The sequence below is a fragment of the Nipponia nippon genome, unplaced genomic scaffold (genome assembly GCF_047370975.1).
Source record: "Nipponia nippon isolate SJK-2023a ecotype South Korea unplaced genomic scaffold, ASM4737097v1 scaffold_4, whole genome shotgun sequence".
Taxonomy (NCBI): Eukaryota; Metazoa; Chordata; class Aves; order Pelecaniformes; family Threskiornithidae; genus Nipponia; species Nipponia nippon.
Window position 1 is genome coordinate 55,777,725 of NW_028262358.1, and position 820,386 is coordinate 56,598,110.

At 39.4% G+C, this 820,386-nt stretch overlaps 9 protein-coding genes and 1 long non-coding RNA gene across 58 annotated transcripts; 7 read left to right on the plus strand and 3 right to left on the minus strand.

The window, feature by feature from the left end:
- The first annotated feature begins 31,474 nt into the window (after positions 1-31,474).
- Positions 31,475-62,663, plus strand: AKAP12 (A-kinase anchoring protein 12). 4 transcript variants are annotated; one of them, XM_087776343.1, is made up of 5 exons: positions 31,475-31,612; positions 41,189-41,375; positions 52,868-56,700; positions 57,456-59,405; positions 60,010-62,663. In XM_087776343.1, the coding sequence occupies exons 1-5, from the start codon at positions 31,475-31,477 to the stop codon at positions 60,016-60,018; spliced, it is 6,117 nt and encodes a 2,038-aa protein (XP_087632469.1). In that variant the 3' UTR covers positions 60,019-62,663. The 4 variants fall into 4 exon arrangements, with proteins under 4 accessions (XP_087632469.1, XP_087632472.1, XP_087632473.1 ...); XM_087776346.1 differs by lacking the exons at positions 31,475-31,612; positions 41,189-41,375 and adding an exon at positions 44,045-44,107; XM_087776347.1 differs by lacking the exons at positions 31,475-31,612; positions 41,189-41,375 and adding an exon at positions 44,114-44,355.
- Positions 62,664-77,186: 14,523 nt separating this feature from the next.
- Positions 77,187-90,221, minus strand: ZBTB2 (zinc finger and BTB domain containing 2). Of its 4 annotated transcripts, none has more exons than XM_087776920.1 (4): positions 89,740-90,221; positions 85,517-85,700; positions 83,148-83,494; positions 77,189-83,054 (listed from the first exon to the last, which is right to left on the minus strand). In XM_087776920.1, the coding sequence occupies exons 2-4, from the start codon at positions 85,687-85,689 to the stop codon at positions 82,132-82,134; spliced, it is 1,443 nt and encodes a 480-aa protein (XP_087633046.1). In that variant the 5' UTR covers positions 85,690-85,700; positions 89,740-90,221; the 3' UTR covers positions 77,189-82,131. The 4 variants fall into 4 exon arrangements, with proteins under 4 accessions (XP_087633045.1, XP_087633046.1, XP_087633044.1 ...); XM_087776918.1 differs by adding an exon at positions 86,946-86,979 and having other exon boundaries at positions 77,635-83,494; positions 89,740-90,216; XM_087776919.1 differs by lacking the exon at positions 89,740-90,221 and adding an exon at positions 83,944-84,356 and having other exon boundaries at positions 77,187-83,494; positions 85,517-85,655.
- An 8,218-nt stretch (positions 90,222-98,439) lies between these two features.
- RMND1 (required for meiotic nuclear division 1 homolog) lies at positions 98,440-120,700 on the minus strand. Of its 19 annotated transcripts, XR_015708823.1 has the most exons (14): positions 120,568-120,584; positions 118,121-119,563; positions 117,121-117,638; positions 112,432-112,540; positions 109,427-109,502; positions 109,028-109,067; positions 105,437-105,537; positions 104,629-104,735; positions 102,459-102,523; positions 101,600-101,676; positions 100,350-100,413; positions 99,999-100,172; positions 99,451-99,567; positions 99,180-99,200 (listed from the first exon to the last, which is right to left on the minus strand). XR_015708823.1 is itself a non-coding variant. In XM_087776931.1 (13 exons), the coding sequence occupies exons 2-13, from the start codon at positions 118,149-118,151 to the stop codon at positions 99,168-99,170; spliced, it is 1,395 nt and encodes a 464-aa protein (XP_087633057.1). In that variant the 5' UTR covers positions 118,152-118,257; positions 120,568-120,700; the 3' UTR covers positions 98,448-99,167. The 19 variants fall into 19 exon arrangements, 17 of the variants coding, with proteins under 17 accessions (XP_087633066.1, XP_087633070.1, XP_087633065.1 ...); XM_087776931.1 differs by lacking the exon at positions 99,999-100,172 and having other exon boundaries at positions 98,448-99,200; positions 100,350-100,470; positions 118,121-118,257; positions 120,568-120,700; XM_087776927.1 differs by lacking the exon at positions 99,999-100,172 and having other exon boundaries at positions 98,448-99,200; positions 100,350-100,470; positions 118,121-118,262; positions 120,568-120,689.
- Positions 120,701-120,724: 24 nt separating this feature from the next.
- On the plus strand, positions 120,725-130,903 carry DCPH1 (damage control phosphatase 1). Of its 5 annotated transcripts, none has more exons than XM_087776921.1 (6): positions 120,725-120,825; positions 121,852-121,957; positions 122,498-122,739; positions 124,217-124,382; positions 125,369-126,091; positions 128,395-130,903. In XM_087776921.1, the coding sequence occupies exons 1-6, from the start codon at positions 120,776-120,778 to the stop codon at positions 128,536-128,538; spliced, it is 1,431 nt and encodes a 476-aa protein (XP_087633047.1). In that variant the 5' UTR covers positions 120,725-120,775; the 3' UTR covers positions 128,539-130,903. The 5 variants fall into 5 exon arrangements, with proteins under 5 accessions (XP_087633047.1, XP_087633050.1, XP_087633051.1 ...); XM_087776924.1 differs by having other exon boundaries at positions 125,369-125,587; XM_087776925.1 differs by lacking the exon at positions 128,395-130,903 and having other exon boundaries at positions 125,369-125,587; positions 125,907-126,042.
- Positions 130,904-138,300: 7,397 nt separating this feature from the next.
- CCDC170 (coiled-coil domain containing 170) lies at positions 138,301-182,342 on the plus strand. 6 transcript variants are annotated; one of them, XM_087776911.1, is made up of 13 exons: positions 138,301-138,418; positions 140,446-140,519; positions 142,668-142,695; positions 146,053-146,184; positions 149,441-149,697; positions 154,120-154,264; positions 156,644-156,829; positions 163,999-164,346; positions 170,876-171,076; positions 172,822-172,995; positions 174,215-174,457; positions 175,345-175,581; positions 181,241-182,341. In XM_087776911.1, the coding sequence occupies exons 2-13, from the start codon at positions 140,446-140,448 to the stop codon at positions 181,439-181,441; spliced, it is 2,226 nt and encodes a 741-aa protein (XP_087633037.1). In that variant the 5' UTR covers positions 138,301-138,418; the 3' UTR covers positions 181,442-182,341. The 6 variants fall into 6 exon arrangements, with proteins under 6 accessions (XP_087633037.1, XP_087633042.1, XP_087633035.1 ...); XM_087776909.1 differs by lacking the exon at positions 138,301-138,418 and adding an exon at positions 138,633-138,747; XM_087776910.1 differs by lacking the exon at positions 138,301-138,418 and adding an exon at positions 138,633-138,747 and having other exon boundaries at positions 163,999-164,316.
- Positions 182,343-226,868: 44,526 nt separating this feature from the next.
- Positions 226,869-394,723, plus strand: ESR1 (estrogen receptor 1). Its single transcript, XM_009466299.2, is given in 10 exon segments — positions 226,869-226,884; positions 277,372-277,876; positions 307,007-307,197; positions 321,022-321,138; positions 337,158-337,493; positions 363,676-363,814; positions 380,907-381,040; positions 387,882-388,065; positions 389,484-389,695; positions 389,698-394,723. Coding segments are annotated over 9 exon segments (1,782 nt in total). The 5' UTR covers positions 226,869-226,884; positions 277,372-277,448; the 3' UTR covers positions 389,739-394,723.
- A 9,190-nt stretch (positions 394,724-403,913) lies between these two features.
- SYNE1 (spectrin repeat containing nuclear envelope protein 1) lies at positions 403,914-724,731 on the minus strand. Of its 16 annotated transcripts, none has more exons than XM_087773936.1 (147): positions 724,670-724,731; positions 714,919-715,184; positions 664,744-664,805; positions 654,304-654,399; positions 652,343-652,426; positions 649,259-649,279; positions 648,884-648,976; positions 647,033-647,211; positions 644,830-645,026; positions 644,579-644,688; positions 634,589-634,696; positions 633,661-633,798; positions 632,339-632,503; positions 629,090-629,202; positions 628,371-628,539; positions 624,552-624,648; positions 622,820-623,022; positions 618,865-619,029; positions 617,209-617,361; positions 616,625-616,768; positions 616,122-616,295; positions 614,275-614,433; positions 612,162-612,326; positions 611,431-611,565; positions 610,369-610,527; positions 609,917-610,125; positions 609,536-609,644; positions 608,100-608,264; positions 605,969-606,136; positions 604,207-604,383; positions 602,811-602,951; positions 601,670-601,830; positions 598,680-598,830; positions 595,110-595,337; positions 594,478-594,576; positions 592,826-593,013; positions 592,591-592,714; positions 591,673-591,839; positions 590,247-590,400; positions 589,331-589,959; positions 587,683-587,862; positions 585,250-585,400; positions 583,506-583,664; positions 582,581-582,763; positions 580,636-580,737; positions 578,671-578,874; positions 577,712-577,919; positions 576,873-576,985; positions 575,988-576,193; positions 574,773-574,928; positions 573,282-573,573; positions 572,436-572,608; positions 570,141-570,450; positions 567,384-567,548; positions 565,443-565,799; positions 560,279-560,415; positions 559,172-559,349; positions 555,902-556,084; positions 554,198-554,341; positions 553,710-553,865; positions 551,740-551,904; positions 550,417-550,589; positions 549,381-549,534; positions 549,105-549,248; positions 546,983-547,147; positions 545,361-545,678; positions 544,481-544,636; positions 543,609-543,779; positions 542,520-542,846; positions 541,053-541,205; positions 539,576-539,743; positions 538,340-538,516; positions 537,312-537,458; positions 535,012-535,137; positions 533,364-533,540; positions 531,344-531,609; positions 528,405-530,565; positions 527,667-528,004; positions 526,871-527,015; positions 525,654-525,872; positions 524,534-524,796; positions 522,714-522,879; positions 521,945-522,100; positions 521,592-521,744; positions 519,187-519,369; positions 517,540-517,677; positions 515,995-516,180; positions 514,549-514,671; positions 512,504-512,686; positions 511,112-511,255; positions 507,472-507,666; positions 506,254-506,394; positions 500,634-500,822; positions 499,704-499,865; positions 498,215-498,409; positions 494,753-494,926; positions 492,655-492,846; positions 492,014-492,061; positions 488,613-488,747; positions 487,889-487,995; positions 486,310-486,460; positions 485,638-485,772; positions 485,320-485,475; positions 483,301-483,510; positions 481,647-481,748; positions 479,702-479,821; positions 477,746-477,946; positions 476,889-477,062; positions 476,312-476,443; positions 472,557-472,753; positions 471,388-471,520; positions 470,797-470,979; positions 469,368-469,517; positions 468,223-468,399; positions 465,942-466,097; positions 462,166-462,321; positions 461,257-461,427; positions 459,651-459,784; positions 458,054-458,258; positions 456,974-457,156; positions 455,823-455,969; positions 454,616-454,770; positions 454,111-454,258; positions 450,273-450,367; positions 449,023-449,257; positions 448,099-448,293; positions 446,013-446,138; positions 445,074-445,229; positions 442,944-443,102; positions 442,254-442,420; positions 435,363-435,525; positions 431,433-431,620; positions 429,090-429,240; positions 425,636-425,818; positions 425,071-425,208; positions 424,164-424,355; positions 422,951-423,284; positions 422,046-422,114; positions 419,934-420,076; positions 418,951-419,077; positions 417,601-417,812; positions 415,877-416,077; positions 415,400-415,528; positions 414,804-415,016; positions 413,730-413,822; positions 411,848-411,906; positions 403,914-404,904 (listed from the first exon to the last, which is right to left on the minus strand). In XM_087773936.1, exons 2-147 carry the CDS (start codon positions 714,980-714,982, stop codon positions 404,664-404,666), a joined length of 26,508 nt encoding a protein of 8,835 aa, XP_087630062.1. In that variant the 5' UTR covers positions 714,983-715,184; positions 724,670-724,731; the 3' UTR covers positions 403,914-404,663. The 16 variants fall into 16 exon arrangements, with proteins under 16 accessions (XP_087630062.1, XP_087630063.1, XP_087630070.1 ...); XM_087773937.1 differs by lacking the exon at positions 724,670-724,731 and adding an exon at positions 724,061-724,256 and having other exon boundaries at positions 485,638-485,769; XM_087773944.1 differs by lacking the exon at positions 724,670-724,731 and adding an exon at positions 724,061-724,256 and having other exon boundaries at positions 422,951-423,137.
- LOC148053314 (uncharacterized) lies at positions 701,723-705,148 on the plus strand. The gene is made up of 3 exons (XR_015708071.1): positions 701,723-701,839; positions 704,097-704,366; positions 704,919-705,148. It is a non-coding gene; the product is annotated as an uncharacterized LOC148053314 (long non-coding RNA).
- Positions 724,732-741,568: 16,837 nt separating the features above from the next.
- MYCT1 (MYC target 1) lies at positions 741,569-766,401 on the plus strand. The gene is made up of 2 exons (XM_087775523.1): positions 741,569-741,818; positions 763,406-766,401. Exons 1-2 carry the CDS (start codon positions 741,569-741,571, stop codon positions 763,936-763,938), a joined length of 783 nt encoding a protein of 260 aa, XP_087631649.1. The 3' UTR covers positions 763,939-766,401.
- A 12,876-nt stretch (positions 766,402-779,277) lies between these two features.
- Positions 779,278-786,423, plus strand: VIP (vasoactive intestinal peptide). The gene is made up of 6 exons (XM_087775685.1): positions 779,278-779,462; positions 779,798-779,919; positions 781,568-781,708; positions 783,738-783,857; positions 784,530-784,638; positions 786,135-786,423. Exons 2-6 carry the CDS (start codon positions 779,807-779,809, stop codon positions 786,141-786,143), a joined length of 492 nt encoding a protein of 163 aa, XP_087631811.1. The 5' UTR covers positions 779,278-779,462; positions 779,798-779,806; the 3' UTR covers positions 786,144-786,423.
- Positions 786,424-820,386: the final 33,963 nt, after the last annotated feature.

The window sequence follows — 820,386 nt, forward strand, 5'->3', positions numbered from 1 at the left end:
TCAATGTGCAAAATACCTCGCTTTGAGAGTCTCATAATTTAATCTCCTTTGGATAATTACTACTGACTAGACTAATAGCTGGCAAAGGTCAAGTCATTGGTTATTCAAAGTAGGATTTCCCCAGGTTTACAAAAAACTTCTACTTGACCTTTGACTTGTCAGCTGCAGCATGTGCTTGTTTTCACGCCTGACAATCGCTGCCAGGGGGTGTATACGTATATATGCATTGGTACTTTTGCACCTTTCATATGCATAAATGTGAATGGGAAACGGCCATCTTACTCAAACCAATGACATATGATAGTACAGATCACCTGCAAAATAATGTTAAGTAAAATTTGTATCCCTCCATGGCCCTTTGCATACATTTGCATATATTAAATTATTCTAAGGCTTACTAAGTAGTAAAGGGAAGGGAGCTCATTAACTTTATTTTTGTTCTTTCTCAAGAAAATTTATTTAATGTGACCATGATATTTTTGCGTGTTTGTCCATCCCCTAATATTGAGCCTGTCCCTAAACAGTTATTCAGTAAATTGACAGTCAAGCAAATCACGGTAGGTTTCATGGAAGCAGGGAGCCAGTGGGAGAGGAGGGAATGAAATGGAGACAGAGGAGAGAGACAAGAATCTTTCCATGGAGAGACAGACATTTATAAGGAACAAGCCCTTCCCAATTCCACTTCTCACCTGGCTACACTTTCATTACATGGAATATTTTAATTATCACATATTTCTGCTTGTAATTCAGTTGTTATATTTTAGAACCAGGAATCTTACTGACTTAAGTTTGTAAATCCATTAGGAGACAAGACAATGTTCATAAAATCCTAAATTTCTACAATCCCACTTGTAAGGGCTTTTACTCAGCCCTGAAAATGGGTCACAACCAATGAACAGGAGATAATCCATCTAGCCCTTATTGTATCTCACCGATAGAAAATGCTCAAAGCAGGGCAAACTGACTTCACTGATCATTTTTCAACCCGTAAAGACTGAGAGACTGCAAAAATTTCGTTCAGAGGAGAGACTTAAGCTCAGGACCTCAGTGCTGCTCTGATACTTAAATCCCATCGACTTTATTTTTGAGAAAGTGGCTGCAATAACAAGTAAAGTTCTCCATCACAGTTTAAACAATATATATAGAAAAAGTCTCTGTTTCCAGTCATTCATTGCCCAAACTGGGAGGAGAAATTAAGGAGTTCTATCGCAAGACCTTGGAGAGACACTAAGACACCACAGTTTCATGGACCAATAAGAAAAATGAGTCTTGGCATCATTTTTCAAGTGACTAGATTTCCCCCACACCCAGCAGGAGCCTGCCAAAGCCCAGCCGCAGAGATACGACCCCCTCACCTTCCCAGACCCACAGCCCCCCTGTGCTTTCTCCTGGGGCTCATTGCTCCCACGTGCCCCGACGAGGGGACCTCCCCATGCCCCTATGGCTTCTTCCCCTGCCTCGGGAGCACACGGCCGCTGGGACGTGCTTTACTCATGGGAGCTGATCGGCAGGCCCAGCCTCTCACTCCCGGTCGCTCACTTCTGCTTCGTGGCCAGGAAGAGACGTTTGCAGCATTTCAGTGGTGCAACGCAGCTACAGCAGGGAAGGAGTGAAATCAAAGGGGCAACTCGCACACTGAATGCATTATAGGAATAAAGTACCAAATAAATCACCCCTTGTCCTCTCCGAGGAAACAAGATTAATAATTACATTACTTCTCTTTGCACGTGGGAGAGGATCTATCCATGTTTATCCACTCTGTGGTATCTGGGAAAGCACTGCTGGTGGTTTGGCTCGCTGGTCTCCACTGCCTCGCGACGCCCCAGCCGTGCCCTGCGCATTCCCTGCACACCTGAAGCAATCGGGCGGCTCCGGGGACGCACCGCTGCGTCACCCACGGAGCCCTCTTTCTGGGGAGGGAGCTCCTCGGCCAAGCGCGACAGGAAAGTGCTTCTGATGTATAAGGGAATAACTTAGAAACAACACTTCAGTCTGAAAGTTTTGACCGTGGAAATGTGCGTAATTAGAAATCTTCTGCCCATGATCAATATGTTGCTACTATTAGGGGAAAATGCGATAGCTTCTTAGTGCTCTGGGTGAATACTGCCCGGCATTTCCAGAGCTGAAGTGGAGAGAAACGGCTTGGCTGCCTCTGGTAAAAGGCTCAGAAGTTGTTTTTTTAAAGAGAGGCCAGATTGCCTCTGCACCCCTGTGTGTGCAAATATTTGTAGCTCTTAAGTGCATACTTGTGTCTTTCACTTAAACCATTCAAAATCTCTGTTACTACTACTACTACAACAAAAAAAGTGCTGAGATATACAAACTGCACACAAAGCAGAGTAGGAAAAGGCAGATCCATCAGAGAAATTTAAGCTTGGAAAACAGCATTTGCGTCGTTGCTTCAGGTGTACTCTGTAGTTGTACATTGAGCTAAAGCATTGCCATTAGTTTACTAGCTGTTAAAATGAGGACACACGAGAGGGAAAACATTTTCATCTTAATTATGATGCTGTTCTTTATTGCAGAACGATTGAGCAACTGTGAAAACCAGCTTGCCACACACTTATTGTTTGCAGGCCTGAGGGGCCGAGGAGACAGAAGAGCAAAGAATTAGGCCCAGGGAATTTGCTGAAGGAGGCAAAATGCATCTATTCTATGTGGTGAAAAGGCCCAATATTTTTCCTTAAATATTGGCTCACATGTTTTTTTTCTTGGCCCTGAGAGCTGCTCCCTCACACTACCCAGGACCTTTGGTGCCACGTGAGGCTCAGTCTGGATGCTCACCCTTAGACTAGAAAGGTGATTAATGACGCCAAGGCTGGGGCTCGACAAACACCTCATTTGCCAGCGATGCTGCCTCCAGCGGGTCTTGCTGCTTGGCACTTGGTCAACTTAACCCTTGCCCGCAGCAGAGCAGCAACGCCAGCAGGGCAGGGTTTCTTTTTCTTTAATTTAAATATAGTTATAATGGAGGCGGGGAGGGGGGCGCGGAGGGTGCCTGCGCTGCCCTGAGCAGAGCTGCCCCTGCAGCCTGCCCTGGGGGACAGTAGGAGACTCTGTCTGTCCCTGGGGACCACAGAGCCATGCGGGAGGAGCTGGGGACGAGGCTGGAGCTTCATTTTTTGTCCTATGAGCATCAAGAGGTGCAGCGCAGGTAGGTTGGTGTCCCTGTGTACGAGTGTGTACAAAGCAATGCCAGGCGGAGATACGGTTTGTTTAAGTTAGCTGTTTAAAGTGCTGGGAGTAAGAGAAATTTGAAAATCACCTTCTTGAGGTTTGGTGTGTGTTTGTTGGACAACAGTTTAAAGAGATCAAAGAAAAATTAAAATAATGACTCAAAATTTGCAGAAGTCTTCAGTAGAGGTGGTGGTTTTCTTTTGCACCCAATACTGTGCAGCTAGAGGACAGCAGGAAAGAGCTAACGTGTACATGTTAGGTGTGATGTGCGCTGTCGTGAGTGGAAGTAGAGGCATTCAGCATTACAGAATTTTCCACATCTGATTTTTCAGTTCAGAAAAATAATCAATTAAACAGTACTTCTGGTTGGTTCAAAACCCTTTAAAATATTTTAAATGATTTAAAATATTCTGGCAAATTAAAAGATATGTGTGTAAATCTTGAAAATTTGAAATGAAGCATTTGTTTTTAAACATTTTAAGGAAAAAAAAATACATTTCAAAACGGTACTCTCTCAGATAAAAAAGTTATATTTCAACCTTGAAAAATACTGAAAGGTGAAGGTAAATTTGAGCTTTGCTGACATTTTCAGAGCAAAATAAAAATATGAAAGAGTGCATTCCATGGCTCTTCCCTATTTGCCTAGTCCCTGTAAGAAAAGCTGACTTGAATACACCCTAGATTTTATCTAAAATCTTTTACTACTGCCTCGAATCACCGATAGCCTGATTCAAAGTCTATTGATCAGTTATGAGCCCTTCCCCTGACACCCGCCCAGCCCTACTGGGACCAGAGGAAGAAAGGAAGGTGGGACTACAGAGAAGGTGCTTAAAGATAAAATCAAAGGCAAGGTTACCAGGAAGGAGGTCTGTTGTTTGAAGGTAGAGACTGTTTGCAGGGATCAACATAGCGACAACTCATCATCCCTCTGCTTAAATTTTGACCCAAACTCCTTTTGAGTTCTTGATCACTGCTTTGATAAAATGTATAGACTTGATAAAAGACTTATGTCGATTTTATCCTATTGAACCAATGCTCTAGGATAAGATAAAAAGATATTGTTGCTGAAAGATGGGAATGATTCATTCCCAACAGATACATCATTCACTGCTGGTAGGTACAAGGTCTTCTTTATCAGAGGCACGTAAGAAACATTCGCGCTTACACAGGCAATATCGAATGTTTGAAGAGTTTTGATTTAGAGAAAATGTGTGACTCAAGCAAAAGCATGTGGCAGAGAAGACAAAACCTTTCAGAAATTTGTTTTTCAAGATGAAAAATGGAAATAAATAGATCTTCAACTGTTCATTTCAGAACAGGGGGAGGATTTATTTTCTCAGCTTTTTATGATTTCCACAGGAAAATGATAGGAAATGGTTGGATTTCTATCAGTTTTTGAATACTTTAAAAAACATTTTACTGCCTGACATTAATGGACAAATAATTGAACGAGAGAGAGAAGAAACTAAAATTCACAATGAAGCCAAGTTTTCTGTTGGGGCTCAAGCACTTTGATTTTAATTTTTCCATCAAAATCAGTGAGGACTAAAAACACTAGGGCATAGCAAAACCCAATCCTTTTCCTCAAAAAGGGCAAGACCAGGGTTTCCATTGGTGGCTGTGGGCAGCACAGCATGGGACGAGGGCGGCTCTTCGGAGAAACACAGCTTGGGACAGTGCTGGTGATCTGGCACCTTTTTTTCCAGGTGACTCTAAATTCTGCTGCGTTGCCGCCTCCAGACACACTGAGCCCTCGACGTAGGCAATGCAAATAAAGGCAAAGCATTTTTCACTGAGCTTCGTGGGCTGGGGAAGGAGGGTCCTGGTGCAGACCTGTTCTGCCTTCTCTACATGCTCAAATTGTATAAAAAGGAAAATCAAGCAGATCGTCCCTCCCCCTGCCATGCTTGGTGAGATCTTACCCCCAGCCAAATCAATAGTGAAACTCCTACTGCTCTCAGGGGAGGCAGGATTTCACCCAGAAATGTTATCTGGACTTTAACTCAAGAGCATATCCCAGTGACCCCTGAAGCATTGCAGTTCACTCATCAGAAGTACAGAAAATTTTGAAAAAAAACCATCCCTTGGGATGTCTAGTGAATGCAATCCACCTATTGCAGTCTTCAGCTCTGAAGGCCACAGAAGGGTTTTTTCCTTGTTGTGTCAATAGCTGCTAGCTGCAATGCTTCTGCTCTCCATCAGTAAAAAATCCACTCTTTGAATCTACCAAGTTTCCGCTATTTATAGTCCCTAAAAATCCTTTACCAACTGTACATTTCGTAAGTAATGCCGTCATATGAAGCCTAATTTGCTGAGTATGATGTTTCCTTTCCTTTGTCATATTGAATTACAAGCAATTACGGCTTTAGTCTAACATAATATGAAACGATGGTCACATAATTATTTACCCAATGAGCTGCACTAACACTGTATGAGCTGTATCTGCAGTATGAAAGCCGAGGTTTAGACCAGACTGTGGCTTCCTAAAACACAAGTAAGAGAAAGATACTATAGTGTTATGAGTAAGCAAATGTAAAGGTCACCATTTTAATATGTAACTAAAAAAAAACCCTAATGGGAGTATGAAAAATGTAAGCCAATGGGAGTATAAAACAAGTAGGGCAAACCTTTAGCTCATGTTGAGTGGTACCTCTTCATTCCTGTCTAAAAAATATTTCCTTAAGAGTTTCCCAAAAATACTAAATAAAATCCTTGAAATCTTTCTGAACAAGTGGCTCCAAAAATCTGGTAATACAACTGAAATACCGCTTGGTTTTCCAATCGTTGAGTAGGAAAAAAAGATAATTGGATGAGTATTCTTGCTCACAGTAAATATCCTAAGTGAACAGTCACCCAGCATTATTCTCTCTCTTCTTTTTTCCCCACCCATTTCTTTACTACCACTAAAAACTGTTCAGAACAACGTAAGGAAGGAGGCAGCTATGCGGGGCCTGTGGCCACAACATCCTTCAGAGCTGACCTAGGACCCGGGGTGGCACGTAGCCTCCACAAGACCCAGAGAGTTTGGCAGGCTGCCAGTGGAGCTGCTGCTTAAGTTGTTATATCCTGGGGGCGGGGGGAGTTATTATTTCTATTTTGAAAATAGCTTACATTTTAGCTTAATTTCCTCTGATGGAGTGATACCCCGTATTCTAGTGCTGGCAAGCTTCTAAAGGCTTAGAAAGTTGGCTAAGTACATGAAATTTTAGATAACCATACAAACCTCTTCTGAAAGCAGAGGCCTCTAAGCACTTTCTAGTTTTTCTTTTTGTCAAAAGTGTCATATGAGCGACCTCTCACATCGTGTCCCCTTAAATCTGGGCCAAATTTCCAAACTGCAAAGACTCACAAATAAATGAAGACAGTTAAATGCTAGTGTTTTGAGCCTTTTTGCAAGGTGTGGTAATGATTTAGGATTTCTTACCCATTCGTTCTGCCCTACTCAGGTAACAGAGAGGACATTGCTGCAGGGGAAGGAAAAAGGCAAATAAAAGGGAAGAGGTCTCAGCTGACTCTCTAGACAGAAGGGAATGAGTATCACAAATGCTTGTTCCCCTTTTGCACTGATACTAATTTGATACTTGAGCGAACATTGCGGACTTGAGTTTTGCAGGGCTGAAATAACTCACTTCCTTGGCAAGATGTGCCAAGCCACCCAACTGCGAAAGGACAAACGAGTCGTTTCACGGGAGTTTTCATCATATTGCCACACTGCCTGACCTCCAAACGTGCCGAGATGCTACAGTATCATTTAAACTGCAAAAGAATGTCTCTGTGTTATCGTCCATGAGATTCACAAGGGTCCCATTATAGCTACACCATGCGTGCGTAATGTTAAAAAACCCCAACAAATACATGAAATAACACAGTCTAACTTGAGGACCCATTATGCTCAATCAAATAAACCCAGCGTTTAAAGATAAAACAAAGTACACGTCCCTATGAAAAATTATTACAGTCCATAAGGAACAATTCAGGTTAAAAAATCAAATTGCTTAAGATTAAAACCTTACTGGTGCCAAGAGCTGTGTGCATGCAAGAGCAGTGGCATGCAGAAGAGATGTGAGAGAAAGTTATCACCCATTCCCGCTCTACTTCCCCACAGCCCTCCAAACAGAAGCAATGTTTTTGCCATGTTAAATTCAACCTAAATCATGTTGTCCCCCAGCTGCAGGAACATGGGTACCCACCCGGGACCGTGGGTGGAGGAAGGGGCAGAGCAGGCAGGGACCAGGCAGAGCTGCTGCCGTGCTGCTGGGGCTGCCCACTGCCTCCACATCTGGAAGCACAGCCCGACTTGTCCCTCCCGCACAAGCCAAATAAACAGGGCAGGGGAAGGGGTGAATAGACCTGTTTTCAGGGGAGGCATTTTGTCACAGGGCGGTTCGGGGGCAGGGGCGCTGAGCCAAGCCAACAGCTTGCACCTGCTGGAAAGGGTGGTCCTGCCTGCTCCTTCTCCCTGCTCCTCATCCACACAGCAGCTCCCCTTTTCTCTTGCTTCATTTCTTGCTGCAGTCTGGTGCACTTGTCTTCCATAAGCCACTGCTACTCAGCCAGAAGAAAGAAAAAGTATTTATTGGTTGTTTTTTCCCCCAGGGTTAGCTTTCTGTGGGACGGTGAGCTGAATGTGCTCACTGAGGCTCAGATGAATTCAACCCTGTAGTGAACTCCTGCCCTAAGAAGGTCTGGAATACATCCATTTTCATCCAGCGCCATCCTTTACCTTTTAACCGCTGCCGACTGGATGACTAGCTTCATTTTCACAGCTACTGTGGCACTGAATGACATTTGTGCACTAGAATCATTCTTTGTGGCCCTCCTTTTATTTCTCTTTCCATTTAAATTAAATACTGGTAACTAATCCTAGGGATGCTACCGGTTTTAAACACAAAGCCTAAAGACATAAGAAAAGCTAGGCTTGCAGGACAGGTATCTTTTTATCCGATCAGCTCCAATTTCTGGAAATAAACGGATTCTCAGCTCAGTAACTTGGCCTCTCCCTCAGCTGTATCAGCTGGAGAAACCAACTTTGCTCCTGACTGAGGCACCTCAGCTATACACGGTCCAATGCAAAGGCTATCACTTGGCTTTCCAGGCTCCAAAGTATCTAACATTTCACACAGGGTGGGCTGGCAGGATCGCTTCTTCTCTTGAAAAAACAAAGGAAGGACCTTTCTTCTGAAGAAAGTTAATCAGTATTGATTGCCGGGACTTTATGCAAAGATTCGTGGTCAGGGAAGGGGGAGAACAAAGTGTAGGGCAGCACTCTCACACCCTGTCTCAAAAGACAGAAAGGGGTAGAGTTTCCCCTTCCGTTTCTTTCCAGGCCAACTTCTAAACCAAGCCACAGCAGTTTGCTATCAAGCTGAGCGTTTCTGTTTCTCTTTGCCCTGACATCAGGAGGAATGGCAGGAAGGGATCTGTCAAGAGGCAGCAGCTCTGTCTCCTGCTACCTTTGGGCTTTAGGTGCCAACCCCAGCATGCTTTAATGCTCTACGTGTCCACAGGACCACACTCACCCTTCAAGCAGAGGGGGTGAACCCCAAATGCTGGGACAGCATTTAATTTCCACTGAAGCCTTCGCAATAAAGTTTTAAATCCCCCCAGCCGGGAGAACACTGACCTCTAGGCAATCCTTTAACAACGCTGGCATTTCTGAAGCAGTTTAAATCTTATCCTCTCTGAGCACCTTACAAACAGTGTTTTGCTTAACAATGCATCTAAGACCAAAACCCCCCATATTCCCTTTTTGCTGTGGCAGCAAGCAGGAACAAAAGGGTAAGTGCATTGCTTATGGCTGTGCACCACGTCCGTCACCAGCTGAGAATCAAACACCAGCTTTTTAACTAAATCTCCTGCCTCGACACAGCAAAGATAGGTGACCATCTCACTCGCGTCAGTGAGAGCAAAACTGCAACCATGTCAGCTCTTTTCTTCCTTTCCAAGCTAGCAGTGCTTGCTTGCTTGCTGGATCGTGTGAAGCGATGAGCCTGTTCTACATCATCTCAGGACATGAAAAAGATGGTTACGTTAGTGCTCTGTTACCTAAGGTAGCTATGCTCCCGTACAGATTGACAGCATCCCCATCTACTGCTGTTAGTGGTATAGGTCTCTGCAACATAGCCTCTGTAAAATACACACAATAGCCTAATAAAACACAGGCATAGGTGTAAGCAGACACAAAGGACCCTATTTTCAAAATGCGGGAATCTTAATTTGTACCAATAAAAGCCACAGGACACTGCATTTACAGGAAACTGTACATGCATAATTCATACCAGTGAATGTAAACGGATGCTTGCGTATGTATATACCTGTTTGCATATGCCTTTACCAACACACTGGAGTAATCACTTGTCCATATATGCACATGCATCTTCAGATATGAGGTTAGAATGTGTCCCCTGGAGTCTCTACATATATTTCTGTTTCTTCTCCCTGCTCTCTCGATAAGGCCTCATAAGAAGTCCCCATAAATCTCCACCTTTCTGCTGCCTTCTTTCCTCCCACTGCTCTTTTTATAACCAGTCTCACAGATCTTTATTATTCTTTGTGGCATTTCTAATACCATTTTCTGCAGAGTGACCTCAGACTTTGCTATTTTTAAATAAGTGTTGATGTGCCTATCACTTAACCTGCTGGTCCTGAGCCATATTCTGATCACCTTGTGCTATTCCACCGGGACAAACCACCCCCACGCTTGGTGCCTACAGCTCCTAGAGAGCCTCCCTTGACTCAGACTCCTTGAGTTTGACCCCCTTATGTGGGTGAAGGGCTACAGCCAGAGGCACGAAGGTGAGCAGGGGCATTGTAGGTCTGTGCAGGTCACAGTAACAGTGGCCTTAGGACAGCAGGAGCGGTAAAGTCACTTTTGTGATGCCTTCCCTCCATTCATCTCTGGCCAGAGATACAGGTATGGTCTTTCATATTCTTTTTGTATATCCTTTAACATTAATTTGTGTTTGCTTTCAAATGCAAAAAGTCAAAATAAAGGTGGGTTTTTTTAATCTCATTATTGAAAAGGTTTTGGTTTGGTTAATGATCCTTATTTCCATAGAAATGCAGACAACTACAAGATAGGAATCTATTTAGTATGTTCTCAGCTTGGCTTTGTACTTCATTTAACAGGGCAATTTCAAACCTCAAATTGTTGTAAACGACACAAGCCGTGGATCTGGCTGACCTGAGTGCTGCAGACCCATAGTACCCCAGGCTGTAAGAGGGAGTGGGTATGTCAGTCACTGCTTCAGAGTATTCTCAAGGGGTGAAGGACTCAGTATAATGGCTATCATCTCTTTAATCCGCATATTGCAGATCCAGGGTAAATGTTGCCAGAGAGGCTGTGGATGCAATCCTCCTTTGCCAATAGTTGAGTGAAGGAAGAAATGACCCCTCCCAAGATTTTGATGTGGTCCCTCACCAGAGACATCCATGCCCTGGGTTCGTGAAGCCATTCAGTCATTACCTCCCTGCACCATCGGGTCACCTGGAACTGCAGACTTTATTCGGATCATATTTCTGTCACATTAGGCAGAGCAGACTGTGTTTATGCTGGGTTTGGCTCTCCATCAGCTCCTGGAGGCGATGTGCCATCCGGCACAAAGCCTGCCCGCCGTCCCTTGGAGAAAGCTGTTGGAGAAAGCTGAGCTGGTGGCACCGATGGGCACGCCTTCACTGCTCTGCACCATGAGACTGCCAGGTTTTGGCCCAGCACCACGTGTCCTAAAACTAGATTAGCCATGGCATTAGGTCTCTGTTACCCTAGCACGGTTTCACAGAAGCAGGCAGCGGGGTGCCCGGAGGCGGCAAGCCTTGGCAAACCTCCCAGCGCCTGGAGGGAGCCGGGGAGGACATGAACTGCGTGATGCATCTCCACTATTTTAGCTTTTTATTCCTCCTATATGTGCATGCATGTGCACGTGTGTGTGCATGTGTGTGTGTGAATAAAGGCAGAAAGGGCTCTGTGGCAGCAGGAGGGAGGCAGGATGATGTTCAGCCCTTAGGTGACTCCTCATCCACCAGCTTTTGGAAGTGGCTGAGTGCTCGTAGCTCCCCTTGACACAGAGTTTAAAGAAAGTTTTTACACAACATGCTGCGTCCGCAGTGGTGGGTGGCTGTGATACAGGCTGAGGGAATGAAAGCCGAGGAAAACAAGGAAATCCTCTGGTCTCCAGTACAGATGCTGAGGAATGTGTTCCATAAACCAAATCCAGATGGCCTGAATGATGAGCGAGGGCTATCTTTAACCTCTTATCTTTCCAGCTTTGTGTTTCACCATCACGCTAAGTGCCCCCTATCTTTGCAGCTAGTCTAATGATTACTTTCTCCAAAGGGTTTAGGCATGATTCAGAAACATAAAGGTGACTCCTCACAGCAGATTGAGTTACCGGTCTGTGTCACACACACACACACACACACACACACACACACCCACACACCCACACCCACACCCACCCACCCACCCACCCACACACACACACACACACTCCCTTCCAAATGCGGCTGCCAGCATTGCTGGCACAGGCTGGCCCCCGGATCTGCCATGGGGTGGGTGCACCCCGGAGCCACTGCAGCCACTGACATGCCACCAGCACGCAGCTGCCTGCCCACTGCCCCCGCGGATCAAAAACCGCCTCCGACAACAGCGATTATAGCTTCAACTTAAATTGTTTTCCTTCAGAACTATAGCTTTGTGGATTTTTTTTGTATAAAAATATGTGACACTTTAAAAGCTGTAAAAGTGTAATGCTTTCATGCAGAAATGTTAGGCATCTTCACTATGTGCATTTAAAAGCAGTATCGTGTCAAAGCCGAGCAGGTTGTGCGGAGAACCGTTAAGTGCCACCATTTCGTGTACATGCGGACGGTTTAGTCAAGAGAGAGAAACTGGAAATGTCAGGAGGGATGAGTGATCCACGCTGCTGGCACCCAGCAGAGCCCCAGCCCCAGCCGCAGCATGGGAGGGGAGGGGTGGAGAGGAGTGTTTGCCACTGATTTATCTGTACTAATTTAGTCCCCATGATGAATGTAAAATGAGAAAAAAATAGAGATATTTGGATTAGGACATCACCTTGGCTCCCATAGCATAGCAGGTAGAAATGTTTCAGTGTAGCTAGTATTTGTGAAACCTTTTGAAGACATGAACAAGATGCTAAATAGTTTATTATTGCTCCCCCAGGATGCAATAACTTATCCGCTTACAGGTTTTGTCACTCATGCGTGGTACTGCTGAGCAGCTGATCCCTGCTGTGATAGCACCGCTGTCCTGCCAAGGGTCCTGATGTGCCCCCCCGAATAGGGAGATGCTCCCTCATGCTTACCTGGGTAGCATGGACAACCCCCTGAGGACCCTGCGTCCACCCCGGCAAGCCCAGCCAGCCCCATAGGGTGCTCCCACCTGTGGCTGGCTTCAGGGTTTCATCGCTGGAAGTCTCTGAAGGCCACAAGGCCCATGGATGTGGCCTGCCTCTCCCATGAGTGGAGGAATCTGCCATCCTCCCATCCATCAGCAGCAGCTCCACAGCAGCTAGGGCATCCGTGGATGGACATCATGGAGCTGCCAGAAATTCATGTCTCAGTGGTATATGGGGATGGTCACGTAGCCATAACTCTGCTTGGGGATATTGCCGTCTACGGTGGCACTAGCAAAATACGTATGGAATTAATCATGTTTTGGAGAATTATATTTTCCAGCTACTTCATTTGAAAAATGTAACTTATCTATATCCTCTCTCTCACAGATGCACACACGTGTGTGTATACACTCACATGCACATAAAAAGGCAGTCTTTCTGGAACAGGGGAGAAAATAGGCCAGGCTACATGAATAATGAAAATGATGGCATTCCCCAGGGCCATATTCTTATACAGCTGTGATCATGGTAACTCCACTTATGAAAGTATCACCTTCTGAATTCAGAAATTTTGAAACTCTTTCTTTGTCATTGAACTGAAGATTTATGTTTAAATCAAATGTTACTGCTATTTCAATTGTAAAAAAAGAGTTGTGTCATTAGGTTGGACTTTAATCCCCGAATCAGGGGGGATCCCCGCATCCTCTGCTAGAAAGATCGCTGACTCCGCAGCACTCTCCTGTTACTGTCTCCTCTCGCTATCCTGTGATCCGGGAACCTGCTCTGCTGACAAGAGGAGACCAAAGAGGCCAAGAGGCAGACATGCCACACGGGCCCTTCTCTGGATGAACAAAAATCCAGCTGAAGAAATATTTTATAAAGCTTCCCCTTCTTTTTCTTATTTCCAGTGCGCAGTATTGGCTGGTGTGGTGGCAGGGTTGCTCTGAGGTCAAGACGGAGAGATCAAAGGCGGATGCTCTGGGCTGCAGCACCCGGGTGTCATGTGGGTGTCTGGGATGCTGCCAGGAGGGGGGGCAAGCCCCCAGGAAAGCTCCCGTGGGAGAAGACGGGTGCGCCTGCCTTCCCTCCTCCTCTCAGGCACTGTACCAAATGGACTGTCCTTTTCCATGACTTGGTTGCAGTGAGAAGGGACGAGGGAAAGGGACATCACACGGGAATTTCATGTTTTGCCTGTGGTAGAGAATTAACCTTGCCTGTTTGCTCGATACACAGTGAGACTTCATTTCTTTAATGTAGTAGGCAGCTCCTAGGAAAGCAGTTGCCGCTGCTGCGAGGGATTCTGCTCCTCTAAGCTTAGCCACCTTTTGTCCTGGGCATCACTGCAGGTAATAATACCCTGATGGTTTCAAAAGCAGCATGCAAATAACAGGAGTAGCAATGCATAATGGCGTAGGCTAACACATGTGAATATGTCTCACTTGGGGAATGAACTGCATCCAACCTTGATAGATCAGACTCCTCCTTTCTAAGAGTTTACGCTGCCAATAATGCTCTTAAGAGGGGAGTGATTATGGGTCCTGTGTCTCAGCCATGACACAGCTATGAGTGAGCTAATATCATATGCGAAATCAATAGATCAATGCTAACTTGTGTGAGCACTGACATGTTTCCAATAGGAGCACTTTACCAGCACAGGAATATTTTAAATCCTTGGCAGCTTCACTACTAAAGCTGGTTTTGATTTTTTTTAAAATCATGCAGTACATTGTGGGTAAATCAACCACCCCATCCCCAAGATGAAGAACCTACCCCAGTAAATATGATGATCTGGCAGCATGGCTTGTCCATCTGAGCCGCTTCTGCTGACACAGAGACGCCGATGTGGGTTCACAGCTCCTCACACCCCTGGCTGCCACAGCCATCGCTCTCGAAGTCTGGAGGGCAGATGTAGCCTTTGCAGGGCCAGACACAGCTGAACATGAATGCTGGGGATGAGACTGCTCCTTTATCAGTTTATAGGGACGCAACATGTGGTAAGAGGGCTGAGGGCAGCGGCAGAGCACTGCCCATCCCACACCTCCCGTAGCCTTCCCTTCTTGCTTCAGTAAATCCAGATCTGGCCACCGTACCGGCACTATCAGAGTTGGTCAATGCCTCTGCCAGGGACAGTTTGCAGATGTAGAGGGGTCTTTGATTAGTACAGCCACTAATTGTCTGCCTTGTCTGCAAGAAAGCTTGTATTAAACCCAGCATTTTAGCAAAAGTGAAATCTGACTCCAAGACTAACTAACCAAAGCAGTTATATTGTTACAAAGTCCACATGAAATCAGATGAGAATGACTTATTTCAGTTCAGCTTAAACCAATACCTACCTGAGTGTGGCCAAATCAAATAAGTCTGGTTCAAAAGAGTGGTCACAACGATTTTGCAGTAGCTTAATTAAGTGTCTTCAGATCAAACTGACAGTTAAATCAGTGCAAGATGCCAGGTAAGCATGAGAATATTATAATCATATACATGTAAGAAACAGAAGTAAATATTTTAGCTAGTTAACACGGACTGTGTGATAGGCCATATTACAAAGTATAACAATTATTAGAGCTGAACAGAAACATTTCATTGCAAATGGTATTTTAATTTAAAAAATCATGTCGCTCTGAAGAGGAGCTTGTATGATGAAAAACTTGCGTATTTTTTCTCCAGTAACATTTGTTAGTCTAATGAAAATGTATTTTCTCCCTGCAACCCAGAGTTTGCTTAAATTCTTAAGACTACCATGGTTATAACATAACAACTACTACACCGCACACAAGAGTATAACAATGCATGGGGAGTAATAGTATAAGAGCTAATAGTTATCTGGACAAGCTAATAAAATTAAACTGACCCATAGACAGATATTTATGATCTGGAAAGACAGGGCTGAAAGATATCTACAAAAACATATGATAATTCTCATACATCTCAACGTGTTGCTTGAAACTAGCTATAGAAAGACTCATGTCCCCTTCTCCCCCTGTAGTTGCCTCTCCATGGCCTGTTTTCTCATCGGCTTTGCCACCTGATGGCCCCTTTCCCACCCTCCTCCAGAACCAGGCAAACTTTTCAAGAAGGTCCCAACATCCTGAAGAAGGTGGGAAGCCCATAGGATCTTCTCAAAGGAAAATGCTCTTCTAGCATTTAATTTTGAAAGGTCATCCTGAAACTTTTACTTTCAGAATGTATTTTAAAAGTGGTGAAATCCTCCTGTTAAAAGCTGTCATTAGTGCTGGTGATCTGACTTATACATTCCCTATTACAGACAAGACAATTTATCCTTTCTCTCAGTGTACCAGATTTCTATTCCCCTGTAAGATGCGGGCATTTAAAAAAGAGTCTTTTTTTTCTTTTTTTTTTGTCTCCCAGGTCTCTAATACTGTTTCAGACAAACTCTGTTCATCTCTTCTGAAGAGAATTAATTTTTTTTTTTAGCAAACTGCAGGTGATTATATTGAAGTTCGTACAAAAGGTAACCAAGATGTAAAGCTTAACATTTGCAGCTTCGCGAGATGTTCACACTTTGCCTGAAATGCCAGATTTATCTCATGTAATTAATATTTCAGATATCTTCAAACATCTCCCCTGCTTTGGTTAAGCTATTGACACACGTAATGCTTTTCTGAACTTCTGGATTGCAGCAGAACATTCCTGAGTAGAGAAGGTGCCAGATTAAAAAGTCCATTTTAAAAAACATTTTATATTATCGGACTATTAAAAGTGAATGAATCAGACAGTTTAATTGCTATTTCATAATACTCTGTGTTTACTTTTTGTATTTTGCCTAGATTATGTAAACAGACATCAGGTTAATTTTTATTTGTAGCTGAACTTTTTGCAGTCACTGCCAATTCTGGCTCCCTTGCACCAACACAGTATCTCAGTGTGAGCATTTAGGAGCACAACAAAGTTTGTTAAAACCTAAACAAACATAATTAAATAAAATTTTAAAAAAAGGAAAGAAATACATTTCTACATTTTTTTTTCAAAAGCTCATATTGGTACTATATTTTATGTGGCGCTTCCTTACCATGCTTGATTACACAAGACAGTGAGATTAGTAAGAAAGCCCCCCGAAACTAACAATCATTCAAGAAAAATTATGCAGAGCAATATTTATTCTGTGCATTCAGAGTTTAATTTTTCACTTTGGCTTCTGTAACAATCAGATCAGAGCTTATGAAGGGTTTTTTTTCTGAAAAATGGGTGGCATTATAAAATCAGAGCTCTTCCAGACACTAAATAAATCCTTGCATTGAAGACTAACTGCATCTGTAGTAACCCCACACTATCTCATGTCTCTACTGTCTCCAGAGATCTCATCCCACATCATTGGAAATACTTAAAAAAAAACATTGATGGTGTTTATAATGACCAGGGAGAATAAATATCAGAGCCCAACAATTTAAGAGGATCAAGATTGCTTTTGCAGAGACTCTACTGAACAATGCCTTTTACTCACATTACATATTTGTAGCAGAGCATTATCATTTGCTGGAATTCTTCTTGGCTGCATATTTTTATCTAACGGAATGCTCCAAAGTATTTCCTCCCTGGACAGATACCACGGGACATTACACTGGGACATTACGCTGTAACTAAGGATGCCCCATGAAAAACAGGGTACTTTTAGCTGTTCAGTCTTTCTCCATTTTCCTTGCATCTTGCACCCTGTTTCAATAACCAATAACTAAACTACTCATTTGCTTCATGTGCTCAAGTGCAGAGCTGTGGATTCTCCTATTGGGTCTAGACATGCTGGAAAACTGGGACAAACTGAGTAAACACTTGCTGAATCCACCCTGCTTTCCATCTCGTATAACCCAGTGGCTGAAGAATGAAGGGATATAAAAATAAACATTTACATTAACCCATCCATTTGCTTCTTTCACCTGAGCAACTTCTCTAGCTATACCACAGTTGTTCGCCAGAAGAGCAGGAGAACCTAATTGCTAGGTTCTTGGACTATTTGCTTTCAAACAGAAATTTTTCTGGTATTAAAAAAAAAAAAAAAATCAAAGAAACTTTATTCTTTCAAAGATCTCCTCCTAAACCCATTTGTTTCTGGCCAAGGATAGACAAATGTCTCCAATACAGGATACCTGGAAAACTGGCAGGGGAAACATTGTAGAACAATGTTTGGACCTGGAACATGATGACATTGAAAGTAAAACCAGCAAAGAGAAAATAATTTTTACTTCGCAATTTGATGTGACCTTGTGTACCGTGTTAGCAACACGATGTTCCCTCAGTTTGGATAAGAAAATTGTGTGTGATTCACAAAGAAACATTTTGAGCATAGCTGTGCTCATTAGTCTCCATATTTATGGACCTGTCAACTCTTCCACTGTAAACACCGATGCTGAGGATGAGATCTCTGCTGCGAAATGCTGCTGCAGAACAAAACACCACCAGGCAGGGCTTGAGGGCAGTACTCTTTCTCTCTTTCCCAAAATGGGTTAAGTTAGTTCAGCTTTTTTTAAGGTTATGTGAAGTTCAACAGAAAGAAAGGGAAAAAAATAGCAAATTCAGGTACTCAAAAATATCTCAATGATTTTGAGTTGCTATGATCAAAGTTAATTTAAGGTATATTTAATAATGGGTTGCTTCATGACATGGATCAGCATCTTTTGTAAAAAGCATCTGAAATGGTTTTATTGAGGCTGAGGCTCAGACTGGTCTTCGTACATATGCTTGAGAAGGAGTCTGTGAAGCGTTCAGTGTAGGGTGCTTTTTGGAAGACTGGGATTAAGTGTAACAATATCTCTGGAATAGCCTAATTAAGACTAGTTGCTGTTAGTTAACTGGTGAGAAATGTGAGTTAGAGTCCCCTTCCACAACCACTTTCCCTGGCAGCAAACCCAGCGAAACCTTTCTAACCTTCCCTGTCCTGGACACCATTCCCCTCCCGTGCTCCAGTCCACCACCCCATCAGCACTATTTGCTGCTGGCCAGGGGAACTGCATATTTTTTCCTAGTGCAGGCGGTCTCAGGCATCCACCTCGCATCACAGCACCACCAGCTGAGGGGGAGCAGCAAACCGTGATGTGAGGGGCAGGCAGAAGAGGTCAGGGAAGGGGGAGAGAGTGGATGTCATGCACGAGAGTGGTGCTGCAGAGAAGCATGGCTTCAAAGCACAGCCCGAGAGCAGCAAAGACCTTTCTTCTCCCTTTCTCTAAAGCTCTCTGCAGGCTCCAGGGCAGACCCCTGGCCTCCCGCAGAAGCGGAGGGGGTGCTGCGCAGGCACCAGGCTCCACCGCGGGGCGGGAAGGGATTATTTTAGGAAGCTGAAATGTTTCCGTCACTGGAGGTCTTTGAGAACAGGACGGACGAGCAGCAGTCAAGAATAGCTCAGTTACAGTTGATCCTCCCTTGGGCCAGAGAGGCAAAATTGATGATTTTATGTGATTTTTTCCACTCCTATGATTCTGTGGTTTAAGCAGGGCCATGGCTCAACTGGGGCTGTAGATCACATCCTCATTACCTAACACTGTACATATAGTTAACCATCATATGCATCTCTCAGTCAGTGGTTTGCATTTACTCTTTCATGAAGTGTTATCCTATATCAACAAAGTTATCAGCTAACTAAACTTCTCTTGTATCATAAAAATATCAGTTCTTGTAAAAGCTAGGGGCACTGCTTTCCCTCCTAAAAATTTCCCGAGCTAAAAACCAAACAAAAAGGCACAGCTGAGTGCAATGCAGCAGGCAGATGCTCCCAGGCCTCACAAAGACAATGTAAAGTGCCACCGATGCTGTATTTAGTCCTGTGCTGGAGAACGGGAGCACATGAAAGGGGAATCCTTTCCTCAGCACCACCCTATTCGCAGGGAATTTCTGCCCCTGCACCACCTTCCCCTCCTGGAAAAAATATCCTTAGAGCGGATGGATGGGAAGCCCACAGCAGCTATGTAAAGGTGATCAACTCCTGCAGCATTTCTGACCCTCAGAGGGGAAGAAATCTCCTGCCTGTGCCTTTAGGGAAACCTGCAGAAATATGGCTCTGGGCAGCCTTACACTGCCTTTTGGACTGATGCACACACACCATTTGTTTGAAAGGGATCAGATAATCACATGATAAACCCCTTGGGACAGAGGAGCAATCTGACTGTCTGTTTGATACTGCAGTGTGGATGTCTAGACAGAAAATAATTACTAATCAGCTAGCTTACACCCCTGTCTCACTTTACTTTTCAGGTATGGCAGGTAGTCACATTATTACATGCTTTGGGGTAAATGGCCAATGGATTTGAAATTAAAGTAATGTGCAAAGTAGTTTAATCAGATTTAGTGCTCACTGAAATGGAGATTAAAATGACAAAATCATAACATTAGATGGAGGGTGGTTAAAACCCTGGAAGACATTATCACTTTTTCCATTGCCAGGTTTATTTCCTGACACCACAAAAACACAATCTGCGGTAGTTTCCAAATATATTTATTGTTTCTGGAAATCAGATTTAAAATATGCAGTAAGGGAGATAAAAAATAAGAGCAACACTTTATTCCTCAAGAAATCTGTCAGCCACTACATAACAGAGCTTAGCAAAAACATAACCTATGAAATAGAAAGTGATTTCATAATCATGCATCAAGAGATCTTTTCCCCTGTAATAATCTGGTATTGAACAATATTCAATGTCACACCACTGAGCTAAACAGACTTCAGTCTAATCCAGCAGGACAGTGCCTCTCCTCTCATCACTTCTGACCGCCGAGCCACAAGGGGACAGAGCGGTTGGCCTTAACCTATGATTTTTGTCACACTGGTTGAACCCTGTCTATGGCTCTAAGGGCAGCACGCAGTTGCACAGAGGCTCACAGACATCACCAGCCTGTGCAGCCGGGTGCAGGGTCCCAGCTTGTCATTTGAAAGATGTACGAAAAGAAAAAACCCACTCAAAGCATAACTTATCATCTCCGACTTCCCGGTGTGCCTAGCACTTCAGATTGAAAAGAATAACATGCTTTTAAAAAGCAGCCCTTCTCAAAAACTAAATAACCTATTTCAGTATAGGTTGGGTAACTTTAGCACTGAGAAGAGACCCAGCTGAAAGGACAACCCAGACCTGTGCCGGTGCTGGCAGAGGGGGGACCTTCCCAGGGCCCTGGTGCAGCGAGTGCCTTGGCAGCCGGGCCACACCGGCAGCTCTGCCCACTCAGGGAACGGGCTCGGGGAGCCCCGCTGCCCCACCGGTGGGCTTGCATGCCGCATGTGCGCCTATTTGTGAAGAGCTGGTGCTGAGAAATGCCTGCCAGGCACAGACCACATCTCTAAAGTAAGCTGAGTCCTCTGGGAACACTCCTGTCCCACAACCAGCTTTTTTGGGAGCAGATTTAGGCCAGTACTGACCACTCGTGAGAGTAAACTTCAGTAAATTCCACTTGAGTTTTGTTATTATGTAGTGGCTGTGTTAATTGCCTCTTGTTAATTGTACTCTTAATGCAGTAGTTTGCAGGTTGCCAGATGCGGTGGCCAAAGGGATTTGAGGACAGGTCTGAAAATGAGGAGAGTTATACAAAACAACCATTTTAAGCTTTGCCAGAGCGTTCATATTTTGCTGGAAAGATGTTTTTTTTATGCCATCATCACAGGGTGATTCTCAAATCTGTACAGACAAATGTAGCAGTGATTTACACTTCTAATTCTTATTGCTGTTCTTATTTCTAACAAGCAATAAGCTATGGAGTAGCATCCATGCTGGCACGAAATCTTGCTTTCCTCAGAGGGCCACTACCATGCCTGGGGCACGCAGCACTTCTCTGCAGAAAAGGTATTGCTCTGAGACATCTCTGGTCCCCAAGTCAGCGTCAGATGGAAGTTATTTACGAACCATTCGAACGCCAAAGCCTCCCTCCACCCCTCAGCCTGGGCGTTGGCCAGCACCCGCTCCCCCAAGGGGCCAGAGAAATGCGGCCGAAGCTCCTCTCCAGGGCCTGACAGACACCTGCATGCTTTTGAGTCTGAGTCTATGTATTTTGAGAGACCTCGACTCCTTCTAGGACAAACCCTGCACAGTCTGATTCGCCTTGCTGGTCCCTGGAAGGCTATCTTGAAATTGTTAATTGCATTTTCAGAAGACCTATCACCTTCAAGAAGATGAGTATCTTCAGCTTGACTAGTCTTGTAGCCAGAGACAGGCCAGACAAAGAGGGACTCATTTCGGTGGGCAATATTTCCATCCCCTCCCCACCACCACACATGGGCGTGTGCTGAGCGAGGAGTCAGCCCGCCAACCTGATGAAGGGCTACGGGCACGCAGGCAAGGCAACAACTCCTGATTTCAGCCTGAAAGGGCTTGTTGATATGACATCAGCGTCAGCATAGGTTAAACCTCTTGTGATTATTTTGCATTCACTTTTCAAACCAAACATTATATTTTTGAAAAATTCTGCTTCCTTTCCCCTCATTCCTTTATCCTCATTTCTCCTTCTGGGCTCCCACTGATTTTCTTTGCCTCCCTCCTACCTGCCCTTTGCTTCCTCTGTCTTTGGAGTCCTGAACCATCATCCCTACTTCTCTGCTGATTTCTGCCATTCCCACTTCTTTGCCTCTCTTTCGTCCTTGCTTTCTCTTTAGCTTCCCCTTCTCAATTTCCCCTTCCTTCCTTGTTTGTGAGATGCGCAAAAGTTGATTTCCAGCTGAGCAAGGCATCCCACCCAGGGAAGGTAAACCAGGGAAACATTTCTTCCGATTTATCCTGAGTAGCTGCTCTCAGTGCTGTAGACTATCACTACGGCAGAGAAAAAAAGGGGTGCAAGTGCAATCTGCGACATGTAAAATGGCATATGGGAAGTCCAGTGACCAAATGGAATACTCTGCTTCATGTCAACCTTCAGTGCTTTGTGGTCACCTGCTGACTACTACAGTCCCCTTCCTCTTCTGCTACTGTACATCTTCCCCAAACATCTTCCTCAGCAAATCCTCTTACTTTGCCAGCCTGCCCTAAAATAAAGACTTTTTATAAAATTGTCTCCCGTTTGCTTTCACATTGCGTTTCCTCAGCACTGTGTTATGTAGGTCTGCACTGGAAAAAAACCTCTAGCTGTTCCGCATTCTGGCATCCAATTACTAACTCTGGTGGAGCTAGACATTTTTGTAAACGCGGCTGGACTATGGATGTTGTGCTTTGTTCAGGCTCTTTTATCACCTCTGGCATGCCACTCATCCTATGGGCCTCGGTCTCATCACATTGGGATTTTCAGACTTTCCTTTCTTACTTTTTATTTGAGGGAACCAGAGTTTTAAAAGACAAGGGGGGAATACAGTATTATTATTTTTATCCTTTGCCCGCCCCTTTGTTTTTCCTGCTGCCTAGCTTCCATGCAGCTGTTGAACATTTAAGAAAAACATGTCTCCCACTGAGCGAGTTCCCTGCAAATGTGAGTTGAGCTTCAGGCAAGAGGAAATGTGAGTCCTGAGGTCACTCCTGAAATCAAGCCCTTGCCTGGCTGCACATAATTCTGCCGTTTGTTTTATACGTGATTTAGAAAAAAATATTATATATTTCCCGCAAACAGCATAAAAAGAGATGAATGCTGGTGATCATGAGATGATCATACGGTCTTTCAAATCTTGCGATGTTTTTCTGGTCTTTTCAGTCATCCTTTTCGAGCCTGCTGCTCAGACCCAAAGAGAGAGGGGGAGGATGTGGGATTACAGAGAGAAGATGGCCCACTTGTGCCGGTCAGAGCTAATAGCCCCCATGTGCTCCGTACTGCTGGTTGGAGAAGACCGAACTTTTCTTTCCACTTAAAGATGCTAGAGCTACACCCCCCTGTTCACCAGGGAGTAGTATTTCTGTCAGATATGAAGGCGACTTCTAATCTGCTCTGACCTTGGTGAGAAATTCAAGTCCAAATGGAGTAACATAGAAGCTGACAGGTCAGCCTGAAGAATTTGAAGTGGGGGAGGCTTCCTTGCCTTCTTTCTTTCTGTCTTTCTCTCCTCCTTTCACTTGAATCTTATCAAGGATCACTTCAAGTGCGTGGCAGCCTGGCCGGCCGTAGAAATGACACCAGCTGCGTCATTGTCCCCGCTGTTACAATGGAGGCGCAGAGAGCATTTACTGGCTGGACCGACTACATGCTACTACTGATATAAATTCTTAAAGGTGGAGACCTGTCGAGAAAAGCATTTTACCTTTTAATGTGTTAAAGCTGCAAAAGTTGACCTAAATTCTACATCTGTACGTGATGCTTTACAGAAAGGCTTCTGTCTCCACCCCAGAGGCTCTCTATTTTTTGTTTTCCAAGACTAATACACAGACCCACACGAAGGCTGCAGGTAGTTCTCGCCACCGCTGAAGGTTTCCGCCTGTCAGATGTGTTGGTGCCCTCTTCTACAATGACTAAGACAAAACATGGACCATAGAAATGATCTACGCTCCCTCTATTTCTTGCTTCCTTCCCGCATCAGTAATCTTTTTTATGTGCCTTGACAACAATGGGGCTAAAAATGCTTTGAGCTCAAGTCCCAGTTCAGGAATTATTTAGAAGTCTGAAAGATGATGGTTATCTTTCTGGCTATCTTTCTTCTGGTTATTTTTCTGGAAGCGAGCTTATTTTTGATCACGCTGACAGAAGGTTAAAAGCTTCTGGTTAAAAGTTTGGGTGCTGCTTTGTACTTTGTCAGTCAAGCGACCAGCCTAAAATTTCTGTTGATTGCTCATGACAAAAATTATAAATTATGAATGGTTAAGGCCTATTTATTGTTTGTATTACTGCAGAAACAGGCATGTCGAGTCACAGACAGACACCACCCCCCCCCCCCCCCCGTATTCGGCATTATATTAGGCAGAACGAAAGCACTTTCCTTGCATTGGAGAATTTACAATCTCAGTAAAAAGCAGCAGAAAGAGCAGATCTCACAGCTTCCCCCAATTCAGCAACCACATGCACCAGTCCAGGAAAGGAAGGAGGCATCGCCCACCTGGAGACCACCCCAAGGCTCTGCATCCCTGAGCGCGGGGGCTCACCAGCGAAACCCAGCCACTGGCAGGGACACGGGACCCCTCTGTGCCTGGACCCCCCCGCCAGCCCAGGGCTGACAGAAACCTGGGGCGAGCGCAGCGTGCAGGGGGTTGGGGAAAAGCAGGGACTCTCAGAGGCGAAGCCTGATGCGTCTGCAATAGATACAGATGGGCTGACGGAGGGATGCAGGGAAATAAGGAAATAATGTTGCTGAGTAATCAGTAATCATAGGTCAGCCACATTGCTACTGAACTGCTGTCCCATTTTCTGTAGACATGGCATGATTTAGTGAAGGTTTTTAAGGACATTGCCTCCAGGCATCAGGAGCAGCATAAGGCAAAGCATAGAGGCTCCTGTTTGAAAATCTCAAAAGCAAATGAAGGAGGTGGGTAGCCATGACCATCATCAATACTGAAAGACAGTATAAATATGGTGGGGTTAGATGAGGAAGGCAAAGACAAATAAGTCAAGCCTAATGGAAAGCCAGAGGAATGCTGCAAAGAGACAGGTCAAGGTAACAGGCTAGGGAAATTATCCTGGCAGCATCATTCTGGGTGGGCACTAGCAGAGCAGGACGGTGCTTGCTCAGGCCAGAGGAAGAATGTGACAGTATTCAGACAAGATCCTGGTGGTCTTGTGTTTCCTTTTAAATTTGTTTTCCTGCTCTGTTTTCGGGTGTTGTGATCCAGAAAACATTTTGCCATTTCCTACCTGCAGTTATAGAGGTTTCCCAGATTGATTGACCCTGCTCGAGGAGTGCATCACAGGAGGAAGGATTACATGGCCTATCCAGCTTCCAGACTGCAAATGTCTCCTGGCTCGGCCAGGAGCCACAAAACATGATGAGAAGCTGCCAGGGGGGCAGGTAGTCTGGGAGGTAGGAGGGGTGCGCACAGCAGCTTCACATCCCGCTTCCTATTTATGGGACAGGGCTCCTGAGAGGGACGCGGCTGTCCGGGCGGTGGGCAGAGGCAGGTGCCTGTCGGGACGGCGTCGGTGGTCTCCCCTCGGGGAGAGGTACAGCCTGCTCGTGGCACCAAGCCTTCGGGAGGGGAGACGGGGATACACAGGCTTGGCAGAGACTGCTGGGGCGACTGGCAAAGGGTGGGCATCTCGGGGCAACATCTGAGCTTGCAGAGACTGGGGGTCCCTCAGCAGCAGAGGCTGGCAGCGTATCGCTGCCAGCAACAGAGGGAAGGTGTTTTGTTCACCTCCTGATGTGCACGTACGGGGCAGGCGCTGGCAACAGGCGAGGAGGAGCAAGAACTCACTTGAACAAAGCCCTGAGCAACCTTATCTAAGGTTGAAGCTCACCCTGTTCTGAGCAAGAGCTTAGACTAGATGACCTCTGGAGGTCCCCTCCAACCTAAATCATTTTCTGAGTCCACTCTAGATTCAAATTTAATTTTCAGAGTGGTGTTTTAGCACCTGCTGCCTCTGAACCCTGCCATTCTTGATAACATCAGCGGTGCCAAGGCATTTCTAAAAGGTCAGCGCTCTCTGTCCCAAGCCACAGGGATTTACTCCTCAAGACAAAACAGCCTCACTCACCTGCTGCTGGGACAATGGGGTAATGGGGTTGCCGGGACCTTCTGTGCCTCTTTATCTCTCTCCTCTGGGCATTCCTTCCTTGATGAGGAATTTCCTCACAGCACTGCTTGAAAGGCTTTTTGGGTGAGATGCATTTATCTGTCCAGCAGATAAAACAGTGCAGCAGAGGTCACATTCTTCCATCTTTGCCACTGTCACTAAGCTTGCCTGTAAGCTGGTGTCCACACTGGCAATCTGCCGTCCTTGCACCTGCACACCACATTATTTATTCTCCTATTACACTGCATGACTACCAAACTAATGACATGAAACTAAACTACAGCCTGGGTGTAGCTTTCCCCTCCTTAGCAGGAAAGCAGACCACTCGGCATTATAGGGGAATGATGAAACCGAGTCCTTTGAGCTTCTTCCTTCTTTGAAAAGAAAAGTCATACAGCATACTTCTTTTTTTCTTCTTTATAAAACCGAATTTTTTTTTCCCACTGAAGAAAGAATTTTCAGCCACCGTCTCTTTTAAGCTCGAACACCAAAACACTGCCTCCGGGAAATGCCAACCTTTTGATATGGACCGATCAGAGGCTGTCCAGCAACCAGAGCTCTCACAGGACTGAGACAGCATCATGTGGGCAGCGACCAGGCCATGCTGTGCATCTCTTCAGCCAGACTCCCAACGCGATGGACTTTTGCAGTCTCTTGCCTGTCCCATGCCCCTGTGAAGAACTGCCCGTGGGCAGGTGATGACAGCTGGACTACTGAAGCTTAACGTATTTGTCCAACACCTCCTGGGAAGAGCAGGATAAGTGAGGAACTGGTGAGGAGAGAAACTATACTACAGGCTGGCTCTGCCTCTCCTGAAATGGCTCTGGGAGGTCCAACAGTGGTCTCTGGGTCCTGCAGTAATGCACAGCTACGCACTGGATGACACGCTTGGTATTCAAATGCATGGCCTTTACTGAAATAATTGTCAAATTCAAGACTGAAAGTCAATTTCTGCTACCAGCATTATTTTTTAAATTGCACAGATGCGTGTCTTTATCTATGAATAGGTCTCTTCTGATCCAGATCACCTCTGTGATGTGAACATATTAGATTTAGAGGTTCTGTTCATTTTGTTTATCAGTGTGATTTTTCTGGGGTATGTTAGCTCCTGGGAAGTAAAGAAAGGGTTTTCTCCCAGCCAGATCTGTAAAATTTATTCCTTTCTCGTTGTTTCTTCCTATGGCCAACACTGCTTGCAAGCAAACTATTTTTACATGGCTATTTTTGTCATTTTCTTCCGTTTACACTCATCAGTATTTTGTTAGGCTGATACATATCGGCTCCTTAGGCATATGCGTTTATTTCTAACAGCATCCTGGGATTTCCTATCACAACTGGACAAAAGAGTGGGGAAAAAAGATAGCTGGCAAATACAGCTGAGGTGAAGTCAGAGCACTATATTCTCTATCCAGATCTAAGGTATGTTCTTGAGAGCTTCCCATTTTGAGAACACTTATATGATATGTTTCCACTTAGCTTTTATGCCAAAAATATCCCAGTGCAGCTCCGCCGCTGATAAAAGCAGCAGGAGTGCTCGTGTAAACAGGGCTCCAGGCAGCTGCCAGTGCTCCCAGTCGCTGTCTTGCACAAACCTGTGAACAGCGGGCCTGGATCAGGTACAGGGAGCCCGTGGCACGCAGGCTGGGCAGGCGGCCCCGTTCTCCATTGCGGGTGCTGGGGACCAGCCCTCATGTTCCCACCTCGCCACCGACTCCCGGGCTGCCCCGCTGCTCCTCAGGCGCAGCTGGAGCGGGCGGCAGCAGCAAAGCCCGTGGTCACTTGCAGGGACCGACAGAGTCAAGGCCGCAAGGAGCAGGTGGGGAAAATCATGAACGAGGCATAAGATGGCAGGACAACAGCTCACCAGCACTGGCTGAGACACGTGGTTCATCTCTTCTTTACAAATGCATCAGCACCAGTCACATCAATTATAAGTGCTTTTCGAAAAGTAGCAATTTTTAAAAGTAAGTAAATTAAGCTTTGTCCACAGACTCTGCATTTTAAATCTCATTATGAAACTTATCCAGATTTCAAAGAAGTTTAAAGCAGTTACATGCTAGCTGCAATACTAAAAGATTGTCCTGCCTTTCGGAAGGTCTGTGCTTGGAACTCTTAGTATGAGTTTTCTCAAAGATGTTTCACTGGAAATAGGCCTAGATAACATGCCACTAGCGCTTTAATTATTATCTTTTTGGCTTCCTTGGTTTTGTCCTAAAAAGTGTGTATGCATACTTCTGCCAATAGCTTCAATATTCTTGCCTCAGCACCAACACTTGGTGACTTAGGAAGAGGATCATCTGAAGCATATGTGACTCCTCTTCACTGGAAAGGCTGTCAAGAGACACAGACTCCGTGCCTAAAAAACACTTCAATATAGGAACAGGCAGTTGCTTGTGTTCAGGGCAAAGGTCTGGACAATAACCGCTCTAGCACACAGGCAGAAGATAGAGAAACACGGGCCGACACATGCCAGAGTCGGACCTGTCATTCATTGCAATTCCTTCTGTACAGACAGGGGACAGAGCATCATGAAAGGCTAAAAGGGAACCGACTGGCCTCTGGGCCAGAGCGAAGATGTTGGAGATCTCTCTTCAAGTCCCTATGCTATATTTACTCCAGGAAAGAAAGCAAAAGCAAATAAAGTAATAAATGCAAAAGGAAAGGAGACTCATATGTGCTCATATGAGGGATTAAACAGGGCTGGGATGCTGGCCCATGGCTGCCTGCGCCACAAGTTTGCAGAGACATATTGGTTTGGAGAGGGGAGAAGTTAGGCAGGTACACCCAAGCCATGCTGCCCTACTCGACCTTAAAACCAGAAAGCAGTCCCCAGCACATTTTATTTCACCATATAGATGTAGCTGGAGAGTTCCAGCAGAAAGGAAGAAATCTGTGTTCAGAAAAGGACCAGTGACTGGGCGTTGAGGGGGGTCTCACCCAGCTGCAGCGTTGGCAGCAGCTGCTGTGCTCCGAGACTGCTGGCCACAGCGCAGTCAGCGCCGGGTGTGAGCAAAAGGACTAAAGAGCAATTTTAGAAGGGAGGAAATAGGCTGTATTCTAGCTGTTTGCAAAGAAAGCATTTTGTGGTCAATGAGCAGTGAAAAGAGAAATGATATGGCACAGACCTTGAATTATGTCACATTTCCCTTCTTGAGAAATTCCCTGGCAAATCCTTGATCTTCCCTCCCGCCGCACGCACTGTTCCTGGCTGCTCCCTGTGCCACTGAGCCCCACAGCTGGCCCTCCCCTCGCCAAAACCCAGGAGACCTCTGTGTCTGCGCCCAGGGTCTGTGGCTGAAGGGGAACCCAAGATGGCCCTGCAGCAGCTGGGCTGGCCTCAGCGCTCAGCGGCACCTGGAACGGAGCAGCCGAAGGCGGGGAGAAAGGCAGATTCGGTGGGGAATGGAGGTGGTGCCGGCTCTTCTTCCACCAGAGCCATGGGCATTGAAGGATGACAGTCAGGAAAGGCTGGGAAAAGGCTCCTCGCTCCCCTGTCATGGGTGCTGGCTGATGGGTGATCCAGGAGCATCAGGTGGCTATGGGGAACTTCTTCTGCAGAGACTTGGTTAGACACTACTGAAAGCTTAGACCTGGAGCTGCCAGGCACCTTAGGTGCTCTGTATCTCTGGCCTCAAAGGCTGCCTGGAGGCCAGAGCATATTAGAAATTGCTCCTGCAGTGAGGACCGGAGCGCTCTGCCCTTTGGCGTGCAGCTCCCCGGCAGCTCTGGCCTGGCAGAGCCTGGGGTTAACCACCACTTTTGGTGGGTTTCATTTCCACCTCCCTGAACCCGGTGACCACACAACTGATTTTCACTCCCTTCTTACTTTTGCTGCTCTCCTGTAAAACAAATGCCCCAATACTAACTTCCTGGAGATGAGGAACAAATAATGAAGTATTAAGAAAATGGTTGGGCAGGTAAGTGGCTTTAGGACAAGGTGCTCCTGCTGTGATACACGCACACATGCAAGAAAAAAGGCTAATCTGAAAATGAGTGAGACTACGCAGAAAGGGGGAGGTGTTGATCCCATCTGCGTGATCCACGACAGCAGTTTTGTTCTGCTGAACGCCGACGACTCTGGTAGGTTCTCGTATTAGCTAAGGGGAGTTGCCGCAGGGGCTTTTTCAGTCATTGACTTGATACGTCTTGATTATTTTAGGGAAAAAACTGACCAGTGTGCAGAGATCAGGCAATTTGTAGAATGGATTTGTAAGAGAATGCTTTTTTTCTGAATGAACCAGTGTTTTGGTAGGTGAGGACTGGTTTAAATGTTCTAAAGGAAACTGTATATGGTTCCATAGTGTCTACTATGGACTCTTCAGATCATACCTGATTTTAACCATGAACTCCATAGGGGATGGATAGATTTACATGTTCAGAAAAAAAGATTTTATACTTATGTGAAGAACAGTGAATGGATCCATTTGCTACCCATTTGGCACATTGTGGTTGGTTAATTTTAATGTACATGCTATTTCCCTGCTGATACTTTTGGAAAGTACTGGATAAGAGCGTGCCTCCGTAAACGTTGGTCCTGCTTTTGTGGCATGCGGAAAGAAGCTTTGTGTATTCTGGGCTAGGAGAGAAATTACCATGCTTGCTTATGCCATGTAATCTGGCATGAATTAACAGAAGGGAACCTGTCCTGCATGACAAAAGAAAAGCGTTTTGTTCTTTTTCTCCAGAGTTGCCAGTGACATAGGACCCTACTTTTCTGCATCAGCTGAAATCTGGACGTCCTTCTGGCAGACAGGCCCAGCACGGCTGAGGTCCGCCAGCCCAGGGCGCTGAAGGCTGGGGGCCCCGGGGCCGAGCCCTCGGGTCAGGAGGCGGAGAAGCCCCGCGGGGGGCGCAGGGCAGCGCGGCCGGGCGGGGGGCGCAGCCCCGGGGCCGGAGCCCCCCGGGGGTGCCGGCGGGCGGCGGCTCGCCCCGGCCCCGGCCCCGGCCCCGGGAAGGGGGCTGAAACGCTGAGTCAGCGCCGCGGTGCCGCGGCGGAGGGCCGGGGGCCGGGCGGCGCCCCCACCCCGGCGGTGCCCGGGAGGGGAGCGGCCCTGGGCCGGCGGGGCGGCGGCGGCGGGCAGGGCGCTGCCCCCCTTGGCCGCTCCTTATCAGCCCGGTTTGATGCTGCAAGGCGTGTCCGGGGCTCTGCTCATGTGATGGAGCAAGAGGCAGACGGGCGGGGGGACCAGGGGAGGAGGTGATTTTCCTCCCTGGCTCTCGCTCGCTCGCTCTTTTTTTTTTTTCCTCCTTTTTTTTCCTCCCCTCCTCTCGCTCCCTAAAGGAGTTTGCGGAGAGCCGGGCTCCTTCATTCCCGGCTGCGCCGCCGCCGCCGCCCTCCGCCAGCCCCCGCCCGCGGCTCCGCACGGCCGCGGGGCAGCGCCATGGGCGCCGGCAGCTCCGCCGAGCCGCCCGCCCCGCAGGACGGGGACGGGGCCGCCGCCGGGCCCCCCCGCACCCCCCCGGAGCCGCTGCCGGCAGAAGAAGCGGCGGCGCCCCAGCCGCCGGCGGAGCCCGCCAAGGTAAGGCAGGGGCGGCGGGGAGCCGGGGGAACGGACGGACGGACGGACGGGCGCGGGGCGGTTCCCGGCGCACCCCCGGCCCGGGGAAACTTTCCCGCCGCGGCGGCGGGCACCTGCCGCAGCCGGCGGGCACCCTCCGGGCCGGGCGGGGAGCCGGGGCGCGGCGGCGGCCGCTGCGGGGCCGGGACTGCGCCAGGGCCAGCGCCGCAGTCATAAAACTCCCGCCGGCGGCGGCGGGGCGGGGGGCGAGGGCGGCCGCGGGGCCGCCGCCGCTTTTGTGTGCGGCCGTGGGGGGGTGGGGGAGCCGCACCCACCCGCGGCGGGGTCTGCGCCAAGAAACCTCCCGACTGCGGTCCTGCAGCCGGCGGGCAGCGGTACCCGGGGCTCCCGCGGCTCCCCGCAGCCTCCCCCCGCCCCGCCATCCTCTCCCCTCCCGGGGACGCAGGTGGGAGGCGCGCCGGGGCGCGGCCCGCCCGCCGGGTCTGCGGTTTCTTCAGCCGGGCGCCGGCCTCGGTGTGTGTCCGTCCGTCCCCCCCCGCACCCCCAGCCTGGGGCTCACCTGAGCCGCAGCCCCCCCGCCGGCGGCGGGCGGGCAGGGGGGCGGCGGCCGCGGCGTGGGCCGTGGCGGTGGCTGCCGTGCTCCCCGGTGCCGTGCCGCATAGGGGGAAGGGGGAGTGCCTGGCTAACTCTCAGCCAGTAGGGAGTAGGGGAGCTGTAGGTACGTGTTATTTTTAATAAAGACGTTGAAGAATTGAAAGAAATTCTTTTAAAACATGTCTGGTGTTTAAAAATAGATTATGAATGAACCCATTTATCCCTCTGGAATAGGCGCGTTTAGGGGATTCTGGGACTGAAAGGGAGGTTATGTGCATCTACGTGTTTACATAGCGTTGCTTTGGGGTTAGGCATTAGTTTGTTAGCGAAGAAAGAATACCACGTTATACCGAGATCCCCTTCTTCAGGCTCTTCAGAGTTTGGGTCCTCCGAGCAGGGTTACTCAGAAGTTTCTGTAGCTGGTGTGTGGGTGTGTTAGAGCTTGAGAACTGGTTATGACTTTGTTTCTTTGACCTTGTGGCTCAGATTTAACTTTCAAGTTGAATTTCCCATAGTTCCTGGCTGCCAGTAGACCTCCTTGTGCGTGTTTTGACAGATTTGAAAACCACATCGAGAATGAACTTTAAATTAACTGAGATTTATTTTATTTTCTTTTTAACCAAATAAGCATTCGGGATTGGTGTTGGTTAACAAAATATTTAGCGGTTGTGTTGGGCAACTGTAGAATTCAGATGCTGAAATTCAGACACAAATGAATTTATACAGGCCAAGGATTTGGCTACTGTGATTGTTTAAAAATGAAGACAGTGTGACTTTCAAGAAGGGATATAACATTCATAGCCATATTTATCCAGTTATGGGATCCAAGACCCAAAAAAAAGAGAATACCATTGATGCTGTTCTCAAATACAGATTATTATTATTATTAATACTGTGTTTTCTGTCTTCTACACTTTAGGAACAATGTTTTCTAATAGATTTTTACCTTGTTATTTAAGTAGAGCTGTTCAAAGGTGGGGAAGTTCTTTTGTCATTTCACTGCTGTAAGAGGTTGTATTACCGCTCTTCTTCTAAAACAACTACTTTTGCTTTCCATCACGTTAAATAAAAAGAAAAATAGGTCTTAATGAAGTTTAGTCATACTTTTTTTTGTATCTCATTTAGTCTGGTCTTACTGCCGTAAGGTAGTTTCATGCAGATTTGTGACACAATTTTTCGTCGTTATTCCTTTTAGCCTATTGAATTGGAAAATTACTGGATCCTGCAATGCCCCTGGAGAAATCTGTCAAAGAATGAAATTGTTTGCAGAAGATACACTGGGAGTGTTTTGAAGGACAGTTTTCTTTCTTGCGCTTTCCAAATGAAAATGCTTATCGCACCCCCCTCTTTTAGAAGAAAAACTTTGAAAACTGATTTTAATGGAATCCAACTTGAGTGAGCCTTGGCAAGTCAACCACAAATAAATTGTCTAGGCAACTAGTCTAATATAGGTTATAAAATCTCATAGCAGTTGTGCTTTTCTGTCACTTGAAATTCCTTGAAATATTTAATCAAGTTTCTTTCATGACATAGTTGTATTTTGGACAAGACGAAAAACCTCTATGCCTTTTCTTCTAGAAAGGGCCAAATTTATAGTCTTCAAGCTGTTTTGTTATTTGCTTGTGACTCTTTGGCCAGACACCAGCTTTGGAGGTGTCCTAGCTACTGGAAGAGGAGTGTGTGTTTCTCACTTCTACAGCCCAGGAGATGTGAGAGACCCTGTAAATCACTTGGTCTACAGTGTGAGAGAGATTCAGGAGCCTTTGGGTGTTGGCTCGCAAGCACAGCAGGTTAAATGTGGGCTCATCAGCTTAGGACCTCAGCTGTTCACCCCATCCTTTCTCAAGTTGCTGGTGAATTACACATAAATCAGCTACAGAGTTTCCAGCCCAGCACGTTGCTGGGATTTTAAACTGGTGGGTTTTTTTTACTGTAGCAGACAAGGCTTAAACTCTGGCAGTGGAGGAGCTGCTGTTTATCTTGCACAGCCCCCCCGCTGCGGGAAGCCCCCTCTGCAGGGGAGCATGACAGATCCTGAAGGAACTAATCCATTCGCGTGCCTGAACCGAATTCATCGGATTTGTGAATCAACACCAAAAGTCCTGTTGAAATCAAGGGACAGGGTGTGGTCTCACAGAAGGCTGATCTGTCTGATGGAGTTATCTCCTTGCTGTTTGAGCAGCAATGCTCTTTCCCCTCCCCTATGCGTCCTCCCTGTCTTGCACCAGATGATGCAGTCCCCCCTCACACCGTGTCTGGTCCTCACCTAGCCTTTCCATACGCAGGTTAAACTTGCTAATCCTTCAGGAAACAGGGGCTTTTTTTTTTTTTCTCCTGGGCCAGTTTTCTGGTGTATTGGTGAGTTCATTTGACTCCTACAACACCCAGGTGAGACCCAGAGCCCAGACGAGGCAAGCATCTGCAGCAGGGGAAATGAAAAAATGTTCCTTGTTGGTGGCAGTGAGCTGGTAGACCCTGTCTGATTGTGAAACCTCCCTGTCAGACTGCCCTGAGCAGCGCATAGGCCTGAAGCTTGGCCTGAGAAGGATTTAACAGATTTCAATAATAGTAGTGCTAGAAGTAAGGAACAAGATCTTTTAAGTCTCACGGAGGAGACCAGACAAACCTCGGGTGTCCTGGACTGGCAAAAGCTTTGGGGTGTCTGATGGGGTGGGTCCTGTGCTCCTACCCGCTCCCCGGGGTACCGGCAGCTTCCCCTCTGCTGCTTCTGGCACTGGGCGAGCTCGTTCAAGGAGCTAACCCCCTAGAAGCCTCTTCAGCTTCTTTGGCAAGGTCGTTCTCTGCTGATTTAGCAAGATGTGTTGGCTTCTGGGCCTCAGACAGCAGAAGCAGCAGGTGCAGGGGAGCAGGCAGGACCTTGTGCCCAGGACTGGGCAGGGAGCTGGGTGACACTTCTGTTGGTGGCCGCGCATGGCTAGATTGATCGGGCATCTCCATCTTGTCAGCTCCCTCTCTGTTCGTAGCAGTGATATGCCTCTCGCCCGACTTCCCATTTGGATGCTGAGCATCAGGGAGAGCTGGAAAAAGATGCCAGCACACTGCCTCCCGCTGCGGTCCCTGCCGAGGTCCCACGGGGCGAAAAGCAGCTACGAGCCATGCGGGTGATGCAAGGAGAGCTGCGTCATCCTACCAACATCTCAGCGAAAGCAATTGCCATCACCCCCCTGCTTGTATTTTATTTAGAAGCTCAAGGTACCAGTTTTAATACAGGTTTCTCTTTGTGGCCCTGCTGAGGGAGCAGAGCTGTATTGGAACAGCTACCTGAAACAGCATAGGGGAACGTTTAAAGAGAGAATCTGGAAGAATACTGGCATGCTAATAAGCTATTCTTGCAGCAAAATCGACGTTTGGCAGAGAGAATCTTTTATGGGAATCAATGGCTTCAAAATGCCGTGTGGTGAGTTCCTGGCTTGCTTGCTTGCAAGGGACCCCACTCCAGAGCAGTGAGTTGTTCAAACAGTGTTTTCGGGATGGTTTCCATTTCTGAGTAGTAACTTGATTACGCTACCTGCCTTGTAATGGGAGCAAGTGTCTGCTAGACAGTAAATATTTGGAACTGTCTCTCCTAAAGAGGTTACCAGCTGAGATGTCAGAGTGTCTTATTGTCTGAGCGCCTGACAAATAACAGCTGGGACAGACATACATCTGCTGTTTAAACAACTGCGTTCTGGTGAGGGAGCTGAGTCAGCCTGAAACTGCTACATTAGCGATGGTAAAACTAAGCTAAATCGAGTACCGGAGGAAAGTCCCTAGGCTGCGTCTCCAAGAGTCCCAGTTTGAGTCATTTGGTCTGAATGAGGAGGCTGCAGGGTTCTCCTGGTTCAACAGGGTCTGACTCCCTTTAAGTACTTCTCTGCCGACTGGGAAGGAAGAGCCTGATGTCATTTGGTGGTAAGGTTTGGAGGTCCGCTCATGCCTATGGGGTGGCTGGGGAGAAAGCATAAAAATGCTTAATTGGAAAAATGCACAACGGAAATTGGTGTCATGGATCCACCAAAAGTGTGAAATAACCCCCTAATCATAGAGGAGATAAGAAGGAGGTGGTAGAGGGAGTGTCTGGGCACTTTGAAAGCCAAGGCAATTAGCTTGTGTTTGATGTGATAGAGGCTAAAGAGATGCAAAGAGGAGTGTCGGGTCTTTGAAAAGGTCCTTCTGGTTGGAAATACAAGTCCTGGTTGTAGTTACTGAAAGGAGAGTAACTTGCTTTGTGCTCAGTCCTTGTTCTAACTGATCCTTAGCATCTGGATGAGTTGCACCTATGCGAATGCTTAGGTAAGGTGGTGTCCGAGGACTGCTATGCAGAAAGAGCTGAAAACTGTGAGACCTGGGAAGGAGCTCGGGTTGGATCAGGCTTAAGGTGTGGACCAGAATGACAGGTTGGGAGTAATACTTCCTTCACAGGTTGCAAAAAGAGATCACAGAGGTGATTTGGGAGCAAAAACTGCCAGTTTTGTTTTAGCCATGTGGATTTTGAGGGAAGTCATCCATAAGGAGGCATCAACAACACAGGCTGAGAGTTGGGACAGAAGATGATACATCTGAGGGAATGAAAGGTAAGGAGAAGGCTCTTGGCTTTGTCTGCAGGAGGTGTTACCCAGAAATAAGGTACTGAAATTAAGTATGCTGTTATGTGCCTTAGAGTAAGGGCCGTATGTTTTCTCCACCTGGAATTTGCAATGTCCCACTAACCTCTAATGCCTTAGCTAATGCAAAATAAGACAAATTACTGTGAACAAAGAGTTGGAATGACCTAAAATCAGGGTTTTTTCCAAATGTTGTTGTTTGAAGATCTTTCTAATGAAGCAGCGTGTGTTAAGAGCAGACCCCCTGAGCAGACCAACAGTGCTGCAAGCTTTCCCAAAGTTTCAAAATCAAACTTAAGGAAAAATATCAGAGACCATGTTGGTAGTTTGCTCAGTTGTTCAGACAGCTGGATCTGGCTATTTTAGTAATCTAATGTAGAATCAGTGTAGCAGGATTAACAGAATGAGGCAAAATTAACTCTGGTGCATTTGGGCCTGGTGTGAGGTATCCCTGGAATGATTTGGGTCTGGTACAAGGAATGTTGGGAATGGTGGTGATTGCTGGTGGGGGAAGAAGCTGGGTGCTGCTGGCCCCTCCAGAACAGTGCATGAATGAAGTGTGTGCTAACGTGCAGTGAGAGATCGGGGAGCTGCTCTTCATCCATATCTCATGTAGTTCTTTGTGGTAGTTTTCTTTATACGTTTTAAATTTTGTAGGCATTTAGTGGGGTCCAATAGCTGGACCTAACGCTATATGCAAAATGGAGCAGAAGCTGCTGTTGGTTAGAGCGGCGTGGGCAACAAGCCCTATGCATTTTAGTCTCGTTAGCTGTGTGTCTGCCCTTTGCTTCCACCTTTGTGGTGGATATAAGGGAAATCTGTAAAAAATAGATGCGTGATGTATAGCAGTGGCATGACAGAAGCTGAAGTGTTGCTTCACTGACGGTCCTTTGTTTTGGGAATGAAGAAGCTGAAGTGTCAGTGAACTGGATAACTCGTTCTCTTTGGTTTCTCCTGCATTTATGAGACAACACATTAATAAATTAATTAATAATCAAAGGAGAGTGATGAATGTGTGCTGCAGAAACCTGATAAATGTTGAGAAACCTGCCAGCTGTAATGTCTCATTACCTGTAGATAAATACACAGAGCTGAATAGTGAGATTCCTAATACTGTTAATTTTGTCTTTAAGGTTTTCACCCATCTCTCTAAACTTTGACTTTATATTTGTCTAAGCTTTACAACTATTCTCAATGGAATTAAGAACAGAGCTCACTAAATTAGACATAATTGGACTAAACTGCAGTTTAGATCCCTTCAGAGAAATGAAGCAGGTAATGTGAGTGAAAATTGAAATTAGTTTCTTTTGAGGACTAATGCAGTGGGACAGACTGCACTGACCCTCATAAAAAGCCTGAGCAACTTTTCTCAGAGCAGAAAACTTTTTTTTTTTAAACTAATGATGATGATTTGTCTCCTTCACATTACAACCCCCCCAAAGATGCATATTTTCTTCTCCTTTACATGCATTTTAATTTGTGAAAAATACTATTGTTTTATTAGTTTTGATTAGTCAATTATTTAAAGCAGAATACTTGATTTGAAAATGTCAATTTGCCTTCCTATGGCCAAGAATCACATCAAACTATTTCCCAAGAGACTGGGATAAAAAGGTCCCTATTCCCTGGCGGGGTAGGGTTGTACTGCAGGTCTGGTCAAATTTGAAAATACTGAGGTTTTTCATGTATTTACATTTTTAATCAGTTGTAAGCGATGGGTCTTGCTTTCAAAACTGAATTTATGTACAGAGTGAACAGGGATTATAATTATACTAGCTGGTAGTAAAAAGTGCTTATAGGTTTATATTTAGTAATGTTTTTACCTTCCAGGATGAAGAACAGAATTAGATGTATCACAGCATTTTACAGATCCAAAGGGTTATCTGCTAGATCCAGTGACTTCTGAATTTTGGTCGCAAATCTTTGGGATGGTATATAGTCACTTTTTTCCTGAATGCATCACAACTGTACAATAAATTCGGAGCTGGGGGAATATTAAGTGTTACCACAGTTCATAATTTGTCCTAACAGTCAGGGCTCAATTTAATTAGGAGACAAATTGTACTGCATTGGGGTACGCAATCCCTTTGTATCCTGGTTCCTTGCAGAGTCCAGAGGTCCGTATTAGGCACTTAGGCAAATGCTAGACTGTGCCTATCTCTACATGTATGTCTGTACATAAGGCTCTAGCTTTAAAACGGTTTGCTGACTGGGGGAGGTTTGGAAAGAAAAGCAAAGAAATCTTTGAATAAAGTGAGGAGTGCGAAGATATTCGGTGCTGTTGCCTTTCTTGTGACTTCAAAGAATTGTTGGTGCTAATTCTGAGGGTGTCATCTTGAAATATCCATCCGTGGATTTATCTTCAGATAGCCGAGCGCCCTTAGAGCCATAAAGTTAAGGTTGGTTTTGTGTTTGCAGGACTAGCAGTTGTCTTACAAGAATGAATGAGTAAAATTTATTATTAAAAAAAGTAATAATTGTCCTTTAATAAATTTGTCTTGAAGAATCTCAAAGCCCTTTAAGAATTAGGTTGTTGTTTTCTGTGTCTATTTGTTGCTCTTTAATCCATTACTACTATTCAGATAACGCTGTGTGCAACTGCAGAAGGGCTTCCCAGAGTTTACATGCCTTTGTTCAGTGGTGTGGCATTTTTATTCCTCCTGAGTTCCTGTGTTTCAGATTTATGAGAAGGATGATGTGAGAAGCGGGAATGTAATCTGAGTGTTGAGCCATTCCGTATTTCTTCTATTTAATATCTGGTCTCAGCATGTGAAAACTCTGAAGCCAAATTATTCCATCTGTGGTATTGGCAGTAGAGCAGAATGGGGTCCTTTTTCGTGAGGTGGATTATATGGCTGTGAAAGGCAGCTTTGAGGAGCGCAGCAATGCCAGGTGGAAACAATTTGGCTTAATTAAGGGCTTCTGAACTGAAAATTGGGAACCCAAACGCACACTTTGTTGCCTGTGGAAGCGGGGGTACGACGCTTCTCTCGGATCCCACCCGGTGCGTGAAGAGGAGATTGGATGACAAGAGAAAAGCCATTTGCCTGGCACTTCTTATGTTGATTTGAAGTTCTGTTGCAGCGGGCTAATTGCTAATAAAAATAAATAAATGGATCTTCCCATTCAGAAGCTTGTTTTAGTGGGTTTTGGAAGAGAATCGTCAGGAATGTGGCATCTTTCTGATCCTGGTTTGGCGCTTCAAGCGTTTGGATGTTACGTTACACTGAAAGACGGGATGTATCTGTGGTTCCTTTGCTTAATTAACAGGGCTTCAATGGCAGTATTTTGGGAGTACAGCTGCGTAATAAGACAATGATACGTAATTAAGGTTTGCTGTTCTACCAGAGGAACTTTAAACCTACGCTTCAGGAATAGAGATTTAAGATGTGGTTAATTAGTTGAAATGGCTTCTATTGGAAGGTAACACAATCGGTTGGAAAGCTAGTTAATTAAACAAATAATTAAAAGATAAGGAAGTATTTTTTTTTTTTTAGTGGCCACAACACATTTCATACTTTTTAAATAAAAATATGCTTCTGGAAGTATCTTGTTATATGGCAAGCCAATACAAATTCTGAAAATAATTAAAATATATCAAATGTGGAAGCTGAAAAAGATTTTTTTTTTTTTTTACACATAGCAAATCTAGAAAAAAAAAAATATTTCAAATATTATAGTTCAGAGTCCCAAAGAACTGAAAAGCTTTTCAGTAAGCTGTAAGAATAATCTCTGCTTAATAACTGAGGCCTAAAAATTCTAGTTTTAATCCCAATTTCACTGAATTTCCTCATGGTGTGTGTGTGTGTGTGTGTGTGTGTGTGTGTGTGTGTATATATTCCGCTTTCTGTCCTGAATCGTTCAGTTTCTTTGTAGTTGTATTGTTTATGATGATAAGCACATCAGCAGAGGAGTGATACCAAAGGCTGTAATGTAGACAGGATTCATGCATATATCAGAGCAGTTGTGCCAGACATCTTGAAGAATGAAAAATATCTTTCCATTGGCTAGATTCATGCTATCCTGAAGTTTTCCTTCATGCTAGGAACCCATTTCTACACAAGGTTATAGGCTGTAAGACTTGCTTCTTCCACATATTTCATGTGGGAGAACAGTAAAATAAACAGTCCCAAATTAAGTCTTGGTTTTTTTCTCACAGGAAGACTTTGATTTCTTAAAATTAATAATTTTGAAAAGGAGGAATACTACACAGAAGCATTTCTTTCCCAAAATGCTTTCATGTATATATGCAAAATGAGAATGAAAGAACAATATTCTGTGGGGGGAAAAAAAACTGGTCTGGTTCTGATGTTCCTTTTTTTTTTTTTTTTTTTTTTCTCCCTCCCTATCATCCTTCAACCAATACTTGGCCATGCAGGTTTTAGATGCAAGTTTACCAGTACCTGATGTTAACGAAGACAATTTGGAGCATGATGCCTCACCACAGGAGCCCCAACAGCCCGGAGCTGTTACAGCATCTCAGGAGCTGGATGGGCAGCAGCCAGAGGTGGCTTCACCCCCCCAAGAACCACCCGGAGAGCAAGCAGAGGCTGCTGGAACAAACGGTAAGTAAAAAACTGTGTTCAGCGGACAGATCGTAGAGGCCTGGATGCTAAATGGAGTAAGAATTTGAAATGGGGCTCAACTAGCTGTCTCCTAGTGAACAGGTAGCTACTGAAGTGATCTCTTGGTTGCTCAAGTGCTTCTTCCAGGGCGTTGTTGGGACATGTTTTCTCTGTAGCAGAGTTTGGATGACAAATGGGTTGTGGATTGAAGCTGTCAGTGTCAGTGGTGGGGGATGCTACCCATTCCCCCTCAGGGGTGGTTGTCTGCTCTCCCTGCACCCTGCGATGCCTCCGCTTGCCTGCTGCCAATCTCTCGACCATTCACCTGAAGGAACAGCTCAGTTTCCACTTCTTATGTTAGGAGTTTCTGCCGCATAGGCCTGTCTCTTCCTTCACAGGGCAGAAATCCTTTTATGTTCATTCATTAGTGATGTTAATGATAATAAACTACTTTGAACTCACAGGAAGGGACAGGCTGCTGATCCGTTGGCTCTACCTGGATTAAGTTCCCTTTCCTACTGCTTTTAATCAGATTTGCATTCTGACCACAAAACGTTTCTCATCGTAGGCACCCCTGTCTGCGCTGTCCTGGGAATCTCTTTCTTGCCTTGCTGCACAGCCAGAAATGTGCTGCTCCTTCTCCTGTGCAAACTGGCAGCCCACCTCTCCGGCCCTCGTCAGCCTCTGGTTGCTGCCCCCTTCCCTCTGCTCCCCTTGGCAGCAGCAGTGAGAGATCCGCTCCGGGGATCCCGCTGCATGCTGACCTTTTTGGCAGGGGTGGCATGAGGGAGGGATAGCTTCCAGTCAGAGCAGGCAACTAATGCTGGTGTGAGAGAGCAGGGGAGGGATGGGGAAAGGGTAGGTACTGTTAAGTGGATAGGGATGGAGACAGGATACTCATTAAAGAGAGTCATGAAGGAAGAGAAAATACCCGATGATTTGAAGTAGTGTCAGAAGATTTCATGTTGGTATTCAGCTTCGGGATCAAATAACAGAGGCCTTTAAAAGGGCATGAATTTCAAGGTAATAGTCAAAGATTGTAATTCTTGTTGAATAATTCTGGGTTGTAGCTTCAGCTGTACAGAAATTGTGTTCCTAGGATGTGTCATGAAGAAGAGGTGAGAAGCTCCCTTCGAATGCAGATAGTTACGTGTGAGCAAATACATGATGTGTTGGGGACGTAGGTGGCATTAGGAACTCATAGGAGCGTAGATTGCCTGAAGAGTCTTTGCTTTCTTTGATAATCGTCTCTCTTGTGGTTGTGCGATGTTGCTGTTTTAATCAGGATTTATTTTACTGTTGTCAGTGGAACCAAGCCTACGTGGTAGCATAGTTTATGTGAAAGGGAAAACAATTCTACAGGTTTGCTCTCAAAGTAAAAAAGCCCTTGATGGAGGCAATGCAGCATGTATTTTATGGTAACAGTAGCTGAAAATGACATCATCCATAGAGACAAATAAAACCTGTCTGGTCAAGCATTGAAAAGAGAGTTCTTCAAGTAAAGACTACATTCAGATATTCATGACTGTTTATATCCACCCCTCTGGACCTTACAGAGTCTGGTCCACATGTCTTTAGGCAGATGAATAAAGGTGGGGAAGAGGTATCTCTTAAATGTTCCATGCAGAGAAATCTCTCCACATAGACAAATACATCATTTTAACTTTAGAATTCTTCATATTCCCCACTCATTCTTTAGACTTTGCAAACAAGATTAAATATAAAATCAGAAATAAAGCATCATGACACTGAGCAGTGAGGCAGCACTGCCTACAGTAAAGGAATGTTTGATTGAAGGTTTTTTGGGTTGGTTGGTTTGTTCTTCTTGTCATTATTTGAATCTTGCATTCAGAAGACCATTTGAGAGATGATCCAGACTCCATGAAAGTTGCCGCTATCGGATTAAATTAACTGGGAAGTCTGGTAATTTAACTGGGAGGTTGGTGCTGGCAGTCAGAGCCACAGACAGAGGCTGTGAGCGGCTGGCCCAGGTGTCTGTGTACCATCAAAACTTTGGAGATATCCAGCATGATCCATAGAAATATTGTTACTATAACAGGAGGTCGCTTATATCGGACGCTGACCCTTTACATTTTATTTTATCATATTGCATCCCTTTTTACTAGCAGTAAGAGCCGCTGGAGCATTCCTTTACTATACTGCAAGTATCCAGAGTAATACCTTTCTGAAAGGCTTGACAGCGGAATTTGAGACAACGTATGATGTAATGAGGTTGTAGAGAATTCCAATTAAAAAAAAAAACCAAACAAAGGAAGACGGCAAAAAAAAACCCAACCCGTGAGTGACTGCTAATAGGCAAAGGAGCAAACGTTTCGGTATGGAGAAACAGAAGTGTTGCGTGCGGTTTCCGTTTCTGAGGGGTAAGCCACTTCGGGCGTCTAACTAGCACCTGCTGAGGCCTGCTCTGGACACCGTGTGGCAGCCGCCCCAGGAAGGCTTCCCAGAAGCGGGAAGGAAGCGCTCCGTTGTTTAGGAAGTGGCATCTCCTCCCTTCGGAGGGGAAATAAAAAAGCGTAAACGCTTGAAGCGAAGGTTTGGAGGCGGCTGCCTGGAGGCCTCCGGGTTTCAGCGGCCGCGGGGGGCGGGGCCTCGGGGGAGGGGCGGGGCGGTGGGTGGGGCCCGGGTGCCTGCCCCGCCCCGCTCCGCCGGGCGAAGGCGTCTTCTCGTCGCCAGAGTAACTTCAGCGACGCTGGGGGCCGTGAGGATGACGGGTGAGGCGCGGCGGCCTCGCGGACGGGAGGTTGGGAGGTAAAAGGTCTGGCCTAAGGATCTGCATCACAGCGAGAACCGTGTCCGAGGGAAGGGCGCTGAAATTGTAGAGTTCCTTGTCGCCTCTGTCAGGCGTTTGACGTGGTGCTTGTAATACAAGGCTTTCGTAACTGTGAAGACGCTGGCGAGGTTTGCCCCCGCACTACCGGCCTATGACGTAGCATCCGAGATTGAGGAGCAGAACGAAAAGGTAGCGACTGTGTTGATGATGCTGTTTTGATAATCAAGATATAGTGCTATATGGTAGTCAAGAAATAACGCAGTAAAAGATCTTAGGAGCTAAACCTGGTGAAATTGAAGGAAATGTAGAAGCTGGCATAGTTTGTGTTGCAAAAATATTTGCATGAGAGAAACAAAGTTGTTATGCTATAGCTGTTTTAATTTTAATGAAGCACAATCCAGAGGAGATGAACACCGTGATGGGGGGGTGTCTGTCTGTGTCTGTGTGTGTGTCTGTGTCTGTGTGTGTGTCTGTGTCTGTGTGTGTGTACACGCGCGTGTGTGGCGGCAGGATCCCAGCCTGTGATACCAAAAAGCCGATGCTATGTGCATTGAACTCTGTACATCTTATTTAAGAAAGTAGCGCGTGAGCCGCTGAAGCGTGAGAGCTAACACCATAAACTAATTGGGCTTTCTGAAAAGACGATAGTATTCGGAGGAGCAAAAAATTAAAAGGAAAAAAAACATTATCTTGCACTGCTGGTTTGGCACAAACTTGTGCCTTTCTCTGGGAAACAAAGTGGCGCTATGAAATATAAAAAACCCCAAGCAAACCAACCCACTTTTTTCCTAAAGATAACTAATTTGCATCAGAATTTCTCACAGATTGATGATTATGTGTCTTTAGCAGTCTAGGATCTAAATTTTTTTTTATTTCATCGTACTAATAATCATTTACTTTTTATTTTCTTTACCAGAGCTAGTGAAGGAATTCAACAAATACTGGGGGTTTATTCATGCGAAATACTTTAGCGTTACAATACATATTGACAACAAAGCCTGTAGAAGTCCGTCTCCGTTTGGAGCTGACCCTGGGGAGGACTGTACGTGATTTGAATCAGTTAGTAGGGGAGGAGATATCCTACCGCTGTTTACAATAGCGTTTTCATTAAACTCGATGTTTAATGGGCTTATCACATGCTGAGTCTTTTTCCTCAAGGGTTCTCTATTTTTTTAATTTCCTTTTATTGTTAGTAATTAAAGGTTAAACTGTTTTTCAAAAGCAATCTCTTTATAGGGTTGCACAGTTTGATCGTTTGAGGTTTTCCTTATTTAATAATTCTTGAGGAAACTTGGTTTTTCACCGCAGCACAACTGCTTCTATAGTACATTTTGCAAGAACTGCATCTAGCTCGTAGTGCAAGTTACCATTTCTTGGAAGGGACAGAGTACCTCTCCTTATTGGTATGCGGGAGTGTCTTAAGCTATCGTGTCTAATTCGTGCAGATGCAGCTATGTCTCCTTTGTGGTGAGTTTGTCTATGATGCTTATGTTACTCTTTATGCAGTCTTTTTGACAAAGAAGATTTTCAGTCTCTCTTTCGTTGTGCGTTTTTATGAATCATTAGGGGTTCTCAAAAATGTCACATTTACTGACTTATATTGCTTATCCTCTCCTTGTTCCTAGCAGAGCAGATTTCCCTCCCCCCCCCCCAATACTCAAGTGTTAGTGCTACATCTGTCTTATGCTTGGTGAATACATTTTATTTTAAAAAGTGGAACCAAGTCACTGAATGTGAGACATGGACAGCATGGGTGACCATGACAATCCATAAATATTTGTAGCGTGCTGGTTTGGTTCCCAAGCAGAACAGCTGGACTGGTTTGAGAGCCATTTATTACTGTGATTTCATTTAATGAAGAATCTTTAACTACAGTAACTGTATATCCAAGCCATGGCTAATGACCCGTCTGGTTTAAAAATAAACAAAACAATTTTAGAGGAACTTTACTGGTTTTTTTGATTTTTAGTGCTGTTTCTTGAAACGTTGAAGTGAAAGAAGAAATATCTTGAAGTCCTGAATGAATGAAATGTATAACTTCCCTTGCTGGAATTGGAGAAGTTAGTCTCTAGGAGCAGACAAGTATAGCTAAAGCAAAAACTTCTAAAAATAAAAGGTTTGTGAGGAATGTTATAGCATCACAGCGGAAATGATTGTGCTTTCTTTTAAGTTACTTTCACATGAGGTTATGTGTGATGTCCTTTTCTGGGGACGTTGCTTTTGCTTTCTTAAAGAGTTCTAAGCCATGAAAAATTGCAGCTATTTTGCAACATTTTCCTTTTTTCTGTTTTTAAAAATGGACACAAAAGTCTGTGAAATTTTTAAACTTAACTCTTCAGTTGCCACCCAGAGAACTTAATGGTATTTGTTTTTAACGCTTTAAAAGAAGAACATGATTTGAAAGCCCATGAAGTGTGTGCATGCATTGTGAAATTTAGTATGCAAAAATGTCTGTAAATCCTCCCTCACTATTTCACTATTCTGAAAGAAACCCCTCTCCACAATCAACATGGCAAGTCAGTCCTTGGAAATAATTGAGTGAATAGAACAGGGAAGGAAGTAGTATGTACTTCCCATGGAAGAAATATTTGTACACTGAAGTGGAAACAAATATTGTGAATAGTAGGGAAAGGAAGGAAGAATTTTTGAAATATATTGTCAAGAAGCAGCAGTGCCACAGACTTGAAACCTTGTAGTTAAAACAAACAAACAAAAAACCAAAAAACTGTTAGCAGGGTAACACCTGGACATATCTCTGCTTAATTTTGTTACTGCGAAGTGACTGGGGTGTTTGTTTGATTTTATTGAAACCAACCTCCTGAAATTTGAGGTCAAAAGAATCAGGATTTGTGGTATAACGTCCAATTCTTACACTCTGCAATGAAAACCTAAAAGCACAGCTTGCTTTTTTTTTTTAAATTGCTATTCAATTTCATTAATAATTTCAAATAGCTGCTTCATTCTAAATCTGTTCAGTGTAGGTTTTTCATAGATGTTGTCATTTCAGACTGTGTTTTGTTTTTTAATTCCTGCTTCTCCATTTTTATCAGTTTTTACCCTTTTTTACTTTGCCATTAAATGTTTCTACTAATAATTAGAAGAATTTTGCAGTTAAGGGAAAACTGCCTTTAACAAATAAAAGCTTGGTATATCATGGACACTTGGTTCAGATTCATTTTTTAATTTGCCTTCTCCTGTTTCAGTGTCATGTGAGTTTTAGAGCAGTAGGTGGTTTTTTACAACTTGTATTCGTGGCAAATCTAGATACAATGGAGGCAAATGCTTGTAAAATACCCCTTCAGCCTTACGGCTTCGGCGTTCATTTATGCTCATGCAAACCTCCTGAGAGTATTGTGTATGTGACCGAAAGCACGATTTGGCCCTAAATACTTAAACATTGAATAAATAAAAGCAGCACAAAGTCCTCTGGAGCCTTTCGGTGGCCAGTGGAGTTTGTGAGGCGGGTACAGGGTGTGTGTGACATCCATCTGAGAGATTGAGAATGTAGGGAATTCATGGAAAAAATCCAGCACCGTGCTGCAAATCCTTAGGGGGAAAAGTCAACCAGCTCCAGATGTTGACATGGTTGACTGCGAGCACATGAAGTGTTGTGGATTTAACTCTTGCAGTCAGAGTGCCTTTTTTTTTTTTTTTTTAACCCTCTGGCAACTACCAGGGGAGAAACACATTTTCACTTCTAGAGACAGATGAGATGGTGGGAGCAGTTAAGTTGCGCTGCCAACAGCGTCTATCAGCCTACTAAGAGAGAAGTGTTATTTATTCATTTCATTTTTAATGGGATGAGACAGGAATTCAGTCACTCTGAAAATATTACTTTTCCAACATCTGATCAGTATACTTCTGATAAAACAGAAATAAATTCTTACCATGGACTAAGCTGCCTATGGAATTGTGAAATCAAGCGCTTCTAATTCCCTAAGACCGTCAATCTCATACATTTCTTTCAGAATAAAACAAAACACTTGCAGTTATTAAAACACAAGCAGCACCTTGATTCAATTAAAAATGTTTGAAAGCTTAACTGGTATGTAAGCAGTTAAAATAGAATTTCAGCTTTAGTTCTTAGCCACAGTGGATTTAAATAGCAAAGTGGATCGATTTTATGATATGACCTATGATTTTATCGCTGACTCTGGATATATTTTTATTGTATTGTTTTCCTTGATTAGCCCATAGCTGGTGAAGTGCAGCCCTGCTCAGGACAGACCTAAAGAAATTGTATTCATGGCAGTGTCTTACTAGATTTTTATTTTTTTCTGGGAGGTGTTTTGATGAGGCTCTCCTGTGTTTCTTTAAGATGCTTTCAAATTCTATAAATTCATTCAGAAAGTGCTAGTTGTCTTGCCAAAATACCTGTGGTAGTGACATGCTACAGTACTCCGAATAACAATACCTTGCCTAAATATCTTCCAGAGCTTTCAAAGTGGAGTTACTCATGGTTTGCTTTGCATTCAAAAGTGCACTGATGATGTTTGGGCATCAAGAATGTCATTCAGAAAAATGTCATTAAAGAATCTGACTGCTAAATATAAAGTTCAGTGTGTACAGTTGACTTGTGGGGTCTTCTGTTTCTTTTGTGCCCCACTGGATATAAAAATGTTCTTTGGGGCGTATCTTGTGAAAGTACGACTTGGATATATATTGCACTGCAAGCTTGTCACACAACAGTGGCAGCCTCCTGGCAGCCGGCAGCGTGCAGGCAAATTTCCCGAATGGCATCTCACTCCTCAATGCTGAGGAAGAGCATCAGAAATTCAGTTGAAAAGACTCTTCCAGTCATTTAAATGGGAAAGAAGTGGGAAAAGTAGAGACTGGGAGCAACAGCAGCAGATCACTTAACAGCTGACGTCCAAGCTCTGTGTTACCTTGGGGATGAAATACCTTCCGGAGAGGTTAAATGCTTTTTGTTGTGGAATTGAAGGGGTAGTGCCTGGACTAAGTCTACAAGTATACCCACTGTGTGCTATGAAGGAGTGATGGAAGTCTGACGTGTGTAGCATGGTTGCAGCTTTTCAGGCTGGTATTAAAAGTATGTGTTCAGTCAGTCAATATTTTTGTTAGTTTTTCCTTTTGCAATTTATTCAATGAAGCATTGCAAGGTAGCATGTTTGCTGGACTCACACGGAAGACCTAATTACTGTCAGCCTGATTTAATAGTTTTGAAAGCTTATCACTGTGCCTCTGAACTCTGTGTTCTCTATTTTTATGATTGCATTTGCTATCTTACTACATACCCATACCTGCAGATTTTGTAATAGTTATTCAGCTCTTTTCACCTGCAAAGCATTTTACAGATACTGAATCTTTGTCTTCGGGTGTTATGAACACATCAATTTATAACTAGAATAAGCAAAAAACCTTTGAATGCTTATCATGAATACGAAGAGATACCGTTATACACTAGTCTTACATCTTATCTCTCACTTTGGAAATAGAATACCTCACTCATTCATATTCTGTATCATTCCCCTCTTACAGTAACCCTGTTTGCTTGTAACCCCCTGAAACTCTTCTTAAGCACTAAATTTGTGTTCTAGGAATAAAAAAAAAAAAAATGCAGCCTCAACTGCAACTTTTTATGTTTTTTTGAAATCTCAGGATTTTCAATACGGTAAGCGTGCATTGCCAGGGTCTGTTTGCAAGAGGAAAGGGGAACCCTTAGAAAGCTGTGTCTCTGGCTGCCCACCAGTTGCCTGCAATGAGTCACGAGTGTCTTGTGAACTCTCTTCTGCTCCTATTGCCTTCCTGCTTCTGGCCGTTCCCACTTAGACCCAGCATTCCCCATTGGCTCTCAGCCTCATTTTTTTGCTCTATCTTTGTCCGAGTCGTGTCAGGTGGAGATAGAGATTTCCATAGGTCTAAGGGGGAGCGCTTCGGCATCAATGCAGGACTGAGGAAGAAAGGAAGGGAGACTCTATAGACCTTGTTTCCACCAGAGGTGCTAAGAGGCCTCGCTCATGAACAAATTTTTATTTAACGTTAAATGATCAGTGTTTAATTTCATAGCTAGTTCAGCCAGAAAATAGTTGTAGCATAGACAAAGGGAAGAAATATCACCTTCTTCACCCAGGAAAAAGAGAAGAGTTAATACATCTTTATCTATCTATCTATCTATGGGTGTGTATATCTAAAGTATGTTAAATATTATAGAGTATATTAAAGTACCTGTTACTAAATAGTTAAAATCTGTGATATGTACCCTAGTGTTTGAAGAAATGTCTCCAACTTTGGGAATTCCTATTAAGCCAGATAAGCTTTCTGTTAAATTACACAGTTTGACAGAAACGACAGTTAATTTGTTTTTGGACCAAAGAATAAATGAACACAGATACAAAAGTGATTCCTTGGCTTTATCCTTGTGTAGTCTCGGCATGCAACTACATAATGTTTGATTCATAAGAGTCCAAAAATATTAATAAAATAAGCAGATCAGTTTTTCTTTGGTAACCATCTGAAAATGAAAAGAGTTCAAAAGTGTTATTGCTGCTTCTAGCTGTGCTTGTAGCCTTATTTCCCTTCACTGACTGAAGTGTTCTTGCAGTGAGTTATTTTTGCTTGTGGAGTGTTCTGGTGTTTACAAGAGGTATATTACCAATGGAGTAATAATCCTGGCTTCTTCAGAAAAAAATGTCTATTTCTTCTTACCCCACTCCCTCACAAATTACTTGGTTTGAACATCTCTGGTTTATAATGTTCAGGGAGTTATAGGGTGTTATCAGAGGACAGACTTCTAAGTCAATTAGCAATTAAGGTAAATAATTTTAAACTGCTAGATAAAGGGAAAAATAAAAAGCTTTGCTTATGTCAACTGAGAAACAACAACCAGTAGGCTGCTGATAGTGAATATAAACATCATTTGCCCTCTACATAGCTATTAGAAGCCAGTATACTTGTAGATGTAGTTTTGCTTATCATTCAGTTGTGTTTCAGCCTTACCTGGAGTGCATTGTCTATGTGCTTATGAAGATGCCATTCTTCTCAAAGGGGACATAAGCAAGCAGAATCAAGGAAGCATCTAGGCTGGAAGGGACCTCTGGAGATCAGGTGGTCCAGCCCCTGCGCAAAGCAGGGCCAACTGCAGAGTTAGGTCCAACTTAGAAGATGGATCAAATAGAAACTAAATCACTTTGGGGAATTCAGTGATGGATGTACTTTTGAAAACTGTGTCCTGCACACCTTTGGGCATCGAAGTAGCACATGTGCAACTTACAAGAAAAGGGCCATGCCTTTTCCCAAGACGTTGCTATTTAACATTGATTATTTTTTTTATTTTGTCATCTTAGCATTCCAACAAATTTGGTCAGGGAGACGAGCACGATCACTCAGCCCTTGCACTTCCGCCTGTTGCACAAAATCAAGGGTCAAGAACAATGTTAAACTGAAATCCTGGCAGTATCCAAGCCCAAGAATCTTTTGGTGTCTTGAACGTGCCATAGACTTTTATCTTCATGTGTTGTCCTGTTCATCATCAGGCATGTTCATCACACAGTTATTACTATTATTAAAATTCTCATTATAGGCAACAGCAGTTTTACCTGCTCATTTTTTGTGTTTAAATGGCAGAACTTAAAGGCTTAGTGTCCTTGTTCCTTTCCACCTTTTCCTTTTGAATTTACTTATTTGGGGCATGGGGAGTTTGCAATTTTGTGCTTTAAACTGGATGTGTGCTGGCTTCTTAACTGCTGCATTTCAGGGGGTTTAATGTATATTCTAGCCTGTGAACTTAGGCAGCTCATTGCCAGAGGGAGCAATAATACTTAAATCGTCCCAGCAAGACTGAGGGGGTGGTTGCCAGTGTCCTGAAGGCAAAACTCAAATGGTGCTCAAGAAAGAGATGATGCCAACACAGACTTGAGCAGTGGAGGGTAGGATTTTACCTGCCTGCATAGTAACAACCCCATTAATTTTAAGCAATATGGAATTGCTGTAGGTGAGGTTTCTGCCTGGCCATAGTTGTGATGTGGTGTATAGGAGAATTCCAAGATTCATGATCTGTAAAACAAATATATTGTAATGTAACTGTTTTAGGAGTTACAAGTTTTCAGAAAAATAGGAAATTTCCCATGGGTGTTTTCACATCTTACTAGTCTTTTGGGACAGAGCTGTAAAATGAGCTTTGCTTTTCTTGTCATCATTTAAGGTCAACACGGTCTTTAATTTTTTTTTTCTTTTTCCCTCAGAGGTGTCTCTGCATGGAAAGGATACTGAGCTTTGCTTTAGATAATTACATATATTGGTATATTCTTTGAGTAATGATAGAACTATTTTTTTTCCTCCCATAAGTTTGCCTTAAAGTTAAAAACAAACAAACAAACAAAAAAACCCAAACAAAAAAACAAACACCAAAAAAACCCTTACACTCACCCCCCCCCAACAAAAAAACCTGCAAAAGAAGGACAGATAATGAGAGAATATAAGCTCAAAAGGTGTATTTGCAAATAAACTTTGGAAAGACCCATACAATGGTATGAGGAAGGAAAGGAATTATGGTAATCTTAGAATAAAAACTAATCCTTAAAAAAAAATTAATAGTAGCCCATAGTAGAGGCACACAGATGATAGAACGTGTCTGTTTAGGAAAGTTTGATAAAAATAAAAAAAAATATATAAAGGTATAATATAACATTAAATTGAGAAGGGAACTAACTCTTTTCTTTTTTTTTTTTCTTTTTTTAAACAGTTGGACAGACAGAACATTCCAGTGTAACTTTGAAGGAAGGCACCGAAACTATGGAGACAAGTCCGTCGGACTCAAACACCGAGGACGGCGTAGATGCTGAGAAAGAGGGTGCTCATTCAGTTAAACAGTTGCCGTCTTCGGAAGAAGACGCAGAAGACCTTGACCATGCATCTGAGCCACAGTCTTATGATCTGGGTTTTAAAAAGGTTTTTAAATTTGTTGGATTCAGATTCACAGTAAAGAAGGAAAAGACGGGAAAATCGGAACCAGTTCAACTGCTTACTGTGAAAAAAGAAACACAAGTCCCTGAAGGAGCTGATGATCCAAAAGAAGTCAGCTCAGAAGAAATAGCAATGCCTGAGGATGCGCTCTCTGCAGAAGACAACACCAAAGACACACTGAAAAATGAGAAAACAGAAGACGAATCTCCCAAAACACCAGAAGCAAATGAGATTTGTTCTCAGTCAGCTGCCTTAGCCACTGATACTGCATCGCCATTAAGAAAATTTTTTACTCAGGGATGGACTGGATTTAGAAAAAAGAAGAGTTTTAGGAAGCCTAAAGAAGATGAACTACAGTCTCCTACAAAAGAAGAGGAGCAAGAAAAAGAGGGGGCAACATTAACAACTGAAACAAGTGAAAAGGAGGAGAAATCTGAGTTCGAGAAGCAAGATGAACAGAGGAATGTGACAGCAGTAACTATTGAAGCACATGAGAAGGAGCAAACTGAAGGTGAAAAGCAGGATTCAAAAATGACTGTGGCAGCCATAGGAGTTGAAGCAAGTGAGGAGGAAGAGCTAGTCAAGCATGATGAGCAGGGACAAAAAGAGGATGTAGCAGCAGCAGTTGTTGAAGAAAGTGCAAAGGAGAAAAAAGCTGAAGATGATGGTGAAGAAAGGAAATTGGTGGAAGTCTCAGAAGATCTTGGTAAAAAGGAAGAAAAAACTGAAGAAGGAGAGAAGGAAAGTGAGGTGACAGAGAAACCACTAAAAACAAGGTCAGTGGTACCTGTTACCACTGACAGTGTGAACGAAGAATTGAAAACATCCTCAGAAGTCCTACCTGCAGGAGAAAAACTGGAGTCAACGGAGAAGTGTGAAATAGATGACAGAACTGAAATACCCTCTGAAGAGAAACTTGAAGCAGGATCTTTGGCAATTGAAATTTCTAGTGAACAGCTTAAAAAATCTGAAGGAAGAGAAGGAGGTAAACCTGCTCCACTGGGGAAAAAATCATTTGATGAAAAAACAGAGGAAGCAGAATTGAAAATGTCACCCACAGCAGAAGACATCACACAAGGAGAAGCTCCGGATAGAACCACAGAGAAGAAGGAAAGCAAAGAACATGAGACAAAACTGACTCTGGATGCTCCTGGATTGAAGTCCTTTTCTACTTCTGAACATTCAGTTGACACAGAGGATGATCAACAGTCAATCAAACCCACTGATGAAGGACTCCAGGGAAAAACTGACATAGTTGTGACTGATACTATCAAACCAGATGAAACAACCATGGAAATAACTCCTGAAGAGGCAGCTGGAAAGAGGCCTCCAGAAGGTATCACAAATGAAGCTGAACTGCTGTCTTCTCAAGAAAAAACTAAACTACAAGGCAGCCCTTTAAAGAAACTATTCACGGGTACTGGATTAAAAAAACTGTCTGGAAAGAAGCATAAAGGCAAAAGAGAAGAATCTAAGTTAGGGGAACAGGGTGAACCAATGCAGCACTTATCAGATTCCCCAGATAGCCCAGAGGAACAAAAAGGGGAGAGTTCTGCTTCTTCTCCTGAGGAAATGAATGAAATTCCTTCTTTGGAAAAATCTGTTGATGGAATGCAGGTCACTGAAAATGAAGATGCTGCAATTTCAGATGTGGAGCGAAAAAGAGAAAGTGTTACACCCTGGGCATCGTTTAAAAAGATGGTGACTCCCAAGAAACGTGTCAGAAGACCTTCTGAAAGTGATAAAGAAGAAGAAATTGATAAGACAAAGAGTGTTGCAGTGTCTGCAACTGAAAACGCTGTTGATGAAAATCAGGGAGAAGTAAAAGAAAATGGGATGGACCAGAAACCAGACAAAACCACAGAAGAGCCCAAAAGAAAGGTTGACACCTCTGTGTCCTGGGAAGCTTTTATATGTGTAGGTTCTTCAAAGAAAAGAGCCAGGAAATCATCATCATCTGATGAAGAAACTGAACATAAGCTTGGTCAAGAAAGTGAAAAAATAGAGGAGTCTGGACAGAGCAAAGAAACAGCAACAGATGCAATTCTTACTAGCTCTCAGGAGAGCGATCAAGGACAAGGGAATTCTTCCCCAGAACAAGCTGGAAGCCCATCTGAAGGTGAAGGTATTTCAACATGGGAATCATTTAAAAGGTTGGTCACTTCAAGAAGGAGATCCAAAACCAGAATGGAAGAGAGAACTGAAGACTCTGTTGTGGGATCTAGCCTGGAACATTCAACATCGGATGGTGAGCCTGGAAAAGATGAATCGTGGGTTCCATTTAGAAAACTGATGGCTGGGCGTAGGAAGAAAAAGTCAGATGGAAAGCCAGAACCAACTCATCTTAAACAAGCAAGAGATGACATGGCAGAAACAACAGAAGAAGATTCAGATATTCCAGCTGTCGTTCCTTTATCTGAATACGAAGCAGCAGAGCAGGAGAAAATTGAAGCCCAACAAGCAAAAGATGCTGAAGCGATGAGAGAACGAGCCTTAGAGGAAGAGAGAGCAGAAAAATTAGAGGAGACCCTAAGAATTGAGCAAGCACATGAAGGGCTGGTACATGCAGTTACTGTTACTGTTGTGGAAGGGGAAAGGGCGGTTACCAGTATTGAAGAAAGGTCACCATCTTGGATATCTGCTGCTCTGACGGAGTGCATTGAGCAGGCAAAAGAAGAGGAAGAGAAAGAAACTGAGAAAACATTTGAATCGGATGTCATTGTGGAAGAAGCAGTGGTAGCTGCTAAGACAGTTGCAGAGACGGGAAAGGATATAAGTGATGACACCACAGCAAGTGAGCTAGAGCCATCCTCAGAAGCAGTGACAGCTCTGGAGGAGACAGCAGGAGCTTCCTGCGCTGAAGAAACAATGGAAGTGTCCCTTGCTGAGGAGACAACTGAGATGGTTTCTGCTGTTTCGCAGTTGTTAGAAACCCCAGATACTACAGAGGAAGTTACACCTGTACAAGAAGTAGAGGCCACTGAACAAAATTTGAAAGAATTAGACAAACAGACGCAAAAAGTTCTTCACGAAGTTGCTGAAAGAGTGAAGTCAGCAGATGTAGCACAGCTGGTTAGTGAGAGAACCATGACAGCAACTATAATTACAACAGTGCAAGGAATTGAGTCAGAAGTGAAAGATGATGCTAAAGATGGGCAAGTTGTAGGCCAGGAAACTCTTTTGCTTGAACAGTCCTTGAAAAAAGGCGAGCACAAGGAGGATGGCCTCCAGCCCCAGGGAAGTGCAGGGAGCATTCAGGGCCAAAATGGAGTTGAAGAGAGTCTTCTACATGAAGGTTCAGTGAGAAGTGAAATATCTGCTGCAATGAAAGCAAGCACAGAAGGATGTGAAATTGTAGATGTATTGAGAGATGAAAGCCAGTGGCAGGCATGTGAAGTACCAGAGGAAGAAGACGACGAAGAAATATCTGAAGTTCGGAGGACAGTAGAGGAACCTTCATCACATGACAGGGAGTTTCACAGCATCAAAGCAGTCACTCCCACGGAAGAGCTGTTTGAAAAGCAGGAGTCTTCAGAACAAGAGAAACTGTCCGTAACAGGGTTGACAGCAGATGAGACAAGAGATGAATGTATTCCAGAAGTACCGACTGCAGTGAGTATTACATATAACACAAAGGTTGATTTGTCAAGGAAAAAAATCAGCAAGTGTTAGACATATCTAATTTAGAACCAGGTTGTGGCAGTATTGCTGTCAAGGACCTTCCGTGTGCAGCCTGAGGCAACTGAAGTTCATTTCCAGTGAGACACACACACACAGGTGTCCAGAAGCAGCAGCCACTTGTGCTTGTGTGAGGTGGATGCAATTCCTACAGAAACGGAGTGGGAGATGGTGTGCATGGATCCCACGGTGCTGAAACAATTGCCATTAGGGCTCCTGCACAGCACATTGTGACTGAAAATAATAGATGAACATCTGAGATACATATGTGATCCATATTGTACCATACATAGTGGATGGTATCTTCAGTTGTAGGCAGAGATACAATTGTAGCTGAGGTACCTCTGCAAAGAAATGAAATGACGCCACTATCTCCAGCTTTAAACACACAGGAGTTACTGTGGCTGTGTTCCTACCTTCTTCCCTACCTCCCCACCATCTTCCTGGCTTAGTCTGTGTTTCAAGTGCTGTCGGCTGTCCCTTGCTTTAGGCTGCTCTTTGTTTAATGAGCTGCGTGTCCTGAGCACAAGCTGGGTCTTAGTGACCCACTAATCTCAGTGTCATCACCTCATGTTCTTCCCATAACCCTCCTCCTTTTGGTCATTTCTTCTGGTGCTTTTTCACCCAGAAAATTCCTGGTCGCTCTCTGCTCACACCCTTTTTCACAGGTCTGTTGCAATTCTCCACAGGTGCAGGACAAGACAGAGGATGAAACCTCTTCCTTGGGGCTTACAGCTGAAGAGCCTGTGCAGCTTGAAGGAGAGGGCGAAACCCTCACCACGGGACCAGACTGCACAGAAGCAGTTGTCACTGTGGTCCCCGTTAAACCTGAAAGGCAAGACGAAATTCCTGACTTAGACTCACAAGAGCAAGCTTGTACTAAAGATGTTCCTAGCAGGGCACCTGCCCAGAGAGAGGAAGAGGAAGATGATGCTTTGCTCCTTGGAGTAAAAAGCACAGAAGTCACTGTTGCTGAGGTTCCACTGCAGAATGGGGTAAAAACCTCTGCCCTTCTTTCAGAAACAATTGGCTCAGAAGCAGCTGCAGATGCTGAGCAGAGTGTGAGGGATGGTGCTGGCAGGCACATTACAGGAAAGGATTCTGTGCCCATCCTAGAGCCACAGTGCAGAGAAAAAGCAACTGAAACACCCTCCCAGAGTGATGAAACTGAAGGTTACAAGATGGAAGATGCTATGCTCAAAACTGAAACACACTTAGAGAGTGATACCACTGCCACTGAGGCTCCCACGCAGATTGAAGCAGACAGCGTATCTAATTTAGCATCAGCATGCCCAGATATCTCTGAAAATGGAAATGCTGTCCTCACTGACCTAAGTCCTAAGAAATGTGAAACACCAAGCAGCTTAGCTGAAGAAGAGACTGTGGCAAAAGAACAAGAACTTGTAGAAACCTCTAGCTGTCAAGACTTTCAGAAAGAAGGTAACAAAAATGAGCAATTGATGGAAAGAACCAAAGAAGTATTTGAATCTGGAAAACGGGAAGCTGTGAGAGGTGATGAATGTTCAGCTGCTGTCCAGCAAGAGGTTTTAACCGTGCAAGAGGAAGGCTCTGACTCAGCTTTCCTACAAGCTGAAGGCTTGGAGGCTCTGAAAGCGCCTGTGCCTGTAGCAGCTGCAGCAGTTGAAGATCATGTCATGGCAGAAACCGTAATGCCCGCAGACACGACAGCCGAAACTGTACAGCTCTTGGCAACCACACCAAACCAAATGGCTTCTGAAGAGGTCCCAGCTACTACTGTTGACTATTCAGGCTGTGGGACTGCAGAGCTTGGTAGTGCAGAAGCACCTGGGCCTCAAGTAACTTCTGTTTCCATGAATGGAATATCAGAGGAGCAAGAGAGGCCCCAGAGTACAGGGCAACCTGAACAAAATGGTGTTCCTCTAAGTGACAGTCTGTCTCTCACCCACATGGAATTTGAGAAGGATGTTGTTCAGTCTGTGACTATAGAGTCCCAGAGTACGAAAATTGTATTGAATGCCATCCAGACGGCTGTTCACAAACTTGCAGAAACAGAGGAGTCAGCTGCCTTTGAGTCAGAGCAGTGCATTAAGTCCATAGGGAAAAGCCCATCAGATACAAATATACCTGAACTTTTGGAAAGTACGCAGGTGGATCGTCAACTTCCAGTAAAAGAGCAAGAGATATGGAGTAAAGAACAAGAGCTCCAGCAATCAGGAATAGTGAAAACTGCTACCTTAACAGAGTCTGCAGAAATTCATGTAACTGTAGAAAAAACAAAAGACATGCTGTTAACTTCTGAGATGCTGAAAGATGAACAAAGTCAGAATTCTTTAACAATTGTGACTGGCCCTGAAGACATTTCAAGGGAAAGTGTGAGACTTCAGAAATCAATACTAGAACTAAGTACTTCAGAAGATTCAACCAAAGACCCTCTAGCCATACACCCACCAAAATTAAGGGAAAAAGAAGTTGGGCAGATTATGGAAATCCCAGACCAACATACAGGTCAACAAACATGCAGAGAAAGTGAGGAAGAACAACATCACCCGCCAGTGGAAGATGGGAAGACACAGACATGGGAGGATGATAGTTGCCAAGAAGGAACATCTTGTGATACTTCACAAAGTCAGAACTTAGTGGCTCCTGAGGCCTTGAATGTAAGTAGCATTTTTAGCCAGCAATTTCTTTCTTTTTCCAAAATAGTGTTGGGGGTCTCTCAAACTGTTGTGTCTCTAACTTTTTTTTTAATTCTGGTGAAAGGCAACTGCTCCCCAGTTTAACCAACAGGCCACAAATATTTCCCCCCCCCACACTTTACTGCCTCTCTCTGTGGCTGCTCAACACCTTGTTTCCTTTCTGTACAGCTACCCTTACTTTAATGTCCTTTGACTTGGCCTGTAGTTTAGGATGATATTTCTGGGAGGTAGAAAACGTGGTTTCTTATGGCACGTGCTTAATGTATGGGACTTAATCCGCAAACACGCTTCCTCTCTAACAAAGGTCTTTTTAAAATCCCAAAGGATGAGTGTTGCCTTCCATGGTAAACCTGGAGCACCTCATGTACCAAAGCTCTTTGCGCTTCAGTGAAATCTGAATCAGAAATGATAGGTGTAGTCTCTCCCTAGGATATTTACTGCACTTGCTTAACTAAGTCATGAGATCTTTATTTCTATCTTTGAGAACTCCTTGGGAAAATAAGATATTCTTGAGAGAGTAAGTTGTCATAAATAAAGCTTTTTTTTACTGTTGTCTTTCTTTCAGATGTGCTAAGCATCCATAGGAGAGATGCCAGTCCTAGGGAACAACTGACAATCCTGTGATAGAACCAGGAGCTTTATTCACTACACTTTATTCTTGGATGTTAACATCTGCTCTTTTGAAGACCTCACCTTTTGTGTTATTTCTATTAAAAAACAATGCCTTTAATGTTGGCTATATCTACACGTGTGTTCTGTTCGAAGGTCATTTGCCTCTGCCCAAAATATACCATTTAGACTGGAGATGTACAACTGAGTGAATGGACAGACCACTAAAATTTGTGCCCTAGTTATTACCATCCCCTCACTTAACGTGTGTCCTGTCCATCCCATCTCCTTGAATCCCTCCACTCATCCCTGAATCCCCCGGCCTTCTTTCTGCAGTCTCCCTTACCCTCCGCATCTTCTGTAGCTGCCTTGATTTGACCTACGAGTGGCCATAGATGCTGTTTGACTTGTGTGTGAGGGGGAAGAGGAGGGCTGACTGATGAGAACATGAGACTTCTGGCCGAATAGCAGACGTGTCTTTATCAAACAGCAGGAACTGGATCATGCACAAATTCTTGAGCAAGATGCTCGAGATTGCTGCCTTTCAGTCCCATTCAGGTATCTCTATCTGTCCTTCAGTTGTATTTGTGCAGGCCTGATTTAGTTGGAAATTACTTCCACAGTCTAGCTTGAAGGGAGATTGAGAATGCCCTTTTTCTGTTGTTCCAGACTTCAGGTCTCAGGACTGGACTGTAATGTGTTGAATATTTATATGTATGTCTTAAACCCAGTTCTGATTTTAATGTAGAGCTATGATACTTCTGTACCATTTAGGTGTATCCTTAAATGAATTTTGTAGAGTAGCCTGGAGAGGAAATTGATACCATTGGAGTGGAAATTGATAACATGTAGTTTCCTATTTATTGTTCCAGGTTTTTCCCCTTGTAAAACTCTCAAAAACTTGGCTGTCTTGCTTTGAATATTTATATGTATATTCTAAACCCAGTTCTGATTTTAATGTAGAACTATGTTATTTCTAAACATAAAAGGAGAGCCCTGGCCTGTGTCAGATCCACCGATCACTTCTACTTGCAGTCCCTGGTTTCTGAGAACCCTCCAGACTTACCCTTTCCCTGATGTCTTGCTCATGTAGCAACCCCAGTGGTACCACAACCCTCAAATTGCACCCACCTCATTCCTGAGTCTGCTCATTTCTGGTTGCTGCCCCATCCACCCGCAAGCCTTTACCCACACCTACGCCATCTAACATCCTTCCTGCAGACAAGCTTCCTCCTTTCCCAACCCCTGCCTGAACCTCCTTCCCACCACAGCATCTCCTGAAATCCTCCCTGCTCCTATCAATTCCCTGTCTTCACTGAGGGGGGAGTAGGAAAGAGGGTAAGGGCTTGGTGATGAATTCTGCCTTGGATTGCAAAAAGCTGATGAGACCTTTGGGGTGCCGAGATCTTAAAAACCTTCATGTAAGGTGGATTGGACTCACAACAGCTGTAGACCAGAATGAGCAGGGTGATTTAACAATGGAAAGAAGCCCCAAGACTGAGAATCCTGGGATGTCTGTCCCCAACAGGAGTCAGTCCTCTCTTTTGTTGTTTACATTAAAATCAAACACGGGGTACAAGTCCGTACTTTCTGCTCTGATTTCTAAAGTGAAGGTTACAGATCGCACTTTGTGAAACCAATGCCCATCAAGTTGAACAATAGCTCACTATCCTACCTGTATAGTAATTTATTTTAAAATCAACTTTTAGTGTACAAATGCTCTTGTTATGGCGGGTGCTTGCCTCTCCTCGAGGCTGCACGTACAGCAAGCAATGTGACTGATTGCACTGGTGTGATTGCACCATCTGGTGCTGCCCTGCGTGGAAGCATCAAAAGATTTTTCGTTACCTCAGAGCAAATTTTATAAATATTTAAAGCCGAACAATGTGGTTTCAAACAATCCAGTCTATCTCTGTCCATTGTTAGCGGCAGCTTTCCCCCTTAGCTTTGGGCAATTCCAACAACCTCGGTTGGTTTCCACAGGTTTAAGTTGGCTTGCAAGTTAATCATGCTCTTAATAACACCTCACAAGTGCAAACTTGGCTGAATTTGTACAAACTGTATACCTATGTACGTTAAGCCATATTGCAATAACTGCAGCAGGTAAAACGAAATAACAATAGCATGACCTGTGTACTCCTCATTCTTATGTTTGTAGCTCCAAAGCTGTTAATAATATGTAAAGTTAATTCTTGTCTGAACCTCATTTAAATAAAGCTAGCTTTACCACAATGTAAATTGTCTGTTGGTAGTAATTGAACAGGCGAGTGCTTAAACTTGCCTGTTTTCTCCATTAATCCAGGGCCTAGGTAAGCAATGCAACAAACTTAACTATAAAACAAATACAAAAGCTTCTTCTTATAACTGACAGCTAAAAAAATGCTGCACCCGAAACCACGCTAATGGTGCAAGGAGCATGCCTCCACATAAAGATACTACTTTGTTCCAGCGTATTGCTTTGGCCTCTGAAACTCTCATTTGAGACTGTGACTTCTGGCTTGTGCTTAAAAGCTTGAAGCTTTCTCTGATCCAATGTATTGGGTTACCAAATTTGATTTGTGTTTTTAAGGTAGATTTTCATTGATTAAATAAAATACAACTACAAATTTCTTCTAACGTGTGTATGTGGTGTTTTTTTCAGCTTGCTTAGTGTAAATTACTTTCTGATGGTTGCTTCATCTTCGGAGAGTTAGATTTGCTCCTGACAATTCATTTGTGGTTGGCTGACATTCAGCTTTTGATATGAATTAAAGCAACTAATTACAGAATTAAACTGCAATTTGGTTGTAAGTTTCTATAAAATACGCATATTTCAGAAGAAGTAATAAGTTATTTCAGAAGACTGTGAAGAAAAAAAAGCCTCCATTAAATTCAAGATAGATAACCGTATTCAGTGAGCCAGAATGAAAAATTAGTAAATCATATGCCTTGCCAGTGTAACTGAAGTATATAAAAAAAAAAAAACAGCAAAGCAACAACATGAATGTCCACAAAAAAATTGGCATAGAGTAGTAGATTGGGGACCTTAGGCCCATAACTGGTATCTTCTAGACTCCCTCACTTCTGCTTAGCTGGGGTATACTCCTCACGGCACCGAATATCCGGAGGTGCTTGTGATTTATGTTGACAGACCTTGGACTTCAAACATGAAATTTTTCCAGCCATTTATGTTCTATGGATGGCTAAGGATGTTTAGCAACATTTGTATCTCAAAAAACTTGCATAGATTCACACCTGAACTCATTTTATAAAGCTACACGTTTTCCTGTCTATCTCAGCTAAGAAAATACTGCTAAATCCAGTATCTGCAAATAGTTACCTGCACTGGTCACAGCAAATGCAGGGATGTCGAAACACTGCAGGATGCCCGTCCCTCTTCTTGCTTTCATATTGCGTCAGGGGGCTCATACTGCAGGTGGCTGATCTCGCTGCCCAGCTCTGGCATCTGGAGGTATGGATCCAACCAGCATCTCCCACCAGACTGTGCTCAAGGCACACAACCTCTGCCAGTCCTTTTGCAAGGTTTAGGCATTTATACTATCCTGTTACTGGTTAACATGAAGTCCCTAAACAGGCATCAAAGGAGGGACTGGAGACCAAGCCTCTTGCATCCCAGGAGGGATTGTGTGCTGTTTTCTCTTTTGTAAGGTTGTTTTATTGGCAATAGCTCAAGTATCCTGCCTATTAGCTCAAGCTATGGAAGCAGATCTGGCTTTCCCATTCAGATCCACAGCATATGGGAGGCAGCTGTGCTTGTTGAGGAACCTGCACAGCTTGGATACAGCAAGTGCCTGGGGATGGGCAGGCGGCTTGCCAACTGCACAAAAGGATTCCTGACACGGTCATTTCTGGATGCCAAAAGCTGGATGTTTGTCATTCACACTGCCACATGGGAGGGGAGCAGGCTGGAGGAGGCTGATGGCCCTGCAAGGAAGGATATGGTTTGGAATGAGGAGCAGTGTGGAACGAAGGCCTGTGGGATCGGCAGCACAGGGTTTGGAGTCCTGAGTTCAGGGAGATGGATGAGGTGTAGTAAAAGAGGGTAACTTTTAGCTCTGTGAACATTTTAAGACGCTGCGAACAAGATGGAAGCTTGGCCACCACAATATTGACATCTAACTTAGGGCTGATGTCATTTCTAGTTGGACACTAAATGGAGTCTTTACAAAAATGAGAATGAAAGATAAGACTGTAGTAAAGGCCCATGGCTGTTCTGCTCCAACATCTTCTTGAAAAAATAGTATCAACTCTTTAAAATTGGAGGAATGTTTTTAAGAAGTGTCTCCTGTTCCTCCTTGAAAATGACATCCGTTTCCAGAGCTTGAAAAACCCACATGCCTCAGTCCTTGGTGCTGGGACTGATGATGTGATGAAATGAGGGAAGCAGAAGTCCAACATGCCATGGGAGCTGCTTTCTGGGGACAGTCTCTGTGTAAAGTCCTGCAGCAGCTTGAACCTGTCTTCATAATCTAGCCTACAGATATGTCTCTCTCCCTCCTACAAAGGCACCAGACCAGAAAGAATAACCAGCAAGATGCCTTTTCCTCCAAGCAGCTAGACAAGAGGGAACTGTAAAAATCTGCAAGGAATTTACAGGCCAGCTGCTGTCCTGAAAGGCGGACATGCCAAGAAGCCTTCGGGAAGCAGCCCAACAGCAATCCCTGCCTCCTCCCTCGACGACTGTCCCCTTGTCACGGTCTTCTGTGGACCCTCGGCCTTGCAGTGATACCGGCTCCTCTCTGCTGCTTGACCTATCTGTCTCCCTGCTTGGTAAATGAAATTTGTGAACTTTTAAACTCATTTCTAGGAGATTTTCAGCATGCAGTCCCAGGGTCAGTGTGACGTAGTCAGCAGTGCCTGTCATTTCCCATAGAAATGGCTGTGTGAAGCAGAAAACCTGACACACAGCCACCTGTACTAACACTTCTCCCTTTCACCTTTCCAGTGGCAGCTGTGAGGCTCATAGACTAAAAGACAGAAAGAGGTGATGCTCAGCCAATATTTGAGAGTAGCTACCTGGGTAGTGCATGCCCAGGGCTTCAGGGCGCCCAGACCCAAGGCAATGCAGGGTCCCGGGCTGCCTCCACTCCATACAGCGTCGGGAGCAAGTGTGAGTTTTGCACGCTTGTGCATCTGATCCTGGCCACCAGCGCTAGGATCGCCTCTTGTGCGTGTCGAGACCCTCTGGCAAGACATCAAGGGAGGAGGGCAAACATGGGAGGAAATTTGAATTTCACTTGCTTTTATAGTTGAAGAAGTGGCCAGAAAAATTAAAGTTTTCAGGGGTGACTCACTAAAGCAAAGGCGGCTGGAGGGTTCCTTACAGCTCTGAGGGAAGGCTGTGCTTGGGGAAGACAGGGCAAGGGGGAAATGTCAGTCGAACTGTTTGAGGTGCTGACTGGAAAGGTAGCCTTCCCACAGTCCCTGGCGGCACCACAAGTGTTATTCAGAGGAAATTTTTCTTAGGCCAAATACATTTGGTTTTTTTATCTCCCAGATGGTGTTTTCACTATTATTTCATGAGAGCAATTAAGAATTAGAAAGACAAATATGACCTGCCCAGTATTCTGGAGCTGAACAAGAACCATTCTAAACTAGAATATTTGCTGAACAATCTTGAAAATAGCATTATTCTCTTTGGCATAAGTCTTCCTGCTGGGGAAATGCTTTTATTGGATTTTTGCATAATCTGTCTTGATCCTGCAATTGGATTCAGGCTCGTACATCCTCTCTCCTCCCCACAGTAGAGCCAGTTAATGCCTCGCAGATGCAGGGGAGGAACTTGCATCAGTATGAACGGTGTGGCAAAGGCTGGGCGTACTGCTTACAGTTCTTCATACAAAAGTATATTTAATTAAAAAAAAACCACAGACAAACCCTTTAAGTCAGTATTGATATCGATCGGTAGATGTAGGCTTATAATCACTATGGCAGCGTATTGACTATGTTGAAATTACTATTTTGTTTTCTTTCACTCATAACCAATAGTTGCTCATGGAAAGAACAGATACAATACTTCTTTCTGTAATAATTTTTGATGTGTCTCAAGGCTCTGGACATTCTTGTTATTTATTAGTTATTTATTTTCCCAATAAAAGAGACATCACATTTTGTTTTTGCTTTCCTATTAAGAGCTTGGGTCAACCTTACAATCTAAGCAGTAGAGATGATTTTGCTTAAAACTTCAAAAACTCCTATTTTTGCCTGTGGCTAATATACAGGAGCACAGTGATGATGTGCTATGGCAAACCAACTTGTTATACTTCTATGACATACTGTAGAAAAAAGGAACCTTGGCACATGACTGAAAAATCATGTAATGCCTCTTGAATTTTGAGTTGTAAACTATGATGTAAGGTATTGATTAATTGTCCCCACTGAGTGGCAAGGCACAACGAGCAGGAAAGTGGCAGTGAGATGCAGGCCTACCGACAACATGCAGGGACACAGAAGAGCATGGCTGGAGGATTGCAGGAGCAGAGACAAACATGCATCAAGGGATGCAAGATCGCTGTTACTGAAAACAAAACTGTTTATTATGACAAACTTGGCATTAGAAGAAAATGAGAGAGGCTCCACAATCTGTTGCAAAACCAGAAAAGGACTGAAATGAGTTGAAAAAAGCGAGTGCTTCCACTGAACATTAATTTGTGACCTGTGTGCAGCAACACAAGAAAGTGAAACAGCTTCTCCAGAGCAGCTGGGGGAAGCAGGGTGGCATGAAAAGAGACAGAGCTTCTGGGGGGCTGCGGATCCCCCTCTGCACAGATAAGTGGGAAATGAAAGGGGAAGGGTGGGATCTTGTCAGATTCTCTACCTTTTGTCCCGTAGCCAGGAAATACACTGCACTGGCTCTAGAGCTTACGTTTTACGTACTGAACTTCTATACTCTCTGTCCTCAAGCCAACTGCATTTTAACCCAATACGCTTTTCCAGAACTAGAGCCTGCTGTGACCACGAGCTGCTCCTCCAGGCAGAAGTGTTCTGAGCCGCTCATTGCTATGTACAAACCCCCATCGTTAAAAAAAAACCATGCCCACCTCCCCAAAACCCCACACAAAACAAACAAACAAACAAACAAAACAACAAAAACCCCAAATGAAGTGAGTTCCCTCTGTACATAGTGAAGAGAAAATTAGCTTAATAACACATAAAGTCTATCAATAAATACTTAACTGCAGCAGATAAAGGCTTTATGGATACAACAGCATCTCTGTGATGAAGTCATTTTTAAAGAATACATTCATACATACATATGAACATTTGGAGTAAGAATATCTTCACTTTAAAGATACGTTCGTATCTTTAGAGTAACACTTAGCAATGAACCAAAGATGCTGTGAAGCTAGTGCTTTTCCTTTCTGCAGGAGGAGAGGGGGGTAAGAATTTTTAAAATTTGCTAAAAACAATAAATATGAAAGTATCTGGATGACTAATTATGATCTGGGAAGTGTAAAGTTCAGCGTTGCTCAGTTTTTCCCCTCATTACCTATTTTCTTCAGTAATAGAAAGGGAGACACCAAAACCATCTAGTCTAGATATAGGGGACAGACCAAAGTTTAGAAGATTATGTTTGAATTTTAAATCATAGAATCATGGAACAGCCCAGGTTGGAAGGGACCTTAAAAGATCATCTGGTCCAGCCTTTCATGGCAAAGGGAGCCTAGCTGAGATTATCTAGCACCCTGTCCTAGTGAGCTAGTCTGAAATATTAATGATTCTTCAGCTCAGAGGAGCTTAAAATAGACTGTCGAATGAGCAGTGCTGAGGTCAGCCTGTTTTAACATTCCAGCAAAAAATCTACGCTTCTTTTTGATTCTGTTGTGAACTCAAAATGTAACCAAACCATGGGAACACAGTGTCCCTAAAGGGAAAAGATACCCTGTTTTTTAAGCAGAGAAAATGAAACAGAGGGAGTAGTAGTGCTGATGCTTGGAGAATTAACATGTCTCACCCCCCTCAGAAGGCGGCGCTCCGGGCTGGAGGAGCAGCTGGACGCGTGTGTAGTCTGTGCGTGTGTGCGCACGCGTGTCCGTGCACGCGTGTCGGCTCCCGCTGGCCGGGCACGCTCAGGCTCTGCCGCCTCTCTGGGCCTGGGGACAGAGAACTGCAGCAGCTGCGCTGCCGCTGCTGGGACAGGCGGTGCTGGAGACCGAAGAGCTGCTTCCCCTTGGCCTTGCACTTCCCTGGGGCAGCTGGAACACCGGGTGCAGGGAAGTGCCGGTGTTTCCGTCCCGCTGGAGCTTCTCTGCCACCTGCTCGCCAGCTCATGGCTCTCTCCTGGCAGCGCTGTCAACAGCGTGGGGGGCACGAAACACCCCCTCGAGGCTCATTTCCCCTTCCCGTCCCGTTCTCCTTGCTCAGGGCCAGGGGCACCTGTCACGCCTGTGCACCCCAGGGGCTGCCCACTGAGGAGGCTGGGCTTTGCTGCGCTCCAACACCGCCTTCTGCCTCCAGTGTCTCTTCTGCTGGAGCTGGATGCTGAGACCCAGAGAAAGGCTTCCCTTTCTCCACAGAGGCAAAAATTTCAAGGACAATGATGCATCCTGCAGTTTAGGAAACTGTCTGGCCCTGTTTCTCACCCTTCAGGACATCTATTCCCATATATGTTCCTATCTATCTACCTATCTATCATACCTCAAAGTGCTTACAGTGGGAAAGACAGATACTCATCCAAGGCCCTCCCACAGGTCTTCCCATAGCGCAGAGCATCCTCGCCAAGATGCTGAGGACAAGGGGAGGTTGCTGGCAGTGAAAGTGTCATCTCCTGCCTTCTGAATGGTTGAGTGACAACAAGGCACCAGCCTGGTCCCGGTCAGCACTGCATGGCAAGCGTGACAGCACGAGGGAATTTTTTTCTCATCAGCGAAGATGCGAGAAGGTCCTCCCTTGTGTACCTGCCGCTGCAAGCCTTGGGGCTTTGTGCTTTTGAGTGCTCTGCAGCCCCTTGTGCAAAGGGCTCTGCTCTCTGGGCTGCAAGGCACGACTGCAAGAGTCCTTTCTGCCCCCTTTGGCTTTCCAGCGCAGCCCCTCGGGACGGGAACGCTGTTACAGCAGCGCTGCGTGGGGTGCGCAGCGCCCGCCCCTGTGAAGGGCTGCGGGGCAGTGAGCCAGGACGGCGGGGCGGTTGCGCCGGTGTGACTGCACCATCTAGTGCTGTCTTCTGCACACTCACCGCTGCTCCTGCAGCCTTCCAGGCGTTGTGAGGTAATGAGCGTGTGAATTGTTGAAGCAACAATTTAGAGAATTGACAATCTAGACGAGGCAAGGATTGGGCCCTTGTTTGATTTTTTACCTAATGAGCTCATGAACTAATCACAGAATATCTCAAGTTGGAAGGGACCCATAAGGACCCAAAAAAGCTTGATTCACAGTGTACGTTCCCCTGTGAATTTGAGACACCCAATCAAACTGTGATGTTTTATTGGTGTCAGAAGTTGGATCTCTCCCTGACATGCGTTGCAGGCACAAACTGCTTCATCATGCCAGCTGCAACGTGTGAGTCTAGAGAGTAGATATGTGTGTGTGTCATGATGACGAATGAAAAACTAAATAGTGAGTGGCAACAAAACCCACCTGTAATAACTACTAGATGCCAGCCTTATTGCCTGCCATGGCAGCCAGTGTGCAGACTGCCTTGCTGGAAATCCCTGGTTCAGCTGATTTGGGAGAAGCAGCTCCCGTAGTCCCAGCTGCCAGACAAACCCCCTCCTGCAGAGCCAAATCACGGGGCAGTTATGCATGAGCAGGGACAATCTTGGGCAAGTCTCCTCCCCCTACAAGTCTCCTGTATGGCCTCGAAAGAAGCCTAATGGCAAGTGGCGACTAACAACGGATTATGGAGGCTTAACTCTTGCTGCCAAACCGCTCACTGCGGCTGCTGCCAGTATAGCTGATATACTCAATCCTCTTAATGATGGATGGCAACTATCGATGACGAGGTTTGCTTTCACCTGGGAGGGACTCCAGTATACATTTACTCGCCTATCGCAAGGCTTAAACCATAGTCCCACCGTACGTGTAGCTCAGGCTACGTTGGCTAAAGAGATGGGAATGTTAAAATTTCCACAAGAGGTCACTGTGGGGCAGCGCATCGGCGATATCTTCAGAGGTGGCCACTTCGCGGAACCTGTAAACAGGCTACGGACGCTTGCTACAACACACCCACAGTCAACTGGAGTAGAGATACCAGAACAGAAACAAGGGCCCAGTCAGGAATTCATCTTTTGGGGCTTCAGATGGATAAGTAGGAGAAAAACAGCCCCCGATGAGGTGCTACAAGAAATTCAATGGCTACCCCTGCTCCAGAATAAGAAAGGAGTCATGTGCTGTGCTAGGGACTTTAGGATGTCAGAGGGCACATATTCCAGGTTTTAGTATGATAGCCTGACCACTCCATAACTTACTGCAGAAAAATGCAATCTGGGAATGGACCCCACAACATAACGAGGCCCCCAGAGCTGTTAAAGAAAACCATAAATTTGTATCAGTCACTGGGACTCATCCACCCTCCGTGGCCCCTCTCACTACACGCCCAGGTGGGAGAGAAGGGATATTGGTGGGCACTAGAGCAACAGGGGCTGCCCGGATCCACGCAACACCCCATCACTTTGGGCTCCAAACCACAGCAGAATTTTGTGTAAGAATGCAGTCATATATAACAATAAGACTACTGTTAAACACTTACAAAAAGAAAACCTAATTTTGAATAGGAAACCAGAGGTTATGTCTTTGCAGGAAGAGCGTGAAACTGGGCAGTGGGGTCATCATGAGGGCAAATACATTTCCCCTCTAGTAAAGCTTTTTGAAAATCCAAAAGAGCATGAGTGTTTCTTTCCATGGCAAGCATGGAGTGCCTCACTGCCAAAGATTTTTGCATTTCAGTGAAACCTGAATCAGAAAAGATGACAGGTATAGTCTCTCCCTAGACTATTTACTGCAGCTGCTTAACTGAGACCTTCATTATCTCCATCTCTGAGAACTGCTTGGGAAAATAAGATGGTCTTGAGGAAGTAAGTTGTCATTAATAAAGCTTTTTTAATTGTTGTCTTTCTGTCAGATGCGCTAGGCATTCATGTGCCATTTGGAGAGATGCCAGTCTTAGAGAACAACTGGCAAGGCTGTGGCAGAGCCAGAAGCTTTATCCACGAGGATTAATTCAGGGATGCTAACAGTTGCTCTTTTGAAGGCTCCACCTTTTTGTCATGGTCATTAAAACCCATGCCTTTAACGCTCAGTATAGCTACATGCGTGCTCCATGTGCACGTTTGCACAGCTGCCCCAAGATCCCGGCAGATATCTCAACCCGCTCCCCTCACGGGGGGCAGCAAGGACTCCCCCGCCTCCTTCTCCTCTTTCCTATGAGGAGACAGGGACAGAAACAGGGCCGTCTCCTGCACATGCTCTCAGGTGAAAGGGAAAACTGAAGCTGAAATTAGGGAAGGAAAGACAGAGAAAGAAGGGGAGAAAAACACATTTTATTTAGTGCTGCAACGTTTGAAATACTTGTTTGGTGTCATTCCAGCTGAGCTGGCAGCGTCCTGTGCCCGCACTCTCCACCAGTTGTTACGCAGACTTTTTGCAGCCTCCCCCTTCCTTCGGCAGCTCCTTTGCAGCCCCACTCCAGTGAGAGGTTCCCCACTCTGTTTCTGTCCCAGTCCTAACCCTAATCCTAAACCTAAACCCTGGTTGCGAGTTGAGCCTTGTCTGAAACCCCCAGCCCTGGCGCAAGGTGAAAAACTCTTTGGGAGGGCAGACTGTGGCCCCACATTTAGATGACTTGTTCCCGGTCGTGGCTTTTCTGCAACAAAACTGCAGTCTAAGAGAGTGCTGGGGTTGTGGCCTTCTTGACAGGTCCAGGGTGGCTGGCGGCAGTGTAAGCCTTCGCCACGAACACCCCTGTCAGCTGGAGCGGCAGTGTCCTTCCCGGACCTACCTGTCTCTTCAGCGGGAGTTTGACTTGCTCAGGTTATTCCCTGGAGCCTCTCTTGGGTTTCTGAGCAGCCGGAGCAACCTGCCTGTGTAATCTTAATGCATTTCTTACTGCAGGATGATACCAAGAAATGCACCCTCTTGGTCCTATCAGACATTGAAGAAGGATTTTGCCACTCACCTGGTAGGTTTTAAAGACAAACTGAGGAACTGCCCTCTTCTACAGTGCTTGCAAGCTGGCGCGTCTGCAAAACTGCCTGCTTCAGTCAGAGCAATCCAACGCTATCCAGGAGACAGCTTAAAGCCTGGAGTGTTACTCTTTTGCAAATGACCCTTACGGTCAGTGGCAGAGACATCAGTGCTTAGTGCCAGGGGTATTGTATCCCTATTTCTTGGTCCTCAGAGCCATGTTTAATTGTGTTCCTGGACAGCAACAGGAAATAAATGTGCTCATCTCTCATGTAAGAGTCACCGCTGAGGTGTGGCACCGCACGTGAGTACCGCTACCAGCAGCTACGTGCCAGAGCAAATAAATCCTCTTGGCAGCAGCAGCTGCACTTGTTTCCTCTCAGGATGCAAAACCTCTGCTCCGGTAAGCCCTCTGGAGAAGACCATCAGCAGGGCGTGCCCAGATGCAGAGTAAGCCATCACCTCACCCTCCCTTGCAGCAGTATCAGAAGCAGAAAAATGTTTTCTAGGACATTGCAACAGTAGGTGACTTTCTCATCGGTCTACCAAGGACTTCTGCTGAGACACAAATACAGGTCTTGAGAACTTCTAATTTCTGTAGGACAACTTCTTTTTGGAGCAGAAAGCAACTCCTTTAGGTGCAAGAGGATCCATCTCACAGTTTCTGAAGGGGAAAAAAGCATCAATACACCCATCATCTCCAAACTCCTAGTATGCTCTTCTCTTTAAGACACAGATACATATCTGAGGCTAAGAGATTTCTGACCCTCAAGCTAATGAGAACTGAAGGTGGTGCTCCCATTCTCTGGGGCAAGTATACTGCATTTGCTAGCACCTTTTCTTGCCCAGCTGGCAGGGGCAAGGGGAAAGCACCAGCCCTAAGAGGAGCACTGTCATCAGAGCACTGCCACCCCTATGTCGGCGGAGCAGAAGCCACGTGTTCTCAATTTCATCTGTGAAAGACATTCAAAGGCAGAAGCCCCTGCTTCCACTCTCGCTCTAAGATGGGGGGATGGTCTGGCTGCACAGTGAAAACCGTTGTCATTGCAAGCTGCCCAAGCAACCCATCTGCCTTGCAAAGCGTTCGCAGAAACCTCTGCGATGTCAAAATCCTCTATAAACGTAAAATACCTCGGTGTTACTTCTGTGCCTTGTATGTTCCCACCGTCGTGAGGGGAAACAGCTAACAGAGTAAAAAAAAAACCAACAAAACAGAACAAAAAACCCACCCCAAAACAGGAAAGGTGGTGTCCTTAGAGGCAGGGTTGCAGTTTAGGTGGCTGCTTCCTAACTGCTTCGTTGTCTTTCCTTTAGTTTTATTTATTTGTATTTTATTTATATTTATGACGATATTTATTATGCTATTTATTTATATTATATCTATTAGTTTTCAGTTATTTTTCCTGTTTAGTTTGAGCTGCTGTTCCGCCCCACGCCAGCTGTCCGCTCTGGATGGCACGGCTCTGTGCCCAGGTGAAAGCCAATTCCAGGTTTCGGCCGATGCCTTCGGCTGATTTTTGCTTTTGTTGCCCTTGCCGCAGACGGAGCTCAGGGAAGGGGGGTGACATGGCGGCTCTTTGCTCCGAGACACACCTGCACCCACGGGGACTCCCCGGAGCCGCTCGAGGAGGGCCTCAGGACACTCCGGCCTGGGGGATCTATGGCCCCAGTCGGCCCAGTTTTAAGTAAAATTGTGGCGTTCCTAAACCGCCTGGAAGGACTCAGTTTCTGCTACCCGCGCCGGTAGCCGGTGTCGGGTGGGGCAAGCCCAGGGAGCCCCTCGGCGCCCCAGCACCGGGGACACAGGCGCGGGCGCTCACGCCAGCTGCAGGCGGAAACCGGCCGGGGCGGGGCGCGGGTAACGGCCGCCGCCACCGCCCTCCCGCCCCGCGCATGCGCGGCGCTCCCCCCCCTCCCCCGCCCCTGCTCCGGCACTGGCGGCCGTTACCGCTCCCCCGCGGAGCCGCCCGGCTGCTGCGGGCCGGGACGCCGCCCCCCCCCCCCGCCCCCGCCCTCCGGCTGCCGCAGCGGCCCCACGCCCTGCCCGCCCGGTGTACCGAGGGCCGCCGGACGCCGCCGAGCCGTGAGTGCCAGCTTCCCGCCGCTGCCCCGCCTGCCCTGCGGCGGTCCCCCGCGGGGGAGCGGGGTCCCCGCCGCCTCGGGTTGGCTTGCCCGTACGTGGGGTGAGCCTGCCCGCTCCGGCCTCTCGGAGCTGAAATTCAGCGCGCGGGTCGCTGCGCGGTCCCCGCAACTACGGATGCTTGCGGCCGCGGGGAGGAGGAACGCGGTCCTTGCACGAACCTCCCGTGTGACCGGAGAGCGGTGCGCAGCCACGCTGCCGCCCTTCAGGTCATACCTGTGGTATCGGGGGGGTTTTAAAATGCAGATTGTACCGCAGCATTATTCAAAAATAGGAAGTAAGGCAGGAAAACTTTGAACTTGAACTTGGCGAGCAAGGGTGAAGTTTCTCCAAAGGTTTTTCTTTGGTTCTTGTGTGCAAATCAGGACTTGTCCTGGGTCTCTTTCCTTTATCGATATCATCGAATCATGGAATGGGTTGGGCTGGAAGGGACCTTAAAGATCATCTGGTTCCAACCCCTGTGCCATGGGCAGGGACACCTTCCGCTAAACCAGGTTGCTCAAAGCCCCATCCAACCTGGCCTTGAATAATGCCAGAGATGTCTCAGGTATGCCTCAGAATGAGATTTTTTTAAACAAATTCTGCATAGGAACGCAGTCGTATCAAAGAATAAGATTACTATTGAACAATTATGACTCAGTATTCTGCGTACGTGTCTGGGTATGGAGGCCTGTGTGCCAGCAACTGGAGTGGTGGTGGTCTGGTGAGGGGGGCATCACCTTCCTTTCCTCATCAGCGCATGCAAATCGCATGCTTTGAGTGACTATTTGCCTTCACATCCCCCAAGTACTGCTGTTGGGGCGGAAGGACCTGACCCAGTTGTGTGTGTAGCCCTCCCTGTTTTCCAGGCTCTTCCCTTTTGTAGGGCAGTCAGGCAAGACCCGCTCCTGCTGGAATGGGAAGCTCACGCTGGTGGTTTAACGCCAGCACAGAGGCTGTGACCGGTGTCAATGTTCAGGGCCGCCCAAAAGGATGCACTTGTCCTCATCCAGGGTTGCACTTGCAGGGCTGACTGTGCCGCCACAAAATCAACCCAGTTTGGAGTCAGCTCTCTTTGAGGGGAAATGGTCTTGGTCAGACCTGAATGGCAGATGCGATGGTATAATACACATGTGTATGTATATCCAAAATATGAAATAAAATTTAATAATATTTAAAATTACATATTTTCTCATCAGTGAAGATGCGAGAAGGTCCTCCCTTGTGTACCTGCCGCTGCAAGCCTTGGGGCTTTGTGCTTTTGAGTGCTCTGCAGCCCCTTGTGCAAAGGGCTCTGCTCTCTGGGCTGCAAGGCACGACTGCAAGAGTCCTTTCTGCCCCCTTTGGCTTTCCAGCGCAGCCCCTCGGGACGGGAACGCTGTTACAGCAGCGCTGCGTGGGGTGCGCAGCGCCCGCCCCTGTGAAGGGCTGCGGGGCAGTGAGCCAGGACGGCGGGGCGGTTGCGCCGGTGTGACTGCACCATCTAGTGCTGTCTTCTGCACACTCACCGCTGCTCTTGCAGCCAAAAGGAGGCTCAACTGGTTTCTCCCAAGGCGGCATGGATTGCACCCCCAATGCGCGCAGAACCGTGCTTCCTGTTTCATAACACCCCAAAAGCTGGAGAGATGGATGTGGCAAAGGCAGCGGCTTCTTTAGCTGCTGTCTTCCCTGGTAGGTGAGCTTCCATCCAGCCTGGAGAACCATTAAAGAGGAAGAAGCATGGCACAGCGCTAACTTGCATCAGTGATGTATGTGCCCAAAACGCACATGTGAAATCCTAAGCTGCTTCAGTGGGCTCTGATGGGAAAATGCAGATTCAGTGCTGGATTGCTGGCTGTATTCAGTGCCAGTCTGAATCAAGTCAGGAAACGATAAGGCGGCAGCAGCAGCAATGAGGCCCAGACCCACAGCGGCTCCGCCCTCCGCTCCTGCTCCGTGCTGCCCTAAGGCACAGCTCCTGCGAAGGCCTGATGTGTGCGGGGAGCAGCACCAGTCGGCTGCAGAAGGAGCCGCGTGTACGCTGGATGCCGAGGCCGGAAAGAGATAAGGTCTGCAGTCTCTCTCTGCAGCCTTGCAAAAGTGACTGGTAGGTTCTGATAAGCCTGAAAGTCTTCAGATCTGACTGCAATAAGCCCCAGGAAAGGTGTAGACCAAACTTCCAAGCTGGAAGGTAGGAATACACCAATTACTCTCAAAAAGCCTTTGGCAGTGGATCCTCCAGCAGCTGGGCTGCTGAGGCTCTGCTGCTTCCTGGGGTGACAGAGGGGACACCTGCAGCGTGACGCAGGAGGAAGGATGAGCACCCCCATCCCCAGCCAGGCAACTCTTTTGCTCCTAAGCGTGTGGGTTAGTGACTTTGTGAGTTAATGAGCTTGTGAATTGTTGAAGCAACAATTTAGAGAATTGACAATCTAGACTAGTTTGTTGAAAAGAGATGGAGCCCTTGTTTGATTTTTACCTAATGAGCTCATGAAATAAAGCTTGATTCACAGAATACATTGCCCTGTGAGAGACCCAATCAAACTGTGACAATCCACCAAATAATAATTCACTGCTGAAACTGGACCTACACAATACAGTAGTACCAAAATGGAAAATGCTTTAACCATGTAGTTGAGAGATTAAGGAACAGGACTTAAGGAAACGGATTTATCAGGAAGCACCCTTAGAAAACGTAAGGGCTGCTTCAAATCCGGGCCCGACAGAGTCAGCAGACTGGAGACAGGCTGTGGATCTGCGCTGAGGCACGCTGGAGTGGCGGGGTGCCTCCTCCACACTCTGCACAGCAGTACCGTAAGTGTACATTTGTGTTAACTTGCATTTTATGGCTCTGCTTCTCTCTTCTCTGAGTGGATTTCCTAAGGTTCCAGGAAAGTTATATTTTTGGCTAAGGCAACAGACAGGGACTGAGTATGAGGGTCCTTCTGCTGGCAGCTCCTTTGGCACAAGGGCTGAAAGAGCGGCACTGCGAGGAGTGGCAACGGTTACTGACAGCTGCGCAGAGACCGTGCTGAGCTCTGCATCTGGGCACGCGTGATCTCTTCGAAAGCATGGATGCACAGACAGCACGGCAGCATGGCTGTACTGCGGAGGAAGTGTGTTTCATGGTTTTGGCTAAATCTCATTAAAATATGCCCTTTTTAATGGCAGGCTTGATAGAAGCCCACATTTAAGGACAGTGAGTTTCTCTTAACTTCTAGAGATGATCATGGATCACCTAGCAAATATACATTAACGAGGTGTGCTGCAAAAGACTTCTTGCTTCTTTCTGCATTTTGTTCTGGTTTTGGTATGAGTGGGATTTCATTATCCGGTGACAACAACAGGCATTTTTACAAACAAAAACAGTGAACAAAACAAGAGCTGTAGAAATGGAAACATACTGGCTCAGGTAGGACAACAGCTGGGCTTTTTAAAAGGCCAGCCTTTATCACCACTGGTAGTGTATCACCTAGATTTCATTACGAAGGTATGCTGCTGTAACTAACAGTGTAATATTTACAGTGTTGAAGTAGGAGTGTTAAATGGAATTTATTCTCTTTAAGTAGCCTAAATATTCCTAATCATTCATAGCTATGAGGTATCTTGCCAAATGGAAACATTTGTTGACTTTTAGGAAGCAATAAATAACAGACTCAATGACAGAACTCCAAAATGAACTCTCCCTTAGTTGTGTTTACTTTTTAAGATTAAAAGGTGTGGAAATACAATCAAGGAAAAATACTTTAAGTTGGTTAAGAATGAATCAATTTGGTCTTCAGTTGCTTGGGTTGAAGATAATTAAAGAACTATATTACTCTCCAGAAAGGCAAAGTACCTAAAAAAGGTAATCCTGCCGTTAGGCAGATTGGGAAGAACCCTTGCAAGGGATCGTGATGCCACTGGGCACCACAGAACCTGCTCTTGTCTAACCAGGTTTCCTTTAATTAATGCAAAAAGTGCTTGTAATGTCAAAGAAGTTATTTAAAGCAAACAGAAAGAAATCTACTATTTTTTTTTTCTTGCGACTCGCTACCTTATGTGACCGAAGCTATCATTTTATGGGATTTGGAGCCAAAGAGCCAGAAAGCAGATTTTCCAAACATCAAGATGGCAACTTAAGGCCCTGCAGTGTCAATAGGTGCACAGTTTAAATTATTCAATGTTTGTAACACTAGTATCTTCTAATAAATTCTCCCCCCGCAGAAGCAGAATGATTATCAATCAGACCAGTGACCAAGAAGATACTTGATACAAAGTTGACAAAAAATATTGCTTGTAGAGGACTGCGATCTTCACTTTCAGAAGTGATAATTATCTGTTCTTTCTATTGAGCAGATAGATTGGTAGGTGTTTGGTACGTCTGAAGTCAAGGCAGAGGTGTCTTGTCAAGTGACGTGCCCGGGAAATTAACTTTGAAGTTACTCCTTCAGAAATATACTGGGGCTGAAGGTCCAGCCCGCAGCCTTGAATGATGGCAGACTTGCACTGGTTATTCAGTAGTTCCTGCAAAGCTGTCGTCTTTCATTTGGTAGAAAATTCACAACTTCAGCAGGTGAGCAGACTGAATGAGTCCTGAGCAACTCGGTCACAAATGTGAGCCAAAAGTTTAAAGATAAAGCCTGAAGTTATCTCTCTCTAACCGTAATAATAATTCAGATGGGATTTAACAAAGAAACTTGAACAAAACTATAGTTGTGCTGTAATTACCCAAATTCTTGATGCAGCTGTTAATAACCAGAATATACTGGTTCTAATTTGTTGTAGAGGAACAAAACTGCAGTGAGAGGCAATGATTTAAACATCACTATGGAGCATCAGACAATACAGGGTATTTAAAATAAAATAAACCATTATGATAGCTGGACACATATAAAAATAATCTCTTTATTGTGATTTTTTTTCTCTTTACCTGACAGTGTTATATATTTAAACAGGTGAAAGTATCTCTGCTGAGCCTGCAATTTCCCATTTCTCGCAGCAGCAGTCATGTCATAACCAGCTTCTTCCCCGGCTGCTTGTTCCCTGCCCTACACCGCCCCTTCCTTCTGGGCCGTACATCGGCTTGTGAGGCCACACCGCCCGCCAGATGAGGGACCTGTCCGAGTGGGAGTCACCGCTTCCCACCCTCGTCACCCTGGACGTTGCCAGCAGGAACACTGGCTTCAGTAAGCTGCCTCCTCCCTGCTCATTTCTGCCCTTGCACAATCCGTGAGTTGTCTGAAACCCTCTGCAGAGCTACAATAGGGAACAGATTTGACAGAAAAATAGCATTTCTTAAGACCGGTTGTTTTTCAGTGGCATCAGTTCACTTGAGCCCATTCAACATGTAACTGAGCAAACACCACGTTCTCCAAACAGTGGAGAAGGAGAGGCGAGAGCAGGATAAGGTAAGGGCCCGGGGCTGCCAAACGTCTCACAAAAAATGGTGTGGCCACGCGTACCCTTCTGACACAACCAGCCACCTGGGGAGTTGAACTGTTGTACTCTGCACTGGAGCAGAGCTGGAGCTCTGAGAAAAAAACAGCATCTGACTAAGCGGTAACTAATAGCTGAGGTGGCAGCACCTTTAGGAGCTGTAGTCATTTTGGAAATGAACTTGTGACTGTCCCCTAAACCACAGCTACCTCAAAAGCCGACTTTACCCTGAATTAGGAAAGATTTCTTCTTTTTTTTTTTTTTTTTCCCCTGCTCTGAGAGCATTTCAGACTAAGTGAGATGAAATGAAAAACACTTTTAAAGAAATTACACTGGTAAATGAAGATCCTAAAAAAGTTTTCAAATGGGCAACACTAAAATAATTCTGTAAGATGTTACTTTCCTTACCTCAAAACACTTCGATACTTTGAAGTAAAATCAGTTGATTTTAGATCTATTACTCTAATACAAGAGAGATAATAAACTCAACACCACTTACAGTAAGCTTTACAATAATTGTAATGTTATAATAAACTGGAAAAAACGAATACATAGCAACCTTTTCTGCTAAATCCACTGTTTTAAGCTTTAGTAAGCTATTTGTTCATCTGTATGACGGAGGTTTTAGTCTGATACACAGAATACATTGCTTGGCTTTTAAACCGGTTCAGTAAGAGCTCTTTCAGGAGGATCGAAACCCATCAACCTTTCACCTTCAACTCAATAAATCATATCCCATTTAATTCAGTTTTTATTCAATGAAATGATGTATAAAAACTTACAAATCTGAGAACTTAACTATACACAAAAAGATGATATTCAGTTTAAACGTATACACAAGAGAAGAGCTGTGGTTTGTGACTTGCCCTCTCCCGCCCCTCCCCCCAAAACACACACTGTCTCCATTTGCGACGGGGCACTTGTTCTGTCCGCTTACGCCTTCCATTGCCCCAGTAATTGCTCAGTGGGCTTCATTGCTGCTGTCAGTTTAGGTTTTTAGGCTACCAGCAAAAAATCTGGGCATCTATATAAAATAATAAGAATCAGCAACTTGATTTTTAACACAAAGATGCAATGCTACCATCAGCAGTAACTAAAACTACAGAATTCACCCTTTCAGTTTTTGCAGACTTTGTCTTGGCTTTGAAAATAACGGGACTCTCACAGAGCAGAATTTGCCAGCCAGCACTACGGATTCACTTTAGAACAACCATGATCCCCTGTTGCTAGAACGTCTCTGCACCACTTTTTCTTCCTCTTAACTCATGCCATTAGACCAAATGAAATCATGGACATTCCAGCCTCAGTAAGGCAATACAGCTTTTTTTCTCTCCTTTCATCCAGAATGACTCAAACCTACAGCTAACAACAGATGCACGTGCTGCACTAATGGTGGTACAGTGCTCACCAGGATGTCACTTCTCTAGTTTCCTTTGTAGCTTGGGTGACAACACTTACCTATTAGCTTCTCTTCAACAGGCCAATAAAAATGCACACAGCTCGGGAGGTTTTAAATTTGATTAAAAAATAACCTGTGCAATGACTAGTTTTGTCAAACAACTAAAAGACTTTCTGGGCTGAATCTGAGAGTAGACGGCCAGTTACTTAAAAAGGATGTGTGCATTTATTTACCTGTACCAAATATACACACAAACACTTTCTATATATATATATATATAAAAATCTTTATACATATACAGTATTTTTTATATATATATAAAGATTGCCATCACATTATTATTACAGCTACTTAAGTCAAAATTTGACTAAGTAACTACTTAGCTTGACTCAATTATGTTATCTGAAACAGATACCCAAAGGCATACTTGAAGGAAAACATAAGGCTAAAAGAAAACCAATAGCCTCAGCTCTTTTTACCTCAATGATCAGAGATTTCTGCATTCATTGAGAAAAGTTCTGAGGGTTTTAAGTTATAAACTTAATCAACTTGCATGTGGACTTCTAAAAAGCATGGTGTTTCATTTGCCAGATCTTCTCAAAATGCCTTTTACCAGGGAAACTAATATATATATATATATATATATTTTCTTTGCTTACCAAACTGATACTCTGTTTCTCATTACGCTCATCATTGTATCTAAATACACTTTTAAGCAATCTAAATTTTGTTTAAAATCTATTAAATTTGGATTAACTAATACTATCAACATAGTTAGCCAGTTTATTTTTTCACATGTTCCTTTGTATTAAAATCAATTATGTTGTGGTTTGATGCAAGAGCTTTTTGTTTGTTTTGGTGGGAGAGGCAAAGTCCAATTCCCTAACGTGCCAGTACAGTCCTGGTTGCTGAAGACAAAGGGTGGGAAGGAGGCTGGTGAAAAAGATGGCAGGGGCAAGTGAGGTAAGAGGTGGGGGGAGGAAAAAATTGATTTAATAAAAAATGAGTAAAGAAACTTTAAAAAATTGATATAGGTTTCACATTCAGTCTAACAACACTGCTTCCTGCTCCTTTTTGATGGAGGCTAACACTGCATTATCAGTCTCTGTGGCTTCTGTGTCCCCGCCACCTAGCAGGATGGAGCGATCTTCTTCTAGTGTAAAGACAGAGTTTTGATTTTGGCACGAATGTTTGACTACTTCATTGGGAGTTGAAAATGTTTTGTCACACAAGTTACATTTGTAGGGCTTGTTGGTCTGTACTAGCATGTTGTCCATTTGACTGCCTTCCTCAAAAGTACAGAGTTCCAGAGTCTGTTTGTCCACCATCGTGTACGTGTCCATGCTCTGGTTTAGGCACACGTGTCTGGCAGCCTGGTTAGCCCTACAAAAGCTTTTGTCACAAGTGCTGCACTTGAAGGGCTTACCAGTGTGTATGTACATGTGCTCCCTCCAGTGGCTTTTCTGAATAAATTTGCGACCGCAGATGGAACATTCATATTTCCGTCTTTTTACTTCCCTCTCTTGATCTGCCTGCTCCAAGTTGTCTATGTCTGCAATATCGGAGGGGGGCGGTGTCTCTGACTGCTGCTGCCCGTCAATTATTGGGGAGTCTGAGATCTGCTGCAGCTCGCTGTCGCTAATCATCCCCGCTTCAGGCACTTCCACGGCATCTTTATCAGCTGTGTTGTTACAGAGAGACAAAGAAAGATTACTTTCTCCCTGCTGGCTAGACGTGAAGGGAACTCCCGTGTGGATCTGCAGGTGCTCACGCAAACTACTTCGCAAATTGAACCGGCGACCACAGAGGTGGCAGGCATAGTATTTTGGGAAGCTTCCGTTCCTTTTCATAATGCTTGGCTTGACATGTGCTATTGTGAGTGAGGCAGGCTGTTCATCTGAAGAAGATGCTTCCATGTTGGCGTCTTCTCCTGCAGGTGAATTATTACCAGCGGCAGATACCAATTCTGGAGATAAAGAAGATGGCAATGGGTCAGAAGTGGACATATTCGTCCGGGCCACTTGTGGCAGAGTTGTAGCTAACTGCGAGAGCTGCGAACCTTCAGAAACCTGCTCTTGGTTCATCCGTGATGTCTGTGGCCTTGGTTCTCGCCCGAGTTTGTCAGCTGCTGATGGAACCTTAGGGGGATGTCTTATCTGGTGATCTGCGATCTGGATGCCATATAATGAAGATGCTAATGGAAAAACTTGATCCGGGTGAGAAAAAGTTCCCTGACTGGCAAGGCTGGCCTCTTGAATTAGTGGATATGCATGCAGAAACTTTATTCCCTGTTCTAGTCGAACTGGGTCAATGAGTTGCGGTGCCATCTTCCCTGTGTACATCAAATGCAAGAGATAGCTGAAGATATCTGGCTGTATGTCAGTCGCTTTCAAACGGACACATTCACTGAAAGGTGAAACAAAACGATGAATAAGAGATAAGGAAAATCTTTTTTACCAGATCTAGGTTATTCAAGCATTGATAAAAATCAGAGGCATCTACTTAAATTCAAAAGACAGAATCTGCAATAAATATGAACGCTTTAACGTAAAAGAGCTAATCTCATTGGCCACTTAAAAGATGACATTTTTTTCCTCAGGAAAGTAACTGGCTTGAAAGACGAAGCTGTCCCATGGCAATCTACACCTTTCTAAATTGCTGTTATGTGATAGATTTGTGGTCATATATTCATATATTTTGTAAATTGCAAAGATATTTTTCCCCTTTTTTTGGTTGGATTCAAACACGTCTGTAGCTAAATTAAAACCTGCCAGCACTGGACTCTAAATTCACAACCCATTAAACTCTTCTCAGTACTTAGCCCTGAAAACACCTAAAATTCACCTGGCACTTGCCTGTTTGGCTTCTGTGGCCTACTAGTGTTTACAGGTACAGTTCTGCAAATGTGTGGTATCAGCCTTGTCTCAACTGCATTACAATCCAGAAACCATGCAGGGTGCGATCTGATGCAACAGCTGTAGCCTGGGCACATCTAACCCGTGGAGGCCAGGGTCCTTACAAAGCAGAACAGGAGCTTCTTTCCTTGAATAGGGAGGAAGAAAGAGTAGCGCCAGCGGTACGCCTGGGCGGCCTAACAGTCCCTCGGTTAGAGCGCTCCGCAAAGAGAGACGCTTTGGTTGTGATGCCCTCTTCATCCTAACAGGACTGAAAACAACGCCATCCTCCAGCTGAGAGCATGCCCTGGGCATCACCCTTTAGGGTACTCTGGACTGAAACACCCACCATGCCTCCGGCTGAAGCTGCATCTCTGTGCAGAAAGAGAGGCAAGGTTCACAGAAGAAGAAAGAAAATCAGGAACATCTTGTTAGCCAGTTAGCTAACTAGCTAGTTAGCTAGGCCAGTTAGCTAACAGGAGAGGATCTGGGATTTTAATCATTTTTCGAAGTTATTTGTAGCTCTTGTATTAAAACAAACATTAAATAAAAGACAGAAATCTAGAAACAGACGTGACTGCGTGCGGTGGTCTGAATGCTCTAACCACAGTAGGTTACCAAGCTGAGGAGGAAATGATAGCCAATTCTTCCATTTCTTGAGGTGCACCCTTCTTGAGCTTTCTCTCCGACTGCTTTTGAATTCTCATGTATTACCCAAAAGTAAACTTTGCAATGCTGTCTTCCAGAGATGACTGTGTGCTCTTGATGGAGCATCAAGACCGATACATCTGCCCGCAGTCCTGTCTCAGAAGTGCAAACGCATTTCTGTCCTTGATGTTGACTTTTGGCTTAGAATTCTTAGCCAAGGAGTTAAGAGTTTCACTCTCCTAACATAAACTTTTTGAGATAGTTCAAATAATTGGAAAAAAGAAAAGACCAAAAAAATCTTTAAACCAGTCTTACACTTTTATTATCTTTTCAATGCCCTCCATGTGAGGCTGCCCGCCAAAAAAAAAAAAGAAAAAAAAAAAAAGAAGAAACACAAACTCCCTTATTTTCTACCACTATGTAGTATTTTATTATTTAACTGACTTTGGTAAACTGTAAAAAAACCAAAACATGTTAGCCTCTTTTATAAGTCCATTTCTCAAAATAGCGTGGCAAATACTTGTTGGGTTGTATATAATGTTATGAAAATGTCAAGAATAGCGCCAAGACACAGTAGAGGATAGCGAGTGGGGGACGGAATGTGCAAGAGTGAAGACAGGATCCTTTAAATATTCAATTCTAGGAATTCTATGCTTTTTTGAAGGATAAAGAACTTGTGCTAAATTATAACATTAGTGTTAATGAATCACAGTTCAGCTTTAACATGTTTTAAACTGAGATTCTAGTTTGCACGTAAGACTGGATCCCATATTCCTTATGTCACAGCAAGAAGCAAAAAGAACATTTTCAGGTTTCAAAATGTTGCTAGACCTCCTTAGCTTAGCTAACTGAACAACATTGAAACAGTGAACCTTTTTATAGTTACCTGGTTTGATGAACAAACAACATCTTGAAATAGTTGGAGAAAGAAGCAAGGACCGATTTGTGTGCCTTGAAGTAGACATCACCAATGGCAACTGTGCAGTCACACAGGAAACCGAACTCTCTCTGAGCATTTAGTTGCTGCAGCAGAATAAGTCCATGGTTGGCCAAATCCATTTTTTTACACTCTGAAAAGAAAACAACTTCCATGTAAAACTTAACAGTAGATGTACAGATGCAACAGTAGATGTCTCTTAACAGATATTTTCCTCTAATACCCATATATCATGCTTTAGTAACACCTCTTAATCCCAAGCGCCTGTATAAATGATATCTTACATGTAGGCAAGGATCTCCCTGTCATAAAGGGCAATGCGACTCACAAAGGCGCAAGTGATTTGCTGAGGCTTAAGGAGCAAAGCAGAGCCAGGACTAAAGACTTCTGAAAAGGCATGGGGGGATGATGACTTGGATACAGAAACATAAATAGCTAAAGGAGAGGAAGAAATATTAATAAGTAGTAAACCCATCTATTTGTAATGGGAAGAATGAAGTATTTTGGCTACCACTTGTCTGTTCAAACAGGAAAAATAAATCTCCCTTCTGGTATCAGTCACCTTCACCTAAGTGGGTGGGAGAGACAAAAGCAGAACCCAATAAAAGACAAGTTAGATAACTGTTACGTAAAAGATATATAGAGATACTGAAAATTCAGGTTAAAAGTATGCATCCATCCAGCTGGATCCAAACGCAACATTAAATAGTTAAGCATTTCTGATGGTTATGCCCTCTCCCGGGAAATACCAGATACATACCCGAGTCTTCCCAGGCTGAAACAAGGAATTCATTCTAGGTATGGGCAAGCCCTCTGGACTATCAGAACAGGAGGGGCCAATCTTTTCACTCAACAACTATCTGTTTATTTACCGAGATAAGCTACAACAGCATTTGCTAAGGAGCATGACAGAGTGCCTGACGCTCGCCTAGCAAATCAAGAAACCTGAGGGGCGAGAGGTGCGGTTCTGCCCATTGCTGGCCGTTGGTGCAAGGCAGGACGACTAACGGTGAAACGCGGCACTAACCTGAGCCCCCCTAAACCAGGGCTTCCACAGCCTCCCACCCTCCCTGCGCTTCTCTGCACCAGCTGCTGGAGGCTGCCCTCAAAGAACTGCCTAAGAGCTACAAGCTTTTTCTCAAGGATTCGGGGGCAGCCTTGGAAGCAAGAATCGGTAACTTTGGGGAAAAAAAGCAGCCAGGGAAACACATCAGGGCAGTTGCACGTGATGAATGGATGGATGTACGGCTAGTAAGATCAACAAGTGGATATAAACTTAACCACAACAAATAGAGCTTTGGGCAGAAGAAGTGAAAGTATGAAGTAACATAGGTCTGTACGTAGCCATGCAAAACAGCAAGAGAAGTCAACAAAATACCTGGGCGCGTTATGCCCGGAACAGTGCAGATGCTCTATGAACAGAAAAGAAAGAGAAGGTGAAACCAGGAGAAGTGGACCAAAAGTGGTAGATTTATAAGAAGTCTTGGGTTTTTTCCCTCCAAATTTAATAGGAAGTTATCGAAATTTTAGGTATGGTACAAACAGCTTGTTTCTTCTATACAGTAAGAATGTGACATTTTGGGAAAGAGAATAAAAGCGTATTTCACATATGCCAATATGTTTAGTCATTGGAGGAGCAAGTATTTCTACTTGCTGGAGAGTGAAGAATGCCCTCGTATTTAAATCAATAACCAGGCTGACCAAATGCATTCCTTTGCATTCACATGAGATCAGAACTCGTTTGAGTCAGGGGTGTAAGGGCAAAGAAAGAAATACAATTTAAGATACAGTTGATTACTTTCTTACAGTTAATAAGAGAAAAAAACAGTTCCAACTCTCTTCAGGTCCATTCTCTCCTCCCTAAACTACTGTTTGGACAATTATGTTTGTACAAACAACGTGCTAAAATCCTCTCCCTCTCTCCAAAAGAGGGAATACTTGCTGTCAGCAGTAACAAAAACCACGGTCGTCGTTATTTAATCCTGCAAAATGCTCCATGCAGGTAGACTTTGTGATGTTACGGTAAATACACTTTTTTTTTTTTTTTTTAGCTTTAATTTAGATTATTCTATGCGCTACATTCTTTAATTCATCGGTGTTGAGTCTGGTTTGTACTTGGACAGCAAAGCTTCTCAGTCAGAGCAAACCATCGATGTGAGGGAACTCCAAACCAGAAAGGCATTCTTTCTAGTTATTATCATCCTAAGTTTGTTTAGCTTATAGTTAAGCTTATCCAAACAGCAGTCACTGTGGCAGTTGAGGCTGTTGCCCTTCACTGGAGACCTGAATTAATCTTTTCACAAAATGACACAGTGTTCATCCACGTGCGCAACACTTAAGTTTTTGGGCGTATTTAAAAGGTATTTAAATGCTTTGAACTGGAAGCACTGGAAGAATGACACTGCAAGGAAATTACACGGCGGAGGAAAAGAGTAAGGAAAGCACTTTGTCTCTCTTATATCTATAGAAGGGTATGTTATAGGTATGCGTATGCTCAGGAGTTTCACCCTTAGCTAAATAAAATGACGAACGCCAGCAAGGCCGTATTTTAGCGTTGACCGGTTCCACAACTGCGCAAAAGACTTCTCGTGCCCTGAAGCCCTGCAGGGACAGCCCGTCGGTGGCACGGCTGACAGGCCGGCCGGGCTCAGCTTTATCGCAACTTTCGAAGTCACCTCCTTTGCTGAACGGTGGGTGAAAAACCACGCGAGGCGGACTCCTTTCGGAAAAGGTACGTTTATTCCGGAGACCACGAAGGGAAAAGCAGAGGGCGCAAGCCAAGGGGGAGGGCAGGGCACCACGCAAGAGGAGAAAAGCGCTGGGAGGGACGCGGAAGGGGAAGAGCGCGGAGACCGGCAGCGCTCGGGCCGGGGAGGCGGCCGTGTTGACAGGGAACAGCTGCCGGCCCGGCTCAAGCGGAGCCCGCCGCTGCCCTCACACCCCTCAGCGGGCACCGACCCCCCCCCACCGCGCCCCAGCCCGCCCAGCGGCGCGGGGCACCGGCCGCTCACACAGGCGCCCCGCCGCCTGCCAGTCCCCGCGCCCGCGGAGCGACGGTGGCCGCGCTGCCCGCGCCCGCAGCCCCGACCGGCGGCGGGCGGCTGCTGGGGGCCCGCGCTGGGCCCGGGCCGGCCCCGCCCGCCACGACGGGCCCGCGCGCGCGCGCCGGCAGCGGGAGGGAGGGAAGGGGCGCGCGCCGCCCGGGCGCTCCCGCCGCCTGCCGGCGCCGTAGCGCGCGGCGGGGGGGGGCGTGGCCCGGCGCCCGCCCTCTCCCCGGAGCCACGCTCGGCCTCTGTGGCACAGGTGACGGCGCCCTCCCATTGGCCGCCGGGGCGGAAGGCCGGGAGGCCGCGCGCCGCTCTCACTGGCTGCGCCCCGCCCCTCCTCCCCTCTCTCCGCCCGCCTCCCCCCGCCCACCCCCACCCCCCCCGCGCACGCCACGCGCGCACGGACGGACGGCGACGGCGCGAGACGCAGCGCGAGCGGAGCCGCCAGGGCGCGCGAGACGGGAACCGCCGCCGCCGCCGCCGGGGCCGCCCAGGCTGCCGGGGAGAGACAGGCGGGGCCGCCCCTCGCTCCGCGCGGCGCCCTCCTCCCCCGCCCTTCCCTGCGCCGGATGCCGCCGCCGGAGGGGGGGCCGCCCCGCTGCGGGCGGCCGGGCGGGCCCCAACCGGCCGGGCCGGGCCGCGCCGAGCCCGGCGCCGGGCGACGCCGGCCCCCCGCCCCTGCCTCCCTCCCCCCTTCCCTCCCTCTCCCCCTCTCTCCCTCCCCCTGCCCCCTCCCTCCCCCGGCGCGGCGCGGCCCACCCCCCCGGCCCGGCCCGGCCCTCCCCTCCCCTCCGTGCGGGCCCATCCCCCCCCGGGCTGTGTCCCGGATGGAGCCGCCCGGCCCGGCCCGGCCCGGCGGGGGTTTGTCAGGAGGCCAGGCAGCCCCAGCGGCGCCAGGCGCCCGCCTCCTCCTCCGCGCCCCCCTCGGCCCGCCGCGGCGCGGCCGGACCCCGCGGCCGGGCGCCCCCCGCACACAATGAGGAGGTAGGGCCGAGCAGGCCCCGCCGCGCCCCCGCGCCCGCCCGCCGCCGCCTCAGCCCGGGCCGCGGCCGGTGCGGCGGGGCCGGGCGCACGTGCGGGCGGCGCCGGGATCCCCCCGCGGGGCGCGGCGCGGCCGGTGCTCACCTGGGGGGCGCGGGCCGCCGAGGCGCCTGGTGCCGCGCGGGCCGCCGCCGTTTCCGCGCCCAGCAGCAGCAGCAGCAACAACGGAGTCAGCGCGGCGGCGGCGGCGGCGGCGGCTTTTCCTGTCCGGTTACGTTAGGGTCACATGACCGAGAGCGGAGCACAGAGGCTGCAGCGAGGAGCCCCCGCCGGGGGGGAGGGGAGGCGAGGCGGCGAGCGCTGTGGCGGCAGCAGCAGCAGGAGCCACCCAGCCCCCGCCCGCCCCTCCCTCCCCCGCCCGCCGCGCGCAGCGCGGGCCGCACCGGCGGGACCGGCCCCGCCGCCGCCGCCGCCCTCCTTCTCCCGGGCGCCCCCCGGCCAAAAGCGCCCGCCGCCGGCGGAGCGGGGCGCGGGGCCCGCGGCGGGCGCGCTGCCCCTTTAAAACTCCCGGGGGTGGGGGCCGGCGCCGGGGCAGCCCCCCCACCCCACCCCACCCCGCGCCGCGCCGCGCCGCTTGCCGTCGGGCGGGGGCGGCCCCGCCGCTGCCGCCAGCGCCCCTCCGCCGCCCGGGCTGCGGAATAACGGGCCAGGCCGGGACGCTGCCGGCTCCCCGGCGGGCCCGGCTCGGGGCCGCGGCAGCGTGCGGGGACGGGACGGGACGGGACAGGGAGGCGCTGCGCTGCGCTGCGCTCGCCGGCGCCGCCGCCGCCGCCTTCCCGGCGCCCTGCCGGCCTCGCCGCGGCGGCAGAGGCTGAGCGCCGCCGGGGGCGCCCGGCCTCGACGCCGGGGAGCAGCGGGTGGCTCCCGCCGGGCGGCGCTTGGCGGCCGAGCGAGGCAGAAGTGGCGGGCGCAGGTGCATCCCTCCGCTTGCCGCCGAGCCAGCGGGGCTGCGGGAGCGGAGCGGGGCGGCGGGGTGCCCCGCGTCCCCCGGGGCACGGCCTGCGGGAGCCGCGCCCTGCTCCGGGCGTCGTTTACGGAGAAGTCTGCGTCCGGCGCTCCGGCCAGGGGAGGCTGCGGGCCCGGCCCCGCCGGCCCGGGGCTCCGGGTGCGCCTCGGCGGCGCTGTCAGGCTCCCGTGTGGAACAGAGCGATTCCCAGTACGCACGTGGGAGGCTTGGTCTGCTTGTTGGCTGTTCAGGTGGACAAGTTAGTTGAACCGGGTGTTTTTAACTCGGCTTTTTAAGGGGGGGACAGAGCAGTCTTCCCTAAAAATCACATCTGCAGCAATGCGCAACGGCAGGTGCGGTCGCGGTGGAGCGCGGAGGGCAGGCGGCTGTAGCCAGGCCTCATTTTATCCAAATCTAAGGCATGCTATGGCATTCGTGGGTGCTCATACAACTGCAGAAATAAATGCACCGACGGACGCTGCGATATATGAAAAAAATGTTGGTCTTGCAAAAGTTATTAACTCGGAGTTGTTAGCGTGGAGCAGGGAGGCCGTCTTCGTCCCTGAAGCAATGGAAGGGTGAGCCCTGCATTGGGCTGGAGCGTGATTTCTCCGCATCGGAGAATCGGTCTGGGCACGGCCCGGAGCTGCACCTTGTTGTACGGTGACATCCGCTGACTGGAGCAGTGGCACGGGCAAAACCGTTTTCGGAGAGAAACTTCTTGTTGCCCCGAGCCTGCTATCGTTAAGCATGCTTTCTGTTGTTCCTTAGGAACAGCATATACTGCAGTGTCAACGATTTGAATTAGGTCCAGGTTATTATTACCTTTTTTAAGGTGCTTATCTAAGCGAGCTTGTGGGGGGTTAGCTGTAGCTGGGTTGATGTTTCCACACTCATTAAATGAGATGTGCTATGGAAAAAAAGGCCCAAACACTTTTACTTTAGTGTCTTGACAGCAAGTGTGCTGAGAGAGGGAGGAGGAGTCTTGTATCTTGTCTGGTTTGTAGATCAACAGATGATTGCAGTCATCCCAGGCTATTGTTATTTTTACAGGATCTAAATTGATCAAGGACTAGACCAGTTTTATGTGAGGCTGACTCTGCTGGCTCCCACTGAAGTGAATGGAAGTCTTGATAGACACAGCCTGAGTCTGTTTGCATTGTATCGCTCATGAATATTCATTTATTTATCCAAGTTAAGCTGCACTTGAAAACTAACTGGTTAAAAAAAAACAACCTCAAAACCCAACAACTTATTTTTAATTTTAGTGGAGCTGAAAGCTGATAGTCTGTTTGCTGTATTTTGAATAAAGCAGCTGAACAGAACTGCATCTTTAGGACCCACCTCCAGTACCTGTGATGTGCTGAACTACAAGGGATGTGTTTTCAGCAGCTCTCTGAGTTCTGCTCTGTGAGCGCATGGCAAAAGTTTATAGAGTGTATTATTTAACCAGTCTACTTGGCAAATTTTTTTCCCTGTACATTTCACTTGCGTTTCAGCTCTGCAAACTAAATACAAAGTAAAGACAGTAGATGGACATTTGAACTTAAGTCGCTTACTAGTGGGTGATTTGTCTCATTCTCATGGAAGATGGTGAAAGTGATATAATTTTTAATTAAATTGAGTGGGCTACTTAGGAAAACCAGTGTGTTTCTGGCAGATGTCTGGCTTGCTTTGTGGCCTGTTTTTTCTCCTCTTTGTTGCACTTGAGTATTTATGTGTCGGCATTCATGTGGGATTCTCCTCTGTGCTCTCTCTGAAACTGGAGAAAAATTCACTTAGTTATGGGGTTTTTATTAATAGTTGATAATTCGGCTTTAAAGCACCTTTGTTTGGACCGCAATACTTTAATTCAGCAGTAATGCAATTCTTAATTTAAAGTGTCCCGTCTGATTCAAGGTCCATTGAAATCTGTAGAAAGATTTCCGTGTTGAGTTTAATGCTGCCGAACTTCACACCTTCAATGCTTACACCTGAGACATGTCATCTGTGTCGCAGGGAGCGATAAGCAGTTCATCTGTTGCATTTTGGACACTTGACTTAAGACATGAATCTAAAATTTTACTTCCATCTCATCTTTGGAGTGTTTTTTTTTTTTTTTAAACATAGTTACAATCCATGCAGCCGAAACTGTAATTATCCTTGTCTCATTTAGTGGTATTATTGTGCTTTTAGGTTTATATGCTGAATTCTGCCGCCCCCCCCCCAGTTTCTTGAGGTACTTGTTTAGGACTCCTTTCCTAGTTTTATGACTTTTTGAAAGGACTGTTCAGACTGATTCAGATACTGCTACACACCTGAGAGCATTCTTAGTTGTGTTGCTGTTGATGATAGGATCAGTCCCTAGGTTTTTGGTTTTGCTTTGGTCTGCGTGTACCCAGATTAAAGGCAGAATTTTGTCTGGTAAGATCATATTTTGCATTGTAAATGAGCATACTGCTGATGATTTAAGTGTTAAAAGGATGATGAAGGTGTCTGCTAATCTGAGTAAAAATTCACTTGAGCAGTGGGAGGAACTTGATCCAGACCCAAGTCCTGTAAGCGTGTCTTTTTGGTAGAGTTCAGTTGGAATCTGGAACGGAATAGTAGATTTCTGTCGTTATAGTCAAAACCTTAACAGCTCTAGCGATGTTAATCAGGCTCAAACTGCTAAGATTTTCAGTGAGTTTTCAAACTTCTCAGCATTCTTGAGCAGTCAGAGAGCAGAGTCCCCGTTCCGAAGAGCTCTTTGCTCGCGGCTCTCTGCGGCCCTGCTGACCCGCTCCCGCGGGACCCTTGCTGGCTCTGCCGAAGCCTTGGGGAGCTGGGAGCGTGTGTCCTAGGCAATGGGCGGGAACCCTTCCCTGAAGGTGTGGGGCTCTGCTTCCACACTGGTACTACTGAAGTGAAAAGTGAGTTTATATCAATGCCGTAAATCCATTTTATTAGCATAGCTGCTATTTCTAACACTTCCACTTGTGATTTATGTTGGTGAGAAGGCTCGGTGGGAAGCGCTACAGCTGCAGTAGCTTCTCGCTAGATGAGTAAATATTGTACCTCTGATAGTCTCCAACCTTTTCATCCAGGGATATCCTCCCTGCCTGTTAGCATTTTTTACACACTCGATCCAAATCTCGCTCGTCTTTCACCCAGCATTGGAAGCACAAAGCACATAAAAGTGATCCCCAGGAAAAGCCCTGACGTACAGGTACAGCAGCGGTTGTGGAACGGCTCTGCTTTTTCTCGCCTTGGCTTCCTTGCCACGGGGAGGCTGTTGGGGTACATTCGTGATAGGTGTGTGCTCAGCCCCCACACAGATCCGAGCTTTCACATTTTGGTTGTACGCAGGACTGGCTGTCCTAGAGGTGAAGGAGAACTATAGTGTGTAAGCCGCTTTTTGTGTATGCTGAATAAAGTGAAAAGATGAAGAATTAAATCTTTGGCATTCTGTAGGCTAAGCTGTTTTTCTGGTATCAATATGTTAATTAAGAATTGTTTCTACACCTAGTGAACAAAGCTTTATCAACAGCTAGTGAGTAGCTGCAATTTAGACGGGGGGGGATAATAATAAAATCCTCTTGCTAGTACAACATATGTCATCTAAGGAAACGGTTAACCGCATGTATAGAATTTTCCTTGTTAGGAGTCTCATCTCCATCAGGAGTTGTTGGTGTAACCGAACTGACACAGCTTCTGCAGTGTAGGTTAGCCCTCTACTTTCTGGCTTTGCCTTAGTCCCAGATTAGCCTGTTACATGGGCCCTGCCCGCTTTTAACTGGAAAAGTTCAAACGTGACTATGCATTCTTGGCTGGAGCGACATTTTTAGTGGAGCATGACTATACAGTTACAGTAATAGAGGTGCTTGCATGTTTTGGTTTCCTTAGAAAAAAGGATTCAAACTGCAACTGTAGTGAGTGCATTTCTAAAGCCCGTGCAGCTGAGGTATTCTGTAGAGAAAGATACTCCAAGTGAAATAGCGTTGACACTACGTTCACCTTACTATGTCATATCACCTAAATGGTGACTTTAAGCTCATGAGATACTTGAGTAAATAGAGAATTCATCAGCATTGACTCAAGCTTAGTTAGGAAAGTGTTAAAAAGTATTTGGGGGGCAATAGTAATTGGCGGTTACCATCGTTTAGTAGTCATATCGCACCAGTGTGGTATTTCTTGAATGGCTGGGGCTTGATGACGGACATAAATGGGCAAATGACTGAGAACTAACAGAGAGAAACAGTGATACCAGCCGTAGCTGCGATGCCTTCAGCAGCTCAAAATAGAGAGAAGGAAAAAAATTGCTTGTCCTTGTTTTAAGTTGGTTTAAAGAATCAGAAATGGGGAGGGTTGTCTTGCTACGTATGTGAGGAGAGGGAACTTTTTGTTCTGCTGCTCCAGTGTGACTTGGTCTGTCCAGCTCTTACTCTGCCAAAAACTTTGGAGGACCCCAAACTGTTGGAATGGCTTAGTTTTCTGAGATTCAGCCACCTGGGTTTTACGTGTAGTAAAACAGAGGTGATGTCAAGAAGTATGTCACTGGCAGGTGCCTGGGGGATTGGGAGAAACAGGCTGCCTTATACAGTGTATAGCTACGGCAAAATAATTTTCTAAGGTTAACAAAGACCTTTGCTTTCCTGCTGATTGTAAAGAATTAGAGTGTCTTAAAAATCCTTTTCTCAGCTGGGGCGATATACATTTCAAGACACTTTTCCCCCCTCCTAGATACTTAAGACGGATAGTTAAGCTTGCTTCTCCCCCCTCCCCCAAGATGACAAGTGTTTTGGGCAGTGCTTTTGGTTTTTAAACCCCGTGCGTATCACTTACTGTATCCGAGTACCTCAGACTCTGCGTTTCTTTTTGGTAGTTGTCACACCAGTATCATAAACCAGTCTGTAGACAAGGATAATGAGACTCTTGGCAGATGTTAAATGCCACCCAGTGAAGGAAGGTAGTACATCACAGACCAGTAGTTTCCAGCCTGTAGACTTCCCTTGGACAGTATCTTGATGTGAAAGTGACCGAGAAAAGTAAGCTGGCAAACTCAGTACACCAGTGCCTTTTGCAATTTCTAAATTGGTCTACACATGAAGGGTCCATAAATTGGAAAAGGTTCACCACAACCGTTATCACTACCAAGGGCATCCCGCTGTGTTGTGTGGTCAGGTCTGGCACATTCCTTTTCAAGGCAACTTTGTTACTTAGCTATCAGTAAATAAACTCATTTAGGTGGGCACAAAGTATCAGCCTTTTTCCCCTTTTAGGAAACTTTGAGCTGAAGTTTGTTCAGTTCTTAGGACGAAGGTAGGATGGGGAAGGAGAGACCCTTTATTACATGTTTTAGCATTCTTGTATTTTTGTTTCAGGCAGGTGCTTGAAGTTGGCAAGAAGGTCATCCTTCTCATAGAAGCTGGCATGTGCTGGCTGGACTGAATATACCTTATTTTTGCGGAGAGAAATATACGAGATTTTTGCAGGGAGGCATCATGTGTAGGCAGTTGCTCATCCAGCCCACAGAGCTGATGTGCTGAACAACACAGCTGAGGACAGGGACGGACTCTGCAGCCAGTAGAGCTGTCACCCCACAAAAATGGGACTGGGAGTCAGGAGTCCTGACTCAGCGTTCTTTGCTGTTTTACAAATAGCTAGTCTTATGACAGCTTTCTAGCAGATCTGCCCAAGAAAATCATCTACAAGTTGTCCTTTACCTCATCTGATGGAAAAAAACCACAGATGGAAGCAGTCTGCACAGTTGGGATCCTTGTAAAGGATGGTCTAAGGTTCCATATGAACAGAATTTTGCCATTCGGTCTTAATTTTCTTAAAAAGGTTTTAAAATTTTAGAGTTCTGGATATGCCAGGATTCTGCTCTGGTTTTCTTTGTATATTCTGTATTTATTGCTATTGCATCTTTATTTTTTCCCCCAGGTGACCTTACTGGTTAGAATAGACCCATTTTGGTGAAGACTCGAACTGTGCAAACTGCGTCGTGAAGATGGTTCTTTTCAGTCACGCTATGAAGGTGCGTGGCGGAGGAGGCCGACAAAAGGCGGGCGTGTTCTCACAGCAAAGGCGGTTTTGTGTTGCTTCTGGAACCGGCGTCTCATCTTGCCCCTGCCATAAAGCTTCCCCCTGGTCAGGCCATGCACACACTTGCGCAGGGTCCCCGTGAGGTCTCCAGGTTCAAGCAGAAACAAAGATTGCAGGCGGGGAGAGCTTCCTAAGTGCTCTCTGGTCACAGGAGGGCTCTGCTCCCCGCGTGTAATCGTGCTGTGAAAGCTCAAGTTAGGTTCTTGACGCACCCAACTTCTCAGCGAGGTCTCGGTTCTCTGTGTGTGATACAGCGAGAATATTCTCACTCGGTAGGAGGTTGTATGGTTAGTTGTTAGAACAAAACCCCCTCCTACTTTGATGCAGCTGCCACTGGGTACATCATTGTGAAAAATACATGGATACAAAGTGTTAATGTATAGTTAAGGCTTAACTGAAGCTGCCCAAGTGTCAACAGCCACTCAACACAGTAAATAGGGTTGGGGGCTTGGCGGGAAAAGAGTTTGATTTTATGGCCATGATTTTATGTCCTGATATAAACTGGTTTAAGGTTTCAAAAGTAACCGTGCTTCTCTTGTTTTGAGGTGTTTGACTTGGTAACTTTTAAATACAGTCCCAAGACAGAACACTTGAGATAATCAAGCCTAGACACTTTATGCTTTTAAAGAGCATCTAGAAGTCCTCAAATGACTGTTAAAACCACTTTTCCTGATAGATGCAGTTGGCCTGCAAATTTACATTTTAGCAATTTAGCTGAAATACTGAAACATTAAATGTGAGATAAATGGGAACTTATGTTCTTGAACACAAGTATTACACTCAAACGGGTGGGGAAAAAAAAGGCTATTTGTCTAAAGGGGTGAAAAACGTTTGCTAGAAAAATTACAATTAAAACGTTAACCTAATTCTCTGTTACTGGAATTAAGTGGTGCTTGGTAAGTTTTTCTACTGCATAAAGGATGTAATGTACTATTTCTGTAATAACACTGTGTAAGTCAGGGGATCGGTGCTGAGGAGCTGCTCCACAGTGCGTACCGTAAGACTTTGTCACCAAGCCGTTCTGCTGAGCCATTCACTTCTGTGAGCGCGGCTGACGGTTCAGACCTCCTCAGCCGTTCAGAGCAGTGGTAGCTGAGCTGCTCCAGAACCAAGACCTCCAGGTATGACCTGTTCTGAGGAGAAAGCCTACTCTTAAGAGGAGCTGCTGCTTCTCAAGAGGCTCCTGTGGCACTGGTAACATGATTTATGGGAAAAGGATGGGTTTGTAGTCAGATGTTTTTCCTAGCTCTGCCCAACTCTATTCTCTTCCCCATTTATGCGTTCAATGCATTCAATAGAGGTCTAATATCACACTCGGAAATACTGTTTTCAGGTGAAGAGTGAACAGTAAGCTACTGCAAACGTAATCTCACTTCTAGCCTGACTTTAGTCATTGTGGCTTGTTAATGATGCTTCAGGAGGTTTTAACAAAATTTTTTAGATTACAATACACTGGAATAACCTGATTTTGAAAAAGGTGATAAAATAGCAGTTGTGTAGTAGTTCCTGAAAACACATTTAGAAAGAGAAGTTGCTGGGGGAAAAAATCCTCGTCTAAGAGTACGTGATAACATTCTGGAGTTAGCCATCTGCAGTCCTGTAGACTAGGAATAGATTAAAAATTATCCTCTAATGTAAAAGTTTTGGTTTCTTTAAGACGTCTTACACTATGCTAATTCACTCCTTGCAACTTGTACTGGTAAGAATCAGGTAATAGGATAAAGTGGACAGTCTAGTAATAGAGAAACCTTCCTTTAGTTTCTCATTCTGCTACAGCTTCCTGTGACCTCAGATAAAGTTCAGCTAGTTCCCCTTTCACATAAATACCTTCTAAATAAATGTATTCCCATACAAGTATGTAAATACCTTTTTGTGATGGGGTAGAACATAACATTAAGAATACCTGCCAGGTATATTAAAATCATGCCAGGTAACTTAAGGAGAACAATGAGTAGTGCTGTTTCCAAGCTTGGGACAGTGTCACAGCTATCCAAGAAGGAGCTGGGGAAAATCAGGGAAAATTTCATCATCAGTCAGAAATGCACAAAGTAGCTAAGTCCTTTAAGCATCTTTTTAACTGTCAAGGGGACAAGGCAGTAGAGTCCTTCACCAAATTAATACAGTCAGCACAGAAGGGGTCCATCCTTCTGTCCTTGCTTATTAAGGAGACAAAGCTAAATCTCTCCCTGCATCAGTCCTGCATGCATCCGCACCTACTCAGTAGAAAAGTTCCCCTACAAATGCATCGTTAGTATCTCGGCTTTATACTAGCTTATCCATAGATTAAGACTTCTCTAACATCACTAGTACAGCAGTTGGGAATAATGTTCACAGACAGAATTATTACTTTTTTTTTTTTTTTATTTGAGTAGAAGATGCACGTATTTATCAAGAGACAGAATTCCACTATTTTCCAGAAGCATATGATAGACAGGAATTTTCTGGGCTGTATGGTCTTTATGGTTTTGTCAGTTTTCTTCTTCCTGAGTTTATTCTGTTGTCAGAACACTACCCTTGCAAGTTCAAACAGAACCTGTGGAATAGCAAACACATTGATATGAATTTTTATTTGATTTAATAATGCTTAAAACAGCTTACACTGTAAATGAGATAATCTGAAAAATAACTATAGCCGCAATTCAAAAGTTACTTGCAAAGAACTGAAGACTAATCCCCTTGTACAGTACATTACATTAATAAAATAATCTTGATTCTCAAATTATGAAGACCAGAAATTGCACTTATTACATTTTCAGTGTGACAGTGGAAAAAACCCCACCAACCTCTATGGTGATGAGTATTACTATCATCCACTCCAGGCGTAAAGCGTGCTTTTCGTTCAGGTGATTTCGCATTAGGTCTGTCAGCTCCATGCAGTGCTGAAGCTTTTCATTCATCACCTGCAAGAGATTCCAAATGTATGGCAAATACGGATTCCGTAAGTGGAATGAGATCACTAAATAAAGGAACACAATCCACAGAAGGGCTCACTGAACAGAACTAGCAAGGTGTTAACACTTCTGCGAAAGAACAGAACAGACCGTCCTGTAAGGCAACATGCACAAGCAACAGACATTTCAATATGAATGAGTCTGTTATTTCAATAGGTTCACAAAAATAATAGAAATTTAGATATGCATCTGCAGGTATTAAACTGCTTCTGGGTGGTATCTACTCATGAAAATGGGCACAAGCAAAAGAAGATGCAGCTTACTAGAATGCCTTGAAAGTAACTAAATTTCTGGTGGTACAGCAACCTCAGATGAGGTAGTTTACGTGCTGCTTATTCTGTTTCAGCAGTAAGCATTATGTTGCCCTTCAATGAACTGACCTGAATGATCATGTCAGTAAGAAGACTGCTTCACATCTCAGTTTTTTAACTTGTTTTCTTGCACACATTTCAGAACAAGAATTAAATCTCCTCTTCTTGTAACTATTTAAAGCCTAATTTAGTGGCTCAGGAAATATGCAATCCGTTCATGTGAGGCAGGGTTGTTAACCTAAACTGGGTAAAAGATGTGAGTGGGTTACGAACACATGGAAAAGGGGACAGTGTATAGGATCCTATTCCTTATTCAGTTTCTACAATTAAAACAGACACTCATGGAGCAGTCTGTAACCCTGCTGAGCCAAGGACGGCTGATGGGAGTGTGGAAAATTCTCATAACAGTAAGACACCTACCTTAACTCTGCGATTAATGTTGAGAAACTGACAAGTCTTGTCATAAAGCTCTTCCAGTTTTTCTCTGTCCCAGTAGAAATCGGGTGTTATTAGCAGGTCTGAACTCAGATTTATGCGGTGTCTAAAAAGAACGGGTACTACAGTAGCTCAAACTTTTGGTGAATATAGGAGCAAATATTTACACAGCAGTTAAACAGGAAAAATTTCCTGTAATTTTAAGTAAAACATGAAAAGAATCTCCTTTCATAATAAAAATACAATTGTTGTGATTGTTTAAAATTGGTCACATCTCCTGAAACTTTTCTGAAAATGCTGTAGTGAGTAACAGTTTTGAGCATAAATGACTTTTGCCTTATGTCAACATTGCCTCTTCAACTTGTCACCTTCCTTAACTTCTGGTATCTGCAGAGAAGTCCTTGACTATGCTAGTAGCTTGCTGAAGCACATGAATTAAAGTTACGGGGAGCTCCTTAACAGCTCGTTTATATCTCAGAACTCGTGTGCCTGGCTGTGTGAGAACAGTGCACCTTTCAGAACCAGGCTATTGTCTCAACATTATAAAGGCTAAAAGTTAAAAGCTCCCACCCTCTGCCTACTGCTCACGTAAATCTTTGGACACTTGGAACATCATTGTTCATTACTGAGTAAGTCCTTCAAGTCAGGATATAAAATCCAACGTTTAAGATAGGAACTGCTTTTTTAATTTACCTCTTTCTTCACTGATTTTTGAGTTTTTTTGTGGAAGAGTGTGTAATGTTCTGTATTCCCGATGGCCAAATTTCACTTCAGAGGGAAAAAAACCCCATTAAATTCTTAGAATGTAGCAGTGGTTTCCAAGTAAGTAAAGGGAAGGACAGAACTCACAGAAAAGTTTTACTAACTCTAGGCCATAGTTAACAGTTCTACCTACCCCTGTGCCTCCTCCTGGTATCCTTTGCATACTCTAGTATCTACTAGAATTACTGGTTATGAGACGTGTTGCTGGACCCAGGGAGGGAAAAGGGTGTGGAGTTTGGCCATTTACAATATGCTGCGCCTGTCTACAGCTGAGATGCCAGGGGTGAGACGGTGAGCCAGTGGGTCCTCTGACTAACGTAACAGCACACGCAGCCTCCAGCCAAAAGGTTGAAGGAATTCCCCCCTGCCCCACCCCACTGTGTTTAGTGTGTATTCTGGTCTTTGTATCAGGCATAATTTAATTTTTAAGTTCTGTGTAATACAAATGTCTTGGGTGTAACCAAAAAATTTACCTTAATGCAAAGAGTTCTCCAATTTTCTGCATTACATCTGCATGAGACAGTTTCACCTTCCTTCTTGACTTCAGTATCTGCAAAGTAACAAGTTTTTCACTGCTTGATCAAGTAGCATGTACTACATGTTAAGAAGTCTGGAGTTCTACAGCCTGAAGTATGTATATGAGTTAAAATCTGAACGCATATCATACTTGTTAACATTTGAATTTTGTTTGCTTAGTGCCTTGCTTATCTAGCTTTGTAAGAGTATCACCATGCAACTGTTCATCCAGGTTTTTCAATAAATCACTGAGTATGTCATCAGTATCAATACAAAATCTTGGGAGAGTTTTCTATGAATGATTTCCTGAACACGAGATCATTTGTTTTTTTCTTCCTACTATTGTTATTTTTAAGTCATGACAGCGTTCTTTTACCTTGCCACTACTTAGCCTTTTTATAGACTTTTTCCTTACAACAAATAACATATTACCATTTATTTCCTTCATTAAAAAAAGTGATTTCTCTTTTGAACCCTATGAATCTCATTTTTATATGCAACATCATATGGACTTTGTACTTTAATTAAGCCTCATGAAAAACTGTGGTTTAAGTAATTCACTCAAACTCTTCATTATATTCAAGTTAAAGCACATTACTTTCAGCCCAAGCTGCCACACACTGTGTTTGGCTGGATTTTTAAATGCTGCTTGTCCTGTTAGGCATACACATTCAGCAGTGTTAGGTGTCAGTTGACAGCTTCACCATCAAATGTGTTAAGCATTCAATTGCTTTTTCCGTATCCTCAGCTGTATCTGGACCGATCTTTTACAAAGCACAGGAGAAAAGGAGGGGAGAGGCACAAACAAGACCTCACCTCAGGAATGGACTGGATAGATTCCACAAAGTTATCCAATAATGATTCCCAAATAGCCAGCTTTACTGCAACACAGAGGTGACAAAGCAGAACACTGTGAGAGGTGTATATATGCTTTCCAGTAATCATAACTTTAAATCTGCCAACATGCTGCCTCAAGAGAGGTTGACACATACAAACACTATCTGTAGCAAGTTACCGTGAGCGTTCTACAATCAATGTTCATACATCTACAGACGAACCTGGGCTGGGCACCGACACAGCTCTGCATGCAGAACCACCTTCAGTGCAGCTCTCTTCTCCAAACGATCAGTTCAGATCCTGGAGAGTTTTTGCTTCAGCTCAAAAGTTGCGTGTTTAAGTGCTCTACCGAACGTACAAAGCCTTTGCAAACTACATTCCAAGGAGGCTGGAGATAATGAGCCATGCTGGAGTCAGGCTGACTTCATGCGGTGCCACTCAAGAGTCTCCACTGCATTTCTAGTGTCCTGCAGAACTCTCATTCTCCATTTGTCCAGTATTTGATGCAGCATGCTCAAACTATGGAGAGTTAGCTTCTATAGAAACACCACCTGTACTTGTTCAAGCTAAATTCAAACTTAAGCAATCTCCCATTTTGTTTTTAAGTGAATATACTGTTCACTGAAGACAGAACTTCTCTTCTAGGGAAGCTGTTCAGCAGAGGCAATGGCAAAGAGCAATGGCAACAAAATTCTACTACGTCTCAGCTTGAGCCTGGAAAGGTGTTTCTACAGGAAGAGGATGTAACTCAGGCCTTTGTTCTTTAGTCCGCAGATTCCCAGACAAGAATGAAGTAGTAACAGATCAAAAATTAACCCTATTCACTCAGAAAAATTAACCAGGGAAGATTTAATTGCCAAAATGAACTCTTTGGTGGTAGTAATCGATAGTATCATCTAGTCAGGACGCTGATAGTGAATCCAACACCGAGCATTTTTCACACTCATCTTTTGAATACAGCAGCCTAACCCAAGTCAGCGACTTAAATGTCATTTAATTTAGCCCCTGAAAAAAAGCCAGTAGGCATTTCAGCTATCACCGATTATTTGACAGAGTTTGGTTTCTGCTGTGTCATAAATTTGACTTGGACTAGACTTGCATCCTTTATTTTTATTGAACATTATTGAACTGTTTTCCTTTATGATGTGCATGTCTCACACAAACATAAATTGGTACCAATTATCTCCTGGGAATAAATCCCTCTCTCCATTATACGTGGCACCGCTCTTCCATGCAGTGGCTTTATGAATAGGAAAACTATAGAGAACTAAAGGCTTTTTTTCCTCAATAGCTCTTCCTTCGACAGTCAAGACCCATTTAGTTATGCCGTACTCCTCGGTCAAATGGTGTATCACTTCAAAACCACGTGTTCTGTTTCTCGATGTCCCTTCTGTTTAAAGGTGCGCTTCCCCAAATACTACAGGAATCCTGTAATTTACCCTAAAAGCCGTAGGGCTAGACAGACCAGATTTCCTTTAAAGGTCTTTTCGAGGACGGCCTTACTGCTGCTCGCTTCTACTCCTACTTCCTACCTCATTTGAGGCCTGAAGCAGCAGAGGTGTGTATTTCCTCAAGCAGCAGCGCCGCTGCTGAGCCTGTACTTCTTCCCAGTGCCTCCCGCTGCCTCCTGACAGAAGTCCCACCTATGGCACACAGCCACAGCTAATAAGCCTGGAAAACAGTATCTGTGACTCTGGTCCACGCCTTTGGTACCGGTACACCTCCCCAGCTGGGAATCACTTCTTTAGCTGGCATCTAGCTTTTTCTATTAGAGGAAATGATGTCAGGATGAATTACCTAAGATTACTGACAGGTTTCTAATACTGGACTCTACACTCGTTGCTATCCTAGAATAGTTCCCAAGGGTGGGGAACAGGATGCTCAGCAGAATGTGTATCTTTTGCAAAGCATGTTTCTTAATGTGCTGTGTTCATCTTTAAGATGATTTACATTGGATAATTCCAGTTTACAGAAAACAAGGTAAAAGCTTTTAAAACGAATCCTCCCACTGAAGCACAATCAATCTTTACACAGTTTGCCTAAACCAGACACCGAGTCTTCTCCGACCTGTCACTGTACAAGTCCCACTTATAATGACATTTCACAAAATCTGTAGTATAGGCTCATATTACAAACAATATTAACTCACCAGAAAGACAAAGGGCATTTGAAAAGGCAAATTTCTGCAGAACAACTTCATCACTATCCAGCTCAGAATTTAACAAGATTTCTCCTTTATGAAGCTTTGACTGACCTCTGTTAAAACAGGAGTGAAGCACCTTCAGTGACTAAGCCACTAGCAAAGGCACATTTAAAGACCAATCAACAATGCAAGAAAGGCTGGTTGGTTATTTAAATAAAGCATGCCGTATCTATATGGATATCATCCCCATCCTTGCATTTTACTCATGCTCAACCTGACAATAACCAAAACAAACCACTGAAAATTAATTCCTCAGTCTAAGACTAATATGACGACCAAATTTTCTAGGTTTAAATGAAACTGCAGCAAGCTCTGATGGTAACTACAGGACTACTATATACACACAGATAATCCAGAGTAAGTGGGATGCCGGCCTCTCTCCTGCATTATCTTTCTCTTTCTGTTTTCCTTTTCTTCTGTCACTTTTATCAACATCACTCCCTCCCTGCTATGTTACTTTCCCTGAAACCTCTATTGCATAGGGGCCAGCAGCAACGAAAAGGGGGCATGAGCGTCGTTCAATTTATCATGTCAATCTCACTGTGAAACTTTGCATAACCAAGTCACAAGGGCCATTACTTGCAAGTGTAGCAGTTCAGCAAAATTTGTCAATTTAGATTTACTGTTTTCTCCTTTTCTTATTTTACTCATTTGAAAAAGAGTAAGGAAAAGTATATTTTTACTAGCTGCTTTTGCTTGAATTTGTTTTAGATGTCTATCAGCTTTTCTATCAAGAGTGCCTGAAGATACTTACTCTCCTATTCTATAGTTCATCTCTTCATTCTCCCAATGGACTAGTGCAACTTCATATGGCTGAATTTCATGCTGTTCTAGCACTCGCATGATATTCTTCATCTAAGAAAAAGACAATCGCACACATAGGAACAGTTACCATGCAGTATACTATCACTCTAAAAAGATCTAGCATATAATAGGTTGCTGAATGCAACCTTCATGCTGAAGTTATTTAAATAACAACGAATAGGTGTGCTAAGTAATGAAGCGATTATTAACACAGTTTACTTCTGAAGCTGTTGGTAGCTGTACGGAAGAAATTGTGGCTATGAACAACAGCAAGGAATCTGTGAAGACTGAAATGTCATTGAATGTCTGCATATATAAAACAGGGTAAGGATTAACCACAGCAGCAGTAAAGGCAATGTGGACATATTCAGTATTATAACAATGAGCTATACAAGATTTTGGCAGATGTTCGAGTGTGGGAATGAATCTTTAGGATAAGTACATCAGGTGGCTGTTTCTGCCAAAATTACTAGTTTGCTGCTAAAATCAATAGTTTTGTTTCAGCTACCAGCAGTTGGGTTATATTACAGAAATCCTTTACCACTACAGTAATCTGTAAAAATGGTTTCAGCTGCCCACATTCAACGCTGTGAACAGTTAAATGTGCAATTTTACTTGCAGAAGTAATCTCATTGTCATTTTATTCTCAAGCACACTAAAACCTGATGCGGGAAGAGAGAGTCCTTTTCTCTCACAAAACTTTCTCCTCTGACATCTGACTCAGGCTCCCTCATCCTTGTTCCTTTCTATGTGCTACGAGGCTCCCTCGTAAAAATCGTTCTGCAATTAGAACAAATTCTGAACTAAAAAAAGCACTCAGCTACAGGTTTTTAAAAGGCATTTAGCTATACAACAGCCAATTAAAAAAGCCAAAACACCACAATACACTTCTGATGCCTAAATTCTTTAGAGGTGAATCTTCTACTAACTCATACTTAAAACATTCTCTTCAAAATAATAGGTAATAGTTAATTTTTTACTGCAAAACTGTATGCTAGTAAATTGTTCATGAAGCATATTCTCCAGATTAAGTACTCTAAAAAAATCTGTTTGATCATCTGCAAGAGGGATTTTCTCTGCAGTGCTAGCTTTCTTTATTGCTTTCAAGAATTTTGGTGATACCATCTATGATACATGGTAACATTTTTCACAAAAAAAAACCCCAACCCTATAGCTGCAACTGCTTGTTTCATAATCCTGAATTTAATATCAGCATGACTAGTACCTGCCATATATTCTAAGAACTGTGGTAAGAAAGGGTATGAAAAATTATTTTCATTTTTTAAGCAAGGAAGCACCTGCTGTTAGGCCAGTCAGCTTGGCCAACCAGCTACGCTGTGTCCAGGGACAGTTCAGCCATGCAAATCCCGCTAAAACAATGCCAGTTAATAGCCAATCCGTCACGTAGCATGCCAGACTTCAAGACTGTGTTCACCTGGATGCAGGTGCTGTAGCTGACTTTGTGAAATCATTACTAATACAGTAATAATTATGCTATTAATTGCCTAACAGTCCCTTCCAGAATGACAACCAGCTCAGGCTTCCCAGGGCCAGTACAGAGCAAGATTTAACAAAGCTTTACAGACTGTAACCGGTTCTGTGGAATTCGTATGTCTTGTAATATGCATACTTCCAAAGTTCCTCCATTGCTCTGGATAATGAGAAATTGTATTTCAGTGGCAGCTTTCTTCTATCTATTCAGAGTAATGCAAAGGCTTCCACTGACTGATGTGAGTTTCTCCTAGGCCCAGCCTAATTTTACAGAAGGGACTACCTGTGACACAGTACATTTAATGAGAAGAGATGTTCTGGATTCACTAAATGCAAACTCTTGCTATTACAGGCAATCACATCACACAATTTCCTTTTAAAAAAACAGATGAAACTCCACCTTGAAGCTAGTTTTGCTTTTTGCCCTTGCTCTTTTTGGTGGGGAAGCTGTTCCACAATCTCCCTACTCAGATATTTGAAAATGGTATTTTACATTTTAAATTTCTTTTCATAATCAGTCTGCAGTTATCACTTCTTCCGTTAAGTGTCCATTAGTTTAAATTAGTTTTTCTTCTCCTAATAGTTATTCTGAAGTACTTTTAAAAAGCAATTCGTCTATTCACAGTGATTCTCTACTTTCTGTTTTACTGAATTACTTTCAGTTTCTGTTCTGCAGGCCAGTTTGGGGGTTTGTTTGTTTCAGTTCATTAAAACGCATACATAAAAATACCTCCTCTATTTAAGCAAGTTTTTCGGCAGCTAAAACTTTGACTAGGATTTCAATAAGCAGAAAGAGGCAGTTTTCCTCTTCTTTTATAAATAAAGCTAGTGAGGGACCAACCAAAGTTACTAGTACTGACGAGAAAAATGTGGTATCGAATGTTCAAAGGTACTTAAGCATGTACAACAAAGCAAGATTTTTCAGAGTACTCCAGCAGGTAGAGGTACCCAACTCAAAAATGAGCAGGAGTTAGTCAGCTAGTCTTCGGTAATACCTGTGCATCAGTGGCGTAGTTACAGCCGTAACATCCTGAGGGTGCTACAGGCAAGGTTTGAAGGGAGAACTAGTATCTTTTTGTAGGCCAGCTGATATACTGAACCCCCCCAAAACAGACAGGAGATCAGGAACATTTCAGGTCTGAAACAGAAAAAGTGAACTCGAATCCAGAAATTGTTCATGTCTGGAACCAACTGCTCTGTATTTTCATCTACCTTAATGAAAATCCTCCTGTGAACTTCTGTGCGTCTTAGTATCATCTATTTAATACACCACTTAATGCCACATACTCTGCCTACAGATAAGATCAATACTTTTTCTCTTTGTATCTAGAATCCAGTTTTATTTAGCCACAGTAATAACAATCAATATATTAAATTTAAAATAACTATAAATACATTCATAAAAATAGATATGCCACAGGCATACCCCTCTTGGTCAGCAAAGAGCACCAAATTATCATAAGGGGTATGTCATTTCAATATCGACATATTTTAACAATTACACCAAACAATAAAAATCTTCCTTCAGGAAAATTGCTAACTGGTAGAAACACAAAACAGTATTAAAAAGTCGCTTACGAATTTTGCCTCTTCCAAAGTTATCCAAAAGTAAGTTTTGAATAGTTTTGACTTAAATGACTCTAGAATGATCCTTTTTTTCTAACACATTTTCTGTTACATTAGTGCCTTTCAAACAACCATTCACAGGTTGATTTTTCTGATCTACTTCTTCATGATGTAAAGTTGCAAGAATTTTCTTTTCGTCAACCTCACCAGACTTTTGTTTCAGATTTTTGGCCTTAAGTAGAAAATGTTATCTACTTTGTATGTTACACATACACTTGCTCGTTTTGTGCAGAAAGTCAAGTTTCAAAGGTGATACATCAGCAACCCACACACTTAAGGGCAACAGCAGGCAAGCACCCGCACTCATTAGGAGAAGAATCACTCCTTTTCCTTCACGGAGAGATCCATGCTCCCGAACAAAGCCAAAGCATGCTGACAGAACATCCGCTTATGACGTTTTAACAAACAGTTTTGCTTTACTTACACTTTTCTCGTCCACATTCCAAAACACAACAGCCCCTTCCCTGTGAATTCAAGGAAAAACTGAGGTATAATTATACTGCTTTAAATGTATTTCAGTGCAATACTCAAATTGTACAGTGGCAATTTTTGTCATTGTGAATCAATAAACTTAATACTATCTTCACAAAAACTACATAATAGTTGCTTTTTAACCATACTATATTGAAAAAACATGAGAAGACAAGTTATTTTTTAACTGTATAAATAATTCTGATTTCTTTTTTTTTTTAATCATTCTGATTGGACAGTTATTCCTTGAGTTTCATGAGGTAATATGATGCACTGATCTAGCAAGTTGCACTACTTCTTTCACACCATTGCTATTAATAAAATAATGTTTTGGGCACGATTTATAACTTACCTGAAAAAAAAAATCATGCCAGGATCATCTTCTTTTGCAGATTTCTCAGTACCAATCACCAAAACATTTGCAGCATCTAGTTTGAAATAAACAAAAGAATTGAAGAATTATTCAAACTTCTAAACATGACAGCTATAAGCATATAATTCCAGTTTAACAGTTACATGCTAACGCATCTGTCAGTCCCATATTTTATTTTTCTGATGGAAATGCTTGCCAGGAAGCACCTACAATATCAAACTACGCTGCTTCTCTGAATTGTCGCACTCTAGACAGACTCAGCTGCTACGTTGAATTTTACTGGAATCTTTACTTAATGAAATGTAACAGTTTTGAAGAACAAAAGACTTAAGGGAAAACTGATGCAGGGCATAGTAAATAACCAGGAACAGAATATAGAAGCAGACGCACAACGTGAGTTAACTGTGGAAGTTTGCCCACAGTTGCAGAGAAATTACCATTCAAATCTGCTTGCCCAGAAGATCATTCTCTTTGCTATACAGCAAGGGACTAATCTGCACTCAAATTTTGCTGACTTTGCTTTGATAGTCAGAAACTTGAAAGAGCACACTCCCAAGACAGGAGAGGGTACATCTGCATTCTCCTTTGGATTAGAAGCGTGCTTTTGAAACCAATCTTCCAGCCACCCTCATTTACCACACTTCTGATGCGCGCTGCAGAACAGTGTCAGAGTACACAAACGGGATTTTTTTTGCATTACATTAAACTGAAAGAGGAGCTCCAAAAATGCACCTGTGGTACTCCAACTGCCAATGGGCATTTGTTACAAAGGACCAGGCTTGAGCTAGCATAAGTAGAATGCCCCAAAACTTATAAAATGTGGATGCTGGGTTCTCAAAACAGGGTTTTGGATTTCTTCCCTACAGGTCTGCTCCACTGTACTACTTGCTAATGTAGACAAAGTTTTAGAAGTCCTGATGTGGTTTTGACAAAAAAAGGTTGCTTTCTGGCATGGCTCATCTTGTTGCAGAACTAGTGGAAGCTAGACCAGTAAAACCCCCTACCTCTGTTAAAAAGTGTGACTCCGCAAAGAGGAATTTGCAGGGCCTAACACCTAAGCCTTAAAAAGTTCAACCCCTTTGCAGAAAGATCACAAGTCAAGCAACAAGGCATCAAATTCAGCCTGCGTACGAATTCCACTCTCTGCTTTACTGCTCAAGCCATAGGGGCCAGGTAGACTAAAGCCACAGAGAGAGATGACTATGTGTCGGATATACTTTTGCTAATACCTGAATTGAGACCACAGAGTTGGTCTGTATGAACTCCTTAAAGACTTTTCTTTCACTTGCTATTCCAGTTCAGAAACACATGACCTGATGAATCACTAGAGCAAGTTTTGGGTGTGAAGTTTGAGTTCGCCATGGAAGAAACATTCGTCTGCATTTTCTCATTTGCCTTTTCAAATATCACCCTTATCTTTACTTAGCCACTCCAGCCAAAACATACACAATTGAAGAGAATTTGGTCCATTACAAGTGGAAGTACAGGATCTGCCTCTAAAATGTTTTTCAAGAGGTCGAAAACAAGAATAATGCTTAGGAAGAACACTACAAAGCAACAAATCCACACACTAATTGCTCATTTAGATTTCTATGTGCTAATATTTTTCGATTTTCCAAGATTGAATGTTTGAGTTGGTAACCAGCCACTGCTTACATGCCCAAGCCAACCACCACAACACATCAGATCTGCTGGCACAATCCAACATCCTTTCACCATTACTTTCTCCAAACTTTTGATAAACAGAGTATCTATTGTGAGGAGTCAAAAACACACCATGAAGAAATGAAAGAACTGGCAAACCTCACACTCTCAGGGCAAAATACCAGCAACATTCACAGTCATGCTGGTTATTGTACAAGGTTGCTATCCCAAAGCTGTGAAACCAGCGTTGGTTTTAATACAAAGAAACTACATAGGAACATGAAGCCTATACTCTACAGCACCTTGTCTTTCCACATTCATCTTTCTGAGCAAGATGATCATTAGTAAATCTTGTGTTTCAAAGAAACCCACTGGAGTATTATTGCACTGGGATTATTAAGTGTTTGAGAGGCAGCCAGATATTTGATAACCTCTACCGAAATGCCCATAAACACTATCTGTCATTCTTTCAGCTTCATATAAGCTGCTCATTCAAACAAACAAAAAAAAGCGTTCTACTGCCAACGTACGAAAATCACAGCTGTTCTACGGCATAAGGTTCCTTCAGCTATAAAAAGCTCCACTTGTTTTTCTCTTGTAGTATATTTCAGCTATTTCCAAGCCATACTTTCCCAAATTTTCAAAGATACTTTGTATGGAAACCAGAACCAATTATTTTGCTGAAGCCTAACTAAGTGAAGCATTCAACAATTGCTAGGATATATTTGGCCCAATAATAATAATAAAAAAGTATCAACTGCATTCTCTTCACTAAAACTAAGCATTTATGGGTATATCTTTTTCATTTCACTGAGTCAGCAAGATTCTCTCTTGCATGCCTTCCTCTCCAACCCTCAGTGATTTACATTAATAGAAGTGTGGGTATGGGATGAAGATGCAACACTTCAAATTACAAAATTGTTTTGACAGCTGAAGGACTATGGTACCACATTACTGAAAGATTAATTAAAATAAAGAAAACTTTCAGCATTTTTTTTTCAGTTAGTGAATTTCTATAGAAATTCTTTGTATCAGAAAATTTCCAAATTTATTTTTCCTGCATACATCTAATTTTTCAGTACTTTTAGTATAATTTTAATTTTGGGAAAAATTATCATAGGGTAACAGCAAGTGCTGGTTATATTGCTATTCTGAAAGGTTTAGTTGTGGGTTTTTTTAAGCAAATGGAATTTTTAAGTAAAGCAATATTTTTATAAGCAGTATGATATATTCCAGGCTATTATCAGAATAAGAATACACGAGTTATAAAAGTTATATACCTCACCCATATTTCATTTCCCAAGGTATAACATTATTTTTAATATGTTTCAAAAATCTACCTCTAGGCAAACTTGTTATTTCAACATATCCATGTGAAGTCAGGTCATGACACAGATTACCAAGATGATATTCATCTGCTGTTGCAAAGGCTGTGCACTGCATCAGATTCTGTGCCAAAGGAATAAAGATTTGAGTTAGGGAAAGGCTGAAGCAAGATGTTCATAAGACAACTGTTTGCCTCAAATTTATCATGAGAGTGACATTTTTCATTTATTCACTCTTTTCTACGATATCATTGCCATGCTGTCCACTTGGTGTACAAATACTCATGAGATTACTCGCTCCCTGTTGAGTAGGAAAGCAAATCACAGACTGAGATCAAACCAGGCGACATGAGTAAGTCGCACCAAAAAACTTTGCGGTAGAGCCACAAAGTGAACCCTTCTTCCCTGAATGCCAATCAAATGCTTTAACAGTAGAGCTACACTTGCTACTGCTCACCCATCCTACAGCTTAAGACATACTCAGCTGACCACCGAAATCAGAAGCAAGACACACCCAATATCAACTTTAAGATCTCTACTTTAAAGACAAACGGAATTCAACTATCACAGCCTGCTTATCCAACAGAAGCTCCAACCACAAACATCGTGTTCTTCCAAGCACAAAGCTCACTGCCCAGGTAACCCCCAGGGTATGAGCCATTGCAGCACCCCAGCACAGAAAGTCACAGATCTTCAGGCCCAGCTGTTGGTGCTGCAGATCTACAGCGTCCCCCCTGAGCTGAATCTTGCACTAACAACATGGCCTCAACTGACACCACAGTCGAACAGTATACAACAGCCAGAGTTTGTCTCAATATTCCACAATCGTAAATAACTAAAATGCCATATTGAAACGAATGGCTGGAAAAATGATACTGACTTGCAATGAGACTGACTCATGCATGGCAAAGAAATCAAAGTCATCTGTGTAAAGATTTTCTTGATTAATCAAACAAGTCACAATAAACCAATTTACAAATTCTACTACTCAAGTGGATTTCTTTGTTCTGATACTACGAATGTCCCATGATAACGTTTTTCAGTACAATGTAGTGGAAGATATCCAGAAAGCAATGTGTCTCATTGTGGATCAGTCACTTCTCAGCTTTTTGTAACTAATACAAATGGAGATGTAACTAACAACAAATGAACAAAAGAACTGTACTCATCTGCAAGCATTTATACCCACAATACACTTCAACTTAAAATCCAAATTACATTCTCGCAGCACTCACACACTATCAAACAGCAAGGCTTAAAAAGGTGTTCTGCTCCTTGGGGGTCCTGTTACCAGTCATCAGAATCACGGCCACACGTTTAAACCTTCTTTTCTTTTTTAATGTTAACATTCTGTTATCATTTCCAAAACTTTGCTTACACATCATCTTAATTCAGTGATCACTAACAGAAAACAAACTTTAAAAGTAATTACAATATTCACAAAGCAATTTTGCAGCCATATTTCCATGACTGTGCTACGAGGCTGACTTAACAGTGGAACAGAATTGTGTTTTTAGTTCCCTTGCTGCAGTATCTTTGAAAGTTGCATTATCACAGTTTCATCTGTATAAATCCATTCTCAATCTCTAAACTGCCAAAGCACATATGTATTTCAAATTCTTCCAGAAAGCTTTGGTTATTAGAAGTACACATGCTCTGCCATGAAACTCTTGTGTTAAGAGCTAAGGGACTAAATTTATCTTCTAGCTAATATATAATCTGAAAATCTCTATCCTGCTCTATGCTTCCCATAGTGTATTACTTGTGCTATTGTTCATTTCAAGGCAGATGTACTACAGGACAGACCTTCTGTCTTACTGCTGCAATTTTAGTTTCAACATAAAGACTTTACATTTAGTTAGAACCAGAAGTTTGCTGCTAAGACTACGTGCCTGAAATAGCATTTTGGATGTGCACTAGTTTGGTTTTTTTACAATGCACTGTTCCTCTTAAATTTTTACTAAAATCTTGTTTGATGGGGAACATTTGGATTGGGTGTAATTTGAGATTAAGACACCTAAAATATATGTGTCCACAGGCACTCTTAATGTCTAACCTCCTGTGATAGTTGGTGAAGACATAGCCAAAAAGCCTATACTCTAATGAGTGATTCAGCTAATCCTAAAATAGCTGTGTTAACTGGCCAGTCAGCCTTAATCCCATGCTTTCTGCTATGTCACTTTCACCTGCAAACTTCAAAATAACAGAATAAAAGACCTGTATGGGAGCCAGAAAGAAACTCCAGCTATTCACCACCCTCCTCCTTTCTGCCTACAGCTGGGGCTTCATTGAGATTCTACCCAGGGCACCACAACAGCTATCCGAGTAGCCACCCCAAGTACCTCAACAACTCATTTTCTGTATCATCACACGCCCAACAACTGCACAGACTCATGGAACCATTAATTCTCCTTCACCCATCCCTTCCACTTCAAACATACAAAAATTTTTAAGAAAGAAAACCTGTAGGATGAACTTAAATCCTCACATCACCATTAGGAATCAGTCTCTATCTTAAGGACAGGAAATACTGCATCTTCACTTGATTTTCAAGCTTTTTCTAGACTACATGGCTATAGTATTAAAAATTATCTCAGAGGCTTTTCATGCCATCAGACCTTAGAGATTAACTAAATTGAGTAATGGTACTACTCACTGATGGACTGACTAAACCAGTTAACTGCTTTCAAGCAACTCTTCCATCTATCCTGAAAAACTGGTCTTACGACCAGACCATTTATCATTGCTGGTGCTCAGCACTCTGCCGGTAAATAACACAAGACGACCAACGCTGGGGAGGGGTGGGGAGGACCTCATTCGTGGACTGTTCTGCAAAAGAAAGGTGTCAGCTGTCAGGCCCTCCCAGACAGAAAACACCAGAGATCCTCTGGGTTCACCTAGCTGAGACCCTTAAGAGCGGGCCCAGAGCCAGTGTCCCAAGGGGCAGACCAGGTAGGAGAAGACACAGCAGCATGCCCCCAGGTAACTGCCCTGGCAATGGGACCTGCGTCACTGGAGGGCTCTTGGTTGCCTCCACACAGGCACAGGAAGGCAAGATCAGCCTTTTCGTGACACCAGGATTTAGAGAAAACCAACAGCACACTGAAAAAAACCTCAAGGATTCTCCATTTGCTCTACAACTTGCAGGAATCAGCCACATCTTGAAGTTATTTCTCTATACTACACATCTATAAGGAAATACACAAACAGGTAAAAAAAAAAGCTTATTCCAAAATACTGTCAGCCGGCAGTCAAGGTGACAGCCTGTCTGTACCACTGTAGATGGGGCTATATATTTGACAAAACCACATGGGGTTTATTCAAAAATAGCAAATGTTTTTGTTAGGTCTGAGTTTATGTGATTTCTGGCACAGCATTTTGCCATGTGGAAGCTTCCTCAGAAAGTATATTATTATTTCAGTCTATCAGGCAGGATTTTCTCCATTTCTTCACAATGGAAGACAGTAAAAATAGCAATGCATATTACTTGCATACATATATACGAAAATGCCAAACAAAAACTGTTTGCATTCTATGCTGCCATTTAAAAGCCTCAAGAATCTAAAAAAATTGTCACTTCAATTCACCCAACAACAAAAAGAAGCAACCTCTGAATGTAATGTCATAGCATGAATAACAAGTTTGAAACATTACGTGGTGTTTCAGGACTAATATTCACTTTCTTTTTTCAAAGCAACAGGAAAATACAAGTGGGAACTAAATTGTCTGTAATGGAGTCTTCATGTTACATTAAAGCATACTTCTACTTATCATACAAAATATTAAACAGAAGCTTAGCTGATGAGAATGCAAGCATTAAAACTTGACATATTTTGCAATGTGGAAGCTATTTCTAAAAGCACAATACTTGTTTCAGTCTCATCTATAATACTATTTTATTAAGAATACCCTGAAACTCAGCTGTTGTCGTAGCTTGAGGAGAACAGTAACAGTTCTGACACCAGGATTTTCCTTGGAGATATTATATTCAAGTATGCTTAAGGTCTGCCTTGGCTAGTATCGGGGCTTGCAAAGAACTATCTCAAGGAGAAACAGCCACGAGCGTGCACTGTTCCACTTAATCGTATCTCATTTTATCCAAAACAGTTTGTTGCTGCAGTTACTCTGTAGCCCTAAAAGTCTGGAGATTAAGGTGCTATTTCTACACATGGAATAATCTTCCTCAAGTAACACAGGCTACAGCTGCACCTCCGTTTCCCATCTGAAACTTAATCTGAATATAAACTTTATACTATTTACTTTCCTCTTGATTTCCCTTTGAGTGGAGGCTTAAAACTGGGTAGAACTGGACAAGCAAGGATACCTAGGTAAAGTTAAATTATTCTGAAAGCTAGACTTTGTTTCTCAATATTAAATGTGATTTGAGAGCACTGGTTAAAATTATTTTTAATGGATTTCGTCTTTCCGCTTTAATAACCACTTATCTTCCCTCCACTTTTGTTTACACATTGCTAGTAAATCTCTATTTCATCTTCAAAATACCAGGCACACTCGTTTATATCAAGCTTATTTCTGTTCAGAGTTCCAAGTTCTTTGCGGCCACACGAGGGTAAATAATGAAACCCCCCTCACCAAATAAACACGTTAATTTCATTAAAATGTTAATCTAACCCCAAATCTGAATCTAAATTAAATTGATGAAGTTCCCTTAATGTTACACAGACCATAAATTTTATACTTTACCTCCATGTTTGACAGTAGTGGCTGGTTAGTTCTCGATGGCTGCTTGGTCCTTGGTGCCTTCGGTGGCCTCTTAACCGGCTGGTTACTGTGTTTCGGAATAATTTTACCAGCTGATACAACCGAGTAAAATCTTGATGGTATGTTCCTAAGGTTTTTAATACACTCTGTATAGAGCTTGTAGTTTTCCGTCATCGCCACACCAAAATGTTTCCAGGATGGAAAAAAAACCTCTCCACTCTGATGATAAACATTTTTTCCCAAAGCCGATACATTTCCTTGGAGCAATTGCCAATTCTTGACTTGCACGCACGGACTTGTCAAACAAGGGGAAGCAGTTTTCAAAGCATACAAATTCCAACACTTTGCTGTTCTGTGAGCTGTTCTGTCAGCTTCATTATCCAGCTTTAATAGCGGACGTCCACTTTTATTAAGGCTTTGGCATTGGCATATTGTTGTTAAAGCGTGGAAAGATCTAGTCTGAAGGTGCAGAAGTTTCAGTCTCATTGCTTCCCTGAGAACTGTACTTAAAACAAACAAACAAAATCATCCATCAACACTTTGGAAAGAAATAATATTATTTTCCCCTTAACTAAAAGGTGACCCATACTCCTTTTGCATGTGTTAGTACTCCTAAGCACATAAACATTCGTGGGATTAAACAGCTTTTTCTCAATGCTATGGAAATACTCTAATTAAGATCAAAACACGTTATTGAGCTGTGTGCTTGCAATGCATGGTGAAAAAGTAGGACTGGTTGCTATGTCAATATGCAAGCAGGCGTCTTTTCCTTCTGTGGCTTATTCTGTGTAGCTGTCTGCACTCTCAGTAACCCCAATGACGAAATTACCCATGAGCAAGCACAGGTCTTAAAGAGGACATCAGACTCTGTGAATCATTATTTTATACATAATAAAAACAACAATTATATTACTCTGTGCTTGTACGGGAATGTCACCTACGGAGTACACACGCTGATCAGCATCAGCTCAAACTGCTGTACCGTGAACAGCCAAGCACGGATCCAGCTCCATTCGTCTGTCTTGACTAGAACGAGAGCCGAGTCAACCAGGTTACAGTCTTGATCCTGCTAGTACAGACCAGCGCAACAGGGACTGCAGGGCCTGCTTGCAGATTTACCTGCGCTGATGGAAACACAAGCGTCCTTATTCTCTCATTCCAGACTAAGAGGAAGCTTATTATATTTACGCTACGTTGTATGAGCTAATCTAATAACCTTTAAAAGTATTGATGGACAGTAGACTGAATACCTCGGTGGGTGTGTTTCACTTGCTGAAAAATCGTGGTGTCAAGTCACTGCTCCCATCTGCTTTTACTAACCAAGAACATTTCCCTCATGACACAAAATCCATCTTCAGCAAGTTATTAACAAAAAAAAAAGTCATTAAGTTGTATAGTTTGAAAAAACTGCCAATTTCAGAATATTTTTCAAAACCTGTGTAAAGAAGGATCTTCAACACCACCCATACATTTAGCATAATAGTTCAAATAACCATTTTCTTGTGAGAACAAATCATTGCATGCTGACTGGAACAAGCCCTCCATCCTGACAAGGATACCTAGATGCTAACGCAATACACACACAACTTGAAAAAAAAACACAAACCAAACCCTGACATAACTTAATGGGAGTCCACCAATTCTGGTGAAAGAGGCATACAATTCTACAGAAAAAAAAAAGGACATAAAACACTTCTAGGCTACCACAGAATAAGTTATTGATATTGGGCATCATTTTATATGCTCTTCACTTGTACCTTTTTGCTCAATTTGTAAGCCTGGTATTTGCATAGTTATTAGAATAAACTAATCGTTATTTTCATTTTAAACTTGTTATGTATTTAAAAAGCAACCTAGAAGACTCTGCCCAGGACAAGGCACATTTACCTGTTTAAAGGCCTGTTACCTCTGGATAATCAAGAGAGCTGAAAAACTCAGCAGCTGCAACCCAAGGTGGTCGAGAGCCAGGGCAAGGGGAGAAGTCTCCGTAGCGCAGGGTAACCAGTGGGAAGAGACCCACAAACGCCAGGTAAATCTGCACCTCCCCTGCCAACAAGACCTTGTGGCGAACCACGGGGATCCCAGGGGTGCTTTATTCAACCGTACAGGCTTACAGCGGGCTACAAGGAAGCAGCCATCATATAAACAGGCTCAGTTCCACCCAGGGGCCTTAACGCCAGATGCGCGGCAGCAGAGCCGCCTCGCCAGGGAGCGCGGAGCGGCGCAACCCAAGGAACACGCGGGACAGAGCCACCGCAGCGAGACAGCAGCCGCCAGCGCCCAACAGCAGGAACAAATCGGCGCTTTATTTTCCAACGTCTCGTTAACACAAGACACGGTTTAGTCGCGCCCGTCGCCTTTCCCGCCGGGAGTCCAAGCTTACTGCGGCAGAGCCAGCAAGACGCGAGAACAAAGCGGGCCCGCTCTGCCATGACATGACATGACATGACACGACACGACACGACACGCCATGCCATGCCATGCCAGCCCGGCCCCCGCCACCGCCCGCGCCGGGCGGCAGCAGCGCCCCCACCCCCGGGGCGCCCCCGCCGGTATGCGCGGGGGGAGGGGGCGGGCGGCCCCGCTGCCATTGGCTGCCCGCCGGGGTGGGCGGGACGCAAGCCGCCAGGGAGCCAATCGGGAGGAGTACGCGCCCCGCCTCCGCAGGAAGAGCGAGGCCGGCACCGCCCCCGCCCGAGGCGGCGGCCCAGGCGCTCGGGCCCCCGCCCCGCGCGGCTGACGGGCGCCCCTGGCGGCCGCGGGGAGGCGCCGGCGCCAGGCCCGGCGCCACCGCGCGGGGGCCCGGCCCCCCCGTTCCGTACCGCTCGGCTTCCGCCGCCGCTGCGCCACCGCCGGGGAGCGCTCGGCGGAGCGGCCGGCAGGCTGCGGCGCCGCCGTATCTCAGTACGAGGGGGAGGCGGGGGAGCGGCCCGGCAGCCTCCCTGCCCCGGCTCCGGCAGGGGCAGTCCGGGTGCGGGGGAAGGGACGGGGCAGGAAATCACACACACGCCCCCCCGCGGGCAGGGCTCTTTCTCGCCCCTGACGCTGCCCCCCTCGCTCGGCCTGCGGCCGTGCCCGCGGGGGACGCGGGGCCCTCCTACTCGCGGCAGGATCAGAGCCAGCGGGAAGGGCGGGCGAGGCCGCCCCGGCTCGCCCACGGCCTCCCGCGGGCGCCGCGACAGGCCCAGCCCGCCGGCGCCCGTGCCGGCGCCGCCGCCGCCCCCCCGCCGCCGCCGCCGCCGCCGCTCCGGGGGGCGCCGGCGGGGGCCACACAGCCCCCTCCCCCCGCAGAAGCTCTCCTCGCAGCTCCGGCCGGCGGCGGGCAGCCGCCAAGGGCAGCCCCGCCGCCGCCCCGCCCCGCGGCGCCCGCCCGCCGCCGCCGCCGCCGCGGGAGGGGCGAGGCGGTTCCCGCCGCGCGCCAGCACTGACCTGGGGGAGGGGGCGAGCCGCTCTCCGCCGCGCGAGCCGCGGCCCCGCCCACCGCCCGCCGAGCTCCGCCAGGGCGCGCGGGCCGCCAGGCCCCGCCCGCCCGCCCGTCGCCGTGCCGCGCGGCGGGCGCGGCTGAGTCACCAATAACGTCCGGCTGCCTCGCCCCACTTCCGGGGGGCGGCCCGCCGGCTCGCGGGGGCGGAGCAAGATGGCGGCGGTAGCGGCGCTACCGGTCTCCCTCTCGGGCAGGTTTAAGGGGTCCGTCACGGCCTGGCGCGCTCGTTTCCGGCAGTGGGGTGGGGGGCAGGAGGGAGCTGAGGGACCGGCTGGCGCCCCCCGGCCGGGGAGCGGCTGCTTTCGGGTCCCGGGCCCCTCGGTCCGGGCCTCTGGCCTAGCGCTGGGCGCGGGGCGGAGCCGGGGACCGGCTCTCGGCCTACTGGTGCGGGCGGGGGCCGCGCCAGCGTCGCGCCGTGGGCGGGCCCGCTCGGCCCGGGGCCGCGTCGCCGGGAGGCGGCGCTGTGGGCGCGCCGCTGCCGGCTCCGCGCCGCCGCCGGCTCGGCGCCGCCGCCGCCGGGCCGGGCGCCCTTTTGGGCCGGCGATTCCTCGCCTCGCCCCCGCTTACCGCTGCGGTTGTCCCTGCCTGTTCCTGACCGGAGTACGTCTCGGGAAGGCGCACGTTGCGTGTCTGTCTTTCCTGGGTTTCTTTGGGTTCAGCAGTGGGGAACTGTTCAGTTCTGGTTCCCCGAGACAGGGGCTCCGACTCACGGGGTAGAAATCTTCAAATAAAAATCATCCTTCAGGCTGGGTTCAAGCTCTCTGTAGGGCTGGTCACGTTTTTCTCCTTGTCCTGCTCATCTATAAACAGTGTTTGGGGAAAATACAGATCAAGTAAATAGTGGAGAGCAAGTTGTGTGGATTTTCTTGTTGATACAAGACAAACTTTAAACAGATCTCTGTGCTTTTAATTTTAAATTTCCTTGACTTTACCTCTGGGTAACTGAGAAATTAGGGAATGCATTTTAGCCTAGAATTAACTGCGATTTTCGCTCATTTGGCAGGGCCAGTCGCTTAGCGTTCTCTTCCCTGAAAAGACCACCATTTGTCTTTTTCTTCAAAAGCAGACCTAAGAACCTGACCAATTTGAGATTTTTTTTGTTTGGTTGGTTTTTATTGTATCCACTGCTTTAAAAGCACATACTTGAAAGACCTTGCATTTATTTCAAAAAATAGAAGATATTTCATCATTTCCTCTCAATAATAAAATTTTGATCCTCTCCTTTTTAGATCCTTTGCATATTTTACAGTTAAAGATAGACTGCCCCAGATCCTCACAAGAGTTATTGATACTCTGCATCGACATAAAAATGAATTTTTTGAAGAACATGGTGAGGTAAGAGTAAGGTCTCTTTTTTCCCCCTAACCCTTCAGACCCCTTCTCTGTCTTGTTTTTACTGGTTTCTTACTACAGTCATTACTGGTCTTAATCTTCTTGTCTGTTGTTTTTGGTTTTTTTTTTAATAATCTCTTTCTTCTACCTATTTTTCATTCATTTTGTCACTCACCTTTCTGTCTAGCCTTTTTCTGATCTATCTGTTCTGCAACTGCTTCACTTTCTCAGGTTTTTGTGTTGATGCAGTGTTTAATAGGCTGTAGTATCTTCTGAACATGGCAACGTTTCAATACTCTGTTCCCCTCTGATAAGCAAAAAGTCCAGTCTGAAAAGAAGTCCCATACACAATTAATTCTGGGATGTTGGGTGTAAGATGAGCCTTGTTCACCAAAATGTGTTCGGTTGAATCAAGCTCTGATTTGTCAGGGACTCGTATTTGGCAGTTAAAACTTATCACTTATATCTTTCATGAAAAATTGATCTGTGTCTGTACAGGAATAAATGTTCAGAACAGGAACTTTTGTTCTCCACTTATTTCAGAAGGGTGTTGAAGCAGAGAAGAGAGCTATATCTTTCCTCTCCAAACTGCGGAATGAACTGCAGACAGACAAACCGGTGACCCCATTAGAAGATGAGCTGCCTGATGCTGCCCTGTGGAACCAATACCTAGACTACCAACGAAATTTATCAAATGGAAATGGAGAACCGAGTTGGTTTCAGTCCCCTTGGTTATATGTAGAGTGTTATTTGTATCGAAGAATTCATGCAGCATTAGCACAGAAGTAAGTATTTACTAGCTTGGTATATTACTCTGCAAAACATTATTCTTTCCCATTTTTATTTTAGGAGAAAGGAAGACAGCTGAGGAGTAAGATAAAGGAAAATCTTAAGCTTTTACCATGTTCCTTTTCCCCTGTCTCACACCTCAGATTTAAAATTAATACTTTTTCTTCTTCTGTGCAGCAGAATTTGAAGCTTATTAGGGTTTTTTTATGCTTCAGTTTCTGTGACATTTTCTACATGAAAACTCTTAAGCTTGACTGTATAGCTTGACCTTCTTGCAGACTAATGTGCGCTGAGATAAGAAAGTTATTTAGCGTTTCTAAAAGGTTTGTTAGTCTAGAATTATCTCTTAAGACATATGTTAGCCTAAAACACAGAATGCGAGAGCCACTAATTTGTTGGGCCTTTTTGTTTTGCTGCTTGAAATCTGAAGTTACCATTTGAGAACTGTTCCTTGTAGCAGTAGACCCGGCTTAAGCAGCCCCTGCAGTTCATTCTACACCATCTTCTTAGTTACAGCAGTGTTTGCAGACTATGTATTGCATCGAACTTTGGGAGCTGATCCTGGTTAAAAATAACTTGGCAGGAAAACCTTGTTGTGCTGGTACTGTGGAGAGGTGCCAGCACAATGTAATGGGGTAGGAATGAGCAGTTTTTGTTCCCGCTGCCGCCAAAAAAAATTGACAGCTCCATGCATACTGGATTTGCCCTTAGTAGTACAGAGACGCAAACACAGTAATGGGACTCTGTTTCTACTGGTATATTGCGCAACTTGAACTCTTGTAGCAAAAACTTCAGACGTGAGATGGATCTGCTGGATTGCACTTAAGAAACCGAGCAGATACTTTTCATTAGTAAGCTCTAAGTTTCTTGATCTCCATTATTTAGCTGCTCTTAAGCATATGCTTGGATGGAAGTTCAATCATTTGTCAAAAGGCGTACGTGGAAATATGTCTCATAATAGATCAGTCTATATTTCTTATCTGTTAGAAGAACTGAATTGTTTTGTCATCTTTGTCATGTTAATTTTCTGAAGTCCTAGTTAAAAACTTTCATCAGTATGGGAAGTACACTTCAGCACACATGAACACGCTTAAAATGGGGCCAGCAATTCACTACATTAGTTCACTTGTATGTTACAGTTTTAATTCTCTGTGTCTGAAGACTGGAGTTCAAAATTGTCACTGTATGTGCAGTTCCCAGAATTGTGACTGAACACTTGTTCACTTCCAGAATATATTGCTAGAAACATAAAGGTGTCTTGTATACTGTCTGTTTCAGTGAGATATGATATCAGGCTGTTATTGAGATGTGTGAAAATCTAGTATGACAAATTAGAAGTGGAAAATCTAACTAGGGCCCATAGTACAGCCTAAAAAAGCTGAGCCTCAGGCTTGCATTTCCAGGTGTGTTTCGTGTGTTGTCATGGAAAATGTGGCAAGTATGTTAATATATTTGTTCTCCTTCTATTTTTAGCCCACCTATTGACAACTTTGACGTATTTAAGGAAGGAAAGGCTCAAAATTTCTTTGAATCCCAGGAGGCTGTTATTGCCTTATGCACTTACTTTCAGGAACTTCTTAAAAACATCAAGGATCTAGAAGAAAAGCAACTTCAGGAGGAACTTTTTAAGCTACTGCAGGTAAAGTAGTAGTGCTTAACATAAGAATTTAAAATATCTCTCCTATGTAATAAACAAAAACTCGAGGTTATAAAGAATCTGAACTCCATATGGAAACTAAAATATAGCTCTTCTGTTTGTAAAAATGCGATGAAATCCTGACAGCGATGCTGTACTGCTGCTACTCTGGAAATATTTAAATTTTGGTTGCTAGTATTAAACGTGACATCTTCATTATACTGCTGGTCTTCACTGTGTATTTGAAAATCCAGCTTATTCTCCCTCAAAACCGGTATCTCTAAAATGTTTTAAGTCACGTTCCAGATGGCCTTTTTGTTATTTAACTGTAAAATTTTAAAACAGTTCATTTTATAGACACTCTAAAAATTTTTAGACTTCTTTGGAAAAAACGTTAGAGGTCAGTCTGGGCCAGAAGTGGTTTAAAAGCTTTATAACTGCACTATTCTTGGAAAGTAATGCCTTCAGGTAGAATAGGAAATATCATAGGATTACGAATAAGTCCATTAGTTGGCAACAGGGCACACCAAGTATTTGATGAATCTTTATAAAGGCCTCATTAGCATGTACTTAAAATATAAGTTCTTACTTGGCTGCATGTAATAAAACAATAAACCTGCTTTTATTACTCCTTTTTCTGTGTTCCCAGTGATATTTTCTGGAATTACAGTACAGAGAATATTTATGTTTTAAGCTTTGCAATCAGTGTATTTACACTGATGTAAGTCTTCCATCTTTGTCACTTCTGATGCATGTTTCTAATGCCTGCATAAATACAGAGCACTGTTTGGTTTCTTCCACCAGATCTTGTCTATATTAAGATTTCTGTACAAGAAGTTGAATTTTATTAAAGGTTTGTGGAAAATGTGGAGTTAGAGCCTTCCTGTCCCTAAAATAAAAACAAACAAACAAAATCTTTAGTGTACGTGAAGTTTAGAATGTAGCTACAGTGAGACTTAGCAAATGTTCTTGTTTTTTCCTCCTTCTAGGTGTCATTGTGGGGCAATAAGTGTGACCTTTCTTTTTCAGCTGGTGAAGACAGCTCTCAGAAATCTAGTCCTTTACAGTCCCTGGAAAACATGATACCTTACATCTTAGTGAATGATATGGAAAACCTTTGGTCACTACTTGTAAACAGCAAAAAAAGAAATACAGAAAAAAGTAATGTTAGAGTTGACATAATCCTGGATAATGCCGGATTTGAACTCGTAAGTGATCTTGTGTTGGCTGACTTCCTGTTATCATCAAAGCTAGCTGATGAAGTCCATTTTCATGGAAAAAGTATTCCGTGGTATGTGTCAGATACCACAAAGCATGATTTTAACTGGACTATTAAGCAACTGCAGTCAGCTAATCATATGTGGATGTCTAGATGTGGGATAAACTGGGAGGGCAATTTGAAAAAGGGAGTTTGGGTTTACCGTGATCACATGTTTTGGACTTTGCCACATGATTTTTCCAGTATGGCTGAAGTTGCTCCTGACCTGTATGCTGATCTACAGAAGTCAAACTTGCTTCTTTTCAAAGGTGATCTAAACTATAGAAAGTTAACAGGAGATAGAAAATGGGAATATACTGTTCCGTTTCATCAAGCCTTGAACAAATTTCATCCTGCGCCCCTCTGTAGTTTGAGAACACTGAAATCTGACACTCAGGTTGGCCTAAAACCTGGACAAGGTGAACAAATTCAGGCCTCTGAACCTGAATGGATGGTAAGTGGAAAATACGGGGTAGTTCAGTTTGATGCTGCTCTCTAGTTAAATGGTTCCTAATATTCTGAAAGAGAGATTCAGTCTGAGTTTTAACTGCTTTCTCTGTTCCATGCTTGGCTTCAGCAAAGATTCTTTTTTGTTTGCACTTTTTCCTCCCAAGTGATTTGTTGTTTTTGTTCCACAACAGACTTTAATGTTGTGCAAAAGTTTACAAACTGTCTTTGTATACATAAATCAGTCTGCATTTCAATATATTTTGTTTTCCTGATGTCCAATGTCAACAGATGTTCAAGGTGGACATTTAGTTGTCCATAATATTTTTTTCTTCATCAGTGGGTGTGAGAGTTTATGGCTAACAAGTGAAAAATCTGCTTCAGAAACCATTTCCTCAATCCCACATTAGCGTGTACTTACTTATTTCAGGATAATTTGTGCTCCACATGCCGTGCATGCATTGCATGAGAGTTAATATTTTAGAGAATGCACAAATTAATTCCAGATAGATTCTTTGCAACGAATTGCAGGATCATATTTTAAAACTGTTGAAAATTGAGTTGACTTCTGCCAAGACTTTATTACATAAATGTTTTTTTACTTGCTTCTTGTGGCCATGGACAAATAATTTTTGATGTTTTGAGTATAGTTCGCTGTACATTAAGAGAAGAGTTCTTGGGTGATACCTTGTAAATATGAATTTAGAATTTGAAAATTAAATTTTAATTTTAAAATACAGGTGGTTGTTGCTAGCCAGTTTGCCTGTAGGAGGGGAGTTGTCCCATCTGATAGGAAGATTAGTGGGAGAAAGGACAATTCTCATTTTAAGAATATGGAAGGTATTGTTTATCTAAGAACCTCTACCAAAAGAAAGCACACACAAAAAAAAACCCAAAACAAACAAACCAACCAACCCAACCAGTTACATTAATTGGATTTTAGGTTTAATACAGATTTGAATTAAAGGTGGCCTGTCAGCAGTCTTTGCGGTTCAAGCACTGCTGCCTCTTTCCATGGTGATAATTCTCTTTATTCATCAAATGTATTTGTTTTTTTAAGAAGGATGCCATAATTTTCATGGAGGAAATACAGCCCCAGTTGCACTGAGAAGTATATGCTAGAGAAGCATATGCCATCCAGGTTGCTGCTAATTGGAGTTGTTAGATGTCCATTTCTTCTACCCCGGTCTCAAATGACTCAGAATTTTTTTTGAAAATTTAGGGATATTTTAGTGTTTTTTTCAGAGTGAAGTGAAAGTGGAAATGCATTAGCCATTTATAAAGGAAAAATGAAAAATAGATTCTGTCAAGCCTTAAAGTACTCCTGTGGTTTGAAGTAGGGCCTTTGATAGAGGACTGATGTAATGCCAGTGATAACCACAGGTTCGGTAGAACATGGTGGCCGAATTACCCATAGAGTCTGACTGGGTTACGCTCTTGTCCAGAGCTGCTGAAATGAGGTGAACTTGCCCTGGTAGCCAAGGTGGCTATGTTACAGAGAACAAGAGTAGACAGTAGAGAAACTTCCTTTTCCATTTTACATATGTCTTGCACAGTGAAAAGGAGGGCACAGAAGTGACCTTATTTGAGTACGCTCTGGAAGTGGTGCTATGGCAAGGGAATTGGAATGACTGTGTGGTAGAAAGTGGATTTAGACAGACTTTTGCGCTTACGGTTAACCTCAGACAAGGGTAAGCTTTGGCAGGCCTGAAGAAGTGGGAGGGGGAAGATGGGGCAGTATTTTGTACCTATTTCAGGCTTTGAAAATGAAGCTGGATTCCCCTTCTGGTCAGTGAAATCACTGGCAAAGCATGTCTTCTGAAGTGGAGAGAATCAGCTGCTGCTTATTGTGTTCATACAATAAAGATCTACACAGTGGATAAATATGCTCCAACTGTTGATGACTTTGATTATTTGTGTTTGTCGTCTTCGTACATCTGAAAGTGTATTAATAAAGTTGCAAGGTCAAGTATTCAAAAACTAAGGTGCTAGGAATTTCAGGAGGCAACGTGATATTGTAGGTAGGGTTCTACTTTTGAGACCTGGGTTTAGTGTTCTCATCTCCTTTGTATCTCTGGCTTAGTACTTCTAAAGGATGAATTCATGCTCATCCTTAGGCACCTGATTAAACTGCATAAATTAGAAATCCAGTCAAGAGAGCTGAAGGTCAGGCTGCTGAAGGTCTCTGACTGGAGAGAGCTCTGGGGGACTTCACCTTTGGTGCTTTGATCAAATACATAAACGACATGATGAATCTGGGCACTGGCGCCTCCGTTTCTCATCTGTGAAAATGCCGTTAACTTGTTTCAGATGCACTCTGAAGCAACAATTTTGGGTCAAGAACAGAGGGATGGAAGTTGTGGAATATGTGCCATGAAAACTTCCCGCCTTGTTCAGAGAGAGAAAACGATCAGGGGAAGAAATCTGCTTTGCCTGTGGACAGATTGTTTGTAAGGTGCTGACTTAATTTGCTGGAGAGGTTTAGAAGTGCGTAATGGACAAGAAGAGAAAGGATTGTTTCACTGTTGAGGCCATCCTTGAGGAACAGATTTGCCTCTTACACAATCCTTACACATGCTGAGAAACTTGGTTTCATTTTTCACTTGTTGTTAATCTGTCTCTCTGTGCCCAGGTTGCTTTCAAGCTGTTACTTCTGGGAACTCACAGTGCAGATCAGTGAAAATTAATATTCTGAAGTTATGATAAATAGAATCCTACAAAATGCCAAATCACTTAGGAGATGTGGCAGTATTCGCTCAGTATTACTGAATCATCTCATTGGAGATTGTTGCATTAATGTTTGTGAGGAAGTACAGTGGTGATTTCATGAGTACCATAAGACATGTAATTCTTAGATTAGCATTTGAATGCTAAGGTAAGAAATGATGTCACGCTGGAAAAAAAAAAAAAAAACAGAGGAAATAAATTAAATTAGTTCTATTCTCCAGTTTATTAAGTGAGCACTTTTCATCTTTTGACCCTCACAAAAAGAAGTTTATATGGTAATGTACAGTGTGACTGCATAGTTATGTGAGGAATGCACAGCCGTAACTTCCAAATGCTTAATTGCTTGACTTCTATAGCTGTAATTGCAAAGTGCTATCCATAGACAGAACTGAATACGCAGCATACTTTTCTGTTTGTTGGCTGGCTATATTTTTGTAAAGTTTGGATCGATTCTATGAAAAAAAAAAATGGTGCTGTAATGCTGGTGTTATATTCTCCCACACCACAATGAAGGAGTAAAGACAGACATTCCGGTGAGGCGCTGTGCTCTGCTGTTGGGTTACCTACAGTATAGTGGAAAGTAGGAAATGTTTTTGTAGATACTCAGTGTTAATTACTTGTGTAATGTAGCATCATGAAATGAGAGCATGTGCCCACTGCATTTAGGTGGAATTTACTGTTACACAACATAAAGCATATGTTATAATAATAGCATATGCTCTAGTATAGCATAATTTTTTTTTCTTGAGCATTCAAGAAAGTTGCTTCTGTACATCTGTGTTACAACTCATTGCCCAAAATGTTTGTACAGCATAACTCAGGAGCTACTCATTTGTATACCCAAATTCTTGAGATTTTCATTTCATGTGCCATTTGAATATTTATAGCAAAAACAAGGGCATTTTCAGTAATTCTGAGGACCACAACAGACCAACGTCTTTTGACTTCTATTTTTTTATTCTACCTTTTGAGCAACTGTAGTTGTAAATCAGTTTTTGATAGCAATGATTTTCATTTGTGATGAAACAGGAGGAAAAATAATGTCACAGGCACAGTGAAAGCCAGTACACACATCTGTCTGAATACTTGATAATTCATTAGATAAGGTATATACAATAATGCCGTGTGTTTATAAGGCTTCTTAAAATAAATTGATGTGGAAAGTAAGTTGATTGTATGACTGGAAACTGTTGCAAGAATATTGAAATAAATGATATAATTTTGTGCAAAAGTCAAACATCATTATACTACTACAGTGGCTGGGAAAGCCAATTTAAAATAATTCAGGTCTTAGTTCCTGAAGTTTTTGTCTCTGAAACAGATTTTATACAAAAACTCGTAAAGAATATTTATCCAATGAGGTTTTGAAAGATATAGAGGCAAGAGATGGGTATCATAAAATGTTCCTCTTCATCAAGACAGGGCAGTATTAGGGAAGTTTCTACCTTGTTACTCTACCAATATTCTTGTTCAAATTTCAAAACCTTAAAAAGCATTGAGAATCTCTGAAAATGTATCTGGTAATTACTTATTAAGGTTGATGCAGCTGATGGTGTCATTATCACGATCACTTCCCAAACTGATGGGTGCTCCATGTGTTGTCAGCAAAAATGGGAGTATTTTAGTGTTACACTTGCTGTAACTAAAATATTTCCAAATAACTTTGTTTTACACACCTTACTGATGTCCCATAAACCCTAACTATTGTTGTTGAAATAGTTCCTTTAAAGTTCATAGTGTATTTGCGTTCATGGTTGAACTACTTAACCACTTGTTCCATGTGAAGCATATTTATCTCCTGTACTCTGTCAGACAGGATAGGAAAAATGTTCACTCTATTGCACGAAAATTACCGCATGAAATGTTTTTAATCTAAAAAAACCTAAATCACGTCTAAAATACAAATTCCAAAATGGAATTTTGTACAGAACTGTTAGTTTTTTTCATTAAACAGTTTGTTTGCTTACAAGCCTTCTGTTTGCCCGTAATTACAGAACAAAAGTTTGGGATGATTTTTATTTAAAGCAAAAGTGTAAGTTCAAAGTCACCTAAGATTTACCTAAGGATTTTAAAATAAAACTGTGAAAATGTGCTGGTTAAAATGGTCCTTTTCTTTCTTTCCAATATAGCAGTGGCAGAAAGCATGTGGGAAAAAAATTCCTATACCATGGACTGTTTATGTTCTCGTTTGATTGTGGGTTTTTTTTTTCCTAAAACAGGTTTTCAGAACTTCTGTGGATTTTTATTCTAGCTGATACAGATATATTTCTATTTCTGTCAGCTCTGGAAATAAAAAGGCCACTTAAATAAATTTATATAGATAAATTAATCCACATTCTGTCTCAGCGTTACAGTTGTGAATTCTGCAGATGTATTGTGAGAAGGGTTTTTATTTACACTTCTTTTTGAGGTTTGGCTCATTTGGCTTTGTTTTCACTGGGAAAGAAATATAAAACGTCATATTGTGATCATAGACAATGAATAAACATATTCAGGACTTGTATGCTGCTTTTGCTTTAGCACTTTTCAGTAAGCTAAATAATCATAGTCTTTCAAACATCCTGTGAAGAAAAATGTTCGTGCTTGTAGGAATTTCTTTTACCTTTCCTGGGATTCCACTTACTTCTTCCAAGTCTTTAGTGAAATAAAAGATGAAGAGCTGAGCAGACTAAGGTAAGATATATCAAAGTATATATTATGGGCTTTTTTGTTTGCTTTCTCAATGTTAACTAATTGATTACTCTCATACTATCAGGGTAAGGCTGATGCTTTCTGAGTGACTATAATTGATAAAGGGCCTGATGACACAGTTTCTTGTGTCTTTCAGTGTGCAGTTCACACTGAGTTTTGCCTGCAATTGTGGTATTTCATTCAGGGATTAATTTTAAAGGAGGATTTGGTTGTTACCAAATGTGGAGATAGAGTGCCTGACACCTAGGCAAATGGATGATGGAGTAGAGGCAGACGGCATCCTATTCCGTGTATGGAAATGGCTGTACAGAAGCCCTGCGTATTCAGGGCAGTGCTGCTTAGCGCTGACGCGAGGCGCAGGGACATCTCCAGACTCTCACCCCTAAAGTTCAGGCACCTGCAGAGGAAGGCGTTCTGCCCCCTTACCTGTTAGCATACGGAATACTGTGCGGGAGGTAATCCCATAGAAATAGCTGAGCAAGGCTCAATCTTTAAAATGCTTGTGTATATTAAAATAATGCAGCAGAGAAGGACCTGCAAACTGGTAAATCCATGCTCTCCTTCAGTGGTGGCGTGTGTAGAAAGGTTGTTCAGGAAGCTGAGAACTGGCTTTTAGCAGCCATTCATGGCCTGGAATAGGTTTCAGCTCTGTCTCCCGCTTCCCAAGAAAATGCCTTAGCTGTCATAGATCAGGAAATGTACTGGGTTCTGGTCCTAGATGGCTTATATACATACATAACTGTTATTTTGGTCTAGGATCTGTGTTTGTAAAATACAAAACAGTTCTGGAAAAAGGGTCAGGGTCCAGGAGTGCTCCCTCAAGCTGGCTGAAGGATCCCTTCACCTGCTTTTCCTTCCGGCCAGTGACTCTTGTGTTATCTCCCTAACGGCCCTATTTCGGCCCAGGGAGTACGTGTACCCGTGGCCTACAGTTAGGGAATTAGGAGACAGATAAAGTTCAAATTCCTCCAGGCAGAGATGGGCCTACAACTTGCTGGGAGGGCTGTAGTATCTTTACATGAACAGAAAGTATCCCCGTTTCTCTGTAATTGGCTGTATTCTTGGATTTCAAGTAGTCCTGAATTAGAGCTACACTTGAACACCTTTGGGATGCGTTGGACATGCAGCTTTGACTGCATCAGTGGCATTAGGCTTGGCCCTTAGAAGTTTTGCTGCTACTTTTCTGGATCATGATGGAGCATTAGCAGGAGCCAGTTGTGCAGTGCAGATCAGGGAGTTTCCTGATTGCATTTCCACAGGTGGAAACCTCAGTTCTACATACAGAGGATTTCCAAAATAACTGCATGAATTGGGTTTAGACTTTCAAAAACTTCATATCTGGTTTAAGTTCCCCAAACTGAAAATGACGTAATATGTCAGCAGCAGCTTTCAAAGAAGAAACTCTCAGATTTTCAAAGAAAATAATTTCTTAGAAATTGTCCTGACTTTTTTTTTTTTACCATACTTGTGTTTCAATAGCTGCAAGTATCATTTAATGGCATTTTTTGCCTTTGCTTTCATTTAACGTTGTGCACTTACTGCTGATGTCCTGAGCTGGAAAGCAGCTGTGCAAGTATTTATTCTGTGTCCTCTCTCTCCTGTGTCTCCATAGATAGATAGAGATAGCTTACTCTATGCATAAAATATTTTTAACTAAATATTTGCTTACAGGGACATTATCTTAGTACTCCTCTTGTTTCTCTTTCACTAAAACATAGCTTGTATTTTGGATATAATGCTTGAATTTACAAGTAAAAAAGTTTGACTGTAATTTCCAAAATTTCAGAATATATTCTTTGGGAAGTGTAAGTACAGTGTTTGTTACACCATGAAGCTTTGCATTCTCATTATTGCCGTTTGCCTTGTGTCTGAGAATTAACACTTTGTTTTCAGTCCATGGTTATTCTGCCCTTACAAGATAAGAAGGCATCTAGTAACGCTATCATAAAAATGTTTGGTTACTGTTTGGTCATCCAGAGATATTTAATATCTGCTCATGGGCAGGCTAAACTGTTTTATTGCCACGTAGGAGATCTTCAGGAGAACCTCTCCAGAAGTGATTTCTTTTTCCCTGATGGTTCTGGGAAATGAGTTGCTCAAACATGAAATAGGGGGGGGAGGGGATCGTGCTTAAACAGATTCTGTGTTAAAACCCCACTTCTTTCCCAAGTCTGATTAGTTCCCCGTTCCCCCATATACATATGGCATTTTCACCACCCCGCTTTGTCCCGGTGGGGGAGTCCAGGGTTGTAAAACCAGCTGGCTTTTTTCCTTCAGAAGATTTACTGACCCCACAAGATTTCCCCATCAGTTTAGCTGAGCTGTGCAAATGCACATGGGATGAGGACAGCGTTGAACTGAATGTTTCGGGGGGGGGACACGGATGGGACTCCCATTTTGGTTAGGCAGAGGAACAGTTAAGACTTAATCAGACTAGTTAATCCTTCTTAAGTTCATCCACTATCAGATTTGCAATAGTAACTGTTATCAGACACAATTTACACACACACACACATCTTAATCGTATTAGTTAGTGATATTGTCTCTCCAGTTTCCCATATGAACCTATATTTTCCTGACAATATAATTTCATTAATACCTTTTCCACCTTGAAGTCTGTAGGTGTGTTATGAAATTACCTCCAGGGAGGCAGCATCTCCCTTTTTTAACTGAAGTTCTATTTTCAAGCCTATGTTTAGGATCTCTACATCAAATCGTCTGTCACTGGTCATGAGCCAGGCTTCTGTGTCAGCTGACAAAAAAGGAATGGCAATAAGTCCCGTCTTGATTTCTTCATTATTTTTTGAAGTAGGTAAGCTGAGGGTAAGGCACTCCTCAAGAAAACTTCCTCTACTACAGGATGTGATTTGAGGGGGCGGAGGAGGAGCACAGCTTGGTGTTGGGACATACCGTGCTTTTGGAGTTGATACCGTGCTTTTGGAGTTGATACCTTTTGGAAGGCAAGCAAATGAGAACCCTGGCAAGTCGTGCCCCTGACTTTCATGCCAAGTATTTGTAAAGATGTGGCTGTTCTAGTTATCATAGCTAAATTTGTAGATAATGAAGTCCTGTGGACTAAATTTCCCCTTGAATCTCTTTTGGAGAAGTACATTTCATCTTCTTTAATGTTGCTAGTGCACAATTCTTTTCTACCTCAGCTATAGCTGCTTTTAGGTAACGAGTGTCTGAAATGTGTATATGCATTCAGGAAATCATTTGGAATTCATGTGTGTGATAAAACACAAATACTTCACCTTCTCAATATGGTGTTGATGTCGATGGCTTGAGGTTAATAACAAAGCTTTTTTTTTATAGTGTTAGTAAAAATAGAAATTTTGTTTTCAAAACTAATATTAAATACTTTTATTCAGTCTTTTAATCAATTGTTACGATGTATTTAAATTACAAGATCCGTGAACAGTAGAATTAAGGAAGCAAAACTTTCTTTTCCCCTTAGATTCTGTCCCATGGGTACCTGAAGACCTGGTAGTTTGCCTCAATTCCTGATGGGGCATTTGGAAAAAAAAAACAAACACCAAGACCCCAAACAAACACACACACACACACACCGCGGCAACCCAACAAACAAACAAACTTCAGTGCAGATTGTAATAATACACAGAAGTGTACTGCAGGCTGTCCATACAGTTGGGGCATCACGGTGTTCATTCTGTGCTTGGCTGTCTGTGTTTCACAATATTTGCAGGAAATTGAGCATCATTCTGACTTAACCTCTGTCAGACTTGCTTGAGATTTGTCAAGGTCTTGGAAAAAAAAATTGTTAAAGTATATGTCTGCATGCTTCAATACTATGATTGCCCTTGGGTTTTTTTTTAAATCAGTTTAAAAATAGAATGCCAAAAGATGCAATTTTTGTAGTGCTTTTGTTTTTTTTTTTTAAATTAATGAAAATATTTGAAAGCAATTCAAATAATAAAAATAAGACCTCACCTTTCATTAAGGAGTTAATCATTCCATTCTTAAGAATGGGTTTGGCTCTAAGGACTTGGCGAATTCTTTCTTGAAGAAATAGTGTTTTAGGGACCTCTTTCCTAGATCAGGTCTGTTTATTAAAATGTCCATGCATCTGTATGTATCACTCTTGCAGTGTTCCTGCAGGCCCCAGTAAGCTGCTTTCCCTCCTCCCCTTTTTTTTCTTCTTTTTTTTTTAAGTGGGGCTCTTATTTTCTGTTACTTATTTCAGTTTTCTTTTTATTAAGTTCTCAAAAGTCTGCAAACTGATTTGCTAGCAAAATACAGATATTGATACAGAAATGTCATTTTGGCCTGTGGCATACTAAGCACTTTGAAAGGCAATCTAAGCTAATTTGTGTCACTTGCTAGGGAATCTCCGGTTCAAGTGTCCAGAAACATGGAACCTTTGGGGTACTCGGAACAATTGCTCTCCATCCATCCATATCCACAAGATACAAAGGACGTCTCTTTCATCGAGTGAGGGGCAGGCCATCCACATAGTCACCTGACTTTTAGCTTTGAAATTATTCTGATATGTCCATTCTCGTTTACTTACAGAAAATTCAATTAGGAGCACATATTTAGAAACCTGCAGAACTATCGCAATTGTTAGATTTTTGAGTGTACTGCCTACTGGAATTGGGGTTTCATATCCCAGAACAGTTTTAGCGTCTTTCCTCAACACAGCTCTTTCATGGAAGGGAAAGATTGTAGTCATTTTTTTATTGTTGCTTTCTATTTTAAAAATTAGAGTGACTTTAATAGGTACATACATTCAAGAGATTCTGCATCATTCTTTGTTCAGAAAGGCTGAGAACATCCTGTCCATATATTTTCTGTAACACAACATGAAGAATCTTATTCATGAAAATTACTCCTTGGAATTATTTTTAGCTAAAAATCCTGAAGTAACCCTTCCTAAGTCTTTCTTTCCTGCCCCTGTTAAGGAAAAACAAACACAGTCTTTTTGAGAACTCTACCTGTAGTATATAGCAAACAAGCCTAAAGCATTTTAAAGTGTGAACATCCTGTAATAAGATACTTTTTTCTTGGTCAAATGGCTTGAAGAGTGGGTATTGCCCTCCCTCCAACTGCCCCATTCTTTTTCAGTGTTATATGACATTTCTACTTTTCTTCATCCTTTTTTTCTTGCCTCTTTTGTTGTTACTCTTGCTACAGTTCATCAGATCCAGCGTCTTTTTAAAAGCCAAATAACTCTATAGATCTACAGTAAGGTACAGCTGTGTAAGCATTCTGTCCCCATCACCGAGAGTGTAGAAGTGGCTGAAGTGTAGCTCTTGAACCAGCCGTGGCACTGCAGGACTAGCGATGGGGAAATGAGCTCAAGTACGTGCTTAAGAAAGTTAGGACCAAGTTTCACGATCATTTAATCCTGCACCTGCATGCTGCTCCAGTAGTGGGACAGATTAGGCTGTAGTCAGATGCTGGACAAATCCAGGATGATATTTTTGTCTAAATTTGCAGAGGACATTAAAACTTGTGCTAGATTTATGCTGGTTTTATGTAAGACTGCCAGTACAAATTTAACCTGTCAAAAATACTTAATAGATTTGAATGCAGAATGAGTTTACGCTGGATCAGCATTTTGCACCATGTGGCAGTAGCAGCTTTGATCCACCACGTTTGAAATTATAATAACTTTTGGTTGGGCTTCTCAGCCAGCAGCATAATATTTTAGGTACCTCATGTAATAGAACAGTCGCAGACATAGAACACTAAAAAAAAAAAAAAAAGGTCAGGAACATTATCCTCATAAAACTATTAAGGCTTTGTGTTAACTGAGATTTATACCACTTTGGGATAAACTTTGGCTTGGGAACTGAATGCAATTTAAGTGGAACTAGGGATTGCCTGGGTGTTTCTCTCTGAGCCATATGGAGACAGCCTGGGCGCGTAGTTCTCCTCTGGCTGCTTTCTCGCCTGGCTCCTTTTGAGAGTTTGGCGCTGCAAACCTCAGGTCCCTCCTCCCAGGCAGCAGCCGCTGGGTTCAAGGGGGGTCTCCCTCCAGAGAGATGCCTGCAGCAGATGCTGCTTGCAGCTACCTGCTCTGCACCCCGTCCGCTCTGTCAGCACTGGGTAATTTTGATTCAGAAATGCCCTACTCTTTTCACTCCTCTACTACAGCAACAGTAAGAGCATCGCCTCATGCACCGATGGCAGGAGTGTCTTCCCCCAGACGCTCCCCGAGATGGAGGCCGGTGACTCCCGCCGCTCCCGCCGCCTGGGCTGCACGGCCTCAGCCCTGCGCGGGTCTCCATTTCCCCGATCTGTTCCCCACATTAAACGATTTTTCTCTTTTCCTTTATGAGTTTAGTGGCAGATTCCAGCCGAGGTACGGCATTGCCGAGCTCTGTGCTTTAAGCGATGTAGCATTTTAAATAGGGTGATGATCCACACTGGCACCTCTCTGCTCGGGCAGGGGTCTTCTCTGTCCTTGGCAGCAGCAGTGAAATGGCATCAGGCACACAGAGAGGAGAACAAAAAAAAAAATAATACTGTCCCTAGCTTTTCCATTTTCTTCTCTGGCAAACATGAATAAGTCAGTGTTCCTAGGAAAGGTGAGATACTTTTTGACTTGTGAGCGAGTACAGAAATGGTGCAAGATCTCACTGTCCCCAGAGGCACTGGGGCAGGCCTGATTAAGCAGCTCACAGGGTCTTCAGAGCAAACTGATACACCTGAAGGTTTAATTCGCTTTTACTGCTAGCTGCAGTTCCTCTCTTCCCAGGTTTATCTACCTTTATTCGGGAGGGAGGCGAGGAGGAGGAGGTGTGTTAGCAGGCCCCACGGCAGGCTGCTTGCCCGGGCTGCGGGCGGTGCTCGTTTCGCGGGCTCGGGGAGGGGAGAAGGAACCCCTGCCTGAGGACGAGCGCGCTGCCCTGCTTGCCTCTGTTTTGACTTTTTTGAGGAAAATGTTGAGGTAATTTTCTCAGGTTGATAAAGTTTTGTTGTCCGATGTCTACTTGAGGTGGAAAAAAACGTTTCTGTGAGCGTCCCTTTGTACCGACTGTTCACCGCCAGGCGCCGAGCGCTGTCCCCTCCTTCCCTAACCAGGGCACCCGCGGCCACCCCCACGCTGGAAGCCCCGCCGCTCGCCCGCCCGGGCAGAAGAGGGCGCTGGCCGCACCGCCCGCTTCGCGTTGCCAGGGGGACGGCGGCACCGCGGCGGCCGCCATGAGCGGCAGCGGCCGGCCCCGCGCGGCCTCCGCCGCCCCTCGGCTGGCTGACAGGGGCGGCAGCGCGGCGGAGGTACCCCTGCGGGGGCGGCGGTGGTTTCTGCGGGCGGGAGGCTGCGGCCCGCCTCGGCACCGCGTCCCCCGGGGAGAGCGGGGGTGGGGGGGGGGGGGAAGGCAGCCCGGGCGCGGAGGAGCGAGGCGGCCTTGGCGACCGGGCCTGGCGGGCTGCCGTCGGCTGGGCCGGGCCGGGCCGGGCCGGGCCGGGCCGCTGCAAGGCGCCCGCGGGCTCCCGTGAGAGCCCCCGAGGCTGGCGTGCCCCGCCGTCCGGCCCAGGGCAAAGCCGGGCGGTAGCAGAGGGACGGAGAGGCACTCGGAAAGAGTAGAGAGTTTTGGTTGGTTTGGGGTTTTTTTTGCAGTTCCCCTGTTAGAGAATAAAGCCCCGATTTTGGAAAGATCCCCCCGCCACCCCCGGTCTCCAATAGCTTTCTGCCGGCTGTTTCGGTGGAGGGCGATTGACATTGAGGCTGACTGTCAACCCCCCCTTGCAAGTTATCTTTTCAGTTTTAAATTTAATTTCGCCTTTTTAAAAAAACCACTTCTGCAGCTGCAGAGCTGTACGCAGCGGTAGATGTGCGCTGTAGCTCAGTGAACGTCAGCTGATGGTTACGGCTTATCTTTACAAATTCAAGGACGAAAGTTTTTTCTTATTAAGTGTTGCAGAAGGGAGTATCTTTCATGGAGCAGGAATTTATAGTTATCTAAGAATTTCTGTGCATTTCTTCTTCCTTTGAAACTGGTTCGCTGGCTTTGATGTGAATTTAAAGGAGACGCTTGAGGATATTGTTTAGAAGGATCAAACTCTTTTGTACTAAAGATATGCTAGAAAACTTGTAACGGTTTTGTATTCTAAAGGATAAACAATTTATTACTGTGTGAACAGTTCAGTATCTCCTTTATAGTTGAACATCAATTTGGTAATTATGCTATATTGTTCTGAGATAAAAAAAGTCTAGAATTTTTGTAGTTTGTCGTGGCAAAATCAACTGCCTTTATATTAAATACGACTGTTTTGACCCGATTACGAAGTTTTTGTTAGCACTGCTTAGTTACAGAGTTGACGGTAACCTGCTCCACATCCTACCGACCTGAAGTCAAAGTTTGTGAATGTTACTTTCGTGACTCAGCAGCACATTAGGAGCTACGTATTGCTAAAACGTGGGTTACAAAAGGCAAATCAAACTACAGCACTAATCAGTCTTGATAGTGTATATACCAACACACTTAAATATGTCTAAAATATTTGCCTTTCATTGACTGTAGTAAAGTATTGTAGGCATTATAGGAAAATTGCAAGAGTGTTGGCGTTGCACGATGGTCTGTTTTTTAAATCTCTCATTTAAGCTATTCTCTTACAAGAGTTATTTAGCTTTATTCAGCACTGATAAAATAAAAACAGTAGAATAAGTGGTTTGCAAAAATCCCTGCATAAGCACTTAATTTTGTCACATTTTTCTCCTAAATTTTGTCTTAGCAATTACACTTTTTATTATTTTGAGACTAAACACAGCAGCTCCTTCTTGTTACTCATTTTGGAAAAGCTGTGAGACAAAGTGTCAGGGGAGATCCAAGTTCCTCAATTGAGCCATACAGGCAAAGGATGAAGTAAAACAAAAAACATGTTAAGTAATATTTATGGTAGGTGATGTGTCTCTGTAATTGCTTTAAGATGACTGCTGTCTTTCATCATATTAAAAGCATTTATTCTATTTAGATGCAAAGTCACGTCATCCTAACAGAGAGGAAAATGAAAGATGAAAACACTTTAACTGCTGCTTGTAATAGAAGGTAAGACTAAAATTTTGATTGTCATGAAACTTTCATTTGGGCCCATTAATCAAGCTTGAAATTGGCCTCTTCAGTAGATGAGCAACACCAGAGAGTGATTTTTATCTTTCAGTAATACCTTTCAATGATTACTGCAGAGGGAGGAGGGTAGAGCTAAGCAGTACCCTTCTGAAAGGAATTCAGAAAATCTCTTTGGTAATTTATTTGAGCTGTTGGGAACACTTTACTTAGTGTTTCTGGAACAGTGTACTAATGCATAAAAACTCCACAGGCATATGACAACAAGAAAAAAAGAACTTTTCAGAATTGCACACACAAAAACTGCAAGCAGTGAGTTGGACCTGGTTACAGGCAGAAATCAGAGAGGGGAAAGAGGGCTTCACTGAGTGGAAGTGATCAAAAGTAATTGGATATTTATGGCATTTTATAATGTGAAAGAGAAACTGACAGAACCGAAATGGTTTCGTAATGTTACTTGCAAATCTTGAAATTGATGTTAATAAAGCATTATCAATACAAACATTTTGAGAACTCTGATAGGCAAATTGGGCAAAGTATTATCTAGAAAGAAGTCAACTTTACCCAAAATATACATACAAGATGGTTAATTTGTGAACAGTTGGGGTTTTGGTGGTGTCATCCCCCCTCCCCCCAATCACTCCAATTCATGTTAGTCTGTTTTCATAGGAGTTAACAAAATCTGACTTATTGTGTAACGGCGGCTTACCCTTCTCACACTCATTGGTGTGTGTGGCTGCTCTGGCTATTCTGAAGCAATGTGCAGGCTGGCTGGCTGCTGCTACCAAGCAAAATCTGCAATAGCCAAGTGCTACCTGCCTTCCCTCTATTTGACTCGGAAATGAATCTCTAAAAACTGTCCAGCGCCTGACTGTCATGTAACTTGTAGTTATTTATATAAAGATTTGCTTTTCATCCTGCAGATCTTATGAAAAAACGGTATTCTAAAACTTGTCTTTCTTTATCTTTGTCTTTATAATAGGTTATTTTGCAAAATGAAATAAAAATTGAATATTCCCTGCATGCTAAAGAAGAATTTTCTTTTCTTTTAAAATCAATTTATACAAGACACTTTTGAAAATGGCCTTTTTAGAACATGTCTTGATTGTTTAATCAGAAAATTAAGCTAGTTAGCTTCTGGATGGCAACAAACTTAATATTAAGGTTCTAGCTGTAGTTAGAATAGTTACAATCAAAACATAATGTTTAAGACCCCTTTTTCAGCAGCTCAGCCCATACAAAATGAGTTCTTCATCCCTGTTGTCTTGAAGGGCACCTTAGCCTCCCACAGATCCAATAGCAGGTTTAGGGACTAACATTTCCTTGTGATTTCTTAGGGAGATAAATTCTGTGTTGAAATTTTTCAACTGCATGTTCTTCCCAGTACTTCATGTTGGATGTCATCTTCATTCTGGTTGCAGCAAATAATGATAAAACTGTACTGCTGCATTGTATTTTCAGATATTAGAACAATTTTTATGCACATATACACCCATGAATATGAATTTGTCTTAGGAAGAAATATTCCAGATTCAGGATATCTCGTTTTGTTTGTTTTCAGAATATGAACTGGTATCACACTGGGATTTATAGAAATTATTGAATAGACCACTGAGTTCAGCCAGTGTACTAAGTCCTGTATAAATATATAGGTAAAAAGGACCCACTAGTTACCTTAGCATCCGAGGAGAAAAAAAGATGTAGTTCAGTTAAGAGATAATGTGCTTATCGCTTAGATATTTTTTTTTAAATTCATTAGTGTAGAAGAGATGCAGGATAAAAGGAGAGATGAAATAAAAACTTGGAGCACATGAAAAGCAGTGGCAAAAGGAAGCGATAACGGCACAAAGCCTGACTGTGCAGCTGAACCAGTGAACGTAACCCAGAGAAGTCAAAGATGTCTGTTTTAGTTAGATGTGGGTTTGAATATTGTGGAGGCCATCAAAGCTCGTAGGCTACTGGGGAAGCTCTTCTCTAGTGTTCTGCTTTTATGCCCTACTTTGCTGATGGTAACCTAATGACATAGTTTAGTAAAGCAGGTCTGTGAAAAATTAATGTCACGTGTCATCATATTGCAAATCTATTTAATTTTCAACCTCTCTTTCCCCCTCTCCCCCATTTGTTCTGTAGAAGCAAAGGAAGAACGGAGTCGACAAAGGTTCGTGAGTCATTATTTTTGGTATGCCAACCCCAATGTGCTTAGGCGCATAGGAAACAGGAAGAAATCCCTGCCCTGAGTAGTGCCCATCTCCTGTGGGAAAGAGGCAATGCATTGGCAAGTCACTTGGGGTAGTGGTCAGTGCTTAAATGCTTACAGAGGGCTTTCTGTTTCAATAGAGATTTTTTTTATATATATATTTTGGGAAAGGGGGGGCAGTGGCAGTGGTAGCAGCATTTGCCAGGGTTGAAATAAGAAATGTAGCAGGAAATAAAAGAAAAACTGGCAAAAGCAGAATGGGAGTGAGTGACTTGAAGAGTTAGCTGATTTCAAAGTATTTGGTGAGGTATAAAACTACAGAATGTTGTTGAAGTTCTGTTGTTTCCGAATCGCATGAAGTTTGCCAACCGCAGGCTGGATTCCAGGGAGGTGAAAGTAGTTATTTGGTAAAAAATGAAAACAAAAAACCCTGCAGTAACAACAACGACCTTATGTTGTTGATCTTCTAAAGAACGCCTATTGCTAATAAAGCCAAAGGTCCAAGTAGATATTACTCTTAAGTATTATAAACATAGGTTTAGCTTCTGTTTAGCATTTGAAGTGAAATGAAAACTTCATTTTCTTGCAGGTAGGTGGAAAGGGATCAAAAAAGTTAAGAATGTGAATGGGAGAAACACCCAAAATCTAGATTATTGAGAGCTGATTGAGTGATAATATATTAAGGCTTCTCCTGTCTACTGCCTCTTATTCTTTTAACACTTTATTCATTCTATTTTCTTAACAGTAATCAGTATAAACTACATAGTACTCATGAAACATTACAAATCTGAATTTTTCCAGAGATACAAAAGTGCCACATCTGCATTACAAATTTTACCCCTATAGTAGAGTCATGCCAAATTAATTGCATTATTATAGGTATGATTAATGATCAGACTTGTGAATGGCTGCTGGCAAACATAGAAAACTATTTACTTAAAGCGTGCACATTCCCTGCCAAAAGTATGATAATCATACCAACTTTCCTAGCGTGGTGTCAACATGTATGATTAGCTTCGTATTTACTAAGGCACTGGAGGATCCAGACATCCGCTTCTGGAAATCTAACTAAGAGTGTAAATGAGTGAATGGTGATTCCCATTGACTTTTGCACCTGCCTTCATTTAAACCTCTTTTAAATCCTTCTGGATGTGTATCTGCACCTTTAAACTGCTCACCATTTTAAAATCTATATTTTTATGACAAATGTAGGTTTCAGAAGTTCCATCTGTAAAGGGTTTTCTTGTGTTGATTATTGCTGCCGAACAGGGGACTTCCTTATTCAGCTATGCTCTGAAATTTTTTTATTTCATCAGCTTTGAGATGTATTCCTTCTTTCTGTAGAGTCATAATTGGTTGTGTTTGTTTAGGGAAGAAAAAGAAAACATACATCAATACAGTAATATAAATATAATAACATGCACAGGGTTACTGATTGCAAGCTCCAGCCATGGTTTTGGAGCCCTGGTGTATTCCAGAATGAAAAACAAACCCTCTCTACATCAAAGAATTTCATGTGGTTGTACAATGTGAAACAAGTGGAGTAAAGCAAAAAAGAAGACAAAGTAGCGAAGAGACGGCACATGCCTTCCCTCACTCCCTTGGAATGGTGATAAAGCGCTGAGAAAATTAGCAGCCCTTTTATCTCAGAGATTGTGTGCTATGTTGTATGTGGCCGTGAGCTGTCCTACATGTATCGGTCTGTCCTGATGAGAGTGGCAACTCCTTTGTGAAAGAGCACAGCTGAGTGTCTTTGAGGGAGATGAATGTGATTAAACTTGATGGATCTAATCCAGTGTGCACTAGTGCACTGAAGAAAGATTAAAGAAAAGAGTTGACAATATTAGAGAAACTAATCCGAGGTAATTTATCTTCTGCTACAGTCCAAACTAGTAGTTTCGCCTTATTCCCCAGGGATTTCTGTGTGCGTTTCTTGGTAGAGGCTTATTTTACTAGATGTTTGCCTATTTAGAAAGCTGATAATTTTTTTCTATTTAGAATGGGTAGGAGCTGAACGTGTAATTTATCTCAGCCTGGAAATAATGCTGATGTAGAAGAGCAGGAAGTAAACACATCTTGTCTCTGTCTCCATTGGAATACCTTGTTTCAACAGCAGTCATTAACTGGGGGAGACATGCATTTCGTGATATATGCCTAAATGCACTAGGATTGCAGTTTTGTTTGTCCTGTGTGGGAGCTGATGGAATAAAGGTCTCATGTTCTGTCCTCTGTCATGTGTGCTCCCAGCATCACCTAAACACAATCTTGTTCTGAAGATGTTAAATTTCATCATTTTGTAGTCACTGTCTATTGAAAAAAATCTTCTGTCTAATGAAACTCTTATCAAGACCTCAGGTCTGAATTTTCATACTGAAAGAGTTAAGTAACAAAGGCCAAGAAATCCAACGCATTTCTGCTCTACTGTCGAAGAGCAGAACCACACAAGAATGAGAAAGCTTACTATAAAGAGTCTAAAAGGCACAGCCAGAAGTGTTATACAAGTGGTGTGAGGGAGACTGTGCTAGAAGCATAGAGCCAGTGCTTGCCATCTGTCAGAAGGGCTTGAAAAAGGGTGAAAGGAAGTCAGTGTGGTGATTGCTGGGGACAAGAAAGCATCATTCAGAAAGCCGAAGTTACGTCCAAGTGACAGAGTTCAAAAGGACCTTTCGCCTTGGCAGATTAGAAGTAAAAGCACAAATGGGCAAGTCAAAAAGTGACTTTGAGGAGCAAGTAGGAGTGTCTGAGTAGACATGGACTCTTCAACCTGGTAGAGAGACTGCGGAGGTTAGATATAATAGAAATCTGCAGAATCATGAGTGGCACAGAGAGGATTGATAGCCGTTGGTTTTTTTCACCGTTTCTTCCAACATAAAAATGAGAGGGCGTGCAGTGTAACTGAAGTCTAAAACCCAAAGTAGTTCTTTGCATAAAAGACACCATTTGGGTTAAAGTTTATGTGGGCTGAAGGAGTGACTGGATAAGTTTGTAGAAGAGGGACCTTTTGAATGTTGCTAAATACATTGAAACTGCAGGAAACAAACTGAGCCGAAAATAGTGGGAGGCCATGGGATTGTTGAGGGGGAATACGTTACATGCCGATATACTTTAGAACTGATGTCGATGGCTGAACGTGCAGATTAAATTGGTGACTGGTAGAAAAGTGACTGTTTATCCTATTTTCCAGTAAGGGTCAGTTACTCTGGGAATAACATATTTGGAACAGATGCCCTTGAGCAGCTTAATCAAACAAAAAAGCACTGAAGCAAAAATGTTCAAAAAATGTGGTCTAATGGTTTTGTTTTCATGCTCTTTTCCCAGGAATCTCATGATCATGTTCTTTTGGATATTCCTGTCACTAGAGAGCAGATGAATCACTATCGAGCTGCAGCTGAAACTGCTCAAAGTGAACTTGCAGCACTTTCAGTGAAGTACAATTGTGCCCAGTCAGAGGTACATTTAAAAATACTTCCAAATGCTTCTCCAAACCTGAGGATTCTCTACAGTCACTTTCTGCAGAGAACAGAAAGTTTGCAGAAAGTCCAAAGCAGAACTTTTTTTTTTCTCGTAACATAGAATTTCCATGCAATGTTTACTCTGCTTACTTCTGTATCAAGAACTGAGCTTATATTTGAAAGATTTGAAGCAGTCTAGCTTTTTATCATCATCATCTAAATGCAATCGTTTGTAATTAAAACTGAAAGTTAATATTTCTAAATTGTGGTTGTATAAAAGTTCTGATAGATGTCCTCCTGTTGCTGCTGACTTAAGATATAACTGCCCATCCTCACCTATTCCTCCACTTTATTCAAGTTACAGCTTCCCAGATTTGCATTGCTTTCATCACCAATGAAGCTGTGATTGAGCTACTGAGGCTGAAGAACACACGCGCATCCTTTTCTGCTATCCCTGTTCTGGGAATGGTGGTTCTTAGGAGAGAGGATTTATTAGAGGATAATTTTTAGAGTTTCACAGTTGTTTTCTTTTTTTAATATATGACTGAATAAGATTGATTTGATCCAGTTCAGCAATGCGGGCAGTGGTCAGTTTTAGAATGGAGTCAAATTTGCCTTTAGGAAACATGAAGTGCTTGCGTTTATTTACATACATAGATTTAGGTGTATGCATTCATAAATATCCACAGATAAATAAAGTTTGACAGAAACTTGTGAACATTTACCCAACAAGTATTTTAAACATGTGTACATTTTACAAGTGTGTATTTCTATTGGACATTGTAAAGTACTTTGCAATATACTTGCATAGCACATGAACATTAAAAAAGGCTCTATCAATGAAATAAAATTTCTTTAATTGTAGATAGCTGAATATGGGGAACAGCAAGAACATGTAATATTGTATGACAATGAATTGTTAATACACTATCCAGCCAGAACTACAGGGGTGAGTGTCCCTTGTCCAAGCTTGAATTTGACCAGTTGATCGTGAAATTACTGCAGAGGTCCCCTACATGTAATGGCTATCCAGGATCAGTACTTTAAATTTCAATTCTAAAAAGCCATAGAGAATCTCATGTTATCATAGGAAGAATTTATTACTGGAAATGCTGGCTTTATTGCCAGCATGACTGACTGATTTGTATGTTCTTTCAGCACTATGCTTGCAAAAATGAAAGAATAGTCAAGAAAGCAGCTGTTCCTGCTCTTGTTAATAAAGACCTTCATGACCCAGCTGAGGTCAGAGCCCTGTTCTGCTGAGTGCTCTGTAAAACTCGTGATATGGGATTATTCTTGCTTTTTCTGCTGTTGGAACTGACCACAAGGACAATGGACAGAGGAAAAAATATCACATTTTGCAGATGGGGAGTTGAACCACAGAGAAATTTTAAAGTTGTGAACGCTTTAAGCTACCATAGCTTGGTCCAGCTGCCAAGCAAAGCAATCCTATTGTTCCTTCAGCTGCTCATTTCCTTCCCCACACTGCCCCATCCCTTGTGTTGGCACAGATGTATGTGTAGTTTTATGGTGCACTGTGTTGTTGGGAAACTCATGCAATTGAAAAATAAAGCTGCCTCTTCTGGGTTGTCTTTTAGCCGGATCAGTTTCCCAATCTTATTTCAACTCGTAGCCATATAAGTGCTTCTGCTAGCACAAAGAAGAGGGTGGAGTATCGAAATGAAGCCCATGAGCCTGGGAAAAGGCAGGGCTGCTTTTCTCAAAATCAGTGCTGCTTTATGTCAGCTCCAAAGTGTCTGATAAACCAGTGTTTGCAGGTGAAGCACAAGCCCATTGGAGACTATGCTGCTGCAGCAAGAGTGATCCTCCTACCTGACTCCTCAGTGTTAGCCTTTTCTCTGTGGCCAGCTCCCCTTCCTCCTCCTCCTCTGCAGAAAGTAAATTATTTTCTGTCAGCTGCATTAGTTAAGTTGTTTGTGGAGGAGTTGGACAAATACCAAAGCTGCTGCAAGGGAGAGGACCGGAGTGCGCAGCTGGGAGCAGGAGAAGCAGGACCTCTCTTTTCCAGGGCAGTTGCCGTTCAATTGGCTCACTGGCCTCCTGGAATTTCTCTGAGTGTCTTGGGTTTGGTCACACTGGAAGCCTCTGGCGGAGCCGTGAATTTCCTGACATTCTGAATTGCAGCTTACTGTCTTAAATATTTATTGCCTTAAAATGTTTGCCACAAGTTAAAAGCCCTAGCACATCATAAAGAGCAGCTAATGTGGCTTAATTATTTGCCTGTTAATTTTATGTAGTAGGAGATAAATGCTTCAGATTGTATCTTGCTGCTTATGATTGGAATTGTCCTGCCTTAACACTTCTTGTGACAAAAAAAATCCGCTTTAAATTACTTGTTCCTTTTAACAAAATAAAACACACTGAAATTTTGTATGCCTGGCGTGTCTGCCTCAAGCTCAGTCTTTTAGAGAACGTTGTAGCAGAAATAGTTCAATGGAAAATGGTATTTTTAACGAAAAGAGAAGGGAAAGTAAAGAAAAACAACTGAACTCCACGAACTGTTGGGAAGCTCTAGCATCATCTCTGGAACAGGTCCTTGACTTTTGGTGATGATGTCCCTCCTCTTACTCTTCCTTAAAAGGCTCTTTTGCTGTTTCTGTGTAAATCCAGCTAGATTTGATTGGATTATCAGACCATAAAATAACTTATTTGCGTAAGCTGAGAAGAGGTTGCCTACACCACAAGTCTCCAAAAATTTCTTTGCCTCTGAATATGCTGCAAATCATCAGAAGGCTCCACTCTTATACAACAGGATACTTTGCTGTTACAACTCCCCACGGCTATAGATTATCTGGAATTGTACACCAGAATTGGCAGCAGGGAGGAGGCAGACAAAAAAGATGGAATAGTGGTGTAAATGGCTGTATGGTAATGCAGATGCATAAGAGAGCTGATTTAAGGCTGTGCAGCAGAACTTAAGGTGGGCTTTTCCTAAATTCTGAATTTGTAAATAAATTTATCTTCCTGTAAGAGATTATCTTGAAAAATTGTATAGTATTACACAACAGCAGCTTTTGGTTTTACAAACCCCTTTCTTCCATTACTTTTTCCTAGTTATATGAAAATAAAGTTGTGTCCCTCCACTCAGTCTTGTAGTGACAGAAGACTCTGAGTCTTTTGTTCCAATATGTGTTTCTTGTCACATTACTAAACTTGTAGTGCAGTCACATATTTCAGCCCGGGCAAAATTATTCTTCCTTTTTTTTATGAGTTCTTTCATTTTCTGTCTACAGCTTCTTGAACTCAGGTCCAGGATGGTCACTAAAGAAGCCTCTTTTCAAGAGCTGAAAGCTGAAGCTGAAAGCTGCAAGGAAAACAATGCTAGACAGATGTCTCGCCTCCTGTCTTTGCAAACCCGAATTCAGGAGATGGAGGAAGAGGCATGCGTGCTTGCCACTTCTAAAAACCAGGCTGAGCTGACAGCTCAGGCGGCATTCAAGGAAAACTGGGAGCTGAAGGAGGAGCTTCATGTGCAAAATGCCAAACTTAAGTAAGATTCATGTGACGCGAGAAACTATTTATGTTTGGGATGACAGAATGGTGCAGTTGTCAAGGCAGAAAAATACGTTGGTAGACAGACTTTATTGCAGATCTGAATTCTGTCACAATACCTGGCACAACTGTTGTACTTGAATGTGTGGAAGGTATTGAAATTCGATTTTTGGTTTGAGTTGTTAGCCCATAAATGGGGTTTTGAGGATGTTGTCCTTCAGAGGAGAAATGATGACATGAGTCAGCTTGGTGTAACCTCATCGTTTACAAAAATGAGCAGAGAGGGCTGTTTGAACGCAGTAGAAACAATACATATGGTTTCTTCATTCAGGTGTTTCCACGTATGGCACTGAGGCAAACTTTGTGCCTTTCATAGCACACTTGTGATGGGCAGTACCTGCAACTATGGTCCAGTGCCCTGGTCTCCTTATCACGTGGCATCTTTTGCAGACATTTACCTGTCACTTGAGATGCTGCGTGGGCCGTGCAGTGGTCAGTGACTGTGCCGCTGCACCACTCCGATCTCTTTTACCCTCTTCTGTGTCACAGCTGGAACCAAAGCAGTGTCAAGTGAATTTCTTCCTTAGTGTAAAGCTGTCCGTTAGGAGCAGTGTAATAAAGAAAATACGGTATAATTCCTAGTTAATAGCATCCTGAAGGGAGCATGTTAATGTTTGGTTAATCTTTGTTCAGCTTTCACTAATGTTAGCTTTGTCTGACTTTTGTTCTACTTTCTTCTGGATATTGCTGTGTGTTTGTGTGTTTTTTGTTTTTTGTTTTTTTTTTTTTGTTTTGTTTTTTGTTTGTTTTTTGTTTGTTTTTTTCAACATGCATACTGATTGCATAAAACTTGTAATAAAAGATAGTATCCTTAACTGTACTGTTCTCAGCATAGTGTGTCAGAGCACTGATCTGTCAGTTCTGCATAACTGCTAATATTTCAGGTCTGTGGGATGGAGACTGATAGCAATGTTGACCACAGATAAAATTGATTGGTGTGAAAATATTCTGAACTCTAAAATTCCAAAATCAGTGTCAGTCATAATATATTCATAGACCCCTTATAGACTTTTATAATGGATTTTTTTCCACTGTTACAAGGCTAATATCCATGTCTCTCTCACTATTGTCTAGTTAAGAGCAAGGTTCACCAGATGTCTGTATTTCCTAAATCAGTATTTTGCACAGCTCTTCCAGACTTTGTGCATTACAAGTGGATAATTAAGTTATTTTAAACTCTAGAGAAATCCATTGCAGTGCACTTGTCTATTACCAGCTGATTTGCCAAAAGCCCTGCCTGGAGAGTGCTGATGTTGATGGCCAAAGATTTTAGATATGAACCCAATATAAGTGCGGAGATAGTTAAGCCAAGAAGTGTATTATGCATCCTAGCAACATAGAAAACATCACAGTCTCTGAGATAATGGTTGTTAAGATTCTTTAAAATACTACTTCTGGGGAAAAAAAAAAGAAGAAAAAAGGAAGAAAAACCTCCTGTCTTGTTTGCCTGACTCACTGGGAGAAGCGGTGACAACAGACAGTACTATGTATCATACTAGCCTATAGTTACAATGATATGATCAATTTTATGTGGCATAAATCTGTACTGTCACTCCCAGTGCAGTCCTGGCTGCTCTGTTTTGCCCATGACACTTGTGTCAGCACTTCCATTTGTATTGCTGCATGGTGATCGTGACCAGGGAACTGCTCCAAGAGAGAAGTGAGCAAAATACACTTAATTAATGAGCTTAATTTCCAGCTCTACCAATCCCGGGTCAGTTTCGTTGTGCTCCTGGAGTGTACCACTGGAATGCTGGGAAAAGGAAAGGGACAAATGGAGGGTGAGTCTGCTTTTTTGGAAGGAACAAACATGTTGGATTGGTCATGAACCTACAGTGTATGCTTTCAAAGCTTTTTCCCATCCTCAGCTGATGGTTACATGTGCCATAATACTAGTCAGTGTATTGAATTAATGAACTTTAGTTGCTTAGTCTGGCCACCTTAGTAGCACGTGGCACATGACCAGTCCTAATTAGGTATTCAAGAAAGATTTTCACTGAAAACCACTAATAAAAGGGAAGAGCAAGCCAGTAGGCATAAAATGCACATTTGCATTCTATACCTAGGGAAATAGTAAAAAATGTTTAATGAATTCTGTGATTGGTTTCCAAGATGTACACCTTTCTTACTGAAAATGGTGCTTTTCTACTCAACAGGTCCATTGCCAAGGTATTTTTAGAGCCCGAACTGTGAAAAGCTTTTCTTCCCCCCCCCCCCCCCTTCTCTTTGTTCATTAGTTTTGGAGAGCTAGCAAAACTGTGAAAGAGCTGCGTTCTACTTTTTTGTACCTGATTGCCTATTTTCCAGGTGCTCACACATTTATGGCCCTACTGGAGGTAATTAGGTTATTCGTAGAGTTGTCAAGTACGTGCTTTGTACTTCAGATTGTTTATTTTTAGAAGCAGGCATGGTTCTGCCTGTGATGTGCTTTGATTTTTCAGAGCCATGGAACAGTTTGTGGGGTTGGCGGTCAATCTCATACAATATTCTAATATATAGGCGTGCATGTATCTTATACCTTTTCACTTCTATCATAGCCCTCCTCAGGACGGCAGCTTAGCAGCCATCTCACAGCTTAGTTTTCCTAGGGCTATAGAGGAGAGGAAGGTGTCTGGAGGTGCAAGGCACTTGTTTCCTGAGGGCCAGTGCCTGCTGCAGAAGGCAGAGCTCTTTTGGCTCACCGTGTGTGCTGTGCAGTAGCACAAGGAACTGTCCTCGTCCTGTCCAGAGCAGTAATTAATGTTTTCCATTCCTCTCCATTATTCTTCCACTCTCTTCCACTTTGCAGCAGTGACAACAACTGTGCTGATCTCCCTCCTAAGCCAATATCTTAAGTTTTTTCATAGACCATATCTTTTGCTTAGTGATTTATAACTATTTAACGCACTGTGTTCGCACTCACTGTGTGTTTTCCTGTAAGAGTCTCATGCTGCTTTTTGATTATGGAGTGATGCTCTATTGCCTGTTTGATTGCCATCCTAGAGAAAAAGAAGTCAGAAATGGAAAAGAATGAGTCCAGAAATGGCTAGCATGCCTACCTTGAAAAGTGAGAATAGTGTTATGCTCTGATAAGCAAATCAGTTTCAATAAAATATTTGTTCTAGACAGCTGTTTGGTGATATCTTGTTTTATTCTAGTGTTCAAATCTTTGTGAAGAACTTGCTTTAGGAAGTATCTCGTTTCTCAACTGGCAGCTCAGTAGTTTTGTCTCTTGCACTGTATTTTTGCCACTAAGTACCTCTCTCATGGGTGTTATCTGAGAGGTACGGGAGTTGATATTTGCATGACACTAATGGTCATTTTGAGCTTTGTTTGGTTGGCTGGTTTTGTTAATCTGTTTCTTTGTAGTTTTTCAGGAGCAATGCTCAGTGTTGCAGCATTGTGAGCAAGATTTAGATCTATATGTTTGCTACCTATGCAGACTGTGGCAATGCTTGTTTGCTGGACTTGTCTTTGACCCTGGCAATGGGAGGGGTGTAACCACATTTATGCCAATGAGTTAAACTGACCAATCTGTTATTTGGCTATTGGTTCTTACAGAATATTTGCAAACCAATACCTGCTGTTAAGGCTGATAACATTTCATGTGGGATATGTATCCACATGATAGGCACCTTTTGAGAGTGACGAAATTGATGACAAAAAGGTGCCTTTTCTTCGTACTTTTGTGGTAGTCCCTTGATATTTTCTTTTTTAATGGATCCCTTTAGCCTGCATCTGGTCTGCACTTTTTTCCCCTCTTTGCCTCCATGTCCTGTGTTCGTGGGTAGTGTTATGTTGCAGAAGACTTTTATGTACAGCAAAGTAGCGTCTCCCACCTCCATTTGCTTCTGCTGGTAAACTTCCTTTTGCAGGTACTCTGGGTGTCCTACACTTCCATTGGTCTGGAGGGGCTTCTCTTTCCCTGGAATTTGTTGATCAGCACCATCAGCTTCATTAGAGAGAGAGGGGATGTGAAGTGCTTTTAGCATATTTTTACTATAATTTGATCACTCTCTTCCCCCTTACTTTTTCTAAGCTTTTGCTTGCAGCCTCCATTTCTAGTATCTTGAGGGCACTGTTTATTGATGTTACCTGGTTCTTGTCTTTTATTGAAATCTTGTGCTGAGAATGAGGTTGGGATCATAGAGGATTCTTTAAAGTGCTAATCAAAAGCAAAGATGAAGAAATGTTTACACATAAGGCAACAACAAAAGTTGTGTCTATTAAATAACAGATATAGAGAATTATACGTAACTTTAAAAATTCATTTTGTGGTATGCAGAAGCTAGCAATAATCTTTGGATAATGTCTTTTGCCTAGAATTCTGTTTCAGAGAACATTCATCCTGATATGTGTATTTTTTTTCCTGTCTGTTTAGTAAATATTTGAATGAGTGTGAAGAAAGCATGACTCAAGCTTCTAAAATCAGCAGAAAGTATGAAGAGCTCCTTACACAGCTTTCTGGATTCTTGGACACAGACATCAGAGAAAAAGAGAAACCACAGGAACATCTAATGTTGAAGGTGATTATGTGTAGGCAAGGGTTTCTGTATAGAGATTTAATAGAATATTTGGTTGTCAAAGAAGTAAAGCAAGTGATGAAGACAGGAATCTTTGTGTTAAATAATGATTGGCAGACAGTGCTCTCATTTATGATAGATTTATTTTCATCTTGGGTTGATTTTCAAAGGTGCTGAACACTAGTAGACCTCAGTGAACTCAGTCTGGTCTTATCTGCATAGGTATTTTATCAACCTGTAGTTCCTAAGTACAACCCTGATTAGATACTTGGTTGAAAGCTTTCCTGAAAACATTAACACTGGGAATCACTAGGTGACATGTAAACTGTACACTAGATCTTAACACTTACCTTGAGCCAACATACCATTAAGTCGAAACATCTGAAAGGACATACCCTAAAACAACCTTAACTATGCTCTGTAACAAAATGCTGTAAATCACTGTGTGGTGTTTCTGAAACCTAATCATAAAACTTTATTATTTCTCTTCAGAATATTTCTGAAGTTCCAAAATGTAGGCTTCCATTTAGGAAAGGAAAATTGTTCGTAGACTCTTTTAACCTTTATTGTTGCTGCTGAAGGGCAATTTATAGAATCATAGAATCATAAAGGTTGGAAAGGACCTCTAAGATCATCGAGTCCAACTGTTAACCTAACTGCCTGGTGCACCTCTAAACCATGTCCCTAAGCACCACATCCACACATTTTTTGAATACTTCCAGGGACTGTGATTGTACCACTTCCCTGGGCAGTCTGTTCCAATGCCTAACCACTCTCTCTGTGAAGAAATTTTTCCTAATATCTAACCTAAATCTCCCCTGGCACAACTTGAGGCCATTTCCTCTCATCCTATGGCTTGCTACTTGGGAGAAGAGACCAACCCCCACCTCGCTACAACCTCCTTTCAGGTAGCTGTAGAGAGCGATAAGGTCTCCCCTGAGCCTTCTCTTCTCCAAACTAAACAACCCCAGTTCCCTCAGCTGCTCCTCATAAGACTTGTGCTCTAGACCCTTCACCAGCTTCGCTGCCCTTCTTTGGACACGCTCCAGCACCTCGATGTCCTTCTTGGAGTGAGGGGCCCAAAACTGAAGACGGTACTCGAGGTGCAGCCTCACCAGTGCCGAGTACAGGAGCACTATCACCTCCTTGGTTCTGCTGGCCACACTATTTCTGATACAAAATTTATCCTAATTTTATTTATCCTAATTTTATGCATTTTTCTCATGTTCTGTCTAGCTATTTTGGGAAATTTTGTTTCATTATATTCATGCTGTTATAAGAGTTCTGGCTATAAGGAATACTTAATAAATTAAGATTATCTAGGTATGTATCACAGTGATTTCTTACGGTCCTTGCCCTCATAATACTGCAAGCACATTGAAGTTGTAATAAATACTCTAACAAAACTTGGCTAGTTGTCATTACAGGCCAAGATATTTGTATTAACCTGTAACTCTTACATGCTTTAAGTTAAGGAAATAACTGGAGTTTAAAAAAAAAGTATATGTTGATGTCTCATTTTAACAATGTAGTAATAAATCTAGTTGGGAAATCTAATTTGTGCTGAAAACTGTGTGCATTAAGAAAACTTAGCAACTCATTTTTCTGTTTAGTGTCATGGCATGTCTATTTAGCTTCTTTTCCACATTGTGGTTTTAATGAAGACAGAATTGATCTGGCTTAACTTTAATAAATGTCTTGCCAGTAGGAATCAAGGTACGTTTTTTTTACCTTTTGCACTCTCTGAAGTGCCCACACTCATCTATTCCACTTCTTGGAAATAGCGTAACATACCAAAACAGCCCTAGAATCCTCCTGGAAATGACTCCTTTTTCCAAGGTGTCGGCTGCTCAGAACAGCAGCCCACCAGGTATTTGGCCCTACCCTTGAATATGCTTATGAAATAGCTGTTACTAACTCAAATCTCCCCATGCCTAAACAGTTTCAAGTGTAAAATGCAGCTTTCAGTTTCCTGTTCCAAATGAGACAGATAAATCTCAACAAGCCAAACTAAAATGGTCTGCTTTTTGCATGAAGTTAGTTATGTGATCTGTTTTCATTTTCTGACCTGCTTCATATCAAGTGCAGATACGCAGCGACAGTAGCTCTCCACCTGTTTAATAGATCATGGAGATTGTGTGGGAGTAAATCTGAACCACATTACACTAAAGTGTGGGTTTCTGGTGGGAATATGATTCTCATCTTAATTGTCTTTCTACTCTTTTCAGAAAGGAACAGTAGAGTGCAATTATAAATCTGACCTAGGGGTCACCAGAAACACCATGTCTTTATTGGGATGATTAGGAGCAGGTGTACTGGGATGAATAAATGTCATTGTTAAGTGTTTTAAAAAAGTTACTAATATTTCAATTATTTCTCTAGGTCTCTGAAATATGTAAAGAAAATCTGTCACTAAAAGACCAGGTTGCTACTCTTCAAGAAGCTATCAATGTCCATGAGATGGAGTCCAAAGCTAGTAGAGAAACTATAACGAGGCTTGTTTCAGAAGTGACCAAGGAGCAGAAAAAGGCAGCAGGATACTATCAAGACGTGGAAAAACTTAGTAAGGTACCTAATTGCATGATGTATATGTTTGTCTAGGTTTCAAATGTTTTCTTGAAATTTCAAATTAATTTTCAGTAGGAGTTGTATGAGAAAAAATGCTTTTGAAAGACTTCCAGTGATGAGGTTCTTTCCTAAAAAGGACATTTTTCTAAGGTTATTCTCAACTTTTTGATATCTTGAGAATAAATGGACATTAAACAATAATATTGTGTAAAATAGGTCTGATTTAGATTTGATGTCTTCTGATGATGCTTGCAAATTTATATTTTTGCATCCCTCATATTGTTGTAGCCTTTACTGTGCTTGCACAAACAGGTAAGTAAACAGATGTTTTTTAAAGCAGTGTAAACAGATAGAGTTAATGAGTATATCTGAGGCACAAGCATGGAATAATGAAAAAATACTCTTTTAAATAATATTTATGTGATATTGCAAGTTTTCTGAGGGTTCTTCTACTCAGTTTCTTTAAAAATTCTAATGAGAAATTGAAAAGAATTGATAGGACACTATTTTGTTCTTTCTCTTAAGGAACTGGAAGTAAAGTGTCTTGGCTTCCAGACACCCTAGATTATCTTGTTTCACTGTGTTATAAACTTGTATTTCATAACTGTAAATATTCAGGTGACTCATACCCAAAAAGTCGTAGGCAGTAGGATGCCTCTTGCAGGAAAGCACTGTTTTTCTGTGGGGAACCCATAGAGGAAATCTGTGCAGCAGGAATGATGCTGAAATGAGAAATGTAAGTGAAGCTGTAAGTCAAGTATTCACCAAATTCACCCAGGTATGATTTGGAAAGGAAAAAGGTATGATTTGAGGATTTACTTGCTCCAGGAGAAGTCAGTATTAAGCATTTTTATACATTGCAAAGGATGGACAAACAAAGTGAGCTTCTGTACCAGTTTTCCTTATTACTTTGTACTTTGAGGGATAACTGTGGAAACAGAGCAGTTTACTAAAACCATAATGCAAATTTCCCGCAGGGACTGGAGCAGTGTGGTTAAAGCTGATGGCCAGAACTTAAGAAAAAATGAAACTTAGACTGCCAAATATGTAGCTGAGCTGTGTGTGACTGAGTTTGTAGAAATTTTTAACATAAAGGCAACCTTGTACAAGTAAATTTTCAAATATAGTATAACATTCCCCCCCCCTCCCCCGTTATTACTTTTTTTCCTGAACAGACCACCACCGCCATACACTTTAAAGGATAAAGTGTTCTGATTTGGTTGTAGGCAAAATACTTAGGAGATGAGAAATAGCTGATGGCGTGCTCTGGAGAAGAAAGAATTTGTTGAAGGGAAGATAAATGTTAAGTACCACAAGGGTCATAAATTTTACTTACTGCTGAAAATACTTCTTACCAAGCTGTGTAAAATTTTCTAAGACTCAAATGGGTCTGAGAGAGAACCTGAACCAAAAACTTCAACAGGTCCTTTTTTGAGAACATTTTGTTCTCATACTTCACTTCAAACACAGGGGTATGTGTAAGGGCAGAGTGTAGGTTGCTCCCTAGGCAAGGCACAATCAGCAAATGTTTTAAACCAAGATGAGGGCTTCATTTGTGACTTGTTTTGCAAGTTTGCTCTGACTGCCAAAACATTTCCAAACTTGAACTAGCTGTATGCAAAATATTTTCCTATCGTTATTGTGCATATGCCAAATACATGATTTATTTAACCCATTTTACAGAAAGGTCTTGCTAAATTATTAGCATTGCCTTTCAAATGAAGTGTGTGCCATCAGAGCTTATCTAGAGGCTGCAGATTTCTCCAGTGCTGTTTCAGTTTAGCTACTTAAATTTGCAGATACTGAGTAAATCTGTTGAGAAGGTTTTGTGTTCACAAAGGCGTATTAAGAAATTCAGTATTAAAAAAAAAAAAGTAAAAAACTAAAGATGCTTTAAATCCACATATTTAAAGGAGGGTGTATGGCATACCCTGTTCCCCTGATGGGTGTCTTATTAGGTTACAGGAAGGGCATCAGTGGTATAAAGTTGGTTTGACTTTGTCATATACTTGCTGCGCAGTTTAAATAAGCACATGAACAGAGTTTCACATGTTGTGACCTGTTTCCCCGTGAAGGCGAAAAGCAGAAATCTATACTGTTTCTGTGCCAGAAGACGTGCACACACACGGCGGAGTGTTCCTCAACTGTTTTCTAAGCTTTAATTAATGGAATTGCCTGTGCAGAGTTTACCCAGCACAGACTGAGTACAAGTGACTCTTGGCTGCGTTTGCCTGAAGCTCCCAGGGCCAAACATATTGGCCATCTTCTGTATTACAGATTGAGATGGTGGCCCATTTCCCTCAGTTTTCTCTCAAAATTCTTCCTAATTGTATAGAGGCCATCAGACTGTTCTGTCAGCCTTCTCCAGCAAGCCTCAGCCATGGCACTGTTCCCTGCCACCTCTGAATCATTGCCAGTTTTTCTTGCTAGGTAGTTCTTCACTCCTGCTCCTTAGGATTTCTCTGAACTCCCTCTCTTGACCAGGTACCTTTCTTTATGTCCCAGGAGGAGGCAGTTACCTAATGATCAGTTAAACAGATTGTACGTTCTGAAATTCTCGATGAAGAAAATGAAAGCCAGGCTGGTTACGTTCAAACAATATTTTATCAGGCTGTAAGGTTAGTACATGAGAGCAATTCAGAATGTTCTTTAGTATATTTGATACTTGAGTATTTGTTGCAGTTAGCTGGTTTTCAGTTGAGCAGCATTAGCAAGTGAATGATAATTTTATCTGTTCCCCTCTTAGCCTCACTGCATCACAATATCCAACAGCAAACAACAGAAACTAATCTAATCTCGAAACTAATATAAGTAACAGTAGCAAGCCATCAACCTGTTTTTGTTGTGATGTATTGCTTTTCTTTTAGAATTCTGAACTTCTCACATTTCTGACTAAATATTGCAAGAGCTTGCTTTTGGAATTCTGTAAATATTGTGCGTACCTTTATTCTGGCAGTGCTGGATATCAAATTTGCATTTGATGGAAAACAACTTTTAAATGCTGCCCAGATTTCTAGACTGAGAATCAGAATACCTGTTCTTTCTTTCTGTATGCCCAGACAGTGATTATTGGTTATGGTAATCATAATTACAGAATTATGACATTCTTTGGTCTTTATAAAATATCTGATTTATTCTAACCAAGTTTCTTTCTAGTATTTAATAAATTCCAATACAGCATTTGTTTAAGGTATAGAAGAAGATGCATATATTCTTCTTCCAGATGAATTTGCCTTTCATACTGCATTGCCATTGGTGAACCACAAGAACTAGTAAACTGGCTTGTTCTGTTTCACATCTTTGCTGGAGATTCAACCTGGAACTATTTGTGTTTCTCTCTGAAGTGTTAATTGAAACGTCTGTTTTGCAAAGATGTGCACCATCCAATGTCTTTAAAGAACATATTTGAAATATAATCAAGCAATTTTAATTAATACAAATATATCTGCATGAACTAGTGATGCAAAATTAACCATGAAAATGCTCTTCAGTATGCAATACTGACTTGTATTAAATTATGTTATTAATTAATAAAATTTATCTAAGTAGCATCTAATCAGTATAAATTTATCCAAATCAATTGATTGTATGAAAACATAATTAATTAAAATATAAACTTATTCTTTAAGGAAATTGAGTAAACTTGAGAAACATGCCTACATTTGGAATACACCCAAACACTTTGATTGTAGGAGACGCAGCCAAATGATTTTAGGTTTTTCTTCTCCCAATAGATAAATGAAGTAATGAGTTTCTCAGTTAGAACCTGGATTTTTTTTGTTTATAAGATCTAATTAAGAAAATACATATTAGGGACAGGTTTCAGCAGGCATTGCAAATATTTCCAGGTTGAATCATCAGAGAAGACAGGAGATAAAAGCAAGATAGTTTAGAGTCCTTGTGGTATAGCAGTGGTAACTGGAGATGCGACTGGTGCAAGAATTCATCTGGAAGATACCTGCATTCCCTTTCATACCTTATTATTTCTGTTAATGTGTGTTTTTGGTTTTTTTTTTTTTAATATGTACGTGTAATTGACTTAGTATGTTGAAACCCCGATGCTGATTGAGGTGCTAGTATTAATAATGATGATATAAGTTCAAATATCCTTCTCTGGTCTAAAAACCTTCTCAAATTATTTAGTGTAAATACTCTGCTTTTCAAAATAGATGAAAGCCCAAAAGTCCAAAGTTTCCTCTGGAAGGGTAACAAGGGCATTGGTTAACACATGGCTGCTCCAAGAAATAAAACGGAGGAGATGGACTTGTGGTTGTGGCAGGGGTTGTAGAGCCATAGATGCTGGTGAAGGACGGCAATTATATAGAAATTTGCTACGTCAGGCCAAATAACTGTTGTCTAAGCTGTGAGAGGGGCCAGTAGCTTATGTGTGGGACATTAGCCATAAATGTTGAGGAGCCAAAGAGAAAACATGAGCTGTTGCAGTTCCATCCTTTTAGTCTTTTGGGGTGGAAATTGTTTTATCCACCTGCAGTGATCACTTAGGCTCTTAGGGGTTTGCTTCTAGTTGGGATACCACCTTTACATGTCTCAGTCCCTAAACTTCTGGATACTGTTCAATGTTCAGGCTGACCTTACTGAAGCTAGTCACTGTAAATGCTCTCCATTCAAGAGAGGTTTCAAGGAGGATTGTTCAGAATCTTAATGTTTTGAGTTTTACAACTTTTCATTCTGTAAATTGCTAGGTTGGTTTTTTTTTTAATGTTTAGGCATCAACAGGCTTGCAGTTCCTTATTTTATACCTGGATCTTTTGATTCAACTGTGTTTGTTTGCAGATGTTCACAATTTGAAACAAGATTGTAATTAGGTATGCTCCCTGGTACTGGCAAACTACTTTTGCACTGCCTTTCTGAAAGGAAAAATACACACTGCTGAAAACTGTAATTGAAAGAAACCACTCTTTATTCTTTGCTATAATTACCATAATGTAATTCTGAGCACAGGTGGGAATTTTCTATTAATAGGACATGCTTGGAGTAAAAAAGAGAAAATGGCAAGGAATCATGCCAACATTTGTTTCCAAGAGAGCTCTACAATTACTTTAGAAAGGGGTAGTAACAAATAATTTCCTAAATGACAGGGTTTGTTTTGGTTTGTTTTCATTTATGTGTTTGCATGTTTGGCTTTTTGAAGCTATTTAAAAATTTTAGTATTTTTAGTATCATATGTTTATATTTTATTTCCAAGGGTCCCTCCCAAACTCCCGTTTTGTCCATCCTCACTGCTGACCTACATAAATACTCCCCAATGTACTGCCTGATTGGCATATATTCCATTAATACAAATGACTTACTATGCTACGCAGCAAGCACACGTAGACCCTGAGAGACTCCCGAGTGGTCACCATATTCACAGCTGCTCCAGGAACAATTCTTTAACTCCAATGTACACAATCTTAGTTCATAGCAATTCACTTACTGAGCCTCTACTGAACAAGTGAAACTTCCAGAGAAATTCAATCACTCTCTATAAATATGCTATTCTCTGGCATAATTTTGTGTTTTGTGTGAAGTAATATCCTTTCCCATTTGTTCCTGTCAATTAGATAATACCCTGAGAAATGAAGACTCAGTCTTTGCTATACTTTTCATTAGTTTCACTGCAAATTTTATTCTTGTATATGAATGTGTAAGCACTCTTAATGTTGGTATTGTGGGGAAAGGAAAGAGGTTCACAAGATGACTGAATGAGAGATATGATTTTTTCTTTATATTTAGGTGGGTTATTTTTCTTTTATTTTTCTGTCATCATTTGCTTTTGCATCATGGGTCAGGATACACAGTTCCGTCTGTCTGCTCTGCCCTGTTGGGTCAATATTTTATATACAACTGATATAGATATATATGTACTGGCTATTTTTTCTTCTTACCAAACTGAGTCTTGATTCATCAGAAAATAAAGGAAAAATAACTTTTAAAAGCTCTGGGCTTAGAAGGAAAGGATCATAGGTGTCAGGGGCTGAATGGGAACCATGGCAAAATGCCAAAGATCTGAGGATGTCCCTCAGCAGTAAATCATAAGGGCTATTCACCAGGTAGCCTTATCTTACAGTACCCTGTCTCCCTACCGAAGACAACATTGTCTTTGAGTGTATAACATCTCAAATGCAAGGGACTGACTACTTAAAAAAAAAAAAAAAGGTTACAAGGGTACTAGATAGAACTGCCATCCCATTAGTCCTTCCTTGGTCACGCTTCTGCACACTGACAGCCCAGCTGAGCAGCAGATGGGGCAGTTGTAGGCTCTGTGGACGGGACACAAAGCTCTTCACTGACTTTCTTCTATTCCTCAAGCAAATTTGACCTTATGGTAATACAGATTTTGTTTTCCTCAGAAGACGACATAGTTCAAAATAATTCCCTTTTTGAAATTTTTTCTGAGTGTTTCACAATCTAAAGGTTTTCTTCTTTGAGGTGAAATTGGTATTTGAGCATTTGCACCTTCTTTTATGCTGTCTTAATGTCATCATCTTTGTTTGGCCCCTCACTCCCCATTTCTGTGTATAAATAATCTAAGGAATTTTTGTCATATTCAGGTAAGCTGATCTGAGAGATCACCTCTAATTTTGTTCTTAACACTATATTCAAAGAGTTTGTGTGTATTCTTTTGGTCAGCCCTGAATTGGTCAGGCAGTTGGACAAGATGATCATTGTAGATCCCTTCCAACTGAAATATTCTATTCTATTCTATTCTATTCTATTCTATTCTATTCTATTCTATTCTATTCTATTCTATTCTATTCTATTCTATTCTATTCTATGCTTTCCCCTCTGAGGTTTAGTATTTTGGCTTTATTTGTGTTACATCTTGTTCACCATTTGTTTTCTAAGTCATATTATCTGAATGAAAAAATAAGATAGCAATAGTTTTACAATAAAAAATTGCTTTTTGTTTACCTGCAAATTTTATTCATGTATTACATCTAGCAGGCCACTGCAAGAGGTTAGTCTATAGTGTGATTACAGCAGGCTTTGGGCTTTCATCAATTTCAGTTCTCCTATGAAGCCCTGATGTTGAGCCCATGTGAGCAGTATGGGTCCTAATTTCTCTATCTGCAGTATCTGCTTCTGAGTTATTCCCTGCTTTGTGTGTGCAGGGGAGGGGTTATAACAAATTTTAAAAGCCTGGTTTAATCTTTCATATATTTTAGGATCTTGACAGCGCTATAATAGGGAGACAGAGTTTGGAGATGGAGATCAGAAACCTCCAAGATAAAATGACTGCTAACCAGAAAGCTTTGGATGCCTCAAAGTGGGAACTGCACAATCTGAAGAAATCTTCCAGTGAGCTGGATGGAAGCTTGAAGAGCAGCAGAGAAGAGGCCAGGACTGCTCAGAGCTCTTTAGTGGCTTTTAAAGAACAAATTGCTACCCTGCTCAGTGGTGGATCTTCAGTAGTTCAACCTTCCGAGAAGGCTATTTTGGAGAGGATCCAAGAAATAAATTGCAAAGAAGAGAGTAAAGAAATAGTAAGTCAGCAACAACTGCACTCGCCCAATGTGTGTATTTATTCTCTTTGGATCCTTTTTCATTTTATTCATCTGTTAGAATGTTGTTTCCTTCTGCTTAGGTTTTGAAATTACAGAAACTTTCAATTTTGCTGTCTATTGATTTGAGATAATAGGTGAAAAGCATCTGTGTTTTATTAAATAGGAAGAGGTCAGAAATGAAATTAATAATAGGTGCTGTTAACAAGACAAGACATGGAATGGTCTTTCAGTTAAGACATTGAAATTTGGTTTCAGTACCACTTAGCAGACATCGAAAGTGGCTGTGTGGTCCCTATGATTTAGTGGAACATGTGAACAAGTATGGATTTGCTGCTACAATAGTGACCCCAAGGACTGACCTGTTTCTCAAAGCAGACATAATTGATGAGTTGCCTCAGGCAACTTCTTTCGCTCCAATCCTCAAAACCTGCACCTAAAAAGAAAAAAGTATTTTTACACTTACAGTTAAACATTGTTGAAACTGTAACTGTTGACCATCCAGGAGAAAGGCAATAGGAAGACATCTGGGTTTTCTAATGCTCTGGCTCAAGGGGTTTTGGCTGGTCGTGTTTGCAAAGGTGTGTTTGCATGTACAGGTAGAAAAGGGACAGCTCAGGAGGAAGGCGAGCCAGAATACCGTCTGACCAATGTCAGTATCCCAACACTGTACTGATGTTTCTCACTTGCTTACACGGGCATATATTAATTTTGTCAGCGAGGACTATTATTTAATTAAAGTTACACACTAAATCAAAGGCTGTTTTCACTGAGCCACTGAAAAACAACTTTTGTGTCCTTGCCAGATTTTAAGATTCTAGCGTCTCCTGCTGATGTGATAGTTTTTTATGTTAGCAAATGATTTTGTATTCTGTCCAAGACTGGCAGTAGCTCCTGAAAATATCCCTGTGCATTTTGATGAAATATTTTGTTAAAAAATACAAAACAGCTCCCCTATACCTTAGTTTGAGAGTCAGTATGCTAAATTTCAATGAAAATAAGCTTTGTGAAAATTATTAACATTTGAAAGTGATCCACTGAGGTGGAAGTGTGGCAGCAACTTTTTAACAGAGCAGCTCTTTACAGTTTTGCTATATGTCATGGAATGTTGTTTCCATAAGCAAAATGCTTTCAAATTGAAATCTAATGAGAATTTTATGTGCATGTGTGTGTGGTGTTCTGGTATACAGACCACTCCGTTGAGATGTTGATTATTTTGAGAACTGCTGAGAAAGGGAAATTTAAGTTGCCTGGTAGCTATTGAGTTAAAACGTTTTGCTCCTGGGAATGCTTTCAGGTGACCTGCTGCTTTTGTAAGATTCAGTTGTGGCTAAGTCCATTTGCGTACTGCATTGAGCAGCTGTTAAGTCTCTTGATGGATATACTACAGTACATGCATAGTGCGTGCTACTTATTTCAGTTCTTGTTGCTCCTGATTTCATTCCTTAATATTAGCTTTACATGTTGGGTTGCCCACTTGATCATCCTGCAGTCTGGTAGTACTGGCCAGGATTCAAACTCAGTCTTTATTTTGTTGCAGATACAAACTTTTCCAGCTGCTTGAAAGGAATATGGCTGGTTCTCCAAGTAACAGCATTGCTTGGAGAAGTCATGTTCTGTTACAGAGAACTACTGTAAAATACACAACAATCAACTATTCTTTGTCTAAACAGCTGTGATTATTTTAGAGGTAAAGAAACTGATGTTCAGCAAAACATGTAGTTTTCCATAACAGCGTTTAATTTATTTGGGTGCTATGCTCCAACCTCTCTCTCTCTTCCCCTGTCTCTGTCTCTCTCTCTCCCCCAGAAAGACCTGTTGACTTTTGCAATGGAAAATAACTCCCCTTTTTTTTTTCCTGGGTCTGAGGATGGAGACAGATTTGTTTTTCAGTATTATTGCTATCAAAATTAAATATATGTGCTAAAAGGAAGCCTTTGTTACTAAGACAGAGCAGGTATCAGCTCCAATCTGCTGCTGCCTAAATCTGTGCTTTGGAACTACGATGCTGGTTTTACAGTCGCCAGCTTTTGTTGGTTTATTTTTATATAGTAGAGGAGCTATGTCAGGTATGTCTAGCGTGGCATTCTGCCTCTGCTAGCAAATATAGCAATTGCCTGCTATACTTCTAGGAATACTCCCCCAAAATGTTAGTCATTTCTAAAAAAAAATTTTGGCTTAGTTTCCTGAACTATAAATATAAGCTTTAATTTTAATATTTAATTTGGTCATTGATAAAAGTTTTGTGGATCATTGTAATCGCTAAGTATGTTAAGTGATGAAGCTTTAATGTTTTACTGCTATGACTCATCTTGAAAAATTTATTTGCGTTTCCCCAAAGTGAACTATGTTAATAAAGCAGTGCCGACATCTATTGTCAGAAGAGTTTTTACATTAAGATTAGGGGCTTTGAAATAACTAAGCTAAAGTGCCAACATTATGCACCTACGAATCTGTTTCTAATAGAACATAGACTTTGTCATCAAAAGTTGTTTTACAGTGAACTGCTTTTCTTTCTGCAAATCAGAATTAAAAAAAGCCCATTTTCTAAGTTCCCATTTGTAAGCAACATACATGTTGGTATGTATGTGTCTATCAGGTTCCTATTGCATCTCTGAGTGAATTTCTTTCCAGGATTTGGATATAACATCAGCGTTAGGATATGTATGCTTTACTATCAGTCGATCAAGAAAAAGGTTGTCTTCAGATAGGATTTCTCGTAGACCTTTCAGTAAACTGAAGTAGAAGACCCACAAAAGTGAGTCATTAAACTTGGCAGGGTAAATCAGCCTGTACTGTTGCTGGTGCCCAAGCTAGCTTGTTTCAAAACAGCTCCGTTGTGGCTGCAGTCCAGCAGCAGTGCTAGGACAGCTAGGTATGAATGCAGCAGCCGAGTGCCTTGCTGCTGGAAATTGAAAATGTGCTAATGAATGCGCTAATGTATAAAAGAGGAGGATTACAATTAGGTCTTTTGTTTCCCTGAGTAAAGATTGTTTCTGTCAGGACATTGCTGCAAGCAATTTGCCTTTGCAAGCTAAATTAGGAAAACACAATGCAAGAATCTGGGAGAAAGAGGACCCTCCCTGCTTGAGTGTTTTGATGCCTTCTCTAAACAGCTTTTGGTTTTTCATTTTTAAATCATCACGGCAGCTCCTCTGGGAGTTTTGTGTATAGGATCGTATACACTAAATGAACTGGCAAAATGTTCATCTTTACATCCAAGCCTGGTCAGCTATGTCTGGCTTACCTCCTGTCAGACAGAGCTGTGAAAAGTTTAAATTTTAAAAGGCCTGTGAGAAAATTATTCTCTGCAACTGCTATAGTCAGATTTTCTGTGAAATCTGAAATGCTCTTGAAGATTATGTCTCCTAATTATGATCATTTTGGTATCTGAAGGGCATCTGAGTTAGTCATAGTCTATAGACTAGCCCTTAGCATTAACATTAGCAAAAATTGTAATTTAATTTGAAGAAAATCAGCATATACTTTGACAGTGTCCAGTGACAGGTATTCCATTGCAGGATTAAGAAACTGCTTTGAATTAGTGTCCTAATGATCTTTTCAGCAGTTATAGTAAGATGTGTATCATCTGAATGTGTTTGGACAGCTCTTGGGTGTTTTTATCATTTATTATTTGTAACATAGCAGAGAGGTTCACGGGCACCTGCAGTCCAAGGCAAGCAAATATTCTCAGTTCACACAGAGCTCAGCCCTGGTATGAGGTTTCTGGGTTCAGGTCCTTTATGTTTGACAAGTTTTGTTGCAGATCTGTTGCAGCAAATTAAATTCATATGGCCAAAACTGTTTCTCTTGACTACCTACCCATCTGACCTGAGATAGGAACAGCTGATCTGATTGTAGATTGTCTTAATTTTATCAGTTTTTGTCATTGCATATTGATATACAGACTCTTAAATGCCAAAATTGATTACATTCTACTGCTGCTCCCATTAAAATCTCCTGTTGTTCTCATTTCTTAATGATTTTTATGGTAAAGTCATAAGTGCATATTTAGTTTTAGGGATTCATCCACTTTACCCTTCCAAACAAAAGAATTGAGAGGAAAATAATTTGGGAAATTAAATTAAACATTGATAAAAGCAGAGTAATATACATACTGACTTAGGGCTGACCAAGAAAACCCCAACCAACTCTAATGTGAGAAATTATTAGGAAAAAAGTTGAGAAGAAAATGAAAATCATAACTATGCCACTGTATAAATTCATGGCTGGTGCATTCTGCGTAGCACACACAGTTATGATAATTTCATTCAAAAAAGGGCCTTCAAAAAGTACCGGTAAGGGCCATGAGAGTGTCTAGAGGCTTCCATGCAAGGAAAGACTCAGCAGACAAGAACTTTCCGGCTTGGGTTGGTGAGTGCAATGCAGTAAAAGAAAATACAAGTTGTAAGTACCATGATAAGAGATGTGGTAGCTCTAATGCTTTTCAGCTGGTAGGGATCTTAAAAAAAATTTGTACTAGGTGCACGTGTGTGTGTATATGGGTACATATAAAACAGTGGGTGTTTAACCAGAACAGTATAGCTTATTGATTGAAGATAATACTAAGAAGATGAGAATATTTAGTTGTTATGCAGGAAAAGAGGAAAAAAAATTGCCACTAAGATGTGAAGGACCTTGTCACATCATCCTACATGCTACTTTCTTTTGCACTCACCCTAAATCCACCATGTGCCTGTCTCTATGACTTTTGGGCTGTTGAGGGAAATGCCCTACCGACTGCATAGCTGTAGCCAGCTTTCTGTTCTGGTGTGCTGTGGGGCTGGGCCTGGTGCTTGCACATGCCCTCTTCTTAGCACAAGGAAAAATAAAAGCATAGCACAAGAGAAAAATAAAGTCAGGAATATTTTACTGAGGGTTATTAGTTGCAGCAGGGATGAACCCTGCTGTCCCCAAGGTAGGAGCTGCCCCTGGAAATGAGTATTTGCAACTTCTTGCAACACAAGAAATAAAATGTCTTTGAAATTATCTGGTAGCCACATTAAAACAAAAAGCAGGAAGTGTTTTATTGCAGGCTGGCTGAGCAAGCTGCACAAGTCATTGGCATAGGAAATTGTGGAGGTCAGAACCAAAAATGCAGCCTTTGTAAGTCACTGGATACAGGCATGGGTGGGTAATAAGGATGCAACTCTATTACAGGAAATCCCTAAGTTGTTGATTGTCCCTAAGCCAAGGATGAAGATTACTCCAAGATGCTCTGGAAGATAAACTGACAGCTTGGTGGTTTTGTGGTCTCACCTTCTGTGGTATGATCCCTCACCTTCTTAGGTTTATGGACCTTTGAAGCTTGTAGAAGCCCCATGTGGCTGGGCTGCGCCCAGAGCTGCTCTGCAGCCTGATAAAGGGGCTCTGGGTTCTCCGGCAGCAGCCTATCTCTGTGGGCACAAGTTACTGAAAGCTTTTCTTTTTCCCTGCTGAGCGATACGTGATGCAGAAAAGCATAAAATGTGTCTGTGGGTTCTTGCAGTTTTATTATTCTTTAGTGTTTTCTACCACTGTATGAGCAGCAGTAATTTCTCAGCGTTTTTTAGGTGGGTTGGGTACAAATTATTGTTTGTATTTAATTGCAGTCTAAGTTGGAAACCTTTCTGTGCCATTAAAATTAATGGGAGTTTTGTGTGCTTATTGTTCATTTTATTAACAGGAGGCAAACAGATGCTTAAAATGAAGAGACTGCTTGGAGATGAGTGTCTGAACACTGAGTTACAAATGCAACACAATTAATTACATAACCGAATAATTATATGACAGTAAGAAGAGGAGACAGAGAAAGAGGGAAGCAAGCAACTTTTTAGATAGAACTTTTTTTCAGTATTTGGCAGTAGTGTAATCAGATGCTTTCAAGCATTTAATTTATAAGAAGTTTACAGCTTAAAATCCATAACATTATATGTAGGTGTTGCAAAGTTAACAGTGTAGAGCTACAAGTGTTTTCAGAATTGTTAGTCTAGTTTCTTGTTACGAGATTTTATCCTTTTAGCCTTGGGCTTTGTCTAGATGACAGATTTTTTTTTTTTTTTAATCAAAATCTTTTAGTTAAACACTCTTTAACAGTTAACAGTTGGGAAGCACTCCTCTGAGACTTAGCTATCCATATCTACGTTCTCACCTACATGCTGCATGTATTTTCTAAATCACTCTTCTGTTTTTTCCACTTGATAGACTAGTGATTTTATTGGCGTATTTTAAAGAATGTTAGTTGACTGCCAGGTATTGCTGGTTTGCTAACATCTTTGGAAAGTTTGCGTCTAAATTAGTTTGTATTAATTTTTTATAGATGGTAGCCCCTTTTTGTCAGTTGACTCATCTTAAATACAGTTTCTGTTGTTCACTTTTGGGTGTCTCACATGTCACCACTTCTGCCATTTTCTCCTGGTGGTTACAGCAGATTTTTCTCTTTCTGTCTTTTAAAATGTATGCATTTTAAAGATAGATATTTTAAGAATGCATCTTTCATATCTTTCTAACATTTCCACACCTGCCTAACCCCATATGTTTTGTTGGTTTGCTTGCTCCCTAGATGGTGTCCCAGCTTGAAACCCAAATAGCTAAATTGACTGAAACTTTGGAAAATCAGACCAGATTGTACCAAGAAGCTCTGGAGAGGAGCAGGAAAGCTGAAAAATGTTCTGAAACTTTCCAGGATCAACTGAAACACTTGGAAGAGGAATTACTGTCTGTGGATCTGATGCAAGATGGTTTGAAGCTTGAGAAACAAAAAGTAGTTGCATGCCTTATTTTCTTTTACATAAAAGTCACTAAAGACAGATACAGCTAACTGTATTGCATTGATCAGCTGGAGTATTACTCACATTACTGCAATTAATGTGAATTAGCAAAGTCAGGCATCATGTAGGGAGTAGTAATATCTTTCCTTTGACCAACAATTTTAGTTGGAAAAAGTAGCTAAGCTTTTGAGCTCAAAGTCCATTTAATGTGGAAAAAAAACCCCAACAGATTAAAAGAAGTCTCTGTAAATACATCAGAAGTCCTTCAAGGATTCTCTGATCTCAAGGCTTTCTCTGATCTCTCTGTCTTTCTCTAATATATCATCTGGTCTGCAGTCTCTCAAGATCTTGTAGTCTTTGATTCTTTTATATCCTTAGACCGTCAAGGCTACCAGGATTTTTTGAATGAACACACTGTTAGCCTATAACACTTCTGCATACTAGGAGTTTGAAAAATGACATAGTTCCTGGAAAGCTAAACCAGCCATCCAATACGGCTAAGAAAGACAAAGTTGTAGCATGTTACCAGGCTTTGAATTTGCAAAGAATCAACAATTGGTTACCGTCTGTTTTGCATTAGTCTATGATACAATAACTTCTATGAATGAAGCATCCACCACATTGGGAGCAAACCAGAAAATGGAGCTGTTCCTTCCCCTCTGCTTCCTCTGTGAAGAACGTGTGGCCCTAGTTTCTTAATTTCTCTCTAGACTTTGCTGCAATAGAGATTTTTGTTGTGATTTTTTTCTGTTAATGAACAACTTCAGTGCTTTCTTCTTCTGCTGCTGTTTTTAACTTTTTGACCCAGAAGCATCACAAAACAAAGAGATTCTTGCTATGTTTTTTTGTCTTGGGCTCAAGCAACAGTTATGAAACTGGTTTCTTGGGTTTTTTTCTTTGTTATTTCTTTGCAAAGATTATGACCTGCAACAGAAGTAGGAGAAAACAAAGGCAAACATAGTTCCTAGTGAGAAGGAGAGCTTTGGGTTAGGCAAGAGACACTAACTGAGACCAGGGAACTAATGCAATTTTTAAAGAGCTAGCAAGGCAGGACAAAAGAAGGAAAAACCAGATTAAATAACATTCGATATCTGTATGTGTTCACATTAGTAAACCAGATAGAGATGCAATTAAAATAATCTTTAAAGCAATTTATAAACTAATAACTGTTATCTCTAAAACTTCCTGTTCTAAAGAAGGGCAAAAGCCTGACCATGTTAACATTCCCGCGTCTCCTCAGACTACACTGGATCTCACCCATGGCATCCCTGGTACCAGTTTTATCTATTTTAGAGCTCACAGCAGTGGGCAATCACAGCATTTGCAATTAGTTGGGATGTAGTTGTCCTTTCTAACTTTTCCCTGCCAATGCATGGTCGTGTAAAGCAGCAGAGCCACAGACAGGAACTGGAGTCAGAAGCAGACACACATACCTAGTGCTTTTCTTACTGCAGAGGAGCAAAAAACAATCTGATTTTGCTAAGAAGGTAAATACAGTAGGTCCAGGGATTTATGAACAAAATAAATGTTGACTGAAAAAGGACAAATGGAGAATTTGCAATTGTGTCAGGAGCGTGTACTATAAACATACCCTTTCAGTATGTTATTTCTTGTGGATAGTGGACTTGGCTATGTATAGTTTGTTGCCGGTGTAGGGGCAATTGTTTTTAAATTGTAATTCAGGACTTTTAATGAAGTTTTATTATTCTTTTATCCACTTTTCCACATCTTATCTTAGTATCTGAAATTTCTGGAGCAACTTAATGAGAAGATGAAGCTGGATAGCCTAGCAGCAGAGGTTGGATTTGATATGAATATGGATGCGATTCTAGCCCGGGTAGAGCAGTTAGTGAAACTGGAAGGTGATGCAGTGATTGAAAACAAGACTATGGCATATAGCCTAAGAAGGAAGGTAGGCAAAAAAGACATCCTGTTACTGTTTGTTTCAAAGATAAACATTGTTATGGCTATATTTCTATAGTGGTTTGCTAGAGGCAGCAGATTGGAGCTTCATATATGTACAAGGAATTTCAAAGATGTCCATTACATAAAAAGATGATGGTAAATGTTTGCAAACTGTGCAAACAGACTGCATATTAAAACAACTAAAACTACCAGTCAGTTGAATACGTGCTTTTCACAACTTCTTAAATAAGTGTATAAAGTTATGCATGTTTATAAGTGTATATACGTCTACTTTTTAATACACATCTGTAATATACTTTGGTAAACATCTACTGTCGATATTTAAATCTAAAAAGATCTGCTGGGAAGGGGGGCATCTTACACAAACTTCTCTACAAACTAGTAGGACGTTGGCTGTACTTCACCAAGAATTTCAACATTTCCAACAAGAACTGTGCTCCTTTAGGAGCAAATCTGTTCAAATTTGATCAGACACCCCTCTGTCATCCTGTTATGACAGAGTGAAATCTTCTGGTTTTAGGCTTATCAGAATGGTTTAGAGCTTAGAATTAGGTCTGTTTAAGGATTAAAATAACACTCTATTTTTTCTGGAAGCAACTGCCTCTCTAGCAGGGAGTATAGTATGTTTGTTAATACTCCTCAGATGTTCCAAAGTAAAGCCTGGGAGCTCAGCTCAGGTAAACTGAAAACAGGTAGCTCCCTGAGCATCAAAATTACAAAACTAAGCTGCCGGACCTTGTATTGGAACAGTGCATTAAAGTTTTCTTATTGCTGTACGTTGATTCTCCTTCTTGCACACTAGCCTTAATTAACTGATTAAAGATGGAAATATCTTAAACTACCACCACTGCCTCCTTAATGAGTCTCTCTTACCTCTTGCATTTGACTAGCGTCTTGTACTTCAGACAATCTCAGATGTTATGAATGATGCACAAATATTTATGTTCAAATAGGGTGCAGTCTATATGTAAATTCATTCTAAAAGGTAGTGCACAAATTCAGGGATGGAGAAGCACAGTGAATTGGTAATATAAGAGGTATCAAGTTATTGTACATATGTTTACACTGCTTTGCAGAGTTTTCAAGAGAGGAATAGGAGTTCAGGTTAAATATGCAACATGGGGATTAAATCTGCAAAACAATCTGTGTAGTACCATTGTCTTTCACATATATTTTTTCAAATATCCTTGTGTTTGGAAAACTAGTTGAAGACTCAGAAGGAAAAACTTGAAAGCAAAGAGCTGCACATGAACCTTCTGCGGCAGAAAATAACCCAGCTGGAAGAAGAGAAGCAAGTAAGAACCACCTTAGCTGCGGAGAGGGATGAGGCCAATCTCACTATCAGAAAGTTACATAAGATGATAGAGAGGTTACAGAAGCAGCTTGATCTGGCAAGGGAAATGAATACTGATCTCAAAGCCAAGCTGTCTGAAACCAATGAACTTAAGGTGAGTTAAAAGGTTACATTTGTGCTTTTATCCATTTTTCTGTTCTAGTTGGATACAGCTGGAGTTCATTTACAATAAATGTGTACATGGAGAACTGCTCAAATCCATCTAGGTGGGGAAAGCAAATATAATATTACAGTGTTTTGGGTATTTTGCAACTTGTCTTGATATACTAAATAGCATCTGTAAAGCACGATGTAAATTTTCAGGCTAGTGTAAGAAAAATCCAATAAATGCATCCCTTTCTTTCCTGTTGATGTGGATGTAATCTTATATTTTCCCATACATTGTTCACAGACCATCTACTCTTATAGGTCTGGGGGGAAAAAAAGGGGGTTTTCCGCATAAACCAGGCAAGATGCTAAATTTTTATTGTTCCTGTGTTTTATTACATTGCAGCAGTAATAAATTACCCACTTTAACTCAGGTGAAAACAAGTAGTTTGCAGTCACAGATAGCTTGCCACCGCTGGAAGAAAGGAAGATTGTGAGTTTTTGTCTTGTGGCTGATGGAGTGAAATAACTAAGTAGGTGCATGTTCCAACTGAAGGATTTTTACCAGCAAAACATTTGGCAACTCTTTTTCATACTGTTTTTCCAGGGACTAGCAGAGAGCGAAATCTCACTGTGGGTTTTTGTCTGTCTGGTTACCTCTTTTCACAAAACCTGCAGAGAATTAACTGTCTTGGAAACAAAAATCTTTTTGTTAATTGAGTTGAAATTGGCCAGCCTCCTTTAATAACTTTTCAGTTCACCAGTACATGTGGTTTCATCAAGAACCCATAAGAAACCACATTAAAGTGCTTACTCATGATTACCCCTGATTATTATTTGTTTGTGTTAGATGAAAAAGTGTGACAAATTTAACATTACTTTATGTTATTGCAGATCAAAACTTTGGAGCAGAACAGAACAATAGAAGAACTCAATAAGTCTCAAGGCAAACTGGAAAGAATGAAAGAAAAGGCTGAGAAACAACTTACCTCTGTCAAATCAGAACTACTTTTAAAGGAGCGTAAAGCTACTGAAGATAAAGAAAAAAACAAAAATATGTTAGAAGCAGTTACCAGTGAGATGAAGGTGCTTAAAACAACCCTTGAAGAATTAGCAAAAAGAGAGAGACAGGTAGGTGTACAGGTATTTGACAAGTGCTGGCTGTCACTTAGAATGTAGAATGTGGTATAGGTGGACCAGCTATCCAGCTGTGCTGAAAACTTTTGTAAACATTATTAAACAAGGAAATTTTAGCTCACACTTGTGAGCCAGAGTGGCAGTTGTGATTCTGAGAGGCAAAGCTATTCTTCAAGCTATATATGCAACAGAATGAATAATAAATACAGGCATTTTCTTAGTTCACTGTAAAATATTATATCATCTTTTGGAGAAGTATAAAAATGCTTTAAAATCCTAGTATCTTTTTAAGGTATGTTTTTTCCATGTATCTTAGATATAAAACCTATGTGCATGTTACCATGTATAGGCTATAAATTCAAAGAAAGTTGGAAAAGATCAGAAAATTAAAAGAACACACAAAACAAATCAGACTTAATATTGAATGCAACTATTTTGGATTGATTTGTGACATATAACTTTGTTGAAATTTAGGTAAGAAAATTTTTGTGGTAACTCACTTTGGGGCGCGTATAAGGAGTTTGTGGGAAACACATTAGTAAATGTATTCCATTCTAATTTCAAAAAATTGTGAAGTATGTACGTAATTGCCCTGCATATTGTGTTTTGTAGCAACATTATAGATGGCATAATCGTTGAAAGCCAATGGGATACTTCCTTAAAGTAAAAAATGTGTAATTTTAAATTCCTTATTCCAACTGCTTAGAAATTTCTTAGTTTTTCCAGCTAAAAATGTTATGGTATGTGTTGGCTTTAGCAATGACTCTGGATTAAATTTAAGAATGCTGTTTCAAAAAATGAGTCTAGAAAAGTATTGTTTTGCTCACATGGAGAAAAAAACAACAACCTGGGGATCTTTCTTCCTGGAAAACTTTAGCACAGTTTTCTTTTATAACGAAGGTTAGAAATTTGGCAGGAAAATTTAATTTCTTCATTTGTCTCATGAGGAAAAGCATCCTGCACACAGAAGAAGGTATGAGTGATATTCAGGAAATTATTCTATGGAGTCATACATTGAGTACTTGCCAAAAACACACAAATGTTGAGTTTTTACTGACTGAACCCAAGGCGTTTCAAGCCACTTGAATACTGTTGCAGTGTTCTTTGGCCAAATTTGAAGAACATGGGAAAAGTGAGGTAAATGGGCTACAATGCAGAATGCTCGAGCACAGCATAGCACTAGTTCTCAAGCTTCTCACCAGCATCCACAATCATCTGCATGACAAGAACATTTCAAATACCTGCAGGTGGAACTATACTGCTAAACTGGGAGCACAGCTGTTTGCAAAACCAATGCCTAGTACTTGTGCAGTGCTGATTAGCAGTAATGGCATTTTAAGAATATGAGAATTGCCAGTAATATTCATAGCATACTGTCCTGTATCTTAACAGTTTACTGAGCTAAAATCTGTTCTTAAATTAAAGCTACTATTGCTAAATCAGAGAATTTGTTCCAAACTCTCTCACTAATTAATATGTGAGTTTTTTTCCTGACTTCTCCTGAACCATTACCCCAGGAGAATTCCTTCTTTATCCCCAACCCTGTGTAGTTCTTCACCCGCTTTGGACTCACTTGTTCTTCCTTCTTGGGGAAGCTAAACAAGACCAGACTTCTCTCACTCTGTAAAAGGTAGCAAATGCAGATGTTAAATACTTCTCTGAGCACGTGTGTATATATTTAATCTGAATATAAGCACAGCCATGTCATCTGTGTGTGTATACATGTTAAGAAAACTACTAGAAACTGAAATTGCCATTACCTGATGGAGTTTTTGATGTGGCCGGGTTAACCACTTGTACATGCATTTGCATGTTTTTTTCAGGTATATTCTGCTTTCCATGGATATCACTATGTGTAATGTTAAATAACATTGTAATATTGCATGGCTATTTTCCATGCTGTCAAAATTAAAGGTATGCAGAATTGAACTACTGCCGACTGGTTAAGACATTGATTTGTCTTGTGAACATAAAGAAAAGCAGAACATACCCAAGTGAAGTCAGAAATTAAGATCAGATTGAAATAATTTAAAATTAACTCATAATTGAGATTTAACACAGTGTTTCTGGTTGTTCGTTGCTCTTCAGACTAGAGTAATTCCTGCTACGTTAAAGAGGAAAAATTAGCTTTGACATTTCCGTGGTTTGTTCCTTCTTTTTTTTTTTTTTTTTTTAAGAGAATGCACAGAATCAAAGCATCCAAATTGTTAGAAGTGAATCCTTGTAAGAAGGGTGTAATAACACTGCCAATCTGCTTTAGGATTAACAGTCAGCTCTGGTGACTGTAGTGAATAGCAGCAAAGTGTGCATATTCTTGGGTAGACATATAAAACCATTAAAAAAGAAGGTGTTCAAAGCATTATTAAATCATACTGCAGAGTAAAAACCAGAGCGGTGAAGCTATATATGAAGAGTCAGAAAAGTACAGATTACTAGAATGGATATATAGTGGGGAATTAGTTGGATATATTGAAATTTTACAAGAGCAAGTTTACAGATATCTGTACTGGATTTCCTCTGTCTGTGGGGTGAACAGAAAAAGTTTCTGACTTCATATATTATTATTGCATATTTCTGCATATAAATAAATGTCAGCATAGCCAACATTCGTTTTAATAAGACTAGATAAAGGGTGTGCATAATGACTGATGACAAAAGGATGTTCACAGGGACTGAGAACCTCAGTATGTAACCACTGCAGTCAACTACAGATTAAAATCTGAATATATTTTATTTCTATATCTATGTAATGCAAGTCCTTATTTGCAGTAGTACTTGGAGTAAGAGTATAAATGTCAATGTTTTGGCTGAATTTTTTATGGTTTTGTTATAAGGATTTTTTCCAGTCTTAACTTCCATGGTTTTTTTCCTTTCTATTGGAACAAGACCTGTTATATTTTCCTGTAGGTACAGGGTGAAAACAAAATGTAGTGTCTGTTTTTCACTTCTGCTCCCCCCCTCCTAATATCTTGGGTTAAAGCTCTAAATTGCATTCATTTCCTCTCTTTTACTTCAGGTAATTTTACTCACTGGATGGAAGGTGCAAAGAAAATTTATCATGAGTGTTTACTGCTGTAGCAAACCTTTAGTTTTGAGTCTTTAATGATGTTTGTCTTTTATTATTTCTCTCCTGTACTTCAAATTGTGACTATCTTAGAAATATTAACTGCTACTGAAGAAAACCTTAAATAGTTAGGTGGTACTTCCATTAGCTTGTAGTATTTCAGCAGAACTGTTGTGTTCTTAATACCTCTGTTGCATTGTTTTTAAAGCTGAAATACATTTCTGATCTAATTTTTTTTTCTAGGTCTTACATGTTTTAGTGCAAGATTTTAAAAAGTTGTTCATGAAGCGCTGTATCCGCTTAAGAGTGTAAACACGCATCTTATCCACACAAGACGTGCAATAGCGTTCTAAAGATTGTCCAGCGTGCACCATCTGTTGCTTTTGTTTGGAGTTTTTAAAATTCAGATTGATGTCCCCTGGTGGGGCATTTTTGCATCCAAGAGTGATGGTTCTCTTTGTCAGTTTACGTGGAGAATTTCTCTTTGTAGTCAACCCTTCTTCTGCATTTTCACTGAACTACAGCTTTGTCTGCGTTGTATTTTATATGCCACAATATAATAGTCAGAAAAGTTGCTTTTTGTCTAAGTGGTATTCCATTAAAGTGGAAAAAAATCCTCAATTTAAAATGCACATAAATTAATGGCTTAAAGGATTTCTTTAAGGGCTTTGTGTGCTTTCCAGTTTAGGTTATTTGCTGATGGAAGTTGAATTCTTAACGTATTTATTGTCCATTCAGTACATCTATGATCAGAAATAAAGAGTGAGATGATTGTGTATTTGTTTTAATTTGTATTTATTCCCTCTGGCAAAATTCTGCCAGATCAATAACCTGTGTCAGTGCAGCAAATTTAATTTGATCGCATTTGATACATGGTTGTAGTGCAATTTGGGTTACTCACAGTTGCCATAATTAAGTTGAACACCTTGCGATAGCAAAGATATGAGAGCAAGAAATCTGGTGCATCCAAAGACTGGATCTTTGCAAAGGGCTGCCTTGATATTTTAACACAAAGTCTGTATGGAAACAAATTCCAGCTCTGCTGCCTGCTCATTCTGTCTGTGATCCAGATGTTTTAAAAAAATCTTTAGTTTCTGCTAAATTGTACTTGCCTAGCACACTGCCAAAGCCCCACATCAGTGACCTCCCAACTTGGCGTTGAAGAGAATATATGAGAACTTGGGGGTTTTTGGTGTTACAGTGTTTTATCCAAGACATTGCACTGCTTTGGTAAGACAGATAGCTGGGACTGAATTCTCAAATCCTTCTGCCCTATACTGTCTTGGTTTCCATATTTGTTTTTCTGAACTATGGCAGCTCCTTAGGGTTTGTACTGGGATGAAACAAACTGTCTTTGACAAAGTCTTGGAACTGATACCTTGTTTTCAGGGTTTTTGCAGCTTGCCTCACAGATGTTATAACTGCTTTAGAGTTCTGCACAGTATTCTTGGGGATGGGCACGTATTTCAGGAGTGCTTTTATCTCCTCCTTACCATTAGCCATCAGCGTGATTGGTGGAGTGAGGGTGCTGCCACACCAGAACGCGAGTCTGGCTTCTTGACGGTTTTGATGTTTCGGTGACATTTTGAGTCTCTGTCATGCTTGGGCATGGGGACCTCAACATTCAAATAGATAGCAAGACAACAATATTTCCTCAAATAGGAACATTTTCCTCTTTTAATTGTGTGTTGATGATAAGGGGTATTAAGGCATTGGTCATTTGGGCTGTGTAATGCATTGTCCATTGAAGAGGCATTGAAGTTTGACTTATAATGATCCATACTGTGAGTTGAGAAGAGTAAATCAGCATTCATGTTCATCTGATCTTAAGTTTTTAATCTGGTTGCTGGTGGGGTCACTAGTGATGACAATTACTTGTGGATGTCTGTCCATGTGGAACTGCAGAGAGAAAGCTGGTTTCTTTAATTACTTTGCCAAATACCCTTCCTGTGATATATTTTCAGCAGCTATGCCCAGAAAAAAAATGAGCATTTCCCAGTCTGCAACTTGAATTTTGGCTGCATCCTGATTCCAAGTCAAAGTCAGACGGAAGGATGTCCCAAACCTCCACCTTTCTTCCAACTTCCTCCTTTTGCTGTGGTTTCCACAAGAAAGTGCAGGGTGGGGGGGAGCAGTGGCAGGCAGTGGTCAGGAGCTTGAGGTCAGGACCACCACCTTAGCCTGTGCTGTGGGATGCGCCCGCCAGAGTTGCCAGTTGTTTGTATAGTGTGCAGTCATCTAGGTCAAGTACGTCCCCTCTTCCTGTCCTTTCCTCAGTTTTGGCTGTTGAGTCAGCCAGGAAGGTATGCCTGTGAAGGATACTGAAGAACACTTGAAACTGTGTTTTGTGTTCAAGATACTTAGCACCTCAGCTGTTTACTTGTTTTGTTGTTTGAGGTATGCCCCAAAAGGCTGTGTCCATCCTTTTCAGCTCTTTGTTGTATTGAGCAACAGCAGAAATTCCTGTATTTGGCACTGCTAATACAAATGATTGTGTTTGTATGTATGCATATATGTATATGTTTTTCCAGGCATCTCCTTTGCTTGGTATTTAATTTATTCATAATTCCTTTCTGTTTGCTCTTGCAGCTGGCAGACTTCCGAGAGGTGGTCTCACGGATGCTGGGCCTCAACATTGCCAGCCTGGCTCTTCCTGACTATGAAATCATTACACATCTTGAAAGGTTGATTCACTCCCATCAGCACCACTACTTCCCCTGTGTCTGCCTCAAAGATGTGGCAAAGGCACCAGAGGAACACTCGCAAAGAAACATACAGCTTCTTCACTGAAACACACGTTTTATAAGGAGACAGAACAAAGTAAAATTTTCTCTTGTGCTTCCCTACCTGCTAGACATGCATAGAAAGCAGATACTTATTTCTGTTCCCCACTCTACAGATACTGACTTGGGCTGATTTTTAGTGTTTCAGCAGGGAGACTGAACTGAATGGGTAGAGTAAAGTCAGCAGCCTAGAGACAGCAAACAGAAAATCCGTGGGCAGCATAATACTTCACTTATGAAAAAGATAGGCAATACGTGAACAATGTATAGCCCTCCGGTTTCATCGCAGAGGCATTGAAGGCATGGGCCACCCGAGATCAGTTCACAGTTTTGGGAAGAACTTGGCAATGAATGTCAACTTCAGTGACATTCCCTGTGCTTTACCTCTGGGTGACAGGGGTGAAATAAAGTGGGGGTTGTCCTGCTGCTATTCCTCTTGCAAAATGGGACCCCTCTCTGCATTTTTACACATAAAGGTTCTTTAGCTTCAAGACAGTTATCTGGAAGTTAGACAGAGGACTATCACAATTTTGGAACAAGGGATTTTTTCCTTCTGTTGTTTTCCATAGTCTGCTCTTGTGCCAAAACAAAAAGTTATGCTTTTTCAGCAGAGGTTCTTTCACAGGGTCCGGTCATGTGCCTGATGTAGGTATATTTGGTAAAATTGCATGTTGCCCTTGATCGTGATGCCTTGAAAGTTTGTCTTCTAGCTGCTGTATTCTTTGGGCAATTAATCCATAGGCCAAATAAGTGGCAGTTCTTCTGAGTTAATAAAAAGTTATTTTAAAATGCTCATCCACTACAGAAAATAATTGAATTACTAAAGTATTTATTTTCAGCAAAGCAATGATGACGTGTCCAGAAAGCTGCTTGTCTATCACCCTTTCTGAGTGTTGTTAAAATTAATTACTTTTTTAAAGAAATTTGAACAATAAATCTGTTTTAATAGCACACTCAAACATGATTCTCTGTTTTTAGTTCTCTTCCCATTATATATTGTATATGGATATGTAGAACAGTAAAGAAGACTTACCTATTTGTGTCTGACCATTGTGGACTTTCTACAGTACCTCAGCAAATGACAACCCACTCACTAAAACTGAGCACACTATTTTAAGAAAAATGAGACTTTTTCAAGTAAGTGTGGTAATTTTGGTATCTGGCTAGGGACTCAAAGCCTTGTAGGTTGCTTGTATTTCACTTGCCTCTGAAAAATCATTTCTCAGTGACTTGCTAGTAAAAAACCAGAAAACACCCAAGCTTTTGCAAAATGAGTCATTGGAGGAGATATGGTAAATCATGCATTCTTATGCTCCTGTGGCTACCTGGATTAGAATCAGTTGCCTTTCTTGTTTTATAGTGTAACATTGTTTTTCAGGGAAAGTTTAATAAATGGAATAAAGGAAAAAGTTAATATTAAATTATATAGACTTAAACTTAGGAAAGCACCACAATTTCAAAGTAAGATAAAAGATTGAAATGTAAATATTTTTAGGCATGATATGTTGGTTGGGAATTTAGAGGGTGGAAAAGGATGTAATAATGTTCTAATTTTTCATGAGAAAATCATTTCAGCTTGAGTTTTGCTGATTCTATAGGCACTTCTCTTCTGCTTGAGTTATTACTAAACAACAAAACCTGTTTTCTTCATCCACATTAATAAATACATTAAATGAAAGCATATTTTACCATATTTTTGCAAGTTAAATAAACTGCATTATGAGATTAGGTCCACTCAGCCCAGATAATACACTCATAACTTTAAGAAATAGTCTCTGAGAGTGCCAGTCATAAAGTAAGTATGCATATTTGGCCATATTTTATGGTTGTGAGATGATTTCCTAATGTCTGCCAGGAGACCTAAAATCTTCTGCTATGCTCAGCAGTCCTGTATCTTGCCACCCTGTGAGCAGCCGTGGCACCAGCAGTGAAGTTCCCGCCCCACAGAAGCCACCAGCAAAGTTCTCCAAATACTCCAGAGGAGGCAGGTCTTCACATGAAGTTGGTAGCACAGCTTGATTACTGTCTTGCGTGCTAAGCCAACAGAAAGTATAATAAAGGTTTTCTAATGCCTCTTTTTTTTTTTTTTTTTTTTTTTTTACACAGTGGATCTGTATTTTTTGAAATAGTAATGCTAATGTTCATCAAGGAATATGACTTCATAGCTGACTATTAATATTCCCTGTATTTGCTTTACTTTTGGAAGAGTACTGACATCTTTATTCATTTAGCCAAAGCAAATACCAAAAAAAAAAAGTAAAGAAGCAATTAGACATGAACAAAGTTCAGGTGATTTTTTTGACCCATGTAATTTATTTAACCCCTGAACAAAGTTTAAGCTGCCTTGCAGTCTTTTTTTAAGGTTTGTTTCATACAGCATTGAACTTAGTCGTCCTTTTGGAAAAAAAAATTAAAACAGGCTTATGAATGTTTTCAACATTTGTTTCAAATGTTTTCTTCTTTTTTAAACCAAGACGTATTCAACACAAGACAGATCTGACAGAAACCTGAAAGTGTGTATTAAGGCTGTGTCAGCAGACACCCCTTTTTCAGTAGATGATTTTTACTAGGTTTCTTTGTATTAATGAAAGGTATGGGATTAAGAGTTTGCTATCTGTTCATAATTACTGTTTTATTGTGGTAAAGGATTCTTGATTTATCAACAGAATACATATTAAAAAAAAGTAATATGTGTGAAATCACAGAATGGTAGTTACAGGGCTAGATTTTTTTCTCCAAATAATAGCTGAACCAACTCCAATGAAGACAACAACATTATTTCAGATTGGCAGCATTAAAAAAAGGCAAAACTCAACAAATTTAAAAGTTGCAATTGTAGATATTGAAATGAAATAATTTACATCCCATAAACATTGTACTGTAATAAAATCACAATGCAAATAGAAAAAATTAGTGTTATAACATTATAAGTGTATTAAAATATATGCAACTGAATTTTTGTCTTTACAGCATGTTGATAATACATTCTTCGAAACATGGGAATTAATGCAGTAGAACCATGATTCCTCAAAGAAATTAAGTGCAAAAGCATTTAAATGCTTTGCTGAATTGGAATTAGGAAGCATAAAGACAGATCCCATTAAATTTCTCTTCAACTTACGTTGCTCTAGAGTTTATTATTACTATATAAAGCAGTTTGCTTGCTTTTCCACATTTCCTTTCTGTGGGTGATGTGCGCATCATCCACATTTTCCTAGGGCTGTTCAGTTACTGGATTATTTGGCACATTATGATGATGCAGAGCAGGGGAAATATAGATGACCCAAGTCATAATAAATTTTGAATAAAAAAAAGCAGATGCGGAATCAGGCACATTTCTAGAGAAAAAGACTACTGGATCATGTATTCCCCCAAACTTTTTTGTATGAAATAAAAGTATTTTTTAAGACTACAGGTGCTGACCATTTCTCTTGACCATCAAAGAGAAAAAGGGGGAAGAATGGAACAAACTTAAGTGAAATTCTCTATAATTTAGAGAAAAGGGATCTCTGATATCACTGAAGCACAGAAAACAAAATTAGTTAACTATGTGGAAAATAGAGAAAATGATAGTTTGCCAGAATAGAAATTGGAAAGAATGTTCAAACATATTCCTTTTCAAATGGAAGATTTCAGATTGCTTTGTTCTGCTGTCAAAACAAGTAAGAATCCTCTATGGCAATGTTTTTTTTTTCTGGAAGAAAAGGAGGATGAGTTTATTAGACTGTCCTCATAATTACTCAGGAATAACTGAGTCAGAAATAAAAGATCTATAAAACAAGACAATTTGCTTGAACAAAATAGATTACTTTTCTGACAGTTTTATTGTCAGCTAATGAACCACGAGAAAAAGAAGAACACTTTTTTTCAGAAGGCAATAAATAACACAGTTGAGGTATGTTTTCTTATTTTTTTCCCTGTGATTACTTACACTTTTGGTAAGTAGGAGAGACGAGAGAAAGAAGATTGCAGTGTGAGCAAATGGGGTACAAACTGTGAACTTCCAAGTAGTCCCAGGTAGAGAAAGCAGCTGTCAGATGGCTTTTGGTAATGCTGGGGATGGGACTAGAGGGCAGGCGGTCTAACCAAGCTGGGAGCCGAATAGGATTAGGCCCCTGGACTTGTATATGTACACAGGTGTTTTTATAAAATGATGATTTCGGCTTTTTGGGGGGGGAACGGAATGTTGGTGTGTTGGGTGGGGAAGATGTGTGCTTGGTTATAAACCAAATATTCAATTTACTATTAATATTATTTTTAAATAGGCCACTGAATGCAATTTAATCTGAAAAATGGACCTCGATCTACAAAATATTCCTGTTACCACACATTAATAGTGACAAAATTCTCTTTAGGGCGCTGATTAAGAGGCCTGAATTAATTCTAAAAGAATAAGCTTAGTTGCCCCTTCCAAAATCAGGACACTGCCTGCTGGGGGCAATCGTTACTGCCAAGCAGCGTAGCCAACCTCTGTCCATGCCGTGCAAGCAGCCCTGTGGGCAGCAGAGCCCGCCGTGAAGGGCTGCCTGGGTCTGGGCGGCCTGCCTGGCTGTGCTCGCGCTGGTGCCTGCCGTCCGCCTCCCCATCGGCTGCCAAGTCCCCTCCTCAGCCATGACCCTGGCCAGCTGGGATGCTGTACTGCTCGTCAGGCTGGGAGCTCCGGTTACAAAACAAATATGTGGTGGTAGCTGTGGGATGCTGGGAGACCTTCCCCAGTGTTGCTATGAAGGCAGCAACACGCCAGCAGAGCTGACTCAGCCCTTTCCCCTCCTGGTCATGTTTTCGTACTGTGAGGAAGAGCACGACCACAGCGGCTCTGCGGGATGTGGCAGGGTGTTCAGGAGAGCCTTGCAGATGGGGCTGTGAATCTGGGCAGATCGAAGAGCCACCTCTGGTCCTGACAGGGAGCGTCTGCAGTCTGTAACCTGCGCTTTGACTGATGGCCAGACTCCTCTTCGGCTCAAGCTGCCATAGCGAAGAAGTAAGAAGCACTAAGACAGACATGTCAAAGCATGTTTTCCTTCTTCTGTATATCCCTCATACTTCAGTAACAGTGTAAAAATATGCAGTATAAATTATAAAGTAGCAGTATAAATTGATGTGGGCAGCCACTCTGGCTGGCTTCTTGCCCTTAGGGGTGCTCAGAGACTCGCAATTAACCAAACAGGCATCCCAAAGGACAAGCAGAAATACAACACTGGCAGACACCTCTCAGACCTTTCTTTGAAGTAATTTGTTGGTTTTGCTTAGCCTCCACATGCTCTGATAAATTTGCTGTCAGTAACAATGGCTTTCTCTCCTTGCTCTTTGACAGATCACTTACCTGCAACGGAATCTCTGTGGCCAGCCCTGTTCTTCATCCGGTGAGGTTTCAAGTCTGTCCCCCGCAGGGAGCCCCGGTGTCAGCTGGGTTGTGTTGGGCTGCTGGAGAAACCTGTCCACGCTCGCGCTCTGCTGCCACTTTCTGTCCCTCAGCCCTGGCAGCATCCTCCTGCACGATGCACCCACCTCCAGCCAGGGTGCGATCGGGCCTTTTCAGCGTTGCGCGGAGTTCAGCAGACACCAAGATAGAGTTCACTTTCTTGTGTAAGACTGGAGAGCCTTTTAGACTGCTGCAGACACTTGAAGATGTTTCATACCCCTTTTAGATGGTTTTCTGTAGCTGCTGGGGTGGGGACAGTAAGTATGCTCTTGTGTGGGGAGGAGAAAGAGGTTTTGGTCAACCTAAAGGGATCCTATGAAATAGCAAGCCTATGTCAGGCATATGACCAGAAGGGGACAAATATGTACTGCTGGTTTGTGGTAGGGAAGGTGGAGCTGCAAGAAGAAGAAGAAGGAATAATATGAGGGTAAAATGATGGCAGCAGACAAACCAGACAGGTGCAAATGCAGATGTTTGTGAAGCAGAGTGCAATAATTTTTATAACAGAAGTACTATGGCCATCACTGTAGATGAAGGAATCCTGCAGGTTATGGCATAAAAGTCCCTTAGAGCTTTCCTTGGACATCAGTCCAAGCCAGGCTGTGCAGAAAAGCACTAGACTAGGGCTGAGATTGTCACAATAATATCAATGTCTAATCATTTTTATATTGTTTGGTATTACAGACATTTAGAATAATACTTCTACAGTGTCACTTCAGCGTGTGACACCACTAGCTAAGTCTGGCTGCCTTTGAGAAGATGAATTGAGAACCATTAAACAGAGGATAGACAACAGTGCTGGGGAGTGTCCAGCAGGAATGGAGAAGTAGTGTGGCTCATATAACATTTAGGGATCCAAATCTGAGCATGTGTTGATGACATTTAGCTGCCTGAGGGTTTGTAGAAGGAGGTGGAACAGAGAGTATTTGAGATGCGTCTCACAAAGTCACAGAGCTAAAACGGATTGATTCAAGTGGCTAAAATTATGCTTGAAGATCACTTCCCTTTTTTACTGTTAACCACTATTCATCTCAACAGTTCAAGATAGCAGGCCATAGGGAACATAGGAATCAAAAAAGAATACATATTTGAAAAAGCAATCAGTTAACCGAGATGGATTTAGACTAATGACCTAAACAGAAAATAATGTCATGGGTTCAGAGTTGCTCGGACTAATTCTCTGGTGATAAATCTTAACTGCAAGGCTTTGTAAACTTCTCCTGACTTGTGGATGAGCTTCAGGATAGAAACAAGAGGAGCTAGTTGCCCTTGGGAATCTGCCCGTGATGTAGAGGAAAAAAGGGAAGCTGGAGCAGCAGGAAGGGCTGATGAAGTGCCCGAGGACTGCTGCGCAGCTGGTTTTCAAATCAAGGTAGGTAAAGTTCCTTTCAGCTTCAGAAAGCTCTACGAATGCCTGTGCCAGCAAGTGACAGAGATCCAAAATCCCCCCAGTTAGGATAACAATTTTTTACAACAGCTTTTTTATTCTTAAGCAGTGTGCTTTCAAATACTTCTAATATAGTTCTTTATAGTGGCTTCCTGGCCTGAAAGTCAAAGAGGAGGCTGTATTTCTCCAAAAACGTTCCCTCTGTGGTTTTCCTAAGAAATTCTTGACTGGTTTGGGAGTTCAGTTTATATATGTGTCGGTAGCACTAGTATCATTGCCTGTCATGCAATGTGATGCTTTGCTTTTATTTACAGTAGGAGCAAAGTCTTCCATGCCAGCTGACACGAGCTATTCATTTGAAAATTCAAGCCAAAATGGTTCAGTCCTTCCTAAGAACAAGACTAATGGAAAAAAACATAATTTGCCTATATCCATAAATAAAAATCTGGCAATTTGGAGCAATTCAGGCCAGAATAAAAAATTACCTTCTTTATAATGAGTGTTCCTGGCTGCTCTAGGCCAGAGCAAAGGTTGACGCATCTCTCTGCTCCCAGTGCTCTTTTCACTAGAAACAAGTGGGAGTGGAAGGAGTGGTCTGGATTAAAGCCACAAGGGAAAAGAGACAGAGTCGGGAAGGAGCTAGTTATGGCAGGTTTCACAGGGAAGGGAAGAGAAAGGAAGTTTCATGGGAGAGATACAGGAAAGGTGGGCTGCGAGGGAAAAAAAAAGGGAGAGGCGTGAGTAGCTGGGTAGGGATGTGGGGATGCGTGTTCGGGAGAGCTGAAGCTTGGGAAGCGAGCACTGGGTAGCAGCGGGGATGGGAGCAGTTCGGAGCTTCCTAGTTATGAACCAGGATAAAGGACAGGGGGGAAGGCAAGGGAGGGAGACTGAGGCTCAGACTTTTGGGTGCAGTAAGGGGAAAACCCAGGAATGGGATGAGAAATTCAGCACTCGCGTGTCCAAATGCAGGAGGAAGAGTAGGAGGAAGCAAGGTGACATAGGATGGAAAAAAGCATACAAAAGAGTGTTTTGTTGTGCAGGGACTCTCTTGCTTTGTGTGCCTCACTGTGGTCACGACAAGTGCCTTGTAGCAGTGGTGCATGCCGCCGGAGTACTGTTTGGCAAGTGCTGCTTGCTTCCTTGCCCACCTCTCACAGGGACTGTCTTGAGTCAAATCTGTTTCCACGAACAGCACTACTCCCAGCATTTCACTGGGCACGCAGTCTTTGTGAAGTTCTTCCACTGTGTTTATGCACATGCATCCTGCGTATCGGAAGGGCTTTAATATCTGGGTTTTGGAGGTGCAGAGAGCTCTGCGGTGTCTCGGTGAGTTCACCTGCCTTCGGCTGGATGAAACAATTCACCCTAGGATCTCCGTTCAGTACGTTATTAAACCCAGAAGGTTGGAGGAAGTGCAGGTTTGGACAGCAGCTCAGAATCCTGTGTCTCCTCCATACTATAGAGAAATTTGTTTTATAGTTTCTAGATGAAACAGGATTTGAACAGCCTTTTCTGTGTGTATCCAATGAAAGATAATTATAATTATACCATCACAAAGACTCTACTCAACAAAACAAACTAGTAAATTTAATAAATTAATGCTTCTTACAGGAAGAAAAAATTACTGGTGATTACCACATGTCCTTAACAACATCAATGGAGTCGTTCACACAACATAAAATTACTGTTTGCACTACTGTTTTGAAAAGGAAAATTTCATGAATGTCAAGTATTTTATTGTTCCATTTTACAAATCCCAGTGCTCTAGTAACTAGATATTTCCCCTTTGCCACCCCAAATCCTACAAGTTTGCCAGCTATTTAGTTACAAACATGTTTTATGACTTAGCACTTGTATAAATCAGATTCTGCAAAACTCTGTGAATACCAGAATTATTTTACATTTTAGAATGTGTAAGAATATGGGGTTTTTACGTACTTTGGCCTTTATCTCTGTCGTAGTTAAACCCCCAAAATACATTTGCAAGCTATTTTTGTGCCAGAGAAAAATATATTTTTTTTATAATAAGAGAACGTTCCTTTCTGCTCTATGGTCCAAGGCTCCTGTTCTGGAAAGTTTAAGCACTGAGGTTTTTATTCTCTGTTTAAAAGGAAGGTAATTATGGTTGCCCACCCACCTTTAGAAGGTTCTTTGAAATTTTTGTAGATGGAAGCACTAGAATATTATGATTTTATATTTGGTTACATATAAGACTCCCTATAATTTGTTGAATTTTTTCTTTAGAAAAATTTGGAAATATCATTCTATTTTATTTGCTTCTAGTTTTGCTTTTAACTTACAATAAACTGTAATGACATTTATTTCTAAGGTGGATTGTAATTTTCACATCCCCAAAATTGCAGTCTTTTAATGTTAAAAGAATCATTGCCTAAGTTGTTCTGAAAAGTCTCTTATAGATGACCACATACTTTCAGTGGTGAATTGGGCTACCTTGGAGAATAAATTTCTGAACACATTACGCTTTAAATAAATATTTCACAAATGAGACTATGCTTGTTTAGAGTTGTAGTCAGAAGTTAACACTTCCTTTGGTTTTACCACTCCACTGTTTTGCAGCTAGCACAGGTTAGTGATCTTGTTATTCAATGTTAAACAGAAAAAGCTTTCTCATTATAACATTCCTATTTTTTATAAAAATAAGAGTGAAAAATTGCAGCAGCGGCACAACTGCCCAAGCCTCTGCCATCTCCTCTTGTGCTTTGGGAAGCTGGAATTGTGTTCCTGGAGAAGAATAAAGATTTATAAGGGACTTGGGTGTGACACTTGCCAATATTTTCCTTTTAACCACCTTGATTGCTTTTTGAGAGCCTACTGGGAGAGCAACTATCTAACTAATGAACACCACGGTAAGGTACTCCTTTAATCGGTGCCTATCCTGTAGACCTTAAGTGCAGGTTTAACACCATTGCCCATACGTAAATTAAATTAACATTGTAAAGAAAAGTGTCAGAATACAAAAATACTATGATGTGATGAACAGAAAATACACACTGTGCTGTCCACCAAATAGTAGTCATATTGATGATAATAACAAAATGATAATGCTGACTTATTTCTAATAAACACATTTCTTTTTGCAAACGTTTTAACAATAACTTACTAATAGCTACAAATATAATTAGACTATATTCCACTGCAGTAAAAGAAGTCGCTAATAATTACTTGTGATTTATTAATTATTAATAATAAGACTATGCTCTGACATAGTACTTTCTATGGCAGGATCTCAAAGTGCCTGACAAAGGACTGCTGGCCCATTGTTCCTCTCTTTACAGACAGACAAACTCCAACAAAGTGAAGTAACTTGCTGAAAAATGCAGCAAAGGGCAAGGTGGATGGATCACTGCATCCTCTGATTCTGATCTGGTGCCGAGCCACACATCTGTGTGGCATCTGGACCTGATCCTTCACTGCTTTTCCTGCGCTCCTTTTTCAGCTGCATTTCCTGACATGAAATGATTACAGAGCACAGATCTTCCTGCAGTACAAGAAAACCTCCAACTTAACAATTGCTAAGGGAACTACAAGTTTGCTTCACTGAAACAAGATGCATTTCTCAATGAAACATATGAAAAGCAGTTCAACTCAGGTGCAGTCTGAATGCCATCACTTAAACTCCAGTCGGTTTGGTAGACCATGTAGAAAGGGGATTGGAATTATGCAGGAATGGGATTTAGCAATTTTAATGTTGCTTTCACTCTCCCTTGTAGAATATCTGAATAGCATTGTCACAAATATTTGTAAATAATCCTAAATAGACGGTGTTTATTGACATCTGTAGGCCCAGAGGAATTAGAAATATAAACAGGAGATATGATAAAATCCAGTGTATTAAAAAAAATGGTATTTATGCTCCTAGGAGAAGAAAACTGAAACAGGACTCACAGTTTAGTGAAAAGAGGTATTTTGTCACATGCAAGAAATTGGAGACCAAATGATAGAGAAATATAATTTCTAAAAAAGCAAATATGTATTGGTGACTTCCATACCATGTAAAAAGTAACTCAGTAAGCATTAGTAAGTGTAAAGAGTCTGCAATGCATTTGAAATGAGTACAAGCTTATACAGGGAGTTCTAAGATGAATGTCAGAAAAAAAATTTACAGGGATTCTTAAAGCAGAAAATAGGCTTCAGAAAATTTTGGAAAGCTTCATATTTACAGGCAGAAGTGCCCTTGGAGGTAGTGGAAGCAAGTTCACATTTCACAGTGGAGTTTACAAGCCATGTCCAGCAAAGCAGGGGTTAATTAAGGCAGCAATTAATGACCAGATGATAATGGGCCAAGCAGCCATGTGTAAAAGAACCAGAACAGGAGAGTGAGGGAATAAAAGCTAAATGTATTTGGGGAGATGAAAGGCAAGGGGACCTGGTCTTCGGAGAGAAGGGGAAGAGGCTCTGGGATGTGAGGAGGGCAGCGGTGGGTCGGGCAGCGCCGCTGAGCCTTGCCTGGGCAGCCAGGTCGGCCTTGCTCCCGCAGCGGGCCCTGGCCACTCCGGAGGCCAGTGCTGCTGCACTGCTGGCAGCCAAGAGAAAACTCCCCTGTGTGCGACAGCCTTAGCTGCAGCAACATGCTTATAACCTATATTAGGGGACTTTGAATTTATAATTAAGAATAGTCAAAATATCAAAATCCCAGATCTTCTGATTACCTCAGAATATATTTGGTTTTGTCTCTTCTGGAAGCTTACCATAATTTTGCAGCTGCGCATGTCAGTTTTCACAGTTCCACATGAAAAACAACATAATTTTAATACACGAGCTCTGAAAAAAATGCAAAAGGCCCAACATGTTCAATTTAAAGAAGGGATTACATCTTTCACCCCAAAATATGTCTATTAAAAAAAGAAGAGTTGTAAAAGCCCGGAAGCATCAGCAAGCAGGAGGTAAGTGAAGACTGGTTCCTCTAATAAGCGCTGAGGGATGGGTGAGAACAGTTTGCCTGAGGGATCAGGACGCTGGTGGCATAGAGGTGTGCAGTGAGGGAATGGGACCAGATTGCAAAGTGATAAAGTGATGCTGGTGCAGAAGACCCACCTGAATTACTGAAGTCTCTGCATGGATATAATGTATATTCCGTATATACATCCAATCACATGATGGTCATTGTTTTCTAATACATAATGATTCCCCATCAGGAGTCTGTGGTGTGTACTCATCAAATAGGATAAGGTGATGTTTGCCATATCCAACTCAGTTATTGTCAATTCACACGTAAAATCAATTATATGGTGTTCTGTTATTCTTGGAATCCAGATAAAATGCCTGCTTGAAGCAAATGATATTTTTCAGTAATTTGTGGTGCCTTACAATGCTTTCATCCTCCCCCTGAGGGCAATTCGTTTAGAAATAGTCATTAGGCTGGGAAAATCTGTCACATGAACTTGTGGTAGTGCCTGTGATCAAGATGTGACAGGACTATCAGTGGGACAGATGTGTACACTCCTGGAGAGAATCTGATCATTCCTGTCACAAGAAAGGGACTGGAGTAGATGGATTTCATTTTTTTTTCCATCCAGAAGTAAATAATAGTGCATTAGAGATCTGTCTAAGGTTCGTAATATTTTTGACAATATAATTAGCTATAGCAGTATTTTGCCATATTGTTTCCATCCTCACATTTGCAGTTAGAAGCTATAGTTCAGTATTTTATTTATAGTTATTTTTAAAGTCTTACCCATAACAGAGTAACACTTCAGCTTTTTAAAGAGCCACAAAACAAGCTGACAAATTAAAAATGAAGGAAATTATGTTCTAGCAATAAGTTAAAGACTTTGGCTATCGTGGAATTTCTTATTTAACTGCTTCTAAGTGTTCTTTCCTCTGCTCAGAAATCTAGGTAGTCCAAAATAAGTGAAATAGAAAATCCCTTAAATTTTCAAATGCAGTTTCTTTAACATATTGCATGATATGTGTATTTGTATGTTTTAGTGTGTTACTAAGTATTAGCAGGAAACTAAAATGGGTACCTACTGCAGATGCCATATTTTACTGTCTGGACCAGTGTGAAGAGCTATTGTGAAACAGGAATGTGTGCTAATAATGTAAGAAATAATGTAGAAAGATGAATGCCAGTGCATAATACAATTTAGGAGTTGGCTGTATAGGAAAAAGCCTGAGAACTCTTTTGTCTGATATGTTTTCAGAGATGATGCACACATTTGTGGGAATTTTCAACTCTAAACCAGCTAACAGGTACAAAGTCAGCACGATGCTATTATCTGGGAAGCAGGCAGTGGCTGTCAGTGACACAACACAGATTCACAACAACTGAGGGGAAAATATTGACTGTATAAATAAAGAACAGTGAAAAGAATTGGGAGACAAAATGCTACCGGCGCTGTTGCTATCACACAGTGAGACTTGGAGGCTGTTGCCTAACAGTCTCGTGTCGGTAGTCCCAAGGACACTCAGTGGGTGCTTCAAAAGGTTGCTGACCTAATTCAATCAGTTGGTCACTATCACAGAACTACAGGATCAACATATTTCACATGGTACATCAACTAGCTGCTTTTTCCACTGCCTTTTGGTCTAGATCATCTATCAGATGGCAAGAAGTGAGTCCAGCATTGTTAGCCAGCAGTGGCTGCCCACTTAGTGTGTGTACCTCTGGAAAAAGCAACATCCTGAAGAGCTGAAGGCGTTCAGTCCCAAGGGTATCAGAATTTGCCCTGTTAAGGCCAGGTAAGTTTAATCTGACAAAAACATTAAACTATGTTATATATCAATGTGGGCATCGAAAAGAGTTCAGTTGTGGAGTCTTGTTCCTTGTGCTAAGAAAATGTGGGCATTGATAAGAATAGCCCGGTTATTAGTGGAGTAGAAATTGTCTTTGAGTTGCCTGCATTTTTTAGTCCCTGTTGGAAATAGCCCGTAGAACTGGGTTCTATTTATAGTTTTGGTATAAATTTTCTGAACGCAATTATTGATTTAAATTGAATTTAATTTTATTGCTAGTAATTTAGCTAAATACCAAGATAAAGAAACTTGATTCTAGCAACAACAACAAAAGGGTATTGAACTGAAATTGGGCCTGATATACTGTTAACCAATTAACATTTTTATTCTGGGGCCAAGAAATACACATTTGCCTTTAACAGCATGACCGACCAAATTGCTGTCAGCCAGCCAATCTGATAAAGGTCAACTATTGAAAACCCAGTCTGTCAGTACACAAACTAAGTGACCTGGGCAGTCATAAGTTCATTTGTTGTTTTGAAAGGAAAATACACTATTTTCATAGATGCATCTCTTGTGCATCAATTACAAAAACTTCAATGAAATTTTATGGCGGAAATATTAATATCAAGTTTCCTAGTGATGCTTCTTGTTTGCCGGGGGTTTTTGGGTATCTTGACAACACAAACTTGGTTTAAATAAAATGATATATTTAAACCCCTTTAAAATGTTGTTTACTTTCACTTTAGTCAAACAACTCTTCCCAACAGTTAAACTGGCTGAGTAAAACTGACAGGGGTGGTAATACGAAGCAATATGGAGACTATTCCTAAGGTAGGCAATTATTTTACGTAGAGGTTTACATTTCAGATTGTCGAACAAAACTTTAACTGCTTCTTTTTCACCTAAATTTGAAAAGATTTTAAACTGTTTTAACTGCCTATAGAGAGTTGGCCTAGAAAACCTAACTGTGGGACCTGCCGCAGCAGAGCTGATGGACGCTCCCTCATGGCTGGTGCTTACCGAAGGAAAGGGCTGGTGCTGGGCGCCAGAGACGGGGGACAGTTGTAGAGTAACTTTCCTATGCAAGGAAGTTTGCACAGGAATAACTTATCAGCACAAAGAAATTCCCTCATGTTCTTGGTTAGGAGTTGATCTATTTATCACTGTTTTGCTTATATCCCTTTCAAGAAAAGAACTTTAAAAATGTCATCCTCTAAATGCGATTACCCACAATACCAACAGCTGGACACATGTTTAACTCCAGAGTCAGCCTGAACAGTTGCATCACCGTGCTGATCTAAATCTCTCCATGCTGTGTCTGCCCTGAGGGAGTATTTTGTGTCTGTTGCGGCATTCCTCATACCAGGGAAAAAAATAGTATTTCAAGATGTGTGTAGCTCTTGTTTTTGTAGAAGTTTCAGGAACCCATAGCTCCCAGTAAAACTATCATCACACAAACTAGATGTTCTGTCTTAGTAGGTAAATTACTTATTTATTCTTTTAACATCCGTTTTTCTTTTATAGAGTACCAGAAATATACATTCTTTGTTTGAAAGAGTGAAGCTGCTCCCCTTGCTAAGCTGTGGGTGTCTTTAGCCATGTCTTTTGTCCTCTCGCTTTCCACAGTTCTCTGCAGTCACTTCTTTTATAAGGAGGATGGCTTTTACATCCATGCTCTCCCTTTCAAATAAAGGTGAAAAACACTGTCATGATTTTACAGAGATCTTGAAGGACTGAAGATTTACTCTGTCTTTAAGATAGGATATAATAATCTTTTAATAGAGATGGGAATTTCATGTATGGCTTCACAGAATAAATTACATAAATGCAGTATGAAAGCACTGCACAAAAATCCTTAGTAATAATGCTGAATATATCTGCTTACATGATTCCTGTAAATAAATATGATTAGTGAAAATGCCTGCTAATACTTCCATTGCTCAAATGGTGCCAGTTTCAGCAGCTTGGAAATACAAGTTTATTGTCGTTTGGTAAATCCTGATTTTATGCTTGTTTTATCTTCTACTTCTGTTCCCTTATTAAGCTGGAGACCATCAGAAGTATTTCTGGTTCATGTGCTTGTTTGTGAGCAGGATCTTCACTAATGTCAGCATTACTGTGGAGAAGATGTTGATACCTGTAGGCTGCCAAACAAGCAAGACAGATAGTATTTTTCCTCAGTTTATGTAGTGACACTGTGCTATGAATGTATACATGAGTGTATACACACATATTAGCAGTGCTTGTATACCTATGCATGGCACTGAGAGAATAGTGTGTGTGAAACTACAGTTTTGTCTAAGGAGATATCAGCTTCTCTAAAGTTGTTTGGCAGGAGTCAAGCTGACAGTATTTTGGGGCCTGAAGCCTACAGTTTTAGCCATCGCATCAATCTCTTTCAGCATCCCTGGAGGACACAGAGGACGTTCGTCTGGCAGCTTGCTCTACCCCAGTTTTCCACTGTCTGATAGACCTTTGTGGCTTTGTGCCGTCTTTCTTCCTTTCTTTCCCATCTTTGTCCTTAGCATCACCAAAGGGATGTGGGGACAGAAGCTGAATGTTGGCACCCTGATTCCTGTCCCACGAGGACTTGCCCCACATGGCCGTGAAGGAAGGGCTTGGTCACCCTGATCCATTTAGAAGTTGGTTCCTTGGACTAACATACCTTTCCAATTGCAATTGTATATCTCCCTCGTGAATCCCAAAGGTTCAGGAACATGTGACCTCCCCAAAAAATCCTGAAATGAGAAAGAAAAAACAGCAACAGTGCAGAAGCTCCTAATGACACACTTTTTTAATCTGATCTTTTGTGCATATACTCTGAGCAGTATTAAAATTTGTTTTCCATAGCTGACCTATACTTCAATATAGTTAGACATGTTAGTCTTCAGAGTACAGTTGTTGAAGAGCAGAAGGAACTACAGAAACAATCTAAAAAAGGTTATAAAGAAAAAACATAAAAAATACACTGCCATACCATGTTTGTCTATGTCCTGTCTACTTGGTGAATTATACATGTGAAACTGCAGAGCAGGGAGATTGATTATCAGATGCCTGCATGGTATAGTCACATTTGAAATAAGTCAGCTCGGAATACACTTACCAATGATACAAAAACCCGATGAGCTGGGGAAAGATTAAAGAGTTTGACAAATACAGCTGTCAGCTGGGACTTGGGGCAGGGGATGAAAATTTTTGAAAATATTTGAGAAATGTGGTTTCAGGACTTTCCTACACTTTCAGGAAAATGAAGGTCACTCACAGTGAGGATGTGAAATCAACATATAATTGAAAGCATAGAATCATAGAATTGATTAGGCTGGAAAAGAGCTTTAAGATCGTCAAGTCCAACTGTTAACCTAACACTGCCAAGCCCACCACTAAACCATGTCCCTCAGCACCACATCTACACATCTTTTAAATACCTCCAGGGATGGGGACTCAACCACTTCCCTGGGCAGCCTGTTCCAGTGCCTGACTATCCTTTCAGTGAAGAAATTCTTCCTAATATCAAATCTAAATCTCCTCTGGCGCCACTTGAGGCTGTTTCCTCTTGTCCTATCGCTTGTGACTTGGGAGAAGAGACCGACCCCCACCTCGCTTACAACCTCCTTTCAGGTAGTTGTAGAGAGTGATAAGGTCTCCCCTCAGCCTCCTCTTCTCCAAACTAAACAACCCCAGCTCCCTCAGCTGCTCCTCATAAGACTTGTTTTCTAAAGCCTTCATCAGCTTCGTTGCTCTTCTTTGAACATGCTCCAGCACCTCAACGTCCTTCTTGTAGTGAGGGGCCCAAAAGTGAACACAGTATTCGAGGTGTGGCCTCACCGGTGCTGAGTACAGGGGGAAACGTAGCAATTCTTTATGATTTGAGTTGGTTTGAATTGTGTGAATACAATTTCTGAGCGAGAAATATCTAAGAGAAGAATAACTGCTCAGACAACAGAACCAGAAGAAATGGGATGATACTAAAATTGGAAAATATGTTTTGTATATTGAAACAGTTCATGACAATAAGGAGTCTGACAAGTCCTGACAATAATTCTCCAAGAAATGGATGGTTTTTAAGGCGACTTTAGAAGTGATTACACAGTAGAGAGGAATCTGAGGTGGAGAAAATTTCTGAGGAAAAGAAGGCAATAGCTTTAAAACCATTTTGATGTTATGAAACTGCAGAAGTTGGATAAAAGATATGAAATACTTGAAAGTATCCGATCAAAAAAATCAGTTTAAAAAAATTGGCCTGTGCTTTCTTGCTTTTTTTTCATTGTGTCTATATATAAACAATATAAATATTTTTCTGTGTCCTTTTGTGTATCTAATGCGAAGGCCTCAACTTGTGCACATCAAAGTGGTTTCTGTTAATTTCCATAGGGTTATGCTGGGTGACGCCAGCCAAATAGGAGGCCATAATTAATAGTTCTCTTTAAAGAACTCTTTTCTCATCTTTGTTCTGCATCACCTGACGTGCACTTATTTTATGTCTCAATTCTGCCTATTATAAAAATAAACGTAGATGATGCTTTCTTAACCCAAGTAAGTTGAGGCTGTGACAGTGAGACATTTTTTAGGGATCTTCAGATGCTAGGGTACCAGAATCCACACTGGTACGTGGGTCTTAGCCCACCCAGGAGCTTCAGGTATCTGTTTTTTGAAACTTTTGGATGATAAAAGTGTGCTTTTTGTGGAAAGACTTGGCAGAGGAAGAAATTAAACTACAGATTTGCAACAATAATCTTGGGGTGGTGAGCCTAGTCTAAATAGTTTTTGGAATGAGTTAAAAAGAGGAGGAAGATATACTTTAGTTTCTCTTCCTCACCCCTTTCTGAACTTACCTTGCATCGAGCAGGTATCAGATAATATTATTATGAGATGAAATAGCTACTTCTTGCTCTTTATCCTTTCCACAGATCTAAATCTAATGATTTTTCTTTTTTAATAAGGAAAGGAGGAAACAGAGTAAGGAATTAAAAATGTGACTTTAAAAACTTTGTAAAAGGAACATTTACTAGGTCATTTGGGCCAACAGTAATGTCTTGATAACAGAAAAGTTTATCAACATTTTAGTGCAATAGAAATGTTTCTATTAATTTTGTAAAAAAATAGTAATTGCAGAGCTATTTTTGTCCCACATTAAAGCATTTCCCCTTCACAGTAGTTTTTCCTTGAAACAGTGAAAGGTTTAATGCATCCATTTTTATGAATTGATTTGATGGTTGTCATCTGTAACAGCTACATCTGTTGCTTAAAAGGAGCAAAATGAAACTAGCAGACAGCAGAGAAGGCAAAAGCAAATTAGATTTTAAAAGTCTACATCAATTCTGATCTCATTTGCACTTTGCAAGACAGGTGTCGAAATCTGTTTCTTAACAAGTGTCTTTTAAGATCAGACTGTGCTCCTTCAAATTGCTTAAATAAGATTTGTGCCACTTTTCTGCTTCACAGACCTCCTCTTTCTTAGAAGCAAACTTAAATTGCTTCAGGAAACAGGAGGCAGAAATGGAAACACCATGTGACAGTGGGGAAGGGCCCCATTGGCGGAGGAGAGCTCATCTCTTCCCGGGTCACTTTGTAGAAACGCCATGTTTCTTAGTGTTGGGATGGCAAGGGGTGACAATAAAAGATATGTTTTCCAGGGGTATAGTAATTGTCTTAAACTGTTTCAGTCCACCTCTGCCAGCCACTGTATGTTCACTTCCAGTATATGGTTAGCTCTCAGTAATATTTTTGTTTAAGTAAAAAAACCTCCTTGTAGGAAACTGTTTCTACACATGAAGATTTATAGTGCTGGGAGTAAAACTCATCATCTGGATTTTATTAAGATTTTCCTGGCAAGTAATTAATGCTGAAAGCATGTTTTGATCAAGCATCTCCAATAGCAGCAATGGTAAGTGAGTTAAAAGCAGCTAGCATTATAGAAATAGGTCTACATGGTCTCTTAAAGTTTCTGCTAGTTTTTCCAGCCCTCAGCAAATGGTGGTGCTAGTACCTTATTTTTCATTCACTGTGTTTCCTCATTTCATGGTCATATCAGCCTCTTGGTGACTGCCAATGAGCGGATCTCATCATAGCTGAAAATTCAGGAACATGTGCAAAGAAGCCACCCAAATGGGCAAGAAATTTGAATATTGTCTGTCCTGGCTTTTTGCTTTAAAATGAGAAGACTGCAGGTATGAATCTGTCAAAGTAGGTAATTTTGTTTGTTTGTTTGTTTCTGTTTTGATTTATATCTCTTGTGCCTTAATTGCATGTCTATATTTATATGTACAGTAAGTTGATGTACGTTTTTCTGTGCTGCACCTATTGTACATTTGTGTTCTAGACTATGAGAGCAGGACTCTGTCTCAGCCTGCTTTTGGGAGAATTGGCTTCTGGAGCAATAATCAGTAAGATGTAGGGTGCCCTTTTCCCAAAGCAGCAATGACAGCTTACCTACTGTACTCCAAGGAAAATACATTGTGTACAGCTCCCTGTGAAGTTCCATGTTGCAGAAATGCAGAAATACCCATTGGCATCAAAATAGTCTTTTACATTGTGCACTGGGTTGGGGAAGTACCTATGAGATAACCTTACCCTTAGTAATACATAATAACTATTGTCTAGATTCAAAGTGTGTTTATTGAGTATATCAGAAAATATCTATCAGCTACAGGTTTAGGTTTGGAGAAATTTCCAGAGATTACTGGCGACTTAGAACATTTAATGTAGCAGCAAGTGTATGACTGTTAATTTTGCCCATTGAAAATCACAAGCTGGAAAAGCCGTTATGAGTTGTTTTGAGAGGTTCGTGTTTTATCATCGGCTTGAAATTGTGCTTCTGGCTGTTAGTCACTGGGCTGCCAAAATTCAAGTGGCTTGAAGTGCAGGAGCTACTGGATCTGCAGGGCAATAACGGAGAGGAGGTTATTTTACGGCTGATCTCCCTGCATATGTAGTGTGTTTCCCTATGATAAAGTGGTTATATCAGCCCCACCTATTGTTAAAGTTGCCTGCCACTTCCCATTACAGACTTTGTTTTCAGATGCTTATAATGTAGTCAAACTATAACTGTCTGAGTTGAAATCTGACTTCTCCTTATGCTGGGGTGCATGACTGACACAGGACTTTTGGGAAAATTCTCGCTGAAATGCTTCATGTAGAAATGAATCAAAATTAGTGTCCCCGTCCCCGTCCCCCCCCTTTTTTTTTTTTTTAATAAGACTAGAGAAATAGTTTTGCACGGTGAAGATAATCTCTTCTTTGTGGAACTCTAAATGTAGCTGTGAGATCTTTGATCTGCAGGTCATCACTTCATGATCTCATTAGTGGGAGGAGAGTCAGTGTAGGCTTTGTATTAATGTAGAAAATGTGGACCCAAAAGGATTTTTTCATGTATACTGTGTGGGCTGCCAAAGGTATTTTCAAGTCCTGCTTGGCCCTCATTAAAGGAAACTTTCTTGCCTGAGTGCATCTGTGCTTTCTGAGTGGAGACTTGACACTTGGAAGAAATGTGGCCATTGGCTAAAGGACAGCTTTTATCTCTGTGAAATCAGCCCAAATCTGGCAAAGCTGTAAGCTGCTTAAAGAATGCATAATTAAAAAATGCTCATGCTTGCTGGATGTTTTCAGCCTTATTCCCTAAAGTTTGTCTCTGTGTGCCCAGGCTGGGTCCGTGCAGGGCTGAGCAGACCTCTCCTGTAACTGAAGTTCCTGGAGTGTTGCTGGCAATGCTGGCTCTGCAAATCGCTATGAAGACCAGGGACTCTTTCTCTTCGTTGCCTATGTTTTACAAAATTGTAATATAAAATTACAAAATTAAAAAGAATAAAGGAGGAGAACCTGACCTTGGCCCAGGGACCAAGGCAAGAGACTAGGACAAGGGATCTGGTTGTAGAAGACCATGAGCTACAGGGACTGGAGGCTTATGGAGCAGTGGAAACTGGGTATTGGGGTTACTCTGCTGGGTAAAAAAACCCCAGGATTTAGCAGTCAGGATCAGCTGGACAAAGAGATTAGGGTAAGGAATGAGGAAGGGAGTTAAGGCGTAGATAGCCAGAGGCTACTTTACACGTCTGTCTTGAACAGAAGAAATGGGACTGGTAGGCCATCTGGCCTAAGTAGGTGTTTCCTGTGGGAGGGACTGGAAAGGTGAAAACAATCTTCTGCTCTAGTGTCTATGAGAAGATCAACTCCAATCAGAAGGCTAAGCAGGAAAGACTAAAACTGTCTAAGAAAGGCAAAATGGAAAGAGTTATGTGTGAGAAGCACCAGCCTAAGAAAGCCCGTAAGAGAAGGGACAGAGGATGGTTTTGTGGTGGATCCATAGTTCTTAGTTCTTCACATGAATTGAGAGTGTCAGAGAGCAGCACATAATTGAAGTTTTGCAAAAGGAAGGACATTAGTTTGTTTTTCAGACCAAAAAAACTGTACACAACATCTATTTAAAATGCATTAGCAATTCTGCAGTGTCAGAAACTCAGAATCAGTAGGTTACAGAGACAAAAAATCCCATGCAGCCTTAATTTTGGGCTTGTTTATTTACATCTTGAAAATATTTCTCTTTGCCTAACACATGCACAAAACAGGGGGATTGAATTGTCTGTGAAAGTTCATGTTACAGTTCTTTTAATGTCATTGTAAAGCCAACAGCAAAGGATTTTAATTAATATATCACACCGGCTGGTACTTTCACTAGAGAACTACCAAATAGGACACCTATATTTAAAACAGGTGGAGGGGAGAAGGTGACAAAAAGCCTCTTGTTCTGACCTAAATAGTATGTCAGATTTTAGAACGAATTATGAAAGAAATATTTTTTAAAACTGAGCTATTCAGTTGGAACCAAGAGGAAAATTAAATTGATGTTAAGATGTACGCAGCAAAGTGGCAATGCAAATGTACAAATGGAAACAATAAAGAAAACTGGTTTTAGCTTTGATGTTCCTTTACTTTGAAGGCCTGACTTTGCTTTTAATTCTTGTCTTGGGGGAAATTAGTTGGTTTTCTCCACAAGACAGTCCAGCAATGTTATAGTATGTGTGCAGAGTGGATGACAGTGGATCAGCACCCAAGAGTGAAACTGGCAGTCACTAAACTGTCCCTGTAGACACTACCTAAAGGTGTGTAAAAGCCGTGTGTAGTTACCATGTGAATTTGAATTGCTACCATGATGTCTGATGAGTACTTTTTAACCACAAGATCAGTATTTAATTAAAGCACATTAAAATATGGTGCTTGCTTTTTTCTCACAATATTGGCAGGTGTGCATTTAGTTTTATGTTACTTCTTGAATCTGCTTGGAAAAATGAAACATTTTGTCTATCTAATTTTTTGCAAGTGTTTACTGAGATCTTTATTCTTATTGTTTCTTACTAGGTGGTTTGCGTTTGTTTCTGTTAGAAGATTTTCCCTGCTTAATGAGCAGAAAATGAGCTCCCTGGTAAAATAAAACCCTCACATATTATGACATTCTTTACCTGACGCTGGTAGCTTACACCCAAAGGAGAAGGTTCATGATTTCAAATTAAAGCACCTAACTCGGGTGCCTGTTATGAATGGTATCTGGTTGTCTGCTCAATGGAAAGGGTTCAGTTTGTAGTTTAGGACCCACCTTTTTTCACTAATTATATAGGAAGCTAAAATGAGACATGCATATCAAGAATAAAGTTACATTGTCAAATTAAAGTTTACCAGTGTGATATCTTTAGGTAGTCATCTGTTAGTGTCTAGTGAGAGAGTCTTGTTCACACTTATCACTGCAGAGCTGTCATGAGAAGGCCTTAATGATGAGCCTTGTTTTCATTAGGTGCAGTAGCCAGTGCTCATATACTTCTGCTTGCAAAATCAGAGCAAATTCTGCCACAAGAAAATGGAAGGTGTGTGATTTTATAATTTATGAAGAACTGGAATGGTGATAATTTTGGAGAATATGCTGAAGCTTGAGTTCCCATTAGGTCATGGTAATTGTAATGGTAAGCAGAGAGAAACAGCAACACAAAAATATGTTTTAATTGGAACAAGTTTGCGATTATGCCTGTTCCTAAGAGCAAACGCTGTTTGCACTGTGCTGAGAGCCCCTTGATGCACTTAGCAATTTGGAGATTTTGAATTCAGAATAAGAGGTTCAATTATGTTATTTCCCCGCTTTGTATGCCTTAAACAGACAGAATCACCAAAAAGTGAATAGGCAAGATTTAATTTTTTCAAACCAAGTAAAATACAAATAAAACCATATGACTACGAACAATAGCTCTTGTGTCCTATTCCTGCTATTTGCAGGTCCATATATTGGTCCTTTGGCTAGCTACCAGAACTCATAAAATGCTTTTAGGCAGCTGTGTCCCATTAAAGCCACATGTTACATCAATAAGAAACCATAGAAGTGCAGAGCTGACAGGGATTTTAGGAGATCACTTACTTATCTCCATAGACTGGGCAAGGATCAAGCATGCCACCCGGGAAGATATTAAAAGCCCTCAGGGGAGGAGATTCCAGATCTCTTTAGACAGACTATTTTGGCATTTCCCTCCTCTGACTGTTAGACAGCTCTTTGTACTATCCAGTGTGAGTTATTTTGCAAATTTTCTTTCTCATGGCAGACATTGTAAGCTATTGATTACTGCCCTTTTATAGTGCTCTGTTATTTATTGTACGATCATTGTCATATCTGTTCCCAGCCTCCACTTCTTCAGAGAAAAGAAATCCAATTAGTACAGTCTTTTTTATCTTTTCATCTCCTTTTCTGTTTAAAACCTCTAATACTGTTACAGTCCTCTGGATTCTGATTTGTTTACATTTTTCTTGAAGTTAGTGAAAATTCATTCTTCATCTAAGGATCCATCAGTGACAAATACAGAAAATTAATGGCTTCTATGGATACATGGGCTGTTTTGACTGCCTAGCCAAATATGTCTTGTGTTTGTGCATTTGATTTGATTATATTCTGTAATTTAGTACTTCATAGTTTAGCTTTCCTTAATGTAAAATGAATATAGAACACAGAAATGAATATCTGCCCCTTAGCTATCGTCTAAACAAAAGGAAATGTAGAACAAGCAGGTCTGACTATTAAAAGAATCATCTTTTGTTAACAGTATTTTTGTTAAAAAACACAATTATGCACCTGCAGGGAGGAACTTTGCTAGCCGTGTCTCTTAAAAGTCACAAATTCCTCAGTTTTGTTCATGCTCTGAGATAAAATGGGGAACAATTAAGTAGGTTAAGACTCATCACCCTGAAAACAGGTGAATTAGGGGGTATTTGATAGAAATCTGCAAAGCTGTGAGTGGCATTGACTGTTTATAATTTCTTTCAGTACACCGAAGCCAACAGAAGCCAAGTTCAAAACAAACAGAAGATTTTTTTATTTTTATGTAGCAGTTGATAGACTTTGGAAGTTCATGTCAAAGCATGTTATGGATAATTCATGTGTGTGGTAGTTTACATATATTCAAGGGCAAGTGGATAAGTATGTGAAAAAGATTATGTACCTGGTTAGTAAGTGGATAAACCAAGGTCAGTAAATGGATAAACCAGATCCATTTCAGGAAATATCCTGAGATGAGAATAGCTGGAGTGTAGTAATGCACTCAGAAGTATCATATGTACTTGTTCCCTGAGCATCTGCTTCTGATTAGCGCTGGAGATGAGACACTAGAAGAAACTGACCCTCTGTCTGAACCAATGGACCAATTTCAATGGTGTCTTGCTACCAGAAACCAAGGCAGTTTCCTAACAGAATTATCTTTTCACCAGACGTTTGAAAGCGATGTTTTTTTTTTTTTTTTTTTTTTTTTTTTCACCTGAGAGGAGAAATACTATCTCCCTTCCAACGGAATATCTGTACATTATTTCATCAGGCTCTCTTTTAACCTTCTTTCAGGAGATATTCCAGGGTGAAAGTGTTTGGGCAAACTATGAGTGGCATAGAATGAAATCAAGTATAGTAAATACCATTATGATTTAGTGGAACAGGAAAGAAAATGGTCCCTCCTTCAGAAACAGAATTACTATTACGGTTTAAGAGGTAACAAGAAGTATACACTAAAAATTAAGAGAAACTGAAGAGAATAAAACCCCAAACATATCGGTTTATTCTGTGCAAGCTTTATTCAAAGGACAGCATTTCAGAGTTAGGTGTAACTGTGATATACATATCATACATGTAGGTCCTGATCTGTTCTCCCAAATTTTCTCTGCAAAATACAAATACAATGACAAAGAAAGGCAAGGGAAAGAAGAGAAGGCAAGGGAAAGAAGATTCTGCTTGAATCAGAAAACTTAGAAAGATTCAAAACTGAAAAGAAAAATTAAATTAATGTTTTCCTCTTCACTAGTTAAGATCCTTTATAATCTGACAAATGGCTATATCTTTGTGTACAAACCATTTGTTGAAATGTGAGACAATACTAAGATAAACTCTCTAAATGAAGGCTGGGAATTGAAACTAGCTTCTAAAAAAAACCTCACCAAAAAACCCCTTTTACCTAGCAAATCATGTCTGGATGGTGCACCAATGGAAGACATCAAATTTGCAGTGAGGTCAATGGCATGAAGCATTACCAAAAAGAGACATCTGTGTTTCAGAGCTTGGAAAACAGATAGCACTTTAAAGCATTTATCTGCGCTTGTTAAGTTTGTTCATGGGTATGGAGGAGTTGCACACAAAGATTCTTTAAAAAAATCCAGAGAAAGTAATTTTTGTGTCAGTGAAAACTCAGAGAGGGCAGTAAATCATTCAAAGAAGCAGCTTTTTTTTCTGTCTGGCATAAAGACCTAACAGATTGGGCCTGCCATACAGCACAAGGTAGAATATTCGGACATAATTTGTGGAAAAGAGTATATTTTTAAATTCAGAACAGAAGGTAGAGCTCAGGATGGCTATTCCTCAGCAATCAGATAAGAGGAAGATTGTTCATCATTATATGGAGGTTGTGGGAGCCTTCAAATTTAGAACTTGAGGTCCTAGAAATAGCAAAGTTGCTCTACAGAGCTTGAGCGCATGTTATATTTTAATCTTGCCCACAACAGAATTCAGACTATTTAAATTAATAATAAAAAGTTGTTCCTAGGCCACCGTTTGGTTAAGCAGTAATGTCCTGTTTTGAACAAAACAAAAAGTTAAGAGATGAAAAGGTATTTCAGATGGTTTCAAGTATCTTCAGGCATATTTTCTATAGGTTTGATTGTTTTTAAGTGTCTGACCTGCTCAGGAGTTGGAAATCCCAGGACACTAGCTGATGACTGCTTTGGAAGACTTCTTCAGAGTCAGGAATATTTCATTAATTCATGAGGATTATTCCTACCTTTTCCTTTTAATTTCACCCCACCCTTTATATTTATGCTTCTTTTTATGATGTTAAATATATTTTCTTCTTCCTCGGTACCTTTTAAATTTCTGAAGACCGTTGAAGTGGTCTTAAACATCACTTAGCCAAAACAGATTATGTGACTTTTAATATCTTTCCTTATAGGTCACCCATGCCAGCACCTTTTTTTTTTTTTTTTTTTTCTTTCCACTGGGGATTTTTCCTTGTCAACATCTTTATGGCAAAAAGGGCTCCCCCAAATTCATATAATGTCTCAATGTCCCAAAGCCCTCAAGAGAATACTGTCCCATTGCAGGTGTCTGCAATATACTGTAGCATTTCTCCAGTTTATTGCTACGTGTTTCAAAAGATCAAATCCTTCCCCCTACAAGCTCACAGTTCATCAGAGGAGCAATGCTTGAGCTGAACAGAAGGCAGCTCAGACCATGTAGTGAAAGCATCTCTTTACTATCTGCCTCTTGATTTAGCAATTCTTGGGTTAGCTGATTTCTTATAGGTGTCACAGGAGCATGGACTTTCAGTGGACATTATTCAGCTTGTCCAAAAGGTATTCTCAACAAGGTATTCCCGTTATGCCTCAGTGGCCAGTTCCTCCCTCCTCCCATCCCTCCGTGTGCCAAGGCATCCTGTGCAGGGTGCAGCCGGTGCTGTCAGGCACATGCTGTCCCCTCCAGAGGCAGTACAGGATGCTGTCCTGTTTTTTTTTTTTTTCTCCTTTTTCTTTTTTCTTTTCCTCCCCTGTTGTTTTCTACTGGGAACATTGACAGAGTTTGTGGTGAGCAGGTGGTACCCATGGACAAACTGGGCTGAATCATCTTTAAACCAAAGGCGAATGGAAGGTGACTGGCAAATTCAAGATATTTTTGCCAGCAAGAGGCTGGTATGTCAAAAGGTTAGTGCATGGCTCACAGGCCAAGGAGGAACACCGCTATGCAGCGAGAAAACTGCAGCGTGCAATTGAGTTATGTCCATTCACACAGGGTTTAAAGAAAAATGTTTCTTTTATAAGGTTGGGAAGGCATTAATGAAATAATTAAACAAGTATGCTGTCTTCTCCGTCTTGTGGATGTTAAGTAAGACATATCTTAAAACTTACCCTACTATAGATTGCATTCTCTGTTCTTTGAAATGTTAAATGGTTATAAGAATGTAACTATAGATAACGTCACTGAATTTGGCAATGTTGCTATCCAGGTCAGCTGGAATAAATTTGTAAGTTATGATTTTTATAACATATCAAATGCCTTTCTTACTGTCACATGGTAATTCACTCCTTTCACTACTTTTATAATTGTTTTTTTGGAAAGAGTAATGGATTTCTGGCAAGCTTTTTCTTTTATAATTTAATACTGTTTGATTCACACAAACCTATTGCTAGCCAGTAAATATTTTTTTAGTATTTGTTGTTTAACAATAAAGATAAATTTACAGGAAGATTACCAGAAACACTCTCTTGCCTTTTTTCTTTTTCTGGAAAGGAGTACTTTACTTCTTTTTATCCTTTCTTCCAGTATCTCCCTAGATATTAATAACTTTTTGAAAAGATTGGCAGCTCTTCTCTACAAGATAATTCTCAGAATTTGCTGTGGAGTTCATTGTCTGCACTCATGTACAGATGTTATAAAATTTCCACTTACCTCCTACTTTCCGGGAGGCCTTTCTTTCTAATTGGACAACCAGGGAACCAAAGAGTCTGTAGTCTTGGGAAAAAAGTGGTCCTGTGCTCTTGGGGAAGCTGAGATCCAGTGTGAGTTTTAGGATTGATGCAGCCGATTACTGCAGTCTCAGCTGCTTGGCTGGATGTTGGGTAGAGGGTCATTATCCCTGAGGTTGTAGTTAGAAGGCCAGAAGCATATGTATGTAGTGTATTCATACTGTTCAGATGGGGTGACTTGAAGAGCAAGTTGGCTATGATAGTGGACTCTTTAATACCAAGTGCTTAAGTATGGCTGGTGACAGAAGTTACGCAGAGTGGCTTGAACCTTTTCAGAGTGATTATTTTATGGGATAAAGCCCCACCTTCAACCACAGTTGACCTACACTCCTACGTACTTTGCAATGGTTTTCAATAAGCCTAAAGTACTAACATCTGTGAAGTGATCCAAAACTGTGTATAATGACCAATCTTTAAATCCTCTGCAAATGTTGTCCTCTGAGATTTTACTTCCCCATCTCTGATGAATAGATGTGATCAGGTCACTGTGATGTGCACAGGTCACTGTGATGTGCACAGATCACTGTGGAAATTTTCTGAGAAGTGCCGAGAAGTGCCAAGTGCCTTTTGGAAAGGCTCTGCTGCTACATTAGCAAGGCAAAGATTGCTTTGGCTGGCTCAAACAGTGCCCCAGGGTACAATCTATCAAGTGTTTATCTCTAATAGTTGTTGTTTAACGTTATCCTCAATGACTAATGGATTTGAAAATTCTTTGTTGTTACCAGTTTTGCAAGCACATCATTCTGCTTTTTCTCCTAAGCTGTTCTTTTCTTCCTAATTATCAATTTTATCATCTCCAGTTACATTTGGAAAGCAAACAAAAAAAAAGTCCTTAAATCTGGCAATAAGCCATAGGTTTTCCCCTCAAGTCTTCAACTCTTTTAGCACTTCTCTGCACTTTCCTCTCCATGCAATTAATTCTTTCCTCTTTGTCACTATTTCCTAGTGCTCCTGGGAGAAGTGGAAGGAAGGGGAGGAGCACAGAACAAGCACTGATTTTTTTTTTCTATTTCAGCTCTTTCTCCTTTCCGCTTAATCTAAAGTCCTGGCAGATTTCTCACAGATGTTCAACCATTAGCTTAAAGTAAACAGAATTCTTTTCATCCTCTTCATTCTTCTTCCTTTTCCTCTTCCTGGTCCCTGCGTCACCCTTACTTCTTTTTTTGTGGAGAAAACTCTCATCCTTCATGTTGCTCAGGCCTGGGTGTCAGCTTTGGTTTGGACATTCCTGCTGATGTGCAGTCTAACTCTGAATCGCTAATTAAAATTAAACACTTTAACTAAAATTAAATTAAAATTAATAAAAAATAATTAAGTACATTTAAATTAATCTCTAATCTTATCCAGGCTTTAGTACTAGACAGTACTGCACACTTACTAGATTATCAAGCAGATGATGTTTTGTGCTTTCTCCCCACTGTCGGCATCCCTCCCATGCAGGAGGAGTTCCTTGTTCCCAGTGAAATCCAGACAAGCACTCTGCTACAGTGCTTTGGGATCTGCCTTGAAATGCCCTTTCCTCTGGGATGTTAACCCAAATGCAACAGCAAGCAAGCGCTGCCTCTCTGCCTCTGTGGTCCAGGAATGAGAAGACAAAGATTCTGGTGGGCATCACGGGTGCAAGGGGTCTGGGCTGTCTGCCTTGCCAAGGGGGCAGGTTCATAGAATCATAAAATCATTTAGGGTGGAAAAGACCTTTAAGATAATCAAGTCCAACCGTTAACCTAACACTACCAAGTCCACCACTAAACCATGTCCTTAAGCACCACATCTACACATCTTTTAAATACCTCCAGGGATGGAGACTCAACCACTTCCCTGGGCAGCCTTTTCCAGTGCCTGACTACCCTTTCAGTGAAGAAATTCTTCCTAATATCAAATCTAAACCTCCCCTGGTGCAGCTTGAGGCTGTTTCCTCTTGTCCTATCGCTTGTGACTTGGGAGAAGAGACCGACCCCCACCTCACTACAACCTGCCTTCAGGTAGTTGCAGAGAGTGATAAGGTCTCCCCTCAGCCTCCTCTTCTCCAAACTAAACAAGCCCAGCTCCCTCAGCCTCTCCTCATAAGACTTGTGCTCTAGACCCTTCACCAACCTCGTTGCCCTTCTTTGGACATGCACCAGCACCTTGATGTCCTTGTAGTGAGGAGACCAAAACTGAACATGGTACTCGAGGTGTGGCCTCACCAGTGCTGAGTACACGGGGAAGATCACTTCCCTGGTCCTGCTGGCCTGATAAAAGCCAGGATGCTGTTGGCCTTCTTGGCCACCTGAGCACACTGCTGGCTCATATTCAGATGGCTGTTGACCAACACCCCCAGGTCCTTTTCCGCTGGGTGGCTCTCCAGCCACTCTTCCCCAAGCCTGTAGCGTTGCCTGGGGTTGTTGTGACTGAAGTGCAGGACCCGGCACTTGGCCTTGTTGAACCCCATACAGTTGGCCCCGGCCCATTGATCCAGCCTGTCCAGATCCCTCTGTAGGGCCTTCCTACCCTCCAGCAGATCAACACTTCCACCCAACTTGGTGTCATCTGCAAACTTACTGAGGCTGCACTTGAATGCCTTGTCCAAATTGTTGACAAAGATATTAAACAGAACTGGCCCCAATACTGAGCCCTGGGGAACACCACTTGTGACTGGCTGCCAACTGGATTTAACTGCATTCACCACCACTCTTTGGGCCTGGCCATTGAGCCAGTTTTTTACACAGCGAAGAGTACACCCATCCAAGCCATGAGCAGCCAGTTTCTCCAGGAGAATGCTGTGGGAAATGGTGTTAAAGGCTTTACTAAAGTCCAGGTAGACACCATGCACAGCCTTTCCCTCATCCAGTAAGTGGGTCACCTTGTCATAGAAAGAGATCAGGTTAGTCAAGCAGGACTTGCTTTTCATAAACTCATGCTGACTGGGCCAGATCACCTGGTTGTCCTGTATGTGCTGTGTGATAGCACGCAAGATGATCTGTTCCATGATGACCCTAGATGAGTGAGGAACGGCCTCTGCCCTCAGTAAAGCTGAGGGTGAGAGGTGGCAGAGGGCTGAGAGGATTTGGGAATGCTGGTCAGGGGGCAGCTGGCAAACATATGGGTCCTGGAGGCAGAGGACAAGGACTTACTGGGTGTGCTTTGCCCTCTCTTGGAGGGGGAAGGACGCAGCTCAGGTCAGGAGAGATGTGCAGTAAATGAAGACTGGCCAATTCTCCAGACTGCTGATTCTGGAGAAAAATTGAGCAAGGGTATGGATTGGAAGGAAACAAGGAGACAGTATTGGAAAAGTGAGGAAGAGGAAAGCAAGTGGATGAGAGGCCTGAGGAGTGTGATTTAGGAATGAGCTTGAGATAGGATGTGGAGGGACTGGAAGGAGGATAGGACTTCTGGCAAGTGGCAGACATGGAGAGTGTGCTCTGTGGTGAGCTACCTCAGGCTTTTATTGTCGGTTACATAATATGGACTTTGTTAATAAAAAAAAAGGTAGAGGCATGTGATTACATTATGTTCCTCTTTTGTTTAAGATGAGCTTCTGTTCTTCACAAATGCAGAGATAAGTTAGAAAATTTTGCCTAAAATGTAAAGAAATTGAAGATAAGTTAAAAAAAACCCCAACACCCCCAAACCTAGGCCATACTTTTTTTGAAATAAGACATGACTTTTGGATATTTAGGATTGGCTGTCCTGTGGAATGACAGTTCTGAGGGAAAAACACCCAAAGATTGGGAACGTGGAAGAATGAGGAGTTTGTTTTAAGGTAAGAAATATGCTTGAAGGGAAGTAAACAGGGCATAAGGACAGAGTTACATCATCTAACTGTGCTTGCTGAGATGCACATATCTTGCTCTTCGTTTAGCTCTTTGGCCTGTCTGGCATATAAACTATGGTAGTATTGAAGAAAGAGCCTATTACTACTACACTAATTAAGATTTCAAAGGCAGTATTTCTGAATTCTGTATGGGTTAGATCATAAGGGTGGGCAGCTTGCTGATATGTAAAGTAACAGTTTGTCTAAATAAATAAGTCAGGAACTCTGAGTTCATGTCTCAGTAATTGCAGCCTGCCTGAACTGTATACCTGACTTTAACCCATAAAGTCACACTTCAAACCAATTCACATTAGGGCTGCTTTAACAGTTCCCTTTTCTCTTTTTCTCAGTTTTCCTGTGAGCGTAATTTTTAGGCCTTTCCTACCTTTTAGGTAGAATTTAGCCAGAGATTTCAGTGCAGACCTGCAAGGGCAAAAGTGAATCACACTGCTTGTTTTGCTAGTGCCAAAGCCCTGCAAAGGCAGGGCAGCTACTACAGCTACTGCAGCTGCCACAGCCACCCACCAATCCACCCACAAGAGAGGGAATACCTGAGTGGGCAGAGGCTATTGCTGGAGGAAAATCTTCCGGCTGATGCTGACGAGACTCACCTGGCTATTTTGGCAGCCAAGGAGCAGCAAGGCTGGTTATTTAGGGCTTTATGTCAGCCTCTCTCTCTTTGCCTTATCCTTTCCTTTCCCCTCCTTCTCCCTGCACTTCTGTCCACACACTTATCCTTCCTCTTGCAGAGCTCACTTGCCTGTGTTTCTGAGAAGCCTTCAGGTAATTTTGTTACAGGGTTAGGTGTGAAAAGCAGATAACTGAATTTGAGAAAAAAGATTTAAATGAAAGGGCAATGTTATGGTTGAAGTAGCATGCCATCAAAGGATTCACTACTTCTGATAGATTCCTCTGTAAAGATAAGCATGTTAGGGTTGCTGTTGATTGAGTACATTTGCCTGAGTTGTGCTTCACTGGATCAGTGTATCACTCAGCAGCCTGGTGGGATTGCTGCATGGACAGAGATGTGTAACAAATGTGGAGCAAGGTGGCTGTTATGTTCCTGCAGTGTGAATTAACCTACTAGTATTTAATAAACTTAATACACCTTTCCCCTGCTTCAATTCACCTTTATTTCAGACACAGAAGTACAAATGAAGAACAAGGATTGCTTCTCTTCCATCAGCAATGACTACTTAGGACACAAGATTCAAGGAATGCTCTTGGCTTGCGTGGTAAAGAAGCATTCATTGCTTTGCTGCAGTGACTGCTTCCTACCGCTTAAAGAGTGCACAGTCCACAAATTTAGAAATCACTTTGCCTGTCCTTGTAAATTTGTCAGTATGTCCTTTTTTTTTTTTTTTTAAAAGTCTCAAACTAATTGTTTTTTTGATTCATATTTTTATGGAATCTGAAAATGAGAAGATTTTTTTTTTTTTTTTTAAAAAGAGCAATATTAAAAACTAAAAGCAGTTCCTTTTCTTATATCCTATTTTATATATATGGAGGTGTCAGAATTTTTTCCCCATTGTTAATAGAAAAAATGGTTTAAAGATGTATTAAAATATAGAGTTCTTTTAAGGATAAATTTGCTGATAGTTTCTGCCAAATTGTTCTGTAAAGTAGGACTGAGAACAGGACAGAAGATTCTTGTTTTATTTATCTATCTTATTTTTCTGTTAGGTTTTGGCTTTTTTGTAGATTTTCTCAAGAGTGCGTTTACTGAAAGTTCAACATGTTAAGAGCTAAGAGGGAAGTCTTTGAGTTCCTGCTCTTTTTCCTCAAATAACCTTTCCCAAAGGCATACACTTATTCTGCTTGTGGTTTACAGAACCTGCATCTGGCGCAGGAAGCCTCCATTGATGAAAATAGCTGGAGATTGGCCTAGTACGGGGAGAAATGTCATTGGTGCTTACTTGTTCCTACTCTTCCCTAGATGTCTGCTTGTGGACAGTGTTGGAGACTTGCTACTGAGCAGTTGTCTGACCCAGCATGGCCTGCCCTATCTACTGCCTGATGGCCTTTATTTCTCTGAATATAGAGGACAGGGTTTGCTCTCCAGCACTGCTTCTAGAGGTGACTCACGTGTGAGGGTCGCCACAACGGCACCTCCCTGGTGTCTAACTGGAAACCCACTTTCTTGGGAACCGGGGTGTGTGTGTGAGGCTCAGCTGTTGGCAATTAATTTTGTCTGATCTTCAAAGGGAAAATGAATTAAATAGCCTCAGTAGCTATGATAGCATCAGTCTATCAAGTGGAAGGGTGTGACAGAAACATTTCATGGCATCATCTGACTGGGCAAATTTAATCATTACAAATAGAGTTTGGCTCAAGCAATGAGAGCATGCTCTTAGGAGTTTATTCTGCAGTCTTCAACTGGCTACAGAGAAAGTTGACCTTTTGTGCTTTTATTTTTTTTCTCACCTGTGTCCCAAAGGTCTAGATATTGATTGGTACCTGGGGAATGGAGCACTGGGCCTGTGGAAGCTACAGGTAGAGACTCAGAGCTTTATTTATGTTCATGGTAGCCTGTGCTAGTGAACAGATGTGGTGCAGCTGAGGCTGGCAATGCTGTGTTGTCTGAAGATTCACAAATGTGGATGTTTGCTGGTTCCTGGCTACCTATGCACATTTGGCTCCTCATCCCACTTAGAAGAAAGGTTGTTGCCTCAGCTGTGTTTTTGGGTGAGAATATATATTTCCTCTTTTTCCTCACAGAAGTCACAGGAATCTCTGTGTTCAGGGGTAGGGTGGAGTTTGGTTGTTTGACTCTGCAAGTCACAGATTAATCTGTGCACTGCGCACACATGTGCAAGTGTGCATCACAGCTCATTCCCTCCTTTTGAAGAGGACATAAGCGAGTAGTGAGAGGCAACAACAATATGTTAGATAGTCAAATTTACATGCAGCAAATATGAGCAAAGTTTTGGAAGGAGAAGAGGAACAAGAGAAGGACAGGAGCTTTGCTTTTTTACTGTTTTCTCAGTTCCTCCATTGAAAACTCAGGTACCACATTTTTTGCCATGAATCCTCTTACTGTTCTTTGTCTGTGAACTCTCTCTTCTCCTTTAACACCCCATTTCTATAATATAAAAATAATAGGGCTGAGAAGGGCGCGGATCTGAAGTGGAGGAGGCAGTACATGCCTCATACCAAAAGAATGAGGCATGGGTTGCTGTTGGAAACTCAGCCTCCCCAGGAATAGAGAAAGGGCCCAGGTGGGTGAGGTCTCCATCCTGCTGGGTGTCCTGGCTGCTGCACCCATCCTGCCCTGACTGTAAGGGCAGAAGAGCTGGTAGCACTACCAGTAATGCTGGGAAAGAAATAAAGAGTTTGAGGATTCCTATATGACCCATAAGCAGGTAAAGAAATGTTTTATAAATGCCTATAGTTCTGTGACAATCAAAAGAGTTAAATCCAAAGTTTTTTCTGTTACATGTTGAAAGCTATGGTACATGTTGGAGGTTGTGCTATGTGTTGGTGTATTTATTTTGATCAAATTATTTTGGAACCTCAAACTATTGTTCATTTTAAACAGATCCTGTCCTCTAAATACTGATCCTGTAGAGGCTAAGTTAAATAATGATAACGGTAATAGAAATTTCTTTTGGCCTAACTGTTAACGTTAATGACTAGTGACAATTTCCTGTTCCTAAATATGCAATCTGAGTCAAATGCACTTTACTACTAATGTGCTGCTGTATTTCTGGAGTAATTTGTGTTTATTTTCTAAGTCTGCAAGATAGGCAACTTCTGCAAGGATTATGTTCTTGCTGTACATTGTTCTGGGTTAACTGCATGTGTGTTGGAATAGAGTGAATGCAGTATGAAGCGCTTTAATTCTGTGCCTGATTTACAGTCACATTGTACCTAGAATTAGCTGGCTAGTACATTTAGAGAGGGATGAAATTCATGGCAAAAAAGCCCATTGTGCTTCTCAAAAAATATTGATAAAATTCATCCCACTTGCAATAATTTTTTTTCCAGTTAAAATTAAAACATGAAAAAAGCATTATGAAAAATCATTGACTTTGTTTTGTTATTTTCATGATAAAATATTTTGATGTTTTCATAGAAAATCAGCTTTCATTTTGAAATGTCTTTAATGGTATTTAAGAGTAAATACTTTCCTTTTTCAAATATTTGACAGTAGCCTCTTCCTTTCTGTCAAAGAAAATGATTTTGATAATCTGTTGATAGTTTCTTCTCACACCGTAATATTTTCACCATTCCCATGTTGTGGTCATATTTAAAAGAAAAATTGGAAGAATGAGGGCAGAAGAGAGAAGGGATGTTATTTTTGCTTTTCTCTAAATTTCTCCTGTCAAACATGTAGTCCATACCTTTCCCATCTCTCTTGATCTTCCCTCTTCCCTTTCTTTTTTTTGTTCACCTCCATCCCACACCAAATCATAAAATGAAATAATTACTTGTACAGGTCTGTTTTCCCTTGACTTCACTAAGCCTTTTTCAAGAAGCAGCTACAAAATTGAAACTAGCTCTGTTATTAAATTATGCTACTAATATAAAAGGGCAGGTAATCAAATGGGATCATTATTTGAGTTTCAACTGAAAAATACTTGTGTTAACAACAAACCTTGGTTTTCTCTTACTAATTCAGTGGCTTGTGTGGGTTAGTATCCCTGCTGTTTAACTGGGAATTCTGATCCCTACTCTAATTAAGATTTGTTATTATATCTCTTATAACATTTTTGTAATTTTCTTATCACTTTACAAACCTTTCATCTTTTAGGCTATAATTTCCTCTATTTGGTCCCTAGGAACAGATGACTTTTCTCTTTTCTTTCTTCCTTCCTTTTTTGTTAGAAAATTAGAGGAAAAATATATTTGTTCATGGAGTTAAATCCAGTTGGCAGCCGGTCACAAATGGTGTTCCCCAGGGCTCAGTCCTGGGGCCACTCCCGTTTAATATCTTTATCAATGATCTGGAGGAGGGGATTGAGTGCATCCACAGTAAGTTTGCTTTTAGACCGGATATTAGGAAAACTTTCTTCACCGAAAGGGTAGTCAGGCACTGGAACAGGCTGCCCAGGGAAGTGGTTGAGTCCCCATTCCTGGAGGTATTTAAAAGAGGTGTAGATGTGGTGCTTAGGGACATGGTTTAGTGGTGGACTTGGCCGTGCTAGGTTAATGGTTGGACTTGATGATCTTAAAGGTCTTTTTCCAACCCAAATGATTCTATGATTGTATTTTGCTATGTTAGCCAAAAAATATATACTTTAATCATAATAAATAGGCCTTCAAATTTTGCCTGCTGTGTCTGAGGAAGAAATTTTTTAAGGTAAAAAATTACGATCTGATCTCCACCAGTGATATTCTTTGAATATTCTTTGTAAATAATTGGCTTTGCTTAGGCTATCTGATAGATCTTAGAAAATTGCACAGTCACATATATTGGATTTTCCATGGGGTCTTTCTGTAAAGCTCTTTAAGTTCTTCACTAAAGACGAAAAATGTATGTGAGTGAGTAGCTTGCTTAGGATGCTTCTGCACTGTATGGAAATTTGGAGTTGCAGACTATGTTGATACATCTGAACTAACTTTATACTGCTGGACCACGTGCAGCCATGGTAGCACATAGCCTACTTGGAATTACAAAATCTTCTTTGGGGTCTGGATATAGACTAGATATGTAATTTGTGCTGAATGTCTTCTGTTACTGTGTCTACACTTCTATCAATATCTGATCCAAATAGTACCATTCTGAGCATGCCTACGCTGCTGTAGTGACCATGAGGAAAACAGCCTTGCATAGGTTACAGGAAGCATAATGACTACCAGAAAGCAGTAGCTTTTTAATACATCCCTGTGAACTTTTATCTAGTCCTTTATTTCTCTCCTTACATTTTGTCTTCTTCCAAGATTTTTTGCTTATACGTGTTCTCCAGCTGTACAGATGCACCTGTAATATTTGCGTTCTTTAATGCCTGCCAATTCCTTTATTGCATCTACCAGTGAATGTCTGAAAACTGTTCGTTTGATTAGAGATGGCCCATATTAACATGGAGGTATTGAAACAGCTGAAAAAGCCTCAACTTATCACTAGTCTGTCACTCATGACAACATCTGTTTTTTGGCAGGAGGTCAACAATGCAGGTTTAAGCTTCATGACTTCAGACAGTTCCTAATATTAGAAAGATAGATGTACACAAAGATGGTAGAGAATTTAATGAAGATGGCTCATTTTGTCTAAAGCTTTAAACTGGTCTCTTTTCCTGCAATGGCATGCAGTTTTTTATTAACACATTCTCTATTTTTTGTTTTTAAATATCTTTTAGAAATGGAGGAATTCCCTGTTAAATCACATATTTTCTGAATGTTAATGAAGCCCTAACTTTGTTATGTAATGTGTATTTCCAGTGTAACATTTTGCTTGCTCAGCTTTGTAGTTTCCCTCCTGTATCCATTCCGAAGACTGGATATTTATAACTGTATGAAAACAAGATCTATTTAATCTGTGCCTGATTGTGTACTTAGATTTTGAAGCACTAAAAAAATCACAAGTGTCTAGTGTCTAACTGGGTGTCTAACTAGCCTCTGGGATTTTTCCATTAGTCATAAAGTGATTTCTAGGTTTGCTGAATCAAATAGGACTGTATTTCCTGGAACATCAGTTTAATGCTAGGAAAAGTTGTCACAGTTTATGCTTGATCAAGTTTCTGTGGAAGACAATAAAGGTGATTCTGGTTTGAACTGAAGTCTTGGCACTAAGGAAAAAAAAAATACTCTGTAGCTGAACGCTTCAGAAGTGAAACCCATACAATGTAAATCATGCTGATTCATCTACTTTAGATACTTCTGCTAAAACCAATACATATTTCTGATTTGCTATTAGGCACTCACAATCTTAGTGTTAGGGGACAGAAAAATGTGTGTAAAGAGCTTCTGGGTACTCTTGAGGCCATTCTCCATTGAAGGAGAAGGGAATCTGCCCACTGACTTGAATGGACTTTGTCTCTCTTAATGCTCAACAGCTGTAACAAGGAAATTAATTTATTTAACCTTTTGGTTTAAACCATTTCTAATATTATGTTTCTAGGAATTAATTTGTTCACATAAATCCTGACCTTTCTTGAACAGATGGTGATAACGATGACAATGAGATTGTTATTAAATATCACATGGGAAATGTGAGGCCCAAATAATATATTTGAGTGCTGGTGATCAAGCAAGAACCTAATTTGATCACAAGGATGTTTTATTTGAATAAATCTGTTGCAACCTGAAGTTTTCTGTAAAAGTTTCAATGCTCTTGATCCCAAGTAGGCTCTTAGATATCTAGTTGCTTGGTGCATACTCTGTTGATAACATTTTTCTGAACATACGTTTTTAGTGCTGTATTAAAGGCTAAATTACAGTTGTACAGAGTCTAAATTGATTAGTAATATTAGGTGACAGAAAAGAACTGGGTAAGGACATTCCTTATTAAAGAGACTGAATTTGCATGAATTACTACAGCGAAATGTCTCATGGAATTTCATTGTATCAAAATAACCCGAAGTTAAAGTCTCAGTTACATTTAAAATATTCACTGCATATGCATCTTTTTATTTGTTTGTTTGATTTGTTTAAATTGAAAAATAACCTGGTAGCAATCTTCAAAAATAACATGAATTGTAGATTTCCAGTCTTTGAACCAATTTGCTGGAATAGATTGTAGTTGTTACATACTGATGGCTGATGCAGCAGGCAGTGGATAATACTATATAACCTGGCATTTCCCAGCTTTTTGCTATTTCTCTTAGTGGAATTAAGGACTGCATAAAACTGGCTTGTCTATTGAGAATACTAACTGAAAGGTGGTGGCAAAGCTATTGTCTTTGATGTGTGAAGTATTATTATGTATGTAAACAGATTAAGAAATGTCTCTTATTTCCATTCTCTTTGTACTTACAACACAAAATTACTCAATTAGTGTTTGTGTTTCTATTAGGGATTGTTTTATCTGGTAAGGATGAGAATTTAGAATGATTAGAATTTAGAATTTAGTCACCCCTAGAGTAGGAGGGTTAGGTTTTATTATTCCATTAGAACCAATTGGATAATTTTTTTCCAGGAGGGAGGGGATATTATCTTTTAGTTTTATATCGCTACCTGGTATCTTCAACCATAGAAGGTCACTAAAAGGGTTTAAATATCTTATATGAGGATGGTGCTTTCCAGGAGAACAGTTTGTGAGTAACATATGTATATTAGTGTTTAGATCAGATGAATCACCACATACTAGTAAATTTGCAGAGATGTGTGTGGTGAATTTAAATAAATTAGGGGGGCCATCTGTTACAGAGGATTATCTTTAGGCTCTTAAAGGCCAATTTTAGCACCAGGATTACTACAGTTTGTTCAAATGGCTGTGGGTTACAGTTATACACAGGAGAGATTAAAAAAGAGTGGTATAATTTACTCCTGCTTGTATGTTAGTTACGATTAAAATGTATCATAGATTTTTGCTCTTTTTTTGGGGGGGAGGGGAAATAAGCTGCTCTAAACTAAGTGCATAAAGAAAGATGAACATGTTATTAATCTATTTCTGTATATTTCTACCAAAATTTCCCCCTAACTTTATGGAAAACTGTCCCTTTAGAACATATGGGAGCTTGGTAATAGCAGTAAGATTTAAATTTTTGTGTCGTGGTGAAGCAAACTTGTTTGAGGGTATATCAGTATTGTAAATAGAATGGGCTCCAAATACTGTGCTTAAAACCAGATGTGGAATAACCTGCCGGCCCTGCTATTTTGCTTGTTAAGTATTTTACTAATTTATGAAGAGGCGCTCTCAGAAATTTGGTTCAATCTAGTCATACCTCTGGGACATAAGCAAGCCCACAGCTTGAAAAAAATGACTTGGTTTCTTCTGGCTCAAGAATTAAGCTGCCTACTAAGAAAGTAAAATAGAGATACATGTTTCTAGCAATTTAAATTGGTAAAACTGTTCTGCATACTACTTTTAATAGTATTCTTTAGCTATCTATGAATTTTTTTTTTTTTTTTTAAATCACAATATATTATCAGGGCAGGTCAAAGTATTAATGTTTGTCCCTGTTATGCTTTCAGCAGAAATGTTATAAAATAATAGGTGTACATTGGATAGTATCTGAGTAAATAAGTTGAATATTGAAATGCAGTATTTGCCACATCACTCATTTGATGAATGCCCATTTAAGCAATGCACTACTGTGTATATACATCAGTGTTAAGAAAAATGGGGGAAGCAGGCATGCAGAATAACACAGACCTGATGCCCTCGTTCCAGCTGTGTAAACAGATGTTCCTCTCTGTTCCAAGTATTTCTCACTCTGTATTAAACTCCAGGATCTATTGACATTCTTCTGTTTTTACCTAAGGCTCTTTACTCTGTCTGATAGATGGTGTACTTCCTCGTTGCCATGCTTTTCCCCTGCAAGGGTGCATTTCTTTCCCTACTTTGGCGTTACTCTAGCCATTTGATTCACTGGCTTTGCCTGCAGGTTTGTTTTCAATATGATTACATTCCCATCCCATTAAGTTATCTACAGTGGAATATTGTAGCATAGCCCCCACCCTGTGTGTTTTGCAGCTTTCATAATTTCAAAGTGAAAAATGAAATGTGGGAGAATATGACACAAAACATATAAAATGAGCTATGTGTTTGGCCACAGAGAGGTTGCTGAGATGATTTGCAATATGTTTGGGATGTACAGTGAGAGTACTCTGAGAAAGATACTAGCACTTATCTAGGCCTTCTCTGAAATATGGTAAAGCATTCCATTGTTACATTTAAAATTGATCCAAGAGATGATTTTTCATCCAGGCTCCTTAAATCAATGAACAGGATGTAGCTGAAGCCAATTTTCTTTCGTAACTTTTTTAAGAGCTATGACAGAATCCCCTGTTTCGTGTACTTATTTCAGTGCCTCAGTACATCCCTTATTGTGATCAATGGGAAGCTTCCATTAGTTTCAGTTCTGCCATATTATCTGCAACATGGCACAATTTAAGTGATGCAAAGCTTTTCCTAAGAACACAGTGATAAAAATTGTGTACCTCGTAGAATACTTGGAAGTATGTACACAGTAATATACATTACGGATCTCACTGTATTTTTTTTCCAGAAAAAAATAAGCTCCATATATTTCAGATTTAGTAGTTTTGGAAAGATTTCCTTTATATTTAAATAACCAATGGCAACAGCTCTGGTGTATTCTTCTATTCTACTACTTTGAATTAATGTTCATGTTTCCTTTCACAACTGTTAATAAGAACAGGGAATCACGGAATCACAGAATGGTTGGAGTTGGAAAGGACCTCTGGAGATCATAGAATCATAGAATCGTTAAGGTTGGAAAAGACCCTTAAGATCGAGTCCAACCGTTAACCTAGCAATGCCAAGTCCACCACTAAACCATGTCCTTAAGCACCACATCTACACATCTTTTAAATACCTCCAGGGATGGAGACTCAACCACTTCCCTGGGCAGCCTCTTCCAGTGCCTGACTACCCTTTCAGTGAAGAAATTCTTCCTAATATCAAATCTAAACCTCCCCTGGTGCAGCTTGAGGCTGTTTCCTCTTGTCCTATCGCTTGTGACTTGGGAGAAGAGACCGACCCCCACCTCACTACAACCTGCCTTCAGGTAGTTGCAGAGAGTGATAAGGTCTCCCCTCAGCCTCCTCTTCTCCAAACTAAACAAGCCCAGCTCCCTCAGCCTCTCCTCATAAGACTTGTGCTCTAGACCCTTCACCAACCTCGTTGCCCTTCTTTGGACATGCACCAGCACCTCAGTGTCTTTCTTGTAGTGAGGAGCCCAAAACTGAATACGGTACTCGAGGTGTGGCCTCACCAGTGCCAAGTACAGGGGCACTATCACCTCCCTGGTCTTGCTGGCCACACTATTCCTGATAAAAGCCAGGGCGCCGTTGGCCTTTTTGACCACCTGAGCACACTGCTGGCTCATATTCAGATGGCTGTTGACCAACACCCCCAGGTCCTTTTCCGCTGGGTGGCTCTCCAGCCACTCTTCCCCAAGCCTGTAGTGTTGCCTGGGGTTGTTGTGACTGAAGTGCAGGACCCGGCACTTGGCCTTGTTGAACCTCATACAGTTGGCCCCGGCCCATTGATCCAGCCTGTCCAGATCCCTCTGTAGGGCCTTCCTACCCTCCAGCAGATCAACACTTCCACCCAACTTGGTGTCATCTGCAAACTTACTGAGGGTAAATTGAGATCATCTAGTCCAACCCCCATGCTAAAGCAGGTTCACCTGGACCGGGCTGCACAGGATCGCATCCAGGCAGGTTTTCAATATCTCCAGAGAAACAGACTCTACAATCTCTCTGGGCAACCTGTTCCAGTGCTCTGTCACCCTGAGAGTAAAAAAGTTTTTCCTCATATTCAGATGGAACTTCCTGTGTTTCAGTTTGTGTCCATTTCCCCCTACCCTGCTGCTGGGCGCCACTGAAAAGAGTCTGGCCCCATCCTCCTGACACTCTCTCTTAAGATATCTGTAAGCATTGATAAGATCCCCTTTCAGTCTCCTCTTCTCCAGGCTAAACAGACCCAGCTCTCTCAGCCTTTCCTTGGAAGAGAGATGCTCCAGTCCCCTAATCATCTTTGTAGCCCTCCACTGGACTCTCTCCAGTAGTTTCTTGTTTTTCTTGAACTGGGGAGCCCAGAAATGGACACAGTACTCCAGAGGTTGCCTCACCAGGGCAGAGTAGAGGGGGAGGATAACCTCCCTGGACCTGCTGGCCACGCTTTGCTTAATGCACCCCAGGATACCATTGGCTGCCTTGGCTGCAAGGGCACATTGCTGGCTTATGGAAGATACAAAGAGCCTTTTTATGCTACCACGTTTAAGTGGATTAATACCTCACTTTGTGAAAAGTTTAGTGTGAGTATTGGGATATCCTGTAGAATAAAATAGTTCTTGGTTTTGTAATATCAAAATGTCTGTCTTGATTGAAGATATTCTCTAATTATGTATATATTTTGATACATATGTACATGTTTGGGGGGGAAAATTTAATCTGAGATTTTACTATCAAGAAAAATTACCTTTGTGGATTAGAACAAGAAATTATTTCCTGCCCTCGTCCTGTTAACATATGCAGCATATTTCTCTTTTCCTTGATCACGGACTCCTTCATACTGCTGTTTCCATCTTTTGGTAAAGCCTTCTTCTACAATAACTGTCCTGACATTCACTAGAAACAAGCAAATGCTTGACATTTTATAGAACATAAAACTGTAATAATCTAATTTCAAATACACTAGAAAATGGTGAAGACGTTAACTGTTACAAAAGGTAATGTGTATTTCCTAACAACAGTATTTTGCTAGAACTTATTTTCTACAAGCTTTACAAAACTGCATGAGCTGCTCTTCTAACAGGGATAATTAAACAGCAACCTCAAAATCAGAGTATATTTTATTGTTGTATAGAACTTGCATTTGGTCACTAATTCATCTGTTCAGCTTTTGCCTTGGATTCTTTGAACCTTCTCTTTATAATTGCAGATTTACGGTGCATGTTTTACTAATGTATAGGTCTGCAACCATATTTTTTACTTGTGAAAGTATTGAAAGCAATCTTCGAAATGTGTTTACAGCTCTCCCAATTATCTTAAGAGCATATGCTTTTAAAAAAATTGCTTCCTCTCTAGAAACAAACTACTAAAAACCTTACCCTGAAGATGAAAATGGTTCCAGTGGTGCGAGTTTATTTTTAAACTGTAACAGGTTTATTTCTAAATTTAATAGATCCTATTTTCTTTTAGGGTCTGTTAATTCATTGAGATTTATTAAAGCAGTTACCAGGTTTAGTTACGTACAGACACAGCCTGAGATTTACAGTAGAGAACATTTCCCGTGTGTCGAAAAGGTGGCCAATGCTGGGCTGCAAGGTTCAAGGCATTGCAGGTTTTTCAGTATAGCCCAGGTTCCTGTCTAAATTTATCACCTTTTGCTGCTAAGGGCGTGTTATTGTGCCTGCGATACGTCTTTTCTTGCAAATGTGCTTCTCGTTCAGCTTCCTTGCTCCCGAGACTTTTCTATTTTGGTTCCCTGTGTCATGTGATCCCCCCCAGCCAGTGAGAGCCCCGCAGAGGGAATGGCAACAGCCTGCTGGGATCAATGTAAGTCAGAAAAAACTCTTGGTTTTTTTCAGTTTCTGTCCCTCACACTCAATTTTAAATGCTGCTTTTACCCCAAACCTTTGCTGAGCACACCTAGTAATACCTATGGAAATGCTTAGAAGTTAGGGTTTTTGTTTTGATTTATTTTTTACTCTTTCTAACGTTACTTTTCTTACTATGTTCCTTCTTTCCTGTGTCCTGCAGTGTAGTTGAGAAGCCTAAAAAAGCAACAGAAAACAAACCAAATCCATTCCAAGTGTTGCCTAAAGTATGTTTTAATTTTAATAAGGAATATTTCAGGTGTAGTAGTACTTTGTTTAATATGTGCTATAGATGGTGTCAAAAATCCTACGCCGCAGTTGAGAAAGAATGATGTGACACCCCCCTGCCCCTCCCCCCGCCCCTTAGCCAAAATCGATCATTTAGGTAGAAGGACAATAATGAACAAAATTAACTGAAATCACATGCTGGTGCCTTGGCCAATTGACTAAGACATAATGGTAAAAGGACTTAATTAAAGGGCAGTCATGTACACAAGGCAGTGTATCATTTTTTATGGTATGAATGAAGTGAAATACTGTATTTTGATCTCAGCCGATGCTGAGACATACTATATGACATTGAAATTGTATGTTCGGTGAGATTTGTCATTTTCTTTTTATTGTAGAGGCTCTTCCTTGTACAAAGTGAGAGTCTTGTCATTCTATTTTTTAAGATAGTGTCAACCTCAGCAGGTAAAATTTTCCTGCTAATTACTATTGAGTATTGTTTTTTGTCTAATCTTACTATATATTTTTTTCTTGGATAAATATGATTTTCCAAAAATCCCTTTCCCCCATAGTGGGATATAGGTACGTTTTACTGCTTTTCTATTTAATTGGTTTTTTGTTTTTGTTTTGATTTTGTTTGGTTTTCTTTTATTTTTTCTTCTTCCAAATGACAGGTGCTTTCTTTGGAGTTTACTTTTAAGTTTCAAAGGCTTATTTTAAATTTGGATCCCTAAGTGGTATGCCTGGATATCACATAAAAGTTTGAGAACAAATGTTTGTGAAAAAAATGTAATGAAATAAGCTGGAATCTCCTGGTTTCCCTTCAAGGCCTGCAGCCTGGTCTCCCTATTGCATCACTTGGAGGTGAAGAGACCATTACCGCACACTTCTGTATTTTCTCTGTGTTGCTCATCTATATCCTAATGACCAGGCATTAGATGAAAGAACTGTTTGAAATCTTAGTTGTGTTTTTTTCTTTTCCTAAAAATTCATTGAGAACAGTGAAATTTCACTTGATGATTACACTGAAGTACAAAGAGTAGTGGTGAGGTATGTTAGTTGATGCTTCCCACAGCTTAACACTAAGGCTTGTGAACATGAGTCTCCAGCTTAAGAAATGTATGAATCTCTGTGGTAGCCAGAGAAAGTGCAGTTGGTAAAATAAAACGAGTTAAATTAGAGGATCTGTGTTATTACTTATTTTCTTTTTTTTTTTTTTTTGTCAACTGGTTCATTTACTTAACTTCATTCATGCTCATCTGTCATCTTTGTTTCTGAAAAGGAACATAAGAAAACATTAAAAAAAAGAACAGAGGGGAAAAAAAAAAGGCAAAAATAGCCCTTTTTTTATTCTGAGGGCAGTCAAACAGTGGCACAGGTTGCCCACAGAGGTTGTGGAGTCTCTGTCCTTGGAGATATTCAGAACCCAACTGGACACAGCCATGAGCGACCTGCTGTGGGTGACCCTGCTTGAGCAGGGGGTTCTTCTACATGAGGGGAACCCCAAGGTCCTTCCCAGCCACAGCGATCCAGTAAGTCTCTGAGAATTTTCCCCCACAATTTGGAGAGGTAGACAGCACCATTGCTTTGGGGGGAGATCAGAAGTCACATGTAGATTTTAATCTTAGACTGTCACTGTCATATTTTAGACCTTGTCATCTGGCTGCCTCAGTTCAGTCATTAATCATTAATTTGGAGTGATGGCCATGCATGTCTTGCTGGCACCGCCTAATGCATGCCACCTGAAATGTCACTGACAAGCAAGTGGCTCTGGGCAGTGAGCAGGGTTTCTCTTTCACCTCTTCCTCACAGTTATCCAAAGTTCTGGCAGCAGTTTCTTATCCCATGTCTTTTTTTGTGCTGTTTCTTCAGGCACCACAGTGTAGCACAGTGGTGGGGGGAGACACTGATGGAAAGAGAACAAGGAAATTAAGAGTAAAATTAATGAGAGCATTGTGGGAAAAGCATAGGTAGGAAGTGAAGGGACAGAGCCAATGTGGACTGGGTTCCTACACGGATCTTGCTACTCTACTCCAATCTCACTGTGAAATCTCCAGAAGCTGAAGAAGGGGTAGAGGAGCTTGCGAAGGCCACGCCAGGGTGTGTGGAAGAAAGGGAGGAAGAAGCAAGCCTCATGGGAGCCCTTGGGAGGCTACAGAAAAAAATTAAGCCCCAGTCCCATATACTGCACATGGAGTTGTACTCTAGGGGCCTGGTGAGTGCTGCAGGGAAACATGAGATCATTTGGTAGTAAATAAAAGTACAAAAATAGTGAAAAGTGAAACCAAAAGTTTAAAAAATTTTATGCATATATATATAAACATAAAATGTACTTGCCAAACATTAAAGTGTAGAGAGTTCATTTAATACCTTTCACATTAACATATGAATATAAATTTTAAATAAAAGTGGCAAAAGGTAATTACTTGACTTGTGTTTAGGAAAGATGATTTTAACTCTTTCTGCCTTAATGCTATAGGTGATGATTTTGCTCAAATATTGTTTATCTTGATGAAACATGAGTACTTGTCCTGAAAGCTATTGCCGACACAAAAACCAAACAGGTATGACTGTGAATAAATTCAGACTGGAGCTGGAAATGTAGGCAGGCTCAGCCTTCCAGGGGAGGAGTAAGCTAGCACATGTCCCTGTTTATAAGAAGCACAGTGAGTTGGCTGCAGGAGGTGAAGGCTTGGTAGGAAGGATTACACTCAGTGACGTAGAAGGCAATTTCCATTTCTGGCTAAATAGTGTAATTGGAATTTAGACACAGTATTTTTTCCTGAAGAAGACACAGTTTAAAAATATGACCTTATATTTTCTCACTAAGTCATTCTTTTTTTTTTTTTTTTCTCCTTTTTGGAGGGCAAGACTGCAGTTGAATGTGGAATAAATTTCTGCCATGATTTTTGGTGATGGATATGAGCAGTTGACTTTGCAAGAGTAAAATAATCCTCTTTATTAATTTTACGAGAAAAAAAAAACCACGTTCCAAGGAGCCAGTAGCTGTAGCAGTTCAGTCTGGCAGCATTCAGCTGATGCTTGGTAACTAGACTGAGAAAGAAGATAAAACTGGAGGAAAAGATTTTTAAATAATTACCTGATATTAAACAATTTGCTAGCTCTACAAGATATATTTATTTCTTTTGCTTTTTCAGTGGCTAGCATTTGTGTATTATAGCTTTTGGAATCTGCAGATCTCTGATCTGAAAAAAAGGCCTTTTTCATATTGGATGCTAAAAGTAATTTAATTTATAATTTTCCAGACCTATAATTTGGATTGTCTCTGCTATTTGTTTTTTTTTAATCGTTTCTGTTGTTACCATTCCTTACTGCAAAAGGTAGATTAACAGACAGAATTTTGTCAATTCACCACTTAAGTATGTCCTAGAGTCTAAATGATAAAATTTGGTTATTTTTTTAAAGCAAAAATACTCTTTGGGTTTGAAAATATCTTTTTGTGGGGTTTTTCTATATTTTTATTAATGTGCAAATATAACTAATTGTTCTAGTGCAAAGTCCTACAGGTAATAAAAATACCATTTATCTTTTGTTTGATTATCTTAAAAAATGGAATAGTTATAGGAGAATAATCTACAAAGAAATAAGTCTGGAATCATGCAGATATGTTTCAAACATGTTTTTTAAGAGTCCAATTACATTTTTACATAGAGCAACTAGTTTTGTGTCTATTCAGTTCTAAATAACTTTCGTTCACAATTTTTATAGCTTTCAATAGCACAGCAGCTACAGGTTAGGTCTGCCAAGATAGGTTGTGGACTATCGTAACTGTCTATTCAGTCTTGATATCATCTATTGCAGCTAAACATAAACACCGTGAAGCCAAAATTGGTCAGATTTGAATTTTGGCAATTTTTTCAAAGCACTTGGTTTGAAATCCAAACCAACAGTCAACTAAAATCTTCTTCGGATTTTATTTGTTCTCTGAAAGTTTGTGGGTAACTTTAGTGTAACTGCTTATAGTTTTGCCTTGTATGATCTTCAAGTGGAGATAAACTGGTTGTGTCTTTAGAAATAAGATCATCAAGATTTTGTTTTGCAGTGATACAGTAGGAATCATTTCATAGCCAGGTCTCATTTTACTGGCATCACCAATTTTGAGGTGATGGACTAGAATGGTATTTGTGAGATCATCTTGCTATATTGTTATAAATCAACAACCTGCTTATTCATTCCAAAATACCATTAATCTCAGACTGTGCTGCTGCCCAGTATGCAAATATGTCCACAGCAGGTGCCAAGCTGTGTCCCCACCATCCCAAGAAATCATTCAGTTTCTGCTTATATTGACTTCCTCTGGCTCTGTCTGAAGGGCACTTTCTGTACAGGCATTGATACCTTGCCTGGACACTTTTGGATATGAAAGCAACCCTGAAGTCTTGATTTCATGTGGTCATTAGAGAGCTGATGGCACATTTCACAAGAGTAAGGAGTGATAATATTTCTGTCCCAGACATTCTGATTGTTCTGTTTTGTCAACCTAAACTTTTCCCGTAGTTTAAACTGGGCACATTGCTCGTGGATTTGCTTTTTGTCCTAATCTGTCACATATGTTGCTATATGCTGTTGAGCAGCTGCTTTGCACCAAACATGACTACATTTCAATGATGTTTCTGTGTATGTTACTCTACTAGACACCCAAGAGCTTGCACATACATACGCATGCACACACTTTAAAGCAGGAGGACATCAAAGGCACCACTTAAATGAAATTTTGTAATTTCATGACATATGAATTGCACAAATTCCTTAACACCTCATTTTCTTGGGTAGTCTTCCTCTTAACAAAGCATTTGCTGTTGCTCACTGGCACAGTTTTGTATGCAAAATGTCCAGCACAAACAAAGAAATAGTAGATTAAGGGAAAAAGGAAGGTTGGTACTTATGTAACAGAAGAAGATTACTTGCATACTTCCTTTTGGACTTTTGACAAAGAGATGTCTTTTAAAAAAAAAATTGATTTGTTTTCTTCCTTTATTTCTTTTCTTTTGAAACCTAGCAGCAAGAAGGATGTACTTGTAGAAATGCCTTTAAAAATAAAACACAAAAAGCTAGAGAAAGCTGAGTCAAGAGTGACTTGAGAAACTTTATGAATTAGATGGTGAGTCAGTTATGATTTTTTTTTTTTTTAAAAGGAGCAATAGGCACAAGCAACTAATCTTTCTTCCCTCAGGGATTAAGCTGAGGCAAGTAAGACAAACCATTCAGCAAATTTGATCTTTGGTAACTTAAGTGATTGAAAACTAGACAAAACATTGGACGACTCATTATGTTCAAGGTGAAATTTTTGTGCTTGGGAAAAGTATACATTATGAAGTGAGCCAATATCAGCTGCCTGGTGTCACGCAACCCTTCAACCCAACCTGTTGCCATTGTAATACAACCAGGGTCTTCTAGGTCTAGTAAATGCTGGGCTGATTTAGGTCCTCTCTGACTTGGGTGTCAGGGTTGGGGTAAGACCATGCCCACTGTGCCCTGCTCTCTTGTCACCCCCTTCCTGGCAGGTTTTCAGCCATTGGTGTCTATTCCTGTGAATGTCTGGCAGTGCTGTGGTGGGACAGTGAGGGCCTGATGTCCCGGGTAGCATATAATGCCTGACACATAGCTTGAGACTGCCCAAAGAACCAGTCTTGTGTTCAGACCCTAAAGTCCCTGTGGAGGGCCAGGGTGCATTTGGCACACTTTCGGAGCAGATATTCAGTTTAGTTTACCCCAAAAGGAATCTGTTTTATGCACACCCCAGCTGCTCTGCAAACCAAGTCAAGGCAAGATTTGGGGAAATCACGTCAAAACCTCACTATTGCTTTGAACAAAACCAATAACATACACATAGCTTATTTTTATTAAGTAATTGCCTTCCCTGTGCTAGCTAACTAAGCAATCACCTGGCAATCTGCTCTGGCAAGTCAAATAACTGCTTGCAAAAGACTGGAGCTTCACACTTAAAGCTACCTCTGCTGTCATAGAAACATAATCAAAGGGAAAAGCAGACATTTTGCAACATCATTTCTCTCTCAAAAATACTTTAAATCTAGCGATAGAAGTCTTGTGCATGTGACTGAGTTACTGTAAGTTACCTCCAAGGCTGCTTGCACGCAAAGCAACTCACTTCTAAGGAGAGCAGAAACATACAATGGCATGAAGCAGAAACTTATTTCCATGTAGGTAATGCACTAGGACTTGCTTCTGCGTAGACACAAGTCATAGTGCTTCTGCTACGTGCTGGTAAGTTTTTGCTTTAGTTTCATGTATTGAATCCAGCCTAAGTTGGGCAGCTAACCCAGTGCTAAGCTGTCATAGCAACCAGATTGTGTAATTTGTTCACAGTGCCTATCCACATTTATCTTAAAGCCCAGTTAGGCTGTTTTTCCTCTCTTGGACAGGTTGAGCTTCACCCCTATGGTAGCTGAGAAGCTTGTAATTTCCATACTAAATTTGCTTGCAGTGCCAGTGTTCTTTCTTTGGCTTAAGTACCTTTTAGGTCTTGATGTTTATGCCTAATGTATTTATAGAGAGTAGTCATATTGCCTCTCATCTTTGTTTTTTTTTAGTCTAAGTAAGCCAAATTTTTAGCCATCATTTGTTTAATATACTCTTCAGCCTTCAGATATTTAATAAATTCCAGCTGCCATTTCATCACTTACTTTATATTGTGAAATCCTTTTCCAACTTGTCGCAGTTGGCCCTCACCCTTACTACCCTAAAATAGTATCATCAGCAAACTTACTTATATCACTATTTTCACCCTCTTTTCTGGGTCTCTTATTAAAATATTAAATAACAGAGGCACTAACAGAAAGACTTCCCTTGTGACCTCCCTCCATTGAAAAAATCCTAACCATTAGTATTAGTTTTTGTCTCCTACCTTTAGCCAATTACGTAGCCCTGTGGGGCCTGTCTCTGGCACGTCAGTTTCTTGGAGAGCTCTTGGAGGCAGAGCTTGTTGAATCACTTAATTTCTCTTCACATTTGTATTGACTCCAGAATAAAAATCCTTTTAGGGAAGCTCCACTGATGACTTTTCTCAAAATATTGTATTTATGGATACTCTAATTGTGTTCCTTGTAGCAGTTTCTGTTAATTTGCCAGGTGGAGAAGTCTGGCTACCTGTTCTCAACTACCTTAGGTTTATGTCTCTCTTCTTCCTTTCCCAAATCCTTTTAAGATTTGCTATCACCTCGTTTTGTCTTTTTTCTGGCTTTGATACTGAGAACTTCACCCTTGAATTCCTTTAAGAAGTCACCAGGACCAGTTAGTGAGTTTTATTGTTCTCTCTGTGGATTTTTCTATAGCCTCTTTTACTGACACCTTAACTTTCAGACAGATCATTCAACGATCCCCCTTAAGAAAGGTTCTGTTATTAGGAATTCTCTTAACGTCCTTACATGGATGCAAAAACTTAATTTAGTTTTTTTGTTATAGCCTTATTTTCTCTCAGTGCTCCTTTTACATCTTTATGTTTCAGAACTCTAGACACTCTGGCAAGCTTCCTGATCTTGATGTAGTTAAAAAAAAAACAAAACAAAAAACCCCCAAAACAACCCCAGAAAAAAACAACTCTTGCAAGTTATTTCTCAAACCTTTTTGGCTTGTCTTATTGCATTTTTATATTTAGTCTGCCAGAGTTGTTGTTTTCTCTTTTATTGTCCTCATTAAGACACCAACTTCAGTTTTCTGAAGAGCTGCTTCAAATAACCTCTTACCTTGGTAGTTAGCTATGTTGGTTTTCCATACCCTTTTTCTGCATCGCTCAATATAGTCTGTGTACTAGCTACAAACATTTTGCTCTTCTATTTGTCCACTTGTTAGTTCCTTTATAGCAACTTCTTTATTTCTATGCAATTCCTGTTTTTCCAATCAAGCAGTATTTTAGGGAATCTGTTGGCTTTGCTTGCTCCTTCATAGGTGCTTAATTTTAGGGCTTCATGACTGCTATTATAAATTGGCTCTTTGGTACCAAAATTCCTACATATTCCTTGTCAAATTAATATTTGCTTATCTTGTGGGTTATGTTTTTAGCTGCTCCCTGAAGCATTCATTAATAGTGTCTAAAGGTTTTGTTTTGTAGTCATGCACAAATTTGATATTTACTTGATTGTATGCGAGCATTTTCTGTCTGCCAACATAGTTTGTCTCATCTCCGAGGTTTTTAGAATATATAGCCAGTCACCAGCTACAGTGCAGCTGGAGAAGTCAGGAATAGTAAAAGCATACTGGGTGTTCCCTTTCATGTTCCTCTCAGTGCAGGTTTGCTTTAATTTTCTAGCTTTTTAAGAGTACCATCAGTGAGTTTTCCCTTTTCACCACCACCGCCCCCCTACCCCCAAGTAGTGTCATGCAGCTGAATATCTTCTGCTACCAAGGATGTGTTTTGACAGCTACATTTTGTTTCTTGCTATTAATTCTAAATGTGTCTTCAGAAGTTGTGCTGCATCATACACCTCCTTTGCTATCTTCTTTTTAATATGTTATGTTCTAAAATATACCAGCTAAATAAGCCCTAGTGCCTTTATTAATTGCTGATAGGTTACTAGCTCAGATGTTTTCTTTTCTGAAAACCGTCCAATCTGACAATATCTTTCTGATATATGTGGTGACCAAGTTGCAGAATTTGGTATGCAGAATCCCCATCCCAGCGTATTTGAAGAAAGTGTAGTCAAAATAAAGTCACCTTCTTCTTGCACTTGCAGCCATCTGAAGGAGCTGGAAAAGCCTCAGCAGAGGTAGGCAGCTCTGAGCAGCAGTGCTGCTTAGGTTTTTCACATCATTGTGTCTTGCAGTCCATCATGTTGTTCTCCTCTTGGCTCTGATTGCTCTTGGCATCCGGATGCTGTGAGGATTTGCGAGGGGGACCTCGGGGAACACATCTCTCTGCTGTAGCATTTGCCTGACGGATAATTCCCACAGTATGAGCACAGGGCTTTTACAGTCCTGCTTTCAGAGCTTGCGTGGCTGAAAAGGTCTGCTCTAACCATCCTGGCTGACTTGCTGTATAGCACAACCTATAGGAGCTCTCCGAATTATTTTTTTTGAAATTATAGATGGTTTAGGAAAGCAACACTTTGCTTCATTGTAAGACTGCTTGAAATCAATCTGGACAAGCACAGAGTAGTTATCCAATGGGTGATTATTTGTACTGTTAAAAAGCGCTGTTTATTTCTGGCCTTTATATGCATTATCCCACTAGATGGTGTGTCAGTGACAAATAGAGGCAAATGTGACTCTTGCTATTCCATTTTTCCCCACTGAGCTATATTACACAAGGATTACTCTAACCCTGTGGGCACAGGGTAATATTGGCAGCTCCTGTTCAGCTGTCTGCTAGTACTCCAAATCTTTGTCAGTTGCTTCTCCTCAGGACAGAGCACTGTCTAGCAAATGGCTTGCCTCCTGCCCCCCACCCCCCATGCTTTTATATTTAGCTATAATGGAAATTATGTTGTTTCCCTGAAGGAAGGTGTTAAAACATTCCATGTTGTTTCTCTTCATTAAAAGTAGTATTTTTTTAATTTATTATTCTTCCAAATATTGTATTTTTTCTTCACATCTGGTTAGTAATGCTATTATTCTTGCATTCATGACCCTGAGGAAAATACAAAACAGTACAGCTGCCAAACACAACCTGCAAATTGCGGTAAGACATGCTTGGTTGTTGATGTTTCTCCATTCACCATTGCATTTTTTAAAATGTAATAAACAGTTTTCTTTCATTTTAACATATGACAATTTGTTTTGTTTCATACTGTTACCTTAATCAAATTGCCAGACTATTGTATCAAATGCCATACAGTAGGAAAAATACATTACACAATGTTATCGTTCTCATTGGCCAAATGTCTTGAATTAATAGTTATTCAGTTAGTTTGAGAGGAATCACTGTATACTTATATATAATATACTTATGTAACCTTATTGACTGATATTATTATATTAGTCTCTAATTATTAATTAAAACTTCGATTTCCCAAACCAGAACAGACTTACTGCATGCTGCTGTGTTGTGGTTTGTGTTTTGTTTTTTTGTTTTTTTTTCAGTACTGTTCTTGAGAATACCAATTTAAGAATTGTCTGATGCCAATATTAGGATTCCTTTTTGTTCCCTAAATATTTTAGAAAATTGCCTTCCTTGCCTGAACTGCTGCCTTATTTTTGTGTCCCTTTGTTTCAATTATTACTTTTCTAGAATTCCTGAAATACTGTCTTATATCTGTTGTCACTTTACAAATATATTCTCTGCACATATTTAAGCTTGCAATTATGGTTTGAGAATCGACAGTTTTATTATGTGAGACTATTATTAAATTTATAATTTTTCACTTGTTCGTCTTCTAAACCAAAGTTTAATCAAATTTTATTTTCCTTTTTATTTTTTGAATCATGGTATTTTGATGAATTATAGCGTTTCCCAACAGCCAGTAAAGTATGCTTAAAAAGTTTTCAAATACCATTCATATTTTCTAGGCAAATGTTTGCTTTCAACTGTTTTTAATCCTCATTGCTTTCATATCTGTGAAACTGTCCCTTTAAAGTTAGAAAGGGGTTGTGTGTGTGTATATGCGACTGATTTGGACGATGTTTTTTACACCTTGTTGCAGTCAAATTGTTATCAGTTGCATCTGTGTGATTGTAAACTTTTTTGTTAAATGATTATCTCTTCTTTTGTCAAATGATATGTAATTTTCCCATGTTGGATCCAGCATTTTTTGATTTGAGAAATTACCGTGTATGATTTTTAGGCTATCCAAAGACTCTTTAACATTGAAAACCCGTAAGAAAGCCACCTATGAGAAGGATAGCTCACATTCTGTGTTTTGTTTCACTCTAGTCTTCTGCTGAACTTTTTTCTTCTTTCTTTAGATGTTATTGCTCTTTGATTTGTTACTTTTCTGTCCTTGATTGTTAAATCCTCTGTCTTGCAAAATATATCATTAACTTTATTTGTAGTGTGCTTTATATATTTAATAACATGCTTGAAGTTAAGAGCATAAGAGCTTTTCTGGATCTAGGCCCTAGTCTCTGTTGCTTTCTTTTTTATGACCACTTTTATCTTGCTTTTCACTTTCTTATCACTCATTCTTTTTATATTATTTCCTTACCTTGTCTACACATCCCACATCTCTAATGCAATTTCCTTTCTTGGCTTCTCTTCTCCCCAGCCCTTCTTTTTCAGTCTTTTCCATCTCTCCCCACAGTTTATGGCTCTGAAGAATGACTTACATTATCAAAGTTACTGTTCTTGGCACTGTATTCATTTACAGTGTCGTATTAGTATTAAAACAGCCTACCCTGAGAAAATATCTGTAGTTTTGAAGTGATATGTGCATTTAGAAATATTAGGAATGCAGTCATTAACACCTGAATTTTTTTTCTTTCTTTTTCTTATTTCTAGTATAACTTCTGGGTTATGATAGTGGAATTAGGAAAATTCTGTGGATACAGTCATTGATAATGTTTTCATGACCTGTTCCCGTTCCCTTCATGGACCTGTTAATACTGCTATCCTAAAAAAGCAGTCGATGGGGACATAAAGAAATACTATGGGTGAAATGAAGAGCTAGCACAAAATGCATTCATTGTTCTGCATTGTCAGACTTCATCGATTCTTGCAAAATCATTGAGAATCATGAACTTTAAGCCATGAACCCTACCCCTGTTTGGTAAATGAGAACATTGACATTATTTCCTACTTGATGGCAGCTTCTTTTCCTTCCATTTCTCCTTCTCTTCTTCCTCCCTTCCCTCTTACTCACCCATGCCTCCTTTTTCCCTTCCTTCCTTGTAACAGAGCTGTTCTGTTCGTACTAGAATAGCTGTTAAATTGAAATAGCAAAATAAGTCACTTCTCTAAGTTGCTTGCTAACTTTGGAGGATGTTAGCCTCTTCTGGGAGTCCTTAATTAAAATAAAATAGTTATAAAAGAATATGGTTTAGTTTCAGCAATTTTCTTCACTTTTACTTGGCAACCAGAACAGGAAAGTTGGACTTCCATTCTGTGGATGGTATGTATTTGAACCAACAACTTTCTTGTCTTAGTTGATCCAGATGTTTCAGCCTGTGAGGTAAAGAAACCTCCCCTGTCTGTTAAGTTTTGTTTTGGTTTTGACCTGTGGGTCAGTTTATAAGGCAATGTGATGCACAGCCTAAACAAGACACATGGGCCTCCTCCATCCCAGTGAAGGATTTCTTGCAGTCTGCTGGCAAGCCCACCCTTTCTGCAGAATGTAACATATTAAATGCTTGTAAAGAAAACTTGAAGTAATGTTGCCTGTCTTTGTAGCCTTCTTTGTCCTGGAGGGGGAAGGGAAGGAAGAATTCACCACCAGCTCGGCGGAACTGCTCCCAATGCTGCTGTAAAGGTCCCCTGGTGGCACGCACTCTGCCTTGGCTTAGGCTGGAAGGTGTGTTCAGCTTTGCTGTTGCAAGTTGTAATGCACGGGCTGAAGCATTGTTAGCTGAGTGTTTCCGTACTATTTCTCTTAACATAAGGTTGCAGTTACCACTTGATGCCTGGTTCAGGAGGAAACTCTTTAGTCCTTTTGCTGACGGGCTTTCTACTGGCTGATAGTCACCACTTTTTTCCTCTTGCTTATCTCCTTTTCATCGTTACTGTCTGTTTTATTTTTTTTGCTCTCTTCTTTCTTCCAGGCTTTAGCCTCTGCACTGTCCCTCCATTCTCTCTGCACCTTCTTAGCTGGTAACACAGCTGACCAAGACTTCACTGTCTGTCCTGTGTGGTAGCTCCCTGCGTGTGTGCTGCTCCCTGATTCCTTCATGGATGGCCCTTGCTCCTCTCAATGACAGGGTCTGCTGAAGGCAGAGACTGTTTGGAGGTCTCCCTAGAGCGTGCAGCTACCAGGTCCATCACCTCCACAACTGATGTGAGTGGCAGGAAGGTTTGCACATGTTGTCTTGAGCAGGGAGGGGAAGCGTAGCCAGACCAGTGAAATGTTTGAACGGCTCAGATGTTGAAGAAGTTTCTGACTTTTTTCTCAGTCTTGAATGGATTAGGAAGCTTTGATTAATTTCATGGTTCAAGGATGGTTTTGGTTGCAAAAGTGTTTTTAGATAGCACAAAGAAGTCGAAAGGAAAATTCAGCTAAATTTAATAGCCTTCAATTTCTGCAGCTTATTCTCACTTCAAAGTAACTGCCACAAAATCTGTGTGAAAGAAGTGAATCACAAAGCTGCAATTTTTGTAATTACCTTTGAAGCAACTTTTTTTTTTTTTCTTTTGAGAACAGCTGCTTCCTTCTCTGAGTCTGAACAAGTATTATGAAACACTTAGGCTTCATTCTATAATGAATATATTCATATATATATATATATATACACACACACACAAGTATATACACACATACACATGTATATTTAAATATTCTTCTCTATAATGAATATACCATTAGCACAGAGTTAATGTCATATATCAAGAAGTTCATTTTAGAGAGATGCTGCTTGGCTCTTCTTCCCCTTCTGTCCCCCCAACGTCCTTCCTTGCAGACCTGAAAGTATATTTTGCTTTTGCTCCGAAAAGTATCGCTATACTCAAATTATCACGTTTCTCAAATGTGCATTCAGTGTAGATTTCTGTGTGTTTTACTTAGGTTATTAACGGGTTGCCCTGGCACCTTTCAATATAGCTTGTCCTGCAAAGCCATATGAGTTAGGCAAAGAGTAAAGACAGTTGGATTCACTCAGATGTGAGATTTTTCAGACTATTCTTTTGTATGGGCAGAGAAGAGGGTTTCATATTTTCCCTGAATTACTTTTTAAAATTCCATAATAACTTGTTTCTTGTAAAGGTAATTGGAGGCTGAATGTTGTTGGGTATAAAGAGCTGAAGTATTTAAAAAATCCGGCAAAGAGATACATGCGGTCTTTATATATTTCTTACTTCTAAGTGAGCCTGCCACAGCTGGGAAATTGGAAATAATGAGAATACAAAAGTGAAGAAATGGAAGAAACACCTCTTCACTATGGAGAGTAGAGGAAGTATTTCAACAGTGGAACAAAATAAAAGTTGTACTTTGGAAGGAATACCAAAGCATCGCTCAAAGTTTACAGAGGACAAAATACTGGTAAAAAACCCGACCTTTGTCTAGGGTGATCTGGATAGTTTGGTTAGCTTAGTTCAAACAAACAATTCATGTTTTATTTTTGGCCGCATTTAGGGTGATTAGTCTGGAAATAAAGACTGCACACTGTGTTTTTCCTGATGTACTGTGGACATGCCCACATTAGCAAGTAGTGCAGCAGAATAGCAATGGGCCCAGAAAGCAAGACAGCTGGTGCTGAACAACCTCATCTCCACACTATATGTGCTTCAGGGGATTTTGCTTTGGAAAAGCTGTAGTCTGGTGCTGTGGGCTAAACCAGCCCTTAAGCTGGAGAGCTCCAGGAGAACATCTGGCTTAGTTTCAACCAAAGGCAATCAGCCTTATAAATGGTGGTGGATTATTAATTTCTGTATATGAATAATAGTTTCATAATAGAAATCTCCTTGAGATAGCAGGTGAAAATTTATTAAGGTCAAAAGCTTGGAAACAAGGTGCATATATTTAATAAGGGGTAATGATTATAATTTATGAAAGTGAGCAGTGTATGGGAAGAAGATCAATTGTCTGATTGCAGTACAGGACTCAGAAGTGAATTTTCCTGTGTCTGTTTCACATGCGCAGGTTGTGCCTAGGTCTTGTTCTTTACTGCTCCTGCCACATTGCCTCCTCACTCTACTTCTCTCTCTGCTGATAATTTCTTGTGTGACTCCCGGGAGCCTTCCCCATTGCCATTTCTTACTTAGGCAGGGGTAGCGCTAGATGGCTGTGCTATGCCTTTAATTAATGAATATTGCCAGGTTTCTTGAAATCTTCATGCTGGTAGTGCTATAGTAATGTGAAATCTTGTCTGAGTATTACTGGGTACAGTTGTTCTATTCACAGACACATCCTTGAATGTTTTAACGTTATGTCTTCAGTTTATTTTTATCTTTAAAAGGCTGTCTACTTTTTAAAAGATTTCTAGTTGTTTGGAAAACAGCTTCTGCATCAAACTTCTCAGATGAAAGCACCCTCTATACATCTTGCAAATTTTTTTATTTCCAGTCATCCTTGCTTTTTTTTTTTTTTTTTTCCCCCCTTCCTCCCTTCTTTTGCCTGTTTGTTTGTCTCGGTACCCTTAGCAACATCTTTTACTAATGGAAAAATAGCAATGCTTTCTGTAGTCTCACTGTGATTGAATCAGAAACAGAATTTACTTGACAAAGCATTTAAGTTTTCAGTCCCACAGTTCCTTCTCTTATCCTGAACATTTAATACTGTGTATCAGGGAGATGTGCAGATTCTTAGTTTGTCTTTGTCATAGTTTGTTATTGCAACCTTACCTGGAATTAAGAAGTGGAAAAATAGTCAACTGTGCATAGTAGGATCTCTGCCTCTGGATTGGATGAAGAACGTCTTCCCCCTTATATTTTGTATAATTGCATATTATGGATTGCAATCTCCAGAGAAATCAGTTTGCAGAGTTCCTCTATAGAGACAAAAGGGTCACACAATGAAAATCCACTGTTCTCTCATTTTGTTCCTGAGGAATTCTCTGTAAGAATTGCAGTCTCAATTTTTGCATCAACTCCCTTAATTCTGGAGGCCAGGGGGTGCTAGAAGTATATGTATTATAAGCTATGTAGGTTTAGTAGTCAATATAGAGGGCTCATGAAACCTGTTGTATTTTTGATTTTCTTGCTGTTCTGAATTCTGAGTGTTTCATTTCTTAAAGAAACCATTTCAGTGGCAGAAGGGGTGTGTATGTGTGCATGCCCTGATTTGGCTTTAGGCAGGTCCTTGGATTTCTAGTAGTTTCTGTCTTCAAGGTAGCACATGAACATGTTCTGCAGACATGTATAATGCCTGCTAGCTTTGTGTGTATACAGTTGAGTATGTATGTATGTATTTACACAGAGGTTTTTGCAATGTTCTGTTTTTTTTCCAAGGGATCTTGACAGACTTGCATGTCTTTCACATGCATTTGAAAATCATTTCAGGTGTGGAGGAGTTTGGAGTTGACTTTATATTTAAAAAAAAATAAAAATAATAATTGCTAGTAAGAATATCCTTTCACATACTAAAATTAGTTTACCTGTTTAAAAATGAATGGACTGCAACCAAAAAGGCTATGGGCACAGTACATGAATGTTGACATCACATGAAAATAAGTAAGGCAGTGGTTCCACTTTATGAAGAGTTTGCTAAGCAATGCTGACTTGAGATATTCCATCCTTCCTGCTGGTGATTGTCACAGAGTTACTGTGTCACCCCTTCTGAAGAGCAGAGTCCACTGTCTACTGAACTGTATTGTAATCCAGATCAGGGAAGAGAACTAAAAAACCTGAGTTAAAGTGTTTTAAGTGTGTGCATGTGTTCATTTTAATCTTGGATTAGAAAACCATGCAACCCACCAACAGTTCTGGTTCCACTGGAGTAGTGGCTTAGGTTTAGGAAGGAGCTAACAGAAAATGGAGGACCAAGAACCCTATAAGTCAGAAAACAAGCATTATGAAAAGCAAACACATTGTCAAAATCCCACCTTGTGCTCCGGGTCAGATGGGCAACCTAAAGTCCTGCAGAAGATAGTGGGCCTCTTAGTGCATTGGAAAGTGCTGACCACGGCATTGCAGGTTTAAAATAGGCAGCAAGAAGGATATGGTCAGTGTTGCACGCTGGATTTGTAAGTCTAACACATATATTTTCTTCACATAAGGGTTTACCTTTAGTCTCCTTTTTTTTTCTTTTTTTAACGTTTTCAAAGGAAAAACAAAGGCGTAATACTTCTGTGAGTAGAGTCCAAGGCTGATGACTGTAGCAATGACTGGAGAAATTGTTATGGAAGTGTTTTGACATGAAGCCATTACCTAAGATTACAGAGATTTTCTCTGTTGATCTGTATAGAAATGACTTGTGTCTGATTTTGCTGGTCATATTGGCATAAAAGGGGTTTCTAGTGTGCAAACTGACCTGTGATGATTGTGCATGTCCTTTTTCCCTAAAGGCAATCAGTGTTAGTGACATTGAGTGCTACAATTTAACTGTCTTCAATCTGAAAGCAAGTTGCTTCTTATAGATCCTTTGTTAGACAAAATGTATTATTGTTATTATATTCAAAATGGTTTTTCTTTGAAGGGTCAACTTTAAGTCACCACCAGATTATCTAAAAGCTAATGTCATCTTTTATTGCTATCTGAACACGGTATAAATGCAATACTTTCCTGGAGAACTGAACTGCATCATCTGGGTATCTTAGCGTTTTGGAGGCATTTTTTTTCCTCCTGGTTTGACCCAGGAAGAGAAGAGGGGAAACTAGGCAGAGCAGTTTGACATAAATTCTTGGTGACTGTAATATTTTTCAACTGCAAGTCAAGAGGAAGCTTTGAACACATTTTTAAAAGAATAGTGTGTTTGTTGTGGTTATTCTATAAACATTGCTTGCCTTCCTCTTTCCTCTTTCCGTTTATTTTTGGAATGCTGTTTTGTATGAGAATAAGGAAAGATTTTTTTTTTTTTTTTGTCATCCAATTTGATATTTAATGGCAGATATCACAACATTCCTTAGTGTGTCAGACAATGTCTGTTGGCACATGTTCCAGCATGTTGCCTGGGAAACAATGTGTTTTCTCCATTGACATTAAAGTATTCTTTCAGCTGTGAAACTGTATTTTAGGAAATCAAAAGCAAAGTATGCACAGATGCTTATACTTGATGCCTTACTGTTAATGAGGAAGATAGTTTTAATTACTTTTTCAGTAATGTGTTCACCAGACAAATACTGAACATGAAAGGAAAAATATGAAGATTCCAAAATTTGTAAGAACTGCTGTTTCATTCTTAATTCAGCTTTATTGTGTATGCATAGTATATGATAGAACTGTAATTACATGATGGCATGTTATTTCTTATAAAATCTGTTCTTCAGACACAAAATACAAGATGTGTAACTGAAGAACAACTATTCCAAGCTTCATCATCATTGCGTAATGTATGGTAAAGTCCTTATTTTAAATGTTGCTATGAAAATATTATGGAGACTTACATTCAGTTTATTATTTTCCTTATAAGTCTTTTGGTGGTTTAATGTAAGACACCATTTCAAAATCACCAAGGCCAAGTGGGCAGTATTATTTCTATTTTAAAGATCATGGATGGGATAAAAATTAGATTAGTAGAATTTAGAGACTTTGAGACCTTATTTTTTTTCAGCACTTAGCATTATAAAGCACTTTAAATATTCATATCTAAACCTGAGGCAAAAGTGGCAGTTATAAGTTCTCACTTCCTCTGTAAATCAGATATGGTTTCTTAGGTTAAGATTCTGAAGGTGAAGACATTGCTGGAAATAGTTTAGATATGATTAAAATAACCTTTGCCTGTGTATTCAATACTGCCTTATGAGACAGGCAGGATAGCTGAAAAGAATAAGTGTATGGACATGGAAATGACCAAACAAATGTGAAATGAAAACTTACAGTTGAGTGTTTTTAAATGAGGATGATTAAATAATTTGAGAGAAATTATTCTTGAGATTCCAAACCTGGTATTTTTATCATCTGTCAAGTTGTAAATATTTTGATTATATACTGGCAAAGACAGTATCTGTTATTTGAAAAGGAAAATGGTGAGTGGTTAACTACAGTCTGACTTCAGTTATATGCTAAGCTTTAGACCATATTTTGAAGGAAAGAGGGAATAAAAACTAGGTGGTAAAGAGAAAATGAATTAAAATGAAACACTGATCTAACAAAAATTGATTGTGCCACAGTTATCAGATTATTTCTTTGATAACAGATTTTCAGACAAAGAAAACCCAATCAGTTTGATCAACATTAATTGAAGCATTTGGGGGGAAATCACAGGAAAAAGTATTAACTAAATTGGAGAAGATTTAAACACCCCAACCGAACTGTACAGCTTACTGAACTGTAAAACTGAACTATAATGGTGTAAACTGAAAGATCATGTACTTAGCAAGAAATATTGTCAATTGTCCCTATAAACTGAGATCTTCCTGCCTGAAAACAACTAAAGTATACTTCAACTCGGGTATACTTAGGTATATTTAGATGGATGTAGGCATACATCAATGTATTAGTTGTTAATTGGATGGTTACAAACTGATACTATTAATGCAGCTGCAATCAAAGGAAGATGCTCAGGTGTTTCAGTGGATATTTCATAGTACAAAAAAAGATATAGACATACTGGAGTTGGTTCAGCAAAGGACCACAAAGATGATTAAGGGACTGCAGCATCTAAGGGGCAGAAAGAGATGGGTCTGTTCAGCCTGGAGAAGTCTCAGGGGGATCTTATCAATATGTATAAATACCTGATGGGAGGGAGTAAAGAAGATGGAGCTAGACTCTTCCCAGTGGTGCCCAGTGACAGGACAAGAGGCAATGGGCACAAACTGAAACACAAGAAATTCTACATAAACATAGGAAAAAACATTTTTTGCTGTGGGGGTGGTCAAACACTGGAACAGGCTGCCAGGGAGGTTGTGGAGTCTCAACCTGTGGAGATACTAAAAATCTGGCTGGGCACGGTCCTAAGCAACATGCTCTGGTTGACCCTGCTTGAGCAGCAAGGTTGTACTAAGCAATCTTTAGAGGTCCCTTCCAACCTCAGTGATTCTTATATCCTGTGACATAGGGAAATATCTATGCAATTGTATAAGGTTCTGTATCATATTTTATGTAATCCTAGTTAGCCTTGTTCAGGTCGTGTGATAGAAAATTGGTTTGAACTAGAAGATAAGCAAAAAATGTATAAACTGTAATTTGAAAGGAAGAGGTCTGGAAGAGATATGAGGGATATGACAGAACTGTAAGTCAAGGACCGTAATCTTCAGGTAATGGATAGTGCTATTGAAGCTAAAAGGCAGTGCTAGAATAACTGAGCTGAAAGTTGATATGAAAGATGATGTTCTTAAAACATGTGGAATGAGATTTGAGAATAATTTTCCTCTTACACTGAGAGACTTTAGCTGATTAGAACTACCTAATTTGGTCAAACTGAAATAGAATTTCACAGAGGAGCTGAAAACGCTCCTGACATACAGGTCAGACTCCGCTATGTTTTTGATCTCTTCTTCAAAGTATAGAAGTGTGTGATATGGTCAGTAAAGGGACAATGAATTTTTTAATGCAGGCAAAATGATGCAACTTTTCCCTGTGTTGTCCTTGGGAACATCACAGATTATCCATGGAAAAAATTAGCCTGTGTACAGCACAGCAAATCACTGCAATAAATTTCAGCTCAAACTGTTATAAGAAGCTGAAAATATGAAAAGAACTGTTGCACAACCTTAATTACTGGCAGTGTCACTAGACTTCCTGTAATGCAGTCCTATAACGTTTCTTAAATGAAATAATAATGTTTTGTTAGAGCCAGACGCATAAATGCATGAAATGGTAAGAATTACAGTATGCAGCAGGATAGAACTATTTCATGTGTATCACTGCTGTTCAGAGCACTTAAGGAAAATAATCAGGTTTATCAGAAGGACTTTCGATTATCTAAACACTTGTGCTTGACAGGATTTGCATAAACAGGTATGGATATAGAATGGTTCTCTGCACATGGTAATGTTTGCATGTTAATGTTCCAAGACAATGTGCTCAATCTAGGGTCCATTCTGATGCACTGTAATCGGGTGCTGCTGAAAAGAAAAAGGCGCTTCTACCCTCTTTCCCTTTCTCATTTTCTACTGAGACTGTGCAGGATCTGGACAGACCTCAGCTATTTGCACATTATTAACAGCACAGCCAAATTAGGGCACACAGCAGTAATCGGAGGCCTATGGAATAAGACCTATTGAATAGGTGAAAGATGTGTTGCAGCACCTTCTTTCTACACATGTGCTGGAACCCCTGCTTCAGGCACTGTGGGAAGGTTATAATTCTGAAAAAGCTCAAAGACTGATGAGGAGAATGCACTTCCCTTTACCCCAACTCTTGCTCACAGGGAGAAATGTAAGAACCATGCAAGAGGGAAAAGTAAATGCATATGCTCCCTGTAATACCCTCCCTGCCTTCAGTTAGTTTAGCAATTTCCTGAGCCAGATGGATCTTTTGAGTATTTAGTGAACTTCAGTGGACTGATCTTCTAAGTTTCCTCTGTGTCCCTTCGAATCCAAGTGAACTTATAGCATCTGGAAAATCCTTCAGCAATGAGCTCTCTGTCATATGAAGAATTATCTCTGCTTGTTTTGAACCTGGCTCCTAGCGGCTTCATCTGATGCCTTGTGGTTCTTCTACTGGTAAAGAATAAATAGTCAAAGCCCACCCATTTTCTCCATGTCATTTATGATGTGGTTGACCTCTATCATACTCCCTCTAAGTTACCTCTTTTTCAGAGTGCAATCCCAGTTTACTTTCTCCTTCATCCCTCATACAAAAGGAACATTCTGCATATATTCCAGACCTTCGGCCGTCCTTGGTTATCTTGAACCTTTTGTGTCCTTCCATATCCTGCTTAGGAGGAAGGGACCAAAACTACAAGTGGTATTCCAGGTACAGACAAATCATAGGTTCATACATAGATTTACGGCAGAGTTCTTTGTTCTGTTCTCTGTCCCTTCCCTAAGAATTCGCAACATTTGATTCGCCTTTTTTGACCTAAGCTGAGCACTGGGTTGATGTTTTCATGGAACATCCATCATGACTTATGGTAATGGTCAGCTCAGTGCGTATCATCATGGCATCGTACATAGAAATTTAGGGTCATTTTTCCTCATGTGCCTTCACCTTTAGTTACTCTGAACTTCATCTGCTAATTTAGAATCATAGCATTGTTTAGGTTGGAAAAGACCTTTAAGATCATCAAGTCCAACCATTAACCTAGCACGGCCAAGTCCACCACTAAACCATGTCCCTAAGCACCACATCTACACATCTTTTAAATACCTCCAGGGATGGAGACTCAACCACTTCCCTGGGCAGCCTGTTCCAGTGCCTGACTACCTTTTCAATGAAGAAGTTTTTCATAATATCCAACCTAAACCTGCCCTGGTGGTGGCCAGTCATATAGTTTTGTAAAGGCCTTCAGCAGTTCCTCATAGTTTTGGCAAGAGACTTCAGTAAAAGGCTTTTGAAAACAGAACTAGATTGTCTCAGCTGTATCAAAGAACACCAAGAAAGCAACAAGGCAGGTGGTCTTTAGCAAAAGCTGTGTTGACTTTTCCTGACTAAATCATGCTTACACAGGTATCTCTCTTAATTTTATTCTCATCTATTCTGTTAAATTGCCAGTACAGCCTGCAGCTTCACAGACCTACCCTGCAATGTTTTTTAAAAGTTACGGTATTTGCCATTTGCCAATCGTAACACACAAAGGCAGATTTGAGAGTGTACCGCTCATTATTATAACTCAGTTATTTCATTCTTGAGTTCCTTTAGATATCCTGGGTGAATACCACCTGGTTCTGGCAATTTGTTTGTATTCACTTTTTAGATCTTTCTATAGCCTATTCTACACTCACCTGAATTTCAGACAGATCTTTTTCTGAGTCCCTCACAAAGCAAGTTCAGGTTTCCTTTGAAAACTCTCCAGTTCCTTCTACATACTTCTGCAAAGGATTGCTCTCTTTGCTCTGCTTGCTGTTTTTGTGCCCTGATCTTCAGCTGGCCCTACAGACACCTTGGCAGGCTTCTGCTCCTGATGTGTTTCCAGAAAAATGTAGCGTTAGTTTTGCTTCTTTAGTTGTTCCTCAAACACTTTTTTGGCCTGCCTTATTGTGTGCTTACACTTAATCTCCCAGAGCTCATCAGCCTTTCTGTTTTCTTCCTTTAGACACAACTTCAACTTTTGGAAGGTTGCCTTCTTGCTTCTAGTCTGCCCCCCTTTTACTGCTGACTTCCCATTGCCCTTTCTCAGGCCTTTCTTAAGTGGCTCTGTGTTCCTGTGATGGTGTCCTCAAGTAGCCACTTCTAAGGATTTAATTCTCTCAGCTCCCCTGTGGGTTTTTAATATGAGTCTTTACTTTTATGTCCTTTTGAGGCTGAGGACAATTGTGGGGAATATTTAGAGTTTCATACCTCTACAGAGACATTGAATCTAGGCATGCCATGGTTACTGTTATAGAAGGGCTCTTCCAATATGCAAGATTTTTGAACCAAGTCATGCACTACGTCTTTTATTGTGGACTGTCTAACTAGTTGCTCCATGAAACAATAATTAATGGTGTCTTTTATTTGGTCATTGTATTATATCCTGATACATTTTATTTACCTACATAGTGATAGCTAAAATCTGACATTATCACATTTTCTGCACATGTTGCCTCATGTCCCTAAGCACATCAGAAACTACGTCACCATTCCATACTCATCCCTTCCTGTGTAGGCCTGATATTTCAATCCCTATAGAGTCTATGCTACTTTTTGAGGTACTTAGCTCATCTATTTGTTTTGATTAGGCTCTCTTTAACATACAGAGGTACTTTATCTGCTTCTGATAGAGTTGGCTGCTCTACCTTTTCCTGTGTATTTTGTATGGTAGTGTCACAGGTGATTCATTAAGTTTCTGATATGCCTATGCCTTCATTTAGGGCTAAACATTGCAGTTCCATCATCATATTTCTTATGCCTTCCAGCATTCATGTGGAAGCATATGTACCAACTCTTTTGTTCTCTTGGCACTCTATTTAAAGTTACAGCTTGTTTGCTGTTGCCTGTTTGACTGCTTCCATCCTCTGATACTGGTTGCGCTGAATTTTCTTATCTTCATCTGTAACAGAGGTGTTACCTTGTATGGTGTGGTCTCTTTTCCTGCATTGCTCTTTTCTTACTTTTTTGTTTAAAAGCTTACTCATAATCTTATTTCTTAGTTTTAGGCACTAGCAGCTTGGTTCCTGTTTTCTTCAGCTGAAGCCTGCTTTTTTGGAGCAAGCAGCCCTAATTCCTAATGAATCTGAGCCTCTGTTCTTTCTGCCGTATTCTGAAGTAGGTATAAATCTTGGTATTTCACCTCTCTCTCTGATTCTGAGCAGAATACTGTGAGCATTCAGGGAACGCCACCATTGAAATCCTGGTCCTCAACTTGTTTTCATCGATGGATGGAAAGATGGATATATTTTTAGCTCCGTTTCCATCACTGTGTCTTACTTGTGCAAATAACACATGTGCATTCCTGGTTTTAGGGTAATCTAGGACTCCCTGAGTAGTGGGGAGGAATCCATGTGGGTTCATCTTGTAAGACCCTGTGGGATAATGCAAATTTTGCTGAGTGCCCTGAGGAGTTATCCCCTGGGAGGGCTATATGTGGTCTCTCATTTTTCTCAATCCAGTCCCTCTTCTTTGCTTTCATTTAAGCGATGCAGTTGCTTCCTATCTCCCTCCTATCTTCCTTCTTCAGGGAGAAGGTATAACTCTTCTACTAACTCTTATCCTTTGCTCTCCCTTCCCCTTTTTTTATTGTGGGTGAGGAACATACTGCTGAACATTTGGGAAAAAAGTAACGTGGAACACAAAGTTATCAGACACAGGAAGAGAAATTTAGGGCAGAGGCTAGGTGAGAGAGAAGTAAATACGGCTTGGGTCAGCACAGAAATTTTAAAAGAAGTCCAGACATTGTGGTAGTGAGTATAATATAAAAACTTATTTAGATAAGTTCAAAAGGACTAGTAGGTGTGGATTTTGCAAGAATTTTTGTGGGCTAGATCAGCCCTTTGAGTTGTGAAGTGTTTCTGCTCCTGTCCCATGGTATGTTCACGGCTGAGCAGACGCCAGTTTGGATCTGTATCTGTCTTGTTAGCTGTATAAAGGGAACTCTTATGATGGGTTGCCATTTTGCTTTTCTGTGCTCAAGGGCTCATATAGCTGTGTATTGTTATGCCCCTGATTTCGCTTCTCTTAACTTAGCACTTGCCCTTGTTTAATTTTAATCATAGTGTTCAGCGCTGTTTGCAAACATGAAGCAGTTATGTCTTCCGTCCTCTTGAATGTGAGAATGTCGTTATGACCGTGGGTCACTTTGGGCTGCCTGTCACCTGTAGCTGTGGAAATGAGTTACTGTAATCAAGACTGGGTTTAGCTGGGCCCTCAGAAATTGAGTCTGTATTGAGCGCTACTCTTGTTTTTGTGGCATTGTTTCTGTCCTTTATGATTGCTTGCAAGTTTTGCAAAACGTTTTAGCTCCTGGTAACAATCACTTGGAAGTAGTTTGCAGCTTTTAAAGGTTTCCAGAAGAATTTCTTTACACTTAATTTAGAGAAGATTCTCTCTAGGAACTGGCTCAGGACCTTCTGCGAACGTGTCTGGTTTCTGCAGAATAAGAATCTAGAGGAAAGACTCTTCCTGTGCTCCGAGGAGAACAGTGGTTACAAGGGTATAGCTGCAAGACTGAATTTTGTGGATGATAAAGAGACTTTGTGGCATGTTTCCCTCTAGTCTGAGATTTCTCTGGTCTTGATAAACTAGTTAAAAATGCATCATGTAGGCTTGCTAATGCTTGCCCATATACCTGGCCTTTTAAAAACGCTATTCTCCTATGTGTTTTCATCAATGGATGTAGTACATTTCTAAACTACTCTTCTCACATACATAAGATGCAGTCTGCTTATACCTTAGTGTCCTGTAATCCATGAGATCGAAGACATTTGATTTCATCTCTGAAACAGAAGTTAAGTAGTATATTAAGCTAAGCAAACAGTTTGATCTGACTGAACTCCAAGAACAAAAGAATGGCTACGTTGGGTCAGATCAAATGTCTATGTAGCACAATGTCCTGTCTCCAGCAGTCGTAAAAGTGGATGCATATTTGAGGATATAAGAATAGAATCAATTAATGATAATATTTTCCCAAGAATTCTCCTCCAGTATCCAGCAGTTCGCAGCTCAGAGGCTTCCTGAGTTAGTGGCAGTATCTTTCTTTTCCAATGTATTACTAGCAATGTGAATAAGGGGTGGCCTGGAAAACAAACAGGGTAATGAAAAGCTGGATGCCAAGTTTTGGTAGTCTGGTAGTCAAGGAAGGTAGAAGGTAGTCAAGGAAGGTAGAAGATGGCAGAACTGCCTAATTTTGAAATGAAGGAAAAGATGTCAGTACACTCTGCTGCCCAAAACATGGTTGCAAGAGAAACAACTTGTGCTGCCAGACTAGACCTCTCTCTATGTAAGCTTCATAATACCAGTCTTGAAAACAATCCGAAATGCTAGAGCTTTGTGAATAACGATATTGTTGTGGAAAGGGTGCTAAATGCAGACATCTGTGAGGGAGTACATGTTTTTTTATTTTTTTTCCTGCCTTGAACCGCACTCGTGAACTGTGAGAATGAAGGTGTCATCTTGTTTCAGAGGAGGGAAGTTCCAGGGTCTCCCATGGCAATTTCTACCTGAGAGACTTTATTTGTCAGACGCCAGTTAGGGTAGTACACTTGTGCCAATTATCTTTCTCTTAAGAGCCATGGATGGCTACCCTATTTCCCTCTAACCCATAAGGTCAACATTTCTGCTAACAACTGTTATTACTACTGTGCTCCAGAATTCAGACGTTTATTTTTGTTAAAGAGGCAGTTTCAAAATTGTATTCACTGGTAAAAAACACTCTTCCAACTGATATTATACATAATGTTAACTCAACATTGTCATTGGGCAGAAGTATCTGCCAAAACCCACTGAGAGGGTTGAGTGAGGAAAAAAAAAAGCATAAGCTTCAGTCAATTTCAGACCAACCATCATCTAATGCAGAAAAACATAAAGCTTCCTGATTTCATTGCTCACTCAACAGCTCTGGATCTGTACAAATTCTTACTCTTAATTCCTTTTATCATCTCAGACTCTTGGCATATATCCAAATACATTGGCTGACTACCCTCCTCTATGAAGTATATGTTTTTATGGGTGTTAATATTTACTTTCTCTTTTGGAAGCACTGGAAAAGGGTACATTGTATAATGTATTCACTAAGGTTTTTTTTACTTCGAATTTGCTGTTGCTTCAGACCAATATTCTTAGAGGTTGAAATTTATTTATTCTGTATGTATGAGGCTCCTTTTACAAACCACACTTGGGGTTAATAAGTGGTTATCTATCACTTAGCCCCTCCCTGCCCTGTCCAAGTGAAGGTTAACATCCATTGTTGTTAGAATATACCGCCAGCAGAGCCATAGCAATTAGAGTTTGATCGCTAAGTCCTGAAAGGATTTCTCAAATTTTATAACATTTTCTGTCCTTATACTGATTTTAAAATACATCTTTCCTGCAATACACTCTGATAACAATATCGTAAAACTAAATACCCCAAGACAGCTTTTCCAGTGGTGAAATCAAAGGTAAACAATGGTTCTGGAAAGAGTACTGAAGGAACCAAGCAACTGTGATCTGCCTGTGCCATATTGTGACAAAAAGAGGTAATGTAATCCTCGGATGTTGAAACGGGGAAACAGCGTGACGGATTGAAAAGAGTGCTCAAAGTATACCAACACAGAAAATACTGTTCCATTTGTCTACGATTTCAGAAAAATGTTGAAAAGTTGAAAAACAGAGACAAAAATTACTTGAAATCTGGAAAGTCTAAGAGAGTGCAGGATCTCTGTTTTATCAAAGGTTCAAACCTTGATAACAGCTTTAAAGAATTTTCACAGAAGCTTATGCACATGCTTAAAGATTTTCCTGAGCTGTGTTCATAGTCATTACACGGTAGCAATACATCTTTCTTTTTTTCTGCACCCCTTCTTATATTAATCAGATACCCATCTTTACTGGGCATGATTTACTCTTGGGGATATGAATATTCCAATCAATCTTCCAATAGGGTAAGAGAGGAAGAGAGAACAGATGGAGCTTAAACAGTACAGCACCTTTGAATAACCACAATGCTACTAAATTATAATGAACTAGAAATGGATTTGATCTTGCAGTAGGTATATTTTGATGATGAAGTGGTATGGTTCTGTCTACATTAAGTTTTCTAAATGTTCCATTTTTGTCCCCAAAGTGCTATTGCTGCTAGTATCCGTAGACGTATTAGGGAGGGCAAGTGTCCAACATTTTTGATGTTGAATCACTTATTCCAACTAGGATTGTGGAAAATGTTATCTTCAATGCTTGCAGACCTATTGAACTGCATGGTGGCTCCCAATGTGGCTCCCAATGTGGCTGAATGCTGTGGCAATGGACTGATGTCAGTGATTTGCAGATTTTTAGAATTTCTTTTTTTATATTGAGAAAAGCCAATTATCATAATTTAAAATTGTGTCTGGAATACAGGCAACAGTTATTTTGTAACAATTGACAAACAATAAAGTGCTATTTTAAACTCAGTACTTTTTTTTTTCTTTTTTCTTTTTTCCACTTGTGCATTCAGAATAATGAATATTGTATATGGTAGTTTGCCTGGGGCTCTTTCAATGTACCAGGAGGATTTCTGTGTGGAAAATGACTGCTGCTGTTAAGTAGCCACAAGAACAAAATTGCACAATTGGAAAATATGTCCTAGGGAAAAATATTTTTTATTTATTTATTAAACCACTTAGAGTGGTTCTCAGACTATTTTGACTAATCCTACCACTTCTCAGCGCAGTTTCATATCGTTCAGCCGCAGATTCTCCAGTGAAATGCTGAGACAGATGACTGGTTTATAGTACAGTGGTATCTCCTCCTATGCTTTCACCTCTGTTTAACAGGAAGCATTTCCATTGATATTTACCACCTTTGAGCAGCAAAGATAAGATTGCACAGTTGGCTGTCAGGAATATCAACTGAAAAGTTTTTGGTTTTCAAAAGTTTCCTCATTGCCATTCCAGATTTCTTAGTTTTGTTAGAATTTCAGATCCTGCAAAATTACATTGTATGCAGTATTGGCCTTTGAGTCATACACTTTACTGATGGATGATATTCAGTGAGGAAACGTGCATAGATCAAGAAACTAGAAACCATTATCTCTTTCCTAGGTTTCAGCCTGCTCTATTAGTAAATTCGTATGTGTTGGACAAACCCTGCAACTTCCCTGTGTTGTATAAGGAAAAATATTCCTGACATTTAATGTTTATAAACAGTTCTGAGAACACTGTTTAACGCTAGCTCATAAATCGTACTGTGAGATTGGGTGGGGTATTACGCACATACAGGAGGTATATGAGGTTGGGACATAGGGAAGTGAAAAATTATGGATGTGTCACGCACAAAAGGATCATGGGTGAATGTTTTTTACGAATAACTACAGCCTACTTCGGTGAGGATAAGTAAACAAACTAGCAGCAAGCTAGCCATTGTTTTTCATGGTATAACAGCACTGGAGTACTGCTTTTGTGATATATCAACCAAGGTCTGCAATTACATGTAAAAATATAAAACTAAGTTAAGCTCTGAGTGATGTGGCAGATTCACTTGAGAATTCCTTTTTTTTTATCACCAAAATATAAAGTTATCCTGGTAGTTAAGGCATAAAAATAACCATTAGTTGAAAATTTGGCAGGAAGTTACTCATTAGTGAGGACAAATATTCTGGTGAAAACTAGTTTCTGTTTTTCAGTTGGAGACCCGTAATTCATGTAAATGTAATACCTTAACCCCTCTGCCCAGAAAACATGAGAACACTTTGTAATTGCCTTCCTATGTTTTGAATGGGAGAGTTGCATGTGTTAATACCATTGTCATCTAGGACCATAATGAGAACATGGAAACTCTTTGTTTCTTTGACCTCACACTTAGATACGTGTTCAAGGAAGGATGGGTCCAGCGAGGGTTATCAGAAGTATAAATCATGTTTTGTATCTAATGATTCTGATCTAGTGATCTAATGAGCATTTTTCCAGATTCTGTCTCTTTCCCAGGCAGAAACTTTACCTTAAGGCTGGATAAGCAACTAACTTTTGTTAAGCTTTCTTTTAGTGTATTGCTGTAAGTGTTAGGCATGCTCAGAGCGCTCCTTCCAAATTGTCCATAGAGAATTGTAATGCTGTTCTGCCTGTTTATCATATCCCAGCCTGCCTTAGTCATGAAACTGGGCACCCAGCTACTAAGGGAGAACAGCTTCAGTGCTGTACCAAAGGAGAAAAGCAATCATATCCAGGAATTTCAGGTAAAGCAGGGAGATGTTTAATGACTTTAGGTTCCTCCAGGGGGCTTCAGAGTTGGTTTGATGGGTCTTTTTGGATCCCAGTTTTGGATTTAATGAAGAGAATTGTATAGGGATTGAGTGTTAAGTAGTTTTTCCAAAAATAAAATGACCCCTAGACCATGCAGTGAAGCTTCAAAAAACCAGATTCAGAACAAGCAAAAAGAGGTAATTTCCCACACAGTAGGGATTTGTGAGATTCCCTGACAAAGGTCGTTAGGGATACAAACAGTTTGTACAGGTTGAAGGGAGAATGAAAAAAAACTTGGAAGATAGATAGTTCCATTGAGGGTTGTTGAATAGATAACTGGATTAGGCTCAGCAAATCCTGTGAGCAGAAAATAGAAGCTAGGAGAACATAGAGGAGAAATATCACATATACTTGTCCTGTTCTTTCTCTGCACTGAGCATCCATTTGTAGCCACTGTTGCTGAAGACAAAATTACAGGGCTATAGGGATCCTGGGTCTGAACCAATGTGGCTATTAGATATTTCACATCTCCTCCAGTCCACTTCCAGTCACCTCAATCTGCTCTGCTTCTAGCTAGTTTTGCTCTTGTAATTAGTTCTGCAGACCCATTTAGACAACATTATTGAGTAAAGGTTTCAAATTTAGGTATCAGTTTTCAACTAGTCAGTGTTTTACTTTTTCACAAAGCACTACCTTTGTATATCAGATATTCACATGCCTTTGTATACTGAATTTGAATCATGTAAGGTTAGTAGATCTGAGCCTCCTTTGTGTCTCCAACACTATGCTTGTGTTCATTTTGGAGAACTGGTAGAGTAATTAAATTGTCTTGTAGTTTGGTTTGAATATCATATCTTTCAGCCAGTTGTAGATGATCAGTAAGTCTCCAAAGGAAATACGAATCAATGTGAATAATTCAATGCCAAACATTGACAGTAGCCTGGAAAAGGAAAATGAATGTTTTTATTCTGCTTTTGATTCATGAAATGAAAAGACCACAGAAGAGAACTCTATGCCAAATTTCAATTTGAACATTATAAAAATTTGCTATTTTTTAAAGTAAAATGTGTTAATAATATAAGAAGAAAATAAGCTCTGTTTGGAAAGCTAATAATGGATATATCTATTTCAGAAACCAAAGCATTTTTGAAAATACTTAAGTGTTGCTATTTTTTTTTTTTTTTAAGGTGGATAGGTACTATGATCAATTCATGTTTATAAAAGCCATCTTTGATTTATATGGAGTAGCAGTAAGTCAAATACAAATAATGTATTTGCAATTTATTTGGAGTTCCATATAGGAAGTGGTAATAAAGCACATGCTAGAAGAAAGACCTTAATCCCAAATGGAAACACAATCCACATTACTTATGTCAGTTTCTGAACACAGTAGGTCGTGCTTCACCTGAAAGTACAAACATGAAATATATACGTAATAAAAGATAAAGGAAAGCCTTTTATCATGCCGGTGGAGTGATTCTTAAGGTGAGTGAACTTCTGTAATAAAGAACACGTTTGCCTCTGTTTATGGGTGAGCTATACTGGCAATTTTTTTCTGACTTGTCTTTTGCTGTTTGTTTTATAGGTATAAAAAGGGCATGAGTAGAAAGTTTATAGCTTTCGTCCCTCAGAACAGACCTCTCAGATATATACACACATATGTATGTATAGATATGGGCCATTGTGCTACTACTGATATACACATATATACGCATACATATACTATATATAATACACATACATATAGACACACACACACTATACATGTATGTATATGTATGCACATCAATAGAAGCACAATGGCCCATGAGATGTAACTGCCAGCTGCCCACGCATAGCTGCTCCAGAGGTCATAGGTCTCGTCTAGCTACTTGGTTATATATGCCAACCTCATGTAGTGTCTTGGGTATCCTAGAGTGACTCAAATGACATGAAATGGTTATATTTAGGCTACTGAATTGCACTCAAAAGGACTGTTGTTATGTATAACGGATTGTTAACTACATTAATTGTATGGTATTTTTTCATGGGTCTGAAGGAACTTCTGTGGTCCCAAAAGCAAGGACTACTAACTTGACCTGGTATTGTATCCAGGGAAGGATACAATTCTGAAGTTTTTGCAAGAATATTTGGAAGTCAGTAAAACAAGGTATTACAGATTGGCTTAATTATTACTCTAAGCAATGCTGACAAAGCCACCCATGCAGGCTGACTCTCCTCGCTTATTTCTTCAGACTTCTCATCAGTACAAGACACAGACATAACAAAGACAAAAAATTTGTAGATTCAGAAGCCTATCTTTGGTGTTATAAACTGATCCAGAATTTTGAAGAAAATAAAAATTTTGTTTGCAAGCATTTAGATATGGAAACTTAAGACTATTGAACAACATTTTAATGGGTTCAAAGTGCTCTAGATGTGTTACACATACAAAAGTTTGTGATGTTTTGTGACTCATTGTTCACATCTAAAAATGCTGATTTCTGGTTTCCCTTAAAATGCAGGTTATTCAATTGATTAATTTTTCTATTGGCATAATATGTAATTACCTAGTGACAGGCTGTAGGTGGAGCAAGATCCGAGTATGTAGCTAGAATTAAAAAAGAAGTTCACGTGGAATTCAATGATTCTGGAAAGCAAGTGAGATGATGCAATGACAGGCATTACTAGCCACTTAGCTGCAGATATGTATCTTTCTGTTCATTTGAAGGGATGATAAATTTGGTAGTGTTTTCAATCCTTCAGCTTCCGGGAGATGATCAGGCCTCAATTTTGATCAAAATTAATGTTCCTTCCATCTCTGTCTTGAATGCAGTAACCTCTTCTGGAGGCTGGTTTCTGTGATGCTACATGTGCTTCCATCTCTTTGAGATGAGATTATAGCGTCTAAAGTTTCACACTAGGATTGTTCACACTGTTGTCTTCTGATTGCTTCTTTCCGAGTTATGTTTTTAAGCAACATGAGCCTATGAAAATTTACTTGAGAAAATACTTCACGCTTCAAGTTGGTTGTGCAGTAGTTTTAATCAGGAAGGATGTGTTAATGGAGCTGCTTTGGCTTGGGAGAAAGAAAGCTGCTGACATGAAGCTATTAGGTAACTTATCTAAAATATGAAGTAAATGGCTCAACTGCTTGGATCTCATGCCCTCATATCTGTCCTGTGTAGGCCAGATGTATTGACTTGCAAATGCTATTGCAAGATCAGCATGTTCGGAGGTTTTATGAAGGGCTGAAAAAAAAAAAAGGTATATTAGAAGGCTTTGGCTATTTTCAGGATTTTTGTAGAATGCTAACTGAGCTTCAGTCCCTGTTTTATTTATTACAATGTTTGTAGCTATAAATTTTTTTAAGCACTCAACTCCATGTTGATTTTTTAACATATTTAGGTAGAAATAAATAAAACACTACAGGATCAGGAAGTTCTTGCCTCTAAATCTTTTCTTGAAATATGATATCTTTTGATAGAAAGCCTGTTTTGTTTTTGCCAAATATGATTTTAAAGTTGCTGTAGCTGTTAAAGGAAGAGAGCATGAAGTGCAAATGGATACATTTTGTTGCTGCTCTGTAAAATGAACAAGTTTATCTAGAATGTGTTTAAAATAGTAAGGTTATTGTGTTTTCCTGCATGGACTTCCATCCATGAGAGCGAAATAAATCAAATATTCTTGGGTAGAGCTGTTATAACATATCCTTAGCAATTACTGGCAATGTATGGGAGATTAAAATAAATGGCAGTTTATTCCTTCAAAGCAGAAAAACTGAGCACTTTAAAATATAAAAGTCATTCAACTTTGCTGGAGTTCAGACATTGCTGCTACAATATCTTTTATGGTGTTTTTTGCCTAGATTTGTAGAAGGTAAGCAATCGGTCAGAGATTTCTGTCACAAAATCAACTGCTAATTCTGTCAGTGAGGCTCTGCAACAGCATTTACTCCTGTATTTCCTCAGAATCAACATTTCAAAGCAGAAATATATAGCAGTGGATTTTTTTTTCTGTTAATAAGAAGGGCGATATTATTTTAACATAGCATTGTTGAAAATTTATTCATGGATAATCCTATTAATTTTACAGGGATTATTTATTCATTGATTTAAGTGAGGACACAGTCATGCTCATCGTGCAAATTTGGCAGTTGCTTCTTAAGTTTAGATAAAGCCCATTCAGTGTTACCAAGGCTGGTTTTCTGCAGTTTGGATACCTCAGATAAAATAAGTAGCCATCTGCATTCAGCATACATTTATGTTTTGTCACAGAGCAGATGTAGATTTTTTTGATAGTGCTTTTATTTTTCATATAAAAGTATGTTTTATGTTATTTGATCACGAACAATAAACAGCAAGTTAAGACTACTACATAGGGAAGAGTGGCTTGAACTGCCTGGGAAAATAAGCTGTGTCCGAAGTCATGAAACAAGAATTTCCACTGGTAAAATTATATGCTGGAAATTTTTGGAGCCCACATGGTGAAGTTGGAGATATCTTTACAGGTCATCAGTGTTCAATATATATTGTGGACTGATAAGCAACCATTTTTGTATATCGCACAAAATACAACCTGACAACCATTGCAGTCTCTGAGTACACACAGTGTCTACACTTGACTTGAAACTGCTGTAATATTGTTAAGCATAGTCAAATTACATAATATGAATGAATTTAACTCATGTCTCATTTCTAAAACTGATAAAACTGATTTATGGTATAAGCTCAAGAAAAACTCTTGTTCAAGTAAATTCCAGGTACTTGCCCTAAAATCCTTATCTCGGTAAATATATTTCAGAGCCACACACATTCAGTGGATCAGTCTCTCAAAAATGGTTCACTGAAACATTTGTAAAAGAATACAAACTGTTTTTCATCCAAACTAGTACTGTGAATATTGTAGGATAAAATTTTGCATGGAAAGAGTAACTTTTACATCTGCTTCCAAATGATTTATTGATGTATATTATGTGTCAGGACCCAGACTACGTAAGAAAAGACATTCCAGCAGTTTTTAATATCTGAAGACTGAAATGTGGGGATTTTTGTTGGGGTACATTTTAGTGCGCAAGCTGCAATAACTACATTATTTAGGTAGAATGCTATGTAATACTCATTCTGTTATTTGGAATACTAAAATATATTGCAGGGACTGCTGGTAGAAGTATAGAAGTGGTCCTCAGTGAGTAGTCATGGGTGTTATGGATGTGCTTTCTGGGTGGTGCAGATTTTGCAGACTGGAGTTCATACTACAGCTTTGGAGCTCTTTTGGTTAATAAGCAGTGACCATATAATGGTGGAAAGCAAGTATTTTTCTCCTTCAGTAGCAGATGCAGGCTTTCAGTGATAGTATGATAATGAATATTCTTGTAATTTGATCTGTTCATATTCAGTTTTTCTCTGAAAAATGGAAACATAAGCATGCAGGAATTTGCATACAGCAAAGTGTTGATGTGTCAGCTGTAGTATTTTGGCTCCAACAGTCTTTTAAATCCTATATGAAACTACCTTTAACTCTGAAGAAAAAAATGTCTTAATATTCTTAATATTATGGATGAAAAATTTTTAATCTTTCTATCATTCAACCCATAATTTTTAGTTATTGACATTAACAGTATACTCTATTTCACTTTTTAAAATCGAATAAAATATATTCTAGATAAAGATTTCTTTTCTAGTAAAAATATTCATGACTGTCACTGTGGAATGAGTCAAATACTTTTAGTAGTAATTATATATATTATTCTTTGTCAACATTGGCTAATTACAAATATTTAGAAGCTCCTCTTAAAAGTGGTTTATCTTGCTGCTTGGTTTTTTTTTTTTGCATAGAAATGTGGAAAAAATAGACTGAATATCCTCATAAGAACTTGTGAAAAGCAAAATACTTCTTGATCTTAAGCAGGGACCATTTTTTCTTTTCCAAACATTGAATCTTTAGATAAAACAAAATTATTTGTTAAGGACAACATAGTATAATACAGATAACAGAAAATAAATAAGCCATGTAACAGGTATACGTAATCCGTGGTATATTGGGTTCAGTTTCATTATGACCAATGTGAATGTGTGGTGGACAAATGTCCCTTTGGCAGTTTGCATCCTTTCTCCTTTGGCTTGTTCTCTTTGAGTGCGCTTTTAAATTAATCTGTGGGCTAGCTGCTGCTGAACAAGGTGGTCTCCCTCTTCACTCTGGCCATGTGCTCCTGCAGCTTCTCCTGAGCTGTCTCAAGAGCTGCACCAGCATGATGCTAAAGTTTCAGGAAACAACCAAAACTTTTTGCTAATGTCAGTCTCCAGACTGGAAGCATGGAAAGAGGAGGGAATGCAAAGGCAGGAGGAGGAATACCGCCACTTTTGTCAACAGTTCCCTGCTAAATCACTTGAGCTGTATTGCAAAACTATTCTTTTTTAAACCCTGACAAGCACGGAAGATTGACTTTCCAGGCTGTCTTTCAGGAAGTTGAATTCCCTGAACACTGAAACAGGGATGTGTTTCCTCTGTGCCTTGCAAATGCTCCCTTGACCATTTCAGGTCAGAAGTGCTCAGTGATACTGTGCATGCTCGAGTCATGCTGAACCTGCTGGGAGCGTGGCATGCCCAGGCTTTAACAGTCTGCATTGCTCTTGAACTTTGACACCTAACAAGCAGGTTGCAAACCAATCTTGCATCAAACTTAAAAGCCAGGGGCTTTATCTATAAGCATAAATTAAATACACCCAAGATTATTCCCAGGCAGCTGGACCAATTGTCCTGGAATAGCTTGCATCTGTGCTAATAGTTTCCATGAAGTGGTGCATGGATGCAAACTAAGTAATAGGAATGGTCCTGTAATTTGTAATGTCTCAAACAAGCTCAGGAACAGTTTGGGATAGTGCTGTTTGGCACATGCCAAACTTATCCCAGGGAATATTGCAAGAGTTAACTGTACAATTGGAAAGACAGTCTGCAGGTATGTCGTATTTTCACTAGAATAGAAGCAACCTGGAGTTTCATCTACCTGTAGCTTACTAAAGGCAGTACTTCCCTGAGGAAGATGCTTTCAGCACCTTTATTGTCACCTCTTCATTGCTCAGGCACCTCTGATGAGGGTGGCTGACACTGGACTCTGCATGCTAACCTCCTTGTAGGGGCTCCAGCCTTCCTGGTGCCATTCACAATGTCACCACGTTGGTTCTGGGCTGTAATGTGTCACCAGTCCATATAGCTCTAATGATGCCGGGACTATTTGTACTTAGGGGAGGAGAATCAATACAGTGGAGAGACTACACTACCGAGCATTTTTATTTCCTATCAAGAGGCCTTTCTAAGCATACCTATCCTATTTGAAGAAGTGTGGTAGAAAGAATCGTGTGATATTACTGCCTGAATTAGTTCATATATTACACAGTACAAAGATAGTAACGTGGTGTACAAAGCAATATAACCATATTAGCATTACGCCGTCTGTGAGACAGGGGTTAATCATCTAGATTTGTGCTAGCAACAGTCTCTCTTCATGTTCCAGAGCTGAGACATGTAAAGATGGCTTGGGAGTCTATGCATCAGTTGTCTTTGCATAGTACAGATCTGCCTTTTCTCTCTGTTATGTTGCACAAGTGATGCGTTGCTGAGGTTTTGATTATGAAAAGGTCTCATTTACGAATTATTAGGAATAACCCTATCCCTTAGTTACACAATAAGAACTTAAATTTCTTGATATTTCTCCAGGCAAAAAAAAAAATTACTTAAAAAATTTAAATTAATTTACCACAGGTGTAAGAAGTCTGTGATAGCAGTGTTGGCAGCTTTTAAGGGTTTGCAGCTGTAACCTCACTTCCTTGGAAAAATGGCAAGTAGTTAATATTAACTCTGGTTTTCCTATAGTTTCAAATCAAATATCAATATTCTTATATTAGACACCTCTAATGCCAATGATTGCTGTTCATTCTTTTTGTTTTTCTAATTCATTACTAATAGCTAATAACTTCTTCTGTGGCTTGTAGATCATTGTGCTAAATGAGTATGTGGAACTGTGGATTTCACATACCCTTAGGAATAGGAAACCTATTGCTGTGATGGGTTTCTGAACTTATAGGAGAGCCTGTATTGCAAAAGAACCATTGCATTAAATTATTGACTGCTCTGATTCAGGAAGACTTCCATCTTGTTGCACAAAACAATGAAAATGGTGGAAGAACAAATAAAGATAGGGGAATGCTGAAATAATAATAACTTTGACCTTTTTTTTCCTTTTTTTTTTTTCTGTTGGCATCCAGTTACTTCCTTTGATCTTCCCTGCTTTAAACAAGCTAATATCTGCCAAGAGAGCGCAACTGTTACTGAATCACTAAGGTTCTATTTGTTCCGCTCGACAGATGACAATGCATTTTTGTCTTTCTACAGCAGCATAGAAGTGACTTTGAAAGCTTTCACCAACCAGAAGCCTAGTTTTTTTCTTACTCGGCTTTTTCTTTTTTTTTTTTTGGGTGGGTTTTGTTTCTCATCTTCTTGAGACAGAGTGTACTGCAGATGACTGTGACACCATTTTCTGTTTGATGCTGGTTAGACAACACTGAAGTTGTATAATTTATTGTTGCTTATGATTGTTCTGGCAATCAGTTACATTATGGCTAGTTTGTGAGTGTCCTTTGTAATTGCCTACTTTGTAACTCCCTGATTTTTTGAACAATTGCTGTTAGTGCTAATTCTTTAGTTCTGTATAGGTTTCTTGTATTTGCAGTTGTTGAATTTTTTGATAGCTTGGTCAAAAGATTTTATATTTAGAATTTAGAAAACAGACTTCAGTTTTATTAAACAATGCACCCTCATAACAGAAGCAGGAGGTATATTATCACCTCTATTTGAATTTTGTGAAGAAAAGGAGAAACTCTTTCTTTAAGGGTGCTACTTTCAGTCACTAGTATAAGCCTGGATATTTAAATCTGGGCTATTGAGTAAACATTCTTTGTTCTAAGTATACATTGTACTTAGCACAACAAGAACCTTTTTTCTGATGGTGATCTTAGATGCTCCTGAGTACAAATAACAATCACTATAGAACTGAGTGTTTCACATTGCTTTTTGGTTCAGATTCCATTGGCCATACTTGTAGGCTTGTTAAGTCAGTTTTAAAATTTGACTTCTCCTGAATAAGGAGTATATGTTATATCACAGAAACAGAATTTTGGAAAGCTTGCAAGTTATTCCCAAAGAATGAGATATAACCTCTGTGGCTGTTAATTTTGGACTTCTCTCATGGTTGGAGATGATGTGTGTGTGAGGATCAGAGACTTAGGTCCCGATCCAGCAAAGCACTTACTTAAACTCATTTTTAACTTAGCTCATCATGATCACTTCCACTGAAGACAGTGACTGATTCATATCATCATAGAAGATATAGCACAACCTTATTTAGGACTATATATTTAATACAATCCCTATCACTTTTTTCAAATAAAAAATATAAAAGTATCAGACAGTGTCTTATAAGGATTCATTTCAAGATCTTCCTGGTCCTGCATGTCTTTACTATAACTGCTATGGAAGCAGCTGCTAATTAGCTCCAAAATGCATCTTTTAATACAGATGGTACATTTCTGCTGCTTAAATGGAATCATATCTTCTGAGGGAACGTCTTAGTGAGACTTCTTTTCTAGAAGGGCTGAATTTTTATTGGAATTAAGAAATATTTTGTTAATTGATGATTGAGAATTTTAAGTACACCAGAACAGAAGACACAGCTCCCAGTTAAAAAGGCCTGATGAATTATTAACTCACAACATCTTTCCCTACAACATCTACCACCCTTTTTCTATCTAAAATATTGAATTTGCTGTTTCACTTGCGGTCTGCACAGGATGACTGCAGCCAGTATCTTCCCTGCTGGACATGATCATTTTTAATGAACATTTGCTGACTGACTGTGCTTTTCTAGAGTATGTGCCAGATGGATGACCAGTGGCAGGAACGAGCCAGTCAGATGTGGCTGTAGTTGTTGCTGGGCCAGTGGTGGTAATAACAAGCCAGTTCTTGACATCAAGGAGAGAATACAGAAAAATGTATAGCAACACTGAGTAGTTCAAGAGCTGATACCGCTTGTGGACTTTTCCTTTAGGACATGAGGTTTGTGAGAACAGGCCAAGAGGTAAACTGACACACCTTCCTTGTGTGGCACTGGCAACAGTCCAATGGCTCTGTGATAATCTGTAATTGGTTAGAGAGAAGCTAAGGTATACAAGAAGACTTGATGTATTGGCTGCAGATTATTCACAGGTACATGTAGCCATGCTTGCAATAGCACAGAAGATTGATTGACAATGATTAGTGGAATAACTAAAGCAAATCCAATTCTCTGAAGATGCCCAGAAAATCAGGGACTTCTGCTACCGGTACCTGGCAGACAAGAATGGGATGCTGAAGCACTAAGACTTTTCCAAGTCTTTTGAGTGAAGAGTTACCTTGGCCTCCCAGTCACAATAAGTATAACTTCTTGAGGTGATAGGGTTAGCCTCACCACAAGGACCTTTCAATTGGAGGATCAGCTTCTAGGAAGGAAATGTGAATGAGTGAGGTGTTAAAATCAAACATAGTATATTTGAATACCATTACTGGAGAGAAATAGAGTGAAAAAACTAGGTCATGCTATAAGATTGATTCTACACTGTCTTCTGGTTTGTGTTTAGGCTCTACCTTCTAAACACTTGGACACTCTGGTCACTTTACTGTACTTGTCCCTGCATCATATGTATGTATGGAAAAACATTCACAGAAGGAACTAGACCCATGGAATGACACTTCAGAATGAGTCTTTTGATGAAGACAGTTGTTTCCATCAAAAGAGGCAGCTGTTTTTTCTTTGTGGAAGCCACAAAAGATGGCTGACTACTTACTGCCTCAGTCTTGGTGGGTGTTCAAACATGTGTGCCATTGACTACTGAGAACAGGTAGGTCCATTACTGGAGCAATGGGCAGCAAAGGTATTTTGAATAAGGACTGGAGCAGTTTACAGACTGGAGCAGTATACAGAAATACAGAAATGCTGAAAAGGTACAGTGAGGCCAATAGATTGTGGTGGTTTTTTTTCCTTCCTAACTCAGATTATGATAGGGAACCGAGACTCTGATACATTGATCAGGCCAGTGAGAATTGAGGGAAAGGGTGAATTTGCCCATGGAGCTTCCTTAATTGCTATCTAATTTAGGGAATATAGCAAACCAATTAAAAAAGGCAGATGTCTTGATGAGAGACCAGCAGAAGGGTTAAAACTGTGAAATGAGATCTGGAAATCAGGCATCTGTGGAGAATGGGGAAATAGACCATCATCAAACTAATTAATATCTTTTGAGTATTTTGTTGCAGATCTGTGTATTAGATGTATAGAATCATAGAATAAATTGAAAGGGATGTCAAGTTGTCATCTAGTCCAAACCCCTGCTCAAAGAAGATATTTTTAGATCAGGTAGCTCATGGACTTGTCCAATTGAGTCTTGAACTCAAAGTTGAGTCTCAAACTCAAAGTTGTGTCTCATCCTCAAAGTACAGGGAGTTCCCACCATCTCTGGACATTATTTGACCACTCATGGTAAAAAAATTATACTTAATATCTAATTGGAATTTCCTATAGTCCGTGTGTCCTGTTGCCACTTTGACTGTCGCTGCGCACCTCCAAGAAGAGTCTGGCTCTGTATTTTCTGTATTCTCTGATCAGATGGTTGTAGATAGCAATAAGGTCTCCCCGAGACTTTTTTCCTACAATTTGAGCAGGCCGTGCTACCTGAGCCTGTCCTTATATATCCTGACCACCTTGGGGCCTCTGGACTTACTTCTTGTACAGGGAAACCCGAAAGAGAGTAAAGGTAACAGGAAGTCTCACGTTGATAGGCCTAATTTGAGGCCTCTTCTTTAAGTGTGGAGATTATACAATGGCCAAGCACTTGTGTTTCTCTTTAGTTCTTCATCTGTTAGCAAATGTGTCTTTTGAAAAAATGGAGCTGGACGTGTTTTAGGTATCAGTTGCAGTGTAACTTGAAACTACAGCAAGAAATACGAAAAAAAAAAGTGGTCTTTATAGTGCAGTAGTTGAGAGGAGAGAGCTGAGAATTTACCTGAGGATAATGTCATCGTGTATATTTTGCATGCCCATGGGTGCACTTGCAGAAGAGCACTTGCACGCACGTGTTTAAACCTGAAGTCTGAGAGGATCTTGTTGCTCAGTACACAGTCAAGCATTTGGCAGGAATGAGAAATAATGCTGTGAGTGAGGCCAATTGATTATGAAATATGATTGATTAGCAAATGGAGCTGACATTCACTAGGCAAACCTGCTGAAACAATGGAAGACTCTGCAGAAGCGGTGGGGGCAAAGGCAGGGGGGAAAAACGTTTATATGTGTTCCACATGCTCTGCCATTCTTCCATGTCAAAAAGATGATTTTTTTGATTAATCCTGATATCTGGAAGATGTTTTTTCCACATAGATTCCTGTATTAGTAACAGTCAAATTGGTCTGTGTAGTTCAACAGAGGTACAAACTATCTTTTAAGTGATCTGAAGAACTGTGATATACTACATGTTATATTAATGGTACTTCATCAGTTTAATGATTTACTCTTCTGTAGGGATGGCGTACTGGGGTGTGTGCCACTTAGCCTGAAATCACGCCAGGGTGCTTCAAGGTTAAACTAAATAAAGAATTTACAAATGTGGAATACAAGTATCACAGTTACAAATTTATAATGGTATCTGAGAGGCTTCTTCATGCTGTCTTCTAGTTAAGACACATACTTAACTCATGCCTAAAGGGTCAGTTCTTGTGCAAAACTTATGCTGTCATGTTAGGGAAGCAGGCTTGTTTTTATAAGCAGTCTTTTTTAAGGGTTTCCTGAGAGTTCATTCAGATACAAATCTCTCCCTCTGCCCACACCATTCCCATATCTCTCCTCCAAGATATCCTACTTGTAGATTTAAGGAGCTTGTTTCAGCACTTGGTTCCTAACACTGTCCTCTGGCAACTAGAAATAAGTTGTCTTACCTGGCTGGGCAATGCTGAAACTTCGTGCTCAGCTTTCATGCCTCAAATCTCATAAACAAAATTTGCCAGTTTTGTTAATATCACCACATAAATGGGATTAAGCATGTGGCTCATTTTGGACTATTTTTGGGAGCCCAGACATGGTAATATTTGATCATTTTGAAGATGCCTCATCCTTAAGCCAATCTCAATAAATGCAAAGCAGTCTTCCTTCTGAAGACTTTCAAAGTTTTCTTGCTAGGCTGTTTTCAGAATGCTAACTCATGGTGACTGCTCACTCCATTCAATTTACCTTTGATATAAACAGAGCAAATGAATATGAACATGAGATACTAAGCTCCAGTTTTGCATTTTGGAGCTCATTCTTGTTTTTAGATGAAGCTAGATCCATGAGAAATGGTCTGTTAAGATGTTGTGTTTGTGATTAAGCAGGGAATGTCGCTTAATGTCAAATCACAGTATTGTTGCTTTCCTAGCAGTGAATATCTTTGTTCACAAGTGGTTAACATTTTGTGTAGCAAAGCAGAGAAATGTCTTTTTTTTTCTTCTCTTTTTCTCCCTCCGTGAAAGCATCTGCTAACTCTTTGAAACATCAATATTTCCTAATATCTTTTGAGTTTGTCCAGATTACTTAGGTATTTTGGCCCATTTTATGTATGTAGTAAGTCATTTATTCTGTATGAGTTGGGCACAATTATTTAGTCTTATCCTCTCCCATCTTAAGTACAAAAAACTGAAGAAATGCACAAGCTAGTTATATTACAGCATGTCTTCTACCCCTTTAGGAAAGGGTACATTTCTACATGTTTTATAATGCCGAATTGAAAAGGCAGATGGTGCCCCATTTTGGTGTCAGAAAATTCAGTCTGTACATCTGGGGACTGAAATTCAGTATTATAACTGACACAATAATCTGCATTTAAGCCCAGACTCTTACTCTGTCCCAGAAGAGTAATGAAAGGGGAGAACTTTCTGTATCTATACTAGTCTGGACGGTAGCATGTCATTCGCTCTTCTGGGAAGTTTTGTGCCCAGTCTAGTTGGGACTAGGATCTGAGAGAGGAGAGAGCAGGCTCGGTCAGGAGAGAGCTTTTAGAAATCTTAACTCTTTAAAAACTTGCAGTTTTTCAAGGGTTGAAAAATTGGCCAAACGTGGATGGAGTTTCAGAGGATTAGCAAGAAGCAGTTTTGTGACACACAGTTTCAGCTCCCTGCCAGATTCAAAGTTCCTGCTCCAAAACCCTCATTTGCTACAGCAAAAAGGTTTCTCATTTCAAAAAAGGGTTTCTAGAAATCTTTAAGGAGGGAAAAGCAAAAAATTTCTTTTCAGTTGGCTCAAATACTTCCAAATTATTCTCTCTGAGCTAATCACTGACATGTAAAATTTCCACCTGAATGGCTAAAATCTGATAGCTGTAAACAAAGTCTTAAAATTTAAAGCATCATCATACTTTACCAAAAAGCTATGCTGATATCCCAGCCTATTTTTTCTCTTGATTACACAGATAATTTCAAAGTATGTAATAGATCTTTTCACACAAAGTATAGGTAAAACTGAAGGTACGTTTAAATGTTGTAAATTAATAAACATATCTGTGGAATAATTGTATTCCACAGTTCCCTGTTTGGAATAAGAACTATTTGGAGCAAATGTTCTCAAATTCTCTACTTATATTTGACATGTGATAGCAGAAGCTTCCCATTTAACAGTAAAACCAACCTAAACCATAAATTTAGAATTAAAAATCTTGGGTCCAGCCTTTTGGTGCCATGGCTGGTTTTGGTAAGTTATTTGGTGGTGGGGTGGGGGAAGAGAAGTATACATCTTCGTATCAACTTATAAAACTTTAAAGGTTAAAAACTCCCAATAACAGGGTGAAACACTTATCTCTAATAAGAGCCTAAGGAATTTTTAAGCATACTTCTTGCTTTGCCTAGGTATCAAGGGCTTTAGTTTTTTGTTTTTTTTTTCCCCCAGAGAAGATTTATAAAGCAGTGGGGTAGATGATGCTGTTCTCCAGCTGTCTATCTTGAGGAGTTTCCTCACTGGACTAAACACAACATAATTTCTCTGTAATGTTACAGTGGAATCTTGGAAAAACATAATGTTCCTCCTGTTATGTGCAATAGATTCTTCTTTAATTGCAGCAGCTAAAAAAAGCTTCTATCTTTATAGCTGTGGAACCAAAGCGATGAAGTTTATGGTCTCTCACTGTCAGCAGGTTTATGGAAAATTTATAGTATATGTTCTAAGTTCTGAGTTTACCATTTTTTGTTGGAATACTTACTAAAATTAGTGCTGAAAAAAGCCTATTATAGGATTAGGAGTTTTGCTATCTTTAAAGATTCCTATAATTTGAATAGTCTTTGTGTAGTGTTTTTACTTTAATCTCCTTTTCCCTCAAACTGCTGTTTTATCTTGTCCAGAATCAAGAATCTGTTCAGGCTTTTCTTCCTCTTTCTCTTTTTCTTTTTCTTTTTTTTTTCCTTTTTTTTTTTTTGTTTTGTTTGTTTCTCTCCCTATACACTGGCTTTCAGGACTTTTAGTTATTAGAAAATTGCTGATGGCAATGGAAATCCCCAAAACTTCTTTTGGTTGTTTAGATAAGTTAGAGTAGTATTTTCTATAATTTTTGTTATTTATCCTTTTTCTGTTTCTGAGTCCATTTTGCTGGTGCCACATTATTTGCAAGCAGTAGAAGGAGGCTACTTCTCTCTCTTTTTTTTTTTTCTCTTTTTTTTTTTTTTTTTAAGCTATGTTCCAGTTTTGAAGTGAAAAGAAGTTCATATTGTCTGTTATAGTAAGAATCCTGAATTTAATTCCATAGCCTCCTGTTTGTAGCTGGTAAGGGTGTTGCACTGATGGTCCAGTTGAGCCAAACTGCACTATGCATGACTCTGCTAGCTTAATCTGAGCACTCCAGTTGTTTGTCAACAACAACAAGAAAAAAAAAAGAAAAAAGAAATATAAAAACTAGAAGCAAAGTGTTCATCAATGAACTGAAATGAGCAGAATTTGCCTTTAGAAATATATCTAAATATTCTTCAGCTGTAAATGATGCTAATTTAACCACAGAGCCACAGAAATATGATTTAGTTTTAACGTTATTACGTTTGGTATTTTATTAGTGTAAGTTAGAGTAAATTCCTCACTCTGGAAAAATCTGAGTTGGGCACTAGAACTCTGGCATATCTAGAAAAGGAAAATAGAAAGTTTGACATTTTAAAAAGGGGAACACAGGATTTAATCAGTCACTTCCATTCATTTAATCAATTCATTTCTCATTTTCATGAGAAGAATAGTGTCTGAATCCTCACTGTTTCAGAAACTCATCTCTTGACTCAATCTCTAAAAATGACTGTGTATGAAGAAGAAATTTCTGCTTTGACTTTGCTTGCCAACATGTCTGTAGTGTTCCTCGGTCACAGTGGACTGTCCCCTCCTGTTTCTTCAGTATTCATTAATTGCTATTCTCTCTTTCCTTCCTGTTTCTTCCCTATATTAACATATGCATACATACCGTGTATGCATAAATCTGGACGGATCAAAGTCAGCATTGATTTTATTTGTATATTCCCAAGCATCAGAAATATAGCAAAAAACCCAGTCTATACCTGATATAAATTTAGCAAATCCTCAGATTTTGCAGAACCATTTTCCCTCTATTTTATTACGGGTGTCTGAGGAAGACTGGGATAGATGACTTTCTCCTTGTAGTATGTTCTCGGTAACTCCAAAAAAATATTGGGCCTTCGTTAAGGTGAGAGAAATACATAGGGCAGCTTGGTTGCAGTTGAATACATATTAGTGGAGAAATTACCAAATCTGGAAAGGTAGCTTTCCCATTGACTGAGTATTTTTTGAACACTTCTCTCTAGCACTGGAAAAGAAGATGCTGCAGCCAATTCATGTTTTTATTTACTCCCTGTCATTACTACATGTGATTTTTTTTTTTTTAAATACACAGTGAATGAGGCAAGCCCTTCTGTATGAGATCCACATACTTTTAAAGGCATACATGAAGTGGGATTTAGTGAAACCAAATTTTTGCATAGACTTCGTGTCCACTGGGAAAAAATACCAAATATTATTGTTATATCCTGTACACATTTCTGTATTGTGCTAGTAACATGTAAAACCTGGCATATAATAGGTCAGAGTGATGAAATGGGGTGGTGGAGTAAGTCCTGGCCTTTAAGCACAAAGACCAGGTTTTAGAAACAGGTCTCATTTTTCTGGGGGGCGAGTCCACAAGCAGATGCATCTAACGCCATCTCTAAAGCAGGGTGAATTAGCAGCATGTGTTAATTTGGAGCAAGCAGGATAGTCGTCACCATGCAGGACAAGAAAAATACCCCCCTCTGATAAACTGTTGCATTTCATAACTTTTTTGTATCAAAAAATCCCACATATAGTATGCAGAATCAAGAACTGACTTTTGCAGTATATACAAGTCAAAAATTCAATTTCTTCATGGGATTTGGCGTGACTAATGCCCCGCCTCACCCTTGCCCTTTCTTGCTCTCTCACTTTTCTTCCACAGAAAAAGTAAGCCAAACATTACTGGATGCTATCACAAGGATTCCCAGCCAGCCCCTAAGATCTTGTTGGTGGCACTTCACATTTTTTCTTCTGAGACATGTGCCAGGCTGTGTGCTGCAGGGATACTGCAGTTGTCTATTGCTGAGCCCTTTTAGGGAGCCGGACTTTAACTTTGCACACAGGCTGGTGGAAAGCTGCTCCTAGGGTCCCTGGTTTAAATGATACGGAGCAGCAGTGATGGTTCTTTTACTTAACCCTACTGTGTGTTTTAATGCTGTTTGCATATGGTGGAAATTTTAAGTATTTGTCTCCCTGAAAACATACAACCCTCCCAAAATAATTAATGAGGTTTTTAAAAACTGCATGCAAGGAGCACTGAGGTTGCACAGGACACACTCAGAAGTCTACTCTCTGTGTGCACACTTGTATCTTCTTTCTTCTGCACAGCTATTATGCTGGAGCATTTTATTGCATGTCAATAAAGTAATTCTAACATAGCATACATGTTGGACAATGCTTTAAATAAAAATGTAAAGTCCATTTTGTAGCACACTATAGAAGTGGGTACTTCTTATGGCAGGCAGATTCACATTAATTCTCAGATTATGCAGTTTAATACAAGATAATGTTTTTTCTATGTATTACCAAAGCACGAAATGAAATCTGTAAGAGTGACTGACCTTAAACTCGTAACTGCCATTCATTTCAGTCTGTGTAGCCCAGCAGACTGGCTGCTGAGAGCTATGCTTGCTCGCTGTTTTGTGAGTCTGCAGATGCATGTTCGCCTACTCTATGCAAACATGCACACACTCTCTTTTTTTTCTCTCACACTGTCTGGCATATTTTCAGAATAGCTCTTCGAAGACTTTCTGAACTGCTGGGTATGATTGTCTGATTATTATTTTTTTAACTGGGAACATGTTTAGTCCAGTGTTATTTAAACAAGCTTATCTCTTTGATCAAAGTCTACAATCTGAAATTTGAACAGGGTAGGGAGGGTGTCTGGGTGGGTGAGGAAATCTATCAAGTACATATTCATGTGTGTGCTGCTGCATGCCTGTGGAGGTACAAATGTGTATTGCTTCAGAATAATCTTGCAAATACATAAATAACTGGCTATTTTAGAAGAAGTTCTGAAAACATAGTATTATTACTAAAATAAAACCATTTTTAGTAAACTTTTCTTGAAGCTATTAGTGACCTGCATATTCAGTTTTTCGGTTTCTTGGGTTTTTTGAAGGTTGAGCTGAGTAACTGTGGAGTTGTTTAAGTATAGCATAGACTTTGCTAGTATTCAAAGCATACTAACTGGAGCCCATATATTAATGCGTTTAGGGTTGACATTAACCTATTTCACTGACTGAACCACAGACCACAGCAATAAAGCTAGAGAGCTTGAAACAGTTTCTAGAGGTTTTCATTTAGCTGGTTCAGGAGAACTGGTTTGTGCAAAGTTAAAATTATATGGAATGAGATTGCAGGATGAAGCATGCGTGCCACACCTTTTCATTATGTCCTCTCTCTTCCCTTTATTTTTCCTAAAGATAACTTTGAGAGGCATTTCAGTTTATTTTAAAGCAAATCCCATTTGATTATTTTAGATTACTTGATTTTCTAGTCTGATTTCAAAATTTGAGTTTGTTGAGCTTTTGTTCACAGGACTAGGAAAAAGAATTTCCTGTATTCAGTTCACGTGTCATGGAATCAAATAATTTTTTCCTAACTTTCAGGATCTTCTTGTAGCAAAGTCTGAATGATGTTTTGTTTCATAGTTTTACAACCTAAAAAGAAGCTGGCAAAAATTTCTAGGCTAATGTAAAGGTTTTCCTCGCTTTTTAGTGTTAGTACTACACTCTAGCAACTTCAAGTTGCTATTACTGGTGAAAAATATATTATAAACCTTTTCTTCTACGTAGATATCATACACCTTTTAATTTTGTTAGCTAGTTTTATTGACTGAGGCTCATTACACACACAGAAGCACACGCTTGCACGCACACATTCTGCTTTGCCCTATCTCAGTTACAGCATAGTCCTACCCAGGGTCATTACAATGTACACATTACATATTTCTAGCAAACATGAAAATGAATCAAACAGGAGGAGAGATAAGCACAGATAGATTGGAGCCTGCTGAGGAAATAAAAGGCAGTAATCTGCCTGACCACTGGACTACTCTTCCTGGTTGGATTTAAGTGTTCTTTCCCGTTAGTTGCTGTGGATCGCTGGCTACCCTGAAGTGAAAAATTAAACGACTAGTAAGAATGAAGTAACATTTAGAGGGACAATGATTTGGTATAACTCCAAAACTAATTGTTTCTGAAGTGATGTTTAAACCGACGTCGGCACAAGGCAAGAGTTCCTGGCTTGCGGCCAGCACCTTGTAATGCATATGAGCGTAGATGAGGAGTTCCTAAAAGTTAGAGAGAGAAAGGGAGGGAGGGAGGGAGAGAGAGAGAATGTGCATTTTCAGTGCTCACTCTGCATTTGTTTGTATCCTCCTCCTTGCCGAGATTAGAGGAATACCTGTGTAGTGCTGCTTTATTGTGATTTCTGCTGAGCCTCAGAATAGGTTCTGGAATTTTTTTTTAGGTGGACTGCCAGCTGCCGATCTCGCTGTTGACAGTAAAAGCAGATATGTTCCTTGCTCACTGCCATTAGCACTGACCATGACCCTTCACACCAAAACCTCTGGAGTTACTCTGCTACACCAGATTCAAGGCACTGAACTGGAGACACTGAGCAGACCACAGCTGAAGATTCCCCTGGAAAGATCGCTCAGCGACATGTACGTGGAGAGCAACAAGACAGGAGTTTTTAACTACCCCGAAGGAGCCACTTACGATTTTGGTACTACGGCTCCAGTGTACAGCTCTGCTTCTCTCAGTTATGCCCCTACTTCTGAATCTTTTGGGTCCAGCAGTCTGGCAGGATTTCACTCTCTGAACAATGTCCCACCGAGCCCAGTGGTGTTCTTGCAAACGGCGCCCCAGCTCTCACCCTTCATCCATCATCACAGCCAACAGGTACCCTATTACCTTGAAAACGAACAGGGCAGCTTTGGGATGAGGGAAGCTGCTCCTCCAGCCTTCTACAGGTAAATGCTACAGATAATTTTTCTTTCTTCTTTAAGCAGATGAACTGAGAAAATTAGAATGCGGAAATCTGTATGCTCGAGTCTTTTCTTTTTGTGTAAAGCACCATGTGATTTAATTGAATCATCCACGATATCTAGACCATGAAAAATACTGCAAAATAAAACAAAACTGTAATTCACAGCTCACTGTGACTGTAAGCTGTCAATTTTGAAAACTATACGTAAATGAGAAACAAATTAGATAATGAGTATAAATGTTTCCTGGGGAAACAGGAAATCATAACTGATTAAAGAATGGCAAATGACCTCCCTGTTGTAATATATTAGAATTACTGTCTGAAGTACACTAAAAAGACTTCCACCATCACACGTTTCTGCATGTGAGTTGAGTGTTTGTTCAGCTCTTAGCTGGTAGTAAGAGTATTTTTCTCTGGCTTCCTTTACAGTGTGAGAAGTGGCTTATATAGGAAGTAGTTCAGAAGCACAATATCCTTCCTAATCAAACTGTTAGAGTTGACTCAGTGACAGTATTTCAGTCAGTAACCACCTTCATGAGCTATCCTAAGAGCTGTGTACATATTAACCTGCATTTTTCATTGGAGGGTGATATATATTAACCATAAATCTGGCATGCTGCATTTCAAAAGATAAGATTTTTTTGTTTTTTGTATTTTTGTCCCTCAATAGAAAGGTTATTTTTTTTTTTTGTCTGGAATAGAAAGATAAAAGTATCTTTGAAGCAGGGGAATAATTTTCCTTGGTTTAATTATTTATTGTCAGTTGTGAAAACATTTATGTAATTTTTGAACTAAGTGGTAGAAATTGATAGAACTGTAGCTTCCAAGAAAATATAGTCATGCACACCAATACCCACACCGTTAACGTTTGTGCAATGTTAAAAGCATAGTTTTGCATCAGCTTATTATACTGGGCTTCAGTGAATCAAAGTGAACAGTTAGATGTAACATTTTTTTTCCTAAACTTTGCCTGTATCTGTTTATTTGAGAGATACAGATGAGTTTGCTAGAAATGGAACGACTCTGAAAAAATAAAAGCAAGTTGTTTTTTCCCTGTTGAGGGCCAGACTCTGCCAGACTTATCTGCACAATATAACGTGTTACTGTGAACAGCAACGTTTGTTCTTAAAGACTAACTCAGCCCGACTAAGAATATGGTAGCAGAATCTGGTCCAAAAAAAAAATGATGATTACACTTTTTGCAAATGATTAACCAGTTTTGGGGAGCAGATGGAATAAAGACTGGTGAAATGATAGATAACAGTTATGTCAGACTGTCCAATGCAGTGATCTGTTAACTGAATTGATTCAAACAAAATGCATTTTAGTACAACCGAATACAATACTGCTAGGAAGAGTGAATACATGTCAGAGCATAAAGATCTTGAATGATTACCAGTGACTTAAGAGGGAAACTGCATGTTGCACTAAATTAAAGTTTTGGTGGTTTTTTTTTTTTTTACATGAATGTCCAGTGCAAACCTATGGTGAAAAGTGTGTAAGTGGCCTTAGATATGTAAACAGTGGAGTAGTTAGTTTGCGAAGTTGAAATACACAGGCAGAAAATGTACTATAGTCAGGGTATTTTACTTCAGAGGAATCAAAACGAAGAATCACCTGGAAATAGAAGTTGAACTATGGAAATAATGTCCTTTTATATTTAAACAGTGAAATGAGGTGAGACACTTCAAAATAAAATTAACGTACTTTTTTAGTTTAACTACTGGAGCAAACACGTAAGGTCAGTGTTGGATTCCCCATTTCATGACATTTCTGATCAAGGATGGGTGTCTCCCTTGAAGATGTGTTTTAGCCATATGCAACTGATGAGGTTTATTGCAGCAGTAATTAGGTGAATTTATGATCTTGGATATGCAGGTGGTTTATCTGCATACAGTGTTATACAAATTATTTAATGGTCCCTTCCAGCCATAATTCTGTAAAGCGCATCTTATGTGGTAGTAAGAAATGTGTATCAAAGTGCTTGCTATGATTATATTTTGATAACAGGCATAGCACTGTTGGAATTAAATTGATAAAAGCTTTTCTTTTTTTTCTTTTTATTTTTGCAAGATTGTGTTTACAAAGTTATCACCCTCACAACATATTAAATATTAGGCATTTATTTTTGCGTTTTGGCACAAATCCAACCACCAATAGTCTGTTGAAAATAATTTGAATATGTGTTCAATGTCTGGGAAATATTTAAATATCTAATCATGGGGTTTAAGAACAAGTTCTTTAAAAAATATTGTAATGCACGACTTTCCGATTTACTTTATTCATTTGGCTAATCTCATTGGTTTCAACTGGGTTATGGGAGAAAAGAGTGCATGGGGCAGTGTAATCTGGCAATGAATAAATTGATGCTGGAGATTGGAAGATGTCTAACCACCAAAATGGTGAGTTTCTGGAACAACCTACCAGTAGGAGTGGTAAAGGCAAAAATTCTCAAACCAAAAGCCTTAACAAAGTTTAAAAAGGATCATGATCAGTTTATGATATGGCTGCCTGCTTCTATAATAAGTAATGTAACCTAAGACTCAGAAAGACTCCTCTGCAATCCTCATTTACCTTTCTGTGTAACAGAATTTGTGCTGTTTGGCTTGTAAGACAGAAATATTTGCATTGCATCATCCTGTATTACTCTGGATTTCAGATGCAAATGCCGCATTCAGCAATACAAGTGGCTAGGACAATAAATAATCATTGTAGGTTAGAGCGGAAATTATATTCTCTTAATACTTGGACAAAATGTTAAAAATATTCAGTCACAAAAAGCAAAACTTACTGTATGTGATAAGGAAAACTTTTAATGTAATTTGATTTTGTTAATAAGTATTCAATATCTTGCTGACTATAGACAAATGTGTAGCTACATGTGTATTAATTCTGGAGTTATATTTTATTTCTTTCAAATAGTGTTTCCTTTTCCAAAAGGCTTTGTCTCTTATTGCAAGATAATGACAGACTTCTGTATCTAGCTGAAGAACATAATGATACAAAAAGAAAAGAAAAAAATATACCAATCTCCTTTCCGGAGTCTCTAAATCATGGGACATCAGAATTTGAGAAAAAAGAAGGGGCTTAATTAATTCAAATTGTGCTGTCTTTAACTTGACCCCTTTTATGTCTGACCTTGTGGCTGCTTTTATAGTGAGTCAAACTAAAATACCTTTCCCTTATCTTACGATGTCTGTATCTGCCAGTAAAAGGGAGAAGACGTAGCACTAGTTACACTTTTAATTCTCTTCAAATCTCACTTATATTTTATTTTCTGAATAATTTTTATAATAGTTTTTTTTTAGTAAATGCAGACTACTAGTTGAATACTATTAGAGGAAATCTTGTACTCATGGATATTACAGTAAATTAATTGAGAGATTTCTTTTGTTCTTAACTATTAAATTTGAGTTCTGGTCATTTCTGGTTATTTCCTTGTGCTTTTCAGCAAGTTTTTGTTCATTTGGGGAAAAAACAAGAAGCCTTTCAGTAGCTAATTTACCTCAGTAAATTCCTACAAGCAACAGCAAAGATGAATCCTTTTTGTTCTGCCAGTGTGTGATGTTCCTACGTCATCCCACTGAGTTTGCACTTCTCAGACCTGAAGTAAAATCGTGCCTGTATTTCAGGCTCTCTGTAGCCTGTGTTTGGTGCTGCTTCTAAAGTTGGCCAAAACCCATGTAAGAATGGACTGCACCTACCAGCTACCTGATGAGGGAGTTGTCTGTCAGTCTGTAGTGAGTGACAGAGGCAGAGCAAATCAGTGTACAAACAGAAATACCAGATGAAAAATCATTCATTGCTCCCTCCCTTTTAGTGGCTAGTTTGTGAGTACCTTCTAGTACCTCAGGCTCCAGGTTTAGATTAATATAATAAAGTATTTCTTTAGCTTTGGTCCCAGTTATCATACTGAAATTGACTCTGAAATATTTTAAACCTGTTGTTCCAATCAATATGATCACAGCTTTAATTTTTAATGCTTGCTAAATTTGAGAATGATTACAAATGTAGAACAATCCCACTTCTGCTGTAATTCATAAACCCATCAGTCCGAAAAATAGTTACTTAACCTAATATGTACTTTTTTACCTTGTCTGATTCATTATGAATCTTTCTAGCTCTTCATGCTGAGTTCTAAACAAACTGGATTTTCCAAATTTTAAAATCAAAAGAATGTTACAATGAATGCAAAATTGAAAGATATTTTTTATTTTTTTTATGCAGTATGAGGTATTCCATAACATGAAAGAGCACTATGTAATGTAGTGTTTTGTTTGTTTTTTGTTGTTGTTTATTTTTCTCTAAAGCATCCATTTGTTCTAAGGTCCCCTCTTGAACACAGTTCGAGTGTTCAAGCAGTTTCTTGAACACTCGGAGTGTTCCTCTTTTCAGAGTTTGTACTGATGTCCCTGACAGTTTTACAGCAATAGATGACTGTAATGGAAGAGACAGGAAAACATGGAGTTATCCTATCTCATGGAAGCATTGTAAAGATAAACCTGTTAAACGTTTTGAGATATTCACACATGACAATTACGAGAAACTTGTACATACCAGCTTTGCTGTTTCTGCAGCTCTTCTTAGGGAATGTGCTGAATGTGCAAGTGTGCTTGCACCATAAAGTCACCAATCCATATTTTTGAGGAGCACATGTGTTCTGTGCCTCCTTGTGCCCCTGAATAAGGCCAGGCAGCAGTGGAAAGGGACAAAGGAGCTGTAATGCTTCCTCATTATCCACCTTTCTGCCAAGGTAGGAAGATCAATCTCACCTGCTCTCTCTGAGCATCCTTTCCGAAGTTTTATTCTTATTTAAGAAATCTTTCTTCACTTCTTTAGCAGATATATTTTTTGTGTAAACCACAGGCTCAGGAAGTGCTCCATATACCAAGTCCTTTGCTTTTTAAAACTTGTGGTTAAAAACATGTTTGTTCAGGCAGCCTGCATGGATGGTGTTCACCTGATTAAATATAGACGCCTAGGGCTTGATTCAGTTTTTCACCCCTTACGGCCTCTCAAATAGATGCCTAAGGTCAGATGGGTCTAGCAGATATGACACAGGACCTACTGTGCAGCTATACCTTTCTGGAGTAGGACATGGGCGTCAGGGAGGGTCATCACCTAGGACACCTCAAATGGCACGTGGCATGGACAACAGCATCAAACCTTCACATGGACTTCCTTCTTAGTCTATGGAGACACAGAGAGAAAGAGGCACTGTGAACACAGACATTGTCTCTTTCTAAGGTACCTGATTAAAATAGACCAGGCGCATTATGCTCTAAAAGTGCGAGTTTCTCTTTCTAGACTATAAAAGATGGCTGAAGTGACTTATTCTGGTACAGATACCTACTGAATGAAGATGAATGCCCAGTGATGTTGCAAGTTATGTGAAATGAATCCCACCCGTACGTCTCCTGTTTCTAAAGAGTCAAAGCGGTCAACATCTGTAATCTCCCTTCAGATAGACACTGCACTATGTCCCTTGAAAGGAAGACGGGGAATTGACTCTGTGTCATTGGCCTTGATCACTGTTACTCTGAGGCTATTGAAACAACAAACACTGCTGGCCGTATCTGCTCTGATAGGGAAAGCATTAGTTGCTGGCACCAGTTCCTTCAGCAATTGCAAAGTGAACATCAAATGCCAGTGTTTTTTTATTAAACCAACAGAAAGGCTGACCAGAGCTAAGGCATAGCTCCAAACAAATGCAGAGAAGAGCCCTGCAAGTGAAGTGCATCCACTTCTAAAAAATGGACATTTTGATAATTTTGATTATTTAATATTGTTGACAATGAAACACTGAAACTAATCATGGACTCCCTGGTCTGTCTGCAGGGAGTTTTCTGTTATCTATTCAGGCATCAAAACTGAAATTAGAGTGGAGATACTGTCCTTCAACATTCTCATTTAAAGTGTTGCTTTCATTGTATTCATTACGGGGGCTGTTTGGAAAATCGGCTGTACAGAGAGAAGTCACATCTGAGGTTGTACACTATCCCTGTGTATTTGGGTGGCCTTTCCAGTGAACTGTAAAGGCCGTTATTTACCACAGCTCATTAGGAACCCTGATCAGTGTGACACTGGGCAAGGTAAGGCATTTCTGCTTTTCTGCCAAGCTCAGATTCCAGTTGCTGGGAGGGTTCTTACATCATCTGAATCAAGATATTTCTTCTGGTGCAAGACTATGAACGTGTGAGATACTGCTTGCCAGATTTAACCTACCACATACTTAGAGTGATACCTGGATACCTGTTAGAGACAAGAAGATTAAATAGAAGAATAAATCTGCAGGATAATCTTATTCCTTGACAAGATATTGATAACAATATTGGATTCAGGAGTGATCTGGGCATTTTGTTTTAACCTTTTACTGGAAAAAGGAAATATGGTCCCCAGAAAACAGGGAGCTTAATTATGACTGTCCTAAACATAAATCCTATTTGATAGATGTACATAGCAATTTCAATGGTCTTTCAACCATTGCAATGACAGTCTTAACTAATGACACAACTGCCAGGATCTATATAAATAAGAAAAGATGCCTTCTTTTTCTTCACTACATGGAAGCCATTAGTAAAAGTAAAAAATAACAGTAAAGGTTGAAAGTCAGAAGTAACTAAGACGACTTCTTAAACAAGCAGTTGGTGATTAATCATGAACACCCATGCATGTAACCACTTCGTATCCAGTGGGTGGAATTTCAGTCTACAATGACTGTTCAAGAGCGCAGTCTGTCTCGAATCAGACAACATGGGTGGAATATGTCACATTCGGTTTCCACGTGCTGCTGTCTCACAACGCTGCCAACTGTCAAAACTTACCTCCCCAGGACCCAGGCAGCAGCATCTGTGTAGAGTAACTGTTGAATGCCACAGGGGAGAGCCTTCCTCCCCCTTTGGGGATGACACACCAGTGAGCGTCTAGGCAGCACTGGGCTGCATTTAATGCCGATGCATTTCACTTCCCATTCATAAGCTATGTGAGTAAGCAATGTGTTTTTCTATCCTGATCATCATATTCAAATAGGGAAACTGCTTTTAACTGATTTTCTAGGGAAAAACTGTATTTCTCCTTTGAAGATTTTTTTTTGGTGTCTCATCAATCTGTGGTGCAAATGTCCAATTCAATTGCTACTTCCAGTCTTCCCTCCCTCTTATTTTATTACCTGCTATCATGCAGAAACACTGCTTTGATCACTGCAGCCTACTTCAGTACTGATTTGTGCTGCTAAGACATGGCTATGGGAGACTTTCTAGGATGCTACAAAGGGGATGTCAAAGCTAGGAAGAAAGGGGAAGGGAAATTTACTGCAACACAGGACAAGTCTCAACTCTTGCTAAATAAAAATAGTTAGGAAGATGCCTTGCGGAAAGCAGCACCTGCAGAAGAAAATTCAGCATAGAATTTAGGCCCTAAATCTTAAATCACAAGACTGGGAAATTCATAATATGCTTTCCAGGTAGCCTCCACTGTGGTTTTTACATATAGCCCTGTTAAAATTAGAATATATAATACCTACTGCTTTCTTTCTATTTCCCTTTTTCTTTTTTTTTTTTTTTTGTTAACTTTAAATGTAATTCAAGTTTGTGACACAAAATCTATTCATTCATAAATCCATGAAAAATATTCCAGTTTTTAGAAACTTACTTTTTTTTTCCTCTTCAAGTTGATCTGTAAACAGATGGAAGCTTAGAAGGTGCTAACTCTAAAAATCATGATTTAATTTTACTATTGAAGACAAATACTATAAAATCTGATCTTTGGCAAAAATGAAATGTCACATAATACCTTGTCATCTGTGTTTTCAGTTAATAAGCTAGCAAGCATTCTTAAAACATTTGTTTTGCTGAGCTATCTTGATCAAGCGTTATCTAGTTATTGTTCAGTAACTTGTATCAGCTGATATCTAAAGAAAATTAGTTCAAATAAGTGTTCCCTGCTTTGGTTATTAGTTACAACTTGAACATGAAAGTAAGATCCCTGTTTCAAATTACATATCACAGAACCCTTGTATCCAGGAAACTGTAGCGGTGGCAAAGAATACTATGGCTGAGAGTGTGCGCCAAATCTAGGTATCTTTGGGGAGCTAATATGTCAAAGAACAACTTTGTCTGTTTGCTTCCATTCTGCAGCAAAATGATACTCCTCCTTCAGCCAAACTGATAAACACAAGCAAGGAAAGATGTGTATGTTGCCAACGTATGAGCCACCATAGCACATTTATTACCTTGCAATAGTTTTGCATGGTTTGGATTATTTAGAACATATGGGTTGAAAAGTATTTATAGCTTTATCTTGCCATGCTATGAGAAATATAATCCTGATTTTCATCTGCAAGGGTATCAATAAGAGATAAAAGCATACAAATCCTGGAAATGGTTCAGCAGAATAATAAATATCTGAGAGCATTCTGATTAGGTTCATGGAGACAGGTGGTGAGATAGAAACCCATATAAAATAACATAGCTGAAAGTTTTAATAGCAACGATATCAGAACCAGCACAATTGTAAGAGTCATGTATTAAGAGTATGCACCAGGCATATTGCAGCTTAAGAAGTCAAACATTGCTAAAGCAGGTGGCACATTGATAATGTGCTACTATTAACATTTCTTCTTGATCCAAGCAATAAAAAAACCCAACCAAACAAAGTGGAAATAAACCTGATCCTGCAGAGAAATTTTTAAACACCCGGGAGCAAAACTCTACTTTAGTTACAGACAGTTCTAGTAACACTGCTTGTTATTAAGTCTGCCTAGGTTCCTCTCTTTTTTGGTTACTTAAGTTGTCCAGCTTTGGCTGATATTTTCAGTGTTAGATGATTGTTTCAGGTAATTTTTTTTTGAACATTTAAAAAAAAATGGCTCAACTTTCTAAGTATCATGAAGGGAAAAGAAAATTTTGCTGTAGTCATGCAAAAAAACCCCAAAACTTTTTCCACTGGACAGCCTAGACACCGTTGTATTACAGATATAGCTCTGATATTTGGTAGTGTGAGGATGCTGTCAAATTAGGATTTTTTTTGTTTGCTTTTCCCCAGAAAACCTACCCGAATTTAAGCCACAAACTCTTGAAGCATCTCACTATTCACAGTGGGAATTTGTTTGCATTTGCTAGGCAAATTATATGAAATTTCATGTGTCATGCATGTTCCACCCTATGTCAGTGATTATATATTGGCTTGATTGCAAAAGCATCGTTCTCTGACAAAACATGTGCAGTTGCTTCATTGCACAGCTGCATGGCTTTCGAACAGGACTTTCTCTGCAATTATTACTGTGGACTGAGATAAGTTGCTGAGAGATGAGAATCACAGAGTAATATAAGTTTGAAGGGGCCTCTGAAGATTATCTGGTCAACATTTTGCCCAAAGCAGGGCTAACTTCAAAGTTAGATCAGGTTGCTCAGGCCCTTATCCAGTTGAATTTTGTAGATATCCAGGAATGGGAACTCCACATCCACACAGGACAATCTGTTACAGTGCTGAATCGCTCTCACTGTGAAAAACTTTTTCCTAATGTATAATCATAATATTCTTTGCCCAAAGTTGTCAGATGTCTCTGATCCTTTCACTGTGTGTCTCCAAGAAGTCTGGCTCTGTCTCTTTTAAAGTCTCCCATTATATAGTTGAAGACAGCAATAAAATCTTGCCTTATCCTTCTCTTCTGAAGACTGAACAAATTCAGTTCTCTCAGCATCTCCTCATATGTCATTTGTTACAGCACCCTCCTCATCTTGGTGGCTGTGCGCTGGACTTGCTCCAGTTTGTCAATGACTGTCTTCAGTTTGGAAGCCCCAAACTGGAAGCAGTCTTGCAAGTGCCAAGGAGAGGGGAACAAGCTCCATTCTCAGCCTCCTGTCTATGTTTATATTAGTACAGCCCAGGATGTGTTTGGCTTTCTTTGCTGCCAGGGCACACTGCTGACTCCTGTTCAACTTGTCCACCAGCACCCGCAGGTCATTCTCTGCAGACCTGCTTTCCAGCACCCTCTGTATTTTTGCAAGGGGTTATTCCATCCCAGGTGCATGGCTCTGCATTTTCCAGTGTTCAACTTAATGAGATTCCTATTGGACCATTTCTCCAGCCTGTTGAGGTTCCTCTGACTGGCAGCTTTGCTTTGCAGCATATCTACCACTCTCCGTGCCCCCTCCCCCCTGTTTGGTATCGGTCATTAACTTGCTAGGGGTGCGATTTCTCCCTTCATCCCTGTTGTTAATGAAATATTCACCTCAGTATTGATTACACAGGAATGCTACTACTACCTGGCCAAATTAGAAATAAAAACCTGTTGAGACTAGCAGCCATTTTCCACCCACCTTATAGTTCATCTGTGCAGCCTATATCTCACTACACTGGGAATGAGAAAAATGGTCTCTCTCCTGCTTTTAGTGTCCTCGTTCTTAATCTGTGTTAGTTCCAAAGAGTTTGGGAAAAGTCATAGCAGCTGACAGGGAGAAACAGGAACTACGGAGCTGGGCCTATGTAGAACAATCTTCCTCCCAAAAAATATGTGCAACTTTTGCATTTTATTCCTGTCTGTCACAGATTTATCCAGAAGGTAATGGATTATCTTGGCTATTGGTTCATTCAATAGCCCAAGTGGCAGAGGTCTGGTGCTGTAGATAGGAGCTTCCATCACTCCTGAAATACCGACTGCCACTCAGGAGAACTCAATGAGATCCTGTTTTGGGTGTTGATTGTTTAATTTCTTTAAAGCCTTGGTATTTCTCATGCATACAGAGAAAATATAATAAAGTTACATCAGTAAGATTGTAACATCAGCCTTCCCAAAGCTGAAACATGCCAGAACTAAATTTGTTTGCATATATCTTTCTCTTTCTATTGTATTCCTCACTTAAGATGAAGGATTTTGCTGGTTTCATTTCAGCAAAGCACTGAAGATCTTACTCTTCGGAGGGAGAGGTGCATTTCAGTACAAAAATCAGTACATAAGAAAATATTAAATGCTGTCTGTACCCCTTTTTTTCAAAAATGTTTAAGAAAATTACCTAGGCCAAGACTGCCTTTCCAAGAAGATCTAAAATGTCGCTGTATGGCTAGCACCGGCTTCTTTATTATTCATTAAATGGCAGCATTAGGTATTAATAGCTTCAAGCTGTTTTCATGTATGACCCATTTTCTGACTCACACATGCCTTGTTTCGTCTCTCTCTAATTCACTTTATGGTCAACAAATGTGGATCTGTCTGGAAATGGCAAGCAACCTGAAAGCTGCATTGCCTAAGAGACTGGCCCTGCTTCTGTGCTGTCCCTGCAGGTTGTTCCAGAACTAAAACCCAGGAGAGCAGAGCAAAATGAGTTATCTAGTTTATAACAGGGGAGATACGGTAAGAAGTGAGTGAGAACAGGTCTCCAACACCTCCACTTCATGACTTCTGACGAGAGCCATGTTTAAGTCATGTAGCAGCCTAAAATGAATGGAGTCTGGAGGTGGTCTTTGTACGGTAGACTTGTTACCAGATTACTTCTGGAAAGTCTCCCTGTACCAGAGATATTCCTCAGGTCTGTGTCTGCAACTACTCGGTCCTTTTCTGATGACATCAAGGGGCAAAGTTTAAAAAATAAGGACAAGGTCTGTGTGCTAAAGCCAATTCTGAATCCCAGATTCAAAATCAGAGTTTTCATTGCAACTTCATCTCTGAGTATGAGAGATGTTCAAAACTGTTTTTGTGAAGACTGAGACTCCTAAAAATGTGTAATGCTAGACATAAGTTAGTCTAACTAAAATATGCCAAGTAGAAATAAAAAAAGAAATATGGATCTAATGGAAAGGAAGTAAAGTATTTCAGTGCTTAATAAATCTGAAATCACTAGCTTTATTGTACACCTCAGTCATGTCAGTATAGTCAAGGAATGGAGATTTTATTTACTGCATACTGTGAATCATTACGTGAGAATCACTACAAAAAATGTTTAGAACAGGTATTTCTTCAACTGGGAAATGAATGCAGTGTGCTGTCCAGGTTTTTTGTCTGTCTTAGGCTCTACACTAAAATTGTCATGGGGAACAATTAAGAGCTACTTTTATTCCTTAGATTCCCATATCAGCACTCTCAAGCTATTTTCTTTGCCTGTTTAATCCTTTGATGTTCTGAGGACATGAGGTGCTATGTTTCTATCATTAGACATGTGCACAGCTGCTGTATAGAAGGAACAAGTCTTGTACAAGATGATGCAGTAAAAAAAATAATTTATATTTGCAATCAGAGGTTCTGAGATAAATTTGAAGTTTAGTACAGATTCAGATATACAGAAGATCAGATATTAATCCTCATATTGTTAGCTGAAGTCTAATACTGAACTGAATTAGCACACCACTAGAGAAAAGTAATTCCTATTGAATGTGATTTTGCATAGATCTAATCTATAAACCCATTTCAACTGTATTTTCTGACCAATTGAATTTGTAATGATGAAAGCATACTGCATCCATAACAAAAGATTAAACTATTGTATTCATTAATTTAGCAAAGCTACCTTATTACATCCTTGTAGTTACTACAGAGCATTTCTGAGGGGAACTGATGGATTTTAAAGGAGAAATAAAATATTGCATTAGGAATCTTGCTGCTAAACTTGAAATTACCATTTTTTAATTTTTATTTTTTTTTCAAAATAGTAATAACAATTGCTTCAGCTCTTAGGACAAAACTTGAGCCAGTTCAGTTTCTTGTCTGAGAATATGCCATTTTGCTTTTTGCATCTGCACATATATATCAAGGGCTTTAGCTAAATTTCATCTGACAAGTTCAGAAAAATATCTCCTGTCTACTTAAACAAAACAGAACCCAAACCATTTGTTAGAAGGTGCTTTGAATATGAATCAAATCTAAACCCAAACCTACTTGCAGGTACCTATTCATACCTTATAAGTTCAACTAAGAGTTGATGCCTGTTGTGTTTGGTGGATTTTTGTGGGTCTGCAGAGCTGCATCATATCAGGGGTGGGATATTTTTGTCTCTCTTTTCCTATGTCTTTTTCCTCACCTCCTGACTCACTAGCATGCGCAGCAGCAAGCCTTCTCTTATGCCCCATAATGCAGAGTTACGTGCACTTACATTTTCAGAGTCTGCTCCTGTGCACACACTTGCGCTCTTGTTCAGTTCCCATGGGATGTGTGCTCCAGAGTGTGGAGCAGGAGAGGACCTTAGCTCTTGGGTAGGAATGCAAAGGGTTCTCCACATTTTATCAGCAAGTGAAAACAGGAATCAAGAATATGTCTCATGTAACAGTTCCCACTGGGATTTGTGGAGCAGTGCTGAGGCTGCAGAATGAAGACACAATTAAGTCATCTTCAGGCAGAATATCTGCACTGTTGGCTTATCTTTCCATTTTATGTGTTATACTTTCCAAGATAACCTGATTGAAACTGGTTTTGGATTCTGGACTTGGCAACAGACTGTTGTTGGCTAGAATTATTTAGCTTGGTGATCTGTAAATCTATATAAATATGTATGTGAAATCAAGCAACTATGGTTTGAAGCTTGGATATCTAATGCTACATGCTTCAATGAGAAAACAAGTACCTGAGATGCTAGATGGAGCCATATGAAGAAAGGCAGTACCATTTTAAAACTATTATTGATGTTTCAAAATACTTTTATTAAGGTTAGAACAAAATTAAAACCAAAACAGAAAAAAATCAAAGAATAGAGGCCTTTGGGCAATAATTCAAATATTGTCCTATTTGTCTTATAGCATACTTTTGATATACTTTTGAATACATGGACTGTTTGAAAATGAAGCATTAATTCTGGTCATATTTATACCACAGTAAGCCTAGACAAGAGCCTGGTGTTGTGTCCTAACCTGCTGCTCATTCTGGAATAGTCTGAAATACAGGGTGTTGGAAACTTTTCGGACCATTTTGGTGTGAGGAAATGCAAAATCTGTTAGGCTGTTTTGAAGAAAGATGAGTCTCAGCTGCTGGCTACTGCTCAGTCCTAATGCCATGAGGGGCTGAGTGGCTGTGGTCAGATCCTGCTGGCCTTCCCAGAGCAGAGGTGAGGAGGGATGTGCTGCAGTCAGCCCCCAGCCTCAGCTCCACTGGGCTGCTGCTTCCCTGTCGAGGCTTGTGCTGGACCATGGTGGGTTAGTTGGTTTGCCGTGACAAGCTTAGTGTAACATCCACTTCCAACACTCAGCTGTATGCAACAAAAAATATTTTGACTAGACGTGAGTAAGCAGATGTTTTTTCTGCCCTAGGTAGCCATTAGAGAATATTATGTGACAAACAGAAATTGAAACCTGAGTGTTTTGGTTTTTTTTCCTTTCATTTATAAGAAATGTGCATATCTGGAAAAGAAAAAAAGGTAAGATTCAGCAGGGGTTCCTTGTGTCTAGTACACTGGCATTATGTGTGTCCCATGTGAACAGGTAACAATATGTTTTTAAATGTCATGACAGAAGTGTGGCTGCTGTGTCCATAATACTGTACATTTAATTCTGCATGAATTTGTCTATCTAATAGACTTTTTCCTTCCTTTGTAATTTATAGGGCAGGGAACAATTACTGCCTACCAACAATAAAAAGTGAGAAGATTAATGAGGTGCTATATTGTGGCACCTCTGAAGCGTTTGAGCTTAATCTCTGTTACTATGAGGAATAAGAAATGACACAAACAGACATGGATTTGCCAAAACAAAATGCAACTTCTTAATGTCTTGAAACAAAATTATCACCAATACAAAAGGCAAGTGTACCGATTTCTCACAAACCTAATTTCCCACACATTACTGTATAAGCTACCCCAAAAATATGTCAACAAGCAGTTTTGCAAACACATATTATGTGCAGTTGGCTACATTAATGTATTTCCTACCTTTCATGAGCCATGTTCTCTTTGCTTACTATTGATTGCATAGTCAGCATATGCAAATTTATCTGCGGACATTATCTGAATGAATAATTTAGCTACTTTGGGATAATTTAGATAAAGTAGATATGTAAAACTTACTGTTTACTATTTGGTTAGTACTGATGATTGAGACACCTGCACATGAAGAAAGACAGAAAGATCTGCAGTCTACAAGCAGGAAAGAGAAGATACAGAGGAATGAGGACAAGAACACAGTCCAGTTTTTCAATCTGCTATTTTAATACTTTATACAGTTGTAATGTAACCATTAGCCTGATCAACGGAAAGAGTTTGTCCCCTGTCACATTTCTGGTCATGATTCCTATGCCTGCATTAGTAAGGCGATGTGACCACAAAGTTGGGCTCCTTCCTTCTTCACCCTGTATTTTCTGGCCTACTCCCTTGCCTCAAGTCTTGTAGCTGTGTGTTGAACAGCATTAACCTGCTACTCTGGAGAGCAAGACTGTCCGGTTTGGCAGCAGTTTGCAGTTACTGCTTCTTGCACATAAAGAAAAATGACAGCTTTTGTAGCCTTTAACACTAAATTTTCAGAAGTGATGTCTAGGGATTACTTAGAGAGGTGCTGAACACTTATGGCTCTCCTTGAAGGGATGGAGAGCTGTAGGATCTAATAAATTTAAACTCAGTTTGAAAATCAGTTTGGCAGGGGTGTCTCAAATTGTATCCTTTATATAACAATCTGTTCAGGTTCTATTTCTTATTAATTTTATTTTCTATTTCTTACACTTTCAACTATATTTTTAGCGTATGTAATTTTCTGTTTCTAGAGATCCTTTATGACAAATGTAATAGATAAGTTATATTTTATTTCACTGTATGTCAACAGGGCCTGGCCTTATAAAGCTAGCACATACCTAACAACTAGGCTACATGGCATTGCCAGACTTCACTGCTCTGTTTCAAATTCTAACATGTTTATCACGTGGTTTACTGTTCATTAATATTCAAAGAATGAATTTGCATAAAAAGTTCAATCCAGCACTCTCCAGAGGACAAATATGAGTCAAGTACCTCAGCTGGAGCAATGTTTCCTCACAAACTACCTAGATTTTGTGAGGCAACATGTTTCTGTGTGTCCATCTTGCCTCCATTTTGACTGAAAGGACAAACTAAAGCATGATACTTTGAGGTCTGCATCTTTGCTACTAGGGTGCAGAACTCTCAAGACTGAAACTCGACCTAATTTGTTATTAGTTTTTCTTAACAGAGGAAGAAGAGTATATAACAAGCTACAAAGCACAGGTATTCTGTTGGCCTGGCAGCACTAGAGTGCTGTGAACACTTTTAGCAGCCCAACTCTGCAGGTGCAATGCAGCCCTTGTTATATGCAATGACTGGTCGGTAGGACGTGTTTTCAGACAGGCTATTTGTTTGCCTCCTGTCATGCTTTTGTCACCTGTCCTTTGATCATTACCAATCATTACACTCAGTCATGTGCTTTCGTCCCATCTGTTACACTTGTTATGCTTTCAAGCATATGACTTTCAAGTCATATTTGAATTTCTGGGTTGCATATTCCTTGTACGTGGGCATCAGCTAGGACCGGTGTCTCTGTCTTTTCAGTTGTCAATCAAGTGTTGCACCACAACGTGCAGTGTACCAGTCTTGGACTGGCTTTCATCTGCTGCTGATACTACAAGCTAGCTGTGGCCTGGAAGGAAGTTAATCAGCTTGTATTACTGGGATTGTGCAGGTCCCATGTACGAGTAGTTTGGTTTGATGAAACTGGCTTAAGCACAAATGGGTCTGTATGTTTAGGAACTCTTTTTTTCTTTCACTGGGCCCTAGAACGTGCACTGTTAGTCCAAGGACTGCAGATGCTCTGTTCCTAGGGTTTACTGTTTCGGGGCAAGAACAAGGAGCTGCAGATAAACCACATCTTCTGGGACAACTACACAAGCATTTTTACATGCAGGTGTCAGATTTTCCCCAAGTGCCTAGCTCCTTCCCTGCTGCCCATATCATGTCTTTGGGCTTGGCACCTCTGCCGAAGTCTTTTTCCTGTATTCTTACTAGCAGCTGGCATAGAGTGCCTTGTAAATGGCCTGGGTGATAAACATTTTGGGAAAAGATTTGTGTCTCTTCTCTGTGTTTTTTATCAGTTGGTTCAAGAGGTCTGCATGCACTTTGATGAACTTAAAAGCACTACTTTAAGCAGTCTTTTATTTCACCAGGGTTTATTTTCCTGTGGCCTAGAGCCCTCTGATTTCTCTGCTGGGACCATATGCGGCTGTATCAGTGTTTAGCTTCAAAAGTTTATTTTCAAATGCAGCGTACCCCTTAAAGCTACATTTTCAGTTTAAAATGTCATTTTAAAGAAAAATAGCCATTTGAAATGATAGATTGGTTTAGATTGGAATTTTTGAAACAATGTTATCTAAATTGTAATGTTGTGTTATACAATCTCTATTCCTATTTAACATATTTTTTGAGGTCGGTGTAAAGGAGAACACTTATATTTTTCAAGCATTTTTCTTTAAAAATATCTTGTTTAATGTTGGTCGCTGAAAGATTTTCCTAGGAATTTCATGAAGCTTTGGGTAATTTGTTAAACTGCAGTCTTAATGTGTGCATCTGAAATATTTGGAAAGAGGGCTTGCCCAAGAATAAAAGGAACACATGAGCCCATAAAAGTCCTATAAAGGCATGGTGAAGGAAGATTTATTGCTGATGCCTGTGTTTTTGCTGGCATTTACGTTTGAAATAGTCTGGAGGTAAGCGTAAGAACCTGAGAGCACTTCCTGAAACACCCTTTTCCAATCTGTTGAGTGCATTTAACCTTTTCCTTTCAGAATGTAGGATTGTGCTAGTTTATCTGAATGTAAAAAAAAAAAATAGCCTAGTGACTGAATAATTCTGAAGGAAGTTACTAGGAACAGTGAAACCTGGAGAAAAGTCTTCTGGGTGTGTTATATTCTTATATGAAAGGCTGAACTTCAGCCTTCAGCTTTTTCACAAAAGCCATATTTTAATTCTAAGACTAGTATAAGAAATGCAGTGGTACAATTTTTCAGCTTAGTCTTTGAGGCTTAGCATAACTTTAATGGAGACAAGGGTGACTAGATATTTCTAAAAATGTGAAAGCTGTAGAGGATATACACCAGAGATTGACAGCTGAAGCTGGCCTTTTGTTTTATTCACGCTTACAGCTTTTCAACCATATTTTGTTCTTCAGATTGTTTACACTGAAGTGAGATGTCCTATGTCCATGCTTCCAGAACATTTGCCTGCTGAACCCTCCACTTTCACACACTTGTGGGCGCAGCTGATTGCCACTATACAGCCACACAGCAACTTGGTATTGCTGCCAGAAAATCATATCTCTCCAGTGCCTGGTGGCACCTTGTCTGTCAGCAGCTTTTTCATCAAATATGGCACGCTTTTAGGAAGTGGATTAAGGTGTTTCCTCAGATTATATGACTCTTTATACACCAGAGTCTGTGGGATTGCCTAACTGAATGAGATAGACAGTGTCAGAGACAAATAATGCCCAGGCAAAACTGTTCCTGGCAGGAGGTAGAAATGGGCAAAGAAACCCTGAGCAAGTTGGCTGGTCATTATTTTGGATCCCAAGGAACTGGATCAAAATATTTATTTCACTGGTATTGTTCCTTAAGGAGTAGGAGGATGATCCAGTGATCAGGGATTCAAAAGGTATGTTAAAACAATAATTTGCAGAGATTAAAAGCAGCAGAGATCTGCAAATGGGCCACTTGAAATGTAGGTATGTAAGAGAACGTTTTGCTAGTGCTGCTTACCACAACAGAATCTGAAACATTAAATATTTCTCAAATTCACTAAGGGTCAGTGCAGTGCCCAGCCTTTGGCAAGGAGAAGTCTGATGCACAAGTACAATAACTGGGGAATTACTGAGTAGGGAAAAGGACTGCAGAATAAAAACTAATCTAAGGGGTGGAGAAGATCATGAGCTAAATGCAGGTCAACAGAGTAATCTTTTGCAGAAAGGGCAAGCCACTTTTGCCACTAAGGGCAATGAGAGCAGCAAGAGGATGGGAGAATGAAAAAGGAGACTCTGGAAGGAAGGCTGAAGGCTGAGAGGTGGTGGAGCAGGAACCTTACAAAGGGAAAATGTGTACTAAGAGGGCAGCGACTGAATTGTTCTCCGGGCTAACTGGAAATAGCTGAGGACAAATGAGCTTAATTTCCAGCAGAGAGGACTTAGGCTGGACATTAGGTAGTGAAGCAGCAAACAGTCCACAGAGAGAGGCTTAATCAATGGAAATGTAAGGGCAAGTTCAAACAAGTTCCTCTGGGGCAGGTCTAGAGATATAGTCTTTTAAGCGATACTCTGCCCGTGCTTTACTGAATATATAGCGATTGCAGAGTATGTGATTTCTGTAGAGCTGTTTATGTTACTTTCACATTGAGACTGCAGGGCAGTTTGCCTACTGGTAGAATTAGCTTCAACTTCTACACCACATTAACTCTGCAGAACTGTCCCTCTGGATGTGCCTGTTGATTCTTTTTGCTTATTACATACATGTTTATTTCTTTGTAAATGTGTATTACATGAAAAGAAATGTTTTGGTGTTTGAATGTCTTTCTGTCAAAACGCTTTAAAATCAGGATTTCTGCAAAATGAAAATCCCACAGAAAATATTTTTTCCTTGAAAATTAAAAAAGAGGAATTTTCTTGTCTGAACCTTTTTGCGGAAACTAGATTTCTGTGCTGATTTCAATAGTCTTCAGAACATTAATTAGAGGACAATGTTTTTTTCTTATTTCAAAAGTGAAATTCTGGCAAGAAATATTATGGCATTAAGCTCATATTATGGCTTGCGTGGCATCTCTCGATTGGTTCTTCAAAGATGTGTTTCTGGCCCACATTTTATCCCATGGGCAAAGTGTCCTGGCACACAGAACCTCAGGGCTCCAATGGGAGTGGTTACTGTGATGAAGGCTTGGCTTATAAGAGGTACAGTCCCAGTCCACAGGAGAAAAGACAGAAGTACAAGTCATATAAAGCAAGGCCCTATACATAAATGAAATTTCATAGCTTGAAAGGTATTATAAAGAAGTATTTGTGTTGATGTTTTTACTTTGTCTTCTTTTTTTTTCACCATAAAATATTTTAATTCTGTTTGGACTGACTTAAAACATCATAGTTTTTCTTGTTGATAGTTCATAGCACTTATAACAAGCTGCTCACCACAGAATTTCAGAAATTTTAAGTTCAGCCTTGGTAAAAAATATATAATTTTGTCCTTTTATGATTAACAAGTTATATGTGGTCAATAAATGGCAATACTCAGGTCCCTCAGTCCTTCTTTATTTACAAATCTCAGTATGGGCTTGTGGAACTGGTGTGGGGCAGGTCAAAGGAAAGTAGAATTGTGTATTAAGATTAACAGCAGCTAAGTAATCATGGCAGACTGAGTTACAAGCGTACAGAGAGAGGCAGAAGAGTGGAACCTTCCTGCCCAGGACACGAGAAGAATAAGTAGCGATGGAGGGAGAAGGAGAGCCTTGGATGAAGTGCCTGCGGGGAGTCTGGGCATGGGAGAAGTAGCCAGGCAGAGTCAGTCCAGGCACCGAAGGAGAAGAGTTTGTCCTTTCTGGACAGGGAGACTGAGACTGGAAGGAAAAGCCCAAAGGTGGAGGTAAGTGTGAGAATGGGGACAAGAGGAGCTGGGTGGGTCAAGCGAGAGCACTTGACAAAGAACAGCTGTGGGAGGACAGAGCAGATATTCTTACTGACAGCCGCAGCAGCAGCCTCTGTGTATTTACTAGCTTTTACTTCTCCTAAACTGGAGTAGAATAAAAGACTTGTAGCATCACTATTTACAGCTGTTAGCAGGTATCACTGACATCCTTCCTCTGCTCTCAGGAATGAGGGTGATCTGCCATCACCTGCTGCATTAAGGCAAGTGAGAGGTGTACCAACATGTCCCAGCCCTGCTGTCTGTGACTATTAATATGAGGCAGAAGGACAGCATTTTTGTTTTTCTATATGTCCTCTTTAGAAGGTGAGAAGCTACACGCAGAAAAAATGTTATTTGCAAACTTTTATTTTTAATAAGCCCAAATTAAGGTGACCTGTGCAAGCCTTATTTAGTCTCTTTGTGCCTTTGTGATTATTATTACAATAATTATTTTCATAATTATAAGGTAATCATAAGTAAACTGCTGTTTCAATATATGAAAAGGATCAACTCTGGAACGTGTCGTGCTCATATAGTGAAATATGTCACTGTTTGTAAATTCTCTACTTGTTTCTCACAAAGTATGGTAACTAAAAAAAGGAGTGAGGCAAAAATTTCAAGAAGTATTATGTGAAGGCACCTGATTGCTGGCCTGAAGGACTAAATTCTCTGTCTAATTCTGCTACAAATGCTTCTGTGAAGTTCAGAGATCATTTAAATCAAATTCCTTACAAGTAGTCTTGTGTTGTGTTGTAATTTCCTTTGTGCTGAATGGAAGTCCTACAGTCTGATTTATGTAAGTGTTGAACGTTTACCCTTGCAATTTGCAGACAAGGGAAGTAGCACTCTGAGCATTCAAAATGCTATTTAATGGTGGGTACTTAAAAAACTCAGGTTGCACATAGCTCAGTACATACTTTTGACCTTAATCTCTTTCAGCCTCATTTTTTATCCTTTCAACTCACAAAAGTATTGGAAAAATACATTAATTAGCACCTGTCAACTGCTAAAATGCTATAGTGGCATGGAAATACTGGAAGGAAATTAATTTTAATGTTATAGCTCAATTTGGATAGTGTGCTGATAGTAAGGCACCAGACACTGAACAGTCAAGAAAAAAAACCCCAAAGACAGAATAGCTGCTCATTTAATAAATTCTTTTTATTCTGTGCGCTGATGAGCTGTTGCCCTGTGAAAAGTATGGTCATATAATTAAAGATACCATACATATGCACAGAATGGATAAATGAAGGTTTCAGTTGCATTTGCAAGGTGCAGTTCAGCCATGTGCTATATTTAAAATCTTAATCTTCTTTTAATGTATATTCATATAAAGCATGTGTGTGGGTGTTTCTGCATTCACCTTATGTACAAGAAAGAAATTATTAACCTTCAGTGCATAAGAAAAAAATCAGAAAATTGCCATTGCTTCAGAACTGTTTGAATTCTGGGCTATTCAGTGAAGTACAGCTACACCACCACTCTTCACTTAAGACTAATGAAAATGACCTTGTAAGTGAGTTGTAGTTTAGATTCCAACAGCACTGAGAAATAGAATGAAACAGAACCAATTTCTCAGTATTTATTCCAAAGATGTTTTTGTATGCATTTCAATTTCAGACCTGTTGAACTGACAAATAGATTGAGCTCTTTCCTTTTTTAAAGCCACAGTCCTGCCATCCCCAGGATAAACTTCCAAGTTTTTCAGAAAGTTGGGCAAACTTCTGTTTTGTCAAGGGGATCAGCAGCAAAATGATTAGCTCACATTTATAAACCATGGAAAACCAATCCTGGGAGTGGAAGTATGGGAGAGGGAAATATTGAAAACATCCAAATTCAGGTATCAAGCACATGAATGAGGAGCCTGGGCTCCCTTCCCTTCCCTTCCCTTCCCTTCCCATCAATAGAACCTCTGGGAAATGGAGGTGGCTGCAGATGCCACAGACCGCACAGTGACTGTGCATAGACACATCTCTCTAGACTTTAATCCAGTCTGCAAATATTAGTGGCAGATCTGACAAAAAAATTAAATTTGTCAAAAATGAAGTTTTAAGGGACTGAAAGAATGTGCAAATTTATACTGACTTTAGCAAATAGCTTTAGAGGAGATTTTTCTTCACATACGGCATGGTTGTATTTTGGCATATCCAAATGTAGTATTTCAGCCATTCATTTTAAAATTACCCAGAGTTAAGGATGAAGGAAGATGATAGAACTGACGCCAAAGGAAATGTTCAATTTCGTGTTGAATAAGAAGTTTTGATGACCTAAGAAGATATGCTTTTGTTTTCATGTTTACAAAGCCTGTCTTCAACACTACCATTTCTTGGTCAATACTGAGCTATTTTTCCTAAGTTATTTTACTTTAGTTACCAAATAAAGTTGTATTTTATTCTAGTTCTAAAGAAAACATTCCAGTGTCTTCTGACTATAAAATGCATTTTTCTGATACATTGTGAAAGACTGTCAGTATTTTAAGATTATTTTATTATTCAACTTTCATATATCTTAATTTCTTTTAATTTTTTTTCTTAAATTTCTCTCCTGTCAGTTATCTTTTTTTTTCCCTGCACTGAGGCCTGTCCTGTTTTCAGTTGGTTTCCTTGCCATTTTTTTTCTTAGTTGGCTTTCACATATATCTTCTGATATAGGGAAGCTTAGGGACTAGCTTAGCGAATTCTACACAGGTAGTCCTGTTTAGATGTCCCTGCACTCACCCTGAAGGAGGAGATATGAGTCAAATCCATGAAACAAATGAGAGGAAGCAACCAAAGGAGCATTTCTCCAGCATGAAGGTCTCCTCCCGCATTGTTGTCACAGGTGGCAAGGGAGCTGCTGTGCAGCTCTGCTCTGGTGGCCTTCCTGATTGCACTCTGTGTTTCCCCTGGTGGAAAGACTTGTGAAGGCACAGGGAACTGTGCAAGGCTTTGGGAGAGGGAAGAGAAGGGGCTGGCCATGCAGTCCATAGAGCGATCTGAATTACAGGCAGCTCCTCATTCTACAGCTTGTTTTCACCCAGGAGTGTCAAACTTTTGCAGCTATTTTATCCCATATAGAAATTGTAGATGAACTTAAATGTCACGTTTAGTGAGGTAGCCACTAAGCGGGAAGGGACATTATAATTGTCTAAGGGAAATGTTTATTACTCTCATTTTTGATGCTGCAGCCAGAGACATTAACTTGCTGACGATCAGGGAATAAACTGAGGCAAGAAAGGCCTGCATGTATATTAGTTACCTAAACAAGGCCAGGGCATGCATGCAAACACCAGCGTGATGGCTCTCACTGCTTAATAGCTTGACACTCCCAGGCACCATTTGGCCTGGCTGAGTAATCCTCTCCCAGGGCATGGTTCAGGCAGGAGCTATGCAAGGATCCTTCTCCCTTGGTAGCACAGATGAAAACATCCTGTTTGGGGGAGGAAGAGAGTTTAGCTGTGTGAGTGAAACATGCTCAGAGCTATGGATTGGGAATCAATTGCAGTCATGCCCCAGGGTGAACCCCAGCTGATCTTCATCACTGGCAGATGATCAACCAAGGTGCTATGCCTACTTCCAGTCCTGTTGCTGGAATGCACCCTCATTGCTGTAGCCCATCTTGTGCAATGCTGGCTTAGCATGGGGCCAACTCCTGAGGTCCCATCTAGCCTAAAATACTCTGTGATTCTGTCTGTTTGATATACGAATCCATGTAAGATTTTCTCTCTCCATCGTCAAGTTGTATTTAGCTTAATTACAACCTTTGGCATTTTGGGATATTTGTTTTAAGCCAACATTTTCATTTGGATAGCATATGATTTTTTTCAGATTCATTGGAGCTACTTTCTGAGAGTACAGTTTTGAGGCACTTAATGTACTTGGCAATTTTCTGTTTATTTGTATACTTAGTCATTCCTATTGCAGTACTTCTCCTTGAGATGTCTGTTAAGTATTTTCAAGCAGTTAATTCTGTTCAAATAATCCGTCAGAAATATTTTGCCCCATATGGAAATTCACATTCTAGCATTAAGCTAATTAATTTCATATTGAATAGTAGAATGGTGTTATAATAAGTCCAATGTGTGGAAAAGTATTCATGCTAGACCTTGACTGCATTTGAAATGGCCATTGGTTTTGAGTCTTTTTACACTGGTCACGTCTGTCCATTCTGGTAAGAAAGATTTAGCAGCTGCAGATCAAAGTTTCTTGTATGAAAGTAAATTCAGAAAACTAGAATTTCTTAAGGTGTCTCCTTTAACTGCTTAAATAACTTTTTCCTTAAGCCCTCCTACCTATGAAATCTCTTTATTTCAGATAAATTTGGGGTTGTGAATTAATTGGGCCTTACCTTGCTGTTGGGTGGATTGTGTACTGTGGGTTATTCTAAATTCGTCCTGCCTGCCAGTCAGATTACCATGATGTAAAAAATGGAGTTTACATCACAAAACTGTAATTCCCTCACATACACATTCTTTTTATCTTACAGTCAACATGGGGTTAATGCTCTTGTCTGATTCAGAGTTGCAGGTGATGAGTAAAGGTTGAAAGCAGAGGTGTTTTGTTTGCTAAAACATTTATTGAAGAGCAGACTCAGCCTGACATAGGTGGAAAAACATGAAAGTAAGTGTGGAAGACAAGTTTGCCCTGCTCTGTAGCTTCCAAATCACTTTCCATTTTATGTCTGCTGTGTTATTACATTTGGAAATGAGCAGTAAATCCTGAGGCTTTTTTGCTTTCTAAGCTGTTCTGTTTTGGTGGGGGCCTTGGAGGGAGGGCTTTATCTGGGGTTTTCTTTCCTTTTGATTTGTGTTTTTCTTTGGTAAACATAGTTGACAAGAACTTTTGGTCTTTTTTTTTTTTTGTTACTGTTTACATAGATTACAAAGGAAATTGTTGAAAAGGTTCTGCTATTGTATTTTGGGAATGATGATCTTGCCAAAGTTATTAAATTTGGGTTAGGTTGTTGCACTATGTTCTCCAGAAGGCTAACCCCTGAAACCTAACTGAAAACTAGATGAAGAGCAGAGTGTTATTTTTTGTCAGGACACAGCATCAGTGGTCTGTGATGTGCACTAACTAGCAGCTGATTTCTGGATGAAATTTCAGATGTTATTTTGATTTACCAAGCTCTGTGTTATGGGGATACTCTTTTCCCAAAAAGATTTCCTCCTCACCTCCTCTAATAAGTGGTGTGATAATCCAAAGTTTCTTTATTGCTAGCTTTCATTTCCATTGTATAAATGAAAAGGGGTGGCAGGATGTTGTTTCTGGGGAGGATGGGGCTATGGGTATTTTAGTGTGCTTCCCAGTGTGGTTCACAAGAGCCTGCATGTGAAGACTCTGCAAGGCCAGTTTACGCCAGTGGTGCTCGAGTGGCACTGATGTTTGGAGGGGGCTGGAGAGCCAGCAAGGTCATCTTTGGATTCAGTTTGCTTTGTGAAGGTCTGTGTTAACAGATTTATAGTGCGCTTTCAATACAACAAGTTTGTGTGCAGGAAGGCAATGGAAGTCTAAATCAAATATGAAATCCAGGGGCATTATGGGCAGGCGGGAGCAGGAGCATTACTCCCCTGTCTGTTTGTGATCCCTTGTGCCACGGATCCTGTGTGAGCTTACAGGGAGCAAGCTGTCTCTTTTCCCTGCCTGCTGCCTCCCTCTGAAAAAGTGGTCCTCTTTCAGTGACTGAGGATGGACAGAACCTGTGGGACAGACTCCCTGCAAGCAGCATGGCAAAATGCATCTGTTTTTATGGCATCTTCCTTGTTAGTGTTTACGCATCCTTTTCTTTGGAGCGTACATTTTTCATGAGTTTTCTTATCTTTTCTAGACAGAAAAAGCATTTTTTTGTTATTTCAGGCTATTTTTCAGTCATTTTTTATTATTCTTAATATCATTTTAATAAAAACGTATTTGTGAGCCTAGTCTTGATCTGAGTGAAGATAAATATTCTGAAAAGATGAAAATTTAAATTATCTAGACCGAATGATAACTGATAGTTTTCGGTATTTCTTTACTCTGTTGTGGTTTTACCTATTCGTTGAAGTGTTTTCTTTTGTATCTAGCTAGGAAACTAGGATTGCTTTAGTAAGTTTATGGTTGTGTGTGTGTGTGTGTGTGTGTATTGGAAAATTACTACACACCTGCAAAAATACATAATTGTTTTGGAACTTGACATTTTGTTCCTTTTTCTGTGTTTAATGTGCCTTTTTTAAAAGGTAAAATTTTATAAACTATATTTTATTTTTATTTCTTGTTGATATGAAAATAATTTTGTGAACCTTGTCTTATATAACATGCATATTTGTAGCAGTTATGAAAAAAAATCCAAGATTATGAATATCTATCAGGTGGTCATGTACACCTAACAGACTAGTCTATTGCTGTTAAAATTATATTGACAGTTATTTGCTTGCTTGCTGATTTACTTTAAATATTTAAAACATTCTTGTAGTTATATACACCTAAAAGTATATTTTTTAAAACAAGGCACATTGTAGTTAATCTAAAGGTATACTGAGAGGATGGATTAGATGATCTAGCTGCAGGTAGGAGAGAATGGGGTGGAGAAGATAAGAAAAAACAGCTTTGATCAGTGCTCAGTAGGAAAAAAAGAAGTCAATTAAATGAGGCACTGAGATAAAGCAAATGCAAAGGAAAATTCAGGACCTGGAGAGGAATAAAAAAACTACCTAGATTTGGTGGGTTGGAAAAGGTAGTTACATGAACCATGTATGTGTTGTATCCATAACAATTTATTAATGATATTGTTTCCACTTTTTCACTTTTTAACATCTGAAATATTCAAGGCTTTTTTTTTCCCCTGCCTACTTTGTTAAACTCCTATTGTCAGAATTGTGGTGTTCACCAGTTTTCCTGTCTCACTAAAAAGCCAGAGTTGTGTCATGTCAGCACTTCACAATTTGCAGTTGCTTCTGTCTTGCACAAGTCCCAAGGAAACTGAAATTATTTTAAAAGTGTTCAAAATTAGGTGGTATATAAGGCTTGGTAAAGAACTTTGTGTTTAAAAATTGTTTTCCTGAATGATGCCAGTAGCAGTTTCTGCTATCTAACATGGTGAAGCCTCATGTTTCTTTAATAACTGATATTCATTCGAAGCTGTTCAATGAAAATCTATCATATTCAGGGACAGAAATTATATATAAAAAGTTTCGAAGGAATGGCTGGGAGCACGTGTCCAGGTGGCTTTGGCTGGTAGCAAGCTTTTGGGCATTGAGATGGATGGTAGCAGGAGATGGCAGGCAACTTTGGCTAATTGAAAGAGGATAGTTGAGCATACGTAGAGTAATCAGAAAGCTGCTAGGGAGTATTGGTTTGGAGCAGGAAGGTGCTGTTGGTGCCAGATGCCTTGGTTCATCAAAACAAAGGAAGTTTGCTGCACTGAAGAAGGGAATAAGTCTAAAGCAGGTATGTAGGAAGAAAGCTGAAAGAGAGAGCCCCCAGTCTCCTAGGCTCAAAACCATAATATGTATGTTTGAGAAAATGTTAAGACTCTGGGGAGGTAAGAGCCACCTGTTTACTAACCAGCAATTAAAACATGCATGATAAGTGGATAATTACTGTAAACAGTAGGATTCTTCATGCTTTAGCTTGTCTGATATTTTCACACCCAATTGTATTTGTCTCCTGGACAATTTGTAGTGCAGGCTCTTACTGGAAAGCATGTTTTGCAAGAGCTGTTTGCCTTCCAGGAGCAGTCCCAGAGTTCATTGCTGGTTCCCTTGGTAATTTCACATCCTCTCATCTTTTTGAATATTGTTTATCATGCCTGCAGCAGCTACCCTTGATAACCTCTTACCAGATTCACTAGATGTGAATTCGTTGCCATTTACACTGCAGATTTTTTCAGTTTTCATTCAGTAGCATACTGCATGTGTGGGTCATGTGCATGTCTAGTATGTCTGGTATGTCTAGTACATGTCTAGTAACATGTACATTACTAGAACAAAAATTCTTCGGCAACAATTTTTAATACCTTCCGACTTTCCTTATTGTGCTAAAACCACTTCTTAATTTTTATGAAAGTGGTATTGTAATGAGAATAGGGACTATTTTATGCAGTATTATATCTTTGACAAAGTAAGGAAAGTTTGCATTTATAATTGGGTATTAATACTTGGAAATAGCCTGGTTAATAATTTAAGTGACTTGCAAATTCAGGTGCAAACATTAAGTGATTTTTACTTTAGTTCCTCAAACCAGCTACTGATACTGCAGTCATGCTGAACCCTTTGGACAGGAGCAGGTACACAAAAAAATGCTGATTTTTTTGTATTTCTTTGTAATGTCTTGAGAAAAATTGATTAATTTATCAAATAGCTATTATTTTTTCAAGGTACAATGCTTAATAAGATCAGATTGATTTGTGAGAAATTCCCCTGTATCTTACTGGTTCTACACCTTTCTAACTAGAACAGAACAGAGGGTGGTAAAAGATTATCTTTTTGCGCATCTGTCTTTTCAAAACTAGATCCACTCTTCTTTCTGACAATCTGCAGGAGTGGATGAGACTTAACCTCACTGAATTATGCTTGTTTTTTGCTATTAACAGGCCAAGCTCTGATAACAGGCGCCACAGCATTCGGGAGAGGATGTCCAGTACCAACGAGAAAGGCAGCCTCTCCATGGAGTCCACCAAGGAGACCCGCTACTGTGCTGTCTGCAACGACTATGCTTCAGGCTACCATTATGGAGTCTGGTCTTGTGAAGGCTGCAAAGCTTTTTTCAAAAGGAGTATTCAAGGTAATAAACTGTTCAAGTGAATCACCTTTACTCTTGAGGAAACTGTGAAGCTACTTGAGAGTGCAGCCTCAGCCCAGGACAATGACATTTACTGGGTTTTCATTAGCAGCTGCTGTGCTCTCCCATATTTTTTTAGCTCTGTATTTGGTGAATGCTTCTAGCAGGTATATAATATGTTGTTATTTAGTCCAAGATTAATGAGGGAAAGAAAAGCTTCTCTATGTTCTTCTTGGTCTAAGTATGTCTAACCATGGAGGCAGTGAGAAATCTAATTTAAAAATCTGTATTGGATCAAGATGACCACTCTTTCAGGCTATGTATATCTCTTTTCTGTGATTAAGTTCTTATCCAAAACAATTTTTTTTGAGACTTCCCTGTCAGATGAAGATTAATTAATGTCAATTGATTTATTAATTTTAATTTAGTGCTCCATTAGCAAGATGGCTCAATCCAAATCTCAACTCCTTGAAGATGTGAGATGTTTTTTGAGAACCAATATTGAAAAGGAATGTTTCCTTGATGAAATAGAATTTGTATCTGTCCGCAAAGCAGTGCTTTGAACTATACACAGAAAGGTTTAGTTCACAGTCTTGTCGTGGCTAAAAATATACTGTGCAAGGTGTCCAGTGGAGTAAAGGGCATCTAACAGAAACAGTGTTAATTACTGTGTCTGAGATAATTATTGATTTAAATGCCTGTCACTCTGTGGAATGGATACTTTTTTGCTTTGTTCAACATCTCCTAAAATGAGTAAGAAATAAGAATGGTTGTCCTGAAAATACAGGTACTGTTCAGTATCTAAGTCTTATTTTGAAGAAGAAAATAAAACAGATTTCTTCCTTTCCAAACAGAAAACTAGTAAAGCACTATGCTTAAGTTGGGTTTCTATAGTTTTTTAAATCTCCAGGTGATATATAGACACAACATTTCCTGTCGCTCCTTTTTTGAAGTAAACATAGTGAGGAACAGTTTTTACCTCATATCGCAAGGTGTGATTATTGCCTGTTTTGTTGCATGGTAGTCATGGTAACTCACTGAGGTAAGTTAAATAAAACTTCCAGCATTCAGCTCAGAATTTTCCCCGCATTAAAGAACAAATGAAAGATTGGCTGAGGGGTAGACATTGATGAAATGATTTGAATGTCAGTGATTACTTAATAGTTACTTGTAGTTCTGCTTTTCCAGACTCATCGAAATTCTTTTTAGAAAAGAGAGTGGTTGCAGCCAGAGGTCAATAATAAGCGACACTGAAGGGAGAAAGGGTGAAATGCTTTTCTCTTAACATCAGAATGATTTTCTTAAACTTGTGACATCGGGAGAACAGCTCCCTTATTGAGCGTTTTTTGTTATTTTTCCTTTTGAGTTCCCCTGACCAAATCAGAACTATTCTTAGAATTTTGAAATTCTGTCCTCGTACTTGAACTGAACTAAGTCAGCAACGAAGTGAAAACTGAAGTATTCTTAAGCAAAAGTAATAGTTACCAAGTAATTGCACAGCACAGATCTTCAGCTTTTGGCCATTATGGAAGAAGAAATGAATCTGACTCTTTCATTGAGTTCCATGGTTCTATGTCAGCACTTGGATTGTTTTGTCCTGGTCTCTATGTGGACAAATGTTGTGGTCCTCCACAATGGATCTGTTATCTATTTGTGCTACAGTACACGCTAATTAGTAAATTTAGTTCTTGCTTCATTTATATACTTAACATATTTTTTAAGTAGGTAAGCTTTAAAAATTTAAAGCTTAAGTTTCCAGTGGCCTGTAAAATGCCTTTTTTGATCTTTAAGTCATGTTTGCTCTAATTTAAGCCCATTGCTTCTTACCCTATCCCTTGTGGGCATGAAGAAAACTTATTACAACCTTTTACATAGTTGAAGACCGTTATCATATCTTTCCTCAGTCTTCTCTTTTTTTAGACTAAACAAACCCACTTCTTTCAGTAGAACATGCTTTCTAGACTTCTGATCCTGTTTGTTAAACTCCTCTGTACTTTTTCCAGTTTATCTACCTCTTTTGTGGTTAACGGCTATTGTAAAAAATGGCATCCACTAATATCAAGAAAGTAATTCAAGAATATGAGTACTTGTGAGAGAATTGTGATCACTTGATCACAGATGGTATGAAAAGTCCTCTAAAGGACTTTTAAAGTCATAGGTACCCAGTCTTGATGAACTAAGGGATTTTTTGAATTTCCTGCTGGATCTGGAAAAGATCTCTACCTCAGCAGTTACATGTTCTCATTGGATATGTGTCCAATTTATGAAAATGAAAGTAATTTTTAGATTAAGAATACATGAGAAAACATGCCATTTACCATGCAGATGGTAATAGTTTTAAATTGGTTGTGATCAGATATCTAGGAATGAATGCTACTAATGTGTACGTGTATGTGTAGAAGAATACATGGACTAAATATTATTATATCTGCATTGTATATATGATATGCATTCCTAAAAAAGGGACAAAAATTTCCTGGGAATCATATGGTTAAACTGTATTGAGGTACACAGGACTTGCTTGTATAAACAAGAATAACACAGAATGCTTTCAACAAAGATTTTTGTTGCTGTTTGTAGTGTGTCTTTCTTTAAATGCAAGGTAACTATGCTACTTTTGTGCTTTGCTGTCCTGTATTTCTCAATACATATATAGATGTAGAGATGCTTCGTCATTTTTATACTTCTCATCAGAGATTTTACAGGAGAATTGCTGTAGCGAAGTTTGACTATAGTCAAACATGCTATGTGGTTCTTAATAGAACCACAGCAAAAAGTGAGTACAGACATGAACAATGAACAAGCTGTGTGGGCAATCCCTTTCCTCCCTGTGTATCTGTTATTCTCAGTGATATCTGCGGTATCTACGCTTACTTGCATAAGTATATACTTAAATTTTGTGAAAACTCACATCTGCATTGGACCTTACCTGAGGTGCAGATGGATGGCTTCATTTTTATCCAGGTGAGCTGGAATGGTTCTGGAAATATTTTGTGAATTTTAAATGCTAAGTTGTTTCTCTTTGATGTCAAACAGTTAATGCTTAAAGGGCAACCTGAATTAGTAACTATCTTTCAATATGTGCAACTGCTCAATTTTGTTTAAAAAACAGATGGTTGGTGGAAAATCTCAGCTGCCTCCTGAAACTGCCCGTGTCAGTCTATTTTGTTAGTTTATGTCCCAAAAGTGATTTGGAACCTTGTTTTGAGAAAACTCTGTGCAGACTGATATTAATGTATAATGTTTCATGGGAGAGAAAAAAATCATATGACACCAAGAACACTGTGTTGCTTGGTGATAGAAGAGTGCTTTATTCTTTGCTCAGCACATGTAGCCTTCAGGAGTGTACTTGGTCAACTGACTTGAATCCAGATGCATAACAAGCAGTCACATCACAGCACACTGTACTTCTCTACTAAAATATTTATGGATTTTAAGACCAAGAAGGGCCACTAGATCATCAAATCTGGTCTTCTCTCAATATAAACTTTATATGCTGTCCATGTACAAAGCAAAGTAATTTGATGGAGGTAAATCTTTTAGAAGATATCCAGCCTTGGTCTGTGGGCTCAAAAGCTTTCTTACAATGATTGCTTATTCCAATAATTTGTCCTCCTATCTGCTATAAAGTTACCATTCTCATTTGAATTACTTTGGCTTTTACATCACATCCACAAACCAGACTTAGTATCTAGTATCTCTCTCCTCTGGGAAGTTCTTATAACTTAAGTTGTTAGAATCAAATGACCTTGATATCTTCACTGAACTAAAATGTTTCAGTCTCCTGCTGCATATCTTTCTATCTTCTGAGTCCTTTGTCTTTGCACCTTTTCTGATCCCCCCACACCCATAATAGCCTTTTTAAAATTTGGATGTCAGAATTGGATGAAGTATTTCAACATCAGCCTTACAAATGCTATTTACAAATTAAAAATCCCCTTGTGACGCACGCATTATTTCCCCCTCCTTCTAAATCTCTTGTTTTTTGGATAACCAACAAAGGGTACAGGACAGGAAGAAATTACTCTTACCATCTCTGACAAGCATCCAACAAATGCCTACGTATGTGGGGATGAGAACCCTCAGTGGGAGCACAAGCGATTCAGAGCAAACAAGGGGTAGCTCCTTACATTGGAGGGTATCTTGATCTCAGAATTGCTGAATTATTTTAGAAATCTCCAGTTCTATTTCCCTGCCTCCTTCATATGCCCTTCTGATGTTTTTCAGGTGCACCTTCTCTGTCTTTTCTCACAGCTGTATATTCAGACAAAAATCTGGGATATTTCACAAATATTCAGTTAAGAATTATTGCATGATGGGAGGCAGTACCAGTCCATCAAGAACAGATTGGCATGTGAGAATGGATGAATAGCCATGCTGAGGGATTCCAGAGGCCTGCCATTAATGTCAATGACAGAGAGATAGTGGTCTCTGAAGTGCAGGAATTCTTGAAACTAGGAAGTATTTTACTTGTGTGGCTTGAACATGGATTTTATTTAACAGTTATGCCTTCTGACCATCAAGTAGGAGAGTTTTGGCAATAGACTTTGAGTGTTATCACTTGTTTTAACTTCACAGTGATAGAGTTGTACTTTGTTGAAAGTATGTAGTTCGAAATTTAATGCTAGGAGTGGTGATAATATATACATATTTTCATCTGAGTTGGAGAGAATTTAACTGGTTAAACGTGCCTAATAAGTGGGTGTTTAGGTAATGCTGCAGTGCAGCAATTGAAATATTGTCAATTTGGGAAGTTTCCGAGATCTTCCCTTTAACTTTCCATTATCGTCTTCTGTTTTCATGGTATTTTTGTAATCTGTTTGATAACAGCTGCAAATGCTGCACTGATCCTGCAGCCAAGAAGACAGAAACTCCCTAATAAGACTGCTTGTACACTGATTCTATGAGTTGTCAGCAGAAAGAGCAAAACTACAAAACATGAACCTAAGTGAGACTAGCAGAGGTAATCACAGCAAATAAAAAGGGGGCTGCAGACCGGTATCTACTCTCAGGGTGGAAAACACACAGTTCCAGTTAGAGAGGTAGGTGACTGTTGGAAGTTCGAAGGCCAGGAAACGTGTGCTTGGAAAGTGCACCAGGGTTTAGCCATCACTGGGACTGCTTTAACAGCTTGTGGTCAGCCAGGTTCTTCTGAAACTTCTTCTGATTTATTTTTGGTTTTTTAGTAGTTTTTCTGTAGAGCCCCTTGAGTTAAACACATGCTCTGATCATTGTCCCCTAATGTGCATTTTTAATATCAGCAGTATAACTGATGGTGATCTTGTTTCAGAAACTTGGGTGTTATTGAAAGGCAAGAGTCAATAGGTTTTTTTTCCTCGTAAGACAACTTTGAGTGTCCTACTTTTCCAGTGAGTTTTAAGTGCTGTGTTCAGCATGGCTGTGACAGTGACTTAAGATGTTCGCATCCAAGATACTTCCTTATTTTTCATGGTCTAAGCAAATCATAGGGCTGCAGTGGACCTTGAGCCCTAGTCCATCTTTCTGTCTTGTGATAGGATCAACTGTTGCCAATTCCTTCCATATATTTATTGAACTGCTTCTTAAAAACCTGTAGCCCGATCCAATGTTTTATTCTCCTTATCTTTGAAGGCTACTATGAAATTTGAATCTTCCTTCCTGCAGGTTAAGCTCGTCACTTATTTTCCTGTCTATCATGCCACATATTGTTCTCTTTCCTTCTGCAACAGCTTGCTATCACACTTAAAAAAAAATTATTCTGGTTTACCTAATCTGAAGAAACACAGTTTATTCAACCTTTTCTCATAGGTTTTGTTTTCTGGACTTCTAATCTTCTAGTTGCTCTATTTTGGAGATTCTTCACTTTGCCCTGTTTTCTTTTTTCTTGAAGCATGATTTCCTTCTATATGATGCTTTATGAGTACTGAACAGAGCAATAGGATTACCTTACAACCCCAGCTGGTGGTATTTGTCTACATCCATCATGGTGCAAGGTTTGCTTTATTTGCAAAAACATGACACTTCACTCATGATCAGTGTGTGATGCACAATAAGCGTACTTTTCTAGAGAAGAAACCAGTTATTTCCCATCTTGTTTTGTGCATCTGATTATTCCTATTTCAATGTAGTGATTTTTTCCTATGTGCTGTCTCCAGTTTGGCAAGATAATTTAGAATTCTTATCCTGTAGACTCCTGCCATTTATTTCAGATATATTTTCGTCTGACTAGCAGAGTAGTCTGGTCTTTTCTCTGTTCTTCTAACACATATAAATGTCACCTACAAATGAATAACATTTAAGAAAATAAAAACTCCAGTCCATTACCCATCAGTGAGGAAAGTACTGTATAGAACTGAATCCAGGACAGACACTATGGAGCCTCATTCAATATCAGCTTCCCCTGTAACAGTGAACACTGATAGTTCTTCCCTGAGACTGGTTTTCTGAAATCATCTAAACTATATTTTCCTAGCTGACATATGAAATGTCACCCCAGGCAATGTTGAAAGCCTTTCTGAAGTTGGGTAACACACTTTACCAGAAAGTAGAGAACACACACTGATTGTTATCTGATTTTATAAATGGTCACTGGTTTTTCCTCTGCCAAGTCCAAAGCTTTTCCCATCTCCTAGACAAAATTCTTAGCCCTTAGAAACTGTACTTGATGTATCCTGTATTATTAGCTTTAACGGTGTTTTACTTCCTCTGCAATATGATTGTTGTGCCATATCAAGCAACAAAAAACCAGTATTTCATGTTGCAAATATTTAATGAATATTTCATTTGGAAACTCACATTATTCCTAGCTCAGGACTGAGGCTGTCAGCAGTTCAATATAGTCACACTGGGGGGGGGCGGGGCAAGCACTTTGCATTTACAAATTACAAGAGAACATGCTTGCTCATCCAGTGGGAAAGTGCTTAACTGATCCACTTGGTTTTAGAGAGGGTGAAAGGAAATATGTTTTTTGTAACCTCTTTTAACTCAGGTGGGTTTATTGATTTAAACTGGCTCCGTAAGTTTCACTCCCATGAACTTTCAGACTTTCTGTAGGTTAAGTTGTCCTTTGCAGTCACTTTTGAAAAGTAGAAATCAAACTAGAGAGAACTGTGTAAGATGACTGAAATGATAAATGTACTGGAAGTGCATGAAGTGATCTTTGACATAATTTATTTCCAAAAGGAGACTATTAACAAACTTTATTGAAGTATGTGTACTAGTTCAGAGTTACTGTAAAAGAACTAGCATGGCAATTAACTGCTGGTATAATTTAGTAACAGATGTAGTAAATATTGTCTGAATTCTTTGAATTATGTATTTCTCTCAAAAATTTGATTTAACTTAGTCACAAATTGTTGAAATAGTTGGACTTCCTTTGTTATAAATAGCACAGTTATTCCCCACTCTAAAATGTGGCTAGAGATATGCAGGACAACATACTAAGTTATCTTCGTTGACCCTTCTGGCTATAAAATGGATGAATCTTCCATAGAGCATGGATGATGTTAGGGTATAAGTGAGCAAACCAAGGAGCAGAGATATATATCAGTAAATAAAAGAAGAGCATAAATAGGTTTTACTTTGCCTGAGGAAGTAGTACATTGTCAAAATACTGATGTTAAAGATTAGTATAATAATTTAACCAATGAGGAGTTGACTGTACTGCAGTTTCTGTTTCACAGACTTCAATGCAGAAAACTCACTGTGCTTGGAAATGCCTACATCCACTGCACGCTCTGCACAGTGAAAATCCTGTCCCCCACCCCCCCCCCCCCCCCCCCAGTAAAATACAAATACCAGCACCTCCTCTACAGAGGTACTGTAATGATAAATACATTACAGATCCCTGCAAACTTTATGATACCAGGAACCACTCAGGTACCAAAGATCCAAATATAAAATAAGACTAGCTAAACTTATTCAGTAGGTCCCATCACAATCCAAAACCTGATGTTATACCTGGAATAAAAATAGAGTTATATTTATTTTCTTGCTAACAACTGATTGGATTTTAAGTGCACAAGAGTAATTTGCAATATATTTAACTTTTTGGCCTCTTTATGTTAAGTTGTGGGAGTTTTCTGTAGTAGAATTCCACCCCTTCCCATTTTAGCTCAAATAAACTGGGAAGCTAAAAATACAAGAGATTTCATTCAAAGTCTATGGGAATAAGATAGCCGTGGCTTGCCTACGACTCGCTCCGAAAAAGGTTTTTGTCTCTGGAGGGATCATATTGAGATGGTTGTGAGTAATACATTGTGGGAGTTTTTCCTTTACACAGCTGTTGGTTTAATCACGTGCCAAGGATTTAAAATAATTGTGATTTATCAGATAGGGAAACAGAACCTAGATGTCACACTCCTCACCAGATTTTGTAGGGACTGGGATCTCAATTGGTGTCTTTTTTTTTTTTGTCATGAAGAAAGAATATACTTCCTATTTTGTTTCCTTGCCTAAAATTAAAAAAGATGGGAATGGAATTAGGGTGTAGTAAACTTTGCACATGGTATCATAATCCTGAAATAGTAGATGAAACACCAATTGAAATTTTAGGACTAAGGCCAATAATAAAAACTTTGAAAATATGTGGGAGTAGAAAATATAATTTTATATTTATATAAAATATTTCTCAGTGTATATGTTCATGCGTTATTAAACTGGTGAGATGGCAGCAGGCTTGGTAACCTCATGCAATGTCCATTCTCATTCTTTTTTCTTCATTTTTCCTGTTAGCTGAAATAGTATATGGAAAGGTTAAAAAGGTCAGTATCATAACCATTTGGCTTGAATTAACTGCTCATGTGAACAGTGCTATACGTACGTGAAGGCAAGAAGATTCCACTGGAAGGTGAGCACTCAGTGTGGGAGCTACATGACACAGCTGAAGGACATAATACAGAATATATAGATTTAACCTTTCCTCCTTTCTCCTTCTTCAGTGGTTCTGTGATCTTTCTTTCCGAGGTATGCGTAGAAGGAGGGCTTGCTCACTGGATGCAAAGGAAATATGTTTTACTATCTTATAGGCCCTTTTCCTTACTGTTACATGTACTAATGTCTTGCTAGTTTAAAAACAGAAAATGATTAGTCTTTTCAGCAGTACCGGGTAGTTGCTAAGAGAACCCAAGTTCCAAATCCGAAGACCTTGTCTAAGGGTAATTAAGCTGTGAATTTGAGTGTCTGTGCTTATAAAGGAATTAGGCATAACCTTCTGTTCTTTCGTGAAACCTGTTAGGAAAGAGTGAGATTTTAAAATCAATCAGTGCAGTTTTATTGGGGCACTTTAACTTAAAATTGATATAACTTTGTCTTTTACATTCAACATTTGTTCATACTGGGTTAGCATATGCAATGTCCAGGTGCTATTTTTTTTTCTTTTTACTGTTTTTACTGAAAACTTTCCACTTGCTGTTGAGGCTATTCTTTCCAAGGTTTTGCTTTTTGTCTGCAGTCTTCCCACTCGTTATTTGCTTGGTACCGTAAGGTGTGGATAAAGTCTACACTCTAGACTTCCCTTCACCTACATGTATGAAATTCTGCTAATTTCACTGTCAGAATAAGATCATAGAAGGACCTGGTGCTTCCACAGGTAACGGCTAACCTGGAAATGCCTTACGCAGATAGATAAAGAATAGTTTAAGAAATTTGTGTGACCTGAGGATTGAAAATAAAAGAATAATTAAAGGAAAAGCATGTATTAGTAAAAGGATAATAATTATTACTGGCTTTGTTTGAAATGTATGATGAGTCAATTCAACTGCATCAGTTTAGGTGTGATAAAAAATTCACCTGGCAAAAATGTTCCTTTATTGGCTTTGTAGAATTGTCATTAAGCATTCTTAGGCTGGCATGCTGACATGTCGGTTTCCTTAGTTCATTTTTTTTACAACTTTTGTACTGCTTAAACTAATCATTCCCTCAAGCTAACCTTGATGGTTATTGGAATATAACATGGCAACTGTTTACACATTTAAGAAAAAAACATTTCTGTGTTATGTTAATTGCCATTGATATATTAATATGAACCCAATTTTCATTCTTGCTGGTCAAGGTCAGAATGAACTCAGCTCTTCAAAGTTGCAATTCAGTGGAATATTCAAGCATGTACTTAACTTTAACCATATATACTGTGCTGGGACTACTTGCTAGAAGTATGCAGATGCTTAAATGTTCTACTGAATGTAGTAACACTTAACTTTAAAGAAATATGGATTGTTTTACTGACTGAAGCCCTCACAGATAAATCATCGGTCCATTCCAATTCAAGCATGCGCTGCTCTTGCATACACCACAGCTATCTCGAGAACCCTCTAGACGGACAGTGATGAGTCTCTGTACATGAATACTAGCCACATGATGAGGGAAAGTCAGACTGCATGTGCAGTAAGAAAAAGCTCTGGCTATGACAGGGGAGGTTAGAATAAACTGAATATCATCCTAATTTCAGCCATTACCTTCTTGTTGACATTTTGCTTCCTCATCCTCCCCCCCTCCACTGTTGGTCGTTGTCATACAGATTGTCACATCTAAAATTAGTGCTTTGAGAAAAGAGCCAGATCTTCGCACCCTGTTCTGGAAATACCTTAGCATGTAATAAAGTGCTATAAAAATACTTAATGTTACTTTCACTGTTTTAAAATGTATGATGTGGGAGATATCATAAGAAAAACAGACCACCCCTCCTCAAGCTCCTCCAATAGCTCCCTTAAACTCTTCCTTTGTAGCTCATGACAGTGCAAGTCATACATATGGGGGGATTAAAATTAGGGGCTCTACCCTATTAAACTCCCTGCCTTTAATTTTGTGCAGGTTATCTGATAATTTATTTTAAGAAAACCTATAAGACCACAGAGGTCAAGTGGCAGTGATCACTGAATACATTTCTTCCTCTCAGTATTCCTGTGATACCAACTATCCAAATGGCCTAATTAGCTTCTCTTCTAGCATGTATTTCTCTTTGGATACCATGAAAACAAAGTGCAGGCAGCTGGGCAACTGTGGATGTGTTCCATTTTCATGTTAACTATTCCCACCAGTGAGAAATCCCTTCTCGTAAGTCAGATTGTTCAGAATCAACTTTGCTGAGAGATGAGCTTTAAGGATAAAATAAAAGGTAGAATAATTAAAAGACAATTCACTTTACAGCAGAGTTATTGAGTTATACTACTTCACTTTAAGATACAACTTGTCTTTGCGTGTTACCTATTCCTTAATTATGTTCTTCTACCTTTTTCCCTTCCATGCCACCCCAAGCTAGACTGCCCTAATCTGTGTCTGTGCCTTGCAAAGGAAACTTCCTTCCTCACTTCCTGTGACTGAATACTTGAAATCAGAAGGTATTGTGGAGAAGCAGGAAAGGTTCCTGCCTTACTGCTTCCCTTTTTCTCTTTCCTCTTCCCTGATTAATTTGATATTCATTTCTACTGTGTACTCTAATTACCAAATGTTTTCCTCTGGTTGCTTGCATCTTTTCCAGTCTCCTGAAGGCATGTTGGTTAAACTTAACCAAAAATTATGAGAAATATTAAATACATTATCTTCTTCTTAGATTTACAGCAAATATGAAGTCTAACCAATGACATTACTATGGCACTCGTAGTCTGAAGAATTCTGCCCCTCGCACACAGATCTTTCTTTTTTTGCATTCAAAATTTTACAGGTTTTATTCTGTGAAGTCTGTCAAGCACTTTGAAAGAAGAGTGGATTGTCTAAGGTGCAGGTCATGTGCATGAAAACAGACTAATTATGCTAACCTTTAAAGTGTATATTTAAGATAAAACTTTTCAGTGTAAAAATATGATAATATGAATCAAGCTAATTTCAGTAGGGACTGTACCTCTATCACAAATAGGATTATTTTATGTATTATTCTACAAACCAAATGCCTATTCCCAAACGCTTGCAGTTTGCATAAGGAAACCTAGGTCCAGAGCAAAATGAGAGGTTATCATCACCGACATAAGCACTGTGAAAAAGGATGGCTGCCCTGCTGATATTGATTCCACTTGATTTTTGATTTTTGCATACTGTCACTTTTTTTTGAGAGAGAGTTGAACCTTATGATCATCAGCCAGTCCAGCAAAGGTGGTAAGCTTGTGTTAAACATTTATCTGCTTATTTTACAGAGCGCTAAATGGTGTTCTGAATTATTTGCTGAATTCAGGGCCTGCGCTCATTCCCCTTGTGAATTTATCTTTTAACTTTACTAGGAAGAAGATCGGATACACTGTCAAAGTCTTTCTTTGTTTTTAAACAGAGTAATTAAAGTTTTCCATCTTTCTCTCATGCTACTTCAGAGCTTGGCTTATGAAACAAGGCTGGCAATTGAGTGCAGGTGCTACAATCTTTTGCTGCTGTTTAGTGTGACCTAATAAAAGTGCATTTTCTTAAATGCATGTCCTTCCCTTTTTGCTCCGTTTCCCTTGCATTTTTGTATGGTTGAGGCTGTTTTCTTTCTGACTTAATTTTTTTTTCCTTACATGTGAAATATTTTGAATCAGGTATAGAACAGTCTGTATCCTACCAGAGGAACTGAAAATTAAAATAGTCTTTCATGCTGAGGTTGAGGTAGTGTTTCTGTTCTACCTTTTTACCTCAGTCCTGGAGCAAAGTCTGTGGATTCAGATTTTTCCAGTATTATACTGTTGTGTCAAGTAGAGCTAAAAAAATAATAATTCTGTCTGTTTGAGACAGTGTGTAGTCAGCTGTCACCATATTAACAAGTTTACAGTTTGGCTGATTATTTTGATTGGATCCCAGTTATGTAGCATTAGATAGCAGATGTTCCTGGTGTAATCTGATAGTAATTTTTACTCTAGTTTCTGATTTCTAGTCAAGGATAGATGATTTGATGAGACCAAGGCCTCTGTCAAACCTCCACCCTACTCTACTCAAGCTGATCCATTGACCTGAAAGAAAGAACAAACAGTTCTGCAGTAAAATTGTTTCGTTGTGTGCTGTACCTTAGTTGTGTTTAGATGAATACAGAGCACCATTACGGTCATTTCGGATAGTCTTTTTTTGTCCTTGCTAGACTTTGTCTATGGTTGGAAAATAATTTTATAGCAGGTTTAAGCACACATTTTTTAAGGGAAAATTGCAGTAGAGGCTTGTTGACAGTAACAAATTATGGTACGCTGAAAATGTTTGTAATGAGAATTGAGATGTAGAGGGTAATAAATGAGGAAGTGGAGCTCTGATGGAAAAGGTACCAGTACCAAACTTGGTTGCAGCATATGGTAATTTAAGAATTTGTCATGACAAAAGGTTTTTGCTTATATCAGTAGACATGCAATTGGACTTAGACTGATTTATCCCTGAGATACAATTAATTAATGGTAGTTGCTTCTATTTTATATTGTTGTTGTTTGTTTCTTAACTGCCCCAGATTGTGGTAGATACCAAAGAATGTTTTGTGCATAGGCCTTTTTAATTCTATAAACCTCTAACCATTTTGTGCAGTCTATTGGCTAAACATCAACACAGGCACATGGACCGGATGGCACAATATTTCTCAGGCTAAGAGCAAGGAAGTCAAGGGACTTGTTCATATTAATCTATCCTCTCTTCTGACTGCTTTAGTTGTTCATTATTTTAATTATTCTGCAGAAGTTGTAATTTGTGTTTTTAATAGTACTTTTAAAGAACTTGTGAATAAATGTATTGTGAATAGATGTTAGTTTCACTTTCCATATCAATACTTTTATGATAGATTATGGTGGTAACCCTACCTTCTTCCTGAGATGTTAGATGCTGTACCAAATACTCAGTGAAAAATAAGAGAGTATAATAAGCAGTTTTCTCGTGTCTCTGTATAACTGTGTCCTTACTTTCCCTCTGGTTTTACAGGGCACAATGACTACATGTGTCCTGCTACTAACCAGTGCACCATTGACAAGAACAGAAGAAAGAGTTGCCAGGCTTGCCGACTAAGGAAATGCTATGAAGTGGGAATGATGAAAGGTGGTATGTACACAACAATCAACAAATCCTCAGCATTGGTATCTGCCTTCCTGTCTTTTAACTTCATTGGACAGCTGATATGGTTTCTAAAGGAGGAAGCAGCTAATTTTATTGAGCTGAAGTGTATGAAATCAAAGAGTCATTAAATAAATAATAAAAACCTTCCAAATACCATATTATTATTCTTGCCCAAATTTGTATCAAAATTAATAGGAACATTGACTTCGATGGAGTTAGGATTCTTCTGTTAATATTTTTAATTCATTATTTTTTGGTGTCTCGTGGTAGACACCACAGTTACAGTAACTTATGTTTGTCAAAAGCAGACAGAAGTTACCTATTTTTAATCCTTTTTAAAAAGCCAAGCTCCTAAGAATTATGAATGTTTAAGAACAGGAAATCATAAAATTTCATATTTGCTCTAAAGCAGAAGAAAACCTTAAAAATTCAGATTGCTTTTATTACTGAAGAATAATCACTAGTTTTATTGAAACCTATTTCTATAGGAAAATTTAGCAAACTAGCAAGTGCTCAGAAGAGAAAGTGTTAGAATCCATGTCTTATAAGTGAAAGGAACTGATTGTTAAATTACAGATTGTTTCCCCCTTTCTCTGGCACACTTAACGCTTACCTATTTCACAAAAAATCTGGGGCAAGAGAGGAGTAGTTAATCACATTTATTCTTCCCACAACAAAGGATTGTTTATAAGTCCAGTCTGTGCTATCAAGGTAGGTGAAGTCTGGGAATCTTGGGAGAAAGAGTAAAGGGGAAAGAGTAGAGGAAAACTAGTCAGTTGTTGCTTCGCTTTGAGGTTTTATCTGCATTTTTCTCAACTCAAGGATTAGGCAAGAACTGAGACTGATTTTGTTAATCTCAGTTTTGGGATGCAAGCAGGAGGAAGGTGCCAAATCTCTTTTTAGTTCTAGCACTTAAGACAGTAGCTGATATCTTTAATAAGATTTAGGTTATGGATCCAGAGTTTTTTGTTTCTGTCTTAACATCCTGGTGTATATGGCTAGAACTCTTTAAAGTAAAATGTTTATCATTAGTATCACAGCTATGGTCCGGAGAAGTTAAAGTTTCAGATAAGGCAAACTAAAATCAGAAAATCCTGTACATAAATTTGCCATACAGCTTTAGCTTTGACCCTTGTACCTATGGCAGACCATAGTTAAGATACATCATTATGTTTTATGTTGATGATATTACATCTTTAATTTGGCACATTTCCATCCATTTATACTCATATGTATTTAATTAATGATCCACTGTACTGGTTTGATGTTTTTCGTATCTATTCTCTAAGATACATGTTCTAATAGGTTTTTCCCTCTTCCATACATAATTGTTTCAGTCACCTAAAAATCGCACAGAATTCTCAACTAACATTCTGTAGATTAAAGAAGTCCAAAAAAAGACTGCAATTTTGTCCAAATTTTCTTTCTAATATAGATATTATGGAGTTTTTATTTCATACAGTGACCCTCACTTGAGTAAAGTCCTGTGGATTTCATCCTTTCCTTTTACAATGCTGTAAGATTTCTGTAGTCACTACAGCAACTGACATTCAAAAATAGTCAATGATGTTGTGGGTTTGTTTGTTTTTTGTTTGGGTTTTTTTTTAAACAAAGCTTAGAATTTACAAACAAATAGATGAAGTGCATAAATTCTGTGTGCTCCTACTATAGGACCACTAATAATGCACTGAAGTCCATCACTGGTTCATAGGCAAGAGTTTAAGTATATTTATTTTATGAAGCCTGGGAAAAATTTCTCAAGATCCCTCAGCTTCAGGTTATAAATCTGGCATGCCTGCAGATGAAGTATTCAAGAAAGGTAAAGTTAATGTAGGATGAAGTAAAGCATTCAAGGTTCTGCTGGAGTCATTACCAATCCCGTATTGTCCAAGTAGCTGTGGAAGAAAGAAATCCTTTTCTTTAGGTAGTACTTGATAATTGTCACGTTTCTCTCAGATGAAGACAAAGGTTAAGTGAATATTCTTGGTATGCCATCTAGTTAACTTCTAAAATGTTAACTTTTAAATGTTCTAAAATATTTTTGGTAGTGTGTTGTTTTGTTTGTTTGTTTTTTTTTTTTTTTTCTCTGAGGACATATTTTAAGCTTTTCTGTTTTAATAGATCTCTTATAATAACACTTGTCTTCAACATACTTGAATCACGTAGTGCTGTGGTTAACTCAAGGTCCAGATTTTTCTCTAATAATTCATAGTTCTCTTGATTTAATCTTTTAATTTAAATAATCTCATTTTGTTAATATTGAAGGATTTGCCTTGTTTAAAGGCATTAATTCTATCACACATTTGAAAAATATTCAATTGTGTCACATCTCACTTCTATATCTATCTCCAGAATTTGCTTATGACCTTTTAGACATAGCGGAAAACAGCTGTAATCTTTCTTTTCTCTAAATGTAATCTCAGTTTTCCTTCTGCACTGAATTAGCTGAGGTTTCTTAATAAATTGTCAAAGCTGCTAACTTGTGACTTTTATCTATCATTTAGCTTCTGAGCAATAGCTGATATTAATTATTGAGTTTCAGTAAATATGGGTGAAGCTAGATAAAATCTTGATTAAATATCTGGTTAATTTTAAACATAGGTTATAAACTATGGTTGCTGAGGTTTTTCTCATAAAGGTCACTTAATGCAGCATAGAAGAGTTCATATATGTTATTTTTAATAGAGTGGACACAACCGAAATATGTTTTTGGGGCTTCATTCAGAAAAAAAGCAGGCTTCCAGTGGCTCTTGAGCTATGCTGTAGGAGCATTCATCTCTGAGTTTCTGTGGAAGTTTTATCTTTTTTTGGTCCCGCTGTTCTTTCATCTTCTAAAAACTTTCAGTACTGAACAGTTATTTTCTTTCTTCTTATGTTTTCAAGTGTTTCCTTCTGCATCTGTTACAGTGCTGCTTTGAGAGACAATTAGACTGCCAGAATCTCTGCTTATGTAGTCAGTATCTGAGGCAGAATTTATAGCTGTTATATTTTGTCCAAATGCTTCACTCTCTCTTTCTGAATAAGCCAAAAAGGCCTTAGATGTTGTTATTTAGTCTCTGCAGGCCTGTTTGTATGTGAGGATAAAGTGGTCACATGGAATAAGCTCCTTGTCATGTCCCTTTTTCTTCTGATTGGGTAGCAGGGAAGAGTAGCCTTGGTTTTGTTTATGATCCACTGATGCTTTCTTGAAGATTGTTTCTGTTCTGGTTTGGAGAAGTATATTCCAACTTACTGTTTCACTCGATGGGTGGGGTCTCAGCTTCCAGATGGAATTTTTACAGCAGTCACAATCCTGAAGCTCCAATGATATGTATAGTCCAGGTGATCTCTGCTCCAGTACAGATCTAGTTTTCCATTTCTTCATTGTTTTAGTGGCTTTCTGATGGCTCTGAAGGACCTCATTCTCTGAAATCGAAAGTGCCTTATTTTTATTGTTATTTATTAATTAAGTATTTTTATAGAGTGGTAAATGAATGGGGATTTCTAGTTATTAGCATGCTACATTCTTCCCCTCCTTTCATGTGTGACAAGGCAGATTTAACATCGTGTTCCGTGGCATCAGAGCAACAGGGTGCTAGTGGAATTAGTGTCTATGGCAAAAATTTGCCATAACATTAAAGGTTAGATCCTTAATGAAAAAACAGTTATTTGCCTGGTAGTCCATTTTTAGACACCCTGAGACCTACATAATTCTGTTAGTTGTCAAATGTTGATGGCTTCCCAACCTCAAGTTACATGAAATGTGGCAATCAAGGATTTGAGTGCTCATGTGCTAGATCCAGATGGTGATCATGTATACGGCCAGGGGTATTTACTGTCTTTGAACAGCCTGAAATTTCATGTTGTAGAGAGAAGATTCTGAGTGTTGTTTCTTGTGATAATGAAATTACAACATTACAGTGCATTTGAAGCCTACATCCTTCAGTGTTGCCCTCACAAAGTATCTGAGATCCCTTCAGAGATTACTGTGGTACAATCCAGGGAATAAAGTCTGGTTTGCCATAACGGTGTGCTATAACCACATGCCAGGTACCTGTAGAAACGTTCATTAACTTCTAGAGATTGGAGTCTAGAGTCTGGAGGCTTTCAGTTTTTCTCTTACATTCTACTGAAATATTTACCCACTTGTAACCACATGGGAATTCAGTCTGGTTCAGTGTAACAATGTTGCTGAAGTTTAAGACAAATTTTTATAGGGAAAAGAAAAAAAGCATTTGGCAAATTTTCCATCCTGTCAGAGAAGAACCTTGCTGATTTTTGTCTTTAAATGGAGAGAGCTATGCTTCCTTGCTGAATGAGATATTTGTTCATGCTAAAAGGCTACACAGTTATTAAAATCATTCTCAAAAGCGGAGGTAAATCGATGTCTGATGGACCATTGGAAGGACTCCAGACTTTCTAGTTTTCCATGCAATTATCATTTAATGAAAAATTATATTTAAATTAGAAATTAGTGAATGAAGGAAAATGGATTAACAATGTGAAACTGTTTTGGTTTTCTGAGGAGAACCTTTATGATATTTATTAGACATACTGTTCTGTACTCAGCCAAATAACTGTGTAGGTGGGGCCTGATAAATGTATGAGGAAATGTACGTTTTAAAGATGTAATTGATGGGCTGAAAACATGTACTCAAGCAGCATTTACAGCAAAGTTTTGCAAGTTTAGAACAGTCTCCTGGAAAAGAAGATGGAATTGAAACCAGACTTTTTAGTGAAATGTTTCTGTTCCCCCTTCGTACACATGCAAAGTGGATTGTTGCCATTGAATTGTCCCAAAATATAATATTTCACTGTTCTGCCCCCAATATAAGAAGGAGACCATTGTTGTGAACACTTTTGCCAAAAATACTTTATCTTCCTATTGCATTTCACAGAACGATCTGGGCTTGAAGGAACTCCAGGAGGTCTCTTGGCAGGCCACTTGCTCAAAGCAGGTTCAACACTGAATTTAGACAAGGTTGTTCAAGACCTTTTACAGGCAGCTGGAAATGGGAAAACCTGTCTAATGCTTATTAATATGCTATAGCTAGCTATTTTTTTAAAAAAATAATACTGCAGAATTTTTGATGTTTTACTCTTGAACACTTCTTTGAGATTGTAAAGCTAATTATATCTGTACATTTGTTTACATTTGCTTTTTGGTCTTTACATACTTAAAAATTCCTAATTAGGAATTATTTTAGGTGTGATATTACTTGGAATAGATACAGCAATGAGACAGTCCCCATTTAAATTGCTGGTTAATTTTAAATGAAGTCTAGGATCCTCACTGTGTCTCCACCTCTGCCTGCCACTTGTTCATACTACAGGTACCTCAGGATGTCACTGTGCATTCACTGGTTTTGAGCAAACCTATGCAGGCCAGAACAGCTGGTGTCTTCTTGCTGAGCTTGAGAAATTCCTAGAGTACTAGAGCTGCTGGTTCTTCACTTGGTGAAGCATTTACAGTTCAATTCTAGCACTATTAATCCTGATATATCAGGCCCAATAACTTCAATACCCTAATTAATTTATCTAATTTCTAAAACATAGCAGTAACAATTTCTCATTGTCTTTGAGAATTATACTAATGGACTCGTACTCCTAAAACTACTTGGCTTTTCCAAATCATGGTTGATGTATGGTTCCTCTAAAGGCTTTATTGTGACCCCTGAAATGTCTATGGCTTCACTGCAAATATTGCCTAGAAAAGGGGTGTTGCCATACTTACTGTAGCCAAAACTTAGTATAATTTGTGCAGGAGTGTCAACACTGACAGTGATTCAGTTGAATGATGGGTTAACTGAACTTCTCTTGCTTCTCTTCTACATGTCCTCTTTAAAACATGTGCTATGAATGCCAAAATATAGATTAGTATGAATCATGTCTTGCACCTTCGTCTGTAATTAGTAGATCATTTGTTCTCAGACTGTGAGTTATGAATAGTCATTAGAGACCCCAAATTACATTTGCCTGCTTGTTAACAACATTTTTTTGTCACCAGGTCTTTAAAAACTTTACATGGAAGACCAGTTTTACAGTCTGCATTGTAGCTGATAGGAATACTGGGGCACTGTGATATGTAACGTGACTTGATCAGTAAGCAAACCGGTGGCAGAGCTGGGAGTTGAACCAGCATATCTGAATGCAAGCCCTGGGCCATGCATCCCCCCACTGCAGCTTCTCTCTCTTTCTCTTTTAATAGAAGGTAGTCCTGATGATACAGGAGAAAAAAGCCCCAGTTTGGGAAAAGATGAGAGACATTTTTTGAAAAAAAACCACCCACGTAAACAGACATATAGCATTCATCAGCCACTCAGGAGCAGAAAAAATTGCAACATCCAGGTGCACAGACCAAACTCAAATCTGTTATTTATTTATGATACTGAGTGTCTAGATATCCTTGTCAGAAACCAGGCTATTAAACACTGTCACGTGAGGCAGGCCTGCTCAAGATTAGGCATTAAATTCTGATTAATTTTTTTAGAAGATTTCAGACAATGTTTCTCATTTAAGTAATTGTCAAGCCACCTGGGTTTTCAGCACAATTTACATTTCTGTTTGATTTTCTAAAAAAGAAATGGATATGAAATAAAGGGACCGATTGTCTGAATCATATTCAAAAGAAGTAATTTATTAAGCCTATAAAATTTGAATTTGGAAAGTGGTATTACTTTACAAATAATGTATTTATGTAGAGAGAACCAAGCAGAAAAGCTCTTAAAATCTCAAAGCTCTCAAAATCACCTTGGAAGGACCACTATGCCGAGATAGATACATTACAATATTAGGACCTACATTGCAGTCATAGCTTCGGCAATCTCCATCTGTTATAAATCTATCAAGAATGTAATTATATTCTGACCTCTGCTTATGTACAGCAGCCACAGTGACCTTATGTTTTAGAGGAAGCTATAGAATTTTATTTTATTTCCAATAAAGCATGAAAAATCTATTTAATTCAGCGGAAGTGTGCCTAATGAGGTCTATCTATCTGCAAAGCAAAATTACTGGAAGAGGTCATCAGGAGACAGCTACCTTGCTTGCATCCACCTTTTAGACTCTAAAGCCAGTTGTGCTTAGATGATACTCAGGTTTGTGCTCATAAGGGAACTGTTGGCTTGTTCACACTGTTTTTCTTTTGCAATCACTTAGTTTTGCCAATGGCAGCAATGGCATCAAAGTGAGTCTGGACTGAGTCCCAGAGCTCTTCTCCAGCAGTTTAGTAAATCCCTCCTGTGTTGGGACGTTTGAGAGAGGCTTTTGGATTTCTAGCCTCTTCAACTCTCACTTCAGTTTTAGAAAGGTTCGCCTACTCCCCGTATAAAGGGTTTCTGGTACAGAAAAATCCGGTTTCTTCCCTTGTGAACACTGGTGTAAAGGATTCATGTGACTTCTCTGCCATGGCCTGGTCTCTGCCGGCTCCTTTAATACTCTGATCATCAACTAAGCTATAGACACTCTGGCTTTCTGAAGGATGCCTTCTTGTTTATAATCTCTTTTACTTAGCACATACGTTTAATTTTTTAGTCTCAAGCATGGTTTGTTTTACAAAGCACCAGATATTCCTTCTCTCTAGCAATTTTCAACATAGTTCTGATGAGGTAGATCAGTCTTGAAGAGTAACATGTTTAGAAGAGAAGGTATTTCCAAGCACTTCTGGAATGCTCCTTTGACAAACTGGCAAAATTGTAGGCTGTTAATACTGCAAGGCTGTGCGTGTATATAGAAGTGTCAAATGTCTCTTATCATCTGGGGTCTGCTGAAAAGGAGCAGAACTGTGGACAAAGAGCCTCAGGTTCAAAGGTTGCTCCAGACTGGGAGGTTAGCTGGTAAACCATTTACCAGTCACTGTTTCCAAAACCAACCATAGATCCATCTTTTTGTTGTCCTCTTAGAAAAAAAACAAAAGCCATTCCTTTTCCTTCCTGCCATGATTTTTTTTCCCCTCAGAGTGTGACCACAAACCGTTGATTACTACAGGGGGTTTCAGCACCGTTTCCACGCCATCCTCACACTCACAATCCCCACTCTGACTTTTTTCCTCCAATTTATTTATGAGCCAAATGTCTTAATTTTGTAATCCTCTTTAACCTAGGTGTTGCAATCTTTTCCTGTGCATAAGGCTGTTCTCTCCCATAATGTTTCCTCCAGCCCTGTTCTGAACCTGTTCCTCCTAGAGGCTGCAGCAGCTGTGTTGCTGAAATGGAAAGGAAGCAGTAAAAGGAAAAGTCTGCATTGCCAGGAAGCCACAAATAGGGAAGAAAATCTTCGAAGATAAAAACTCATTTCTGAGCAAGCAGTTTTTAAGTAGGAGCTTCTTCCCTGAGTTAAAAGTTACTTCTTTTGCAAAATAGTTCCAGTAAGACATGAAATAATGCTTATATGAATGAGAAGCTATTGCTTATATACTTGCTGCCTAGAAACTGAACTCTCGTTCTCTAGTTCTGGCACTTAGCTTGCCTTTATGTTTTGACTTGTCAAGTTTCCAAATCTACTTTGTTTCCAGTAGTTTAAATGCTTGAAATGCCATCCGAATGTCTGTCAAGTATAAAATGGGGGTTAATTTGTAGAGCACTGACTCTTGCAAGGATTTGCAGAGTGCTGCCCGTGTACCGTTAGTGGTACAGCTCAAAGCTTTGTGCCAATGACTTTTGAGCAGTAATTACATTCTTGTGCCCATAGCTGGGGCAGTGACTGATGCCATTAGCACCACCTGAGTGAACTGAGTGTGGGAATTGTAGGATGGCAGGGCATTGGTAGTAGTGGACAGACAGTGAATGGTAGTGAAACATTTTCCATGTCATTTATGGGGTTTCTGAGCAGTTAGGGGACAAAAAAAGCCAGATATTGTGATAGAGATTATTATTGTCTATGATTTGAAATATTCTGACTAGTTAATATTTAGTCTAACAGCATGCTACTTCTCTAATAGTACTTTGTCAGAAAGGGGACACAGGATTTAACAGTTCATGGATTTGTTATTTCCCTGGACTTCCCCTCTGAACCTGATATCTTCTGGTAACCTAAGGAAGTAGATAATTTAAAATGTAATTGGGGTGAATATAAGTTTTCCTTGCAGCAGTAGAAAACTACTGTGCCATTACTCAAATTGTGACTATATGTAAACACTAATATTAAAACCATCTTCTGTTATTTTGTTAAAAAGCCTTTCTGTTGTCACTGAATCACAATGGGGAAGCCAAGACTGTATCTACAGATACCCCAGTTGTTTGCATGCATCAGGGCTAGCACATGATAGAAAAAGAAAACTTTTTTTGTGCCTGAAGTTTTAGATTGAAATGTTTGTTAAGTTATACACATGTACATACCAACGTGAGATGGGTAAGGTTTACCAATGCTGACTGAAGGTGTTGCTTTTAATTTTCTTGCTTGCTCACTTTGTGATTTTAAGTCATTGTACATTGATTTTAACGTTTTGGGTTTTTGAGAAATTAAAACCGTTATGAATAAAAGAGCCCTGAGATCTTCAGGTGAAAGATATTAAAATGTGTTCTAATAACAGAGTACCTGAGATCTCACAGCTTTATCACAGCTACAACCTATGACCAGTTACATTTTTTTCTACTCGTATGATGTTTATGATGATATATGTTATGACAACTACAGAAACTACTAAAAGCAGAATTTTACTGTAGATCAGTGAAAAATTATATGAATTGTACTGTAGATCATATGAAAAAAAAAAAGCCCCACATAAACAATACACCCCTAATCTGTGTTTCTGGAAAGAGAGACAAGTGACTGGTTCTTTCTGTCAAGGCATTGCCCGTGAAAGGAGGTAAGGACTAGAAAGTTATTCTTTTAGTACTTTAAAAATCCGTAGTGCAGTTTTTAAACTCAGCAAGTGCAAGGAAAGGATGCAGTTAAAATTTTGGAGGGAAAAGACACATGGATATAGACTGCTATATCCTAAAGCAAGTATTTTATGAAGATAGACTTACTTGTTTCAGTCATTGCATAAAAAGAAAAGATAATACCATGTCTTCTGAAATGAGAAAGATACACCTGGAAAAAAAGATATTAGTAATTAACCTGAATGGAATAAATCACCTCTTCAAGTGTATAAATTGATGAAGAATTATGCAGGCAGCAGTTAGAATTACTTCCCAATCCAGTAATTATGTCCTGGTTATTAAATATATCCTAGAAGCATTAATTAATCCCATTCCCCACATCAGTTCAGTTGTCTTCCCCCCTTCAGATCTCCATCAATTCTCTTTCTAGCTGTTTTATTTTTTCCTTCTATCTATTCTGCTTTTCCTGTGAATTCTTAGGTGCAACAGCCCTATCTACCATGGCTAGAAAGAGAAATGGCAGGGCAGTTCATTGAAAGCTGAATGTGAAAATAAGGAAGAGTAGCAAAGAAAAATTTTTCTTCTTCTCCCTCATTCTCCTGCAACTATCAGCTCCTGAGATGGAATGAGAGCTCTTACCAGTCATCTTTCTTTTCCTGAATATTGCCTCAGGAGGTAAAACAAAATCTTAATTAATTATAAACATAGAAAGCATATGTAATAACAGGTAAAAACATTTATTTATAAAATGTGAAATAAAGCTTCCTATTTCCAATAGATGGTGTTATATAGCAATTTCTAGGATACAATACTGTGTCATCCCACTGTATGGACCTGGAATTCTGAAGTCAAATGTGCCGCCACTTCTGGTTGCGCAGCATGTGCTTCCTGCACCCGTCCTGGAGAGACTGCTGTGCTTTTGCACATTTATTGACAGAGAGTTAAAAAAAGAAATTCCTTCAGAAGTGAATATATTGTTATGGTCCAGCTACACAATGATAACAAACTTATAGATTTCTTGAAAGAAGGTGGTGATTTTAAAATTATCTTAGTATCATGTTGCTGTAAGGGTCTTGTAAGATAAACGACATTGAACTAAGCCGTTTTTACTGAATGGGATATTCTGAGAAAAATATTGCAGCTGCAACATCCTTATCACTTACCGCAAGACAAGAGATGTTGTTCCTGCCTAAATTCACAATTTGTGTAATTTCATTCTGCCTATTTACATTTTTCTAAAAATTAAAATAGTTATGTCCTCTGCCAAACTAGAACAGTGTTGTCAGGTGACTTGTGTGTGTCACGCAATGACAGTTACAATTAAATCAAGGAGAGTTTGTGTCTGTGAGGCTGGGCTCCACGTGTAAAGTGCCTGGAGCCTTCTCAATGATTGATGACCACTGATACAGATAGTCAAAATATGATTTGCTGAAAATCTGTATACTAAAACGCAGTTCGAGGACTAGACCTCTGTAGAGTTTTGGGGTAGATGTCATTCCAAAAATATTGGGGAACGTTTTTTTTTTCTGCATTTGCAGGTAAATAAGATAAGGTTAAACATTCAATTCACCCGAGAGTTTTAACCTTCAAAAAAGGTACTATTTGTACAAAATAAACATTGTTGTAGTTTTTGCTTGCAACTACTGGAAAGCTGTTCAGAACTCCAGCAAAACTGAAATGGAGCATGAAGAGATGGGTTAATAAATAGGCTGCAAGTGAATAGGCTTTACAATGACAGGCAGATGTAGTTTCCGTATTAATACCCACCCCTCGTGTGATCAAGCAGAGTGAATGTTGTGTGTATGGGGGAAAGAGAAGATGAAAGTCTTTTGTATTTTTTGTATCATGTTAATGAAAATAGTACAGTAAGTATTCCAGATAGCAGGTGGGTATTGCAAACAAGACAAAAAGCAATATCTGTTGTGTTTAGGATTTCCAGAATAGTGAACAACAGGAAGGACATAAAAATATCTTGGCTGTTTCAGTTTTATCAAATAACTGTTTTTTTTCAGTTCTAGTGCCAAGAAAAGTTTATTGAGTTTTATTAATTCTGTTCCCATTTATTGCAAATAAGAAGCATTCTTTACTTGACAAATATTCCTACAAAATTTCTAGTAATAAAGAAATTAAAGAATATTATATAAAGCAGTCCATAGGAAATATATTTAAGTAGAATAGAGTTTGAGATGATATACATATCTTTAAATCTAAAATGCATTATTCCATGGTTCACACAGAGTAAAGCAAATTTTGTTCTATTTCTTCTCCACCTCTTCTTCCTCTAAATATTCTTGAATATTTTACGTAATACCGAAGATATAAAAGGTAGATTTTTGTTCTTAGCAGTAGGTAGGAAGAAGTTGGCTGTTGGACGGCTGAGATTCAATATTCATCCAATACATTAATAATTTAGGATTTTTTTTTAATAATCTGGAATTTATTTTTGTTTTGTTTTAATCACATGCTGGAAAACACTAGTGAAGTGTTTCATTTGGTTAACATTGGCTTCCCGGTCCATATGCAATTTTATTGCTGATCAGGTTCTATTGAGTGGAGTATGTAATTACTCAGCAGTTTTGAAACCTGCCTCCATATCTAAAAGGCTGACTGAATTTACATATGAAGCTTTATAAAACTGCCTTTGAAAACCTTGGTTCTTGTAGCTTTAAAACTGAAGTGGAAATTTTTTTAGAGCTTTTGCAAGATACATAGTACTTCCATTTTAGGTAGAATATTGTTTTTCATAACGTTTGGCAATTCAGGTTCCTTTATTGGATGAACTGTTCAATAAAAATTAATGCATTCATATATTTAAAAAACCTTACAGGATTATTGCACTTTTGGCAATGGAATTGTAGCTTGATAGAGTTGTCTTTTTTGGACTTAGTGACTGTGCATCACTATTATCTCTTTTTAACAGAGATAAAATTTGATTAAGCTGAAGGAGATTTGAAGGCACTTGCATTTTTCAGAGAGATACTCACTCCAATTTGGTCCAAGAAAATGAATAATAAAATCACTATGTTGCTTGTCCATCTAGGGGTTAGGCGAAGAGTTAGTAGTAATTTCTATAAATCTCTGATGAGTATGATGCTTATATAGATTGAAAGACCTTTCTGTCTGTGATAATAAAAGCTGCTGATGTGATGCAGAAGGAATGCATACTCTTACTGACTTTTTTTTCTGGATCTGGTCTCTACAAAATCCAGTGTAGGCTTACTTTGGTTCGTTAGTTGGTTGGTGTTTTTAAATCCCGAAATAAAAATGTAAAAATAAATTTCTGTGGGGCATCTCCTCCAAACTGGTTATGTTCAACTTTGCTCAATGCACCACTTTTTTTCAAGGTGAAGAAAAGCCAGTGGGAAGCTTGCAGATGAATTAAAAATAAAATTATTATCCTTATTTAGAATCTAGTTGATTTGTAAGCAGCTAAATGTGCTTACATTTGCCACCTTCCTTCTGATGTCAAATTCTCATCAAATCCTTGTTTTACTTAACAAGGCAGGCCTGGAATACGTAAAAAGCAAAACCAAAAAAATCCTTTCTGGTCTTCCAGCAATCTATACCATGGAGACTTATGCCAAAGGTGTCCTATTTGTGTTTATTAACCCTTAATGGATTCTTTTCTCCATCAAATTTGGCCTACAGCTTTCTAACGTATTCCAACTTCTAATTTATTCACACTTTCAGATTTGTTTCTGCATGGTATGAAAGAGAACCTCTTCTTGTCTGTCCTGAACCTTGCATAGGGTAGTTTAATTTGATACTATCTTGTATTAGAAGAGAAGCATCAGTGTTTGTACCTTGTTCATCTTCTTGCTACTCCTGATTTTGTAGTCTTGTATCTGGCTTGCAGGCCAAGCAGACCCAGTCAATTTAGCTGTTTCTTGCACCAAACTTGTTTCACACTTCGGATCATATTACTTTTCTTTCTCTTATCCCTTTTTCATTTCTTTTATATCTCTTTTTAAAATGGGAAGAACAGAACTGCACACAGTATTCATTGTAGTGTGCCTCATGAGTTAATAAAATCTCTGATTTATGAAGATGTCTGTCCTCCCTTCCTCTCCTAGCAATTTCTAGCCTTCTATTTACTTTCTAAACTAACTTATCTGATGTTTTTATAGTATTATTCTAACCTCAAGATCTTGTTTCTGAATTATGTCAGTTCTGAGTCCATCTGTTTATGAGTATGTTGAACAGTACAGGTCCCAAGGATACTTTTAACTCGTCAAAAGGAAATTGCTAGGTGAGCAGCTGTAGAATTTGGGATGTGAGAAAGTTAACCAACGCTTTACTATGTATGAACCATGTGGGTTTGTTCACATGATTATGTCTGCATGTTTCACAGGGCAATTTTAATTCAAAAATGTTACATTGCAAGCATACAACAAAAAAATCTGTTACAGGTAGATCATGCATGCTATTGAGTATTGCAATGAAGTAAGCTACCAATGAGAATAAGTCTAGGATGACATTTTGCCAAAATAAGAAGTCTTGCATTTTTTCTTAATAGCAAGAATCTCCCCCTCCTCTCCTGAATAGAAACAGCTTAGTGGTAGAAAAAATTGGTGTTGCTGAATGAAAAATGTGAGCAGCAATGCCCTTGAGACTTTTGGCTTACAACTAGTTTAACGAATGGGAAAATGTAGAGAGGTTAAGTAGTAGGAGTGATGAAAGATTTATTGAACTCGCTTTATCTGGAAAGATTATTAGAATAGAATTAGGAGGCCTACTAGATTTTGAATGAATTAGACATAAAATGCTTAATCTTCAAGTACTAATTCAGTGAAAATATCACCATATTCAAGAAAGAGGCAAACAGATCTAAGGATCCTCTCTGTTCCTTTGAGACTGGGAAAGGACACCCGCTGATATGATCCAACGTTTATAGGAAAGAATATTGGATGTGAGATGAAGATGTTGCTAACAAAGACTGTGAATCTAAAGGTTTAAATTTTTGTGGTGTAAAAAATGCTGAGCAAAGATTGTGTTTCCCATTCTCCAACCCATCAGAAAGACCTGTATTGATCACTTGCAAGTGCCAGCAGTTCTCAAAGTTGAGAACTGTTGTTTTTTTTTAAATTGTTCTTTCTTCTCTGTTTCTTGAATAGTTTGCCTCCTCCTCTATAGATACTTCTTTTAATTTTCCGTATTGCATGAGAACTCCAGAATAAGCCCCATCATAAGCTGTCTTCTCCTCATAGCTCAATTCCTTGTGTGCTTTGCTTATTACTTGCTTGTCCCTCACCTCTGTTTGATGATTGATTTAAGTTTTTAACTCAGCCTCAAAATGCCTGTGCCTCCTCCACTCAGAGCCAGACTTAATCTTCCCTTTATGGTTGGAGTCCACATGGGCTTTATCATTATATTTTTCTTGTAACCTTTCCACAAAGGGAGATTTTGTTCTGCTGTAAGGTCTTATGTGGTTGTTCTAATTGGTATGGCTGACTTGATAATATCCCAAGGTTCAGGGTCATACAGTGCTAAGCACATTGCAGAAATGTGCAGTAATGACAAAGACGGTTTCTGTTGCAGTTATTACAGCCTTTTGACAGTAGGTCTCCCGCATTGGATTCTGAGGTTGCAATTATCTTTCCTTTTCTTACTTCTGTTTATCTACTCATATGGCTTTCTTTATTCCTGTATAAGCTCATCTTATAATGGGTACTTTTTTGGATGGTTTTTATGTAATTATGAAGATCACAGGCTCAGTAATAGGATGATGTTTAATTCAAATAATTGGTGAACTTGAGCAAAACTTTCTTGGGTAGTTTTTGAGAGCTATTTCTGTGATCCATCTGGCCCACCCAGATCATTAATTTATCATTGATCTTTTATAGAATAGTTGTCTGATAGAGGTTGGGACATACTTTGAAGTTTGTGCTGTAAATAAATATTTATTTATTCCCAATTACTGACTTCCTTTTGTGGGGCTAAGGCAGCTATACACTGTCACTAGTCTAGAGTCCTGTGTAAGCCCAACTTATCTGAATTTTAGGAAGGAGTGCACTATTCCTGACACTATACTTTTAAAAATAGTTTTTCTCTCCAACTACTGAAGTAAGATTCCATATATAGGAAGAAGTCTTCAGAAAATAAACCAAGAGTTAATACTACCTTGGTTTATCAAGAGCAGCTGCTGATTGGCTGAAGCCATGTGTATGTAACACATACGTTCATTATGTTCTTGTGTGTCTCTAGGAATCCGGAAAGACCGCAGAGGTGGGCGAATGGTGAAACAAAAACGCCAAAGAGAGGAGCAGGATTCCAGGAACGGGGAGGCTTCTTCTACAGAGCTGAGAGCTCCCACCCTTTGGACAAGTCCACTGGTGATTAAACATAATAAGAAGAACAGTCCAGCCCTGTCCCTGACGGCAGAACAGATGGTCAGTGCCTTGCTGGAAGCTGAGCCACCCATAGTTTATTCTGAATATGACCCAAATAGACCATTCAACGAAGCCTCTATGATGACCCTGTTGACCAACCTTGCAGACAGAGAATTAGTGCACATGATCAACTGGGCAAAGAGAGTTCCAGGTAAGGAAAAAAAAGCCCCATTGGACTGTAAAAGCCTCTACATGACAAACCAATAGAAAAAAAGACACTGTTTTTCGCACTACATGTTCTGATTTCATGCAAATTGTTCACTTAAGTATAAATACATTAAAAAATCACAAATTTTACGTTATATTGGTTGATAACAAACTATAGTGCAATGTAAGTGACTTTTGAAGAAGGATTTATGCAAGAAAAGATATTTCTCCAAACTATAGAATGTTGGACAATTTTTTTGATTGCAAATCCTTTTCCCAGATAAAACCCAGCAAAATTAAAGGTAAAAATAGATTACTAAAACCCAAATGTAATCAATTTGATCTAATTAATTTATGTTAATTATTTAGATCCCTTTTGAAAAAAAGGGTTACTCTCATGTCTATAATGTAAGCCATAAATTCAGCATCACTACTGAGCCCATAAATATTAGTATTATTCATTTAATTGCCAGTTTATCTTTTTGACCATAATTTACAAATCTTCCGTGAGCTTTGGGTTTGGAAAACACAGAAAGAATAGCAATTTTTGTATAAAAATTTTTTCCTACTGGAACTAGATGTTTTTATCTTTATCATTTTGGTGCATCATGGTTGCTGACCCCTCTTTTCTGGAACGGAATTACAGAATTGTGGGAAGAATGTAACATTTTTGATTGAATGTATGTTACACATTCATTCATGTGGTTTAATCAATTTATATCAATGAAATGAGAGAGTAGTTTTGTAATTAAAGTTCATAATATTTTCAAATTTCAGTCTACAAAACTACTTTTCATAAGTTAACTTTTAAATGTTTATTAGAAATTTATTGCACGTGCTGTACTTTAATCTTTGTAAAAATACCAGCATACACAGTAATTCATACTGTATAATTCACTGGGATCCTGATCTCTTAAATTTTTACTGTAGCCATTTATTTAATTAAAATTATGTAGCTGCTTTATGAAGGTATGTTAGAGAACCTACCACAGCTCTCACTCACTTAGTACCTTACCTCAACAGTATTACCCCCGGGTTATGCCATTTTTCTGCTTTCCTTCATTTAAACTTGGCAAGACTCTTCCTGGTAAATCAATAACCCATAAAATCTGAGTCTTTTCCAGTCCTCATGGGTTCCTTTTTCACCACTTTTCACATGTCACTTTGTGGGCTCCAGCTATGATCAATGAGAACCTGTGTGTGTTTCATTTCTCATCGTATCATATAAGAAATCACCTGAGAATTTTATTCTTGACAAAGTCACAGTGGTTAAGGCCTGATCCACAAACTGTTCAAGTCAAGGGCGGGTTCTCCTGTTAATTTAGGTATGCCTTGGATCATGCCTTTACAAAATGCTTTTGAAAAATGAACATATGTCCATAGTGTTCAAGCTATTCACTATCAAAACAGCTAAGTTCAAATGACTTTTCTACTGATTTTAGAGATATAATCAGTCTAAGTTTGTTAAAATCCATTAATTTACATTCAACATGAATATACCACATTCTAAATTCATTCTGTTGTCCAACGGGAAACATTCTTCTTCTATGACATTTGATTTTGATAGTTAATGTAATTAATGAAAATGTGTTTAGATACAAAGCAACACTGTTAGGGAACTCAGATGTGTTTTTTATTCAGAAATCTCTTTAAAACTGCTTGTCACAAGATGATTACATCTGGTAAAGATCAAAAAACTGCCTGGGTTACCAAATGTATCCTTTATTTCCTAAGTAAACTTCTGAAATTAGAAAATCTAATGTATAAGGCTACCAACTATTTGTCTATATCCAATGTATTTTACATTTAAATAAATGTGCCTATTAATTGCCAAAATAGGTCCTAAGGAGAAACTAAGCCAAATGACTCTATATATGCATTAAGTACTCTAACAGATAAGGTTTGATATAAAGCTGGTGAACTTTGGTTAAAAAAAACCCAGAATTCTCTTCCCAGTGATAGCTTGATCTATTAGGCACTGTACAAACAATCATATGAAAGGAAAGTCCAAAAGCAGGAGAGATAGAATATGAATAGTTTGGGGATTCTGACAGTGCTGGACACCTAGCTGGTTCTTGGTATTGTGGCTTGGAGGATGGTATGCATGACCAAAAGCAGATATGAAAGTATTTTGGAAAGTTGATTTAAAAGAATTCAGGCTCAATTGTTTACCTGCCTCTAAAATTGGGTCCTCTGAGAGCAGGAATTTTGGAGCTAGGTGCTTAAATCTTTTTTTTGGATCTCTCATTTGGTCCCTAGAAAAGGCTGAGTGTTCTTAGTTGCTGATATTAAATCTTAGAAGTACTGATCACCATTCAAAGATAGGGCCTTTGCTTGGACTGTTTGCCTAAGTTTCCTTCTGCTGAAATGTACTGGCAGTAAATGTACATTGAGAGAAATGTGTCTGGCAATCTAAGACGTATTTTCACCTCCACAATAGGTTGCCTTTGAATAATCCATTATTACTAGGAATTATGCAATACTGCTTAATTAGAGAGGATTTTCGTATACTTTATGCATAAACAGAGGAACTGAATAACCTTTCTCTGTTAGGTGAAGTATTTTGTGCAACAACATTGTGAGATTCCACTCAGTTATTTTCTCAGCTAATTTACTAAAGTTTCAGGCTTTGGAATCAAGGGTAAAAACATCTTTTTCTAAAAAATGAATGTACTTTTTACCAGTAGAAAAAAAAGCAGTTGCAAGAAACAGCCTCTCCTATGCACACCTCTCAAGCCTTGGAAGCATTGCACAAGTTCATTTAGCTAAATGCAGGCACTTAGCTGATGGAAAGCAAGGAGCAAAGTCAATAGGAGTGGCTGGGTTGAAAGCATATTTGTTGAGGAGTGAAGAAATTGATACTAACAGAGCAGAAATGCAATGAAGATACAGTTTACAAATAAGTGTAAGGACTTTCAGGGACATTTGTGGAGTTTATTTTGCTGTGTAGGCTTTAAAGAAGAGGGAGTGTGTCAAGGCAACTAGTAATGACATTGTTTTGGTCAGCCAGTCTTTCTGGTGATGTAAATAGGTGGGCATGTAAGAAGAAACAGCTAATTAGAAGATGTGCTGGATAGAAGTCAATCTATTCTACAAAAAGGAGTAATGAAAACTAATTTATGATGGACTGTGTAGTATAATGTAGGCAGAGATCTGTTACAAAGACATGCTGAGGACAATCTCCAAAATGAGGTATCTTTGCAGACATGCCCTGATTGGGAAGGTGAGAACTGGTCTAAATCTTTATTGCAACTTGTTCAGCATTAGTTCAAACTTGTTTAAATTGACTCTGCAATCTTGGTGGTGTTAACTAATTGCTGGGGAAAAGAGAACTTGTGGCAGTTTCTTGTGCATAACCTTAAAAAATAATCTTCAATATTTAATTATAACATGATTGTTAACTGAGGTCATAACAAAGTTCTTCCATGACAATGCAATTCATAATATGCCAAGTGCATAAAAGCTTGTTTTAATTTTCCTCTGAAACCTTGGCCACTGATACAAGTGGGTTTGCCAGATTACATGAACAAAAATCTTGTACAGTGTCCTATGACACATACAAAAAATTCGGGATGCCCCTCAGGACTTGCTCTTTACATGGTCTAATGGGGATTTTGGCTTAAGTCCTCCCAGATGGCCTCTGTAAGACACCAGCGGTGCCTTCTGGTTACCCCAACCAGCTGGAATAGTAAGCAGCTGCACATAAGGCAGGTGCAAACAGATTGTTACAGGCTAGACTTTACATACACATGTAAATCGAGCCTTTTACCATTTAATTGGGACAAATCACTAAAAATTCACATGTAGGCAAGGTATCAGCATAGATGAATAAATGTTCTGCTCATTTCTAAATGATGTATTCCTGAAAGATACGGCTTTCTATTTTTTTCTTGGTTTACATAACATCTTGGGGATATAGTACCACCTTCAGTCTCATAGAATGAGGTTTTTTAGTTTAGTGAATTTTCATCATAGTCTTTGATGCAATTAGCAAAACCATTGCTTTGCTTTTCTACAGAAATGCTGATATGTCAAAGGAATTAACTTACTGTATTTCGTTATTCACTTACTGTGTATATCATTTAATACCTATATTTGGAGTACTGTATTCTCTAGAGGAAGCTGGTATTTTCAATGTAATCATCAATAATTTTTTTGTGCAGAAGCTCTTGAGATGGTAAGAGACATTATGAGCTTATACAGTGAGCTCATGGTAAGGAGTGCAGCTTTAAGGAAATTTTGTTGCAAGGGTGAAATATTTGGCACTGCTGCTACAATCTTGTATAACTATTTACTACAAGTACAGTAGCTGTACAACTTAATAGCCCTAAAATGGTACACTGGGCATACAAGCTTTGAAGTTTTGAGATGATTCACGGTGCTGTACTTATTTTATGGCTTCATGAACCGAGGAGATAAACATTTTGGCACCAATTTTTTTTATTTCAAAGCCACAGAAGTTGCTATTTTCTTAAGATATTGTTTTCCTATTTGACCTCCTAAACTGTTCTGTTTGTTAAATTAGGAACAGTGTGTAAAGAGGGCAACAATAGCCACAATTTTGCACTGCACTTCAGTGACACCAAACCTTGGAAAAAAAAAAAGTCAGCTTGCAGTGGAAGGAAAGAAGTCTTATACAAGAGTGGTGTGTGTTAATACCCTTTAGGTGCAGGACAGTTTACAGAGCTGCTAAGTGTAGTGGTCCTCCTGGCAATAATTTACACTTAGCTTAAAAAAAGGAATGGCTTGCAATTCCTGTAATAGTTTTTAATAAACCTTCTGAAATATCTGCTTCATAACCTCTTCTTATTTGACTAATGGGCTTGCTGTGGAGATTTGTAAAATCTTATTAAAAACCCCCACCCCTCTGCTTATCTGTTTAATCTATTGAAATGACACTCTAACTGCTCCCCTGACTTCATCAGAGAAAAACTGAGGAAGCAAATAGATCTGTAAGCAAAAGAGAAATGATAACAAGCGTCTGGATCTTACTGTATGGCTGCTTTTTGCTAATTTCATTCCTGTGAAGTTTCAATTCATTACCATGAATGTAAGAGATAAGAATCAATCCTTATAATGGAATAAGGTAATCACCGTTTGAATTTGAACATCAGACTGAGAGGTATCATGCAATAGCATAATTATGCAGGGCAGCAGAGTTAAAGTTGTTGAATATGAAATAAAAGTTTTCCATCCCTGTATTTTCTTAGTCTAGGAAGCACCTTTGGTCTTTCGTGACTATATGGTGTAAAACCAAACAACGCCTCCTTTCCATCCTCCTCCCCCAGCTTCTGGGTGCTGTATGAGACAAACCCACTCTTGCAAGTAGCTTTTATTTTTATTATCTATAGAATTGTCTTTTAGTGCTTTTGAAACACAATGAGAAGTATTTCTTCCTATAGAGAAATATAAATGAGAGAAAAGGTTGAGACCATGTGACAGAATGGTTTGCTGGTGAGAGACTGAGAAGATGCTGATTCTAAAGGACAGGGAGACATCTGAGAGAGTTATATACACCGGGAGCTTGTGTCAGACAGGGAAAAGCCAAAGCCAAGAAGGAACAGTTCAGCAGAAGTGCTTAGAAAGGAACATAAACTTTGGCTGCAGCTATCTATGAGAACAAAAATAGAGGCAGTGCTTTCACTAGCTGAAGACTGGAAGAAAATAATAGCAGGAGAAAAAAGGATGAGGTCTGAATAACAACTGTGATATTGGAAATTTAAGAGGTATCCTAATGCAATGGTTTTCAAACTCTAGAGTTAGGGATATAGAAGAGGAGATAAATGCATCAGGAGTAGGGTTAGCAAGCTGACCAGCATCAAGGAGACTCCAACTGGGAGAAAAAATAGAGAGCACATGCAAGAGGACCAGAAGAAGAATGAGTCAGATGAGCCAACAGTAAATTCAGCAGCTCAGTCCTGGGCCTCTTACTCATTCCTAGGGCTCCTGCTGGAGGACAGTAATTTGTTCAGGGGCTCTTCAAAGCAGAAGGGCCTGGTGGTTGCCTGTTGCCCCTGCCACAGGAAGAGCCTTGGGATATTGTCCGTTCACTATCCCTGTCCCATTTTGTCTTCCAAGCCATAGTCTTTGAGCTTCACGCCCCGCCCTTTCCCCAGGAGTTTCCTGGCAGTGATGATTACAACAATATATTCAGACTGGGTCAGTTAATTTGCATAAATTTTCAATCAAGGGAAACAGAGTTAGGAAAGGAAAAGTAGTTAGAGAATCACTTTGAATCTTTCTTTAGAGAACCTTTGAATGAGCTCAGAAGTATATCCTTGAGGGTTTTCTAATACATATCTTGCAACATTTCATAATTTTTTTGTTTATTTTTACTAGATTTTTATACAAACTCCTAAAGCTAATTCTGTAGCTTTCCAGATTTTATTTCTTTGTCCAGAAGAAGAAAGAGATTTTGAAGAATGTCAGGTGTTGATGCTGTTATGCGAGTGCATCTGCTTGTACCCCCACAACATTCTGTGGCCACAATTAAAAGCTCTACTTCATATGTGAGGTGATATTTCATTCAAAAGCATGATAAATGTGAGTAATTCTTTCTAATATTACAAAAAACCAATGTTAGTGTAATTCATAGAGAGTGCTATATTGTCCTCTCATTCACAGAGGTAGTTACTTTGCATAGAGAGGTGTCTGCCAAAAGCTATTGAATCAAGCATATTATCCAACCTTCTGGCCTCCTTGAATTTAGGAAAGCTGTAATAAAATACAAGTTTATAAACAAATATAGAATGAAAGTGACTGTCTTTTACTTATGTTGCATAACAGTAGTTGTTCTCTGTGCACAGGACCAAAAAATGGATGCGGCCTTTCTTTTAAGTAAATGAGTTTCTATTAGGATGGAGGTGAATGTGTGTAACATGCTGTGAATAATCACTTTTTTTTTTTTTTCAGATAAAGTGTGGTTTGTATCTTTAGAAAAAAGGAAATATAGCTAACAACTTTCTTCATAACATTTGTCCAATCAATAACAGTTAGAACCCCAGTATTTCTTTGTAAATGCCATAATGTTTGTTTTCTCAGAGATGTCTTAGTTCCTTTCTTTGTCTGTGGAAATGAATAGTTTGAAAAACAGTCAACACAGGCATCCAAAGCCATCCATTTATTAGCTCAGCACAATAATTATGTTCTGCTCTAGGTGATTTTTTTTAAAACCAGCCTTCTTTAGAGTGGTGAACCTCAAATACATCTCTCCATCTAAATATCCCTGAACGGAATATGTGCTGAAATTTAAATTTAAATCTGAAGACAAATTTAGCCTGTAAATCTCTGTTTCTATAAGTATGCACATATCCAAATACATGTATTAGGATTATGAAACTACTCCACATACGTAAAGTTCCTTATGTACACAGTGGTTTTAAAATCAGGACCCAAAGTGCTATTACAAGGCTGACTGTTCAGAACTCTGCAGAGTAAGAAATATTTGAATTCCAAAGTTCTGAATTTTAGGGCTTCCCAACAAGCTGTCTCAAATAACAAATATCTTCAGTAACCAAAATTATCTTACTGTAAGTAATCTTGTTTACCTGTTTGTCATACAGTGGCAGATGAGAAATAACACCCAACAGGTAAGAAGGAGCTAACATTCTTTTAACAAGAACTACTTACATATTGGAGTTCACTGGGCATTCAATAACATACAAGTTCATTTGATAATAAATGTTTGAAGATGAAATTCTATTGGTCTTGGCAAAGAGGCAAAAGTGAGCACCCACAGTAATAATTTTTATATTTTTAGCCAAAACTTAAGGAAATTAAATACTTAAACTGTAATAGTTTATTTCTAAAAGAAATGATCCTTTTATAAAAACATTTCCTGCTATTTTTCTTTAGCTGATAAGTAATTTACACTCTTGGATGAACATATCTGTCTTAAAGTCTTCAGCTATGCTGAACCCTGGAGCTTTCCAAGAAACGCTCGTTAATTTCCACTCTGAGTAAACAGTAAGTAATGATCCCTCCTGATTTATTTATTTCTTAAAATAATTTACAAAAAGAATATGCGATTGTTGGAAAGCACTGATGCGATATGTATGTGCATGCGCACATATCCATTGTTCCCTGTTCACATAATTCACATAAATTGGCCCTTTTCACTTGATGTTTAATAACTTCAGCCTGATTCTTTTAGTTTCTCTCCAGTGCTACATCTCTGAGCACAATCAGCTGTAATTCCAGTTTAGCGGTTATTTTAATATCAGCTGTATTAGTTTTCTGTTCAAGCGAGTCATTCACTAAAATCTCACGTTAGATATACAGGAGTTTTTAAGATACATAGAAATAATTAGGAAAGATTTATTGCAGACTTCTGCATAGGCTCTTACCATGTCTGTATCATTGCAATGGTACAATGGTACATTATATGACACATCTGCTATGCAGATCATTTATTTTCTTTGATTATCGCTCCAGGAAATGAACTATGTGTGTAAAGAGTATGTTGTTTTGTCTGCGTGTTAGTTATGGACTGCTGCGAATTTAAGCTAGTGAAAGCAAGTTAAAACATATCCCACAGTGGAATGGGGAATAAGAAATCTGTGATTGCCTTGTTCCTCCGGGAGCTTGTTCTCAGCCAAGAGCGGCCATAAGAAAATATTGCCTTCTCTCTTCCTTATGGAAAGTTCTGTTCCTTCTAAGAAACGTAGCTGTCCACCACGGTCCTCAGCAGGGAGATGGAGATTAATTATTTGTCACTGCAGTTAGTCTCTGGGTCTAGACCTAAAGCTTCTTAAGCCTCTTGAAAAGAGGAGTCCTGGAAACAGGAGGGATGAATCAAGATCTTGACTTTGAGTCAGTGTCCTGCTCCCTTTCCCCACCCGAGAAGGGCACTGCTCAGGATGTCAGGGGGTACCCAGCGATTCTCCCAGGTATCTGGTATTCCTTGTGAGCAGGCTGACCTCAGAAAAAGAAAATGCATGTTGGCAGAAATTTCAGTGATTTTGTCACTGCAGCTTGAGGTTTTTGGTTTGGAGTTTTTTCAGTTAATTCAGTAGGAAGACATGAGACCCAGAATCAAGGTTGATATATAGACAAGGGGAAAAGTATTGTTCAAAATCTCATGTAGACTCTAGACAAAATGTGTTGTGTTCCCTGTTAAATTTCATTCTGGAGTGTTTGAGGTGATTTAGAAAATTAAAATTCAAGAAATCTCCTTTTACTTGATTCACAAAGACAGGGAATGTGACATACCAGGTTAATTAGAAATTTTCCAGAGAATATTAAATCTTATCAATAGCCTAATAATGAAGCATCTTCTGCAACAGCTGCTCTCCCTTGGAAAACATGGCTGCAAATAGAGAAGTGGCTATACAGGCTGCTGGCAAGTGAGCCAAGTGTTTACTAAAACATTACTAAAACGTACTCTAACTGGGTACGTTCATTGTATTAGAAACAACTGACCAGAATAAAGCTAAAATTGTAATATTGCCATACTAATATAAATGAATATAGTAGTATTGCATGTTTCACCTATTTCAGAAATCTCCTTTGATTGCTACAAAGGCAGTATTTCTTATGAGTTTCACATACATTTGTAGGATGTACTTTGTGGGATTGTAGTTTCACAAGTGTTTTTTCGAGTTGCAATGCTGGCTAGAGCGGTTCCTACCTTTCTGCTTCCCCTTGGGTTGGTGTGGCTGTGCAAGTAGCGGGATTGATCTGAGTTAAAAATAAACCTTTTATTTGTGTGTGTGTGTTTTGGGTTGCCTGTAACTTGTGTGAGTTCCCCAGTCCAGTTCACCACAAAATAGTTGAGCCAGTTGAAATGTGAGGGTGACAGTATACCAGGAATGAACAGGCAAGTATTAATATGAAGGTGCTAGAAAGAAATATTCATGTATCTGTACTATCAATAGTAACATAGAGGTCTAACTCAAGCCTTTTTCTAATTTAATTTCTCTTTATTTCTACTTCATCAGAGAGGTCTTTTCCAATCTCTCCTGTACAAAAGGCAAGAATCTTCTAGTTACTGGCACCATTTACAGCCTTTATCCTGTTTGCTGAAGTAGATTTGTATGGCTTCTACTTTGCATATTTCTGCTTGATTTGTAGTATGTTCTGTAATGCTATGCCAGACCTCTGAGGGGTTGGAGAGTCAAAGCGAAGAGGAAGCATGGTAATTTCCCCCTCACTCAAGATGCATCCTAGTTCATAGTGGGTCTTTAGTTTGCTTCCATCCCTGGGGTACAAGAGACTTAAGTTCCCAGGAGGCAAAGACTGGCTGTTCATTTGCCTGTGCTGTTTGGAAGACAGAGGAACCCTGGGGCTTTCTTTTTGCTGTGCTACCTTGTGGTTGGTTGCCTATTCTAGTGCATATTTTTTGGAAGTTGTTCTTCTGTCTTTGTCTTCCAGAAAGGCAGCAAATACTTCTGGAAGTTCTTTGGGCCAAGTTTGCACTGTACAGGTAGTAAATAGTGACCTGAAGAAACAAAAGCATGTGGCAGACTTTTTGGAATCAGCAGTTGATTTCTATTCTTCTGCAGGGTGGAATTTTGCAAGGTCTGTGGAAAAGGAAAACTCTAGTATATTTTATTCAATGATGGTGGAATTAACCACTAGTATTGATTGATTAATGTCTCACACATTTTAAAAGCAGTATACATAGGGAGATACTCGGCTGACAGAGAAGAGCTGCCCATGAAAACCTAGCATATTTATCAATGCTACTGTGACTTCATTTTTTTTCCCACTTGGTATTCATATAAACACAGCTATGGAGAATCATTGACTCTGATATGAATACCAAATGCATTTTTTTTTTTCCCCAAGCATACATGTACGGTTATGTTCTTTTACACTGGGCCTTTTGGGAAGAATGTTGCTTTACCACTGGGAAACACTAATTTTCTCCTGGCTTTGCCAAGGCCTCCCTGTGTTAATTTGGTATAGCTGTCTTATAATGTGCCACAGTGTATCCATCCCTAAACTGTTTTCTCAGGACTTTATCTGCTGCCCTGTGAAGCATGCTAGATATCCCTGTTGTGAAACAAAAAAAAAACCCTAAAGATTCTTAGTGTACAGGTATAAATATGAATTAAATCTGCAATTTTTTTTATAATGTTCATTATGCTCCTGTTTGATGCCTTGCCAGTATGCCTCTCTTCCCAAAAATGTGGCTTATATCTTGAAGAAATTTTACATGCTGCTTTATCCAGGTGTTACACAAAGCTGTCCTGAGAAGTGATCTTTAATACTGCTAAGTATGTCTAAGGAAAAATTAATTATAACTAAGCCTGAAATAATGTAGTATATTAAAATGCATAATTTATTTGAAATCAATTATGTTTCTCGGCTCTCTTTCTTCTCTGTTTTTGTACCTTTGTTCCACTCTGCATTTTTTTTTTGAAGGGGCCACATCTAATCAAGTGTTCAAGAAAGATCCTGGCATTTGAATGAGACACTGCCAGGCAACATAAATACATTTCCCTTACGGTCTTATTTCAGCAGATGGTTCAGTTAGAGTGCTCTTTTCTTTAAACTCCAGATGAGGCTTTTTGTACATTCTTTATCAGTAGTAGGACTTCTGAGAGATTTTGGTAAAACTCCATCACTGCAGCCTGATGAATTCAGATCTGCTCTTCTTCAGCTGACAGTGAATAATTGTTACCAGCTTTCCTAGGAGATATTTTATTTACAAGTAATGTTGTGGAGTAACTTTTAAATGCTGATTTCAAGTAGGTGGGAGACAGAGGTATCAGCTTGTCAGAAACTGCTCTGAAATAGTTCAATAATGGTATGTTGGAAGTAGTTCAGTACAATGCTGATGAGCTGGTTCCCCCCTTCTTAACAAGCTGCCAGCCTGACAATGTGTCTCTTGGCTTCTGTGACTCTGAGCAGAATGGTAATACCTGATGTTTATTGGGGTAGGACTATATTTAAGTATGTTTGTAGATGCTTATAAACATACATGAGCTGTAGAAGTACATAACAAGAACCCAAGAACCTTCTGGATATCATCAAATGTGGGCAACATAATTTGGGTGGCAATCAGATGATATTTGCTGCCTCAGGGCTCCTACACCAAACACAGTTCTGCCTCTGAGGATAGGAGTGTTCAGCCTTCTATATATGAACCAAATTGTGCCTTGAGGGTCAGTATGGTGATGCTATTCAGAAAATGGTCTCCTAGTCTATGTCTGAACTGTGTGAAGTGGCTCTATTTCCTGATCCAAGCTAAAGGTTTTATTCTCATACATGAGGAGTCTGTCAAACTCACATTCTGTATGCAGGTGAAAGTAAAAAGAAAAGCAAAATAAATCAAATTTTCACTGTAAATGAGAAAGAAAAAAAACACTTTGAAAAAAATATCAAATTATAATTCCGGGGGAAACTTGCTGAATTTTAAGTCACACATTTTTCTTCTAATCTTTAATTTCTGCTATTGTACTTATTAGAAGATATTACTGTGATTTTTTTAATGTAATGGAATTCCATACAACTTTCCAGTCCTGACAAAGGATGACAAATAGGGTTTATAGGTCCAGTTACTTTGGATGAGCTTGTACACTGTTCCAAAGCTTTTCCAGATGTCTCCATCAGAGTTGTGTGAATAATTAATTTCTTTGTCTTTTGGCAGACCCAAACAATAAAAAAGAATAATTTTCACTTCATACAAAATGACATTGTTGGACCTCTTTGCTAGATAACAACTTTTTCAGGTGACATGAAACATTTTATTCAATATGAAAGAATAAACCTCATTAAGATTTCAAATAGTTTAGTCACCTGTTTAAAATTAAAAGAAGACAATTTTGGAAAAAAGGGTCCTAGATTTCCTAGAAGTTTAGGTACCTTTCACAATGCTGAGTAGGAACAGGTGCCTGGTGGAGTGCTGAAAACTAAGATGAGGTAGCTGAGAGGGACACTCTGTGTTCCCTGGTAGAAACCAGCCTGGTTTTAGTTGTTTATTTTCATTTTGTGAAAACTGACATGTTCTCCAGAGTGTTTTAAACTCATTAACCTGTCACTTCCAAATGTAAAATGCTCTGTCAGAGTGCTTCCAATCAGTTCTAGGTTCAGCATATGTCTCAGCAGGCAGTATAGGAGCCTGAGTACCAGGTGATGGTTCTCCAAGTGCAGCACCTGTGTTTTGTATGCACACCTGAGCCTGGTCCATGCAACACACAAGAGTTTCCTGAGGCTGCCTGAGGCTTTGCAGATGCTGAAATGTTCCTTGGATTTGTTATCCATTGAAGGAGAGTGTGCAAGAAAAGGGGCTAAAAAGTGAATGATGTGTTTTCTGGAAGCATGCTGCTTGCTAACTTACTAGGTTTCCCTGGACAAGAAAATAAATATAAATGGCCAGATGCATTCCAGTGTCTTGCTTTCCCTGTAATATATTCCTTTGCTCTGTCATACGGTGCCACTCCCACACAGCTGCTAAAATGCTCTTGTTGTTGTAGTGGTTAAAGGAAATTGCTGCAATTAATTTTGCTGTCTTTCTTCTCTTTGATGTGTTATTACAATTTCTTGGATAATTTTTCAGAGATTGGGTTCTGTTCAAAACCAGTCATGTAGGGGTGAAAAGAATAGGAGGGAAAATAAACATTTGATCCTTATTTATATACGCTTGTGTTTCTGTTTTGGTGTAGGTACCAGCCAATGTAAGGAACATGAAACCATACATATACATACATAGTTCTTGTTACTCACATAGAAGTGCAATACACAAAAATAAGACTTCTCCAAAAGTGAACAATCTGAAGAGATAAAATGGATGCAGGTGCCCTACTCAAGCTAGTTTTATTTCCTAATAACTATAAAGAATGACCAGACCATGAACTCTGAGGTTATGCTTCATTTCTTGGGTACAGCACATTATGTTCTGAGCAATTTCTATTTGTAGTCTTGAAGCAGTTTTAATCTTCAAGTTCACTACAGACTTGACAGTTTTTCCCTCTTTTCCTTGGGTTGCAAAATAATCCTCTTTTCTGCTAGTTCCAGATGCTGCCGCAATGAATGTTAATCGGTTCAGTGGTGAGTACGGTAGATCCTGGGATGGAATAGACTGTGGAGCAGAAAGCTTAGTGCTTTGTTCACTGGATTTTATGAATGAAGAAGGGGAGAGGGCAGCCCTCACAATTTCATCACGTGAAAGTCGCTGTAGTCAAAAAAGATGATAAATTCAAAAGTGACATTTCTCAAGTTTCCAGGCATGGGTGGGGATATAAATTGAAATGGTGAAACTTTAATTCTTAAAGACTTAAACAAAATTATTGGAACTAATCAAAAGTATATAAACAGGATTTTAGGGACACTCAGGAAGAATACGGTTAATAATCATTAATTTCAGCTTCTAATTCCTTCAATAAATAAATAGTGTCAGTTTAGAAAAGTGGCTGAAGCTGATCATTGTTTGTGTTACCTTGCAAAGGTAATTTTACCTCTTTTCCAAAATGTTCTTGATTGTGTTATGATGACTCTCAGGTCTTTCATATAACTCTTATAATTAATGGAACAAAAAGGGCGAAAAATGGAACAATGGAGATATTTTTATACCCTAACGTTTGTGGAAAAAATGAGGTGCAGAGAAGCAGAAGTGAGCTGCCTGTGGTAGAGTAGGTCTCCAGGCTCACTTTAACTGAGTTTTGTTCACTTGCTACCCCTGTCCTGCCACCCATATGGCCATTAGACTGTGCGACATATCTGCATTGCCTTTGTCCACCTCTAGCAAGGTCTGTCTCCTAGGGCTGCAGCGAACGCCAGGCATGCGATGCTGCCCAAGCCAGCTCTGAGCAGGCCTGCAGAGCTCCGTGCAAACACCACCCGCCTTGCTGCTCTTGCTGATACTGTTAAAGTACTGCCCGGTCCAAAGTGCTTTTGCCAGCTCGAGTGCTTATGAAATTAGTAAAAGGATGTAGAAAAAGCATGTAGGTGCTCTCTGTAAAAGAGGAAAACAATTGGGAAGTCTCACAGGTTGATCTTTGGTTTTAAAATTCTCCCCTGATAACTGTGTATTGAAGCGACCATTTGAAACTTCACAGGGGCATGCTGGGGTCATTTAAAAAGCTGTGAAAGATTCTGCTTCAGTCTGCTTCTTTTTTCCCCCTCCAGTGACTATATGTTTGCTTAAAAAGTGTGATTGCTTAAAGAGATTGCTTAAAGAGAGATTGCTTAAAGAGACCTTTTGCCTCAAATGATTTTTCTCGACAGCCACAAAACCATCACTTATTTACATTTGATTTGGGTTGGAGTGCAGCCTGGTACTTTAGTAAGGAGGTCAACCAAATGCTGAAAACCTCATGCTCTCTTGGATGCAGCTGAACATACAAAAAAATCCAAGTCATGCTGGACATGACCTCAAGTCTCGGGGCAGGTTTACACAAAGCATAAACCATCTGAGGCGGTTGGTGCTCCATAGCTGCCCATCGCTTGCCTTTCATGCTCCTCCTTCTTGCGGGGTTATTTCATCGGTTGGCTGAACACTTAAACCAGCAGAACAGAGCAGGAGAGTAGCAGTCCTGGTGGGGCAGGGAGGGGGAGGAAGGGGAAGAATGAGGTAGAGAGGACAGCTTGTATTTATGAGCATGTCTTTTGAGTTTGTAAAAGTCAGGCAAGAATGCATAACCAGCCCCATGAATCATTTTAGCTGGATCTGCTTTTGATGGAAAACATTTTGCATAGCAGAGACCTCTTACAAAAGTGACAAATCCAAAAAAACCCCTTGAACCTACTTGCAACTAGCCTGAGTACTGGTATAAATTCAGTGTAATATAATTAACTGTTGCAGAGACAATAAAGAAAAGATGTATTACTTCATACTGTGTATTTTAGTCAGCAGCTAATAAATTTTGCATAGTATCCTTCTTCACCTGTGCAGGGAAAGACTCAGAGGACATCCTTCAAAAGAAAAGCCTTCACACGCAGCTGATGATCTGTTCCTACACTTAAAATCACTGGGAATAGCTGCTGTTGTCCTGTTCTCAGTATGCAGACAATGTCCTGTGCATTTTATTTGCAAGCCTGAACTCCCTGGGAAATAGCACAGCTCTCAGTGGTAAAAGAACTATGAAGTAGCATCTTACTGTTGTCAAAGCATAGTCTGAGTCTCGGACATCTGGATTACAGCCCAGGGATGAATGATAATATGCTTTAAATAACTGCTATATACTGCTGCAGGAATTTGTCGTGTAATAATGAACATTGCTTTTTGCTGATCATTTGAAGTGCTTGGTTCAGGGAGGCTTCTCCAACCCAAAGAATTTTGTGGCTGAAAGGACTAGAGAGTGTGCTGAGAGCCTGCCACACCTCCGTCCTAATCTGCCTCCTCCTGGATGAGGCACTTAACCTCTCTGTGTTCTATCTATAAAATACATTTAATAATACTTAATGGCTTTACTGCCCTTTGAAAATGTAAAGTGCTATGTGAGTGCCGATTACTTTTATTGTGTTTCCTGATGGAAGGCCTCAACATATTTGTGTTAACTGGTACTGCTAATGCACTTTCTGGAATAATCTTTGGTTAACAATTGCAAAATAAACACTGTGGTTTAGTCAAGGCAGGCACAGTGACACATATAAGGAAAATCAGGACATGAAAGCACTTAGCTTCACTGGGTATGTCTGTGCCGTGTGTCAGCCATGGGCTTGAGCTACAATGCAACCTACCTTGTCTTCTCTCCCAGCTGCATCCATGCCAGGGAGAGCACAGTGAGAAAGAAACCTTGAGCTTTGGACATGTGGCCTGACCATTCACCAGCATAGGGCAGATTTTCCCAGGCAATCAAATCCTGCAGAATAATTTGCTCAGGCTGCTGTTCAGTGAGAACTCACCATGCCCTGAACTCACAGGAGCACTCCAAAGCTAGGGGCTGGCTCCTAGGCTGGGTGCTCCCACAGCCCCGTTGGGCCAGCGTGTGGTCTGTCTTCCCAGGAGCAGTGCCAGCCAAGCTGGTGCTGTGCTGTGCTGTGAACTTCTGATGTTTCTCTCAGGCAAGCCAGCAGTATTTCATAAAAATGTGGCAAAGGTTTGTTAGGAGAAGAGAATGTATGTCTGACCAGCGAGGATTCTCTGTCACTACCCTGAAGTGTTTCCACGCCCCTAAATCCAGATTGTGCTTGGTGCAAAGTATTGAGTAGATCAACTTCCACTTGGCTAACTTTACAAGCTTGCTTTGGCACAGGAAATTTGAATTAGGACAGTATTTATTAGATCTGATGTAGGCAGGGTACATTCGGTTGTAGCTTAGACTGGTGTGTACCTGAAGAGGGAAAGAGAGATTCCTGTCCTGAACAAGGCATTGGCTATTTGGACCAGAAATGGCTTCAGGTCTCCTCATCCTGAAAAGATATGGACTGGACAGGCCTGAAAAAGTATGCAAGCATTTTGTGCAAGCAGAAAGCATTGAGTGAAGTCCTGATAACCTTACACATTCATGGAAAACAGTTGAAACAGTTCTCATTTACCTGAGAAATGCATTTTGGAATTGTCATGGTGCAGCTTTTAAGTGGACGCAGAACAGACCAGCTCCTAGAAATGGGATCTGAAATAAAAGCGATAAATGTGACATCCTGCTCTGAGGACAGCGTCAGGTGGGGAGTTTGGCTGGGGCTGTACACCTGTCAAACCGTAAGGCAGGTCTCTTAAGGTGAGCTCAGGGAGGACGGAAACCTCCCGCAGAGGAGAAGGGCAAAAGCTTGCTTGATCTTGACTTTCAGTACGAATATAGACCGTGAAATCAGAGCCTCATGATCCTTCTGACTTTTTGGGTTTTGCCCAAAACCCCAAATATCTCGCACTCATACTATGTTTACGCCTGTAAACTGTAATTGTTATTTTTCAGGAAGAGTTTTAGAACACTTGGAGATGAAAATGGCAAATGTGAAGTAAAATTTTTAAAAGGAATTAACAGTAATTAAGAGCAGATGCTGTTCTCTCTGATCTCATCTCATTTCATTTCTGACAGACTGTTTAGTCTTAGAGGAGGACGTGTATAAGTTTGGATTGGTATTCTGCTATAATATAATTATACAGGCAGTGAAAATAGAGAATTCTGAAAGAGTAGACAAAGTATTTAGAGGCTCTTACAAGTGTGCCACTTGCTCTGTGCTTGCCTTTCAGACTTTCCTCCCTGGAACTCTGCAAATTGTAGCTAATTTTTTTCTGACCTCACTTACAGAAACAAAAGTAATGTCTCTTAAAAAAATTAAATAGCAAGACTACTTTTTTTAGCAAAATATTTGGATTGAAAATCTTGGATTTTAGAGATTTTTGATCTTCAGTCTTCAAAAATAGGTCTTTATTTAAAACACTGGAGTTGCGTAAACAGTTAAGCCAATATGTCCGTGTCATACTTTAAGTGCCCTCAGGAGGGAGAACTTAACACAAGTTTCTTATAATTTTGGTATGAAGATCTGTGGAAAGAAGTAGGAATAAGTGGCATTATAGAAATAGCTGTGTGAATACTGAGACTCATGGAAAACAGTGTTTGTGATTCTCTGATTCACTTGTCCTTGGACTCTGTTTTGCCCTGCTGTTGTGTACAGACAAGGCTATAGTCAAGGCGCAAGTTTTAGCCACTTCTTAGCTTTTAGCCACCTCTTAACTAAGAGGTTTCAGGACTCAGCCTTAAGGGTTGAAGAGGCTGAGTGATCCATGCAAGTTCAGACCAAAAATGTCATCTTATGTGCTAGATAAATGTGTAGATACAGTCTCACCTCTCTGCTTGAAGTGGAGAGGTGGGGCACTGAGCTTGTATCACTACGGAAAGAACAGATCTTGCATCTTGATCAAACTGTTGACTGAGCTATTGGTCCTCCAATGTGCTTTAGGTTGGGAGAAACAGACGCTGCTTTTCCTCTTCCTGGCTGTTTCTTGAGAACAGAACTTGCTGTAGGAATTATTTTTCTGTTTGTCTGTTTCATCTATTTAGGTATTTTTGTCTATATAAACCTCTTGTAATTTGGTTGCTTTATTGAATGGTTGCTAGCTATTAGGTTGCAGCACTCACCACTACTTTCTTGCTGTCTTTGCCAACCTAATTAGTGTTTTATTCCAAACGTGGCCTATTACATGACTGTTGCACAGCTGAGATACTGTATCGAGTTGTAAATAACAACAATTTCTGTGGTTGTTGCCACTTTTCAAAACACTGTATTAATACAGAAAAAAATAGTGGTTTATCTGTGCAAATTTAAGCCACACGATGTAGGAATGTTCTGTTTCCCCACAATGTTTTTGTATATTATAACATGCTATATTTTTTGCTATAGGAGATATTATAGATATTATAGAGATTCCTGTTGCTATCAAGTTAAAGACTTTCCAGACAAGCTGTCAGGACATTTAGGAAAGAGAAAAGCTTTGGATTTCAATAGTTAGGCCTACATTGTTCAGCATATTCATAAGTTAGCTGGAAAAAAAGGCATGAATAGCAGTGATAAAAATTATGGATGATATTAAGTTGACTAAGGCGGTGAAGACAAGAGCAGACTGAAAAACTGTGCAGTCCTAGTCTCATTGTCTCTGAAAGAATATAGTTGAACTGGAAAATGCTCTGAGAAGGACAAGATGAGTTCAAAGGTGACCAGGATAACTTTCATGTGAGGGATGACTCAATATACTAAAAATGAATAAGAACGAATGAATGAGAAGATTAGCAGTGAGATGATGACCTAGGGAATGATGGTATCTTCAAAAAAAATAATTAGATGTATCAAATGAAAGTAAGAGTTTTTTTTTTTTTTTTTTTAGAACAACAGGAGATTATTATTTTCCTAGTATTGACTTAGAGTGTGAAAGTTCTTACGGGAGAGTACTAATTCTAGAGTATATAAAAAATCTGAAATGGTTTAAATGCCTAAGTGGGTTCAAAAAGCATCTGGACAAACTTGGAGGAAAAAGTGTTAAGGGACATTAAGCACAAAAAGACCATCTTTGGCTCTGGAAGTCCCTGCGCTGCATACCACTGGAGCCTGAGAAAGCTTTCTGTAGAAGCATATGTTTGTCCTGCTGTATGTTTTGCCATAAGCATCTGGTATCAATTGCTGTTGTAAATGGGATACTTTGCTAGATGGACCTTTGTTATTGCTTTTAAAACTTTTATACTGCTTATGCTTTACATTCCTTCAAAGCACCTGGAGATAGAGTCATTCTTTATGGTGCAATGTTGTTTATTGTCTTGCAAAAATTGGCTGAAATTTGTGTTTCAGCTACCCGTCATGGTAATTAAGACATATGGTATAAAAATATAGGTAGGATTACAGTTGGATCAGATGAAAAAAAAAGATTGTTTTATCGTTTGTTGTGGGAAGAGGAATAGTCTGAACACCTTGTAGTTGTGTCTTAAGAATATTAGTAGAAGCTGCAAAATGATGATAAATGATCTCCAAATGACAGTAACTACCCACTGGAGGACTTACTGCTGTAGGATTAAATCTGCAATGACACTGGGTATTTGGTCTCAGAGAATGTTAATTGCTACAGAAATTGTTTCTGATAGAAAGCTGCTTATTAGGTCAAAAGTTGCTAAGGCTAGTCATGAATTTATTAGTTTCAAAATATTTGATTGGTAAAATGTGACATATATATATGCTGTTGTTTGTTATTTCAGAGGACTGCAGCATTCACAATGTGTGTTACAGTAGCAATAAATGAAAACCATCTGAGTTTTATGTTGTTCCTATGATGCAACCTATCTTGTGCATAAACTGCTTCTCTGTTGTTGTCAGGGATATATGTTTTACCTAATAATACTACCAGCAGTCCTTGTGTTCTTTCATGGCAACCCTTCCCTTTGGGCCATTGCCCAGATTCCCAGTTTACAAAGAGATGTGCTCATACCTGTTGTAGGTGGTTGCTGCCTTCGTTTTTTAGGATGGTAAGGTCATACAATTTTGGATTCCCAAGTCTAATGTCACCTCTAGGGAGTCATGCTTGCCAAAGTAGGGCTTTTTATAGCTTTTCCTCCATGGACCCACTGCTGCTTCAGGGTGTCTTATTGTCTGGAAGAGAGAGATTTGTATCTCTCTCTTGTGACAAATATTGTCACTGATGCGGCACATACTGCTGCTTTATATTAGAAAGGGTAATCAGTTTAGTTTGAACATTACTGTTTCGTGTTCTACATATAACATAAATTTAATTGCCACCTACTCTTTGCTGAGTGCTCAGAAGACCTTTCTCGCTTGTCAGAGGTTCAGATTTCCATATATATACAAGAGCTCGTGGAACAATTACTGTGTTCTGTGTGGCAATCACTCAAAAATACTGTTAATTTATCTGTATATGAAAAAGGAATGGTCCAGCCATGGCTTTTATTCTGTAAGTGTCTTTCTCCTGCCAAGCACATGATATATGAATGGCTTAATGGCAGTCTGGCTCTTGTGGGTTTTGGCCACGCAAGGATTTTGACATGTCTCATAAAGTCATGCAATTGGTCAGTCTGGTGTATGGAGTCAGGTACAGGTTATATCCATAAGCTGTAGTTAATTAATTTATCAACAGTGAAGTGAAGGTCTTTCTTTTTCCTTAAAGGACAATAACAAAAAATTTAGAAATGAAAAAAACTTTTTCTTTCAAAACTTGCCAGCATTAAAAGAACACTGATATTTGAGAATGCAGTGCACATCTAGACAATTTTAGGGGCATTAAAGTGCAGCATGCTCTGAGTGATGAAGTGACTAATGATTTATTCATTTAATTTAACCTTTTGTAACATTATTCTAAATTAGCTTGCTTGAACAAAAGTATCTCTTAAAAATAATAATTAAATCTTGATTAACATTTCTAATGATAGCAAATTCATAGAACCTTAGTGTGTTGCTTAGATAATAAATGTTTTTGTTGTTAACAATGGCCCCTCATATGTAGTCTGGCTTGGAGCAGGTATAGCTTCCAGCATGGGCTTCTGTATATTATGCCATTACCTTTTTTAATGTTGTTCTCTTTTTCTTTAGATATTTATCCATTGTAGTCCTTTAAGCCCTTTAGCCTATTTAGCTTCACAAGGAGTAACTGAATTCCTCTTATTCTTCACTAGAGGGCATGTTTTTCAATGCTTTATTCATTTTGACGTTTCTCTATCATTCTGTTCAACTTTTCTTGAAGAATGGTTACCAGACTCAGGTAACACAGAGGTAATTTAACTTCCTTACTCTCTAAGAGTTTATCTGGCTTTTTATAAAGTTAATCGACTTTATTAGATGTAGCTTCCCACTGGAAGCTCAAACGGGGATGATTTTTGTTCACCATTTCCAAGTCCTCTTCATAGCTGCTACTGTTTCCATCTTGTATATATGCCTAATGTTCTCACTTTCAAACTTCTGTCTTTATATTTTTTATGATTAAGCTATTGAGCGATTTAGATCCCTTATGTTATCAACCTGCTTTTTGGATTATTTCCCACATGCCATCATGACATCTGAATCAAGATTTGTTTTTTCCATGTCATCATTAAAAAATTTTCTAGGGTAAAGACGTAAGCTGTATGACGTTCCTCTAGAAACACTTCAGTTCAGTCCATTACCCTTTTGCCAGTACATACTGAGATGTGTCATTTAAAATATATTAATTCAGTTAATCTGTATGTTGTTATGAAATCAAATGTCTCGTCTGTTTCATCAAATCTATTATTTTTATCAACTGAACTTATAATGTCACCTAAAGAGCCATCAAGTTAATTTGATAAGTTTTTTTATGAATTACAGTTGATGTGTATTATTATATTTTAAACCGGCATTAATCAATCTTTGTGTTAGCTGTTTTGTTACAGAACACAAAGTAGACATCAGGTTGACAGATCATTTAATGTTTTAAACTATGGACTTACAATGAGTTTTGTTTTTCATTCTAGCTTTTTGAAACTTCCTTAGCTTCACTGAAATCAGAGTTAATATTCCAGACAGCAATAATATTGTTGGCCAGTTATTTTAGGACTTTTTTATGCAAAGTATACACTTTCAGATACTTTAAAAGATGTTAGTATTGTTGGCAATATACCTCTATTCTCAGAGTAGGCTAACAAAATATCCCTCCTCTACAATACTAGTGAGGTAATTAGCTTTTTTGACTTTCTCTCTTTAGTTTTTGTGCAGATTACTTAGTCTCAGTGCAATCTGAAATTTTATATGCGGGAATGGGGAATATTGTAGAATGAGCAGAGTTTTACAGGAAAGTGAATTGCCACAGTTGTAACAAGGGCAGTTTTTCTGCAACAATCAAAGCAATCTGCTGTAGCATAGTGTGCAGCCACATGAAATGATGGCAATATAACTGAATTGTAATGGACTGATTGCAAACTTCAGACACCACATGGGGGCTTGTGTCCCTGTGTTGCTGTGGTACTCTTCAAGCATAGATAAAAACACTATACTGTTATGTGTTGTTGTAGTAAGACAATACTTAATAGGAAACATGGTGTTTATTGTTTATTAGAATCATAGAATCATTTAGGTTGGAAAAGACCTTTAAGATCATCAAGTCCAACCGTTAACCTAGCACTGCCAAATCCACCACTAAACCATGTCCTTAAGCACCACAACTACACCTCTTTTAAATACTTCCAGGCATGGGGACTCCACCACTTCCCTCAGCAGCCTGTTCCAATGCTTGACCACCCTTTTGGTGAAGAAATTTTTCCTAATATCCAATCTAAACCTCCCCTGGCGCAACTTAAGGCTATTTCCTCTTGTCCTATCACTTGTTACTTGGGAGAAGAGACCGACCCTCACCTTGCTACAACCTCCTTTCAGGTAGTTGTAGAGAGTGATAAGGTTTCCCCTCAGCCTCCTTTTCTCCAGGCTAAACAACCCCAGTTCCCTCAGCCACTCCTCATAAGACTTGTGCTCTAGAGCCTTCACCAGCTTTGTTGCCCTTCTTTGGACATGCTCCAGCACCTCAATGTTCTTCTTGTAGTGAGGGGCCCAAAACTGAACACAGTACTCGAGGTGCGGCCTCACCAGTGCTGGGTACATGGGGACAATCACTTCCCTAGTCCCGTTGACCATACTGTTTCTGATACAAGCCAGGATGCTACTGGCCTTCTTGGCCACCTGGGCACATTGCTGGCTCATATTCAGCCAGCTGTTGGCCAACACCCCCAGGTCCTTTTCCACTGGGTGGCTCTCCAGCCACTCTTCCCCAAGCCTGTAGTGTTGCCTGGGGTTGTTGTGACGGAAGTGCAGGACCCAACACTTAGCCTTGTTGAACCTCATACAGTTGTCCTTGGCCCATTGATCCAGCCTGTCCAGATCCCTCTGTAGGGCCTTCCTACCCTCCAGCAGATCGACACTTCCACCCAACTTGGTGTCATCTGCAAACTTACTGAGGGTGCACTCAATCCCCTCATCCAGATCATTGATAAAGATATTAAACAGAACTGGCCTCGGTACTGAGCCCTGGGGAACACCACTTGTGACCAGCCGCCACCTGGATTTAACTTCATTCACCACAACAGTTTGGGCCTGGCCATGATTATTCTCTATATATGGGCAGCAGTTTCCTTCTGCCAATTTCATTCTTGAGTGCTGTAATCAGTGCTTTGTAGTTAAGAATGTTGCTCTTTTAAGTTTCAGCTCTGTTATTTCAGGCTGTTTGGCAACTCAGGCAAATGCCATTCCATCAGTCTGTGAAGTCTGTAAGTCATTTTTACATTTGGTAATACAGGAAAAATATAGGAAAAGACAACTTCCCCCCCAGTAGTTACCACTTTCATAAAAATAGCAGGTACTGCAACTGTTTAAATTTACTCCTAGTGATTGATAGATGAGTTTTATTTCAGATGTGTCAAAGCTGTTTCCTTTTTTTGAATGATTCTTTATGAATAGACTGAGTAGCTCTCTCAGATGTTTTCATTCAAAATGATTATATCAACAACTGTTTTGCAGAACGTAACAATATTTTCTAAGTTATTGTGAGCCATATTTTGTTCCTTCTCTTCCTCTTTGTTATTTGAAAGATATATTTCATAGCACACCATTAAACTTTAAAAATATGTGCTGCTTTTTTTTTTTCCTTTTTCTCAATATAGTACTCAAGAGTATGTCAGGTATATTCCTCGAAACTGACTCAGTATATACCTCTAGTGAGGACACAACACAGAAGCAAAATCACTGCCATTTACTGGGCTGGTAAGGTAGTTTACCCTGTAACTTGTATTCTGAAGACTAAGAGGAATCAATTACAATTGAAAAAAAAAAAAAAAAGCAAATTTCAATACTGTGTTTCACTCATAACACTGAGTAAAAGATAAATAAGATCTGTTTTAAGGGAACTTTTACACATTTCATTTTAGCAAGTTCATGCTAATTTTAAAGAATAACTTGTGCTAGGATCTATTAAATTGTATTAGGCAACCTCCCCTTCGCTTATATCTTTGGATTGAAAGTAACATTCATAAAAAGTGAGAATCTCGAATAGAGAATAATACAACCTGTTCCATGAAATGAACACAGGGATGACCACTGCCATTATGCTTTCATATCTACCTTCATCATTGTGCTTTCATATTCATATTTTAGTATTGCTGTAAGCAACTTCTTCATTTTGCATTCATTGTTTCTAGTGTTGCTTAAATACAGAATAAGAGAGGTCACCTCCTTCCTCCAGGTGCTATAGTCGAATAGAAATATAAGCAAGTGGTTCATCAGTGAATTCTAACTGTACAGCGATCAACATTTTCTTTCTAGTTTATTTGAAACGTTGTATTGGGCCCTCTTACACACAGGTATGGTACTTGCAGTACGGTGAATTGTTCACAAGTCTGTAAAACAAAGTTCTATCAGGAAAAGTGGTCTGGGATTAGCTGATTAGAGCTATAACTTCATTTTATAAGAGGCATTTTTCCATTTTCCCTCCATCATGACCCAGGCAGCATGGCACTGGAGCAGACAGCTGCCCTTTTCTGCAGCATGCACCTGGCTTCCCAGGTCACTAGCAACAGGTGTGGGGATGGAGATGCTCACCTGGCTTTTGCCCTGCTCTTGGGGAAGCGTGAAGTCAGGCCACAACCAGGGGGCTAGAAGGTGCTGACTGTTCTGTAGGATGGAGCCACGGTGGACCTAATAATAGACAAAACTCAGCCTGAAATGTCAGGTGTACAAGTGTCTGTTTTATTGCTTTTTCTTTTTTGTTATCCAGCTCCAATGCACTTTTAAATCTGATTCTCTGAATAATGTTGTTCCACTTACAAACCTAGAATGTTTTTACTGTCTCCTATTTATTCTTTCAGGATTTGTGGATTTAACACTCCATGATCAGGTCCATCTACTGGAATGTGCCTGGTTAGAGATACTGATGATTGGCTTAGTCTGGCGCTCCATGGAACACCCAGGAAAGCTTTTATTTGCACCTAACCTATTACTGGACAGGTCAGTCTGCATATTGCTGTGAATTATTTAAGTTAATGTATTTCTACCGCAATCAGGTTAATTTTTAGCTTGTAGTCATCTCACTGATACTACAATTTGACAGTACGTCATAAGTTAAACAGGGTTATCGTAGGTGGGACTGGAAAATGAATTCTCAAAAACCTAGAAATGCTCTGGAATGTGATGCTGGTCATTTATTAGACAAATAACGTGCGAGGAAGTTGCCTGCTGCTAGAAGTGCTTTCTTTCAAAGGCAGCAGAAAATTTCTTTTATAATCTGTACAGTTTGTTAGTTTGTTGCAAAACTAAATTAAATTAAAATTAAATACTGAATCATAATCACTTTAATTCAGATAATTATTTCTGCTTACCTAAAATCCTCCTAGTTAGTCTTAGTTAGAATTGATTTATCCAAGCAGTCAGACAAAATTTTGGAAGAAAATCCTGGTACAGTCTCTTATTTGCAGAGAATACATGAAGATTTTGTTTTGTTTTGTTTTGTTTTGTTTTGTTTTTTTTTCCCTCCTGAAAACTGGAGTCAAATATGTAAAACACATACCTGCTTGCTGCCTTAAGCCTTTTTTAGTCAGTCTTGCTAATATGCTGTAGGTGTTTCTAAGTGAGTGAGAAAAATATGCATCTCTGCCGTATGATATCCTGGATTTTAGCTGGCAGTCTTCACAAATAAAAGCAGGAAGACCGATAGATTTAAAAAATGTATTCTATTTATCCTAATGCAAGCTCAAGTTCTCTTTTTTTCCCAGTCATGAAAAATTTCAGCCTTGGGAAAGAGTGTTAAAAGAGAATAACCAGTGAGCAGACATTTTGGCAACTCTAGAAACAGTTGGTTAAAGTGTTATCCTAGCTATTAGTAGTCCTCTTTTGTTGAAGACCACTGTCCACACAGCAGAGTTGGCAGGAGAAAAACTGTGTGTGCACACTGGTCACTTCAGTGCGGAGTTTGGCTTCTCGGTGTAAATTGAAGGTGGAGGAAGGGCTGAGCTGAAGAGCTAGAGTATGTGGTGAGGCAGCTAAGAGCTGGGCATGCTTCTGATCTCATCACGTAGCTGCAGGGGCAGTGAGCTACAGCAAAAGGATGGCAACAAAAAGTCAAGGGCAGTGCCTTCAGCTACTGCAACCATTAGCTGGGTGAATGACTCAAACTCTTATTAGCAGAAAAACGTCTTTGGAGCCGCTTGCTCTCTTAACTGTGGGGTACTGAGTTTTCATGTTTGCATTTGTGCAGTGTTAGTCCTTTGTTTCCCCCTCTATTGGTTTACTTTTCATATTTTAGTAAAATAAAAATGATAATGCCTAACAGTATAAAATACAATATTTCATAGGAGTAGAGAAGTATTTATTGCTTTAGGAAAAACCCTATTCCGCTTGGGTAAGCACATGATCTGTGAGCTATGGAACTAAATACATATAAAACACATTCTCATTTTGTGTACAGAAAATATCTGCTTGTGTAAATGTAAGTATAGTCTTCTTAAGAAAACGTAAGAGTTTTAAAATAATTTCTTAGTGCACATAAGAAGTAAAATTTACTACTGTAGGAAAGTAAGTATAGCATATTATTGAAAACTACTATAATTTGCAATATAGCTTCCAAAGACCAGCCCCTCTGTTCCACATTCCATAATACAGGTTGTGAGAAAAGATTGAAAGAGCAGAGCCAGACTACCATTTTTCCTCCTCTTAGCTAGGAAAAACAGCTAGGGAAACACTTGAAACTTTGGTCTATCTCAAATAAAAATCCCCATGCTCTGAATAAAATGGAATCTGAGCAGTTGATTCACACAGCTTAAACCAAGTCTGCTGGATTAAAGAAAATTGCATGCAACTGGAACCACATAGTACTGTAGGGCTCAAAAATCAATTAACTTCATAATCAAAACAGGCTCTTTGTTTTCTGTCTTTCAAACAAGACTGTTTCTAGAAATGTAGATCTATTACATCTTCTCATTTTCAAATAATAAGAAACATGTTTCTAAGGCATCATGTACTTGCATCACTCTTCCTGGTAGGGATATTTGCTATTTGCTAAAGCTAAAATAATAAATTACTTGACTCTGGGGAGCACTGATATGCTAATTAGTTAACTAACTGTTGATTTACTAGTTAATTAGTGCTAATAATAGTTTGATGTGCTAATTTGATTTAGGCAAGTTGCCTTTTGAGACTGTTATAGTGCAAAAGTATATTGTTTGCCAGATTTGAGAGGGCAGGACAGAGACTGATTCAAAGCCTGTTCAACCCAGTGGAGTCCTTCCACTGCATCAAGTATTTGGGCAAATACCACAAGAGTGCAAAAATTGTTTGATGCATTATTGTTGTTGATCTAAATAGTGAAATAATCTGATTGAATGGCTAAAATAACGGAAAAGATGGATGCTGTAATACAATTTCCTTTCATCTGTTCTTCTCTCCTTATCCTTCAGCATGTTCTTTACAGGATAATCCTCTTCAGTGTTTTCATCCACAGCATTCTGTCCTGAATCCCTATCATGCTTTCCCTGTTACCTGATCTATGGGGTTAACAGTATCTGCAAATACAAATTTAGCTACTGTCTATAATCCAGAGTCACCGACTACAGATGGTAAAACCTAGATCTGTCTCTAACCTGTGTTTTTCTGGATTTAGTGCAAATTCAGCATTGTTAATACAGAGCTTTATGACATTTTGTGTACGCCTCTATCTCCCTCTGATCATTCTGTGGCAGATGTCCTCTCTGATTTGCACATCCCTTTCATTTTTCACATTCAGGCTTCTCCTGTCTCTAACAGATTCTTTCTGTCTGGAATTGGAGATAGATAGTAGTTTGTATACATCTGTACATAAAGCTCAGGTCACATCAAGTTTTATTATGCAACTTTGTTACCTTTTGGCTAGAAAAATACAGTCTTGTCTTGTTCATATCTACCTGAAAAGCCATAAAAATAGTATTCCAACTTTGCTGGTTTTTTGAACAGATCTGATTTTTCTTCTCCCAGCTCACTCCTCCTACTTCGGTTATATTAAACATGATCTTGTTTTGTCTCTGAAGATCTTTTAAAGATTGTCTTTTCTCATTCCGTGAGAGTCTACTTGTTACATTTTCAAATAAATACCTCTCTAGTTTTCCTATGTAGCAAGTCACACTTGGAAGACTCCTTGAAAATATCTGTAAAGCAGTCCTTTGTTATTAATTTTAAGTTCCTTCTTAAAATTTTGCTTTGCCTATAAAAAAAATTATACAACAATTAAGCTGCCAGTATGTGTAGACTACTGCCTTCAGTATGGATGAATATCATCACATTATCCCTTTCTGTTCCCACTCTGCCTTATAATTAGATAGAGTATTTGTGGGGTAATGCACCCTTTCTTATTCTGTTAACACACTACCTAAACACTTGAGTCTTGGTTCAAAATCAGGACTTTTAGCAGTTGGACAGTTACATATAACTGGTACACTTTACAGTGTACAACTGATGCTATTAAAAAAGCTCAAATAACAATAATTATAGACTAGAAAAATAGGCCCAATCAGGAAATACGACACACTCACAGTGCTTGCAATTCATGTACAGTACCTGATACAATCAATGAAAGCCCAGGATAAATGCAAATCTTTTCTATTCTGTGTTTGAAAATCAGTATCTTGTATAAGGCAAATCTAGAAGTAAAGGCTTATGTTTCTAATGGCACAAACACGATGTTTCCTGTCTGGAGGGTTCCCAAGAAACCAGACCTTAAAAATGTCATTAGACCAGGGCTGAAATTTGTCAGGCCTGACAATAGGCTGTTTATAATTTTGAAGAAAATGTAATGTTTCTTCAGGAATAAGAAAGTCATATTTTATTATTTTTTTAAAGGATTTGTTGCATTCAAATATCATGCTGATCAGAGGTTACTTAAAGGTTTGAAACAGAATTGTAAAGAAACTCATGGTAGAAATAGCTGAACAAGACAAGACTGTATTTTTCTAGCCAAAAATTTCCTCATATCAGCAAAAGGGGAAACACGGTGCTGTGTTTTAAAAAGGCGGGTGAAACTTCTGCCCAGTAAGCCTAGTGACCATTGTAAGGAAACTGATAGGATACCATCTAAAGAAGATAATTGGCTGAGGTGTGAATAAACATGACATAGTGGTAAAGAGTCACCATGCATTTTGTAAGTGGATGCCGTGTGTCATGAATACATTGGAGTTCTTTGAAGAAAATAACAAGCAAGTGGATGAGGGAGATCTTATTTGATTTCCAAAAAGTATTAAACAAGATTCAGATTATGTAGACAAATGTGAACTCATGCACATGTGAGAAGAATAATCCCAATCTTCATAAACTGCATTCTGAGTTGATCTTTCCATCTCGCTGTTAACAGTAGTCAGTTCTGTGGAACCAGCACTTCTTTGCTCACCAGCAGTCGAAAAGTAAATAGATTGCAGCTTTCCCCCCAAGAATCATTACAATAGGAAAAAGAAATAATACAGATCATTGTTATTCCACTGTTTAAATCTGTGCTGCATCTGTGCTTGGAAAACTGTGCCTTTCCGACTTATCTTAACAGGAATACCAAAAAAAACAGGAAAGGTACCCAGAGGGGTTGCATAAGCAATCAAAGAGAGAGTTGAGTTTTGGTACAAAGAATAAGTAAATAGACTGACTTCTCTGCCTGTGATGCTCAATAGAAGAAGGGAAACAAAATAAAGATGATAGGAATTGCATAAAGTCATGAGCACCTTGAGAAGATATATGGTAATCCACAAGTTATTATCTCTTCCAATCTAGCACTAGAGGTAATCACTTGAAATCAGCAGATCCAAATGCCTATATGCTTAGCTCAGGCCTAAATATACCTTTGGTATGAGCCAGTACGGCTGTTCTCATGTTATGTTTGAATATTACTGTCTTATCATGGTTGCAAAAAATGCCTAGCAGCAGAAAATCAGTCTAGAGAGTTATAAAATTTCAGTTAAATTTAATCAATATTTCCGTGTTTCTACCAGGTTATTTCCTTCTTTATATGGAGAAATCTAGTCTGCTGTTAATTTTTTTTTTTATTTGGAAACTCTTGTTCACTTCCTCTTCCAGTGCTTGATGGAGCATTTTCATTCTTTTGGAAGAAATTGAAGAATTTTCCCTTTACTGACTTTCATATTGAGCAATGGCAGGAGGCCATCGGATGTCTTTAAACTGCAGCTAGCATGAATAGCATAAAGACTTAGAGCATTCACTGTATGACTGGGCAGCTGAATAATTTACTACTTTCATGGCTTTCATCTGAAAGTTTCTCACCACATCTGAAAAGAATCTTTTAAATTTTCTGTGCAGATAGTGTTTTCCACTGTTTTCATAGACAGAAGATGAGATACAATAGAAGAGCATCAGGATGGAATCCAAGTATGTTTTGCTAGTCCCTCACCTTGTAAAATGTTCCAAATGTCTGAGGACATCACATTTATCTGTCACTTGAGTAAACGCACAACATTTGTTTTGGCACTGTGTAACTGTGGATGCATTAACTATCATTGACTTATTAGAAAAATGGAGGCAAAGTGGTCACAGATACTTGATTTCGAATGCTTCATTAGTGACCTGCTGCTCTTATTTATTTCAAAGTGAAACAACCCATAGCCAACAAGTATATCCAAATTAGCACTTCAGAATATATTTGAAAAACAATTGTACATTTCATTTTCATCCCATCTTTAATAGCTATAGATTCTGTGCTGGAAACCCAACTCAATCATCCTGTCATCTGGCTACTTATCTGATAGAGCTGAATGGATCATCTTTAAATAATTAAATTTCTCTTTCATCATTCACTCTTTCACTTTATTGTTGGATTTTGAGATGTATTATTATATTGTAGATCCCAGAGAATGAAAAAAATGTTACAAGAGATAGAATTATACATCTTAAAACAATGCAAAAGGAATAATTTCTGTTTATTGTAAATCAGTCTTTACTGTGCCTTGGAGCAAAATTCAAAGACTACCCAATTTTGTAGTTCAAACAACCTAAACATAAATCTGGAGGAGCCTTCCAGAGTTTGGGGAGGTGCTGGGCAATGCTTAAAGTGATGAACTCAAAAAAAAAAAAAAAAAAAAAGGAAAAACCCCTCTCACTATGATCTTCCCAATTTTCAGCTGTTAGAAAGAGAGGTTCCCTGGGTGGGTTTGTAGGCACAGAACAGAAGTTTTCAGAGAGAATGAAATCATTTCTGGATGAAAGATAGCCCCTACACAAATTCTAAGATTGCTTGTTCATCTAGTCACTCTGACCTTGGAAGCTCAGGCCCCAGTTCTAGGTCATGTTGAATTGTGATGCTGATCTTTCCAAAATTAAACTTTCTTTGCATTTCTGATATGAAGAAAATTTTGAAATATTTTTGGCTTTAAGGTGATTCAGACTGAATGTAAATTAAACTGAAAAAGGCCTACCTGTCAACAAGAATAACATTTTTTTCAGCCAATTATTGTAACTTTATTATTCCCAAATGGAAAGCCTTCATAATGATTTTCTAATCTAAGTGTCTCAAATGTGACAAAAATATAATCAGTTTTCTTAGAATTATTGTAGCAGCATTTTAGAAATTTATCTTATCTGACGTATTTGTGGATCCATTTCACATCGTATTTTACCAAGAAAAAAATAATGAAAAAGGTACCTATCAGTTATTTGTCTATATGTTTCAGACCTGATTCACCACTGCGGAAATGTATAGTGTATTCTTACTTTATCTGCCCAGGTAGATGATCCTGTGTTGATCTAGTCAAGAAAGACACTTGGTCATGACTGCATGGCTCTCAGGGCAAGGGTCAAGGGCATGGGAGACCAGGTGGTCAATCCACTGGGGCGGCTGACGAGAAAGGGCTTGAGGAAGAGTTGGCAGATCCTGCAGGTCAACAATTGGTTGCATAGCTGGTCTCAACAACAGGGATTCCACTTTTATGATCATGGAACCTGCTCTAAGGATAGAGGATGGCTAGGAAGAGATGGGATCAACCTCATTCAGTGGGGCAAAATCATAATTTCCACAGGGTGGCCAATCTGGTGAGGAAGCTTAAACCAGGAACAACAGGGGATGGAGATCATGACCCACAATCAAGTGGGTGGTGAACTGGGCTGGATGTAATACCACCCATCGACTGTAGTCTATAAAGTTCTTCAGGGTGTGTCAATTGGAAGCCAGTGTTCAGGGAGAAGTGGGATGAGTAAAAAATGTTGCTACCTCTGAATTACTTTGCTATCACCTTTAGTAATAAAGGCTCATTAACAAGTCGATTAAAAAAAAAAAAAAAAGCACACAGAAACCAACACAACAGAACCACTACAGAACAAGCCTTGTATCTTTAATTTCTCTCTTTCTGAAGCTCTCACCTTCATGCCCACCTACAACTTAGCGATTGATTTGCGTCACGGTATGAGGCTAATTGTTGTGATCAAAACAGCCATTTTTAAAAGCAAAATGCTATTTAACCTCATGAGTACTGACACAGAATAATAAATAAACTAGATATTTCTCTTCATCAGCAAGACTTGCATTTGATACTCTGGTTTAGTTTACTCGTTGTCATCTCTGCTTTTCTCTTTGCCTCTTGTTCTTTGGAGGTTGCAGTTTTGTTCTAGAGCTTCTGGGGCTCATTTTTTTCAGATTTTATTTTTTTTCCTGCTTGCTTTTTCCCTAACCTTTGCCACAATCTCCAGAGTTACTGGTTAAATGCAGAATGGTCTGACGTAAATATCACTGGTGATAACAATTTCTTAATCTTTTAATTATTGATAAAGCATACCATTGTAGAAAAGGAGGAATACTCAGGCAGTTAAGTATCCCTCCAATGCCTATCTGGCAGTATTTAAGCCATCTCGATGGATGTTCTTGATTTGGTCTTAAAACCTTGGAGATGGAGCTTTCCTGACCCCCAGCTTCCTTAAGCTGTTTTAGTGCATCACATTACATAGGAGTAGAAAATGTTTATCAATGTCTATTAATAGAACTAATGTATATGGAACACATTAATGTATATAAAAATCATCTCTTGTCTTGAAGACAGGCTCCACCTATGCATAAAGCCTGCAATAATATTCTAATGGATAGAACATTAAAAAAATGTTAAAATATTTTGACAATTCTTTAGTGCTTCAGAAGTAGAACAAGATTAATGGTTCTGCTCTGTCTTTTATCTATTCCCAGTCTTCTTGAATTTCCCCTTTTATTTGGCTTTATTTTAACATCTCTCATTTGGTGTGTGAATTAGCCACCACTTTTGGTTCAGAGCTAGCTCAAGGAGCAACGAAAAGAGACATCAGAAAAGATTAGCAAACCTCAGAGGATGGTGGGCTGGCAATTTTGTCAGTACTGGCAGAGGTAGGAAGTGCCTATCTGAGCCTCAGGCTCAATCCTAATGGTTGCTTTGTTGCTATAGAAGACAGCTGTGCTGGGTGAAAACTGCTGCTGTGCATGGGCAACCACTTTTTTCAACCTGTTTTGGGGAAGCGATGATGCCAACAGGAGTAACTCAAAGGGCAGGTTATGTGAAAAGGTATAAACATAACCGCCCAGCTCAGTGGAGGAAAAGAGAGCCTTGCTTTTAGGGGGTCCCTTCTGCTCCTGCCTCTTTTCCTCCCTCAAAATTATGCTTGGAAGTGATATTTCAGTTTTATTTGTTATTTGGCAAATGTCTGTTTCAAGAAACTCTTGAAGGGAAAAAAAAAACTGATTCCATGTTGAATTATGCCAATTCCAGTCCAGTACTTCTCCAATTGCCCAGCTGTGAGTGATTCTCAGACTGTGATTCATGCATTGACACTAATGGCACATATTGTTGAGTAAGTAGCCAAAAATATTGTATTTGTTTAAACAGCAAGAAACAATTAGTGCAACAGTGTTGTAAATCAACTGAAAAAGATTTTAGTGAACTACCCCCCCACCCCAAAAAAAGAAGAAAAAAAAAAAAGAAAGCGACATTAATACCTGAAGGTAACTTTCTGAAAAAGCTCTCACACTAGGTTTCCTCCCTTGGAATTCATGTTCTTGCCTCTGGACAGATAGACATTCTACCTTGCCTATGCCATGACTGAATAAGTTAATGAATTAGAAATAAACCCTAACGAAATATAGCAGAAGTATGAGAATGAGGTGTAAAGAGAATAAAATGCCAAGAAGATATGCACTGAGATTGAGTAGACTATAATGAATAGAAAAGATTGTAGTCTTTCTAAACCTTTCTCCAAAATACAATCCAAGCTTAAACTGATTAAAGAGATTTTGAAGTGTGAGCAAGTTGAGTTAACTTTTACATTTTATTTTTTTCTTCTCTGTTTTATATTCTGTGCCAGATTTATGCATAAACTGAAGCCAAAGGGCTGTAATATGGTGATTTTTTTTTTTTTTTTACCACTGCATTAGTACATCAACCCTTATTTGTATGATTTAAGGATTGCTTTTATTCTTTACTCAGGTGCTGCCTGCATGTTTGGATTATTGGTTAAAAAGCTCCACACCAGTAATAAATCCTTGCTTCTAACGGTACCCTCTGAAACTAAACTCTTTCAGGAACTTCTCCAACAATTTACTTTAGAAACCAAAATTTTGGTTGCTGACCATTTTGTCCAACCTGCTTCTTGAAGCAAGACCATTGTCAACACCAGCTTAGGCCAGTTGTGACTTTGTCTAGCTTTTTTGAAAGTGTCTAAGGATGGACAACACACAGCCTCTCTCGGTACCAGTTTCAGGGTTGCACCACCCTCCTACAATCCAGCCTGAGCCTTCCAAGCTGTAGCTTATAGCAGTTAGTTGCCTTTTGGTTTATTATTCACTGTTCCTGAGAAGACCTTGGTTATGCCCTGTTTGTAATGCTCCTTCAAACAGTTGTAGACTGCAGTTTTGTCTGTCTCCTCCCCTACATACTTTGCTTCTTTCTCACCAGACTGAACAGATCCAGTCACTCATCCCCTCCTTGTAGGCCATGTGCTGCGTGCCTCTGATCATCTCCACAACAGGAGGGGACATGCAACATCCTTCTTGAGCTGAGGGGCCTGAAACTGGACACAGGCACAGCCTCAGCAGAACCAAGTAGAGGTGGGGGGAAAATAATTTCTCTTGCTCTTCTGGCCACATTCTTCCTAACATAATTTGCATGCAATTTGCCTTATCCACAAAGAGAGAATGTTGTTGGCTTATATTTTATTTGGTTTCCATTTTCCAGGACGGCTGCTGCTCAGTCCAGTGTTTTTCCAACCAGTACTGATGCATAGGTTTATTTGGTCCTGGGTGCTTTTTGTACTTCTCATTGAACTTTCTGAGGTTTCTGTTGGTTCACTCCTCCAAGGTTCCTCTAGCACTGAGGCTGTGCTATGTAGTGTATCAACCTCCCTTCAGCCCCGATTTACTATCATCCACAAATTTGAAGATGAACTTTTTATCGTCATCCATGTCATTGATGAATATATTAAACAGTATTGGCTCCAGAGTCAACCTCTAGAGTACTTATTACCTACCATAAATGAGGTGTTGAGCCATTACTGGTGCACTTTGAGTCTGGTAATCCAGCCTATTTTCTACCCATGTATCTGTCTGTCTGCTTAGCATGTACTTCCCTAGTTTACAGATAAGAATGATGTAAAGCAAAAACCTTCCTAGAGTTGCATTATATTGCACCCACCATCTTCCCTTGGATCATTTAACTAATTGTTTCATCGTAGAGTCAATCAGGTCGGCCAAGCACAATCCGGTTTCCTGGATCCTCCATGATTTTGTCAAAGTTGAGTTATTTGTCAGGAACCTCTTTCAATCCCCATGATTTTTTCTAAGTGATAGATAGTAACCTAATGAATACATTGGCCAACTATTTCAGCACCCTGAAACGAACCCCATTTGGCTTCAAAGATTGGAATTACTCTTCAGAGTAATTACTAATTCTCTAAGTAATTCCCTAACCTGTCAGTATGCTTCTGTTGTCTTTGCCAGTGAAATCTGACACACAAAAATAGAAATGCTGTTGAGTGTTTCAGTCTATCCATGTAGTCTGTCACTAGGTTTTCTTCCCCATTTGTCAACTCTTCGTTCTTGCTGAAATTCCATTTGTTGCTGCCATACTTGTTACCCTCTGTGTCCCTCACTAGTTTTAGGCATAATGCTCAAACAGTGCTTTGGTATTCCTCCTTTGCTGCCTGCTTTTATTTCTATTTCTTAGATATTCTTTTGCCTTCTAGTTCATTAACGGGTTCCTTGCTTAGCCAAGTGGATCTTCTGTTGAAATACCTGGTTTTCCTCTACGATGGGATGGACTTGTTCCTGAGCTCTCAATAAATTTTCCTTAAAATATTGTCTAGTTCCCTTGACGCTTTTCCCTATCATGTCTCCAAGAATATTCTGCCTAGAAATTCCCTAAATAAACTGCAGTCTATTCTTCTGAAACCCAGAGTCATAGTTCCATTCTTTGCATTCCCAGCCTACTTCAGGATCAGTCACATCTCATGGTTGCTGCATCCAAATTTCCTATCTGTTGCCACAGTCACCAGCAATTTCTCGTTGATTGTGAGGAGTGGGTCAATAGAGCATTGCCCTTGATTGGCCACTATGCTGTTTGTGTTGGGAAGTTACCATCAACACAGTCCAGAAACTCCCTGGATTACTTGCACGATGCTATGTTGACCTTCCAGCCAATGATTGCAGTATATCCATGTAGAAATCCTCCACAAGACTGTAGACCAGTGACTGGAAGACTTCTATGAGTTATTTATAGAGAGACTTATCCACTTTATGCTCTTGGTCAGACAGTTTGTAACACTCTCCGCCCTGCTTCTGCCCCCCCCCCCCCCCGCCCAGTGTTAATTTCTCCTCTGACCTGTACACAGAGTCTCCTGGCATATGCAGTTCTGGTTTCTTATGGTCTGTGCAATCAAGGTCTCCCTTTATGTAGAGCTCAAGTTCTTCCCCTCTTCTTCCATACTTGACCTTCTTAAGTTGGACCCATCCATGACCATTCTCCAATCATATGTGCTATCTGATCTGATCTGTGCACTATCCCACAAAGCCTTTGTGTTTCCAGTCTCATCACAGCTGTCTGACTGTGTATGGACTTCTAATTCTCCTTCTGTGTTAGAGCACAGGCATTTGAGTTAACTCTGTGAATACCCTCCCTTCTAACTGGGGATGTGAATGTTGTCCCTGCAGCTTTATCTCAATCATACCTCCCCTGTTTCCTAACCTACTTTTAGGCTTAGGAACACATCCTGCAACAAGCCTTGTTTAGAGACTTCCTCACCAAGTTACTAAGTCCATTTGTGAAGATGACCCTCCTTCTCCTAGTCTGGTGGATCCCATCTGTTCTCAGCAGTCCCTTGTCATCAAATGAAGTACCGTGATCAAGTAAGACAGAGGGACAACAAATACACAGTCAGGCTTTGATTTGATGGGTGCATCTGTGCCTACTTGGGCTTCTCCCTTTCAATGGGAAGTTCGATGAGACCATCCCCTGAGTTCCTGTTCCCCTCACCTAAACACCCTTCACTGTTAATGTTTACTTGTCTGTCACTTGATCCCGTGTTTCTGTAAAAGACGTTCCTGATATCTATGTTTTTTCCAAGACTTACTTAAATAAAATCTAGATTCTTATTCCTACGTACAGGATTCAAGGAGGAGAGGACTGAGTTAGTAAAAGAGGACCGAGTCATGAATCTCTTAAGAAGTCTTGTCACACACAAGTCCATGGGATGGGCTGCATCCAAGAGTGTTGGATGATGTCATTGCGAGGTTGTTCTCTATCATCTTTGAAAGGCTGTGGAGACCAGGAGAGGTCCTCAATTACTGGAGAAAGGCATATGTTGCACCCATTTCCAAAAGAAGAAAGACAGTCTGGGAACTACAGGTTGGCCAGTCAGCATCACTTCTATCACGAGGAAAATCATAGAGCAAGTTCTCTTGGAAGTTGTTTATGTGAACAGGAAGGAGAAGATGGTGAGTGTGAATTAGCATAGATTTAGGGTATATTGTGCTTGACCTACCTGATTGTCTTCTGTGATAAAATGACGAGGTCTCTTGTTAATGGTTCATACTCTGCCTTGATACTAGTTACAGTTTGATTTCCTCAGAGGTCTATGCTAAGGTGTGTCCTGTTAAATGTCTTTGACAATGACCAGGAGGAGGAGATGGAGTGCACTGCCTTCAAATCTGCAGATGACACCAGGGTGTAGGGGGTGCAGTTGCTATGTTTGAGGGCAGAGCTGCCATACAGATGGACCTAGACAGCCTGGAGGAATGGGCTGACAGGAACCTCATGAAATTCAACCAGGAGAAATGCAAAGTCCTGCGCCTGTGATGGACTTAATCCACTGCTACTGTTCAAGCTAGGGCCTAACTAGCTGCGGAACAGCTCTGCTAGAAAGGACCTGCAGTGCTGGTGAACAGCAATCTGTGTGTGCCAATACTGCAACATGGCAGCAATGAAGGCCAACAGTATCCGGGGTTGTATCAGTGGTAGTGTAGGCAGTAAAGAAAGGGAAGTGACTATTCCATTTTTATTTGGCACTCATTAGACCACATCTGGAATACCACATCCAGCTTTGTGCCCCTCATTACAGGAAAGACGTTAATAAACTTCAGTAAACCTGGTGGAGAGCCACATGGTGGGAGCACATGCCTTGTGGTTCAGAGAAGTGGATTTGTTCAGCCTGGAGAAGAGATGGCTTTTGAGCATGCCTAGCCTAAAATCTACAAGGAGGTAATCAAGGCTCTTTATTAAGATGCCTGATGGGAGACTGAGACACAGGAGTCATAAGTTGAAGCAGAGGAGGTTCTGACTGGATATAGGGGAGAAAAAAAACCCATGATGATGAAAATAATTAAGCTGAGAGAAGTTGTGCAGTCTCTATCCTTGGAAGTTCTCAAGACCAGACTTGCATAAAGCCTTGAGTGAGCTGAGCCTGGTGAGTGGAAGGTTGGACTAAAGACATCCTGAACTGCCTTCCAGCCTGGATGATGCTGTGATTCTGTAGACTTACTAAAGTTAATGCACATCATAGTACTTTTATGCAGTAACTTAAGACCTTTAATTCACATGCTTTAACTTATCTAAACATTTCCCAATAGCCAAGTGTTAAGGATTCTTCTGAGAATACACTCTGATGCTTTGCAGTAAACAAGCTTTTATTGTTTTGTTTTCTGTATCTGAGAGTACACACAGACAACAGCATGATGGTGGGATAAGGATAATTTTCAAATCTATTGCTTAATTTGTCCTCCAGGAAAGTTATCTAGGCCTTCCTAGACAGGCCTTCCTATCAACTGGATATACAGCTGTGAAGATGTGATAATACTATCAGCTTATGTTAGAAAGTTAGAAGGCAATTCAGGAGGACTGGAGATTCCTATTTCAAATAGTTTTTGTTGGTTAACAGAGCAAATCAGTGTTGTAGCCTAGATAACAGAAACATTTGATTAGAAGCCTGCATTTCAATGATACTAAGCTCCTGCCATTCCCACTGATTTCAGTGGAGCTGGATCTGCTGCCTAACTCTAAAAATAAAACAGAAATTTCTAAATTGTTGCTTGCACACATGAATACCTAAATGTAGGTATCTAACTTCATTTAAAGTACTTAACTCTACCTAGAGAGGTACTCTTCTTTTTCTTATGGAGTAGCCTGGTATTTCACACACAGCAGATAGCAAAGCAAATGAGATTAGAAAGTATTTAGAATGTCTTAAATTTACATAATTTTTATTTATCATTTACCATATGAGTTCAATTGGTGGGAAATAGACACACATGGAGATTTAAGCACATTGACTATGTGTTGCAGGACTAGAGATTTTTGTCCAGAGGTTGTACTTGTCGGCAAGAGGATCTTGAATGGAATATTGATCTTGTAAACTACAGTCCATTGAACTATTTTGTACATAATACATTCTCTAGTTATAGGCAAAAATATTGTATCAGAAGTAGTGGAACTTGTCCCACTGTAAAAAATTATGGTTTTTTACTTCCATAGGATTTAAATTTTAGCACACAAAACAGATTTTGAGGTAACAGTAATTGTTCGTATTCTCATGCCTTGTTTTGAGTGCCTGATTTTTGATTGTTTTTTATTTGACAGTGGTGCTATTAAATACTACTTTGCGTTTCTTTATTTTATTGATGTCCACCAGTGGACGAATATACTTGAATCCAACCAGTTCAGATTTTCAGCTTTATTCTGCCTAAGCAGGATTCATCAGGGCAGCAAGATGCTCGTTGCTGAAGAGCTCTCCACATCCAGCACTGAACAGTGCAATTGAATGGTCATCAAATCATTGAAAAGTCTCTGTCTGAGTTCAGATTCAGCCTTCAGGCAAAAGAGACAGAACTGTGAATTTCAGTAAAGCCATGTTCAGATATAGCAGGCTGAGATCAGTCCTTTAGTTCAGCTCATTGGTCAGGGCATTGTAAATCAGGGTGCAAAAGGCATCACACACTTTACATGGAACATAGCATTGAGTCTGCCTGCCTGCTGATCTTAAGACTTAGACTTTTGTCCACAACCTTTTACACTGCACTTGTTACCATCATCTGTGGGAACCTAATATGTGAAATTATCAATGTTGCTGCTCATACCCAAAAAGTTGCTATAGTTTAAACCGTCATTTCTTCAGCAAAATTTTTAAGAGACAGAAAAGGCCATAAAAGTTGCATTGCCATTTGTTGCAGCTTCTGACTGGGTGCCTGCCATGCAATAGAAATCAAGTTCTGAGCTAAATGCTAGTGAAATGCGTGGGGAGAATTAGGCACTTCTTAGGAGTGCTCGGCATGCAGCTGCCTGGTAGCCAATAGGGACCCGAGTCGAGAAGGAGCAACCCATCCTCCGTACTAAACATACCTTTCTAATATTTCCATTCCCAAGGCTGGATCGTCTCTTTCTCACAGAAAAGTCAGAGAACGTGTGCTGTTGTAACAGTGATTGGAAAACTTGTTTGGGAGCCCATGTTTTCAAATATTACTGTATTTTAACCAACACTTTACTCGCTGTTTTAAGGGAGCATTCTCACTTTGTTTTCTTGATATTGTCCTGCTTTGTTTAAATATCTCTGAAAGCAGATGAAATAGCTTCTGTCATATGCCATAGTCACTGACTCATAGGCACTGCTCTGGGATAAGGGAGATGTAGATTTAAGTTCAAGCACGAAATTAAGCTGAATACGTATGTGAACTTGAAAGGAGATTGGTGCACAAGTGCTCGCAGGTACCCCCTCTCCTTCTTTGATTCAGTTTTAGGTTTAGACATGATTGAGAAGTGCAAAGAATTTTCTCAGGCTGTAGTCAAAAAGGAGGATGACTGCTTTGTTTGAGGATCTGGTGTGATTTAGACATTTGCTACAGGGTCTCAACAGCATGGCTGTATCAGGACTGAGGCAGATGTGTCTGTGCTGGTAGTCAGTGTTGGTTTTGTCACAATGAGATTAGGAGATGCTCAATCTATGTTCGCGTTACAAATTATAGTGGAATAGCCATCTGATCATTGGAAATTTCTTGTGCATTTTCCTATAGCAATGGTCTTCAAAATTTTGTTTGTAAAAGCTGTATCCAAAAAACAGTATATTTTTAAACAGCAGATCTGATCATTCATTAAGTCTTTTATGTTAAAATTTCACTCAGAAAGTCCTAATAAAAGTAAAAGTAGGTAGTTTTTGGTAAAAGGTTGCAATGCAAATAATAGAATCATAGAATCATAGAATAGTTTGGGTTGAATGATCTAAAATTCCATGACTATAAAATTTGCAGAATAAATTTTTGTAAAAAATAATTACAATCTTCATTAATTCAGTGTGAAGGTTTGGTTGAGTCAATCTCCTATGTTTCACCACAGTAATGCCTTGGTGATGAGTTTATGAAATTGACATTTTTGGGAGGAATATTGTATTTACTTATTTATTCATTTTATGTGGGATACTGAGAACTATGCTTTTGTAATCACACATACACCAAATGAGCATAGAGTAGGAAGTCACGTGCTAGCTAGTGAACTGATTAAATCAAATTGGAGGGGAATGATCCAGGGGGATGAAAAGCTCATGCTACCACCAGGTTAAAGCTGTGAATATCTTCCCCTTGATGGTATTCACACAGGAATCAAGGGAAATGTGTAGAGGGCATGGTGGAAATCTTTGACATGCTGCTGGCTACTGCTGCTCGGTTTCGCATGATGAACCTTCAAGGGGAGGAATTTGTGTGCCTTAAGTCCATCATCCTGCTCAATTCTGGTAAGTGGTGTGCTTTGCTGTCACTCGGGTAATTGTGGGTGCTTCTGCATGTGGTTGAATGCTGCTTGTTGTCACTAATGATGTTTTCAATTTGAGACAGCAGCAATTGAAAGGGGGCTGTCAACATAGATGCAGGCAGAGCCACCAGGCAGGAATGGAAGCGAGCAAACCTGTTCAGTGATGTAGATGGGGCCCAACAAATTAATGCATTAAGTAGTTCATACATGCATACAGCTGATGTGAAGGACGATCAGAGCAGTGTTTTGAACTAGGTGCTGGCAGGTCTTAAAGCTCTGATTACAAGACACTGAAGTAGCTGAAGCCACACTTAGGGCATCCAAAGGCAATGCTTAGTTGTAAATCTACACTTTCCTTTTTTGGTGATGGCAAAATAAAGGGAAATAATGGCAAAAATGTGGCTGATTTTATCATGGTTTAGTTTATATTAAAATACAGGCATCTAAAACTGATGTCATCACCTTTCACTTCCTTTATAGTTGATGAAATAAGTATTTTTGGGCTGTAAATTTCATTCTGAAGTACACTTCAACAATAGGTGACTAGATGACAAGTGTAGGTATAGATATAAATATGTAAGGTTAGCTCACTTGTATGCTGCATGAGAAGATTAAAATAAGCAAATTCAAGTTGAGGCATGTCACAGAAAATTTCTGTTGCACACCAGAGGATCCTTTTCTGTTTGAAATGGAAAAAAACTCCTGAGAATTTATTTTTAAATGCAGAAATGAGGCCCATGGTGTTCTCACAGAAATGATGGAGGTCTAAAATAATAATGTAGGCACTGAAGTCAAAATTTTAGACTTAATTCTCTGCTAAGTTGTTACCTAATGACTAAAGATGCCAGAGTTTCCCAGCCCTGAGGATTTACCCAGCTGTTCTCCCATTTTCTTGTTGGGTTTGAACTCGTAGACGATATCAACCTGCAGACAAAACACATGTGGAGGGCTGTATGTCCTTTTTATAAAGTGGTCTAACAGATCATTTGCCCAAGTTGCATGAAATACAAATTCAGGTAATTCCCACCAAAGGCTAACTCTAAACACAGCACACTTTGTTTTTTTGATCAGGCTCTTCTTCCTTTATGGAAACTTGGGCCTGGTCTACTAACAACAACAACAACAAAGTTCAAGCAAAATTATATATTTATATAATCAAATATAAAATATTTCATTTATGTTCTATGAGATACTAAGGTTCAGGTTTTGTTGTGATTGTCACCACTTACCAAAAAGTGACATCTGAGGCAAGCACCTGGCATATTAGGAATGAAGGGCTACTGTTTTTATCTTGGATGCCAGAATGTGACAACTGTAATTACTGTTTGACATTTTATTTTCCTTTTATTGTCCTGATAATTATAACAAAATATTTCCTAGAGTTAAATGTTCTTCCTGAAAAATGATGCTTGTCTAGATCTTTAGCTAATATGTTCAAATGTAATTATCCTCTTAAATAAATCTAGAATATGTAGTTGATTATAGAAATATTGAATTAGAATTAGAAAAAAAACCAGAATCAGAAGTTTGAATAAAACACATTAGATGTTCATATTTTGAAAGTGAAGACTTCAGGCCATGCTGTTGAGAGTTTTTGTCCCACTGCTGCATTTAATATTGATCCAGAAAACTAAATTCGTTATTTAGACAAACCTCTGCCAGACATCACCAGCTGTCCTTCATGAGCACGTCTCACTTTGTTAATGGGATTTTTTGTTTCATGATTCCTCTCAGGAAAAATTGTAAAAAAAAATATATAGCAAGTGAAGTCAGTGGTAATCAGAGGCAAATTTCCTTCTGCACGTAAGAGAGATGGGACCACTGAGTGAGGCTAGGAGATATTAGATCTTCATTCCTTCAAGGTTCATATTCAGCAGGTTCAAATCACTGGTGATCTGTGTTGTAGAAGGTCAGAGTTGGTCTGATGATCTGATGAGTGATCTGATTTTGGGTGTGGTGGTGTTTTACATTAAATGAAAGTTTATAGTTGCTCAGAAGTCTGGCATTTTTACAAGAGTCTTGATGGTGATAGATCAGAGGGCATCATTCGGGTTGAGCTGTTACAGGTTCATGATGAAAGCAATTTATACCATTGTTATGCAGACCGTCATGTATTACTCTGACTTGCATACTGCACTTATTGCAGTATATCTGAGTACACTGTAAACTGAATGTGTATGTATATGTGGCCACAGAATGTATGTCTGTATTGCTTGTAATTAACTTTATGCATAAAGGTAATTAATTTTAGATTTCAGTTTTTGCATTCTTATAACCAACTAATTCTGTAACTGTCTGAGGAGTTAACAACTAGGTGGTGGGAATGTGGACACGAGTTTCTGACTGTCAGACCCTTTAGATGCCCAAATTAGGAGGCTAGACTGCATTACAGAGATAAATAGCATAATTCGAGGTATGTGTAATAGTTGTGTAAGTGTTGTTTGGCATAGATACTCTAAAATGTCTTCTGGAGATGCTTTTCTTCACAGAATATAGCTGGCCTCCTTAGGTAAAGTGTTGGACACAGATGAAATATTATGTGCTCTGAAGCACATGGCATACATGATGTGTGAGGAGAGGCTGAGAGAGCTGGGTTTGTTCATCCTGGAAAAGGGAAGGCTAAGGGAGGGTCTAACTGCAGTCCTCAGATAGCTGATGAACAGGTTGTGGAGAAGCCAGGGCCGATTCTTCTCAGAGGTGCAAGAGGAAAGGACAAGCTGCAATGGAGACAAACCACAGCCAGGGAGATTCTGACCAGATGAACAGAACAAAAAATCTTCCCAGTGAGAAGTTAAGCACTGGAACAGGTTGGCCAGAAAGATGGTAAGATCTCCATCCTTGTTGATACTCACAACTAATCTGGACAAAGCTCTGCGCAACTTGACCTAACCCTGAAGTTACCGCTACTTGAGCAGGAGGTTGAACTAGATGACCTCCAAGCATCCCTTAACCTGATATTTTTCTGTGATTGCACATGTAAATATACACAAATCTTCTACTAAAGAAACAGCAGATAAACACACAATGAATTTTTGGCCCTTATGCTATCTGTAGTATATACGCATACAATTAAACCAGCTGATCTCAAAATGATTTAAACAAGTGGACTAATTAAACAAATTGGAATAATTATGTTACATTTCATATTTAAAAGCAGTCTGCATTTGCATTCTAAAGCTTTGTGTGGATTTAATTCATTGAGTGTACACAAACATTTCTTTATTAAATCCTTGGATATCTGTTAGTCTCTTCATGTGAGGTAGTGCTGTTTATTGTTTTTGTTGGACATTTATCTTTTTTTTTTTCAACATTTTCAAGGCTGTTTAATATCTTTACACTCCTTTCCCATGTGGTCTTGGGCAAAATGCAAGTGATTTTTTTTAGTTTCACTCAGTGTGGAAAACATGGAAAGTTTTGTTTACAAAGCAAAATATACATTTACGCTACTTCCAAATTTCTCCTGAGATATCAAGGCAAAAGCATGTCTGTAACAATGACAGCATTGTCTCTAGCTAAATAACAAACCAGAAGGTGCCCCTCTAAAGCTGCAGCAATAAATCTTCTGACTCAAAAGCAAAATTTTATTTTTGAAAAACACATTCAGCTCAATAATAAAGGGCTGTTTCTTAACACTGGAAAATAAGTATTAGAAACATGAAAGGGCAACATGATGCCATATGTTTTACTTTTGAGTGTATCTGAAAAGTGGTGCTATGTGGCAAAGCAACAGGCTTTCATTTTGGAGACAAAGATGTTGGTCACGTCTGCCTTAGCAGCTGATTTACCTAATTTGTTAGCTGGTTAGTCTGTAGAGATGGAAGGATTTAGCTGATTTTATGCATCCTGTAGACCTCCTGATACATCCTTCCATGTGGCTCTTTGTTATTCTTTTCTCCTGATTTTTCTAGTTCCTGTTAAATTGTGCTTTTTATTTATTTCTTTATTTTGGGGGCTGGATGATTACACGAGTGCATGGTACAGAGCTGAATTTGCTCATAGCCCAGCCTGGCTTGCTACAGATCCAGAGCAATGGGGCACGGTGGAAGGGGAAGAAGAGCCTTGGATATTGTTCTGTGAACCTGAACTCTAAATGTAAAGATATCTTAAACTGGGGTTTATTGTGACAGAAAAGATGTAGAGGGCATTCTCCTCTACAGTAATATGCAAAAAAATATCACTATATATAGTGACACATATAAAATTATATCACTATATGCCAACAGCTGGAACGGTAGCACTGCAGTCCCTGAGGGACCCTGTTCTACGCATAGCTTTGTGTTATCGGCACAGACCAATAGGCTTTACTTGTTTGCAGGGTGGTGCTTTCTCTGTTCTTGCTCCTATGATGTTTTACAATACTGACCTACAGAAAGAGCTGGAAAACAACCTGGTAGCTATTCAATTTAGGCTTGCTTTCAGCCTCAGAGCTTGGAAAGACCTTTGAGACTGTTAAATTTCACTTTGCTAAGACAATTTTCTGCACTCTTGTTCCAAAACTCTGTTTGTGTGTAGGTATGTGTGTGATGGATAGCTGGCATTTCTTTGGGGGAAATTTCTGATCATTGGCCTGGGGCAGGAGCAATCACTGGGGTGGGGGTGGGGGGACAGAAAAGAAAACCAAACGTCATTTTTCTTGGCAGTTATTGACTGGCAATTGCCTGAAGTCTCTACGTTTCTGGGGGAGTGCTTTTTTTTGATTTATACTTTTTAATAGCTTCTGGGCTAGACCTAGGTGAGAAACAATTCCTCCTACCAGATTTTTTTTTCTTTTGCTGGTTTTGAATTTATGAAACTAAGGGGTATTGCTACAAGGGCACAGTAGCATCCTCTGGCTGAAGTAAGCTTCTCTGGAGTCACTGTGGGTTTATGAGACTAATGTTTCCTTCTAATGGACTGTGTTTTGTCAGTCATATTTACGAATCTTGCCCCTACAGGTACCTGCTAAGCTATAAAGCCTGGTATTGTCAGTAGGCATATGTGAGGGTGGTTGAGTCATTCAGCTGAGAAAAGCTCCAGGAGCTGTTTCTCCTCGGTGAATTAATTTCAGTAAAAATAATAATAATCACAAAAAGCTTTGAGAGAAAAGAGGCTGTTGTACTATCTATCTATATCAAATTCAAAGCAATATTCATTATCGAAATTAAGAGCTCTGACTGATGGTTTTCAGAAGTTGTACTGTGTTTATCTGTGTGGTTTTTTAAAACAGTCTCTCTTTCTCTCTCATTCACTCTCTTTAAGAGGCAATCATACTGACATTCACGAACATAAATTTATATTTCTTTTTAGTACAGAAGACCCAAAGTCATAAAACCTACTTTCAGGTTACAGTCATTCTAGGTGTCAGGCCCTTGAAGTACAAAGATGATGTGAGGAGGTGAGGTGTGCCAAGAAGATGGTGAAAAAAAAAAATCTCAATTTCCCTGACTGCTCAGATGCATGGCAAAATATTCTTACCTTCAAATCCAATCGTATAGCTCGCAGGCTACAAGAAGCTAGAGTATATATGTCTGTGTATGTGTGCATGTTAGCACATGTGTGTCTTTTTTTCTTAATATCACTAACTGCATTGCATATTGTGCTATAGATGATGCTTTTAAAAAAGCAAAATGAAAAGTACTTCCAGAAAACAATTTTTTTCCAAGGACAAAATCCAAATTTATTCCTGGTTCTGTGAGCTGATTCAGAAGGGCTAAAGCACAACATTTGTCAAGTACATTATAGACACAGGGCAATGAACACACCATGATCAAGCCAGTTTGATTGTATTACTGTACATACATCTTAAGCTTTTGCTGCCTCAGGACTGGATAATAGTAATACGACTTGTTTAGAGTTATTGGCTCAATCCAGAGGATGAAAAAAACTGGTGCCGAATGCAACAGCTGCCTTATGGCAGCAGAGTGCTGTTGTGACCTGATTCACATTGGCTGTGTGTTGTCGTCCAGAGCAAATCCAAGATAAAAACATGCAACATAGTTTAGAATTTCCCATTTAAAAAGCTGATGTGCTTCATGCACCCAAGAATTACTACTGGCAAAAGCCCTTATGCCTGGGTTAGAGTGTTTTATAGGAGATGTAGAGGGGCTGTTGGAGAGGGAGTTTGAAGGTGTTTTGATCTCTGGAAAAAATTTCCTTCTGGTCCAAATCTTCAGGCTGCTCACCTTCAGCAGTAAGCAATGTAAGATGGCTAAATTTACAGAGGTTGCTTTGGACATGGTTTTTAAAGAAGAGTCGGGTTTGGAGGTGAAGGAACGCACCTTTCAAGACTCTTGCTTGGTTGGGAGGGCTTTCTTGAGATGAGTGCGTAAACAAACCCTGATTTTGTTTACATGTTTTGTGGTAACATATTATTCAGTTCTAGATTGACTAGCAAACCACCAAAAATCAAACGTTAAACAGCAGAGAAAATGGCAAAAACTGCCGAAGGCCTGGGCTGGTCAGTAAGTGTTGCAGAGCTCTCAAGGGGCAACAGCATCTCCTCAAGCTTTCAGAGCCGAGTGACTGAGAGAAGAGTGCAGCCCGCAGGTATGTCTAGTTGCAGGCTGCAGGTGTCACCTGCCGCCTGGCCCAGACCTTGGATGGACCCGGGCAGGGAAGAGGAATCATCTTCCTCCTCCTGCTTTGCCCACAGTGACCAAATCCAAGCTCCAGGGTCATTCAAACCAGTGACCTGGCTGGCAAGCAGGAGGGTTCGCACACAGTCAGCTCCCATGGTTTAACACAGCTGAAGATGGCAACCACAAGGTGTACCTTGGGCACATCTGACTCCATCAAAGTAATTTTTGTCTGTGGTTTGTTTGTTTTCTTTCTCCTTCCTACTCCAGGTGTGTACACTTTTCTTTCCAGCACCTTGAAATCTCTGGAAGAGAGAGACTATATTCACCGTGTTCTGGACAAAATCACAGACACTCTGATACACTTAATGGCTAAGTCAGGTCTTTCTCTGCAGCAGCAACACAGACGACTGGCTCAGCTCCTCCTCATCCTCTCTCACATCAGACACATGAGGTGAGAGAAAGCACGCAGTCAGCCCTCCTGTACTGGTCCTGTGCAAGGGACGTTTCACAAATGCATGCACACGCTTTTCCTTCACAGGTGGGAGTGCAAACTGTGTGTAGAGCTGTTACAAAAAAAAAAAAAAAAGTCTACTTTCCGTAAAGATGTATGGAACGTGTGCAAAACAGTACATTGGATTATGGTGTGAAAGGAGTAAATGTTTTCCCCATTTGTTTCTTCTAGTTTTCTTTTCCTTTTCTTCTTGTTTTGATAGTGCTGTAAGCAGTATCTACTTTTAATGTTGTGTGCATCTTGTATTCTGTTTGAAAAGTACCAAGTAGAATACTAATGTAGCAGTAGCCTAGTTCTGCAAACATTAGTCTCCTATAAGATAAGATTTAATAAAACTATCACTTTTAAGTAGCCACTTTTCACAAGTGGCTTGATATTACAAATCACTTCAGAAAAGAGATTAGGATCATTATGTGTATTCTATGGGTGAGGATAAATGCAGACCTACTGAACTCCAATCTAGAGGACTGTACCCTTTGCTAAGTAGAGGTGAGGTGTCTGTGGCACTCTGTTAGTAGTCACAGCAATGATTCTCCCAAATGTAATTACCTCTTAAGGCAGCTCCTCAGTGACTGGAGTGTTAACAACATGACAAGTCCATACAAAGATACGGTACAGATTTTATTTTTATGAAGGGACAAGAGATGTTGTTACACAGATTTTAATTTTCATTATTTCAGTTAATAAAATTAAAACTAGAGTAAGCACCATATCATAGCTACTAAAGCTGAAACATGCAGATTTTAGCTCCTGGGCTGATATACAGGTCTTCAGGAAAAAGTCAAGAGGTGTGTGCATGTGGTTTTTTTTTTTTTTTACTTGTGTCTTTTTGTGGAGCTTCTTTGTCTTCATGTTAATCATCTTTTTTTTTTTTTTTTCCTTAAGAAGAATTTGTACAATTAAGGAAGATTCAGATGCATGGTGAAGTTAATTTTTGTTGTCGTAGTTTTGTGAATGGATATTATTACAAGTGGGCATTTGTTAACAAATTGACTGAGGTTATTTTCTAGGAAAAAAATCTGATATTTTAGGTTTTATTATGGGAAAGCCAAGATTCATCCCATCCACTTAGTCACAGTGCCTGAATTAGGAGCCCATGTGCTCTAGGCTACCTTTTATGCAAAGGAGAGCAAAAGAGTCACCTTTAGGAGGCTACTTGCTCATGGGCAGCCTGAAATGTCCTTGATGGTACCTTCTTCTGCTAACTGTAGCAGAAGCGTACACCAACTGCACTGTTAAGTTAGTTCTTCTGTACAAGGTGGAATTTATATGAACCTAACAAATATTATTAGCTGATGATAGCTTCTTTTTCCCATAGCATATTTGGAAAGTAACCATTGTTTCGTTATAACCCACAGCAACAAAGGAATGGAGCACCTGTACAATATGAAGTGTAAAAATGTAGTTCCGCTCTATGATCTTTTGCTGGAGATGCTGGACGCTCACCGACTGCATGCCCCAGCATCCAGGAGTGCTGCACCAATGGAAGAGGAGAACCGGAGCCAGCTGACAACTGCATCAGCTTCATCTCATTCCTTGCAGTCTTTTTATATAAACAGCAAAGAAGAGGATAATATGCAGAATACAATATAAACAAAAGTCAGCATGTATAATGAGAAACCCAGCAGCGTACTACCTAGCTCATGCTTCGTTTCATCTATAGAGCCACCTATGTAAACACTCCAATGACGAGTCCCCTGCATTTTCCACTTGAGTGTTTGTCAAGCACTTGCCTAAATTGATTGCTTATCCTAAATGGAAAACATTTCATTGGTATGGACAGCCAGCAAGGATTGTCAGGCTAACTTTGCAGTGTTTTTATTTAATTTTGCATGTAAGTTGGGTAAGTCCTAATCTAAACCAAACATTCATTTTACTACAAATTAATAGGTCATACCACCCATGTGTATTGGTATCTTCATGAGTGGTAGCCTTTGTTGATATCAGCCCCGAATTCTGAGCTCCCTTAATCCTTTACTTGCTTGAAACTTTGAAGCAGTTTGGTAGAGATTCTGGATTACTTTTTTTGCAGGGGTAAATGGAAAGCTGATTAGCATCTTCGTGTGCCATAGTGAAACTGCACTGCTAGTGACTGCCTTGGTAGTTTAGGTAGATTCCCGCTTCTCTTCTTCCTACAGTAGAAAGGAACCACTGTCTGAGAATAATATTGTTTCACCTTGCTGGCTTACATCAGCAGACAACTCCTCAAGATCATACTGACCAAACTTTTAGGTCCCCTTACCATAACTAGCCGAATTGCATTGTGTGCATCCTATCTTGTCTGATCCCACAAAGCTAAATCATTCTGTTGCTTGGCAGCGTGTAAATCAAGGGCAACATGGCAAACAGTGATAACATAGATAGTTACTCTTAAATCAGACCAGATGATTACAAAAATCATCAGGTCTTAAAAAAAAATCTTCACACACATACATGATCCAGCACTATTTTATAAAAAAAACCTCCTCCTGTCCTTTGCTTTGTTGTGCTACAAACCAAGGGGTGAGGATGCCAGTGCAAGACTGGCACAGTAGGGTGGGATGGTCCAATCCCACTCAGTAGAGTGTGGCCTAGCCGTGTATGGAAGGGCTGGCATCACAGCCAGAGCAGTAGGATTTGCATTGCCTTGGCTTTCTTTGGCTCTTGTTGCGGCATGCTCAGAAATCACTGTTAAGAGCCAGCTCACCTGTGGCATCAGAACTGGGCAATGAGCCTCAGACATGGTGAGGACTCTGGGACTGCATGTCCAGGAAGATAATTCTGGCTTTCTCCATGCATGTGTGTAACTGTTTTTCATAAGGATTAGTCAGATTCTTCAGACCAACTGTAAATATACAAAAGCTCCACTGACACCAAGAGTTTCAGCAAGACATGAAGGAGAGAGACTGAAAAAATCCATACTATGTGTTATTCAAAGTAGGAGTCGGTGCTGCTGTTTGCCTCTACGCTAGAAAATTAAATGTGTCAGGGAACGTTGCTGGGTACTGGAATGAGATTATTACATATTCCAGGGATATTTTATTAGTCTAGTGATAAACTTCACCTGTGCTATCTGCATGTCTGGTTTACAGGTGCAGTTAGGGATTTAGCATGGACCAGGGACTATTCCAATAGCTGGTTGGAAGCGACCACCCTGCCAGTAGACGTGTCATAGCGCATGTGTAGGTTGCTCCACAGCAGCTGTCCACAGTGCTAGAGAAGGGTACAGGGATGCTTCTTTTACTGCTATAGTTGAAACCTTTATGTTAGATTATGTTGATTGGAATATCCTGTAGTAACTAAATATAGGAAACAGTGCAACTAATGCCGTACAGGAGTGCCTATGTCTAATTACGCTCCCTGTTACACAAGCAGAGTTTGTGTGCAGTGAGACCAAGTTACATAGCAATTGTGAAGGCAGTAAGGCATAGGACGAGTTTGTGCTCCAAGTCAAGGATTTGATTCTTTAGTGAATGTACATAATGATGTCTGTAACAGTTTCATGTACATATCCGAGCATACACGCAGTTTAAAAGTCTAAAGCTAGATGCTACCTACATTTGAGAAGATTCCTCGAGAACTGTGCAAGCCTAAACATGTGAAGCTGTCACTGTAAGTTAATAGGCCTTTTATTGATGCATATTATAGTGTCATTTTTTTTTTCTGAATGTGCTGAAGGATTTGTCTTTTTGTGTATTCAGTAAGAGTGTGTGTGTGTGTTTGTGTGTGTGTGTGTGTGTGTGTGTGTGCAAATTTGGTACCTCAAGGCTTTTGGAGGGCTCCTAAATGCCTTGAGAGAAAGTGCACATTTTGTTTAGTAGCTGGTTTTCAAATGTGTTAGAAAAATCATAAATGCCCTGAAATCAGTGCAGGCTAAGATCTGAATGGAGCACAGGAATCCCTGTAGTTACACTTACGTGCTTACACCATCGTCATTCACTTGTAGCCCAGTGTGTGTTAGAGCTGCTCTTTAAATACTGTACATGCAGCTTGGTTTTCTCTATGACAGAACACACAGATCAAGTTCATAAGCTGCAAGGCAAATTGGTTTAAATGAATGCCTCCCTTCCTACATACCAGAACAGGTCATTACATCAATTCAAGTGTAAATTTGGCCTAGAGCAAAAATAAAGTAGTTCATGGAGAGCAATTCACAACAGAGGGTCAGATTCTGATGGTACTTAGATAGATAGTGCAAGTACCACTACACTCTACAGATTTTCCCGGTGAAGATGGATAAATGTCATTTGAAGTGGTATTGCAGCAGACAGAAGGGTATCATAATGTGCCTTGGAACATAAGGAATAATCAGTCAGCTCACAATCTTAATTATGAATGCTTTCCTAGGCTCAGAACTTGCAAGGAAGTAATTTAGATTCAACCAGTCCTCCCATGTTTGTGGTGACAACAGTGAAGGGCACCCAAGAAAGCAAAACAGTGATTCCTAGTAAGAAAGACATTCATTTACCTTGTGGCAGTTCCAGGATCAGTGTCATTAACTTGTTAATGAGGTTTTAATTGAAGCAACACCTTAATGAATATAGTAACCTTCCCGTAGTTATCTATAAAGATGATTGTCCACATATCAGACAGCTGAATATAGCTATTCAATTGATTGAACAAAGTCTATGATACAAAAATGGCAACTTTTTTCATATGTAATTCTGAATTATGCTCTTGTGTATACAAATAATTGTGCCTGACATTTGGTAATTGTTATTTCACAGGATGCTATTTTATGTGTGTGTATATATACATATATACTTTATATTTGCAGCTGACAAACCAGTACTACTTGAATACCTGGTGCTGGATATTAAATAAAAATATATAGCATGTAAAAAAAAAAATTGAAAGAAAACTATTCAAGGCAGCTAATTATGCTTTTACCAAAACATTCATAGTGATGTCTCTGGACAGCTAATGAAAGAATTATTTTATAATGTTTATACGTGGATTTTTAAAACAAAAAAAAGGCAAAAAACCAAAAAAACCCCTAGAAACATGGGCAATGTAATACCAGCGCAAGCCAAAAAGAAATAGACCAGGTGAACTTGTTCTACTTGAGAATATGGTTGTTACTGAATTATTACAAAAAGCTTGGGAGGCAGGAGAGGAGATAGGGTGATGTGTAGCACTTAGTGGTGTCTTAGTTTCCAACAGTATGTGAAAGCTACTCTGGTTTCTAGTGGTTTGCGCCATGTCTCCATGTTGCAGACTTTGTCTCAGGTAAAACTCCCTGGTGGGGCAGTAGGATTTGTACTGAGGCAAAATAATTTAATGAGAGTTTCTTGGTGTGTGTTTGTGGTAAATTTACTATTACGTTTCAGTGACATCTCTTGATGATTTTTCTCCTTCTGTACACTGAGGGGTTTAATAATTTAAAAATATAATTAAAGAAATAATCTGAACTGAGCTCCCAAGGACATTGCAAGCACTGTCAGCAGGTCACTGGACTTTAAATTGAAAAAAAAGAAAACCCAAACCACTCCCTTCATCCAAGCCAGGGTTTGTATTGGAGCCTCCATCCATCCATTCCAACTGATGCCTACTGATTTCTTAAGAGTTGTGCCAAATGTTTAAAATGAAACAAACTACCAGCATCATAAAAATTCTGCCTCACTAGGGCCTTAGACTTATCACAGGCTTTGGTAGGAACACAGCAAGCCTCTCTTGTGTATATAACATCCTGCTTTAAAATTAGAATGCAACCCGACCTAAAGATAATGGGATTTTGTATATAAGGTATTCTCAGCTGAATTTATGATGTGAAATGCACTTCTTACTTTGAATAAAGAGATGGCTATTTTCAATGCTATCTACAACCATAATATAGCTTTACAGATAGAAATTCAACACGTGTAAAAGAAGGGTCATGTTAACAATGGTATTGTAATACAAACCTGTCTTTGCAGTCACCTGCAACTATAGCATAATCTTAAATTGATCTGATAATTTTAAATTAATGTTTCCCTAATATTAATGTCCTACCCTTTCTACTTGCAATTCCCTTTCATCTTTCAAATGTAGATAGCCTTATATCCTGAAAGTTGTTTTCAAAGTGATTGTTGCCCATAAGGGTATTCGGTTTTGCACTGTGGTAAAAAAAAAAAAAATCTAAAAAAATATCTTTTGCATTCAAATGTGCCTAAAGAAAGAAAGAAACAAACAAATGTATATGCTGCCATCTTGCAAATTAGTATGCTCTGTACTCCTGTGTGCCTATAATTAGAAGTCTGTTTCTTCAGAAAGTGCCCATTGGAAAATGAAGGGATAGATTGCTGGTCTTGAGATTCGCATTAACAAGCCACTTTATGTATCACCTTATTGTATATACTATAAAACTCATGCTTTTGTGTGCACTATGTAGTCTTGTCAATGGAAAGTCCTTTCTTTGGTATAGGCTCAGCTGCCATAATGTATTTGTTGAAGTATTCCGTTCTTTCACTGATGCATATAAAACTATTGATGTCTTTGTTTTGGAGAGTTTTTTTTTTTTCCTTTGTTTTGCACCTAAAAAAGTTCTAAAAAAGTCTAAATGAAAAATCCAGTAGGCTACCTGATTGGTGCAAGATTTTTATCAATGTATTTGATGTTGAAAATAAAGAATTAACCAGAACACTTTGTTTCATTAGTTATCTTTTGCATAGTTTTAAAAATATGCTTCTCTGCTTATTATTTTCCAGTAGCCAGCAAAATGGTAGACTATTTTTTACAGAAACAGAATGTGTCTGTTTCTGTGCATCTAAGTGAAGACTGTTTCTTAATTAGTTTCTTCACCTTCCCCAAAAAGTGTCAGCGAGTGGCCATATCTAAAGTCGACAATGTGTTAGGTCTAGTCTCTAGTATTCCAAATGACACCAGGGAAGTCACCTAAGTACTAGTACTTTATATGCTTTAATCTGCTTAGTATTTTATATGCTTCATGTTTCTTATTTTGACTTGTGAAACAGATTATGGTGGAAGAGAATTTAGGCTTCTGTAGGTGACTGCCACTTACCATGAGTTAGCTAATGTCAAGTAAAATAGCACTTCTTTCCCAAGTAAAAGCTAGTCCTCAGGGAAAAAATTGTCTTGCCTAAGCTGTCAGGAAGGGCATAAAAAGAAATGAAAGACACTTTTATTGACATCAACATACTTTGAACTTAACCCTATCCTGTAAAATCCTCAAAATGATATTTGGTCTTTGCAAAGAATCAAGCCAGTAATCTATAGCATTTACATACATATGTAGGTATTTCAATACTTGTAGATACATATCTATCAGTAATATAGAGAGAATACAGTCCCTGTATTGATTTCTTTAATCTATTTTCTGTGCTGTGCTGGTTCTGAGTGGGACTATTGGCTCATAGATTCTTCTCTTTTCCTACATTAATATATATGCAAAAGCTCTTTGGTTTTATGCGATGTTTCACTGTACATAACTTACTTATAAGGAAAAAATGGTAAGATTATCACCTTAATTCTAACTGTCATTTCAATGATTAAGACAAGACAGGCAATATACTTTGTCCATGCAAAACCCCACCCTATAGCTTGTCAAACATGAAAGCAAATAGCCTATTCAGACTCCAAAAGAAAGTTGGGGACTGTTCAGATTTTTAAGTGCTGAGTAGAACTGAGCAATGGTTCCAAATCATACGACTGTTTTGCAACATGCTTTCATGACAAAGAGCTTGACTGAGAGTTGCTACATTGGCTACAAAGGGTGGGCCAGAGTAATATGAACTAATTGCACATGTACATGTGCTCAAAATAACAAAATTGTTTTCAATGTTGACTCAAAATCTGACAACATTCAATGGCTTTATACAATTTTTTATCCACAGGACCAAATGAGCACTGAGGTCAAATGCTCTTACGGTTCATGGAGAACTGGCTTAAGATGACAGCTGCTACATGATACTGAGTTCACAGGCTTAATCCAAAAAAGCAGCTAGACAGCAGAATACTCCTGCAAGATCAAAGACCTGACACGCCTAAATTAAAGACCGAACAGCTAAAGTCTGAGCATATTTACATCTGCAAAAATTGTAACAATCTGAATGCACAATACCTGTGATTAGGCAGTCTTTTGCCCATCTCTTTCTGGAGCACAACGTGATCACACAGTATCACAGTACGGCTGAGCTGGGAAGGCACCTCTGGAGATGCTCTAGTCCAATTCCTGGCTCAGAGCCGGGTTGCCTACAGAACATTGCTCAGGGCCATGTCCAATAGAGTTTTGAACAGCCATAAAAGGAGACTGTAATACCTCTCTGGACAACCTGTTCCAGTGTTTGACCACCCTCACATTAAAAAATGTTTTCCTGTGCTTGGATCAAATTTCATGTGGTTTAATTTGTGCCCATTGCCTCCTGCCCTGTCAGTGGGCACAACTGAAAAGAATCTGTCTCCCTCTTCTTCATTCCCTCCCATCATGTGTCTTCTGTGATGGGAGAAGGTGGATGAGATGTCACCTTGCTCAGACTCAGAGGAGGAACCCACCAGGAAAAGGGCTTCTGCAGCCAGGCACTGGGCACATTTCCACAGCTAGGAGCCAGCTGAGACTCCAGGTTCATTCCTGATTTCTTACACCTGCTGGCTGAAGTAATTTGAGAAATCATACAGCAAGAACGTATCTTTCACTTTTACTGGGCCCATCCCTCACCACATACACAATGCCTTGCAGGGCAGCTGCCTACTCCCTTGAGGGAGCCCATATACATGCACACAGCCGTATGCATTGGGCTCCCTCCACACCCCTGCTTTCTGTTTCCTAACATGTAAGTGATGCATGCCTTGTTCCAGCGTATTTTATTCTATTTAACTAATTAGAAAGGTATGACAATTAAGGCATCATCAAAGAACATATCTGACTGCTTTTACTTTTCTGTTAATTAAGGCAATCACCTTGTTATGCAATGACAACAGCTTCTTCACGGGCTACAACTTGGTGTTCTCAGTCAGTGGGGCACCCACCCTCTTTAAAAGCCTTGTGGCCATGCTTATTCTTCAAAATTGAATGATGGATTTTTTTTTTTTTCCATCCAGATACTGCCACATTAAAAGCCCCATGAAGCAGCTGTTTCTTAGGCTGGAAAAGTCTTACACCTCTTTCCTCTGCATTACACTGCTTGTCTCCACCACCCAGGCAGTGAAGAGGAGAGGAAAAACCCAAACATGTAAAATAACACTCATTAGCATCTTCACAGAGAAAGAATGCCCACGGAAGGGCGCTGTGTACGTGGCTTTTCTTATGCCTAGCCAGACTCCCAATTACTACTATTCACCATGGCATCCTGCAGACACAGAGGCTCAAGTGTAAAAATGTTCATGAAGTCTTCAGGAAAATTGACCATCGAAATAATAACATTTGGCACTTATCTCAGCAGGAGCAAGGCTAACTAGCTCTCATGTCCCTGTAGGATCTGTGTGTTGCAGTATTTAGGTGTTACTCTGCTAACGTCTTCATTTCTGCAGGTATACAAGTGATATAAAATTAATCTCGTTGTTTTCCATTCCTACACATTTGTGCACCGCTTCAGTATGTTACCATTTTAAACAACTGAAAAATGTGCATGTGAGGAAAAGTTATGCTTTCAGGATTTTTTTTAGCCAGACTTTGCAACACATGCTTGGGACTGTAAGTTATTTAGCTCCTCTACACAAAAAGACTGAGTGCTCCTTTCTGAGACAGAAAGATTTGCTTCTTGTCAGATGTCTTTTTTGTTTTCCACTCATCTCTTAAGAACCTATGCTGTCCATGGAAAGGCGAAACAAATGTGTTATACTGTAGAGGTAAGCAAAAAGTGCTACCCACTTTGCAGTGAGAGTCACAGTAGGGCACATAAAAGCTTAGAAGTTCAGGCATTCATATGAAAGCAGAAAAGTTTGAGTTCCAGTCTGCCTTTTCAGGATTACTTTTTGCTTATGTTAAATCTGAAAATAGGAAAAGAAACTTCAGCTCCAAAATATCTTCTTTGTATCTATCTATCTCAACCAAAATGCTACAGCATCATGCTTTCTTCCAGTACTTTTTTTTTCCCCTTGCCCCCACGGTCTGCACACCTGGCTGCACAATGCTTCAAGTTTAGCAAAGGCATCAAAATTGCAACCATGGGTTTTAACCTGCAGCTCCATGGTCAGGAGAGCCTCTCAGACAATGTCTGAATTATTTATAAAGCAAATACTACAGACATGTATGTCCCACTTCTTGGACAGGCCTGTGAGCACTTACATAAGAAAGTGGACTCTGGTAGCTTTCCTTCCAGCTGTTTTTTAAAACATCCTTTCTAAAAACAATGGAATGAAAAAAAAACACAATTACAACATCAATAATAGCAGTCTCCCAGGAATTACAACATGCCTGAAAATGCAGAGAGCTTGACCTGAGTAACCTTTGTGCAAACTACATCCACATCTGCATCATCCCTGACACAGGAGCGCTCAGTGGCTCACCTCTTCACCCCAAGGCCACCTCTGATACAAGAAATGGACAATACTTTCCTAAAGCCTCCTCTCTCTTCCAAAATTTAAATGAGCCATTGTTTCATTCAGACCTCATTGCGGTCAAATCCATTTGCTACGTCTCAGGTCTTTACATAGATTTTTACTGAACCAAGCAGTTTTGACTAGTTCATTTTTTGAATGATATATTAAGTGGCACCAAACAATAGAAGTCACAGCTTTCAGTTCCTGTCTGCTTTTAGAGCAATCATTTAATATAATTCACATTTCTATCATTTAACCAGGCCTTAGTCTATGACAAGTCTTCAGTGCTTAAGGTTGCAGTTACTCATTTCCTTTATCTTGTTTCACAGATTTTTACCTACTGCTTTTTGGGAAGACAAATTAATTCTCTAAATTGTTCCTATTTCTTTCTTTATTGTGGAATATTATTAGAATATTCCAGTGTTCTTCATATTATTAAAACAAGCATAACTTCTCCCAAATATAGGTTTCACATCTATGTCCCTCGAGGTCTAATTATGGCCAAATAGTGCAACAACAATAGAATTCAGTTGGCTACGGTGCATTTCACAACATTGCTGCCAAGGTTAAAAACAGCCACCCAGTACGTGGAGTACTTCTCTTGTGTAGGGAACCCTGTGAATATAAGACACACATTCTTCCCCTAAAGCCAAAAGACAAATGACCCCCTGCCTCCAACTCCCCACTCCCCCCTCAACTTAGGCAAACACTGGTTTAAATGAATTCTGCAACTGAGTGCTGCAAGAGTTGAACAATTTTATAGCCAGACCACCCAGCTTAAACACAAACCTCACTATGGCATTTCCTGCTCTTTTCCTTTCCACAAACCATTGCTTTAAACACCAAATAAAATGCAGGAAGTGCAAGTAAGTGAGAAGATCAATGCTCTCTTCTTCTTTCGCTTAAAAATCTGCATTTCTTTTCCTTGACTCTGCTCTTCTTTCCCAGAATCCTCCTACATTTGCTAAACCCTGATAGCATCTGTAGTTTGAAGACTGTGAGCAACGAGTTTGTTATGCCTTTGAACATGCATACAGATGCACTCAGATGCACATGATGATGATGAGCATGTTGAGAGATGCTATCAGTTGTAAACAGATCTCTCAACCACAAATAGCACAAGACACTGAGGGCCAGGGATGACTGTTCATAAGGCAATCCCAGCAGCTTTGTCCTCGTTCGATAACCAGCTGTAGGAGAAAGTTCTAAGGAAGGACAAAGCAAGACTGTGGGTGTTCACAGCAGCGGAGCTGGGAGGGTTGCAAACCAGGGGCAAGAAACTATCCATCTGTTGCAGAATGAAGCCGTTATTGCTGCTGGAACAGGGTGCGGGATAGGCAATGGGTATCATCATGCTCACAGCTGTGAGGAATAAGGGCACATTATTTCTGTCAACTTCAGATTATTTGTACTCCTAACCCTGTCTTCTAAATATTACTGTCTTCTAAATATTACTTTTCAGTCTGCCTTCAGGTTTTGTAAAACACGGTCCACAAATGAAACTCCACAAACAGATGCAGTAAGTTCAGGGCAAATGGTGCTCATTATTTTGCACTATTATAATTATAAGCATAATGAGATAGTGCCTTGATATTACCGCACAGTCTGGAGTCACTGAGCAACCAGCTTCCATTATGCCTTTAAACACCCACCAGTTATGAGGTAACTACGGGCCAGTAAGCAGGGTTCAGGGTTGCAAGGTGCATCAAGCTGCGGGGATGATTACAGCTCTACAGTAGCTACTGCATCATCTACAGTAGAAAATGGGGAAAAATATAATGCAGTCATGACTGGAGTTCCCCAAGATGCAGAGTCTACTTTCTCTATGTTCGAACAGATGCCTTCAACACAGACCCACAGTTCTGCAGCTCCTGTACTGCCTTTCCTTGTGCCTTGCAGCCAAGGCCCAAGGCACATTACCAGAAATCAGACCCTCGTGTTTGCAGAGCCCAAGTAAGTGAGGTGCTTCAGAAAGAGGGTAGATGATGGGTTGCAGGCTTAGCACAGAGACAGGGCATCTCAGACTCTAATTTGTGCATTTCCTAAAAAGTTTGTCCACACCCAAGTCTTCTGTGACAGCGTCCCAACGAGACTGAGGTAGGCAGAGAGAGCAGCTTGACGTTATCAGGATGAGAAAGATGCCCAGGCTGCAAAGCTGGCTAGTGCCACTGGCTGCAATGCTTGGCAGCTTTCTGGGTGTGTTTTTTCCCCACCTAGAGTTGCCCTATTTACCCTGGTTCATGCTGTTGCAATCAATGCGTATGCTGATGTCACATTGGGGTTTGCAACTCAAGCTACACCTTCAAGTCACTGGTGCTCTTGGGATGGAGCTTGCTTTAACAGGATCCTGTGAAGTGCCTGGCCATTTGTTTCCGTTTTGACTTCTTTGTGCCAGTTTTTAGGATCAAGATCCAGTTCTGCACAATCACATTTGAAGTCATAATGGAATTGGTTCAGGGTCAGGAAATCCCTTTTGGAGGAGCCTATTACTCAAATCACTTTAACTGCTCAGATGTTGATTTTGTCCAGAGTCGAGATTGAAAGTCCCAAAAGTAAGAAGTCCAAAGTGGCAGTCAAGGGATCCTCTAATCTGCTGACACAAACTGCCTGCGATTCCCTTGAGACATCAGCTTACAGACATTCCTATCCTTGAAGGTATGGGAGATTCAGGATTTACAAACAAGAATTTTTCTTGTCTATGACATTTTCCTAATGTGTGTCCGTCACTGTCTGTGACTGCCTTATTCACAGGTATTGTAGAGAGTTTGCTGTTTACTGGGAGGATTGCTCTGTGTGAGCAGATCACTCAGGGTCAAAAGAATGTTCTCTATATCTAACTTCTCTTTCAAATTAACAGGCAATACATTGAAACTATAGTTAGCTCTATGGCTAGAGCTCAGAGCTTGAGGCTATGAACAGAATAAGCTTTGCTTTGAAACATCTGAAAGGAAGCAAGGCATAGCAGGTACACTCTGCCCTCCAGTTCATCAGCAAGGCAGAGGTGAGATAGCACATGTATGCCCTACAGGTAGTCATCAGCCAAAAATGCACTGAATTCGAAAGGACAACTGACTCTTGATGACGTGACCTTCCAAAGTCTTTACTTCCTTTAATTATCATCACTTCTTTTCCCCCTTAGCCCTAACTCTGTTTAAGGAATTAATTATGAAAAGTTCCTATGACTTCACATCAGTTTTCCCCTGCCTATTTAACCAGCTTAACCTCCACTCCTCTGGCAGTCCATCACTTTCTCATACTCCCTAGATTGAACTTTTCAAGAGGTGAGAGAAAATAAAAGGGCATGACCATCATGAACAAGATGGAACAATTCCCCACCACCACTTCATTTTAGTGACTACTCCCCAAAACTCCCCTGGGAGCCTGAGTGAGGTGTACAATTTCTGCTTTCCTTCTGCAGAAGACAGGCTGTTCTTAGGTGTCAGGGAAGTGAGGACGGCATTCAAACAACCAAGGGAAGCAGGGGCTACAGAGTGGCAAAATAGCTGGCAAAATTCAAACGTCAGGTTGCAATTCAAAGCATGCCAGGTGCTATCCTGTATACTTTTGATAAAGTACTTTATGAATTGCATCTGACATCATTCAAACTGAACTCTTCCTTGCAATCCCCTCTCCCTCCTAATCAATTCCTTTCAAACCTCACTGCCTCTCCCTTGGTTTTTAAATACTATAAGAAAAATAAGGTCTCACCTGTGACTTTTTGCCTGGTTCCTTCAACAGACTGCTCTTCTATAGGTTGATACTCGCAGGCTATCTACTACCCTTTAGATAACATCTACTTCCATAAGATCACCTATAGTTGGCTGGAAAATAGGAGACAAAGTCAGGCTGAGATCACTAAATTAGTCTTTTTACTCTTTACAAAGTTTTCTTTTAAAAATAAACAAAAATATCTTTCAACAAAAAATTAACCACCAAACCCATGGACTGGCTGATGAAAAGGTGTCTAAAGCATGCAGAGATCTGGACTAACAGGTCTGAGCTAACTACCAAATTATTCATGTAGGTGCACTGATTACTATAGATTAAATTATATCACCAAAAAGAATAATATCAGAAAAGAGAGGGGGGGGTGTGAATTTTATGGAATCTGTCAGGCCTGTTGCAAGTAACAGCTCATCCTTGTACCCTAAAAGTGTGTTCCTTATCTTTGTCTACTCAGAATCAGTGATTATGGATACTAATCTGGCCTAGCATAACTTCTGAATACCAATGAAGGAAACTAAGCCTTGAAAAGAATATATACTTGTGTCAGTCCAAGTCTGGGTCTCAGGCATTGAAGATACTTTGTTGATATACAAAATCCTTTTCAGGAAAATGTCAACATTACACTTATCTGGAAAGGCAGCTTTATTTTGGCTCCTCCAAATACTGGAGTTCAGCTTGTGGTGCTCTACCTCTGACCATCCTCCCCTCATACCTGCACAAATAATGACATCCCAGAAAAGTAATCCTACATAACAGCAATTAATGTGCTTGTATTTTCTTCTGGCTTTTTTATTTCTGTTATGTAGGCCAATATATTCTAAGTAAAAACATTTAACCCACAGGAAAAATTCACATAGAGTGTCATGGGTTAAAATGCCCAAACTTATTAAAGAGCAGTAACTTAGAGCCATGCTCTGTATTTTTTCAAAATTGAAAAGAATCCTGTTTTGGTCAAGTTCTGACTGATAAGCTGGGCAAAGTGTCTGCCACTGCTCAGACTGCAGGTTTTCTGCAATATTTCTGGAAAATTTATGAGTTTTCAATTTGTTCTGTTTTTCTGCTATTTACACTTATGTTTTGGGCATATTTCACTAGACTAACTATTGGTAAAGCATAAACATCTATCTTGGTATTAAGCTGCTATGGACAATATTAAGAAGTTTCCAGTACACCCACAGGAAAAAATCTGCTTCAGTGTGGACTGGTACAACCTCAATTGCCAAAGGTTGCACATGAGTGCATAGATACACACACACACACATACACACACCCACATACACACCCACCCACCCACCCACCCCCAGGTGAGAATGAACTTCAAGAAACAGTGTGAGAAAAAAAACCTGAAATGACCAATCATTCATTCAAAATATGGACAGCCTCCCATATTAGCACAACTTCTAATGTGATACTTTCCCATGTATTTTACCCTTTCTCAGGTTTTCCAGATCTTCTCATTCAAATTAATACCATTAATTTGTTACGGCATTTTTTAATTATTTTTAGAAGCGCAGCTTATGTACGTCTTCTGATTTTTTTATACCATACATATCTCTTTCTAAACTTAGAGGTTTCCATAGTTGTCATTAAAAAGCACGTAGACAAAATATTTTATGGTATCTATAATAAATGCAAAGAAATGAATACAAACAAAACTTGGCTTAGCAAACTGTACATACATAAATATGTTCTTTGTTTTTCACCTTGACATTCAACATTTTTCCTCATAAAACCTTTTACGATCTTATTTATTACATCAATTTTTTAAACCTTAAAAAAGTGCTTCTCAGATTTACACCTTGTGCATTCAAAGCAAAAGTTAGAACACCATGCCCGAAACTGAAACCACGGGGAATAATACATTGCCATACAAGATTCTTTAAAATTGTATGTTACAAATGCTCTAAAATTTCTTTAGCATTTTTTTATTTTGTGTACTGTAGATACTGAGAGGGTATTTAACAAAGACTGGCTAATGGCTCCTTTAGAGCAGCGCACAGGAAAGGATCTACAGTATCAAGTCCTTGGCTATGCATAGTACAGGGCAATGACCTGGATATAAAGTGGCTAAAAGATCCAGAATGCTGGACAGAAGGACATTTCCCTCACACACGTCACATCCTCCTTAGTACCCAGGATGCGAGTATTGAAATGATGCTACTCAGGTAATAAGTTGTGCAGTTTGATACTGATATACTGATGCGTTACTAGCTGGGTGCCAGCAGAGAATGATATGGACACAGCGGTAGCTACAGCAGGTAGGTAAAGCTGCCACATTGAATCCTGTCACCCTTTAAAACCATCCTGCCTCCCAGCTAGCACTCCAGCAAGGTCACCCGCTGTCTCATGGGTCTCCTTCATAATGGAGGTGGACCATTCATGTATTTTAGCATGGGGTGGAAAGAGCGGGCGAAGTTGTTGGCCATAGTACAGCTGTAGTCCTCCTCAGTCATTGGCACCAGGCAAGCCAGCCCGATCAGGAGCAGCAAGAGGAGCTGAAGTGGCAGAGCAGCTCTGAGGACTCTGAGGAAGAAGGATGGGCGCCGCCACGCCGGCCCAGCCTCAGAAGGGGAGGAACCTGAGCCACCTCTTGTGGACCTGAGAAAAGAGGATGGACAGGTGAAGACACTAAAACATTACTGCAGCAGAAGTTGCCCTCCAGCACTCAGCTTTCTCTGAAGGCTGGTTTACAATTTGTACAGACTTTGATTGACAACTGCAGAGGTATTTTTCACTGAACATACTATTTCCCTAACACTCTTCAGAGACCCTGTATTTCTACACTGAGTAGGAAAACATCAAATGATCACAACAGAATGGGCTTTGTGACCCCACAGCCCCTTCGTCAATTATGGGGAAGACACTCCACTTAAAGCATTGTGCTCTAGAGAAGGGGAAAATAAAAGGTGGGCCATACCTGTCACATGTGTTCAATGCACACTATCTAAAAAGGAAGCCTTCTCATTTAAAATGGCAGTTGCATTTGGTTTGCAGAAGTTTCTACATTCATTTCTATACATATTATCCACAAGGGTATAGTGCATTAAGATTCAGTTACATCAATCTTCAATTAATTAATACACCAATATGCAGGCAACAGGGACTCATTTTCTACAAAGTACATTGTACTTTGAATCTTGCACTGAATCAGCAGTTAAAATCTATTTGCTCAACTGACTTGACACCATCAACTTCCGAGTGATTTTCTCCCTTATGTCTATGGATCTGACTCGAAACGGCACATATCTATCACATGTCTATGGGAGAGGTGAGACCCAACACAAACATTTCCAAAGGGACACTTCAACTTAAGCACAAAAATCCAATCTATTTTTTAATGAAGGATAAAGACATATATTTCACTTTTTCCTTTTTGACTGAAACTGTCAGAGCTCTAATACACGGATGACAGGTTTTGAGATAGGTGGATGACTGAAGAGAGTCATTATGCAAGTTAAAATCTGATGGTCTCAGTGTGCTAATTAAATGGCACGAGAAAGTACTGCATTTTAGCACTAGCCAAAAATGGAAGAACTTAGAGCCTTCAAATAATTTGCTTCAAGCACTCTTTCATTAATTCATTATGTCATGAATTTTATCTTAGACATGTTGTTATAAAACATCCATGTGACTACTGTGATTACGAAGCCCCAGAAAAGCTATGATTTGCTAGGGTTTAAGAGACAGAAATGCTCATAAGGATGAATTTAGTCTCAACTTGAAGGTTTGAGAGATCAGGCTTGTTGGATGAGGTCAAATGCTCCCGTGTAAAGCAAGTAGGGGGTGATGGTTCCTTACTGTCTCCTTGCCTTCCCCTTGTCCTTTTGATCCTGTCTCCCAGATAAATCTGAATCTGTGTGAGAAAGCATGCAAAAACCAAAATATCGACTTCAAAACTATACCAGGCTTGGCAAGGGTCTCCTTCCCACATGTTCATAAAAGAATTCTTTCTATGCTTGAGATTATTTTTATTGTCTTGTTCATATATGCGTATCATCCCACTATGAAGACTTTAAGAAAGCCAGACAGATTTGGTAAAGTTTAGATGACCAACAGATACATAAACACCAGGTATGCTAAATGATTAATTTGACCTACATATCCCAGGAAGGAGCAATGATCAAAACATCAGATCGCATGATGTTTGAATCCACATTATTGTAGCCCGCATGGAAAGCTGCTTATCGCATAACGTAAGATCACGTATTATAAAGAACAGATTGAAAGGATATGGCATATTTAACAGCATCAGAGCATTCCATATTAAAGCTCAATTAGATCAGGACTTCTACTGTCCGAGAATGCCAAGACAGAAAGTTAATGGACTGAGGTAGGAACAAAGGGAACAAGGAGTGCTTAATTACCTTCCAACCATTTGATTGCACAGTCTACCTATTTACAAGGCTCTCATTGTACAAATGTTGTTAATCCCAATCAAAGAAGGCCACATTTCTGCAGTTGGTAACTACTCTTTGATAACAAGCGAAGTCTGAATTTTCTTCATTGGCTTAGAGTTACTCTGGGGCAACACTGGGTGCCAGAAGGGGAATTTCCAAAAAGCTGAATCAGAAGGGACCAGGCGAAGTTAGCACCTAATTTTTCTTTTCTTTTCCTATGGCTTTAGTAGGACAATCCAGAACTTTCTGCTTTGTGTTTTATCAAAAAAAGAAGAAAAAGAGTGGTATGTGTAAGCTGCATGGCTAATCTCAACAAGGAACATAAACTTTCTTTCAAAAATTAAAACAGTTCATGGCAAAGTTTTTCAAAACACTTTTTCCGCAGTGAAGTAGGGTGTTGAAGAACAGTTTCTAATACTGCATGGAAACTATTAAACAAGCAAATAATGAAACATTATGAAAACATCTTCAGAGGGGGGAGTTCTAAAAAGTTCAAGTGCTGTACTGCCTGTGTTTACTGCAGGTACGCCTCTGTAATCTACATAATTGGCTGAAAAACTGAATGGGTCAGCTTAGAGTGTTTAATGGATTTGGTAAAGAGAGATGGTTAAAAATATTCATGGTTACTAAAAAAGGCTCACTATTCATAAAGGCCAGAACTCCTATTTACTCCAGCAGAAGCGACACGAAGTACTGTATGCCACTTTGGAGAAAAATGTGATTTCTTTTTCTTGAGCTTGCATCTTTAGCTGTCTCTCTTCTGACTGCTCCACCATTTGTCACACTAGCCCCTGTTTGAGGAGGGAAGGAAGTAAGGCCATCTGCTACTCGCTCCATACACAATTCCTACTAACTAGATAAAAGGGGGAGGCACAGCTGCAGACCTGGCCAACTGTAAGCTTCTTCACATCAAGAAATCTCATAAATTAACCCAAGAAGTGCAAGCAATAGTTACCCTTACTTTGGGAGTTTGTAATGTCAGTGAAATTGGAACTCTTTCCTAAGTATTTCAAGAGAGCAGAAGCTAATTTACCAGGCTATAGATTGGATGGGCAAAGTGAACTTTAATTTCAGCTCAGCTGAGTATCTTCTTTTAAAGAAGACTTTTTTTTTTTTTTTCAAGGAAAATATGGTTGAAGTAATACATCTGTATTGCAGTAAACAGCTGAAAGATTATAATGGAAAAATTTATCATTCAAGCAAAGCTGATAGGAATAAATAAAGTGAGTTTAATGGGGAAGTAACTAATGGAATGCAGACAACAGGCTTACACTGAAAGAGGCACTGCTGGGCTAGTGGGATGTTATTACTGGAGTTAATCAAGGATGAGTCTTGATTTAATATCTTTATGAAAAGACTATGGCACAAAATATAAGAACCGCAAATTTCATCTGTATGATGACAGAAGTTGGAAGTCTTTGCAAATACAAAAGAAGATTGGCTTCTTGCACAGAAAAAAGTGGGTGAATCCAATAGGTTTAAGAAGCAGCTCTAGGGTTTATAGTACATAAGATAGCAATAAAAACTGCTATAAATTTGGAAGTTCACGCTCTGAGAATAATGAAGAGAATCTAGAGCTGTTTGACACAGGATAGCCACAAACCAATAATGTGGCTTGTGAATAGCCGTGAAAAGGGACAAGAGAGATTTAAAAATATATTTTGGTTCAAGATCTCCAGAAGAAAAGGGGTTGTTTTAATGATGTTCTATAAGGCACTAGTCAGATCTCACCTGAAGCAGTCTGTATCATTTTGGTTAACATACTTCTGAAAAATGAATTCAAACTTAAACAAGCTTAAAGGAGTCAAAAAAGGGAGTATTTCTCCTATGAAGAAAATAAAGAGCTGAGTTTACTGATATAAAACCTGAGAGATACTAAAACTACCCTCTATAGTGCAGAACAGACAGAAAGAAGGGTGAAGAGCTGTTAAAGAAGGGATACTGTTGACACAAACCCAAATTACTACATCTAATCATGGATATATTCAAGGTGGAAATTATTGTACTTCCAGATAATCAGAGAAATTAAATTTGATAATGACCTTCTAATAGACTTTTTGTTCCCACTGATTCTAATTTTTTAAGATGGAGGTTGTCAGAGTTATGAAGGAGAAGGTATGATGCTCTGCTCACAAGAGCAGGCAACGACTCCTCTTGATGGCCTAAGAGACTCTCTAGGAGAGACCTTGTTTGGCTGCATTCTGACTTCGATTCTTTCCCTAGCTCTCAGCATCACATCACCCCAACCTCAGATTTGGCTTACCCTGTAAAGAAGATGAATATGTCCATTTCAAAGGCAGTTAAATATGAAGTTTAAGTAACAAGCTCTAAGTGAGAGTGCAGGAGATAAGAGAGAAGAACCATGGCAAGCCAACCCCAAACCCTGTGTTTGATCTACTGCGTGGCAACGACTGCCATTTTGTGGCCAAAGGCACAGAGAGTGCTCTGGCCTAGTCTGCTCCAGGAACAGCAAGCGACCTTTAAAGGTCCACTAGTCATTTCAGTGGGCTTGGGGAGAGCAGGAAATGGAGATTGGCACTGTGGCACCAAGATTTGAATAGAGCTGCTCAAGAGAGACAATGTAAACACCCCTGAACAAACTGAACCACTATTTTAATCTTTTTAACATTTTAAACACTTCAAAAAAAAATCCACAGGCACAGATCCAGGTGTGCATTTATGACAGCTCTATTACACTGATGAAGAAAGAGGAGTTGCTTCTTGGATTTGCTTTTCCCACTTAACACATGATTACTAATACCTCTTGAATGAGCTTTTAGTTAAATCCACAATGTAACATCTAGTTTAAGCTTGTACCTTGCTTAGCATCACACTATGTATCCTTATATTTTTGCTGTGATAATGCGGAAGGCAAAGCGATATCACACTTGTTATACACAAAACATGGCCCTTCTAATTTTTAAATGAACTTTCCTTCACAACCTTCTACGTGATAAACCTTTTAAAATTGACTTTATTTCTCCTGTATACTAAACTCTAACAGGGTTTGCTGATCCAGTGCAAGATCAAACACAAAGTACTCTGATCACAGGCATGTCAAAATATTAAAGAACACAGTGACAGCTTGTACCGCTTTATCAGTTAAAACCACATTATACATCAACCACAACCTGTCTGGCTTGCGCATTTGATTAAGTTTCTTATTCAGCAGTGACTCATTTGTATTCCATGCTTGTCTGAATGACAAATTGAACATTGTGTTGTACTGCTACAAGATGTGTTAATAAACAGAGCTGGAAAGACTTGATCTGAAAGGTGCCGCACCAATGCCACTGCTAGAATAGAGGTTGATCTCAAAGCTGCAAAGCACTGCTAGCTGCTCTTTGAGCCAGCGGCTCGTACCTACAACCAGAAACCTTCTCAAAAGGTTGGCAGAAGTGGCCTGACTATACAGGAGAGCAGAAGAGCACACACAATATGTTTCTTGAGTACAATGTTGCTAGTGCAAGCATGCTGATCTGCCAAAGACATCCTCCATTCCTCCTAGCTGTTAATGGCTGCAGAGTAAAGCACCACTCCTCCCTTTCCCCACTCCCTGTAAGTAACAAAATGCCAAGCTTCATAGCAGGCTGAAGGTGGAAAAATTAATTCTCTTTCTCCTTTAGACAGAAAGATGGAGTGTACATATGTCACCTATTTTCTATGTGGTTTCCTTATGTTTCAAATTAAAAAAAAAAAATCCCTAAAAATAAGGCAGCTTCTTAGTGCCAGTGAAAGCAGTGGAAGATACTCTACCTGTTCTATCTGCTATGCTATGTGGTTTTGCAACTATGCCACCTTACTCACAGTCACTAACTACACATATAAAGCAAACTTTTTTTTTTTTTTAAGAAGTGTTTATGTAAATATCTACATGGTAAGTAGTTTTATTTATTTCATTTATATTTGAGAATAATCTTGCTGAATAAAGACTTGATTTTGCTCATTAAAAAAATAATACTCTCAAGGAATTTTTTGTCTGCTTCGTTATTGCTCAATCACTGTATTAAATCTACTGTGCCTTCTTTCCAACATGAAATCTTTCACTTTAACAGGAGTTACTTTAAAAATGAAAGAGTTAATTTTTCATACATAGAGAATAAATGAGATTTAGGACTTAACTATAAGAACAAATATATTGTCATCATACTTTCTGATTATTTTAGGTGTTGCAATGTGTAAGATGCTGAAATAGCAAAAGGTGTCCTCTTTATACATATTGGCCTGCTCATTTACTTTTTTTTTTTTTTAACTTCATAACTTTAGAGGCTAGTGAACTGATCAGTGAAAGAGTGAAGTACATACATCACACCGACAACAACAAAGAATGCAGAAGCACTGTTAGCTGCAGAGATGACAGGTTGCTGGAGACGAGGTGGAAAGCAAAAAGCTGTAGCTGCAAGCCTGCTCTCTACTGGTCAGACAGAGATGGGGCAGTGCTGCTCCCAGAGCAATACATGGATGCAAGCACTTGGCAAGAGTCATGGCAATGTTAGTGTGTTATATTGCAGTCACCTTAGGAGGGGAAAGAAAGTGACCCCAAGTCTCAAAACCCTCAAATTCTGACTTTTAATTTTGAGTCTTAAGTACTGAAAACCCACAAACTGAACAAAACATTTCGGGGGTGGGGGGGGGAAGAAAGAAAGAAAGAAAGAAAGAAAGAAAAAGAAAGAAAAGGATGTTAGTATGTCTCATCCAGATCTGTGGGTTTTGTGAATTCTAGAATATGGTATTGGCCTATTACCTGCCTTAATTTAATATCTAGAGGTAAAGAGGATGATAAAAAGTGTTTGCCATGAACCTACTGGCATTTCTGTTAAATCATGCCAAAATAAAATCATCATTAAATATCACAAGTGTAAACACACACTCACCCTGATCAGGCATATGAAAAATAAATGTTGATTACACGGCATTCCTGGGAAGCAAAAGCTGTAGATGTTCAAGGATTATCCGTTATTTCTATTTAACAAATTTGAAGTAATTGAAAGCCCCTTTTGCCAAACTACTAACAAAAGGGAAGTTTTCACTTGTTTGTCCTGGCCACCTGATGGAGTCGGTGCGGACAGAGAGGAATCACGGCCAATTTCCATCATCCTCTTGGGGTTCTAGAACAGAGTGCGGAAACCAGGAGAATAAGGTACCTGCTATGTGGACTGCTGACAGAGGGTCCAGGCTGTGAGAGACTACATTTGCCCCGTGGCTGTTTGCAATGAACAGGGGGTAAAGAAAGAAGAATGTTCAGTCCAGGCAAATAAAGACAAGCTACTGATGAAACTAAATTAAAAGTGCAGCAAAGGAAACATAAAAAAAAAATCAAATGAAGTGACCAATACCCATGAACCAAGGAAACTGGCTTTTCTTTGTGCCTAGCTGAGTATGGAAATGATTAGAACATACACAGTGAACTCGAAAATAACAGTTTAGTCATTACATTTATGAACAGTAGCTCTGGATTTAAAAAAAATCACTAGAAATTGAGCTGAAATAATTTGCAATATGAAATAGCAAAAAAATTACTGAGTTGAATATGGGCAAATATAGGTATTTCAAAATGTAAATGCAGTAAAATTAATATTCTCAAGGAAAAAAGGTCCAAGGGCCTCTCTGGACGAGTCTGGCCTCCTCTCCACCCCCATGCCCCCACAATTTTGAAGGCCAAATAACTGTAGGTGCATTCCTGCACTCACAACTATTTGCTGGAATATTTAATGCAGTTAGACGATTATAATTCTGATGGTATTTTTGGTATTAGTATTTATTTATTTAGCATCAGTATATTTGGCACTGAAATTCTAAACAACACCACTTCAGTCTCCAAAATTATGGGTGCAAAACCCAGAAGTTTGAAAACCAGACCTCAAGGAATCATACAACTTAGCTATAAATTACGGGGAAAAAAAAGAAAAAAAGTAGTCACGTTCATAAACACTAACAAATTAGAGAGACACAAATGCTTATTAAAATGTTAAGATAAAACCTATTCTAATTCTAGATACTGTTTAGATAAAGATTTTACAGTAAAATACTTCTCCATTTCCTGTAATGGTCAGGCATCCTCCAGTTACATCTGTGATATCAGTGCTTTTATTAGTTATTTAAGTTTAAATTTAAAAGATAAAAGCATTGACCTCTGAAATACAATATTAAGGTTTATATTCTTTCTCCTTTTGAAAAGCCAGTATTCCTTTACATTCTCATACTAGCATCTAAAACGAAACTAGTGAATGTAAAAAAAAATAGTAAAAAAAAAAAATCAATTTCAAGAGCCATAAAATTTATCAAGACAGAACTCAGAGGCTTTACAAAAAGTGCAAATGGAAAAAAAACCCACAAAACCAATCTGATTGTTTTAAGAACTAAAGAAAAAAGCAAAGTAATCAACCAATAGAATTGCAGAAAAAGACAAAATAATTGCAGTTCCATTTTGGGCTCAGAGTATGGAAGTGTTAAGTACTAGGCATGTATTGCTATATTTCTTGAATTTTGTGCCAGCGATGTAAATAGACAACTCCAGAGTTGCTATCACAGCCATTGATTAGGTCCTGTGCAACTAGCTGTTTTGAATAATGTTTTATGCCCTTCAGCTCTACTTAGCTATTCATCCAAAGTCTCAATAAGACCATCTGCAACCTTCATCAGAAATGACAAAAAAACCTTATTGAGATTCTCGATGAAGCAGCTCTGAAGAGAAGGCCAAACAGAAATGGAAGACTGATTATACCAGACAAGACCAGACTTTGGGGTGCTGCCATCACTAGAGCAAAATACAAGAGACACGACATGCCATACCATGGTAAACCAACCACACTGACAGCCCTGGTTTTAGATAGTATTTACCACTTCTGATTTCATGCAGGATGGGATATGCGGCAGGGCTGGGGAAAGCAGCGGTGTTTTGTTCTTGGTTTATGCCATTTCCTTTCCTATCAAGTGAGAAGGGGGGCCTTCCAGCTGGCTAGAGCTACTGCAGACATCTAGAGCTCCGACCCAGGAGGTGGCAGAAAATATATGACATGAAATTACCGTTCTCTGTCTGCTTGGAGTGCTTCTTCCAGATACAGGACTCACTGAGCCCGATGTGTCTAATTCATCAGCAGAGGACCATGAGGATAATTCCTAAAGTTCAGAGGGAATGGAGCTCAGAAATACAGCAACTAGTTGTTCAGGTAAGCAAACTAAAAAAAAACCCGAGTGAAATCCCAGCACAGTTATTTCCAAAGCAAATAAAATAAAGCAGTTACATTTTGTTACCAAATTTTATAAGACTAAGGAATTACACATTTTCTCTCTTAGCCCTGAAGGAAAAGAAAAGCAAAAACGTAGTTAAAATTTAATTGCTTTAGGTGAAAATTTTCCACCAAAGTCAATACAGGGGAAAAAACAGTTGCTCCTTCTTGGTCTTTAACTACAAGAGGAGGTTTGCACTACCAAGATTTTACTTAAACAGGCAGAAATTCACTAGAAGGAGGGAAGAGCTGAGTTCTCATGCCTTATACACTCTGCTAATCCAAGACTTTAAAAAAAGTTAACTAAAGGAGAACCTTGAAATCTTTACTTTATACCTGCCACTGTTGGCGAAGATGTGTGCATAACTCCCTCTCAAATACCCTGAGATACATGATAATTTGAAAAGAATTGGAGTACGGCTAAAAGCTCAGAAGGCATTATGAGTGATTCGTCAGCCTATCGCAGAATTTATTTTATGCTTTTATTTTTTTCCTCTTGGGCAGAGTGAGCATTATCTTCCTTTCCAGTGACAACTGACACACTATAATTTTCAGTACTGCAACTAGAATAATTATCTCATATACTTTGCCAGTTGACTGAATCAGTAATGGCAGGACAAACAAACCAAAATGTTCAATACTTATTGCTACACCACATAGCAAAAATTACAGGATTAAAAAACCCCACCATATCACAAAATAGACGTTTACAATATGAAGTGTAAGACTACTTTATGATATTCAAGATTACATGTTGATAGGTATTGCAAACAACAGAAACAGTGCAGCCAACGGCACTGATCACAGAAAGACAGTCAAAACAGTGTGAAATGTGTGCCCAAACAGCAAGGAATAAAAAGATGTGACTTACCAGTTGACTACTTGAAATGTCTAGAATTTTTTCTATGTCTTTAATATGACGTGTGACCTCTTTCAAGAGGAGCTTCAGTCTGTTTCCAATGACATGCACCTTTTCTTTGGCTTCAAGACAGTCCTTGCCTTCAGCATTGACTAGCAATTGGCAGGACATATCTTGCAGTGACGCCACCTTCAACTGAGATTCCAGCAGTTCACGTCTGATTTGCTGTTTCCAAGGCAAGCACCAGATTTTTATTAATGGAAGTTAAAAAAAAAAAAAAAAGAAAAAAAAAAGGAAAAAAGCTAGAACTCACAAAACTGGACATTTGAAATTAATGAAATGGAAAGAATAGAGAAGCAATAAAAATTTCTAATCCGACAGGAAGATAGACAGCAGCCTAGCGGTTGCCTAAGATTTTAAATCACGAGTTATGCAACTAACAGAAGTGAGTAGTGTTCCCTACCAAAGTAAATTTAGTTACTGACGTTGGTCCCATTGGTGTGTTAGCATGCAATGTACAATGCTAACAACCCTCAAGAGAGATAAATCTGAATAGGTGTTTTTCTGATGATGTGTTTTTGGAGAGAAAAGGGTGATTATAGCCCTACCATTAGAAGTCTGTGATGATCCTGCAGCGTTTCTGAGTCCAGGTTTGGATTGATGGGCACGATCTCATTTTTTCTTCTGTCAATATTCTCTAACCAAAGCAGCAAACCATGGCTCATTTCATGGAAATCCTGCAAGTGATGAGTGATGATTTTAATAGCATAGCAGAAAATTCCAGTCAAATTCAGGCTTTTAATTTATCCTATGATAGGTCCTACTGGCTAAATAACATAACTTACAAGGAAGTGTAGAATAGTATATTAGAATACTACTCCAGACATGACAAATTTAGAAAAATCTTGTGCTGGAAATACGTGCTTCAGGTAGTGCATGTGCATCTTTCAGAAAACACATGCCAAAGCTGTATTTTGGCTTGCATGGGCAAGTTTCAGACTGGATAATAAGCACACCATATAACAATATGGTTTACATTTTTGATATGCAGGATGCTGACAATTCAAAATAAGCACAATACAGACCTGGCACTGCATTAATGCATCCTGCAATGTGCAGCGCCACTCTTCGATCATGCTGCATACGTGGTCCCAGCGCACATTCATCTGAGACAGGCGCTCTTGAAGCTTCTTGCTCTCTTCACTGTCAGACTGAGTGAACTCTGAGCTGCACAGATTGATGGATAAGATGATCGCTTTGCGGTTATCAATTGCTTTTTGCAGCTCCTTGGTAATCAGACAAAGTGGGATGGGGGAAGAAAGGATGGAAATCGGTAAAACATGTGACTTTCAGGAGAACCAAGTAAAGAAGGCAGTGCAAGAATGCAATGATTTGCCATCAGCAACCACAGTATGGTACCTTACTGTAACAGCCTTTTTACTCTGGATATGAGATTTCTGTGCTCACTCTGTGACTCTGCAAATGTTCACTCCTTAACATCTACTAAAATTTTACTGTGAGCATAAACTAGAACAAGCCAATTAAACTTGTAAAGTCTTAAAAGCCTGAAAGTCATAGTTGAATTTTAAAGATCTGGCTCACATTTCAGATATTTTAAAGACAGAGCAGGCCCAACAAAATTTGCAGAGACGTAGCACAATTCTACTTTAGCTCACAATAAAACTTTTGCCCTCGCTTCTCAGTTTTGCTGATAAACAGAAGAACTGACATGTTTTCAAGTGGAAACTGCTGTCAACAGTATTTTAAAATAAAAGCTTTTACTGAGGGAAAAGAAAACATACAAAGACAAAACAACTTACTCCAATTTATAGAAGCAGAATGTGTATAAAACCTCTGATTTGTTTACATTGGAAGCCACAAAAGAAACTCCACCTCTTTTGGTTTGGAGGGCATTAATGGGCTTTCCAAGAGTGGGTGAGATAAGAACAGGATTCTTATGAAATGCCCCCTTTTCCACCTACTTTACAGGATTTACTTAAAAGCCCCATGTCACAGTGACCTTTGTAGTACTTATGGCAGCTATATTTGGATTCCAGTGAAGATCAGCATTGATATGCTTTAGATGGATCACTGCCGGAAACAGTCTTTACTATCTGTCCACCTCATTCCTACCATGGAGCACACTGCATTTTGACATTGGCTCCCACATTTTTGTGCCCAAGCTTATAAGATGCTAGTAACTGAATGTGAAGTTGTGGACCACCACATCTGCAGATCTTTATAGCTGTAAAATATCCTGGAGAGATCACAAAGGCAGTTTTCAGATCCTGATGCATCTGAGATGACAGAAGAAGAAACAGGAATGTTGGAAAGTGACACCAAATTTTTCCTGTGTTGTACTGGTGACAGCAGTGGGTAGGCTACAGCCCCTTTGGGCACTCTCTCCTTCCTCCACACAAACTAATATGTCCCAGTGAAGCATTTCTTTTAAAGTAGCTATTTTGTTACCAGTTTGACTAGAAGAGATTTGATTTAACTTGGCTTTTTTTTTTTTCCCCCATCAGCTTGGCTGACATCAGGAATTATCTGTACATTCTGGAATTATAGAATTGCCACAGTATTACTATTTCAAAAATTCATTTGGATTATATAGTAAATGCTAGTGGTACATTTTTCTCCCAGAAGGTGCTTCATAAAATCATTTTCCCGGTTACTTCAGTTATCAGCAGTAGCCTGCAATGTGCAGAATGGAGCAAACCAGCTGCAACTATTGGAAACCTCTTCAACATACCTGTTGCACTCAGGTCTGTTTACAAGGTAACTCAGGGAAAAGAGAAATAAAACTCACTTTCAGTTTTTTAATTCTGAGCTCAATAGTCTGTATGTCAGTGCTGAGATCAAGGCGGTGGAGCTTTTCCAGTTCCTCTTCAGTTTCTCCCAACCAAGCCCAAATACTATTAAGGTCAGAGTTAAACTGCTGCCATTGCTGAAGGTTCTGCTTCATCCTCAGCTCCTTGCTTAGAGCTTGAGCCTGGATTAATTCCCATCGGTCAATTACACCTGGAATGATAAACACCAAATTCAGCAAAAGCAAAAAAACACTAGCCGCACACACAATTGCATCAGTTGAATCCTGTGCAGGACAAAAAAATGCTCCATAAACCCCAAAAAACCCTAAACCACAAAATACCACACTGAAAACTAAGTTACATTGAAGAATGTGTTGTTGGAGAGAAAAAATGAGGAATCTGGATGATTCCAGGCAGCAGACAATTTTACCACTTTCTAATATCAGACTTCTATAAACAGAATTAAGTTGATACATGCAGGTTTCTAAAACAGGTTATGCTAGTATAAAGACATCATAAATTAGCATAAATGCAAACTGGACAAGGAATCTGAATATGTCTAACTAACTAGCCACATATTTGTTATTATTTTCATTGGTATTCGTACTTATCACAATTTAATGCTCACACCTCACTACATTTGCCTAAGCTACTGCTGATGCATTGGATAAGTACCTGCGCTAAAAACAAATAACTTAGGGGTTATTTCTTCTTGTTAGTTATCGTGAAATGCTATGGCAGAAGGACAAGTTGTATCATTTCATCAACTCAAAATTAAAAAAAAAAAAAATCAAAATAGACTGCATGGGTAGCATATCTTGCCAAGCTAAGAATGGAGGCATTGTTTTTATAGTCTCTGGAACAAATCCATGTTTTTACAATGCAATACTTCCTGTTCTACAGCTGATGCTTAAAATTAGTCAGGTGAATACTTCTAGCAGATGAATTCCTGTACTCTAGACAGATAATCTTAGAAGTGAAAGCTAATATTAGAAGAAATGAATGCTGACTTATGCTTATGTGTTTTGTACAGCAATACAAGCAACCTTTTTTAATCAGAAAACATTCAACAAAAATGCATTGCATCCACAGGGACTTTCTGAAAGGCTTAGGTTATGTCTCATGATATGAAGGGGTTCTTAAAATGCACTTGCATGCCTAATTTCTTTATAGGGCATATACAAGGAATACCTACTATTCCTATTAAAGATGTTAAACAGAACATGGTAATAGACACAGTCATGTAAATATACACGTCAGTAAATAATACCAAGTGTTTATTGAGAAAAACTTTGCATGTTTGCTACTTTTCATAATTGCTTTCTATCAAAGAACTTATTGTTACTTACCGGCTGTTTGTGTTTCAGTACTGTTCAGGTTAATAAGTCCAGAAAATTTTTCTTCTTCCTCCTTCAGTTTATGTCCAAGCCTTTTAACTGAGTCTATGCTTCCACTGCACTCACCTAGCAGCTTCATCTGTGTTAACAAACAAAAATTCCCATCTCAATATGCACTGTGCAGGACTAATTGCATGGAAAAATGCAAATTACAACACAACTTTCAAAATTTTCCAAAAGTAGGTCTAAGTGTGAAGATAAAAATCTATTACTTTAACTCTGGTACTATCAAAGAAATGTATATGGAGACAATAAAGGCTTAACGCTTAAGTTCAGACTAAATAGAAGTAACTCAGTGCCACTATGCCAAATTGTGCTGGATCACTTTTAGGTGCCATCTGTTCTAAATGTTAAGACACTATGGCAGACACTAGAAGATGTGATGTAGAAAATAAACTGAAGTGTGGAAATACTACTATATATCCAAGCAGCTAACCTTTCAATTCTGTCAGTAATAAAATTATTTGAATGATTTAGAGAGAGATTTTTCTTCCAGAACACCTCTCTCAGAAAGCTTTTTAATCATGGATTCCATATATGCAAGCTTGCTTACATGATGCATGTTTATAATTCATCAGCAAGATGAATACTGTGCATGAAGCTATAAAACCTGCTTTTAAAAGCAGAGGAATTTTAAACAAGGCTATCATCATCATTAGATGGATAAAAACACGTGTGAGAGAGTACTTTTGGACATCTGCAAAAATGTAATAGGAAAATAAATTCCTTAGAGTCATGTTCCTGTAATCTTATACTATTGTAAACACACTAATAACATAAACAACAATAGCATGTGGTTAAGGGTAGCAACCATATGAATAAGTAAGTCTGAGAAGCAGTAATATCTAATTGCTGTGTTGAAACAGCTATATTTCTTTCAACAGCAAATCGAAGCTTGGAGTGCTTATTCAACTTGTGCTCCAAAATGCACGCACATATCCTTTGTAACTGGAATCCAGCTCCGGTCCTGTAGGTGTTTTGCTGCGGATGATGTTTTCTGTTTGCTGTATTTGGAAACGACTGGTGTCTAAGGCCTTGTCCAGCTGTCGGATATGTGCTTCCAGGGCACCAGGTTCTCCTGTACCAAAACAAAAAAAGTGACTGTCACCCAAGTTTTCCCAAAGTTTTTTTTTAATCTTTTGCCCAGGAAGAATAATTATCAGGAATGCTATCTAGATTAGACGGTAAAGGAGAAATGTGATTGCAGCAGTATGAGTGGTAGAATGTCAAAGCAAACTGATAACTAGTTACATTAGAGGGTGTTAGCGACCTTCAGAGGACAGATGACTATACCAACGAACATGCTTGCCATAAGCATACTATCAGAGAGTCCGCAGTTTAGAGCAGGCTTGCAAATTATTCTGAAGTGACTTTTTCCCTCAGAGAATTCCTCACCTCTCTGAAGGGGAAAGATCTTGGCAAAACATGCTCTAACCTCACTGATTTTGAAGAACGCCTTGCTTCCTTTCACAAACCTCTCAAATAAAACCTTGTATCCCAAACTCCTGATCCCAATCTGGTTAAAATTTGATTTCTCCTCATTTCTCTTTGTATTACTTCACTAAAAAATAGTGGAATTTCAATCTACATAAAAGGATCCCATTTGTATACAATTTGGAAGATTAAAAGTGGTATACAAATGCTAGCGATGCTGTTATAATTATAATGTCAAGGTCCATAGATGACTGGACGTCTTGAAGGCCCACAGCAAGTAGTCCACGACTGACTTCGGCTACCACACTAAGCAGCAAAATTTATAGTATTTTTCCAGTCATGCGTTTGACAAAACTTATGCTTAACATATCTGCAAGATGGTATTATTCATCCAAGCTGTTTGGAACTCATACCAATGTTTTTGAAGCAGGATTAACTGATATTTTCCTTATAGAGGTCAGCTGAATTCTGTGATATGAATTAGCTACAGCCAATTCTAATCTAAAGCAGGCTGCAGCCTAGAGGACCACATGAGATCACTCTTATTCATATTCTATCACTGTGCCTGATTTCCATCTGTTTACAAAGACGGTTTGAATTTATTCATAAAGACACAATTGAAAACATGCATAGAGAAGGGAAGCCTTCTGTCCACCTAATTACAGAAAATGGAGACTCTTGGATGGTGAATCTTTTTTCATAGAAAACACCGCCTCACCCCAAATGGACAGAACAAAGTGCTCAATATTGCTTTTCCCTCATTTATTTCAAAATTTTCACAGGTCAGAAGACTACACGCATTTTTCTGTATGTACTGCTATTATTACACCTTTAATCAATCATAGTATTATTTCACTAATTTAGGGAAAAACTAAAATTGAGGTCTGTGCCACAGATGCTGACATTTTAAATGTTTGCTATTTCAAATTTGCAATGAAGTCATTATTTCAAAAGAGGACAACTGTGAAATCATAAGAGAAGGTATTTGTAAATGCATCTAATCCCTCCGAGAGAGTCATCTAAAAAATGAAACAGTAGATTTAATCTTGTGTAAAAATGTAACGTGAAAAAAAAATTCATCTTCCAATATAAAAGACTCATATAAAGACATTGGACTACAGTACCCCACCTTGGCATTGTTATGACATGAAACAACAACTAACCTAAAAGTTTATATCTAAGTAAGAATCCAAGCTGTGGCTGTGTTAAATAAGTGCAAAACCAAACAATTAGGTTTTGATCCATATCTTTTCCTTCTGCCTTAATCTTTGAAGAAACCACTCTTCTCTTAGAGGCATGACAAAGTATTAAGTCCTGTTGAGGGACTCCAGAGAATAAAGACCAGAGTAACCTACTGATCAGTTTAGTCTAGTTAGCTGAGGTGGGAGGGCCAATACTTCAAACATCATTGTTTCATCCATGCACCTAATAACACCTTTAAGCGCAGTAGTAAAGCAGGATACTTCTACATTAACATGCCAATGCTGCCATGTAAGAAATATTTATCTTGTAAGTTGTGAAAAGTATAGCAGATGCTGAGAGAAGAAAAAGAAGTTATGCTTGTGCACCATGGTATTTGCATCTAGCTATGCTTAGTCTTTCTTGATGCCTACCAGAGACATTTTTGAGTGCGTTTTCTGTGAGTGTTACATAGGCCTCAAGAGTTTCAGGAATCTCTACATCTGAAAAAATAAAAGCACAGTCTAAATAGACAGCTCAGCAATGGCTGTCTCCTCACAGCAGTAGTCCTTTTTATGGGATGGAACATATAAACGGTTCCAATAGCAAACGTCCTTTCTAGAGAAGGAAAAAAGATGAAGACTGAAACACAGGGAGCCTGCTACAAAGTCTCTTAATATCCAGGCCAACCTGACTCTTTTCAGAGCAATGACCTGGAAAGCAAAAGACAGCCACAAGATCAGAGTATAATATACCAGTATGTCTTCCCCCACAACTGGCTCCATTTGGGCACTTTCACTCATTAAGATTTAGTACACAAAGCACACACACTTAGAAAGGATTTCCAGCTTCACTGGAAAGGAAGACCCCACCTCAGGCTAAACACTTAGTTGCTGGAGTCTTGCTAGGGTAAGGACTGAGTTAAGATCTACTTAAGCACTTGATGATTTTGACTGCTGATCTCTCCCACAGCACTTCTTCATCAGTTTGTTCTGCGCTTCTTGCCATATCCAGCATAGTTTCTTCTAGTCAGAATAACTTATGACGCATTGCTGTTACAGACGACATATCCCAATGGCAGCCCACAAGCACAGAGACACAGCCAATTCCCTGTCATATCATATATGCCTTTATGATTTTCCAAGGCTGTAGTCATCCAGGAATCTCCATTCCTGTGCCTAAGGCCAGAAGGCCACTGGGATCACTTAGGGAAAGCTATTTAAAATCTTCAGGGGCTATTTAAAATACTTTTCCATGAGCATCTTGGCCAAGCAATCATACATGTAACATTTGCTTCTTTTTACTAGGAGAGAACAGGACACACAATTTGCCACCATACCTGCTATACCAGCTGCTCCTCTCAGGTAGAAGTCCTTCTCTTGTCCTCCGTCTTCTTCCTCAGAGTGCAGTGCCCGTGAAACGGCTGTCTCCAGGTCTCTGCTAAGGTCGTAGTCATGATCCCACTCCAGGGGAATGGAGTCCACACTCGCAGGGGTATCTCTCCCTGATCGCTCGCTTCTCACCGGCTGGGAAAGAGGCAGTGAAAGGTTGGAAGAGGGGTGTGGGGAGAGAACGCTGTCTGCAGACTTGTCATGCCAGTGTATGTCAGAGAGATCTGCTGATTCGTCCAGATCCACCTCTTTGTCAGAGAGGTCATGTTCATCATCTGTCAGCTAGAAGCATAATGCAAACAGAACCAATTAATGAAATGTGCAGAGGCACTGCATGGTCAGCCTGGGTCAGTGAAATAAAGTAGCATTAGACAACAGTCTCACTGATGGCGTTTCCCTTTTGCATTCTTTTGCACTTCCCTTTCATTATTTTAAGGTGCACAAAAAGACCAAAGCAATAAAAAAGTTCATAATGCCAGCTCATTTTAATTACTTAAGGCATCACAAAGTCTCACATCAAGCAAATGTCTCCAGACTTTTAACTGATGCCACTGCAATGCAGACATCAAGTTAAAGAAAACTCTGCAATCAAGTCATAGGAAGCATAAGTGATGTTTATCATGACCATTGCTCTCATTATACTCTTTCATATTTTGAAAATCCTGTGTTTTGTTACTTTACTTCAGTAGGACTTGAGCTACCAAAAGTTGTTTTGCTCTCACTTATTCAGCTGTGTGTTCAGTTCTGGAGAAAATTTTCTGTCTCTTCTGATGGGGAGAATCATTTTATCATTTTATTTTACAAAACAGAACTCAAGAAGCTGCCAATGAAACTATCTGGCAGAAGAGGGAGATATTCTTATTACCAGTACCACACTGCTACCCTCATTAATAAAGTTTTATAAATCTCCAATTTGCAAGGATTTTCATGATGTTTTACAAAAATTCCAGATCTGGTGAGTTTGCTCTCTGAACAGGACATAAATAGCATGTACTGAAGGGAGGCAGATGGTCAGGGTAGTAACAAAATTAAACCACAGGATTTTTGGAAAGTTACAGAAGTTTCATGTTAGTTCATTTCAACATCTTTCTTTCTCCTCATTCTCACACTTGTAAAATGGCAACAGATCAAAGAAATACGTATGTATGTAAGTATACGCACAGGAAGGCGAATGAGTTTCTTGTGATAGCGTTCCACACGTCCAAAGACCTCTTGACAGTAACGACGCAGCTCATCTAGTTCTTCTTCAATGACAGCTGCATCCATGGGCTCACTTTTCTCAATGAGTTGCTCACCCTGCACAATTATCTGCTCAATTTTGTTGTTGTTCAGTGAAATTTCTTGCTGGAAAGCCTGTATAAAAGAAAAGTCCATGCTTTATCAACAAAACCAACATTACAACAACCTAAGTTATTAAGGATGCAAGTCTTAGAGTTTTTCAGCAAGAATGGTATAACAAACAGGGATCATTCCAAATATTCTGGCATGAGCAACAATGAGCAATTAAATTTAGCATTCCACAGTCTCTCTAGCCAAAAACAGTGATACTTCATGGTTTACCATCTCATTCCTCACTTGTTGTATTTGGAAAGAAAGCTCTTCTCTAAACAAGCCATGCCCATGACCAAATGTCTAGAATGAACACAGATGCTAAAGCTAACACACTGGAATTTTGGATAATATGACATTTGATACTTTTCCCTCCAGATAATGATATTTATCTGATGCAGAAATGGTTGACAAATGCAGTAATTCTTAGGTGTCAGCAATAATGGAGACTTGACATTAATAATTTTTATTGACATTTCCTCTTTTGATTAGGGAATGGAGACTATCACCCTTGGTTTTTTGAAAATTCTTCACAGCACAAAGATCTTCCACTCTGGCAGAAAAGTATATATTGAAATCTGACATAGCCCATAACTTCTGAGGTTGAAGTCTCAGCCTGCAAGTAAGGGACTGTATCAGGCTGCATTTTTGCATAATGTTTCTTAAATTCTTTTCCCACCATGAATGTTTTTATCCCTTCTCTCAATCCTCCTCCTGTTACCATTCAGTCATTCTTTACCTTAAGTTGTTTTATCTTTGCTTGAACATCACACTCTGAGAAATGCTCAATGTTGGTCAGCTGCAGGTCCATCTCTGTTAGCCATACCAGGATGCTATCACGTGCTGTCTCAAACTCCTCACGCTGGCCAATAAAATGCTGGGGGATGGAAAATGGAGTGGCATGAAATGACCAAACAACCCAAAAAGCCCCAGCAATAGTGGTTCTCTGAAGAAATGGCTTTTGTGCCCTTCAAACCTAACCTAAACTCAGTACACCTTCTTTCCTTTCCGACATGCTTTCTAAGGTTCCCTTTTCAGTAACGTCATCTACAGCTGCAATTAGATAACCTATGAAAGTTATCTCCTATGAAGGAGGCGGTGTTTGAGCTCACCAAGCATTTTCCTACAGACTTCATGCTTTGGTTACCTCAGAGAAAGTGAACTGATAAGCTCCCTTCCTCTTCCAAAGGTAGAAATCCCCTCAAAAACACCGTGCAAATGCATTAAACTGGAAGCTTCTGGAGTACCCCTGATTTTTAAGTATAGTAGTGAAACTGAAGGGCTTAAAACTGAAAAAATAATACTTTTAGCCTGCGCAGGATGGAGGTAACTCGCTTTTGTAGGTTGTCCCATCTCTGGTTCCCCTCATGAACCATCTGCTTGAGGCTGCAGTCAGAGTCAGTGCGGTTTTCTCGGGCCAGGCGGCGATATTGCTTATTGATCAGTTCCAGCTGAGTCAGAGTTTCATGTACTTGTCTCTGGAAGGCCTAAAGCAATATGAACAAAAGACACCATTGGATTTTTAATTATTGAGATAAGGATACATATATAAGTCTCTCCCTTTATTTTGACCCTACTTCTACGCTCTGACCTGTGTTAACTGATAGATTTTGCTATGGATGCAGACATCTCCTGAGGGCTACCCTACTGAGAGGCTGCCTTCTGATTAAAACGTGCAAAAAAAGAAAAAAGTTTATGACTGACATAGTTCACTGAATGAGAAATTGCAACATGAATACCCATTACAACAGCAAAATCAGCACCAAAAAAAACCAACTTCCCTTGCTACTCAATCATATGCCTTTGTATTTGAGAACAGAAACACAAACAACGAATATGAAACATTTTTCTTAAAAAATGAACAGAAATACAAGATTCCTGTGGCTTCATTGGATTTCCTTACACATACTGAATCTGCTGAAGTGCAAACATTGAAAAGATTTGAGCAACTGTTTGTTCTGAGTTTTACCAAAAATATGGTACTGAAGGAATCATCTCTTTATCTTCAGTATGCTGGTATACAACTAAGTTTTGTCTTAAAATTTTCATGGGAAGAAAATTTCATGAACATCCATACCAACTTATGCCTGGACGAGTATCTGCACCATGTACTTTCAGTGCTTCCTCTACTGTTACAAAAGCCTCAGTCACCTGCTGGGGAGCAGAGACAGTAGGTGACTTAGCCATGAGTTTCATGATGTGACTAGCAATCACAAAGCAAGCTGGAGAAAGCACCTTGTAAGGAGCTGACTGAATTAATCCCTTCAAAAATAATAAAAAAGATTAATAATTTTTAACAAAAATACTTGTTTTTATGTTGTCACAGAAACAGAAAAGCAATCAATCAAAGGAAGACTTGAAAACATAGACTACACCAGCTCTCTTTTGAATACAAGCAGGTTTTGGCTCCCATTGTAGTTCTACAAACTTGCTCTCTGATATTCCTGATATGCAAATAAACAGTCATTCTCTCCCAAAACTAGACACCACCCTTACGAAGGACTGAAGAAGTGTGATAGGTAAAACACTTCTGTACAGAAATTTTCATTAAAATCAGCTAACACATGAGATTTCTACATGAACAATATATACTCTTCATATTGTACCAGTCAAAGCTAAAAATGAAATAAGCACATTTCTGCTGTAATACCAGAGACAAAAGTAAAGAAGCTGGTTTGAAAAAAGAAAAAAGATCAAAGTCTGTAGAGTGCTTTCAATATAACTATTCCCTTCATTAAATGGCCAAATTGGGTAGGGGACAACCAACAAGGAGCAAATGGGCTTGCAACTGGACTAAAATGCTCGTAGAACTGAATTCACTTAAAATCGCACAAGGAGGCAATTCTCATATCAGAGGCACAAATCTGACTGTGTTTACTAGGATCATGAAATCTAAAAGTGTGCAGCTGTTGTTTCACCTGTTACCAATCCTTGTCCAGCAAAGGAACAGCTGTGTGTTTGTCTTCCATTTTTTTAGCTCAGCTACACAAGAATTCATCTGTTGCCTTCCTTCCTGTAACCTCTTTTCATTTCTCCATAAACTACTGGAGAGGAAGGAGTTTGATTTTGTACAGTGAAGTCAGTGAGAGCCATCTCTGACCTCTGTGCTCAGGAACTGAAAGGTTCTTACATGGTCTGCTTGGCTCTTTTTTTTGGTTTTTGTTTGTTTGTCTGGTTGGTGTTTTTTAAATTCAACTGCTGATATGAAGAGGAAAATAAAATTAGAAAAAAAAAATGTCCAGTTAAAGCAGAAACCTGCTTCAGTTAGTATGTATTTGTGGCTGACTTTATACTGACTTCACAGTGAAGTTGCTGCATTCTGCTGAATTTGAACACCACAGCCTTTGTTGCTTGCATTCCTGCTTCTTGATAGGTGTAGAAACTAGGTGCTCAAAGCAAAAAAGAAGAAAAAAAGAGAAAGAACCAAACTGCAGGGAAAGCAGGCTTCTGGAGACGCTGCTAAACTGTTCTCTTCGCAGCTAGTTCCTGCTGACGCTCTGTAGACAGTAAAAATTCCACAAGTCTGCAGGAGAGGGAAGGTCACCATAAAGGCTGAGGTTCAATGAAACAGACTTTGAGCAAAGTCAGATCAGCTGTAAAAATCAAAGACATCCAAGATATTTTTGGTACTGTTTCTCATACAGGGACTTGCTAAACAGGAGATTTAGATCCTGATCACTGAAAAAAGGGAAAATGGGAAGAAGGTCTGAGACAGAGTACTTGTGTCAAGGAAGCAAACATTTTTACACTATGGCAACCCACCTCACCGTAATGAAGTCTGGCAGTGTTTAACAACAAAACCTGGTCAGTACATTCAGAAATGTGAATGGCAATTATAAAACTTGAATCAGCACTTCACAGTTTATGTTTTCGAATTAATTGCTAAACCAAAAAGTATTAACTGGTCTTAGATGTTGTTTAAAATTTGCATTTCTTCTTCACAGCAAATACTTTACAGCACCTGACTGTTTACAGAATTGCCTAAACAATTTGTTCTCTTCCTTCGGAATTATTTTTCTCTCTCATCTTGATATACTCCTTGCAAATATGAAACCAAGCAAAAGATTTTCATCTGTGACTAGCCACATGATATGTGTGTGCATGTTACACACAGGTATACACTCCATTGTAATTATGAGACAAGCCATCACATTGTAGTAGACATGTAACAAGCTCTTAGGCACTGACTGAAGTGACAGCTTGTCAGTTTTGAAGCATGCACTTAACTTTTAAGTCATGGGGGACACCATGTGGACATACAACAATACTTGCACAAACATGAATTTCAGGTATAAGGATCTAAAATGGGGATATTGTACATTGTATGAAACAGGAAAAGAGTTCAGAGGGCTGGTTTCAGAGAGTTACAGAAAGAAGAGGAGGGATGAAATCAAAACAAAAGCTAAAACATGCAGCATGCATTTGAAGAGGTACTTGGTGAAGGGAGATTTATGAATGCTCTGGAGCACCTACTGACTGGATATATTAGAAAGTTGCAGAAATAAAAAAGGTGAGAAATCTAACTTTGGTGAACAAACAGCAAGTGAGAGTGGATTGATTTATTAGCATTTTCAGTTGCCACCTTCCACTGTTTTTTCATCCTAGAAACCTGCCACTGAAGGCAGCTACAAAATCATCAACAACTCCACTATATTAATACAGTGTCTCTGCTGAGTGACTTGTGTATGGGAAGGGAGAACACCAGCTGGCTGCTGTAATGTGATCAGTAGATATTAAATTTCAACTATTATAAATCACCTCAAATTTCTTCAGTTCTTCCTTAGCAACCGTGTAAAGCACACCAGAGGAGCTCGGGAAAGCAGCTGTCCTCTCAGATTTTTGTAACCAGTCTTCAAATCTAGAGTAGTCATCCAAAAACTTTTGCCATAGCCGCCATGTCTCTTCAATTCTGCAATAGATAATGGAAAACGAGGGAATGCTCGGATTGAAGGCCAGCTGACCTACAGAACTTTAACTAATCATCTGCAACAGCAAACCAGCACTGCACCAGACAATAACTGGCTCTTGATCTAACTCAGACAGCCAGGCTGATAAACAGACCACAGGGAAGGCTGGCTCATTCCAGACTGAGCTAAAGTAAGATGATGGCAATTTTTTTTTAACGCATCTAATTTTGGAATCAGTATAAAAAGCAAGTTATAAGTATGCAATTGGCGCTTTAAAAATCTAAGCACATGCTAAATAACTTCTGAAATACAGTCCCAGTGTAGGTACCTAAACCAGTATTTTAGAGATTAGAAATTCCACACTACCTTCAACTGCAGAACTTCTTTTTTTTTTACAGACTGCTAAAGATGTTGCAGCATATGCTTTAAAGTTCTCAGTCATTATTCTGCATTGCAAAGGCACACAAACTTTTTGGGTTTTTTTGCATTCACCCACAAGTGGTAAAATGCTCTCTCTCAATGTGCACTGTAAACGTATTTTTATTTAAAAAAAAAGTTAAAAATTATTCCAAAGTTTAAAAATAACAATTTGACTTCAGTTGAATATGTAAAAATAGTGGCTGACTCTCGATCCTGAAATCAAATTGGCTTAATACCGAGACTGTAAAATCCCAAAAACTTCAACCATCAAGATCTTTTTTGGGACAGATTGTATGACATCAGAACTTTATCTGCTTTTACATACAGAATACACCTTTCCCAAATCATAGATATACAGGTCTGAAAAGGGCCTGATCCATGGAAAATTTATGCTTTGTTGATGATACGTTGTTTAACCTGAAGTTTGACATCTGGAAAGTTGCTTTTTAATATGAATAATTCTTTCTAGTACAATAAGAATCCTAAATACTGATAGCTTGGTTAACTTACTGGTACAAATCTACTAATAGCATAATGTGTACATTGCAAGAAAGTAAAATAGAGTGCAATGCATTGTTCCACATTAACTTAAAACAGCTCTGAATTAATTTGCTGGACACAAAGGTTTTAAGAGTCTGCATATTTTCAAGACAGACTGTGTCAGAGATAGAACTTACAAGCTGTATTGATATATATACACTATACAAGAATTACGATGGCAATAGTATAAAATTACTTAAAGATAGCAATCTGTGGATATAGAGTAGCACAACTTAAAAGCAACAGATTTTTTGCATAAAATAAAGAAAACCTTTACTAAATACATTAAGAATATCCCACAAAACCAAAGATCATATAAAGTTCAATTCAGCATTTTGTAAAGTCATAAACTTTACCTAGAGTTCTCAGTATGACTGTGTAAATATCACAGAAATCAGATTCATGACTTAAAAAGGTACAGAAAAGATCTTCATAAATACAGGAGTTCAAACATATAAACATGTGTTATTACTGGTCAGCACAGAGTATATAGCATTGGTCCAATCTAGCCTACACCATTATGGCTATCAAAATCACCCATGATATCCTAGATGGGAATATAAAACAATGAATCTTCTAGATATCATGGGCATGCAGCGTACAGATGGTCTAAGCCTGTGCAGTAAACCAGGCCACACCCAAGATGCACAGGCACTACGGTCTACAATTGCTTAGCAAAGCTGAGGTGGGCAGATGAGGAAATTCCAAATGAGTGTTCAGTCCTAAAATTCTTCCAAATAATCAAAATCAGACATAAGAGAAACTGTTGAGGAACATTAGGTGCATGAAAACCCTAACACCTGGAATAACATTCCACCAATTCCATAACTAGTTTCCCCATCATTCTCAGTAGTTCTAGGGTAAACTTAAGTGTTAAAACTCTCCTTTTTAGATCACGTTTTCTAAATCTCTTGGAGTCACTGCTAACGTCTAAGCTTTCTCTAGTTTCTCTCTCACCATTTCTATGAAGCACGGGAAATAAGACATCATTCCATCAAAGGCCTTGTGAGCAAAATTTGATAATTGATATATGTACCCTGTATAAAAGCACATACAAACACAATTTGAAATGTCTTTTTTCCCCCAGCATAACAGCTATTGGCTTTTATTCAGTGTATGATCTTTTTCTGACCCCTACACCCTTTTCTTCAGTACTACAACCCTACAACATACCTCCCATCCTCTATTTGTGCCTGTGAAAGGAAATACTAATTTGCAGGCATTTTAGACTTACTTAAGTCTCCTTTCCATTGACATTGCACAAATGTTCCTCCACCTTCTGTCCAGATTGCGTGTAGCCTGCTGGATAGAGTCACACTCTGCTTCTGTGGCACAAGCATCACAGTCATGAAGAAGCACTTCACACAGATTGAGAACAGATGCCACTCCAGTGCTGTGTTTCTCTATGTCCCTCTGAAGTTCCTGCAGGTGAAGATATTGATTCTTAAGAGAAATTGCAAAACATGCATAAATACAAATGCATTTCTCTTCTACTTATTAAAAAAAAATTAATAAGCTTGCAAACAGGAGAAAAACATCCAATGAATACCTATTAAGAGACTGCATCTGCACAAGTGGTATTGCAATATTATCAATGAGGCCAGGAGAACCTGGCAGCATGCACAGCTCTCCCAGGGACTATGAACACCAAACCATCACCTGGGACAAACTGCCAGAGCTCTTCATGCTCAGCTGAGCATCTGTCACATACATTTAATCAACATCACCAATAAATGGTGGAGTTATTCCCATTATCATACATTATCACAGAAAATGTAAAGCAGAAGTTAGTAAGAGAAGTGTGACAAGAAAACATGTTCTTATCTACTCTGAGAGTTTGGTGGAGGTACCCTTCGTGAACCTATTCTTCCCTAGGTGAGCTAGCTGCAAAGTGGCATGTTTGATATGGAGATCGGCAGCAGCACATGTTGAACAGTGCATCTCTAGTAGGAGATTTTTCTTCCTTCAACTTTCCAATTCTATAGCATTTTCATTGGAAAAAGAAAAGGAAAATTCAGGACAGCTAAAGAAAATGCACTTACATTGTTTTAGCACTTGTTATATGTGATCAGTATTATTTCTCCTGTCGGTTTCTTGGTTGCAATGGCTTGTTCTACATTTATGATAATGTTTCATCTTGAAGCAATGTTTCAGCTTCAGTTTTGAACTACATGTTCAAGCTAAGACAAGCCACAGAAGTAACTGGCTATTGCTGTTGGATCAGTGCAAGGAAAAAGAAATCCTACTTGCCTATATTTGCAATGAATCATCAGAATGTTAGATGGAAAAATCAGGATGGACAGCAACAAAGCCAAGACAACATAATTCCTATAGTAATGAAGAAGTACTAATGTGATTACACCAAATAGTGATATATTGCATCTGAAATACTGTGTTCACTTCTGATTCAGATGAAGAAAAGAACTATTAGGACAATTAGAGATGTGGAAGTTTATTTAGGAGAACAAGAACTTGGCAGCTTGAGGATGAGTAGAGATAAACTGCTCTTTATTATTTTGCTAGTGAAGTAAACTATAACATGCAAAGGGAAATATAGTGTCAACATATTGTGTCTACATACATCTAAGGTCTAACTAGAGGAACTTCTTTTACAACCAGCAATATGATGTTCTGAAAATGCCTTCCAGCAGGAAACGAGATCTAAACATAGAAGCTAAAAACCTTAGCAAATCTGAAATGGAGCAAGGTCAACTTGTATCCACTGTCTGATTTAGTTGTTTGTGATAACTTGGGTTGGACCCTATGAAATAATCTATTTCCTCTTCTCATCTATGAAACAGAAGGCTATTTTGTGAACATCTACATGAGACCATCAAGTGGAAAATCACAATGTCTTCTTCCTCCGTGCTGGCCCTTTCACTTTCACTTGCCTGGAAAATACTCTTTCATCATAATGTCCAAGTGTTTATTCTTTCTGCCCATCCTGAAATGTTATATAAGGGTGGATACTATAAACAGATGCAATACTCTGTGAAACACATATTCCAGACAGCTATGAGCCTCAAGGTTAAGCAAGTTCAGGTAACATAATCTCCTCTCTGCTGTTTTGTAGTGAGAACTGCCAGCTGCTGGTCCTGAGGATTCCTAAGGATTTAACTTTTTTATTCAATTACAGAACCTTTCTACAGCAATGTCTACACTGTTTTTGTTCATAGCCTTATAATTCTTTCCCAGATTTTAAAATTTTCTATGTTTATTAGAGAACACTTAGCCTTTGGGTTAGTTCACAAAGGAGCATCACTTTTATGCACTGCTGTTGCCCATTTACAGCTTTTTTTTCCTTTATCAACCCAAAAGCAAACATAGTTTTTTCCTCGTTTCAGGTGGCAGCAGATTGAGAAAGTAAACAAACAAGTAATCCTTGAAATGCAGTGTGTGACCCTAGGAAAATACTGCAGTGAAGTTACCCTGTCTTCCCCAGGATATCCAGCTTTAATTGTATCTTTAATTTCACTACAGAGACCAGCAATCTGCAAAGCTGATTCTTGTGTTAAAGTAGATGCTGAGAAGTAGATAATGGAGGTACAGAAATGGAATTTGGCCCTGCTCTTTCACAGCATAATATTTTTAATGTGATTTTGTATATGAACAACTGTTAGCAGTACGATCAGGGAAGATAACATGACCTCAGTGGAAGATCAAACATGGAAAAGAACATAAGATCACTAATGGAAGAAGAAAGAGGGATGAAATACTTGAGAAGATGGCCAACGTACTGACCTTCTGAGATGCAGAGATATAGCCTCCAACTAGCAAAAATACTGTCTGCCATACATTGAAGGTGGGTGGGTTTTTTTAATTATTATTATAACCATGGCTTGCAGTGTTATCAAATCAAATCATCATCAAGTTTCCAAACATGGCATCCTCCCAGCATAAGATTCACCTCTATTTCTCCCCTTTGGAGTTCAAATTAAGCCACTCACACTTCTCCAGAATATCACTGCACACTGTCACTGCATGGGGATCACCACAAGGAAACAGCAGAAGGCAGAGATACACCAGTCTCTGTGCCCAGAATAAGTCCCATAAGAAGTGGTTGTAACAAACTGTGGGATGCCTGCATAGGGATCTTAGTAAAAAATCTCAAGTTGATAGCAATGTTTAGCCCTGCCCAGCACTTTATTGTCTCAGAAACACCACTCATTAGTGATGCTTGTGTGTTGTAAATGACTATCCCTATGTAAATTACATATAGAATATTAATAAGCAATTCTGCACAGCCATGTAGCAAATCAGTTGGGGAGCCAGCAAAAACTCTGAGGGAGTTCTTGGGTCTCAGTCCCACACTCAGCTTAAAAGAGCAAAATGCCAGTTTGTACACTTCATAAATTAATTATCCTCAAAACATTCTGGCACTCCTCTTCCCACACATTTCTTTCTCCTCTAGAGAAAGAACTCAGGAGAGCGTCTAACTCATCTCCTGAGAGGCACCAGAAAGGTATTTTTGCCAATAAATAACCAACAGGAACACAACAGAACAACAGTCCTCCCCAGCAATGTGCTTCTAGGTAACACTGCGCTGGGCAGTGATGTGGAACAGGAAAGTATAGTAAATCTTCTTAGGAGTAACATTAGTTTTAATGCCAAAAACTGGTTGACAACATTTTTCTGCCTGTTCCAGTGTTGACTATTTTGTTCTAGCACTGCATAAAGGCTTTGTGTGCTGTAAACCAACAAATTTCAACTTCACATGTATAGCTCATGCATCTTTGCATGCAAAGTGATTCTCAAACAAGCTGCAAAATAAAACTGAGTTAGAAAGGCTGCTAAAAAATAGTGATTTTCAAGCATGTGCAAAATTTGCAAGGTCTAATAGGCGTCAGTTTTGCCTCTGGGAACAGACAATTCAAACAAACAAAAATCACAAACCCCAAAGGAAAAACAATTGCAATAACTCGTTCAGGTTACGTCTCTTGGTGCCTTACCTTTCTCGGAAAGGTCAATCAGCTCCTGGTGGATTCGATGTCAAAGCCAGCAGAAGGCTCTATAAGTGACACAGTTAAGTACCACTTGCCTTGATATTTAAACACTTCTTTGCCTCATGCCCTCTCAGCATTGAGCTGGGTATGGGCAGCCCAAGGACACTCTACTTTGGTTCTCCCCATGTCATCATGCACCTGATAAGCGTGTTGTATTTTACCTGCTGTTCATTTAGCTTCCTTTGTATCTCCTCAGAGTCACAAGTTTCATAGACGATAGGTTTGGACAGCTCTGACTCAATGTGGGCAAGCCAAGATCTCAGGCTGTTCATGTTTCTATCCAGCTGCTGCACTGCCACGAGGGTCTCCTTCAACTTCTTTACCCTATAAAGAAAAAGAAATGACAGCATAAGCACACCCTAAAGGAGAATTTCCACAGCATGTGTTTCAGGAAGTTTTCAGAGAAACTTAACTTAGATGGCAAATTCTGTTCGGAAATCTTCCTTTATTAGGTAAGAGAAATATATTATATGTGCAAATAGTCCTGCATTCATAGGTTCCGGTTAAGAAAAATTAAGACCTTACTAATGCCAGACAACATTTTCAAAGTTTCTGTACCTTCACCAGTTGAGTTAAATATTTGTTAAGAAAGGAAAACTTTTTTTTTTTTTTTTAATGAACTCACACACACCAAAACCCCAAACCAATGTAAGTAATTCAGTTGTGTATTTGACCAATGGATGACAAAAGTTCTTCTTAGACTACAAATAACTTATCCATTTAACCAGGACTGGTGGTGGAGTACACTGAGTGAACGGGTCTTTTTCACCCTGGTGATTTCTAAACATTGAACTACATATCATAGAATGGTTTGGGTTGGAAGGGACCTTTAAAGGTCATCTAGTCCAACCCCCCCTGCAAAGAGCAGGGACATCTTCAACCTGACCTTGAATGTTTCCAGGGATGAGGAATTTACCACCTCTCTGGGCAACCTGTTCCAGTGTGAAGACTTGTCCTTGAATAAATAAGTTTCAGAGAGAGAAATCCAGCTGAGAACTCAGTGAGAATTCCTGAATCCCAAGGGCTGTTTTAAGTTGTTCTTGGTCTTAATGGACTACTTCAGATTTAAACAGATGAAACTGGAATGCAACTGCATGGTGATTTCTAAGTAGTACTTTTCTTGAGACCCTGAACCTGCAACAGCAATGGCCAGGAAAAAATAAATAGTGGGGGTTTTTTATTCAAGGGAACGTTAAGCTTAGAGAGTGAGGAAAATTTGACTAAACCCTCATCCTATCTCGATATTTTTTCCCTTCAGCCTGTTTCAACTGCAAAAAGTCTGTAATTCCCTCCTTCCTATCCCCATGTTACACAACATGCATTAGTGAATTCTGAAATTGTTTCTAAGCTTTCTTTTTTTTTACCATTTATGTAGTATCACAAACAATTTTGTGTAACATTCCCTTTTATGCTTCTATTGCTCGTACACTTAAGTGTTTCAATATCAGAAAGCTTTAAGAGATGAGAGCAGCTGGGAACAGACTGACTAAATCAGGTTGAAAAATACAAGATTTCCAGATTTGTAAAACAAACAAAATGCCATCTGCCTATCCTATAATTCAAACAGAGAAATTAACATTTTTTCCATAATACTAACCAGCAAATTCATCAAGTGTTTCCATATTTAAAGCAGGAGTTGCAGCTGACCATTAAGAGTCTACTATGGGTGTCCTTTTCTTACCAAAGAGAAATGCAGACATGTTAACGTCAACTTAAAAAACTTAAATCTTTCAAATTTTTGTCTCTTTCTATCCCTCTCTTTAGATCATAGATGATCAAACTGTGGCTCTTTAGCACCAAACATGCTTAAGAACAGTTTGAATGCATCTTCCCGGCCAGAGTCTCTTGACCAACAGCTGCAGGGTTGTGATCTGAAAAAAAAGTCTTGGTAATTGGACAAAATCTGGGTAATCAGAAAATCTGGCTATGAAGGGGCTGAAGTCAACACAATTGTGCTGAAAGACTGCTCCAGTCCCCACGATCAGATTATCCTGAAACACAGCTATGTGTTTAGCCCTGGAGATACCAAGAGAACAACCAATGTCGGGGGGGGGTGGGGGGGTGGGCACCATCTCCTCATCACCTATGGTTGTACATACATGCTTTGTGGATTTGGACCAATTGAAATTTGGTCATGGGGTGGGCAAGGATGTTGATTATCACTCTTTTGGAACTCACATACGGCTTTTCAGCCTCTGACATTAATTAAGAGGAGTGAAATCCTGCCCATTTTCTGCTTAGATTTTCAAGGCTGGATGCTGCTGATCCTGTGCAGGCACGCTGGAGTAGGAAAGGGAACAATGAGTCAGGTCAGCCCTGTGTAGAAGCAATGTCACTCTCTTATTTGCAAGACGAAGCTGTGGACCAGGCTTTTCTTGTTTGCAATTGTATAGTACCCTAACCTCTGTGCCAGATTTTATTTACATTTTGTCTGCAACACCTGATAAAGGGCCCGTCATTTAGAAAGTGCCCTCTTTGTCCCAGGCAGACTGCATGGGAATACATCCCTGCCAGAGCAAAAACCAATCCTGGCCCAAACAGAGCTATTTTCAGTCACATGACCTAAGTTACCCAAGAGAGAAAAAGAAAAAAAGCACAACACACTGAAAGAACACTCCAACCAAAACCAAAACCTACTGCTAAACCTGCCCTTCCGCCAAACTGTTGCAATTCCCTGCACCTAATTTCCAAAAGTTAAAAAAAAAAATAAAAATAAAACCAACAGGAAAAAAAAAGAAAAGGACAACTCCCTTTCTGCCCCCTGCTACATTTACTGTTAACACTTCTTTTTTTGTACTGAGTCTAACATAACAGGTTCCTTGCCCATGGTACAAATAGAAGCAAATAAACAAGTGCTGGGCTTACTTTTTTTGACTAAACTGAATACAGTGTTGTGCCTCTAGCTACTCTGAAAACACATCTGTGAACAAATAACAGATATAATCCATCATGTCTAAGAGTTTTCCTTCTGAATTTTAGCAGGCAAGGTGCCTATGCTCTTCATCTCACTGAATACTGTGCCTGTGTACAAATAATTACATAATGTGTCTGCAACAAAAATCTCTCTCTCTCAAAAATGTAACAGCTCAAAATCCTATCTTTCCATGCTAATGGCAGGGCTTGAAAGCTAATGAAACAAAAAGCTCTGCTTAGAGACAAAGGTCAAATTATAAACCATTCAAGTATGTGGGATCCCTAGCCAACTGTAATTTTGACTTTTTGATATTTTATTTACAAGATTATGTTTAAACAGTTAATTATTCCAGTAATCATCTCATGCTTTTGTTGTAGAACTATGCATGATACTGCACGAGACTTGATATAACTCCTCTCCTTGATAATGAAGATTCCACATTGAAATCAAAGGGTTGGACCCATGACCCGGTGGTTTCAAAGGTTGTTCTTTTGCATAACACACACACCACACACACATCAGTCTTGCTACATTTTACTTAGTTCTTAAGACTCTCAGAAAGGAAAATACTGCAGAATTCAATTGTTAGTTTTTATGGTTTACTGATGAAAACTCTTCTGAAAATTTGAATGGGCTTATGATAGTTACATTTCTGTGTTCCAGCTACTGTACCTCAGTTTCCCCAAGAAAGTAATAACTTTACATTCAGAAGAGGCAGTGGGAGAACAACTTGGAGCTGAAATTAAGCACAAATACCTTTAATTCAACTAGTCCTAAATTAGACAGCCTTAGATTCCACTTAAACCTAAACAGGAGCAACCCTGTAAATACATAACAATGAATCATATAGACCTCATAGCTACTGCATTAGTCATTTAGACAGCTGGTTACTAATATTAAACTTTAAAAGCAACATGAAAAAAGTCAGTAGGAGCATGTTTGCTAAGTCTGTACAAAGCCAGTAGAAAGCAGAAAAGTTCTTAAAAAAAATCAACTTGGAACTGGAGACAAAGTTTCAAGAAACACTTACTCTATGAAATAGTGAAAAATATTTCACTATTAAAATCAGTTTTTAAAAAGTCAGTTTAAAAATAATCTTTTTATGATTAAAAAAGATTTATTGTCCAAAGTACAGTACTACCACATACCAGGACACTAGTACCACCAAGTTATATTTGCTCTTCAGATCACAGTTTCCCCTTTCAAAGAGTAAATTTCTAGAACTCTGAAAAACAACAGCAAAACTTCTAGAAAAGATAACGTGAAGAGGGAAAGAGAGAAGCTGAATCAAAAATCCAAGATGATGTAGGCTGAGTTCAAGTATTACACGCAGTTACAAAACAGTCATTAATATGTACAGGACAGACCAGCTTCGATAAGTTAAGTCTGAAATACTTTCTTTACAGCCTCTCTCCTCCTCTGCCTTTTGCTTGTAGCCATGCCCCTTTGATGACACAAACAGTGAGCAGACAAATACAAAGTCTGCTTTCTCTCGTGTGTGTACATGCTCTTGTATTTAAAAACAGCAGTAAAACCAGTCTACAGTTTCTCTCAGACAGCTAAGAGATTTCACTCGTTCCAAGTCTGCATCAACAACAAAAAATTATACTGGGATCCAAAAGTACTAGTGGTAAAACAAAGTATGCCGTTATCCCTGTCAACTATTTTTAAAGTGAGCAGAAAACAGTAATTTCTAGCTAAGGAAGTGATTTCTACATATCAATATTTCAATTAGTTTCCCAGCAAGCCAAGACTTCAGAAAGAACCGTATCAACCAAAAGCAAACAAAAATAACTGCCTGCCTTGTGATATCACAATTACAGTCTGGGAGATCTGAATCCACACTGCCGTCCTCCGCCATCCTCACAGCATGCAAGTCCTCCGCCACCACCATGAAATTTTCCAGCATTAAAAAGAAGAACTTCCACTCCAAAAGCCTGCAAACACTGTGCTTTGGGCAGGGGGAGGAGAGAGGACACACTTCTCTTTGCTGGTAAGTACTGTACAGAAAATGTTGCACACCAAACAAATGTTAGCAGCCGTTCCTTGATAACATGAGACTGAATGGTGACAAGTGGTCATGTTTCTAAATAAAACTTGCATTCATCAACATGTGCCAGACTTGATCTCCAGGAATGTGGACCGTGAGTGCTAGGGGAAGGGATGAAAACACATACAACAAAGCCTTCTTTGCAAAGCCTGAACAGTTGCAGCAATAGCACTGCTTCCTGGCTGTAGACATCTGTAACATTTTTCGCACCGGGCTGACATATCAGAAAAATTCATCTGAAAAGATAAAAATGTTCTAGAAAGACAGAAACAGAAGTCTCTGATGCAGAGACACAGCTACCTTTCTGTAGCTGTCTCTTCTGCAGTTACAGACCTCCTCAGAAGGCAAAGGCAATTTAAAAAAGTGGGTAAGGAAACAGAATGTAAGAAAGAAAGAAACAAAGAGGCTTTTACAGGTGAATGGAGAAGTTCCATTGCACAGCATAAAATCAACAGGTCAAAGATTCAGACTGGATGCATTTACCATACTATATTACTAAAGCGTTTTCATAGAGCACTTTCTATTTGTTCACAACTGTAGGAAACAAACCACTAAGAAAAATGCTCCAGGCATGGAACGACTGTAGCTTTGCAGAAAAGCACGCAGGCTCTAATAATTTATTAATGCTGTCAGGGATCCAGAATATGAAAAGATGTGTTTTATTCTCAACACCAGAACAATTAATCTGCATTTACTAGCTGAGTGCAGCCAAAACCATGTTATATGATACATTCCAAACTCCGAAGTATCATAACGGGAACACACGCCAGTATATAACAACATATTCTAAAGAGCCTCTGAAGCCTTCTAAAAATTATCTTGGGGGATGCAAACCCTTTTGACTGGTGGGAATGAGACATCAACACAAGTAGTTTGTACATATATTAATAAACAACTTGGGCTTTAACTGTTATCAGCCTAAGCTACAGCTGAACTAGCAAAATTTCCACAACCTAGCATCAAACCTCTCCACCATTTACTTTCCAGCTTCAGCAATGCAACGTTCAAACTTTGCAGAGGTTTTTTCACTTCAGTAAGCACTGGAATGGAAAGGGTTATATGTCTAATTGCATACAATAGTGCACAATAGTTGAGAAGGCTAATCTTAAATGATCCGGAAATAAAAGTAAATAAATATTCTACATAAATTAGTTTAGAACTAGGACTTGGCACCCTGCTTCATGATAACAGAATGAGAAAGTTTAAGTGTATAATATTTCAGTTTATATCTCCCCACCCCAAGAATGATACAGAATCCTGAATGCTTACCTGTCCTTATAGAGGACACTAACCTCTAATACTGAATAGACAATACAGATCTTTTAGAGATGTGTTTTGCAGTTTCTGAATGCAATCACTTTTCACTAGAAACTTCCTGAAGGTATTATCTGAACGTTTGTCTGAATAGGCGTTTCAAAAGACAAACACAAAAATATGGCAAATATACTTTATGTTCAACAACTGGTCGTGTATCACATCCTCTGAAACCAGCAGGCTCCTCACCCGTAATGCACCACTTCATGACTTAAGAAACATACAGTGTTCATTACTTTAAAATGAACCACTATAAAAGGAGCTGGAGCCACCAGAATGCTTCTGCTTACATAAAATTTATTGCTCCCATGCTTACAGGTTTCAGAGCAGGAATGCAGTAAAACCATATGAAAAAATAATGGATGAAAAGAGACAAAAAAAACCTGAACAAACCCTTTTGCTGCTAACAGGACTGAAGTATTACTAATTCATATGTCCTTACATCATAGAAGTGTAAAATATAACTTATATGTACATTTTATTAAGTACAAAATTGTGACAAAATTATTGTCGGTAACAGGAGGAAGGCTATAGCACGACTCAACAGAAAGTATTGAAACCAATAAACCAGTTTCTTCACATATCAAACAACAATCCTGTCAGGTACTGTAAAGTAAAACAGGAAGGTGAATTTCACAGAAATGTGCTGATGGTTAAGAATAAACTCATTTCACAGTTAAAGATGAAAAGGCAGACTAAAAAGATTTTAAATTCATGACATCCAGCATATTAATCTGTCCCACGTCACACTTAGAAACAAAACAACTGTTTTACCTGGCTGCAATAAGATCTAGAAGATGTTGCCACCTGTCATTGATCTTGCCAAGTTTGTACTCAATCTCTGATGCCTTACTCTCATGGCTAGCTTTAGCTAGTCGCTCTCCCATTTGTTGGAGCTGGATTTTGTTCTTCTGGGCTACAGTAATTTCCTCTTGATAATCCTGGACAGTAAAGAGCAATCAGAAGTCAGGGCACTTATTCTAAATACACTCTGCCCTACGCTACTAAAGGAACCATATAAAAATACAAGTGAATGTTGTTTTTTTGGTGATTGGTACAGTGGAGAGACCACCTTTTAAATGTTAGATGTATAACCATGAACAACTTTATCAGAAGAATAAAAAAAAAAAAAAACCAAACCAACAAACCAAAACACAACGCCTTCTGTAAATATATCTGCTATAGTTAAACTCATTACAGGCAATTCTGATTGGACATTTAGTAAAGCATTCAGATGCTTTTGACTTTGCATTTGCTTAATTTTCTGGTATCCTGTCCTACCTCAAGAAAGACAGGAAAATACCGCATAGTGAGAGAAGAACACAAACATACTGTCTTACTGGAACTTCTAAACATCAGTGTAAGGTAAAACCTCCATTTCAGCTAATTCAGTATCCTCTTTGCAACACAAAACAAGTAAGCAGTTAAAGAACAGAATGTAAGTGTACATGCACTGCACTATACCTTTTTAAGTTTTTCAATCATTTCTTCTATGAGGATGTCGCCATTTTGAGAAACCTTACTTTCCATTTGTGTCAGCCATTCACAGAGCTCCTTGTTCTTCTCACTGAAGACAGCCCACTCATTCAGTCTCTCACTAACTTGTTGTCGACGTAAGGAGACCTTAAAACATTTGCGGAGAGTAAATAAAAACAAAATAGTAAATGCATTTAAGAGATGCTTGAAACACTTTGTTCCTCAGCGTGAACTCCTCTGGCCCTGCAGAAGTGTTCCAGGCACTTACTTGCCATTAAAACAAACTGGAGTTGTATTGCAAAAACTTTGTGTGACTCTCTCTGAGTTTAGAGGTAAGTGCTAATGTCAGGTTTCCTGTTAGCGACATCCTATGCATAGAGAGAGGCATCCAAGCGTTACGCTCAGTAACCTGTCAATATCTTGTTTGATAATGTCTCTAACTCAAAGGTTTCATTAGAAGATGAAAAATAAATTTTCTTACAATTTTTGCTCACCTATAGAATTTTATAAATATATCAATAGTTTTTCTTTAGCCTAAGAGATTAAATAAAAAAGGAAGATATAAATGCTTGACCAAAGCAAAAAATAGATGTATACATAGCATAGGCCAGACTCCAAAGGACTGTGTAATTTGTACATGAGCATGATTTGTAAGTACAAAGCTAAATCAAAGATACACTATATTTTGCATAAGCAATTTTCTACTTGAGTCCCAATACACTCATTTTATAGATGACTATTTCTCCTGAACGGGCATGACACCTTCAGATATTCCAAAGGACGGAGGTGTGCCCTGACAGGAAAGAATAGGCATAAAACATCAAACAGGCAAATGCTGTAGTTAATACAGGAGGAAGGAAAACATTGCTATATTTAAGAAATTGCTATAGCAGCGATATCATCTCAGACTATGAATAGTAATAGACAAAGATGGACACTGAAATCAAAATAGCAGCAGAGAGTGAGCAGCAAAGTCATCTCTCCAGTTTCAGACATTTGTACAACTTACTTCCTCCCCATTGTAATCTGCGCTGTTTCTGACTTTCTATCAGCATTTCAGCTGAGAAGATGAAGACTGCATCTGCTCTTTGTTTATACAAAAGCAATGTGTTCTTTAACTATCGTGTTAGGTTTAACAGGGGCATACACAGGATCTCTCATTTCCTTTTTGCGGTCCTAACCTTGATGGCAGCTTTCCGGAAATAAGTGACGGTTGAACAAAGTGTTGCACTAGGTTACATCCTGAAACATTCAGTATGCACAAAACTAAGATAAAACTTCTTTACTTGGCTCCCTCCTTTACCATAAAACATACACGGAGTGATTATACTGTAGTTTAGATGTGTCTACATTGGCTCATTCAAATGCAACTAACTCATAACAAGTTCTGTGCTGTTAACTGTGAAGCATTTTTCCTACTTTGGGAGTGTTTTTGAAGTCTTCACAGGTACCTTACATGAGACAACTATTCAAAGTTATCCCCGCTATATCTGGACTGTAATCTCTACAGAACCACAGAAATAACATTAGGATAATCTGAAAAGCTGGGTGAGGGAGACTCCACTACCTGTATTTCTAAGTACAAAATGGAGGCAAGAAACACACCAATAGCATAATGCACCTCAAAAATCAAGCAATACTCCTCAAATCATTTCACAACCAAGCAAGTCACCCTCAGACTAAGAGAAATGCAGACACCAATGTCTGAAGAAGCAGAAGATATGGCAGAACTGAAGGTACAACACAGTAATGTTGAGCAGGGAGGGGATGCCCTTTCTGAGCACAGCTCCTCCACCAAAGCACAGTAGACTGTATTACTTCTCTGTTTTCCCCAGCCAGCCATGCCACAGTCCCACAGCCCACAGTGTGACTTTTTTGTTGATTTTTCAAGGCTTGAGTATGACCTCATGGCCATGACAAAGTTCAAGAGATCTAGAAACACTAGCAATAACTAAAGGAAGCATTTAAATGGATGTTTTCCCTGATTCAGCAAGAATTCAATTTTGAATCTGAGTGTGCCTATGTGCATCTTTTCTAAAAGCTGCCACTTGCATTCAATTTTTCTCTCAACACTTTTGTAGCCTACATACTCATATCAGTGCTCAGTACTATACTTGCCTGGTGGCACAGCTCCTCCCACTGTCTGTGCAGAAGCTCTAAGCGCTCACTGAGGATTGAGATATCATCTGCGCTGATATATATAGACAGGCTCTCCTTCAGCAGAGAGAGGTGTGCAAGGTCATCTGTCCATCCTTCAACAGCATTCTCTAACTCCTTAAAAGAAGTGCACAAGGAAAAAGGACCAGTTTGCTAGCAAACGAAAATTTGAATGTGTTGATGAAACATGAAGACAAGCATTGCTATCCCACTGAATTAAAGTCATATCTGAGCAGACCCACCATTTCAAGTAGACTATTTCAGCCCCATTTAAAATAAAAAGAAAACACCAACCCCATATGTACCAGTATTTTCAGAGTTATGAGAGAGGTAACTCCCCAATAAAGAATGATGTGTCAGCCTTGTAACAAGTAGTCACAAACTAATATACTACTCAAATCTCTCTAAAGTTCAAAGGTATTTGAGAATTCCAAGTATTGGCTTGGACTTCTCTGTATTGAAATTTTTTTCAAATTGTAATCCATTTCTATACTGTAAAGAATATAGCATAAAAGTGTTATCTAAGATCCCCCACAGTAATCTTGCCTCAAATAAAAAGCACTAAAAGAACAGTTTAGATACTACAAGTTTAAATTTGAAGTTAGAATTTCTATAATAAAAACACACCAGTATTTAGCACTTCTACGGTACTTTTCAGACCCTATTCTGATCTCACTTTGATCAGATCTATATTTACCCTGAAGGATTTGTATTATACTGAGATCACTCAGGTATTATGCTGTCCAAATATGAACTATCCAAACATGGATAGTTTCTTGTCACAGGGATGGCTGACTGGTTTGCACAGTCAGTAATGCGAAGCCTGTTAACAATGGAAGAGGTTACTGCACAAAGGTAGGCAAAGATGAGACATCAGCCCACAAAGAACAAGTGCTTTACCTTGCAACGAATCTGCTCTGCATGCAGCTCATCATGGTGTTCCGGCAAAGGCTGAGAAAGCTTTTTTTTGAATGATCTCAGCTTCTCCAGGGAGTCTCCTATGCCCTTTTCAGATTTTTCCCAGTCCTGGAGGCAGAATGTTTATTAGGCTTCAATTCAGATTTGGATTATACTTACGTCAGTTGATTTGCCTAACTAACCACTAAACAGTGAAAACTTTTTCATAATAATAACATGCCTTGAAATCCCCCTCTAAATAACACTCATAATCTCAGAGCTTGAGTCATGTGTACAACTGTGTCAATTTTTTTGTGTGTGGGTCTGTGCTAGTTGAAATACACAAGCCAAAGCCTCCTGTTATTACAACATTGTCTAGATCCAACTCCATCCTTTCAGAAAAGCCTCTCCCTGCTAAAATTATTTTCTGATTCCTTTCTTGAATGCCTGTATTAAACACACCACTGTTCTTTCACAAAAGCTTTATCCAGATGCATTCATCTCCAGAAAAAAAAAGTGGTTTGGGATACTGCAAATTCAGGTCAGACTGAAGTATCTGCAGTATCTCCTCTAAATTATGATTCTAGCAGCTACACCCAGCTTTAGTGTTTGTATACTTTCCAAGATTTTAAATGTGTTCAATGCAATCAAACTATACCAATCGTCATGTGACAGTATGGTTTTACCTGCCTCACCTGCTTGTTAAAGCCTATTAAAAAGGTACTCACAGAGAGATAGATCTCTAATAAGCCAGTCAACCCATAAAGAATGCCACTTGTGTGATACTAGAAAATATGGAACTTGTTTCTCTTAGTCTTCTGTTTCAAGATATTCTCCTTCTACCACTCCCTTTGTATTTCTCTCCTTCCATTTTTTTTCCAATCTATGCCAGTATTTCATAGCCATGTTCAGGATGGAGAATTACGAACAACAAGTCTTTCAAAAAAACCCTCTCTTTAGTGTCTTCTTTCTTCTCTCCTTGGTAAGTAATATGACCTTACATGGCAATAGTCTGTGATGTGCTTAATGCAACACATACTCTTTTAGAATATACATTTATGCTTCCCATTTGGTCAGAAGACCACTAAAAAGTCATGTATTTAAGACCAAGATAGCATAATGTAATGAAGGCTTGGTATCTATGAGACAATTTATGCAATTTGCATTGGTAATTTCCCTACTTCCTCACCTTCAAGCATTAAGTTCCATATTTTCATTGAGACAAAATACTACAGAACCTATAGTCTGCCTAGATAACAGCTTTCATGCAAATTTCCTGACATAATTCCCCCACTAGAAGCCGAGGTATGAGAAACAAGGCTTGAAAGAGGAAGAAAAATTTACTTATCTGAACTTTTCCAAAATAAAATTTAATTTTCTTGCACTGCTTTGCTTCTTGCTATTTACAAGCAAAACTAAAGTGTCTGTAATTCTATTAGACCTCTGAAACTATTCTAAAAGCACTTGTCCTATTCTATTAATACACACAAGTCCAATTTTCGTTATCTTCCCTAGAATGGGTAAAAAGGAAAAACAAACAGACCAAATTTAAATTCCAGCCTATCATCTTCAGTATTTAAAGTGAGGTTAGCAGGCATTCTGGACATCACTTACATCAAAATAAAGTTCAAGGCTCCCTTCTCCAAGATCATCGAAGTTTATCTAAACTAGCAAATACTCAAGACACTGTAAGGAAACACAGACTACTACATTGCTAGACAGATCTTGACATTGGCCTGTAGAGGGGAGAAAGCAGGTCTAATTTTCAATACAGTATGTATAAAAATTAACCAGCATTCTGCAAAATAAAATACATTTTTACTCTATGTTGAAAATAGGACTGGTAGGAATATCCTTTATTGGCGGTGTTCTGGAAATATCAATTAAAAGATATCAACTAACATACAAGCCTACTGTGAAGTATTACCTCTCCTAGTTTCAGAGGTGATGAAATGAAATTGTGAGCTCATGTAGAGTATATATGTAATTCCTGTAATTGTGCTTATCCCTTGAGAATGCTTTTCTTCAACAGGGTTCACAGTGAGAAACCACAAACTTGCTGAAGAAGTACAGAAGAAATCACACTTACTTTCAGCAGTAAAGCAAGCTGTTTCTTTTGTTGTTCCAGTTGGGTGCTAGCTATCTTCCAGCGCTCCTGAATTTCGGTAAGCTCTGTCTGCAGGGTTGCCTCAGCTCCACTGTCAGCAGAGAGCAGCAGTTGCTTCCCAGCTTCCACAGTGAGGATATAACTCCCTTGCTGCCTTAGGAGAACTTTCTCTTTAAGCTGAAAATATTAACAGTTTCCTGTCAGCTTTGTTTTTTTAATTACAATTAGAAATTAAGTATAATTAATTCTGAAGCCCATACTTCAAGTGATTGCATACCTTGGCTTAAGCATGAGCCACTGCCCAAATGCTTTACCCTAACCTTTTCACAATCATTTACTGCAGCAGCCCTTTAGAAAATTTCTCAGAGGAGATAAAGACATGAAAGACTTCTTTCTCCCCATTAATATCAGTATCTTAATTGCTCTTAAAGAGAAATAGTTCCTCTAGAGTCTATTACATTTATAAGCTTTATTATTATATGTATCTTCCAGCCAAAAAGCTTGATGACACAAAGCTGTTAAATAGACTGTTAACCTCACATGAAGATGGACACTCAAGGTATCCTTTTTTGTTAGTTAGAATACATTCCTCAAACAGGACATCACTGGTTTTTTCAAGACAGTTTCAGTGTGACATTAGCTACAAAGCAAAAACAGAAGCGAACAAGGCTCAGGAGAGAGGGCCCAGTAAGCTCTCTGTTGCATGTTCTTTATGAACTCCAACCTTCCGTCCATCACACCGCTGCTTCGGAGGGTATGCCAGTTCCAAAGAAGAACTAACATCCAATATTGATTTCTGCAAAGCAGATAGTCTGAATCTAATACGTTTTAAAGAATGTTTTAAATGATGAAGGCTGTAAAAAAGGCAGGGATTTTTTCCTCTTTCTTCAAACACACTGGACATACCTGCACTTCATCCAGTAGTGCTCTGGCTTGCTGCAATGGGATAGGCACATTGCCCAGCCTGCTCACTGGCTGACAGGATACTTCCACCAGCCACTTGCGCAGCTTCTCTGCCATCTCCCTGTAGCGTTGCCACTGGTGAATCTGGCTGTCAATGATCCCCCTCCTCTGCTGTGCCCGGCGAATTACTCCTTGCCATTGATTACTTAGTAGAGTCAGCTTCAGATTAAATTCATCCCTATTATAAATAGATAAATAAATAAAAATACAGAGTAACCTTCATACGTTGATCTATTTGTTTAATGAAATAAACTGAAGGGAAAGGGAAGATGTTTTCTGGCTGTCAATTATGAAACACTAGAAGAGCACTGAGGTCTCATGATAGCTGAGGATGAGAACTTCACACTTCATGTACTGGGAGAATCAAAGGGCTCCAGCTATTGACATCTTAAAAAACCCAAACCTTTAACGCACAAAATTCTTCTACCTTTTCCCCAGAAATATACTAAGAAAACCCACAGGTTTTGCCAGTTTGGATTAGCCAAATTCATAGTAAATCATGGAGATTTCACAATTCACCCCCAGATTTACTACTGAGATCAAAGCAGGCATAAGATATACACAGCATTAACAAAATTCTCACATCCCAATAAACAGTTCATCTTACATTATGGCCAAGATACCCTTAGCAAAATCAATGCATATGCACAAGTGTGAAGCCACTGGTCTTTCACTGATTTTTATTCATTTGATCACAAGTGTTTAAAATAAAATCTCAGACAGCGGTGAATTCCTATTCTATCACATTTAGGCTGCAGGTGTTCTGAAATGACAGTAGGGAATCCTCTTTGTAGAGGGAAATCCCCAGCTGGCATAAATCAAGTGTAACCCACTACATCTGTCACTGCAGGCTCCTTTGTTAGTTGGTGAAAGTGACATTTTGAAAGCACATCAAAATAGACATATATGTAACATGCTTGATAATCCAAGACAAACCTTTGTCAGAGAAGCAGCCTCAGGGCTGTTGTATTCCCAAATGCATTCACACATTCACATACCCCATAGCATCCTAAAGAACACTGTCTTATTTAAGAACTGGCTAATTAATAGCTTAACCACAGTGATAGTAACTTCTACCTCAGAAGAGCATGATCTGAACACTGACATCTGCTACCTTATCTGTTTGGACGTTCCCCACTAGTCTAAGTATTACTTCACGTAACCAGCAGCAGCAACAACACACAAATGTCTACCTGTCATCCACCTGTCCTTGTTCTAGGAGGTGCTGCCCATCAGAGATAATTGAATGCAAAATCTGCTGGCGGCTGAACATCTCTGCCTGGAATAGCTGTTGTACAGGAGACAAGGATGTTAAAACAAGATCTTACATTTTAATTCTATCTGTATGCACTGGTAAAAATGAATTTTCGTGTACGTAATTTCATTTCAAATTAATTCAATGGGAGTTTTGTCATGAACTTAAATAGAAACACATTTAAAAATCTCATTGCTGGAGTTACTTGCTGCTTCTAGTAATTACTAGTAGTTCCTTGAGATTTAAAAAAAAAAACTATTAAAAAGCTAAATAATATCAACAGGAGCTAGGTTTTATGTCACTGAGTACAATTGTGTGATTGGAACTATAATTTACAACAAAATCCAGATAGGATATTTATTGCATGGACAGAAAGGGCACTTTTTATGTTCTGACATGTTTAAGAATATTATAGTCCTTTGCCTTGTTAAATTGAATTTATGCACAGATTGTGTGTGATAGTGTTATACAAACTTTTAATACAATTTTACACTGCCAACAGAACTTTAAAAGAAATGGTCAGCCATGTGTAGTAGCTAGAAATCAATTTTCCATTTCTTCCAGTTTCTACAATTTATCTTCCAATTTTCCCCATCAGTCACAATAAACTTTCACAATATTTTTAAAACTCCCTTATTACTTAAATATTACTTAAGACAAAAAATTACCTAAGTACTACTTAAGCAAAGATGATTTAAATTTATTTTTAAAAACATCTTTTCTTTTAGTAATGGACCATGTCTCTAGATAAGGTTGTTCAGGAATATTCTTATGTGATGAAGGTACACCCAGGCATCAGCTCAGGACTGGACTTGCTCCATGTTCAGAAGGTTTTCAGAGAGATTAAAAGCGAAAGTATACTGGTATGAAGCTTGAGATTTTTTTTCTTTTGTTAGTGATGGTGTTTGCAGTTGATAGAAGTTCACCCTTGCCTGAACTGAGAGCCACTATTCCCCAAATCCAGATTACACCCCTGTTATATGGCTTCCCACCAGCTCAAATTGTGATGTACCACTCCCTGCATCTGCAACTGCCAGCAAAATACCCACTGGCACCTGCACAATTAAATCCCTCAAGCACATTGTGTGTAGCTTGGGACTTTTGGACGATGGACTAATTTTTCAAAATGAGGTTTTGCCTCTCTGAATCACTAAGTTAATTTTGAAAATGTTACCCAGGTCATAAATTTTCCCATAGAAAGAAATAGTGTTGTCTAATTTCCTTGCAAAAGTATTTGATAGTGTTCTTTGAATACCTTGGCTCTTATGAATGACTGAGCCTGAACCAGAGGGAAACTAATTGCTCTATTATCTCATGAACAAAACCACAATACTGTGGCGTTGAGAATTTTAGAAAGCTGAGCAAGAAGGCAGAAATTTTACTTCCTGTCACATCTACTTCTGTCAAGTTAGGGGGCATGGATGAAGTACAGGAGGCAATAACATCTACCAGCATTGTTGACAGATTGAGACTAAACAGAACATAACTGGTTAAAAAAAAAAAACCACCAAAACGACCACCCCCACCACGCCCCCCAACCAAAAGCGACAATTTTAGGTTTTTTCTAAGAGGACAGGTGAAACAAAAGCTTATCAAGCATGAGGAACTCTGCTTAGAGTAGAGGTATTCAAGCCCTGCCCAAAAGCAGAGACACTTCTGTCAACACCCACTTGTTCTTTGCATTTACACCGTCTCTGTATGTAAGAGGGATACTCCATTATGTGGGATCACTTGCCATCCCCATTTCTTCTCATGTGTAGATCACTATGAATCACAGAAATAGGAATTCAAAGGAGGAGGAAAGGAGGGCAGGTGTTGGAATGCACAATACCAGCACACTGGAAAAAGTTTCAGTAATTGAGTTGGCAAGGAACTTCCCCTTCCCCTGCCAGCACTTTCTCAAATGGTTGTCTCGGTGCATTCCCACTGCGTGGGAGTCCCAAGCCATGTGCCAGGCTTGCAAACGGATATCTGGAGAATCACACAAGAATGACTACAAGATCATCCTGACAGACTTATCTGATGCAGATGCCAGTGTTAGTGCATGATATTTGAAAAAAGTATCATCTCCAAGTTGCTGGTTTGTAAATTTCAGTGGGAAGTTATTTCTAAATAAGGCCACTGAGGTAGCTGGGGTCCTCTTTGAATAAACACCAGTGAAGTTATGAGTCAGCACTGGAAAGCTGATAACAGAGCTGGAGGCTTTTCAATATCCATTCTGGGAATGCATGTGGAAACAGACTATTTTCTCATTATCTTCAAAAATACAAAGCAAAACAGTCTGGAAATTCATCTCAAGAAGTTTAGATTTGACCCTTTCAGCTGCAAGGAGTGGAAAGAAAGTTCTTCATGAGTATCAGGAGGCACTGCAAAGAACATTGAGTACTGAATACATTTGGATTATGTAAAATGCCAAAAAAGCTTTAGGTAAAAAAAAAGATGCAGTTTACAACATTTTCTTAGGATGAATTGCAGTATTTAGAAAACCAGATATTAGTTCTCTAAATTCTGCGAGGTGACTTTATAGTTGTAATAAAAAAAGCTTCTACAGAGTGCCTGAGCTAACTCATCTGAGCTAACTGCTCAGATCAAGGTTTCAGGAGAGAATTAAGCTGAGATCTCAAGACAATTGAATGCAAGAAGATTGCCATTAACCCCTTTCAAAAAATTATAGCTATGACTGGACACAACAACAGTAGGAAATTATCAACTTAGACAGTAATGGTTTCTGGACATTCAAATCTCAAAGACCTGAGATGTCTCAACTTTCAAAGACACTGTCCAGTTAATGCTGGCAGCACTGAGAGGAAATGAAATGGATGACATTGTGAAAGCAAAGGCACTTAAATGCTAAAGCAAATGTATGCTAAAGCAAGCAAAAATGGTTGTGAATTACTTTCTGCTATCAGACATTCATCCAAACACTATGCTGTGTGATACATGGCAAGAGGGGAGGAAGGACATGACTCTCCCCATGACCTGATCTGAGTCTATGGGTCGGTCATCTGAAAAAGTTGTGGGAACTGAAACTACTGTGGCCACGTGGGAGCTTTGGTATGAAAATTGACTCATCTTACTTGATCTTTACCAGGATTCTTGGCAGTAACAATAAGGGTGGAGAAAACATGTGCATCACTTGACTTCACTGAAGACTCATAAAGACATCCTCTAGTAAAAACTCTGAATCAGTTTTTCCCTGCAGCAAAAGCTGGGCTACTTCTTGATTTGTTACAAACAGACAAATGACTCCAGCACATAGCGAAGATCAAATCAGTTTGTTCTCCAAGGAAATGTTACCAAGTGGAGGCCCCATGATGAGTTACATAACTCAGTATTTGACAGAAAGTCTTCCTTTAACATGCTCTTCAGGTGCTGTATATGTTGGCAATTTAATAACAAATAAATAAACTCAGAATAAACTGAAAGAACAGAGATTTTCTCCAGTTAGGACTGAAGACAAAGGGCCAAATTGCATGAGAATAGTTAGGTTTCACTTTGATTTCCTTGGTACAAACCAATCTGAAGTAGACTAAATGTAGGGGACAAGCACTCATAGGCATACTGATACACAAACGTAGACAGATAACTCAAGTCCTCCCCCAAACTGGGTATTATTGACATATTTGCATGCTTCTGTTTTTAAGTTAAGATATCCTCAGACGGTGCAGGCAAATGTAATTCAATTCAAGGCATATTACTCCATGAAAGAATGTGCATTCCATTTATGTATAAATAGTATGTGTTGTAGTTATGTATAAATACACATGATGACTTGCCTCATGTGCCCTCTGTTGCTCTAAAAGGCTCTGGTAGTTTCCCGAAATCTCTGCCGCCATCTTCTGCTCAGTCTGAACTAATAAATCCATCCATGTCTCACATTTCTCCAAGAAGGTCTGCTGCTGCAGCAAGAAAGACTGCAGCTTACTGAAAGAAAGAAAGATGGATTCAGGTAAGGTCTCCTCCTCTCTCACACAGTGTTAAGAGTCTTGCAATAACTTTTCCAGCAGAATTCTAAATCAGATGGCAATGCTTTTCCCACTCAGCTGCCTCATTCAATTTATTCAGTCAACACTTTGAAAAGTAGCAGTCTTCCTAATTTCAAATTCTGTTAATTTGTGGCAAACCCACAACCACTGGCTTCACTCTTTACTTATAAGTACCCCGAAGAAAAAGACCTTTGCTTAATGAAATATCTGAAACATTTTCTGTATTCTGCAAAAGTTATACTTTCTAGCTGTTGTAATCTAAGAAAACTATACAACAATCTTTAACTATCCCCACCTGAATCTCTCTGTAGTCTGAGATGAGACCAGAGACCAATGTCTGTTCAGATTCTGCATCCTTTTGATTTCTTTATCATTCAGAGGAAGCCTGTAACCCAACTCATTAAGACGGTCCAAATCCGGGGCCATGCTGCTGAACTTCAACATCTGACTCTGCAACAAACAATAAATGTGATAACTAGGAAGTTCTGTAATTAGAATATTATAGACTGCAAAATTATGAACTAGCACTCAGTTAAATTTGGAATGGCCTTGGTTGCCACCAAGTGGCAAGCAATCTCTATGCCAGCGAAAAATTGCATTTCCAGTTTTCAGCCTCTGGTCTCAGACCAGGAGAAGATTTACATTCATGTTTAAATGTGCACAGGGAACCAAACTCAAATTGCACTGAAGTGTTTTGCTGAATTGGGGATTTACTGCTCAGAGCTGCAAAAGTAGGCTAGTGTTTGAAGTTTATATTATCGAAAAAGTGAGCCTTTTTCCTTGTTTCTTAGCCTGAATGCTAGACTGGTAAATTCCCATTGAACTTATTGAACTTTATATTTTCAGTTGTTTATTTTGTGGTACAGAAATATCCAATTCACAACATGAGGAAAATGTCCTGGTTTTTAGCATGCCCAAAGTGGAATTATGTGTATAGTTAATCCTGATAGAAAAATAATGGAGGATTAAAATGACAAAACCAGCCTAGATGGCAAAGTTCATCAACTTCATGTCAGGGCCTCTGAAAGAAGAGGGAAAAGAAAGCTCCACAACAAGAAAGAGTGAAAGAGCTCAAATGGAGATCACACGATCCACAGTATGAATTTTTCTTCAGTGTATCAAGACACCCAAAATCAATAGGTGACTTCATCCCTAAAACTAAATACCACTGAGACAGGAATTGCATACATTCAAAAAAAGTCGAGATGAACAAGATGAAGGAAATCTCCGAAAACTGTTAAAATTTCCATTCCCATTTTGATTTGATATTAATTTTATTCTGAACAGTTTGCCTGTCCTTTTCTTCTTTACTCAGGGGCAAAGTAACATGGACAATCACTCCTTAACTGCCATCAAACTTCTAAGTTCTCAGTCTTACACTTTGCATGAGTGACAGTCCTTTAATAAGTATAGAATGCATGTATGATATTTGTGCATACCCTGTACTACAAATAACCAGGCTAACACAAAAAACATCAACACTTTCTGCGTTTATTAGTCACCTTGAGTTCCTCCATTCTATTCTGTATTGCTGAGAGATCGGATGAGTGACTGGGATCCTGTCCTTTCAATATTTCTTCTGCTTCTGTTACCCAGGCCTCAAGGACTTGCAGGTTCTTGGCAAAGGTTTGATAGTCCAGCACTCCAGCCTTGAATAGAAAAGGACCCACCATTTAAGAACTTTGGCCACATAGCATCCATATTGACATTACACTCCTGGTTATTCTCATTATACATTTGCAGACAGCAGTATAGGCTAGGAGCAATTCTAACTGTTGCTTTGCTCACAGACTGTGGAATTATTGGGTTTTTTTTTTAGGTTAGAACAGAGGACTTTTGATCATAGCAAAAAGGCAACACTTCAACAAAGTGCATAAATATCTCTTTGCCCTGAAATAGATAACCTTCTCTAACTTCCTTTTATGAAACTAACTCCTCTGCTTAATTTATTGTCAGCAGAGAGAACCACTAGTTGCTATTATTGCAGTTTGAAATGAAAAACTTCTCTTATGTTTTGCCTCCTCACAGCACAGTGATGTTATAAGCACATTCTAGACAATGGTGGATTTCTTTGGTAAATCCTCTTCTCACCCAAACAGAAGCCACTACCTTTTTGCTTTCTCGCCCATATACTTTCCTATAGAACACATTCTGCCACTCCTTTTTTGCTTTTTAGTCCCTCGTGACACAAGCGACTAGCAACATCTACTGAACAGGCTTTGACACAAATGGTAGGTGTCAGTCTGGTCACTGACATTAATAGGAACTGTAAAAATCAATTCAAAATCTCTTATTTGTTTTACTGCTAAAGCACTAGCTGGGAAGAGAGGTTGTCTTCAGGGGAGCAGTAGCTGTGGATCCAGCTGTTAGAACTATTGCTGTCTGCAGAAATTATGGTGCCCTTGGCATTCCAGATAGACACTTTCCTCCATGAGGTTTGCTATGTTCTTCCCAGAATTCGGACCTTCTTACAACATCTCTATGCTGGACTTGAGCATATTTTCTACTCTCAGCATTGGCTTCCAGGGAAGTCTAGGAAATGCTGATAAACAGGTAACACCACCCTCTTCTCCCAGGCAGTTTTAGCTAATTGATGTGTTTTCAGGTACCACAGGATGATCAGATTCAAGGACTGAAAACACTCTCTTCATACCTGAAGTACAGTCTGTTGCTTGCGGAGAGCCTGTTCTAGGGTTGACAGATTTTGGTTCAAAGAAAGATGATCAGACTGCATAGCTGCTGCTGCTGAAGCCTCCACCTGGCTTTTTAGCTCCTCTCCCAGTTCTTGAAGAACAACCAGTGACTCCTGCGCTGTCTTCAAATCCATGAGTACATCCTGTGGCAACACATTGAATAAAGATATGAACAGTTAACGTGACACTCTGCTGATATAATCTTCCCCTGCTTTAAAGGAGGAATGAAATGACCAAACTCTACCACTATATGAAAAGCTTATATTTACTACTGTATTTCAATGCCAAAGTGTCCACTCACACTCTGTATGAAAAGGAAATAATGTGTAGAATGAAAAAATATGTCAAAGTACCTGTGCACAGAGGAACAGAAAAAAGTGACTGCTCAGCTACCTTTGAGCAAGCCTGAGTTACTGATGAGGCAATAATTGTTGAAACAAACCTTTTGAATCTACTGACATGCTGGTCCTAAGCAGTGGCAGCCCTCACTGTGGGTCGATTCAGGTCTGACTAGACCTCCCTTTACTGCTATGAATTACCAGGAGGGATGAAAAAATAACTTTTGCAAATGGCTTAACATAATGGCTAAAGAATGGGACATCAGGAAATGAAGAAATTATTCAAACTGAACAATTTGAATTGCCGGTCCAGATGACTATGGCAGCAAATGCTCAAAAAGCTCATTAATGTGTTCATTTTTCTCCTTGCAATTGTTTTGCTTACACTGACAAAATTTTTTTGTTGTCAATGACAGTTTACATTAACTTAAACTCAAAAGAACCAAAATGTAACGATAGATAGGAGATAAACTATCCTGCTGCCTGGAGATATAGTCTTGAAAAAGGAAGAATCTCTAGGTTCCAGAGTGAATGGTGTCCTTCCATAAGGAAGGATAAAGGCATCCCCAGAATCATCAGTGAAAAGAAATGTGTTTGTACACAAGCTTCCAATATACCAAATGTAGAGTTTAGTAATGGAGAGTCTCTTGTGATTTTTAGCCCACAGAGCTGTGAAAAACTGCAAAGCTTAACAGAACATACATTGCAGTCCTGAATCCAAGTTGTAACTTCATCATCAGCAATGTCTTTGCTGGTAGCAGTCTTCAGGAGTTCATTGGTCTGGTCTTCCCGCTGACGGACTGTGGAAGAGCACTGCTGGTAACAGTCCTTGTACCTCTGCCACAGCTGAAGGAGGCCCTTACTGGCACGCAGACGCTCTGCAATCTCCTGCAGAAGGTTGTTCCACCTGGTGAAGAGATTGGATGAATGATCGAAGCCTGGGAGTCCACAAGAACTATCCCTGCCCCTCTTACTCTCTGCTGTTTCCCATGGCCTTTTGGCTTTTAAGAAAATTGGTAATAATCAAGATCCAGACATTTGGGGGGGGGGGGGGGAAGGAATCCAAGAAATATATTGACAGGTTGTTCTGACCCATCGCAACAGGTCTGATCTGTGCTACATCTTGGATGCTGTATATTAATGCTTGAGGTGAGAGCTAGAGTGCACTTTTTGAAGTGAACCTCTTGCTATTTCCACTTAGCACACTTTGGTTCACTGCACAGAGCATCCATGACTGACCATGAACTGCCAGTACCAGATTCCTGCAAGGGCCTAAGAGGCCTAAAACAGGTGTAAACAAGAAACTATTTCTTCTGCTGCAATTTCCTCCCAAAACCTCTCAGAATATTTAATGTCATAAAGCTCTGTGTAACTCCCTTCTAAAATACTCCCAGACCCATTAAAACTTTTTATATTTCTATTAACCAATTAAATATCTAATCCCCTTTGAATTCTTGGCTCTAATAGCAACCAGAAACATGTACTCTCTCAAATGTGCTCGTATTTATCAAATTGCCTCATTATTTCCTTACTAAAGGAAATGACAATATTTTTCAATTATTATTCTATGATAAAAATGGTGAAGTGAAAATTCCATCAGTCATCACTGAAACTGTTAAATCCTACAGTATCTTTTTTTTTGAAATGAGGTGAATAATCCCTCCCTTTTCTTCCAGATTCTAGGACAGGATGAACCACAGATTAAAATACATTTGGCATGATTGTGCTTTCAAAAAAAGCCCCAACTTTCTACCAAACTGGTTTTTGCTTTGGGATCCTGCCTTTCTGTAGCTTCTCTGAGTAAACGCTTACACTGGTTCTGGCCTGGATTCAAAGTTGGGGAAGCTGTTTGCCAAGCTACTGGTGAAGGCTTAGACCTTCTTACCTATCATGCCCTTCCTACAAGTAGAAATAGCAACCTAAAATCTGGGGAACCTCGTGCATGCATAGCAGACAATTTTTTGAGGCAGGATTCTTGCATTTTATGTGTAGTATTATTTTCCAGCATGGTATTTATGAATTTTCATTGGCAGCCATGAATGGAGCAAAACTACTGACAGTAATGTCCAAATGCTTTGCTGGAGAAAATAATGTTTCATTTATTATTAGTGGTAAATAAGACAGTTCTGCTCCAGCCCTTGGCAAAAGAAATACCACCACCTACCCCCACAAGCCCTCCAAACCCCCAAAACCATAAAATAATAAAATATAACAAAAACAGAAATGATGGAAAACTGGATCAATGGGTAAATGCAAATTTACCACTGAAAGTAAAGGTCAACACACAGACATTTTCTACCTCATATTCACTTCTTTCAAAGTGTTGGTAAGTGTTTCAGTCACTGGTGGGTGACATTCTTTCAACAGTTGATTGGTTACAGAACCAAATTTCTGCAGGCTATTTTCTTGCTTTTCCAATTCATCTTGTAGGCTCTAAAACAGATGGAATAATAATTAAAAAAAAAAGATGCATGAGGTATTACAATTGCATGATGTAGAAACATTTCAAAATAGTATGTATCAATTACATCGTACAGGTTATGAATGCAAAACTTGATTTCATCTGTGTTTCATCTAAATAGAAGGTTATTTAATATAAAGACTGTAGTTAGATGCATTTGATCAAGGTGTAGCAAAAAGTAAATTTTAACTTAATATTTTCTCAAAATGTAAAAATCTTGTAAAAGAAATTATTCTAAACAAGTACTCTTGCACAGAAGGAGTAAGTGCATGGAATTGCTTCAGAAATTAAAACGTAACCGATGGAAGAAAATAAATTAAATAACATTTTCCTGTTTAGAATGAGATGAAAAAAGTAACAGCACAGAAAAAGATTTATTCTGAAAATAAGATTCTTGCTCTTTCATTTATCAATCTGAAGTATTGCTGGCAGGGAAAAGGCTCCTTTATTTTTTTAACCTTAAATATTTTTATGCATATTTTTACAGTTTGAACGGCCCAGAAAATCTCAACCTGACTAAACAGTATAATTAAAATCTTAATAAGCAAAAAAAGTAATTTTCTGTACCTATTGTTTTACTGACTCCTCCTCTCTGACACACAAAAAAAATGAGAACACTGTAAAATGCATTAATGGATGAACTTTAAATCTTGGTTTGAAAAGTGCTGTTCATGCTTAGGGCATTTGGCTTTATATCTATCTGGACTTCAAATCACACAAATATTTAAATGATAATTTAAATTTAGATTTGCTGACAAATACTAACAACACAAGTTCTTGTTAATTTAAGCATCTGGAAATGCTTGCATAATTATTTTTGATTCCAAAGACAACAACTTTCTTTGAAATAAAAGATTATTCTATGTAATAGAACAACAATTTTAATATTTTTAAATTTAATTATTTAAGTTAATTTATTTCAATAAATATTAATTTATAATTTTATAACAGGAGTCATTGTATTTTATGCTTTTCTTGCAGTGGAAAACCACTTGAACATGTGAGTACCTCAGATTTTGGAACATTATTTTCTTTGACTTTCAATCTACTGCAACCACAGGGTTGAGATGGGGGGGGGGGGGGGGGGGGATATAAAATATGATCCCAACATATGCCAGTAGCTCAGAAGCCTGACAAAGCAGAGTGAGAAACTTTAGTTTTAATGGTCACCAGCATGATTTAAAAGCTTTTAACAATTTGATGGTACAACTCAAAATTTAAAAAACAAAATTAAAAATCTAAAAAGAAAACAACTATCACCATTTTATTTTTTATAAAATGAAAAATGCAATGGCTATTTGATAATGTGTTCTCTTAATGTCATGTGATTTTACTTCTATTTCTTATGAACCAAAATGCATAGTTATCTGCATCCATGCAATGAGGAAAAAAATAATTCTTAAATCCATCCTTAGTATGTCAAGAGGCATGGTATTCTTTTCACCTCAAGTTTATCAACTTGGACTTTCACAGCTTCCAAAGAACCAGTAAGAAGATAAAAACGGGACAAAGAATATCTGGCTTCTGTCAGGTAACTATTCAGTTCTTCATAAGCCACTTTATAAACGCTCCACTGATCAAGAACAGATTGCAACAATATCTTCAGTTGGCTAACCTAGGAGAGGAAGGAGGAAGAAAAAAAAAGTAAATGAAAAGCATTCGAGATATTTCAGTTTTGTTTAAATTATTTCCTTCCTTTTGATCTCAGATACTACTTGTTCTACATGCCAAATCTTAAATCTGTTGTAGAATGAAGATTTTGCACAACAATCATCTGGGCTTACTCTGGGTACAGCATAAAGTTCTGCTTGATGCTATAAAGCTAGGATGGCAGGGACTGAGAAGGTATCAAGTCCATTCTACTTTGGTCCAAAGCAGGATCAAGAGAAATTGCTTAAGACTATGAAACATGTATCCCTAAGGCAGGCAAGTCAGCCTATGAAAGTCAGCAGAGAGGCTAGCCCTAACACACTGCATTCCTCCTGAGAAGGTGGACTGATGTTATCAAGCTTTGGATGACAACAGTTAATGCTGATCTCTTCCTTATTCTGCGAGACCTGTGTGCTTGAAAAGGTAGTTCCTTACAGATCATTTGATACCTTTCCACTAAATACCAGGAAGCATCTAAAAAGCTTCAATTACAAGACTTAGAAACATCCTTGAAATAGGAAATATTATACCCATTTTATGTGGAGTGTACACACAAACTTGGGGATGGTTGGAAACAGGGACACAATTCAGAATCTCTTCCCCTACAATATAGAAGAAATCCACTACTTGCAAACTGCTAATTCTCTCTCTCCTCCATGCCCTATTCCTGGAGGCATAATTTGCCCCTCAATGATTCTTTTACCATGTGATCCAAATTGGCCCAGGAATGGTTAATTTCTTGCAATGTATTCATAACAGCAGAAGAGACTTCCTCCTTCTTGTTCTGTATCAAAGACAGACCACTCTGTTCTACATTTTCTACTTCTTTTTCCTTTGTTCTTATTGATTCTTCTAATTCCTGAAAAGAAAAAAAATGATATCTCAGTATGTTTGTTTGTTTAATTGGATAGATAATACCTTGAGATAGAAAAGATGCCCGTAAGCTCCTTAGTTTAAAAAACAGGAAAGTCATGCTTGCATACTTTGGCTTTTTATTCTCAAGAGAATCATAACTCACCAGCAATTTTATTTAATATTTTATGTTCCCTTTAAAGCATAGTTGTTTGTCGTTAATTTAAATAGAAGCATGTCCTCTATATTAAACTTCTGTTTAATCTTCTGCTCTCATGTGAGAGTCCAAAACTCATTAAAAATAGGACAGCAGCTTGAATACATGGGAAAACCGTTGTGTGTCTTAGTTCGTCCTACGACACTGAGAGGGCTTTTTAATTAGTCCAAAGCTGGCTCAAGCCTCTGGAAAAAAAATGAATTTTGCCACCCAAGGAAAAGGACAAAATGACTTCCTAGGGGAAGATGTCAATTTGCCATGCCTCCCCACTTGAAGGGGAGTCTTTATTCCTTTGCCAGGTCCCAGCAAAGCCCCTTGCCCGAGGACAGCGAGCCTTCCCCTAGATGACAAGTTCACTGGAGTCCAGCCAATGACAACAAGCAACAGATTGCAGGAATTTTCCTTATTGCCTCCTCAAGGTTGCATGCCATTGGGAAGCATTAATGAGCTCCACAGCATTTTGCTCTGCTCAGCTTTCCCACACACTAACCCAAGAAAAGGGGAAGAAAATGAACAGTTGGCATGAAAACAAGTGAAGAAAACTGGGCTGCGTACATAAGCACTGAGGCCATGACAAGTTGTTATTGGCTTGTTTTGCTGCTTCAGGCAAATGCTGACTGCTATTTATGATGACCCTAGATTGGTCACGGAAATGCCGATTCAAAGTTTCCAGCTTTTATCATGTTTTATCAATAAGTGAAGTGCAGAAGCTCTGGTATGTAACATTCACTAGTCACAAAGCCTGTGATCTTCCTCATGCCTCAATAGCATGAGAATGAAGCTACAAAATGAAGGAGAGAGAACAGGAAGACTCGGTGAACAACTGTTGAGTCGTATAGCATGCTCCCACAAGCTCATTCCTAGCCAGGAAACTACCTACATAACTTCATGGCATGGTGCAGGGGAATCCAAGAAAGTCCTGCAGTGCTCTGACTCATATGGAAGCTGTGTAGCTTCAGGCAGTGCAAACACTGAGTCTGAGCAGAAGTGGGAAGTATGGCTTGTAGGCTTCAGGCCAGCACAAATTTGTGTTTACCTGTCTGAAGATAAAGTAGTCAGTGTGATATGGAAAGCAGACTGTGAGGTGAGAGCAGTCTTGGGATGCCTCTACATTAAGTACATCTTGTGATCTCAGGTTATATTTTCATTTTCTGCAAGCCTTTCCTTACTGAGAGATGGATCATCAGGGAAAGAAAACAACACAACAGAACTCTGGGCAAACTGAAAACCTATGTCTTTCAATAAATTACTCTCCCTAAGAATCAAAACAACAACAACAAGTGAACCATTGCCATAACAGACTTTACATTTTAGATAATGGGGGGAGTATTTGGAACCAAATTCTGCTCAGTCTTGCAAACACTTGCTATTAACAGAATTTATCCCTGCACATATACAACACACTTTTTTCTATAGACATATATGTGACAGCATTTTTGCTGTACTGTTTATTCTTAGCCTTGTCTTCTGTATTATTTCACATTTCTTCAGACTTCTAGCCATTGTTCCAGGCTACAGCCTTGGAGTAATACATCTTTTTTTTTTTACCAGCTGACACCAAAGCAAACACTTCTAAGTTGTACATAGTAAATTTGATTTTCCAAAAAGTGGATTTTAACACTAAAAAAGTCATTTAAGTTTGTACAAGGTTGCTCCAAAATTTAGAATGTAAAACAGGCAAAAGATTCAAACACCAAGAATAGCAAATATTTCTGGTTCTCTGTGGAAAGAGGTTTCTTATTCATCATTTTAAACTCATGATTGAATTAAAGACACATAGCTGTTTCTGATCAGTGATGGGAAAAAATGGTTGCCTTCACTTATTAATATGACACTAGGCAGCAACTAACATCGGTTAATAAATAAACTGCAGCTTTTGTACTAGTTGAACCGGATACCTGGGAGTGTCTGATACAGTTATTTCTTAAACAATTTGTTTCTCTGCTGATCAAAGTCTTGCCATTCATAACTGACTCCTCAAGTGTATTTGCTAACTTCCCTGACTGAAAGGAACTATAAAGGTGATAAATCAGATTCAGCTTTGAACTCTATCCAAGCACAGCCTGCTGATTATGTCAGGCTATGCTAAATTACCCTTGCTTCAGTCATATGGGCTTATTGTGCTGATACCTGAATTGAAACTAAGCACTGCAAGCAGTTTGAAAACTTAGGTCAAGAACTTCAGAAAAAAAATTTACTTCTAATATATCTGGCTTAAACAACTATTTGCCTTTACAGAAACAAAGATGGTTTTAATACACTGGTGAAAATAGATCAAATTCTCTTATGCATTTCATTTGAATAGATTTCCAGCTGTTCTGTTTGTGAAGACTTAAAAGCTAGACCATATTCATCCCATTCATTAAATGCATGCAGGAAAGACAGCCACACCAAGATAAACAGGCTTACTTACTCCTTTTTAAGGGGATGAGAACATCAAGATTTTGGGCATGCAGTTGTCCTGTCAGAGTTTATTTACACATTTGCTTTGGTGTGAAATTTATTATTTGCTGTCTGGTAGAACAAAATGCTTTTGAGCAAAAATTATCTGATGCCTGATATCATGTAGAGGCCTTTTTATAAATTCAGAAAAATCTGTTTTGCTTATACACCTATAAGCTTGAACTCTAGCCCAACAGCTCCAGAAGCAAGCTTCTAACTACTTAAATATGTGCTACTCTGAGTAAGATGTTCAGAATCAATTGTGATACCATATTCACTGCTGTGTAGTCCTTGTACGAATTTTGCATGAAAAACTGAGGTGGTTCTGAACTTATGTGCATCATGTATAGTTGAGCTTTGCCTCATCCTGTCTTTGCCCATCGTAATCATGATTTTCCTTCAGTCTTCTGAAAGCAAAAGGGAATTGAGCACTATTTCCATCTCTGGATAGATGAATATTTGAAAAAATTTGATTCCTAACACATTTTGAATAAAAACATAAAACCTCCTTGGGTTCTAGCATTTTTCTTTGAATAGTCAGGTGGACTATATCAGGTGAAAAAGAATACAAAAAAGGGGGGGCAGAGGAAAGGTAGTGATAAAGCAGAAAAAACAAGTTTCTGAATAGTCAAGCATGGTGTTCATGACATCAAGGTCCAGAAGACTGGCTAAACAGGAATAGGAACTTATTCCTTTGACGGCCTTTCTCGTTCAGTACGCCTGGCACGCTTGGAATATCCATGCTTTAATATTGAATGCAAAAGGAATAATGACTTTGGTTCCTTTTAAAGATCTTTGGGACATTATTGTTCCATCCTCCTTTTGTATTGCTTTCACTTTAGGAATGAAATCTCTCCCTCACTGAAGAAAAGAGGAGTTCTGTCACTGCCTTCACTGATACATGACTTTATCAAGTGTTGTTTCTAACTGTTGGAAAGAGAATATTGTTATTTATAAGGGGACATTACCTGACAGTCTTTCAAAGCATTCTGTACTGAAGCCTGGTCTCCAATTTTCTGTTGCTGTTTCAGCTTCTTCTCTTGGGTTTCAAACCAAGTTTTTAGGCACTGCACATTATTTTCATATTCTGTCCAGGATTCCTGCAGACTTTCCAACAGCTGGATCTGCAAAGAAATATGAATATGTACTTTCTCATACAATTACCTTTATTGTTGGGTCAATTAAATAAATCAGTGAAGACCAATGCTGACCAGTGACTTCTTGGAATTCAATGATTTCAGAATTTAAAAACAGTATATGCATACAAATTGAAATATATCTGCTATTTGTAAAAGCATTCATAATAGAAAACCTGCTTTATCCAGAGATAATTATATGGAGATAACATATTAAACTATTATGACACATTGAAAGAAGCTGACAGTTTAGCACAATACTTTTATGAAGCGGAATTCTTTTCAGAGATCAAGGACCTCAGGACTTCCCAAATAAAACTAAGCATACAAACATACATTTTATATTCTTTGCTTATAACTGTGTAAAGCAGATGAAGATTTATATTACCTCCTTTGTCAATTGACTGCTTTAAAGTTACTTAGATTTTTCTGATTGTTCTAGGTGTTATTCAATGGCAAATGAGAGAGCGCTTCTATTCTTCAAATTAAAAAAAAAACCCACCAAACCAAAGCAGAATTTGAAAACAGAAGCACTGCCATAAAAATCATTCATACTACTTAAGACAAACTCCAGTCTAGGGAATGAGCCATCTTAATTAGCTGTAATCTTAATTAGAACTGCTTGAAGATATGATGGTCAATAGCAGCCTTGGCCACAGCAATGATGAGACAGTTGTGAGTGAAGTAAGGAAAGCAAGTAGCAGACTAAATATCCTTAGAATAGATGACTTCGGTTTGTTCAGGTAAGCATGATCCCATGGAAAACTGTACTGAAGGACAATGGAGTCCAGGAAGCTGGTTGATCTTCAAGGACAACTTTTTCAAGTCACAAAAATGACAAATCCACAGAAAGTGGATTACAAAGAATGGTCCTAGAAGCATGGCTTTGCCATGCAGGTCTTACGTTAGGAAAGCAAAGTCTTGGCTGGAACTAACTAGCGAGGGACAGAAGCCCTTCTTGTTACTCTTCACAAATACATCAGCAACTAATGGGAAACCACAGAACAGTCTGAGGTACCCAGTGCCTTCTTTGCTCTGATCTTACTGACAAGGTCTCCTCTCGTACCTCCCAGGTCCTCATGCCAATTAACAAATTTTGGCATACAGAGGTACTAGCCATGGTAGAGGAGGAAAAAATTAGGTCCTACTTAAGTAAGCTGGTCATGTAAAAGTCCACAGAACCAGACAGGGTGTATTTGAGAGTGACAATGTCATGTCAAGGCTGCTGTCTATCACCTTTAAAAGGTCATGACGGTTGGAGGAAGGTGCTGAATACTGGAAAAAGGCTATACCGCAAATCCTACCAGAAACCATTTCCACATGCATAAAGAACAAGGAGGAGGAACAAGGGAAAATTGTCTTACCAAGGGCAAATTGCGCCTGACCTAACTGGTTGCCTCTGCTATGATGATATGATTGACCCTGTGGACAAGTGGAGAGTAGTGGATATTGTTTGACTTGGCTTTAGCAAGGCTTTTGATACGGTATCCCATAGTACCCTTGTAGCAAAATTGAGGAGGCATGGGTTGGATGGCCTACAAATGAATGAACTGACCGGAGTCATCAGGCTTAAAGGTTAGTGGTGAACATGTCGAAGTCTATCTGGCAGTTATTTACAAGATGCATCTTCAGAGTCAGTCCTGGGGTTGATATTGTTTAATACCTTCAATAAACTGAATGACATGATGGACTGTGCTTTCAGCAGATCCATAGATGACACTGATTTGGGAGAAGTAGTTGATATGCTGGAGAGTAGGGCTGCCATTCAGAGAAACCTCAACCAGATGGAGGAATAGGCTCATCAATCCTCAAGAAATTCAGCGAAGACTAACGTAAAGTCCTGCACCTGGGACCTGATTGGGAACACGGTAAAAACTTGTCTTCCACAGGAGTGGTTAAGCACAGGAACAGGCTGCCCAGAGAGGTTGTGAAATCTGTCCTTGGAGATTTTTAAAACTCAGCTAAGCAAGTCCCTGTGCAACCTGACCTAATTAAAGTTAGCTCTGAGCAGGCGGTTCGACTAGATGACCTGCAGAGATTTCCAACCATTATTATCTTATAGTTCTATGTATTTTGAAAGTTCACTACAGAGCAGCTAGGTTTTTTTCTTTACCTTTTCTGTTATCAGGCCTTGCAGGATTTGCCAACGTCTGTTCATTGCTCCGAGCTGTTCTGCAAAATCAGTTTTGTCGCTACGTTTACTTTCAACATCCTGGCTGCTAATTTGTAGCACTGATTGGTTCACAAAGTCTACTGTCAATTGTTTGCAATTTAAATCTATCTTGAAACCCTAGTAGAAAAGAAGGGAATAAAAAAACCAAAACATAAGTACCATGACTTCTTACCTTCCTGCAAAAGAGAGAAAAATGTTCACAAATTACAACTTTACCACAATTTAGCTAGAAGCTTTTTTTAGCAATTGAACAGCAATTAAAAACATTGTTACTTTTTCCTAAGTATTGAGAAGTAAGCCAGCAATACACTGCCTTTGGAATAAAGAATCTGCCTCCCCCACCCCCCCATCCCCCCCCCCCCCCCAAAAAAAAAATCAGTAAAATTATTGATATTGGTCTCAAGGATCAGATTTAAGAAAAACTGGGTATATATTAATTTTTTTCACTTTATTTAGTCTCAAAATCTGTAATACAAAAACAGATAAGATGGAAAATATTCTTACATACAAAGAAGAATAATAGCCAAGAAATAAAGTGATTTTTCAGGAGACTACTGAAACAAATCTGACATTGAGAAGAAAGTCACTGTGTGCAGATCTATTACAAGAGTGCTACTGATCTAATTAAAGAAGTGAAATTGTGTTATATCTATACTCCTTTATAGTTATCTCAAGATACAGTATCTTTCATTTTTGCTTCAGATACTGATCAAAATTATCTTGATCTGTAAAGCACTGGCCACCTTCCATTCAAGAACAGGCTACTCTTTGAGGAGAAGGTGACATTATGCAGAGAATTCATAATACAACATACGTAATTTGCAAAATGCTTTGTGGTTTTGGGTGAAACACAGATCTAATAAGGTTTAATCATGTGCATATTGCTTTGGATTTACCTGGAAACTAAGGTAAGCATTTTAAAAATTATATTCCTGTCATAACTGAACAGCAGAGTAAAAGTAATTTTGGCTTCTTTTCCACTCTACAATGTAAGTTTTTTTTTTCCTTAAATCACTTATACTTTACATATGTATATATATATTTAATGGGGATAATTCAAAAGGGAAATCATTTCCACTCAGTACCTTGTACTTCTGGACATAATCCTGAATGGCCTTCTGTCCTACTACATTCTTTATGTTCTCTTCATCCTGCTGAATGACATTTTCCATCAGGGAAATCCAGCTCATAACTTCAGTGATAGCATGGCGAGAAGGAATTTTGTCCATCTGGAGCTGTAGAGATAACAGACTTAAAATGCATGTTGTGAAGAAAATGGATAAGATATTCTTGCTTTGCATTACCATAGCACATTTCCTTTACCTGATCTTACTATCACGTTATTCTACATCCCTAACATATCACTGAAGTTTATTAAAAAAAAAAGAAGTAGAAAAAAAAGAAAGGTTTTAATAGGAGATACATTGTGTAACTGCATGCATCCTAGTAAGAAAATATCATATTAAAGGCGTCTTATTTCCATTCTTCATTGTACAAATAAGCTGGACAAACTCAAAGATTCAATTTCTGACTTCCAAAAGGTGCTGCATTCTCATTCCATAATTCTGTATTGGGCTTACATAGAAGATAAACTTTAAGCTATGCTTTTCCTGTCCTTGTAAATGGCTAATGAATAGATGCATGGAAAATAATTTTATACAACTCTTCTTGTGGTGGTGATTTCTAAATGGGTTGATTTTGAATAGTACCTGTTTTTTTTTTTCTTAAAAGACGCACTTTCAACATTTGATACAGTAGTGCTTGCTTACATTTAGTTACTCAGAAACGTGTTCTATGACTTTTTTGGTAGACATATATTTTGCGTTACAAGACAGTTCAGAGATCTACTGAATCACATTATTTTGTTTAATATAATAGACTCAGGCAACATTTTTACCCTTCCTCTCTCCCTCTAAATCACGATCATATTACTAACTCTGAAAGCATTCCAAATTATAAACTAAAGCAACTGCTTAGACTGATAACCTCCTAGCAACTAAATACTAAGCCAACTTTTAGACCAGTATAATTCTTTAACTTCAGTATTATAGCATTAAAAAACCAAAACTACACAACCAAAACCCCTCCTGCTCCTGCATACACTAGCAAGAACCTTGCACAATGTTTTTAGATTTATTTTGTCTTGCATAGATTTGAACCTAGTCTATTCAATTTGAACAAAACCACCATCCAAATCTGACAGGGCACAGGGATGTGAACTCCCTTTTTCCAAAAAGCATACCAACAGATGCAAACCCTCATCTGTTCTTTGGCTAAAATTTAACAAATGTAACTGTGAAAGTTTGACATTAACACCAATTGGTGTTAGACAGTATGGGTAGACAGGATTTGGACATGAGTGTAAGGTTTCCCATAATAAAACAGGAGTAACATTCCTCCTATCTTGCCTCACATGGATAAATTGAGGAAGGGAGCAACTATCTCTCAAAGGCAGTGCCAACCATACGATCTGAATTTTCTGGAATATCAAAGGCCATCACTGGCCTTCCCTACCTGGTGCAATTTCTCTTGTACTGCTGGGATTTGTGTGAGCAGCTCTGTCCACTGACTGTCAATATGGGACAATCCCGCACGCAGTGCTGCTGTATCCACCTTCTTCAGCCTGAGGAGCTGGTTCCCAGTGCTCAGGACAGAGGATTTCTGTGATGATTTAGCATCAACTTCTTTTGAAAACTCCTGTAAGCAGAATCATTTTTGTGGAAATAATCAGCTACTTGTTTACTGTACTTAAGGCTTTACCTCAGAAAGTTAAGAATATCCTCCCTTCCTTTTAAAAATATGTATTTTCTGTTACTGTTTACCAGCTATACTTCAGACCAAGTGAGAACAAAAATTGTTTTCAGTCATAAAACCATTTTCTGTTTTCAGAATCATCAAGCTTTACAGTCATTGCATATAACAAAGGAGTGCTGAATGTGCAAACATACCAGTTTTTTGAAGGACAGTTCACCTACAGAAACAGATTTTTTTTTTTTTTTGCATACTCACTAATTCAGCGATGAGGAAAAGTATAACCATATGATTGCTCAACTGACTGTTTGTAATTGGAGAGAAAAAGGTGCTCTAGGTGTATGAATGACTTACCAAAAAGGAGTTCAGGTGGTCTCGGACTGTTTCCAGTTCCTGAGGAACTGTCAAAGACTGCTGGCTCCAAAACTCAAGTCGCTCCTTTGCAGATTGTAACCAATGTGTCAGTTCTCTTGATTCACTCTGATATCTGTAAAGATGTTTAAAGAAAACTAAAACAGTCATCACCACTTCTTGCCTCCAACTGAGCAGTGTCTCCTCCACATGTTAGAGGAAGATATGGTATGCCAGATTTAAAATAAAAATATTTTCTTTCCTTTATTAAATTTCAGAAAAATGTGATTTAATTTTAAAGACAGGGATGGTATCAGGAAGCTCTTATTTTAGCCATTACACCCACAATTCCCAACAGTGCCTTCTTTTTGCCTCTTAGGAAAAACTATGTTTAATGAAGGACTAGTAACTAGGTTATCGATCTGTTTGAGCAAGCTCCAACAGCAGCCCACCCCGTGTCACACACATAAACACATTTTTGCTTTCCATCAGAAAGTTCAATCCTCCAAAAGCTTTACTACAAGATATCTCAGAGCAGAAATGTAACATTTTTTTCCGAAACTATCTCCATATCATTTCACATGCCAAGCAAATAATGAGATGTCAGAATGAGAGTGTCTCCACATAACCTGTATACATACAATCCCTTTATGTGTCTCTCTTGAAAGGCTACTGAGCCAATGAGCCAGGGATATGATGAACAATAGACAAAGCTTATATCACTTAGAGAATTCATTTCAAAAGTAGCATATGAACATTACTAAAGGCAGCTAAAAGCTCCCTTCCACATATGCAATGACAGAGATCCACAAGAACCCAGCAGTGGCAATGCCCCTACCAGAACATGCTGAGGCCACTCATGCTACTTAGCAAAGCACATGCCCTTTCTCATCAACCTGTATGGACATGGGGCTTCTAACTTAGTTATCTAAATAAGATATCTTCTGACTTGCTCCCACCGGCTGTTATCTGGTACATGTTTTATTGCAAATGAGAGAGTACGATAGCACTTGTATGGAACAGCAGTAGGATATTATAGAGCAGTCAAACTATCACATACATCTCAAAGTACTTTCTTTTAAATGATGAATCTAATAGTTCTGGGTTCAGAATGACTTTGACCTGAACAGCACAGGTGAAGAAGTTTATACTGTCCATTACATCAGCATTACCTTGTCCAGTGCTTCAGTATTGTCTCCAGCCTGTGAAGCTCCTTGGTAACCTTGCTGGTGTTACTTAACCAGCGTTCTCCAAGTTGGTTCAGTTGACTTTCAAGATCTGAGCAGCTAACAGAAAAGAGGAGCCTTTTCCCATCATCTAGCACTTGATATAATTTAGGTTGGTATTCAGTCAGGTCAGCTCTCAGATGCTGTAATGACAGAGGAGACGGTTAGATAGCTCTGCAGGTCTCTGCTACCACACTTTCTCAACATTTAGTTTTCTTTTATTGCATTTTGTAGGATAACCAGTGTCACCACGGCACATCACATTTTTTTCCCTCTGCTCCAGCTCTAGTAACCTGCTCAAAATCTGAACGTGCTGTCACAAAACGCCTCACTTCAATATGTCTATTGACAGCTCCTTATGATGAAGTCCTCCTTGGTGTAGACATTTTACACTTGAAAAGAACAACTTCAAGAGAATCTTCATGAGGCAACACCATTTCTGAGATAAATTGATTAAAATGTCAGAACTTAATCTACCATCTACTGAAAACTACTGCAATGAAAGTTAAAGGTGTCCAATATCAAATTATTAACAGTGGCCACACTTCAGCCCTTTCAATGCCTATCTTCAGCTCTCTGGTCATTTAACTCTTCTTTTTACTGATCTACCCTCCTGCTATCCATGGCTACAAAAGAAAAGATTACCGTCCCCCCCGCAACCCCTGTACACAGAAGCCAATTGTTACGGCAAAAGAAAGCAAAAAGGTACTGAAAAAGGGAAGGCTGTTAATACTCTTAGCCTGAATCCAACTGGGAGCAGAGCCAGATTTCATTTAAATGGTGACTTGTGGATGGGTAAAGAATTTGTATGTGTGGGCAAATATACCTGCCAAATTCCGCTATCATTACACAAATAGTACAGATTTTTAAAATATCTGTATATTTGACTAACCTTGAGCACAAAATGTACTTGCATTCCCATTTTTCAGTTATGCTGAAACTGATCTGAAGATTAAATGTACAAAACTACCAGTCTCATGGTGAGTACATAAACTTTCTATCACTCTTACTTTCTATTTCACAGAGATACAGAATTTTTATATTTATATATGTGTGTGTCTGTGTGTACTTACATATAACATATACACACAAATAAATGTATAACTTCTAGAGAGTAGCATAAAAAATTCCAAGATAGCCATAAATTAATTATGATGGATTTTTAACCTAAATGTTGTCGCAGGGAGAGAAAAAGAAAGTATTAAAAATCATGCCATAGCAGAGTCCGAGAATCTGGATTTGAATAACCTAATTTATGTAACTGATGAGAGAAACAAAAGAGGAAATCTAATTTAGGGCCAGGACCAACTCAAACAATGCCTAGCATTAAACAAAACCAAAATAAAACCAACACACAATAGATTGCTTAAGTTCTCCTCATACTATTGCAAAAGCAGAAAGCTGTGTAGTAAAAGAACAGTATACATAACAAATTCAGAGTAGACAAGAAGCCAATTTGCAAGAAAAATTTGGCAGACGTTTTTCTGTAAAACAAAACAAGAAAACAAAAATAAACGCAACCAAAGTGTCTGGTGTATAACGAGACAAAGGCAAAACACTAGACCAGAATTCTCATTTTGAGGACAGAAAAAACAGGATGTGGTAGAAAACCTATATTTAAACTACTAGTTCTTGTTGCATTTCAGAACAAGGAAGGCAACTTGGGGAACCGCAGCTTGTTCAGCCTCACCTTGCTCTCAGGAAAGATCACGGAGCACTTCCCCCTTGAATCCATTTTCAACGACAAAAAGGACCAAAAGGTAATCAGGAATATTCAGCTTGGATTCACTAACTTGACAGCCTTTTATAGAATCATAGAATCATCACAGAATGTCCTGAGTTGGAAGGGACCCACAAGGATCATTGAGCCCGACTCCTGTCCCTGCATAGGACAACCCCAAAATTCACACCATATATCTGAGGGTGTTGTCTAAAAGCTTCTTGAATATTGTCAGGCTTGGTGCCATGACTACCTCCCAGGGAAGCCTGTTCCAGTGATCCACCACCCTCTGGGTGAAGAACCTTTTGCTAATATCCAATGTAAACCTCCCCTGGCATATCTTCCTGCCATTCCCTCGGGTTCTATCATTTGTCGCCAGGGAGAAGAGATCAGTGCCTGCCCCTCCTCTTCCCTTTGTGAGGAAGCTGTAGACCGCGATGAGGTCTCCCCTCAGTCTCCTCCAGGCTGAACAGACCAAGTGACTTCAGCTGCTCCTCATATGGCTTCCTCTCTAAACCCTTCACCATCTTCGTGGCTCTCCTCTGGACACTCTCTAGTAGCTTTGTGTCCTTTTTGTACTGCGGCACCCAAAACTGCACACAGCACTCCACATGAGGCCGCATCAGTGCAGAGTGGAGCAGGACAATCACCTCCCTCGACTGGCTGGCAATACAGTGCTTGATGCGCCCCAGGACACAGTTGGCCCTCTTGGCTGCCAGGCTACACTGTTGGATCATGTTCAACTTCAATTATGACAAAATTACTGTCTCTGTGGATGAGACTGACTTCAGTATGGCCTTTGTCACCATTTCCCACAGGACCCTCCTCTGGAAGCGGAGAGAATGTGGGCTGGATAAATGGACTGTTACATGGGTTGAAAACTAGCTGCATTACCAGTTTCAAACACCAGTGATCAAAGGCTCGATGTCTGGCTGGCAGACCGTAATGGGCAGAGTACTCCAGGGATTGTTGATATTTGAGCCCAAACATCTTCAACGTCTTCATTAACGGCATGGATGATGATAGAGAGCGCTCCCTCAGTAAATTTGTGGATGACACTAACATAGGGAGAGTGGTTGACACAAAAAATGGTAGACTTAGTCCAGAGACACCTTGATAAACCTGAGGTTGGAGGCAGCAGAAACCTCAGGAGGCTCAACAAGAGGTGCAAATTCTGTGCCTTGAGCAGAATAACCTTGTTTCTCAGTACAGGCTAGGAAGGGAATGGCTAGTGTATTTAACCTCGCATCTTCCATAACCCAGACATTGTGACTAAGGCATGTCACAGCACTGGCCTACATTAGGACTGTGAGCAACTGACTTAAGTTATTTTATTATCCCCATCTGCATGGTGCTGATGAGGCCATATCTAGTGCATCTGATTCTGCCCTGCTCCCACCTCCTGCTGAGTTCAAGAAGAAGGAAGCAGTCAGGGTCTATTAGATTATTACCTGACTATAATAATAATATATATCTATTATATATAATATATAACATAATATATCTATTATCTTTATCTATTATCTATCTCTATCTCTCTGTAGAGCTATTAAAATGTTTAGGGACTTAGAGCACACATCCTTTAAAAAGAGGCTGAGGGAGGTGTGCTTGTTTTAGATTGACGAACAGGAGGCTAAGGGCCAGTCTAACAAAGGCCTACAACTATTTGCAGTAGAATTAAAAAGATCATAGAGGTAAATGCTCCTCAGTAGTGCCACACAGTATAAAAAGGACAATGGTGATAAGCTGGAAGTTGAAGGTTTAGATTGGGTATTATAGAAAACCTTTTCAGTAGGAGGTGGTGCAGCACAGCAATTGGTCTCCAGCTCGGCTGTGGGATCTCCATCTTTTGACGTTTCCAATACTGTAGCTGATCCAGCCCATGGCACCTGTCCTGCTTCACGTGGGAGGCTGGACTGGATGACTTTCAGAGGTCCCTTTCATCCAACTTTTCCATAAAGAATGTCTAAAAAGCACCAACCTGAAAAAGTGTAATCCGGTCTGTAAGCCTGTCCTCCGTCTCTTCCACCAAACCAACAGTGGGGATGCTACTTTCAACAGACTCCAGCTGTCTGGTAAGTTCCTGGTAATCTTCATCTAGACACATCCAGGTCTGCAAGCACAAATTATCCATGTATACTGTGAATATTGATCTGGGTATCTAGAATTTTTATTACTTGCTTTCTCAGCCTGAAATCCTATAGCTGCATTGTTGTGAATGTACAGAAATAACAGTGCAAATGTCCAGTGAACCTATAATAAGACACCATCTCTGTGTTAAGCTCAGCTTTTAGTTAGAACACATGGATACAGCTGTCATGCTCTCCTTGTCAGCTAAAGCTAAGCAGCGCTTTTAAATTTAGAGGAACACAACTTCTATCACCTGAAGGTCACAACAGTTAAATAGCAAAGATTATACATAGTCTATCAGTGCATTGTATGTACGGCAAAAGGGACTGATGTCCATCAATTCTGTCCAAGCACAGGAAATCAACATTACAGAATATCCTGGTGGTTGATCACAATGGCAGTACAGAAAAGACCACAGAAATTCTTACCTCTAGAATGTATTCCAGCTCCACACCTCGTTTATGAGCCAGCTTTAACACAGCTGAAGCTTGTGTCATTAGCTCTGAATGTGACTGAGTTTCCTTCAAGAGGGCAAAGCTACTCATCTTTCTAAAGAGCGTTTCTGTCAGGATCATGTGAGATTCCAACCCCTGAAAATATTCCTGAGAAATTTGGGTGTGAGGGAGAGGGTAAAGAGAGAATAGAAAAGAGAAAGTGCAATTGTTACTCAATTCATTACCATTAAAGCAGCATTTTAAGACAATAGTAGTACAATCAAGTAGCTGTAGACATAAATTAGGTAAATTTTTCACTCCACCAACATTTCACAAAATCCAAGACACAATATAAAAAGGACAAAGGCCTTTTTAAAGAAAGAAAGAGATCATCCTTTCCACACAAATTCTATCACAACTCTCATTCCATAAACAAAAATAGCTTAAATCAGATACACACCACCAAAAAATTCTGCCTAATAAAAAAGTGTGGAAAAGTCTTGTTATATTTTGTGGGTGCTATTAGCAAATGTAAATTTCAATTGGAAAAAAAATGGAGTGGTGGATGAATTTGCTATGTAGCATGACAGGACAAGAATAGGAACTTGTTATTAGAATGCAGAAGAAAATGTGCTCTACCTGGGTTCATCTTCAACAGAGCATTTGAAAGTTATTCAGTCAGAAGAGTTAATTAATTCCAATTTAAAATACAATAAGTTTTAATATATCTTGATTTAATACTGGCCCACCATTCCGAAAAGCTCCTGAACCTTTAGGACCAGAAGGTTAGCAATTTGCTGTGTAAAAGCTTACAGCTGTGATTAGTCCTGAAATATACCCCAGTTTCTTACCTTATGTTTCTCAAGTAGTGATCGAACCTCTTCCTTAGAAGCAACAATCATTTTCTGGTCACCAGCCATCTTTTCTTGGCCTGTTTCTAACAGGTCAGCCAGGTCCTGCAAAGCCCGTTCATACTGTCTCTTAAGAGCCAGATTCTGATTCAGGTCACTCCGTCTGGATCCAATGATCATCATCAACTCATCATACATATCCTTGGGGGCAAAGAGTAGCAATGGTGATTCTTATTTTCACACCTTACACGTCTTTCCCAGCTCAAAAAGACTGTGCAGATATACTGACTTAATTGATAAATTAACAACTCGCCATTTAAAGAGAGAAAAAATAAGCAAGACCTGCAAGTCTTTCAAGTGCCTGCATTCAGGAACAAAGCACCATCCCAAAGGCTTTCTTTAAGTAGCAAAGGAGTAGGGTGATTGAGCTTAAGTCATCAAAATTGTGACTACTGTGTGGCTACTGCACACTGCAGATGCTGTTTACATTTTAATTCTTATAATGCAGGGGGGGTTGGATGGGCTCCATCATGGATATGGACTATAGGCATCTCAAAGCTAGATTTGTCTCCCTCTCCTGCCCCAGCAGCTTACTGGTAGCAGGCAAGATACATAAAACCCATAGTAAAAATCAAACCACGCCCAAAATAGCAATATATATAGAACAGTAAAGTGTAGAAAAAGTGCAGTGTGTATTTCATAGTGTGCCCATATTGCCAAATTACAAAACAAGCCAAAAGGAAGAATCTCATGAGTTCCCGTGTACTATTACTCATCTTGTATAACTCAACCATAAAAGCGAGAATAACCTACAGATGCTTTTCTTCACCTGAACAAGATTACTTTCTTCTTTTCGTTTTGAGAATTGTACTCTCAGAGTATACATCTGACTGTGAGGGTAAGCCCGTACTTTTGATCAAGACAAGACATCCAGAAATTAATAAACAAGAATATCTCTACGACCATCCAGTGCTACAGCAAAGTACCCATCCTGACTGCAGCTGACTCTCCTAGATTTAAAGAGACAATTGTGAGAAGCACAACTGTCAAAAATGCAAAGGGAAGGCTTTTCTAAAAACCAAAATCAAGGGGAGGGGGATATCTACACATAACCTGACAGCAAAAAAAAAGCAGGAGGCTCTAAGACCAAAAGGATAAAGAACTGGGCAAAAGACACATTTGCACAAACTCTTTGTCATTCATGTTTAATGGAGATTACTGTTTTGTCGGCTTAATAAGTTTATGGTTCAGTTTCAGCTGTTTTCTTTGCTTCCAATTTATTATTATGTCATTATAAAGGGTAAAATTCAGTTGTAAACCTTCTCCTTGATCCTTCCTTAAGCATTTCCCTGCCTTAGCACCAAACTCCTCACAAAGGAGTTTCAACAGCCTTATAGAAGTTCTGGATCAATTGCCCACATGTATCTACTTCAGAGAGCCTTAAGATAAGAGTCCTACTACTTAGGTGGTTCAAAACCAAGTCTAAGTGAAAGAATGCAGGAACATGAGAGGTGTTCTAGTAAAAGCAGAACATTTCCAGTTTCAGGTCACACTTAGCTATCTATCCCCCTTCACCTCCCTCCTTTTTTTTTTTTTAATGACGGATATGAAAGGGAACTAGACCCCAGTTCATAAGGCACTGGCGAGAACAGGGCTCAACCTTCAGCAGACATCTATGTTTACATGCTTAACTTTATCTGTTTGAATAGGGACTCAATGACAGCTGAAAGAAAACATGTTTTTGTGTGTTTTTATGATTAACACTACTAATAATAGAGATGCTAGAAAATTTGAAATTGCAAAAGTAGAAAAACTACGTGAATCAGGTAGAAAATGATCTTTTATACACACTGAAATGCTTTTAAATATGCTTTCCTAAACTTCTTCATGAACAATAAAAAGCAGCATACCTTTGATATCACCAGATAGGTCTAGGATGGAACTTAAGAACCATACCTGGATCTTAGACAGCTCTTGCACAGAAGGTTGGTCAATTTGTAGCTTGTCTACACGCTTCTTTAATTCATTGATTCCAGTATCTAGTTCCTTCAAACCTTCTTCTGCCTGCAGTATGACCTGTATTTGAAAATTACATCATTTAGTTTGAAGGTTTAATAACAGTACTGTAGCTGCCATACAGTAATATTCTTTTCTGTTTTCTGCCTGAAGTATTAATCAGTTCTTCAGTCTGCTAAAATTCTAAAGGATACTATAAAGAAAAAGCATTAATTCAAATTTGGGAGAGCCCAGCTTGTTTCTTGATGTTAAAGACATTATGGCATTATTATTTTTTTAATAACAAACTGTTTTAGTATCATACACTATTTTATACAAAACTTTGCTGTGAAGTTCCACGCTTTTAATTATATGGTACAGGCACAAAAGGCCTATTAGACACCTTCTTTTAAAGCATTCTTTTTATTAATGCTCATTCTTGTCTGTCCTGATTTCAGCTGGGATAGAGCACTATACCAGCTACTAGGAGAAAAAAAACAATTAACTCTATTTCAGCCGAAACCAGGACACTGCCATATCTGACCACCAAGCAAATAACCATCACAGCAAAAGACATGCATGACAGCAAGGAGCTGTGCACAGTTCCCTTACAGGACTAGGATAGGGCCAAAATTACTGTCAAGGAAAAGGAGTTGTACATCCCCTTTCATACTTGGAAAATGACAACTGAAAGCACACAGGTTGGTATTTACAAGTGTATGCAGGTGATAATTTGACTTTTTTCAATGGAAGCTACAAGAAACAAGGTCTTTCAACCTAGGAGTCTCTGCTGAATTAATGCATGCCAGCTATAACAAAGTTTAAAGCACAAGGTGGACTCCTGTAGTTAAAGTCATTTGTTAAGGCCCTTTCTTGGAAACTGCATATCCAAATGCTTAAACTATATATGTGAGTAGAACTCCTGACTCCTGTTAATGCGAAGTATACATAATACAGTCACTAAACTTACACTCCATGGAGCTAAGTTACCTGGCTAAGGGTCTTATTTCTACTTTCCCAATCACATCTTGAACAAACACCAATGCATTTAAATTTGAATGTTTTATCAGTCAAGGTAGATGTTCAGAAAAAAAATCAATTCAGTTGTTTTTGTTACCATGTCATTTTCCTATTTGGTAGTTAAATTAATCATATAGGAGCTAAATTTTTACCAGTCTTTCGCATCATGGAAGACAGGAAAGAAAGACATGGACTGCCAGCTCTCTTACTCATACATGAATTAAAATTCCTTCAAAATTTGATTATCAGATATATAAAGGCCAGCATTTCTGTTTAGCTGAAGGATAAATCTCTTCCTCTCAGTCACCTGCTGGAAGCAGACAATAGTAGCTATTGGGTAACAAGAAACATCTGTAGAAAGTAGCCCTTAACGTACTTCATTTACTTTTCTCACTGCCAAAACAGAAACAAGGAAATAGGATGTATTTTTTCATAATATTAATTACTTATTTATCAGGCAATTCCTGATAAAGAAAAAACAATTATTGCCTTAAATTAAAATGAATAACAGTCAAGATATTGCTATAAACCAGTGCAGAAGACAGTGCCTTTGGGTTTTAATAAAGTGTAATAGCCAAAAAATTTAGCCAAACTTTAGACTTTTTTTGGTTCATTGAAATTTTCTTTCTGTCAAATAGTGCCCAGTATGTGCATAACTAGGTCACCTGGGGAAATTAGAAAGACACTTTGTGTTTGTTTGTTTGTTTGTTTGTTTAATTTATAAATATGTGTAGCGCACTCTTGGAAGTACTCATTTTCACACACTTTATGTGAACAAATATATTCTCCCATAAAAACCAGCTATTCTCTAGAATCCAGTTATACCTTGAATAGAAACTTTCTCTCTTCCCTTCCCTCTACCCAAGTAATAGACATTTGGTAATACCTGCATTTGTTCTGTTTCTGGTCTCTTAACAGCCTCTTCTAGTTTCTGTAGAACTAAATATTTGTTATCAGCCACCGATGTAAACAGGAGCTTCAGATCATTCTACAGGAGACAACAACCACCACAAATTACAGCCAATCACAGCACAAACCAACTGAAAAATATTTTATGTTCCAAAAAGTTCAAAGCATTACAATGTTACAATAACAGCACTAAGGCCTAAAAACTATTGAACATTGGAAGCACCATAATTATCCAATGCAAGACATGCAACATTGCTGAAAATCCATAACTGAATACACGTATGAGCAAAAAGCTAAACCAACTTCTATTCAAAACATAACCTGTGAACACACTTCTGCTTTTGCCTTCCAATTAGATAATTATTTAGCAAGGGTCAGTTAGCTTCATTTAACAAAAATACATTATTCTTGTCTAGTTTATTCAATCACATATGCTTGTAAACAAGCTAGGTTTTACTTTTTAAGGCAAGCTTTTTTCATTACAAACTTGAGCAAATATAACGAAAAAGTAAACAAGGCTTCAACACATTACAGGGCTAACTACACATTACAACTTTTAGAGTACCTTATCGGAGTAGACGCATACATATTACTTAAAAATTTTGCCAAGCTACAAGCAAATTTTTTTTTCAGGCATTCATCCCAACAAAACTCGTAATATTGGTAAAAAAGAAAATAATCAGCACATTTCTCTAAGACTTTTAGCATTACATAGGAGTGTGTTTCTGATTTTTTTTTTTTTGCATGCAGTAATTCTTTTAAATATTAAATATCTCTGGTATAACAATAAGGCACAGAATTCTAATCACCCTGTCTCCTTTCTTCAGCAAAGGAAGCCCTTTCATTGAGAACTGGTGAAATTGTTTTTTTCCTATCTACTGCAGAGGAAAGGTTATGGAGTTTGGAAAGAAATCCTGTAGCATCAACATATGAAACAATGATACTAATCTAAAGACACCAGCCATCTATTTTCCAATTTTTTTGCTGGAATTTATGTTTTTTCATTAAAACTAAACCATATTGGAGGCTTTATATGATAAGAATAGGAGAGAAGGTAGAGACCAAGTAAAGTCTGAAATAATTTCTGAACTCTGAAAAGATTTCTGAAACTTAACATTTCTCCACTTCTCTCCATTTTTTCTGCTTTGCTCAATACAGACAGCTTGAGATACAAGCTCTTATAGAATAATGGGATGGCTTAAAGGTGATCAGAAAGGTGGGAATCAGTATTATGTTTTCTATTTTATCACAATAAAAACAGTGTACTCTCATTTATGAAATTGTAAAATGTGTAGAGTGGAACTCTAAAGTTACTTTTTCTCCTTTGAGAACAGTAGTCAACAACTTCAATTTATTGCAATGCCAGCAGGATGAGAAATTGTGGGATGAATGATCACTTCTACAATGATTGCATGAGTTGTGGAAGGCTTCTAGCAGAGAGTTTAAATTTTGGATCATGATTTGGGTGCCAAGTTTTGCATAGCCTAAGAATAAGTTTGATTTTCAGTAAAAACCTGTGCAGACTTGTTCTCTTGATTTGGTACCAAAATTTCTCATTGCTTTGAGAATCACATCCTTTATATCCTCATTTGACATGTACCCCTGTTAACTCCTTCAGATAGGCATCATACCTTGAAAGTCACTATTTGCTGGAGCCTTCCTTTCATCTGGTGGCATTTCTGGTTTACTACTGACTCCAGCAAGGTCAGTCTTCTCAGGAGACAATCCAAAGTGTCTTCTATAATATCCCTATTATCACCATTCTCAGGAAATATCTGAGCAAACAGACTCTTGTTCTTATCCATTTCTTCTGTTATCTCTTTGATTTCTTTGGCAAGAGACTGATTTTGTAGAAAACAAAACAAAGTGACAATTAGACATTCTAGAAAACAGCAAACATATTGCCATAATCATTGCCAATTTTGCAGTGATGCAGTGACTTTTTTATATTGTTAATATACACACACTAGACAAAGTTATGCAGCTACAGTATTTCTGATAATAAAAAAATCCCAGACTGCTCTGAGGAAAACAAGTGCTGAAACAAAATAAACCTGCCTGACTAAGGGCTTCGTGAAGCAGAAATCCATGTAGCTGCTGAAAAAGTCTTTTTCCCTCCCTCATCCCTCTCCGTCCCTCCCTCCCTCTCCTTTTCATGTTGATGAATTTGTACTGTTTTCATACCCCAGAGCACTCCTGCCTCTTTTTCACTTCATTTCAATTTCAGCACTGTGGTGTTTGCTAATACTTAGCAAAGAAGTTAAATAGAAGAAAGACTCTATGTTTAACTCTTTTCTGATGAGGCAAAACTCAGGTCAGGTGCTGCTTTCTGCAGCATTCTTGTATTGGGTTTGTGTGGCAAGGTTTTGGTAGCAGGTGGGCTACAGGAGTAGCTTCTGTGAGATGCTGCTAGAAGCTTTCCCCATGTCCGACAGAGCCAATGCCAGCCGACTCCAAGACGGACCCACCGCTGGCCAAGGCTGAGCCCATCAGCAGTGGTCGTAGTGCCTCTGGGATAACATATTTAAGAAGGGAAAAAAACCTCTGCAACTACAGCCAGAGAGAGGAGTGAGAATATGTGAGAGGAACAGCCCTGCAGACACCAAGGTCAGTGAAGAAGGAGGGGGAGGAGGTGCTCCAGGCGCCGGAGCAGAGATTCCCCTGCAGCCCACGGTGAAGACCACGGTGAGGCAGGCTGTCCCCCTGCAGCCCATGGAGGTTAATGGTGGGGTAGATATCCACCTGTAGCCCGTGGAGGACCCCACGCCGGAGCAGGTGGATGCCCGAAGGAGACTGTGATCCTGTGAAGAGCCCATGCTGGAGCAGGCTCCTGGCAGGACCTGTGGACCCATGGAGACAGGAGCCCAGGCTGGAGCAGGTTTGCTGGCAGGGCTTGTGACCCTGTCAGGGACCCACGCTGGAGCAGTCTGTTCCTGAAGGACTGCACCCCGTGGAAGGCGCCCACGCTGGAGCAGTTCATGAAGAACTGCAGCCTGTGGGAAGGACCCATGTTGGAGAGGTTTATGGAGGACTGTCTCCCGTGGGAGAGACCCCACGCTGGAGCAGGGGAAGAGTGTGAGGAGTCCTCCTCCCGAGGAAGAAGGAGCGGCAGAGACAACGTGTGATGAACTGATCGCAACTCCTATTCCCTGTCCCCCTGTGCTGCTGGGGGGGAGGAGGCAGAGAAAATCAGGGATGAAGTTGAGCCTGGGAAGAAGGGAGGGGTGGGAGGAAGGTGTTTTAAGATTTAGTTTTTATTTCTCATTATCCTACTCTGATTTTGATTGGTAATAAATTAAACTGATTTCCCCAAGTTGTCTGTTTTGCCCGTGATGGTAATTGCCCAGTGATCTCCCTGTCCTTACCTCAACCCACAAGCCTTTCGTTATATTTTCTCTCCTCTGTCCAGCTTAGGAGGGGGAGGGACAGAGCGGCTTTGGTGGACACCTGGCATCCAGCCAGGGTCAACCCACCACAACCCTCTACACAGTGAATAAAGTTACTTCTAAACAGGTGCAGAATACTGCAATTACACAGATTATGACAGCAACATGTCACTTATCTAGGATTCTAATATTTTCTTTCTAAACACTACATAAAATGCACCCTTATTGGCAATTTAAAGGAAGTCTTATTCATGGATTCCTTACCTCTTGCTTGCAGAGGTATGTTTCTGTTTCTTCCTCTGGCAACAGAGCTGTGGCAACAAAGACCTGTTCTTCCACACCATCTAGCCACAAGGAAGTGGCTGTGACACCATCATACAGCTTCTGTTCAAGATGCAGGCTCTCCTCCACCCGTCCAGCCTGGGCAAAAGGAACCAGAGAAGTCGGGAGCAGAAGTACAAGATAATCTTTCTAACATCTAATATTTGGGAAAGGGATGGATTTCCAGGTGGGAGCTAGAGGAGTTTTCATTGTAAATGTGGCTCTGCTGGAAGACAGACGTAAAGACAATTGAAATGTTACCTCAGATGACATATCTTCAAAGGCCTGATTCAATTCAACCAATACTGGTGACACTGAGGATTTATCCTCATTCTGTCCTTCCTCCTTATACAAAGGCATCCCAGGTAGCAGTCTGTTTGGTCTGCTATAAAGCTGCTGAGAGAGAAGTACTAATTAGTGCTTTTGCCACATATATAGGGCACAAAATTCAGCTATACAGATTCTACTGCTGACTGAGGATATCACCAAATAATGCTCATGGCCCTCCCACAACTGTTCTGTCATTAATATTTTGAACAAAAGATTGCTCAACAGGAGGTTCACTAGAAGTGCAGAATAAATATGTGTGGCCAGAATTAGCAATGACTTGTTTTTACCAAAAAATTAATTAATTACTGTGAAATGAATACAACATATTTAGAACTTTGGAAGCTGATTTTAATGTAGTATTATATAAAGAAGAGTGGGCCTGGATCTATTAAAAAGAAAATGTAGGATGTACGCTAATATAGATCTTGGACTGTTCCCAATTTAGTTGATTTAATAGTTTTTAAAGATGTCACAAAAATAAATTGTTCCATATTCTTCGCATTAACTACATCACCTTAATACATCTGCTATGCACATACTGTACCTCGTGTGGTGACAACTGCTTTCATAGAGAAAACGCAAAGAGAAATTAAAAATAGCTACCAGCTGTTCTTGTTCTAAAGCTTTCTGGAGCAGTCTCTGCTTGGTATTGAATTCCTGGTTCAGGCTTTCCCATTTCATCTTCATCTGTTCTTCAGGTGATGGCTTCTCACCTTCCAAGCCTAATTCCTCAGAGAGTGTATCAGGCTTCTCACTGAATGGCAAGATGCATAAAGGTTTAACAAATACAAAAGTTATAACATCATAAGGTGTTTGTTTCCTCTTTCAATTAGGAAATTCTACATTTAAATTGCTACTTTTTAAAGTTTTACTTGTTTTGTTTTGGTTTTTTTTTTTTTTTTCAGATAGTAAGACAAATGCTGGTTTGTAACTGCAGGAAGTTCTTGACTGATGGGATAAAATGTACTTTCGAAGAAACTGTTTAGACTTGCAAGTACCCATACTAAGTAAGAACACCCAAACCAGACTGAATATATACTACATTGAAATGTAACCTTTAAACAAGCTTTACTTCAAAGCATGAAATGAATAAAAATATTTTGTCTGGCCTCTTCCTCACCTCCACTCTCAAAATGCCAGATATACCCTGATATTTTAATGCAGGACAAGCATATGAGTTTAGCTTTGGTAAACAGTGAATGAAGTTCAGAATTTTCTGTTTGATTTTTTTTTGTTTGTTTCTATAGTATAACATGTTGTGACAGAAAGAAGACTCAAAAAGAAGGAGATAAGTTAAGTACTTTCTGATATTATAATAAAAAAACGCATTGAATTAACACAAATGCTGAGGAAAACAACTTACTGGAGTACAGCTTACATTCCTTATGGTTCTGCTGCCTCATGAACTACCTTCATGTTCTAGACTTTGGCATGCTGAAAAAGCCACAAAGGTGCTCACTACTACTGAGATACATCAGTGAAGTATTTTAAATGAAGGATTGCCTGCTCCTTGATTCTCAAGCTGATAATGTTCACCCTGGTTTCCTCTTCCCAAGACCTGGCCCTTCTGTCTCCCTCAAGGTCCGCATCAGCAGTAGACAGTTATTTTCTTCTGCCTTTGCTAGGGCAGAAGTCTCTCCCAGCCAGAACCGAGGCTTTTATAGACATCTGCTTCCCCAAAATGGACAAATGTGCAAGAAAATATAGACCAGAGATGAAATTTGAAATATACGAGGCTTCAAAAAGAAAAATATTCACTACTGCAGCAAAAATAAAATTAAGCAATGAGTATTTCATCTGGGAAGATCTGGTTACAATGGCAGACTACAATGTTTTAGAGATCAGCTATGATTCACACACCAATGCTGGACCATAGAGCTATAGTAACCGATCCACTGCTTGTCTAATGAATCCTACTCATTTGTAACTTTAGTGTGATGCTTGATAATAAGAATAAAAGTAATTTCTAAATGCTAAAGGTGATCTATTAGCACAAAACAGCTTGTGTAACTGTATTATCAGACTCCTGAATTATAAACCAGGACTCCAGTATCCTAGGTGCTGTATAAAATTGATAAAACAAAAATTAGTGGATAATGTGCAGAAGAGGGGTGTAAACATAAGGATGACAAAGCACAGAGTCATAGAAATTTACTTTGCAGAAGAACACATGAAAGCACACCTTATACATAGGCCTTCTGGAGCACCTTGCTGTGTTAGGATTTCTTCTCCACGGCATGCTACTGACCGAAGCAGATTCTTCTGCTCTTCTAGCTCTTGTTCCAGCTCCTAGCATAGCAAGTTACAAAAACCAAAACAAACCTCAAACAGATTGTTTTTGCCTTGGAAGGACATGTCTACATTGCATACCTGTCATGCAAAGATAGATGAGCTATTTCTGATATGGCTTGCTTGAGCACCAAAAGCAGTACAAAATCTCCACCCAGGGACACAGAAATATTTGGTATATAAACTGGATTGTTGAACTAACTGACTAATGCAATGCAGTTTCTGGAACCTGACCTAGTGAGGATGTCTGTGTATCAGGCAACACAATATACCTTGCAATGTGTGTATCTTTGCTTCTATAAAGACAATGCTGATTACCATTTTGAACAAATACTGTCATCTCCTTACAGTAACTTTAAGGGTTAATTCAATTTAATTTTACTAATGGACAATGCAAGTATAGAGTGATTAAGTGAGTTGACCGTGGTCATCTAGGAAGTCTAGTCTGCCTGGCTGTTACAGATATAAAATAGTGAGCTCAGATGCATCATTACAAGAGCACTGACTAGGAAACAGTGTAAAAATGAAGATTTCAGTGGAAATATTAACAAGAGTGGCTCAGCTATAATGTTAAGCACAATCTAAAGATGGGAGTAAAATAAATCCAAAACACCAACTTTCTGTTGCTGCAGAGTGCTCTGCTGCTGCTGTGAACGAGTAGTTCTTGCTTGCGCCAGCCATTCTTGGACACTGGGGCTTTGTGAGGAAACAAAGTCCAGATCACTCTCCTCCTTTTCTTGTAATGATCCCTGCTTTAAGAGAAATAAATATTTTACAAACTCTCTTGTATTTATATTGCTAGAGAGCTGGCAGGTCCAGCTCATCAACTCAAAACCACATGCCACCTTCCACCTCTCAAGCTGCTGGCTTACATAAATTTTGAAGTGAGTAATGACTAGATTTCTGACTTCTACTGGTCATTGGTTACTAGCAAGAAAGCATCCATAAAAATGTAAAAATAAACATGCACCGCTGCACTTAGCAGAATAAGACACGAGGGATCAGAACCCATGGACTGATGTGTTTCTGAAGACTGTTCTGCTTCTCCTAAAAAACAGCGTTGGTCTGTAATGGAGGGTGCAGCTCTAACTGGCAATGCAGGGAATCAATGGATTGACTTTGCCAGGTTTTTAGTCTAATTAAAGTCAATTTTTTGTCTAACTGAAAATGAGAGAATACTAGTTGTCATTCTGGTCAAAATTTATTTATCAGTAAGTACATAAATCTATTTGTGGTTGGCAGAAACACAGTCAGTTAACAGCAGATTATATGATATGAACAGTAAAGACAGTAAGAGAGACCAAACCCCAGAATGTTATAATAGAACAGCAAAAGCAACAGTCCCTTCACTTCATACTCCTATCAGTATGTTTTTCCAACATTAGTGATTAAACGGGCCTTCTGCGCAAGCAAAGCAAAAAAGAGCAAATGCCTTAATAGTTCCAAACACTGCTTTATCAACTTCTCGACTTCTGAAATCCATGTTGGCTGTAAATTTAAATTATTTTAGTGGTCACAGTATTAAAATGCAGGGATTTTAACACACCAGGTCTAATGTTAAAAACAGACTTGTTTAGGTCTGGCTACTTAGATCTACACACCTCTCTGGACTTATTTAATGTTACTTGCATGCACACAATGACTGTAGAGTTTGCACTTTTTTTTTTTAAGCTTCAAGAGCTAAAGCTGGGGATTAGTTCCTCTCCCATTTTGTTTATATACCTCATTTTTGTAGGATTCAGATTTTGCCCATGATTCAACTCTTATTCTAAATAGAGGAAGAACATCAAATGGTTCAGACTTTACAGCAGGCTCTCCAAAATGAAAACACATTCCACTTTGCACCTTGGCTTCAGGCACTGAAACAGCAGAGTTTTGCTAAATAGTGGAAGTTAGGTGTAAGATTTCAGTTTTGGGGGATGATGAGTATACTGGAGTTGAAAGGACTGATTAGTGTTAGAGGATATAAACCGTAAGAGAAGCAAAACGAGCAAAACAAGCAAGCAGGTATCTAGAGCTGGAAAGAACCATTAGTCCTTGCTCTATGAAATAGCTTTGTTTCATCAAGGATTCAGTTTGCAGGTAAACTGTAATATTTTACTTTATAGGAACAAGTTTCTAGAAGAGCTGACATGGTTGGAGTGTGAACAATGTCATTACAGAATATCAGATTAGGCAAAGAAACTATTATGTGAGGGATAAAGAGGGTCTAGAACTTTAATTTCTCTATTAAGAATGAGAAAAAAGACAGTCTTTCTGTAAATCATAAAAAAAAAAATCTGCTTCATTTTATATGCTTGAGGGACAACAGCTGTTCAACTTGTAAATTCCTTTAGAGAATAGTATCTAGTTCTTCATTGCATTCGGGCAGTCTGATTTCAGTTAGATTTTTGAGTCTCCTCTTCTCTGGGAAGAGGGTTGAGAAACTACAATTTTGGAGTTATACTAAGACAAATAACTAGTAGTCCCACAGTTCCTGCAATAGCAAAGAATGTAAAAGGGATTGTGGCATTTATGGATGCAATGAGCTTTTGCAAATATGCTATTTTGCGTACTTTTTGGATCAAAATTATTTGTGAACCAGATTTTATTGCTCTCAAATCAAAGAATATGAATTTGAAAAACACATTTGCATTTTCATCTGAATTCTCTCTGGAAGAACTGTATTACATTTCCTTTAAATAGCCAGGGAAATAAATGCTTGAAGCTGTCATTCCTGGGGACTATCCACTCCAGCACAGAAAAAATTGGAAAATCCCTGAAGAAAATGGTGATAAAATTGATCTCTCAAAGGAGTGCAGAATTGTACAAACTTATATCAGGCATATTTGCCTTGTGGAACTGAAGTCATCCCTCCCACACACATACTTTGTAATAAAAAGTAAAGAAACACTTTTTTGTTTGTTTGTTTGTTTGTTTGTTTGTTTGTTTTTTTAACTGCAGAATCCATTCTACTTCTTTGTTTTATAAGGATTCTATTTATTTTTATTGCTCCTAAGTCACAGAAGTTAGTAGATAACGGTAAAAAGGCAACGTTTTGTATATCTTTCAAAATGCTTGAAAAATGCTACATTTGGAATCAATGTAGTCTGGAATTACAAGGTTATCAGTACATCTAGAGACATGTATAAGTCTGAGTTTCTTACATGCATGAGCAACAGTGCTGTTAGCATGTAATGTTTCTCAGGGTTAATAACGGCAGAAGATAGAGTTAGTGCATTTTTGGGCATCTAATGCTCTGAGCCTCAGTCCAAAAGAAATTTATGCCTGATTGTTTGGAAAAAGACATTATAGAATTTCTCATTTGAAAAAAATTGCTCAATGAAAATTTGAAGATGCTATACCGCCTACACTTATTTTCTTCCACGATCCAGAAGTGAAGTCCAAAAAAGTTTGCTATTTATAAAGAAATTTAAGTCTTGCATTCATGTAGCATCTTAAATGATTCATATTCTACGTCTGAAAATAATTTTGTTGTTATTTTTGATATTAGAAAAGCATTGCAAAATTCTGTTTTAAAAGTTTAAGTAAACTAAATCACAGCATGCACATTTTAAAATGAAACAACAAAGTCTGTGATGCTTTTTCACTTCAAAAGTAATATATCAGAATATAGTATTATATGCCTACATGCTGTTGATAATGCTTTTCATTTGCCTAATCATGAGGTTTAATATACAAGAATAACATTAAAGTTACTTCATCTTAGAGGCAACAAGAATAAATACCTGTTTTTTTTCCTTTTTTTTTTTTTGTGTTTGTTTGTTGGAGGTTTTTTTGTGAAGCTATGTTAAGTTTTATAGTTATCCAGTTGCTTTGGACTAAAAATAGTTCTTAGTAGGTCAAGTGACTTTTCAAGCTAACCTCTCAGTAGACTTTAATCTGCATTACAAGCTAGAAATCTTTGAAGCTTATCATGTTTAAATTGCACAGCAAAGCCCAGAAAAGAAGTAAAACAAAAGGCAGGGGAGGGAGTCACAGCAGGGCAAGCAAATTCCAACCCAGTCAGTCACATTACATGGTTGGTCTTCTTGTATGTATTCGATTCTCCACATGCTAGTTTAACCTAAAGAATGACCAAAAACAACTGTTAAATAAAATGAACTAGTGGCAATAAGCAGACCAATGCTGCTAGGAACAGAAACCTAGGACAACACTGAGGTTAAATGCATCTTTGTTTATATAATATTTTGTTTAGTGTAATGACGCCTCTAAGTATTAGCCATATTTAAAATTGTTTCATTATCTTGATGTTACCTGTTCATTGCATTGCGCACGCTGTATGGAGGAAAGCATGTATTTAGGATTGCTCTTTTGTTGGGGGAGAGATCCTGCTCCAGAGCACATGCAATCTAAAGGGACTGGGAACAGGAATAGCGTACATCCAGACGAAGCTAATTATCTACTTTATTATTGTCCTTTCAGTGAAGCCAGTGAGGTTAGGATAGTTTCGCCATGAAGAGGCGCTGTTAACTTGAAAATGACAAGCTAAAGCTTGCTACGCAGTTCTTCATTTTGGAGTGTAATTCCATTTACTAACTAAAGATGAACAGCTCAAACTAAATCAGTATTTTTACTCCTTTTCCCAGTTGCATAAAATTGCTATGAAATCTCCCAACCTCCTGCCCACCGTGAAGCCAGTTGGAAAGAGCCACTTACCTGTATGTTGATCTGTTTGTCATAGAGCACTCTCTGCAGCTCCAGAAGGCTGCCCTTCAGCGTCCTGAGCTTCACAGCCAGCTGCTCTGCCTCGTCCTTGGTGTGAGCCTTCCCCTCCATAAGCAAGTTTTCGTTGTGCACAGACAACTCTGACAAGGCTACCACCTTCTGCTCTATTTCAACCAGCATGTTCTGCAGCAGCAAAAACAAAGAACCAAATTCATACATTTTCCAGCATCTGTCAGGCTTTCTGGCAAGACGACCTGTGGCCTACCTCACCCGTAGCCAAGCTAAGGGCAAGTCAGATTATCATTGGTTTGCTTTCCAGTCCCTCTCAGAGTCCTTTGGAATATGCTTGCAAATGTTTGCATTTGCCATTTCTGTTTGCAACCTTTTTCAAAATAGGAAATTAAAAAGTTATTTGAAACAAAGGATTTGTTGTAGAGGAGATGCTCTTTATTGCACATTAAAGGTAAGGGTGGCTAAGATGCTAGACTGACATCCATAATGACAAGAAACAGAGCATGCAGCTAGAGTTACTTCTTCCCTCTTCTTTCATGTACATTTAGTGAAACGCTTCCTACCTCCTCCTATGTGTTGCTTTGGCTGTGTTGATAAGCTTCTCTTCTCACTATTTGCTCTTTCTGATTGGTGCATGATGGACTTAAGGATTTCTGTATAATCCTCTTTAGTCTAAAGAGAGACTTAAAGTGACAAATCTCTGGCATGTTTATTCTCAAAAGCTACTTTCCTGACATTGCATTAACATTCATGTATTACAGACATAGTGCATATTTTGATCTTCCAAACTCAAAGCTCATACAATTCTTGCTCAAAAACCTAGCCTGACATCAAATGTTTTTGTTTCCAGAACAACCATCAAGTATAAACTTACAAATATTGCTCCCGAAGGAATGTGTGCAGGATAAGATAGGCAGAGTCTCTAGGAAGAGGAAAAAATATAGGACTTTACATAAAACTTACTGTATTAAGATTTTAAGAACCAGCAAAAGAACAGCAGTGTTACCTTCTCCACAAAGTTAACTGTTCCTTTTAATTTTGAGTTTCCGAGAGATTATATTAAAAAAATTACTGCTTTGTTTAAGTTCACAGGGTTTACCTATAAACAACAAACATCTCCCAAGGATGGGTGATGAAAGAACACTTGAGACTGAGCAGACTGAAAATTCCAATAATGAAGTGGTGCCGGTGGAAATTTAACTAGATGTTTAATTCATCGGACTTACATGAAACTTAACTCCCATTTACCCTAAAATAGTTGAGATCCTCATTCTTTAATATAAAAAGGGATCTTTTGTCCATCTGTCTTTTGTCTACCTTGTAATTTTAATTATAATGATCATACAGTTCTAAACTCTCATTTAAAAATGGAAAACTCCCACTAATTAGAGAAACGGGATGACTGATCCAAGTCTTGTTAATAAAAGTATGCAATTACTCCTATTGCAGCAAAATGTTTTTCCTCAGTTGTTTTGGTATTGTGGGTTGATTAATATTAAATTCATAAAAATAGTAACTACTGATGATTATACTTTATTTTTCAATGTGGGTCAGCATTACTCCTGAGGAAAACACAACACTGTCCCAGTCACCACTGCTAGTGGGAGTGTGTTCTTCAGCTGGAAAAGGAGTAGGAAAGTACACTGCAGGTGTTTTCATACCTTTCAAGTGAGCTGTGCAACAACTCTAGCTTGAGTGGAGGAAAAACAGCAAGTAAAGTGAATACAAGCCCTTTAAAGCAAAACAAAATGGCCTCTGAAAGTTGTAGAGCTTCACATGTTCTTGCAGTCAGGATATCTTGTTTTCCTACTGCTATGCTTACATGTGCTTTCTAAAGCACTGTTTGCAATCTTTAATAAGAAATTAAAAACAGGCTATGTTTTATTTCACAAATCATTGATGAAGCTAACTGAGCATATATGAGGTGCTAAGGAGTTCAGAAACTTCTTCCCCACTAATATGCTGGCTCATCCCACTCAATAATGGTCGTAACATTAATCTTCCATATTTTCCTCTTCATTCAGATAAAGCTATGTCCATCCTGTTCATCTGAACATTACAGGACTGATAATTTTACCTGACAGTCTACCAGCTGTGCTTCCATATCCATAGGTTCCTCAGCAGTAACCAGAGTGGTGTCCAGTGTGGCTCGGGTGTTGAGTAGCCAGTGGTCAAGCTCATCAGCTTCACAACGGTACCTTTGAAGAGCCTGCTCTTGCCGCTGTTCTTCCAGCTGCTCATTCAGTTTTTCCTGGAGGTACAAATTATATTTTACTTTTTAAAAGAAATACACCACAACAGTCACTTTTAAAAATTTTTCCCTCTCTGTCTCTCACAACTTCTAGATATTATTTTTAAACCATGATAAGCCCTTTCTTTCATAAGTTGGCAACCTTTACAAAATATTATTGCTTTCAATCGATAAGCATGCTTTTCTGGTGACTGAAATTCTGTTTCAGTTCACTCACTGTATTTCTACTTCCTTCAGTAGATCTCTGCTATTACAGCCTTCTAAAGGTGAGGTCTTTTCTGCCTCCTCTTGCTGCTCTCCTTTGGGTTTCCCCCACATTGATTCAGTTTGCTCAACTCGCACAGCACTGTTTGCTTATGGAGAAAGATGTATGGGGATACAGAGCTGGGAGTGGGCTGCAGGGAAGGAGAGCAGCTTTGCCTTTTTTGGCAGCAGCAGGCTGTTAGATAGCCTTATTGTCTCTCAAGAGAGGCACAAGAGGAGTACTTCAAGGGCCCAACAGAGTACTGGTGGGCCTTTGGTGTAGCCACTGTGGGTAAAGAGAAGACTGAAGAGCTGTCTACCTTGTCTGGCCTCTCAGAGGATCCCTGTGCCGTGGGGTGTGGAAGGACATTGACCACAGGTTGTGGTGCCATCCAGATGGACCCTGGCAGGCTCAAGAAATGGGCTGACAGGAACCTCAAGAAGTTGAACAAAGGGAAGTGCAAAGTCCTGCACCTGGGGAGGAACAACCCCAGGCACCAGTATATGCTGGAGGCCGCCCAGCTGAAAAGCAGCTTGGCAGAAAAGGACCTGGGGGTCCTGGTGGACACCAAGTTGAACATGAGCCAGCAATGGGTCCTTGTGGCAAAGAAGGCTAATGGCATCCTGGGCTGCATGAGGAGGAGTGCTGGCTGCAGGCTGAGGGAGTTGATCCTTCCCCTCTACTTAACACTGGTGAGTCCGCACCTGGAGTACTGTGTCCAGTACTGGGCTCCCCAGTAGAAGAGAGATACAGAGCTCTAGAGAGAGCAAAGGGGATTTGGGGAGTAAGGAACGGATAGAATGGGGTGGTCAGAGGATACTTAGATGTATCAGATAATGTCGAACCTAAGCATGCTGCAAATGGTATGGAACAAGGGGAGAAGATTGTACTGGATCTAGCTGAGATGGAGTTAACTTCATCACAGCCTGTACAGTGCTATGCTTTGCAACTGTGGCTAAAACTGTGGTGATAACACAGCAATGTTTTGGCTACTGCTGAATAGTGCTTGCACAGCATTAAGGCTTTCTTTCCAACTATCCCTCACAAAGGCCAGTAGGCTGGGGGTGGGCAAAAGGTTGGGAGAGGACATAGCCAGGACAGCTGATCTGAACTGACCAAAGGGATATTCCCTACCATATGAGATCATGCTCAGCAATAAAAGCTCAGGGAAAGCAGGGGAAGGAGGGAGCATTTGTGGTTATGGCATTTGCCTTCCCAAGCAACTGTTACATATGCTGAGACCCTGCTTTCCAGGAAAGTGGCTAAACATCTGCCTACTGGTGGGGAAGTAGTGAATAAGTTCCTTACTTTGCTTGCATGCACAGCTTTTCCTTACCCTATCAAGCTGTCATTATCTCCATCCTGAGTCTTTCTGCCTGCCTTCTATTTTTTCCCCATCCCATGCGAGAGGGGTGTGAGGGTGGGTGTTTGGCTGCTGGCCTGGGTCAACCTACCACACTTCTGCAAGGAAATTCAGATCTGTATGTGCAGGGTAAATCAATCCCTCACACAGGGAAGAGTTTGCACAGTTTTTCTGAATGCTTATTTTTAATGGGAAAATTAGTAATTGCATATTAGAATAATTTAAAGAATAATGATAGTTTTTAAGTGTCTCAAATAATCCAGAGCTGAACAGTTCTCATGCTCTAGTTATTAAATTAGGTCCACAGAAAGAACAATATTACCAATCCACACCCTCAACAGCAAAATGTGTTCATTACCTGTTCTATCTGTATTTCTACATTTACATCCCTGCAGTGTTCTGGAAGATTTTATCTGTGAAATCAGAGCTATAAAGTGCACAAGTTAAATTATTGAATATTGTCTGTATACCATACATATTTCTTAGCCAGGATTATTTGCGGATACCTGTGCTATTGTATCAAAGTAACTGTCAGAATCCTAACCATAGTTAAGAGTAGTATATTTGACTCATGCTTTATCTTGCAATTATTAGTCAGCATCTCCTCCCAAGTACTATCAAGAAGTTTGTAAGATCCTGTATGGGGTGCAAGCTATAAAGAGTAAGATCCTTATTGTACTTCCAGCTCCTTATTTTTAGGTAAAAGACATTTTTCTTCTGAGAAGTAAAACTTTGTGCAATTTTTTAAGAATAACAAAGATATTTTCTAGGACCTGTTCACTGTCTCAGGTGACTGCACAGAAATAATGCAGCTGACGCAGCCTGGGACTCCTCTGTAACCCAGGTAGATCCACAGAACCAATTCTCACTCAGTCTTTCAGAATCGATTGATGCTGGAAATGATGAAGGCAGCAGCTGCTGTGTTTATGAATTCACTGCTGCAGTTCTTAGCAGTACAGCAGTAAAGCTGCCCCGCAGTGTTCAAAGTAGCCAAACCGTAGCCAGCTTTAGCGTGACTGCATTGTCTCACCTGTATAATATACACAGCAACATTCCTATATGTAAAGGACTTTTTTAAAATCGCCTTACTATTAAAGGATTTTTGGTAAAGCTGGTAGACAAGGAAATAAAGGGGTGCATCTTCCATGACAAAAGTTTGCATGCAAATCACTGGGAAGATGAGCGCAGACAACAATGCAATGGTTTGGAAGAGGTATTATTTCTGGTTTTAAGCTTTCCCCCTTCTCTTGTCTCCCAGTTGGGACAGGTGACTCCTCAAAAGTTTACAGCAGATAACATGATTTTTAATACCTGCATTTCATTACCTCCGTGGAGGACAAGGAATACCAAGGGAACCTAGTGAGAAAACATCAATGTGGATATTAAAAAAAAAAATAAAATATATATATATATATAAATAAAATATGACCCCTGCATTGTGTTTCCAAGTTCCTTCTGGTTACTTATCACCTAGCATTAAGATGAGGGGCTCACTGAAAATGAACAATAATTTATTAGTGAAAGGAATTGTGAGAAATGAGTAGAACTGAAAATGACTTTTTTGATTATCAGCATTCAATGGTGACTAAGGACTTTGTTAAAAGTACAGGTCTGCCAAAAGTGGCTCCCAAAGTCTGGAATGTGATCCAAAAGACCCACTCTTAGAGGTTTTTTCTTGTACCTCTAATAGTTGTCGTTTTCCTGATGCCTTCATTCGAATTGTGGCCATTCGCTCTGCCAAGACTGTGAGAGTGGATTGCAATGCCAGCTGATCAGCAGCTTCTGTATCCAGTGGTTCTGAAACCAGCTCCTGGGCTAATGATGTCTGAAGCTCAGTGATTTCTTCTTGTAACATTAAAATCTCATCCATCAAAGCCTATTTAGAAATAAGAGCAGAGAAAGTATTTGCTTCATTTATCAATGAGAAGAAAGTATCTCAGGAGGCATAACCTTAATATAAAATTCAAGATGACTGTCCCAAGGGAGTATGAGGAACACAGTAGCGCAATATATCACTGCTGGTTTGGTAGAGTCAGAATTCAGAAGGACTGAGTCCTGCTTTTAGATGCTTAAGCTAGGAGCAGGCATCTGATAACTGAAATACGGATTTAATTACTTATCTTTAATTTCAAACATATCACAAGAAGAAATTATTTTGGAAATATTATACATACAGATTTATTCTTCCAACAAATTTTCTGGAGGGTATTCTAGTAGAGACAGTGAAGATAATGAACAAGTAAATGAGTGTGTGTTTGTGAGAGAGAAATAAGGGCATGAGTTAGCTTCCAGTCTGAAACTTACTAACTGGACAAAGAGTATCCAGCAATATATGTAAACATGCAGAGATTAACTCCATGATGTAAAAGAAGTTCCTATTATCATTCTTATCCTATAAATCAGTTTCCAAGATACCTACAAAAGGGTGCTGCATTACCAATACCTTAGAGCAGATACTTTACTTTCATGTCTGATAGCATATACACATTGGATGCACAAGACATCACACAGTGCTACAAAAGCCAAACGTTATCCTTTTCAGGTCATGGAGTTCCTACTGAAATGAGAACTGGCCCCACCAGATAGTTTCAAGCTATCAGATAGAAGGCTTAGATGACTACAACTTGAACATATGTTGGACTGGTTACGTGATAAAGTATTTTCTTATTATTCAGAGCATCATTTCTCAAGATTTCCCTTGGGAGGGAATTTTTTGTGTGATTTGGTTTGTTAGTTTTGTTTAACAAGGCAAAGATTTTATTTAGATCAATTTACAATGCATCAGTATTGGTTATGTTCTTAGTAAATTTGGGGACATTATAAATAGTCCAATATATGCTAGTAGCACTGATGCTGAAGAACAGTATGTGTTGGTGTCACTGAACACAATCTTTGACAAAAGATTTTGCTGAAAATTTCAACTGGACAAACTCTTATGATCTATTCTACTTTTTTAAAGGGCTCCTTATAAAAAGAATACCCATTACACCATCTTTAGAACAGTGGGAAGTCCAGAAAAGCAAGACATACAGTCAACAGAGAAGGTTCATACAACTAAAGCATGTTTTTGAGGCATCCAGTCATGAAGAATGCCACTATCTAAAAAAAGGGAACTAAAGATATACAGATAATGCATGCTCTCCCTCTATTTTTCACATGTAAGTTTTTACCTGATGTTCAGCCATCTGGCTCTCCGGGCTTTTGGCTGGTTCCAGACTCTCATTTAGTTTGATCTCAGTGGTCTCCATTTTTGTGGATATAGACTGGAGCGTGTCCTGATATTTCTGTTGACGCTCAAGAGCTTCATAGAGGGTGCGCTGCTTTTCACTGATCTGAAGAGGAATGGAAGGTATAAATTCTGACCTCTGACACAGGATTTGCTCTTTCTTCTGCTTCATACATCCCTAGACTTATGAGACTAAACCCAAAAACTTACAAGTTATGAAAAGTATAAATTATAAAGCAAAATATCCATATCAAAAATATTTATCTGTTTAAACATCATCAGTAAAATCCTAGGTTCTGTGACTGAAAAAAATGGACTTAATAAGCAGGGAAAACCTAAGCACAGTCTCATGCCTTATTTTTGATATTATGCACTCAAACATTTGGATGTGCACAATTTACTAGACGCATAGCTCTTAATACCCCATAACAGCTACCGTGCCTCTGCAAAGAATTAAAACTTATAGCATGTGAACAAAACTTTGACCATTTTCATACATCACTGAGTGATTATGCTGCACTAATATGTAGAAGTGTGTTAAGTTGACTCAGTATTTGGAGAAACTGGATTCTTGGGCCTTTTTTGCCAACTCATCCAGCAAGAGTGGATTTCCCTGTTAGGTTGTGGAGTATTGTCTGACAATAGCCAATATTTCTGAAGGCAACTATCAACCTTAATGATTTTTAATTTTTCTTAATGGAGGTCCATCCTGCACAGGCTTTCAAACAAAGAACAAAGCCAGTGTAATATATCACAACTAAAAATTCTTGTTACCACCTGAAAACCAAGAGAACAATATTAGCTGAGCCAGTTCTTTGCATTTTAATCCTCACAAGCTAGCTGATTATTTTGAACCCACCAGATGAAGACTTACCACATTTTTCAGCGTTTCCCAAGAACGTTGCAAATCATCCAATTTGGCACTAGCAGCTGATTCCAAGCCTGGTTCATAAAACTCCTGAATGGCTGAAGTGCTGGGTTGAATTTTAGCAGCTTCTGTCTGCAACTGTTCAGCAGATAAGGCCAACTGTTCAGCAGATAAGGCTTGGTAATAAGCAATGTCCTACAAGCACAAAGCACATTATTACACCTTCAAAACGCAAGATACTGCATAAGAATATCCCCCCACATACTGCCCCATTGCATATGTCCATTAAAAGAAAACCCACAAAGCCAAAACCACCAGGAAACCTCTGAGCAACACAGTAAATAAATATTTAATAATAGTACACTGAGTATGGTTTGGAGCTTCACTATGATGAAGATTGTGAATGCATTTTTTTCATGTTCATATTAGCTAGGAGGCACAGGAGGCAACTGTGGATACACATGGAAAGCCTGGGAGGGGAGTGCTACAAGTGGGAGTGCTGTTCTAGCATCATCACAACTACACATGGGGAAAACCCATCACAACAGACAGTGGATTACGGTGCTGTAGGTGGCACAGAGTATCAACCTAATGAACACTAGCACAGAGAAGGCAACAGAAGAACCAAAAAGGAATATGCTGAAGGACTAGTCAATGATCTAAGAAAGAGTATGAAGCACTAGCTTATAGTAAGCCTTCAAACAAACAGGTACTCTCAACTAACTTACAAAATATAGTGGGAAAAGGGACCAAAAGTGCTGAGGAAAATGGGCAAGTGTTCAAATTACCATTGAAAATTCAGGGTGGAAATGTTTCTCACTAGAACTTCTATACTTAATATATGGGGACTTCTTCAACTATTGCAGGTGAGAATTAAAAAGATCTACAGAAAACGTAAAATTAAGGAAACATGCACAGTATCTATATTTAAGTCAGGAAAGCAGACTTGATGACAAGGATTATTTCAAACTGAAACCATGTATGACAGTTACCACCACATCTATTTGGAAGGTGAAAAATGCTGCAACCTTCCTTCTCACTTAGTCCCACATAGTAAACTGTGCTCCAGACCATGCAACACAGCAGCTGTTGTCCAGTTTCTTCAATCATTTTGAATTTGTAAATGGCCCTGGTGAAAACTTTAAGGCACAATTTTGCTTCCAGTGAAATCAGTAAGAGATTTTCCACTGATTTCTGTTAGGTTGGACCAAACCTCCTTTCAGGCAGCTCTCAAGAGTTATCACAATATTTGCATAAAAAGTTGCTCAAAATCTACTGAAAAGTGTACTTGGAAAATCCTCCTCCAATGATTGCAAATTTCTCAGATTAATTCTTTCCTGACCCTGTACAATGGGGAGGAAAATTCAGCATGTTGAGCCATGTGTCTGAGAGAAAACTAAGTGCTTTTCACCTGACAGTTTACAGAGCTGTGTCTACCAAACAGACCACAGACCATTTGCTGTCCTGAAAATGTAAGAGTATAAATGTGTATAAATACCTGAAGGGAGGGTGCAAAGAAAACAGAGCCAGGCTCTTTCCAGTAGTGCCCAGTGACAGCACCAGAGGCAATGGGCACAAACTGAAACACAGGAGGTTCCCTCTGAACATCAGGAAAGACTTTTCTGCTGTGAGGGTGACTGAGCACTGGGACAGCTTGCCCGGGGAGGTCGTTGACTTCTCCATCTTTGGAGATATTCAAAAGCCACCCGGACATGGTCCTGGACAACTGGCTGTAGGTGGCCCCACTTGGGAAGGGGGTTGGACCAGGTGACCTCCAGAGGTCCCTTCCAACCTCAACCATTCTCCAATTCTGCATAGGTGTATAAAAGTTAGGTACTAAACAAGGCTACTTCTGAGGTACCAGAGCTCAGAGTATAATTAGGATCCTAATTTGGAGCAGAATCTTTATTTCGCAATGTCATTTCAATATGTTATCTAATACCATATGTGAACAAAACCAAACAAGCTCTGGAAGAGCATTGAAACCAGGTCACTCCCCGGGCACAGTCACCTCTTAGGCTCTCTTTCTAACCAAACCTAGGGAGCACAGAATGCCCACCTGTCCCAGAAAACACCCCATCACCCAGCAGCTGCACAGATATGGTTCTTCAGTACTTCCCCCAAGAATGAAGAGACTTAGGTTATCTGCTTGGTGTACGGACATTTTAACAATTAAGGTGCTACTCACAGACCACCACCAATATTTTTAAAGGGAGGCAGTAGCTAAGAATGTATTTTACAGACAGCTTGATCACACATCTTTACTGAGGATGCCTGAAAAAGTCAGTCTCTCCAGAGAAACAGAAGACTGAAGAATGGACAGCACATCAAACTGTCCAAAAGTGTCAGATGAGGTACTTCTGCAAAGGCAATAATTGGAAAACTTGAAAAATTTAATGATGAAAGTGTTTACAATGTCCAAGAGCTGACAAGGAATAGGTAACAGCTTAGCACACCATTCAGTACTGCAGTTTCAGAAATTTTTACTCTGACCACAAGTGATTTTGCTAAGTCACAGTGAAAAATTGCACCAGTGCAGGCAACTTCTCATTTTGCCTTGTCTGAAGCTACTCTCCAGCCCTCAGCTAGTCCTCTCTCAAGGCCAAGAGAAAAGCTGTGCTTCTGAGACTTCTTAATCATCATTTCCGGATTAAAGTCCTTGCTTTTAAAAGAGGGGAAAGCAATCCCTTTCCCCATCTTTCCAACTACTTTTTGGAGTAAACAACATGACAGTTTCTTTTTGGTAGGGCTTTAATGCTGATAGTGTCAATCCAGATGTTCTTACACGTAACAGATTTTGTTCCCCCTATAAAGGCCCTAATGTCTCACGCCCTCTTTTACAAAAATTAGCCAATGGAAAGTACTCAAGCTTTGTTGTTAGGATGTAGGGGCAAAGGGTGTGTTTAGATTTCAAAAGGTATTTAATAAGGGCTGTTGCGCCCTCGATGAGTTTTCATAAGGAAGGAGAGAGAATGATTAAGCAGGTTGTGAACAAGGGGATAGAGAGACGTTTAACAGTGACCCAGTGCTGAAGACTTGAATCACAGGATCAGCTATGACCTCCAAGGCTTTGTGTCAACACTTCAGCTTTTTCAATTCAATTGCTCTGCATTATGCACCTGGAAAATAAGTTTTAAAAGAATGTGCTAAATTTTAATCAACTATATATCCAGGTAAGCATGAGAAGTTTTAGCCCCAGAGGATTCTCAGTCAGTACTGCAGCAGAGATGAAGTGCCTGATTTTGCTATATATCAAAATAAATTGCATTAAAGGACTGTTATCTATTGCTGAAATATTATACATTGTGAAATCCCTCAGACTTTTAAAAGTTAACATTTTTGTAGTTGTTCCTCCCTGCCCCATTGTTTTTAGAGGAGCTTCAGTACAAAACAAACAACCTGGGCAACCGTTAACTTACAGAAGTGCTAGATCTGTCACTTTCTTGTATTTATGGTCTTGGTTTAATCTATTTCAATACATAGAACCAATATTTCCACTAACAGGCACTTGGCGTTTGTTTTAAATTTTCATTACTTGATAGCAATGTAAAAATAGTGCATAGATGCCTCAGTTCAGACTAGCCACATTTCACCATTAAGAGATGCTAGGAAACCCTGATGAAAGACTGTACACAGATTATTAGGGATGAATTTAAAAACAGTCTTAACACCCAACCTTCCCTCCCCAAAACACCCCACTTCGTTCAAGTGTTAAACTTTTTTCCAAAGACTAGATTAATATAATTCTTTGCTTTCCTGTTCACATGTTTTTTCTGGTACTTTGCAGATGATCTTCCTGTGAGAAATTGTTTCTCTCAACACTGGCTACTTTTTTAAAACAAAACATTTCCAAATTAGTTTTGCTGAGTCTTTTACTGACTACAAAATATTTTTAACTTACATTTAAGGTTCTAATTCACTATTCTCTAGATTTTTTTTTTTTTAACCAACCTTTTTTCCTGAAGTCTCCCTGGGCATTCAACATGATCAGCACCGGCAGTTTCATAGCTTCTTTAGTTTTAATCTCATGTGAGCGTGAACCTAAGCATTTTGTAAGTAAACCACTGCATTTTGGAATGTTCTTCCGCTTGTTGTTTAGTACGTGCAGTTCATTTCAACATTAACCACACTGAAGAAACCTTCATCTGTCAGTTTTTTAGATTATTATAACTCCAGCGCTTTTATCTCTTTCAAAGATCTGCTAAATGAAGGACGTCATTGTTTTGCTCAATTTTGCCCTGTAAATCACAGGTTCTAAAACTTGCATTTTGGTATCAGCTCATGGTGCAACAGTATCTTCACTGGATTTTCCTTATTTGAGTTATTGGAGCTCTTAATCTGTTTTTTTCATTTTCAGAGAAATGTAATTAACTGACACTGAATTTGTTTATTAGAAAGCAAGCTGCTCTTGCTCATTTTACTCCTTCACTGATTAACCCTGTCATAAGATTTTTCTGCTGAAATATATAGCTGCCTTTCTACTGTAAGTAAACTTTACTGGGAAATTTCTGATTATCTGAAATGACAAAGCACTAGAAAAATCCTTCTCATCCATTATATAACGTTTTTATTATGAAGGTAACTTTATAACTTTATTATTACAAAGATTTTGTCACCATTCTTACTATCTTACCTTAGTATTCTTTCTTACGTCAGTTCATGAAAACAAATCATTTATATTTAGCAACTTTTATAGCACCACATGCATCTTTGAAATGAGTGGAAGGAATTAGTGGGCAACTTGCTCAAGCTTCTCTGTTTGTACCCAGCAAGGCAACACAACATGATTCTATCCTTTAAGTCTACAGTGGTCAATTTTGGAAGCAGCCATAAATGAAAAAACAAACAAATGACCATAAAAGCCACAACATGATGAATGCAGTGACATGGTGACTGCTTCTAGGGCTCATTTCTGAACTTCTAAAGCATAACATTTTATGTGTGTCTTCATGTGTGTGATGCTCAATGAGCTGGTTCATTGAAGCTCACATTTTAATCAATGCTGATGTACGCGTGTTCCTATTAGAAGTGCCAGAGTCCTCAGTTTTGATTTAAAATCTAACTTTAGCGGTTTCACTGATCTGCCTCATTAGCACTTAAAACAGACTGTCACTGAAAGAATGAAATGAACAATACATGAAAAAATACATGAAAGTTAATACTTGAAATGGTTTGAAGTGGAAGACAGCAGACTGTGGCTTCAGTGCTAAAACACCAGTGGTACTGTAAGATAGATGTATATGGACATAATGCAATGTTTTATTATGGGCAGTACAAAATTGCGTTTTTTTCTCAGGATGCAAGATTCCATTGAATACTACTGTGAAAATAAAAATTAAGTTGTAAATACAAAACAGTAGTGCCGTGGAAGGGCTTTGTAATTGTCACTTAAAATTTGTTTTTAAAAATAGTGAATAGCTGTAACATCAAATGTATACGTTTTAAGCTCAGAATATTTGTATTCATTTTGGACTAGAACCTGAAGGTTCAGTTAGGTCAGAGGTTAAGCCTCAGATCCTTGGAGCTATAGGTAAATATTATTTCAGAGGATTAAATAAACCACCTGTGGAATGGAACCATGCTTGTCTCTGAGATAAAAGCTGAATGAATGCCAAGAGGGAGGTACCTGGTTAACAGAAGCATCTGTATTAGCCACAGGTGAGGGAGAGCGACAGGCAGGTGGAGAAGAAATCTCACTGTTGGTTCCCTCCTCCCCAGACTCCTCAGTGACAGGGGAGAGCAGCGTGTGACAGCGACCAGCAGTCATCTGCCACAGGAAAAGCAACCCCAGAGCACAGGAAGAAAAACAGTTACCTCAATTTAGGTTTGACTTAGATTGAGATCAAAAAAAGAAAAACAACACGTGGGCAGAATTACCATGACATTATTTAGGCATACTTAACACTATTACATTTACCAGCTTAAAAATCTGGTTCAATTAATAGTCTCATTTACTTGTCATACTTCAGTATGAACATGCTCTCCTGTACCTTAATGAATTTAAAAGAAAATGTACAGCAAGCAACTCAGTAATAACAAATTAGGGTTTGCCTAATGTCTTCTAATACAATCACTGCTGCATATGGAAATACTATGGAGAGCTACAGAATAATGCAGTATTGGCCTCAGTATCCAGGCCTGGTTAGAATGTTAGAACAACAAGGAATAGACTTAAAACATAAAATATACAGAATATAGTAGCAACATATTTTTCTTGCTTCCCCCCATACAGTGATAAATCCTGAAATCTGCATTCTATTTTCACTCAGACAAAAATCCCAATAGCATCAGCAGTATGTTTGTAATGAGACCCAATTAGAAACAAACAAAAGCAGCGTAATTCGAACATGAGGCCTATGGCAGTACTTAGCCAGCTTTCATTTCCAACACACTCATCTGAGAATATAGCAGCATACTGTCAATTATCACATTGACATTTTAAGACAAGAGCTTTAAAAATATGGCATGTAAAACCTATACACTGCAACATGTTGTGAAATAATATTTATTCTGGTTGTATCTTATTCCTGCAATTCAGTAGTTTCTTAGCATTTGCTTTTGCATGCTGACAGCTACGAAAGAGCACTGTATTTGCATCTTATCACAGACAACTTCCACTGGTTTTGTCTGTTAAGTAACTTCATCCTTTATCAACAAGTCTTGAAAACCCATATAAAGCAAAATACAGCAAGGGGAAGCTGCAGCTTGTTTGGTTTGCCACACTTCAGCTATTTCAAAAGCAAAATGTAGATGTGAGCTGCGGCAATTTGCTACACAGGAGTGTTGCAATGATGCAAAAGCAAGCAGCTCAGATAAACAGTACTGAGAGCAATGCATTCCTTACCATAACCACCGAGGGATGAGCAGGGTGTGTTGGGAGCAGGTCTGAATCCAGTTCCTCCATTCCCTCTGAAAGCCCCTCCACTTCTGTCACTGTCAGCAGCATGGTGGCATGTTTCGCTTTCATTGTCAGCATCTTGCACTTCGAATTCAAAGAAGCAATTTGCTCCTGGTATCCTTTGATCTTCTGAGCCAGCTCCTGAGGAAACATTTTTTTTTCCCTAATGCAGAGGCAGCCAATAAAGGCCACAGGACCTGCAGCATTTCAGCTTCCGCGGCGAAGGCAAGCTCTCCCCTCCAAGCCCAGCCAATAACATCCTAGCGCTGCCTCTCAGAAACCCCGCATAAGCCGCCGCACCAGCTGACACGCAGGATGTTGACAGTGGAGGGAACAAGTCAGGCTGCGTCTGGCTGCCCAGCTAAACCGCAGAGCCGAGAGCTTTGAAGCGAAACCGGAAAAGTGCCGCGAAAGGCTCTGTGTGCATGCTAACTGCACAAGGAAGGGAGGAACGCCTCACGTTTGCATCCAGCCTGAGCCTGACACGAAGTCTATAAGCTTCAGACTGCAGCAAAGGGGAACATCTCTCCCTCTTCCTGTCCTATTTTTTCCCCTGTTCTATTTCCATTTATCTGAGGAAGATGAAGCTTCTCCACATAGTGCACGCCACGGAAATGAGGTCATGTGGTAACCGCAACTGTAAAAAATGCCCCATTCAGCTCTCGCCAGATAGAATGAATTGTTCAAACAATAACACACAGGGTTTAACAAGATCAAATGTGATATGAACAATCAGTCACATCATAAGATTAAATGCAGACTGGATCGCTTTCTGCCAGTGTTTGGATAAGCTATATTTTAATCTTGTTTCGGTTTTGTGTAAGTCTTCAGAATTAAAAGCAGAGCTGCACACACTACTAACCTTTCTTTAAAAAGAGCTGGGGAATCTGGCCTAAAGCAGAGTATATTTTAAAATACTGGGTTTTATGGCTATGAAATGGTCTATCTGCATGGCCAAACACCACCATAAGTTTAAGTTTAGTGAGAGAAGAAAGATGGAAATGAATAGCCTTAGAAACTAACTTGTCTTCTCTCCTGCCCTGTATTGCTGCCCAGTTCAGTGTCCAGGTTCAAAGATTTCAATTAATATACTTAAAATTAAAAAATGGTGAAAGATTTGCACATTTCTGCCAAAGCTATTGTTCCTGTCTCCCTAGAGGCTCAGTAACAGAATAGAATTTTGATCTATGAAGTGAAAACAACATTTGTATAAGCTTGCCTGCTAAATCAGTGATTATTCATTCAAATGTGTTTCTGCTTTATTTTTATATCTGCTTTTATTTCTTCAACAAACGTAAGTTGTCAAGGAAAAATAGCAACAGAAGTTGCAAGATCTAGTAGGCATAATAACAAATAATTACAATATATTTTAAAAAGTAAATAAGATTACTGCTTCAGGCTGGTAAAATTTAAAGGTTTTTTTTGGTTGTATAACATTTTCAGGAAACCATTTTCTCAAAATCACAGTGCAGAACAGTCATAGTGAGCAATACAGAGTTAGAAATGGAAGCCTCTCAATGACTGAGGATGACACTTTACTGCCTGGGTTTCGATGGTAACTAGTCACTGTCTGTCACGTTAGCAACAAAAGGAGCTCTCTTGGAGCTCCAAGGCTTACCTTGGAGACTAAGCAATGTCTTGAGTATAAAACATCAACTAGATCAACTGAAAGCCAAACTACAATCAAATCAAGCCATAACTTTAATGTCTAGCAGCTGGAATAGTTATCTGCTCTGTTTGGCAAGTACGAGTCATTCACTAATGCTCAGTGAATGACATCTCTGGGGCTCAGTGGGAAATTATTGTCATTCAATATACTCACTTAACTCTATCAATATTATCGAGATGCAATAACATTTGTGGCATTAATGTCCAATTCACTGAGTACCTAACATACCTCCCTCGACAGAAAACAAAGAAAAGGAAAAGGAGGCAAAAATGTGATTGTGAAAAAAATAAAGTAACTTATAAAAGCAATGTCCTATGAGGTACTGTATTATCCATTAAAATAATTCACAAGTATGGAGATATTTGCCCACATTCTTATCTGAAAGTCTAAAGAAACAGGATTCAGTAAACATAGTTCCAGAGCGTAACTAGTAACATACATGCATAGTAATACAAGCTTCCTACGAATCAGGGTGTACTTTCCTTCTACTTTCCTCCCCTTATTTTAATTCTAAATATACCTACTACAAATGCCCCTTTAAGTTCTTCTTCATGCAGGCTTCAACAGGGAATCCTGTAACTGATGTTTTCTTAATAACACACGTAACATGCATCTTGACAGACTTGCCTTTTGAGGTAGTATAATAATACAGGGTTCAGTGTATCCCCTTTATGCTATGCTTTTCCAGAGGTATTTAGCAGACAAAATATGAGCCAAAAATGTGCATATATCAGCCTGTCAAAACTTTTTACCCCTAAACGTGGAAAGCTTGCAAGTATGAAACCTGTCCGCTCTGGTTGTGCCCAACATGTGTAATAGAGTAAAGCTGCTCTCTTCCTGCAGATGCTTAGAAGGACTCCTAGCTACTGAGCTTGTTCAAATGCAGATGAAACTCCAAGCTGCCTCATTTTTAATTCCTTCTTCCCTGCAGCATCATTCCTTTCTCTATCACCCTGTATCACTGAAGTCACTCTCCTGCATTTGCTGTTCCAGAACATTTGAATAGAGAATAGTAACATTTTTAATTCATTACTAAAAAACCAGAAGTATTTGCTTAAGCAAACTGCTCTGCATTTATATTAAGTAACTTTTGTGACAACTGGATAGAAAATGAGCAACACATATAACATTACATTGTATTACATAATACCAGATAGCTTTTAATTCAAAGGTAAAGAAATGGTGCCATCTGGTGCCGAAAGTGACACACAGAGTTCAACAGTGCATTTTCCATCCCAAGAAATACACAACAGACAGAGGAAGGGGAAAGGGGCTCAGGAGCTCCCATGCCAGCACAGCGAGAAGGCTGCACAGAGAGTATCCCGACTCATCTGAGGCCTGAAGATCAATGAGTTTGAGGGCAAGACCTGTAATGCCACACCACAAAACTCTTCCCAACAATGACTTTAAAAGAAGCCTCTGGAGTGAACACTGCAGTCTTCCTCCAAATCTACTGTGGCTTTCATGTGATTCAAGTCCCTTGATGTTCTTCTACAGAACATTACTGGGATGGAAATGAGTAAGTACTTTAGGAGATAGATAGATAGATATACACAGGTACATGTATATATAAAAGGATCACTGAACTAGCAGTGATCATCTGACTAACTGCTCAACATTGACTTCTGGGACACTCCTCAGTCAAGTACCTATGTTAACTGTCCGTTACTTATGCAATGCTATCGTTTGCCATAATGTTGCCTGGAGATTAGGACACATCTAACTGAATAAACAAATAAATACTCCACACTGTACCAACAACATGAGTTTCCTACCTGGTTTTAAGCCTATCTGCTCAACTAGCCTTGAGCAAGTCTGAAAAGCTACTCAACTATTTTATGACTGTTGCTTATTAAATTTTTTTTTTTTTCAGTGAACTGCCATTGAGCTCATGTTGTTGCATTTTGCCTCTCCTACCTCATGATGCGAAATCTGGACCTGGAGTTCCTGGATATTGCTGGTTGCTATTGGCTTGTCTTGGATCTCACGATGGGCACTCTCTATCATTTGCTGTAAATGTTTCATTTCTTGCTCATATTGCTCATACTGAACCACTGCTTCCTAGAGAGGGAAAAAAAATATTAAGTGTCTACATGAAAATAAGTATTTGCTTAGTTGAAGCATACCTGATCTCCCTTCTGAAGTGGAGCAAACTTAGGCATGTGCATCTGGATAAGCAAAGCAGGAATATAGTCAGGAAGAAGTCCATTCAGAAATATTGTGAACTGTAATTAATTCCACGGTTTCATTTATTTAACTATTTCCAAAAACCAGTTCACATAACATGATGTTGTAGATATCCAATATAAGGAGCTAGGACTTCTGCTTCCAACAAGTATCTGCACCAAACATATCCACCAAAAGATAGCATTGCCTAGTCTCATGGTTTTACTATAAAGCATTTTCATCGACTTTTTTACTTCAAGCCTCAATTTATGAAGTGGAAAGACTACATGAAAAAGTGAGATTTTACAGAAAATACAACTGGGAGAGGATTATGAAGATTGAGTGGTATCAGTGATATCAGTTCTTTCTATCATAGATTCACCAGAAGTTTGTCTAACCTGTTTTTAAAAGTCTTCTGTGTGACATTGTATCCTTCCTTGTACCTAAGTATTATTAAGTATCCTTAAAGATTGAAAGTCTCTTCTGCTATCTAACTTGAAGCTCTGTAGTTGTACCCTAGCTCACTATGTATTTTTCTATCACTAGAGAGCAGGAAAGAAAAACTTATTCTCTTCTTCTTTGGAAATACCTTTTACATGTTTAGGTATGAATTCAAACAATCAAAGAAAACCTAGTTTTCTTGTATTTGGCAAAACTTGAAAATGCAAATTTAATAGATGCTGAATGACTCCAAAATCAGAAAGTAAATATATATAAATTTTAAATAAAGAGAAAAAAATTATTTTTATCCTAGATAGTTATTTAACTCAATAGTTTTTATGCAATCATTATAAGCAGCTGATGTTATAATGATATATTAATTTCATTAACCAATTATATATACACTATAAAATTAACCTGCATACAATTGTATATTAGCTATTCGTCTAGTTAATCCTAACAGCATTACAAATATCAAGGAGAGAACAGAAATGAGAGTCTGATGAGTAAATCAACACGATCATGAATGTTGAAACCCCCCAAAACACAGAGTCAGAAATTACTAAAACAGTGGGGAACTTCCTAACGGTACTACACGGAAAAGAGGAACGAACAGAGATATAAAATTCTCTGTTTTCATCACAATTTGTCTGGCACTGTTCAAGTTACTCAGAGTAATTTATGGGAGGGAGTTGCACTTGCCTGCATGATGTTGCACTGCTGAATGGCAGTGTGCTGCAGGCGGCTGGCCTCCTCCTGGAGGCGGAGGGCACTGTGGCACATTGGCAGGCCGGTGACCACCTCTTCAGGAATCCTCAGGGCACTCTGACAGACTTGTACTGCGTGAACTTTTGGCTTCAGTGACTCCATTTCAGACAATAGATGCTAGGAAGAAAGTCAGTGCCACAATAAGCCAGTTTTGCAGAACTCCCAGAGCATTTCATGCAGCAAAAGAAAAATAATGATGAGTTCAAGCACTAAAACAAACAAATTTGATTATCTGTTTTCTAAATTGAATATAATCAGGACATGCTTTCTCTGGAGTTGCTTGTTCTGAAATGTGCATTCTTTTAAATATTAGTTAAGCAAAAAGCCCATATAATAAAAATAAAAATAATTAATGAAAAAGCATAGTAGTACCTATTTCTAAGTGTCTAAGTACAAAAATATTTCTGTTAACATATTTGAAAAAAAAAATCTTTACAAAATCCACAAATCAAAGCAGCATAGGAGTCATTTATGTATACACATATTTTAATGTTAAAATCCGAGTGGAACTCCCTGCTGAGACACAGAAGCACATTTTCAAACCAGCGAATGAATCCCATTGTATTCACAGCCTTCCTTTGAAAATACAAACCATGGCTGAAAATGTTGCTTAAAATTCAAAAGGCAATCAAACAGAAAGAAACACAGCTATACAGAAATCTTTTCCTTTGAATAATCATTTGCTGGATGCCTTTGTTAATAGTCTCTATTCTGTTCACAATGTCCATTCAAGCTGTCTGTTCATATGCATGAGAAGGGTCTAAGTGCAATGACTGGAGAATATATTGGATCAGCATTCTTTTTATCTTCATTGGGGAGTTTAATGTATTCACAGACAGAAAAAGAAAAACAAAAAAAAAGAAAAAGGCAAAGTTGATGAGAAGGGCGTTAGCACATTAGAAAAAGATTTTAAGTTCAATAGATGTAAATCAGCTAGACAATGTATGTGGCAAACAGGGAAAAAGGGACTGGTCCTCTCCCTTCTCCTATACCATATGCAGAAAGATAGCTAAGTGGGTCTGAAGTGCATACCGATGAGAAGACTGTGGTTTGCTCTTTATTTCTGTGCCTTCATGACATATGGTGGATAATCTAACCAGAGATTTGGTATAATAACTTATTTCTTGGACATCACTGGTGAGGCCTCTTCTCTAGCAGGCCCCATACTGCTGGCAAAGGGTGCCTTTATTGTGCAGTCAGCACCCAGAGGCACCCTGGGGGCTGCATGCCAGCCAGGCACTCTCCAAGACCCCCTTTCTGGTCTGGTGAAACAGGTGGGCAGGGGCTACAGCCCCTTTCTGTACAAAAGAAAGTAATACTGTGAGACCTGCTAGAGCCAGGACAAAGAATACACATAAACAACAGTGTAAGCTCCATATTCCTTTACTCTTACAGTGGGTGACATGTTTCACTTACACACTTCAGTGCCACATTCTGAAATTTGGCTGCAAGTCCCTAGAATAAAGACTGCCTATTTTAATCAAAAGGGAAAGCTCTGCAAATTTGCCTGTCATCCATATTTTTTTCTACACATGAAACTGAATTTTCTCTTAGCTTTCCAGCTGATTATTGGGGGAGCTAGCAATGCACTATCTCATTGCATCTCTATCTGTAAAATGGTGATAACGATCTAGACTTCCTTTTGAAGTACTTCAAGAACTTGTTGATGAAAATCACTAGATAAAAACTGAGCTTTATTATTATTATTATTATTAATATGGATTAAACTTGGATTGGATGAACATTTCTCAGAATTGCATCATGCTAAGAACAGACTCATAAAGGATTATACTTCAACCATTCCCTTTGAGGGCATGATTTTTCCCATTCCATCCCTTATTTCCTTGGCAGTAATTTGGTGATAGACCCTGAAACAATGACCCACCTAAGAAACACCACAATCGGTCTCACCAACATTCATTATTCTTTGCGTAAGCTCACACTACTCAAGTGCTAACTTGGAGGTCCTGGCCTTTTACCTGTCTGTGAGAAAGTTGCTCTTTCAGGCTCAAATGCCCAAGCTCCGGAGGGGTCAGTGTGGCTTGGGCTTGCTCCAGAGCAGCCTGCAGGGCTCTCAACTCAACTTCAAATTTCTTCATGTCCTGTAACACAACACATTTGATTCAGGGATAAATAAGAAAGAAAAGAAAAAATTTCACTATAAATATATGTCTGGATTTTGTAGCTACGTCTCTTGTATACAGCGCCAAAACTAATTCATAGTTTTAACAAAGAATTTCAAATGTTTAAAATATTGGATAAAAATACCAGTCATATGACAACCTAGAAAAAGAGATCTCAAAGTCAGAGTTATTATTTTAACTACTTCCTCAATCTCAAATACAGCATGTACTTTATAAAGCTAATTTCATAAAGTTCAAGGCCTAGAAAGGAACTCAAGATGTCCTCTAGTCACCTTCCTGTAATAAGGCAGGACATAACTGTCTTGTCTTTACAGACTGTTCTTAAAGACCACTAGCAGTGGAGTCCCACTTATCTCTACAGACAACAGATTCCACTGTTTCAGTACTCTTCTTTTGTAGAAAGTTTTTTCTGATGGTCTGACACAAAGTTATCTTTTGTTGCAATTTCAGTCTTCTACTTACTATCCCATTAACAAGACATGAAGAACAAATTATTTTTATTCTCTCTGAATACATCATATGTTAGGATAATCTTTTTCATGAATCTTTTCTATAAATTTATACACCTATCACAATCATCACTATCCTCTGTTCTTTCTCCAGTCGGTCCACATCTTTCTGGAAGTGCAAAACTGGACACTGCTGAAATCTCACTAGTGACCAACAGGTAGAACAAAAGGACTACTTCACATACCTTACAATTATGTACTTTATTTTCTGCGTGATGTTTGTATTTTTTACAACAATGTGACATTGTTCACTCATTTGTCCATGATCCACATTATTAAACTTAAGAACTTTCAACAGGGTGCCTCAAACCAGCAGTTCCTCATTCAGATATACACATGCCTGGTTCTTCCTGTCTAAACGTAACAATTTGCCCCTGTCCCTGTTGAATAGCAGCCTAATTTTTTTCAGGTAGTCCTTGTACATTTGGTGTTGTCTAAGCATCCCAAAAGCCATGACCTCTAAACCACCATCCAACTCATTAATGAAATTAATGAATAGTACCAGATCCAAGCTCAGGGCCATTTGAGACACTCCATGATCCCCAATACATCCATCCAGAATGGGCAGATATGACAGGACCTGCAGGAATCTTGTCCTGTCTGGAACAGCATCTGAAGGCAATATCTCAAACGGCACAAGACACCTAACTTTAGACAACACAATCATGCCCTTTATAGACCACAGATAATCTGCACTGCTAATATTCTCAGAAACATGATGCACATACCACCCTAGCTGTCAGCTAGCATTAGAAAAACTGCTTTCATATACCTTGGCAGCATCTTGGAGATTTGGTAGCCGCAATTTGATAATTTGCTGTAATTCCTCTGTCCGCCGCCCCAGTTCCAGCACTTGCTGTGACATTCCTTCAGTGCAGTATACACTTGCCAGATACTCAATCCTCTCACTCATGGCCTCAAGATCACCATGAATCTCCCCGGACTCATCAAGCATAGTCTAGATGGAGATACGAACAAATTGAATGCCAGAGTTGACCTTCAGATTAAACATATCTTTAAGTATCTTCCTGTTCTGCAAACTCCTCAATTTGTACACATCTGTAAGCGTATGATTAAGTTCCACTGATTTCCTGTAAGGCATAGGCAATATGCTTATTTCTGCCTGTATGCTGAAATGTTTCAGCTCATGGAGACCGGGAAACAAAAGAGTAAGTTGTGAAGCTTCAGCAGCTGTACTTACCAACACACTCATTTTAGTGTTTTGCTATACACACTTGCCTGTAAAAATATAATATACACAATTTATGGATAGGATTTGTTCTGGAAGCCTGATGTATCTAATAGCAAGCAGCAGAAACCACTTGGTTGCAGTGTTATAGCATGGCAGTAGTCATTAATGCTGCCTAAAAATAGCTACTAAAGTGTTCTGTGGGATGGCATTGGTTAAACCCACATCCTCATCAACTTTTGAAGCAGAGAAAAAAGCCATAGCAAAACCAAACCAGAAAGGGTATCTCCCAGCTATCCTCAGGATAAGCTGCCTGGAGGTTCCTATTCAGAACAAGAAAGTGTGACATACTATGTTGCCCCAATGTAAGTGACTGCAGCTGACACTTAACTAATGTATATATAAAAACCATAATTAATGCAGTCTTATTTTGGCATTAGTGAGACACGATGATCTTATGATGCTTTGATTTGTTTCGCATGGTCATGTAACACTGGGACAGCTTGAACCTTATCAGACTACTCCACTGAGCCCACACTTACACATTCCACACACAGACACACACAGACCAAATTGCACTGTCACAGAGACAGCAAAACACTCTGATGTGAGATGTTCAGAAAGCAACTGGAAGAACTCATCCGTTGGGTATCAGTCTGAGAATATTTGGTGTGAAACTCATCAGATGAGAACAAAGGCTATTCTAATTTAGAGTAAAGGAGAAAGAAAAAAAACAACCCACCAAACCTGAAAATTGTGTTTGGTTAACTAAAGTTTTAGAGGAATATTAGCTGCAATGAGGTACTCAGTGTGACAGAATCACAATGTATAGACACACTGTTTGATCAAAAGCTGCTATGAAGCCAATGTACTTGAGTAAACATGGAGATCAACTTTGAATCACATAGTTTTATTCAACAATATATCTTAATTTCAGTCTTCAAAACAATTGTCCAAAACAAATTAATAATGTTTAAGACTTGGGAGAACAATCAAAGAAACCTAGCATTTTAAGACTTTTTTTCCTCTAGGAAAGGAGGCAAAAAAGTGTAGGAAATAAAACTTCACTGCTCAGAAAATAACTTCTGTTATACACTGCCCTTTAAATTTCATAGCTCATATAATCACCTGGTAGGCTTTAAACTGATCACGAAGCTGAGAGGAAGAATTCCATGTTATACTACCATGCACTAGGATATTTGCTTTCTCGATCCATTTCAATATGAACTCCAACATCTCATTGTATTCTTCCAAGTGTGAAGCAGCCTGGATATAAAAGAAAAATCCACTTAAGCCTAAGATGTAGTTCTGTACAGTTCTTAGGGAATGATAAAATCTATTTCACTTACTGTTCTTAACTTGGGGATCATTTAAACAACTTTTCCTTACTGTTGAATATAATTAATTACTTCTGTATTTATGGAGTTAAAAGGGGTCTGCTTCCAGTAGCAAGCATACCTATTTCAGGGGAAAAAAGGCACTACAAGAACGTAGGTCACACTGAGAGAGTGCATTGATGCTCAAATGTAACCCTACAGGGTATGCTTCCTGCACATATTCAGCCTCACACCTAAGTTCCAAAATACCTTCCTGCTCCATTTGTGTCTCACTGCAAGCCTCTTTTATGTCATTTCTTATTTTTCTTTGTCTCTTTCCATGTCATCCCCCAAATCACCTTTATTTAAAATGTGCTTTGTCCACTCAGCCTGTCATAATTCCAAAAAGAGAAATGTTCCACTTATTTCAAAATACAGGACAAATGCTCTGCTTTCTGATTCATCCAATTTCTATTTAGCTAAGTACTCTGTAGTTCCAATTTTCTTCTCACTTAGTTAGAATAATTTCACTGATTTTCATGCATTTGTCCTGTATGAAGGATGGATCAAATCCTAGGTGACAGAACTGTGTTTGCATGCAGTTTGCCTTACCTATAATTTTTTATGATAGGAAGTGGATTTCTTCGTGCTGAATAAAAATATCCTAATAGTTAAACCCCTTCGCCAAGTACCTTTGACTGAACTCTTACTTTGATAGTAATTTTCTCTCTTTTCAAAAACAGCTTTTCAGAGGAAACTGAAAAGGATGTAATGAAATAGTTATCTTTTTCAAGCCTTACAGAAGCTTCTTTACGCATGCAGAAAATAGAAGTCATAATTTATCAGGGTGTTGATGGCAGAACCATAGAAAATCCATTTCTTTGCTTTTAGCTAGACTTTTTTGGAATAACAACAACTAGCAAAAGAATACATAAGAAAGAGTTTTAGGGACTTTGAACTGCAGGGGAAGCATCGTTATGAATGCTGAAGTGTTGCATAAACATTATGCATTATCAGGGCCATTGTATCTAGGTTTTTCTATTGAACCTGCAAATTATATTCACCCTCTATAGACTGTGACTAGGGCAAAACATTTTTTTTTGTAGTGCTGTAAATATAGGTAACGGTGGAAAGACAGAGGCTCTGAAAAGTACAACGAGACAGTATTTCCTAGCATGCTACCCTTTGTGGGAAGGTCTACAATCTTTTCAGGGGACCAGAGGAACCAACCAGCAGATGATTCATGGAAGAGGATGTTAAAGCAGCATCACAGAATTATTCCACCTTCCTGATCTGACCCATCTGTGCTTATCTTTGAGGTGCGATGCAAGCCCTGACTAATAATAGGCAGATGTGCCAAGGAATGCCCCTTCTTGCATAACTACAGGAAAATAAATGAGAAGTCTGCATGGTCCTTCTGCTTCTCAAAGGAAACAGCAGAAAGGATTTGAGATCATACCTGACTGAGCTTGACTGCTCTGTACTCAGCCTGCTGTATGGTCTGTTGGTGCAATGCAGTGAGTTTCCCTATCCTGTTAGCCAGCTGCTTAGCCAGCAGTACGTTCTGCTCTGCAAAGTCCTGGACTGATGCATCTAATTCCAACAGCTTTATATTGCAGCTGTCCAACTCTTCACCGAGGATCTAGACAGAAAAACGAGAAAAATCAGTGATCCAGGAAGTGTTAGCTTTCTGGTTGATTATTTCTAGTCCAACTTGCAACTTTTATACTCTGTCCAAAGTCTCCATAGTTTGTTCCATTTTTATTCTGGCTGGAAGCCAACAATGCTTGTCTAAGCAGGAAGGCAGAACAGCAGGATGTCTGGTGATCTCTTAAATGTGTGCCATTACTCTTTCTTCTCTGACTTCCCATCTGAAATGGATAACCATTTTCCCTACCATAGCAAAAGACTGAGTCACTTCGGAGTGACATGAACTGTTCTTGGCCATCTTACTGTGTTTGTTTTTGAAAATAATAGTCAGCCCACATTGCCATGACAAGGATTTTTATTTACTGGAAAGGGCTTTCGTTTTGTTGCTGTCTTAAAATACACCCTTACAAACTCAGAAATATGTAATTACTCATTAATGCATTATAAAAACTTTCATTTGCATTTGAAACTTGCATTTTCATAGCTTGATCTTGACACAGGAGCAGTCTGGATCATGCTAGACTGTTTCAATAGAAAGATTTTAAAATCAATTTTTCTTGCCATAGTTACAAAGTTTCTGAAAAGTTTAAAAAGGAAACCTAAAAGGTTTTCAATGTTTCTCATAGGTTGATAACACACTTACGGGCTACAGTTTCTTGGAGAGGGGGTATTGTGGTTTTTTTTTTTTTGTATCTTGTTTTTATACCAAAGGTGTTATGATTCATTGTTTTTGTAATATAAATAAGTCTCATTAAACACTCTACCCCTTTACAATTATTTTTAGAAATATAAATTGCAATCATCAGACAAAAATTGATTCAGAACACGGCTCTAGCTACAGGTGCTTCAAGAAGGTATTTGAAGCTTTTCAGGTTAGGGCTGTCATGTTAGAGTGTAAGTTATGATCAACCATTATGATAAACAAATATTAATCCAAGAACAGTAGCATGACTTACGACATAAATGTCTACATGTAGACATAAAGACACAGATGTTCAACTACTCATCTAAATACAAAGACACACATATTTCAGGCAGACATTTTCAGGCACACATATTTCAATTTTTAGAATTTATATGCTGTTTAACAGTGAGGGAAGTATCCACTTGACTTGGGTCACACGGATTTAAAACAGATTTTTATTTTATTTTTCACAATCAGTTTCAATGTAATATAAAAATATTTACGGCTGTAATCAAAGCCAACCCAATCTCAGGAGTATCAGCTGAGTGCTGACATAAATGCAGTTAAGGGAACTTTACTAAATCTCCAGTAAGAGAGTTTTTCATCTGTGTAACATGGAAAAGCACATTTCACTGGCTTTCTGCTTAATTAATGGGATCAAGGAGATAGATACACCAATTTTAAAGGGATATACTTCAGTGACACCTCCTGCAAAGCAAATGGTACTTTGGAGCATATTGAGAGCAACTCATGAAAATAAACAGGTAATTTTTTACATACCAGACATACCAAATCTTGTCCTTTTTGGTATGCTTTGCTTACTTTCAGACAGTAACTTCGTCAAGTTTATCTTTGACTAGTTAAGAAAACAAACCAACCAAAAAAAACCCCCACCCTCAACCAACCCCTTCCCCATCTCTCCCTGCCCCCAAAATCCCCTACTCTCATATGATAATCCTAACTTGGCCATTACACTTCAGCACAGATGAGTTTTTCTGAGTGTGGTACATACCTAAGATTAAGAAAACCTATAAAAAGAATCAAGAGTCTTTTGCATTATCCTTAACCGCACCAGCAGTACTTTACCTCATTTTGCACCAAATGATACAAGATGAACTAGTGGCTAAATAAAATTCTATTTATCAGAAGTAAAGGTGTACTGTAAAGAATGGTCTTTTTGGTACAGACTGGGACAAGGAGCAGCTTGGGAGTCTCTTAGGTTTTCCCAGCTTGCAGTCATACCTATTATTTAGATGGAACAGCACAACTTTGTCCACCTGACTTGCTTTTACTCTCAGCTACTTCCTCCAAGTTCTTTTACTCACTCAAGTCCCTGTATGGGTTAGTTTGCAAAGAATATAATTAAAAATATCTCATCAGTCAACCTTTATTTCCGTCTATTCTTCTGTTGAACTACATTAAAAAAAGAAGTGTCATGCAAGTCTTCACAAATACAACTTTGGTATGAAGTGAATGACCCAATTCAGCAGAATTTATGGTGTAACCAAATAAGGGAAGCCTTGTCTTACCTTTTGTTCAAGTTTAGCCTGTGCTATATCATTTGTTTTCTTTTTCAGTTTGGAAAGAATGGCATTTAGTTCATTTGCTATCCCCTGGATTTTCTGACTGAACTCTTGATTCAATGTTTTGATCTGCTGAGTTTCTCTTTCTTTGGTTTCAATCTGTCAACAATAAGAATTAAATTCAGTAACTAGAAATCTCTCCTCCTGAAAGGAAATCAACTTTCATTTGACTTACTTTGATTTAAGGGAAGAAGGTAATGAAACTACTCTACGTTGTCATAGTATAGACCACACTTGGATACTGTATTTCACTAAAGCAGGGCTATAGATCTGTAATGCATTTATCTACTATGCTTTACCTGATCTTGCACAGTTACAAGGGCCAGCCCAACTTCTGCTAAATGAAGAGAGAGTTCAGAAGGCAAAATGGTATAAAGCCCCAAATACTTATTCTGTTGTTGTTCAGTCATTTTTTCAACAGCCTGGCGATGAGTAGTTACTTCACCAAGGAGAGACTAATGACAGAAAAACAGTATTGTTAAGGACAAAGGGAAAAACATGTCTGTGTAAACTTAGCAAATGCAGACATTGCATGCAGCTTGCAACAAAGCTAACTGCTTTCAATTTTTCAATTAGTTCATTAAAAAGAATCGTATCTTGGGATTCTCTGGATTCTCATTTATGACTGTCTGTCTAGTTCTCTGTTCCTGTGTGACCAGAAATATAGAAAATATATATAGAAAATGTCAAGGTTTCAGCACCTTGAGTGACATGTGGTTAAAAGCCCAAAGTGCTGAGATAGAAAAAAAAGTCACATTCTGTCCATTCACATTCTACAGTTCACCCTACATTTTAAATGAGAGAGAAAAATTACTAAACAATATGCTAGTATGTAAAACTGCATAAATGCAAATAATTAAATATATCTTAAATATCTTTAAAATAAGGTATTACGGCACATCAGCCACTTCATGCTTTATGAATTTGTCTAGTGGCTTCCTCAAAAACTAATGAATGTTGTCTAATTTGAATTCTAATTTGAATGGTGTTTTTGAAATGATTAACACTCACTAGCAGATTACAACAAAGATAAATATTGTGATTTAGAAATCGACAGATTTGATATACCTGCAACTCCTGAAGTTGAGTATCCACTTCTACATCAGGGCTTAATAAATATTCTTTTGTTTCCTGGATCCAGGACTCCACACTATTAATCTTTGCTTCAACCTCGTCCCGCTCCTTCAGCTCCTGTTTCACCATCTTCACACCTTTTTTCACCTTCTGTTGCATACTTCAGAAACAAAAAAACAATAACTATTTGTGAAGAATTGAGCAATGTCTAAAAACGTTTTGTCAAAAACTATTGAATAATAAAGATAATGAGTAGCAGCCCCACATCCAGAGTAATAAAAAGTGGGGCAGTGTTGCAATAGACTACTAAAGAAGCACACTTAAATTTCTTATGTTCATTCTTCAGTTCATTCCTTTTAATTAGCAGTTTTATGTATTTTGACATCAAGCACACAATTCTTTTGAAGAAAGGCAAATGTTTACAATACAGACACCTACATCTGAGCTTATCACCACAGACTGCCCTTATTGTCAGTGGAAGAAGCAGGCAATTCCACGGCATGATTTAGGATGATTCATCATCATTCTAAAAGAAACTTCTAAAATAGGTCAGAAAAACTGCATCTTAGAGCTGTCTATTTCTTTCCGCTAATTAGAGAGTGAGAATTAACCAGTTCAGATGCAGATATCTATACTCTAAAACAGCATGAGATAAATTCCACACCTATTGATGGTATTTGCATTGGCAAAATACCTAGGATAAGGCATGGATCAAACATCTGAACACCATTTTTGATCCAGGGACCTATCTCCACAGTTCTACTAAGACAGACTTTCCACACTTTCCTCAAAGAACTTGGATCTACTGTAAAAAATAGGATCTTTTTTCAGACGAGAGCTCTGTGAGAGATCTACAGGACTACTTGGAGCTCTTATGTACGTGACATAGATTTTACCTTGATATTCCCATATTTGATTGGTGTTTGCATAACCTTTCATATCTGAATCATACCTTGTTTACATGAGCATGAGACCATCACACACCCTGTTTCTTAGAAACCAATTCCAAGGGAAGTATGGAATTACAAAAGTGCTAATATCTACACATTTTCTACAGGGATCGCTATTCTACTGTAATCAGTTATGCATGCACACAATGAACTTTGCACAGGCTAGGTGCAGGGTTTACAGTTTTTTCATTCTCTGTCTCTCTCCCTCTTCCCACTGTGGAAGATCCAGTTAATGGTATCTTAGTGCAGTTATGAGGTGCATAGGAGTCCTGAAACTTAGCCATAAAACTTCCTGTTTTATACATGACAGGGAAACACTTTAGATTTAGATAAACATTCATTTAACCATAGGGTGAAATGTTAAGATATGTTTTGTTTGCATATGCACTAAATTCCCTTGTAAAATTCACAGGATACCTACGTTTGGTACCTAAGTGCTTCCAACAGGGGAAACAAAGTGATAGACTAATCTGAACGTGGGATACAAAAAGAGAAAAGGTCAGTGTTAATGGTGAGGTGCAATGGAAGTGTTTAAAATCAGTTATAACTGTAATGTAATTTATACAACTCTTACATAAGTTACTATTATTATGCAAGGCAAGAAGTACATATTCTAAAATGCATACTCCTGCTGATGAAAATAAAAAATAATGGTGTGGTGGTGCATTCCCCCCTGCTTTCTTCTTAAAACGTATTTCAAGATTAATCAAAGATAATTTAAAATCAAACTGATGCTTATTTTAAACATAATAACTAATACTTAAGCATGGTAATTGTTAATGATAACAAAAATGATACATGAACTCTTATTAGCGAATTGTAAGGTACCATTTTTCTAGTGAATCTTTTAAAATATTGCCTTACTTGTGGCATCGATCTTGCATTGCTTTGATTTCTTGCATGACTGGTAGTTCCTCCTGAGATGGAGGCTTTATTTCCACATCCTGAAGCATGCTGACAGCATGCTGTTTGAGGAGGCCCAAAGATGACAGCTGGTGCTCCACCTCCAGAAGGAAACTGCTGTGGTAATCCAGGAGTTCCAGGAGCTCTGTCTTGGATGCCTTTTCCACTGAGCTTTCTGGTAAGCGACCTTGTAGCTGATCTATGGCTATGGTGGCTTTCTGAATCTATGGAAAGAGATGCGGTCTTGGAAATAATGAAATTAAAAAGAAGCTAGTACAACTGATACCAAAAGGTGTTAAAGCCAGTGCTGTTCATTCAGATGCTGTAAAACAGTTGTGGTATAGGGCTTGTACAGCAGTCTCTATAGCAGATATAAATCTATGTTCTAATGTGCTAGATCTAGCTAGCTAGCCCTAGCTCTTCACATGGGACTAGGACTTGCTAAGGGACTTTTTTGTCAAGTGATGAGTGGCTCCTCATATTTTTTAGCATTTATTATCTTTATTGCCGTAGGACCTAGAGCTCTACCCCAGGGCAGACCCGTATTTGGCACAAGTCATACTTTTAACAAAAAGATTATCACCATTCTCAGAGAACCCTTAATCTGAGCATAAAATAATGAACAAAACCAGATAAGGAGTCAGGTAGGATATAAGGAAAAAAAAAGAGACATGTGATCGGTGAGCAGTGACAGGCAATAATATCACTGCATAAATTTAGAAATAGCAATTTCATACTCTTCAGGGGAAAAAAAAAAGAAAAAAAGGGTAAAAAAAAGACTCAATCTAGAATAGACCATCTGGGGAAGGGAAACATAGAGGAGAAGATTCTGAAGAACCATGAGAAACCAAAACAACCCTGTATTTACTATACATGTCTGCATATAGAAGAATAGTGCAAGCCTTGGAGGCAGTGGTTCTAAGCCTAGGGCCTCCATAGCTGTTTTTTTCTATGACCTGAGAAAAATCACTGTTATTCCTGCTATCAGCTTTCTCCACCATAAGGTGATTAACAAGGCAGTATAATGAGTGAAAACCTATGTACGGTTAACAAAGGAGGATTTACCAAGATCAGAAGTTACCTTATCATTAAAGTCCTTCCATTCCTGCACTGCATCTTCCAAAATTTTCTCTTGTTCTTGGGCTACATTCCGGAGCCGCGTCCAGCGCTGCCAAACCGTTGTCATGGATCTACTTATAGTTGCCTTACTGGCATCATTGCTAACTTTTTCCAGCTGTGAAGCCTTTTCTTCTAAGGCTGTGATCTTCTCATGGAAAGAATTCACTACAGACACAAGAGTCTGAAAAAGCAAAAATAAGCACTGTTTTCCTCTTTTACAACACAACTCATAAGTATTCAGCACACTTGCAGGCAGATAAGCCACTTCCATCCATGCAGACAAAGAGCAGGTACTCTATGCTGAGTGAGGTGGTTAGTTCTCACTTTATTTTTCATATACAATATATTAGCTACAGCTACTTGAAGGACCTCGTCCAAAATGCAACTCTCTGGAAGCAGCAGAAATTTGGTGTAATCAGATTTTCTCTTCCTTGCTAGCCCCTCAAAAGGGATGGAAATGAGTATTCAGGACCCTTCTCATAGCAAAGACTGACTTCTATTAGAGTCTAAAAATGAAAGCAGCAATTCAGGTGTGTAAGCATACATTAATGTCATGTTTATGTCTAATGCCATTTTAGATGTCCAAGGGTATCAGGATATTCTCATAAAGCTGGCAGACATGACATTACTCTTAAGGGAGATTCCTGCCTTCACAGAGACACAGCTGGAGACCAGGCAGGACTGGCTATATTAAGGCAACTGATTAGCACCCTATATACCAGAGGAGAAAGTAAATCTTTTAAGTTACATTTCATTCTTTTAGACTAAGCAAGAGTAAATATTAAACCCCAATCCCTCCTGTCCTAGTAAAACTATTTCATGTGATCCAAAGTAGATGGACGTTTCTATTGATCTGAATTTCTTGTAGGGTACACAATTTTGGGACTTATGCACCCACAGCTTTTAGGAGCCTCCTGGTTCCTTCTAGTTCTCTACAGTCATAGGCATATAGACAGACATGAAGCTACAAAGCGACCAAAAATATCTGTCCCAGTCACCCCACAAATAAAATGTGTGTTCTGCACAACACAAAACACCCCTTGGTGTGCTATGACACAGTTAAGCGCTACAGGAAAAGATCTAAAAACTCAAATTCAGGTTGCCACAGGTAGGGACCTACATAACATACTTTTATTTTCACTGAAGAAAAAGGATTTAATATAATTTTCAGTACATTACCTTATGTGTTAGCAATTTCTCTCCTGCTTCATGAGAAGAAGCAGCTTTAGCTACCGAGAATTCAGATAATTTTTTCTCAGCCTCATTCATCACTTCAATAACCTTCTGTCTTGCTGTCTGGTATTCCTGCCACTCAGAAGCACACCTTAAAAATATAGTTCCAGAAAGAACAATTTAATGCAATATAAAACCATTTAAAAATCAGGAATATTGTTGCACCTAGTTTTCAGTGTACTGCTTAGTTTTGCTGTTACACAGTATCTTCCAAGAAAAAGAAAGATTATTGGGAACGAGCATACATAGAAGCATATGCTCCTGATTTTCAGCTATCCCTTACAGACACAGCTGGGCATTTAATAGCCCTTGATTGGCTTTTCCTCAGTGACTTTGTCTAGGTTGTGTTTTAAATCCACCCAAAATTTTGGAATCCAGAACATTCAGGAATAATAAGTAAACATAGTTTTCTGGTTAAAAAGGTATTTCCTTTTAGTTCAAAATGTCTGCTTCAATTTAATTTGTTTCTGCATAGGTCTTGTGCCAGGTGAAATAAGGGAAAGTCATTCCCTACTCTTCTTGGTGCTGTTCCAAGCTTTATATAATTTTATCATAGCTTCCTCAGGATCACACGTCTAGTCAGTCAGTGGCAGAGGAGAAAACAGAATCCAAGAACTCTGAATCCACTTCTCATCAGTAGCACAAACATTTTACAAACTCCAGTTAATGTTGTGATGTGTTTCTTTCATCACCAACAAGGTGATCTTAAAATGAAAGAAAAAAAAAAAAAAGATGAACATACCTTTGCAACTGCTCTTGTTGGGATTTGGCTTCTTGCTTTGTCACTTTGGCCTTTTCCTCCAATGCAGCTACATTCTGCATCAGCTGCTCTCTTGCTGTGGCTTGGATAAAGGGCTCTATCTCAGACACAAGGCCCTGTAACTCCTTCAAATGATTACTGAACTGACTTTCTGTGCTGAAAAATTCAATGTGGTTCCTTAGGTTCTCCTCAGAGTTCTCAACATCAAGACCATTTCTTGCTAAATGTAGAAATTCCTGAGCATCTTCAAGCCAGTCATTTGCTATCTGCATCACTTGGTAGTATCTTTGGCAGAGGCTATATAATTTATTCAAGGTAGCCTGAAATAAACAGGAAAATTACACCGAGAGTCACAGACAAAAAATTCACAGCAGTAACAAAATGATTCTCCGCTGAGAGTCTGGATTTTGGCCATTCTTACTTTTTTTTCCCCTTTATTATATCTAAAATACAGGGCCAGAGAGCCTACATGGAAGTAGGTTTTGAGTGAGTTTGCATTTCTACATGCAGGTATAAATGCATATTAAGGAAGCCTTCCCCCCTCCCAAGTCAGCCATGCCAACAGGCCACAACCTAAGACATTAAAAAAAAAAAACCAACAACAAACCAACAGGATTATTAAAAAATCAATCTTTTCATGATCATTACAAACATCAAGCCACAGAGTCATATTTTTCAGCTTCGTGAGTGAGAAACTAGTGACACTTAGGGTGCACTAACCTGTCTCATGTGTATAGCTTCTTGAACTTCACCATCTAGTTCTGTCAGCTCAGCAAGAGTGTTTTCCAGGTCAGCAGGTATCAGCTCCTTTGCTTTCATATATCTCTCTTTCTCTTTATTGCTCAGTGCATTCATTATTCTCAGACTCGACTGCACTTCTTCCTGGTGTATCTGAACCTTTCGGATTTCTTCTTGTATGCTTTGCAGTTTGAGGTCCAAACTTAATGTTCCATTAAGTTCTGTTTTCACCCATCTCAACCAGTCGAGTGAGCGGCAGATTTCTGTCTGGAAGTCTATGCTTTGCACAAGTCTGTTCTCACACTCCATCACAGTGTCACCAATGGCAGCATGCAAAGACTTTAGTTTCTCTTGCCAAGACTGCACTTGGTGATTTGCTGTCTCACATGCAGATGAGTCAAGCTGAGGAGAAAGGGCTTCCAGATGTTCAGTTATTCGCTTCAGAAGACTCCCCAGGTCTTGCAAGCTGCCCACCAGAGAATGGTATATTTTCAACTTTTCTTCTATTGGGAGCGTTTCTTCATTTACCTTAATCTGTTCCTTCTTCACTGCCTCTAGTTGCGCCTCAAACTGCATACACATTTTCTCATGCTCTTGGCACGCTTCTATTGTGTCTTCCAACAGGTTGATTTTCTGTTCTATTTGCCTCTTCAACTTGTGATATAGAGTGACGAGTTTTAACATCTCATCTGCTTGCCATGGCTGGCCAGTGCTTCGAAAGCCTTCTTTCTTCTGGTTTAGTTCATCCACTGCTGCACCAAGGCTCATCACTTCACCTAAGAGATCTCTGTAGGCCTGCTGGAGTGACACAGCTTCTTTGGCTAAAACAGCAGCTGGAGCTTTGTCCATGTTAATAAACTGATCTTCTAGCTCAGTCAGAGCTTTACTTGTCAACTCAATCAGAGAGGCATACTCTTTTCTGGCATAAATTGCTTCCTGAACCTTATATAATTTTTCTTTTGCCAGAGCAGTGACAATATTGAATTGCTGAGGGAGAATGTTAAGTTTTTCATCCAGATAAGAATGATCCACTTCATTAAGTGATGGCAGGATTTCTTGGCCATCTCTTTGCAGCGCAAGTAACAGATTTTCATATTCTGGAGATTGCTCAAGAATCTGTTGATATTTTGCCAACTGCGTGTATAGTTCAGTGTTACTATTCATTACATTGACTTCTGGGAATGTGACAATATCAGCTTGTTTTAGCCAATGGCAAGCTTTATCCAAGTCTTCTTTGAAATATTTCCTGGAAACTATATTTTTCTCTAGTTCTAACAATCTCTGGTTACACTTCTGTAAAACAGTGTCATACGCATTCTGTAGTTCTTGCAGTTTACCTAACACTTCACTCTTTTCTTGTTCTGTTGCTTCTTTCATTAAATCCCTTCCTTGGGCCCACAACCCCGTGACTTCATTTTGATAGGCCTTCAGGTTAGCCTGGGCATTCTTACAAGTCCTGATCTGTTTGTTCACATCTTCCGGCAACAGACAAATGTGTTCTGGAAAAGTTACCTTCTTCTCATGCTGCTGAATTTGGTTTGTAGCCTGAAAGATTGCCATAAGAAACTGAGTCTTTTCAGACAGTGCTTTATTCAGGTGCTTTCTTCTCTGGCCAACCAGATTGCTGAGACAATCTACATGGTGCTGTGCATCAGAAAGTGCTTTCTGCAGCTCCTGCCTTTCATTGAGCCCTAGGTTGGTCATCACCCTGTCAGCATCCTTCACAAGCGTCTTCAGAACAAGTTGTTTGGCTTCAAGCTCGCTGCAAATGGTAAGATGATCCACAAGAAGACTCTGAGCCAGATCTGGAGGAGGGCTCTGTTTAAGAGCCTCTGAGATACTAGGTTGCTGCTCCTCTGCCCATTCCATTAGTTCCTGAAATTTGGAATGCACCAAACTGAGCTCTTCTAAGGTTGAAACAGAAACTTGAATTTTCCTTTTGACAAGGTCCTCCAGCTGAGTCCAGCGTTGCTCAAAGTGACCAAATTGCTCCTTTACTAATTCTTTATCATCAAGATTCAGATGTTCTATCATTTTCTGTTTCTGATCTTTCAAATCTTCCAGAGCAAATCTCCTTTCCTCTAGTGTCAGTGCCAATTTTTGCAAAGCTTCAAGGTGCACATTTGTACTTTCAGCATCAGATCTGTTATCAAAATGGACAGGACAGAAATTAATTATTAGATCCTATCTCAGGATAGACTGTTAAAAGAGGTCAGGATGAATTATAAGCTCACTATATACTGAAATCAATATGATATAAATACCTACAGTTTTCACATTCTTTTGAAGGTACCAGACTTGAATATTTTAATTAAAAAGTTTTTTATTCCTCTCCCTTTCATCTACAATGTGGTCATCAGGCTGACCATACAAATTAACATAAATACTACAGAGTATACTGGTTATATTGCACACATGAACAACAATAAGTACTGAGATCGAAGTGAATCTTGTTCCACGATAGTGATAGCAGCAGTAATAGACTCTCACAATTTTACACACAGCTGGTGTGTTTATGCTATACAAAGCAGCTGCAATCATTTAGCAGAAGCGACTAAACTTTAATATAATAGTCTAATAGATAAAACACAATGTCACAATGAAAAACAGACATGAAACACAGTAAACACAAATTAAAGAGTTCAAACAAAGTAGTCAAAATGCTTGAAATATCAGAAAATGCTATACCCTGAGATGGGACCCATCAGCACTTGCCTTAAAGACAAACACTGAAGATCTGGCTTCTCAAATGCTCTTTATTTCAATCAAGTAATTGTCCCATAATTAATAAGGGAAGCCTGCTTTTACTTAAGCATGAAAAAAGGGATTTTTAGTGGATGCATCTTAGAAACACTCTGTAAATGGCTCTTTCAGCGTATATGGACTAAGTCAGCTTTGTGCATGCTACTACGTTTTTTTACCTAGCCAGGTTGTCCCACTCTTTTGTGAGCTTTTCCAAGAAAACTTCAACTACATTCATGCGATCGTGATAATCCCCCGTCCTCTGCAGATCCTCCTCCCTCTGTATGAGCAAACTGTGTGCCTGAAGGCAGAGGTCCAGCCACTGGTTACTCAGCTCTCCTATTTCCTTGTGTTCAGGTGATTCCTGTCCTTGGGTTAGTTTGTTCATCTTCTCAGTCACAGATGTAAGAGCTGACTGCTTAGACTGCAACTTCTGACTGAATTCCTAAAAAAGATACAAGTTGAAACCAATATGGTGACGCCTACTCAAAATTATAAGATGGAATTTAAATAAAAACTCTGAAATAAATAAATTGTGTAAGGACTAATTATCTGCCCAGGCAAATGCTGTGCAGATGTAAATTGGAAGAAGTGCCTTCTCCCCTCCCCTAATGTTTCTCCTCATCTTCTTCGGTGAGGACAGGTTGGTTATATACATGAAAACAAACCAGAGCAGTTTCCAAGTGCCAGTGATAAACAGAAATCACGATCAAGTCACACCTTGTTGTCTGGGCTTCCGGACTAGCACAGCTCCCACCATACACTAAAACATGCAAGATAGTCTGGGTCTGATGAGAGTTCATTTTGTCAGTACTGTTTCTAGCTCATTTTTTCCCTTTTCCTTTTTCATTAGAGACTAAAAATAGGAAGCGAGTCCATGAGTCAGTAAGCCCCCACATCCATACTTTGTTTTGTTCCTACTTCTGTAATAGCGACCATTATCACTGTCATTATTGGAACAAAGCCAATTATTATCTAGGTATGATTGCAATTTGAGTTAATAAATTCCAGTAAATAAAAGAGTCCATCTGCACACACATTTCTTACCAAATAAGAAGCCACAAAGAACCTAAAAAAAGAATATACAATACACTAACAACTAAAACTAACCAAATATTTTTCAGCACTTACACACTGTCTAGGGTAAATATAATCTTTTCCCAAATTCTAGTTCCAATAATTGTAACTAAACAACCATGCCCAGCTCCAGAACTTTGCTGGGATGTTGCATTTTTACTGAGGGCTGGTAGAAGTTGTGGAGAAGAGATGCTACTGCCCAGCTCTGCCTCATTCTTCTTTGTGACTGCTTCAAATAGAGCTAGGCATCTTCAATTACCAGGGCAAATTCAAAGAAAAAATACATATTGCGTCACATCTGACAATACATCAGGTGCCTGCCTTTCATAATAATCCAAACTTCCTGACTGAAATATTGAAGTACAGGCTCCTGCTTCTTCCTGGACTCTAATGATAGCTAGCGTAACAGCTTTCAGTCCACATTGTGCTGAGGTATCTTCTATGACTTTGTTCAAACACTTGTGTAAGACAGACATGAAGAGGAAGTGCTGTTTACTTTTCACCTAACTCCTAGCTATCAGAAAAAGAATACAAGCAAAGTCTAGACCAAAAATGCAAACCCCAACCATTTCATCATTTATCAAAGAAATAATCTGTTTTCCTGTTTCTTCTTGTTACTTTACTGATGTTTGTGATGTGTGCAGAATGGCCATAAAAATTCTCTCATCTGTAAATTAATACGAGTGAAGATCTGAAGGCATTTGTCTCACTATTTTGGGTAAACTAAATTGGATTTCTATAATACCTATTCTCCAGTAGTTTTCAGAGTCCAGCAACATTGAATAGTTTCCTAGAATAATTCTGAAATAGATCTAAATAATTCAGAAGTATTGGAATCAAGGAACTTAGCGAGCACGAATTGCAGATCTTATCTTCAGGTCCACTGTGATCAGCAATTACTCTATTAAAAGTGAAGGCAAATAAGAACAGTAGGCTGAAAATTGTCTACTGTTAAAGAAACAAAACCAGAAAAATTAAAGAACAGTGTTTTGCTTTCTCTGCTCTTGCCTAGAACATATTAGCAATTCTATGCAATATGTGCATATAACATGAATTATAATAATATCAGCTATCGGATGAAATTCCCCCTTACCTTCTGTTCTTAACCTAAAGTCTCCTTACCTTAACCTGGAGTACCATATTCTGGGCAATGTTTAGCTCCAACTCTGCCCGTCTCCTTTTCAAATTCTGTAGTTGTTGATCTGCATCCTGGAAATATATCCAGAGCTCAGCCTTCATTTGTTTGATCTCTTCCCAACCTTGAGCCAAATACTGTGAGTGCATTATCTGTTGCTCAATCTAGAAGAAAAGAAATGGAGTAGGAATGCTTTAATGCAGCTATTTTTGGAAAATGGAGGATGAATAGCATTCTTCCCCTGAGCACAATACTGTACTAAGAGCAAATTTCTGCACTAGATTCTGAAGGGGCTAATATTATCCACAAAAAGAGTCTTAACCTTCAAAAGTCATAAAAATCAGACCTATCAGAGGAAAGCTGTGGAAAAAAAAAGGAATTATCATTCACCCTTGAGAGAAGCAAGTATACTTATGAGTGTGTGTATTTCAAAGTGTTCTCAGTCTTCTACTAAAGCTTAAATTAACTGTATGATTTAGTCTATTGCATGCCAAGAATACTGCCGGACTGTGCTCTACATGCCTTCACAAAGACCGAATTAAAGCTTAAACTAAACACTTTCATTTAATTTGCTTAGTCCCATTATTTTGCCTATATGCTTTCTGTAAAATGCCAATAAGAAGAATGCTTACCGGATCTGAGCCCGTCAATCACCTTAAACCAATAGTCATACAGCTTCTTTTGCTCCAAATACAGCAGTAGGGCGCTTTTAAGGTTTAGACACTCAACCAGCTTAATATATCTCAGCACTGTACTGTCTGTGATTTATTAAAAATGTTTCGCTGCTTTATATATAAAAGGCGAATCTTATTCTGATGTTTGGGATACTTTTTAGCTATTCAATATTTGGACTGCCATTTTTTTATGGATTACTTGGATTTGTACAATTTACATCTCTGGTATGGAATACTGTTACTGTATATATTAGATTTTTACTCTTGGTAGAAGTAGTTTCAAAGTTTGGTTATGTGTGTATGTGAAACTAAAATTTTCATGTTTACAACAACAGGAATGCTTATAATGCTTCTTTTCTAATACCTCTTATGTTTATAATTTTATTCTAAAACCAAGCATTAAGCTACTTTAAAACTTAAAATTGAGGTACACTCCTATAAATTCATATGCTGAAATAGATGCACTCTAATTTATGAATTGAACCATCATAATTTTTTATGATGATTATAATTAGTATTTTAGTATATCGTAATAAGAACATCAGTTTACTGTTGAAAAAATACCAGTAAAACATATCTAAGCTTTAATAAAATACAGATAAGAATAGATTGAATTGTGTTGTATGAAAACAAATAATTTGGATCAGGTTTTCTTCCACAGAATGTTATTTGTGTGGCCAACATCTTGTAACATTGCCTGAGTACCTTTAGCAACCTTCGTTGTGTGTCTTTGTATTACTACCAGGATAGTAATGTGTGGATTTAATTTAAAAAAAAAAAAAAAAAAAAAAAAAAAGTAGAAAAAGCAAGAGAAAACTATGCCTAAAAGAAATACTTAAGATGAAAGTAAAAAGACATTTCTTTAAACCATTACCCAATATGACCTTCTTAAAAGAGGACAGATCAAGGCAGTTAAAGCTCTAAATAGGATTAAAAACACGTTGTTGTGGTTATCTTGTACCGTTTGTTTTGTTCGTTGAATATCTGTTGCTGTACTCTTCACTGTGGCATCTGACAGATCACACATGGAGCACAAAAGATCCAAGTATGTATTGGCCTGCTCCTGCAGAGCCCGGAAATGTTTCACCTGAGGGAAGACAATCCTCAAATAAACTCTGAGACTGTGGAAATAATCTCTTATTTCATCACAACCATGCATTTTAGTATTTTTACTTTAGCTTATTATTTCCAAAAGATGAAATGTAGACATTATTTTATTGGGTAAGGCTGCTCTGTCATAATTATGGAAAACAGTAACTCTGATTATCATCCAATTATCAAAGCGCCTAGTGACATACGCATTACCCAGTTTATTTCTTTATAAATAAAGTGTTGGATAGATACACACAGTTTCAATGAGGTGACTTACTTTCCCAAGGTGAATGGGAAGCAGGGCTTTATCCAATTATTGAAGTGTCCTGTTGCCCATACCTATACAATTCTCCAGTGTCTGATAGATCATGGGGAATCCAACCCAGTGGCACAAAACGCTTTCCCACACCTTCTGAAACCCTTTCAGTGCCCCCAGTATCTACAGTTGCCAAGATCAGACAACATGATGCTGTTGAGGGCTTTTGCTCTCGACATTGCCTGTAGGAGCCCACCTCTCCCTCTGAAGAGTTTCCTCATCCCAAAAGAAAATGATGATATTATTGCCCTGCTTGTCAACACTGACATACCTCCTAGAGTCCCAGGGAGAAGGGGTGAGTGACGACCTAACACAGAGGGCCAGTGGTAGGTCCTTGTGGGCAAAAAGTTGAACATGACAGCAGTGTGCCCTTGTGGCAACCCCAAATTACTGTATTAGCAAGAATGCAGAGAGTAAGCTGTGGGAAGCATTTATTCTCTTGTACTTACACTTGTCAGGCTGTGCCTGGTGTATTTGTCCCAGTTTCCCCTCTTCCCCCATAGAACAGATATTAGCAAACTGGTGCAAGTCTAGCAGAGGGCTGGAGGGATATGAGGCTGTAGTATGTGGCATTTGGGCAGGTCTGAAGGAACTAGGTTTGTTCAGCCTGGAGCAGAGAGGCTAACAGCAGTCTGCCATTACTTAAAATGGTCAGGTGGGGGCAGTGCTGAGAAGACAGAGCCGAACTGCCAAGGTGAGCAGAGAAAGGACTGGAGGGAAAAGTGACAAGTCACAACAAGGAAATTCTTCCTAGATATGAGGGAAACTATGTTTCACACTGAGAGCAGTTAAAAGCACTGGAATAGGTCCCTAATCCTCAGGGACAGTCAGGGCCTTCAGTGCACCAAAGGACTCTGCAACCTCTATTCCCTTCTCCTTGGGGTTTGGCTGCCTCTGCTCAGGGCCAGCCCTGACTTGGCCCAGCTCAGACCTGGCCAAGGGAAGAGCATTCAGAAGCCTTCCCCCTTGCTCAAGAGCTGTATGTAAGCTCAGACCTTCATCCACCTATGGACCTCACCTGAGCTACACTGTAGGTGCATCTGTGCCTGGCTGATCCTCCTGGTCTTGCCTTGCTGCCCTGACCTCCTGCCTCCACCTGGGACTGGCCTCATCCCTACAGGCTTCCCTGGTGATCACCAGATGGTGGCTGACACCAGAGGGACTGTGCTGTGTGTGCTGCAGGTCTGCATGTCATTGGGAAGGTGCTGCCCTGCTGCCCTCACTGTCACCACCTGCCCTTGCAGAGCTGCCATCTGTAGTATTTCAAGGTCTCTATTAAGTCACATGGTGGATGAGACAGCCCTGACTTCCAGCATTTTTAGTACCATACCAGTTTAATTTGAAAACAAGGTACAAATCAAATGTAAAATACATTAAGTTACTAAGAATAATCAAGAGGCAAAGAAACCATTCTTAATGGCTAATGTGGGCTAGAGGCAGTTTCAGGCTCTTAGGCTGAAAAATTGTTTTAATTGCCTGATAACAGACTCTCTGTCCATGGTACTGTGAAACCAGGTCTCATACAGGAATATTAGTAGACAGATGGGCAATTGGAGAAGCAGAAAGACACAACCTCCCTGCTAAACACATCTGTGGAGTATCTGAAAGGTTTATCTAATTAGCCACATTTTTTTTCAGGTAACATATTTCTAAGCATTAAGCTTTTAAGGAAAAGCCCTGTGTAATTTTTCACTTTCACTCAAGGTATTCCTTTTGGAGCTGGGAATAAACAATGAGGCTACACAGTCCTCTGAGATGGTCAGAGAGAGTATCTAATTTGTCTTAACATAAAGCTCTTACTTGAACTCACCTTATTAAGAATAACTGAGCATTTTCAAGTGCTGAACTTTTACCTGTTTAACTGCATCTGCCAGGCTGAAAGGTGGCCAGGTAGTTGGCTTTAGCTCTGACTGCACTGTAGACAGCCAAGTCTGGCACTGTTGTAGGGTATCCTGATGATTAACATGCTTCTGGAGTTCATTTTCCAAACTCTGGTACACCTAAAATAAACATTTTGTAAGGTCATCACATTTTCAGACACCACTACTGGGTCTTTTCTCCCACCTTGAAAACAGCAGATAAAACAGAATTATTAAGACTGGTTATTTAAGCCTTGTACATAAAAGTACCAAGGGATGAAAGCTCCTTAAGCTCTCACTGCATCTTGCTAATTTGTGGAAAAGATGGACTATATCTAAGGCATGGCTTCTGGAAAGAAAAAATAAAGATAAAATTGAAGAGCACTGTCTCCTTTTTCTGTATTCTTGTTCAACATTTTGCCATTGATCTAGTATGAGGTTTTACCTACCTCTACAAATCTTACTGGCTATGAAGTCTACTTTTTGGGGTTTTGTTTATTTGTTGTTTTTGCCTTTTTTTTTTTTTTTTTTTTTACACTGTGCTGACTTGATCTCCTAATTGGATTAACAGAATGACCCAACTAGCCCTTCTTAACTGTGTATTCTGGTTTTACTACGAGAGACTGTATTTCCCAGCACATAATTAAGACCCATTATGTACATATGCAAACTACTGCCACTAAGAGTGCAATTTACTCCCTAGTTTTTGAAGTATGAACAGTTTGAATTTCTTTGCTGCAGCTCCTCAGAAATTAGTGTAGCATGAAGGTAGTGAGGGTGTGGAGCGATTAAGGTAAGAACTGACAGGCAGTTAGTTTTGCTGGCTGTAAGGCAAGATTTGGATAACAAGGAATTCAACTGTAGCACATCAATGATGAAGTGCTACATTAGTAACCTGTAGGCTCAATTTAAATGGAAACAGTAGAAAGAGTTTTACACCATCTAAAGAAACAAGTATTTAGAGAAATAGTAGTGTGTGTTATTCTTAAATGGCATAAAAACATTTTTGAAACAAGACTTACTCTCTGGGCTGTGCTGCATATGGCAGAATAGCTGTCCTTTGTCCCCTGAAGATGGCTTTGTATGTTTTGCTTAAATTTTGCTTGAAGGTGTTCTGTGCATTGATTGATCAAGTAATCACCTTTACTCTTAAGATTGTTCAAACGATCTTCAAATCCTGCAATTTCTTCCATGATAGCCTAAGAAATAGATAAAATACTTTTGAAGAAATATTTTAAACTTAAAACATGTTCTGCATCTCAGCTTTTTAAATGAGCTTTTTTTTTTTTTTTTTTTTTTTTTCCTTAAACACTCTGTCTTCAGATTTGGAAAATAGCTTTCAGGCAACATGTATTATTACAGTCAGGATGTTAAGAGTGCAAACTCATTGTAAAATCATTGTCAAAAGTCTGTACATAGATATCCCACAGAAACATCAGTAGCACTGTCATAATGTGTAAACATATGCTCATGCCCCAACACTACCCTTAATTTTCCTTTGTTGCAATGCTCTCCAGGGCTCCACCAACTTTTCTTGTGTCTAGTAATGAGGACTAAATCTGATGCTGAATCATATCTTATTCCACAAGCTCTTCCACTGTAGACGGTTCTTTCCATTGACTTTGGTGAAGCCCAATATTTATGTAAGGAGGTTACTTAAAGAATAACACACTAATCACAATGAGTTAAAAAATTTCAATATTTGCCCTGGGAATCTCAGTTTCATGGAGTGGTGGGGAGGGTTGGATTTTGCTTTCTTTTATATTCTAGAAAGCATCGGCTATCGAGGTAGTGAATGATTATCATTAATAGCAACTATAACAATACCTTGAATAAAAGCAACAGAGGAAATGTTACAACCTAATGGGGGGGTGGGGGGGGGAGAAGATCTGAAAATTTAAAATATTTTTTTGTCCTTAAAAATGCCAGAGGAAAGAAATTCCTTAGGAGTAAAATGACCCTAATCTGCTTTTTGTGGTCTATTTCCTGGGACATCTCAGCAAAAATCTGACACAGAATTCAGACCAGAGTACAACAAAGCTCTTGTGCCGATACAGTCTTATCCAAGAAACAGTGCGAACAACAAGGTAGATTTGTTAACTGCGTTAATGAAATTGATGCTTATTTACAGAGTTAGCAGTAAGAGGAATAAAACAGGTGAATGACAAATAACTAGAGCTCTGGAGTGGAGACAGAGAAGCAAAGAAGAAAAATTCTCTTTTATTGGACAAAGGAAGTTTACCCAATAGCAAACCCACCTTGTGGTTAGCTAGCTGCTGAGTGATTGTTTCAAGATTGTTATTCTCCATGAGGTCAGGGCTGACCAGCCTGCTGGACATATGTAATAACCATTTCTCCCCTTCTTGCAAATCACTGTTGTAATCTTCATGTTCTTTTACTCTCACCTCTAAGGTTTCAACATATGCCTGCAGGTCCACAGGAACCAAAATTAATATTCAGGTAATTACAAGAATTAACACCACCCCCACCCCAAACTAAAAACCACCAAGAGCTCAAAAGCATAGTAAGAGAGTTGTCTTCTAAATTTATATTCCTGTGAGGGACTCTCACGTGATTAGACTATTAAGGAAGACATCAAAGGGATTCCTTGTGTGAATAAACTCTGTGGTACTGAGCAGTATTTTCACTCTAGATGAAATACCATACTTTGAGGAAAACACTGAGGATCTCCTTACTTTAAGAGAAGGAACACTGCCAACTTGACATTAAGTTCACTTCGAAACAGTTATTACATGCTCTTTGAGAGACTGCACACGACCTACCAGTGTTATGGTTGGGTCCCTGCTGCTTACAGCCTTTGCATGTACATATTGCCTGTGATTGTGGTAGGCAAATTAAAAGTGTACACATTGAGTTAAAATGTAGTTATTCTTTTTAAGAAAGATTTTTCTTAAGTTTCTCTACATTTAAGTCATCAACATTACATCTAATGCAACAGATACCAGTTTTGTGGTACAGATCAGAGGAATGTCTGTAAACTAAAAATCAACTGTGAAAAAAATAAGATCATCTGCTATTGGTGGATGGATTAGCAGTTGAAGGTACTTAGGTCAAACATAAGTACTAACACGGTTTGCAGAGCTTATCCTTGTTAGGAGTATAACCTGTTAAAAGCTTTAGGAATAATCATACTTTAGGACATATTTAGAAGTATTAGATCTTTCAAAGTACTACATACATGTGGACTAATGAATCAATGTTAATTAATAATGTCCTTGCTGAACTAAATTATACCCATCTTGCAGTTCATTTTCTCCAGTGACTTCCATTCAACAACTAAACTAGATTAAACAGGGTTTGTGCGAGATCTAGCAGAAACAAGAGACAAAATGGTATAATTCAAGGGCATCTGTCTCTTCAAGAAGTAATGTATTTAGAAATCTATTCAAAACAATTAAAAATAGCAACAATAGTACAAACTAGTCACTGATATATTTCCCCTTAGTGCAATGAAGACTTCACCTGCCACACTTGAAATTCATTTCAGCTACTCTTGTTAGATTTATTTAGGTATTTAGGTAGAAGTTCTTTCCATATTTGAGAATCACCCCTGCCTGCACCCCACCCCCCCCCCAAAAAAAAAAGTGTAATTAGATTTAACTGGCTCTGTGTATAGGGTGTGACATGACAGCATGAAACAAACAGTCAACTTCTTAAAGAGGGGAAAAAATACAGCAAATTGAAAGACATGGTGTTTTCTTCCTGACTTTTTACCTTTGTTGCACCACAGAGTTCCTGGTAACTGCTCTGAAGGTCTTGAATGTTGTTCTTCAGAGTCACGTCATTCACCAGATCAAAAAGTGCTTCTCCCTTTTCAATCACTGATTTTATTGAAGGCTCATGGGACAGAACAGTCTGATGCATGGACTACAATGCAAGCAAGAATTAAAATATATACATTGAACACTGAAGATCTACTTCACTAAATTCCCTTTGATCTGAAGCATAGCCTTCTATCATGGTATATATCATCCTTTCCAGATGAGAAAAGCTTTACTACCAGTACAGGACTACGCTTCTGAGCCATGCCCTGAGACAGAACTTTGCAGGCATCTAAGAGCAATTGCTCCTTTTGTGAGTGGCTAGTAGCACAGCTGGTAATCTGGAGCTGGTGAAGGAGAGGGAGTTAGTATGTGTGAATGGGTAAGTGCTAGGGATGAAACTTGCTCAGAGGAACAAATTCTGCAAATAGGTGGGAAAGTAACACCAAAGCCACCCCCTTAATGAGACAGTCTGCAGAGAAGTGCCTAAGACTCTACTCTCAAGAGTACACAACCTGATCTGTTATGTCATTGTGCCACTGGCTCAGACAGCATGGCACATGCCAGCATCTATCAAATGACAGTGAGATACCAGCTCCCCAAACACGTAGAAAGCAAGCACACAGCTATGACATGTGACTTTGAGTACTGACGCTGGTGAGGGACAGTGGACAGTTTCAGGGAGAAAGCCTTGATGCTGTGCAGGTACTGTCCAGCAATAGCCAAAACATTTGTTAGTAACGCTGTTTAAGCCATAAATGTAAAGCACAACACTATATGGACTGCTATGGAGTTAACTCCATCCCAGCCAGACCCAGTACACATCTTCTGAAACACCTGTAATCCTGGAGTCTTTTACAAAAACATCATTAAGAGAAGCAATGGGGTTTGTTGTCAACTTTTTCTACTTATTTTTATGACTGGGGAAAAAAAAAAACCCAAACACTTCATTAAAATAGTAACTAAAAACAGAGGAGGCCATAGCAACTGACTGTCTTAGATGTCAGTTGAGCTGGGACATTCAGCTTTAACCAGAAAGCTGATTAAGCCAATGTAAACAGAGGCAATGTCTGCAGTGAAGAAAGACCAACTGGTTTCTATCCTTGCTTAAACAGTAGTTAACTCTGTCATATCAATGGAATTACTCATGTGTACTCATAACAGAATTTTGCTCCGTAACAGGAAATTGTCAGATGTGAAAGCCTTGTTAGGACATTCACATTTCAAATCCAGGTGCTTACTCTGGTTTACAGATGCAGGTATCATGCATCTTTTCACTTTGATGCTGATTTGGACATCCAGATCACAGAAGTCTCATACATCTATTGAGGAAACTTGAATAAACACCTGGATCAGAGGTTTTACTGTGAGTAACTAGGTCAAAATCAATCCGGTAGTACAATGATGTAACATTTTTTACCTTGTATTTGGACAACTGGGCCTTCTTCTCATAGAGTTCGCTCTTTGGCTCCGCTGGAGCATGTAACATGGCTTGGTACTCCATGACCCACTGAGTCTGTGCCTTGTACTTATCTGAGAACTCCTTTGCCAGCTGAAGGCATTTCTCTGAAGTCATGTGCTCTTTTCTGATGGAGCCAGCCAGCTCTTCAAGCTGTTCTACATGATCTCCAATTTCTTTTCTTAACTGGTCAACTTCATTTTCTTCCATGTACTTTATTGCTCGCTCCCCCTTCTCACGGGCAGATTTCAGTAAACTGTGGCCTACGTCCATATCACCCAATAGCAGCTGTGAAGGAAGCGTTAGTTAACAGAAAATGCATGCAAGCTCTTGCCTTTTTTTTTTCTTTTTAGTATTATCAGTGAAAGGTTAAATAATTTTTTTTATTTTTTTTAATTTTGCTAAGGACACAGAAGGAATTGCTAGGGAAATTGAATGGACTTTTCATTACAAAATTGCCTGGACTTAAGGTGTGGTAAACTAGAAGAAGCAGAAAAAGCAAATACTTCTGTTCTGCACCAGGCTTGTGAAGATAAACACACAAACTGAGGGCTATCAGGAGAGGATTCGTACTACAAATTTTGGACTAGATGAAAATTTTCCCTTAGCATATTTTGTTTAAGCTGCAGGACATATGAAAAACTCATCTACAACTCTGAGAGGAAACACGGGTTTTACTACTGAGTTATTTCAATGAGGAGAAATAGGAAGCGCTTCTTGCCTCAGTGCATGCTGGTATAAAATATAAATGACAGGATGCCTTTTGAGGGGAATTTATTTTAAGGTTTAACCTAAAACAAAACACATACAAACATGCCTTATGGAAGGATAGGATTATATTATTTAGGACTATTCATAATCTCAACAACCAAACTGTGATCTAATGTGTATATGACATGAGAACAAAAAGTTTTATACTAGGTGGCCTTTATCCTATTAGCTTATCTGGACAAGGTGAAGTCAAAATTTTGAGCAGCTGTTAAGATGCTTGTTAAAATATAGCCTCTTTTTTGTGAACAGAAAGAAAAATTGCATTCAAGAAAGCTGTACCTCTAGTTTCTGCACTTTTTTCTCCATTGCTGTTTTATCAACCACGTCAAACTTGGTGATTGCATTTCTGAAGTTCTTGTTAGTAGCTCCGTACCAATTTGTGTAAGCACTAAAAGCCAGTTCTGACTCCTCCATACAGTGTATTTCTTCTTCCAGAAACTTGATTTGCTCCTTCAAACAAATATGGAGGGTAGGGGGAGGAAACAAGAACCACCCAGATGTTTATCAGTGCTGTTGACTAAAGATAGCAATAAATTGCTATTTATTAATAAAATCTGATATACTAAGATTAAACACACAGGGTTTGAGTTCTTTCATATCTAGTGGATAATTCTCACTGGGGTCTTGTCAGGGTGTACATATAGCAATCACTATATGTTAAAACTGAGTTAATATTAAACACTGAAAAGGTACTTATATTTTGAAATTTGAATTGTGACTTGTGATTATGGTACTATGAGACAGATGCTACTTAAAGTGACCTGAAGATTGTACCTTAACAATTCAAATTGTCCCTGTACCTATGTGTTTCAGTGATAACCTGAAAACATTTCTCTAGAGATCATTCAGCATTCAAACATACTGAATTCTGAATTTCTCTCCTGAAACTGCCAAAAAAGACAGTAACAACATCTGATTAATACTGAATATTTTTGAAAGGGCACTATCCCGATTATGGTCCTCTAATACACTTAGTCCAATGAAATCTACATGTATATATGCGTATATATATGTGTATATATGTAAATATTATATTATCAAGTCTACAGTAATGAATAAACTCTGATAAAGTCTAATTAAGAAAGTCTGTTTATATTTGCTTCTTAACTGACAATTTATGATGTCACAATGAATTAATTTTCATTACTTACCAAGACATGAAGAAGAAGAGTTTGGTAGCGAGATGTAAGCTGTGTAGCCTGGCTTCCCATTCGACTTGCAGTGAGACTTTCCTCTAGCATTTGCTGAGCCAATACCCCAACTTCCTCCATATCATCTTTGTAGATTGTAATTTCTTCATGCCACTTCTGTGACAAAGACATTACCCAGCTTATATAACTGATTCAAACATCTTAAACACAACAGGAATTTATTTGTAAATAAGTCAAGAAATCATTGAAAAGGAAAACAAATACATGGTTGTAAACATGGATTTACAACAGGAGAATATGCTGGAAGTTTTATCATACCATATGGACTGCATTTCATTACAATAGATTCAATGGTTTTTTTTCCTCCCCCCAAATAATAATAGAAATGCAACCTGCAGTTCCTATAGAATTTGCCCAAAGTTTTAAAGGTGACTGTAAAGCATAACCTTGAATCTCTTCAAATCTGCTTCCTGTGTTTATTCAGAACCATGTCTTCTCCTTGCAGTGACTATAGGAGAATTATTACATCAACACAGCAGAGACTTCACAACATAGTTGGTCACATTTTACTCTTGTCACAACATTAACACTTTCCCACTCCAGGACCGAACTTTGTCCTCAGTTATGCCTTCATATACCACAGAGCATATGAATTCCAGATCTCCCTATGAGATTTCAACATTGGTATAGCCACACCTTTACCAGTAAAATGGGAGGAACCCGGACCCAGAAGGCACGAAGCTCTCTTGGATCCATCATTCTAGGCACCACCTCAGAATAAATTGCAATGCTTCCTGTCATTTTCACAGTGCAACCAGGAACTGATGTGGAAACCTCACATGGTATTTTGCTTAAGGCATGCCTTAACTATATTCTTTACCTTCATTTGTTGAAGCTGCATCTCCTTTGTTGCTCTACCAGACTGCCTCCCAGTCCTGATAGCAACTTTCTTCTCCAGATCTGTTAGCCAGTCATTAACCTTCTGAAATTTTTTCTCCATTAATCTCAGTCTGCTCACAGTGGCATTTAATTGGCTTCTTGCTTCAGAAAGCCTGTGCTGATAAACTTGCCAATCCTGCCGTAAGGATTCCAGGGCTCGGTCTTCTATCTGGGGAATGCCCCAGGGAATCACCTCCTCTCTGGCATGGACAGCAGCATTCAGTAATGCTTGTCCTTCTGCACAATGGACCTGCAGCTCCTGTAAAGGCAGTTATGGATACATACCCTTCGTTAACAGCTTTCATTCACACATGGCAAACAAAGCCCTGGTTCTACTTAACACAAAAGCAGCTACCTCACGTTATCTAGATATTCCCTTTAGTTATCTATGGTTGAACACATATTACACTATCTCTAAGAACACCTATGATGGCATGCTTACTTACAAAACAAACTGAATATCACTATTATTGATAAGTGAATTGCAGAAAATTATTGACAAAGCATGCATTAAATTCTGTCCCCTCCTGCTACGTTTATCATCAGTTCTGAAACATTAACTGCCTGAGCTGGCATGGGATGGATGCAATCCATTCAGTACAGCCTTAAATTCAAAACTTTCCAGCTGTGGCAAGCAGACTGTAAGACTGATTCTAAAATTGAATCAGTTTAAAAACAAGGAGCAAGGTGAGGCTTCAATCTTTTAAAGTATGTTTGAGATATCATTCCAAAATAATTCTTGATTCTCTTCTAGACGTGTGGCATTTTCATGCTTAGTAGAACTTGATTAGAAGGTATGAAGGGATTCAATCTGATTAGAAAACATAACCAGGAAATTACCTTAACCAAATAAAGTTGTGCGTTGTCTTAGTTTATATTTGAGATATGTATTCAGATTTTCAAAATGGATTCATATTTTGTAAAGTAAACTATAAAAACAAGACATATATGCAGAGTCCCTGATCATACAAAGACCTTCTCAGTATCCTGAATAAAATAATAAATATTTCATAACTCAAGTACAGACCTTTAGCTAATTCAACAACAGGTATGAAAGTAATTTAAGCCATCTTAAGACCATAACTGGGAAATTACTCAAGTACTATAGGTTCACCTTTCCCTGTCACTTAAGTGATTCAGTAACAGTCTTCCCACCTCACCATGGGAGCTAGGCTACATGACTGAAACTGCCTGACAGTAGATGCATTTGCACTGTAAGCAATAAAAGATGGAAACCCAATGAAAAGAATACTTTGGATATTCTATGAAACACAGGGAAAAGAAGAGGTAGGCCAACATCTAAAACAAATTCAGTACTTGCAAGAAAGCATTAGTATGCCTGGAGATTTCATTCAAGGCCTGACACTTCTTTCTGGAAATGAGTGCCAATGTTTCCACTGACTTTATGGAACCACTTTTGAGCAGCAAAGTACTTACATATAACGTGATTCCAAGCTGTTCTCGAGACAAAAAAGAGATCCGATTTTTGTCTGGTAATTAATATTATTCTGTTATTTTACAAGTAGGATTTTTATTTTACCAAGGGTGTGACACATTATGTACCTGTAAGTCTCGGAGTGTTGCCTCCTGTTTCTGGGCATCACCATCAAGATGTGATAAACAGTCAAGTTTTTCCTGTTCCTTCTCCAGCCATACTTCAAAGGTCTTCAGATTTCTTTGGTACTCTTGATGTAAGTTAAGCAGTCCTTCAGCTTTTGTTACTGCCTCCTGTTTGTTAAAATATTTACATATATGTATATATTATATCTCTTACTGTATCATCCAATCAAGAAAACATAAAACCCAGACTTCCATCAAGGTGAAAAGTTCATATCTGATGCTGAGCTTTCCTAAAATTCAAGAGTACTTGGATTCTGAGGATGACTTGATCAATTACAGGGAAAGAGGGGGCAAATGTGGGGATACAGGTACTTATTCTAAAAGATTCTTCACGTAAATTTGTGACTTCTGGGATCTGAAGCTTTGATCTGGGATTATATATTAGCACTAGACTAGTCTTTCTTTCTAAGCGCAAGAGAAGTGTACTACATGTAATTCACATCCTCTAAGAAATGATGGGAATGGGGAATTGAGTTTGGTGGAGGCAAGACAGGCTGCATCCCAGGGCAGCAGGCTACATAAGAAGAAAAACACTTTCATAAACAGCAGCCATGAACCTACTGCCTGCTTTACCTATTTCTAACAGGTCTGGGTAGCGGGAGGAAGGAAGAAAACGGCAGCATTACCAGTCTTTTACAAGGCCTGGCCACACCCAATAGTGGGAAGAGGGAAAGAAAGACTAGTTCTCTGGCCTCTTGACAGTGGCTGCAGGGAATTACAGGTCTTGGTCCGCCCAGGCTTGGGCCACAAATCCTTGGGGAAGCTTGTCAGGTTTCCCATCTGGTCAAAGGATTATTAAGGGATTTGACCATTCTTTACTTTCAGCAGCTATTTGCTTTGAACTTTGAATTTCTTTCTAAGGGTTGAAGGTACTCTTGACACTAAACATCATCACCATGGTTGGGAGTGGGGAAGACCAAAGTCATCTGGGGTATTAGGTGGGAAGAGAAAGAAGGGATGTTTCTTGCTACATGAGGAAAGAGGTACAGAGCTCTTGCCTCTGTGAACTACCATCCATTTGTCATTGTTCCCATGCTGTTGCTCAAGCTGAGCAAATAGAGGCAGTCTGTATAGCTTTGTACAAGAGAAAAAGGTAAAGGTTAGAGGAGCCCCACGCTAAAAGGAATACTAGGTATTCACCAGCACTCCCCAGGACTTGCTCGTTTCTTTGGCAAATCTGAGTGAGTTCACTCTTAGAAGGTCCAAAGAAAGACAGTGCATTGCATTCTTTGCAGTTGTGGAAGAGTGTACCACAAAACAGCGAATCACTTATGTGTTTGAAAAACTGAATTTTGGCCCTTTCCACAGGACAAAGACATCACTGAGACAACAAAATTCAATTTTACTACCCTGCTGTCATGAAGAAAAGTTGCCTGTCTGAGCATACATTAGGCATTATTTAATTACCACAGAAGAATTTGGGTTAACTGGAGATAATCACCTAGCTTTAAATGTATCACCAGGTCTTTCATTATTTCTTCTTTATCTTATATCTTACATTAAAACCCACCTTAGTCTTTATCTGTCTATGCCCTAATCTTTTCCAGACCTACAATACTAAGACTTATCAGTAAATGTTGCACTTATCATGCCAGGTCTTTTGACATTAGAGTCAGTTTACTTCCTAATAAGGTTAGTGTTCAATAGTAAGCTTTTAAAGTTGTCAACCGTTTGTGAATTACCTGATTGACTGGTTGCATTTATTGTAAACCATACATTTATGCAAATCACAGATTCAGAGATGCTTCCAACTTTTCAGTCACAATGGGTAAAATCATATCTGTGCTGAAGTCAATGAGATTTTTTACACAGAATTCCTCAGACTATTCACCTGATGATTTTTTCAGATTCAGATTTTTAGAACCTGTCTGAAAAGATCTGAAGCTCAGTGGTACAGGAAGACAGATTCATAAACCACACTAATAGCTTTCTGTTATATTAAGTTACAGCTGTCCCCAAACTTTTACTCCTTATTTAACTGTAAAATAAACGATCAATGAGAAGACTTTCTCTTTTTCCTTGTTGCCAACAAAACAAGAGGGAGTGCTATCAAGAAAAACTGTACCCTTGTTCTGTCTTTGAGGAACTTATACCGCTCCTGAAGGTCCTGGAGTTCCAGCTGAGTGACATAATGCTCAGCCATCCCACTTCCTTTCACTTCAATTGTCTCCAACAGGCTGCTGTGACTCAACACCTCTTCACTCAGTAGCTGCAAAACAGGAAGAGAAGAACATGTTTATGAATGGGCAGCATTAAAACAAGTCCACAGATTAATCTTGCACTTATTCAGCCTTTTTTGTTGCTTATAAGGTGATATGGGCTTGCTGCTCAGCAAACACACCTTTGCTTTGCTAAGGGCAGCTGTTTTTTCCCTCAGTTCAGCATACTGCCTTTCAGAAGCGTTCATACTTGCTTCTACTTTATCCATCCAGCTGGAAAATTGACGAACATCATCCTGGTAACTTGTCCATTTGGAGAGAGCTCCTTCCAGTTGACTGTAATTTAAAAATACATATTTGTTGTGATAGTGGAGGTTCTCATGCTATTTAAGCAGTGAGATATAGTCATATACAGTTATTCTAGACTATATTTATAAGAAAGATGTATCACAAACTAAGCAGTCTGAGACAGAGCTGTTAAAATCCTACAGGTTTTAACTAGGAGCACTGTTTGGCTGATAAAGAGAAATCAGGTTTTCCAGACTTGGAATATTAAGGAGGTCTGTAACTTATGTAGCTAGCTGATGCATTCTAGCTTTAGTAAATAAAATGCAACTGAAAGCGTAAGATCCAGAATCAGAAATTTTCTGTCCCTTTGCATACATTCAAAAGTTGCTGCATTCTAATGTTTAATTACCTTTGTTGTTTTAAATTGAAATATTTGCAACTAGTGATGCTCCAACAAGGAAGGCCGCATTTTTTTCCCCTGTATTTCTTTATTCTATCACTTTGAGAATCACTACTGGACACTGTAATTACAGTACCTTCTGTGAAATGCTAGCAAGTGGAAAACCAGACAGGATCTTGACAGAGCAACCATTAACATCTGTGACAAGATCTTCTCATTTCTGAGAACAATTCAAGGCATCAAGTGCAACTCAAAATAAAATTTACAACAAGATTATAAACATGGAATCCACTTTTAAGAGTATATTGACAATAAGTGTTAACAAAGGTTAGATCCCTCACAGTTTCCTCCCCTTTTTCTATTTCAAATGAATATGTCACTTAAGGCCTCTAGATCTGCAATGTTAGGCACATGCAGTCATTTTATATGAATTTAACTCTTGTAACAATAAAAGTCTGGGAATTAGCTTTTCAAAAATTTTGACAGTTCTTTATTGCTAAGCATCATTCTGCACTTCATATCCTTTTTACCTCTTGCACTGGATGCAAGCAGACAGAAGAGAAGCCCAGCTGTCCTTCAGGGTTTGCAACTGCTGTTCAATCACTGGTACTCCCTCCAGAGAAGTATTTTGCAGAACAGATTCTCCTGTTGTCAGAACCATTTTCATTTGGATTTCTTTTTCTCCTTTCACTGCTAGCAGTCCCTAAAAAGTGAGCGGATATTATTCTACTTTTATCATTAACTGGGCATGAATATACTAACAGGCTTTACTGGAAAATGAGCTGATCAAATTGAGCAGCTTGTACAAACAGTCAATTGGAAGAGGGACAGTGGGGTTCACAGCTGGGCTTCACAAGGAAAAAGTGACTTTCAAAGGGTAGGTTTAGGCCACTAAAAAAAAAATCTGAGTTGACAGGGAAGTTTCCATGGAATCTGTGCAGGTACTTACAGTATATCAGAGAAGGTACTGTTGGGTGGAAAAGCTGACATTCCAAAGGGAATGTCACTTAGATGGAAAACAGGAGGATTCATTCATAGAGAAAATAATATGTGATGACAAAGCTCTTCTACAGGGCTGAAATACAGTTCTACAACTCTAGGATCTATTTGCAACACAAAGGTACCAACATATAAACTCAGTAGACTATCAGCAATGTCAGCTTAGAGACTTCAGCTCCTGGAGCTGCACAGTTGCAAACTAACAGCTTCTAATACTATGCAAAGGCATGAAAAGCCTGAAAGCATGAACCTGAAAAACTCAATGAACATAACGCAAAACATAATTTTAGTATTTTGCTACAATCTCCTTCTTTTTAATGTATCCTTATAATTTTGAGGACTTGTCCGTATTTTGGCCACTGCTCAAAATTTGAGACATCAATAATATGAAAAGTGTTGTTTTCTGAGTACTGCTCTTCAACATCTTTTGTGCAGTGGTATCGATAGATGCTATTTTCTTAACTGTAGTCACCATTTTTAAAGCAAACAATTATAGGAAAAGCTGTTCTGAATCATCCATATCACCTGTAAGATCTAGGAAATAATATATTAAACTAACAGAAGTGAATATCCTACTTCTTCCATTTAACCTTCAGCAACCACACAACACCTTTTGAGGTTTTTTTTAAGAATTTACATATATGCAGTTTTTAGGTCCCTATATCCTTCTTAGAGAAAACTAATAATGAGCTCTTTCCTCTATAAAAAGAGTTATTTCTGAGTAAATTGAAAACCAGTGTCTGAACAACAACAATCATTACGTTAATTGTTGCATATTAGTGTAAAGTATCCTATACTTGCATTCTTCTTACAGATCTAAAAAGAGCAGGTTTTGGAGTCTGCTGTTTCCATACCTCTAGCTTTAACATCCGGCTGTCCAGCACGCTCTTGTCTGCAGTGGGACGACAGTAGGAATCCAGCATGTGAACTGCATCAGCCACCCAGTCCTGGAGGTCCTTGGCACTGTACAAGAACTGCTGGTGCTCTGCTACGACCCTATCCATTCTGGAAACTTTCTCCTGCAATTCATACAGCAATTAGCACCAGCGGCTATTCAAAGGATCACTTATTCCCCATACCTACTTACAGACTTCAGAATGAGTTTCATAAACTATACTCAGAGATTCTCTTCATACATTGATAATCACAAGTACACTTACTTGAGCATGGAATGAATTTTGCATACACACACACACACAAACAAGTTGTCCAAACATAATATACAAATGAAAATTTCGGAAACACCTTTTTTTGTTTTCTAAATGTAAAGCTTCATCTAATTGTCTCCTCTCATCCAAAGTAGGTGAGAGCTTTCTGGTTTCACTTTTTCTTAAAATCTGGTAAATCACACCTAAACTCCATTTCAGTGTGCAGCTGAAGATAACTTGTGAAATCTGTCAATGCACAAGATGATAGATTTAAGCCTGTGAAGCTATGCCACTGCAACAACATTACTTTGTTGATACTTGGAAAAGAAAGACCTGTTTTCCTCAATGACTCCCATTGGTATAACCATTCTTCTGAAAAATTACTGACACTCACATGAATCAAAAATAAATGCTCAAGTTACATTGCTGAAAAGCCTGAGGTGAACAGGAATACAGAGCAGAGTGTATTTCACACGGTGACAGAGAACTAAAGTCAAGCCAGTGAAACAGGCTTAGGAAGTTACAGAGAGGGATCTTTCTCAAGTGTCCATGGCTACCCAAAGAATTTCAGGATTTCTCTCATAGGCTGGATTATATGTACCCTCTGCCTCAGATTCCTTCTTCTCATACTGACATCTCCTACAAGTTCTGTCCACATAAACCAATGTTAGCAACTCATGCGTCTTTCCCTTTCTTATTTTGCAGTCATGAAAATTTATTATGGCCATGTATATAATAATTTTCAGTAAGTCATACAGCTCTAGGTAAGCTTTATAATTTTTATTTCCACAGAAAAAGTAGAAATTAACAAACTAGCGATTGCCCAAACATAAATACATTCTGAATTTGTTATCCCATAACACGCTTCCTATATCCTTAATTATTCTCTTTACTGTAGTAACTATAAGCATAATTCATTATCAAGCCTCCTTCATGACTGGAACTTTGTGAAAAATAACAGCTCTAATACGAAGATCATCTTATCTATTTACACAATAGAGACAGTAGAACTACAAAATGGTGAAGTGTGTCAAGCACCACTCAACAAAACAGAATTAGGTTAAACTCTCAGTTCTTAGCTTGATGCTTTAGAGTTTGGCCTATGCCCCCCCCCCCCCCCCCTTGAACCTTCAAAAGCAGCCCAAGAGGTAATTTTTTTAGAAGACCAATCTATTACTTTTAGATGAAGATGCTGAAAATGCAAATAATTAATCATCATTAAAGGATGCAATGAAGTAATACCTCTTCTGTATTCCGTATTTTCTAAAAAAAAAAAAAAAAAAACTCCCCTGCGTTTTGAAAAATACTTCTTTCAGGTGCCATTTATTACAAAAATAAATGTCTTGAAATATGTTTGAAATAATCAAAATCCAACCTGATTATTGTATGATCAGGTGAGGTTTACTTTTTAATCAAAACACATTTAAAAAAAAAATAAATCACAATTCCATTTTGTTGACAGACCATAGAATTATCCAGGTCCTTACTTCCCATTCTTTAAAGCCAGTGTGAAAGACAAGATAGCTCAGACATACCACAAAGCAGAAAGACAAGATAGCTCAGACATACCACAAAGCAGACAAGCAAGACAACTGCAGTGTTTCACATTTCAGTCTTTCTTTTTCCCCACGTACATCAAATGAACTGCTTAAAAGCACATACACTGAGTGCATTACCTTTGTCAGATTGCTTAGAGTAAGATATTGAGAAGACAGCTGAGACACCCTGCGCATAAAGCTTTTGCTGACAGCTTGCTCTTCCCACAGCTGCTGAGCTTTCTCTTTTAGCCTGTTGAGCTGATGCTCGTGGCAGCTTATTTCCTCAAGGACAGACTGTAAAGCACAAGCACGTTAATATTAAGAGTGGGTGCAAGAAAGCAGGAAATAGAGAAGCATGAAGGCTCCACGAAAAATAGAAGTGACATATGGCAAGCTTGCTGAGAAAGACACACTATACGGCTACAGCAATGAAGCAGCATGTCATAAGAAATGTGGAGATGCAAAACCTGATGGAACAGGACCATCAACAGCAATCCTTGAAACCAGATCTCATCTTACTTAGAGGTCAGGATGCTAGAATGGTCAAGCTTTTGTAAGGAATCAATGAGGCCAGGAGGATGGGACAGGAAAGTCTGGCTGTGTTAAAAAGGTTTATAAGAAGTCACCTGCAATTTTTGCTGTTCTCTCCTCTTGGAAGGAAGATCATGGAGCCGACTGCTACTTCCTTGTACCATCCTCTCAGTTGTGGTCAGCCACTCTTGCAGAGGCTCAGCAGTTGCTTCGAAGTCCTTCATCCGGATCTTTAAGTTCTGGGAAGACATGCACAATTTTATCAACAGTTGCCCTGCACTGGGCATAACTGTAATGCACAACACACAGATCAAGCTCACAAAAAGGATATACACTTGCAGCCAAACACTACACAAATCTTCAAAATAAATTACACCAGCTCTGCTCCTTCCCATCCCACAGACGAACACTGAAAGAAAAGTCCGAGAGAGTACCTCTTTAAGAGGCAAACTAGAGGCAACAATGTAGGCTATGTCTACACAGTTGAGGGGAGGTTGAAACAAATTTCCTCTGACCTGAAAGCTTTACAGATCTTACGAGCTTTGACTCAATGTAAATCTAACTTACAAAGCTAAGCAGTCTGAAGAAAGGCTAATTTGGGATATGAGTTACCTAACATCTGACAGCAGTCATTCACACTGACGCCTCCTTAAACAGGCTGCTACTATTCTAGGTGATGTATGACTAAGTTCAACCCAATACTGGGGATCATTACTGATTATATTCTTTTTTAGTGTAAAATTTTGGTTATAAAAACGTGTGTGTGAAGCCATATGTAGGCAGTCCTTCAGTACCTGCATATTTTTCTTGTAGGCTTATTCTGCATGATTAAAAAAAAAGAGCATCTGAAATAATTCACATGTAATAGAAACCTGAACAGCATAATTCCTGTGCCCTAGTTATTTTTATTACTTTCCCCAGACTGATTTAGTTTTCCTTTTAGCTATAGCCTTATCACTTAAATTAAACATCAGAATGAAAAACTAAGCCTATGAGACTGAAAAAGGCTTGGCTCAAAAAGATTAACCTCTAAGGACATCTCCTTTCCATGGCAACCCTGAGATGAAGAAAGGTAAGTCCTTGCTATGTGAGAATTTTTTTTTAAAGGCTTTCCTGCACGATGTATTAAATGTATTTAAACTTTTTCTCAGCTGACTGGGCAGCATTGGTTTGAAAATGGAATGCCTACAAACTTTAATTCTCCTATGCTATGCAGGGAATTCCACCTAAGACCTTTTGACCTCAAAACCTATGACCTTAAAAGAGATTATGTTTTTAAGATATTCACCTTCCGTGCTGGTCAAATTGTGAGTTCTGAACAGAGAAAGGCACTGGGGTTTATTTAAAAAGTTGCTCAAATAAATAATTACATTTCACCAGTTTGCAATAAGAGAGGCAACATTTACCCACTGTACTGGGACTATTCAATCAGCAACAGCGTCAGAAATCTGTGCTAAAACAGTCCTTAAAAAAGAAAATGTGTTTTAGTAATCCAGTACATTTGATGAGACTCATGTTAATGAATTTGAGCAGCTGCTGTCTTTGCTATCTTCAGTTACTCTGAACAACACCCTTCTGCATGAAACACCCCACTTAAAGTGCAATCAGGCTGTAAGGATATAAGTAAACAAAAGTAAAATGTAAGCAGAAGAATGAGACTTCTTGAAAACAGCTATTTATTAGTTCTGTCACATCATAAACACTTACAGCTATATACGAAATCTAAATGGTGCTGTTTGAAACAAAAAGCAAAGAGGAAACTTAGATCCAATCTTTTCCCACTGTGACTGGTTCAATACCTCCAATGCAGATTCCTTACGGTGGAGGGTGGCGATAAATTTTTTCCAGTCTTCTTTAGCGGTAGCAGATTTGTCCTGGATAACTTTAGCCTTTTCCTTTGGTAAAACAGAGCAGAGCAGTTCTCCTTTGGATGCTACCAGGTTTAGTTTTTGTTGCCCATTCTCACTTTCTGACAAGAATTCCTAAAAATAGTAATAAAAGAAGCTAATTGGTGAACTTTCGGTCCCAGTAAAGGTCAATAGCAAGCTCCCAGAAATTTAACACGGATAAGAGTTTATTATTTCTGCTCATTAACATGCTAACTCATCTTTCAGTACATTCCATTTTAATATCATTCATATTTATGGGATTTAGGGACAACAGCTACTTAATCCAGAAGTGCCATGCATCTAAATAATGTATATATTAAGACTCTAGGATTACCTGTATCTTTTGCATTTCATGAGACAATTACTGGTCATTTAGTTGGGTATTATACTTCTTTAAATCTCCATGGTACAGAAAGTGGTAACAGTTTCATTTCAGGGAACCAGTATCCTGGCACAGGTAACAGCAGGAGCCAGGGCCCACTCAGGATTGAAGCCTTGCCCATGGGCAACAGCCATACTGGACTTTCAATGAACGTGTAGGGGTGTGGGCTGATGCTTAGACTCTGAGCAACGTCTAAGCTGTGTGATTTATTCCTCTGCATCCTTAATTTACCTTCCCTGCTTGAAAGTATTTTTCTTCATGGAAATCTTGCACAATGCTGGTGTGCAAGAAGTGTATGGAAAAATGCATGTGCAAGAATGCTACAGGTACGTAAGGAAACAGCCAGATTTTTAAATTCCAATGCACTGGGATAATGTCCTTATAACTTGTAATTATTAAAAGACTTTGTGAGCGTTTAGGACTCAAAGGAATTTAGCAGTCTTAAATACCAATATTTTAAACTGTTACTATCATGATCATGTGATACACAAATAGTTTTATATCCATAATCATAAGGTTATATCTACGTTCAGAAGTAACAGGCTTGAAGCAAAAATTACTAACTCAGGTTCTGATTCTGTGTTACACTAGAGGTCTTAGTAGAGAATGCAAACAGTCTGTTAGCTTTGAGATATGTGGTTCGAGTTCTGGCTATATTAAAATCAAAGACATAACTGCCTTGTGACTTAATGATGTCAAATGTGCTAACAGACAGAATATTAACTTTTAACAAAAATAAAATTTTAAGTTTATACAGGTTACCAAGACATCTTCAGAAGTCCTAAAGCTGTTACTGCATGTAAAAAAAAGTTTATTTCATCTAAAGAAGCTTTCAGGGAGGAGGAGAACAAAGTAAGGTCTTATGCTATGAAGGAGCTGCAGTGATAAAGAAAAAAAAAAGTCTTAACCACTGTTGAAAAAAAAACCTTGCTAAAACTCATATTTAGTGCCAAAAACTACTAGGACTTTCCCCCCGATATTTCCTCTAAACATATTGTCATTTTGGGTAGTCAAAGATTTGATATATTAATACAGTATTGTTTACACTTTTAAGTAAACCATTCAAGCAAGGGAAAGTGAATTTACCAAAAGGAGGAGGAAGTGATTTGGGTTTTGGTATTTTCTGAGAAACCAATATGAATTTCTTCTGTTATACTGTCTAACTGAAGGTTTAACAGTCTCATTATTTAATTCTCATTTTGCTATTTTCAGTTAAAATTATAGTTATAGTCTATTCATAAAAGTACTTCTTTCACTTGCTTTATTAAAATAAACTTTTAATTGGCACTCCAGATGTCCAGATGGAGAACAGTGATGAGTGGTGCTCCTCAGGGGTCCATACTGGGGCCAGTGCTGTTCAATATCTTCACCAATGACATAGACAGAGGGATCAAGTGCACCCTCAGCCAGTTTGCAGATGACACCAAGATGAGTGCTGCAGTTGACACACCTGGGGGATGGGATGCCATCCAGAGGGACCTGGACAAGCTTGAGAAATGGGCCCATGGGAACCTCATGAGGTTCAACAAGGCCAAGTACAAGGTCCTGCACTGGGGTCGGGGCAATCCCTGGTATCAATACAGGCTAGGGGCTGGAGGTATTGAGAGCATCCCTAAGGAGAAGGACTTGGGGGTACTGATAGACAAAAAGCTGGACAGGAGCCAGCAATGTGCTCTTGCAGCCCAGAAAGCCAACCGTATCCTGGGCTGCATCAAAAGAAGCGTGGCCAGCAGGTCAAGGGAGGTGATTCTCCCCCTCTACTCTGCTCTCGTGAGACCCCAGCTGGAGCACTGCATCCAGCTCTGGGGTCGTCAGCACAGGAAGGACATAGACCTGTTGGAGCAGGTCCAGAGGAGGGCCATAAAAATGATCAGAGGGATGGAGCACCTCTGCTATGAGGAAAGGCTGAAAGCGCTGGGGTTGTTCAGCCTGGAGAAGAGAAGGCTGGGGGGGAGACTTTATTGCGGCCTTTCAATACTTTCAATAAGGGGGCTTATAAGAAAGATGGGGACAGACTTTTTAGCAGGGCCTGTTGCAATAAGACAAGGGGTAATGATTTTAAACTAAAAGAGGGTAGATTCAGTCTAGACATAAGGAAAAAAATTTTTCACAATGAGGGTGGTAAAACACTGGAACAGGTTGCTGAGAGAGGTGGTAGATGCCCCATCCTTAGAAACATTCAAGGACAGGCTGGATGGGGCTCTGAGCAACCTGATCTAGTTGTAGATGTCCCTGCCAATTGCAGGGAGGATGGGCTAGATGACCTTTAAAGGTCCCTTCCATCCCAATGCTTTCTATGATTCTATGATTCCTTTCCACAGAGTTGTTAGGGCTTGTTTTAGCTTTGTGTGAAAAATATACTTTTAAAATGCCTGCTCAGACTGCGTACATTTTAACTCTGTTGTTCCACTACAAGGGCTCTACTTTCATATCTGAGGAAAAATATTTACATAACTTGTATGTGGAATTATTTCTAAATCCTGATTCTGATATCATTCTGATTTTACAGTACTCTCCTACTTTAAAAACATATTTTTTCCTATTGTAAAAAAGAAATAAACAAGGAAAACTACTATGAGAGACAATGACTACACACAAACTGTAGCGCAACAATTAAACTAAAGAAACTAGATTAAAAAAGAAGAACATAAGTGTTTATTTCCTTGGAATTAGTCACCTTTAGTGTTAACAATAACAAAATTAACAAAAAATAGTAATTAATCAAACAATTCAGTCTGAACTTTATATGAAACTGATTGCTTGTCCCTTAGACTAATATTTTACTGCTATAGAGTTACCTGTATTTTCTGCAGACTTGCTGAAGCTTCACTGATATTTTGAGGCACGTCAAAGCATTTGGATGTGGTGACTTTTGCATTGACGAGCCACTGCTGGAAGTCCCTGAAAGCCGTTCGAAATCTTTGCTGCAAGATCTGCTCTTTGCTTTGACATCCTTTTGAAGCTTGCAGGCACAGGCTGGGTTTATCACATCAGGGAAGCAAAAGAAAGCAAGGGAGGGAGGGAGGAAAGGCAGGACTCTGTTAGGTGACAATGCTATTACCTAGTTTTCTGAAATACAATGGTAAGGATAGTTTAACTTGGGTTCCTCCTACCAACTTTAAACACTTAACTGAGGCACCAGGAAATCCATTAGAAGCTTTCAGTTCCTTAAAAGTGAAGCATGATAACTATCACAGATACGGCAGGTGTAAGTGTTTCCAGAGAGTGACTAAGTGCACCTAAGCCCAAACAGTTTCTGCAAGCCCCTTTCTGTCTCTAGGGACAGGACAGGGAACTACAGTGACTACAATTCTAACTTCTGTGTCTCAGTTAAGTTTATAACGTTAGAAGGGATCAATCCGTGTCATCGCACCCTTCTTCTGCAGCTACAGAAGCCAACAGCTATTACCTCCTGCAAGAGACAACAGAATCTTGTGTCTGGAATGCAGGTGTCATACTCCCAGCTAAATCAGCTAGAGTGACCTGAGAGAAAGCAAGAAAGCAAGTAAATGCTAGCTCTCCTGTTTCAGGGAATGGGCTAGTCAAAGAAGAGTAAACTGAAGGAAAAAAACAAGAAAAAGACCTTAAATAGCTGGTATAGCTTGTTTCTCCTTCAGACAAATAAGCCATAGTGCTACCTCACAGTTTCTTACAACGATTCCTCCTGTAAGGAGGTCAGGTGTGGATATACATTAGTTTCAGCTGAGTTTAGTGGCATAGCCTGGCTTTTAGAAAAAAAAAAGCAATTGATACTTTTTACAACCTCTATTGACATCAAAATCAAAATAATGATTCTAACCATTGTATACCTCTGTTTCTAATCCTAAAATTCTAATTAATGGTTCCCTAAAAGACAGCTCACACCCACACACACGGGATTAACGATAAACAAGATGAATGTGTACCTGTTATACTCCTTAATCAGCCCTGAAACTTTTGAAGAATGAGTACTCAAATCTCTGGAAAATCTACAAAGATCATTTAACTGAGTTTTGATCTCATCTGTCATATGTTCAGACTTTACCAGAGCATCCAATGTTTCCTGTTAAAACAAAACAAATGAACAATATTGGTGATTAAATTAAAAAAAAATCTTTTGAATCAAAATTTATCAGAATTTAAATTCAACTTCATTTATGATCTATGCACGTTCACTTTCAAGAGTATTTTAGCAGTCAAACCTACAGAAGCTTATTTGAAATTATAAGCTTCTAGAAACCACCTTTCTGGAAGCCTCAATTTTCTTAGCTCAAAATGTTCTTGAAGAACACTTTAAGATATAAACTTCATTTTAATAAATGAGCTATGGTATTGTCCATTAGCTGTATACATATAAAAGTACATACAGTTAGGGAATAGCGAATAATGTATGTTTATATAAATATAATTAGCCTGTTGCCTTGAGCTTAGCATATGCAATAAAAACTGTTTTGAGCTGTATCCAAAAAATTAATTTAGGCACAAAGCTTTTAACAGCTTCAGCTCTTTCACAGAGGGCTTCATAATGTAAAAGTACAGCTGCTCACCATCCTGTGAGGGAAAATGGGTTACTGCCTGTCATTGCTGCACTGGAAAGACTCTTGCTTTGGAGACAGCTAAGCCAACAAAAAAAATGCTTTTGTTGGTTTAGCTTACGTCACTGGGAGAGGTGTCATAACCACTCCAACAAAAACAGTCCTTGTTGATGTCCACAGCATCTCTACTGCAAAACCCCGCCAGCTACTCCAGCATAATGAGCAGTGCAGACTTGGCTCCTTGTCTCACTAGAAACTAAATTCTTCAGGCATTCCTCTTAAACTACCAGGGAGAAAAGACAATCTTCTAGCTAGTTGCATTCACCACGGCAGAGGTTCTGCAGTGCAGGCAGGCCAGAGTGTTTGGCACTTACAGATTAGTTTGGCTAAGTCTAAGTGCCAATCTGGAAGAAATGTACAATATAAACTTAAGAAACAGATCATACGAAAGTGAAGACAGATTTGAACTGGGACATGGAAGTGGGACAAGGAAGTCCCCAAATCATGTTTCTGAATATATAATAAAAAAAGATGATTGAAAATATACATAGTAAACAGTTTGTAATAATCTGTCAGCACAAAACTGAATGTTCAGGAAGAGTACAAATGATGTACATGAAAATAGATGCAGAAGGCTTTCAAAATATCACAATCTACATTACAGAGATAAAAATGCTCACTGAGTAGATTTTTCACTGTAAAGTATTAACTAACTCTGCAATAAACAGATATCCCTTCATGTAAATCAAAAGTAAAAAGAAATATTAGCAAGGGTCTAGCAAGCCAATCAACAGACTTAGTAACAACAGCAAATGGACAAAAGCCAAGGATTCAGCTCATGTGTCTGCTGCCCACAAGCAACTTCATGCTTGCTTCATATCCCTTTTCCTGAAAAAGTCTCTAGAGCTGTGAAATGAATTTTTTAAGTTCTATATTGTGCATTTCTGAGCAAGTAAAAAAAAAAAAATGAGAGAGATATACTGCTTCTTTGTAGTACCTGAACTGCCAGGAAGAAAAAAACACAATCCATTTTGAGAAAAATAAAACTACAAGCATGCATTGGCTATGAATAATAGTGGTTTAGACCATAATCACAGCTTGATTATATTAACATTACTGAAATCTGTTTGCATTTATAGATCACAGGGAAGCCCTGTAAAATTAAGTCTAGAGATATTTCAGACGTATTATGTGTACAAACTTTCATGTGTTCTTGTGAGTATGAAAAAATATTTTGCTACAGCAGATTTTTCAGGACTCCTCTGATTTACATTATTCATGCTCGTATTATGGACTTTATCTGCTTTGAGTCACTCATACACCAGAAATCTGTTCAATCATTATTAAAAGATACTTGAAATAGTCACACTGCCAGTTTGTTTCGATGCCATAAAAAGTAGCATTGCAATTAAGTAATTATGTAATAGCAATGATGCTTGGAAAAAAAATGTAAACTAACTACTTTTTGTTTATCTTACTTTATGTTAAACTACACACAGGACTTTTTTTGAAAGCATTAGGAATAACAACACAATGGCCGTTACTTAAACACAGGATGTCACAAATTGCGTAGGGCAGGAATCACCATAATGAAATACAGCTTTTTTTTTTTTTTTGGTAACGAAAACATGTCCTAAGAGTAGCAGAGGGTTACAATTGCCTGTTTTCAATGAAATGCAGCAGATCATCTTGAGTGTCATTACGCGGCATGTGCGGGACAACCAGGGGATCAGGTTCAGCCAGCAGGGGTTTATGAAAGGGAGGTCCTGCTTCACTGACCTGGTCTCCTTCTGTGACAAAGTGACCCGCTTAGTAGATGAGGGCAAGGCTGTGGATGTTGTCTACTTGGACTTTAGTAAGGCCTTTGACACTGTCTCCCACAGCATTCTGCTGGAGAAGCTGGCTGCTCATGGCTTGGATAAGTGCACTCTGCGCTGGGTTAAAAACTGGCCGAGCCCAGAGAGTGGTGGTGAACGGAGTCAAACCCAGTTGGCGGCTGGTCACGAGTGGTGTTCCCCAGGGCTCAGTACTGGGGCCGGTCCTGTTCAACATCTTCACTGATGATCTGGATGAGGGGATTGAGTGCACCCTCAGTAACTTTGCAGATGACACCAAGTTGGGTGGAAGTGTCGATCTGCTGGAGGGTAGGAAGGCCCTACAGAGGGATCTGGACAGGCTGGATCGTTAGGCTGGGGCCAACTGTATGAGGTTCAACAAGGCTAAGTGTCCAGTCCTGCACTTGGGTCACAACAACCCCATGCAACGCTACAGGCTGGGGGAGGAGTGGCTGGAGAGCTGCCTGGCAGAAAAGGACCTGGGGGTGGTGGTTGACAGCCACCTGAACATGACCCAGCAGTGTGCTCAGGTGGCCAAGACGGCCAATGGCATCCTGGCTTGTATCAGGAATAGTGTGGCCAGCAGGACCAGGGAGGTGATAGTGCCCTTGTACTCGGCACTGGTGAGGCCGCACCTCGAGTACTGTGTTCAGTTTTGGGCCCCTCACTCCAAGAAGGACATCGAGGTGCTGGAGCATGTCCAAAGAAGGGCAACGAAGTTGGTGAAGGGTCTAGAGCACAAGTCTTATGAGGAGAGGCTGAGGGAAGTGGTTGAGTTCCCATCCCTGGAGGAATTTAAAAGATGGGTAGACCTGGTGCTTGAGGACATGGTTTAGTGGTGGACTTGACAGTGCTAGGTTAACGGTTAGACTCGATGATCTTAAGGGTCTTTTCCAATCTTAACGATTCTATGATTCTATGATTCTACGAAATTTTTCAGTTTCAAATAACCTACCTCAATAACTACTAAAAGATAATTTTGATGACATATAGCCTTAGACATAACCTATTAACAAACAGGAACATTAACTTGCAAAACAGGGTACATTTAATCATGACGTATTTCCATACAGAAACACCGCCAGCGCTGTTGCAGCCACTTGGATTTAGTTTTGAATCTGACAATTACCAAAATAATTTGCTGAATTCCAAGTGTAAGATCTGTTGCTCTTATGTTGCAGATACCTAAAGGAACAGAGCTTGAGTATTACAGGATAGTAGAATGAGCTTGCTAATTCTGAGAATTAGGAAATGCATTTTTAATTCATGGCCTTGTCTTACATGGCAACAGAATCACTGTGAGACAATGGAAGCGGAAAGCTGCAGTACTGTTTTACGTTCACAATAGAACCTGTCCCTGGGGTCCAGAAATGGAAGGATTACTGTCACATTTCCTCTAACTATAAATAAAATTACATAGTAGGTCTATGCATAGTAAGTCTTGAGATTCCTCTGCATTTTCCTCGTTAGCCAAAGTTTACAACTGCCTAATCTAAATAAAGTGTTGTTACACAGAGCTACACTACACACACACACACACAGAGTATATACACTACTAATGAAAGCAATATCCTTTGAATTTAGTACTTCTCCATTTATGGATTAAAAAATGTCTGGTAATTGTTGCTGTATGTTGACGACAATTCCTTGTCTTCCTTTCCTTTTTAAAAACATATAAACATGGAAGACACTACGTATTTGTACCCTTATTTGCTCCAATGTAATGTCAGCTTTGTTACTCCTACATATAGGTACTGGCACTCAAGCAAGCAGGTTCCATAAATCTGTGTCAGGGAATTCTGTGAAAGGGGAAGCCACATAAATAACTTGGCACAGACATCGGAGGAGGAGATTTATAATCTCAGTTCAAAGCGAAGGTGTTCTGGGTTTTTTTTTTAATATTGCTTCAGTCAAGGGGTCAGAAAGCGGGCACCTCTCTACCGAAACTGCTTTATTGCAACACTACCCTGAAAGGGAAATACTCTGTATCTTTTCTCAACATCTGTGATTCACAGTAGTCGAGATACATACAAACATATATCGTGATTGTTGTGAAAATACAGATATATGTATATATAATATGTGTGTGTGTGATACATACGTGTGGAATTTTTTGCTAGAAGACAATCAGGAACAGAAACAACCTCTCTATTTCTCTGAATTCTACTGCATTCCACAGGAAAGCAATTAGCAAGTATACCGGTTTCCAGTAAATTTCTTTAAATATTGGACAAGATCTCAACATGCATAATGAGAAGGGTAGTTCAAGAAATGTAAAGTATAAGCTCAATACACTCCTAACAAATAAGTAAGAAATGGCCCCAGATGCTACTTGGCTGTTAGGAAATGCTTCGCATTTCCCTGATCAAGTGCTACTCTGGCTTGAAACACTGAGCATCTTGGAAGAGAAGTTGAGAGCTGGTGTGCTAGCTCCTTCACTTTCCCAGAGGCAAGCTCTGTTTTTAACATCTAAAAGATCCAGGCAGCATTTGCTAAACCTTGTACAGCAGAGGCCAAGGAGAGAAACATCTTCTGTAAACACTGCTTGCTGTAATTACAGTTACAAAAAAAGTTTGGAAACTTGGGATTCCATAGAAATATTTTTCACAAACACATTTTATTATTTCCTACTTGACAGTCACGCTTGGCAGAAGTCTTCTGCCCACAGTAACTGTACATTTACAATCGAAAAACTGCTAGGAAGAGAGATGTGACCTTACTTTCTCCTTGCGCCAGCTTTCCACGACCTCGGCGTCGGTGTGCCGGCTGTCGAGGGGGACCAGGCTCCGCGACCAGGCGGCCAGCAGCCCGCCGAACCGCTGCACGGCCCCCTCCAGCTGCGCGACCTGCGCCGCGAACTCCTGCTCCGACAGGGCCATCTGGCTCAGCACATCCCGCAGGCGGCTCTGGCTCCGGAAGGCGCTCTCTTCCCACTGCTTCCAGTCCGACTGCAGGGCCTGCATCTCGGCGGCCAGCAGCTGGCACCCGCCGGCGGTCGTGCTGCGCTGCGCGGCGGGAGCCAGCGTCTCCACTCGGCTGAGGCGGCCCGCGCCGATCTGTCGGGACTCTACCAGCTCCTGCAAGGCGACATGGCCGGGGTAACCCGCAAAGCCGCCGCCGACTGGGAAGGGGGGGCCCGCCCAAGCGGGGCGCAGCGCGCAGCCGGGCGGGGGCAGCGCGCAGCCGGGCGCGTCCCGCACCCAGCAGCGGCCCCGCACCCAGCAGCGGCCCCGCGCCCGGCAGCGGCTCCGCACCCGGCAGCGGCCCCGCACCCAGCAGCGGCCCCGCGCCCGGCAGCGGTCCCGCACCCAGCAGCGGCCCCGCACCCGGCAGCGGCCCCGCACCCGGCAGCGGCCCCGCCGGCGGCGGCGCTTCCACCGCCGCTAGGCTGCGCCCAGGGTGGCAAAACGCAGCCGGAGGACAGAGGAAAAGAAAACTCAGCCAAGAGAGGAAAAGAAAACTCAGCCAAGAGAGTGTGTGGGCTTTACATTGATTAAAGAGTGATTCTGAATCTCTTGTCAGCTTAGGGGAGAAAGAACTTCTTTTAGATACTGAAAATACTGTTTCAGTTAAGATGCAGAAAATAACAACTTTGTTGTGATCTTTTACGTAAGAAACACTAGTACGTAGCTGCTTATAGCAGTTTTAAAAACACAACTGTGCTGCTCAGAAAAAGCATTTTACAGCCTACCCATGATCTGTGATGTGCCATAATTGGTTGCACATGTCTGTCTTTTTTTCAGCAGTGAATTCTTTCTACAGTGTCCTATTTCAATCTCACACATGCTACAAGGGAATTTTGGGAGTTTTCAGCTTAAGAAGCTGGAGAATATAAATATCACCCCAAACACTGCAGGCCAGAGAAGTGTTATTTATTCTCCTGTTAGTCTTATGAGCTAGAAACTACTGTCGCCTCCCTTCCCCATTTTATACAGGGGGAGTTTGAGCACAAAGGAGACTGAAAACTATCCAACAATCATCTGTAATTTGATCTCGGGTATCCTGAATCTTCATCTAGTAGTCTGTTCACTGGCCCACTCATGTTTAATAGCAGAGTAAAGTGTTGCTAGCATGAGTATCTAAATGTAATCATCAGGCACGAGCAAAACACGGTCTGCTTTAATGTTGCATTCAGGAATATGTAACTTTCTTAGGCACTTAAATGCCTACGACTGGATGCCAGGGTAAGGAGGAGAGTATACACAGGGAGGCAACTCATACATTTCTACTGTGTTTGGGGAGAACAATCCTTGCACTGCTTTATGCATCTCCATTTCATGCAAATCAGGCAAGGTTGTTTCTGACTTTGATTCAGACAACTCTGCCCATGGAGAAAGCATATTCAGGGATGAGGACAGAGCAGTATCCATTAATCAGCTAAGGCACATTCTTCTGTGATGCCACTGGGCTTCCGCTCTTGCAAATTGTTTCCATGTGTGCTGTAGCTAACTCACGTCTGATTGTACTTTTACTCCATCAGTTTAGTATGGGAAGAGAGACGAAAACAAAACATAGCTTAGAAAGCTTGCTTTCAGCTCACTGAAATGTAATCACCATTTCAAATACACAAAGAACAAGATCCCACAATTTTTTCACTCTGTCCTATTTTAGAGCATAGGGTCTGAATTGCAGATGAAATCAGGAAAGCTAACTTATCTTACATTGATTTTAGCCAGCTTTTTCTGTATGGTTGATTCATCTCCAGATGCATCTGACCAGCGGTGCAGCTCTTCCTTTGCAGAATGGAGCCAGTCTGTGAATTCATGCACAGCATCAAGGTATAGCAAATGATCCTTCACAATATCTTCCACTTTCCTCATTTTCTCCTATCATTCAGATGAAAAAAAAAAGACGACCATTAAAGTGCTTCAATACTGTCCTGGCTTTAAGCATCCAGTGGTATAGAGTGCTGGTCTGATCTTTTAGCATCCATTTGAATGCTGAATAAAGCACAGCTTATAGCAGCAGAACACAGTGCTACACTGCACGAGGTTTGGTTTAGGTTGGTCTGGACAGGCATGTTCTGCTGGAGCAAAAGATGAAGAAGCCTTCTGAAAATGTATGCAAAAATGTACTTTAACACATCCTTTAACACAAAATGTATAATTTAATAGATGGCAAATTTCCAGCAGTGCAACTCTGGCACACTTTTCCCAATACCCCCTGGAGGGGGTCTTAAAGATCATCCATGAGTCCTCCCAGGGAGCAGCATGCTGTCAGAAACATAGCTCTTATTTAAAAGCACCAAGTCTCTATAAATACTAAGCAGAGTCAGAGAGATATTCCATACGAAGACCACAAAGGAGGACTTCTGCTGTTCAAAAGTGCAAAAGGTTCTTATGGTGCTGAGTCCCTTTTTAACAATCAGATCAGAAGTGGTGGCCATCCCCGGCCACTTGCCTTGCAGCCCTGGAGGACGCTTGCCCTGACACAGGCATATGACAGCTTCATGGCTCCATCTTAGCTTTTTAATGTAAGCTTAAAGTGGGGCCAGCTCACCTTACCATGAAAAGGTGAAATAGTGTACTAGTCTAGATTTGCCTTTGGTCTGACTGAGTAGATTTGTTCTTATATTCTTGTGAGCTAATACTCAGGAATGTTTATCAAAACTAACCAAAAGTGAAATGAGCTAATCAGATAGCTTTTTACTCCTGTGTGGATACTCTAATCTAGATCTAAGTGTCCTTAAACCAGTTTCAAACTAAATAACTTATGAATTAAACTCCAGTTATTTTTAATTTTGAATAACTCAACATTCAACTAATGCTTTTAAAAATTAAGTTAGATTAATAAGCCCTACTGTTCCCTCTGAAAATAATCACCATTATTTCTCAGAATGTGTCAGACCAACTAGACGATGGATAGTTACTAGGTAAACAAAGATGACCTAAAGTAAATCCTCAAAGTTTTTACATCTTAATGCATTTTATGCAACAACAGAGTAAGAAAATGTCCACATGTGCCTGATTCTAAACAAAATAGGTAGCTTCCTAGTGAAGCAAAAGAGCCTCAGGAAAGGCAACCACACACCCCTGTTTACTTTGCTCACACCAAAATATAGCACCAGTAGAGGGGGAGAGTGGAGGCAAAGTGCAACTTCAGTTGGTCTCTTCTGGTGGCAATGGCTTCTACCAGTTGCAGTCAGTGCTGTTCTCTCCCAAGGGAAAGACTGCAAAGCTGTCTTTCTTGCTTAAGAAATTAAATTTATAGATGCATATAGATGCATATTGCTCCAGATTTAACACTGCTGAAAGAAGTAGCTATATGAGGATGAAACTGCACTGATTCTCTAGAAACCAGGTTCATAGCTTACTATATCCATTAAAAAAAAGAGAGCAGAAGTTTGTCATAAAAACAAGAGAGTGTGTGAATAGATGGTAATTACAGACTAGATACATCTGAGAGGGCTGTAATATCTATGGTCTATGTTTAAAGCAATAAAGCAATGACACTAATAACATATCTTAACCCACAAATAAAAAAAACCCAAATCCAACCCCAAACTGCATGATTCTACATAATGACTTTCCTTTATCAACTTTAGTAAGAAAAATACAGATTTTTACTGAAGAAGTAATTTCATATGCCCTAGATTTAACTTTTTTTGTAACAGAGAATTTGTTGGATCTTCCACTTATTTTTTTACTTTGGTACTCTTTTTTATATAGACTATTGATGAATTATCTACAGGCCATCATCTCTGTTCTCAATACATGAAAATTCAAATCACGCTTCCATCAGATTACTAAATTTATATACAATGTTTACTTCAATCTCACATTAGCCTGTTATTATGTGGCCTTTTCCTGATGCAAACTTTCCTCTTAGCTGAGAAGGTGGAGATTGTAACTCGGATCTAGTGTCACTTGTCATGATTTGGTTGGCAGAAGGTCTCACTGACCTCATGTGTCTTTCCTTATAAACCAAATAGAATACCCGTATAGCATGTGCAGTGCTTAGTGGCTTGGAACACCACAAAATATGGGCATATATCTTTCTGACAATAGGATTTTTCTTTCTGACAATACGTTTTCTGCTCAGGGAGGCACTTTGTTCTTCCCTTTCTAGGTTAAAAAAAAAAAAAAAAGTGCTATGAATGAATGAAAAAGAATTAGATGAAAATAAATCTGGAAGAATGTCAGAAATATTGTTGTATATATGAAACTAGGAATAAAATACATGCCCTTCACTCTTCAAAAATCATAACCGTACCAATTACAATTTCCAACAACTTTTTTGCATTCTAGTGAATTTTAGTAAACTACATCCAACTTTTTTGTTAGACTCAACCATAACAAAAGGCAAGACTATTCAAACACAATCAAGCCTTTAGTTACTAAAAAATTACGAAAACCAAAATTTTAGTCTTATATACAGATATCGAAACATTTTACTTGAAATGGAGGCCTTTATCTTACCTTGGCTACAGTTGTGATATCATTAAACTGTGTTTTTAATTCTTCTTGAGCTGCTTCTCCAAAAGAATCATCCTCTGTTTTTTCATACAGTTCCACAGCTTTTTCAGTGAGTTGCTGTAAATCACCAGAGTGATCCTCTATCTCAGAAACAATAGCCTGGAAGTGGTCCAGCTGAGCAAACTTCTCCTTCAGACCAATCTGTGGTTCTAAAGGCCGTTCCACTTTGTGATCCAATTTCTCTAACCACTGTTCCAGCTGGTTTTTCCTTTCCAGATATTCATTCCACTGGCTAATGACAGACTCTAGGCAGCTTACATTAAAAGAAACACACACAGTACAGATGAGAACTTTTGAAAGTCTGAAAAAAAAGAGCCTGCTTATACCTTAACTGTCACACTGTCTGTAGCCATGCATAATATGTTTAGAATATGCTTTTTCCCTTACCTTGCTTTAGTTTTCTACATCAGCTTACATCCAAGCTATTCTAGAATTTCTGTGTTCTTTGGGCTACTACATATAACTAGGTTACATGAGCAATCTGTCTCGGACTAATGAAAAGCACATTACAATGTCTGTCCAGCAAAGTAAAATACAGAGTATTACTGGAGTTCTTTATGATCAGCGTAATAAAATGTACAGCAGCCTATGAAATTATTGACAATTAAGATATATTCTGGCAAGTTTTGGAAGAACACATCATTTATATATATAGTCTCATTTACAACTTATAAGAAATACTCTCTTCTGTTATATATTGCTCCTCCTAGCAGAACACCAGATTTCTCTGGGATTTGTGTTGAGGAATGTAATTCTCATTCCACTGGACTTAATGATAGACACGTGTGTGGTAAGGATTTCATTCAAAATTAATAGCCTAATTGAAATAATATTTTATGACAAAAATTGAGTGAAATTAGAGTGAAATCTTAAAGGCAACCCATTATAATTTTCTACATATAATTGTATTACAATTCTGGAATAAGTAAGAAAGTGGCATCACTTTCAGTTGAAAAACTCCCATTTACCTATATCATGGCTCTCACTATTGATGGCTGATATTTAGGACCCAGATACCCTAGCGCTCAGATTATCTAAAATACAGATCTATGACCTCTCTGATGCAGATCTATGAGTTTTCTGATGCACGGAAAACTTTGTTTTCATTAGAGAACTAAGGAAGTAGGATCATGCAGAAGTTCACCAAAGGCCCGTTTCTATCCAGTAATGACTGGGATATTGGAACAGAGAGTGCTTGTAAAACCCACAGATGAAAGCAACCAGGGAGCGGCTGCAGCTAGTTTGGATGATAAGATTTAAATGTCAGATGTTCTTAAAAGAAATTTTAAAAAGATGGAATTTGATGATAAAAATAATGCTTTACTTAGGAAGTGGAAATCAGATATACAAATACAAAATTGGGGATAACTGCCTAGGCTTAGTCCTGTGGAAAAGGATTTGGAGATTGTAGAGGATAAAGAAGTAAACAAAATTCAACAATATGATACCATTGCAAAGAAAGGAAAATCTCATTCTGGAGTGGATTAAGAAGAGTGTTGTATGAAGGAAACGGAAAGTACTGATACTCTATTCAGAATTAATAAGGTCTCAAATACAGTAAGAGGTCAGCCCACTTTCAGTTATTATCTTTTAAGAAAAATGTAGACGAACTAGTGATAGTTGCAATCTATTGAAAAAGAAACAAGGATGAAAGAGGTCCGAAAGTATTAGTCCTGAGAAACATCAATCTGTCTAGAATAGAGATGATGGAGGCCTTCAAATATATAAAATGGTCTCACACAGGCAGTAAGAAAAACTTTCAATTTCTACTGAGGTTAAGACAAGAAGAAGTCAGCTTAATTTGTAAGAAAGGTGATTTGGAGTGGATATTAGGATTTTTTTTTTTTAATTAAAAAACATAATGAAAGACAGAATTGAGAAACCTTCCTAGAGTTTTGTAAGGAGAAGATAGATAAATATGTCAGATGTTCTTGGTCCTGCCCAAGTACAAGTTAAATAACTCAGAGAGCTTTTTCTCCGTGTGAATTTGTATGATTTCTATTTAGTTTTAAATTACTATCACGTACCATCTCATATGAAATTTGATTCATCTGATAAGGTCAACTCATCTTTTTTATAGAAGGATGTATTTTTTTCAGGCAATTTTGATTCTCTCTGATGATGCAACTTTCCCCTCACATACCACTAATGAATAAATGAACACCTATATGCTGTAAGGTACCACTCTTTGTAAGCGAATATGGCAAGGTCTGACCTGTGTTTTCCAGGGAGTTTTACCTCTGCCAGTTCACTGAGGTCCTGATGATGTCGTTCCACACATCCTTCAGCGTCTGTAGCTCGGTTTGTATCACCTTTTGTCCCTCCTCATTGCTGCTTCTAAGTGCTTGTTCTCCTTTGCCAATGGCCATGTTCAGCTTAACTTCACCATCACCTTTGAGTAAGAGGATCTCCTGTGAGGCAAAATAAGTTAAAATATCAAATGCAACCTGCTGAGAGGTGAAAGCTGTTATTCTTTCAACAGTGGACACCGTCTTCCCTGAGCTCATTTATCCTTGACATCCATACCCAGTATGAATTCCTAGGCATCTTTTCTTGTAAGTGCCTGTCCCTTGCTATGTGCAAGTGATCCAGAAGTATTTCCCGCAGCCATACAGGTATTTCACTGCATTGGTCATCCTAAAATATTGCTCACATTGCAGTAGATAATGAGTAGGTCAAGCATTGCACAAAAAGACAGCACCATATTGCCAGAAGAAATCTCAAGAAAGCCCATGGAAGGATCTCCTACACTGATGACCTTCCTAATAGATGTTTATCTAACCCGAAGACCTCCTGTGACAGATATGTCACAGTCTCTCTGTGTCAATTATTCCAAGGCTTCCCCTCCATTAGAAAGCTTTTTTCATAGTTCATTATTCTTTATTAAATGTAATACCTGGCACCTGTCTCCATTAAACTTCATCCTGTTTTTCATATTTCACCTCCCAATTTGTCAAGAACACCTTAAATTCTAATCCTCTCCATCATAACCGTAGAAAGAATAAAATATATTCCTTTTCCACTGATGTGACCCACACCCAATAGTAACCTTGATGCATCATCTCTAGTTGTACCATTCTTTACCTGAATTTGTGCCAGTCGTCTCTCTAGTGTGGCTTTGCTACCAACAGTGCTCTCTGATGATGCCAGTTTATCTTGAACCTCTTTGACCCATGACCACATACTCTGCAATGCCTCCTCCAAAGTGAGATGCTCTTGGAGTGCAAGCTGACATGTTCGCAGCTTCTCCTTGACAGTTTTGACCATGTTTTGATAATTGGTGAGATGTTGAGAGGCCAGGCGCACTTCCCTCCCTGCACCATGGCCTTCTTCATTTAAAGTCTGTGCCATTTGAGACAGCTTATCAAAACGTTCCCTGAAACAAAATATTGAGACTGAAAATCAGTTTCAGAAAGCATATGATATTGTTGCAGCAACTATCAAAAATTATGAAGGTTCCTGACATAATCACCTATTCCACCAGTGACAGAGTTCATAGTTAACAGAAAAATTAGCTAGTAGAGACTGAAAAGAAATATAAGCAGTGCATATTGATTAATATCTTTACTTGTGTACACTGCCCTTTCTTGGTGCTCAGAATGATCACACTGAAATATTTGTGTTGCACATTTGAATTAAAAGCTAACTGAATTTTCTTTTCAGCTGTCAGACTTTCCAGTTCTATATGAACTGCTACCTTTTTGTACCTGTCAAAGCTTCTGAGAAGTTTAAAGTCTTTGACAGGTAGGAAGGCATGATGGGAAAGGTCAGGCTATTTGTCCAGGATTAGACACTGATTCTGGGGTTCAGTACAAGGGTCAATAAAAAGGATTAAAACTCTGGGTTTATACAGCCTTAGTTAATCTCAATCTGCTGGATCACCCTTTCTGATACCCTGTGATTACAGGGAATTTACATCAGACCAAAATGTCTTGCATCAGTCTCAAGGGGATAGGTAGAGGCTGGGTGTTTCCTTTTAGCATGCTGTGAGGCTTGAAGAACTGACTACTATTTCTGTTCTATCATCTTCACCAACCTAATAATAAAAAAAGAATTTGAAAAACCACAGTGTACTAAAAAAGGCAATTACTTCATCATCTGTTGGCTAAGTCTGAATTCTAGAAAGATTTCACAGCCAATGTGGATGTTATTTGAGCTCTTTTATAAAGTCAGCTATATGGGAAAGTGGATTCTGCTAACCTGGTTGGATTTGAGTGTTGCAGGACAGAAAGAAAATTTTAAAATGGATATAATGATAAGTATAATTTTTACTACTGCTTTTACAAGCAATATTTTTAAGATTTATTTTTTTAGAGTTGATACTTTTCAGTTTCCATTTATTAATGAAGATAAGCTTTTCTTAAAGAGAAATGTATCAACATAAAATTTTGGACTTGGCTTCAAATTCCAGTTTCCTTAAAACTGGAAATATCTGGATTCAACCTCTTTTCACAGAGTGTGTTGCAACAGCTTTCTCTGTCTTTCACAAACACATGTTACCCCAAGAGATTAGTTTCACTGTTACTTTAGCAGAGGAAAAAGTGAGAGTATTTTAGGAAATGTATTTCATACTACCTTGAATTCAGTAACTCTTCCAGGAACTTTTCCACTTTCTGCACCTCCTTTTTCTTCTCAGGAACAAGCTGTTTGCTCTCTCCTAATGCTTCTGTGCTTATTCTTTCTTCCATGTCATGTATCCACAGGCCAAGTTTCTTGTACTGATCTTCAAAGCTACAGAACAGATAAATACTCCCTTAAAATTATTTCTCAGGTGGAGTAAAGTTAGTAAGAAGTTAACTCAGTTCTTTCAGTATCCACAAGACCAGGAAAATAAAGCTAGGTATCAATTTCATGCTTCGAGAATAAGAGTTGTACACAAAACATAATTCCACAGTGACTACTAATCTAAAAATATTCAGCAACTCTCTAAAAATGTCTAGCAAAATCATGGGAACTACAGTGAAAAAAGAAGCCTCCAAAATTTAAAGTGACAGTGCTTTTATTTATTACTATATTCACTAAAGGCAGACAAAAAGAAAGCTTTTTCCAAATCCTTAGAATGATTTAGTCAAAGATTAAAAAATGAGTGGAAATCGGCTTTTACTCAGTATTGACACTTTCAACACCTGAAGTGTTCTGCTTTCTGCTTCTCAAAGAGAACATGACTGGAATCTGCAGTGCTCAGAACTCAGCAAAACAAGTTCTGGCCGTAAGTTTGAAAACCTGTTCCTTACATGAAGGCACACCATCTTGTCTTGCTGTTTTACCCATTACTGCTAGGCTAACTTTACTTTCTATTAGCAACAGTTTTGAATCTAGCTATACCTAAAAATGTTTGAACATCCAGAATTCCAGCCCTAAGAAATAATTTAAGAGTGTTTTCTTATTAGCTCCTTAGGAAATTTGTCCATCTGGAATGGGACAGCACAGACGCATGCTGTGTAAAAAGCATACTATCTTCAAACCCCAGGGCAGAACTTGAAAATTCATCACACCTTTTCCTTCCAGGAAATTGCATGTAAATTACTGGGATCCCAGCTGCTGATTTGGATCAGCTACACAGATCTTCCACATACATGATCCTGACCTTCCATTCTTTAACCAAATCAATACCCTTGGAGCAAGACCTGTTGCTTTGTTTTTTAGCAGAGAACTTCATTTTCTCTTAAAAATTTCTAAAGAAAAAAGCAAACAGGACTAGAATAACTGGAAATAATTTCAAATTGTTCCCTGTATTTCTGCAGCTGGACAATTTAATGCAGTGCATCTGTGACTACTGGTATTACTCACCTTCCCAGGTGTGAGGCACAAGCTTCCAGGGCCGCCTTATCATTCAGACACTGGTTGAGGAACTCCTGGAAGTTCTGCTTAGACTTCGCTATTTGCTCCTGAATATGGCTCACAACTGGTTTGGGTAAGCAAGCGTACAAACCTTCTCCTTCCTTGCAGACAGCGTCTAACTTGTTCTGTCCCTCACTAACAGAATCCAACACACTCTGTGTAATGAAAGAATACAGTTTAAACATTCAAGATTTAATAACTAAAGATAAGCAATATTTCTATTAGAAGTGGTCGGATTTCCCCAACAAGATGAGAGCCATGTCTAGCTATGGAAAAAATTCTAAGCAGATAGTTAAAATAAAAATTTAAGTGTTGCTACAATTCACAGAGGTCAATTTTCCTATTTGGTCCCAAGATAGTCCTGTCTTTCTCTGGATAGTTTAGTCATGTCCTGAAGATGTTATACATTTCAGGGATTAGGGCTGTTTGCAGTAGGTGTCAGCTATTTGTGTTCTGTCCCATCAAAAAATCTGCACAGATAAGCTTTGACATATCAGTGTTAATCTAAAAGATTGAATAAGCAATAGTGTAAGAAAAAGTAGGAAAAAGAAAAGAAGAGAAAAAAGGGAAAAAGGGAAAAAAATTAAAATCAGAAACAACAATAGTTTAGTTACACATAAACCTTCCAGAAATTAAATTTTGATCTCTCAGAACAGTGAACAGTTTCCACTGTATTGTCTCTACAGTACGTATTGCTGTCTTGAACCATTCTTATATTACCTTTTTGGAAACAAAACCAATAAATATGATAGCATCTACAAATTATTTTAGAGATATAATTGGATATGTATAGTTAAATTGATAATTACTATTTTTTTAATTTGTTCACTCTACCTGCAAGTCATGTAGCTTTGCCTCTATGGCTTTGCTGTCTCCAGACCTGTCAGATGATTCTTTTACTGCAGCCTTCACACCAGAAAACCATTCCTGGAATTCTTGCATAGAATCTTATTTAATAAAAAAGTATAGAGAAGAGAATATTTTTTTAAGAAGCAGCATTATCCACAATACTATACAGTTGTCTTCCACAATTCTGTTATCCTTCAGGAACAGCATGTAAAAGCTAACAGGATGAGTCTCATTGCCTTCAACGACCTTGGGGAGTGGGATTCATTTCACAAAAAGTTAGGTGCTTCCCTTATAAACATCCAAATTTGAACAGTCACACTAGGCTCCTCTTTATAGTCAATGGGAAAAAACAGGCATTTTCAGTCTATGGTATGTCCCAATCTAACGTTCGATAATATCTAGATTAATATTTTAATATATAAGATTAAAAATTGCCTACTTCTCTCCACCAACTATCCAGGGAGCCCAGGAAATACTTCAGATGGGGACTTTTACATTATAAGCATCTCCATTTGGTTATATACATCTCTTTATGGCAAATACACAAAGTGTATGTATGCAATAGATATGTATACTAAGAGTGAAGAAAGGTGGAGCTGAGCTTGCCTTTCATGCATATTACATGCTTAAAGTTGAATTCTCTTTTTGTAAAATGCTTTGTTTCATAGCAATTATCAAATTAACATTTGGTAACAGGACTTTGGAAAGGCTCCATACAAAAATAAAGTTGTAATTGCAAGTGGCATCACTGGAAACTCTGGCAGACTACAGAATGATTCATGGCTGAGGGCTAATGGCTCATATGAACAAGCCTGAAGACTCACAGAGGAAATGTTTTTCAAAGGACTCTTGCATGCTGGCCTGTGTTCTGGAACAGAGCTGATTCACAGCTTCATACTTCTTTATTAATGAAGTGACAGTGCCACCAAGAGTTTCCAGCTCTACAGAATGGTATTTGCGACACAGACTGTTGAGGTTCTCACGGGTCGAGTCAATGCTGCTCTGCTGAAGCTGAAGATCTTTTTGTGTTTCCTGAAAATGAAGTTACAACACAAATATGACATTTGTGAAGGAACAAGAGAGCCCTCTCTTTTCCTGAAGCATTCCTGATCTTCCCATATGCTCTTTCCTCCTATGATCTATTGCAAGTCCTAGACACAATGAAGGGAAGTACTGGATCATGTTTCCTGAATTTTCTGAGTGAGATGAATCCTTGAAACTAAAGACCCAACACAGAAATGTGAAAAATGCTGTTTCTCATGTTTTACTACTCTATTAAAAATAAATAAATTTCAAGGCACATTGAATAGCAATAGTTATTTTCAGCAAAGTCCAGGTACATGTGACATGCAGTATGACGCTGGTATTTGGTGGGACTTCTGAATGAAAGGGAGGTTTTTTTCTGACAAGAGAGGAACATTTGTTTGAAAATTAAATTTGAATTGGCTAGTACATCCACACTAACAACATGTGCTCACGCTGAAAAAATCTCCATGTGGTTTGTCATGTTATGATGTGCATAACTGTATGAATCAAGAGAGCTCTAGGAGGTAGACAAAAGAATTGCTATATATGAGGACTGAGGAGGACTTCTGAGGTAGAAGTTTGTGTTAAAATTGAGTTTAGCCCAGGGTCTTTTACTGTGATGAGTTATAGCAGCTGTGCAGGAGATATATATATATTATCAAATGAAAATTAAGTATAATGCTTAGCAAAAACTCTGATAAAAAAACCCAAAGATCACTGCATAAGAAAAAGCATATTCATTTTCTTCAGCACCGACCTTCACTTTGTTTAGAGCTTCAGGATCCAGGTTACGTGCACAGCTTAACAGTGTCTCTTCCACTTTCGTTAACCAGTCTGTCATCTGATCAATAAACTTCTGTAACTGCATCTTCTGAGTACTGAAATCTTTCAGTGTCTCTTTTGCTGTCTCTGACATTTCTTTGGCATGTTCCAACTTCTGCCTCAAATCTGATTCTATAAACTAAAAGCAAAATGTTATGTATTAAAGCATTTAAATAAAACATTTATTGTGGTGAATGTTTATGGAAAAAATGGAAGGTAGGAAAGTGACACATGATCATTTTGCTCTCTTTACATCTGTAACTAAAGACACTTACATAAATAAAAAATGTCAACCATTCAGGATCGAATCTTAGACATACAGTAATAAAAAGAAGGGATACTAACTTATAAAAAGCCGGACTGCAAACTGTTGAAGTTATTATCCACTTCTGAAAAATTAAACAGTTGATCTTTTTCCTTTACTAATTTGCCATATATACAGAACATGACCTAAACACAACTAGCTCCATAAAAAGAAATATCAATTGGTGAGACTTAAGAGCACTGAGGCTTGAATTATCTCAGTGTAAGGCAGATTAAAGCTGAAGACAATACAAAAATAAGTTAGAATATTGCCCATTAACCTGTTCAAAAACAGCAATATGTGAAATTATAGTAGATGTCAGCTGTGCACATATTACTAATGAAAAGTAAATCAAATCAGTCATAATAGTCATATTTATAAATGAGCAATTACTGAAAATTCTGTTAAGGAATTGTTTATGTTCTTAGGATATGAGCTGATCATACTGTAGTTTACTTATTTAGCATTTGAATATTGGCAAATAATTTGGGGATTTATGTTTACTTTGTGAGGCTTTATTTTCAAATTTGTGTTTATGTATCAACTACAATTATTTTATTGTATTGATTTAAATTTTTTATTATACTTATCATATTTACTAGTTGGAAATAGGTGTGTGTTGGTTAACAGTGATATTCTGCAAAATAATTTGCTCTAAGTTTTCCTCTATAAGTGGACAGATATTTATTATGAAACATACGATTAAATCTGAATTTTCTGAACCTCTCACATAAAGGAAACAGCTTGGGAGAACATAAGCACTTCCATATAATTTTGCACATCTTTATACTATAGGGTTCTTGACCCATATCTGATTGGTAATTTAGGCATATGTGTACAATCATGGTGAAATGTGGACAAGGCTTGAGTGTTATATTAAGTTCTGTGAAAATCTGATAAAAGGTTTTGAAACAAATAACTGTTCAGGTATTTCCCTGCCTGTGGAAATCACAGAAGTCAGCTTATCTTTTAAAACTTCTGACACTGAAAGCGAATAATCTCACATACCAATTTCCATTTGAAATCAAACATCCAAAATAGTCATAGTTTGGTTTTGCATCTGCCCTAGAACATAAAAAATAACGACCTAGCCAACAATAAAAGTTCAACATCTCACCTTCAGCATTCATATTTTACCCCTGTCTTGTAACAGCTAGTTCAGGGCACCAATTCCAGTCCACTAAAGAATACTTTTGGTTTGATAAAGCAAATGAACATATTTTACTGCATTATAATGCTTTCAAAGACGCAAACTACATAAGCACACATATATGATGTGGCTTAATGTTGTGCAGTGTAGAGAATATCATGTGTCTCATACCTGATAAGTTACCTTATAAACTATTTACTCTATTCCGAATTAGCAGAAAATACTTTTTCAACTCTAATGATCAATTACTTTATGGCATAATTTTTTCAGAAAAAACCCAAAGTTAACTGAAGAAATGTGAACAATCAATAGTTATGATACATACAAATAATGCTGTATCTGTCACCTTGAAAGAAAAAGGCAGTACAAGAGAGACAGAAGTTTCAGGAGGAGTTTCTTCTTAGTCATTTGAGCACAGTCTGTGATTACCAATATCTTTACTTTACCTGGAGATCTGCAGGAGGCTCTTGACTATGAGTCAGTTCTTTGAGATCTGAAATTTTGGAACTAAGCTGCTCCAACTTCAGTTCTTTTTCCTTGACTTCAGACTGTAAAAGAGATGTGGTCAAAGTTTCACACCAAACTACAAGAAGTTTTTAGACCTTCAGAAGGATGCTCCATCAATTGCAAAAACGAAAGAAAATGTAAACAAAGTTTAGCAACCAGAGGGAAAACACTGTTGTTCTATTAGTTTTATTCTCTAAAAATCTCCCATCTCTTTTCCTTTATTAGGCTCAGTTCAGAGGTTTTTTTTCCTTCCATTAAAATAACGACACACATTTTTAGCATTTAAAATGCACTGGCAGCTTTAGTTTCTTAAAAGTGACGGAATAAAGATGGGAATGTCATTGTTTATTCGACTGGAAAAATCTGCTGTGGTTGTTAGGTTCCACTTAATGGCATGCAGAGTATAATACATGTGCTCTCTGGTTTTTATTACAAGGAAGTGAGCTCTCAGAAAAAAATTAGACACAGAAATAAATTTTAACCTCAAAAGGGAATGAAAAAATGCTGCTATATATGCACTGACATATTTGGAACTTGTGTTTACTGTGGTCATATAGATCCAAGTTATAAAGAAATATTCTACTTATTAAAAAAATAATAGCAAAGTGAAAGAGAAAATCATAATTTGTATAATTGTCATTCTGAAGTATTAGGCAAGTAATTGGTGTGTGTATCCTATTAACCAAACTTTCTTTTCTAAAAAAATCAAACAGATCACTCCAGTTAAAAGCTTGGAAAGTGGATTTCAGGATTAAATTCCTGCACTTAACATCTGCCCTGAATGACAGAAGTTCAGGTGGCCCCAGAAGAATCCTCAGGGGCTATTTTGTGCTAGGGAGGATATAATATTAGGTGACTGATCAAGAAAGAGACAACTGCTATGGACCATGTACAAGGTAGAGTGATTATTTCTGTCCATGCTCATCTATTTCTGATTGCTGAAATGGCAGGACCCTTCTGTCAGTGAACTGCTTTTCCTCTTGCCTTTGCAAAAGAAGGTGCAAAAAAAGGATTATGGACTATGCATTCTATGACTGCAAATGTATATACAGTGCTCATGTCTTCTGCTATTCTGGCCCTCCTGTGAATCAGGTACACCTGTGGTTTTGGTAATGGCTGCTCTTACTCCAAATCAGTTTTAATAGTGATGAACTTAGGTGGTCTGATTGCTATACTAGTCAGAAAGATATTAGATAAAGCTTGTCCTGAGCAAAATACTGATTTAGCACCATTTTACATTCTATCACACTACTTGTATATGTTTACTGTGCATCTTCTTAAAGACATCATTTATTTCAAATGAAGTAGAATACAGCTCACTCTATGGTTGATCTGTTGTATATTTTAAGCCAATAGAGGCAGAATGCATCCTGAACATTGGCTAAATTTCTAAAACAGTTTAACACTGTCCAGAAAAGAAAGACCTCATCTTATTGAAATTGTTAGAACCTGATATTAAAATTTGCCCTCCAGTCCAGCATATCTTTTTTATTGTCTGCAGAATCTACCTTCTTAGATGAGATTTTAGAAACTACTCATTTTTTGCTTAACTTCAGCTGAAGTTGCCTAAAATTCCCATCAGTTTCTACTGGAACAGAGTTCTGTCCAATGCCATGCTTTTTGAAATTTTTGTGCTTGTAAGAACACATTGTCATGTATTGCTACAGCCAAAATAACTGTGGAGCTTAGATTTAGTAAGAGATGTGCCGTTCTTGTTTCTATCACAAGCAAACAGCTTCAAAAAAGGACTGGAAACCTGTCAGCTAGCCATTGGGTTAGTGGTACCACAGCTTGAACAGGGGACACGGTGGTCTACAACACCACAGCCTTATCACTTGAGATTTTGGTCCAGAACTTTTTTATTACTGATTTATGGGTAAGCACCTGGAAGTCTTTCAGGAGGACCTCCATTCTTTGACTGTTACTCAAGTTGCTGATGCCTTCATTCATTTGAGAAATGCACTTATTGCACCATCCATCCATTTCATCTCCAGTTTTCAGGATGTCATCCCATAGAGACACGCTTACACTCAGCCGGTCGATGTTGTCTTCAATTCTTTCAGACACCTTTTAGGAGAGGAAAATGTATCAATACCATTCACAAATTAATTTTAGATTTCTTTATTTTGCAGCCAATTGTAAGACAAGTGCATCATAAATAACTAGTAAGCCTAGGCGAAATGATTTTCTTAGAGTTAGGTCTAAGTTCTGAATTCTAATTTCAATTTAGTTATGCAGATCATAAAATGAACAAAAATTTTATGTGACTGTTTCTAAAAACTTATATATTTTGCACTGGGAAAGAGTTTTATGTTCAAATAAACTTTATCTTTAAAACCAGCTACATTTATCTTCCTTATGTAATGTACAAATAAAGCAGTATAAATAAGAAAATGTAAAATATTAGCTTTTATATTATGTTTCTCTGCTATATGTTGTCTTTCTCAACATATTCACATCTTTTATAGTGTAGCTTAATACAATTTACTGCCTAATTTATTTAGTCCAATTTACTTTAATTAATTAATACTGGCACACATTAGGTGAGAATCCAATCCAAATTTATACTCAGAAATGTGCATTGAGCAAATTTATACTAGTAATATTCATACATTATTATAAGACGATGTTTTAAATATATCAAATGGATGTCACGACTTTGTGCATACAACAGATGCCAAATTCCTATGATTAACCCTTTCAGATATACTTCAAAGTAATTGCACTCTAAGATCCTAAGAAATTACTAATACTGTAACCTTAGCCCAACTTAAAAACTGTATTCAGCGTATAAACACCAGACTCTTACATCTAGCCATTTGTCCACTGTACAGTTCATATCTGTTTTTACCGCAGTGGAGTCACAGTTATGCACTCTTTTCAGTTCTGCTAACAAATGTTTTCCTTTATTGGTGAAAGTATCCAGGTCTTTTTGTTTATCACTCAGATCATTCTTGGCAGCTTCATGCTGTGGACATAAATATTTGCTTGTTTAATGAAGCCTTGAAGAAAGAAATAAAAATGCAGTTCTCCAGGCACCCATCCCTAGCCCTGTCGTATGTTATGCGTTTGATAATTCTCATTCAGCATACCATCTAATATTTAACTATGCCACAAAATACAGAGCAACTGACATGGTTTTCTCATGAGCATAATCAAATAGTATGATTGTTCTTATAAATAAAGCACACAACTGGGAATAATAAATTCCTAATTTTCCCCACTTGGTAATAAGCTATCTTCAGGACTTAAGGCAAATATTTTTTTTATTCTTTTTTTTGTTCTTCAGACTCTACATGTCTAAAATTGAATAATAAGAACCCATCACTGACTAAGTAGTATCTAAAATCAGTTCTGGAATTACAGCAGGGTAAACAGAGGGTGTTGCAAACAAAATTTAGAATTGTAAAACCCATCACTCCTAGATACTCCGGAAAACAAAAGTACAAATGTGTTCAGAAAGGAATTAGACAAAATCTTCAGGGTTACTAAGTTTGCAATTCTAAGGGTAGGGAAATCTTTAAAACACTGTCACTGAAGAGGTGACAACATACTGAGAAAGGATCACAGTAAGTATCTATCTCATACGTTTTTCTTTAATATTACAGATCAGCATTAGAGATAAGCTACTAATCTGGATGCAGTATGGCCATCCCTACTTTATTATGGTAGGAGTTGTGCAAAATATTTATTGTGCTCCAACTCCTTCAGGCCTAGATGTGGCCACTGTTGTAGCAGCGAATTCTCCACAGCCCAAGGCTCACATTAAGGAGAGGAATCATACGGAAGTTAGATGCATTTCTTTGTTAGACTGGCGAGCTCTGTTCTGGCTTTCAGTTCTAGTTAAAATGTCTATTAAAAAGAGGCCATAAATACGCACAGTTTAGAATGAGGTTTATACTGAAGAATTTTTAATTAAGAGCTCAATAGGCTTCCAAATGAAATTACCCTCCGAATGAATGCAAAGAATTTAACTCAGAACTGTTTTTCCTAACAGGCTGATGGATAGCAGAATTTAGAATTTTAGAAATATGATCCAGTGAAATGAATGGAATGCAGGTATCCAAATTCCTTATCTCTGCTCAATGGCCAGTATCAACATTGTACCCCATGGAATAACTCATCTTAGGGAAAGAGACAGACTTTTCTTTCATTGACTTTTATCCATTCAAAAAATCACCCAATGTGGAAAAATATTAAAGTATGTTGACTGGAAATATTCTCTCATACTATGATAGGAATATATTCTATTTTATATAAAGAGCAGATAACTCATGCTTTCCACATAAATTAACATTTTACATTTATAGGTGTTAAAATTATAAATAGCAACAATCATTTGATTGCACAGTAATGGATCTCACCAAAATGCTGAAAGGACTATATTCTTTCCTCATCAGAATCAGTACAATTTAAACCCTGAAAGTCAGTGTGACAAAATTTGACAGTAAATTCAAGGAACTTTAAACATGGCTCGAGGGCACCTTTCAAACAGAAAAATCCATTTAAATCAAAGATCATTTAAATCCTCAAATGAAAATATATGTAATTACTTTTGATAAAGTTCGCCTGACATCTTCATGATTCTTCCAAATGGATTTGATGACAGAAGCACTGTCAGCACTGTCTATGACTTTCATTACTGTTGACTTCAAGCTCTGATATTCCTTCATCAGATCGATAAGAATGCAGGACTGCTCCTTTCTGTAATGTGAAAAGGCTGTGTTAGCACCTCTTGCTGTCATGTTTCTGAAGGAAAGAGAATGTGATGTAGCAATTCACCATGGGAAAATCAGGATGCAGTGCTAAACATGGTTTGGGCAGCCGAGGAAATATTAATATTTAGGTTTTACAAATCACTGTGGGTCCATACATCACAAAACATCTCACTGAAGAGACAGTATATGAATCACCATCTCAAGTATATCAGATATCGAAGCAACTGACATGAGCAAAAGACAGACTGAAACTGGAATTCAAGCTTCTCACTTCCTAAGTTTAGCATCTTACTGACTGGAAACCACACTATAATGATGCTGGCACTCGCAGCTCATTTTTTTTTATTTGTTTCTTTAATGCAGAGTATTTTTTGAGTAAAAAGAAGCAGAAGTAAAGACTAAAGCAATGCAAGGTGAGTCTGCCTATTTTGTCCTCCAATTGTCAGATGCATGCTTTTGTGTCTAAAGCATTACATTTCACTTACTTGTCATTCTACTGAGAACAGAATAACCTGCTGCTAAGAACAGGCCTAATATTTTTTTTTCCACCCCCCCTCCAGAAAAGCCTATTTCTGCTCAGGCAATGGACAGAACAAAAATACCTATTCGATCCACTCCTGTTGTTTATACTGAAGAGAGAGAAGGAAGACTAATAATTTGGGTATTTTTAGTTGTAGAACAGTGTTTGCAATGAAAGGAATTTGGGAAACATGATATTGCCAAGAAAGAGAGGTAAGCATTTTAGGAGCTGGCTCTTCTCTGAATGGTCCAAAGAGTTCTCCAAAATAATCAGGTTCAGGAGGGTCTAAAAATGTGGCTATATGAGAGAGAAAACGGTTCAAAATAATTAAAATTAAATTAATAATTTAAACAAAAATTAACATTTTTATGTTAGAAAGGAATCATGAGGTACCTGAGTATCTTTCAGTTTTAGGTATAAAGATGGCAACAACTACCCCAGTATGTGAAAACTGGACAGCTCATTTACCCTCAATAATGCATCTATGAGGCAGGGACAGCTATTTTATGTTTTCTTCACTACCAGGCTGGTACTGTCTAGCTTCTGGCACATGTATGCGGAAATTACTTGGTTTACTATTATTAAGGACTTCTAGAGGCAAGAAACATGGGTTGCAGCAACATGCAACATGAAATACAAATTAGCAGCAGTGCTGAAGAAAAACGAGCGATGGCCATTTTTAAACAAAACTATCCTTTTCTTCCATTTAGTTCAGATTTATACATCTCTTAAAAATGCATTAGAAAACTAGACTGAATTCAGCTGGAAAAAAACACCAGAAATGCAATTCATGTAGCTGTGCATATTTGCAAGAGGGAAATAATACACAGATCTGGTTAAGGGGCAGCATATTTACAAATATCTGTATGGTGTCAATCAAGAATATAGAATAACAGTACAGTATATAAACCAAAGGAAAAAAAAATCATTTTTCAGCACAAATGAACTTTTTTTTTTGAATCTTCATTCAGTACACCAACCCAGCAGTTACATGGGGATCACCAAATTGCATATGCCCATTGAAGTATTAGCCAGGCTTAGAACTGTTTTGCTTCTGCACTTAAACAAAATTTATGTACATTGAGGATGATATAGTACTGAATGAATCTAGCACTTAATTTTACCATGCAAATTTAAAAAAGAACATTTGAAAAAGTTTCGGTTAAAGATGTTGAAGAGGTAGCTGAGACAAAGAAAAGGGTAAAATGAAACTTTCTTTAGTTTCATTAGTTCCTTTCTTTATCAACTTTCATTGACATACAAAACTGTCTTATAGCACTGATTATACACTAATGATTGTTATGAGCCTGGTCCTTTGGGCAGACAGAAAGACTTAAATCTAAGAATGATTTGGGACCACTGAATATAGGGTTGTCAGAAACACATATCCAACTGAGAAGGAAAATACATGCTAGAAGGAGAGTATGTGCTAGTTGGAGTGACAGTGAAACCTCAGTGGAGACTTCTTATCTTTCAGGAGAGTAAACAATAACATGCAACTAAAGGCCCATTATATCTATAGGTACTGTCCCCAGGACCTATCTGTGGCTTTATTAAAAGTATAATTACAACTGGTACAAATATCCTGGTTTATACTGTGTTCTATCTTCTAGTCAGTATTTAACACACAAGCCCTGTTTTTTATTGGGATTAATATGGCAAGAAGATATTAAATGTGAATAACTGGGTCTCTTTCCCCTGCTAAAAGAACCCTCTCCTTTCTCACCTTAAGTCTAAGATCTACTTACTTTTCATGTATAACTTTCTTGGTATCCTCCCACAGAGATTCTAAGCGATTTATCTCTTTGTCAATCTCAGGAGCAAGTGTAATATCTTTTTGGGCGATTTGTTTTGCTTTGTCCATAAGCCACTGGAGTTCATGCTGGTGAGAATTCACTTCTTCATCTAACTGGTTAAAGATCCTCAATCTGCAAGTTAAAAGGCAGGTTTCAAATTTACTTATCTTCACTTTTTTGCAAGAGAAAAGAAGAGAAAGGAAGAATGAAACAGCTGCTGTTAGAGTTACTGTGCCTGAAATTCTCTTTTACTAACATTTCCTACAATATCTTCAGAAAAGAAAGTGTTATCTGGATTTTTTTCTGCTGCAACTGGGCTCAGAATGTGATTTTTCTGATACACATACAGCTATACAATTATGTAGATAGACATATACCTTCATCTCACACAGTGACTTGGAAATATAGTCAAATATTTAGTTTAATACTTTATTATAGTAAGTGTTTTTGATTCCTTCAGCACATGTACAATCTTCAATTCTATAAGAGTAGAGATAGTTATGTAATATGGGATTTCTAAAACCTGTTCGGAGCTTGGATTCATTCGGACAAAATAAATTTCTGAGACAAAGATTTTCTTCACTGTTCTTTCAATAGAAAAGATTAGCGAGACTTGCTAAGCATTCTGCTCATGTTCTCCCTCCATGCAAACAGCTCACTTACTTACTTACAAAATTTTATTAAGTAGATGTAGGGACTCACATATGGCTGGCAAGAAATAAGGTACCCAGGAAGAAAACTCATAGAATCATAGAATCGTTCAGGTTGGAAAAGACCCTTAAGATCATCAAGTACAACCATTAACCTAGCACTGCCAAGTCCACCACTAAACCATGTCCCTAAGCACCACATCTACACACCTTTTCAATACCTCCAGGGATGGGGACTCAACCACTTCCCTGGGCAGCCTCTTCCAGTGCCTGACTACCCTTTCAGTGAAGAAATTTTTCCTAATATCCAATCTAAACCTCCCCTGGCGCAACTTGAGGATATTTCCTCTTGTCCTATCACTTGTTACTTGGCAGAAGAGACCGACCCCCCTCGCTACAACCTCCTTTCAGGTAGTTGTAGAGAGTGATAAGGTCTCCCCTCAGCCTCTTCTTCTCCAGGCTAAACAACCCCAGTTCCCTTAGCCACTCCTCATAAGACTTGTGCTCTAGAGCCTTCACCAGCTTTGTTGCCCTTCTTTGGACACGCTCCAGCACCTCAATGTTCTTGTAGTGAGGGGCCCAAAACTGAACACAGTACTCGAGGTGCAGCCTCACCAGTGCCGAGTACAGGGGGACAATCACTCCCCTAGTCCTGCTGGCCACACTATTTCTGATACAAGCCAGGATGCTGTTGGCATTCTTAGCCACCTGGGCACACTGCTGGCTCATATTCAGCTGGCTGTTCACCACCACTCTCAGGTCCTTTTCAACCAGGCAGCTTTGCAGCCACTCAAGCCTGTAGCGTTGCATGGGGTTGTTGTGACCCAAGTGCAGGACCCAGTACTTAGCCTTGTTAACTCACACAGGCCCCCAGTGCATCACAAAAAATCTAGAGACTGCAAGCAAATGAAGAAGTACCAATCTATCTCAAGCATTAATATTGTTTTTACCTTTGCTGGAGGGCTTGTAGTGTTGCCTCGTTCAGGCCCTCCTTGTCAGCCTTTTCTTCAGTATCTTCAATACTCTTCAGTAGCTGTTCCTTACGTTCCATAAAAGATCTTCGCAAGGCTCCAAGAGCTTCTGCCTCACTCTGTTTGGTTCCCAGCAGGTTTTGAACTGCCTCCAGTTCCAAGCACAGATTATCCACCACAGCCCTGCAGGAGATCCTCTGCTCAGAAATGCTGTGTTTTAGATGATACTGGGCCTTAGTAAGGGAACCATCCAAACTGATGGCAACAGATTCCAGCTTGTTAAGATCTTGAATAACATCATTGAATTCCTTCTCCAGTAATTCAGATTTAGCTTTATCCATATTTCCTGTTTTCTCCACTGTCTGCCTCAGCTGGTGGAGCACTCCTGATGCAGCACTATGGAGCTCCAGGAATACTCGCAGCTGATCCAGAGCCTTTTGTCTTTGACAAGTTATTTGTCTTGCCTCCTGGAAGATCTGAAAGCAATCTTCAGTCTTTCCCTGCAATGTCTGCTGGTCCTCTGGGCAGCTGAAAGAACACAATTTATCTACATGTTCCTTCAGACTTTGTAACTGCTGTTTCTTACTTTCAACTTCCATTGAGTGGTTCTATGGGAAAGAAAGAAAATAAAGCTGGGTTTCTTCTTCCAATCAAAAGCTCAGAAAACATTTTAGTACTAAACTTAGGAGCAAAACAAGTACTACTGAAGGGTTTTCGGTAAGAACAGTTCAGTATTACAATTTTGCTTTAAATTGGTCAAATAACAGAAATCTGTATGCGACTGCAACAGTGTATCGGTTTTCAAATAAATGACCTCATGCTAGTTTTAGATGAATATTTAGCTGAATGCACTGTACAAGTTCTGTGTCTTTAATATTTACATCCAAAAGTTTACCTTATTGAGAGATGCAGCTAGTTGTTGATCAGCTGTGTTTATCTCTGAAGTGGCTTGTAGTTCAGCAAGAAACTGCTTAATCCAGTCTGAAAACCTGAGCAGGAGCTCATCAAACTGCCCATGCTCAGCAACAAGAGACTGAAGGAAGTTGATCCTATAGGATGTCAGATGTAAATATGAAAGCACTTGATGTAAATTAATCACTTCCTATAATCAAAACCACAGCTGACTGGACAGCATTAAAATCAATGCCAGGTGGACAGAAAGAAGGAAACGTTAATTTATGTTACAAATGGGATGCCTGCCATGTTGATTTCTTAAATGGGGAATAACATAACACTTGAACGCACCACTTTGGCTCTTTCCTGTTTCCACTGTTTTATTCATACTAACTGTTAGAAGTGCCCCAAACAATGAAGGTATGTTCTTCAACTTTTCTTTATGGGGGTAGTCCCAGAAAAGAGAATGACATTGATGGAAGCTAAACTTCAATTTTCAGACATGGCAACTCTGTTTGCCCTATCATCTGCAACACTGCATATAAGGTGAGAGTCTCATGAATTCAGGCAGGGGTGAGTAGCTGCATGCTCAACTTCCACTGAAGTAAGTGAGGGTCAAGTCCACTCAGAGGAACACAGTTCAAAGGCGGAATGTGTCCAGAGGAGTAGTCAGCACCTAGCAGAACTAAGCTTCTAAACACTGGCCTTAAAAAGGGCCTTGTCATTTACCTTCCCATTTCCCTTAGAAATTTCTCTACATAATTTTCAACATGAAATGCTGTGTAGAAGATCATTATATTGTAAAACAATCATATTGATAAAGCACCTAGAAGATGATGTCATTGACCAGGGTCTATTATTTAAGCTCCTTTACAAATAGTAAAATACGTATGTTCGTCACCAGAACAACTGAAATCTAAATATATGATAACATACAGTTTCAAAAAGGAGGCAGTGTTCCTGAGCCTAACATGAGCCAGCAGCCTAACAATTGAGTGTTTATAGTATTTATGGCAAATGAAAACTTCAGAGTGGGTTTAAAATGATAATAGTGTGGCTTTGCACAAGATAAAGCATAGAACTGAAAAAATGAAGATCCAATATTATAGATTTTGGAAGTAAGTTAGGAAGTTGATTGGGAAACTGTGACTGAGGAAACACAACATTATCTTCATTTCCTGCCCCACAGTCCTTCAAACAGAACTCTTCTATCAAAAAAATAGGGAGAGATTATGCCAAAAAGACAGCATAATAAATCTGTGGGATTCCCCACACCCCATTCCTGGGAGCTCAGGGTTCAATATGAATCTTAAACCTTTGTTTTCCTAATGGTAATACTGTAAAAAACTATGTTTCAGGATTGGGATTCCTCATCTGAATATTGGTTACTCTCATTTAACATGTAAAAAACATTCTGAAGCACAAACCTTTTATGAACAGTTTGTGGTAAAGCTTTCCACCTGTCATCCAGCTCTTCAAATTTTTCTTTTATTGTTTTCACACACTGTTTGGAAGCTGTTGGGAAGAGTGACTCATTTAACTGTAATAGGCTCGCATAGACTGAAGCATGGGACTCAATATCTGCTTGCAAATCCTGGGAAAACAATGGACCGTACAGCCTTTAGATTAAATATGGCATCATATTATGCAAAATAACAAAAACAATAAAAAGTCAGCTAGGAATTTCCTAACATTTTGTGTGCAGCAATAGAATTGTGATGAGATGTTGCAAATTGGCCCAAACAGAAAACCAAAACCCAAAATAATATTCCTTCTCTTCAGTAATATTTAGAAGTGAAATTATGGACTCGTTGGCTTTATGGAGGGTGTAAAAGATGCTACATTTGGCCAACTGCTTCATATTAATCTAAAAACAAATGGCAAAAATTCCAAGGGAGGGCATACTTTAGAATAGGCTGATAGTCTTGTGTTTAAAAAAAATTCGGAAATCAAACTTTCATTGTGAATTCAAAACCTTGGAGTATTTTGTCATCTGAGCAACTTTCCTCACATGCAAAAAAAGGAAAGTAGAATTGTCTATCAAAGGAATTTATCTAGAGAAAGGATCCTCTGGCAAGCAGACCAATGTCCCTCCTTGACAGATAATAGGATATACTGCGGCTTTATTTTTCTTGAGCCGGCATGTTATATTTGCAAATAACATTCTTCCTGTCATTTTCTTGTCTTTGATAAATAACAACAGCGATAATGTAATACTTCCCTAGGACATTTCCAAAACTCAGAATCAAGTGACATGTCAGACTACAGTTGAGCAAGTCCATCCTTTAAAAGACATAGAAACAAACCAGGAAACGTAGGGGGACAGTCTTTCAGTTGAAACGTACCTGCAGTGACTGCAGTTCACCTTCCAGTTTAACTCTGTCAGCAGAAACATACTTCTCTGAAGGTCTGGCTGTAGCTTCACACCCCTCCAACCAGGTCAGGAAGGCAGACAGCTCCTTCTCTTGCCTAACAAAATCATAACTTAAGAGTTACCAACTCAAGTTGTCCCCTCGGTCTCACACACTGACCACAGGAAGGTCTCTGTGTCCATCATAACAGACATGAGAGTCTACTCACTTCTGCCACTGAGCCAGAAGAGTCTCTAATAAGGTCTGTTTCTCTTTAGCATTTTCTAGCACCTTTTCATATTTCTGCTGTAATGCTATAACCTCCTGAGCAGCTTTTTCTTTGTTGGCCACCTTTCGGGCACAGGTTGAGAGAGAGGCCAGAGTGTTGCTCAGTTTTTCCACAGCATGACAAAGGTCCTAAGGAACATGTAAAAGAAACAGAAGTCACATACATAAACAACAGAGCTACGGTAACGATGGTGGGAAAAAATTCTGTACTTCTACTCGAAGTTTGAAGCAATGCTTCAAGAGTTGCTCTAATTTATACATATACAGTAAATACAGAAGCTCACTCCAACATGTGGGGACTGCCAGACTTGCAGCTCATGTCACGACATGGGAGAGGTAGGGAACAGTTACTGTGAACTTCTGTCAGCATTAGCTAAAGGTCTTTTTCAGAGAAATGACACCTGATGTTGACTAGCCTTTCCAGTGTTGCCATTTCTAGAAAGCTGGGAAACTTGTTCATATGAAAATGATTGTAATGTAGTACAAGGAGTTAGAAAAGCACAAAATTAAATAGGTTTAAGACCACTAAAGTTCCAACTCACAGGTGTGCAATAATAACAACAGTAGTAATGGTTATAATTACAGTCATGAAAGAAATCATATATAGGAGGAAATGTCAATTATACAGCAACAAGCTACTGATGTTTAAACTAAATAATAAAAAATAATTTCACGTTAAGGCATTGAATCATCATGATCTCATAGGTAGGACAAGAGTTTACAATAACATACTCAGCATATTTGTAATGTTTAAAAGTCAATAACAATAATGATTACATGTGCTGTCTGAATAGATTCTCCATATGCAAAATATTTTTCCTCAAGTATCAAGTTTTGTTGAAGCAGACAGACCAGGTCTTCCTTGCATACAGCCTTTGCAAGTAGTTGCCACTAAGTTCAGAAGAAATTATATGTATTTTACTTCAAGAACAATATGACTAAAAGTTTTTGCAGTATTTTCTTAGAAAGCAAGATAATAATTATTGTGGTAAGAACACTCATAGACACAGACAAAAACGCTACACCAAATTCCCTGAGATTTGGGATTTTCTGTAGTTTGAATACCAATCCAATGTTTATTTTCCTTTTGTAATGGACTGAACCAAATGTCCAAACACCCATGGATTTCTGGCATCATAGATAAAAGTTTGTCAGTTGAAACTTTGTCCAGTCTCTGCATTGTCCAAGAAGAACTACTCCCAAGGAGATTTTTTTTTTTTTTTTAAATCACATTTCTCTATACCAAGACCCATGTTTCTTATCTTCTATTTTTCATAGTGTTTTAGATGCATAAAACTAAAAACAAGAACCTGAAGGACTAATTCATACTTTTAGGCTTTCCTTTCCCTAGAGTGTGGAAAAAACTCTCCAAGCCTGTCTGAAATGGTGAGAAGAAATAGCTGAGGAAGCCTGCTTAAGCTTTCCCTGGGGCTGCCCACCCTGACAGGCAGTTCTAGCCTCCTCCTGCCTCCGTCCTGGACTGTGTGGTATCAGGCAGCCCCTGGTCTGGAGGTTATTGGCATTTCTGCGAGGAGGTCAGTGTGGCACCATTTCCCTGGACTCGGTGGCAGGAATCGCTGGCCACATGCTCACCGTGCAATCCTGAAGGGCTGCATATGTTGCTGCTGCTGAAGAGCATGATGTGAGAGGGTCAGCTAGCTTAGCTTCAAATTCAGACACTGCCCGCTGCACCTATGAAGAAAAGGCAAACCAGAGAGTCTAAAAAACAGCAGAAAGTACATAAATGATGCTATAAATAACATCTTTTTAAAATTTAGTGCTAAGAAAACATTATATCCTAAGCTTTTGTAGTGCTGAGTGCCTTTTGAAGTTAAAATATGCTAACTCTGCTCAGCTCCTTGTGACTGGGGCAATAATAATATTTAAATTATTTTCTTTATGACCTACTAACAACTCAAGATTGAAGTTAAAGAAGTGTTTGTAAGAAGTATGGATGTAGTTTATTAGTGCAATATCCAGCAGAATCACTTAGGTTTTCTAAAAGACATCATAATTTTTTGAATGTGTATATTTTAGTGTCTTCCTGAACCTGCCTTTTAAGTCATTTGAAGCACAAATTTACGTATAGTGGTCAATTACCTTACAAATCTAGTCATATGTTCTAGTCCATCCTATTATAATATGCATTTTATATTAAATTTTGGAAAAATAAAGAGTAATTTATGAATTGCTGCAAACAATCCATTAGATTTTGCATTGTCTACCTGTTTAAGACTTTCTTCGTATTTCTGCTGTGCTGATGCATTCCCTGTGATTGTTCCTTCCAGTCTCTGTGCATGATTTCTTAGCTCTTCCCAATACCTTTTGACCTGAGTCAGTTTGGCTTTAATATGTGCACATTCTCCAGAGGTAACAAACTGGGAAAAAGACTCGGCTTCCTCTTCTAGTTTTGAGATTCCGGTTATTTTACCATCTATTTCTTTATTAATAACCTAAAATGTAAAGTAGTAGTAAATAAAGAAGCACAACACGTTTTTAATTATCAGAATAATATTTTCTATTTCCTTCTTTTACCTGAGCTACTAATATTCTTCATTAAAACAGAGAGGAGAGTTCATTGACCACTTGAAATAATTAGTTATAAAAGTCTTTAATATGCCCTGTAAACTCCCTTTCTGTTCTTGAAATCAGTACTGGAAAAGGTTTAAAAAACAGTCTGCCCTAAAAACAATGTCTATGAAGAAGAATTAGAATTGCCTGAGGTGCATATTTTCATAAGCAGACAAGAGGGTTCATCTTTTAGCATCTCTTAATTCACAGCAAATTAATACACAATTCTCTTAAAGATTCAAAATAAATGCAAGATGAAAAAAAGTAAGTGTATAACTGAAAACAATATTGGTAAGGAGCTGAACCCTAACAGCTGATTACTTGTGTTTAGTACGTTTTCAAGCACGCACTTACAAAATAAAACATTCTATGATTTGAAAACCAACAGAGATTGTTTCCATTTTCTAATTTAAAATTCTATGGTATAATAAAGAATAAATTAAATTGATGATGAGGTAGGGTGAGTGTGCCCTCAAACAGAGGATTAAATAAAGAGCCACATTACAGTAAAAATAGGAAACCATGAAACAAGAGTGATAAAGGCCTTTGGTACTTTTCAGCTGTCTTCTACGTCAATTAGGAAATGCATAAAGACAAACCAGCACTGGCTTTACATTTCATCAGCTGCATGACAGCAACTGTATATTTTTTTGCACTTGTTTTTATTGCAAATTAGAGGTAAACCTGAAAGCTACAAGATCTGAGACAGAAACTTCTGGCATTTCAGATTCAGTGGCTATTTATCCAGGAAGCTTCCGTGAACTTGGAAATAAGATTTTTTTTTTCACAACAGAATTCTTTTATTTTCTGCTGATGTAGCATGTCCATGGAGCTCTTCTCAAAAGCAGTGAAAAACACTTATTGGGAGAGAACTGAAAGAGCCAAGAGCGCTCTTTGAAATTGAAATAGGCAATAGCATTCTCAGATATAAAAATGTTAAGATATGTATGTATATGACATTAACCAAAAACTTTCCTGAAAATGCACTCTCAAAAGCATAGAAAGTGCCCACGTTCTGCTATAATTGTGATAAAAATATGGTATCTTGATTGCCATTATAAAGCTCAAGAGTGGCTTACTGCAACATTCAGAGTTTACAATTAGCAGGGTGACAGCACAGAAAAAAATGTGGTGCTGTAAGCATTTATAGTGCCTCTTTATGCAATATATTCTGAATTAATTCGAATTATAAAATATCTTTTTTGCATGAGAATACGGTGCCGAGGAAAAATACCAGATCTGTGGCCTTGAAGCTGAAATTATCTAACAATGCAGCAGATACAAGTGAGGCAGCGCTTTTTTACTCCCACGCTATTCTGTTAAATTCACTCAGTTACATAAAAGAAGGTGGATAATTGAGGCCTTCAAACTCACTGAGTCTGCCACCAACGGTAACTACTTGTGATAACTGTCATTTTGTCCACCAGGAATTGCAGAGAAACGCGTAGGTGAAAATCTGGCTCTGCTGAAGTCATTGGGGTTTTGCAATCAATGTCACCAAAAGTAGAATATTACCACTACATATGATAATTACATTCAGCTGAGCCCAGGTTTTTTATCTGGTCAGCCAAAGATATCAGGGAACACACCATTTATTTTTGGCGTATTTGCCTCATATTGCAACATTCCTTACTAATACTTTGTACCAGAAATTACAAACTAAGTATGCTGATTAGTGTTGTGACGCAGACTAACTCATCAGGAAATTCACAACAAAACATAACAAACACTTCAAAATCAGGCACAAAGCAATGCTGCTGAAGACCTCCAGCTATGCCCACGTATTGTAGGTTAGATGACTCATTTCACATATCACAGTTCATAAAGCTGGTTTGTTCATCTGAGCTACAATGATGTACCCTAGGCGTTTTCTGGAGTATTTTCTCTGCTTTATGTCTGTTCACTCAGATACTTATAAAAATTACCTGCTGACCATTTTCTTTCTGTCATGATGTTTAAAAGAAAAAGGCTTATGTTGGCATTTTCAAAAGCCTGCAATGCAGTGTAAAAATTACTGTTTATCTGCATATATAGCAAGGAACAGCCTTTCTGGGAAATGCGCTTGAATGGACTAGTAGGACTTAACTAGGCTCCATTTAGACAGACAAGAGCTGCTGTCACACTGTAATGCAATATTAATAGCATTTGATGCACAGACTTTTTGTCTTAAACATCTGAATCCTATCTAGTAATACTGAAAAGTATGTCTACATGACAGTGTGTGCCAGTGGAATAAATGCATATATATTATTACACAAGGAAACTGTTCTTGAATCGCTCTGGCGATGAAGCAAGAATTCAAGCATTGTTTTATTCTTCAATGATGAAATGAAGAGATTTTATTTATTTGGTGTATGTAAAGTTGTGATCAAATTAAGAACAGGAAAATCTGTTGATAAACTGTTTCTGTCACATGAAACAAATGCCTTATGGGATCCTTTGGAAATACTTAAGAGTCAATCTGGTCCATGACTGCAAGCAGCTGCACATGTGCGCAGTCTCTGAACAGCACGTAGGTCACAGAATAAAGAAAACAGCAGTGTGCACTGCATATTGAAAAACTCTGTCCCCTTAGAAACATGCAGTTTCAGAGAAGGTACGTTTTCATTTGTGAGAGGATATGAAGTCAGCCCTTGAAATGCAATGCTTGGAGACAATATGCACCTCAGTTTGCAATAAGAAACTAAACCACTCTGTATCCACAGGAATGTACACAGAATTTAAGACAGTGTAAATACAATAGCAATAAATGGTATGCAGGTTTGCAAGCTACCAAGAGCAATAGTTTCTTTATTATTTCAGCATAAAAGATACATAAATCAAGTTATAACTTTAGCTTGCAAGATTAAAATCAAGTTCTATATCCACTAGCCGATGTGTGTTTTAAAATAAAAAAAGCTTTATACACCTTGTATTTATGTAGCTATTTTGTACACCAGTAGAGATTACTCAAAAAATAAGAAGAGTATAAATTAAATGATAGTTTTAACCATACACACAAAGGCTCCATATATGTAAACTAAACATTAACAGAGAACACAGCCTATAAGAATTTTCCTTTAGCTTATGTAAAACCTTACTGCTTGGTATATTCGTGTACAAAGCATACCATCATTACATCATGGTAGTTCTGAAACGTGTAAAATGTCTGTTCTTCCATTTGGCCTCTAGCAAAATGACAGATAAATGGACTTTTAATGCTAAACGTAACAAGAACTAATCACCTTGATTTGGCTGATCTGTAAGTCCAATGGAGATGATGATGTTTCCAAAGTTTCCAGTTCTTTTTCTTGTTCAGCTATCCAGATGGACAGAGCTTCAAAATTATTGCCAAAATGATCCCACTTGTTTTTCACCATTTCCATGCTTTTAATACTAAAATTAACCAAATTAATTAGAGAGAATAAACAGTTTAATATAATGAAGCTGCCCATATTCCTGCTAGAATAAAAATGTAACTTATTCAAACTACAGGAGGGTCATTTTAAAAACTCCTGGGTTTAGAGGACCAAGTTGTGCGCCTAAATTCAAACTTGGTTCTCTCTTAGACTGCACCCAAAGTCAAACAATTATATTAGCCATAGTGGGGGCACTGAGAAGTGAAACAGAGTACAGCTTCACTCATCAGCTGTACATCAAGAATCTCATGATAGCAGGCAGAGAAAGGAAAAGTAAGATAAATATGATTTCTATGAAATAATATGGAACTAGGATTATATCATATATCTAAAAATTGAGATAACTGAGTGCATAGATGTCAGTCATTTAGTCACTAGAAAAGAATGATTAAAACCAGTGTATTGTGGATGTACATATATTCACCAATGCTTGACAATTTTATTAAACTTGTTTTTTATAACAGCAATCTGCCCATCTTATAGGAAGTTTGTGTTTTCTGAGGGAATGATTTCATATCAAGCCAAAGAATCAACAACAGATATGACTCAACTACCTCAAAGTTAATAGATTTATATTCTTTGAAACATACATTATAGGTATGTTAAACACAGACAGATTATGACTGATTCTTGTATATACTGGATAGCAAGCAAAGCACCCTTTTTTGTCACAAGGAAGAAGTCTAAGGCCCATATAAGGTCTAACGGCATGAACTTCCAGTATACAAGTTTTTGCTCCTTTCAAGTCATTGTAAAGAAACCACTGCCAATGTAGGCCCTACACACAGCTTGCAAAACATGCATTTTCTATTTCACTGAAAATATCAAAATTTCATCAGAAAAGTTTGAATATTACAAAATTCCAAAATACATTTTCCTTTTAAATATAGCCTTAAAAACCATTCCATGTTAAAAAGTTTTTGTTGTATTTTCTTCCCCTCCCCCCCTCATTAAAGGTAGAGGAAGCTTTAAGAAAAGATGTAGTCTAAAAATGTAAAAATTGGCCTTTTTTTTCTTATTTATTTTCAAAATAAAAAAAATAGCAATGTCAACAGCCACTTACTGATAAGAACGTATTCAAGTTATGTGCAGGAAAATAAAGTGCAAAAATATTTCACTCAAGTCCAGCCCAAGAAAATACAGCTGGAAATCAGAATCATGGGACCAAATCAGTGGCACAACAACTGAAAATCCTTTGCCTTTGTATCTGCCTTCCTTATAGTTGTAAGAAAGGTGCAGACTGTAAAGAATATAGTCCCAAACACACTGCACAGCTACGCATGATCTCGTTGGAAAACAGATGTGCTAAGCTTGCTCTGTAGCTGACTATGGAGAGCTGCTCAAACTTTTCTTTCCCTTTCCTGTTCATAGTATGTACCATATGTATTTGGAATACCTTCACTTTAAATTACTCGGCCAAGATTTTTATTGATGATGTGAGTTACAACATAACTCTTACACACTGATTATATGTTCTGTAGATTCACTACAGAGAGTTGTATATATTTGCATGTTTTGCAGAAGGGATTTATTTTTTTATTATCTGTCACAGTACCACAGACATTCTATACAATCCATACATTCAACTAAAACCTATTTCATACCTACATTGAAAGGGGATATCAATGATGGCTTTCATTTAAAAATAGATGACATTATTAAAAAAGTGAATATTTATTGTTGGAAGGATGAATTTCTTGAATTGAAAAATCACACTAGTTTTCTCCCTAATACTGGAGAAAAGTATAAAGTGAAGTATTCAGTAAGATATGGTAGAATTTGACTGCAAATCACTGTAATACTTCATATTGGAGAAAGTGTTATGTAAAAAAATTAGACCACCAATAATCAGGAAGTTACATCTGCTGAAGAGGCTAGTTATTCTGTTTGACAACTGTTCTTTTACATCGGGAAGAAAATGGCACCAAATTAAAGTCAGATTAGCAATGGTCAATAGGGGAAAAAACCCAATAATGTGGGCATTGCCCTTTGTTCATATTCAGATGGAGGTGATGGTACCTGCTTAAACTTATACAGCAAATTATTCTACATAGTAATTCCAGTAAAACAAGATAGAATTGGTACATATATTCATGACGTGTGTATCAGATCTAATATATGAAAAACTACTAATTTCATACACACATATAAATGTACGTGTCTATAGATTAAAGGAGAATAGCAACAGCTGAAGTTGAGTAACTTGAGTTCAATAACTGAGTTACTCACTTGAGAAAAGGGATGAAATTTTTACAAATACAAAAAGCTATAAATATTTACAGGATTTAACAACATTTTCTTGGAGTTTGAACTTTCAATTTTTAAGCAAAATTTGGCAAATGATGCTTTTGTTATATGCAGAAGCAGCTTTTGATACTGCCCATGAAATAAAATCTGGGCATTCAGCTAAGATGAAGGCACTTCTTGACATTCCTATGGAGAAAGTGGAATACTGAAAACCGAGGCAAATATGGTGTATGTGTTGTTCTCATACTTGCACTGAGATTTTTCTTTCTAAAAGAGTTTAGTACTTCAAGAATTAGTTTAATTATTCCTTCTTCACAAGACTGGGGCTTAAAGATAAGTGACAGGTTAAATGTAACTAACAGTGGTTTTATAAACTACATATTAAACAAAGATTTTGTTTATTTGCACACAGTCTTTTGACATATTTGGTACTATAACCTGGTTACTATGCCACGGCAAGCTGTAAATGACGGAGCTGATGAGACAACACAAAATGCTGACAAGATATTCTAGAAATCTGATACAATCTTATAGTGGAGAATAAATATTAGGACTTGTTAAGAACATACTCTTCTTCAAGAGTAACTTCCACTTTTTTCACTTGTTCTTGGATTGATTTTGCCTGCTGTTGAAGGGACTGCTTGTTCTTTGAACCAAGCTGTATCTCAGAAGAATTCTTCACCAAATTCTCAGCCTGCACTGCCATTGCTTCAGTCTGTTTCGAAAGTTCCTGTAAGGATGCAAGACATTAATACAACTATAAACAGTTTCATATATTTACACAAAAAGTATTTTTCCTCAATGTTTGTGGTTAGAAAAAGTATCTGTGTCCTATACATATATTTTGAATGTGTAAATACATAAAAACAATCTCTGAAGAAAGTTATTTTCATGTTGCATTTAAGAAATGTTCATTTGATCGAACTAGCTTGAAAAAAATTTAGCAAGGGAGACTATATGTCCAAAAGTTTTTAACTCAAGCAATCAAAATATATTCTATAGCTCTTCAAGAAATTTATTTCTGAATTGTCGAAGATTATATGCATCTTTATTTAATCTTTAGATCCTATCCTTTACAGAGAAGATTTTGCAGTACCCTGTAGCTTGTAATCTCACTTTGTTTAACAACTATTTTCTGTCACAAGTGGTAAACTCATACACCAGAACAATGGATGCTGAGCATAACCAAGATATGTATAATTTAGTATCAGATTCATCAAAGGGTAAAAACAGCATGAAAAGCTTGGCACTTAGGAAAGCCAATCACTACTATTACTTCTGTATTAGTAAATAAAATGAGCTGGGATAATTCTGTGTTACTAAGGGCAAGTAGCATGTTATGGCTTATGTCCATATTGTAGAACTCTCTCCTTTTTCTCCTCAAGGCTAAACGAGTGCCAGCTGGCACAGTCCACATAACCTTACCGAAGAGCACACTATTGGTGTTGATACGCCAGTGCTCGACACAGTTTAGGTTACTAGTATAGATGATTACTGAGCATAAAATGGGAAGTCCTCAAAGTCATTTTACCTTCCACACGTGCACTTCAGGTGCAGATTTTGAGTAATTCTTCACGATCTTTTCATAAAATATCTTTTTACCTCTCAACAGTTTATGCAGTCTCCAAAGATTGAAGGGAATACGCTCACTACATGTTAACAAGCAAGGCAGGAAGATATCCCAGTTCTTTTATTTCATACAGTGAATACCTTTGTCTGATCCAGTTCTGCAGAGAGGCTCTCTAAACTGCTAAAGTTTAAGATACGTTCAAGTGCAGAGCTTGCTTGATTGAGATATTTTACTACTGTTTCTTTGTCCCTTTCAAACTGCTCCCATTTATTTATTGTGACCTACAAAAACAAACAAACAAACAAACCCAAAACAGGAACAAAAAGACAAAAAGATCAAAGGGGAGAAAAAAAGAATTTCATTGTAAGTTACTGAGGAAGGAAAAAGAGAAAGACCTGATATAAAATAAAACAATTTCTCCTGAAACACCATCTACTCTATAGATGAAACTGTTCTGAACGCAATAAAAGAAGTTTTCCCTTGAATTTTCACTGATTCATACCTCACTGTGCAAAAAAGCACTGTTCTCCAAGGTGCCAGCAATATTTAAATCTTATATTTGAATGTCCTATAAGAAGTCTGAAGTTATAAATGCAGATGCTTATATTTATGGTGACAGGTGACATCTAATGAAATAAATTACAGTAAAATGGCAGAAGAAAATCTCTACTCATAGGAAACTCACACATAGGAATCAATTTGTTCTTTTCTGATAACACAAAATTTTGATTAACATAAAGCATTTAATTACCAGTCACAAGAATTATGACCGTATAAACAAATATTTTCTTGATTCTGAAGTAAGGCCCAAGTTAAGAATTTATATATGGAATTCTTTAGAAAAAAAATGGTTTCAATAATAAATTTTCACATTAAGAAGTTATTTGAGCTCTATAGATCATTTTTCATCTTGTGTTTTATCATGGGAAATATGACTTTAAACATTTGCGTGAAATAGCAGACAGCTGGATTACCATTCTACTTAGAGAAATGTAAAGGACACCTCCAGGCGCAAGAAGCTATAAATTCTAATCCCAGTTCAGTCAGTGATTAGTTATACAACCTGAAGCAAACCATTTGATTTCTCTGTGACTTTCTTCTTCCTTCTTTAAATTTAGGATGACAGCATGTATTTCACACAGTAGTTGTAAGGATTATATTTGGATAACATCAGGTGTTATTAATCTAATATCCAGCTTTCAATTAAAGGGCAATGTCATCTTTAGTAACCAGGGGAGACAGCCCATCTAAAAATTAATTCACAGATATTGAAAATATCTATTATGACTGAATAGTTAGGACTTACAAACACTTCCAAACAAAATGCTGCTTCTTTATTAATTAAGATGTATCCAGCAGCTTCGAGAAGTTTTCATGGAAGTACTGATCATGAAAACCCCAAGGACCAAGATTCAGAGGTGAGAAAGTGAGCTCAGACTTTTTACATTAAAAAAATTAGCTTTTTACTAAGTTGGGGAAAAAAAAAAAAGAGGAGGAAGAAAGCACAGTTTTTATTGCTACTTGCAAAGGACCCACCTGCAGTTGCTCTTCACGTTTCTCCATAGTCTGCTGCATGTTCTCCAGTGTTCCTTCCAACTTCTGTAAATCCTCTTGCATTGTGCTGGGCAGTCCACCTTCAATCTGCAACTGTTTAGCTTGGGAAATCTGCTGTTGCACATCTTGCCTCTTTGCACGGAGTCTCCTTGTCCTTTGCTAAAAGGATTCATGCAACATGAATGATTAGACTTTTTAGCTCCTTTGGGAAACTGGCATAGTGAAACCACTTCCTGCTTTTGCAGGGGTATGCAATGAGAATAACAGACAAAGGAATAAACTATGGCAAGTATTTTTGAGAGTCTCATATACTGATCTAGTATATGCATTGGGTTCCAAAATGTGTATACAGTTTTTGTGGAGTACAAATGGGAGAGAAAGAGTGACAGTATGGCCATTTATCCAAAGCAATATTTTAGAAAGCAGAAGCCCCAACAGTTGAGCAACTGTGGCAGTAGCCACAGGTGCGTGTATTCCTCATGACTGCCTGGAAGCATCCAGGTCTGCTCTGCACTCTTTGAGGCACAGGCTGGAGCCTCAGATTGATCAAAGCAACATATCAGCCTTCATTAGAGAGCAGTAGGGGGACGGCCAAGTTGCATAACTCATTCTTTGATGCACTGTGCTTTGTAGCACTATCAGAAACTCCTAAGACTACCTCCCTTCTCCCTTCCTAACATTCCTGACCTATTGCCAGCCTTGCTAGGTAAGCTCACAGCTCCCTGCTCTATTCTACTCTGGGTACCTTCAGGTCTTTGTCAAAGTCTTTTTACCTTAACAGACTCCATATCAAAAGAAGAGTCTGAGAACTCAAGGAGAAATTAACTATTCATACTACCTCTCCTATGATGGATAAGAAATGTAGAGTATTGAAAGACCAAATACAAACCTTAACACATACAATAGCTTTTACAACCACCGAAGAGTTTAGATAAGACAGCAGTAAGACATAGTAGTGCCTAGTCAGACAATAAGACATATTTGACCTTACAGAAATAGATACTAATATAAAACACTTACATAATGCCCAAACACTGACAGTAAATTGTTCTCATTCTTATTAGCTTTGAGCAGGCCTCAAAGTTAATTTCCCATATTTGGCCTTAAAACCCATGATTTGTGCTGTATGCAACCCATATGATTTACTATTACTGTAGCCAACAGATGTTTTGATCTATTATCAGTGCATAAAAAGCCTCCTGTTATACTCCAATAGACTGGAGGCCAATCTACCACTGCAGTAGCTACCTAGAGGAGATGATGAGGCTAGAGGTACACCTCCCCTCCAGCATTTAGAGTTGGGGCCACATCAAAGTTGCTGAAGTCGAGAAATTTCCAAAACCAGGATCAGGCCAAATTTACCATGATTTGAATCTGACATGCAAACTTTAAAAAGGTAAAAAGAGAGAGAGACTACATATTTGCAGAGTACACTTACTGAAAATTTCAAGTAAATGAAGCCTGTTTTTCAGGTGTTCTGTGCCCAAAAATCCCATGCGAAATAAAAGGATATTCAATAAAAGTTGAAAAACAAGCCCATCTTTGGGCATTAACATTTAAAAAATACTGAGTACTTTTTTCATTATACAAAATCAATACTAGGCCATATGAGACGATTTCCTTTATAATTCTTTCATGTTTAAATATGAAGAGTCATGTTAATGGACATAACAAAATTTAGTAATTACATACATTCTATCTTAAAAAAAAAAAAAAGGAATACGGACAAGAGTAATTGCCCTACCTGATGATGAAGTAGTAGTTGCTGAGCTTGTAATAAACTTTCTGTATCCAGGATCTTTTCAGCCTCTGCTTGAGCTTCTTTAGAGTTGCTGATTAAGTCTTCAATTGCACTTTTAACTTCTTCTTTGTACTGGATGCAGTCTCCAACAGTGCCTAATGTCTTTTCAATCTACAATTATGGATAACTAGGTATTTCATGTTGAAAGGCATATCTATATTTTAAGGGCACATTTATATTTGGAATATTTTTTCAAAAAATATAATTAATTGTCTAAATTCAAACCATTTTTGTCTCTAGCATTCTTAACAGACATCTTTAACTTTACATTGAAAGAGTGACTGTAGACATAAAATGTGACCGAAGAGACCTTTGTCTTGTTTAGACATGCTCCCTATTACATTGCCATATAGTAAATAGCTGTCTGTGACAGTCACTTGTTGGTGATCACTTAGAAAATACACGCTGTCCTCACCCTTGGAAGCTTCTGAAAGCCCCAGATTCTGAAACACCTGCGCTACTCAACTCACAAAAAAATCTTGCTGCTTCTTGTATGTTCTAGAGCAAGGCCCTGGTGAATCACAAATATACTAAAATGTCCTGTTACCCTGGGTTTATGGACCACAATATGCATGTGGTGCAATATCCACTCTCAGTTTGCATAATTTTATAAAAATAAAGATGTATCTATTCAACAGATCAGAAAGTTCTTCCCTCTTTGCATGGTTCAGCTAACTACTTGTATCTGATTCTCAGTACAGGCTCTGTTCCTTAGACAGTTCCTGTGTTTTAAGGTTTTAATCGTAAAGTATTCTAGAACTAAGAAACTCCTTTCTGTTCTTCCTCCCTTCCTTTCTTTCTTTCCAGTCCATATTCACTTTAGACGGTCATTCAGATTCAAGGCATTCTCTTTCCTGTTATATAAATGTTTAGTCTTTATTCTCCAAAAAACATTGCTGAACTCTGGAAATATCCAGTATCAGTCCTTGTCTAAACAGTCTCATCCATCTGATTAACAAGCTGTAAATTTAGCTGTAAAGAGTATTCAGACTTTTAAGAATCAGCAGTCTCTTAACTATAGGATGAATTGCCATTTAGGTTATGCTTTTAGATTCAAAACAAGTTTAGATTTTAGCTCTTATTTTCTTTTTTTACCTTCATGAACCTGTGCTCCCCTTAGTTCTGACTTTTGGAGGAAATGAAAAGCAAAAGTACTTTAATACACAATAAAATAAAATAAAATATTATATTAAATTTTTTGCAGTCACTTGGAAATCAGAACATTGGTTCCCTCAACTTTCCAAACACAGTTTTCACACCACAGAAGTTCAGAGAAGTCTCAATAAATACATGGAACTTTTATACATTTGGAACACCTGCAAGGCCTCCACAAGAATCGACATTAGCAACGGAATTTGAAGCCTGAACTCTTTCTCTATCCTCAACTCTTTTTTTCAAATGGATCTGTTCTGCCTTCTAAGTGTAAGATGTTTTAAGTTTCTCTTGATCTTTCTTTTTACTGTGAAAACTGTGAAGGAGTAAGTTCCCCGAGATCCCACAGAACTCAAGGGTTCAGTGGATTCTAAGAGGTTTTGCTTAGCAGTTAGAAACTTCCCATGATTTCAGCAGTTACAGTATCTCATTATCATTCAGAACTCAGAGAACTGCAGCCTTTTCCTGCAAATTCAGTGCATGCTAGACATCCTTAATGATTTGCAACTACCTCACAGTAGTTCCTTTATTATTTCAGCATAAAAGATACATAAATGAAGATTAAAGTCAAATTCTATATCCACTAGCTAATGTACATCATGCTTTTGCCAATGTTCACTAAGAGCTGATTTTAGAAAACTATCTTTCACCTCTAAAAATACTGACATTTTGAATCCAGAAACATTCACTATGATCCTTTCCAATCCTGCAAATGGAAAAGATCCATTATAATAATGTCAGTATTTTTTGCCTACTACTGTCAAGGCTTTGCTACCCAGGAAGTACAAATGAGTTTTTTGTTGCTGAATGCTTGCAGTTTAATTAAAAAAACACAGCAGGGAACTTATGCTTGTGAAGCCATGATTGATGTCATTTCATGTGACACTGTAAATGAAGAGTTCTTGTGTCCCTCATACTGTACCTCAGCCAGCAAATCTAGGAGTCCCTTGAAGTCACTGGAAAGTTTACAAAGCTCAGCCTCTGTCTTTTTGGCTTCCATTTCAGGACATACTGTGGTCAAAACAGCAAGTCTAGATTTCAGCCAGCTGTGATTTTCTCCTTGCTTGTTAATATGCTTCCTGATTTCCTATGGAAGAATCAAAATGTATTTTCTTCAAATAAATAAAATATATTAATGAGTGACATTCATGGCATCACTTCAAAGATTAGTAGTGTAAACATACTACCTTTGTTCTTATCTTGAAACACTAGAACTGTAGTATTTTTCTATTTGCATACCCTATCTGATTCTGTTCCAGTCAATGGCTAGATTTTTGCATTTCCTCCACAGACTTTACTCCACTACTACTTATTAGACTGTTCTTTAATAAATAGTAGTGGAATACTTTTTCCTCACAGACTACCATTTTTACCTACAGATAGATAGATAGATGGTAGATACCATATATATATTTTCCACATATTGACCAAATTTCTTAGTTACCATTTAAATCTTAAATGCTGACTTACCCAAACATAAAATTTCATGTGATTGACATAAGGTTTTGTGTATTTTTTTTCCTATTTAAATAGCTCTTTTTTCCCTCTTTTCACTCCGTAGTTCATTTATATCTTTGTGCCAGTGCTGATGAGAAGTTGCCAGCAGTGAAACTGCATGAGTAAATCAAGACTTTTTGGAGCAGAAGGACCCATTAAGCTAAAGGTCCATCTGCTTTATCATTATGTTTCTCTGAACAGTTAGTTAGCCTCATAACCTGCTCATGACTTCTACACAAACCCCTACAGTATGTGGCATTCCTATTTTTGCTCCTAGTATGTGAAATAAAAGAAATAAAGAAAGGTCAAGCTAGGTCCCAAGTGACACAATAAATGATTACCTAAAACTAATTTAACCAAACAACTCAATCTCCAACCACTCTACCACTTCTGTTACCAGTCACCAATGCAAAAGTGAATGGTGGAGTATCTTTGCCTCCCCTGTTATACTATCATAGAAGAGAATTTTTATTATGGAAGATGTCCCTAAATGTAAGACAATAACTTGATCCTTCAAAAAACCCCACTCCATAAATTTTGGCTTTTCTTTGCACAGCACTTTTAACTGTGCACGCAGCAGGATGAGGGGCAAGCATTTATTCTATCTGCTTGTATATTTTGGATATTCTGAATATACAGGTAAAGGCACTTGCCATTCTCCAACTTATTAAAAGTAGGAACTTCTGCCACACTTTGCTGCATGTGGAACTTTCTCCTGGAAATGTTTTTAAGAATACCAGGAATCAGCAGAGCTACTATGGTCTCCACAGTAAAACAGTTGCACTACTTCAGAATACAGTTTTATTCAGAGTCCCAGTAACAATGATCGTAGCTTTATTAGAATATAAGCCAAGGGCTCACCCCCACGGATGCTTTACATTGCTTGTATTTGGCAGTATCATTGACACTTTCCTTTATCTTCTTTAGATCTCTTTCTGTTGATGAAATCCAATTTGCCAATTCAGAAAATCTGAAATAAAACATCACAGCATGCAAAGCAAGGAAAAAAGTTAGACAAAAATTGCCACCACCAAACGGTAACCTCTTAAATTTATGGCAAAAAATTGTAAAATCCACTCAAAACCCCACTATAATTTGTGCAATTACTACATAAAGTATAGTTTTCTACTTGAAGCTAACAACACAGTATCATTCTTTATGTGGTTCTGATCTATGATGACATTTAGGGGAGTCACCACACATAAGGCTCTACTGAGACCCAGTTAGCAATTGAGCTGACACCTGTTCTTATAGCCCTTCCAGGTGTCCGAGTGCTCTGTTAGCTTTACGTATGTACTGTCTATCTGGGATTTCAGCTCCTTCAGGATCCGTTGGCTGCTTTCCAATGTAGCCCTCACTGGATCAGAAACTGGCAGTTTTTGGCACAGTTCTTCAATCCGTTGTAGCCTTTTCTCACATAGCTGGTAAGCTCCCTTGTCACCGAAGAACAACTGATGGGAGAGAATGCAGAAAACTCAATAAAAATACAAACTGGCAGAAATCACAAAGCATATCTATATATTTGTTATAAACTGTACTAAGCTCAAATCAAAATTTTTGTTAAAGACCCCAAGGATTGATCTGATTTAGCTGTGCACAGAGTGTTTGATGGATTAAGAGTTGGTCAGACCTGTTTATTATTGACGTTGAAATGTATTTCTGTAAATGCCCACATGGTGGCATATAATTCATACCATGTGTTCCTTGATCATCCTTTCATTGCCTTCTCTTGATAACACCTTGTTCTGTCGAGCTAGTTCAGCTTTGCACTCCTCCACCGTGACCAGGAACTTGCTTTTCTGTACTTCAATCTTCAAGTGGATCAAATGATATGGGGCTTCTGTTTGAAGATCCTACACACCCACAGGGGCAATAAACAAGCACGGAGATAAAACACTACTCTCATTACCTCAGTGTGAAGTTACTACAAATAAGTTATCTAAAAACTGCTTATATAAAAATAAAGCATATATATGCATGAACAGATGGGGGTTTCTCAGTATTCATTTAAGTAAATAAAGCAACTCTGTTACCAATATCTCTTAGATATATCAGAAGGTCATAAGTTTTTGAGGACCAGAATATGTATGTATAAAGCACATTACAGAGAAATCTTGATTCTTGGGAAGATACAAGAAATATTTCCTGTATAAAATAATACAGCAAAAAAATAATAGTGAAACTATATTCACAACTGCTTCCAGAGGTTCCTGTTTCCATGCTAGTGAGAAATCACTCATCCATCACTCCAGCTTTGACCTGCAACATGCTGTAGCAGGCAAAAAACTCCATAGCTTATGAGCAAGGTTTGTCCAGTTGTTAGAGCCTTTGGCAGAAGACACAATTTAAACTGATAGCCTGATCTCTTACAAATTTGTTTTATTAAGGTTGGGAAAGTAACTGCAGTCATCCAACATCAGTGTTAAGTAAGAAAAGCTAGCACTTATCCTCAACAAATGTTCTTAACACAGGTATCATTACGGCTGTACGTAGGGGGAGAAATTAAGGTTTCATAATTAATTTCTCACACTTTTTGACTTTTGACCACTTAAAAGGTTTTTTTCAAGAGGATATTTGTAGGTGTAACTATCTAATGTTGTAAAATACTTTTTTTTTTCTTTTCAATTGTACAGGAAGCCAAATAATACAACTTTTTTTTTTTTTTTAATTTTAAATTTTTTCAACATATAGGTCCTGCAGAAACATTCCCAAGTTAAGACTTACAATTTCGAGAGACATCATTCAATGTCACTAACCTTCCACTGCCTATGGAGTTTTCTCACAGCTTCCTGCAGGTTGTGCTGCTCTTGTTCTGGGAGGATGTCAGTAAGTTCATCACACGCTTTCAGAAAGGCATTTAGGACTCTCTGATCCAACTGGTTAAAAAATTCCTGAAGTTGAGGAAGAAAGTGAGAAGGTGAGAAGATGAAGCTGGTTATTGATATGGTAGCCTGCCAACAAGAAGCTCCCTAGCACACTCTGTGAGTTTCAAGGTTACTTCTGCTACATTGAAGAACTGAAGTTTGAGCTAAGGAAAGAACTATTTCTAGCTATTCAAAGTCTAGCAAATTAATTTATTGCCAGCCAGTACACTGAGATGGTATTTTAACAAGAATACATTTTAAAGCTACATGAATAATTAATAATTATAATACAGACACACATATTAATCTGAAAAAAAAAAAAACCAACAGTGGTTGTGTGAGACTGGCAAAATGCAGTGTCCTCACTCCCAATGGTTCTACTGGCAAAAGTGACCCTAATTTCTAGGGGGTCTTCTCACTTCACCTTCTGGTTGCTTACGTTCATCAATAAGAGGGGTGATCTTTTTTCCTTTTTGTTTTTCAATCTTAATATTAGTTTGACCTGATCTGTATAACTTCTATACATGAAAGAAATCCACATTAATTTTAAAATTAATTAGGCTTTTCACTTGTATGTCATGCACCTAAAGATTTCCATGAGGAACATCAGAGAATGTACTCACGCTGTGTTTCCTGAGAAGTTCTTCAGGATTTCCTTTTTCTTTTAAGCAACAATTGGCAATCTGTATTACTTTCTCCAGTTCTGTTCTAGACTCCTCAAATTTCTTCATCAAACGGCTATTTGCTTCTATGTTTTTTCTCCAGTCACCAGCTTTCCTGACCATATTCTGAGTTACAAGCAAAGAACATGAGCTGACACTTCCTCACTGATTTTTATTTGGTCTTTTTTAACATGATCTTACAAAAAATGCATTTGTTTGGTGTCACTCTTTCAAATATATGCTGTTCACAAGTGCTTCTCCCTTTCATGCTCCCATTTTCCCAACTTCTAATACTTGTATTAAGGCTTGTGCTAATGTCATCCTTCATTCAAATAAAAATGGGTAGCTATCTAATATAGATGTCTCTGATACCTTGAGAATGCTTCTGCTTGGCTAGTGTTTCTTTCCTAAAGCCTGCTTTCAACTGTAAAACACATGGTATGGCTAAAACCGTGCCATTCCTCTTTTCCTAGTAGCAGACTACCTCCTCCTACGTGACTCTACATGAAGGCGGTTTGACCTATGGATCCAACCAGTTCCATGCTACAGGTCTTCTGACCTGGAGGAGGTTTGTACGATTATCACACTGGTAGGGCAGATAAGCAACCAGGTAGAAAGCCGCTTAAAAGACAGACAGCAAATTTTGTGGTTTAGTTGCTACTCTGAAATCCTCTTGTTTTGAAACCTTAGTCACAGCTTTTCATTATTCTGCTTTGTACTCTGTCCCAGTGCACCACATTATCCAGTGGTTACAATTCCATAAGCATGTAACAAAATTTACCAGGAGAAATGAACAGTTCACCAGTTCAACTGCAGCAAGGCAATTCCAACACTGCTTACTAACCATACACTTTACCATCCTCACTGATTACAAACCCCTTACAAATGTAAGGAAATGTAATGATTTTAGCTAGTGAGCTAGGCAAATCTGTAGTTCTCAACTTAAACACCTTGCTAAGCCTTTTTAAAGTTTCCTGATAAAAATTTGCGTGTAGTAGAACCATATATGAATGTATTCTTTACATGAGAAAATGCCAGTTTCCAGATCCATAAATATTTTAACTCTGCGTATGCCACATTTTGTATGGTTATGCCATGTTTTATAGGTCTATTTCCTAGCACAAAAAGAGGTAAATCACCATCCATCTTTATGGAAACAGAATAATTAATGTTCAACATGGTAAATTTATGAAGCTACAACTGTATCTGCTTCTGTTACTATAAGCTAAACTTAAACAATCATTTCTAAACTGTAAATCAAAACCCACTGATCTTTAAGTACAACCCACAAAATACAACATAAATTTTGAAATCCACCTCCCAGAGACACCTCTTTACTGATAGGTGATTTTCTGTAGCTTAAAATTCATTTTAGATAGCTCTATACTGAATAATAATGGCCTGAAAACAAACCTAATAGAACCCAACATCTGGAGATCTGACTCCAAGACAATGGTTAATCTCATGGGGGGCTAGACTGGGGCTGAATAGCCCCAAAAATATCAATATGGCTAGTAACAACACAGAGCTCTACAGGTAAGGGGGATTATAGCTCAAAGTACACATCTTTACATTAACAAATGCAAATACATATTTGCAACTTTCTACATTCACAATCCACAGCATTTTCTGAGGAAATACCAAGCCCAGCAATAGGAGCATTTGCAAAAGTTCCCATCATCTTCCATGCTTTATGTGCAAGGGGATGTCTGGGAGTATAGGAGCAAATAATTAGCCAAGATAACAAAGTCAGGAGAAAAAAACCAGTGCAGCCCTAACAGGTGGATTTCAGGTTCCTTGCTCCAAAGAAGCCTGAGATGTGTGAAAGTTCTCCTTAAACCCCGGATTCCTCTGAGGCATGCTCGCTTCTGAATTACTGCATGGAGAATATGACCGTCAGTCCCCTGACCACTTATTACCTAATACAGATAAATCCTTAATTAATAACTTGACACCAGAGAGGAGAGCTCTCTATGACAGTAGCTACAGACTAATGAAATGGAGATACATCAGGATGGATCAGCTGCATATGAACAAGCTTTCAAAAATATGCACCAAGGTATAACAGAATTACCTGAAAAGTAAGCTGAACTTGTGTAACTTTCTTCTGAAATGTTGACTGGTGGAAATGCTGTAATACTTCACTCGAAGACACACACTGCAGGATACTCTGACTATTTCTCTCAATCAGGGACAAATCTTTCTTGCAGTTTTCTTGATAAGCTACCAAATCCTGAAAGAAAAAAACATATATCCACCCTGGCCAGGAACAAAGGAGAGAAAAGTTTGGCAAAATAACAGGAAAATATTTTTTGACAATAAGAACAAAAGGGATGAGGTTGAAGCGCCATGACAAACAGTCTACACAAAATGTTATATGGAATAACACAGCCACGCAACTTTATCCTTGTATGCAGAGTCCTGTACCCAAATAGAGCTCTAGCTATCTATAAAAAAAGACACACACACGTACCCAAGTCTTTTGGGTAGTTTTAGAGAATGCAGGTCAATACATTATCCTGTGAGGTAATTTATGGGATGTCTATATTTATTGTATAATTGTAAGTAAGCAGCAGTGGAAACAATAGACATAAGAATGACAACTCTCAGTGGCAGGTTGAGATGTTAACCTTTCTTGCCTTTCAGCAAATTAACTTTTCATGTCAGCTATTGGAATTCAAATTTCATCACAAATGGCATTAAGTAATGAGAGTTACACTTAAAAAAAAAAAAAAAAAGAGATAGAAGAAAAGAAAATATGCATGAAGTTGCACAGGCTGAAAAAAAGGTTTAAAAAAAAATTGTGGTGAGGAAACTGTTCTGCTATTGAAGGAACACTGTATTCCTCAGCACAAATCTTTGTTTACTCTCTGATCAGTAGAAAGCAGAACCCTCCATATAACTAAGGAGATTGGCACATAACTGCAGAAGAAACATGCCTTTTTATTGTGACATTCTAGGGCAGGTTAATGTTCAGAAGCAGAAGAAAGGAGAACTCTTATGAGCTGCTCCTTAACCTGCAGGTTGGACACATGACTCAGCTGGTGTTCATAAACAGAGGAGAATTTACTCAGGAGCATAAATGGACTGGCTTGATTCAAGCTCACCAGATCATTTTCTACTGAAATACAATCAAAGCTTGAAGTCACTGAAGAGAACGCCCTTCTTGTTGAATTATTGGGCCAATCTCCAGAGTTGTTATAGGCTTGAACTAATTTTTATACACACACACACACACACAAATACACACACACACGAAATTAGATTTCTTTGTTCCGTTTTTTTTTTTTTTTTTTTTTTTTTTCCCAAGGGACTCTAAATGGCTTTGAAAGACTTTCCATTTCCCATAAAAAAATCCATGTATTTACATTACCTGTCAAATCTGACCCTAATGAAATATGTACATCAATTTTGAGGGACTATTTCTAGGCTAGATACCACTCACACACAAGGATAAACGCCAATTCCTATGCAGGATCCTCATATTTTCAGTTACTTTCTGAAGTGAGTTCTGACTAGCTCTGAATTCATCCAGAACGAAACATTTATTGTTCAGGTAGAAAATGTTCTACTACAATGCACTTCAAAGAAACCACTTCCAGACTTCTAAGAAACTTCCATAATTGTCCAAGAAAACCTAGGGAAGTTCCTGATCATGTTATTTCATCTGCTTAATAAAATATCCAATGTATTTCTGTTACATCAGAACACCATCTGATCAATACACCACGGGCACTAGGAGGGAACACAAGTTTCAATCTTTCTATGTTTATGCCTAGCTGACTTTAGGATAGGCTATGTTTGTTGCCTGAATATGAAGAATCATTTGCTCAGCTTACCGAGTTGCAGTCCAAATTCCTAGAAAGCTAACTGTAAATACTCAGAGGCAGCAGATCTTTGTAAGATGTTTTTGAAACTTACTTGGGCTTTTTGTTTAAGAACAGTTGTAGGTTGTGCTTCAGGATCCAGGATAGAAATTATTTCATTGACTTTTTCAAGAGATTCATAAAAATGTGTGATTTGTTTCTCCAGTTCTTCCAGTGGAGACAGCAGATGCTGGCATTCATACAGCAGGGCACAGGAATACTCCTTAACCTTTTGGCCATTTTAAAGAAAAATAATTATTAAAAAAGTTGTAAAATTCAATAAACAGCAGCTTCCTCTGCATTGTGGGTTTACGTAGTTGCTACCTGCCTATTTAAAGATAGATCAATCCAATATTACTTAAAGAAAGGAATGTTAAATTTAAGGATGGTAGTCCTAAAGTCTAAAAGAAGTAACATTTTCTCCACTCTGAATCTATCTATTGTTACTATAACTCTATATTTGCTCAAATGCATATATTTAAGCATTTATGTAGGGGAGCTTACTATTTACTAGTATAACAGTCAACAACATGTGTAGTAGAAAAAGTATTCTGCAACCTTGCTCAGCTGCTCTTTGATCCTTGTCAAAGTTCCAAGCACTTCATTCACTTCCTCTTGGGAAACTTCTTTCGTAACAAGTTGCGCTGTTCTAGTAACCATTTTGTACTGAGCTTCCATCGCAGGCAATTTCTGCTTAATATTCTGAAACAAATGTTTCAAAAAATATTTCAACGGCAGCATTTATGCATTCATGGGAGATACAAGTCTGTTCTCCAGAGATAAAAGATTTATATGCCAATTGTCAATTGTTTTAATTGCTGATTTTAAGGAATACTAGATCATATTTCAAATGCATGAAAACTGTGCCAAAGGGTATCAGTCAGCTCACCTGAATGTGATTTGAAACTACACAGAAAGAAATATCCAGTGGGACAGTGTTTTGGAAATGTGCTCTAGAAATGTCACTCATAGAATACAATTATTTATATTAGTTATAGCAGAAATTATACAAAAAAGCATCACTGATTAAAAAAAAAAATAATGGAAATGTATACTAAAATAATCTTGTGCTTTCAGATTTAAATAGTTACAAGTTTCTCTCTTATGAAGGAGAAAGAAAGGAATGGAAGAAAGACACTTACTTCTAAATCTTGTACAAACATTTTGACATCAAGGAAGGACACTTCTACAGGGACTGAAAATTTCCTATTGCTACCATCAATAAAAGCTGTTAAGTGGGCAACACCATCCAAGTATTCCTTCTTCATTTTGTCCAGTTCATCTGCTCGAGCATACTAAAAAAATGTAAAGTAAAAAGAAACAAACGAAAAAATAACCACCCCAAATGAGATATCTGGCAATTAAGTAATGACTTAAGAGAATTAGCATGTTTTCAGTGCAATTGTTTGCTGGAAAAATTGTATTAAAAAATACAAAATAATGGAAACTAAGATTTTAAATTAGTTAGACACTAGTCATCTGCATTAGTTTCAATAGTGCTGATACTAAACAGAACAACATTCATACGGGAGGTCAGCCTTTTTTAAGGTTTGGATCATTTGGAGAACACCAGACTCTCATTTGTTTCTAACCTAGAATCAAAATTTCAATTCATTTCTCATTACCTATAGTATCAATTTTGAAAATTCAGCAAAGAGAATAGAATACAAAAAGCCTAGAAAAGCTGAAGGATAAGGGACATTTCAATAAAAGAACTGCTGGATGGAGGAAGGGGAAACAGAGGTCTTAGAAAGCGGAAAGAGTTGTATGACAGAAATGGTGAAAGGCCAGTGAGAAAAACTATACAGCCAGCACATGCAAGAAGCTGCCTAAGTAGGGGAAGAGACATTTACATCCTGGGCATTACTGTTTCCACAGTGAATCAACCTAAGTATCATCAGCAAATAAAGCTTGAGAACATTCTAGTCAACAGTTTGTAAAAGTTACAATAAAAAAGGGGCGATCGCTATTTGCTTTTCCATTTAACTTGACTGCAGTGGAAATAATCATGCCAGTAAAGAAAATAGATCCAGCATCTTCAAATAGGCAACTGTTATTTGAAATCACTGGAAGGGGAAAATAACATTAGATGTGTATTGACTATAGCAAAGATATTTTCTAATGTGTTTATGAGGTGTGAAATACTTCTGTGTAATTTAGCTCAGGTCTTCTCTTTGCTTTTTAAAGAGCAAATACAGAAACAACAATTCTATTCCATTCAGTTGAATCTCTTCCATGAGATAAAGGGTAGTTTTTTCATTTACTATCAGTGCCTCCTTGTACGCAAGATAGAGATAATCTGACCGATTTGGGGAAAACATTTAGTTAATTAACTTGCATTGTACCTGCTTATGGTTGCAGTACAATAATTGAATGCAGCTTTCATTAAAGAGTAGTAAAAATATTCACTTTCACCATTTGCATTATTTAGTTTTACAGAGCTTTTACAATAACAATAGCTACCAAAAACCAATCATTTTCTTCGAAGAGCAGTAGAGGATATGCATAAATAACATTCACTGTATCAAGACAGGAGACCATAAAGAAAAACTGCAGCTTATACTAGCTGAAAATGTCCAAAAATAAAAATAAAAAGCTGTATAACCAAAAAGATAAACAAAGGAAAAGCCCCACTAAGATAAACTGCTGTCAGGGATTCATTTCTAATTTAAATAATTATGAACAGTTACGCACTTTAGTAAATTGTCCTGTGGTCCTACTAAGTGGGGCAAATCTGTCTGGCTTGCATGGCAATAACAAAGTAAACATTTAAAAGTAACAACAGCAAAAACACATACCTGCTTAACTTGCATAAACAACTCTCTCCATCTTCCATTTAGTAGCAGAAGCTGCTGTTTAAGGTCTCTGGAAATGGTCTCATCACACGTTTCAATAAGAAAATTACCAGCATCATTCATGGCTGTGTGCTGTTGGATCCAATGAGGTAAGTGCCGGAAGAAATCCTGAAGAAGAAAAGGAAAACACCTTTCCAAAACCTTTTCAGTTCGACTTTGTCTTAAATCATGAAACTAAAATTTAATCAGCAGCTAATGGCTTGATAAAATTCTTTGAACAATTATCCTCTGAAGCTCTTCATATCAGATATGCCATAATAGAATTTTAATGTCTGTGAACGTAACCTATGGAATTAAAAATTACCACCAGTTTACTTACAGCTCATTTTACTCCAGTGAGTAGCTTCAGTTAAACTAATGGAACTCCTCCTTAAGAGAATGCTCCATAATTGAAAACACTGGCTCATCTAATTTCTGTCTTGTCTTGAAACAGTATGGGCTGATAGTAACCTGGGCCACATACAGACTGTAGAGAGATTCTTCCATTACTGTGAACCATATGCAGCTTTCCAGGGTCTGGCATCCCAGAAGACCTGAGAAGACTGATTCTTTAACACTGCTTCTTTCTGTCTCAGAGTAGGTGAGTGGAGAGGGGAAAGGGATGGTTGTCACTGATTTTCTCCCCTGTTCCAGTGAGACAGCCTAAATAGCCCAGCCATAGGGCCAAATGCTTCTGTGCATCTTGTAGGCAGGTACACACACATAAATTGGTAGAGAAGACAAAGATCAGCTCCCTCCTTTCCTTTTTGCTCTTCAAAAGGATGGGCAATTGTTCCTAAGGCAGATATCTCCAGGCACTATGACTACAGCTATACCAGTAAACAAAACAGAACTCAATCACTGTCCCATGATTGTCCACATCTTCTCTGACATGGTTTTGGTTTGTCCCTGCTCCCCTGCTCCCAAACAATGCACAATTCAATGGATGGCACATGGCAAGGACTGTTCCCAACAGACTGAATCACGAGGCCACCTTCTTCCAGGGGAGAAAGACTAGCCACAAGGATGCAAGCTGAACCATGCCACTTGGTCCTCAGGACAAAGGAAGGGGGACTGACTCATTTTATTTATGACTGTCTACCCTATAATTCCTATATTATCTACCCTATAATTCCAAGACTGCTCATCTGACAGTGACAGTGCCATGCAATCCTTTGCTCAGGGGTAGATGTGGAAAAGTCCTGTCCAGCTGTACTGGCAGTCATACCAAGTTTCAGAGCTACAGTTCTGAAACTTTATAGCTTATGCTTGTCAGAACTCATCCACATGTAAAAACAGTTCTGATACAACCAAAATAAAATGTCAAATGGATGTATACTGCTCAAATTTGTTGAAGAGAGAATTGAACAACATACAGTGTTTTAAATTCCTAAAGCTGAGATCAGTAGAGTACAGGTGTTCTGTACTGATGTATCAGTGAATAACCTTAATCATCTCATTAAATGTGCAGTTTGAATCTTCTGCTCGCAGTGGAGCACAACCTGTGCTTTGTGCAAAGGCTACCTTCTGTGACCACATCCAAAAGAAATTAAGTCTACTGAATCTGGCACTGGTCAGTTCTCCAATGGTCAGGCTTACTAGAGGTCAAGAAGGAAAAAGCACATGGAGTAAACTACTCGTGTCCTTGCTCCCACACACTTATTCCCGCTAGCCATTACCTGCCTCAGACCCTGCTGGACAGTCTCCCCATTTCAGAAGCCAACCTAAAGCACGTGTAAAATATGGATAAGTTGGGAAGGTACTGTGAACCTCACCTCATTCTCAATTAAAACAATGCAGCTCTTTTTAAGGAAGTCGCCGCATGAGATCTAGAAGCCCTCTGATACCCTTTGGATACAGCTGTCGGAGAAAGGTGTGGGAGAGCGTGGCTACAACAGGGTTATGATGGGAAGTGGTTAAGAGGTACTGCAAGTAAATAAAGGAGTTGTAGAAGGAACAGTTTGTTCCTTAACACATTTACTGTTAAATTTTTTCTAGTACTTTGCGGCAGAAAAATCCAAGCACAAACTGATCTTTTTTGCAAGATCTTCTGTGCTACAGGTTCACAATAAGGCTTCTGAAAACACTAACCAATGAGAAAGCCAACAAGCCACTTTCTTTTGCAAAAAGAACAGTGGTACTTGCTGTTCTTGAAATCATACAGAGACAATAGAAAGAAGAAGAAACCATGACAACATGGGAAGCGGCTACTATGGTCTTTGATTAGGATAGAATATGGTGGGTTTCAGTAATGCAGGTAATTTTCCAATGAGCATCAATTAAATCTTTGTATCATATTACTGATATGTTTGTGGTTTTACAGAACAGATACTTGGAAATGTTTAAAAAGTTTTATGCCATGTTCCAAGCAATAGTTATCATCTTTCATCTGGGATTCCAGACTCTTGTGCTGATGGCTGTATGACTATTAATTGTACAAACCAATATAAGTATTGCTTTTGGTTTTAATAACCAAATATTAAAACTGCTAGATCAGAACTATTCTTGGAACTATATAACTAAACGTAACTGCTGTGGAGTGCTAGATTCAACATTAATAGTACAAGTAACATTTAAAATATGTATCTTAGTCTACAGGCGGATTATGTTACCTCTCAGTAATCTTTAACAGCTTTGAGCCAATATAATTTTAAGAAGAAATTAGCATTTTGGGAAGAATAATGCTTTCACATCTAAGGTTTTCAAGAAGGCTTTTTGAAACTCTTCATATATCAGAGCGGTAAGTACTTGTTGGATTTAGGTTAGAAATCAGAAGCAAGTATATACTGTATGGATATGTTCAGATTTCTGCTTTGAAAATCTTTAAAGGTAAAGTTGTAAAACTGATCACCGAAGTAAATATTTTAATTTTATTCATATATGTGGATATAAGAATATTTCATTTTAATCACTGCCAAGTTACTTAGGCAAAACATACACAAGGAGCTAAGATGAACCTGATCAGCTGAGGTCATCCTTCCTGCTCAGTAATAATAACTGTTGGTATTTATATTGTGCCACACTATTGAATCATTTTCACAGGTTTATTTTTATTTGAAAAGTGTATTCCATTCTTTTACATCAATTTAAACTAACAAACTTTTACCAAAAATTATACTGTTCTGTCATGTAACATGAAATGCTCATTCCTGACCTGATGTCAGTTTGACATATTACAACCTATTAAGACCATACTTTGGTGTTCAGAGCTGTGTAGCTGCTACGCTCGGATTGGGTGAAAATGTAGCACCTATTAAATGCACTATTATTCAGGTCAATCTGGATCATTACTGAAGTTTCACAAACACAAATCTTAGTGCTTCAGTACTCTAATATTAGAACAGAAAAAAAAAAAATACAGCAAAACTATCTTTATGACTGCAGGTCCCCAAAAAGAACTGTCTAAAAGATTTCTAAAATGCCAGGGAAATGGATAAATTACTTACCCATCAAACACAACAACACATACTAATAATGTTGTCTTGTGAAGGCAACTAATATTGAAATCTGTCATCTATATGGTAGAAAAATCAGTGGAAAAAATAATTTTCTTTAAGTGTCTTTATATGCAGCACACGACTATGCACTTTGGTGTTAAGAGCTGTATTTGCCTTTGAGTGAATCATGTAACATTCCTATCTCTGAGCAATACTGCTGCCCTATATTCATGTCAAAGATGCCTCTAACCATGTTATCACAGATGATGCCTTCCTTCACTGCATGTATATATGCATATGTCTGTATGTGCTATACATGCAAACATTGAAACACCTATGATGAATGTAGACAGTATGGCAGAAACTGAAAAAGTCTCTCCCTCTTGTATGGCATTTTGTAAAACAACTTAAGCAAATGCAAAAATATATCCCACGTTTCATAATTTACAAAATAGCCAGACACATATGCTGTTGGCGCATACCTTTTTAGAATGTTCAGGCTGATTCAGCATTTTTTCAGCATCTTCCAGCCAAGCTTGTAGACCTGCCACAGTGCTGCTGTATCTGTCCCAATTAGCAATTACTTCTTCCAACATACTTCTTACACTTCTCACCTCTACCGAGAGGTTCCTCCACTGTGCTGTTGTTTCATTCATGAATTTCATCACATTCTCAACTTCTTCCACTGATATACAGGAAAGACATTGATTATTTTCGTTCATTATTATTTCTGTAAAGCTTAATTTTATGTTATGCTTATCTATTCTCATCAGAGAATTATATTTTACTGCAACTTCTATTTCAGTAGGCTTTTATATACATATGCTCAGTTCACAGCCCAATTTTAATGCAAAATTATACTGAGAAATTAAACCTGAGAAATTAAAGACTAAGGAAAGTACATAAAATGAGTGCTATATTAAAGCAGTCACACTGCATATTCAGTGGGGTGTTAATTTCTAATCTGTAATAAAGGAAAACAAGAGAGAAAGTTTCCTTAAAAAAGCAGAAAATAATAGAGATGTATAATGTACAAACACATATTATGTCTGCATTGAAAAGTACTGAATGAAATTCTGATCTTCCTTCCACCAACTTTAAAACCTAACTGCTGCTAATTTTTGCTAATTTTTAGTATTTTCCTCATGGCAATAAAGGAACAAATGTGTCCTCATTCCAGAAGAAACAAACAGAGCGAAGAAAAAGGACCCACGCAAATCCTGAGACTTCATAAAACAAGCAGAATATAGATAATTTAATAAACTTTTTAGCTAAGGTGTCCTCTAATTTGCACTGCTTTTTCTGAATTCATATAAGTTAGTAGCCGCCCTTTAGAAAAAAATTTGTTATTGGATTTTTTTAATTGCATTGAATAAATCTATTAATTTTATTCTTTGTAAGAATACCTTGTAAAAATGTTTAATTTGTAAAAGTTTAGTGTCACCACCATCAACTTAAATTTCACAACAAAAAGAGATATCCATTTTCTCTCCACATCTGCTAACCACTTTAGTAGCTACAGCAATCCACCACTGACATTGTGTTATCTTCTCAGCAGAGATTAAAGAGATCTCATGTCTGTAACTATCTAGGTCAAATATTGCCCTCATGCATTCTCACTGAACTCAGCAGTGTCCAGGAATTACAGGAGGCAGCTGTTGAATCAGCCACACAGTTTTCTCATATATATCCATACTTCAACTATCATTTTGGTTCCTCTTATAGGTTTTCACAGTTACTGAAGAATCTTCAACAAATCAGGATACTTTTGCTACTACAACAATACTGGGGCCAGCTCTCTATTTGTCTTTTTCTAGTAAATGAAGCCAAGCCAGGGACCATTTCCAGGCACCAGAACATGATCTTCTCTACTCCTAATTTGGTCTCTGGCACTTTTGGCCCAAATCAACAACACTGAAACAATCCAGAAGTTAGCATAGACCATGGACTTCTCCTGTCAGGAAATCTGAACATGACCACTTTCTTCTGGAGATTAAGAAAACTTAGCAGGAGAGCAGGCTGCTCTGTACCAGCTGGCTTCATGCTAGAGAATATGTGAAATTGCTACCAGAGGCTGTGGCTTCTCTGGTGAACTGCAGCTGCTGTACAGCTCTGCTGCATGAAGAAACAAATATTAGGAGATCTTTTTAGAGGATACTATGTCTAAAGAGATTAAAATGGTGTCCCCATGACAAAAGAAACACAGGCACTTACCTGAGCCATTTGCTTTGGCATACATTTCAGCTGCTGTTTTCAAGATCTGGTAAGTAACTTCATATTGCTCAAAGAACTTACTATTTTCAATAACAGACTGAAAAGAAAAAAAATTACAACAGACAAAATAAAGACAGATATTAAGAATGAGGATAATTTCCATGAAATTACATCAGGACAGTGATGATAACTTTTAACTTTATTATTTCTCCATTCATTTTTTTCATCATTATAAAATAATATTTAAATTATCATCATTATAAAATACTATACAAATTTCACCTTTTCAAATTAATGGTACAGCAGAGTCTCCCTTTACAAACGCAGTTTATTTACTTTGCGTATGGAAAGATTATTTAATATGTTCTTAGTTAGTCTGCTAGTTGCTGACTCGACGAAACTCACTAGCATATGATACTTTGAATGTGCAGAAACTTAGCAATTAACTTAAAAGTTATTTAATGGAATTTTTTTTACACTGAAATCTAAGTTGATTCATTTTAGTAGAAGAGAAAATTTCATCCATATAGGTCACCACAAAAATCAAATCCAGTTAAACTTTAAAAATTGTTCCTGTATTAAGCCTTTGCCAAAAGTCAGGTTTCACTGTAAGAGATGAAAGTCATTTGACTTATCCTTCAGTTTTCCTTTACCTTCTTTATAATTAGTAAAAATAAGATTAAGGAAACACTGCACAAAGAGATGCTGCTTTTCCTAAGTGTGACACAGCGCTTTGCCTTTGTGAGCGATGTTTTAGCTGTGTAAAGTGTTATAGAGCAATGAATAATTTATCTGGAAATATTTTGGTCACAAAGTTATGGCTCTTTATCATTTATGTCTCTTTATCCCTTATGGCAAATGACACTGACTTTTTTTTAAATGTCATTCAGAAATGTTACTTTCTTTAAGTGCAATATATAATTATATCTCTATATTATGCAAGCACATTATATCTTGCATTACCACTGTTAAAAAAGGGAGATAAACTTGCTTTTTTACAGGGCTTTTATATTGCCTTTCCTAATGTACTTATCTAGAGTTTTGGAATGGTTTTATAACTTATAGTACCTCCCATGCCTCCTCAGTTACAGATCTACAAAATTAAGGCAAGTACATGTCACATATGTCTACCCAAGCTTTGGAATGTCAGAATAGACAAAATTCTATGTGTACTAGTGTGATTTTGGTAAAACCAGGTTTCAAATGAGGTCAAAGTTCAATGTACTTTAAAGAGGAGAATTTGATTTCATGTATTCATCAACCCACATTATATAAACATGAAAAACAGTTTTAAAAATTAATCTGCCTGCCAGTATATATCTAAAAATCTTCTATTTTAAAACCTTTTACAGTCGCTATGTCAAATCACCACAGTTATCTAGTACGTAATTTAGAAATGTGTTTATAACCAAGGAAACTAGAAGTCAAGGACAATCAGAATTTTTCTCTGCTCTACTGTTAAAATAAAATCTGGCATGTATAAAGAACTACATGCTCTACCATGAATTATGTGATAAACTCCTGACCTTCACTTTTGCCAAACCCATACACACAGACATTTTGCTCCAAACCAAAAACTGCAAGACTTCATATCAGAAAGTAAAAGACTGTATCAAACTACTTATATAATACTGATCTCAAGAGCAATTGGAAATATTTTCAAAAATTAAATATAGACATTTTACTGATTGTCTCCCATCTGATAAGATCCCTTAGAGAAAATATGTAGCTTTTCCCAAATCCGTATAGCATACGGTGCTAAAAAAGTACTAATACAGCAATGCCAAAACACAGTTCTGTGGGTTAAAATCCATGGATAACTGTACCCAGTATCGTATCCCCATTACAGATGAGACTTTGGTACAGTATATTCTTCAGGTTGATGGTGTACAATTCATGTTCACCTTTACTTCTGATATATGACAGACAGGTGAAAAGAAGATGGGATAAAGTAACAACCACTGCTTTTATTTTTCAGCTACAGTACATAAACATTTTCCATGCATATGTTCTATCCAGATCTTAACTATGCATGTTCCTAGAATGCTGACATTGCTCAGTCTGCTTTGGCAGACAAACAAACTTACATTTTTGTCTCCTACTAATATAGTCACTGACTATAAGGTAGTGACTACAGCTTTCCTACGTAAGACTCCTAATTTACTGGAAGAGTAACACTTGGCTCTTGGTCCTAGGAAATTGCTCCCAGGTAAGCCAAAGCAAATAAAGTCTCTTTCTATCACTGGACACCTGGAAGGAGGCAGAAATCAAGGTCATCAGGAATTAAACTGAGCTCTATTTATCTTCTTGTCCCAATATCTTCATTTTGATGTGATGCGGTTTCATAAACAATGCAAGGAGGAATTTTCTTTCCCCTAGCGACCGTCTCAGCGTTAGTGGTCTGAAGCACAAGAATAATTGAGGCAATCGCAAATAACATACAAATTCACCACTTAATGTTCATTTTAAAGCAAAAAATAAGAAAGTGATACAAAATAATAATCCAAAAGTCAAGCTATCCACTTCCTCATTATTTCCCTTGCCAACTTTTAGTAGTTTTTGCAATAGCCTTACAGAGTATACAAATGGACTATAACTCCTAGCTATTGCACATCACTCTAGCAAACTATGTTTTAAATAACATATAACAATAAACAAAAGATGTTTTAAATAACCATCTGAATTTTGCAAAGCTTGTTTAAAACAAGGCTTAACTCCTGAACTTTTATGTGTCTCTAACTGCTAAAGTTTAAACATAGAAAGGGAAAAGTGTGAACAGGTCTTCAGTTGTCACTTCGTAGAGGAACTTCATTGGGTTTGAAGTTTTCTTCCAAAGCAATAAAAACTATCAGGCTGTAGGGACATCAGTAACTTTCTCTACACAGTGTCCTGGCTCTGAATGTTTCTATAACTGTATGAATTCTTTCCAAAGTGAATTTTCCTGTGGAATTTTCCTCATATGGATTTAATAGAAGGGGGGGGAAAAGTATTTAGCCCAGCCCTGCTTTTGAAAGAATCCCTCACGCTCTAATGTAGAAGTGCACCTGTGGTACTGTTCTACTAGCCACTTGGCACTGCAAGTGTGGATTTAACAAGATACAGCAGCATAAGACTGAAAGGGAACATTTCAATGAGCATTTGTAAGTCAATAGCCTCTTTTTCTTAACATGATATATGGATGATGTAGAGCTGGAGCAATCTCTTCCCAGAATAGAAATAATGAGTTCAATATACTAACACTGAGCAGGAGAAGAAAAAACATTCTTTAAAACAATAAAATGACTCCCCTATCAGTATAGTATATTGAACAAGTACACAGAGGTGGCATAACTTTTTTTTTTTTGTTTCATTTGGAGGACTCAAAAAAAAAAGTACTGTGGGGTACTGCATGCCAAAAATGTCTTCTATCTCTACACTTAATCTGTGTATAGTCACTATAAAGTGCATTTATGCAGTTGTAAAAGAAGATGAAATTAAGTTCTTTGGTATTGATATTTAAGGTCAGTAAAAATCTAGGATTTGGAGCCTCCAGATATGCCTGGTAAGTTGATGGTCAGACAGTTAGCAGCTGGGACACTATTTCTGTTTTTGAAGAGATTGTGCAAAGAGAATCATTTTTATTTTTAGCCTTTTGACTAAAGTTCCTCTATGGGGAAGACACATTCACCTCTGAAAAGATATTCCATAAGAATGCAGTCATAAAGTTGATGACTGGAAGTCTCATTTCTGTTTCTGTTCTTTTATTCATTTGCAGCAATCTTAAATAAGAATATTTCAAAAATAATTATAAAAAGAAGATGACAATCCTAACTTACTTACAATATAATTTTGAAGAAGTAGTTCCACCGACTCTCGCCTTCCGTATTTGATAATCCATGATTTTAACTTTGATTCTGCAAGGACTATGAGTGACAGTAGACGGTACTTCAGTTCCAGAAACTCCATCTTCAACAGATGGAGCTCAGATGAAGAGACAACAAAATTAAACCTATAAAATGAATCACACTGTAGTAAAATACAGCAATATTCATTTTTGCAGGAAAGACTGAAAGCTTTAGTTACAGTTCAGATATTTTTCTAATCTTTCACCTAATTCAGAGTCTACAAACATTTAATTATGCTTGATGATCATTCTGATGACTGCTTTTGAATAGCAAATTAATTACAGTTCTGTTTATTCACAGAAATCATCAGTTTACATCTGTTACTAAGTTTTGCAAAGTCATTTTTCTTTTCTTTTTTCACATGCATCCTGGCTGTTGTTACATAACATTTCTTCCAGGGACAAGTAATAACAGGATCAATGTAAAAAAGTATTCCCTTCCAAAACCATAACTTATTTTGATTCTCATCAATCTTTAATGCATCAGGCTTTTTGGTATATTTTAATGGATATTCTAGAAGGTTTTTCTTTCCAATTTTGTCATGCTTGCCACTGAGAAACATAACTAGACAGTGATTTCTACATGAACAGATTAAATAGCAAACAGGTTCCCTTTCATTCACGGAGGGTTTTTATTTCAGATTGAAAGCCTTACCTCTCTGCCATATCCTCTAACTGGTCAGGTGGAATAGGCACTCCGTTAACAGATCTGGCCCCGTGGATCTCATGGAATGCCTTTTTGTGACCATCTATGTTTTTCAGCAGATCCTGATTTGATTTTAAGAAAGAGAGAGAGATTGAGAGAATGGGGGGGCGGGGGGGGGGGGGGGGGGAGGGAAGAGCGAGACAGAGAGAGAGAGAGAGAGAGAGAGAGAGAAGGCTCACAGTAGGCTATCTAACTAATAAGCACAATTTTAAGCCTGCACTGATGACTCAATGTAGTTAACTATTTGATCATGCTCTCACATTTGCATGCAACGTTATGCATACCACAAAAGCATTTACATCAACTTGAACATTAACATAGGGAACCCCCTTATAAGATGCTCTGCTAAAGCTGTGTCTAACAATTATGGAAGATTTTAAAACAGAGGATACACTGCAAAGGTTTAACAAAACAAGAACTCTTAACTGTATTAAATAATCCCTGAAATGCAGTCTGCGAATACTCTAACATCACAACAGCATAACCTTGCTAAATTTACTCTTTACATCTTTATAACAGATACTAACCTTTATTAAGTATAGATTCAAATTTTCAGCAACTAATCTACTCCGCTATATATAGGCAGAAGATCCATAGCTCCTTATGTAAGTATATATTCAATATTTAGTGAACTTTTCACTCTCTCAGCATCAAAATATTTCAGGATCGCTCCCTCTATATTACACGATTGAATGCAGAATGTGGTACCCGACCTGTATTCCTGTGATAAGAATTGTACCAGCAAAAACCTTACAGCAGAGCACATTTCAACTGTAACTAAGCAACACCGCTTCAAACGGCTTCCTGGAGATTACATATTAAAATGAATGACTGGCAGTAGTCTTTGAAGAGATACCATAACAATAACACGTCAAGTCCCCAGCGGCTGAGAGGACACAGAACAGTGGGTATTTTACTGCATACCGACAGCTCCTGGCACAAAATGCTCAGAAGCCTATTAGGAAAGGAAATAATACAAAGGTCCCCCTTTCTTACCTGGGGAAACAAAATGCAGGCTTGTGTATTGATCACAGATGTCTGTTTATTCCTATGTGCTGAAGAAGGGTTTCTCCCCAGTCAACGCCCAGTGTTTGCACAGCAGAAATTAATGGTAATTCACTGGCTCAGCTCACCAAGTGGTCCCACCATCCCCATCTACCCACCTACATTTTCATTGTTTCCCACTTCAGCCAACACCTTGTTGTGAAAGAGAAATGAACCAGGCTTTCCCAAATGCAAGTGATGCACTGATTTTACTATGGCAAAAACTCCACTAAGGGTATCCTGGGACTAACATACTCTCACATAAAGGAAAGACTTAGAACAAGTATCTCAGCTAGCTGCATTTGAGACCTTGCCAGACAAAAAAGGATGCCCCTAACATGCACTGGTATGTCAAAATAAACCCCAGTAGTTTCATCCAACATCAACTGGAAGTCCATGAAAACATTTATACAGTGTTCTCATGAAGTGAAATCCTGCTCTGCAAAATGCCCCTCAACAAGTACAGACATTGTCCTTAATTTCTGGATCTTGGTGGCAATATTAACTAAAATAAAATGCTTGCCTGATTTCCTGAAGGTTTGGTCCAAATAAGCTGGTACATTTTGTATTAGCTTTAAAATGGCCATAAGCTGTGAAGTTCACTAAAATAACCCATTGTCAGATGAGCCAAAGATATAGAGAAAGCGATGATGTTATCTGAACAAAACCATAACAAACAAACCCCAACAATTTCCTAGGAAACAAGGACTGAAAAAAACCTCACTAATGCATTTGTGGTACTATCCAACAGCACATTAGGATTCACCAACGCAAATCTGAGTAACAAAACAAACTCCAGAAACACATAAAATTATCCATGCTTCTCTTGAAGCTTTCCCCACACCACTCCCATGGGAAAACTTCCCTGGCACAGACTAACCTAAATCAAAGTTTATTTGTTCGTGTAGAAATCCCTCACCACAGCATTTCTGATGCAAAGAAAACACAATTCAGGGCACATTCTCTTGTTTTTCTTATGAATGTTTCAAAGGAGGTCTATAGTGTTCACATTATAAGAGCAAAAAAGTGTTTGACTTGCTTTTTTTACACAAACGTCAAACCTTATGGAGCCTGAAACATTTGATGTTACCAAGAAAGTTAATGAAATTTAGCATTACAAGAGACTAGACCTTGAAAGAAAATAATATTTTCTCATAGATTTTAATATTGTTTTGGTTAAATTTTATTAGCCACCACTTAAGTTAGAAGAGCTGCCACTGTTCTAATAGAGTAATCAGAAGACCCAACTGATCTTGCAGCTAAACTATCATTGTCTGTCACAGCTGTTCCAAGATGACCATGAAACTTATCAGCTTTTCATTATATGGCATTACTTTTTAATAAAAAAAAACCCATCCATATCCAAAACACAAAAAATAATAAAACTACAATCAAGTTTTAAAGTAGTAGCAATAGAGAAAAAAAAAGCAATATAAAATACAGCCTTAATGCCACAAGTGCAGCCTTTCTCTACACCATCTTTTGCCTTTCTCTATCATATTTACTTGTTCAGTTTCTTTTATCATCTCACTGACAATTTCTGTCTATATTTTTCTCATCTATATTATGCAAATGCACAGACCTCACAGTTTTGATTTTAAATGAGAACTTGGACTCACCAAAGAATAATGGCAAAGGTATTTAAATCCATGCGGAAAAGTTTCATGTTGACCACAGCAAAGGAGACTTCTCATGCTATTTGTCATCACAACACTATGAAAATTCACTTCATTCTATTTTTTCCCCCAGTGCGTATAACCTGCACTGACTATCAGCACACTTAGTATGTTTGCTCTCTCGCTCCTGTTTCACCCAATAAGTTCATATTGGTTGAACAATGTACCCAACTTATAAGCTCCCTATGGAATTTTACCTAACAGAAATCCTACAATGGGGGAACAATTAAAATATTAATACCTGATATCTTTCAGGTAGAAGAAGCAGGAACATTCATAAACAATTTTGAATATTGCTTGTAAGATACACAGATATCACAGTTCAAGTCATCACTAAAAACCACCTAGCTTTAGCTACTATCAAGATGACACCACCCACAGAAACTAGAAATAATAATCTTTCTTTATACAGTATGGATCATTTACAGCCTTGGAAACAATGAAATATAATGCACAGAATGAATGCATGTAGAGCTACCTTAAGTTGTTCAAGCTTCCGGTGTATTACATTTGCCGTTTCCTCATGAGTTTGCTGAACAGTTACTTCTTCCCTCAGAGCAGCCTCTGCTCTATAGAGCCAATCACCTATGGTACCCAAAGGTGCAGGAAGAGATTTATCAAGGTGTATGTGCCAATCAAGTAGCTAGGAAATAAAAGTAAGAGGATTGAACTTCCTTCCTTGCTTAATTATACAAACAAGTATCTTCAGAAAAATCAGACTTTATACTGTAAGACCAAAACCCACATAACAGAGTTTGTTTGAGACATAAACCTAGGAATATTGCTTCACGTTAGTTCTGAAATTACAGCATTCTCACAGGCAACAAAATCACTATGAGGATTCATTGATTCATGTATTTCCCTTCCAGAATGGTAACTGAGTTACAAAACTGACCACATATGAACTGGAAGAACTGACAAGCTAAAGATCTGGAATTTCATCAATTAATAGGCACAGCAAGGGATATGAGACCTTCTTCCACCCAATGTAATTTATTGCATGCTCTTGCATAAAATTATTTTATCTCTATTTTGAACATATTTTCTATGTGTAAAGTGCAAATGAGTCTCAAAGGACTGTGGCGTCGAGAAAATAGCAGTAAAATACCACGTCTTACTGGCAATCCCAGTTATGGGAGTGAAAAATAATGAAAACTATGTCAAAACTCCAGAATATTTTTAAACAGATGCTCTGTTAAATATATGACATTAAAAAAAATTCATGAATATGCACTGAGTAATAACGATTCAATAACTTCTTATTTGGGACAATCAATATAACTTGCTTGGGATTTTTCATTCAATTATTACAAAATTACTGGCACAAATACTAATATTAATTCATCACTGTTGCAACCAGGTCAAAAATAGCATTAAAGCCTCATTTACTGATGAAGTATTCAGTATTACACAGAAACTTTTTTTAGTTATATTAGAATTTCTCAGATAACTCTAGCAATTTACATTAAAATATTGCATTTTGAAGGGGCATTGTGCATGCTTTTCTTTTTATCAACAATGTTTTGAACTTGGCTAAGCACTGTTAACACACTTTCAATAAAGGGAAACCTCAAAGTATAGTCCTTTTCTTAAAGTTCATATTCTTTGAGCAATATTAAAGATGACAGTGCAGTAAACGTTCTCAAAACAAATACAAAATAATCCAACAGTGCTAGAAATTTGGTCCATTTTCAGCTTCCTAATGCCTAACAAAATCAATAGCAAACAGGTGTCTAAATGATTTTAAATTCTCATCCTTCATTTAATAAAAAATACATAGCATAATAATTTTCAACTTACCCTGGAAGAAACTCTGTCCCATGCTTGCTTCACCATAGCTTGATCAAGTGATAATTTACCATCTTTCCTTAATGACTGGGTTACAAGTTCAATCTGCTTCCTTTTTACCTCATATTGTACTCTGAAATGCTTAAATGACTGCAGAAAGAGAAAATCAAATCAATGTAGTACAGAGTCAAAGAATGAAATTCTTCAACATTTATGGAGTGTTATAACCTATGACAATTTTGTACTGATAGAAGTCCTAATCCTTCCCAAAGAGGAGTAGCAGTAAACTTGTATATTGTCACTGAAATGCATTTTATTAAATGTTTTAATAGACTGTAGAATCCTCCAGGGAAATACAGGTAGAAGTTTTGTATTCCCCTGCAGTTGTCAGGTGCCTGAACCCTATATGAAAGGAAATAATAATTGATCAGATAATCTAGCAAATGAATTAAATGCTACTTGGGACAGACAGTGGCTGCTTTTAGACAACAGCCGAGCTTCAGGAGAAAATTTAGGCCAAAATCTATATTGCCGATTTAGACATTAACCTTTGAGAGACGGGTTAAAAATGAAGCTCCTATCCCTGTCCTCTCCACCTGTCACCTCATCCAGCCTTCATACCTCCCATCTGAGCTATATCACGCAGGATCTGGAAGGACTGTACAGACACATGCTCACTTCTAACTAGGACAGTCCTTCTTCACACTGCTAGAAAAAGCTCTGTGTTAGGCAAACCATCTGTGCACTGTTCTACGTAGCAAAGCTGGAGCTGACATTATAAGTCCTCCACCAATAAAAGGAAAGACAGTTTGTGTCCTTATTTCTTTAAACTACAGTACATTGACTCGCATATATACAGATTGCATAAAATACTACAGTACATGTTACACATAATGATGATAATAACGTCTTATCATACAAAATTTTCCCTACTGCTTACCTGGTATTTCTCCTGTAAGCTTGTTTCTGCCACCTGTGCTCGGGCTAAGTCTCTTTCAAATTGTTCTGCCCACACTTTTAGGTCTCTCAGCATCAGTCTGTCTTCCTTCTGTGATTTAGTACAACCACACACAAAAAAACCCCATTGCAGTCTATTAGGAGAGGTGTCAGATACAGTCCAGAAATTAACAGCTCTCTAGCAAGTCAGGGTCATTAGTTGTAGTGGAAGCCAATGGAACATCAGGGCCCAATTCTCTCATCACTTATCTTCATACAGTCTAACTGAAAAGCACTTACTGAGTATAAGAGGAGAACTCAGCTTCTAGAAATGAGTCTTACAGTGGTGAAATCATGACAATTTGGGACATTGCAGTGTCAGAGATATTACTTGCAGTTCTTATCCGATGTTAAATTAACACGAAGTCCTTTAAATATAACTCAACAGCTAATTTTAGTCTTCCACATATTTGCAATCAATTTTCAGTAAAAGTTAATAGAGATGAAACAGGAGAGGGTTTTATCATCTTTTACCACCATTTTATTACCTGGTCTGCTATTGCTGAAAAAAAAAAAGAAGTTATTTTCTGAGTGACTTCAGGGCAATCCTTGACATCAAGCTCCAAGTTCAGAAGTTGGCAAAATATTTTGATAGAGAATGTTTTAACAAGGAAAATGAAACAAAAGAAAGAAAACCCAATTGTATTCAGTTTCTTTTCCTTCCATGCCATTTTATGGCTTTGAAGAACCGCACATTTGTTTTACAGTTTTGCTTTAACACTTCAGTCTGTCGTGGCACTGGTGTTTTGCAAGGCTGCAAAGTTCTCTGCAGAATTCAGTGACCTGGCAGTGAACAGAAAAATACTAACAGGAAACCTCAGGTCTGTGACAGTGTTATATGAGAAGGTTAGCAGACAACAGAAAGTTTTTTTGTGCACTGTGTAAGCAGGCTAATCAAGTAGGATACAAGTGTCCATCTCAGATTTCTAACCAATGAATCATATGTGCTAGCTGTTAATCAGAAGCTACTCTTTGAAACCAAAGAAGGCGTATTACTGTAAAATTTGTCAGAAACAGATCTATTACAGAGAACAAATGCAACACCACATCATATGAGTTAATTACCTAAAATGAGTGACAAAGTTTCAAGCATTACGTGAGAGAAGAAAAACTGGACCATGTGATAAAAAAGAATAGCCACTGACTGTATTTAAGAACAACATACTTTCTTTTAAGGAAAGATCCTAACCTGGGAAAGGAGCCAATTATGGTTCCTTTCTTTGAAAGCTGCCGCAAATATGTAAAATATAATTTCCCTTAATAATTTTAAAAGCGTAGAGCTATCGCTTCATTTCAGCTGAGGAAAGGACAGGATCCTTAGGTAGGGAAGAAACCTTTCTTGGATATATTTCTACTAATTCTCTTACTGATCCTCTACTCAAAACAGTGGTAGTTGGTTGGATAGAATTTGCACAACAGATTGTGCAAATATCACAGGTATTGTATCTGTTAACTTGCTAGGTAAATTCTTAGCTGGGTAGTTGCAGCGAGGTTAACATGATACTAGAGCAGCTGTGCTGGAACAAAGTTCACTATAGCTCATGCTCCTGTCTTCTGACACTTGCCAAAAGTTGGTACCTGAGAAACAGTACAGGACACATACGACATTTCCCTGATCCAGCTATTTGTAATGCTGGCATCTCCTTGACTGCACATAGCGTCCCAAGAAGCCAAAATTCCTAGTGCTTCCAACTTCTCAATTCATTTAAATATAGAGAAGGAGAACAAAATTCCTCCTCTTCTGGTCTGATAGTTGGCCCTGTGTGTGTGGAAAAATAACATCAAGATTCTTTGAGATAAACAGCAAAGCCAGGACTACTCGCCTATGAGTAGAAGAACATAAGAAGAGAGAATTCTTAACTCATTCAGCCATCAAAAAAAGAACTTTGGTAGCAAATGCACTCCATTCATTAGAAGTTATAACTTTAATGAGACTATTGAGATCTCTTAGTATTTAGCTGTCAGCTCCATAAAGGCAATACTAAACTATATATCTTAATGGATTGGAAGTCATATAACAATTCTGCTGACTGAAACTTTAAGTAAGATATTCTTGAAGTCAGGAAGAGAATAAGTCTGTCACAATGCTGTGTGTATTACTTTTAGTTCACACTATAAATTCAGTTTTATAAAACACTGGCTTTTATTCCTCTGTTTTCTTATTGCTGAGAAGCACCTCCTTAAGGTAAGTCTTTCCAAGAAGAGCATCCGTGTGGCTGCAACTGTTCATAGAGCAATGTGAGCAAAATGGGTATTTTGCAAGATTCCTGTCAACATAGCTTAAAAATTTCATAATGGCTAAAACTAGGTTGACCAGATCTTTTTGAAATAGTATATCACCAGGATTAAGAACACCTCTGTGGTACCTGAAGATAAAGAACACAGGAACCGCTACACCTCTTTTAAATCACACCATTTCTCCGACATTAAGTGAAAATATAAAGTTAACAGTGGCATTGAGTCTTCTGTGATTTTTTTTTAACTATTTAGTTAGACAATTATTTGTTTATTTTGTTTAATTGCAGAAGATTTAGGTGTTTCAGTAACCACCTAACTGAATGTTGTTAAAGCATTACAAGCATTTTATTTATTTATTCATACATTTTCACAGGTTTCCATTCAGCGCATCACTTATCACCTGCAAATGGTTCTGTGGTCCCTGGTTCATACAAAAGCATTTTAAAGTCTCAGTTTGGGTAACCAACATAAAAGATTCACTTTCTTAGACACCAAGGGACCTGTCACCAACACTGCCGCATGTTTAATGAGCTATCATTCTTAAAACAAGACTTTCATTAGTGCCTAGTAGTTCCTACTAATAGTAAAAAAATATCGAAAGGATATTCTTACAGATATGTAAACTATTTTCTAAAGCCTGCACATCTGAAGTAGTATACAGATCAGAACATAAACCATCAAAGAAAAGTTATATAGGATAATTATAACTATTTGTGCTTTCCCCAGTATGAGGATCATTGATCTCTGATGACGTTTATTTCAATTTATCTAAGCCACTATGACTTATTTTCTGCATGCTACTTCCAAACAGCATTTTAAAGTATTAGTTTATCCTGACACCATTCTATGAATATTCACTGATTTGCAGAGATGAACAGAACTGGAGCACTCAACTGCCAAAGAATATCAAAGAAGGTAATTAGAGAAAAGTGCTTATGAGTTCCAATAAGATAAGGGGGTACAATTTAAATTTACAAAAAAAGCTTTCAGCCCAAACTCAAAGTCAACACATTATTTTATTAACTGATATGCCAGAGTTAATTTGAAAATTACATAATACAGAATACTTTGGTGTGTGAAGAGCTAAAAATATACATCTGTGTTTCATGAGAAATTTAATTATGAACTGGAAGAGAAGTACTTTGTTGGGTTCTCTAATATGTAATTATACACCAGGTGAACTGTTTAAATTCTCAGGCACAGGTAGGATAGAATTTTCAAACATGAACTTTTAAATCTAAAAAAATTAAGTCACCTGTTTTTCAGGGATGTTGAACTATTGTATTGCTCATGTGCTGAGAAAATCAAGTCCTTTTAAAAATGTTTATACATTAATTCAATTAATTATGCTATTCCTTTTGAAAACTGGCTTGTATATATGTGTTACTGGATGTATGTGTGTCTATGTGTTGCTGAAACAATAGAACAGTGTTCACTGACAATAGCATCACAGATGCATGCTGAATGCTGAGCCAAGCATCATCTCCAGGGACGAGCTATTAAAGCCTATCTGTAAAAGCAGACAGTAAATCACTGGAGTTGCTCAGAAAGTTACTTTTGCAGTTGCTACTCAGGGATAAAGAAACTGACAGCGCTTTTACCACTTCAGATTTTCACTAGCTTAAGCAGCAATGCACTGGGGCTGTGTACAGCTAAGAATGTGCAACAAGGTCCCATTAAACCTGCCCAAACTTGCTTGAATGGATTGAGAAGATTGGAATAATTCTGCTATCAGTAATAATCTTCACTTCAACACATATCACTAGTTAGATATACATAATACGAGATGAACCCTTGATCATACTTACTTGAAAAAAACCTATTGCTTATACATTAAAAAAACCCAAACAAACAAACCCACAAAAATGAGTGTGGAACCAAGGTGATTAATTGGATCAGGTCAAACTATAAATACTATTGACTGACTGCAGTGACACCTCTTATTTGTTTTATAGTATATTCACTTCTGCAGTCTTCCAGTTTTACCTCTGCATGTTCATTTCAAATACTCCTTGTTAGATTTCTGAACTTCTCTCAGTTAATACTAGACAATTATAAGTATGTAAATGTCCAATATGATTAGAAAAGTATATTTTTAAAAAATCATAATTTATGTGAAAAAAGGAGCAGTACATATCATGCAATTACACATGAATGCTCTCTCCTTCCAACACACAGTCCACATACATCACTTGCACAATCATATATACAATCTAGCATCTACTCTATAAACCTAAAGACATATAAAAATATCCATCTAAAATGAGATTAGATGAGTAGAAACATTGATCTATAATCTATTTTTTCATATTTATAACTATACTTAGGAAAACCAAAAGCATAGTCTGAGATTTATTATAGGAAAGTGACTTGCTTTTCTATAATATTTCTGTGAAATTATTTGCAAAGTTAAGCATTAGGCTGTTAGGATCAGCTTATGTAAGAAGGAAGACTTAGACTCATTATGTTCATCTACTTGCTTTTTGGAAAGATTAACATAAGGCTAGCAAACCAACGTACATAAACCCACCCAAAATCTAAAGTGAAATAAGTGCAGGATAAAAACAGATAACAAGCATGAAAGGTCCAATTCAAGCAATTCTTCTGGAGCATATTACCCTTACCTTAAATTTCATAAAAGAAATGACAAAAGTTGGGATTGCTTGAAGTTCCTAGCATATGACACAAATGGGAAAACAAGAAGGAAAAAAAAAAAAGAAGCAAACAAAATAAAGCAAAGCAGGCAGAAAGTCCAGAGAGAACAATAGAAGAGCCACACGTGTTAGAAAACAAGCTATACTTAAATACTTAAAATGTTATCAAGTTCATGTGTCTGTATCATATCTAGTGAAGTAGTTTTCATAATAGATCTGATTTCCAGATTACTAATCACTACATGATTTATTTTACCTGGAAAAATACTTACCTTAGAGTAACTGTGATTCTTTGAGATGTGTTGACTACACAAGTTCACACATATGCATAGCTGGTCCATGTATGCGATATAAAATCCCTTTTAATTCTGGAAATGCACATGCAAATAGCTGTTCCCTCTGACCACAAATAAGGGATAAGCTTCAATTATTACTCCACTTCTTCCAATGCAAATTCCTTATAAATTGAGCATTGAATCAGGAGGGAAGATGAATAGGAATTTGCGTGGACAACACATCTTGAGGAAACACAGTGGCAGCTGAGTTGGCCGGAGGGCAGGGGGAGAGGGTTAGAGGATTAGAAATCCTTCCCCCCCCGCATCAAAAACCACCCAGACACACTCCACTCTGAAGCAGGATTCTTCTAACTAAATGTAGGCATCTGCAACTGAGACAGATAGTCACTCTTTCAGGTTTTTTTGACAGATAGAAAAAAAAAAAAGTTGCATCTAGCATCTACTGCCCAACTCTTCTCATTCTACAGCAGGGACTTAACACGGGTCAGACGGAATACACCCTAAAAGTGCTTAATTTTGGAAAACAACACATTAAGAGTACCCCAGGAATTTAAGGGATAAGAATTTTGCAAGGTTATCTCTCCCAGGTACCTGGATTCTACCATTCTGTGATACATATTTCCTTATACTAGACTTCAGGGGGAAGACAGAAAGGCTAAGAATAGGGGGATTATACCAGTCACAAAATATAAAGCATGTCTGGATTTCTTTTTAATCAACTGCCAACAACATTTTATCTATCATTACCTACGGGAAGGATTCATCTGAGTCAGTTTTAACTCTGTTGAAATGCTATACAACATGTACTTCCAGAAGACAGTTTATTTAGGACACCATCTTAAGAAAGATGACATCTGGAAAAGTGTCTCCCACTGATTACAGGTGGAGTGTAAGTACCTAGCTTTTAGATTCTTAAAGACTGATGAATCCTGTTCCAACCTAAACTAACCAAATAATGCAAAATTCCTAAGGGAAGTTTTATGATGGACATATATAGTCCAGGTCAGTAAGAGGGAAGAAAGAGGCAATAGATACTGTTCTACCTTGCACCGTTAGCTATGGTGATTAAAAGGGCATCCAATTCACTTACACGGTTTCCACAAAACACAAAAGGGCTATTTTAAAATGAACCAATCTTACATGTTTGGTCTGATCTTGCATATGTTTGTATACCTAGAACAGAACCTGTGGACAACACTTCTTGAAAAAGAATAAATGAATTTTCAATCTAAATGGATTATATAGTCACACAAATATCTTGTATCTGGTTCACTGCCAACTCTGTGCACTGAGAAAAGAATTACTCTGTCCTTTACATTTTTCCAGTCAATTAATTTAGCAAGGTGAATATCAGAATAACAATGGGTGCAGAAAGGGGTTAAAAAAAGGCACTTAGATGGCTTGCGTGGTCAAGAAAGTCAGTTGCCATACTATGATTCCAAGCCATTACTTCTATCAAAAAAGACATCCCTTAAATTTGCAAAGTGATAAATTCATGAACGTTTCTTGAAGTACTAAAGAAAATAGTTCTTGCTCTTATAAACAGAATCCACTTTTCTATTTTTTAAAGGAATTTAAATCTCCATTCTTGTATGATGCCATTTAGAAAAGAGCGTTCTTCTTGCATTGCAAGACGACCTCTACTATTGCTGTTTCATTAAAAAAAATCCTAAATATATCAACTATGCTCTTAAATATTATCACAGAATTGCAGAATCACAGAATGGTTGAAGTTGAAGGGGACCTCTGGCGGTCACCTGGTCCAAACCCCCTGCTCAAGCAGGGCCATCTACAGCCAGTTGCCCAGGACCATGTCCAGATGGCTTTTGAATACCTCCAAGGATGGAGACACTTCTCTGGGCAGCCCGTGCCAGTGCTCAGTCACCCTCACAGTAAAAAGCATTTCCTGATGTTCAGAGGGAACCTCCTGTGTTTCAGTTTGTGCCCATTGCCTCTGGTGCTGTCACTGGGCACCACTGAGAAGAGCCTGGCTCCGTCCTCTTTGCACCCTTCCTTCAGGTATTTATACACATTGATAAGATCCCCCTGAGCCTTCTCTTCTCCAGACTGAACAGCCCCAGCTCTCTCAGCCTCTTCTCATAGGAGAGGTGCTCCAGTCCCCTCATCATCCTTGTGGCCCTTTTTTGGACTCTCTCCAGTATGTCCATGTCTCTCTTGCACTGAGGAGCCCAGAGCTGGATGCAGTGCACCAAGTGTGTTCTCACCAGCTGGCAACCTCCCTTGACCTGCTGGCAACACTACCAATTTGGATCTGCTGTTGTGAAAGCCTTACTTAACCTCATGATTTAAATGATCCTTTGCCTAATTTTCACCAACCCATACGCAATTAAGAATACGGGCTGAAAGATGAGAAAGCACTCAGTGAAAAAAACCTCCACAAGATATTTGATTATGAAACATTTGATTGAGGTTTTTTTTTTTTTCAATTTTCCCTTCAAATACTGCATAAATATGGAATGCAATACTTACATCTGTATATTTTTAAACTGCACTGTTGGATTTTCAGCACTAGAATCTCTCCATAAGCATCACGTAATATGAATGGCACTATTATTTTGCCAAGGATTCTCTGGATATCTTGTTTCATCTAGGTATCCTGCAGTCAACAGGATCAGCTGCATTAACTCCTGGTTTCTTTCCCCCTCCCCTCCAGAACTGTGTAAACAAAGGTCCTAACATTTGTTGGAATTTGTATGTGATAGTCTGCCCAACCTATCATGATTTTCTTGAGAACAGATCAAATATCTGAAAATGCAAGTTCTGAATATGAGAAATTTGATTATCTGTTGACAAATTCTCCCTGAAAAGTCATAAGTAAAGCAGCTGAGTGCAAAATAAGCTTCTCTCTGTAATATATCACAGAAATACAAAAGTTTATAGTAATAAAAGACCAAAATGTGCCAAAAGGTTAGCCATTTGAGAGCTTATATCTAACCAGTCCCAAATAGATGAAAGCATTGTGCTGTTTTTATTCTATGTATTGCACTGCTTCAGGGCCAGTAACTACTTGGGATCCTAGACTTTTTGTGCATTGCTAACTGGCCTGGATCCATCCAGATCTCTTTCCCATCAACCTATGACATACCATCTGGTCATCATTTTGTACCATAGCCAGAGGCAAGTGAATTGGAAATTATGGTGGACAGGATTAGGGGGCAAGGTATAGAGTGGACATAGGTGCCTGATGGGGATGAGAATTTCTCCAGAGATGGATTAGCAGAATTTGTGTCATAAAAAAATGAGGGCCCCATAGCTGTTCTTGACTGGACACTCCACTGGAGAAGTAGAGTTTGTCTCAAACTGCCAGGCACTCCACCAGGGGTGTGAGAAGGAATATAGTTCTTCCTCAAGGAAATGAAGAATGATGACATTAGAAACTTAGGTGAACTGTCAAACTCTTAGTTTATTCTCAAAGTCTGGGAGTTACTGATTTCTGCAGTGTGACATGCAGGGGACCAGCAGTTCTACCAAAATTCTACCAGAATTCTGGAGGCAACTCAGTAGTTTCCATTTCACAGCTCATGTGTTATCATTGCTCTGGGCATAGCCAGAGGCAGGCAGAGCGTGGAGTGGCCAAGTCCTGCATTCCCCTGCATCGTCTCTGCATAAAGCTCAGGAGAAGGTGGTGAGGTTATTCCTGAAAATCCAACCCCAGCACAGGCAGCAGACCTGGCCGAGGCTGTTGGCAGCAGAAACTGCATTGTGTGCCACGGTATGGAGATGACAGGACTGCCTTAGCCTGCCACAGCATGAGGCTTCAGTGCTCACTCCCTCTGCTTCAGCAGTCCCATTGCTCAGTGGGATGCTGTGGCATTGGCACACATATGTCCTCAGACCAATGTTGCGAATGAAAAATTCCAGTACTCAGGCACTGGAATCAGACAGCAAAGCTACAGTTGCCTTAGCCACACATAGCCACAAGGAAGGAGATTCACTCTTCTATAGCTCTGTAGGGAACGCAAAGAAACACACAAAAAAAGTGCTTCCTCTTTCTCTCTTGCTGGGACTGAGCAGATTGTCTCAGCAGTGTTTCCTGTGTTTGCCATGAAGAAAGCACATGATCAGGATTAGGAAGTGAGTCATGATCACTTGGCATCACTGAGTATAGCCATTCTAGTGCAAAGCCAATGCACTAGAGCATACACAAAACAAAACAAAACAAAAAAAAAAACAAGAAAAAAACCATGACTGAAAACAATTTCTTAGAGCAAACAGTCAAACATCACTGTGCAATACAAAGAAACCTGTGTCAAAATTGTAACTGCCTCCTGAGCCTAAAAGCCCAAAGACTGTAAGTAGTCTCTTGGACTATTCTTGTTCTTATCCAGAAACCCAGTGTGATGGAAACAGAAGTGACGCATTGCTTCAGGTATCAAATTATTGCAGTCTCATTCGTGTTATGCTTGAAAACCTCTTAGGGAACTTCAGGATCCATTGGTTTGCTAGTATCTACAATAAATGTTTGTGTTCTTTTTGGCTTCTACTGCTGAAAATAATAAAATCTCTACAGAATCACCATTCTGTTTTCTCCATCTACTAGTAAACATCTGCAACACTGGTTCCTTTATTCTCAGCTAATCTTATCCAGTTTTCTTATTCTGCTTGCTTTTCACTTGAACTGCTTATCAAAAGGAAACAAAATATACTATAAGAGAGCTATAAAATGTATTTATAAAGCCCCCCTCATGATAAACTGATTTATATAGTTATGCAAGAAAAACTTACATCATTGTCCTGCACATCAGTCACTGTATGATGAGGATCAGGATAGTGCTTCAAAAACTGGGCTACATAGGTCATGACAGACTTTTCATCTGGCTTGTCAACATCCACATCTGCACAAGTACAGAACACGGTAAATTAATTTTTAGCTGAATGGCACAAAATGCTGCTTAAATGTCTAAACACGATGAAATAAGACATCTGATTTAACCCATGCAAGTAGTTCAAACTTTTTTCAACTATGCATTAGGTACCTTCTGGATCAAGGAGCCTTGGAATTCCTAGTTCTGCTTCTGCGAGTGTGAAGGCTTTTTCCAGGTTTTCTCTATTTGATCTTCCCCTCACTTTCTCCATGTCCACTAAATCTGGGCGGATAGCATGAATAACGGAATGAAATGCAACACCACTCCTCCAACTTTGTCCAAAATCTTTGATTTCAATTCCAACTTGCCTAAAGAATATGAAAGAAAAAAGAAAAAAAGTGACTTGCAACAACATCAGGACTAGATGAAATAGGGGAGGAGACAGGATGCTCCATCCAGTGGCTACCCATCATTAAACATAATGTTTAATGTTAACAACAAACACCTGTTGTTCCTGCAACGCTACTCAGGTCAACTACAGCTCCATCCATCCACTGCATATGTTCATTTCTGCCCAAGAAGATCCAAGAGTTTTTTTTGTCATATACCTACTGTATTTGTCTCCAGTGGGCTTACTAGTGGCAATAAACCAATAGTATTTTGAACAAATGAAGTGCACCAAGGTTCTCAAGGTTCTTGTACGACACACACAGAGTCTGTGGATGTACGCAGTTCCATTCACTATTCTCTCCCTCACTATAAAGAACTTCGTATCTCCCTCCATTATTAAGTACTGCAGTTCAGTTAGGAACATCAGTATTACACCAAAAAAAAAAAAAAAGAAAAAAGACTGCATTGATCTGTTATCTTTTAAAATGAAAGCATGAACAGTGACATCATTGCTGTTCAGGTGACAATGTAACACACAAATTTCTCTATATTCTTACCAAAAGCATGAGTGAAACTATAATTTCATACCCCCAGAACACTTACACATCCACTAAAAAATAAACACAAATGATCAAGAAATAGCAATATACAATGAGAAAGTAATCAGAACTGAATCACACTTCTGACTGCTTTTTTAAAAAGTAATTCTGAAAGGTATGGTGGTCCACAGACTGCAAGACTGTTTTTTACTTTGAGCATGCAAACTTCCTTTGAAGACACACTTCAACACTAAGGTAGTCCTCCCATTGGGAGGATCACAGCAACAGTAACTCTGAATGAAGGCTTCATTCAAAGCTCACTGTGATCAAACACCTTCACTGACTTCAGTGAGCTAGCCCTTGCAAATTACAATGATGTGAAGCAGGGCTAGGCAAAGTGTACCATCCTTTCTCTAGGCTTCTTTCAATGCATTTCACCTACTCTTTCCCAAAATGTTGACAGTTTCATTTATGAACCTTTGTTTGTTTGTATTTTCTTTGTTTACATGTCTGGAAATTGCAGCTGACCACTTTCGTTTGTCTGTCTCTTACTGACAACAGTGCAATAGGAAGAATGCCAAATTAGACTGTACTGCACTATAAATTACTGTATTCTACCTATTTATTGGAGAACTGGAGAAAGTCTGTATCTTTACAATTATATTTTTTTTCTCTGATGCACCATTCCGTAACTGGCCACTTCCTCTCTACATTTTGCAGGTGATTGATCTCTTCAAATAGCAGTGATTCCTTAATTTGAACAAATAAATCCATTTTATTCTTTTACATCTCTGAGTTTTATTTTCTTACTATAGAAGCCAACAAACTACTATTGTATCTTTGATCTAATTTATGCTTTTTTTTTTAATGCCTTTTTGGAGACAGAGCAAACATGGGATAATTACACCAAATAAAGGAGAAAATTCTTAAGTTAACAAGAGTTAGCAAGAAATAACTCCAAAATAACTTGGATTTAAAAGAAAGAAAATTCAGGGCAATTTTTGTAGTAATATGTCCCTTGTATCACAAAACTGCAGTAGGATATTCAAAATTTTCATCACCTGCCTTTCAACAGCAAGTGCCAGAATTTAGTGCTCCTACAAGCTCTGTTGCTGAGAAATGCTAAGTCAGTGTGGGACTTGCATTGTCACATCGAGTGTTTCGGCAGCAGGACTAATACGTTGTCATTCAGACATCGAATTCCCCTTTCAGTTCCTCATTCTGTCAAAGATAATCCCATTCATTATTCAGAAACTATAAAATATGACTGCTTGTAAAATTAATGCAAATTGTTATTTATTCCTTGCTTGTTGTATGGTGGTAACATTTAGCAGCCTCAGTTGTCAAAAAGAATATGATCACAAGGAGGTGCTATACAAATACAGAGCAAAAGGATAATCCCTGACTGAGAGAATTTAGAATCTGAAGAAAAGGTTTGCACTTACTTTGCTGCTGTGTACTGTATCCATTTTAACAAAGCCTTCCTGGCACTTCCTTGGACCTTGGTTACCACCTTCCGTTTGCTTGGGGGACTCGCAGTTTCTGAACTGACAACACTCTCCACAGAAGAAGCGCTGCTAGACAATGACTGCAGCTGTGGGAGATTGCTGGTAAGCTCTTCAATCTGTAGGGAAAAATGTTAATGGGCTGTTTGTAGATAATCTTCTTAATTCTCACCAGTTTCTTAAATAATTTCCTAATACAACTGACAAAGTTGGGCAGAAGCTATGATTAACATGCTGTGTTCTATTTAACTGTACATTAAAGTAGTTTCAAAAATGCTAATGTATGTGCCAGATGATAGTCTTAATTTCAGAAGTACAAAACATCTAGCAATCAGTGGCTTTCTTGACACCCTACAGCTAGAACAATATGCAAGTGTGTCATGTTATCTATTATGACAAATTACGATTGAAATAGGAGACAATGGCTTACATTTAGCTTGAATTCAAATTATAAAACAATCCACTAATTTCAGAGGAGGGTCATTCAATTAAAGAATGGGAGTGACCTCAATGATCTCATCTGGATAGTTCTTTATTTACCATTGTACAGTTTTGGCACAAATTCAATTGTGGCTTTGCTTAGTGGTACCTTGTGAAGGAACAGTGAATGCACTGCAGGCAAAGTGCATTAGTAGTGCTTGCCAAGGGTGTATGACAGTTATTCGCATCATGCCTTCCATCAAATGAAAATCATTAACTTGGTTCTTTTAAGAACATTAAGTTGGCTAACAATTTGGTTCTTTAACATGAAAAAGTTATATCCAGATGACGTTGCAATATTGTCTATGCCGTCTATTTAAAAAACAAAGTTTTGTCACATCACAGAATGACTCTGTCACAATGAGAACCACAGCTCTCACGCATTTCTGCTTTCATTCATGTTAAAATGATGTATCTGGCTGTGACAAATAAAGAAAAGTTCAAAAAATGACCCAAGTAAAACTGATGCAGGGAACTAGAGTTTCAGTAACTCTGAGAAGTGTAATTTTCCCCACTCATCTCAATGAGCTATAAATTAAAATAAAAATGTTAATATCCTTCTGGCTAACTTTTCTTCTGAGAAGGAGATCTGAACCATTGAGGTGTCGCACTGGTTGGTTCTTAGGAGAACAGCATCCCTGAGACATGAAAGCTACGTCACAAGAGAGTCGAAGCCAAAGAACTCCATAAAGAAGAGCAACAAAATCAGTTGGTTTTTAATTGCTGAGCAGTGACTCATTTTGTTAACTCATATGGACAGGATTTAGAAAACCATTTTTCCCTCCCACCTAACTTCAACAGAATGCAAATGATTTCTCCTCTACAAATTCAAACCCCTCTCAATCTACACCGTTCACAGCTAAATTATGTCCTTCCAAATATCTGCATCTTCCAGTGAAATGAGCATGTTTACATTGTTTGAAAATTACTCTCTGACATCAAATGCACTGGAATTAGACATACAGTACAATCACCACTGAGGGTGCTAAAGGTACTTGTACCAAGAATCCACAATTCTATTCTTTTTTTCTGTTGCTCTGTTGTATTCTTCAGAGAAAGTGGAAGAATATGTTCCAGTGATGAAGGAACTCCATTCTAGGCCCAGAACAATCTATTCCAAAGACAAGTATCTAATTTTAACCAGTGTGAAGCACCCCTACCATCAACTGTTGCTTTATTCAGGATCAGATCCTCAGCTAATTATAAAGTGACTTAGCTATGGTGAAAGACTGAAACTGCACCAGTTCATATGAAATGATGACCTGAACTATTATTTGAGCAAGCTACACTGAAGTATAAAAAATGTAGTACCTGAAAATATAAAATTATGGTCCACACCAAGCCAAGCACAATAGAAGGCCTGCCATCAGCAATATCAGTTGAGTTTATGTTGACAAGCTTAATCTATACAGGAAAGAAAACATGAGTTATTACCACCCTCAAGGAATGATAACAATTATGAAACACATTTCAAATAGGTTTTATATTTTTATTGCATTTTTGCAATCAAATAACAAGTTTCTTAATTAAGAAAAAATCATTGAATGGTGCAATTTCACTTTATAGACAAGTATAGCTATAGGTAATGAAAGATTTTTAAGACCATTGCATGCTATTATTTGTAGAAAAAATATTTAATTTCAAGCAGAAAGAACAATAAAAATTACATATAACCACTGTACAAACCGGAGATCCTCTGTATATGGACTAGCATGAAAAGCAAAGGGAAAAAGATGATACAAAAAAAAGTTTTGAATGATTAATTATTAGGTAAATGCATTAATTTAATTTTATAATGCAAAGAAAGCACATTTTTGGAACATCTTACAACACAATTAATAAGGAAAACAAATTAAATACTGTGCAACAGATTTTAAATTATGCAGGGGTTTCTTGCTATAGTTCTAATAGATTTGGAAAGAAAAGAGAAAAGTGAGTTTAAGAATAAACAAGAAAAGGAAAAGGGGGGGAGAAAGCATAAAAGAAAGATAAGGGAAAAAAGAATGCCACAGTTCTCTAGTAGAGAGCCTTTTATTGTAAAGGATATTACCACCAGTGATTAAGGCTCCCTTGCAAGACAAACCTGACTATGCTTCTTTTAAAATGAGAAAAGAGTTGGAAAAAATAAGTTGTTCGAGGTCACATAAAGTTTTTCAACAGAAACGGGAACAGATTCTATGACTCTTAACTCCCAAGTGCTAATCTATAGCCTGAATAAAGTATCACCCTAAATTAAGCTCATAAGATAAAAGGCAGTAAAGGAGGGGATAAAGAGTATATCATAAAGAAATCAGCAGATAGATAATGCTCAAGGAAATGGAATAAAACAGGTTGTATTGGAAAAATAGCAAATACGTTAATACTTATTTTCTCAGCGAAACTAAGAGTCTGCCATCAATCATGATATAAATATGAAGGGCTGCTAAAGTGTTCATGCACTACAAGCTTGTTCATAGACAAAGGTTATGGAAAAGCCTTGGAGAATAGGTTAAAGAAAGGCAGGAGAATGACTTTAGGTGACCTCATTTGTCTCCCCAAAATGGAGAAAAGACTGCATTTCTCTGAATCAGCAGCTGGAAACCCACTAGATGATGTCAAGAGCAATCAAAAAATTGTTGTTCAGGGCTGTGAAGCTCTTTTCAGAATTAAAACTCCACAGGCTGCTTGGGAAGAGGCAGAGGAGAAATCCCCACAGGTTATATTTCCATTCCTCTTCACCAAGCAATCTGACAAAACTCTGGGAAAACTGACATTACTTGCTTCTCTACCAGTCAATAAGGAAAATTTTCTGTTACCTACCTAAAGAAAAATATACCAAGAGTCTCATTCTCTCAGCTGGACCAATTCCAACAAAAGCTTTTCTTTCTCTAGAAAGCGAGGTTTTTCTTATATGGATTACAAATTGAAAGATTTATAGGACTCAACTAAAGCTTCTGATTAGGCTACTGTTCATAGAAGCATAGCCTATCTAGTCTGGTTATTGTGTTACCTTTGTCTTATACTCCATTAAAATGGATATAAAACTACAAAATACACTTTTCAGAACCACTAAAAAAACAGTTTGGTCTGGAATGACATCTGTTAATTGCCAGCTGCATTTTGCAGTATAACAGGAGTATTTGCAGAAGCCTGTTTGCACAGTAAAAATAGGAAGTGGATTAAACATGCAATAAACTTTACTTATGGGAGAGCCCATGGAGGAACGAGACCCTGTCAGCACTCCCCAAAGCATTGTGCATGGCCACCCATCTCCCTTCGTTCACCATTGAGTACAGACCAGGGACTGCACTCAGCTACTGAAGAGGCATTTGTTGTCTGAACAGCATCCCCATCTCCTCTGGGAGGAAGAGGGTGACAGACTGGAGAGATGCATCCTTCAGGCTGGATTCAACCTAGAGACCACCTGCTAATGCACACCAATCTACCTGACAAACTGCATATTTCCAACTTCCTCCAGAAGAAAATCTGGCATATTGATACAAAGTACAGACAAAAATACTCAGATATTGCAAGCAAATTCACGGCACTCCATTTCTGGCAATCTATCTTGATCCTCAGTTACCTAGCTGCACTGCTATATTACTCCTGGGATCTAAGGTGGGTCATTCAAATTTCAGGTCACCCAGTACATTGTGACATGTAGACTAGGGAAGCATGGGTTTTTTGCTCTTCACCTCAGCCTTGTCTTTTCTTATACAGGTCTCACCAGAAAGCAGCTCTCTTTGTATCTAAGCCTCCACTATCAGACTGCATGTGATATGGTTTGTATTAACAAACTGTACTACATAAACTAGTGAAATCGTGAACTAAAGCTGAATTTCACTTTGGGAATATATTTGTCTTTGCTTTGGTTATACATTTTTCAATTAAAAAAAGTACTCTTATAGATTTCTTTCTACAGGCATCTGCTAAGATTGTTTCCCACGTAAGAGAAATATAATTAGGTCAAGATGCCATAGGGTTAAAGAGAGGGAAAGAATGCCAAAAGCCAACAACTCCTGGTATACAGCAGTGGAGACATAAAATTCATCAGGTGTTACATCTGCATTGAGAAAAATTGAACTAAAATGCAGAAATTAGAAGAACAAAATATCTGTAATCTAATTAAAAAAACAGATACAAGTCATTACAATATAGAGAGAAAAGTAAGGGAAAAAAGGTAGAAGAATGCTTTTATTTGATATTCATACCTAGATCACATCAAGCTTTCAGGTTTTCTGTCTTTTGTTAAATTTAGAAAATATTTTATTTCATTTCTAAAATGGCCACAGCACTGACTTCACCAGAATCAAACCAGGAATTAGTCTGAAGTCCTGCCAAGCTAATAAGAGGTCACACTGTTCTAAATTTTCATGTCTATACTTTTAGGGAGTAGAGTTTTTCATGTACAACCTAGTGAAGTCCATAAATCTATTCTTCTAATAATAAATGAACGCCTATACTGAACTGAAGATCATTGTTCTTTGCTGAGAACAGCAACAGGAAACATGAGGACCTGAAGAGCACATAAAAAAAAAAAAAGGAGAACATCCAAGGTGATTCTAACTAAAAAAAAAAAAAAAAAGTTTTACCCTATACTTTGCTACATATTAGTGTTGGAACTTGACAGTTTTACTTTACAGCAACTTTTAGGCACTGTATAGAAACTAAAGACTACATACATAGCACCAATTTTGGAGAATAAGAACCAGTACGTGGATACAAATCATACATTAAAGGAAAGAAAGAAAAAAGTAAGGAAAAACCAGGACTAAGTGCTACCAAACCTACCCGTCTTCCTTCTAGAAACTTAAGAGCTGTGCCAATGTTGGCAACCCAGTGAATTCGCTTCAGCTGACGTCCCTGCTCACAAGGCTTAAAGAGAAAGAACAGTGTAAACTCCAATTAGATTTACACCAATTTGCTGCAAAAAATGAAGTTCCAGATTATTATAAATTCCTATGTACATAACTTAGTCTGATTTACATGTTAAAATGTTCTTTGGAACAGTCAAATTCTATTTTTGCATATACTAACAGGGAGGACTGACAGACATAGGGGACGTAACTGTGACAGTTCTATTATAAAAAAGTTATAAGATTTCTTAATAACCTCAGGATGTAAGCTGTCAGCTTCAGCCCATAAACATCAAATCAGAGAACTGTTTTTATGGAAAATAAACTACTTCTCTTTTTATACACACACACACACACACACATATATACACACATATTTGAAAGAAGGCAACATTCTCTTAGTAAAATATTTTTGCTTGCAAAGGAGAAATCAAGGTAGTTGTTATTTTTAAAATATCAGTCTGCAGTGAAGACATTTTACCTAGAGGATTTTTATCCATTCTCTCTAATACCTCATTGGTGATAAAAAACCAGGTATCACAAACCCTCACTGAACAATTAATTTTGCTGAACTTTAGACATGTAGGGTAAAAAAAGACAGAATTCTTTGGATTAAATAAAGAACACATCCTAGGCTTCTAATACTCTACAGTGGAATTAAAATCCCCACTGAATCTTATACTGTAATGCAAATAGACCACTACTATCATTTAAATTCATGTTCATAAATTTACAAGTGGATTTAACAAAGGCCTGCTATAGATTCTGAAACTCCTCTTGCAGTTACTACAGAATATCATATTCTGCTATACATGACCTTTAAATAAACCAGACATTATTCTGGTTCTGTGATATCTCTTGTCTTTCACTAATTAATGTAGGCAGGATACAATCCAACGAAGTTCATTGTAAGAGGTGCCATCATTAAAATTCTTTTCCTATTTTACTGCTTCTGTTTTGCCACAAGAGGGAGACTTTCTGTCTTAGACAAACAGAAACAGAAATGGGTATATTTCAACAGAGCAGAAACACACTTGAAAGCACAGTTTTTTTCCCATCTTACAGTAAAATCACTCTTGCAGTCTGAATTACTACCTAATTTTGGGTATCGCCTGTGATCAAAACAGAGGTGGAATATGAAAAAGGGGCAAAGGTGTGGCACTTGCAAATTGCCTGCACGTGAGGGAACGGGTAACGTCTGAACCCTACAGCAAGCTGAATGACGGACAGTTGCCCTGCTTTTTCAGATGCTGCCACCCGATCTGTGAGATGGTTTGGAAAAAGTGAGAGCCCTTGGCCTAAAACCCTTTCATTTTTCTCCCACATCACACGCACAAAACTAGCCTAGCTCCCAAGAGACAGTCTATTTGCCATGTATACACCCTAGCCTCTGTACACGACTTGGTTGTGAAAAAGCCATTTGGCATCAGTTAAGGTTCTTTACAGTAGCAGAGCAGCTGTCTAGGTAAATGGATTTAAGGCCCCATGAAATCTGAGGGGCTCACAATTTTTTTTTTCAGAGAGAAAGCTGTAAATGTAACAAGAGAAGATTGTCATTATTTCTTCAAGATGTATGGAAGTAGCTTGCAGTTTAGACCTTGTTTCTGTCATAGTAGTAACTCCCAGATGAACTGCAAAGATTAATACAAATACGCAATTTTTATAAACTAGTAAGACAAAATTAATAGAAAATGCATAAAATCAAGAATGTCAGTCCGTAATCATCTTTTTTTTTTGTTTTGTAACCAAATAGCCCACTCTGTGAATAAACTTATTTTGCTATGTTGCAGTCAGGTTTTTTATGGTATTCAAATATAGAAACATATTAGAAAATTATACCCTAGAGAAGTTATGCAAGTATCCTGTACATTCAGAAGGAAGGAAGGAAGTTCTTACCAGCTTCTGCCCTGAAAGAACCTCCAAAAGGGCAATTAGCATTACCCCATCTTTGATATCTTCAAACAGATCATTCACCAGCAAGGGAGGATTGCGCTGAAAAGGGAGAAGACTTCAGATGTTATAAAGGCTCACGAGCATTACATCCTACCTCCCTTCCTTCCAAACAGAAGCACAAAGAGTGGCTGGTCTCCTTCTTTTTTAAAATGTTTAATATCAATGTATCATTTAACCATTGCTTTGCCACCATATTGTTTAACTATTTAACATTTCTGGCACAGGACTGTAACACTACATGCTTTCTGCCACTAATGATACAATGCAAAAACCTTCTGCTCCCTAAAACAAGCAAAGAAACACACCAACAACTGTCTATGAGTCTATAAAATATGCACAACTTACAGATGTACTGTTACAGTCACATTTCAATTGATCAGCATATTTTGCCTAGTGTTAAGTATGTCACAGAAATTTCACTCTCTCAGTCTGAGAAATACAAGGAGCTGTATGAAGGATAGGTCCCTAAAGCAGTGTGGCTGGTTGAGCAACACTGCTTCTTTCTCACAGCTGACAGTTGTTACACTAAGTTGCTGTATTTTCTCTCCTTTCCTCCAGGCCTTGCAGACTTCCAGTGCTGTTAACACTGTGTCAGCTTCTATTTAAGACAAATTGCTTAACGTATGTCTTTACATTTGCAAACACAACAACGATAATACTGAAAAATCTGTAAACAGATGATGTTTTAGGAATTTTGAACAACAAGGTCACATCATTAAATTCTATCTTCTTAAATACATCCCAGTTTGTGGAACTATGGCTCTCAGCTGGTCAGTACTTTAATGATCACAAAGTATCTCTTACAAAAAAAAGGTTTAAACTTGGTCCAGCTGAAATAAATGAAATAAACACCCTCTAGCTTCCATGAGCTTGTCAGCATTCACATACTACTACTATTTATACCTGCTCGTTCACTAAAACAACAATCAGACTACAAAATTCTTGAAATTAGTTTAGGTTTAATAATTTGCTTTTGGGGTACTTCTGAAAAAAGATGAACGTACAACTTGATCTACTACTTCTGTTCTGTAGAAACATAGATTTGAAAAGATGAAAGTAACAAATGAAACACTGCTCTTGAAGAGGTAGAAATGCTACAACAAATCAGGATAAAGCAAAGGTTTCTAGTTCCCAAAATCAAAACACCCTGTCTTCATTGTTCAGCTTGGATCAACTAATATTTCAATGAGATGTAATTTTGGCATAAAGTGGAAAAAGAACTCTGCTGAAAGCAGACTTCATCTGAGATTTGATGTGCTCTGATAGCCACAATAATAAAAGATTCTATTTTCTCGTGTATATAAAATAAAGCAATTACAACTCATTATGAGGGTATATTTAATCATAGCTCTTTTTTATTTCCTAGTAATGCAATAGATAATGGATCATGTTCTCCCTTAATATAACACCAAAGAAATCAACGGAGCAAACAGGTCACTGGAGATTAATTTGTTCCAGTCTTGCATCACAGGCAGTTGACATAAATGCAATTAATTTTCCTCACCTTCTATGTTATCATTTCCTGTTTGAAGTTTGGAGCAGCTTTTGTTTTATCAGTATTACCACATAATATAATACTGAAGAATTTTGTGCTAAAATAATTCAGCAATAAAGGCAAGAGGATTATAGCAGCTGACATCCTAATCCCAACAGGAGGTAAAAGCCTAAAAAATCTCACCACCTATCTAAATGCCCCAGGAGTGAGGTTTGTCTCTTGAAGCTCACTCTACAGTAATGAAGAGAAACAGGTTCTTATAGACGGAGATTTAGGATACATTTAAATTGAAGGGAAGGTAAGATTTATAGTGCCCCACAGCCCTGGCGTCCATAACATGCCTGTCAGACAACCTGTTTGAGCACAACACAGCTCCCTTCCAGCTCGAGCAGTTTGGTATCCTTACTCTCAAACAGGGGTACAGGCCAGAATTTGCCTCATCCCAACATGGAGTCAAAAGTCATCTGGCATTCATATGCAAACCAAATCTGGGAAGCACCTCTGGTTTCCACAGTGCATAGCTTCACACTGTAGATACAACCTCTGATCGCCCATGCCAAGCTCTTGCTCTGAACCATCCTTCACTGGTCGCTCTTCACTGACAGCAGTTACAAAACCAACCTTTGCACCCTAACTGAGGCATAGTACTAAGGTAAGGCAGTAAAAGTATCCCTGAGGTAAGTAAGTAAATTAACACCTACGATACTTTCCTTTTGACATGAAGCGAATAATGGTTTGGGGAAAACTAGGGGAAGTATGAGAAAGCATTGAATAACATGAGAAGCAGCAAAGAAACCATCAAATGACTTACACCAAAGTTAATAAGACCTACTGCTCTGAAGTGTGAGAAGCACAAAAATTGTCCATAAATCAGCAGGCTGAAATGCACTTTTTGTTGCTGGAAGGTTGCATAATTACAAACATTGCTAGTGTTTAGCAGCACACACCATGTACCTTAACACCAATAAAACAGGAACAGAAGGCAGGTACAACAGCTGTGTCACAAGATCTCCTGTATGAGACTCCTCTAATATGGAAAATTAGTTAATTATACAGACTGCCAAAAACGATTTGCGTATTACGCTTTATAATACAATGTTTTTTCACTACCCTCAAGATGTTAACAGCTAATTACAAGGAAGTAAGACCCTCATTGTGTTTCATAAATCACTTTTTTTTTTTTTTTACTATTCTGGGCTCATAGCATAGAATTTACCCTATTATTATGACTCCAGTCTCTCTCAGAAGTATGGAGTAAGTTATATTTTTAGTGGCATATATAGAAGAATAGATTCCTCTTTTAGATAAGGATTCCGTAGATACCAATCTTATTCTCCATGCTGATACAGTTCAGGAAGATATACATACACTAGCTGATACTGAGAAGTTCATACACCCTTATTTATTGTATATGGACCACCGCACAGGATGGCTCAAGCTACGTGACTGTTTTTCCAGGAAGATCCTCTACTGAGATTAACACAACATCCTCTGCTGGAATGGATAAATACCTACTCCTTGGCCGCATATATAATGTCAGAAGAAATGAAAGGAGAAAGTGAAGCTGTACACTGCTTACTTATTAGCCTCCAGAGAAGAAAGGGTTTTTTTGTAAAGCTGTATTCAGATTAAATCTCTTGAATACTTTTTATTCTAGAGACTCAACAGGACTTAACACGTATTCACTTAGTTGCCTTAATGCACTGCCGAAATACTAACTGTAAATCAGTAAAAGCAGGGAAAGAAAACTAACTTAAAATTTTGTAATCTTGAAAATGTTGAATGTACTCCAGAAATTGGCTTTTTGCACGTAAATGTATAGCTCCAGCAATGCAATCAACTGCAATGATCCTAATACGCTGTATTTTGAATACTGGAAAGCCTGTGCAAAGAATTTAATGAAGTAATTTTTAAATCAGGAAAAAAGAACTTTTTAAAAGGATATGAAGTAAACTCTCAAAATCCTATAATATTAAAGAAAAGCTGTTATTTATAAACTTCAACAAAATTCTTTGGTGGAACTCAGGATATACTTCGATGAACAATCAGACATCAAATCCACAATTTGTCAGGTCTACACTAAGATTTCAGATGCCTTAGTATTTGATTTTGGTTTTTTGTAAGCTTCTTCAAGAAAGCAAAGTAGCAAAATAATACTAATAATATGCTACATACTGCATTGCATGTATTCTACTAAACACTCATTTATTGCAGTATATGCAATCACTGTAGTGTAGTTTATAGTGACAATGACATTTAGGAACAGTCATGTCACAAAGAGGGAGGCACACTCAGCACAAGTAAATTCATGTGCTCTGTAGGAGGAATATGAATTAATTGGGAATGAATCTTAAAGGTTAATGAAGCAGATTTTTCCCATATTAAATATTTATTTAAATAACTGTATTTAGAATTGATCACAAATAGGAACTGATGAGGAAATGCTTTGCTTAAACTTGTTGCTCTTAAAAACTTACCTAATTTGCTGTAGTGTTCAGGAAATATTCTGAATGATTTAAAGAACTGAACATCAGTACATATGAAAAGTATTTGACTGACAAGCCTCAAAAAAAGGGATTTATAATAGACCTGCAATCTCTAGACATTCCTCTTCTGACACAGTAAAATAAGTTTTGTAAAATCTAAACCTCAGATATGGAACCAACATATATTTGCTAAGCTTTACTCTTCTATTCCAACACTTTTTCTTGCATTTCATTTCTCATTTGCATCTTTGCTACAGGAGTCTTTTCCTCACACCCTGTACTTAACGCCTCTAATGAATAAATCATACTATACAAACAACAGTATTTGCATCATAATGAATACCAATGCAAATATTGAAAACTATCTTTGCCACACTAATTTTTAAATAATGTTTCAAAAACTGCTGAAAAAACCCACGTGCACAAACAGGAACAAATCTGTGTAACTACTGAATTTGTCTCTGCAGGGAAATACATGTGAGAACAGGAAGGAGAATGTGAAACTTCAGAGTTACTCTGTAATAGCTGGCCCACCCCTCCACCCCCAATTTAATTCGTAAATCCTTAGAGCACATAGGTTTTCATGTTCCTTGCTGTTAATGACTTTTTTTATGACTAAAGTCTGAGGGACTTAGCCCTAAATTTTGCATGATTAGTTTCACCACACAAATTAATTTAGTGTTCACTGTTTAACATTAGAGGTTATGTGCAATACTAGTGAAAACATACAGTGACTGTTGGAACAGAAAACTGCCAGTTATATTTTCCTCATCATGCAGTCAAGATGGAGATTAGCTTAAATTTTTTCTGTGTCAGTGACTAAGATACCGGGAGCTTCTGTTTTCCCATTTGAAAAGGACAAAAAGACACAGAATTACTTAGTGCATTGATGAAAATTGATGAGGTTCATGTATGAAGACCAAGTTACATTCTAAGAACAAACTACCATCGCTGAGAGCATTGTGTGTAAGACCTGTAGATATTGATATACACATTCCTTTTTCTTCCTTTCTTTGCTATAAAACATATGTTTTGCAATTCAAAAGCCTTAATGTAAGGTTTAATGCCCAAGTTTAATTCAGCATTATGAAAACACTGTGTAAGTATAATTTAAAAATGTTCACTCATTCTTACTTTTATTTTTATTTGATATCCATCTTCTGTTTTTGTTTGTTGCTGTGTGCAGCCTTTTAATGGAAATAAAAATGAATAATAATTTCTTCCAGTATGTATTTGTTGTTCACTCTATTTGGTGAGTTTACAACAATACTTTGGTGAGTACAAATACTGAAGTTATCCCTACACCTGGAAACAAAGATGTTATTTGATTGGGTTAAACCAATTTACAGTTTGTGTTTCAAAGCTTTGAAACTACTGTTCCCCAACACTTTCACCAAAGATGACAAAGGCAATAAAAGGCATATGCCTCTGTTGTTTTACAAAGAGGCATGTTTACTCATCTAATACACTATCTAAAAAATTGGCATAGGCAATGACATGAAAAACATTTAAGTAATTGCTGTTCTGAATGGGTCTAATGTCTCCTTTTTGACATAGTTGGTGTAACATTGTTCTGTATTTTAAGCTTAGACTTTGAAAAGATGCCTCAAAAGATACTCAGAAGCATACTCAAATTATATCTGTCTTTGAAGGCTGAGAGAGGAGGGAGGTTCAGTTCTAGAACCTTAGAGAAATATGAATAAATAACATGCAATTAGAAAACTTCCTGTCCTGTTAACCATGCATATCTCATTTATCATTAGTAGAACTGCACAGAGGCACAAAAATTAAACTGGATGGCCAGAAGATAGATCACATTCATTTGGTAGCTTGGGCCCCAATTTCTGCAAGTGGGTGGCAGAGAAAAGAGACAGTTTCCAGTTGCTGAGTCTCATCAGATTCCTGAGTCAGAATCAAGGAATGGATTCAGCTGGGGTTAGGGAGACAGACAGCAGAGGGACAGATGCAGCCTAGTGCTACAGCTGACCCAAAATGAAGCTGCATTATACTACCTGTTAGTTATCATACTTGCAGCTTTTTCCTCTTTGTTTGTCCCCTGTGGGACATTGCCCTGTGGGTGACGGCACAGCTTGCGCTAGGACTGTTTTACCTCAACTTTTCTTTGAGGTGTCACATAATTAGCTGATGCCAAGTCCTCTACTGTCTTCTACTTGTGGAAGAATTTACCTTTGAATTAGGAAACACAATTTTAAAATGGTAGCATTCTGTTGTAAGAGCAAGAGAGAATAAAAAAATTGCACCTCCCTCCGACTCCCTTTCATAAAGCTCAATTCACTGGTACTTTCATTTCATTTACCTGTTTTGTTCACCCTTATTTATTTGTATCCATATTCTCAAACCCATTCTTAACTTTATAGTTAAAAAGCCAATTTTTTTTTTTTAATTTACTCGATGGACTTAACTTAGTTATTGAATTAGTTCCTGTTTCAATTAGAGCATGACTTGTTAAAAGAAAAGCATACACTAAGATTTTAAAGATTAGCAGTGAAGAATCTTTCACTCATAGCAAACCCTGACAAACTATCACATCCTGCTTTATATTCTCAAATTACTAATTTTTCTCAGTTCTACCTAACACAATCAAATCAGTTCTGCATTTCCTTTTCTTTCAAATCACTACCCTTCACGATGTCAGAAACTGCTCTTTTTTTAATCCTCTTTTGCTTTACTCAACCAACACAGTCTAAGGATGAAAACTCTACCTTAGTACCCTAGTAGAGTTTCCTTTCCTTTGCCATCAGTAAACCCATCTTTCAAATTGCTACAGTGAAACCCCATCAATCTTTGATTAGAAAACATTAATTTCTCCTGGTTTTGAGGCTTCATGAATTACCAGCACTTTTTCAAAAACATTCAGACTCATTCATGATGGAACATTTCTCCAGATAGCCATGGTGTTACAGATACTTTAGATATAGTTTTTAGGGGTTTTTTCTTATGTCTTATTTATTTCTTATTTCCTCCTATTACTTTTTCCATACTAATTTTACTAGATTAGGAAAATGGCAACTCTTAAACTTTCCTCTAAAAGCGCAAGGAAAGAAACCCAAAGTTTTACAAGGGTAGCCAAGAAACAGAGAGCCAATTTGAAGTGAAGTTACTGTTAATTTTGAAGCCTGTATATATTGAGTCAAATTCAGCACAGTAACTCTGGATTGCATTTTGGATTACATTGTAAACTGCAATCTGATAACTGGCGTGTACACATACACACAAAGTAAGGGAACAGAAAAAGGCTATGCGTTTGATAAAAGTAACTCTGTAAGTTCACCTATAATTATGTAGGGAGCACATATGTCCATGTGGTGGGTTAAGCGGCCCTCTTACTCCCCCTCCTCAACAGGACAGGGGAAGAAAACAAGATGAAGAAGCTTGTAGGTCAAGATAAAGACAGGGAGATCACTTACCAGTTACCGTCACAGACTCTACTTGGGGAAAATTAATTTATTTCCAATTAAAATATATTTGGACGGTGAAAAACAGACAAAAATGAAAACACCTTCTCCCTACCTACCCCTTTTTTCCCCAGTCTCAACTTCACTCCTTCACTCCCAGCTCCTCTGTCCCCCAGAGGCGCAGGAGGATGGGGAATGGGGGTTGTGGTCAGTCCATAACAGCTTCTCTCTGCTGCTCCTTCCTCCTCACACTTTTCCCCTGCTCCTGCATCAGCTCCTCTCCGGAGGCCGCAATTCCTGTCAGGAGCCTGCTCCAGCACGGGCGCTCCAGGGGCCTCAGGGGAGTCTCTGCTCGGGCACCCAGAGCACCTCCTCCCCTCCCTCCGCCCTCACCGTGGTGTCTGCAGGGCTGTTTCTCACAGTTTTTCCCTCATTTCGCACTGCCTGTTTGGCATTTTGGCCCTTCTTAAATATGCTTTCCCAGAGGCGCCACCAGCTTGGCTGAGGGGCTCAGCTGTGTCCTGCAGTGGGTCCACTGGAGCCAGCTGAAACCATCTGTGTCCGGCACGGGGCAGCCCCAGCCTCTCCTCACAGAGGCTGCCCTGCAGCCCCCCTCTGCCAGCACCTGGGCACCTGCACCCAGTCTGGTCCTACATCTCTTTTCATATTATTTAACTCCAGTGTAACTTCAGTGGCTTCAACAGCCACAGGCCCAAATGCAGAAGTGTGTATTGGTGTTTCTCTGCTATCAGTGTGAGGCCAGCACTTCATGGTGTTCCTCGCTAGGTACCATTTTGGCAGGTGCTCCACATTTCCTTGGGTTCAAAGACGAGAGCAGAATGCAGACAATGCTGCCTAAAAGTGGGTCTCCTTCCAGGATTTTTCCTTATCCAATTTCAAAGGCCTCCAGACAATGGAGATGTTACAGCTTTCCAATTTCTTTTGACATAACAAAAACCACAACAATCTTTTACAACAATCAAGTAACCTAAATATCAAATTTCTGGGTTACAATTTGGAACACGAGTGCAAGGGGAGTCCTGCACATTTCACAGACCCATCAGTATTTCCTACAGCTGTGATGAACTCAAAAAACCTATTTCCACACATTCCAAAAACAGGACTAACAAAGATTTAAAAGCTTAAGCTTTAAAAACTTAAAAATTTGAATGGCATGGGTCACTCCTCTCATGTTGAGTCTAATCTCTCTAATCTATAAACAGTGCTTCTCCTGTGGCAGCATAACAGCATAAATGGGAAGCAAAACCAGCTGATCTATACATCTGACTTAGGCAATGAGGCAAACTTGCTGACAGCCATCAGTAAAAGTATCATAGAAACAACTTTCCTGTTAAAGGGTGAATCAACACAGAGCAATTACTACAGAGTAGCTCACGTAGCTGAAAGTGAGGGCTGTGGCTGGTTAACTGCTTGGTTTGCATGTGAGTATTTGATCGGCCTTTACAATATCAGACCTATTAAAGAAATACACACCTAGATCACACAAGTCAAAAGGTCTACCTGAGCCCTCACAGCCCAAAGGGACTAATGTAGTAAAGGCAGAGTTCACAACTCTCAATCCAGAGCAAAATATCTTAACTGAGCTACTACCACGACTTTGTCTCTTCCCAAGGATTAGTCCGTTACTACTAGCAAATTATCATTACACACACAGAGATATATACATACCTAACAATATATACATATATCTAACAGTCAATTATTATCAGATATTATCGATGAATTACTAATGATGCAATACAATTAGGAAATAGAAAAACACGAAATAAGAGTTCTTTTTCTCCTCTGACACAGGTTCATGGCCTGCTTTGCTAACACTTAAGCAAATACTGAATTTCTTTCCATCTCAGTTGAAGTAAATGGAACATATGTAGAGTGCTTAAGTTCTCTGATGCATGAGGACCTTTTCCAAACATTCCAAAGAGAATGGGGGGATAGACCTCATTCCCAGTGAGGACCCACTGTCAAGAAGTCCTGAAGAAAGCTTTGGTTTTGCAGTTGAATTCTACAATGTCAGTGCAGTTCATTTCACAATAACTCCTCAATTACATTCCTCAGTAATGCAAATAAAGGCTGTTGCTCTACCATATAGTCTCATTAGGCCAAATCGCATGATGTAGCATTATATGGGCTTCCTGCTTTGCTCTGTTCATTTTTGAGGGCACTATTAGCCAATTCCTTACACAGAAGGTAAACCAGTGCTCTTGCAGCTATTCCTTGCTCAATTTTCAAGTTCATTAATCTTCATGATTTAAAAATATGCATTTCAAAGACCACCTCTGTGTTTAAATGTTTTAATTCACTGGACTAATTGATAACTATGGTTAGAGCTGTGCTGTGTGAAAACTCTGGGAAAGGCCAAATTAAACCTCACTGCTTATGCTGTCAGATAAAGTTGGTACCACTTGTAACTTAATACTTTTAAAATTGTGTGTAAATTACTCTCTTTATTCTGCTAAAACAAAAAAAAAGGAGGTTTAGGTTGTGGTAAGAAGAATCATGGAATCATAGCATCATTAAGGTTGGAAAGGACCTCTGAGATCATCGAGTCCAACTGTTAACTGCCTGGTCCACCTCTAAACCATGTCCCTAAAGAAGCAAGAATAGTTTCATGATAAATCCCAAGATGTATCAGATAATTCATTTGGCACTGGATTCACGAAGTACTATTTATGTTTGTAACCAGTTCAGGATGCTGGCTGAAATAGCAATTTTTGTGCTGTCTTTCAGTTTTGGCCAAAGGAGCTGGGATGTTGCCTGTAGATGCCACTCACAATGCTGCAGCTGACTGCTATCATGCTGAAACGGATTCATCCTCTATGGTGTACAGATAATGGGGATCCCTTTTTAAGTTTATGCCATTCTGCTCAGCCAAATCTTATATATTCTATACTCCAGGGTCTGTACAGGTATAGATAAAAGGATTTGATGTAAAAAAAAAAAAAAGGTCAAAGCCATATATTACCTTAGCCAGGTGAGTATTGATCCATTTTGTGAAAGTCCTTTTCTGCACTGACTCTTGCTCATCTGAGAAAAAAAGGAAATCAGTTTGATTAGACATTGCTGAATCCTTTTGGATTTACATGATGGAAGAATAATATTCTCTATTGACAACAAATGCATTCTGCATTTGCCAGAAATGCCACTATGTTTTCTCGAGACAGTTAATTTTGCCTGTAACTACCCATAACAAATACTTCATATAGTTACAATAATGCTCTGACACTTGACTATTTGTAGAATTTCACAGCAATGTTCAAGTCTCAACAAGTGAATGAACTGTAAGACACAATTTCAAATCTGAATACCAAGATAAATTTGACATCTAAGTCCATATTATATTTACCCAAGGTTTGAGCACCTAGAACTTCTCTGTACTTTTTAACTAGAACCCATGTCTCTGACAGTCAAGTTGCTTTTATTTAGGAAATTAACTAGAGACTTAGAAAAAAATACTCGTAGCATGTACATTTGAAAATGTTTATGATATTGAATTAAAGATTTGAAATTGCATTATCAAGCTTATTTGTCCTCTGGGAGATCCAGACAGGGAGGAGCCATTAGCTATTTCAGGCAGTTTCTATACTGCTACTTACTACCTCCCTTAGTCCTGTCTTGAAGCACTTGTCTGATTTATAGTGAATTTCACTGATTCTCAGATAGTCCCTCAGGGACTGTTGCCAGCTGCATAGACAAAAATAGCTCCTGAATGAGCTCCTCCAGCTTCAGCAGCCAGGGTCATGGCTGCAGAGGGAAAAGAATCACAGTGCCATAACCAATCCATGAAGTCCTGTCCCTTGGTTGTGGGGAATTGGGTTTGACACATGGAATAATTTCACACCAGTGGCATTCAAGTATTTATGTTGGGGACTTTTCTTTCAAAAATAAAAGGAAATACCTATTTCACTGAAAATCAATCATATTATTGCCATCATTAGTTCTGAATGAGCACCTTCATTCCCCTACAGAAAATCCAAATAAATAAAATTGCTGTTAAATATTCACTTTTTATAAGAACACATGCATGTCCCAAAACCTACAGATGGAAAATCTAATTTTAGATACTGCCTTTGCTACTGACTTGTGCAGCACTGAATAGCAATTTGATCTCTTTCACATCTGTAAAATTAAAAGGGAATATTATTTAATCCCCTTTAAAGCTCTGGAATAGATAACTAATAAGTTTGATGTGCTACTAATAAGCTCCCTGATTTACACTCACATAATGCTCTCCACAGTGAGGGTACATAAAGATACAAATCGCAGCACAAAATTCATCAGCCAAAATGTTATCCTAAGCAGGACAACGATGGCTCCCTGACCACATACGAGCTCCCCAAAAGTGTTTCTGCATTATGACTCGGATATTTTATATTTTCTTTACATAAAAACAATATCTCACATATAAGAAATATCAGAGGAAAAAAAGATACATATCTCTCCAGCTAATCTACTGCTAGATTAGCACACTTCATGTCTAAGAAAATAATTTTGCATTCTTTACCTTCTTTTTCTTTGATTTCATTGGGTAGGCTGCCTTACATCATCTTAAAAACATTCATTACATTCTCAGAATCTACTTGTTGCACTGACAGGCAAGTTCTGAAAAATATCACTCAAAATACTGCATCGTGCTTCATTCAGTACTGACTATTTTTGGCAAGGGGTGTCTTTACTTTATACGTGATAATTGTTTCTACATTCTGGAAAACAGACTTCTCACTGTGTGGTTTCTAACCATGAATAAGATGTTTCCCTTGTGACATACAGTAAATGTCATCTCTGCTCTGACAAGCAATTATATATACAGGTAGCCCAATTGATTTCAGTGGAAGTACTTGCACGCTTGAATTGCGTTGTGTGTGAGTAGGTGTGGGGACAGAGACCGAGCACGCACAGAATCAGTCCAGCTCTGGCCCCATTCACACCTCTGTAATTTACAGTTCCCCAGCAACCCCGATACAACAACAGCATGCCAAAAGAAAAGAACTGGGCCTTAGAAGTCAAACTTCTGATCAAAGAAATGAGTGAAAATGATTCCCTAATCTGCAGTGTCAGTCCATCCTGATGATTTAAGAAGCAGCCTTCTGAGAACAACTGGAAATCAGAACCAGCTCCTGGCTTCTAAACATTTACCAGCAGAAGACATACTCAGTTCCAGTCATATCGACAAACAGCAGAAATAGCCTTTCAAAATAATCTGTTTCAAGGGAATGTATGTGAGCAGTATATTCTTTATGGGAATAGAGAACATACTATTAATAATAAAGTTTCCTTTTTTATAGCACTTATTTTGTATAGGTTTAAAAGGAACAGATTTTACCACTGTAAAACCTCTGTCTGAACATAATACAAGTAGTGGATTGATTTTACAAATGCCATGATAAATATGGTTTTTACAGATTTCCCTGGAAATTCATTGAACTGATCTAAATTCTTCGCAGAGGTACTGTTTATCTGTACCCACAAGACGCATGTGTCATACAGTTTCTTACATTCTCCCCACTTGCAAGGACTGTCAGCTCCTTATTTGCGCCACTTACCCTGCCGGTACTGAAAGAACCCAGGAAGCAGATTTAACGATGTAACATTTCTGCCACCAGCACCTTTGTAGCGAGCCATAAGCACTGCTGCTGCTGCTGCTGCTGCTGCTGCTGTGGCTGCGGCTGCGACTGCGGCTGCTGCTGCGGCTGCGGCTACTCCTGTCTCGTGTAGTGTGCAGCGTTTCTTCAGAATACAGCCACAAGTAATCTTTCAAGAACAATCTGATTTTTTTCCTTCACTGGAAATGCAGGCCTCTTACACAAATCCCTCCACTTGCTCTTATCAGAGAATTCGCATGAAGCTAGACCTTAAAAACATCTTTATATATTCTTGCAGAGATGCAACAGCCAGACAAATCCAGCTGTATTGGAAGTAGCAGTTCTGCTGGTCTCACTGCCATCATCCTTCTCCACTGTTTTCCTGTGGAAAGATTTTATTATCCGAGCACCAGCCAATCCGCTAGCGGAAACCTTTGATGTCAAAAGCCTGAATAATTCATCCAGGGACTGGGACAACCCAACTACACTGCCAGTATCCTAAAGCAGCAAGATGTGTGGCTGCAAAAAGCGATGCAGTCTTCTCACCAGTGCTTTTGTAACAATATACTGCTCGGTAAGCATAAAAATGGCTGAATGGCAGAGCCCTTCTTTACGTTGTCATACATATAAAGGAAAGCAGCTTTTAAAAGCAACCACTTGGGTTCATCATTGCGTACTCTATTTCGACATGAATGTCCTTCAGCTTTGCAACTGAAACAGTGAAGTGGAAGAAATAGCAAGCAATGAATATGAACAGACATGTAGGCCACTTAGCTTTTAATAATATGTTTGAACTGTTGTACAAGAAGGACAAAACGTATGTAAGGATGCGCAGAATTTTTGGAGTGCACCTAGATCAGCCTAAAACATACTCAAACTGCTGATAATATGCAGTACTTTCTATTTCATTAAATCAGAGCACCAGAGCATTTGAACAGACTTTGTTTTGCTCTGGTAAAATGAAGGCAGTTAGGAAACTGTGGAGATTCATATGTTGTTCACCCACAGGGGCCAACAGAGTAGTACACAATATTGACATGAGAATAAAATGCCTACTTGTAGTATGCCATTACAGTAAATGTATCGTTATAGAGGTCGAATTCAATTTTCTGTTTTTGTAAAATACAATGACTCTTACAAGATCATTCTGCATCTGAAGGAAATGTTGCAAGAAAGTTTGGTTTTATTTAATCAAGTGTCCTCCTTTAATTGGCTGGAAGTATCTTCATGTTTTTACAAACCTTTTCTCTGCTACAGCACCACCAACAGACTGCATTTTTAGTTTGATTAGGAAAAAAAGACAAATGTAATTGGATATATTTACTTAAAAACATCTAGAACAAATTATTTTGAAAGATGAACAAAACCAGCCATGTATCTTCAGACAAATATGCTGATGAAATATTCATCATGCATGCATATTATAATGGCTAGTATCATGCATATCATATATATACATCAAGAGACAGGCATGCTTTCTAGCAGAGTTTTTCTAGAGCCAGGCTTCCTGAGCAGCACAGTCCCTGCCTGCTGGCTGCAGCAGCAGCCCCTCCTCAGCTGCAGAGATCCATGTGCCACAGGTGTGTGGCATGCAGGAGCAGATCGCACATCGAGCACTTACTGCCTCGGGTGCTTGGGGATCGGATGGCAGGAAGGCAGCTGCAGTGCAGGGTTGCAAATGTAGGGTTCTGCTGCAAAGTAACACAAGGAGGAGTCTCATGCGTAGAGTGAGAGACATGACAGAGCAGAGTTCCCACACGTCTAATAAAAGCATCTTGATTGATTCTCAGTGACCTAATATTGTGGAGAATTGTTTTGTTTCTTACTTTAGTGACATTCGATTCAGGTTGCTCACAGCTCCTCATTTTCAGCATCCTTTTTTGTTTTCTTTGGTTTTGATAGTTCTGTCCTAAAAACACGAAGGAGCTTTTTGTTTTGTTTTGTCTTCCAGGTCTTTGGCACCTTTAGGAATACTGCTAAAACAACTTGGAAGTGCAGAGAAGTGTGCCAAACCACCTGCAATGCTTCAAGATGTCACTTGAGAACACAACACAGCACAGAAAGCAGCAAACAGTACCCTGCTGGGAAAGTTTGTTTGGTCAGCAGTATGGCATAAATTCTCTAAAGCTTTCAATAAGATATGCTATATAGCGATTTCCATCTTCATTAAGGACATTCTTAACTTAAAGCAGCTGTAGAAAAACTTGCAGAGCCAAAGCAATAATACGGAGACTCTACTTAGCAATATTATAAGCTACATAGTTTAATCAACACTAATCAACACCTCCATAACAGATGGATAACCCCATTCAGGAGTACTGCACAGAGGCAATGCAAGGCTCGTTTCTTTTTCTTTAAGACTCCAGTTAATGTTTTTTATGGGACAATGCCAGGACAGTTTTCCTTTTTAAAAAACAAGAAACAAACAAAAAACTTTGGTGGTAGCTCTAAAGCTAATATATTGTTGCTAAGTTTAATAGTAATACTATACACTTTAGGAAGTAAAAAAGGATGCGTGAGCTATGGGCAGTGGGAGCAAAGTAAGAAAGAGGGACAAATTGATTTCTGCAGCCACTGCAATGCAGTTGACAACAACACTTAGCAGTACTGATACAAAGAATAGGAATATATTTTTAAATGCCTTGTGCATTCAGGACTTTTCCATTTTTTATATTTTGAGGAGAAAGTCAGGATTTGTCAAATAGTTGCTTTTGGGTACATGCCTCTATTGCATGTGTTTTATCAGAGACAATAAGACAGTCCCACTAACAGATCTGTTATCTAAATTTCCAAGCTTTGAGATCTACGTGCATGCACCAGCCATAGTCTGCTCCACCACTGAGCAACCAGTCTGCTCCCCATCAGTTTCTGCAGAAAGGAAATTCATGCACAAGGGCTAGAAGGCAACCAGTCATCCTTGGCCAAACGCCTGCTAGGGAAAACGATGGGGATCAGGACTCTGGGCTTTGCACCAGCATGTACCATTGCTCAATCTAGAGGTAACCTTAGTACGGACTTTGTGGAAGTAGAGAAAACCTCCCCGTGTACTGGTGGAATAGTTACAGGAAACTGCAGTGTGGAGAAGCAGCCTCACAGCTGCAGAAATACGGCCTGCCGTGCAGCGTGCTGCTGGACAGCAAATGGCACACTGCTGAGAACTTTCTGCTGTTACTGTCTGTCTGAAATGTATTTACAAAATACATATTTTGATTTTACATATTTCTTATTTATTCTCTTCATTTCTAAGACAGAGAAGGTGTCTATCCAGCCACTAGTTAGAAAGATACACAGAATGATTTAATTTATCACCCACAGAAGCTTGCATTCTAAAAAATATCTAGGTATAATCAAATACAAACCAAACAAATCAATGTATCTTCTTTTGTTCTTAGTCAATTTATTCTTATACAAGCATATTCACCAATCAGTCTCTCTGGAACCACTTGCTGTGGACTGTGGAAGTTTAAATTTTTGAAACCTGGAAACCCAAAAGTTTAGCCAGCACCAGAGAGTGTGTGCTTTAACTCGGGCTGTTGGCTCCATCTCACAGCAGCACTTAGACTCTCACAGAATATGTTTATACTGTGGGACCTGGGAGACTTCCAGTCCTTAAATCTAAGGTCATGCCCTGTTCGGCCCATATTCTCATATGCACAGGTCAAATGTTCCTGCTCCATCCAGACACACATTATCCCCGACTTTCCTGTGCTCTGGTTTTCGCAGGAAGGAACAGAGCACGAACAGAGCATGGTGCACTGATATAATCTTGATCCTTAGAAGCCAGGACATAGTCCGGACATAACTGTACTGCCCATAACTGCTCTTCACTTTGATCAGAAGGGCTTCCCTCAGCATTTGGAGAAACGAATGAGAACAGCATGATTTCTGCAGTAGACTGGAAGATATGGCCAAAATGTCATTTTTATGATGTTGTGCATCTTTCCCATGCCCAGTCCTTGCTCTTATTTTGTGTTTTGAGTGACAAAAAAAAGAGAACTGTAACTAAATTGTTCTGCTCCGTATTTTGCCTGGATGAGCTGCATTATGTTCTTCTCCCCATGTAGAAGCAGAATGTATTCAGAACTAATCAATGAATGTATTTGCATTTTATGTTTACTGCATTTCTGCCTGTGCTGCTGCACTACTGTTATTCTCATCATCTCCACTGTTGTCTTAATCTCCATGTGGGTGTAACCATTACTCACTTTCGTAGTATCTGCACTCAACTGAATACAGTCAGAAATAAACAGAACACCTGTTAGAAAACCTTTATGAGCTCATTTAATTAATTTTTAAAAGCAGTATTCTGAAGAAGATATTAACTGAAATCAGGATACTCAACATTTGAGACAATTATGTGCAATGACTTCAGTGCCTTCTGAAAGAGTCAGGATTTGCTGCTCTACAGGTGTCTGCTTATTCACCAGTCTGGCATGAGTGACAGTGAACTTAGTGTTCACACACACATACCTTCTCCTGGACCAATACACAAGATGAAAACAGCCTGATACAACTGATCAGAGTCAATTTGGCATTTGTTCTTTTAATTACTTATTTTCCTTAATTGTATACTTAAAAACATGGTTTGGATGGTGACAAATCAGTCAGGAATCTAGAAAATCCAGTGAAGTTCATTAATAAGAATAACTATTGTACATTGGACTCACATTTCAATCCACCCATGCTAATAAATAGGCGCACCAGTTTAAGAATGAATTTTTCATAAAGACTGACAGATTTCAAGACAGTGATAAAAAATCATTCTCTTGCCTATACACTCTATCTACTACAGTAGCATCTGCAATGACCATAATAAAAAAAAAATGACTTAAACAAGTATTTTTTTTTTCAGTTCACTGCAGTTCTGCAGCTGGCATCATGTTACCATTTACCTGTTTTGCAGCAGTTCTTTCCATGACATGAAAAGCTTTTGTATAATAACCTTTGTGTGTTGTTGGTCCACTCCCCTAGAGGTTTTTATAAAGTCAGATTGAACAAAACATGTCTTATTGAAAAGAAATCTAATTTGTAACAGAAGTCTTAAAGACAAGCAGTACTCACATCAAATAATTTAAAGAAGGTCTTTAAAAATGTTGAAATCTATCCAGATCAGTATCAGTATGTCTACAAGTATCTTTGTTAGTTAGGGCTTTAAGCAGTCATTCTACAGTCAAGGAGGGTACTTAACATGCAGTTATACAAAAATATCTATGAGATCAGACTGAAGGTAGCATATGTTTGAAAACTGAAAGCATAGGCTCCAATTCCATCTTTTACTCACTATATGGCACTTACATGAGCTCCTAAAACAATGGAAAGTTGTGTTTTCCTGAAGCCAACCATGTCAGATAGGCAAATTACTGTAACAGTTGTAATTGATTTTCAGTAGATTTGCTAATATTACATGACATTAATAGGACTGTTCACAACATTCACTACAACCTGGAGAGACTTTGTGCAAAAATTCTGAATTTGAATGTTTAATGTTTGTATTTAATAAGGCACAGAAGCTTAAATGCACTGCACCAAATGCACCACATGGAACAAATTTCTACTCCAATGGTAAAATTACTATTTTTCTATGCCTACAGTGAGTTCAATAGTCTAAAAGCAGTGGAGAAAATTTGACTCGGACATGGAAGAGCTCAGAATCTACTGAAATAAATCAAAACTAATGGAGACATACTAGGCAAGAGATTAAGTCAGGATGTAGAGCTGCAGCGTCTGTAACTTATACATAAATCTGTGCAGAAAACCAAAATATACATAATGATTCTTGTCTTACAGAAAAGACATTCTACAATCACATCTCAGTTCTGTTTATGCCTAAGCTCAGTGAAGTGACAATGGTTTACTAAAGGTTTACAAAATGTAGAATCCTCTGTTTATTCTGTGGAAAGTCTGGGCAGTTTTACTCTTGAGATCATTTGTACTATAGTTACATATATTGTAGACATGAAGCTCTACGAAAGTCTACCTAAGGGAAAGAATGCAATTACTATTTTTGCATGCTTGGAGGCATGATAATTTTAAATACATTTAGAATTAAATTATGAATTCTTTACTCACATATTCAGTTATTTTCAGCTCAATAAGTGCAGTATTAGAAGTAAACAAAAGGGCTAAGAACATAAAAGGTGGCTAGAAAAAGGACAGAGACTCTTCACAAGAAGCCACATGGAGAAGACAAGGGGCAACAGGTAAAGTTGCACCAGGAGAGGTTTCATCTTGATATAACAAATAAATTTTTTACAGGAAGAACAATCATTCACTGGAACAACTTCCTCTGGGACGTGGTAGAGTCCCCATCACTGGAGGTTTTCAAGATGCCATTGGACACGATGCTAGATAATCTCATCTAGGCTCCCTTTCCTACAAAAGGTTAGACCAGATGATCTTTTGAGGACCCTTCTATCCTGGCCTGTTCTTTGGTTCTATGATTTGATGAAACCTGTTATGTATTATTAGTAAGAAATGTGCTATGTTACTTAAAACAGTCATAAGAATTTCTCACTATATTTATAAAATTACACACATGCTCAAGTATCTTCCAACTCAGGTTCAGATCAGGACCTTACAAATTAACTATTCTTCCAAGAGTGAATTGTAATAAAACAAAAATACATATGAGCACATAGAAGAACTCAGTTCTGGGGGAAATGCTAACTCAATGTTTCATTGTTCCTTGAATAATAATAATAAAAAAAAGAAATCTAGCATATTCGGCTGAAACAAATTAATACTTAAAATGTTCCAGAAACAGGATGATGCTGGTATCTATGGACGTGCTGAAAAGATGTTAGGAGCGAAGAACTGTGTGCAAGCCGTACGTGCATACATCTTTCCAACAGAGGTCTTGTACAAATATAACATGGCCTTAGATCATCTGGTTATTCCTCTCAGAGCCACAACCATCTGCTGTTTCTGAATGCCAACCTTCACAGAAGACTTGAATATACTTTGGCACATTCACAATGGTTTCATACCTTTGTTTTCCTAAGTGTCTCCCAACAGACTATCCCTCACTTCAAAACATATACCACTGGTATTTTAAATGTGATACTTCTCTACCAAGTAATACATGACAAATTCTGCCACTTTTATACTGAGCAGTACCTAACTCAGAGAGTTGTCCCACTATCTACCACTGAAACTACTCACAAAGCAAGTTACTGTGCAGGTAGAGAAGTCAAAAACAGGGCTACTTTAAGGAGGACCTTCCTTAAATGCTGATATAAGTAGGAAAAAAAGTCAGAGTTCCTCAAAGACTAAGTCTAAGTCTTTAGTATTTTCAGCCATGGTTTTGGCAGGAAAATCACAATAGTGCTTACAAAGTTTACCAGTGACACATATTTAGAAAACACCATTACAATGGAATCAGAATATCTTAAAAATAAAAGGAAGTGAGCTGACTGAAGACTGGAAACAGATTACTATTAGTAAACAGCTCAAAATGCAAGGCTACATACTCAGCGAGTAACACTAATTTCTGCTGTGAGGTGGAAACTCACTATATAGAAACCAAATGAGAGGAAGACACACTTTTGTAGTTTTGCTACAGGAATGATGTAAGGCACTAGTGTGACAAAAGGCAAACGGAATCTTTTGATGCTACCTGGTGAGATACAATCAGCTGACATGGAGAATAAAAAATATTGTACCAGACACAATAAGCAAACATATGGAGTATTATACAGAGTTCTGGCAACCCATGTTCAAAGAATGTGAGCATCTGCAATAGATACTGAGATCAACAGGCTGAAGAGAAGACTAAAACTGTGGATTGCCTCACTCTCAGAAAGACTGTAATTGCTCTCTGCAAATACATGAGAGAAAGGAATGAGCACCAGAAAAGGATAAACCTCTCTAAATTAAAAACCATGCAAAAGCACCAGAGCAGAAGGCTGTGATGGGATATGAATATATTTAGGCTGGAGTTAGAGCAACATTTTCACCCTTAAGAAGAGCAACACTCTAAAGCAATCTCCCAGGACTCCAACGACATTTTATTGGTGTGGTAGCCTATAAAGGCAGATGATAGATGACTTAGAAGACTTTTTCAGTCCTATTTGCTAACCCATCCTGTGCACCTACCACAAAAATACACATGTCCAAATGAGGTGAAATTATCTGTGCAAAAGGAGCACTGCAAGTATGGGAGAAGTGCACATGATGTCCCTCTTCACTGTGTGGCTGAATCTGTCCCCCTGTACTGAGTAGCATGTGGCACAGGTACACCTATGCTTTTTTGATGACAAAACAAGAGTCTTTTAAAGTAGGATTTTAGGTCCTTGTCACACAGTGTTCCGGTTTACCCCAAAATCAATTGAACAGAAGAAAAGACAAGAAAAGCAAAACAATAAAAAACAATAAAAACAAAAAAGAAGAAGAATTATGGAAATACAAAGTTAACATTGTTACTACTGAGGATTAACAATATTCTGTGCTAAAAATATATCCGTATTACAATGTAATGTGAAGCATGCAAATCTTGCTGGTGAAAATTACATTTCAAAACCAGAGGCTGAAAAATGTAGGCCTACTGCTGTTTAATATCTGCTGCAGATTTTTATACTATTAACTGTAAATTAATTACTGCTTGAATCCATCTGTGGGAATCTAATACCACAGAGTAAATTATTTTTTCTGACATACTTAAAGCCAAATTCTGTAGATATGAATTGGTAAAATTTAGCTGGTTTAAACTGAGCTACATAAATTCTGTCAGCAGAATTTTACTGCACTCACCCAGAGAGGAAAACCTATATTTATGTACTTTAGTGTGGAATATAAACTGTGATATCTTATGTATTTGTGTAGGATTTGATATGAATAAACAATGAAAGACAAATATACCACACTCAAAACTGTGAAGTACTCAGTCCCTAACTACACATTTTCCTCTTAATTGTGGAAATTTAAGGTATCAGTTTCACTAGGAAGTACATCTTAGACAAAAGCAAGATTCCAGTTAACCTCGCAGAATCACAGAATGGTTGAGGTTGGCAGGGACCTCTGGAGGTCACCTGGTCCAAACCCCCTGCTCAAGCAGGGCCATCTACAGCCAGTTGCCCAGGACCATGTCCAGATGGCTTTTGAATACCTCCAAGGATGGAGACTCCACAGCCTCTCTGGGCAGCCCGTGCCAGTGCTCAGTCACCCTCACAGTAAAAAGCATTTCCTGATGTTCAGAGGGAACCTCCTGTGTTTCAGTTTGTGCCCACTGCCTCTGGTGCTGTCACTGGGCACCACTGAGAAGAGCCTGGCTCCGTCCTCTTTGCACCCTTCCTTCAGGTATTTATACACATTGATAAGATCCCCCTGAGCCTTCTCTTCTCCAGACTGAACAGCCCCAGCTCTCTCAGCCTCTTCTCATAGGAGAGGTGCTCCAGTCCCTTCATCATCCTTGTGGCCCTTCGTTGGACTCTCTCCAGTATGTCCATGTCTCTCTTGCACTGAGGAGCCCAGAGCTGGACATAGTGCTCCAAGTGTGACTTCACCAGCACTGAGTAGAGGAGAAGGATCCCCTTCCTCAAGCTTCTGGCAATGCTTTGTCTAATGCAGCACAGGATAACATCAGCTTTCTTTGCAGCAAGGGCATGTTGCTGGCTCATGTTGCTATTTAGTATTCCAAGGCATCTATAAACCTGACAAAATGAGGACTAGATATCAGTTTCTTGTGAGGGTTCTACATGTGATCTCACAATCAGTTCCATTATTCTAGTGGGATTTTTAGTATGATGTTCATAAATTCAGAGTATTGACCAATAAACATTTCTATTTGTTGACAGTAACAAATCTAGTAATAATCCTAATACGAATAAAAAGACTGGAACAAAACAACAGAACAGCTCAAATTTAGTAAGACACACACACAGACATGGTAATAAGGTTAAAGTAATACTAACTTTTTGGCACCAAATAAATAACCTGCTACGCTGTGCGATTGAAAATAGCACACAACATAAAAAGAAAGACATCTGCCCAACAAACACCAGACAGCAATGTGAGATGCTAACTACCCAAAAGTGAGGGATATTCAAGGAAGTCAAATTAGGCAATGTCCTGAATGCAAACTGAGATTTCTCTGCAGTGACAGTTACTTTAGTGATCCTCATTCTCACAGAGTCTCTGTGCTCTCAGTGTTACATGAAACATAAACACCTTGAAAAAATGCACTGTTCTGACCATTCACCATCACTGAGTTATTTTCATGAAAGCTGCATAGGATCAACCATTTTGAACTTCAACCACTGACATGCTCAAGTTAAACACCCAAATATCCCACTTAAAACATCTAATTGCCTAAACATTCAAGGAGCCCTCAAAGTGTTAAGAATCATAGCCTGGTCTGTGTTTTCAGTTCACCCAGCCAAATGTAAAAGAGGCTGCTAAAACTTCAACCTGGTGAGCTACAAAGTGCAACTCTATTAGGATTTGTTTCAGTCAAAACTTGATTCCTATAGACAATTCTATAATGGTAACTTAGGGCTGTCAAGGCTTGGAAGGCCTTGCTCAACCATGGCAAGACAAAAGGAGCTGGTAAAAAAAATATCTGGTAAAGAGCTACAAACAGCGAAGAAATATAAACAAGCTTATGATTTACTGCAAGCAATGCTTTAACAAGCCAATGGAAATAAAATTAGTTTTTGTGCATCCATCTACAAGCCATTTGTGATGCAACGAGTCTTAATTTTAGATTGGCTGCTTCTTCACTTTTTTCTCAATGCATGAATAAATAAATAGTAACTTCAGAGTTATACATTTGGCAGGAAGCATAGCTCTGGCTATCCCCGTGAAAATCTATCCTAATTTGTCCAAATTACAAGCCTTTCAAATTCTCACATACCCTTGAATTTTAGCACTCAGACTCTCCAACAACTCCCCTTCATCCCCTTGATGAAGCACCAAGCAGACTGTATATATATTGTTCCCCCAAAGAGAAGCTGAACATGCTTTAGCTTGGGGAATATAGGGCAAAAATCAATCTTTACTGCCCGTAAGTGCTTCAGCCGCAAGTAATCCCAGAAAGAAACTCTTCTGCATGCTCAACACTTATCCTCACTTTCCCTCCCATCCCCATGATGGCAGTTAGATTTAGCTCACTGTTTCAGATGCAGAAGAGACAAAAGCTGGGTTAAAGGGAGGAATCTGAAAGAAAGGTGTGAATTGTCTAGAGAGCATGTACCCAGAAGGTGAGAAAAACGTCTGATTGGCAGCTGGAAAAGTGAAAGAAACAGGCAGAATCTGCTCACGCTATGGAACATCTGTCCTGGAACAGACGATATTATCATCATTGCCAAGACAACTCACAGAAGTTACGTATGCCAGATGTAATTGTGTCGGTACCAACTTTATCTTCTCCCGTTCTACACATGTGATAAGATCAGTCTTTAATTACACAACCACATAGGTTTTATCCAAATGCTCCCTGCCATTTTTCATGCATAAATGGAAAATGTTCAGTCAATAAATTGGGGTTCCTTTTATTGTTTACAATTTTGCACTCCTCATCAGACCTAATGATTAAGCATGGGACTTTGCAATTCTTTTACTATTTCTGTAACATTGCTTGTCTGTGATATGAAAATCCTCTGAAAAATAGCATGAGAGGATTTTTTTAATTAAGTTTATTAAAAAAAACACACAAAAAAGTCCCTAAAGCCCAACTCTTTTGAAGAGAAAAATGTAAAGGCAAACCGGTTACTAATGTTCATGAAAACAATTCAATCAGCTGAAAATAAATCTTAGGAATGATGGACTTGATCATAATAAAAATCAGAGTCTGTTCTCCGAATATCATTCCACCCCAGAATCCTAGGATGTAAGCTGATAACAACTATGTATCTTCATCCACGAGTTTCATTCATTCATATATTATGCTAACATATTCAATGGAACTGCATTGATCTGAACAGAATGACTCTGGCATAAAACTGGACATTGTTCAAATTAAAATGTACCTGTCTAGGCATTGATTAGCATTTTTAAATGTGATTTGGCATGCTCCTGTAAAACACCACAGTAATCAATTTGAAGTAAAAAGTAGATCAAAATGGTGTTGTCACTACTGTGTTTGCCTTAAACAGTCCTTTCTGTAGTAGCAAATCACAGACACCACTGTGCAGGTAACAGAATATTTGTAGCAACTACATCACTTAAAAGGACAAGAAGGAAAACTCAGCCATCATATTAGAACAATGAAGTCCCCAGTCTTGTTGTAGGGCAGCAGCAGTAGTGCCCATGCTCTCGGAGAGGGAAAGCAGCCTCCCTCCCACCTCTGCCCTCGCCAGCTCAGCAGAAATCAAGCTTAACGAGTTCAGCGGGAGGGTCGGCGCAGCAAAGTGTGGGGCTTCTGGGTAGTGCTGCTGTGAAGGGAAAGGCATTGGTAGCCTGCAAGCAAGTAATCCTCCTCAGCCCTAATAGCCAGGGGCAAGCAAGGATTCACTTTAAGCACTTATGATACTTGGGGACCACCCTTTAGACAGAAGTGAGATGCTAATTTTGCATTGTGACAATTATTTTTTAAGAGGCCTACTAGGCTACTATCCCTCTTATATGCGCTCCCCTTGTTATTGTAGCAATAAATGATTTTCTTAATCAGTTACTTAATCATAACCATGATCTTAGTCATCGTTCATGCCCTAATCCTGCAGCATGCAAACTAACGAGAATTTTGCCAGTGAATGAAACAAGCATTTGTCACTGAGATTATACCTCAGATTGGCAACTATTTCTCACGTGAAATCCAAAGGTACACTTCTTTCATATTATTGTTTTATAGCATATGCATTTGTAAAGAGAAAATATTTCCCCGTCACACAAAAAGTTTTGCTATTCCTGGGCCCTGCTGAATAAACTCCTGCACTTACCACCTCCCAGCATCAATTTCTCCTAGAAATAATATTTTTGCAAGAAGTCTGAAGATCAGGAGATATACTGGGCTCATCAAGTCCGCAAATGCTCACAGAAATAATTTCTTTCTGTTCTCCTGTTGGAACCCTGTTCCTATTAAATTGACTGCATCTTGATGTTGACAGATATGTTCTTCTGTATAAAACTAAGCAGAAAAAGATATTTTCTCATAGGGCATTTCACATGTACTGGATATCCAAAAATATATTAAAATGGTATGAAAAAGAAGAGATGATAAGCATATTCAGAGCAGGTTGTTCAATAAACAAAACAGAACAAACCAACTGACAACCATCGCAATGAAAAGAAACATCCCACAAAATGCGTAAAGACAATGTCATCTCTAATTTCCCCAGGAACCATGCTGTGACTAAGCACTGTTCACATTTAATATATTTTCTGCCAAGGCCAGCAGTTCTTATTTATATTTTTAATCAGAAAAATTCTTCAAGGTTTCATCACAGCTTTTATATGAGTGAATGATTGCAAACTATCTACAGGGCCATCTGAAACACAGTGAGGGAAAACCCCACTCCACTGAAGCAACAGGATATCTTGCTAAGGATAGTAATAGTACCAGAATTTAATCCAGAGTTTTTATTAAAAATTCTAAAACTAAGGCACTAGCACACAGATAACAACATGCAACCTGAGTACTTTAGCCCAAAAGGGGGACCTTGTGCATATGGAATCCATGCCTTGCATCACTTGCCCTGTAAGGAGAAGTGAAGGAATGGGGCCTGGTTCAGACCTAGTTGCAGCCCCCCAGCACCCATGGGGAGGCCAGTAAGAAGATGGAACTAGGTTCTTCAGCGGCATGGTAGGAGGATGAGAAACAATGGGCAGAAGCTAAAACAAGAGATGTTTCAAGAAAGGAAACACGCTGTCACTCAGAGGACTGTCAGGAAGTGCATCAGGTCACTCAGAGAGGCTGTGTAGTCTCTGTCCGTGGAGATAAAGCCCTGAGCAACCTGGTCTGACCCAGCTGTGAGCTGTGAGCTGGAAGTTGGACTACAGACCTCCTTCCAGCCTGAATTTTCCTATCATCATATGGCCTATATCCTACTGACAAGGAGAAATGAAAATCACACTTTGCAAATAACTAATAGGAGTAAAAAGCAGTGAAGTTCATTCAGTAGACCAGACAGCTGCACACTAACTGGAAAAACACATATACACATGCAGCTTTACAGAGGCTTGTTCACCCCACACTGGCATATGTGTGCACAACAGAAAGCAGTTACGAGATTGTTCACTTGTCCATACAGAGAAGGAGAGTAGTCATGACTGCACACATTGAAAAAGTTTTTGTTGAAAGTGCTATTTTATTGAATCTCGGAAGTCTGAAATTTCTGAGGTCCATCTAATTTTCATGTAACGTAAGGTTCCAAAATAATCCTAACCAATACTCCCCACTGCCAGGAACACCAGTGCTCTATCTTTAGCCCTGGCACAGATAAACCTGAAACAGATAAAGGTACATTTCAGAGCCCTTGACATTTCACTGCTAGTAGTTAAGGAAGTAACAAGAACATCGGTCTCAAGGAGCACCTGTAAGGTGCATGCATTTTGATTTGCCACAAATTGCCAGAAAAAAATCTTTGTCGTCGTCCAATTCATACTCAAGCAGAAGAAAACAATAAGAATACATTTTCAAGAACAAAAAGAAACCCTTTCCTTCAGCTCATTCACATCTTACACCAGATAATGAGCTTCAGGAGAAGCTCTGCAAGCTAACTGTGCATGTATATGCACATTTTATAAGGCAGTCTGTGGAACTACCTGTAACTAAGTGAAGTAAACAATAAAGCCTACAATGTTATAAACTTAACAATTTATTGAAATGTTTCCTGTTTTGTTGAACAGTTACATAGAACATTATACTGTTATGCCAGCCTTTGGTCTGCTTCGATGCAAATGCTCTGCAGAATGGGAAGGCAGAGTAGCATGGAATTTACCGCACATTTCTTTACATAAAGAAAACCCCTAACAGACCTTCCTGACTCTAAATCCATCTCATTCTGCTGGAGCAGTATGAAAGTAGGTTCCCTTAAACCAAGGATCTGATTCAAATATGAAGACAAATCAATGCTGGCATAGTTTGTGTTTGCTAATTTGTCAAACACCTTTATAATACTCCTGCTGTGCAAGTATATGCTGATTACTATCAATAGCAATGACTAGGCAGCTAATTACAGGTTCAGAAGACATTAGCAATTGGTATAATAGCATCCATACATGTTCCAATGGGCACAACATACTGTTTATATCCATAAGCCCACAGACAGTAACCTCATGAACTAAGAGAGAATATGGTAGGTAGAATATCCACATGCTGCAGGATGTCCATGTATCTGTGAGACCAGAAAAGAGTGGAGTGCATGAATGTTCATTGGGGAGCCAAAATTTCTTCACAAATCTCCTGTGGGCCCTCTAAGTGTCAGCTGAATTACAAACTCAAACTCTTTCACTTCTACCTAAATCACTGCCTTTCACAGGAAAAGTGTTACAGAAACTCATTGGATATGTTTAATCTAGTGGACCTGGTGGGCCCCAAATACACCTGACGTAAGCACATATCCCAACTCATAAGGAGATGACAACTGGGCTGCATTAACTCCCTACTATCCCAAGCTTGGCTTCATTAGGAAAGGGCAAGGATCAGAGAGAGCACAGGACCCCATCCAGCTGACTTCTCTTCTGGATGATCCAGAGTCTGGAAAACAGACTCTCCAGGAGTCTGGAAAACATACATTCAACTTAGTTACAAACATTACTGCAGATTCCAAGTTTCTTGTCCTCTTTACAAGATTTACTTCGTGCTCAATAGTCAACAGAAAGTCTTTATTACTATGTAATATACTTCATCACACTCACTTAACATGAAAAATATTGTTACTAAATCACAAAAAATGCAATGCTTTGTGAGAAGCATATATCTTCTAAGAAATAGCCAGAAATGTTCAATAAAGTAAAAATAAAAATGTGGATAGATCCACTGATATTAACTTCTATATGTACTTTATAACAAACTTCATCACTTACATCATTTACTTTTAAATGAGAAGATTAAATAGTAGCCTATGATTATCAGCATAACATCTTCCCTAAAATTTGCACATATTACAGAAACATAGGATAAAAACACCTGAGAAAAACTTTGTTAAACCAATTCTTGAGAAAGCAGTATCTTGTTCTTGTTTTTTTCCATGGTATCTAAGATGTCATAGAATCGTCAAGGTTGGAAAAGACCCTTAAGATCATCGAGTCCAACCGTCAAACTATCACTGCCAAGTCCATCTATACCATGTCTTCAAGCACCGTATCTATCCGTTCTTTAAATACCTCCAGGGATGGAGACTCAACCACTTCCCTGGGCAGCCTGTTCCAATGCTTGACCACCCTTTCAGTGAAGAATTTTTTCCTAATGTTTAACCTAAACCTCCTCTCATCCTATCGCTTGCTACTAGGGAGAAGAGACCGACCCCCCTCGCTACAACCTCCTTTCAGGTAGTTGTAGAGAGCAATAAGGTCTCCCCTCAGCCTCCTCTTCTCCAGGCTAAACAACCCCACTTCCCTCAGCCTCTCCTCATAAGACTTGTGCTCTAGACCCTTCACCAGCTTCTTGCCCTCCTCTGGACATGCTCCAGCACCTCAATGTCCTTCTTGGAGTGAGGGGCCCAAAACTGAACACAGTACTCGAGGTGTGGCCTCACCAGTGCCCACTACAGGGGCACTATCACCTCCCTGGTCCTGCTGGCCACACTATTCCTGATGCAGGCCAGGATGCCATTGGCCCTCTTGGCCACCTGGCCACACTGCTGGCTCATGTTCAGGCAGCTGTCAACCAACACCCCCAGGTCCTTTTCTGCCAGGCAGCTCTCCAGCCACTCCTCCCCCAGCCTGTAGCATTGCATGGGGTTGTTGTGACTGAAGTGCAGGACCCGGCACTTAGCCTTGTTGAATCTCATGCAGTTGGCCCCGGCCCATCGGTCCAGCCTGTCCAGTTCCCTCTGTAGGGCCTTCCTACCCTCCAGCAGGTCGACACTTCCACCCAACTTCCTTTTGTTTTGTTTTTAGTTACCATAATATGAAAAAAAAAAAGATTAAAGAAGTTGTAAATCTAACCTATATATTGTGCTTGTTTTGTCTAAGTATTGTTTTATTCATTCTGTTTCGCATATATCTCTTCCTTTTCTATGTCACTGTTTCATGACATACCTGAGGCCACCTTCTAGAAAGCTTAAGAGTTCTTGGCCTGACTGTGATTTCACTCTCAGCCATTCCACTGACATTAGGGTTGCACGAGAGTAAATTAGAGCACAAAGAAAACCACAGTGAGCCGCGCTTATGTAGACTGGAGTCTACATTCAGTTGTAAAGTCAGACTAAATGAAAGAAAAAACAGGCCACACAGGTTTAAACTTTGCCTATTTTAATCGGTCTTTTTCCTTTTGATACTCCCTAGGATGCTTCTATTGTTTTCCCAAAATAGGAAAACAGAATTATGAGAACTCACACAGACACAAAGTATCTGAACTTCATAATCAGTAAACAAAATCCCTGAGGCCCTTCAGGACTCATAAGTGCACTTGTCAGTTTTGTCTAAAGATAACAGAATACTGAAAGGTAAAACATGAGGACTGTGCTGTAGATCAGAATATCACGCTCACGATGATGAACACAGTGAAAGGTAATTGCAGTTCCCCAAAAATTACTACTCCCAAATATTTGCTTAGTTTTAGTTTTAAATTAACTTTAAAAAACACACTAACATCTGGGTTATTACGCAAAGTATCTAACAGTTAAGATACATTATAGTAAAGCTGCGTCCCCAGTCTGAAGTAGGCACCATGTAAGAAATCATAGCAGCAACTATGGCTTCCAAAGAGTCACGTCCCTTCTGCTCCCACAGCAGTAGCCACCACCCTGACTCCACAGGGGAAGCAGCAGCTCCAGCTTGGGCTTTCAGGGGTCTGGCACAGGCAAAGTAGGCAGCACAGTGGTGACCTTGTTCCTGTCCAGCAATGTGCTACCTTTAATTTACATTTGCCAAGTGCACTCCTGTTACATGTATGACTTTCTCAAGACATGTTAAATCATAGAATCATAGAATACCAGGTTGGAAGGGACCTCGAGGATCATCTGGTCCAACCTTTCTAGCACAATCTAGACGAGGTGGCCCAGCACCATGTCCAGCTGAGTCTTAAACGTGTTCAGCGTAGCAGAGTCAACCACTTCCCTGGGGAGATTATTCCAACGATTGACTGTTCTCTTTGTGAAAAATTTACCTCTCGTGTCCAATCGGAATCTCCCTGGGAGTAACTTGTACCCATTACCCCTTGTCCTCACCATGTGACTCCTTGTAAAAAGGGAGTCTCCATCTTCTTTGTAGCTCCCCTTGAAGTACTGGTACATGGTGATGAGATCACCTCTAAACCTCCCTTTCTCAAGGCTGAACAAACCCAGCTCTCTCAGCCTATCCTCATACGGCAGGCTTCCCAGACCCTTGATCATCTTGGTGGCCCTTCTCTGGACCCCCTCCAGCCTGTCCACATCTTTTTTGTATAACGGGGACCAGAACTGTACACAGTATTCCAGGTGTGGTCTGACAAGCACCGAGTAGAGAGGGATAATGACTTTTTTATCTCTGCTGGTGATGCCCTTTTTGATGCAACCCAGCATCCTATTGGCCTTCTTGGACGCAGCAGCACACTGTTCACTCGTGTTGAGCTTCCTGTCTACCAGGACCCCCAGGTCCCTTTCCACGGAGCTGCTCTCTAGCCAGGTGGATCCCAGTCTGAGCTGCACTCCTGGATTATGTTTTTCCAGGTGCAAGACCTTACACTTGTCTTTGTTAAACTTCCTAAGGTTCTTGTTAGCCCACTCTTCCAGCCTATCCAGATCTTCCTGCAGGGTGGCTCGCCCTTCCAGAGTGTCTACTTCCCCACTCAATTTGATGTCATCAGCAAACTTCATCAGGCTACATTTTATCCCATTATCCAGATCACTTAGGAAGATATTGAATAGCATTGGGCCCAATATCGATCCCTGGGGAACCCCACTTGTGACGGGTTGCCAGTTTGAAAAAGAGCGATTTACCACCACCTTTTGGGTGCGGCCTGTCAGCCAATTCCTCACCCACTGCACAGACCACTTGTCCAGGCCATAACGCATCAGTTTCTCCCGGAGGAGGCCATGGGGAACCGTATCAAAGGCCTTGGAGAAGTCCAAGTAGACAACATCAACCGCTCGCCCCATGTCAACCGAGCAGGTCACTTTATCATAGAAGGCCACCAGATTTGTCAGGCACGATCTGCTTTTTGTGAAGCCGTGTTGGCTTTTCCCAGTCATGTGCTTCAGTTGACTCGTGATGGCCCCCAAGAGGATCCATTCCATGACTTTCCTGGGGATTGAAGTAAGACTGATGGGCCTATAATTACCCAGATCCTCCCTTGAGCCCTTCTTGTAGGTAGGGGTAACATTTGCCTTCCTCCAGTCCTCTGGGACATCTCCTGATCTCCACGACTTCTCGAAGATTATAGAGAGTGGTCCCGCAATGACATCAGCCAGCTCTCTCAACACCCTCAGGTGGATGGCGTCAGGGCCCATCGATTTGTAGGAGTCAAGCTCCTGTAATAATTCACATACTGACTCCTTCATCACTGATAGTGAGTCTATGTTGGGATCCTCCTGGATTTTTGTTCCCAGCGCCTGGGATCCAACAGTGTTGATAAAGACAGAGGTGAAGAAGGTGTTGAGAACCTCTGCCTTTTCAGCATTGCTGGTGACTGATACACCTCTACTGTTTAACAGTGGGCCTATGTTTTCCTTCTGTTTCTGCTTGCAACTTACATACCAGAAGAATCCTTTCTTGTTATTTTTGACATCTCTGGCCAGTTCCAATTCAAGTTGAGCTTTTGCCTTTCTAACTGCATCTCTGCACACTCTGGCAATGCCCTTGTAGTTCTCAGTGGACAATCTTCCACTTCTCCATCTCTGGTACGCATCTCTTTTGGTTTTAAGCAGATCCAGGAGCTCGTGGTTGAGCCAAGGGGGCCTCTTGCTCTGCTTACTTCCCTTTCTTTTATAGGGGATAAACTGGGTTTGTGCTTCCAAGAGAGCATTCTTGAAGAACACACAGCACTCACTGGCTCCTTTATGCTCCATGGAAGCTTCCCACAGAATCCCTCCCAACTGAGCTCTGAGCGAGCTGAAGTTTGCTCTTCTAAAATCTAGAACCCTTGTCTTAGTGCTAACCTTCAGCATGCTCAGCTGGATCCCGAACTCCACAATATTGTGATCACTGCAGCCAAGGTTGTTACTGACTGAGATATTACAAAGCATGTTTTCTTGGTTTGTGAATAGCAGGTCCAGTAGCGCCTCCTTCCTGGTTGGCACATCTAACATTTGTAAGAGGAAACAGTCCTCTGTGCATTCCAGGAACTTGATGGATGACATGTGAGCTGCTGTATTGTTCTTCCAGCAAATGTCTGGGTAGTTGAAGTCACCCATAAGAACCAGTTTCTGTTGACCAGAAGCTTGCCTTAGTGTCCCAAATATTGCTTCATCGGCTTTATCATTGTGATTTGGGGGTCGGTAGCAGATGCCCACTGTAAGGTCCTGCTTGGAGACAACCCCTCTGATTTTAACCCAGAGGCATTCAATAGAGCACTCACAATCACCATAGTTAACTTCGATACATTCGAGGTTTTCCTTAATATAGAGTGCAACTCCTCCACCTCTTTTTCCCTGCCTGTCTTTGCAAAACAGCCTATAACCGTCCATCGTGCTTCCCCAGTCATGTGAGTTGTCCCACCATGTCTCAGTTACTCCTATGATATCATAACCTTCTGCCTGGGCATGGAGGTCTAGTTCCTCCTGTTTGTATCCCAGACTGTCTGCATTTGTATACATACACTTGAGGTGGTTGGTCCTCTGGTACACACCTTGGGAGACAGCTAAGGAACACCCGTCGCTGCTCTAGTTGGCCTGACTTACTCCCCAGTTGGAGAAAAGAAGCACCGCGCACACTGCTTATGCAGAAGGATGCAATGGCAACAGGAAGGATAGTACAAGAGCTGAATTTCATTTCCTGTTTAGAAATCTAGCTGCATGGCCACGTGCTGTAACTGAGATGCAACTGTGGTGCTGGCTCATGAACACAAGTGAACCTGATTTACACCACCAATAGGTATTTTCTACCAGGCTGCAGCAACTGATAAAACTCGTACTAAACATGACCTTGCAACACAGGAACAACATTTGCCTCTTACTCTCCTTATAACAAGAATGGGACAAATAGCTGGCATTTCTCTGTTAGCTTTTATTCAAACAAAAGAAAACAGAATTTGTTCAGCTCCTCTTCAGTTTGTGGTAATGTGTACCTGGCCTATCCATCGTCTCTTATTGAAGACAACAAGTGGTTTGTTTCAGAAAAAAAGCAAGGTCTGTGCTGCCCTAAGATGTCAGCCGCTCATGCTGCTTTTTGCATGTCCACTGGAGAGGAAGAAGAGGCCTCAGACCATTTTGAACTAATAAATATCTAAATACCTACATGATGTCAGAAAAATAAAATATTTGCTTATGGTAATTCATATTATGTGGTATTATCAGCAGTTCATGTAATGAGTTTTCCTAATTTCAGTGTAAAGTTTTGATTTCTTCTATTATTTTTGCCAAGACAAACAAGCCATTATTACAATATTTAGGTATTACTGACCAGCATGAAACCATACCCCAGAAAAAAATCCCATTGACAAAGAAATGTATTACTGGGTGAATTTCTCCCACCTCTACACTTCTGGGAGAACCCAGCCCTTTGCTACTTGCTTTTTAATTACCTGCGTGGTTTCTAGTTGGTGAAACAGACCCTTTACTTGTGAAGGGAAGCCATACTCCAGATGAAGCACACAGCTCAAGTAATTAATTTTGAGTTACCTCTAGTAAATCCTCCTAGAAGCAACAAATTTGTAGCAGCACCCTGAGCAGGGGGGCCAGGGAGCACAGCATGGAGCAAGCCGCCAACAGTGGATGGTGCGAGCGGCTGGGCTTGGCGGCAGAGCTGGCAAAGGGCCCGGGTGTCATGAGGAGGCGGGAGCTGGCCCCAAGCAGGATTGAACACTGTCAGTCTCCTCAAGGGAGGTCTGGCTGTGAAATAACTGCAAGACCTCAATTCCTTCCTACCAGTCCAGTGCTATGTTTCACACCATGCTCATACAAACTCTTCCTGTATCAATTTGGTTACGATTTTCTCATGATGACAATGTTTGCATTCAAAGACTGCACCTCTTAATTTTGAATTATTCCTCTAGTCTAGGAAAACAATCTTTCTTATCTGTGACTCAGTAGAAAAATTAAACGCTGTCCGGTCAATAAACAAGCCCAAACATGTCTGCCATGGCATACAGAGCTCAAATACTTCACTCAGCTGCTTAATGGGACATAACATTCACAGCATTACAACAAACTGTTTAATGTGTTTTCAGCTCACTCTGCTTTTATATCCTTGGCATAGATGTTTGACTACTGATATTATTTCATACCAGGAAACTACAAAAACAGAGACGGAAATGATTACGTGCTACAACCTAGTATCTTGATCTATGCCTCAAAAACTGATAGCTGCATACCACAGTATTTTCTAATTGTTTTGGCAAAGGAGTTCTACTTCCTGAAAGATACTGAAGATTTGAAGTCCTCGATCCAAGTCTAAGAACCATTTATTAACTTCAGTGGGTACAAGCTTGTGTCCTAATCTGGAGAGAACTTAATTGTGAAATGCTGTGAAAAATTCAGATTCCCATTGCTACTCTAGACTAGTCCAAACTTACTGGTAAACCTTTTACACTGACGAGAAGGTTACTAAACAGTGATTCTGAAGGCAAACATCTGCAGATATCCCGCAGAGCACCTTTCATTAGGGTCAAGAGAAAGGAGTAGGCCCTTCAGGCTCTCCGCAGATGAAGGACAACTCTGCCACCTTCACAGTGTAAAATAAAACTACTGCACCAGTACTTTTGTAGGTAACTGCTATTAAAGTATTCACACTATTAGTAGAAAAATAATTATTGTCATTATTTAATAGGTTTGAGTAAAAGTATTGCTTGAATTGCAGAAAACATATCTTATTCCCAAAGTCCATGGTTATCAGATCAGCCCCATTTACTCTTCATGAGGTTAGATGAATATAGGCCCGAGCAGCCCAAAGCCAAAAACGTGATGGAACTGCACTATCTGAGAATCAGCTCAAATGACAGCTTCCACAGAAAGGCTCACATTTGAGTTGCAAACTGAATGAGAGATGTTTCTAAATTCTCCCCTGCAGGGTCCACACCAGAGCCAGTTACGTTCTCAGGATTAACTGAGATATCAGGATATGATATAAGGATCGACTACCCAAAATGGTAATTTTTTTTTTTTTTTAAGGATACCGAGATCTTTATCTTCTGGAGCCATACACCTGAAGCACCTAATTTTTAAGCCTTCCTCTTCAGCCATGAAGACCAGAAGATTATTTAGTGTTTTATTTTTAGTATTTCACTAGTAACTGAATCCAAGAAGCATCAATTATTATGAAAGCTGGCCACTCTGTAATCAATGGCTGAAAAACGTCTTTTAAGTACATGTTGATGGTGGTGAACTCCAAACATTCCAGAGCCAAAAAAATACAACACAAATATGATGACCCTAAACTGAACATCCCCCAAAGTACGTCTAGTCCTTGCTCCAACTATAATTCTGTCTTTCACTATAATTTGTCTTTCAGTGCTTTGAAACTGAAAAAAACACATTGAAATAAAACCGTTATAGCTCACAACCAAAACCACTGAACTCTAACACCATGTAATTTCTAACACCTGCACAGTTCAGGATTCTTCACTGGTTAAATAAAGTTTACAGCTCTCACCACCTCTGCCTAAAATACACGCTGCCAATGTTTTCTTGTTGGGAATTTCCTGTGCGTTTAAAACTGAACAGTCACAAAATAAAGGCAAATTGTGAAAAACATCTGAAACTGTAAGGAAAAAAAAAAAACCTACACCTCAGTCCATTCAAGCCGCTGTTTTGCTTCTCAGTGCCTATATATACCATCTTGCTGAATACTTCACATATCCGTCTTCCCCCTGCTCCTCAAAATTCAAATTGCACAAACAAATTAGGGTGTATAAATTACAGTATGGACGATCTTTCAAATGGTAATATAAGCTAGGAGCAGAGCACTGATTCCTCCAAGTAGTATTTACTTTAACTGAAATAGGTGAAAATAAATGTTGTGCAACTGTACCCCTTATCCCCAAGTTATTTTGATATAACTGAGCTACTTCTGAGGTTCTGAAGGCATAAAGTGAATTATTCATAAAAAATCTTCTTCATGCAACTGCTTTCAGGACTTTTCTCATTGTCACCCATATATCTTCCCAGATAAGGTACACCAGAGAGTAAGAATAAGCCTTCTGCAGAATATAATGTTCTTCAATACCTGACTCGTCTCGAATTTGTCTTTGTATTCCTGCTATGACCTTACAGATTCCTTTATACAAGCAACAGGAAACGTTTGAGGCCCATAATCTGGTTTCATGTCAATCTCATTCTTGTTTTAAACAAGTGATCTCTCTTAAATTTAGGAAATGTAAGCAATCAAGCCACAGAGAAATAACCAAATTCAGGATTTTTGGACTAAATCCACATTTCAGAAAAACAGGCATCTACCAAAAACACATACCATAGATTTAGGTTTTCTAAGCCTAGAGAATTAAGAGTAAATGCAAGTGTGTTTTGAATACCTCACATATTAAAAAAAAAAAAATAAATACAGGAAAGTCTGTAGATATACACACTTGTATGAAGTGTGCATGCCAGTTTTTACTTGGACACATGTAACAAAAATGATGAGGCCATGGGGCTCATGCTTCAGGGAATGTAAACCCTTTCAGAATCACTAATTTAAGTTTTCTATACCAGCAGATCTGCAAGGAAGTGCTCTGCATGGAATGCAAAAATCAGAAGATAACATCACATTATTCTTCCTTCTCCCCAGTTGCGGCACCATAGGGATGGGGTATGGATAGGGGCAGGGCAGGGACAGGGAGAGCAGTGCAGGAGTGCAGGGAGGAAGTGTTTAATTCTGTAACTTCTCCCAAGTGCTTCACTGAGACTTTCCCAGAGTGTGGGCCCGGCCAGGTATCATTACTGTCTGATTCAAGCTGCAAGATAATCCTGTATGCAAAAGCCCCAGTCATTTCTAGGACACCAAATTACTGTATTATGCTCTTTAGCGGCCTTAATACAGTATTTTTAGCTTAGTAGAGCGCCTATGGAAAACTCCCATTTCTAATTCTAATCAAGCATATTTATCTTTTTAGGATGCATGTTAGCATTATGCCCTAGCAATACAAACATTTGGTAGGTGCCATATGGACACAGACAAAACACACAGTGCCTGCTCAAAGGGTCTGCCTCAATCTTTAACACATGAGTAGTCCCTCTGATAGCATTAGCTGCCTGTGCATAATGATACAGGCCAGCTCCTCAGCGCTCTACTCAAATGAAATGGAGCAATGCTGACTTACCCTGACTGAGGTTAATTCCATCCTTATATAAGTCCTTGCATTAGGTAAAATATAATGCCATCAAACATTGGAAAAACAGGCAGATAATGAGGACGGTAGAAAGCAAACACAGAAGTGGATTTACACTTGTTTACCAGGAGTTGCATCAATAATGGTTTATTTTGTTGCAAATTTGTGTTTTAAATAACACTAAAGCCTAGATAATAAGTATATAACATAGTATTTAAAAAAAAAACAAACCACAACAACTATTTTTGTCTATATCATTACGAATACAGCCTTCAAAGTAAATTTCAACAAGAGATTTTGCTAACTCTTGAAAACATTCAGAGTTCTTCATAAATGGAAGAGACTTGGGTGAGGGAAAAGTTACTATGTTTGGTTTTATGTAATTTTTAAAAATCTAATTCAAAACTTCTGGATATCTGTTATCTCCCTGAGCCAGAGAATAGTAGAGCTTCACAACTCAAAAATGTGTTAAAAAAAAAAAAAATTAAGTCTGAACAGCTAAACTGGGAAATAAGAACAACTGAATGTGAAAAATGATCTATCTTGTGCTAAATCTCAGCCAAGTTGGACGACATCCACAGATCTGGGGTGTGTACTCTTACAAAAACAAGCAAAAGAATAAACAAACAGATAGACAATTGCTGTGGCAATTAAAACTACTTCAGCTTTCACACAGAAATAGGGAATGCAAAATGGTGGGTTTTAGTACTTTCCACTGTAAAAGCAGAGTCCTAACATGCTGTCACATCCTATCAAGGTCAAAACCGGTCTGCCTTCCTGATGAATCAATACAATACTGCATGAAGACAATCTGAGAGGTGGAGGATATTAAAAGTTCAGTATTTTAATGCTAGTGCGGAGTGCATGATGGGACATTTTGCAGGTATCTTCATTTTTTATTATTAGAGAAGCACAGGAATCTCAGTGATGTCAAATGGGGCTGAAGGTGCTCTTCATTTCTGAAAACAAGGCCACTTGTATTTAGGTGCAGAAATATGGATATAGCTCTAGGGATCCAAGTTAAAAATGTAGCCTTTAAAAAATAAACAGTGAGGTTTATTACAAGTCAAAAGTATCACAGCTACGCTACGTAACCTTGAAATTATCCCCCATTTAAAAACTCTGATTAATAGAGCTGCATGTGTCCCTACAAAATAAGCTGCTTGATTACACTTCCTCTTCATTCCCCACAGCAAATAACATTTTAGACAATAATAAAATATGATAGTGTCTCTGCCAGTGCTCCTGGGTAATATCCTTCAGCTTACATGCATGTGTTTGTGCATGTATACATGAATGCACAACACAAATATATGTGTGCACATGCACATGTTAATTTGGGAAAGACATAACTATTTTAGTGACCATTTCAGTGTTAACAATACTTCATAGACAGAATTCCAGTGCTGAAAAAAGAAAAAACAAAAGCCACCCTAAGTCTCCATTTGAAAACGTAGTTTTCTGCACAAAGAATAAATAGTGAAACAGATAAATGCATAAGGGTTCTTCTTCAGCCTTTGTCAGGCTCTGCCTGAGCAGTTGGGTTCTACGAACAAATGAGAACTGAAAGCCGGGATAAGCCTTATAAGGCAATGCCTGGGCTGTGAGTCTGAATAGAGGGTTTCCCCAAAAGTCAGCTGAGTCATCCCACCAGCTGTTCCTAGATGTTCAATTTGCCACTTGGCTGAATTGCTACTCCTTTTCCTTGTTGCTTGCTCCTGCCAACCTAGATCTGCTCCCTGTGCCCACTTACCGCACCAGAAGTTTCTGCAGCTTGACCTGCATTTTCTTTAGGGCCCTGCCCTGTTGTACATACTCCCTTTCTGATTCCCAGTGTGGCTTCTGAATCTCAGACACTGGCCAGCATCTAGCTCCTCAGCATCAGTGTATCTCCATGTCCTTAATTCCTGACCACAATTCTGGGGTCCCATTTTTTAATCCTTCCCATTGGAACCAAGTGCATATACATCCTAATTGTATTTCTCAGCTATCTACTTTGTCACTGCTTTTTCATACAGTAGCAATTTCTCCACCAATCTTGTTAGAAGGCCTCCCTGAGACAGAGTTTCAGTTATGATTATCATTATTGTGATACAATTGTATTTGTATATGGCTTGCTTGGTGGGGCTTGTGTCACTGAACCTACACAATGTAAACATCTTTCATCTATAACTTAATGCAGATGTAGATGAACTAAGATTTTCAGCTGAAACATGCTTTTTTGTCCTGATACAAATAATTCTTTGCGTTCTCTTCTTGACTAATACAATAGTCCTTTGCATTGGTTTCTGGATGCTGAGGTAGAAAACACGTGCCTCCAACAGTCCTGAAGAAGCATATGGGAAAAATACAAACTTAAATATTGCTTTGTATGAAAGAATCTTTCCCTTCAAAAATCTACTGACAGGAATTTAAAATTTGTAAATGATAATTTACAAATGAAAACTTGATTTGATAATTTTAATTAAAGATTTGGATTAGTTAATAACAGTTTGCTTCCTAGAGGAAATAACCCGGTTTTCAAATTCCCCTGAACAAACCATACACTGTGTTGACAGTATTATAAAGAAAATCTGGAGAAACATAAATGACTCAGTAACAAGTCCAAAAAACCAGAATATTAGAAAAGTGTTACCAAGGACCAGTGCTGTACAAGTATCAATGCATAGATTTGGGACCATAAATTATTGACATTAGCTTCTCCAGATGTTTTGTATTGAACAGTTTGTTGATATTTACAAATTTTTTAAATGTAAATATGCAGAAACACTACCATCCATAGCTAATTCACAGTAAAGAATACTGCTCATCAGAGTAAGAGTCTAACCTTTTATTATGGTATTACTACTTAAAATAAAGCCTCTTTGGATATTATGTAGGATCAGACTTAATAGATTCTGAGCTTAATAACTATTAAGTAATCGGCTGTGACTTGGTCTGGGTGGTAGGACTCTACTGTAGGATGCCCCACCTCTAGCTCTTTGCAACAGCTGTCAAACCACCCACCCATCCCATCCTCCAGAAACCTTTTAGAGACCTCAGAGGTACCCTAAAAGAGCAGCTCCTGAATTCTTACATGGGCCAGGACTAGTAGTTGTGAAAGACTTGTATGACAGCCTCAAATTTTTCCCTACAAGAGGCCCCGACTGGAAGGAGATCCATACACATGGACACGTGGCCAAGAGTGTCAGTGAAAGCGTTGTCAGATCCCAGGCATTATTTTCTAATAATGTACACCTTATTTTTGAAGGGGAAAAAAAACCCAAAAAACGAAACAGTGATATTTCTATTTTCACATTTGTCTGGATAAAGTGTGCTGGATATTGCTGGATAAACAGCATGCGTTGGTCTTCTTGCCAGTTGGATGATAAACACATGCACTCTATAGATACAGGTAATGGAAGCATCCTGAAGACTAAGCCAGTCTTTCTATTTCAGGGCAGATCAATAGCACACCATGGCAGGCTGATTTGGCAGGGCATGCAGGTCAAGCGGTCACCTTTATAAATAACTGCTGATTGAGCAGAGACTGCTTCAAACAGCCTGAGGAACTATGGCAATGAAACTACTGCAATAAAATAATCTACACTGAAGCACAAAATAGGTACAGAGGTGAAAAAGGTAACTATGACTCAAAATTAGCGAGGAAATGTACATTCTGCACTTTCAGCATTTCCAAAGCTTTCAAGGTAGAAAAAGCAAAGTTCTTTGAAGCCAGTTCTACAGCATTCTAGTTGGAGTAAAATGAAGACAGCATATTAGTCCCTCATGGCTACAACTAAGCTTCTCAGAAGAGACATTTCACTCTAGTCAGTTGGCTATAGTATAGAAATTATTTTTTTTCTTCATTCTGAAGTATCACCCTTTCCTTCACACCATCTTAAAATACCAAAGTAGAGCCAATATGTACACCCATGCTTGATCTTTTGTTTCTACAGCACATAGTGCTCTCTAATGGATGTGGCATGCAGCTACTAAAATAATTTCCTTCAGCAGCCTCCTTGACAATGTGATTTCCCTAACTGATACCTTCTTTGGTATTCTTCTGCCATTTCAAATAAAAATAATTTTTCTAAAAAGACAAGGCTCTCCATAAATCTTTTAAATTGTCATTTGTTCCTGCACTGCCAATTACTGCAATCTCATCTTCCATATAGTTACTTCTCTTGCTTTGCTTTCAGACTGCTCTCCCTATCTGAAATGGCTGGTCCATCACATGGTATCAAGCAGTTGAGACTCTCAGCTTTGAAATCCCTCTTTGGAAGTTACCTTTCCCTAAAGCTCACAAATACAAAGAATCTACGCCGTTCATTGCCTTAACAAAAATCTTGAAAGACAGTATCTTTTCCTGTATCTCCAAAGTCATCTGGTGTATTTACATCCAGTTTGCAAATTCAGACTAGATTCTTTGAGTATTTTAATCCATAGAATTTGATGATCTTTCCAGATCATCTCTAGTGAAAAATCACAAAACCACAAGACTGTATACACAGACTTTGCAATTTAGTTAATACTAGTTCTGACTATCATTTGAAGGTAAATACTGCCCACAAAAATTTTACCACAGTTACTGGACCCAGTGGCTAACTAACACTGGAGCAGGTTGCCACTACACAATTCCTCCGATTCCTGCATTTCAAAATTTGTCCAAACCTCAGAATAACCTGGAACACCTCATCAGCCCCTCCAATTTTTGCCAGTTGCCATGGGTCTGAAGAACCTAACATTACCATCAGAGGTGGCAGCATTTTTGTAATACTCTAATAATATTTTCTGCTCTTTTCAAGTTTCATTAAAGCAGCTATGAAACCTAAATTACATCAAAATTGTATAATTTTTTATACTAGCCTAAGTTGTATAAAACACCATAAAATATTTTTTAAAAACTATAAAAACTCAGTAGCCCTCTTAAATTGTCTTAAGGCTTAATTTTTGCCAATGCATATAGAATATAGGGTTCTGGCACAGGACAGGATTTTCTATTTTTAAACATAGGAGGAGAGGCACAGTCACATCTGCTTTAGGTCACAGAAGACAGTAATTTATGATCTCTTGAAGAAAGACCACCCACCCACATGACAAGCTCCCAACAACAGGATAGTTGTTTTTTTTTTTTTTTTTTTAAAAAAAGAAGCCAATATCCAGAACTGGTGGTGCTTAGGACAAAGGCAACTGGTTTATTCTACGTCTGCAAGTTTTCACTAATACTATATTTGCTCACAGCTTTCCTGGCTCCATCCAGTGTTCATTGTCTTTTGGTTTCATAAGCACTAAAAATAACCAGCATCTGAAGAAGAACCTCCTTTCAAGAAAACAAACAAAAATCCAAAACATAAATTCAACACAAGCATTATTTCCTTCTGATGTTTTTGTCATGATTTCAAGTTCTCCATGAAAACAACGCATGGGTGGAGTACCACGCGGACTGGAAAAGGCAGCTATGACCTCAGTTACAACTCTTGTTAAAGGAGGAGAGGGGTCGGTGCCTTTTGCACAGTTAAGTATTTACAATCTGTGAGGTTCTTTATGGGATGTCACTTCCCAGTATTTTTTGGTTTGGGTTTGTTTTTGTTTTTTTGTTTTTTTTTTAAATGACATGTCACTGCACATTTCTATATGACAGAGATGCAGGAAGAATACAGAAATGTGTTTAGCATGTTTATTTATAGGTCATAATTATTACAAAATAATATAGAAAACCATGGAAATCTGCAGCTATAGGTACTTAGCTTCTGCCTGCATCTCTTGTATTTGATCTACTCATAAGCAGGTCTTTACTGTCTTTACTCCACAAATGTAAGAAAAGGTGGTTTGCCTTCCAAGCAGGGATGCTGTAAAGATAAATGCCTTAAAAACCTGGAGAAACTTAAATAACATGGTAGTGAGGATCATACAATTGCAATAAAATGCTATGAATTTGTTATGAATACGTTGCTGTTTCTTTTCAGTAGAGCTGTACTTCATAAAAAGGAACAAAAGGATGTTTCAACTGGTTTTAGTACTTAATTTAAACATAATATCACAGCACTTTACATTCGCTGTCTTCAGGCTTTACCAATTACAGAATGAACTATGTACTCCATTAAGTACTTCTATTTTATGTTTGGGAAGTATTAAACATTTTTTGTTTAAATAATAGTTTGATCAATTGGACTTGAAACATCTGTGTCTGTTGCTTTATTATGTATGTATATGTATGTACACATACATAGACTTACATATGAATTTGTTAGATCAAATCTCCAACTTCACACTGCTTAAGATTTTCATTCCAAACCAAATATCATATTCAAACTTCAATATTCAAGCTGTCCCAAAACCTGATTAGCAGAGGGTAAACAAGCAAAGGGATCTCTTCCTGATTCCCATCCATACAAACTCCTGCCAACAAGCAGGAGTGCACGCAGCCCCTAAAACACTGAACTCCCCACAGCATGAAGCTATACTTTCAAACACTTTCCCCTCCAGTACAGTTTCATTATATCTAGGCTCCACTAAGTCCATGTTGAGAGGTGCTGCCTTTGAACAGAGCAACTTCTGCTATTTCTGTAAATTTGCTATGTTGGGTTGTTTGGTAATCTCGACTTGCAAAATGCTTATCAAAAGAGGTAAGAGGAACTTGTTCATTTGGACAATTTCCTCCTTTCTATGTTCTCTCCCCCTCACTAATCAACCTGGTAAATGGAGAAGAGGTTCCTTGTGCCCCTTTCCACTCCACTTCTCACTTTTATGTGCTCACAGAAGACACACCATCACTCAGGACTGAATTCTGAAATTGTGTAGGTGATCAGTAAAAGAGGATCACAGGCTCACCTGGCTTCTCAATTATGAATTATTTCAGGTTAGGTCGCAGTCTTATCTGGTGCATCTTGTGCTAGCTTCTCCAAAATGTCTGTCTCAGCCTTCACCAAACTGCCTAGCTTCTTCCTCAAGGGCAGCACATCAGCTGCAGGTCCTGCATGTTTTCTGTACAGCAGTTAAGAGGCTTATACTAGTATATCAACTGTATTTTCAATCTGTATTTGAGTCTCAGTTGTAGGAAAAAGTTTAGATGTATACATGCTCTTAATTTGGATGCTAAAATGGGAGGAAAAAGGGAAACTAGAGAAATTAGATTATTAGATTATACATTATATCACTAGCCAACAACTTAATCTGATTTCGTCTTTATTGGTGAACAGCAAAGTACAGTCAGTCCTCACTGTGGTTACAGAGACCTAGTGAACTTAAAAATCTTAAGCTTGGGATTCATTTGCCATAGTGATTTTTTCTCTTTAGCACTAGGTTTATCTCAGTCACATTCTGAAGGGTGTTTTTTTTTTTTTGGTTTTGTTTTTGTGTGTGTGGGAAAGGAGACAATTTTCCCTCAAAATAAAGCACAGCTTTAAAAGGGTAAATCTGTCAAAGCAGCTTATGTCCAGCATTGCTGGCAATCAGCCACAAATTCTGTCCAGTCACTGAGGAAAAAAGATTTCTGGAGAACAGACAATCAGAATCCTGTAGCACTGGTTTAAGACAGAATGACAGAGGTCATGTAAATGCAGCACATGGCTTTCAGCAACAAGCTATTGAGTTGTATCTTTAGATCTCAGCATCTCAGGTTAAATGTTTCTATGTCAGAATATAAATCTAGATGACAATGCCTAAAAATAAATCTGAACCAATAACCATTCCACATTCTTAATAGTATGCAAATATCAGCTATTAACAAGTTTTTAATTCTTTCTGCTCCTCGTTCTGCAGCAAAAAGGTAAATAATGTTGAAGTTTAGATAATGCTAAAATAACTTGCTCTCACCCAAGTCATTTATTAGTAAAAGATGTAATGAAATTGACAGTTTTGAAAGTGTAAAGGAATCCAAGCAACATGGTTTAGTAAAAGAGCCCAGAGAAAACCAGAAGGTAACAATTGACTAGTCTGAAACTAGTCTAATTACATGGAATCAGGCCTTCAAATTATTTGGAAACTGAAGTAATGACCTAGAAAACAAGGCCCCTTTATCAGTAAGAGAGAAGAAATGGAGGTACTTCTTTGTAACAGACTAATGAACAGCTCTTGCTGTATAATTCAGAACTCATTGCCAGAGCAAGAGCAAGAGAATGCTCCAGGATCAGGGAAGAACGACCCAGCATCCACCCATCATCCTGTAATTAGCAAACAGTCAAATCCTGATAGGGGGCAAGCAAGTAATGATGGTATAGACATTTTGATTGTACTCAGAACTAAAATCAGTAATTCAGATGAAAGACACCTCCTTTTTGAGTGTAAGGATTTTGAAACAGAATACTGAGACCATAGTCGGCAACCTAGGTTTCATTTCTCACTGAGGTAGGTCCTCAGAGGAATGCAGATATGTCTTTTGCTAGCAGATACTGTACAGTGCCTCCACAATAAACTACTAGAATAAAACCAAACTTCAGGGCAAACATGCTCTTAGATGTTGATTGAGGCTGAGACAGTTCACAACCAATAACACAGTTAAAACACTTGCTATGGTATTTTCTATCTTTAGAGATGTAAAGCAGCTTCTCTCTCCATTTTCATTTTTCAAGGCAATGTTATTGCGGTTCTTGGTATCCTATCTCCTTTCCTTGCTAATTTTTTTTCCAACATTTCTACCTATCAGAAGGCTACATGGGTTCCTTTTGCTTTCATTTCACTTTTTCTTTCACTTCTATGTGTATTCCTATGTGTTAGTTTGTTCTGTTTCTCTGAAATCATTATTAATAGTTTTTTTCCTAACTTGTAATTAAAAGTTTATCTTGCTGGTAGATGCAAGGAAAGCGTTACAAGACTTTTTCTTTTTTTTTTGTGTGTAAAATGGGCTTTTTCTCTTTAAGGCCATTTAATCTTTCACTCGGCTCTGATTTCTGTGCTTTACACTTTCTGCTTTGGCAACAAGAAGTAGCTAAGTGTCCAGAATTTTGATTAATCGACTCCAATCTTTTCCTTCCCTACAAAGAAAGTTCAATGCACATTTTCATGTAAGTCTGTTTATTTTTCTTTTGCATTACCTGTGACATTAACACAATTCAGCTCAATACTTTTAAACTTTATCAATAAGCCTGTGAGAATAACCTGACCTCCTTAACCACTGGCACTAATGTTATGTTAATTAACTATGTCACTGAAATCTGTAAGAGCAATGGCATAGATTCCAGATTTGGTCTAATTCAAAATACAAGTCTGCTGGCAGCTTGCATTTCAGTGGGAGAACAATCATTTTATTGTCGTGCCTGTTGTTTTAAATAGCTGCATATTTGTGACTATGCGGTTTACCATTTTAACTATGCCAAGAATAAATGATTTTTTTAAAAAAGCACTGCAGCCTATACAATTTCCAAAATGTTTGGTTACTAACATATAGTAATATAGAAAACTTGAGGAAAATATACTGTTGAAACTTACAGTGCGACTCTTCAAACATGCTGTTGAATGTGTAAGTTGCAATTTTTAAGCCAAATTTCAAGCTACTTCCTATTCCTGATGATACGGTTCCCGCTATTTTGGGCCTTCAATAGGAACAACTAGCTATTAATAATAAACAGAAATAACTATTAGTAGCTACGGGTAGGTACACGTGCACCTGATTTCTGTTGGTAGATAGATGTGCACCTGATTTGTAGATCCGAGCTGCTACTTAACCAACTCAGTAGAGTTTTAGGAACTTATTTATTCTTCCTGACTGCAGTAAAGGCCATGCTGCATCCTATACTTTCATAGTGGTGGGTGAGAACGAGACCTTCCTTTGTTTCAATTCCCATCTGGAAAGTGATATTAACTATCCTTACCACCCTCACAGGTCAAAATGTGCTATTTCATTACATATTTGCATACCTCTCTCTTTCAAAAATCTAACAAAAAAAAATTAGAAAAAAAACGTGACTACTTAAGAATTAGCACAATGGCATACCATTATCTAATCTCATTCATAAATGTATGTAATTTCCTATTCAAACCTGAAGACTTCTTACTGATAAATACAAATATGAAGTGTACTTTTTTTGTGCAGACACACATTTCCCCAGGGAACACAGGATTTCAATGTGCCCAAGATCTCAAATACAAACACATAGAGACAGTGAGCATGAACTATTAGTCTCTTAGAAACTAGATGTAAACACAACAATTAACTGTTCATGATTCCTTTTATTTATTCAAATCACTTCTGGCCGTTGGTCACACCTCCAGCTTACTTAGTAACCACAGAAATGAAAAGGCAGTCTCAGGATTATGAAAGAAGACTTATGCAAAGAGGCTGCGTACAAGCTCACCAAAGTGTCCAAACAAAAGGCAATTCTGGAAAGCAAGACCAAGAAAGCAGATTATACAACTAAAGTCTTCTCCCTTCCACGATACATTGTGATGGAGAAGCAGCAGATTTTCTGCTCCTGAGACAGTCAGACAGCCAGAAAAAAAAAAAGAAAAAAAGAAAGGAGAAAAAAAAAAAAAAAAAGAACTTTTTCTCTTGCGGAAGCAGAAAGCAGAAGCCTCACAGTAAGATTCAGAGCTTTGTATTCAAAAAAGGTTTAATTTGAATGAAAAAGCAGAATCCAATCTTCATTATGGCTATTCTGTTTTGGTAGGATGGATAGGTATTTTAGAAATGTAAACAAGGTTGTCACATGGCTTCACTTTTATATAATGGACATGGCACTAAAGAACAAAATTAGTAGTTCCAGGATAGCCCACTGATTTTAGCTCACAACTGCTGATAAATAAGTATTTAGGTTTAGAAATATTAACTATGTTGAGGGTACTAAATACATTTGCAAATAATAGATTTCCAGTTTCTGAATGCTAATACCATTGAAGATTTTTAATCTTTATGATTTTTATCTTTATTTATTTGTATGTTTATCGATCAGATTATAAGGTACTTAAGTCTTTGAAGTTGAAGAAAGGCATCTAAAGAGGTATCAAAAAATGCACATCTTGCCTTTTTATGGCAATATCTATCTCTAGGTGCCCAAATGCCTTTTCAAATCTTATTCTTTCTGCATTGCACAACTTCAGTAATGCAAAGAAGCCAGAAATCCAGGTTAATTAGCTTTATGTCCTATCTAATCAGTCTCAAGTCAGGGTATGATTATCCATGTTTTATTACTGCACCTCACATCTGCTAACAAAGCTTTATGCCCAGAAGACCTCTGCTAACATGGCAGTTTGATCACATTTGCTTTTTCACTTATTTGTGATTGATCGTTGGATGGTCTCACCTCTGTCTCTTCTGTCCACAAGCTTGACTCTTGGCTTCCTTAAGCATCACCTCACCCCACCATGGCCTGAGTATCTGTGATGATGCACTCCACCGGGGGAAAAATGCCAGCTGGGCTGCAAATCTCAGCGAAGGGTTGATTCCTGAACATTTCTCTCCTCATTTGGATGGGAGTACAAGCTTTGTGACTTCCATTGAAAGGTATTTCTTGTCCTTGCCACTGTAATAAGGCACATCAGCTTCACCCATGAGTGAATGGAAGAGCAGCATACAGGCTGCAAAACATCACTCAGGTATGTAGCCAATCTGACTAATAACAAAATGATTGGGTTGGTACAGTGACTGGCTTAGTAGCTCATAACTGTTGTAACTGGTGATGCTGATTCTTGATTCTCTCCTGAAAAATCACATGGTGTTTCTAGACTACCCAGTGGACCTAAACAGGTGGGGTTTTTTTGTTGTTGTTATTAACAAAAGTCAAGTAAGAGAGAAAATTCGGCTGTATCTGCAACTGTCTACTAAGCAAGCATCAATTTGCAGTCTCAGTTCTGACTCAGTACCAGGAATGGCTGCACCACTTGAACCTGGCAAAGCCTAAGGACATCTTAGCAAATGAGACAATAAAATAGAAACTCTGGCCAAAACAAACAGAATGGAGAGATGGGACTTTACACAAGCTCAGCTGTAATAATGATTCACTTTAATTTCCTTGGGAGAATGAAAGCACAGTCCAAAAACTGAATTTACCACAAATAACCATAATTTCTTATCAACAGTCAAGTCTGAAGACTACAGTCTCCATTCCTAAGTGAGCTTTTTTCTTTTTTTCTTTTTTCATCTACTAGGCACTATAAGCAAATAAATATTTTGCTTTGCTACACTGGCTTGGCCCTGCATCTTCTTGAATACTGTGATCTTTTATGTAAGGTTCCCCCGCCCCGCCCCCAAAACCGGAAAGCTAACAGTAATACTCTTCACCTACTATTGCTGTTATAGTTCATTCCCTTCACCTCATGGAAAGAAGATTTTTCCTTTGTTTTAATGAGCTTAAGATAAAGCCTTTACAGAACAGCTGCTGCATTCACAAGGTCTGGAAGTGAGCGGCTTTCTCGCAACAGCGCCTTCAGTAAAGATGTACAGAAAGTCCACACCGACATACGGTCCTTGGCACTGCACAGTGAAGAAGCTGTACCTCTCCAGGTACGCCAATGATAACCTGCAAGCAAGCTGGTGGAGGCATGACAGCCTATGCAGTTACGACAAGCTACACCAGCTGCCCTGTATGAGTAAGGTGCAGAAAGCATAGGAGCCATATACCACATTTGTGCAAGCCTTTGGCGTCTGTGTAAGGGGATGATGAATTTTCCCTGGGAATTAAACTGGCATAGCTAAAAAGCAATTCAGTGTTTTGGGTAACTCTCATTCCACAGCAACAGCTATGCAGATACAAGATATTATTACAAGTTCCAGATATATCTCATATCAGGGTGAATATAATGACAGTCTTCAGCTTGGAGATCCATAGGTTTTGCAGGTTTGTGTCACAAGCCTTACAGTGTTATAAAGAGATTACGTACATTCTCCATAGACACTTAAACCAATGTGCATCAGTGAGGGCATAATCCTCTTAAAAGTACTAAAGACTATGTAACAAATATGGAAATGTAATTACATAAAATCTAGTGAAATTACCGTAAAAGAAGCTTCACAAATAATGTCTCCTAATATGTTAATGTTTACGTTCCATGTAATGAAACTCCAAGCAGTATTTCACAATGCTATGTTAACAACCATGACTTCTCAGCAGGGAAAGCATGAAAGACAGAAAAACCAGAGAGAGAGGGGAGAGCAGGTTGAGATGTGGGGTCTTGGCCTCCAGGCAGGCTGTGCCGGGGCTAGGCTAGAGCCCAAGAGGAACTGTCTTCACCGTGTAGCAACTCAGCATTACTCCTTCTTCCACGCTTACCTGGAGGTTATTTATCCTGAAACATCAGGATGCTTTTCTACTAGTTCCCTAGCGGTTCTGATATTGAATTAAAATAATCACTGAGAACCCAAAATAAGCCAGGATCTGTTTCAATGGACAGGACGGAGGCTGGCTTTTACAATTAGCCCTAGTTCCTTCACACACCTTCTGAAAAGAACATTATATGTGGACTGGTCCCAAATTAAAGTCTACTAACACATGAGAAAAATAAAACATACATCCCCAAAAATAAGCAATCAGGATTCGACTATATTAGCTGTGTAATTAAGTAATCAGTTATAATTTACTATAAAATGTAATCTATTTCAAACATCTCTTCTTCGTTTACTATGGAGAAATAAATTCCAAAGAGCTGGGGGGGTGTGGGGGGGGTGTTGGGTTTTTTGGGGGGTTGTTTGGTTGTTTTTTTTTCATTTTTGTCCTTTCTTCTTTTTTAGACAGACTGTTGGATTCTTCATAGGTTGCTGACACTTTCCTCATAAGGCTCCTTCTCATCTTAGATGAAAGGCAGAACAAGTAGCCTGTTTTCTTGTACACAATAATAGACGATTCACTTGGATACATACAACTACCATCTAAAAAACCTCAGTGTGAGTCTAAAATTAGAATTCTGTGATATGACTCACAAGGAGAAGCTTTGTGACAGAAACTAGGATATTTTTAAGCAAATGAAGTCTGAAGTACAAAATAAAAACTGCATTCTAGAAATAGTCTGTGGAATAAATTGCTAATAATTGTTGGGTGTTATTTTTTATCTGTGTGTTTTATCTACCTTCAAGTATATTCTCTGAAGTATATTATCATCCTGATAATTAAAGGTGGTGAAGCTTCTGATTTCCACGAAAGGGAAAAACAGGATTACAGGAAAACAGTAGAACTTTCTCACTGAAATATTTTGCCTTTACACTTCAGAAGTCTCTATGTCAGTATACAAGCATGGCCAGCAACAGTTCCTCTACAAAACTATTTTAATGCCTATTAATTAGTAACTAAGGACAAGAGACATGTCCTTCTGCAATTTTCTGTTCCTTCAGTATTAAAAAACAACAGAGATGGCATTCCAAAAGGGAGGCTTATTTATGATGATGACAATTTGCTATGCTCAAATTTAGCAATACACCAAAATGTACATGATGTGTTGTAGGAAGATAGTACAGCACAGTTGTGAGAAGATACAGCTTAATTTCTCAGGCCTGCAGTCTACTCTAATATAAACAGGAAATGAATTAGAAGTCACAAAACAGACAAATGAAAAATGTCATAATCTGCATAGAAAACCTGACATCATAATACTTTGAAGATATTCTGCTTCCTGATAGCTGCAGCCCAACGCTATTACTAAAATAACTATCTGTCTAGCGGCCTGTCAGAATAGAGGGGGTGCTCTCAGAAGTACTCATCACTGTAATATTTTCCTTCTCAAAATCTTTATCTTCACTAAACCCTCAAAATTGACACGTAATTGTTCCTATTTAGACTTCTTGAAATATCACCCCTTTCACAGCAGTAACAAATATGGCAGATGTTATTTTAAGATAAAGTCTTAACTGAAAACAGTTTTTGAGCCTCAGATAGGGATTTATCACAACCAATGTTAAACAGCTGCAGCGTGGATGCCTACATATGAACTTGTCAAACCAGACTGAGCGGAGTAGAGCTGCTGAAGACAGGTTCATATAAAACACAATTCGCCTGACATATTTTGGATACATTCTATATTTCAGAAGCACCATTTTTAACCACTGCCTATAAAGCGATCCAAGGAGGATTCTCCTCTTGCATTTTGCCTCCTGCATTTTGCCTAATGAATCCTGTCCTCAGTGTTTTAATAGTAGCATATGAGAAGAATTTCAGTTTTTGAACTGTGTCCCTCCAGAACCAAATGAAAGCAATCTCAGTGTGAGACACTACTATGTCAACCATTTTCTGCCCTAAATATATACTTTATCGCACATGAAAACTGAAAAAATATATTGATTTTTCCTAAGTAGCAACTCAAATGCAAATATATGTTTGTCATTTATATCACCTGTGTGATTTTCAGTGCTTTGTATCCTGGTTGACCATCAACCAGGTAGAAAGGGGAGCACAGATTATTTTACCAACCTGTTAGAACTGTGCTGTGATCATCAAAAGCACAAGCAAGGAAAAAAAGGGAGTAGGAATACATTGATTTACATGAGATTATTAATTTAGGGAGAAAAATCAGTGGAAACGTGTAAGATATGTGATGATAATATTAAGTTTAAAAAATTAAAAAATATATTTTAAATCACTAACTTTGAATTTGTTAACAAAGGAAAACTCTAAAAATCAAAAAATAGGACCATGCTGCACTAAAACAAATGCTGCATTGCACAGACTGCCCCAGGACTGTGTTCTCATTAAAGAAATGAAAGCTGACTGCAGTAAAAAAAAAAAATCATATGGTTCTTTTCACAGAGATACTTATTGCTCTATATATGACAAAACATTCTACTACATGATACCTAGAATTCAGTGCATACCGTAGTCATTTGTGCTACTATTTAAATGTTTGTTATCCTTTCCTGTATGTTTCTACAACATCTACAGGTAGCTCAGAACTTGTCTCTGCCAGCAATACATCCCATTATTACTATCAGATACCTGGGTCAGAAGAGGCCTGAACTGAATTCTCACAGGACTTGTTTCCATATGCATAGAGCAGAATTAAATACTTCTAGCAATGGTGATTTCACAGCTAGCCTTAGTAACTTTCCTTATCCAATGTTAACTAATATTTAACCTGAATACCCCTGGCTGCAGCCTAACCTTTTCACATGTTTTTGTTGTAGCAAATGAAAACACTTATCTCCTTTCTCTTTCTTTTTTACTCTCTAATGATTTCCTTTTCAGCTATTATCTTTTTCCAGCTGTCTTAACCTTCACACATAAATCTTATATTTCAATATTTTGTTTTGAAGTAATATGAACTTAAATTTTCTTACACTAAAAAAAAAAAAAAAAAAAGATTGAAATCCTGCTCGAATTCCTCCTGTTAAGTAACACATGGGCTAGAATGCTATTCACATTCCCAAGTCATCATTTAGATTTACTTGGCCTTCAGGTCATATAGTCTACAGAGTCAATAGAGTCAAAAGAGTATTTTCATTTAATGCACTGCCAATGTCTAATGAATTGTCTAAGTTACAAGACTTGCTCACCTGAGAGGCTAAAAATTTACACTGGCATCTTTTGTAACTCAAGAATCTTCTAGATCCAAGAAAGCTGCAGGAATCAAGCTGGGACATTTCAGAGAGTGAAAGATTGCAAAGAAAAGGCAGCAGCAGCAGGACTACATGGAACCAGTATACACCAGCAAACTGGACAGAAGGAAACCTTAACTGGGGTAGTATCTGTGGTGCGGGGGTAAAACTCAACTGTGCAAGGTATGCAGCATGCCCTTTCTGACCAACCACACCTTTTCAATCTCAGTCACATTTACAAATGTGACATTGCAGTTTGATTTCGCAGAAGATAAAATGGTAAATGGCACCGAAAGGGGAGACCCTGCTATTTGCCTTTTTGCCAGGAGCTCACCTGACCTCTACAGACCAATTTTCAGCTGGTCCAGGTCTAAGGTAAGAGGAGAAAGACCACTGGTGGACAGAAAGTTGGAAACACACATGCAGTGAAGCAAGGTAGCTTTCAGTAGCAGGTATCTGTTAAATCAGCTTAGCTTAATGTTAAACTGTGGCTCTTGGCACTGCTGACTTAGAAAAAAACCAAAGGAAAAGACCGATGAAGGTACATATTAACGAAGTGCCTATCAGCTAAACAGAAAAAAAATCTACTGTTGATTAATGGCTACTGCTAGCATAGCATGGAAAAGAAATGCTAGGATGTAAAAGGAAGGAAAAGAAGAGTCAAAACTTAAGAGGTCAAAAGAAAAAAAAAGAATGACAATCCAGAAAAACACCAACCTGCAATGTTCTGTGAATAGTGCTAATATAAGGAAGGCATTAAAATTACAGATGATACTCAGTTGTAGGTAACTTTACATGAAACAAGGACTGGACTTTAAGCTACTTTGACTTATGTGTATTGAAGCTTTTCAGGAGTGTGTGAAGATTACCAGAACAACTACGGCTCCTTTCGATCATAGTGGGTCTTGAATGACCATGTTGCTTGCTTTCCCACCATCCCTCTTCCTGGACTACAAAGTCTCTCTACAGGGAGTTTACAAAAGCCCAAGATTCCCGCAAGCCAAAATGAGCTTAAGACCCTTACAAGAACAATGGTGCAACCCAGAACCTAACAGAAGATGGAGAAAAAAAATTCATGCTTTCATATAATTTGTAGAGGGTTTTTTTAAGACCACAAAGTGACTGTCTTGTAACAGTATATTGTTTAAACTGCTGTACTTTGTACACCCTAGCACTGGTTTTACTGAATGGGGTTAAAATGGATAACAGTCTGAAAATATCAGTGATACCAGAGCAACTTAATTGGGGTGGCATGTAGGTTAGGATTGTAGTGCAGATTAAATTTTTGTGATCTACTATAGATAAGGACAAAAATGTCCTGCTTGACTAAATGGACCACACAATAACGAACACAGTGCCACTCAGAAAAATCTCTACCCAGCACAGACTACTAAATGAGAAATTGGAGGAAACAAATAGAGGGAGGGAAAAGTGGGAATGAGAAAAGCCTGCAGTACTGGTATGATACAGTGACTGTTCAACATCACCTTACAAGCCAGTAAGAGCAAGTCAGCATACAGAAGTGACAAGGTCCAGAAGAATGGGACACTGGCTGTTTTTCACAACAGCATGTGCATGACTGCAGTTTGCCTGTAACACTGTAGAACTTATGGAAAAGACTGAATTTCATTATGGCAGAGATTACAAAGGCATAAGGGTTTTACTAGCTTGTTTTCCAGCACTCCTTGCTTTGATATTTGCAGCTATTAAAAATGCCGTAAGAATCTTTAGTGTATGACCAGCTATAACGCTAGTGAAACTTGCACTTCCTGCAGGCTAAGGAACAGTGCTTTTGTGCCAGTTGGCATTTAATTCCCCAAGTAATCCCAAAGACAATCCCAGGAACATCACTCAAATTGGTGGTGTACACCAGTTCTGCTCGGGTTTTGTGAGTGCTTTTATAATACGAACAAGTAAACTAGGAAGCATGAGGTACTGTAGAAAACCTTGATCTGTGCTAGCAAGGAATAAATTATGCAAAGACAACGACACTAAAGAATGTCATCAGTTCATTTTGTAGTACCACAAGGATGCTCGTGCTTAAATTCAGCAATAAAAAAAAAAAATCAGGTGTCACCTCTATATTCTCTCAGGTCTCCCTGCAGCCAATGAGTAGAGACAGACACTTTAAAAAAAAATGAATTATACCCTTTTTAAACACCTGCCTGCGGTTGCATTAGTTCCAGTAGCAGTCACACCACCATTGACCCAGGTGGGAGGGACCTGGTAGCCCCTAAGCACCGAGCAAGGTAGCACCATTCGAGCGAGCACTGAAGGAAGGATAAGCAGTAAGCGGAAGCTAGTGGAAGATGCCAGATGCAGCTAAGCGTATGTGTCTAGCAAAAGAGTGAGATGGCTTCTGTGGATTTATACCTACCTTCCCAATTATGATTAACCTTTCCTCAGAGACACCCCCCACGCCCATTTAAAGTGGTAAGGCCATTCTTTTCTGCAACCCTTGCCTATTATACATGTTATAAAATTCCCAGAATTAAAATATAATAGGAAGGATTTTTGCTTCAAAAACATGGCCTTATTAATTAAAATTCAAGTGACAAGGGATCATACTCCTTCTGGAGAGGCCTGTCTCTCTCCCTTGAGTGCACACTGAGCTATAAGGAATAGCCCTATGTCTCAGTTTTTATTAGGATGACAGGGATGATGAAGTTTGAGATGATAAATCTTATTCTCAATGCCAGCCTCTCTCCTGTGCACTGCCTGAAGGAGTAGATCCTCCATTCTTCTGGGCAGAGAAAGCAATACTGCACCAAGCTTTTGCCTGGGCACCACAGGATAAGACAGGTTGCATACCCACTTGCATACAAACCCACAGTCCAGCACACCGCACAGCTTTATGATTGTTTGTCCCAAGTGGATTTCTGAGGCAGTGATACGCAGTCTTATTCAAAAACTCTGTAACATTTACAGAGTGTATTGCAAGTGTCATAATCACCAACAAAAGGAAGTGTCTACAATTTTTAATTAAAAAAAAAAAACAACAAAGCAACACTAGAACCAACTTTGTTGCTCTCTGACAGTTTTTAGGAGAGCTGATATAATTGCATTCAGTTGCCGTATGTACGGCAGAGATTTCAAAACTGGTGTTGAGAATCCCAGTAAAGAGTGGTATTTTTCTGGTCTTTCCTACACACTCTCACCACAAACACTTACTGGAAACCTGTCAGGCGAATACGAGACAACGATGTGGAGGAGGGAGCACAGCTTGCTTTACCTCTCTCCCGCAATCTTGACAAATTCCCAGCACTGACATCTTGCAGCACTCTCTGACACTGTCACACAAGAACTCCCCTGCCTCAGCTTATGGCCAGGTACAAAAGCAGGTGTTGTAAAGCACAACTGCTGCTCGGCAGGGACTGGGGATCCCCCAAACCATCTCCGTTCCCGTTACACCATGAATACTGTCAATTCCACTCTCACCTTGAGCTACGCACCCAGCTCCAACTGCACCGATTTTGGCCTGCCATGCAAACACACCAAGAAGTACCTCTGTGTTCCTCTGTCCATACCTGCTCCTATTTCAGTTGACTATAATTTCTGAAAGGTAGAGCAACCTTAATTCACATGGGCTAAGGTAGTCGCAGTGCAGATTGCCTGCTCATCCATAATGCAGAACTACAGACTAAAAAAAGACTTAGGCTCCAAGCACTCCAGTCTTGGCACAGGTGAAGTATTGAAATAGCGCTTCTGCAGCAGAACTTAGATCCCAGCAATACCAAGCTGAACTGATTTCATCTGAGAAGCAAAGAATCCAGTTATAGGTATGACTTCAAACTAACACACAATGCCAAATTTGCATTTAGTTCATACATTTTCTTCTAAAGTGTCTTCACTTAAAAGGTCACTTAACTATTTTTGCTTAATTTCCAAAAAGGAAAAACCCACAAACATATAGCCAACTGAACTATATATCAGATCTCTACAGAGCAAAACACATAAAAATAAAAAACAATTATGTAAAAAAAATGGAGTGCAAATAAACGAACAGCCATTTTGTCAGCAACAGCTTTATAGAAAGTTAGTACATAACAATTTGATAATTAATAGTCCACATAGCTTCTGTAGCATCCTCCTTACTCATTGCTTCAGAGTACCAGCCTGGATCATCTTCCCTGATCCTTTCCTTTGCAACGTGCCTTCATAACCTTCGAGCACCTCTACCATTTCTCACATGCATTTCTTCATATTCCTCTACAGGGCACTCAGTTTCGTAAGTATTTCATTTCTTGCTTCAAGTCTCTTGTTTTTTTTCTCTGGGATCCTTATTAAGAATGTGACTTCTTTTAAATGTATACTACACTGAGATGCATAGATAACATACTAAGACCCCTGCCTGTTCTGTGAGCAATGTTGCCTCACTGTACCCTTGCACTCTCTCATTCCTTTGTGTCTACCTGGAGTGTCTCACCCTAATGTTTAAACCACAAATTCTCTGGGCAGGGGATATTTCCTTGCTCTATGTTTGTGGGCACTTTGAACAACCATTGTCCAAGACTGCAGCCTAAGAATTAGCAGACACACATAAAAATAGCAAGGAAAGACAGTAATGTACAAAACTCTGCGGAACATCAATCAGGAGTATTTTGGAGTTGCAGAAGTGCTGTAGCGGGCCTAAACAGGACAGCATCTGCATATTTATTCTCATACTAAACTATTGAGGCTATGTGGAAATTATGCATGCTAGTTTTATCTAGCGGCGGGAAGTTGAGTTCAGATATCCTCAACTGAAAAACAATAAATGAAAGGAAAAGCCATGGGATGATAAAGTTTCCGGATTTAGAAGATGCAGAAGGGGTAGCAAGGGTTTTGTGCATATAAGCTTTTGTTGAAGTCAGTGGAAGCTGGTGTGTAAAGAAAGGAAGAGGTCAGGGATTTATGATTAAGTTTAAAAGTTCACAGGAGTGAAACCTACAGCCACACTGACAATTTGTTTCTAGTCAATAGCATTGTTTGAGCAAAAACATACATTCTCAATGCAAGCTTTTAGCTGCAGCATTTAGGTGTATAACTTCTAAAAAAATAAGACAATACCTTTATTTAATAATGTTTTGTTACAAGAACTTAAAAAAATAATGAATACTCAATGAATACTGCAAAGACATCCTGAAAGGTCACCAACTTCAGCACTAATAATTAGCTCATTGACCCATGAATTATTCAATGCGTAACAATATGAGGTACAGTTCTCGTTTGAAAACGGCAAGTATAGCTGAACTAATAAATGCTAGTTTATCAGTAGAGCAGAATCTACCTGTAGACTTCATAGCTGAGAAGAGGATAGATATAATTTCTATTGTCTATTCTATGAGAAAACTGATCGACAACCAGGTCACAGAGGCGAAACAGAATCAAAGTCTCATAATCTTCAATTCAGTGGCCTCTCCCATGGATCAACGTTTGTAATATCAGCTGCTTTTAAACACCACTATTAATGCTATACCAAAGGACTCTCATAAGCAGAGCCCTTCAGATATACTACAAATATTTTCTAGTAGGTAAGTTTAGAAGTTATTAAACTTCAGAAATATTGTCCTGACTGTGTACTACAGTAAAAAAAGGAACCTCCATTTATGAATGGATGGCAGAGAGCGCCAGCCCGAGTCAGTCTCTTACCTTGAAGTCGTTGCATGACATTGGCAATATCTCTAGATCTTGCCACTAGTCGGGATGAGGCCATGATCTCTTTGCAGTGAGTCCGCTTCCCCTGACAGAAGTCTCCCTCCAGGCCGCTGACCTCGGTGCGGTGGGGATCTCAGACGACTTCCTTTTAGCATTCGACCCTCAGCCCTGGCACAGCATGCCTGGGGCAGTCAAATGCCTCCAGTCCAACGCCAGCCCTCGCAGGGCTGGGGAACAGCGCTGGCAAGCAACCTCAGCACCTGAGAAAGAAAGTACCAAGGCTTAGGGGAAACTTTTACCAGCTCTGCAAGACTAAGAAGTCTGAGTCTTAATAGCTATTTTAACGCATAAAGAGCGGTATGTTTTGCCCCTAGTGTACACCCCAGCCAGAGACACAATTAATGCTGAAAGCTTGCTTGGCAATCATCAGTGGAATGAAGCTGCAAAAACAAATCATTAAAAACAACTGGCAATGCACCAGACATCAATGCTTTCCTGAGGATGCTTGTGGATGTTGTTTTAGAAATAACAATAATGTTATACATATTAAAAGTAATACTGTAATACTTCTTAATGTAAATAATATTAGGCATAAAGGAGGAAAATGAAACTACTTGTAAAATCCCAAAGCTGTACAACTCTCATTCTATTTCACCATGCTAGAAAGGAACACGTAATAGTAACTCATTGGATAACCCCTAACTTCACTGGACTACGTGCTCTAATCTGAAATACTGAGATTCACATACTTTATTATTAAAGGAAATTTCATTTATATTCATTTTCTAGTGTATGATGATGTATTTTGGGACATTTAACATCAAAAGCTGTGAACTAGAACTACTACATCAACTTAACACTGTTGTAACTATAATAAGAACTATGTGACTATAAATCTGGTCAAAAAAAAAAATCAAATTAGATTCTTCAGATAATGTTATCAATACGATCGTATCTTCTGAGGAACAAGTACCTGTTGTGTATGTAGGCACCTGCTTCCTTATTAAGAAAGAACGGAGCGTCTAGACACCAAGAATAATTGTATTCATACTACACACACTGGGTGCATCCCAAATTTAAGGTGATATGCGGTTGATCAATATCATGAGTATGAGTGGGTTGATTGGCATTGTGCACTTTCCTCTTTTCCTGGTCCCAGCCCTCCAGCATCAGGCAGACAAGCCTTTAGGCTGCACTGCCTTAGGCACACTGAACTGTCCCAAAGGAGCTGTGTCAACATGTAAGGGCTGCCAGAGGAAATCACATTTCAACATTTCCCTTTCTGACCCTTCAAATCCTGCTTTCCCTCTTACTGCTGTTTTTATTGTATGTTTGCTTTGTATTTCAGATACATAAGCACTGCTCAGGTCAGCAGACCCAAGCTGGCTTTAAATTGGTGGAGCTGAGAGAAGCACACTTCTCATGGATCAAGGTGCAGAACAGACCGTAAAGTCCACCTGTGTGCATGGGCTGCGCTGTGGCCAGACTGGTACTGATACCCACTGCAGCCACATTGCTGCTATTTTTTCATAAGACATCCAGACACTCATGTCCCTGCTGTCTTGCCACGTGTGCCTGCTCTCTCCTTCAGTGGCCTCCTCCCTTCCTTCTCTTTCCAACCTTTGCCCCGCACCCTTCTTGGGGTGCACAGAGCTTGTGCATTATCAATCACCATTTCTCAATCCCAGCAAGGAGCCCAGGCAGGTGGGAGGCCTCACCCTTCTGACAGCTTGGCACAAGCAGGTGCCACCATCACACGGCTGCAGCACCAGCTGGAGCTGATGGTCCCCTGGCATTACTGAATCACCGCATAGAGCATGGGCAACCAGAGCTCTCTTCCACAGCTGACACCAAAGAGTGCCCAACTTGGTGGACAGGGAGGAGGAGGAGTTTTTCTGTTGCTGATGGCCACCTATGTCAGCTTCATGAACTTTGCTTCTTTTGCAATATTTAAATGAAACATCACGTTGTCTAACCCTATCCAAACTGGAAATATTTGTAACCAGGTGGGTTAAATGAAGCCTTGTTTCTGTGGCAGTGGCACTGCTAGCATTTTAAGCAGTAATGTAAGCGAGGTACAGCAACTTTTAATAGCAAGCTGCTAGACTAATTGTTGGGCAGAGATAAGGGGTATTAAAAACGCCTCGTCTGACTGTTTCTTGGCTAACAGCAGTAACAATATCAGAATACCAGCCCACTCGCACCGCGACAGAGCTGTTGTAAGTCAGCTGTACATGAGCAGATTTACAGGAGCTGTGGAAGATGCTGATCCACCTCCAAGTTAAAAGCGCCTGGGAAATTGTAATGAAGATATATGTTCAATCTACTCCTACAGCAGGCTGAGTCATTGTCCAGCAATAAATAGCAGACTTGCAATTAATAATTTATCTAGCTGATATTAAATTATATGCTGCATAAGAAGAATCTGTGGTTCTAAATATGGCTCCTCATTCAAAAGCTCCTTTGCAAGCAGTGGGAATTAACTCATTTAAAGAAGACACTAAGTTACTACAGGTGGGAAGGAAAGATTCTCATGTGCCATTGCACAGTCACCTCCACAGGCAGAAAACCACAGCTCAGAGCACAGCAAAGACATCAGCAGAACAGATGAAACGAAGCTTCACGCACCCTTCTCACCTGTCTTCAGCCAACATCTAAAGTTCCACAGAACAAGAAACCTACATGCAGGGTCAGCTATTCAATATAATGCAGAGGGGAAATTTTTCCTGACTTCTACAAATAGTTAAAGCCTGCAATAAAAGATCTTTTTTCCTACTGAAAGAATATATTTTTCAGATTTGTAAACATTAAAATCTTAATTAAATATTCTCATAGCTGTAACACAAAATCATTTGTAATAAATTAAATGACTTTTTCATTTCAGTGCCAGACACAAAGATGTATCTTCAGATGGATATGTTTTCAAAACACACAGGTTTTAAGAAAAGTGTATGGCTTAAATCTTATAAATCTTAGCCTGAAATAAACCTGAAGGACTATATGAGCTATTCCCTGCTTTAGCATTCGACAAGTGATTATTCGTTATTATTAATTATTAATTTTTTGGTCTGAACATACAGGGAATGAATACACAAGAGTGAAACGGAATGGTTTTGCATATAAATGAGATAAATTTTTTGTTACATTTGCCACTTATCTGGATTTAATGGATAAAGTTATGCTGACACCATTGTTTTATATTAATATCCTAGTACTCTGTTTTTAGATGAAAAGAGGAAACGTGAACTTCTGTCATACAAAAACCATTAGGCCTAGCAATCTGCTATAGTAATATGCAGTTTACAGTTCTCTGGATTGTATTGTTTCTCTCTTCAAATGCCAGAAAAGTAGGATGTCTGTTCTATGAAAGAGATAAGAAAAACACTAGATCTATTAAGGGTTAACTTTTCTGGGTCCTCGGTGTAATTCTTATTTTTTCATTATGCTCGGGAGTGCTTTGAATTATCTGCAATTAAAAAAGAGAATATATTTCCCTTTTTGTTAGTAAACCTAGAGTACCATTGGCAAGACCAGGTTGTATTTTATCTTTTAGTTCTTAAGGTTTATAAAACATATTAAAGGAAAACAGACAGGCCTGTCAGCAGCGTGGTTCCAGAAACCCAAAGAGACATCTGCTAGGTGCAGACAACATGTAAGATGTGCAACAATGGCTGAAGATAAACCTGACCAAAAAAAAGGGTAAAAAATTCTCTGACTGTCCTTCGTGTTGGCACAAATTGCAGATTCCCACTACATCGGGTTGATGCCACATATAGCAGCCTGGGGAAGATTGCTACTGGCGTGAAAGCATGGTTGTACCTGAAAATAGTGTTTTAGACTTCTATAACATCCCATTATAGCAGCAATGGATAAAGAAACTCCAGACAAACAAGGATAAACACAGATAAATAAGTAAAGATATTGATGAGAGCAAGAAATAGACAGGTGGCAGGCAGTGAAAGGACTGTTTCTAATCTGGGACATACCAAAAAGAGGTATTTGAGAGGACAAAAACCAGAGTAATAAATTCAAGGAACTCCTGCAGCTAGAAGTCATTTTCAAACGTTACATAGATATAAGAAATACAGTGGAATAACTAAAATAACTACAGCACATGAACTGAACAGAATTTCAGGAATGATAGAAAGAAGGTCAAGTGCTGGAGCGCCATTATATGTTAACAAAGAGGCAGACTTCCCTGGTAAGAAACAGTGGTACAGAACTCATCAAGTCAAAAAACACTTCCAGGAAAGAATTTCTGAGCATGGTTTACTGCTGTAGTGCTAGAGGTCCACTTTGATCCACAGGTTCTGTTTCAGAAATGTAAGAAGTCTTGGAAATGCTGCCAGAGTGATAGACGCTGTTGGAACGGATGCGATTCTATGACACAGCGGTGATCCTCATGTCAATCAGGAATAAATGATTCACATAAAGGTAGGAACCAGAATTTTCTGGAGGTCATAACTGCATTTTTAAACATCAAATAATCACAGAACCAGCTATTTTAGGTGGGGTTTTAGTTAGTAGTGAGGGGGGGAAAAAAAGCTAATCATAGAAAATAGCTCTGACGAAGGAAGTGATTGATGTAGTCCAAACTATTAGAAGAATAACCCAAAGCATGTAAGCAGGTCAGGAGATGATCTAAAGAGACAGTGCTTAAAAAATAAATACAAGGGAAATCAGTTAGAGAAGTCAACTAGACTGAAGAGCACAGTGCCTCCCCTGTGAAGCAGGCTGGGGATTTCTTTAACTCCAAGGTCCTGTAACTGTACACCTATGCAGGGCGGAATAAAATTGCTCCAGACATAACTGGAAAAGCCATCACTCAGAAATAAGTGGGCAGAAATAAAAGATGAGAAGTGAAGAGCTCTGCCATAGTGTGTGCTGTCTACAGGGATGAAGAGAGACTTGCTGAAAGACCAGCTGAGTTAGATTAAGCAAAGGCAGCAAGCAAATGGTTCTTAGCCACATAAGTAAAAAGAAAGTAGAAAATAAGATCAAGTGGAGATTAATTTGTCTCCGTTAATATTATACTGATTTTTCCACTGAAGACAATTCTGATAGACAAAGGCGCAACAGAAATGGAAACAGCACCATCTGAAATAAAATCAAAGTTAAAAGTGGAAAAACTTGATTTTAAATTCATCCCAGAATACTGAAAACTTGTAGCTGATGAATTGAGAATCCGTTTGTAAGCTTATTCAAATAAATCTGTCAAGCCACAGGTAATGCCTACTGGATATATTAAAATTAGGAGCTAGGATGAAGCGGGGTAGAGTGATCCAAAATTATTCTTATATAATCTTCAAAGAACATGCGGTACCTCCTCACTGGTCTTCCAAAATCCAGGCCAACAAGAGAGTCCCTTTGGTAACTGTTACAGATGGCTGAATTGCAAATCCGTAGTTGTGCACTTAAGCCCAACATAGCACGAGTCAGTACATACTGGAACTTTCCCAAGTCCAATGGGACATAACTGTGCACTACATAAGATCATGGAAAATGCTATTTTGGCTCTGAAAGGTGTTTTTCGTAGTTGAATCCCAACACTGTCACTCCGTGCTTCCTTTCTCTACTGCGTGGATTGCTTTTGAACAGAGAAAGGTGGAAGAAGAGACAGATTACGACCTTTGACAAAGAACACATGGAAACAGGAACACTGGAACGAGATGTTCTCACTGACTATCCAACCCCAAACTGACTTCATGTGCAGTAGTTACCTGAAAGTATTGAAATCTGTTTTTCTTGGGGAGCATGGGGAGGAAGAAAGAGAGAAGTTTGGATCCTTTCTGGAGCTCCAGATTATTTTGGTTCCTCTAGTTATGCTTCAGAACTGTTTGGAGTTGAACAAAATTTCTTCATTTTGCAGAAAACTGAGGGTCTGCAACAACAATTAATAATTTGGAAGATTCCAGGTAATTTGCACATCTGACATCTAAATCTGTGGCATATATGGCACACCATTTTTCTATGCTTTACCTATAACTGTACTCTAGTATTTAAAAATTATTTGTAGGACCCTAGTCATGCACACACCTGTGTATGTATTTACATTTCAGCAAGCTAGCACTTTATTTCCTACTTTCTATTAGGTTTCTATTAGGTTTTGGGGGGGATAGGCAAAAATCCAGTGGTGTGGAATTCTGATTCTTGTCTTGAAAGCTGTAATTCCATTTGAACAGAAAATGCAAAGTGTTCTAGGAGAAAGGCAGAGACTTGCTATTTTTTAGAAAAATTGGCAGAACATACATTGTTAGATATATTCCAAGGAAGGTCATTCACCATCTTTCTGATATGAAAAGTTAAATACAGTGTATACTACAGTTTAGTAATCCTGCTATTGAAATTCTGCAGGAATATATTATAGTTTATATAGATGTTGGTAATAGCAGGAGACTGGGATCAGTAGCTCATTACCTTCTACAAACACAGGATATAATCCTTGCCTCAAAGAGCTTACTATCTGCGCAGACAAAGACAGGCCAAGATTAAGATCAGAGGTCACAATACACAAGCAAATAGGACAGAGTAAGGTTCGGATATCATGTGTAAGCTGGTTAATGGTAGGAGAGCCACTCTGATTTTTCTGGTTTAATACTGATACGGCACCTAGGATTTCTGTAGCGTAATATGACCTATAGCAGAAGGCTCTTGCAGAGGTACATCTGTAGGGGAAAAAAAATGAAAGACCACTAAAATAGAAAACACTGAAGCACCTCAGGAAAGGGTGGGTCAAACTGAGTTTGAGATAAGCAAGTAAGCATCATTCTTTGGTATTTCTGCACATCTCCCAAGCAAGAAAGCTTAGCTTAAGAATAACTTGTGAGCAAGGGGCAGATACAGCTGCCATATGAATGGAAAAGCAGAAACACCTCTGTTTTCCCCATTAAATTTGTGCCTTTGAGTGAAACAAAGGCAAAAGTTCAGTTGCTTCAGAGGTACACCGCTGCTGTTATTTTTGTGACCTGTAAAGAGACACAAGAGCTCTAAAGTTTTGTCACTAGCCATGGCAACGAGGAAGTATGGAAATAACTGTTTGTGTTCGATGTATGTACTTTCCCAATAACTACAGCCACTACTTGAAAAAAACTGAGCCACAACTGACTTCCTTTAACAAAGCGTAACCAAGATGGGTTAACGTGGTGTCTGTCCAAAGGGTGAACGCATGTGTATATCTCTTGGGGCCTGATCCACCAAAGCCCCGTAGGCCCGCAGTGATCACTCTCGCTACACTGGCCTTGGAAGTTCTCCAGGTATTCACTCCTTGTTCAGTGCCTCGCCCAGCAAGATCCTCCTCGCGGCCAGGCGCTCCTACCTTCTCCCCAAATGCATTTAAATACTAACAGGGTGCTGCTCCTCCTTCCCTGGTGCGCCTCTGCTCTCCCTGACCCAGTATCAAAGTGTTAGTTTCTTTGAGCAGCATACTCGCTGGCAGGCTGTGTAACTCAGCATGGCTCTGGTGAAGTTTACAGGAAGATGCGCCTAAGGTCCCAAAGTACAAAAAAAGTCCTTTGAGGATTCTCTTATTTAATAAAGAGAAAGTAATGCTGCATGAAGGTGTACAGTCATGATGAGATTCTTGTGTCTGTCTTAAGTGCAGCAGTCCAAATCACTACTGCACTTATCACAATTACTTGAAGTAAAAATAAAAGAAAATTAAAAAAAAAAAAGTCTCAAATGTATTTGGGTTCATCAGTTATTAATACTTATCCATTGGTATTTTATAATCAGCAACACAGAACTGACATTGACATATATCATCTCTGAAGGTAATATTAAACAAACAAACCAACCAACCCAGATGTTAGGAGCAGGAATTAAAAGAACAAGAGGGAAGTGGAGAGATTATTACTGCTACTTTGACATCTCGCAGAGTTTGTAAAGACGAGAACTGAATCACTCCAACATGCAGCACCATGCTCATTCTGGAGAGCTCCTTTTTCCAGGGGAAACTTTGGTGCTTTAAGGAATATGTTAAACATCCCATATGACAATGGAAATGGACTCCTACCAGAAAAAAAGTAAGTAACTCTGCAAATTTTAACACCGTACCTCATAAACCAGTTTTGTCATGTCATTCAGCACATGAAACTTAGTACAACAAACAAGCAAGCATTTGTTTACTAATTAAAAAAACATAGCACCCTGATATTCTCTGTCCAGTGGCAATATTTTAACATAGCTCATCAGCATTTATAGCTTGGGATCTGTTTAAGTGCACACAAGAATCACAAAAATAATTATCAGAGATCATAGAAAGCAGACAGTCCATCACTAGTACTACTACAGGAAAGTGTGTGCCTGTTAAGACTCTTTCAACAGGCTCATGGCAAGCAGCCAGAAACACCACATACTATTTCCCTAGAAGCCACATAGGTATAAATCCCTCACAGTGATGAGCACTGGAGTTTCCCTCGGCGTCATGTAGATGATTTACATAAGTAATTCCTCATCAATTTGCAAAATCTGGTCTATTATAGCAGATTACTAATAGTCCTTGCAAGCACTTTTCCCCATCATGAATATGGTTGAAAATATGATTGTCAAAATCCTAGTAACAACCTTGCCCGTTAGTATTTCAGCAGGTCTTACCTCTGGGGAGTTACCACACATACCAGGGAACATATGGACTCTATGCATCTTTGTTGAGGTGCACTTGTCCTTTTTGCATCATCACTGCATGCAACCCAGCCTAAAACTGGCTTCTTGGGAGCGCGTATGAACAGTCCCATCTTCCTCGATTAACTACATTTTGGCCTGCAGTGTGTGACTGAGCATAAAAACGGGTATCTCTGCAACACACACACGTGTGCTTCAGGAGACGAGCCACAGCCCTCCTCCGGGATTTTCTACCCCCGTACTCAGAAAGGGCAAAACATCAAATCCACCCAAGAAAACGGACAAACTCCGCAATCACGGCAGCGAGTTTCCGATTCACCTCAAGATAGTTTGGCGCTGGGGAGGAGGAGGCGGCGGGGGGGGGCAGCCGGGAGAGGCTGCCCCATGCCGGGGGTCCCTCCTTCCTGGCCTCGCTCCAGCGACCCGCGAGCCCCGCCGAACGCCCGCAGCCCCGGGGAGCTCCGCGCCGCTGCCGCGGCCCCCACCCCGGCCCCGCGCCGCCGCCGCCGCGCCCTACCTCCGCCCGCCGCGCCACGGCGCTCCGCGCTGCTCCGCGCTGCTCCGCGCCTCGGTGCGCCCAGCCCGGCTGCCTGGTTACCGAGCACAACACGCCGCCCCGCCCCGCCCCTCCCGCGGCGAGGAAGCAGGTGCGGGGGTGGGGAGAGGGCGGTGAACGGGGTTGCGGGTGCGTGCCGTGCCGTGCCGTGCCGTGCCCTGCCCTGCCCTGCCCTGCCCTTGCGGCCCTTCCCCGCCCGCGGCCGCGCCGTCACTTCTCGGCCGCCGCCGCCGCCTCCGGGCTGCAGCCCGCCCCCCCGCCGTGCCCCGGAGCCCGCTGCCCGCTGCCCTTGCGCGCATCGCGGGGGGGACCGCGTCCCGCCCCGCCCCGGCGCGGCTGCAGCAAGGCCGGGGCAGCTTGTCCGGGGGCGGCTGCTCCGGCCGCTCTGCCGGGGGACCGGGGGATGAGGCACCGGCCTCAGCCCCAAGCCTAAACACCCCCGAAGTGCGCTCTAGCGAGTAGCCAAAATACTTCTGAGAATGACTGTATCGAGCTGTCACTGCTAATTACTATCACTAGTCCTATCACTATTATTATCGTTGCGTTACAAAGCGTTCTGCAGGGCATTACCTTTGGCGTAGGCTCCAGAGCATCATCGTGTGTGAGGCAGGGAGCTGCACAAGCAAACTGGGACACCGGCACTTACGTAACAGCAGCAGGACAGAAATATTCGAAGGAGCTAGCAAGACGGTCTGCCACTTTTGAGCTCAAACCACACTAGCCATGCAAGTGTTCATGCCACCAGTATAAAATGTGATTCTGCCTCTTCAAAAGACATTGCACGAACCCTGAGACTTGGTTATGCTTTTCCCCTCCTTCATTTTTATTGCTACAGTTAAGGCTAGCTTCATGCAGGAGACAGAAGGATATTTTTCTGCTTAAGAGATGGATCATCTCTGGTCTGTGTCATTGGGAAAAACACTCATATAGGGCTGAAATGGAGAAGCTGGAAGAAACAGTGCCAATGTACCTCTTAGTTTTCATCTTTTCTGGCAGTGCTGCAGTGATTCTAAAACATTAGCACGCAGGGTGTTTACCGAGGAGATGGATGAAATCTGAGTTAGGCAGCAGAGATTACTCAGCATCATCCCTTCCTTCAGCGCTAGTCACGTTAACATCAGTGCTACCGTTGTGATATGAACACTTACACTTGTGGCACCTATCCCGACACAATATGCGGTTACGGATAACACACTTGGAGCCAGGGTACTGTGTGGAAGAAGCAGACGTACCAGGAGCTGCAACAAGGATTCTTGTGAAACTGGAGTGTATGTATCTAGGTCACCTCCAGCCATCCACAAAAATTGTCTCTTCCTGACAATGAGTGTAGCCAGGCATATTGGACCTGGCATTTTCCTCCTCTTCAGGGTTGTGGGTTTTTTGGTTTTGTTTGGTTTGTTTTTTGTGAAGGAGGGGAACAGCAAAGCCTTTTTCATCTAATGCTTTCTTACCTCTATTTTTTGTCCTGCTTCTTTGTCTTACTCCATGCCAGCTGCAGCATCAAAGATGGCAAAAGAAGTGGATGCTGACACGCTTCGGAGTTTCCCCTTTCCACATACATCTTTTTGCTGAATAAATTCCTCACTTTGCTATCTCTTTCAGAAAATGCCATTTTATTTTATCTTCCTAGGTTAAGAGTATGAGTATTAACATGAGAGGGAACACCTTCACTACAAAAGCTTAGACTTTATATGATAATACTACTATCATTTGAAGCAATTCAGTGAAGTACTTGCTAGTGTAAGCTTCCTTCATTCTTTAAATTGCAGTACTATATGTGGCACTGTATGCTTTAAATGTTCAGCTAAAATGATTGAGGTGTATTCTGCGTATCAGTTATAGTAGGAAACTCACAGAAACCTTACTGATTTCTGTATAGCTATTTTGAGTTTAATATCCAGAAAAGAAGATGTGGCTTACTTAAATCTCTTCTTCTTTGTATGTTACACGAGAATATAATGTCACTCCAGTTCATCCTATTTGTTCTTATACCAAATAATCAACTCCAGGTGTGGACAGAGCTGGAGTCCACCTTGTATGAAAAATATAGTCCAAACTAAGGTGGTAGCCATTGTAAGCTTCACTGCACTTACCCAGATTTTTTTGTTAGAAAAAATTGTCTTCACTATCCTAGGGACAATGCACTACAATTTATCACCAGTACTTTTCTTATTTTACTTTTAATTGTTAAAAAATCACAAAATGTAACTGTTGCCACTAGGGTGTTTGCAGATAGCCCCTCTGGAAGGAAAGGGGCTTATATTTGCTAACATAAAGCAGTTCTGGCAAGGGGTCACCTCACTTTCCATGCATGCTCTGTCATTATGACTGAGAATTTTTGGAAAGGAAAAGCTAGAAACATATTCAGATATTTTTATCCATTTTAAATTAATGACATCCTTACTCTAAGCATATACTTGATTCCACCATGATTTTCAACATGCTTAACGTTAAATGGTCATATTAAACAAGGATTCTTTATTAGATGTTGGTGTTGATTAAGGCAAGAAGTAAATATTACTTCCACTGTAGAGACAAGAAAGAAAAAAAGAAGTATAGTGACATAGTTAATCAGAGGCCTCTTACTGTGTCCAAAGCCAATTTAGCGTGCAGGACACATCCAAGAGCACTCAGGTAAGAAGGCCTCAGCTAAGGACAGGTGGCAGCCAGATGAACGGCCCTGCTGGACAAGTCTAGCCAGGCACTGAAGGACAGTGTCCCTCCTCTGACAAACCCCTCTTCTGAGTACTCTGGTACAGCATTAGAAACTGCAAGGAAATACAGGCAGTATCACCAACGCTGCTCTGTGTAACAGACAACACAACACCACTGAGGGCTGCTGCTTTTAGCTGAGACATGAGTGAGGTCTTTGGCACTGAAGAAGTCAAGGCACCCTTCCTCAGAAGAGAATTACTGCCTTTAAAGGAGGTAAAGTAATGTTGCGGTTTGCCTCACTATTGTATCTCTCTGTGCTTGGTCCAATTCTGGTTGCCAGACTTCAAGAAAGATCTAAGCAGAGTAGAGACAATCCAGAGGACAACCGTGAGAATGGTGGAAGGTCTAGAAGGCACAATCTGAAAGAAAAAAATGAAATAGCAGTTTAATGTAGAGATTCGAAAGTGATGGAGGTATAAAAGCATTCAAAAACATAAAGGAGCACTTCAAAAGGAAGGGAATAGTCCCTTCTCAGGGTCCACAGTACACAGGACAAGAAGTAATGTGCCTACCTGGCAGCAGGTGAGATGATTGTCATATCAGAACCAAAAATTCTAGGAGGAAATAAAGCTTTGCACCGCATGCTGTAAGGAGCAGGTGAAATTTGCATCATGGGAGATTTTAAAGTACAGACTAGACAAGCATCTTCCTGGAAGGCATTTTTATTTTTTTGATACTTTGTTGAGGTGCAGAGCAGGATATCTCCTTAGGTGTCTTGATCTCTTCCGAGTCCATTTGCCGTGACTCTGAACGTTGAGGCTGTTTTGAGCAAGCGAGCATACCGTGCTTCCCGCAGGTTTCGCAGCAAGCCGTAGTTGCCACTTCCTTCCGGTCCTAAACTGCCACACAGCATCAACGTGCAACATTAAAACATTGCCACACACCTCCTGAGAGACGCGTCCAGTTCTACATCTCCTCGTCATGTACTGTATCAAGTATAACTGTATGAATTTTTCTAAATAAAGGGTTTCTATATTGTATGTAAACATATTTGTATGTGTTTATGTTTTATATTGAAATGTAACAAAACTTGGGTGAACAAACTTTGACAATAAATTACAGATACAATTAGAGAATATATCCCCTCTGACATGAATTATACTGAATTACATGAAGTATAGCAACAGACCATTTAACTTTCCTTACATTGTGCTGAAATGAATGAGAGTAATGGGATGAGATTATACAAAAGTGAAGTGGGAGTAGAAAAAAAAAATCATCTGCTAAACTAGTATATAATACCATGGTATATGATATGTTCTTGTAAGTGAAGTTATGAAACTTCTAACAGCTTAGAGATGCCTAATTAGGATTTAAAGCTCTGTAAATGTACAGAATGAGCTCAGTCTAGCATATGGCAAGAGTCAAGCTAAAACAAATGGCATTTATTTCTAATGTTAGTCACCTCATTATTGTCAAGAAACTCATTATATCTATTTGAAATATATTGTGGTGCCAATTTTTCCTCATTTATGCTTCATAAGTTACACTAAATTGGAAAACATTTCTAAAAACTCAAACTCCTAAACAGGAATGAAAAGTGGACACCCCAATGTTGTTTAAAATAGGACTAAAGGGTATTATTTAAAGGGCATAAGCAAGCAGAAGTAATACCAATCTAAAAATTCTACACATTCTGCTGGGAGCTGCCAAATCCAGCAGTTGAATAGCAGCAAGGCCACCGCAGCTCCACATCCCCACGTCCAGTCAGTGGCGAGGCTGAGTGTGCACTCCCAATAGGTGTACATATACTTGCCATACACATGCACATATACATATACACATGGCTGCATACACAGTTCAACAGGGACAGAAAACACAGCACTCATGCAGACACTAATGGCATGACCGGCTGAATCCTGTTCCCATCTCTGGCTGCTGAGAGTGAAAACCTGTTAGTGGAAAATATATACAAATACATGTACATCCATGAAGCGTGGATCCCTCCAGCAGCTGACTTCAAACACTCAATCTGGCCAGCGCCTGTCCCCTGGATCCCAATCTCCATGCCCCCCTCAAAGGGCTGGCTTTTGTCATTTGGTCTCTCCAGCAGCTGACTCAGGCCTCCTCTCTCATTTGCCCCTCACACAGACACACTCTCCTGTGAAAAGGTCTCTCCTGCAGCTGGTCCAGACCTATGGCCTCACCAGATCTCATGGTGTCACCCCCCAGTAGCTGTCCTGGACCCTCTGGTCCCTCCAGTAGCCAGCTCTCAGAACCCCTGATCTTCCCTGTACCCAGCCCAGACTTAGGAACACGCCAATATTTGGCTCCTGGGCTTCTATTCTTGCTTTCTGATTGCTGGAGTTTGATGTTTGTTAGTGGTTACACACATAGACATTCAGACCCACGCACACTATGCATGTTCTTCTGTCTCTCCAGGTGCTGGCAGCAGAGCTGCATGGGACCCTATGGCCCTCAGTCCCACTCCAGTCACTGGCACACCAACCTCCGTACACACCTGTGCACACAGAACAGGGACCCCTCTCACCGAGGAAAATAGCTAGAAATGGAGTTTAATGAGAAGCCAGGACAGACTGCACTGATCAGGTGCAGGGAATGGCCAGACAAGCATACTGACCAGCAGCTTGTTTACAGAACACGGTATCCCCTTATCCCTTTATTTTCCCACACTCCTCCATCCACCCTTGTGCCTCCAAGCTCCTGTGTGTTGTGGAGACGAGCCTTTAAATACATAACCTAACATTTTTTCATAATGCTTCAGCTTAAAAAAAGAAAAAAATATCTATTTAAAAATTCAGATCGAACATGATAGAAGTAACTTGTTTGCCTTGAACCAGTAGTACAAAGCAAACGTGATCGGGTAGTGCCACCATGTGGACTGTATCAAAAAGTTCTTTCCTTTAGTGCTGGGCTAAAAAGATGCGGCAGGAACAGCCTAAGAAACTCTCAGCTACCCAAACTGAAGTTATTTTGAACTTCCTTACAGTCCAGTAGAGCCAAGATGTCTTTGTCAGCTGTGCCTTTGAATAGCACTGGGCAGAATTTCAGCTGGCACCAATCTCAAGCGAACATGGATAAATATCCTATCAGGTAAAGTCATAAAGACTCGATGAATTATCTTCTTGTTATGTAAACTAGGCAGAATAATTGCATTTCTTTACTTGTTTGGAATTACATGTGTGAACAGAAAAATAATATAGCTTAGAATATAAAGAACTTAAAATAATTACTTCTCTGAAGTACAATACTACAGTCAAACAACAATTCCTTGTAAAAGTAATAAAGACCGAAACCACAGGGTATGTCAGTGGTCACAGGAAAATGATGATTTGGAGACTAATGTAAAAGACTAGCCTGGTAGGAAGAGAGGGCTCACAGGAATGTTGGAGACCTTAGAAGATGTGGAGGTGTCTTGTAAGGTCTGAAAGGACATCTAAACAGAAATGGAGAACAGGGTGTTTAATAAGGGGTGAGAAGCTTGGTGTGCCACCTGAGGCAGCTACAGCACCTGACAGGAACACACCTGATGTTGCCAAGACATGAGAAGGAAGATGAAATCAGTCAGTACCCCTTGGGAAAGCATTACTTTTTTACTGGTCTTGATACAAAATATATTAAAAAAAAGTATTAAAAAATCAAATATTTAAAATATGTTAAATATTTTAAATATGTTAAATATTTTAAATGACAAGGCATGTATCTGAGCCACTGTACACTATGTGTGAGTGAAAGAATTTATCCAAAGTCTTTCCTGACCTAATTTTGAATACATATTAAATTCATTAGATAAGAGAAGAATCATAGTATTCATGAGAATTTCCACGGGCAGAAATCTGTCATCTCGGTGCAATTGATCTTATCAGATATTATTTTCTACCTTTTGATGTTGACAGGTAGCACCAGAAGTTCTTCTGAACAGCATCAGCATTCTTCTATGAGACATTCATGTTTTTCGTCATGATAATTTTCATTCAGGAGCATGAAACTGTATGTCTTGTCAAATAACACACAATGAATAGGAAGCTTGGTGTTTTCAGAGAAAAGCTGAAGCACAGAAAGACTTTTTTTTCAGATGGTGTTGTTTAAAACAACATTACAACGTTTGTAAAAATTGCTTATTTAAAAGAAGATTTTTAAGAAGGAATAGTGTAACAGAGTACAGTATAACAGAAAAATAATGGTACACAAATCTCACATATACAGAAAAAGACAGGAATTTCACTGAGAACAAACACTTTTTGAATTGATAGATCAAATCTAAGAATGAAATGATAAGATTTCTAGTTGGCCTGTAGAAAGGCCAAGCAATAGGGAAAGGATAAGTTAGCGTGCCTACAAAGTGTCTTTCTTTGCTTTCCAAAATTATGTTACCCATCTCTTGGCTTGAACTGTCTTTGCTGTTTTACAGTGTTGTGCTTTATTATCCTGAAGGTGGCTGCATTTCATGTAGGTCATTCATCCCTACAGTGTCTGAATATTTTTTAACTGGATGTCTCCTGTGTTCAGCTGTGACTAGGAGTAAATTAGGCAGTTTCAAGACTACAGCTCTTCTGCACTGAAACGTTTATTGCAGGAAAATACTGTGCTACAATACAGCCATACCGAAGGTAGTGAAAATTCATCACAATAATTATTCAGTAATTATGCCCCTCCACTAGGATAAAAAGTCTGCAGGGGAAGTCTCTCTTGCTACCTCACTGTTTTGGGTGAATATTTTTTCCTTTCTAGAGCAAATGATTGCTAAATGACATGCTTGGGAGGACAAACAAGCTTTTGGAAAAGTGTTTCTCTTGACAAAAATCTGTCCTGTTTGTCCAACCTCCAAAAATTAAGATTTACAACTGCTAGAGAAGCCCAAACAGCCCACTGATGATTATATCCTTACAGTGTTTTCCTTTAAATTACCAATAGCACCTTTTCTAAAACTGGTCCTCCATATTGTGGGGAACACTATGCACTTTGATTTCAGTAGTGCTATTTGCAGATGCTTGTCAGAGTCAAATTTATGGGATTAAAGCCCAGATGCTTCTAGCTCCTCTGTGCTTATCTCTGGAGTTTTCATAAATTGTGAGTTCTCCAGAGACAGATTTTTTTTGTTTACACAGTTTCATCAGTACAAAGGGAGTTCACAGTGAATATAAAACGCTACCAGATCAGAATGGCCTGATTTTGTGTTCAGTTTGCGTTGGTAGGGATGACTATACTAGCCACCACTTCGACTAGCACCTCTGACTGAAGTGGAGCACTCCAGAAATAAAAGGGCAACCTGCTACAGATTTACCTGGACCACCAATACTCTGCAGTGCAGATTTGCTACAGACTCATATCTGGACTCAGAAAAGAGTCAGCAATATGGCCAGTAGTGGCTTACACAAGTGGGAGAGTAAGAGTTATGTAGAGCTGACCATATCTGCCTTTTTCACTGAATTCTTTCTGGTCATTTTCTTTCTGCCCAGGCTTTGACAACTCCAGGCCACTCTGTGATTTTCCATTCGTCAGTGTTTCAATGCTATAAGCCTCAGGGGTTCAGATATAATGATGAAGAACCAAATGACACTGAGACATTTTTAATTAATTTTTGGGGTCTGTATTCTGATTCAGGAACTCTCTTGCCCATCCCCAAAGCATTTTTGTTTTGCCAGTTTCTGGCAGAACATGGGGTTGACTACAAGGCTCTGACACTATGCTACATCTTTAACCACAAACCAGATAATGTATCCAGTAGTCCAACAATCTTGTACCCTCTGTACTCCCACAAATATCCCTGTTGATTCAGCTGAACTCTGAGTCCTGAATGTAAAGCAGAGTCTACCACGTTCTTCTGTCCCTCAGTCTATGCCTTAACTTGCAGCTTTAGAGATGAGCCAACTGATAATGTTCAGAGTAGACTAGGGAGGACCCAAAGTTGATCGTCTCTGAATCATTGGGATTTTTTTGCTTTCTGTTGTCTTCTGGTGAAAACCATATTAGATGCTTCCCATTCCTCTTCTCTTCTCTCATTTCAAAATTCCCAGCCCAACTCCAGTCAGCTCAATCCATCCCAAGAAAGATCCAAACAGATTTCTTTCTGTTGCTGAGGAGTAGGAATATAAAGTCTGCCTGCTTAGTTTATTCACTGTTCTTCTAAAGAAAGCAGCAGTAAGTGATTAATTAGCCAGTCAGAGGGTATTTTCTTTGATATTATCTGAAGATCAGATGTAGGTTGTCATCACCAAACAAGAATCTTTCATAATATATTCCTGAGAGCTGGCAACACTCCTTTCAAAAGACATGCAACTATCTTTGTCTCTACTATCTTTGTCTTCAAAACTGGAAAGTGGAAGAATTCTTGCTGACATTAATTCTCCTATTACTGCTTCCCCTTACCATTTCTGACGGTTGTCTAGTTAATGAAATCCCCACAGTACTGCCCCTTTTTTTAATCTCAATCCATGCCCTGTCATGACAGTCTTATTTATGCCTTAGGACTTTTCCCTGATCAGTCCAGAACTCTTTGGTTAAGATCAGGTAATCTTAATTAAAAGGGTCAGCAGTCATTTCTGGTGTATGCCCCTCGATTCCACATTTTAGTCTTACCAAATGCTTGCTTTCTTAAGTTTGACGGGCCCATGTCAAGTAGTCATATTGTTGACTATTTGTAAGCTATATGCTTCACTTTCGTAAGCTGTCTGTTCCCTTATTTTTTTATTATCTCTCATAATTTTATTTCCTGATCTTTTTAATTGTTCAGATCATCATTGTAAGTCAATGTAATTCAATTTACTGATGCTGATTTCTGTATGCTAAAAAGCTGGTTCAGAAGTCTTACATCTTAGAAATGCTCATCCCCAAGCCTTTTCCAGAATGAATCAGGAATTACTCTACTGAAAGTTTCATCAGTGTAAAACTGAAAGCATGCATGAAAGTATACATGAAACCACTGTCAAGCTCCTTGTACTTACTGGTAAATGATTTTCTACATCAGGAGTTTCTGCAGTCACTCTGTGCTTGAATGCCTGTGTCAACAACTCCTAGCCCTTACAGTTCAAGATTTATTAAGCTTACTCTCCATAATAGCGAGCCAACTGAGAGCAGTAAGAATTAATGACCTGCAATAGAAAATGGTTAAATTAATTATTCACCAGTTTCTAAAGGACCATAATTGCATTTCCATTCTCTGTCGGGCTCTCTGATTAGCTTGCTGAGGGACTGGGGTGCTCAGTGGTGTGGAGGTTACAAGTACAAATGTTTGTGTGGGTGCACGGGAGAGAGGGAGTAGCGGGGATTGTCAGCAGTGGCTAGGATGGCTATATGGGCGAGGGTGAGGGCAAAGGTTTGGATGTGTTGTGCCTCTGAAGAGTGCTGGGATGTCTAGATTTGCTGCAATAAGAAGGAAGGGGTACGTGGAAGGAACGACTACTGCGGTCTTTCATCAGAGCAAAATTTCTGTGGTTAGTTTGGGAGAGAAATTCTCTGGGACTCATGGGTATGCTGAGGGAAATACAGTTTCCTTGACAGGGCACTTTTATCTTTTTTCCACTAAAAACTGATCAAGTACCTGCTTTTGCTTTTGGCTGCTTCTCTGCTTAAGCTGAGGAGAAACAGACAAACAGCTTGCTGCCAGCATCTTGTCTTCACAGCAGTCGGCAATGGGCCTGCTCTAATGAACTGCAGCTTGACATGCAAGGCAAGGATGACAGACTTGTCAAATACGTACCCTGAAAAATGCCTCTAGACCTCGAATACTGCTCTCAGGGGCAAGGCAAAGAAAATCATCAAAAGAAAAAATATCGATGGCTGGAGGCTTGGACTTTTGCTTTTCAATATGATGTTTTCCTGCAGAGTACAGGAAACAATCATTTGCACAACAAAGAAGAAATGCAAATCGCCTAATGTCTCTGTAATTTGTTCATACAGTACTTAAGTACAACAGAGTTGCGATTGCCATATGGGATGCCTTGGGCAAACTATAATAAGAATAATAAATAATAACAAAACCAAGCAAGTTAAGTTGGCATACAGGGCATTACCCATGGACTTTGTAGTCCTCAAAATCTTTACTTACAGTGTTATGAGGTATTGTGGCACTCTTTGCGCCCTTCCAGGTGATTAATCTTGGCTTTATATACTTTAGAACATTCTGACATCATGTACATTTTGATTTTCCTTAGGCAAATCAAAAGTACTGTAAAAGAGAAATACAAGTCCAGCTAATTTCCTCATGAGTTGTATTCCAAGCTTGTTGGATTTATAGGAATAAATGGATACTCCATGACTGTGGTGTGATCCCGTCAATCAGAGGAAGAGAAGATTAAACATTCATGACTACTGAAAGGCAATTTCCTTCAATTGTTCATCATGCCTCCATTCTTAACCTTCCCCATAGGATTTCCTCTCGCTCTAAACTTCAGAAAAGGTTTTGTTTTTCTAGAACTTTTTTTATGGTACTAGCAAACTGATGAAGGGGGCCATAATGATCAAATATTTGTTGTTTTGCTTCACATTACTCATTTACTTATGGTGTGACGCAGAAAGCAGATTTTTACTGTCATAAGCCACTTGCCTAGAAAAATGAAAGAAGAATTTTCAATTTGTTCATCTATCAAACAAATGCTGTCATGAAAATTAAGCAGTATACCCACAGTAACCCTAACTAAATCAAACCAAAATTGTACCTGTGGTGGCATATGATTCCACAAAGACTATTTTTTGTGACTAGCCTGGTAGACCAGATATAGGTCTGGAAAAAGTAATCCAGGCGTAATGCATTAGACTGGGAAAAATCCTGTTATAAAGTGATTCTGAATTATTTTATTTTTTTTTTTTTAGCATTGGAATCTATAGAAGAACTAGCTTTGGAAATATCCTTACTAAAAACATATGGACAGTAAAGATTTTGATCTTGCCATCCTTCTCATCTTATTTTTGGAAGATATTTCAGGTATACAGGAGATACAAATACCCTCTAAATGCTTATCTGCCCATGCCGCACCTATTATGATATCTCAGTATGTGTAGGGATATTTTCATTAGCAACCATGTGTTTGGATTAGGCTCTTATCTAACACGTAATAAAATGACAGCAGGGAGCTGTTTCTGCTAAAATTAATATAAAAATGGCTCCCAGAAACATACCTCGAATCCAGTATCCGGTGTTTCTTGGTATTTCTAGCTGTATGATAAAATGAATACCATGTCCATGGTAAATCCTAGTTTATGTCTCAGCAAAAGGATTACAGTTAACAGTCTCTGCCCACCCAGTGACAGCAATGCTTCAGAGGTACTGAACATCCACACAGATCCACTGATGCACAAGTCCACACGCAAACGGTAATGCGTAGGAATATTTTTTCCTGTTCTAAGGCAATACGTCATGATAAGCCAAGTCCATTAAATTCTATGTGACAACTTTGGACAAATACAATTCTGCTCCTAAACAGCTCATGCACTATAAAAGTAAATGACACACCTGCTGCTCACACCAGCAAACTGATGTCTGTGTAAGAGGTGTCTCTCAGTGTGAACAAATATAGATATATCTGTGAACATTATTTGTCAGTGAAATTAAACATTTCAGACCACCCTAGGGAGTGGGAAAAATAGATGCCCTTTCATTCCATCTTTTAAACAGCAGGTATGACAGAATATAACAGCAAGAGATGATTTTTTTATCCAATGCTGGTAGCTGGATGCAAAATTTACAGCTCAACTGTAGAGGTCTATCAATTAGTATGAAAGTATTAAAATATGATTTTTTTGTCATACTGAATTGCATTTGGGTGTTGCTTCTTTCTTTCCCCTTACTTGGTCCCTTTCTTAATGGGCAGTAGAAAGAATAGGATGGTAATCTGAATTAAGGTAATGGGTCTACTAAATGTCATGCTTCAGCACTGCAGATCTCAGGAAGTTCGGGGGTGCAGAACAGTGTAGGAAGACTCTGAGGTCTATTGCCCTGTCCTTTTACCTCTAGCATCATAGCTGAAGACAAGGCAATACTGTACTCTGAGGACATAATGGCAAATCTCTTTCTTAGATTGCAGGTTTGTGCAAAATTGGCAAATTTGGCCACTGGACAAAAGCTTTCTGTCCTTTGGAAAGCATATTGGTGGATTTCATTTTCATATGCTGAGTGGGAAGTGGTTCACAGGATACATTTGTAGGAGAACAGAGAACCAAGAGGGAGTTTTTGGATTGCTGATTCCAGTTCTCTGCCCCTATGAAGAACTATGCCATATAACCTTCTTCAGTAATTTATCAAGCTTCAACTTGAAGGTTGACTCTAGGTGGGTTTATGCCTCCATTTTACCTAATTAATTCCTTGTGAGGAAAGAAACCTCAGATAATGAGAGTACCTTATTTTCTTCTGTTCTGGGATGGTTATTAACAGTTTCATATCCTGATAAAATAAAAGTTTGCGTTTGGGGTTTTGGAATTGGAATCCAAACTGCTAGCTCCACGTGGGCCACCCCAAAATACTGTGCAACCTGTTAGATACGAAGCAGTGAGGGAAAAAAATCTTGACTTTCTGTTAGCCCCAAAGAGCTCATCTTTGCCCCCTCCCTCTTTCACCTCCTGGTGTCCCCAAGGGCGACCCTCATTACCCTGGTGCACAGCTGGACCCAGACAAGCCCCATAGTGCCAGCTCTCAGCACCATACTCCCTAGCTATTACTTGGCTTTGGGAATACAGTGCAGAGATGCTAAAACTGGCTTTTGCCCACATGACTTATCACTGTTGCTTCCAGCAAGACCCACTGCCCCTTTTAACATTAAGTATTTGATATATATAAACCTGGCTCAAATAATTTTTTTTTCTCTCTGGCCTTAAGTTTAACTAGGACTGAAATGCATTAGCATAAAATATATATTGCTGTGTACCATTTTTTAATCCGCCCCCCCCTTTCCCACAAGCATATAAATACACAAACATAGTCTTCAATATCACAAATATAATGAAAAAGAGCAGTAATCTGAAAGTGTCTGGCTGACAGAAGGAGAGGGCTCTCCTCTGCCTCTTTTTATGTCTCTCAGTCACCTTTCACTAGACTGTATGAGACCTCCATGTTAGGGAAAAAATATCATTTCAGAGTTTTGAGTTGAATATTGGATGTAAAAATTTTGTACATGTTCCAGTAAATAATACGAAGTGTATTCACATTCTGCACAGTGACATTATCTTCTGAATCATGTAATAGCACATAATTAGCAATGAGGGACCGTCTTTTTATGTTATGTCCTTAGGATTTCACACTTTTCAAAAATATTGAATGTCTGAAAGTCTCATGCGTTTCCTACCCATGATTCTTTCTCTGAAAAATCTGGATAGAAATTAGTAACATCTAATACACTCCTGGAAACCAAGGTCTTTTCTGAGATGACGGTGTTACTGAAGCCATATTTCTTTTTATTCATAGCAGACATATCATATCAAAAGGTATAATCTGATAGAGCCAGCACGTGGAAGTAAGCTATTTAACCTGTAGCAGGTAAACTGAAGAAATCTGCTGTTTGATCTTGAAAGGATCGAAGTGAGTCATTAAAGGCAGTAAATTCAAGCTGTAGTTTCTCTGTCTTTTTTCACATTATGAGCAGGCTTTAAAATGGATAGTTCAATGGGAGACAGGAACATTTTTCATCACTGGTCAAAGAACAAAAATTCCTGAGTTTTTCTTCATGCATCCGGAGAGCTGTAAAACTAACCAAGGACAAATATGAGGCTGCTGAAATATGAAACAATCAAAGGAAATCCCAGCCTAAATCATAATCTCCAGATGGAAAGCGTAAAAAAAAGAAAAAGTTTCACTGGATGCTCATTCTACTCTTTTTCATTCTTTTTTTTTTTTCAGTGAACTCTGCTTACATTTGAAATAAAAAGATTTTGTGCATTCATGCAGGAGAATTCAGCATATATACCTATGTTTCCTCAAAAAGTGCCAGTAACTGTAAGCGACTGAAAAACTGAAAAGTAGTTTTCAGCAAGTTGCTTTAAAATTTGGACACGGTGTTCCATTTTTGCTTAAAGTGACAGTGGCACGACCCTTCTGTCTGGCAGTGACTGACAATAGCTAAGATCTGAGTTACATTTTTAGGGCTTGCTGATCATTCATACTCAAACATCATCACCATGAGTCATGGCCAGCTGAAAAAATGGTTTCAACTAGATTAATCACTATGCACCCAGTAAAGTATCTCTCCACTGTAAGTGTTTTGTTAAACAGAAAACATCTAGCCCATCAGAGGTTTACTGGAGGGCAAAGAAAAAGAGAAGAATCATACTGTATCAACGGAGAAAGCATAAATGCCTCAGAGAAAGCAACTGCCACCCCCAGAGCAGGCTGGCAATGGTGCTAAGTCCTCCCCCCGCAGCTGCACATGGACAAGGAAGCAGGTGACTCTTCACCTGACAGCACTACCTTGTGTACCTACAGTTTGGTTGCCCCCCATTTTTCTCATACATGATGATACCCATCACATTTATTTCCCCTGAAAGTTCTTCTCTTTCTCCAGGGTTAGGGTTTGTGCTGTTGTAGGTTCAAAGCACCTCCCCTCATTTAATGAATACAAACCTTTAAGGGCAGAATTCAGTTCCTCTTTTCAAGGAGTAAAAGACCGCTCATTTCTTTGGAATTGAATTCACATCAGCAATGTATTTAACAGCTGATCCTCTACATATCTCTGTCTCCCATTGGTCAGAAGTGACAGTATATTATACTTGCCAGTATAATGAATGGTGATGAGCATTTTTATCCATGAGGGTACCTCAAGTTATTTTCAGGAAAAGATACTTCTCAAAAGAGAAAAATGAAAGAACTAATGGGGTTACCAAGAAAAGAAATTCTTGCAATACTCAGAAAAAAAAAAAAAAAAAAAACAGAAACAAAATTGGTCTAATATTTGAAATAATAAACTAAGACAAGTTTTATGATGTATCAACCTGCTTTAGCTTTTTGGTGATGAAGATTCCATTTTAATTATGGCACCTCAGGATTTGATACACTGTACATATTTTAGATCAGTTCTGTTGCGCAAACTTGCAGTTCTTTCTTTTTCTTGCAAGAGAAAAAAAATACTGGAAAGAGGGCTTGAAACTGATCTGAGAGCACCTCCTGCTTAGCAAGTCATTGTAAGCCCACATCACCTTGATTCATTTAAAACTTTATTTGCTGCAACTTGCTGATAATCATTACAGGTGTATGGCCCAGGTGGTGGTCCAGCTTCTCTGATCTTCTGTTGCTGACAGTTGCCCATATCAGCTGTTTTTTTCTGAGGAAAACAAGAGAACTCCTGTCTTGGAACAGCCTGTCCAGAGAGAAACTGTCATGCTTTTTCTCATTGCTGTTGACTTTCTCACAAAGCAATAAGGTTCATATTTCATACACTTGATAATATGGAAGATTTAATTATCTGTACAAGTGTCCATGTCTGAACTCAGCGGCTTTTCAACTAGATTAAGGTCAGTGTTTAATTCTGTTTTACAATGGTCATCTCAATAGATGCATTCAGTAAACTAAAATAACTAAATTTCCTCATTTTATAGTTCATAATAATTCAGGTTTTTTTATATTTCCATCTACTCTTAGAGCACAAAACTAGCCCTAGTCATAGAATTCTTTAATTTTTATATTTTTATCATCTGCTCCGGTACCTGTGTCCCAACCAAACTAAATAATCCCAGCACTTCTTATCAGGTTGTATCTTGTTCACAGACATCTGAAAATCAGATCTTTTTGATTCAGGTGCATAACTCAGTATTTGGATAAGTCATTTTAAGCACCACCTTTGAAAGCTGTCAGTTTCCCATTAACCATCAAAGTATCTTTACTCAGTATTTTTAAAAATCTGTTTCATGCAAAGAAGTCCCAAACAAAACAAAACAAGACAAAACAAAGCAAAACAAGATTGAACATTAAAATTATGCCAGATCCAAATCTTAAGATTGGAATATTCCTAAATTTTGGTGATTCCTGATATTCGTTGTGAAAAATAGATGTAGCCTCTTCTGTTTTTTTTAACAATGGCCGAAACAAAACCTCATACAACTCTTCAGAGAACAGAAGTTTGACATTCACAGCAGAATGTTTATGGACATCCATTATCTGCAATATATTTAAGAGGAAAATAGTTAAAATCAGGTCCTACAGAATTTATCACATAAATACAAAGTCATATATATTTTATTGCTCCCCATACATTCTCCATTAATTCTGGGTCTGTGTCATTAAATATCTTGACTATTGCCTTTTGTAGGGGTGTTATTATTTCTATTTGTTATATTTAGCAGCAGTACCTACAAATTCCAACAGGGAATTAACGCTGTATTGTATTAAAACTGTCCAAACAATTAGCTCAAAGCCTGTTTGTGTTCCAGGGAACTCATATTTTAGAATGGGGTGTGGAAAGGAAGAGAATTGGCAAAGGAAATTTGAAGTACACTCATTAAAATATTAATGCCTACAGTTACACTGTCAGGCCCAGCTAGTTCCTCAAACTAGCTGAGGAACAATGGCAAATACTTAACAATCCTCATACCCTAAATTAATCTACTAATGAAACACTGTTTATTAAAAGCCTCTTGACACATTTCTTCCTTATGGAAAAGTCACACCGAATACAAGTGGTTTTGAATGTTTAGGGAAGGTCTTCAACATAGAAAATCATTAAAGGAAAGAGAAAGGAATTTTCATCTCTCTATCTCTGGACATTTTGGGGTTCAAAAAGTTTTAGAGAAGGAGGAGATTTGGTATTGTTCTGAGTCAATTTGCTCTGGCTGAGGAAATGACGAGAAGGAAACTATTTCCCTGTCTCGGGAGCCATGTGGTGTTCCAAGATAAGGCAAGCACTTGCTAATTCGAGTCCACAAGCAGGAAACGTGATACATTCATTTCCTTTCAGGCGAATAACACAGTTCCCTCACAGCACAAAAGCATTGCTTCTACTGCTAAATCTCAAACGTTCAGAAACCCATTACTCCTTTGTGGACATACCATTCTACATTTGTTATTTGGATGTTATGGATAGAAACAGTACTTACTCTCCAGTCACATGGCCACCAAAGTTTTGGGGTAAGAATTTTGTTTCTTTGTCTAGAATGTCGTTAAAGTAGATGCTGAGATTCACTGGTGATTGCCTTAAAAAATACATCTAGATACTTTCAAGCCTCATGTTGGAAGCAAAAAGCAACGAATAGATTTTGTATTTCTTGCGGCGCAAAAGATTGTTTTCCAAATGTTTCTTTGACAAAGTTTTGTCATGGTTTTAAACTAATCAAGACAGCAGGAACTGCCAGGGCAGAATTGATTGTTTGGCAAAGTTCATTACTGAAGTTAATTAAAGAGGTGTCTATTGACTTCAGTATGTTTCAGATCAGGTAGACATTCTCAACCATTTAACAGATGTACCTACACGGCAGACATGATCTGTTTCATCTTCTGATGAAAAAGAAATAGCAAAAATGAAACATGTTGCAACCTTTGGAATAAACTCTTACTCCTCCAGAATGAAAAATTATTTGTAATTTGTTGTGGTGCCACATGGTCAGATTTTCCTTACTTTTTCCTCAATGTATATTTTGATTGTTATCCATTAAGACTGTTTTCTTTCACCCAAACCTGGGAATAGTTCATTAACTGAAATGTATAGAGTGTGAGGTGGAAGTATATGTTACACCGAAATTCATTCAAGGTAATTAGATTCAGTGACTTGATCCTAAAGGATTCTGTGCAACAGCTGTGGAGAACATTTCCCTCCAAAAAGCTCTATTGCTTGCTGTGTTTAATATTAGCATGTATTAGCATTTAGCATTAGAATGAACCATATGATCTGGTTTTGTCTATTATATTGTTGCTATTGAGCAATGATCCCTCCAAGAACCTGTGCACTGTCTAAAACTAAAAAATAATATGCATTAACAAAATAGGACTTTTGTTGCATAGAAGTGCCCTGGGAAAAGAGTGGAAAATAACTATGCAAGAAGATTTAAAGATTTGTTCATTTCCTTAGCATAAGAAACAAGAATATGTTGAACACCATCCACATGTTTACTTCATTGACACACATATTTTCCTACTGGGACCCCATAAGCAACTCACTTCATTTCTGTGTCTTGGGCTAAGGAGTAGGATAACGATACTGGACGCCTTTGAGAAATACTTACAGATTAACTGAGGAAAAAGTACTGTCACTACTGTTTCAGTCTCTGTTGCTGTCTGGAGGTTGTCTGCTGGACTCTGAAGAATAACGCATTTTTGTAGTGTGGAACTACATGTAATTCTAAAATGGCTCTTTCAGAACAAAAATGAAAGTCCTTTCATCAACATGTACTTTAAGAATCCTGGTGTAAAAGGTGGTGCCCCTTGTTACTGCAGATTTGCTTTTATTCTGAGGTAAATTACTGCTTTACTGTCATGGAAACATAGACAAGAAACAGAAAAGTTATATGAAACTCTAAGGATTCATTAACCATACTGCTCAGACCATAGGTAAAGTGTTCTCCATCTTCATGAAGAGTCAAAAAAAAGTACCTAAGCAGTGAACGTTTAAATTCCACAGCATACTGCATGTGGCTGGCCCCGCTGGTGCTGCGGTTACTCTGTCGTTCCATTTAAGGTACTTTTCAAGGTGTGCCAAGACCTGGTCCTTCAATATCAAGAGCTGCATTTGACAACACAGAGTAGGACATACATGAGCTGTCTTATAGCTGAAAGGGCCAGCATCTCCTTTCACCAGCATTGCCCACCTGGCTTGCCAGGGACTGATACTGTACCCAGCCCTGATCACCTCCCATTTGCTTATGCTCTGAGAGCAGATGAACCTCACAGCTTGTTTTTTTGTGAGGAGCTTGCATGGTCCTGGGAAGGGAAGATGCTTCTTAGGTTTTCTTATTTTTCCAATTGATTTTAGAAGAGTATAACATTTCCTCTTCCTTTCCTGTAGGTATATCTTATGTGGTAGACTAGGGAGGGACACGATATAATCTGTGTCAGAAGACAATGACTGACACAAGCTCACTGTGATAGAAGCGTATTTTCTGACATCCTTGGAGATACATGACCTGAGGTAAAAATAAAACTACACATAATAGCTATAAATAAAACAGAGTTCTTTATTCAATGAGAATGCAGTACCTGAAATTGTGATTTTTCAGGATATGGCTTACAGGCTGTTTCACTGTTTTTGTAAGCCGCCCACCACATAGTGCTGTGAGTATGAATACATTACCAAGATGCAGATCCTCTTCCATGCATGTGTGACTTCTCAGCAGATCCCATGGACTCGGCCAAAGTGTAAATTTCAACATGTGTGCAAAGGTTTGCTAAGAGGGACTAACTTTGTGAGAAAAAAAGAAATGCTGTAAAAATTGTTAAAGCAACTATTCATAATGATTTTTAATCTCTTACAATTTTACAAACCATCTATTGTCTAACAGCTGGTTCCCTACTCTGGAAAATATACAGGCATCCTGTTTTCTGAAGCTGTCCATTTTCCAATGGTAACTTCACACAATAGCATCTTAAAAGTGACTCTAAGAATTTTAAAACAATGAACAAACTAAACAGTCCTCTGCTTATTTATGTGTGAGAATATATAAATCTTTTTACAACTGCTCCAGGCTAGTGGAAGTGTGCATGAATAAAGCTGTGTAGATAAAAACAAGATATATGCACCTTGATATAAGTCACGCTATGCAAATTGCCCAAGTAGTCTAAATCCTCTCTCTATATTCATGCAAAGACCTTAACAAATAATAATATAAAAAAAATAATTAGCACACTTTTTTGCAAGCTCAGAGTAGAGTTAGTGACAACCTGGAGAGTCGATAACATACTTAGCTGTAGATCTTGCAGGAATTCTTCTTTTGAATTCAATCTTCACCATCATCATTCTGCAGTATTTTTGAAATGCTAAATTATGCAGCATAGTGGAACAGAAGAAGCAAAACAGTAGTTTTGCTGGCCTAAAATCAATTCTGCTGGAAAAAAAAAAAAAAAAAAGAATATTAACCTCCTCTTCTGGTTTAAATTCATGAGCTTCATGATAGAGCTCCTGGCCCTGTGTAATGTGTCACAAGCAAAAAATCGGGATTCTGATTCTCACTTTGCTAGAGCTGTTCTCTACTACAAATGTTGCGCAGAGTCTTTGTAGACATACATGCCTGTTTCAGACAAGTTGTCTGAGCTGCTGCAAGGATGCAGAAGCTCATCTTTCAGGTGCCAGCTTCTATGAAGCTATGTAACCTCCGGTCACCCTACTTTGCAGTGGGAATCCATAGCATGGTACTTTGGCAGAGGCAGAAAGAGAAGCACTTAAAGCCAGCCTCTGCTGAACTTCAGCATCGTTGGTATTACATGAGATTGTAGACAGAGAATCTGGATTATTTTTTTTATTGGTAGTTTCAAAAGGAGGTTTGGCAATAGCTGACTGAGAAATTCAGGGTTTGGTACCCATCCATCAGGTACTAATCTAATTTTTTACTGTTTTAATATAGTCTTTATTGAGTTCATTTTGATTTGTAAGTTAACAGTGAGAGCAAAGATGTTTCCATTTTAACCAGGAGTGCATTTCTTGTAATTCCTAAAAGCATTTTCAGTCTCACACAATTAAATACAATAAATGTCTTCTAGACAATCCTGTTTCTCCAGTGCACATAGTAATATACTTTCAGATCAGGAAATTTAATTTAAATAGTACATTTGATCAATATGACAGCAGCAGAGAGAAAAAGTGTAAGCAGATATTAATCAACATAAACTTAGATCCCTAGACTATCCTTCAGTCTAGTTTTACTCAAGTATCTATTCAAAAACACAACATTACAATTTAATACCTTAAAGAAATGAAGGACAATTTTTCTTTTCTTGAATCAGAATCCAGGGTGTTATTTGTCCAGTGTGTGGAAACCATGCCATATATCAGCTGGCTTCCAGCATTTTAAGATTGCGAACTGCATGGCACTAATACTTTAAGCATTATCACTTGACTTTTTAAGCTACAAATGCACTTATGGTTTTAAATACAGTGTCAAATTTTGCCTTGTCTCTCACTCAAGCCACTCCTCTTCATTAAAATGTGTCTGTTTGCTTGAAAGAAGTCAGACTATATGCTCCACTGGAAAAGATGGTCGTTAGGGATAAGCATATTCTAACGTCTGACACTGTGTTATGGTATCAAGTTACTGGTGTAGCAATAATGGTGGTTAAGGACTTCACATCATTCTCTTTATGAACTGAAATACTCCTTGTGAAGGGCAGCACTGACATGAACAGTAACACAGCTGTCAAACACAGGAAAGTCCACTCTAGACAGCCATGGGACCTGATTTCTCTTCTGGGATCCTTCATGGGTGGTAGCCATGGCAGAGTAGAAGGAACAGCAGCAAATCCAGTCCAGCTCTTTGCAAGTGAGAAAAGAAGCATTTGGCTACCTGTATGGTGACCAGGTTAAGCCTGTTGGCTTCCACTCTGATGACCGTGTCAGCACGTTTCCAGCACACTCATTAGGTGGTCTCTCCTCATTCCCTTTACTCCTCTTCACACACTTCGTGCCCTTGAGTCTAGCTTTAGCAGCAGTAAATAAAGACTCCAGGAGCTGCCTCAGCTGTCCTGCTGGAGATGTGGACACACAAAGGCTACAATTTGGAGCCAGCTGTGGAGCACTTGACAGCAGATGTGGCAGTGGTAGCTTCTACCAGGCTACTACTCTTCCTAGTCTGATGGCTGGAAAAGACCAGCATAAACCAGAGTACCCCAGAGGGCCTTTATCCTGGTAGACTGGGCATCACTAATAGAGCAGAGGACTTCATTAAGCTGAAGATGCAATTCCTTTGCTGGCAGATAGGAGGAAGTGAAGGCATGACATAGAGCCACTTATAGATGTTTTAACACCACTGGAGATTTTTTTCTTAGTAGAGAAAATCTTCAGGGTTGAAGTGAAACAAAGTAGGAGGAAAACACAACAAAATTACAGCCTTGGATTCAGGTGCAATATCAGCCTCAAGGATGTATCTCCTGAATTGCTATTTTCTTCTTCTCTTCCATTCCCTGTTCTCCCTTTTCAAAATTTCACCCTAGCATGCATATTCTTCCTGGTATTATAACTCGTGGCAATCAGCCAAATTAGAGCAAAGTGATTGAAGACACTGCATCAACCAGAATTTTTTCTCGCAGTTGGTCTCTTTTTTGTCACTTCTCTGTGTTTTGGAAAACCCCAGTGATTTTAAAAGTGTAATACTTGGCAGCATATCACACATCATAAGGAGCTCATAGCACAAGGAATAAATGTCTTCACAGGAGATATAATCTCTTTCTGCAGAGTCTTTGGGTTAGATCACTGATGCCTGCAAAGGTTTGGAAATGGGATGTGAACAAGTGAGCTTCTTTCTTTTGAAATCACTCTGCTGGAGTCAGACAACTTCAGACTTTACAGGCTACTGTTGTTGGAAGCAGCCCCAATGGCAGAACAGAAAGAAGGAGAGGCAAAATGATTCATTCTAACCTCATGATGCAATCCTGCTCTAGTGTTTCAGGGAATAATTCCTTCCAGTGCTTATCCAAAGTAGTAGGACATTGTCCTCTTCAGAAAACAGAGACTGAAAATGAGGATAGAGCCTTTTATGAGCAAATATAAGTATTGCCATGACCCAAAACAGCACACTGTATTTTTAAGTGATCAGTTCTCCATTTATAGTACTACTGGGGACACTAAATGAAAATTGTATTCCAGTGATAACTGATTTTATCAATTTTTAATTTCTTTAACCTCATTGCTTTTTTGCATTTAGTTAAAATGATATATAAACAATAGACAAAATTACCCAATCAGAATAAAAATCAAAAGCAAGTCAAATTCATCAATACATGATGAGTGAGAGGAAAGGAGCAGAATGGTCCCAGCAAATGTTATCAGGGGAAGGGATGATCCATATTGATTTGTTGAAGTCAAACATATCTGAAAGAATACGTCTGAGTTCTTTGGCCAGGAGTCTGTACTAATACCTCTCCCATGTCACAGACAGCCATATATATAAAATGCAGTCGTCACACTGAATCTGCATCTCCCCATCTGGCATACATTGACTACATCTACAGTGACAACTTTCCTGCTCAGACTTCTCAGAGTGCTTTATCATGCATTACCTTAACAAGTCTGTTTGCTTAACACTTGAATTTCAGAATCTGACTTCTGGCCTATCAGGGATACTGATTCATCACTTAGGACTTGCAACTCAGGGCTTTACCTCATGGTGTGTGATACTAAAGGACGCAAATCATTGAGCAGACTCCTGTCCCTGTTATGATGGAGTTAACATGAAAGCGAATTGCATGTGAACAAACCCTCCTTCCAGGTCCCCACCTATCTTTTCCAATCAAATAAGTGGCTCATACTTCCAGATTTGTTATTATAGATTTTCTAGAGCCATGCTAGTTCTTGCTTAACCTTCCATCTTCTGACTAATATTTTCTCCTTTACTTATTCAAGCTGGAGCCTTTAAAAAAAGCAGAAGTTGTACATCTCTAAAGCTACCTTTCCATACCCTTAAGACTTCTAATAACAAAAAGCAGCTTGTCTGTCATTCCCATTTCACAGCCAAGTGTATCTACGGATGATAGAAAAAGCTTGTTTTGAAAAGCATATAGTCCCAATGCCCTCATTGATTGGTTCTAGTATACATCAATGGCATGTGAATTTGGACAACCCAACATAAAAGTAGTCTAACATATAAAATAATAAATAGGAAGGAGGGATGTATTTCCTAGTTTAGTCAGAAAGCTCTCAGAATTCACTGCAGGAAATGGCTAGAAAAACTGAAGGAAAATATAGCCTTGGAGACTTTTTCCCTGTTTCTTAGCCTGGAAGATATTGATCAGATGGACGAATAAGAGCATTATTCCTCTAAAAATGTGCAAAATGTTGTCTGCACTAGAAATTTCTAGTTGTGTGAATGGTGTGACTGCATAATATAAGGTATAGTGCAGAAAGAAGGAGAGTATGCTTATAGCCCTTTGTGTCAGCCTGGTATGGACAGACCATGTCTTTGGGGCTGCAGATTTTCCCAATTCTATAAAATAACACACCTGCAAGCATACCTGGCTTAGTGACTGTGTAGCTGTGCTGAGTAAAGGCAATGGTGACATAAAGCCTCCTTCCCCTCCTCCTATGAGAAACCTATGAGAAACACCGCACAAAATCCTAACATGGAGTAAAATACATTGATTCTTCCCAAATTCACTGAGAAACTAGAATTGTTTTATTTTCCTATGGTCAACTTGAACTTAGAGCAGGCTGGATCCCCCAAAAGACATTTGTGGAAATAAGCATACTGGGAGGCAGATTTTTAGTTGGGTTTCTGGAAGATAAGACAGATGGTTCCTCCACGTTTCAGGTCCCTATTTGAAAAACAGAGAAAACTTCCCTGTGCTGCTTTGTAGGAATGTTGTCAAGAGAGAGATGATGAGGTAAAATGTGACACAGAATCAGACAGAAAGCTCGTTCTGGTTTTCCAAATGCTTCCTGTAAACACACTGAGTTTTTTCAAGTACATTTATCTGAGGAGCAGATGTACAACACAGATATAAAATATGATACATTTAAACAACACTATGAAGGACAACAAGATCTTCATGGTAATGTTACATCCTTGAAATATTTCCCTTCTTATTACCAGTCTTAAATCTAGTGTACCTACAAGTTCTCTCTCCTGCTCCTCAGTGAAATGTTACATGATGCCACAAATTTAATAGTGAAGCCATATTTCCAGATATCTTAGCCAAAGATTTCACTTGAACGAGTAAGTTTTTTCATATTGATGAAAAATATTTGCAATGTATCTGCATGGTGAATTTGCAGAAATCAGGACGGTGAAAATCCTACACAGCTCAGCAGAGTTTTTAGGACAGGGACCAGGTTTGGTTTTGTCTGTTACAAATGTCACACGCTGGGACCTCAGACAGACCCTGAGAACACAGTACACAGACAAATCCAAATAATGGCAACACCAGTAAAACTCAGCTTCACCTATATAGGAACTGAGACAGACTTTTTTTTCACCTCTTGGAGAGCGCTGTAGGGTTGTGCGTCCTCCCAGGCTCAGAAGCATCAGAGTAACTTTTGCTGCATGGCTTCTGGAGCAACGGAGATTTCCCCTGACTAATGGTAATCTCTTTTTTTCCCCTTCAGATGACATACTGATCCACATGAAAATCCTGTGATAGAGGTGTAGAAAATGACACATAACTAAATCACTTCTCAAGCACTCAAGTGGTCAGAAGCTCATTTAAGTATTCTGCATAATTTTGATAATGATCATGGTAGCTAGAGGACTGCTGGGGCAAGGGAGACCCACACATACCACCTTTCCTCTGCCTGAACCTGTTAAGATGTCTACAAGGAAGAGGGTTATTGTCCTATCTACCAGGTCAAGGTCACCAGATCTTCCCGTTTCCAGCTCTCCTGACCACAGTGTGAGCTGGTTTGGGATGTATCACAAGGCAGCAGCAGAGCAGCCTGGGCCAGTGACTCAAACAGGACACAGATTTCATATAAATAGTGCTAATACTGCAAGAAATGGCAACAAGGGTGTGGGTTTAACTGAAGGAAGATAAAAGAGAGCATGTGATTGTGAGGCATTAGCAGTGGCAGCAACTGTGTTTGAACATCAGCCCTTCAGTGGCAACATGACAGCAGTGTATCTCATTCCTCTGTAACACTCGGGGTCCCTGACTCCTCCTCTGAAGCCCTCCAGAAATATTCTTATACCAAAAGAGAAATAAATCTATGTAATTAAAAAGGAAGGCATTACTCATCTTTCCCCTCTCAGCTTCAGGATATACTGTATCTCTGTTCCCCCTCAGCTGTGTTTGAGAAGGGCTGATTTGTATGCAGCGTTTCAGTTGGATTTCTTATGCACGTGGCAGTACTGCTTGCTGGAGCGGCTATGTCTCTGTGCTTCATTGTCTTCCAGTATTGCTACGGACAGCCTGAAGCAGCCAGGCAGGAGATGTTGCACTGCACCTTCTAATGCTACTTATGCTGGTGCCAAACTATTGTAGGAAGCCAGCACTTCCTCTGTGCTCCATCAGGGACAGGAGTCAAGGTCGTATATCAAATCAAAACATACTCTGCCCACACTGATTTCTCCCAGAGACAGAACTGTGTCTTAGCCTTACGCCGTGTTTTATTTTCCAGCTAGATTTTGGAGGTACCATTTTGTATCAACTACTAGACTACTATCATTTTGTATAAACCCTACATAAAAATTTATCAGATAAATCATATACTGTCTTCTCAAGGGGCATAACGATCAAACTATTCCAAATTTAATGTGATTATGCTTATTTTGCTCTCAGTTAAGTAAAAGATTTGACAATCACATGAAAGGTTCCATTACTGAAGCAAAGGGGTTTATATCAATAGTCAGACCTTACATTTAGGAAGATAATGCCAAGATCTTACGTGCAGGCCTGTCAGAGAGATAAAAGTAGGTATTAATGAGGTACCTATTTTCTTGCTTGCCCTTATTCTGGCAAGCCCAAAGAAAAGAGTATTACTGTAGGTGGATGAAAGCAATAAACTGTGTCATGAAGAGAAGAGACCAGTCTTATTCTTGCATGCTGTCTATTCGGAGCACGATTTCTTCCTTGTATATAAATTATTCTTTTAAAGTGAGTCTGTCATCCTCAGGCTGTGTTTTGTTGCATCCTAATTACTGCTTCTTTCCTGCTTTCCCCACCCCCCGATACAGCCATTGATTTATCAAATGCTTAACCATCTTTAGCAGGAAGCACACAGATCTGAGGTAGTAGAAGGAAGAGGCAAAGTTTCTTCAGAGTATTATTTAAATATTAATCAAACACACAGCACATACACATTTTGCCAATTACACCTACTGTATTGACTGAGTATGTGGTGCTGCTCGTTGTCACATGAGCTGCCAGAATCATCATTCTTTATTTATCCACCAAATACAGAAATCTCATCTTTAGGAAATAAAGTATATTTCTTCTTCCAGGCACCACACCAATGAATGTCTTGGCCTGTGAATGTGTCACATAATAAAAGGAGTTTAGTGCTGTGCTTTCTCCCCAAAACAAACCCACTGTAGCTGCATGCTCAACTGCTAGAGCCTAGCAGGATTCATATTCAGATGAGTTAGTCTCAGCACATTGTGGGTGCAATGGTTCTGCCTCAGTTCTTCTTATAGAACCTGTTGAAGGAAAATGCTCTGTACTTATACACAACTTCCCATTTTACCATTGTAATTCATTTATCCAGGAATCAAAAATTTTTGTGAGCCAAATGAGTGGCTGTGAGTGGTGCCATCTCCCTTATAAAGAAGATTAATCTGAAGCATGGTGATGGAATGAGGTGTTCACAATCACAAACGAAGAGTACAAAGTAAACTCAAGACTCAAGACTGACCCTTTTGTCTTTGTAAGGTTATCTTCATTTCATAACCCTATTCTTTTGTCTGGGAAAAAAAAGAAAATCAGAAAAGACTATCAATAACCGTTAGTACAGACAACTTCATTTTTCCTGCTTTTCAAGGTAGAAGCTTCGCTTCTTATACAAACTTAATAAAAGGTACTTATTCAGATTTTGAAACCTGTTGTATAGTAGTTGATTTTGCACCAAGCAATCCTAAATTATTCTCCTAACATAATTTATTCCCCTTCTACTTGAGGAGATGGAAAAGGTACTTATGTGAGTTTGATTTTCATATATTGAAAATGGGACAATAGTAACTTAAGATTTATCTGTTAAATAACCTCAACCAAAACTCTGTCAACAATACAAATATATACAGCACTGTTATGAAATAATGTCTAGGAAATTTTCAGCAAAACAATTGGGGGGAGAAAAAAATAGTCAGTTCAGTGCAATGCAAAAATTTCTTTGGGCTCTGACACATGCTTGCTGAAGCAAACAGCCAGGGCAGTTTCTGCTTTTCAGCAGAGGCCTCTACCTTGATTCTCTGGCATCTTATTTGCTGAGGAAAATTAATTCCCTGTTTCAGACATTTGAATTCACAGTCTTAACACACACTTATGCAATATTTGACCATTTAACTGACACCTGTCAATTTTAAACCCGTTGTGTTAAAAAATTATGTTATATTGATGCCACCTCTCAGTTATCCAGGGTAATGGAAGGATGAGCCAACCAAGCAGACGCATGGCTTCTGTGGAAGGTGCATAAGTTATGCAGGCAGAGTGTAAGTGAAGAAGGAGACCATTGATGGCTCTGTTGATTGAGAAGTGCAGGAGTCTCTAGGCAAGTAGGACCTGGACCAGCCTGGTGCAAACAGCCTCCCAGACACCGCTGGCTCATGTGGGAAAAACACCAATGTCCCACTTCACACTGTCTCCAGCCTGAGTCATCTGTCCTGGGTCATCAAGAGTTGTCTAATACTCCAGATCAGTAATCATCTCACTCAGAAATTATACCAGCATTTATCAGCTTGTGGTTGCACAGATTTTTGTCAGTATTACTTAATTAGGTCTCCTAGCCCACAATGAAATAGATATTCATTGACATGTTTGGTACAAGACAAATCTCTGAAACTGATTGATGGTCACACAGGAGTACTGGGAGAAAGAAAGCTCAAATTTCTGAACTGCAGATAATTAATTGAAGAGTACAGTACTGCCACATATGAACATACTTCTGTATTCTCAAAATGTTCACTATTATATTGGTTCCGCAAGGAAGATAAATGTAGCAGGAGATTTTTTTTTTGCATTACTGGATGTAGCTCAGGTATTACTGCAGTGAAAAAAGTAGGAAAATCTGATTTAAACACAGATTCCTCTTCCTGCTCCTTGAATACTTGTTTATTGGATAGTTTAGATCAGTGTTCAGCGAAGTTCACAAACAGCTCCTCTTCCTCCTATACTTCAACTTTGTACAACTTTCTTAATTTTCACCTGAAGAAGGCCCCAATTTTAGCAGTCTCAAAAAAAAAAAAAAAAAAAAAAAAAAAAGAGATTATAAATATAACACTAAACACTGTTTTCATTGATGGCTATTTTTGAACAAGCAGTACACAAGTTAGACCTGTCAGCAGAATACTCTGTGGCAGTATTTCAAAGGCAGTATATTTCTAAGTGAGAAGAGACTGTTTCTGAGTAACTTTACAGCTTTGGACCCCAGTAGATTTCCTTCAGCTTCTGCCAAGACACTATGTTGTACGTATCTATCTGTTTCATTCATTTTGTCTATGTTAGTACACGATGTACATTTAAAATGGAGAGTAAGAGGGATGGAACTGGGAAGGGGAGATTGCTCCTCTCCTAGGAAGCAGCTGAGCAGGTTGCAGGGGGAGAGGGAGAGAGACTGCATAGCTAAGAGCAAGGAGCAGAAACAAGGTCCTGCCTCTCGGGTGACAGAAAGAAACATTTGAGACCCAGAGGCAAATGTGCAGAGGTTGCAGCACTTCCGAAAAGCACGGCATTGAGAACCACTGTTTATAGGATGTACTGGGCAGGCTGAAATGCGGTCTTTTTTTCTAGTATACCTAGTATCTCAAGGTATTCGGAATATGCCTTGTCACTCTGAGTTTTCTCTCTTTTAAAATATTCTACTTTATATTCTGATAAAACTTGGACTTTCAGTATAAACACTTTTTGGCCTTTTGTGGGTTCTCACAGTAAGGACAAGCTCCACCTGAAGCTGTGTCTGGGTCAGTCAGGCTCTTCTCAGACCACAGACAACAGAATTGCTGTGGTGGGAGTGAGGATGATTTCAATGTATTCCTACAGTCTTCCCAGTAACCTGAAAACCTTGTGCTTTGTTCTAACCCTGGATGTCTTCTGTTCTCTTAAATATAGCATACATACTTTGGTATTTCCTCTTTAATTTTGAGAATTTTAGGAAATCCTACTTAATTTTAAGTTTTCACTCCAGTCACTCTTGCTCTGTTCATATAGGAAATCATTTTATTCTCAGGCTCTGTAAAATAATCTCGTCAATTAAATAATAACTATAATGCCATATTGCACTGTGGCAAACTGTGATTCACTGTTTGATTTAGGTTCATGCAGAGGCCATATAGCTTAGGCCTATGCTCTGGTTTTGTGAGGTTGGTAAGAATGCCTTGCCAGGGATTGTTTGCTGCACATTCAGAAAAGATCAAAATTGTATTACTGTCTTTGTAATGCATTAGGAATCATAATGAAACCACGCAGTAACAAAGTTTCTATCTCTGTCTGCATAAAGGAATCTTTGCTTTGTTTTATATAGTTATGCCAAAGGCATTAAATTAAATATGCTGACATCTCTATCGTAGATGTTTCCTTCTGATTATTACAATTATTCTTTATTTATCATTCCAGTAAAAATCAACTGCCAGTAATATCAAGAGAACATAATTAACTCTGAGTTGGTTTGTGGGATATTGAGATGGCATATTCCACTCTTCTGGCTTTTTATCACAATGAATTATGGTATTAGTAAACAAGGCAAATATACTCTGGTGCATGGAGATCATTCTGGACATTACTGTGGATGGCAAGAAATATGAATTTAAGAACAGACAGCCTCATGCTTCTCCATCAGCACAGATGTTTGCACAAAGCCACAAAACTGTACAAACTTTACTTCACTAGGCTTCTGAATACTTTTGCTGTGTCTCAGTCTACCTTACCTTCAAAGCCTCTGCAAAATGCTAGTCCTAAGTGTTTATGGCAATGTAATTCAGAGTTTTTCTGAGTTTTGAGGTACTATTAACGTCTCTGTAATCTTCCCTTGGAATGTGTCTTGTTAGCTTTTTCTGACACCCTCTTTTATTAGAATTAAGGTGTTTTATGTACTGTTTAGTTTTTCAGCATAAATTTCCAGCAGAGGGCAATCTTGTTCCTAGGTAGGTTGCACATTTGTGAAGTTAACCCTCTAATAAAAAACAGTCCCCTCTGCATTTCAAACAGAGAATTAATCCAAGGGCACAGACTGCATTTTTTTTTTCCTTGTCATTTACTTAGTAATTTTTCAGGCATTTCTGGAGCCTATTTGCTTACTTGATGGAAGAAAGTCTTAGAAACTGCACAAAATAACGTCAGTATGGACCTTGAGCTGTCGTCTGTTCAACCTTATTTTTTCAAGATAGGATTAACTATTTTACAACAACTCTTGACTAATATTTGTTTTTAAAATCTTTAATGGGGGTAGATGCACCACCTGCCTGGACTATCTATTCTAGTTCTTACCTGTCCTCCCAGATAGAAACATATTTTTAAATTTCCTTTGCTCTATTTTAAACCCAGTACTTTTTATTTTATCTGCAGTGGACATAAAAACAACCATTTAGTTATTAGGTGAAGTGGGAGAATTACTCTCTGTTGCTGCAGAAAAGAATCTCACACTAACACAGGCCGAATAAAACATCCCTCTATCAAGCTGTGTCTGAATGCAGAGCAATGACATTTCTGACAGCTTAACTGTCTTACTTATTTTGTTTATTAGTTTTCATGTCCTGCACAGTCTGCTTCTCTTTCACCTTTTTTTTCCACAGATTCTGTTTTCCAGATGCCACCATCCTCATCTGTTTGTTTTCTGGACGTCACAATTACCTGGACCACCTTGTGCTATAGCCTTACTCTTTCCACAAGAGTCATGTGTGACCTTTCTTAAAATTTTGCCATGACTAAGATCACAGCTGGTTGATATCACACAGCAACTGATTCGCCCACCCAACTGAATCATGGACTGCCTACAAATGATTAATGAGAGGCTGTTTTGCTAATACAATTAGTGACAAAAATCAGGAAGATAGTAATGTCAACCCTTGTCAGATACAGAGTAATTGCTTTTTTGAACTCAGCATGACAACAGCAGCACAGGATTTGGCTACTGATACCACCCCCAGCTTTAAACTAAGTTTTCTTGGAGTTGGTAGAACTGGCATAAAATTTCAAGTAGTTTAAATGACTTCAAACCTTCTGTGGGGGAAAAAAGTGGTGGCTCTCTGGGCCCAGAGTATTCTTCCTTTCCAAACTTGCTGCCTGGTATGCGTGAGGAAGAGTAGATGCAGCCTGTCCGACTTAGAGATGTACATTTGCTACAGATGTAGGAAGATGCTATGAGTTTGTTGAAACTTTGATGGACCCTGGCTGCTCCTGTCCGGTTTTGCACAAATGAGGCTGTGTTATGAATATCCGCTGATGACTTACCTGAACATCACTTGAAACCTGAGACACTGAGACTCCTGTAAAACAGTATGTGAACAATTCTTACTAGTCAGGTTACTAGATTTGTCATTTGCAAATGCATTTCATGTTTTAGTACACTAGCTGGTGCTCTGCACTAAGCTGTACAATGTTCAGGTATGAATTCCCATACTGGTTTGTATGGTTTTCATACCAGCTTTTTTCACTGAACTTTCATTTCGGGAAAAAACATAGGGTGAGACAGAGGCTGAGCTGGATTTCTCCATGTCTGAGATCAAGCCCTCCACCAGTTGTCGAGGCTTTTCATCTCTGGGACAAGGCAATGTGTGCGTGTGCAAGCATGTGTGCATGTAGGGGGAGGAATGCTTACTTACTTGGACAAGTTTTGAGTCGCTGGCATATGACATGGCATAAAGGAAAGAGAGGTCACAAAAATGTGAGAAGGAAAGAATTAAAATGGAAATAAATTTACAATTCTAAAATTTGCATGGAAATTACAAAAATAGCTCTTTTCCACTATACAACATGGTGGTATGTTCTGATACTTCTCATTGCTCATACAGCTGAAATCAATGAATTTGTACTTTTTGCACACAAGCTTGCTGGAGCCCACATGGAATAAAGTTTGCATGTCAGGTGCGCAATGCTTCATGCTAGTTTTGGGCAGGTGGAAGAAAAGAAAAATAGGAAAATTACTCTCAGTTGCTGAAGTAAATGAACAGAATCTTGCTCTAATGTAATATGAGTAAAACATCCCTATAGCAAGCTGAGTTTGAATGCTGAACAATGCCATTCTTGCCTGACAATCTACCTTACCTCTTCTAATAACTTTAAGCTACTTAATTATTTCTCTTTTAATAAAGCAATAACAAAAAAATTAACAGCTCCAAAACATAAAGAAGATTGTAATATTTGGAAGTCACCCACTAGAAATCGAATCAAATGTGTAGGTATCATCTCACCCTATGGGTGTTTTCTACCTCCTTGTGCTTAGGAATAGCATGAGCAGAACAGATTCTTGGAAAGGTAACTGGGCTCTTTATTAGCTTTATTAGCTATTGTTGGCAAAGATGCAGTTCAAATTCGAGTCATGTGTGTACAGCCTGACTAGAAGATGCTTCTCCATTTCTCTTTCCATTGTATTCAGTACTTTGTCTCCTCTTCCCTGACCCTGGCTCGCTTCTTGCTCTGAGATGCTCTCATTGAAGCTGTTACATGATTTTGAAAGGTATTACTATCCCTTCATATACTTGGCCAGCTGAGAAGTTTACAAATGTATATATTTGTGAGCATGGGGCAAGGAAGATCTTGTGCCCACCTTAACTTTACACCTTGGGGAATTTATCATAAGGCTACAGGAAAGATGCAAGTCCCAAGGATTTCCTGAGTTCAGGGAGCAAAATGCTGTTCCAGCCCGTCACAACCAGAGCTGGGGGCAAGAGGGAGATTCCTTGGGAAAACTCTTACATTCTAGTGGAACAAAATCCAGAGTGAAATTCAAATGAATCCTCAATGCAAACATGTTCTTAATTCAAAGGGATGTCTGATGCGGTCCATGCACATGAAAAGAAAATGAAAGCCTCACAGAAATAAGAGATTGACTTGAGTATGTCTGCAAGGATCCTGCTAAGCTCCATGATAGAGGCAGGATCCTCCATCACAAAAGGCAAATCTATTTTATGAAGAGTTTGGTTGATCCAAGGACTGACAAGTCTAGGTAGGGACAGTGTTGCTAATTTTTTGTGAAGTATACCCCAAGATGATGAAGGAGAGAATGTAGTCCACTTCTCAGAAGACTTACAGATTGGTATGAGCCCCCTTTGGCTGGCCTTACTACTGCTGTCCAGGTTGGATGGGAAGAACTTTTTTCAGGGCCGTAACTAGGAAAAGCACCTTATAAGCCAGTCTATCATCTTTACTAATAACATGTCCAAATTTCTCTGGTGTAGATTCTATAGAGTGTTAAGGACTTGCTAAAGGCTATCAACTTGATAGGATATATACTAACACTTCATATATACAGTTCATGGAAAGTTATAAAAGCCTTAAAGAAAGCTGCAATAACCAAGAAAAAGCTTTGCATAGCAGAGGCAATAATCCCCTGTACAAACCTGTAGCACTGCATTTGCTTAACACTGCCTGCAGAAATCAGAGAGGAGGGAACAGAGAGACTTCAGAAGGATTTGCCTGATCTGGATAGATGTTGGGCTAACAGACACATGCTGGCTTGGTATTCAGATCTGGGAGTAACATCCAGAAGTCATGGGTGTTGCTGTGGGTTCTGAACCTCCAGCCTTTTTGGCATGGACACATTGGAAGTACCATAGATAAGAAAGGTAACATAGCTAAGATAGTCAGTTGCTTTGTTTCCTTATATCCTTTTATTTCTGGCTTTGTACCTCGAAGTCTGTCCTGCATTGTTGAATAAAAACTTTGTCCTTCACCTCAACTGGTATTAGTGGTAAGAGTGGAGAAAATTGACTGAGATGGGGGACCAAATCTTTTCAGTTGTGGCATAATCAAATAAAGCAGGCAATGTGAGCAGCCGGAGAAACATACAGATCAAAGCATATTTAGGGGACCGGCACCTAGAGAGTTATTCTTATTGTCAGAATCCCTACCTTATCTCCCAATTTTTTTCCTTAAAAGCAGAAGACAGAATGACAGGCACAGCTCTCAGGCAACCATAAGATATTATAATGGCTCCTTGGAGGACACTTCGTGTCAGTATTGCTCTGACTCTCCTGAAAGGCTAGTTTTGCTCTGGTACTGCCCAGATTAAGGAATGGAAAAACAACTCTATGAAAGCCAGCTGTTCCCCTCAAAATCCCAGGTGCAGCAAGTCCCATTCTGCCTTTGATCTGTTTCTCTGTTTGGTAGTATTTTCTCCAATGTACCTCAGGGCTGCAATCGCTGGGCGTTCTAAAGAGGAAATCAATGGGCATAGATTTACAATTCTTCAGCGTAAGTTTTTAGAACTGAATTACATTTCAGTGAAATTCATCCCCTATAGGGAGTCAACAAAAAGCAAGTTCAGCCTATTAGTGTGACCCACAGTTCCCACTGAAGTCAGGGAGAGTCTGGGAATAGAAAGAATAAAGTGTCTGTAAGCAATGGGTCTAGTGATATTTCTATAATAAGAACCAGAAGGATTAAATGTAGGTCCAAATTGAAATGAGAGCATTTGGGGTACTAGATGGCAATTGCAATAGTCAGTGTAAACCCAGCTGAGTTTCCCCAGGGAATAATTTGACCCTCTACTTTTACATTTATATATAGAGGCAGAAAAATAAAAGAATCAAATAAGTTAAAGAAAATGAAGACATTATCCAAAGGGATAATTGTTTGTGCTGTACCTCCAGCACAGGGGAACAGCACGTGGGAAGGACTGAAGAGCTGCACTCAATACTTTTGTCAATTCCCTCATCTGCTTTTAACAGTGTGAAATGCTGATTTGATTGTGCAGGTGGTGAAAATTATGGCTAGAAGGATGCAGGGACAAATCCTCACCACGGTGCATGGTAACCCCAGAGCGAGGTACACTTGTGTGGCTTGCTGTGCTTCTGCTTACACTCGAGCCCTGCAGAGATCCCCTTCTCCTCCTCCCTGCTGGAGTTGAAAGCCCAAACAGGAGCAGGGATATCAGGTGGCAGCACAGAGCCCTGTGTCTGGGGGATCCCTTGGCAGTCTCAAAATATAATAAAAGAACTAGCATTCCAGCCGAGGTGCAAGATAAATCAGCCTAAGAGAGGATTAGTTCTTGCTCCAGTTTCCCATAGCCACGCAGGGACAGCAGTAGGGGTACTCAGACGGCAGCTCTAGTGCTTGGGAAGTGCTGTCTTTAGGACACTCCCTGGGATTTACTCAACTGGAGGTGGCCAAGTCCTGGCTCTCCCTTCCCACCTTTGGGAGTGTGAGTAGGAACTTGCAGTAACAGAATGTATTAAATCCATTAAAATGGCATAATAGGCTGTTCTTGACCAAAAGGGGCACAATAAGGCCTGCTGTGTCTCTGAAGATGTTTTACAAAGGGCAGAATCATGACGAGTTGGTCAGAAGGCTGCTTATGGTGACGGAGCTCTGATCTGCAGCCAGGAGTTGCAGCACAGGATGATGCCTGTGGGTTCTTGCAAAAAGCAGACCAGACAATCACCCTTTTGACTTCAGTGTGCCCAGTCAAGAGTTTTAGTTGTAAAAATGAGAGCTTAAAGAAAAATTATATTTTAGGGTCAAGTCTAGTCTGCCTCTGAACAAAAGGACAACAAAGCATTCCCAAAAGGGAGCAGTGCTCTGCAACAATATCCCATGCTTTATCCTCTCCAGGCTTTGCTTTATTTTCCCATTTGAAAAGGATAATGGTTAGAAGCCTATCTGAAAGCTGAGGTTACAAGCAAGCAACAGCAGGATTGTATAGCCTTCCAAAATATCGGCAGCTTAATTAAAGCTTAAATTTTCTTGGCCTCATGGCACTTCAAGTCTATCCTGAAAAATGTAAGGTGAATAAACTTGGGTAGGAGATTCATGGTGATGTCAGTAATTCATGATAATGTTGGTCCTGTCTAGAACCACACCTGCAAAGGCTTGTAGGGTGAATATACTGCCGCTCTGACAGGGTTTGATGGGCAGCTGCAACGGCTGGGTTCAAACTTAATGCTGCTTGGAGCCCCCACCCAGAAAGCTGCAAAAATTTTATGCTAAACTTTCTGGTGCTCAAGGAGCTAATTTTCCCCAACTACAAGTATGAATCACATAGCTAATAATTTTTCACTGAAGGGAGAAAAGTAAGAAGGTAGATAAGGAAGGTAATAATAACTAATTCTTAAAGTGCAATTATGCCAATAATAATTTACATCTCCCCTGCTGGAAGGAAAGCAAATGTTTGCTTTCCCCCTCCTGCAGTGACCTGCCCTAAATTTAATCCTTGCTAGACAGCGAGGCCTGACTTAAGCAAAGGTATCTGTTGGTGCATACTGGGGTGCCTCTGCCTGCAAGCCAGTCCCACTGGCCGTGCCTGGCACCTTTCCTCTCCCTCCGCTGTGTGTCTGTTGCTCTCCATAGCTGTCCCTCGGGTCACTCGCTCTCTTTGCCTCTCCAGCACCAGCTTTGGCTAATTCCCACAGCTCGGACTTGGTGTCATTATTTTAGGTTCTGGAAATGACTGTTTATGCAGCACCATAAATTCAGGGGAAACGTTTTAACAGCTCTTACCTTGCAAGCAAATTTTGAACCTAGTCTCATCTTGCCCTTTTTAGGCTCTAAAGTCTGCATCCCAGCCCTCGAGTTACTACCTTCTGTTACGATGATTAGCCAGGCACAGCGTTAGCTGGCCTGCGCTTCTGTATGCTATGGAAGTTACTCACCTTTCTCTATCTAATGAATACAATTTCCTTTTTAACAGAAATGCTTCACAAAAATGGTAACACAGCACAGACAGAACAAACATGTTTCAAGCTGTCCCATGGCTCTTTTTCACTTATTCCCTCTTTGCTCCACCAGCAGTGAACTTAGTGTTCCTTCTTGTTCGAGATCCAACCTCTTCTTGAATTTTGAGGGGATCTATAAAGGTTTTGCATTCATTTCAGGCCTTATCCAGGATTATAAATGTATCTCCAAACTTTCTAGAACAGCAATAAAGCTGGTGCTCAGTTGCAAAAGTGAAGTGTTCTGAAGTAACTGTCCTATTATTAGAAATATACAAGGAAAACATCTTATTCCTCCACACTGTGAAACCATGTGGGGGAGAAAACAATCCTAGCCATGCTCTTTTTTGTTTTCACATCTCTCAGTTCTTGAAACCATTTATAAAAGAGCTAGAAATTTGTTTTTCTTAATGGCAGATTAATGCATCTTTAAATTGGACATTGGGGATGGGAAATATTCAAGGGACTTAGTATTACTAATGGTTATCTCTGACCATAATCATTTAAGATATAGTAATTTACATTAATTACTGTGAGGATTTAAAGTATCTGTTACTCAGCAGTAAAAGGCTGTGATGCGTTCTCATGTTGTAATAAATACAACGCTTACTCCATTAAGAACATGGCAGAAGCTACATCACTGTTGCAACAGGTGAGTTTGCAAACACGTACACATAAAACATAAACGTCTATAAACGGAACAAGTCTGCAAAATCCACACCTCATATTGCCCACAGAAGCAAATGCTTGGCAGTTTTATAACACACCTTGGAGCTGGTGGGTGGCTGATTCTGGGAGAGACTAAAGACTTTTCCCTTACATTGGTACAGAAACTGCTGTTAAATGTAAGCTACTTTCTGGATGTTGTTGAATTATGCAAATTAAAGAAAAAACACCATACAATGAGAGCAATCCGAACTGCTGCATTTGTGTTGTAAAGTTCATGCATTACACACAAAGATCTTAGGGTTTGTTCATCTTTTAAGGAGGCTGCCATCTTCAATTCATTTTCTGGCAGGAAAATCCTTCAGAATTAATGAAATAACTTTGCTGTGTATTTTGGCTGTATTTCAGAGCAGATAACAATAGCCTTCACAGTGTCCATGGTGGTTGGACTGGTGACTGGAGGGATCATCTGGGCATTGTTCACTTGCTTGTCCCGTCGCAGAGCTAGCGCCCACATTTCCCAAGGGAGCTCCTCAGCCTTCAGCCGTCGGTCACGACCCTCCTCCCATGGCCACACTACCGGCAGGACTGGATTTTACCGCAACAGCAGCTGCGAACGTCGGAGCAACCTCAGCTTGGCCAGCCTCACCTTCCAGCGGCAAGCCTCCTTGGAGCAAGCCAACTCTTTCCCCAGGAAGTCAAGCTTCCGCGCGTCCACCTTCCACCCTTTCCTGCAGTGTCCTCCCCTCCCTGTGGAGACGAACAGTCAGCTGATCACCCTCACTCCCACAAATACCACCACAACCCTTGTGGGAAGCACCACCAACAGCTTAAGCCGACCTGAATTCCACTGGTCTAACAACAGCCTCCGCATCTGCCACTCCACACAAACCCCCCCTCCCGCCTATGAAACCATCATAAAAGCTTTCCCAGACTCCTGAGCTAGGTCCTTCCTGCAAACATGCACGTGCATTTTAGGAGGAACCTCAATCATCTCAAGAATTTTCTGTGCATGATGAAGATCTCTGAGAATTCTCCGGCTGTCGTTGCAGAGGGGACATACATTGCCAAGAGGCGGGTAGTGGCGATTTCTTAGAGCACAATATCCCGCTGTCCAAGGGATCACTTTGCACTGCTGGCTCTAATTTACTGCTCTGCCATATGCTTGCATATTTATAGTGTTGTATCTTTAATTGTAACCATTGTATCTTTACTTTAGAGGAAAGAAAATGCTGCCACATAAAACCCAGACCATTTCTTGAAGAAATAGATCATGTTAAGGATTACTGATATACACATTTTGCAAATTTCACTATTCTGTTTTTAGTTCTGGTTTTACGTGTTTTCCCAGGGATGTTATATTTTCAGAGAACACCTCCCATTACCCACCTTCCTCCTATAACCACAGAACAGCTTCTCTCTGATGAACCTTAGTCGCAGACCTTGTAGAGGATTTAACATCACAGTCCTGGCTGTGGTCATAGGCATCCTGTTCTGCTGATTGTAGAGGATCTTAAAAGACTCCATGTTAGGGCTGCTTGTATAAAATTCCCCACAGTGTGGGAAAAACGTTGAAGTATACGAAACTTCATGCAGAGAGGTCTCGAATAACATACTAAATGCATGGTAACAATTATAAAGAATTTTCTGTCTGCAGCCAGCAGAACACGTAGTCACATTTTAATACCCAGCAAGGCCGTATGGGAGCAGAACTCCTCATGTTTCATTTTTCTAGTTCTGGTTATCAAGATAAGCAGCATGAATGACAACTATTTTTTTAATTAAGTTTCCTGTTTTGCTATGGGATTACTCACTTCCTTATTTCAAATAGTTTTTCTCAAATTGTACCAACATTTAATTCTTCCTGGCAAATTATTGACTGAAATCTTGTCCTTCACTAAAGCAAGATTTTAGACATCTATGGCTGAATACTGGGATTGCACAATTAGCTGGAATATGAAGATAAAGATAGAATATTTAGTTGAGGTTAACATATCTTCTCGACTCTTATACATGTATCATGTCAAGCTAACCCCTGGCTTAGCAGAGACTACTTGCACTGATGTGAGAGAAGTCCAGGATCTGGAAACAGCACAGAAAAATGGGGCCTGATTTAAGTCTTGTTGTATCAGTCTCCTGTTAAATATTTCATATTCAAATAAAGGGTAAAGAATTTCCACAAGTAGAGGAGCAGTCCTACTCCTCCCTTACAAATAAGCCTGTTGCTCTTAAAAGGGCTAGGCAACTACCAGTCCCTGATCTTAAGGGGGCTGGTCCTGTGCTTCTGTAGAGAGAACAAGTCCTCATCTGTCTTCTGGGAGGAAGGAAGATTCAGCAGCTTTTGAGAACGGGCAAAATGCTTAACATCTTACTTTCCAGGCTTTTGGAGACTGGCAGCATGCATCCCTTTGCAGAGCTCAGCATCCCTCAGGAAGCACTGGCATTGATCTCTGAACTGCAGTCTTCCAGCCCAGTATCACCCCATTTGCAAATACTGCTACAAACATTGAGCTTACAAGCGTTACTTACTGTAAACCACAAGTATTCCTTATTGTAAAGGCAAATTATTTTGCATGTATTTACTGACTGGCTTTCATTGGTTTATTTTTAGTGTGCAACATTTTCCCTTCTGGAGAGATATATATCATTGCTAGAAGAGCAACCATTTACAGAGTTTACAGAGCATTTCACTGCAGACATTATGGGTTCTAGCACACCGGGGACTTGCTGATAAGACTGCAAAACTGCATTTGGCAGGTTGCAGGCTACGGACTTAAAATAATAGTCCTCTGGAGAAAGGAAGTTGTGTTCATTCATTCATTAATAATATTTTTTTCACTTAGAGTCTTACTGAGTCTGGTGAACTTCATTGCATGCACAAGTGCGTTCACAGTGTCCTAGCTCTAGAATAGGTGATGCCACCTATTCTAACATGCCTACGAAAAGCAGAATTCAAGCCTGCTTGCTTTGGTTACTGAGTTTGGCGGACTGTTTGAAGAGACAACTTGGCCTACAGTGTGTACCCAGCTGGCCAAAACTGCTTGTTTCTTGAGAGTGAAATTGTTTTAGATGAGTAAATTTTTACTCCTGGATTGTAAATGCACATTACATTACAGTAGAACTTTCCACAGCATATTATTACTTGTATTACACTATATTTAGTAAACAATGTAGAAAGGGAAGCTTAAATGTACTGTATTTTTTTCCTCCTGAAATCTGTACTGGATATCAAAACATTTTTTATGTCCCCTGGATTAGGGAGATTAAAAACACAGATTGTTCGGTGCATAACCAGTATGACTGTCAGATACCTAACTACTAGTTTAAACAATGTCTGAAATGAATGTTTTGCAAGCACTCTGGAAGCTTCAGAATGTGAAATAAAGTTAGATGTTATAATCTCAGGCTCATGTTTTTCCTTAAAGATGAATGTGTTGACTTGCATAAAAGATCCTTTAAAGGGAAGGGTATCATCTTTAATTATGCAAGCTGATATAGTTGGAAGTGTGAATGAGCACTTGGTCCTTCCTCTGCTTCTGTGAGGAGACACCCCAAAGCTGAAGATGTTATATGAAGTCAGAGATGGAATTTGCCTTATGAAAACACCTTCCAAGGATTACAAGTGAGAACGTCTCTCACAAATAACAGTGCTTACAGATTTTAAATCCACTGGTTTCCAAGTACTTAGACTTCAATCCACAAAGTATTTGAGCAAATGCTTGCTCTAAGTAGATGGGCAATCACTATAAGGTTCATGCTTAAATGAACTCATGCACATTTTATTGCATTAGGACCAAAGTACATTGCACAGAATCAACCCCCAAATCGAACTGTGGGATTCAGGAATCATCAGGTGTTTGATATGCAAAAGATTATACTTGCTCACTGTAGTGGTCTCTTCTAGCCTTTTACTTCAATTTAAAATACTGGAAAGAAGAGCTGAATTAAAAAACCTTATTACTGCAGATTTCAAGATTGCAAAACATTCTCAAGCAATGAATTAAGCTTCGCAATAATTTTGCATGTAATGCATTTTCACAGTGAGAGGCAGTGATTAAAAGGGTGCTCCCAGAATCACACAGGGAGTGGTAGGCAGAGCTTTGATCAACCTCCAGATATCCTGACAACAAGTCCTGAAGTGAGCAGAGCTACTTCTCCTCTTCATAAAGAGAAACACTATTCTATTATTGTCCATGTGCACAAAACCATTGCTCCAGTTCTGGTTTCATATAGAAGACAAAACTTGACAGCTCTCTGTCTGACAATAGTTATGTTCCAGCATATTTACAAAAGTAGCTCATGCTATATTCCTTGACCTTTCCCTACTGAAGAACTGCGCATCACCTCTTCGGACAGCTACTGATTATCATATTGTAACACACCGAACACGCACTATCTTTGCCAAATCAAATTTTTAAAGTTCACTTGCAATTTACCATGAAGTTTTTGAGTCATCTCAACATCCATTCTTAAGTATAAACTGAAAACCACATTTACTGGAAATATTCTCTCAGAGGTGAAATGACACATGCCAGATCCCTGACCTATAGGCACTTGATAAAATTAGGTGATGTCTATGATGCATGCAGTACAGCTTCTGGAAAAAAAAAAAAGAAAGAAAACACTAATTGGAAATTTACCTCCGCCAAGTCCAGAGCAGATTAAGGAAAACAGCATTGATATAGCTTCACAAAGCAGAGAACAGAATTCTAGAAATCAGCCTTACAAAGTGTTTTAAAACTCAGCCAAAATACCTATATCTTCATTTGGCTCTCTTAATAAAATTGAGTTTTCAAAGCGGTTGAGTGTTTGGAGTTTCTGTGTGACTTTGTGAGGAATTATTTGTTTACCATTTTGAATGTTGGAAAGGATGACATGATCCTAATCTCTTTTTCAGTGGAATATTAATAGTAACTATAATTAACTTGGTATTTTTCATCCAGCTGGGCTAGAGAGTTTTGAGAAAAATACTGCAGCGGTCAACAGGTGAGCTACTGCTGCCAGCAGCTCTTCTTGAAGCATACAGGGCAAGAAAGGGGAGGCTTTTCTAGCTTGATTTTCTGCCTCACACTGTAGCAGCAGCACCAGTGACTCCACTGAGGATCTCTGGCCTCGCTGTGCTAGGTGGGGGCTGTGCTTTATTCCATGCTTTTTCCCCCAGACAGTTCGCAGCCTGGGGAAACAACTTGAAAGAGAAGTCTAGTTTGCATGTCTCATTTCTCCTTTTAACTTATATGGAAGCTTACCTATGCTCTCTTCCTGTGCTGTATACCCTTGTGATCTTTTAAAGTTATTTTTGTAGGAGGGAAGAATTCCCTTTAAACCTTTTCTAGAGGGATTGTAGATTTTTTTTTTTCTCATTTAGTGCTTTTCTGTTGAGTTGCATAGTAAGTTCCATCTCTCTGTGGATAAGTATGATGATAAAAATACACAGGTCTTCACACTATCCCATTCTTTTGTTGTTCTGCCAAGTAACAGAGAAGGTGACTTTGTTATCCAGAGAATCACTTTGAGGAATTGATTGGGTTGCGTGTGATAAGCTCTCCAGCACTAGTTTGCCAGCATCAAAGCACTGATTTTTTTTCTTTTTTTTTTCCGTAATCCCTTGGGCAGATGTCATGGAAAGATACAGGCACCTTTTTGTCAGTACTAAATGACAGACGTCACTTAGTAAAACTTTGAATTGCCTTGCAAAATCTTATAACTCTACAATGCACTAAATCATGATGCAGATATTTTTGAACATTTTGAGTAACATAAAACTAGTCCTGTAAAAATTTCTGCATGCTGAAAAACCATATTTTGGGTGCTTGTATATACACTAAATAAAATCTTTCAAAGCATCTAACTGCTTCTAGGCATTGAATCACTTCTGAAATAGAAATTGAACATTAAATATGTTCCCACATCATTTAAGCATGTTTGAAATGTATTAGCTTAAAAAAAATTAAACTCTCTCTAAGACACCAAAGTTAAGCATTTGCAGATTTTAATCTCTTCCACCAACCCAGGGAACTTGCTCTAGGCCAGAGAGCTCCCCAGTAAAACCAAAAAATATTGAGGAGAGAAACAGGGACTGAGAAAGCTCAGTGTAGGTTAAGACAGGCTTCAACTAATCCAAATAAGTTAGAAAATGGCAGATTTACCCTGAGTTTACAAAGTAAGTGAAAGTGTGACTGTGTTTAATGTCCTGATAGTGCTCCTAAAAGATGCTTGAAAGGGTCTCTCCTGATTTGGTCACCCCTAATCCATAATAAAGCACATGCATCTGCATGCCTTCTCACAGACATTTTATGGATACTGAAGGCTAGATATCATCACGTACATTTAAATGCATTTACTCAGTTCACAGAGGTATAAATAGGTGTTCTTGTTCTTTCAAGGCACCTGTAAGACATTGAATGGTTAGGTGATTTAAGAGCTGCTTCCAATGTTAGGCATTACAAAGATTTAAAAACAGACCAAGAATGTTTCAGACAATCTTGTTGAGCTTGACATTGTACTCAAAATCTGAGTCATTAGTGATCAGAAACTTTCAAGGCTAACTGTTCATTTATCAGTACAACAGAACAGTGAATCAAAAGAAAGTAAGAAATATACTGTATTATATATTGCTGTTCTTTAGGGGTAGATTTGTAAATAGGGTGTGGTAGACATACAACTGAGGGCCTTGCTACACAAGCCCAATCCAGCAAAACAGACTGTTCACGCTTAACCCTTAACTCTCCAAATGCTCTGGCTGACCACTGATGATTTAATCTGTATTGCTCCATTATTGACTGCAGTGAGACTACTCATATATTTAATAACTCTGCTGAATCAGAATATAATTCCATAAACCACATCGTTCTAGTGCCTAATGTAAGAGCAAAATTTGTATCTGCCAAGTGATTCCTGTTTGTTGAAAGTTTCCTCTCTGTGAAAACAGATGACTACTCTGCTCATTTCACCTGCCTAGTCACTCTTCGAGCACGTAAAATGTTCGGTGAGGATGTAAGGGTGATCCTTACGTCCTTATGCAGACATGTGAGGGGCTGACAATGGACATACTGGTGAATCAGTGCTTGGCCATTTCTTTCTACTATTTGATGTGAGAGCAGGGTTAGGAACTCCTGAATCACAGCTTTGTTTGAGTCTTGGCACTTCTGCTGTTCGACAGAGATATTTTTTGCATCATCTCATCTCTCTGGATGATGTGCCTATGAAATAGGGTGACAGCAAGAAAGACTAAAGAGAAGTTTTTCTAGAGTCTCACTCTGCTAACGATCACTTCTGGGCACCATTTGGGGGGATATTTTAGAGGTGGGTTTGGAAAGCAAAGCTGAGCAAAGACAGTTCTAGCAATAGATAACCAGTCTCTCCTCTGGCTGTTGAGGCTAACATTACAGCAATCCTGCTTGTAATCAAGACTGTCTGAAGACAAACTGTCCCCAGCAGGACAATCTCTTACTGACTTATAAAAAGATTGTCTCTAATCTCTACTGCCTCTAGACAGCATGAGGAATTGATAAAATGCGTTATATTCTGATAGATCCTGAGAGATCTCGCTTTGGGTTCAGCTTCATCTGGAACTGTCTGGAGGACAAGGCAGAAAGGAGTCTGGAATTGTTTTAGTGACTCCTGCTTATGGCTTATTTTCGTATTTTTAAATTTATACATGACATGCATTGCTGAGTGACCTTGTGGCCTTTTCACTATTAGGACACTTTTATTTGGGTATCTATCTTTTACTGTGTGCACAAACTCTGCAAGCAGAATTGTATGCCAACTTATGAGTACACACAGTTATTTACTGGGTAGTGTACATGGTAGGTAACTAGGAGTAAAATATGACTACACTGAACATTAATAAGCTCTTCAGCTTCCAAGCTGACAATCGGTAAGTTTTTCCTAGCCAGACAGTTGTCAGTCAAGTTGGGAGATGCAGCCCTTGTTGCTTCTTAGGAGAGGCTGATCCTTGACCTTGCACAATCACAGATATTTGGGCCACAAGTTGTGCTCAGGATGAGCTTTCTGAGCCATTAAACTCTGGATGGAGCATTGTGCGTAAGGTCACAGAGGCCAAGACAGGGCTATGGATTCAGCTTCACTTTATGCTACCCACTCTCTCCAAACACATAGCTGTACTAATCAACATTATTTGTTCCAAGATCTGGGAGAAGGGTAATCCTCCCTGAGCCAACTGTTCTGTTACCCCTTCACTCTGAAGACCTTTGAACCCAGTGTTCAAAATGACAACACTCACTGAGTAATGTCAATAGACAAAGAAATTCCCTTTGGATATGAAATCTAATCATTCTGGAAAACTCCATGTGGAAATTCTCCCACCTGAGCTGATGCCACTAGAAGCAACCAGAGAGCATCTCTCAAAACAAAAACAAGGAAGAATACCTGCAACAGATGAACATTGCTGCCCTTTCCACAGCCAGTGTTGTGTGACATAATTTTCTATTGTGGCATTGTGCGATTCCACATCTATGGAATATTTTTCTATTAAACCAGAAAATGTCTAGGTAAGACAAAAAAATTTCTGTGACTTGGAGAGACGGAATTGTACTTAAAGCTTGTAGAAAATAATTATCTACTACCATGAAATAGTAATAAAAAAATCCTCTAGTTACATGCTGGAAAAGAGTTATACCGTTATTTTTACTGTGCAGCTATCGATGTAACTGCATGATTGACACAGAGTCACCAGGAGCAAGATTCAAATCTAGATCAATAATTTATAAATTCATGCTTTGTTACAATTTGAGCACAAAGTTTAGCAAATTTCAAGGTGTTAAGGTTCATTGCTTAGGTTCAACAGTTAGCAACATTTTAATATTAACATTCAATAGAAATGAAAATAGTGCACTAGTTGTTGTAGCACTGGTGCTGAATGTTTCTCTTGTTTCTGCAGAAAGCACTTTCACTCAGTTGTCAAATTAAAAAACGCAAACAAATTGCAGAATATAATTATACACATACATGATGACAGCACAAATGATGGCTATCAGAGGTGTTGCTGTGCCTTTTAATCTCTTTTATCTTTGTGATGATCTTCACCTCCCAAAATCCCTTAGAATCCTACTCATATTGGATCTATTTATGTGTACTTAATAAAGTGGAATATATTGACTTTGGTACTATGTTCACTGGAACGTTCTTAACGCTTCATGTAGGACAAAAAAGATAATAAGCCATTGATGTATTGGCCAAGAAGCCAATTAAACAAGATGTAGGAGTTCATTTTTTAGTCCGGTGACCTGTGGAGTTGAACTAAATGATAAACTAGGTTGGAACTGTATCTCTCTTGTCCACGAACACTACAAAAATTCTTCCATAACTAATATTGCAGACAGTTAAGTCCAAATTATATAATTTACTAGGGATTGTAAACTAACAGGTTGATACTTTCTTCTATATGGCTTGTTCATAGAAACTAAATGTGAATATAGATTTTCACAGCCATAATAACGTACATTAGGCTTAGAGTAGTGCTAAGAGACAGCACGTTACACTATGCCCTTTATACACATGGACAGTTTTAGAAAACGTTTCTCAGCTCTTTTTCCATGAAGACAATAGTGGTAATTGCTTGAAACTGAAGCATTTTTAGCTTGTTTCTGCCATAGCTTTTAGATGGTTGCTTTTTTCAGCTTGGTAAATAAAGAACTTGTGATGATTAGGTCAGTTCAAGGGATAAAGTTATCCTGGCATAATTAGCATCTTAAGATGTGCCTTCCAGCCCGACTGACGTGGGTTTTTCTATATCCTGGGATGATATGTCTGCTCTCACAAGCTTCCAGACAGTGCAGTAGTAGCAATGTTCACTAGGGAACACAAAAAGAATTTGGCCACGCAGTCTAGAACCAGGATCTTGTACTATACACAGGGAAAAGGATCTATGCAAATTTGGAGAAGTATCCCAGTCCTTTCAGCACAGATGTTATGGTATACACCCCATGAAAGATTCCAATCATACAGTTACAAATGTGTAAATGGACTAAATTCTCTGATACTTCATGGGTTTTTTGCAGTCAGTATAGGAAGTAGGTAGGAAGGCAAAGGGACTTTTAGCAGCTCGGCTGCATCTGGAGATGTGCTCCTAGCCATTAGCACCACTAGTTTCTTGGATTCCCCGAGCTTCTGATGAACTTGCAGCTGAACTCCGTGAGGTGAGTGTCAACAGTGAGAGTACGATAGGTGCCCCAGGAATGTTTGCTCTTAGGCTTTCCTTCTAACTTTTGAGCTCCACTGTGGCGTTGCTGGATGGGTTTTACTTTTAACAGGTAATCTGAAGGGATTCTGGAGGTTATTTCCATTTTGTATTCCTTTAGTACAGCTAAAGGCAAAAGGACATTCATAAGGTATCATACAGTACAGGTGACAGGCCCAAAAGCACGGTGAAAATGTAGGGACGAAGGTTTGAAAGGTAGTTCTTAATATCTGATTAGATAATTAGATATTAGCTTAGAGAAACTTACATATGTTGGAATATCATGAAAAATAAAGTGATTTTTCAAAGGTTCACCATAGAAAATCCGGTTTTGTATAAACAAGTTGATTTATGTAGAAAACCTCAAAACTCTATGAAGCAAAGAGTTGGTTGAAAATGGATGGGAAGCTGAGTCTGAATGCTGCGGCATCTTAAAGACATACATTCTTGACATATACAGAGGTTATTTTAGATTTGCAGAGAAGAGGAATGGGCTGGGGCAGCTGCAGGAGGAGGAATACATTTCTGGTGATGAAAATATCATCTGATCCTTTGCTGAAGGTTGAAGATTATAACAGTGCTGGTAGGAATAGGGCATATTTCAGATAGCTTGTGAAAAACAAATACCCAACATGACCAAACCAGAAACTACTCTGCCTCCTGACAAGCTTTGTATTACTGTGTGATTTTCTGGGTTTTAGGGCGAATGAACAAGTTAGGTGAAGCACTAAAAGCAGATTGTTTTGAAAGAAAAACAGAAATATTAAAGCTGTTGTTGAAGCTTGCATAGTCACAGATCTTCCCGGGGAATGAGTGCAGAATACATGTGTCTGATATTGAGAGGGGGATGGCAAAAACATCATGTCCATGCTAAAGAATGAGAAGGAATTTGGACTGATGCTTCTAGGACAGCTGCATACCATGAACCAGATGGACATGAAGCAGTAGTTCAAGCACATACCAAACAGCATAAACACCTGGAGAACAAAATGTCTATCCCAAACTGTTTTGGAGTCTTTGAGATTGCACTTTGTGGTAAGGGAGCAGGGGGTATGAAAATATAGAACTAAACTACAAGTAATAAGAGTTTTCCTAGATGGCATGATAGACAAGGGGAAAAGACCTTTAGGAGTACCACTGGAGTCAGCAGCTGTCTTGCATGCCTTTTGCTCATCGTAACCACTGGGACATTTTAGTCAAGCATGTTTGTGTCAATGACACATCAGGACATATTAATACAAGAGGTGAAAGAGTGGTTGGGAGTCATGGGCATAATCCAAATGTTCCAGTGATTTTGAAAACTGATTTTGAGAACTGTTAACCCACACAGAGTCATACAGCAAAGGTACCACCTGGAGCAGGAGGGACTTGTACAAGTGTTGTACATAGTAGGCATATTTGTTAATATAATTACTTGTTGCAGAAGTTTAGTTAATGACTCTTCTCTGAGGATCCACACTTGTGACCTGAAAGCAGGGCTCAAGAAGGGTGAGTGTTCCACCTGCGTGACCCCCTCACAGTTTGGGAACTGAGGAGACAAGCACTCTTCTGCTGAATGTTTCTGCTGCAGGAGGCAAGTCACGAGTTTTCAATTGCAAAATATTTGTCTATGTTTTATTCTGTTTACCGTCACGTTTCTGAGTCCGCAGAACAGACTCAAGCTAAAGGTATGCTGGAACGGGGACTGTGCTTTTGAAATAAAACTCACCTAAAAGAATGAACTGATCATTTTCTACCTATTTCTCCTGAGAAGCATTCAGAGCTAGCTGCAAAGAGAGTGAAGCTGGGACAAGTCTCAGCAAGTGACCCCATCCATTTTTTCCAACCAGGTGATACTGAGGAATATGAATGTTTATGGGAGAACGGGACCAAGCAAGGCAATAGGGTGCTGAGACCATAAATTGGAGATTATGCTCGTCATGCCATTAAAGGATTAGAGAAGGGCAGGTTAGTTTATTACTTATTATTCTTATTTTTTACTCTTCATATACAGTTTCTTGACATTTTTTCTGTTCTCTCTTCTGTGGAAGTGGGAAAAGCTGTTCTGCTAGCTGCTGAATGGTAGTGCTCCATCAATCTGCTCTATAAGCTCTAAAAACTCATGGATCAATGTGATACGGCTATGGGATCAAAGGCAGAGTTTCTGAACTCATCTACAGGAACATGAGCTGTAATGCACAAGGGAGATTCTGCAGACCCAAGGATTCATGAGTCAGTAGAAGTTTCCTTTCCTGATATAATATGCAAGACTTAAAACAACTCTTTTATTATTTTTCTGTTTGTTTTTTTTTTTTTTTTTCCAAAGTAAAACTATATTTATATTGCTAATGTAATTTATCTTTTTAAAATACAATTACATGATAAATCTGGTAAATGCTAACCAGGTCCTCCATGGAACTAAGCAGATTTCTCTCATCTAAGGATTTGGGTTTAAGAGTTTTTTTAGCCCATCAATTTCAGCACAATTTTACATGCTAAAAATAGTAATCAAATCTAACTAACAAACCTAAAAACTCCCAAATCTCTTTTCCACAGATGATGTAGCTATTTTAGGTAATACTTGATTTATATATGCATCACACAAGTTTGTATACAAATGGTGAGATAAACTTTCAGACAAACTTCTGCTCTTTGCTCAGTCTTGTCTAATTGGTTTTCTATCATTCCCAAATATTGTCATTTTATGATTATAACCCTTTTTTTTTTAAGTGGAACATTAAAGAAAATAAAGCCAGAGTGAAGAGTAACCAAAAGATATTTGATAACATATAGACCAAAGCTAGAAGGTTCAGTAAATGTGGAGCTGCTATGCATCAGGATTCCTGCAACAGTCACTGCAAAATACTTGACTTCTCAAGAGTTGCCTGTGTCTAATTATTATCCTGGAGAAGCTCCCAAGCACTATTTTTTTCCAGGTGACTCTTTCCTGAAAGGGCAGAGTTTCTGTCAATAGAAGACAGTAGGAGTTACCATCTGAAAAAGCTCCATCTGCCTAGATCTTAAAGGACTCACTTAGGACTCCCACAGAAAAAGGGTTCTTCTCTCTCTGTTTATAAAGATCTATTTTCATTTTAATGACTTGCCTTTATCAAAACATCTGGAAATGTTGTGCATGTAAGCTTCAGGGAAAAAAAGTTGGAAAAGACTATAATTTGGATTGCCAGCCCAAATCCTTCTCAGTCATCCCAAAACAACCTCCCTCAATGAAAAACCTCTTCAGAAATGAGAGGAAGGACTAAGGAGAAAGGAAAAGGTAGCATCTCTTCTTCAGTTTGTCTTGATTCAAGAGGAGAAGACTGTGGGTGCAGCAGGTTGCGGAAGGGAAATGCAGACAATTGTTAGTGCAACTGAAAAGTGCTTGGGACATCTGGGATCAGTTCAGATTTCCACTGCAGATTTCCTGGGTAAACAAGGGGAATCCACTTGATCTCCTTATGACTCAGTTTCTTGTCCATAGAATAAGGAAAATAGATGGTATTGTAAGACTAGATGTACTAAAGATTGCTCAGATCGTTAAAGGGGCTATAGAGAGGGGTTTTTCAATAATACTGCCACCCCTAGAGAGGTTCTGAGGCCATTTTAGCCAGCCCTACAGCATGGTACTCCCTTGTCCAATCTAGCGTACTACCTGTGAAAAGGGGAACAAAGTTACAGCAAACCAGATTTACCAGGTATGGCAAGTAAGTGGGTATGGTATGGTGTGGTGTGGTGTGGTGTGGTGTGGTGTGGTGTGGTGTGGTAAAAAAGTACTGATTTACCAGCGATTCTCAAATTTGTTTGGGGAGCGCAGCCTGTATACGTTTCCTCTTTACCAGCGATTCTCAAATTTTTTGGGGGAGCGCAGTCTGTATACGTTTCCTCACAGCATGCAGCCACCTATATAGCACACACGTAGCAACTGACGACAGACTTGTTTTTCACATATCCCTTAGATTTAGTCGGCGGCTCCCCTCCTCCCTCCCAGGGGCCGCAGCCCGCAGGAGTTCTGCGAGTCCCCCCGTCTCCAGGCTGCGCTAGCCCCGGCACGCCGAAAGGAAACTTTGCCTTTCTTCCCCGGTTCCTGCTGCCGGCTGCGTTTGGGCTCCTCCGGCAGCGGCGCCCTCGGCGGGAGCGGGGCTGAGAAGGGGCAGAGGAGGGGGCTGAGGAGGGGCAGGGGAGGGGGCTGAGGAGGGGCAGAGGACAGGGCTGAGGAAGGGGCTGAGGAGGGGGCAGAGGAGCGGGGCTGAGGAAGGGGCTGAGGAGGGGGCAGAGGAGCGGGGCTGAGGAGGGGGCTGAGGAGGGGGCAGAGGATAGGGCTGAGGAAGGGGCTGAGGAGGGGGCAGAGGAGCGGGGCTGAGGGGCGGGGGCGCGGGCAGCCGCCGCGCTCCGGCCCCCCCGAGCGCGGCGCAGCTTTGGCCGCGGGCTGCCCCCACTCTCCGGCCCGAGAGCCGCCTTTACGCCACCCAGGAGATGGGTTTCGCCTTCTCTCTCTTCTTTCCAGCACTTGGGTGGAGTCCGTTGAACTTTCCCGGGTCGTGCATACAGCACAACGCCCATACGCCCTAGCTGGGATATTTCTGAGGGGTGAGGGCAATACGGTGCTATTGATGCTCATCTCGCCATTCCAGAGCAGAATTGCTTCTTCGACCTCTAGTTATGTAGTAACAAGGGGAAAATTTCCTGAAATTAGACTACTGCAGGAACTCTGGTTTTAGTCACAGCTGTCATCCGAGAAACAAATTTCCAGGCATTTTTAATCTAATTCACTTAATTTTTATGTAACTGAATTAGAAAATGTGATTAAGCATCGCAGAATCTGCGGCATTGAGCCTGCCTAACCTTTAGCGAAACATGAAACAGAGAAACTTTTAGAAGTAAGAAGAAATGGTGAAATCGTCTGTATGGGTTTGGTACAATCGTTACTTACAGAGTAGGAGGATTAGAGGCCCAAAAGCTCAAGGGGGGGGGAAAAAAAAAAAAAAGAAACAAGAAAAGAGGATAATGACCTTTTCAGCTGAAATTCTTGCCGCGGTTCTTCGGCAGGTATTTCAGGGCAAGCACTGAAAGGAGACCGTGCGACACTGAAGCGGCACAGCCCTGCCCTGCCGACCCGCCCGCGGGCCCCACGCCCACTTTCCCCGTGTTTCTTCCCCTGCTGCCCACAGATCTCCCTGAGGCAGGGAAAATTCGAAGGAGAAAATCGAAGGCTTGAAACTATCTGATTCTCCCTTGCTGTGGCAGTGACTCCAGCCCCGAGGTTTGGGTTTGAGACACGTTAGAAGGAAGAGCTGACCCCCTTCCCGCTCACGGGGGTTTAACACGCGCTCCAGCCGCGCTCCCTGCGCACCCGCGCAGCGGCTGCATGCGCTGCGAGCAGCGGAAAGGTTACAGGCACCTGCGGTGCTTGGATGTGGGGGCCGATCCGTTTCCCACGAACACACGCACAGTGTAAACGAAAAAGCAAACCCTGGTAAACACCCCACCGCCTGCTAAAATCAAGCTAAAGCCCGTAGAAAGATTTTAAGACCACCTCCCTGCAGCGAAGCCCCTGCGTGCTCAGGCCCTGCGGCTTGTACGAGCGGCGGCCCGTCTGACGGCGCGCCCCGGGCGGGAACCCCCGGTGGGTACGGGCGTGTGCCGGGAACAGGGACGGACCGGCTCAGCCTGAAAACACCGGTGAAGAGCTAGGGAAAGGAGCAAACCCGGGGCCGAGGAGGGGGCTCCGCAGGGAAGCCCTCGGGGCGGGGGCGAAGGGCCCCGAGGGGTGCAGCCACCTCCCCTCCCGGCTGCCCCGGGCGCGGGCAGGGGTGCGCGGTGCGGCGTGGCCGCGCAGCCCCGCCAGCCGCCTGCTCTCCTGCTTGGCCAGGCGAAATCACGCTGCCGACGGGGCCCTGCTCCCCGCAAAACTAACTCATTAATATAAATCAAATAATGGCGGGGGGGTGGGGGGAAGAGGTAGGGTGCGCGGCTGCTCATGAGTTAAATATAAGTCTCTGACTGTCCTGAACAAAGCGACCGTCCCCTTGGGAAGGGTGACGTCTCCCCAGTAACGTGATCGCTTCTTCGGAAGCAGAAACGTGTAAACGCTATAAAACGCGGAGGCGCGGCGAGCAGCTCAGAGCGTGCGGCGAGTCGGAGCTCTCCTCTTCTTCCTCCTTCTCCTCCTCCTCTGCCGCCGCCGCCCCGGCAGCCGCGCAGCGGGGCAGGGCGCAGGCCCCCAGCAGCGCAGCGCTCCGCGCCGCTCCGCGCCCGCCCAGCCAGCTCCACCGACGGACTCGCGGCTCCGTGAGTAACTTTCCCTCCGCCGCAGCGGCAACTTTCCAGCGGATGAGGAGGGTGTCCCCACATCCCCCACCCACCCCCTTCTCCTCTCCCGGACCTGCAGGGAGGGCGCCCCGGCCGTCGGGTGGCGGAGCGCGGGTCTGACCGCCCAGGGCAGCCGGGGAGGGACCCTTCCTCCTGGGGTGCCAGCTCCCCCTGCGTTTCTCGGGGCCGGGGCCGGGGCCGGGGCCGGGGCCGGGCCGGGCGCTCCGCGGCCCGAGGCGACGCCCGGGTGCCCAGCGCGGGGCCGGTGGGTGCGGGCGGGTCGGTGGGTGACGGCTGCGCTCTTCCCTCCGCAGGTTGCGGCCATGGAGCTCCGCGGCGCCTCCCCGCTCCTCCTCGCCCTCGCCCTCCTCAGCGCCCTCTGCTGGCGGGCGCGGGCGCTGCCCCCGCGGGGGGCCGCCTTCCCCCCCGTCCCGCGGTAAGAACCGCGCCGCGCCCCGCCGGCCCGCCCGGGCTTGCCCTCCGCGGGGAGGTCGAGGGGGCTGTGAGAAGCGCCGCTCTCCCGCTGCGCTCCCCGGAGACGCGCACAGCGCGGCGCTCCCTGCCGGGCTGCCGGCTCGGGAACCGGCGGGGGCGCATCTCCGCGCCGAGGCTGGGGTCAAGCCTGCCTGGCCGAGCCCGGCCGGTGCCCGCCGAGCCCGGCCTTTAGAAGCCCCCCGCGGCACGCACGCACCTTCCGAGGCACCCGCAGCAATGCTGCCCCGGGAGCCGGAGAGCGGTGACCACCGCCTATGCGGGTGGCGTGGAGGGTGTGTGTTAAAATGTGCTCCGGGACATGACGCATCTCCATCAAAACAGTCTCGGCTTTTCGTGTGGGAAAGCTCCTTTATCGCCGACGTTCAGCATCTTTTAAAAAGCGGAGACATACACAGGCAAAATCGAACATACTAAAAATAACTAAATCGTGAAGGAGGGGAGGTGGTCCGTATGGACTGATGTGTAGCTTTTGCACTGCTGCATGCTTTGAATTGTTGAAGTTGTTATTAGTTATCTAACTAAATTAAATCAGATGGCAGAAAGGCATGTTTGACATTTAGGTAAGAGGAGCATGAAGTGTAAAAAGGCGAATGAAAAACGGTATAGCAAAACAGCAGAGTGACTGATTTTCAAAAGGTGTGGCTTGAGTTGGTTTATTTTACACAACAACTTTACTTTTTTGCCAGACAAAAGTCTTACATGCCTCAGATATATAAGTAGTACTAATAGTTATAATCACTGTAAAATTACAAGGACAATAGCCTATCTTAGTTTTCGTGTGTGATTTTTGCACATCATCACACTCAGGGGTTTACTGTAGCGATGGGAGTCTATTGTCTGCCACAGAACATAAGAGCAGCTAGAAGAAATATCTGATGCTATGCAGTCAGATTGCCTTTGATAAAATATTACACATCATAAGAAACAGCAGTTTACAAAAATGTGAAGTGGCTGTAAATCAGTTTATACAGAGCAATTGCCGTGATACATTTTAAAAGATTAAATGTGAACCTTTTTTAACTTGCAACTAGCAAATTAATTTAAACATGAGAGAATAAAAACACGCAGAGATACATGACTGCACTTCGTATTTAGTTTGAAGTTCTTGAGGGTGTAGTTACTGTCTTTAAAGAAGGCCTAAGAACTGTTTCATACTGCATTTCAATGCACATTTTAAGTCTTAATTGGAAGGTAAGTATTTCACAGGAACTGTTTTCACTTTGCATGGGTGGAGGCTGGTAATTCCATCCGTCGTTTATATAAAATATAGTTGTTATGAAAAGCTTCATGGTTGTCACTTGAGCTGTAATTGCCATACATTATGCACTGTTCACTGGAATAAATTGTGTGCAGTGACAACATATATCTAGAAAATATGCATTACAGAGAAGGATCTGTTATGTCGATTACTCAATCACTGAGCATGGATTATACCTGAAAGTGATTTTTGTTTTATCCAGACTACTTTAGCGTGCCTTACAGATTAAAGTAGGTAGATGTGCATTTTGACACAAACCAGAATGTAAGCTGCAGTGAAGTGTTGCATGTTCTCAGTTAACTGTACTTCACATGGTTTCCTTCTCCAACAGATTGGGAAACAGAATGCCATTTGATGGAGCCAGTGAACCTGACCATGCCCATGGGTCATTAAAGTCTGAATCAGACATTTTGCAGAACACACTACCTGAAAATGAGAAACTCTATTTTGATCTGTCCAGAATTATTGATAGGTGAGTTTCTTTGTTATCATAAATACAAATGATGATGCACTACTTGAATTACACCAAGAGATCGATCACATTTTCAAACTGAGAAATAGGAAAGGAAGAATCAATTACAGAAAAAAACCACATGGCCTCTGCTTGAATACTGGTAGCAGTAGGAGTGTCTGCAGAAATGTTGATTGCATTGCCGTTCTGGCATGATGAATTCATTCACTTCCCAGAGAGGGCTAAAAAGTATATTGTGAAAATCTGGAAGCTGTTTTATGAAATTAGCTTAATTTAATATGTACAATAGATAACTTAAGGAAAGCAGTATATTTACAAAATGAACGTTATCAAAATGATATGAACCCAGGTTGTATTGTAGAGTTTATTTATTGTCCATTTCAGAAATGCAAGGCAAGCTGATGGAATTTTCACCAGTGTCTACAGCCATCTTTTGGCTAAACTTGCTGTGAAGAGATATCTGCATTCGCTTATTAGAAAACGAGTTAGGTGAGGTGACACTTACATTAGGTAGAGTTTTTTCCTAGCTGGCTTCATTGGCAATTTTTTACCCTTCTGTACCTAAGATCTCATTTTTGTGATTTAGAGATAATGAAAGAGAAACGGATATAGTGATGGGGGAGCTGAAAATCCTATGTAACAACTTAGTAGTATTTGTTACCAAATGAATACGTTACTATTTATTCCTGATACAGCTGTGAGGGGTAGAGCAACAGACACTGCACATAGCACTGATAATATATACTGGCAATATTATAATGATTATCACGCCAATTTGCTCATTTTTTTCTCTGGTAGTGTTTTTACTAGCTTGGCGGATGAATGGCAAAAGTAAATGCAAAATGACTGATTACTCAGTACTTGCATAACAACAGGGGAATGCTCAATGAAATTAAGAAACAATTGGTTTACAGTGAAAGCAAAAAGGAATGATTTTTTTCCTATTGCCATATGTTTGGGAGATCTGTATTACGGAAGGATTCAAAAAAGAATGAGGCAAATCCGTAGACAAGGGATCTGGATGCAACTTCCAGACCAGGACATTTATAAACTAATGGTCGCAGGATGCTGGGAAGGGTCGCTGTATACTTCCCCTGTTTTCATATCCCTAAGCAGGAGCTACTGGGCACTCTTGGGAATGGAATAGTAGAATACTTCGGTCTGACCCAGTATGACACTTCCTTTGAGTGCCTACTTCATATGCTCAAAAGCTGAGTGAAAATTAGGTCCTGCATTTATATCAATGCTGCCTTTGTTCCAGAACATATAGTGCCAGTTTCTCATACGCTGTAAACTAACATAGATCATTTAAAATGGAACATACTGAGGCTTCCCAAGATTGTGCATGAAAAATAGGCCTCCAAGTTTGGATTTCACAAGGTGTGTTTTGTCTCCTGATACCTCCTTAAAACAAGCATTAGTAGTTACGTATGTGATGCTACACTCCTGCTTTCCTCAGAGGCAGGATCCGTCCTCACCGAGTTCAATACTAACGGTGACCAGGTCCTTTAAGAGCTTACTGTGACTGAAACCAGTCTGCACCTTGGCATTGTACTAAAATATATTTACGCAAATGATAGAAATCAGAATAAAGTCAGTTTATTAAAAAGAGTATCTTGGGCTATGAGAACAGACAGGAGAGAGTCATGAAATCCACACTCAGCCATTTGATCCTGCAGAATTCCTGGGACAGGGACTCTAGAAATCATTCAGTATGGATACTAATTGCATGGGCCATGGCAAAGCTGAGCAGCAGAAAGAAATCAGTGGAAGGTGTGCCCAAAAAGACTGAATACCGATCCTTAGAATTTTATCCTTGTTACTAAAATGCATAATAGGCAATAGAAGCAGTGGCTTGTTTTCAACAGAAGAAAGATCCAAAGTCATAGCTGGAAATGAAAGCTGAAATGAAAATTTGATTTTATTTAGCTAATCAACATTGTAAAGTTTTTTTTCACTCATTTAATGGTATCTTCTTTTAAACGGATATCGTCTATTCATTTTTTCTTTGTAATTGTTGTATTGCCAGCTCCCAGGACAGTCCTGTCAAGCGCCACTCTGACGCCGTCTTCACTGACAACTACAGCCGCTTTCGAAAGCAAATGGCTGTGAAGAAATACTTAAACTCAGTTTTAACTGGAAAAAGAAGGTACTACAAGAAAGCAAATACATGTTGTTTCCATACTTGTATGGTATTAAGACAGAAAAGATTTATACCCACGTATGTATACAGAGAGGACAAGCAAAAGGCAATGAACATTAATGACTTTATAACGTAGTTTGTAACATGGTTTTCAAATACAGACAGCATTTTCTTCCAGACTGGAACAGACACTACAATGAGATTAGAATAAAAGAATAAAGAGGAGACAGCATCTGGCAATTTTAAAAAATATTCTGACAGATTCTTAAAATGGTTTTATTTATAAAAAAGCCTCTTAAGGAAAAATCCACAGAGCTATGGAACATGAACAACAATTTTATAAAGAAAATGCACTATTTGTTGAAAATTTGCCTTTAAGTAAACACACAAAATGAAAATTTAGAAGTCACAGAAAGACCATATGTCCTAATCAGTATAGGTGAGAAGTGCTAGCATATGGTTTTGTAGAGCTTATATTCTGTTTGTTTATTCACTCATTTAGACAACTGCTTTTAAATGTTGTGTCTCTTCACTCATTAAACATGCTATTTCATGTGATTTGTAACACTTTCGTATAAGTGTAACAAAATGTGCAATAGCTACAGTTAGAAGGCGGCTTTGGTTGCTCGTTTGCTTTTTCTGGTGAGAGCAATAAGACTTGTTTCTGATCCACAACAGCCAGGAAGAGCTCAACCCCGCTAAACTTCGAGATGAAGCAGAACTTCTTGAACCTTCCTTTTCAGAAAACTATGATTCTGTAGATGAGCTGCTGAGCCACATCCCACTGGTATGTCCAGATTTTCTTTCCTCTTGCTATCTGTTACTTGACTTGACCCATGAAATGAGAGTCATCATACATGAAGTGTGGCCTATCAGAAAAGCAGAATCATTTAGGAAAGAGCCATGTTCCATGAAACACTGCATGTTTCTACAGGGATTGTGTCTGAATATAATAATCATTGTAATAACAATAATTAAGTTATCCCATGATTGCTGTTATTGAAAATTCCTAATTAAATGGGACTGTTAATAATGCACCTGACTCACTTGGGTGTTTCAACTTGTGTTCACTGCAGCATTAAACCAGAATTGACTCATTTTTAATTACAAAAATTATTATTTCTTCAGAGAACAAACTCAAGGATATTTCTTTTAATTTTTAAAAAAAAAGCTGCACATTTTGTTTAACATCTATTTCATTAGAAGGGAGTTGCCCCTAAAACTAAGAGGATCAGCAACATGACCCCTAAGCATTAAGAAAGCACTTGACTCCCATCTAAGGTGTGCTGCAGAGGGATTGTCTGACATGCAAATATTGCAGTTACTGTTTTCCATTTAGCTACTACTATTTTTCCAAAATCATTCACAAATATGTTTCTTTGGTGTGCTGAAATGTAAACTCTTCTACATCACAGCACTTGCAGGGACATAAAATTGAAAGGATAACATAGAAGTGAATCGGGCTTGGGATTCTTGAAAATGTCTTATGAAATTGATGGCAGGATGGGTTTTGGCATTCAGCTGTGTCTGAACTACCAGTACAAAAAAAGGCTACTCTTGAAGATAACATTGGGGGGGGGATAAAAGAAACAAAATTTCTCCAAACTGTTGTTTCCTTCCAAGACTGAAAGAAAACGTTCTTTTCCTTTCCACAAATGTGGCAGTTACTCTAAAGTTCTCAAAGATGAGAAAGGACATAAACTGCTTATGCCTCAAGGAACAAAACAATTTGTAAATGATGTGATTCAGGACAGAAATGTTCTTTCTAGACAAGATTATTGCAAAAATACCTGCTCCTGGATTTTGTGCCTTCTAAAACTTCTGGCATTGACTTAAGTAAGAGAGAGTAATGGTGCAGCAGGTCGTGGGTGTCTTCCTGGAAATATTTTCAGTCCTTTCCTTTTTTATGGACTGTGCTGATGATCCAGATCTCCCTATAGGTGAATCAGTGCCCAGTTGCTGATGTAGTGTGGATCAAGCACCCTGAATTCGTGTATCCATTTCAAGGATACAGTTGTTTTCAAAGTGAGCTGTTCTGCGCTGTAGACCAATGCGCAGTCACATTTTTGCCTAATCCTTCAACCTTTCTTCCTCATCCTACAGCCACGTCTGCTGGCTATAATGCCCACCAAGCTCCTGTGAATAGCTCCATCTCATGCTTGTCAGTCCCAAGCACAGCAGTTGTTTTATATCAAGTGTTACTTCTTGTCCACTTTTATACACCTCGTGGTGCAACTGTTTATGAAAATGAGTTTTAAAATGTGTTTCTCCTTTGCTTTTCAGGACCTCTGAAGGACACCCGGTAAAGTCTATGACAAGAACAAGCTATTTTTGAGTTCCACATAGTATTTCAAAGAGATGACTTTAGTCATCAAACCAGAACAAATATGTTGTGAAGTGAAAGTTGTGATATATTTGTTTCTTATGTAATAAAAGTTGATATTTACATTGTAAATATTACTCTAGAGTTCTCTACTGAAAGCTGTACATATGGATGCCAGTTTAACTCATGAGAAGTCTGTGAGTCCATATGCTGTAAATCCTTTACTTCAATAAATTCATTTGAAAATGAGTGTGCAGCTGAAAAAAGCCCATCATTGCTAATTAATTGGCTTATTTTAGATGTGGTACAACTTCAGATAAGCCTGTATGATAATAGGGATGCATTTCAAGATAGCTTCACAAACAAGTGTAAAAACGTGAGGAAAAGAATGTGCAAAGTGTGTAAAACTGCATTACAAAGATCTCTGAAGGTTACTGCCAAGCAAAAGGGAATGCTTTTCTAGCATCTTACCAAGCAAGTAGAGAAAGTGAACAAGCATTAAAAATTATTTGACCTCCAACAGCATCTTTCCTTCCTGTTCACATTTTAATATTTCACAATGTACAAATTATATTAAGACCAGAAATGTATCCTTTATTTTCAGTTGTGTTTTGGATGCTCTGGAGCTGACAAAGCACACAAAGAATGCTATCCCTTGATTCGTTTCATGCCTAAAGTCACTGATTATTCTACATTTAATTGTCTGTAGCTTTGATGATGAAACTGTTCCTTATATATAAAATAGATCTGAAGACACTTTACTATTTTTTCAGAATGAATGTAATTTACAGAGTATGCAGACAATAAATCATTTTATTATCACGGCAAACTATTACTGGTTTGAATCAGTGCTACAAGTACCTGTAACAGTAGAAGTCCCAGTAAGTGCTGTCTCTACTACAGTAATAGAGGATGATATTATTTTTTAACTGAGGTATACTATGCTATTTTAGAAAGACAAGCAAGTAAGCCTCCAGTCCGCATTTTTTTAGCTTTATATCGTTGTAGCTTAGTGTGGAACTGGAAATTTGCAGCTGATTCACTGCTGCTGTGAATCAGAATCTGGTTGTATTTTATTAAAATTGTAGATTTAACCAATTGGATCATTTTCTAAAGAATTATTTATTGTTGTAAGGACCCATAGTTCCACTGCAGTAAGGAAAGTGTGCAGTACTGCATGCACAACATATGAAATGCATATTCATGCATGATACTCCCATGACTCCCCTCCCACCTCCTAGAAAGAGATGAAACTTGAAGTAGAAAAACTTATCAGACCTACTTACAAGTTCAATTTGGAATTTCAAGTATATTTATATATCATACATATGCACACATAGACAGTGATAAAACTGATTTACAAGTTTCACTTACAAGTTTACTGTTCTCATTTAGAAGGAAGCTTTGAACATGATAAAATTTGAGATTCATGGAGACTAGTTCTCATAAATATGTAGCCTTCTGATTTGCAATTTTTTTGAATATTGGCAACTGCGTGTCAAAAGAAAACCAGCCTTGACAGAATTTATTTTAGCCTAAACCAATGAACGGTTCACAAAACTTAGACATAATTTTGAAGACTTCTCTTGAAAAGTGGTCTTCTAATGGTGGTCCACTCTCAATTCCTATGTTATGAAAATTTGGGTGTAAAAGTGGCTTTGGAAATACTTGAAGGATACTAACAGACTGATGCTATAGTACTTAATTGGAAATTTTCTTCAGTGTAGTTTGAACTTTGTTAGGATTTCTGTGATAAGTAATCTTTAAAAAAATAAGTGAAAAAATTAAGCAGAAGCAAAGCTGTTTATGGTCTTCACCACACAACTTTTTGTTTAAATATACATAATGTTCATTCACTCAATTTAAAGTAACAAAAATTGGAGCGATCAAACTTTTGACTCCACAATTCCAGAAATAGTTCTTTTTTTTTTTTTTTCCTAAATTTCCCTTTTTTATTTATTTCCAGTTTACTAATACGGCATCTGATGGAAGAGCTCGTCTTCCATGTCTAACGTTTAATCTCCCCAATATTTTGTTCTCCACAGAAAACTACAGAACCTTAGAACATGTATTTTCTCTGTTACAATGAAGATGGAGTGGGTTAAGGAAAAAAGGGATGCTTATTAGGAAATCATATATATATTATAAAATAAAAAATTAATACTCTCATTGCAATAACTAAAATAATACTGTGATAGCTTCCTCAGAGGGTTAGCAAATAGAGACTAAAAGGCATGCTAAATTTTATGGACATTTTAGCAAACCCTAGCACAGAAAGGAGAGATACTAACCTCCAGAATAATATACTTGACCTGATATTTGTGTTAAAGGATGGCTTTTAACTTGGCATAGCAACTTTTGACATTCTATAGGAGATATAAGGCCCAATTAATACATTGAGACTAGTTAATTGTGGAAGATGTAACATTGTTCAGCTCAACTCCATGGGCAAGTGGTTATGGTAAGGTTAAATGATAAAATTGAAGAGAAAATTGCAACATTTCATTGAATGAGACAAATTTTCAGTCTGTCAGTGAGTCTTGACACGTCACCAATCTTAGAACCCATCTGCAAAATGTCATAAAAGTGGAATCAAAGTGCTGCGTTAATTAGGAGAATGAAAGGGGCAGCTCCAAAGAGAGTGTCAAGAGGACTGCTAGGAGGAAAACAAATACCCGGGAGATTTAGAAGACCATCACTGGCAGAGAGAATGCAACCACTCGGGAGAAAGGAATAAAACTGTGCAGTGTTATTGGGGTATATGTTAAAGAAACATCTCACCATGTTTCTCCAGAATTTCACTTCTAACACAGGGTAGGAATACCTGCGATCGTAGAGGACAGAACTGATTCTTTTTTTGTTTTATTGAATGGGGTTTGCTTTTCGGACCTACCCCATGGAGCTCTTAAAGAAAGGGACACAATCACCTTTAAGTGAATCTTTACCAGCACTGGAAGGGGATATTTTCTGGTCCTGAATCCACAGAGAGGATTTGCATGCTTGTGTGGATCCGTACAACCATGACCCACTCAAGAGCAACCCTCAGGATTGTGTGTAAGACCGTGAGAATTACAAAAGTTGACAAAACATTTTAGAATTGCTGCTGGTAAAAACACGTTAAATGAATAAAACCCTAACAGCTGCTCTGGTATTTTAAATGGGTTTGAGGGGCTATGCGTGTTTGTTCCACCTGAAAGCCTGAGACAAAATTTCTGTTTAAAAATATGAAAATGGGTAACTTTGATCCAAAGCATAGGTATAACTTCATGTATAGGAATATTGAATTGTCCCCAAAGACAGACCTTTTGGGAAGAGATGTGTGTATACAGGAACAATTTATTTGCTTGCAAGGCATTAGGGAAAGGTAGATGGAAAAGGCTGTCCATTGACTCTTATGATACTGCCTATGCTTTCCACTACCTCCTTTATTTTTCCGTATTTTCTCTCTTCCTCCTCCACTTACAACAAGCTTCCCCACTCTTTGTTAATACTCTCACCTTTGGCTTGCAAAGCTAGTGTATGAATGTATACCTATGTTTTTGAGAGGAAGAGTTACAACAGACCTTTCATTTATGGTGCAGTAATCTAATAACTGACAGCCTTGGTTATGGAGATGAGTATTGCAGAGAACCTGGCACAACCAGATTTGAAGGAGCAACCTGTCCTGCTCACAAACAGGCCCTGACTTCCCACTGGAGATTTCCCATTTGGATTGTGACTGGTGCAGAAGGCTGACCTTTCCTTGGATACATCAAACAAAACGTGTGGTCTCCCGGCGCTCACGCTGGCTCAGGCAACTACAATATTTTCAGCTTTTATCCTTTCAGCTTTGGAACAGTCACAGAAAATTGGCTTGCCAGGTTGACAAGCTGTTTTAGGATTGGAGGTAGGAAACTAGACACCGATCTTTTACATCAATCTTTAAAAATGTCCAAAGAATAATTTGATGCATCTTCTGCTTCTAAAGTAAACAAACAGGAAAATTTTACTTCAGTTTTATACGCAGATACATGCAGGCCACTTAGTAGGGAGGGGAAAAAACAGCTTTCCCTTGTGAGGGTAAGTATTTTCAATAACTTAATTGATCAACATTTGTAAATAAAAATATGACTGATTATTCAAAGATTAAGCTGACAGTGACGTAAATCATAATGGCACAGTGAAAAAGATAATTCTTTTATCTAAATATCAAAATTGTCATGGTGAGAACAATATTTTCTATAGAGCATGTTTTTGGGAAAGAATAAGGGTTGTTTCAATAATAAGGGCAAAAAAAGAAAAAAAAAGATCTTGTCCTTCCCCACTTGAGTGAATTATTTAATACTAGATAGAGTTTTTGCATAGGATAATGCACTTAAAAGAGTGTACATGAAATTGGTGTGTAAGATCTATTTTCTGAATCTTTTCTGGAACTGTCCCGGACATTTCAAAGCTCTATTTCACATTTCAGTGAGACCACAACATCTGAGAGTCTAAGTTATTTCCAAACATGAGATATAAATGCTTTTAATATGTTGATCTTATTACTTAATGGTTGTCAAGTCAGAATTTGCTCTTATCCAACAAATACCCTCTTTTTGGCATGGGGGGGGAAGCAGAAGAGAAGCTAAAAACAGTCACTGTCTCCTATTGTTAGATGAGATGGATCAGTGAAGACCTTTTTACTTAGGAAAGGCACACAGAACAGCAATTTTTGCCAGTAGCATATGAAATAGCCAGGTTATTGGCTGGGTAGGACAGACAGAATGATCTTTAGTTTTGCTTGTAAAATTACCTGATAGTGTTGCCTCTTGGCCAAATGGTAGGAGGTTTTAAGTTCTTGCACATCAGCTTTTTGATAGAGAAGAAATCATTATATGGAGCCTGGGAGGCTCCCAGCTGTTTGCTTATTTTACGTACTATTGAACTGCCTTTTACTGGAAGTGGTCACAACTATGTTTGACAGATGCCTTATCACCATTTGTTGCTATTCCAACACAGCTCTTCATCCTTGTCTTTCAGCCAATCCCTCTTCCCATAATCACAGCCAGAACATCTGCATGCTGTTTTAAACAAGCAATTTTGCCGCTTATTAAGGAGCATAGAAAGCAAACTGCTGTATTCTAGGAAGACTCTTCATGACAAAGCTAGGGATATATAATTTATGCAGAAAGACTGAATCTTGGTTGAAAAGTAAGAAGAGTTTGAAAAGTTCTGTATTTGGTGCCAATGGTTTCAGTCCTGTCCAGTGATTCCTTCCAGAGCAGTGGATTGCGCTCAGCGTTACGAAGCTGGTGCCAGAGCTCCGGTCTTGAGAAGTGAAGCATTTAGTAAGAAAGAAGAAACTGGTAAATGTTGAGATAGAGCAGGTGAAGACTGTGTCTTCAAAAAAGTACCCGGTGTTAAACCTAGTTTATCTACAGCTTTTTGTTCCCTGTGGATTTAAGATTCTTGCTTTGAGAAGAAAGAAGGAGTTACCTCTTGCTGTCAGAGGACCTCACATCACGCAAGTCCATTCATTAGCTTAACAAACTCCATCAGGAACACAGCTGGGTTGTTTCCCCCCTAACTTTGCTGCTGCAAGGCAGCTTCTGGATCTCGTGGCTGTACTTGTTGGGAATCTTCTTTTAACTGGCAGCCTAAATGTTTGGCAGACATCTTACCGATCATTTGTTACCATCCTAATGCCCTCATTGTAAGAGTACCATTACTCTTCTCAGGGAGTTGTATTCCTAGATGTATTTATAGACTGCATTTCCCTCCCAGCCTTTGCTTTGTTAGGCTGAAGAAACAAAGTTTTTCTTGTCTCATCTTGTAAATGACTCTCCATTTCTGAGACTGTGCTGGAACCCCATGCTCAGTGGGGTCATGTTCTAGAGTGAGTTTAACACTCCTAAATTACAGTTTACCAGATGCAGCTTCACCTTCAAAATTACTAAATGACTCTGAATGTCTCTTCTTTATTGCAGTCATTTTCGAGAAGTGACTAGTGATTTTGAAGGCCTCTGTTTTCAGGGTCTTGGAAGAGCTGATTTTTCAGTCTGGATAATTTTTTTGTTGCTTCTCAAACATTCCTGAGTCTCCAAAAGCTGAGGAAGCAGAATCACAAAGCACTTGAAATACAATACCTTTTTTGGGTGGATGGAGGGGGAGCCACTCAATCCAGCCTAAAATGCATCTAAAGGAAAACTGGATTCTTAAATATGCAGATGCCCAGGTTATTGGGTAGTTTCACCTAGATCTCTGAATGCATCCTTTTACATGGCTATAGCCTGTATTTTTTAATCCAGTATCCTTAAGGGAGATGACAAATGCACCCCCTCATGCTGTCCTTCCATCATCTGTGATACTGGGCAGCTGGGTGATGGCAGCTGCACCCCTGGCCCTTTGCTGACTTTTCCCAGCCCAAGGAAGAGGAAATGGAGGTCAGCTCACAGCAAAACCCTAGCAGGTTATTGAGGAGATTAGGATAAAGAGAGCTATATGTCCTTTGATTTGCTCTGTGAGTAATGAGTGGTGTGGGTTGCACACTGGCCTGTCACCAGCGTTAATTCTTCAAAAGGAAGAAGGAAGAGAGCTGTGCAAGCACTCATCTGTGTATTTATGTCATGTATATTAAAATACTATGCTAAAGTGTAGTGCCAGTGATGATGAGGGGCTGAGGGTCTCCTTTCATCCATAGCTGAAGGATTACAACAGGGATTACCTTCTGGATAATTAGTCTACTGCTGTGCAGGAATAAAGAAATCTGGCTGAATGGACTACTTGGTTCATCGCTCTTTGATTCATGATTCATTCTCTGTTCAGTACAGGTGAGAATACAAGTGCTTAATGTACCCTACTTTCATAGAGAAGGGGATTGATTCTGTAAAGATCAAATTTAATTGGGCATTGCACGTTCTGTAACTTTCAGGTTCCATTTAAATGTATTTTCCCAAAGAATGGCTAATTCAAAATTTCATTTCCTTGACCTTAGCCAAGTTGAATAGCTTTTGCACATTTACAATATTCTGAAGGGTTCTGGAATCATATATGAGATAATTAGGTTTCTTTTTGGCATTGGAACAAACAGAACTTCACCTGGTAAAGTCAGAATGACATTTCAATGGGACTTTTTCTTGGCTATTCTTTATAAATATATTTGCAGTATCTGATTAATAAGTGCATGGCCAATAGACAATTTATCTCTGTAATAAGGCCTAATCCATATAAATGTTCTATTTTATATTTCTAATTACATTACCACTTAATAATTCCCTGAGAGAAATCTATAGAAATTCTGCTTCAAAGACGTACCGTGTTTTATTCTAATTTTATGTGTGATGAATGATAAACTTCAGTGTAAAAACAGCATGCTACATAATTACAATGCATACAGATTATTAAATTATTTTCTGTTAAAAAGTGAAGAAATCAATGAAGGAGAACCTCTCCTGCCCCTGCTTTACTCTGTAGCTGCAACGGTAGACCACAGTGGAAAAGATTATGGTTTCAAGGACTTCTACACTGGCTCTGGTAAAATTTAAAACAGATTTTAGGCTGCTGTAATCTAGGCTGTTTGATTACACTTTGTAAGAGCTGTGCATCGATAGAGAAGCTCTGGCAGGCTCAGGATGCAGAGTCTTCCAAATTCAGCCTGTGACTTACATGCAGCTTAAAGAGCTTTCTTTTTAACTAGCTCTGCACTGGCTGAGGACTTCTTTATACTGTGGATTTCCCCGAGTACCCACTATTATTTTAGGCTTCTTTGTATTACTGGACATAAACAAAGGAATTTGAAAGAGCATCTCATTGTTACTTATCTGCAAAAAATCACAGAACAAGTGTGACACTACAAGAAAGAGACAACTTTCTGGAGTATTATTCATTGTGGGAGAATCTGCTGCTGAAAAAATAAGAGCAATCCAAGTCCTTAGTCATTTCTAAATCAAATTTGATACTTAATTTAAGAATTGTTAAACATTTAGGTATTTTTTTCCAGTTTCTACATTATCATCTTCAGAAACAGAGGCTTGGCCCCAGGCCTAATTTCCTGAGATTTTCAGCTCATTTGTTGCAAATACCTTCTGGTTTTTAATGCTTAGATGCACTAGATATACACTACAAACCTCTTGGAGTAATTACCCAGATATGACATAACTAATAAGAAAAATTAATTCATAATTTTATTTTTGCTTTTTGAGCTGTTTCTTCTATTACAGCTTTTCAGAAATGTATTGATTAAGGAATTTCATTCAGATAATAATTTTAAGTAAATTATACAAATATTACGTTACCAAGGACAGCTTGTCTAGCTGTCATTTTTCCTTTGCGTTCTGCAGCTTAGATACAAGCTTAAGCTGGAAAGTATGGCTAATGTTTTGCACAAGGAAACAAAATAAAACCAAATAAAATAAATGGAAAAAGAGCTTATGCTCTATCTGTCTTGGGTAGTGGTAGAAAGTTTTAAACTGAACCATTCAGACACACATACAAAAATTTATTTAGATATTACTTAAAGCTGTTTGCACTGTAACCCAGGCAAATGAATGTTTTCAGTCTTGTTTTTCTTTTGCTAGTATTGACTGCCAGCAAACAAGAACTCCAAGAAAGTGTATTTTGCAGGGTGTCTCAATTAACTTGATTTGGCTAGGAGACAGTTTGTTTAATTAATGAACCACTCGTCTCCAGTCTAGAAAATATCTGGAGAATGTGTTGCAAGCAAAGTATTTTCCAGATACACCATTATTTTTCTACTTCGATGAAGGATCCAGCATGTCTATGACTTGTCTGAATTATTGTGGCTTACAGGAGTAAACACTGCATTCATAGCCTGTCCAAGGCATGTGGTACTTCTCTGATGTTGAAAAAATGTGACCCCTTCTCCAGTCGTACAATTAATGTACTCATATCTTGGATGGAGGACACTGTTATTACTTATGTCAAAAATAATTGTGTGGAGGCACATATAATTATTATGAAGATTATGATTTGATGCATTTCCTGACATTTCATATTCCTGGTTAAATTTCTTTTAGTTATGGAGATCTTCAAAAGATTTCCTTAATCCTATAGACATAAGTAGCTGTGCCTATAACTGTACAATGTAATCAAAACCACCACTTTTGTACTTGTTCATAGAGTCTTATATTAAGTAAACAATGTATAGATATTAAAAAAGAGAGTAGCTTGGTGAATCGGATTTTTCTTTTTATTCATTTTTTCTTTTAAATACAACTTCAAAATAAAAGGACAGCATAAAGTTGATATAATTTCCTTCCATAATTTCCATAATTTCCTTCCATAATTCCTTTCCTTTTTATTCCACCAGGGATAAATACATATGAAAAGGAAAGCTATTTAAATAAAAATGATAATGCTTGTGGGAGACAAGTTTGTGTAAATTAGCAAAGAATAAATTTAGGTGAGAAATGAGATGAAGTTTCTAGCTACCATAGAGCTGAAATTCTGGAAGTATGTTCCAAACTGAATTTTAAGCTGATACTTCATAAATTTAGTACATTTATGAATTTGGTAATTTGATATGGTTTTCCCATGATAGCAAGGACTAGGTCTTGGACATCCAAGGGATCTGAGTGCTATATTCCAATTGAACATATAAGAGAGCCGCATATCAGCAAATAGTAAAGCTTTTCATGATGGATGTCTGTTATTTGACAATCTCTAACTGAGTTTCATTTTGACTGTCTTGTTGTGTAGATTTACACATAGTGAGAAACTTAGATGGTTGACAATACTGCTGCTGCATTGATTTTACTTTTTTAAAACTATCAGTAAATGCAGACATGTAAAGAATAATCAACATTTTGGGTCATAAAATACTTCCAAAGAAAGTGAAATCTCATACATATAAAAATATGACTCAAAACTAAGGAAGTCTACATTTTTAGACAGAAAAATGGAATGCATATTACCATTTTCAGTGTTCACAATAAATCAAATACCATTTGGAAAATGTGCTTTGCTGCATGTTTCACTCACTCAATGTACATAACAAGACACACATGTATATTCCCACACACACTTGCATACATAGCTGTTTTTCTAATTCTTGGCAGGTCTTGGACTTTCCAGTGGAAATGACAATCAGATGAAAACCCTGCAGCATAAAGCATAAACACAGTTAATCTAAACTTTGTTTCTTGCTGCTTTCAGGTTCACTATATCACTGAAGTGGGTCACTACATCATTGGAGTTCACCTTTCATTACTTTTTAGAGAATTCCTTATAAAGAAATATAAATTCTTTTCTGATTTTTTTGCCTTTGGGTTCCACAGGGAGGAATACAACAATCGAGGCTTGGATTCTTTGTAGACTTCATAAGTCCTTGCAAGGTCACAGTTAGTTGTTGATAAACAAGGAATATTTGACTGGCTCTATAGATCTACGAAAACTGAAGATATATTCTAATCGCATATGATATTGTTCTTGCGAACGCAAAAAGCCTCTGATACTTAGGAAATGGGGATAGATATGAAGATGGAATAGACCCCTGATTTTATGGGTAAGCCAAAGAAAGGCCCATATAAGGAGAAAAACTGAACTGAATCCCATTCAAGACAATGAAAAATACTGTGGATCAGGATCCAAACGTACTATTTTGATATGCTGAGAGTCTTCTGTAGAGTGCTAGTCATGAATCACTTGCTAAACAATTGTATTGAATTAGTATATTAAAGAAAACAGATACCAGTTCTAGCCACACATTCTGCTTCTAATTGTATTCCTGTTTGCATATCACAGCTCTATTGCAATCACACCATATATAAATAATACATTGCACCAAGTAACACCTTTAAACCTGAAACTTATGTCATAATATACCATAGTACAAGAAAAATAATATCCAAATAGTATTTAATCATAGCAGTCAGGGTGTTAGGGTAATTGCAGTCCATTTGATAGAGCTCTCAGACAGTTTCAATACACTTGACAGGAAAAAAAAGAATTACCATCAGGTGAGTCAGACATCTCAAATTATTTCTCATTTGCAGTAGTTTAGGATTTAGGACATGTTAATTAGTTTTGAATGAAAATTCCTGCCTAAGAGCTAATTGTTACACACAGCCTCTGGCTGTATTGAAGTTCACAGTAAGTCCCTACCACAAGATGAGAAATTACTCTGTATCTAAAATGGCCTCTTGACCTAGAGAAAGATCCCAGCCACGTGTTTCTGGGATGATTCACATGCATAATTCAGAGGTGATTAGTTGTACTGGTTTCCATACTCCTCAAGGAATAGGAAAGAAATAGAGAAATTAAGAGAGGAAATGTAATTAATGAGCAATGAGGACTGTTAAAAAGGTAGGTCTGATTGCAGCAAGCACCTGGGAAATCTATTAAGATCACAATTAACTTGTTATTTCATCTGATCTGGAAGAGTTCAACTTGTTATAATGGTGCTCCTGGACAAGGCGTGATCTTACAGATGGTTTTATTACTTTAAATGTCAAGTTAAGCCTCCAAACTAAAGAAAAAAAAAAATCCAAATGCCCTTTCCTCAGGTGTTTTTCTCAAATTCAATTCTTACTGAATCTGAATCTTTTCAGAGCCCTCCAATATCTGCTAGCATAAAAATGCCGCTCAACCACACATACAGATGCCTCCTCTCCTGCTTGGCAGGGATTTTCTTAGCAGGCAGGCTGAGGATAAATATCACCATGGCATTCCCTTAGGAACATTGCATTAGTGTGCATTACAAGAGTTTAATGGAGACTGACTCGGATCACAAGGGCTGCTTGCCTCCTTTAAGATCATGAAGAGTTGTACTCTTTTAAGGTACAGAAGAATCAGTTTGCACATGTAACATTATCTACGCCATGATAATTCTTTACAGAAACAGCTTTTATTGGATAAACTCATTTACTAAAATTCCAGTGCAAGAAGATTTTTGTTAGTTTATCTGGAATGTGGAATATGAAAAAAAAAAATATGGAGCAGCATGTGGTAGATTCAGCTTTTGAATTTTACAACCTGCTCTATATTTATTATATTTAAGATTGTGTTCAGAAAAAAGTGGAAAGTTGACTTTCATTTTCTGAAGCTCCCATTTAAGCCTTTAGCTCCATCTGAGACCTTCCCATTAGTATCAAAGAGCGGGTCAATGATTTTTACATACTGCAAAGACAGATTAAGGAACACATTTCAGTTCTATAGAGAATGTATCTACTTGTGCTTCAGTCAGCCTAGAAAGAAGGGGAATTAACAAATCAAAGAAATACATTCATTTTCTCTTACAACATATACTATATAATTTGAAAGACTTTTATAACATTCTCAGTGAAAATCTGTGTTTAAAAGGTTAAAATATATGATGATACTAAAATGCACTGATAATATTTTCCTTTGATAATTGAATGCATCAACTGTTCTTGCTAACTATAGTCATTTATTCAGATTTCACTGGTATTTTGCATGTAATACAAACGTGTTCTTACCTGCACCAGCATACTGGAAGAGGAAAGACAGAAAAAGTTTCAGTCAAGCAAGCAACAGAAACAAATCCCTCCAAGCCTTCCACTTGACATCTGGCTCAGCATTGGAAAGGAAATAAACATGTATTATAGACATTTGGCTAAATAAAGCCACAACTACAGCTGTTATAAAGACTCTGTGGAAACGATGTCTTTGAAAATTGTCAAATCTCTGTGGCCAGAATCCAGGAATTTTGTGTTCTTATAAAATGCGCTTACATGATCCCAAAGGTTTCTTAGCTATTTCTGGTTCATAATTTAAGAAAAGCTTGAGTCTGAATGCCTTTCCATGTGAAGTGTAACAGCTGATCTATTAAAAGGTATTGTTTCTCCTTACAAACCTGGCTTCTCTTACTTCCTTGGTCTGTTTTGCTTGCAACAGTACTGCTACCAAGATTCTGCAGATGAGTTAACCAACGTGGCATAAGAAGTCAAGATTTAAAATTGAATATTTTGTAAGATGCCTGTGGGCCAAACCTGAGACATTTACTTAGTTGAATTTCTGTAAAGCAGGACCAGGAACTTGCAGAATGAAATATAGAGTTTAATGATTGTTGAGCTGGGCAACTATGGAAAGTCTACAGATAAACATTTCCCTTTCAGGTATCACATAGCTATAGTTCAAAACGTATTTTATAATAGTAACTTCACTTGGTCACATTCCTAGAAGGAGTATGATGGTTCTGAATACTGTCCTACTATCTGAATACATTTTTAGCTCAGCAGCTGCTACAAATGCAGGTTGTTGATGCACCGTGTTAATTGGTAAGTACTGGTGAAGAATACAGAGAAAAAAATAAGCTTGCATGAGCTGCCTAATGAAGCTGCAATTGCTTCTTGATGTGAGTGGGATTAAATAAACAATTGCAGTAATGAAGGTGTCAGATGACTTAGAGAGAAATCATTACTTCTACTGTTTACAGTCTATCAAAAACAACTGTTTCCGACTGTGTCTGATTAGTTTTCTTTCCAACTGTTGCCTTGCCACAGGAGGCTTCCTAGCACTCATTCTATCTTTTTTTTTTCCCCCTTGTCTCAATACAGTATTGCAATCAAATCTTTGGTACTCCAGTTTTATGGTAGTTTAACAACAATGATTTCACAGGAATTACACCTGTGTTAAACTTCAGTTGTACACCGGTGAGCTAAGCATACCATAGGCAAATTTTGAGTTATACTATATGCACTTCAAGACCAGGAGTAATGGGTTAGACCCTTGGAATAGCTTCCAAAGCTTCAGGATTTTTGATCTAATCCATCTCTTATAAAGCTTGAAATAAGTTTTTATTAGTCTTACTTTAAAAATCACAGCCATCAAGGGGCTGATGGAAAATTTCAGTTCCTTTTTCCAGCAGTTTTATACTGTATTTTTTTTTTTCCAGGGCAAGGCAATAAATTACAGTGAAAAGAGTCCAATTTTAAAGGATGTAACAGTAATATATATACTTGAAATAATGATCATGATGTATATCTTTTTGGTATCACAAATAGAAAATGGAGTTGTAGACATATAATGGGATTGAGCTTTTTAATGCATAGTCAGCTGGGGAAGGAACCATGACAGTTTCTACCTCTCCAACATCTGTCCCATAGTTTGGAATAAGTAAACTTAAAATGTTGTAAAAACCATGATTACATTATTCATAACTAATTGCTTTTATACATTCAGCATGCTGGTGGTGTTTACACTGTAAGTGGAAGGTATATTAAAAAGTCAAAGAACAAATAGGAGCAGCACTATTGATAGCTGAACCCTGATATTTTATTTGATATGGGAAATCTGTGTCAGTTTCAGTTGGGAAAAAGGAATATATTTTAATACATTGAAATATATTTCTTCTCTCTCAGTTTCCTAAGAACCGAGATAAAGTTAGGTGTATAAGTCCTTCCTGGAATTTATATTTGATATAGGGTTTTTTGTGTATATGTTTTGGGTGGGTGGAGTTTTTGTGTTTTCATCTAAAGATGTTTATTACCTTAGTATAAAAATAACCTTCCATTCATAAAATCATAGAATCACAGAATCATAGAATCATAGAATCATAGAATGGTTTGGGTTGGAAGGGACCTTTAAAGATATCTAGTTCAACTCCCCTGCCTATTTATTCCTAGAATAAAAGGTTTCACAAGGTCATTCTTTTGCTTATTTATATAATGAAGAGTGGTTTGAATATGGTTGGTGTCTATACCACAGCGGAACCCTGAAGAGGTGTTACTGTACCATCTTACATAAATTGTAAGATACACAAAAATATTTTGCTCTGAGTCATGGTCAGTTGTAACAAAAAACAAAAATAGCCTGTTGTAATCCTATTTCACAGCATTAGACCTCCATTTTGTAACTGTGCATTCTCTAGTATCTTCTCTGTCATGGGCTGTGCTTGCACAGAAAAGCTAGAAGAACTATTTGCATGGAAATAAGATTTCCCTCTAAGCAAGTGTTACCTGCTAGTCATTAACAGTATGGAAGTGAATCTTATTAAACTTTATGCAAGAGGTATTGTTAATTCCAGTTGCCAGAAAACAATGTAAGAAGCTATTATCTCAAAGCATGAGAGATTTTTCTTGAAAGAAATCTGTTTATCAGAATGTTGGCTGAGCACATCATATATATAGGCATATAAACAAGGAAATGAATTATGATATATAATGTATCTTAATCACAAACCACTGAGCCTTATTTCATGGAAGACAAAACTGCAATTTGATTCCTTCAAAAGAGAAGAAATCTCAATCAAACACTATTGTTTGTGGTGACTGGTGACACTTACTACAAAAGATTAGTGAGCTTGATGTAAACTGGTTCTTAGACTGATCACACGTTGCAAGGAGATGTGCTCATTGCCAAGGCAGGGGCAGTGGCGGGGATAAGGCATCTTTTATGGACCCTGCCAGGGCTGATTGTCTATAGCATTACTAACGTCCTGTTCTCAGCAGTACTGGATCTCAACAATGTGTAATCCTGGTGAGTGTCTGTGGCAGGGTGTGCTTTTATTATTTTCTACAGATATTTACATATGCTTTTGAAGAAAAAAGAAGTGTGCTAGAGCAACAAAATCAAGACACAAAGGCAGTCTGGGTTAGCTATACAATAAATCCATATTTCCTAGGTCTTTCTCTTACACCTTCATGATAGACACTCCTCAACATTAACTGTATAACCTGAAAAAAATGACAGATCATAATAGTAATAATAATCATTGAGTTGACTTTATAATGTTTAGTTACATTAGCTGAAACAATGATAGATAATAATACTGCTAGATTCTCAATAAAAATAAAGTTCTGTTAAAAAGACTGACATCTGTTTCAGAAGAGGCTGAAGTATAGCTTGTAACTCATCTGCAGGTCCTGCACTCTGGTTTATCATGGGGAAGAAGCTGTGGTGAGGGAGCTGCAGGGCAACTGTGTCCCTCACTGGGGGAGGATGGAGAAGGGCAGCAGATGCAGAGTTTCGCCTGGAGCCAGGGAGCCGGGGATGATGCTGCTGTCCCCACAAGCGTGTTGGAGGTACTTTCTTTTCAGCTCTCTGAGGTCAGTGACTCTCAAGTGGCTTGCAATGTCAGGATAGTTGATCATCATGCTCCATTTTCCCGGCAAAGCACTCCTTTTCCTGAGCAACACCAACCGTTGTGTGCCATTTTATTGCGAGACATAAAGTGCCAATTGGATTTTTTACTGCCAGAGGTTTAACATTTACTTTGAGTGTCATATGCTGAATGACTGATAATATTAATTAAAAACAAACAAGGAAATTATCAATAGACACTGAAAGTCTGATGCAAGATGATGCTCTTGCTGAAAACAAGCTAAAATAAATGGCGTCTTATGTTTTCCATCGTAAGAGGGAAAAACAAATAAGGGAGTAGATATAGTGAGGGTAAAATATTTTAAGTTTAAAATGGTCAACAGTGAAAATAATTATATACATATATAATGCATAATAATTATGTATTACATATAATTATTTATACAATAGAGGAAGTAAAACTAAAATTAATATATATTACATAAAATCATATATAAGTATTCAAAAGACTAAAAATAAGGCAGTTAACACTGGATGAAACTGAAATAATGCTGGCAAAACTGAGATCACTGTGTTAATTCACTAGTTTTTAAATTTAGGCCTAAGTCCCAGAAACTCATTGATATCTAGGCCAGAAAGTATGTGTAAGATGGCAGTCATTTAAAAAAAAAAGAAAAAGAAATAAAGAGAAAAAAACCCTTTTCCACTCTTGCCTGACCCTGAAGAAACCCAAAGACACCTAAAGTAATTCCAATTTTAACATTTCCTCAGATGTCTTAAGTTCTGCTGCAGAAAGAGTCCAGAAGCCCCTTGAGTCACAACAGATTTGATGCTTACATCTCATCAATATCCACAGAGCAGATGTGCTGCTGCCTGTTGCATCTGGGTGTTTTGAGCTCGGGCTGTTCTCTGAACTCACCTACACATCAGCATCCCGGTTTTCTTCCTACATCCCCAAGAAGCGGTGGAATTCACCCTTTGCCAACAACCTAGGGGTGTGAGGTCTCAGGGGTCCTCAGATACTGCCAGAGCAGATTCAAGCTCAGCTTTCTAGTAAATTGTGCTAACCAGAGCAATGTATGTCTTTAGGCAATGGGTAGGGAAAAGGAACATTCTTGAGCCCTCATGTTGAACATGCTTTGTTATAAACAGGATAATAAAAACATGATGCCAGAGAAACAGCAAAAATGAATGAGGATGGGAGGAATGTGGATTCTGGGTACTGCTACAAAGACTTTATATTTATTTCATGTGTTTTGAATTAAGATACAGACTCATTCAGTTTTGTAAGAAAAGAAATACAGGCATCTATATTCTGGAATATAAGAAAAATATAGAAAATAAATCCCGATAGTGTTCAGAAAAGTGTTCCAGACATTGAAATATCCCCCTGAATCGGGATGGCCTAGATTAGGAAATGCCTTGGTTGGCACATGCAGGTTTTGCAGATGATCTGTTGAGAGTTCTACTGTGTATGGGGAACACTGGCACTCACTACTGGCAATTTTTGGATGGCCATTTCCATGTAAAGGTGCTGGAAGCCTTGTTTTTTCAACCAAAGAGCAACAATGGAGGCAGAAGTCTTTCAGTACACATCAAGCAGCGTGCCTCCCACAGGAAGGCTTTATTTAAAGCATGACAACATTAGTCTTCTTTCTATGACCGCTTGTAACTCTAGCACTTCTGCTGAAAGACTATTAGGAGCGAGACACAAGTCTGACAGGTACTTCTCTGAAGTCTGAAGGCCAAGACCATGGCAATCAAAACATCTTCAGCACTCCATTGGGTGGCCATTAGATGACAATGACTTTTGGCCAATCTGGATGTGAGTCTGTCTCAATCTACGAATCCGAGGGAAACTGCACAATTAGTTACATTTTAAATCTGGAAGCAGTGAAAACTATACTGAACAGCCTTGCCTGAGAAAGTAGTAAGAAGGCCTTAATTGACATGAGGTTTTGTGAGAAGCATGAAATTCACTTTTCATAAAATTTGCCTGTGTGGGAGTTGGACTTTTTTTTGGTCACCACCTCAGTGATGAATAATATGTTACTTATTAAAAAGAAAATCTCTGACGACTACTGAGATCTCTGAAAGGAACAGACGCTTTTTATCAGAACTGGTTTAGACATGATACATAAAAATAGAGCGGAAAAAAATCTTCGGTCAAAAACTCTCTTCCTCTAGGCAGGTACAGGTATAAAACCATATTATCTGACATGTAAGCTGCTAACAGAAGACATAAAATTCTATACACTATTAATCTTGTTGTTATTAACCTTTTGGATAGTCATTGTTTCTTAAATCTGATCATATTTCATATTGATATTACAGTGCATAGGTAAGGAGCTCAGAACACTTTACAGATATTAATTAAAGCTCGTCCACAACACTCCTGGGAAGCAAAGCTAGAATCATTAAAATCAACTGACAGAGGAGGAGGAACTAAGTGGTAGAGAATATAAGTGACATATCTAACATCCCACAAAGCCAGAAATGAAACCCAATATCCTCAGTTGTCAATTCATTGTTGTAGTTGCTGGGAACCAGCCTTTTACATTTAAAACATGTTTAAAGATCAAAAATGTCCACTGAAAAATCCAGCCCCCTTACTGTTTAAACTAGAGTTACAAGTGGACAGGTTCTGCAGAGGTGGACATGGTGTCAACGTACTAGAAAGGCATACCGTGACCCAGCTCCGCTCCTCTAGCTGGAACAAAGATAAAAATAAGCTGCAAAATGCCGATTCCTCAGAGTTGATGGCTGCAGCACAACTTGAAATGCAAGGCACCATCCACTTCTTAAAACACTGAATTTAGCAACTAATCCGTAAGGATAGGTCACTTTGTGCTCATATACTCAGTGTATGTTAAGGGAACATGGACTGTTTTCCATGTCTAAAGATGACTTGTAACTGTTACAGAAAACCCCTGACACTGATAAACTCTGAGCGGAAAGGATTGTACAGTCATCTAATCAAAGCTCAATGGATTAAAATATGAAGTGTACATAATATTCACAATGAAAAATGAAATTCCTCAACACTAAGTTTTGGATATTTCAATTGCCTTGAAAAACCTGTACATTCTTCTCTATTTTTTCTGTTCAAAACTACACTTTTAATAGACTAGGTTCAAATGCCTGCCATCAGAAGTGATTAAAAGTCTACCAGAAATGTCTTTTAAAAACTAAAACCAGATTTACACCCTTTCAGAATCGTATTACACATAAAACCTTTATTTTGGTTTGTTTAAGTGTTGCTTTTTAAATGAGAATGTTTTTCCAGTAAACCACACACAAAGAGCTACACAGCATTTCAGTCTTCTAAAACTCATTTTTAACACACATTTTTCATAATCACATAGATCGTATTTTTATAATGCTTTTAAAAATAATTATTTTTCCAATTTTAAATATTTTTTCTCAAAAAAGACAATGTTTCAAAAGTAATTTTTTTCTCAATTAGGAATTTTTACTAGCACTTTTGAAGACACAAGAGCAGACTGAATTCAGTCAGTTCTAACTGGAACCATCCTTACGAGTCTAAGAAAGTCTGAAGGTATTCGTAACAGAGATATTCAAGTTTTCCTTGACTTTTAACTTTCCCTTTGCCATTTTTAGTTGAAACTGCTTTTTGGTGTAACAGTTTTGTGGAAAAGGGACCTCCTGTGCAGACTTGTTCACCTTGTTGTTTGTTATTAAATATAAATGGAGCTAAGTGGTTATGCATTACAGGCCAGATTTAAAAATCAGTTTTGTTATTTTTATTTCTGCTGGCTGAAATGCCAATGTATGGTTTTTTACATATTCAGAAGATCAGTTAGTAATATAAATCTTTTAATGATTATTTCTGTGCTAATATTTTGTGGTCAAACTTATAAGTAACTGGATTCTAAACATCTGATGAACCTTGACTTTTTACTAACCAAAGAAAACCACTTTGCAGCTTTCTTGAGCAAAGTTGTTTCCAGCAAATTACAGGGTGCCATAGATGAGGGAGCAGAAACACTAAAAGATTGTGAATAATACTGAAAATCATAGAATACACGTTTGTGAGCTATACAGAAAGCACACCTGCATCACTAAAAGAGTAGGGCACAGCACAGTATCTATGCATGCTAACGTAAAGACAGCAGTAGACGCTAGGTTTCCCACAGTGTCTTTCTCTAAGTCAGTGTAGTCCCCCCTACTGAATGCATTGGGTAGTACAGTAACTCATGTTATCTGGGAAACCACACACTTTTAACTCTCCCACCTTAGCTGTTGTCCCTGGTTTTGGTTTATAAAGAAAAAAGTAATATTCTCCATAGGATGGGCCAACTGAGCAATGCTAGAATAGGCTGAAGAAGACAGCATATGTTATTTAACTCATAAATAAGAGAGCGCTAAAAAGATATAAACAAATTACATTTGAAATCATCATAACAGAATATCAGTGAATTATCTTTCGTCATAATTCTAAAGCAAATTACTCAGATATACATTTCATCAAAGTATAAGATACTAGCAAACCAACTTTAACAGTAGCAAACACCTGAGACTGCACAAAGTGCAAAGTACTTTGGAAAACACCACAGTGATGATTTCAGATCAATACTTACTGTTATCTCATTCCTTCATCAATATATAACTCACTTCACTGAGCCTCACAACAGATGCTTCCCCTTATGTCCCACTGAGACGATAAATAAAAAAACAAATAAATCATCAACCAAATAAAGTTCAATATCATGGCTGACCCGATTTGGTTCTTGAATCTCTGTGCTCTTGAATCCTAAATATATTATGCTTTCTTAGTTCTTAGGAGCTGGAAATCTTTCTACATCTTGCTAAGTTAAAAAAAAATCTGGGATGCAATTTATCTGTATCTGGTTCTATGTGAACTTTTATCAGCTCTAATTGCCTTTCTGCTTTGATGTACTCATAAAGTCTTTCAATGCTTCCATTTCCTTCCCTCCCACCTGGGAAAATATCCCAATCCTCAGAATCTGACCTTTGACTTATTTCATGAAGACGAAAGCAGAGAATTTATTCAGGCTCAGAGCAATACTAACGTCATTAACCAACTTCCCACTTTCTGTATATCCCTCAGTGGCTTAACAGAATACTTGATTGGCTTTTTGCTTGTGTATTTAAATGACATAAGACCAGATTTTTGCTACTGAAGTATCTATTTCCTTTGATTATTTTATAGCATGTGTATCTTTACATTTTGCTGACATTTTCTAAATTATAAATTTTAAATGCTCTTCTGTTTGTGCTCTCTGCTTTCCAGACCAGTTTTGGCCATTTCCAGCCCTCCTTCCATTCCTCCTTCCAGTCCAGTTCTCCTTCCTTTTCAGCAGCTGTGGCAAAATTGTATCCCTCTGAAGGTAGTGCGAGCTTTGGCTGCTGCTATTAACAGCACCAGGAAGGTGCCTTATATGGCCTTGATAACATGCCTCACCTCAATGTGTCACCTCTGAGAAGCTAAATTTCATTCTACAATCTCTTAAGTCCTTTGGCTTCCCAGCAGTATCTTTGCTAGGCTTCCCAGAGATATTGCGACCCCAAGCACTACAGTGTCTTCTGAAGAGATTTTCTGTGCCAACATCAGTAGCAATTTTGAGCAATATGAACTCTGACAATTGAAGTGAAACTCTATAAGTCACTTCACATAGGTCAGCAAACAGCAGTGGTAGTTTCTATGGTGGCCTCTCTGCAATGGGAACTGGCCTCAGTTTCACGTACCACATGCTATAAAACTGTTTCCCTGTTGCAGTCAGTTTTAGTCTTTTTTCATTTTTGTTTCTATGACCATTCTAGTAGCTCACCTACTATGGCTAGCTTCTATATTTTACTTTTTTTAGTGAACCTGTCACTATGGCAATGATCTGATTCCACAAAATACTATGATTTATCTGTTTTAGGCAGGGTAAAGCAGGAAATCCTTTCACCCTTTCCCAGGTCTGCAGACATGTTTAGTTCTTTCTACACCGTCCATGAGAATTGACCCGTGGGATAAAGATGTGGGTTTTTCTGTCTTAAAATGCTCCAACACTTTTCTCTCCTTTATGTTTGATTTTTTGGCTTTGTTAGTATCGATTGGACAAATGGATTTCTTCCAAAAGTGCATGCAGTTGCTACACTGTAGGATGGTAGGGGAAGGGTCCTGAGACATCAGCCACAATTCTGACTGAAGGAGGAGTCGATTACATCAATACCATCCCTGACCAATGTTTGACTAACCGATGCTTTAAAAGTTCCAGTGATGGGGATTCCACAGCTTCCCTGGGCAACGTCTGCTGGCTCTCAATTATCCTAATGGATTGTTTCCCTGATATCCAGCCTAAGCATTCTTTGCTGCAACTGAACTATACTTTCTCGTACCCTCCTCAACAGATGTGGAGAACAACTTATTGCAGTATTTGACTTTTTCAAAATCAGCATTTATATCTTATAGATTGTATTTCATAAATAGCTAGTATGCCACCCTTGCTTTTTCTCCATACCAGGTCTCCCTGGTTTTCTGTCTCAATTATATTTTCAATATCTCTGACTATTCTTTTTGCTCCGGATTTTGTTTTGTGGAGATTACAACTCCAATGTATCTTTCTTGAAGTACAGAAAAAATAATCTACTTTAATTTTGGTAGATTGAAAAGACTACTTCATGCATTTTTCATATTGCATATTTCTACATTCATAATTTACTCCCTCTTATACATCTCAATATCACGTGTTTTTTAAATTAAATCATTATAATATCCAGAGCTTTTTCAGTATAATTGCTGCTTAATCTGTTGACCCCCATGAAATTACTGGATCTGACTATTCCTATTTAATGCAGTGTTTGTACTTGTTCTTAAATTACATGGTCTTAATTTCAAACCTTTCCTCCAACCTGCCAAGCTTTCATTCTATTTTCTTCCTTCCAAGGTGCTTGCAGCCCCTTTGCCTCTAATCCTATTTGCAATTAATAAGACGATTTTCTATTCTGTCCTTTCAGTCATTAAGGAAAATACCCCACCCGATGTAGCTCTCCAGTTAACAGTGGCATACTGACAATGCTACATCAGATACAGTTTTCCCCATGTGCATGGAACTTTCCTGCTCCCAATGTTTTTGTCCAAACTTGTGTTTCCATAGTTTGTTTACAAGACTGTCATGGGAGACAATGTCAAAATCTTACCAAAATCAACAACTAGTGCTTCCCATATACCTCTTCCAGCTTGTCTGTCATCCAGAACTTTCTGTGCCTCAGAGCAGATGAACACATCTGTAGGCAATATTTCTTTTCCACCCTTGTATTTCCTTTACATAAATGTTATCTACAAAATAAAGGATTATAAGCAATATTCTAGTATTGAATCACACTGTTCTCTGTTATGTCATTTAATGCATAATCCTTATTTTGATCTAAAACATTTAGTTCTTTTGCCCTCCATTGCTTTTTTCCCTCTATTCTTGCTTTGATCCTAGTATGAATAATTATGTCCCCTCCCCAATTTTAGTACATCTGTCTTTATGTCCATATTGCTTATATCCAGCATGATGTTGTTTCTGCTTTGAATAAAATTATTTCAAAACCTGACATTCAGAGGCCTATACCACTTCCAGAATTCAAGAATATCTTCTCAACAGGGTCCCAAATCCTGCTAGCCTGTACATGTTTTTGACCACATTTACAAGTTCAACATGGAAATTCTCAGGATGGCTTGAAGATGTTGAAAGTAATCTAACTTGTGACGTAATAAATATGTGAGCCAATATGTTCTGGAGACAAGGCATAATCATCTGACACAATAGTTTTCAGACTGTTCTCTGCTCACATCTTTAGAGTATCTAGTAAGCACTGAAAAGATTACAGTTCCCACGGTGGTTTTTTTTCTACATTAACTTTTCTTAATGACTCTGTAATGATTGTATGAAATTACTGTCCTGCAGGTGGTTTAAAGGCAATTTCTTTATATCATTTTAATGGTTTAGAACAGATGTGCTTGCTAATCATCTTGCCAGCTAGGTGCTGCTGTGATGTCTGTACACGACAGTGCTTTTGACCATGGTCTACTCTCCATTTCCAATTAACTCTGTGGGAACTTTTTTACTCAAGTATGAGCAGGATCAGGCCCTCTGCTGTTTAAGTGGCTTTAGAGAAGTGCAAATACGTTTTCACTTGCAAAAATCAAAAGAGGAATGAATAAGTGTCCATCTCATCATTGGTATCATTAGGAGATTGCCTTAATTAGGCAAGATAATAGTTTCTAGCTTTTAAATGAGGGACAGTATTGTTATTGCAAGGCAGAGATACTGTATGGTTACTCCTTTAATAGTTTTAAACTGTAGAAGAACTGCTATCCATGTTTTCCTACATGTTGGGGTTCAGCAGCTCCTTAATAATGCCTGACAGCTGTGAATTCCCAGGCCATTACAACTTGGTAAGGGGTATGTAAATGGAGCTGGAGCTATTACAGTGAGAAAAATAAGAAACCAAACACCACACTTGATTTTCTGAGGGATTAGGAAACAGAAAAATCAGTTTAGAAGACTAGTCTTCCAAAACTTATTGATTGCAATTTTAATTATTTGGTATAAATGTTAAAGGCCTTTTTTCTGAAAAGTCAAAGTTCCAAGATTGGAGTTTTTGTGGAAGATTTATGCCACAGTGGCCTGTGCAACAGAGACAGCAGATCAGAGGGCTGAAGTCCGTTCTTTACAGCGGCAGTTCAGTCCAGCCCAGGTCACCCTTTCCCATGGTGCTCTGCCTGCACATCACAGTCCTGGTTTGGGGAAGAACAGTTCAGGAGCTGGTTGCTCTCCTTCTGTATTCTGCTACTGGCAAAGTTTTGAGGGTTCAAATGTTTGGCCTTTATAAAAAAAAAAAGCAACAATGCTTTAAAGGATTTACATACTTTAAGTGGGGAGTCCAAAGAAAAATTTGAAATATTTTCAGAATTTAAAAGGTCGGTTTGAATTAATGGTAATGTTTGTGCTGGGCTCAAAGATATGTGATATACTGTTCATTCAATTCTAAATGCAAGATTATTTCAGATTACAATGTTGATTCATGTACTGAAATCAATACTGGAAATACACCAGCTTTCTTCCAGTACTTTTTAATCAACAGTCATTTCCAAACAATTAAATAAATGACAAAGACTCTCTAATTTAATTTCTGTGATTCTATTCAAAAGGAAGTGAGCAGACAGCTACAGTCAAGTCTTCATGACTTCCTAATACCATAATAACAACGTTTTTAACTCAAACCAGCACAGATATTCCAGAAGACTCAAAACAGAAGATGAATTAGACTTGAAAGATCGAAAAATTCATGTAAATGTGATGATAAACTCAAGTGTCTGGTCTGTGGACAGGTTACACTTGGTTACTGCTACTGTTACCACTGCTACTGAGAAGGTGCACAGTCCACTATAATACATCCATTAAAACAGTGGTCTCCAAAGTGTGGGGGGTACGTACACCCAGAGGGTGTATAAGTCAGTCCATTGGGGTGCAGGAAGAAAATATTTTTGTGCCATTAATAAATAAGATAGAAGATTTTAAAAATTAAAAATCGTGTTTATTTCATCTTTATCTCATAATTTTTTAAATTTCTATTCTTGTGTATAATTTCTAATGTGCATCATGTATAGTACAGTAGTATGTACATATAATTTATAAATAAATAAACGTAGATATATTGGGAGTGCATACTCCAAAGTATTAGTATTAAAGTTTTTTCCTCGATCAAAAAAGTTTGGAAACCACTGTACTAAATGACTATTATGAATTCCAACCACAGGAATCTAAAGAACATTCAGTGCACTATTCATTCAAAAAAAAGAGTTACAGTAAACTCATGCCAGGCCTGTCCCCTGCAGCAGGAAACGTTCTTTTTTTATCTTACTAATTCAGTGCTTGTCTCTATGGAAAGAATGAGAAAAGTGAATTACATGCACATGCAAGAGAGTTGTTAGGCTTTGCTCAGAGAGTGGCTTATTGGTCCAGCCATTGTACTTTAAACATTTATTCTACCTCAAAACCACCCATGTACAGCCTGGCCCAGCCCTTCACCCTCAATGTGGGAGACTTCAAAACTGGAAATATTGGTTTGCCAATGAATATTAAGTCCTGAGGGGCTGTTTCAGCCTAACATAATGGCACATGAGTTCTCTTCCTTCCTTCTGCTGCTGTGGGCCCTCCTGGAGGCTGGATCAGACAGAGACAGCCTTTGCTCAGAGTGAGGGGTAGAGCTCTCTAGGAGAGATTTGTATGGACCTGAGCTATCAGAAAACAATCTTCACGGTGCCTAACAGTCATTGGTAATAAAGATAATAATTTAATTGTAACTGCCCCTTATTTTGCTGTGTCTTTTATAATAAAATGCGGTATAGTAAAAGAGAATAAGATGAGAAAAAATCCTTGGCTAACATAAATAGGTGTCACCTAGTGTAGGGCAGAGGAAATATTAAGAAAGGTTGATGGAAGGAAAAAGGCTGAACTGATTTGTTACTCAGTACTTAGAAAATGTTTAAACTCTGTTTTCCATATGCAACATACACAGAATATTTGAAGATTTGTGTTCCCTTGTCTGAAAGACTGATTTCTCTGTCCACTGCCCTACCTGCACGTCCCATCCATTTGCAACTTCCTTCACTACTGTCTCAGCAGTTAGGTACAAGCACTATAGTTGCGGGTTCTGACCTTGACAACTACTCCAAGATATGCAGGAAAAGAATTGTTAAGATTAGGAGCCTTGTTTGATCTCAGGCTTCGATGATTTAAAGATGACAGCTAATCTCACTCCTGTCAGATGAGGACTCTGAGGGTTTCCAAAAGGACACATACACCCATATTTGTCATTCACATGAGCTTAGGCTGTATTATGCAGCTTTTTTGACCACCATCTGTTTGCTAAGTCCTTTAGAGATCCTACTAAAACTACAGAAATGCAATGTCCACTTTAAATCATTGACATCAGAAAACTGAAGGACAAGCATTAAACTTTGACATCTACCTGATTGTTGTTAGTGTTTTGTTTTCTTTCAAGACACAGGAAAATATATTCCTTGGAAAACTATTATTCTATCTATTGCTTTTGGTAAAGGAGCTTCAAAAGTGGAAAGTATTTCAATGAACTTAATAAACTCTTCAAATTTCTAGTTTGTTTCAGGGATTCTGAATGAGAGATTGTGCATCTACCATATGATGCCAAATGATATCCTTCTTCAATTAGCCTGAAAAAAAAGAAAGATATTGCTTGCAAACTAAACAACTCCTCAGGAGTAGAAAAAAATTCTAAAAAGTAATAATTCTACACTCAGCACTGTGAGGTTAAGACACAAAACTATTGTGATGACCTTAAGCAGAGGAAAGGTGTTTAATGAAGTGGGATGTATGTGTGGGAGGGGATTAATTGTAAATTCAGCGTTTGGCTTTAACTAAAGAAGTTGGATTTGAACATTGTTTTTGTCAGAACTTCATACAAAAGAATTCCTATCAGACATTTATATTCATAGGGGATGAATTAGTTTGATTTAAATTTTCAGTCTGGAAATGTCACTGAAAAATAGATTAATCCAACACCATGATGCAGTGCTAGCAATCTGATCAGGAAGGAGGACACGAGAAATTGTTAATCATAGAATCATTTATGTTGGAGGAGACCTTTAAGATCATCAAGTCCGACCATAAACCTAGCATTGCCAAGCCCACCACTAAACCATGTCCCTAAGCATCACATCTACACCTCCTTTCAATACCTCCACGGATGGGGACTCCATCACTTCCCTGGGCAGCCTGCTCCAATGCTTGACAACCCTTTCGGTGAAGAACTTAAGGCCATTTCCTCTTGTCCTATTGCTTGTTACTTGGGAGAAGAGACCGACTCCCACCTCACTACAACCTCCTTTCAGGCAGTTGTAGAGAGCGATAAGGTCTCCTCTGAGCCTCCTTTTCTCCAGGCTAAACAACCCCAGCTCCCTCAGCTGCTCCTCATAAGACTTTTGCTCCAGACCCTTCACCAGCTTCATTGGCCTTCTTTGGACATGCTCCAGCACCTCGATGTCCTTCTTGTAGTGAGGGGCTCAAAACTGAACACAGTATTTGAGGTGTGGCCTCACCAGTGCCGAGTACAGGGGCACTATCACTTCCCTAGTCCTGCTGGCCACACTATTTCTGATACAAGCCAGGATGCTATTGGCCTTCTTTGCCACCTGGTCACACTGCTGGCTCATGTTCAGGCGGCCGTCAACCACCACCCCCAGGTCCTTTTCAGCCAGGCAGCTTTCCAGCCACTCTTCCCCAAGCCTGTAGCGTTGCATGGAGCGCAGGACCCAGCACTTAGCCTTGTTGAACCTCATAAAATTGGCCTTGGCCCATCAATCCAGCCTGTCCAGATCCCTCTGTAGAGCTTTTCTGTGCTCAAGCAGATCAACACTCCCACCCAACTTGGTGTTGTCTGCAAACTTACTGAGGGTGTACTCAATCCCCTCGTCCAGATCATTGATAAAGAGATTAAACAGAACTGGTCCCAAGGTTCAGATGCTGAGGTTCATAAAATCTGTTGGTTCCTCTATAGGAGAAATGAGAGAAATGAAAAGAAGCAGGAAAGAGAAGGGAGAAAAGAGAATTGTGAGGATGCAGACACAGAAGCAGGAAAAGAGGAGAATGGAAGTATCACAACTGGAGGAAAAAGAAAGTGTCAATATAAGCAAAAAATTAAAAGAACAAAATAAGATTAAATACCAGGAAGAAAGAGAAAAGACCAAAGGAAGTTTTCTATGCTAGAAAAGAATATAGTTTGATAAAAAGCAGAATGCATCAGATAATATGTGCAGCCATATGAGGTGGAAAAACCATATACCTAATCAAATATTTGCACGAGAAGGTACCCTGGTTTAAACAAGATGAATGTGGTTGGCAGATAGACAAGGCACTGGTGCTCTTCACAGCCTGGTACAATGGGAAACGTCCCTGAAGCGTGCCTTGCTGAAAGGAGGAGATGGCTGTTGTGGTGCTGGTGAGGTGAGCCTCCTGAGATGCCTGCTCAGTTCCCGGGGCTTGCAGGCAGCCAGCTAGCATGAGTCATTAAGAATAGTAGATTTTTTTTCATTTCAAAGTGAAGATTGTGACTCTCTGTGGTTAGGAATGAGTCTTGTGACTACACCACCTCCAGGTTCGATTATCACAAGGCTTCCTATGAGGCATTCCCTGGCCATCTCCTGCTACTGCAGAGCACAGCTGCCCACAACTGAGCTACGTTTCCAGACTGGCAAAAAACTGAGAATACCGCTTAGGCTACACTTGGTCCTTTGCTTCCCCTGACAGTCTAAAAGACACTCAAGGAGATGGAGAACATGGGAGCTTTACATTGCAAACACAGTTGTGAAAGGCAAGGCTTTCTGAGGATAAAATAGACATTTTTTTGCAACAAATATGCTGTTTTCCGTCTCTTTTCATGCTACCTGTGCAGCCTACATGTATCCCATGCCATAAACCCGAGAACAGAATGGCCCTTGTTTTGAGCTAGAACAGCTGAGTTTACTGCATCCAACCTGAGGTTGCCAGTTGAGTTTGCGCCCTGCTCAGCTTACTCCTTGCATGCGACTGTTAAAGGTAAAGCATAGCACAGGGGTTTTTTTGTGGTTCTAAGCTGGAAAAGACACCCTAAAATCTTTGTATTAGGTTTACCATGCTATTGTAGTGACCTATAATGGCCAAAGCAGGAACAGAGCTGGTGCTAGAACCCTTGCATCTGTATTCAGATGAGAATGTCACATATAATGTGACAAATTAGATAACAGTCATGTCTCTCTTCAGCAGAGAATTAAACTGACCCATGGTATTCACTTATTTCCTTGGGAGCTCTCCTAGAACTCAACCTCAGTCTCAGCACTCAATTACTTGTGCATTTTATATAGTCTGCACTAAGGGCCTTACTTCTGTTCTAATATCATATTAAAGCTATTCTACGCTACTTAAGGTCTACTTTCTGCTTTATGATGATACCACTTCAATCATTCTGGGAAAGGCTGGTTGTATAATTATAAATGATTAAAGGGTAAACAAAACATTGATACAGAAAATATTTTTTGAGGTAAATTTTGTCCCCTGAAACTACTTCTGTTTCTACCTTATAGTTTGCTTCATGAATCACAAGGTAAAATGGTTAGAAAATGCAACGTATTTTCCACAGATGTAGATGAAAATAGATGCAATATTAGTAAAAAGTCAACCGAAAACAGCAAGATCTTTAAAATCACAACCACACTTGACCGAACAGTTACAAACATCATTTTAGTCACCCTAAAGCTTCTTATTTCAAAGCTGCCAAATAGGCGTATTGACAGTTGCACAGGAATGAACTTTAAAGATACATAAAGGCAGCAGAGGTCAACCAAACTCTGAATAAATGTTAAAGTGCCAGAGGCTCATGAGGAAGTGCAAGAAATTCAGGAATTGCTGCTGTCCCTGAGACCAAGAGAAAGAACTAACAATGTTCCAGATGCAGTGCCCTGAAGTCGGAGCAAAGGGATTCCAAGCACTGCCTTGTCCCAGGAAAGGAAGAGAAGAGGTCAGTGCTGCCCAGATTCACCGCTACTGCCCCAAGGGGAACTTCTGCAAAATCTTAGCTAGAAAGGGAAAGTCTATAAAATCCTTCAAATCCTGCCAGCCACAATCTTTTTCCAAAGAAAGAGGAAAGAACTCTTATTTTTCCCCTTGTTTCTTCATCTGTCTTTGCAATTATTTATTACTGAACACAAGGAAAAAATTTTTCACGATGAGGGTGGTGAAACACTGGAACGGGTTGCCCAGAGAGGTGGTAGATGCCCCATCCTTGGAAACATTCAAGGACAGGCTGGATGAGGCTCTGAGCAACCTGATCTGGTTGAAGATGTCCCTGCCCATTGCAGGGGGCTTGGACTAGTTGGCCTTTAAAGGTCCCTTCCATCCCAAAGCATTCTATGATTCTATGATTATTTGTACCTTTATACAGATTTAATAAGTGCATGTATATGTATATGAATATATATATATGAATGTGGAATACTGCTTTTGTTTTTAAAGATTTCTGAGAGATGAGAACCAAGCTGAGTTTCCCCCTTCATTTCTGCTGATGTCCTCTACGGAGATTTTCGGAAACGGAGCTCAGGACTGTGCCAAATATTTATCTATGGCCAAAACACTTACTTTTCACAGCGAGTTCAATAACAGACAGGCTTTGGAGCATAAGCCTGGGTAACATTTTTGTATCAGTTCAGAGAAATTTGTCTGGAAGCTGAGTTGTGCTACTAGAGCTTGTTTTCCCCCCATCCCTTAAGCTCTCCAGCAGCAGAGACAGGCCTGTGTTTCGCAGTGCCCTCTCGGGAACGAGAAGCTGCTTCTGCAGCTGGCCCATAGTGGGTGCACAGCACACCTGCACACTGCATTTCCCGCCTTCCACAGACACGCTTCAATGCATGACAACCTGGGTCTGCATGGGCCACCTCTTGACTTGACAGCTACACTCCTGAATGATGTTTACTTGCGGAAGGGATCTGGCAAGTAAAAGATTGAAGTGGCAGATTTTTTCTTCAGCCTGTTGCACATAATGTTTTATTTTCACTTGTTCTGAAGTTGCCCATATGCTTCTTCCTTAGATAAAGCTACAAAGGCAGATGGTACAAATAAAATACATAGCCCTTGTAAGAAGAGATCATACCCTAATGTTAGGAATTGCTAACTCTAAGTAGATGCAGGGAGTTGCAGAGAAAGAGATGGATGCCTGGAGGGATCAAGTTCAGTACAACACCCAAGGCAGGGAGTTTCTACCCAGCAAACAAAAGCCTCTTGGCATGTAAGGCAGTGTCACTGAGCATGCTGAACGGCAGCATTAAGGTATGTCTGCTGTGCAATTGCAAGGTGTGACCGCAACGTGTATACGAAGGCTTACCATAAGAGTATGTCTGCACTGCAGCTGAAGGCATGACTGTAGCATGAAAAGAGCACTACCACACTAACTGCACAGGTAACAGCGGTGCAAACGCTGTGGCACCATTTCCAACATGGTTTGAGAGAACTTCCACCTGTATACTTTTTGCTAGCTTTCACTAAAGTCTGCATGCTGTGGAGCTGTTGTATTTCATACACGTACTAACCTGACTGAAAATGGCTGATATGCCTTCTTATGCTGCACTCACACATCCCAGTTGCAGAGTACACATATCTTAATGTAGCCATTAATTATGCTCAGTCGCATGTCCTTCCTGCAGTTTTGACTATTCACTAAAGCACTTACTTATTTCTAATAAAGTATTAACACTGCACTTTCCACTTTTCATTTAATATAATTTAAAAGCTGTAACTCTTCTATTGTTTATAGTCATCATTGCTTACAAAGCTGAGCTTAGCAAAGACTAGTTTGATATGTGAGGTTCCAAATCCTAAAAATGGCTGCTACTACTACTAATTATTATTATTATAAATTATTTGGTTTCTTTCTTTACCTTCTATGGTACTAATCAGACTTGTGATAAAGCCACCTGAGAAGGCAATATTGTAATGATACATAGCAAAAGTGTGGGCTTAAGGACAGATTTTTGTGTTAGAAATATATGTATGAAGTAAAAGAAAGAGGGAATTACTTCGGCAACCCCTCCACCTTGGGATGTGCAGACTACTGCAATTTAAGTTATATCACAGGGATTTCTCATAGGGAAAATGCTGTTATAAAATGCTAGCTTCTACATTTTATTTCACTGTGTGTTCCCAGCTGTGCTAATGAGAGCCTTCAGCCTGTGTGCCTGTGTTTAACTCAATTTCCATTAAGTCATTGCAGTTCATCTTACAGTCCTACAGCACTCCAGAAATTTGTCAAAGTGTTCATTTAGATTTGAAAATGCCGTAATTTCTGAGCCAGAGCCTTTTTAAGAGGCAACAGTCTTTTTATTTCTCTAAACATTTAGTTAGCTGTCTGTGAGTTGAGTTCAGATGTCTTGCAATTACCAACAGCTGAACAAGAGTAGATAAGTACTTCTTCAGGTGTTGTCAGTAAGAGCACAGTGGGTGAAGGGTGGCTGGAACATTAATTGGAAACCATTATCTTCTTTTGAGTCAATTTTTTGTTATCTAGTTACACTGTTCTTCGCTCTTCAATACCAATGTTCTATCACTGAAAATACTCTTCAGCTGACTGACTGTCCTGGTTTCAGCTGGGATAGAGTTAATTTTCTTCTTAGTAGCTGGTATAGTGCTGTGGTTTAGATTTAGGATGAGAATAATGTTGATAACACACTGATGTTCTGGTTCTTGCTGAGTAGAGTTTACACTAGTCAAGGACTTTTCAGCTTCCCATGCTCTGCCAGGTGCACAAGAAGCTGGGAGGGAGCACAGCCAGGACAGCTGACCCAGACCGGCCAAAGGGCTATTCCATACCATATGGCATCATGTAAGCTGGGGGAAGAAGAAGGAAGGGGGGGATGTTTGGAGTGATGGTGTTTGTCTTCCCAAGTAACCGTTTTGCGTGATGGAGCCCTGCTTTCCTGGAGATGTCTGAACACCTGCCTGCCCATGGGAAGTAGTGAATGAATTCCTTGCTTTGCTTTGCTTGTGTATGTGGCTTTTGCTTTAGCTATTAAATTGTCTTTATCTCAACCCATGAGTTTTCTCACTTTTACTCTTCTGATTGTCTCCCCCATCCCACCGGGGGGGAGTAAGCGAGCGGCTGTGTGGTGCATAGTTGCTGGCTGGGGTTAAACCATGACACTGACCTGTGGGGAACAGTTGTTCTGTGGGCATTTCACAGGATGCTAACAGTTTGATGCAGAAACAAATTTAGGAAATTTCTTAATTAGGCACACCCCAAAATAGTTGTTATAGCATAGTGATGTGAAGAGCCTGCTCTGAGCTGTACGAGTATCCTCGCCTTCAAAACAAAACATGCTACACATGAATTTTATACTGTGTCTCAGAAAGAGACTCCTACAACCACTAGGGGAAGGGCAAATCTCAGTCGTGTAGAAATAATACCTTGGGTCATTGTTTCCCTGATCATCCAGGCAACGTCATGTGAGGATGTGAATGCTTTAGTAGGCAGGAAGGTCCACTTCTGTAATGTAAAATTAAACAGGTTTTTTTAAACAATTTTTGTAAATGAGACAACATAATTGGAGCAGAACAGTCCAAGATTGTTTTTTAGATCAAGAAGTTAGGGAAAGTTGCACATATGTCAGCAATTGCAAGAGAACAGAAGTCAAATCATGGGCAGCTAACT

Bases quoted from the DNA above. Each gene is read 5' to 3' on its own strand.
- DCPH1 (XM_087776921.1), top strand. From the start codon at position 120,776: ATGGCGGCGGTAGCGGCGCTACCGGTCTCCCTCTCGGGCAGGTTTAAG. The intron at 124,383-125,368 runs GTAAAGTAGTAG...TCCTCCTTCTAG, and splicing joins AACTTTTTAAGCTACTGCAG to GTGTCATTGTGGGGCAATAA. The intron at 126,092-128,394 runs GTAAGTGGAAAA...AACTTGTTTCAG, and splicing joins CCTCTGAACCTGAATGGATG to ATGCACTCTGAAGCAACAAT.
- MYCT1 (XM_087775523.1), top strand. From the start codon at position 741,569: ATGTGGTGTTCCAAGATAAGGCAAGCACTTGCTAATTCGAGTCCACAA. The intron at 741,819-763,405 runs GTAAGAATTTTG...GCTGTATTTCAG, and splicing joins ATGGCCACCAAAGTTTTGGG to AGCAGATAACAATAGCCTTC.
- VIP (XM_087775685.1), top strand. From the start codon at position 779,807: ATGGAGCTCCGCGGCGCCTCCCCGCTCCTCCTCGCCCTCGCCCTCCTC. The intron at 779,920-781,567 runs GTAAGAACCGCG...CTTCTCCAACAG, and splicing joins GCCTTCCCCCCCGTCCCGCG to ATTGGGAAACAGAATGCCAT. The intron at 783,858-784,529 runs GTACTACAAGAA...GATCCACAACAG, and splicing joins GTTTTAACTGGAAAAAGAAG to CCAGGAAGAGCTCAACCCCG.
- RMND1 (XM_087776931.1), bottom strand. From the start codon at position 118,151: ATGGAGCTGGATCCGTGCTTGGCTGTTCACG. The intron at 104,736-105,436 runs GTAAGTATCTTC...CTGTTTTAACAG, and splicing joins ATGAACTATAGAATAGGAGA to AGGTCAGTCAAAGCTTCATA. The intron at 99,568-100,349 runs GTAGGTGTCTTA...AATCTCTTGCAG, and splicing joins ACATTAATCGCAGAGTTAAG to GTGATGAATGAAAAGCTTCA.
- ZBTB2 (XM_087776918.1), bottom strand. From the start codon at position 85,689: ATGGATTTGGCCAACCATGGACTTATTCTGCTGCAGCAACTAAATGCT. The intron at 83,495-85,516 runs GTAACTATAAAA...TTCACCTTTCAG, and splicing joins TTGTTTGTTCATCAAACCAG to TGAATGTGTCCGTTTGAAAG.
- SYNE1 (XM_087773936.1), bottom strand. From the start codon at position 714,982: ATGGCCTCATCCCGACTAGTGGCAAGATCTAGAGATATTGCCAATGTC. The intron at 606,137-608,099 runs GTACAGTATGAG...CCATAATTGTAG, and splicing joins TCCTAGATTTGCTGGCTGAG to ATTGAAAAGACATTAGGCAC. The intron at 601,831-602,810 runs GTATTCACTGTA...GCATCCTTACAG, and splicing joins CAGAACTGGATCAGACAAAG to GAACTTTCGAAACAGACTGA.
- CCDC170 (XM_087776909.1), top strand. From the start codon at position 138,673: ATGAGCGGCAGCGGCCGGCCCCGCGCGGCCTCCGCCGCCCCTCGGCTG. The intron at 149,698-154,119 runs GTAAGATTCATG...CTGTCTGTTTAG, and splicing joins GTGCAAAATGCCAAACTTAA to TAAATATTTGAATGAGTGTG. The intron at 175,582-181,240 runs GTAGGTGTACAG...TTGCTCTTGCAG, and splicing joins TAGCAAAAAGAGAGAGACAG to CTGGCAGACTTCCGAGAGGT.
- AKAP12 (XM_087776343.1), top strand. From the start codon at position 31,475: ATGGGCGCCGGCAGCTCCGCCGAGCCGCCCGCCCCGCAGGACGGGGAC. The intron at 31,613-41,188 runs GTAAGGCAGGGG...TTGGCCATGCAG, and splicing joins CGCCGGCGGAGCCCGCCAAG to GTTTTAGATGCAAGTTTACC. The intron at 56,701-57,455 runs GTGAGTATTACA...AATTCTCCACAG, and splicing joins TTCCAGAAGTACCGACTGCA to GTGCAGGACAAGACAGAGGA.